Source organism: Mobula hypostoma, chromosome 2 (assembly GCF_963921235.1).
Source record: "Mobula hypostoma chromosome 2, sMobHyp1.1, whole genome shotgun sequence".
Classification (NCBI taxonomy): domain Eukaryota; kingdom Metazoa; phylum Chordata; class Chondrichthyes; order Myliobatiformes; family Myliobatidae; genus Mobula; species Mobula hypostoma.
The window spans coordinates 130,636,447-131,789,879 of NC_086098.1; the positions used below are offsets into that span (position 1 = coordinate 130,636,447).

At 42.4% G+C, this 1,153,433-nt stretch overlaps 7 protein-coding genes, 3 long non-coding RNA genes and 1 other non-coding gene across 29 annotated transcripts; 7 read left to right on the top strand and 4 right to left on the bottom strand.

Moving 5' to 3' along the window:
• Positions 1–65,808: 65,808 nt before the first annotated feature.
• si:dkey-16j16.4 (uncharacterized) lies at positions 65,809–163,097 on the bottom strand. 3 transcript variants are annotated; one of them, XM_063072649.1, is made up of 6 exons: positions 162,720–163,093; positions 136,096–136,174; positions 124,802–125,253; positions 78,506–78,559; positions 67,919–67,997; positions 65,809–66,190 (listed from the first exon to the last, which is right to left on the bottom strand). In XM_063072649.1, the coding sequence occupies exons 1-5, from the start codon at positions 162,786–162,788 to the stop codon at positions 67,950–67,952; spliced, it is 702 nt and encodes a 233-aa protein (XP_062928719.1). In that variant the 5' UTR covers positions 162,789–163,093; the 3' UTR covers positions 65,809–66,190; positions 67,919–67,949. The 3 variants fall into 3 exon arrangements, with proteins under 3 accessions (XP_062928719.1, XP_062928735.1, XP_062928727.1); XM_063072657.1 differs by lacking the exon at positions 65,809–66,190 and adding an exon at positions 119,285–119,355 and having other exon boundaries at positions 162,720–163,097; XM_063072665.1 differs by lacking the exon at positions 78,506–78,559 and having other exon boundaries at positions 162,720–163,094.
• On the top strand, positions 155,531–157,723 carry LOC134337735 (ubiquitin-ribosomal protein eS31 fusion protein-like). Its single transcript, XM_063032956.1, has 2 exons — positions 155,531–155,566; positions 157,223–157,723. Exons 1-2 carry the CDS (start codon positions 155,531–155,533, stop codon positions 157,721–157,723), a joined length of 537 nt encoding a protein of 178 aa, XP_062889026.1.
• A 50,087-nt stretch (positions 163,098–213,184) lies between the features above and the next one.
• Positions 213,185–382,783, top strand: mrpl33 (mitochondrial ribosomal protein L33). The gene is made up of 6 exons (XM_063040673.1): positions 213,185–213,212; positions 277,617–277,691; positions 279,021–279,126; positions 357,345–357,363; positions 377,980–378,086; positions 382,523–382,783. Exons 1-6 carry the CDS (start codon positions 213,195–213,197, stop codon positions 382,570–382,572), a joined length of 375 nt encoding a protein of 124 aa, XP_062896743.1. The 5' UTR covers positions 213,185–213,194; the 3' UTR covers positions 382,573–382,783.
• Positions 229,895–232,239, bottom strand: LOC134359439 (uncharacterized). The gene is made up of 3 exons (XR_010021116.1): positions 232,169–232,239; positions 231,853–231,956; positions 229,895–230,149 (listed from the first exon to the last, which is right to left on the bottom strand). It is a non-coding gene; the product is annotated as an uncharacterized LOC134359439 (long non-coding RNA).
• trnastop-uca (transfer RNA opal suppressor (anticodon UCA)) lies at positions 232,508–232,594 on the top strand. Its single transcript has one exon. It is a non-coding gene; the product is annotated as a tRNA-Sec (tRNA).
• rbks (ribokinase) lies at positions 382,710–579,053 on the bottom strand. Of its 8 annotated transcripts, XM_063040667.1 has the most exons (10): positions 578,918–579,053; positions 544,447–544,522; positions 490,787–490,906; positions 477,641–477,773; positions 475,147–475,210; positions 474,832–474,894; positions 469,880–470,044; positions 463,491–463,582; positions 425,116–425,304; positions 382,710–383,003 (listed from the first exon to the last, which is right to left on the bottom strand). In XM_063040667.1, exons 2-10 carry the CDS (start codon positions 544,458–544,460, stop codon positions 382,830–382,832), a joined length of 1,014 nt encoding a protein of 337 aa, XP_062896737.1. In that variant the 5' UTR covers positions 544,461–544,522; positions 578,918–579,053; the 3' UTR covers positions 382,710–382,829. The 8 variants fall into 8 exon arrangements, with proteins under 8 accessions (XP_062896737.1, XP_062896740.1, XP_062896736.1 ...); XM_063040670.1 differs by lacking the exon at positions 490,787–490,906 and having other exon boundaries at positions 578,918–579,050; XM_063040666.1 differs by lacking the exons at positions 544,447–544,522; positions 578,918–579,053 and adding an exon at positions 542,336–542,384.
• LOC134342480 (uncharacterized) lies at positions 385,045–437,817 on the top strand. 2 transcript variants are annotated; one of them, XR_010017027.1, is made up of 5 exons: positions 385,045–385,329; positions 416,472–416,682; positions 417,537–417,682; positions 434,123–434,283; positions 436,499–437,817. It is a non-coding gene; the product is annotated as an uncharacterized LOC134342480 (long non-coding RNA). The 2 variants fall into 2 exon arrangements; XR_010017028.1 differs by lacking the exon at positions 417,537–417,682.
• babam2 (BRISC and BRCA1 A complex member 2) lies at positions 541,888–756,164 on the top strand. Of its 5 annotated transcripts, none has more exons than XM_063040660.1 (12): positions 541,889–542,040; positions 550,236–550,425; positions 553,684–553,760; positions 575,054–575,148; positions 624,365–624,559; positions 630,618–630,692; positions 680,053–680,162; positions 716,635–716,734; positions 725,192–725,262; positions 730,263–730,345; positions 750,300–750,453; positions 755,774–756,164. In XM_063040660.1, the coding sequence occupies exons 2-12, from the start codon at positions 550,298–550,300 to the stop codon at positions 755,835–755,837; spliced, it is 1,152 nt and encodes a 383-aa protein (XP_062896730.1). In that variant the 5' UTR covers positions 541,889–542,040; positions 550,236–550,297; the 3' UTR covers positions 755,838–756,164. The 5 variants fall into 5 exon arrangements, with proteins under 5 accessions (XP_062896732.1, XP_062896733.1, XP_062896734.1 ...); XM_063040661.1 differs by having other exon boundaries at positions 541,938–542,058; XM_063040662.1 differs by lacking the exon at positions 750,300–750,453 and having other exon boundaries at positions 541,888–542,040.
• Positions 756,165–767,908: 11,744 nt separating this feature from the next.
• Positions 767,909–772,710, bottom strand: LOC134359443 (uncharacterized). Its single transcript, XR_010021117.1, has 4 exons — positions 772,586–772,710; positions 768,388–768,424; positions 768,178–768,253; positions 767,909–767,982 (listed from the first exon to the last, which is right to left on the bottom strand). It is a non-coding gene; the product is annotated as an uncharacterized LOC134359443 (long non-coding RNA).
• A 55,169-nt stretch (positions 772,711–827,879) lies between these two features.
• Positions 827,880–865,506, top strand: fosl2 (FOS like 2, AP-1 transcription factor subunit). Of its 4 annotated transcripts, none has more exons than XM_063040674.1 (4): positions 827,880–828,249; positions 833,150–833,401; positions 848,355–848,462; positions 860,745–865,506. In XM_063040674.1, the coding sequence occupies exons 1-4, from the start codon at positions 828,142–828,144 to the stop codon at positions 861,264–861,266; spliced, it is 990 nt and encodes a 329-aa protein (XP_062896744.1). In that variant the 5' UTR covers positions 827,880–828,141; the 3' UTR covers positions 861,267–865,506. The 4 variants fall into 4 exon arrangements, with proteins under 4 accessions (XP_062896744.1, XP_062896746.1, XP_062896747.1 ...); XM_063040676.1 differs by lacking the exon at positions 827,880–828,249 and adding an exon at positions 828,514–828,703; XM_063040677.1 differs by lacking the exon at positions 827,880–828,249 and adding an exon at positions 830,075–830,583.
• Positions 865,507–936,406: 70,900 nt separating this feature from the next.
• plb1 (phospholipase B1) lies at positions 936,407–1,132,350 on the top strand. Of its 2 annotated transcripts, XM_063040678.1 has the most exons (59): positions 936,407–936,544; positions 943,394–943,470; positions 951,071–951,134; positions 960,373–960,431; positions 960,521–960,555; positions 967,290–967,333; positions 968,288–968,387; positions 971,047–971,098; positions 980,485–980,565; positions 982,801–982,866; positions 983,604–983,695; positions 983,841–983,916; positions 984,643–984,747; positions 986,384–986,479; positions 998,301–998,375; positions 998,528–998,608; positions 999,988–1,000,048; positions 1,013,757–1,013,815; positions 1,013,899–1,013,972; positions 1,016,797–1,016,840; positions 1,021,783–1,021,891; positions 1,022,650–1,022,701; positions 1,023,592–1,023,672; positions 1,034,077–1,034,142; positions 1,036,299–1,036,399; positions 1,038,794–1,038,875; positions 1,042,273–1,042,377; positions 1,043,442–1,043,537; positions 1,046,748–1,046,819; positions 1,051,440–1,051,556; positions 1,053,504–1,053,572; positions 1,057,750–1,057,810; positions 1,059,675–1,059,733; positions 1,061,320–1,061,393; positions 1,065,559–1,065,602; positions 1,067,735–1,067,843; positions 1,068,507–1,068,558; positions 1,074,923–1,075,003; positions 1,075,752–1,075,817; positions 1,078,788–1,078,888; positions 1,080,440–1,080,521; positions 1,085,013–1,085,117; positions 1,086,197–1,086,292; positions 1,092,986–1,093,057; positions 1,094,528–1,094,605; positions 1,098,260–1,098,320; positions 1,100,140–1,100,198; positions 1,103,209–1,103,276; positions 1,103,441–1,103,484; positions 1,105,091–1,105,190; positions 1,106,381–1,106,432; positions 1,111,588–1,111,668; positions 1,115,118–1,115,183; positions 1,118,419–1,118,513; positions 1,121,111–1,121,192; positions 1,123,407–1,123,511; positions 1,126,791–1,126,886; positions 1,128,507–1,128,581; positions 1,130,833–1,132,349. In XM_063040678.1, exons 1-59 carry the CDS (start codon positions 936,469–936,471, stop codon positions 1,131,046–1,131,048), a joined length of 4,647 nt encoding a protein of 1,548 aa, XP_062896748.1. In that variant the 5' UTR covers positions 936,407–936,468; the 3' UTR covers positions 1,131,049–1,132,349. The 2 variants fall into 2 exon arrangements, with proteins under 2 accessions (XP_062896748.1, XP_062896749.1); XM_063040679.1 differs by lacking the exon at positions 1,034,077–1,034,142 and having other exon boundaries at positions 1,130,833–1,132,350.
• The last annotated feature ends 21,083 nt before the right edge of the window (positions 1,132,351–1,153,433 follow it).

A 1,153,433-nucleotide genomic window follows, 5' to 3' on the forward strand; every position in this document is an offset into this window, starting at 1 on the left:
TTTCTACAGTTGTAATCTTTGGCCTTAAAGTATCTGCAGTGTTTTCTTCTGAACTGAATCACCACAACTGATCAAAAGGAGGAAAAGCTCTTCATGAGATAAGAGCTGGGCATGGGAAGTAGGCCTTGTACAGAGCTGACTATGTTGGACTAACAATAGCAGTCCATTAACTTAAGCATTCACAGGCAAAAACATGACAACTGCTTCAACAAGACTGCTTGTATCATCACACATATTCTGCCTTCGGTTGCTTTTCCTTTGCATTAGCTCAATGTACGGATATTGTGAAATGACCTATTTGGATGGCATGCAAAACAAAGTATTTTTACCATACCTCGGTCATGTGACAATAATAAGCCAATTACACCTCACCTTCTCATTTCCATGCCCTGGCCACTACTGAAAGGTAGAAATGCAGCAAGGAGAAAGCATTCCAAAAATCTGATGAAAGTTGCAAGGTAAATGCTTCTGCTCAATCCATCAAAATCCATCACTTAGCAACTCGGCTGGAATAATAAAGAAATTTGTCATGATAAGTTGTTATATTCATGTATATTAATTATTTTTCCGCTTATAGTCCAGTGGATAGACATCAATTTAAATGCCGGCCTAGATAGACTGAAAAGGCAAGTAGTTGGGATCCAGGGCAAGACAATTTTGTTCCTTCTCCACGATGGTCACTTCTGTCTCTGTGTGTCTGTCTCTGTCTGTCTGTCTGTCTCTCTCTCACTCTCACTCTCTCACACACTCTCTCACTCTCTCACTCTTTCACTCTCCCTCTCACTCTGTCTCTCACTTTCTCACTCTCTCACACACTCTCTCACTCTCTCTCTCTCATTCTCTCTCTCTCTCTCACTCTCTCTCCCTCTCACTCTCCCTCTCACTCTCCCTCTCACTCTCCCTCTCACTCTCCCTCTCACTCTCACTCACACTCTCTCTCTCTCACTCTCTCACTTTCTCACTCTCTCACACACTCTCTCACTCTCACTCTCTCTCACTCACTCTCCCACTCTCACTCTCCCTCACTCTTTCTCTCTCATTCTCACTCTCTCACTTTCTCACACACTCTCTCACTCTCTCACACTCTCTCGCACTCTCACTCTCACTCTCACTCTCACTTACTCTCACTCTCACTCTCCCTCTCACTCTCTCCCTCTCACTCTCCCTCTCACTCTCCCTCTCACTCTCTCTCACACACTCTCTCACTCTCTCTCACTCTCACTCTCACTCTCTCACACTCTCTCTCACACTCTCTCTCATTCTCTCTCACTCTCACTCTCACTCTCACTCACACACTCTCTCACTCTGTCTCTCACTCTGTCTCACACTCTCTCACTCTCTCTCACTCTCACTCACTCTCACTCACTCTCTCTCTCACACTCTCTCACTCTCTCACTCTCTCACTTTCTCACTCTCACTCTCTCACTCTCACACTCTCACTCTCACTCTCTCACACACTCTCTCACTCTCTCTCACTCTGTCTCACTCTCTCTCACTCTCTCCCTCTCTCTCTCACTCTGTCTCTCACTCTCTCTCACTCTCTCCCTCACTCTCTGTCTCTCTCTCCCTCACTCTCTCACTCACTCACTCTCACTCTCACTCTCTCTCTCTCTCACTCTGAGTCTATGAAGACTTGCTCTAGCTGCTGTGCTCTGTGCCTGCTAATTTGATGAACTGACAAGCGAGGCCTTGGGCCTACTGCAAGCTGCTCTGGGGTTCAGATCGGAGGACTCAATTTTTGGTGTGAAATGCTGTTGTTCGCTTCAATTGTTTGCATTATTTGTGTTTTTTTCTCTTCTGCATATCAAGTGTTGGTCTACTTTTATTCTTTTTTCTTTTTAATTGGGTTCTTTGGTGTCTTGCTTTGCGGCTACCTGTAAGCAAACAAATCTCAAGGTTGTATAATTTATACATTCTTTGATAATGTATTTTGAACTTTGAAATTTGTGCTAAAGTTCCCACTTTTAATGATACAACCAGTGTGCTAGACACAAGCCATTATTGCTTGTGAAATGGCTGAAGCAACTATGCAGTTCCTGTTGGACAAAAAAGCTCCACTTTTGTCCTCAGTGACACTATTTCAATTTTTCAACTCAGTGTCCTGACCTCTTCCAACACAATTAGTCGGTGGTTTAATTTTCTGACAATTAAAACCTGTTATTAAAGAGTTGATTAGATTTGTTCCAGTTATAATACTAAACATATTTCACCAATGGAAACAAACTGACACTGACCTTCAATTCTTTAACTTGAAGTGTAACCTAATAATGGATCAGAATAGGAGATCCTGTCACCGATTTTAATTTTGATTCTCGAAGCAGTGAATAGGTTATGAAACTACAAATGTTCAGAATCAAAATCAGGTTTTATTATCACTGGCATGTTGAGAAAAGTATGGTTTTCCAGCAACTGTTAAGTGCAATATGTAAAATGTACCATAGATAACAATAAGAAATATATATAAACAACTAAATGAGTGCAAAAAGAGAGCAAAAGTAGTGAGGTAGTGTTCATAGGTTCATTATCCATTCAGAACTCTGATGCCGGAGAGGAAGGAGCTGTTTCTAAATCATTGAGTGTGTGTTGTCAGGCTCCTGTGCTTTCTCTCTGGTGGTAGCAATGAGAAGACAGAATGTGCTGGGTGGTGGGGATCGTTAATGATGGATGCTGCCTTTTTGTGGCATTATCTTTTGAAGCTGTCCTTGAATAATATTCAAGGTACTGTATGAATTCAATATTACAGGGTGTGGAGTCTTCAGGCATTTCAGTGTAGGAGTGTACAAGAGAAGTCCACATTGCAATATTAATCAAGGACTCTATTAAAGATTGAGGTTATCCTTGAAGGCTTTTTTTTCAAACAAGACAATATGGATGAAGCTTAGAAATGAAGAGGCGTCATTCATTTTGGGATGTGATACAAACCGGCAAACAACATGCAGCAAATATGTAGGCAAATCACAGAACTATATATAAAAAAAAGTTAAGATCCTGTACACATTATAAAGAGAGTTAGGACTATACTGTAAAGAGAGGTTAACCAAACCTGGCTTGTTTTCTCTAGAGATGCAGAGGCTGAGGGGAGACCTGACAGAAGTTTATAAAATTATGAGGAGGTCAGCAACTTTAAATTCCTCTGTGTTATCACTTCAGAGGACCTGTCCTGGGCCAGCACGTAAGTGTAATTACGAAGAAAGCACAACAGTGCCTCTACTTTCTCAGGAATTTGCAAAGATTCCACACAACATCTAAAACTTTAACAAACTTCTATTGATGTGTAGTGGATGGTGCATTGACTGACTGCATCACAGCCTGGTATGGAAACTCCAGCGCCCTTGAATGGAAAATCCTACAGCCCAGCCCATCAATGGTAAAGCCTTTCCTACCACTGAGCACATCTACACAAAGCGTTAGCGCAGGGATGCAACATCCATCAACAGGAACCCCCACCACACCCAGGACATGCTCTCTTCTCACTGCTGCCATCAGGAAGAAGGTACAGGAGCCTCAAGACTCTCACCTCCATTTTCAGGAACAGTTACTACTCCTCAACCATCAGGCTCTTGAACGAAAGGTGATGACTTCACTCAACTTCACTTCATCGTTGAAATGTTCCCACAGTCTATAGACTAACTTTCAAGGACCCTTCATGTCATATTCTCAATACCTGCTTATTTATCTATTATTATTGTTTTGTTTTTATATTTACACAGTTTGGGTCTTTTGCACACCAGTTGAATGCCAAAATTGGTGTGATCTTTCATTGATTCCATTATGGTTAGTACTGTATTATGGATTTATTGAGTATGCCCACAAAGAAATGAATCTTGGGGTTGTATATGGCTGAAATATATGTATTTTGATAATAAATTTACTTTGAACTTTGAGAGATATAGATAGACAGAAACATTTTCCCAAGGTTGAAGTTTCAGCCTCAAATTTCCAGTAACTTTCTCTTTTTTTCCCAATTAATGTTTGAGAGTTTCACTTGTCAGAGTCAGGTTTTGGAGTAAGAGTGAGAAAATTGAGAATAGCTGATTCTCATTGCTTGCTTGAGAGTTTGCAAGGATTTAAAGAGGTGACTTTCTCCTGTTTTTAAGTCAACTAATTGTTAGTTAATAGGTGATTGGCTAATTATCTAAATATCAGCAGCGAATAAATAGAGGTTAGGGTCAAGTGGAGTGGTCATTTGAGAGGGGCTGCTGATTGTCTAAGTGTGGGCTTTAAAGTTCAAAGTAAATTTTATTATCAGAGTACATATGTGGCACCACATATGCCCTGAGATTCGTTTTCTGTGGGCGTACTCAGCAAATCTATAAAATAGTAACTTTTTTATAAGCATGTCGTACCAGACTTTCAGCCATTCTTCTCTGGCACGTGGTGTCAGGATTAACCGGGTCACGTTATGAACGTTCCTGACTCGACCCTTGTATTTTTTACGAGGCCGAGTGGTTAGCTTGACACTCAACCCGGCACAGGTGGAAAACATGCTCGGGGGTGGCCCGCTGGAGTCCGGCGCTGATCTCACTGCGCCACCAGCCGGCCAGCAAATAGTAACTATAACAGGATCAATGAAAGATCAAGTAGAGTGCAGAAGAAAACAAACTGTGCAAATGCAAATATAAGTAAGTAGCAATAAATAACAAGAGCATGAAATAGCAAGATAAAGAATCCGTAAAGTGAGATCATTTGTTATGAGAACATCTTAATAGATGAGTGCAGTTATTTTTTGTTCAAGAGCCTGATGGTTGAGGAGTAGTAACTGTTCTTGAACCTGGTGATGCAAGTCTGAGGCTCTTGTACCTTCTACCTGATGGCAGCAGTGAGAAAAGAGCATGACCTGGGTGGTGAGGATCTCTGATGATGGATGCTGCTTTTCTACGACAGTGTTTCAAATGGATGTACTGTGTGGTTGGGAGAGTTTTACTGGGCACATCGCTACCTTTTGTAGGAATTTCCATTCAAAGGCATTGGTGTTCCCCATACCAGACCATGATGCAACTACTCAATACATTTTCCATGACACATAGAAATATAGAAAACTTACAGCACAATACAGGCCCTTCGGTTCACAAAGGTGTGCCGAACATGTCCTTACCTTAGAAATTACTTAGGGTTATCCAGAGCCCTCTATTTTTCCGAGTTCCATGTACCTGTCTTGGAGTCTCTTAAAAGATCCCATCGTATCCACCTCCACCACTGTCTCCTACAGCCCATTCCACACACTCACCACTCTGCATAAAAAAATTTGCCCCTGACATCTCCTCTGTACCTACTTCCAAGCACCTTAAAACTGTGTCCCCTCGTGCTAGCAATTTCAGCCCTGGCAAATAGCCTCTTGACCATCCACGCGATCAATGCCTCTCGTCATCTTATACACCTCTATCAGGTTACCTCTCATCCTCCATCACTCCAAGGAAAAAGGCTGAGTTCACTCAACTGATTCTCATAAGGCATGGTCCCTAATCCAGGCAACATCCTTGTAAATCTCCTCTGCACCCTTTCTATGGTTTCCACATCCTTCCTGTAGCGAGGCGACCAGAACTGAGCACAGTACTCCAAGTAGGGTCTGACCAGAGTCCTAAATAGCTGCAACATTACCTCTCGGCTGCTAAACTCAATCCCACGGTTGATGAAGGCCAATGCAGCGTATACTTAACCACAGAGTCAACCTGCACAGCAACTGAGTGTCCAATGGACTTGGACCCCAAGATCCCTCTGATCCTCCACACTGCCAAGAGTCTTACCATTAATACTATATTTTGTCATCATATTTGACCTACCAGAATGAACCACCTCATACTTACCTGGGTTTAACTCCATCTGCCACTTCTCAGCCCATTTTTGCATCCTATCAATGTCCTGCTGTAACCGCTGGCAGCCCTCCACACTGTCCACAACACCTCCAACCTTTGTGTCATTAGCAAATTTACTACCCATCCCTCCACTTCCTCATCCAGGTCATTTATAAAAATCACAAAGAGTGGGGGTCCCAGAACAGATCCCTGAGGCACACCACTGGGGACCGACCTCCATGCAGGATATTACCTGTCTACAACCACTCTTTGCCTTCTGTGGGCAAGCCAGTTCTGGATCCACAAAGCAATGAACCCTTACTTTCTCAATAAGCCTTGCATGGTTTACCTCATCAAATGCCTTGTTGAAATCCATATACACTACATCTACTGCTCTACCTTCATCAATGTGTTTCATCACATCCTCTTTCTTAATATCTACATGCTCAAGCTTTTCAGTCTGCTGTAAGTCATCCCTACAATCGCCAAAATCCTTTTCCGTAGTGAATACTGAAGCAAAGTATTCATTAAGTACCTCTGCTATCTCCTCTGGTTTCATACATACTTTTCCACTGTCGCACTTGATTGGTCCTATTCTCTCACATCTTATCCTCTTGCTCTTCAAATACTTGTAGCATGCCTTGGAGTTTTTCTTAATCCTGTTTGCCAAGGCCCTCTCATGGCCCCTTCTGGCTCTCCTAATTTCTTTCTTAAGCTTCTTCCTGCTAGCCTTATAATCTTCTAGATCTCGATCATTATCTAGTTTTTTGAACCTTTCGTAAGCTCTTCCTTTCCTCTTGACTAGATTTACAACAGCCTTTGTACACCACGGTTCTTGTACCCTACCTTCCTTTCCCTGTCTCATTGGAACGTACCTATACAGAATTCCATGTAAATATCCCCTGAACATTTGCCACATTTCTTCCGTACATTTCCCTGAGAATATCTATTTGCAATTTAAGCTTCCACGTTCCTGCCTGATAGCCTCATATTTCCCCTTATTCCAATTAAATGCTTTCTTATTCCTATCCCTCTCCAATGCTATGGTAAAGGAGATAGAATTGTGATTTCTATCTCCAAAATGCTCTCCCACTGAGAGATCTGGCACCTGACAGGTTCCTTTCCCAATACCAGATTAAGTACAGCCTCTCCTCTTGTAGGCTTATCTACATATTGTGTCAAGAAACCTTTTTGAACACACCTAACAAACTCCATCCCATCTAAACCCCTCGCTCTAGGGACATGCCGATCAATATTTGGGAAATTAAAATCTCCCATTATGACAACCCTGTTATTATTACATCTTTCCAGAATCTGTCTCCCTATCTGTTCCTCGATGTCCCTGTTACTGTTGGGTGGTCTATAAAAAACACCCAGTAAAGTTATTGACCCCTTCCTGTTTCTAACTTCCACCCACAGAAACGCCATAGACAATCCCTCCATGACTTCCTCCTTTTCTGCAGCCGTGACACTATCTCTGATGAACAGTGCCATGCCCCAACCTCTTTTGTCTCCCTCCCTGTCCTTTCTGAAACATCTAAAGCCTGGCACTTGAAGTAACCATTCCTGCCCCCGAACCATCCAAGTCTCTGTAATAGCCACAACATCTTCTAGAGTACTGATCTCTACAACATCTTCCAAGTACTGATCCACGCTCTAAGCTCATCCACTTTGTTCATAATACTCCTTGCATTAAAATAGACACATCTCAAATTATCAGTCTGAGCGCGTCCCTTCTCTATCACCTGCCTATCCTCCCTCTCGCATTGTCTCCAAGCTTTCTCTATTTGTGAGCCAACTGCCTCTTCCTCTTTCTCCAGTTTGGTTCCACCTCCCAGCAATCCTAGTTTAAACTCTCCCTCATAGCCTTAGCAAACCTCCCCGCCAGGGTATTGGTCCCACTGGGATTCAAATACAACCTGTCCTTTTCGTACAGATCACTCCCGCCCCAAAAGAGGTCCCAATGATCCAGAAATCTGAATCCCTGCACCCTGCTCCAATCCCTCAGCTACACATTTATCCTCCACCTCACTCTATTCCTGTACTCATTGTCACGTGGCACAGGCAGTAATCCCAAGATGACTACCTTTGTGGTCCTGCTTCTCAGCTTCCTATAGATTGCTTTAGACCTCCCTTTTCTTGCCTATGTTGTTGGTACCAATACGTACCACAACCTCTGGCTGTTTTCCTTCCCACTTCAGGATATAGTGGACACGATCAGAAACATCCTGGCACCTGGGAGGCACACTACAATCCGTGCTTCTTTCCTGCATCCTCAGAATTGCCTGTCTGACCCCCTAACTATAGAGTCCCCTATCACTGCTGCCTTCACCCCTATCACATCTATAAAAGTTTGTCAAAAGGTTTTGATGACATGCCGAATCTCCGCAGACTCCTAAGGAAGTAAGACGCTGTGTGCTTTCTTTGCCATTACATTTATATGATGTGTCCAGGACAGGTCCTCTGAGATAGTAAGGTGCAGGAATTAAAAATTACTGACCCTCTCCACTCCTGATCCTCCAATGAGGACTGGCTCAGGACTTCTGGCTTCCCTCTCCTGAAGTCTTCCCTCATTAGTCTTGCAGACATTAAGAGGTTGTTGTTGTGGCACCACTTAGCCAAATTTGCAGTCTCCTTCCTCTGTATGCTGATTCATCACCACCTTTCATACAGCCCATCACAGTGTTGAAGCTTGTATATGGTGTTGGAGCGGTACTTACACAGTCATAGGTGTAAAATGTAGTTCGGGATCCTCTAGGAAAGACTGATCACAGTATGATTGAACTTCTCATACAAATGGATATTGCAATAATTCAATGTAAAACCAGTGTATTATGCCTAAACAAGGAGACTACAATAGGATGAGGTAGGAGTTGGCTGGCATAGAGTAGGAACACAGGCTATATGGCTAAACAGTTGAGGAGCAGATTTTTGTTGGTGATAAACAAAAGTACGGTCCTATTAAAAGCAAGGACAGTCAGGGTGAGGAAAGCCAGGAACTAAGAATGCATCAGACTAAATACTCATGCTACAAAGTCACCAAGAGTGATAGGAAACTGGAAGATTGGAAAACTTTAAACAGCAACAAAGAACCACTAAATGAGCAATAAGGGAAGAGAAGATAGATTTTAAAATTAAATTAGTACAGAATATAAAAACGGGCAGTAAAAGTTCTTATAATTATATTAAGTGGCTAAGGTGAATGTAGGTCTTTAGAAGGTGAAAAGAGTAATTGATATTGGATAATGCAGAAATGGCTACTCAAACAACTATTCTATGTCACTCTAACATGCCAAAGAGAAGTGTTATGGATACGATAGGAAAGGAGGGCCTCAATGCAATCACTGTCACAGGTAGTGATGAACAAAATAGTGGACCTGAAGGTAGACAATTACCCTTGTTCTAATGGGATGCATCCCAGAATACTGAAAGAAATGGCAGAAGTTCTAGTAGATATGTTTGCGATAATTTACAAAAACTCTCGGGACTCTGAATATGAGTAGCAGATTGGAAGACAGTGAATGTTATGCCACTATTTAGAAAAGAATATAGGCAAAAGAGGATAACTATATAGGCCAGTTAGCTTAATGTCTGTAGTCAGGAAAATGCTTGAAGCTGTTATTATGGAGGAATTAACAAGATACCTCTTCAGAAGTAGTTACATTGTGCAGGCACAGGATGGTTCATGAAGGACAGGTTACATGAGTATATAATGAGTGTGGTGGATAGAGGGGAGCAGTTGGATGTTGTATACTTGGATTTATATTCGATAAGATGCCGCATAAATGACATATCCATAAGATTAGGATACATGGAGGTGTGGGTAGTGTATTAGCATGAATGGAAGATTGGTCAGCCAATAGAAGGCTGAGAGTTGCGATCGATGGGCGTTTCTCTGGTAGGCTGTCAGTGGCGAGCGGAGTGTCACAATGATCGGTCCTGGGCCTGCAAGTGATCATAATATATATTAACGATTTGGAAGAGGGGATGGAATGTAGCATATCTAAGTTTGCTGATGACGTTAAATTGAGTGGAAATTTAAATTATACAAAGGACGTGGAATGAACCACAGAGAGGTTTGGATAGATTAACTGAATAAGTAAGGTTTTGGCAGATGGAGTACAAGTTTGGTAAATGTGAGGTCATCCACTTTGGAAGGAAAAACAGAAGAGTAGGTTATTATTTAAATGGTGAAAGACTGCAGCATGTTGTTGTGCAGAAGGACTTGGGAATGCTTGTGTATGAAATGAACAAGGTTGGTTTGCAGGTGCAATAGGTTATCAAGAAGGCAAAGGGAATGTTGGCCTTCATTGCTAGAGGCATGGAATTTAAGAGCAGAGAGGTTATGCTGCAACTGTACAGGGTACTGCTGAAGCCATACCTGGAGTACTCTGTGCAGTTCTGGTCGTCTTAGTTGAGGAAATATATACTGGCTTTTAAGGTGGTACAGAGAAGGTTCAACAGGTTGATTTTTGAAATGGGGTGTCAGCCTTTGGGGAGAGCTTGAGTTGCTTGAGACACTGAATTCAGAAAAATGAAAGGCGATCTTACAGAAATGTATACAATTATGAAAGAGATAAGATCAAGCAGGAAAATTGTTTCCACTGATAGTTGGAGTCAAAGTATCAATGTATTGAGTACAGGAGTTGAGATGTTATGTTGAAGTTGTATAAGACATTGGTGAAACCTAATTTTGAATATTGAGTGCAGTTCTGGTCACCAACCCAGTGCTGTAGTTTTCTATGACTAGGTGAGACGAGAACCAAGCTAAATAGCCACAAGACTCAGGGGAATAGATTAAGAATGGAGAAGGGAGAAACAGCTTTTCACAGAGAGTAGTTAATCTTTGGAATCCTCTGCCCAGAGTGGTAGTAGAGGCTACTTGATTAAATATACAGTATTTAAGTTAGACAGAATTTTGCACAGTAGGGGAATTAAGGGTTATGGGGAAACGGCAGAAAGGTGCAACTGTTCTACGGGTAGAATGGCAATGATCTTATTGAAAAGCAGAGTAGGCTTGATGGGCCGGGTGGCCTATTCTTGTTTCTATTTCTTACGTTCTTATGAAGTGTCAAGCACTAGGTGACGTGCATTTGAGATAAGAGGGGAAATATTCAAAAGAGGTGTACAGGACGGACAAGTCTTTCCCACAGGAAGCCCTAGGTACCTGGAAGGGGCTCTCGGGGGTGGTGGTGGAAAGAGATATGACAGTAGCGTTTAGCAGGCTGTTAGATAAATCAAAGTGCAGACAATATATGGATATGGATCACATAAAGGCAGAAAAGAATCAGTTTAATTTGGCATCGTGTTCGTCATAGACACCGGGGCTCTTTTGTAATGTTCAATGTTCTACTAATGTAGGGCATTTGAAATGGGCTTTTTGAGCCTTGCCTAGATAGCCCCGCTAGAGAAAGATTAATACTGGACTTAATCATAGGGAACATAGCTGGGCAATTGGTGGGACTGTCAGTGGGAGAGCACATTTGAGACAATGATGACAACTCTATATCCAGCAGTGCACAGGGCATTTATGTGCCAAAACCCAGCCAGATTAATCATTTCTTGTTACCTTACTTGCTGTGCCCAAGGATGGTTAAAGTGCTCTGGAGCCTTTGTGTGCCTTATACTGGTAGATCCCAATGTGGTCAGCGAGGAAGTGCACCTCGTGAAGAATAACTGAGGAGGTGTCACTGGAAAGCTGACAGGAAGCTGTGGGTAAAAAGCCAGGGAAGTGAAATGAAGAGCAACAACAAACCAAATGGATGGAGTGAACCTCTTCTGTACCATACAATTTCAGAACCTACCGACTGCTGTGCTCAAATTCCCGGGATGATGCCATTAAGCAGCTGACAGTGGTCATCAGCCCTGACAACTGAATAGCTGTGAAGAGAATATCTCCACAAGTGTAGACCCAACTTGGCAAAATGCCAGCCAGCATCTCTTCCTTCCTCTGATTTCCAAAACACACCAGCAATGTGGATCTCACGTGGACACACCAGGGATACTGGAGGACATAGGGCCATAGAGCTATACATCGGGGAAATAGATCCATCTGTGCCAGCCAAGGTGCCTTTCTGAGCATTTCCCATTTGCTTGAATGAGGTTCACATCCTTTAAACCTTTCCTATCCAAGTACCTGTTCAAATGTCTGTTCAGTGCTGCAATTGTTCTCACCGCTCCACCTATGTATGTTGCTAGCTCACTCCATGTACCACTGCCCTTGGTAAAAATGTTACTCTTACAGTAGGTCCTTTTTAAATATGTCCCATCTCACTTTAAACCTATGCTCTAGACTCAGCGATTCTTGGAAAGAAAGTGTGACTATCCACCTTATCTATGCCTTGACGGATTTCACAGAGCAGAAAACTTCTCTTTTGTTTCATCCCTCCCCACTGCCCTTCCACCACACACACATACTCCTTGCCACTCTCTTCCCTGCCCAGTGTCATGGGTGCTTCCAAGCTGTGGGTCTTTGACAAGGTCCATTGACCCCAATAAATGTTAAAGCAATTTAAAATGGAGATGTAGATGAGGTGGAGTAGATACAACAGTATGACAAGGGATGTAGATGCAGTACAAGGAGTAGTTTGTTGATTCTTGTAATTATTGTTCAAGTTCACTTATAGCTGAGTCATTTTTATTCCTTATCTCTATTCTACATCTGACTTCTCACATCCATTCAAAGGAAGGGTGAAGGAACTTGCCAAGAAATAATGGGACTGCAAGTTCAACAGTGGGAAAGTAGCTGGGTTCATGGACAAAGCTGGTCCCCAAAAGGCAACGGATAAGCTAATTAAAGAGAGTTAGTATGGTTTTGTGAAAGTCCAGTTATGCTGACAGTGGCCAATGCATGATCACTGAGGTGAAGGGTGAATTGGCATTCAACACAAGAAAGGCTGAAGATCTACAAGACAGATTACTCAGTCAAAATCAGTGAAACTGCAGCCAGGGAGGTCTGCCTTCTTCCTCCATGGGATTTCTCTCATCACTTGTCAATTTGGCAGGCAGTGGGTAAGAAGCAAGGAGCGAGGCTTGGGAAAGGCCTTTTGTGCCTGATGTCCCTGATGTGTGTGACAGGGTCATGGTGCACCTTCTAGGTGTCACTTCCTTTGTGTCCACTAATATGTGAGCAGCAATCTCTCTTCAGCGGATCCTGGTTCCCCAGTAGCTTTGGACCCCTTGCCATTGGATCAATATTTCGCTGTCTGATGACATGTTGTGGCTGGTGTGCATAGGTTCACCCACATTAAACAAAACCAGACACAGGGTATTTTTATTCAGTGCTGATATTGATTTACATTAAACATAGAACAGTACCACACAGAAATAGACCCTGAGACCCACCATGCTGTGCCAGACTAATTGAACTAATAATTAAATGATGAACGAAACTAATATCTTCTGCCTATGTAATGTTTATATTCCTCATTCTCTGAACTTCGCATAACCAGAACTATCTTAAACACCTCTGTTATATTTACCATCATTACCACCCCTAACACTACATTCCAGACACCCACCATTAAATTGCCCTGTATACACTTTATTTGAACTTACCCCTTCTCATCTTAAACTCATTACAACATTGGGAAAAGGTATCAAACAACAGCAAGAATTTGCAATTTTCCAGTCTTCTAGAACCATTCCAGAATCTAATGATTCTTGAACGATCACAATTAATATCTCCACCACCTTTCAGCACACTGGGGTGTAGTCCATCTGGCCCAGGTGACTTGCATACCTTCAGAACGTTCAGCTTCCCAAGCAGTTTCTCCTTAGTAATAGCAGCTACACTCATATCTACCCTGATACTGTCAAATTCCTGATATACTGCCAGTGTCTTCCGCAGTGAAGACTGAGGCAAAATACATATTGAGTTTGTCTGCCATATCTTTGTACCCCATTACTACCTCTCTAGCAGTCTGATATCTACTCGTGCCCCACTTTTATTCTTCATGTATCTAAAAAATCTTTTGATGTACTCCTTTATATTTTTGGCTAGCTTACCTTCATACTTAATCCTTTTCTCCCCTTATTGCTTTTTTTGGTTGACTTCTGTTGGTTTTTTAAAAGATTCCTACTACTAATTTTTGCTATACTGAATGCTTCTTTGTCTTTGGGATGAACTGATCCAGCACCTTCCAAATTACTTTCAGAAGCTACAGCCATTGCTGCCCAGCTATCATCCCTGCTAGAGTCCCCTTCAAATCATCGTTGGCCAGCTCCTCTCTCATGCCTCTGCAGTTCCTTTTGCACCACTGTTAAACCAATACATCTGATTTTAGATTCTCCCTCTCAGATTGCAGGGTGAAATCTATCATATTATGATCACTACCTCCTTGGGGTTCATTTACCTGAAGCTCACTAATGAAATTTGGATCTTAAAACAACACCCAATCTAGAATTACCTTTTCCCTAGGAGCTCAACCACAAGCTGCTCTAAAATGTCAACTTATAGATATTCTAAAAATTTCCTCCTCTTGCGATCCAGTATTAACTTGATTTTCCAAATCTACCTGCATATTGAAAACTCCCATGACGATTATAATTTGCCTCTTTTTACATCCCCTTTCTCCCTCCTGTTGTAATTTGTACACAAATCCTGGCGACTGTTCAGAGGCCTGTACACATCATCCATCAGGGTCTCTTTATCCTTCCAGTTTCTTAACTCTGCCCACAAAGATTCTGCCGATCCCATGTCGCTTCTTTCTCAGGATTTGTTTTGTTTTAACCAACAGAGCGACCCCCACCCCCTCTGTCCACCTGCCTGTCCTTTCAATACGAAGTATGTACTTGGATGATAATCTCCCAAATGTGACCTTCCTTCAGCCGTAACTCAACGCTTCCCACAGTGTCTTAACTGCACTGCAAGACATTTACCTTATTCTATATACTGCTTGCATTCAAATATAACACCTTCAATCCTGTATTCATCACCATTTTCAATTTTGTCTTCATGTGACCAGAAGTTAAATTCTTAGCATTTTTTAAACTTTTTGTCTTTTTGTTTTATTTTGGAGACTTGTATACTCATGTACACTCACAAACACATACACATGTGTATGCACATATACACATACATAGGTATAAAAAATAATACACAGTGCAAATGTACGCACTCACACATACACAGCAGTCAGGATCATTATATGCTCAGTGCTTTACTGGATCTGCTGTGGCAAGGGAAATATCCAGTAACAGATATAATGGAGGTTAAGTCAGCTCATTGGCATCGGTAACCTACGGCATAAAACCAAGTACTAGAAACCTGACCAAATAAAAAAGAAGGGAGTTGCAAATGGTGAAAAGTTTGATATTTTGGATTAAGGATATTGAAATGCTAACCTGTTTATTTGACCCTTGGATGCAAAAGTATATTTAATCATTTTCTCATGGGGTAAATTAGAAAAGCTGTACATGCTCCCCATTCTGAACTTGCTGAGAATATTATATGTCAGGGGTCATGCAGTGGTTTCTCTGGGAATTAGTAGTTTAGTGTGAGGCTGGAGTTGTATTTTGGAATCACAATGACAGGGAGCATACTTCTCAACTTATGTTGCCTGTCAGCTCCAGCTCTTACAAATCTGCATTTTTCTTACTAAATGCAGACTTGATTAATCCAAAGCAGACCCATTGGACAGGGAATATACAAACACGGTGAACAAGAAATGAAAAAGGCACCAGTGACCAGAGAACTGGGGCAAGCTTCAGTTGATGGGAAACTGCAGGAGGGTGCTGATAACTCAAAAATGAGGAGGAGGCCCAGTATACAGAGCAGCCAAGTAATATAGAGCAGTGTGTGTGTGTCTGTCACCAGTTGAGAAGGCACCACTGCACAGGGGCTTTCGAGGAGGGCAACTGGACACACAAGAACATCAAAGCAATTTGGCCCTTCTGGACTGCTCGGCCATTCAGTATGATTGTGACTGATATATGCTCCCCTCAGCTCCTCATCTGCCAGTTAGAAAAGTGTACCTGGAACTAAGAAGTCAATGAGACATTGGACTCCTTAGGGCTGTGAATTAAATGGATGTAAACAAAGGGCATCAATAAATTAGGATAAATAATGCAAGGTGCAGGGAAATGGATAATTACAGTTGGTTTATTGTTATCACATGTGCAGAGATACAGAGGATACATTTCAAGGTTGTATATAGAATACATACTTTGATAATTAAAGTACAGTACTTTGAAAGACATAGTTTGGCACACTATCCATACAGATCATTTCAAAGCATCAGTACATTGAGGTAGTACAAGGCAGAATAGCATGTTACCATTGCAGTGAAAGTGCAGTGCAGGCAGACAAATAAGGTGCAAGGCCATGACTGGATAGATTGTGAGGATAAGAGTTTATCTTCAATGTACAAGCGGTCTATTCACAAGCCTGATAACAGCAAGACAGAATCTGTTCTTGAGCTCGGTGGTGCATGTTTTCAAGCATTTGTTTAGGGGGAGAGATAGCATTAAATCCCAACTCACTGTCAATAGTCAAAATCAGGCTGAGTATTAGTAAATCCAAATTCAATACAAATAAAACGTCACATTAATTGTTAGTGCCAATGTCATAATCTTACACATTCAATACAGTTACTGTCCTCCTCCAATACCAGTATATAGCCTTGGTTAATGTTAGTGGAAAATACACACTGGGTGCCTGAGTGATACACACTCAATGTCAGCCAAGTGCTTTTCTCAATGACAATCCTCCACCTCTGATTGTGTTCAATATCAGTGACAATCCAAGATTACTATCAATCAAAGTCAATACAGAGAATATCAATTTTAAAAACCACTATTTGATTTTAGTACAATTTTGCAGGAAATATCCTGCAAAATTCACACACAGATTGTTTCAAAGTCCACACTGAACATGAGAAAGAATTCTCCCCAAATATGCATACCTCAACATCAATATCAATGCCGTTCAAAATCAGTAGTTAAAAATAAGTAGTAAAATCAGTAAAGTAAGTAAAAAGAAAGCACCTTCAACATCAATAGACTGGGGTTTTTTTTGTTTCAAATTAGCTGCTGTGCTCTGAGTGTCACTGGCAAGTCCAGCATTTATTGGCCGTCTCTAACTGCCTTTGAGAAGGTGGTCGCGATCAGCTGCAGTCGTTCTGATAAAGATGATCCCACAGTGTTGTTGGGGAGTGAGTCCTGGGACTTAGACACAGCAGCAATGATGGGCTGGTGATATATCTCCAAGTCAGGATACTATGTGACTTGGAAAGGAACTTGCGGGTGGTGGTGCTCATATGCACTTACTGCCCTTGTGTTAGGTGGGAGGGATCACTGATAGGCGAGATGCTATCAGAGTAACCTGGGTGAGTTACTGCAGTGGATTTTGTGGATGGTGTACACTGTAGCCACTGCAAGTCCTTGCCTGAGGACATGGATGATTAGGATGGTTGGTGGGGTGCTAGTCAAGCCAACTGCTTTGTCCTGACTGACACTGAGCTTCTTCAGAGCTGCTAGAGCTGCATGCGTCAGAGCAAGTGGGGAGTGTTCCATTATCCATTATACTCCTGACTTCTGCCCTGCTCTGGGTAGGAAGGCTTTGGTATATTAGGAGATGTCACTTGCAACAACATGCCTAGTCTCTAACCTGCTCTAGTAGCCACAATATTTATGCAGCTGACTGGAACTACATTATTGCAAGGAGCATAAATAGGGAAGAATTTGTTAAGTGCATCAAAAAAGAAATTTACTGAGATAATGTTAGAAAGTCCTGCCAGAAACAGGGCCGTGCTCAGCCTTATCTTAGGAAACGAGGCTAGGCAGGTGTTGCAAGTGTCAGTGAGGGAACACTTTGGAAACAGTAACCATAATTCTATCCACTTGCCTTACTAGCTTGATTGAGCTTCTAAAGAAGTTAACTAAGACTAATGAGGGCAGGGCAGGGCAGTGGATGTTGTCTGTGTTGATTTTAGTCATGGTCTGGTATGGAAGGCTGGTCCAGAAGGTTGGGGCACATGGAATCCAACGCAAGATGACAAGTAAATCCAAGATTGGCTTGATGATCAGAGGCAGAGGGTGCTGCTGAAAAGATGTTTATGCTTTTGAGATTGGAATAACCAACAGTGTACAACAGGGATCAACGCCAGGACTCTTGTTCTTTTAGTGATATATATTATTAACATGGATGTGAATGAAGAAGTAATGATTAGTAACTTTGCAGATGTCATGACAATTGCTGGTGTTGTGATTATGGACCTAAAGCAGACAGATGGGGTTAGTGTAGAAGGGCAAAAGGGTCAGCATTAGCATGGTGGGCAGAAGGGCTGTTTCTATGCTATACAGCTCTGTGACTTTATGACTCGAATATCAGTCAGAAATCTAAGCCTAATATACACTCGTAACATAAGTGAAAATCAAGGTTCAGTATCAAAAGAAACTTTTGAATAGACATTTCATATGCTAAAAATGAATTCTTGATCTCCCAATCTCTCATTATGGCCCTTGCACTTTATTTGTCTGCCTGCACTGCTTCAACATTATTGTTTGCATTCTGTTTTCTTTTTACTCTCTCGATGTACTTATATGTGGTATGATCTGGAGGCATTAGCGATGATCTTTCAAAAGTCAATAGATTCTGGCATGGTTCCGGAGGACAGGAAGATTGCAAATGTCACTCTGCTATTTAAGAAGGGGGCAAGGAAGCAAAAAGGAAATTATAGACCTGTTAGCTTGACATCGGTGGTTGGGAAGTTGTTGGAGTCGATTGTCAAGGATGAGGTTACAGAGTACCTGGAGGCATATGACAAGATAGGCAGAACTCAGCATGGATTCCTTAAAGGAAAATCCTGCCTGACAAATCTATTACAATTTTTTGAGGAAATTGCAAGTAGGCTAGACAAGGCAGATGCAGTGGCTGTTGTATATTTGGATTTTCAGAAGGCCTTTGACAAGGTGCCACACATGAGGCTACCTAACAAGATAAGAGCCCATGGAATTACGGGAAAGTTACATACGTGGATAGATCGTTGGCTGATTGGCAGGAAACAGAGAGTGGGAATAAAGGGATCCTATTCTGGTTGGCTGCCGTTTACCAATGGTGTTCCACAGGGGTCCGTGTTGGGGCTGCTTCTTGTTATGTTGTACGTCAGCGATTTGGATTATGGAATAGACGGCTTTGTGGCTAAGTTTGCTGACAATACGAAGCTAGGTAGAGGGGCCAGTAGTCCTGAGGAAACAGAGAGTCTGCAGAGGGATAGATTGGAAGAATGGGCAGAGAAGTGGCAAATGAAATACAATGTTGGAAAGTGTATGGTTATGCACTTTGGCAGAAGAAATAAACGGGCAGACTATTATTTAAATGGGGAAAGAATTCAAAGTTCTGAGATGCAACGGAACTTGGGAGTCCTTGTACAGGATACCCTTATCCTCCAGGTTGAGTCGGTAGTGAAGAAGGCAAATGCAATGTTGGCATTCATTTCTAGAGGAATAGAGTATAGGAGCAGGGATGTGATGTTGAGGCTCTATAAGGTGCTGGTGAGACCTCACTTGGAGTACTGTGGGCAGTTTCGGTCTCTTTATTTAAGAAAGGATGTGCTGACGTTGGAGAGGGTACAGAGAAGATTCACTAGAATGATACCGGGAATGAGAGGCTTAACATATGAGAAACGTTTGTCCATTCTTGGACTGCATTCCTTGGAGTTTAGAAGAATGAGGGGAGACCTCATAGAAACATTTTGAATATTCAAGGGCATGGACAGAGTGGATGTGGCAAAGTTGTTTCCTATGATGGGGGAGTCTCGTGCGAGAGGGTATGACTTAAGGATTGAAGGATGCCCATTCAGAACAGAAATGCGAAGAAATTTTTTTAGCTAGAGGGTGATGAATCTATGGAATCTGTTGCCACAGGCAGCAGTGGAGACCAAGTCATCGGGTGTATTTAAGGCAGAGATTGATAGGTATCTGAGTAGCCAGGGCATCAAAGGTTATGGTGAGAAGGCGGGAGAGTGGGACTAAGTGGGAGAATGGATCAGCTCATGATAAAATGGCGGAGCAGACTCGATGGGCCGAATGGCCGGCTTCTGCTCCTTTGTCTTATGGTCTTATGGTCTTTTGGTCTTATGATCTGCCTGGATGACCAACATTTTATTGCTGTATCTTTGTACACCTAACAATAAACCTCTACCATACCATATCAAAGCAGAGTAAATATCCACCCTCACTATCAGTAAAGTGAAAATTCAGTGTCTGACATCGTTGAAAATCTGTTTTCACTATCTGTGCAACTCCACAATCTCAATTATGAAGAAATACAAACATGAATAAATATTCACAGATGTAATGAGTGAAATTCCTCATTCAAATTTAGTACAAGTCAAAAAAAGAAAGCATGTGAAATGGATAAGCCAAATTCACAGTCAGTAACAATCTATAACGTTACTATAATATATCAGTTTTCCATGCCAGTAATGTCCACCCAAAACAATCAAAATGCCATCAGTATAAAAGAAACACCCTCAAAATCAATCAGCCGCAAACTCAGCGTCAGTAAAATCCACCAGCAATTACTCAACTTCCACACTAAATAGCAGGCAACATTTGTATTCAGTTTAATTAAAAATCCACCTTTAATGTTATTGAAAATCTGCAGACAGTATTAATCAAAATCCATGCTCAATATCAACAAAAAATGTATGCTTGAATCAGGGAAATTCCAACCTGAATAGTGATTTATAATTCATCTTTGGTATTATTCAAGTACCTAAGAATTTTTTAAAAAATGGCAATATAGCTCTCTTTGTTCCCCAGTCTTTCTATCCATTGTTCCTTCACTTCACAGCATCGCTTGTCCATGAATTAATTGGCTATCAACCGAATGGCTGAATCTAGAGTTACATTGAAGTTAGTGGTAAATATTTATTTTTTACAATAATCCTGCAGCTCATTATTATCAGTAATTCCAGACTATAAACGAAATGTAAGTCTCACCATTGACATTTGTGGGATTTGAACTCAGGTTTACTAGATTGTTGCTCCAGGCATTTTGGAATTATAAGTCCAGGATGTCAACCACCGGGCCACTGTCATATCCTTCCAGCAAAGTTAGCAAAATCCATGCTGGAAGTAAGGATAGAAGTCTATCTCCGAAACCGTACTTACTTCATAATAGAACTTGCATGCCGGACCCAGGACAGATCCATGACACAGCCTTGTGGTGCACCCGTGCTGATGGAGATTGTGGAAGAGTTATTGTTGCCCATCCCAACTGACTGGGGTCTACAAGTGAGTAAATCGAGGATCCAGTTCCACAAGGAGGTATTGAGGCCAAGGTCTTTAAGCCTATTGATTAGTTTAATGATTATTGTGGCAGCAATATAGTGCAAAGATATAATGATATGATGAATTGTAAAGAAATAATGCAAAGAAAGAGGAATAATGAGACAGAGTTCATGGAATATTCAGAATTCTAATGGTAGAGGCAATGAAGTTGCTCCTAAAGTCTTGAATGTGGGTGTTCAACTCCTGTACCTCCTCTCTAATGGCAGTAATGTGAAGAAGACATGTCACAGGATAAAGGACCATCTTGTTTATCTTTCATGTTGCTTCCATGTCAATAATGCTGGGTGACCAAGCAAAAGATCTACAAGTGGTACAGCCAGTATTAAATTGAATTGACTTTACTTCTTACATCCTTCACATACATGAGGAGTAAAAATCTTTACGTTACATCTCCGACTAAATGTGCAATCATAGTAATTTATAATAAATAGAACAGTCAATGTAACATAGAAGTACATTCAAATCAGTGTGAGTTGATCAGTCTGATGGCCTGGTGGAAGAAGCTGTCCTGGAACCTGTTGGTCCTGGCTTTTATGCTGCGGTACCATTTCCTGGATGGTAGCAGCTGGAATAGATTGTGGTTGGGGTGACTTGGGTCCCCAATGATCCTTTCGGGCTCTTTTTTCACACCTGTCTTTGTAAATGTCCTGAATCATGGGAAGTTCACAACTATAGATGCACTTGGCTGTCCGCAACCATTCTCTGCAGAGCCCTGCGATTAAGGGAGGTACAGTTCCCATACCAGGCAGTGATGCAGCCAGTCAGGATGCTCTCAATTGTGCCCCTGTAGAAAGTTCTTAGGATCTGGGGGCTCATACCAAACTTCCTCAACCGTCTGAGGTGAAAGAGATGCTGTTGTGCCTTTTACAACACGCAGCTGGTGGGTACAGACCACGTGAGGTCTTTGGTGATGTGGATGCTGAGGAACTTAAAGGTGTTTACCCTCTCAACCCCAGATCCATTGATGTCAATAGGGGTTAGCCTGTCTGCATTCCTCCTGTAGTCCACAACCAGCTCCTTTGTATATACAACATTGAGGGAGAAGTTGTTTTCTTGGCACCACTGTGTCAGAGAGAGGACTTCTTTCCTGTAGGCCACCTTGTTATTGTTTGAGATAAGGCCTATCAATGTGGCGTCATCAGCAAATTTAATTAGCAGATTGGAGCTGTGGGTGGCGACACTGTCATGGGTATACAGGGAGTAAAGGATGGGACTTAGCACACAGCCCTGAGCAGTTCCTGTGTTGAGAGTCAGAGGGATGGAGGTGAAGGAGCCCACTCTTACCACCTGCCGATGATCTGACAGGAAGTCTAGAATCCAGCTGCACAAGGCAGGGTGAAGGCTGTGAGCCACTACCTCACTGAATCACAGACACGGGTTCACTCCTAACCTCCTGTGCTCTCTGTGTGGAGTTTGCATGTTCCTCCCTATGACGGCATGGGTTCTAAACATGCACAGGTTGGTAAGTTAATTGGCCAACACTGCTTTCTCCAAGTGTGTCTGTGCTGGAGAATGGTAGAACTTGGGGAGATGATAGGAGTGTGGGGAGAATACAAAAATGGGATTGATGTGGGGTCCCTGCTAATGAGAGGATGATGTTCAGCGTGGACTTGAGGGGTGGGCGTAAAAAGGCCTGTCTTCTTGGTGATGTCTCCCTGATTCTTTGACTATGACAAAAACACTGTAATGATATGTAAATGGTACTCCAAATTTCTTTGTACGCTATAAGAATTTAAATTCAACTAAGTAAATCAATCTGGCATTAAAATATATTTTTGTCCACAATATGGTACCCATAGATTTGCTTCACTAATGTCCTCAGCAAGTGCGGTTATGAAGATTGCAAATTATATGATTGATGCTGAGGACTGTAGGAAGGTGAAACTGGCTCAGTCAGGTGAGTAGGAAGGTAGCAATTGGAATTCAATCTCCATTGAGTGCTGGAGACTGAAGTGCCTATGCCCACATTTTCTGCTATAAAATTGAATGCAGTTTTAGCAGCTCTATTGTGAACCCGAGATAAATGGATGAGAAGCAAAACACGGTTGATGCTGAAAACCTGAAATTAAAAGCAGAAAGAAGGCTTGAAACACTCAGCAGGTCAGACAGCATCTAGGAAAGAGAAACAGCTTCATATTGAAACAACGTTTGATTCGCCAAGATCTCGAATGCTACACACTAAGTTTTAAGATCCATCTATGCCAGTGCTTAATGGTCAACATGGACCCAGTGGGCCAAAGGCCCTGTTATCCATGCTGTATGGCTTTAGGAAAGTCGTCAACATGAAACATGAACTCTGTTTCTCTCCCCACACTTGGTTCCTGATCTATTAAGTATTTCCAGCACACTTCTTTTGTTACTGTGATAACTGTACCAAGTTTTAAGCAAATTGTTGATCCAACAGCAGAAGCAATGGTACCTGTTTGGAATGGAAATAGAGGAATGCACACTGTCCATCCACCACCTACTCCCATGGTGTCACATGACCCTGGTCAGGTGGAGGGGCTAAGCAGGTGCTACACATTGCTCAAGGCTGACCTGCAGGCTAGCAGAGGGAAGGAGCACCTTACACCTACTTGGGAGAGACATATCTCCACACCACCACCCACAAGTCTTTGTAGAGGAGCCAAATGAAGACCGGGGCAGCACGGTAGCATAGTGGTTAGCACAATGTTTTACAGTACCAGTGACCCGAGTTCAATTCCTGCCCAATACCTGTAAGGAGCTTATACGTTCTCCCCGCGCGGTCTCCTCAGGTTGCTCCGGTTTCCTCCCACAGTCCAAAGATGTACCAGTTGGTACGTTAATTGGTTACTGTGAATTGCCCAGTGATTAAGCTAGGATTAAATCAGGGGATTGCTGGGCATTGTGGTTTGAAGGGCTGGAAAGGCCTTCTCCATGTTATGTCTCAATAAATAAATAATTTTATGAAGATGTTCAGAGGATATAGAGAGCTGAAGTGAGCTAAAGAGGAAAATGGAAGGCTGGGGACAGGTAGAGACATAAATGGGGAACATGAAGTTTGGAAGGCAGGTAGCAGAGTAATAGAGGAATTAGAAGCTGATGATTCTCATGTCAGACTGTGGGAGACAGGAAAAGTCTATGATAACTAGAGTTATGTCCATGATATAGAGAGTATATAGCAAGGTGGATGATAGAGACAGTTCTGCTGAAGTTACAGAACCTGAGCCTCTGTACCTCCCTCTGCAATTGGATCCTCGACTTCCTAACCGGAAGACCACAATCTGTGCAGATTGTTGATAAAATCTCCTCCTCACTGACGATCAACACTGGTGCACCTCAGGGGTGTGTGCTTAGCCCACTGCTCTACTCTCTATATACCAATGACTGCGTAGCTAGGCATAGCTCAGATACCATCTATAAATTTGCTGATGATACACCATTGTTGGTAGAATCTCAGATGGTGACGAGAGGGTGTACAGGAGCGAGATATGCCAACTAGTGGAGTGATATCACAGCAACAACCTGGCACTCAACTTCAGTAAGATGAAAGAGCTGATTGTGGACTTCAGGAAGGGTACGATGAAGGAGCACATACCAATCCTCATAGAGGGATCAGAAGTGGAGAGAGTGAGCAGTTTCAAGTTCCTGGGTGTCAAGATCTCTGAGGACCTAACCTGGTCCCAACATATCGATGCAGTATAAAGAAGGCAAGATAGTGACCATAGTTAAAACTGTCCACTGTTGGACCGACCAATTGGCCTCCATGCTGCAGGACTGCTTCGATGACGTCGACTGGAATGTCTTCCATGATGGGGATGTCTCTAAGTTCACTGATGGAGTCATGTGCTTCATCCGGAAGTGCATCAACGATGTTGACCCCAGATGTCAGGCAGGGTCTTCCCGAAGCAGAAACCCTGGATCAATAGTTCCGTGCAAGCAGCACTTACAGCGCAACATCAAGCTTGTATTGCTGGCGATCAACTAGAGCTCAAGAAAACCAGCTATGATCTGCGCAAAGCTATCAAGGCTGTGAAAGAACAATATAGGGAGAAGACTGAGTCGAGAGTTACAACGAATAGCACACATGACTTGTGGCGAGGGCTGCATACCATCACAGACTTCAAAGCCAAACGTTGTGGTTCCGCCAACATCGCAGCCTCTCTCCCAGATGAGCTCAATCGCTTTTATGCTTGGTTTGATGTCGCTAACTCTGAGCCTCCGAGGAAAGCCACCGCTACAACCTGCAACCTGGTCATCTCTGAGGCTGAGTTATGCAGATGTTTCCAACGAGTGGACAGTCGCAAGGCTGCAGGACCGGACGGCATCCCAGGGCGAGTGCTCAGGATGTGTGCAGCACAGCTGGCAGGTGTGTTTACTGATATTTTTTATCTCTCCCTCCCCCAATGTAGAGTGCCCTCCTGCTTCAAATTATTCACTATTGTCCCTGTACCAAAAAAGACCAAGTTAACATGCCTGAACAGCTAGTGCCCTGTCTTACTCACCTCAATAATAAGCAAATGCTTTGAGAGGCTGGTCAAGGATTACATCTGCAGCTTGCTACCACCCAAACTGGACCCCCTGCAATTCACCTACCGACACAACCGATTGACAGATGACACAATAGCCACAGCTCTACATACCGTCCTTACACACCTGGAGAAGAAGGATGCTTATGTGAGAATGCTGTCCTTGGACTACAGTTCAGCATTCAACACCATAGTTCCTTCCAGGCTCGACAAGAAGCTCAGAGACTTTGGCCATGACCCTGCCTTGTGTAGCTGGATCCTGGACTTCCTGTCAGATCGCCAGACAGTTGTGAGAGTGGACTCCCTCACCTCCAACCCTCTGACTCTCAATACAGGAGCCCCTCAGGACTGTGTACTGAGTCCCCTCCTTTACTCCCTGTATACCCATGACTGTGTCGCTACCCACAGCTCCAATCTGCTAATTAAATTTGCCAACAACACTACATTGATTGGCCTTATCTCAAACAATAACGAGGTGGCCTACAGGGGAGAAGTCATCTCTCTGACACCGTGGTGTCAGCAAAACAACCTCTCCCTCAATGTAGGAAAAACAAAGGATCTGGTTGTGGATTACAGGAGGAATGGAGACGGGCTAACCCCTATTGACATCAATGGATCTGGGGTTGAGAGGGTAAACAGCTTCAAGTTCCTCGGCATCCACATCACTGAGGACCAGACGTGGTCTGTACACACCAGCTGTGTGGTGAAAAAGGCACAACAGCGCCTCTTTCACCTCAGGCGGTTGAGGAAGTTTGGTATGGGCCCCCAAATCCTAAGAACTTTCTACAGTGGCACAATTGAGAGCATCCTGACTGGCTGCATCACTGCCTGGTATGGGAACTGTACCTCCCTTACTCGCAGGACTCTACAGAGAGTGGTGTGGTCAGCCCAGCGCATCTGTAGTTGTTAACTTCCCAGTATTCAGGACATTTACAAGAACAGGTGCGTAAAAAGGGCCTGTACGGTCATTGGGGACCCAAATCATCCCAGCCACAATCTATTCCAGCTGCTACCATCCGGGAAGTGGTACCGCAGCATAAAAGCCAGGACCAACAGACTCAGGGACAGCTTCTTCCCCCAGGCCATTAGACTGATGAACTCATGCTGACTTGAGTGTACTCTATATTACATTGACTGTTCTATTTATTATAAATTATTATAAATTACTATGATTGCACATGGCACATTTAGATGGAGACGTAACATAAAGATCTTTACTCCTCAAGTATGTGAAGAATGTAAGAAATAAAGTCAGTTCAATTCAATTCAATTCAATATACATCATTAGAAGTTTGAAGAGATTTGACATGTCAACAAAATACACTCAAAAACTTCTGTAGATGTACCGTGGAGAGGATTCTGACAGGCTGCATCACCGTCTGGTATGGAGTGGCTACTGCACAGGACCGGAAGAAGCTGCAGAGAGTTGTAAATCTAGTCAGCTCCATCTTGGGTACTAGCCTACAAAGTACCCAGGACATCTTTAGGGAGCGGTATCTCAGGAAGGCAGCATCCATTATTAAGGACCTCCAGCACCCAGGGCATGCCCTTTTCTCACTGTTACCATCAGGTGGGAGGTACAGAAGTCTGAAGGCACACACTCAGTGATTCAGGAACAGCTTCTTCCCCTCTACCACCCGATTCCTAAATGGACAATGAACCCTTGAACACTACCTCATTTTTTTAAATATGTATTATTTGCTTTTGTATGATTTTTAATCTATTTAATATACGTATACTGTAATTTACTTATTTATTATTACTTTTTTCTTCTATATTATGTATTGCATTGAACTGCTGCTGCTGTGAACAAATTTCATGACACATGCCGATGATAATAAACCTGATTCTGATTCTGAAGAGCTATTGGCTTTGAAAGGTCAACTCTCATTCTCTCCCTGTAGATGCAGCCTGACCTGTTGTGTATTTCCAGTACTTTCTGGTTTTGGTTCAAAATCTAAAGTATCTTGGACAATGAAAAAGTTGGTCTGAGGTACCAAAGGCAAAATGTTGATTTCAATGGAAAATGTAGAGGTCTGGAATGGCAACAGGTCTTTGGGTACACCTGTATTAAAGAGAAATCATGGTTAAAGACAGGCATCGATGGAAAGGAATGGTGTGTTGTAGTTCTGCTTTTCCACTGTGAGAGGAATACTGAAGAGGAACAGTGGTTGAGGATTGGTGAAATGTGAAGAGTTGATTGTGGGAATCTCAGCTGAACCAATGAGACAGAATGTAGCAGAGGAAAGAGAAACTGAATGGGGTCAAATTATTAGTGGCATATGATTAGAGATGTTAGTCAGTGATGGAGATGTAGATGACCAAAATCAAGCTGATGATATTCGTAGTGAGTTCCAAGATAATTGAGAACCAGACCTATGGGCAAGGGATACTTCCTGGAGCAGAATACGTGGTGGGTGCCGAACAAGAGTACAACAAGGTGGTTGGTGGAGATAGCTCTGATGTAAGGACATTGCCCTGAAATGTTTACAGATCTAATGCAGGCAAATGGGATTAGTGTCGATAGGCAAGAAGGTCAGCAAGGCTATGGTGTGATGATACCCATTTCTGTACTGTATGACAAACCACACTCTGAAATTATTAAAGGGTTGGGCAGAGTCAACATGGTTAAGATGGAAATTACGTTTGATAAGTTATTAGATACTTTCAGATTTTGACTGGTAGAATCGATAAGATCATACCAGTTGATGGTGTATTGGGCTTTCAGATTGCCCCAAACAAGATGCTCCATGAGTTTATTACACAAAATTAAAATGCATAGATCTGAAAATAATAAATTGTCATCGATTGTAAATAAGTTATTCAGCAGAGAGAGTGGGAATAAACAAGTATTTTTGGGGTTGGAAAGATGTGACTAGTGGTTTGCCTCAGGCATGGGTTCAAGGGACCCACCTGTCCACTATCAATGATATATTGTATTCAAATTTAATACTAATACAAACTTGGTTTGCACTGTAAGGAGTCATATGCATTCAGGCATGACAAATTCAATATATTTTTTATTGTTTAATTTAGCATAGTAACAGGTCCTTCTGACCCAACAAGCCCTTGGCATCAAATTACACCCAAGTGATCAGCTAATCTACTAACCAACACGTTTTTGGAATATGGGAGGAAACTGGAACACCCAGAAGAAACCCATGAGGTCAGTGGAAGAAGATACAAACTCATTACAGAGAGCAATAGAATTAAACCTGGGTTCAATTGAAACTTGGAATTAATCTGGTGAACCTCCATTGCATTCCCTCTATTGCAAAGATCTTCTTCCTTAAGTAGAAAGACCAGTGCTGTTTACTGAACCTACGCTCCACAGAATTGGAGTAAGACGCCTTTAATTTTCTACTCAACTCCTCTTGTAATGAAGATTAGTGTATCTCAAATTTCTAGTCTAACCCCCGGGTTCTGTCGGCTGGGTAAGTCTAGGGAAGACGATCTCTGACCGACCCCACTCTTAATTTGACTAAGGGGTTGGTAAAGTGAAGCAAAAAGAAAAGGGCCAATTTCAATGTAACAGTCTAATATGCACAAATTGGAGCCCACAGTTTCCCTTCCGCTGATCTTCCATGGATTCCCCCAGGCTTCATCAACTCCCGGCCCCACTCCAAGTCCACTCCTTTCTGGTGTCTACGGCTTCTCCTTTCTGGCATCTTCTCTCTCCATCTTCCGCCGAACAAAAGACCCAGATCACCCCAGTGTCAGGCACACGGCACGAAAACACCCTCCCCTCATTGGACGGCTCACATTCCAAAGCACCCGTTATCTCTAACCATAGCCCAAACACTGCTTCGACAGAAAGACCATTACATTAGCAGTGAAAGCTCTCCCAGGGTGTTACACTAGCTATATCTGCTGGCTGTCTTCAGTAATTCGCATACAAGGAAATTTAATAAACACAAGAAATCCTGCAGATTCTGGAAATATAAAGCAACACACACAAAATTCTGGAGGAAGATGGCAGGTCAAGCAGCATCTATGGAAATAAACAAACATTTGATGTTTTGGGCCAAGGCCCTTCTTCGGGATTCGGCCCAAAAAGTCGACTGTTTGCTCATTTTCACGGCTGCTGCCTCACCTGCTGAGTTCCTACAGCATTTTGTTTGCTTTGCCAGGGATATCAAAGTTCCTTCAAACAGCAATACCATTTAAGTTAGTAAATTTCTAGTTTGGTTTATTATTGTCACATGTGCCCAGGTACCTTGCAAAACTTTGATTTGTGCTCCAGCTATACAGATGGTTATAGTATTGTAATAGTGTTACACTAACTGCTATGCTACAGTGCCACCCCAAGTATAATGGTGGGGGGGGAATGTAAAGTCATCCATGGCTGTAGAAAAAAGGGAATCTTCTAAATTCCACTCCAGTTGGGCTGAAGATACAAAAGCTTGAAAGCACATACCAATCCTCAAGGGCAGCTTCTAGTCCCTGTTATAAGACTATCAAAGAGTCCCCTAGTACAATAAGATGGATTAGTGCCCTCACAATCTACCTTGTCTTGTCCTTGAGCCTTATTCTCTATCTGCTCTGTAGCTGTAACAATTTATTCTGCATTCTGTTATTGTTTTTCTTTTGTTCTACCTCACCGTATTGATGTGATGAAGCAATCTGTACAGCTTAGCGCGCAAATCAAAGTTTTGCAAGGTACCTTGGTGCATGCAACAATAATAAACCAATCTCGAAATTTACTAATTTAAATGGTATTTCTGTTTGAAAAAACTTAAAATATCCTTGGCAACACAAACCAAATGCTGGAGGAACTGAGCAGGTGAAACAGTATCTGTGAAAATGAACAGTCGACTTTTCAGGCCGAATCCTGAAGAAAGATCTCGGCCCAAAACATCAATTGTTTGTTCATTTCCATAGATGCTGTTGAACTGCAGAGTGCCTCTGGAATGTTGTGTGTTTTGCTTTGTATTTTCAGCATCTGGAGAATGCTTGTGTTTATTAAATTTCCTTGTATGTGAATCACTATGTGAATCACTGAAGACAGCCAGCAAGTATAGCTAGCAATTTGAAATACACAAATCTTCATTACAAGAGGAGTTAAGTAGAAGATTAAGGGTGTCTTTCTCCAATTCCATGGAGCATAGATCCTGTTAACAGCTCTGGTCTTTCTACTTAAGGAAGAAGATCTTTGCAATAGAGGGAATGCAATGAAAGTTCACCAGATGAATTTCCAAGATTTGTCATATGATGCAAAATTAAGCAGACTGAGCCTACATTCTTGTGTTTAGATAAAAGAGAGGAGATCTTCTTGAAATATTAAACAATTCTTACAGTGCTTAACAGGTTAGTTGTGAATATTATGTCAGGGTGTCAAGGATTCAGACATTCAGGACAAATGCGGAAAAGTTTCTTCAATCAGCGGTCAATGAATCTTCAGAATCCTTTACTCGAGCAAAATTGCTGAGTCGATGGACTTTTGGGTATTAAGGAATACTTAGATATTAGTGTGGGTAAGTGCTGGTGAAAATTCAGACATCTTGTTGAATGGTACAGTAGTCACAAAGGGATGAACTACCTCCCTCTGTTTCTATCTTAAGCTTGAGGTGGTGCTGGAAATCCAAAGCAACACACACACACACACACACACACACACACACACACACACACACACAAAGTGCTGAAGGAACTCATCAGGTCAGGTAACATCTATGGAAATGCCTGACTTGATGGAGTTTCTCCATCGTTTTGTGAGTGTTGCCTGTTTCTGTTCTTCGATAGATTCATGGAACAGTCTATACAGGTGGGTTAAATGGTCTGGGTTCAAGTCACAGACAGGCTCCTGAGTGCCTTTTGGTAAAGGGTTTACGTCACCAGCCAATTCCTTCCACAACCCACCATGGAAATGCTGGCAGAACTGTCCAATCACTATGCTGTACCACCTCATAACCTCAGCCTGGAACTACCACGTGGCCTGAACTCTGAGTAAAGAAGTTCACCCCTCATGTTACCTCTAAACTTTCGCCCTTTAACTCTCAACTCAAACTGAAACTAAGTTTTGGACAAATAGGCACAAGAGCATGTAGTGGCAGTACTGACCCTCTGAGTCTAGATCCACCATTGTTTATTGACCTTAACATTTGGTAGTTCATATCTGAGTGCAACAGATGAGATATTGGGACCTAAGAATAACTTGATGATATTGTTCATGACAGCCCCTCATCTCAATGTGAATATTATAGCATGGTAAGCAACTACAATGTGATGAAAGAAACATTCCTTCCATCATGGCCTTCCAGGAACTGTGAGTCAGCAATGATGCTGACTGCTGGTAAATATGAATGTTTTGCCAAGAAATGGCAAGATTTGCCTTAGTTGTAGAGTAAATGTTATGGGGCAGCCCCAACTTCAACAATAAATGAGAATGTAGAGAAAGTAAAATTTGCTTCCAGCTGACAGAAAAAGCCAGAAATACTCATCAAGTTAGACAGCGTCTATGGTGGGGGAACTAGAGCTAATGCTTGAGGTCAGAACTGAAAGTTTCAGCAGAATTGGGACACCCCCCCCCCCCCAGGTGGGAACACCAAGATGCTAGGGGCAATATGTCGAGCCTCTTGGACATTTCTATTGTACTCGCCTCCAGCACCACCCTGGCAGCCCATTCTAGGCAGCTCTGTGTACAGAATCTGCCCTGCTTTTCTCCCTTAAACTTCCCCTTTTCATCTTAAATCTGTCTAGTATTTGATATAATTCCGCCCTGGGAAAGACACTTATATAAGAGGAATATAGACAGAAACATGAACAAGCAGGGAATGGAGGGATATTGACCATGTGCAGGCAAATGGGATTAGTTTGGATTGACAGCAGGGTTGACAGAGGCATAGTGGCTTGAAGAGTTGTTGATGTGCTCCACTATTTTATGTGCCAATATTTGTTTACTTCATTTTCTGTTTAATATTACACAGCTGTGTAATAAGTTTTCCAGTCAAGAGAGCGAGATAGAAAAAAGTTGAAATATGCAAGGATTCTGGGCCCCAGCTCTGGTCATTGACCCAGACCATGCTCCGAAACCCTGGTGTTCCCAACCCTGATGTTAACCCTAAACACAAAATACTCTGCAGATGCTGGGGTCAAAGTAACACTCACAAAAAGCTGGAGGAACTCAGCAGGTCGGGCAGCATCCGTGGAAACGGTCAGTCAATGTTTCGGGCCGGAACCCTTCGTCAGGACTGAAGAGGGAACCCTTCATCAGGACTGCTTCACATTCCAATTCAGATATGTCCATACATGGCCTACTCTACTGCCATGATGAGGCTAAACTCAGGTTGGAGGAGCAACACCTCATATGCTGTCTAGGTAGTCTCCAGCACCTTGGTATGAACATTGAATTCTCCAACTTCCGGTAATTCCCTCCCCCCCCCCCTTCCCCTATCCCAGTTTCACTCTGCCCCCTCCCCCAGCTGCCTATCACCTCCCTCATGGTTCCGCCTCCTTCTACCACCCATTGTGTTTTCCCCTATTCCTTCTTCACCTTTCCTGCCTATCACCTCCCTGCTTCCCCTCCCCCACCCCTTTATCTTTCCCTTTACTGGTTTTTCACCTGGAACCTACCAGCCTTCTCCTTCCCACCCTCCCCCCACCTTTTTTATAGGGCCTCTGCCCCTTCCCTCTTCAGTCCTGACAAAGGGTTACGGCCCGAAACATTGACTGATCATTTCCACAGATGCTGCCCGACCTGCTGAGTTCCTCCAGTGTGTTGTGAGTGTTGGTGATGTTAACCCTAACTCCAGCTGCACTCCAAGTAAACAGCAATCAATCCTAGTCCCTCCACATCGATGCTGTGATCAAGAACTCAGAATTAGATCCAGAATCAGAATGAGATGTATTATCACTGACATATAGTGTATGATGTGAAATTTGGGGTTTAGTGAAAACTGTTATAAATTGCAAACTAAACAAACTGTATAAAAAAAGGAATAAAGAGATAGTGTTCATGGATTCATGGGACTGTTCAGTAACCTGATGGCAAAAGGGGAAGAAGCTGTTCCTAAATTAATGAGTGCTGGTCATCAGGGTACTGAGCTCCTCCCTGTTGTAAGTAATGAGAAACAGGCATAACCTGAATGATGAGGGTCATTAGTGATGGATGCCATCTATTGAAGCACTGCCTCTTGAAGATGTTTGCTATGGTGGGAAGAGTTATGCCCACGATGGAGCTAGTTGAGTCTACAACCATGTGCAGACTCCTGCGATCTTGAACATTTGGAGTCTCCATAGCAGGTTATGATGCAACCAGTGGGAATGCTCTTAGCTGTACATCTGTGGAAATTTGCAGCATCTCTGGTGACATACTAAATCTCCTCAAGCTCCTCGCAAAGTGTAGCAGCTGGCCTGCCTTCTCTGATTACACCAATGTGTTGGGTCCTGCATAGAGCCTCTGAGATGTTGGCGTCCAATAATTTGACGCTGCTTACCCTTGTCACTGCTGAGCCCTCAATGAGGATTGTGTATGTTCTCCAGATCGCCCCCTCCTGAAGCCCACAATCAATTCCTTATTCCTGCTGAGGTTGTTGTGACACCACTCAACCAGCTGATTTATCTCACCTGTGTACGGCTCCTTGTCACCTTCTGAGATTCCACTAAGAACAGTGTGTCATCAGCAAATTTATAGATGGCATTTGAGCTGTGCTTAGCCACCCAGTCATGAGCTTAGAGAGAACAGAGCAATGTGATATAGTTGGGAACCTTAGATTGTAACAGCAAAGGGTTGAAGATGTCCTCAGGCACTCCAGCCATTCAGTTGGCAGATTTTCAAAACATCAGCACAGGTGCTTTCTGAAAAGATTCAGCTTGTCAAAGAGGATTATCTCAAATTTCTACAGAAGTGCTATACAACATATCCTAATGGGTTGCATCTCAGCTGGCACAGCAACTGCTCTGCTCTGGATGACAAGATATACGGAGAGGGGTAAGCACTGCACAGTCCATCACAGGCTTGTCATTTCCTTCATTCTGTGTTGCATCAGCAAGGCCAGCAGTATCATCAAGGATGCCTGCCACCTTGGCCTTTCCCTTTTCTCTCTTCTACCTTCTGGGAGGAGATGCATGTCGCAGGGATCAGTGTTGGGCTCGCAATATTCATGACACACATTGACACTCCGGAAGGGGGACCGAGTGTAGTGTATCTAAGTTTGTTGATGAAACTAAATTGAGTGGAAAAGCAAATTGTGCAGAAGATAGAGAGTCTGCAAAGAGATATAGGTTAAGTGAGTAGGCAAGGGTCTGGCAGATGGAATAACTGTTGGCAATTGCGAGTTCATCCACTTTGGAAGGAGAAATGGAAAAGCTGATTATTATTTAAATGGTAAAAAATTTGCAGCATGCTGCTGTGCAGAGGGACTTGGGAGTGCTTGTGCATGAATTGCAAAAGGTTGCTTTCCAAGTGCAGCAGGCTATCAAGAAGGCAAATGGGATGTTGGCCTTCATTGCTAGGGGGATTGAACTTAAGAGGGAAGTTATGCTGCAACTGAACAAGGTACTGGTGAGGCTGCACCTGGAGTACCGCGTGCAGTTCTGGTCTTACTTGAGGAAGGATATACTAGCTTTGGAGCCGGTGCAGAGGAGGTTCCCCAGGTTGATTCCAGAGATAAGGGGGTTAGACTATGAGGAGAGATTGAGTCGCCTGGGACTGTACCCACTGGAATTCAGAAGAATGAGAGGAGATCTTATAGAAACATATAAAATTAAGAAAGGTATAGTTAAGATAGAGGCTAGAAAGTTGTTTCCACTTATAGCTGAGACTAGAACTAGGGGACATAGCCTCAAGATTTGGGGGAGTAGATTTAGGATGGAGATGAAGAGGAACTGCTTTTCCCAGAGAGTGGTGAATCTGTGGAATCAGCTCAATGAAACTGTGGAGGCTACCTCAGTAAATATATTTAAGACAAGGTTGGATAGATTTTTGCACAGGAGGGGAATTAAGGGTTATGGGGAAAAAGCAGGTAGGTGGAGATGAGTCCATGGTCAGATCAGCCATGATCTTATCGAATGGCAGAGCAGGCTCGATGGGCCAGGTGGCCTACTGCTGCTCCTGTTTCTTACATTCTTATATTGGTCAATGGTGTCCTCTTGTGCCAAGGTGAGGTCACCTTCAGAGTAGAGGAGCAAAACCTTATATTCCATCTGGGTAGCCTCTAACCTGATGGCATGAATAGCAACTTACCTCCTTCCAGGGCAAATAAACTTCCCTCCCCCTCCCCTCTTCTGTTCCCCACTCTGGCCTCCTCTCCTTCCCCACCTCTTCTCACTCGCCTATTACCTCTCACTGAGTTCCCTCTTTCTTCCTTTCTCCACTCTCCTCTCCTATCAGATTTTTTCCTCTTCACCCTTTACCTTTCCCGCCCACCTGGCTTCACCTATCACCTTCTCACTATCCTCCTTCCCCTCCCACCACCTTTTTATTCTGGTGTTTTCCCCTTTCCTTTCCAGTCCAGAAGAAGGAAGGTCGACTGTTTATTCACGTCCATAAATGCTGCCTGACTTGTTGGGTTCCTTCAGCATTTTGTGTGTGTTGCAGAAGATATAGGAATCTGAAACACCAATAACCAGCCACAACGTTAGCTTCTCCCCCATTTCCATCAGATATCTGAACAATTCACTTTTACGCATACCCTTCCCAGTTATGCTGTCACATACTGGAACCCTTAATTCTACTGCTCTCAGTTATTGGCACTTCAGCAGTTCATTTTGCATTACCTCCTTAAGATACTTTGCACCACTCCATTGCTTTGCACTCGTCGCTGCACTTGTTGCTGTATTTATTATCACCATGCATACTGTTTATTCGGTGAGCTTCACAGAAACAAGAATTTCAATGCACCTTGGCGTATAGAACCATAAACTAATCCAAATCCAAATCTGCTGTAATATGTCACCAGCCTCATGACTGCACAGATCCACAAATAGTCAATCCACCGATAACAAGGACTTAATGTGTGAACAAGTGAACCAGGGGAGGTACCATTGGGATTTCCAAGCAATGGGATACCAGATTATCGGCATCTTATTCCCACAACCCACAGGCTTTAACAACTTGAGGTAAATCTTGTTTCCTCAGACCTACTTCTGGTCTTTTTTCAATTTGTTATTTTAAACTTGACTCTGTATCTTTTTGTTCCAAACAACGTATTTGCTAATGTTGACAACTTTGGAATGCAAAGACATTTCCACAGTTCTCTCCATCTCTCAAACCACCCCTTCCCCACTCCCATTCACTGAAACTTGCGGATGTTTGAAATAAAAAAGGACCTAGGTGTTCCTGAGCGTGAACTGCAGAAGGGAAGTAGGTGCAGCAAGTGGTTAGGAAGGCAAAATGCACGTTAGTCTTTATTGCAAGAGGGTTGAAGTTCAGAGATCAGGTAGTAGTGTTACGCATCCAAAGTATTATGACCAAAGTATTAGTCCCCTTATTTAACAGAGGTTATAATGGTCTTGGAGGCAGTCCAGAAGAGATTCACTTGTCTAATTACTATAGAATGAGAGGGTTGTCTATCACAAGCAGATGACAAAAGATCTCTTCTTTTGGTGTTTAAAAGAATGAGTTGTGATTTAATGTCAAGATATGATAATTTAAGAGGTGCAGGGTGAGATATTTTCAATAGTAGAATGGACATAGTTGCAATATTAGAGAATGGGGTCATATGTGGGCAGGGACTTCTCCTTCTCGGAGGGATAGAGACAAAACAGTTCCAAGTTTTTCTATCCCAGTGCATTGCGGAGGTGAGATCATTGTGTGTATTTAAAATTATAGAATTGTACAGTGGGCAAACAGACCATTTGGCCAACTCATCCATGCCAACATGTCTGTATCAATCCCATCTCCCAACACTTGGCAAGTAGCTCCCTTTGCCAAAGTGATGTAGCTGCTATCTGGACAGTTTTTTTCTGCTTTCAGTGACTCTGCTTATACCACTCTTTCCAGCAGTGTATTCCAGATACTGATCACTCTCTGGGTCAGGAAGGACCCCACAGATTCACTGGACATCTATGGAAACAGCATATTTGGAAAGGGAAACCATTTAGGCCTGTGATCCTTTGTCAGAACTGAGGAAGATTAAAAAACAAAGTAGTTTTTAGTAACAGTGAAGGAGCGGGGCTGCTGAGTAGAACATGGGAAATATCTATGATAGGATGAGACCAAATGAGTTAATTAAATTATTAGAATAGGAGTTAGAAGCACATTATGATTCTCTTTCTTTATATAGTTACCTTCCTTTCTTATACTTATCAAACTTTGTATATGCATCGCCTTGTTTCCTAAAAGTATGCAATGATTGTTGGTATTGTGGATAGTATAGAACAGGTGTTCCCAACCTTTTTTGTGCCATGGACCCCTACCATTAACTGGGGGGTCTGTGGACTGAAGGCTGGGAATCTCTGGTGTAGAAGGTTACCAAAGGATATAGTGGGATATCAGTCAGTTGCAGATATAGGGAGAGAGACATCAAATGAAGGTTAATCCAGCCATCTGTGAGGTGTTGCACTTTGGGAGATCAATGTGAAAGCACAGTACACTATTAATGTTAAGAACAGTGTTGATATACAAAGGGATTTTGGGGTCCAAGTCTGTAGCTCCTTGAAAATGGCTGCACGGGTGTGACAGGGTGGTTAAAAAAGAGCCCTATGGCATGCTGGCATTTATGAGTGAAGGAGTTGAGTTCAAGTGTCAGGAAGTGATGTTGCACTTTATAAAATTCTAGTTAGGTCACTTCTGGAGTACAGCATTCACTTCTGGCCTCCACATTAGTCAAAGGATACTGAGGCTTTAGAAAGAGTGCAAAAGAGGATGCTGTCTGGATTAGAGCCAACGTGATATAAGGAGAGGTTGAACAAACTTGGACTCTTTTCTCTGGAGCAGCAGCGGCTGAGTGGAAACCTGATGGAAGTTTTCTTCAATTTTTATTCAATAAAGAGAGTAGACAGTCAGCATTTTTTTCTTAGGGTCAAAATTTCAAACACTAGAGGGCATGCAATTAAGATGAGAGGGGATAAAACTGAAGGATGTGTCTTTTTTATACAGAGAGTGGTGTGCTCCAGGAATGTGTTGTCAGAGAGGCAGATACGGCAGAGGCATTGAAGAGACTCTTAGACAGATACAAGTACGCAGAGAGTAGAAGAATATAGACGTTGTGAAGGCAGAAGGGAATAGTTTAATTAGGCACTTAATTACTAGTTTAATTAGTTAGGCACAACATTGTATGCTGAAGGGCCTGTTTCTGTTCTGCACTGTTCCATGTTTTAATCATTGACAATAAAAGTAAGCCTAATAAAATTATAAAACAATTAGCATTGTCTGTGCATTGCCATTAGCACTTTAATGCCCAAGGATCTTTGGATGCTATAAAATTGTATAGATAATTCACATGGTATATGGAGTAATGATTTTATGACATATTTTATTCAAATAACAACATATAAAGAGAATGTCACTCAACATAAAGTAAAAGATCCAATTTACTATAACCAGAAGACATTGTATTTCCTTTCTTGGATGTTATTTAAATGCACAAAGATACACAACAATTGTTTTTTTCATATTATTTATCAGTAACAGCACCCAGTCAGTCCCTTCCTACAAATATAGTTCTGAAATTAAAGTTTGTCTCATTTTGTATTAACTTACAGCTCTCAGATTTATAAATTGATTCCCATGATGCAGTTGTCACCAGTAAGCTCGGGGTTTATTGGCCATCCTGCTCTCTTGAAGAAGGTCTCATTGATTTTCCCATTTCAATGAAGGAGCAATTCAGGTAGGCAGTTCCAGAATGTCAGCATATAGTGACGATGGGTCAATTTATGTAGTCTTAGAGTCATAGAAAAGAACAGCATGAAACGGACTCTTTGGCCCATCTAGTCCAAGCCAAGCCATTTAAGCTGTCTAGTCCCATCAACCTGCATGGAAACCATAGCTCTCCATATCCCTCCATGTACCTATCCAAACCTCTCTTAAATGTTGACATGCATTACTTGTGCCGGCAGCTCATTCTACACTCTTACCACCCTCTGAGTGAAGTTTCCTCTCAAGCCAGAAACCTTGGTGTTCTGACTTAAATTTTAACTGCCACATTAAGACAATTACAAAGTCAGCCTACTACCATCTTAAAATATAGCGAGAGTTAAAAGGCCTATGTCTCAGCAAGATCTAGAAAAACTCATCCATGCATATATTTTTAGTAGGCTTGACTATTGTAATAGCGTTTTCACAAGTCTCTGGAAAAACCCTTCAAACATCTACAGCTCATTCAGAATGCCTAAAACCAAGAAAGTAGGACATATCACTCCAGTTCTCAGATCACTACACTGGCTTCCTGTCCATCAGAGGATTAACTACTACTGGTTTATTAATTACTGTACTGAATGGTCTAGGGCCAAAATACATCTCCGATCTCTTGCTGCATTATGAACCTCCCGAGCTCTCAGGTTGCACACATCAAAGTTTCTGGTGAACGCAGCAGGCCAGGCAGCATCTCTAGGAAGAGGTACAGTTGACGTTTCGGGCCGAGACTCTTTGTCAGGACTAACTTAAGGAAGAGCTTTGAAAGTGAGAGGGGGAGGGGAGATCCAAAATGATAGGAGTTGTCTGGGGTCAAAACTAAACATGGTGAAGCAGCTTTTAGTTACTATGCTCCATATGTCTGGAATAACATTCCAGAGGATCTGAGGTCTGCCCCAACTTTAAGCTCTTTTAAATCAAAGCTTAAAACTTTTCGCTGTAGCTTTTAATTATAATCTCCTGCACAGTAACTTCTATTTATCATATCTATTTTTGTGTGATTTTATTCTCTTATATGTTCTCTGAAATTTGGTGTTTGTTTTTTATATCTTGTTCTATGTAAAGCACTTTGAACTGCCTTGTGTTTCAAAAGTGCTGTACAAATAAACTTGCTTGCTTACTCATTTGCTAATGTTCCCCTTAAATTTTCAGCTTTCACCCTTAACCCATGACCTGTACTTGCAGTCCCATCCAATCTCAGTGGAAAAAGCTGCTTACATTTATCCTATCTATACCCCTCATAATGTTCTATACTTCTATCAAATCATTGACATTTCAAGAAATAACCCCCTATTCAATCTTTCCATACTGTATAATTCCTCCAGACCCGGCAGCATCTTGTAAATTTTCTCTGTACTCTTTCAACTTTATTTACATCTTTCCTGTAGGCAGGTGACCGAAACTGCACACAATACTCCAAATTAGGCCTCACCAATGTCTTGTACAACTTCAACATAATACTTTGATTTTTATGAAGGCTAATGTGCCAAGAGCTCTCTTTACAACCATATCTGTCTGTGACGCCACTTTCAATGAATTATGGACCTGTATTCCCAGATTCCTTTGTTCTAATGCACTCCTCAGTGCCCTACCGTTCACTGTGTAAGACCTGCCCTGGTTTGTCCTACCAAAGTGCAACACCTCGCACTAGTCTGCATTAACTTCCATCACTTTTATTCTGAATGCTGTTTGCTTGCTTTTGTTGGTTGCACAATTCAGTTTTTTAATCTCTCCGCACATTGGGTGTTTGACGGTCTTTTTTTATAGGTTGGTTTGCGTTGTATAATGTATAATTATACTTCAATAATAAATGTACTTTGAACTTTTATTTGTGGTTAGAAACTCATCTCAGAACTAAAGGCTTTCATTGACCTGGCTCAGATAAATTGCCAAGCTATGATGTTCCACTCCATTGAAGCAAAGTGGTGCAGGAGTTTAGCTCACACTACTGTTAAGCCTCAAATACAGCATTTTATCATGTCTGTGAAATCTGGCTGATCACAAAATCATCATAGAATAGTGGAGCGTCATCAGGAACTGTTTAATTTCTCTCTGCTTTATTCATTTATCTTATGTATAACTTTGACATTTCTACCATTGTGGAACTGAAGGAGAGAGGAGTTCAGCAGGAAGTTGGATTGTTCAAATTAAAAAAGAGGTACCTTCAGACGAGCTCACTGAATTTGTTGGAACAATTCGGGTGTTGGTCACATTGTCCCATACAAATTAGTTGCAATGATACAAGATTCCAACAGGAGGTGGTGATGGCTGAGTGTAGAGTGGAGCTTTCAAAAGAGAAAGTTAAATAGGAAACAAGACAAAATCTGCAGATGCTGGAAATCCGAGCAAAACAGACAAAATGCTGGGGGAGCTCAGCAGGCCAGGCAGCATCAATGGAAAAGAGTACAATTGCCATTTCGAGCCAAGAACCTTTGGCAGGACTGGATTATTTGCAGGCATTAAGGGTGTGTGGATCAATTTTTCTGGAAGTTGCACTGAAGCACAGATTACAGTGATTAAAGTGACTCATGGTTAGGAATGTGATAAAAGTGAATGATGAAAATGCAGATGATCTAATTAAACTCTTGGCTTCTAATGATTCTTTATTTAAGCTGTCAATGTTCTGCCTTGGTATTTCTCTATTCCTTGCAGTTTATGTTCCTTCACATATCCAATTAAATAGCCAGAGATTTACTTTCCTCTGGCTGTTTATTTTGTAATGTCATTAACCATCTAATTCTCCTTGGAATTTATCTCAGGAGCCAGGTTTTGTTCCTTTAGAGCTATTTTTGGCCATGTTCTTTGTTTGATCTGAAATCTAGTTGGCTAGCACTCACCGAACCCAAGAGTAAATGATATTTTTTCCTCCCTCTCCCTCCTGTGTAACTGTAACTATTATTCATATCTTCCTTGCAAATCAGATAATGACTGTGCTGATTATGTTCACCAGTGCAGTCTTCCAACGCCCATGTTAAAATGTCTTTCTGCTTTCAGGGCAGCAAGACCAACAAAAAAATTAAGCTTAATGTTTGAAAACATCCCAGGCACTTCATAAATGTGAAACAAACAGCAGAGTGACAGCTGCAGAGGTCGGTAGGGCGGGGTTGGAGCAGCTGGCAAAAGTTTTCAGCTGAGATATTGGTTCATAGGAAGTTTAAAGGTAAGAGGGGTGAGAGACTACCACTGACATCTCCAAACTGCCCACTATCCTAACTTAGAAATTTTCAAAAATTCAAAGATTCAAAATGCATTTATTGTCAAACTATGTATAAATTATACGACCTTGAGATTTGTCTGCTTACAGGCAGCCACAAATCAAGAAACTCGAAGAAACCCAATTTTAAAAAAGAGCAGAAACACCAAATGCACAGAGAAAGAGAAACAAAAAACATAAACGTGCAAACAATAGAAGCAAGCAACAGAATTCTGAACCAAATTGAGTCCATGGACCTAAATCCCTGCAGCAGCCAGAGTAGGCCCAAAGCCAGACATCCCACCCGGCAAAAACTCATTTCAGGGAAGTAGCACCATCAATTTGCAGGAGACTCCCGGAACTTCCAGGAGAGGTGGGATGTTTGCAATAGAGTAGCTCCTTAGCAGCTAGCCAGCTAGTTTAAATAATGTTAGCTATGCTAATGAACGAATGACACCTGTTAAACTCACCTCAACATGTCTTTTACAGTCCTAACCCACCATGGGCAATAGAAAAGTCACTGTTGCAAACAGTGCAGCGAGCAACACTGTCATTATTTTGACCCCTATTAGGCAGGGGTATACTTTAGTGTAGTCTGGGATGAAGTACGTTTTATATTTTCTTTTTTTGGAACACTCTGCCATGGCTCTCTTTCTCTCTTGCGCACGTGCGCACACTCGCTCGCGCTCTCGCTCTCTCTCGTGGTCGCTCTCCCGTGCTCTCTCGCTCTGTCTCACGCTGTCTCTCTCACTCTCTTGGTCTCTCGTGCTTGCTCTCTCTCGTGGTCGCTCTCTCTCTCGCGAGCGCTCTCTCGCTCACTCGCTCGCTCTTAAAAAAAATGATTTCTGGGACATTGTATATAAGTTGCGGGCATCAGGGAGCCACGATTAATATGCGGGAGACTCCCGGATCTTCCGGGAGAGGTGGGATGTCTGTCAAAGCCTCGGTCTCAAGTTTATCATATAGCACGGCAAGCCATCACAAAGCTTGCAGACAAGAAGCGCATAGCTGCTGGAGCAGACTCGCAGCCCCATCACCACGGAGAGAGGAGCGGACATAGCGGGAGAGTGAGCAAAATTGACCAGTCTCAGCACCTTGCCTTTCCAATCTATCTGAGCCGGCTTTTAAATCATTCAAACACCAGGTTGTGCCCCAGTACAGGGCCCAGACTTCGCCGTTCTCAGCCTCTCCACATCGCTTGGCACGTAGAGCAATCCGGCCTCACACCCGGTTTAGGTGGACAGGTACCATAACTTCTCTGCCTCGATTTCTCTTCGAATCGTCTGCTCCAACTCCATCTCCATCTCCAAAACCGCATTGAACGTGTTGCGCCCTGACTTTGCAACACCCCAGCATGGCTCATCCCTCACATCAGCTTCACCTCCGCTTGCCTCTTCACTGTTTGCAGTGATAGTAGGGCACAATTTACCTCATAATGATGGTTCTAGTTGTAGTTCTTGCCTTCTGAACTACCAGTAAGCTATCACACAACTTCAGTCCTGCCATCTTGAACTGGAAGATGATGTAGAACATAGAACATAGAACTATACAGCACAGGAAAAGTCCCATGCCACACAATAGAAAATGATGAAAGTATCCACGAAAAAGCACAATGCCAGATTAAACTAAATCACGTCAACCTGCATGTAATTCATATTCCTCCATTCCCTGCATATATTTATGTATCTAAACAACTGTAGTTACAAAGACAGATTGGAGAGACAGGCGCTATTTTCTTTGGAGAAGGAAAGGCTGAGGGGAGATTGGTATTGGTTTATAATGGTCTCAAATTCCATGATACAGTGAAAAATCTTTTGTTTGCTTGGCATTGGTGGATATCTAAAAGCGATGAGGGATTGGACAGTGGAGAGTGGGAGGCTGTTGCCTTTGATTGAGGGCACCAGGAATCAGGAGTCACTACTATAAGTGACTCTCAAAGGGAAAGAAAATTAATAGTGACATGAGGAAAACCTATTCATGCAGTGTGTGTGGTTGGAATATGGAAAGCAGGTATGATGGAAATAGGTTCCATGTGGCTTTTAATAGGGAGTGGATAGAAATATGATGAGGAAATATCTACAAAGGAATGAAAGGGCTGTGGGGTGGAAGAGGTGGGAGTAAGGAATGCAATAAAACTGTGGAGGGCTGTGATGGTGGTGTTACAGGCTCAACAATATGCAAGTGGAATTCCAATGGATTGACCTGATGGCATGTTGACAAGAGCAGAGAGTACCTCAGACAGTGTAATAGCCTCTCTATTCTGTATTAAAGCATCAGTGTAAGTTTTGAATCTCGTGTCTGTAGAGTGGTTTTGAACTCTCATAGTGAGAATGACGCTCGTTAAGAGTCGGCTAAAGAGGAATGAAAGCTGCCTACATGGACTCAAGTTCAGGTGTGGATTTTGTTGCAATAATCCACACCCCATCCTTTTTATCAGAGTCACGATAAGGCGCTTAAATTGTCATTGAAGAACCTTACTTTACCTTCCTCCCAGTGATGTGACTGATAGGAGCTGGAGTCTAGAAGCTAAAAAACCCTCAGAAATGGATTCACAGCAGTCCTCGGAACATCACAATAGCAACAACAGTCTGTATTTGCATAGCAACAGAATCAGCTTATTGTCTCTGAGCTGTGACATGAGATTCGTTGTTTTGTGCAGTGCGGGACATGAAAATTACAGTATGTTACAAAAATAAAAATATATTAAAGAACAGGTAGCGTTCTCCGGTTCATGGGCCACTCAGAAATCTGATGGTAGAGGGGAGGAAACTGTTCCTGAATCATTTAGTGTGGTTCTTCAGACTCCTGTACCTCCTCCCCAGTGGTAGTAATGAGAAGGGTGCATGCCCCAATACTGAAGGTCCTTAATAACAGGTGCTGCCTTCTTAAGGTGCTGCCTCTTGAAAATGTCCTCGATGGTTATGAAGGTTGAGCCTATGATGGAGTTGGCTGAGTCTACAGCCTTTGCTCATCCTTTGCATTGGAATTGCCATTTCAAGCAGTTTTGCAATCATTCAGAATGCCCATGACCATACGTCAACAGAAACCCATAAGAGAATTTGGTGACATGCTGTATCTCCTCAGACTCCTAATGAAGTAGAACCACAAAAACCTAGAGGAAAACGATGCTCCAGCATTTTGTGTATCGCTCCAGGTTCCAGCGTCTATGGTGTTTTGTGTCTGCATTTGCATGGCAACTGGTGAAACATCTCACCATGCTTAACAGAGAGGTGGCAGCAAATTACGTGAGAGCATAAGAAATGGGAACAGAAGTGGACTGTCAGGTTCCACCATTCAATAAGATGACAGTTGGTTTGATCCTTCTGTTTCCACATCCATTTCTCACAATCCAATACATAAAACAAGCAGTGTGCTCCTTGTTGAAGAGCTATCAGTCCAACCCACTCTGCTGCCAGAGTTGGAAGCAACATGATTGACTTATAGCTGTCCCCAGAATAAGGCCAGCATGCTACCCAATGTACAGAATAATGGTGATGCACTGCCCTTCACTGGAGAGCCCAGCCCTCCAGACGCAATGGGATAAGTGGTGTGGAGGGGTACCTTCCAAAAACAGATCTCCTTTCTCCTCAAGATTGTTGCTGGAGCTGGGAGAGAAGTGTAAGGCTAGATAACTATGCCCCATGAACGGCTTGGACAAATGGGCAACAGACATGGACCCAAATCCAGGAGGTTAGGAGACTTTCTCATATGGCACACAGAATTATGCTGAATTAGCTCTTTAACAGTGAATTCCAAGAAAACTATGGGGGAGACAGACCAGGACAATTCCAGACACATTGAAGAAGAACAATACACAATTGATGCTGGTGGAGCTCAGCAGTGAACAATGAAGAAGAAAATCTATGCTATGACTAATTGGTAATTAGTGACTGGTTTATTATTGTCACATATACCAAGATAAGTGAAAAGTTTTTGTTTTGCATGCTGCTTGGACAGATAATCCCATATGAGGTAGCACAGAAGAAAAAAAAAACAATGCGGAATATACAGAGTGTTACAGTTACAAAGAAAATGCAGTGCACATGGATGAATGAGTTGCAAGGGTATGATGAGGTAGATTGAATCAAAAGTTCATCTTTATTGACACAGATAGATGCATCTCAGCTGTATCAGACTTTGCCATTACTTCCTATAAGGCAAAATCTAACAGCGTAAGTGGCTGTCATGCTTCACTCCCCATTGAGTGCAATGCCTTTTATCCATGCTTTGAAAGGGAGAATAACACTATGCCAGTGCAAATCTCCACGGCATCTGGTCACTCTATGTTACCTGTCTTGGAGGCTGACATCAGAACACCTTTCAAGAGGGTGAAGCCTCACCAAAGCATCAGTCCCCAGTGGTTTACGTGCAAGGCACTGAAAACCTATGGCATCCAGCTGGCTGGAGTGGTCAAGGACAGCTTCAATCTCTCAGTGCTAATGTTGGAGGATCCCACCTACTTCAAAAAGGCATCAATCATACCGGTGACCAAGTAGAGCAAGATGAGCTGCCTCAAGGACTATTAGCTGGTAACACTCACATCTACAGTGATGAAGTGCTTTGTGATTGGTCATGGATAGAATTAACTTCTGCCTGACCTTGGACCTGGATCAACTGCAATTTGCCCACCATCTCAGAAGGTCTACAATGAATACAATCACACCAGCTCCATTCAGTCTTGAACCACCTGGAGAACAGCAATACCTACATCAGCCTGCTGTTTGTTGATTATAGCTCAGCATTCAACACTACCATCCCCTCAATACTAATTAACAAACTTCATACCTGGGCCTCTGTACCTTGACATCCTCATCAGGACACACAGTGTGGATCAGTCACAACACCTCCTCCTCACTGACAATCAACACTGGTGTACCTCAAAGATGCATGCTTAGCCCACTGCTGTATTCTCTCCACATTCATGATTGTGTGGCTAGACACAACTCAACTCCCACCTATAAATTCACTGACGACATGACTGTCATTGGCGGAATCTCAGATGGTTGACCGAAGTGAGATGCAGTAGATCAGCTAGTTGAGTGGTGTCGCAACATCAACCTTGCACTCAATGTCAGTAAGATCAAGGAATTAATTGTAGACTTCAGGAAGATGAAGTAGGGAGAACACACAGCAATTCTCATCAAGGAGTAAGTAATGCAAAAGGGTGAGCAGCTTCAAGTTCTTGGGTATTAACATCTCAGAAGATCTATCCTGGGCCCAACATATTGATGCAAACATGAAGAACCCTTAATTAGGAATTTGAGATTTGATATGTCAGTAGAGACTCAGCAAATTTCTACCAATGTAATGCGATCTGTATTAATTTCTGCAACTGACTGCTTGCTTCACCATCTGGCATGGAGATCAAGAAAAACTGCAGCAGGTTATCGACTTAAACAGCTCCATTATGGGCACTAGCCTCCCCACCATCAAGGACATCTTAAAAAGGTGTTGTCTCAAGAAGGCATCATTCATCATAAAAGACCCTCACCAGCCAGGATGCCCCCTTCTCATTACTACGATCAAGGAGAATGTACAGGACCCTGAATATGCACACTCAATGCTTTAGGAGCAGCTTCTTATCCTCCAACATCAGATTTCTAAACAGACAATGACCCCATCAACACTACCTTGTTATTAATTTTTTAAAGTGCAGACAGAGTCCTTGGTTGAGTGAAAAGGCAGGATAAAACCATTCAAGATACTTTAATGAAATTATCAAACCAAATTTGATTGAATTTTACAGGAAAATATAAACTGGCAAACTGCTGGAGGAACTTAGTGGGTCAGGAAGTGTCTGTGGAGGGAAATATACAGTTGATGTTTCCTTCATCTGGGCATCTCCTGTGTCTCCAAGATGATATAAAGTCTTTGTCAAAGCATTTTGTTTTAAGAAGTGTTTCAGCAAAGAAGCTTGAAAGACAGACTGCATATCTAGAGCCAATGGTATGGAGCCACTCAACAGAAGGAAGTGGATAAATACTCAAGAAGTATTAGGATACATTGGAGAGCTCTTTCAAAAGAGCCAGCATGAAGAGAATGGGTTAAATGGCTCATTTCCCTGCTATGCCATTGGGCTGTTAATGTTTATTTATTCCACTGCAGCAGATGTTGGTGCATGGCAACACAAGAGACTGTAGATACTGGAATGTGGGGCAACAAACAATCTCCTGGAGGACCTCAATGGGCCAAGCAGCATCTGTGGTGGGGGAAACGAACTGTCAATGTTTCAGGTCGAAACCTGAAATTACTCCAGCAGACTGTTTACTGCACCAGATACCGAATATACTGTTACAAACCTAGGAGAGAAGGAGTAATTGTCCCATGTCGGAGTGCTGCTGTTGTTAAGACTCTGGAAGCCAGCAGGCCCTGTACAGTCTGTCCATGCCAGAGGTTTTCTAGGGACAAGCGCTTGTTCCTGGCAACGCCTGAACAAAGCCAGCATTAAGGAACATCAGGAAAGCATCTTCCTGACATGCTTTGTGCCTTTGCTGTGCAACTATTGGAAGCAAGATAATTGTTTATTTGTGTACATGAATATATTTAAAGTTGCTCATCAATCTGCTGCCAGAATTAATCATTCCCACATTTCAGTGGAGGAACATAAATGTTTGAATGTTAGGAAGTTAGGGACTAGGTGAAGGCGGCATCTTGGTTGGCATCAATGAGTTGGGCCAAAGTTCCTGTTTCTTTGCTGTATTACTCCATGAATCTTTGGACAGAGCATCCAGAGGTAATTGGTAACTGGTTAATTATTGTCTCATGGACCAAGATGCAGTGAAAATCTTTTGGTTTGAGTGCCATCCAGACAGATCATTGCACACAATAGCACATCAAGGCAGTACAGGAGGGAAAAAAGCACAATGCAGACATAGTGTTGTTGTTACATACAAAGTGCAGAGCAGATAGACAAATGAAGTACAAGGGCCATGATGAGATAACCTAAGAGGTCAAGATTTCAACCTTATCATATAAGATACTTACTTCACTGCCCATTATGCCTGCTGGTGTTTGGGGCAGCAATGAAGATCCTTCATCTCTCTCTCTTCACCATAACACATACAAATGTAGAACGATTCTTCATTACTGTTTCCGTAAGTTTTGTTTGACCAGTCAGGGTTGTTAGCCCGAGCTGAACCCCGGAACCTGGAGGACAGGTGACCACCCTTAATCTGTTTTCTGCCCTTTGACTTGTTTGGTGTAGGTGGCCCTCCCAAGAGCCAAAGCATAAAGCCGTGACTCCAGCCAGCACTGCTGTCCTGGTCATTGAGGCATGCAAGCCTCCAAACCATGACAAGGTTGTGGTCCTCTTGGGGGATCATATAAGATGTCCATTCAAAAGTCTGATAGCAATGGGTTAGAACCTGGTGGTACATGTTCTCAAACTTCTGTATTTTCTACCCAATCAAAGGAGAAAGAAGAGGACTGTGTGCAAGAGGACCTTGATTATATTGGCTGGTTCTTTAGAAGTGTAGATAGTGTCAATGGAGGGGTGGGGGGTGGTTTTTGTGATGTACTGGATTGCGTTCATAACTCGGCGGTTTCTTGTGACAGAGAGGAGTTGGCATACCAAGCTGTGATGCATCCAGATAGTTTAATTTCTTCGGAGAATCTGTAAAACTTGGGGAGGCTCATTTGAAACATGCTGAATCTCCTTAACCTCCTGAGCAAGTAGCAGTGCCTGTGTGCTTTCTTGGCCAAAGCATCTACATGGCTCAACCAGGACAATTTGCTGGTGATAGTTGCACCGTAGAACTTGAAGCTTTCGACCATCTTCACCTCAGAACCATTGGTACCAACATAGGTGTGTGCTTCACCTTGTTCCTGGAAGCCTTGTTTTGCTGACATTGAGGGAAAGATTACTGACATGACATCATGCTACTAGGCTCTCTATCTCCATCCTGCACCCTGTCTCATCATTATTTGAAATCCAACCTACAATGGTGGTGTCATCTGTGAACTTGTAGATGGAGTTAGAGCAGAATCTGACAACATAGTCATGAATGTAAGGTACAGGGAAAAGAATAGCAGACTGAAGACACAGCCTTGTGGGGAACCATGGTTGAGGAGAATTATGGCAATGTTTTTGTTGCCTATCCTTACTGATGGAAGTCAAGGAACCAGACGCAAAGGGAGATGTTCAGTCCCTGATGTAGGATTTTGGAAATGAGTTTGCTTGACATTAGAGAATTGAAGGTAGAGCTGAACTCACTAAATAGTTTAAAGTAGCTGTCTTCACTGTCCAGATACTCCAGAGATGAGTGTAGGGCTAGGGAGATGCCATCCAACGTAGATGTGGTTCAATGGCAGGCAGATAGCAGTGGAATTTGCAGTTGCTGCTATAGGTTTCAGCAGGGTCATACAGGGAGCTGCTGAGATGGGGAGGGGAGTGGTCCTGCATTCAAAGGGTTATGTTCATTGGAATCTGATAGGGGAGGAAGGTGCAGTACAGAATAAAGTGAGTGAGGTGGGCAGGGCATAGTGAGAGGAATACGTTGTTCACAGGCAGATGGAGATGATGAAGAAGAAAGATAAATAGTGACGGGGGTTGGGGTGAGTGTAGGGTAGGAAGAACAGCGTGGATCAGGAGGAGAGAGAAAAAAAGACAAAGGTTGAGCAGTTTACCAGAATCTGGAGACATCAATGTTCCTGCTGCTGGGTTTGAAGATATCAAGGTAGAATACGAGGTGCTGTTCCTTACACAGATGGATGTTTGACAGTCAATATGGACTTGGCGGGACAAATAGACTCTTTGATTATGCAGCTGCAGAAAGCTCTCTAGCAAGTTGCAGAGAAAGAATTAGCCCAGTCTTTAATCATTTCTATGTGGCCTCCTTCCAGTCATCAGTGCATGCTTTATTAAATTAAAGTCAGACTGTGATCTGAGCTCAGACCATTAAAGCTGCTTCGAAGGATATGTCATGAAAGTTTACTGAACTGGCAGGGAGTGTGGGAAGTTGGCAGTGTCTCCAGTGAGCTTAATGCAAATTGACAGCAACCCTGATTTTCTTAAAGCTACAGACACCAGCACCTCACTTTGGCCACTCATTCCGCACAGTCTCTCCACGCGCAGAAGGAAGTGACGGCCAGTCCTGTCAACAAGTCCTAAACCATGACAGGGGGCTGGGGTGAGTGCAGGAAGAACCTCCCCTCCACCTCTTCCACCTTCCTTTCCAGTCCTGAAGAAGGGTCTCAGCCTGAAACGTTGTCTGTTCATTCCTTTCCATAGATGCTGCCTGAGCTGCTGAGTTCCTCCAGCATTTTGTGTGTGTCGCTCTGGTTTTCCAATATCTGACACTGTGCTTTCCTTTGCAGAACATAATTGCAGGATTAGCATAAAGCTGTCTTTCCACCACCAGCCACCTCCCCACCACCCCCACCCCCACCCCCACCCCGCCGACAACCTCTCCCTTTTCTCTCTATCTCCCTGCAACATTTCACAACTGGCAGGCTGTAATATAAAAGCTGGTCATATACAAGTTTCTGTCTGTGAGCAGGCCTATGCTATGTGATGAATACCAGTGGCTTAACCTCTGGAAGGAACCCAATGCATGAATGAAGGACTCCAGCCTGTACTTTCCTCATAGTCAGGAGCGCAAACAACCTTTCACCAGGTTCCGAGATAAAGGTGGAACTCGCCAAACAGTTCACGTGAAGGACTTCAGGCAAACTTACAGTCCACCTAACATCTCCCACTATTAAGCCACAGGGAAGGCCCACAAACTTAATTAACATTGGGCTGCCTATTAAAACTTACCTCAACTGAGGATATGTATGCAGGACCCTTGTCCAGTTTTGATAATGTTGTTTTCCACAAGGGGTGTCACAGGGTTATAGCATCATACAGCACAGAATTATGCCCTTCAGCCCATCATATCCATGCTGGCCATCACGAATCCACCATACTAATTCCATTTATCAGCATTTAGTTTGTAGCCTTCTACATCCTCTGGATAAAAGAAAAATTACACTCAGGTTCCTATTAAGTCTGTCCCCTCTCATTTTAACTTCTGAAGTCTAGTTCTCGATTTCCCAACCCTGGGAAAAACTGTGCATTCACCCCATTTATGCCACTCACTATTTTGTACACCTCTTGAATATCACCCCTCATTGTCCAATGCAGTAATGGATAAAATCCTGTCCTGCTGAATTTCTTCCTATCACAGAGGGGCTACTTTGTGAGGAAACTTAGACCTCTCCTGTAGCGATAGCTATGTCCCAGGGGGCCATGGCAGCATTGTAGTTAGCACAACACTATTACAGCACGGGGCTTCGGAGTTTGGAGTTCAATTCTGAAATCATCTGTAAGGAATTTGTATGTTTATCCCCATGTATGTTCCCCCAGAAGGGCCTGTTCCACACTGTATCTCTAACTAAAACAGTAAGTAAATGATTAAACCATAAGACATAGAAGCAGAATTAGGCCATTCATTCCATCGAGTCTGCTCCACCATTCCATCATGGCTGATTTATTATCCCTCTCAAACCCTATTCCCCTGTCTTCTCCCTGTAACCATTGATGCCCTGAATAATCAAGAATGTATCAACCTCTGCTTTAAATATACTCAATGACTTGGCCTCCACAGCTGTCTGTGGCAATGAATTCCACAGATTTGCCACCACCTGGCTAAAGAAATTCCTTCTCATTTCTGTTCTAAATGGGCATACCTCTATTCTGAGGCTGTGTCCTCTGGTCCTAGTCTCCCCCACTAATGGACACATCCTCTCCATATCCACTTTATCTAATCCTTTCAATATTGACAGATTTCACCGTGATTCCCCCCCCCCCCATTATTCTAAACTCCAGTAAATATAGTCCCAGGGCCATCAAATATGTCTCATACCTTAACCCTTTAGTTCCTCGAATCATTCTTATGAACCTTTTCTGGGCCCTCTCCAGTGTCAGTACACCTTTTCTTAGATGAGGGGCCCAAAACTGCTCACAATACTCCAAATGTGATTTGCACAATGCTTTATGAAATCTCAGCATTACATCCTCTCAACATGAATGCTAAAATTGCATTTGCCTTTCTCACCACTGACTTAACCTACGTTAATCTTTAGGGAATCCTGCAAGAGGACTCCCAAAGTCCTTTTGCACCTCTGATTCCTGAATTTTCTCCCTGTTTCTAAACTATTGATCATCATCCAAACTATTGATAGAAAATGTGAAAAGAAGCAGTCCCAACACTGACCGCTGTGGAACACCACTGGTCACCAGCAGCCATCCAGGAAAGACCCCCTTTATTCCCACCCTTTGCCTCCTGCCAGTCAGCCAATCTTCTATCCACACTACTATCAACTGATTGCCTTAACAATGATTATAAAGTTGTAACATGGCTCACATGCTTCTATTTTCTGTGCTCCCACTAATGAAAGCAAACATCCTAGAATCAGGTTTAATACAACTGGCATATGTTTATGTCATGAAATTTGTTGTTTTGCGGCAGCAGTACATTGCAATACATAATAATAAAAAAACTACAAAGTACAATCAGTATATATGTAAAAAATTAGATTAGTGCAAAAAGAGAGGAAAAAAGAGTGAGGTACTGTTCATGGGTTCACTGCCATTCAGAAACCTGATGGCAGAGGAGAAGAAGCTGTTCCTGAAATGTTGAGTGTGTGTCTTCAGACTCCTGTACCTCCTTCTTAATGGTAACAATGAAAACAGGGCATATCCTGAGTGATGAATGCTACCTTTTTGAGGCATCCCTTTTGAAGATGCCCTGGATGCTGGAGAGGCTAGTGCCCATTAATGAGCTGGCTGAATTTACAACTATATGCAGTTTCTTCTTCCAGTCATGTGCAGTGGCCCCTCCATACCAGACAGCGATGCAGCCAGTTAGAATATCTCCACGGTACATTTGTAGAAATTTGTGAGTGTCTTTGGTGATATATCAAGCCTCCTCAAGCTCCAAAGGAAATATAGTCGCTGTAGTGACTTCCTTTGTTTTTGCATCAGGAAAGATCTTCAGAGATGTTGATAGCCAGGAACTTGAAACACACCCATTCCACTACTGATACCTCAATGAGGACCGGCGTGTGTTCCCTCAACTTCCCTTTTCTGAAGTCCACAACCAATTCCTTGGTCTTACTGACATTGAGTGCAAGGTTGTTGTTGTGACACCACTCAACCAGCTGATCTATCGATCTCATTTCTGTACGTCTCCTCGCCATCATCTAAAATTCTGCCACCAATAGTTGTGTCATTGGCAAACTTGTAGATGTCCTTTGAGCTATGCCTAGCCACGAACGTGGTTGTAGAGTGAGTAGAGCAGTGAGCGAAACACACATCCTTCAGGCGCACTTGTGCTGATTGTCAACAAGCAGGCAATGTTATTTCCACAGACTGTGGTCTCCCACTGAGGTAGGTAGTCAAGGATCCAGTTGCAGAGGGAAGTACAGACCTCAGATTCTGGAGCTTGTTGAGGGTACGATTGTGTTGACCGCTGAGCTGTAATCGATGAACAGCAGCCTGATGTAGGTATTACTACTGTCCAGGTGATCTAAGGCCAAGTGGAGAGCCAGAGAGACTGCTTCCTTCGTGACTTTTTTTTTTACCTATACTGCCATTTTTATGGATGTATGGATAAATACTCAGACCCCTCTGTTCCTCAGTAAACCCTGGGGCCTCTCCGGTCATTCTGTTTCTCAATTTCCTCGACTCTCGCCCATTGTTACAGATGCACCTTTGAGAGCATACCACCTGGATGCAGCTCAGTTTTATATGACGATGGCTTGGACCAAGACCACAAGAAATTGCAGAGTTGTGAAGACATAGAAACATAGAAACATAGGTGCAGGAGTAGGCCATTCGGCCCTTCGAGCCTGCACCGCCATTTATTATGATCATGGCTGATCATCCAACTCAGAACCCCGCCCCAGCCTTCCCTCCATACCCCCTGATCCCTTTAGCCACAAGGGCCATATCTAACTCCCTCTTAAATATAGCCAATGAACTGGCCTCAACAGTTTCCTGTGGCAGAGAATTCCACAGATTCACCACTCTCTGTGTGAAGAAGTTTTTCCTAATCTCGGTTCTAAAAGGCTTCCCCTCTATCCTCAAACTGTGACCCCTCGTTCTGGACTTCCCCAACATTGGAAACAATCTTCCTGCATCTAGCCTGTCCAATCCCTTTAGGATCTTATACGTTTCAATCAGATCCCCCCTCAATCTTCTAAATTCCAACGAGTACAAGCCCAATTCATCCGGTCTTTCTTCATATGAAAGTCCTGCCATCCCAGGAATCAATCTGGTGAACCTTCTTTGTACTCCCTCTATGGCAAAGATGTCTTTCCTCAGATTAGGGGACCAAAACTGCACACAATACTCCAGGTGTGGTCTCACCAAGGCCTTGTACAACTGCAGTAGTACCTCCCTGCTCCTGTACTCGAATCCTCTCGCTATAAATGCCAGCATACCATTCGCCTTTTTCACCGCCTGCTGTACCTGCATGCCCACTTTCAATGACTGGTGTATAATGACACCCAGGTCTCGTTGCACCTCCCCTTTTCCTAATCGGCCACCATTCAGATAATAATCTGTTTTCCTATTTTTGCCACCAAAGTGGATAACTTCACATTTATCCACATTAAATTGCATCTGCCATGAGTTTGCCCACTCACCCAACCTATCCAAGTCACCCTGCATCCTCTTAGCATCCTCCTCACTGCTAACACTGCCACCCAGCTTTGTGTCATCCGCAAACTTGGAGATGCTGCATTTAATTCCCTCATCCAAGTCATTAAAATATATTGTAAACAACTGGGATCCCAGCACTGAGCCTTGCAGTACCCCACTAGTCACCGCCTGCCATTCTGAAAAGGTCCCGTTTATTCCCACGCTTTGCTTCCTGTCTGCTAACCAATTCTCCACCCACACCAATACCTTACCCCCAATACCGTGTGCTTTAAGTTTGCACACTAATCTTCTGTGTGGGACCTTGTCAAAAGCCTTTTGAAAATCCAAATATACCACATCCACTGGTTCTCCCCTATCCACTCTACTAGTTACATCCTCAAAAAATTCTATGAGATCCGTCAGACATGATTTTCCTTTCACAAATCCATGCTGACTTTGTCCGATCATTTCACCGCTTTCCAAATGTGCTGTTATCACATCCTTGATAACTGACTCCAGCAGTTTCCCCACCACTGATGTTAGGCTAACCGGTCTATAATTCCCCGGTTTCTCTCTCCCTCCTTTTTTAAAAAGTGGGGTTACATTAGCCACCCTCCAATCCTCAGGAACTAGTCCAGAATCTAACGAGTTTTGAAAAATTATCACTAATGCATCCACTATTTCTTGGGCTACTTCTTTAAGCACTCTAGGATGCAGACCATCTGGCCCTGGGGATTTATCTGCCTTCAATCCCTTCAATTTACCTAACACCATTTCCCTACTAACATGTATTTCGCTCAGTTCCTCCATCTCACTGGACCCTCTGTCCCTTACTATTTCTGGAAGATTATTTATGTCCTCCTTAGTGAAGACAGAACCAAAGTAATTATTCAATTGGTCTGCCATGTCCTTGCTCCCCATAATCAATTCACCTGTTTCTGTCTGCAGGGGACCTACATTTGTCTTTACCAGTCTTTTCCTTTTTACATATCTATAAAAGCTTTTACAGTCCGTTTTTATGTTCCCTGCCAGTTTTCTCTCATAATCTTTTTTCCCCTTCCTAATTAAGCCCTTTGTCCTCCTCTGCTGAACTCTGAATTTCTCCCAGTCCTCAGGTGAGCCACTTTCTCTGGCTAATTTGTATGCTTCTTCTTTGGAATTGATACTATCCCTAATTTCTCTTGTCAGCCACGGGTGCACTACCTTCCTTGATTCATTCTTTTGCCAAACTGGGATGAACAATTGTTGTAGTTCATCCATGCAACCTTTAAATGCTTGCCATTGCATATCCACCGTCAATCCTTTAGGTGTCATTTGCCAGTCTATCTTAGCTAATTCACGTCTCATACCTTCAAAGTTACCCCTCTTTAAGTTCAGAACCTTTGTTTCTGAATTAACTATGTCACTCTCCATCTTAATGAAGAATTCCACCATATTATGGTCACTCTTACCCAAGGGGCCTCTCACGACAAGATCGCTAATTAACCCTTCCTCATTGCTCAAAACCCAGTCCAGAATAGCCTGCTCTCTAGTTGGTTCCTCGACATGTTGGTTCAAAAAACCATCCCGCATACATCCCAAGAAATCCTCTTCCTCAGCACCTTTACCAATTTGGTTCACCCAGTCTACATGTAGATTGAAGTCACCCATTATAACTGCTGTTCCTTTATTGCACACATTTCTAATTTCCTGTTTAATACCATCTCCGACCTCACTACTACTGTTAGGTGGCCTGTACACAACTCCCACCAGCGTCTTCTGCCCCTTGGTGTTACGCAGCTCTACCCATATCGATTCCACATCTTCCCGGCTTATGTCCTTCCTTTCTATTGCATTAATCTCTTCTTTAACCAGCAACGCCACCCCACCTCCCCTTCCTTCATGTCTATCCCTCCTGAATATTGAATATCCCTGAACGTTGAACTCCCATCCCTGGTCACCCTGGAGCCATGTCTCTGTGATCCCAACTATATCATAATCATTAATAACAATCTGCACTTTCAATTCATCCACCTTATTACGAATGCTCCTTGCATTGATACATAAAGCCTTCAGGCGCTCTTTTAGAACTCTCTTAGCCCTTATACAATTATGTTGAAAAGTGGCCCTTTTTAATGCTTGCCCTGGATTTGTCGGCCTGCCACTTTTACTTTTCTCCTTTGTACTTTTTGCTTCTACCCTCACTTTACACCCCTCTGTCTCTCTGCACTGGTTCCCATCCCTCTGTCATGAACTAACCTCCTCACGCCTAGCCTCTTTAATTTGATTCCCACCCCCCAACCATTCTAGTTTAAAGTCACCTCAGTAGCCCCCGCTAATCTCCCTGCCAGGATATTGGTCCCCCTAGGATTCAAGTGTAACCCGTCCTTTTTGTACAGGTCACGCCTGCGCCAAAAGAGGTCCCAATGATCCAAAAACTTGAATCCCTGCCCCCTGCTCCAATCCCTCAGCCACGCATTTATCCTCCACCTCATCGCATTCCTACTCTCACTGTCGCGTGGCACAGGCAGTAATCCCGAGATTACTACCTTTGCGGTCCTTTTTCTCAACTCCCTTCCTAGCTCCCTATATTCTCCTTTCAGGACCTCATCCCTTTTCCTACCTATGTCATTGGTACCTATATGTACCACGACCTCTGGCTCCTCACCCTCCCACTTCAGGATATGACACCCCAGTTCATCACGCAAACCAGCCTCCCCTTCGTTGACTTTGTCTACACTTGCTGCAGCCTCGGGAATGCTGCTAACATAATCAAAGACCCTCATATCCTGATTGAACTCTCTTCTTGCCTCTCCAATCAGGCAGAAGATATAAAAATCTGAGAACACGAACCACCAGGTTCACAGCTTCTGTCTCATGTTGTCAGTCTCTTGAACAGACCTCTCAATCTACTTAGTCATGACCCCTGAACTGAACTCATCTGCCTGCACTGCATTTTCTCTGTAACTACAACACTATATTGGGTCAAGGATTTTTCTGGGTGTTTTTTTATAAATCACCCAATAGTAACAGGGACATCGAGCAGCAGATAGGAAGACAGATTCTGGAAAGGTGTAATACTAATAGGGTTGCCGTGGGAGATTTTAATTTACCAAATATTGATTGGCATCTCCTTAGAGCATGGGGTTTAGATGGGGTGAAGTTTATTAGGTGTGTTCAGGAAGGTTTCCTGACACAATATGTAGATAAGCCTACAAGAGGAGAGGCTATTCTCGATCTGGTATTGAGAAGTGAACCTGGTCAGGTGTCAGGTCTCTCAGTGGGAGAGCACTTTGGAGATAGTGATCACAATTCTATCTCTTTTACCATAGCATTGGAAAGGGATAGGAACAGACAAGTTAGGAAAGCATTTAATTGGAGAAAGGGGAACTATAAAGCTATCAGGCAGGAACTTGGAAGCATAAATTGGGAACAGATGTTCTCAGGGAAACATATGGAAGAAATATGGCAGATGTTCAGGGGATATTTGCATGATGTTCTGCGTAGGTACGTTCCAATGAGACAGGGAAAGGATGGTAGGGTACAGGAACTGTGGTGTACAAAGGCTGGTGTAAATCTAGTCAAGAAGAAAACTTTGCATTTTTAATGGCGAAAAGATGTATTTTACAACATTGGAAAGAGCTTAATGCTCCAACTACTTTTTTTTGGTTTTCTCAGACGATTTTATGTTTGAATCTGGAGAAAATTAGAAGTAACCTTTATGATTCTTCACTTAAATTTGAACAGATTTGGGGACCTTTTATTCGATATTTTCATTTAATGTAATATTTACCCTTCTTGTTTTTTTTTACTGTTTTAATGGAGGTCGGGATTGAGGACGTGATTTTAAGTTTAACTCTGTTTGGTTTCAAGTTAGCCCATTGCTTTGCTTTGCTTTTAGTTAGTTGCACGGTGGGTTTTTTTTTTTGGGGGGTTTTTTCTTTTTTTCCATTGATATATATAAAATCTAGTATACTATTATGTTATCTTGGTTTCTTATGCTTAAATTACATTGTTTGTAGTATTTTCTTTTTGGTATTGTTATCTTTTGGAATTTTATTATACTTTAACATTGTATTAATGTTTATATGGCTTACCTTTTTTTGTATACTTACTCAATAAAAAGATTTAAAAAGAAAGAAAGAAGAAAACCTTACAAAAGGTTCAAAAACTAGGTAATGATAGAGATCTAGAAGATTATAAGGCTAGCAGGAAAGAGCTTAAGAATGAAATTAGGAGAGCCAGAAGGGACCATGAGAAGGCCTTGGCGAGCAGGATTAAAGAAAACCCCAAGGCATTCTACAAGTTTGTGAAGAGCAAGAGGATATGATGTGAAAGAATAGGATTAATCAAGTGTGACAGTGGAAAAGTATGTACGGAACCGGACGAGATAGCAGAAGTACTTAATGAATACTTTGCTTCAGTATTCACAATGGAAAAGGATCTTGGCGATTGTAGGGATGACTTAAGCAGATTGAAAAGCTTGGACATATAGACATTAAGAAAGAGGATGTGCTGGAGCTTTAAAAAAGTATCAAGTTGGATAAGTCACCGGGACCAGACGAAATGTACACCAGGCTACTGCGGGAGGCGAGGGAGGAGATTGCTGAGCCATTGGCAATTATCCTTGCATCATCAATGGGGATGGGAGAGGTTCCAGAGGATTGGAGGGTTGCAGATGTTGTTCCCTCTTTCAAGAAAGGCAGTAGAAATAGCCCAGGAAATTATAGACCAGTGAGTCTTACTTCACTGGTTGGTATGTTGATGGAAAAGATCCTGAGAGGCAGGATTTATCAACATTTGGAGAAACATAATATGATTAGGAATAGTCAGCATAGCTTTGTCAAAGGCAGGTCATGCCTTACGAGCCTGATCGAAATTTTTTGAGGATGTGACTAAACACATTGATGAAGGTAGAGCAGTAGATGTAGTGTATATGGATTTCAGCAAGGCATTTGACAAGGTACCCCACGCAAGGCTTATTCAGAAAGTAAGGAGGCATGAGATCCAAAGGGACCTTGCTTTGTGAATCCAGAATTGGCTTGCCCACAGAAGGTAATAAGTGGTTGTAGACAGGTCATATTCTGCATGGAGTTCGGTGACCAGTGGTGTGCGTCAGGGATCTGTTCTGGGACCCTACTCTTCGTGATTTTTATAAATGACCTGGATGAGGAAGTGGAGGGATAGGTTAGTAAATTTGCTGATGACATAAAGGTTGGGTGTGTTGTGGATGGTGTGGAGGGCTGTCAAAAGTTACAATGGGACATCAATAGGATGCAAAACTGGGCTGAGAAGTGGCAGATGGAGTTCAAACCAGATAAGTGTGAGGTGACCTGAAAAAACTTACCACGAATACCTCAGACTATATTTATTTTCCTCTCTCTCAATCTGACACTCATTTTGATTTATTTTTGTTTATTTTGCACGCGTAATTTATGTGTAATTTCTGTTAACATACAGTATATTTGTTCTCATCTTGCAACGTACCATACTGTTGTTGCGAAAAACTAATTTTCATGACATGTATACCCTGTGTGCATGGCAACAACAGAAGTGAACTTGATTTGACCCTAACAGGAGCTTGATGTGACGCTGCTGAAAGGCCAAGATGGCTGAGGCTGGATATTATCTTTATGATTCCCTTCCCCTGTCATATCAAATGTCGTATGCATTCTTGGTGTGGACACCAGAAGCCAAGCTCAGAGAAAAGCTTACAATCATAGCATGAAGCCGCTATGTAAGAACGTAAGTAACAGGAGCAGCAGTGGACCAGGGTTGGAGAGACAAGACACTGGAGATGCTAGAATCCGCAGCACCACACAATCTGATGGAGGAACTCAGCAGGTCGAGCAGCATCCGGGGCAGGAAACAAACTGTCAAGCTTTGGAAAGAAACCCTGCATGAGGACCACGTTCAGCATATAGGCCAAGATTGAAATCCGACTGAATGGTGCCACAACAACAACCTCTCACTCAATGTCAGTGATGATCGACTACAGCAGGAAGAAGCCAAAGGTCCATGAGACAGTCCTCATTAAGAGATCAGAGGTGGAGAAAGTAAATAATTTAAAATTCCTTGGCATTATCGTATCAGAGGATTTGTTGTGGGATCAGCACAGGAGTGCCCCCACAAAGAAGGACCACCAGCCCCTCTACTTTCTTAGAGGTTTGTGTGTAGATCCGGAATGTCATCTAAAGTTTTGACAAACTTTTATAGATGCACAATGGAAACTATCCTAATTGGTTGTATCATGCCCTGGTGTGGAAACACTAATGCCCAGGAATGGAAGTCTACGAAAAGAAGTAGATACAGCCCAATACATCACAGGCAAAGCCCTCCCCACCATTGAACACATTTGAAAGGAGTGCTGCCACAAGAGAGCAGCATCCAACATCAAGGACCCCCATCATCCAGGCTTTGCTCTCTTCTTGCTATTCTCATTGGGCAGGAGGAACAGTTATGACCCTAAAACCATCAGGCTCCTGAACCAGCATTGATAACTTCACTCACCTCAACAGTGAACTTACTCCTCAACCTACAGATTCACTTTCAAGGACTCTACAACTCATGTCTTCAGTATTATTTATTTACTTTTTTATTTGCACAATGTCTACTTTTTCATATTAGTTGTTTGTTAGTATGTATGTATATTTTTTCATAAATTATATTCTGTTTCTTTATTTTCCTGTAAATGCCTGCAAGGAAAAAGGATCTCAAGGTAGTATATGGGGATTTGTTAATAAATTGACTTTGACCTTAACTTGACTTTCTTCCTCAAAGAACAGTGAAGGAGAGTATGTTGATATTTTAAGGCAGAAGCAGATCGATTCTAAATAAGCGAGGGGATGAAAAGCTACCAGGAGAGACTGGGGATGTATAAGTAAGTTTACAATTGGCTCAACCATGATATTATTGAATGAAGAGCAGGTTTCTGACCTACTCCTACTCCTAATTCATCTGTTCTTTTGTTATTTTGTTTGACTATACTCCCTTAAACCTGTTCCATCTTACGCATCATTGGCAAGATCACTTGTGTTGAAGAATCTAAATGCTCTAACATTTGGACGACCTGTCCCTCAGGATACCAGAACGGTGTCTGTACAAAATCCTCAACATCCACTGGCTGGATAAATGAACCAACATCGATGACCTTTCCCAGATCAATGTCCCCAGCAGTGAGTGCTAGTTACACTGAGTTAGGATTGTCGCTCAACTAACTCCTGATAAAGGCACACTGTTCTGAGCTCCATTGTGGGAAGAGTTTACCAGGTGGGCAGAAAAATTGATTCAAGTATATCCTCCAAGGACGAAAAACCTAACATGCTTCGCTCCCTGATTTTTGAAAAGGAGAATAACACTGTCTGTGTGAATCCATACAGCATCTGGTAACCCTGTGATCTCTGTCTCAGAGATCCACATCGGAACATCCTTCAAGGCCCTCACAAGGCATCAGGTCACGATGGTGTACTTAAAACCTGTGCCAACCTACTGGCTGGAGTGTTCAAGGATATCTTCAAACTCTCTTTGCTGCTGTCAGAGGTTCCTCCTGCTTCAAAAGGGCATCAATCACACCAGTGCCCAAGAAGAATAGGGTGATCTGCCCCAATGATTATAAGACCATATGACGTAGGAGCAGAATTAGGCCATTCAACCCATTGTGTGTACTTCACCATTCAATCATGGCTGATTTATTATCCCTCTCGAAAGCATTCTCCTGCCTATTAATGCCTCCACAATCCCTTCAGCTACCTCTTTCAGAATCCTGGGGTGTTGTCCATTTGGTCAAGGTGACTTGTATACAGATCTTTCAGCCTCCCAAGCGCCTTCTCCTTGATTATAGCAACTACTCTCACTTCTGCCCTCTGACAATCTCAGATTTCTGGCATACTGCTGGTGTCTTCTCTGACCCCATTACTGCCTCTCCAGCATCATTTGCCAATATCCATTCTCACCTCTCTTTTACTCTATATATCTGACAAAGTTTTGGTTTCCTCTTTTACATTACTCTTTAGTTCACCTTCATATTTCAAGTTTTTGCTCCTTACGACTGTTTTAGTTGCAGAGGGTATGCCATCACTCAGTAGCACTCTAATCTACTGTAATGAAGTGTTTTGAGAGGTTGGTCATGGTTAGGATTTACTCCTGCCTGGGTGAACAAAGCCCCAAACTCATTGCACTTTGCCTACCACTACAGCAAGTCTGCAGCACCCACAATCTCACTGGCTCTGCACTTGGCTTTGGAGCAACTGGATAACAGTAATACCTACGTCAGGCTGTTGTTTATCAATTATCAGTTTTAAATGCCAGTACCAATCAACGAGCTTCAAAACCTGGGCCTCTGTACCTCCCTCTGCAACAGGATCCTTGACTTCTTTATCGGGAGACCACAGTCTGTCCGTACCAGAATTAACATCTCCTCTTCACTGACAATCAACACAGGCACACCTCAAGGATGCATTTTTTTGTCCACTGCTCTACTCTCTCTACACTCATCACCGCTGTGCGGCTAGGCACAGCTCAAATGCCATCTATTATTTTGCCGATGTTGATGGCAAAATCTCAGATGACGAGGAGCTGTACGGGAGTGAGATAGATTGGCCAGATGATTGGAGTCACAACAACAACCTTGCACTCAGTGTCAGCACAACAATGTAATTGATTGTGGACTTCAGGAAGAGGAAGTCGGGCAAACACAGTTGTCTGAGGATTCAGTGGTGGAAAAGGTGAGCAGCTTCAAGTTCCTGAACATCAATGTCTCAAACAACCTATCCTGGGCCGAACACTTTGAAGCAGTCATGAAGAAAGCACACCAGTGGCTTTACTTCATTAGGAGTTTGAGGAGATTTTTTGGTATGTCACCGAAGACTGCTGCTGATTTCTACAGAAGTTTGGTGGAGAGCATTCTGACTGGTTGCATCACAGCCTGGAGTGTGGGCTCCAATGCAGAGGATTGCAAGAGGCCGTACAGCGTTGTAGACGCAGCCAGCTCCATCACAAGCACAGCCCTCCTCACCATCGAGCCCATCTTCAAGGAATGGTTCCTTAAGAGGACAACATCCATCACTAAAGATTCACCATCTCAGCATGCCCTTTCTGCGTTACTACCCTCAGGAAGGAGGTACAGGTGCCTGAAGACCCACATTCAACAATTCAAAAACAGCTTCTTTCCCTCCACCATCAGATTTCTGAGTTGTCCATGAACCCATGAACACACTATTTTTTTTGTAACTTACAGTAACTTTACATCTTGCCCTGTACTGCTGCCATAAAACAACAAATTTCACGACTTATAGTGACATAAGCCATGACAGTTTAAAGTGGAGAAGGAGCATTCAGGGCAGCGGAACTGACTTCCAGTTAGAGACAGAAACCCAACCTAAATGATGGAAGGAGCAGGCCACCACACAGACCCTTCCCCACACCCATTTCTGACTTCTTATCCTATCAGGTGCTACCTACCCCACTGCTCTCTGAGCCCATACTGGCCACTTCAGAACCTGCAGAACAACACTGGAAACAGGTCCACGAGGGACTTACTGAGAAGATATGTGACTCTTGACCAAAGCAACGTGGCTGACACTTGACTCTACACCTTCTCAAGGAGGCTTTGTCTGCGTCACTCTGTTACTGACTCACTGAATTGCCAATAGCTTCACATAGAAAAATGTCCTTTATTTAACTAAATCCTTATACAAGTGGGTGATTTCTAGCCCCAGTGTTTATCACATTCTCCAGCAATGGACAAGCAACGTGGTAGAGTCACAGCTTGCATCAAGGCCTCAGGCTCCTCGTCATACATCAGTCCACTGAAGTACAAAAGATTGCCCCATGGGGCTGTCTCCTCATCCTGACCCCATCTTCACCATGACTGTGCCTTCCCTGAGGTTCCTGTAGTGCCTTCTCCAGTGGGAAAAGAGTGGCTCATCCATGGGGTGGCAGCTCACGGGAGTCAGGATGCTGAAGGAGTGGAAAGGTTGCCAGGCTGTACAGGAGCAGTGATGCCAGGTGCAGGCTGTGGGCGGCCTAGAGGTGTGGGGAAAACAAAACAAATATACAGTCAGTACTTCAGTCGCGGTTATGGGAAGTGAGATTCTACATTTACACACACAGATATCACTTCATTGTTGGCACATGATGACCGACAGGACTGACTCCCCAAGTAATCCAGAAGACCAGATCTCATCATCAACTGGAATCATGGCATCTTTCACAACCTTTGAGCTTTCATTGTATATGCCTCCAGCAGTTGTGTACAGAATCACTATTGTGTTTTTGACTCAGATACTTACATACTACAGCTAATCATGACAGCGACTCTAAAGAGAATGGGAGAAGAGGAGGCACTGAATGAAAAAGAGGGGTGTCAACCAAGTCTAGGAAGAGTTGAGCTTGTGCGTGTGTGTGCGCGTGCGCATATGCGCACATACACATGTATATACCTGAGCATGTATCTACTAATGTAACAGTATTGTAAAAGAATTGTATAGAACATGTCACACCAATGTCTGCGAATATTTCTCAGCAATTAGTCATTACATTATTCTTCAGTTTAAAGCCCATGGTATGACAGGAAGGTAACGAGCATGGATAGAAGATTGGCTGACTGTCAGGAGGCAAAGAGTGGGAATTAAAGGGCCTTTCTGGTTGGCTGCTGGTGACAACTTGTCTTCCGCACGTGTCGGTTGTTGGGACCTCTTCTTTTCACGTAATGTGTCAGTGATTTGGATGATGGAATTAATGGCTTTGTGGCCAAATTTGCACTCAACATGAAGTCAGATATTGTAGCGAGGAAGCAGGAAGCCTGCAGAAGGATTTAGACAGATTAGGAGAATGGGTAAAAGAGTGGCAGATGGAATACAGTGTGGGGAAGTGTATAGTCATGCACTTTGGTAGAAGAAATAAAGGCATAGACCATTTTCTAAACAGGGAGAAGTTTCAGAAATTAGCGGTGCAAAAGGACTTGGGGGTCCTTGTGCAGGATTCCCTGAAGGTTAACTTGCAAGGAAGGCGGATCAATATAAGAATTCATTTGGAGAGGACTAGAACATAAATAGAAAAATGTAGAGCTGAGGCTTTATAAAACATTGGTCAGATCACACTTATTGTGAGCAGTTTGGGCTTGTTATCAAAGAAATGATGTGCTGGCATGGGGAAGGGGCCAGAAGGGGTTCACGAGAATGATCCCAGGAATGAAAGGGTTAATGGATGAGGAACGTGTAATGGCTCCAGGCCTCTACTGATTGGAGTTAAGAAGAATAAGGGGAGATCTTACTAAAACTTATAAAATATCGAAAGACCTAGATAAAGTGGATATGGAGAGGATGTTTCCTACAGTGGAGGAGTCTAGGACTAGAGGCCACAACCTCAGAATACAATGACATCTCTTTAGAACAGAGATGAGGAATTTCTTTAGCCAGAGGATGGAGAATCCATGGAATTCATTGCATAAATAGGGTTTGGAAGCCAAGTGATTGGGTAAATTTATAGCGAAGGTTGATGGGGTTGAAAAGGATAATAAATCAGCCATGATGGAATGGTACAGTAGACTCAATGGGCTGAATGCCCTAACTCTGTTTCTATGTCTTATCATTTTATGGTCTAACTCCTCCTTCTCTATCTCCATAACTCCTCCAACCGTCACTGTCCCTCTTCCAAACATTTCTGCTTTCCTCACAGTCTCCATACATCAATTGACCTTCACACATAATCTCCCACTGTAAAATCCAGCCCCATAACCAAGCTTTTACTCACCCATCCTCTAGGCTCCCTCCACGGATCAGATTCAATGCTTGTTTGTTGCCACTTCAGTAAAGCACCTTGGGAAGTTTCTCTAAATGAAAGATGAAAGGTAAATGGAAATTGTTAGATGAGATGTTTGGGAGTTCCTTCAGTGGAGGCCTTCAGTTTATCACCCACATCTCCTCTATTTCTCGCACTTCGGCTCTTACCCTATCATAACCCCACCCCTCATTCAGGCAGAATGAGTGTGACGGTATTCCTGAGTCTCCACCTGGGACTTGCATGACTGACAGTAGTGGAAACCGAGAGGAAGCTACTGACAGGATGAAGGAAGCCCTGAACACCACCAGAGATGGAGGACCTTCATTGCCCTAAAAGCCAGTGCGTAACAGGAAGTAAGTAAGATCTCTTCATTCTGCTGTTGTGTGTATCTCAGGGGATTTATCCCCTCTAATATGCCTCCAGACTGCAAACATCTACTCCTCTGTGATCTGTATAGAGTCCATGACCTCCCTGCCATTTTGCCTCACTTCTATAGACTCTGTGTTCATCTCCGAGTAAATACAGATGCAAAACATCCATTTAAGATCTCCCATCTGATCTTCAAGAGGACCAATTTTGTCCCTTGCAGTCCTTTTGCTTTTAATATATCCGTTGAAGCCCTCAGGATTCTCCCTCACTTTGTCTGCTAGAGCAACCTCATTCTTTCTTTTAGCCCTCCTAATTTCCTTCTCTAGTGTTCTCTTGCATTCCTTATACCCCTCAAGTACCTAATTTGTTCCTTCCTCCCAAACCAGGGCCTCAATGTCTCTTGAAAACCAAGGTTAATCTGTTGTGCTTACCCTTTATTCGGACAGAGACACACAAACGTTACTCTCAAAATTTCACTTTAGAAAGCTTCCCGCTCACCAAACATGTTTGCCAACAAACAACCTGTCCCAATCAGCACTTGCCAGATCATTTCTGAAACTATTAAAGTTGGCCTTTCTTCATTTTACAATCTCAACCCATGGACCAGGCCTATGCTTCTCCAGAATTATACTGAAATTAATGGCATTATGATCACTAAATGTAAAGTGTTTCCCTACACAAATTTCTGTCACCTGCCCTGTCTCATTGCCCAATAGGCGATCTAGTATCGCACTCCATCTATGTTGCGACTTTTATGCATCGATGAAGGAAACTTTCCTGAACACGTTTGACAAACTCTGTCCCATACAGCCCTTTTATAGAATGGGAGTCCCAATCAATAGGTGGAAAGTTAAAATCACCGACTATAACAACTTCATGTTTCTTGCAACAGTCTGTGGTCCCTCTACAAATTTGCTCTTCTAAATCCTGCGGACTGTTAGGTGGTCTATAAAATAATGCCATTAACATGGTCATACCTTTCTTATTCCTGCTTTCCACCCACATAGCCTCAGTAGACTAGCTCTCCAGTCTGAGCACTGCAGTGACATTTTCCCTGACTAGTAATGCCACCCCTCCCCTTTAATTCCTCCTGCTCTACCACATCCAAAACAATGGAACCACAGAACAATCAGCAGCCAGTCCTGCCCCTCCTCCAACCAAGTCTCACCAATGGCTACAATGTCATAGTTCCACGTGCTGATCCATATCTTAAATTTATTCTCCTCTCCTACAATACTCCTTGCATTGAAACATACACAATTCAACACATTAAATACACCATGCTCAAACTGTTGACCATTCTGATCCTTTATTTGGGATATCAAACCCTGGATCTCCACTGGGAGATACAACACTACCTGATGTATTGCATCACACATAATTAAGTTCAACGTAATCCACTGCTTTGCAGCATATGAATGACTAATTACTACAGTAAAATAAGAAGGTAGCAGCGGGCATAGGCCACTCCTGCCCCCTCAGACTTGTCTCCACATTCTGTATGAACGTGACTAAGCTGCTGACAGCCAAGCAGCTGAGGATGAGCCTAAGGAATCGCCGATCCAATCTTAGTGCCAGGGTTTCAGGCCTTGCTGTTAGTGAGGGGAGTCTCCACCTCCTGCACTTACACAACTCATCCACCTTAGGAAAGCCCTGATGTCAACGAATCCAGTCCAGGAGGGGGAGGTGTCCTCTGCACGAGTGCGACCCTCCAGATGCGAGTGTCTAACCGGAACATGCCAGCCCTTTCAATCTGTCAGCCTGGTTGGTTGCTATCGTGGGTGCACTTTGTACATATTGAGTCTATCAATGGACATGGAATTGTACCCTCTCTGGACTACTGACAAACAGACTTACTCCTAGCTTGCTCCCTGGAAGCCTTTACTTATTTCCTGGCAACTCCCCAACAATTCCTGTGATAAGCCTGTTCTGCCAGCATTTAGTTCATGGACAGTCTGTATTTAGCTCCATCCAGGTTCATTAATCCCTCAAAATCTATTAACCCCTGTTTTGAAATCATTAAGGAGCCATGAGGCCTTTAAACGTTCTCTATCATTTAATAAGATCGTGACCGATCTGGTCTTGGTCTGGGCCCCACATTCCTGCTTCTTCTCTACAATGACTGACTGCTGTTACGATAAAAGTATAGCTTATGCTGGTCTTGACTGAATTACATGCCTTAGTCCTCCCAGTGCCAGAGGAGAACTCCCTCCTCTCCTTCATCTCAAAAGAGCCACACATTCTATTAGTTTTTAGATCCACCCAGAAGGAGAGCTATCCTCTCAACTTTCACCCTGTGGAGCCCCTTCCGTTAAACTTCAATGAGATCTCCGCTGATTCCTCAAATTCCCAAAGAACCTCACCCAACCTGTTCTACTTTTTCCTCATAAAACTTACACCAGACAGAGGCATGGGCAACATAATCACACCACCGTTAAAGTATACAACAACAGGAATCTCAGCACTGAAACCTGAGGTGTTACCACTGCTCACCGGCTTGCTACACTAAAACAACCTTCAGCCACCATTATTTGCAACCACCCCTTCCCCTCCAACCACCACCACCACCATTTACAGAGCCAGTTTTAGATCCAATTTGCAAAACTGCCCTTGGATCCCATGGGCTCTAACCTTTTGGCCTGAGCTAATGAACACCACCTAACAGTGGCCTGGGCTACTGAACACCAGCCAATAGTGGCCACCATCCAACACCGTTACAGCTCCAAGTATGTCCTCCTCACTAAAACAACCTTGCCCTTGGCCCTGAGCCATAACAAAAACAAATTTCGCGATTAGTGGAGTGAAAGCCAGCCCTTCCATTTAATGGGGCTTTTATGTTAACGCATTGCACAGGTTAATTAGTTTGGTTGGTAGCCATCTCAGGCGCGTTCACATGGTGATTAGATTACTGGCCTATTGTGCCAGAGGGAGAGCACAGGGTGAAATTCCACCTCAGCAGGCAGAGTGTCTCGCCTCCCTTATCAAGTCAATGCTGCTTTTAAATCTTTGTGTTGCAGGAGCTTCAGCTCTGAGTCATGTGTCTGACCTCTCTTCTATGGACTAAAAACCTCCCCCGCTGGGACCTCGGCATAATAGCCAGGCTGTTGGCCCAAACATGTCCCAGGGAGGGCAGCGCTGCCATAGGTGCTGCTGTCCTTTGAAAAGACATGAGATCAAAGCCCCCAAAGAGCCAGGCACGGTATGGACAAGAGATCGCAAGCTATTGATTCCACCAAAGAGCCGTTGTGCTTTTGCTGGTGCCCTGGTCAATATTTACACAGCCACTCCCTATTTCTCCGCACTGGGTGACACAAGAGAGACTGCAGATGTTGGAAATCTGGAGAAACACACAAAGGAGCTGGAGGAGCTTGGCAGCAATATGAAACAGGAACAGAGAATGCTGTACACACAGCTAGTCAGACAGCATCTGTGGAAGGAGAAATGGTCAATGTTTACGGTCTTCAACACTGCCAGATATGGGCTAGAGAGAGAGAGAAGAGAAAGCAAGAAGAGAGAGAGAGAGAGAAGCTGGTTTTCAGTAGGAGGGAAACTGAGGCACAGACATGCAGATCAAAGGGAATGTCTGTGATAGGATGAATCAAAACGGTTTAATGGAGGGCATTTGTTGTTCTTTTCCATGTCTTCAGGCGCATTGGATGGCAACCTTGCCGTCTCTTTAGCATTCTTTGCCTGTTTTTTTACAAGGCCGAGTTACTAGCTCGACACTCAACCCAGCACGGATGGAAAGCGTGCAAGGAGCCGGCCGGATTCAAACCTGGCACCACTCGCTTCGAAGTCCGCTGCGGATGCCACTATGCCACCGGCCGGCTTATGGAGGGCATTTAACAGCATGTAAGTTCCTTTTCGTGCAAGATCTCCTCAGTGCTGAAACATTCCCTCTGCACCTTCTCCAATGCAATTGTGCCCTTCCTACAACATGCTGAGCAGAACTGCACACACTGTGGCCTCACCATGACCTTCCTGCTGAAATATTCTGTGCCAAAGCTGATGAGTGTAAGCATCCAGTATGACTTCTTAAACACCTTATCTATCTGTGCTGTTGTCTTTATGGATTCTTGGATGTATACACAAACACCCCTCCATTTCTCAGGACTCCCGAGGGCCTTACGAGTCATAATATATATTTATTTATGGGCATCCGTTAGTCTCATGAGACCATGGATTTGTGCCTTGGAAGGTTTCCAGGGCGCAGGCCTGGGCAAGGTTGTATGGAAGCCCGGCAGTTGCCCATGCTGCAAGTCTCCCCTCTCCACGCCACCGATGTTGTCCAAGGGAAGGGCACTAGGGCTGATACAGCTTGGCACCGGTGTTGTCGCAAAGCAATGTGTGGTTAAGTGCCTTGCTCAAGGACACAACACGCTGCCTCAGCTGAGGCTCAAACTAGCGACCTTCAGATCACTAGACTGACGCCCTAAGCACTTGGTCACGCGCCAGCACCATAATATATATACACTCATTCTTTGTTAGTCCATTTAAAATGCATGATCTTTAGTTTTTTTCAGGCATAAATTCCATTTGCCATTTCTCAGCCCTTCTTACCAACAGAAAAAATATGGTCCTGTCCTTAATATCAACAATACCACCCAGTTTTTTTCTATCACCTGCAAGCTTTCTAAGCACACCTCTTACATTCGTGTCCATTAACGTATATAATGAACAGTAGGAATCCCAGCACTGTAACCTGTGTGGTCAAAAACTTCCTACACAAAAACTACCTTCAACCATCATCAATCCCCACCCGATCACCGAGCCAGTTACAGATCCAATTTGCCTTGGATCCCATGGGCTTTATCCTTTTAGACCAGCCCTCCCCTCCCCATGGCCCCACTGAAATCCAGATAGACTACATCAACTACACCACCCCCATCAATACATTCAGTCACCCCCTCAAAAATTTCAATCAAATTAATCATACAAAATCTTCCCACGGTAAAATTAGGCCATCCCTGAACGGTTGAGATTAGACCCAAAATATTGACTATCCATTTCCTTTCTTATATGCTGCCTGGCCCAATGAGTTTTTTTTAAAAGAGATACAGCATAGTAACAGGCTCCTGCAGCCCAGCAAAGCCAATCACACCCATGTGACCAATTAATTTACCTAGCCCATACATTTTTGGAGTGAGGGAGGAAACCCACATGGTCACAGGAAGAACGTACAAACTCCTTACAGGCAGTGGTGAAATTGAGCCCAGGTCATTAGTGCTGTAATAGTTAATGCTATACATCCTAGTTCTTTCAGCTTTTTGTGTGTTGCTCTAGATTCCAGCATCTGCAGTCTCTTGTGCCTCCCTGCTTAAGGCTGATTTATACTTGTGCGTCAACTCGATGCCGTAACCTACGCAAGTGGGCAACGCTGTTGTGAGCATTTATACATGTGCATTGGTGTGTCTGCGTCGCTCTGCAATTCGCGCACGTCACGCATGCGCACACACCTGCCTGCGCAAGGCTTCATGGTCATGGTAGTCTTTCTCAGGGTAAACAAGTTTAAAGCGAGCGTCTTTTTTCTTAAAAGTGAAATGTGTCCTCCATAATTTCGGAGGCCTGTAAAGCTTTATGGAAAGCATTGCAGCCAGAGTTCCTTCTCTGCCCTTCAGTCGGCTAATGGGAAGCTATTGCAGCGTAGAAGGAAATGCAATGCTACCAAGTGGACCAATCACAGTTGTTGCGGTCTGCGTTGCTGCGACGCGCAGTTACATTTTGAGAGAAGTGCGCGTCAGGCTACAGCGTAGGGGTCTGCGTAGGCTCTGCGTAGGGTTCGCGGCAACGCAGTACCTACGGCGTCACTACAGTGTCGTGTTAATGCACAGGTATAAATTAGGCTTTACTCTCAGTCTCTCTAAATGCAGACTAGCAAAACACGTTCTAGATCAGTTGCTCATCCATCCCAAACCACCCTCTGTCTCACTCTTGGACCTCCTCCAGCCCCACATTCACTCACTGACCCATCTACACACCAACTTCACTCACTGACCCCTCCTGTACTACACCCCGACCTCATTCCCTCCCACCTCGCCAACCCTTTTTCTCTCCCTTCCATTACTGTCCACTGACCTGACTGTGGGCTCCGCTTCAAGCCACAAAGTGCTCAACAGCTTCTGCCCCCTCTGTCGTTAGCCCTCCAGACCTTGCCTTGTACAGTGTAGAATGTGGGACATTAAATGGTCCAGCACAGGAACAGGCCCTTCAGCCCACAATATCTGTGCTGACTGTGATGCCTAATTAAACTAACCCCATGTGCCTGTACATGGTTGATATCCCTCCATTCTGTGTATATTCGTCAGTCTGTCTAAACACCTCCTAAAGACCTCTATCATCTTCAGTCCTGGCCGTTACGTTTACAACCATTATTAGGTGCCACTGAAACTTGCAGCTGTGAGTGCCCCATTTGAATATCCATTACTACACAATGCAACAACAGTCCCATGCATCCGTCAGGCCCCAAGAGAATTTCTAGACCAACCAGAATGTGACTTAAGACAAAGATCATTTAGCTACAAGCTGCAGAGAATAAGGTGCAAATGAGACTCTAGACCACAACAGGACGGCATCCTATGATAACCATTCAACAGAACCTAGCCTGGAACAGCAGATGGCACATATTGCTGGTAGTTAATACTATTCATATTTCACAGACAGCTGCTGCATCTTGTGCACCATAGGTCCTTTTCGCAGCCTCGTCGCAGGTTATTATTGCAACTAATGTTGCAGGTTGCTATCTGAACAAATGCAGATAGTTGTTGTTGCAGCTAATATACTGTAGATTGTTTTTGCAACTTCCATATATCGCAGGCTGTTAAATGCCCAAATTAAACACTGGTTGATAAGAACCACAGCTTTAACAGATAAGTAGGAATTCCATTAGTTTTTATATCTTGTGACATCAAAACCTATGCTGAAGACAGATATTAATCTAATACAATCTAACATGCAAATCTCACATGTATATGCTTTGTGGGCTGAAGGGCCTGTATTGTGCTGTAGGTTTTCTACCTATGTTTTCTATATGTGAGTTTGTGTCTATGCGAGTATGTTCAAGTGTAAGTACTCTGTATATGTATGAATGTGTATATGTTTCCTTGCAAAATGTCCTTCTGCCACTTCACTATTGATAGCTGATCTTCAAACAAATCAGCGTTTGGGGAGAGGTCTGTGTTTTTGCATGTGCACATGTGTTTCTGAGTGGCCGTGCGTTTGTATGCCTGTTTGTGTATGTGGGATTTACTCGTGAAATGTCCTCCTACCTCTGGATGTTGACAGTTACTATTTCAAACAAATCAATGCTCAGAGATGAGAATGTGTGTGTGTGTGTGTGTGTGTGTATATATATATATATATATATATATATATACATCTCCTTGTACAAGTATGTGTATGTGTACATGAATTGGCACATGTGCATATGTTTGCATGTATAGAGTTAAAAATACACATGGACTAAGATGTTAACTGTCCTGTGCTATCACCAGTGGGATCATCAGTTGATCTGCCAACTGTCTTCAGGAGTTTCGGCCCGCTTATGATCAAGACTCCCTCGTGGTGGTGGGCCAGCAGTGCTAAAGCACCACCTCCCACTGGTGAGCTTAAAAACTTGGAATCTGCCTCTATCAGAGTTGTTGCTCACTTCCATCCAACAGATAGTCTGCTCTTCAGGTCTATGCAACTACTGAAGGGTTTGCAAGATATGTATACACTGTCTGACTATCTGCCCCTCTGGACATACTTGGTCCACACCCATGCTGATCCTTTCTCTGCTGCCTCAGCTACAGCCCTGCTGGTTGACTTGATCCTTCTTCTAGTGAAGCCAAGGTCAAATGTATAATTGCATGTATACAATTATGCGCACGTGTGTGTCTGTGTGGGTTTATGTCAGATACACCAGATGCAGTGACGGGAGAGGGGAGAGAGCATGAGGACTGCAATGAAATAGCCTCACTGAAAACAGTCAAGAGAGCAGGCAAGAGGCAAAGAAAGCTGAACATACAATACCGAGGGTGTGAGGGAGCAAAAGAAAAGGGTAGAAAGGAGGGACAAGACAGAAAAAGACTGAAAACATGGGAACTGGACAAGGAGACATAGAGAAAAACAAAATATACAGGATGGCAAAGATAAAACGTCAGGAACTGAGGGAGTTTAACATTCAAAAGACTTATCAAGAGGCCCAATCTGCTTGAGCATTCACAAGTCACAAAGAAAGTTGAGCAGCTTCAAGAAAATACTGATTAAAACGAAAGATGATATCAAACACTATTCACTCATGCAAAGCTGAAAAATCATGCTCCATCTGGCCAGTTATTGATGTTCAAAGCTGCGAGCATGCCTGGTGAATTTGAGGTCATTAACCCAGAAGTTGCCTTTGTAAGTCTCCGACAGGTTCCACACAGCTCTCCCCCCTCAGGTAGGGTAAATGACGGATCAGTGCACTGGACATCCAGCTCATGAGGTGAGTAACATCAGTAATGAGAAGTGGCAACACACAAAACTGGAGTGTGTACTTGCAAGCTTGAGGCCACAGAGACTGAAAAGCTGACCCTCCGTATCCTTCTATGACTGCGTGACCCACTCGGTTCCTTCAGCACTTTGTTTGTCCTTAATTATCTCACAGTGGAATAGCTGAGACTATGGAACAAAGATGTGAAGTGAAGATGGAAGAAAAGCGATAAAGATACACCATGCTAATGAGAATCAACTGTTTATTCCCAGCCCCGAGAGTTGAGGAAGCTGATTCATTAAGTGAATTTAAAGAGGAAGTAGAATAAATTTTGGAAAGGTCAAGCAGCTGAAGGTGATGGTGAACTGGCATAAAAGAAGTTGAGGCCAGACTAGATGAGCCAAGACCATATTGAATGGTAGGACAGTTGATGCTTTAGGTAAAGAATCTTTGTCCAAATGAAAGGTCTTGATCTGAAACAGGGACTGTCCGATTCCTCCACAGAAGCTGCCTGACCCCTGACCCTCTGAGTTCCTCCAATATCTTGTTTTTCAGTTCCTGGTGGAACTTATTAGCAGGAACTATTGTGAGCCGGCTCCTTTAAACTCTGATAATCTGCTATCCATTGCTCAGAAATCCCTATGATTCATCATCTGGCTCACTGGCACAATTCCTGCTAAAGGTCATTCTCTTGAAGCAATCACCAATTGTCATTCCCTCTATTTTGAATGGGAATCAATGCAAATTAACTTCAGAATTAAGATGATTGACGGCATTGTGAAGGACTCCTGGTCATCTCAAAAATGCCTAGAGATATGCTCTGAGTCCAACACCACTCATCAGCATACAGGAGTATGATAGTTCACTGGTTCAGTGGTGTCGCAACAATAGCCTTGTACTCAACGTCAGTAAGACCAATGTATTGATTTGTGGACTTCAGGGAGGGGAAGTTCAGGAAACACACACCAGTACTCATTGAGCAGTTAGCAATGGAAAGGGTGAGCAGTTTCAAGTCCCTGGGTGTCAACATCTCTGAAGATCTCTCCCGGACTCAACATATTGATGCAATCACAAAGGAGGAGCAACAGTGGCTATATTTCATTAAGAGTTTGAGGAGACTGGGTATGTCACCAAAGACCCGCAAACTTCTACAGATGTACCATGGAGAGCATTCTAACTGGTTGCATCACCATCTGATACGTAGGGGGATGCTGCACGGTATTGGAAAAAGCTGCAGAAAGTTGTAAACTCAGCCAGCTCCATCATGGGCACCACGCTCCCCAGCAGTGAGGGCATCTTCAGAAGGAGATGCTTCAAAAAGGTGGCATCCATCATTACATTCTCCCATCACCCAGGATGTGCCCTCTTCTCATTGCTACCTCAAGGAGGACACACAGGACCATTTCACCCTCAACCTTTCAGCAACAGCTTCTTCCCCTCTGCCATCAGATTTCTGAATGGACAATGAACCCATGTACATATATCACTATTAAATATTTTTTGTTTTCTTTTTAATTACTTATTACCTGCTTATTTAATTTAATTTGTAATATATTTCTTACTATAATTTATAGTTTTATTATTATGTATTGCAATGAATTGCTGCTCAAAACAACTAATTTCACGACATATGCCAGAGACACTGAACCTGAATCTGATTCTGGGAAAACCAGGCCTACAGCAAATCACAGAGATATGAAGAAGGGGCGGTAAGTTCTGACCAGACACATACTCACTCTGATTTTGATAACTCTTGTTTTGGACCCACAGTTTTTCTTCATTAACATCTTCTATAAAATATAAAATTGCAGGAATTAAGAACAGATTTAAAGAGGATTCCTGCTGGATTGTTTAAAGACAAACAGCCATACTAAATCAGTGAATGGCAGACACGGTAGGTAACTCATAATAATGAATAAAGCAGCCTTAAGTACAGTAAGAAAGTCGCTACATCTCTGGCTGTTGCTCTTTAAACTTCCCTTGATATACTGTACAGTACATTCAGGTGTGCTGAGCCTGCCTTCCAAATATATATTCATGAGTTTTATTTCTACATTCATTTCACCCACTTTCATATAAAAAGAAAAATGAGGGTGAACGAGGGTGAAGTGGCAGTATCTGTGGAGGACATGTTTCAATTTTTCTCTTTACTCCATGTAGACCTCTCTACCTCCATCAACACCAACTTCACCCCAGATTACTCCAACCCTTTCAAGGACATATCATTCCCACTCAGCTGCCATTGACCAGTCTTAGTTCCTGTTAGATATTTCCCTCTGAAACCCCCGGCATCATCCAAAATTTTATCCAGATGTTCAGTGCTGACTACCTACCAGCAAGAATTCCAAATGGCATAAAGTTGTTGAGGACCATTGGGGTATACTATCACAATAGGGCAGTAGACATGCGTACGTGTGTGTGCACGTGCGCATTTATGTCTGCACGTGCATGTGTATTCATGTTTGCACAAATAAATGCTTGCAAGTGTCTGCTGCATGTGTGAAACATGCATGCAGTGGTGCCCTTGTGAATGTTGACCATTCTTCAAAGGAACTAGCTTAGGAAACTCAATACATAACTCTTAATAAATCAAAGCTTGCACTTTGTTGTTTCTGCACAAACAACGACATAACTATGTTGACTGCAGGCCAACAGCGATTGTAAGGGTTGTATATACAGGATGTGCATATCTATGCATTGAGTGTGTATGTGGGCCAGTGTATAAATGTGTGTTTCATGTACATGCACCTGCTTGCAATTGTATGTGCATGCACGTGTATCTGGGTGTGTGTGTGTGTGTGTGTGTGTGTGTGTGTGTCTGTCTGTCTGTCTGTCTGTCTGTCTGAGGATTGCGGCATTGACAACGACATCTAGAGCCACATTAAACAGGTATCAGCTGCCTTTGGGAGACTTCAGCATACAGTCTTTCAGAACAAGAGCCTTTGTCCCTCCACAAAGGTCGCCATATACCAAGCGATCTGCGTGACCACCCTCCTTTATAGCTGTGAAGCTTGGGTAACCTACAGCCGTCACATCAAGTCCTTGGCGCGCTTCCACATAAGCTGCCTCCAGCGCATCCTGGGAATTACCTGACGTGAGCGGGTGCCTCACACTGAAATACTTGTAAAGACCAACTGCAGGAGTATTGAGGCCATGATCACCCAGCGTCAGCTGCGGTGGCTGGGGCACGTGATAAGGATGCCCCCATGTCAGCTACCCTGCAGAGTGTTATACAGCCAGCTACATCATGGTCGACACTCAGCTGGAGGGCCGAAGAAGCGCTATAAGGATCAGATGAAGAATGCTTTAAGGAAGTGCAAGATCAGACCCGAGGACTTGGAGGGCGTTGCTGCTGACCATACCACTTGGCGACAGCTGTGTAGGGACAGAGTTCGTATTCTGGAGATGGAAAAAACAACCAGAAGAGAGCCAAGAGAAATGCAGCCATGGTTGTGGGTCCAGGATAGGACTATATACTCATCAAAGATCTTACCGTTAAAGGACCGGACGTTGTCATTGGATTTTGATGGACAACTGAAGAAAAGTGTGTGTGTATTTATATGTATGTCCACATGCATCAGGGTGCGATTGCTAGCATCTCTGTGAGTGTGTGTGTGTGTGTGTGTGTGTGTTGGATCCTACTATCTCTGGGGTCACTACATAACTCCACTGTTTCCTTGCTGTCCTTGTTCCTTCTCTCATTTCCCTCCGCCACGCAATCCTTAGCTCAAAATCGTATTCCCTCCTCCTTCACTCGCCTCGCCTGGAACCCCATTCCCTTGTGTTGCCAGGCACTGCTCCAAAAAAAACAATCTCTATATTACCATTTAATTATTTAATTTATTAATTAAAAACTATGCTGCAACTGAAAGACAAGAACGTTTCTAAATGAGAGGCTCCAACACCCATCCACTAGCCATCAACAATGGTTCCACAGCACTAGACAGAAAGGGGAAGAGTTCTGCATGAATTTATCAATTAACTATCACTGGTCAGGAGATTATCTGGTTGTTATCACTTTGCCCTTTGTGGTAGGTTATTGTGTGCAAGTTCTGACATTTCAAAAGCACTTTATTTTCTGTGGTACCGGGGAACGTTGTGGGTTATAGAAATTTATTCCAGTCTCATGCCTCTTAACAACATCTTGCATTTATGTTCGTTCATATGTTCTGTGCCATTTCATATGACGTGGGTGATCGTGGTCTTTCGATGACCATCATTGTTCTTAGCAAATTTGTGTACAGAAGTGCGGAAGTGGTTTGCCATTGCCTTCTTCTCGGGCAGTGTCTTCACAAGACAGGTGACCACAGCCATTATCAGTACTCTTCAGAGATCGTCTGCCTCATGTCAGTGGTCACATAACCAGGACTTGTGAAATGCGCCAGCCACTCTTATGACCACACACGGCTTCACACGACCCTGATCGTAGGGCGGGGGGGGATGTTTAGCAGGTTCTACACCTTACCCAAGGGTGTCCTACAGGCTAGCAGAGGGAAGGATGGCCTTACACCTCCTTTGGTGGAGAAGTATCTCCACTCTGCCACCCACATTTATGTAGCACCTTTAAAAGACTCAAACACTTTAAAGAGGGCATGTGCCAAGCAAAACTTGATTCTGAGCAACATGTGGTGATATGAGGGTGAATGATTAATGTGTAGCAGAGACTAAGTTTTAACAAGGGTTTTAAAGGGAAAAAAAAAGAGGGGTGAAGGAGTTGGGGGAGAATTCCAAAACTTCCGCATTTGCTGATGAGGACTGATGCAATAGTGGGGTAAGATCAGGGATGAGGGTTAGATGTTGAAGTTTAGTAATGGTGTAAAGACACAAGAGATGTCAAATGCTGGAACTGAGAGCAAAAAAAAACAAACTGCTGGTGGAATTCAATGGGTCAGGTAGTATCTGTGGAGGAATATGGGAAGTGATAGGTGGATCCAAGTTATGAGAGGTTGATTGGAATATGGAATCAGGTGGAGGAAGGAAAGGTGGAAATAGGAACAGAAACTGGGAGATGACTGCTGAACACAACTAATGACTGCTGATGGTGGAACTGGATGAGAAAGGAAGGTATAGAATATGTCGATAATAGGAAGGTATGAGCATAGAACAAAGAGTGATGGTGGAGGCTTGTGTTCTTATTTGTAGGGATTAGTGCTGGGTGATGTGATGGACAATGAAAAAGTTGTCTAAGGTTACAAAGGAATGACAGAAGGAAACTAACTTGGACAAGTGGAGCGTGATGCATCGTGGGAAGTTAAATTAGGGCAGTGACGAACAGGATCCTGGGGAATGTTGTGGAATAGAGAGACCAAGGGGGCACAAGCACGTAGTTCCCTGAAAGTGGTGACCTAGGCAGATAAGGTAACAAATGTGGCATGTGGCACACCTGTGAACAAGAATGGTACTGAGAACAAGAATTAGGACCTCATGTCACAGGAGTGACTTTGGTAGGACAGCACCTAGAATAGTGTCTGCAGTTCCTGTCACTCTACTATAGGAAGAGTGTGAATAAGCAAGAGGGTGAAGAAATGAATCACAACAATGTTTACTTGGAGTGGAAGGCTTGAGCTATGAAGGGAGATTGAACAGGATGGGACTGTCTTCTCTGGATTAGAGGGAATTGAGGAGTAACTTAGAGAGTTTAATAAAATCATCAGAGGCATGATTGATCGCAATATTTTTCCCAAGATCAAGGAGTATAAAATGGCAGGGGGGGGGGGGAGGGTATAGGCTTAAGATAAGAGGGGAAAGACAGGGGATCTGAAGACAAACAAGAGAAAATCAGCAAATGCTGGAAATCTGAGCCATCCTGCTAAAGGGTTTCAGCCTGAAATGCCGACTGTACTTTTTTCCTTAGATTCTACCTGTCCTGCTGAATTCCTCCAGCATTTTGTATGTGTTGAAGGGGAGCTCAAGGGCAAATTTTGAATAGAGAAGTTGGTGGGTATGCAAAATGATCTGCAGAGGAGGTGATAGAGTGGGTACAATTGCACTGTATAAAAAACATTCAGACATATACATGGATAAGAGATGTTTAGGGGATATTAGACAAGTGCTTGTTCCTTCCATGTACACATTTCCCAGCTAGGGTAAATACTTCAAACACCTGTCCAAATAACTTCTTTGTAGTTTTATATTCTAATAAGATCTCTCCGCAACTTTCTAGGGCAGGGCCCCCAACTGTTCTCATGCCATGGACCCCTACCATTAAACAAGAGGTCTGGGGGGTCTGTTCTAGGAAATATAAGGATCAGAATCTGAGCCAACTCAATCTCACAGGAATCTGACTAATGGAGCTTTGCCTTGCTCTGCCCAAGTATCTTTCTCCTTCCTACATTGGGAGACAGCAGTGGAAAGGTTAGTGCTGCTAAAGGCATGACTGTAGCGAGTCAGGTTTAAGCCAGACCCCCACTACTGTCGATATGAAGCCTTGACACCCTTCCTGTCACCACCTTTTGGTGTGCTTGCCCCAGTGACAGTGGCTGACAGAAATGGAACTCATTTAGGATTATGGTAAAAGTGTGCTTAATGGTCAGTGCAGACTCGATGGGCCAAAGGGCCTGTTTTCATGCTGTATCTACAATGCATATTGCCCTGGAAAAGAACATTGAGCTAAGGCCTGGGAGGAGGCCACGGGGGTCTTCAATTAGGTAGAGTTTGGTCTTTTTTTTATGCTATACAGGCAAGACCCAAAGAGAAGACTGCTTGCCCTATTTGTCTTCAGGCAGGCTGTCAAACACAGACAGTCCATGGATATCAATCCCCTACTTAATTACAATCCAGTCTAAAAAAGGAGTGGTGGGTGGGAAAACTTACAATGGCAGAGACCAATTACACGAATTATAAGACAATCATTAATTTAATGACTTGTCAACTGGAGTCTCAGTCAATTGGATCTGACAGGGTTACAGATCCCTCTCGCCTTGAACTAGTTAACAGCTGCTTCCAACAACTGGGAGAACAATGGGGGAGATTCAACAGATCACAGCCATAGTGGAGGGGAGGGGAAGAGAGGGGAACAGAAGACAGTTGTGGCTAAGGTGATGGGGTGCTCGTCTATGTGTGATGTACAGTCACTTAGACGCCTCAATAATCTGCATGGTTGGGTGATCAGGGGATGGGGGGGTTGGATTTGGTACAGTTTATCTGAGGCCATCTGAACTTCAATTGAGACATCTGCTCTCAAGTTGCTTGCTTCTTCCTTCTTAATGTTTTCCCTCTGTCTAATCACCAGTGGAGAACCAAACACTTCAATTATAATCTCTCTAATCTGTGGCTAAACACAAAACCCACTGCAAGCAAGCAGTCTCCATACAGGACACAGGCAGAGGTAGCCATACAATCTGGTTCTGCCTCGCAGCATCCTCCCTGAAACAAACCCAGACAAAGGGGACACAGACTCCTAAGACTTATAATTACCTTACAAATCCCTGGTACAGCAGCTTAGGTTTGGCAGGCTGATTAAGTACTCATTTGTGGCACAGTGTGTTGCAGCCATGTTCAGGAGATTCAAGGTCATGGGTCAGGGCCTAGCTTGGAGACAACTTAAAAACTGATGCTGGTATTTCAATGCAGTGTTAAGAGAGTTTTGCATTGAGGGAAGTCGAATATTGAAGAAAAATAGAAGTCTTGGATGAAAATTTTAGTTTTGGACATAAAAGACACAATGACATAATTTTAGTCCTGGTCACTGCTTAACCCTTGATCAACATCTATTAAATGTTAGCAGCAAACAATCTGCTGGAGGAACTCAGTGGGTCGAGCAGCATCTGTGGTGGGGGGGATGGGGGTGGAAGGAAATGTCAATGTGCTGGATCAAAACTCTGCATCGGTTTTGAGAGTGGACAAGGGGAATGGTCAGTATAAAGAGGAGAGGGGAAGTGATGAGGCATTGGGTAAATTAGAGGACTGAGGAGGGGTGAAGGAAGACAGGCAGTTCGAGCCAAGTAGGGAGAGGAAGAGGTAGAACTAGGAGAGAGAAAGAGACAGGTGAGTGATAGACGGATGCAGGAAAAAAAGGACTGAAGGAGGCGGTGGGGGGGAAGGTGGAGAGAGGAGGAAGGTATATCATTAAGAACAGCAAAGCCACCAGGGCTAGAATCTGATAAGTAAAGGAGGTGATAATGTCTATTAAGCATTTCCCTGATCATTACCACGTTGTTGTATTCGGGAGCTTGCTGTGCACAACTCAGCCACCACATTTCCCAAGTCACTGCGGTGGCCCGCAAATCAGAACTGGACCTTATGATCTGGAATTATCTAGTTCTAAGCTGGAACCCACTGCCCAGCTGGGGTGGTGAAATCAGAATCAATTAGTGCCTTCGCAGAATTGTACAATGCAAAGGCAGGCCCTTCAGCCTCCAATTCCATGTCAACCTTTCTGCTCATCTACAGTAGTCCCATTTGCCTGTATTTCGACCATATCCTCTATGCCTTGCCTATTTAAGTATCTGTACATTTTCTTGTCTTCTGCACATTGGTTGTTCGTCCTCCCTGTTGGGTGCAGTCTTTCGTCGATTCTATTATGGATCTAGGATTTACTGAGCATGCCCGCAAGGAAACATATCTCAGGGTTGTATATGGTGACATTTGAATCTGAATTGAAAATATATGTATACATTTACTTTGAACTTTGATGTTTAACACATTAGGGACACAGACTGAATGTAATAGGTGGAAGGAGTAGTAGGATGTTGAGGAAATCTCTTTCCCCCAAACGGTGATGAAGGCTGTCGAGCTTGCAGAGAATGAGGGCTTGGAAGTCATGGTGGAGAGACAAGTATTCAGAACATTTAAAAAGTATCCAATAATCACTGATGTACAGTAACCAAGCAGGTAACTGGACTAGCTTGGATGGGAAATCTTTACCGGATGGACTGAAGGGTCTGTTTCCATTCTGTATAACCATGACTTTATGGCTCTATAAAGTAGGTTAAGCCCCTATCAAACAGGATGGACAAGTTGGGCTGAGTGGTCTCCTTCAGCCTGTCAGTTTCTATGAAGAGAGAAGGACACAAAGAAAAGGAAGGAGAAGTGGTTGAGAGGAACTAGGTTGCTGAAGCATCTAGTCCTTAGAGGTGGGTCCTAATGAAAGAGCAATTGGCAGTAGCACTTTGATGGACAGATACAACTCCAAAGCCCATCCCCAACAAGTTGTCAAAACAAGGACTCATCCAAACAAACCCGGACCTAGACTCTTGAGAACTGAGCCCTTAATCTGCAGACTGTAGGAGGATGAAAACAACATCTGTTTATGCCAATCATTAAATAGTCAGAGGACTCTTGAGCTGGACCAGGCCATAACAATGGGACCATATGTCAGCACACAACTACATGCCTGTAATAAAGCTTAAGCCAATGAAAAAGAACAACAGGTTCTTCAGAGGAATGTGGCCTTGATATTACTTTGTCAAGACCCAAATCAGCTCTAATTTTGTGGGATGTTTGATAAACAGACACATACACAGTTATATATACGATATGTACACACAAAAATAAAAATATACATAAACACACAGAGACACATACTTTTATATATACACACCCAGAAATACAGAGATACACATATGCATACATAAACATACACACACACACACACACTTACTCATTCTCTTTCACCCACACAGAGAAATATATGTACACAAATGCATACCCACACAAATTACACAGAAACACGTTCTCTCTCTCTCTCACACACACACACACACACACACACAGAGTAGATATTGCTCAGAATGGTGGTGAAAGAAAGAGAAGAGAGAGAAAGAACGCAAATAAAGAATTGTGGCTTGGGAGGTGTTACCCCTGCTTTTGCCGTTCTTGTCATTCTAGCAGGTAGAGATCACGGATATGGAAGGTGCTGTCGAAGGTGTCATAGTCAAAGAGCACTACAGCACAGAAGCAGACTCTTTGTCCTATCTGGTCCATTATTCTGTGTAGTCCCATCGACTCGCACACGGGCCATAACCATCGACGCCCCTCCATCCATAAACTTATCCAACCTTCTGTTAGTTGTTGCAGTTGAGCTCAGATCCAACACTTCTGCTGTCAGCTCACTGCACATTCGCATCGCCCTCTATGTGAAGAAGTTACCCTTAAATATTTTACCTTTCACACTTACCACATGACCTCTAATTCTAATCTCACCCAATCGCAGTAGAGGAAGCCTGTTTGCATTTACCCTATCTACACCCCTCAAAATTTTGTATACCTCTATAAAATCTCCATTTATTCTCCTACGCTCCAGAGAATAAAGTCCTAACCTATTCGAACTTTCCCTATAATTCAGGTCCTCAAGTCCCAGCATCCTTGTAAATTTTTCTCTGTACTCTTTCAATTTTATTGATATCTTTCCTGTAGGTAGGTGAAAGAATAGCACACAATACTCCAAATTTTGCTTCATGAATGTCTTCTACAACATTACTTCCCGACTCTGTACTCAATACTTCCATTTACAAAGGCCAATATGCCAAATTATGCTCCCTTTATGACCCTATCTTCCTGTGACACCCCTTTCAAGGAATTAAGGATCTGTATCCCCTGATCTCTCTGTTCTTCTGCACCCCTCAGTGCCTTACCACTCACCATGCAAGTCCTCCCAAAGTGGAACATTTCACACTTGTCTGCATTAAATTCTATCTGCCATTTTTCAGCCTATTTTCCCAGCTGATATAGATCCTGCTACAAACTTTGATAACATTTCTTGCTGTTCACTGCAGCCCCAATCTTGGTGTCCTCCACAAATTTGCTGATCTAGTTTACTACATTGTCATCCAAATTATTAATATAGATGACGAACAGCAATGAACCCAGCACCAATCCCTGTGGCACTCTAGTAGTTACAGGCCTCCAGTCAGAGAAGTAACAATTGATTACCACTCTCCGGTTTCTCTCACTAAGTCAATGTTGAATCCAATTTACTACTTCATCCTGAATGCCAAGTGACTGAATCTTCTAGACCAGCCTCACATGCGGGACTTTGTCAAAGGTCTTGCTAAAGTCCTTGAGGGTGGTGGGGTGGAGTTATGTCTCTACCAAAGAAGGTATACGGTGCTCCTTCCTTCCACTAGCCTGCAGGTCACCCTTGGCTAAGGTGTAGCATTCACTTAGCCCCTCAATCAGGGTCACATGAAGCTATGGGAGCAGGTGGTGAGTGGTCACATGAGTAGCTGGTGCATATCAAAAGTCCTGCCAGGCAGCCAATCACTGAAGAGTATTGATAATGGATGGGGGGGTCACCTCTCTTGTAAATACACTGCCCAGAGGGCAACAATGGCAAACCACTTCCGTAAAAAATTTGCCAAGAACAATCACGGTCATGGAAAGACCATGATCACCTACGTCATACTACATGGCACATAATGAACGAACAAAAGTCCATGTAGACAACATCCACTGCCCCTTTCTCTGTCAGCTTTACTGGTAAACTCCTTGAAAACTCAGTAGGATTGGTTAGGCATGACCTACCATGCATAAAGCCATGTGGAATATCCCAAATCAGGCCTTGTCTATCCAAATACAATCACAATTTCTGCACTTCAAGGTCTGAGGGAATACCTTGTCAGGCCGTGGGAACTCATTCACCCTATGTTTACTTCAGTTCAGTTTCTGGTCAATGGTAACCTCTCTAACAGTGGTAGTGGGAGAATCAGCAATTGTAATACCATTGAATATCAGGGAGTGATAGCTGGGTTTTCTCTTATCACCACTGCCTGGCACTAGTGTGGCCCAAATATTGCTTATCACATACTAGCCCAGGCCTGGGTTTTGTCCAGGACCTGCTGCACTTGGGTGTAGACTGCTCATTACCAGAGGCCATGAATGATGCTGACCACGGTGCAATTATCAGTGTACTTCCTTCTGACTGAAGGAAGGTCATTCGTGAAGCAGCTTCAGGTACTGAAGCCCAGGACAATGTCCGGAGGAGCTCTGTGAAGTGATGTTTTGAATGAAATCAGCAAGTAATCCTCCACATTCTTCAATGATTCACCACCCTCAGAGTAAAGACATCCCTCTCCTCTTGATCCTAAACAGCCCACCCCCTACTTTGAAACTGTACATCTAATCCTGCATTCCTCAGCCATCCAGCCTGACGAGCACTTAAAATATTTTATAAACTTTAATGTGGTCAGCTCTCATTCTTCCGAAGTTATAGTTGCTGTCTATTCTCATAGTGCAAACCCACTCTTCCCAGAAACAATCCCTTGCTAGTGAGTGCACCCTTTCTGAGGTACAAGCTGTCAAATGATGTACAGAATACTCTGGGTATGGTCTCACCAGGGCCCTGCATCTTTATAGCTCCTCCTCATGATACCACAGGGTTCCATTCCTAGGAGCTTTGAAATATTGCAGAATATTGGTAGCTCAGGTTGGCTGTTTGGAAGTTTGGTTAATTGCTGAGCTTGGCAAAATACGTGTAGACATTTTGACTCCTTTCGAGAAGCCGTCATCAGTGCGCAGTTGAGGGTGTTGTCTCCTCAGAATACTGGCTTCTATACTCCTCCAGGGTCCGAATGGATATCGGTGGATGTCATGATCTGGTTGGCTGATTCAAAACACTTGCAAAGAGTTTAGCAGTAGAAGATTCTGATTGGTGAGCTTCACTGCCACAGCGATTCATTGATTGTTGACATTACTATACCCCTTTTCTCCAGGAAGGGTTCAGATTCCGGATCGACGTTGATGTATTTCCCGATGGATCCAAGAACAAGACAAGGTCAAGAATTTCTTCAAGTGTGATTCTCTACAGAAGAATCCATCACCAAAACATCAACATAGATCCGGTAAATGAACCCTTACAGAGAAAAGAGAAACAACGTCAACAATCCAGAAGGCATAGAAATAGAATGAAGCTATTTGGCCCATTGAATCTGCTCTGCCATTTAATCATGGCTGATCCATTCTTGCCCCTCCTCAGTCCCACTTCCCGGCCTTCTCCTCGATAAGACAAAGTTTTTCCATAGAAAGCTTTGAACATTTTTATAATGAATTGTTAGTAATCTTGGGATCTGGACAAACACTTCCAAAGGGCCTCCTCGAACTTAGCCAATCAGAATCTTCCACTGCTAAACCATTTACAGTGTTTTGAATCAGCCAACCAGATCACGACATCTATCAATATCCACTTGGACCCCGGAGGAGTATACAAACCGGCATTCTGAGGAGACAACACCTCAACTGCGCAGTGATGACAGCTTCTCGATTGTAGCCAAAATGTCTGCCAACATTGGCCAAGCTCAGTGATTAACCAAACCTCCAAAATTCTTAGAGCTGTTCCTTACGCAAGTGGTTCACAAGTTGGAAATGCAGACATCCAGCAATGTATTATTTAAAAAAAAACATAGGTCAACCAAGGGCAATGTGTAGTTAAGTCAGGGTTGTTAACTCAGCCATTCAGATATTGGTTCAATCTGAGTTCTCGCATGACAGAACATACCCCATGGCTCTCAGCAGCCAGGAAATCCTGTCTCCCAAATGCTCATTAGTATGTATGCATCTAATTAAGCCAACCGCTCATAAACTGGGGGGGGGGGGGGAACCTTTACTCCTGTTCTCAGATCCACTCCTCTCAAAGGCTAACATACCATTTGCTAAAGGTCAACTGATGTCTCTACAGTCAAGTTGGCATGGGGAAAGGGTAACTTTGCCATAAACCAGTGAACATCAGACTCATGCTGTACATGCCTTCAGGCATTGCACTATGCTGGACTTTCCCTTTGTATAGTCTCTATGTTGCCCAGGCTTCAGGCAGTTGGACCTGTTCTCCTGCGAATTAATTCAGGGTTATGCGAGGACAGGTTAGCACCACATCAGCTCAGATTGGCCCAGTGGGGTTACCAGGCTCACCGGCGCAATCCCCTTTGCCCAAAGATTAAGCTCCTCACAAGTGAAGGGGCTCATTCTGAATTCACTCATTCCCCTTCACTTGCGACCCCTTTAGCAGTCCGAGGTGACAGATCCTTCATTAGGATCAGGGAAAGTCAACATGACAATCACTGTTGGCTGTGGGTCTTGGAGTAAGGTGAGGTGAAGATGTTCTTCATTGTTTCCACTGTCTGGACAGAAGCTCAGTGGGCCTATCAGTTCAGAGCAGCTCAGCCTCGGAACTTGTTATCTGGGCCCTGAACCGAAATTTGCTTTGATTTTGGCTTTATTTTTTATTTTATTTTATTTAGAGTTTCAGCGCAGTGTGGGCCCTTCAAACCACACTGGCCCAGCAAACCCCCAACAACCCCAAATTAACCCTATTCTAGTCACAGGACGATTTATAATGATCAGTTAGCACATTTGGTACTTCTTTGGACTGTGGGAGGACTCCAAAGTACCCAGGGAAAACCCCCACATTCCATGGGGAGGACGTACACAGACTCCTTACAGAAGGTGTCGGAATTGAACTCCGAACTCCGACGCCCCAGGCTGTAATAGCGTCGCGCTAACCGCTAAACTGCCGTGGCAGTTTTATGCCCATCCGGATTGTGTCAGGGGAGGCACTCGGAGCTGTATGGATGAGCTACTGCAGTGCATTTGATAAACGGCGCACACTGCTTCATTGTTTACTTGTGGAGGACGGGATGAAAGATTAGGATGGTGGAAGACTGCCAACCAAGTGGGCTTCTTTGTCTTGGATGGCATTGAGCTTCTGGAAATGAATTCATCCCAATGAGTGGAGGAATTCCAACCTATTCCTGGCTTATGCCTTGCAGAAAATTAAAAGAATTAGGAAATCATAATGTAGGATTCTTGCTGGGGATCCCTAGTCTCCAATGAGATCTTTTAGCTACTGTATTGATATAGCTAGACAGTTAAGGCATCCCAATGCATGTCAATGGAAATGGTTGGACCTCTTCTGGATGCGAAGCATCACTTGTGTGCTATTCAGCAATACACTGAACTTTGCTGCCCAAGTATTGCTGCAGAAATAGGCCTTTGTCCCCTCATCCCTGCTCTCCCATTCAATGAGGGTCTTTAACTTCAATATCATGTCACTGCATTACACCCATATCCCCTTAATATCAGAAAATCTACCTACATCTACAAGGTTTAAAAGACATTTAGACAAGTGTACATGGATAGAAAATGTGTGGAGGCATATGGACCAAATGTAGGCTTTGGCCCTACTCTGGGGTTTGGATCGAAGGAGTCATTTTGGTTTGGAATGTGTTGCCTACTTCTATTGCTTGCATGATTTGTGTTTTATTTCCCTTTCTCTGTGCATGGGGGTGCACTGGACTTCGTTTTTTTTTAATTGGGTTCTTTTAGGTTCCTTGCTTTGGGACTGCCTGTAAGCAAACAAATCTCAAGGTTGTATAGTTCATACACTATTTGATTATAAACTCTGAGACTTGAATTTGAAACTTTGAAATGTGGGTAAATGGTTGCCATGGGTAAATTGGGTCAAAAAGTCTGTTTCAGTGCTGTAGAACTCTATGACTCTGTCTTGACTATGGACAATGGCAGCAATCCACAGCTTTCTTGGGTGAAGAATGCCAAAGACTCACTGCTGCCTGGGTGAAGGAATTCCATGCCATGAATGGCCAATCCTTCTTTGAGACTGTGATCTGTTCGAGTCACTGCTGACAGGGGTAACATCCCTGCAAAGTCAAGGGTGACGATGCACAAGCTATCGATAGATCTCTTTGCCTTCAGCTTCCCAATGTCACCTTACTCCTGCTCCCACCATAGAGGGGTAGTACACGCAGCTGCTGCCTCACAAGATCAGCACACATTTGGAACCTCCTTCCATCTCTGTGACTCTACAACATTACTGCAACTTGTCTTGGTAAACGTCCAGAGTTTCTACTTCCTGTTGACACAGAACCAAGTATCACAGGCAGTCCTGTGATACTTTAGTTTATTTGTTAGTTCTTATTTTTTTCAAATGCAAACAATCGCAATGGACTTTGTCAATATTCACCTGGTGCTATTTACCACAGGGGTTTTAACGGAAGCCTAGATATACTTAAATTGTATATGAAAGCAGGCACACACAAACAAGCATTGGTGTCCAGCATATCAAAGGCATCTGTCTCAAACACTCCAGTGAATTCTAACATTCAGTCATCCATTGAAAATAAATTGCAAACATTTACTCTGGTCATTTGAGCATTCCAGAATACAGCGTTTCTAATGGAATGATCTGATCCACTACCCAGATTGGACAGTGAGGTAAAAGGCAACATTGGAAGGCAGAACTGAGGACCTGCCATTCAACTCCTCTCCCTCCCCCCGACCCTCTGTCTCTCTGGTCTAGTATGAAGAATGCAGAGTTAGGAAAGAAACTGCCAGCCAGTTAAGCAAATACACCCAACCTTCAAAATGTTTAACAAACCTTGCATGGCAACAAAATGGTTGGAATGAAATGCCAGCTCTCCCCGGTCAGAAGGTGCTCCACTGCATCCATTCTCAAATAATGGCTGATAAATAATAATCTCATAAACCTCTCTGCCTTGCACTTCCCCCTTGGTTTGTGGCTAAGCTTCTGGTTACCTGCCCCAATAATGGTTGACCGTGAAGGTTATTTTGATGGAATTCCAGTGAAAAACCTTGGGGCATCCAAAGACACGAGAAAAGGAAGCAAAATGAGGTCACTGACCCCTGACTCTGCTTTCTACCATTCAATAAGTTCACACTGCAATCATGCCCCACACACATTCCCACCCAGTCACCAAATCCCTCACAAATTTATCAAGCCTTTAGCACTCATCATCTCGGCAGTGGGCAGAATAAAGTGGGGGAGATTGATGTAATCGTAAAGTCAGCAGGCTAAAGGGCCCATCCTGTGCGTTAGATTCATGGATTCATAGACCTATGGAGCTCTTCTGTCCATCCATGCCAACCAAAATGGCGATATGTGCTAATCCGATTTCCCTATGTTTGACCCATATCCCTCCAAACTTTTCTTATCCATGTACCAATCCAAATGTTTTTTAAACACTGTAATTGTACCCACCTTTACCACCTCCTCTAGCAGCACATTCCGTATACCCTCCGGTTTCTACGTCAAAAATTAGCTCCTCAGATCCCCAACAGCTCTTCTCATCTCACCTTAAACCTATGCCCTCTAATTTTAGGCTCCTCTTATTCCAAATGCCCCTTTTGAATAAAGGAACAACATTAGCTATCTAGAGAGACATGTTAATACTCAAGCATTGGAACTAATTCCTTGCATTTCACTAACCTCTTCCATTTTTAAATCAATCCTTCACAAGTCTCTCCCATTGACCCTATGTCCGGTTTTACTTCTGTAAAGCACCCTGGAATATTTCCCACGTTAAAACTTATTATGTAAAAAGTTTGTTCCCAAGGTGCACTTGTCTTCATAATGTCCACTAAACTATTCAGCTGTGACATATCTTGCTCTCGTTGTTATATCTGGCGAGTGCATTCAAGAGCTATACAACACTGCAGTGAAGCAGAAATCTGTCACTGATTGTGGGAGCAATTTAACGTGGTGACTTACTTTATTGGACCCGGAAGGGAAATCTATTCTGCTGAGTAGTAAAGTATTAAACCCGCTTATAAAAATTGGATTTCTAACTTCATTACCCCCAGACAATTCTTCACCTAAGATCACCTTCCAAAGATGACTGTCAGCAAAATACTGAAGATTGGATCGGGTATTAGTTTTCCTCTTGTGCAGTCACAGATTAAACCGGTGGCAATATTAGGAGTTTTCAGCAGATCTATCTTATCTTTCAGCTGTAGGAAACTGGAGTGCATTATCACACCCTATGTAGGATTTGAGTGAAACTGCGTAACAGCTGAGACTTTCAGTGTGCAAAGGTTCAGTCTTTTACCAGTGGTTCTCCATGAGGGAGCCCATGTTTGATGGGATACAAGCCATAGAGTCATATAGCACAGAAAAAGGCCCTTCGGCACAACCGGTCCATGCAGACAAACATGTCCTACAAATCCTACAAAAGGTAGTGAATTCAGCTCTGTACATCATGGGTAAAACCCTCCCAACCATTGAGCACATCTACATGAAACGTTGCTGTAAAAAAAATGCAGCATCTATCGTGAAAGATTTCACCACCCAGGCCATGCACTTTTCTCACTGCTGCCATCAGGTAGAAGGTAGAAGTGCCTCAGGACTCACATCACCAGGTTCAAGCACAGTTACTACCCGTCAACCATCAGGCTCTTGAACAAACGAGGATAACTACACTCATTCTATTTTGGTGTTTCCACAACCAGTTATTTCACTTAAAGGACTCTTCATCTCAGTGACCATAAGTTCATTAGTTTCAAGTTAGTTATGGATAAGGATAGGTCTGGTCTTCGAGTTGAGGTTCTAAATTGGAGAAGGGCCTATTTTGTGGAAATGAGAAAGGATCTAGGAAGAGTGGATTGGGATAAGTTGTTTTCTGGCAAGGATCTGTTCAGTAAGTGGAAGGCCTTCAAAGGCAAAATTTTAAGAGTGCAGAGTTTACATGTTCCTGCCAAGATTAAAGGCAAAGTTAACAGGCATAGGGAACCTTGGTTTTCAAGGGATATTGGCGATCTGGTTAAGAAAAAGAGAGAGGTGTATAGCAGGTATAGACAACAAAGAACAAATGAGGTACTTGAAGAGTGTAGAAAATGGAAGAAAATACTAAAGAAGGAAATCAAGAAGGCAAAAAGAAGACATGAGGTTGCTTTGGCAGATTATGTGAAGGTAAACCCAAAGGGTTTCTACAAATATATTAAGAGTAAAAGGATAGTAAGGGACAAAATTGGTCCCCTAGAAGATCAGAGTGGTGGTTTGTGTGTGGAGCCTCACGAGATGGGGGAGATCTTAAACAGCTTTTTTGCATCAGTATTTACTCAGGAAACTGGCATAGCATATATGGAAGGAAGGAAACACAGCAGTAGTGTCATGGAACATATAGACATTAAAGAAGAGGAGATGCTTGCTGCCTTACAGCGAATAAAGGTAGATAAATCTCCTGGGCCTGACATGATATTTCCTCAGACCCTGAGAGAGACTAGTGTAGAAATTGCAGGGGCCCTGGCAGAAATATTTAAAATGTCCTTAGCCACGGGTGCGGTGCCGGAGGATTGGAGGATAGCTCATGTTGTTCCGTTGTTTAAAGAAAGCTCCAAAAGTAAACCAGGTAATTACAGGCCGGTGAGCCTGACATCAGTAGTAGGTAAATTATTGGAAGGTGTTCTGAAAGATCAGATATACAAGTATTTGGACAGCCAAGGGCAGATCAAGGATAGTCAGCATGGTTTTGTGCGTGGCAGATCGTGTTTAACGAATCTTGTAGAGCTTTTCAAGGAGGTTACCAAGAAAGTAGATGAAGGAAAGGCTGTGGATGTTGTCTACATGTACTTTAGTAAGGCCCTTGACAAGGTCCCACATGGGAGGTTAGTTCAGAAGGTTCAGATACTAGGTATCCATGGAGAGGTTGTAAACTAGATTCAAAATTGGCTGTGTGGGTGTGGTAAACCATGTATATATGTTGTAACTCGGTTACCCGTCTGGACACACCCCTCTGCTGACTGCCCCTGTGGCTCCTCCCACAGAGTCCTGTATAAAGGTGTTCGCCTTGCCCCTGCCCCTCAGTCCGGGGGCAGACACTCACTGTGGAGATCGTATTGTACAGCGAATAAAAGCCTTTCAGTATTTTACCATACCTCAGTCTTTTGGAGTAATTGAAGGTGCTTCAATTTTATTCGCTGTATGTTTTAAAACATGGAACAGTCCCTGAGACCAGAAAAATTAGACCTCAATCCGCAAACACCTGAAGCTGGAAACGCTTTCGAACTCTGGCTGGCCTGCTTCGAAGCGTATCTAGAGGAGATTAAAGCGACCGACCCCGTAGCGAAGTGCAGAGTTCTACTCTCCAGGGTCAGTCCACGGGTCTATTCGCTGATCAGAGACCAGCCGAACTACGACAGCGCAATGAATGCACTCAAAAGACAATACCTGCAGCTGATAAACAGCGTCTATGCTCGGCACCGTTTAGCGACACGGCAACAACGCCCCGGGGAATCGAGTGCTGAGTTCGTCCAGGCCCTACGGACGCTCGTGCAAGCCTGCAATTGCCAGGAGCTGACGGCGGTGCAGCATGCAGAACTCCTAGTGAGAGACGCCTTCGTCACGGGGACCAGGTCAGTATACGTGCGCCAGCGGCTGCTGGAAAAAGCCGATCTTACCCTAAATTTGGCGATGGAGCTGGCTGATACGTTGGAGGCCGCTCTGCATAACTCCGAGGCTCTCCAGGCACGCGATCCCCCGATGGCCTCCTGGGTGGCGCAGACCCCGCAACCTGCTGGCGAATCGATCTCGGCTGCCGCCAGTCGTGAGTCCGCGAAGTGCTACTTCTGCGGACTGGAGAAGCATCCCCAGAAACGCTGCGTGGCCCGACAAGCTACCTGCTCCAGCTGCGGAAAGAAGGGCCACTTCGCCAAGGTCTGTAAGTCAAAACCGCGAGCGGGATCGAGCAGCGCCACGTGCGAGACGTGGGGGTCGCCATCTTGCCAGCCGCCATCTTCCCTGCACGCCACCACCACGTGCGAGACATGGGGGTCGCCATCATGGTCGGCGCCACCTCCCACCGCCTACGACCAATGGGTGCTCACGGGGCACCCCACCACGCCGGACCAAGACAGCGACCCCACCCTGGCTTCCGTGACCCTCGACCAAAGCGCTCCCCACCAGCTCGCAAGGTCAATGATGGACATCCTGGTGGAGGGGCACAGAACAAGCTGCCTGTTTGACACAGGCAGCACGGAGAGTTTTATCCACCCGGACATGGTGCAGCATTGTGGACTCATGATACGGCCGGTAAGTTGGAGGGTCACCATGGCCTCCAGGTCGCATACAACAGACATCCGGGGGGGTTGTGTAGCGACACTAGTGGTGCAGGGCACAGAATATCGGGACTTTACGTTACTGGTCATGCCTCAACTGTGTGCCCCTGTGCTATTGGGGCTCGACTTCCAGAGCCACCTGAAAAACGTGATGATGGAGTATGATGGGCCCCTCCCGCCAATTACTGTCATAAATCCCCTGTTTTGTAGAGATATGTCACGTACCCCGCTACTGACCACACACACACACCAACCCGCACATTCCACCCAACATCATGCCAACTGCCATACTACCGACACCACTTGCGGCCTCTCCATCCTCAGGATCCCTCCCCCACCGCTGTTCGCCAACCTGATCCCCGACTGTAAACCTGTGGCAACTAAAAGCAGGAGGTACAGCGCGGGGGACAGAGCTTTCATTAAGTCGGAGGTGCAGCGGCTGCTCAGGGAGGGGGTCATTGAGGCAAGCACAAGTCCTTGGAGGGCCTAGGTGGTCGTTGTTCAGAACGGGGATAAGAATAGGATGGTCGTGGACTATAGCCAGACCATCAATAGGCTCACAGCTCGACGCGTACCCTCTACCCCGCATTGCGGATATGGTCAATCAGATAGCACAGTACAAGGTGTACTCGACCATAGACCTAAAATCCGCTTACCATCAGCTCCCCATCCACCGGGAGGACCGCCCTTACACTGCCTTCGAGGCGGACGGCAGGCTTTATCAATTCCTGCGCGTCCCCTTTGGTGTCACGAATGGTGTATCTGTCTTCCAGAGGGCAATGGACCGGATGGTGGACCAGTGCCAACTGAAGGCCACGTTCCCATATCTGGATAACATCACCATCTGCGGTCACGACCAGCAGGATCATGACAACAACCTCCAAAAATTTCTCCAAGCGGTCAAATCTTTCAACCTCACCTATAACAAGGACAAGTGTGTATTTGGGACCACCCGACTTGCTATCCTTGGGTGTGTCGTGGAGAATGGAGTCATTGGCCCTGACCCCGACTGTATGCGCCCCTTGTTGGAACTCCCTCTTCCCAATAGCCTCAGAGTCCTCAAAAGGTGCCTGGGCTTCTTTTCATATTACGCCCAATGGGTCTCTAACTATGCAGACAAGGCCCACCCCCTGGTCAAGTCCACCACATTCCCCATCTCTGCCGAGGCCCACGTGGCCTTCAACCGCATAAAAGGGGACATTGCCAAAGCAGCAATGCATGCGGTGGATGAGGCCATTCCCTTCCAAGTAGAGAGTGACGCCTCCGACTTTGCGCTGGCTGCTACCCTCAACCAGGCAGGAAGACCAGTGGCGTTCTTCTCCCGTACCCTTCAAGGCCCTGAAATTCGGCACTCTGCGGTAGAGAAAGAGGCCCAGGCCATAGTGGAAGCTATAAGGCACTGGAGGCACTATCTTGCCGGCAAAAGGTTCACCCTGCTAACTGACCAGCGCTCAGTCACATTCATGTTTAATAACCAACAGCGGGGCAAAATCAAAAATGATAAAATTCTGAGGTGGAGAATCGAACTCTCCACCTACAATTATGACATCATGTACAGGCCTGGGAAGCTCAACGAGCCCTCCGATGCCCTATCCCAGGGAACATGCGCCAGCGCGCAGATCGACCGGCTATACGCCCTACATGTAGACCTTTGCCACCCGGGAGTCACCCGGCTTTTCCACTTCATGAAAGCCCGGAACCTGCCTTACTCCCTTGAGGAGATCAGGATGATGACCAGGGACGGCCAAGTCTGCGCAGAGTGCAAACCGCACTTCTACTGACCCGAAAAGGCACCACTCATCAAGGCCACCCGCCCCTTTGAGCGACTGAGTGTTGACTTTAAGGGCCCCCTTCCCTCCACCGACCGAAATGTGTACTTTCTTAACGTAATTGACGGGTACTCGCGGTTCCCCTTCGCCATCCCCTGCCCCGACACCACTACCACGTCAGTTATAAAAGCCCTGCGCAAGCTCTTCACTCTGTTCGGATACCCATGCTATATCCACAGTGACAGAGGGTCCTCGTTTATGAGTGACGAGCTGCGCCAATATCTACTGGCCAGGGGAATTGCAACCAGTAGGACCACGAGCTATAATCCCCGGGGGAATGGACAGGTAGAGAAGGAGAATGGCACAGTGTGGAAAGCCACACTCTTAGCCCTCAGGTCAAAGGGACTGCCAGTCTCCCGCTGGCAGGAGGTCCTTCCCGAGGCACTCCACTCCATCTGCTCCCTGTTATGCACAGCCACCAATGCCACCCCTCATGAGCGGCTCTTTTCTTTTCCCAGAAAATCGACCACTGGAACCACCCTACCATCTTGGCTGACGTCCCCGGGGCCAGTGCTGCTCCGGAAACATGCGAGGAGCAATAAATACTCCCTGATAGTCGAGAGGGTTCACTTACTTCATGCGAACCCCCAGTATGCCTACGTGGTTTTACCTGATGGGCGGGAGGACACGGTCTCCATCCGCGACCTGGCGCCCGCAGGAGCTCCGGGCCCCTACCCTGAACACTCCGTGGTGACTATTGACCCCGTACCCACCAATGTATGTACCTACGAGACACCGTGCACCCCAAACCCTATACAGACACCACACGACACTCCCATACCGGGCGCGACGCACACGCACGAGGCATTACCGACGCCTAACGTGCTGGCACCTGAAGTCAGGCCGGAGCCAGCACAACCGCCATCGCCGGTGCTACGTAGATCACAGCGACGGACTCGACCGCCTGATAGACTTAACCTGTAAATATACTTCTTGTAAATATTGTCAGTCACTTCACCCCCCGGGACTCTTTTTTAAAAAAAAAGGAGGGGTGAATGTGGTAAACCATGTATATATGTTGTAACTCGGTTACCTGTCTGGACACACCCCTCTGCTGACTGCCCCTGTGGCTCCTCCCACAGAGTCCTGTATAAAGGTGTTCGCCTTGCCCCTCCCCCTCAGTCCGGGGGCAGACACTCACTGTGGAGATCGTATTGTACAGCAAATAAAAGCCTTTCAGTATTTTACCAAACCTCAGTCTTTTGGAGTAATTGAAGGTGCTTCAATGGGAGAAGGCAGAGAGTGGTATTGGATGATTGCTTCTCAGACTGGAGGTCTGTGACTAGTGGTGTGCTTCGGGGATCTGTGCTGGGACCATTGTTGTTTGTTGTCTATATCAATGATCTAGATAATAATGTGGTAAATCAGATCAGCAAGTTTGCTGATGACACCAAGACTGCTGGTGTTATGGACAGCGAGGAAGGCTTTCATAGCTTGCAGAGGGATCTGGTCCAACTGGAAAAATGGGCCAAAAAATGGCAGATGGAACTTAATGCTGACAAGTGTGAGTTGTTGCATTTTGGAAGGACAAATCAAGGTAGGACATACACGGTAAATGGTAGGGCACTGAGGAGTGCGGAGGAACAAAGGGATCTGGGAGTTCAGATATATAATTCCCTGAAAGTGATGTCACAGGTAGACAGGGTTGTAAAGAAGGCTTTTGGTATCCTTGCATTCATAAATCAAAGTACTGAGTATAGGAGTTGGGATGTTATGGTGAAGTTGTATAAGACATTGGCGTGGCCAAATTTGGAGTATTGTGTGCAGTTCTGGTCACCTAACTATAGGAAGGATATCAGTAAGATTGAAAGAGTGCAGAGAAGATTTACTAGGATGTTGCTGGGTCTTCTGAGTTGAGTTACAAGAAAGACAGAACAGGTTAGGACTTTATTCCTTGAAGCGTAGAAGAATGAGGGGGAATTTGTTAGAGGTTTACAAAATTATGAGGGGTATAGACAGAGTAAATGCGAGTAGGCTCTTTCCACTTAGATTAGGGGAGAAAAATACGAGAGGACATGGCTTTAGGGTGAAAGGGGAAAGGTTTAGGGGGATGATTAAGGGGAACTTCTTCACTCAGAGTGGTGGGAGTGTGGAACGAGTTGCCAGGTGATGTGGTAAATGCAGGCTTAAGTTTTAAGAATAAATTGGATAGATACATGGATGGAAGCGGTCTGGAGGGTTAGGGACTGGGTGCAGGTCAATGGGACTAGCAGAATAAAGTTTCGGCACAGACCAGAAGGGCCGAATGGCCTGTTTTCTGTGCTGTAGTGTTCTACGGTTCTATTTGAGATTCATGCCCTCGTTATTTATTGCTACTTATTTATACTTGCTTTTGCACAGTTTGTTGTTAATAACATAAGAGATGGGAACAGGAGTAGCCCATCTGGCCTGTCGAGCCTACATTGATCCTGTTTACAGTTACTGTTCTATAGATTTGCTAAGTATGCCTGCAGGAAAAAGACTCTCGCGGTTGTATGCAGTGACATGTATGTACCCTGATAATAAATTTTACTTTGAACTTTGAACTCTGATATTGATCCGTTAATTCTACTTGTCAGCATTTGACCCATAACCTTCTAAACCTTTCCTATCCATGTATCTGTCCAACTGTTAAAATGTACCTACCGCTGAGAGTTGTTATTGTATCTGCCTCAGCCATTTCCTCTGGCAGCTCTTTCCACATACGCATCACTCTCTGTGTAAATACAATCCTCCTCAAGTTCCCTCTGAAAGTCCCCCTCTCACCTTAAATCTATGTCCTTTAGTTCTTGATTCCCCAATCCTTAAAAAAAATGGTTGCGTGCATTCACTCCATTTGTGCCGCTCATGATTTTACACGCTTCTGTAAGCCAGCTCTCCCTCTCTTACACTCCAAGGATAGGAGCACTATGCGGTCCAAATTCAACTGAGACCCCAGAGTTCTGTCAAAATCCTCATAAATAATCTTGGTACTCTTTCCAGTTTAATGAAATATTTTCTCTAGTAGGTTGGCCAAAACTGAACAGAATACAGCCTCACTAATGTCTTCTACGACTGCATTATGACCTCCCAATGTCTATATGCAATGGCCTGATTAATGAAGGTTAGCATGCCAAAAGACTTCACCACCTACCTTACCTGTGACTCCACTGTCAGGGAAATCTGTACCTAATCTCTAAGAACCAGGGTTCTTCCAGTTTTCAGCACTCCCCAGGGCACAACTGTTGTATATGGAAGTCCTACCTTGACTTGACTTTCCTAAATGCAACACCTTGCACCTATCCGAATTGATCTCCTTTTCCCATTCCTCCGCCCACTCACCCAGCCAATCAAGATCTCCCTGTAAATTTTCATAACTTTCTTCATTGTCCATTCTACCATCTATTTTACTGTCACCTACAATTTACAAATCATGCTTTATGCATTCTCGTCCAAATTACTGATACAGATGGCAAATAGCAAAGGTCCCAGGCACACCACTAGTCACAGGCATCCAAGAAACAAGTTTGAGAAACAACCTTCCATCATCATCCTTGGCTGTTTACCATCAAACCAGTTGTGTATTCAATTAGCCATCTCTCCCTATAATCTATGCCATCTAACCTTCCACAGCAACCTACTACATGGAAGCTTATCCAAGTCCTTTCATATAGACTACATTTACCACCCTTCTTGATTACATCAGAAAACTCAATCAAGTTCAGAAAACATGATCTGGCACACACAAAACTGTGCTGGTTATCTCCAATCAGCCATACTTTTCCAGATGCATCAGTATCTTATGCAGAGCAGATACGGGCCAAATAGCCTAATTCTGCTCTTATGTCTCAAGGTTTTATCTCTCAAGATCCTGAGCATAAAATGTTGTTAGTCCCAAACAAGCACCAAGTTTATTCACAGCTTCAGATGCCAACTGGGCACACGGAGTGGCACTGAGTTTCACCTTAAAGCAGCTGCACTTGGGCTTTCCCCAGTGATTTCAGGCTTTCCACAAACTTTCTCTACTTATTAAGGGATCAGGAATACATGTTGTGCCCATCCCTGAATTCCCCTCTGAATGCTCTCAATACTGCCGTTTTGAGAATTCCAGGATTTAAACCCAGCAATAATAAAGGATCACTGATATATAGTCATAGAAATTGCAGGCAGTTCTGGTTGCCCCATTACAGGAAGGATGTGGAGGCATTTGGTGGGAGGGAAGAGGGTAAGAGGAGGTTTAGCAGGATGTTTCCTGGATTATGTCAGAGACATGATTAATGTTAATAAAATAGTGAGGGGATAGACAGGGGAGACAGTTGGAATTTTTATCACAGGGTAGAAAGGTAAAAGTACTAGAGTACATGTATTTAGTATAAGAGAGGGATATGTTGGGCAAGACTTTTTTTTTAGAAACATAGAAAATCTACAGCACAATACAGGCCCTTTGGCCCACAAAGCTGTGCTGAACATGTCCTTACCTGAGAAATTACCTAGGGTCACCCATAGCCCTCTATTTTTCTGAGCTCCATATACCTGTCCATATACATAATAAAAGACACTATTGTATTCCACACACTCACCGCTCTCTGTGTAAAAAACTTACCCCTGATATCTCCTCTGTACCTACTTCCAAGCACTTTAAAACGGTGCCCTCTCGTGCTAGCTATTTCAGCCCTGAGAAAAAGCCTCTGACTATCGACACAATCAATGCCTCTCATCATCTTATACACCTCTATCAGGTCACCTCTCATCCTCTGTCAAAGAGAAAAGACCAAGTTCACTCAACCTATTCTCGTAAGGCATGCTCCCCAATCCAGGCAACATCCTTGTAAATCTCCTCTGCACCCTTTCTATGGTTTCCACATCCTTCCTACAGTGAGGCAACCAGAACTGAGCACAGTACTCCAAGTGGGGTCTGACCAGGATCCTATATAGTTGCAGCATTATCTCTCGGCTCATAAACTGGGATTTTTTGGGATTTTTTTTGAGGGATTTTTTTTATACACACAAGATTTTTGTGGGTTTTTTTTATACACACAAGAGTGTGAAAAGACAGGCTGCCAGGAGAAGTGGTGGAAGCAGACACAATAATGATGCTAAGAGGCTTTTGGACAGACAAGTGAATACGTGGGGATAGAGGGATACGCATCATGCACAGCCCAAAGTGATTTAGTTTAATTTGGCACTGTGTTCAGCAAAGGCTGACAGGCCTGTTTCTGCTCTGTACTGTTCCATGTTCTATGTAATCACACAAGCCCCTTCCACCCAATCAATTAATTTTGACCATCAAGCACTCAAATGCATTCATCCTAAACCAGCCAAACATTCCCAAAAACACCTCCAGGTTCCACCACTCACCAACACACTTGTGGCAATTTGCAGTGAACAATACACCAACATTAAAAAAAAGGAGCGGGGTAGGCCACTCAGCCCTTCGGAGCTGCCCTGTCATTCAATGTGATCCTGGTTAATCTACACTGGACTCAACTCCTCTTCTGTGACAGTCTCTATAAGCCTCAAAACCTCGAACTATGAAACATTTATCGGTCTAAACCAAGGATTCCCAACCTGGGGGCGTGGAGCCCTTGGTTAATGGTAGGGGTCCAAGGTATAAAAAAGATTGGAAACCCCTGGTCTAAACCTAAATGTCAACATATTTTTGGAATGTGGGAGGTACCTAGAGCATCTGGAGGCCATTCAATGGGGAGAATACATACATAGACCTCAAGTTTCAGATCACATAACGAGTCTCTGCTGTTGCCACAAATATGATGGAAGACTTGAAGGTGAGAAAAAATTGCTCAGAACAGAGTTGTACCACTCTCCACTCCTCTCTGCAACCACCCACAATTCATTTACAACAACAACAGCCAGGTCAGTGGCACCCTGGCCAGCTCCGAGGCTCAGCAGGGAAGGGTAAACGTCAGGCAGATCATCAGTGACAGGAGACTGACAGGAGGTTCTGTGGCCACGAAAGAAACACCAAGATTGCATGTGGCCTTCCAGGTCCCGAGGTTGAGGATGTCTCAGTGTGGCTGCAGAACATACTCAGAGTGGAGGATAAGCAGCCAGAGGTCATGGTGCACATTGCCATTAGTGACAGAGTTAGAAAGGGAGAAAGAGGTCCTGCAAAGTGAGAATAGGGAGTTAGACAAGAGGCTGAAAAACAGAATCTCAAAGGTAGCCATCTTTAGATTACTCCCAGTGCCAAGTGCTAGTGTTTTTGTTTTTTTTAAACATACTGTATATCAAAATAAACTTTATTCATAAAAAATATTTACAAGAATAAACCACACAATGCCTTTTCATTCTTACATTCATTAGTCAATGCATTAGAGTTTTTTTTTATTACTTACATTAAAACCAACAGGATTGCTGCCACTCACGTGGCCTCCTGAGGTGGTACTCTACTACAACAATTGAGGGCGTCCTCTCCTAACCTGGCCCCTTCCTGTCCATTAGCAGAAGAACCCTGTACTGTGGTCCTTCCCCAAAGCACCTTTGCGGTAGCTGCACTAAGTTTTAGTGCCATTTTCAGCACTGTGCCAACTTGCAGCATTCCTCCACAGACAACTCAATGGGCTGGCAGACCAAAAGGTGTCTATCACTCGCCATGTCCTAGTTATATACAAGGATGGATATCAGTATACAAAGATGCATGGAACTGTGATGTTGTGGCCATAACAGAGGCTGGTTGAGAGAGGAACAGGAATGGATTCTTAATGTTCCAAGTTTCTGATGTTTTAGAACAGAGGTTCCCAACTCGAGATCTACAGACCCTTCAGTTAATGGTAGGGGCGCATTCCATAAAAAAGGGTAGGAATCTCTGTTATAGAAGGAGGTAAATCCAGGGGGCCTGTTTGCACTTTTGATCAGGGACAATATCACAGCTGGACTCAGAGGGGGCAGAATGGAGTGTCCATCCACGAGATGATATGAGTAAAACTCAAAAATAAGGAAAGTGCAATCACGCTGATGGGATTTTCCTACAGACCATCCCCTTCCCTTATAATGACACTGAGGAACACATATGCAGGAAGACTAGTAAAAGGTGTAAAAACAACAGGGTTATTGTAGTAGGTGACTTTATCTTCCCTAATATAGACTTTGACCTCTTTAGTAGGTTTAGATGGGGCAGAATTTGTTAGGTGCATCCAGCCGGGTTTCATAAATCAATATGTAGATAGTCCTTCATGATCAAGAGCCATACTAAACCTGGTTTTGAGTAATGAGCCAGGAAGAGTTACTGACCTTCCAATGTGAGAACAGATTTTTACATAGTAGGGAAATTAAGGGTTATGGGGAAAAGGCAGGTAGATGGAGCTGAGTTTACGGACAAATCAGCCATGATCTTATTGAATTGCAGGGCAGGCTCGATGGGCTGGATGGCCTACTCCTGCTCCTATTTCTTATGTTCGTATGTCAGGGAACAGTGATCACAACTCCTGAGGTTTTAAGATAGCTATAGATCAGAATCAGAATCAGGTTTATTATCACTGACATGCGTCAGCAGTTCGATGCAATACATGATAATATTGAAAGAAAAAAATAGGTAAGTATATATACTTGTATTAAATAGATTTAAAATTATGTAAAAACAGAAATAATATATTTAAAAAAGTAATGTAGTCTTCACAGGTTCAATGTCCATTTAGGAATTGTATTGCAGAGGGGAAGAAGTTGTTCCTGAATCACTGAGTGTGTGTCTTCAGGCTTCTGTACCTCCTTCCTGATGGTAACAGTGAGAAGAGGGCATGTCCTAGGTGATTGCCGGGGGGGATCCTTAATAATGGACATCACTTTTCTGAGGCACCGGTCCTTGAAGATGTCTTGGATACTATGGAGGCTAGTACCCAAGATGGAGCTGACTAATTTTAACAACTAAAATTTTGCAATTTTACAAGATTCGCATAAATATGGACCTTGCAAGTGAGTATTAAATTGGAGCAGGAAAAATTATGAGTGTATTAAGCAAAAACCACAGAAAATTAATTAGAAAGAGATGTTTTTGGGCAAGTCCACTTCTGAAATGTGGAACGTGATTAAAGACCAACTGCAGAGAGTACAGGACAGGTTTGCTCCAGTAAGGAGGAAGGACAAGCATGGCAATGTAAGGGAACACACACATACCCTCCTACATAACCATTCACTCCAACACATAGCTCCTTTCATACTTATACCCAGTTGACACTGTACACCATTGCATCTAGACAGTCATAAATCCAGCTTTAGAAGCAATGCATGGAGATGAAAGAGGAATGTTATTTATTTGTGTTTCCTCATGATGTGGGTGTGTTGCTGACAAGAAACATTTATTGCCTATTCCTGTTTGCTGAAGTGACTGGTTTGCCTGGCCAAATCAGGGGGCTGTTAAGAGTCAACAAATAATCAGGGTCTGACATTACATACAAACAAAACTAGATTGATGAGAGGCAGATTTCTTTCCCAATAAGACAACACTGAACAGAACAATCTAGTAATTTTGAGATTATTATGCTTGAAACACCAAAGAATAATAAAAAGTGAACAGATCCATGGAATGCAAAACAGAGTTGATGTTTCAGGTCCAAGAACTTTCGTCGGAATACCTTAAACACAAAGAGTTAACTCAGTTTCTCTCTCCACAGCTGCTTCCTGACCTACTGAGTGCTTCTGACATTTTCTGCTTTTAGACTTTCAGCTCTTTGGATTTCATTTACTCTGCTTAATTTCCAGATTTATCTGACTCCTGAATTTTAAGTTTCTCATCTATTGACGTGAGATCTAGATTCTAACTCATTAGTTCTGACCTCTGTCTGATTATGCATGTCCATGTTTCATTCCTCAAGTTATACCCTAGCATGACTCCCTTTCCACACTATGGTTCCAACATGTCACAGATTCACTATTATGAGGCACAGGAACAGATCCTTTAGCCTAACTCTTCTGTGCCAGTCAAGGTGCCTATCTACACTATCCACTTGCCTACATTTGGTTCACACACCCCTAACCCTCTCCTATTGGCATTCCTGTCCAAATATCTTCTCAATGTACCTGCCTTTCCACTTCATCTGGCAGCTCATTCCATATACTCTCTGGCCTTTATGAAAAACTTGCCCCTCGGGTCCCCTTGAAATCTTTCCCCCCTCAACTTAAACCTACATCCTCCAGTTTTAGACTCCCCTACCCTGGGAACAACTACGATCATCTACCTTACATATGATTCTCACCATTCTCTCAGTTTCTACAAGTTCACACCTCGGCCTCCCTTGCTCCAGAAAGAACAGTCCCAGCCTATCCAGTCTCTCCTTTTAACTCAAGCATGGCCCATAGATACTAGTCCAACTTAACTCCACCTCTCCAAATCACAGCTACAAAGGTGCATTTACAACAAGTGGATAAAAGCCAATTTCACCCCTTTCATTGAAACCAATCCTGGAAGAGGAGAAGGACGAAGAGAGACCCTTTTCACTCAGAGTCATAGAGCACGAAAAAGGACCCTTTGGCTCAATTCGTCCCATTTGCCTGTGTTCGACCCATATCCCTTTAAATCTTTTCCAACCAAGTACCTGGCTAAATGTCTTTTAAATATTATAACCTCTACAACTTCCCCTGGTGGGCCATTCCACTTACGCACTACCCTGTTTGTGAAAAAGCCATTCCCCCCACCCTCCCAGGTATCCCTTAAATCTATGCCATCTAGTTTTAAATGCTAGAAAAAATCTGACCTTATACACACACTTCACGATTTAATTTATCTATTTAAGATCACTCCTCTGTCTCGTGAATTCTAGGAAAAACCCCAGTCTATCCACCTATCCTTATAACTTGAGCCTTCCAGCCTTGGTAACATTCATATAAATCTTTGCGTGTGTGTATACATTTGTTCATTGCCTAAATGTTTAGAATACGATGGTGATGTTGAAGTAGTTTTGCTGTTGTTTGCAGTTTGGAAGGAAGTTGTCTTATGGAAGTAGACCTTCCCTGACTGTTCTGGGAAATCTGTTGGTCATGGGCACAGGATTGGGAGTAGGCCCTTTAGTCCTTCAAACCATCTCTCCCATTATGATCATGGCTGAATTTTCTGGTTGAAGATCTGTGACTAGTGGTGTTTCTCAGGATTCGTACTGCAACCTCTGTTGTTTGTGATATAAATGACCTGCATGAAAATGTGTATGGGTGGGTTAGTTGGCTTGCAGATTTACATAGATAGATGGTTTGTGGATGGTGTAGACGTTGCCAAAGCATACAGCAGGAGATGGATCAGTTGCAAATATGGCAGAGAAACGGCAGGAGGTTAATCAGGACAGTATGAGGTGATGTATCTTGAGAGGACAAATGTAAAGGGACAGTAATAACAAAATGCTTAAAGGTATTGGTGTACAAAGTTCCGAAGAAGGGTCTGGGCCAGAAATGACGACTGTTTATTCGTTTCCATAGATGCTGCCTGACCTGCCGAGTTCCTCCAGCATTTTATGTGCGTTGCTGTACAGAGGGTTTCTGGGTCCAAGTCTAGAGCTCCCTGAATGTGACTATATAGGTTGAGTGTTAAAGGAAGCACTAGTCAAGGTATTAAGCAAGAGCCAGGGTGTTATGCTGAGCCTCATGAAACACTGGTTAGGCCACATTGGCAATATTGTATTCAGTTCTGGTCATCCATTTTAGGAAGGGTGTGGAGGCTTTGGAGAGGGTGCATAAGAGGGTTACCTGGATTAGAGGGCATGTGCTAGAGGAACAGTGGAAGCTATAGCGAGAGCTAACAGACGTTGATGAGAGGCACAGATATCTCATGAGGTATCGTCTTCCCAGGGTCAAACTGTCTTGCACAAGATGGTGTGCATTTAGGATGAAAGGGAGTAAATTCAAAGATGATTTGTGGTGTAATTTTATTTTAGACAGCACTGCCGGGGTTGGGAGCGAAGTCAATCATGACAGAGGCATTTAAGAGGTGTTTAGATAGGCACATGAATGTGCAGAAAATATCAATATATGGACACTGTGTGGCTGAAGGGATTCATTTACTTAAGAATTTAATTACCAGTTTAATCAGTTCAGCACAACATAATGGACTGAAGGGCCTGTTCCTCTGCAATACTGTTCTATGTTCCATGAACTGTTCAGCTTCGATTCATACCCCTTCTTGCTTTCCTCAAACAAAAATCCTAAATTAATCTCAAATTTAATTCCAAATTAAGTATACTTTGGGGAAGCCATTCTACCAAAATTAAGTTGCTTACATTCTCCCGAGAGAGGTCTGACTCCAGTCTCGAGATCCCTCTATCCTGGAATCTCTAAATAACTGAAAAAAATGACCTCCTTCTTCATAGTGCCAGTACTAAAAGAAAACACAATAAAATTATCTCTTAATCGACTACGTTCCAGTATTCGCATTGAATTTATCTAATCACACACTGTAATCTAACTCTTGGAGCCATGGTTACATTTTACAGCAGTGCCATACACTCAGTCACAGGTCAATATATTATTTCCAAGGTTTACACTCTTATCCTGTTGTTGTTTGATCCTCGGGTACACAACCCCACACGACAAAAATGCTTGGGCTGTGGCTCATGGTAAATTGCATTACAGAACATTACAGAATGAGAGATAAGAGTAGAATTGGGCCATTCAGCACATTAACTCTACCCCACCACTCAATCATTGTTTCTTTTCAAACCCATCCTCTGATCTTAACTCCATATCCTTTAACCCCTCTTACCAATCGAGAACCCATTAACTTCAGCTTTAAATGCGTACTATGCCTAGGCCACCACAGCAGTCCATGGCAATAACTTTCACAAATTCACCGCCCTCTGGCTGAAGAAATTCCTCCTCATCTCAGCTCTAAAAGAGTGTCCCTTTATTTTGACGTGGTGCCGTTAGATCTTAAGCTCTCCGGTTAATGAAAACATCCTCTCTACACTCACTCTAGCCAGGCTTTTCAGTATGCGGGAGGTTTCAATGAGATCCCCACTTTCCGTCATCTGCACCTGACTATCAAGTACAGGTCCAAAGCCAACAAACACAGCTCATTCATCAAGCCCTTCATTCCTGGAATCCCTGCACTCTCCTGCTATGAACCACATACTTTTAAGTCATTGACGTGGAGTTATACAGCACAGAAATAGGCCTCTTTGCTCATTGATTCTGTACTGACTACCAAGCAACAGTCTACAAAGATGGCATTTTATTTCCCCACTTCCTCCCCATTCCCACCTGTCCCCTCGGAAGATTCTTCAATCACTCACCTACACTAAGGGGATTTTCAATGGCTGCCAACCCGCCAACCCACACATCTCTAGAGTGTGGAGAGAGAAAAAAAGTTGAGGAATCTGGAGAAATGCTAGCAGTCACAGGGGTAAATGCTGGCAAGATATACTTAATCGCCAGTTCAGATGCCTGAAGGGGCTCCAGCATCTCGTGTGTTTTCACTGCCAGTTCCTGTTTGCTGATGTGATTGGAAGCTAAGAGTCAACATTTATCACAGCTCTGGAGTTACACCCAAGCCAGACAAGGTTAATGGGAGGCAGAATTTTTCTGTCATTTGTAGAGTCCAGGACAAAGATATCTTGAGAATGGTGTCAGACCATGAGAAAGGGAATGTAGGAATGTTCAGTTGGTACAATGACTCCTACAGAGTACATTTTGCTCAATTGACCATGTTAAATCTGAGGGTTAGTTTAAGAATTTTGCTTGAAGGAGGAGGAATGTGGAGCCAAACTGAACAATGATGTGGTTCAACCATGATCCCAATGATGGAACAGGTCCGATGGGCTGAAGGGCCAGGAGCCATGGCTTACAGGTTTCCCAAAGCACTTCACAGTCAGTGAAGGATGATTTGCTCACCATTGTGCTGTAGGACAATTTCCTTCCAAAGTGCAAGCATCAAACAAAATCAATTCAGTATCACAAAACATATTCTAAATATTCAATTAACGTGTCTGCATATGGGGACACACACACACACACAAAATGGAACCCCAGGTCTCTGGAGGTGCGAGTCTACAACTCTACCAATCGCACCCCTCTGCCATCTTCAACTTTTTACTGAGTTTCCTTTTGAAAGTTATTGAATTTGCTTCCACCAGCCACCTAGTGCACATTAAATATTTATTTGGACATGGATGGCAAGGCTAGTTGTTCATTTCTGAGGTGGTTTGCTTGTTCTGGAGTCGTACCTAACCCAGGCAATAAAGCTGGCACATTTCCATCTCTGTGGGGCATTTGGAATCACATAAATATCCCATGAAAATCCAGTAGCTCTATAGTCATCATTATTGTCAATGAATACTTGCAAATGTCTAAACATCAAAGGTAGAGACCTCCTAGTGACAGATCATATTTCCATAAAAGGTGAATTTCATCCACACACTCTCTAAAATTCAAAACAGCAACTAACACAAGATTAAAGATTACATCCTTGCCTTAAAGGTCCTTTGCTTTGTTAGGTTTCCATACCAGAGCTCTGTCCATGACATGGCTCAGATGGTGTTAGGCTGGTGTCCAGTCCGAGCCTGTCTACTGCTGGCTAACCTGGAACTCGCTAACCTGTCAGCTGTTTCCCTGTGGCACGTGCTTTCTTCTGAACAAGGCATTGAAGAGAAACCCTGACTTTTCTCTTAAGACACATGGGGGGGAAAATCCCATGGGATTATTTCAAATAAGAGGAAGGCTATTCTTCCAGAATTATCCAACATTTGTCGCTCACTCAGGATATCACTGTCATGTCTTGTGAGAACTCAGTCTGCCATTTTTTTTCCCATCACTGCAGAGCACAAGGGACCACAGGTACTGGAATCTGGAACGACAAGCTATCTGCAGGAGGAACTCAGCAGATCTGTGCATTGGGGGTGGGGGCAAGTTATGGAGAAATAAATTTTACCAGCATTTCGGGTAGAGATTCTAAATCAGGTCGAAAATTCCTTTCGCTCCTCCACAGATGCGGCTGGACCTACTGACTGCCTCAGCAGATTTGTTTCTGTTCCTTAGCTACCCTTTGTTGGCAGTAAAATGCAGCAGAACATAATGTTATCTGCTCATGGAAGTCTAAGTCCCCACAAAGCTGTTAAAATGTGAGCAGAAGATGCAAAGTTCTAAAAAGCACAAAACATGCCCCGCCAGGCTCAAGGACAGCTTCTGTTCCGCTGTTAAAAAAATCACTAAATTGTTCCCTTGGATGAGGAGTTGACCACTTGACCTCACAATCTCCCTCATCATGGTTTTACCCCTAATTGACTGCCTGTGCTGCACTTCCTCTGTAACAAAGCACTTCATTTCACATTCTTATATCGTTTTCCTTTCTACTACCTCAATGCACTGATGCAGTAAAATGATCTGTATGGATAACAAGCAAAACAAAGCTTTTCAACAGCACACGTGACAATAATAGTTACCAATTCCAACAAGACCTAGGTTGTCAGATGGGTGCCAAAGTCCCATTGGACCCATTGTCATATCTAATATTTCCCACCATCAACCTGCATCAATAAAACACATTATCCTGTCATAGAGGCAAAGGAATTCAGCCCAACTCTCATCCATGCCAACCAAGATTCCCATCTAACCTATTCATGTTTGGCCCATGACCCTCTAAACCTTTCCTATCCATGCACTTGTTCAAGTACCTTTTAAGTGCTAGTGTACCTGCCTCAACTTGTTCCATATACCGATCACCCTCTGTGGGAAAAGGTTGCTCCCCATGTTCCTACTAACTTATTGCGGTCATTAACTTTGGCAGCAACCTTTCACTTGCATTTCACTCACACTTCAATGGTCATTCCATTTTAAGTGTGGCAATTAAGTGGTTTTATGTGAAGGATGCTATATAAATACTATATTTTTCTTTTAAATTAGATGTCCCCAAATCTCAGTTGCTGCATGAATTGACAATCTTATGGTTGCAGAGCACATAACCTAGAACAGTACAATGCAAGAACAGGCCCTTCAGCCCACAATATCTGTGCCTACCACAATGCCAATTTAAATCACACATGGTCTATATGCTCAATTACCTGCCTGTTAATGCATTTTTCTAAATGCCTATTAAACATTGCTATCATATCTACTTCCATTCCCTTGGCAATGCATTTCATGCAGCGACAACATACTGTGTTTAAAAAAAACACTTGCAATGTAAATCTCTCATAACCTTTCCTCTTCCAAACCCTAAAGCTATGTCATGTAGTATTTGATATTTTCACACAGGCACAAGTCTACCTATCCAAAGCAGGAATGCATTTAACCTTTGACCCTGTTACATCACTAATGTCTATCCTGTGACTGATACATGTTATTCTACTACCAGATCTCCACTATCTAAAAGATGGCTCTTCACAACACTCTTAAGGTACAATTAAGGATGAATGATAAATGTTGAACTAGCCAGTGCTGAGTATATTCCTTAAAAGACTTTAAAAAAAATCAAAGTAAAGTAAGTTAAAATCAAAAATGATGTTATAGAATGAGGGGTGATCTAAAGGAGGTGCATAAAATTAGGAGAGGTACATTAGGGTGAATGTACAGAATCTTTTTTTCAGGGATGGGAATCAAGAAATTGAGGGCATAAGTTTAAGGGGAGAGGGGAGAGACTTACTACGAACCTGAAGAGTAACTTTTCCCACCTAAAAGGTGGCCAGTATATGAAATGGAGCTGCCAAAGGAAGTGGTTGAAGCAGTTCTATTAATGGTAGTTGGCCAGGTATGTGGATAGGAATGGCGGGATAAGGGCTAAGTGTGGGCAAGTCAGGTTAGTTTAGATGGGAATGTTGGTCAGCATGGACCTGTTGGGCAGAAGGTACGTTTCCATGCATTATCACTATATGACTCCAGTCATCATCACAACAGATTAATCAGAACAGCTCTTCAACATTGGACACAACTCACAACTGCAGAAGTTCTTTGAGGAAGTAACTAAGATGATTAATGAAGGCTATGGAGTAGACTATTCAGACTTTAGTAAGGCATTTGACAAGATCCTGCGTGGTAGGCTGGTCCAGAAGGTTAAAGCACTTAGGATCAAAGGAAAGCTAGATAAATGAATCCAAAATTTGCTTGGTGATAGGAACCAAGAGGACATTGATGGGAGGATGGTTTTTTGATTGTAAAGGTGGTATACCACAGGGACTGGTACCAGGATCCTTGTTAGTGATGCACAGTATATCAATGACTTGAATGGGGTATGATTAGTAAATTTGCGGATGACACAAAAGTTTTGTCATGTGTGGATAGTGAAGAAGGTTGTTTCCTACGACAACTGCAGAAGGATGTAGGTCAGATAGAAAGTTGGGCAGAACTTTGGCTGATGGAAGCTAATCCCAATAATTTAGGGCGACACGATGGTGTGATGATTAGCACAATGCTTTGCAGTACCAGTGATCAGGGTTCATTTCCCACCGCTGTCTCTGAGGAGTTTGTACATTCTCCCCATCACTGCGTGGGTTTCCTCCAGGTGCTCCAGTTTCCTCCCACAGTCTAAAGATGTACCAGTTGGGGGGTTAATTGGTCACTGTAATTTGTCCCGTGATTAGACTAGGATCAAGGGATTGCTGGACTATGTGGCTCAAAGTGCCTATTCTACGCTGTACCTCAATAAAAAAAATTTTAAAATACAAGTGTGAGTTGATGCAATTTGGGAAGTCAAAGAGGTTTATGACATAAACAGTCAATGGTATGGCACCATGGAATGCTGCTAACCAGAGAGACCTTGGGGTTCAAGACTGTAATCCCCTGAAAGTTGCAACACAGGCAGACAGAGTGGTGAAGAAGGCACATGGCACGTTTGCATGACTGTTGCTTCTGGCCACCACACTATACGAACAGTGGCGTATCTAAAGTATGGCAGGTATGGCACGTGCCCTGGGCGCCACTTGAAGTGGGGCACCACTGAGCAGTTTCTATTAAAGTCAGACCAGCCATCCTCTGATAGTGAAAAATGAATTTTCTTCAGGTGTATGATCTGTCTTTGATTATCATGGGTGAGAAGCACCAGGATGGCCTTATTTCAGAGCATTGTGTAAGAAGACCATGAAACGTTTCTTCACGAAGAAGAAGGGAAGTGGAGCTGCTGAAGGACAGAAGAGATGAAAGTTGGAGGCGGAGGAAGCCAAGAAGTAGAGCCAGCTCTTCATGCCCTTCTTTGAAAAGCCTGGAACAAGTAGTTCGGCACATTCCATGGAGGTGCCTGCACCGAAGGTGGATCAAGTACAAATGCGTCACAAGCCGAGGAGAAAGCCAAGTCAGATAAATCTGAGTATGACGAGATTAAGAGTGAGGCTGTCACAGAGAACGTGGACATGACAGGAGGGGAAGACGATGGTGGTGTTGGTGATGTTGAGTTTATCGACGAGATTTTTACCTGACGAGATTCAACCTGACGACACTGAACCTCGTGAACTGGATGATGTCAAAGAGCTTCAAACTGTCATAGCAGAAGTGATTGAACAGCATGACATTGGGCTTCTGAAGTTCGACAAGGATACTGGGAAAGCAATTCTGACTGACGCGTTGAGAACAGAAATGTTAAAGCTGGGTTCGAAGTATTTCCAGAACAGTGAGGGGCCTTTCCTACCAACAAATAACCGCTCAATGAACAAAACTTGGTTCAAGAGGAAATTGGGAAATGTCCATGGTGAGGAAGTGACTCACTCATGGCTGGTCTATTCCCTTTCTGAAGGCTGATTTATACTTGTGCGTCAAATGGACGCCGTAACCTATGCAAGTGGCCTATGCGCATTGTGAGCGTTTATACTTGTGCGTTGGTGTGTCTGCGTCGCTCTGCAATTCGCGCACGTCGCGCATGCGCACACACCTGCCCACGCAAGGCTTCATGGTCATAGTAGTCTTTCTCGGGGTAAACAAGTTTAAAGTGAGCGTCTTTTCTCGTAAAAGCAAAATGTGTCCTCCATAATTTCAGAGGTCTGTAAAGCTTTATGGAAAGCATTGCAGCCAGAGTTCCTTCCCTGCCCTTCAGTCGCCCAATGGGGAGCTATTGCAGCGTAGTAGGAAATACGATGCTACCAAGTGGACCAATCACAGTTGTTGCCGTCTGCGTTGCCGCGACGCGTAGTTACATATTGGGTGAGGTGCGCGTCAGGCTACGGTGTTGGGATCCGCGTAGGCTCTGCGTAGGGTTCGCGACTACGCCATACCTACAGCGTCGATTTGACACAGAAGTATAAATCAGCCTTAAAAAGTCTGCAATTTGTATCTGTTGTCTTCTCTATTCCCGGTCAGACCATCAATCCTCTTTGGAGCAGGAAAGTGGGTTCAACCAGTGGAAAGCACCTGAAAGGATTAGTGTTCATGAAAATGCCAATAATCATCGGGAATACTTCACACAGTGGAAAGAAATGGAAAGAAATTTAGCTGGAAACAGAGGAGTTATTGATGCAACACTCACAACACGCTGGAGGAACTCAGCAGGTCGGGCAGCATCCATGGAAACGATCAGTCGATGTTTCAGGCCGGAACCCTTCGTCAGGACTGAAGAGGGAGGGGGCAGAGGCCCTATAAAGAAGGTGGGGGGAGGGTGGGAAGGAGAAGGCTGGTAGGTTCCAGGTGAAAAACCAGTAAGGGGAAAGATCAAGGGGTGAGGGAGGGAAAGGCAGGAAAGGTGAAGAAGGAATAGCCATTGATGCGGTATTTCAGTCACAGGTTGAGAAGAAAAAGGATTAGTGGTGTGATATCTTGACGAGTATCCTTCACTGCATAGAATTCCTTGTGACTCAGAACCTGGCTTTGCGAGGACACAGGGAGTCACTTCAGCTAGACAATGACTCCAATGTGGGAAATTTCCTTGGCTTACTGAAACTACTGGCCATCTTTGACCCCGTCATAAAAGAACACCTCACTCATTTGTAAAGTCATCCTGGATCCACGTCTTATCTTTTACTGGGAGTCCAGAACGAATTCATTCACATGATGGCATCTACTGTTCGCCAGAGTTTACTGAGAAGCATTCGAAAAGCCAAGTACTATGGTCTCATGTTCGACTCGACTCCTGATCAGGCACACCGTGAGCAGATGTCAGAAGTAGTGAGGTATGTGGAAGTTGATTTTGAGAGGAAAACAGTCCGTGTTAGAGAATCCTTCCTTGGTTTTATCCAGATAAGCCAGAAGGATGCTGAGAGCTTGGTTGAAGACATCTTGAAGCAGCTAGAGAAGGACGAAATGGAGCTACTAGATTGTCAGTCACAGTGCTATGACAACGCTGCTGGACACAGAAGTGGTGTTCATCAAAGAATAAGTGAGAAAAACAACCTGGCATTATTTGTGAATAACGACAATCACTCAACTTGGTGGGTGTACATGTAGCCAAGCAGGATACAATGATGGTCACATTTTTTGGAACCATCGAAGCTCTCTACGTGTTTTTCTCTCGTTCAACACAGCACTGGGAAAAACTCAAAAACGCCGTGCCTGTGGTTGTTAAGTCGGAGTTCGAAACCAGGTGGAGTGCAAGGACAGAAGCAGTGAAGCCCGTCAGCAAGTACCTTGAGGAGATACTTCAAGTTCTCCAGGACATGATAGACAATGAAAACGAATTTCCAGTGAAACAAGAAGTGACGCAAGGCAGCTGTACAACCGCAACGTTGAGTTACGATTTTCTGATTTTGCTAGGATTTTGGAACAAAGTATTCATTCGCATTGACCATATTCAAAAGAGGCTGCAGGATCCTAGCATGAACTTCCACGAAGCTGCCCTGGATTTGAAAGCCCTCCGAGATCATTTTTATGATGAAAGAGAAGTGTTGGTCAGTGAGTCACTTGAAGGCGGAGTCGGTCTCTGTCAAAAATGGAATATTGAAGTCGAAAGACGTCAGAGACGAAAGAAACGAATAGCTGATGAGAACTCAAGAGACGCTGGGTTAACAGCTAAGGAGGAAATGGAAAGAGTCATGAAGGGAACACTCGACCGTCTTCACAGAGAAATGGACGAAAGGTTCGCTCACTTACATGACACTGACGCCAAGTTTGAGTTCCTTCTCGATGTCGAGGGATTGTGTTACGGCGCCGACAGTAACGACCTAAAGAAGTGTGAAAATTTGGGTGAATTGTACAGCTCGGATGCTGATGGACAGCAGCTATATGAAGAAATTCTGGATTGCAGAATGTTGCTATCAAGGCGGGTCAACATGAAAGTATCAAGACCTGAAGAGCTTCTTGAATTTATTGTTCAGTATGGTGCTGAGAGCGTCTTCCCCAATCTTCGCATTGCTATTCAGATAATGCTAACCATCGCAGTTTCCATCACCAGCTGTGAGAGATCATTCAGCAAGTTAAAACTAATACTTTCATATTTGAGAGCCTCCATGGGTCAAGGCAGACTCTGTGATCTTGCTCTGCTGAGTGTAGAAAGAGAAGAAACTGAAAAAACTGACTTTGATCACATCATAGACCAACTTGCATCAGTGAAAGCAAGGAAGGTGTAGTTATAATTTTCACATAGTGCTATCACTTGTTAAGTAAAAGATTAACGAGCTTGACTTGTATTTTTGAACTGATATTATGGTAAAGTTATCTAAAAGATGGGTGTCAGATGTTTAGATAGGGGCACAATTTCAGTGCTTGCCACAGGGGCTATTTTCCATAGATACGCCCCTGTATACGAATAATAATGTGATTGTGTGAGAGGGTGCAGAGGAGGTCTCCAGGATTTTACTTGGATTGGAGGACTTTAGATGTGGGGGAAAAGTTGGGCTTGATTTCCATGGAGTAAAGGAGGTTGAGGGATAACCTCATCAATGTATATAAAATTATAAATAGCATAAATAGGATGGATAGCCAGAATCTTTTTCCCATGCGGTATTAAATACAAGAGGAACAGGTTTAAGGTGAGAGGAGAGAGTTTTAAAGGGGATTCTTTGAGGAATGCTTTTAATACAGAGAGTATCTGTAACTCATTACCAGAGAATTCTGATACCTCTCCAAATGTTTCTTAATAGTGATTGTAAGGCAATGAATAGGTAAGGCATAAATGGATATGTACCCTAGTGCAGAAAATGTGATTAGTGTAGATTGGTGAAAAGGTTGGGATGGACATTGGAGACTTATGGACCCACTTATGTACAGGACAATTCTATAGCTCAATGGCTATGGGATCGTACCCCATTTATTGTCCTTGAGAAGCTCACCCCTGCCTTGCAATTAGGCAGGAGCAATAAACACCAGACTTTCTAGAGACACCCACATCCTACAAACAACAAAAGAAAAGAAAATATTATGTCCATGAAGATGAAGTTGAAAGAAGTAAATATTATCAAATTCAAGCATCTTTGAAAACAAGCAAGACTAAAAGATGCTGTTGAAAAGTCAAGAATCAAAATCAGAAAATCAGACACAGACTGTATAGGCTGGGCTTGCTTGGCTTGAATCGCAAAAGGATAGAGATACACAACGTTGAGAGAGACCTTGACAGAGTAGTAAGAAAGAAGCTTTTCTATGTTCACATATCTAAAACTAGAGGGTACAGATTTAAGATAAGGAGTAGCAGGTTTAGCATGGGGATGCAAGAAGAAATATTTTCACGCAGATGGTTTCTTGGAATCTGGAAATTCTGCCTGAGCGGCTGGAGGCAGAGACTTTCACAAGAAGTATCTGGACGAGTATTTGGATTGCCAGTACACCGAATGCTAGGGAAATGATGGTAAATGGGATTAGTACAGATGGGACTTCATGGTCACAGTGGACTTTGCTAGGCTGGAAGGCCCATTTCTGTGTGCAGATGTCAATTAGAACAAGGGAGTGTAATCAGTGGGAAAAGTTAGCTCTGGGGAAAATGTAAAGCCTTTTAGCTGATGTAATTAAGCTACTTTTTATTTTTAAAAACTGGGATTAAGTGTATGCTGTGGTGTGTACGCTTTTCATTTAATTTTTATTTTTGCATTTAACCTTTTTTCTAAGGAAGAGGATCTTGAATGACTTTGAATACTGGTGAATCCTTTGAGGGCTGGCATTAATTCAATGGGCTGAGCGGCATTGTCCTAGCTAGCGAGGGCAGTGACAAAGGTGCTGACAAGCAGTCACTGCATCAGCAGCTCTGGCAGATGACAAGCCTGGTGAGGGGCAGGCTTCGCAGGCTGTCAGTGCAGCCGGTCACCTGTGCTGGGAGAGATCCAGGCCGCCCTGGGCTATGTCAGAAGAGTGAGGACCTGCCCCTCAGGGTAGCAGGCAGCCTGCACCACATTGTGAGAACAGTTTGGACCATTATACCGATGCCTGAGAGTTCATTAGTTACCAGAACGTCTGCCCCAGCACAACTTCACCTCCGTAGGCTTTGATAAGCAAGGCACTTACAGAGGTCCAATTGTTGGAAATACAAGAGACGCAGATGATGAAATCTGGAGCACAGAGCAACCTGTTGGGGGAACCAACACAACAGCAGTTGTGGAGGGACTTCTCAACCACATGAAGGGTCCAATTACTACTTCTTCTGTCAAAGTCATTAAATAAACCGATTCTCTGAGAGGTAGTGTACCCAAGCATTATTCTGAGTTAGGTCCAGAGACAAATTTAAGTTTTTGACTGAAGCATGCAAGATCTTGAGAGGTCTCAGCTGGATAGATGTAGTGAGGATGTTTTTCCTCGTGAAAGGGGGTCACTGCTTAAAAATAAGGGGTTGTGCATTGATGACTCAGATAAGGATAAACTTCTATTCTTTCAGAGGATTATAAATCCTTGGAACTCTCTTCCTCAAAGTGCAATGAAAGTGGATTCTTTGAATATCTGAGAGACATGGGCAGATAGGCATGGGCACATTGACAATAAAGTTGAATCTAATCTAATCTAATAAGAAAGAGGGTGAAAAGTTACTAGGCATAGATGGGAATGTGGAGTTACACTTAGTTAAGAGCTGATCTTATTAAATGCTGGAGCAGGCCTAAGGTTCTGAGAGGCCGATTTCCACTCCTAATTCAAATGTCCAAACGTACTCTCAACAATGCCAAACAGGAGAGGTGTACTGAACATGCTTCGACTCTGTGAAAGGCTACAGGCAGCTTGAAACAGTGGGCTAAGAGCTGGCAAACAGATTTTAATGCAATGAAGCGTGAAGTCATACACTTCAGTCAGAGGAATCAAAGGGCTGACTATCATCTAACTGAAGAGAGTATGGAGAGATATAGATGCTTGCTTTCTGTGGATCAAACAAAGGTAAGCAGGCAGATGCAGCAGTAATTAACAATACAAATACCTTTTGGGGGTTGGCATTTAAAACAGACAGATATTGCCCAATTATACGAAGGATGTGGAGGTTTTAGAAAGGATGCAGCAAAAGTTTATGAGGAAGCTGTTTGGATTAGAGGCCATGTGCTCTCAGGTGAGACTGGGCAAGCTCACGCTGGAGCAGCAAAGGCTAAGGGAAGGCCAGAGAAACTCAATAAAATTATCAGAGGTGTAGTTACAGTAGACAACTGGCATCTTTATCACAAGATTGAAATGTCTATTACTAAAGCACATGCATTTAGGGCAGGGGTTCCCAACCTTTTTTGTGTCATGGACCAATGCCATTAAGCAAGGAGTCCATGAACTCCAGGGTGGAAACACCTGATTTAAGGTGAGAAAGGGAAAACTCAAGAGAGAGGCGGGTGATGTGTTTTATTAATGATCTGATGTAATTAAATGATTTATATGGATGGCATGCGAAACATGTGATAATAAACCATTTTACCGATTTTACTCGAGTGGTGGGCGCCTGGAATGAGCTACTGGTGGTAGTGGTGAAGACCGATACAACAGAGGCATTTAACGGGGTCCTAGATCATTCATTTGTTATGTGTTGTGTCATATGACGCAGGCGATCATGGTCTTTCCGTGACCATCATTATTCTTGGCAATTTTTTCTGAAGAAGTAGTTTGCCATCGCCTTCTTCTGGGCAGTGTCTTCACATGACGGGTGACCCCCCCCACCCCCAGCCATAATCAATACTCTTCAGAGATTGTCTGCCTGGCATCAGAGGTCACATAACCAGGACCTGTGATATGCACCGGCTGCTCGGACGACCAGACGACCATCCACCACCTGCTCCCACGGCTTCAAGTGACGCTGATCAAAGTGGGGGGGGCGGGGGGAGCTAAGCAAGTGCTACACCTTGCCCAAGGCTGACCTGTGGGCTAGCCGGCGGGTGGGGGAGGAGGGCCTTACACCTCTTTAGTAGAGATGTATCTCCACACCACCGCACAAGGGTCTTCAATAGGATATGGAGAGATACAAAATATGTGCAGGCAGAAGGGATTAGTGTAATTCATCAGCATTAGCTTAATTAATTTAGCACAACATTGTGCGCCGAAGGGCCTGTTTCTGTCCTGTACAGTTCTGTGCTCTACGTACAGTTGTCCACTGTGCTGATGAGGCCATAGCTGGAATTTCATGCACATCTTTGGTCTCTGTATTAAAAGAAGGACATTCTAGCTTTGGAAATGGTCTAGAAGAGATTCACGAGGATAATTCCTGAGATGAGAGGTTTGCCTTGTCATAACCTTTGCCGATATATTTTCTGGAGTTTCAGAGAATGAAGGGTGATCCTATTGAGACACATAAGATTCAAAGGGGGTTTGTCAGGGTAGATGTTGAACTGTTTTGACCAGTGGGAAGAGTCACAAGCAAGGACACATATTGACAGGATAAGAAGGCAGTCAGTTAAAACTGAGGTGTGCAGGAATTTCTTCGCTCAGAGGGTAGGGAAACTCTGGTATTCTCTACTCTAGAATGTTGTGGAGCCTGGATCACTTAGAGCATTCAACAGTCTGACAATGATCTAAATCAGGGTTCCCAATCTGGGGTCCATGGACCCCTCGGTTAATGGTAGTGGTCCATGGCATAAAAAAAAAGTTTGGGAACCCCTGATCTAAATGGAGAGAGATCTCAACATAGAACAGTACAGAAAAGGAACAGGTCCTTCAGCCTACAATGTTGTGCCAAACAAATTAAGCCAGTAATCATGTATCTAATGAAACTAATCCCCTCTGCCTACACAAGGTCCATATCCCTCATGTGCCTTTCTAAATGACTCCATCCAAAGTGCCTTTGCTACCTCCCCTGGCAGTGTATTGTAGGTGCCCTCCACTCCGCATAAAAATCTTACCCCAAACATCTCCTTTGAACTTGCCCCCCCCACCTTAAATGGTAGTATATCCTTTGTTTAATAAAGGGAAAATTTAAGGAGAGGTGAGAATTTTTTTGAAAGATTGTGGGCTATTGCAAGGAAAAGAAGAAGCTGAGCCCTGAGGCAGATCAGCCATGATCATAATTGAACTGCAGGGCAGGCTTAAGGGGCCAAGTAGCCTATTCCCGCTCCTACTTTCCTGTGTACAATACTGCCCAAGAGACTGGATCGCATTCACCTTGGGCTGAGCAGTAGCAGAAAATGTATTGTGTGGCTCTACTTGTACCCAGAGAACAGGAATACCACTTCACTCTAAAGCAATGCAGGCACACTCCGTTCAGTATGGACCACCTCCCAACTCAACACCAACCTGCTGCATTTTCTCCAAATCCAAGCTGGGCCGGCTGTAGCTATCGGCTTGCCCCTGTCGATGCCTCTTGCAGGGCATTGCCTGATCCACCGAGGCCAATATTACCTGCCCAACTGGTCTTCGAACCAAGGGGTGGAGTCTCTTCGGAGGGGTGGCGCTGAAAGCCACCGGGCTGCACTTCTGCTCCACCTGGCTCACTGGCTTGAAGGCCATGTTGCACAAGTCCTTGACCTCCTCATCGCTGGAGGATGCGGTATCGCTATAGCGACCGAGTCTGGTCATCTGGGACCAGGCGCGCTTCTCCTCCCTGAACTCCCTGTTGATCCATTCCAGCTCCTCTTCGGAGCTGTCGCAATCCAGTGGGTCAAATATCGTCCGCACTCTGTACAGGTTTTCCAGGCCTTGCACACGACTCGGAGAGAATGGCGATAAACAGCAATTCCTTCGGCTCTCTGCAAAGAGTTTAAAGGCCGAGATTACACTTAGAGGCAGAGCTATTCAGCACACGGATTGGATTTAGTCCAATCCCTCCATGCTGACCAAGATATCTATCTGAGCCAGCCTCCATCTTCCCCATTGCCATCAGGTTCTCAAATTGACCTGGAAAACCCCACATCTACCTGAGGCTATATTTCTCTCAATGTACACAAATGCCTTAATGTTTAGTTTTGTCATATGTATAATTTACGTTAATTTAATTGTATGTAATTAATATTTGTCAAGAACTGTGCTGCTTCTGCAAAAAGCCAATTTTCTTAGCATTTATATATGCACATGATAATAAATTTTAACTTCACTTGACCTTAAATCCATACCTGCCTAAATGTCCTTTAAATATTGTTATTGTACCCGTCTCTATCACTTTTCCTGGCAGTTCATTGCACATACTCACTCCCCCTCTGTATGCAAGACCTGTCCCTCAGATCCCTTTTAAATCTTTCCCCCTCACCTTAGTTCCCCTAGTTATGAACTCTTCTACCCTGGGAAAAAGCTTGATAAGCCAATTTCCAGCTGTTATGCAGCTATTGCTCCACGCCAACTGGCAGAGACCAAAGCCAAAGCCAATCTATTTTCTGTAGAGTGGAATCACAGATATTTGCAGAATGGGAGACTATTCTACCCACTATGGCCACACCAGATTAATCGCATTTCTCCACTCACGGTCCATAGCTTTCCAAATGCTCCAGTGTTTCATCAGGGCTCAGAAAAAATTTACAAGGCGTTTGCTGGGACTGGAAGACCTGAGTTATAAGGGAAGATTGAAAAGGTTAGGACTGTATTCCTCGGAACTTAGAAGATTGACAGGAGATTTGATAGAGGTATACAAAATCATGAGGGGTATAGATAGGGTAAATGTAAGCAGGATTTTTCCGCTGAGGTTGGGCAGGACTACAACTATAAATCATGGGTTAAGGGTGAAAGCTGAAAAGTTTAAGTGGAGCATGAGGGGAAACTTCTTCACTCAGAAGGTCGTGAGGATGTGGAACGAGCAGCCAGCACAAGTGGTGTGTGCGAGCTTGATTTCAATGTTTAAGAGAGGTTTGGATGGCAGGGGTATGGAGGGCTATGGTCCTGGTGCAGGTCGATGGGAGAAGGCAGTTTAAATAATTCGGCACAGACTAGATGGGCTGAAGGGCCTATTTCTGTACTGTACTTTCCTATAACTCTGAGTCCAAGAGCTCTCTGACAGTTTCTACTTCTACTGCCCTTTCAGGGCAACACATTGGAAAGAAATTATTTTATTGCTTCCATCAGCAAAATCAGCTAACAACCTTATATTCATTAAAGATGATCAGAGAACAGGACCACACACAAGACCAGTAAAGGAAATACGGTAACTCCGACTCACATTTTCGACTGTGCTCCTAACAGACCTCTATGTTCACATATGCTTTGGAAGGGCTATTACCACACTGTAAAGTGCACAGTGTTTAATTATCAGTGTACAGTGCACTAATTATCTTGTAATATTAGCTAAAATCCACAATGAAAGCAGAGAAATTTAAATTTAATTTAATTTAAAGTGAGCCAGGAAACAAAGACTCATATTAATATTGGCAACCGTGACGGAATTGGCTGTTTAACCTATATAGTTGGCCAATTCTATGTTTCCATTTGGCAAAGGAAGAGGGCATTTCGTCTGTCAAATCTATTACCAGAGGAAATCCAATTGTCCCATTAACTTTCCCTGCAATCAATGACCCCCCCCCAAGATTCTACTAATCACCTACATTCTAGAAGTAACTTACAGCAGCCAATTAACCTACCATCCTAGGTGGTGTAATGAAAAGTTACAGGGGGATCTTGGTCGGCTAGGTGTGTGAGCTGAGAATTTGCAAATGACTTTCAATCCAGATAAATGTAAGATATTGCATTTGTAAGATCAAATCAGGGTAGGCCCTATGCAGTGAATGGTAGGACCCTAGGGAGCGTTATGGAAGAGACAGAGTGAGGAATGAAAGTGCATTGTTCGCTGAAAGCAGCATCACAGGGTAGATGGACTGGCAAAGAGAGTAGCACAGTGACCTTCATCAGTCAGGGCACTGAGTAGAAGAGTAGGGAAGTTATACACTGTGGTTCCGTAAGGTATTGGTAATGCCACAGCAGTTGTTCTGTGTAAAGTTTTGGTTGCCCTATTACAGGAAAGATGTTATTAAACAAGAAAAAGCGCACAAAAGATTAAACAAGCTGTTTCCTGGACTTAGAGGACAGAGTTACAAGGAGAGGTGGTGCAGACTAGGACGTGGACCATAGGACACGAGGGATTCTGCAGATCCTGGAAATCATGAGCAACACACTAAGAATGCTGGAGGAACTCAGCAGAGGAGGCAGCGTCTAAAGAGGGAAATACACAATCGACAAATCCTGATGAAGGGTCTGGGCCCGAAATGTCAACTCTTCATTTCCTGGAACATAGGAGATTGAGTGATGACCTGATAGAAGTAGATAAGGTCATGACAGGGTGAAAAAGCACATTATCCTATTTCCAAGGGTAGGGATGCTAAGGACAAGATCAGAGGTGAGAGATTTTAAAAGCACAATGGGCACAACCTATTCACACAAAGGGTGGTGTATATTTGGAATGAGCTGCTAGAAATATTTAAGGTCGGCACGTTATCAATATTTAAAAGCCGCCTAGATAAGTACATGGGTAGGAGAGGTTCAGAGGGCTATGGTCCAAGCATGGGCAGATGGGATTAGCACACTGAGCAACAAAATTGGTATGGACATGTTGGACCAAAGGACATGCATCCACGTTGCAGGTCACTACGACTCAAACCCATACAGTCCTGTGCACAAACCTTCGGCACATATATACAGCTAGGGTGTCTAAGACTTCTCACAGTACTGTAGTAATTTTATGTATTTCACTGTACTGCTGCCACAAACAAAAAACAAATGTCATGACATACGTGAGTGATGGCAAACATGATTCTGATGTGGGTCTCTCATGCAGACTGAGTGGGAAGAGGGCAGGGAGAGGGGAATCATGACTGGGAAAAAGGGAAAGGAGAGGGGAGGGAGCAGGAAGCACAAAAGAGACATTCTGTAATGATCAATAAACCAATTGTTTGGCATCAAATGACCTTCCCTGGTATCTCGGAGCTGGGTGTGTCCACACCCGTGCCACCCCCCCCCCCCACCCCTGACACTCCTTCTCTGCACCTGGCCCACACCCCTCTCTCGGCACTCCACCCTCACCATTCGCAACACCCTTTGCTCCTGCCAGATTTACAAACTCGCTCTCTGCTCCACATTGACAAATAGTGTACTGTGCAAAAAGTCTGAGGCACCCTAACTATATATCATATATATGTTTCAGCCTTTTGCACAGTGTTGTACACCTTTAAAATATGGGAAGAAACCAGATCACCAGGAAAAAAAACCCATACTGTTGAAGGAAGAACATGCACTGGAGGTCAGGATTGTTCTGGGGTTACTAGTGCTGTGAGCCAGCAGATCAACCTCCTAAAGCTGCTCAAGGAAGGTGCCTTCCTCACCTGACCTGGCCTACATGTGTTACTCCAGACCACACCAATGTGGCTGACACTCTACTGCATTCTGAAATGCCCTTTAATTTCAAAATCAACTAAAGAATTGAACTCCTGGTGGCTAGCCATTTCAATTCAACTTCCTATTCCCATTCTGACATGTCTGTGCATGGTTTCCTCTACTGCCATGATGAGGCCAAACTCAGGTTGGAGGAGCAATACTTCAAATCCTGTCTGGGTAGCTGCCAACTTGATTCATCAACTTCTCTCACTTCCAGTAATTTGTCCCCCTTCCTCCTTTAATTTTTTTATTCCTCGATCTGGTTACTCTCTCACACCTTCTTGACTCACCTGTCCATCTACTCCCTTTGGTTCCCCTCTGCCTTCTCTTTTTTCCATAGTCCATCGTCCTCTCCTATTAGATTCCTCCTTCGTCGTCCTTTTACCTCTTCTACCCATCACCTCCCAGCTTCTTACCTCAGATCACCCCCCGCACCCACCTATCATCTGCCAGCTTATACATCTTCCCCTCCCGCACCCACCTATCACCCCCAGCTTATACATCTTCCTCTCCCGCACCCACCTATCCCCTGCCAGCTTATACATCTTCCCCTCCCACCACCAACCTCTTTTCTGGCTTCAGTCCCCGTCCTTCCCAGTCCTGGTTAAGGGTCTCAACCCAAAATATCAACTATTTAATCCCTTCCATAAGTGCTAACTGACTTGTTGAGTCCCATCTGCATTTTGTGCGTGTTGCTTAAGACTTATAGCATCTGCAGGATTTCTTTTGCACACGAGGAGTCCTAAGTTCAATTGAGCAAAAGATATGAAAGCCGGAAAACACACACCACCAGAATCAAGGACTGCTTTTATCTCTCTGCTATAAGATTCTTGAATGGACCTTTGGTTAAATGAAGATTAAACCTTGATTTCACAATCTATCCCACCATGGCCTTGCACCTAATTATCTACCTGAACTGCACTTTTCCTGTAACTGGAACACTATACTCTGCATTCTATTATTCCTCTTCCCTTTACTACTGTGTACAAAGAGCATTTTAGGTGAAATCTACTGTCTGTTAACAATTTTTCAGTTTTGAGATACATATGTTTAATATTTGTGGTCCTGTCCTCTGTGTTATCATTTATCGACCTTCTAAATCCAATGCCTGCTTTCTCTCAGAATTCTCATCCTCTATTATATTGAAATACAGCAGGATTGTGATCTCTGGTGATTGTAATATTCATATTAATAATCTCTGAAATAAAACTGTATGGCAGCTGAATTCATGAACATACTAGACAGCCTAGATCTTACTTAACATGCTACTGAGCCCACCCATCGATTTGGAAATACACTTGATTTAGTAGTGACAAAGGAGTTAAATATCATTAATGTCTCGCTCTCTTTTCCCACCATCTCAGATCATTTTTCGTACTTTTTGATGCCCTCCCGGCCGTAACCAAGACCACAAAAGAAATTGGACTAGAAGTCTACTGTGATATTTTCAAGAAATAACTAGTCTTCTTGAACATTTAACTTTGCTATACACTCTACACAAAGAGCCTATTTTCCAAGATTATTACGGAGAATAGCAGCAATTCAAGATTATTATTCTCAACTTTAAACCAACTGTTGAACCATGACCTCAGTCAAGCATCTGCCACAAAATGCGAGCAATATTTTTATCAACAAGGTTACTTCGATTAGAGAGAGTAAAGCTACAGATACTGGCAACCTCAATTGCCAAATTCTTAAAAAGACTGCAACCATATCAAAATTCAGAACTCAGATTGTAACAAATAGTGACCCGTCTACTTGCTGTCCCTACACACATTTTCAGGACACATCGCATGAAACAGGAGTTTTTCTAAGATGCCTTTAAAATTGTGGCAGTCAAACCCCCAGTTAAAAAGCCAAACTCTGATAGTGAGGTACTAGCTAACTAAGGGCTACATCAAATTTTCCCTTCCTGAGCTAGATTCTTGGCAAAGTCACTTTCAACTAACTCAACCACTTTCTGAATGAGAACAATATTCTAGAAAAGTTTCAGTCAGGTTTAAGAGCAAACTACAGTATGGAGACTGCGCTTATCAAAATTGTCAGTGACTTTGTGCTCAGCACTGATGCAAAAAGGGCCTCAGTTCTAATTCTCCTGGGTCTAAGTGCTGCTTTTGACATAAATGACCACATTGTCCTAGATCGCCTTTAGAACTAGGTAGGCCTCTCTGGATACAGCCTTTTTAAGATTTACAATGTACTGGCTGGTGTTGCTCAGGGAAGCTGCTTTGGTTCCCTACTCTTCTCCTTATATATGACCCCCTAAGGGACATCGTTAGAGAGTATAAGCTTGATTTCCACAGTTATGCAGACAACACCATTGTATATTTCAGTTGAACTTGATGACGATACCACCCTAACTTCACTGACTTCCGGTATGGCTGCAATAAACAAATAGATGAGCAATAATTTTCTAAAACTAAATGAAGATAAAACTGAAAAACGTTTATTTTGTCCCCAAGCCTAAAGAGATAAACTTCTTGACAAACTTAGGAACTTGACTCCCCTTGTAAAATCAGTAGGAGCAAGCCTGGGTGTTATCCTTATTCATGTTTGAATTTTAAACCCCACCTAAAGAAAGTGACCACAGCAGCATCTCTACTCTTCAGAAATATTGCACAGCTACATCCATTTCTGTCACATAATGAAGCTGAAGAACTAATTCAGGTCTTTATATTGAATAGTCTTGATAACTGCGATGCACTTTTTACTGGCCTTCCAAAGCAATCTATTGACAAACTTCAACTCATTCAGAGTGGCACGGCTAAACTTTTAACTAGAATCAGGATGAGGGAGCATATCACTCCCATCCACACTATCCTGCAGTGGCTTCCTGTATCTTTTAGAATTGATTTTAAAGTTCTCATACTTGTCTCCTAAGCTCTCAATGGTCTGGGACTGGAATACCTGACAGAATCCCTTTTGTTTTATAATCCTGCTTGAGGTCTCAGATCTTCTGCTGCTGGTCTCTGAAATTTAAACAATCTTCCTCAAAAGATAATTGTCAGGTCAGCTTTTTTGAATTGTGGAACTCAATACCTAAAACTATAAGGGATGCAGACTCAGCTGACACTTTTAAACACCAGCTCTAAACCTATTTATTTAACCTTGGTCTTAACTAACATCTTTTGGACTTTTATTTTCATGTTTGCACTTTATCCCATTGTAAAGCACTTTGAACTACATCATCTGTATAAAAAGTGCTCCATAAATTAGGTATTATTATTATTTGTACTACATCAATGTACTTGTGTGTGGAATGATAGAAACATAGAAAACCTACAGCACAATACAGGCCCTTCGGCCCACAAAACTGTGCCGAACATGTCCTTACCTTAGAACAACCTAGGCTTACCCATAGCCCTCTATTTTTCTAAGTTCCATGTATCCATCCGGGAGTCTCTTAAAAGACCCTATCATTTCCACCTCCACCACTGCCACTGGCAGCCCATTCCACGCACTCACCACTCTGCATAAGAAAACTTACCCCTGATATCTCCTCTGTACCTACTTCCAAGCACCTTCAAACTGTGCCCTCTCGTGCTAGCCATTTCAGCCCTGGGAAAAAGCCTCTGACTATCCACATGATCAATGCCTCTCATTATCTTATACACCTCTATCAGGTCACCTCTCATCCTCCGTCGCTCCAAGGAGAAAAGGCCCAGTTCACGCAACATATTCTCATAAGACATGCTCCCCAATCCAGGCAACATCCTTGTAAGCAACACACATCAAAGTTGCTGGTGAACGCAGCAGGCCAGGCAGCATCTCTAGGAAGAGGTACAGTCGACGTTTCAGCCGAGACCCTTCGTCAGGACTAACTGAAGGAAGAGTGAGTAAGGGATTTGAAAGTTGGAGGGGGAGGGGGAGATCCAAAATGATAGGAGAAGACAGGAGGGGGAGGGATAGAGCCAAGAGCTGGACAGGTGATAGGCAAAAGGGGATACGAGAGGATCATGGGACAGGAGGTCCGGGAAGAAAGACAGGGGTGGGGGGACCCAGAGGATGGGCAAGAGGTATATCCAGAGGGACAGAGAGAGAAAAAGGAGAGTGAGAGAAAGAATGTGTGCACAAAAATAATAAGTAACAGATGGGGTACGAGGGGGAGGTGGGGCCTTAGCGGAAGTTAGAGAAGTCGATGTTCATGCCATCAGGTTGGAGGCTACCCAGACGGAATATAAGGTGTTGTTCCTCCAACCTGAGTGTGGCCTCATCTTTACAGTAGAGGAGGCCGTGGATAGACATGTCAGAATGGGAATGGGATGTGGAATTAAAATGTGTGGCCACTGGGAGATCCTGCTTTCTCTGGCGGACAGAGCGTAGATGTCCAGCAAAGCGGTCTCCCAGTCTGCGTCGGGTCTCGCCAATATATAAAAGGCCACATCGGGAGCACCGGACGCAGTATATCACCCCAGCCAACTCACAGGTGAAGTGTTGCTCACCTGGAAGGACTGTCTGGGGCCCTGAATGGTGGTAAGGGAGGAAGTGTAAGGGCATGTGTAGCACTTGTTCCGCTTACACGGATAAGTGCCAGGAGGGAGATCAGTGGGGAGGTATGGGGGGACGAATGGACAAGGGAGTTGCGTAGGGAGCGATTCCTGCGGAATGCAGAGGGGGGGAGGGAAAGATGTGGGTAGGGAGCGATCCCTGCGGAATTCAACTCCCTTGTCCATTCGTCCCCCCCATCCCTCCCCACTGATCTCCCGCCTGGCACATATCCGTGTAAGCGGAACAAGTGCTACACATGCCCTTACACTTCCTCCCTTACCACCATTCAGGGCCCCAAACAGTCCTTCCAGGTGAGGCAACACTTCACCTGTGAGTCGGCTGGGGTGATATACTGCATCCGGTGCTCCCGATGTGGCCTTTTATATATTGGCGAGACCCGACGCAGACTGGGAGACCGCTTTGCTGAACATCTACGCTCTGTCTGCCAGAGAAAGCAGGATCTCCCAGTGGCCACACATTTTAATTCCACATCCCATTCCCATTCTGACATGTCTATCCACAGCCTCCTCTACTGTAAAGATGAAGCCACACTCAAGTTGGAGGAACAACACCTTATATTCCTTCTCTAACTTCCGCTAAGGCCCCACCTCCCCGTCGTACCCCATCTGTTACTTATTATTTTTGTGCACACATTCTTTCTCTCACTCTCCTTTTTCTCCCTCTGTCCCTCTGGATATACCTCTTGCCCATCCTCTGGGTCCCCCCCCCTTGTCTTTCTTCCCGGACCTCCTGTCCCATGATCCTCTCATATCCCCTTTTGCCTATCACCTGTCCAGCTCTTGGCTCTATCCCTCCCCCTTCTGTCTTCTCCTATCATTTTGGATCTCGCCCTCCCCCTCCAACTTTCTAATCTCTTACTCACTCTTCCTTCAGTTAGTCCTGACGAAGGGTCTTGGCCTGAAATGTCGACTGCACCTCTTCCTACAGGTGCTGCCTGGCCTGCTGCGTTCACCAGCAACTTCGATGTGTGTTGCTTGAATTTCCAGCATCTGCAGAATTCCTGTTGTTTGCGTTTAAACATCCTTGTAAGTCTACTCTGCACCCTTTCTATGGTTTCTATGTCCGTCCTGTAGTGAGGTGACCAGAGCTGAGCATGGTACTCCAAGTGGGGTCTGACCAGTGTCCTAAATAGCTGCAACATTACCTCTCGGCTCTTAAACTCAACCCCACGATTGATGAAGGCCAATGCACCGTATGCCTTCTTAAGCACAGAGTCAACCTGCGTAGCAGCTTTGAGTGTCCTATGGACTTGGACCCCAAGATCTCTCTGATCCTCCACACTGCCAAGAGTCTTGCCATTAATACTATATTCTGCCATCATATTTGACCTACCAAATGAACCACCTCACACTTATCTGGGTCGAACTCCATCTGCCGCTTCTCAGCCCAGTTTTGCATCCTATCAATGTCCCGCTGTAATCTCTGACAGCCCTCCACACTGTCCACAACACCTCCAACCTTTGAGTCATCAGCAAATTTACTAACCCATCCCTCCACTTCCTCATCCACAAAGAGTAGGGGTCCCAGAACAGATCCCTGAGGCACACCACTGGTCACCAGATTTCGGTATTTATGACAATAATAACCCAATTACCGATTTCGGTATTTATGACAATAATAACCCAATTACCAATTGCCATCTACAAAATGCATTGCAGTTATTCATCCAGACTACTCCAACAGCACCTTTCACCCACAACCTCTACCCCAACTATCCTGATATATCCCTGGCCTTGGGAGTTGCTCCTCGACCATGTGACGATAGAATCCACATGCCGCAATTTGACTCTAGCTTCAAAGAGCATTCAGAGATCAATGATTAAGCAAAACTCGCCAGGTGAACATCCATCCATCTCTGCAGATGCAAGATTATGTGCTGCATGGTTTCTCTTTTTGCTACAAGTTCAAGTTTACTTGTCATTCAACCACGCACATGAATATAGCCAAACAGAATAGAGTTCTGGACTAAACACACAGCATATATAATTATGATAGCGGAAAAACATGCAGTAGAAGTCCCCGAGTGTCATGGCCTGTGATTGATGGTGCATAGACGTTGTTGTGGAGCACGCAGCACTTCGTCATATTGCACAGTGCAGCCACACACCAAGGCAATCCAGCTGGTCTCCCACTGAGCGAACAGTAGAGGGCAGCACTGAGCGTGAGGGGCCAGCCTCCAACCCGGCGGCACACAGCCAATTCTGGCAGCTCCTTACTCAGCGGCTGCAGAAAAGGGTCCGATCTGCATCACAACCAAGGTCACACAGCTCCCCCATCGTCCTTCTCACCAATCAGCCAGTGAATCTGACTCGCAGTCTTCTACAATACCAACAAAAATGTCCTGCGTCACCCATCGGCGTGTGAACCGCCAAAGATGCCTTCTTCTCTGGGCCACTGAACACAGTGCGCAAAAATCCAGCTCCACCGTTACCTAGCAACTCACTGGCAGAGTGGACCTACAGTTCTTGGCGCTTGTAATATCCAGCAGAGTCGTACGATCGTGAAAAAGACATAAAGGATGAACAATTGCACTTTTGGTTGGATCCAGAGAGGTCGCTGTGTCCCAGCGCACCACCATTTTACCAGAAGCTTTGACGTGCTATGGAATGATCAGTTTGGATGGAACATAGAACTTTTGCTGCATTTCAGTACGGGCGACAAGAATAAACCAATACCAATACCTACCCCCACCTCACCTCCAGCACAGGATGGACACACACCCTGCTTCTTACCTTGGTTGATTAACACCAGTTCCCGATTCTCGCCTTCCGACCCATCGCTGGTCTCCTCATCACTTGCCGAGTACGATATCTACGGAGACAAATTTGAATCTGAGACAGATTGCCAGCGAGGACAGGAGGAATGGGCTCATGAACTATGCTTATGAACGGGATATCATTGGTCTTGCTACAGATATGGCACGTAGGCCCCACTGCAAGCAGGGTGGGCAACTCCACTTCGGTCCCATAACTTCCTGCCTCAATGCACGTTACAAAGAATATCTCCCCACTCTGGACCCTGGGAGGGGGGTCCCATCTCACCACTCTGGACACCGGGAAGGTGGGGGGGTCCAATCTTCCCACTCTGGACACCAGGGGGGTCCCATTTCCCCACACTTTCTTTTCTTTTCTTTTTAAATCTTTTTATTAATTTTCCAAAGTTATAAACAAAATAACAATGTTGATACAGAGAGATTGGAATAATCTTATTGTTAGTTAACATATACGGAAAAGATTTCAGATAACACAGGTATAATAGACTTCCAAACTCATGATGTAATTAATCATAGAGAAAAAAAGAAATAAAAAGAAAAAAAAATACAAAGAAAAACCCCAAACAGAAACAAGAACTAAATACTAAACCCAAAAAAGCAAACGAAACAAAACAAGGCTAGACCATTATCTTAAATCCAACACATTCAATAATGTCGTCAACTCCGCTCCTCTATTCATATATTTTAAGTTAATAAGAAAGATTCAATAAGGTCAAATTACATCATATGAAAATGTTGAATAAATGGTTTGCAAGTCTCTTCAAATTTAACCAAAGGGTCAAAAATATCACTTCTAATTTTTTCTAAATTTAAACATAATATAGTTTGGGAAAACCATTGGAATGCAGTAGAGGATTGGTCTCCTTCCAGTTCAATAAAATGGATCTTCTGGCTATTAAAGTAACAAAGGCAATCATCCGACAGGCTGAAGAAGATAAAAATCTATGTTCTACCATTGGCAATCCAAAAATTGTCGTAATAGGATGGGGTTGTAAATCAAAACAGAACCGTTGAGATAATATCAAAAATAACTTTCCAATATTTTTCCAAAAGAGGACAGGACCAAAACATCTGAGTTAAAAGAAGCCACCTCAGAGTGACATCTGTCACAAATAGGGTTTATATGGGAATAAAAATGGGCTAATTTATCTTTAGATCTATGGGCTCTATGCACTACTTTAAATTGTTTAGCACATATAGAGGAAGTACTGACTAACTGAAAAATTTTAACCCATTTCTCTATAGGTAGGCAAAGTTGAAGTTCCTTTTCCCATTCATTTTTAATTTTATCAGATATACCTGGCTGTAATTTCATAATTATATCATAGATAGATGCTATTAATCCCTTCTGAAGAGGATTTAAACCTAAAATTTTATCGATGATATCAATAGGGTATGAGGTCGGGAAGGTAGGCAACATGGTATTTAAAAAATTTCTTATTTGTAAATATCTAAAAAAAATGGGATCTAGGCAAATCAAATTTCTTAGATAACTGTTCAAAAGACATGAAACAGTTATCCAAAAATAAGTCACAAAAACATGTTATACCTTCGTTTTCCATATCAAAAAGGCTTGGTCCATAACCGAGGGCTGAATAAAAAAATTAGACATAATAGGGCTTGATAATATAAATTTGTTCAAACCAAAAAATTTACGAAATTGAAACCATATTCGTAATGTATGTTTAACTATTGGATTAACCATTTGTTTATTCAATTTAGATAGTACAAAAGGAAGTGAAGTTCCTAAAATGGAAGCCAAAGAGAACCCTTGTACAGAGTAGCCTTCAAGGTTTACCCAATGTGGATTTGGAATTATAAGACCATAAGACAAAGGAGCAGAAGTCGGCCATTTGGCCCATCGAGTCTGCTCCGCCATTTTATCATGAGCTGATCCATTCTCCCATTTAGTCCCACTCCCCGCCTTCTCACCATAACCTTTGATGCCCTGGCTACTCAGATACTTATCAATCTCTGCCTTAAATACACCCAATGACTTGGCCTCCACTGCTGCCCGTGGCAACAAATTCCATAGATTCACCACCCTCTGACTAAGAAAATTTCTTCGCTTTTCTGTTCTGAATGGGCACCCTTCATTCCTTAAGTCATGCCCCCCATACTCGATTCCCCCATCATGGGAAACAACTTTGCCACATCCACTCTGTCCATGCCTTTCAACATTCGAAATGTTTCTATGAGGTCTCCCCTCATTCTTCTAAACTCCAAGGAATACAGTCCAAGAGCGGACAAACGTTCCTCATATGTTAACCCTCTCATTCCCTGAATCATTCTAGTAAATCTTCTCTGTACCCTTTCCAACGTCAGCACATCCTTTCTTAAATAAGGAGACCAAAACTGCCCACAGTACTCCAAGTGAGGTCTCACCAGCGCCTTATAGAGCCTCAACATCACATCCCTGCTCCTGTACTCTATTCCTCTAGAAATGAATGCCAACATTGTATTGAATTATATTCCAATCTTGTGTCCAAAATATTAAATATCCAATATTAATTGCCCAATAATAGAATCTTAGATTAGGCAGTGCTAAACAACCATCTTTCTTGGACTTCCGTAAATATTTTTTACTTAATCTCGGATTTTTGTTCTGCCATATATAAGAGGAAATTTTAGAATTGATAGTATCAAAAAAGGATTTAGGAATAAAAATTGGTATTGTTTGAAATAAATATAAGAATTTAGGTAAAATAATCATTTTAATAGCATTAATTCGGCCAATCAGTGATAGAGACAATGGGGACCACTTAGTAATCAGTTGTTTAACCTGACTAATTAACGGTAAAAGGTTGAACTTGAATAAATCCTTATGTCTCTTCGTAATTTTAACTCCCAAAAAAGTAAAATAGTCAGTAATCACTCTGAATGGAAAACATCTATAAATGGGAACCTGCATATTTAATGGAAAAAGTTCACTCTTACCCAGATTCAATTTGTAACCAGAAAAACTACTGAACTGAGCAAGCAGAGTTAATAATGCCGGAATAGATTTCCCTGGGTTAGAAATATATAATAGTAGATCATCTGCATATGGTGATAATTTACGTGTCTCATTTCCACGGGTAATACCAAATATATTAGGGGAGTCACGAATGGCAATAGCTAGCGGTTCCAAAGCAATATCAAATAGTAGTGGACTAAGAGGACAGCCCTGCCTGGTACCATGGAATAGATGAAAAAGGGGAGATCTTTGATTATGAGTAAATACCAAAGCCAAAGGAGTAAGATGTATCAATTTAATCCAAGATATAAATATCAGACTAAAATTAAATTTCTCAAGGGTATTAAATAAATATGTCCATTCAACTCTGTCAAAGGCTTTCTCAGCGTCCAATGAAATGACACATTCTGGAATTCTGGGTGAAGGAATATAAACAATATTCATTAATCTCCTAATATTAAAAAAGTAATGATTTTTAATAAATCCACTCTGATCAGCAGAGATAATTTGAGGTAATACATCCTCCAATCTCATTGCCAATATTTTAGAAAAAATCTTAGAATCCACATTCAACAAAGACATAAGATGCACATTCAGTAGGATCCTTATCTTTTTTAAGAATTAGGGAAATAGAAGTTTGATAAAAAAGAGATTGTGGTAATTTACCTATAGATACTGCATCCCTAAAAATTCTATATAGCCAAGGAGTCAGTGTAGTAGAGAAAATTTTTTTTAAATTCTACTGTATATCCGTCTGGGCCAGGTGCTTTACCCGAGTTCATCGAAAGAATAGCATTTTTCATTTCCTCTACCGTAATAGGTCCATCTAGTTTTAAACGTTCATTAGATGATAGTTTTGGAATATTCAATTTCTTTAAGAATTCATGCATTATAGTGGAGTCATCAGGAAATTGTGATTGATATAAGGAAGTATAAAATTCTTGAAAGGATTTATTTATCTCGTCATGGTCAACCGTCAAAACGCCATCTTGTTTACAAATCTTAACAATCTGTTGCTTAACCGAGGTCGATTTCAATTGATTAGCCAATAGTTTCACAGTTTTATCACAATGTATATAGAATTGACTCTTAGTTTTGTTTAATTGACTTTCAATCGAAGATGATAGTAATAAATTATGTTCCATTTGAAATTCAACTCTCTGATTGTAAAGCTCCTGATTAGGGGATACAGTCCCATCTCCCCACTCTGGACATGGTGGGGGGTCCCATTTCCCTACTCTGGACCCCGGGGGGGGGGGGCCATCTCCCCACACATTTTAAATCTGCCAGGGTCCCATTTCTCCACTCTGGACGCTGGGAATGGGTCCCATTTCCCCACTTTGGATGCCGGGGGGAGGGTGTGGTTCCATTTCCCATGCTCCCTTTATACTCCACTTTGTGTACCAGAGAGAAAAGTGAAATAAAATTATAATGTGTAATATCCAGTAGTCTGGAAAATCTGCTGGTCTAGCACACTAAATTTGGAGGGTGCCAGATTATTGTGTCTGAGCCAAGGCCTTGGCATTGAACGTTTTCAGTGGTGTTCATCACTTCTGCAGTACAAACAGTATAGCTAGCATGTCTTTTAAATCATTTTAATCTTTTTGCAAACCTTCTAACCAAACTGCCACAGAACTATTAAAGACCCATGGACCCTCTATAATCTTTAATACCCTTCCTCACCAGAGAGTTTGGCTCAACGAGCAATGAGATCCCTCCTAAAGGAACCCCAGTGAGGCACCCACTGGCTGATAATGTCCCGACCATCTCTGCCATTCAGTGACTTCCTCCACCATCTGATAAGCGACTCACTGACAACCCAATGTTCTTCACCAAACTAGTGGCCGCCAGCCAACCAACCAGTCACTTCCTTCAAGCATTATTCAAATCTAATTAATCCAGCAGGATTGAGTTACTGCATCAAGGTTGGACCATATTGAACTGACGTGGAAGGAGGATTTCCGGCAGCCAATCTTCACCACTGGGGCCTGTGTGCTCCTGCATTGAACCAAGATGCAGACAATGGTGCCCGTTGTCCTGCTTTGAGCCCAGACGCAGATGGCAACATTTGTTGTCAAGCATTGTCCTTTCCACAAAATCAGGGGTGGTCTGGCAGCAATGAACTCACTTGCCTCCAGGTAACTGCGTTTACCCTGAAACCAATGACGCCCAAAGCCATGTGGGTTGGTAAATTGTCCCTAGTGAGGTACAGTCTGCGGGGAACGAGTGGGAATTGAGGGGACATGGAGAAGTACAGCATCCTAGAGCACCAGACCCCGGTTCAGCCCTGACCTCAGGCGCTGTCTGTGTGGAGTTTGCACGTTCTCCCTGTGGCCACATAAATTTCCTTTGGGTACTCCAGGTCTCCTGACCCCACTCACGTCCCAAAGATCTGCAGGCTGGTAGCCACTGTGTAGGTGAGTGGGAGAATCTTGGCGAGTATTGATGATAATGTGGGGAGAATGGACCAAAACAAGGATGAACATAGTATGGTGTGAATGGGCGATGCAGGCTGAGTGGGCCAAAGGGAGCATTTCCATGCCAAATGTCTATGACTCCATGACTAAATTACCTCAAAATTATTCCTTCAGACATAAGTAATTGTTGGGACATATACATTGCGAGTCCGGCGGCTGGACCTAACCACCTGGATGGCATTTCCAAGGTAAACCTTCAGTTTCTTGAACAGGTGCAATCCTTCAGGTGAAGATATTCTTGCAATATCATTAACTCAGGAGTTTCTGAATCTTGGTCCAATGGCAAACGAAGTGTAGGCAATGTCTTTCAAGCTGGAGTGCATCGTCCTGCTGGTACTCGTCCCACAGCTTTCTGGATGGAGTTGTCAGAGTTTGCAGCTGTTTCAGTTTGGTTTATCACAGGCACAGAACGTGGCCTTTAAAGCTGCAGAGCTTGTATTTCTGAATTTCCTTACACAAAGCAATACAGCACAGGTGCTTTGGCACCTTTCGGCCCACAATATTGTGCCAAACTGGTTAAAAAGTAAGCCAAAAGCCCCCAAAATTGAATGCCTCCTACCTACATAATGTCCATATCCCTCCATCTCCCTCATATTCATTTGCTTATCTAAGAGTCTCCAATGTATGCAAATACATTACCATAGCAGGCAGAGCATTGCAGCCATCTGAGTAAAAAACTTACTCCTCACGTTCTTTTTGAACCTATCCCCGCTCATCTTCAATGCACGCCCTCTGGAATTAGACATTTCTACCCTGGGAAATAGATACTCTCCGTCCACTCTACCTGTGCCTCTTGCAATCTTATAAACCTCTATCAGATCTCCCGTTTGCCTCAAGAGCTCCAGAGAGAATGACCCATGTTTACCTCGCCTCTCGTGATAACACATGCTATCTAAACCAGGCAGTACCCTGGTAAACGCCTTCTACACCCTTCCCAAATCCTCAACATCCTTCCTAGACTCACTACTCCAGATGTGGCCTAACCAGAGTTTTATAAAGTTCCAACATAACTTCTTCAGTTTTGAACTCAATGCCTCAACAAAAAAAAACAAGCATTCCATAGGCTGCTTAACCACCTTATTGACCTGTGCAGCAACTTTCAAATAACTATGAACTTGGACCCCAAGATCTCTCTGCTCAGCAACACTGTTAAATGTTAGCGGACTAATATTTGACTTCATTCACTCATTTTTTAAGATATACAACTGGATGAATCCTTTATCCTAAAGAGAATGAACTGCTCCTCTTTATATAAAATGTTCAGTTTTGGGTAGGATCTATATTAGAACATAGGACATAACAGACAGCACATTTCTGGCATCTACCACTCTCTGTGTAAAAAAAAAACTTACCCTCACATCCTCTTTGAACCTATCACCTTTCACCTTCAATGCACGCCCTCTGATATTAAATATTTCAACCCTGGGAAAAAGATACTCCCTGACTGCTCTAGCTAAGCCTCTCAAAGTTTTTTTAAACCTCTACCAGATCTCCCCTCAGCCTCCGCCACTCCTAAGAAAACGACCTAAGTTTGTCCAGTCTCTCATGATATCACATGCCCCCCGAAGCCAGACAGCCTCTGATAAACCTCTTCTGCACCCTCTCCAAAGCCTCAACATCCTTCCTATGGTGGGGCAACCAGAACTACACGCAATACCTCAGAAGGCCATTCAGCTCATTGTGTCCGTGCTGGTTCACAGAGCAATCCCATCATTTGTCTCTGTAACCTATTCTCCCCATTTCAAATTCCACCCCCACCCCAACGTTCTACCACTCGCCGACATTCTATCACTCACTAGTTTACAGTGGCCAATTAATCCATAGGCCCATACATCTTTGGGATGTGGAAAGGGACATGGAGCAAGACCATATTGCTACAAGGAGAAGGTGCAAAGCAGCGGTAGAGGTCAGGACTGAACCCAGGTCACTGACCTGTGAGGCAGCCCCAAGCCCTATTGTGATTATCTAGGAGATTATTTGAAACGTACAATCACTTAGAGAGTTCAAATCTCTGAATGAGTGAAGGAAGTCATCCTAATGTCCAGTCCAAATTTAACTTTCTGCTAATGTTAATTTGGCTGACAGGATTTAGTTTTGTCTATAAATAAATGTACTTAGCACTTTATACTTTAAGGAGATCCTGCTTTTAACAAGTAATACTGTGACCTTAAACTGATCATTATCAGCACAGGATGTGACCACTTGTTGAAACCCAGGAGCATACACGTACAACTGCACAAATACCTTAAAGCTTTTAGCACACAATGACCAGCTATATCTAGGAAAAGAACAACGCTTCTTTTCCATATAGGCTATGTCCACACCAGACCGGATAAATCCGTAACCAAAGCTTTTTCTCTGCATTTTGACCCTCCGTCCACACTGAAATGGCATTTTCCTCCCCCGAAAATGGAGATTTTCTAAAACGCCCTCCAGAGTGTGTAAATTTGAAAACGCCGATTGTGCAGAGCAGTGTGGATGGGGTAAACAGATTTTTTTTTTAAAACGCTGTCATGACGTGCCAGAACAATGGACACAGCGCAGCCTTTCACTGTTTTCTTGAATGCAACCCCCCCCCCCCATACAACCTAACAATTTCAGAACAGACGGCAATGAGACTGAAGCCGGAAGATTTAGAAATGTACTCACCAAATACTTTGACCCATAGCTTACTGAATAAATAAGTATACTCACTTTGCCCTGTTTTCTGTCCTTGCTTGCATGAAGGTGGTTTACCCATTTATGCAAGTACTTCTCTGACAATAGATGTGTAACAGCCTAATGTAACATTGTATGGAAATACAAGATAACACTGACACAGTCATGTTTTATACATTTAACAAGGTGCTTTATTAACGCAACAGCGTTAGTCAGTTTTTCAATGTTCGTCGTCAGCCGGGTCATACTGTCTGTGAACTCCCTGTCAGTTGCCTCCATATGCTCCAGTATTTGTTTAGTTTTAAGTCCTCCTGCGTGAGAGCCAACAGCAATTCCTTTTAAGTTTTTCTAGTCTGTAACTGGACAAACACGTACCAAGTATACTGATTCCTCTTCGCTTGTTCTCTGTGTGTCCTGCGCATGCCCAGTAGGAGCAGATTCGCTCAAATATCCGTCTAATGTGGATGGAGACTTTTTAAAAACGCCTGGTGTGGACGCCCATCATTTTTACACGAAACCAGCGTTTTCAAAATTATCCGGTCTAGTGTAGACATAGCCATAGACTGAGAACACAGAGGTGAACACTTCTTCTGGTTTGCATGATAAAACCTAATTATCATATCAAAAGACTGGGATTACAAAAAAAAGGTAATGCAATAGATTCTGGTTAATCGGGCCATCAGTTAATAGGGGTTGTCACTTAATTGGGACAACGCTTAAAGAACAGAAACTAATTGAGAAAATAGTTGGGATTCCCTTTGTTTAATTGGAATCGGAGATTGTTGCCAAACTGTTTCTAACTAGTGTCAATCGTGTGCACTTGTGTGGCCACACTATGCTTAGAGCAAACAGTTTTTAAATAGTGTCGGTTGCATGGGTTTCTGTTCAAAAAGCAGTGATTTTGTCACTAATAATTGGCAAGAAATAAGCAGTAAGACAACTGAGAACCGTTTTGCTCACTGTGCTTTCAAGCATTCAGGCTTGGAGCTACTAAAAACAGCCGCCAGACATCAAGGAGCGAAGAGTTTTTACATGGGATCTGCTGCGTGTGCTCGTGTTATCCATTTGAGATGACAGACACCGGTTCAAAAAACTGATTTTTGATCATTTTATTTTTAATTTTGACTTTATACAGGAAGTCAATGAAACCAGTCTATTATCTGCACTGATTTCATTCATTTACAGTCAATCAAAAGAACACAGCAAATACAAAGGATGAAGTCCTCTGTCGAAAACTCTTAGGAACTAATACAGTTCTATAATACTGTTGTGGTATTAGTAGTGTTCTATTTGTTCCGTATTTCATTTAAATGCATAATTTATTACTCAGTTAAACAGTAGTTTAACTTTGTTCTGCCTTTTAGCTATTTCCATGAAACTTTGGCTAATTGGGACAGCCGCTTAACTGGGTCAAATTGTACTGGTCCCGATGTATCCCATTTAACTGGAATCCACTGTACTTGCATATATTTAGCTTCTTTCACATCCCTTTCCAACAGCTAACAAAACACATTGAAAAAGCAGTCACCGCTGTTACATGGGAAACATAACAGCCAAATTGAGCACTGCAAGCTCCTGCTCGAGAATGCCACAATTTGAGGGCAGTGCAGTTTAACAGTTCCAGCAGCCTGGGTTCAATCCTGACCTCTGGTGCTATCTGTGTGGAGTTTTCCCTCTGAACATGTGCCCTTGCCATTTTCCTCTCGTATCCTAAGGAAGTGTGGGTTGTTGGATTAATTGGCTGACATAGGAGAGAGATGGAATCTGGGAAGAGTAGGCGAAAACGTGGGGAGAATATATATCATAGTGTCTGCCATGAGCAAGTCAATTTTTTTGGATTAGTCTTGCAATACCACATTACACAACTAACTGATTTTAGAATTCTTTTTTTAAAAAAAACATATTTTACCCTACACGATCAATTCAATGTAAGCCAGTACAGGACTGAAAAGCGAAGTAATGTTGTGGATGCTGTAACTATGAAATAAAAACAGGGAATGCCAGAGAGAGAAGCTAAGTTGCTGTTTCAGATAGCAGAGTGTCTTCAGTCCTCTGTGTTATTTTTAGTTTATAACAGTTTATGTCAGGGGTCCCCAACCTTTTGCACACCACGGACCGGCTTAATATTGACAATATTCTCCCGGACCTCGCACGCGTTCAAGTTCAACAGTGGGCTTGACAGGGAATGAGGAAAGGTGCAGCTGACTCATATCGGTTCATATCGCTAAATCATATCGTTTCCTCGGGGCCCGGTAGCACATGCTCACGGCCCGGTGCTTGGGGACCACTGGTTTACTGTATGTGATTGGCATGGTTTGTGTGAAATTAGCTGCACAGAATTTGGTTCAGCACATCAGGGCAGCCTCCCCTAATTGCCATTATCCACTCCACCTCCAAGTCCTAATTCTCTCTCCTTCATGTAGACACCAAGCCTCTCCATGAACATGTCAATTTTTTCCAGCTCAACTAATCCATATTGTAGCAAGTTAAGAGTATCGGAACATTAGAACACTAAAGCCAGATCAGTAGGCCATTATGGCTCCTTCAACCTACAATTCTGCTCAATTTTTATGACATATCTTCTCCCTCAGTTCCTTTCTTCTTGGAGTTCACTCTATCTATCTTGAACCACTCAACATCTCAAGCAGGGGCTCCCAAACTTTTTATGCCATGGACCTACCGAGCGGTCTGTGGACTCCAGGTTGGGAATCCCTGATCTACAGTAATGAATTCCAAAAAAACATAGTCACATTGCAATGAGAAAAAATTATCTCTGAATTTTAGACAATAGCCCTGAATTTCCCAGGTCTTGAAGAAAATGGGCCAAATGCAGGCAAATGGGACAAGCTCGAGAAGGTACATAGGTCAGCATGTATAACTAAGGCCGAAAGACCTGTTTCTGTGTTTTTATGATTTTATTCTCTACTCCTCAGCCATTCAGCATCTACCCTGTGAAATTCTAAATTGTTTCTGCTTCAGTGAGATCACCTCCCATTCTTCCGAAACTTGGGAACATGTCCCTCCAATTCTCCTCACAGAGGAGAAGTCTCATTTCAGGAATCAGTTTAGTCTATCCTCAATGCACATCATAGTCCAATACAATGTATGAGACCATTTGATCCATCAAGTCCGTGCCAGCTCACAGAGAAATCCCATTCCCCTACTAATTTCCTCCAAAGCATTTTCAGGTAACAGATCAAAACTCTAAATGGCTTTGCAAATGTTAGGTCAAAAACTTATGGCTATTATATCCACAATAACAGTCAACATGTAATTTTCCTCTCTATTTTACCTTTGTATGTTATAGATCAGAGCATTGAGTATAGGAGTTGGGATGTAATGTTGAAATTGTACAAGGCATTGGTAAGGCCAAATTTGGAGTATTGTGTACAGTTCTGGTCACTGAATTATAGGAAAGATGTCAACAAAATAGAGAGAGTACAGAGAAGATTTACTAGAATGTTACCTGGGTTTCATCTCCTAAGTTACAGAGAAAAGTTGAACAAGTTGGGTCTTTATTCTTTGGAGCATAGAAGGTTGAGGGGGGACTTGATAGAGGTATTTAAAATTATGAGGGGGATAGATAGAGTTGACGGGGATAGATAGAGTTGACATGGATAGGCTTTTTCCATTGAGAGTGGGGGAGATTCAAACAAGAGGACATGAGTTGAGAGTTAAAGGGCAAAAGTTTAGGGGTAACATGAGGGGGAACTTCTTTACTCAGAGAGTGGTAGCTGTGTGGAACGAGCTTCCAGCAGAAGTGGTTGAGGCAGGTTCGATGTTGTCAGTTAAAGTTAAATTGGACAGCTATATGGACTGGAAAGGAATGGAGGGTTATGGGCTGAGTGCAGGTCAGTGGGACTAGGTGAGTGTAAGAGTTCAGCACAGACTAGAAGGGCTGGGATGGCCTGTTTCCGTGCAGTAATTGTTATATGGTTATATGATTATATCAGTTTTCTGGTAATGTGTACAAGCATATGCTGTAATCTCTGAGAGTTAAAAACAAACTCTCATTCTTCTAAGAAAGTGGACAATTCACATTTCCACACATCCTCTGACAGCCCATTCACTTGGGACTCTTTGCATCCTCCTCATGGATTACTTCACCACGAACACAAACTCCCATTTGAATTTGCATATCTCAGTACACCTCCACAGCAGTCTTCCCTGACTAAAAAACTCAACTTAAATTCCTTGCTTAAAGTGACTGTGGCAATCATTTCTATCTTGTGAACTGTCGTACATAGCTGAGAAGTGTTATGTTTTGGTATTTTTAGTTTGTTTACAGAATGCGAGTCTGATCTGCGAGGGAAGTGTTTACTGCCCTTGTTATATCAGAGTGCTTCACACAGAGAGGTAGTGGTAATCACTCTAGTCTGGATATTAGCCGGGACCAATATGTCTGAAGGTTCCTTTCCCTCAAAGTCGTCAACAAAACAACTGCATTTGGGTGGCACTGTAACGTAGTGGTCAGCACACTTTACAGTACCACCGACCAGGGTTCAATTCCCGCCGCTGCCTGTAAGGAGTTTGTACGTTCTCCCCGTGACCGTGTGGGTTTCCTCGAGTGCTCCGGTTTCCTCCCACAGTCCAAAGACATACCAGTTAGTAGGCTAGTTAGTCACTGTAAATTTTCCAATGATTCGGTTTGGGTTAAATTGGGGGTTGCGAGGTGCCATGGCTCAAAGGGCCAGAAGGACTGTATCTCAATAAATAAATAAACTGTCTTCCTAGCAAATTGTTTTATTCCTTGAACTTACAAAAGCAATTAAAATTCTTATCATGTTGGCACCCATTGTAGCATTTAGCCAGAACTCTGGACTGCTGGACCAGTTTGTCCAGTGTTTTCTTGTCTAATAATCAGGGTTATGAGTAATTTCACACAATATTGCATGCATTAATGAAGACACAAGAGACTACAGATGCGGGAATCCGGAGCCACAGGCAATCCGCTAGAAGATCTCAGTGGGTTGAGCAGCAGCTTGACTTGCTGAAGTTCTTCCAGCAGATTGTTTGCTGCATGCATTACGAATCTGGCTGTGCAACAAGAACGGCAGCTTCTTTATAACCGCTAATATCACAGCTGCAAATTCTCCATCGGGTTTAATCTTAGGCTCAGATCATCACCTCTCAGAATCAACGAGCAGTACATACTTCTATGCTATATTTTTGTACAGAATGAAACAAATGTTATTAGGGAGGTCAAGGTATCCCGAAATAGTTCTGCAAGAACTCCATCAAACCCTATGCACTTAATAGGTGAAAATCCCTGCCACTGGGAATGTTGGGATAATTTGCTTCCATTAGCTCTGTTTTCTCTTAATTTACAGATAGGAGTTCATAGAGTTATACAACACAGAAATAGAAAATGCATACAAATTCCATACCACTTCTTCTTGTAAGCAGACTAAATTCAAAAAATTTAAATCGAGGAAGATGGCATGAAGGATAAAAGAAACATTTTACAAATGAGATTAAAAACTGAAAAATGCTGTAAAAATCAGTTGGTCAGGCAACTGTTGCGGCAAATTGAAGCCCTTTGACCCGAAACATCAACCCTTTTTCTCTCTCCACAGATGGTGCCCAACTTGCTGAGTGTTTTCAACATTCTCTGATTTTATTTCAGATTTCCATCATCTGTAAATTTATTGCCCCCAATAATGGTACCAGCCGATATTACAAATACCAAGATAAAAATAAGTACTAGAAGCACTGTGGAATAACATAGAACAGTACATAACAAGCCCTTCAGCCCACTAATTAAACTTATGACTTCTAATTATTCCATTCTCTCTTCCCTGTACATTGACCATATCCCTCCCTTCTCTGCATATTCATTTGCCCAAGAGTCTCTCATATATTCCTATGCTATCTGCCTCCTCCACCATCCCTGGCAGTGCATTCCAGTCTCCCACATCCTCCATGTAAAAATCTTGCCCAACATATCTCCTTTGTACTTTCCCCTCCCACCTTAAATACATTAGACTTTGGTTACCTAGGACACATTGGGACCAGTACATTTTAGTCCAATTAAGCGGCTGTCCCAATTGACCAAGGTTTCATGGAATTAGTTAAAAAGGTATAAAAAAGACAAATGTTACCATTTAACTGAATAACAAATTATGTATTTAAATGAAATATGGAACAAATTAGAACATTACCAATTCTCCTATAGTACTACAACACTATGTATTAATCCCTAAAAGATATTGACAGAGGAATTCATCCAATGTATGCTGCTGTTTATGAAGTGTCGAGGGAAGGGTAGCACCTCTGGTGAAGGGACTTGTCATGTCCATTCTGGGGCCACTCACTCACCTTTGGTCCCCACCGCGCATTCAACTCTCACCTGTGCCTCCCACACAGGTATCACTGTCATTATCGGATACAATGGACAACCAGCATTGCCGTATTCTTTTGATTGACTGTAAATTAGCACAAACATCCGGTGCAGATATTGGTCTGCCTTCATACAATGCCTTTGATGACTGCAACCTCCAAATCTTCACTTTCATTGTAACATCCAAGTTGACTGTCGATAGCTTCAAATTCTTCATAGTAGTTAACTTGTTGAAGTCGAGAAGTTGTTTCTGTTGTGTCTGTGCACAACTACATATCTATTAAATAAAAGCACGCAAGTAGGCGATGGCTTTAGCTGGTGTATTAGAGAGGGGGAGGGGGGAGAGCGGGGAAAGACAACAATGCACATGTATAGACAACAGCGCATGCACAGACAACAGATCAATACCTAGTGCTAAGTGGCAGGTCATTGCTCTAAAAGAAATAGATTCATATATTAGAGTTTCGTTTCAACTCCTGCAATTTCTGGCATCTCCAAGTCTGAATGCTTGAAACAGCGGTGGACAGAACAATTCTAAATTGTCTTACTGTTTATTTCTTGCCAAGTACCAGTGATAAAAATAACTGCGTTTTGAACACAAACACACGTGACTGACCCTACTTAAAAACTGTTTGACTGAAGCATGGTGCGGCGTGTCACAATTTCACACAACTGATCCAGTCAGAAACTCTTCAGCAGCAGTCTCCTGTCCCAATTAAGCAGCATATTGTCCAAAATAAACGAAGGGAATCCCAGCCGCTATTTTATTGATTAGTGTTTGTACTTTAAGGGTTGTCCTGAACAAGTGGCTGCCCTGAATAACTGATGGACCAATTAACCAGAATCTACTGTACATGCACTCTAGTACTAAACATTTCATTCCTGGGAAAAAGATACTGGCCATCTAATCTCTATCTATGCCCTGCATAATTTTATAAACCCCTATCAAATCTCCCCTCAGCCTCTGCTCCTTTAGAGATAACAGCCCCAGTGTGTCCAACCTCTCCTTGCTGGAAACTAGATTGGTAAAGCAATAGGCCTGGGCGTGGTAAGCTGAAGAGCCCCTTTAGGCTCTGACAATTCAGCTGGTAAGGGTGAAGACATTTCCAGTGTTTAGTTACCATCCATTTATCTACTCTCATGATGCATGAAACAGGAACACTGTGTTCCTTCAACCCATTTCCCATCCCCTCCCAATAAAGTTACTGTGTGTTGTTGCGAAACAGCATCCCAGGAAGCCATTGTGATCTTCAACATGAATATTTGTAGCTTCCAATATCATGAGGAAGAAGAGATGACACGATCTGGGCAACAGAGACAAATCTTGCTCCAATCCAGCTCTCTGTCTATGTGCAAAAGGACAATTGACACTACTTCAACCACATAGTACTGACTTTGTCACCATAGGTGACACTGAAGCCATTCATAGACTCACAGAGCTATGCAGCACAGAAGTAGGACGGTCAGCCCAACCTGACCACGTAGACCAAGCTTCCTTTCTGAACTAGTCCTTTTTGGCCCAACTCCCTTGAAACTTTTCTTACCCATACTCGTGTCCAAATGCCCTAATGATACCTACCTGTAGCAGCTCGTTCCATATACACATTGTGTGAAAAACTTGCTCCCGAGTTCACTTTAAATCCTTCCCCTCTCACCTTAAAGGTGGATGAATTGAAAGTGCAGATTGTTATTAATGATTATGATATAGTTGGGATCACAGAGACATGGCTCCAGGGTGACCAAGGATGGGAGCTCAACGTTCAGGGATATTCAATATTCAGGAGGGATAGACATGAAGGAAGGGGAGGTGGGGTGGCGTTGCTGGTTAAAGAAGAGATTAACGCAATAGAAAGGAAGGACATAAGCCGGGAAGATGTGGAATCGATATGGGTAGAGCTGCGTAACACTAAGGGGCAGAAGACGCTGGTGGGAGTTGTGCACCTTGAATAATTACTTTGGTTCTGTCTTCACTAAGGAGGACATAAATAATCTTCCAGAAATAGTAGGGGACAGAGGGTCCAGTGAGATGGATGAACTGTGCGAAATACATGTTAGTAGGGAAGTGGTGTTAGGTAAATTGAAGGGATTGAAGGCAGATAAATCCCCAGGGCCAGATGGTCTGCATCCTAGAGTGCTTAAGGAAGTAGCCCAAGAAATAGTGGATGCATTAGTGATAATTTTTCAAAACTCGTTAGATTCTGGGCTAGTTCCTGAGGATTAGAGGGTGGCTAATGTAACCCCACTTTTTAAAAAAGGAGGGAGAGAGAAACCGGGGAATTATAGACCGGTTAGCCTAACGTCGGTGGTGGGGAAACTGCTGGAGTCAGTTATCAAAGATGTGATAACAGCACATTTGGAAAGCAGTGAAATCATCGGACAAAGTCAGCATGGATTTGTGAAAGGAAAATCATGTCTGACGAATCTCATAGAATTTTTTGAGGATGTAACTAGTAGAGTGGATAGGGGAGAACCAGTGGATGTGGTATATTTGGATTTTCAAAAGGCTTTTGACAAGGTCCCACACAAGAGATTAGTGTGCAAACTTAAAGCACATGGTATTGGGGGTAAGGTATTGATGTGGATGGAGAATTGGTTAGCAGACAGGAAGCAAAGAGTGGGAATAAACGGGACCTTTTCAGAATGGCAGGCGGTGACTAGTGGGGTACCGCAAGGCTCAGTGCTGGGACCCCAGTTGTTTACAATATATATTAATGACTTGGATGAGGGAATTAAATGCAGCATCTCCAAGTTTGCGGATGACACGAAGCTGGGTGGCAGTGTTAGCTGTGAGGAGGATGCTAAGAGGATGCTGGGTGACTTGGATAGGTTGGGTGAGTGGGCAAATTCATGGCAGATGCAATTTAATGTGGATAAATGTGAAGTTATCCACTTTGGTGGCAAAAATAGGAAAACAGATTATTATCTGAATGGTGGCCAATTAGGAAAAGGGGAGGTGCAACGAGACCTGGGTGTCATTATACACCAGTCATTGAAAGTGGGCATGCAGGTACAGCAGGCGGTGAAAAAGGCGAATGGTATGCTGGCATTTATAGCGAGAGGATTCGTGTACAGGAGCAGGGAGGTACTACTGCAGTTGTACAAGGCCTTGGTGAAACCACACCTGGAGTATTGTGTGCAGTTTTGGTCCCCTAATCTAAGGAAAGACATCCTTGCCATAGAGGGAGTACAAAGAAGGTTCACCAGATTGATTCCTGGGATGGCAGGACTTTCATATGAAGAAAGACTGGATGAACTGGGCTTGTACTTGTTGGAATTTAGAAGATTGAGGGGGAATCTGATTGAAACGTATAAAATCCTAAAGGGATTGGACAGGCTAGATGCAGGAAGGTTGTTCCCGATGTTGGGGAAGTCCAGAACAAGGGGCCACAGTTTGAGGATAAAGGGGAAGCCTTTTAGGACCGAGATTAGGAAAAACTTCTTCACACAGAGAGTGGTGAATCTGTGGAATTCTCTGTCACAGGAAACAGTTGAGGCCAGTTCATTGACTATATTTAAGAGGGAGTTAGATATGGCCCTTGTGGCTACGGGGATCAGGGGGTATGGAGGGAAGGCTGGGGCGGGGTTCTGAATTGGATGATCAGCCATGATCATAATAAATGGCGGTGCAGGCTCGAAGGGCCAAATGGCCTACTCCTGCACCTATTTTCTATGTTTCTATGTAAAGTTACACTTCCTAGTTACAGACACCTAGGCCCATCCGGACAAGTTCTTTTAAAAAATGCTTAAGAGTTGTCGGCGCCTGGAACACAATGTCAATGGTAGCAGTGGAAGTAGATACAATAGTGGTATTCAAAAGGTTTTTAGAAAGACAGAGGAATATGCAAGGAATGGTGGGCTGTGGATTACGAGCAGGTGAAAGAGATTACTTTGTAGTGGTGTGAAGGTCATATGGTCCCGTGCTGCACTGTTCTAAATTCTATATTCCATGTTCTGGCAGCCACAGTAGTTAAGAGGAAGATTGTGCTGGTTTATACAACGCATTGCTGCTTCACACACTATTATCAAGTACCATTCTCAGAATGACAAACGCTAATCCACTGTCCATTGATCCAGCATTGTAACATTAGCATCATCCAGGATAAATCCAACAGAAATATAATCCTTCACACTCACTTAAGCTCTTCCAAGCTGTTCTATGACTATAATAAAATAATATGTCATGTTACTACAGGCAGCCACTGTGTACAAGAGCTGATCCCTGTGTAAAATTATAGTTTGGAATTACAGGGCGGGGGGAAAAAAAAAGAGGTGAGGATGGGAGAGTGGAAAATAACATCTGGCCAATGTTCCTCCTAACATGTAACGAGATCCAAGTTTTCAGTTGCTTTTTTTTGTGAGGAGAGAGAAGCAAAAACATTTTATATTTACATGCTGCCCTCAAGATGGAAAAATACAGCAGTGTTCTGCAGAGTTGTTTCAGCAAGTTAGGACAGATCATTAAAGTACCAACACAGGCAAATATAGCCTTGAAAAAAAATAGGAGGAAAGGGAGATAGAGGGATTTAAGGAGGGAATTCCAGAGATTATAGTCGTGGCAGTTTAAAACATATTTGTTAATGCTGGGGAGATTAACTCTGAAGATAATCAAGCAAGAAGAAAGAGGAGCCCAGATTTCTTAAAGCGTTACAGGGCTGGGAGAGATTACAGAAATAGGGAGGATTTCAAAACTAAAGCAAACATTTTTAAATAAAGACAGTGCTTAATTAGGAGTCAATGTAGGTCAGCAAACACAAAAGTGATGGGTGAATGAGGTTTGAGGGGGCTTGCTGGATGTTCTTCAATTAACAGCCCTGTCAATTTAGCTGGAGCCTAATCTGTGGAGACTCAGGGGGGATTACCTTTATTATGACACAGGAGGAGGCAACTGTGAAGAGATGCATTTTGCAAGGTCAAATCAAGGTTCAACACATACAGTAAATGTTAGGGCCCCTCAAAAGTACTGATGAACAGAGGATTCATCCACAGGTCCCTGAAAAAGGTAGCTGAGGTGGATAAGAAATATGGGATGCTTGCCTTCGTCAGCCACGGCAAAGATGATAAGAGAGGGAACATCACATAGCAATTTTATAAAATATTGGTTAAGCCACAGCTGTGTACAATTCTGGTCACCACCATTATAGGTGCTGGAGAGGATGCAGAGGAGATTCATCAGGATGTGGCCTAGGATGGATAGTTTCATAATGAGGAGAGACCCTGTAGGCTAGGGACGTTTTCCTTGGAGCAGAGGAGGGTGGAGGGTGACCTAACAGAGGCATATAAAATAGTGGAGTCACAACACGACAGATGTTGAAATCTGAAACATAAAACAAACTGTTGGAGGAATGCAAGTGGTTCAAGCAGCATTAGTGGAAAGAACTTAACAGTTGACATTTTGGGTTGGCATCCTGCATTAGGACAACAAAATTGTGACAGGTGTAGATAGGATAAATGGTAAGGATCTTTTGAAACAAGAGGCCATTGGCATAAGGTGAAAGGTAGGAAGTTTGGAGTGGGACTTCTTTTCACTCAGAGGGTGATTGGCAACTAGAACTCATTGCCTGACGAGGTGTTTCAGATGGGTATCCTCACAGCACTTCAAAAAATATCTAGATGAGCATTTCATCATGTCACCAAGGTCTAGAGGTCTAAGGAGCAAATGCAAGGAAATGGAACTAGTACAGATAGTTCAAATGATTGACATTTACCCAGTGGTGTAAGGCTGTACAGTTATGCATGAGCCTATTAGGCCAATCAAGCCTATGCTAGCCCTCAACTTGCATTCATTTCTAATCGCCCCATTACAAGACTATAAGACATAGGAGCAGAATTAGGCCATTTGGCCCATTGAGTCTGCTCCACCATTTCATCATGGCTGATCCATTTCCCAGTCAGCCCAAATCTCCTGCCTTCCCCATCCGCGCCCCCCCCCCCATATCCCTTCATCCCCTGACCAATCAGGAACCTTTCAACCTCTGCCTTACATATACCCAATAACTTGGCCTCTACAGCTGCCTATAGTAATGAATTCCATAGACTCACCTCTGGCTAATAAAATTCCTCCTCATCGCCATTCTAAATGGATATCCCTCTATTCAGAGGCTGCGTCCTCTGGTCTTAGACTCCCCCATCATAGGAAACATCCTCTCCATATCCACTCTATCAAGGCCTTTTAACATTCAATAAGTTTCAATGAGATCCCCCCTCATTCTTCTGAATTCCAGTGAGTAGAGGCCCAGAGCCTTCCAATACCATTGACGACAAGGTTGGTTAAATTTTTGCATTGTACAGTAATTAAAGGTTATGGGGAAAAGGCAGGTAGGTGGAGATGAGTCCATGGCCAGGTCAGCCATGATCTTATTGACTGGAGGAGCTGACTCGATGGGCCAGATGGCCTACTCCTGCTCCTATTTCTTATATTTTTCTGTTCTTATTAACACTCCTTATATGATAAGCCTTTCAATCTCAGAATCACTTTCGTGAACCTCCATTAAACCCTCTCCAATGTCAGCACATCCTTTCTAAGATAAGGCACCCAAAACTGCTCACAATACTCTGAGTGATGCCTCACCATTATAAGAGGGATGTAGAGATTATGGAGAGGGCATCGAAGAGGTTTACCGGGATGCTGCCTGGATTAGAGATAAATGTGCTTTAGGGAGAGATTGATGGTGGTGGATTGACTTTCAAAATACAGATCTTTGTAAAAACGCTAACGGGGAAAACGAAATCCCTCAAGGTTGAACCCTCAGATACAACTGAAAATGTTAATGCTACGATTCAGGACAAGGAAGGTATTCCTCCTGATCAACAGCGACTGATCTTCGCAGGGAAACAATTGGAGGATGGCTGTACTCTTTCTGATAATATCCAGAAGGAATCAACTCTACTCCTTGTGTTGAGACAGTATGGTGGCATGAAGAAGAGAAAGAAGAGGTCATACACCACCCCAAAGAAGAACCAGCATAAGAGGAAGGTGGTTAAACTTACTGTCCTTAAATGCTACAAGGTTGATGAATATAGGAAAATCTACCCTCTATGCCGTGAATGTCCCTCAGAGGAATGTGGTGCCGGTGTGTTCATGGTCAGCCACTTCAACAGGCAATATTGTGGAAAGTGCTATTTAACACTTTGCTGCAACAAGGCTGAAGATGCATAATTGTATTCATTTTGGTAATGATAGAAAATGTTTTTTTAAAAAAGGGAGAGGTGAACATACTTGTGTTGTTTCCTCTGGAGGACAGAGACTCAGGCGAGACCTGATAGAAGTTGATTAAGATTACAAAAGGCATACATAGAGCAGACAACTTGTAACTTTTTCCCAGCACCAAAATGCAGAATACTAGAGGGCATGCATTTAAGGAGAGAGGGTTAAGTGCAAAGGAGATATGCGGGGAAATTTTTTTTTAAACAAAGAGTGGTGGGTACGTGCATTATGCTGCCAAGGGTGGTAGTGAAGGCAAATATGATTGAGGCTTTTAAGAGGCTCTTGAATAGGAATATGACGATGCAGAGAATGGAGGGCTATGGACCTTGTGTAGGCAGAAAGGACTAGTTTAACTAGATACTTAATTACTCATTTAATTAGTTCAGCACAATATCATGGGTCAAAGGACCTGGTCCTGTGCTGTATAATTCAAAGAAATGACTAATTGAAACCTCCTAATTTTCTTGCAGAACTATTCTGACAGAAGACCTTCAACCTGAGACGTTGCCTCTGTTTCTCTTGCTACACGTGTGACCTGATCTACTGAGTGTTTTCGACATTCTTGTCTTTTACTGTCACACAAGATGTATGCAACTGAGAGTCTGATGGGCAGCAGAAACTTGATGGGCCAAAGGGTCTGTTTCTGTGCTGTACGTATCTATACTCTGTGATCCAGCCTGGTCACTACACTGTCCTGGAGATTGCATGTTAATTCCAGGCAACACCAGGACAATGCTGGAGGACTACGAACTCAATGCTATTCAACGGGCCAAAACCCAAATCATGATATAGCTGTTCATTAAGTCTCTGCACAAGCACTGCATCTTAAAATCTGCTGCCTTGCCAGCTCATTCATTCTGTCTGAGACACTGGGCGATGCAAATCATGGTGACTGACCATATTCAGCAGAGCACTTGCAACATTGTAGAATTAACAGCAAACATTATGTCCCTTTATAAAAATAATTAAGCAATGTAATACAGTATGAATAGCAATAGGCCACTGATAAACTGCTTAAAAAGGTTAGACTTATATTAGACCTCAAACAGTACAGCCAACCAAGCTAATCTCTTCTGCCTATACTCTGTAGTGTTTAGAAGAACAAAGGATGAGAATTCTGAAAATTGAAACAATCCTCAGAAGGCTTGACAATTCCACTAGTGGGAGAACTGCATCTAAGGGACTTGGTTACAAGATGGAGACACAAGAGTCTGCAGATGCTGGAATCTGGTGCAATGAACAAGCCGTTGGAAGATCTCAATTGATCAGGGTAGCATCTGGGAGGCAAAGGGTAGTCAACAATTCAGGCTGAGTCCCTGCATCGCAGCTGAGTGCAGAGGGGAGAAAGTCAGTGCAAGGAGGTGAAGGACAGGGGCTGATAGGTGGGTCCAAAAAAAAGTGAGGTAAGATGGGCAGATGAGGAAGGGGATTGGTGGAACTGGGAGATTGCAGGTCAATGTAAGGAACGGTCATTTAAAACTGAGCTACATAGGAACTGTTCACAGAAGATAGTGAATCTCTGGTATTCTCTACCACAAAAGATTGTGCAGGTTGGAACATGACTGGGGAGCTCATTTAAACAGAAGATTTTTTTTTGTAAGATCAGGGTATTGAGAATGATGGACAATTGACACAGAAGACAGCCAAGGCCATGATCATACTGAATGGTGCAGCAGGCCTGAGGGGTCATGGCCTACTCCTGCTTCCACTGGAAAAGTCATAAGTCAAATTCAAATTTATTGTCATTTGCACAAATACATGTATGCACAGGTGCAATGAAATACTCACTTGGAGTAGCATCACAGGCACAAAGCATCAGATAATCAGCATTCACAAGATAAACATAAATTACACACAATTTTATAAGAAAGTTCAGTTAGAACCCAAAGGTTTACACTTTAGGGCAAAATGGTGCTAAATTGTAGTGATTAAAGTTGTGATGGCTGTTTCAAAACCAAACTGCCCAATTACAAACTTCCCCTCTTCAGTAAATTTCCTCCTTTGTCATGGATAATCCAAGTTTCCTTTTCAAGGTCAGATGTTATTCCCTTCATCTGTTCCTGATAACGAAATGGGAAACACAGGTAAAGCAGCAAATCCTTTCTAAACTCTCACAGGTGGCCCTTGGATGCATACATTGGTTGATAGAGACAGATAAATTTAGGCCAGGTTCTTTTGCAGTGGGTTTGTGATTAACCCAACCAGGGAAGAAGACAAAGGCACCAAAGAATAGAATCTCCTGAAGGTTTTGACACAAAATGGTGACATTTCCTGTCACCCAACAAAGGCTGCTTGACCTGCTGAATTCCTTGAGCAGATTGTTTGTTACAGAGAAGATGATAATCCAGTTCTTCTCCTGATCTTTCTATTAACCTTCACTTAACACCTCTTACCAGAGCTAATTCTGCTTAGGAGATTCAACAGGAATGGCAGAAGAAGGGGAAATATAATAGAAAAATAGAAAATTAACTAAAGTCGAGCATGAGGTTCATTTTGGCAAGAGAAAATCAAAAGGCAGATTATAAAAATGGAGAGAGATGCAAGTGAGAAAGCTAGGTGTACTATTGCTGGACCTGCCTGCTAGAATCACAATAAGATTCTAGATGCTGGAATCACATGCAGGCAGAACCAACAAGTTGTTTAAGCAAATGGCCTTTTGATCTTCACTGCAAAGGGTTTGGAGTTTGGAAGTTTTACTGTAATTGTAAAGGATGCCTATGACATCTCACATGTAACAACACATACGGTTTTGCTCCACTTGTCTGAAAAAAGGTTAGAGTAACATTAGAAGCAATAAAAAGGAGGTTCTCCAGAATAATTCCTGGGATGAGAGGGTTGTCCTGCCAAGAGAGACTAAACTGTTTGGACCTAATTTCCTTGGGAGTTTAGAAGAATCAGGGGTGCCATTATTGAAATATGTAAAATCATAAGGTGGCTTGACATGGTAAATGTTGGGACATTTTCACTAGTGGAACTGTTTTGAACGAGGGGACATGGTGACAAGAGAAAGGGCTGGTCAATTAAGACTGTGGCATGTAAAAATGTATTCTCACTGATGGTGGTGAATCTCTGGAATTCCCTGCCCTTTCCTGTGGCAGTTAACTATCTTTCTGTTCTTGGCTCTTGGGTGTTTAGGTCTTGATGTTGGACCATCGCCAAGAATGAGCCCATGTCAGGGTTACTGGAACGTTGCTGAATCTCCAGTATTCTTTTAGACACCATCTATACTTTAGATCACCTATATTTCTAGTTGGACTTTGGTCTTCAGACATCTTAGACTTTTTTTTTCCTCCTTCTTGAGACATAACCCAATATGTCTGTGCTGCTGGATCTGTTATTTATTCTCACCAAAGCGGACCTGGTGTTTTTCGGTAGAGCCAGGGGTTTCCTCACACTCTGCAGCATTACATTCCAGGGTGTTAACAAATTGGATGATCTCTCCTGGGCCCACAAGGAAGGTGTGCCAGCATCTTCACCTTCTTGGAGATCCAGGGTGTTCAGCTTCTCACCAAACACTCCACTAAATTGTTCAAGATGTATCGTTGAAAGTACCCCGACTGGCTGCATCACGGTCTGCTGTGGTACTTCCAACGCGCAGGAACATAAGAAGCGACAGGGATTAGTGGACTGAGCCCAATACGTCAGAGGCACATCCACTCCTAACAGCCTCAAGAAGGCAACATCCACCAAAGATGCCCACCATCTAAGCAATGCCAGCTTCTTGCAGCTACCAACAGGCAGGAGGTACAGAAGCCTTAAGTCCCACACCACCAGCTTGAACAACTGCCACTTTCCTTCAACCGTTCAGTTCTTGAATCAATTGACCTAACCATGATCCAGATTTGCAACTCTACACAAAAACTGACTAATTTTTGTTCTAATTATGTTCTTGTGACCGAGTTCCTTCTTGTAAAAATTGTGCATAAATTATGTTTAGTTTACGTTTTTTCTTCTGAATACTGCTTATCTGATGCTATGTGCCTGTGATGTTGCTACAAGTAAGTTTTTCATTGCACCTGCACATACATGTTCTCGTGCATATGTCGATAAAGATGATTTTGATTTATTCCCCATGCTCACTATGGTTAAAATCTCTCAACCTCCGGCCTGAAGTTATTCAATGACTCTGCTCCACAGCTCTCCGGGGTAGAGACCTCCAAAGATTTTTGACCACAGAATGGGTAACATTATGAATCCCTTCTTTATGGGGTGGTCAAGATATCCAACAAAGGCATTCCTGCCATAGTTCCTATGGTACTATGTAGAGCTCAGTTCAACAGAGACAAATGACTGGATCAGGCAGTGGTGGGCCCAACAGTTATCAGTTACCATAGCAGAGATGGTGTTCTCATCCCCAGGTCCCTCACTGGGGTAGAAATGTAGCCTGTTGGTGCAATGCCTTGGGATCAAAGGCACTGCCACAAGACCCTTTCAAGCTGACTTTGGCAAAATGGTGCTGGCTCTAAAGGGCTATGCTTTTATTCTGAGTTGGGCCCTCAGATCCTAGACTCTCCTCCTAAAGGAAACATCCACTCCAGATCATTCAGTATCCAGTAAGTTTCAATGAGAATCCCATTCCACCCACCCTGTTCCTTCTTAACTCCATCCAGTACAAACCCTGAGTCATCAATAACATATCACCGAACTTACCGCACTTCAAAATATCCCAGAGAGATACTACACAAATACGAGTCATTGGGACCACATACATGACTTGCTTTTTGTTATTTTAAATTGATACACCTTAAGTTGCTTCAGAGTTAACTAGTGATCCTACTGAAGAGTAACAGGTAAGTAAAAAGCAGAAACGAATAGTTAACAGAATGGAAAGTAAAAGCATTGAGACAGGGCGGTGTGCAGTGAAATTTGCCCCGTCACACAGCTCATTCACAAAATTGACAGAAATATCTACGTACTGTGCAGCAAAGGAACAAGGAAACTTCCGTACCTTAACGTGAAAAGGTTGGATCTCGTTCAGCGTTTGGGCTCTCATCTTTTTAGTTAAGATCTTCAACATTGCGTGTATCTAAAAAAAATTCGGTATAGTTTTCGGAAGAAATTAATGGATGTATTAAAATAAAAGAGTTGCAGCGAGACTATGCGCTAAGACAGGAGATGCAAAAACTTGTTGACTTCATTCACTTTCAGCTTCCTCTGCTGCCACGATTCTTGGTTAACCAAGCAGTGCCTTTGGGGAAGAGAGAGGAGCGAATCGGGTTCACGACTGGTTCTGGCGTAGGGAGGGGGTGGAATTGAACCCGGGGTCAGCAAACTCTCCTCCCCTCCCCAGGCGAGCGGCTGCAGATTTTGTGGGGGAGTGTCTAGAGAAGGCGGGGGGGGGGGTGGTATGCAGTGGACCTTGTCTCTCTGTCCGTCTCCTCCACCGATGACCTCGCTCACGGGCGCTGCCCTGTAACTTAACGGGATCGGGAATGGAAAGCAGGCTCCTGCCCTGCCCCGTCCGCCTGCAATTGGTCGAGAAAAAAAAGAGGTAAGGCTGACTTCCCACTCGGGGCGGAGTTAAAGCTTCGATCAGCTCTCTATTTCCCCGAGATCTTGTTCTTTTCACACCCCCTGTTGGTTAGAGCGAGATCTAGGGCTATTGACAAGTTACAAGTGTCGTCCTGGGGCGGGAATGTGCCCTAGAGTCAAACAGCGCAGAAGTAAGTCCTCCTCCCCAACCTTACAAAGGCTTTTAACATCATGAGGTGCATAGATAGGGTGAATGGTATAGCAAAGATGCAACCCAGCTGGAAAGAATGGAGAGTAGCTACTGGGACTCCAGGGACTGGAATATGGAGAGAGGTTGAAAAAAATTGGGACTTTTTCATTGGAGCATGGAAGAATGAGGGGTGATCAGAAAGAAATGCATAAAATCAGCAGACAGGCTCAATCTAAACAATCTTTTTTTGCTCTCTCTCAGGATTGGGGAATCTAGTACTAGATGACACAAGTTTATGCTGAGGGGAGAGATTTAATAGGGATCCAGACTTTTATCCAGAGGATGGTGAGTATATGGAGTGAGCTACCAGAGGAAGTGGTTGAGGCAGATAACATATCAACATTTCAAAGACATTTGCCCAAGTAGATGGATAAGAAAAACTGAGGGATACACAGGCAAATGGGACAATTTTAGGTGGTTATTTTGGTCGACAGACCAATTGGACTGAAAGGCGTTTCCATGACTGTCAAGTACTAATCCCATTTACAAGCATATGGTCCTTAGCCTTTCATTGAACTGCTCACCTAGATCCTCCTTGAGTGTACTTGCCTCACTGCCCACTCAGAACGAGGTTCCAGTGCACGGAGCAATGGGTAACAGATACGGTCACCCTTGGGGACTAATCTCTGCTGAATTTTAAAGGTTCTTTCAAAAGTGACATTCAGGAGAGGAATTGGTAACATTTGCAGGGCTATGGTAAAAGGGTGAGCAGTGGAATGCTGGAGATTCTCGGCATCTGAAGAGAGAGGAACAGAGGCAATGTTTTAGATCAATAAACTTTTATCACAAGTAGAAAAAATAAGACTCTTTCAATGAGGACAAATAGACAATGGCACTAGTAATCCCTAGCATGTATTTGCATGCATTTGTATGTCATATGTGCATAAGATATGATATATATAAAAAACATGAGTAGAAATATGTGTTATAGAGCCATGTAGAAGGGTAGATACGCTTGTTTAGGTCAAATCTGTCATAGAGACATAATGTTATACAGCATAGAAACTGGCATTTCAGCTCACCATATCCATGCCAAACTCTTTGCATTTCAAGTCATAGTCATAGAACGCTACAACACAGAAACAGGCCCTTCAGCCCATCTAGTCTGGGTCAAACCAATATTCTGCCTGGCACCGTCGACCTGCACTCAGACCATAGCCCTCCATACCCCTCCCATCCATCTACCTATCCAAATTTCTGTTAACCATTGAAATTGACCCCACATCCAACACTTGCACTGGCAGCTCATTCCACGCTCTCACCACCCTCTGAGTGAAGAAGCTCCTCCTCGTGTTCCCCTTAAACATTTCACCTTTCACCTTTAACCTGTAACCTGTAGTTGTACTTTCACCTAACCTCAGTGGAAAGAAAGCCAGCTTGCATTTATCCTATCTATACCCCTCATAATTTTGTATACCTCTATCTAAGCTCCCTTCAATCATTTATGTTCCAAGGAATATAGTACTAACCTATTCGATCTTTCCTTATAACTCAGGTCCGCCTGTCCTGGCAACAGACTTGTAAATTTTCTCTGTATTCTTTCAACCTTATTTACATCTTTCTTGTAGGTAGCTGACCAGAACTGTACACAATACTCCAAATTAGGCCTCACCAATATCTTATACAACTTCAACATAACATTCCATCTACTGTACTTAATACTTTGATTTATGAAGGCCTATGTGTTAAAAGTTTTCTTTACAACCTTGTCTACTTGTGACGCCACTTTCAATTAATTATGGACCTGTATTGCCAGATCTCTTTGTTCCATCACACTCTTCAGAGCTCTACCATTCACTGTGTAAGACCAACGTTGTTTGGTCCTACCAAAGTGCAACACCTAGCATTTGTCTGCATTCAATTCAATTTACCATTTTTCCAGCTGGTCCAGATCCCGGTGCAAGCTTTGATAGTCTTCCTCGCTCTCCACTACTCACCCAATCCTGGTGTTATTTGCAAATTTGTTAATCCAGTTAACCAGATTATCATCCAGATCATTGATATAGACCCAGCACCAATCCCCGCGACACTCCACTAGTCACAGGCCTCCAGTCAGAGAGGCAATCATTGTCTACCACTCTCTGGCTTCTCCCACAAACCTAATGTCTAATAGAGCTTACTAATCTTGAATGCCAAGCGACTAAACCTTCTTGACCAACCTCTCATGCAGGATCTTGCCAAATGCCTTGCTGAAGTCCATGCAGACAACATCCACCTCCTTACCTTAATCAACTTTCCTAGTAACTTCCTCAAAAAACTCTACAAGGTTAGTTAGACATGACCTACCCCACACGAAGCCATGCAGACTAACCCCAATCAGTCCATGTCTATTCAAATACTCATATATCCAGTCCCCTAGAACACCTTCCAATTCTTCTCCATGGATTATCACCTTGTCGTGGTGGAGAAGCTTGTGTGGTCCTGTGATCCCGAGAGCTATGCTCCTGGTAGGGTCACCCATGGCGGTAAGGTCGAGGGTGAGGTCCCTGACAAAGAACAACCCAACCAAGACCTCAACGGTGGAACAGGCGGATGAAGTTACTTCGAACTCAACGGGTGTGAAGGCGGATGAAGGCTGCAACAAATCCATCAGCTTCAATCGTCATGGTTTCCATGCCATTGGAATCAGTTGATTTGTGAAGTATCGTGTGCTTCTTGGAGTGTAACATCAAGTACACGTTAAAGAAATACATGCACAGGCATCTTCGCTCTGTGGACCACTTCTTCAGAATGAAGACCATCATCCTCAACCTCGAGGGATAGCCATGATGACGACGACAATACCTTCCAATAACTTTCCCACCACTGATGTCAGGCTCACTGGCAGAAGAACATTAGCTATCCTCCCATCCTCTGGTACCTCACCAGTCGCTAAGCATGATTTAAATATCTCTGCTAGGGCACCTGCAATTTCTGCACTTGCCTCCCCCAGGGTACAAGGCATCTTCTCATCAGACCTTTGGGATTTATCCACCCCAATTTGCCTCAAGACAACAAACACCTCCTCCCCTGTGATCTGTATAGGATCCATAAAGATGATGCTGCTTTGTCTCACTTCTATAGACACTGTGTCCATCTCTTGAGTAAATACAGATGCAAAATAAATGTTTAAGATCTCCTCCATCTTTTTTGGCTCCACACATGGATCACCATTCTGATCTTCCAGAGGACCAATTTTGTCCCTTGCAATCCTTTTGCTCTTAACACATCTGTAGACTCTCTTAAGATTCACCTTCACCTTCTCCACTAAGGCAACCACATGCCTTCTTTTAGCCCTCCTGATTTCTTTCTTAAGTGTTTTATTGCATTTTTATACTCCTCAAGTATTCCATTTGTTCCAACCTGCCTACATCTGCAATGCATGTCATTTTTCTCTGAAAGAACACGTCAATGTCTCTTGAAAACCAAACCTGTAATCTGACAAGAACATAGAAAATCTGTACTCTCAAAATTTCACTTTTGAAGGCCTCTCACTTACCAAGTACCCTGTTGCCAGTAAACCATCAAAATTGGCCTTCCTCCAATTTAGAATCTCAACCATGGACCAGACCTATTGTTTTACCTATTTACTTTGAAACTAATGGCATTATGATCACTAAATGCAATTTATTCCCTACACAAACTTCTGTCACCTGCCCTGTCTCATTCCCTAATAGCAGTTAGTTGTGGGGGATTTCATTATGCAGGTAGTCTGGGAAAAATCAGGTTGGTGCTGATTTTGAATTCCAAGAGAGAAAATTTGAAGAATGCCTACGAAATGGCTTTGTGGATTAGCCTACTAGGAGATCAGCTACTTTCTGAATTGGGTGTTGTGTAATGATTTGGATTGAATTAGGGAGCTTAACATAAAGGAAACCTTAGGAGGCAGTGATCATAATGTGACAGAATTCAACCTGTAATTTGAGATAGAGAAGCTAAAGACTGATTTATCAAAGTTCAAAGTACAGTTATTATCAAAGTATGGATACTATATGCAACCTTGAGATTTTTCTCCTTACAGGCAGCCACAAAACAAAGAAACCCAACAGAACCCATTAAAAAAAGACCGTCAAACACTCAATGTGCAGAAAAAAAAACAAATCATGCAAACAATAGAAGTAGGAAAGTAACATTCAGAACTGAAGTTCATTAAAGTGAGTTTACAGCCGCAAAGCTAGTCGTCGCTGCAGCCAGTTCAGGAGTCCATTAGTTGTAGGCCACAGCCTCAGTTCAGCGCAGAGACAGGTAAACCTCACAGAGTGGCAAGCTGAACCGGCCCTTCCCTTTCCTCCATCCCCAACACCTTGACCTTTTCAATCAGATCTGGTGCTAAAATTGTCCAAACGTTGGGCCATACCTTGTTCTTGGACCTGGGCTCTGCCGCTTCAATGCACACATTGATTTGGCCTGTACCCAACCTTTCCATTTCAGCCTGGCGTTTAAATCGATTAAACCTTGGGCCTGGGCCCATGCCCTGCTCTCAACCCTGCCTCACCTCGGTTCTGCTGCATTGAATCACCTCCAAGTCTGCTCCAGCAATGGCCAAACATTGGCTCATTGCCCGCTCTCGGGCCCAGGTCCTGCCGCCTTGAATCGGCCCCTACACGCAATGCCACAACTATCCTGCACCTTTAAAACTTCACAACACAAGAGTGCACAGTGGTGCAGGCTGTTCAAAAGCTCAACTCTGAAAGAGAAGTTACAGACTATAGATGGCAGTGATCGTATCCTGAGGAAAAAGAAGTGTTGATTAGTGTTTTGTTTGTTTGGTTTGCTACCAGCAAGTTGTCACTGTGCTTCACCAACAGCATCGTAAACTGGAAGAGAAACTCAGTATTACAGTGGAGGATAGGAATTACAGAGGCATGAGAGAGGAGCTGGCCGAAGTTGATTGGAAGGGGACACTAGCAGGGATGAAAGCAGAACAACAATGGCTGGAGTTTCTGGGAGCAATTCTTAAGGCTCAGGAATGACACATCCCAAAGAAGAAGTATTCCAAAGGCAGGATGACACAGCTGTGGCTGACAAGGGAAGTCAAAGCCAAAACAAAAGCAAAAGAGAGGGCACAGAATATAGCAAAAATTAGTGGGAAGTTAAAGGATTAGAAACCTTTTAAAAACCAACAAGAGGAAACTAAAAAAGCCATGGAGTGTGGGGGGGGGGGGGGTGGAGATGAAATACAAAGGAAAGCCAGCTAACAATATCAAAGAGGATACCAAAACTTTTTACAGATATATTAAGAGTTACAGAGAGGTGAGAGTAGATATTGGACTGCTGGGAAATGATACTGGAAAGGTAGTAATGGGGGATAAAGAAAAGATGGATGAGCTGAATAAATATTTTGCATCAGCCTTCACTGTGGAAGACAATAAGCAGTATGCTGGAAGTTGGTGGTGCATTTGCTATTACTAAGGAGAAGGTGCTTGGGAAACTGAAAAGTCTGAATGTAGCTAAGTCACCTGGACCAGATGGTCTACACCTTAGGGTTCTGAAAGAAGTAGCTGAAGAGATTGTGGAGGCATTAGTAATAATCTTTCAAACAATGGGAAATTGCAAATGTCACTCCACTCTTCAAGAAGAGAGGGGAGCAGGAGAAAAGAAATTATAGGCCAGTTTTCCTGACCTCAGTGGTTGGGAAGATGTTATAGTCATTTGTTAAGGTTGACGTTTCCCGGTACTTGGAGGCACATGATAAAATAGGCCAAATCAGCATGGTTTCCTTAAGGGAAAATCTTGCCTGATAAATATGTTGGAATTCTCCAAAAAAATAGCAAGCAGGATTGACAAAGGAGAATCAGTAGATGTTGCGTACTTGGATTTTCAGAAGGCATTTTGACGAGGTGCCACGCATGAGGCTGCTGAACAAGGTAAGAGCCCATGGTGTTACAAGAAAGATACTAGCATCCATAGAGCATTAGCTGACTGGCAGGAGGCAAGGAGTGGGAATGAAAGGGGACTTTTCTGACTGGCTGCCGGTGACTAGTGGTGTTCTGCGGAGGTTGGTGTTGGTACTGTACCGCTTCTTTTTACATTATACAGTACATCAGTGATTTGGATGACAGAAGTGATGGCTGCAGAAGGACTTACACAGATTAGGAGAAAGAGCAGAGAAGTGGCAAATGGAATACAGTGTCAGGAAGTGTATGGTCATGCACTTTGGTAGAAGGAATATAAGCGTAGACTATTTTTTAAAAGGGGAGAAAATTCAAAAACCCAAGGTGAAAAGGGACTTAGGAGTCCTCATGCAGGGTTCCCTAAAGGTTAATTTGAAGGTTGAATCTCTGGTGAGGAAGATCAAATACAATGTTAGCATTAATTTCAAAAGGACTAGAAAATAAAAGCGAGGATATAGTGCTAAAGCTTTGTAAGGTACTGGTGAGACCTCACTTAGAGTATTCTGAGCAGTTTTGGCCCCCTTATTGAAGAAAGGATATACTGACATCGGAGAGGATTCAGAGGAGGTTCATGAGAATGAAGCTGGGAATGAAAGGATTATCATGTAAGGAGTGATTGATGACTCTGGTCCTCTACATGATGGAATTTAAAAGAATGGGGTGGGGGGAATCTCACTGAAATCTATTGAATATTGAAAGGCCTGGATAAAGTGGATGTGAGAAGGATGTTTCCTATAGTAGGGGAGTGTAGGACCAGAGGGCACAGCCTCAGAATAGAGGGACATCCATTTGGAACGGAGATGAGGAGGAATTTCTTTAGCCAGAGGGTGGTCAATCTGTGGAATTTGTCGTCACAGGCAGCTGTGGAAGCCAGGTTATTGGGTGTATTTAAGGCAGAGATTGACAGGTTCTTGATTAGTCAAGGCATGAGAGATTACAGGGAGAAGGCAGGAGGATTGGGTTGAGAGGAAAATGGATAAGTCATGATGAAATAGCAGAGCAGACTCGATGAGCTGAATGGTCTAATACTGCTCCTATGTCTTAAGCTCTTATGGTCTTATGGGGAAGGAGTAGGGAACAGGTATTCAGGCCAAGATCTTATTGAGTGGTACTTATGGTTCCTGTCTTTATGATTTGGGAGTCACAAAGGAATAGAATGCTCAGCCCAGATGAGGGGAAATGAGTAGGGACTGTAGGTTGCACCTCTGAGAAAAACTTTGTTCTTAAAGGTGGAATTCCAATGCTGGAGATATTCCTCCCCTCCCATCATGCTTTACCCCTCCTCGGTCCACAAATCACCTCAAATTACAATCTCACCACTCCTCTATCCTCTTCATACTGGTCATTTCCTTTCTCCACTCTACAATCTGATGCAGGGTTGCCACTCCAAACAGCAAAAATATTTTTCCTCCCACAGATTTTGTTTCACAAGCTGAATTTGTCCAGAAGGCTGTTTGCTATTCTGGTTTTAAAGGCAACATTTTAAAGGGAAACAGGTGGAAAGCATCCTAAAGAGAATGCATACAGTTCTTTACAGATAGTGGGAAGGAGGTGAAAAGACATTGAAATAAAATTCAAATGAGATCTTGAACTTCATAAGCAAAAGAGATAGAAAAGGCTACGAGTGTTGGAATCTGGAGCAACACACAAAAAAGCTGGAGAAAGTCAGTTGGTCAGGCAGCAGCAATGGAGAGAAATACTCAGTTGATATTTTAGATCAAGACCTTTCATCTGGTCCCAAAATGTTTGCAGCCATGGTATGGCAATTGCTCTGCCCGAGACTGCAAAAATCTGCAGGGAGCTGTGTACGCAGCTCACCATATTACGGTGACAGCCTCCCATCACTGCATGTTGTCGACACTTCTCACTCCCTCAGAAAAGCAGCCAACATCATCAAAGCCCCATCCACCCATCTCCCACTAAATCCAGCAGAATTTTCAAAAGTCTGAAAGTGCACGGCAGCAGGCTGAAGGATAGCTTCCATCCTGCTGTTATGAGAGTGTTGAACAGTCCCCTTGTAAAATAAGATGGACCCTCGACCTCCCAGACCATCTCATCATGGTCCTTGCACATTATTGTCTGCTTACACTTCATTTTCTCTGTAACTGTAACACTTTATTCTGCATCTTATTATTGTTTCTCCCCTGTGCTACCTCAATATAATGATATAATGAAATGATCTGTTAGAGTTGTTGGAGAGGGCTTAAACTAATTCGCAGAGAGATGGGAACCAGAGTGAAGGAGTCAGGGTAGGACGGATGGTAAAAAAGCAAAGATAGCATGCAGGCAGACTGTCAGGAAGGGCAGGCAGATGACGGGACAAAATTGCAGCCAGCAGGGTGAGCATCAGTGCAGTAGGGATGGAAAATCAAAAAGAGCAGCAAATACAGCACTCTAAGTGTTACAACTCAGTGCATTGAGTATAAGAAATAACGTGGATGATCTCGTTGCTCTTTTACAGATTGTCGGGTTCGATGTTATGGCCATCACTGAATCGTAGCTGAAGGATAAATGTCCAAGGTTACACATTGTATTGAAGGGATAGGAAGGTAGGTGGAGTGGGTGGTGTGGCTCTGCTGGTAAAGAATGGCATCAAATCATTAGAAAGGTGTGACATGGGATCAGAGGATGTTGGATCCTTGTGGGCTGAATTAAGAAAATGCAAGAGTAAAAGGAGCCTGATAACAGTTATATACAGGCCTCCAAACAGCAGCCGGGATGTGGTCTACAGATTACAATGGGAAACAGAAAAGGCGTGTCAAAAGGGCAATGTTATGATATTCATGGGAGATTTTAACATGCAGGTAAATTGGGAAAATCAGGTTGGTAATGGATCTCAAGAGAGTGAATTTGGTGAATGCGTATGAGATGGCTTTTTAGAGCAGATTGTCGTTAAGCCTACTAAGGGATCAGCTGTAGTGTATTGAGTGTTATGTAATGAACCGGATACAATTAGGGAGTTTAAGATAAAGGAACCCTTAGGAGGCAGTGATCACAATATGATTGTGTTCAACTTGAAATTTGATAGGGAGTAGCAGTATTTCAGTGGAGTAAAGGAAATTACAGTGGTATGAGAGAGGAGTTGGCCAAAGTAAATTGGAAGGAGATGCTGGCAGGGATGACAACAAAGCAGCAATGGCTTGTGTTTCTGGAAAAAAATGAGTAAGATACAGAATAGGTGTATTCCAAAAATAAAGAAATACTCAAATGACAAAATAGTACAAATGTGGCTAACAAGGGAGGTCAAAGCTAATGTAAAAGCACAAGAGAGGGGATACAACAAAGTAAAAATTAGCAAAGATAGAGGATTGGGAAGCTTTTAAAAACCTACAGAAAGCAACTAAAAGAATTATTAAGAGGGAAAAATGGAATATGAAAGAAAGCTGACAAACAATATAAAGGTGAATAGAAAAAGCTTTTTCAAGTACATAAAAATAAAAGGGAGATGAGAGTGGATATAGCACTGCTAGAAAATGAGGCTGGAGAAATAATAATGGGGCACAAAGAGATGGCAGATGAACTAAATGAGTATTTTGCATCAGTCTTCACTGTGGAAGACACTAGTAGTGTGCCAGATGTTGAAGGGTGTGAGGGAAGAGAAGTGAGTACAGTTACTATTACAAGAGAGAAGGTGCTCAAAAAGCTGAAAGACCTAAGGGAACATAAGCCACCCAGACCAGATGAACTGCACCCTACGGTTCTGAAAGAGGTAGTGGTAGAGATTTTGGTGGCATTAGTAATGATCATTCAAGAATCATTGGACTCTAGCATGGTTCCCAAGGACTGGAAAATTGCAAATGTCACTCCGCTCTTTAAGAAAGGAGGGAGGCAGAAGAAAGAAAATTATAGACCAGTTAGCCTGACTTCAGTGGTTGGGAAGATGTTTGAGTCAATTGTTAAGGATAAGGTTATGGAACACTTGTTGACACAGGACAAGATAGGACAAAGTCAGCATGGTTGCCTTAAGAGAAAATCTTGCCTGATGAAACTGTTGCAATTCTTTGAGGAGATTACAAGTAGGAGAGATAAAGGGGATGCAGTGGATGTTGATATTTGGATTTTCAGAAGGCCTTTAACAAGGTGCCACACATGAGGCTGCTGACCGTGTTAAGAGCCCATGGTACCACAGTAAAGTTTACTGGCGTGGTTACAGCATTGACTGATTGGTAGGGGGCAGCGAGTGGGAATTAAAGGACCCTTTTCTGGAGATGCACATCCACTCAAATCAGTGGTTACTCATTGGTATTAACTCCATTGTCCAGAACTTGACAAAGCCTCACTGCCTAGGAGATTTAGTGTTTGCCTAAACATCTCCTAAAAGCTGTCAGCAACTCTACTTCCACCACCCTCTTCAGCATTATATTTTAGGCACTCACCTCTCTCTTGGTTAAAAAAATGCTCCCCCTCAAATCCACACTAAATCCCTTATCCCCTTACCCAAATCCCTTATCCCCTTACCCAAAATCCACATCATCTGATTTTAGACTGATGGAAGACCTGATATCATGGACCATTCAGAAACCTGATGGTGGAGGGGAAGCTGTTCATAAAACTCTGAGTGTGGGTCTTCAAACTCTTGTACTTCCTCCCTGATGATAGTAAAGAGAAGAGGGCATGTCCCGGATGGTTAGGGTCCTTAATGATCAATACCATCTTCTTGAGACAGCACCTATTGAAGACGTCTTCGATGGTGGCGAGGATCTGATATGGGGAATAGTCTCTTGCAGACTACCATACCAATACCCCTCATAATTTTATATATCTCAATTATGTTTTTTCTTAACCTTCTCCACTACAGACCTAGCTTCTCCAGTCTCTCCTCATAACTGAAATACATCACTCCAGGTAACATCCTGGTGAACCTTGTCTATACCCTCTCCAATGTAATGAACTTTGAATAATGGTCAGACATTGGTACAATTTAAAACCAAATCGCCAAGCGTTCAACGATAACTGAAGAACTTCCATTTTGTCCCATTCCTTCCATTCCCTCTTTCTACAGGGCTGAAAATACAAAAGCCTGAAAGCATGTATCGCCAGTCTCAAGGACAGCTTCTGTGTCACTGTTATAGGACTATCGAATGGTCCCCAGTAGGATAAGGTAAATTCTTGACCACATTGTGGCTCTTACACCCTATTGTCCACTTACACCGTATTTTCTCTGTAACTCTAACACAGTATTCTGCAATCTACTATTGTTCTTCCCTTGTGCTACTTCAAAGTACTTTTGTTTTGAAATGATCTATATGGATGGAATCCAAATCCAAGTATATGCAACAATAGTAGACCTTCCACCATTTCTAATTGTCATTACGGGGGAGTTGTGTGACAGCATAGTCTCACAGATGGCAAGTAACCCAAATGACTGAGCAGTTTCTTGTTGAAGAGTGGGATATTTTGATCAACATTACATTTTCTTCTTCAAATAGGGCTCCAGATTTCTTCACATATGAAAGAGGCTGAGTATCATGAGTTTAAAGTCTTGCAGAAAGAGAATTAAATAATACATTGCCTCCCAAATTTTAATATTCCTACTTGAATCAACCTCAATTATATTCTCAGAATAGAGATTCAACCCACAGTTTTTGGCTTGAACACAAGGGATTTCTTTCAGGTCAATCCATTGCGTAACTTTCATATTAATTCTCCAACTTACTCTCTTGCTAACCACTCTTCCATTAAACCCTGTACATTGTTACAGCAAAGTCCAGTGTAATCCCAAGGAACAGCACCTCATCTTCTGACTGGTTACACTGTAGCCTGATTCAACACAGTTTTGTGGTGTTGTAGCTTCAGGCAATCATCGATTTCTTGTAGCCAGTGTTCATACGTTTTCCTTCTGGCTATTTGTTTTCTGTGTTGGATCTCCTCCAGGCTCACTTGTAATCCACTTCTCTCTTCATTGCTCTCTTGGCTCATCACCTCTCTGGTACTTTAATTCTTCCTCCCCTTCAGCCCATCACAGTACCTCTGTGTACTGTGCAGTAAAGGTAGATCAGGATAAATGTTTTCATTCAAAGTCCAGTGAATCTTTGGCGTTCTCTTCCCTTGAGTGCTGTGGATGTTCAGTCGGTGAATTCATTCAATACAGCGACTGGTAGATGTTTAGTTAAAAGGAAATCATGGTGTGTCCTGATAATGCAGGTGCTGAGATCGAAGATCAGCCCTGATATTTGGAGGAAAGGTTCCAGAGGTAAAAAAGGGTCTCCTTGCTCCTATTTCTTATGATCTTATGTTATTTTTGAATGATGGTCATGCTCTTCTAAGGTCATGTTTAAACGTTAAACTTAGGAGAAGAATTAGGCATTCAGCTCATCGACTCTACTCTGCCATTCAATTGTGACTGGTGTTTTTTTTCTCAGCACCAATTATCCCTCCCAACTTCCAAACTGTTTTGAACTCTTTGGAAGAACGGAAGGAAAATGCTCTCTAATTTCAAACCCAAAGACTGAAATGGCAAATGTATAGCCCACTGTGCGAATGAGATGGGTTGGATTTCTGGTGATGCTTACGAAGAAGTTCTTGATTGGGCTGTCAGAATTCCCATGAAGTTTCTCCAGAGTTTGTTGATGTAGAACAGAGGCGCCTAGGAGCACAAGTGCATAGTTCATTGAAAGCATCACAGGTGGTGAACGAGGTATTTGTCATGCTGGTCTTGATGAGTGTAGGAGTTGGGACATTATGTTGCAGTTTACAAAATGTTCATGAGTCAGTAGCTGGAGTATTGTGCACAGTTCAGTTCCCCTGTTATAGGAAAGACATCATTGAGCTGTAAGGAGTGAAAAGACATTAAGGATGACTCGGAGGGGTGGAGCTAAGTCATGATGGCGCCAAACAGCAACATCTTCGTAAACAGATCTATTTCTATATTTGATATCTCTTTTTTTTTCCTTTTCAAGGTTCTTTTGAAGACCATGACCTGGAGTTTCACTCTGACTTCAGTTCTTTGCAGGAATGGGACCCGCTCTCAGGGCTTCACGACCGGCCGCTTTTTGATATTCCAAGCACGTGGCCTGGAAGACTAGCGTGGCTTCGGGGTTCCGGATTTTCATGGCTCTGGAGACAGGCTGATTCTAGGCTGGTGCCCCTGACTGAAGCGTCGCAGGAGAACAGGGAACATCGGGAGCAGCGGGTTGTGTGCTCGGAGAGCTATGCCTTTCTGGGGCTGACTGTCTGGGCACAGAGCTCGGAAAGAGCGATGCAACAGACATTTAACAGTGTAAATCAGTGAGTTGTTTGTTCCCGGACCTCCTGTCCCATGATCCTCTCGTATCCCTTTTGCCAATCACCTGTCCAGCTCTCGGCTCTATCCCTCCCCCTCCTGTCTTCTCCTATCATTTTGCATCTCCCCCTCCCCCTCCAACTTTCAAATCTCTTACTCACTCTTCCTTCAGTTAGTCCTGACGAAGGGTCTCGGCCTGAAACGTCGACTGCACCTCTTCCTAGAGATGCTGCCTGGCCTGCTGCGTTCACCAGCAACTTTGATGTTTGTTGTTTGTTATGTCTTCCTCTCGCTGTGAAACAGGGACACCTTTTTTCCCTTATTAGGGAGACAGAAAGCCTGTGGTATGTCTTTTCCAATATTTTTATTAATTAATTTACATATAAGAATACAGAGTACAGGAAAAAAAAAATTTATCAATACATTATACTAAATCGCATATAAAGACTCCTTACCCTATATTCATACAGGTTAACTAATTCGTAACATTAAAATACAGTAATTTTATTATATAGAAAAAAAATCTATCCCACTACCAAGATCAAAGCTGATTAGTAAAGAAAAAAAGGAAAAAAAAATTATTAGTCATCATCTATACTTTTAACACCAAATCAAAGGTTTTGAAAATAATTCAGAAAAGGTCCCCACAATGTTTGAAAGTCTTGACTAGATTCAGAGATTGAACATCGAATCTTCTCTAAATTTAAACATGACATCACATCACGTAACCATTGGGCGTGAATAGGAGGGGCCGCATCTTTCCATTTAAGCAAGAGCGTCCTTCTGGCCATAAGAGACATAAAAGCCAAAATGTGCAAGTCAGATGACTCCAAAATAATATCCTTTCCTCCAACAATACCAAATAAACCGGTCAAAGGATTAGGCTTAAAGTTTAGTTTGAAAAGTATCGAGAAAGTTTGAAATACTTCTTTCCAGTATTTTCCAAGACTCGGGCATGTCCAGAACATATGAATGAATGAAGCTTCTCCATTATTACATTTATCGCAATAGGGAGATATATCTGAATAAAGACGAGTCAACTTGTCCTTGGTTATATGGGCCCTTTGGACCACTTTAAATTGTAGGAGAGAGTGGCAGGCATGTAACAATGAAGTGTTAACCAATTTAAAAATTTGATTCCAAGTTTCCTCAGAAATTGAAGTCTGTAAACTTGTTCCCAAAGATTTTTAATTTTATCTAAAGGAACACTTCTCATTCCCAGCAGCATATTATAAATATTAGATATAGATCCGTTATAAGAAGGTTTCAAATTAAAAATTACATCTAGTAGATTCTTACCAGGACTTTTAGAAATTGTACTTATTTGAGACCGTAAAAAATCTAGGTATCAAAAAAAAAGTCTTGGGTAAACTATATTGACAGTTGTTCAAATGAAAAGAGACGTCCCTCTACAAACAAGTCCTGAAAGCATTTAATACCTAATCTATTTCATTCTTTAAAAGCCACATCAATCATAGGGGATTTTAAAAAATAATTAGAAAAAATGGGACTCGAAAGAGAAAATCTCAATAAGCCAAAGTATTTTTGGAATTGTATCCAAATTCCTATAGTGTGTTTAACTACCAGATTATCAGTTAACTTACTCAGAGACAAAGGGAGTGAAGATCGAAGAAGAGAAATAATAGAGAATTTATTAACAGAGTTAGCTTCTAAAAATTACCCACAACGGGCAAGCCTCACCATTTATGTAATATAACCAGAATGTAAAATTCCTTATATTAACTGCCCAATAATAAAATCTAAAGTTTGGCAAGGCTAATCCTCCATTCTTTTTATCTTTCTGAAGATGAATTTTGTTTAATCTAGAACACTTATTCTTCCATATATAAGAAGATATAACAGAGTCAAGAGAATCAAAAAAGGATTTAGGAAGCCTGTGGTATGTCAAGTTACCGGGTGAAGGAGTAGTCTTTAGGTACTGCAAGTCTGTGTCTTTATTGATGCTTGCTGCATGCTTGAGTGCTCAGTGGGGGTGCTCATGTTTTTTTGCTGGTGAGGGAGGGATTGTTGCCTTGTTGCTGCTTGTGCCTGGGAGGGGGTAGCTGGGTAGCTGAGGGAGTGGCTTTGGGTTTCTAAAGTTTAACTGTCATTCATTCTTTGGGGCACTCCCCAGTTTTTGTGGATGTTTGCGAAGAAAATTAATTTCAGGATGTATATTGTATACATTTCTTTGACATTAAATGTACCTATTGAAACCTATTGATAACCTTGCTAGGACTCAAGGGCCTAAGTTATCAGGAGATGTACAGCCAGCTAGGACTTTATTCATTGGAATGTAGGCGATGACATTATGGAGGTGTATGAAATTGTGAGGTTTGATGAATGCACACAGTTGTTTTTCCCCAGGAAAGGAAACAAAAAACTAGAAGGCATAGGTTTAAGGTGAGAGGGCAAAGTCTTAAAAGGGCCTGGGGGATGCAATGCAGAGTGTGGCAAGTACATGGCCAGAGAATATAGTTGAGACAGGATCATTAACATTTAAAAGACATGAATCAGAAAGGTTTAGAGCGGGGGTTCTCTACCAAGGGTTCACGGACCCCTTGGTTAATAGTAGATTTTGATGGCATAAGAAAGGTTGGGAACCACTGACTTAGAGGGATATGGGTCCAACACATTCAATGCAACTAGCTTAGATGGGTATCTTGGTCAACACAGACAAAGTTACTCTAGGAATCTAAAAAGTTTAAGAAAACAATTAGTTATTTGTTTATAATACTTAGATAAAAATAGTTATCATTCAATATATTCCTATCAACAAATAGAGTCACCAAGTCATGGAGAGATACAGCACAGAACCAGGCCCGTGATGGTATTGCGTGTACCCAATGTAGAGCCCAAAACATAAGGCAGGACTTTAAGTCCTATAGTTGTAGATGTCAATAAGTACCCTCACTTCAGGAAGATAGGCCTATATCAATTTATAATTCAGGGACTTAGTTACTTAACTACTTTAGTATTTTTTCTGAAGGGATTTAGGTATCAACAATTACAATTTCAAGTGGCGAGTCACCCCTCCCAACCAAACAGGAGATACTCCCAGCTACAAAGCAGATTAATCACAGTTGTTTTATTTTAAGTGGAACAAATTTATTTTGGGGAATAATACTAAAAGAGATTAAAATTCTACAAAGGACTTCCAACCACACATACAATTTTAACAAACTAGAAACCCATACCAATGAGTTGTGGATGAACATGTCATCTGTTGCAAAAAGAAAGCTCAGGGAAGACATCCTTCTTGGGTCAAGGCTGAGGAGTGAACTCTGTGTCTTCATCTCTGTCACTCCTACCCACCCTTATTGCCTTCTAATATTTATATATCTTTTTCCCAGTCATCTAATGATAACTTTATCTGCTTGTGATATTTTCACAACTGCATTGATCAGGTCAGATGGCAGAAGCCTTGGGTTATTGGGCAATGTTGCTTCTTCTGTTTCGGTTGCAGTCTCAAGTAGGTCAACAATAGGCATCCTGAGCCTGGGCAGTATTGTTTTGCAGGAGGATGGTTAAACGATTCTGGTTAAAAATGAACAATAAATATCTTGAACCCTGAGCATTTTTTCTATTATGCTAAAAAGCTGACTTTAACAAAAACCCTCCTGACACTGACTAGTGAATATTCATCACAAGCCTTTCAGCCCATTGAGTTACACGGACCAGCAGTCAACCATTCACACCAATCTCAATTCCTCTTCTAATTCCTCCACCCCCACAAACCTCATGTCAATCCTCTGCCATGCACCTACACAATCAGGCCAATTTACAGGGACTAATTATCCAAACAATTTGCATATTTTTCGGATATAAAAAGAAACCGAAGCACCCTGAGGAAGCCCAAATCATCACAGGGAAAGAGTGAACCTGGGTCTCTTAACAACGCGGTATAATCATTCTATCAGCTATGCCACTATTGCACCCTAAGATGTTTCAGGGAAAAAAATTAAATACTGCAGGAACTCAGTAGATCAGGCAGCATCTGTGGAGCTAAGTCAACAGTCCATATTCATTCATTCTCTTTCATTCTCTCTCTCTCTCGCTCCCTCCCTCTCCCCCCCCCCAACACAGTATTTAAAATAACAATTAGACAATTCCAGCTTGCAATTAAAGAACTGCCTTTTGGTGAGATGTCAACGCATGTGGAACCTGCCAACAATGCAGAATCCAGCCAGTAGGAAAATGGGAAACAAAATGGTCTGGCAGAAAGGTCTGTTAAGGATTCAAAATTGCACTGTCACAATCATTCAATACTACCAACCACTCAAGACAAATCAACAAGCATGAAAACCTTGGCCTTAATACTTCCCTATGCAATTGGATCATCAATTTCGTCACTTGCTGACCCCAACCAGTTGGGACTGGCATCTCCTTCACAATCTTCATCAGCAAAGGTGTTTGCTTAGTTCCCTGCTCGACCCATTTTACACTTACGACTGTGTGGCTAAGCACAGTTCCAATGCCATATTTAAGTTCGTTGATGAACCCACTGTTGTTGGCTGAATCAAAGGTAGTGATGAATCTGCTTACTCAATGTCAGCAAGACCAAGGAGCTGATTATTGACTTCAGGAGGAGGAAACCAGAGGTCCATGAGCCAGTCCTCTTCAAGGAATCAGGTCAAGAGTGGAAAATCCTGCAAAAGGTAGTGAATAAAGCCCAGATCATCATGAATAAAGCCCTCCCCACCCATGAGCACATCTACATAGAGCATTGTCACAGGAAAGCAGCATCCATTATCAGGAAGCCCCACCACCCAGGTCATGCTTCTTCTGACTGCTGCCATCAGGAAGAAGGTACAGGAACCTCAGGACCTCAGGGCTCGCAGCACCAGGTTCAGGAACAGTTATTACCCCTCAACCATCAGGCTCCTGAACCAGAGAGGATAACATCACTCACGTGCACTTGCCCCATCACTGGAATGTTTCCACAACCAAAGGACTCACTTTCAAGGACTCTTCTCATGTTCTCAGTATTTATTGCTTATTTATTATTATTATTATATAAACTTAAAAACATTTTTTGAAGCTCAAACTGGCAAAGACTGAGATGTGGGCATAGCCAAGCACACTCATTTGTCAATTGCTAGGAATTTAATGGGCTATTCTAGTGGTGTTCAGTTTCGCGGCTTTCTGAAGATTTACATAGATATTACTGTGTGGCCCTAATTGTTTAATGCTATTGTATAGTGCCTGTAGGATGATACCAGTTGTAGATATTAACATCGGAACAACATATACCCTGTTCTTGTTCCAAAGTCTTTCAATTTCCCAAACAAAAGAAAATCTGCAGATGCTGAAAATCCAAACAACACACACAAAATGCTGGAGGAACTCAGCAGGCCAGGCAGCATCGATGGAGAAAGTACAGTTGACGTTCTGAGCTGAAACCCTTCAGCAGGACCCCTTTTAATTCAGCATATTTCTGGTGTTTTTAACTTATTGATTTCTGTATTTCTAGCTGCTCCTGTATTGCCACAAGGAAGCCTTCTGCTTCCGGGAAGAGGTCTCCAATTCTGAATCAGGCGTTCGATGTTTCCTTGTCGACATTTTGTCTGCTCAGATCGTGGAGATGTCTTCCATGGAGGGTCATGCTCTTCCATTGGTTAACTTTTTCTTCAACAGTCACAAATTTCTTCATTTTTCTGGATTGTACTCTTATTTAAGTTTACTTCTTACCAGAATTGCATATACTCGTGTGGAGTGCTGAATCCTGTTTTTGTTGTTGAAAATATATGCTTAGAAGTTTTACCTGACTGTTATGTAGAATTTTAATACCTGGTTATTCCATTTCCTATTCCTCATTGTTGTTATTGTTATTTCTCTTTTGTATTTGCACAGTCTGTTGTCTTTTGCACACCAGTTGTGCACTCTGGTGCAGTCTTTCATTGATTCTACTATGGTGACTGGATTTATAGTGTATTCCTGCAAGAAAATGAATCTCAGGGTTATATATGGTGACATATATGCACTTTGATAATAAATTGACTCTGAACAAGCCGATGCATGAATGAAATCACTGGAGAGACAGAGTTACTGCTAGATACAAAACAGCTTCTTTATTCAACAAACCAAGGTACAGCAGGCATCATACGGAGACGCTTTCAGTGGAAAGGTCTGCTGGCCCAACGTGGGGCTTGATATTTATTTGCTAAACACGAAGGACACTTCCATATTTACAAAGTATAGACAATGCTTTCTTTTAAAGCTACATACAAACTTCATACCTTCTGATTCGCATTCATCCCATAGACGCCAGCAGTGTCTGAACTGGGATCCACAACTTTTAGGAATCCATTGTTCCAAACTGAATCCACAATGCATTTACTTGGTATTTTATGTGCTAAACATAAAGGACAATTTCATATTTACAAAGTATAGAAAATGCTTTCTTTGAAACTACATGCAAACTTCACACCTTCTGATTTGCACCCATCCCACAGACGCCAGCATCGTCTGTGGGCTGGGATTCACAGCTTTTAGGAAACATATTGTTCCAAATTAAATCTACAATACATTATCAAGGAACAGAAGACTGGTAGCCAAAGCCATCTCCTAAATGAAAATGACCAAAACCCAAAAATCAATCGAACATACAGTATGAGATTAAACCCATGACTCCACTACATGCACTGACAGAGCCCTCTCCTGGCCTAAAGGAGCACTGCATGTAGTTCACTGGATGAATGTAGACATAAGATGCTACAGATGCTGGAACCTGGAGCAACACATAATTACTCAGACACTCCTCCCATAGTTCCCTTCCCCACCTTCCTCCATTTACCCCATGCCCCACTATCCTCTTCTATCAGAGTTCATCATCTTCAGCCTTTTGTCACTACCTTATTATTCCTTGTACTGGGAATGAATACCAATGAATTGATCCACTTGACCCAAAACAGGAGTGTGTAGGCCATGGCAGTCAAAGCTCAAACTGGGCATGGCACCTGATGATCATTTCCATGCCTAGTTTAGTGTTGGTCAGTATATTCTTCATTCTCATAAATGTGTCTTTTGCCATCCCTATTCTTCTTTTGATGTCCAAGTCGCACCTGCCATCTGATGTCACCCAGCTTCCTAAGTAGCAAAAGTTCTGTACTTGTTTTATGTCTTCCCCATTTATTCTCAGCTTGCAGATAGGATTCTCCTTCTTTTTGGATATCACCATACATTGTCTGTTTGCAATTGATAGATAGACCCATTTTTGCACTTCAACAACTATATCAATTAAGCTTTGTAGTTCTACTTCTGTATTTGCAATTAACAGTGTCATCCACATATCTGAAATTATTGATGTTTTCACTGCCAACTTTGATTCCCAAGATGCCTCTTACTTTTTGTAATATTGTTTCACTGTGCACATTAAACAAATCAGGGGAGAAAACACACCCTTGTCTAACGCCTCTCTTGATTTTGTAAACTGACTCACTTCTCCATCTATTCTTACAGCAGCAGTTTGTTCCCAGTACAGATTTCTGATTAGGCGGAGGTCTTTCGAATCTAGAGCTAGAGTTTCCTGTAATATTTCAAATAACTTATTGTGCTTCACTTTATCAAATGCTTTTGTGTAGTCGATAAAACAAAACAAACAAATCTTTTTGCACTTGAATAGCTCGTTCTGATAGTATCCTTAACATCAACATTGCATTTCTTGTACCTTTGTCTTTCACAAAACCACATTGTTCTTTATTTATTTCAGCTTGTATCTTACTTTTAGCTCTTGTCATCCAAATTCTAAGAAGTACCTTGGTGATATGACTCATTAAACTTATGGTCCTATGTAATTTACATTCTATTGCTCCAGGTTTCTTAGGAAGAGTGATAAATACTGATTTTTTCATCTCTTCCGGTATTATTCCAGTCTCATAAATGTCATTGATTAAATCAGTAAGTTTTTCAATTTCATAATCTTCAAGGGCGATAATTTATTCTATTACTAATTCATCAGGACCTGCTGCCTCTCCTTTCTTCATCTTATTTAGTGCATTATGAACTTAAGATTTAAAAATACTTGGACCGTAAATATTCTTCTTAATTTCTGGTTTTTCGCCTCGATTGTCTTCAAACAATTCCTGATTGTACTCAGTCCATTTGTTCATAATCTCATCTTTTTCCATGATGATGGTACCGTCCTTTGCTTTCAAACATCCACCTGAAGAACAGAGGGGCTTTTTACCAGTGATATTCTTGATTTGTTGATGTAACCTTTTTGGATCAGTAATAGGGATTCTTTCTATTTGCTCACATTCTTGGTTTAACCATTCTTCTTTGGCTTTTTGACATAAGCTTTTAACTTTTTAATCTAAGGATTTATATTCTATAGGAATTGCTTTCTTCCGTCTCCTTTCTTCCATTAGATTTTTGATTTCATCTGTCATCCATTTATCACAATGTTTAAAAGACTCCCGGACAGGTACATGGATAGGAAAAGTTTAGAGGAATAAGGCAGAAATGCAGAAAAATGGAACAAGCTGAAATGAAAATAAAGCTAAAGATTAGCTTTATGTGTCACGTGAGCATTGAAACATACAGTGAAATGTATTGTTTTCATCAGTGGACAACAGAGTCCAAGGAAGTACTACGGGCAACCCGCAAGTATCGACAGGCTTCTGGCGCCAACATAACATGCCCACAACTTTCTAATCCTAACCCATACATCTTCGGAATGCGGGAGGAAACTGGAGCAACTGGAAGAAACCCTCATGGTAATGGGGAGAATGTAAAAACTCCTTATAGACAGCTGTAATGTATGGATCTATCTCTCTTAGTGCAATGACTCCTCTTAGCAATAATTATTGACTGATAAGTTACCCATGTGAATTGATTTGTTGCCCTCTCTTGCTGCTAAGTGAATAAACCAGTTAACCTCACCGCCATGTGAGTGCTTTTATTTAATTGATATATAGTTGTACAGAGACAACAAATTGGCAATGAGTATGAACCTGAATGTCAGTGAATATCACCAACTCACCGACACTTGCAGGATGATAGAATTTGGAAGGGGGAGGGACAGAGAGAGGAAAGAGTGAATCAGTACCAAGAAGGCCATCATGGGTGCTAACAAAGGGATGTGTGAGAGACACACAACTAGCAAAGTTAAAGTGAAAATAACATAACGATGGCTTTAGTCAGGAAAAATGAAAAATTTGATAGTGCTAATGAGGACTGGGAATCGTATACCGAGTGGGTTGAACTGTATTGTACTGAGAACAACATGGATGTGGAAAAGAAAGTCTCCATGCTTTTCAGCTTAATGGGTGATAAAAGGTACAGGCTTTTATGCAACTTAATAACTCCTGAAAAGCCAGCAAGCAAGACGTTTGATGAAATTGCTGCAAATTTACAAAATCACTTGAGCCCTAAACCATTAGTAATAGCTGTAAGATTTAGATTTCACAAAAGGATCAAATCGAAGGATGAATGCATTTCTGAATATATTGCAGGAATGCGCAAACTTACCCATGAATTTAAAGATGGACATTCTGATGCATAAAGGGACAGGTTTGTATATGCAATGCGTAGTTAAAGTACTCAAAAGAGGCTACTTTCAGAGAGAGACCTAACCTTAGAGTGGGCGTTGACAATTGCAATATCATTGGAGGATGCGGCAAAGCTACAGAAAAAGAGGTTAGAATGTGAAACATACAAAGTGGCCCTGAATGGTGCAAAAAGCCAAAACTGTTACGAAAGTGACAAATCCTCCCATGATGCAAATGACTGTTGCTTCAAAGCAAACAAAAGAATTCTGCAGATGCTGGAAATTCAAGCAACACACATCAAAGTTGCTGGTGAACGCAGCAGGCCAGGCAGCATCTGTAGGAAGAGGTGCAGTCGACGTTTCAGGCCGAGACCCCTCATCAGGACTAACTGAAGGAAGAGTGAGTAAGGGATTTGAAAGTTGGAGGGGGAGGGGGAGATCCAAAATGACAGGAGAAGACAGGAGGGGGAGGGATAGAGCCAAGAGCTGGACAGGTGATAGGCAAAAGGGGATACGAGAGGATCATGGGACAGGAGGTCCAGGAAGAAAGACGTGGGGGGGGGGACCCAGAGGATGGGCAAGAGGTATATTCAGAGGGACAGAGGGAGAAAAAGGAGAGTGAGAGAAAGAATGTGTGCATAAAAATAAGTAACAGATGGGGTACGAGGGGGAGGTGGGGCCTTAGCGGAAGTTAGAGAGGTCGATGTTCATGCCATCAGGTTGGAGGCTACCCAGACAGAATATAAGGTGTTGTTCCTCCAACCTGAGTGTGGCTTCATCTTTACAGTAGAGGAGGCCGTGGATAGACATGTCAGAATGGGAATGGGATGTGGAATTAAAATGTGTGGCCACTGGGAGATCCTGCTTTCTCTGGCGGACAAAGCGTAGATGTTCAGCAAAGCGGTCTCCCAGTCTGCGTCGGGTCTCGCCAATATATAAAAGGCCACATCGGGAGCACCAGACGCAGTATATCACCCCAGCCGACTCACAGGTGAAGTGTTGCCTCACCTGGAAGGACTGTTTGGGGCCCTGAATGATAGTAAGGGAGGAAGTGTAAGGGCATGTGTAGCACTTGTTCCGCTTACACGGATAAGTGCCAGGAGAGAGATCAGTGGGGAGGGATGGGGCGGACGAATGGACAAGGGAGTTGCGTAGGGAGCGATCCCTGCGGAATGTAGAGAGAGGGGGGGAGGGAAAGATGTGCTTAGTGATGGGATCCCGTTGGAGGTGGCGGAAGTTATGGAGAATAATATGTTGGACCCGGAGGCTGGTGGGGTGGTAGGTGAAGACCAGGGGAACCCTATTCCTAGTGGGGTGGCGGGAGGATGGAGTGAGAGCAGATGTACGTGAAATGGGGGAGATGTCTCACCCTGTCTCTTGCAATCTGGACTATTCCTCTTCTCACCCTGTCTCTTGCAATCTGGACTATTCCTCTTCTCACCCTGTCTCTTGCAAAAATGCCATCCCCTTCTTGCAATTCCTCCATCTCCGCCACATCTGCTCTCAGGATGAGGCTTTTCATTCTAGGACGAGGAAGATGTCTTCTTTTTTTAAAGAAAGGGGCTTCCCTTCCTCCACTATCAACTCTGCTCTTAAACGCATCTCCCCCATTTCACGTACATCTGCTCTCACTCCATCCTCCCGCCACCCCACTAGGAATAGGGTTCCCCTGGTCCTCACCTACCACCCCACCAGCCACCGGGTCCAACATATTATTCTCCGTAACTTCCGCCACCTCCAACGGGATCCCACCACTAAGCACATCTTTCCCTCCCCACCTCTCTCTGCATTCCGCAGGGATCGCTCCCTATGCAACTCCCTTGTCCATTCGTCCTCCCCATCCCTCCCCACTGATCTCCCTCCTGGCACTTATCCATGTAAGCGGAACAAGTGCTACACATGCCCTTACACTTCCTCCCTTACCACCATTCAGGGCCCCAAACAGTCCTTCCAGGTGAGGCAACACTTCACCTGTGAGTCGACTGGGGTGATATACTGCATCTGGTGCTCCCGATGTGGCCTTTTATATATTGGTGAGACCCGACACAGACTGGGAGACCGCTTTGCTGAACATCTACGCTCTGTCCGCCAGAGAAAGCAGGATCTCCCAGTGGCCACATGTTTTAATTCTACATCCCATTCCCATTCTGACATGTCTATCCCCGGCCTCCTCTACTGTAAAGATGAAGCCACACTCAGGTTGGAGGAACAACACCTTATATTCCATTTGTGTAGCCTCCAACCTGATGGCATGAGCATCGACTTCTCTAACTTCCGCTAAGGCCCCACCTCCCCCTCGTACCCCATCTGTTACTTATTTTTATGCACACATTCTTTCTTTCACTCTCCTTTTTCTCCCTCTGTCCCTCTGACTATACCCCCTTGCCCATCCTCTGGGTTCCCCCCCCCCCTTGTCCTTCTCCCCAGACCTCCTGTCCCATGATCCTCTCATATCCCTTTTGCCTATCACCTGTCCAGCTCTTGGCTCTGTCCCTCCCCCTCCTGTCTTCTCCTATCATTTTGGATCTCCCCCTCCCCCTCTAACTTTCAAATCCCTTACTAACTCTTCCTTCAGTTAGTCCTTACAAAGGGTCTCGGCCTGAAACGTCGACTGCACCTCTTCCTACAGATGCTGCTTGGCCTCCTGCGTTCACCAGCAACTTTGATGTGTGTTGTTGCTTCAAAGAATAGGTTTTCAAAAAGTGTCACGAACAAGGTCACACAGAGAGAGTGTGCAAGTCAGACAAAAAGCACAACCAAAAATTAAAACCACACAGCGTGAAAAGTTTCAAGCACAAAACTAAACAAATGCATAGAGTGACTCAATGTGCAAGCTGTCATGCCTAGAACTGCATTGCATTACTGAAGCAGATTGCAAAATCATCTGGATCACAATAGACGTGTCTTGTGTAAAACTGAAAATGGAGCTGGATACAGGGTTAGCTTTGTCTGTAGATTCCGAGGCTGACTACAATGGACTGTTTCCTAAGTTACCATAAGAAAAGACCTCAGTGATGCTAAAGACCCACACAGGCAAAGAAGTGTCTCCCAAAGACAAACTGAAAGTAAACATGACATATGGAGGCAAAACATAGCAGTTAGAGTTTTATGTGTTGAAAAGTGGAGGGCCAGCACTTCTCAGATATGAATGGTTGAGAAAAATCCAACTACTGGCACATAAGCAAAGCTCTCAATGTGTCATCAACAGGCAACTGCAGCCCAAACGTTAGCATTTACCAGAGACTGGCACAGCTGCTTAATGTTAATGAGAAATTGTTGAGAAGGGTCTTGGAAAACTCCATTCTCATTCATTCTCATTCTCTCTCTCAATCTCACTCTCAGTTTCTCACTCTCTCTAAGCCACCTCCATGTGCAAGCTTTTATTTAATTGGTAGTTGTTCAGACACAACAGGTGTAGGAGCAAATGGATAGATAAGAAGAGACAAGGGATAGAAGGGGTGCAGTTTACTTGAAGTTAGTGAAATAACCACAACAGTGATTTTAGTAGCAAGGCCAGGAACCCTCATTAAAACATTCACCTCTTTTCCTGAGTACAGGAAGGATAATCTTGAGAAAGTGCAGCATTGAATTGCGAACAGAAAAGCTGAAAACTGCAGAACGACTAAAGGTGGACAAACTTGGGGCAGCTGCAGTTTAATATGGATGAATTTGAATGTTAACTCAATGTTACCACATTCAAGGTGTTTTAATACCAGAGGGAACTTGGGAAGTCCACGTGCATAAGTTCTATATAGAGTTCAGTCTTGTTCACCAAGTTAAGCAACATTTGTGTATTAGATTTATAAATCAATACAAAGGAATGAAAATATCAAGTTCCCTCTACAGATCAATACTTTTGAAGATCACTAGGCAATCCATATCTAGCGTATTCCAGCTCCCATACAGTAGCAAGGGTACCAATGGAATTTTCAGTTTAGCATGGTGACACACAAATCCCTGTGACTACGTGGGATTTTCCCCCAGGTGCTCCACTTTCCCCTTACATCCCAAAAACGTGCAGGTTGTTAGATTAATCGGAGGCTGTAAATTGTCCCAAGCAGTAGATTCTGAGGAGGGGAGTGTATGGGAATTTGGGGGAGAACAAAAATGGGCTCAGGTTGGATTAGTGTACAAATGGGTGCTTGATGGACATCACAGAATTAGAATCCGATTTAACGTCACTGACTTACATGGCATAAAACGTAATGTCTTGGAACACCAGTACAGTACAAAGACATAAAATTACTATATAGTAAATTTAAAAAACAAATAAAATCCCAAAAAATTAACAAGGTAGGGTTCATGAGTTCACAGACTGCCCAGAAATCTCAGAATCATAATCAGGTTTAATACCACTGTCATATGTCGTGAAATTTGTTGTTTTGTGGCAGCAGTTCATTGCAATACATATTAATAATAAAAAATAATTTACAGTAAGAAATACTGTATACATATATAAAAAAAGAAAAAAAATTGAATAGTTAGTGCAAAAAGAGAGGGGAAAGTACTGAGGTAGTGTTCATGGTTTCATTGTCCATTCAGATATTTGAATGGTGGAGGGGAAGAAGCTGTCTCTAAAACATTCAGCATGTATCTTCAGGCTCCTGTACTTCCTCCTGGTTAGTAAGAATGAGAAGAGGGCATATCCTGGGTGATGGGGGTCCTTAATGACGGATGCCACCTTTTTGAGGCTTTGGCTTTTTGAGGGTGTCCTGGATGTCGGGGAGGCCAGTGCCCATGATGGAGATGGTGGAGCTTACCACTTCTTTCAGCTTCTTGCCATCCTGTGCATTGGAGCCTCCATACCAGGCTGTGATATGAGTAGTCAGAATGCTGTCCACCCCACATACATAGAAATACTTCAAGAGTCTATGGTGACATACTAAATATCCTTACATTCCTAATGAAGTAGAACTGCTGGCATACCTTCTTCATAATTGCATTGATGTGTTAGGCTTAGGATGAATCCTCTGACACCCAGGAACTTGGAGCTGCTCACCCTTTCCACTGCTGATCCCTCTGTGTGGTCTGGTGTGTGTAATCCTGACTTCCTCTTCCTGAAGTCCACAATCAATTCTTTGGTTTTGCTGATGCTGAGTGTGTTGAGACGCCATTCAACCAGCACACAGACTGGATGGGCTGAAGGGCATGTGAAGACAATAAAATAGGATTAATGCAATGGTTGGTTGACTTCTAGAAACCAGATATTAGGGTCCTCAGTAAGGTGAAGAGATTGGAGAAAGTGGGATTGTTTACTTTTGGCTGGAGAATATAAAATTTAGTTGCAACAAAGCAAGGTTTAAATAGAGTAAGTAGGGAGAGAGTTTTCCTTTCTGGCAACCAAGTTGAGAACCATAGGTCAGACAACCAAAATAATCAGCAAAGGTCCAGAACATCAGCCTTCACCCTGCCTTGTGTAGCTGGATCTTGGGCTTCCTGTCAGATCGCCAGCAGGTGGTTAGAGTGGGCTCCCTCACCTCTGCCCCTCTGACCCTCAGCACAGGTCACCCTCAGGGTTGTGTCCTAAGCACCCTTCTTTATTCTCTGTATACCCATGACTGTGTCACCACCCACAGCTCCAATCTGCTAATTAAATTTGGTGATGACACTGCACTGATTGGCCTAATCTCAAATAATAATGAGGCAATCTACAAAGAGGAAGTCATCACCCTGACACAGTGGTGTCAAGAAAACAACCTCTCCCTCAATGTCGCAAAAACAAAGGAGCTGGTTGTGGACTACAGGAGGAATGGAGACAGGCTAACCCGTACAGACATCAATGGATCTGGAGTTGAAAGGGTGAACAGCTTTAAGTTCCTCGGCATAAACATGACCGAAGATTTCACGTGGTCTGTACGTACCGTCTCTGTGGTGAAAAAGGCACAACAGTGCCACTTTCACCTCAGATAGTTGAGGAAGTTTGGTATGGCCTCCAAATTCTAAGAACTTTCTATAGAGGCATGATTGTGAGCATCCTGGCTGGCTGCATCACTGCCTGGTATGGGAACTGTACTTCCCTCAGTCGCAGGACTCTGGAGAGAGTGGTGCGGACAGCCCAGCGCATCTGTAGATGTGAACTTCCCACTTTTCAGGACATTTACAAAGACAGGTGTGTAAAAATGGCCCAAAAGATCATTGGGGACCCGAGCCACCCCAACCACAAACTGTTCCAGCTGCTACCATCTGGGAAACGGTACCATAGCGTAAAAGCCAGGACCAACAGGCTCCGGGACAGTTTCTTCCACCAGGCCATCGGACTGATTAATTCATGCTGACACAACTATATTTCTATGTTATATTGACTATCCTGTTGTACATTATATTTATTATAAATTACTATAATTTCACATTGCACATTTGAACGGAGACGTAACGTAAAGATTGCTGCTACTCATGTATTTGAAGGATATAAGTAATAAAGTCAATTCAATTCAATTGAGGAGAAACAGATACTGTAGTTGTTTTGGAGCTGGTTACCACCGAAACCATAGAGGAATTGAATTCCCAAATAACTTTCCAAAGACAAATAAGCCACTCAAGAAGGCAAAGCAGAGTGATGGGCGGAATAGCCTCGGGTGGGTGTCTGTTCACAAGAGTACCGATCACTGACCAGGACATCTCTTGCATAATGCCAAGTTGCACAAGGTGCACCTACACAATGAAACCCACAGGTGGCAGTAGAGCATAGCTTAATCAAATAAGAATTTGCAGGGTGTTCAGACAGTAGTTAGACGAACATCTTTGCAGTTTTATGTCCGCAGCCAATTAAACACAGAGAGAAAGAAAAACAAAATTTGCTGTGACATTGAAATGCAGCCAGGCAGTGGAATTAATCTACCAAAATGGACTCACCAACTGATCTAGACTGGTTTAGAGTGACCTAGACTGATCTAGACAACCCTTGACTAACCCAGATAATCATGACTAATCTGGGCTGACCTGGGCTAATCTGAACTCAGACTGATCTAGACTGATTCGGGCTAATCCAAAATGACTAACAACCAGAACCAATTACAGACTTAGATTTAGGTGATCTAAGCTAGACTCAGATCTCAGCTAAACTAACTAAACAGATTCAGGCTAATCAACACTAAAGCCAAGACTCAGGAACAGACTGCTTCTTTAAACTTGGTGTGTCCGGTCCGGTCAGCAGTTATCGCCGATGCCAACTTGCCCTGTAGAAGATGGCGACAAGGCTTTTCAGTACCTCTGGTGAAGATACACCCAAGTTGAGGAAGGAGTATCTAGACCAGTAATAATAAAAGGTCAGTAATATATGTCAAGTCGGTAAATGTGATCAATATTGCAGTCAAATCAGGCCAGTGTGCAAGTTGGACGGGAATCTGAAAATCGTGGGTGGCAAAACTGTGATGCTAGATAGGGTGGTGAGTAACTCCAGAGTATTTTGTCGGTCGTATACGCCGCTGTCATGCTGTACTGGTAGTGAGGGAATCAATGCTTAGGGTGTTGGAAAGGGTTCCAACCAAGCAAGCTGCTTTGTCCTGGATGGTGTCAAGCTCTTTCGGTGATGCTGGAGCTGCACTCATCTAAACCCGAGACAGGGACTGACTGAACAGTAGATTGAGACAATGGCCGATTAGTTGTCATTTTTCTTATTGTTACATGTACTGAATGTTGTGACAAGGAACTAAGTCAGTGGAGAGATACTGATATTGAAGTCTTTATTCAACACAACAAGCAGACATTCTTCTACAGATTCTCTCAGTAGAGGCTCACAAACCCAAAAACGCATTACATTTTTATACCCTAAAGGTCAAAGGTAACAGGAAGTACTTCAATACAATTTCAATAGTTACAATGACATTGTCTACTTCAATATTTTGGGTTTGCAATGATCCTTTGAATTACATATCTACAGAAGGAGACTCCTCTGAACGTTCAAATACTTGGGCTGGAACTCTTCCCTGAACGTATTTATATTTACAATGGTGCAAATTCCTTAAACCCATAGTTGATACAAGGCACAACGCAACCTCAGTGCCTTAACGTTCGGCTGATGCATATGCAGTCTCTTGTCTGTGGGCCTTTAATTTCAATTTACTGCTTACAGTTTACAATTCAAAATGAAGACTAATTCATTAGAACTGAATTCTGGTTCTGTTTGAATTAATATCTGCTGTCTTCACATAACTCCAGAATACTCCCTAAAACTGAGGCACAATGAAAAACTTGGTTCTGCATGACATCCAGGCAGATCATATCATCACATCAGTGCATTGAGGAAGTACAATGGAAATCACTAACAATAACTGTAACTAAACTGTTACAGTTACAGACAAAGTGCAATGCAGGCCGACAGTAAGGTGTAAAGTTATGACAAGGTAGATTGTGAGGTCAAGACTCCATCTCAAGACTATTCAATAGTCCCATAACATTGGGATAGAAGCTGTCCTTGAGCTTGATGGTATATGCTTTTAGGGTTTTGTATCTTCTGCTCCATGGGAGGGGGCAGAAGAGAGAATGTCCACGGTGGGTGGGATCTTGATCATGTTGGCTAATTTACTGAGACTGTGAACAGTGTAGGCAGAGTCCATGGAGGGGAGACTGGTTTCCATGATGTGCTGAACTGTCCACAGTTTCCTGCAGCCTAACACAAAGCAGTCGCAATACCAAGTCGTGATGCATCCAGATCATGACAAACAGCAGGATGAGACAGATACTGATTATAAAAGGATTGAGACTGGCTAAACAAGTGACTGAGACAAAGAATGATAAACAGGAGATTGAGACAGATTAGTTAAAGAAGAAACTGAGACAGAGACTGAATAAACAAGAGATCGGGACAGAGACTGATTAAACAAGTGATTGAGACAAAGATTGATTAAACAGGAGATCGAGACAGATTAGTTAAAGAAGAAACTGGGACAGAGACTGGTTAAACAAGAAACTGAGAAAGAGACTGATTTAACAGCAGAGACTCAAAGACAGACGAAGCACGAGACCCAGACTGATTCATGCCAGAGCCAGACTTACTGAATAACAATATTTTATAATAAATAAATATCAAAACAACATGTTCTGAAAAGATGTCTTCAGTTTAATGCTCATGTGACTATTCCCCTGGCTTTTGCTTGCTGCTCTGTAGACTTGGAATTAGCCTTTAATTCCTCAAGACTCCAGGGCAATCTAGCAGGGTTGGCAGCCTCAACATGTGCTGGTATTGCTTCTTACTTCACAAGATCCTTTTCAAAAGTTTTGCTTGTAACTAGCCTCTTAAAGTCAATGAGGCAGCAATCCATCCCCGCATTTGGGTGTAGGGTAATTACTATGTGTTTGAACTCTTGTTTCCAAATTTTAGCCCACTGGCCCCACTCAAAGCTATGTTGTTAAATACAGTGCTCTCATGACACTGCATCACATAATTAGTCTGTGTGGAGAAGTGTGAGACTCGATGTGCAACGATAGCAAGAATTGTTACCTCCCAATAACATTTCTTGCGGTGCTTTTCCCTGCCACAGCCCGGGCTCTGTAACGAGTGTGGTGAGTTACATCTGACTCTGCCCTCCTGAAACTTCCCTTTGATCTGGTTGTCCATGGGACAGAATTTCAGAAACCAGCATTGATAATCACTCAGACTAAATATGGTCTCTGTCTAGATCTGGGTGTGTGTCAAAGGTAATAGTCTTACCTCAGGGCATTAAGTAGAGACATTAGTAGGTCATGGTGTTGTTGTGTGAGATGCTGGTGAAACTGCTCTTGGAATATTGTCTTCAATTTTTGTCACTCTGTTACAAGAATGACCTTGTTAAGCTGGAAAGAGGTCAAAAGAGATTTGCAAGGATGTTGCCAGGACTTAAAGGATTAAGTTATAGGGAAAAATTGGAAAGCTGGGACTTTATCCATTGGAGCATAGGAGACTTATAGAGGTGTATAAAATCATAAGGGGCATGGATAGAGTGAATGCAGTCGATCTTCTTCCTGTGATTAGGTTTAGGAAGAGAGGTGAAAGATTTATTAGGAACTTGAGGGGCAATTTTTGCATGTGGAATGAGCAGCCAGAAGGCAGTGCCAATTACAACATTTTAAAGACAGTTGATCAGGTGCATGGATAGGAAGGGCTTAAAAGGTTATGAACCAAATGCTGGCAAATGGGATTAGCTTGGATGTCATCTTTGTTTGCAGGGACCAGTTGGGCCGAAGGGCTTATTTCTGTGCTGGATGACTCTATAACTCTTCAGTTCTTCAGCACCTTCCTCTTGATCTGCATCATATTCAGGCTGTCCTCCCAGGATTTAAATGGGGATTAGATGATTATTATTAGCCAAGGGATGGAAGGCTATAGGAAGATGAGGCCATGGAGGAACATAAAACGTGAAGAGTGTTTTTAAAATTAATCCTTTAGCAAAATGGGATACATTGTCGGTTATCAAGTATCAAACTGTTGAAGGAAGGTGAATTGGCTACAAGTTAAGAAAGAGAAAGAGAGGCAGAGAGCTGAGCAGTTAATGGCCTAGATGACTATCATTGAGGGGGTAGGTACAAGCATAAGAGCTAGGGTAATCCATTCAACCCTTCTCTGCCATCCAATATAATTGTGGTTCATTCTCAATCTCAATACCATATGCCTTCTCCCTTCCCCTACATTTTCTACCTTTTGTAGCTGGAATTGTAGAGGTGGTTTGAACCAAACACAGAACAGTGGAGATGATTCAGCAGTGAGCGAGCACTTTAATAATAACCTGCAAAATAATAAGCCATGATGGGCCACAAGAGAACAGATACTTAACACGACAAGGCCACCAGGTAACTGAAGGATAGAAGTAACTGATTAAGGCTGGCTGGTTCAATGGATAAACAAGGACTGTGAGAGGAAGCTGGGTTTAAATAGGCTGCAGGTGATGAGTTGAAAATGAGAGGTGGGTTACCCTACTCACCGCTGAGAAGTAAGAGCAATTTACAGTGGGCAGTTAAGTCACCGCGGACAAGGGTGGAAAATGGAGAACCCAAGGGAGTCCCACGGAGTCACATGGAGGACATGCAAACTGCACAGACAGCACCCACTGCCAGGAGTTTCAAGAAGCACGGAGGCAGCACTTCCACTAGCTGCACCACTGTATCACCCAACATGTCTCAATAATAACAATAACACAGTCAAATAAAGCATTTGGCTTTCAATTAATTCAAGCACAATGGTTGAATCATCAATCCTGATGCAGGGCTTCATCCCAATACATTGATAATTCGTTAGAGAGTTAACATGGAACATTGAACATAGAGCAGTACAGCACAGGAAGAGGTTGTTTACCCCATGGGATTGTGCCAAATTAATTAAGCAAATGATGCCTATTTAAATTAATCCCTTCTACCTACATATAGTCTATATTCCTCCATTCTCTGCATATTCATGTGCCTTTCTATAGGTTCTTAAATGTCTCTATCATATCTGCCTCCACTACAGTCCCTGGCAGCACATTCAAGGTCCCCACCACTCTCTGTGCAAAGAAAACTTCCCTGCACATTTCCTTGAACTTTCCCCCTCTCCCCTTAAATACACACTCTCTAGTAGTGGGCATTTTGACCCGGAAAACCTTGAATGCACATACTCTAGTAATGGCCATTTTGACACCGAGAAACAGATATCAGCTTATCTCTTTGCCTCTCACAATTTTATGAAGTTCCACCAGGTCTGCCCTCAGCCTCTACCACTCTAGACAAATCTATCTATTTGTCCAATCTTTCCTTATGCCATATGTTAAACCCTTTCTGCTCCACTTCCTTTCTATAGCTAGCTGACCAGAATTGAAGTCAACATTCCAGATGTGGCCTAATTAGAGTTTTATAAAGCTGCAACAAAACTTCCTAGCCTCATAAACTCAGTGCCTCATCTAATAAAAACAAGCATACTATACCCCTTGTTTCCCATGCTATCCCCCTTGCTTAACATGCTATGAACTTGTCCGGCCTCTTCCTTGGATCTCAGGATCCCTTGATGTAGTAAAAGGTCCTTCCATTAACTGTGTGCTTGAATAAGGTTTAGGCAAGGTGCAGGTAAATGGGATTTGTAGACGTATCTCCAAAGGCAACAATGAGATGAACAAGCTGTGCCTGGATGAGGAAAGGATGATGTTTCCTGTGCCTTAATGGTGTAATTGGACAGATACTATCCTTGGCAGCAGTCTGGATCAGGCAATGGATGAGGGCTGCAGACTGCTGTTTGCTGGACACTGCAGGCCCTCAAGCAAAGTGTGGGTGAAGCTTCTGGCCTGCCATTTGTCAGTTGAGGGTGCTGTCAATAGGGTGCCCGTCCTGCAGGCTGCTGTGTCCTGTGTGACGTCGCTCTTCTGTGATGGGCATCACATTAGGGTAGGATAGATTAGGATGATTTCTACCTCATTTGACAGGCTTGTTTGATTATATTAGGGGTGATGTGTTTATATTCATTCAAGGAATGTAGGTCTCACTGGCTCAGCCGACACATACTTGCCCATCCCTACTGGCCTTTGAGTTCGAGTTCAAAAGTTCAAAGCTCAAAGTAAGTTTATTATCAAAGTACATATATGTCACTCTATGCAATCCTGAGATTCATTTTCTTGTGGGCATCCACTGTAAATACAAGAAACACAATAGAGTCAATGAAAGGTCACACCCAACAGGACGGGCAAAAATCCCATATGAAAAAGACAATGATCTATGAAAGTATAAAAGATGATGATGAATGATAATAATAATCCATAATAACCATCCAGATATAATAATACAGGATAAACATGCAAAAACAACTTACTTGATAGATATACCCATTCCAAAGACACATAACTTACAGAAATCAATAGTGAAAAACACCAGAAGTATGCTGAATTAAAACAGGAAATTAAAAGACTTTGGAACATGAACAAGGGATATATTGTCCCAACAGTAATATCTACAACTGGTGTCGTCCCAAAGTCACTATACAATAGCATTAAACAATTTGGGCTACACGGTAATATCTATGTAAATCTCCAGAAAGCTAAACACCACTAGAATAGCAATTGAGAAATGAGTGTGCTTGGCTATGTCCGTACCTCAGGTTTTACCAGTCTGGGCTGAGGAAAAGTAAATAAAAACAAAGAAATAAGCAATAAATATCCAGAACATGAGATAGAAACATAGAAACATAGAAACATAGAAAATAGGTGCAGGAGTAGGCCATTCGGCCCTTCGAGCCTGCACCGCCATTTATTATGATCATGGCTGATCATCCAACTCAGAACCCAGCCTTCCCTCCATACCCCCTGACCCCTGTAGCCACAAGGGCCATATCTAACTTCCTTTTAAACATAGCTAATGAACTGGCCTCAACAGTTTGCTGTGGCAGAGAATTCCACAGATTCACCACTCTCTGTGTGAAGAAGTTTTTCCTAACCTCGGTCCTAAAAGGCTTCCCCTCTATCCTCAAACTGTGACCCCTCGTTCTAGACCTCCCCAACATCGGGAACAATCTTCCCGCATCTAGCCTGTCCAATCCCTTTAGGATCTTATACGTTTCAATCAGATCCCCCCTCAATCTTCTAAATTCCAACGAGTACAAGCCCAGTTCATCCAGTCTTTCTTCATATGAAAGACCTGCCATCCCAGGAATCAATCTGGTGAACCTTCTTTGTACTCCCTCTATGGCAAAGATGTCTTTCCTCAGATTAGGGGACCAAAACTGCACACAATACTCCAGGTGTGGTCTCACCAAGGCCTTGTACAACTGCAGTAGTACCTCCCTGCTCCTGTACTCGAATCCTCTCGCTATAAATGCCAGCATACCGTTCGCCTTTTTCACCGCCTGCTGTACCTGCATGAAGAGTCCTTGAAAGTGAGTCCATAGGTTATGGGAACAGTTGAGTGATGGGGTGAGTGAAGTTAACCGCTCTGGTTCAAGAGCCTGATGGTTGAGGGGTAGTAACTGGTCCTGAACCTGGTGTTATGCATCCTGAGGCTCTGGTACCTTTTCCTGATGTCAATAGCAAGAAGGGAGCGTGACCTTGGTGGTTGGGGTCCTTGATGACGGATGCTGCTTGCCTGCAACAGTGCTCCGTACAGGCGTGCTCAATGGTGGGGAAGACTGTGTATGGACGGCCGTACCACTACTTCTTGTAAGATTTTCCGTTCAATGCCATTTGTGTTTCCATTCCAGGCCATGATGCAACTAGTGATGACAAGCTGCACTCTTGAACTGAGGCAGTACTTGTGGTGTAGGTATATCATCGAAGCTGTTTGGGAGACGAGTTCCAGAACTTTGATCTGGCGATGGCGAAGGAACAGCGATATGTTTCCAATTAGGATGGTGTGTGGCTTATAAGGCGACTTCCATGTGGTGATGTCCTCCTGCTTTTGCTGCCTTTAACCTTCCAACTGGTAGGGGTCATGGGTTTGGAAGATTGGTCATCCTATAGATGCATCGTACTGGAGTGAATGAATGGTTGTGGTTGGGGTGCCTATCAAGTGGCCTTCCATGTCCCATATAGTACTGAGCTTCTGTAGTCCGTACCTCAGTTGTGTCATAGAGTCATAGAGCACCACAGCACAGAAACAGGCCCATTCGCCCATCTACTCCATGCTGAACTCCAGTTCCAATTTATTGGGCCTCTGATTAGATCAGGGATGATCTGTAGCCCAATTCTCTGCCTTGGCTTCCTTATCAATTTCTTCATGAAATTCTAGAAGTGTCCGAGCTGGCAGACTTCAATCATCACCCCTGGGTGAGGGAGTGCTGGATTTCCACCAATGTTTGTGCAAAGGTAAGTCTGCCTGATTTCTCCCAGTGTCTCATTAAGCCTTGCTGGCATCAGAGATTGAAGGATTTGAGTGATCCCATCTCTCAGGTTTTCACAGTAGCAAAGGAGATCATCAGAACTCTGTCTCTCTTCACCACACTTTCCTCGTGTTCCCTCCGTGCGTGGGTGAGCAGTAGAATTGGGAGGGAGTAGATGAGAATGTGTGGAGAGTGAAAAATGTGATTAATGTATTATCAGTGTAAGCAGGTGATCAATGTGGAATCAATGGGTTGAAGGGCATATTTCTATGACTCTGTATACCAGCCATTTTTAACTTTCTCTAGTGCCTATGCAATCATGCCTTGAAAGTACCTTCAGAAGCTGCTATATGTGATCCATTACTAAATCACAAGTGCATTCTCCTCCTACCCCCTCTGACTCTTGCACAGTTAAGTTAAGGTGTTGTTTTTAACCAATGTCATCTATTTTAACCTCGATGCAAGCTTGTTTGCTCCAGCTCAGTGGATCACTTTCCACGAACAGACACATGGCTTCAATTTACGCTGCAGCAGAGAGCTGGAAAAGTGCATCTTTTACATAACAATCCAGAGTACTGCCAGGCGTTCAGGCCACATAAATGATCTCAGTGCATTACGAAGGAAAGAGGCGGAGTTCCGCACTGTGCCAATTAGGGTTGTTTTGTAGTGTGTTTGCAGGGGTCAAGAATGGCATGCTACTTATTACAGAAGAAAATGCAGTACTGAGCAAAAGTCTTAGGCACGTATGTATAGCTAGGGTGCTACATACTTTGCTCCCGGCAGATGTACAAACTGTATAAGTTTGTACATCTGCCGGGAGCAAAGAATGTTGGAAATGGTGAGAGTGGAGAGGTGTGGAACAGGTGGCAGAAAAGGTGGGTAGAGGGATGTTGTGGGTGCAGACACACCCAGCCCTGAGACACCAGGCAAGCTCATTTGATTCTAAACAATTGCTTTGATCACTACGGAATGTCTCTCTGATGCTTCCTGCTTCCTCCCCTCTCCTTTCCCTTTTTCCCCCAACCATGATTGCCCTCTCCCTGCCCCCTTCCCACTCTCAGTCCACAATACAGCCCCATATCAGAATCAGCTTTACCATCACTCAAAAATGTAATGAAATTTGCTTTTTTGTGTGTGGTAGCGGAACAGTGCAATACATACCCTATTAGCTATATACACGTGCCGAAGACATTTGCAGTACTGTAAATTTATAATTTCTAATAAAATTCCATAAAATGAAATGTGATAAATAAATTCATAAATTGAAGACACATAACATAAAGTGCTAATGACATTATAATGGAAATTAATAAACTAAATGTTGATAAATTGAGGATCTAATCAAGGTCAGAGGAGACTGCAGATGCCGGAATCTGGAATGAAAACAATCTTCTGGATAGAATCCTTGAGTCTGGCAACACCTGCAGGGGGAAGTGGACCGTCAAATTTCAAGTCAAGAACCATAATTTAGATTGATGTTGTTTTGCCCTAATCAATACTATGGTCCTGCCAGTGAAAACTTGCTGTGTTTCCTGTTTGAAAATAGAGGTCACACTTCCAAACACTTCGCACTAGGGAAAAACAAGAGGGATGTGAAGGGTACCCAAGACTTTTTTTCTCATCTATACCAATGTTTCCAAGGTAACCATGAGACTATCTGCCCTTCTGTAGGCTGGGTTGCCCATAAGTTTAGATTCACAGCCTACTGGTTCTGAAGCCAAGTTCACAGAGTTGATCAGTGCCAACTTTTCAGTTTCTACCCCCTAGCGAGTTCATTCAGGACGGAGATCTCTAACAGCTGGTCTCTCTTAACTCCCCTTGTGCCCCAGCTGCTTCAAGCTTCATTCAAGAAGAGCACTGTGTATGTTCTCTGCACGGTGGTGACAGGGAGTGGATCAGGTAATGAACTGGGGTCGAGACTAAAAGGTGGTGCCAGACATAACCGAAATAGCTGTGGTTTAGTAGTCAGCACTTGTGCCTCTGATCCAGAAAGCTGTGGGCTCAAAGCATGTTCCAGAGCTTTGAGTCGATAATCTACGCTAACACTATAGTGCATGTGTATGCATTTCTTCTTTGAATCTGAGAACACTGAATAAACAGAAACACAAGAAGACATGAAGTGCTGCTCAAGTTAACCCTCTCACTACACTATGTATAAATTGACTGAAAAAAAGAAATTTATACACTTTAATTACAAACTTAGCTCCTTCACAGATTGTTCCAGCTCTCCTTGAGCTTAGAGACTCAGAAATAAGTTCATAGCTTGTAGAAAGTGGCTACACGGATGGATAAAGTGGTTCAGAAGGCTTGTGGAATGCTTGCTTTTATTAGTCGAGGCACTGAGTTCAAAAGTCAGAAGGTTACGTTGCGACTTTATAAAACTCTGGTAGGCCACATCTGGAATGTCATACACAGTTGTGGTCACCCCACTATACTAAGGATGGTTAGAGAATAAGGCCATAAGACATAGGAGCAGAATTAGGCTATTTGGCCCATCAAGTCTGCTCCACCATTTCATCAAGGCTGATCCAATTTTACCTCTCAACCCCAATCTCTTGCTTTCTCTCCATGTCCCTTCATGCCCTGACCAATCAAGAATCTATCAACCTCTGCCTTAAATATATATAAGGACTTGACCTCCACAGTTGCCTGTGGCAACGCATTCCACAGATTCACCACTCTCTGGCTAAAGAAATTCCTCCTCATCTCCATTCTAAAAGGACAGCCTTTATTCTGAGGCTGTGTCCTCTGGTCTTAAGACTCTCCCACCATAAGAAATATCCTCTCCACATCCACTCTATCAAGGCCTTCCACCATTCGTTATGCACAGAATCATCAAACGCTCTTCATATGACAAGCCAATCAATCCTGGAATACTTTCATGAACCTCCTTTGAACTCTCTCCAGTTTCTGCACATCCTGTCTAAGTATGCTCACAATACTTGAAGGGAGGACTCACCAGTGCTCTATAAAGTCTCAACATTATATCCTTGCTTTTATATTCTAGTCCTCTTGAAATGAATGCTAACATTGCATTTGCCTTCCTCACCACAGACTCAACCTGCAAATTAACCTTTAGGGATTCCTGCATAAGGACGCCCAAGTCCCTTTGCGCCTCTGTCTTTTGTATTTTCTATCCACTTAGAAAATAGTCAACCATTTCATTTCTTCTACCAAAGTACATGTCTAAACACTTCCCATCTGCCACTTCTTTGCCCATTCTTTGAATCTATCTAAGTCCTTCTGCAGTCTCTCCACTTCCTCAAAACTACATGCCCCTCCACTTATCTGCATATCATCTGCAAACTTTGCAACAAAGCCATAAAGTCCATCATCCAAATCATTAACATGTAACATAAAAAGTTTCGGCCCCAACACAAACCCCTTTGGAACACCACTAGTCACTGGCAGCCAACCAGAAAAGGTTCCCTTTATTCCTACTCTTTTCCTCCTGCCAGTCAGCCACTGCTTTATCCTTGCCAGAACCTTCTCTATAATACCATGGGCTCGTACCTTGTTAAGCAGCCTCACGTGTGGCACTTTGTCAAAGGCTTTCTGAAAATCCAAGTACACAACATCAACCGATTTTCCTTTGTCTATCCTGCTTTTTATTTCATCAAAGAATTCCAACAGATTTTCCCTTGAGGAAACCATGTTGACTATGGCCTATTTTACCATGTGCTTCCAAGTAACCTGAAACTACATCCTTAACAATCGACTCCAATATCTTCCCAACCACAGAAGTCAAACTCATTGACCTATAATTACCTTTCTTCTGTCTCTTTCCCTTCTTGAAAAGATGAGTGATATTTGCAATTTTCCAGTCTTTGGGAACCAATATAGAAGCTAGTGATTCTTGAAAGATGATTACTAATGCCTCCATAATCTCTTCAGCCACATCTTTCAGAACCCTGGGGTATACACCATCTGGTCCAAGTGACTTACTTACCTTCAAACCTTTCAGTTTCCCAGGAACCTTCTCTCTAGTAATGGTAACTACACACACTTCATGCCCCCTAACACCTGGAACTTCCATCATGCTGCTAGTGTCTTCCACAGTGAAGACTGATGCAAACTACTTATTCAGTTCATCCACCATTTCCTTGTCCCCATTACTACCTCTCCAGCATTGTTTTCCAACAGTCCGATATCCATTCTCACCTCTCTTTTACACTTTATGTATCTGAAGAAACTTTTGGTATCCTTTTTAATATTATTGGCTAGCATACTTTTATATTCCTTCTTTACCTTCTTAATGACTTTTTAGGTACCTTCTGTTGGTATTTGAAAGCTTCCTAATCCTTTAACTTCTCACTAATTTTTGCCTTCTCTTTGGCTTTTATGTTGGCTTCTCGTGTTCACCACAGTTCTGTCATCTTTCCTTTAAAATACTTCTTCCTCTTTGGGATGTATATATCCTGTGCCTTCTGAATTGCTTCCCAAACTTTTAGCCATTGCTGCTCTGCCATCATCCCTGCCAGTGTTCTTTTCCAATCAATTTTGTCCAACTTCTCTCTCCTGCCTCTGTAATTACATTTCGAGGCTCTGGAGAGGGTGCAGAAGAGGTTTACCAGCTGTTGCCTGGTTTAGAGGGCATGTGCTATCATGAGAGGCTAGATGAACTTGGGTTGTTTCTCTGGAGCGCCGGGTGGCCTGTTCTATGTTCTATGTTTTAAGTGGCATAGAAACATACCCCTCAGTCCACTGAGTCTACACTTACCATGAAACACCCAGTTTCATCAATCTCATTTTTAATTCTGCCGACATTCCAACCGGCTCTTCCCAGAGTCTGCCACTCACCACATGAGTGTTTCTTCCCAGATGCATCATAGAAAGCATTGCAGCTTGGTCTCTGCCCAAGATCCCAAGAAATTGCAGAGTTGTGAACACCGCCTAGTCCATCAAGCAAATCAGCCTTCCCTCTATTAGCTCTAAATATACTTCTCCCTGCCTTGGGGAACCAGCCTACATAATCAGAGACCCTTCCCATCCCAGTCACTTTCTCTCTTTTTCTTTGTCTCCTTTCAGGCAGAAAATATAAGAGCCTGAGAACCTGTGCTACAGCTCCTACACTGCTGTTATCAGACTCTTTAAGAGATGTCTCATACATCAAAAATTAACTTTTGATTTCTCAATCTTTCATTCCATGGCCCTTGCACTTTATTTGTCTGCCTGAACTGCACTTTCTCTGTATTCTGTATTGCGTTTTCATGTTACTTATGTTTGGAACGATCTGTCAGGATGGCATGCAAGGTAAGCTCTTCACTGTATTTTGATACAAGTGATCACAACAATCCCCGTCTTTGGAAAGTAGAGGAAACCAGAGCACCCAGAGGAAATCCATACAATCACAGATGGAGAACCTGCAAACTCCACATGGGCAGCACAATTGAACCTGGGTCACAGCACGCAGCTCTCCTAGCTGCACCACGGTGCCTCCTTTCTCTAAGAAGCCTATGTTGCTGACATTGTACCTTCTTCTTTGTCAAGGAAGGAATTACATTATAATTGATCTCTGAACTCACTTTTTCCACGGTCATCACCGAATCAACCCGGAGTACACAGTACTGTGCAAAAGTCTGAGCCACATATATAAATAGGGTGCCTAAGGTTTTTGCCCAGCACTGTAGTAATTTAAGAGAAGCATTCTGTTATGATCAATGGATCAGTTGTTTGGAATCACATTACCTTGCCTGGTGTCTCAGGGCAGGGCATGTCTGAATCCATACCATCCCCCAGCCCTGGCACTCCTTCTCTGCCACCTGTCCCATGCCCCTCCCCTGGTGCTCCACCCTTGCCATTCCCAACATCATTTGTTCCTGCCAGATTTACTAACCGGCTCTCCACTCCACATTGACAAATACAGTACTGTGCAAAAGTCTCAGGCACCCTAGCTATAAATGTGCGCTGAAGACTTTTGCACAGTACAGTACATATTATGACATAACTCTTCCATATCCTCTTATATATCACTTGCTAGAACTAAGTGGCCTACATGAGCACTTCTGAATTAATTCCTACAGTATTTCCATAAGACCATCATCACCATCATTATGTGCTTTGTTGTATGACGTAGGCAATCATGGTCTCATGACCAGGACTGATCTTGGAAAATTTTCCTCCGAAAGTGGTTTGCTATTCCCTTCTTCTGAGCAGTGTCTTTACAAGAAGGGTGACCCCAGCCATTATCAATACTCTTCAGAGATTATCCACCTGGTGTCTGTGGTCACATAACCAGGACCTGTGATATGCGCCAGCTGCTCATACGACTTTCCACCACTGGCTCCCATGGCTTCACATGACCCTGATCGATGGCTTATCCCTTGCCCAAGGGCGACCTGCAGGCTGGCAGAGGAAAGGGGCACATTACACCTCCTTTGTAAAGGCATATCTCCAGCCCGCCACCCAACTCCAAAAGATACTCCTTTGGAATGCATACTACAACAAGCTATTTTGAAAGTCAGATTTGTAAGGTGCCACTAATGCACAGATTGGGAATTGGGTGATAGTTTATTATTGTCACATGTGCCAGGGCGCAGTGAAAAACTTTGTTCTGTATGCCATCCATAGAGATCATTTTGAAAAGTATGTGCATTGAACAGCACAAAAGGAAAAGCAGTAACAGAATGCAGAATAGAGTTACAGAGAAAGGGCACTGTGGGTAGAAAATTGAGGTGCAAAGGCCATAACTAGGTAGACTAAGAGACCAAGAGTTCACCCTTATCATACAAGAAGTCCATTCAAGAGTCAAATAACTGTGAGACAGAAACTGCCCCTGAGCCTGGCAGTGAATACTTTCAAGCTTTGGTATCTTCTGTCCGATGGAAAAAGGAAGAAGAAACAATGACTGAGGCAGGAGTCATTGTTGATTATGTTGACTGCTTTCCCAAGGCAGCAGAAAGTACATAGGGGGAGGTTGGTTTTCATAATGGAGTGAGCTGTGTCCACAATTCCTGCAGTTTCTTGCACAGAGCTTTTGCCATACCAAGCCGTGGTGCACTGAAGTAGCATGCTTTCTGTGCTGCATCTACAAAACTTGGTGAGGGTCAGTGGGGTCATGCCAAATTTCCATAGAATTGCCTTAGCCTTCTGATGAAGTAAAGGCACTGGCATGTTTTCTTGGGCGTAGCATCAAAATCATTGCACCTGTACAAGCTATTGGTACTAGTTACACCTAGCAACCTGAAGCTTTCAGCCATTTCCACCTCAATATCATAGGTATGCACAGGGGTGTGTAACTCTACCCCATTCCCAGAAGTTAAAGATAATAGCAAATTCTACTGTTGACAAAACCCAACATAGTTCACTTCTACACATTTTGAGTGAATAGTAGAGCAGTTAGCACTGCTGCCTCACAGTTTCAGAGACTAACTTCAACCCTTACCCCAGGTGATGCATCTCTGGAGTCCATTTCTCTTCATGATCGTGTGTGGTGGGCTTTCCTCACATATCCCGAAGAATTGTGGGTGGGTAAGTTAACTCTTCTTCTTCTTCTTCTTCTTCTTTTTCTTGAGTTCATCACCCCCTCTGGGGCATAGACTGCCTACAGTAGCTTGCCAGATTCCTCTTGTCAAGTTGTTCCCAGTTGTAGCTTATCTGCGAGTATCCTTCCTCTCCCGGGGGCGAGGTCTTTGGAGCTTCTGTAGTTCTGGGTTTTCACGGGATGAAGTTGCTAGCCCCATGCCCAACCCTCCTCCTCTCGTAACCGGCCTTGAAACCATCCACGGTGGAGTTGATAGGTAATTGGCTGCCGTAAATTACCCCTTAGAGCAGATAAGTGGCAAATGAACTAAACGGAGTTGAAGGCATGTGGGAAAGAAAACAGTGTCTAGGGGAAAAGGACTTGTGGAATTGCTCCCTTTGGAGTTGGCATGGATGTGATGGACCAAGTGGCTCCCTTCTATATCAACTTATGTATAAGATATAGAGTTATAGAGTCACAGAGAGGTACAGCACAGAAAAAGGCTATTTGGCCCATCTAGTCCATACCGTAAACCATTTAAACTGCCTACTCCCAGTGACCTGCACTGGAGCCATAGCCTTTCTTATCCCTACTATCCATGTACCTAACTAAACTTCACTTAAATGTTGAAATCAAGCTCACGTGCTGGCAGCTCATTCCACACTCTCATGATCCTCTGAGTGAAGAAATTTTCCCTCATATTCCCCTTAAACTACTCACCTTTCACCCTTAAGCCGTGACCTCTGGTTGTAGCCTCACCCAACCTCAGTGGAAAAAGCCTGCTTGCATTTACCCTATCTATACCCCTCATGATTTTGCATGCATCTATCAAATCTCCTCTCAGTCTTCTATGTTTCAAAGAATACAGTCTTAACCTAGTCAATCTTCCCCTATAACTCAGGTCCTCCAGACCCAGCGACATCCTTGTAAATTTTCTCTGCATTCTTTCAAGAACATATGTGCAAAAAGAAATAGGAGGAGGATTAGGCCTTCAGGCCCCTCAGTCCCACCCCATTAGTGTGATCATGTCTGAATTAAGCTAGCCTTAACTCTACTTCTGTACTAATTCTCCATAACCTCAATCCCCAATGTTACGCATAAGTGAATCTTCAATACATCTGATGGCCTAGAATCTACAACACTCTGAGGTATCAGATTCAAATTGTTGCTCTCCTTTCTACTTCACTCATTGTGTATCTTATGCAAAGGTCTCAATAGTCATCTTCATCTCCGTAAAGATATTCCTGCTGGCTTAGAACGATATCTCCTTCTGTCTTTTCCACTAGCTCCATTGATGTAAAAATACATTAATCTATGTATACTCGTATACCCTGTGTTTGAATTTTCACAATGGTAACTTTGAGCAATATATCTGTAATTGTATTTAAAATGTTTATAGTCGTTGATATAATCATATCAAGCAAAGTACCCACCTTTACATTCTTAATACAGATCCTACTGATGTTGATTTCCTATGACCAAGAATCACCTTCATATGCTTATAGGCTGTGACCAAGGTTTGCCAAATAGTTGTTGAAAATACTTTGCTCCAAGCTCATACCATAATGCATATGTAGTTTCCAATTTGATCATAATTTCACTCATGCTTCTGCAATTTATCAATAGACTGATTGGTCACAGTTTTTCCCCCATAGTACAGGATTCCAGATCTAAAGGGCAAAGCTTTAAGCTGAGAGAGAAAAGATTTAGTAGAGACCCGAGGGACAACCTTTTCATACAAAGGGTTGTGTGTGTAAGGAATAAGCCCCAAGAGGGAAGCATGCATGCAGGTATAATGACAACATTTAATATACGCTTGGTCAGGTACATGGATGGGAAAGGTTCATAAGATACAGGTCAAACTTGGGCAAATGGGACTGGTTTAAATGGACATTCTGATCAGCATAGATGAGTTGGGCTGAAGGGTCTGCCTCTACATTGCTTTACCTAAGACTCTGTATGCGAGGTAAACACATCTGAATGTTTTCTCAATCATTATGCATTACATCATTTATTACAGCCCTACCCCCAACTTAAAACATTCTGCATTTGGACATGTAGCATAGAAGGTTACTAAGACCTATTTTCAAGACTCTCCTTAAATTAATCAGAGGGATTTCTGTTTCTGCTTTTCTGCTGAAGCTGATGTAGTTCTTGCTCAATCTGGCAGAAAGCAGACACAGTGGTTACCACACCTCAGAATGACTACCTTCTTCAATCATGCCAACTTTTACTGCCTTCGCCTTTTTCTTTCTTTGGTCTTGATGGAGGGTGTTAACCCGAAACATTGACCATCCATTTCCCTCCACAGATGCTGCTTGAGCCGTTGAGTTCCTCCATTGCTTTATTATTGTTTTGCTCCAGATTTCAGCATCTGCAGTCTCTAATGTCTCCACGTTTTCTTTGACTTCTGCATCCATTCATGTTGCATTCACTCCACTTCTGAACCCCTCTATCCTCATGAAGGATTCAGAAGCGGAAGGGGTGAGTAACAAGTTCCTGGGTGCCAATATCTCTGAGGATCTATCCTGGACCCAACATATTGATGCAGAAGAGAAGGCACGAGAGCCGCTATATTTCATTAGGAGATTTAATATGTCACCAAAAACATTTGCAAATTTCTACAGATTTACTGAGGAGAGCATTCCAACTGGCTGTATCACCCTCTGGGATGGGAAGGGGCTGATGCACAGGATCAAAATCAGATGCAGAGAGTTGTAAGCTTAATCAGCTTCATCATGGTCACTCACCTCCGTAGTATCCAGGCACCTTCGAGGAGCGATGCCTCAAAAAGGCAGCATCCATCATTAAAGACCACCATCACCCAGGTTATGCCTTGTTCTCATTGCTACCGTCAGGAAGGAGGTACAGAAGCCTAAAGGTACACACTGAACGATTCAGGAACAGCTTCTTTGCCTTTGCCATCTGTTTTCTGAATGGACATTGCACCCGTGAACACTACCTCTCCACTTTTTTATTTCTATTTTTGCACTACTTATTTAATTTAACTGTTTAATATATATACAGTTTCTGTGATTCGTGTTTTTTTCTATTATTGTGTATTGCATTGTACTGTTGCTAAAAGGACAACAAATTTCACGATATAAACCTGCTTCTGATTTACATTTACTTGCTGAACACTTACTTCCTTTCAGCTTTACTTTGTGCTCAATCAGTCACCCTTAGTCTTGTAATATTGCCCCGTGTCCTTTGGTACATCATTTTAATTACATGGAGAACTATGCATTTCTTGTAGTATCTTGTCCATGATACTTTGAAAGATCTTTGATAATAATTTCACCGAATAATGTAATTTATGTATGAATAATGATTCGAGTAGATGGAGCTCGTCAGCCTGGGAAGGCAGTCCATCTAAGAGAGGGAAAACTCTGATTTCAAATCTCCACTGCCTTGCAGCCATACCCACTCATGGGAAAGGCTTCAGGAGTAAACCCTGAGGACAAATACGAAGCTGGAGTCCCTAAGGCAGTCCGACATTTCCTTCAACCTCGTTCTGGCAACTCCTGCGACAACACTGGTGCCAAGCTGTATCAGCCCTTGCCCTTCCCTTGGACAACATCGGTGTCATGGAGAGGGGAGACTTGCTGCATCGGCAACTGCCAATCTTCCATACAACCTTGCCCAGGCCTGAGCCCTGGAGAGGACACTCCAGCATCGCCTCACCGCGACAGCACAACACGGAAAGCAGCAGTCTACCGGCTGTCGCTGCGGCCGAGACTGTCACTCCCATGTGGGCCCCTACAGCCACAACAGGCGCTGCTTTACCAACACAGACTGAAGTAAGACTTTCCAGGCACAGATCCATGGTCTCATGAGACTAACGGATACAACGAATGACTCTAATGTCAATTAATCATCAAATATTTCTGGTTCTCCATATCCCCATTCAGCTGAGATCTGATTTGATGAACATTTTGGTTCTTGGCAGTTCTCTATATGAATCCTCTTCAGTAGCCAGCTGAATTGAGTGACCCATTATAATCACTAGATATTCAAATAGTCTTGTCCATTTGGGATGCTACTACATTTCATGTTCTCCAGTCATAGAGACATACAGCACAGCAACATGCCTTCTGCCCAATGCATCCATGCTAACCATCAAACAGCCATCTATTCTAAACTTACACTAATGCCATTTTGTTCTCCCTGCATTCCTATCAACTGCCTAGCACAGATCCTGCCACTCACCTACACACAAGGGGCCATTAACCTGCCAATCTGCATGCCTTTGGAATGCGGGAGGGAACTAGGGCACGTGAGCAAATTCCACGCTATCAAAGGCAGAGCTTGCACACTCCTCGTGGTCAGATATGAACCTAGGTCACTGAGGTGGCAGCTCTCCTAGCAAAGCCACCGTGCTGTGTGTCTTCACTCGGACTCCCTACCCCATGTTTTTCTCCATGTGGTGCCCCTGCAAGGCATTTTCTTTAGCAGCCATCTCTTTCACTGATGCGACCCCTTTACATAAAATAACTTTGGTCCAAACTCTGAAGGACAGCCATCTAAAGGGACAATTTTGGGTGACATGCTGCAGTCAATTGCATATTTGTTGATAAATTCAACAAAGTACCTGCATCATCCAGAACAGCAGACTATTGTGAATGAGAATATTTTGGAAATGGGCTGAGAATGGCTGAAGAGGGCTTTTTCCATTTTTAATATCTCTATTTTTCCCTTTCAGGATTCTTTTGAAGACCCTGACCTGGAGGTACACGCCCACTACGATTCTTTGCGAGAATGGGACCTGCTCTCGGGATTTCACAACTGGCCATTATTCGGCATGCCAAGAGCATGGTCTAAGAGCTTTGCTCACCTTCAGAGGTCCGAGATTTCGTGGCTCTGGAGACGGGGGGAACGGAGGTTGATGTCCAGGCAGGAGATCAGTGTGTCATGGCAGCTCTAGTTAAGGTAAGTGCTATTGTTGAGTTATTGGTAAGTTACAGACATTTATCATTCATCAGGACACAGGATTGATAGTTAAGAAATACTTGAACTGCTTGTTTCTATTTATCCTTCTGATCAGACCATGACATGTAGTAACCTTGACGACCACATCAGACTCATCAAGCATCACACATGTGGAGGCTTGACTGGTCCCGATATCACCAGTAACGTTAGATTGAAACTTCAACTTTGCCTACCTATAGAGAAATGGGATAAAATTTTTCAATTAGTTAGTTCTTCCTCTATATGTGCTAAACATACACTAATACAATTTAAAGTAGTGCATAGGGCCCATATGTCTAAAGATAAATTAGCCCATTTTTATTCCCATATAAACCCTATTTGTGACAGATGTCACTCTGAGGTGCCTTCTTTAACTCATATGTTTTGGTCCTGTCCTCTTTTGGAAGAATTCTGGAAAGATATTTTTGATATTATCTCAAGAGTTTTGCTTTTTGATTTACAACCCCATCCTATTACGGCAATTTTTGGTTTGCCAATAGTAGAACATAGATTTTTATCCTCTTCAGCCTGTTGGATGATTGCATTTGTTACTTTAATGGCCAGAAGATCCATTTTATTGAACTGGAAGGAGACTAATCCTCCTACTACATTTCAATGGTTTTCCCAAACTATATTATGTTTAAATTTAGAAAAAATCAGAAGTGACATTTTTGATCCTTCAGTTAAATTTGAAGAGACTTGGAAACCATCTACTCAACAGTTTCATATGATGTAATTTGACCTTTCCGAATTCTTCTTATTAACTTAAAATATATGAATAGAGGAGCGGAGTTGACGACATTACTGAACGTGTTTGATTTAAAGATAATGGTCTAGCTTTGTTTTGTTCCATTTGCTTTCTTTTTTTTTGGGTTTAGTATTTAGTTTTTTTTTTGTTTTTTTGTGCGGGGTTTCTTTGTATTTTTTTCTTTTTATTTCTTTTTTCTCTGTGATTAATTATATTAAGAGTTTGGAAGTCTATTATACATGTATTATTTGAAATCTTTTTGTACATGCTTATCAACAATAAGATTATTCCAATCTCGCTGTATCAATATTGTTATTCTGTTTATAATTTTGGAAAATTAATAAAAAGATTTAAAAAGAATGTTAGATTGAAATCTCTGAAGGGCACCAGAAAGTCAGATTAATTGTGCCCTTCCAAAGATCAACTGAAGTCAAATAATGACAACATATCTATTTAATATGTGAGTACATTAATCTATTATCTGCCGTGTTAAGGAACATTCCAGGATTGTACATGCTGTTTTTTTGATTTGCCACTCCTGTCTGAATTAAATCATTGATTGTATCAGCTCTTACTACATCTCAGTACATCCTCCTGTGTTTCTATACTGTTGGCTAATGTTCTGGCTACCTTCCCAGTACATTACTCATCTGCTTCCACAAACAGGTATCTTACAACACCAAGTCCTGACCTCAGTTTGTCTCTGACCTGTAAACTCCAGTGCACAATAGCTTTGTGTGCATTTGGAAGTGATAGTTATACAGTTGTACAGTTGGCTCAGTGTCTATCCTGATCATTATGCCTATTAAAGCTAATCCCACAATCCTGCATTAATTCCAAATCCCTTTGTGACATGCTCATTCAAGCACTTGTCCAAATCCTTCTTAAATGCTCCTACTATTCCTGCCTCAGCACCAGCTCCTCTGTCAGCTCATTCCAGAGGCCGATTATTTCTTGTGTGATGAGGTAATGCCTCATAACCCCATTTAAATTTCCTCCCCCTCACCTGAAACTGATGCCGACTAGTTTTAGACCTGCACCATAGAAAACAGGCTCTGGTTATCTACCTTGTATATGCCTTTCATCATTTTTATAACATTTGTAACGTCACCTCTCTGCCTCCTGTGCTCCAGCCTATCCAATCTCCCCGATAATCCAAACCCTACAATCCAATATCCAATTTCTCTTGATAACGCAAACCCTACAATCCAGCATCCCTCCGATAATCCAAAAACTACAATCCAGTATCCAATCTCTCCAGATAACTCAAACCCTACAATCCAATGTCCAATCTCTTTTGTTAACTCAAACCCTATGATCAAGTATATAATCTGCCTGATAACTCAAACCCTGCCATCGAGTATCTAAACTCTCCTGATAACTCAAACCCTACAATCCAGTATACAATCTCTCCTATTAACTCAAGCTCTACAATCCAGTCTCCGACCTCCCCTGATAATCCAAACCCTACAACACAATATCTAATCTCTCCTGATAACTCAAATCCTACTATCCAGTATCCAATCTCTCCTGTTAACTCCAGCTCTACAAACCAGGTTATAAGGAATGGTTTCTAATGTCCTTAACCACGTTCTCTGATTCTCAAGCCAACGTTCAAATAAATGAGGGTGTGCTAGATCATTATGGAATAATATAGCCAGTCCTTCAGCTGAGAAGGCATGAGATTGAAGGAAGTTAGAATGGTGAAGAGGCAGGAAAATTATTACTTTAAAGTCAATTGAGTATGTTCACGTAGACAGCAAAGGGTTAAAGGTATAATGGAGAACACCAGAAATAACATATGCAGGAAAGCAAGAGCACTTAAGCGCCAATTAAAGGGTGGAAGTGGTTTCCAGAGCACAGGCACTAATTGTGTAATGGCTTGGGCCTGAAACATCATGTACACAGCTTGGCATATAACTGTCACATCAGCCAACAGCTCTGTTTCCCAGGCAACATTGTGCCTCAGCAGGGGGAGAGAACGAGGTGGAAAACTACATACAAAGCGGTTGTATTGGAGCCAGAAATAGAATACGGATAAACCTGATACTGAAAGCCTCTGAGTACACGTGTGTGTGTGCACATGGGTGTGTACGTACGTGTGTGTGTGTGTGTGTGTTTGTGTGTCTATATCCATATGTATGTGTATGTGTCTCTGTGTCTTTGTGTATTTTTGCCTTTATGTGTCAATGCATGTGTGTGTGTTTGTCTAAGTTTGTGCATATGCATCTCATCTAAGTATGTCTGTATATCTGTGCACGTGTGTGTGTGTGTGTGTGTGTGTATACATCAGTGTCTGTTTATGTAAAAGAGAAATATTTAACTAAGACCATATAAAGTAGGAAATGGATAGGCTATTCGGCCCGTTCCTTCAGAGGATCGTTGCTGATCCAACATTCCTCAGTCCATTTTCCCGTCCTTTCACCATAACCCTTGGTTCCTTCACTGATTAGAGATATATCCAAGAACTCTGTACATAGAAACAGATTCACTCAGAGGTTCTGTAAAGAAATGTGGTCAACATCAAAGAGAAAACATCTTGCTAGGCTCTGTTGAAGATTAGGAGAATAGGACAGAAGAGATTGCTTTGCTAGAAGTCAAGGCTAACTTGATGGGCCAAATACTCTCATTCTGTGTCATAACAATTCTCTGATTTCATTCTAAAACAGAAAGGACCCTTTCCTTTAGTAGGAAGTCCAATAGGTAGACATAAGTTGATCGGTGGAAGACTTAAAAAGGGGTTGATGTTTTCAATTGAGAAGAAATAATTACCACCTAAAATTATGTTGACATTACCTGCATGAACACCAGGAGAACCTAACAGGATTTGGCATCAGAAACACTAGTCTTGGACCAGACTGTGGTTAGTGATTCTGGGCCCCACAAACTTGGACCAGTACTGATAAAAAATATAAATTGAAATTCCCAGAAACAGACACCCTTGGATCTTTAGAGACATAATAAATAGCAGATTCTGAAACCTGGAGCAACAAACAAACTGCTAGAGCACTGCCTGACCTCTTGAATTCTTTCAACAGTTTGTTACCCTTGGTCATTTGTTAGGAATCCACCAATGGGAGTAAACTGTTGGCCTTCTTATGGAAAATTTGCACATAGTTTAGCAAGTAGCTCTTCTGACCCAGCTACAACCTATAGACCTTCCTTATAAAAACCTCAGCCCTTCTCCTGAGGCCATGGTTCCTCAGACTTGAGCTCATTTTCTTGTCTAAATGCAGTATTATAAAGCACCAGCAGAGCCAAAGTAGTAAGGGAGGTTACTGAGGTCCACAGCATGGGATGAGACTGATATAATACAGCAGAGGCTGTGTGGTTTCTGAAGCACGCAAAGTTTTGGCTGCTCTGATGTAGCCGTCTTCCTTTATTTTGTTGGATTTGATAAAAGTATCCAGATAAATTCCCAAATGAGATTGCTGTATATATATAGATTACAAACTAAGCCATTATGAAATGAAGACAGAGAAAACCAATGGTAAGAGTAACAGTGGTGGAGAGAATGAGTATTTGTACCAGTGAGGCAGACTGGCTTTTTCTAGATGGTGTTGGCCTCCTTAGTTGGTGCTGGAACCAGACGGCTGGGGACTGTTCCATCCCATTCCTGGCCTGTGTCTTGTCGGTGGTGGAAAGATAGATAGATGGATTAGCTTTATTTGTTACGTGCACATCGAATCATTGAAACATAGAGTGAAGCACGGCGTTTGCATCAAATAAAGACAGTGAGGATTGCAAGCGTCGTCACTTTCCCAGCGCCAGCATCACATGCCACAACTCACTAACCCTAACCGCATGTCTTGGGAGTGTGGGAGGAAACCGGAGCACCCGGAGGAAGCCCACGCAGTCACAGAGAGGACGTACAAACTCCTTACATGCAGCGGCAGGAACGGAACCCCCATCGGAGATCACTGGCGCTGTAAAGCAACACGCTACCTGTTTGGAAAGGCTTTGGTGGTGTCAGAAGGTGAGTCATTCACCGGAGAATACACAGGGCACAGGGGCAGGCCTTTTGGCCCATCATGTCTCTGCCAAACATGATACCAAATTAAATGAAATCTCTTCTGGCTGTAGATGATCCACACCTCTCCATTTCACTCTAGTTCAAGGCTCTCCACCCATGGGGACTGGCCACTTGCAGTCTATCCTGCTGACCCTTCTTGGGGTTTTATACTTCAGTGAAATCACTTGTCATTGAGACCTTTTACTACCCCAATCCTTGGGCCCCTCTTTGAAGCGGTAACAATAACTTGCTTGCCTTTCAATTATTTCGATTCCGTTTACTAGTACTGGTGATGTCTTCTGTGCATTGTGGATGGAATGACCAGAACCCTGGTGATGGAGTCTTACAGCTTTTGAAGCACCTCATGAACAATGGATGTCAGACCCATCTGGCAGTAGTCATTAAGCTGTGTTACCTTTAAGTATTGGGATGATATTGGTCTTCTTAGAGGAGGTGGGAACCTCAGATTGAAGTAGCGGTTAAAAATGTCTTCCAGTACTCCTGCCAGCTGGTCTGCACAGGCTCTACGGGGCGGGTGGTGACAGTTCAATCCACTTCCATTGAAAACATGTATAGAACGCTCAAAGCTAATCAGGAAGGGGCATGCTACTGTCCATTAATGTTGCATGATTTTGTCTTGTAGCCTGTTATAACATGTAAGCCCTGCTACAACTTACGGCTGTTCTGGAACTTGATTGTGGACTGCTAATGTCTCTTGGCATCTATGATAGTATTTTGCATGTTGAATCCGGATTTCTTGTGAAGGTCAGGGTCACCTGATTGGACCACTGAAGTCCTGATCTTCATTAGGGAGTGGTTCTCCCAGCTCATCCTGATTTCCTGTCTGGGAACACCTGAATTGTCATCTTTGGTGCAGAGTCCTCTGCAGAACTGCTGCAGACTGCAGGCAAGTTCAGAACACCAGGGATCAGGGACAGGGTATGTTTGTAGCAGGAGCTGGTACATTGAGTAATCGTACATTCCCTGCTCCTTTCAAACTCAACGAATTCCATGGAAATTTTACTTTACTACTGAGTAAATGGAGCAAGAAGTGAAATGGGGGGGGCAGCGGGGTGGCTATTGGTAGAGAGCACACTTTAAATCGAGGGGGTGAAGTTTAAAGGAAATGTGTGAGGAAAGTTTTTTTAAAACAGAGTGTTGAGTGCCTGGAATAGATTGCCAGAGACGGTGGTGGAAGCAGGGAGCATATTAGCATTGAAGTGGCTTTTAGGCAGGTGCATGACTATACAGAGAATGGAGAAATGTAGATCACACACAGGCAGAGGAAACTAGTTGAACTCATCATTAGGTTCAGCGCAGACACTGTGGACTGAAGGGCCTGTTACTGATTTATTCTCTAAAGTCCAATAGTCTGGAAAATTTGCTAGTCCAACACTACCAAAGACCCAAGGGTAACAGGCGTATGATAGAGGAGTGGAATGGTCAAGCAACCTTCCAACGGATTGGTTGTTGTTCCAGGTTCTAGCACCTCTAGTCTCTTGTGTCTCCAATGATTCAAGCGAGCCTGATTCTTAGAATTTTACTGTATCTTTTTTTTCCCCCCAGTACCAATCAAAGTGGATGATTATAGTCAGTGAGGCCTAGAGTTTGTAACCACATTCAAGTCCAAGACTGGTGCCTCTGAGATGATCCAGGTATTGTCTGGCGTAAAAGAAAATGCCCTCATCTCCTGCCAAGTCCTATAAAATCTGTTGCTAAAACAAACACATCTTCCAACTCACTAATCGGCTGACCACTCTTGTCCTTGGGCTGAGAGATGCACAAGTTAAGGATACTTTGCTTTACCCCACACAGCTTTTCACACAAAACAGACTGATTCAGTGAATGAGATCGATGTGTTATGACAGGAAGGCCCAGGGCTAATTTATGGTAGCTTGTTGGTTGACATTATAGATGCTAGACTGGGAGGTGTATTTAGATCTCCTTGAAGCAGTTGGGGAATTTAATTTAAGTAATTAAATAAATCTGTTGTTTCTTCAAAGGAAGATTAGCTAATATGGTAACTGGGACACCGGTGGAATGGTGTGAGAGCACATCTGATTCACTGATGTTCTTCATGGAGGGAGATCTTCCTCAGTCTGTTCCTTTTGTGACTGCTGTCCATCAATGTGACTGAGTCTTAGCTTTTCGGTTCAGTACAATGAGAGGTGGGCAATTAATACAGCTCTTGGTAGGGACATCTGTATCTAGTGCATGTGAAGAGAAACTGAAACACACACACACACACACACACACACACACACACACACACACACACACACACATCAACTGGTCGACAGGTGACTCAATAGCCACAGCTCTACACACCATCCTTACACATCTGGAGAAGAGGGATACTTATATCAGAATGCTGTTCTTCGACAACAGTTCAGCATTTAATACCATAATTCCCTCCAGGCTCGACAAGAAGCTCAGAGACCTCGGCCTTCACCCTGCCTTGTGTAGCTGGATCCTGGATTTCCTGTCAGATCGCCGGCAGGTGGTAAGAGTGGGCTCCCTCACCACTGCCTCTCTGACCCTCAACACAGGTGCCCCTCAGGGCTGTGTACTAAGCCACTCCTTTACTCTCTCATGACTATGTCGCAACCCACAGGACCAATCTGCCAATTAAATTTGGTGATGACACTGCACTGATTGGCCTAATCTCAAATAATAATGAGGCAGCCTACAGAGAAGAAATTATCACCCTGACACAGTGGTGTCAAGAAAACAACCTCTCCCTCAATGTTGCAAAAACAAAGGAGCTGGTTGTGGACTACAGGAGGAATGGAGACAGGCTAACCACTATTGACATCAATGGATCTGGGGTTGAGAGGGTGAACAGCTTTAAGTTCCTCTGCATAAACATCACCGAGGATCTCACGTGATCTGTACACACCAGCTGTGTGGTGAAAAAGGCACAACAGCACCTCTTTCAGACAGTTGAAGAAGTTTGGTATGGGCCCCCAAATCCTAAGAACTTTCTACAGGGCACAATTGAGAGCATCCTGACTGGCTGCATCACTGCCTGGTATGGGAACTGTACTTCCCTCAATCGCAGGACTCTGCAGAGAGTGGTGCAGACAGCCCAGCACATCTGTAGATGTGAACTTCCCACTATTCAGGACATTTACAAAGACAGGTGTGTAAAAAGGGCCTGAAGGTTCATTGGGGATCCGAGTCACCCTAGCCACAAACTTTTCCAGCTGCTACCATCTGGAAAACAGTACGGCAGTATAAAAGCCAGGACCAGCAGGCTCCGGGACAGCTTCTTCCACCAGACCATCAGACTGATTAATTCACGCTGACAAAACTGTACTTCTATGTTACATTGAATGTCCTGTTGAACATAATATGACTTCTCCAGTGCATTCAACACCATCCGCCCTGCTCTGCTGGGGGAGAAGCTGACAACGATGCAGGTGGATGCTTTCCTGGTGTCATGGATTCTTGATTCCCTGACTAGCAGACCACAGTACGTGTGCTTGCAACACTGTGTGTCCAACAGAGTGATCAGCAGCACTGGGGCTCCACAGGGGACTGTCTTGTCTCCCTTTCTCTTCACCATTTACACATTGGACTTCAACTACTGCACAGAGTCTTGTCATCTTCAGAAGTTTTCAGATGACTCTGCCATAGTTGATCTTTGTCACATGGTGTGAGCAGAATTATCTGCAGCTTAATGTGGAAAAGACTAAGGAGCTGGTGGTAGACCTGAGGAGAGCTAAGGTACCGGTGACCCCTGTTTCCATCCAGGGGGTCAGTGTGGACATGGTGGAGGATTACAAATACCTGGGGTTACGAATTGACAATAAACTGGACTGGTCAAAGAACACTGAGGCTGTCTACAAGAAGGGTCAGAGCCGTCTCTATTTCCTGAGGAGACTGAGGTCCTTTAACATCTGCCGGACGATGCTGAGGATGTTCTACGAGTCTGTGGTGGCCAGTGCGATCATGTTTGCTGTTGTGTGCTGGAGCAGCAGGCTGAGGGTAGCAGACACCAACAGAATCAACAAACTCATTCGTAAGGCCAGTGATGTTGTGGGGATGGAACTGGACTCTCTCACGGTGGTGTCTGAAAAGAGGATGCTGTCCAAGTTGCATACCATCTTGGTCAATGTCTCCCATCCACTACATAATGGACTGGTTGGGCACAGGAGTACATTCAGCCAGAGACTCATTCCTCCGAGATGCAACACAGAGCATCATAGGAAGTCATTCCTGTCTGTGGCCATCAAACTTTACAACTCCTCCCTTGGAGGGTCAAACACCCTGAGCCAATAGGCTGGTCCTGGACTTATTTCCTGGCATAATTTACATAATACTATTTAATTATTTATGGTTTTATTACTATTTAATTATTTATGGTGCAACTGTAACGAAAACCAATTTCCCCCGGGATCAATAATGACTATGACTATAATATTTATTACGTTACTATAAATTGCACATTGCACATTTAGACGGAGGCGTAACGTAAAGATTTTTACTCCTCACATATTTGAAGGATGTAAGTAATAAAATCAATTCAGTTCAACACACAGACACACACACACACACACACAATTGGGAAAAAAGGAGTAAACAACAGTCCTGGTGAATGGTCTCAGCTCAAAACATTGAATGTTTACTCTTTTCCATAGATGCTGCCTGGCCTGCTGACTTCCTCTGGCAATTTGTGTGCATTACCTTGATTTCCAGCAAATGCAGATTTTCTTTTGTTTGTGAAATGACTAAACAAGTTTGTTTTAAATTGTAGAGAGGGTGGGAGAGGGATAGACAGTACAAAGGGAATATATATCTCTGACAGGGTGAAGCCATGGTTGCTGTGGTGATATGCTGTTTACAAAGCCTTATGGTTAAATGAGTAATTAGCATATTTAGAGAAAGAAAAAACATGCAGAGCCGTATGTAAAAGTTGTAAAGTGCAGAACAGAGACAATGCAGAGAAGTGAAACCAAAAAGAGAATGTTGGAAATGCCCGACAGATGTGATCGGGTCTGAGGGGATTCACCATCTAAGGGAGCAGCCTGATGAATCTTCACTGCTCTAGCTCTTTTACATTTATTTTAGGTAAGGAGACTAAAACTCTACACAATTCTCCAGGCACGGTCTTCCCTAGGTTCCATATTGTCACAGTAAGACACCTTTACTGTTGCTGTCAAGGCCTCAAACAATAAAGGCCAAAATACCATTTATCTGGAGACATGAGAGACTATGGATGCTGGAATCTGATGCAAAAAGCAACCCACTAGAGAAGCTCAGTGGGTCGAGGTGGGGTGAAATAATTGCCCACATTTCAGATCGAACCCCTTCATCAGGATTGATAATGCAGGTAGCATGGGGGGAGGGGTGGGAATAGGGTTGAGACAGGGCAAGAAGTTGACTGGCGGATTGGGAAAGGGTGAAGGATGGCAGGGGGGGAAAGAATGGATGAGCTTGTGAGACAGAGGAGCAGGTAAGGGAAAGAAGGATAGATGGAGGCAGATGGGGAGAGGGGAGGGTAAAGCTACAAAGCTGATAAACAGGAACACAAAGGCTCCCAGTATTGGACTATGATAAGCAGGGAAGGTGATAATGGGAACTATTCATGGAGAGATGGAGGGCAGATGGAACCAGAGGAGCATGGGATCCAGTGAGTGAAGTGTGTGTGTAGTAGGTGGAGGGAGAGAGGTACAAAAATGTGTGGAAAGAGAATCTGGGGGTGGGGATGTTTGGGAACGGAAGCAAAAATGATGGATGGGACAGAGAGGGAAATGGGAATATGGGAGGTTAGGGATATCTGCAAACCTATTTGCCTTTCTAATTGCCTGTGGCACTTGTACACTGGCTTTCATTGAACTGTGTACAAGGACAGTTGGGTGCCATTGAACTTCAATATTTCCCAATCTCGCACTATTTTAAATGTACTCTACATGTGCTTTAGCTGTCAAGTTAAATAACCTCACTGTTTTCCACATTTAAGCCAATTCCCTTTGCTTCTTCGTCCCAATTCATTCTTGTTTACCATTGTGCAGTCAGCAAAATGGAAGTCAACAAACTTGAAAATATTGTTCATATAGTTTATAAATAGATGGAACCCAACATTCACTCCCCACCCCCCCACACACACACACCCCCAGCAACGTTCTCTCTAATTTTTTTAGTTACAGCTGCGTGGACCAACCATTGCTCTGAGCAGGAAATTTTTACACAGCCTGAAAACTGCGCGGCAACAAAGGCTATGTGCGAACATTGCCCATCCTGAACCCTGTTGGTTACAATCTTCCAACCTGAGAAGAGAAGGTGTAAGCAGGTTCTCCCCCATTGACAGACCTCTTGTTTGATAAAGATGAACTCTTGATCTCTGATCCTCCTCGTGCTGGTCGCCCTTTGTATGTCCACCTGCTCTACACTTTCTCTATAAGGGAAACACTATATTCTGCATTCAGTTTCCTCCCCCTGCCTTTTGCTACCATAATATACTCTAAGCGGGACCACAACCTTGTCATAGGATTTGGAGGCTTGCGTGCCTCAGTGAGCGGTATTGCCTGGAGTCGGGGCTTTATGACTCCAGTTTCGGGAGTGGGGGGGGTCAGCTCAGAGCTAACAACCATGAACGGTCAATAAAATTGCAACAGGAAACGGCAATGAAGAATCCTACATCTGTGCGTGCCGAAGGGTCTCGGCCCGAAACGTCCACTGTACTGTTTGCCATGGATGCTGCCTGGCTTGCTGAGTTCCTCCAGCATTTTGTGTGTGTTGCTTGGATTTCCAGCATCTGCAGATTTTCTCTTGTTTGACATCTGTGTGTGACGGACAGAAATGGACGACCTTCATTGCCACTCTAAATGCCAGCAACGGAACGGGCAGTAAGTACTTCTACATGCAACGACCCATCTGATCAGCATGAAGACTAAAGGCTTTTCACTGGATGTTGGAACATGTGACAATAATATAACAATTACTTGCGCTAAACCCAAGCAAGTACATCACCCCCTTATCCCTCGTGCTTTAATCTTGTTAACTCTGTGCGACTTCATCAAAAGCTCTCCCAGAATCCCATGAATCTTTTGAGTGAGATTAATAGAGATAGGTTCGCAGTGGTCAGCATGGACTTGACGGGCGGAAGGTCATGGCTCCGTGCACTACATCATGAAGGCTATGGTTATGAAATTACCTCCTACCCGCAATTTCTTTTGCTTTGACCTCTATTCGACTGTCAGGGGTTTGAAACGAGAGGAGACAGGTTTGAGATAACTGGGTAACTGATGGAGTACTGGGTTTGACACGTGCCGTGCAGAAAGCTGACCTCCCTGGCAGATGTAATTGCTCTTTAACCAGAGACAGAGAGAGAGAGAGAGAGAGAGAGAGAGAAGGGGGAGACAGAGGCTGACGTTAAATTCTTGTCAGGAGGCTCCGAACGGTTCAGGATTTACGTCAAGGAACCATCTCTAAATCATAAAATCCTAAAATATACCTGGTCTATTTCTGTACCAGGCTGGGGGCTGAGCAGTGTAAAGAGAGTACGTGATTCGATCTTTCCATTATGGTGGCCGTTTATTACAAGAAATTGTGTAATAGCGAGAAATTCCGCCGTGCATCGGTACAATTAGCCACCAATAACACGTACGTCCGCTTTATTCCGGTTTATGCGCGTATGACTGTGCAACAGATCATTTGGCAGCATCCAAAGCATTGTTTCTGCGTTAGTGGATGCCAAGTTTACCAGCGACATTCAGTTCATGACAGCTTTGAGCTGCGTTGATCGCAATTCTTTGCACTATTTTCTTTCCCCCGACTGCTTCAGTGGCGCCCCCTCCACTGTTCGTCCCGTGTCCACCTGCAGCCCCGAGTCCCAATGCTGGTTGGAGTGGTCCGGCCTGCCGTCCTTTAATCTGCCTCCCTCCACCTCCTCGCCCGCTGCCGCGATTGACATCATTGTCACGGCTTCGCAGCTCACTTACGGTCAGCGCAGCGGCCGCGACTGCCTGGAATCGGCAGCCAAGGGGTGTGAGTCACAGGCCAAACTTCTGCAGTTCCCAGCAATTCCCAATGCTCCCGGCTGAGTCACCTGGAGAACCGGATGCAGGGAACGCGCACATACTCTCCCGGGAGCAGCCGCACCAAACAGACTCGCCAGAAGGGACGCACAACCTGCTCTTAATCTGAATCATAGTCAGAAAATGCTGAAGTATTCAGCCCCTATGGAAAGGGAAACAGTTAAGTGCTGAAAGAAGTTCAAGTTTGTCATTAAACCACATGGATGAATATAGTTCAAAGTACATATATTATCAAAGTACATATATGTCTCTATTTTTGTCATTTTCTTGCAGGCATACTTAATAAATCCAATAACCATAATAGAATCAATGAAAGATTGTATCACGGGGCAGACAAACAGTATGCGAAAGACAACAAACGGTGCAAATGCAAAAAATAATAATAATATATAAATAAGCAATATATATCGAGAACATGAGATGAAGAGTCCTTGGGAGTGAGGCGATAGGTTGAGAGTGTTTCAGTGATGGGGCAAGCGGAGTTGAGTGCAGTTCTCCCCTTTGGTTCGACAGGTTGAGGGGCAGTAACTGTTTCTGAAGCTGGTGGTGTGAGTCCTGAGGCTCCTGTACTTTTCTTCTGATGGCAGCAGTGAGAAGAGAGCATGGCCTGGGTGGTGGGGGTCCCTGATGATGGATGTTGCTTCCCTGGGACAGAACTTCATGTAGATGTGCTCAATGGTGGGGAGGCCTTTACCCATGATGCACTTGGCCGTATCCACTACTTTCTGTAGAGTCTTCCGTTCAAGGGCATTGGTCTGTCCATACCAGGCTGTGATGCAGCCAGTCAATATACACTCCACCACACTTCTATATAAGTTTGTCAGAGTTTTAGATGTCATGCCAAATCTCCGCAAACGCCTAACCACTCACCAGTGGAGTCCAAAGGAAAGCTTATGAAGCAATATGTTTGGCACCAGCTTGGCTGCAGGAGCTGCCAGGAGGATATTCAATGATGTCCAGCCACCTTAGGGGCTCCACACCGGATTTGCTGTCTAGGTTTACTCCCGTAGCCTTCCCCTCTCCCGATGCTGCCCACAAGGCAGTGCAGCTATTTACCCATCGCTGGAGATCTGGTTCACGAGCACCATGACCTGTCCACACACAGGTGGGCCTGCGTGCGAAGTGTGCCGGGGCCAGACCTCCTCCCGGTCCTCTGAAGTTTATATTATATATAATATAGCCCAAGTCCCTGTGTGTCATGGCCTGTAGATGCAATGTTGCATTTCTATAAGACCACATATGTTTCTTTCAGGTTCTCTGGTTTCTACTTATGAACTTGCATGTCTTACTAATCCATTCATATTACATTAACTCACAACTTAAGGTGGGGTTCTGGTTCTATTTCACATTTTATCTACCAGATCCCTTTTCCCCATCTGGTCCTGACACATCCCTCCCCACTATTGGTACTATCTACAGGAGGTGTTGCCTCAAGTTGGCAACATTCAGTACCAAAGATCCCCCACCATGCATACCATGCCACCTTCTTGCAGCCACCAATGGGCAGGAGGTACAAAAGCATGAAGTCCCACACCACCAGGTTTGAGATCAGCTAACCCCCTTTCAACCTGCACAACACTAATCCCTAAAGTTCAGCAATACTATGTCCACTTTGATTACTTTGCACTAAAATGGACATCGTTGTTCTCATTGTGTTCCTGTAGTAACTTCTCAAAGTTCAAAGTAAATTTATTATCAAAATACATACATGTCACCATATACAACCCAGAGATTCATTCTCATGCAGGCATTCACAGCAACTACAAAGAAACACAATAAAATCAATGAATGACCTCACCCAAAAAGATGGAGAAACACCAAATTGCGAAATACAACAAGCTGTGCAAATACAAAAAGAGAAAATAATAATAATAATAAGTAAGCCATAAATATTGAGAATATAAGATAATGAGTCCTTGAAAGTGAGTCTGTAGGTTGTAGGAACAGTTCAGTGTTGGGTTGAGTGAAGTTATCCCCTCTGATGGCTAATAACTGTTCCTGAACCTGGATTAAAAAATGTCTTTATTCTGAATGCTGCTTATATAATGTTATGTGCCAGTGATGCTGTTGCAAGTAAGTTCTTCATTACACCTGCTCATGTGTGTTCTTGTACGTATGGAAATAACCATGACTTGACTCAACATGACTCAACTCAATCTGCCTTTCACCTTTCCCCTGATGTTTGCTATTATCACCTTTCATACTTCCAGTATTGTGTTCCTGCTTACCTCCCTCCTAGTTGTCTCCACCTTCACCCTCTTCTTCTCCCACCTGGCTCCAACTGCTCATCATTATCCTTCACCCCTCTTCTGTCCACCAGTCTCTACTTGCTTCTGTCTCACCCTCTCCTTTATATCTTTCCTCTACATTCATGGTCCTGATGAATGGCGTTGACAATGCTGCCCCCTCCCACAGGCGCTGTTCCACTACTGAGTTACTCCAGCAGACCGTTTGCCTTTTCTCTGCCCTTTTATCTAATTATCTTAAACATATATCCTCTGGTTTCAAACCCTGGTTTGCTTAGCTATGGTAACCTAGTGGTTAATTTACTGTGTTTGCTATATACAGGTCTGGGGCAATGATCTAGTGATGTCAATCCAATTAACTGCAGGAATTTTTAAAAATAAACAGTGGAATATATATTTCAGGGAAGTATTGTAATGAAGTATAGGTCCGTTTCCTCAGTTCATGGAAAAATTAGATAATTGCAATAAATATTTGTATTGCCCATGATGTCCACATCCAAAACATGTACATTTTATAAGAGATAGAAAGAATTCCTCCTTTCTTTTCCAAAACCTCTCAAAACCTTGAACATCTCTATTAAAAAATTTTAGTTCTGTTCAAGTGTCAGGGACCTGAATTATTAAGTCTATTTATCTCTCCACTGCTGTTGCCCAACTTGTGGTGTATTTCCAGCTTTATCTATTACTATTTCAGATTTCCAATAACTGCATTTTTTTTTGCTTTTCAGTTATGATTACACAATATTTGGTTCATATTAATCCCAGTTAAGTGGAACTCTCTATTCCTGATTTCAGCGTGACAAATCTTTCCGAGGTTTTTATATCCGTCATGAAGTTAGGTGCCCGGAGGAGGATTCAGAAATTTAGTTGGGATCTTCTTGGTAGCTTATACTGGGATACAATCCATGCATATTTTTACTACAAAGTTTTTGGCTGCCAATCTGAATGCATTACACAACAATTGAGCAATGTAAATGTCAACGCTATGTTTGGGCACTCAGTCGTCAATAGCACCCTGGGGAATTATCCACTTCCAACTGAAAGCTGCATTTAATTTTGAAGAGGTCCCTTTGACTTTTAAAACCGTAAAAAATAAAAGGGTGTCAGTAATTGAAATAGAGAAGTGAAAGAATTCAATGGAAGGTAGAGAGTAGTTGGTAGAATATTTGCCCCTGTTTGAAATCCTGAACAAGAGTTTGGCTGGCCTGAAACGTCGACTGCGCCTCTTCCTATAGATGCTGCTTGGCCTGCTGCGTTCACCAGCAACTTTGATGTATGTTGCTTGAATTTCCAGCATCTGCAGAATTCCTGTTGTTTGGGAGTAGGAATTACTTCTCCATGGTTGTGAGTCTCTGGAATTGTCTAATCCAGAGAGCTGTTGATTCAAATCCATTGTATATATTCAGAACTGAGATTCTTGGACTACAGGATGTTAAAAAGGTTATGAGATTGTAGCTGAGGTCAAAGATCACAGCAGCCACAGTCTTACCGAAAGGATGAGCTGGCATGAGGTTTTTAAGTTTTTTTAATATAAGATACAAATAATGGTTACACTGAGTCAAGCACCATGATGGGCATGTGGACAAGAAGAAATAGAGTTACAAGACACTGCAGATGCTGGAACCTGGAGCAACAAACAAACTGATGGAAGAACTCAGCAGGTCAGACTGCAACTGTAGAGGGGGATGGACAGTCTTTTCAGGTCCCAAGACTCTTCGGCTGGACTGGATGAGGAAAAGCGATCGCTGCGAGAAAGATCTCATCAAATGTTGTGAAAGGAGTGGTTTAATTACGGGGCCAGTAATCCAGAGGTCACAATGAGACATTTAAGCTTGGTTCTTCAAATAAATCTGGAAATAGAAAGCTCATAACAGAAAATCCAAGAAACTACTGGCCAGTTTATTTTTCAAAATCATTCAGTTCAATATTTTCAAGCTCATCAGTTCAGTTCACAAGGAAACAGTTTCCCAGGATAGGAATGCAGAGTACTACAGGACATGCACTGAAGATAAGAGGGGGAAAAGATTAAAGGAGATTTACAAAGCAAATTATTTGAAGAGAGATTTGTTGGAAACTGGAATGAGCTGCTGGGGTTGGTGGTGGAAACAGATACAATCCGTGCCATTTGAAAGGCTGTTAGACACATGAGAATGCAGGGAATTGAACGATATGGACCAGGTACAGGCAGAGAGATTTAGTTCTATTTAGCATCATGTTCGGCACAGACACAATGGGCCGAAAGACCTGTATCTGTTCTACCTTCTAATGTCATTTATGAAGTCGTCACCCTTACCAACTGGCCTCCTGGAATTAAAGAAAAACATCAAATGCCATGAAACTCAACAGGCCAGGCAGCATTTTCAGTTTGTGTTGTGGACAGAGTGCAGGTGAACTCTGTGAAATGGTCATTCAGTCCATGTTTGGTCCAAGAAGGCCATATGTGAGCACCAAATACAATCAGCAACTGGATCTGAATCACTGCCTTGCCCGGAGACCAAAAGCCACCTTGAACTCCAAGCTCCCCCTTCCACGTTCACACCAATCTGACTATCCTCAGCCTTCTCCACTGTCTCACTGAGGAAACATACTAAGCAGAAGTAAAGCACATCATGTTCCACTTGTGTTGCCTGCAGCCCAATGGTATGAACACTAATTTTTCCAATTTCAGCAACTCACATCCCTGATGGCATGAACATTGACTTCTCAAGCTTCCACTAATGCCCCACCTCCCCCTCCTACCCCATCCATTATTTATTTATATACACACATTCTTTCTCTTTCTCTTTTTCTCTCACTATACCCCTTGCCCATCCTCTGGGTTCCCCCCCCTTTTCTTTCTCCCTAGGCCTCCTGTCCCATGATCCTCTCATATCCCTTTTGCCAATCACCTGTCCAGCTCTTGGCTCCATCCCTCCCCCTCCTGTCTTCTCCTATCATTTCCAATCTCCCCCTCCCCCTCCCACTTTCAAATCTCTTACTAGCTCTTCCTTCAGCTAGTCCTGATGAAGGGTCTCGGCCCGAAACGTCGACTGTACCTCTTCCTAGAGATGCTGCCTGGCCTGCTGCGTTCTCCAGCAACTTTGATGTGTGTTGCTTGAATTTCCAGCATCTGCAGAATTCCTCGTGTTTGCCCCTGTGTTCTTTGTCCACTTCTACCAGTTCACCAGGGTCTCTTTCTATTTGTTGCCCTTTTCTCTCTCTCTCTCATTACTGTCATTGCTCAACCCCACCACGCTATATCACTGGCTCCATCTTCCCTTTGCCCACATACCTGGGTTTCTTCTCCCTTGTTTCACTTTTTCTATCCCCTCCCCCAGCTGTTTTTATTTGCCAAAACAAAAGTTTTTCTAGCATTTGCAATTATTACCCACCAGCCTCTGTCTCAACACTCCCTCTTCCCTCCCTTTTCGCCACCTTGTTTCCATCTGCCCATCATCCCTCGCCTGACTTGGTTCCACCTATCACCTGCCATCCCCGTCTCACTCCTCCTCCCCACCTCTCTATATTGCCTATCCTTCCCTCTGCATGCTCAGCCCTTATATAGGGTCGCCACCTGAAACATTGACGGTCCCTCAGCCATAGTCCACAGATGCTGTTGGGCCTGCTGAGTTCTTCCAGCACTTTGTTTGCTCAAACCTTATCAGCGATGCCCAGGTCCTGGGAATGAAGAATGAAAGAAGGAAGATGGAAGAAAATGTGAAAACAAATTATGATGGCTAAAATACTCTAAGTGGTATTTATGCAAATAACCTGCAGAATCAAACAATGCAGAAGGAGTTATTTAGACCCAATTTTCTGATAGTTTTTAAGAGCTACTCAAAGGAAACTGCAGTTTTCATTATGGAATATACATATCCGTGCCAAGTTACCATGCTAAAAAGGAGTAAAGTTCTGTGCCGTTATTCGGCAGCCATGCTGCAGGATATTCCGTCGGGACAACGTGATAGCGCTGCATACAAACGAAGTATAAGGTCTGTATACGTATCAGCCAATCACGTGGAACCTTATTTACATATAAACGCAAATATTTCCAACAGAGAGCAGTGATGATCCGGACACTATTAAGGGCTGTGAACTCTGTTTCATATTTATTATCGTCAGTAGAGAGGGATTATAGTATTAGAATGGAACACCAACTTAATTATTATAAGTTAAAAGAGTAGGAGATTTTCATGTTTTATATAGTTGTGATGTAGTATCCAGATAATGCCCGGATGATCCTCAGTGGTCTGGGGTGCAGGCTTCAAACCTGTAGCTGTCTAGCGACAGAGTGGTTCAATTCCACCTTTCGGGCGTCCCGTGTTGAACATTCCATCATTTTTTTTTGCTATTAGCATATCGCTGCAAACAAGGAACATAGAACTGTACCACACACACTATGTCATAGGAACTCGGGCAGCATCGCCCCAAAACGTCGACTCTTTATTCATTTTCGTAGATGCTACCTGACCTGCATTTTGGGTGTGTTTTCCTACATTTCCAGCATCTATACAATCTCTTGTGTTTATAACAAAGTAACCAACCCATCAACTTTCCTTGTCTGCACTGAGCAGGATGCTGAACTAGACTAAACCTCTTCTGATCCATATCCCACCATCCCAGCATTTTGATGTGTCAATCTAAAAGCCTCTTAAATACTACTTCCACCACTGCACCTGGCAACCCATTCCAGGGAGCTACCGGTCTCTGTGTGTAAAATACAAATGTGCACATCTCCCTTTAACTTTCCCCCTCACCTTAAATGCATGTCCTCTGAGGTTTAACGTTCATATCCTGCAAGATAAGATTCTGACTTTCTACCCTAACTATGCCTCTCATAATTTCAGCCTCCATCCTGCTGAGTAAACAACCCAACTTCCCTAACTTCTGACAATTTCTTCCCATTTCCCCCTTCCCTCTTTTTCCATTCCCCATTCTGGTTACCTCTCACCCCATCACTTCTCCTTATCTGCAAATCATCTCCCTCTTTTGGTTGCCCTCCGCTTTTACCAGTCTGCACTTTTCCTATGATTCTTCCTTCTTCAGCCCTTTACCTCTTCCACCTCCCCTCCCAGTTTCTTACTTCATCCCCCTCCTCACCCACCCACCTTCCCTATCACCCCTCCCCTATCAGCTTGTACTTCTTCCCTTCTTCCCATCATCTTATCCTGGCTTCTGCCCCCATTCCTTTCTAGTCCTGGTGAAAGGGCTTGGCCCTCAATGCCGACTGTGTATTCCCTTCCTTAGAAGCTGGGCTGACTTGCTGAGTTCCTCCAGCAGTTTTGTTGGTTTTGCTCAAGTTTTTCCAATCACCCCTTATAGCTCATACCCTCTAATCCTGGCAGCATCCTGGTAAACCTCTTCTGCATTCTTTCCAGTGGTTCCATGTCCTCCCTGGAACGGGGTGACCAGAAATGTGCAATATACTCCAAGTTTGGAGTGCAATATTTTGGCTTTCAAGTTTATCCTAGAATCAAATAATCATTTATCACCACTGTTTAGGGTCATCTTGACCAAAGCTGGGCTTTAGTAACTTTGGATTTTAAATGAAAATGAAAATGAATTGCAAATACTGGAAAACTGAAATAAAATCAGGAAATGCTGGAAAAACTCAGGAAGTCAGGGTAGCATCCGAGAATCCAAGTGGACGTTTCAGGTTCTGGTGCAGTATCTGTGACCTGAAACATTGTTTCTCTATCCACAGGTGTTGTAGAACCGATGAGTGGTTCTAGTGTTTTCTCATTTAATTGGGGTTCACCAACTCCCCAAACTCTAAACTAGGGGTTCCCAACAGCTTTTATGCCATGGACCCCCTATCATCAACTGAGGAACCCCAGCTCTAGAATGAGAGCCTGTAAAGATGATTTCATGCCTGGATACATACACAAGTCCACTAGCCCTGACCTTGAAACCTTCACGTGCATTCCTGATTCGCAAATATCGGACCTTAGATTTTAGAGCACAGGATTCAACAGGGGCACACTGGACCAAGTGAAAGCAATTGTGGCCTTGGACTGAAATGCCTCAGGAGCCTCTCAGTGGAAATTCCCGAGGTCATCAGACATTTGTTACAGAACGGGTGTCCAGAACCTTGGTCAGGGAGGGGGGGATCTTATTAGGAGGAAGCAAATCTTTGGATTGAAAGGTGAGTATATTCCTTAGGCAGCTAAAGACACAACTGACAGTGGAGAGCACAAAGAGAATCAAGATGTGTCCAAAACTAGAGGAATACAAGATACTTGCCATGCAGATGGACATCCTGGTCTTCTTGTTATCCTTAGGCAATATTACCTGAGATTACTCAATAAGCTACTTGAGAGCCCATAAATAGATCAACAGAATGAAGACCATCATCCTCGACTTCGAGGGATAGCCACGATGATGACGATTACTTGAGAAGGAAAAATAATCTGCTTATCACTGGGCTACAGTTGATGGAATCTTGTTGTATACCAATTTAACACTGCTGCTTTGTACAAATGTACTTTACTGGTAGGTAAACCTCAAGGGCCTTCAGGGGTTTCCAGGTGTCTGGGAACAGGAGGTAGCAATCCTGTCTTTGTCTTCCCCAAGACCATGAGACATGGAAGCAGAATTGGGCTGTTTGGCCCATCAAGTCTGTTCCGCTGATTGATCATGGCTGATTTGTTGTCCCTTTTGACCCTATTCTCCAGAAACTCAAGCATAGATTAGGGATGGGGAACTTTTTTGAGTGCATGTCTCCAAATTGGCAATTCATTCATTCATTATGTGGCGTGTTATGTGACGTGGGCGATCATAGTCCCATAGCCATGATTGTTCTTGGCAAGTTTCTCTATAGAAGTGGTTCGTCATTGCCTTCTTCTGGGCAGTGTCATTACAAGACGGGTGACCCCCAGCCATTATCAATACCCTTCAGAGGTTGTCTGCCTGGCCTCAGTGGTTGCATAACCAGGCCTTGTGCCATGCATCAGCTGCTCAGACGATCAGATGACCATCCACCACCTGCTCCCCTGGCTTCACATGACCCTGATCGAGTGGGGTGGGGGGGGTGGGAGGTGACAATGCAGGTGTTACATCTTACCCAAGGGTGACCTGCAAGCTAGCAGAGGGAAGGAGTGCCTTACACCTCTTTGATAGAGATGTGTCTCCACCGCTAAATTGGCAATAATCTTCCCAAAATGTCCTCTCATGTGCCATGGTCTCTACCAAAGGAGTTGTATATTTAACACCTGCTTAGCCCCATGATCAGTGTCACGGGAAGCCATGGGAGCAGTCGATTGATCAATTACCAACAAAAATGCCTGGGGCATTCTGGAGTACCGAGTTCAATTCTGGCACCATTTATAAGGAGTTTGTACGTTCTACTCGTGACCACATGGGTTTCCTCGGGCTGCTTCAGGTTCCTTTCTGAAAAGAGAGATGTGATTGGTGATTCAAATATACTTATTTATCACATGCACTGAAATCTACTACAGTGAAATGCATTGCCGTGTTCACTGCCAGCACAACCTAACGGTGTGCTAGGGGCAGGCTGCAGGTGTCACCACACATTCCGGTGCCAAATAGCATGTCCACAATGTTCAGCAGAGTGGCACAAGCAACAACAATAACAACAGGAGCCACAAAATAACGACAGAACAAGCCCCTTTTCTCCCACTCACACACACAGACAGGCCTCCAGCCTACAATCCTTGGCCCAGACTCACAGGCATCGGGCCTCGACTTCTGGATACGTCATCCGGCCTCCAACTTGCAGGCTCACAGACAATGGATACACCAATGAGCCTCCACCTCACAGACTCACAGAAATCGGGCCTCCACCTCACAGACTCACAGAAATCGGGCTCCACCTCACAGACTCACAGAAATCGGGCCTCCACCTCACAGACTCACAGAAATTGGGCCTCCACCTCACAGTCATTAAGCCTCTGATTCACAGATACACAGACGTCAGGCCTCCGACATCTGGACACTCCAAATCAGGGGGCTTCAACCATCGAGCCTTGACTTCCGACTCATCATGGTGAGTTTTGAGGTGGGATTTTAGGGAGAAAGAAAGGCAGTGTTGAATGGCATTAAGAATGATGTTTTTTTACTAAAGCAGTCAAACTACACAAGGGAATATTTCCACATGGGATTCTGGTGATCCTGGATAATCTGCATTTATTTCCCCTCGTGCAATATTGTGTGGGCATTCAAACTCAACCACAATTTTACATGTTGTTTACTTTTTTATACATTACAATATTTAATGTATCAAATTACAGCAGAACTAGTTGGAATGGAAAGTCACTCTCAGTTTTAGTCGTAAACATATCGACATTCAGAAAGAGGAAGTTTTAGTGGTTTTGAAGCACATCAGATTGAGTAAACCCATGGGATGGGATCAGATATATCCCAGCAGACTATGGGAAGCAGGGGCACAGAACTGACAGGACTCCAGAAGAGATTTTTGTATTTACGATAGCCATGTGCAAGGATGGCTAACTTTGTGCCATTATTTAAGAAAGGCTGCAAGAACACAGCAGGGAACTACAAGCCAGTGAGCCTGACATCAGGCTGGGGAAAGTTGTTGGAGGGCTTGCTAAGAAACAGGATTTTGAAGGGCCAGGAAAAGATCTGAAGAGGCCAAACAAAGGCTAATGGGACCAGCTTAGATCGGCATCTTGGTCAGTATGGCTGAGCTGGGTTGAAGGGCCTATTTTCCTGCTGAATTATGCTACGATACTGAAGGCTTTGCTAATAATTCCACAAATAAAAAATCACTGCAGGAATTATAGGATTTGTTAAAAATCCTCTATATTTACCCTTCATAAAGGCATGTTTTTACATCTAACTGGAAATGACAAGAGATGCAGGAACATCTGAGCATTGCTCAATTATGCCGGTGAGGGAGGTAAGCATGCTCCACCACAATATTCATTATGATTTTCATTCAGATCAAGAATATAATTCAGAAAGTGACCACTATCTCTACTTGCAGATGTCACAAACCTTGTTCACAGCTAAGTGCACTAGTTACAGGAAGAATAGGCCACTAACATGAAGAGAAACCTCCAAAAGGACCACAACCTTGCCGTAGGGTGTGGAGGCTTGCGTGCCTCAATGATCCAGAGAGCTCTGTTGGCTGGAGTCAAGTCCTTGTGCTTTGGCTCTCGGTAGGGTCACCCATGCCAAACAGGTCAAATAGTAGAGGGCCAGACCAGGAGCGGTCCACCGGACCTCCAGGTTTGGGGGTTCAGCTCAGGGCTGATAACCCTGAATGGTCAAAAAAGAAATTGTTGTGGAAACAGCAGTGAAGAATCCTTCTATACAGACAGAGATGGAGGAGCTTCATTGCTGCCCTGAACGCCAGTGGTGTAACGGTCAGTAAGTAAGTATGAAGAGAATGGTTGCTGGACTAATAATCTGTGTTCAAATCCGAGCAGGGATTTAAATTCAGTCAATAATCTGGGACAACAGCTGGTCTTAGTAACCACAATTTTTACTGGCTCCTTGTTGTAAAACAGCTGCGTAATTTAGTAGTGTCTTTGGGGAAAGGAATCTGCCATCCTAACCTGTTCCGGCTGAAGGTGACACCAGACTACTCCATGTGGTTGATTCTCAGAACTTGTCATCATGACTACCTCCTTAAGAGTGGTAGTAATATTCATATCCCAATAAATGAAGAAGAGGGCAGTTCACAGCTGGATTTCTGTAGCTTGCTTTTAAATTGGCAAGAGTCATACAGTTTAAACAGGCCCTCTGAGCCACTGACTGCACCCTATCCGCTAACTGACCTGCCCAACAAGGTTCAATCCTAACCTCCAATGAATGGAGTTTGCATGTTCTCCCTGTAGCTACGTTGGCATCATCTGAATGCTCCAGTTTCTTGAAGATGTGCAGTTTGCTCGATTAGTTTGCTGTTTCTTTAGCATTTTGCCATTTCTTTAGCAACTTTGCCGTTTCTTTAGCATTTGTCTGTCTTTTACGAGGCCGATGAAAGACGGACAAATGTCTTCTGCTAGCTCGATACTGAACCCAGTGTGCACGCAAGGTGCAAGGAACCGGCCAGGTTCCAACTTAGGACTACCCGTCTTGAAGTCCAGTGCTGATCCCAGTACACCATCAGGCAGCTTGCTAGGTTATGTGCAGGTGAGTGGCAGAAATGTTGACGGAGCTGACAGCACTGTGGAGAGAATGAAGAAGGACTGGTGTAACTAGGTGTTTGATATTGGATGTGAACACGGTCTGTTTCTATGACTCTATCCCACTCGCATTTGATCATCTGTCTTTGGCCTCCACAATGCGAGCTAGAGGAACAGCCTCACATTTTCAATCTGGATGTAATGCGTCAGCCTGACTCAGTACCAAGCTCAGCAGTGGAGACATGAGGGACTGCAGATGCTGGAACACGGAATAACAAATCATCTGCTGGAGGAACTGACTGGGTCAAGCAGCATCTGTAGGAGGAAAGGAATTGTCAGTGTCTTAGCTGACAACCCCACATCTCGCCACTCTCAATCCTGATACAGAATCTTGCCCTAAAAAGTCAATGATTAATTTGTTCCTCCAGCAGATTGTGTGATGCATCGAATTTAACCATTTCAGATAACTGGCTTTTCCTGTACCAGTCAGACTGGTCAATCTTGATAGAAGTTCATGCAGCAAAGAAATTAACTCAGATTTTTGTTCTCCAATGTTGCTGCCTGACCTGCTGGGGTATTTCCAACACTTTCTATTTTTATTTTATTCTTACCTGTGGTATTGGTTTGCATTTCCTGTTAATAGTCTGCCCGCAGTTCACTGGACTGGTTCAACAGTTGGTGCAAAGACATGAAAATCTGCCGACACTGTAAATCCATTCAACACACACAAAATGCTGGAGCAACTCAGCAGGCCAGGCAGCGTCCATGAGAAAGTAAACAGTCAATATTTCGGGCCGAGACCCTTCATCAGGACTGTGTCAACAGTTAGTTCAGTGAATTCACATAATTGCATGGCTGGTTACGTCAGCCATTAATATATCCATAAGGTTAGTCAATGATTTGTGTGTGCATATCTGTATCACTCCTCCAATTTCCCCTACAGCTCACATCTGGCTTTAAAACTTTTTTTATAAGTCCTGTTGGCCCCTCAAGATATGCTGAGAAATAAAGTCTGATTCAATTTTATGTATTAATGTCACAAACTGTCTTTACAGCACAGCTGCCCAGTCCCTTTAATGTCAGTAAACTTTGAGTTAAATGTTTATCATTTGTCCGGCTACAATTATTGCTCTGGAAAATGAATGACTTATCATGTATAATAATTAATAGGAAATCAAACTTGAGATCAGTCTGCCAACAAAATTAATTACTTCCTGTGAGAAACACTGAGTTTCACACGTGCTATTTTCAAACAAGAAATGAAATTAATTTTTATCTTGGTACTCTGCACGCATTGGGCAGAAATGGTTCAAGTTGCTAGTTCCCAAACATATTCTCAAGGACAAGCAGGGATAAGCAATAAACGCTGATTTACACTAATCTCATGTTATTCTCCCCACATTCCCATTTATGACTACGAATGCCCCAGTACCTTTTCCCAGTGTTGTGGAGTCATAGGGATATACAACATGGAAGTAGGTCCTTCAGTAACCAAGTCCATGCTGACCGTCAACCACCCCATTGGCAATAATCTTATATTTATCCTCTCCAGAGTCTCATCATCTCTTCCCAGATTCTAGCACTCACCTACACAATAAGGGCAATTTACAATGACCAATTAACCTACCAACCTTTACATCTTTGAGATGTTGGAGGAAAATAGAGCATCCCGAAGAAAGAAACGTACAGTCATAGGAAGCATTCCATACCGACAAAGTCCAAGATTGGGATCAAAACTCCGTCAATGGCACCTCCTAATACTCCAGTACAGAAAAGAATAGATGATCATCTGTCAAATGTGAAATGTCAATACCACTGAAGAGTTACCTGGATTTGAACCAGGGACCTTTATGTTGTGTAGACACATGTTCTACCATTGAGCCATTCCTTCCCCATCCTTTCTGATTTATCTCACACTTACGGTATCCTTAAGGTAGCTTGGCAGCAGATAGAAGTTAGATTTATATAAGGAGAAAGAGGCTGAATTGGGAATAGAAAATAGAGTCATAGAAGAGTACAGCACAGAAACAGGCCCTTTCGCCCAAGCTGAGTCATTTAAACTGCCTAGACCAATTGACCTGCACCAGAACCATAGCCCTCCATACCCCAATCATCCACATACCTGTCCAAACTTCTTTTAAATGTTGAAATCGAGGCTCACAAGCACCAATTCTGGTGGCAGCTCGTTCCACACTCTCACCACCCTGAGTGAAGTATTTTCCCTTTAAGTTCCCCTTAAACATTTTGCCTTTCACCCTTAACCCATGACCTCTGATTGTAGTCCCACCCAACCTCAGTGGAAAAATCCTGCTTGAATTTACCCTGTTTATACCGCTCATAATTGTGTACACCTCCATCAAATCTCCCCTCATTCCAAGGAATAAAGTCCTAACCTATTCAATCTATCCCTAGAACTCAGGTCTTCCAGTTCCAGCAAAATCCTTGTAATTTTTCTCTGTACTCTTTCAATCTTATTTACATCTTTCCTGTAGGTAGGTGACCAAAACTGCGCATAATACTCCAAGTTAGTTATGTGTGAAAGGGTATTTAAGAAGCCAAAGACAAAGGAGAAGGTAACAGTGCGAGGCAAAGTGAAAGAGAATTAGCGCAATAAAACGAAAGGTTTTTTTTTCTGAATGCACATAGCATCCATAACAAAATGAATTGATTGTACAAATAGAAATAAATAATGATGATCTGCTATCTATCACCCAGGCAGAATATGAGGTATGATTCTTCTCATTTACAGTTGGGCTCATCCTGGCAGCAGAGAAGGGTGAGGACAAACAGGTCAGGGTGAGAATGGGAAAGGAATCAAATCAAATCAAGTTTAATTATCATTCAGACCATGGACACAGTCGAATGAGACAGTGTGCCTCTGGGGCCCAGTTTTGCATAACATACATTCAGAATAGTGAGAAAGGAAAAAACACACACACACACACACACACACACACACACACACACACACACATTGTTATGCAAGAACACACATGTATAGTCCAAGTCCCTGAGCGACATGCAAATCAATGGTACAGCTCCCGGCAATCCAGCCTGTCGGACACTAGACGGCAGCACTGATGGGAGAGACCAACTCCCAACCAAGCACAGACTCCATGCTATGTTGTCTCCAGCATCATTTCTCCTGGGCTGCAGATGCAGGTAAGCCCGCTTGAGGCTTTGTCCTCATATTGAAGTTGAACCAGCATGAAACCAAGAGCTAAGGATAGCCATTATGACAGCATGCAGGCTCTCAACAAAGCGGTCTCCTAGTTTGCGTATAGTCTCGCCAAAATTGAGGAGACCCACATTGCAAGTACAGTACAAACACTATAGGCTTACAGTTTTGTTCTCTATTATTAGAGAATGACATGCTTGCTTTGAAGGGACTGTAGGGAAGGTTCATAAGGTTGATTCTTGTGATGAAGAGGTTAATGTGTGAGGATTTGGGCCTAACTCATTGGAATTTAAAAGAAAGTTTGCATCTCCAGACCAAATACCAACCTGACTTGGTGTCGTATCATTGAATCTTTATGGTTGCTAGATCAGAGTTTTAGAGGTCCATTCAGTATTGTGGAAGCCTCTTCCCTCCACAGAGTTGTGACGTTCACTGAGGTTTCCCACTGCCTCGCAGATACCTGAGGACCAGTAACCCATTTTGGTCTTGTTAGTGACATCTACAGGTGAAGCATGGGTAAAAATTTTCCCCAATATCGTTCAATTCCCTGGCCCTGAATGCCTCATTTTCACCATGGATGTTCAGATCCTATACACTTCTGTTCCCATCGAGAAGGCCTCAAAGTTCTCCGCTTCTTTTTTGACAAATGTAACCAACCAATTCCCCTCTGCCACCACCCTCCTCCATCTGGCAGAGCTGGTCCTCAGCCTCAACAACTTTTCCTTCAGCTCCTACCCATTTTCTCCAAACGCAAAGCGTAGCCATGGGCACTTGCTTGGTCCCCAGCTGTGCCTGTCTCTTCGTTGGCTACATAGAACAGTCCATGTTCGAAGCCTTCCCCCGTAATGCTCCCCAACTCTTCCTCCGCTTTATTGATGATTGCATTGGTACTTCTTCATGCACCGATGCTGAGCTCGCAAATTTCATCAACTTTGCCTCTAACTTCCACCCTGGCCTTAAATTCACCTTATTCATCTCTGATGCCTCCCCTTTTATAAACCTACAGATTCTCGCAGTTATCTTGACTATATCTCCACTCACCCTCTCTCCTGTAAAAATGCTAGTCTCTTTTCTCAGTTCCTTCGCCTCCGCCAAATCTGTTCCCAGGACATGGCTTTCCATTCCAGGAAATCAGAGATGCCCTCCTTCTTTAAAGAATAGGGTTTTCCTTCCTCCACAATAGATACTGCCCTGACATATATCCCCTCCATTTCCCAAACGTTTGTGCTCACCCTATCTCCCAACTGCCTTAACAGTGATAAGAGTTCCTCTTGTCCTTGCCTATCATACCATCAGCCTCCATATCCAACACATTATCCTCCACAGCTTCCACCATCTCCAAAGGGATCCTACCACTAAACATACCTTTACCTCCATTTCCCTCTCCTCTTTCCACAAGGATCTCTCCCTCCATAATTTCCTTGTCCAGTCATCACTTCCCACTAATCCCCTTCCTGGCACTTATCCCTGCTAGCCTCATCCCCCTACCCACAACTTTATATTCTAGCGTCTTCCCCCTTTCCTCTCAGTCCTGAAGAAGGGTCCATAGATGCTGCCAGACCTGCTGAGTTCCTCCAGCAATTTTTGTGTAAGAATGTTTGTTAATCTTGACCTCATAGCCATAAAGTGTAAAAGGAGTGTGTGAGGACAGAATAGGGTGTGGCTGGAGCATACAATAGACAAGGGTCCTTTGTTGTTTGTCATCTGTATCAATGATCTGGATGATAATGTGGTTAACTGGATCGGTAAATCTGCGGAAAGCACCAGACTGGGAGTGTAGTGGATAGTGAGGAAGACTACCATGGCTTGCAGAGAGATCTGGATCAACTGGAAAAACAGGCTGAAAAATGGCAGATGGAACTTAATACAGACAAATAGTAGCTGTTATAATTCTGCAGGACCAACCAGGGTAGGTCTTACTTAGTGAATGGTAGGGCACTGAGGAGTGTGGTAGAACCAAGGGATCTGGCAATACAGGTCCATAATTTGTTGAAAGTTGCGTCACAGGTACATAGGGTCGTAAAGAAAGCTTTTGGCACCTTGGCCTTCATAAATCAATGTATTGAATACAGGAGATGGGATGTTATGTTGAAGTTGTTTAAGACATTGGTGAAGCCTGATTTGGGTTATTCTCTGCAGTTTTGGTCACCTTCCTACAGGAAAGATGTAAAGGAAAGTTGACAGAGTGTGGAGAAAACTTACAAGGATATTGCCGGATCTGGAGGACATGAGTTATAAGGAAAGATTGAATGAATAGGTCAGGACCGTATTCCTTAGAAAATAGAAGACTAAGAGGAGATTTGAGTGAGGGATACAAAATTATAAGGGGTGTAGATAGGGTAAATGCAAGCAAGCTTTTTCCACTGAGGTCGGATGAGACTACAACCAGAGGTCATGGGTGAAGGGTGAAAGTTGAGATGTTTAAGGGGAATATGAAGGAAAACTTCTTCACTCAGAAGGTCATAAGAGTGTGGAATGAGCTCCCAGCACAAGTGGTGCATACGAGCTTGATTTCAACATTTAGAAGAAGTATGGATAGTAGGGATATGGAGAGCTATCCTCCTGGTGTGCGTCAATGGGACTAGGCAATCTAAATGGGTTTGGCATGGACTAGATGGGCTGAAGGGCCTGTTTCTGTGCTGTACTTCTCTATGGCTCTATGACTCTAAGACTGCATGACACAGAATGCAGTCAGCTTCTGAAGAGGGGAACTTTTACTCTGAACAACACCCCCATGCATTAACAGTAATTTTAATTAAGATAAAAAGAACATCGATTGAGAAAGAAAACCTTGCTGGAATACAGGCTGAGATAACATTTTAAGGTTATGTTCTGGACGTCAGAACTCAAGAGGAAGCAGGTGCTTTCCTATTGATAAATGGAACAAAACGCCAAGTCACTAAGGCAGAGAGATAATTCGATTAAATGCAAGGTGGTTTGAAACTTGAGTCAGAATCTAAGCAGAAATCCAAAGAAAGGAATGTATTTAAGAGAAAGCTATCTTGCTTAATTTCCAAATCTAGTGCCAAATATCACATGACATACTTTAAATAATTAAAACATGCTGTTCTTGCAGAGGAGGCTATACAGTTATTCCACATCCTGGTCATATTTACAGATGTTGATTAGCCCCCAAAATCTTTTGAAGCATTTTTAATACCAATGGAATAAATGACTGTGAGAAAGGAAGTTTGGAAGTAAACGTGAAGATTGTCACGGAACTGCCTCCTGTGCCCACGAGAGGTGTTGTGTAGCTGTGAGAGAACTAGGCAACGGACAGCAGCAAGCCCGGGAAGCTGTTGCTACCATCTGTCTCCTGGAGGGGCTAGCTAGGCACCACAGCTTTGGACGTCATGGAAAACGTCTGCATCACAAGCGGAAAGAAAGCATGCACCTACACATGCCCACTGCCCCCACCAACACCCCCCAAGAAGCACACGAGCTGCCGTCTTTAATCAGCCTTTCAAACTTCCACAGATTATGGGCTGCCAGCTCTGTGAATCAGCACACAGATACAACTGGTGATTATGTCAGCAGTTTATTCATAGTCTGCCTTTTCATTAACTTTCAGCTCCTGCCTCCACCAACCTATGGAGGGGAAAGTGGTCCAGTAAAATTAAAATACATGCAAAGTAGGCAGTGATCCCATGGTCTCACCTTTCTCAGGCAATAGTATGTTTTAGTCCACATTTTGGAATTAATATCTAGGATGGGATTGGAAGAGAGTTTCTGTAATAGTAAATAAATTGTTCAGAAACAGTTATCAATTGATTTATGTAACAAACTACACAGGAGTGATTACAGACTGGAAACTAATCAGAATCAAATTTATTATCACTAACTTGTACGTTTGTAGATTGTGAAAGTACCTAATTGAAATTGTAGTTTTGTGGCAGCAGTACAGGTCTATAGATTGCAAAAATAAATGCATTCATTCATTCATTATGTGCTGCGGCATGTGACATGGGCGATCATGGTCTCTTGACCATGATTGTTCTTAGCAAATTTTTCTACAAAATTGATTTGCCATTGCCTTCTTCTGGGCAGTGCCTTTACAATACAGGTGACTCCAGCCATTATCAATATTCCAGAAGGTGTCTGCCTGGCATCAGTGGTCACATAACCAGGACCTGTGATGTGCACCGGCTGCTCGTATGACCATCCAGCACCTGCTGCCGTGGTTTCACGTGACACTAATCAAGAGGGCTAAGCTGGTGCTACACCTTGCCTAAGGGTGACCTGCAGCCTAGCGGGGGGAAGGAGTGCCTTGGTAGAGACACATCTCCAACCCATCACCCAATCAAAAATAAACAATTGTCCAAAATAGAAGGAACAATGGCAGAGTGGTCATAGGTTTATGGACCATTCAGAAATCTGATGGCAGAGGGAAAGAAGCTGTTCTGAATTACTGACTGTGGGTCTTTAGGCTTTTTTTACATCCTTGCAATGGTAGCAACAAGAATTGGGGCTGTCCCTGATAGTGAGGGTCCTTAGTGATGGATACCATCTTCTTGACGTACCACCTCTTGAAGATGTCCTCAGTGGTGGCAAGGACTGGGGTTGTGGAGCCTGCTGAGCCTACAGACATGTTGACTCTGTCGTGGAATCAAAAGGTTCGTGAGGCCTATATATACTGTAGAATGCTGGTTACCTGGGAGTAATTAAAGGCTGTTATCTAACGGAGGAGTTCAGCTGGTTCTGACGTACAGACTGGAATCTGTAAACCATTTTGTCTTTTTGTGTTTCTGTAGTTGCAGAAGAGATTCTGCAAATGTTGGAAATCCTGGCTTCTATCCCTTTCCTTTCCAGTCTTGATGAAGGGCCTCTGCCTGAAATGTCAACTGTTTAATCATTTCCATCAATGCTGTTTGACCTTCTAAGTTCCTCCAGCATCTTGTGTATATTTCTCGGACATTTCTCCACCCATCTCTCCATCTACTTGCCTTTGTCATTGATGATCTCGCTTGTTATGGTTTTCAATGGTGCTGTCTTGCTCTGGGTTGGCCCGATGGCTTTCTTGATCCCTTCGTACACTCCAAGGATGTTGCCTGTGTCAAATGGCTGAATGCTTTCGCATAGTTGTAGCCAGTAGTCATTTGCACAGCGTCTAGCTGGCTGTTTCCTGGACCTTGGTTCTTGCTGTCCTTAGCACTTGCAGTGTTGCCTGGGTGGGGTGGCGTTTGTGCTCTAGTAGTGCAACACGCTTCACCTCGATGACAGCGGTGAGCTTACTTAAGCTCGCTTCAAGCCAGTCCTGTGTCTTGCCCCCGTTTCTTCCCGAAGGCCTTGAGGGCAGTGCTGTGGATAGTGTCCCTGAGAGAGTCCCATCTCTGCTGAGCATCTCCTCCTGGTGGGTCTGCAAGGAGAGCATCCTCCAGTGACTTGATGAACTCTGCAGCTTTGTCTGGGTGTTGTGTCTTACTGGCATCGATGCGCTGCTTGCCTGGAGGCTTGGCGCACTGCATCTTCTTCGGCCGAAGTCTGATCTTGCAGCAAACCAGAGAGTGATCCGTGTTGCAGTCGGCACTCTGAAAGGAGAGAGTCATGAGCACGTTTCTCAGGTGACGGCGTCTTGTGATTATCAGATCTAGCTGGTGTCAGTGTTTGGAGCGGGGATGCCACCAAGACACTACGTGCTGAGCATTGGTCTGGAAGTGGGTGTTGGTGACACACAATTCGTGGACCATGCAAAGCTCGAGCAGTCGTTGCCCGTTGTCATTCTTGCTGCCAAAAGTGCAACTCTCTTACTGTGCTTTAGGCTGTCTCACTTGTCTTTCTTCCTACATAAAGTTAAGGCATTGCAGTGACAATGGTAAGCCCATCCTCAGATGAGTGTTGGATTTTCCCTTCAGCATTTGAACATGCTTAAGTTGTTCAGCTGCTATAATAATGTTGCTTTACGTGCAAACATTGTGCATCAAAGTGCACTTGTTAAGTTAGGGAAACGTCAGTGGAGTTAAAGAGGGAAATGAAACAGACGAGAATAGGAAATAAAAAGCCAAAAATACATACCAGCTGAAGCACAAAGAGACAATGCAATGACATGAAGGCAGAGAATCTTTAGATCAGTTCCCCTTCTCCAAACCGGCTAGTTCACGTCTGAATTTTCATCTCTCCCTGGGACTGTGAATCATAAGCTACCATAGTTACAGGGGACAAGTTAGGTCCACTAAGGGGTCATTGTTCCACACCTCATGAAGGTGAATGCCTAAGAGAGAGTCATATTTGACCTATGGACATGAAGCAAAAATAGAAAGTGCTTGAAACATGGAATTAACGTTTCAGGTCCTTCTACAGCGCCCAGATGAATGTCCTGACCTGAAATGCCAACTGTCCATTTCTCTCTAAAGTCGCTGCCTGACCCTTCAGCTTCTTGTGCATTGCTCCAGATTCCAGCATTTTCAGTCTCTCGCGACTCCGTCTCTTTAATGTTTGCAATTGTTCTGTTGCAGTGCCTTTGGCCTAAATCATTCATTCTGTTTCTCTGTCCACAGACGTTGCTGACCTATTGAGTGCTTTGCTTTAGATTTTCAGCATCCGTTGTGTTTTTATTTGCTCTTACATTTGTCTTACGTAGACTCAAGGAATTCACTTTTTGTTGGTTGTCTATCCTCATTGTAATTTCTGATGTACGTGGCACTGGTGTATGCATTCCACGCTTAGAATCAGCAAAATCACCCGATGGAGAGATGGGTGGAGCATTACTCTGAGCTCATCTTGGACAGCGCGCTAGATGCTGTGGAATGCCTGCCTGTCATGGAGGAACTTGATGCATTGCCGACTGCTGAAGAGCTGAGTAAAGCCATCGACAGCCTGCCCACTGGGAAGGCACCAGGATTGGATGGCACTCCACCAGAGGCCATCAAATGCGCAAAGGACGTCCTGCTAAACCACCTGCACGAACTACTGTGCCAGTGCTGGACAGAGGGAGCAGTGCCGTAAGGCATGAGAGACTGCAACATTGTCACCCTATATAAGAACAAAGGGGACAGAAGCGACTGTAACATCTACAGGGGAATCTCCTTGCTGAGCATCGTTGGGAAGGTCTTCGCCCGCGTGGTCCTGAACAGACTGCAGCAAATAGCCGAAAGGGTATATCCCAAGTCTCAGTGCAGTTTCAGGTCAGAACACTCCACAATCGACATGATCTTCTCCCTTCAACAGCTACAAGAGAAATGCAGAGAGCAAAGACAACCACTCTACGTCGCTTTCATTGACCTTACGAAGGCCTTCAACCTTGTGAGCAGAGATGGCCTGTTCAAAATCCTCGCCAGGATTGGTTTCCCCCCGAGGCTCCTCAGGATAGTTTAGTCATTCCACACAGACATGAAGGGCGTCGTTCAGTTCGACGGCTCTTCTTTGGAGGCCTTCAACATCCGCAGCGGTGTGAAGCAGGGCTGTGTGCTTGCCCCCACCCTGTTTGGCATCTTCTTTGCAGTCATGCTGAAGCACACCTTTGGAACATCAACTGATGGTGTCTACCTCCACACCAGATTGGATGGGAGGCTGTTCAGTCTGTCCTGGCTGAGGGCAAAAACCAAGGTTCGTGAAGTACTCATCAGGGACATGTTGTTTGCAGACGACGCGGCACTGGCAACACACTCTGAACAGCAACTGCCACGCCTCATGAACAGCTCCTCAAGAGCCTGCCAGGACTTCAGCTTCATCACCAGCCTGAAGAAAACCAACGTGTTGGGCCAAGGCGTTGAGCACCCCCCTGCCATTACCATCAACAACTACAAGCTAGAGATAGTTCACGAGTTTACATACCTTGGCTCCACCATCACGGACAGCCTCTCCCTAGACCCCGAGATCAACAGACGGATCGGATGAGTAGCCTCAACATTCGCCAGACTGACAAAGAGAGTCTGGGAGAACAGAAAACTGATGACACACACCAAAGTTGAAGTCTACAGGGCCTGCGTTCTCAGCACACTGCTTTACGGCAGCAAGACCTGGAGCCTCTACTACAGACAAGAGCGGCGTCTCAACGCCTTCCACCTTCGCAGCCTGAGACGCATCCTGGACATCACGTGGACTGACCGAGTCACCAACGAGGTCCTGGCCCGCACCCAGATACCCAGCCTCTTCACCCTGCTCCAACAACGCCGTCTCCACTGGCTGGGCCACATACACCGCATGTCAGACAGGAGGATCCCGAAAGACCTGCTGTACGGGGAACTGGCCTCCGGCAAGAGAGCACAAGGGCGGCCCCATCTTCGTTTCAAAGACATTTGCAAGAGAGACATGAAGTCACTGAAAATGAACGTCAAGAGGTGGGAGGACATCGCAAGCAATCGCTCTCACTGGAGGCTGGAAGTACGCAGAGGTCTAAAAAGAGGAGAAGAGAAGCTGAGACTTGCTGCTGAAGAAAAGCACACTCGTCGGAAAAACAGCACCAAGATAACACTGGAGGACAGCGCCTTCAAGTGCAGTCGCTGCAGCCGAGACTGACACTCCCGTGTGGGACTCCATAGCCACAACAGACGCTGCTCTAATACAGACTGAAGCAAGACCTTCCAGGCGCAGATCCATGGTCTCGCGAGACTAACGGATGCCACCACCACCACTGTATATAATATCAATAAAACCTTACATACATTGTAGGAGGCTATTCAGCCCATCAATCCATGCCTACAGAGCTATCTGATTCCCCCACTAATTTTCCCCGTAACCTCTCCCCTGGCACAACCAATGTTCATGTCACTCTGAAATTCGCTAATTATTCACATCCAAGATGTTAATATATAATCACAAACATCAAAGGTCCTATTACCAATCCTTGTGGTAGACTATAGGCTACAGATTTCTATTCACAAAAGCATCCCTCCTCCACCATTCTCTTCCTGCTATCACCAAGCCAATTTTGGATCCAGTTTGCCAGCTTTCCTTGGATCCCATAAACCTTAGCCTTCTTCATGCCATGCAAGACCTTGTCAAAAGCTTTACTAATGTCCGCTGCTCTCCCTTCGTCAGTCTTCTTGATTACATCCTCAAAAAAACTCAATCGATTACAGTACAAGTAATCGATGTAAAGCTGCATGTTTAACATGAACAATACCTCTGTGACTCAGAGGAGAAACCAAATACATCCTGAGGAGACAGGAGGAATGAGTCATCCTGGATATATTCAAACACCTCGAAAAGGCTGATTAAAAATGATCCTTTGCAGAATCCCCAGGATATGACCTTTTAAAGTAAAGTGAGGGAAGACCCCAGTAAAAGTTAAACCAGTGATTATTGACCATTAATAAAAGACTGACTATAATTTAATCTAAAAATAGATGCTGATTGTGAAATCTGAAAACTAGAATTTCTTCTGAATTATTGTGTAATCTATTTACATCATGTGGATCAGAGCTGGAAAATTTCACTAACCAGTTGGCCTATTAGTTGTTAGTTTTCCATTCTCCATAAACTGAAAAACAAAATCATTTTCTGGCTTGCAAGACAGAGAGAGGGGATATTTCTTTTTCCATTTCTAACCCTTCAGTTGTGTGTGTCTTCAGCAAGTTTCATATTTTTCTCGTCTTGTAGAGCAGGGGTTCCCAACCTGGGCTCCATGCATCCCTTGCTAAATGGTATTGGTCTATGGAATAAAAAAAATGTTTGGGAACTCCTGGTGTAAAGAGACACCTTTGACCTGCTTGCATTTTGGGAAGACGCAAATGAGGGTAGGACTCTCATCGTGAACATTAGGGCCCTGGGGAGTGTTGTAGAACAGACAAAGGAGTATAAGTTCTCTGAATGTGGCACTGCAGGAAGATGGTGGTGAGGAAGGTTTTTGGCACACTGCCCATCATTAGTCAGGGAACTGTGTACAGAAGTTGGGATGTTATGGTATAGTTGTACAAGAAATTGGTGAGGCCAAATTTGGAACACTGTGTTCAGATTTGGTCACCCAGTTATAGGATTTCATTAAGCTGAAAAGAGTGCAGAGTAGATATAAGAGAATATTTCCAGGGCTTGAGGGACTGAGTTATGAAGAGAGGTTGAACAAGTTTGGACTTTTTTTTTATTAGCGTGTAGGACAATGAGGGGTGAACTTCTAAAGGTGTATGAAATCATGAGAGCATACGGTCAATGCTCACAATCTTAGGTAATCAAGAATTAAAAGGTATGGGTTTAAGGTGAAAGATTTAGTAGGAAAATGAGGAGGAACATTTTCACCCAAAGGATGATCAGTATACAGAATGAGATGTCAGAAGATGCATTATTAACATTTATAATGCATTTGGATAGGAAAGGCTTAGAGCAGAGGTTCCCCACCCCTTGCTTAATGGTATTGGTCCATGACATAAAAAAGTTCGGGGACCCCTGGTTTAGAGGGATATGGACCGAATGCTTAAGGCATCCGTTAGTCTTGCGAGACCATGGATCTGCGCCTGGAAAGTCTTCACTCTGAGCAGGGTTGTATGGAAGACCGGTAGTTGCCCATGCTGCAAGTCTCCCCTCTCCACACCACCGATGTTGTCCAAGGGAAGGGCACTAGGGCCGATACAGCTTGGCACCGGTATCGTCACAGATGTGTGGTTATGTGCCTTGCCCAAGGACACAACACACTGCCTCAGCTGGGGCTCGAACTCACGATCTTCAGGTCACTAGTCAAATACCTTTACCACTCGGCCGCGTGCCCCCACATGGACCAAATGCAGGCAAATGGAATTAGCTTAGCTGGGAATCTTGGTTGGCATAGACAAGGTGGGCCAAGGGGCTTGTTTCCATGCAGCAGCACTCTATGACTATGACCCATAAGACATAAGGCATAGAAGCATACCTAGGCCATTCAGCCCATTGAGTCTGCTTAGAGAAATCCCATCAATTCAATTTCCCCGTTCATTTCCCTATAGGATATTCACTCTCTCTCCATCATCTCCATTGTTGAGTCTCCTATCAGTCCTCTAAATCCAAGGTAATCTACAATGACCAACCAACACGGAGAGTCATACAGCACAGAAAGTGGCCCTTCAGCCTACAACAGAAATGCTGATCATCAGACACCTGTCTATTTAGCAGCATTCAGACTGGATGAGAGTAGCTTTTTATCATATACACCAGAACATTGAAATTCCTTGTTCACATTGGTTCACAGAGTAAATGGTATACATGGTAATTATAAATACAATTGCAATAAAGAATGCACAAGAGACTGTAGATGCTGGAACCTGGAGCACTCAACCCCGAACATCGACTGTCCATTCCCCTCCATTAATTCTGCCTGACCTGCTGGGTTCCTCCAGCAACTTGCATGTTGCAGTTGTCATGTGTGATGCCAAGCAGAGCTACCGAACGGATGATGCTAATGAGAGAGATAACGGAAGACAATGGAGAAACATTCAAAATGCTAATAAGAGAGAAGAGAGAGATTAACGAGAAAGAAACACAATTCAGATATTGACAGACCGTTTGCTTTGAACCTGAACTGTTTGAAGTTTGATGGACAGGTGATACCCCAGCAGGGGGATAAAAAGAACAGGTTTGCTAAGGCACGACACACCACGAGACCCTGGAAAGAGCAGTGTGCCCCCACAAGTTGGTAAGAGTTTGGAGGACCGGTTCGTGGGAATCGGTCAGAGGCTCACAGGGTGTAAAGGTACGATCAGTGGGAACCTGGGGTGTGTGTCCGCCCTTGCCTGGGTGCCGGGTTCACCGCGGAAGAACAATCGTATCCGGAACGGAGGGGTCACAGTCAGTGACCACAGCGGGATCAGAAGACATCAAAAGGTCTGCCGGAAACCAACTGCATCTCTCACTCTCTCTCTCTCTCTCTCTCTCCAACGGTACAACAACAGCGATTACTTCGAACTGCACTAAACTGAACTGAACTCTGCTTCACTTAAGACTGATCATTTTACCCCTAGACTGCGATAGCGCTTGGTTGATTCCTATTACCCTATTTCTGTGTATATGTGTGTATTATCATTGCTAATCTGTTTCATTTATATTTGCAATTAGTGTACTGTATTACTTATTTCTTTAATAAAACTTTATTAGTTCCTAGTAATCACAGACTTCAACGAGCGTTCCATTTCTGCTGGTTTGGCAACCCAGTTACGGGGTACATAACACAATAAACACGACAGATGGCATAAAACAGCAGAACGTATCCCCTCTAACCCTCTCTCTTCTCATTGTGAACCTATGCTCTCCGGTGGTAGAAATCACTGTTCATGGAAAGAAGTTTCTCGATATTCATCTTTTCTATACCCTCATTTTATATACCTGTATTCGGTTCCCCCTCAGCCTCCTCTGCTCCAAGGAAAGCAAACCAAGCTTATCCATAGTCTCTCAAAATTCAATTCTTCCAATTCAAGCAGCGGCCTGCTGAATTTCCTCCAGGCCCTTGCTGGTGAAATTACATCCTTCCTCTACTGTGGTGATCAGAATTACACACAAAACTCCACCTAAGGCTTAAGCAAAGTTATTTAAGATTTGTACCACAGCCTCTATGCTTTTACAACTTTGGGGATATGGGATGAAATCAGAGCACCTGAAGGAAACCGTGTGGTAAAACTTGCAAAGTTCACTCAAACAGCGCCAGAGGTCAGGATCGAACCAGGGTCATCGAAAGTGTGAGGGAGGCAGCAGCTCTATTAGCAGTGCCACTGTGCTACCAAAAGGCCTTTGATAGCTCTAATCCATTCATCTACAGCCCCTTCAGTATGCATTTACCTCTCCACATCTTGTCTTCAAACACTATAACTAAAGAAAAAAACAGTCTGACTAAATATGAGGTGGACAGTGAGGAAGGTTCAGACTATGTTTAACATCAGAAGGCATTGCTAAAATCTTTGGGATTTTGACCTCTTCTGCGATGCCAGAAATGCCAGGCAGAGTATTTAATTTTTCCCATTGCAAATGTTTTATAACTGCATTGCATGATAATCTTAAAAAGGCAACCTCATAAAAGTGACAATAAAATTCTGAGTAATTCACAATCTCATCTCTACTTGGCAACGCACACAAAATGCTGGAGGAACTCAGCAGGCCAGGCAAAATCTGTGGAAAAGAGTAAACAGTCAACGTTTCGGGCCAAGACCCTTCACCAGGACTGGAAAGGAAGGGAAGAAGTCGGAGTAAGAAATGGGGGGCGGGGGAAGGAGAGGAAGAAATACAAGGTGGTAGATGATAGGTGAAACCGGGAGGTGGGGGAGGGGTGCAGTAAAGAGCTGGGGAAGTTGATTGGTGAAAGGATAAAGGGTTGGAGGAGGGGGAACCTGATAGAAGATAGATAACTATGGAAGAAAGGGGAGGGGGAGGAGTACCAAACGGAGGTGATGGGTAGGTGACAAGATAAGGTAAGGGAGGGAAGCAGGATTGGGGAATGGTGAAAGGGCATTGGTTTTCTCTTCTTTACTTGTGTCAGAATCTTATCAAATACATATGTAACTCTACCAGTTCATTTTGTGCATTAAACACGCATCTTGGGTAACAAGGCAGCATCTATGGAGGGAACTGGTCATTTGACATTTCAGATTTGGACTAAAAGATAAAGGGGCGGTAGCCAGTGAAAAGAAGGCAAGGAAAAGGAATGCAGCAAGAGCTGACAGGTGATAGCTAGATTCAAGTGAGGGAGGTGATAGGCAGAAGGGGGAGTAGAGAGTGGGTGTGTTGTCAGGAGTTGGCTGGTGATAGGTAGAGGCAGGAAAGGGATTAAATGAAGGAATGTGATAGGAGAGGAAGGTGGAACATGGAATCAGGTGAGGGGGTAGAGAGGGCAGAGAGAAGTAATGGGTGGAAAGACGATGTGCTGATGGGTTCACGCTGGGTAGTTACAATTTCACTGAGGTCCAACAGAAGATTAGATGAGTCGATTGCCACATAAACTAGGTGCAATGAAATGCTTTGCTCACCTGTTAATAATTGCCGGTTCCGTTAGTTGAGAGATGCATACCCCTCCCGGTAGGTTAGTTAATAAGGTTAGACTAGTTGGAGGGAGAGTAACGTACTGGCATGGATAGAAAAGTGGTTGTCATACAGAAAGCAAAGAGAAAATAAATAGAAACTCTACAGGTTGTCAGGTTGTCTCTTGTAGAATCGGTACTTGGGGCCCCAGCTATTCAAAATCTGTATCAGCAGTTTGGCTGAGATGAATTTCACAGGCCCACCGCCCTCGGGCAAGAATTTTCCCCTCAATTCTGTTATAAATGACTAATCTCTTATTCTTAGATGATGACCTCTGCCCCTGAATTCCTGTCCAACCCAACAAGAACATCCTGTCCGCATCTCATCAAACCATTCCTGTTAGAATGTTGTGACCCCACTCATAGTCATCCTGCCCTTGAACTTAGATTTTATGCTCAAATTTATTTTCAGATGAAATTTTAACCAGAGCTCAACCTCTCTTGTAAATGGACATAAAACAGCCCTATGACGTTATCACATGAAAGGATCCTAATGTACTGGCCTTTGTTTATTCCTCACTAACAGAGAAGGTAAATGCATCATCTCTAACACAATTTACTTGATCATTATCATGTTGTGTACGCCAATTGCCTATCATCAAATTTACTTTACAAAAGTACTTTGCTGTGGATGAGGTTAGAGTCACAAAGTTAGTCAAGCACAGAAACAGGGCCGCACTCATCCCTGTGGATCAATTTGTCTGCCTGAGCCAGTCCTACTTGCCCACTTTTGGTCCATATCCCTCTGAACCTTTTCTATCCACCTACCTATCCAGAATTGTTTTAGATGTTGTCATTGCACCCACCTGTACTACCTCATCCAGCAACTCATTCCACATACCCATTATGTTCTGTATGAGAAAATCATCTGTCAGGTCACCTTTAAACTTTTCCCTTCTCAGCATAACCTTTCCCTTCTAGTTTTAGACTTCCCTACTTTTGTGAAAAACACCATGGCCATTCACCTTATTAATTCCCTTTGTGATTTTATATCAGTGCTCAGCCTCCTACACTCTGGAGAAATACATCCCAGCATATCAAGCCTCTCTCTATTATAACTCAAGCCCACCAGTCCCAGTGACATGCCTGTGACTTTTTTTCTGCATCGTTTCCAGCTTAATGTCTTCCTTCCTATAGCTGGACATCCAGAACCCTACACAATACTCCAAGTGTAGGTCTGCCTGTGGTTTGTACAGCTTGTGAAAGGCACAATAAAATGCCATATTTTCTTTTTCTATCTTTGACACAAACTGGTATTTAAATTATAAGGCCACCTTTTGAAAGTTTATACCTTTAGCTTGGGGTCAATATGGCATGCAAACCACAGCTTGCAAGACAATGACTTTTAAAGCAACGTTCAGCTTTTAAACCAGAAACTGCAGTGACGACAATATGTGACTTTAACAAACACTTGATTCTTTTGATCTATGCTTCACATGTCCATTAAGTCATTTGATAAGGAAGTCGAAAATGGTATTCCTTCCCCTTTCAACATAGATTGCGAAGTATAAATGGCAACAGGGTCAAACCACTTCTTTATGTTAAGGCATTGCAGAACTGGGGTGGTCATGTGTCGGCAATCAATGTCTTATGATCAGCCATATCTTGAATCATCGAAAAGATAACTGAATCATAATTCCCCAAAAAAAACACATAGGTTGAGGTTGGACAATATATTGAGATGTCAAGGAACCGATGTTCATAGATGTCATTATGAGTCAGCCTACTTTGCGGGTTTATCCCTGACAAGCTGAGCTTGTAGATCTTGGAAGCCAGAAGGAAAATGAAGACAGCAGCACAGAGAGATACGTGCTTCCCCCAATACCCCAAGATTCCATCACCCTCATCCCACCACCTTCTATCATCACAATCTCACAGCCAGAATCTGACCGCTTCCATGCCACTGTCAGTGAACATAGAACAGTACCAGCCCAGAAACAGGCCCGCAAGCCCACCATATCGTGCTGAACTAATTAAACTGGTAATTAAATGCCTAGCTAAACTAATCCCTTCTGTCAACAGTATCCTGACATACTCCGCACATTCATGTGACTGTCCAAGAGCCTTTTAAACACGTCTATCAAATCTGCCTCATTACCACCTCTGGCAACGTATTGCAGTCACCAGCCATTCCTTGTGTAAAGGTGCAAATGCTAATTTTATTGTCAAAGTATGCATGTATAATACAACTCTGGTATTTGTCTTCCCCAGATAGCCATGAAATACAGAAAAAAACGTGGGAGTTATTGAAAGCAAATACATCAACCTTGTACTTACCCCCCCCCCCAGCTTTAATGCATGCCTGTAGCATTAGACATTGTGAACCTGGGGAAAAGATACAGATTGGCTACAGTTTCTATGCTTCTCATAATGCTACACAGCTCTAGCAGGTTTCTCCTCAACCTCCGCAGCTTCAGAGAAAACAACCCAATTTGGCCATCTCTCCTTATACCCTTACTCCAGACAACATCCTGGTGAACCTTTTCTGCAATTTCTACAAAGCCTCCACATTGTTCCTATCATGGGGTGACCAGAAGCAAATGTAATACTATAGATACAGCCTAACCAGAGTTTTATAAAGCCCCAACAGAACTTGAACTCGGTGCCTTGATTAATAAAGCAAGCATGCCAGAGGTGTTTGTTACCACCCTATCAACTTGGCAGCCATTTTCAGGGAGCTGTGGTCTTGGACCCCAAGATCTTTCTGTACATAAACACGGTTAAGGATCTTGCAATGTACTGTTGCTTTACATTTGATCTCCCAAAGTGCAACATTTCACATTTGGCTGGATTAAGCTCCATGTTCTTCATGGTTCAGGCCTGCTCCCACATCCCAGACCACTCCATAGTCATAGTCATACTTTATCAATCCCGGGGGAAATCGGTTTTCGTTACAGTTGCACCATAAATAATAAATAGTAATAAAACCATAAATAGTTAAATAGTAATATGTAAATTATGCCAGGAAATAAGTCCAGGACCAGCCTATTGGCTCAGGGTATCTGACCCTCCAAGGGAGGAGTTGTAAAGTTTGATGGCCACAGGCAGGAATGACTTCCTATGACGCTCAGTGCTGCATCTCGGTGGAATGAGTCTCTGGCTGAATGTACTCCTGTGCCCAAGCGGTACATTATGTAGTGAATGGGAGACATTGTCCAAGATGGCATGCAACTTGGACAGCATCCTCTTTTCAGACACCACCGTCAGAGAGTCCAGTTCCATCCCCACAACATCACTGGCCTTACGAATGAGTTTGTTGATTCTGTTGGTGTCTGCTACCCTCAGCCTGCTGCCCCAGCACACAACAGCAAACATGATAGCACTGGCCACCACAGACTCGTAGAACATCCTCAGCATCGTCCGGCAGATGTTAAAGGACCTCAGTTTCCTCAGGAAATAGAGACGGCTCTGACCCTTCTTGTAGACAGCCTCAGTGTTCTTTGACCAGTCCAGTTTATTGTCAATTTGTATCCCCAGGTATTTGTAATCCTCCACCATGTCCACCCTGACCCCCTGGATGGAAACAGGGGTCACTGGTACCTTAGCTCTCCTCAGGTCTACCACCAGCTCCTTAGTCTTTTTCACATTAAGCTGCAGATAATTCTGCTCACACCATGTGACAAAAAGAGTAACCCTTCTCCATTCATGGACGACACCCAAACCAAACTCTCAGCAATAGCATCGGATGGCTGTGACCTTTGGACAAGTTTCCCCAACCCAGCTGAAAACTAGTAATGATCTTCAGCAAGCAACCTGTCAAATCAAAACTACAGATGAGGTAAGATTAACTTTCTGCCCCATCAAGCCTGCACCAGCTGTTTGATACAGCTGTCTACTATATCCCACTCGACTGCACCTTCTTTATGCCCTAGTGCTCCTTTACCACAGATGATCAAAGAATGACTTCATTGAGTTGTTCAAAGCACTTTAACCTTTAAAAGAGTTGAGCTGAGGGAAACAAATGTGGAAATTCAAACTGAAGAGCATAATCATAAAATTAGTACCAATCACTCAGGGCGAAGCCAGGAAATGGTTTGGCGCACACTGCTGAGAATTTCAAAAAGGTCATTAGTAGATTTTTACTGTGTTTTTTTAAGCTGCAACTAGACGGCATAAGGTTCAAGTAAAGGTTTAGAGGGGATCTGAGGAAGAGCTTTTACATCTAGAGGGTGGCTGCCGTTTGGAACTTACTGCCCAAGGGGGTGGTTGATTCAGAGAATTTGGGGACACTTAAGAAGCACTTGCATGTCCAAGGCACAGAAGGATCAGTACTGGTATTAATTGTCATGTGCACTAAGATATAGTGAAAAGCATGGTCTCCAGGCAGATCATGACATACACAAGTACATCAAGATAGTAAAAAACAAACAGAATGCAGAACAAATGAATAAATTGGTAAATGGAAATTTATATTGGCACATGTACCGAGGTGCTGTGAAAAACTTGTCTTACATAACGTTCATACAGATCAATTCATTATAACTGTGCTCTGAGGTAGAACACGGCAATACAATGACAGAATGCAGAATGAACGGTCACAGTGGCAGAGTACAGTGCAGGTAGACAGTAAGGTTCGAGGCCACAATGACGTAGACTGTGAGGTCAAGAGTCCATCTCGTCATAGTGGAGAAGTACGATAGCACTAAAACTGTGGGAGTGGGAGAAGGCAGATTCCAGTTAGAAATTGGCAGGTATGACATCTTGAGCATCACTAATTCATGGACGAAAGAAGATTACAGCTTAATGACCAAGGATACACGTTGTACCAAAAGGACACGCAGATAGGCAGAGGGGTTGGGGAGGCTCTGTTGGTAAAAGGTGAAATTAAACCCTCAGAAAGAGGTGACATGGATGTAGAATCCTTGTGGATAGAGTTAAGAAACCGCAGAGGTGGAAGGGTGCTGATGGAAGTTATATCTAAGCCTCTGAACAGTAGCCAGGATGTGGGGTACATACTGCAATGGGAGATAGAAAAGGATGTAAAAGGAGCAATGTTATGCTGGTCATAGAGGATTGGGAAAATCCGGTTGGTGCTGGATCCCAAGTGAAGGAGATGAGATAGCTTCTCAGAGTAGGTTGTGCTTGAGCCCACGAGGGAAAAGGCAATTATCAGGGAGCTAAATGTAAAGGAAGTTGCAGGAAGCAATGATCACAATATGATAGAATTCACTCTGCAATTTGAGAAAGAGAAGCTAAAATCAGATGTATTGGTATTACAGTGGATTAAGGGGAGCTACAGAAGCATCAGAGAGGAGCTGGACAAAAGCTGCTTGGCTGGGATGATGGTCGTGCAGCAATGGCTGGAGTTTCTGGGAGCAATTCAGAAATTCAGAAGACATAAGTTTGGTTCATCACAAAGAAGAAAAAGCATTCTGAAGGGAGAATGAGGAAACTATGGCTGACAAGGGAAATCCAAGACAGAATATAAGCAGAAGAGAGGGCAGACAATATACTAAAAAATAGTGGGAAGTTAGAGGATTGGGAAGCTTTTAATATCCAACAGAAGACAACTAAAAAACAGATTGTGGAGGCATTAGTAATGACCTTCCATGAGTCACTAGACTCCAGAATGGTTACAGTGGACTAGAAAATTGCAGCTGTCACTCTGCTCTTTAACAAGGGAGGGAGACAAAAGACAGAATATTATAGGACAGTTAGTCTGACTTCAGTAATTGGCAAGATGTTAAATTCCGTTATTAAGGATGAGGTTTTGGGGTACTTGGAGGCACATGATAAAATGGGCCAGTTAGCACGCTTTTCTTAAGGGGATCTTTGAGGAAATAACAGGCACAATTGACAAAGGAGAGTCAGTGGATATTGTTTACTTGGATTTTCTGAAGGCACTTGACAAGGAATCACACATGAGTTTGCTTCACAAGATAGGAGCTCATTGTATGACAGGAAAGATACCAACATGGACAGGAGATTGTCTGACGAACAGGAGGCAAAGAGAGGGAATAAAGGGGGTCTTTTCTGGTTGGCTGCCAGTAACTATGGTGTTCTGCAAGGGTGGGTGTTGGGTCCGCTACTTTGCACGTTATATGTTAATGACTTGTGTGATGGAATGATGCCTGCGCGGTCAGGTTTGCAGACAATACAAAGGTAGGTGGAGGAGCAGGCAGTGTTGAGGAAGCATAGAGTCTGCAGAAGTACTTGGACAGTTTAGGAGAATGGGCAAAGAAATGGCAGATGGAATACGATGCTGGGAAATGTATGGTCATGTACTGTGGCAGAAGGAATAAACTCAGACGATTTTTGAAAAATGGGGAGCAAATTCAGAAATTGGAGGTGCAAAAGAACCTGGGAGACCCAGTGAAGGATTCCCTAAAGCTCAACTTAGAGGCTGAGTCAGTGATAAGGAAGACAAATACAATATTAGCATTCATTTCGAGTGGACCAGAATATAAAAGCTAGAAGAAATTGCCGAGGCTTTGTAAGGCATTGGTTAGACTGCGTTTGGAGTATTATAAGCACCTTTGGCCCTTGTCTATGAAAGGGCTGGCATTGGAGAAGGTCTGGGGAGGTTCACAAGAATGATCCTGGGAATGAAAGGGTTAAAGTATGAGGGGCGTTTGACGCCTCTGAGCTTGTACTCGTTGGAGTTTAGAAGAATGAGGGGGAATCACATTGAAACCTGTCAAATATTGAAAAGCCTATATAGAGTGGACGTGGAGAGGTTATTTCAAGTAGTGGAAGAGTCTCAGACCAGAGGGCACGGCCTCAGAATAAAAGAATGTCCCTTTAGAACAGAGATGAGGAGGAATTTCTTCAGGCAGAGGGTGATGAATCTGTGGAATTCATTGCCATAGATGGCTGTGGGGGTATATTTAAAGCAGAGATTGATATGTTCTTGATTAGTAAGGATATTAAATGTCACAGGGAGAAAGCAAGAGAGTGGGGTCGATGGGGAAAATAAGTCAGATATGATAAAATGGCAGAGCAGACCCGATGGGTCAAATGGCTTAATTTTGCTCCTATATCTTGTGGTCTTATGGGATGGAAGCTGTCCTCGACCCTGGTGGTATGTGCTTTCAGGTTTTTGTATCTACTGCTTAATGAGAGGGGGGAGAAGACAGCATATCTGGGGAGGGTGAGGTCTTAAATTATGTTGGCTACTTTACTAAAACAGCAAAATCTGTTGACAAGAATCCCTGGAAGGGAGGTTGATTTCAGTGATGTGTTAAACCATGTCCACAACTATCTGGTTTCTTGCAGTAATGATTAGAGCAGCTTGTCATGATAATCCTAATAGGATCATTTTAATGGCGCATCAATAAAAATTGGCCAGAGTCAAAGGGAACGTGCAAAATTTATTTAGCCTCCTGAGGAATCAGAGGCTCTGTTGATCTTTGTTGGCCCTGAATGGGCTATTGGTGATGTTCACTCTGAGGTATTTGATGGTCTCATCTCTCTTAACCTCAGCATGTAAAAAGGAGCACACCTCCTCATCTGTTTCTGAAGTCAACCACCAGCTCTTTTGTTCTGCTGACATTGAGAGAAAGGTTATTCTCATGAAGTTATGTCACTACGCTCTCTAACTCTTTCCTGAACTCTGACTCATCATTATTTGATACGCAGCCCACTCTACAGCGGTATCATCTGTGAATTTATAGATGGGTCGCTGCAGAATCTGCCCATGCCGTCATGAGGGCTTGGCGGGTAAAGTAGGAGACAGCAGCGTTGAGGATAATCATGGTGGAATTGCTGACGCCTATCTGGTCTGTGGGCCAGGAAGTCAAGGGTCCAAGCTGTCCTCCAGGTTGGTGGTACATGTTCTCAAACTGTTGCTTATTCTGTCCGATAGGAGGGAATGGAAGAAGACAGAATGAGTGGGTGCAAGAGGTCTTTGATTATATTGACAGGCTTGTGTGATGGGCTGGACTGTGGACACAGATCTCTGCAGTTTCTTGTGTTTGGCAGAGTCCAGCTGCCATACCGAACTGCGAAGTATCCCAATAGTATGGTTTCTATGGTGCATCTGTACAAATAGGTAAGATTCATTGTGTATCTCTGACAGTTGGCATAGACTCGGTGGTCTGGCTTCCTGGCCTTTTTATGCCATGGACCCCTACCATTAACAGAATGGTCTGTGGACCCCAGGTTGGGAACCCCTGGTCTAAAGGATGGAATGAACACAAAGGACTCTTCTCATTCATATGCTCCATATTCCATCTTACTTATGACTTCTCAGTGTGTCTCTTTCACCGTCCAAAGGTATTGAGACCGAAAGCTGGTCTAGTTTCTTTGCAATTGACAGGTGTTGCAACAGCGTGTTTACTTTGGGACAGATTAGCATTTTCCTTTATTATTCAGAGAAGACCAATAAAAATAGAATGAAAATTTAGAACTCAGTTCAAGATTGGTGCTAGAAAATCAAAAGAGTTGGTTAGAAAAAAAATCACACAAGAACTAATTAAATGATTATGAACTACATGTTGAGTCATTTACAAACCTCAAGAACAATTGGATGATGCATGGAAATACTGAGAAGTGACAAAATAGAAATGTGCACTTTGGCTCACATGATCCATGTCAGCACATACCCTGCAAGAGAACAAACACTTACTGCCCACTGCTTCTCACCCCTGAGCTGACTATCTCACTGAGGCACTTGGGTGGCATTTAAAACACCTCATTACAGAGAGTCGTTGGTTACACTTGGGCCAGATAAGGTAGGGTTTGTAGATTTACTTCCTTTGTGCACTGTATAAGATAGACAACTTCTGAAAGGAAGGGTGTCATTAAGCTGGAAAAGGTGCAGAAAAGATTTGCAAGGATGCTATCAGGACTGGAGGGCTTGAGTTATGAGAGGCTGGGTAGGCTGGGACTTTTTTCCCTCTAGAGTATAGGAGACTGAGGAGTGAACTTAGAGGTATGTAAATGCATGAGGGGAATAGATAAGGTCACAGGTTTTCCCCCGTTGAAGGGAAATCTCAAACTATAAGGTGAGATGGGGAGATTTTAAAAGGACCTAAGAAGCAACTTTTTCAGGCAGAGGATGGTGAAGTAACTGGAACAAGCTGCCTGGTAAAGTTGTGGGAGTAATACAATGTTTAAAAGATATTTGAACAGGTACATGGATAGAAGAGGCCGACGGCAATATGAAACAAAGCAGGCAACAGATATCTTGGTCAGCATAGATGAGTTGGGTCATGGGCCTGTTTCAGTGTTGAAACTCTGTGACCCTATAATTTATTACAGATTCATCATCATTATGTGCCATGTGGTATGCCGTGGGCAATCATGGTCTTTGACCATGATGGTTCTTGGCAAATTTTTCTACAGAAGTGGTTTGCCATTGCCATCTTCTGGGTACTGTCTATACAAGACGGGTGACCTTAGCCATTATCAATACTCTTCAGCGATTGCGTGCCTGGTGCCAGTGGTCACATAAACAGGTCTTGTGATATGCACCAGCTGCTTGTACGACCATCCACCACCTGCTCCCGTGGCTTCATGTGACCCTGATCGTGTTACACCTTGCACAAGGGTGACCTGCAGGCTAGTGGAGGGAAGGAGTGCCTTACACCTCCTTTGGTAGAGCCATATCGCCACCTCATCACCCATATTCCAGGTTATACAGATAAATTATTTCCATTTCTCCAGTAGCTGCCATGTTAAAATTAATAATCATGTTGTAATGTCTTCGTTAATGCATTTTAGTGTAAAGAATACACTGTACATCCAAAAAAGCAGAGAGTTCTTTATGAGCAATGCACAAACTATTTACATGTTGATCTTAACAGTTGGGTGCATACTGAATGTTCTGAATATCTGTGACAACATAACATTGTTGAGAAATATGGACATTGCATGATTCTGTTGCCCAATAATATCATAATATGAGTATACCCATAAATACAGAGAGATCAGGGTCTCTGGGTCAAAAATACCTGGAATGTTATTCCAGTAATATAATTCAATAATTATATTACTTCTCCTCCTTTGTCTCGTCAACCATTTAATCTAAACATTGACATTATTTCTGTTTTAGCCATAAACAATAGACGTCATTTCCACACCTCACAACCCTTTGCTTAATTGAGTTTGCTCTGCTCTCTCTTTCAGGTCTTTTGCATGTAATCTTTCACCTCTGTATCCTTGCCCTTGACTAATCAACCAACTTACCTAAGTCCTTGTTTGCATTTTGTATAACTTTAAACACTTCCTCCTGCAATGCCACAATGCTGTTGCTACTTGAATAGAACAGTTCTTCTAGTCTTTGCTTTGATATTTTCTCATATAAACAGCACTATACTGAGCATATTCGGTGCTCGCAGGGCACTAGAATGGCAATAATAGTCCACGATCCCATTCCGAGGCAATTATTTATCTGCTGATAAAGTATAACATTTCTCTTCTTCACTTTGTGGACATATTATCTTGTACCTAGCAAAGCCATAGTGCTAAAGTTCTTCTTCTCTGCAAAACCTTTATTTAAATTGCATTGTTATGTTTCCCAAATTGTACCCTTCCATATTAATGACACTGCAATCTATTCATTATGTTTTAGCTAATATCTCATAAAATTAGTTTCCTTTATAACTTCCTTTTGGTTTTGAGGGTAAAAAATATATAAATTTGCTCCTTCAGATCACTAGTATGCCCAGAGAGCAGAACCACACAGGAGGCTTAATCCTTCAGGGTGCCATTACTTATGCCCAACTACCACAAGCAACCCCTCTCCCTTGGGGTGGCACAGTGACGCAGATACGAGAGCTGTTGCCTCATAACTCCAGTGATCCAGGTTCGACTCCTGTTGCATGTTGTCTATGTGGAGTTTTCAAGTTTTCCCTGTGGCTGTGTAGTTTTCTTGTTGGCGCTCATTTACTGGCCCCTGTCTTACCTCTCCTTCTCACCCTCCTTTATATCCATTATCGTCCCTCTCTACTCTCAGACATGATGCAGGATCTTGACCTGAAGTCGACAATTCCCTTCCCACCACAGATGCTGTTTGACTGCTGAGTTCTTCCAATAGCCCTTTTCGCTCCAGTTTCCAGCATCTGCAGTCTCTTGTGTCTCCACTAATGTATGTGGGTATTGTCAATGCAGATCAATGGTGTTTTACTAGTCTATGACTTCACCAATTTCAATGCAGTTTGTTAATTATTCATTTATAGATCCTTCCGGCCCTTCGAGCTGCGCTGCCCAGCAATTCCCAACTTAATCCTAGCCTAATCATGGGACAACTTACAATGACCAATTAACCTACCAACCAATATGGTCTTTGGGTCTGGGAGGAAACCGGAGCATCCAAAGAATACCCATGTGATCATGGGGAGAATGATCAAACTCCTTAAAGACAGCGGCAGAATTGAATCCGGGCCGTTGGTACTGCAACGTGTTGTGCTAACCACCATGCTATTGTGCAACCCATTCTGTCCCTTGACAAAGGCTTCCCTGAAGCCCAAATGAATCACATCAAGTCATGGAGTCATACAGGCCCTTCGGTACATTTAGTCCATGCTGACCAAGTAGCCCAAGCAAGCTAGTCCCATTTGTCAGAAACCTTTTCTGTCATGAGCATGCACCGTACTTTCCCATCTTGACTAATATCTCCTCAATAAATTCAGAGGTACTGTATGACAGCTGATATATCCCTTTCGCAAATACCACTTCTAATTCATGTCTCCCTCAGTACTTTAGTTATTTTACACATAATTAAAGATGTAGATACTTTTCCAAGCACTGATGTTAAACTGGCAGGCCTATAATTACCAGATTAGTACAAACACTCTTTTTTAAAGAATGAATTCTACTTTGGCCACTTTCCAGTTTTCTGGCATGTCTCCACATTTGAAAAGAGCCTAAAATGTTGTTCATGAGACCCCAATAACTTTTTCCCTCAGATCCATACATTGCCCTTCTTCACATTCTCTATCAGATGTACAATGTTTCTCTTATTTATCCTGGTATTCTAGAGACATAGAGCATGGGAGCATAGAGTATAGAGCACCTAGTCCATACTACCAACTACCCATTTACAATAATGCCACATTCATCCAAGTTTTCAGCCACCAGATTCTACCGCTCACCAACAATTAGTAGGGGCCAGTTAAATCTACCAACCTAGATATCTCAGGGATATAGGACGAAGCCAGAACACCCAGAGGAAACCCACACGTGGAGAGCATGCAAACTCCACATAGACAACACTTGACAGATCAGATTGAACCTGTGCCTCTGGGCTGTGAAGCAGCAACTCTACCAGCTCCATGAAATCATGATATTGTTGATTTTGTTCTTGTCTCTTTGGTTTAGTGAAGACTAATGAAAACTCCTCACAAAATGCCTCTGTTATTCACTAAAACTGTACAATCCTCACAGTTAAATAATGACTGTGACTCTTATCAACGCGCACTGAAATACTGGAGGAACTCAGCATCTATGGAAATGAATAAACAGTTGATGTCTCGGGCTGAGACGCTTCCTCAGGACGGAAAAGGAAGGGGGGCAATATAAAGGTTGGGGGGTGGGGAAGGAGGATAGCTGGAAGGTGATAGGTGAAGCCAGGTGGGTAGGAAAGGTAAAGGGCTGGAGAGGAAGGAATCTAATAGGAGAGGAGAGTGGACCATAGGAGAAAAGAGAGGAGGAGTGAATCCTGGGGGAGGTGATAGGCTGGTGAGAAAAAGGTAACAGGCCAAAGTGGGGATTAGAAGAATAGGGGAGGGAGAGGAATTTTTTTTTACTGGGAGGAGAAATTGATATTCATGCCATCAGTTTGGAGGCTACACAGACACAATATAAAGTGTTGCTCCTCCACCCTGAGGGTGGCCTCATCTTGCCACAAGAAGAGGCCGTGGAACAATGTGTTGGAATGGGAATAGGAATCGGGATTAAAAAGTTTGGGCAGTGCGAAGTACCGCTTATCGTTGCTTTATTTGTACTGGCATAATACTTGCGAAACACTCTTAATATTTCTAATTGATTTTGCTCCAGCCACCATTGTACTGTCATAATTTCTTTCTTTAATTTCTCAGATTCTTCTTTAGTTGTTCTGGTGGAGTAATATTACTTCATTCCTTAATGGTTCTGTAGCCTGCAGACATGAACATATAAAGATGTGCATATTTGAATCATATCACCAAGCACCTTTGAAGTGACAATTATAGAGGCAAATGGAACATCTGTATTACATTTGGTGTTCATGTGTTTTTTTTTATTAGTGCTTAAGAAAGGAATGACAGTGAGTGGCAATGAGTGTAACACAATTACATCGCCGGTGAACTGGGTTCACTGCTGCCCTTGTCTGTAAGAGTATGTGTGTTTCCCCATTTCTGCTTGGGTTTCCTCTGGGCGCTGCTATTTCCTCCCACATTCCAAAGATGTACAGGTTCTAAAGATTTCCTAAAGATGAACTCTACTTGCCGCAGGTACATTGAAACATTCAGTGAAATGTGTCATTTTCACCAAATCAGATCAGTGAGGATCGCGCAGGGGGCAGCCTGCAAGTGTTGCCATGCTTCCGTCACCAACATGGCATGTTCTCAGTTCGCTAACTCTAACCGTACATCTTTGGAATATGGGAGGAAAGCGGAGGACACAGAGGAAACCCAGCCAGTCACGAGGAGAACTCACAAACACTTCACAGGCAACAGCAGGAATCGAATCCTGATTTTACAGTAGATTAGTACGGTAATTGGTTACATGGACGTAATTGGGCAGTGCTGGCTTATTGGGTCGGGAGGGCCTGTTACAGTGCCGTATCTCTAAATTAAAAAAAAATTGAACGTAATGGTATCAGTGAGGAGTTGCATCCTCTATGTCAAGTGGTGTGAAAGGATCATTGATGTTCACTGGAAACATGACACATGATAATAAGGAGGTAACAGAAGGATATCTTCCTGTGTGACCCCCACAAAATCTTTGAGTTTGTTAATCCCAGTATGTAAATCATTGAGGTCTAAGCACCAAACCCTGTGGTAGCGCACTAGTTGCTGCTTGCCAGTCTGGAAAGGATCCCTTTCTCCAAAGCTGTCTGCTTACTATTAGCACCTGTCCAAGGTGAATATTATCCCTAACCCCATGTGCCCTAATCCTTTGTAGCGTCCTTTCATATGACACCTTATTAAATGCCTTCTGGCAATCCAAGTGTGCTACAACCACTGATCCCCTTTTATCTACACTGTTTGTTATATCATTAAAATATTCTAGCCAATTTATCAAATGTAATTACCGTTGCATAAAGCCATGTTGATTCTGTCTGTTTGTATTATGTTTTTCTTACTGTCCTGATGTACTGTAATAACAATAAAAACAATAATAATTATTATTATTACGTTTTTCTCAGTAAAACCTGAGGTACAGGCATAGCCAAACATTCTCATTTCTCCATTGCTAGGAACTTTCAGCCTTTTCTGTTAATGTTTAGTACTGAGGCTTCCTGGAAATTTATATAAGTATTGCTGTGTAGGCCTAATTGTTTAATGCTATTGTGTAGTGACTTTGGGATCAGACCAGACTGGGACAATGTACAGTATACCCTGTTCATGTTCCATAGTCTTTCAATTTCCTCTTTTAATTCAGCATATTCCTGGAGTTTTTATCTTACTGATTTCTGTGCATTATGTGTGTTTGGAATGGCTCTATCTATTAATTAAGTTGTTCTTGACTGTTTATCCTGTAATATTATATCTGGGCAGTTATTATGGATTGTCCTATCTGTAATAATGGATGATTCATAATATAATTTGTGGTATTCTGACTTTAAAACTGAATCAGGCTTGTACTTATGGTAAAGTAGATTGTCTTTTATGTTTGTATTTTAAAGTAATATTTTGGTGAATGGTTCAATAGGTAAATTTAATGTTAGAGAAATGTATACACTATACATCCTGAAATTCTTTTTTTCAACAAACATCCACAAAACAGAGGAGTGCCCCAATGGTGTTTGCCACTTGATTGTACCTGTGTAAGTAATCAGATTGAGTTAAGTTGCTCCAGGATCCTGGTTTCTCTTGGCATTTTCTGCAATTATCGTCTTGAATGTTTTGCTCTTTGATTATGAACTTTCATTATTATTGCTGGTTTTTTAAGGTTGTTATAGCCGGGTGTGGTAATGGGGATAAGCTCTCACTACCTATTAAATGCCCCCAATGGCATCCACCTTAAATAGCCTCTGACAACTAAGTCCATCTCCTGGCCTTCACATGTGGCTCAGCTACTAAGCCCAGCAGAACTGTTTCCACTGACAGGAGGAGGGGCAAAGGCGGGTTACTGGTGCATTAAAACCAGCCACTTTGGGCAACTGGATCTCGTCAGCCGTGGTTGTCAGCTCATCTAGAAGGAAAACTCTGATCTCAAATCTCTGCAACACACATCAAAGTTGCTGGTGAATGCAGCAGGCCAAGCAGCATCTGAAGGAAGAGGTGCAGTCGACGTTTCAGGCCAAGACCCTTCGTCAGGTCCTGACGAAGGGTCTTGGCCTGAAACGTCGACTGCACCTCTTCCTACAGATGCTGCTTGGCCTGCTGCGTTCACCAGCAACTTTGATGTGTGTTGCTTGAATTTCCCGCATCTGCAGAATTCCTGTTGTTTGATCTCAAATCTCTGCTGCCTTGTGGCTATATCCACTCAAAGGGAAGGTTTTGGGAGTGAAACCCGAGGGAAAAATCCAGAGCCGGAGTCCCTAAGGCAGTCCTACATTGAGTTCAATGCTGACTGGCAGCTCCTGCGACACCGCTGGTGCCAAACTGCATCAGTCTCTGCCGTTCCTTTGGGTTCATCAGATGCGTGGAGATGGGGAGCTTGCTACATGGGCAACAGCTTGCTCTCCATATCGTACTGCCCAGGCTTGCGTATCTAGACAGATAGAACGCAGCATCCACGGTCAACTCTGACCGACAGAGGCCTCAGACAAACTCATTATTATTGCTTTTATTGTTGTTGTTGTATTTTTACTATTATTATGTTATCATTGCTATTATAGAGGTTGCCCATCTTAAAATCACCTTATATGACTCAATTTCAAATTATATTTAATAATACTTCTGTAAAGTGCCCTGGGACAAATTGTATATGAAGTGTGCCGGGTAGCTGCAGGTTTTTCAAACTGTTATTAACTAAATATCCTTCCAGATGTTTGTATCTCTGACGATGCAGTGACTCTTTGGCATTACACTTGAGTGAATGTCTGCATTATTGCTCATGTCTTGTTAATTTAATTCCCCAGTCCTCTGCTTCAATTGATAGTTCACAATTGAGTCAAGTTTATAAATATAGAAAATGCCTGTGTCACTCTGCAGGTAAGGCAGTGCCTGTGGAGACAGAAACAGTATTAATATTTAAGGACAGTGCCAATACTTTCAGCATTTTCTGTCTTTATTTCAGAATTTAAGCATCTTTAAAGTCATAGACTCATGGAGTCATTGAAAAGTACAGCACAGAAACAGGCCCTTCAGCCCTTCTAGTCCATGCTGAACCATTTAAACTGCCTATCCCATCAACCTGCACTCAGACTATATCCCGCCATACCCCTCACATTCATGTACCTATCCAATCTCAAGTTAAATGTTGAAAACAAGCTCACATGCACCACTTGTGCTGGCAGCTCGTTCCATACTCTCACCATTCTCTGAGTGAAGAAGTTTCCCCTCATGTTTCCCTTAAATATTTCACCTTTCACCCTTAACCCATGACCTCTAGCTGTAGTCTCACTCAACCTCCATGGAAAACACCTGTTTGCATATATCTCTCATAATTTTGTATACCTCTATCAAATCTCCCCTCAATCTTCTACTTTCCAGGAAATGAAGTTCTCACCTATTTAAACTTTCCATATAACTCAGGTCCTCCAATCCCAGCAACATCCTTGTAAATTTTCTCTGTACTCTTTCAATCTTATTTACATCTGTTGCTGTAGGTAGGTGACCAAAACTGCACACAATTCTCCAAATTATCCATATGAGTCAAGCCAATAGCTAGTGGGATCACTCAGATCCAACGAAAGAAAATACGAAGTATAACATGAAATAAATATTCAGAATTGAGGTGGTACTTTGGCACACTTGGTAGAGCCACTGCCTCAGAGTTCCAGGATCCTGAGTTCAATCCCGACCTCCAGTGTTTTCTGTGTCAGGATTGTAGATTGTGTAAATGCCTCAGAGTGTCTGTCCTAATCCCAGTGACATGAGGGAAGGCACACAGTTTCATTCTTGATCCTAATGACAGGAATGATGGTAGTTAAACAGCGCAGATTCCTTCCTGATTCCAAAGACATGATGGTTAGTAGTCAATTGCCCCAGGCATGTAGGTGAGAGGTAGAAATTGGAAGGTATTGGTGAGAGTGTGGAGAGAATAAAGTTGGATTAATGTAGAATCAGTTTACACGGAAGCTTCAAACAAGAGAAAATCTGCAGATGCTGGAAATCCAAGCAACACACACAAAATGCTGGAGGAACTCAGCAGGCCAGGCAGCATCTATGGAAAAGAAGTACAGTCAACATTTCAGGCCAAAACGTCGACTGTACGTTTTTCCATAGGTGCTGCCTGTCCTGCTGAGTTCCTCCTCCAGCATTTTGTGTGTGTGTTTATGGAAGCTTGATGGTCAGTGCAGACGCAAAGGGCTGAAGGACCTAATTCCATGCTGTATGATTCTACAGTACTCTGGAGATACTGATCCTCTCTCATTTCTTATCTATCGGTAAGCTTTTGGCTTCAGTAGATAGAATCATTTGGAAAACATTTAGTTCTTACTAGGTCTGGCCAGATGGCTTTCACCTCAGACTTTCAAAGAGAAGATCATTGAATTGTGTTTCTCTTTGCAACCTCCAAAGAGTGTTCTGACCCTTGGGTATGCTTTCATGTAGAGAGAAAAAGAGGTAATAATTGAAGTCATTGAGGGCTTTTCATTCAAATGTGACATTCAAAGGATGTGCATAGCTGATAGGTGAGAATAATACTTTGAAGATTATGTCAAAGACAAAGGTAATAAAGGGCTCTTATGGTTAGTAATCGTGCCACTGTCTGACAGGTTCTGCGTTTGTGCTTCTAAGGAATAAAAAGGACTTAAAAGGCACTTAAGACGAGCTCGGTGCACCATAAGCAAACAGGCTTGAAATGGAATCACAATGCAGGAAGCCGAGCAGTCAAAGTTCACACAGGAAACTCCCACAAAGGGCCTGTTCCTGTGCTGTACTGGTCTATGTTTTATATTCTGGAGGGAGGATGGGGTTCACTAACTGGTGAAGTTCTGCAATAATGTCATGTCAAGTTGCTTTCTCTCCATCTGCACCACCAGGCTCAAGGACAGCTTTATCCCAGTGTTATAAGAGCATTGAGTGGACCTCTCACCTCACAATCTACCTCGTCATGGCCTTCTACCTGACTGTCCTTCAACATTTTTTATGTGTTGCTAAAGATTTCAAGCATCTGCATAACTTGCCTTACTGTCTGCCTGCTCTGCACCTTCTCTATGACTGTAACACTACCCTCTGAATTCAGTTAATGCACATCAAAGTTGCTGGTGAACGCAGCAGGCCAGGCAGCATCTCTAGGAAGAGGTACAGTCGGCGTTTCGGGCCAAGACCCTTCGTCAGGACTAACTGAAAGGAGTGCTAGTAAGAGATTTGAAAGCAGGAGGGGGAGGAGGAGATCCAAAATGATAGGAGAAGACGGCGGGGGGGGGGGGATGGAGCCAAGAGCTGGACAGTTGATTGGCAAAAGGGATATGAGAGGGTCATGGGACAGGAGGCCCGGGGAGAAAGAAAAGGGGGAGGGGGGGAAGCCCAGAGAATGGGCAAGGGCTATAGTGAGAGGGACAAAGGGAAGAAAAGGAGAGTGAGAAAAAAAGAATGTGTGTATATAAATAAATAAATAACAGATGGGGTACGAGGGGGAGGTGGGGCCTTAGCGGAAGTTTGAGAAGTCAATGTTCATGCCATCAGGTTGGAGGCTACCCAGACGGAATATAAGGTGTTGTTCCTCCAACCTGAGTGTGGCTTCATCTTTACAGTAGAGGAGGCCGTGGATAGACATGTCAGAATGGGAATGGGATGTAGAATTAAAATGTGTGGCCACTGGGAGATCCTGCTTTCTCTGGCGGACAGAGCGTAGATGTTCAGCAAAGCCGTCTCCCAGTCTGCGTCGGGTCTCGCCAATATATAGAAGGCCATATCAGGAGCACCGGACGCAGTATATCACCCCAGTCGACTCACAGGTGAAGTGTCGCCTCACCTGGAAGGACTGTCTGGGGCCCTGGATGGTAGTGAAGCAGAAAGTGTAAGGGCATGTGTAGCACTTGTTCCATTTACAAGGATAAGTGCCAGGAGGGAGATCGGTGGGGATGGATTGGGGGGGGGGGGGAACGAATGGACCAGGGAGTCGTATAGGGAGCGATTCCTGCAGAAAGCGGGGGGGGGGGGGAGGAAAGATATGGTTAGTGGTGGGATCCCGTTGGAGGTGGCGGAAGTTACGGAGAATAATAGTTACGGAGGCTGGTGGGGTGGTAGGTGAGGACCAGGGGAACCCTATTCCTAGTGGGGTGGTGGGAGGATGGAGTGAGAGCAGATGTACGTGAAATGGGGGAGATGCGTTTGAGAGCAGAGTTGATGGTGGAGGAAGGGAAGCCCCTTTCTTTAAAAAAGGAGGACATCTCCTTCATCCTGGAATGAAAAGCCTCATCCTGAGAGCAGATGCGGCGGAGACGGAGGAATAGCGAGAAGGGGATGGAATTTTTTCAGAAGACAGGGTGAGAAGAGGAATAGTCCAGATAGCTGTGAGAGTCAGTAGGCTTATAGTAGACATCAGTAGATAAGCTGTCTCCAGAGACAGAGACAGAAAGATCTAGAAAGGGGAGGGAGGTGTCAGAAATGGACCAGGTAAACTTGAGGGCAGGGTGAAAGTTGGAGGCAAGTCCTGTCCCATGATCCTCTCATATCCCTTTTGCCAATCAACTGTCCGGCTCTTGGCTCCATCCCTCCCCCTCCTGTCTTCTCCTATCATTTCAAATCTCCCCCTCCCCCTCCCAAATCTCTTACTAGCTCTTCCTTCAGTTAGTCCTGACAAAGGGTCTCGGCCTGAAACGTCGACTGTACCTCTTCCTAGAGATGCTGCCTGGCCTGCTGCGTTCACCAGCAACTTTTATGTGTGTTGCTTGAAATTCCAGCATCTGCAGATTTCCTCGTGTTTGCGTCTCTGAATTCAGTTTTTGCTTCTTCCTTGAACCACGTTCATATTCTGATGTAATGGAATTATCTGTCTGGATGGCAATGTAAATCAAAGTTTTCACTGTACCTCAGCACACGTGACAGTCATAAACCAATTTATCAATTTGCCATAATTAAAAGGCAATACTTTAAACTGCATGAGGCTGAGTCTAAATTGGAGGACAATCCACAGGCTGTCCCAAAGGCAAGATTCCAAAGAGACCTCAATAACAAATGGATCGCTGCCTGTGGCAATAAAATCCCAAGTCTGGGTGAATTTTACTTCAAAGGTACATTATGTCTGGAGGAAGTCTTCATTCGTGCCCAAATCAAAAGAGAGAATGTTGTTTCATACGCATTTTCCATATTAAAGCTGATGGAAACAGGAAAACCAATATTTCCTGTCCAATATACAAAAGTCAGACTGGAATTTAAGGAGTGGCACATCAACAATATTTTAATCGTGGTGTTTTTGAGGATAATTAGTTGTAGATTTGTTCTCCAGTCATACTGAAATACATGTGCCATTTAAAGAGAAGCCTTAATGGGCTGTAGAACAATGGGGGGATGCTCATGTTGCACATAAACACCAGCGGGCCTCTAGTGCCAAATGGCACATTTCCATGTTGTACAATTCTACAGAACGCTGTGTACTTCACTGCAAACAGAGGGGCCAAGCAGCTGAGAGGATGGTCTCCTCCCAGTGTGACAGAGTGGTTCTAGGTCACACATGTACCCAGACAGGAAGTGTTGACACGATAAAGCATTGTGGACATTCAAACGTGACAGTCTTGTGGCAGGATAATAATAGAAACAGTTGTGTGACCCTGGTTGCCTATCGCCCCACCCTCAAGCCGTACCTTATTCAAAGGGCATTCTGTCTGGGTCTCATCATTTCCCCATGATTAGGTAGTGGCAGGCTATTTCTGACATAGCCAAGGGCCAAGGTCAGTGTTTTGGGAAGACGTGCACACACACACACCCACACCCACACACGCACACACACACGAACACTCACACACAGACATGTGCGTACACACACACACACACACACACACACACACAAACACTCACACACACACACACACACACGCACGTAACACACCATGCAACTGCAGCACATAGACACACAGAGAGAGGGTAGGTTTAAGGGGGACGTGAGGGGTAGGTTTTTTACTCACAGAGTTGTGGATATCTGGAGTGCGCTGCCCAGTATGGTGGTAGAGGCAAATACACTACAGACTTTTAAGAAATGTTTGGATAGGCACATGGATGTGAGGAAGGTGGAGGGATACAGACATGGTGTAGTTAGGAGGGATTAGTGTTTGGGTGTTTTTGATTTGTTTTTTTAGCTGGTTCGGCACAATACTGTGGGCCAAATGGCCTGTTCCTGAGCTGTACAATTCTATGTTTCATGTTCTATATACAAAGAGAAGCACGCACGGACTCATCTCTCTCTCTCTCTCTCTCACACACACACACACACACACACACACTCACACTCACACTCACACTCACACACTCTCTCCCCTGCCCAATGTACACAGTTCATGCATGTACAGTCTAACCTTTCTAGTGGGGTCATACTATACTATAGATAGGGGATAGTATTCGGAAGCCTCCATCATTGAACTGACACAAGGTGACTGCTCACTGCACAGATCTCAGTGCAGGTAAAGCCGAGTATTGTCACAACATGCAAGGATCCCATTCAGCCCATCAAGCAGATGTGCTCCCTGGCAATTGAACCATGTGTCTGGTTAAACATAGAACATAGAATAGTACAGCACAGTACAGGCCCTTCAGCCCACAATGTTGTGCCGACCCGCAAACCCTGCCTCCCATATAAGCCCCCACCTTAAATTCCTCCATATACCTGTCTAGTAGTCTCTTAAATGTGAAACATAAACAAGTGCCAAGACTCTGGTGAAAGTAAAGGGATCTAGTGTAGAAGGGATGAATGTATAGTGTTTATGTAGTAAAATATTAATATTTCTTTGCAGAAATACGGTATATCCTTCCTAACCACATCAAACAAGTCACTTAGAAACAAGCAGTATCCAGAGGCTGTGGATAAAGTACGTAACCATGGTAATATTTTCCAAATAAAGGTTTGTTTTTGGATGAGGCACATAGGGTAAGCTGTAAAATCAGATTATTAGTTCTGTTCTGGCAGTAAAACTGTCAGCTTGAACAAGAGTGCTCTCTACCTGAGGGAGCAGAATGTGCAGAGAAAAACAAAGAAGAGCAATGGGTTAGTGCTCACCTGTAGAGATACCTAGTCATGGGATAACACAGCATGTATTACAGCATGGGAATAAGCTTTTCAGCCCATGCAAACTATGTTACCCACCAAATCCCGTTTACCTGCATTTGACCTAAATCCCTCTCAAGCCCTCCTATCATAAGACAATGAGGCCATAAGATATAGGAGTAGAATTAGACCATTTGGCCCATTGATTCTGGTCTGCCATTCCATCATGGCTGATTTATTATCCCTCTCACTCCACTCACCTGCCTTCTGCCTGTAATCTTTAACACCCTTACTAATAATCAAGAACCTATCAACCTCCTCTTTAAGTATACTCAATAACTTGGCTTCCATAACCATATGTGGCAATGAATGCTACAGATCCCCACCCTCTGGCTAAAGAAATTATTCCTCATCTCTGTGCTAAATGGTCACCCCTCTATTCTGAGGCTGCACCCTCTAGGTCCTAGACTCCCCCACTATAGGAATCATCCTATCCACATTTACTCTAACTAGACCTTGCAATATTTGATAAGTTTCAAATAGGTCCCCCCTCATTCTTCTCAAATCCAGTGAGTAAAGGGCCAGAGCCATCAAATGCTCCTCATACATTAACCCTTTCATTCCCAGGGTCATTCTTGTGAACCTCCTCTGAAACTCTTTCCAATGCCAGCAGATCTCTTCTCAGCTAAGGGGCCCAAAAATGCACATTACGTTCCAAGTGAGGTCTGACCAATGTCTCATAAAGCCTCGGATATCCTTCTATTGATCCAAGTATCTTTTAAATTATGTTGTTGTACCTGCCTCAGCCACTTCCATCTTATTCAATACATACACATGAAGAAGTTGTCTCTCAGCTCCCTTTTATACTTTCCATCTCTCACCTTAAAATCAAGCCCTTTAGTTTTTATGTCGATTCTCCCTATATTTACGTCTCATGATTTTATACACTTCCAAAGAGTCATCCATGATCTTCTACATTCCAAAGAATAAAGGATATAAGGAATTACAATAAGGATGTAATATTCTCTGGAATAAAGAACAAAGTCTTAATCTGTCCAAATTTTCCTTATAACTCAGGCCCTTGAGTCCTGGCAGCACTCTTGTAAATTGACTCTGCACTCTGTTCCAGTTCAACAGAACCTTTCTGTTACAGGTCGACGAGTTGTACATAATATTCCACGCGTCGCCTCACCAAGAAGATACAAAATGGAGATATGGAAGAGACAGAGCAAGGAAGGGGCAGAGGGCAAAGAGAAATGGTAAGTCTGAACAAAAAGTGAACTGAACTTGGTGTCCAAAACTGAGGCAAGGCTAATTTTGATTGCATTAGACATGAACTTGCAAAACGTTGATTGGTAGAGCCTGTTAGCTGTAAAGGGACATCAGCAAGTGGTAAACTTTTAAAAATGAGATCAGGGAGAGCTCAGGACTAAAATCTTCCTTGTTAGAATGAAGGACAAGGCTAGCAGGATTAGGGAAGCCTGGATGACATTACATCAAGGCCCTGATCAGGAAAAAGAAGGAATGATACGTCAGCTGGGATCAAGGAAATCTCTTTCAGGGATATAAGGAAAGTTGGAGTACACTTAAGAGGGAAATAAGGAGGGCAAAAAGAAATCATGAAATATTCTTGGCAGACAAGGTAAAGGGAACTGCCTAAATAAGTCTTCAAGTACGTAAAGAGCAAAAAGAAAACTAGGGAGAGAATAGGATCAGTATTGTTGTCTGTATGGAGATGGATGAATTCTTCTCCTCTGTACTTACTGGGATGTTGGTCATGCTGGCAAGTCTGCATTTATTTCCCTCCCACTACGCTGTGTGGGCGTTCAAACTCAACCACAATTGCACGTTTTCTTTAATTTTTAATATAGGTACATTACAATTCTGAATCAAATGTCAGCTGAAAACCAATTCCGAAATGAGAGAAATCACTCCCAGCAACGTGCACAAACTGCACAAAAATATGTCAGCATTATGAAAGAGGAGGTTTTGGTTGTCTTGAATGACATAAAGGTGGAGAAATCCCTGGGGCCTGACCAAGTGTGTCCAGGACAATATAGGAAGCACAGGGTGAATTTTCCAGGGCACTGGCAGAAGTGTGTATCTTTATTAGCCACAGATGAGGTACCAGAAGACTGGAGAGTGACTAATGTTCTTTTATTTAAGAGCTGCAAGGACAGAGAACTACAGAACGATAAGCCTAAATTTGGTGGTGGGAAAATATGGGGGAGGGGGAGGTTGTCCTGAAATACAGGATTTATTTGCATTTGGAAAGGCAAGGACAAGTTAAGAATAATGAGCATGGATTTTCCTGTTGGGCGTTGAGTCTCATGAATTTGACTGAGATTTTTGAAGAGGTAGCCAAGAGGATTGACAAGAAAAAGGTGGTAAACATTTAGCAAAGGGTCCCATGTGATAAGGTAGTCCACAAGGTTAGATCACATGGGATTGAGGGTGAGCTAGCAAAATGGATAGAGTATTTGCATGGTGGCAGGAGTCAGAGGGTGATAGTGGAAGATTTGTAAGTTACTAACTTGATCTACTTATGTATGGCATGATCCATTTGGATGATAGGCAAACAAAAGCTTTGTACCGTATTTCAGTACATACGAAAACAATAAACCAGTACCAATACCAAAATCACAGTTAAGTTCAGGTCTTTCATTTTTCTTATTCTTCATCAAGGAATATCAAGGATTATTCCAAGTTCTCATTAGTTGTATTGATTAAGTGAGGCAGTTCAATTAAATCAACTTCAAAAAGGATCCTTCTGTCCTTAAAGACTGTTGCTTGATCTCAAATCTCCCTTTCCTGTGGTCATTGAAAATGCCATTGCCATCTATATCTGCTTCCTGTTTAGAAACGGTTGAGGACCTTCACTCCATTCATTGTAACAGCCAGGATCCAGAATGGCCAGCCATTTTAATTCCACTTCTCATTCACACTCTGGCATGTCTGTCCATGGCTTGCTCCGCTCTCAAGGTGATGCTACACACAGACTGGAAGAACAGCAACTTATATTCTGCCATTGTGGTCTCCAACCCGACAACATCAACATTGATTTCTCTAACTTCCAATAACCTCTCCTTTCTGTCGTCCTTCGTTTTATCCCACTGGTCTCCATCACCCCATCTCTTCCCCCTCCTGTTTTCTCATTCTGCCCATCCCCTACACTTTCCTCCCAATGGTTCTCTTCCACCCCTCCTTCCCTTTATTCCATTGGAATCTCTTCTCTCAGATTCCATCTTCTTCAGCATTTATTACATCCATTTATCACCTCCCAGCTTCTCAGTTCACTTCCATTCTCTCCCCTCCCCTTCGCATGAATCCACCTATCGCCTGCCAGCTCTTTCTCCACCCCTTCCCCAACCTTTTATACTGAGTATCTTACCTCTTTTGTTTCCAGTCCTTGTGAAGGGCCTTAAACTAAAATGTCAACTGTCCATTTCCCTCCAGTAGAAGACCTGCTGAGTTATTCTACCCCACCTTCTTTTGTGTGTTGTCCAGATTTGTTGCTAGCATAAAATATTTGTTATAGAGAGAAATAACGAAAAAATTGGTTGCTGTTCTCTAAAATCTACAAAAAGGGTACTTTAACCAAATCTTTCAAGATATTATTGAGAACTGATGATACATTTAGTTACTACGAATTATCCATCTCAGATTTAAGTTCGTATTGAGGCAAGAGTTACTACCCTATTCAAGGTAAATATTAACTTAATCAGCGCTAGATGGAGTTTTATTAACTAAGTGTACTAAGGGATAAGATGTTCGATTATAACCTCTCTGAAGGACAAACAGGCTCGAGGAACTAAATATTCCCTGCCCATATCTGTACTCTTCTCATCGGTACCATCAGGGAGGCGGTACACGAGCCTGAAGTCACACACTCTATGTTTTAGGAGCAGCTTCTTCCTGTCCACCATCAGACTTCTGAATGGCCCATCAACCCATTCCACTATTATTGATCCCTTTTTGTGCTACTTATTTTATATGTATTTTTTCCTACTGAAATTTATAGTATATTTTATGTATTGCACTGTACTGTGCTGCAATTCAACAAATTTCACAACATACAGTATGAAAGTAAGAACAAACTGGATTCTAAATCTACCTCAACAAGGTATTTTGGAACAATCAATTGCTGTCAGTGCTCCTAATCCTGATGAAAGGCTTCAGCCTTAAGTGTTAACTGGTTCTCCTCTGCACACCTTCCTGCCTGGCCTGCTGATAGCTTACGGCATTTACTGTTTTTCATAAATTCTTAATGGTGATACAGCTCCCGTGGACCAGTGGGTGATATCTTGGGCAAATTAGCAGGTGCAAAAAAAAAAGTTATTGGGTCCATATTTAAATTTTCCCTTCTAACCACAGAAACACCTGTGTTAATTGTAGCCTACTATGCACGTTCTACACATAGCATCAGAAACATTTAAAAACTAATATCAGAAAAGTGATTATGAACATTGTAAAATCCCAACAACTTTGATAAAGTCACTCAGAAAGTCCCAAACTAATAATACATCTTAGTGATTTTTATGTTTCTCTCTACAAAGTTCGTTGCGCCATCTTTATACAATTGGCAAAACTGGATATGGGGTTTTCTGGCCTGTTTAGCAAATACAGCAGTGAATAGTCGCAGCCCTAACATAAATCTTGACAGACACCAAGATGCACATTACACCAAGTCATGCTTATCTATTGCCCACATTCACTGTCTCTTGCAGTTAAATCAATCTCTCCCCCTCCACCCCCGCACCCTGCTCTCAGTTTCATGGCTTTTAACTTTATTTTGCCTCTTGTGAAGTGCTTTGCAGGTGGAAGCTTGTAGGCTTCCATGTGTTCCGGCTTACATGGGTAGATCACGTGATTGTGTGCCGTCCTTCAGGAACAACAGATGTCAGTGTCAAAGTTCACCACCAGTTCCTGTGCACCAGCATAGCTCTTGACATCTGAGGAAAAGACTATTCAGAGATCAAGACCTTATCTCAACCCAATGAGCAGAAGTGATCTTTACCTTTGGTCATAAATAGTCCACCCACAACTGGAACCTCAAAACGCTGCAGAGATATAACCTATGCTGCCCTCCAAATCAGTCGCAAGATAGGAAAAACGCACATGAGAGTGTCCCCCAATGTCCAAGGGTCTGATCGCAATGAACCAGATCTACTCGGCAGGCCACATCTTCCAAATGGAGACAAAGAGAGAGCAGATGCTGGGATCTGGAGCAACAGCTGTAGGAGCTGAATGGATCAGGCAATATCTATGGAGGAAAGTGGATAGTCGATATTTTAGGTCAAACCCTTAATCTGGACTGAAAGGTAAAGGAGAGATAGGCTGGCAGGTCAGAAACACGAGATTTTGCAGATGCTGAAGGAACTAAGGATCTAAGGAAGAGAATAAACAGTCAACGTCTTGGGATGAGACCCTTTGTCAGGACTGAAATGGAAGCCAGAATAAGAAGGGGAGGGAAGGGGAAGAAGGGGACTGAAAGGCCTCTTTGTATTCTATACTGTTCTGTTCTGTTAGAAAACCACCCAGAGAAGTCGTTACATCCTCACCAACTCATTGGTCCTTGACTGATCAATATGGAGGAATATTTAGGATGTCACTCAACCGTGGAGACTCTTTGTCATAGCAAATAGTGAAAGGACTGTACAGCCCCTCATACTACCCAGAATCTAGCCCATCAGGTACATCTCCCCTCATGTTTTGGAGAGTCTGCAGGTCCTCATTTGACATCATCAGTCGTGACAGACTTGCTAGTCACCAAGGTAACTTCTGCTCTCTAAATGGTCTACACAATTGCGTCAAAATGGGGCAAGTAAGGAAGCTCTGGCCAGTAAGGTTCATTAGGACAAATAGAAAAGCAACAATATAATATATATATATGTTTTTGTGTTTTAATTGAATTGGTTTATTGTTGTCACATGTACTGCAGTGGAAAGCTTTACCTTGCATGCCATCCATACAGATCACTTCACCACATCAGTACCTCAAGGGAAAAAGAAAGCAGAATAAAGCGTTACAGTTACAGACAGAGTGCAGTGCAGCTGGCATTAAGATGCAAGTTTACAATCAACTAGATTGAGCAGTCAAGAGTCAGAATGATCATACAAGAGACCCATTCAATTGTCTTACATCAGTGGAATCGAAGCTGTCCTTGATCCTGATGGTACATGCTTTTAGGCTTTTTTACCTTCTGCTTCATGGGAGGAGAGGAGAAGAGGGAATGTTAGAGGTGGTGGGGCCTTTGATTATGTTGGCTGCTTCAATGAGGCAGCAAAAAGTGTAGGCAGAGGTCCATGGAGCAGAGGCAGATTTCTATGATCTGTTGAGCTGTGTACAGAACTCTCCGCAGTTTCTTATAGTGTCTACTGGAGCAGTTGCCACAACAAGTCATGATGGGTCTAAATGGAAGTTTTCTATGGTTACATCTATAAAAATTGGTGATGTTTAACGGAGACATGCCAATTTTTCATAGCCTCCTGAGGAAGAAGAGGCACTGCTGTATTTTTTGGCCATGGCATCTTGGTGGTTAAAATTCTGACAAGCTATTGGTGATGCTTACTCCGGGGAAGTTGAAACTGTCAACCCTCTCGACCGCAGCACCGTAATGTAAACAGGAGGTTGTGCACTGCTCCCCTCCCTGAATTCAATGACCAGCTCCTTGGCTTTGCTGACACTGAGGGAAGAGTTATTCCCCCATCATTATTTAAGATTGGTAGTGTCATCTGAAAACTTATTAATGGAGTTAGAACTGAATCTGGCCACAGAATGTACAGAGCTGAGGACACAGCTTGGTGGGGCTCCTGTGTTGAGAATAATCAGGGTGGAGGTGTCGCTAGCTATCCTTACCTCATACAGTCCATTAGTCATGAAATCAAGGATCCAGCTGCAAGGGTGGGTGTTGAGTCCCAGGTCTAGAAGCTCTTTGCTCTTTTTGTTTGCTGGCCTCTAGAGATCACCAGCCTGGAAGTAATTCCCACAATCATTCCAAATTCCAAGTTGGCTTGGTTGCGTCTTTAGAGCTGATTACTTATTTATGGTCCACACAGAGGTTAAGTGTATGCCCCAATGAACAGATGAAGGAAAAACAGTCAGGATTTTACTTGAAAGAAGTTCTTGCAAGCAAATTTTGGATATAAAGTGAGTGTGGGACCGGTGTACTAAAATGGTGCTGATGCGTAAAATCGTGATGGGCAGAAATAGGGTGAACATACATGGACTTTTTCCCAGGGAAGAGGTACTAGGAGGGTATAGGTTTAAGGTGAAAGATGAAATTTTTAAAAAGGACCTAAGGGCACCTTCTTCATGCAGAGGATGGTGTGGTATGCATATGGATGGAGCTGCCAAACAAAGTGGTGAAGCAGGTATAATGGCAATGTTCAAAAGATATTTGGATAAGGACATGGATAAGGAGGGGTTTGCAGGATCATGGGGCAAATGTGGACGCACAGGACTAGCTTGGTGGGCACCATGGCCAGCAAGGACAATTTTGGCTGAAGGGTCTGTTTCCATTCTGGAAGATGTTATGACCTTGTGACTGTCCAGATAATCAGCTGCGATCTTATTGAGTGGTGGTGGATGGGAGAGGAGGTGGCAGGAAGAGCAATTCCTGCTTTCGTCTTATGTTTGATGCAGTTGATCATTGAAATAAATAGTCCATTACCTGAAGCCAAACTCTGGAGCTACACCTGGTTTGTACTGGATTAATTCAGCTGGGATAGAAATCAGTCTCCCCGTTCCAAGGCCACAAGAGACAATAATCATAATCACCTCAGGCTTAGTTACCAAGGACTTAACCAAATGATTTGCACAATGCTGACAGTACAAGCTGTTGACTTACATAACACTGTGAGCAAAAAAATATGGGACTGTCATCTAATATATGTTTCATCAGCCAAACTGGATGTCAGCCAAGAAAAACGTGCTGCCTCAACTGAACAGCTGTACAAACATATTCTTTCATCTTGGGATGTGGGCACTAGTTACCCTGAGAGAATGAAGCATCGCCTGAACAGGATGGGTGTGAGCAGTAACATACAGACAGGTAGGCTGACAAACATTGATAGAGAGGTTGAGTTTTTACTGACCAAATTAGGCCTAGATTTTAGAAAGGAAGCAGGTTGAGCAGTACACCGGTGGTGTTTATCCTCTGTATCACCCATAGTCCTCGCCCTCCTGTTCCCATCACCTGCACATACAACCAACTCAAAATCGGTGAGATGAGGGTCATCTGTTGCGTGCTCCAAACAAACTGACCCACATTTAATTCTGCCGAAATTGAGTTCCTCGAGTAGTTGAGGCACAACGTATGGCGGGGATGGGGGCAGCAGAACATGTCGAGACTACTTCGTGCATTTAGTGGATATGGCCATACTGCAGTGGATGTGTTTTAACACCTATGTCAATCTCGATTTCAGTCACTGTGTCTGTGGAAAGAGCAGTGCAGTGGGTCAAAGTGGACCGGTCTTCAGCAACAATCAGTCTGCCGCAGGAAATCTGCGGGCCAAGCGGCATCTGGCAGAGGAGAGGAATTAACGGTGTTCTAGCCCAAAATGTCAGCCTCGCTTCTCCTGCCTCAGATGCTGTTCAATCTGTTGGGTTCCTCCAACAGACTGTTTATTGCTCCAGATTCCAGCATCTGCAGTCTCTTGTGTCTGCTGGATAGGTCTTGATCTGTATAACGTGATGGGCCAAAGATCTCCACAACCTGCGAAGCACAATTTTATAAGGTGAAGGGCAAAAGCACACCTATTACCTTGTAATAACATGTTGAGCATCTCTTTTTTCCAATTATTGAAAAACAGCACAGAATAGTCCCTTCCAGCCCTTTAAGCCACGCTGCCCAGCAAACCCTGACTTAACCCTAGTCTAATCACGGGACAATTTCCAATGATCAACTGACCTACCAACCGGTACGTCTTTGGACTGTGGGAAGAAACTGGAGCACGTAATGGAAGCCCACAAGTTCAAAGGGAGAATGTGGAAACTCCTTAAAGACAGCGGCGGGAATTGAACCTGGGCCGCTGGTACTGTAAGGCACTGTGCTAATCACTTGTGTTAGCGTGCCATTCCAAATGAGCATAAGTGTCTTCAGAAGCTCCCTGCTGTTAATAATCCAAAAACTAATCCTGTTACATTAAAGTACATCAATGCACAGTGTGGGATGATGAAATGGTAAATTAGATAGAGGCTGAGAGCTGTGTGGGACTAATTTAAACTTCTAAATAACACATATTAGCAGAAAGAACCAGAGAGACGTACTTTCTTCAGAGATCTTTCCTCCTTAACGTGTAATGATTATTCGAGGAAGCCAATCCCCCACTGCAATAAATGGGACCAATTACACAACACGTTATTATGTCATTCCACCCACAGAAGCAAAGAGGAAGTTTTTATCTCTGAAACATTCAAGTCAGTTTTAGAGTCCAAACACAATGCAAATATTTTTGGACAGATAAACTAAGCAATGGCACACTGCAGGAAACCCAAGAACACACCGACTTACATCTGGGACCCCCTACCCATGCACTGAACACAGCAGAGACCCCCACTCACAGACTGACACTTTGCAAAAACCGCCAGTTATACACTGACACTGTTGAGAACCACTAAGAACCACTACCCCACACCCCCCCACACACACACACACATACAACCTCTGAGTCAAACCCCACCCTCTCACTGACACACTGAGACCTCCACTCACCCGACGGGACCCTCCACCCGATAGACTGACGCACTGGGAACCCTACCCACATGCTGGGATAATGTTGGGACCCCCACCGACACACTAACACAACCAGGAGCCCCGTTTACACACACTGCTGGGATCGCTGCCCACGCGCTGTTCGAACATCCAGACCCACTGCCGACACCCTCACCAACAAACGGGCACATTGCCGGGACCCCCATCCTATTGTGACACCTGAGCTGGGATCACCAACACCCAACTCACAGACACACACGTAGCATAGTGGGGCTATAACAAGCAGAAGACCAATCATAAAAAGGGATGACAGAAAGACAGAAATGGGGGGGAAGTATATGGACAGTGAAGGGGAATGTACTTAGATGGTGAGTTTATTGATAACTGTACTGAATATTCAAAAATAAGCATGAGACAGGTGGAGGAAAAAAGGAGAAGGAATCAGAGTCGATACTTCTCTAGAGAGCAGAAAAATCACCACACTTACACAGCCTCGTTACCCAGCTTCCTGTCAGGAAACATGTAACACTGCCTGACGTCGCCGTTGCACCAGGATTGCACTCACAAGCATCATTGAGCACAGCCTCCTACACAAAGTGTTCCAACAGCAGAAAATATTGTCCTACAAACCATTTAAAATATAATTATATCTACTGTGAAAATATCGAAGTTTTTTTTCTGATTGTGTAGTAGCCACGAGTGGTTTTGATTTTTTTTAAAACACTTTGTACTATGCTTTCAAAACTGAACCCAATAACAGTATTTTTTCAGCCACTTCAACACCCTTTCCCATTCCCACACAGACCTGTTGTCCTCAGCCTTCTTCAATGCCAGGGTGAGACCCAGTGAGGCTAGAAGAACAAAATCTCGTATTCTGCCTGGACAGTCTACAGACCAAATTCAGCTAAACCTGACGCTTTGTGTTCCTCTCTTCCTCTCTTTCTCATCCACTTCCTGTGTTTTCCATTTTCATTCCCTCTTGCCATACCTGTCCTTGTTGCCCTATTCATTCCCATGCCCTTCCTTGTTCTATCTGCCGACTATCAACACATTTCCATAAGACATAGGAGCAGAATAAGGCCATTTGGCCCATTGAGTCTGCTCTGCCATTCAATCATGGCTGATCCTTTCTTTTCTCCTCCTCAACCCCAGTTCCCAGCCTTCTGCCTGTAACCTTTGATACTATGTCCAGTCAAGAACTTAACAATCTTTGCCTTAAATACACCCAACGACCTGGCCTCCACAGCTGCATGTGGCAACAAATTCCACAAATTCACCACCATTAGGCTAAAGAAATCTCTCCACATCTCTGTTTTGAAAGGGCATCCCTCTATCCTGAGGCTGTGCCCTCTTGTCCTAGATTCTCCTAACATGGGATACATCCTTTCCACACCTACTCTGTCTAGGCCTTTCAACACTCAAAAGGTTTCATTGAGATCCCCCCTCATCCTTCTGAGTTCCAGCGAGTACAGACCCAGAGCCATCGAATGTTCCTTATTTGATAACCCTTTGATTCCTGAAATCATCCTTGGGAATCTCCTCTGGACCCTTTCCAATGCCAGCACATCTTTTCTAAGATGAAGGGCCCAAAACTGTTCACAATATTCAAGGTGAGGCCTCACCAGTGCCTTATAAAGCCTCAGCATTACATCCTTGCTTTTGTATTCCAGACCTCTTGAAATGAATGCTAGCATGGCATTTGCCTTCCTCACCGCCGACTCAACCTGTAAGTTAGCATTTCAATCACCAGATTCCCACCCCATCTGGTTCTAACTGTCCTTTAATTGTCCCCTAATAGTTCCCATCACCACCTTCCTTACTTATCAGACTACAACACGGGTGACCTTTGTGATTCCATTTATTGCCCTCCTAGATGTCTCCAACTTCGCTCTTTGCTCCCACATCTCGGTCCATCTGCTACTTTTTTCCTGGTCTAGTCCTGCCTATCACCTATTTGCCTCCATCTCCCAATTTCTCTCCTCACCCTCCCCTACCAAGCTCCATCTGCCCTTATCCTTCACCCCTCTTCCATCCACCTGTCATCTTTCCCCTCACCCTCTCCTCTGTATATTGGCCATCCACCCTCTCCACTCACACTCCTGATGAAGAGTCTCATCCCAAAACAACAACGGTTCCTCATCCCCACAGATGCTGCTCGATCTGCTGAGTTCCTCCAGCAATGTGCTTTTTGATTTAATTTCAGTTTTGTTTTAGTTCTTCAATCTTGGCAGAAAGTTTTGGAATAAGTGATTAGATCTTGGGTAGATAGCCTAGGCAAGTGCTTCAGAGGAATAGAGAGGGGTATCAGAGGACTTCACATAGTCGCGCAGCATTACAGTTCCAGTGACCTGGGTTCAATACTGACCTCCGACACTCCAACACTGATAATGTGGAGTTTGCACATTCTCCCTGAGGCCACGTGAGTTTCCTTCAGATGCTGCAGTTTTCTCCTAAATCCCAAAGTCATATTGGTCAGAAGTTTAATTGGCCACTCTATCTTGTCCTGAGTATATAGGGGAGAAGTCAAATCCTGGGGAAGTTGATGAGAATATGGGGAGAATGAAACAGAAATAGTGTAAATGAGGTAGCACAAACTAGATGGGCCAAAAAGCTGTCCCTGTGTGCTAAGAGTCTGCTGTATATTATTGAACATCTGGAAAGATGTAATAGCCAGCAGTACTGCATGGACCAATGATTGATTACCATAAGACCATAAAACCTTAGGACATACTGTAGAAGCAGAACTAGGCCACTCAGCCCATCGAGTCTGCTTCATCATTCCATCATGGGCTGATTTATATATCTCAATACCACTCTCCTGCCTCTCCACATAACCTTTCATGCTCTGACTAACCTAGAACCTATCTACCTCTACTTATACTCAATAATGTGCCCCCCTCAGCCATCCATGGCACTGAATTCCACAGAATCACCACACTCTAGCTAAAGAAATTTCTCCCCTTCACTGCTCTAAATGGTCATCCCTCAATTCTGAGGTTGTGCCCACTGGTCCTAGACTCACCCACTATAGGAAACAGCCTCTCCACATCCATTCTATCAAGGCCTTTTAAAATTTGATAGGTTTCAATGAGGTCTTCCCTCATCTTTCAAAACTCCAGCAAGTACAGGCCTAGAGACCTGTAGGCCTGTGTACAGTGCTCCTCATGTGTTAATCCTTTCATTCCCAGAAACATTCTCGTTAACCTCCTTTGCACCCTCTCCAATGCCAGCACATTTTTTCTTAGATAAGGGACACAAAACTCTCAGAGTACTCCAAGAGTGGTCTGACCAATGTTTTACAGAGCTTCAGGTTCACATCCCTGCTCTTGGATTCCAGTCCTCTTGAAGTGAATGCTAACATTGCATTTGCCTCCTTTATCACCAACTACTCTGCAAGTTCACCTTTGGGAATCCTGCATGAGGACTCCAAAATCCCTTCGGACCTCGGATTTTTAATTTTCTTCCTGTTTAGAAAATAGTTTACACCTTTATTCCTTCTATCAAGGTTCATAACCATACACTTCCCTACACTATATTCCATCAGCCACTTCTTTGCCCATTCTCCCAATCTGTTTAAGTCCTTCTGCAGACGAACTGCTTCCCCAATATTACCTGACTCTTCGCATATCTTCTTATCACCTACCAATGAGGCTACAAAGCCATCAATTCCATAATCAATAATGTTGACATTTAATGTGAAAATAAGTACTCCCGATTCTAAGCCCTACGGAACACTACATGTCACTGGCAGCCATCCAGAATAGGTCCCCTTTACTTCAACTCCTTGCCTCCTGCCAGTCATCCAATCTTCTATAGATGCTAGTAGCTTTCCTGTAATACCATGGGGTCTTAGCTTGTTAAGCGGCACCTTGTCAAGGGCCTTTGGAAAATCCAAGTAAGCAACACCCACTGACTCTCCTTTATCTATCCTGCCTGTTATTTCCTCAAAAAATTCCAACAGATTGGTCAGACAAGATTTCCCCATAAGGAAACGATGCTGACTTTGGCCTAATTTATCATGTGCCTCTGGGTATCCCAAATCCTTAATAATGGATTCCCCAACATCTTCCCAACCACTGAAGTTAGGCTAACTGACCTATAATTTCCTTTCTTCTGCCTCCTTCCCTTCTTGAAGAGTGGAGTGCCATTTTCAATTTTACAGTCCTACGGTACCATTCCAGAATCTAGTGATTCTTAAAAGGTCATTACTAATGCCTCCACAACCTCTTCTGCTATCTGTTTCAAAACCCTGGGGTGTAGTCCATCAGGTCCAAGTGACTTATCTGCCTTCAGACTTTTCAGCTTCCCAAGCACCTTCTCCTTAGTAACAACAACTATACTCATTTCTGTCCCCTGACCATCTTGAACTTCTGGCATACTGCTGGTGTCTTTCACAGTGAAGACAGACACAAAATATATATTAAGTTTGTTGACCATTTCATTGTTCCCCCATTACAAACTCTCCAGCATCATTTTCTAGCAGTCCAATATCCAATTTCACCTGTCTTTTACTTTTTAAATATTTGAAAACATTTGGCATCCTATTTGATATTTTTGGCTAGCTTACCTTCATATTTCATCTTTTCTCTCCTTATATATTTTTAGTTGCCTTCTGCTGGCTTTTAAAAGCTTCCTAATCCTCTAACTTCCCCCTAATTTTTGCTATATTATATGCCCTCATTTTTGCTTTTATGCTGTCTTCGACTTACCTTGTCAGCCACATTGCCTCATCCTTCCCTTAGAATACTTCCTCATCTTTGGGATGTATCTATCCTGTGCCCTCCAGATTGCCTCCAGAAACTCCAGCCATTGTTGTTCTGCCATCATCCCTGCTAGTGTCCCCTTCCAATCCTCGATCATTCCTCTGCAATTCCCTTTACTCCACTGTAACAGAAATGGAATAGAACTTTACTGTTGTTGTTCAAGATGAGATTGTGGTACTGATAATTGTGTCATACGGCAGGGTGAATTCTATTATATTATGATTAGTGTCTCCCAACCTTAATTTCCCTATTCAAATCTGGTTCATTGCACAACACCCAATCCAGAATTGCCTTTCCCCTTGTAAGCTCTTAACATTGCCCCTATTATATGGCTTTTCTATTTCCCATTGAAATTTATATCCCATATTCTGGCTACTGTTCAGGGGCCTGTATATAACTCCCATTCGGGTCTTTTTACCCCTGCAGTTTCTTAACTCTACCCACTAGGATTCTACATCTTCCAATCCTGTGTTACCTCTTTATAAGGATGTGATTTCATCTTTTATCAACAGAGCCAAGCCCATTGTCTACCTGCCTGTCCATCTGATACATTGTGAATCCTTGGATGTTAAGCTCCCAACTATGATCTTCTTTCAGTCATGTCTCAGTTGTGCCTATAACGTCATCCCTGCCAACCATTAACTGCACTACAAGATCATCTACCTTATACTGTGTGCATTCAAATAAATCACCTGAAGTCCTGCATTCATCACCCTTTCCGATTTTGCTCCATGTTACACCACCTCATCCCATTGACTTCAATTTTGCCCTGTCATCTGCTTGTCTGTCCCCACTGTCTCACTGCACAATGTGTCAACTTATATACCAACAGCCTCGCCCTCAGCCCCATCACTCTGGTTCCCAAACCCCCGCCAACCAGGTTGAAATCCTCTCCAACAGCTGCCCTCAAGATGTTGGATCCCCTCGGCTTCAGCTGTAGCCCATCCTTTTTGTACAGGTCATACCTTGCCCAGAAGGGAACCCATTGATCCAGAAATCGGAAACCCTGCCCCCTGCACCATTTCCTCACCACTCATTCATGTGCACTATCATCCTGTTCCTGCCCTGACTAGCACACTGGGTGTAATCCAGAACTTACACTCAGTCCTGTTCTTCAGCCTCTTCCCGAACTCCCTATACTCACTACATAGGACCTCTTCCCCTTTTCTACCTATATCATTGGTGCCAATGTGCACCACAACCTCTGGCTTCTCACCCTCCCTCTGGAGAGTCTTTCACAGCTGCTCTGAGATATTCTAGACCCTAGCACCCGGGAGGCAACTCACCACCTTGGCTTCTCCTTTGCAGGCACAGAACCTCCTGTCCATCTCCCTAATTATCTAGTCTCCTATCACTGCTGCTCTGCCTAACTTTACTCTTCTCCATTGAGCCTCAGAGTCGGCCACGGTGCCACTGGCTTGGTGAGGTTGCTGTGCCCTGATAGGTCATTTCCTCCATTCCCCACCACCCCCCACCCACTAGCAGTATACAAAGGGGTATATTTGTTGCTGAGGGCTATGGCCACTGGGAAACCCTGCACTGACTGCTTATTCCCCTTATTTCTCCTGGTGGTCTGTGTGTACACGCATGGTAGACCCTAGGAGAGTTCTTGGAAATGTGGAGAGAATATTGAATAATGAATAAAGAAGTGTTTTAAGTGGCTAGTTATAGACCACATTAAATCCCACCTTCCAGCTACCTTTCCACTTTGCTTACTACTCAAATCCATCTACTGGCCTCTGCTCTCCACTACATGCTGTCCCACCTGGAAAATGGTGCTTCATACACCAGGGTGCTATTTGTCGACTTCAGCTCAATGCTTAATACAATCATCCCTCAGAAGCTGGCGGATAAACTGTTCTCGGTGAGTTTCATCACCCTCTCTGTGACTGGATCTGGGTCTTCCTGTCAGAGAGACCACAGTCAGTCTGTGTTGGCAGCAATATCTCAAGCTCTATCACGCAGAACACTGGTGCCCCACCAACCCCCAATGCTCAGAGCTGTGCACTCAGCCTGCTGCTGATGCATAACCGTACTGCTAGATCCAGCTCAAACCGAATCATTAGGTTCGCTTATGACACGACAGTGGCTGGCCTCATCAACGGGGACAATGAGACAGCGTACAACGAGGAGGCAGAGTGGCTTGTAGAAAGGAGCAAGCACAACAACTTAAGTCTCAACATGGAAACGATTAAAAAGATGGTTGTGGACTTTAAAAAGGTGCAGTCTGACTGCTCCTCACTGCACATAAATGGGTCCTCCATGGAGTGAGCTAGCAGCACCAAGTTTACGGGAGTGCACATAATGGACAATCTCACCTAGTCCCTCAGATCCTCAACACCATCTCTTTAGTTAAGAAAGCACAACAGCATTTACACTGAAGAAATTGAGTCAAGTAAACCTCCACCCCTATCCCCATCCTAATCAATTTTTACAGAAGCAACACTGAGACTGTCCTGACAATCAGCATCGCCATCTGATCTGGGAACTGCGAGGCGTCTAACTGAAAGATCCTACATAGGATTGCAAGGACCACTGAGTAGATCATCCGGGTCTCTCTCCCACCCATTGGAGATATTTATCAGGAGCACTGCATATGTAGGGCCCTTTGTGTCATCAGTCCCTCCCTTCCATCACAATCTCCATCAGGCAGGAGGTACTGTAGATAGATAGATAGATAGATATACTTTATTGATCCTGAGGGAAATTGGGTTTCGTTACAGCCGCACCAACCAAGAATAGAGCATAAATATAGCAATACAAAAACCACAAACAATCAAACAACAAAATGCAAACTATGCCAGATGGAAAATAAGTCCAGGACCAGTCTATTGGCTCAGGGTGTCTGACCCTCCACAGGAGGAGCTGCAAGTTCGATGGCCACAGGCAGGAACGACCTCCCGTGCCGCCCAGTGTTGAATCTATACAGTAAAAAGATCAATATCCGGTCTACAAACACGTTCCTCGATCGTAATATGACCCGGATTGCACCATCTGTTGTTAACCAGAACAGTAAGCATTAGGACATGGACTATTAGGATGGGAAACAACTTCTAACTTGAGACTACTGAATTCCCTGTCACCACTCTGGTCTTATAACATATGAAACGCCAATAATACTATACTTTTTACTTTTTAACTTGTGTCATAAATGCACCTTATGCTAAATTGCAATCTTCTGAAATATATTCTGCTCATTTATTTGTTGAAATATTACTTTCTGGTGTTGTGTTTGAGTTATATGTATTGTGTTGTGCACATTGACCTGGAGGTACACTGTTTCATTTGGCGGTACACGTGTATATGGTGGATTGACAATAAACTTGAAGTTGAACTTGCTACTGGGAAAATCAGTGGATAATGGGATTGCTTTGTGAACTGAAATGAGGCCCATCTACGCCGTAAGAAAACATGTAATACTCCTGTCAGTGGCCAGCCCAACCCCACTCCCAGCCCTGTAGATACAATGCAACTTTTCTTTGTGTTCAATCACTGCCAGCAACTGAGGAAGGCAGTCAATGCTACTATTGGAAGGCTTGCATTTACACAGCAGACACCCCAAAAATAATCTACTACCACAAGTACTAAATATTCACAAATTATAGAATGTTGCAATATTGATGGCAAGGTCCATCAAAATGTTAACGACTATATCATCTCTTGATGGTGTTTGAGCAATATATAAACATACCGATAAGGAGAAGGAGAAGGTCATTTGTCCCCTCAAGTCGGCTCTGCTTTCTAATAAGATCATGGCTAATCTGGCTGTAACCTCAAATCCTGCCTGCCTTCTGTAAACTTCCACACATTTTCTTATCAATGAGCTAACTCTGCCTTAAAACAGTCATAGACACCTCTTGCACTGCGCTTTGAGGAAGAGAGTTCCAAAGATTGATAACCCTCTAAGAAGAAAAAAAAAATCACTTCTTCTTAGACTTCAAGGGATTGTTCCTTGTTTATAAACAGACTTCCCTTATTTTGGATTCTTCTACAATTTCTTTGCTTCAGTATTCACTATGGAAAAGGATCTTTCGGATTGTAGGGACGACTGAAAAGCTTGAGCATATAGATATTAAGAGAAAGGATGTACTGGAGTTTTGGAAAGCATCAAGTTGGATCAGTCACCGGGATCAGAAGAGATGTACCATAGGCTACTGTGGGAGGCGAGGGAGGAGATTGCTGAGCCTCTGACAATGATCTTTGCATCATCAATAGGGACGGGAGAGGTTCTGGAGGATTGGAGGGTTGCGGATATGGTTCCTTTATTCAAGAAAGGGAGTAGAGATAGCCCAGGAAATTATAGACCAGTGAGTCTTACTTCAGTGGTTGGTAAGTTGATGGAGAAGATCCTGAGAGGCAGAACTTATGAACATTTGGAGAGGCATAATATAATTAGGAATAGGCATAATAGCTTTGTCAAAGGCCATTATGAACCTGATTGAATTTTTTGAAGATGTGACTAAACACATTGATGAAGGTAGAGCAGTGGATGTAGTGTATATGGATTTCAGCAAGGTATTTGATAAGGTACCCCATGCAAGGCTTATTGAGAAAGTAAGGAGGCATGGGATCCAAGGGGACAATGCTTTGTGGATCCAGAACTGGCGTGCCTACAGAAGGCAAAGAGTGGTTGTAGATGGATCATATTCTGCATGGAATATCTTGCCATAGGTGGCGGTAGAGGCCAAGTCATAGGGTATATTTCAGGTAGATGTTGATAGATTCTTGATTAGTCAGGCCATGAAGAGTTATGGGGAGAATGCAGGAGACTGGGCTGAGAGGGAAATGGATCAGCCATGATGAAACAGCCATGCAGAGTCGATGGGCCAAATGCCCGAAATCTACTCCTATATCTTATGGTCTAAGACGAATCATCCTAATCTACTCTGTTAACACCCCTCAAGATCCTTTGACCCTCCCATTCTACTAAATCCAAAACAAAAACAAGGCCATTCTGTCCAACCTTTCCTAATAATACAAGTTTTTCAATGTCAGGTGCACAAGTAATGTGAGGTACAGGTCCAATGAAAAACTTGCTCGCAGCAGCATCATAAACACAAAGGTACAGACAACACACAAAATTTAAATTATATACATAAATTCTACATATAAATGCCATGCGCAGTGAAGAGAGGGAAAAGAATGTGCCTTTTTCTTTACATTGTACAATCAGAGGAGTCAAGTCCATGCTCGTGGAAGAGGTGTTCATAGTGTCCCATTGCTTAGGTATGGTTAGGGTTCTGCAGGTTTGTTCAAGGAAAGTAGCAGTTGCTAAACCTGATGGAGTGGGGACCTCAGACTTCAGGCAGTGGCAACAAGAAGAGGGCAAGACGCAGATGATGGGGATCCTTGATGGTTGCTCTCAATTTCTTGAGGCAGTGCCTCCTATTGTCATAAGGGCATGGCTGGGAACGGACCCAAGTGCAAGACACAGACATTGAAGTACTAGGGACAGGACTAGGATACAGGGCGATGGCAAGGACATGGACAGGAAAACCAGGAACCTGGAACAGGACTGGACAAAAGAGCTAGGAGCCCAGGCTTGGACTCTGAGCCAGAGACTGGACATGGACCCAGTACCTGGGTCTTGCCTCTGGCTCGGACCCCAGAACTAGGCAAGGACGAGGCTTGGCAGGCAGGCAGTTCGAGGCAGAAATTTACAGGCTTGAAGCTTGAGGCTAGAGGCTAGAGACTTGGCTTGGCAAGAGGCTAGAGACTAGAGACTTGGCTTGGCTTGACAAGAGGCTAGAGGCTAGAGGCTTGGCTTGGCAAGAGGCTAGAGGCTAGAGACTTGGCAAGAGGCTAGAGGCTAGAGTCTTCAGGCTCAGAGCTAGGCAGGAGGCTGGAGTCTTCAGTCTAGAGGCTAGGCAAGAGACGAAGTGAGGCTTGAGACTTGAGGCTAGGCAAGAGACGAGGTGAGACTGGAAACTGGAGGCGAGGCTGAGGCTGAGGCTGAGGCTGGATGGAGGCTGGAGGCTGCAGACGAGGCTGAGGCTGGAGGCTGGAGACTTGAGGCGAGGCTGGAGACTTGAGGCGAGGCTGGAGGCTGGAGACTTGAGGCGAGGCTGGAGGCTGGAGACTTGAGGCGAGGCGAGGCTGAGGCTGGAGGCAGGAGACTTGAGGCGAGGCTGAGGCTGGAGGCAGGAGACTTGAGGCGAGGCTGAGGCTGGAGGCAGGAGACTTGAGGTGCGGCGAGGCTGAGGCTGGAGGCAGGAGACTTGAGGCGAGGCGAGGCTGAGGCTGGAGGCAGAAGACTTGTGACTTGAGGCGAGGCGAGGCTCCTCATGGGCAGGGCGCGGATCACCACCTGACAGAGGCAAGGGACAGGAAGAGACAGAGCCAACCCCAGGTAACAGCAAGACGGCCTGGCCTACCTGGGCGGAGGCAAGGGACAGGAAAGGAGCTAGGTATGGGGTGGCTCCAGGACCAGACAGCAAGACAAGGCAAGGCTACTGGCAAAGCAAGCCAAGACGAGAACTTCAGGTGAGGCGAGAGTTACTGGCAAGACAAGGCAGGGGTTCTGGCAAAGCAAGGCGAGTCAGAACTTCAGGCGAGGTGAGTTACCGTCGAGACAAGGAAGGGTTTCAGGCGAGGAAACAGAAGGCAGAGGAAGGGATACAAGGAGTAAGGACAAGAACAATCCAGCAACCACACCCTGGTCTCTGGAGGTATTTATGCAGCCAGCTCCAACTAGCATCAGCTGCCTCAATGAACTCAACAAGGACAGAAACAGGATAGATAGGAAAACCTGGAGCAAAGGTCGATGGACCGGACCATGAACCGGAATACGGAGTTCACGGACCGGACCATGACACCTATAGATTCTGTCAATAGTGAAGAGGTCCATCCTCATAATGGTCTCTCTGCAGCCTCTTGCATTCCTGTGCATTGGAATTGCTGTACCAGGTCATGGTGCAACCAGTCGGGATACTTTCAACCCATCCTTTCCAGTTATTGGCCAAAACACAAAATAGAATCCCTGTTCTGCACAGCTCTTTACCCTCTCTGTACCAATCTCAAAATGACCATTAAACCAGCAGATAAGGGTGATGCCATTGTAGTCTGGTGGAATGACATCTATTTTGCAGAGGCATAACGGCATCTCTCAGACACTTCCTCATCACTAGTTCTGGGCCAGGACCCCACTGAAGGTCTTGACTCTGATCGCCCATACCGTCACTGACCTCATCACCTTTGGAAATCTCGCCTCCATGGCCTCCAAACACTTTGTTCTCAACCCCACAGCACCCATTCCTACCTCCTACCCAGATTCACAAAACTGAAGGACCCATTGTTTCTGCCTGCTCCCACTATTGAATTTGATCCCACTGGGAATTCCTCTGATATCTTATAGCAATATGCTATGGAATCTCATTCATGATCCTGAGAATGAGACTGGATGAGCATTGGTTTATCATATCATCCTAAAGGAGGCAGATCCAACAGTGCAACACTGCCTCAGCGCTACACCAGCATGTTTGCCAGAACCCTGTGTGAAGGCCTCTAGCGGAGACATTTATGAAGGTCGAGAGGAGCACAAATTCGACTGGACATCAGTGGAAGTCCTGGCGCAGCATGCAAGAGAACTCCTAGAAATGTGGTCTTCCACAAACAAATCTATAAATAAACAAGTTGACCTCGATCCTATCTATGACCCAACAACCAGATTCTAAGAATTGACATAAAACCAGAAGATTTTTACCTTTAAACTAGGCGTTGCCCCATCAAAAAGGAAATGTGAAACTAATCTTGCAACACATGCTAAGTATTATGAGACTGCCACAAACGACTGAATCATCCCACTCATGACCGGCATCCACATCTAATTTATTCCCTTCGCAGTCCTTCCTCCTATGGTGATGCCAGCTGTTAGTTTTACTTCCCTGCTGTGCCAAATGGATGTAGAAACCAGGATGTGCCATCACAGTGGCAAGTTGGTCCAGAAATTTCCAGACTCTTCAAATCAAACCAGTACCAGGGAAGTTGCCAACCAAGTTTGTAGGAAAGGCTGTTTAGCCCTCAGTATTAATCTTCTGTACTCAGGAAGGTCTCATCTACCCTCATATCAGTTCCATGGAGGTAAATTCAGTAGAGAAGGATTTCTCTTCTGTGATATGTGGCCTACTAAGTTCATCCATGGTTTACAAGTTGTTAGTGAATGAAGGACTCATGGAGTCACAAAGCAAGACAACACGGATACAGGCACTTTGGCCTTTTGAGTCCATGCCGACCAAGAAGCCTATACAGTGGGTTCCACTTCCTGTGCTTGACCCATGTCCCCTTTAAGCTCCGCCACTCCATATATTTATTCAAATGCTTCTTAAGTAATACTAAGTCTCACCCACTTTGCCAGAGAGCTCGTTCCATTGACCCAGCACTGTCTACATGAAAAAGTTGACCCTTGGGTCCTTTCAAAATCTTTCCACTCTCTCTCCAAATCCATGCCACCTATTTCAGGATCCCTACCGTGGGAAAAGACTGTTACAGCCCACCTTATCTATGCCTCTCAGAATTTGAAATGCTCCTCAACCTTTTAAGGCAGATGGACCAGTACACGGATAGGGAAGGTTTAGAGGGATGGGGGCTAAACAAAGGCAAATGAGACCATCTTCGATAAGCATCTTGGTCAGCATGCACCAGATGGGCCAAAGAGGCTGCTTTTGTGCTATATGTCTCAATGGTGCGGAGTCATAGATTCATACAGTACAGAAACAGGCCTTGTAGTCCAACATGTCCAATCTGACCATCAAGTATCTATCTGGACTAGCTCTATTCAGCAGCATTTGTAGCCTCTTATGACATGGTTTATCAGCAGCTGTGGTAAACCAGACCTTTAAGCCAGACATTGCTAAGGTTCCTCCCTCATCCCATCCCTCTCCATACTCACTGAAACACTGTTCTATTGACCCTGAGATCATATATTACCAGTAGAACGGCCGAGGTCTTTGTCTCCTATTGGAGTGCCTGCAGCCAGTTAATCATCAAGGCCCACGTGGAACACCACAGGATGGGGCCTTTTCTAACCCCTTGGGGTCTGTACTCTCCAGAATGGTCCTGCCATTGACCCCTAGCCTGACACTGACATTGGCACAGGCACTCAAAAGCCGTTATGACACCGAAATAATATTAGATACATTTTGATGAGCATTTGCCATGCTTGCATCCATCAGTCAATGCTCAAGTTTGGGATGTAAGACACTGGTGAGACCAGACTTGCATCTCTGTGTCCATTTGTGGTGTCTTGCTATAGAAAGACTGTTTTTGAGTTGTACCAAATGTAAAAAATAATTGTGAGGATTTTACAGGGACTGGAGGGCCTCAGTTATAAGAAAGACCAGATAGGCTGGGACATTTTTTTCCATGGGGTGTAGAAATTTGAGGGATGACATTAAACATATTTATAAGATCATGAGGGGTGCAGTTAAGGTGGAAGGTCAGTCTAAGATGCCTAAAACAAGAGAGCATCAGTTTATGGTGAGGTGGAAAGATTTAAAAGATACCCGATGGGCAACTTTTTCTCACAGAAGGTGATGGGTGTATGAAACTAGCTGCCCGAGGAAGTGGTAGAGGTAGGTACAACCACAATGTTTAAAAGACTCCCGGACAGGTACATGGATAGGAAACGTTTAGACAAATGAGGCAGAAATGCAGAAAAATGGAACAAGCTCAAATGAAACTAAAGCTAAAGATTAGCTTTATGTGTCACGTGAGCATTGAAACATACAGTGAAATGTATTGTTTTCATCAGTGGACAACAGAGTCCAAGGAAGTACTACGGGCAACCCGCAAGTATCGACAGGCTTCTGGCGCCAACATAACATGCCCACAACTTTCTAATCCTAACCCATACATCTTCGGAATGCGGGAGGAAACTGGAGCAACTGGAAGAAACCCTCATGGTAATGGGGAGAATGTAAAAACTCCTTATAGACAGCTGTAATGTATGGATCTATCTCTCTTAGTGCAATGACTCCTCTTAGCAATAATTATTGACTGATAAGTTACCCATGTGAATTGATTTGTTGCCCTCTCTTGCTGCTAAGTGAATAAACCAGTTAACCTCACCGCCATGTGAGTGCTTTTATTTAATTGATATATAGTTGTACAGAGACAACAAATTGGCAATGAGTATGAACCTGAATGTCAGTGAATATCACCAACTCACCGACACTTGCAGGATGATAGAATTTGGAAGAAGGAAGAGAGACAGAGAGAGAAAAGAGAGAATCAGGATGGAGAAAGCCATCATGGGTGCTAACAAAGGGACGTGTGGGTATTAGTGCACTGCACACAGTGAGAGTCACACAACTAGCAAAGTTAAAGTGAAAATAACGTAGCGATGGCCTTAGTCAGAAAAGTTGACCAATTTGATAGTGCTAATGAGGACTGGGAATCATATCGAGAGGGTTGAACTGTATTGTAATGCAAACCATGTGGCTGAGCAAAAGGAAGTCTCCATGCTTCTTAGCTTGATGGGTACTAAAATGTACAGGTTTTTATGCAACTGAGTAACTACTGAGAAGCCAGCAAGCAAAACGTATGACAAAACTGTTGCAATTTTACAAAATCACTTGAGCCCTAAACCATTAGCAATAGCTGTGAGATTTAGATTTCACAAAACGAACCAGTCAAAGAATGAAAGCATTTCTGAATGCATTGCAGAACTGCACAGACTTTTCCAATACTGTGACTTTTGAGATTGACTTTCTGATGCATTAAGGAACAGGATGCATGCAGCATGCATAACCAAAGCACTCAAAAGAGGCTACCGTCAGAACGAGACCTAACCTTAGAATGGGCGTTGACCATTACAATATCGTTGGAGACACCAGAAAACAATGCATCAGAACTACGGAAAAAGAGAAAACTACAGAATGTGAAACTCAAAAAATGTCCCTGAATGGTGCAAGAAGCCAAAAATATTATCAATATGGCAAATCTTTCCATGATGCAAATGACTGTTGGTCCAAAGAAAAAGTTTGCAAAAGTGTCACAGACAAGGTCACATAAAGAGTGTGCAAGTCTGACGAAAAGCACGACCAAAGAGAAAAACCACACAGAGTAAAAAGTTTCAAACACAAAAATAAACAAATGCACAAAGTGACTGAATATGAAACTGAATCAGATAACACAGAATCTGACGAAAGTGAGCTGTCATGCCCAGAACTGCATTGCATTACTGAAGCAGATTGCAAAATCATCTGGATCACAATAGACGTGTTTGGTGTAAAACTGAAAATGGAGCTGGATACAGGGTCAGCTTTGTCTGTAAACTCCGAGGCTGACTACAAGAGTCTGTTTCCTAATCTACCATTAGAAAAGACCTCGGTGAGGCCAAAAAGCTTCACAGGCAAAAACGTGTCTCCCAAAGACAAACTGAAAGTAAACGTGAGATATGGAGGCAAAACACAGCAGTTAGAGTCTATATTTGTTGAAAAGTGGAGGGCCAGCACCTCTCAGACATGAACGGTTGAGAAAAATCCAATTAGACTGGCACATAATCAAAGCTCTCAATGTCTTATCAACAGGCAATGGCAGCCCAAATGGCAGCACTAACCAGAGACTGTCATAGCTGCTTAATGCTAATGAGAAGGTGTTTGAGGAGGGGATTGGCAAACTCAAAGGCATAAAGGCCAGAATTGAACTGGATGAAGTAGCAACACCGAGATTGCATAAAGCGCGTCTGGTGCCTTACGCACTACGCCCTAGAGAGGAGGCTGATCTGCAGAGCTTGGAGGGATCTGGAATTCTGTCCAAGGTTGAGTGGAGCAATTGGCCCATGCCCATGGTCCCAGTGATCAAAACAGGAAAGGCAGGAGCTGTTTGCATATGCAGGGACTTCAAAGTGAGCATCAGCCCGTGCTGTGTATTGTGCAGTATCCCCTGCCACAAATAGATGACATTTCTGCATCATTGGTAGGTGGAGAGAGGCTTTCTAAGATTGACTTGTCACAAGCCTAACTGCAAATGGAGATTGAGGAGTCAAGCAAGAAGTTCCCCACAAGCGACTGTTCCAGTATAATCATCTCCTCTTTGGCGTCACATCAGCTCCAGCAATTTGACAAAGGCCAATGGAGCAAGATATCCCAGGAACACAATGGCATCATCGTGACTGGCAAGAATGATGAAGAGCACCTCCAGAACCTCGGTAAAGTGCTTATCAGGCTGAGTGAGTATGGTCCGCATGCAAAGAGAGAGAAATGTGAGTTTTTCAAGAATGAAATCTCATATTGTGGACGTGTCATTGACAAGAATGGCTCACATAAGTGACAAGAGAAGATTGAAGCAATGCTGCAGGCACCAAGACTAGAAAATGTGTCACAACTCAGGTCATACTTGGGCTTGTAGACTACTACCAGCGGTTTCTCCCAAACATTGCTACAGTGCTGCATCTATTGAACACACTGTTACAGACAGGAACAAAGTGGGAATGGTCAGAAAAATGTGAAAGAGCATTCAAGGAAACAAAGAGACTAATAACATCAGATGAACTGCTCACCCATTATGACCCATCTCTGCCCATCTGACTGGCATGTGATGCATCCCCTTGTGGCACTGGAACCATTTTGTTTTATATTATGAAAGATGAATATGAATGCCCGATTGCATTTGCTTCAAGATTAATGACGAGTGCAGAACGCAACCACACACAGATCGACTGAGAGGCCCGTAGTCTAGTTTGGGGAATAAAGAAATTCCACCACTCCCTCTACAGACAAAAGTTTACTCCAGTGACAGACCACCTTGTGTCTATTTTCAATCCCAGGAAGGGAATCCCTGTGATGTCTGCTATCCGGTTGCAATGTTGGTCATTTTTCCTAGCAGCCCACTCTTACAACATAGAATTCAAGGGTACCAAACAACACAGCAATGCCGACAGCTTGTCATATCTATACTGTTGGGAATTGAAGAAGTAAAGTCTTCATTCTGTGACCCAGCAGAGGTGTTCCACACAGCATTTCTGGACCAAATGCCAGTAACAAATTCTGAAATACAAAGGGAAACAAGGAATGACTCAACATTGTCAAAAGTCTATGATATCACCATGCAAGGGTGGCAGTTCATGGTAATCCATGCTTCCACGGTTCTCAGTGAGTCGAGACTAACTGTCTGTATGTCAAAGAACACTGATGTGTGGATCTTGTGTTGTGGTTCCCTCCAAACTACACCCCAGAGTGTTGGAAAATCCACACGAGGGACACCTGGGTACATTTGTCTAAACATTTCCTATCCATGTACATGTCTGGGTATCTTTTAAACATTGTGAGTGGCAACAGACCTCAATACAGATCAGAAGCGCTCAGACTATTCATGAAGAAAAATGGCATCAAACATTTCAAGTCAGCTCCTCACCACCCAGTAACAAATGGGTTAGATGAAAGGTTCGCCCAAACTTTCAAGAAGTCCATTAATGCTATGGACATGGAGGAATCTACCGCACAAGGTGGACAACTTCTTTTCTGGGTATCAGAACTCTGTTCATGCAATGACAAACCAAACATCTGCAATGCTGTTCTCGTGCTCATGCAGGAATCTGAGATCTCGCATAGACCTTCTAAAACCAGATCTACAGGGGGAAGTGCAGAATAAACTGTTCAGCCAGCTGCCACGCGACGCTGCAAGGAATTTCAAAGTTGGACAGGAAATCCTAGCTTGTGATTACCAAGGAGACAAGTGGACACCCAGCAGGATGGCTACAAGAAACGGACCACTGATGTACATAGTGGGTGTTGGAGATCAGACATGGAGACGTCATGCGGGCCAGATACTGGACGCTCAGCCAAAGAACACACCCGAGCTGAATGCATCCAAGCAGACAGACACTTCACAGCCACCAGACTTACGTCTCAGTGATGATCATGTCACTAACAGCAACTTGACACCTGCCAAATCTGATGCCAACTCCACAGGCCCAGAGGCACTATCCTGAAAGAAACAGAGCACCACCCAAAAGACTGAATCTTTATTATAATGAAGTTAGTTATGGACTGTTATTGTGAAAGCATGTTTACTTCAATATGGTTTATTAAAGGGAAATTGAATGTTTTGTTACATACAGTTTTATGTTACATTAATCTAAAGGGGCAGTGACTCCCCTTGGTACTACATGTTGACTGATAACTTACCCATGCACAATTATCTGTTGCTCTGTCTCCCTGCAATGTGAATATACCAGTTAAACTCACCTCCACCTGCGGACTTTTATTTAATTAATATGCAGTCGTACAGATACAACAACAACAGCAGGGATTGAATCCAGATGTCCTTTTAAGAAATAGGCCCAAGCCTCCTCGCTCCTGATCATTGCTTACTCCAAGGTATTTCCATTACGTTCCCTGTAGATATTTCCTGCTCCTTTTTTCATTGTCTATTGGGCCAATCCCATCTCCTACTGCAAGCATTCTGAGATCTCCAAGCAGTTGCCAGACAAATTGTGAGGATGAGCTTTCTCTCCCCGGATGCCAATAGGATTTACAAGTGGCTGAGGGAGCAAGTATAGCAAAGAGCTTGCTTTTTCTGGACTGTGTGGGATTTGGCTAATTCTCGGAGCCCCGGGTGGGATCTAAGGACTCTTTGGTGAGTCACTAGGATCATCAAGATGGATATAATTGACTTACAAAGCACACAGAACATAGATTAGTATAGGAACAGGCCCTTTGGCTCTCAATGTTGTGCAGAACACAATGCCAAATTAAAGTAACTCTCTTCTGCCTGCACATGAGCGCATTCCCGTACTGCCTGCATATTTTGATAGCCAGCACTAATGAGTTGGGCTGAAGACCCTGTTTCAGGGCTGAATAACTCTTTCATAAACAAGGGTAGATCATCAGGCAAAGAGCTGGATAATAACATCCACTGGATTGATATTGCCGAGGGCCTGCCTTGGTTCAACGGGCAAAAATGCTTTTCTTCTGCACTATAAGGAAGGTTTTCGACTAAAACATTAACTTAGTTTTGTCAGACCTGACCGATTTCCTCCTGCCTTTCCTCGTAATATTTTATATTGTCACTATTTTGCTTTTCTTTCTTTTTATTTGCTGGCCTTATCTATTGGCACTGCCTCAGATGAATCTGGACAGCAAAAACCTACTGCTTCTCCAAGTGTTCAAGTCTTCGCCTTTTAGGGTATATTTTCTATCTCTGCCCTCAATTCCAAGTTGCAGTACTTCATGTTTTCCTACATTGAACTGCATCGGCCATCTATGTTTTTCTAGCAGCCCTTCTAGAATCTGGCCCGCAATTCAATCAAAATATGTGGGTGGTGGTCATATTTTCTTGATACTTACAGCAGGGCAGTGGAGTTGTGTTGCATGCCTAGGACAAGGCATGCATTACAATTAGAGAAGGCTGGAACAGGCAGAACATCAGAGGAATAGGCTCTTTTCCCCACGACACTGTGCTGAACTAATTAAACTAATAATTAAACATCTAACTAAACTAGTCCCTACTGCCTACACAATCATGTATCCATGCTCAGCACATTCATGTATCTCTTCAACTACTCTGTTGTACTTGCCTTCCTGCACCACCCCAGGCAGCACATTGCTGACTCTTGAACTCAGTGCCTGGACTAATAAAGGCAAGTATGCAATATACAAACATGAGAAAGTTTATAGATGTTGGCAATCCAAACCAACACACACAAAATGCTGGAGGAACACAGCAGGTCAGGCAGCATCAATGGAAATGAATAAACAGTTGACGTTTTGGGCTGAGATCTTTCTTCAAGACTTATGCAATACTATATGTTTTCTTTACAACTCTAGCAATTTGTGCATTCTTCCAGGGAACTATGGACTTGGATCCCAATATTCCTTTGTACATCGATCATCTTATTTAAGGCAGAGGAGAGAAAAGGGAGTTACTGAGAAATGTAAAGATGGAAAAATAGATTGAAAGACAAAATAAAATAAAACTACAGCTGCTGGAAGTGTTGAAATAGAAACAGAAAATTCTGAAACACTCAGCAGTGACTGCTGTGAATTGTAGGTGACCATATTCAAAAGAAACAAGGTTGTTTTTTTTTTAGTTTTTTGGGTTCCTTGGGAAATGGGGATCGTGTTTGTGGATGACTGAGGAAGATTAGCCATGATTTTTTTAAACGGGAGAATAGTTTCGAAGGGTTGAATAGCTTGAACCGGCTCCTGTTTGTGAAGTGGCCTGAAAGGACTGTTCTGTTCTCCTCTTCCTTATAAATGAGGAAAGAAAGGATAAAGGGGTCTCTCTGAAAGTAAATTGCCACTGAAATTATCACAGTCTTCCCTCTTCCTTCTATCCAGTCTATCTTCGTGGTGTGTTGTTTCAGAAAGGCTAATACACATTGTCAAGGTTTCCAGCCACCCTGGCCATTCCTTTTTCTCTCTACTACCTTCTGCTTGAAAGTCTGGATAATCGGATTCAAGAACAGTGTCTATTTCAATGTTGTGAATCCAGTGAATCAACTACCTCTTTCATAGCCCACAAATAATCTGCTGGAGGCTCTCAGTGGGTCAAGTAGCATCTGTGGGGGGGGGGTGAGGAATTGTCCCGATACAGGGTTTCGACCTGAAAAGTCAACGTTTCCTTTATCCTGAACGGATGCTGCTCGACCTCTGAACTCCTCCAGCAGATTGGTTGTTGCTCCAGATTCCAGCATCTGCATTCTCTTGTGTTGCCTCCTTCAAACCCCCTTCCCAGGGGTGCTGCCATACTCTCAGACTCTGTACCTCCTTTTGGTTATTCCGTGATTGTTATTTTACAAATCTGTTTTTGCACTACAACTTTTGCACCATCCTGCTGTCTTGCACTCTTGCTGTGCTTATTGTTGTACTTATACTACTTACTTTGTGAGCTTCATGTCAGCAAAAATTTTTATTTCACCCTGGTGTATATGGCAATAAACTTATCAAATCTAATCTAATTCAGCCATTCGTCAAAAATATAAAACCTCGCCTCTGATCGGAGGGTTAGAGTTTGTGGAGAAGAATGCTGTGACAGAGCATTTTGCCATCTTGCTGTGTTGCCCAACCAATGGTGTCTACACTGAAACAGAACCATGATGTAACGGGCTACCATTTGTTGTTTTTCAATTTGCAGCCTTTCATATTTCTCGATATTACTTCACCTTTTTTTTTGCAATTCATCTATCTACTTGCTATATCTAGACTAAAGAAGAATGTCATTCTGTTACCGCAGAACATGCCATGATTTGCATTTTATTAATTTTGGTTTAGAATATTACCAGAAAAATAGAGCAAAAATACCGCCTCATAAATCATGATTAATAATAATTCCAAGCAATAAATTAAACCTTTAACCCTGCAGCCACTGTAGCTTAGTGGTTAGCATGACGCCTTTACAGCTCAGGGTGTCAGAGTTCAGAGTTCAATTCCAGTGCCCTCTGTATGTCCTCCCCATGGGATACATGGGTATTCCCTGGGTAGTCCGGTGTCCTCCCAAGATCCCAAGATGTACCGGGTAGGTTAACTGGGCATTGTAAATTGTCCCGTGATTGGGTTAGGGTTAAATCAGGGTTGTTGGGTGTTGCTAGAGTGATGTGGCTTGAAGGGTCGGAAGATCCTACTCTGCGCTTTTTCTCTAAATAAATAAATACTATGTAGAATTAATTTTATAGAATGTTGTCATAAGTTAAAAATAGAGAATATTGTTCACAGCTAGACTTTGGCAATCAGTTTGCAAAATATTGTGAATGTTTACACTATTAGTTAACTGTAGAGTTTTGTAGCACATTGAAAGCCATCGATTTGGCACAGTTTTGTAACCAACTCTGATGTCAAATCCTGCCTTTTAAGTCCTGAAAACTTTAAATGTATTGCCAAGGCTGGCTAGATTAATGTCAAAACTGGCTGTGTTTTCCAGTCGGGGTAAGAACATGCCTCCCTGTGAGCAAAACCCCAAGCTGATTCAGCTTTGGTAGCAAACCAGCAACATTTCCATAATAGGAATTTCTGACCATTACTGGATGTCAAAGTGGCTATTAACAACAGCATTGAAATCTAAACTCGAATGGTGGATAAATCAGGGTATCAATTTTGTAATTCACCAGTATTGCACTGAAGTTGTTGGTGGTGGTGGGGGGTGGTGTTCTAGGCTTTATGAATTGTTATGTGTTGCTTAGAAATATTTTTAATATACATTATTGAAGTACTGGTTGCGTCCTTTTCCCCGGTATCTTTTGTATGTTCTGTTTCCTCTCCGGGTTTGTGGGTCGCGCCTATTGTCAATCCTCCTTGTTGTGGGTTGACTTTAGGATTTATGGAGTCTATTATTAATTTTGTCTCCTGGAATACTAATGGTCTTAATCATCCTATTAAAAGAAAAAAAGTTTTTAAAGTGTTCCGGAGACTTAAAGCACAAATTTTATTTTTACAAGAGACCCATGTACGGAGGGGGGACAGACTACGTTTTTTCAAATTCTAGAAGGGACAACAATTTCATTCGAACTCCAATGCTAAGATTCGAGGCGTCTCTATTTTTATAGATTCCTCAGTTACTTTTATACAACAGGATATTATCTCTGATCCGAATGGTAGATTTTTATTGGTTAGTGGTTTACTATTTAATAAAAAAGTAGTTTTGGTTAATGTTTATGCTCCTAATATGGATTGTCCGGAATTTTATAAATCATTGTTTGATCAGTTTCCGAATTTGAACGAGTTTTCATTGATTTGGGGCGGAGATCTTAATACCTGTTTATCTCCAGCTTTGGACCGTTCGGCTCCTTTACGGACTTTACCTAATAAATCTGCAAATTTGATTAATTTTTTCCTTTCTGATTCTGGGTCGACGGACATTTGGCGTTTTCTGCATCCTCAGGAAAAAGATGTTTCCTTTTTTTCACATGTTCATCATTCCTATTCAAGAATTGATTATTTTTTTTATTGATTCTCGTCTCATTCCTTCAGTGATTAAATGTGATTATGATTCTATAACCATTTCGGATCATGCTCCACTTAAGCTTTCTATTAAAATTATGGCCAATATACCAAACAATAGACAATGGCGTTTTAATTCGCTGTTGCTTCAGGACTCGGACTTTGTTAATTTTATGAATGAACAGATTGAGCTTTTTTTTACAATTAACCATACAGAAGATATTTCGGTTAACACTCTTTGGGACACTTTTAAAGCCTATATTCGGGGTCAGATTATTTCGTATTCCGTTGCTTTGAGGAAGAAACAGAAGCAGGAGGAGATGGCAATTGTGGACAAGATTAAAGAAATTGATAAGAAATATGTTATGGCTCCTTCTGAGGAGCTATACAAACAAAGAACTGAACTTCAAATGGAACACAGTTTACTACTCTCGTCCTCGATTGTAAACCAATTAAAGAAAACAAGAAGTGATTTTTATGTTCACAGTGATAAAATTGGCAAGCTGCTGGCTAATCAATTGAAATCTAATTATGTTAAATCTCAAATCAATCAGATTTATAACCAAAATGATCGATTGATATTGGATCATGTGGGGATTAATCAAACCTTTTGTGATTTTTATTCTTCTTTATATCAATCAGAGTCTCCTCGAGATTCTAAATATATGAATGATTTTTTAGATAAGTTAGACTTCCCTCAGATTTCACAGGATATGTCTTCTTTATTAGATACTTCCATTACAATGGATGAGATTAAGAATGTTATTTTTTCTATGAATCTGGGGAAAGCTCCTGGCCCTGATGGGTTTACCGTTGAATTTTATAAATGTTTTGCTTCTTTATTGATTCCTTGGCTCTATAAGGTTTTTGAGGCTTCTTTGAAACTTGGTAAACTTCTGGAATCTTTTAATAGAGCATCAATTTCTTTAATACTAAAGAAGGATAAAGACCCTGCTCAATGTGCATCTTATAGACCAATATCTTTATTAAATGTTGATTCTAAAGTTTTTTCTAAGTTATTAGCAAATAGACTAGAAAAAGTACTTCCTTCTATTATTTCGGAAGACCAAACGGGTTTTATTAAAGGTCGTTACTCTTTTTATAATATTCGTACATTGTTAAATATCGTTTATACTCCCTCACAAAATGTTCCTGAGTGTGTTATTTCTTTAGATGCCGAGAAAGCTTTTGATAGAGTAGAATGGCCTTATTTATTTAAGGTGCTTGAAATGTTTAATTTTAGCTTGAAATTTATATCCTGGATTAAACTGTTATATCACTCCCCTGTAGCCTCGGTTCGTACTAACTCTTTAAACTCACCTTTTTTTCCTCTCTTTCGTGGTACTCGACAAGGCTGTCCTCTTAGTCCCCTATTATTTGATATTGCATTAGAACCTCTTGCAATTGCTATTCGAGAATCTTCAAATATTACTGGGATAACTCGGGGATTAAAGTCCCATAAATTATCACTCTATGCTGATGATTTACTTTTATATATTTCTAATCCTGAGAGATCTATTCCTGCTGTTTTAGAGTTATTAGCACAATTTGGTCTTTTCTCAGGTTATAAATTAAATCTTAGTAAGAGTGAACTTTTTCCGATTAATAAACATCTTCCCTTATATTATAAATTTCCATTTAAATTGATTAATAATTACCTTTCATATCTTGGGATTAAAATTACTTGTAAACATAAAGATTTATTTAAGACTAACTTTTTACCATTAATAGACCATATTACTCAACTTTCATCTAAATGGTTTCCCTTATATTTAACTTTGATTGGTCGTATTAATGCAGTTAAGATGTTTTTTTTGCCAAAATTTTTATATGTGTTTCAGGCATTACCAATTTTCGTTCCTAAATCTTTTTTTGATAAAGTCGACTCTAAAATTTCTTCATTTATTTGGCAGAATAAGAATCCGAGACTGGGTAAAATACATTTACAGAAAGCTAAGAGAGATGGAGGTTTAGCATTACCTAACTTTAGATTTTATTATTGGGCTATTAATATTCGACATATGAAATTTTGGTTACTTGACCGGGATATACTATCTATTCCTAAATGGGTAGCATTGGAATTACAATCTGTTCAGGGTTATACACTTGGTTCTATTTTAGGTTCATCTTTTCCTTTTGATTCGAAACGCCTTAAGCAGGTCTCTAACCCGATCGTTAAATATGCTTTGCGTATTTGGTTTCAATTCAGAAAATGTTTTGATCTTAATCAATTCGGGTTAGCGATTCCTATTTTAGGTAACATATTTTTTCCTCCCTCTTTTACGGATCGCGCTTTTCAAACTTGGAAGACTAAGGGTATTTTACGGTTTTTGGATTTATTTTTAGATGGTTCCCTTATGTCTTTTGAACAATTATCTAATAAATATAACTTATCAAGAATACATTTTTTTAGATATTTACAAGTTAGAAATTTCCTAAGTACTATACTTTCTTCCTTTCCAATGCTTCCTCCTATATATATTTTAGATTCGATAATTAACCTTAATCCATGTCAGAAAGGTGCATCGGCTATGATTTATAATATTATTATGAAACTTAGGAAAGCTCCATTTGATAAGATTAGGGTAGATTGGGAACAGGAATTGGGGCTTACCATTTCTGTGGATGATTGGGGGCAGATTTTACAATTAGTTAATACTTCCTCTATTTGTGCTAAACATTCCCTAATTCAATTTAAAGTGGTGCATAGAGCACATATGTCCAAAGATAAGTTAGCGCGTTTTTACTCGCATATTAATCCTTTCTGTGATAGATGTTCGGGGCAGATAGCCTCTTTAACTCATATGTTTTGGTCTTGCCCTACTTTGGAAACTTTTTGGAGTGATATTTTCAATATTATTTCTAAGGTATTAAATATAGATATCTCTCCTCACCCTATTACTGCTATCTTTGGACTACCTAAAATTTCTAGTAATCTTTCCCCTTCAGCCCGTAGAATGATTGCATTTCTTACTTTAATGGCGAAAAGATGTATTTTACAACATTGGAAAGAGCTTAATGCTCCAACTACCTTTTTTTGGTTTTCTCAGACGATTTTATGTTTGAATCTGGAGAAAATTAGAAGTAACCTTTATGATTCTTCATTTAAATTTGAACAGATTTGGGGACCTTTTATTCGATATTTTCATTTAATGTAATATTTACCCTTCTTGTTTTTTTTTTCACTGTTTTAATGGAGGTCGGGATTGAGGACGTGATTTTAAGTTTAACTCTGTTTGGTTTCAAGTTAGCCCATTGCTTTGCTTTGCTTTTAGTTAGTTGCACGGTGGGTTTTTTTTTGGGGTTTTTTTTTTCTTTTTTTCCATTGATATATATAAAATCTAGTATACTATTATGTTATCTTGGTTTCTTATGCTTAAATTACATTGTTTGTAGTATTATCTTTTTGGTATTGTTATCTTTTGGAATTTTATTATACTTTAACATTGTATTAATGTTTATATGGCTTACCTTTTTTGTATACTTACTCAATAAAAAGATTTAAAAAGAAAGAAAGAAAGAAAGAAATATTTTTAGATGGTCCTTTGGGACTGTGGGTTAACTTATTCCCACTCCTTTTACACTGAAGTGGCTAACGAAGCTAATGTGAAAACTACAGAAGGGGCAAGTTGGTAAGACGGTGTTCTCTCTCAGCGGCCTATGCTATTGTGTGCTCCTGGTGCATGGTGTCAGGGTTTCCAATGCTATCATTCATGTTTATTCTCTACTTTGAGTAGTCACTCCCAAAAGTCAGAGTGGGAGGAGGATTTTCATGCATTTTTGTCAAGGAGGCTTGAGTATATCCTTAATGTTTTTATCTTTCCAAGTGGTAATCTCTTCCCATATCAGATCTAGGAATATGGCTTCTGGAGGGGTAGGAGGCCTGAGCAAACAAGAGGCTGGACAGGCTAGGACTTTCTTTTCTGTTGAGCATAGGAGGTATGAGGGGTGACCTTACGGAGGTTTATAAAATCACGAGTGGCATACTTAAGGTGAATAGTGACAGTCTTTTTCTCAGATTAAGGGAGTCTAAAACTTGAGGGTAAAGGGCATAAGATTCAATGGGGATCTAAGGGCAACTTCTTCACACAGAGTGTTGTGTATGTAGGGAATGAGCTGCCAGAAGAAATGGTAGAGACGGGTACATTTACAATGTTGAAAAGACAATTGGACAGGTAGATTTCGGAGTTACAAACCAAACACAGGCAAATGTGATTAGTTAAGGTATGGATATGTTAGGTCAATGGACCTCTCTTCTATGACCTGGTACAGTTCAAGGTTCTTGATCAAAAACATCAACTGTCCATTTCTCTCCAGAGATGATGCTGAGTTCCTCCAGCAAATTGTGTCTCACTCTATCTCTTTTGCAAGTCTGTTGTTGGGTATGAGAACGGCATGGTTTATCCAACATTGATGTGTGAGTACACTATGGCTTCACTGTTGCAGATGTTGGCCTCGGAGAGGACTGCCAGTGGGTCATTTATTGTTCCAGTAAATTTGGAAGACACTGTGGAGACATTGTTAGCCATTGGCTTCCAATGCCTCGGTCGTCCAGGTCTCTGAAACATAAAGAAGAGCAGGAATCACTGCTGTCCCATAGACCATTGGTTTTGTTATGAGATCTTTGTTTTCAACTACTTTTTCCTTTGATCAACCAAATGCTATGCTGATGCATTGATGTGAATGATGAATTTTACCATTAATGTCTATAATTTCTAACAAAGGAGAGTAAATCCTTGTCAATCAAATATAATTTAAATCTGCGTCTTCATTAGTTTGAGTACAACCATTGATTTTAATATATCTCATACTATTATGTTCATGGGAAGTATATGTTACAGTTTTTATCTCTTTAACCAGCAAAATATGAAAAGAAGGAACTTGCATTTGGGTAACATCTGCAATGTAAAGTTTGAGAAAAGAGGGAGAGTGGCCAAAAAGCTTCTTGAGAAATTAGGTTCTGCGGAGATTTTTAAAGGGAAGGAAGAAGGTGCAGAAGTGAAATTTTCTTTTGTTTGACTTTAATTTAACCTTCACTGGGTGTGGTAGTGCACTGTTAAACTGTTGGTTTAGTATCCTGAGTTGGAATGGGTGAGCTCAAATCCTCTAAGCTGTTTGGGAACTTAAGAGTATCACTGAAAAAAAAAACTGACATTCTGTGAAGCAATTAAAATTTAGTTTATGCTGGCACACCAACAGCTCTAGTTTGTTAGAAGTTTGAGGAGATTTGATATGTCACTGAAGACTCTTTCTGTAGATGTACGATGGAGACCATTCTGACTGGTTGCATTACAGTCTGGTATGGAGTCTCCAAAGCAGAGGATTGCAAGATGCTTCAAAGAATTGAAGAAATATCCGGCCTCATCATGGGCACAACCCTCCCTACCATGGAGGCAACATCCATTGTTAAGGATCCCCTCCATTTGGGACATGCTTTCTTTTCATAACTATCATCAAGAAGGAGGTTCAGAGGTCGAAGAGTCACTAAAGACTCAGTGAATTGGGAACAGTTTCTTCCCCTCTGCCTTCAGGATTCTGAACAGCCCATGAACTCGTAAACATGATCTCATTTTTTTGCATTTTTTAATTTAAACTTTGGATTTTACAGTGTCTATAAAAAATATACATCCCCCTTGGAAGAGTTAGTGATTTATTGTTGGACAATATTGATTCACAATGGATTTAATTTGGCTTTTTTGACACTGATGAACAGAAAAGATTCTTTCATGTCAAAGTGAAAACAAATTTCTACAAAATAGTCTAAATTTGCTACAATTATTGCACAAAATAATTGATTGCATAATTACTCACCCCCTTCAAGTTGGTATTAAGTAGATGCACCTTTGGCAGCAATTACAGCCTTGAGTCTGTGTGGATAGGTCTCTATCAGCTTTGCATATCTGGACACTGCAATTTTTTCCCCATTCTTCTTTACAAAACCGCTCAAGCTCTGTCAGATTGCATGGGGATCATGAATGAACAGCCCTTTTCAAGTCCAACCTCAAATTCTCAATTGGATTGAGATCTGGACTCTGACTTGGCCACTCCAGGACATTACTTTGTTGTTTTTAAGCCATTCCTGTGTAGCTTTGGCTTTATGCTCGGGCTCACTGTCTTGCTGGAAAATAAATTTTCTCCAAAGTCACAGTTCTCTTGCAGACTACATCAGATTTTCCTCCAGGATTTTCCTGTATTTTGCTGCATCATTTTACCCTCTACCTTTACAAGCCTTCCAGGGCCTGAACCAGTGAAGCATCCCCACAGCATGATGCAGCCACCACCATGCTTCACGGTAGGGATGATGTGTTTTTGATGATGTGCAGTGCTTGGCTTATGCCCAACATAGCATTTAGTCCAATGGCCAAAAAGCTCAATTTTGGTTTCATCAGACTATAGAACCTTTCTCCAGCTGACTTCTGAGTCTCCCACATGCCTCTGGCAAACTCCAGCCGAGATTTCATGTGAGCTTTTTTTCAACAGTGGCTTTCCCTTTGCCACGCTCGCGTAAAGCTGCAACTGGTGAAGCACTCAGCAACAGCTGTTTTATGCACAGTCTCTCCCATCTCAGCCCCTGAAGCTTGTAACTCCTCCAGTGCTTTCATAGGTCTCTTCGTGGCCTCTCACTAGTCCCCTTTTTGCAGGGCCATTCAATTTTTAAGGATGGCCTGCTGTAGGCAGATTTACAGCTGTGCTATATTCTTTCCATTTCATGATGATTGACTTAACTGTACTCCAAGGGATATTCAGTGATGTGGAGATTTTCTTCTATCCATCTCCTAACTTGTGGTTTTCAATACTCTTTTCGCAGAGTTGCTTGGAATGCTCTTTTGCCTTCATGGTATAGTTTTTGTCAGTATACTGGCTCACAGCAGTTGGACCTTCCAGATACAGGGGCATTTTTACTACAATCATTTGAAACACCTTGACTGCACAAAGTGATCTCCATTTGACTAAGTATATGACTTCTAAAACCAATTGGCTGCACCAGTGATAATTCAGTGTGTCATATTAAAGGGGGTGAGTACTTATGCAATCAATTATTTTGTGCTTTATATTTGTAATTTATTTGGATCACCTTGTAGAGATCTGTCTTTACTTTGACATGAAAGAGTCTTTTTCTGTTGATGTGTCAAAAAGCCACAAAGTTAACTCATTTTACAATATATGCTGGTGATATTAAACTTGATTCAGATTCAGATTCAGATTCTGATTCTAAGAGCAAAACAATAACCCTCGTCAGAACTGGAAAATGTTCTGATGTAAAATATTAACTTGAAATATTGATTCTATTTTTCTCTCCACAGGTAACTTGCTGAATATGTTCAGCACTTAGTTTTTTGCCTCAGATTTCCAGCAGCTGCAATATTTTGCTTCTCAAATGCAGTAACTTTAAGCTTGTCCTGAAGTCAATTGGCCCACAGTAAGCTAGACAAATTATCGGACCCGCAGAGATAAATCCAGTGAATGTCGAGGTACACCATTACCATGTATTAGGTCTGTGTTTTGAAGGTTCCTTATAAAGGAAAAAAAATTATATTTAAATGTCCTTTTTCTTGTTCTAAAGTCATCTCACCTCACTTTCCACTTCAAACACCATTCTAGAAATCACAAAAAATCTAGGCAAATGCAGAAGATGTGCTGTGTTATTGAGTTCATTTGTAACGTGCCATGCCAAATGATGTGGCCGATCATGGTCTATCCATGACCATGCTTGTTCTTGGCAAAATATTTTTCAGAAGTGGCTTGTCCTTGTCTTCTTCTGGGCAGTGTCTTTACGAGACTTGTGATCCAGCCATTATCAATACTCTTCAGAGATTGTCTGCCTGGCATCAGTGGTCGCATAACCAGGGCTTGTGATATGCACCAGCTGCTTGTACAGTCATGCACCACCTGCTTCCATTGCTTCATGTGACCCTGAGCAGGTGCTACAGCTTGCCCAAGGGTGACCTGCAGGCTGGCTGAGGGAAGGTGCATCTTACACCTCCTTTGCTAGAGACGTATCTCCACCCTGCCACCCAAGTTGTTGGGTATGCTTTTTTTAAACAAACTTATGGCAAACTTTTAATGAAAAGGAGGGGATTCAATCCATGTGGGTCCAGCCACAATTATCCCTCAGTCAACCTTACTGTGATAGATCCTCTTATGCATAATCTCACTACTTTTTCTGGGATTTCATAATGTGAATGAGAGGCCTACTTTTCTACCTTGTAACAACGATCATACTTCAAATGGCCTTTGAAATGCTGTCATGACCAGGGACTTATAGATCAGTGGGTTGTCTTAGGAGCAAAGGAGGATAGGTTCAGCATGTATCTGTTAGCTTTTAAAAGAGTGTGGAGACTTGAGTCAAGGTTCTTCTCACTGGTGAATAGTGAAGCAAGGTATTTATTAAGAACCTCCCCTGCCTCCTCCAACTCCAGGGGCATGTTTCTTCAAATCACCCTCCTGTTCTTCATGTATGTGTAGAATGCCATGGAGGTCTCCTTAGTCTTACTCCCCAAGGCCTTCTCATGCCCCCTTCTCGCTCTCCTAGGTCCATTCTTCAGCTTCTTCCTGGCTACCTCTGAATCGTGCTTCCTAAACTATAAGAAAATGTAAGCTCCTTTCTTCCTATTGACTAGATATTCCACATCTCTTATCAACCATGGTTCCTTGACCCTATCATCCTTTTCTAGCTTCAATTGGACAAACCTATCCAGAACCCTATACAAGCACTCCCTGAACACCTCAACATTTCTTATTTGTGAGTTCACCCCTTCCTAGTTTATGTTCCCAAGTTTATGCCTGAAGGTATGATAATTTTTCCTCCCCCAATTTAGTACTTTTCCATATCATCTGCTCCTATCCTTGTCCAAGGCTATGGTAAAGGTCAGGGAGTTGCAGCACTGTCTCTGAAATGCTCACTCACCAAGAGATCTGTCACTTGACCTGGTTCATTGCCTTGTACCAGATCCATTGAGGCCTCTTTCTTCAGGCTGTCTACATAATGTGTCAGGAATTCTTCACGGACATACCTAACAAATTTCGCACCATCTACCCCTTTTACACAAAGGAGATGTCAATCAGTATTAGGTAAGTTGAAGTTACCCACGACCTGTTATTTTTGCACCTTTACAATTCTGACTCAGATCTTCTCCTCAGTGTTTGCTGCTATTGGGGGAGGGGGTCTATAGTATGCTGATTGGCACAGGGGTAGTACCCCTACATCTTTTAGCTTTTTCCCTGTCCCTTTTGAAAATCTAAACCCCAGAACATCCTGCAGCCATTCTTGCCCTTGTGACAGTAAAGTCTCTGTAATAGCTACAACATTGTAGTTCCCTGTACTGATCCATGCTCTAAGCTCATCACCCTTCCTCTTGATGTATCTTGCATTAAAATAGAAACATTTCACCCCATCCAAATGACTGCAATTATACCCTACCCACCGCTTATCCTTACTCATGGTCTCTCCACACACTGGATCTATCTTAACACCAACAGCTCCATCCTCTGACCTATCACTCCGGTTACATCCCCCTGCCAAGTGAGTTTAAACCCTCCCCAACAGCTCTAGCAAACCTGCCTTTCAAGGACATTGGTCCCCCTTACGTTTGCATTTGTCCACCCATCTCCATAATTATCTTGAAACTAAAGGAATTATGGTCAGTTAATCGAAAGTGTTCCCTATGCACATGTCTGTCACTTGCCCTCTCTTTTTCCCTAAGAGGAGATCCATTTCTACATGTTCATTAAGGAAACTTTCCTCAGTACATTTAACAAGTCTTTTTACAGTATAGGAACCCCAGTCAAAATGTAGAAAGTTAAAACCACCCACTTCCACAACCTACTTTACTGCTAACTCTGTACAAATATTCTTATGCTTTACAAGAATCTATTGGCCTCTGCCTTAATAATATTCAAAATCTTTACTTCGTCTACAGTTTGAGGAAGAGAGTTCCAAAGATTCACAAACTTTTGGAAGAAAAAAACATCATCTAAATTTAACTGGGCAAAATCTTATCTTTAAGCAATTTCTAAATTCTCACAGAAAGGAAACATCTCCACATTTCATAGTTTTTTTATTTTCTTGCAACATAGAGGGAGGCCTTTTATGCCCATCAAGTCAATGCCAGGTGCTGCTTAAAATCTAATCACTCTCATTCTCCCACTTATTTCCCTGTAACCTACTCTCTCACACACAGCATTCAACTCCAGTCAGATTCCCCCGTCAGCCACCTACACTCAGGGCAATTTGCGGTGGCCAGTTCACCAATCAATCGGCACATCTTTGTATGACCATCCAGAGGAAGCTCTCACAACCAATGGAAGATCATGCAATCATGTTGTGCAGTAGCACCTCTGCTTGTTGTACCACTATAGAGTACCACAGAGTCCACTGCCAAGAAGGCCCACCAGTTCCTTTACTTCCTGAGAAAACGAAAGAAATTAGGCCTGTCCCCTAAAACCCACACTAATTTTTATAGATGCACTGTAGAAAGCATTCTTCTAGCGTGCCTCACAACCTGGTATGGAAGTTGTCCTGTCCAAGACCGGAAGAAGCTGCAGAAGATTGTGAACATGGTGCAGCGCATCACACAAACCAATCTTCCGTCCTTGGACTCACTTTACACCGCACGCTGTCGGAGCAGTGTGGCCAGGATAACCAAGGACATATCCCACCCAGCCAACACACTTTTTATCCCTCTTCCCTCCGGGAGAAGGCTCAGGAGCTTGAAGACTCATATGGCAAGATTTGGGAACAGCTTCTTTCTAACTGTGATAAGACTGCTGAACGGATCCTGACCCGGATCTGGGCCGTACCCTCCAAATATCCGGTTTTTTTGCACTACCTTACTTTCCATTTTTCTATTTTCTATTTATGATTTATAATTTAAATTTTTAATATTTACTATTGATTTGTAATCCAGGGAGCGGGAAGCGCAGAATCAAATATCGCTGTGATGATTGTATGCTCTATTTTCAATTATTTGGCGACATTAAAGTATAAAGTATACTGTCCTGCCAAAATCCCTCAAGCTTTTACATGAGGTCAGCAGAAAACCAGGCTGATGTGCTAGACCATGTCGATATTAAGAATGAGGATATGCCAGAACTTTTGAAAAATATTAGGATAGACAAGTCCCCCAGGACCGGATAGTACATAACCAGATTACTAAAGAAAGCCAAGGAAGAGATTGTGGTGACTTTGTCAAACATCTTTGCATCTTCACTGGTTGCAAGAGTACAACCAGAAGACTGGAGGTTGGCAAATGTTTTTTTAATGTTCAAGAAAGGAAATAGGAATAATCCAGGAATTAGAATTCAGTTTTATATCAGTGGTGAGCAAAATTTTGGAGAGGTTTCTTAGAGACAGGATTTACGAGCATCTTCAGAAGCATAGTTTGATTAGGGATAGTCAGCATGGCCTTGTGAGGGCAGATTGTGCCTCATGAGCCTAAATGAAGACTTTGAGGAAGTGACAAACAAACTGATGAAGGTAGAGCAGTGGATATTGTGTACATGGAATTTAGTAAGGCATGGTAAGCTTACTCAGAAAGTCAGGAGGCATGCGATCCATGGAAATTTGGCTGCATGGATTCAGAACTGGCTTCCAACAGAAGGCAGAGGATGGTTGTAGATGGAATGTAATCTGCCTGGAAGCTGGTGATCAGTGATGTTCTGCAGGGATCTGTTCTGGGACCCTGCTCTTAGTGATTTTAATAAATGACTTGGATGAGAAAGTAGAATAGTGGGTTAGTAAGTTTGCAGGTGACACAGTCATTGGTCATGTTGTGGATCGTGTAGACGGCTGTCATAGGGTACAATGGGACATTGATAGGATGGAGATCTGGGGTGTGAAGTGGCAGATGGAGTTCAATCCAGAAAAGTGTGAAGTGATACATTTGGACGGTCAAACCTGAAGGTAGAATACAGAGTTAATAGCAGGATTCTCAGCAGTGTGAAAGAACAGAGGGATCTTGGGATCCATGTTCAGAGATCCCCATAGATCCTCAAAGCTGCTGAGCAAGTTGATAAGCTATTAAGATAAGATAAGGTGAGATGAGATATGATAAGATAAGATAAAGTAAGATAAGATAAGTTTATTTATCCTGAAGGAAATTATTGTTGCTCAGTCAGAAATATATACTTTGAAGTACAAAATGTAAGCTTTGAGGTATGAAAAGAATACAAAATGTATATTAAAAAGTAATAGTGCAAAATACAGATGTGCAAAGAAACCATATATTTATGTACTTAAGGAGAAGGAGTTGCAGAGTCTTATAGCCACAGGGAGAAAGGATCCCCTGTGGCGTTCAGTGGTGCTCGTCGTTGGAATCAGTCTGTTACTAAAAGTACTCCTCTGTCCAGTATGTCATGGAGGTGCATATTTAAGAAGCTCTATAGTGTGTTGACCTTCATTACCTGGGGAAGTGAGTTTAAGGGCCATGCGGTAATGTTGCATCTCTGTAAAACTCTGGTTAGATCATATGGAGTATTACTGATGTGGAAGGGTCAGGTACATGGCAGCGAGGTCCAGGCATAGAGCATACCGAAGCATCAGGGCTTGGCTCCCAGAGTGAGGAACAACCTGATGTTTGTGCAATTTAAACGTCGGGCCAGATTGAGAAGGCAGGGTGTCAGGACCAGAGGTGAGGGTCAGGTGGCTTCTGCTTGCTGCTCCTTGACGCTTACGTATCTCTGAGCTTAACTGAGTCTGTGGCCTGCTCCAGCAGTAGTGATGCCTGGCTTTGTGTCTATAGACTCACCTTCTTTCTGAATGTTATTTGCTTCCTTTTATTGTTTGTACGATTTGTTTTTTTCTCTCTGCATATTGGGTGTTTGACAATCTTTTTTTTTAATAAGTACTTTCAGCTGTTCTTGTTTTGTGGCTGCCTGTAAAGAGACAAATCTCAAGGTTGTATAATGTATACATACATTGATAATAAATGTACTGTACTCTGAACTTTGTATTTGGTACTGGTCTAGTTATTATAGGAATTACGTGGAAGTTTTAGAGAGGGTGCAGAGGAGATTTACCATGATGTTGCCTAGATTAGAGAACATGTTTTATGCAGACATCCCACCTCTCCTGGAAGTTCCGGGAGTCTCCCGCATATTGATAGCTGCTCCCTGATGCCCGGAAATTATATACAATATCCCGCAGATCATTTTTTTGAGAGGGAGAGGGAGAGTGAACATCCTGATTGGTCTCCCTTCATGTTAAGTAGACCTACCAGTCTTCTCTGTGGGCGGGCTTTATGGTCGACCTCAAAAATAATGACAGTGTTTGCAACAGTGACTTTTCTATTGCCCATAGTGGGTTAAAATGTAAAAGACATGTTGAGGTGAGTTTAACAGATGTCATTCATTCATTAGCGTAGCTAACATTATTTAAACTAGCTGGCTAGCTGCTAAGGAGCTACTCTATTGATGTCCTATGGGATGACATCAAACTCCCTGTAGACTTGCTTAAAGTTGTACTAGAATAAACATGATAATATAATATAATATATGTACATATTTTAATGTCACATTTTCTGCATATACCCAACTTGGTTTACAGATTAGACAAAATCACCAAACGAAGTATCACATACACCCTTGGAGGTCAACCGGGGGGTGGGGGGAGGGAGGGACATGGGGTTGCGGGGGGCGGGGGTGCTACCTCCCTGAAATGAGTTTTTGCAGGGTGGGATGTCTGTTTATGAGGATAGTTGAGCAAGTTAAGTCTTTTCTCTTTCTAGTGAAAGACAATGAGAAGTGACTTGATGGAGGTGATAGGATGTCTATATAGAGTGGACAATCAAAAATGTTTTCCCAGGGCATAAATTTAAAGTGATTGGAGGAAAGCAGAGGGGGATGTCAGAGGTAGGTTTTTTTTACACAGAAAGTTGTGGGTAGGTGAAACATGCTGCCAGGAGTGGGTGGTGGTAGAGATAGATACACTAGAGCCATTTAAGAGATTATTAGATTGGCCCATGGATGATAGAAGAACGTAAGATGATGTGGGAGGAAGGGTTAGATTGATCTTACAGTAGGTTAAAATGTTGGCACAACATCGTGGACCGAAAGGCCTGTACTGTTCTATGTTCTATGTCCTAAGGATAGGACTGGTCTTCTGTTTGAGATTCAAATTGGAGAAAGGCCAATTTTGAAGGCTTTGGAAAAGATTGGTATTGGTTGTTTTCCAGCAATTGGATGCTTGGTAAGTAGGAGGCTTTCAAAAGTGAAATATTAAGAGTACTGAATTTGTATGTCTATTAGAACAAGCAAAAGGGCTAGCAGGTTTAGGGAATGTTGGTTTTTGATGGATATTAAGGCCCTAGTTAAGAAGAAGAAGGGGGTACCTATCAGATTGGTCCTGTTGAAGATCAATGGGGCCATCTATGCATGGAGCCGAAAGAGATGGGGGAGATCTTAATTGACTTTGTATTTACTTGGGAAATAGAATCAAGGTCTGAACTGAGGTAAAAGAGTATTGAGGTCAGGGATTACAGAAGAGGAAGTGTTGACTGTCTTGAGGAAAATTAGGGTGGATAAATCCCCAGGGCCTGACAGATGTCCCCTCAGACTTTATGGAAGACTAGTGCAGAAACTGTAGGAGTCCTAGTGGAGATATTTAAAATGTCCTGAGCCATAGGTGAGGTGCTGGAGGACTGTTCAAGAATGGCTCTAAGAATATACAGAGAAATTACTAGCTGATGAGCCGGACATCTGTTGTGGATAAATTATTAGAAGGATTCTAAGGGACAGAATCTATAAGTACTTGGACAGATAGGACCTGATTAGAGATAGTCAACATGGGTGTGTGCATGGGAGTTTCTGTCTAACCAATCTTATAGAGATTTTTGAGGAAGTTACGAGGAAGGTCGATGAAAGAAATGCAATAGATGTCCACATGGGCGAAGTTCTGCATATAACAATTACAGCACAGAAACAGGCCATCTCGGCCCTTCTAGTCAGCCTTGTCCAGAAAGTTAAGTCGCTTGGCATTCAGGATGTAAATTGAAATTTACTGCCGAAGGGTCTCTGCCCGAAATGTCGACTGTACTCTTTTCCATAGATGCTGTTTGGCCTGTTGAGTTCCTCCAGCATTTTGTGTGTGTTGCTTGGATTTCCAGCATCTGCAGATTTTCTCTTGTGTGTAAATTGAATTCAGTATTGGCTTAGCAGGAGAAGACAGCGAGATGGCTGTCTCTCTGACAGGAGGCCTGTAACTTGTGGTTTGCTATGAGGGATCAGTGCTGGGTTTATTGTTGTCTGTCAGCTGTATCTACAATCTAGATGACAGAATATTAAACTGGATCAATATATTTGCGGATGACAGTAAAGGCTGATATATACTTGTGCGTCAAATGTATGCCGTAGGTACGGCATAGCTGCGAACCCTACGCTGCATCTATGCTGAACCTTACGCCGTAGCCTAACGCGCACCTCTCCCAAAATGTAACTAAGCGTCGCGGTGTCGCGCACCGCAACAACTGTGATTGGTCCGCTTGGTAGCATTGCATTTCCTCCTACACTGCAGTAGCTTGCCATTGGGTGACTGAAGGTCAGGGAAGGAACTCTGGCTGCAATGCTTTCCATAAAGCTTAACAGACCTCCGAAATTATGGAGGACCCTGTGCTTGACGCCAGTTTGCAGCTAGCTGCTACAGCCTGTTGACTTCCACCTGAAGCTGAAACTCGAATGGTGATTGCCAGTTGCTGAGTATACTGTGCTTACACTGATGCAAAATAAATGGTTGGAGACGATGAACCAAATCGTCAAGTCTGACATCCGAAAATATTTAAAAATGCATTTCCTCATCCATATCTCTCAGTGGCCGGACAAGCACAGAAAATTCACCCTCCTTCAGTTTCAGTCGCCATTGTTTGAAGTTTGAGTTTCTTTGTGTTGAGTTTCAACACGAAGAAACTCAACAGAGTGGCATAGAAACCCCACCGCCAACTAGTATTTTGGCGGTGAATTGGAGAGCGATGCAGAGTCACAGACACACCAACGCACAAGTATAAATGCTCACAACGGCGTAGCCCACTTGCGTAGGCTATGGCGTAAGCTAGTACACACAAGTATAAATCAGCCTTTAGATTGGTGGTAACACACATCAAATTTGCTGGTAAACGCAGCAGGCCAGGCAGCATCTCTAGGAAGAGGTACAGTTGATGTTTTGGGCCGAGACCCTTCATCAGGACTAACTGAAGGAAGAGCTAGTAAGAGACTTGAAAGTGGGAGGGGGAGGGGGAGATCCAAAATGATAGGAGAAGACAGGAGGGGGAGGGATAGAGCCAAGAGCTGGACAGGTGATTGGCAAAAGGGATATGAGAGGATCATGGGACAGGAGACCCAGGGAGAAGGAAAAGGGGAAGGGGGGAAAAAGCCCAGAGGATGGGCAAGGGGTATAGTCAAAGGGACGGAGAAAAAGGAGAGAGAGAGAAAGAATGTGTGTATATTGATAAATAACGGATGGGGTACGAGGGGGAGGTGGGGCATTAGCAGAAGTTTGAGAAGTCAATGTTCATGCCATCAGGTTGGAGGCTACCCAGACAGAATATAAGGTGTTGTTCCTCCAACTTGAGCGTGGCTTCATCTTTACAGTAGAGGAGGCCGTGGATAGATATGTCAGAATGGGAATGGGATGTGGAATTAAAATGTGTGGCCACTGGGAGATCCTGCTTTCTCTGGTGAACAGAGCGTAGGTGTTCAGCAAAACGGTCTCCCAGTCTGCGTCGGGTCTCGCCAATATATAGACGGCCACAACGGGAGCACCAGATGCAGTATATCACCCCAGCCGACTCACAGGTGAAGTGTCGCCTCACCTGGAAGGACTGTCTGGGGCCCTGAATGGTGGCAAGGGAGGAAGTGTAAGAGCATGTGTAGCACTTGTTCCGCTTACAAGGATAAGTGCCAGGAGGGAGATCAGTGGGGAGGGATGGGGGGGGACGAATGGACAAGGGAGTTGTGTAGGGAGCGATCCCTGTGGAAAACAGAGGGGGGGGGAGGGAAAGATGTGCTTAGTGGTGGATTCCCATTGGAGGTGGTGGAAGTTACGGAGAATAATATGTTGGATCCGGAGGCTGGTGGAGTTGTAGGTGAGGACCAGGGGAACCCTATTCCTAGAGGGGTGGTGGGAGGATGGAGTGAGAGCAAATGTGCGTGAAATGGGGGAGATGCGTTTAAGAGCAGAGTTGATAGTGGAGGAAGGGAAGCCCCTTTCTTTAAAAAAGGAGGACATCTCCCTCGTCCTGGAATGAAAAGCCTCATCCTGAGAGCAGATGCGGCAGAGACGGAGGAATTGCGAGAAGGGGATGGCATTTTTGCAAGAGACAGGGTGAGAAGGGGAATAATCCAGATAGCTGTGAAAGTCAGTAGGCTTATAGTAGACATCAGTAGATACGCTGTCTCCAGGGATAGAGACAGAAAGATCTAGAAAGGGGAGGGAGGTGTCGGAAATGGACCAGGTAAACTTGAGGGCAGGGTGAAAGTTGGAGGCAAAGTTAATGAAGTCAACGAGCTCAGCATGCATGCAGGAAGCAGCGCCAATGCAGTCGTCGATGTAGCGAAGGAAAAGTGGGGGACAGATACCAGAATAGGTGTGGAACATAGATTGTTCCACAAAGCCAACAAAAAGACAGGCATAGCTCGGACCCATACGGGTGCCCATAGCTACACCTTTAGTTTGGAGGAAGTGGGAGGAGCCAAAGGAGAAATTATTAAGAGTAAGGACTAATTCCGCTAGACGGAGCAGAGTGGTGGTAGAGGGGAACTGATTAGGTCTGGAATCCAAAAAGAAGCGGAGAGCTTTGAGACCTTCCTGATGGGGGATGGAAGTATATAGGGACTGGACATCCATGGTGAAAATAAAGCGGTGGGGGCCAGGGAACTTAAAATCATCAAAAAGTTTAAGAGCGTGAGAAGTGTCACGAAAATAGGTAGGCAGGGATTGAACAAGCGGGGATAAAACCGTGTCGAAGTATGTAGAAACGAGTTCGATGGGGCAGGAGCAAGCTGAGGCAATAAATCTGCCAGGACAGGCAGGTTTGTGGATCTTGGGTAGGAGGTAGAAACGGGAAGTGCGAGGTGTGGGAAGTATAAGGTTGGTAGCAGTGGATGGGAGATCCCCTGAGCGGATAAAGTCGGTGATGGTGTGGGAGACAATGGCCTGGTGCTCCTTCGTGGGGTCACGATCGAGGGGTAAATAAGAGGAGGTATCCACGAGTTGTCGCTGGTTGTGGTGGTGTAGTGAACAGCGAGGAAGGCTGTCAAAGCTTGCAGCAGGATCTAGACCAGTTTAAAAAATGGGCTGAAAAATAGAAAATGGAATTCAATGCAGAGAAGTGTGATGTATTACACTTTGGCAGGAATGGTAGGGCACTGTGGCGTGCAGTAGAACAAAGGTGTCTGGGAATACCGATCTATAATTCCTTGGAAATGTCATCACAGGTAGACTGAGTTGTAAAGAGAGCTTTTGGCATAATGGCCTTCATAAATCAGAGCACTGAGTACAGGATACGATGTTATGTTGAAATTATATAAAGCATCGGTAAGGCCAAATTTGGAGTACTGAGTGCAATATTGGTCACATACCTACAGGAAAGAAATAAATGAGCTTGAAAGGATACAATTTACTAGGATGTTGCCAGAACTTGTGTACCTGAGTTATAAGGAAAGGTTGGATAGGCTCGGGCATTTTTCCCTGGAGCATAGGAGAATAAGGGGAGATCTTACTGAAGTGTACAAAATTAAGAGGGGTATAGATAGGGTAAATACATGCAGATTGGGTGAGATAGGGTCATAGGTTTTTGAATGAAAGGTGAAATATCTAAGGGGAGCCTGAGGAGGAACTCTTTCATTTAGAAGGCGGTGCGAGTGTGGAATGAGCTGCCAGCAGATGTGGTAGATGTTGTTTGAATTGCAGCATTAAGGGGAAGTTTGGATGGATGAGGGGGTTATTGAGTGCTATGGTCTCGGTGTGGGTGGATAGGACAAGACATAAAAGCAGGTCATTGGGCACTAAATGGGCTGAGGACCTGTTTCTGGACTGCAACGCTCTATGAAAGGTTACTGCATATAGATGGGAATATAGAGTCGGAATTAGAATCAGCTCATCCAAAATTTTATGAAATGGCCAGGTAGGCTTAAGGGCTGAGTGGCTTGCTCCTGTTCCTGAAATTGTATGTTTTCTTCTCACATCAATCTACCAAAGATGTATCTCTTTACAGGCCAGCCCTACATAACTAATTGGGTCCTTTTTCACAGACATCCTCAGTTGATTTTGTCTATGTTGGAAATACTTCCTTTTTTCACTCAATATGGTAATCATACTTCTACGAGGACTGAGGAGAAAGGCTAATTACTCAAAATGAGGGGGACCTGGTCCTGCCATTCACCGCAATTGACATATATGTGTACCTTGGATTTTTAAAATGTAGTAATATTATGAGAGCTTGTTTTTATGTAGGGGTTTCCTTAGGTCAGGCATTCGTAACCCAGGAGTACTTTGATGGTACTTGTGAGCTTATCTTTACAAATTTCAAAGTATGCATGAGATCTCCTCCAGCTTTGGCCTGGTGAAAAGGGGCACCTTGCTCCTCTTTCTCTCCCTCCATTTGCTAGTCTCAGGTATCCCACTAAGAATATGGAAGAGGTTGCAAAGATGAAGCCATTCTGGGGGAGCTGGTATCACAGTTGTAAACAGCCGGTGGACCCAGGGTTAACAGTTTGGAGGTAGTGTCACATGAGAAACGAACAACCACAGAATAACTGGGAAATAAACCCTGAAAAAGAAGCGATATATTTCAAGCAACACACATCAAAGTTGCTGGTGCACGCAGCAGGCCAGGCAGCATCTCTAGGAAGAGGTGCCGTCGACGTTTCAGGCCGAGAGAAGGGTCTCGGCCTGAAACGTCGACTGCACCTCTTCCTAGAGATGCTGCCTGGCCTGCTGCGTGCACCAGCAACTTTGATGTGTGTTGCTTGAATTTCCAGCATCTGCAGAATTCCTGTTGTTTGCGATATACTTCAAAGTGACAGGGAATGAACTCCGGTGATTGGCAGCTTGCTGCCCCGGAAGCAGTCCTAGCCGGGCGACCTGGAAGTACTGAAATTGGACTGCGAGGCGCTGAGAAGATGCTCCTGACAGCGGTAAATTGTGAGTGTCGCGGGGTAAGAGCGGGACAGGGAGCAAAACATAGGCAGGGAAACGTTGTGGACGGCAGGGGCGGTGATCTTGCCGGAAGGAGGAGGGGTATCGTCACGAAACCATCCCATATCTGGAGCAGGATAGCAGGGCTGCACCGATCCCCGCGTACCTGAGACAGCTGGCCCAGCCTTAGCAGTGCACTTCATTCTGAGAGTGATAACGGGCTGGAGTCGAATGGACGGGGTCAGGGAGTTTATATACAGAGTAATGGATACCTGGGAGTATTTACAGACTGGATTCTAATCCAGGGGTTCAGGGGGTTATATATAGAACAGTGGATACCTGGGAGTGATTGCACACTGAATTCTAATTGAGGGATTCAGGGCTTTATATACAGAATAATGGATTTGGAGCAATTCTAGACTGATTCTAATCCAGGATTTGAGAGGATACCTAGTGAGCTATTGAGAGATTTAGGTACTTCATATGTTTGATTAATCTTTTGAGTGATTGGTAGATTGAATACAGTCAAGTAGTTCAAATGGTTCATACTCTCCTGGAAGTTACTGGAGAGATTCAGTGGGTTTATGTATAGAATAAGTTCCTGCTCGTGATTACAAGGTAAAATTGAATTGTGGGGTTTGGCAGGTGTCTATTAATGTGGATAACTGTGATGGTATCCAAATTGGAATCTGTATGTACGCAAATACGAGGAAATCTGCAGATGCTGGAAATTCAAGCAAGTGTGTGTTGTCTGTATGTACAGGTTGTTTGGTTAAAACGTAGAATAATGGATGACTTGCAGCCTGAAGCATGAGTTAGTTATTTATTTAGAGATACAGTGTGGAGTAGGCTCTTCTGGCTGATCGAGCAGTGCTGGCCTTGTAGCCCCCGACAACCCTGATTTAGGCCTAACCTAATCCTGAGACAATTCACAATGAGCAGTTAACATACCTGGTACGTCTTTGGACAGAGGAAGGACGTAGAGACTGCTTACAGAGGATGCCGGTTTGAGCTCCAAACTCCGGCACCCCGAGCTGTAATGGTGTTGTGTGGATTAACATGTGGCAAGCAGCACTAGTGCTACAAAAAATGGTGTCCTCAAGAACAGAGGGGATAACCAGCCACCTTTAATTTTCAGTGCCTTTACCACGCTACATCTGTCACTATTAAAAACTCTGAGGGGGTTGGGGGAGAGCACCATTGACCAGAGACTCAACGTAAATCTTGATGTCACAAGAGAAGATGAGAGGCTGAGTGACTAGCAGTGAACTACTCACCTGATATCAGAAAGCCTTTCCGCAATCTACAAAATGCAACACAGGAGTGTGACGGAGTACTCTTGACTTCCTTGACTAAGTGCAGCTGCAACAAACTGACAGCTCCAAGACTCAAAAGGTTATTGAACAGTGCTCATTGCACTATGGCCCCAGAGTGTACCATTGACAAAATTTACTATAAGTACTTGCAAAACCTTCAGCCAAACCATTCCTCTCAACCACCGAGAAGGTCCGAGGAGGCAGGTGTACGGGATCTTCTGCAGGTTCTCTTTCAAGTCATACTGTCAAAGACTTTGACCTAGGATTTTGATGAGTTTATTGTCATATGCACGTATAGATTCATATAGTAACAAAGCATGGAAACAAGCCCTTCGGCCTAACTAATCCACGCCACCCACGGCATCCTGCCTGTGAGTCCTGGTTGCTTGTGTTCAGCCCATAATCTTCTAAACCCTTCACTCCCTTTACCTCTTCAAATGCCTCTCAAGAGTTGCAATTGTATCTGCAGCTCATTCCAAGTAATTGTTACGCTCAGTGTAAAGAAGTTACCTCCCGTCCTTTTATAGCACTCCTCACTTGTATCTGTGCCCTCTAATTTTGGACCTGCCAACCCCAGTGAAAAGACTCTGACTGTCCACCTTGTCCATACCTCTCATGATTTTATTAACTTCTTTGAGGTCACCTCTCATTCCCTTATGCTTCAGGGAATAAAGGTCCATTGAGCAATCCTGCCCAGTTTGACTTCCCAAAATATATCACCTCACACTTACCTAAAGTCCATTTGCCATTCCTTAGCCCATCTCCATATCTGATCAAAATGTCTTTGCAATTCATTGTAACCTGTTTCACAGTCAACAAGACCCCCTAATTTAGTATCATCAGCAGATTTGCTAATCATGCCATGTACATTCATATCCAATCATTTATATAAACAATCAACAACTAAGATTCCAGTACTGAGCCCAGGCACCCCACTAGTTCCAGTCGGAGAATTGACCTGCATCAATCGCTCTCTGCTTCCCATTATCGAGCCAATTCTGAATTCACCTGGCTGGCTCCTACTGCATCCCATGTGACCTAACCATTCAGGCCTCGTCCAAGGCCTTACTGAACATCCCCTGCCGTACCTTAGTTACCTCTTCAAAAATATCCAAAAGATTCATCAGACATGATCTTCCACACATAAAGTCATGCTGACTATTCCTGATCAGGCCTTGACAATCCAAATGATGGTTAATCTTGTCTCTGAAAAATCCCTGTCCATGTGTGCACATGTTCAAACAGATGTTTATTTGCAGCAGTATCAGAGGCACGTAGCCCCCTGCCAATACCAGAGGGTGATGCAGCCATTTAGAATGCTCTCCATGGTACATCTGTAGAAATTTGCGAGTGTATTTGGTGATAAACCAAACTCTTATGAAACGTAGCCGCTGTCATGCCTTCTTTGTAGCTGCATTGATATCTTGGGTTCAGGATAGATCCTCAGAGATATTGACCCCTAGGAACTTGAAATTGCTCACTCTTTCCACTTTCAATCCCTCTATGAGGACTGGTGTGTATTCCTTCATCTTGCCCTTTCTGAAGTCCACAGTCAGTTCTTTGGCCTTATTGACGTTGAGTGCAAGGTTGTTGCTGCGACATCACTCAATTAGCTGATCAATCTCACTCTTCTACGTCCTCTTGTCACCGCCTGAAATTCTGCCAACAGTGGTATCGTCAGCAAATTTATAGATGGCATTTGAGCTGTGCCTAGACACATAGTCGTGAGTGTAGAGAGAGTAGAGCAGTGGGCTGAGCACACATCCCTCAGGAACGCCAGTGTTGATGGTCAGTGAGGTGGAAATGTTATTTCCAATCCACACAGATTGTAGTCTTCTGATTAGGAAGTTGAGGATCCAGTTGCAGAGGGAGGTACAGAGGTCCAGTTTATGGAGGTTTTTGATCAGAACTGTAGGAATGATTGTGTTATATGCTGAGCTGTAATCAATAAACAGCATTCAGACATAGGTATTTCTATTGTCCACGTGATTGAAAGCCAATGAGATTGCATCCACTGTAGACCTATTGTTGTGATAGGCAAATTGCATTGGGTCCAGGTCCTTGCTGAGGACTTAATTCTGGCCAGAACCGAATCCTAATGCACTTCATCATCGTAGATGTATGTGCTACTGGACGATTGTCATTAAGGCAGCTCATCCTGCTCTTCTTGGGCACTGGTGTAACTGTTGCCTTTTTGGAGCAGGTGGGAACTTCTGACCATAGCAATGAAAGATTGAAAATGTCTTTGAATCCCCCCATCATGGCACAGGTTTTCAGAGCCCACTAAGTACTCCATTGCCTTTGTGTAATGCATAATATTGTATAATATTAAACATTTTATACAATATACGATATCACAACATTTTATACCATATTCTTACAGTATTATGTAAGAAAGAATTCAATTGGAACAAAATAAGTCCACTGAATTGCAAAGTGTTGCCATACTGAAGTAGTGATTTGGGTTGTGTGGGCTTGTTCAAGGACGAATCGTTGAAGGGAAGCAGTTGCTTTTGAACCTGTTGGTATCTAAATTCAGACCTCTGTATCTCCTGCCCGACAGTGGCTTGTGAGAAGATTTATGGCTGGGGTGGTGGGGATCTTCCATGATAGATGTTGTCTTCTTGTGACAGCACCACATGCAAACACTGTCGATAACAGGGAGGGATACATCTGCGATTTATTCAAATGAATCTATTGCTGTCTGTGACTTCATATGTTTTGTGCGCATTCAAATTGCAGTACCAGGCCGCCATGCAGCCAGTCAGGATACTTTCAACAGTCATCCATAGGACTTTGTTCGAACTTGATGTTGCAGTGCTTGCCAAGTTTGGCAGTTAGCTTGCAGATGTTTTATCACTCGTCAAGGTGACATCCTCAGTGCACAGTCATTGGTGCTTCTCTTTGGGAGTGCTTGCATTTATATACCCCCCGGCCCCCGTTCGCTTGCTTCGGTGCTGATTGGCTACCCCTTCAGTTGACCTTTGAATTTTATTGGTTCATGTTTCTTAGGTGGTGTCTATTTTGATATGTTTGTTTATGGAGTTATCAGAAGGGAACCATACTTCCAAAAATTCTTGTGCTTGCTTTGCGTTTGCCTGTGCCAGAACCTCCGTGGTGTCCCAGTTAAAGTGGTGTCCTTCTTGGTCTTCATGTATCAAGATCAGCAACAATGGATCATATCTCCTTACCACCAGTTTATGTTCCTGTAAACGTGTTGAGAGTTTACATCCTGTCTGTCCAACATAGTTCTTGCTGCAGTCTCTATGAGTGATCCTGTACGCCATATTGCTTTTGTTAGAGTGTTTGGTAACATGCCGAACTCTCCTTAACCTTCAAAGAAAATAAAGAATCTGGTGCTTACAGCATTCTGACTGGGAGATATATCGTCATTCCTTGCTGTGTCCAATTGTTGGAATTCCCTTGTCAATAGTGGTGTGGGAGCGATTTTACCAGTCCCACTGCTACTATTCACAGTATGCATCAGTGAGGGAACTAAGTCCAATATTTTAAGTTTGCTGATAATACGAGACAGAGTAGTTGGCAAGAATGATGCAAAAAAGGCTTCAAGGTGTTTAAATAAGTTGATTGAGTAGGCAAATGCATGCCAGATGGTGAAGTTATCCTTTTTGATAGGAAAAACAGGAGAGTGGTATATCATTTACTTGGTGGTAAAGCTGTAAGGGAACATTGGAGTGTTCTTGTGTATCAGTTATTGAAAGTCGGTACAATAAACAGTTAAGAAGGCAAATGATATGTAAGCAGTTTTGAATCTAAGAGCAAAGATGCTTCATCACGATTATGCTATACTGGTGAGATTATACATGCAATGTTGTGTGTCATCATGGTCTCGCTGCCATGGAAGGATAGATTTGCTACTTGGGGAATTCAGCAAAGGGTCATCAGAGTGATTCTTGATGGCAGGATTGTAGCATGAGGAAAATTGGGTCAGCTAGGCCTGTATTAACTGAAGTTCAGAAGTATAAGAGGAGATCACACCGAAGTGTGCAAAATTCCGCCAGGAATTCCCTTAGCCTAGGGTCTAGAACAAGGGGCCTCAGTTCAGCATAAGGACTTATAAAGACTTATAGAACTGAGATGAGAGATTTTTCCATCAGAGGGTCACGAACCTGTAGAATTTTTGACCATAGAAGGCAGTGGAGATCCAGTGCTGAAATATTTTGGATAAAGGAGGCGGGTACATCTTGGGAGAAAAGGGGTTTGGGCAAGGATAGAACCATGGTATTGGTAAGTTGGTTTATTATGGCCCCAGGTACTGAGGTATAGTGACAAAAACTTTGTTTTGCATGCCATCTGCGAACATAATTTCATTACAACAATGTAATGAGGTAGTACTGGGGACGGGAGGGGGTTTGGGGACGGATATAACTGAATGCAGAATACAGTGTTGTAACAGAGAAAGTACAGTGCAGACAGACAGCAAGGTGCAAGATAATGGCGATATAGCTCAGATAGATAGATAGATATACTTTACTAATCCCGAGGGAAATTTGGTTTCGTTACAGCCGCACCAACCAAGAATAGAGCGTAAATATAGCAATACAAAAACTACCAACAATCAAACAGCAAAATGCAAACTATGCCAGATGGAAAATAAGTCCAGGACCAGTCTATTGGCTCAGGGTGTCTGACCCTCCACGGGAGGAGCTGCACGTTCGATGGCCATAGGCAGGAACGACCTCCCGTGCCAAGTGTTGTATCACGGAGGAATGTGGCCGAAGTCCAGCAGTAAAAAGCTCAGTATCCAGTCTGCAAACACGTTCCTCGATCGTGATATGCCCCGGATTGCACCATCCGTTGTTAACCAGATCAGTAAGCACCCAACTCCTTTACGCTTACCGCTCTCAGTGCACCTCCGGTCAGGCGGAACGGTATTACCCACCGAACTCCTCTTCTCCATAAGTCTCTGTTGTCTCGACCCGGTCCTCTTTCCTCGACTTTGTGATCCCCCTCTGCATCCTCTGTGTGTTTTCCTCCGGATTTCAGCAGGGGTGTCTGCCGCTCTGCTCGCTAAAACGGCCGGCATTAGCTGGAATACACAATGCGACCTTGCTTCTGTCCCGTGTGTCGGGATGTAACCATTTCCAGTGCTAAAAAAAAAACCCAAATAAAACACTCTCTACCAGCATGTTAGAGAGGGTGCAGCTTCGAGGTGTTACCATGAGAAAAAAAATACAAAAAATAACGTAAATTAAAAAGTAAGAAGAAGGACGTAAGAATAGATTGGAACTGCTGTACCAGGCTGCATGCACGACCGGCGCATGTGAGGACCAGAGTCCTATCACCATTCTAGGGGTGGATCAACAGTCTTATGATAGGTGGACAGAAATTGTCTTTGAACCTGGTGGTATGAGGTTTCAGGCTTTGGTATCTTCTGCTGATGGGAGTGGGGAGAAGAAAAAATGTCCATCATAAATGGGGTCTTTAATAATATTAATATATATAAGATCATCTGTGATCAAGTTGAATGGTGAGGAAGGCTGTAAAGTCTGAGTGGTTTGCACTGCTCCAATTTTCCATGCTTCCTTGAGTCAAGAAGATGGCTTATCACCACCTTCTCAAGGAAGTGAGGTGTGAATGCAAACACAGCAATGAAGCCCACGTCCTGTAGCTTATCCATATAGAGATCATCCTCTGGGTGAAGAGGTTTGCCCCTCAGATTGCTATTGAGTCCCACCTTAAACCTATGCCCTCTCGTTCTTGATACCCCTACTCTGCGATAAAGACTGTGTGCATTTACGCTATCTAGACCCCTCAGGATTTTATACGCTAATCACATCAGATCACATCTAATTCTCCTAAGCTTCAAAGAAAAAGTCACAACCTGCTCAACCTCTCTCCATAATTCAGCCCCCTCAAGTCCCAGCAATATCCTTGTTTGGTGAGGCCACATTTGGAAAACTGTGCTTAGTTTTGTTGGATCAGTATCTTCCCAATGCTGCATCATTGGCACACTTGTCTTCGGATTTTCTTAAAGAGATAAGTAAACAATCAAACTCTGGCAATGGTGCAGAATTGCGCTTTGAATCTGATCTTAGGACAGATGAGAAGACATGAAATAGAAAAATTAATTTTGAGCACGATTAAACTGAAATACAGAGGATGAATTATAGACTTGTTAAGGTACATTTAGGCCTGATGGTAGGAAAAATGTCTTCTGAGTGATTATTGTAAAAACAAAACTACTTGGCAAAATCACTTGCATGATTATTAATAAGAACTTAGAGCAGTACAGCACAGTACAGGCCCTTCAGCTCATGATGTTGTGCTAACTATTTAATCCATTTTAAGATCAATCTAACCTTTTTCTCTTATATATTTTTTCTGTTTTCTATCATTCATTGACTATCTAAGAGTTCCGTAAATGCCTGTAATGTATCTGCCTCTAACACCATCCCTGGCAAGGCGTTTCCTGCATCCACTACTCTCTATGTAAACAACTTACCTCTGACATTCCCCCTACACTTTCTCCAATCCCCTTAAAATTATGCCCCCTTGTATTGCCTATTTCTGCCCTGGAAAATGTCTCTGGCTGTCTGCACGATCTATGCCTCTCATCATCTTTTACACTTCTATCAGATCTCCTCTCATCCTCCTTCTCTCCAAAGAGGAAAGCCATAGTTTGCTCAACTATCTTCTTAAAACACACCTCTAGTCCTGGCTTGGTAAATCTCCTCTGCACCCTCTCTGAGACTTCTGGATCTTTCCTATAATGAGGTGACCAGAACTGAACACAATACTAAAACAGTGTGATCTAACCGGGTTTTATAGGAAGTGCAGTACTTGTCCTTACACCTTCTCCTTCACCACTATCCAGGAACCTAAACAGCCATTCATTGTTGTCCAGGGATAGGTAGAGGGGCAACTTGGCCTGTCACCTTTGGTACAGATGAGGTGGTCTCCTCTACATTGGTGAATCCAGGCATAGACTAGGCAACTGATTAGCTGTGCACCTACCTGGGCTCTGTCTACAAGCTTCTGTTTGAATGCCACATCAGTTCCCAGAATCAGGTTTATTATCACCGGCATGTGAGGTGAAATTTGTTAACTTAGCAACAACAGTTCAATGCAGTACATAATCTAGCAGAGAGAAAAAAAAATAATAAATAAACAAATAAATCAATTAACATACATAAAAGTTGCTGGTGAGCACAGCAGGCCGGGCAGCATCTCTAGGCAGAGGTACAGTCGACATTTTGGGCCGAGACTCTTCGTCAGGACTAACCGAAAGAAGAGCTAGTAAGAGATTTGAAAGTGGGAGGGGGAGATCCAAAATGATAGGAGAAGTCAGGAGGGGGAAGGTTGGCATATCTCACTCCTGTACGCCTTCTCATCACCACCTGAGATTCTACCAACAATGGTTGTATCGTCGGCAAATTTATAGATGGTATTTGAGCTATGCCTAGCCAAACAGTCATGTGTATATAGAGAGTAGAGCAGTGGGCTAAGCACACATCTCTGAGGCGCGCCAGTGTTGATTGTCAGCGAGGAGGATATGTTATCACCAATCTGCATCAATTGTGGTTTCCCGGATAGGAAGTCGAGGATCCAATTGCAGAGGGAGGTACAAAGGCCCAGGTTTTGCAACTTCTCAATCAGAATTGTGGGAATGATGGTATTAAATGCTGAGCATAGTTGATGAACAGCATCTTGATGTAGCTGTTTGTGTTGTCCAGGTGGTCTAAAGCCATGTGGAGAGCCGTTGAGATTGCGTCTGCCGTGGACCTATTGTGGTGATAGGCAAATTGCAATGGGTCCAGGTCCTTGCTGAGGCAGGAGTTCAGTCTAGTCATGACCAACCTCTCAAAGCATTTCATCACTGTTGATGTGAGTGCTACCGGGCGATAGTCATTAAGGCAGCCCACATTATTCTTCTCAGGCACTGGTATAATTGTTGCCTTTTTGAAGAAAGTGGGAACTTCCACCCGTAGCAGTGAGAGGTTGAAAATGTCCTTGAATACTCCCGCTATTCGGTTGGCACAGGTTTTCAGAGCCTTACCAGGTACTCCATTGGGACCTTCTGCCCTGTGAAGGTTCACTCTCTTTAAAGACAGCCTAACATCGGCCTCTGAGACAGAGATCACAGGGCCATCAGGTGCAGCAGGGATCTTCACAGCTGTAGTTGTGTTCTCCCTTTCAAAGCGTGCATAGAAGGCGTTGAGTTCATCTGATAGTGAAGCATCGCTGCCATTTATGCTATTGGGTTTCGCTTTGTAGGAAGTGATGTCTTGTAGACCGTGCCAGAGTTGCCGTGCATCCAATGTCGCCCCCAACCTCGTTTGAAATTGTCTCTTCATCCTTGAAATAGCCCTCCACAAATCATACCTGGTTTTCTGGAACCGGCCTGGGTCGCCAGACTTGAATGCCACAGATCTAGTCTTCAGCAGACAACGTATCTCCTGGTTCATCCACGGCTTTTGGTTTGGGAATGTACAGTAAGTCTTTGTAGGCACACACTCATCTACACAGGTTTTAATGAAGTTTGTAACAACTGCAGCATACCCATCCAGGTTCGAAGATGAATACCGTCCAGTCCACCGATTCAAAGCAGTCCTGTAGGTGCTCCTGTGCTTCCCTTGTCCATACCTTCTTGGTCTTCACTACTGGTGGTGCAGTCTTCAGTCTCTGCCTATATTCAGGGAGTAGAAATACAGCGAGATGATCAGACTTCCCGAAGTGAGGGCGTGGACTAGCATGGTAGGCATGCTTGATGGTGGTGTAGCAATGGTCCAGTGTGTTGTTTCCACTGCTATTGCAGTGAGTTGCTTAGTGATTTTTTCAGACTGGCCCAAAACGATGGTGAAGGCGTTAGGGTGCACTGTTTCGTGCATGTTGATCCCATTGCTCAGATCATCTAAAGGCTGCTTGATATTGGCCTGAGGTGGAATGTAAACTGCAACCAAAATGACCCCAGAGAACTCCCATGGTAGGTAAAAAGGACAGCACTTTACTGCTAGATGTTCCACGTCTGGTGAGTAGAATTGAGACATCACTAATATATTTGTGCACTAAGAAGAGTTGATCATGAGGCATACTCCTCTGCCTCTGCTTTTGAGAGACTCTATAGATTTATCCTGACAGTGTATAGTAAACCTGTCAATCTGAATTGCTGCATCTGCTATGGAAGGGGTTAACCAAGATTCCGTGAAACAAAGGACACACGCGGTCCAAGTGTTCCTCTGATTCAGCACCCTGGCTCTGAGATCATCAATTTTATTCACCAGAGACTGCACATTCGCCAGCAAAATATTTGGTATAGGGAGTTTAAAACCCCGTTTCCTTAAACACACTTGTAACTCCGCTCTACACCCACGCTTCCTCCGAGATGTCCTATGTGGGCACTTCCGATCACAATTGGTGTTGTTTTTGTCGGTTTTAAGTAGCGATAGTTCGTTTAAACGCATTAAGACATCTTTGTTGACTGTACTGACCTTGGAAGCAGTTGTGCTTTTTAGCTGTATCAGGCTGAAACGGGAATATTTAATCGTAGCCATTGAGAGTACTGCTGCTACTCGAGTCGCACCTAGGTGCCCCTTTCCTCTCTCCGCACAGACCTGAACGTCCTTGGTCTTCACTACTGCAACATTGAGTTCAAAAACAAACTAGAAGAACCATACCTCATATTCCTCTTGGCTAGCCTACAAACCAATGGTATAAACATGAATTTTCCAATTTCGGGTGACCCATACCCCATGTATTCCCTTACTGTTCCTATTGGTTCATTCTCCCATTGTTTGCCTTTCCCATTGTTTTTCTCCTCTTCCTTCCATTATCTAGATTCATCACCCTCCTTCAGCTTGTTCCATTCCCCCATCACCAGCACAACTATCTAGCCAATTTCTTTCTCCCTTGGCCTAACTTTCCTCTTCCTTTCCACCAGCTGGCTTCATCTACTCATCATCCTCCACTTCACCTAGTTCCATCTATCACCTACTAGCCTCTGCTTATCCCTCCCTCACATCTGATGCTTGGATGATCCTGGCCTGAAATATTGACCATCCTTTTCTCTCCACCAATGCTACCTGACCCACAGTTTCAGCAGATTCCTTTTGCTTTAAACAGTAATATGTGATGAGGCCCCCAAAGCAATTCAGAGAAACACAATCTATATGTGTTGACATCAAGCCAAAGAACAAGTTATTCCAGCTGTTAGCTTAACTGTAGGGAGGTTTCAGGAAGGATCTTAGATGGGTGGAGAGGCTTGCAGATTCTGTTTCAGAACTTGGGGTTGGGATGGTTTAAGGTGTGGCTAGTACCAAGAAGACAAATGATAGGAGATGTATAAAAGATCAGGCTAAGGATCTAATGGTCCAAGGTTATAGAGATGGGAAAGAGATGAGACTGCAAAAATTTTAACATGGAGATGTAATTTTTTTTAATGTAGATTGATTTCTTCAGCCAACAGGTTTAACATTTTTAAACTTCTACTAGTAATAATTCTTATTCATTAGTAAATACACATGCATCATTGTTTTGTGAGTTCCAACCCATGTCCAACTGAAGATGTCACAGAGAAAGTGAATGTCTGGAATGCACTGTCTGGGTTAGTGGTAGAGTTCGATACATTTGGGATATTTAAGAGACTCTTAGATAGGCACATGAAAGAAAAATGGAATGTTATGGGCTGTGTAAGAAGGAAGGATTAGGTAGATCATGGAGTAGGTTAAAAGGTCAGCACAGCACTGACAGCCTAAGGTAACTTAGTGCTGAAGGTGTCCTGCATTACTGATATGGTCTTTCAGATGAGGTTATCTACCTGATCTCCAGGAAGGGATAGCACCTCTGGTGAAGGGGCTTGTGTTGTCCCATCTGGGGCAGCTCACACACTTTTTGTCCCCATTGGACATTCAGCTCTCACCTGTGGCTCCGAGTAGCTGTTTACATGCGATAGTGGCCACACCCTGGTACACCGTCTCAACAGGCGGGCCAAACCAGGTGAGGGTGGCCAGCAGCATCATATCCCGGTGAGATGAGGTAAGATAAAACATTATTTATCCCGAAGGAAATTATTGATGCAATAACAAGAATAGGGACATGCCTGTCCTAGCATGCCAACCCAGCTCCTGTAGACTAGACAGATGAGATTGACGGTGAGACCCAATGGCTAGGAGGCCAGTATTACAATGCTCTGTGGACAGCGGAGGGCGTGACAAGGCACCGAAGATGCAATGGTCATCCACTGCAACCAATGAAGACCCCAGTTTGTGATGCTTGTTTGTACTACTGGACCCAGACTTATGAGGTTGAGAGCGTGGAACTGCACCAGTGCAACGGTTTTTCCAATTTAAAAACTCCCATACATGTTTGCTGTCATCAGCACACACGCTGGACAACCTGATCAGGAGATGTAAAAGATTCCATGTCTACAGGACAGTAGGGATTTCAGTATTTATATTCACCCATTATTGCTTAACCTGAACAATTATTTCATTTGCTGTTTGTCAAACCCTGTTATGGTAACTGCACTTAAATTCATCGGCTCTTGGTTGATTTGGAATTCTGTGTGAGTCCAGAAGCAAGTTGGGGATTTTTTTTATATAGGAAGTATTGCAGAGAAATCTGGAATCAGCTGCTATTTATTTTCAAATCTTGACTAGCAACTGAAGGGTTCTGTTGTCTCCTCAATTCCAGGCTCAGCTTAAGGAAAAAGAGAAATCTGCTTAGAAGTTACACTGAAATTCCCTGCTGTTTGGGAACTTTGAAAATGAAAATTCCCTGAAATTATCTGCAAGCATTAAATGTGCTTTATATTATTTTTAAACTTGTGGATTTTATTTATAAGCAGTTTCTGAAACAAAATATGAACTCAGTTTTCAGGATTGAGGCAGGCTAGAGCCTTAAAGTGGTCTCGCTGTAAATCTTGTGGGAACTACATTTCATGTTGGCTGTTTCCTATTGAGAAAATAATTTCCAAGTTGCAGCAGTTTTGTAAATGAAGCCACTCCATCTCAAATCAGGCTTTCCAGTTTGTGCAGTGATATCTTGCTGTTTTTGAGGCAGGATTATGGTTATGCAGAAATCAGTTACTTAATCATACTGTTAGCCAAATGCCATTTTCTGCTCTATTCTTGTGCCCTGTCAATGCCGTGCTGAAAGCCACAAATGCTTGCTGGTGGTGACTGGGTCTGTTGAAAGCCAAGTGAATTTGAGTCTTAAACACAAGATATTCTGCAGATGCTGGAAATCAGAGCAATACACACAAAATTCTGAAGGAACTCAACAGGTCAGGCAGCATCCGTGGAAATGAATAAACAGTTGACGTTTCAGGCCTATAACCCTTCTTTAGCATTGGAAGGGAAGGGGGAAGATGCCAGAATAAAAAGTTGTGGGGGGGGGGAGCTAGATGCTGATAGGTGAAAGGTGAAGTCAGGTGAGTTGGAAAAATAAAAGCCAAAGAAGAAAGAATCTGATAGGAGAGGAGAGTGGACCAGAGGAGAAAGGGAAGAAGGAGGGGCACTAGGGAGAGGTGATAGGCAGGTAAGGAGAAGAAGTAGGAGGCTAGAGTGTGGAATAGAAGAAAAGGGAAGGGGGAGAGGAAGAGAAAAAAAGATCAGTAAGAGAAATCGATATTCATGTCATCAGTTTGGAGGCTACCTAGACAGAGTATGAAATGTTGCCCCTCCACCCAGGGAATGGCCTCATTGTGGCAGAAGAGGAAGCCATGAACCAACATGTCGGAAAGGGAATAGGGATAGCAATTAAAGTGGTTGGCCACTGGGAGATTCCGCTTTTGGCAGATGGAGTGGATGTGCTCAACAAAGAGGTCCCCAACTTATGTCGGGTCTTACCAATGCACCGGAGGCCATATTGGGAGCACCAGAAACAATAAGTGAACCCCCAACAGATTTGTGAGTAGAGTGTTGTCTCATTTGGAAGGATTGTCCTGAACGGAGGTGAGGGAGGAGGTGAATGGGCAGGGGTAACATTGCTGTCACTTGCAGGGATATGTGCCAAGAGGGAGGGGAAAATGGACAAGGGAATTACTGAGGCAGCGATCCCTGCAGAAAGTGGAGGGGAAGGGAAAAATATGCTTGGTGGTAAGATCCTATTGAAGATGGTGGAAGTTGTGGAGAATGATATGCTGGATGTGTTGGTTCATGGGGTGGTGGATGAAGACAAAAGGAACTCTATCCCTATTAAGGTGGCAGGAAAATAGGTAAGCACGGATGTCTGGGAAATGAGGAGATGTGAGTGAGGGCAGCATCAATGGTGGAGGAAGATAAACCCCATTCTTTGAAGAAGGAGGACATCACTGATGTTCTGGAAAGGAAAGCCTCATCCTGGGATCAGATGTGGCCCAGACGAAGCAACTGAGAAAAGGGAATGGTATTGCTACAGGAGACATTGTGGGAAGAATTATAGTCAAGATAGCCATGGGAATAGCAAGGTTTATAAAAGATGTCTGTAGACAGTTTGTCTCTAGAGATGGAGACCGAGAGATTGAGGAAGGGAGAGAAGTTTAAGAGATGGATCAGGTGAATTTAAGGCCAGGGTGGAAGCTGGGGGCAAAGTTGATGAAATTGACGAGCTCAACATGAATGCATGAAGCAGTTTGTCAATGCTGCGCAGAAAGAGTTGGAGAGCATTACCATGGAAGGATAAAATTTAGGTCTAGTGGGTTAAAATGTAAAGACAGCAGTTGGGGAAAGCTTCAGTAAAGCAAAATCAAGAAGGAAAAATCTGGGCACTAAGAAACTGAGAGAAAAACATTAAAATGCATGAAATAACATGCCAGGTAGCACCTGTGGAGGGAGAAGTGCCAAGAAGGTATTTCACCTTGGTGATCTTTCATATGAATGAGGATCTTTGAACAAGAGAAAAGCTCAAGGACATTTGTTCTGAACACTCCAGAGTAAGTTGAAATGAAATGTTGTAAAGGTTGGAAATACCAGCAGTGAAAGCTGGAAATATATTCAGAAATCTGACTTGGGAACGAGTTGTTCAGTCCAACATGTCCCTGTTCTTTCACGTAAAAATGGCCCAGCAAGCAATTGAGTTCAATGAAAGTAACGATGGACATTAAAAACTGTGCTTTCCAATGGGGCCCACGTTCTCAGAACAAACTGAAAGACTTTGTTCCTAAAACTCTGGGCTCTTGACATTCAGATATGAATACAGTGGACCATTCCTTTCACCCATCATTCACTAGCTGAATTTGTATCAGGCCAATCATGTTCTGATGAAGTGTCTTGGCCCGAAGTGTCAATTTTATTCCCCTTCATAGATGCTGCTTGACCTGCTGAGTTCCTCCAGCATTTTGCGTGTTGCTCTGGATTTCCAGCATATCTTCTGTTCTACAGTTATATGTCATATCCTTCACAACTTGCTTCCTTGCTAATCTCCTGGGTGAATCACATAGACATCAATGTTCTGCTCCAAAGACAACTTGACTGGTCGCTAGCTGCACTGAATACACTTTCACTTCACACATAAGCTTTGGTGATGCTTTTTAGAGTTGTAGAGTCTCACAACCTTACCCCATGTCCCAGACTGAGTCAAACACAATTTTTCCATACAACATTGAAGGTGGCCATTTGATCCATCAAACTTATGTTGGCCTACAGAGCAATCCATTCCCAATAATTCCCCTATAATCTGTTCACTCTCATGTTTCTTAAATCCCCTCTCTCTCATTATCATACCACTCACCTATGCACTGAGGGCAATTTTAAGTGGCCAACTAACCTATCAAACTGCACATCCTTGGGATGTGTGAGGAAGTTCACACACTGGAGGAGCATCCGTCAAAGAGAGAACACTTAAACTCTATTTCAGCAGTATTGGAGTTCAGAATCAAACCTGGGTCCTTCCCAAGGTGGCACTCAGTGAAAGATGTCCTGCAATTCAGTCAACCAGAGGTATTGTAAAAACTCAGATTGTTGGTAGGAGAAGTCATCTGTCACTGCCAAGACTGGGAGAATCTGAGCTCATTGGGAGCTTGGTGCCACTGTGAGAGGTTGGTTAAAATGACACACAAGATTTTAGGAAGGTTGGAGTATTGCCGTTTAGCAGGTCTCTCCACAAGGCTGAAGTGCGACAAGTCTGTTCTGCACCAGAACGGCACCAACACAACCTTCTGACATCTCCTAAGCAAAGAAGAACTGAGTGTTGAGTATGGTACTGGAGGCCACCAGGTAGGAGATGTAGTTTGCTCGAATAGGCACTACTGAAGCAGAGCAGAGAGGAATATGCCACACCAACTTTACTCTGGTTCATCTTTGCTCATAGTGGCTTTTTTTATAAAGGGCAACCTACAATGCAAGGATCAGCTAATATTGACCATGTTTCGGAGGCAAAGAATCTGATCCTTCTGCTAAAGCAGTTATGTTTCAATGTAGAGATTGCCTGGACACAAGCGAATTCACCAGTCATGGGTCATTCCGCCTACTGAGCAACACATGCTTTACTGAGCACTTGCTACCAACTGTTAGGTGTTATTGCTGTTCAGGGTTAGTCTAGGGTAGATATTCTTAGTGAATACTCCTTACTTCCACACACCACTGCAGTAATGTGATATTGCATTTTGGTGAAATTGGGAGCTGAGATTCTCGTATCCGTTCTCACTTGTAGTGTCTCACAAGGTGGGCAGTTTCCTGAAAGTTTCAGAGCTGAGAATGCCAGGGCAATCAGGATGCACTGACCTTACCCATCACAGTAAAGAGATTACGTCCATTCAGTATAATGCACTTCTGCATTAAATCAGGGTTTTACCTCATGGAATCAGTCAACTTCAAATGACTTTGGTGCTCGCTTTCTGAATTTAATTATGCACATGTGCTATGTTTTAGTTCGTAATTTACAAGTGGTGTCTGGTACCTAACACCTAACTAATTGTGCTAAGGGGATGAGTTGTGGATGACATTTAGTGACGTGCATGTACCATCCAAGAACAGATGGGCCCCCTTGTTCTGTGACCAGCAACTGAGACAGAAACCATACCAAGAGATACTTCCATTTCAGCAGCTAACAAAGTTTAAAAAAGAAATGATGATGCTGAGCTGAATAGGACAATTAATTCAGCGGAACTTTAAGCCTAATTAGGCAGCAATTAGCTACTGACGTGCTCAGAGCTGGTACCTATTACGTCAGCATTCGCACGTCAAGGCTGGACCCAGCTAGGAAGGGTCTGCTGTTAATTTGAGAATGCTGTGCATGCTGCTGGGTGAACCTGTAGATGGAGTTGTTGTCTTGTTCCTGAGCTAGTGAGTACACCTGTGCCCAAAAGAACTGAAGCTCTATGTTCCACTTGCCTCCATAACTTCCATTTACATGTGTATTTATGATTGTGCAGCAGCTTAGTTTTACAAAGACAATAAAATAAAATCTTACTTGGAAATCTCTACCATTCTGTTGTTAAAAGAACCCAGTGAAAGTCAACTGGAGACACAAGAGACTGCAGGTACTGGAATCTGGAGCAGCACACAAAGTGCTGGTGGAACTCAATGGGCCAGGCAGCATCTATAAAGGAAAATGAACAGTCGATGTTTTAGATTGAAATGCTGCATCTAGACTCAAGTAACTACCTAGTTATTGAGTTCTGATGCAAGGTCTCAGCCTAAAATACTGACTGTCCATTTCCCTGCATAGATGCTGCTAGACTCACTGAGTTCCATTAGCACTTTGGGTGTTGCCCAGTGACAGTCAATTGCCTCATGTTGGGGGAACTCAGTAGGTCAATCAGCAACCATGGGGAGGAGGAACTGTTGATGATTTGGGAGGAGACCCTTCATCAGGAGTGTGGAGAGGGTGGACAGCCAGTATGCAAGAGGAGAGGGTGAGGGTGAGGGGTGAGATAGGGGCCAGCAGATGACAGGTGGACTAAAGAGGGGTGAAGGATAAGGACAGATGGAGCTTGGTGGGGGAGGGCGAGGAGTAAATTTGGGAGATAGAGGCAAGTAGGTGATAGGTAGGCCTAGACTTGGGGAAAAAAAAGTAGCAGATGGACGGAGGTGGGGGAAGCAAAGTGAGAAGTTGAAGACATTTAGGACATTTCCATATGCGCTGCACGAGGGAAGAAATATATCATTTCCCTCCTGAGTGAACAAAATCTAACACTAAGATGCTGTGGCTTTATTCCAGAATCACCACTAGAAGAAATCTGTTTGAAAGACATTTGATATATAGATTAGCAAGATGGAAATGGTTAGAATACAATCTAGGTTTGACACGGTATGTTTTCAATTTATACTGTTGGGTTGTACACTGCATCCTAGTGGGAATAAATTGTTCCATGTTGCATAAATGTTAGAAAAGATATGTCTGGAGGCCCCTCCCATATTGTGCACAATGCCATTATTCATGAAGAAATGTGTTACTAAGTTTGAAAAAAAGGCTGCAGGACTCTTTGTGTACTGTGCATATTTTGTCATTGACCCAATCTCAGAAAGGGCTGGTCTTTTTCGATTTCAACAGCTCCTCAGTCACTATAAACATAAATTGTAGAAGAGCAACAAACAGTAAGCTATATTGAGTGCCAAGATTCAAAAGTTGTAGATAACTATTTTTACTGCGAACTGAATAATCCCATATGGCTCTTGAAGATTTGATGAAGATGGGGCTGACACCTGTGCACTTTTGTATATATAGTTGTTGTGCAAGTACACTTCTGCTGAATACAAGACCCTTTTCATATTCTCCTGTCGTAGTCCCTTCCCAGGATTTTCAGGAATTTTCTCTTTTTTTGGTCTTCCATTCCCTGGAATGTTACAAACCTTAAGATGTTCTTACCTTACTGGTTGCTTTTATTTTCCTTTATTTGCTTTTTATCTCCTTTGATAAACAAATTAATTTGGTACTGTTTTACTTAATAACTTTGTTTTTGCAAAGTGACCTCACTCAGAAATGTACTCTGTTTTTGGTGTTTGTGAATTTTCTCTTAGTCATCATATACAGACCATAATTAAAGCTCTAGATTTTCAATATGGCTATTTAAGTAACCTTCTCTTGCGGTAACACAACCTTGTGTTACACACATGGCAGCTAGTAACAGTGTCTTGGTTTTGGAAGTCCAGTACAAGGAGCATGAGATGACTCTGGCGTCACAGACATCACTCACTCTGTTGGATCAGCTATACTGTCATTGTCATTCACCTTTTCATTGACATGAAAATAAAGAGCTTGCTCTTAAAGCACATTATTCCACATCAAGGTGCTTTATTGGATTACCTTTTGGTAAAGAAAAACTGAACTAACTGACTTTTGCTGTGTTAGAGACTGGGCAAACAGCTCAAACCTGTTAGTGCATACCTTTTCCGAAGGAGAAACCTGAGATATTCTGTGTTCAAAAAAAGCAGCATTCTCTCAGCAGTACATTGGAGGAACAGTTAGATTCAATACTGTGACTCAGATCCTCAAACTGGGTTTTGTTAACGATGGTTTTGAAGGCCAAGTGCTATAAATTGAGTCACTTTAGTGAAAGTTGAAGCATTGCACATTGACTAGTAAATCTTTAATCTTCTGTGTTACCCAGCATGGGGCAGTGAATTCTGCTTCAATGCCAGATGGTATGCATATGATACCCTCAGTCTGATTTCCTGCATTCTGCCATTCACATCAATGTTGATCAACTGCTGATTTTCTGGACCTGATACTTTATGCATTTAAGTTACTGGACTAGCTTCAGAGACATGGATTGTTTGTGTTCAAACTATACCATGATAACTGTGGTATTTTAATTTCAGTTAATTAGAATAAAATGCATGTTTTAGGACTGGTGATGTAGAAACTAATTCATTGCTGTAAATATTCAACCCGTTCACTGATGTCCTTTAGGACAGAAAATTTGCCATCTCTACCTGTCTGGCCAAGTGCCACTCTGAACCCCTAATGTGTTAACCAAGTTCCTCCATTACAGGGGTAGTCAGGATTGGATAATAAATGCCAGGAATGTTACTAAATAGAAAGAAGTTTTAAAGTCTGCCACATTACAAGATTCTGTTCTAATCTCCAGCTGATTCTATCTAAAATGCCATTGCATTTGAGAGGTATCTCAGGACAGTACTCAAGCTAAGTCTTCTTGTGAACTTTTAGTTTAATTGATCATTTACTGTCTTGAAAGGATCAAGCAGAGCAAATGGTATCTTACTTTAGACCTTATTCATTCAGGGTGGGTCTCTCCAATGGCAACAGATTGTGTAGGAAACAACAGGAATAGACCATTAGGCTTTTTGAGCCTGTTCTCTCCCCCCCCCCCACCCCATTGAGTGTGATCATAGCTGTCCTGTGTTGTAGTTCCATACCCCTTGATGCCTTTTATATCAGGAAATCTATTTTTCTATGTTGTTGAGACCCATTGTAGTTTAGGGGATCACTTCATCAAGCACGTTTGTTCCATCTACCAGGAAAGGCAGGTTTCCCAGTGATCACCCATTTTAATTCTACTTCCCATTCACAATCCAACATGTTGGTCCATGGCCTCCTCTACTGCTTGGATGAGGCCACTTTCAGGTTGGGGGATGGATAGCCTCCAACCTGATGGCATGACCATCAATTTCTCTAATCTTCAGTAATTTCTACCCCTTCCCCTTCTCTGTTTTTCTATTGCCCATTCTGGCTCCCCTCTTACTTCTTCTCTTCTCCTTCCCTGTCCATCAATTCCCTCTGGTGCTTCCCTTTTTCATATTGTCTACTCTTCTCTCCTCTCAGATTCCTTCTTCAGTCGTTAATCTCTGTCACTTATCACGTTCCAGCTTCTCCTTTCATTCCCCCGCCCCCCACTCCCACCTGCCTAGCTTCTCCCTCGCCTTGCTTCATCTATCGTTTGCCAGCTGGTAGTCCTCCCTCTTCCTCCATCTTCTTATTCTGGCTCCGCACCCCCTTCTTTTCCAGTCCTGATGAAGGATCGAAACTTTGACTGTTCATTCCTCTCCATAGATGCTGCCTGACCTGCTGATTTTCTCCAGCATTTTTGTGTTTGTTGCTCTGGATTTCCAGTATTTGCATGATCAATTGTGTTTATTTTTATCCTACACTGTATTCAATGACTTGGACTGTAGCAGGGAATTCCACAGGTTTATCAGTGTCTGAGTGAAGAAATTGTTCATTAACACATCCTGCATCCAGACTGGTTGAACTAGACCACCTGACCATAAGAATTAGGAGCAGAATTAAGCCATTCAGCCCATTCAGGTCAGTCCATCATAGCTGATTTATTATCCCTCTCAACTCCATTCTTTTGTCTTTTCCCCATAACTTTTGATGCCCTGACTAATCAAGAACCTATCAACCTTCGCTTTAAGTATATCCAATGACTTGGCCTCCACAACCATCTGTGGCAGTGGAGTCCAAAATAGCACATAGTACTCCAAATATATTGTATACCATTTTGGATGCCGTATCTAAGAAAGGCCCTGTAATAAAACATCCTTATTCCAAAATGGAGACTTAAAGCCTGTTGCAGGCCATTTGCCTTCTTGGTTTCCACTATTCAGGACATTTACAAAGACAGGTGTGTAAAAAGGGCCCGAAGGATTATTGAGGACCCGAGTCACCCCAAACACAAACTGTTCCAGCTGCTACCATCTGGGAAATGGTACTGCAGGATAAAAGCCAGGACCAACGGGTTCTGGGACAGCTTCCACCAGGCCATCAGACTGATTAATTCACATTGATACAATTGTATTTCTGTGTTTTATTGACTGTCCCGTCGTATATACTATTTATTGCACATTACATATTTAGATGGAGAGGTATTGTAAAGATTTTTACTCCTCATGTATGTGAAGGATGTAAGTAATAATGTCAATTCAATTTTATATGCATGTTTGCTTTCAATGTTTGCTGTTTATGACTGATATACAAGGACATTCAGATCCCATTGTACCTCAAAATCACCATTTGTAGTCTGTCTGTATGTTTGGCCTGCTAAAGAGGAACTGCTTTGTATTCTCCTTAAACCATCCATTAATACCAAGAACTTATGTTAAATAATCATGAGTATTTTAAAAAACTGCAGATGCTGGATATCTGGATAAATACAGAAAAAGGTGGAAACACTCAGGAGCTCAGGCAGCATATGTGGAAAGAGGAACAGAGTTAATATTTTAAGTTCAAGAAGCTTCCTCGGAACTATTCATAGTAAATAATCATAGATAGTTTTAAGATATATTAAATTCTCCCAAGGAATCTTGGTAGAAGGCTTGTTGACTATGTTAGGGATTATTTTAGAGTTAGAAAATTATGGATCATCATCATCAGGTGCTGTGCCTAGTTTGAGCTTTGACTGCCATGGCCCACACACTCCTGTTTCGGGTCAAGTGGATCAATTCATTGGTATTGTTACGAGAATACACATAAAATTAAGATGTTTGCTGGCCTGGGCTAGCATCAGTGGCATCAGCAGTTGGTCTGCCACCTGCCCTCAGGGGAAGGAGAGATAAGGAACAATGGAGCAGCGTCTGGAGATGTGTAATGAAGGGATGTGGGAGGAAGAGCTGTCTGGAGCGGCTCCCCCCTTTGAACCCTGAACTGTTTGAAGTGATGGACAGGCGATACCCCAGCAGGGGGATAAAAAGGGACAGGTTCGCTAAGACAGACACACGCCACCCGAGGTAACGAGACCCTGGAAGCGGTGCGCATCTCACGAGTGGTGAGAAGTACCGGACAACGCACAGGGTGAAAAGGTACGATCAGCGGGAACCCGGTGTGTGTCCGCCCTTGCCTGGGTGCCGGGTTCACTGCAGAGGATCGACCGCATCTGGAGGAGGGGTCACAGTCGGTGACCTCAGGTGACATCACCAAGGACCTGCCCAAAAGCTGTTTGTGAGCCATCTCGCTGGTCTGTGAGTGAAGCTGTGCTGAATGATGAGTTGTTCCTATTCTATGTCTCTCTTCCCCACCTTGTCCATCGCCATGACAACGATTACTGCGAACTGAACTACAAACTGGACTGAACTTTGAGTCATTTTGAAATTGGTCATTTACCCCTAGACAACGATAGAGCTTGATTGATGCTGTTATCTTAATTCTGTGCACATGTGTGGTTATCATTGTTGAATTGTTGCATTTATTATCCTTTCGATTACTGTGTTGCTTGTTTCTTTAATAAAACTTTCTTAGTTCTAGTACTCCAGACTCCAACTGAGTGATCCATTTCTGCTGGTTTGGCAACCCAGTTACGGGGTACGTAACAGTATTCATTTTCAGTTCTCTGGCTGCTGTCTCCATCATCATTTGTCTTTGCCTTCCTCTTGCTTTCTTCCCTTCAATCTTTCCCATAATTACCATGCATTCTAACTGCTCTTTCTTAATCACATGTCCAATTAAGTTACGTTGCCTTTTCATGACCTAATACATTATTTCTCTTTTTGTGCTTGCTCTGTTCATGACATCCTCAATAGATATTCATTTCGTCCATGATATTCTTTGCATCCTCCTCAAAAACCACTTCTCTGCTGCTTCAGTTTGTTTCCTCATGTTACTAGATATTGTCCAACATTCTGAGCCATATAACAACTAGATAAATGTAACATTTCAGTACTCTGAGGCAGGTTGTCATGCCTAGTTTAGTATTGGTCAGTGTACTCTTCATTCTTGCAAAGATGTCTTTTGCCATCCCTATTCTTCTTTTGATGTCCATGTCGCACCTGCCATCTGATGTCACCCAGCTTCCTAAGTAGCAAAAGTTCTGTACTTGTTTTACATCTTCCCCGTTTATTCTCAGCCTGCAGATAGGATTCTCCTTTTTGGATATTACCATACATTCTGTCTTTTTGCAATTGATAGACCCATTTTTGCACTTTCTTCAAAATGGATAGCAGATGTTAATTAAAAGGAGAACCAGTCTTCCAGAAGTAAAACCTGTTCACAGTTTAACCTTAACGGATACTATTGAAACTAATATTGGGTGTGGGTCATTTTGATTCTGGACCATTGAAACTGCACAGGGGAAGTCAATCAATTAATGTTAAGTTCAAATCTTTGTTCATGTTAATTGTGATCATTGAAACCTTCAGAATGAGATAAGGGAAAGCATTAAGTGTCCACCTTCTGCATTACCACATTGTGAAAGGCATATCCCTGTTACTTAACGTGCAGTTCAGAATAACTCTGCTTTGTCACTTATTATTCTGACTAGGAAGCCATCCCTCAACACTGTAACAAAGAAAGGATCTATTTTGGGTGTTTGCAGTTTGTGCTCAAAAGCTTTTGGACCAGCCACCCATATTTGAATATTCAGAGTGGTTCTGTGGTTGGGATTGTACATCGTAATTCTGCAGTTACTCTCTATATTCAAAATGTTAAGATTAAGTGATTTGAGCCATCAAAAGTGTAGATAATTGTTTATTGTTGTCTTTGTGTGTAAAAAATTTAAAATATTGTGTAAGCAGAGGAGAACTTGAATCTCCCCAGAAGGTCTGTGTTGAATAGATTTTTTTATATCTCCCAGTTATAGCTACTGTGTGGCTCAGTTTTTCAGTCACACACAACAGCATAGGTTAGTTTCAGCTGATCTGTACCTGGCACTGTTTTATTATATCAGAATCAGAGTTAATATCACTGGCATATGTCATGAAATGTGTTAACTTTACGGCAGCAGTACAATGAAATACATGATATATAAATATAGAGAAAAAAGCTGAGTTACAATAAGTATATATATGTATATTAAATTGCTAAGTTAAAATAGGTGATGCAAAAAAACAGAAATAAAAGAAGTAGTGAGGTTTGTTTCAATGTCCATTTAGAAATCAATTGGCAGAGGGGAAGAAGCTGTTCCTGAATTGCTGAGTGTGTGCCTTCAGGCTTCTGTACCTCCTTCCCGACAATGACAGCGTGAAAAGAGTATGTGCTGGATGGTGGGGGTCCTTAATGATGGACGCTGCCTTCCTAAGGCACCCCTCCTTGAAGATATCTTGGACACGATGCAAGCTGACTAATTTTACAAGTTTCTGCAACTTAATTTGATCTTGTTCAGTAGCCCCCCTCCCCCCATACCAGACGGTGATGCAGCCAGTTAGAATGCTCTCCACGGTATATTTGTAGGAGTTTTTGAATGATTTAGTTGACAAAGCATATTTCCTCAAACTCCTAATGAAATGTAGCCGCTGTCTTGCCGCCTTATTAGCTGCATCAATATGTTTCGTCCAGCTTCAGTTCTCAGAGATACTGACACCCAGGAGCTTGAAACTGCGCACTCTCTCCACTTCTGATCCTTCTATGAGGATTGGTTTGTATTCCCTCATCTTACTCTTCCTGAAGTCCACAGTCAGCTATTCGGTATTGCTGATGTTGAGTGGAAAGTTATTGTTGCGACACCACTCAACTAACTGGTGTATCTTGCTCCTACGCCCTTTTGGCATCTGAAATTCTGCCAACAATTGTTGTATCATTAGCAAATTTATAGATGCTGTTTGAGCTATGCCTAACCACACAGTTATGGGTGTACAGAGAGTAGAGCAGTGGGCTAAGCACACATCCCTGTGGAGCACCAGTGTTAATTGTTATCGAAGTAGATATGTTAATTCCAATCCACATAGATTGTGGTCTTCTGGTTAGGAAGTCAAGGATCCAGTTGCAGGGGGAGGTACAGAGGCCTAGGTTCTGTAGATTTTCAGTCAGCTGATTGATTTAAAAATTGCAATGTTGGGCTCTGAAAATGAATGACTAAATGAACTGACTTTTTCCCCCCTTTTTTTTTAATCGAAAATGTTGGACATTTGCAGTTGCCAAGAGCAAGTCAAAGTAAGTTGTTAATTTTATTGTTCATTACTATTATCATTATATATTCAAAATGCTAAATGCTTTTCTGATTCACATCTTGGTGAGAGTTGGTAGTTAATGACCTGGATGGTGTTTTAGAAGTAAGTAATGATGCTTTTTATATTGCCTCCAATTACCTGTTCCCTCTTCTTTCAAAAACAAGGTTACATAAGAGACTTGGGAAACTCGCTATATAACATTTAAAAAAAATTAATGTTATAGAAGTTAAGTCAGTGTTCTTCTCCATTCAGGGCTCCAAACAGTCCTTCCAGGGGAGGCAACACTTTACTTACATATCCATTGGAGCCATATATTGTATCCAGTGCTCCTGATAGTGGCCTTCTCTATATTGGTGAGACCCAACATAAATTGGGGGACTGCTTTGTTGAGCATCTTCGCTCCATTCACCAGAAGAAAAATTTCCTGGTGGTCAACCACTTTAATTCCTATTCCCATTTTGATATATCTGTCCATGGCTGCCTCTGTTACCATGATGGGGCCACTCTTAAGATGGAGAAGCAACACCTCATGATCTATCTCAGTAGGCTTCAACCTGATGGCATGAACATCAGTTTCTCCTTCGAATAATTTTTTCCCTCCTCCTTCACTTTTCTTTTCCCCTCCTCCTTCACTTTTCTTTTCCCCACTCTGGCCTTTTACCTCTTCTACTCACCTGCCAATCACCTCCTCTAGTGCCCATCCTCCTTCCCTTTCTCCTATGATCTGGTCAAGATGGCGCCAGCGAACAATGACTCCTCGGGTGACACCTTCCAGATAGTCAATTATTTCACCTTTTCTACGCCTTTTACTTGCTCTTTTTATCTTAATTGTGTTTTGGAAACTGTTGGAGCTTGTGACTTACAGTTTTGGAGTTCAGTCGAGTGATCTAGCACTCTGCTGTCCCCAAGAAAATTCCAGATGAAGGCCCACGCAAGGACTGAGTTCGAGCTGTTGCTCTCTTCGACGCTGACAAAGGATGTTTTTAAAATTCCAAGGCATATTTGATTACCTGTGTGGACTGTAGCTTATATTGGTCTCCTTCAGTTTTTCTGTGATTTCTTCTTGTTGCCGATTTTTTTCTGTGAGGAAGGGGGTTGGGTGTTTGATGTTATTGTTGCTTTTTTTGTGTGGGAGGAGGTTGGGTTAGGTGTTTGATGTTTTAGCTGCGTGTCCAGGTGGGTGATCTGTTAGTTTTTGTATGAGGGAGACGTTGGGGGTTTTGGAATTTGTGAGGTTTGTTTCTTTTTCTTGCAGGTGGGTGGCCTTAACAACTTCCATGGTTGTTCTGTATTTTATGGTTATTGGAGAAGACAAATCTCTGAGTTGTATTTTGCATACACACTTTGATAATAAAATGAACCTTTGATCCACTCTCTTCTGCTATCAGATTTCTTTTTCTTAGGCCCTTTACCTTTTCCATGTGGCTTCACTTATCACTTTCTAGCCAGTCCTCCCCTCCCCTCCCCACCTTTTTGTTCTGGCGTCTTCCTCCTTCACTTCCAGTCCTAAAGAAGGACCTTGGTCCAAAACATTGACGATTTATTCCTATCCGTAGATGCTGCCTGACCTCCTGTTTCCTCCAGCATTTTTGTGTATTGCTTTGGATTTCCAGCATCTGCAGAATCTCTTGTGTTTATTAAAAGTCAGTATTTGTTTTAACTTTTTTTGTGAATTTCTTAACAAAATTACCACAGCATTATTAAAACTTCATGGACCCACTGTAATCTTTCATTGGGAACCATCCTTGTAAAAGTTACATAATTGGTTGATTCCAAACATGACTGTTAGGAGCCCAGAGAATGGGGAGGTTTCTTTAACTTTCTTCATAACTTGGAGGTATTGGAAGTGTAATAACTAACTTTATTTAAAAAAAAGATGGTGGACTCAAAACCAGAGCATGAAAAGACAAGAAGATTTGGATCAGACTCATATATGTGATTCAATGTTGTGCTTTACTAGTACCCCAAAAAGGACCGTAACCCCTAAAGAAAAACATACTGGACGGGGAAAATGATAGATCTCAGTGTAGCAATTGGCAATAAATGGAAGCTGTTGCAGCAAAGTGCAGTGCCAGTGAGTAAAGCCGATCAAATATTGGAATGATTTAATTTATCAATACTGAGACTAGCTGGTGGTCTCATACCCCGGTGTGATGGGGTCATGTTGTCCTAGCACGCAAAGTCAGCTCTGGCAGACTGGGTGGGTGAAATCTACAGTGAGATCCAAAAGCTAGGAAGGTGGTACCGCATTGCTCTGTGGAGAGCCAAGGCTCAGAAAACATCATGGTCATCCACTGCAATTAAGGAAGACCCTTGGTTGTGATGCTTGTTCGAACCACCAGACTTCTGAGGCTGAGAGAGTAGAACTGTCCCAGTGTAAGGGATTTTCCATTTTAAAAACTTTCCTGCATGGGTTTCCTGTCATCATCAGACACAATGGACGACTGCCACCGAGCTCAAAATAGTGTGCATGTAATCCCATTACTTTATGAATCACTGGTGCGATTCCACTTGGGAAATTGTGTACTGTCCTTGTCACAATACAGAAATAATATAACAGCAATTAAAAAGATACACAACCGGAATAGGTGAGACATGGAGGAGAAAGAAAATGTAATTTGGAAATTTTCCCCATTAAATTAATAAATAATGGTGTTTTAGATCCTGGAGGTTCGTTTTAGAATGTGAGTTGACAGCCTGTGCATGATGAAGGGATAAATTAGGAATTAATTTTTGGACACCATTATTTCACTGATCATGTTTGGAAAAGCTCACCAGAAATTAATCTGTTAAATTGAAACCTTCCTTGAGCAGCTTTTTTGACCAATATTTCTGTCAGCAAAATGTATTTTCAGTTAGAGCATATGAACAATTAGAGTTGTGATATGTAATAGTGAAGCAGGGGTTTCCTTTTGTATCATGTTGCTTCTGTTGCAGACTTGATTGATTTGTCAGGTTCATTATTGTTATACCAACCGAGTAAAGGGAAATTAGGCGGATCACAGTCTTTTTGTCCAGCAGTACCTACATTCCACTAAAAGCAAAGAGGTAATATTGGAATTTGAAGAATCAGCTGGCTTTCCTTTTCTTCCACACCAACAGAAAAAATGGCTTAGATGCCTCATAAGGCATGAGTGGGTATCTGATGGCTGAAGCTGAGGCTGAGGCAAGAATTTAGTTGTTCACTCAATACTCTTGACTCCTTGCTGATGTTCAGAGGTATTCTACAGCAAGAAATGTTGACAGTCTGGTTTGTTGTGTGTGGCAGTTTGGCATATGACAATGAAGATAAGTAGTAGGCTCTTCACCCCAAATCTGGGTAAAATTTATGGCACTAGGAAGACATTGGTGGATTGAGGACACTTAGTGATTCCTTTAGTGGCCAATTGTGGCTTTTTTTTTGTGTTGGTGGTGTTCAGAATTCAGAAACGAGCTGTAGTCTGCTAAGTTTGTTTTTCATATCTTAGGAATGAAGTCACAGATCTACAAGCAACTTGGCCAAGGTAACAAAACTGAATATAGCCATTGCAAGTGTAGGAAGTAGCATTCTCCATGGACTCTGTGATCCCAACAAAAGCAAAACAAATTAAACAAGATTAAAAGCATTCTGATGCAAATTTGAATTTTCATAGACCATCTTCTTGGCCTTTTTAATCAATATATTGATCTAGTTTCAAGAATTGAATGCAAGAAACCTTTTCAGGAGCTACATTAATTGAAGGCTCTGACCATGTGTCAGATCACTCTTGGAGAGGTGGCAGCAGCATTGACATATAAATACTTTGGAACTTCATCAAATCTCATGAGCAGAAATATTATACTTCCTTATAGAGTGGAAGGGTGTTGGGTGGGGTGGGGAGAGAGGTCTGGAAAGGAACACAAAAAGAATCATTGCACTTTATTGAAGCCATCAGGGTGGTCTCCTGTGGTCTTTTTATGTTTGCAGTAAGTGCATCAGTACCAGATTACTATAACCATCTTGTGTGATACCTGTTCCTATTTTAACAGTAACTGCTTGCATTACTCACTAAGTACTGTTTACCCCGCTTCTCCCCGCTTCTGCAAGTCCAATGCTTCCAGTTTATTGATGTCCTCTTTGTCAGTGCCACTTTTTAATATCATTACTGAACTGAGTCTCTTCCTGTGGTGGAGAAAACGTGATCATGTATCACTCCTCCTTCATTGGGGACACGGGGGACAGCCTAGTGCTTGTCTCTTTAACTGTTGCTGGTAAGTGTATCTGCAACCTTCTTTCTCGTTGATGTTTATCTCATTTATAGAACAGCTGCTTTATATTTGGAGTTGGAATCTTGAATCTGACAAGGTGGTCCTGCAGACAGCTCATGAAATTACTTTTCATCTTCTGAATATATTTCTTCTCCTGAACTGCGATCGATGGCAGCCTGTAATTTCTATTTTAAGGATGTATTTTTGAGTGGACTATATGATCTGGCATTTTTGCAATCTCTTGGAGGATTCGATGAGGATGACAGGGGTGGGCATTGATTCCTAATGGCGGAACACGAAGCCACGAACTCCAGTTGAGTAAAGCATCAAGCAAGACTAAAATTGACGAGGACAGGAGTGGAAAACGAATGGGTCTGCAGCACCATCTGTCTGTGTTTGACCAGTCTCCCTCTCGCTGCTGCCAGCGGAACGTATAGGGGTCTTGGGTCCCATGCTGCAAAATTTTATTCCTAATCAAGGCTCATCTCCTGTAGATTCACTTTTGGGGACTCTGCAGTTTTATGTTTAGTGTCCTCAGCGCCAAATGCGCTCTGTGGCTGTTGCTCACTTTGGTGACTCGGCAGTTCTTGTCCCATGTACTTTTGTTTACTCTGCTTTTATTATTTGTGTGATTTGATCGAGACGCTTCAGCGCAGAACTGGCTCTGCAGCTGTGGCCTGCAGTCATTGGTACAGCACTGAACTGACTGACTCGGTGGTTGTGGCCTGCAGTCATCGGCTTCTGGACCGGTTTCACTCTCCTTAGCAGTTCATGGATGTGGCCTCTCTGCTGGGGACCCGAGGTTCAATGTTTAACGTTCTATGTGTTACTTATTCACTTTCTGACGTTTGTACAGTTTGTTGTTTTGTTTTGCGCTTTGGGTGTTTGATGGTCTTTGTTGTGTGGGGTTTTTCTTTGAATGGGTTCTACTGTGTTTCTTTGCTTGTGTCTGCCGGTGGGAAGAGGAATCTCAGGGTTGTATACTGTATACATGCTTTGATAATAAATGTACATTGAACTTTGAATCCTTTTTCAGTGCATCTCAAAATGGACTTTGCTGTGGTCTTACCAGAAGCAGTATTTCTGGTTCCTTGGTTGTTGCACTAAACCTCCTCATCCTTTGGGTGTCTAATGCTATATTCTGCCTAATTAATTACCAGACAGTTTCAAGGTGTTAAAGATGAATTGAACAATTGAAGTTAAACAATGAAGTGGATTTTGTTGCAGTTTCTATTTTGATTTGGTGCACTAACTAGTTCCAATTTGTTTAATAACTGAATAAAGTTTGGCAGAGATTGTATCCTGTGTGTAGGAAACTGTGTCCTCACTTGCTCATTGCTGTTTGGTGGGTGAGGTTTTTCCCACCTCAAACTCTTTGATTGACAAAGCAACACGAGGATATCTAGAGCAACACACACAAAACGCTGGAGCAACTCAGCAGGTCAGGCAGCATCTATAGAAATGAATAAATAGTTGATGTTTTGGGCTGAGACCCTTCTTCAGGATTGGAAAGGAAGAGGGAAGATGCCAGAATGAAAATATAGGGGTGTGGGGGGGAAGGAGGATAGCTAGAAGATGATAGGTGAAGCCAGGTGGGTAAAGTGCTGGCAATGAAGGAATCTGATAGGAGAGGAGAATGGTCTGTAGGAGAAACGGAAAGAGAAAGTGACCCAGAGGGAAGTGATAGGCCAGTGAGAAGAGATAAAACACCAGCGGGGGAGTAAAGGGAGTGGGAAGGAATTCTTTTGACCGGAAGGAGAAATCAATGTTCATGCTATCAAGTTGGAGGCTACCCAGGTGGAATAGGATACTCCTCCACCCTGAGGGTGGCCTCATCTTGGTCCAAGAGGAAGCCATGGACCGACATGTTGGAATGGGAATGGAAATCGGAGTTATCTCCACACACCTATTTCTTTAAAATCCAGTAAGGAGAAAAATAAACTGAATTGTTAGTAAGTGAAAAATGTCCCTTTACATTAAATCCAATTGGATTTTTTCCCCTGAAAAATCAAATTAATAACCTTAATAGAAGAAATGTAAATTTCATAGGATGAAGATTTGAGGATCCTGAAGGCTTTTTTGGTCTCCTGTCACAAAGCACAGTCATAGAATCATAGAAGGAACCTGTTTGCCGGTCGGTATGCGCTTGCTGTCTAAAAGAGCGGTTTGTAAAATTTACAGGTCTTGCACTTTCTCCGTTCTCCAGCATTTTGCTCAGTACAGTTCCTCTCCACGTAATGACAGTGTTGTTCCTTACCCAGATAGGTTGCTAGTCAAAACTGGGGCTCTGAACTGAGTAATGAAGGGAGCAGCAGAGTGAATGCTTCTAGTTGAAGGCAGTTCATTAGGAAAGTGAGGAAATAGATTATTCAAAGTTGCAGGGAGAGTGGAAAGGAATAGGGCAATAACTCTTTCTGCGGAGTGCTTGCAGTGTTTTTTGTTTGCATTTGAGATTTTCAGCATCTTGAGTTGTATAAATTTCAATTTCTGCTTATGCCACCTCTGCTTCCTCCCCACCCAACTTACATTGGTGCCTTCTAATTACCAACCTGTCAGCCAGTGCAAACATTGTTTAGTTCTTTCACCTAATCTCTTCAAGATTTTGACCACCTTTGTTGAATCATATAGCCTTCTGTGCTCCCAGGAGAATAACCTCAGCTTTTCCAATTATCCATGTAACTGCACCCCTCCATATCTAGAAGCAATCTTTTAAAACTCTTCTCTAAAGCTTTTGCATCCTTCTTGAATTGTGGTGAAGGACTGGCTGAACTGCTCCAGCTGGGACTGAATAATGAAATGTGTATTTTCAGTTGCCTAGTGGGAACAAAACCAAGAGTGTCTCCTATTAAGAGTCAAAATATATGGAACTATTTTACTGGCAGGCTCTTATTATCTTAAGCTGTCAAGCTCTGTATGTTTTGTCCAAAAACCACAATGATATATTGGTTTAAATGGGGTTGTTGCATTTATTTGGTAAGCAGTCATCTGCGTAAACTAACTGACTAAAGAAGCAGAAATAAGGACAAATGTAATTGTGGTCAATTTCTTCTTCCAGTCACAGCAGGAACATATCAAGGAAAGGACAAGAGAAACTACTTAGTTCCATCTGGACAGGACTAATGATAATCACTGGCTCTCAGTTTAAGGATCCGATCCTGAATTTTAGGACACACCCTGTAGACTTGGTGACTCTTTGCCAAAGTTAATTCTGAAGAGGGCCCAATCTAATTTAGAATTAATTTAGAATTGTTCTTGTAGTGCTATATTTGTGTTTTATTCCAGTTGATTCTCAGGCTGAGAGTGATGATGGCAACTGTGCTACTTCTCCTTGCCAGGTGAAGAGGTGAGCTTTCCTGTAGGTACATGAGCTGCTAATGTTGGATAGGGAATTGCAGGACATTAAATCCTATGCAAAAGCAAGGGTGGTTTTTCTTTTCTTTCTTTTTAAATCTTTTTATTGAATAAGTGTACAAAGGATAAACCATAAAGGCACTAATACACTGTTAGAAATTACAGGAGATATTAATACAGAAGAAAAAATTGATACAAACAGTGCAATTTAAACATAAAATAATATGGTAAAATAATAGTATACTGATTTTTATATATATATATATATATATATATATATATATATCAATAGAGAAAAGGAAAAAAAAACCCCAAAAAAGACCCCCCAAAAAAAACCCGCCGTGCAACTAAACTAAAAGCAAAGCAAAGCAATGGGCTAACTTGGAAACAAGTAGAGTTAAAGAACTTAAAATCACGTCCTCAAACCCGACCTCCATTAAAAACAGTTAAAAAAAAGGCAAGAAGGGAATATAAATATGGAACAAAAGAGAAAAAAAATTACATTAAATGAAAATATTGAATAAAAGATCTCCAGGTCTGTTCAAATTTCAGTGAGGAATCATAAAGATTACTTCTAATTTTCTCCAAATTTAAGCATAATATCATCTGGGAAAACCAAAAAAAGGTTTCTTTAGGCTCTTTCCAATGTTGTAAGATACATCTTTTCGCCATTAAAGTAAGAAATGCAATCATTCTACAGGCTGAAGGGGAAAGATTACTGGAAATTTTAGGTAATCCAAAGATAGCAGTAATAGGGTGAGGAGAAATATCTATATTCAATACCTTTGAGATAATATTAAAGATGTCTCTCCAAAAAGTTTCCAGAGTAGGACAAGACCAAAACATATGAGTTAAAGAGGCTATCTGCCCCGGACATCTATCACAAAAAGGATTAATATGGGAATAGAAACGAGCTAATTTATCTTTGGACATATGTGCTCTATGAACAACTTTAAATTGAATTAGGGAATGTTTAGCACAGATAGAGGAAGTATTGACTAATTGTAAAATCTGCCCCCAGTCATCCACGGAAATAATAGAACCCAATTCTTGTTCCCAATCTGACCTAATCTTATCAAATGGAGCTTTCCTAAGTTTCATAATAATATTATAAATAATAGCCATTACACCTTTCTGACATGGATTAAGGTTAATTATAGTATCTAAAATATATGTAGGAGGTAGCGTCAGAAAGGAAGAGAGTATAGTACTTAGGAAATTTCTAGCTTGGAGATATCTAAAAAAATCTATTCTTGGTAAATTATATTTATTAGATAATTGTTCAAAAGACATAAGGGAACCATCTAAAAATAAATCCAAAAACCATGAAATACCCTTAGTCTTCCAAATTTGAAACACACAATCCGTGAAAGAGGGAGGAAAAAATATGTTACCTAAAATAGGGATCGCTAGCCCAAATTGGTTAAGATCAAAAAATTTTCTGAATTGAAACCAAATACGCAAGGTATACTTAACTATTGGGTTAGAGACCACTTTAAGGCGTTTCAAATCAAAAGGAAGAGAGGAACCTAAAATAGAGCCAAGTGCATAGCCCTGAGCAGATTGTAATTCCAATACTACCCATTTAGGAATGGATAGTATATCTTGGTCAAGTAACCAAAATTTCATATGTCGAATATTAATTGCCCAATAATAGAATCTAAAGTTAGGTAATGCTAGACCTCCATCTCTCTTGGCTTTCTGTAAATGTATTTTACCCAATCTCGGGTTTTTATTTTGCCAAATAAATGGAGAAATTTTAGAGTCAACTTTATCAAAAAAAGATTTTGGAACAAAAATCGGTAATGCCTGAAATATATATAAAAATTTTGGCAGAATAAACATCTTAACTGCATTAATACGACGAATCAAAGTTAAATATAATGGAAACCATTTAGATGAAAGTTGAGTAATATGATCAATTAAGGGTAAAAAAATTAGTCTTAAATAAATCTTTGTATTTACAAGTAATTTTAATCCTAAGATATGAGAAATAATTATTAATCAATTTAAACGGAAAATTATGATACAAGGGAAGTTGTTTATTAATCAGAAAAAGTTCACTCTTACTAAGGTTTAATTTATAACCGGAAAAGAGACTAAATTGTGCTAATAAATCTAAAGCAGCAGGGATAGATTTTTGAGGATTAGAAATATATAAAAGTCATCAGCATAGAGTGATATTTTATGGGACTTTAGGCCCCGAGTTATCCCAATAATATTTGGAGATTCTCGAATGGCAATTGCAAGAGATTCTAATGCAATATCAAATAATAAAGGACTAAGAGGACAACCTTGTCGAGTACCTCGAAAAAGAGGGAAAAGAGGTGAGCTTAAAGAGTTAGTACGCACCGAGGCCATAGGAGAATGATATAACAGTTTAATCCAGGATATAAATTTTGAGCTAAAATTAAACATTTCAAGCACCTTAAATAAGTAAGGCCATTCTACTCTATCAAAAGCTTTTTCAGCATCTAAGGAGATAACACACTCAGGAACATTTTGTGAGGGGGTATAAACAATATTTAACAGTGTGCGAATGTTATAGAAAGAGTAACAACCTTTAATAAAACCCGTTTGGTCTTCCGAAATAATAAAAGGGAGTACCTTTTCTAATCTGCTAATAATTTAGAAAAAATTTTAGAATGAACATTTAATAAAGATATTGGTCTATAAGATGCGCATTGAGCAGGATCTTTATCCTTCTTTAATATTAGAGAGATTGACGCTCTATAAAAGGATTCGGGAAGTTTACCAAGTTTTAATGAAGCCTCCAAACCCCTACAGAACCAAGGGATTAATGAAGGTGCAAAAAACCTATAAAATTCCACGGTAAACCCATCAGGGCCAGGAGCTTTCCCCAGGTTCATAGAGGAAATAACATTCTTAATCTCATCAGTAGTAATGGGAGTATCAAGCATAGAAGACATATCCTGTGAAATCTCAGGAAAATCTAGGTTATCTAAAAAGTCATTCATATATTTAGAGTCTTGTAAAGACTCAGATTGATATAAGGAAGAATAAAAATCAAAGAAGGTTTGATTGATCTCCGCATGATCAAATATCAGTCAATCATTTTGATTATAAATCTGATTAATTTGAGATTTAGTATAATTAGACTTCAGTTGGTTGGCCAACAGTTTACCAACTTTGTCACTGTGTACATAAAATTCACTTCAAAGTTGCTGGTGAACGCAGCAGGCTAGGCAGCATCTATAGGAGGAGGCGCAGTCGACGTTTCAGGCCGAGACCCTTCGTCAGGACTAACTGAAGGAAGAGTGAGTAAGCATCTGCAGAATTCCTGTTGTTTACATAAAATTCACTTCTTGTTTTCTTTAATTGGTTTACAAACGAGGATGAAAGTAATAAGCTGTGCTCCATTTGAAGTTCAGTTCTTTGTTTATACAGCTCCTCAGAGGGAGCTGTAACATATTTCTTATCAATTTCCTTAATCTTGTCCACAATTACCAACTCCTCCTGCTTCAACTTCTTCCTCAAAGCAGCAGAATACGAGATAATCTGACCACGAATATAAGCTTTAAAAGTATCCCAAAGAATGTTCACAGAAATATCCTCTGTGTAGTTGATTGTAAAAAAGAAATCAATCTGTTAATTCATAAGGTTAATAAAATCCGAGTCCTGAAGCAGCAACGAATTAAAACGCCATCGTCTATTATTTTGTGTATTGACCTGAATTTTAATAGAAAGCTTAAGTGGAGCATGATCCGAAATAGTTATAGAATCATAATCACATTTAATCACTGAAGAGATAAGCCGAGAGTCAATAAAAAAATAATCAATTCTTGAATAGGAATGGTGAACATGTGAAAAACAAGAAAAATCTTTTTCCTGAGGATGCAAAAAACGCCAAATATCCGTCGACCCAGAATCAGAGAGGAATGAGTTAATCAAAGTTGCTGATTTATTAGGTAAGGTCCGTAGAGGAGCCGAACGGTCCAAAACTGGAGATAAGCAAGTATTAAGATCTCCGCCCCAGATCAATGAAAACTCATTCAAATTTGGGAACCGATTAAATAATGATATATAAAATTCCGGACAGTCCATATTGGGGGCATAAACGTTAACCAAAACTACCTTTTTATTGAATAGTAGACCACTAACCGGTAGAAATCTACCATTCGGATCAGAGACAATATCATGTACAAAAGTAACTGAGGAGTCTATAAAAATAGAGACGCCTCGAATCTTAGCGTTAGAATTCGAATGAAACTGTTGGCCCTTCCAGAATTTGAAAAAACATAGTCTGTCCCCCCTCCGCACATGGGTCTCTTGTAAAAATAGAACATGTGCTTTAAGTCTCCGGAATACTTTAAAAAACTTTTTTCCTTTTAATAGGATGATTAAGACCATTAGTATTCCAGGAGACAAAATTAATAATAGACTCCATAAACCCTAAAGTCAACCCGCAAAAAAGAGGATTGACGATAGGTTCGACCCACGAACCAGGAAAGGGAACAGAACAAACCAGAGATAACGGGTAGGAGAACACAACCAATGCTTCAGTAATGTAAATAGCCCAAGAAGAAAAAAACTAAAATGTGAAGCCCCTCCCACCACCCCCACCCCATGACCCCAAGGCTAAATCTAAAGCAGACCCGCCAGAAAGAAGCAAGCACTAGAACTATCCCCATGACTTCCGATAGACACTCACTAAAAAAAGTGTAAATATAAAAAAGATCAGCTAGTTATAAAACAGCAAAAGAATTAAAAAAGTAGAACAGTTAAGACAAACACGATATAAAACAGAAAAAAAGCCAGAAAGTATAAAGAAAACCGTAACAGACCACAGACCCTATGATAACCAAAAAAAAACTAAATTATTAATATAAAACTAGTTAGGAAAACTACAGAAAAAAGTACATTTAAAGACTACGAAATTTAAGGCCTCAAAGGAAATACACGAAATGATGCTGAGGGAATAACCACCCATAATCCCCAGGGAAAAAGAAAGGAATGACGCAGTTAGAAAGAAAGTTTGGCAACCATATTAATTAATCAAAAAAAGCCTTTTCTGCTCATATAAAGCAACCAAAAATTAAACCCGACAGATTCACAACCTCCGATCAAACGGAGATAATTAAAAATTACGATTAAGATGTTGAAGGTGAAAATTGATCCAGATAACTCTGGGCATCCGATGGAGATTCAAAAAAACGAAGGGCTCCGTCAGGCGTGCGGATCCTTAAACGCGCAGGATAAAGCAGCGCTGGTTTTAAATCCATCTTGTAGAGTTCCGACATCACAGATCTGTAACGAACCCGTTGATCCCGAATCTGTTTGCTGAAGTCCTCCACGAATCGGAACTGAAGATCCAAAAAATCAATATAGCCTTTAGATCGAACAAATCGAAGCAGTTTCTCCTTGTCTTGAAAGTAATAAAAACGTAAAATGACATATCGAGGTTTATCTGACTTAGACGAATATGATGGAACTCTGTAAGCCCGATCCAATAACGGTGGTTGGTCAGGAAATATGGTAGGAAATGCATCTTTTAAAAGTTGAGAAAAAAACTTTATAGGGTTGTCAGATTCAACAGCTTCACGAACACCAATAATTCGAATATTCTGCCGTTGCATTCTGGATTCTAAGTCAGTTTTTAAAAGTCAGAAAGTCCAGTTTTTTCTTCATTGTAGTAATTGTTTCTTCAATTTTCTCCATCTTGAGTTCATTTTGTTGCGTGGATTTTTGAAGATTAGATATAGCCGACTGATGTTGCATGATAGATGTTTGCATTTTATCGATTGAATCCGCAATTTTCTGGAAATTAATTGAAATTTCCACGCGAATCAGCTCCGTTATAGAGGTTGAAATTTCCCTTTGAATTAGATCCGATATAGCTTTCAGAGTCAACGGTGGTTCAGTCGGAGGGAGATCGGTACCTTTCGGTCTAACCGGAGGTTTGCCGCCTTTCCCATTTTTTCCGTTTGTTGGACATAGCAGACCTTAAAAGCATCCGAATATCAAAAAGCCCAATTTGTTTCAGATTATTGTAAAAGTCAATGCCTTAATGGTTAGTTAAATATAGCTGATCATAAGAAGAAAAACTCAGAGGTAATGGAGTGAGTCAAGAGCACGACTTCACTCCATGAGCTCTACCGGAAGTCCGTCGAAGCAGGGGTGGTTTTTGAGATGGAAGTAATGGCATGTCCATGGGCTTGTTGCCCTTTTCTTTCTCCAGGGTAGATGTAAGCCTGTCAAAGGTTGAGAGGGTTACACAGATATGCGACAGATGTTTAATGTATGCCAGGTGTAGTTGAAACTAGGAAATTAGAATTTGAAAAATTAATCAATGAAATATGGGATTTGATTATATGGGAACTGTACTGGTCAGACAGCATCTGTGGAAGAAAATAAACAGTTGATGTTTTAGGCTATCCGGACTGAAAGATAGGGGGGAGATAGCTAGAACACTAAGGGGAAGCCTAGACTCTTCACTCCAGATGAAGGGTTTCGACCCGAAACATTGCCCATTTCCTTTTAATAGATACTGCCTGACCTGCTGAGTCACTGCAGGTTCCAGCATCTGCAGTCTCTTGTACCTCCACCTAGTTAATGTAGTCTGTTTGAACTTTCAGGAGGTCTTTGATAAAGTGCCACTCCAATGATAATTGGAAAAAATTTGAATACATGATATTAGAGGTAATATGTCATCCTGGACTGTACATAGTCATAGTCATACTTTATTAATCCCGGGGGAAATTGGTTTTCGTTACAGTTGCTCCATAAATAATAAATAGTAATAGAACCATAAATAGTTAAATAGTAATATGTAAATTATGCCAGTAAATTATGAAAAAAGTCCAGGACCAGCCTATTGGCTCAGGGTGTCTGACCCTCCAAGGGAGGAGTTGTAAAGTTTGATGGCCACAGGCAGGAATGACTTCCTATGACGCTCTGTGCTGCATCTCGGAGGAATGAGTCTCTGGCTGAATGTACTCCTGTGCCCACCCAGTACATTATGTAGTGGATGGGAGACATTGACCAAGATGGCATGCAACTTAGACAGCATCCTCTTTTCAGACACCACCGTGAGAGAGTCCAGTTCCATCTCCACAACATCACTGGCCTTACGAATGAGTTTGTTGATTCTGTTGGTGTCTGACACTGCTCAGTATGCTGGTTAGCAGACAGAAAAGAGGATAAAAATAAATGGGTCCCCTATGAATTGGAAGGTTGCAACCCGGCAAAGATTTTGACCGAAGGATTAAGGCTGGAGCCACAGTCCCAGATGATTTGGAAGGAAGTGTCTAGTGTAATGTATCGAAGGACATGGCAGACCAATTGAATAATTACTTTGGTTCTGTCTTCACTAAGGAGGACATAAATAATCTTCCAGAAATAGTAAGGGACAGAGGGTCCAGTGAGATGGAGGAACTGAGCGAAATACATGTTAGTAGGGAAGTGGTGTTAGGTAAATTGAAGGGATTGAAGGCAGATAAATCCCCAGGGCCAGATGGTCTGCATCCTAGAGTGCTTAAGGAAGTAGCCCAAGAAATAGTGGATGCATTAGTGATAATTTTTCAAAACTCGTTAAATTCTGGGCTAGTTCCTGAGGATTGGAGGGTGGCTAATGTAACCCCACTTTTTAAAAAAGGAGGGAGAGAGAAACCGGGGAATTATAGACCGGTTAGCCTAACGTCGGTGGTGGGGAAACTGCTGGAGTCAGTTATCAAGGATGTGATAACAGCACATTTGGAAAGCGGTGAAATGATCGGACAAAGTCAGCATGGATTTGTGAAAGGAAAATCATGTCTGACGAATCTCATAGAATTTTTTGAGGATGTAACTAGTAGAGTGGATAGGGGAGAACCAGTGGATGTGGTATATTTGGATTTTCAGAAGGCTTTTGACAAGGTCCCACACAGGAGATTAGTGTGCAAACTTAAAGCACACGGTATTGGGGGTAAGGTATTGGTGTAGGTGGAGAATTGGTTAGCAGACAGGAAGCAAAGAGTGGGAATAAACGGGACCTTTTCAGAATGGCAGGCGGTGACTAGTGGGGTACCGCAAGGCTCAGTGCTGGGACCCCAGTTGTTTACAATATATATTAATGACTTGGATGAGGGAATTAGATGCAGCATCTCCAAGTTTGCGGATGACACGAAGCTGGGTGGCAGTGTTAGCAGTGAGGAGGATGCTAAGAGGATGCAGAGTGACTTGGATAGGTTGGGTGAGTGGGCAAATTCATGGCAGATGCAATTTAATGCGGATAAATGTGAAGTTATCCACTTTGGTGGCAAAAATAGGAAAACAGATTATTATCTGAATGGTGGCCGATTAGGAAAAGGGGAGGTGCAACGAGACCTGGGTGTCATTATACACCAGTCATTGAAAGTGGGCATGCAGGTACAGCAGGCGGTGAAAAAGGCGAATGGTATGCTGGCATTTATAGCGAGAGGATTCGAGTACAGGAGCACGGAGGTACTACTGCAGTTGTACAAGGCCTTGGTGAGACCACACCTGGAGTATTGTGTGCAGTTTTGGTCTCCTAATCTGAGGAAAGACATCTTTGCCATAGAGGGAGTACAAAGAAGGTTCACCAGATTGATTCCTGGGATGGCAGGACTTTCATATGATGAAAGACTGGATGAACTAGGCTTGTACTCGTTGGAATTTAGAAGATTGAGGGGGGATCTGATTGAAACGTATAAGATCCTAAAGGGATTGGACAGGCTAGATGCAGGAAGATTGTTCCCGATGTTGGGGAAGTCCAGAACGAGGGGCCACCGTTTGAGGATAGAGGGGAAGCCTTTTAGGACCGAGATTAGGAAAAACTTCTTCACACAGAGAGTGGTGAACGGTGGAATTCTCTGCCACGGGAAACTGTTGAGGCCAGTTCATTGGCTATATTTAAGAGGGAGTTAGATATGGCCCTTGTGGCTACGGGGGTCAGGGGGTATGGAGGGAAGGCTGGGGCGGGGTTCTGAGTTGGATGATCAGCCATGATCATAATAAATGGCGGTGCAGGCTCGAAGGGCCGAATGGCCTACTCCTGCACCTATTTTCTATGTTTCTATTTTCTATATTACTGCTAGGTGGTGTTGTGGACTGCTCATGCGGATGCAAAGAAGCTTCAGGGGTACATTGACAGAGTAAGTAGATGGACAAAGAAGTGGCAGATGGAAGGTGACAGAAAAATACAAGATCATCCACTTGCTCAGAAAATTAAAAAAGCAAAATAAAGAGTCCTAGACTTCATTGTAGGAGAATATGAATATATATGTAGGAGAACAGTATTAGGCCATTTGTTCCATCGAGCTTCTCTTCCATTTCATCATGGCTGATTTATTATTCCTTTCAACCCAGTCTTCTGCCTTCTCCCTGGAACCTTTAATGTCGTTACTCATCAAGAACCCATCAACCTCCACTTTAAATATCCCCAGTGACTTGTCATCCCAGCCATCTGCGGCAATGAATTCCACAGGTTCACCATGCTTTGGCTGAAGAAATTCCTCTTTATCTCTGTTCTAAAGAGACACCTCTGTTTTCTGAAGCCGTGTCCCCTGGTCCTACACTCCCCCACTATAGGAAACACCCTGTCCATATCCACTCCATCTAGGCCTTTCAATATTTGATAGGTTTCAGTGAGATCCCCCTCATTCTTCTAAACTCCAGCGGGTACAGGCCCAGAACCATCGAACACTCCTCATGTTAATCCTTTCATTCCTGGAATCATTTCACAGAACTCCTCTGGACCCTCTCCAATGCTAGCATATCTTCTCTTAGATAAGCGGCCTAAAACTGCTCACTATACTCCAACTGTGTTCAGCACTACATTTTTTTGTATATTCTAGTCCTCTTGAAATTAATGAATTTGCCTTCCGTACCACCAACTCAACCTGCAGGTTAACCTTCAAGGAATTTTGCACGAAGTCTTCCAAGTCCCTTTGCACCTCTAATTTCTGATTTTCTTCACTGTTTAGAAAATAATCTATGCCTTTATTCATTCTAACAAAGTTCATGACCATACACTTTCCTACACTATATACCATCTGCCTCTTCTTTGACCATTGTTCTAATCTGTCTAAGTCTCTACAGACTCCCTGCTCCTGCCCCTCCACTTATTTTTATGTCATTTGCAAACTTTGCCCACAGAGCCATTCATTCTGTCATTGACATATAATGTGAAAAGAAGCGGTCGCAATACCAACCCCTGTGGAACACCACTAGTCCACCGCAAAAAAACCCCACTTATTCATACCATTGGTCTTCTGCCAGTCAGCCAATCTTCCATCCATCATAGTATCTTTCCTGTAATACCAAGGGCTCATATCTTCTTAGCAGCCTCATATGCGGCACCTTGTCAAATGGTTTTCTGAAAGTCCAAGTCAAGAACATGCACTGACTCTCCTTTATCTTTCCTACCTGATATTTCCTCAAAGAATTCCAACAGATTTGAAAAGTGCATGTACCCTGCCTCTTTTTTTTGCACTATTTGTTTATTTTTATCTTTATGTAGTTACTGGTGCCTCAACACAACAAATGTTACATCATTTAAATCGGTGATAATAACTCTGATTCCTGTCTGGTAGTTGCTGATATGTGAAGTTGCTGCACTAAGCTTATTGGAATTAAACACTATGCAGTGTTTCTCACACAAAGTGCTGGAGGAATTTAGCAAGTCAAACACCATCTGTAGAGGAGAATAAACAGTCGGACGTTTGGAATGAGACCCTTCATCGACTCCAGATTTTCAGCATCTGCAGAATCTCTTATTTACACAATGTTCCTCCTCTGAAGGAGGACATCTCATTTTGTACATGTCCATTGAGATTGTGTTTATTTGACAGTGATGCACTTTACAATTAAGTAACTGATTGAGGTGTGAATCCTTGAAAAAGATATGGATTTTATTTCAAACTCTCTCGTACCTCCTCATAGTCTCATTCTCTCTCTCTCTCTCCCCCCTTCCCCTCCCCCTCTCCCCCTCCCTCCCCTCTCTCTCCCCCTCTCTCCCCTCTCTCTCCCCCTCTCTCTCCCCCCTCTCCTCTCTCTCTCCCCTCCCCCTCCCTCTCTCCCCCCTCCCTCTCTCCCCCCTCCCTCTCTCCCCCCTCCCTCTCTCCCCCCTCCCTCTCTCCCCCTCCCCCCTCTCTCCCCCTCCCCCCTCTCTCCCTCTCTCCCCCTCTCCCCCTCTCTCCCTCTCCTCCTCTCCCCCTCTCTCCCTCTCCCCCTCTCCCCCCCCTCTCTTTTTGACCCAGGCTGTAGAGATCATTATATGTGTCATAATGATTACAACTAATTCAAGGAGATGGAGTGTTTCGTTTTCACATCTTGAGGGACGAAGTTATTAACCCGATTGTCTTTAGAAGATCTGTGTAATTGAAAGTTTAGAAATCCCCAACCAATCAGTTAAGCCTGGAGCAAGTGAACTGCTTACACTGGCAAAGAGCCATCCGCTTCTTGGAATGGTGTAATCATTGCTGAAGCGTGGCTAATGCCCTTCACCAAATTAAAATGCCTGAATTCTCACACCACGCTAGTAATTCATATTTTGATGACACAAACCACAGATTGTATTGGACTGCAGCACTTGGATTTCTACTCTACCCTGCAGTTGAACTTTATACCCCAGGCCCTGAGTTACAATAGATCCTAGGCCTCAAGAGAACTGATTTTCAAGTATGGTATTGTAGAATGGTTACAGCATGGAAGGACGCCCTTGAGCCTGTTGAATCTGTACTAGCCCTACTGCCTCACCTTCCTGAAAGCCTGTATATTCTTACCATGATATTTGAACATGATAATTGAACCTGCCTCCAGTATCATCCCCATTGGCATCTTCCAGAGCCTAAGCTGAAGACATTTTCCTCTTGGCCTTTCTTATGTGTGATTTCACTTCACTTCATTTCCATGAGCAGTCCAGATATCAGCCCCTATTACTGCAGTCCTCACCTCGGTTCCTCCACCAGTCTCAATGTGCCTCAGTGTTCCTTGCTGTGTATTAGCTCTTGAGACAACAGTGCAGTATGGCAACGGGCCTTTCAGCCAGCCAGGTCTGTGCTGACCATGATTCCAATCTAGTTAATTCCATGTGCCTGCACAATGGTCTATGTATCCGGGCAGCATACCCTGCCTGCTTTAAAGTCTCTTCGATATTGCTTTTGTACCTGTTTCCACCATATTGCCCTAACAGCACGTTCCAGGAACCCACTACTCTCTCTAAAAATAAACTTGCGCATCTCCTTTAAACTATCCCTCTTTCACCTTAAAGTTATGCTGTCCAGCTTTTGACATTTCTATCCTGTAGAAAGATTCCATCTTAATATTCAATTTATGCCATTCTTAATTTTATGACTTTTAGGTTTCCCCCGGCTTCTGATGCTCCAGTGAAAACAATCCAAATTTGTCCAGCCCCTCTTGATATATAATACTCTCTAATCCTTGCAACGTTTTGGTGAACCCCTTCTACACCCTTTCCAAAGCATTAGGTTGCATTTTCGCGTACCATCTAATTCTGTCACTGTGTCAAACACTATACTAGCAATACATTCATAAAGAAAATTCTGGATCTTTCCAAGTTTGCTTCAGAAATTCCCATCTGCTAGAACTCCATCGGGTAAGACCTTTGATCCCCCTTATCATCTCCCTTGCATTTTGAAATGCTGTTTCATTTGGCTATACTCATGGGTATGGTTAAATGACAATTAAATGTGAACTTGAACTTGAAAACCTGCTATTGCCCATTTTTGCTCCATTTTTTATCTCACTGATTTAGCTCCTTTAATGGAATTGGTTTATTATTGTCTTTATACGCATGATACAATGAAAAATTTTTTGTTATATGCAGGTAGTAAAAATAAAACAATGCTGAATATAGTGTTACATTTACAGACAAAAGTGCAGTGCAAGGACTATAATGAGGTTGATTGGGATATCAACAATATAGTATGGCATTTGAGAGGTGTTTTCAAAATTCTGATGTAATACTGGAGAGATTTACGTAAATTGTCTTGGTCTCTGTTTCCCAACAACACAAGGACTGACTGTTGATTTTTCACAGGTCCATCCTTGTGCAGATGGTGAGTGCAGCCGGAACTGGGTACTGCTTCAATGCAAAGCGGAGCCGACTCCGGGACAAGCTGGTATTAAGGAAACATGATCCTAGAGGTAAATGTAATGTGAGCATCTGTCCCATCAGTTGCTGGCTTCACTCAACACTCTTTATCTTACAAGCCACCTGTTCTCTTATCTACAACATTCCCACTAAGTTTTTTTTACACCTGTGCGTGGACCAACCATTGTTCTGAGCAGGAAATTTTCATACAGCCTCTAAACTGTGCAGCACTTTAAATGTTTTGTTTTGTAATACAACCATCAAACAAACACAAACCATAACTCACAACACAAGTAAACAATAAACACGAAAAAGTCTGCAGATGCTATGGACGAGTATTCACTACGGGAAAGGATCTTGACAACTGTAGGGATGACTTACAGTGGACTGAAAAGCTTAAGCATGTAGATATTAAGGAAGAGGATGTGCTGGAGCTTTTGGAAAGCATCAAGTTAAATAAGTCATTGGAACCAGACGGGATGTACCCCAGACTACTGTGGGAGGCGAGGGAGGAGATTGCTGAGCCTCTGGCGATGATCTTTCATTCATCAATGAGGACAGGAGAGGTTCTGGAAGATTGGAGGGTTGCGGATGTTGTTCCCTTATTCAAGAAAGGGAGTAGAGATAGCCCAGGAAATTATAGACCAGTGAGTCTTACTTCAGTGGTTGGTAAGTTGATGGAGAAGATCCTGAGAGGCAGGATTTATAAACATTTAGAGAGGCATGATATGATTAGGAATAGTCAGCATGGCTTTGTCAAAGGCAGGTCATGCATTAGGAGCCTGATTGAATTTTTTGAGGATGTGACTAAACCCATGATGAAGGTAGAGCAGTAGATGTAGTGTATATGGATTTCAGCAAGACTTTTGATAAGGTACCCCATGCAAGACTTATTGAGAAAGTAAGGAGGCATGGTATCCAAGGGGATATTGCTTTGTGGATCCAGAACTGGCTTGCCCACAGAAGGCAAAGAGTGGTTGTAGACTGGTCATATTCTGCATGGAGGTCAGTGACCAGTGGTGTGCCTCAGGGATCTGTTCTGGGACCCTACTCTTCGTGATTTTTCTAAATGACCTGGATGAGAAAGTGGAGGGATGGGTTAGTAAATTTGCTGATGACAGAAAGGTTGGGGGTGTTGTGGATAGTGTGGAGGGCTATCAGAGGTTACAGTGGGACATTGATGGGTTGCAAAACTGGGCTGAGAAGTGGCAAATAGAGTTCAACCCAGGTAAGTGTGAGGTGATTCATTTTGGTAGGTTAAATATGATGGCAGAATATAGTAAGACTCTTGGCAGTGTGGAGGATCAGAGGGATCTTGGGGTCTGAGTCCATAGGACACTCAAGCTACTGTGCAGGTTGACTCTGTGATTAAGAAGGCATATAGTGTATTGGCTTCATCAGTCTTGGGATTGAGTTTAGGAGCCGAGAGTTAATGTTGCAGCTATATAGGATCCTGGTCAGAGCCCACTTGGAGTACTGTGCTCAGTTCTGGTCACCTCACTATAGGAAGGATGTGGAAACCATAGAAAGGGTGCTGAGGAGATTTACAAGGATGTTGCCTGGATTGGGGAGCATGCCTTATGAGAATAGGTTGAGTGAACTTGGGCCTTTTCTCCTTGGAGCAACGGAGGATGAGAGGTGACCTGATTGAGGTGTATAAGATAATGAGAGATATTGATTTTGTGGATAGTCGGAGGCTTTTTCCCAGGGCTGAAATGGCTAGCATGAGAGGGCACAGTTTTAAGGTGCTCAGAGGTAGGTACAGGGGAGATGTCAGGGATAAGGTGTTTACACAGAGAGTGGTGAGTGCGTGGAATGGGCTGCCGGCAACAGTGGTGGAAGTGGATATGTTAGGATCTTTTTAGAGACTCCTGGATAGGTACATGGAGCTTAGAAAAGTAGAGGGCTATGGGTAACCCTGGGTCACCTAAGTAATTTCTAAGGTAAGCAAGGACAGCTTTAGGGGCGGAAGGGCCTGTATTGTGCTGTAGGTTTTCTTTGTTTTTGTGCTAAAAATCCAAAGGAACACACTCAAAATATTGGAGGAACCCAGACGGTCAGACAGCATCTATGGAAAAGAATAATCTAGGGCGAAGATCCTTCTTTAGGACTGAGAAAGAAGAGGGATGATGCCAGAATAATAAGGTAGGGGGAGGGGGAAAGAGTCTACAGCAGGAAGATGTTAGGTGAAGCCAGGTGGGTGGGAAAGATCAAGGGCCAGAGAAGAAAAAATCTGATAGGAGATGGGGAAGGAGGAGGGGACCCAGAGGAAGTAATAGGCAGTTGAGAGGAAGTAAAGGGTCAGAGTAAACTATATCAGGCAGTTAAAATAACTGATAGGCAGAATGGCAAAAGTAAAATGTTTTGACTGGATGGTGTCAGTGGTTTATTAACAATAAGCCATCGGCTTCCATTCTGTGTTTATTGTTACAATTTGTTACAGTGGTATAACTTGAAACACTGACAAATTAAAATGTTTCAAAGTAAAGGTTGTAGTATGTTCTGAAGTCCACGTGGTAAGACTCAGTCCAGCAGTACACTTCCTCTTGCTGTTCAGGTATCGTCCATTGTGAGACTTCCATTTTAGTGCTGTGTAACCTCACCCATTTGGAATAGGGACAAGTATTCAAGATCAACATGAAATTCTATTATAATCAAAGATTTATGTTGCCAGGGGATGAGAACCTGAGTTATAGGGAAAGATTGAACAGGTTAGGACTTCTCTCTTGGAGTGCGGGGGAATTAGGGGTGATTTTCTGGAGGTATATGAAATTATGAGGGTTATAGATAGGGTGAATGCTTGCAGGCTTTTATCCCTCTGGTTGGGTAAGACTAGAAGTAGAGGTCATATGTTTAGAGTGAAATGTGAAATATTTAAGGGGAATCTGAGGGGGAACAACATTTAGAGGGTAGTGTGAGTGATGAGAATAACTGGACTTTGGTTCCAGGAGGGTAATACCTTCCAGGATGTTGGCTTGGTGTTTTAAAAGAAAAAAATCTTGTGCCACTGGCAACATTGGTAGAAATTAAGTAATTTCCAATAAAATGGGTATCAGAAGGCTGAAAAACTTCAGTTCCACGGTGTGATTTATATCCCAGCTGTGAAACAAAGGTGTCTTTTCACTTGTTTAAATGCCAATTATTGTTGTTGTCGATGTTATTGAAAAGTTGAGGTTAGTGCACTTCCACATGGAGAAGTTTTGCAAAGCTTTGTTTTTACTGCTTGTGAACATTTAACTTCTCATTGAAGATGCCAGTCTGTTATTTGGTTGAGCAAAGTTAATCTATTGCTTTTCAATAATGTTCCACTTGGCTTATAGATTTGCATCTCCACTTTTGTAAATACTTTTAAAAAAGACTCTTTTGGACATTAATATTTTCTTAATGAGTTTCTCTTAAATTCTTGGGTTTGCTTTATTTTGATGGATATTAATTGTTTTTCAAATACCTCTGCTACAATTGATTACAAAAGAAATTTGTATAGAGCTTCATTTCTGGTCAGGAGCTTTGCTGACTGGCAGTTACTGGGTACTAATCAGAGTCACGGTCATACAGCTTAAAACCAGACCCTTCAGCCCAACAAACTGAGTATTTTGCCCAATGAGCTAGTCCCATCTGTTTCAGCCTAACCCTGTTCGTAGTACTCATGTACCTGCCTGAACCACTATTTCTGGCAGTTCATTTCAAATATGCACCACCCTTTACATGAAAAAGTTGGCCCCTACACCCCTCCTTTTGCTTCAGCACCTCCTCCCTGGGGTGGGGGGGGGGGAACTATGTACTTTTATCCCTCATGATCATATATGTTTCTATCAGAAGAATAAATGCGCCTTAACTATTTTTTTAAAGTTCTTGTCTAGCTATAGAATGAGCCTCGCAACATACGGGGGGAATGTGTCTTTCTGCAAAGGAATTTCCTCATGAGATTGTCTCAATGTGAGCATTCCTCACATAAGCTTGTTTGAGGCCAAGGGCATGCAGCCCTGTGTTTCCCTCTTCGTTAACTTCATTATTGGAAACTGCTGCCCATCTGCTAAATTGCACAATTCCCATCTGCTCTTTACACCCATGCTCACTGACTTTTTCTGATTCCTTTTTGAGCAATAGCCTGTTCTTTTTTAATGCTCATTTTTGTTTTCAAGTGCCTCCATTGTCTTGCTCCTCTTTGCCCCCTTTTACTCCATCCCCAGAACTCACTGACTTCTGCACACAGTAATCCTGGATTCAACCTGAATATAATCATTAAGGGTCCCTCCAGCTGTTATTCTCCAAACTTAAAATTTCTAGTCAAAAATATGTTTTTCATTTTGGTCTGCTCTTGTATCTTTTTTTCTGACAGTGCTAATTTTACTTTGATTTGTATAGTTATTGATACTAATTCTTCCTTTAGAATGTTGCTCTGTTACAGAGGTTATATAAATGAAAGTTATAATTCTTTTCCCCATGGCCACCTACTTCATTGTAAATCACACTTCAACTTTTCTTGCAGTCAACAAGCATGTCCTTTTCTTTGAAAAGAAGAAAATCAGGTCAATTTAACATTTGAACCTTAAATGGACTGGCTTTGAATCAGGACTTTTTGGGATCCAAGCAAGATTTCCCGAAACTGGAATGAATGCAAGTTGTACTTTTGGCCTGATGTGACATTTCAAAGGAAGACAATAAAACAAGAGGGGTCTGGCTCTGTTGCACTTTTATTTACAATTTGTTATCTGTAAATTTTACAATAAAGATTTTGAATATAACCATATGGATTGTCTCAGATTTTCATTTTGTCTTGAAACAGGCAATCTTGCCTAGAAGAATTCCTGTGGGAGCTGTGCTCGGCTGGGATAGCTAGCTTGAGTTCCTTGTGATTGGGTGCTCACCGCAGCAATGTCACAGGCTCTCCTGCTCATTTCTTCCACTTCCATGCAAGGATAATGAGCCATGTAGAATGCGAGGGCACCCACAAAGCTGTCACCCGCACCCTTTAAAAGGAAAAAAAGTCTTATTTCATTATTCCTATGTGTTAGAGATTAACAAATATTTGTTTAGTTAGTTGTGTGTTTATTTTGGCCTATATTGTGAACTCACTCACTCCATTAATTATCTAATGTCTTAACCTATTCAAGATGTTCCCTTTAATTCTCTGTTCAGGAATTTAATTTACATCAATTTTTTTCCTATTGTCATCAACCAGAAACATTCATTGCATTCCTGCTGAATAGCAAAGTTTATTTAAATTCCAGATTTTCAGCATAACAGCATTTTGTTTTTCATGTAGTTCATGTTGTTTGACCAACAACTTCATTCCTCTGCCAGGCAACTGGATAAGACTGAACACGTCTGTTTGGAAATTCTGTTAAATTTAAGGAAAGAATAAGCTTTAGGTTATGTGGCTGCATCACTGAGGTTGCCTACTTCTCCTGCACAGTCGTGGCCAACTCTGGCTCTTTGTTACCACATGACTTTACGGAGTGTAGGAATGCATTGCCAACTTCTGTTTACTGATTTATTTTGATTCTTCAAAGTCTTTTATTGTCATATGCGCAAATACATGCACACACAGCTGCAATGAAAAACTTATTTGTAGCAACATCATAGGTACATGGCATTATATTAGCAACATTCACAAGAAAAACATAAATTATACACAAGAAAGCATAATTGGAACAATTAGTGCAAAGTAAACTGGTAAATTTTAGTGCAAAGTAAATTAAATAAAATAACACCTGATTAAATAACATCTTAATTTTAAATTAATCCTGGGTTTCCAATTTCCCCTAACTTCTGACCTTCTGCCATATTTGAGTGCAAGTTCAGTTACCAACAGAAGTAGGAATTTATCAAACAGATCCTCATGCTTGATGTACATTTGGGAGGCTGTGGTTAATCCTTAATCTCAGTGCCACTTTCTTGTACTAACCTCACATCCTCTGGAGAGATATCCTTTGATACTGATTCTATCAACATCCAAATACCTCTCACCAGCACCTTCTAATCTCTGAAAATGAATTTTAAAAAATACTGCAGCTGTTAGATACGTGAAATAAAAACTGTTGGGCAGCACCCATGGAAAGGCAAATAGAATTAAAGCACTTTTGACAAGCTACATTGATGGACACATCGGAATGGGAATGGGAAGTGGAATTAAAATGTGTGGCCACCGGGAGATCCCGCTTCACCTGGCGGACGGAACATAGATGCTCACTGAGGAGGTCTCCCAGTCTACGTTGGGTTTCACTAATATACAGGAAGTCACACCAGGAGCACTGGGCACAAGTTACTACAACGGTCTCACAGGTGAAGTGTCGCCTCACCCAGAAGCTCTATTTGGAGCTCTGAATGGTAGTGAGGGAGGAAGTGTAGGGGCAAGTGTAACATTTGTTCCACTTGCAAGGATAAGTACCAGGAGGGAGATCAGTGGGGAGGGATGAATTGTCAAGGGAGTTGTGTAGGGAGCAATCCCTGCAGAAAGCAGAAAGTGGGGAGGAGGGAAAGATGTGCTTGGTGGTGATATCCCATTGGAGATGGCGCAAATTATGGAGAATTGTGTGTTGGATGCGGAGGCTAATGGGGTGGTAGGTGAGGACAAGAGGAACCCTATCCCTGGTGGGGTGGTGGGAGGATGGAGTGAGGACAGACTTGTGCAAAATAGAAGCACACACCCAAGGATGTGCTGGGGCAGCTCACAAGTGTTACCACACATTCTGGCACCAACATAGCATGCCCACAATGCTTGGCAGAACAGCACAGAACACAAAACAACATACCAGGCAACAAAGTAACTGCAGCAAAACCAGTCATGTTCTTCCCTCCCTTCCACCCAATCTGCCACTTGCCTACATTCCGGGGCCAATATCTATATAATAGCCAATTAACCTTTGGGATAATGCTGAACTCTCTATTTAACAAGGAATCAAAAATGAATAAGAGTGGAATGCCTAGTAGCAGGTCTTGACCTAAGCTGCAAAACCTCCCCAGTTAGCAAAGCTCACCTTTTGTAACCCTGATAGATGAGAGCCCTATCTCATGCTAGAAGCGTACTGACGACAAAGTATATGAGTGTCACTTCAAGCTTTAACAGTGGAATGATGCAAGGGGAAACTTGCTAGATGAGCTTTTAATTTCCATGCACTGTTAGAACTGTACTATTTCCTGAAGTGTTAAAAAGCTGGTCAGTGAGTCAGGAAAGAACAGTTACTTTGGCAGCAACTGAAGAAGAAATCTAAGCACTACTGTCGTGCTCTTGTGGTATTAAAGGAGCATTTGTGCATTATACATAGCCGGACAAACAAATTGAAGGCTTGGAAGGTAAGTACACTATGTTCAGACATCCTATGAAACAATGTAGTTGCAATTTCAATGGTCTGCAGGAATGTTATCTATGGAATGCATTTGCATTCCAGGCATTAGTTAGACAAAATGAATATTGTGTTAGTTGATATTTTTTAGTTACTTCCTTCTGAAGGTCAGGGATGCTCTTGGGTACATCAGGTTAACAGCTTGTGACAGTCAATCGAACAGGATTTATTGGAAGGAGCAGAACACAATTGAACCTCAACCACCTGTATTTATGAAACGCTTTAACAACTTGAATATAGACATAGAAGGAATGTTAAGTATATCTGCAGAGTGGAGGAAAATAGGTGACGTAGAAAATAAGGGAGGTTGCCAAAGATATAGATCAGATTGAAAAGTTGGGCTGACCAATGGCAAATGGAATTTAATCTTGACAAAAACAAGGGTGTGTATTTCGGGACTGCAAACAATGTATAGTAAATGGTAGGGCACTAGAGTGTTACAGTGTCATAGAGTAATACAGCACAGATCCAGGCTCTTTGGTGCAATAAGTCCATACCCACCACTGTGCAAACCCTGCTCGTCCTGATTTCCTGCATTTGGCCCATATCCATCTAAGCTATGCCCCCTCATGTACCTACAGGATATAAATGCTTCTTAAATGATACTATTTATTCTGCTTCAATCACTTCCTCTGGCAGCTCATTCCGTATACTCACCACCCTTTGCATGAAAAGGTTGCTCCTTGGATACCTTTTAAATTGCTTCCCTCTCATCTTAAATCTTAGGCTGCCTAGTTTTGGACTTCCCTTCTCCAGGGAGACTTAAAATCTGCATTATCTGTGCCTTTCATAACTTTAAACATTTCTATAAAGTCACCCCTCATTCTCCTACAGTCCAAGAAATCAGGAAGGCCGAAAGTGGACATGAGTTTGCTCTGACAGACAAGGTGAAGGAGAATTAAAAGTGATGACACAAAGGTTGGGGGTGTTGTGGACAGTGTGGAGGGCTGTCAGAGGTTACAACGGGACATTGACAGGATGCAAAACTGGGCTGAGAAGTGGCAGATGGAGTTCAACCCAGATAAGTGTGAGGTAGTTCATTTTGGTAGGTCTAATATAATGGCAGAATATAGTATCAATGGTAAGACTCTTGGAAGTGTGGAGGATCAGATGAATCTTGGGGTTCGAGTCCATAGGACACTCAAAGCTGCTGTGCAGGTTGACTCTGTGGTTAAGAAGGCATACGGTGCATTGGCCTTCATCAATCGTGGGACTGAGTTTAAGAGCCGAGAGGTAATGTTGCAGCTATATAGGACCCTGGTCAGACCCCATTTGGAGTACTGTGCTCAATTCTGGTCGCCACACTACAGGAAGGACGTGGAAACCATAGAAAGGGTGCAGGGGAGATTTACAAGGATGTTGCCTGGATTGGGGAGCATGCCTTAAGAGAATAGGTTGAGTGAACTCGGCCTTTTTTCCTTGGAGCAACGGAGGAAGAGAGGTGACCTGACAGGTGTACAAGATAATGAGAGGCATTGATCGTGTGGATAGTCAGAGGCTTTTTCCCTGGGTTGAAATGGCTAGCACGAGACGGCATAGTTTTAAGGTTCTTGGAAGCAGGTACAGAAGAGATGTTAGGGGCAAGTTTTTTTACGCAGAGTGGTGACTGTGTGGAATGGACTGCCAGCGGCAGTGGTGGAGGCGGAAACGATAGGGTCTTTTAAGAGACTCCTGGATGGGTACATGGAGCTTAGAAAAATAGAGGGCTATGGGTAAGCCTAGGTAGTTCTAAGGTAAGGACATATTTGGCACAGCTTTGTGGGCTGACAGGCCTGTATTGTGCTGTAGGTTTTCTATGTTTCTATCTATAGCTATGTTTTGAGCAAAAGGATAGCAAGAAACAAAATTCGTCCTTGATGATCAGTGTGGTCATCTATGCATGAAGCTGAAAGAGATTTGGGAGATCCTTAAGTAAATTTTTGCATCCATATTTATTTTGGAAACAGACACAGAGTCTACAGAACTGAGGCAAAAGAGTAGTGAGATCAGGGATCATATCTAGATTGCAGAAGAGGAGGTGTTTACTGTTTTGAGGCAAATTAGGGTGGATAAGTCCCCAGGGCCTGAGAGGCTGTTTCCTTAGACCTTGTGGGAGGCTAGCGCAGAAATTGCAGGGGCCCTGGCAGAGATACTTAAAATGATCTTAGCCACGGGAGAGGTGCTGAAGGATTGCAGATAGCTAATATTCCATTTATCAAGAAAGGTTCCAGGAATATGCTGGAAAATTGTAGGATGGTGAGCCTGAAGTCCATTGTAGGTAAATTATTGAGAAAATATTTTATGGGACAGGATTTGGATAAGTATTTGGATAGACAGGGCTTCATTAGGAATAGTCAACATGGTTTTGTACGTGGTAGGTCATCTCTAACCAATCCTATAGAGTTTTTTGAGGTTACCAAGAAGGTGGATGATGTCTATATGTACATATAGACATATGTATATTATTGAGAGTTACGAAAAGTTCCGTAAGACGGAGGAGAGTGGTGGTGAAGGGGAACTGGTTAGGTCTGGTGTCCAGAAAAAATCGAGGCGCTTTGAGGCCTTCCTGTTGGGGATGAGGGTATATAGGGACTGGACATCTATAGTAAAAATATACAATCCTACAATTTTCCAGCATATTCCTGGAACTTTTCTTGACAAATGGAATATTAGCTATCTGCAATCCTTTAGCACCTCTCCCGTGGCTAAGGTCATTTTAGGTATCTCTGCCAGGGCCCCTGCAATTTCTGCACTAGCCTAGTGAATGGGAAAGGTACATCAGGCAGCATGGATATAGTAGTCAGAAGCCGATGAGTAATATTTTGATCTCACAAGGAAATGGTTTGGAGATGAGCAAAAGCCTTCACTCCTGCTTTGGATCATGAAATTCCAATTTGTATTTCAGAAAAGTACAGCAAGGAAAAGTGGAAGCATTGAACATTCAAGTCAAAACCTTGGTGTGAATAACAAATTTACAGATCAAAAGAAAGCAGCTGGGCAGGGTAGGAGAGGTGCTGAGTGGGATCGGTGTTGTAACCCTACTGTGTTTAATTTGCATTAACAACTTGGAATCAAGAATGCAATGCAAATTCAAGTATGCAAACCAGAATGTAGATGGCGACTAACAAAATGGATAAAAATATCGTAATGCCATTGAAATTTAAAATAAACCTGAAATGAAAGAAACGCAAGGATTGGAGGCAGGTTTGACACAAGAAATACTGCCCAAGAAGGGAGGACAGTGTGAACGACTGAACCCATGAATATACCTGGTTTTTCCTCATTTGCACTATTTATTTATTGCTTGCTCCTGCCCCACTGAACTCGTGTCCTCCTACATGAACTCCACTCTATCCCCCTTGGCTCAGTGCCTTCCCACCCAAATCCATGACACTTCTCATGTTCGCAATCCCCTAACTTTCAATTTCCTGGATCTGACTGCCTAATTTTCATCATGGATGTCCAGTCCTTATACACTCTATTCCCCCATCAAGATGGCCTCTAAGCTCTCTGCTTCTTTCTCAATAAAAGAACCAACCAGTTCCCCTCCACCACCACCCTCCTCCATCTGGCAGAACTGGTTCTCATCCTGATCAATTTCTCCTTTAGCTCCTTCCACTTTCTCCAGACTCGAGGGGTAGCCATAGATACCTGCATGGATCCCAGCTAAGCCTGCCTTTTCGCTGGCTATGTAAAACAGTCCATGTTTGAAGCCTTTCCCAGTAATGCTCCCCAACTCTTCCTCTGCTACAGTGACCACTGCATTGGTGCTGCTTCATGCATCCATGCTGAGCTCATCAATTTAATCAACTGTGCCTCCAACTTCTACCCTGGCCTTAAATTCACTTGGTCCATTTCGGACACCTTCCTCCCCTTTCTCAATCTATCTGTCTCCATCTATGGAGACGAACTGTCTACCAAAATCTTTTATAAACCTACTAATACCCATGGTTACCTGAGCAGTACCACATTCCACTCTGTCTTCATTAAAAATGCTACTTCCTTTTCTCAGTTCCTTCATCTGCACCTCATCTGTTCCCAGGATGAAGCTTTCCTTTCCAGGACATTGGAAATGTCCTCCTTCTTCAAAGATCAGGGTTTCTCTTCCTTGACCATTGATGCTACCCTCATCTGCATCTGCTCTGTTTCCCAGACATCTGTGCTCACCGCATCTTCTCACTACCTTAACAATGATAAGAGTTCCTCTTGTTCTTACCTACCACCCCATGATCCTCCACCTCCACACACAGTTCTCTGCAACTTCCACCATCTCCAAAGGGATCCCACCACTAAACATATCTTTACCTCCCCCCCCCCACCCTCCATTGGCTTTCTACAGGGATCACTCCCTCTGTGATTCCCTTGTCCATCTGTCTCCCCGCCCTCCCGGCATTTATTCCTGCAAGTGGGCAAAGTTCTACACCTACCCATTCACCTCCTCTCTCACCTCCATTCAGGAACCCAAACAGTCCTCCCAGGTGAGGCAAAACCTCAGTTGCGAATCTGCTGGGGTTATCTACAGTATCTATAAGAGCGATTTTTAGGGTTAGCACATGTAGCAATATAACTGACTTTACCTACTAGCCTTCAGATTTGAATACGCATTGAAGATTAAATTTAAAATGCAGCTAAGAACAGTAAAATGCAGACCAGGAAACAGGCACTTAACTAATTGTCTACATATGCATGAACCCAATCAACATCCTATTGCATAGATACGACAGTAATTATTTTGGGTGTGATGGTGGGAAGATCCAGGCGTTTGAAACTGTTACATCAAAGGAATCATTGTAAATATGGATTTGTTTGAATAGTCCTGAATTCTTCTTTGATCTTTGGTATATAAAATGTTGTGTAGTGTTGGGTGAAGCAGACCTCTTGCGTTGAAAGAGTCTCCATCTGGTGCCTACTGTCTCTCATTTTGTTGAATAGAGGGTATTTCATATCTACCAGTACTTCTCTCTGGTGACTTTGTTCATGCAACAACTGTATGATCCAGTGCTCCCAATGTGGCCTCCTCCACACTGGTGAGACCTGTCGTAAACTGGGGCACAACTTTGTTGAGCACCTCTGCTCTATCCGCCAAAAGTGGAACTTCCCAGTCGCCAAACATTTAAATTCTGATTCCTATACCAGCTCTGATATGCTGGTCATGGTCTCGTTTTGTGCTATAATGAGGCCATTCTCATGGGGGAGCAATATCATATATTCTGTCTGGATAGCCTGCAACCTGATGGCCAGAATATTGATTTATGCTTCCAGTAAAACAAGCTTCCCTCCTCTCTTCTGTTACCCCCTCTGGCCTCTTAGCCCTTTGCACCTGCCTAACAACTTTCCCTGGTGCTCCTTCCCTTTCTCTTTCTCCTCTGGTCCACTGTCCTCTCCTATCAAATGCCTTCCTCTCCAGCTCTTTATCTTTCCCACCCACCTGGCTTTAACAATCACCTTTTGGCTATTATCCTTCCCCTCCCCCTCCTCCTTATTCTGGCATCATCCCCCTCCCTTTCCTGTCCTGAACAAGAGACTTGGCCCTTCTGCGTTGACAGAACCGTGGCTGACGGGAGAAGTTAAAGCCAACATGAAAATGCATTTAATACAGCAAAAATTAGTGGGAATTTAGAGGATTGGGAAGCTTTTAAAAACCAACACAAGGCAACTAAAAAAGCCATAAGAAGAGAAAAGATAAAATATGAAGGTAAGCCAGTCAATAATATCAGAGGCTACCAAAAGTTTTTCAGATATATAAAGAGTAAGAATGTTAATGGTGCTCCATCCACAATTTACCGAACCTGAAGTGGATTATATATTGGACCATGAAACCCTCTGCTACCTTTACAGTGTTCTTGGTGAAATCTGGAAGACTACTCTTGCCTATTAACATTATATGCAAATAAAACAGTTGACAGTCTTCAACATTGCATTTGCATTAAACACTGGAATGTACAGTTCTCTGCAAATTAATTCCTGCTGAACATCTCTGAGACAAATCAATTTATCATCAAAGGTAAACTAAGTGGAACACTTAATTACAATGTCTTGTCCTGTCCAAAAGTCAGCCGCAGTCCCAATTATCCAAGTATTAAATGCTGTTTTCAGTTAATATGTATGGCTCATCTGGAGTCAGCAATAGATTTCTAGTGTGTAATCAAATTTATGGTGTTTCTCCTTGGGACGAGCTGCTGAGTAAATAGCTAAACAGACAAAATATGTCCAAGTCAACTTATTTGTGATCTAGCCTCTAGAAAATATAACCCAAACAACGCATATTGGCAACTTTTCACCAGGATCTGGTGATAGAATATTTTGAGACATGAGACTTTTATTTTGCTGTTATACTGGTTTGGTGAACTTAATGCAGAACGTTACTGATCTGTTATCAAAGACTTATGCAATGTTTACTTTGTATAATCAAATACGATATCCCTCAATGATTCATAAAGTGTGCAAAATTACACTTGTATAATTCATTCAGTGCAGATTCATCTCCATATACTGTACAGGAAAATCTACCAGTTGGTAGTGGATCAACTCTATTAAAATTATTTTTCATTAACTCTCATATTTCAGATCATACAATCCTGCTTACTTCTACAATAATGCCACCAAAAGATAAAAAACATCCCTGCTCCCCTGTTTTGAAGCCCTATATCCCAATTTATGATAAGTCCCTTGACAGCATTGAGGGACAGCGGGATCATGGGGTCCTGGTCCACTGTTCATTGAAAATGGCTATGCAAGTGGTAAGGTGATAAAGAAGGTGTACAGTATGCTTGCCTTCGTTGGTAAAGGTAAAGGTGAATAAGGAAGTCATGCTTCAGCTGTATACAACTTAAGTTAGACCGCACTTGGAGTATGGAGTGAAGTTCTGGTCGCCCCACTATAGAAAAGGTATGGAGAGTGTGCAGAGGAGGTTTTACCTGAATACTGCCTGCACTAGAGGGTACGTGCTATAAGGAAAGGTTGGACAAACTTGGGTTGTTCTCCCTGGAGTTCAAAGTTCATGGTAAATTTATTATCAAAGTACATATATGTCACCATATACTACTTTGAGATTCATTTTCTGCAGGCATTCACAGTAGAATGGAGAAATACAATAGAATCAGTGAAAAACTACACAAAGATGGACAAATAACCAATGTGCAAAAGAAGAGAAACTGCGCAAATACAAACAAATAATTAATACTAAGAACATGAATTATAGAGCCCCTGAAAGTGAGTCCATAGACTGTGGAATCTGTTTAGAGTTGAGATGAGTAAAGTTATCCTTGCTGGTTCGGCAGTTTGATGGTTGAAGGGTATTAACTGTTTTTGAACTTGGTGATGTGGAATGTCGTGTTCCAGTACCTCCTTCCCGATAGTAGCAGCGAGAAGAGAGCGTGGCTGCATGGTACAGGCCCTTGATGCTAGATTTGGCTTTCTTGTGGAGGTGCTCCTTGTAGATATCAAGTCATCAGGTCGTCAAGTTTATTGTCATTTAACTATAAATGTGTAATGTTAAATGAGATGTTTTGCTGAAAACAGGGTGTAAAGCACCATAGTACATATAACACACAATAACTAAGTAAGGATAAAATCTATAGATGGTTTACACATAAATACACAAACTAAACTACATAAACTAAATATTGTAAAGTACAGTTCAGACTAACCAGTGACACTTAGAATGCGATGTGGCAGAGAATTCAGAAGCCTGTTCTCATCCTGCTCGTTCTGGTTTCTATGCATCAGAGTCTCCTGCCTGATAGTAGAAAGTCAAAGAGGATGCTGGATGGATGTGTGGGTCCCTGATGGATGGTAGGGAGAAATGATCCTCTCAGTCCTTCTAACAGACCATTGTAGGGACTTTTGGTCCAATGCTCAGCTGCTCCCATATCCAATGGAGAAGTGACTTGTTAGAACTCTCTCAATGGTGCTACTATAAAATGCAATTAAGATGGTGGTGGTTTGGGGTGTGGGGAGGCCTTGCTTGCCTAATCTCCTTAGGAAGTGGAGATGCTGCTGTGCCTTCTTGTTCAGGGAGGTGATATTAAGGGACCAGCTGAGGTCATCTGTGAAGTGAACTCCCAGGAACTTGGTGCACTTAACACCTTCCAAGGAAGAGCAAAGGGGGATGATTCATCTGCACCTTCTTGAAGTCCACAATGAAATATGCTTAATGGTGGTGGGGGCTTAGCCTGTGAAAGACTAGGCTGTGTTGACTATTTTTTGTAGGCTTTTCCATTCTTAAGGCATTGGTGTTTCCATACCAGGCTGTGATGAAACCAGTCAAGATACCATAAGTGTTGAGTGGAAAGCGGCCAGTGAAGGAGTGGAGCTTTGAGGCTTTGACTCGAGAGGCTTCGACGAGAAGAGGCGGAGGACGAGCTTGCTCCCAGTTAGGCTTTACAATGCCTCCTGAGACGGTGATGTGCCTCTCATGTGAGATGTGGCAGTCTTGGGGGAACTCCCCTCTCCAGCAGAGTCACATCTGCCAGAAGTGCATGTGGCTGGGTGATATGGAAGACCATGTAAGGAATCTGGAGCAGCAGCTGGATGACCTTCGACTCGTAAGGGAGAATGAGGCAGTCATAGATGAGAGCTACAGGGAGGTAGTCACACCTAGGCTGCTGGAAGCAGGTCGTTGGGTGACAGTCAGAGCGGGGAAAGCGAAGGTGAGTAGACAGGTAGTGCAGAGCACCCCTGTAGCCATTCCCCTGAATAATAAGTTTACCGTCCTGGATACTGTTGGCAGGGACGACCAACCAGGGGTGAGCTATGGTGGCAGGACGGAGAAGAGGAGAGCTGTCGTCATTGGAGACTCTATAGTCAGGGGAGCAGACAGGAGATTTTGTGGACGTGAGAAGGACACCCACATGGTTTGTTGCCTCCTGGGTGCCAGGGTCCGGGATGTCTCTGACTGGGTACACGACATCCTGGTACGAGAGGGAAAGCAACCAGAAGTCGTGATACATGTTGGTACAAATGACATAGGCAGGAAGAGGGATGAGGTCCTGAAGTGTGAGTTTCGGAACTAGGCAGAAGGCTGAAGAACAGGACCTCAAGGGTGGCGTTCTCAGGATTGCCGCCAGTGCTACGTGATAGTGATGGTAAGAATTGGAGGAGATGGCAGTTGAATGCTTGGCTGAGGAGTTGGTGCAGGGGGCAGGGTTTTAGATTTTTGGATCATTGGGATCTCTTCTGGGAAAGGTGGGACCTGTACAGATTGGATGGGTTGCACCTGAACTCGAGGGGGAGCAATATCCTTGCAGGTAGGTTTGCTAGCATGGTTCGGGAGGGTTTAAACTAATTTGCAAGGGGAATGGGACCTGGAGTGATAGAGCAGTGGAAGAAGTGCATGGAGTAAAGCCAGATCTAACATATAGAGAGGCTTTGAGGAAAGAGAAGCAGAATAAAGAGTGTAAAGGTAGTAAGGTAGAAGGACTAAAGTGCGTGTACTTCAATGCAAGAAGCATCAGGAACAAAGGTGATGAACTGAGAGCTTGGATACATAACATGGAATTATGATGTAGCGGCCATTACAGAGACTTGGCTGGCACCAGGGCAGGAATGGATTCTCAATATTCCTGGATTTCAGTGCTTTAAAAAGGATAGAGAGTGGGGGAAAGGGGAGGAGAGGTGGCATTACTGGTCAGGGATACTATTACAGCTACAGAAAGGGTGGGTAATGTAGCAGGATCCACTTTTGAGTCAGTATGGGTGGAAGTCAGGAACAGGAAGGGAGTAGTTACTCTATTGGGAGTATTCTATAGGCCCCCTGGTAACAGCAGAGATAAGGAGAGGCAGATTTTGGAAAGGTGCAAAAATAACAGGGTTGTTATCATGGGTGCCTTTAACTTCTCTAATATTGAATGGCACCTGATTAGTTCCAATGGTTTAGACGGGGCAAAGTTTGTTAAGTGTGTCCAGGACGGATTCCTGTCACAGTATGTTGACAGGCCGATTAGGGGGAATGCCATACTAGATCTAGTATTAGGTAACGAACCGGGTCAGGTCACAGATCTCTCAGTGGGTGAGCATCTGGGGGACAGTGACCACCCCTCCCTGGCCTTTAGCATTATCACAGAAAAGGACAGAATCAGAGAGGACAGGAAAATTTTTAATTAAGGAAGGGCAAATTATGAGGCTATAAGGCTAGAACTTGCGGGTGTGAACTGGGATGATGTTTTTGCAGGAAAATGTACTATGGACATGTGGTCGATGTTTAGAGATCTTTTGCAGGATGTTAGGGATGAATTTGTCCCAGTCAGAAAGATAAAGAATGGTAGGGTGAAGGAACCATGGGTGACAAGTGAGGTGGAAAATCTAGTCAGGTGGAAGAAGGCAGCATACATGAGGTTTAGGAAGCAAGGATCAGATGGGTCTATTGAGGAGTATAGGGTAGCAAGAAAGGAGCTTAACAAGGGGCTAAGGAGAGCAAGAAGGGGGCTTGAGAAGGCCTTGGCGAGTTGGGTAAGGGAAAACCCCAAGGCATTCTTCAATTATGTGAAGAACAAAAGGATGACAGGAGTGAAGGTAGGACCGATTAGAGATAAAGGTGGGAAGATGTGCCTGGAGGCTGTGGAAGTGAGCGAGATCCTCAATGAATACTTCTCTTCGGTATTCACCAATGAGAGGGAACTTGATGATGGTGAGGACAGTATGAATGAGGTTGATGTTCTGGAGCATGTTGATATTAAGGGAGAGGAGGTGTTGGAGTTGTTAAAATACATTAGGATGGATAAGTCCTTGGGGTTTGATGGAATATTCCCCAGGCTGCTCCACGAGGTGAGGGAAGAGATTGCTGAGCCTCTGGCTAGGGTCTTTATGTCCTCGTTGTCCACGGGAATGGTAACGGAGTATTGGAGGGAGGCGAAAGTTGTCCCCTCGTTCAAAAAAGGTAGTAGGGATAGTCCAGGTTATTATAGAGCAGTGCGCCTTATGTCTGTGGTGGGAAAGCTGTTGGAAAAGATTCTTAGAGATAGGATCTATGGGTATTTAGAGAATCATGGACTGATTAGGGACAGTCAGCATGACTTTGTGAAGGGCAGATCATGTCTAACAAGCCTGATAGAGTTCTTTGAGGAGGTGACCAGGCATATAGATGAGGGTAGTGCAGTGGATGTTATCTATATGGATTTTAGTAAGGCATTTGACAAGGTTCCACACGGTAGGCTTATTCAGAAAGTCAGAAGGCATGGGATCCAGGGAAGTTTGGCCAGGTGGATTCAGAATTGGCTTGCCTGCAGAAGGCAGAGGGTCATGGTGGAGGGAGTACATTCGGATTGGAAGGTTGTGACAAGTGGTGTCCCACAAGGATCGGATCTGGTACCTCTACTTTTTGTGATTTTTATGAATGACCTGGATGTGAGGGTAGATGGGTGGGTTGGCAAGTTTGCAAACGACACAAAAGTTGGTGGTGTTGTGGATAGTGTAGAGGATTGTCAAAGATTGCAGAGAGATATTGATAGGATTGAGAAGCGGCAGATGGAGTTCAACCCGGAGAAGTGTGAGGTGGTACACTTTGGAAGGACAAACTCCAAGGCAGAGTACAAAGTAAATGGCAGGATACTTGGTAGAGTGGAGGAGCAGAGGGATCTGGGGGTACACGTCCATAGATCCCTGAAAGTTGCCTTACAGGTAGATAGGGTAGTTAAGAAAGCTTATGGGGTGTTAGCTTTCATAAGTCGAGGGATAGAGTTTAAGAGTCGCAAGGTAATGATGCAGCTCTATAAAACTCTGGTTAGGCCACACTTGGAGTACTGTGTCCATTTCTGGTCGCCTCACTATAGGAAGGATGTGGAAGCATTGGAAAGGGTACAGAGGAGATTTACCAGGATGCTGCCTGGTTTAGAGAGTATGCATTATGATCAGAGATTAAAGGAGCTAGGGCTTTACTCTTTGGATAGAAGGAGGATGAGAGGAGACATGATAGAGGTATACAAGATATTGAGAGGAATAGATAGAGTGGACAGCCAGCACCTCTTTCCCAGGACACCACTGCTCAATACAAGAGAACATGGCTTTAAGGTAAGGGGTGGGAAGTTCAAGGGGGATATTAGAGGAAGGTTTTTTACTCAGAGAGTGGTTGGTGCGTGGAATACACTGCCTGAGTTAGTGGTGGAGGCAGATACACTAGTGAAATTTAAGAGACTACTAGACAGGTATATGGAGGAATTTAAGGTGAGACATTATATGGGAGGCAGGGTTTAAGGGTCAGCACAACATTGTGGGCTGAAGGGCCTGTACTGTGCTGTACTATTCTATGTTCTATTAACTGGGGCTCCATGGGAGCCAGGGTGCCAATTCTGTTATAAGGATCACCTCTTGTAATAATGATCAGAGGCATAGGGAGCATCTGTACTTACTGACAAATAACCTTTGTCTCAACTAAAAAGTATGTGGGTTCACAAACTAACTACCTATGGTCATACACACTAGAATTCCCTGACCCTCCATGAACAGTCAATAAGGAGACAAGGAATTACCCAGGAAAGAAGTCTATGCTGGCCAGGCATTCCTCATTGTCCTAATCTCCATGTGTCCATAGTAGGGTCATGCGCAATGGTTGGTCTCTAGTTGCTAGACAGTTATCATATACATATTTAGAGCTGCTGATTCTTAGAGAGTTCCTTATCAGTTGAACTGATAGATCTCACTTATAGATCTCCATCTCATTGGCTTAAGGTCACCTAACCTACCTGAGTCACCTTCTTATTGGCTGTAGTCCAGGGCTACAATCAATGTTGTTCTGTATTTCTGCCCCCTTCCTTTCAACTCTGACTGGTCCAAACCAGCAAACTAGGTGACCTAGACACTGAGTCTAATGAGATTACAGATGGCTTCTTTGGTAGGTCTGGCACTTTATGTAATAAAGAGCTACTTGTCTGAGAATGGTCTCAGGTTTAGCAGGTCATTACCTGAAGGTCCTTGTGTCCACTTTCAATTGCTCTGATAAGATTATTCCAAAGCAAGAATTAGTTCAGAGTTCACAAAATGTGGGGTGGGGGGGGGGGGGCAAAGACAAAGTTTGTCTGCTTCCCCTGTCCTTGATTCATCCAAATCCACTAATTTGTAGATTAGTAGATTAGTTCATTCTGTCTACTTTCACTGTCCTTGATTTATTCGAATCCGCTGGTTTGTAGACTGTAGTTCCTTCTGGCCAACGATACTATCCACTATGTAACTATAGAACTTTGTCAAAGTTTTAGATGACATACTGAATCTGTACAAATATTGAAGAAAGTAGAGATACTGTTATGCCTCCATTGTGATGCCACTTACATACTGGTCCCAGGACAGATCCTCTTATATGAGAATGCCAAGGAATTTAAAATTACTGACTCTTTCCACCTCTGATCCCCCGATGAGGACTGGCTCATGGACCCCTGGTTTCTTCCTCCTGTATCGATAATCATCTCTTTGGTTTTACTGACATTGAGTGAGAGGTTGTTGTGGCACTATTCAGCCAGATTTTCAATCTCTCTCCTATTTGCTAATTTGCCACCACCTTTGATTCAGCCAGTTATGGTGATGTCATCGGCAAACTTAACTACAGCACAGAATCTGTACTTACTCACACAGTTATAAGTATAAAGTGGGTAGAGCAGGGGGCTAAGCACATAGCCTTTTGGAGCACCTATGCTGATAGTGATTGTACAGATGTTGTTGCCAATCTGAACAGACTGGTAGCTGCAATTGCGGAAAGTGAGGATCCAGTTGCAAAATGATGTATCAAGGCCTAGGTTTTGAAGCTTACTGATTAGTTTTGAGGGAATTATAGTGTTGAATGTTGAGCTGTAGTCAATGAAGAGCACCCTGATAGATGCATCTTCATTGTCCAGATGTTTCAGAACTGAGTGAAAAGCCAATGAAATGGCATCTACTGTTGACCTTTTTTGTCGGTAGGTAAATTGAAGTGGTTCCAAGTCACTCCTCAGGCAGAGTTGATATACTTCATGACCAGCCTCTCAAAGCACTTCATCAAAGTGCTACTCGATGATAGTCAGTGAGGCAGGTTACCAGTTTCTTCTTAAGCACGCGTATAACTGAAGCCCGCTTGAAGCAGATGGGCACCTCAGACTGGTGAAGCGAGAGGTTGTCGATGTCAGTAAACAGCTTAGCCGTTGATTTGCTCAGGTCTTCAGTACTCAGCAGGTATGCTGTCTGGGCCAGATGCTTTCCATGCATTCACTCTCCCAAAGGATGTTCTTACATTGGCCTCAGAGACTGAGACACAGAGCTGTTGGGGCTCATAAAGATACCTCCATGTTCTGTTGAAAAAAGCAAACATAAAAAGCGTTGAGCCCATCTGGGAGCTAAACTGTATTGTCACTTGCGTTGCTTTGATTTGCTCTGTAAATGATGATGGCATTCAAACCCTGCCAAAGCTGTTGAGCATCATACTGTGATTTCAGTTTTGTCCAGAGTTGCTACTTTGTATGTGAGATTGCTTTCTGAAAGTCATTCCTGGACCTCTTGTACTCTCCTGGGCTACCAGTCCTGAACACCACAAATCTAGACCTCAGCAGATTATGGATCTCTTGGTTCATCCAGGGCTTCTGGGTTGGGGAAGTCTCCAAATGATTTTGTGAGATATTCATCAACAAGTGTCTGTAACAACAGTGGCATATTCTTTTAGGTTCTCTGATGAGTTCTTGAACATGCCCGATCCACCAGCTCCAAGCAATCCTGTATCTGCTCCCCTATCTCCCGTGACCAAATTATTGTTGTCTTTACCACTGGTGCCTTGCTTTTTACCTCTGCCTGCATGCAGAGAGGAGGGGGCAGCCAGATGATCGGGTGTCCCAAAATACAGTGTAGGGATGGAACTACAGGCATTCTTGATGGTAGTGTAGCAGTTGTCAAGTGCGTTGGGTCCCCTGGTGCTGCAGGTGAAATGTTGATGGAACTGGGCAGAGATTTCTTCAAGCTAGCCTGATTGAAGGCCCCAGCAAGGATGTGAATGGTGTCAGTGTAGGCTGTTTCTTGTTTTGTTAACGATGACCGTCAATATATCGAGTGTTTGTTTTACATCTATCTGCCTTCGGCAGTATGAAAACTACAGTCAGGCTCACAGCAGAAATCTCTTATTTCACAGTTAAAGTCACTTCGATCACATTTATTCCCCATTCTTAGATTTGGTCTGCACAACAAATGAACCCCTTGACCATGTCTGCATGCTTTTATGGTTTGATATGTTGCCACATGATTGGTTGATTAGATATTTGCATTAACAAGCAGGTGTACAACTGTACCTCTTCCTTACCTGTACCTTTTACTCAAGTGCTCACACTACTGCCACAGGTGTACCTAATAAAGTGGCCATTGAGTATAATCTGAAGAAAATAAGTAAATCAACCAGGCTGCACTGACAATGAATGAAGCCTAAAAAGCAAGGGAAGCAATGCAAAAGATTGCTGTGCCTTTGATGATCTTTGCGTAGTATCAGAAGGTTAAAGGGTAGCAAATGTTATTTTCTTGTTTAAGAAAGGTCATAGGGAAAGTCCTAGGAATTACAAACCAGCAAGTAAAACATAAGGGATGGGCTAATTATTGGAGAAAGTTCTTAGAGCCAGGATTTTCAAGTATTTGAAGAAACATAGTCTGAATTGGGATAAGCAGCATGGCTTTGTGAGGGTAGGTCATGCCTTACAAGCCTGATTGAATTCTTTGAGGATGTGATAAAGTGCATTAATGAAGGTAGAACAGTGAAAATGGTGTATATGGATTTTAGTAAAATGTTTAATGACGTTCCCCTATGGTAGGCTCATTCCGAAAGTTAGGAGGCATGGGATCCAGGGAAATATGCCTGTGTGGATTCAGAATTGGCTTGCCCATAGGGAGGCAGAGGGTGGTTGTAGATAGAACATATTCCGCCTGGAGGTTCTTGACTTAAGTGGTATCCTAGGGATCCGTTCTGGGATCCCTAATCGTCATAATTTTTAGGACTTGGATGAGGAAGTGGAACAGTGGGACATTAAGGTTGGTGGTGCTGTGGATAGTGTAGAAGGTTGTCATAGATTTCAACAGGACACTGATGAGATGCAGGGCTGGGTCAGAAGTGGCAGATGGAGTTCAATCTAGAAAAATGTAAAGTGATACACTTTGGAAGATTGAACATGAAGGCCCAGTACAGGGATAATGACAGGACTCAAGCAGTGTGGAGGAACAGAGGGGTTTTGGGGTCCATGTGCATAGATCCCTCAAGGTTGCTGTGGAAGTTGACAGGATGGTCAAGAAGGAGCATTGTTTGTTGGCCTTCATTAATTGGGGGATTGAGTTCAAGAGCCGCAAGGTAATGATGCAGCTTTATAGAACTCTGGTTAGACCACACTTAGTTCTGTTCGGTTCTGCTCACCTCATTTTAGGAAGGATGTGCAAGCCTTAGAGCAGGCACAAAAGATATTTACCAGGATGCTACCTGGATTATGGATCATGTCTTCAGAGGAAAGTTTGAGCAAGCTCAGGCTTTTCATTTTTGAGCAAAGGAGAATGAGAAGGGACTTGAGAAAGGTGTGTAAGGTGATAAACAGACAGGGACAGAGTGGACAGCCTTCACCATTTTCACAGAGGGGCAATCGCCAATACAAGAGGTCATATTTTTAAGGTATTGGTTGAAGTATGGAGAGATGTCAGGGGTAGTTTTTTTACACATAGGAAGTGGTAAATAGAAGGGACACACTGCGAGGTGTAGTGGTAGAGGCAGATACATTAAGGCTATTTAAAAGATTCTTAGGTACATGGATGAAAGAACACTGGAGAGCTACATGAGAGGGAAAGGTTAGATTGATTTTGGAATAGGTTAAAAAGGTCGACCCAACATTGTGGCTGAAGGGCCTGCACTGTGCTGTTCTGTTTTACATTCTATGTAAGATGATACTGTTAAACACCAGCTAGTTTAGAGATCCTCTTATTTTGAGATTTTCCTTATAGCTATGAAAATGGGTAACTTTGGTCATTTTGGCATGTCACCAAAGACTCCAGCAAATTTCTAGAGATGGACTATGAAGAGCATCCTGACTGTTTGCATCACTGTCTGGTATGGAGGATCCAATGCACTGGATCATAAGAGACTGTAGAGGGTTGTAGACTCAGCCAGCTCCATCACAGGCAGAAGCCTCCTCACCAGTGAGGACATCTTCAAGAGGCAGTGATTCAAGAAGGTGCCACCCATCATTAAGGACACTTATCTTCCAGGACATGCCCTCTTTTCATAATGACCATCAAGGAGGAGATACAGATTTCTGAAGGACAGTAGCTGGTTTGGGGTCTTTTGTTAGGAGAAAGACCACCAGCGAAGATACTCAGAGGATCCCACCTGAAGGGGAGACCCTATTGTAAGAAGTGTTTTATGCAGACAAAAGGTACAAAGGAGGAAGTGTCAATACTCTTGAGTTAGCCAGCTCATTCAAAATGGTCTTTAAGGGAAGTTTGAACTGTGGCTGGTGCCTTTCACTCAGGATGTGGGTCCAGCACGTCAGTAATCAAGGTGAAGCATCCTAGACAAGCCCCCAAAAATGTAACATTCTCATCATTACACATGAAATGCTGAGCCACATGACCATTGGCCGGAGTTAGCTAACAAGCCACCGTGAGAGGGTTACACTTATGATTTGAGCGTTGTTGCCATTACTAGTGACTTTGCAAAAAAAAATAGCAATCGTAGTAAGATGACTCTCACAAATGCAGAAATTGAATTTAAAAGTTTCTGTATTAGAGTCAAATAAAATCAAGACAAAAATATTTTGAGCCAAGTCAACATTAAGTGACTGAGCAACACTCACAAAATGCTGGAGGAACTCAGCACAACAGTCAGCTTCTATAGAGAGGAATAAGCAATCTGCATTTTGGGCTGAGATTCTTTATCAGGACAGTGGGTTTTGCCCTCCCACACTGTGAAAGATGAAATTTGGAGTGTCTATATTTGTAAAAATGTTGTATGGTGATAGAAATTTTTATTTGGTCATATGTCGAACACAGAAGAGCTGGTTCTTTTCAATTGCATTAAATAAGAACTGAGGGGTCTGAATCTTATCAGCTTTTAAAATGTTTAGTCCTGATAACACTTCCCATCTGATATTTACTGCTAGCCTTTTCATCCACCAGTTACTTCCAATGTGGTATAAAAATGTGGGCAGTGCTGTATTAAAATTCTTCCACAGAAAAATGGTAGGACAACTTATTCCACATTCCATGCTATTGGGCATATGACTCATTTACCTACAGAGCCAGGGTTGATGGTTAATCATTCTGCGAGATAGCAGTTGATAACCAAAGCATTCCTATCTGCTGAGTTGCCTTTCTTTTAAACAGAACATTGCTCTTTTGCCTTTTCTTTTAAACAACATGCCTCACCACAAAGCAGATCATTCATAAAGGCAATTGAGATCAAAGATAGATAACATTAAGTGTCCAGAGGGTAAAATGCCTGTGGTCTCAGCCATCTTTTCCACTGTACTAACAATGGTAATCCGAAACAATTCCAGATATCAAAAAATAAAATTAATAAGTCAGTCAACCATTTATACTATTTTATAAACAAATCAAGGAAATACATTTCAGAAGAAAGCTATTTGCATTTATAAATTGCCTTGTCATGTTGAAATAACTCGGCATGCCTGCAAAATATAACTCTTGTATGATACAGGCTTGCTGTGTAGGCAAATTCTGCAGCCATTCTGTGTTGCTGAATGCACACAAAAAGGATCCAGATGAATGATAATAATGTAGTGTAGGTGGGGAGAAGAATGTTGGCTGGGAAAACTTGCGGCTCATCTTCAAATAGTGGAAGGGCACTATGGACGTTTCTCATCTCATTACACCTTGTTCACATCTAGAAACAGGGGAGAGGTGGGAATGGAATTGACTGAACTATTGGCTTACATAACATCTTCCCCCATTCTGATTTGCGTAAGAGAATAAGAAACGCACAGGATTGGAATTAGGCTGTACAGCCAGCCCCCTTGAGTCTGCTCTGTTTTTCACTAAGATTATACTTGATATGATCTTTAGCCTTGTTAACGGAGCTGAGAAAGAATTTCTTCTCTCAAGGGGCTGTGAACCTTTGGAATTCTCTGCCCTGAAGAAGCATGATGCCGGAACATTAAATACATTCAAGGAAGTGATGGACAGATGTTTGAACTTCTGAGGAACTAAGAGTTATGTAGGTCAAACAGGAAAGTCCAAGAGAGGCCAAAGATTAGATCAGCCATGACCTTACTGAATGGGGTACAAGCTTGTGGGGCCAAATGGTGTACTTCTGCTCCTATTTCTTACCTTCTTCATTTTCCTTCCTTCATTAACCTTGATTCTATATTATCCATAACTGAGTCTACTTGATCCAGTCATAGCTCTCTGGCGTACAGAATTCCAAAGGTTCATAGCCCTCAGAAGTTACTTCTCATCTTAGTCTTACGCAATCACACTTACCCTGAAAGTAGGTAGAACTCAAATTAAGACTGAATAGTAGTACTAATAGAAAATTGTTTTAAGTTTGATTTTAGACTCAGGCAGCACACACATGCCAGAAGATGCAAGACAAACCAATAATATACTGGAGCTCTTTTCAATAATTCAGTCAAAACTCCATGTCATGAATCAAAACATTGCGCTTGTTCTATGGACTGCAGGTATAATACATACTGACCATTCCAGGCAAAAATGAGAAGAAGTTTAGGACTTCCAAGGCAACCTTTGGTATTTCAGCAGGAGAGTCTGATCTTGACCATCATTTGACAAGATACCCCATGCAAACTTTATTGAGAAAGTAAGGAGGCATGGGATCCAAGGGGACATTGCTTTGTGGATCCAGAACTGGCTTGCCCACAGAAGGCAGAGTGGTTGTAGACAGGTCATATTCTGCATGGAGGTCAGTGACCAGTGGTGTGCCTCAGGGATCTGTTCTGGGATCCTTACTCTTCGTGATTTTTATAAATGACCAGGATGAGGAAGTGGAGGGATGGGTTAGTTAATTTGCTGATAACACAAAGGTTGGGGGTGTTGTGGATAGTGTGGAGGGTTGTCAGAGGTTACAGTGGGACATTGATAGGTTGCAAAACTGGGCTGAGAAGTGGCAGATGGAGTTCAACCCAGAAAAGTGTGGATTGGTTCATTTTGGTAGGTCAAATATGATGGCAGAATATAGACTCTATGGCAGAATGGTAAGACTCTTGGCACTGTGGAGGATCAGAGGGACCTTGGGGTCTGACTCCATAGGACACTCAAAGCTGCTGCGCTGGTTGACTCTGTAGTTAAGAAAGCATATGGTCCAGTGGCTTTCATCAATTGTGGAATTGAGTTTAGGAGCTGAGAGGTAATGTTGCAGCTATGTAGGACCCTGGTCAGATCGCACTTGGAGTACTGTACTCAGTTCTGGTCACCTCACTATAGGAAGGATGTGGAAACCATAGAAAGGGCGCAGAGATTTACAAGGATGTTGCCTGGATTGGGGAGCATGCCTTATGAGAATAGTTTGAGTGAACTCGGCCTTTTTTCCTTGGAGCAACGGAGGATGAGAGGTGACCTGACAGAGGTGTATAAAATGATGAGAGGCATTGACCGTGTGGATAGTCAGAGGCATCTCCCAGGTCTGAAATAGCTATCACGACTGGGCACAGTTTTAAGGTGCTTGGAAGTAGGTACAGAGGAGATGTCAGGGGTATTTTTTTTTACGCAGAGAGGCGAGTGCGTGGAATGGGCTGGCAGCAGTGGTGGTGGAGCTGGCGGATATAGTAGGGTCTTTTAAGAGACTCCTGGACAGGTACATGGAGCTCAGAAAAACAAGAGGCCTATGGGTAACCCTATGTAATTTCTATGGTAAGGACATGTTTGACACAGCTTTGTGGGCCGAAGGGCCTGTATTGTGCTGTAGGTTTTCTATGTTTCTAAATATGTATGTTAATGTACAGAAGGATCTTGGAATGAAGGTTGATAGTTTTCTAGAAGTGGCATCGGAAATGGTTAGGATAGTGAAAAAGGTTTTTTGTATGCTTGCCTTCATAGGTTAAAGCACTGCTTACAGTGTAGCACGCTGGTTAAGATCTTACGGCTATTGTTGTAGAGTATTTCATTTAATGGTTTTCTGTAGAAGCAGTGGGTTCTGCTGGTAGTGTTTGGGTTATCGCTAAAGATAAAGGGTTGTGATGTTCATGCTTAGGACTGAAGTGTCATTCAATCAGGATGGTGGAATTGGGAGAAGGCGCCAGAGAACACTCGTTTTTTTTGTCAGACACTGGGGTGGGTTGAGGTCTTTTTGGTGGGAGATGGAGAGAAAAGTAGCTTGAAAGAACCAGCTATAGGATCCGATCCAACGGGAATGCGTGACTCAAGAGGGGAAATCCTACCGTGATCAGTGAATAGGAGTTGGCGCCATGAGTACATCAGACACATCAGCTTTTGGAACATTTGAGCTCCAACTTTATGCCCAATTGACTGTTTTAGTTTTTTCTCTTTCTTCTTTATTAATGGTTTAACATTTATAAATATATTTTCTTTATAATTGTATGCAGTGTACAGTCTGTTATTTCTTGCTGGTGGCCAATTGCATGGGCACAGTATTCACTCAGATCGGGGTTTGGGTGGGCAAATATACCCCAATTTCCTGGGTTTGGTGGGACCCAAGTCATACCAACCCTAGATGTACGGAGTCTGAGAAAGGTGGTTTTCTTATTGCTGAATTTGGTAGCTGTTAGCAAAGGGCTAACAAACGGCATCTCTAGACTTGGCATGGTAAAAAGGGGTTTCAATAGGAATTGGGATGTCAAAACATTGTTTGTACTGCACCTATTCAGTATAGTGTCCAGCTCTGGTTTCCACACTACAGAAAAGATGTTGTAGAAGTAAATAAGGTGAGGAAGAGCTTCATCACGATGTTGGGTGCAATTACAAGGAAACATTGGACAGGATTAGTTTATTCTCACTGAAATGTAGGAAGCTGAGAGGTGATCTTATAAAATGTTTACAAAATTATGAGGGGAAGATATAGGATAAATGACCAGAATCTTTTTTTACAGGGTAGGAGAGTCTAAAACCAGAGGGCTTGGGTTTGTGAGAGGGGAGAAATCTAAAGGATTTGAGTGGTAAGTTTCTGGCACAGAGGCTGTGAACTGCCAGAGGAGGTAGTGAAGGCAGGTGATTACAATGTTTAAAAGGCATTTGTTTAAAATGAAAGGTACTTGGAATAGGAGACGGATAAAGGTCTAATGTGAGCAACTGGGATTAGCATAAAAAGGCATCATGGTCCTTTCACACCTTGAAAGGAATTGGATAATTCCTTCCCCTACAGATGTTGCTTGGTTTGCTGAGTTCCTCCAGAAGATTGCTTGTTGTGTCTCTGGATACTGTACGTTTCTCATGACAAATTTGAGAGCTTGGAGCCAATCTATTCATCTTTCCCAACATTCTGGACAGGTATACCTTTCCTTAAAACGGGGTAAAAATGTATGATCTACGGTAGGAGAAATCTAATAAATTATTATACCAAGACCATTTTATTCTGGTACTGCATCCCCCTTTGTAATAAAGTGTAAAGTGAGCAAATCTCAATACTCTGATTTAATTGCCTAGAGTTCCTCCCAGAACGAGACTGGAATTTCGCTATCAAATTCAAATTGGGTACAGTGATGTACTTAAGAAGCTAATGGAATTTCTTTTGTTTTTGTTTGTACTGTTATCATTAATTCCCCCATCTGTCTGCAAAGCACAATCAGTGCATATCAGGAGGTGGCCTTGCCTGGGGATATTTAATGTGTCTTCACTTACCATCAACTGAAGCACTGGGAGGTTTGGGAGATTTTTTGGTTCAGTTTATTGTGGAACATTCTGAATTCTTAGAGGGTCACTGGCCATCCAATTCTTTCCTTGGAGGATTCCTAAGCCAATTCCATGCTGACCACAGAATGATGGAGAAACAACAGGCAGTTGAGGAAAACAATTCTAATGATCTAGGACAGAATAGGCATCCTTGAGGTATTGTGTGCAACAGCAGCTTCGGAACTGTATCCCAGCTGATTGCAATGGTAAAGGAAATCGTGGGGTTACACCTAGCAAGTTCCTCACTCTACCATTACAATCAAACCAGAAGATCAAACTGACAAAGCAGAACTACACAGCAAAAATATTATCTCTTAGAGAAAGCTCAGTGATCTTGCAACCAATTGATAAGATCAAAATATGCCATGCTGCCACTTGAATAATAGATAATTAAACACTTTCTAGATAGAAGAGGCTTTTCTGGAGTACTGAAGCCAGTTTCGAATTCCACATGGAGGAGGATGTAGTCAAATAAAAACAAGTTCTGGGAACACTCAGCAGCACAGGCAGCATTGGTGGAGAGAGAAATAAAGTTGATGTCCCAGTACATCACGGGTAAAGCCCTTCCCACCACTGAGCACATCTACAAGGAGCGCTGTCGCAGGAATGCAGCATCCATTATCAAGAACCCCCACCATCCAAGGCCATGCTCTCTTCTAACTGCTGCCATTAGGAAGAAGATACAGGAGCCTCAGGACCAACACCACCAGGATCAGAAACAGTTGTTACCCCTCAGCATGAGGTTCTTCAACCAGTGAGGATAACTTCACTCACCCCATCACTGAACTGCTCCCACAACCTATGGACTTACTTTCAAGGACTCTTCATCTAATGTTCTTGATATCTATTGCTTATTTTTCATTATTTTGATTTTTTTCTTTTTTTATTTGCAGTTTGTTGTTTTTTTCACATTGGTTATTTGCCCATCTTGTGCAGATTCTCATTGATTCTACTGTGTTTCTTTGTATTTACTGTGAATGTCCACAAGAAAATGAATAACAGGGTTGTTTATGGTGACATGTTTGCACAGTGATAATAAATTTACTTTGAACTTTGATGACATTTTATCACAACTGCTGTGTATTTCCAACATTTTCTTTTATTTCAGAATTTTAGTCTCCATTTTTAAATTATCTGGTGATGTTACAGTTCAGTAGACAAGAAAAATGGTCAATGTTTAAACAATGAATCCTAGCTTAAACAACTGCTTAACTCAGATAGGATCCTAAACTTTTCACAAAGATCATTCAATAAATGATAGAGCTGAACATGGTTCCCACTGATAGATCAAACCATCTTAATTGACTAGGGAGGGCCAGAAGACAAGTTTTACACTGTGTATTAGAATAAATATTAGATAGTTCTCAATTTACTTGTTCACGGGACATGGGCTTTGCTGGAAATGCTGGCATTGATTATCCATCACCGCTAAGGAGACAGTTAATATTCAACCACAATGGTGGATCTGTAGTTGAAAATGGGGCTTTATTTTCTCGGAAGGAACTGCAACTCTCTGGAAGTTGACTCTTGGTACAACTTTAAGAGGAAGCTGAATTGCTTACTGGCTATGGCTGAGATTTCATTAAACTCCATAGGTAGCAATTGATGATCACAATCCTGGGATAGTTTCAACTTCATTACTAGGGGAATTTTCTGGCTTCTTTGGAATCCTATCCTCTTCCACCTCTCTCAGGAAACTGGCTGAAGAGATGGGTGGAGAAAAAAGGAGTCCGCTATGATAGTTCAGATAATATGATACATATTGGCTCTTTTTCTATTAATATCAAACCTTTCAGTAGTAAGTAGCTGAAATAAAGATGCTTTGCTAGAATCCCAAGAACCTTGCTCCTGCTCATCAGAAATGAAGCAGATGTGGAAAGCTTGGTATCAGACAGTTGCAAGGTCAATTGAACCAACGGGCAGTTAGATTATATCTAGGAAGTATCAAAAGCTTGACAGTGTACTGCTTGTTATTCTTAAATAGTTAATGAAATGCAGAGATGCATCATTCTTAAAAGAGATCATTCAGTCTGTAGTAGAAAATGGCAGGAGGTAAGGGTAATCCCAGACAAGTAAACGATAGCAAACCTGGCTACAATGTAAATGAAAGAGTGCAAGTGAGTGACTATGACAGTGTTGGAATTTTATACCAGACACCAAAATCAGCGACTGAGTTTAAAACATAATTGCCTTGTGCATGCAGGTTCATGTCTGTATTTAATAAAGGACCTGTTTCAGGACTGATCCCAGATTCTTAATACCTTTCATAAATCTTATTCTATTTACAACCATCAGAGAGGAGGTAGGGGAGACTGAAGACCTATATTCTAACAATTCAGGAACTGTTCATTTACCTCCATGAATGCAATCTCATTAATCCTATTTTACACTTTGGAATTATTTTTGTAATTTACAGAATTGTGTCTTTGTACTGTACTACTGTTGTAAAACAAATTTTGTGTCACATATATCAGTAATAAATCAAATTCCAAAATCAAGAGCAACACTGCTCATGTTTGGAATCGCAACTAGGGCAAGGGAAAATTTCAGTATCAGTAATCATCCAACACAGGTGCCTCTACCACCTGTACCTTTTCAAGGCTGCCATACGACTGTCCATGTCAGATTACATCAGTCATTTGCATACATTTGGTGCATGGGATTTCCAGCTCCATTATCACTCTGCCAACAGACCATTGTTGGCGATGAAACTCCAATTATGAAGCAGCACTTAGTAATGGATGAGAAAGAATATTCTTGCTCACTTAAAGCAACCTAGAACATAGAACAGCACAGTGCAGGAGCAGGCCCTTTGGCCAACAATATTGTGCTGAACTAGCTAAAAAATAAATCAAAAACTGTCAAAAACAAATCTCTTCTACCTACACAATGTCCATCTTCCTCATATTCATGTTCCTATCTAAATGTCTCTAAAAAGCCTCTAATGTATTTGCCTCTACAACCATATCAGGCAACATATTCCAGTCATCCACCACTCTGAGTAAAAACGCACCATCTCACATCCCCTTTGAATTTGCCACCTCTCACATTCATGTCCTCTGGTATTAGACATTTATACCCTGGGAAAAAGATACTCCCTCTCTACTCTATCTATGCCTTTCATAATCTTATAAACTTCCATCAGCTCTCCTCTCAGCCTCTGCCACTCCAAAGAAAACAACCCAAGTTTGTCCAGCCTCTCAAACCCTTAAGCCAGGCAGCACCCTGGTAATCCTCTTCTACACCCCCTCCAAACCCTCAACATCCTTCCTATAGTGAAGTGACCCTAAATGTAGGCAATATTCCAGATGTGGCCTAAACAAAGTTTTATAAAGTTGCAACATAACATCTTGACTTTTGAACTCAATGCCTCGACTAGTTTTTGCAATTTTTGAAATAGTTTGGTGTAAAGTTTCAACTATAAAACAACGAGCATGGCTTAGTATTAACATCGTTCATCCAAATCAGAAGGTACACACCAGAGACTGAAGCACATCCAGTAATCCATGGCAAGAATTCAATACAGGAGCCAATGAGTGCAGTAGTGAGGGAATACATTCAATAACGCTGTTTTTTAAATAGTATTAAAGTCAGACCCCATCTACTCTCTCAAGGAACAGCAGGCCACTTTCCCAAAGTCTTAGGCAATAATAGGTGACCAATTCAAGTTAAAGTAATTGTCATTCAACTATACGCATGTATACATCCTGGGCCAAGATGCAAAACAGTACATACAGTCACACATAGCACACAGCACGTATAGAATTGATAGCACTTACAGTCGCAAAGTAATATTAGCACATGTCCAAGTGGCATGATGGTGCATGGGACGTTGTCCTGAAACCACACTCCTGCAAGAACAAGCATGTAGCAGTTCCTCATCTCCGGCAGCTTCAGCCAACGGCAAATCAGCTTGTCTTCCAGGGAGCAAACACTACAGAGCAATCCTGATGCGAGAGCTGGCAAGGAGAGGCCAGCATGGGTTCCACGTTTCAGCACACCTGCTGCGCCTGTTCTCTCCCACACTGCCTCCCACATCCTTCCCTGGGTTGCTGTAGCACTCACCTCTGTTCACTTCCACAACACCTGCGGTGCCTCCTTCCCTGGGAGGCTGTAACAGGCCATGCTGTGGCATGAGAGTTGGTCTGTGCAACAACCGAGGCTACGGAGCTCCCAATGAACTGGACTTGCAGCACTTTGGGGTATTATCAATATCCACCAGGATTTTGTGATCACAAGAAAAATGTTTAAGGTGAATATTTAAAGATGTTAATGCTAAGCCACGCTTTTGTTGGACCCAGAGAGGCAAGTATGCCATGATCTTACTGGAAATTTTGCATCATCAACATGGTTTAGTGGGTTGAAGGTACTGTACCAATGTTGTTCTGTTCCACAATTTATGTTCTCTGAATATTTATCTGGGTTTTGGGTGTGGTCTTCTTATGCACTAATTTGCAGCTTTCACAGGGTAGAACAACAGACCCACTTCAGAACAACGTTGAAGCAGTGGATCAGCTGTTATTGAAGGACAATACTACCCACTCCTACATCTGTTTCACTGGCACCATATCAAATTCCCTGAGATATTCTGTTATCTTTATTTTCAGCCAGCTGAGCACTGTTCCTGAAGAACATGTATTGCTCGTAATTTTCCCCCTTTAGGTGGTGACAGCATTTGTTTATATTAAGTACTGACGTACAACAACCTTGCATTTTATCCAATTTGTATTGTAATTTTCAGCCACTTCCTTTAATTCTATAAATTTGATATCAGGAAATTTCAGACCAAATTAGACAGTAGTGGGCTTCTGTATAAGGCTGCTCCATGCCAGCCAGTTGCCTGGCAAAATGTCAGATGGAATCTGCAGCTGTGGGAGGTTATCCCTCATTTACAGATTTCCCTGCTTGCTGGACTGATCTGCAACATTGTTCTGAAGGGTGCATGGTAGGATAAGGGATGAGGTTCTGTTTTGGGAGTTCAGGGAGTTGGGTGCTAAGTTAACGGGTGGGACCGCCAGGGTTGTGATCTCAGGATTGCTACCTGTGCCACGTGCATGGTAGGCTAGAACTAGGAAGATTATATGGTTTAAAAATGGCTAAGGCGTTGGTGTAGAAGGGAGTGCATAAGACTGTTGGATCATTGTGCTCTCTTCCAGGGAAGGTGGAACCAGCACAGATGGGATGGTTTGCACCTGAACTGGAGGGGGCTAATACCCTAGTAAGAAGGATTGTTAATGCTGCTAGGTGGGGGTTTAAAATGGAGCTGCAGGGGGATGGGAACCAGAATGGCAGTACAGTTAGTGGAGAGATTGTAGAGGCAGGTGTTGATAAGACCTCAGACAAAGTTAGTAAACAAAAGGCTGAGTATGCTGTGACTAGTGTATATTTCAATACAAAAAGTATTGTAGGAAAGGCAGATGACAATGCTGAAAATGAGATAGCTGGTTTGCAAACAGAGACAATGTGTAGAAAAGGAGAGGTTGTTGATAGGGCAAGATAGCAGTCAACAGGATGAGTTGAACGCCAAAGGTGGACAAAATCGAAAAAAGTGAATACGGGACTGAAGGTGTTGTATCTGAATGCAAACAGTATACAGAATAAAGTACATGAACTTGTAGCACAGTTGCAGATTGGCTTATATGATGTTGCAGAAATCACTGAGTCACGGCTGAAAGAAGCTTAATGTCCAAGGATACACATTGTATCAAAAGGACAGGCAGGTGTTGCTCTGTTGGTAAAACATAAAGTCAAATCATTAGAAAGAAGTAACAGTGTCGGAAGGTGTTTAATCATTGTGGATAGAGCTAAGGAAATGCAAGGGTAAATAAACCTTGTTGGGAGTTGTGTACAGACCCCAAACAGTAGTTAAGGATGTGGTCTACAAATTACAACAGGAGATAGTAAATGCATGCCAAAAGGGCAATATTATAATATTACATCGGAGATTTCAATAAGCAGGTAGATTGGGAAATATTAGGTTGTGCCGGATTTCAAGAGGGGGAATTTCTAGAGTGCCTATGAGTTGGCTTTTGAGAGCAGCTCATGTTGAGTCCACTGGGGGATCAGCTATTCTAGATTGGGGGTTATGCAATGAACTGGAATTGATTAGAGAGCCTAAGGTAAAAGAACCCTTAGGGGTAAGTGATCATAATATGATCGATTCACCCTGGAATTTGAGAAGGAGAAGCTAAAGTCAGGTATATCAGTATTACAATGGAGTAAAGGGAATTACAGAGGCATGAGAGAGAAGTTGGGCAGAATTGATTGGAAAAGAACACTGACAGGGATGATGGCAGATCAGCAACGGCTGGAATTTCTGGAAGCAACTAGGAAGGCATAGGATATATAGATCTCAAAGAGGAGGAAGTAATTTAAAGGCAAGATGACACAACCATGGTTAACAAGAGAAGTCAAAGCCAACATAAAAGCCGAGAGGGCACATAATAGGGCAAAAATTAGTGGGAAGTTAGAGGATTGGGAAGCTTTTAAAAACCAGCAGAAGGCAACTATTGAAGTCATTAAGAAGGTGAAGATGAAATATGAAAGTAAGCTAGCTAGTAATATTAAAGAGGATAACAAAAGTTTCTTTAGATATATAAAGTGTAAAAGAGAGGTGTGAGTGGATATCGGACCACTAGAAAACAATGCTGGAGAGGTAGTAATGTGGGACAAGGCAAATTAACTGGCTAAGTATTTTGTATCAGTGTTCACTGTGGAAGACACTAGCAATATGCCAGAAGTTCCACATGTCAAGAGTCACGAAATATGTGAAGTTACTTTTACCCGACAGAAGGTTCTTGCGAGACTTAAAGGTCTGAAGGTCGATAAGTCACCTGAACCAGATGGTGTACACCCCAGGGTTCTGAAAGAGGTGGCTGAAGAGATTGTAGAGGCATCAGTGATGATCTTTCAAGAATCATTGGACTTTGGCATGGTTCTGGAGGACTGGAAAATTGCAAATGTCATTACACTCTTTAAAAAAGGAGGGAGGCAGCAGAAAGGAAATTATAAACCAGTTAGCCTGACCTCCGTGGTTGGGAAGATGTTGGAATTAATTGTTAAAGATGAGGTTATGGAGTACTTGGTGACACAGGACAGGATAGGACACAGTCAGCATGGTTTTCTCAAAGGAAAATCTTGCCTGATGAACCCTTTGGAATTCTTTGAGGACATTACAAGTAGGATAGGTAAAGGGGATGCAATGGATGTTGTATATTTGGATTTTCAGAAAGCCTTTGACAAGGTGCCACACATGAGGCTGCTTACCAAGTTAAGAGACCATGGCATTATAGGAAAGTTACTAGCACAATTAAAGCATTGGCTGATTGGTAGAAGGCAGCTAGTGGGAATAAAAGGATATTTTCTGGTTGGCTGCCGGTGACTAGTGGTGTTCTGCAGGGATTGGTGTTGGGGCTGTTTCTTTTTATGCTGTATATCAGTGATTTAGATGATGGAATAGGTGGCTTTGTTGCCAAGATTAATAGATGATAAGAAGATTGGTGGAAGGGAAGGTAGTTTTGAGGAAACAGGAAGGCTGCAGAAAGACTTAGACAGACTAGGAGAATGGGCAAGAAAGTGGCAAATGAAATACAATGTTGGAAAAAGCATGGTCATGAACCTTGGTAGAAGAAATAAATGTGTAGACTATTTTCTAAATGGGAGAAAATCCAAAAATCTGAGAAGCAAAGGGATTTAGGAGTCATTCTGCAGAACACCCTAAAGGTTAACTTACAGATTGAGTCAGTGGTCAGGACGGCAAATGCATTCATTTCAAGAGGTCCAGAATATTAGAGCAGGGATGTGATGCTGAGGCTTTATATGGCACTGGTGAGGCCTCACCTTTTGTATTGTGAACAGTTGTGGACTCCTTGTCTAAGAAAAGATGTGCTGCCATTGGCCTTGTACTCGCTGGAATTTAGAAGGATGGTGGGGGGTCAAACCTTTTGAATGTTGGAATGCTGAAAGGCATAGACAGAGTAGATGTGGAAAGGATATTTCCCATGGTGGGGGAGTCTAGGACAAGAGGGCACAGCCTCAGGATAAAGGGGCATTCATTTAGAACAGAGATGCAGAGAAATTTCTTTAGCCAGAGGGTGCTGAACTTGTGGAATTTGGTACCGCAAGCGGCTGTAGAGGCCAGGTCATTGGATGTATTTAAGGTGGAGATTGGTAGGTTCTTGATTGGCCTCAACATCAAAGGTTACAGGGAGAAGGCCGGGGAGTTGGGCTGAGAAGGGGATGAGAGGATCAGCCATGATTGAATGATGGAGAAGACTCAATGGGCCAAATGGCCTAATTCTAATTGGTCTTATGATCTATGTCCAGGGTCAATTCGGGAGGATAAAGATTGAAGTTGGTGAGTCCAGATGTCATGGCCCAGACTGAAGACGAAAATTGATGGAGTCAGGAAGTCAAGACCTGATAGTCAAAGCCTCTGGATCAGTGTGTCCAGAAGTTGGAGATCTGATATCTGCGACTGCGAGACATCAGAGCCAATGTCTATGAGTCTGAGAGGTCAAGACCAAGGACTCCAGAGGTAGTCTGTCCTGGGGTTGGAGGGTTGTGTGGGTGTGTGTAAGTAGATGGGTGGGAAGGAAAAAAGAAAAGGGTTTGTTTTGCAGTTGTTGTGGTGGCCAGTCCAGGGTCTGGAGGTAACACTTGTGGGCTGCCTCGCACATCCTTAAATTGCATTGGTTGTTAATGCAAATGACACATTTCACTGTATGTTTCAATGTGCATGTGATAAATAAATGAATCTGATCTGACTTCATTCATTGCTGACTTCTGAACTTAGCTTTTACAGAACTGCCATTGTGAATTTCATCCTAATTGCTGAGGCTCTGTCTTGGGAGTGGAGCCTTCTGACATAATGCCATTTGTGTATTTTTGTGGAGGTGGTTGGGTAGCAATGCAAACGTGGATGCGAGGCAAAGTTAGTCCTGGTCTAGATGAAAAATCTAATGTAAATGATTGTTGTTCAGCTAAGCTGATGTCGAACCTGATGAAATTTTGGATGTTAACATGCATCAGTGATATTCAGAAACATTCATAAGTCACTGCAAACCATTAAGACAATAAAAAGTTCACATTTCTTAAAGGCCAAAAACTATTGAATGTACAACCTTGTGAACAGATGCACCACTAGGCTTTCTGGCACCAGCACAGGCTTGTGCTCTGCTGCTGAGTTAAATGAGGAGTTCAGGAGTCCAGATTGCTTCAGAGAAATCAGGAAAGAATGCTGGCACATCTGGAATTTCCACACTTGTGCAATAATACCAAACTATGTGATACATGTATGGAAAAATGTCAGTGATTTCACATTGGACCGCATGCTTTTCTCAGCAAGTTCTAGCCAACATTATGAAAAAAGGGAATTATTCTCTAATTCAGACTTAGAGTTCAGATCTGCTGATGAGTCCACTTGCATGATGTTAACAAAATCCAGTCTTCTGCTTCATGATGTACCTTGGCAGAAGTCTCAGAGAGGTATGGGATTGAAAGGAAGAGGAGGCACCAAGCTGGTGTGAATTACTACGGTAAGTGGCGTACTGCTCATTATATGACTTAATTCTATTACATCTGCTCTTTTCCATTTCATTCACTGGAACAAAGTCTGGTGTGACTACATGCTGCTTTAGATTACAACATCTACCCTAATTTACACCTTCAACAACTTTTTTCTATTCCCCTCCTGGATTCACTGCCCTCATGAGCTAGCATGGCCAGCAATTCAACCATGCCCAATCCTTTTGTCTCCATTGACCACACACATAAACACTCCAGCAGCAGTGAAAAGACTGAAATCAGTAACGAAAGCCTCAGCTCATTGTATCCCCACCTCATTTGGCAGAAGTGAGGTCAAATGTCATGTAGCTGCTCTGCTTCAACTAAGGTTAGCTAATTAAGCACATAGACAAGTATGTAACAGGTATCTTCTGACCATGTGCAGTACAGACATTGTGACATTATTAAGTGCTTAAACTGAAGGGTTTTTTTTAAACACACAGACATATACAGTAGGGCCCATTTGGGAGCCTAGGTCAACTATCACAGAAGAACAAAGCCGATTCTACATCACTAAAAGCATAGCTAGTGCTGGGCTATCATATATACCCTACAATGGGTACTTAGGTTTATCAAATACCATTATCAGAAAGTTAAGATTATTATGATATACCAAAACATTTGCAGGCTATAGAGCAGATGTTCAAAGGACCTGACTCATTTTCTTTAGATCTTGTGCTGGTTTTCCCTCTGATGGATGTCAAATGGATTAGATGCAACATTTATTTTATTGTGAAACTTGAAACAACTTGCAAAAACACCTCGGTAAGAATTTAGCAAGATTTAATTTGGCATATTTTCCTAATATATGAGACGTAATTAACTGTTAATGTAATCCTCATGTTATATCATGTAGCATACAGTAATCTAACTGAAGGTACAATATCCTTAGCTATGAAGTTATTATTTCCAAGAGATAAAGTGCACTATGAAACAAAATACCAAGAAACCTCACCCACAACGTTTGCAAACTAAAGCATATCACTGAAAAAAAAAACAGCAGCATGGCTGCCAAAAATGAAGATTAAATATCTTCGACATGAAAAAACTAGAATATAATTTTTTATCAGTTGTTGGTTCTATGCACCTACAACTTGCAATGTATATCTCCTTTAACCTTTCGCCCTCTCACCTTCAAGTTATGCCCTCTAGTATCTGACATTTTCCACTTAGGGGAAACTGGCATAATATAAAATTACAAAAAAAAACAAAAAACATAATCTTTTGAAAACTTTTTTCAGCTTGCCCCTCAGCCTCCGATGCTCCAGGGAAAACCATCTAAATTTGGCCAACCTCCTTATAACTAATACTCTCTATTGTGGGGAAAATTCTGGTGAATCTCTTTTGCACCATCACTAAAGCCTCCAATTCTTTCCTGTAATTTGATAAGCAAAACTGCACACAATCTACAAAACGTAGTGTAACCAATGATATACAGCTATAACATGACTTCCCAACTTTTATACTTAACACTCCGCCCTCGCTGTATCCGCACCTTTTCTGGAAGAAAGGAGGTCAAACATCATGTAATAGCTCTGCCTCAACAAAGCAGATAGACAACAGGTATTCTCTGACCATGTTGACAGAATCTCAAATGGTGACGAGCTGGTGTACAGGAGTGAGATAGGTCAGCTGACTGAGTGGTGTCGTAACAAAAACCTTGCACTCAATGCCAGTAAGACAAAGGAATTGATTGTGGACATCAGGAAGGGAAAGTTGGGAGAACACACACCAGTCCTCATCAAAGAGACAGCAGTGGAAAGAGTGAGCAGCTTCAAGTTCCTGGATGACAAAATCCCTCTCTGCATTCAATGCTGTTAAGGGTTCTGCCATTTATTGTGTACTTTCTTCTTAAAATTGACATCCCAAAGTGAATCAGCTCATGCCAGTCTGGATTAATTGGAGGCAAATAACCTCTTGCTCAATGTCGACAAGACAAAGGAGATGGTTATTGACTTCAGGAGAACTCGCATCACTTGTGCCCCTCTTTATATCAGTAGCACAGCAGTAGAAACTGCAAACAGATTCAAACTCCTGGGAGTGCACATCTTGCACATCTCATGATCCCAGAACACATTCTACACAACCAGGGAAGCTCAGCAGCACCTTTACTTTCTGAGGACGCCAGAGAGAGCCGGTCTATGCACATCCCTACTCACAACCTTCTACAGAAGTGCAGTAGAGAGTATTCTATCATGAAAATGAACTACAGTGGACCAGAAGACTCTATAACAGGTAGTCAAAATTGCCCAATGCATTACCAGCACCAGCCTACCTGCCAACAAGGACGTATTGTATAAAAATGTGCTGGGAAAAGGCCAGTAGTATCATGAAGGATCTCACTGTGCTCATGGACTGTTTGTCCCACTGCCATGAGGGAGGAGACGACAGAGCATCCAGGCCAAGACCACCTGACACAAAAACAGTTACTTTCCCCAAGTAGTAAGTTTGATCAACACCTGCACCCACGAACTCCCCCCGCCCCGACCACTATTTCATTATTTCCTCTCAGCGTTGCCTTATATACAGTCATTCCTGTTTCTGGTGACACTTTATAGACATACAATCAATCTATGTGTATAAGCTATCTTACGTATTTATATTTATTGCATTTTTTTCTTATTGTTTTTTATCCAGAGTAACAATTATTTCATTCTCTGTTACACTTGTGTACTGGAAATGACTTAAACAATCTTAAGTATTGATCTTCAAACACCATCTACCATTTATCTGTCCATGTTTATGATTGGCCCGTTGAATCCTTTGACAACTTCCCTTATTGGTTCAAGTTTCAAATTTAAGTTCATTGTGATAGGCATACATATCCATGGTATAAATGCCATGAAAGTTAGCTTTTTGCGGCAGCAGCACAAAACATTACAAACGTGATAAAGTTAAATTCACATAAGTTGGACAAAACTTGTGTAACAAAATCAATAAAACAAACTCCACCAATTTTGTATTGCCTGCAAACTTATTCATTAGTGCACTGTAATTTTTCAGAACCAGGTTTATCAAAAGCAGAATTATTATTACTGACAATAAACAATTAGAGACGATTTAAATAGAGTAAGATCCAACATGCATTTACATTAATGCAATTTACATAAACAAGGGTTTAATCGGATCTGACATTGCTGAATTTCTCACCAGTTCTAGGAGTGGGGAAAATCGATTTCATATTATTTCTGTTTTAAAAAGAAAAATGCAGTATTGCCTTATTCTTGTACAGGGTCTAGGAAAATTTACTTCCACTCCAGTTCTGTTCAATATAAAATGGCTGATGAAGCCAAGACAACTAACTAACCTTCTGCTAAGGCCCTCTGACAGTTGTTTTGATCGAGGCATAGTGCACATAAACAGATCCTTCTTGAGAAGAGCAGACTCCAACAGTAATCAGACTGCCTTTTTTTTAATATATATGGCAGGGCACCTCTATAACCCACACATCTAATCTCATCTCATTGATAGGAACACCTGATTCCAAATAGCTTTTGTAGAAGGCATCACGCCAGAGATTCACATACTTCTTCCAACAAATGCATGTAATATTGAATAATTTTTCTCAATAAGAAATGAACAAGTATAACATTTGTGTGTTATTTATTTAATTTGGTTCTCTTTATCTTGTTTTAGTACTTGTGTGCAGATCTGATCACATTTAAGTCATATTTATGTAGAAATTAAAAAATTCTATGGGGTTCACAAACTTTCTAACACCACTGGGCAACTGTTGCTGACAAGGGAAGCCAAAGATGGCATAAAAGCAAAAGAGAAGGCATATAATATAGCAAAAATTAGTGGAAAGTTATAGAATGGAAAAGCTTTTAAAAACCAACAAAAAAATCCTAGGGAGAGTAAAGATGAAATTTGAAGGTACGTTAGCTAATAATAATAAGGAAGGTAACCAAAAGATTTTTTCAGGCATACAAAGAGTAAAAGCGAGGCAAAAATGGATATTGGGCTGCGAGGAAATGTCACCAGAGAGGTAGTAATGGGGGACAAAGATATTGTAGGCAAACTTAAGTGTTTTGTGTCAGTCTTTGCTGTGGAAGGCACAAACAGCATGCCAGAATTTTGAGTGTCAGGGGGCTGATGTGAGTTAGTTGCTATTACTAAGGAGAAGGTGCTTGGGAAGCTGAAAGGTCTGAAGGTAGATTCAGATGGACTACATTCTAGGGTTATGAAAGAGGTAGTTGAAGAGATTGTAGAGGCATTAGTAATGATCTTTTGAGAATCACCATATTCTGGAATGGTACTGGAGGACTGGAAAATTACAAATGTCACTCCACTCTTTAAGAAGGGAAGGAGGCAGAAGAAAGGAAATTATAGGCCAATTAGTCTGACTTTAGTGGTTGGGAAGATGTTGGTATCCATTATTAAGGATAAGATCTTGGGGTGCTTAGAGGCACAAGATGTTGTTGTCCATTATTAAGGATGAGTTCTCGGGGTACTTACATTGCACAAGATGAAGTAGGCCAAAGCCAGCATGGTTTCATTCAGGATAAACCTTGCCTGACTAATCTGTTGGAATTCTTTGAGGAAATAACAGACAGGATAGACAAAGGAAAGTCAATGGATGTTGTTTACTTGGATTTTCAGAAGGCCTTTGACAAGGTGCTGCTCAGGAGGCTGCTTAACTTTATTACGGAAAAGACACTAGCAAGAACCGAAGACTAGCTGACTGGCAGGAGGAAAAGTGTGGGAATGAAGGGGGTCTGTTCTGCTTGGCTGCCAGTGACTAGTGGTGTTCCGCAGGGGTCTGTATTGGGACTGCTAATTTTCACATTACACTTTAATGATTTGGATGATGAAATTGATAATTTAGTGGCTAAGTTGGCAGATAATAGGTGGACGGGCAGGAAGCGTTGAGGAAGCAGGAAATATGCAGAAGGACTTAGACAGATTGGGAGAATGGATAAAAGAGTGGCAGATGGAATATAGTCATGCACTTTGGTAGAAGGAATAAACGTGTAGACTATTTTCTAAACAGGAAGAAAATTCAAAAAGTCAGAGGTGCAACGGGACTTGGGATTCATTGTGCAGAATTTCCTAAAGGTTAACTTGCATATTGAGTCCATGGTAAAGAAGGTAGCATTCATCTCCAGTGGACCGAATATAACAATAAGGATGTGAAACTGAGGCTTTAAAAGGCATTGGCCAGACCACACTTGGAGTATTGTGAACAGTTTTGGGGCCCTTGTCTAAGAAAAGATATGCTGACATTGGAGAAGGTCCAGAGGAGGTTCACAAGAATGATTCTGGGAATGAAAGGGTTAATATACAAGGAGCATTTAATGTCTCTGGGCCTGTACTTGTTGGAGTTTAGGGCCTTATTGAAACCTATCAAATACTGAAAGGCTTAGGTAAAGTGGATGTGGAGAGGATGTTTTCTATGGGAGTCTAGGACCAGAGAGCACAGCCTCAGAATAGAGTGATGTCCATTTTGAACAGAGGTGAGAAAAAATTTCTTCAGCTAGAGTTCAAATTTCAAAGTGAAAAGTAAATATATTATTGAAGTAGATATTTGTCACCATATACAACCCCGATATTCATTTTCTTGTGGGCATACTTAAAAAATCCATAATATCATTACCGAAATACCCACCAACTTGAGCATTCAACCAGTGTGCAAAAGCTAACAAACTGTGTAAATACATACATACATAAATAAATAAGCATTAACTACTAAGAAAATGAGCTGAAGAGACCTTGAAAGTAAGTCCATAGGTTGTGGGAATATTTTAATAACGGGGCTAGTGAAGTTAATCCTTCTGTTCAAGAGCTTGATAGATGAGAGCTAATAACTGTTCCTGAACCTGGTGATAAGAGTCCTGGGGCTTCTATAGCTTCTCCCTGATGGCAGCAGCGACAAGAAAGCATGTCTTGCGTGGTGGGGATCCTGATGATGGATGCTGCTTTCCTATGACAAAGCTTTGTGTAGATGTGCTTAATGGTGGTGAGGGCTTTACCCGTGATAGACCATCTGTATCCACTACTTTTTGTAGGGTTTTCTGTTCAAGGGCCTTCGTGTTTCCATACTATGCTGTGGTGCAATCAACGTACTCACCACTACAGGTCTATAGAGGTTTATCAAAGTTTCTATAGATGGGTGGTGAATCTGTGGAATTCATTGCCCTGGGTGGCTGTGGAGGCCAAGTCAATAAGTATATTTAAAGCAGAGTTTGAAAGGTTCTTGATTAGTCAGGGTCAAAGGTTATTGGAGAAGTCAGGAAGATAGGGTTGAGAGGGAAAATAAATCAACCATGAAGAAATGGTGGAACAAGTTTAATGGGCTGAGTGGCCTAATTCTTCTCCTATGTCTTAATTCCCAGTCCTGAATCACAGATTCCCAGAAGAAAGTGGGGAATTAAACACTCCCTCAAGCAGGCTTTGGTAACGTTCTTGCATCCTTTCCACTAACTAGCAGGTTATCACCTGAAGTGATGGAGAGGGCATTTGTTTTGAGAGTCTTGTGTCTGACGTGGTCCACCTGTTAGAGTTGACCAAATGCAACTGGAGCTGTAAAGCCCACAGTGAAGGAAAAAAGAACTATCAATATTCAGAGAATGAGTCAAATAAATAATTAGGTGACAGCCACACAATCTTAAACAACTGAAGATTTTAAGATGAGATATGAAGTTCTTCAGTTTTTAGACATGGGTAAAGATCAGAATAGTTGGGTGATGAGTTTTGATTTCAAAGGAAGGTAAGCCATGGAAGAGAATAAAAGATTTAGTAAGAAAACCAAGAAAGATTGGGGAAAGTACAAAGGGGTTTGTTTGAACAAAGCAGCATTTGTTATGTAAAACAAAAATTATTATTTGCCACGTAGAGAGAGATTGGGGGCTTCTGGATACGTACATGTTGTTACACAGCTTGTAATGCATTCTTTATTTTCATGCAGAAAATTATGAGCATAAACACAGCCTGCAAAATGTCTGGATACCGACACAGAAGGGAAGGCCTACTTTGTAATTGCTTAAAAGTGGCAAGTAGTCATATGGCAATGTCACCCTGCTCCTCTACCTCACATGCTGCCCTATGCCCAGATCTTGGCTTGACACTCAGCGATTTCTGGTAGAATTACAGACGATTCAACCTTCAATTCCCAACTCACCTTCCTCTCTGCTTCCCTGGAAAGTACACATGAAAAATGCCTTGGCTATTTGGTTTATGGATGGAATGAGGTTTGAAGAATTGGAAAAAATGACGACAGATGTCACTGGGGATTGACACATTTAATTCAAATGAAAATATATCAAGTAATGTAATGATATCATGTTTAACCACAAATTATTCTCCAACCACTGGGCAGAGGTTTGTCAGATTAGTCACAGGCTAATTCTTCATTCTTTCAATCAAGCCTTAGAGCAGAGCTATTAATAAACAAAGTGTACTGTACCGTAGTATCCACTGCCTTCACTTTCCTTGTGGGAATATGGCAAGGAGCTGGTTTCTCCTGTGACATCAGCAAACTGCCCTCTGCTCCCATTGTAATGATCACAACAATGCAACCCTTCTCCAACAGTATGGAGCCTGCCTTTCCAGCATCTTCCATGTTAGATACTTCAATGCCAGTTAAGATCTCTGCCTGCAACAAACCAACAGGATTACCATGATTTGATAAACCTGTCTTTCTTTAAAAAAAATTAGACAACCTATTTGCCTTGTTAATTACACATGCAAAAGCGTTCTTTCTTTCCCCCCAAACTTCAAGCACTTACTGTATTTAGATTTAAAAATGGCAATAAGCACCTGAGGTTTAAGAAAATAAAAGTTTTAGACATCTGAAACTTAAAAAAATGGTAAGCTACAGTATGTTTGAACATCTTTCACAAACTGATAGAAATGAACTTATCTTTATTCATTCAGTTGCAAAATTATCCACTGGTGGCTATTTGGGAAAACAAATCTATGTTGATTTATTCTCAACACTGCAGTGTCTGGAATAAAAGGTAACACACCATGATTGTGACTTTTGATTTCAGAAGGTACAAAGGAGCTGGTAAGTCTTTTTAAAGAACACACCAAGATATTCTTTACTTCAACATCGGACAGATGATTCCATCTACGTGAACTGTATGCTTCATGCTGGAGTGCTAAGATTTAGAGTGAAAGAACAGATCAGTACAAGTACAGGTCCTTTAGCATAATGAATTCATGCCAATCAATTTGATATGCTGTACAAGATCTCCAGTCCCTTCCACTCAACAGCACCACTCCAACACTCATTCCTGCAACTTAGCTATTGAATCCTCAATCTAAAACCTTCTTTATCAGTATTTTTTATTTTCACTCTTGAAGATGCATTCACACAAGTATTCATTATTTCATTGTATTGTGGATCTGCAATATTATAAAAACATTCAGGGTTTTGCTTTCATTGCACATCTCCAGAGTTAACTCAGGTCAGTTTTCTTATCCTGAAATAGAAAATAGCTTGTGATATCTTTAGAATGAATTGAGGAAACACCTCAAAAGGCAAAGCCTTGTAAATCTTCAGAGGAATTGTCAGATCTTTGGAATTATCAAATCTTTGGAAAGTTAGAGATGGAATCAGATGCACGTCAACTCTGGCAGGGTTTGCAGGCTATTAATTCCTACAAAGTGAAGCCTAACATCATGAATGGCTGTGATGCTTCACTCCCAGTTGAACTCGACTCCTCTTATGCACACTTTGAAAGGGAAAATAAAACTACACCTGCGCAAATCCCTACAGCATCTGGTGACCCTGTGGTCTATGTCTTGGAGGTCAATGTTAGTACATCTTTCAAGATCACTCTTGCAATGTGTCATGCACTGATGATGTACCTGGTAGGGCACTGAAAACCACTGCCAACCAACGGGTGGGAGTGTACAAGGAACACCTTCAATCTCTCAATCTACCCACCTGCTTCAAAAGGCAATAATCATACCAATTCCCCAAAACAGCAGGGTGAGATACCCCAACAGCTATCACCCAGTTGCACACACATCTACTGTGATGAAGTGCTTGAGAGTCTGGTCATGGCCAGAATCAACTCCAACCTAAGCAAGGACCTGGACCCACTGCAATTTGCCTATCGCCACAACAGGTCTACAGCACATGTAATGTCACTGGCTCTCCACTCAGTCTTGGAGCACTTACTCAATAGCAATACCTATGCCAGGCTGCTGTTTATTGATTACAACTCAGTGTTCAACATCATTAACCTCAGTACTAAACAATAAGTTCCAAAATCTGGGCCTCTGTACCTTCCTCTAAAACTGTATCCTTGACTTCTTAATTGCGAGGCCACAGTCAGTGTGGAGCAAAAATAACATTTCTTCTTTGCTGACAGTCAACACTGGCACACTTCAAAGATGCATGCTGAGCCCACTGCTGTACTCTCTCTACAGCCACAACTGTGTGGCTAGGCACAGCTCAAACACCATCTATAAATCTGTCGATTTATAAGTCAACTATTGTTAGGAGAATTTCAGATGGTGACGAGGAGACATACAGGTGTGAGACAGATCAGCTGGTTGAGTGGTGTCACACTAATAATCTACCACTCAACGTCAGTAAGACCTAGAATTGACTGTGATCTTCAGGGAGGAGAAGTTGAGGAAACATATACCAGTCCTCATCAAGGGATCAACAGTGGAAAGGGTGAGAAATTTCAAGTTGCTAGATGTTATCATCTCTGAAGATCTATCTTGGGCCCAACATATTGCTGCAATTACAAAGGTGGCATGACAGTGGGTATATTTTATTAGGAGTATGAGGAGATTTGGTATGTCACAAAAGACTCTAGCACATTTCTACAGATGTACTGTGGTGTTGCGTCACTGTCTGGTATGGAGGGCCCACTGCACAGAATTGGGAAAAAACTGTAGAAAGTTACAAACTCAGCCATCTCCATCTTGGGCACTAGCCTCCCCAGCATCGAGGACGTGTTCAAAAGACGATACCTCAACAAGGTGGCATCTATCATTAAAGAGCCCCATCGCACCTGGCATGCCCTCTGACTCATTGCTACCATCAAGGCGTTATAGGAGCCTGAAGGTAAACATTCAACCTTTTTTAGAAACTATTTCTTCCCCCCGCCATCAGATTTATGAACTAACAAAAAATCCATGTACATTACCTCAGTTTTCACTCTTTTTTAACTATTTAATTTAAATATAGATATTTATTTATATTATACATGTGATACCCTGGTAAAGGTTTTACAGCTAACATAATGGTCTTTCTGTAGAAGCAGTGTTTGTGTTATGGTTAGGGATAATGGATGCTTTGGGCTGTGAGCCATCCAATTAGGGGAGCGGGTTTTTTTTTTGTGTGCCTGACACTGGTGTGAGTTGGGTTCTTTGTTTGGCGGGAGATGAAGAGAGAAAACGCTGGAGAGATCCGGTTGTAGGATTCAACCCAGTGGGGGGGGGTTCGTGATTCGATGGAGCAAGATGCGGAGGTCTACTGAGGATCAGGGAATGTGACTTTTGGAAGAGTTGAGCTCCAACTTGTGCATATTTGGCTGTTTAATTATATTGGGAACCTGTTTTTTTTTCTTTACTAACTCTTTTCATAAATATAATTCCTTTAATCATATGCAGTGTGTTGTTTGTTATTTCTTGGCACCGAGTTGTAACAGGGTAGCAAATTACACAAATGTCACAGAACAATGAATTTCATGTAATATTCCAGTGATTCGGAACCTGATTCTGATTCAACCTGATTCTGGTTTGAAATTGTCTACTTCTGAGGGTTTTGAAAAAGCCATTCAGTATGTTTCAAAGCAGTAGTTGACACTAAGGGAATGAAAGGCTCTAGGCTGGTTCTTCTTTCACCTGATCTCTTGCATAGACTCAGTCCCATTGTCCCCACATAATGGTGCAATTTTTTTTCTGCATATGGATGGCTAACGAGCTGACCCGCTATACTAGGGAGGCCTCTGTACAGTTGGCTCCAAGCATCAAAATAAAGGTTGTTCTCTGGCAAAGATGTGATTGGTAGGTGGGAAGCCTTCAAAGGGGAAATTTTGGGAGTGCAGAGTTTGTATGTTCCTGTCAGGATTAAAGGCAAATTGAATAGGAATAAGGAACCTTGGTTCTCAAGGGATATTGCAACTCTGATAAAGAAGAAGAGGGAGTTGTATGAAATGTATAGGAAACAGGGGGTATATCAGGTGCTTGAGGAGTATAAGAAGTGCAAGAAAATACTTAAGAAAGAAATCAGGAGGGCTAAAAGAAGACATGAGGTTGCCTCGGCAGTCAAAGTGAAGGATAATCCAAAGAGCTTTTACAAGTATATTAAGAGCAAAAGGATTGTAAGGGATAAAATTGGTCCTCTTGAAGATCAGAGTGGTCGGCTTTGTGCGGAACCAAAGGAAATGGGGGAGATCTTAAATAGATTTTTTGCGTCTGTATTTACTAAGGAAGCTGGCATGAAATCTATGGAATTGAGGGAATCAAGTAGTGAGACCGTGGAAACTGTACAGATTGAAAAGGAGGAGGTGCTTGCTGTCTTGAGGAAAATTAAAGTGGATAAATCCCCGGGACCTGACAGAGTGTTCCCTCGGACTTTGAAGGAGACTGGTGTTGAAATTGCGGGGGCCCTGGCAGAAATATTTAAAATATCGCTGTCTACGGGTGAAGTGCCGGAGGATTGGAGAGTGGCTCATGTTGTTCCGTTGTTTAAAAAAGGATCGAAAAGTAATCCGGAAATTATAGGCCGGTGAGTTTAACGTCAGTAGTAGGTAAGTTATTGGAGGGAGTACTAAGAGACAGAATCTACAAGCATTTGGATAGACAGGGGCTTATTAGGGATAGTCTACATGGCTTTGTGCGTGGTAGGTCATGTTTGACCAATCTGTTGGAGTTTTTCGAGGAGGTTACCAGGAAAGTGGATGAAGGGAAGGCAGTGGATATTGTCTACATGGACTTCAGTAAGGCCTTTGACAAGGTCCCGCATGGGAGGTTAGTTAGGAAAATTCAGTCGCTAGGTATACATGGAGAGGTGGTAAATTGGATTAGACATTGGCTCGATGGAAGAAGCCAGAGAGTGGTGGTAGAGAATTGCTTCTCTGAGTGGAGGCCTGTGACTAGTGGTGTGCCACAGGGATCAGTGCTGGGTCCATTGTTATTTGTCATCTATATCAATAATCTGGATGATAATGTGGTAAATTGGATCAGCAAGTTTGCTGATGATACAAAGATTGGAGGTGTAGTAGACAGTGAGGAAGGTTTTCAGAGCCTGCAGAGGGACTTGGACCATCTGGAAAAATGGGCTGAAAAATGGCAGATGGAGTTTAATACTGACAAGTGTGAGGTATTGCACGTTGGAAGGACAAACCAAGGTAGAACATACAGGGTTAATGGTAAGGCACTGAGGAGTGCAGTAGAACAAAGGGATCTGGGAATACAGATACAAAATTCCCTAAAAGTGTTGTCACAGGTAGATAGGGTCGTAAAGAGAGCTTTTGGTACATTGGCCTTTATTAATCAAAGTATTGAGTATAAGAGCTGGAATGTTATGATGAGGTTGTATAAGGCATTGGTGAGGCCGAATCTGGAGTATTGTGTTCAGTTTTGGTCACCAAATTACAGGAAGGATATAAATAAGGTTGAAAGAGTGCAGAGAAGGTTTACAAGGATGTTGCCGGGATTTGAGAAACTCAGTTACAGAGAAAGGTTGAATAGGTTAGGACTTTATTCCCTGGAGCGTAGAAGAATGAGGGGAGATTTGATAGAGGTATATAAAATTATGACAGGTTTAGATAGTGTGAATGCAAGCAGGCTTTTTCCACTGAGGCAAGGGGAGAAAAAAACCAGAGGACATGGGTTAAGGGTGAGGGGGGAAAAGCTTAAAGGGAACATTAGGGGGGGCTTCTTCACACAGAGAGTGGTGGGAGTATGGAATGAGCTGCCAGACGAGGTGGTAAATGCGGGTTCTTTTTTAATATTTAAGAATAAATTGGACAGATACATGGATGGGAGGTGTATGGAGGGATATGGTCCGTGTGCAGGTCAGTGGGACTAGGCAGAAAATGGTTCGGCACAGCCAAGAAGGGCCAAAAGGCCTGTTTCTGTGCTGTAGTTTCTATGGTTCTATGGTTCTATGGAAGTAAAATAGGTAAAGCACATTCTAGTTTCCTTGGGAACAGCTACCTCATTTCAAGGAATAGGTATGTGTTTCTGTGCTAGCACTGAAGGATGGAGACAAAAGGCATCTGAATCCATTCTTCAATAGTGTGTCCAGCCATGGAACAGACAGCCGAATGTGTCAGTACATCTTTCAGAAAGCCTTAAGAATATGGAACAGTATAGCTCAGGATGCCAGCCCCCTAGGACTGAGTCGACGTAGTAGTAGTAGTATAGCTCAGGAAAAGGCCCTTTGGCCCACAATGTCTATGCAGATCATGATGCCAACTCAAATTGCAGATAGTCTATATCCCTCCATTCCCTGCCTGTTCATGCATCTTTCTAAATACTTCTTAAATGTCACAATCATATCTATTTCCAATATTTGCTCAGGCAGCCCATTCCAGGCACATCCCATTATCTGTATAAATAATTTGCCACATGAATCTCCTTTAAAATTTCCTCCTCTTAAACATACACCTTCTTGTATTTGATACTTCCATTCCAGAAAAAAAGATTCTGACTCTCTACCCTGTCTACGCTTCTCAACGTTATGCACAGTGGATTCGGGTTAATTAGGACACATTGAGACCAGTACATATTGTCTCAGTTAAGTGGCTGTCCCACTTAACCAAAGTTTCATGTGAATGGTTATAAAGATATACAAAAGACTAACTACCTTTTAACTGAGCAACAAATTATGTATTTAAATGAAATACAGAACAAATTAGAACACTACCAATACTACTACAGTACTAAAAACACACATCAAAGTTGCTGGTGAATGCAGCAGGCCAGGCAGCATCTGTAGGAAGAGGTGCAGTTGACGTTTCAGGCCGAGACCCTTCGTCAGTCCTGACGAAGGGTCTCGGCCTGAAACGTCGACTGCACCTCTTCCTACAGATGCTGCCTGGCCTGCTGCGTTCACCAGCAACTTTGAGGTGTGTTGCTTGAATTTCCAGCATCTGCAGAATTCCTGTTGTTTACAGTACTAAAAAACTGTATTAGCTCCTAATACACAGAGGAACTAATTGACAGAGAAATTCAACCAGTGTATGTTGCCGTGTTCTTTTGATTCACTGCAAATGAACAATATCAACAAAGACACCTGTAGATAATGGACTGCCTTCAAAGAATGCTTTCAATGATTGCATCGTCCAAATCTTCATTTTTATTGTAACATTCAAGATGACTGTCGATACCTTCACATTCTTCGTTGTTTCTAACTTGTTGAAGGAGTGAAATTGCTTCATTTTCACTCCTGACTGGTTCTGGCATCTCTAAGCCCCAATGTTTGAAACCACAGTGAGCAAAACAGTTCTGAATTGCCCTATTACTTATTTTTCGCAAACCATCAGTGACACAAGTGACTGCTTTTTGAACACAAACACACACAATTGGCTATTTAAAAACTGTTTGCTCTAAGCATGGTGTCATGTCTAACGGTCACACAAATGCATGTGGCTGTAACTATTTAGAAACCGTTTGGCAACAGTCTCCTGTCTTAATTATGCAGCATAGTGCCCTACATAAATGAAGGAAAATCCTCGCTATTATTTTGATTAATTTTTCTTCTTTAAGAGTAATACCAAATAAGTGGTGGACCTGATTAACTGACTGCCCGATTAACCAGCATCCACTGTATTTCCCATCTTTCACACAACTCAGGGGGAAGTATGAGACTTTCTAAGACATGAGTGACTGATGAATGATATTTCTGGAAGGAGCCACTGTCTATTACCACTTGGCATCAGATAAGAAAGTAATTGAAACATAGAATCATCCACAATTTTACTAAATGGTGCAGCAAGCTGGTAAGACCTTCACCTACTTCTATTTGTCAATGATGACAACAGTTAATTCTGCCATGCCTCAACTGGAAATGGATGAGAGAGGCTGGAAATAAAAGTATAAATGCAGAGATCTTATAAAGTAAGGCGGGTGGCACGATAGCATTGCAATTGGAGAAACACTTTTCAGTGCACCATCTGCAAAATTGGGGTTCAATTCGCTCTGTTGTCTGTAAGGAGTTAGTACATACTCATCATTACTGCATGGGTTTCCTCTCACATCTGAAAGACGTACAGTTAGGGTTAGTGAGCTGTGGGTAAGCCATGTTGGCACTGCAAGTGTAGTGACACTTGCATAAACCTCGATGATTTGATTTGACACAAAGATGGATTTCATTGTACGTTCTGATATACTGTACATGTAACAAATATAGCTGATCCTTCAGTACATTTTTGATTTGCAAGATAATACATTGATTTCCAGTGCCAAGTGCAGCTGAGTACAATTCATGTCCCAAAACTGGAGGGAATAAATTCGCCAGACTTTAAAAATATTTAGTGGTGCTAGTGGAGTTATAAATTTTGGACACTGGAGATAACACTTCTTTAAGCAATATAATACAGGCATTACAACTGGCAGATGAGGCCTCAGTTACATATATCCTCTGGACAATGAAAACTTCAAAGTGCTCAATAGTTAGGCTTTTGGAGAGGCACATGAACCTACTAGTCAAAACAATCTAAAGTGGAGGCAGCTGCTGGCCTTCACCTCCATTTTCCCCTTCCCTACACTATGCTCCATCTGCTTTTTCTTTTTTCTCTCTGTCTCCATCCATCATTCACCTGCTTCCCAGCTCTACTCTTATCTGGTTTGACACCAATTACCATTCATCTCTCCTTAGTCTACCAATTACCTCTAGCCCCTGTATCACTACTTCCTCTGTATAATGACCATCTCCTCTCTCCACTCTTAGTCTCAATGCAGAATTTTGATCCAAAATGTCAACAAATTCTTCCCTGGCCCCCACAGGTGGTGCCTAACCTGCTGAGTTCTTTCAGCAGATTGTCTGCTGCTTCAGATCCCAACATCTGTAGCCTCTTGTGTCTCCACGAACCTCCTATATTTTGTGGCGGAGGAGAACTCTAACACTGGCCAAACATTAATGCAACTTTCTAATTTACACGTGGTTGTAGCTCAAGAAAGAAACTTACAAGCTACGGTTACTGATATTATTGCAAGCTAGCCACCCCATGTTGCAGTCTTCATTGATTAGACTTTATCATGATCCTGGCAATGTTACACAGATATGTGGTTTTGGTATGTTTATGTTGTTTATCAAATGGCATACCCCAAAAGTCAAATCAACTCTAATACAAGTAAAAAGTAGCTAATCTGGGAGAGGCGGAGAGGAAAGCAAAGAGTCATGATTTAAATTTTCCACAACACTGTCTGAACATGTTGGTCTGCATACATTAGGAAAAATGCCTTCACATCTCTGTTCATTTGCATTGTTTCAGTGAAATGCCAGATGCAATAAACACAGCGGGTGGTGTAATCACCACAGGAATGAAAGAGAAGAAGAAAAAGCCGAGATAATTTTTCCTGTGATTGCATCAGCAATGAAGACTGAAATGAATCCTCAACACGTGGCTGTCATCATCATTTGTCCTACCAAAAGGTACTTACAAAGCTCTTGATGTGGCCTCCCTTACATCAATGAGCCCAAGTGCACACTGGGCAATTGCTTCTCTGAGCACCTGCGCTCTGTCCTCAATAGCCATTTGAAACTCTGGCTGCAAGTCATTTTAATTTCCCTTCCCAATCTCACATTGACCTATCTGCCCTCCAACTCTTCTGCTGCCAGGGTGAAGCCAAGTGCAAACTAGAAGAGTATCTCACATTCTGCTTAGATAGTCGATAACCCAATGACACAGACACCGAATTCTTCAATTTCAGGGAGCCTTCTATCCATTTCCCTCTGTTGTAATCTAACCAGATTCTCCCACACAAACCCTTCTTTTCAACACCTCAAACATAGCTTCACTTCTCTTCCTCACTCTTGCTCCATCTGCCCATACACTCCTCTTTGTAATCTATTGTCTCCACATCACCTCCCAGCCTGTGACTATCTCCACACTCCACCATTGATGAACAGCTGCAGCAATGTGAACTATCTACAAGATGCACTACAACAACACACCAAAGTTCCTAAGGCAGCACCTTCCAGACCCACAACCACTACCATCTAGAAGGATGAGAACAGCAGATACCTGTGAACACCATCATTTGGAAACCCCCTCCAAGTCACTCACCATCCTGACTTGGAAACATATCACCGTTCCCTCATTGTTTCTGGGCCAAAATCATGGAATTCTCTCCCTAACAGCACTGTGGGTGTACCTACACCTCAGGGACTGCAGCGGTTCAAGAAGGCAGCTCATCACCACCTTCTCAAGTGCAACTAGGGATGGGCAATAAATGCTAGCTTAGTTGGCGGTGCCCACATCCTGCAAATTAATAAAAAAAACACACTTCCATCCTCATCTGACAACCACCTGCCTATCACCTCTGCTGATCTGTATCCACCTATCGTTTGCCAACTCTTGCTCACTCCTTTCCCTCACCTCCTTATATTGGCAATCTCCTTTCTGCCCAGATGAAGGGTTTCGAGCAGAGTCAACTGTCTACTTACTTCCGCAGATACTGTCTGACTCATTGAATACCTCCAGCAGTTCAGTTTCTTTTGTTGCAGATTCCAGTGTGCAACTGCAGTCTCTTGTGTTTCTGTCTTTTCATAAGATGTCATCATGTGAATCTAATTTAATAGTTATCACTATGTGATTCAAAGTAGTACTTGATCAGAAAAGACAATTTCCCTTATTTAAAACATAATAGATATGAGGTTGAAATAAAAAGTCTTTATATTATGACTGTATTGAAATTAGAAGCTAATGGAGTATCATAGATATTGCCATGAAGGTCATTTTTTGCAACAGTTGTCAGGTATCTGACCACATCAAAACATTTTTCTTTACTTCAGACCTTATTGCCTCTTGCAAAGTATTTAGCTAAGCAATATCTGTTGAGAGAAACATCTAGGGTGCAAATGGTTGAAATATAATTAGAAGTTCATCTGTGGTTTTCTTAGGATGTTTACTGACATTTATTGAATCATCCGAGAAAAAATATTTAGTCAGAGTTGTTAACATGAAATTTCTAACTTTCCATAACTCATTATGTTATCTTCAGCTGTCTGTAAAATATCAAAGAGACTATTCATCACTATGGTGATATACAAGTCTGACAGCACTAAGATTACAACACAATTGTGGTCCCAGAAGTGGAGAAACTCATCGGCATTGTTCAACATGGATGAATTGCATTTAATTTTGTAAACCACTGAACTACAAGTACATGACTCCCGGAAAGTGGGGTCACAGGTAGATAGGCTGGTGAAGAAAGTTTTTTGGCATACTGACCTTCGTTAGTCAGGGCACTGAGTACAGAAAATGAGATGTTATGTTGCAGTTGTACAAAATGGCGAGACTGCAATGGATATCATGTTCAGATTTGTTCACCCTGCTGTAGGGAAGATGCCATTAAGCTAGAAAGAGTGCAGAGATTTATGAGGATGTTGCTAAGACTCAAGGGACCTGAATTAAAGAGAGATATGGAGCAGGCTGGAATTATTTATTGGAGCATAGGTGATTTTAAAATTGTGTATTAACACATTAGGGGCACAGATAGGGTGAATGCACACAATTTTTTACTCATGTTGGGGAAACAATAAGACATAGGTTTAAGGGTGGGAGTGTTAGATGGTAAATGGTTGGCATGGAGCAATTGGGCTGAAGGGTCTGTACAATTCAGTGACTCTCTCCATTTATCTTCAGCAGGTGGAAAGCCCGAGTAATGTGCACCTAGTCTGAAGGGGGAACTTTCTTGAGGATGACACCCATGAACAAGATAACCTCAAGGAAATTCCCTGCATCCTCCCAAAAAAACAAACCATGATGTAGAGAATCTACAAGAAAGACATATTTCTGCAGAATCTTTGACTGCTTATAGTTTTTTTTTCAACTAATGAAGTATTTTGGAAGGGTAGTTATCACTACTATAATTAGGAGAAAATAGGAATCAAGAAGTGTCCACAGCTGACAACTAATAATGATTCAAAAGCCCCCATTCTATTAGTGGTACAAACTAAATTCTAATTTGTACCTTTCAGAACCACTGAATCTGAAATTAAAAGAGTCCTGCAGTGGCTGGAAATTTGAAATAAAAGTAAGTGCTCGAAACACTCAACAGATCAGGAAACATCTATGGAGAGAGAAACAGAGTTAACATTTCATTAGCTGTAACAAGTACATGAACTGAAAACCATTATATGTCTGCGATACAGCATCATTAATGCACCAAAACACCAGAACATCTATTGCCCATTCGCAAAAGACAACCAAACAAAGAACGAAATATATGGTGGAGAAAGCATTTGCCGGAGAAAGTATGTGAGTGGGGAGGGCTTATGAAGTGTAAGGTTGGAATTGATAGGTGGAAAAGGTAAAGGGCTGAAGAAGACAGAATCTGGTCGGAGAGGAAAGTGGACCATGCGAGAAAAAGAAAGGAGAAGGGGTACCAGAAGTAGGTGATAGGCAGGTGAGGAGAGGAGCCAGAATTGGGAACAGAAAAATAGAGGAGAGGGGAGAAATTACTGGAAGTTAGAGAAGCTGACATTTATGCCATCAGATTGGTGGCTACCCAGGTGTTGCTCCCCCAACCTGAGAGTGGCCTCATCATGGTAGTACAGAGGTCATAGACTGACATGTTGGAATGGGAATAGGGATTGGAATAAAAATGGTTGACCACCGAGAAATCCAGCTTTTTACGAATGAAGCGAAAATGCTTGACAAAATGGTCTCGCAATCTACTTTGGGTCTCACCAATGTAGAGGTGGCTACACTGGGAATACCAGATATAGTAGATGACCCTGACAGACTCACAGGTGAAGTGCTACCTCATCTGGGAGAGCCATTTAGGACCTGTATGGTGGTGAGGGAGGAGGTGAATGGGCAAGTGTAGCACTTGTTCCTCTTGCAGGGAAAAGTGCGAGGAGGGAGATCAGTGGGGATGGACATGTTGACAAGGGAATCAGAGAGAACGGAGAGTGGGGTGGGGAGAGGGAGGTAAAGATGTGTTTGGTGGTGGAATCCTGTTGAAGATGGTGGAGAATGATGTGCCAGAAGCAGAGGCTCATGGGATGGTGGTAAGGACAAGAGGTGCTCTATCCCTGTTAAGGCGGTGGGAAGATGGGGTGACAGCAGCATTAATGGTAGAACAGAAACCCCATTCTTTGAAGGAGGAGGATACCTTTGATGTAGATTATACTAACTGGTTGTATGGTATGGAAACACCAATGCCCAGGAACAGCAAAGTCTCCAGAAATTGGTGGATACAGCCCAGCCAATTACAGGCAAAGTCCCCCTCACCAATGAGCACAATGTCATGGAATGTTGATACAAGAAAGCAGCATTCATTACCAAGGACCCTCACCATCCAGGCCATCTCGCTATTTCCAGTGGTAGGAGGTACCAAAGTCTTAGGACCTACAACACCAGGTTCAAGATTTCAGGATTCAATGTAATTTCCTGTACACAAGTGTAAGGAAAATGAAATAATTGTTTGGATCTGATGCACCACAAAATAACACAAATAATAATAAAAAATACACCATAAATATAAATACATAAGATAATGTAGCTTATATACATAGATGCATTGTATGTCCATAAAGTGAACACAAAATAATCTGCGGATCTTTTCCGTGGAAAAGATCGGTCGACGTTTCGGGCTGGAACCCTTCGTCAGGACTGTAGGGGGAAGGGGCAGAGGCCTTATAAAGAAGGTGGGGGACGGTGGGAAGGAGAAGGCTGGTGGGTTCCAGGTGAAAAACCAGTAAGGGGAAAGATAAAGGGGTGGGGGAAGGGAGGCAGGGAGGTGATAGGCAGGAAAGGTGAGGAAAGAATAGGGGAAAACACAATGGGTGGTAGAAGGGGGCGGAACCAAGAGGGAGGTGGTAGGCAGCTGGGGGAGGGGGGCAGAGTGACATAGGGATAGGGGAAGGGAGGGGGAGGGAATTACCGGAAGTTGGAGAATTCTATGTTCATACCAAGGGGCTGGAGACTACCTAGACGGTATATGAGGTGTTGCTCCTCCAACTTGAGTTTAGCCTCATCATGGCAGTAGAGGAGGCCATGTATGGACATATCTGAATGGGAGTGGGAAGCAGAGTTGAAGTGGGTGGCTACTGGGAGATCTTGTCTGTTTTGGCGGACGGAGTGGAGGTGCTCGACGAAGCAGTCGAAGTTTCCTCTACATCGGTGAAACCTGACGGAGATTGGGGGACCGCTTCGTCGAGCACCTCCGCTCCGTCCGCCAAAACAGACAGGATCTCCCAGTAGCCACCCACTTCAACTCTGCTTCCCACTCCCATTCAGATATGTCCATACATGGCCTCCTCGACTGCCATGATGAGGCTAAACTCAGGTTGGAGGAGCAATACCTCATATACCGTCTAGGTAGTCTCCAGCCCCTTGGTATGAACATAGAATTCTCCAACTTCCGGTAATTCCCTCCCCCTCCCTCCCCCTATCCCTATGTCACTCTGCCCCCTCCCCCAGCTGCCTACCACCTCCCTCTTGGTTCCGCCTTCTTCTACTTCCCATTGTGTTTTCCTCTATTCTTTCCTCACCTTTCCTGCCTATCACCTCCCTGCCTCCCTTCCCCCACCCCTTTATCTTTCCCCTTACTGGTTTTTCACCTGGAACCTACCAGCCTTCTCCTTCCCACCCTCCCCCCACCTTCTTTATAGGGCCTCTGCCCCTTCCCCCTACAGTCCTGACGAAGGATTCCGGCCCGAAACGTCACTGATCTTTTCCACGGATGCTGCCCGACTTGCTGAGTTCCTCCAGCGTGTTGTGAATGTCCATAAAGTGACTCTAGGCTGTACATAAGGTGATTGACAAGAAATAATTTAGTGGTGGAGTTAGTGGGTGGAGGTGTTGATCATTCTTACTGCTTGGGGAAAGTAATTGCTTTTGAGTCTGGTGGTCCTGGCATGGATGCTACGTGGCCTCCTCCCTGATGAGAACAAGACAAACAGTCTATGAGTAGGGAGTGTGGGATCGTTCATGTTACTGGTCCTTTTCTGGCACCTTTCATTATATACAGAATATGCTTGATGGCAGGTAGGGTGGTGCTAGTGATGTACTGGGCAGTTTTGACTACCTGGTGAAGAGCCTTCTTGTCCACCACAGTGCAGTTTCTGTACCAAGTAGTGATGCAGCTTGTTAGGATGCTCTCTACCGTACAACTGTAGAATGACGCAAGTACGGATGTGCAAAGTCCAGCTCTCTTCAGCCTCCTCAGAAAGGTCAGGCATTGGTGGGCCTTCTTTTTTATGTAGGGTATGTTCTGGGATGATGAGAGGTTGTGTGTGATGTGCACTCTCAGGCGTTTGAAGCTGTTTGCAGTTTCTACTCCTGTGAGCCAATGTAAAGGAGGATGTGAGTGCTGCGAATTCTCCTGAAGTTAATAACCTTTGTCTTGTTGACGTTAAGGAAGAGGTTATTTGTCTGGCATAAGCCTTGAGCTCTTCCACCTCCTCTCTGTGGGCTGTCTCATCACTGTTAGTGATGAGCCCCACTACTGTCGAGTCATTAGCGAACTTGATGATGTGAATACTTGAGTGTTTGGCTATGCAGTCATGAGTGAGCAAAGGGTACAGCATAGGGCTCAGCACACAGCTCTGGGGGGCACCCATATTGAGGATGATGAGGAGGGAGCAGCGGTTGTGCATCAGGTTTATTCAGAAAGTTATTATCCTACAACTAGCAGGCTCTTGAAATAACAGATAATTTCACTTACCACAACTCTGAACTGATACTACAACCTCACTTTCAAGGATTCTTTACAACTCATGTTCTCAGTACTTTTTTTTATTCATTTGCACAATTTACCTTCTTTTGTACATTGGTTATTTGCCTTTGTTTATGGACAGTTTTTTAATATTTATTTATTTTCCTGTAAATACCTGCAAGAAAATGAATCTCAAAGTAGTATATGGTAATATACACATACTTTGATAATAAATTTTACTTTGACATTTTCAAATTGGAATGTGATGTAAGCACACTGCATACAGTGACATTAAATCTTTGCTGTCTTTACAGAAATATTACTTTCTCCCCTGTTAAGAGCAGTAATTGCTATTTTACTTTTCTTTATAATTCTAGTTAATTCGGACACATTGGTCCAGTATGTATCCCAATTGGCACAATTAAAGTAGCTGCCCCAATTATGTTATTAGTTAAAAAGGTATAATAAACACAAGTGACCCTTTAATTGAATAACAAATTATGTATTTAAATGAAATACAAATTAGAACACTACTAAATATTACCACAGTACTATAAAACTGTGTATTAGTTCGTAATGGTTTGCAACAGAGGAATTCGTTGAACGTATGCTGGCATAGTACTTGATTAGTAAATTATCTATTCTTGGGCCCTTAAAGCATCAATATTTAACAATTTTTCCGATAACCAGCAATTTCTTTTTATATTACTGATGTATTTGAACATCACAACAGTTATGTGATCCATTGCTTTCTTTGAACCTGATAGCATTGCGTGTTTGTAGCAAATGGAACTGTCCAGCATGGCACAATTTTAAAAAAGCCTGTTTCATTGGTATCATTTGCACAAAATTTTTGAAGCGAGTCAGGGAGTTCTGTAGATTTCCATGTTTCTGCACCTGTGGCATCAGCACTATCTTTCTCACCATGTGCTTCCTTGAATTTAATGTGATGCTTGCATTTCCATCGAAACAACCTACCACCTGCTGCTTTAAAATCTTTGTGACCCAGCTTCTTAGATAGCTCCCTTGACTTGCTTTTTAACATTGGTCCAATGACAGGCATACCTTGTCCAGTTACAATGGAAAACCATTGATTGTGGGCCTCTTCAAAATCTGGAAACTTTCATTTTTAGGATGTTCCCTGTTGTCCCTCGTATAATATCCATTCTTCTTAATCTTGCTGATGTATCAAGCTTGCAATTGTAGATTTCGGCACTCCAGTTATCTCTGCCAGCTGACGATGAGTGGTGTTAGGTGGATGGCTTTTAGTTTGGTCCAGTAGAGTTGTATTTTTGGCTGTGGAAGATCAGAGCAACCTATGACACCTTGCCCTGTCCCCAAAATCTTCACCAGTGAGGATAGTTGCTCCCTGTGTAATATCACCAATGCCAACCTCCCACACATCCTGGCAGGATGAAAGACTGCACTGTACCAAGGGCGCTACAGATGGCAGCATGACTAGGTCCTAAAGAAGCTGGCGGAGTTCCTAGAGTTCAGCAGGTGGGATGTGAGAAGCAGCCGTTCCCCAGCGGAATGACAACTCATCCCATTTGCTAAGGCTAGTAAGAGTGCTGAATGCACCTGTCCAAGAGCTCCTTCAGGATTCCTCTCCAAAGGCAAGGGGTGGAATAAAATGGCAGATTGCTGCAGACTGCTATAGTTCCCCACGGAATTCACCACTCCATCTCTCCACCCAGACATAGAACTGTGGTCCAGTACCACCAAGACAGTCCACCTCATTGAGTTACCCCTCCCTGGGAGGAAGGAGTGGAGGCTGCCCATGAGCAGAAGAGGCTGAAGTACTCAGACCTAGCAGCTGAATGTGAGGAAGTTAGCTGGAGGACCATCATCTACCCTGTGGAAGTCGGATGACGGGGTTTCATCAGCACATCAACGACAAGCTACTCCAGGATATGGCAGTGACTGGAGCGAGACTCAGGAAGGCCACCAGAGATATGGCTGAAGAGGCAGAAAAGGGCAGCTTTTGGCTGTGGCTGAGGAGGAAGGACTGCAGCTTCCAATAGGGTTAGTTGGGGGACTGACTAACCCACTGGAAGCTGCAGGGGATTTCAGAGAGATATCCCTGCAGTTGACCTCTGGGCACTGTTGGAGGTATGGCAGGCAGCAATGCCAACAAGGAAACAACATCTTTCTGTAAATCTCATTTTCATGGCAAGGGTCTCAAAAAAAATTTTAAGTCAAAATTAAAAAAACAAAAATTATCAAAAATCACTGCTTTTTGAATTAGTGTCCATCAGACCAAATGGCTAACATAACACAAGCACACGCAACTGACACAACTGTTCGCTCTAAGCACAGTGTAATGCCACAAGAGCGCAATTGACTGACCGTCTCCTGCTCCAGTTATGCAGCAGTGTCCCAACAAAAGTCCTGGCTATTTTCTCAATTTATTTTTTGTTCTTTAAGAGTTGTTCCAAATAACCGGCTGCCCCAATTAACTGAAACCCATTGAATTAACTTTCAATGGCTGTCTTTATTTAAAGAGCCATCATTTTTATTGACCTACTTTTAGATAATTCCACCTAATTCTAGATAGGGGCAATGCCAGTTTAGATGGTAGAGCTGCACCTTCAAAAGTTGATTGGGGGAGACTGTTTGCAGGTACAGGGACATCTGGCAATTGGAAAGTTTTCAAAAGTGAGATATCAAGAATTCAGGGACAGCATGTTCCTGTTAGATTGTGAAGGGTAAGAAATCAGAACTCTGGATGACAAATGATATTGAGACTCTGGCAGAGATTTTTAAAAAGAGGCATGCGTTAGATCTAGGCAGTCAGGATTAAGTGAACCTATTGAGTGTGGGGACCATAGGAGGACATGGGATAGGTTTGCAGATAAGGTCTACAGTGATTCTACAAGCATAGTAATGGCAAAAGAGTAACTCAATTGAGAGAAGAGGCCTTTAACAATTAATTAGGTCAATTATGTGTGCAGCCACTGAAGATGCATGCGGTCCTAAATAAATACTTCACATTTGCATTACCCTGGAGAAAGGTATAGATACTAGGGAATTTAGACAGTTAATAGTGATGTCTTGAAGGCCGTTCACATTACTGGAGAGGAGATGCCGGAGGTTTTAAAACGCATCAAGGTAGAAAAATTTCCATGGCCAGAGCAAGTGTATATCAGGACATTGTGTGTAGTTAGAGAAGAAATGCAGGGCCTCTTGCAGAAATATTTGTGTCATTGATTTTTTTTAGAGAAAGACTGTAAGAAAAAAACCTGAGAACTGCAGACTGCTGAGAAGTGGTGGTTAAAGTACTGAAGGGAATTCAGAGTCAGGATCTACATTCATTTAGAAAAGCAAGACTCATCAGGGTTAGTCAACATGGCTTTAGAACATAGAATAGTACAGCACAATACAGGCTCTTCAGCTGAAAGCAGTGTGCTGACCTATTAACTGAATCCAAGATCAGTCTATTGCTTCCTTCCTGCTTAGGCATCCATTGTTTTGTCCCTAATATATCTGTCTCTACTACCAACCCTGGTAGCACATTCTATGCACCTATCACTCTGTGTCAAAAACATACCAGTGTTATTCCCTCCACCCACCCTACCCCTATACTTTCCTCCAATCACCTTAAAATTATGCCCTCTCATATTAGCCATTTCTGCCCTGGGGAAAAAGTCTCTGGCTGTCCACTCTATCAATGCCTGTTATCATCTTGTACACCTCCACAAATGTGCTCTCATCGTCCTTCACTCCAAAGGCAAAAGCCCTAGCTTGCTTAACCATTTCTCATAAACCATGCTCTCTAATCCAGGCAGCATCCTGGTAAATTTCCTTTGTACCCTCCCTAAAGCTTCCACATCCTTTCTAGAATGAGATGACAAGATCTGAATACAATATTTCAAGTGTGGTTCAACCAGAATTTCATAGGGTTGCACCATTACCTCGAGGTTCTTGAACTAAATCACCTGATTAATTAAGGTCAACAGACCATGTGCCACCTTAACCACCCTATCAGCTTGTCTAGCAACTTTAAGGGATCTAGGAATGAGGACCCCAAGATCTCTCTGTTCCTCCACACTGCTAAAATCCTTCCACTGTACTCTGCCTTCAAAACTGACCTTCCAAAGTGTATCACATCACACGTCCAGTTTTGGGCATGGGAAATTGTATCTCATGAATTTGATTGAGTTATTTGAAGAAGTGACCATAAAGCCACAAGGGTAGTGTGGTAGACGTTGGTTACATGAACTTAGCAAGGCCAATGATGAGGTACCACATGGTCGGCTAGTCTGAAAATTAGATAGCATAGGATATAGCAGTAGCTAACCAACTGAAAATAAACAAAATGTTTTGATAGTAGAAGACAAAGGGTTGTGTGGGAGGATTATTTTTCAGATTGAAGGACTGTGACATGCAATGTGCTACAGAAATCAGTGCTGGGTCCACTGTTCCTTATAATTTATGTTAATGATTTAGATGCAAATTTGTTAGGTGACACTAAAACTGGTAGTATAATGGTAGTGAAGAAAGTTTTCTAAGATTGCAAGGGATATTGATCCAGTGGGCTGAAGGATAGTAAATGGAGTTTAATTCAGATAAATGAAAGGTGTTTCATTTTAGTAAGGCAAATCAGGGCAGGACTGTTGTAGGACAGCGAGAAATAGGGATGCAGGTACATATTCCTTGAAAGTGATGGGACAGATTGACAGGGCAGTGAAGAAGGCATTTAGCTTGCATGCTTTTGTCAATCGGAATATTGAGTACTGCTGTTAGGGTGTCATATTACAACTGTACAAGATGTTGGTAAGCCACATTTGGAGTACTGCTTACAGTTCTGGTTGCCCTGCCATAGGAAAGACGTCACTAAACTGGACATAGGTACAAAAAAGGTTTATGAAGATATTACTGGGATTGAAGGACTTGGGTTATAAGGGAGGGTAGAAAGTCTGAAACTTCTTCCCTGGAGCATAGATCAGATGAGATGTATTTATTAGTCACACGTACCTTGAAAAATACAGTGAAATATATAGTTTTCATTAACAACCAACACATTCTGAGGATGGGTTGGGGGTAGCCTGCAAATCTTGGCACACATTTTGGCACCAACATCACATGCCCGCAATGTTCAGCAGAACAACACGCAGGCAACATAGAAAAAGCAACAACAGCAAAACAAACCCCTTCCTATCCCCCCCCCCCAACACCCACATAGAGACAAGCCTTCATCTGCCAGACCATGGCCCAGAATCGTATACAATGGGCCTCCAGCTTCTGCTGAGGGATAACCTTATGGAGGTTAACAAAATCATGACAGACATATATAAAGTGAATAATCAAAGTGTTTCCCCCATAGTAGGGAGTCTAAAACCAGAGGACATAGGCTTAAAGTGGAAAGGGAACGATTTGAAAAAGAATTGAGGCACTACATTTTGAAACTGACAGCAGTGACTATATGGAACTCACTAGAGTTCCTAGGAAGCGGTAGAGGTAGGTACCATTATGACATTTAAACAGTATTTGAACAGGTGAATGGATAGGAAAATTTTAGACAGATATTGGCCAAACACTGGCAAATGGGTTTAGTTCGGTCAAGCAACTTGTTCAGCATGGGCAAGTTGGGTTAAGGGCCTGTTCTATGCTGTATCATTCTATATACTGTAGGGCCTAAACAACCACATAACATCCATCCCTTTGAGTTATAAATTTCAATATGATCCCTTCTGATTGTCCTCGATACCCAGGCTTGGGTAATTCCTTCAGTCTCTTCTTATGTAATTCTTCATATCAGGAAGCAATTTAGTGCACATTGATAGCACAGAGACAAATATACAGTGCAAAATGACACAAAGTATTCCATCCAAGGCTACCAAAGAGTTTCACAGTTACAGCAGGACCTCACTCCTATATAAATTGGTCTCTATGACAAGCCATATCGCGTTTTGCTTGCCTCCTGCACCAATAAGTCAGCATTCTGCATTTGTGCTTTGGGTTATCCAAAGCAATCCTACAATATTCATTATTTTCTTTGTATTTTATGTTATTTATTTGTTCTTATTACCAAAGTGAGTAACCTTGCAATTCCCCATGTTATCTACTTCTGCCCCTTCTTGACCACTCACTTGTCTAAGTTGCTTTTACGGATCTTTTGCATCTTCTTCACAAATAAGTTGCCTTATTTCTTTAACCTCTTGTTAGGCAAACTCAGGTCCCAAGAGGGTAGTAATAATCTCATGACTGGTGATACAGTACGAGGCAGAAATACCACTTTATATTCAGAACACAACCTTTTTCAGCTACAATACAATGTCCATCAAGTGACCATCAAGTTAATTATTCCTAATTTCAGTAGTTTATTGTACTTAGAGTCTGTTTTTTCTTAATGTCATGTATGGTTTGCTTTGTTCCTTTCCAGAACTTGTGGTTGATTGAAATTGTCAGCACTTATAGCCACCACATTCAAGTTACTGTGCAGCTTTTGTAGAACTCTTATGCTCTGTTTCATTGCCATTTAATTTCTATTTTAATTTTCAGACGGGGTTTTTGACATTGAGGTTTTTTTCCAATAGTGTTATGCCCTCAAGGGAATAAGAATATAAGGCTACATCCACACTAGACCGGATAATTTTAAAAACACCAGTTTTGAGTAAAAACGACAGGCGTCCACACCAAGTGTTTTTCAAAATATCTCCGTCCACATAAGAACGGATATCTGGGCGAATCTCCTCCTACTAGGCATGCGCAGGGCACAGAAAACAAGCGAAGGAGAAACAGTATACTTGGTACACGTTTGTCCAGTTACAGACTAGAAAAACTTAAAAGGAATTGCTGTTGGCTCTCGCTCAGGAGGACTTAAAACTAAAAAACAATAATTACTGGAGCATTTGGAGGCAACTGACAGGGAGTTCACAGACAGTATAACCCGGCTGACGACGAACATTGAAAAACTGACTAACTCTGTTGCATTAATAAAGCACCTTGTTAAATGTATAAAACATGTCTGCATCAGTGTTATCTTGTATTTCCATACATGGTTACATTAGGCTGTTACACATCTATTGTCAGAGAAGTACTTGCATAAATAGGTAAACCACCTTCATACAAGCAAGGACAGAAAACAGGGCAAAGTAGGTATACTTATTTATTCAGTAAGCTATGGGTCAAAGTATTTGGTGAGTACATTTCTAACTCTTCCGGCTTCAGTCTCGTTGCCGTCTGTTCTGAAATTGTCAGGTTGTGTGGGGGGTTGTGTTCAAGAAAGCAATGAAATGCTGCGCTGTCGCCATCTGTTTCAGCACATCATGACAGCGTTTTTAACTAGTCAAAAAAGCTCACTTTACTATTTAACTCTCACGCCGTTCACACCGACTACGCGTTATAACAGCCATCTGGCAGTGCTTGCGCAGTACCAAGCAGAAGCAGAAAAAGCATTGTTGTGGTGTTGTCATGACAGCGTTTTTAAATATCTCCGTTTACTCTGTCCATGGTACGATGCACAACAATTGTTTTCAAATTTACACACTCTGGAGAGTGTTTTAGAAACGCTCCATTTTCGGGGGAGGAAAACGCCATTTCAATGTGGACAGAGGGTCAAAACGAAGAGAAAAAGCTTTGTTTTCAAAATTAACCGGCGTAGTGTGGACGTAGCCTAAGAACTTATGAAATAGGAGCACGAGTACGTCAGCTGACCTGTCGAGCCTGATCTGCCATTCAATAAGATCATGGCTGAGCTGACCATAGACTCATCTCCACCTACCTGCCTTTTCCCCATAATCCTTAATTCCCCTCCTATGCAAAAATCTATCTAACCTTGTCTTAAATTTACTTACTGAGGTAGCATCCACTGCTTCATTGGGCAGAGAATTCCACAGATTCACCACTCTTTGGGAAAAGCACTTCCTCCTCATCTCTGTCTTAAATTTACTCCCCTGAATTTTGAGGCTACATCCCCTAGTTCCAGTCTCACCCACCAGTGGAAACCACTTTCCTGCCTCTATCTTATCTATCCCTTTCATAATTTCATATGTTTCTATAAGATCTCTTCTCATTCTTCTGAGTTCCAGCAAGTACAGTCCCAGGCAACTCAGTCTCTCCTCATAGTCTAACCCCCTTATCTCTGGAATCAACCTGGTGAACCTTCTCTGCACCACCTCCAAAGCCAATATATCCTTCCTCAAGTAAGGAGGCCAGAAAAGCACACAGTACTCCAGATGGGGTCTCACCAGTACCCTATACAGTTGCAGCATAACTTCTTTGCTCTTAAATTCAATCCCTCTAGCAATGAAGGCCAACATTCCATTTGCCTTCTTGATAGCCTGCTGCACCTGTAAGCCAACCTTTAGCGATTCATGCACAAGCACTCCCAAGTCCTTCTGCACAGCAGCATGCTTCAATCTTTTACCATTTAAATAATAATTTGATCTTCCATTTTCCCTTCCAAATTGGTTGACCTCACACTTACCAACATTGTACTCCATCTGCCAGACCCCTTGCCCATTCACTTAACCTATCTATATTTCTTTACAGACTCTCCGTATCTTCTGCACAATTTGCTTTCCCACTCCACTTAGCGTCATCAGACTTAGATACACTACACCCGGTCCACTCTTCCAGATCGTTAATGTATATTGTGAACAGTTGCGGGCCCAGTACTGACCTCTTTGGCACATCACTCACCACTGAAACCAGAGAAACAGCCATGTATCCCAACTCTCTGCTTTCCATTGGTTAACCAATTCTATATCCATGCTAATACATCACCCCCAACTCTATGCATCCTTATCTTATGGATGTCTTTTATGTGGCACCTTATTGGACGCCTTCTGGAAATCCAAGAAAATAACGTCCATCTGTTCCCCTCTATCCACTGCGCTTGTTATATCCTCAAAAAATTCCAGCAAGTTTGTCAAACAGGATTGTGTCTGCCTGATGAACACATTTCTTTCCAGATGCCTCGCTATTTCTTCTTTAATGATAGCTTCAAGCAATTTTCCCAGCTACAGATGTTAAACAACTGGCCCATAGTTACCCGCCTTTTCTACATCCTTTTTTGAACAGTGGCGCGACAGCCGCCTTCTTCCAGTCCGCCGGGACCTGTCCAGAGTCCAGAGAATTTTGGTAAATTATCACCAAAGCCTCTACTATAACCTCTGCCATTTCCTTCAGTACCCTGGGATGCTCATCGGACAAGAAGGGAGAATTGCTATTGGGTATTGAGGAAATGGCCAAGGCTTTGAATGACTATCTTGTGTCAGTTTTCATGATGGAGGACATGTCTAACATGCTGAAGAAAGACCATATGGATGCAATGGGAGGTGAGGACCTCGATACAATAACTATCACTAAAGAGGGAGTGCTGAGCAAACTCGTGAGCCTAAAGATAGACAAGTCCCCTGGTCCTGTTGGAATGCATCCCAGAGATTGACAGAAATTCTCCCATACGTTTTTTTTAAAGAAATTCTTTACAAGTAATAAAATAATAAGAATAATAAAAAAAAGTTTCATGGCATTCATTAACGACTAAAAATTGTGTAACTTCATTAATTTCCTCATGGTTAGTGTTAGAGTGATTAAGAACAAATTGTAGCAAGCATATGTACAATGATATAATATGAATTACTATAGAAAACAGATGTTTCTGACATGGTGAAATCAGTTTCGAGACTGTTTCTAGGAACAGAACTCTTGCATAACCTGAGGATTGCCAATACTTTAACCTTCACTGAAGTTAAAAAGAACTGTAGGAAGTCTGTTTTAACCTGAATTAAATTCATCATAATCCTTTCCCATTCCCACTGATCCATCCAGTGTCTCTTGCCCTTTGTTCACCTGATTCCATTTCCCATTACTCACATACCCATCTAGAACATAGAATAGTACAGCACAGTACAGGCCCTTCGGCCCACAATGTTGTGCCTCCCATATAAGCCCCCACCTTAAATTCCTCCATATACCTGTCTAGTAGTCTCTTAAACTTCACTAGTGTATCTGCCTCCACCACTGACTCAGGCAGTGCATTCCACGCACCAACCACTCTCTGAGTAAAAAACCTTCCTCTAATATCCCCCTTGAACTTCCCAGCCCTTACCTTAAAGCCGTGTCCTCTTGTATTGAGCAGTGGTGCCCTGGGGAAGAGGTGCTGGCTATCCACTCTATCTATTCCTCTTATTATCTTGTACACCTCTATCATGTCTCCTCTCATCCCCTTTCTCTACCAGGGTTTCCTTTCCCTTGGTTCACCTTTCCTGTTGCCTCCTCCATCTGAGGAGCCCATCATCCTTCTACTTGTCACTACCAGCCTGTTTCTGGCTTTCTTTGATCCCCACATCTCTCCATCTGCTTTTCGTTGTTGACCCTAATTGGTTCCAGCTATCACCTCTTTATCCTACCCTCCCCGCATACCCTCAGATTCGATGCAGGGTCTCAACCTGAGACATTATCCATCTCTTTGCCTCCACAGATGCTGTTCAACGCATTGAGTTCTTCTAGCAGCTTATTTTTTGTTTCATTTACCACCTACCAGCCTCCGTCTGACCTCCCTTCACACCCCGCCTTTTTGTACTGCGATACACTAATAATCATTTCTGCTCCTATGCCATCCTGATTCAGGGTCCTGATCTTAAATCTCTTTGTCTTCACAGATCTTTGGCCCAGTGTATTTTTCCAGTGTTCTGTTTTGTTTTGTTCTATTTTCCAGCATCTACGGACCTTTTGTCTTCAGAATGGAGCCGCATACTAATTCTACTGATGGGCATCAATTAATTTGCTGATGGTGCTGCCAAATTCTCTAACTCTAAATTCAAACTTTCTGTTATTGTCACTTCAACATTTCTTTTTGACTACTTCAGTTTGTACCATTCCACTGTTTTTACATTGTTACTATATTTATTGTATTTTTATTGATACAGTATATAGCATTTACACTGGGAACCGCATGAGCAAGAAATTTCATTGAACCCTTCTGTATATAACAATGAGCTACTCTGAAACAGAATTTATGTTGTGTATGGAGTTCCAAACCACCTCCAGTAAAGTTCTGTCAAAGGTCTTCCCAACTGAAATTAATGCCAAATAAATAAATGAAACAACAAAAATGCAGGAAAAATCTCAGAAAGGCAGGCAACTTTTGTGGAAAGAGAAATACACAACATCTTGCGTCTGCTACCTCTCGTCAGAACTCACATGACTGTTTCTCCTTGACATGCTAAAATTTTGCAGCATTTTCTGTTTTTATTTCAGACTTCCAGCATTTCCAGATTTGTTTTCGATTTTCAATGCCAAATGTATTTTACTGGGGTTATACAGAAATTTTCATTACTTTGTAATAAAATAATATCTTATTTGTAACCTCTAAAAAACTTGCGAACAATCACCAAAAATCTCACATAAAATATCACCTTCAGATCCAGAGTAAATAATCCTGGCACCATTTTCAAAGTGTCAAAAGGTAATAATGGAAATAAATCTGCAGAACCATGATGTGGAGGGAGGATTTAATTTTTCCTCACACAAAGTGTCTAATAATTAGCTTGAGTGAGATGATCATTGGTTTGACCTACTCAGTCAGATACAGTATGTACTAGACTGTCAAAGTCAGCTTTGTGGAACAATTCCAGGCAGCTACCAATGTTATCTGGAGCACAGATGTCGAAGAGTACTCTGTTTGCCTTAAGAAATAAGTCAAATTCTGAACCAAATTCCTCGAAGCAAGCAATTAATAAGATGAGGATTATCCTGTTATAAGTTTACATGACCTTTCTTTTGGAAGTTTCCAGATAATGTTTTCCATATCAAAGTTTTAAAGAAGGATAAAGCTTTACACATTTATGGTTAAACACAAGAGATTCTACAGATACTGGAAATATTGAGCAACACATACAAAGTTCTGGAGGAACTCATCATATCAGGCAGCATCTATATTAGGAAATGAATAGTACTCTCCTACCCCTCCCTCCAAGTCTGGCTTTTCCCCCTTCCATTCCACCTTGATGGTGGGTCTTGGTCCGAAACATCAAATGTCCATTTCCTTCCACAGATGCTGTTTGACCTACCAAATTATTAGTTAAGAGTGAAACAAGAGTGAAAACGGGCTCATTAATAGCATGCACCAAAAGATGATAAGTGACAGAAAATAGAACCCAGTCTAGCTCTTCAAGTACTTGTTTTGAATCCGAATTGTAATGTTATTGGAATCAAGATAGAAATAGTTATACAGATAAAAGACAAGTAACATTCCTTGCAAGAGTACCCATTCCCCTTCTCTTCTGAGCCACAGAGCCAGGCTCAGTGCCAAAGATCCAGTCGCATGGCTTCACTCAGGCAGTTTTCCTCACCCCAACAGTATCCAAAGTGGTATAGTTATTATAGAGAGAAGTGGCACAGGGTACGCTGCAACACACACAAATGGTGGGGGAACTCAATGGGCCAAGCAGCACCTATGGAAAAGAATAAACAGTTGATGTTTTGGCTGAGACCCTTTACGCCGTCAGATTGCAGGAAAAAAAGATGAGAAGTCAGAGCAAGAAGGTGGGAGGGTAGGAAGAAGTACAAGGTGGTAGGTGATAGGTGAAACTGGGAAGGGGGAGGGATGAAGTAAAGAGTTGGGAAGTTGATTGGTGAAAGAAATAAAGGGCTGGAGAAGAGGGAATCTGACAGGAGAGGATAGAAGACCATGAAAGAACCAAAGGAGGTGATGGGCAGGTAAGCAAATAAGTTGAGAGAGGGAGACGGAAATGGGGTGGCACTTCTGCTTGCAAGGATAAGTACCAGGAGGGAAATCAGTGTGGAGAGACAAATGGAAAAGGGAGTCGCGTAGGGAGCTATTCTTGTGGAAAGCTGAATGTGGGGGGGGGGGGGAAGAGAAAGATGTGCTTGGTGGGATCCCATTGGAGATGGATGAAGTTATGGAGAATTATGTGCTGGAAGCAGAGGTTGGTGGGGTGGTAGGTGAGAACAAAAACCCTATCCCTAGTGAGGTAGCAGGAGGATGGGGTGAGGGCAGATGTGTGCAAAATGGAAGAGATGCGGGTGAGAGCAACGTTGATGGTGGAGGGAGGAAAGCCCTAACCTTCACACACATGTGTCCCTACACCTCCTCGCTCATTACCATTCAGGACTCAAACAGTCCTTCCAGGTGAGGTGACACTTCACCTGTGAATCTGTTGTGATCACCTACTGTATCCTGTGTTCCCAGTGTGGCCACCTGTTTATCGGTGAGAACTGATGTAGATTGAGAGACCGCTTCACCGAGCACCTATGTTCCATCCGCCAGAAAAAGCGGGATGTCCCAATGGCCACCTATTTCAATTCTTCTGCCTATTCCTATTCCGGCATGCCAGTCCATGGCCTCCTCTACTGCCGTGATGAGGCTACATTCAGGTTGGAGGAGCAACAACTTGTATTCCATCTGGGTAACCTCCAACCTGATGGCATGAACATTGATTTCTCAAACTTGTGGTAATTGCCCACCTCACCTTCAACATTACCCCATTCCCATTTCCCTCTCTCACCTTATCTCTTAACCTGCCCATCACCTCCCACTGGTGCTCCTTCCCCTTCTTCCATGGTCACCTCTCCTATCAGATTCTCCCTTTTCCAGCCCTTTATCTTTTTCACCAATCTATTTCTCAGCTCTTTACTTCAGCCCTTCCCTCTCCCCATTTCACCCCATCACCTACCACCCTGCACTTTTTCCTCCCCTCCCCCACCTTCTTGCTCTGACCTCTCATAATTTTTCGCCAGTCCTGACGAAGGGTCTTTTCCATAGGTGCTACCTGGTTTGCTAAGTTCCACTAGCACTCTGTGTGTTGCTTGGATTTCCAGCATCTGCAGATTTTCTCATGTTCAGCATACTCTCCATTGGCTGGCCATTTCCTTCCCCCTCCTGACAATCGTACAGCTACCAGCCTCCTGCAACTTAGGGGTGACTACCTCCCTGTAGCTCCCAGCTATTACCTCTTCAGTCTCCCGTGTGAGTCAAAGGTCATCAAGCTGCAGCTCCAAATCCCTTAACATGGTCTCTAAGGAGCTGCACTTTGGATGTAGTTATCAAGGAGACTTGAGGACTCTTCTAGTTTCCACATCTCACACAAAGAACATAGGAACATATGCATGGATGTTGTAGGCACAGATTCATGGATGTTCTCACATGTTCTTGAAGACAACACTCTAGTCCATGAGAAGGAACATTCGGGATGATATTGAGAACTACAAGGTCAAGCAACAGAAGCTCTGTTGACCATCTTACATATTATCCACACACCTTTTCCTTCAGCTAATACCTGCACCATCTATGGAACAATCTGCATTGTTGCACATTGGCCTTATTAGACACTCCAGAACCCACAAGACTGGAAAACATTATCCCTCATCCTCAGGGACAACTTAAAAATAACATATACTATTGACTGTTTAACTCCATAAATAGTGACAAACATGAACCTGCACTTATATTGTCCAAAATAACCAATTAAATTTAAGAAAATCGCAGGGTGTGCTGAACAACATAGGGATTGTTTACCGGCCTTAATCCAAATGAAAACTCCATCTAAAACTCTGAAATGTTACCCAAGCAGTAGAGCTTAAAAATACAAACTCTGTTCTATTTTTAAGGAGAAGTGTAAGTACCAGAGCAAACATGACATCATTACTGCCCATCTGCTCCTATGTCTTATGGTCTTATAAGTATTACAGGTCATTCCAAACACGAATACAAAGTTCGCAAGAAAGCACTGCTGTGAGGGGGGAAAAGGTGTGATTGCACATCACATGTTGCAAGAATTGCACTGCAAGTCAATATAACAATCATGACCTTATCCTCGTAGCCCCAACACTTTGCAATCATACATCAAAATAACCCAAAGCATTGCAGGTCCATAAGGATGACACATCTCAATAGTTTGGTGAACATTAATTGTTCAACACAAAACAAGAAGAAAGGTCAATAAACATGTATAGATTCATTCTGATAAATCAGCTTTTAATTATATATTCCCATTCCTCAGCATGCAACCTTATCCCACATTTCATCATTACCATTTTGGAGTTCCCCATTAGAACTGGGGAACATCTAATCCTCAAGTTGTAACATTCTCCTGTATTTTGATGGTCTGATTAAGTGGTTACATTGGATGGACAAACAAATATACCATACTCAATGCTTTTTCTTTCTCTCTGTCTCCTCTCCCCAGAAAGAGTTTGTTTTAGTAAATGGAGATATTGCTTACAATGCCTTTAAGGAACAAAACTGATCAAGGCTTAAAGATGACCTACTTTAAAGAAATACTTGGTGTAATTTCAAATACCATTTGAATCATTGATGTTTGGAAGTTACAAACTGAGCCTTCAAGAGTTTATTCATGGTAAACAGAGCGATACAGCCAAGAAAAAAAATCGCACCACTATTAATTAAATTGGAGTGTTAAAAAAAGCAATATGGTACAAGCTAGACATTAGCCATGGCTCAGTTGGTAGTGCTCTTACCTCTGAGTCAGAAGTTGTAAGTTCAGAAGCTGCAAATTATTTATTTAAAATAACTTCAACAGTAAATTAGTTATTTTTTTCTGAACGTTAGAATGTCTACACCAAAATCAGATTTACAAAACCTAAGCTGAAACTCCAGTGAAGGTGGAGAACTACTGGAAATCTTGAAGCCCTACAGGTGTCATTTTCTCTGTATCTTGACTTCTGCACTATCCTAGTTTTCTTCTTGCTTGATTGGCAGGCATACGTTCAGTTGCATAGGTTTCAAGTTCTGAAACTCACTCCATTTATCCCTTTGTCTCTCTTTTTGTTTAAGCGAACATCATATTAGATTCTGATTGAGAGTGAAGGGCGCATAGAGGTAGAGAGGATGGAAGCAGCAAGCAAAAGGGGAATGATTTTTATCAATGCCTACGATAAGATGAAATGCCAATGACTTGCATCACAAACTTGGTTTCTCTCTACACTGATAACTCCTGACCTGTTGTGCAGTTAGAGTATTTTCTGTTATCATTTCAGAGTGCACGCACAGTGTTTTCTTTTAATACTGAAAGCTGTTTTTAAGGTATTTTAAAGGTTGAGATAAATTAGAATTAGATTTAAGAAAAATGCTTTAGCATTTCCTTTGTCGAAAGTAACTATGTTTGATGACTAGGCTTAAAACCAGATGGCTTTTCTGAACCCACAACATATTCAATACATGAAATCATATCTTCATCATCTGACCATAAAAAGATCTCAACAGATATAACAAAACCCAAATTAGTGAGTCAGTACTTAAACCATAAGTCATTTTCTACAGTTTGCTCTATGCATACTATAACCTTTGTAAATCTGGGTTACCTTCTGCAAAAGGCTTCCTCCTGAGCTCATCTTCCCAATATTCTCAACCTTCTGCAAAAGGTTTCTTCCTGTAGCTCATCTTCCCAATATTCTCAACCTTCTCTCAAAAGGTTTCTTCCTGTAGATCATCTTCCCAACCTTCCGCAAAAGGTTTCTTCCTGTAGCTCATCTTCCCAATATTCTCAACCTTCTCTCAAAAGGTTTCTTCCTGTAGCTCATCTTCCCAATATTCTCAACCTTCTGCAAAAGGTTTCTTCCTGTAGATCATCTTCCCAATATTCTCAACCTTCTGCAAAAGGTTTCTTCCTGTAGCTCATCTTCCCAATATTCTCAACCTTCTCTCAAAAGGTTTCTTCCTGTAGCTCATCTTCCCCATGTTCTCAACCTTCCGCAAAAGGTTTCTTCCTGTAGCTCATCTCTCCAATATTCTCAACCTTCCGCAAAAGGTTTCTGTCGCTCATCTTCCCAATATTTCCTATTAGTTGAAATAAGACCACCTGAGCAATGCTACACACTGCCAAAGAGTTCCTAAAAAATATAGCTGTTTATGCTCAATCAACCTATTCTGATGAGTACTGATAAAGGGTTTTAGCCTGAAACGTTGACTGTACTCTTTTCCATAGATGCTGCCTATCTTGCTGAGTTCCTCCAGCATTTTGTCTGTGTTGCTTGGAGTTCCAGCATCTGCAGATTTTCTCGTGTTTGTTGTTGACCTATTCTGTAGTGAATTGCTCTATTTTATATTTCCCGAAACCTTTTTTTTATCTAGGAGACATGTTGGACCGTAAGTTCTTAGTTTGTATGGGAGGGTATAGCTCCAATATCAAGAAACAACAAAGCAGGCTGTTTAACTGATTATCCTCCCCAAACTGTGAACTAGTCCCACCACTAGTAAAGACCACATCATCAACAAAGTACATTACAACAATATGCCATGTTTGACAACTAAATTTCTGAACTCTTGCATAGCAGGGTGTCAAAATTCTGGATTCTCTTCGGAAAAGAATTGTAAAAGTACAATACAGACATGCTAGAATCAGGAGTAACACACAAAGTGCTGGAGGAAATCAGCAGGTTGAACAGTATTGGCAGGAGGAAATGTCGATCTCAGGTTGAAATCTGGCATCAGTGGAGAGGTGAGATGGGCAGAATAGAGAGGCGAAGGGGAGTGGCAAGAAATGATTCCGAGGCGATTGATGGATTGTGGAGAGGTGTAAAATGAAGGTGTCAGGTAGGGGTGGTGTTCAAAGATTGCGGCAGGCGAATGACTGACGAAGGTAAAGAGAGAGAGGAAAAAGAAAAAAAGCAGATAGAGCAAGATGGGGGAGGGGTGTGTGAAGATGGGAGGCAGCTGCTGGAGGGAGATGAGCAGAAACACAAAGCACTACCAGAGATGTATTCAGTTACAAAAAGAGAGGTGAGAATCAGAACCATTAGAGGAGAAGGAAGAGGTGAATTCCTGTTGGAACCAGGTGAGGGGGAGGGCAGGGGTGTGGTGTAATCTGTGTGTGGTGAGCGGATGCAAACAAGAGAGGGAAGGGGATAAAGATTGTGAAGGGGGGTTGGGGAGTGGTGGTTACAAAATAGGGTGGATAAAAGATCAGAAGGACAAGGTAGAAAGGTGGGGTAGCTTCCTAACATTGGAAAACAATATTTAAGGCATTGGGCAGTAGGCTACCCAGGTGGAATACAAGGTGTTGCTCTTCCATTTTGCACTGGGCTTCATCCTTGGTAGAGATGGTGAAGGATGGACAGATCAGTGTGGGAAAGGGAAGGAGTGTTGAAATGGTCTGTAACTGAGAATTCAGGAGGGTAAATGCAGATTGAGCAAACGTGCTGTATGACTGAGTCTGCACTTGATCTTTCTGAAGTAGAGGAGGTCACATAGAGAGTACTGAATATATCAGAAAAAGTTGGAGGAGATGCAGGTGAACCTTTGCTTCACCTAGAAGTGACTTCATCATAAGTAATGAAGCTGATTAAGATGGTAGCTCACCAATTAGCTATGACTATATGTTTGATTAGCAATGACAATTAAACCATTAAAAAATAAAAAATGCACCCAACATGCACAATAATCGAAAATTATAAGAAGACAGAAGAGATTGTAGAGGCTGGAATTTGCACCAAACAAAACAAGCTGTTGCCGTAACTCAGTGGGTTAGGCAGCATCTGAGTAGAGAAATGGACAGTCAACGTATAAGGTAAAAAAAAATCAATATCTGAAAAAATCCAAATGTATGAAACATAACTTACACAAAGGCCAGTAAGTTTTTCTGTTTCTCAAGTGGCATCATAGAGGAGCTGTACATGATTCATGTACAATACCTCACCTTCCTGAAGCAACCTTCTAATCTAGCCTAATATACCATTAAATATCATCTCGTATGTGAATACCTGCTCCAAGGGCTTACTTCTTAGAGCTGATAGTTGATGGGAGAGGTGAAGGTGGCAAAGATCTAAAATCAGTAGGAGGTGGGAAGGGAGATATTAGATCTTAGAGCTGGGTTGAGGGCCCAATTATTTTTATATCTTTGTTGGGGCAGCAAAACCTCAGATGTGATTGGCTGGGGTTGCAGTTTCATGCTGGGAATCCAATGGCTGCGATGGCTGGTGGTACACAATGGACGAGGAGGAAGGAGATGGGAGTAGGCATCACTAGAAATGGATCTACATGATGAGCTTAAAATGCATAAATCAGATAAAGCTGGTCCTAAGTCGAACAGATTCTGGTCTTAATCATCTCATTAAGGCCCAGTTTTGAAATAAGTAGCTGTGTCATTTGGCCCTGGGTATGCTTGAATAGCAGCCGCGGAGTATTACAGAGCATTAGACCATTAGAACATTGAATCAGAATTAGGCCATTCAGCCCATCTTGTGTGCTCTGCCATTCCATCATGGCTGATCCCAGCTCCCACTCAACCCCATACACCTTCCTTCTTGCCATATCCTTTGATGCCCTGACCAATAGGGGAACAATCAACTTCAGCCTTAAATATACCCACGGACTTGGCCTCCACTTCAGTCTGTGACAGAGCATTCCACAGATTCACTACTCTCTGGCTAAAAAAATTCCTCCTTACCTCTGTTCTAAAAGGTTGCCCTCAATTTTGAGGCCGTGCCCTCTAGTTCTGAATACCCCCACCACAGAAAACATCCACTCCACATCCACCCTATCTAGATCTTTAAACATTCAGTAGGTTTCAATGAGACCTTCCCCTGCTCCCCATATTCTTCTAAATTCCTGTGAGTACAGGCCCAAAACTGCCAAATGCTCCTCATATGTTCACCCTTTCATTCCTGGAAGCATCCTCGTGAACCTCCTCTGGACTCTCTCCAATGACAACATATCCTTTCTGAGATACGTGGCCCAAAACTGTTGACAATACTCCAAGTGGACCTTTTTGGAACTACTTTCACAATCTTCCACTTGTTCAGCAATGATGATGGCTATTATATGTTTGAACTTACGATTATACGTCCAAGATATTTTAAAAATTTTCTTTTAACCAAACAGCTGGTTTTTTTCCCCTTTTTTTGTTATGGGGTTTTGATTTTGGTTTAGATTAGAATAAAATATACCTTTTCAATATTATGGTTAATTTACTATACATAGATATGGGGCATTTCAACCTTGTTTTTGTTTCCATAATATCATGATGTGTTTTGTATTCGCCTATGCAAGTAATTAATAAAAATATTGAAAAAGACAATACTCCAGGTGCGGCCTGACTAGTGTCTTATAAAGCCTCAGCATTATCTCCTCGCTTTTATATTTTATTCCACCTGAAACATTGCATTTGCCTTCTTTACCACAGACTCAATCTGTAAATTAATCTTCTGGGAGTCTTGCACAAGGACTCCTAAGTCCCTCTGCACCTCTGATATATGAGCCTTCTCCCCATTTAGCAAATAGTCTGTACTATTGATCCTTCACCAAAATGCATTATGATACATTTCCCAACACTGTATTCCATCTGCCACTTCTTTTTGCCCATTCTTTCAATTTGTCCAAATCCTACTGCAATTGCATTGCTTCCTCAGCACTATCTACATATAATCTGCAAACTTTGCCACAAAGCCATCAATTACATTATCCAAATCATTGACAAACAATGTCAAAAGTAGTGGTCCCAATACTGACCTCTGAGGAACACCACTTGTCACTGGCAGCCAACCAGAAAAGGCCCTTTTATTCCCACCTGCTGCCTCCTGTCTGTCAACTATTCCTCTATCCATTCCAGTATCTTTCCTGTAATGCCATAGGGTTTATCTTGTTAAACAGCTTCGTGTGTGTCACCTTATCAAATGCCTTCTGAAAATCCAAGTAAATGACACCCACTGCCTCTCCTTTGTCTACCCTGCTTGTTATTTCCTCGACAAACTTCGACAGATTTGTCAGGCAAGATCTCCCTTTACAAAAACCCTGTTGACTTTGACTTATTTTATCATTAGTCATCAAGTACCCCGAAACCTCATCCTTAATAATAGACTCACAACACTTTCCCAACCACTGAGGTTAGGCTAACTGGCCTATACTTTCCTTTCTTTTGTCTTCCTCCCTTCTTAAAGAGTGGAGTGACATCTGCATACTTCCAGAACTCTGGGACAATGCCAGAATCAAGTGATTCTTGGAATATCATGAACAATGCATCTGCTATCTCTTCAGCAACATCTCTCAGGACTCTGGGATGTAGTCCATCTGGTCCAGGTGACTCATCAACCTTAAGACCTTTAAGTTTTCCTAGCACTTTTTCCTTTATGATAGCAATGGCGCTCGTTTCTGCTCCCTGACACTCACGGGCCTCAGGCACACTGCTAGCATCCTCCACAGTGAAGACGGATGCAAAGTACCTATTAATCCATCTACCATTTCTTTGTTCCCCATTACATCTCACCAGCATCATTTTCCAGTGATCCAATTCAACTCTCACCTCCCTTTTACTCTTATATAACTGATAAATCTTTTAGTGTCCTGCTTTATATTAATAGCTAACAAGAGATCAAAGTAAAAATATCAAGTTATCTACTGAGAATCCTGTTGTAATTTTAATTTCCTTCGTGCTGTGCAAGAAAACATTGCATTTTGTAAACATACTTCTCGCATATGTATAACCAACATACACACATATATACGAAGCAACCTTGAGAAATATGAAACTAATCAAATAACTTTGATTTTATTTACAGAGAAATTCACTTTTGGATAGATCACGATTGACCTTCATGGTAACAGCAGACAAATTTTAACTGGACCAGTGATAAACTGACCATTCATATCATTAAATTTATTTAGACTCAGAAAATATATACAACACAATTGTGCAGTGTTTAGAAACTAGGGATCAGAGACCTTGTCAACTACAGCAGCGTATTGAACATTAAAAACAATATAATTAGAAAGATATTTTATACAAGGGTGGAGATTTTATTACAACTATTATTCTTGGAAAACAGATCTATATCAGAAGAGCAAAGAGAAAATAGGCAGTGATACTGTAAGCTGAGGCCTCGCTCAACTGCAAGCATGTATCTAGAAATGGTGAATGTGATGGCATTTGCATTTGGTGTCCAATAAATCAGTTAACCCAGGAATAAAATACTTCCTTTATTGTTGAGCACCACGTATAAGTAATGACACAGTAGGCCATTCATTTCTACAAGCATCCTTCCAGTTCTCGGCATGCAGAAATACATTTTCTATTTTATTCATAGTTGTTGGCATTATGCTGTCGGCAAGGATTATAAATTTGTTGTACGATACCAGCTGCCAAAGAATGAAAGATTTATTTAATAAACATTAATTTACATCAGATAGAACAGTGGGGTTAGTTAAGTAACAAAAGCAATTGTGTGGAAAGAAAACATGACTAAAACTGATCTGCAATTAAAAGGTACTGAATCAAATGCATTTTCTATCCACTTATCTTTCATCCAAATAACTTACAGCAGAAATGCTGAAATACAAAACAAAAACAAGCTTTCAACCAGCTTTTCCAGCCATGAAAAGGTTCTCAGGGTCCATCAATATGTGAAAAAAGAACTACCAGGGTGAGAACCATCCCTTAGGTAGTGCACCAACAAAGGCCATTTTATTTATATAAATAAAAATTGTAATTTATAGGTTGTTCATTAAGTATTGCACTGATCTGCTGCTGCAAACAATAAATTTCACACCATATGCCAGTGATACTATGGCAATAATTAATTTGCTCTTTATTATCTGTTTACTAATTTGTAAGTAGTATCTTTCAGTAGACATCAGAGGTATCATAGCAGATCAATGTAACACTGGAACACCCAAGATAAAAATGCCTCATATTTTGTCGCAGCACCAATTCCATGTGTAGACAGAATGCAAAATAGTATATTGCTACATTGGAATGTTTGTACTGAAACAGCTAGTGCAATAGATAACAATGTCTACATAAGATCATAACATTGGCAATACTGAGGGACTACTGCACTTTCAGAAGGAACATATTTCAGAAACAAACGTTGGGTGGATGGAAAAACAGGATGCAGCAGTAACTTAAAACATCAGCCTTGCAGACAAGAACAAATGCAAATTTGTACATGCTCATACACCAGGTTTGCATTTGAATCCAGATTTAGGACAATAAAGGCAGTTAACTAACTGTATCGTCATGAATAAAATAAGACATAGCATTACAGTACCTCGCTCTCATTGCAACAGAAGACATCTGTATTTTTGTAGAAATCAGGATCAAGACCAGCAGTAGCCGGAGCAGGATTGAAGATGGTTTTCACTGAAAGATTTGTTTAGTAAAAAGAAATAGGGATTAAAAGTGAAAAAAAAATATATTGATTATAAGAAAATTGCTCCAAGTACAACCAAAGTAATAAATTGCAAGTTTAATGTTCATTTGAATGTCAAAATAGCATTTCAGAAAATTTAAATGATTGTATTAGGAAAGGGAAGAGTAAGGAAGAGTAACATAAAAATAAAAATGGAGATTTGTGTAATTTATCACCACAGGCAGCTGTAGAGGCCAGGCAGATCTTGATTGGTTCTTGACTGGACACGGCATCAAAGGTTATGGGGAGAAGGCTGGGGAGTGGGGCTGAAGAGGGGATAGAGGGGGTTTGCCATGATTGAATGGCCTAATTCTGCTCCAATGTCTGATGGACATATGGTCTTACACAGAAACTTCGTAGGAAGTAGAGGCGTTGCTGTGCTTTCTTTGTAATGGCACTTACATGCTGAAGCCAGGACTGACCCTCTGAGATGATAACACTGAGGAATTTGAAGTTCCTGACTTTGGTTATAGTAAGTTATAGGGAACTAAGTGTAGGTATAAGATTGATGGGATTGTTCAGAGAACTGACATAGATATAATGGGCCTAATGGTCTATTTGTATTTTGTAAAGAAATATAAAATATGAAAATAATATAGATGTTCTGTTTGTGATTTCCAAGTTAGCTTTTTTAAAAAAAGGATGATATCTCAAGTGTGGGAATAAATTTGTGTTTTAAATGCAAGATTAAAGAAATTGAATCTACTGGATTGTATAAGAAGGCCATACAAATGTTTTTTTTGGAAAAGCAAGAAACTGAATATACTGCTAATAAATAAATTCCCAGCAGCTCAGAGAGCATCTGTGGAGAGAGAAAATCATTTAAGTTCATGACAATTTATCAAATGCTGTTTGACCTGCTGAGCATCTCCAACATTTTCTGTTCCTATACATATTTTTCATTGCTTGCAAAATGTGGTGCTTGTGTATTGCATAATACAATTGCATAAAAATGATTCTCAAAGGTAATTACTCCACTTCACTCAGCTAATTATCCTGAAATTCTGCAAGTCGCAATGCAAATCTTTCTCTAATCCAGTTTTTGAGTCCAGTATATTCAATTTTATTGTGTCTTTATTTTAAAATTATTTCATAGCGCTATAATCCCCTGATATAATAAACCTGTTAAGCTCTCATTCTACCCAAAAGAATTAAATAAGGAATAGAAAATCTGGCGCTATTTGAATAAAATGTAACTGTTCTTTCACTAGTGTAATTTAAATGTGCAGTAAGACTGTCCAAATTCTTTCATCACTACTGACAGCACTTAGAACATACCTAAATTCGAACTAGTCACACATAATCTGCAAAGAACTTAACTGTTTTGGTAAAGAGGAGCTCAGTATGAATTCACAATCTGAAAATAAATCATTTTCTTTGACAATAAGGCTCTCAGTATTTCTGCCAGAAATAATTGCAAACAGCAATGCTGTTTACAGTCCTTGAATACTCTCCAACTCTCAAGTTAGTGGTGACTTGTTAAAAGCTGCTATTTTGAGGTCATCACAACAAAATATGAATGCAACAAATAATCAAACCACTAAAATATAAAACAAAATTGCACTGCAAGTGAGAAGATGGAGGAGGTATAGGCTTCAGCAAAATTATCACAATGTTAATCTTGCAATTACAGATCTACATTTGTGGTTCATGAGATGAAACGAATACCTGGATCTATAACAAGCTTCAGCTAAAATAAACTTTAAATGGTATATCGAGTTGTCGAGATAGAGCATAGTCACAGGCCCATACAGCCCGCTGTGTCAGTATTAACCATCAACTTCTCACTTATATAAATCCTCCCCATTTTTTTCTCATTACCCCCACATTCCCCACAACTCATCCCCAGTTTCTAACACTCACCAGCATGATAAGAGTAATTTACCACTGTCAATTAACCTACTAGATTGCATATTGGTGGGTTTTTGGATAAAACTGGAATTTCCAGAGGAAAGCGAGGTGATCACAAGGAGCACACACAACTTCCACAAAGATAGCAACTAGGGTCAGGATTAAACCAGGTCAGCAGGACTGTGATACAGCGGCTTTATAAACTGCTCTGCTATGTTATCTTAACAACATAATTCAGTCAACATAGGCCATGTAAGTTTTTCATTTAAAAAATGAAAATCAGAAAAAAAAATCAAGGGAAAACTACAAAAATATTTCTGATTCAAATAGCCTTTTATGGAAATAATAAATTATGTCTTATTACTTCAATTTTGCTTTTAATTGTTAAGTGTTGCTGCTGGCCTATTCACCAATGAACAGGATCCTTTCCCTCTTTAAGACAACTATAAAAGAAGAGGATTCATTGCCTTGGCCTGAATGATTCTTTCATCACAAACACTGGTATCTGTACGCAATCCTGATAGAATACCAGACCCAGAGAATCTTCCTCCACAGTTGTTCGCTCTTCAACAATCCATTCTTCAGGAATCAGGAAACTCTGGGCCTTGACTGGTCACAAATCACTTCATCTACCTTGTAATTGCTTTCTGTAATTTGCTCTGCTGGAGCATATTAGCAGAGTAAAAGTATCACCTGAGGATCTAGTAAATTCAATTAAAAATATTAAGAGTATTATTTGGAATATGATTGTTCTGATGGAAGAATATTGGATTGGGACAATTTGTTTTATGGGGAGAACGTAACAGAGAAATGGTGGCCATTTAAAGGTGAAATTTTGAGAGTACAGCATCTTTATGTTCCTGTTAAGTTGAAAGGAAAGGTTAAAAGTTTGAGAGAGTCATGGTTTTCAAGCGATATTGGAAACTAGATTCGGAAAAAGAGAGATATCTACAATAAATATAGGCAGCATGGCGAATATGAGGTGCTCGAGGAATATAAAGAATGTGAAAAGAATCTTAAGAAAGAAATTAGAAAAGCTAAAAGGAGATATGAGGTTGCTTTGGAAAGTAAGGTGAAAATAAATCCCAAGGGTCTCTACCATTATATTAATAGCAAAAGGATAGTGAGGGATAAAACTGGTCCCTTAGAGAATCAGAGTGGACAGCTATGTGTGGAGCCAAAAGAGATGGGGGAGATTCTGAACAATTTCTTTTCTTCGGTATTCACTAAGGAGAAGGATATTGAATTGGGTAAGATAAGGGAAACAGGTAGGGAAGTTATGGAAACTATGATGATTAAAGTAGAGGAAGTACTGGCGCTTTTAAGGAATATAAAAGTGGATAAGTCTCCGGGTCCTGACAGGATATTCCCTCGGACCTTGAGGGAAGTTAGTGTGGAAGTAGCAGGGGCTCTGACAGAAATATTTCAAATGTCATTAGAAACAGGATGGTGCTGGAGGATTGGCGTATTGCTCATGTTGTTCCATTGTTTAAAAAGGGTTCTAAGAGTAAACCTAGCAATTGTTGGCCTGAGTTTGACGTCAGTGGTGGGTAAATTGATGGGAAGTATTCTTAGGGATGGTATACATAACTATCTGGATAGACATGGTCTGATTAGGAACAGTCAACATGGATTTGTGCATGGAAGGTAGAGTTTGACAAATCTTATTGAATTTTTTGAAGAGGTTACTAGGGAAGTTGACGAGGGTAAAGCGGTGGATGTTGTCTATATGGACTTCAGTAAGGCCTTTGATAAGGTCCCACATGGAAGATTGGTTAGGAAGCTTCAATCGTTAGGTATTAATATTGAAGTAGTAAAATGGATTCAGCACTGGCTGGATGGGAGATGCCAGAGAGTGGTGGTGGATAACTGTTTGTCAGATTGGAGGTCGGGGACTAGTGGTGTGCCTCAGGGATTTGTACTGGGTCCAATGTTATTTGTCATATACATTAATGATCTGGATGATGGGGTGGTAAATGGATTGAGTAAATATGCAGATGATACTAAGATAGGTGGAGTTGTGGATAATGAAGTAGGTTTTCAAAGCTTGCAAAGAGATTTAGGCCGGTTAGAAGAGTGGGCTGAAAGATGGCAGATGGAGTTTAATGCTTATAAATGTGAGGTGCTACATTTTGGTAGGACTAATCAAAATAGGACATACATGGTAAATGGTAGGGCATTGAAGAATGCAGTAGAACAGAGGGATCTAGGAATAATGGTGCATAGTTCCCTGAAGGTGAAATCTCATGTGGATAGAGTGGTGAAAAAAGCTTTTGGTATGCTGGCCTTTATAAATCAGAGCATTGAGCATAGGAGTTTGGATGTAATGTTGAAATTGTACAAGGCATTGGTGAGGCCAAATTTGGAGTATTGTGTACAGTTTTGGTCACCGAATCATAGGAAAGATGTTAACAAAATAGAGAGAGTACAGAGAAGATTTACTAGAATGTTACCTGGGTTTCATCACCTAAGTTACAGAGAAAGGTTGAACAAGTTGGGTCTTTATTCTTTGAAATGTAGAAGGTTGAGGGGTGACTTTAGACAGAGGTATTTAAAATTATGAGGGGGATAGATAGAGTTGACGTGGATAGGCTTTTTCCATTGAGAGTGGGGGAGATTCAAACAAGAGGACATAAATTGAGAGTTAAAGGGCAAATGTTTAAGGGTAACATGAGGGGGAACTTCTTTACTCAGAGAGTCGTAGCTGTGTGGAATGAGCTTCCAGCAAAAGTGGTTGAGGCAGGTTCGATGTTGTCGTTTAAAGTTAAATTGGACAGCCATATGGACAGGAAAGGAATGGAGGGTTATGGGGTGAGTGCAGGTCGGTGAGACTAGGTGAGAGTAAGAGTTCGGCACGGACTAGAAGGGCCGAGATTGCCTCTTTCCGTGCTGTAATTGTTAAATGGTTATAATATATACTGTTCCTGCAATCTCCTAAATTTATGACTGAGACATGGGCTTCCTATGCTTGCTTGGGAAATGTTAATGGAGCAACAACTCTTCAGTTATTCAGCCTATCATTGAATGGGCAAGAGAACACGTGTTAATCCCTCGCAACTTTCAGCCTTTAACGCATCATGCAATTCACCAAAAAATTAAATGAAACTATACACTTCAGTTCCTTATATACAATATCTGGTTTGAATTTATTTTAAGCATTGTTCTCATTGTTTATCTCATTGAGAAACCATGATTGAAGATAAAATCAATAAGACTGAGGCAGACTGAACTACAATTCAATATCATAAGGTTGTAAATTTTCTCAAATGAAAAGCAAAATTCGGTCTGTGACTTTAGTCAGATTTGCACAATCAGTGCAGCATTTGCTTTTGAATTCTTTTGCTGGGGTTTAAGGCATCCATCAACTCACTGCTGAAACTGGCTACCTAATCATCAATATCCAAGAGTTCGTCCAAGCCATTTTCATGCATAGTGCTTTGGAAATAACCAGGCAAACAACATGCAGTGTAATCTTTTAAAGTATATGCTTAAACTGCCACATAGTAAAACTGATCACATTTCTTAGCTTTAAGAATAACTATGCAGTTTCACAAATAATCTACTGGAGGAGTTCAGTGAGCTGAGGTGTGTGTGCGTGTAGGGAGGGGGAGGGGGAGGGGCAGGGGAGGAGGGTTGGGAATAGGGAGGTGCTGCTTGACCCAATTCAACTTCTTGCCACAGGGTTAAGAACGCAAATGGCATTTGGGCCTTTATTACAGGAGGGCTGCAGTAAATATTCTACCGGGTTAACATATCAGAACTGTGTATAGCAGTACGGTTCCTTATCCCTGCCATTTCACAAACATTGGTAAAGGTAGAATAAATGAGGTATTAATATAGTATTTGAGGAAAAAACATTTATGCATATGGTAAAATACATAAACATTCATATTATTATCACTTTTATATGATACACACGTTCACACTGTAATTTCAAAATATATGGCAAAGGTGGAAGGGCAGAAGCTGAAAAATAATTAAGAGGAGGAAAAATGCTGCTGAAGCAGTTTTAACCACATGTTACCACAGGATAGTAGGATATAAAAACAACAAAAAATATAGTGCAAATAAACACATGAACTGTAGTGTTATTTTCAAGTGATTAGCGGAAAGGTGTGTCAACATTCGAGAGCTGTTGATGGAGACATGGCAACTGAATTTATGGGTTGAATATTACAGAGTGAAGGAAGTTAACCTAATATATGACAAAGGTGATCAAACTTCAAAACAAAAATACAATTAAATAACTGGACATAGATCAGATCTTCAGTTTGTTGCTTAGGAATGGGAATAGCAAAGTACTGTAATGAAATGCATGTTGTAGAACCTTGATGTTACCCCATAATATTTTGAAAGAAGATTCTTCAAATACAGTATTAAAATAGAACTTTACAAACCTCCAGCCTCATGTGCTATTTTCAAGGCTTCTAGTGAGATGGCAGGTTGAATTTCCAGCTGACAGACAACCACCTTTGCACAACAGATTGCATTGGAAGCTTGTTTCAAATCTTCTGAATTTAAGAGCAGATTTGCACCAGCCACTATTACAATTGCATTCTGCCCTGTAACATCACAAACCATAGAGTCAACTTAAAGGAAACTCAATGATGCAAGAAAATATCAACATTTCTTAAGTACCTACTGTTCCTCCGAAATCAGATCAAAAACAGAAAGGATTCACATCTAGATTATTCTCCGCACATATACAATCTAATCCAATAACTATTTCCAGCACTCACTGTTCAGGGACAAAGATATATTTACACATAATCACATACTTATTCTTTATGAAGAATTTTAAGATTTCATTGCACATGGAGACATTTTGGGGGGGAAATTACCAAGATGCAACACAGTTTATTAATTTGGAAGAGATATGGAGCTTTGTGTACAGCTGAAAATTCACTAAGATATTGTTTTTAACCTTCAACAGTGAAGTTGCATCATTGGACTCTTCCAGGGAAGATTGCACCTGAACTGGAGGGAACTAAAATAGTAGTGGAAAGGTTTGCTGGTGCTGCACAGGGTAGGATGGTGGGGTTTAAACCAGAGTTGCAGGGGGGTGGGAACCAGAGTGCCTGACCAGATAGTGGAGAAGTTCTAGAGGCAGATGTTGTTAAGACCTCAGACAAAGTCAAGAATCAAAAGGTTGAACATGGTGCAACTAGTGTTCTGAGCTATGTATATTTCAATGCAAGAAGAACTGGATGAAAAGGCAGATGAGCAAAGGGCTTGGATCAACACATGAAATTATGATATTGTAGCCATTACTGAGATTTAGTTGAAAGAGGGACAGGATTGACAGCTCAATATTCCAGGGCTCTATTGTTTTAGGCACAACCGGGTGAGAGAGATGGCATTTCTAGTCGGGGAAAATGTCAAGGTAGTGCTTAGTCATGACAGACTGGAGAACTTATCCAGTGCAGCTTTATGGGTGGAAATGAGCAATAAGAAAGGTATGAAAATGTTAGGTCTGGTCCAAGGGTTGAGTTTCTATATTGGAGAAAGGCCAACATTAATGATATCAAAAATGACCTGGCAAGTGTGGATTGGGACAGGCTATTTTCTGGCAAAGGTGTACTTGGTAAGTGGAAGGCCTTCAAGAGTGAAATTTTGAGAGTCAAGGCTCACATGGGCCTATCAAAATAACAGGTAAAGATAACAGATTTAGAGAATCTTGGTTTTTAAGAGATATTGAGACCCTGATTAAGAAAAAAAATGGAAGTGTACAGCAAATATAGGCAGTTCCAAACATCAGCAGTACTTATGGAGTATAAAAAATGTAAAAGAACACTTAAGAAAAAAAATCAGGAGGTCTAAAAGGTATAAAGTTGCCCCAGCAGTCAAGGTGAAGGAGAATCCTAAAGGATTCTGCAGATATGTTAAGTGTAAAAAGATTGCAGGGGACAAAACTGGTCTACTGGAAGATCAGAATGATAATCTATGCATAGAGCCAAAAGAGATAGGAGAGACCTTCAACTGATTTTTTGCATCTGTATTTACTGCGGAGACAGATACAGAGCCTATAGAAGTGAGGCTAAGTGGCAGCGAAGTCATGGATCTTATACAGATTACAAAGGAGGTACTTGCTGTCCTGAGGCAAATCTGCGTGGATAAATCCTCAGGACCCGATGAGGTGTTCCCTCAGACCCAGTGGGAGGTGAGTGCAGAAATTGTACAGGCCCTACTAGAAATACTTAAATCATCTTTAGTGATAGGTGAGGTACTGGAGGATCGGAGGATAGTTAATGCTATTCTGCTATTTTTAGAAAGGCTCTAAAAATAAATTATATAAATTATGGAAATTATAGGCTGCTGATCCTGACATCAGTAGCGGGAAAGTTAGCGGAAGGTATTCTAAGGGACCGGATCTATGAATACTTAAACAGACATGGACTGGTTAGGATTAGTCAGCATGGTTTTCTGCGAGGTAGGTCATGTCTAACCAATCTTATAGTGTTTTTCGAGGAAGTTACTAGGAAAGTGGATGAAGACAAGCAGTGGATGCTGTCTACATGAACTTTAGCAAGGTCCCACATAGGAGGTTGGTCAAGAAGGTTCAATCACTTGGCCTTCAAGGTGAGGTAGTAGATTGGATTAGACATTGGCTTTGTGGGAGAAGCCAGACAGTAGTAGTAGATGGTTGCATCTCACACTGGAGGCCTGTGACTAGTGGAGAGTCACAGGGATCAGTGCTGGATACACTGTTGTTTGTCATCTATCAATGATCTGAATAATAATGTGGTTAATTGGATCAGCAAATTTGCAGATGACGCCAAGATTGGGGGAGTAGTGGACAGTGAGGAAGACTATTAAAGCTTGCAGTGGAATCTGGACCAGCTGAAAAAAAATGGGCTGAAAAATGGCAGATGGAATTTAATGTAATCAAGTCTGAGGTGTTGCATTTCAGTAGGACCAACCAGGGTAGGTCTTACACAGTGAATGGATGGGCACTGAGGTGTGTGGTGGAAGAAAGGGATCTAGGAATACTGGTCCAAAATTCCTTGAAAGTGGTATCACAGGTAGATAGGGTCATAAAGAAAGCTTATGGCACATTGGCCTTCATAAATCAAAGTGTTCAGTACAGGAGGTGGAATGCTATGTTGAAGTCATGTAAAATATTGGTGAGACCTAATTTGGAGTATCGTATGCAGTTTTGTCAGTTATCTACAGGAAAGATGTAAATAAGTTTGAAAGAGTACAGAGAAAATTTATCAGGATGTTGCTGGGTCTGGAGGACCTGAGTTACAAGGAAAGATTGAATAGGTTAGAACTTTATTCCTTGAAATATAAAAGACTGAGAGGAGATTTGATAGAGGTATACAAAATTATGAGGGGTATAGATAGGGTAAATGCAAGCAGATTCTTCCACTGAAGTTGGGTAGGACTACAACTAGAGGTCATGGGTTAAGGGTGAAAGGTGAGAAGTTTAAGAGAACATGAAGGGAATTTCTTCACTCAGAGGGTCATGAGAATATGGAATGAGCCTCCAGTACAAGTGGTGTATGAAAGCTCAATGTCAATGTTCACAAGAAGTTTGGATAGTTACATAGATGGTAGGGTTATAGAGGGCTAGGGTCCTGGTGCAGGTCAATGGGAGCAGGCAGTTTAAATGGTTTCAACATGGAATAGATGGGCCAAAGGGTCTGCTTCTGCACTGTACTTTTCTATGACTCCAAGTTCTTTCTACTTACTTTGGTTTTTATCATTCTGGATGCTTTCATCTGTTCATTTCACAAAATGAATCATCCTTCCTGCAATATACTTCACCCACAGCGTTTTCAGTGCTGTTATCTAGAGATCGGCATTATTAATTTTATTGCATCATTCCTGTTTCTGTTCCTTATTTAGTTATTATGCATTAGGATTCCATATTTTAAAGGGATTACAGAAAATCACAAAGGAAATGGGAAGTAAATATTTTTTCTACTTCCTCTACTGTGAGGCATTGTGGAAAATTACTCTGATATCTCATTTAAACTTACCCTTTCTTGTGTCACTGCTATTCCAAATCATGCCACTGCTACTCATGCTATAACTATTACTTCTGCAGGAAAATAAAAGACACCATGTCCACCCAACCATTTGACTTCCTCTCCAGTCAAGCCATAGTCTACTAAACCCCCAACACTGTGTCACTCTCATCCACAGAAGCAGATGCCATTGGTTCAAACTTCCAAGTCCCATAAATCTCTCAATGCTACATTTCTTGGCTGAGTGCAACCATTGCCAACCACAAGATTATAACAGATCAAACTGATTGAGTCTCAAGCTTTAGTCACTAAAGGAATTCCCTCAATTGCTTGATAACAGGCTGGAGAAGTTGGGGTACATGAAAAACACCTCAAGTTGTGCCCATGACCATCCTGTCTAACCACGCCCACTTAGTGAATGAACTCCTGCCCTGACAGATCCACTTCTGGTGGTATCACACCATTCACAATGCCTCACTTGAAGCCGGCTGGTGGTGCAATGGCATCAGCGCCAGACTCCGGAGCAAAGGCTCCCGAGTTCTAATCCAAGTCAGGGCACCCCCCGAGCACGCTCTCCATCCGTGCCGGGTTGAGTGTCGAGCTAGTCACTCGGCCTCGTTAAAAAAAGGGGTCAAGTCAGGAACATTCATACCGTGGCCCGGTTAATCCGAAAGGAGACCAATCCTGACACCATGCGCCAGGCAAGAATGGCTGTCTGGTGCAACACGCAAAAAAAAACTTGAAGCCACTGAAGAGATCGCTAACCTTCAGTTTGAACTATAGCAGTTTCCACAGGCACACAAAACATGTATTTCCTAATTGTCACCAGAACTGAGAGACAATCTCAAGCCAGCTCTATTTGTCCTCAATTCCTAGGCTTCCAGTTTCCCACAGTTATCATGTCAATCTCCATACCTTAAAACCTTTACCTTAAAGGCTTGCAATTTCCCAATTTCCTATGCTCAACCATGATAAGAAGGATCCAATTATGTTGAATACTCATTCTGCAACACTTTGATTTTCTTCCCCCTGATTTTATGATTTGAGATATTCCAAAGTATTACTTTTACAATGCTGTTTCTATTTAGGCACAAGCACAATACAATGGAGAAAAACAAACTAATTCCCTTAACTTTACTTCTAAGAAATTCTTATATTGGAGAAAGTCATGTAATAATACTCCTCTTTTTAATAGTGACAATGTATTCATACAAAATCTATACAAGCAATACAATACCAGGCCAACATATAAAATGTAATATTTTCAAGGCATTGCTTTTAAGTAAGTAGTAACTATGCTTAGTTAAATGGTTTTCTGATTAAAACAAAAGTTAAGGTGCAAAGGAAGCCTAAAAATGTCAACATTTGTACAGTACCATCATCATTTACTGTAATAGATGCCACTCCTGTTGATGCTTCACTTGTTTGGCCCACATACTCTGTAAAGAAACAACTGATATAAATACATAATAATTCACAGCATGCAAATAGAATGTATGGGGACTTGATTTGTATCAATGCTGTCTCCAGTCAAAAGCACTTCATCATTACTGCTAGAATTAGTTTAAACATCAGGATGGGAAAAATTAGCTTAACTGTCATGTTTTCTGATAAATCAGCAATATTGAACAGGAAGCCTACAATAATTCATCATCTTTCCTAATCAGGAAAACAATATTTTTAAGTAATACCTGTAGATATGCCATTACATTTGAAGTTTTGGATGTAATTTTCTCCAAATGAATCATTCCCAACCTGTTTTGTGAGGGAAGAAAAGATTAGACAATAGCTTTTTCAAGTTTATCCCATATTGACAAAAAAAACTTTCTAACATAGTAACTGAAATATCAAAACTAGTTCATAGAATGTATGTGAAATTAAATTAGTTTCCAAAATAAAGTTGCATGATTTTTGCCATGATAATCTGTTCATCAGTGATATTCAATATTGCTACAGATAGTATGAAAGTCATGAGCAGTTGCTAATGTAGGCTATAAGCTTATAGAACATATCCTTCAAATGAAGTGCACCAGTATAAAAGGACTGGCCCGTGCATTTCATCGGTTTCAAATTTAAGGCATTAGGCAAATCTCCATTACTTAGGCTTTTACAGGAAATCTAACTCAGTCAACCAGATGGACTGAAAATGAGTAAATAATGGTGAATCAATGAAGAAGAAATAAATTATTAGGAACTCATGGATCAATGTAGATGACATCTTGTAACCTACATGGTGAAACGCGCTTCGGAATGATATTCATTTATTTGATAACACAAGTTACAGTGTTTGACAAGTAATGTCAATTAAATAGCTTTGATACAATGGAATTTCAGACAAGTTCAGTTGATGGAATGATAATTGCTGTTACTGTGGACAAGTTCAAAGAAATCAATTGAATCACGGAAAGCAATAACTTAGGCAATACTTTGCACAGTACGGAAAGGGGATGAATTGAGTGAAATGTCACCAAGAACTATTGTGAATTGTGAAGAACCATTTCAAGAGAATTTTGCTTTAGCCCTGTTGATCTCACTGGCAATTCCTGTATATGAAAATATGAATTAGGAGCAGTAAAAACCACTCTAACCTCAAGTTGGTCCTGCCATTATATAAAATTCTGGCAGATTTAATTGTAACTTCAACTTCAAATTCCTGTCTACTCACAGTAACTTTTCTACCCTTTGCTTATAAAGCATTCATCTCTCCCTGCTTAAAAATCACTTCCACCACCTTTTGAAGAAATAGTTTGCATAATCCCAGGCTCCTCTGAGAAACAATTTCAACTGATCTCCCTTAAATGATTTATTGTTGAACATTATTCCCCAGTTCTTGACACATCCACAAATAAAGAGCCTCAGGATCTTAGGTTTGAATTAAAAGTCTTCTCTCTCTTCCAAACTACAGCAAATATGAACCCAGTCTATCCTCATAATACAATCCATCAGTTCTAGTTATTAGCCTAGTAAGTGTCCTCTAAATAGCTTCCATGCATTAACATCTTTCATTAAAGAAGTGATGACAAGACAATGCACAGCAGTCATAATGTGGTCTCAGCAGTGCCCTGTATGTACCTCTGCGTCATAACCTCCGTACTGCTGTATTTATTTCCCCTTGCAATAATCTGTAATGCTATTAGCTTTCCTAATTACCTCTGGTATCTACATACAAGCATTTTGTAAATCAGACATGAGATCACCAAGATCCTTCTGCACCTTAAAGCTTTGCAATCTCACACTGTTTAGATCATAAGACATAGGAGCAGAATTAGGCCATTCAGCCCATCGAATCTACTCAGCCATTCCGTCATGCTGATCCCAGATCCCACTCAACCTTATATACCTGCCTTCTCGCCATATCCTTTGATGCCCTGACCGATCAGGAAATTAACATTTACCTTAAATCATATACTTCTCTATCTTTCATGGTCTAGCTTCAATTTTCCCCAAAATGATCTCTGCCCATCAATGCTGATGAAATAGCAATCACATACAACTAGTTATAGTTGGAAAACATGAGTCAAAGTAACTAGTTACAAGTTTGAACTAAGGTAAGTTTTCAAGTGCACTGTTCTCCTCAATAGTGGGACTCAGCCGAATTTACTCAGATGTGTATTTGCCATTTATGAGTGATGTGTTACCATGCTGATAAACTGGCCAATTAACTGTACTTTATTGCATTCTGTTCTACCACTGTCACCAATGTAAATACAGTAAATACATCAAAGGGAGATTTAACAATATTTAACAATAAAAGGGTTTTATGCATTTTGCAATGGATGCAGACATCTAGCTACTATGAGGCGTACATGCCAGGTACTCACAATGTCTGACTTAGAATGACATCAAGGAAGCTTTCATTAATTTATGTATTTTTAATTTTACTAACTAGCAACTAATTTATTGAAAATATTTGCAAAATAATCAGATTAGTCAGGGGTTCCCAACCTGGGGTCCATTGACCATTCTGTTAACAGTAAGACTCCGTGGCATAAAAAAAGATCGGGAACCCCTGGATTAGAGAATACATCTAACTAATTCCTTCATTTTTGACATTGTGCAAAACCAGCAACATTCTTTGCATTAGTTATGCAATAACTAGTTTAGATTACTGAACTATTATTGTCTCCTGGTCCTAGCTTCCAAAACAAACATATGAAGTTACTTTATAAGTGTATTTGGTGTTACCTTGCACACCATTGCCGCTTTGGCTCCAAGTCGTGCTGCCTGGGTACACTGGTTAGCTCCTTTCCCTCCAAATCCAATAAAAAATTTGCAGCCATGTATGGTTTCCCCAGCTTTAGGCAAACGTGGTGCAAAACTATTAAAAAAGAACAAAAAAATTTGAAGTTCAAAAAATATAAACTAATTTTGATCCAAACTTTGCTTCTTAAGTTCCTGCATCCACACCAGGGTCACTTTATAACTAACATGTCAATATTCTGGTTTGTCAGAGGCTCATCATAATGAAGTCTGTAAGAGTAATTCAAAAATACGATGTTTCAGGTGTCCTGACAGCAGAAAGTCATTATTTCTCTATCTTTTTCCTACTCCCCAGCCTTTACAAGTGATTTAAATAACACATATAACATCATAGCTATAAACATAAAAACAGACAAATGTATTTTCATTTAAACTATCTTTTCAAATCTCAACCTATTTGTTTAGATTTTCCTGATAGAATTTAAAGAAAACTTACTCATGAACCTTAAAAGTTCACATAAGAATTAGGTGTGTATGTGTGAGTGTGAGAGAGAGAGAGAGAGAGAGAGAGAGAGAGAGAGAGAGTGAGAGAGTGAGAGAGAGAGTGTGAGTGTGAGTGAGAGAGAGAAAGTGTGAGTGAGTGTGTGTGTGTGTGTGTGTGTGTGTCTGTCTGTCTGTCTGTCTATCTGTCTTTGTCTTTCTGATGATTTGGGTTGAAAACTGGCATTGGCACTGTAAGGAGAGAACAGTTTTGAACATATTGCAGAAGTATCCTTGAAATGAAGAAATCAGTGTAGTAAATTTTACAAAATAAAAGTTTATTCAAATACAGCCTTGCCCATTTCAGCATGCCACAGTTACTGTAAATTGTCACAAAGGTTAAGTCAAAATAAAGTTCACACGCAATCTAGAGTGTTATTGAATCCTCTGGTTTCAAATTGGACAGTGACTGGACAGTGAGCAAGACTTTCGCCTGGTTCAGGGAAGCGGCCTGCGTGTAAACATATTGAGGATCAGGTTTATTATCACTGACATATGTCATGAAATCTGTTGTTCTGCAGCAACAGTACAGGATAATACATAAAAGTTATTGTAAGAATATATAAGAACAATAACTTGAACAAAAAGAAATCAAAGTAGTGAGGTCGTGTTCATGGACCATTCAGAAATCTGATGGCGGAGGGGAAGACGTGTTTCTAAAGTGTGCACCTTCAGGCTTTTGAACCGCCTCATTGTTGAAAACAACGTACTGTATAGTGAGGGTGCTTCATGACGGATGCTGCCTTCTATGGTGGGGAGACTAGTGCCCACGATGGAGCTGGCTGAGCTTACAACCTTCTGCAGGTTTTGCTTCCATACCGTGACACTGTTCATTCAAATAATAGAAAAACACAGTGGAATAAAAAGATAGTTTTTGTTCTAAACTTGGTTTGAATCTCAAGGATAATAATGTGAAGGTGGAGTACAACAGCTCAATGTGAAATACATATTACATAACTTCTAAGTGCAGGGGATGAATTGAATCTCTTTTTATGCAGTAACATTATTATGCAAAATAAACCCATCTGATAATAAGGAAATTTCTAGCAACATTCTGATCCATGAAAATTGTTGTGGAGTCCTTAACCCTTTACATAAAGAACAGTGAACCCTGGTAGGTTTTATTTTTGATAAAGGTACGTGCCTGTCCAGTATTATAATATCCAGTATTAATTCAGTGGTATTTAATTGTAATATAATCATTCTGCAAGTGTTGATTGCCAATCTCTTTCTGTGCTGCAGAAAGGCAGGACACTTACTATCAAACACATCTATATAGGGAGAAATATAATGAATATTTTTAAATTTAGAAATTACTACACAAATATTTGGTCTAAACAGTTCATGTAGTTTTGATACCATATTATCTTCTGAGGCAGTCTCAAGACTGAGCGTGGTTTGCTTCCACCTTGGCTCTGTGCGCTCCAAAGTGGCTATTGAGATTAATGCAGGAACCGCAGATCTTTCAACTTTTGGGGCAGGTGGATGGGTAGTTTGAGGTAGTCCACCCCTTTTACCACTTTGGCAAGGCTTCTGTGTGATCCCAATATACAAGATGACCTACAGGTTCACAATATTTTTCTTCTCCACTCCATGGGCCTGAGGTTCCCAGGCTTCAGTGAAGATGCTGCATTTATTTGAACGTATGGTTCAACTATTCTGACATCATGGTCAAGAAAAACTCACCTGCTCCTCTACTTCCTCAGGAGCTAATGAAATTTGGCATGTCCCCTTTGACCCTCACCAACCTTTATAGATGCAGTATACAAAACATCCCATCTGCATGCATCTTGGCTTGTTGTGGCAATTGCTCTGCCCATGACTGCAAGAAACCAGAGTTGTGGATACAACTCAGCACATCATGGAAACCAGCCTCCATTCCATGGATTCTTGTCTACACTTATCACTACCTTGGTAAAGCAACAGTGTAATTAAAAATCCCACTCATGTGAGACATTCACTCCTCCCCAATCTCCCACTGGGCGTAGCATATAAAAGCCGAAAAGCATGTACGACCGGGCTCACAGGCAATTTCTATCTGACTGTTATGAGACTACTGAATGGTTTCTTAGTATTATGAGATGGACTCTTGATCTCACAATCTACATCACTGTGACAGCACTGCACTTTGTACTGCAACACTTTCATCTGTTTTACCTCAATGCAGTTATAATGAATTGATCTGTATGGACAGAATGCAAGACAAGTTTTCCACAGTACAAGTGACAATATAAACCATTTTACTAACTTTAGTTTACATCAATAAATCATACTGTACCTCAACCAAATGAATTAGGATAAACTATTCCTTTCTCTATCATGTTCAACTTTTCATTAAATGCAGCCAAACTATTCATTTTAGGTAAGGGTTTTTATGTGCCAAATAGTTCATCAAGTATAGAACATTTTCCTGGATTCCATAATAGATTTATCAGAAAATATCCAAATATTATGGTCCCTGACTTAGATTTGGATTTGGATTAAAAGGAAAGACAACAACTGGGCTGCAAGATGAAGACAGGAAGTTATGGAACTGAGGGGGGTGTATCTGGATCACCATGTAGCACCGTTGAGCCCTTTGGAGATGTCGTAGGCTTATCAACGAAACGTCAAAGGAGGATGGTGCCCATCTGATGACCCTGATGAGGTACCTACCCTACTTGTCACCACTCCAAGCCCACTGCCAACATCGAGAGTGCCAACTTATCATAGGGATTGAAACATCAAGTCCTATTAGCTCTACTCTACAAATCTACTCTCCATCTGGAGCCATCCACTCTACATCGATTGTATCACTATCAGTCACTTTCGAAGGTCATCCCTGAGCTTCATCCCTTTGACTGAAAGGAGTATGAATCTGAACATATACAATGATCTTGTATTTTCTGTGCATGTAAGAAGTTGAAAATTACAGGGAACTTCTTTTCGACAGAGAATTTAAATAAAGCAAAAAAAATTGTTCCCTATGTTCTACTAGTACTAAGGATTGGTCAACACAAAAGGACATGGTATTTAATTGCAGCTATTATGTTTTCAGGTCTGAGACCCTTTGTCTAAACTAAGAAAGTGAGAAAACCACATTGTTTTCAGTAACAGAGAAGGTGGTAGATAGATGGGTGAAACAAAGGGAGTATCTTTAATTAGGTGAAACCAAATAACCTAGTAGAGTGTTGCAGCTGGAAACACATTGCACTTCGGTTGTAGTGAGGACCAGACTTCAAGCCCTGAGCTTGCTTGTGCAGTAGACAAGGAGGGGAGTCGCTGGAGGCAGTATGGTATGGCATACATGCTGCATTGGGGCTGGCCTCTCTCATTGTTGCTGCTCTCCGGTGTTCGCTTGGTGGAAGACAAGCTGGATTGTATGAATGCTTGCAGACTGTTCTCTTCTTGCCGACAAACCTGAGCACCATCAATTTATAGGTCATTTCACTCAGAAACTTGGTCTATATAGATATTTTTGTGTGACTGTTTGCTGCCATCAGATTTATTTATTTTGTAGATTGAGATGCAATGTGGAATAGGACCTTTGGCTCTTCAATCTGTACTGCCCAGCAACACCACTGCCCCCCCCCCACCGATTTACCCCTAGGCTAATCTAGGATCAAGGGACAGTTTATAATGACCAATTAACCTATAGACTGGTATGTTCAAAGTTCAAAGTAAATTTAATATCTAAGTACAGGTACATATACGTCACCATATACAACTTCGAGAGTCATTTTCTTGTAGGCATACTCAATAAATCTAAGAACCATAATAGAATCAATAAAAGACCACGCCCAACAGGGCAGACAAATAACCAATGTGCAAAAGACAGCAAACTGTGCAATTATAAAAGGGAGAGACAAAAAGCAATAAATCTTGAGACCATGAGACGAAGAGTCCTTGAACGCGAGTCCATATGTTGTGGGAACAGTTCAACGATGGGACAAGTGGAACTGAATGAAGTAATCCCCACTGGTTCAAGAGCCTGACGGTTGAGGCATAATAACTGTCCCTGAACCTAGTAGTGAGAGTCCTGAGGCCACTATACCCTCTTCCTGATGGCAGCAGTGAGAAGAGAGCAAGACCTGGGTGGCAGGGACCCCTGATGATGGATGCTTCTTTCTTGCCATAGCACCCCATGTGGATGTGCTAAATGGTGGGGAGGGCTTTACCCATGATGGACTGGGATGTATCCAGTATCTTTTGTAGGATTTTCTGTTCAAGGGCATTGGTGTTTCCATACCAGACTGTGATGCAACCAGTCAATACACTCTCCATCACACACATGTAGAAGTTTGTCCAGGTATTAGATGTCATGTCAAACCTATACAAGCTTCTAAGGAATGTGGGAGGAAACCGGAGCACCTGGAGAAAGTCCTTGCAATTCCACTGGGAGGACATATAGACTCCTTATAGGTGATGCCAGAATTGAACTCTGAGCTCTAACTCCCTGAGCTTTAATAGCATCTTGCTTACTGCTACATTACCGTGGCGCCCTTGTGTGCGCTTTTAGTGCCTTGTGTGTGTATGACTGTTGGTATTGTGTCTTGCACCTTGGTCCTGGAGGAACACTGTTTCATTTGGCTGTATTCATGAGTATCTACCTGGAATCACAGAGTGGCTTCTGTGCTGGAAGGTCAACTGTGCTGGAAGCTGGTTGTGAATTACAGGAGGAATGGAGACAGGCTAACCCCTATTGACATCAATGGATCTGGAGTTGGGAGGGTGAACAGCTTCAAGTTCCTCGACATACACATCACCGAGAATCTCACGTGGTCTGTACATATCGGATGTGTGGTGAAAAAAGCCCAACAGAGCCTCTTTCACCTCAGACAGTTGAAGAAGTATGGTATGGATCCCTAAATCCTAAGGACTTTCTGCAGGGGCACAATTCAGAGCATCCTGTCTGGCTGCGTTATTACCTGGTATGTAAACTGTAAACTTCTCTCAAAAGTCGGTCTCTGCAGAGAGTGGTGCAGACAGCCCAACGCATCTGTAGATGTGAACTTCCCACTATTCAGAACATTTACAGAGACAGGTGTGTAAAAAGGGTCCAAAGGATCATTGGGGACTTGAGTCACCCCAAACTGTTCCAGCTGCTACTATTTGGGAAACGGTACTACAGCATAAAAGCCAGGACCAATAGGCTCCGGGACAACTTCTTCCACCAGGCCATCAGATTGCTTAATTCATGCTGATCCAACTGTATTCCTATGCTATACTGACAGTCCTGTTGTACATACTATTTATTACAAATTGCACACTTAGATGGAGACGGGACGTAAAGATTTTTACGCCTCATATATGTGAAGGATGTAAGTAATAAAGTGAATTCATTTTAACTGTGATTTTTCTCCTTCCGTCAATTCCAGAAGAAGTGGAGAGAATAAAAGTCTCTCTCCGGTGCACTTATTGATCTCACCAAAGCATTTGACCTGGTTAGCAGAGAGGGGCTCTTTCAGAGCCTCTCTAAGGTAGGCTGCTCGCCAAGATGACCAAGCACGATCAATTCCTTCCACAACAACATGAATGACAGCTCTTTGGAACCCTTTGACACAAGCAGCAGTATTAAAAAGTACTTTTGAGAGAAGTTTACAGTTTACATGTTCTCTCCCCAGTGCTCTTCGAGATCTTCTTTGTCCTTCTCCTGAGGCATGCATTTCACACTGCAACAAAGGGAATCTACTTCTACGCTAGATCAGAGGGCAGCCTTTTTAACTTCGTCTGCCTACGAGACAAAACCAAAGTTGTGCAATCATCAAACTGTTAGCTGACAATGCAGCAATTCTGCCCACACTCCACAGCACTTCCACAGCTTGATGGGTCGGTTCTCCAAGGTCTACAAGGAATTTGGTCTGACTATGAGTCTGAAAAAGATAAACCTATTGGTACAAGACATGGAGGCAACCTCCAGTCATTACCATTGGTATCTACAAACTGGATGTTGTCTATCAGTTCACAGTCCTGGGGTCTATCATCAGTGACAACCTCTCCTTGGACGCAAAAATCAACAAGCACATTGGTAGGCTGCAACAACTTTTGCCTGCCTCATCATACGAGTCTTGGAGAACTCCAAACTCTCAGTCAAAACAAATATGGCAGTGTACAATGCTTGTGTTACCTGCACATTACTGTATTGCAGTGCAACCTCGACAACATACACTAACCAGTACAGAAAGGTCAACGTCTTTGATTTAAGGTGCCATCATCATATCTTGGAGAAAACAGAGTACCTATTGCAGAAGTTCTCCCTTGTGCCGGCCTCCCTTGTTTGTATACCCTGCTCAGGTAACATAGGCTTTGCTTGCTCGTCCACGTCTGCCCCATGCATGATGGCTGCATCCCGAAAGACATCCTCTATGGCAGCGATTCCCATCCTGGGGTCTATAGACCCCTTGCTTAATGATATTGTTTCATGGCATACAAAAGGCTGGGAACTCCTGCTCTGCGGTGAGCTGGCTTCAAGCAAGAGAACTGCTGGCCATCCGCAATTGTTTACAAGAATGCTTGCAAGTGGGACATGAAGGCACTGGACATCACACTGTGTCCTGGGAGGAACTTGTAGCTGATCATACCAGGTGGAGAAGCACCCTGGAACAACAACTTCGGTCAAGTAAGGAAAAAAATTCCTGAAAGCAGCAGAAAACAGACAGGCCCATAGAAAGGAACACTACAGCTCCAGCAGAGCTGAGACCACGTATAGATGTGATCTTTGCAACAGAGACTGTCACTCTTGCATTGGTCTCATCAGCCACAGACACTGTTACAGCAACAATGTAGGTAGCTAGGGCGCAACATCCATGGTTGACCTCTACTAACGGAGAGCTGCCATTCATGCGTATTCATGTATGGTTGAATGATAATCAACCTTGAACTTAAACTTTATCTGTATAATGCATTGTTAATCACAAGGTTACAACCCATGCCAAACTTTATTCATTAAAAAAGAAAAATTAAGCCAAAATCATGACAGAGATGTCCTGTTCTAATACAGGCAGAAAGAAAGAGCAACTTACTAAGGAAGTAGAATTTGATCGCCAGTCTAGAAGGCTGCAGAAGGCCCAGATGGAAAATAAGGTCATAGACCACAGAAGCAAACTTTTCAGCCCAATTGGTACAAGTTGACCAAGATTCACACATAAACTAATGATGTTCTTTAAGCTTATGTTGGGTTTCACAATTATTCAAAAGGATACAGAGAGATATGTCAGAGTGGGAGTGAAAATGGGATGAAGAATTAAAGTGAATATCTTTTTCCTCTAATTGGAAATGAACTTGCTTTCTCTCTATAAGACAGAGGAGCAGAATTAAGCCATTTGGCTCATCGAGTCTGCTTCACCATTTGATTATGGCTTATCTACCCCTTCTCCCGCCTTCTCCCTGTAACCCTTAATGCTTTTACTGATCAAGAACCTATAAACCTCTGCTTTAAATCCACCCAGTGGCTTGGCTTCCACAGTCATCCGTGGCACAGATTCACCACCCTCTGCCTGAAGAAATTTTTCTTCAGTCTGTTCTAAAAGATGTCCTTCTATTTTGAGGCTGTGCTCTCATATCATAGACTCTCCTACTATTCAAAACATCCACTCGGAAGGAAGCAATGAGATGAATCTCACACTCTTCTAAAGATCCAGACCCAGAGCCATCAAACACTCCACATATGTTAACCCTTTGATTTCCAAGATCATTTTAATAAACCTCCTGTAGACTCTCTCCAATGCCAGGATATCTTCCCTTAGATTCTTCTTCTTCTTCATCATGTGCCTTACGCATTACACACTTGGGCGATCACGGCTTTCCACATCGAACGATCCCAGGCAGCGTCAATAATATCTCGCACACTTAGATCTGTTAATTCTTTCACGGTGTCCATATATTTTCTTCTTTGCCTTCCTCTTCCGCACTTCCCAGGCATATGGCCTTGTAATGTAAGGCATTCTATTTCTCCCTTTCTGATGACATGGCCCAGGAATTTAAGTTAGTAGACCCAACACCAACCCATGTAGAACACTACTAGTTACCGGTAGACAACCAAAAACTTATTCCCGCTCCTTGCCTTCTGCCAGGCAGCCAAAATTCTATCCATACTACTATATTTCCTGTAATACAATGGGCTCCTGTTTTGTTCAGAGCTTCACTTTATGGCACCTTGTCAAAGGCCTTCAGAAAATCAAGTAAACAACATCCACTGACTCTCCTTTGTCTATCCTGTCTGATGTTTCCTCAAAAAATTTCAACAGGTTTGGCAGGCAAGATTTTCCCTTATGGAAACCATGCTGACTTTGCCCTATTTTATTATGTACCCCAAAACCTCATTCTTAATAATGGATTCTAACATCTTACCAACCACTAAGTCTGGCTAACTTGCCTATAATTTCCTGTCTTCTGTCTCTTCCCTTCTTAAAGGATGGAGTGACACCTGCAAATTTTCACTCCTCTGGAACCATTCCAGAATCTAGTGATTTTTGAAAGATCTCTACCTCTACAATCTCCTTAGCTACCTCTTTCAGAAACTTGTGTGTAGTCCATCTTGTCCAAGTGACTTATCTACTTTCAGACCTTTCAGTCTTCCAAGTACATTCTCCTTAGTAATAGGAATTATACTCACTTCTGCCCATTGACACTTTCAAGTTTCTGGCATACTGCTGGTGTCTTCCACAGTGAGGACTGACACAAAATACTTACTCAGTTCATTTGCCATTTCTCTTTTCCCTATCACTACCCCTCCAGCATCATTTTCCAGCAGTGCAAGATCCACTCTCACCTCTCTTTTACTCTTTAGATATCTGAAAAAGCTTTAGACATCCTCTTTTATATCATTGGCTAGCTTACCTTAATATTTCATCTTTTCTCTCCTTATTACTTTTAGTGTCTTCTGTTGGTTTTTAAAATATTCCCAATTCTCCAGCATCTCACTCTTTTCTGCTATATTGTGTGCCCCCTCTTTTTCTTTTTTGCTGTGTTTGACTTCTCTTGTCATCCACAGTTACCTCATTCTCTCTTCAGATTGCTTCACTTTCTTCGGGTTGAACTGATTCCGCATCTTCAGAATTACTCTCAGAAACTCCAGACATTGTTCCTCTGCCATTATCCCTCCTAGTGGCTCCTTCTGATCAACTTTGACTAGTTCAATTCTCACGCCTCTCTGTAGTTACCTTTACTCAATTGTGATACTGCTACATCCGATCCCAGTATAGCTTCTCCCTTTCAAATTGCAGGGTGAATTTTATCACTGTTTCCTAAGGGTTCCTTTACCTTAAACTCCCTAATCACATCTGTTTCATTACACAATTCCAAATCCAGAATTACTCCTTCCCTAGTGGACTCAGCCACAAGCTGATCTAAAAAGCCGCTTTTCAGGCATTCTGTAAATTCTTTCTCTTGGGATCCAGTACCAACCTGATTTTCCAAACCTACTTGCATATTGAAATCTTTTATGACCATCATAACATTGCTCTATTTACATGCCTTTTCTATCTCCAAAATTGTTACCTTTCAGAGGTGTGTAAAAAAACTCCCATCAGGGTCTTTTTAATCCTTACAGTTTCTTAACTCTACCAATAACGATTCTACATCTTCTGATCCTGTCTCTTCTTGCTAAGGAATGTGATACAAGTTTATAAAATAGGGTAGATGATCAGAATCTTTTTTTTTTGTCAAATCTTAGAGGACATGCATTTAAGAGGAAGAAAATGGGGTAAGCTTTTTTTTAAACAGATCAAATGTAGGGTATAGTCTACCAGGCGGAGTGGTGGAAACATATACAATAATAATGTTTAAGAGGCTTTTACATAGAGACATGAATACACAGGGAATGAAGGAATGTAATCACGTACAGGCAGGAGAGAAATAGTTCAATTTGGCAGCATGTTTAGGGTAAACATTGTGGTCCAAGAGGACTGTTCCTGTGTTGTGTAGCTCTATGTTTGATAAGATTTCTTTTTTCTTGGCAACAGAGCCATCTTACCACCTCTGCCCATCTGCCTTTTTAGATAGTATGTTTATCCATGGATGTTTAGCTGTGATCTTCTTTCAACTTCATCTTTGCAATTTTCCACATCATTCCTGCCAATTTCTAGCTGTGTTATAAGCTCACCTACCTTATTTTGCATACTGTGTGAATTTAAATATAACACTTTCAGTCCAGTATTCAGCATCCTTCTTCTGAATTTTGTGTCCATGTTCTCTGAAGTTAAATTCTTATCCCTTTCTAAATTCTGTTTTTTTTTATTCTGGAGACTTAAATAACCTCTCCTACTTTCCCCTTCCCTTTTATTTTATCCATACTTTTCCAAGCTGTTGATCCACTTCCTTATTATCTAGTTTAAAGCTCTATTCACATCTCTTGTCCCAGCATGGTTCAGGTGGCGCCTGTCGCATCAGAACAGTTCCTTCCTTTCCTCAAACTGGTACCAGTGTCCCACTTCAAACTCACTTCTCCCACACAATATTAGAGCCATGCATTTTAACTCTCTGATCTCATTAACCCCTGTGCCAATGTACAAGGATGATTACTTTTTTTGTTCTGCATTTTACTTTAGTCCATGGTTGCTCAAATTCCCTCAGCAGAGCTTTATTCCTTCTTCTTCTTATGCTGTTGATACCCACGTGAGCCTTGACATCTAAATCTTTCCCCTCCCATTCCAAATTCCACTGCAGGTCAGATTTCTCTCCTCCACCTCACTTTTGAATGGCTACTCAAATGATGGTGCCACATTTCAGTTGCTTATCCTTTCTACAGCTTCCATTCCCATCCTTACAGTCAGTAAGACTATCAAACCTGGTTCCCATTCCTGACAGATTCTCATATCTAAAAAAGAAAATTGTTTTTCTTTCCTCAGGCAGCAAATGATCTGCTGAGTATTTCTCACATCTGCAGCTGTCAGACTTTTGCATCACTGGAGTCATTAATTGCATATGGTACAAAATGACTGGGAGAAGCTGATCTGGCTCAAACAAAAAGAGAGGTTCGACACAATCTTTCTATGGTTAGCAATTTGATTTTTTTTAAACACAGCAGTCAAAAAACAATGGTTTCAAGTGCGTTCAAAAGGAAGTATTGTATAGTTGCAAATAACAGTCCATTAAGTTCTATCCAAAACCACTCTCAGCCAAAGTTCTTTTATAATGCAGAATTTTGGTTGCAACCGCAGCTCAGGATCTTTTCATTACAAAATGAAATCCACTATTTTATTGCTTCTTTTCCATATCTCCATTAGTCTTCCTATTTTTCAGACCCCCCCCCCATGACTCCATGTGATTTCCTCATTGCACCCTCTGTTGTCCTTCCATCTTTTAAGAATGACACAATTGTTGTCAACCATATATCTACTGCAGAGTTGATAACATCAAAATCTCAGTTACTCAGCTTTAAAAACAAATTCCAGTTAAAGAATAGTGCTAAGTATTTCACAAACTGAGTCCCATCATCAACTGCAGTCTATATTATGTTGCTTAGCCACAGTTCAAAGCATCTACGTTGACTTTTTTACATGGGCATATATATCACAATATTAAATTACAAATATATTTTCTGAATTGCATCAGACCACAAATTGCATACTTGTCAGATTTTTCCTTAAAACTGCAGATTAAGGATTCAAATCTAATTTAATGTAAATCAAGATTTCCAATGTCTACATGAGTACTGCTTTCATTGTTCAAGCAAATATTTTGGGTTTTATTTTTGGCAATAAGAAAATTAGTTTGGGTGAATAATGTGCTGACATTACCAATGCAGATGTTGAGGAAAATAAAGTAATATTATTCAACATTGGCTTGGTAGATTTCAGAAAGCGTTATGTGGTTTTTCTCTGGTTGGCTTCTCTCTAAGCAGGTTCTGGCTAATGAGAGGGGGAGCTGGAGAGTGCAGCCTAGAATTCCACCGCTCCCAGAAAGTATCAAAAGGGTATTTGCACAAGTGCAAGAAGACTGGAATATGAAGGCAGGGAGGTACTGCTGAGATATTGTAAGGCATTGGCCAGACCACATTTGGGATATTGTGAGCCATTTTGGGCCCCATACACATGAAAAGACGTGCTGGCCCTAGAAAGGGTCCAGAGGTGGTTCACAAGAACAATCCTAGGAATAAAAAGCTTAATGTTACAGGAGCATTTGATGTCTCTGATTTGTCCTTGATGGAGTTCATAAAGATGAAGGGAAGGAGAATCTCACTGAAACCTACTGAAAGGCTTGAATAGAATGAGCATGGAGAATATGTTTCTGTCAGTAGGAAAGTCTGGGATCTGACAGCATAGCCTAAATATAAAGGGGCATCCTTCAGAACTGAGATGAGGAGGAATTTCTTCAGCCAGAGGCTATTGAATCTGAGGAATTCATTGCCACAGAGGGCTGTGGAGGCAAAAACACTGGGTGTACTTTAGGCAAAGATTGATTACTTCTTTTTTATTTGTAATGGGGTTAAGGGTTATGGGGAGATGGTGGGAGAATGGGCTTGGAAAAAATATCAGCTATGAATGAAACCATGATGGAAAAAACTCAACAAGACAAATAGCCTAATTCTGCTCCTGTGTCGCATGAACTAAAACAACCTAGCTACAAAACTGCAAGGGCACACAGCAGTACAGCTAGTCAGGAATGGCTTACAGCTCCAGTAACCCAAGTTCAATCTTGACCTCCATGAACGTCTGCATGAAATTTGCACATTCCTCCAGTATCCTAGTGGGATTCCTGTAACTTGCTCCAAGTTTAAGTGGATGGTATAATCTGAAGAGGAGAGTTAATGAAAATAGTTATAAAACAGTCAAACAGGGGAACAAGCCCATAATGTTTTTGCCAACCATAATGCTAAATTAAACTAATCCCATTGCCTGCACATAGTCTATCTGCCTCTTAAACATCACTATCATATGTGCTTCCATTACCTCCACTGGTGGTGCTTTCTACCACAGTGGTACCTACCACTGTGTAAAAAAATGTGTCCCATACTTATCTCTTATAATTTTCCTTCTCCTCTTAAGTCTATGCCTTCCTAGGAACAAAGACTTTGACCATCTATACCTCTCATATTCTTATGAACTTTTAACAGGCCCCTCCTCAGTCTCTGATGGTCTGAAGAAAACAATGCAAGTTTGTCCAACCTTCCCTTATACCTAATTTCTTATCCAGGAAATGTGCTGATGGAACACTTATGTACCTCCTCCAAAGCTTTCCTGTCCTTTCTGTAATGTGATTGCCAGAATGTACACGTACTCCAATATTAGCCAAACCAAAGCTTAATACAGTTCTAACATGACTTCTCGACGTTTATACTCAACGCCCCAACTCATTACAGGGGCAGGGGAGTCCCAGGAGACAAGAGAGGAATGAGTCAGAAACAGACTCATGCAGAAAGCAGAAAGCGGGTGGGGCTAAAGTGGAAGCAGGAAAGATGAGACTGGTGGTGAGATCATGGTGAAGAAGGCAGAAATGATGGAGGTGTCATACTGGATGTGGAGACTAGTAGGGTGAAAGATGAGGAACTTAGGGAACTCCTTTGCTGTTCTATCTGAGGAGAAAATGTGATTGGTTGGTCCCTCCGTGGAAATGAAGGTAATATGTGCCATGGCTTCATCAACTATGGCAGAGAGACAGCCATATTTCCAGAAAGAGGAGGACATTTCAGAAGTATTGAAGAAGGCAGCTGTATCTCGAGAACAGATGTGGCTGGGACAATCAAGTTGAGGAAAAGGGGTAGCATCCTTACAGGAGGCAGGGTGAGAGAGGTATAGATGAGTCACTGGGTTTATAGAAGATGACAGTAATAAAGCACGTCTCCTGAGATGGAGACATTAATACCCAGGTATCTCCTTAAAGCAAGATCAAGGTGTATATGAGCGCAGGGTGGAAGTTGGTTGAATGCTGATGAAATGGATGAGTTCTGCAGAAGTGTAGAAAGCAGCACTGATGCACATGTTGGTGTAGTGTAAAAAAAAGTTAATATGGGTGGTTAAAATTTTAAACATTGGATTCACTGGGAAACTGATAATAATCTAAAAGTGAAAATGGTGTTGGGTGTCATCTGGAAAATCTAGCCTGGCACCAAAATCCTAAACATGCCGGATTACTGAAATTTTACTATATAAATATAATGCATATTAGTCAAAAAAAATCAGATTACCAGCAAGGTTGAAAGTTGTGGATCTCCAGAATCTGCTGATTGACTCTTCCTTAATTAATGGAGTAGGAATTACTATTAAAGACAGCACTTAACACCCACTCCAGACTCTCTTAGGAAGGTGGTGGAGACACCATTTGGAACCACAGTCATTCTTACTGAAGTTAACATTATACAGGCTTCTATGATTTGGGCCCAATTACAAGGGAACAGCTGCAATACATATCCATGTCAAGACACTAGAGGTGAACTTACAGTAGACCAAGTTTCAAATTTTCCTGCGGCACCCAGCAAATTTGCTATCATTCCTGAAAAGATAGCCAATCTTGCACGATTTAGACAATGCAGTTCCAAACAGTTTTTGGAAATGGGATTGCCTCAAGAGATGGCAACTTCTCAGGCAAGATCTGTATATGTTTATATACAGTATATGCGAACCAACATGTATGCCCACCGACATGTAGTGAGCATTAATACCCAGACAGCATAACTGGTCTCCAAAAATCTTGCAAATAGATCAAGACCTGCTCCGAAACCTGTGTGGTAGTTGGTGTGCAAAAGATAGTCCATATTAAAAGAAACACACAAAGAGCTTTCACTCCTCAGTGTAAAGTTTGGGATCTGGAATGCTAAAATGCTGATATCCCCAGCAACCACAGACCTAAAATGCTGCTTGGCTAAAGTTGCTTAGGAGCATAAATGATTTGACATCACTGTGGCAAGTGAGGCACCACAAGCAAGAGATGACCATTTTTGAGAAAAACACAGGACACATCTTCTTCTGGAGAGTTAAGCCAGAATAAGGATACCTTTCTTCAGAGTTAGCCTCATTATCAAGAATGAGCTAGTCCAGCACCTCGGCAGAAGAATTTATGACACTGGGGCTAGCATCAGGATGGTATTGAGAACTTCAAGGTTATGTTTTGGGTATACACAACAACCAGCTTGAGTGGCAAAGGAATGCATTCTCTTACAAATTATCCATACTGATTTTCAGGCACCTCCTGCTCCATGTAGCAGTTTGAAGTTCTCAAATGAAAGCAAGTTAACCTCCACATCAAAGAATCACTTAAGAACAAATATAGGTTTGTCTGAGTATGATAGTTGCAATAGGATGAATTACAATTCTGCAACATCATATGAATGCTCAAATTTTGCACTGTTAATTCTTCATCTGCCTATTTAATCTGAACTAGTATTTTATAAGATGAAGAAAAAGTTCACAGTCATAAGGACTTCATCTCCAGGAAGACTAAACAGCAATTATACCTCAAAAAATTGTCAAGCAGCAACACACAAAAAGCTGGAGGAACTCAGCAGGTCAAACAGCATCTATGGAGAGAGCTGGGTGATCGACTTTTCAGGTCAAGACTCTTAATCTGGACAATCTAGCTGAAGGGTCTTGACCTGAAACATGGACTGTGCTACTTCTGGTGATGTACATAAAATGTATTCTGTGTAGAAGACTTCAAGGATTTCAAAAGGTTTAGCACTTCTTCAAAACGTTATTCAAGTACTGAATCATCATTTGATGGACAGTTATCGATGGTATGGTGCCCTGAGATGCAGAATCAATGGAGGCTTCCAAGGCCAGTGCTTACTGATAATATGCCACTATGGCACTATCATCCTTGCAAAGTCTCAGCAGTGTGAAGGAACAGAAGGATCTTTGGGTGTAAGTCCACAGATCTCTCAGAGTTGATAGAGTTAAGTAGGCATACGGTGTGTTGGCCTTCATTAATCAGGGGACAGAGGTAGTGGTGCAGTTCTATAGAAATCTGGTTAGAACGCACTTGAAGTATTGCATTCAGTTCTGGGCATTTCATTATAAGAAAGATTTACAACTTTAGAGAGCATGCAGAGAAGATTTACCAGAATGCTGTCTGAAGTAGAGAGCATGTCTCATGAGTAAAGGTTAAGTGAGCTAGGACTTTTCTCTTTGGAGAGAAAGAGAATGAGAGGAGACTTGATAGAAGTGTATAAGATGATAACAGGCATAGACAGAGTGGACCAGCCTGTACTTTTTTCCCCAAGGCAGAAATGACTAATATGAGAGGGCATAACTTTAAGGAGATTGGAGGAAAGTATGGAAGGATTGTCAGAGGAAGGATTTTTTTTAAATTGCAGAGCATTGGGTGTGTGGAATGCACTGCAAGGGGTGGTGATAAAGGCAGATACATTAGGAACATTTAAGAGATAGGACATGGATGAAAGAAAAATGGAGGGCTATGTGTAAGGAAAGAGTTTGATAGATCTTGGAATAGGTTAAAAGGTTGGCACAATATCATGGGCTGAAGGGTCTGTACTATTCTATGTTCTGTTACAGTGAGGAAGTAACAAGCAGGGTGGACAAAGGAGAGGCAGAGAATGTCATTTACTTGGATTTTCAGAAGGTGTTTGATAAGGTGCCACACGTGATGCTGCTTAACAAGATAAAATCCTATGGCATTACAGGAAAGATATCAGCATACATAGTGGAATGGCTGACAGGCAAGAAGCAGTGAGTGGTAATAAAAGGGGCCTTTTATTGTTGGCTGCTGGTGACTAGTGGTGTTCCTCAGCAGGGTTCGTAATAGGACCGCTGCTTCCCACATTGTTTTTCAATGATTTAGATAATAGGATTGATGGCTTTGTGGCAAAGTTTGCGGATGATACAAAGATAGATGGAGGGGTAGATAGTGCTGAGGAAGCAATGCGATTGCAGCAGAACTTTAACAAATTGGAAGAATGGTCAAAAAAGTGGTAGATGGAATATAGTGTTGGGAAATGTATGATAATGCATTTTGGTAAAAGGAACAATAGTGTGGACTATTATCTAAATGAGGAGAAGGCTCAAACATCAGAGGCGCAGAGGCACTTAGGAATCTTTGTACAAGACTCCCAGAAGGTTAATTTACAGGTTGAGTCTCTGGTAAAGAAGGCAAATGCAATGTTGGCATTTATTTCAAGGGGAATAGACTATAAAAACAAGGAGATAATGCTGAGGTTTTATAAGACACTAGTCAGGCTGCACTTGGAGTATCATCAACAGTTTAGGGCCCATATCTCAGAAAGGATGTGTAGTCATTGGAGAGAGTCCGGAGGAGGTTCATGAGGATGATTCCTGGAATGAAGGGGCTAACATATGAGTAGCGTTTGGCAGCTTTGGGCCTGTACTCATTGGAATTTAGAACAATGCGGTGGGATCTCATTGAAACCTACCAAATGTTGAAAGGACTAGATAATGTGGATGTGGAGAGGATGTTTCCTATGGTGGGGGTATCCAGAACTAGCGAGCACAGCCTCAAAATTGAGGGGCGACCCTTTAGTACAGAGGTAAGGAGGGATTTTTTTAAGCCAGAAAGTAGCAAATCTGTGGAATGGTCTGCCACAGACTGCAGTGGAGGCCAAGTCTGTGCATATATTTAAGGCGAAAATTGATCAGGCAAGGCATCAAAGGATATGGTGAGAAGGCAAGTGTATGGGGTTGAGTGGCATCTGGGATCAGCCATGATGGAATGGCAGCGCAGACTCGATGGGCTGGTTCTGCTTCTATGTCTTATGGTCTTCTATATTTTATGCCTATCCTGCCAGTGGCACAGGATATACTCAGGTGTTGTGATTAAGAAGTCTGGGATGCTGGCCAAAAACCACATCAGATTATTGTTTGATTAGCCAGTAGAGTGGGATGTGCAGCTTTGGGGATGTCACCAGCTGCTGGTGAAAAATATTTTGCTGTGTTGACGGGGCTAAAATATGCCTTTCTTACATTATAATCAAAAACACAGTTGAGTAGTTCCAATTTATGCACATTTTCAACCCATCGAACTCCCTGCTTCAGAGTCTCATTTTTTCAGGGGGTAAATCATTGACATAACTTTTTAAATACTATTCTATCATATTTGCCCCTTCCCTTCCTCTCATTTTTCTCGGATACTTAATTTTTTCCAATTCTTTCTCAATGCTTAATGGCTTAGGAAATGCTTGGCTGGTTGTTCTGATATCTCAGATGCCTCTTGCTTCATTTTTGCCATGATCTTATCACCTCACTCTTCCAGTAAAAGTTGGTACAAAAATATTTGAGGTGAAGTTTGCAAAAATTAAAGTTAAGCTGCAAAACTTGCCACAAGAGCAAAAAAAACTTTTCATTAAAACTTTTACTGAGATGTCTAATGCTAACTTCAGAAAAAGCTATCAGGAACTGAGAGTTGATCATTTTGCAAGTAAACAAACTTCAATGGAAATCATACAAGTATGCAGTGTCCATTTACAAAGTGTCATTTTTAATCACCTTTTCACTTTCATAGTCAAAGTGTCATACAGTATGGAAATAGGTCATTCAGCCCAAATGATCAAAGCTGATCAGGGTTTTCATCTAAGCTAGTCCCATTTGCCCTTGTCTGGTCCATATCCATATAATTGCCCAAGTACATTTTAAATGTTTAAATAATTATAAATTGGAAAGCTGTACCATGTTCCACGGTATAAGGGAGTCCTGCAAATTTGTTTACAGTTTAATTTGGCCATCCTCATCTCACTAAAACTTGGACTGCTTAACTGTTTATTCATTCTTAAATGGTAGAAAATTGATTCGCACTAAATATGAACAGGCTATTGTTAAAATTCAGAGGAAATAGCTCACAGGTTTACAGGAAACATCCAGGGCAACATCGTCAATTTCAATAAATTCCTGGGTTTTACTGAAACTGAAGAGGAAACAGTAAAAATAATAAAGAAAATAAATTAGCCAATCTTTATGCTTTCTTCCCCTTTGTAGATTAACAGGACATATTCCATTAATCATTAATGAATCATCTTCCTGATCCCATGCAATCAGTTGAAAACATGGTACATGTAACAAAATTGTAATAAGATGTTAACAAACAAAATATTTCACAAGAACAAGTCTACCTGCTGAGCCTGCTTCCCTACACAGTGGACAAACTCTCATAAAGCCAAATTCTTATTCCTAACAGGTTATTAGTCCTGACAAAGGGTCTCGGCCTGAAACGTCGACTGCGCCTCTTCCTAGAGATGCTGCCTGGCCTGCTGCGTTCACCAGCAACTTTTATGCGTGTTGCTAAGATTAACTGAATTATTTTCAGTGCCACTTACATGCTGGGGAGTCTCTCATCTAAATGTTATTGCTGATATTCAAGAGCCAATTCTAGAAAGAAAATATATTTTGTCAATCAGCCAAAAGAGAGGTAAACATCATAAATTGTCTAATGCCCATCATGGTTTACTTTCCCCATCAATACATTGGATACACATGTGCCCAATAGAGACTACTAAAATTCTATGAATACAACATTTTACAAATAATTTCAAGAATTTTTGAAATTCTTCACAAAAGATGTGCTGCACCAGACAAAACTCCATGAGAATCAACTTGTCTGCACTGGACTGCATTCTCTGAATTTTTTAAATTAAAAAAACTGGATAAGACCAAGAATGCTGTCTTATTCTTCTGATGAGAGATTCCAAGAACCACCAAACTCTGTTGCAAAACTTCATACCTCCATGTATCTTTTCATCGACAATATTATTAATGGAGCAGATGATTACAGGTGTTTTTATTGGGATTGCAAGACTCTGTTAGACATAGGTAATATAGAATACTGCAAGGCTCATCATTGGACCAATGGCAGGGCAGCTGTGTTGCCTCAGTTGTAGTGAGGACTAGGCCTTGATCACAGAGTCACTTTGGATATCACAGCCTGTTACAGCCGCCCGGGTGAGAGCAAGGTCCTCTGCTGAGTATGCTGGAATTATGCTGGGTTGCAAGGTGGCATCGCCTGTTGATGCTGCCCTTCAGTGTTCACTCAGTGGAAGAAGAACTGAACCAGGACAGTCTACAGTCAAGCCACTCAGGGACTTGGGCTACATATTTTTTTCTTTGTGATTGTATGTTTTTTCTGAAATTGTAACCATATATGCTATTTGTGCCATCTGGTATTTGCAGTGCACTCTGTGCTGTTGGTAATGCCTTTTACACCTTGGCCCCTGAAAAACGTGTTTGGTTTGGCTATGTTCATGCACGGTTGGATGATAATTAAACTTGAACTTAAGCTTGATTTTCAAAGTTTGAAAATGTCTGTTAAGGAAACCTTGTGCTTCTGCGAAGGTTTCATGATTAAGTAGATCCTGACAATCTTGGCCATGGGAAGCAAAAATATGCAAATTTTTATGATTTTACCAAAATATATGAGTTCAGTCTTCAGACAAATAATACTGTAATAGTTTACTGGGTACCACAGTAGCACAGTGGTTAGTGTGATGCTATTACAGCTTGGGAAGTTGGAGCTCACAGGTCAATTCCAACGTCATCTGTAAGGAGTCTGTACATCCTCCCCATGAAATGTATGGGTGTTCTCCAGGTGCTCAGGTTTCCTCCTGAAGTCCAAATATGTACTGGTTGTAGGTTAATTGGTCATTGTAAATTGTCCTGATTATAGGGGGTTGCTGGACAGCGCAGCTCGAAAAGGGCCAAGAGGGCTTATTTCATGCTGTATCTCAAAATAAATAAATTAAATACTATTTAAGAGCCAAATTTTGCAATGACTCTCACAACTGAAAAGAACTACAGAAAATAAAACTTTTTAACAAGAAAAAAGTAATTGGAATCAAACATTTTGCATCTATTGCAAATTTAAGGAAAATAAATGAAAGTCTGAGATGCAGATGAGAATGATATTCGGAGAACCAATCAGCAGGTGAGGCAACATACCAAAGGTGAAAGCAGAGTTAATGTTTCAAATCAATATCTTCTATTCTCCACATGTACTATTTCACTTGCTAATGGTTGGCAGCATTTTCAGATTTTTATCTTAACTCCCAACTTGTGAAGTGTTTTTTTCCCTTTTATTTTTCAAGTTATGTTTGTTTTAATACTTCTGATTTAGTTTCAATTAAGCATCTTAAAAACAGCTCTCACTAGAAAGCATGGATAGATAAAAACTATGAAAGAAAAAATCAATATTGAGGTAAAATTGGTGTCACATTCTAGATACTGATCAGTTCCAAATAACAACAACTATTTTGTTTCTGTTGCTTCTAAATATGGTCATCAATTTGCAAAGACTGAGACTACACAAAGAATTACTCATAAAAAAGAACAATGATTAAAATCTGAAACTAATTACTCAGACTACATATTGTTAGTTGTGTAGTTGAGACTAGGCTTCCTGACCACACAGAGGATTATTCAACACATCTTAATAATGGACAATTTATTGACAAAGATGACAACAGAAAATATATTTCAACCATACTTAAATGTTCTGGGTTCTCAAAGTTGTTTATGTGGGGAGGGCTTATTGTCGGAATACAAGGGTTACATCAGATGACAGCAAGTAACACGAAAAATTTAAAATGATTAAAATAATTTCACAACAATTACACCAGTTATACAATTACATATTAAGGCTGCAGCTTCAAACAGACCAGATTGAATCCAAGTAGGAGAGTGAGCAGCCAAATGTCGTGATCAATGTCAGTACCGATGACATGGGTACGAGGGGTGACGAGGTCCTGTAAAGTGAGTTCAGGGAGTTAGGTGCTAACTTAAAAGACAAAACCTCCAGAGTTGTGATCTCAGGATTGCTACCCATGCCATGTGCTAGTGAAACTAGAAACAGAAGGATCAAACAATTTAACACATGGCTTAGGAGATAGTGCAGGACGGAGGGCTTCAGATTTTTGGATCGTTGAACTCTTCCAGGGAAGGTGGGATCTATACAAAAAGGACAGTTTGCACCTGAACTGGAAGGGGACTAATATCCTAGTGGGAAGGCTTGCTAGTGCTGCACAGGGCAAGGGTTTAAACTAGAGTTGCAAAGGATGGGAATCAGAGCACCAGAACAGATAGTGGATGTTAAGCCTGCATACAAAGTCAGGAATCAAAAGGTTGAGCATGGTGCTACTAATGTTCTGAGCTGCGTATGTTTCAATGCAAGGAGTATTGTAGGAAAGGTGAATGAGCTTAGACCATGAATCAACACATGGAATTATGACATTGTAGCCATTTGTGAGACTTGACTGCAGGAGGGACAAGACTGGCAGCTCGATACTCCGGGGTTTCGTTGTTTTAGATGTGATTGAGTGGGAAGGAGCAGTGGTGTTACGACTCAGGGAAAATGTCATAGCAGTGCTCTGTCAGGACAGACTGGAGAGCTCGTCTCATGAGGCTTTAATGGGTAGTACTGAAGAATAAGAAAGGCATGACCACATTAATGGGATTTTATTGTAGACCACACATTATAGACGAACAAATTTGTAGAGAGATTGCAGATTGTTGCAAGAAACATCAGGTTGTGATAGTAGGTGATTTTAGCTTTCCACATATTAACTGAGACTCCTATACTGTAAAAGAGCAGGATGGGAAAAAGTTTGTCATGTGTGTTCCGGAAAATTTCCTTAATCAGTACATGAAGTCCAAGTAGAGAGAATGCAATACTAGATCTCCTATTAGGGAATGAAACAGGGCGGGTGACAGAAGCATGTGTAGGGGAACACTTGCACCTAGTGATCATAATACTATTAGTTTCAAAGTAATTATGGAAAAAGATACGTCAGGTCCTTGAATTGAGATTCTAAATTGAAGAAATGCCAATTTTGATGGCATTAGAAAGGATCTGGCAAGAGTGGATTGGATCTGCTTGTTTTCTAGCAAAGGTATATTGATAAGTGGGATAGAGAGTACAGAGTTCGTATGTTCCTGTCAGAATAAAAAGCAAGGATAACAGGTTTAGGGAACTCTCGGTCTTCGAGAGATATTGAGGTCCTGGCTAACGAAAAGAAGGATGTGCATAGTAGGTATAGGCATGTAGGAACAAATGAGGTACTTAGGAGTATAAGAAATACAAGAGAACACTAGAGAAGGAAATTAGGAGGGCTAAAAGAAGACATGAGATTGCTCTAGCAGACAAGGTGGAGAAGAATCCTAAGGGCTTCTATAGATATTGTGCTGCAGGTTTTTGATGTTTCTAACTTGAACACTCTCTCCACTTCTATGAGGGTTGGTTTGTGTTCCCTTGTCTTACCCTTACTGAAGTCCAGAATTGTCTCTTTGACCTTGCTGACATTGAGTGCAAGGCTCTTGCTGTGACACCACTCAACTAACTGGTTGATGAAGGAAAGGCAGTGGATAAACTTTAACAAGGCCTTCAATAAGGTCGCACATGGACGGTTGGTCAAGAAGGTTTAGTCGCTTGGCATTCAAGATGTAGTAATAAATTGGATTAGATGTTGGTTTTGTGGGAGAAGCCAAAGAGTGATAGTAGATGGTTGCCTCCCTGACTGAAGGCCTGTGACTAGTGGAGCGCCACAGGTATCAGTTCTGGATGTGTTGGTGTTAGTCATCTATGATCTGGATGATAATGTGGTAAAACTGGTTCAGCAAATTTGTGGATGACACCAAAATTGAGGGGGTAGTGGACAACAAGGAAGACTATCAGAGCTTGCAGCGGGATCTGGACCTGCTGGAAAAATGGGCTGAAAATGGCAGATGGAATTTAATGCAGACAAGTGTTGCACTTTGAGAGGACCTACCAGGGGAGGTCTTGCACAGTGAACTGTACAGCACTGAGGAATGTGGTTGAACAGAGAGATCTGGGAATACACATTCATAATTAGAAGAAAGTGGCTTCACAGGTAGATTGGGTCATAAAGAATGCTTTTGGCACACAGGCCTTCATAAATCAATGTATTGAGTACAGAGTCCTGGGTATGACTTTAAACTGCAGCTGATGATGAGGCTCTGATTGGGGACTTTCAGAGCTTTGGGGAAAGTGGAGTTACCCTTTAGTCATTCATTGCTCCCAGGGTCGCTCTGACCCGGAACGGTAGCACCTGCAAGGGTTCCTGTTCAGGATACGAGCGAAGGCCAACGGCAGATCCGGCAGATTCAGTAACTGAACTTATAACGGAGAAGGCGGATGAGCCACGACCTCAAATGTCAACAGCTATAGTATAGGCGGGCGTACATTTGGGAAGAGAAATGGCGATTTCTTTAGTTTGCCCAACGGTAGGCAATAGCAAACCACCATTGCAATTTGCTAAAAAAACCATAACAAAACTCACAACATGTATCACACAACAACAGCATCAAGAGGATCTTCAAGACAACTCTGAAGATGTTTCGCTCGGTAGGGTTGATTCTGGCCAGCAGGGGATCCCCGACCGTCATCAAGCTACTGCTCATAAAATTCAAGTAACACAAAAGAAAATTATTGCCACTTGGAATGTAAGAACCCTATATCAAACAGGAAGATTGAACAATGTGATAAATGAAATGGAAAGACTAAAGATCAACATCATGGGAATTAACGAAGTTCATTGGATAGGTGCTGCTGGAACATGTCAGATTAGAAATAAAACAATAGTTTATTCTTGTGGAACATCCCATACTGATGAAGTAGGAATTCTCATGGATGAAAACATGGCAAAAAGTGTTTTAGGACATTGGGCAATATCAGAAAGAATGCTCCTTGTTAGTTTCAGAGGACAACCATCTGATTTAGCAGTTATACAGGTATATGCACCAACAACAGATGAAACAAATGAAAATATAGTTAAATTCTATGAAGAGCTTAAACAAGCAAAGAATGGATGCAAATCTCAAGATATTGTTATTGTCATGGGGGATCTAAATGCTGAAGTAGGACAAGGTGCTTATGGAAATACCAGAGGAAAATTTGGCCTAGGGGAAAGAAATGAAAGAGGTGAGAAATGGATAGAATGGTGCAAAATGAATCATCAGGTCATTATGAATACCTATTTTAAAAACCATCCAAGATACTTGTGGACCTGGAAAAGTCCAGGTGATAACACTAGAAATCAAATTGACTTATTACTATAAACCAAAGATTTAGAAACTCAAGTGACTCAATGCAAAACATAGCCCGGTGCAGACTATAATAGTGACCATAACCCAGTAGTGTGTCATGTAAAAGTTAAACTTAAAAAACTAAAGAAGCAAATACCTGAACAATCTCTTGACTGCTTGCAATTAATTAAAGAAGAAAACTTAAGACAAAAATTTACAATTGAAGTTATGAATAGACTTCAAAGTCTGGAAATTGAATCTGTTGAAGATGATAGCAATCATGTAGAAATGAAATTTAACTCTCTAAAGGATGCCTTGGTAGAATCAGCAAAGTCAGTGATTCCTAAAAAAGAAAAAAGCACAAAGAATAAATGGATGACAGGATGAAATCAAAAATCTAATGGAAGAAGAGATGGAAGAAAGCAAATCCTATAGAATATAAATCCTTAGATAAAAAAGTTAAAAGCTTATGTCAAAAAGCCAAAGAAGGATGGTTAAACCAGGAATGTGAGCAAATAGGAAGACTCCCTATTACTGATCCAAAAAGGTTACATCAACAAATCAAGAATATCACTGGTAAAAAGCTGCTCTGTTCTTCAGGCAGATGTTTGAAAGCAAAGGACAGTACCATTATCATAAAAAAAGATGAGATTATGAACAGATGGACTGAATATATTCAGGAATCAAGGCGAAAAACCAGAAATTAAGAAAAACATTGAAGGTCCAAGTATTTTAAAATCCGAAGTTCGTAATGCAATAAATAAATGAAGAAAGGAAAGGCAGCAGGTCCTGATGAATTAGTGATAGAACAAATTATTGCCCTTGAAGATTATGGAATTGAAAAACTTACTGATTTAATCAATGACATTTATGAGACTGGAATAATACCAGAAGAAATGAAAAAAATCAGTTTTTATCACTCTTCCTAAGAAAGCTGGAGCAATAGAATGTGAATTACATAGGACCATAAGTTTAATGAGTCATATCACCAAAATACTTCTAAGAATTTTGATGACAAGATCTAAAAGTAAGATACAAGCTGAAATAGGCAAAGAACAATGTGGTTTTGTGAAAGACAAAGGTACAAGAAACGCCATATTGATGTTAAGGATACTACCAGAACGAGCTATTCAAGTGCAAAAAGATTTGTTTGTTTGTTTTATCGACTACACAAAAGCATTTGATAAAGTGAAGCACGATAAGTTATTTGAAATATTACAGAAAACTCTAGATCTAGATTCAAAAGACCTCCGCCTAATCAGAAATCTGTACTGGGAACAAACTGCCGCTGTAAGAATAGATGGAGAAGTGAGTCAGTTTATCAAGAGAGGCGTTAGACAAGGGTATGTTTTTGCCCCTGATTTATTTAATGTGTACAGTGAACCAATATTACAAAAAATAAGAAACATCTTGGGAATCAAAGTTGGTGGTGAAAACATCAATAATTTCAGATATGCAGATGACACTGTGTTAATTGCAAGTACGGAGGAAGAACTACAAAACTTAATTGATATAATTGTTGAAGAAAGTGCAAAAATGGGTCTATCTATGAATTGCAAAAAGACAGAATGTATGGTGATACAGTATCCAAAAAGAAGAAGAATCCTATCAGCAGGCTGAGAATAAATGGGGAAGACATAAAACAAGTACAGAACTTTTACTGCTTAGGAAGCTGGGTGACATCAGATGGCAGGTGCGACTTGGACATCAAAAGAAGAATAGTGATGGCAAAAGACACCTTTACGAGAATGAAGAGTATACTGACCAATACTAAACCAGGCATGACAACCCGCCTCAGAGTACTAAAATGTTATGTTTATCCAGTTATGTTATATGGCTCAGAATGTTGGACCATATCTAGTCACATGAGGAAACGAATTGTAGTAGCAGAAATGTGGTTTTTGAGGAGGATGCAAAGTTTGAAGGGAAATTTGACAGAGGTTTACAAGAAAAAGAGGGCTATAGATAGGGTAAATGCAAGCAGGCATTTTCCACTAAGGTTGGGTGAGACTACAACTTGAGGTCATGGGAAAGGATGAAAGGTGAACTGTTTAATGGGAAAATGAGGGGGAACTTCTTCACTCTAATGGTGGTGAGAGTGTAGAATGAGCTGGTAGTGAAAGTGGTGGAAGCGGGGTCGATTTCAACTGTTAAGAGAAATTTGGATAGGTGCATGGATGGAATGGGGTATGCAGGGCTATGGTGAGGGTGCAAGTCAATGGGATGAGACAGATTAATGGTTTGGTTCAAAGTAGATGGGCCAAAGAGCCTACTTCTGTGTTGCCGTATTCTATGGGTCTATTTCAGACATATAAAGTTCTGGAAGTTTTCTTTTGGAGGTTGGCCAGCACTGAAATGCGTTCTATTACATTTTCAAACTTCACTGAATTGAAGCAAAGCAAATTACAGAGTTGCTACATGCCAAATATTCTTATACCCAGCAGCAAAGAGGGCCAAATATTGTAATGCTATATTTCAGCTTATCATTTGATTGGCAATTATGGATTTAAACAAGGTTCCTGTCTTTGGTGAAGTTAGTGCCAAAACTTGCAGTGTACATGGAAACTGCATTGAGATTTGGGGCATGTTGGTTGGCAAGTGCTAGTTGTCAAGAAGTTGTATGGACTCTGGTAAGCAAAGAGGTGGCAGCATATGCTTTTTAGTCAATTCTCGTTGGCGCACAGACACTGGGGTCATATCAACTTCTTGTTCCCCTGACTTAGAACAACTGACAATTAAATGTAGATCATTCTATTTGCCTCAGAAGTTCTCATACCACCAATGGCCAATTATAAGCAAGCACTTGCAAAACTGCACAATGTTGTCTGTAAACAAGAAACAGTTCATCCTGATGCATTCCAAATTATAGTTGACGACTCTAACCAGGCCTGTCTGAAGAAAATCCTGTCTAGTTATCAGCAGCATATAATCTGTTTCACCAGAGGTCCCAATGCACAAGACCACTGCTACATTGCAATAAGGAATGCCTATCGTTCCTTCCCGTGACCAAATTTTGGCAGGTTGGATCATTTGGCTGTACTCCTACTACCTGCATACAGACAGAGCCTAAAGAGCAAGGCTCCAGAGATCAAGACAACTAAGAGGAGGAGCCGGGAGGCAGGGGAACGGTTCCAGGATTGCCTGGAATCAGTAGCCTGGGCTGTGTTCAAGATCACATCTGAGGACCTGAATGACCATGCCAAGGTCATTGCAGACTTTATTAAAACAGCTGTGGATGAGTGTGTTCCCATGAAATTGTTCAGGGTTCACGCCAATCAGAAGCCTTAGATGAACAATGAAATCACGAATGTGCTGAGAGCCAGATCACAGGCATTGAAGACTGGAGATTAAGAATGCTACAAGAGGTGCAGGTATGATCACTGGAAAGCCATCTCTTGGATGAAGTGGAGATTCCAGACTCGACTGAAGTTATTGCGGGGATGCTCAACAGCTGTGGCAGGGTTTGCACGTTACAACTTCCAACCAAGTTAAATCTTGCAACATTGGGGATAGCAGAGTTTCACTTCCAGATGACGTCAATGCCTTCCATGCTCCTTTTGAGTACCAGAACAAGGAGAAACCATTGTGCGCTCCCATATCTCCTGATGATCGTTCGGTCACATTAAAGAGAGTGAATCCAAGGGAAGCATCTGATCCGGAACGAGTACTTGGCCAGGTACCGAAGACCTGTGCTGACCAACTGGCTGGTGTATTCACAGGTATCTTCAGATTCTCGCTCCAGCAGTATGTGGTACCCACCTGCTTCAAGCAGGCTTTGATTGTATCAGTGGCCCAAGAAGAGAACGATAACCTGTCTAAATGACTATTTCCCAGTGGCACATACATCCACAGTGATGAAGTGTTTTGAGAGATTGGTATTGAAACATAACAGCTGTCTAGGTGGTGAATTGGATCCAATCCATTTCGCCTACTAAAGCAACAGGTCTACTGCAGAGGCTATCTTGTTGGCTCTTCACACAACCCTGCAACATCTGGACAGCAAAGATCCATACATCAGGATGCTTTTTATTGATTGCTTGGCATTTAACACCATCATCCCCTCTAAACTAGTCAGTAAACTCCGAGACCCGGGCCTCAATACCCCTTTGTGCAATTGGGTCCTGTATTTCCTCACTTTTAGACCTCAGTCAGTTCAGATTAGCAAAAACATCTCTCCCACAAACTCCATCAGCATAGAAACATTGAAAGACTGTGTACTTAGACCCCTGCTCTACTCGTTTACACCCATGACTATGTGGCTAAGTACAGCTCCAACACCATATACAAATTTGCTGACAACATCACTCTTGTGGACTGTATCAAAGGGGGTGATGAATCAGCATACAGAAGGGAGAATGAAAATTTGGCTGAGTGGTGTAATAACGACAACATCTCACTCAATGTCAGTAAGACCAAGAAACTGATAGGTTATTTATTTATACTTCCAAATAGGGAAACCAGAGGTCCATGGCCCATTATCAGAGGATCAGAGTTGTAGAGGGTAAATAACTTCTAATTCCTGGGTGTCACTATCTCAGAGGACCTACCCTGGACTCATCAAATAAATATAATTGTGAAGAAAGCACAACAGCGCCTCTTCTTCCTCAAGGGCCTGCGGAGATTCAGCATGTTATCAAAAACCCTAGCAAACTTCTATAGATGTGTGGTGGAAAATGTGCTGACTGGCTTCATTGTGGCCTGGTGTGGGAACACCAATGCCTTTGAGCAGAAAAGGTAGTGGATTTAGCCCAGTGCATCACAGGTAAAACCCTCTCAACCATTGAGCACAACTACTTGAAATGTTGCCGTAGAAAAACAGCATCCATTATCAAAGATTCTCATCACCAAGGCCATGCTCTTTTCCCACTGCTGCCATCAAGTAGAAGGTACAGGTGCCTCAGGACTTGCACCACCAGGTTCAAGAACAGTTAGTACCCCTCAACCATCAGGCTCTTGAACAAAAGGGGATAACTACATTCATTTGAGGACTCTTATCTTGTTATTTCATGTTTGTTACTTATTGCTATTTATTAGGCAACATTTTAAATAACTTGAATTATGAATTGAAATAATAAACATAAGTTTATTAAAAACGGTGCATGATAGGAAAATTTCATGGTGATTTTCATGATCAGTAGCCCAAAGTTCGTAAGATACACCTAAAGGTATTCAGGAAGCAAAATCTTTGTTGTCCAGTGTTACCTGACATTCAGGCAATGAACATTATTAAGAAATACCGAATAAATACATAACAAAAAATATCAGGGATCGTGAAACAACATAAATGGAGTGTGAAAATATGAGCGATCCAAGTAAACTTGTCATTCAAAACAGCTTCTACTGATAGCATGGTCAGCCAATGAATAGGAGGCGTATACGTTGGTTCACAGCAAACAATTAGCAAAGTCAATTTAGCCAGAAGACAAATTACTTAAAGGATAGAAAAAACAGATTCTGTTAGAAACAACAGCAATTGAAAACAGGCCACTTTGTCAGAAAAGTCCATCTAATGAAGGAATCAGAATCAGGTTTATTATCACCAGAATGTGTTGTGAAATTTGTTAACTTAGCAGCAGCAGTAGATGGTTTCATACTGATGTTTTTTCAGCAGTCTCAGTCATTTATAACGGACAACGGGGGCAAGAACGTCCCCAATGTCGCCCTCACCCTGATGGCCAGCTTCGTATGTGGCTGCATCAGGTTGTGTGTACAGCCCAGGTATGTGGGCACCAAGTACCACTATGTGCCCAGGTTCTACTTGTCGCCCTGGCTACGAAGGATGGATCTGGCCCCACTCCCGCGCAACGCTCCTGTCAGCTGGTCGTTGCCGGCATACCTGTCCTACGTAGCAAAGTTCTTCCAGGAGAACGCCTTTGACCACAGGGCCATCAGGCAGTGGTTGGCACGTAGTGTCCTGCAGGCACTGCAGGAGAAGGACGTGATGGACACAGTGGGGTGGTTCCCTGAGCAGACTGTCCAGTTCATCTGGCAAAATGCCTCATCACCAGATCTAAACAACAGGCACCAAGACCTCGCCTGGCTGGCGGTGAGAGGGGCCCTCCCAGTCAGAGCCCTCCTGTACGCCCAGAATGTCGTCTCTGCACCCCACTGCCCACGGGAGGACTGCAGTGAGGAGGAGTCTGTGACCCACCTCTTTGCACACTGCCAGTTCGCAAAGAGGGTGTGGAGGAGGATGGAAAGGCTGGTGTCACGGTTTATCCCCAGCAGCTGCGTAACAGAGGACTCTCTGATCTGCGGGCTGTTCCCGGGGACGCACACGGAGACCAACGTCCGGTGCTGCTGGCAGATCATCAACTCGGTGAAAAATGCTCTTTGGTCGGCCCGAAACTTGATGATCTACCAGCACATGGAGATGTCCGTGGGAGAATGCTGCCAACTGGCACATTCTCGGCTGCAGGAGTACGTGCTGAGGGATGCACTGAAACTTGGTGCAGCCACCGCAAGGGCCCGGTGGGGAAGGACCACAGTATAGGTTTCTCCACCCGTGGGAGTGGGAGGGGTCGGAGGGCGGGGAGTATACCCCTCAACAATGATATGGTAAGCTGAACTACTGGAGTGCCACGTGGGTGGCTATAAATACGGATATGTACTGTGTATAATGGAAACGTATGTAAAGGATGAAAAGTTATTGAATGGTTTATTGTATATATTTATTTTTGAATAAAGTATATTTTGAAATAAAAAAAACACTCTCTTGCAATAGCACTATCACAACACTTAGCCTTTAAAGTAAAAGTGACTCTTAACGAGGAAAAATTAGTAGTACCTTACTCATGGTTCTCTTTCACTAGTGCAAACTTCACAAGAAATAAATCATTAGTTATGGATCATTGTAAGGTGTCTAGTTTGATAAGCAATATGGCATAGCAAGACTTATTGGCTAAATTATAAATACTATGATTTTATAATTTAAGACTTATTTGTGAGAATAATAATGAGAGATGATCTCATATTCTACAGAATGGCATCTGTGCCACTCTGGGCTTCAATCCAGAATGCTTGGGATTCTCCCACTTCCTACAGCCCACAACGTTTTCCATACAAATTTGAGAGAGATATTTTGATAAGGTCATTTTCAATGTTCTATTAATCTATTATGGCCTCAAGCAACAGAAGATGTTTTTTCTGATGTTGTAGTGTAATTAATGTGACCTCCTCCCTCACTCAAACACATTGTGCTGAGAAACAGTGGAAGACTCATACACAATGGTAAGCCAACCAAATACCAGTGTTCCCCATATAACAACTTCTGCTGTCTTTGGAAGGTGCCAATCAGACAAAAAGAGCCTTACTATTCAGGATCAGTAGAAAGATTGAAAACAAAGGAACTGTTCTTGCCAACCATTGAGCACTGTTGCTAAGTGCTTAAGAGAACAGATATGTCCTGTTGACTGATGACATCTGGAACACACTTCAGAAAGAGGAAGGGGAAAAAGAAAACTTAAAAAAGGAAATCTCAAGCTAAAAGAGTGCAAGAGTAGTTATTTTCATAAATATAATAGTAATATTTTATGGTTTTGCAACTTTTAAGAGCGCATTGCCAAAGAGATGATCATAGAGTAGGGCGGCTTTGGCTCAACAGGCTTCGGCGAGAACAGGCAGAGGCCAGGGTAGGTTCCGGTAAGTTTTTTGTTCAGATTGTTTAGAGCAGAAAGAATGCCAGGCAGGATGTTGGAATGCTCCTCTTGCAGGATGTGGGAAGTCAGGGAGCCCTCCGGTGTCCCTGACAACGACACCTGCAAGAAGTGCATCCAGCTGCAGCTCCTAGCAAACCATGTTAGGGAACTGGAGCAGGAGCTGAATGACCTGAGGATCATTCGGGAGAATGAGGAGATTATAGATAGCAGCTACAGGGAGGTAGTTACGCCAAAGGAGCAGAGGACAGGAAATTGGGTCATTGTCAGGCGAGGGAAGAGGAAAGGGCAGGCAGAGCAGGGTTCCCCTGTGGCCATTCCCCTCAACAACAAGTATACCGCATTGGATACTGTTGGGGGGGATGACTTACCTGGGACAAGCTGCAGTAGCCAGATCACTGGCACTGAGTCTGGCTCTGCAGTGCAGAAGGGAGGGGGGAAAAGAGGAGAGCGGTAGTAATAGGGGACTCGATAGTTAGAGGTGCAGGTAGGAGGTTCTGTGGTCGTGACAGAGAATCCAGGATGATTTGTTGCCTCCTGGGTGCCAGGGTCAAGGATGTCTCTGATCGCTTGCATGACATTCTGAAGTGGGAGGGTGATCAGTCAGATGTCGTGGTGCACATTGGTACCAATGACATAGCAAGGAAGAGTGAGGAGGTCCTGGAGAGTGAGTATAGAGAGCTTGGTAGGAAGTTGAAAAGCAGGACCTCTAGGGTGGTAATCTCAGGATTGCTACCTGTGCTACGTGCCAGTGAGGGTAGGAATAGGATGCTCTGGAGGAGGAACAAGTGGCTGAGGAACTGGTGTAGGGGGCAGGGTTTCAGATTTCAGGATCATTGGGACCTCTTCTGGGGCAGGTGGGACCTGTACAAGAGAGACGGGTTACACTTGAACTACAGGGGGACCAATATCCTTTCAGGGAGGTTTGTTAATGCTATTGGGGAGGCTTTAAACTAGATTTGCAGGGGGATGGGAACCAGAGTGCCAGAGCTGACAGTGTGGCTGGGGTGAAAATAAATGATGTTAAAAGTTCAAGCAAATCCACTAATAGAAAGGCTGTGAGTGGTGGTAAAAATCTTCTGAGGTGTATATTTCAATGCTAGGAGTATTGCCGGGAGGGCGGATGAGTTGAGGGCGTGGATTACCACGTGGAATTATGACGTTATAGCAATTAGTGAAACTTGGCTACAGGAGGGGCAGGATTGGCAGCTTAATATTCCAGGGTTCCGATGTTTCAGATGTGATCGAGGCAGAGGAATGAAAGGTGGGGGAGTAGCATTGCTTGTTAGGGAAAATATTACAGCAGTGCTCAGGCAGGACAGATAAGAGGGCTTGTCTACTGAGTCCTTACGGGTGGAGCTGAGAAACAGGAAAGGTATGGCCACATTACTGGGATTGTATTACAGACCACCCAATAGTCAACGAGAATTGGAAGAGCAAATCTGCAGAGAGATAGCAGGCAACTGCAGGAAACATAAAGTTGTGGTGGTAGGGGATTTTAATTTTCCATATATTGATTGGGACTCCCATACTGTTAGGGGTCTAAATGGTTTAGAGTTTGTAAAATGTGTTCAGGAAAGTTTTCTAAATCAATATATAGAGGGACAAACTAGAGGGGATGCAATATTGGATCTCCTGTTAGGAAACAAGTTAGGACAAGTGACGGAAGTCTGTGTAGGGGAGCACTTTGGTTCCAGTGATCACAACACCATTAGTTTCAACTTGATCATGGACAAGGATAGATCTGGTCCTAGGGTTGAGGTTCTGAACTGGAAGAAGGCCAAATTTGAAGAAATGAGAAAGGATCTAAAAAGCGTGGATTGGGACAGGTTGTTCTCTGGCAAGGAGGTGATCGGTAGGTGGGAAGCCTTCAAAGGAGAAATTTTGAGAGCGCAGAGTTTGTATGTTCCTGTCAGGATTAAAGACAAAATGAATAGGAATAAGGAACCTTGGTTCTCAAGGGATATTGCAACTCTGATAAAGAAGAAGAGGGAGTTGTATGACATGTATAGGAAACAGGGAGTAAATAAGGTGCTTGAGGAGTATAAGAAGTGCAAGAAAATACCTAAGAAAGAAATAAGGAGGGCTAAAAGAAGACATGAGATTGCCTTGGCGGTCAAAGTGAAGGATAACCCAAAGAGCTTTTACAGGTATATTAAGAGCATTGTAAGGGATAAAATTGGTCCTCTTGAAGATCAGAGTGGTCGGCTATATGCGGAACCAAAGGAAATGGTGGAGATCTTAAATAGGTTTTTTGCGTCTGTATTTACTAAGGAAACTGGCATGGTCTATGGAATTAAGGGAAACAAGTAGTGAGATTATGGAAACTGTACAGATCGAAAAGGAGGAGGTGCTTGCTGTCTTGAGGAAAATTAAAGTGGACAAATTCCCCGGACCTGACAGGGTGTTCCCTCCAACCTTGAAGGAGACTAGTGTTGAAATTGCAGGGGCCCTGGCAGAAATATTTAAAATGTCGCTGTCTACAGGTGAGGTGCCGGAGGATTGGAGAGTGGCTCATGTTGTTCCGTTGTTTAAAAAAGGATCGAAAAGTAATCTGGGAAATTACAGGCCGGTAAGTTTAACGTCTGTAGTAGGTAAGTTATTGGAGGGAGTACTAAGAGACAGAATCTACAAGCATTTGGATAGACAGGGACTTATTAGGGAGAGTCAACATGGCTTTGTGCGTGGTAGGTCATGTTTGACCAATCTGTTGGAGTTTTTCGAGGAGTTACCAGGAAAGTGGATGAAGGGAAGGCAGTGGATATTGTCTACATGGACTTCAGTAAGGCTTTTGACAAGGTCCCGCATGGGAGGTTAGTTAGGAAAATTCAGTCGCTAGGTATACATGGAGAGATAGTAAATTGGATTAGACATTGGCTCAATGGAAGAAGCCAAAGAGTGGTAGTAGAGAATTGCTTCTCCGAGTGGAGGCCTGTGACTAGTGGTGTGCCACAGGGATCAGTGCTGGGTCCATTGTTATTTGTCATCTATATCAATGATCTGGATGATAATGTGGTAAATTGGATCAGCAAATTTGCTGATGATACAAAGATTGGAGGTGTAGTAGACAGTGAGGAAGGTTTTCAGAGCCTGCAGAGGGACTTGGACCAGCCGGAAAAATGGGCTGAAAAATGGCAGATGGAGTTTAATACAGACAAGTATGAGGTATTGCACGTTGGAAGGACAAACCAAGGTAGAACATACAGGGTTAATGGTAAGGCACTGAGGAGTGCAGTAGAACAAAGGGATCTGGGAATACAGATACAAAATTCCCTAAAAGTGGCGTCACAGGTAGATAGGGTCGTAAAGAGAGCTTTTGGTACATTGGCCTTTATTAATCAAAGTATTGAGTATAAGAGCTGGAATGTTATGATGAGGTTGTATAAGGCATTGGTGAGGCCGAATCTGGAGTATTGTGTTCAGTTTTGGTCACCAAATTACAGGAAGGATATAAATAAAGTTGAAAGAGTGCAGAGAAGGTTTACAAGGATATTGCCGGGACTTGAGAAACTCAGTTACAGAGAAAGGTTGAATAGGTTAGGACTTTATTCCCTGAAGCGTAGAAGAATGAGGGGAGATTTGATAGGGGTATATAAAATTATGACGAGTATAGATAGAGTGAATGCAAGCAGGCTTTTTCCACTGAGGCAAGGGGAGAAAAAAACCCGAGGACATGGGTTAAGGGTGAGGGGGGAAATGTTTAAAGGGAACATTAGGGGGGGCTTCTTCACACAGAGAGTGGTGGGAGTATAGAATGAGCTGCCAGACGAGGTGGTAAATGCGAGTTCTGTTTTAACATTTAAGAATAAATTGGATAGATACATGGATGGGAGGTGTATGGAGGGATATGGTCCGTGTGCAGGTCAGTGGGACTAGGCAGAAAATGGTTCGGCACAGCCAAGAAGGGCCAAAAGGCCTGCTTCTGTGCTGTAGTTTTTCTATGGTTTCTATAAAGGGGAATATTTCAGAAATGTAAGAATCTCTCTTTACATCTACTTACATATCCAGATGTCTCGGCCAGCAGGAAATGACAATGATGTAATGTACAGAAAGAAGGTAAAGGTCCTGCTCATTAATTTATGTAATGCTATGTAATCAGGGCTCAATTTTTTTCTCAATAAATTTTAATAAACATCTAAAAGAAATGGTTTAGCTGAAATACAGGCTTTCATTTCTCTTCACCTTTGCTGTGAAGATATACCAACCTATAATAGCAATATACATCAACCACGTAAATATACATTTTCACTTACTTTCCTTTAAGAATTCTTGATGTGGGTTATTGAATGCTTTCATAGATTACTGTTTGATCCCATATGATTTTAAGAAGTGCCCATTGGTGCTATGATAGTAACAATAAAGGTCAGAGGAATAAATGGGTGTGTGGAATTATGGTAAATATCTAAAGGTGACTGAGATCACAGAATCCAAAAAAGTTGAGGCAATACCTGAACTCGTCTATTTATTTATACTTCACATGAAAAAAAGTTTACGCACATTGAATATTTTGTCTTAAATGGGCAATATAATGATGTAGCCACTGCCTTGTAGCAAGGAAGACCGAGGTTCAATCCTGACCTTGGGCCCTGTCTGTGGAGTTTGCAACTTCTCCATGTGACCATATGGGTTTCCTCCAGCTGTCATGCTCTTCTTAAAAGATGCTGGGTAGGGCATTGTAAATTATTTTTAGTGTGTAAATGAGAGGTTGAACTGAAGGAAATTGATAAGAATGTGGGGAGAATCTAAACAGGATTAACATATATTTACTACTTATTACACTGGTGGCATCCAGGGCAGCAGTGAAGGTTCTCCATCTTTGTCTGTCCATACCATCACACACAGATGTAAAATTCTTCATTGCTGTTTCCATAACAATATTTTTGACCAGTCAGGTTTGTTAACCCTGAACTGAATCCCAGAACCTGCAGGACCAGTGGACTACTCTTGGTTTGGCCACTACTCTTTGATCCGTGGGTGGCATTATCAAGAGCTAAAGCACAAGGACCTGATTCCACCAATATAGATTTCTGGGTCATTAAGGGACCCAAGCCTCCAAACTCTATGACAAGGTTGTGGTCCTCTTGGAGGAGAATTATCTTAAGATTGGCTTAAATGGGTATTTGGCACACACACAAATGGCCTGTTGCCATGCTTTTTGTCTCCATGACTGGCAATCATCAATATTGCCAAATGTTAAAAAAACACTCTGTGGAAGAACCTGTAGTTGTCCAGGTTCTCCCCAGGTTACAGAATATTTGAATTCCTACAAACTACTCAGATTCAGATTTATTGATCACATGTACATCAAAACACACAGTGAAATGTGTCAATTACGTTAACAACCAACATACCCAAAAGATACGCTAGTGGTAGCCCACAACTGTCGCCACACATTTTGTTACCAACACAGCATCCCCACAATTTTCAGCAGAACACCACCACCACCAAAACAATAAGCCCCTTTCCCACCCACAATTCACACACACAGACAGGCTCCAACCCCAGGGCAGGCCACCTCAAGGCCTCCAATTCCTTGGCCCAGGCTGTCAAACTTGTAGATATTGGACTACAACTTCCAGTCCTTGGCTTGGATTCACAGACATTGGGTCTTTGACCTCTGAACAAGCTGACCCTGGGGCTTCAACTTTAGGGGCACTACCTCTGAACTCGTTGATTTCCATCCTCTACCTCCAGATTCATCAAGTCCTGGACTTTAACCTTCGGCTTTGCCCTCCAGTCTTGCCAACCTCTGGGTATCAACCCCAAGATTTGTCAATCACAGGTTTGACCTTCAGATCTCGACCCCAGTACTTGCCAATCATGAGTTTGACCTTCAGGCGTCGACTTCTAGGCTCGCATGGACCTCTGACCCAGTGACCTGGGGTCACTAGCCCTCATGACTCCAGCCCATACAGATCTCCGTCCCAGGATCTTGCCAAAATGGTGATTACTGGTCTCCTCAGTGCCTGTCAACCTAATCTTGAGATATCTTGCCTTCAACTTGGAGTGCTCTGACCTGCACACAAGAGTGCATGCCTCTGACACTTTACTTACTTCCCTGACCTTTAAGGCTTCCTCATCCCTGTCTCTAAACACTAGCCTGACCCCTGACTCCCCACATGCTCCCCAAAACCATCCCTGTGTGTGTTACGTGTACTGTGTTGTGCACCTTAGTCCAAAGAAATGTTGTTTCGATTAGCGGTATATACACGTACAGTTGAATATCAATAAACTGAACTTGAACTTGATTTGTCTTATTATACTTCAATAACTAAAAATCTGTCATTTTCAGACTTGAACTGACTCAGCAAATGAGCTGCCACTGCCCTCTTGGGTAAAGAATTATAAAGGTTTACAATTGTGTCATATAAGCAGTAGAATACAAGTTGATCCTTTGCCTACTTGGCTAGTTATGAAGCTGGTGGTCAATGAGTCAGTGTCACAAAGGGGAATCTTAGTGAAGATCTAAGACACAAATATCAATGATAGTTTGAGAGAGAGAGCACAAAGGAGAAATACATGAGAACAAGGATAAAAGTTTCACATTCAGAGTTTATTCACTTTTGGTTTATTAACAAACCGATAAGAAATTCAGTTGCTAAATAATATTCTGTCTGCTTAAATTTACAAAGAGTTCATGATGTGGAGAATATACAGAAGCTGTGCTTGACAATTTAAAATTATGGAAACTGATTATTCACTTTATAAATCAATTTGCACATCTACTGGAGGCACTGTCAGAAACATTGGCTCTCATCATCTTCCTATTCAACAAAAGTCACCTCCCCCCTATCCTCAAGGTAGCACAATACAAATGTTACATATAAAAATTTATCATTGCTAACCCTACATAACCATGGAAAGGAATTGTATTTGCTGCAGTCAGGAAGAGTCAACAAAGAATGTTAAAGTCAGATGTACCAGTATTGAGAAGCTAAAGTCAGATGTATCAGTATTACAGTGGACTAAAGGGAATTATAGAGGCATGAGAGAGGAGCTGGCCAAAGGTGATTGGAAGAGGACACTAGTAGGGATGACGGCAGAGCAGCAATGGCTGGAGTTCCTGGGAGCAAATCTGAAGGCGCAGGATAAATACATCCCAAAGAAGTAGTATTCCAAAGGCAGGATGATTCAGCCTTGGCTGACAAAGGAAGTCGAAGCCAACATAAAAGCTAAAGAGAGGGCATATAATACATTAAAAATTAATGGAAAGTTAGAGGATTGGGAAGTTTTTAGAAATCAACCAAAGGCAACTTAAAGAGAGAAAAGATGGAATACGAAGGTAAGCTAGCCAATTATATTAAAGAGGATACCAAAATAGTTTCTGCAGATATATAAAGAGTAAAAGAGTAGATATCAGACACTGGAAAACTATGCTGGAGAGGTAGTAATGGAGGAAGGAAATTGGATGAATAAGTATTTCACATCAGTCTTCACTGTGGAATACACTAGCAATATGCTGGAAGTTTGCATGTTTCAAGGACCAGAAGTAAGTGAAGTTGCCATTGCTAGGGAGAAGGTGCCTGAAAGTCAGAAGTTTACATACACCTTAGCCAAATACATTTAAACTCTGTTTTTCACAATTCCTGACGTTTAATCCGAGAAAACATTCCCTGTCTTAGGTCAGTTAGGATCACTATTTTAAGAATGTGAATTGTCAGAATAATAGTAGAGAGAATGATTTATTTCAGCTTTTATTTCTTTCATCACTTTCCCAGTGGGTCAGAAGTTTACATACACGTTGTTAGTATTTGGTAGCATTGCCTTTAAATTGTTAACTTGGGTCAAACGTTTTGGGTAGCCTTCCACAAGCTTTTCACAGTAAGTTGCTGGAAATTTGTTCCATTCTTCCAGACAGAACTGGTGTAACTGGGTCAGGTTTGTAGATCTCCTTGCTCGCACACGCTTTTTCAGTTCTGCCCACAAATTTTCTATCAGATTAAGGTCAGGAAATTATGTCAAGTCTGGTTCATCCTTGGGAGCATTTTCCGAACGCCTGTACAGGTTAATCTGTACAGACAATAGTATGCAAGTATATACACCATGGGACCACGCAGCCGTCATACCACTCAAGAAGGAGACGCATTCTGTCTCCCAGATATGAACGTACTTTGGCGTGAAAAGTGCAAGTCAATCCCAGAACAACAGCAAAGGACCTTGTGAAGATGCTGGAGGAAACAGGTAGACAAGTATCTATATCCACAGTAAAATGAGTTCTGTATCGACATAACCTGAAAGGCTGCTCAGCAAGGAAGAAACGACTGCTCCAAAACCGCCATCAAAAAGCCAGACTACAGTTTGCAAGTGCACATGGGGACAAAGATCTTACTTTTTGGAGAAATGTCCTCTGGTCTGATGAAACAAAAATTCAACTGTTTGGCCATAATGACCATTGTTACGTTTGGAGGAAAAAGGGTGAGGCTTGCAAGCCAAAGAACACAATCCCAACTGTGAAGCATGGGTCTGGCAGTATCATGTTGTGGGGGTGCTTTGCTGCAGGAGGGACTAGTGCACTTCGCAAAATAGATGGCATCATGAGGAAGGAAAATTATGTGGATATATTGAAGCAACATCACAACAAGGCATCAGCCAGGAAGTTATAGCTCGGTCGCAAATGGGTCTTCCAAATGGACAATGACCCCAAGCATACCTCCAAAGTTGTGGCAAAATTGCTTAAGGACAACAAGGTCAAGGTTTTGGAGTGGCTATCACAAAGCCTGACCTCAATCCGATAGAAAATTTGTGGGCAGAACTGAAAGAGCGTGTGCAAGCAGGGAGGCCTACAAACCTGACCCAGTTACACCAGTTCTGTCTGGAGGAATGGAACAAAGTTCCAGCAACTTACTGTGAGAAGCTTGTGGAAGGCTACCCAAAACGTTTGACCCAAGTTAACAATTTAAAGGCAATGCTACCAAATACTAATATAGTGTATGTAAATTTCTGACACACTGGGAAAGTGATGAAAGAAATAAAAGCTGAAATAAATCATTCTCTCTACTATTATTCTGACATTTCATATTCTAAAAATAAAGTAGTGATCCTAACTGACCTAAGACAGGGAATATTTTCTGGGATTAAATGTCAGGAATTGTGAAAAACTGAGTTTAAATGTATTTGGCTAAGGTGTATGCAAACTTCTGACTTCAACTGTAAAACTGCACCCCAGGGTTCTGAAAAAGGTGGCTGAAGAGATTGTGGAGGCATTGGTAATGATCTTTCAAGAACCAATAGATTTTAGCATAGTTCTGGAGGACTGGAAAGTTGCAATGTCACTCTACTCTTCAAGGGAGAGAGGCATGAGAAAGGAAATTATAGGCCAGTTAGTCTGACCTCAGTGGCTTGGAAGATATTGGAGTCAACTGTTAAGGATGTGGTTTCAGGGAACTTGAAGAAACATGATAAAATCAGAATCAGATAAAATAGGTGCAAGTCAACATGACTTCCTTAAGGGAAAATCCTGCCTGAGAAATCTGTTGGAATTCTTTGAAGAAATAACAAGCAGGTTAGCCAAAGGAGAACCGGTGGATGTTATGTACTTGGATGATGGAAGTGATGGCATTGTGGTGAAGTTTGTGGACAATATGAAGATAGGTAGTGTTGAGGAAGCAGAGAGACTACAAGACTTAGATTCGGAGAATGGGCAAAGAAGTGACAAATGGAATACAGTGTTGAGAAGTGTATGGTCATGCACTTGGGTAGAAAAAATAAAAGCGTAGACTGTGTTCTAAATGGAAAAAAAAATCAAAAATCTGAGATGCAAAGGGACTTGACAGTCCTCATGCAGGATTCCCTAAAAGTTCATTTGCAGATTGAGTCAATGATGAGGAATGAAAATGCAAGGTTAACATCCATTTTGGGAGGACTAGAATTTAAAAGCAAGGATGTAATGGTGAGGCTTTGTAAAGCACTGGTGAGGCCTCACTTGGAGTATTGTGAGCAGTTTTGGGTACCTTATCTAAGAAAGAATGTGCCAATAGAGGGAGAACATTTAGAACTGAGATGAGGGGGAATTTCTTTAGCCAGAGAGTTGTGAATCTGTGCAATTCGTTGCCACAGGCAGCAGTGGAGGTCCAGTCTTTGGATGTATTTAAGGTAGAGATTGATAGATTCTTGATTAGTTGGGGCATGAAGGGTTTCGGAGATAAACCAAGAGACTGGGGTTGAGAGAGAAATGGATCATCCATGATGAAATGGCAAAGCAAACGCGATGGTCCAAATGGCCTAATTCTGCTCCTATATCTGATGGTCTTAAGGTCTAATATAATTCATATAACTATGAAGTCTCCTTGAGTACAATTTTTACACATCTAAATCAAGTCATTATTTCTCTTCATTTTTAAGAAATTCACAATTTATTTGGATAATCTCAATTTCAGGATTTTCAGTTGAAATGATAATAGTTTGTAATACAATGCCTGTTGAAACACATGGCAATATTGTATTGTCGATACCTTCTTTGTCTTCTTACAACAAGTGAACTTTAGACTTTCATTTAGGCAATAATTTACAAGTCATAGTACTGTGATGCAATTAGCATTGTGCCCTTTGTATAAAGCAGCACATTATCATGTCACTGTGACTTGAATGGGGTTTTGCTAATGTAGCAAATTAGTGTAATGCTAAATTTATCTAGAGCTATTTTCTCAACTGCATTGTCTCAAACACATGATTATGTCTCCTAATGATCTACTGCCAACATAATGCTTATGCTATAAAAAAGTACCTAAAACATGACGTCAGTAATTCCATCAGTGCAAAATGAGTGGTAAGAATCCATTAACTTTTCAAAAAACCACAAACATCAAAATAGAAAAATGGGAATAAATATCAGGGCAATGAGATAATTGCTAGACTTGGCATTTGTATCATTTTGAAAATACAGAGAAGAAAAAGGAACTAGCTGAATAAAAACACTTCTTATTCAGATCACTTTATAACTTCTCCAGTAAATACTTTGTTTGATCCTGCTGCTTTGACAGTATTAGTTAAGTGAATCAAAAATTCTCAGCTTCTTCTGGCTGTGGGAAAACAATATTCTTAAAAAAAAGATGCTGTTGAATGATTAAGCAACAGCCAAAATAGTACATAGAATTACTGACCTTTGGACATAAGAATGTGGCCCTGCATTTTGGTGCTTAGTGGGCTTATCAGTTTGCCTGTCTTCTTGGGTGTCTTTGGAATGATCTAACAGGGCTTCTGATGCAGTTCCAAGCTCTTCATGCTGTTCAGTGTCTGAGAAATATCTTTGGACCATTGCATTGACAGATGACCTTTGTTACTGATAATCTAACAAGTTTCCTGACTCATCTGTAGCACAAACCTTCTGAAAGAAGCAGTGCACTGCTGGAATGCCAGAAGGCAATTTCAATGAAACAAAGGGAATGGCGGAGACATTTTCCCCCCTCAGTAAGGACCCACGAGAAGAGAGTTTGGCTCACCGACACACTGGAAGCAAGAAGTGGAACGTGTTCTTCCTCTGTATACAGAGGGCAAAAAAAGAGACAACTATCATCCTGGTACAAGAACAATAAGGTCACGTGCCTTCATGGCCACAGTACAGAAGCTCCGACATCCACTATCATGAAGTTCTTTAATAGGCTGATAATGGCACAAACTAACTCCAGCCACATGACCACGCGCACCTCCCCCCAACCCCCCAGGCAATCTTGTAGCACTAAGATTCACCTATCACTAAAACAGGTTCACAGCAGATGCCATCTCCCTAGCTGTAGTCTAACTGGTCTCTGGAGCACCTGAATAACAAGGACACTTACTATTTACTGCAAACAACAGGAATTCTGCAGATGCTGGAAATTCAAGCAACACACATCAAAGTTGCTGGTGAACGCAGCAGGCCAGGAAGCATCTCTAGGAAGAGGTGCAGTCGACATTTCAGGCCGAGACCCTTCGTCAGGACGCAGGGTTGTCCTGACGAAGGGTTCCGGCCCGAAACATCAACCGATCTTTTCCACGGATGCTGCCAGACCTGCTGAGTTCCTCCAGCATGTTGTGAGTGTTGTTCAAATAATGACAAAGCCTGTGTAGAGGAAGGAGATATAAATCGTAGTAACATGGTTTCACGACAGCAACCTTTGCCTCAATGTCACAAAACAAAAGAACTGGTCATTGACTTTAGGAAGTGGGGTAGACCAGATGTCCAAACTGTACATACTAATGGTGTGAGGTGGATATGGTAAACATCACCAATAAGTTGTCCTGGTCTAATATATATAGGCAATGGCCAAGAAAGCACACCAGCATCTCTATTTCCTTAGAAACCTAAGGAAATTCAAAAGCAAAGGAAATTTTATCCTTTCCAAATGTTATTAATGCTCCAAAGATCAAATCTTATTCAGTTGAATTACAGCTAGGTATGGCACCTGCTCTGCCTGTGAACACAGAGACTGCAGAGAACCGTGGACACTGATCATTCCATTGTGAGAGCCAGTCTCCCCTCCAGGGACTCGGTCTACATTTTTTTTCTACCTCAGAAAAGCAACTCACATTATCAAAGATCCTCTCTTACCCCAAACATTTGCTCTACTTCCACCCCTACCATTAAGCAGAAGATATAAAAAAAAGAGAACATGCATGCCCAGGTGACAGATAGTTTCTATCCCACTGTTGCAAGACTACTGAACAGACCTTCAGACGTCGGAGATGAACTCTTAACCTCACAATCAATCTCAATGGTCCTTGCACCTTATTGTCTTCCTGTACTGCATTTTCTCTGCAAGTGTAGAACTATATTCTGCATTCTGCTATTGCTTTTCATTTAAACTATCTCAAAGTATTTAGGTTTTAGAAATTACCTACATGGATCACTTGCAAAATAAGTCTTTCATTGTATCTTGCTACATGGAAAAATAACAAACCAATGCCAATATCAAGAACGCCAAGGTATTAAATAAGTACTCTCAGTGGGTATTTGCCAAGGAGAAGGACATGGAGAATAGTGAGATCAGTTTGAGGCACGATAATGTGATAGGGCATTTTGAAATAAATTCTTGCTATACTGGTAAATTGATTTGTTATTGTTACATGCCTCGAGATACAGCGGAAAACTTTATTTTGCATGTCATTCATACAGTGACCATTTCATCAGATCAGTTCATTAAGATGGTACAGGGGGAAAATGACAACAGATTGCAGAATAAAGCAGTCACAGGAAACAATTAGAGAGAAAGGGTTCTGCAGAATTAAGTGTAAGATCATGAAGAGGTAGACTGAGACTAATCGCCCAATTTACCATCCTGGGAACCATTCAATAAGCTTTTCTTGAGCCTGCTGGTATGTGTTTTTAGGCTTTTGTAAACTTCAACCCAATGAGAAGGGAGAAAGCAGTCACTTAACCATGTCACAAAGTCTCTCTATTGCTTTCTTGTACTCCAACTCATTATTATTTGAGTTTCAGACCATTATAGTGATCGTAAGACATAAGAGCAAAATAAGACCATTGAGTCTGCTACGCCATTCCATCATGGCTTATTTATTATCCCTCTCAATCACATTCTCCTGCCTTCTCCCCGTAACCTTTGACGCCCTGACTAATCAAGAACCTATCAACCTCTGCTTTAAATATACCCAATGACTTGGCCTCCACAGTCATCTCTGGCATTGAATTCAACAGATTACCCTATAGCTAATAAAAGAAAATCTCATCTCTGTTCTAAAGGGATGTCCTTCTATTCTGAGGCTGTGCCCTCTGGTCCTAGACTCACTCATTATAGGAAATATCTGCACATCCACTCAATATAGGTCTTTCAATTTTCTGTAGGTTTCTACAAGATGCCATTCCCACCCCACCCCACCCCCCCCCCCACATTCTTCTCAACTTCAGTGGATCAGGCTCAGAGCCATCAAACACTCCTGATATTAACAATCTCATTCCTGGAATCATTCTTGTGAACCTCTGGATCCTCTCCAATGCCAGCATATCTTTTCTTAGAGAAGGGGCCCAAGACCACTCACAATATTCCAAGTGCGGTCTGACCAATGCCTTATAAAGCCTCTGCATAACATCCTTGCTCTGATATTCTAGTCTACTTGAAATGAATGCTAACATTGCATTTACCTTCCTTACCACTGACTCAACCTGCAAGTTAACCTTTAGGGAATCCTGCACAGGGTTTTTAAAATTTTTGCTGATTGTTAAATTTTCTCCACATTTAGAAAATAGTCTACCCCTTGAATCTTTCAATCAAAGAACATGACCATACATTTCTCTATATTTTAATCCATCTGCCTCTTCTTTGCCCTAATCCGCATAAGTCCCTCCGCAAACTCACTGCTTCCTGAACACTATCTGCCTCACCACCTATCTTTGTATTATCCACAAACTTGGCCACAGAGCCATCAATTCTGTCATCCAAGTCATTGACATATAACATGAAAAGAAGCGGTCCCAACATCGACCCCTGCAGAAGACCACTAGTCACTAGCAGCCAACCAGAAAAGGCCTCCTTTATTCCTAGTCTTTGCCTCTGCCAGTCAACCAATCTTCTATCCATGCTAGTATCTTTTCTGTAGTACCACAGGCAGTCTCATGTACAGCATCTTGTCAAAGGCCTTCTGAAAATCCATGTAAACAACATCCTCTGACTCTCTTTGTTTATCCTGCTTGCTATTCCTCAAAGAATTCCAACAGATTTGTCAGGTAAGATTTCCTCTTAAGGAAACCCTGCCAATTTTGGCAAATTTTATCATGTGCCTCCAAGTACCCTGAAACCTCATCCTTAATAATGGATTCCAATATCTTCCCAACCACTGATGTCAGGCTAACTGGCCTATAACTTTCTTCTGCATCCCTCCCTTCTCAAAGAGTGGTGTGACATTTGAAATTTCCCAGTCCTCTGGAACTATTCTGGAATCTAATGATTCTTGAAAGATCATTAGCAATGCCTCCACAATCTCTCCAGCTACTTCTTTCAGAACCCTGGGGTTTAGTCCATCTGGTCCAGGTGACATATCTACCTTCAGACCTTTCAGCTTCCCAAGCACCTTCTCCTTAGCAGTAGCAACGACACTTGCTTCTGCCCTCTGACACTCTCAAATACATGGCCGTCAGTAATGAATTTGACAAGGTCCTTCATAGGAGACTCTTCCAGAAAATTAAGATGCATGGGGTCCACGGTGACTCAATATTTTGGATTCAGAATTGACTTGTCCACAGATGGCAGAGGGTAGTGGTAGAAGGGTGTCATTTTCACTGGAGGTCCATGACCAGTGGAGTTCCACAGTGATCAGTGCTACAACCTCTGTTTCTGATATTTATAAATGACTGATGAAAACATAGATAGGTTAGTAGGTTTAAAGATAACAGTAAGTTTAGGACAGCTTACATCAATAGAGGATACAGAGTGTTACGTATAGAGTGTTGAGAAACAAAAGATGGAATTTAATTGGAGAGTGTCAGGTGTGCTACTTGGGAGTTAATAACACTGATGTATCTTTGGATCAATCCATACTTCCCTGACTATGGATACAGAGGTTGATAGGATAGTAGGAAGGTATATAGCATGCTTGCCTTCTTTGGTTGAGTCACTAGATATAAAGATCAGCAGGTCATGTGCAGATATGTAAAACTTTGGATGGCCAGCACTTGGAGTATTGAATGCAATTCTGATTGCGCCATAACAGGAAGGACGTGGAGGTGTTGGAAAGGGTACAGAAGAGATTTAGCAGGATGCTACATGGATTAGAGAATAAGAGCTACAAGGAGAAGTTGAACAAACTTGGTCTGTTTTCTTTGGAACATCATAGACTGATGGAAGGCCTGCCAGAAGTTTATAAAATTATGAAAGGAATGGGCAGGATGGACAGTTAGAATCCTTTTCCCAGGGTAGAAATATCAAACACTAGAGAACACGCATTAAGGCAAAAGAGGAGGAGGGGGGAGTTTAAAGGAGACGAGCAGGGTAAGTTCTTTTTTTAAAACACACAGATACACACACACACGGTGGTAGGTGCTTAGAGCTGGCTGTCAGGCATAGTGGTAGAAGCAGATATGATAGTGGCAGTTAAGAGGCTTTTAGATCGGCACATGAATATGCAGGGATGGAAGGATATGGATCATGTACATGCAGAAGAAGTTTAGTTGAATTTGGCATCGTGCTCAGCACATACAGATATTGTAGGTCGAAGGACCTGTTCCTGTGCTGTACTGCCCTAGAAGTGTTTGTGGCTTTAAAAGAATCAATAAATGGATATTCCTAATTGTAATAGTAAAGACCTGTGCTCTAGTAATAGCTTCAAATTTAGCCAAGTTGTTCCAATACTGTTACAAAACAAGCAATTACTTAACAATGTGGAAAACTGCCCAGGTGTTTCCTGTACACATTACACAGGACGAATTCAATCCAACCTGCTCACTGATGCCAGTTTTGTTTTTTGGCAGATCAACACAGAAACCTCAGGGAAAGCTTGGTCGAAACATGGAACAAAAAATACTGAACGCAAGGACTGTACATCACATAAAGAAATCCTGGTAAACCTGAAGTTAATGGGTATTAAATGGTAAACAATGGTTGGAGCCATACTTCACACGCAGGAAGATGGCTAGGGTTGCAGGAAGTAAACATCTCCCAGCCCCAGGAAATCACAGCAAGAATTCCTCAGAACAGTGTCCCATCATCAACCACCTTCAGTTGCTCCTTTAATAAGCTTCCTCCCATCACAACAGAAGTGGTGAATTTCACCGGATGTTCAAACTCCCAAGTAAATAAATAGTCCACATGTACATGCAACAGAGCCAAACAACATTCTTGCAAGGAGTAAAGATGGCAATACACAGCTCCATTACAAAGTTACAATGCAATGAACACCTCCAAGAAGGGAAAGTCACACCTATGCTTCACACTCAATTGACCCACTACTGCCAAGTCCCCTACCATCAGCACCCAACTACGTAAATATACAAATGTCAGAGGCTGGGTACCCAGGGCATGTCATTCACCTATATAAGTAGGAGCATGATGGAACATTCTCCACAGCCTGGATAAACTACTTTCAGTACAAAACAAAGCCATTCACTTGATTAACACCCCATCTACTATTCTATACATCATATCTTTGACCACTAGAGCACAGTAGTTTCAGTACACCCCATCTAACAATGTGCAGTTGCTTACGTAGGTTATTTCGACAGCCCCTCAAACCCCAAACTTTACCACAAAGGAAAATAAGGGAATGGACACATGGAAATAGCATCTTCTCCAAGTCACACATCATCCTGTCTCAGAAATTTATTGCTAATTTTTCATTGCCACTGGATCCAAAACACAGAATTCCCAACCCAAAAGCACCTTCACCACAACAATGCAGCACCTTACCACCACATTCTATGGAGTAATTAGGAATAGGCAGCAAGTGCTGTTCTTGCCAACAATGATCAGTTCCCAAAAATCTATAAAATTATCAAGTTAACCTTTCCCTGATGAAGGGACTTGACTCCAAATGTGAACCTAACCTAGACAGTGTCCTAGTTAACCCTTTCTGCATCCCTTCTAAACATTAATATCCACCCACTGACCCCCACCGCTGCCTGATCTGCTGAGTTCCTATAGCATTTTTTTTACTGAAAAAGCTCTGAGTATCTTCAGTTTCTAAAGTACCGTACTTGTCTTTCTTGGAGATTTTTTGGTGTATTTTTGTTATTATTTTAGGTTGTGGACATTTGTTTCCCCTGATAAAATGGCAAAGAGCCATCTTCTGCAGTCCTTCTGTTGCAGGTACCACTACAGTGCTATTGGGAAGGGGATGCCAGGATTTAGACCCCGCATTGATGAAGGAATGGTGATGATATGAGGGTGGTCAGTGATTTGGAGGCAAACCTGTAGGTGATGGCATGCACCTGCTACCACTATCCTCCTCATGGCAGAGGTAAGGTTTGGAAGGTGCTACAGTAACTGGATAATGTGGTTTATAGGGAGTGCACCCTACAGCTAAGATGCACTAATGCTGAGGGGAGGACATGCTCCATATGATGTTTGGGATACCAATCAAGCCCCGTTGCTTAATCCTGGTTGACGTTGAGCTGTATTTAGAATAGTTCAGCGTTCAATACAGCCTTTTATCTAAACTGCTTATGAAGCACGATCACAGTGTAGGAACATACAGTACAGAGCGTAGATGGAGCAAGTGAACAAGATCTATCAACACTACAGGAAACTGCATCACATGTCAATTAATCACAGATGCTGACTGTTATTTCAAATATGTATTTTGTCAAACAAGGCATATTGAATTTGCAATCTACCAAATAGGCAAAAGATCTAAGAAAAATAGAGCAGAAACAGAACACAGAAGAGGTAGCACACCAAAGATTCCAATCATTCATAATCTAGGTAGGATTCCTTTGCACTAACTGAAACTTAAAGAACCAAAGATACTGGAAATCAGAATTAAAAGCAGAAGTTGCTGGAAATAGTCAGCAGGTTAGGCTGGAATGCAACTACTTTTCAAGTTCTGACAGAAGCAATTTTAGTTAAAGCATCATGGGAAGTTATTTATTATCATCCCCCTTCCATAAATGCTGCCTGACTTGCTAAGTGCTTCCAGCATTTTCTGCTCTAAATGCCCTCACTTCCCTCCATTAAAGACTTTGACCTCTATTCCATTTTAGGCAGTCCCAAGGAACATGGATGACCTGATTCACTCCAGTTTTGCGGGTTCTGGGGTGAATAATGAGGACGAAGTGGAAACTGTGGACTCTTCCAAAGATGGGGTATTAGGTGGCTCTCAGCTCAACAGGTAACCTGTGGAGTGGTGTGTTCCATCTGGCACTTACACCGGGCTTTGCCGTGCTCTCAACAAGTATCAGGGTTCTCCACACCATTCTCAATGTTCCTTCTCCACACTGAGTAGCTGTGGGCCAGAGGTTCCCAAGAGTCAGTGGAGATGCAATCTTTCTCACAGTCTTGAAGAATGGTCTCAGCCAAAAATATCGACTGTTTACTCTTTTCCAGAGATGCTGCCTGACCTGTTGATTTGCTCCAGCATTTTGTGTGTGTTACTTTGGATTTTCAGCATCTGCAGATTTTCTCATGTTTGAGATTTCAAACCAGAAGCTTTGTTTCAGGAGTTAGGTGTGAGACATATAAGTGTCATTGAGTTGATCAACAATAACTAGGCAGGTGTTGTCCTGGGATTGAATATTAATGTTGATTTGCTGATCCTTCCAGCAAATTTAGTGAATTTTGCACAGATAGTATTCTTTCCTGTCCCTTGGGATAGCTGGTAGAAGTAGCCATGTTTAAGAAGCATTTGGGAGAACAGGGATCATTGATATCCAGTAGACCTGACTCTTGTGCTAAGTTTTAGGATTTCAGTGGGGATGCTGTCTGCTCCTGAGACAATGTTATTTTTGTTGGGAGATATGGCCATCTCAGTAACTCCTTTGCTAGACATATTGATGTTGTCCCCACTCATGGATATTACAGAGCTACATTTAATAAATAGAAAGTGGTAGTGACTCAGCCAACGGGTTATGAGGAAGTAAGGAGGCATGGGATCCAAGGGGACATTGCTTTGTGGATCCAGAAATGGCTCGCCCACAGAAGGCAAAGAGTGGTTGTAGATGGGTCATATTCTGCATGGAGGTCTGTGACCAGTGGTGTGCCTCAGGGATTTGTTCTGGGACCCCTTCTCTTCGTGATTTTTATAAATGACCTGGATGAGGAAGCGGAGGAATGGGTTAGTAAATTTGATGATGACACAAAGGTTGGGGGTGTTGTGGATAGTGTGGAGGGCTGTCAGAGGTTACGACGGGACATTGATAGGATGCAAAACTGGACTGAGAAGTGGCAGATGGAGTTCAACCCAGATAAGTGTGAGGTGGTTCATTTTGGTAGGTCAAATATGATGGCAGAATATAGCATTAATGGTAAGACTCTTGGCAGTATGGAGGATCAGAGGGATCTTGGGGTCTGAGTCCATAGGACACTGAAAACTGCAATGCAGGTTGACTCCGTGGTTAAGAAGGTGCATTGGCCATCAACTGTGGGACAGAACTTAAGAGCCGAGAGGTAATGTTGCAGCTATATAGGACCCTGGTCAAACCCCACTTGGAGTACTGTGCTCAGTTCTGGTCACCTCACTACAGGAAGGACGTGGAAACCATAGAAACGGTGCAGAGCAGATTTACAAGGATGCTGCCTGGATTGGGGAGCATGCCTTAAGAGAACAGGTTGAGTGAACTCAGCCTTTTCTCCTTGGAACAATGGAGGATGAGAGGTGACCTGATAGAGGTGTATAAGATGATGAGAGGCATTGATCGTGTGGATAGAAACATAGAAAATAGGTGCAGGAGTAGGCCATTCGGCCCTTCGAGCCTGCATCGCCATTTATTATGATCATGGCTGATCCTCCAACTCAGAACCCCGCCCCAGCCTTCCCTCCATACCCCCTGACCCCCATAGCCACAAGGGTCATATCTAACTCCCTCTTAAATATAGCCAATGAACTGGCCTCAACTGTTTCCTGTGGCAGAGAATTCCACAGATTCACCACTCTCTGTGTGAAGAAGTATTTCCTAATCTCGGTCCTAAAAGGCTTCCCCTCTATCCTCAAACTGTGGCCCCTCGTTCTGGACTTCCCCAACATCGGGAACAATCTTCCTGCATCTAGCCTGTCCAATCCCTTTAGGATCTTATACATTTCAATCAGATCCCCCCTCAATCTTCTAAATTCCAACGAGTACAAGCCCAGTTCATCCAGTCTTTCTTCATATGAAAGTCCTGCCATCCCAGGAATCAATCTGGTGAACCTTCTTTGTACTCCCTCTATGGCAAGGATGTCTTTCCTCAGATTAGTGGACCAAAACTGCATACAATACTCCAGGTGTGGTCTCACCAAGGCCTTGTACAACTGCAGTAGTACCTCCCTGCTCCTGTACTCGAATCCTCTCGCTATAAATGCCAGCATACCATTCGCCTTTTTCACCACCTGCTGTACCTGCATGCCCACTTTCAAAGACTGGTGTATAGTCAGAGGCTTTTTCCCAGGGCTGAAATGGCTAGCCCAAGAGGGCATAGTTTGAAGGTGTTTGGAAGTAGGTACAGAGGAGATGTCAGGGGTAAGTTTTTTTTATGCAGAGAGTGGTGAGTGCGTGGAATAGGCTGCCAGAGTGATGGAGGTGGAAACGACAGGGTCTCTTAAGTGACTCCTGGATAGGTACATGGAGCTTAGAAAAATAGAGGGCTATGAGTAAACCTAGGTAGTTTTAAGGTAAGGACATGTTCGGCACAGCTTTGTGGGCCGAAGGTCCGGTGTTGTGCTGTAGGTTTTCTACGTTCTATGTTTCTACGTTAACATCCTGTTATTGCTGGTCACACTAACTAGTGGCTCACCTTACGATATTTGGAATTTAACCCAGTTTGGTATGATTTAAAAATTAAGGAAAATAACGTACTTAGTGTAAGCAATTTTAGTTAAATTATTATGTGGAGTTATTTATCGCCATCAGTTCTCTAACAGTGGTTATTTGAAGGTGCATATTTTAAAGACAGATTAGCTTTATTTGTTGCATGTACATCGAAACATCAAAACATACAGTGAAATGCATCGTTTGTGTCAAATTAATTCAGCAAAGATCGTGCTGGGCAGCCAACATAGCATGCTCATAATTCACCAACCCTAACTGTGCATCTTTGGAATGTAGGAGAAAAGCAGAGCACCTGGAAGAAACCCATGACAATATACAAACTCCTTCCAGCAAGCAGTGGGAATTGAACCCTGATCAGTGATTGCTGGTGCTGTAAAGCAACGCGCAAACCACTACACTACAGTGCCGCCCTACATAACATGTGCTCTGTGGGGCACCAATCCACAGGAACTGCAAGAGCAAGCAGGTGAAATTCTCATCACACATTGTCCCAGCATCATCACAAATGTAATGAATGAAAAACTTCCTATGTTAGATGACACAGTTTGTAGAATTTGTAATGTCATAAGGCTAAAGAATAGAGGTGATTGATTGCTTAAGAATAGCAAATGGTAAAGTGCAGAACCCACGGCAGTCTCTATCAAAGCACTGAGGTAAACTATGCTAATTTAGTTTCAGAGGCACCTGAAGTTGAATTGAAAGAACAAACATAATTTCAAAGTCAAATATTCCTTGAGCATAAAATAAAGAATTTAAAGATCACATGCAATACATAAAAGATTAAATACACACATTGGCCATTTTATTAGGTACGCCTGTACACCTGCTCATTAATACAAATATCTGATTAGCCAGTCATGTGAGAAACAAAAAAAAAACTGATGTGCAGCATTTCTGTGGCCATGAATGCCTTGTTAATGAGCGAAATCATAGAAGAAGGGTCAGACTGGTTCAAACTGACAGGAAGGTAACTGCAACTCAAATAAGCATGTCACAACAGGTGTGCAAAAGAGCACCTCTGAATGCACAACACATTGAACCTTGAAGTAGATGGGCTACACCAGTAAAAGATCATGAACATACGATAATATTTAGTGGCCACTCTATTAGGTACCTCACGCACTAATAAAGTGGCCGCTACATGTAGATCAGAATAATGATAACCTAATTTACTAATTATATCACAAGAAGCCATGAAGTACATGCTGGCTCCAAGCAGACTAATCCCATAGATTTCGAGCACCTGCAAAAAACATGAGATTCTGCAGGTGCTGATAACGTACAGCAATGCACACAAAATGTTGGAAGAACTCCAGCAAGTCACATAGCATCTATGGAAGGGAATAATCAGTTGATACTTCAGTCTTAATGAGCAGTCTCAGGCCAACATGTCGAATGCTTATTCCCCTTCATAGGTGTGCCTGACTGTAGTCCTACTGCCTGTGTTGGCGCGTGGCCAAGTGGTTAAGGTGTCAGTCTAGTGATCTGAAGGTTGCTAGTTCAAGCCTCAGCTGAGGCAGCGTGCTGTGTCCTTGAGCAAGGCACTTAACCACACATTGCTCTGCGACAACACCGGTGCCAAGCTGTATCAGCCCTAGTGCCCTTCCCTTGGACAACATCAGTGGCGTGGAGAGGGGAGACTTGCAGCATGGGCAACTGCCGGTCTTTCATACAACTTTTCCCAGGCCTGCGCCCTGGAAACCTTCCAAGGCACAAATCCATGGTCTCATGAGACTAACGGATGCCTATAATATAAGTCCTATTGCCTATTACCTCCTTCCCTCATTCCCTTGTACCTCAGCTTATTTTCTCACATACCCCAAAATTTTCCTTTGATTCTTTTTGCTATCTCTATACAAAGAGGTACTTACAGTCAATGAAAATTAGATTACAGAAAACAGATTAAAAATCAGAAAATGCTGTAAACATAAAGGTTAGGTAGCATCTGTGGAAACAGAAAAAGTTAACACTTAGATCCAGTACTCTTCATTACGTTTCATAGCATTTCAAGGTTCAAGGTACATTTATTATCAAAGTGTGTATGCAGTATACAACTCTGAGATTCGTCTTCTACAGAGAGCAACAAATCAAAGAAAACCATGGAAGCTGTCAAAGACCATCAACCCACTCCATACGCAAGAAAACAAACCATGCAAACAACAACAAGAACATCAAATACCAAACACGAATCAAATGATGTACCAGCATGGTTTTGGGATGTTGGAGAAAGCAAACCACCTGGAATAAATCCAAGCAGTCATAGAAAGAACATGAAAACTCCACGTACAACACCAGAGATTAGGATTGCATTTGGGTATTTAGGACTCTTACTTAGCTGTAATAATTGTTTCATTACAATGCCATCCTACATTATCTCCAAAAGGCTATTTCCTTCTTAACTTTGTTATGCTTGCAGAAATATTACAAAAAGCACAAAGATAAATTTAGACATCCTGTAAATTTAGGCAGGAGGATCGGACACTAAAGAAGATTTATGAGGATGTTTACAGGACTGGGGGTTTAGGTTATAAGGATTGGCTAGATAGTCTGGGACTTATTTTCCTGCTGTGTTGGAAGCTGAGAGGTGACTTTATAGATGCTTCTAAAATCATGAGGGGCATAGATAAGATAAATAGTCAAAGTCTTTCTCAAGGGTAGTGAAACCCAAAACTAGAGAGGATAGGCTTACAGTGAGAGGGAGAAAGTTTTAAAAGGACCTAAGGGGCAACCTTTTCCATGATAGGGTGGTGGGCTGGTTCTGGCATGAGTCAGCCTGTCTCAAAGATGATTCTGGATCCACCTCAATTTGCCTACATGCACACCAGGTCAACAGCAGATGAGATTTATCTGGCTCTTCACTCTGCTCTGGACAACAGATACACCAGGAGCTCCCAACCTTTTTTATGCCATGGACCTTTACCATGAAACGAGGGGTACATGGATCCCAGGTTAGGAACCTCTCAGATACACAAACGTAGATCCATTGACTACAACTCAGCATTCAATACAATCATCCTATCCAAACATCATCAAGCTTCTAGGCCTTGACCTTTGAACCTCCCTCAGCAATTGGATCATTGACATTCTTATCCGTAGACCTTATTTAGTGAGAACTGGTAACAACATCTCCTCCCAGCTGGAAGTTAACATAGGTGCACCTTAAGGCTGAATCCTTAGCCTGCTTCTCTACTCCCTACACACACGTGGCTCAGCACAGCTCCAATGCCATATACAAATCATAGTTGATAAAGACACGTGGTTAAGCAACAACCTCTCACCCAATGTCAGTAAAATTAAAGAGCTGACTGTTGACTGCAAGAAGGGGAAAGAGGGTGTGAATATCACAGTCTACATTGGTGGAATGGCAGGAGGGTCGGCAGCTTTAAATTCCTGGACATTAACATATCAGATGACCTGTCCTGAACCAGCGCAAGGAAGGCGTGCCAGCTTCTTTACTTTCTAAGAAGATTAACAACATTCCACATCACCAAACATCTGACAAACTTCTTCTTGCATGCTATTGAAAATATCCTGACTAATTGCATCATGGCCTAGTACAGCAATCTGGAATGTAAGAAGCCTGAGAGCGTAGTGAATTCAGCCTAATACATCATGGGCACATCCTTTGCCACTAATGGAATTATCTACATGAGGCAACCTCAAGGCAGCAACATATAGCATCAAAAGTCCCCACCATCTGGGCCATGTCATCTTCTCCCAGTTACCCATCAAGCAGAAAGTATTGAAGCCTGATGTGCCATACTACCAGGTTCAAGAACTGCTACTTTCCTTCAACCATATGGATCTTGGATGAACCTGCACAACCTCAATCATTACCACAGTGCAGCAACTCTGTGACCACATTGCACTGAAATGCACTTTGTTCTAATTGTGTTTTTGTGTATATAGTATATTTAATATATATATTTCTTGTGAATGTTGTATATCTGATGCTATGTGCCTGTGAAGCATCTGTGCATGTATGTACTTATGCATATGATAATAAACTCAACTTTGATTTTGTATACAAAAGGAGTTGCCAGAGGAAGTGGTAGAGGCAAGTACAGTTAACGATATTTAAAAGGCATTTGAACAGTTACATGGATAGAAAATGTTTAGAGAGAAATATAGGCAACTTGATTGGCACTGAATAGTTGGGCCAAGGAATCAGTTTCTATGTTTTATAGCTGTTTTCCTCTCTTAGGAAGCCCAATAGAATGGGAATAGGTTACTTTGCAGTTCTGTGGACTGAGCTGATTAATGAGATAAATGAGCATACAGAATTTTCCACAAATATGGAAGGAGGAGGCCAATAGGACAGGTAGGCAAGAAGGTTATACCGTGCCTATAAAGAATATTCACCCCCTTGGAAGTTTTCATGTTTCATTGTTTTACAACATTAAATCACAGTGGATTTAATTTGCCTTTTTTGACACTGATACCAAAGAATCTTTTTCTGTTGATTAATGTGCAAACAGATCTCTACAAAATGATTGAAATGAATTACAATTATTAAATATATAACCATATAACAATTACAGCACGGAAACAAGCCATCTCGGCCCTTCTAGTCCATGCCAAACTCTTACTCTCATCTAGTCCCACCGACCTGCACTCAGCTCATAACCCTCCATTCCTTTCTTGTCCATATATCTATCCAATTTAACTTTAAATGACAACATCGAACCTGCCTCAACAACTTCTGCTGGAAGCTCGTTCCACACAGCTACCACTCTCTGAGTAAAGAAGTTCCCCCTCATGTTACCCCTAAACTTTTGCCTTTTAACTCTCAACCCATGTCCTCTTGTTTGAATCTCCCCCACTCTCAATGGAAAAAGCCTATCCATGTCAACTTTATCTATCCCCCTCATAATTTTAAATACCTTTATTGTCCCCCCCTCAACCTCCTATGCTCCAAAGAATAAAGACCAACTTGTTCAACCTTTCTCTGTAACTTAGGAGATGAAACCCAGGTAACATTCTAGTAAATACAAAATAATTGATTGCATAAGTATTCACCCCTTTAAGTCAGTATTTAGTAGATGTACCTTTGGCAGCAATTACAGCCTTGAGTCTGTGTGGATAGGTCTCTATCAGCTTTATAATTCTGGACTGCAATTTTTCCCCATTCTTCCTTACAAAACTAATCAAGCTCTGTCAATTTGCATGGGGATCATGACTGAGCAGCCCTTTTCAAGCCTAGCTACAAATTCTCAGTTGAAATGAGATCTGGACTCTGACTTGGCCACTCCAAGACATTAACTTTGTTGTTTTTAACCCATTCCTGTGTAGCTTTGGCTATATGCTCGGGGTCATTGCCTGGCTAGAAAACAAATCTTCTCCAAAGTCACAGAATTCTTGTAGACTGCATCAGGCTTTCCTCTAGGATTTTCCTGTATTTTGCTGCATTTATTTTACCCTCTACCTTCACAAGTCTTCCAGGGCCTGCACCAGTGAAGTATCCCCACAGCATGATGCAGCCACCACCATAATTCACAGCAGGGATTGTGTTTTTGATGATGTGTAGTGTTTGGCTTACACCATATATAGTGTTTAGTCTGATGGCCAAATAACTCAATTTTGGTTTCATCAGACCATAGAACCTTCCTCCAGCTGCCTCCAGAGTCTCCCACATGCCTTCTGGCAAATGCTAGCCAAGATTTCATGTGCATTTTCCAACAGTGGCTTTCTCTTTGCCACTCTCCTAAAACACCGTGACTGGTGAAGCAGCCAAGCAACAATTGTATGTGCAGTCTCTCCCATCTCAGCCACTGATGCGTGCAACTCCTCCAGAGTTGTCATAGGCCTCTTGGTGGCCTCCCTCACTTGTCCCCTTCTTGCAAGGTCACTCAGTTTTTGAAATGGCCTGCTCTCAGCAGATTTACAGCTGTGCCATATTCTTTCCATTTCTTGATGACTGACTTAACTGTACTCCAAGGGATATTCAGTGACTTGGAAATTTTCTTCTATCCATCTCCTGACATGTGCTTTTCAATAACCTTTCTGCTGAGTTGCTTGAAGTGTTCTTTTGTCTTCATGGTGTGTTTTTGCGAGGATACTGACTCACTAGCAGTTGGACGTTCCAGATACAGGTATATTTATATTACGTTCAATTGAAACACCTTGCCTGCACACAGGTCTCCAAAAGCAGGTCTGTGTTTAACTAATTAAGTGATTTCTAAAACCAATTGGCTGTAACAGTAATGTTTTGATGTGTCATATTAAAGGGGATGAATACTTAAGCAATCAGTTATTTTGTGTTTTATATTTTTAATTAATTTAGATCACTTTGCAGTGATTGGTTTTCACTTTGACAGAAAGAGTCTTTTTCTGTTACAAATTAAATTCACTGTGATTCAATGTTGTAAAACAATAAAATATGAAAATTTCCAGGGGGTGGGGGTGTGAATGATTTTTATAGGCACTATAAGTTGGACTCCTCCATCTGCCACTTATGCAAGGCACAAGGTATGTTCTTTACGCATAGCGTTTAGATTTTAAGTACCATCCTCAATGCTCCTTTGCCTCTTTGGGGAATCAAGGGCAAGAGATTCCCAGGAGTCAATGGAGATGTTGCATTTACCCGAAGCCATCCGAGAATGGCTTCCCACAAAAAGCTGGAATAGTGACTATTTTCAGAGTCTGGTGCTGGGAATACTTTAGTCAGAGGGTGGTATATCTGTGGAATTTCTTGCAACAAATGCCTGTGGAGGCCAAGTCATTGGGTGTATTTAAGGCAGAGATAGATAGGTTCCTGACTAGCCAGGGCATCAAAGGGTATGGGGACAAGGCAGGGGAGTGGGGATGACTGGAAGAATTGGTCAGCCCATGATTGAATAGCGGAGCAGACTTGATGGTTCGAATGACCTACTTCTGTTACTATACCTTATGGTCTTAATACAAATATAATGCCTCCTTCAATGAAGCCAAATAGGACCTCATCACTGGTGATAATGGCCTTCGGGGAGACATGAGTGTTTGCCCCTTCAGTGAATTTGGAGCATATTGCAGAGAAGGAATTAGTGATACATTTTCAGTGCCTTGAGATGCCTGCAGTAGCTAGTCCCAATTTCAGAATCATGGATCTCTACCGCCCAGATGTATCACCAGGTTTGTGCTGGGTCTTGATCTTCATATATCCATTTCTTTATACAACTGAAGACTGTACTGGTGTATTCAAAACAGTGATAAATTTCATCAATGAGAACATTCAATCATTCAAAGTGCCTAAATATAATAGAAAGTGGTCCACATTTCCCAAAGTCCTGTGATGAATCCTTTCTGTTTGGAGTCAGCTTGGTGCTACGGTGCTTTAGGGGTGGCTTTATAGAGGATCTTTTTCTTCCAGATATTAAGTGCATACCTACACTCCACTCTGTATCCATAATCTTCTAAATTAAGGATGGTGACCAACTTTCAATTTAACTACGAAAGTTAGTTCCTTCACAAAGAGTATTCCTATCTAAACAATCAGTTTGTGATATCTAGCTTTAGACTGAAAACACCTCCCTTGCTCTTCCAATATATCCCCTAGTGTGTTCACTAACTTATTCCTGTACCAAGAAACAATGTAAATCAAGTAGCTGAATTAAGATCAGTTTAACCGCACAAAGATATTGTACACCCAAAAATTCAAAGTAATCTTGGGCCTTCAAAACTACTACTGCCACCATCGGGCAGGCAGGTCAATGAACTTATGATTTAAAAGCAACCTCCTTAGGACACCCACAAATGCCATGGACGTTTATACCTCCCAGCTTGCTCACAAGCAAAACTTGAAAAAAAAATTAAACCACACTCAACAGGATTCATTAAGGGACTTCCAATTTATTTTCACCAGGCAGCAGCGAAGCCATAGAATCCACAGTCAGTTTGTCCTTCCAAAACAACTCAATCTTCATAAACACACGGACTTCTATTTATTTTTGCATTTAACGGGCATCAAGGGAATATGGAGTTATGTAAGAAGATGGCACTAAAGTAAATTATCAGTTATGATCTCAGAGAATTGGAGAAAAATAGGAGGAATCAAATGCTCTTCCTTATGTTCTTATTTGTTTTTCTTCTGGCCCTTCAAGCCAAGCTGCTCAGCAATCCCCCCCCCCCCAAATTAATCCTAGCCTAATCATAGGACAACTTATAATGACTTGTTTAATTTACCAACTGTTAGGTCTTGGACTGTGGGAATAAACTTGAGCACCCAGAGGAAACCAACACATTCTAGGGAGAATGTACAACTTCTTATAGGCAGCAGTGGGAGGGAATTGAACCCCGATTGCCTGTACTGTAAAGCCTGCCACCCCTGCACTTACCTCTAAAGTTACACAACACATGCAGAAGGAAAATGCCAAATAGCAAATGAATAAATGGGCAAGATCCAAGAACACATTCTCATAACTACAATTTGAAGTAAAATACTTAAGGACTATTTGAAGCACATGTAATGAATGGAACATACTAAATTGATATTTCACTATTGGAAATATATTGGAGAAAATAAAATACATTAAGATGCATATTTTGGTATGGGAAATGTTCAAGATGATAGCCCCTCAGATTCTATTCCTTTGTACACCAGGGCTGTTGGGCTGAACAATTCATTACTGGTGAATATGGTCACAACAGTGACAATAGGTAACACCCTCCTACCATAAACTAGTGTATAGCATATCAAAGGAATATAGCCTAAGGAGCGAGTACAAAACTTAAAAGACTCCAATTATACAGATAAAAGGGTGAGGTAGCCTAGACATGCACACAATGTTTACTTTCCCACAAATTCTTCTCGAACTGGGATAGCCTTACTTTAAAGGGACACACACAAAATGCTGGAGGTGGCATCTATGGAAAAGAACAGTTGACACTTCGACCTTTCTCCAGGAATGAGGAGTGGGGGCGATGCCAGAATAGAAAGGTGAAGGAGCGGAAAGACGCTATTTGAAAGGTGATAGGTCACAGATGCTGCCTGACCTGCTGAGTTCCTCCAGCGTTTTGCGTGTGCTGCTCTGGATTTCTAGTATCTGCAGACTTTCTCGTTTGTGGTTGGACTTACTTTACAAGTACTTACGCAGATTAAAAATAAATACCCTCTCTTCAGCAAGTAACCTCTGGGAACATAATCTATTGGCACAACAAGTACAGTGTTATTGCTGCCAAAAGCTAATTTTCATAGCATTTACACTCTGGGCATACATGTCATTCTAATAAACTTACGCATCAATTATCTTTTGCCAAAAGGATATATATGACTAAATAGTTAAACCAGTTTCAACTTATTACACTGAGAAATCTTTCAGCAAAATCAAATATTTAATTCCAGCACCTATAACAATGTGTTTCAATAAACGTACTCACAGAGATATCTCTGAAATATCAATGCGTACACTAACCTGACCAAATCAGTCATACAGGATCCTACAACCACTACATCATACACCGCAGTGGTAGAGAGAGGGTTTGCTGGGACTGACATGTTTTGGAAATTCTACTTTTAAAAGAAGTGGCAAAAAACCGTTTTGTTTAGCAACAACAGCAGCAAAGTCCAGGTCCGTGCGAACAGGACCGCTGTAAGACCCCAAACCCAGTTGACTGCATTACTTTGAGAAATATGATGCTTTAAGACATATCTCCTAGGAGGAGGGAGGAAGAACGAAACAGGAATGGACCGCTTTTCGAAGGGAAAAAATAGGATTACTAGTCCGCTAGAATCTACAGAAGTTGTCAGGCAAATGGTCGGGCCAGCAAGGAGGGTGGAGGACGTGCGCATGCGCCGCCGGCTCGGCGTGGTGGAGCCGTCGGGAAGAGCACGAGCCGAGTGGGCGGGTGAGTGCGAATTGGCGGCCGAAGCTGGCGTCAATTGACGCCGCAAATTGATGGGATTCGCCGGGAGGCCTCAAGCAGGTATTCGCCTCGTCGGGGGTATGGTGTGCTGTGCTGTGTATCTAGATATATATATATATAAATGTGTGTGCGCGCAAAACATAAATCATTGCAAACCCTTCCTGCTGTAGGGCCCACTTACAACCCCGTTAAATTGTCTTGGCTAATAATCATTGCTCCATCGTATTCAACCACAGCATTTTTTGTCTTAGATGGCTGCATTTAATTAAAAAGAAGCGGTGTATTCAACAATGGCATTGCATTTAGTCGTAGTTTTGGTCCTGCACGAGTTTAAACAATTCACTTGTTTACAAACCGTGCTATTTCCTGCATGTTAGTCCGGAGGAGGAGGGCGCAGCTATCCTGGGGTGACTTCTCAGTTGTATCAGAAGTGACGCAGGTGCAGAGCTCTGCCGAACATTCAGAGCTGTATTTAGGTTTCAGACTGACGAACACTGAGAAAAGGTCAGAGAGTTCTTCCTCTGTGGCTCTCAGGGTGATTTTTATCATACATATTTTAAAATCCAAACTTGCATACACGTGTGATTTTCCCTTAGTATTAAGTTGCATGCAGACCCAATACCTATTAGTATGAATGAATATAACTGTTTTGACATGAAAAGCTCAAAAAATCAACTATCCTAATGAAATTAGTAGTCTCGTATAGTTACAGTAATTTCAACAATGTAACCATGGGGCCAAACGACACAGATTTTAATTATTTGGGTTAACTTGGTAGCAGAGATGCAGGCTTGGAACAGATTTAGTCTCCTCAGCACTTAACAAATCTCCCTTTCATTCTCATTTTGACTCTCTCTGTAGTTGTACTTTTTATTAGTGCTAACTCTTCTTGAAAAAGAGCTTTTGAGAATCCAGGTACACAATGTCATATAAACTTACTCAACATCTGCCCCATCAAGTGAAATATCCCCCCTTCAAAATCTAGTTTTCAGGCAAAGTTGATGACTAACTTTGTCAGGAAGCATTAAATTTGCATATTTTTAAACATGAGAGATGAGAAGAATTCCACCTTGTGATTTGTAAAAAATTGGCTTTCTACTGTCATGGACTTCTATTCGTATTGTGGTATACAACAGATGACCTGCAAGATCTGTTTCTTTCTCATTTGTCTGCTTCCCACACCACATACCGCAACAACAAGGTTATGACAATTTCTGAAAATCCCCCGGACACACCATCTCCTTAAAATGAACTGCTTTTAGTGTTAATGGGCTGAAGTGTATGAGGATCAGGAGAAGTGCTTTGGGGCTATAGATGGTAGGATAGGGTTTGATTTCTATTTCACTGTTTAGAACATGGTTGATATCGTGGACAGAGCTTACTGAACTGGGCATTTGAAGAGCAGATCTGAACCTGCGTCTACTTATGCATACAGCTATGAAAGAACTTGTACTGATGAACACTGTACTTGCGTGCAGTGCTCTTGGTATCACACAGATGTCCAGGACTGATATGCACAGATCTGTCATTATATAATCATTGGGGTCCAGTACTGGCATGTACAGATCTGTCAGTGTGTAACACGTGACAGTTACCAGTGGGTATGGATGTATCACTGTCTTAACACCATAGTACTTTACTGGTGAGCCTGGGTTGGTCACCCTATAACACTAGAGTGTTGTACGAGTGAGTACATCAGGTGCTATATAACACTGGGGCACTCTACAACTTTTATCTGTAATTTCATACGGTATATTATCATTTGCAGTCTTAGCAATTCACTCTTCACCCTGTTAGTGACTGACTTGAGATAATCAACTATCTAAGACAAATGTGATATTCCATTTGTAAATCGCTGTTGACCCTTTTCCTTCGGCTCATAGCTTTGCTTTGTTTTCGCAAATAAGTTATACAAATTTCTCAGAACTGGCCTTAAATTTGACAGTGCTGGAGATTATGACAGGGTTCCATTCCTGAGAACTTTTCGTAGCCTGAACTGTTTGTAAGTGAACAGAAATGAACAGAAACAACTGTAATGGAAGAACGAGCAGACATGGGGAGAGTGGGCTGGCAGCTGGCCTGACTGACTCAGTCAATGAGCGAGTAAGTCTCTTCAATGTTGAGTGCTCCAAGATCGTAGGATCTTGGTTGCACTGATTGTTGGTGCTCAAGTGTTGGGGAAAGGGATTGGAGAAAGAAGGCCCAAGGAAATGTCCCTGTCCCACCCAGTAGACGATGCCTGCAGCCCTGCAGCAGCTGCAAATCCATCCCCATTCATCCTACTGGTCTCCTAAACACTTGTTCATATGTATGGGCTGTCCACAAGTCAGGTGTTCATAACCTGGGAACGACCATTATGTATTTTCTTGTTTCTCCACCCTTTTTTAAATAATTAAATGATATTTGCAACTTTCAATCTAAAAGTAAAATATGGATGGAGAGATAAACATAAATGGACTTTCACACCTGTTTCTTTTCATGGATGTTTAGAAGCTTCAGAAGCAAAAGCAGCAAATGCTGGAAACAGTAGGTCATACAGCATCTGTAGAAAAAGGAACCACATTTCAGGTTGATGACACTTTGTCAGGAGATTTCAGTTTTTGAATTGGCTGCCTTACATATCGCATCTTTCTCATTTGTTCTTTAATTTTTCTCCTTTCAATTTAATTTTATGATTTCTACCTGTGCCATTCCCCTGCCATGAAAACAATGAAGTACAGTTAGGCATTTTCTTACAAATGAGAAAATCTGCAGATGCTGGAAATCTGAGCAACCCACACAAAATATTGGCGGAACTCAGCAGGCCAGGCAGCATCTAGGAAAACATAGTTGATGTTTCAGGCTGAAACCTTTTCTTAAAAATGATATTTGCAACTTTAAATCCAAAAGTAAAATTTAGATGGAGAGATAAACATAACCATCATAAATGGACTTTAACACCTGCTTCTTCTAATGGATAAGTTTAGAAGCTTCAGAAGCTTCCTGCCGAAGGGTTTCTGCCTGAAATGCCAACTGTACTCTTTCCTGGATGCTGCCTGGCCTGCTGAGTTCCTCCAGCATTTTGTGTGTTAGGCATTTTCTTTCTATATTTACATCTTCACCTGTCTTTCAGAGTTGGGTATACTCTTTTATCCTTTATCTTCTCAATATACATACTGCAGATTTTATTATGAACATATTATAATGCAAGTTTTAGATATCTTTTTTGTAGATTTTATTTCTTTTATTGTGTTCCCTAATTATTTTTCTCCCCAGAATCAGATTTATTATCACTGACTTGAGCAGTATGTTATGAAATTAGTTTTTTTTGTGGCAGCAGTACAGTACTAAAATTATTAATAGTTGCAAACTTAAATAATGTACATAAAATGGAATAGTGAGATGGTGATCATGGTATTATTGATCAGAAATATAATAGCAAAGGGACTGTTCCAATAATCATTGGTATTGGTTTATTTTTGTCTCATATACCAAGGTAGTGTGAGAAGTTTGCATATTGTTCATAATCATACAGATCATACAGTGCATTGAGATACAATATGACAATAACAATGCACAGTAAAGTGTAAAAGCTACCAAAAAGGTGCATTGCATGTAAACAAAGTGTAAGATCATAGCGAGGTAGATTATGAGGTCAAGTACTGTTTCCAGCCCGGACTGTGAATGATTAAACAAAGTGCTCAATAAGGACATGAAAAGTACAATTGTTTGTACGTTGTTAGTTCAGACAGATGGTGTTTGTCTATTATTGTAACTTAGATGAAGATTAGGTCACATTTTATGAGTAATTAATGCAGTAAACCAGGAAATTGCAAAGGGTTCTCAAACTTTTTCTTGCAACTATACATCACCACTTACAAGCCTGAGATTCATTTTCTTGTGGGCATACTCAATAATTCCAATAATGATAATAGAATCAATGAACGAGCGCACCAACAGTGCTGGTAACCAGTGTGCAAAAGACAACAAGCTGTGCAAATACAAAAAAAAAGAAAAAAAACAAAATAATAATAAATAAGCAATAAGTTTGAGAACATCAGATGAAGAGTCCTTGGAAGTGAGTGAGGCTATAGGTTGTAGGAACAGTCCAATGATGGAGCAAGTGAAGTTATCCCAGTCAATATACTCTCACCACACATCAGTAGAAGCTTATCAAAGTTTTAGATGTCATGCCGAATCTTTGCAACCTTCTAAGAAAGTAGATGCACTGCCATACTTTCTTTGTACAGGTTCCCCCCGCCATCTGAAGGTAGAGCGTTCCTATGAAACAGTTCTTAAGCCAGAATGTCGTAAAGCGAAGAAGCAATTACCATTAATTTATATGGGAAAAATTTGTGAGCGTTCGCAGACCCAAAAATAACCTACCAAATCATGCCAAATAACACCTAAAATCTAAAATAACAGTAACATATAGTAAAAGCAGGAATGATATGATGAATACACAGCCTATATAAAGTAGAAATACTTCTCTACAATCATTGCCTGCACTGTTCTTCGTAGCGAAAATCTCAAGCAGGCGCTCTCAGCAGAAACACGGCGCAAGTGCCGTCGGCAAAAACACGGCGCAAGCACTCTCCAGTAAACTTTAAGCTATGAAGCTGCCAAATCATACCAAATAACACATAAAAATACACAGCCTGTATAAAGTAGAAGTAATGTATGTACAGTGTCATATCACTTACCGGAATCGGGAAGACAGTGCCAAGCACACTGATGATGGTGTGTTAGGCTGAGTCGTCGGAGGCTGGGGTGGTGCAGCGGTCCCCAACCTCCGGGCAGCGAACTGATACTGATCCGCGAAGCATGCAGGGGTACAGTGGTAGCCGGGACGCACCCAGCACATCTTTAAGAAAAAAGCTGAAATAAACAAGCTAATTAATTATGTGCCGGGTGGCACCTAATTAATTAGCTTGTTTATTTCAGCTTTCTTTCTTACAGATGTGCTGGGTGTGTCCTGGCTACCGCTGCATTTTTCGCAGATCGGTATCTGTCCGCGGCCCGGGGGAGGTTGGGGTGGTGGGACACTGGGGTGTCATCTCGTCCTCTGTTTCCATCAGGGCAGACAGGTCATCTTCTATGTCTGCCTGCCTCGATGTCGAAGGTCGAGGTTCGTCGTCTGCTGTGGCTGATGTGGAAGGCTTGCTTGACTGCTTGGCCTTGCGCATTTTTAGATCATACAGTTCTTTGTAAAGGCTCAAACCATCTTGCAAATATGCCCTAAACTGACGTACCCTTTCAAAATTAAAGTCGTACTTTATCATTGCAGTGCAAATCTCACGCAGTTGCTTCACGTTCAGTTCCTGAACGACTTCACTTTCGGTCTGTTTGCTACTGTATTCGGTTTCGATTGTTATCCTTTCCTCTTCCAATTGTATCAGCTCTTCATCTATCAGCTCTTGGTCATAGGATGCCAAAACCTCTTCAACATCATCTTCGTCAGCTTCCACAAGCCAAACTCACTTTGTCCTCGCTTCGTTCACCACGATCGAAACGCTTAATTATGTCTAGTTTTACGCTAAGTGTAACACCCTTATGAGCTCTTTCAGGCTTTTCTGATACCTTAGAACTCATTTTGCTAACAGCTGCTCACAGGCACATGTTTAAGCAATGCTGGTGAGAATGCAGTTCCGAATCCGGGGGAGGAGCGGCTGCTCAGGGCGCGCGCTGCTTTTATCGCACTGCCTTTTTTCGTAACAGTGAAAACACCTTCTGTTAGAGAAAACAGGTAACTAAATACAGCGAGGTTTCGTAAAGCGAACATTGGAAAAGTGGGGGACACCTGTAATTGCACTTACGTGCTGGTCCTCTGAAATGATTATAATGAGGAATTTAAAGTTGCTGACCCTCTCCACTTCTGATCCCCTGATGAGGACTGGCTCATGGATCTCTAGTTTCCTCCTCCTGAAGTGAATAATCAGCTCTTTGACCTTGCTGACATCGAGTAAGTGGTTGTTCTTGTGGCACCACTCCATCAGATTTTCAATCTCTATGGTATATTTTGATTCGCCATCACCTTTGATTCGGCCTATGACAGTGCTGTCATCAGCAAACTTAAATATGGCATTGAGGCTGTGCTTAGCCACACAGTCATAAGTGTAAAGTGAGTAGAGCAGAGGGCTAAACACATAGCTTTTTGGTGCACCTGGGCTGATGGAGATGTTATTTGCAATCCAAACTGACTAGGGTCTGCAAGTAAGGAAATCAATGATCCAATTGCACAAAGGAGTATTGAGGCCAAGGTCTTGAAGCTCATTGATTAGTTTTGAGGGTATGATGATATTGAATGCTAGGAGGGTGATAAAGAGCATCCTGACGTATGCATCTTTGCTGTCCAGATGTTCCAACGTTGAGTAAAGAGCCAATGAAATGGCATGTTGTGCTGGTAGGCAAATTGGAGTGGGTCCACGTCACTTCTCAGGCAGGAGTTGGTACGTTTCATCACCAATCTCTCAAAGCACTTCATCACTTTGGCTCTAAGTGTTACTGAATGATAGTCATTGAGTCAGGTTACAATGTTCTTCTTAGGCACCGGTATTATTGAAGCCTGCCTGAAGCAGGTGGGTTTCTCAGACTGCCAAAGTGAGAGGTTAAAGATCTCAGTGAACACTCTGGCCAGCTGGTCAGCACAGGTTTTTAATTCTTAGCCAGGAATCCCATCTGGACCAGATTTTTTCTGTGGGTTCCCCCTCTGAAGGATGCTTTCACAGCGACCTGAAAGACTTGAATCATAGGATCATCGGGGGCTGTGGGTGTTTGTGAAGTTGCCTCCATGTTTTGACAATCAAAAGGAGCATGGAAGGCATTGAGCTCATCTGGAAGTGAAGCCCTGTTGTCACCTTTGTTGCTTAAAAATTGGTAAGGGTCGACAGGGATATGCCACATTTCTTTCACCTCCTGAGGAGGTAGAGGTGTTTGTAAGCTTTCTGGATCATGATATCAACGTGGTTGACCAGGACAGGGTACTGGTGATGTTCACATCTACTTATTTGAAGCTCTCAAAGCTTTCAACCTTAACACCACTGATATAGGCAGAACCATCTGCACTGCCACACTTTCTGAAGTCCAACACTAGCTCTTTGTTGACATTGAGAGAAAGGTTGTTGTCACGACACAGTGCTGTCATTGGTGAATTGATAGACAGTATCTGAGCTATGTTTAACCACTCAGTCTTGAATGTAGAGAGTAGTTCAATGAGTCCAACACACATCCTTGAGGTGCAGTTGTAGCTTCAGTATGTTCTTTCAATTTTTGTTACTACCTTTTCGAAAAAATGGCATATACAGTTGTCCATGAGATCTGGATTGCATAAAACTGCATATTATTTGAATCTGTTTAATTATTTAATATGCATAAATACATCCTGTAATTGACTTATTTATTTTTTGTTATATTATCAAGTATTGCATTGTACTGCTGCCGCTAAGTTAACAGGTGATATTAAACCTGATTCTGATCCGTTTTCTCATTTCCCAGCCTCTATCACTATTACCTTTATACATTTATCTCTTAACATCCTAGCCCAATAATCCTATCAAGGGTGCTTAAAAAATATTGTACTACTACTTGCAATATCATCCTCACAAAAAGATGTGTGAAATGTCATATTGGAGCTAATTTACCTTAGCAATTATGGTGGCTAAGGAAAACTTCCTATAATTATGGATTCTGAAAGCTGAACTTTTCTGTATATTTCTGAGCATTGCTATCTCTAACAAGAGTAATGAGAAACTATAGTTATCTATGACTCCTGTGATGTTTGCTGGTCAACTAATATCTCAAGGTAAATAGACATTTAGAACAGAAGTAGAGAGATTTATTTACACTATTTTACAAATTTTTGTCCTTCTGCATCCTGGGGCTATTTCTATTTAGTCACTTTGTATATTCAAGATTAAAATCAATTTATTTCAGTACCAAGGATAGGTAGAGAAATAATGATCAGTAAGAAGAATGGATTATCTATAAATGTAACTACAAAGAATATGGTTTGCCATTTTACTCAAAACAATTAGTTCACTGATATTTCCTTAACTGTCATTCACATTAATGTCGGTTGGTATTTCTGTAACCCCAGATTGACATCCATTTACTCTCATAAGGCAGTCAAACAACTGAATAAATGCTGTTCTTTTCACTTGCCATATCAACTTTTTAAAAAATTATCCTAGTTACAATCTGAATATCTATTACCATAATTGTTTTGTTTTCCAGGTACATTTTTCTCTTTTATTAACTATTTTATTTTAATTATTCAGCATTGCAGGATATCCTGTTCATTGGTCTTTGACAGTGTCACTGTGGAAGCACTTGAGTAGAAATGTCACCAGAAGTTGCCTTGAATAGAATTTCTCCTGCACTTCGTCCCTTTATCTCCAATGTGGTTAGAAATGGGAAAATTGGTTTGGATGCTACAAACAATCTTAAAATAACTGACCTTAAATCAGGGTAAGTAATTGATGATTGAATGTTAAAAGTTTATTTTCTAGTCCAGTCTAGTTTATTGTCATTTAACTATATACATGTGTATAACATATATAACAATGTACATAGAAATGAGAAAATGTTTCTTCAAACCAGGGTGTAAAGCACAGTTATACACATAATACACGATTACTTTATGAAGGTAAGGATAAAATCTACTGATGAATCACACAAATAACCAACGGAAGTGCATTAATATTCAATATTGTAAGGTACAGGACAGATTAACCAGTGACACTTCGAATACAATGTGACTGGGATTTCAGAAGCCGAATGGCCTAAAGGAAGAAACTGTTTCGCATCCTCACCATCCTTGTTTTTATACATCATAGTCTTCTGCCTGATGGTAGAAAGTCAAAGAGGATACTGAATGAAAGTGTGGGATCCTTAATAATACTAAGGGCCCTGAGTGTGCTGATGGAGGTGCTGATGGATGTATTCAACATCTCTCTGGAAAAATCTATTGTTCCTTCAATTTTCAAGGTGGTAACCATCATTCCAGTGCCAAAAATGGAGACAGTAACTTGCCTAAATGACAATTGTCTGGTGGCATAAACATCAATCATTATGAAATTCTATGAACAGCTGATCATGCAGCACATTAATTGCTTTCTCCCGGCTACACTGGACCCAGTTTGCTTATCGCTCAAATCGATCCGCTGATGATGCAATAGATTCTGCCCTCCACTCTGTTGTGTCCCAACTGGAAAATTACGTCTCATATGCCAGATTGCTGTGCACAGGCTTCAGTTCAGCATTCAACACCATCATACCCCCAGAACTGGTAGGGAAACTGTCCTCACTGGGTCTCAACATCTCCGTCTGCATTTGGATACTGGACTTCTTAACAGAAGTCCCTCACCTTGTCCCATTATGCTTCTCAAGGCTGTGTGCTCATCTTGCTGCTGTTCACACTGCTGTCACGACTGTGTCGCAGGATTCAACTCAAACCATGTCATCTAGTTAGCGGATGACACAACAGTTGTTGGCCTTATCAAGAATGATGAGGAGACGGAGTATGGAGAAGAAGTGGAGTGGCTGGTGGATTGGGGCGAGAAGACCAACCGAAGCCTGAACGTGATGAAGAAAATGGAAATCATTGTGGTCTTCTGTAGGTGCAGACAAACCATTCCCCTCTGCGAATACATGGCTCCTCCGTAGAGCGAGCTAAGTGCAACAACTTCCTGGGAGTTCACATCATGGATGACCTCACCTGGTCCCTTGATATCACCCCTCTGAACAAGAAGGTACAGCAGTGCCTCCACTTCCTAAGAATTGAATTTTACAGGAGCACCATTGAGAGCGCCCTGACAAATTGCATCTCCATCTGATATGGGAATAGTCGAGCATTGGACCAGAAGTCCCTATAAAGGACTGTGAGAACGGCCAAAAGGATCATAGGGGTCTCCCTACCATCCATTGGAAGGGTGCTTTCCTCGCCAGCATTTTGTTCTGCTTGTCAAGCCAGGCGTAGAAGACATTCAGCCTCCCAGGGTGTGAAGCATCCTGGTCACTGATGCGCTGGGTAGACTTGTAATCTGTAACCCTCTGAATTCCCTGCCACGTGCACCTCGTGTCTCTGGTATCGCAGAAGTGACTGCAAATTCTCTGAGAATGTTCCCATTTTGCCTTCCTGAAGGAGCAGAAAATCACAGTTCTTGCTTCCCTGAGAACTCTTGCATCTCCCGATCTAAAAGCAGCATCGCAATCCCTCAGCCTGGTATAGACCTCTGCAATAAGTTATGGCTTCTGATTTGCCCTCACCCAGATGTGTTTCGTGATGGTAACATCCTCAGTACACTTCTCTATGTAGCTGGTCACAGAATCCACGTATTCCTCGATGTTAACATGGTTGCCATAGGTAGCAGCCTCCCTGAACATTCTCCAGTTCATATTATCAAAGCACACCCTCAGACCAGGTTTTCTCCACCTTGGGAACTGGTTTGACCAGTTCTAAAAACACTAATAATTTAGTTTATTATTTTGTGAAGTTTGTTTACAATTTCTATAATCCCAGTGTAATACTTCAACATAAGCCTACATATGAAGTGCTTCTTTCAAATGTGTGTCAAATTTAGGCAGACACGAAGTAAAGAAGTAGACTTATGGTTTCGGCTTATTTTTTGTGCAAGTTTTCGCATGTTATGTGGTGTTTAGTGGAAAATTGGATTGTCTCTTTTTTTGTATAACTATTATTTCTAGTTTCATGGTTGTGAACTTTTCCACAATTTTATAATGTTTTTCCCTTCGTACAAAGGAGAAGTATTTTGGCATACTTACATTGGAAAGGAATGATAATATTGTTAAATATGCAACATGTATGTTCAATATAAGTTATTTGCTTCAGTACCACTTGATAAAATCTTTGTATTTGCAAAGTCAAGCTGATCTGATGGTTGAAAATAATGATAAAAGAGCTCAGTACAGAAACTTGTTGATAGTAAACAGCGTGGCTTTACATGTGTAAATTCTTAAAGTCCTCTTTCCTTTACAATCTCATCATCTTTTCCTTTGTCAACTCCAGCATGCAGTGGTTTCTGTCTTTCCTGTTTATGTTGCATGAAAGTTTGTGACACCACTGCTGATTGCAATCAGATGCCAGTTGCCTTTCTTTTAAAATTAAACAAATGAATTTTTTTTTGTATGTCTTTGCTTGTCTTGTTTAGGAGCGCTGATGTTTCTGAGTCAGAGGTTTGCTTGTTTTAATATTAGAGAATTTAACTTGGAGTTCCAGAGTTGGTTAATTTAACTGTTTGAAGGAGCATCCCATTTTCAAAAGTACCATATTTAAGGTGCTGTGTTTGATCAATAATTCTACAAAGAGCATGAGTTTCTTGAGTACACTGGCTGAAGAAGCAAGGATTCACTTCTATTTTCATTATGGCACTCTGCTGAGTGCAGAATAGTTGCAGTGTTGTCTGTAATTTTAAGAAAAAAACAGGAAACTTAAAAATAATTCATTGTCAATGTTGTGCTGCAATATATTTTTGGAATATTTTGTGAAATTGAATACAATTTTAGCCTATTTTTAAATATAAGTTCAAATAAATAATTGATAAATTTTCCAGTTTTCAACTTTGGTTTTGTACTAAATGACTTGGATTTTGTCTGAAGCAAGCTCTGTTGTTGCAATTCAAGTAGTTTTCCTGATTGTTGTTACATGTGTAACAGGAATTGTTTTCTATTTTTATTTTGAAATCAGTCTTTGGTCCTTCCTTTCAGATGCACATCATTAACACCTGGACCCTGTTGTGACCGGTTTAAGCTGCACATTCCATATGCTGGAGAGACGCTAAAATGTGAGAATTATTTTATATTAAGAAATTCCAATAGGCTAAAAAGAAAATCTACGTATAAAACTTTAGGAACATGCTGTAGAACTTTTATGTAACTGGTACTATTCACGATTTGTCCCAAAATTACTATTGTGACTTTTTAAACCAACATTTTGCATTTCCATAGAAAGAAACAGCTTAAGATAATTTAGGAAATTAATGCGGAAGCTACAAAATGTTACTGAAAGCTTGATTGGAATTGTGGGCTTTTAAAAAATGAACTATGAATGCCAAAGCAAATGATCAAGCTAGGAATCTAGCTTGTGATAGCTGATCACGCCGCAGTGAATGAGGGTGAAGCAAGGGATAAGTGAAGTCTAAAGGACAAAGGATGGAATCTAAAGCCAAAAGTGGTTTTTGAGGTATTCTTTAGGAAGTCCGTGGAATCTAGAGAAATTGCCAAGGATAAGATGAATAATGCAAAATGTGGAAAATGGAGTTTGAATAAATTCAACATGTGAAAACAGGACTCTGGGCAAGAGTTCTGTAGTGAGGAAGTTGAGTTAAATGGTCATGAAAGCTCTGGTTATTAATACCTGTGATAGTGAGGTCAATAAATCTTCATCATGATGTCAATAAATCTTCATCATGATGTCATTGCACTTGTACTTTATACCTCTATAAATTAAGTTCAAGAGCTAGTATGCGATTTGAATCATGTTTTGAAAGCCCTGCACTTTCACTGACCGCTTGTATATACTTTATTCTTGTTTGCCCTTTTGTTGATTAAAAAGCTTCTTCTCACTCATGCTACCAAATGTAACATTTCAAGTTTCTTAGCTTAATTTTATCTGCCACCAGTTTGCTATGCTTCCAGTCTATCTTGATAGTTCACGATTCACTGTGCATCCACATCGTATCATCTACAAATGTAGAAATTGTTTTATACACCGAAATTCTTGCTATTAGTATTTAAATAGTGTTACTGGGATTGGCCTTGGGAAATCGTGCTGCAAGCTTCCTTCTAGAGCAACTTTTCCCTACTATTTTGATATCCAGGCTGTTACAGCCCATTTTATTACACGTCCTTCAATTCTGCTGAGTTCTGCTCGGTCAAAACAGGACAAATTCGGCCCATCTAATTAACGTGGAGCAGTACAGGACAGGACCAGGCCCTTCAGCCCACTATGTCTGCACTGACTTTGAGTTCAAGCTAAGTAATCCTATTAGCCTAAACATGGTCCACTTCCTTGTACTCCCAGCCAGTTGATGTTTATGAGAAAATAGCACTTAAACCTTGATATCATACCTGCTCCTACCACCTCCCATGGCAACATGTTCTAAGTACCTGATATATAAAAACATAACTTCCCTCACACCTCTCCTTTAAACATTCCCCTCTCATTTTAAACCCATGCCTTCTAGTATTTGACATTTTCACCCTGGGGGAAAAGGACTTTGATGATCTACCATATCTGTACCTCTCTTCAATTTAAATGCTCCTGTTAAGTTGTCCCTTAAAGCCTGTGGCACCTGGTGTTCCCAGACGGTTTTGTATCTAAGTACAAACCAGGCCTGGGCCTGTTTAGTTTCCAAGATCAGATAAGATCCAGCAAATATAGACAGAGGTCATTTGGCCAATTGGTCTTCTCTCAATCATCAGGAAACTGAAGGAAGGTGTTGTTGATGGTTCCCGGTTGGGATTCACAAGCACTCTTCTGCTTCAGACAAACAAAGACCAAAGAGCTGAATTCAAGACACAAGATGGGCAGCACTGCAGCATAGCAATTTCTGTAACTGTTGCAGTGGCAGCAACCTGGGTTCATTTTTACCACTGTTGGGAGGGATTTATGCACTTGCTTGTGAGTGTGTCAGTTTCCTCCTGGGTGCTCCAGTTTCCTCCCACATTCGAAAGGCATGCAGGGATTGGTAGGTTAATTGGTCAGAGTGTCTGCCCTTGTCATGAAGACAATATTTGACAGCTGTGTCATAAAGGAACTATAGTAAGCAGCAAAGACTACAATGTTTGGAGTTATTTTTGGCACAGAGGAAGCTCCTTGTGGTTGTTGGTGATCAATCACCTAGCCCCAAAACATCACTGTAGGAGCCCTCAGATCCTTGGTTTAGCCCATCTTCAGCTTTTTCATGAATCACCCATCTGCTACCATATTGTCAGAAGTGAGGATGATTACACAATCTTGAATTTCATTTCTAACTCGGAATGAAATAGTCCATGTCTACATGCAGCGTCCACACAACATTCAGGATGTCCTGGTAGCAGCAGAGATACACAGGAGCAGATTGGGAGGCAGATTTTGGAAAGGTGCAAAAATAACAGGGTTGTTATCATGGGTGACTTTAACTTCCCTAATATTGATTGGCACCTGATTAGTTCCAAGGGTTTAGATGGGGCAGAATTTGTTAAGTGTGTCCAGGATGGATTCCTGTCACAGTATATGGACAGGCCAACCAGGGGGAATACCATACTAGATCTAGTACTAGGTAATGAACCGGGTCAGGTCACAGATCTCTCAGTGGGTGAGCATCTGGGGGATAGTGACCACCGCTCCCTGGCCTTTATAATTATCATGGAAAAGGATAGAATCAAAGAGGACAGGAAAATTTTTAATTGGGGAAAGGCAAATTATGAGGCTATAAGGCTAGAACTTGCGGGTGTGAATTGGGATGATGTTTTTGCAGGGAAATGTACTATGGACATGTGGTCGATGTTTAGAGATCACTTGTGGGATGTAAGGGATAAATTTGTCCAGGTGAGGAAGATAAAGAATGGTAGGGTGAAGGAACCATGGGTGACAAGTGAGGTGGAAAATCTAGTCAGGTGGAAGAAGGCAGCATACATGAGGTTTAGGAAGCAAGGATCAGATGGGTCTATTGAGGAATATAGGGAAGCAAGAAAGGAGCTTAAGAAGGGGCTGAGAAGAGCAAGAAGGGGGCATGAGAAGGCCTTGGCGAGTAGGGTAAAGGAAAACCCCAAGGCGTTCTTCAATTATGTGAAGAAAAAAAGGATGACAGGAGTGAAGGTAGGACCGATTAGAGATAAAGGTAGGAAGACGTGCCTGGAGGCTGTGGAAGTGAGCGAGGTCCTCAATGAATACTTCTCTTCGGTATTCACCAATGAGAGGGAACTTGATGATGGTGAGGACAATGTGAGTGAGGTTGATGTTCTGGAGCATGTTGATATTAAGGGAGAGGAGGTGTTGGAGTAGTTAAAATACATTAGGACAGATAAGTCCCCGGAGCCTGACGGAATATTCCCCAGGCTGCTCCACGAGGTGAGAGAAGAGATTGCTGAGCCTCTGGCTAGGATCTTTATGTCCTCGTTGTCTACGGGAATGGTACCGGAGGACTGGAGGGAGGCGAATGTTGTTCCCTTGTTCAAAAAAGATAGTAGGGATAGTCTGGGTATTTATAGACCAGTGAGCCTTACGTCTGTGGTGGGAAAGCTGTTGGAAAAGATTCTTAGAGATAGGATCTATAGGCATTTCGAGAATCATGGTCTGATCAGGGACAGTCAGCATGGCTTTGTGAAGGGCAGATCGTGTCTAACAAGCCTGATAGAGTTCTTTGAGGAGGTGACCAGGCATATAGATGAGGCTAGTGCAGTGGATGTGATCTATATGGATTTTAGTAAGGCATTTGACAAGGTTCCACACGGTAGGCTTATTCAGAAAGTTAGAAGGCATGGGATCCAGGGAAGTTTGGCCAGGTGGATTCAGAATTGGCTTGCCTGCAGAAGGCAGAGGATGGTGGTGGAGGGAGTACATTCAGATTGGAGGATTGTGACTAGCGGTGTCCCACAAGGATTTGTTCTGGGACCTCTACTTTTCGTGATTTTTATTAACGACCTGGATGTGGGGGTAGAAGGGTGGGTTGGCAAGTTTGCAGATGACACAAAGGTTGGTGGTGTTGTAGATAGTGTAGAGGATTGTCAAAGATTGCAGAAAGACATTGATAGGATGCAGAAGTGGGCTGAAAAGTGGCAGATGGAGTTCAACCCGGAGAAGTGTGAGGTGGTACACTTTGGAAGGACAAACTCCAAGGCAGAGTACAAAGTAAATGGCAGGATACTTGGTAGTGTGGAGGAGCAGTGGGATCTCGGGGTACATGTCCACAGATCCCTGAAAGTTGCCTCACAGGTGGATAGGGTAGCTAAGAAAGCTTATGGGGTGTTAGCTTAAGAGTCGCGATGTAATGGTGCAGCTCTATAAAACTCTGGTTAGGCCACACTTGGAGTATTGTGTCCAGTTCTGGTCACCTCACTATAGGAAGGATGTGGAAGCATTGGAAAGGGTACAGAGGAGATTTACCAGGATGCTACCTGGTTTAGAGAGTATGGATTATGATCAGAGATTAAGGGAGCTAGGGCTTTACTCTTTGGAGAGAAGGAGGATGAGAGGAGACACGATAGAGGTGTACAAGATAATAAGAGGAATAGATAGAGTGGATAGCCAGCGTCTCTTCCCCAGGGCACCACTGCTCAGTACAAGAGGACATGGCTTTAAAGTAAGGGGTGGGAAGTTCAAGGGGGATATTAGAGGAAGGTTTTTTACTCAGAGAGTGGTTGGTGCGTGGAGTGCACTGCCTGAGTCAGTGATGGAGGTAGATACACTAGTGAAGTATAAGAGACTACTAGACAGGTATATGGAGGAATCTAAGGTGGGGGCTTATATGGGAGGCAGGGTTTGAGGGTCAGCACAACATTGTGGGCCGAAGGGCCTGTACTGTGCTGTACTATTCTATGTTCTATTAAGATTCTGTAACCGATAAATAGCATGTAACATACTTGTGTCATGAATGTAATCAGTAATGATCTCTATACAATACGACAGTAACCTTGACTCCTGCCGATGTCGAGTCCAATCAGATCCTAAAGATGTGGGAGAGACCACCATTGGTCAAAGCTAAACTAGTCAGATGTACAGAAGCAGGTCAGAGGCCAAGTATCCTGCAGAGAGTTACTAACTCTTAATAGCTGAAAACCATAATCTGTAGATAACCAATTATCCACAGGGTACAGATCAGGACTATGATGAAATGTTGTTTACTTCCCTGAATAAGTGTAGCTCCAACTTGCAAAACCCAATATCAAGCTACCCACTTAATTTATGCCCCATCCACTACTGAAAATATTTATTCCCTCCAACAACCACGTGCAATAGTTACAGTTGTGCTATTGACTGAGTACACTGCAAAATTTGCCAGGACTGCTGTAACAGCACCTTGAAAACCTTTGCCCTTTCCAACCAAGAAGAACATGAGCAAAAGGTCCCTTCTGAATCACACTCCATCCTTTTTAGGGAACATATTACCATCCTTTTATTATAACAGGTCCAAAATCCTTGAATTGTCTTTACCGAACAGTGTTCTGTGTGTCATCTTCTCAAAGTCATTTATAGATGGGCAGTGAATACTGGCCTGTCAAATGACATGTGTTTCCTGAAGATCAAATAAAATATGCTGTCCGCAGCTTCATAACTAGTTATGCAAATAACATATTTTTTCTGCCTTCCTATCTGGACATTGCATTTTCTATAAATATTATACATTTTCTTCTTTGGAAGTCATAAATAGTTAAAATCTTTCATTGGAACCCACAAAAGCTGTAAATTTTCTATTTTTGATCCTGAGAGTTTCCACTCCATGATCTATGATTTTTGAAGAGGTTCTCAGCATGTTTTACATTGACTGGCTTAAATATGTTTTGGTGTTCTACTATAAAGATTAAAGGTTCGTCCATTGTCATCAATGAAGACCTCAACACCATTAGTACTTTTTACGAGGTTGAGTTGCTAGCTCAACACTCAACCCGGCATGGATGGAAAGCGTGCCTGGGAGCATCCCAATTGGATTCGAACTCGGGAACCTTCGCTCCTGGAGTCCACGCTGATGTCACTGCGCCGCCAGCCAGCTTGATGGTGCCAAGACTAACGCTTGATTTGGATTTAAGTGAGGGAGAGTTGTGCAGCACCAGCCTCACTCCCTCTTCCCAATTCCTGTCTGGATCCAGTGGCAAAACAAGAGTTGAGATGGCTGGAGATGGGACTAGCACAGTGGATGACCAGGGCATCTTCTGTGTCTTGTCATGCTCTACATGTTCCACGACGCTTGCAGAGACTGCCTTCTTGACCGTTGGACCTTCTGTTGGTCTCGTGCGCTCAATCCGCCAGAGTCTGTCTTCAGATGCTGGGACAGACAACTCCCTATCTCACCGAGGGTTTGAGACCTGTCGGCTACCCTCACCTGGTTTAGCCGACTTGTCGAAGCTGTTGCCCGGGGTGTGGCCACTGTCGCATGCAAACGGCTACGGGGAGCCACAGGTGAGAGCTGAGTTCCAGGTGGGGACCAAAGGTGGACAAACCGCCCTGAAAAGGATGCGACATGTTCCCCCACCAGAGGTGCTATCCCTCCCTGACACCCCATACACCCCATATAAAGATAAAGCATAGCTGAAGCCAGGTTGGCTACTGGACAAATATCTTGAAGATGGAAAAGCTAGTTAGATAGATGAAATAGGTTTTCACAAATGTAGACCGCTGCTTGTAATTATTACTGCTTATGGCCTTTTTAACAAGAGTGATATTTTTCCTAATTTTCTTTTGCTATTTTACAATATACTAAATGCAACATTCCTTGAACCATTAAATGAGTAGAACGCCTTGTTTTTGTTTAAAGAAAGACTTTTCTTTTGACTTTTCTTTCAACCTTCTCTAGTGGATGGCTTAATGACACGAGGTAGTCTACTGTCTCACACTGAACAGAATGGATGTGGAGAGGATGCTTTCATTAGTTGGAGATTAATGGAGCATCCATTAGTTTCAGATCCAAGGGCACAGCCTCAAAATAAAGGGATATCCCTTTATAATGGAAATGAGAAGGAATTTCTTCAGGTAGAGAGTGATAAATCAGTGGAATTCATTACAGAGAGCAGTAGGCTAAGTTATTTGGTTTATTTAAGGCAGAGATTGATAGGTTCACGATTGGTAAAAGAGTTGAGAGTTGTAAGGAGAAAACAAAAGAATGGGTTATACTTTATACTGTACTTTATTGTCGCCAAACAATTTGTACTAGAACGTACAATCATCACAGCGAAATTTGATTCTGTGCTTCACACTCCCTGGATTACAAATATTAAATATTATAAATATTAAAATAGTTAAAATTAGTAAATATTAAAAATTTAAATTATAAATCATAAATAGAAAATAGAAATGGGAAGTAAGGTAGTGCAAAAAATCCGAGAGGCAGGTCCGAATATTTGGAGGGTACGGCCCAGATCCAGGTCAGGATCCGTTCAGCAGTCTTATCACAGTTGGAAAGAAGCTGTTCCCAAATCTGGCCGTACGAGTCTTCAAGCTCCTGAACCTTCTCCCGGAGGGAAGAGGGATGAAAAGTGTGTTGGCTGGGTGGGTCGTGTCCTTGATTATCCTGGCAGCACTGCTCCGACAGCGTGCGGTCTAAAGTGAGTCCACGGACGGAAGATTGGTTTGTGTGATGTGCTGCGCCGTGTTCACGATCTTCTGCAGCTTCTTTCGGTCTTGGACAGGACAACTTCCATACCAGGTTGTGATGCACCCTAGAAGAATGCTTTCTACGGTGCATCTATAAAAGTTAGTGAGGGTTTTAGGGGACAGGCCAAATTTCTTTAGTTTTCTCAGGAAGTAAAGGCGCTGGTGGGCCTTCTTGGCAGTGAACTCTGCTTGGTTGGACCAAGTCAGGTCATTTGTGATATTGCCCCCGAGAAACTTAAAGCTTTTGACCTGTTCCACTTGCGCACCACCGATATAAATTGGGTCGTGCGGTCCGCTGCTTCTTCTGAAGTCAACAACCAATTCCTTCGTCTGGCTGATGTTGAGGGATAGGTTATTGTCTTTGCACCATGCCACCAGGTTCTTAATTTCCTCTCTGTACTCAAACTCATCATTACCTGAGATACGGCCTACAATTGTTGTGTCGTCAGCAAACTTATATATTGAGTTTGATGGAAACTTGGCTACACAATCGTGGGTGTACAGTGAGTACAGCAGGGAGCTGAGTACACAGCCTTGTGGGGCACCGGTGCTCAGAGTGATTGTAGAGGAGAGCTTGTCCCCTATTTTTACAGTCCTGTCTGAGGAAGTTGAAGATCCAGCTGCAGATCTGAGTGCTAAGGCCCAGGTTCCGGAGCTTAGGAATCAGTTTATTTGGAAGGATGGTATTAAAGGCAGAGCTGTAGTCAATGAAAAGGAACCTTACGTATGCGTCTTTATTCTCCAGATGTTCTAAGGAGGAATGTAGGGCCAGAGAGATGGCATCTGCCATTAACCTGTTGCTCTGGTAGGCGAATTGCAAAGCGTCGAGGTTGACTGGTAGGCTGTGGTTGATGTGTGCCATAACCAATCGCTCAAAGCACTTCATAGCAATTGATGTCAGAGCCACAGGTCGATGGTCATTCAGGCATGGCATTTTGCTCTTCTTTGGCACTGGGATTATCGTTGCCTTCTTAAAACACGAGGGGGTCTTAGACTGAAGCAAGGAGCAGCTGAAGATGTCAGCAAACACTCCAGCTAGCTCGCTTGCACAGGCTCGGAAAACCCGTCCCGGGACGCCATCTGGGCTTGGCATCTTCCTTGGATTTATCTTCAGCAATGCCCTTCTAACGTCCTCCTCGGTGACGATGAATCTCGATGCCACCAGGTCCGGTTCATCTGGAGGGAGCGGGACGCTCCTCTTCTGTTCGAATCTTGCGTAGAATATGTTAAGTTCGTCAGGAAGAGAAAGGCCACAGTTACTGATATTCCCAGCCTTTTCTTTGCGCCCAGTGATCTCATTTAGACCCTGCCATAGTCTACTGGCATCCTTTTGGTTAGCCTGGGCTTCCAACTTGGCTCAATATTGCTTCTTGGTGCCCTTAATGACTTTCCGGAGTTCACGCCTGGATTCCGTGTAGCGACTGGTATCCCTGGACCTAAGCCGCAGCTCTAGCCTTTAAAAGGGACTTGACCTCATAATTCACCCAAGGTTTCCGGTTAGGGAATACCCGGATCGTCTTGCAAGACACAGTCCTCCGTGCATTTCCAAATAAAGTCCATGACAGCTGAGGCATACTCATGGAGGTTAGCTGCCGAGTCCTTGAATACTAACCAGTCCACCGATTCAAAGCAGTCACAGAGGACCTCATCCATTTCCTCCGTCCAATGCAACACTACTTTTGACACGTGACCTTCCGCTTCAGTTTCTGTTTGTAAGCCGAGAGTAGGAGTACGGCCTGATGGTCCGATTTTCCGAAGTGAGGTCGTGGGACGGAACGGTAGGCATCCTTGACTGCTGTGTAGCAGTGGTCAAGTATATTCAGGCCTCTAGTGGGGCAGGAGATATGTTGGTATAACTTTGGCAGCGCCTTTCTGAGGTTGGCCTGGTTAAAGTCCCGGGCTGTAATGAGCAAAGCCTCCAGATACCTGGTCTGAAGTTCACTGATGTTGGCATACAGTATGTTCAGAGCACACTCCACGTCCGCCTCGGGGGGGGGGAATGTAGACCGCTGTCAGTATGACTGAGGTGAATTCCCGTGGCAGATAGTAGGGACGACACTTCACCGACAGGTGTTCCATGTCCGGGCTGCAGGAACTTGTCAGTGCCACTGTGTCCGAGCACCACCCAGTGCTGATCAGTAGGCAGACACCACCTCCCCTCGTCTTGCCCGAAGACGCCGTGCGGTCCATCCGATAGACCGAAAATCCCTCCGGTCGGATGGCACAGTCGGGGGTGGCAGAGAAGAGCCAGGTCTTGGTGAAACAGAATACCCGAATACACCTCCCTGCAGTAGGCGAGTCTCCCTTTAAGATCATCCACCTTGATGTCTATGGCTTGCACATTAGCTAATAGGATGGTGGGCATAAGGACCCTGAAGCCCCTCAGCTTCAATCTGACCAACAGCCCAGCTCTTTTCCCATGCTTCCTTGGTAAATAGTGCATCTTTCCAGGTTTCCATCGATGCAGTGTGCTGTTGTCAGCTCTTTGATGTTGGTGGATGCTGCCCGTGGGAATCGATTGCCCGGTCGCGTCGTCCGACACTCCAGGTCGGGCCGAGTAATGGGGGAGGCTCCGCTGCCGCTTTCAGCTGCCGGAGGCTCGGGCTGTCGATTGGGTCAGTACCCGAAGCCGACACTTAATCCCGGATAGCCAGGCTCCTTCCTTAAGCCGAGTCACGGTTGCGGAGGCCTCCGCTCCAACCGAGCCTTGGGCTCGATTTCCGAGGTCAGCGGCAGAGGCCTCACTTCCCGCAGCTGTGGATGGCCACCAACGGGGCTTTACAGTGGTCGCTCCGGGGAAGCGTCTGGGGCACCTTGAGGTCTCCGCCGTCACTTCTGTGTGGTGGTCTGCTCTGGAGAGGTGCTGGTTGGAAGGGGCCGTGTCTCCAGGCGCTCCGGCATGGTAGTAGACTGCGGGTCTCCAGGAACGTGGTGCTGGTTGAACGTTGGTCAGGTCTGGGTGCGGTCCGGAGTTTAAGAAGCAGTTCCGGCGTGGTGGTCTCCAGCTGGGTCAGTAGCTTCACCAGGGTGTTATTGATCTTTATCTTGCTAAATTTGAGGTTTAGAAGGGTTTCTCGGGTATAGGATAGTGGAGAAGGCAGTTTGCTCGGGAGAGCACGCGCAAAGTCGCCAGTTACCAGCACCATCTTTTAAGAAAAAGGGTTAAAAAGAAGTCAGCCATAATCAAATGGCAGAGAGTCTCAGTGGGCTGAATGGCCTCATTCTGCTCTTATATCCAATGGTCTTAGACCAGTTACCCAGATTTGATTCTGATTTCTGCTGTTTCTGTGGAGGTTGCATGTTCTCCCTGTCCCCCAGTTCACCTGCTGTCCCCAACGTGCTAAAGATGTGTTGATTGATAGTTGAATTGTCCTTGGCATAGATAGAAAGCAGACGAATCAGGGTAAAGAGAGTTATTCTGAGAAATAAAATAGGATTAGTGTCATTGCATGCCTGACAATTGGCAGGGATGTGGAGGATTGTAGGGTTTGTTTCATACTACATGTCTTCACAGGCCAGAAAATTGATTGCTCTTTGATGATAATGCTCAGAGGCATACACAACTTGCATAAGTCAGTGGTTTTCAAACAATTATGTGAACCCAAAGACTTTTCAAGTGCAGAAGAAAAGCCTATTTGAAATCAATACTTAGTGTACCAGAAACTAGCAGTTGAGGTTTTTTCATTCTGCGCATGTCCAGTCTAATTGCACCAGTCACAGACATCCCATCCTGCAAAAACTCATTTCAGAGAGGTAGCACCATCAATTTGCGGGAGACTTCCGGGAGAGGTGGGATGTCTGCAATAGAGTAGCTCCTGAGCAGCTAGCCAGCTAAGTTAAATAATGTTAGCTATACTAATGAATGAATGACACCTGTTAAACTCACCTCAACATGTCTTTTACAGTCTCAACTCACCACGGGCAAAAGAAAAGTCACTGTTGCAAACAGCGCAGCGAGCAACACTGTCATTATTTTTGACCCCTATTAGGCAGGGGTACACTTTAGGGTAGTCTGGGGTGACGTATGTTTTATATTTTCTTTTTTTGGAACACTCTGCCATGGTGCGCTCTCGCTGTCTCTCGTGGTCACTCGCGTGCTCTCGCTTTCTGGCTTGCTTGCTCTCGCTCTCGCGCACGCTCTCGTGGTCGCTTTCGCACTCTCTCTTGCTTGCTTTCTCTCTCTCGCTCTCGCTCTCGCTCTCAAAAGAATTTATTTCCGTGATATTGTATATAATTTGCGGGCATCAGGGAGCCACTATTAATATGCGGGAGACTCCCGGAACTTCCGGGAGAGGTGGGATGTCTGCAGTCATTGTACATAGAACAGAACAGTAGAGCACAGGAGTAGGCCCAATGGCCCATGATATTGTGTTAAACGAGTAATTAAATACCAAACTGTACTTATCCCTTCTGCCTACACAATGACCCTATTCTATCACTTTCTTCCTATTCATATGCATAAGAACCTATTATACACCTCTGTCATATTTGCCTAAACTACCATCCCTGGCAGCACATTGCAGGCATCCTTCAATCAGTGGAAGTGTTCGAATAGTACAAACGTAGTTTTTCATGCCAAGGCCATCTTCCCAAGTACATCCCTCTCGCCTCTTTTCAACACCCTCACTTTGGCTTTCTGGTTCTTTGCCCTTTCAGATGATCACACACCCACCCCTTCCACACCTTATTGAAGAACTTAATGCACTACTGTGTTTTGCATGAATATAATAAAGACAGTTAGAATACATTGTTCCTTCACTTCAGTGATGATCAAAGAGCAAGTACCTGCTGGTAGCAGTTACTTGCCATGGCAATTTATTCTCAATGGGGTTGTGAAGAGTTAACCTGAATAGAGAAACTTATTTCATTTTTAGTAGTTTGCTAGTTTTATATTGAAACAGCTTTAGAACATAAGAGCATAAGAAATAGGAGCAGGAGTAGGCCATCCGACCCATCGAGCCTGCCCCACCATTCAATAAGATCATGGCTGATCTGTCCGTAAACTCAGCTCCATGTACCTGCCTTTTCCTCAGAACCCTTAATTCCCCTACTATGTAAAAATCTATCTAACTGTATCTTAAATATATTTAGTGAAGAAACCTCAACTGGGCAGAGAATTCCACAGATTCACCACTCTGGGAAAAACAGTTTCTCCTCATCTTCTGTCCTAAATCTTCTCCCCTGAATCTTGAGGCAATGTCCTTTAGTTCTAGTCTCACCTACCAATGGAAACAACTTCCCTACTTCTATCTTATCTATCCCTTTCAAAATTTTGTATGTTTCTATAAGATCCTCTCTCATTCTTCTGAACTCCAAAGAGTATAGTCCCAGGCAACTCAATCTCTCCTCATAGGTTAATCCCTTCATCTCTGGAATCAACCTGGTGAACCTTTGTCTGATACAGGTTTCCCCCACCATCCGAAGGTGGAGCATTCCTGTGAAATGGTTCGTAAGTCGGAAGGTCGTAAAGCGAAGAAGCAATTACTATTTATTTACATGGGAAAAATTTGTGTGCGTTCGCAGACCCAAAAATAACCTACCAAATTATGCCAAATAACACATAAAACCTAAAATAACAGTAACATATAGTAAAAGCGGGAATGATATGATAAATACACAGCCTATATAAAGTATAAATACTTATCTACAATCATTACCCGCACTGTTCTCCGTAGCAAAAATCTCACGCAAGCACTCTCCAGTAACCTTTAAGCTATGAAGCTGCCAAATCATACCAAATAACACCTAAAAATACACAGCCTATATAAAGTAGAAATAATGTATGTACAGTGTAGTATCACTTACGGGAATCGGGAAGACATCGAGCACACTGATTATTGTGTGTTTGGTTGAATCGTTGGTGGTTAGGGTGGTGCAGTGGCCCCCACCCTCCGGGCCACCGACTGATACCAATTCACTGAGAATGCAGCGGTAGCTGGGATGCACCCAGCACATCTTTAAGAAAAAAGCCAAAATAAGCAAGCTAATTAATTAGGTGCTGTCTGGCACGTAAATCTCGGCCCAGGTCAGAGGTGACCTGTATAACAAAAATAGAAGCCGAAGCAAGCCATTTGCCCTCCATCATTCAATAAGATCATGATTGATCTTTTCTTTCAGTGCCACAGAATCTCCACAACCTTTGAGAGAATGCCAAAGATTTGGTTCTGTTTCCTCAACCTGGTCCTGAAAGTTTGATCCTTATTTTGAGACTGATCTCTGGCTTTAAACACTAATCAGGGGAAATACCATCTCTGTACTTGTCTTTCGAGCCCTGTCAGAATTGTGTGTGTGTTAAAACAAAATTGCTTTTTATTCTTCCGAAATCTAGAAAGTATAGGCCCAGTCCATAAAACCTCGTCAGAAAATACACCCACATATCAGAAAGTAATTTGATGCAATTTTGCTGCATTCCCTCTATCACAAGTATACTCTTAATTAGACAGGGAGATGTGAGCTGTACACAGTATTCCTGGTGTGGTCTCTCTTCATCATTTGCATACTTTCAATAGGATGGCTTTAATAGTACTTCCGCCATGATTAAGATGGGGAACAGAGCACATGGCTGAAGTAATATAAGAGCTGTTGTATGTGAGTTATTGCTTGGATTCCTTTAACTGGCTGACTGCATAGTATATTAATCTATCAAGTGCGAAAAATCTACATTCATACATCAGAAAACAGTGGATTAAAAGGTTAATGATCCATATAAAGTAGTATGTAGATCAGTAGTGACTTATCATTCATTCAGCTGTGCATCTTTGATTAAGTACATATATAAACTAAAGATAGATTTCTAAAGATTAGCTTTATTTGTTCCATGTACAAGCAAACATGAAGTGAAATTTGTTGTTTACGTCAACAACGAACACAGTGTGAGGATTTGGGGACAGTCTGCAAGTGTCATCATGCTTCCAGTGCCAACATAGCGTGCTCAAACTTAGTAACACTAACCTGTATGTCTTTGGAATGTGGGAGGAAACCAGAACACCCGGAGGAAACCCATACAGTCATGGGGAGAATGTACAAACTCCTTTTAGACAGCAGCAGGAATTAAAACCCGATGGCTGGCACTGTAATAGTGTTATAGATTGCAGCTGCACAATCATGCCATCCACTAAAAATTATTACTCCTCCTGACCTGGGACTACTTAAAAAGCAGTTCTACTTTAGGGTACCATCAACAAAATAGCAGTTCAGATTGATGTTGTAGTTGAAGCAAAGGAGAAAAAGATTATTTGAAATGGAAGCAACAGTATGATCATGTTCTGTCATTTGTTAAGCTCGTGTCTGATCTTCTACCTGAATCCCATTCACTGCACTATCTCCTTATACATGCAAAATTGTTACATTTTCCCCATCTTTTCCACAATTCTAATCCTCAGTGTTGCCATTCGTACCACTTCAAAACAAGTCAAACCTAGTTTTATCCCTCTTTGCCACCATCCTTCTCAACACCTACTATTGTCCAGCTCAAGAAGACTGTCCTCCATTTTTATCAGTCTAATTATAGCTCTGGCTTACACTTCAGTTCTAGATCTTCCCTCATGCCCCTACCTCCACGTAGACCTTTCCTCATTTTGCTTGTCACAACTTTTGCATAATCATGAGTAGATATTGGCTAAGCTATTGCATGCTGTTAGTACAAAACTTTTCTCCTCTCTTATATCCTTGTAGCATTGATGTTATTTTGACATTCTTTCTTATGAAGCTACAATCTCCTCCAGTTAGACCAACTGCAGACATCTAACAGTTGCTGTCTCACTTGCATCAGATTGTTCACACTTTGTCCAATTTGACTTACAAATTAAAAATACTATCTTAAATTCTCTGTCACAAACACAAGCTGTTTCCTTAGGAGATATTATGTATTTCATTCCTGATCTTTAGCTCTATGCTCCTCAAATCTTCAGCTATGCTTCCCCTTGTATAGATATACAGCAAAATTTCACAAATCCAACACCCATAGGATTTTTGTGATGCTGAAACACCAGGTTTACTCGGTCATTTGATGTCACTCCTATTAAAGCCCTAACCACTTTATCCCATTTTGTTTTGAGGTAAGACAGTAATACAATGTTTTCAGTGAATCTGGTGAATTTAAAGGAAAGCAGGAAAAGGGGCCTCAGTGATTTTAAAGGGAGCAAAGGAGAGTTCACCTTGTGAGCCAGATACTGAATCATTAGCAGTTAACAGTTGAATGGTGGATTATCAGGGTCACTACGTAGGTTCATGACGACCATCCTTTGCTCCACAGATGCGACTTAACCTATTGGGTTCATCCTGTGGCTTATTTTTATGCCCCAGATTCCAGCATCTGCAGACTATTAACTCTCCAATGGATTAAGAGTTTATTGTATTGCTTTCAATGATATTTCCAGTTAGTGTGCTTATCCACATTTTGAAATATCTTTTGCTGCCTTGCTCTTTACTATTGTCAATCCTACTATTCACCGCCCTGATTTCTCCTTTCTATTGACTTTCTATGCATATATATTCCACATCTGTTATTTGAATAGTTTTTCATATTTCTGTTATGAATGTTAATGCCCAAACAACAAGGACATGTTTTTCTTTTGTTTAACCAACTTTACTTTCAACATCTCCTTTCAATACCTGACGGCTGCCACCTTTACATCCCATTATTCTTCCCTCTCTCCTTCTGCATGCATATGCATAACAAGGATTGTGCACATGCATACTAAATACTTACATAGTCCAAAAGAACAAAACTGAATAATGAAGTCCAGGATTCCTTTTCTCAACTCTTCCAATTCCTTCATTATCTAAAAGTGCTCCATTGCTGAAGCTTTTGCTCAATCTTGCTATTAGCTGTTTTGATGTAATTTAAAGGATCATCAATTCATGGAGGTTTGTATTTGTGAAGTGCCTGTGAATATGTGAATATTTATTATACATTAGAGTAATAGAGTTATACAACACAGACAAGCAGTTCAGTTGAACTTGTCAACACCGACCTAGGTGCCTACGTGAGTTAACCCCATTTACTTGTGTTTGGTGCTAAACCTGTCGTAATCATGTATCAGTCAAAATAGCTTTTGAAAATTGCAATTGCACCCACTTCTGTCACTCCTCTGGCAGCTTCTTCCATACATCCTTCGCAGTCTTTGTGGAAAAAATGTTTCCCCTCTCACCTTAAAACTTTGGCCACTAGTCTTAGGCTCCCCTATCTTGGGGAAAAATAGACTGTGACCATTCACCCTATCTCTGACCCTCACAGTTTTATAAGTCTAAAAGGTCACCACTCAGCCTCCTTCACTCCAGGGTTAACAGTCTCAGCCTTAACAATCTCTTTTCTTAAATTAAGCCATCCAGTACCACCGACAGTCTTGAGAATCTTCTCTGCACCCTCTCCAGCTTTAGCACATCCTTCCTGTAGTTAGGTGGCCAGAACTGCAGACAGCATTTCGAAAGTGCAGTCTTACCATTGTCTTATACGGCCATGACATGATGTTCCAATCAGCATGATTTCATTGATGAAGCAGAGTGTGTCACATGCTTTCTGACTGTGTAACCACTTTCAGGGAACTGTGTACTTGTATCCCTAGTTCTCTCTGTCATAGAGCACTCCACAAGATCCTGTTATTCATTATGTATGACCTGCTTTGTTGAACTTAGCAAAATGAGAGAGAAATTCCATCTGCCTTTCTTTTAACCGCATTCCCATTTGATCTTGATCCTGTTATAACGTTGGACAACTTTCTTCACTGTCTACTATACAGCTGATTTTGGTGTCATCTACAGACTTACTAATCATGCCATCTACATTCTCGATCAAATTGTTAATATATGTAATCAACAGCAGGGTTCCCAGCAGTGATCCCGGCGGCACACTACAGGTCACAGGCTTCAATCTGAAAAGCAGTCCTCCACTATCACCCTCTGCTTCCTCACACCAAACCACAGCTATATCTACTTGGCTCGTTTACCCTGGGTGCCATGTACTGTAATCTTATGGACCAGGCTACCCATGCGGACCTTATCAAAGGCCTTTCTAAAGTCTATGTTTACAACATGTACCACCCTGTCCTTTTGGTTCATCACTTCAAAAAAAAATCAAATTCAAGAGACATGATTTTCCATGCACAAAGCCATGCCGATTATTCCTAATCCCACATACAGTGAGATTCTGTTTTTCACAATCCTCTCCAGTAGCTTTCCTGCTGCTGACTTTAGACTCACTGACCTGCAGATTACTGATTTATCCTTGCAGCCCTTAAAAACACATCATTAACTACTCCTAATACTACACCCATTAAAGACACCATTTGAATTTGACCTATTGAATATTATTCCTAAAATTCATGTATTTACCACTCTGAAAGAAAGTAGTACCTCTTCCAAGTCATGGTCTATTTTTTTCTGTAATTGTGACATTCAACAGACCACCAGTTTTCTTTGTGATATTGTCGCTTTAGTTTCCAATTGAAAGTATTGCAATAATTTCACTAAATTCGACAGGTATTCATTTCCTCTAAATTTGTGGCTATTTGAAATTATAAGATTAATTTGGTTTATAATAAAGAAAGGATATAATAATGTTAGAGGCAGTCTAGAAGAGACTCACTTGGCTAATTCATGGCACGGGAGTGTTACCTTACCACAAATGGCTCAAAATAAAGTTAGACCTGTTTTATTTGGAATTTTTTAAAAATGGAGTGTAATTGTGGAGAAAGGAGTTCATTTGCAGAGGACAGGTGGGAGTGATGGTGCGAAAGAGTTTGACAGTGAAAGTATTCATTAAACTACTTTAAACTTTTGTGGCTTTGGCCTGTTTTAGCAAAAAAAACCTCACATCATTCATTTTGGTGTATCAAAATGCTATAGAAAACCTTGAAATACAGTGCAGAAAAGGTTTGTATAGGTCATCAAGTGCTTGTATCTCAAGGCGATTCCAGGAAGATTTGCTAATAGGTGATTACATGAATACATATTCCAGTTGCTGAGGTGGTAGTTAAACTGGAATCTGTAACAGTGATTTATGTTGACAAAGCAATTTAAAATGCAAAATGTTTTCAATCAGCATGATAAATTAAAATATGATGTAATGTTTGTGAATGCAGAAGATGATATAGTGGCTAATCTATTTGTCTGCATTCCTGCATATTCCTGGTAATTTCACTTAGCAGTCTATCTCTACCTCATCTCTTCCTTATTTTTAAACAATGACCCCAGATTTCTCCATAAGCAGAAACATTTACTACATATCTACCCCATCAGAATTTTGTTTTTAGTCAAGCTTTCTCCAGCAGACAAAAGCCTATTCTATCCAATGAGTTCTGTCAAAGCAACCCATCCATTCAGCCATTGAGCCTTAATACTGCTTGCAAAATGTTTTCATCTTGCAGCAGATAAGAAGACCAATATTGTACTTTTATTGACCAATTCTGTACTTTCCCTCCTTTTGTTCAATTTCCCAATAATGAACAATGGAATTTGTTAGCCTTCCTACTTGCACACTAGCCTTTTGTGAATTATGCACTGGGGCACCCAGATCCCTCGGCATTTCTGACCTCTGGAATCTCTCACCATTTAAATAATATATTTCTCTATTTTTTTCCATCAAAGTAGACAATTTCACTTTTTCCCGTGTTATTACCTCATTTACCTGATCTTTGTCCACTCACTTAACCTATCTATGTTTTCTTACAGTCTCCCTTTGTAAACATATCTTGCTAACTTTATTCCTAATCATTCATAAAATGTTGAAACACTTGCACCAGTTCCTGTAATGCACCACTCACTACATTTTGCCAATCTGAAAAAAGATTTATGTCCATTGTTTCCTAGTAGATTATGAGAACACTCAGTCCTCTTTTATTGTCATTTAGAAATGCATACACGCATTAAGAAATGATACGTTTCTCCGGAGTGATATCACAGAAAACAGGACAAACCAAAAACTAACACTGACAGAACACATAATTGTAACATATAGTTACAGCAGTGCAAAACAATACCATAACTTGATGAAGAACAAACCATGGGCATGGTAAAAATAGTCTCCAAGTCCCTGAATCGATCGACTCCCGAGTTCCCGATAGCGGCGGCAAAGGGAGAAACTCCCTGCCATAAACCTCCAGGCACTGTCAACTTGCTGATGCCTTGGAAGCAGCTGACCACAGCCGACACTGAGCCCATCCGTCCGAAAACTTCGAGCCTCCGACCAGCCCCTCCGATACAGCCTCCCGAGCGCCATCCTCTGCCGAGCGCCTTCGACCTCGCCCCGGCCGCTGAAACAAGCAAAGCTGAGGATTTCGGGGCCTTCTGCTCCGGAGATTCTGGTTACCACACAGTAGCATTTCAGAAGTTTTCCAGATGTTCCTCCGTACTCTCATGTCCATTTCCATCAAACCAGAATTGTGCACAGTCCCCTACTTGACAGATAACAGACATCACCACCGAAGTGGCCACGCGCGCTGCTGTCATGCCGCCATCTTCTCCTCCTCCAGTGAATCCTATATCCACACCAATATGTTGCCTCCTTAAATCATGGTCTTTTATTTTTCATAATAGCCTTTGATACAACACCTGGTCAAATGCCTTCTAAAATTTAAATTTATCACAAACATTGGTGCCCCTTTATAAACTTTGTGTTGAAGAGTTAATGTCCTGTCTACATTTAAGATATATGAATAAATACATAATTATTACGTCATATCAAAGAAGAAGAATCTGAATTTTTGAGTTGCAAATAAAGGGCATTAATTTGCAATGTTGAGGAAAACTTTGTAAAGTAGCAGCAAATAGTCAATTAGGACAGATATCAGAATATGTGCAGCACTCTTCTGTCCATGCCAAATGGGCATATTTTAAAAATATTCTGTGATCTCAACAGACAAAGTAAGAATTTCATTGCATTTAGAATCAATGAGGCAAACTAAAGAAGAATCAGAGTTATAGGAAATCTGCTACAGGTCTTTACCGTATAAAAGTGAGTAAGATCAGTCTATTCCAGTTGCAAGTAATGCGAGGTGATCTCATTGAAATGTAGAAGGTTCTGAAACGGATTGACAGCATTGCTGCTTCTTGCTAACAAAGTTGAGTTTGGGGCAGTCCCAGATTAGGTTATGGACTATTTCAGACTGATGTGTAAATGTGTTACTGAAAGCTGTGAACTTTTGTATTTCACTAATAGGAATTTCAGATACCCAATTATTAAGTTTATTCAGGGCTGGAATGAATAGTATTTTCGGACAGCATGGAATTGGGGAACGTGGACGATAGGTAGAAATTTAACCATATTCTCATTGAATGGCATAACAGTCTCTTTTGAGTTGAGAACAGAGAATTGCTAATCATACTCCTGACCACTGCCCTGTAAGCGTTGATTTGATTATTATCTCCAGGTTGAATAATCTGCAGAATTATTAAGACTCAATGGTGATTAAAGTTGACATGGATAAACATAATGTTGTAGATGTGTGTCCCTGTAGGATGTCAATGCCTTGACGGGAAGAGGTAGAGGAAAAGAATTGACAGAAAAGAAGTAGATTTTATTAATTTAGCCAGTTTAGATTAGAATCCTCAACAGATTGAAAATTCTGGAAATCCGAGCAACACATACAAAATGCTGGAGGAACTCAGCAGGCCAGGCAGCATCAATGGTAAAAGGTACAGTCGACATTTCAAACCGAGACCCTTCGGCAGAACTGCCAGATTAGAATCCTGACCAGAGTGTCAAATTGCCTCTGTTTTGAGTCTTTGTAAAGTCTAGCTTCATGATTAATTCATGATTAATAAAATGAATTTTGGCTTTTTGTTTTCAAGGGGACATTATTTTCAACTGTCATTATCCAGACCTTCCTCCAGATTTCATCTTTGGAGAAGATATTGATTTTCTGCCTGAACCCACGATGCTCCATGTGAGTTTTATTTTAGGATTTATAATTTTATTCTTACTTGTGCTCTACAGATTGTCTCTGAATAATCTAGCATTGCTCAGATCCTGGGGCTCTGATGTGACCCTTAACTGAAGTTTTACCAGTGTTTATTAAGCCACTAGTTAAATAGGTGTTAATTTAAAGATGTGTGAAACCTGAATTTATGCAAAAGTCAACTGTTAGTGATCGAAAAGGCAATTAACTATAATCCTCAATGTTTCTTTACTATGATGCAGCAATGGGATTTGGGGAAGGGATGCAATTTGCCTCTTTCATTTGAGACAAAGCATTGACTTAAAATTTTTATCGAGAGTTTCTTAAATAATTGTTAACATTTTCAAAGTAATTTTTATGTTGTCATTGAGATGTATTCTGGAGTTTAAAATAATTCAAATAGTGTAGAGCTTATTACTACTTTCAACATGTGTAGGTATTGTAGAGTCACATATTTATGCCTGTTTCTTGTGTGCCTTGAAATGAGTAGCTTGCTGGACCATTTTGGAGGGAAGAATCAACTATTATAACTGGATTCATTGTCAAACTTAAATGATTTGGCTCATATTAGTATGTAGAGACTAGTTTGTTTCTCAGCAGATGGCAAAAATAGGACCTGATGATAGGGAGAGGTGTGTGCTCTTAGTTTATCAAAAAAGTTAAAATTGTGAAATCCATAACACAGCTAATGAGGAAACATTTCAAATGCTGAACCCATAATCCAATAGCCAGTAGAATTTCTGGCTCACGCTTGCCTCTGTGTCATATTCTCGTTTCCTGTCAAATAAAAGAAAGTAGAGTATTTATCTGGGTGAATGGTGTATCCTGTGTCTACACCCTGTTTTCAATGGGGAGATTGGGTGTGTGAGTAATTCCATATTTCTCTGTATTCATAATTTATCACTAAAGATGGGTGGTACACTGTCCAGTGCATTAACAATAGCTCACTCAGGAACTCTTAAATTTCTAATTGAATTTTACTATGTATCGTAATAACTTTAAACCTTCCCCTCAGTAGGTCATATCTGATAGTCAAAGCATTTCATTTGCAAATATTGATTACTAAAGGGTTTATTTAACTAATCAGTGTATAAACCAAGTTCTATGACAGCAAAGTACATGTTGAATTTGACAATACAGGTCGACCTTCACTAATCTGACTACCTGTAATCCGGTTCCTTCGATAATGTGGCACTGATTATGCTTAATGTGATCCTTCTGTAATTCGGCATTTTCACTGATCCGGCATTCCTCAGGTCCCAATGGTGCCAGATTAGTGAAGGTCGACCTGTACATCTTTAATTCCATAAATCCCTCCTGTTATTGTGTTATATTGTCAGGCACAGAGAAGGTGGTGATCCAGTTTACAGCAGAGAATTTCTGCCAACAGTTGATAATGTTTTTTTACTCTCTAAGGAATTTTCTACTAGTTTTGCTTAAATGCAGAAATTGTCTCATGCTAATAGGTTTTACTGAGAAATCATGATGCAGGTCATGAATATGTTGTATTTGTTCAAAGCAGCCAATGGCTCAGACTTTAATTTCCCATTTGAAACTCGAACTTGCCTATTGGGTGCAGTGAGTCATTGTCTAAGACAACCACTTTGCCCAACTGACATAGATGAATAACCAAATTAGGAAAGGAGTGGCTGCATCTGTATAGCTCTATCCATCTAAAGATGTCATTCAAAGGACTGGTGCTAAAAATGACTCCAATTATTTTATCAGTATTACTGTATGGAAATTCTAGGTGTTAACAAAAAGTGATTTAAATAATTTTGGATCATTGGGCAAAAAAGCTTTTCTTTTGGCAAGATAATTGATATTGAATTTAAACTGCTAATACTGCAGATAATTTGCTAGATCCTAAGCAGATATTGTTAACAGGCCGGGTCTTCAAGTGCTGCTGTTGTGACTCCCGTCTCCCCTTCCCCCACCACCACTCCGCAGCCCAGTCTTCCTCAGATCCCACCATCAACTCCTGGGCCCTCAGAGGCTCCATCTTCCTCTCACCCCAACCCTCCCCTCTCCATTGACACCCCCAGCCTCCCCCTCCCCCTTCTGATCCCAGCTCTCATCCGTGCCGGGTCTTTACCATCCCCTCCGACCTTCAACTGTCGGAGGCAGAGCGCTCTGTCCTCAGTAAGGACCTCACCTTTGTCCCCCTTCGCCCACACCTCAGCGAGTTCTGCATTCTCCATGATGCAGAACTCTTCTTCCTCCGTCTCCGAGCCTACTTCTTCGGCAAGGACTCTTCCACCCCCACCGATGACCCCTTCTCCCGTCTTCAACCCTCCTCTTCTTCATGGACACCCCACTCTGGTCTTCTGCCTACTCTGGATCTCTTTATCGCTAACTGCCGACGGGACATCAACCGTCTCGACTTTACCACACCTTGTCCCCATTCCAACCTCACTCCTTCGGAACGCTCTGCTCTCCACTCCCTCCGCACTAACCCTAACCTTATTATTAAACCCGCCGATAAGGGGGGTGCTGTTGTAGTCTGGCGTACTGACCTCTACCTTGCCGAGGCACAGCGACAACTCACGGATACCTCCTCTTATTTACTCCTCGATCGTGACCCCACTAAGGAGCACCAGGCCATTGTCTCCCACACCATCACCGACTTTATCCGCTCAGGGGATCTCCCATCCACTGCTACCAACCTTATAGTTCCCACACCCCGCACTTCCCGTTTCTACCTCCTACCCAAGATCCACAAACCTGCCTGTCCTGGCCGACCTATTGTCTCAGCTTGCTCCTGCCCCACCGAACTCATTTCTGCATACCTTGACACTGTTTTATCACCCCTTGTTCAATCCCTTCCGACCTATGTTCGTGACACTTCTCACGCTCTTAAACTTTTCGATGATTTTCAGTTCCCTGGCCCCCACCGCTTTATTTTCACCATGGATGTCCAGTCCTTATATACTTCCATCCCCCATCTGGAAGGTCTCAAAGCTCTACGCTTCTTTTTGGATTCCAGACCTAATCAGTTCCCCTCTACCACCACTCTGCTCCGTCTAGCGGAATTAGTCCTTACTCTTAATAATTTCTCCTTTGGCTCCTCCCACTTCCTCCAAACTAAAGGTGTAGCTATGGGCACCCGTATGGGTCCTAGCTATGCCTGCCTTTTTGTTGGGTTTGTGGAACAATCTATGTTCCGTGCCTATTCTGGTATCTGTCCCCCACTTTTCCTTCGCTACATCGACGACTGCATTGGCGCTGCTTCCTGCACGCATGCAGAACTTGTTGACTTTATTAACTTCGCCTCCAACTTTCACCCTGCCCTCAAGTTTACCTGGTCCATTTCTGACACCTCCCCACCCTTCCTAGATCTTTCTGTCTCTGTCTCTGGAGACAGCTTATCCATTGATGTCTACTATAAGCCTACTGACTCTCACAGCTATCTGGACTATTCCTCTTCTCACCCTGTCTCTTGCAAAAATGCCATCCCCTTCTCGCAATTCCTCTGTCTCCGCCGCATCTGCTCTCAGGATGAGGCTTTTCATTCTAGGACGAGGGAGATGTCTTCCTTTTTTTAAAGAAAGGGGCTTCCCTTCCTCCACTATCAACTCTGCTCATCCTCTGGGTCCCCCCCCCCCATCTTTCTTCCCGGACCTCCTGTCCCATGATCCTCTCGTATCCCCTTTTGCCTATCACCTGTCCAGCTCTTGGCTCCATCCCTCCCCCTCCTGTCTTCTCCTATCATTTTGGATCTCCCCCTCCCGCTCCAACTTTCAAATTCCTTACTCACTCTTCCTTCAGTTAGTCCTGACGAAGGGTCTCGGCCTGAAACGTCGACTGCACCTCTTCCTACAGATGCTGCTTGGCCTGCTGCGTTCACCAGCAACTTTGATGTGTGTTGCTTGAATTTCCAGCATCTGCAGAATTCCTGTTGTTATTGTTAACTGTAGTTAATTTTTAATGTAGTTTTTGGTCTTTGAATCTTTTTGTAGCTCATGGTGTAATGGAAAATTGTGTGATCGTATATTCTATGTCCAAAGAGCATAGTCTGGAACAGAAAACACATGCCTAAATTTGCTTATCATAAACATTCCACACCAGGACAGATTCTGAGATGAACTGAAAAAACAATTAGTAGGTGATAATTGACTAGAGATTGATAGTACTTTCTGTGTATTTCTATGTTACATTGACTATTCTATTTATTATAAATTACTATGATTACACATTTAGACGGAAATGTAACGTAAAGATTTTTACTCTTCATGTATGTGAATGATGTAAGAAATAAAGTCAATTTAATGAGAAACATTGGATGATATAGTTGTTCATCTATACTATGTTTGCACTGTAGATTTTTGGAACAACAAAAGGTAATAGTACAACAATGTCAACATCCCATCTAGGATCATATGAGCATTGTGCCCAATGTGCCCTTTCATTAATCAACTAAGGAAATAAACACTGAGAATAACAGAAGGAAATGCACAAAAAGAGAGTGTGTTGCCCTTAAGGCATTTATTTGACCTTGTTGGGTCTACGCTTTAAATGATTTGCTTGTAACTATTTTCTAGTTAAAGTTAAGGGTTGGTAATTAAGTACAGTATAACAAAGGTAAATTCATTGTCTATGGTATATCGTGGCATGTGATGACATCACCAGTTTCGCTGTGTCATATGTGTAACCTGCGGTTGGGGAAGGTGTAAAGGTGGGTGCCATGCGTGCAGCATGATCGTGAAGAGCTCCGTTTCTACCCACAAAGAAACATTATAGAAGCAACACCGTAAGTTCATAAGAAAGTATTTGAAGTAAAAATATTAACGCAGTTTCTGTTAAAGGAAGCGGTGTGCGTGTTGGCTTTTCAATTTCAAACACGGAGTGGGCTAGGGCCCGGCGGCGGTTTGATGCAACCCCCTCGCCCGCTACTCGGGGCGGCTGGAGACACTCACTAAAAGAAAAGAGCGCACGTGATCACCAGAATGAAACAGACACTGTATATGTTTGTATTTTTTTATCAACAGTTTTTACCATACGATGTTAATGTGGAAGAGTGAACAGTAAATGGTTAACCTTACTACGACTCTGTCTTCATTGGCTCCGGTTTAACTTGTTTCAACACACTGCACAAGAACACTACAGAGAGATTTTTTTTAAAGGGAAAATTAAGAAGTCTGCTGGAAGAACTCAGCATATCAAGCAGCATCTGTAGGAGGAAAGTAGTTGTCAGTGTTTTGGGTCAATTCGGCATCAGGACTGAGAGTTGAGAACCGAGAAGGCCAGTGAATGGCTCCCAATTCCAGTACCAACACTTCCTCGAGGAAAATTAATGAGTTCTAAAAGGCCAAACAGAATACAGTCACAAACAACAGGAATTCTGCAGATGCTGGAAATTCAAGCAACACACATCAAAGTTGCTGGTGAACGCAGCAGGCCAGGCAGCATCTCCAGGAAGAGGTGCAGTCAACGTTTCAGGCCGAGACCCTTCATCAGGACTAACTGAAGGAAGAGTGAGTAAGGGATTTGAAAGTTGGAGGGGGAGGGGGAGATCCAAAATGATAGGAGAAGACAGGAGGGGGAGGGATGGAGCCAAGAGCTGGACAGGTGATAGGCAAAAGGGATACGAGAGGATCATGGGACAGGAGGTCCGGGAAGAAAGACAAGGCGGGGGGACCCAGAGGATGGGCAAGGGGTATATTCAGAGGGACAGAGGGAGAAAAAGGAGAGTGAGAGAAAGAATGTGTGTATAAAAATAAGTAACAGATGGGGTACGGGGGGAGGTGGGGCATTAGCGGAAGTTAGAGAAGTCAATGTTCACGCCATCAGGTTGGAGGCTACCCAGACGGAATATAAGGTGTTGTTCCTCCAACCTGAGTGTGGCTTCATCTTTACAGTAGAGGAGGCCGTGGATAGACATGTCAGAATGGGAATGGGATGTGGAATTAAAATGTGTGACCACTGGGAGATCCTGCTTTCTCTGGCGGACAGAGCGTAGATGTTCAGCAAAGCGGTCTCCCAGTCTGCGTCGGGTCTCGCCAATGGCTTTCTCTGGCCATGAAACTAGCAGGCATGAACTTCAGATTGCCTCTGCCATTGATCTCGCCGGCTCCAACACCTCAGGGCATATTCAAAACCCGGACTCTAGCAACGACCATGGACACATTCAATGTGATTGCGCAACCACCAATTGCGACTCCAGCCTTGAACTCCAAGCCAGGTCTTTATGTGCAGCTATTGTGACTCCCGTCTCCCCTTCCCCCACCACCACTCTGCAACCCCGTCTCCCTCAGATCCCACCATCAACTCCTGGGCCCTCAGAGGCTCCATCTTCCTCTCACCTCAACCATCCCCTCTCCACTGACACCCCCAGCCTCCCCCCCCCCCCCCCGATCCCAGCTCTCATCCGTGCCGGGTCTTTACCATCCCCCCCGACCTTCAACTGTCGGAGGCAGAGCGCTCTGTCCTCAGTAAGGACCTCACCTTTGTCCCCCTTTGCCCACACCTCAGCGAGTTCTGCATTCGCCATGATGCAGAACTCTTCTTCCGCCGTCTCCGTTTCCGAGCCTACTTCTTCGGCAAGGACTCTTCCACCCCCACCGATGACCCCTTCTCCCGTCTTCAACCCTCCTCTTCTTCATGGACACCCCGCTCTGGTCTTCTGCCTACTCTGGATCTCTTTATCGCTAACTGCCGACGGGACATCAACCGTCTCGACTTCACCGCACCTTGTCCCCATTCCAACCTCACTCCTTCGGAACGCTCTGCTCTCCACTCCCTCCGCACTAATCCTAACCTTATTATTAAACCCGCCGATAAGTGGGGTGCTGTTGTAGTCTGGCGTACTGACCTCTACCTGGCCGAGGCACAGCAACAACTCGCGGATACCTCCTCTTATTTACCCCTCGATCGTGACCCCACTAAGGAGCACCAGGCCATTGTCTCCCACACCATCACCGACTTTATCCCCTCAGGGGATCTCCCATCCACTGCTACCAACCTTATAGTTCCCACACCTCGCACTTCCCGTTTCTACCTCCTGCCCAAGATCCACAAACCTGCCTGTCCTGGCCGACCTATTGTCTCATCTTGCTCCTGCCCCACCGAACTCGTTTCCGCATACTTCGACACGGTTTTATCCCCCCTTGTTAAACCCCTCCCACCTATGTTCGTGACACTTCTCACGATCTTAAACTTTTCGATGATTTTAAGTTCCCTGGCCCTCACCGCTTTATTTTCACCATGGATGTCCAGTCCCTATATACTTCCATCCCCCATCTGGAAGGTCTCAAAGCTCTACGCTTCTTTTTGGATTCCAGACCTAATCAGTTCCCCTCTACCACCACTTTGCTCCGTCTAGCGGAGTTAGTCCTTACTCTTAATAATTTCTCCTTTGGCTCCTCCCACTTCCTCCAAACTAAAGGTGTAGCTATGGGCATCCGTATGGGTCCTAGCTATGCCTGCCTTTTTGTTGGCTTTGTGAACAATCTATGTTCCGTGCCTATTCTGGTATCTGTCCCCCACTTCTCCTTTGCTACATCGACGACTGCATTGGCGCTGCTTCCTGCATGCATGCAGAGCTCGTTGACTTTATTAACTTTTCCTCCAACTTTCACCCTGCCCTCAAGCTTACCTGGTCCATTTCCGACACCTCCCTCCCATTTCTAGATCTTTCTGTCTCTGTCTCTGGAGACAGCTTATCCACTGATGTCTACTATAAGCCTATTGACTCTCACAGCTGTCTGGACTATTCCTCTTCTCACCCTGTCTCTTGCAAAAATGCCATCCCCTCCTCGCTATTCCTCCGTCTCCGCCGCATCTGCTCTCAGGATGAGGCTTTTCATTCTAGGACGAGGGAGATGTCTTCCTTTTTTTAAAGAAAGGGGCTTCCCTTCCTCCACTATCAACTCTGCTCTTAAGCGCATCTCCCCCATTTCACGTACATCTGCTCTCACTCCATCCTCCCACCACCCCATTAGGAATAGGGTTCCCCTGGTCCTCACCTACCACCCCACCAGCCTCCGGGTCTAACATATTATTCTCCGTAACTTCCGCCACCTCCAACGGGATCCCACCACTAAGCACATCTTTCCATCACCCCGTCTCTCTGCATTCCGCAGGGATCGTTCCCTAAGCGACTCCCTTGTCCATTCGTCCCCCCCATCCCTCCCCACTGATCTCCCTCCTGGCACTTATCCGTGTAAGTGGAACAAGTGCTACACATGCCCTTACACTTCCTCCTGTACCACCATTCAGGGCCCCAAACAGTCCTTCCAGGTGAGGCAACACTTTACCTGTGAGTCGGCTAGGGTGATACACTGCGTCCGGTGCTCCCGATGTGGCCTTTTATATATTGGCGAGACCCGACGCAGACTGGGAGACCGCTTTGCTGAACACCTACGCTCTGTCCGCCAGAGAAAGCAGGATCTCCCAGTGGCCACACATTTTAATTCCACATCGCATTCCCATTCTGACATGTCTATCCATGGCCTCCTCTACTGTAAAGATGAAGCCACATTCAGGTTGGAGGAACAACACCTTATATTCCGTCTGGGTAGCCTCCAACCTGATGGCTTGAACATCGACTTCTCTAACTTCCGCTGATGCCCCACCTGCCCCTCGTACCCCATCTATTACTTATTTTTATACACACATTCTTTCTCTCACTCTTCCTTTTTCTCCCTCTGTCCCGCTGAATATACCCCTTGCCCATCCTCTGGGTCCCCCCTCCCACCTTGTCTTTCTTCCCGGACCTCCTGTCCCATGATCCTCTCCTATCCCTTTTGCCTATCACCTGTCGAGCTCTTGGCTCCATCCCTCCCCCTCCTGTCTTCTCCCATCATTTTGGATCTCCCCCTCTCCCTCCAACTTTCAAATCCCTTACTCACTCTTCCTTCAGTTAGTCCTGACGAAGGGTCTCGGCCTGAAATGTCGACTGCACCTCTTCCTAGAGATGCTGCCTGGCCTGCTGTGTTCACCAGAATACAGTCAAGCTGTTTCGGATTTTTTCTGAGATTGCATTTTGTAAGTTATTGACAAGATGCGTTTTATGGACGCATCTTGGACAAATGAAATGCAAAACCACCAGTGGTATAACAAATTGTGGAAACTATTTCATAAAAACATTGGAAACACTATATAACAAGATAATGACCCATTGTGTTTCCATTCCAGCACATTAGTAGTTGAACAGTTACTGTGGAGCAAATTCAGAAAATGCTAGAAACACTCAGCTAGTCAGGCAGCATGTGGAAAAATAAACAGAGTTTGTGTTTCAGTTCCTGGACCCTTCATGAGAACTGTTGAAGAAAAGTCCAGTCTGCCAAATAAGTCTTACTAGCTTGGGAAGATTTGGTTAGGTTTCTATTTTGAGGATGAAACAGAGCGCTGTTACACTCCAGCTGTGGGCTCAAGGTGTAATGGGATTGTACAATGGAGTGAAGATGAACTGGTTAGACTGAGGCAATTGAAAATTCAAAAATGATAGAGGGCATTATGACCGTCACGAGACAGATTCTGAGATGAGCTGATAAAAGAGTTGGTAGGTGATAATTGACTGGAGATTGATAGTACATTTACTGTAAAAAGTCTGCTGGAAGAACAGTTGTATATTCTTGCTGTACGTTCCCAATCCAAAAGCCGTGGATGAACCAGGAGGTACGTCATCTGCTGAAGGCTAGATCTGTGGCATTCAAGTCTGGTGACCCAGGCCTGTACCAGAAAACCAGGTATGATTTGTGGAGGGCTACTTCAAGGGCAAAGAGACAACTTCGAACAAAGTTGGAGGCGACATTGGATGTGTGACAACTCTGGCAGGGTTTGCAAGACATTACTTCCGACAAAGCAAAGCCCAATAACATGAATGGCAGCAATGCTTCACTCCCGGATGAACGCAATGCCTTTTATGCCCACTTTGAAAGGGAGAATATAACTACAGTTGTGAAAATCCCTGCTGCACTTGATGACCCTGATCTCTGTCTCAGAGGCTGATGTTAGGCTGTCTTTAAAGAGAGTGAACCTTCGCAAAGCATAAGGTCCAGGTGAAGTACCGGGTAAGGCTCTGAAAACCTGTGCCAACCAACTGGCGGTAGTATTCAAGGACGTTTTCATCCTCTCACTGCTAGGGGCAGAAGTTCCTACTTGCTTCAAAAAGGCAACAATTATACCGGTGCCTAAGAAGAATAATGTGGACTGCCTTAATGACTATCGCCCAGTAGTACTCACATCTACAGTGATGAAATGCTTTGAGAGGTTGGTTATGACTAGATTGGATTCCTGCCTCAGCAAGGACCTGGGCCCATTGCAATTTACCTATCGCCACAATAGGTCAACGGCAGATGCAATCTCAATGGCTCTTCACATGGCTTTAGACCACTTAGACAATATAAACACCTATGTTTGGATGCTGTTGCATCGACTATAGCTCAGCATTTAATACCATCATTCCTACAATCCTGATTGAGAAGTTACAGAGACCCAGGTTCTGTACCTTCCTCTGCAGTTGGATCCTAGGCTTCCTAATCAGAAGACCACAAACTGTGGATTGGTGATAACATATCCTCCTCGCTGACGATCAACACTGGTGTACCTCAGGGGTGTGTGCTTAGCCCACTGCTCTACTCTATATACACATGACTGTATGGCTAGGCATAGCTCAAATATCATCTATAAATTTGCTGATGATACAACCATTGTTGGTAGAATTTCAGATGGTGACGAGAGGGCGTACAGGAGCAAGATATGCCAACTGGTGGATTGGTGTCACAGCAACAACCTTGCACTCAACATCAGTAAGACAAAAGAGCTGATTGTGGGCTTCAGGAAGGGCAAGACAAAGAAACACCTACCAATCCTCATAGAGGGATCAGAAGTGGAGCGAGTGAGCAGCTTCAAGTTCCTGGGTGTCAGGATCTCTGAGGATCTAACCTAGTCCCAACATATCGATGCAGCTAAAAAGAAAGAAAGACAGCAACTATACTTTATTAAGAGTTTGAAGAGTTAACAAATACACTCAAAAACTTCTGTGGATGTACCGTGGAGAGCATTTTGACAGGCTGCATCACTGTCTGATATTTGGGGTGGGGCATGAGGGGGTGCTACTGCACAAGACCGAAAGAAGCTGCAGAGGATTGTAAATTTAGTCGGCTTCATCTTGAGTACCAGCCTGCAAAGTACCCAGGACATCATCAGGGAGCGGTGTCTCAGAAAGGCAACTTCCATTATTAAGGACCACCAGCACCCAGGGCATGCCCTTTTTTCACTGTTACCATCAGGTAGGAGGTACAGGAGCCTGAAGGCACACACTCAGCAATTCAGGAATAACTTCTTCCCCTCTGCTCTTCGATTCTTTAATGGACATTGAACCCTTGAACACTACCTCACTTTCTTAATATATATTTTTTCTGTTTTTTGCATGATTTAAAATCTATTCAATATATGTCTACAGGTTTCCCCCGCCATCCGAAGGTAGAGCGTTCCTATGAAACGGTTCGTAAGCCGAAATGTCGTAAAGCGAAGAAACAATTACCATTTATTTATATGGGAAAATTTTGTGAGCGTTCATAGACCCAAAAATAACCTACCAAATCATGCCAAATAACACATAAAACCTAAAATAACAGGAATATATAGTAAAAGCAGGAATGATATGATAAATACACAGCCTATATAAAGTAGAAATACTTCTCCGTAGTGAAAATCTCACGCAAGCTCCGTCTGCAGAAAATCTCACGCAAGCGCTGTTGACAAGAACACTCTCTCCAGTAACCTTTAAGCTATGAAGCTGCCAAATCGTACCAAATAACACGTAAAAATACACAGCCTATATAAAGTAGAAATAATGTATGTACAGTGTAGTATCATTTACGGGAATCGGGAAGATAGCTTGCCAAGCACACTGATGATGGTGTAGGCTGAGTCGGAGGTTGGGTGGTGCAGTGGCCTCCACCTCCTGGCCGCCGACCTGATACATTGCCGCGAAGCACGCAGGCGTCCAGCGGTAGCCGGGAGGTACACAGCTCATCTTTAAGAAAGAAGCCGAAATAAACAAGCTAATTAATTAGGTGCTGCCCGACACGTAATTGTGCGCCCAGATCAGTGCCGATTTCCGATTGCGTCATCTCTGATCTGGGCCGACAATTACGTGTCGGCGGCACCTAATTAATTAGCATGTTTGTTTTGGCTTTTTTCTTAAAGATGTGCTGTGTGCGTCCCGGCTACAGTTGCATTTTCCGCGAATCGGTATCAGTCCGTGTCCTGGGGGTAGGGGTGTCATCTTGTCACCTGTTTCCATTAGAGCAGGGAGTCATCTTCTCTCTCTGCCCGCCTCGATGTCGAAGGTCGAGGTTCGTTGTCTGCTGTGTCTGATGCGGAAGGCTTGCTTGACTGCTGAGCCTTGCGCATTTTTCTATCACGCAGTTCTTTATTAAGGACTCAAACCATCCTGCAAACATCTCCTAAACCGACGTACCCTTTCAAAATTAAAGTCGTACTTTATCATTACTCATTCAGTTTCGATTGTTATCCTTTTTTCTTCCAATTGCATCAGCTCTTCATCTGTCAGCTCTTGGTGATGGGATGCCAAAACCTCTTCAACATCATGTTCGTCAGCTTCCACAAGCCAAACTCACGTTGTCCTTACTTCGTTCACTACAATCAAAATGCTTAATTATGTCTATTTTTACCGTAAGTGTAACACCCTTACGAGCTCTTTCAGGCTTCTCCGATACCATAGAACTCACAGGCACCTGTTAAAGCAATGCAGTTCCGAATCCGGGGGAGAGCGGCTGCTCGGGGCACGCGCTGATTTATTATGGCGCGCTGAATTTTTTTTCGTAACAATGAAAACACCTTCTGAAAGTGAAAACAGGGTACTATTGTAGGTCTTCCGTAACAGTGAGGTTTCGTAAAGCGAACGTTCGAAAAGCGGGGGACACCTGTACTGTAATTGATTTATTTATTATTATAAGTTTTTTCTATATTGTGTATTGCATTGAATTGCTGCTAAATTAACAAATTTCATGACACAAGCCGGTGATAATAAATCTGATTCTGAAGGGGAAGGAACTGGGTGAAGTGAGAAGGGATGGAGTCAAGGTAGGAAGAAATAAGTTTGCTGGGTTATGAGCACACTAAATCAAGGTACCTGTTCAAGTAGTCCTGTCTGTGGATCTTGATCAGCTGCAGGTAGATGCATTTTGTGTGAAAGTGGGCCACTGAGGTTGAAAGCTAAGGAGGGAAGGTCTTCTGAGGAAATAAGATCCTTGATTCTGTGGGACACAATGCCCTGATGTTTGCTGGTGATGTCAAGCACCAGAGAGAGGTAGGAGGATGTGTCTGATATGTATGTTTTAAGTGAATAATGGTTGGCTTTCAGAGAGAAGCTATTTGGATACCAGCTGGTTATGTTCTTTTAGAAGGGAAAAGGAGAACTAGAAACCAGAGCTCACTAAGTAATTAAAGAAATACGAGATAAAATGAAACAAAACAGAAGCCTATGATACACATCTTGTTCATAATTAATTGGAGAATCCAGTGGATAGGTTAATACAAGGAAGAAAAGTACAGCAAAACTGGAGATGCAAAGAGCATATTAGCAGGAAATAAATGTAACTACGTGTTAAAGTGCACAAATTATAAAAAAACAATTCACACAATGTTGAGAAAATTGCAGGCTAAAAAAGATGTTACTGGTACGAGTAGTCTTCCTTGGTTGTAGTGGATAACCATCACTTCTTCCTTGCCCTATCATGTTCTTTGCTTTCCATGAAGTATTGCCAAACTGCCTTCTTGGCTGTAGGATCTCACTGTTGGTCCACCAGAGTTGACTTCACATGCTAGGACAGGCATCTCTCTTTTTCACTGAGGTATGAGGCAACTGGCTCCCCTCATCTGGTTTAGCCTGCCTGTCAAAGGGCTGTGGCTGCTATCGTACGCAAGCAGCTACTTGGAGCCACAAGTGACAGCTGAGTTTCTGGTGGGTGTTTACATAAACATTGATAAGAAACAGTAGCTGTAACAAATTAGGATAAGTTAAAAGCATTAGAGCTATTTGACTAAAATCCAAATGACTCATTTTCTCATCAGTTGTACCTATATTTAGACATTTCATTGTGTTTGAAGTTGATCTAGTTTGAATAACTTGAGACAAGGAAACTTAAAAAAGAAGACCTGGTTGTAGACTTCAGTAAATAGGATAGTGCACATGTCTTGTATACATCAGTGCTGCTGAGGTCAAAGGAGTTGAGAGCTTCAAGTTCCTAGTAGTGAACATCACTCATAGTGTATCATGGTCCAGCAATGTTGACACCATGGGTAAGAAAGCTCACCAATGCCTTTACTTCCTCAAGAGACTAAAAAGAAATTGGCATTTCCTCTTTGGCCCTCAACATTTTTTCTATTGTCACACCGCAGAATCCTATCCAGGTGTATCATTATTTGGTATTGCAACTGCTCTGTCCATGACTTCAAGAGACAGTGGAGACTGGTGGACACAGCTCAGTACATCATGGAAAACAGCCTCCCCTATATGGACTCTGTTTGTACTTCTTCCAGCATAATCAAAGACTCTGCCTAGATTGGACTTCCTTTCTTCTCCTACCTTCCGTTAGAAAAGTCTGAAAGTACATATAACCAGGCTCAAAAACAGCTCTTATCCTGTTGTTATAAGACTATCGAATGGTTTCTTAGTATGATAAGATGTACCTTTGACCTCACAATCTACCTCGTTATGACCTTGCATCTTATTAGCTACCTGCACTATATTCTTCACTTTTTATATTCTTAACTAAGCAGTATGAATGGTATGCCAGTCAAGTTTTTGTTACATGTGATAAAAATAAACCAATTTGCATTGAAGTATTCATACTGATCTTGTATTGATAATTATTTTTTTGCTGCAGTTTTATCAGTTATTCCATTTTGGTTTTGGTACATCAAATTTTCATGCCTCAAGTAAATATTCTGCATCCATTTTTATCATTTCTTTAGTAGAAGCACCATGCTTTCTGTCTCCATAGTCGGACTCTTTCCCTTATCCTGCTCTTGTTATTGTTGGAGATAGAAAGCTTCTTCAGATATCAAACATTAGACTTCAATGCTTCAAACTACTTGTAAATTTAAATATAACTTCTGCTGTTCTGCTCAGAAAAGAGACTCAATACCATCCATTAAAGTATCCTTAGAGTATCACAGTGCACTTTTAAATTAGGCTGTTTTTTGTTGTGCATATGTTTGCCCTGAACCGTTCTGTATTCAATATTTCAGTGATATTGTAAATATATTTGAATAAGCGCTCTTTGTTGTGTAAGTAATTCGTTATGGGTTATATGTAAAAGTACATGAATCGTATATGTCATCACGCCACCACATGATAAGGGTGCACCTCGCTTAAAAGTAGAAATGAAGGTACACGATTTACATCCCAGCTCTGTGTTTTTATTTTGATTAGTTTTATGTTTTAGAGATGCAAAACATAACAGTGGTGACGAGGAAGTTTTAAATGAACCCAAGATGACCACCTACTTGTTGAAGCACAGTGAGACATTCTGGTTTAAGGAAAAAGTGCAGCGAGATGTTTGAGAATAAAAATTGCAGCACAAATCATAGGAAAGGCAGGTGAGCTCAGGGCATGGATCAGCATCAGCAATTATAATGTTGTAGTCATTAGAGAGATTTGGTTACAGGAGAGGCAGGATTGGCAGCTCAATTTTAGATGTGACATGGCGAGAGAGATTAGAGGAAGGTGGCATTACTAGTTAGGGAAAGTGCCATGGTAGTGCCTTGTCAGGACAGACTGGAGAACTCGTCTATTGAGGCTTTATGGGTGTTTGTTATCGCAGTCTACTGCAAGAAACATAAGGTCATTATAGTAAGTGATTATTTATTTTCCACATATTGACTGGTAATCCCATACTGTAAAAGAACTAGATGTCAAATATGTTTAGGAAAGTTTCCTTCACCAGTGTGAAGAAGTCCCAATGAGAGAGCATGTAATATTGGATCTTCTTTTGGGGATTGAGACAAGGCAGCTGTGACCACAGTGCCATTAGTTTCAAAGTAAATATGCAAAAAAAATAGGTCTGGTCTGTGGGTTGATTCTAAATTGGAGAAAAGCTAGTTTTGATGGTATCAGAAATTATCTACCCAGTGTGTTTTCTAGCAAAGGTGAACTTGGTAAGGGGAGGCCTTGAAAAGCAAAATTTTGAGAGTACAAAGCTTGTATGTGCCTGTCAGAATTAAAAGTAATAAGTGTAGGGAACCTTGGTTTTCAAGAGATAGTGAGGCCCTCGTTAAGAGAAAAAAGGAGGTGCATAGCTAGTATAGGCATATACAAACAAATGAGATGTTTATGGAGTACAAGAAATGCAAGAGAACACTTGTGAAAGAAATCAGGAGGGCGAGAAGAAAGTATGAGGTTGCCGGAGCAGACAAGGTGAAGGGGAATCCTAAGGAATTCTGCAGATATGTTAAGAGCAAAAGGATTGCAGGAGACAAAATTGACCCTTTGAAAGATTAGAATGGTGATTCATGTTTTGAGTCAAAACAGATGGGGGAGATCTTAAATAAATTTTTTGGCATCTGTATTTACTCAGGAGACAGATGCAGAGTCTATAGAAGTGAGGCAAAGTAGCATCAACTTCATGGACCTGCACAGATTACAGAAGAGGAGGTGTTTGCTATCCTGAGGCAAATCAGGGTGGATAAATCTCCAGGCCCTGGTCTCCCCCATCTGTTTTGATTTGAAACATGAATTACCATTCTGGTCTTTCAAAGAATCAATTTCTCTCGGACCATACAAGTGCAGAAATTGTCCTAGCAGAGATATTCAAATCATCCTTAGTGACAGAAGAGGTACCAGAGGATTGGAGGATAGCCAATGTTGTTCTGCTGTTTAAAAAAGGAAACCAAGAAAGTATAGGCCGGTGAGTCTGACATCGGTTTGTAGGAAAGTTATTGGAAGGTATTTTAAAGGACCAGATATACAGTGGCATGCAAAAGTTTGACACCCCGGTCAAAATTTCTGTTACTGTGAATAGCTAGGCGAGTAAAAGATGTCCAGATTTTCAAAAGGCATAAAGTTAAAAATGACACGTTACTTTAATATTTTAAGCAGGATTACTTTTTCATTTCCATCTTTTACAGTTTCAAAATAACAAAAAAGGAAAAGGGCCCAAAGCAAAAGTTTGAGCGCCCTGCATGGTCAGTACTTAGTAACACCCCATTTGGCAAGTATCACAGCTTGTAAATGCTTTCGGTAGCCAGCTAAGAGTCTTTCAATTCTTGTTTGGGGGATTTTCGCCCATTCTTCCTTGCAAAAGGTTTCTAGTTCTGTGAGATTCTTGAGCCATCTTGCATGCACTGCTCTTCTGAGGTCTATCCACAGATTTTCAATAATGTTTAGGTCGGGGGACTGTGAGGGCCAATGCAAAACCTTCAGCTTGCGCCTCTTGAGGTAGTCCATCGTGGATTTTGAGATGTTTAGGATCATTATCCTGTTGTAGAAGCTATCCTCTTTTCACCTTCAGCTTTTTTACAGATGGCGTGATGTGTGATGTACCAGAATTTGTGTGATGTACCAGAATTTGCTGGTATTTAATTGAAATCATTCTTCCGTTTACCAGTGAATTGTTCCCCGTGCCACTGGCTACAAACACAAGCCCAAAGCGTGATCGATCCACCCCCATGCTGAACAGTTGGAGAGGTGTTCTTTTCATGAAATTTTGCACCCTTTTTTCTCCAAATATACCTTTGCTCATTGCAGCCAAAAAATTCTATTTTAACTGTATCAGTCCACAGGACTTGTTTCTAAAATGCATCAAACTTGTTTAGATGTTCCTTTACAAACTTCTGACGCTGAATTTTGTGGTGAGGATGCAGGAAAGATTTTCTTCTGATGACTCTTCCACGAAGGTCATAGTTGTGCAGGTGTCGCTGCACAGTAGAACAATGCACCACCACTCCAGAGTCTGCTAAATCTTCCTGAAGGTCTTTTGCAGTCAAACGGGACTTTTGATTTGCCTTTCTAGCAATCCTACGAGCAGTTCTCTCAGAAAGTTTTCTTGGTCTTCCAGACCTCAACTTGACCTCCACCATTCCTGTTAACTGCCATTTCTTAATTACGTTATGAACTGAGGAAACGGCTACCTGAAAACACTTTGCTATCTTCTTATAGCTTTCTCTTGCTTTGTGGGCATCATTTATTTTAATTTTCAGAGTGCTAGGCAGCTGCTTAGAGGAGCCCACAGCTGCTGATTGTTGGGACAAGGTTTGAGGAGTCAAGGTATTTATAAAGCTTTGAAATTTGCAACACCTGGCCTTTCCTAAAGATGATTATGAACAAACCATAGCCCTAACAAGCTATTTAAGATCTGAAACCTTGGTAAAAGTTATCTGAGAGCACAAATCTCATGGGGTGCCCAAACTTTTGCATGGTGCTCCTTTCCTTTTTGCACTCTAAAATTGTACAAAGCAAAAATAATACACTAATCTTGCTTAAAATGTTGAAAAGTATGTTGCATCTTTAACTTTATGACTTTTGGAGATCAGATCATCTTCTACTCACTTAACTATTTACAGTAATAGAAATTTTGACCAGGTGTGCTCAAACTTTTGCATGCCACTGTATAAGTATTTAGATAGATATAGACTGATTAAGGATAGTCAGCATGGCTTCATACATGGTAGATCATGTCCAACTAATCTTATAGAAAAGTGGATGAAGGCAAGGCATGGATGTTGTTCACATGGACTTTAGCAAGGCACTTGACAAGGTACTGCATGGGAAGTTGGACAAGAAAGTTCAGTTGCTCGGCATTCAAAATGAGGTAGTAAACTAGATTTACTACAAAGCCACATTGAGAAGCCAGAGAAAGGTAGGAGTGGGTTGTCTGTCTGACTGGAGGCCTGTGACTAGTGATGTGCTGCAGGGATCAGTGTTGGATCCTTTGTTGTTTGTTATCTGTATCAATGATCTGGATGATGATGTGATTAACTGGATCATAAAATTTGCGGATGATACCAATGTTGGGGAGTAGTGGCAGCGAAGAACACTATCATATTATCACCATGTAACAATTACAGCACGGAAACAGGACATCTCGGCCCTTCTAGTCCGTGCCGAACTCTTACTCTCACCTAGTCCCACCGACCTGCACTCAGCCCATAACCCTCCATTCCTTTCCTGTCCATTTAGCTATCCAATTTAACTTTAAATGACAACATCGAACCTGCCTCAACCACTTCTGCTGGAAGCTCGTTCCACACACCTACTCTTTGAGTAAAGAAGTTCCCCTCATGTTACCCCTAAACTTTTTCCCTTTAACTCTCAACTCATGTCCTCTTGTTTGAATCTCCCCCTCTCTCAATGGAAAAAGCCTATCCACGTCAACTCTATCTATCCCCCTCATAATTTTAAATACCTCTATCAAGTCCCCCCCAACCTTCTACGCTTGCATTATGGCTTGCAGAGTTATCGGCATCAGCTGGAAAGATGAGTTGAAAAATGCCAAATGGAATTTAATACAGTCAAGTGCGAGATCTTGCACTTCAGTAGGACCAACCAGGTTAGGTCTTACACAGTGAATGGTGGCACTGAGGAATGTGGTAGGACAAGGGGAATTCAGGTCCATAATTCATTGAAAGTGGTGTCATGTGTAGATAGGGTTATAATGTAAGCGTTTGGCCTTGATAAATCCATGTATTGAGTACAGGAGATGGAATGTTATGTTGAAATTATATAAGATGTTGGTGTGGTCTAATTTGGAGTATTGTGTGTAGTTTTGGTTACCCGCCTACAGGAAAGATGTAGACAAGGTTGAAAGAGTACAGAGAAAATTTGTAAGTGTATTGCCGGAGGACCTGCGTTGTAAGGAAAAATTGAATAATTTAGGATTGTATTTCATAAAATATAGAAGATTAGAGGAGATTTGATAGAGGTATACAACGTTATGAGGGATATAGATAAGGTAAATGCAAGCAGGCTTTTTCCGTTGAGGTTGGGTGCGACTACAACCAGAGGTCATGGGTTAAGGGTGTAATGTGAAAAGTTTAAGGGAAACATGAGGGCAAACTTCTTCTCTCAGAGGGTCGTAAGAATGTGGGATGAACTGCCGTCATGAGTGTTGGTGCATGCTGGCTCATTTTCAATGCTTAAGAGTAGCTTGGATAGGTACCTGGATGGTAGGGTATGGGGTGCTATGGTCCTGGTACAGGTTGATGGAAGTAAGCAATATAAATGGTTTCAGCGTGGCTAGATGGGCTGAAGGGCCTGTTTCGGTGCTGTTTTTCTCAATGACACGTATTCTTCAGAAGGGAAGAGACATTGGATTTTTTTAAAAAGCCTGAAAACACAAATGCGAGGTGCAATGCACTATTTAGACAATTTAAGTGCCAGCCCAGATCGGAGGCAAAAGCAGATTTCACTCACTCTCCACAATGTTCATTCCTCTCCAGGACGCCATAGCCTTTCGCTGTTCCGTTGTTGGGTCAATTTAGATGTAGGCCAGATAGATTGAAAAGATTGTGTTGGTTGAGATGAGAGCCAATTTCTTTCATTCTCTGCAATTGTCATCTCAATGGCCCTGTAGCTATGAAGGCTGCCCCAGCTGCTGCACACCATGCCTGCTAATATGATGAACTGATATACAAGGCTTTGGGCCTGCTCCAGGGTTTGGATCTGGGGACTCATTTTTGGTTCAGAATGCTGTTGTTTGCTTCAATTGTTTGCATAACTTGTATTTTTTTTCTCTTGCACATTGAGTGTTGGTCCTTATTTTTAATCCTTTTTTCTGTAAATTGGGTTCTTTTGGATTTCTTGCTTTGTGGCTACCTGTGATTAAGCAAATCCCAAGGTTATATAATTATTGCATTCTTTGACAATAAATGTAGTTGAATCTTGAAATTCATGGGTATATGAACAGTGAATAACGGGTGATAATAAACATAATTTTTAAAAAAAAAAGCAGAAATGGCTGGCTGTATCTGAAAGCTAGACGTGCTTGATTCCACAAGAGTTAACAGGTTATAGTATACTGAGCGAATTAAGCAGTATTTAAAAGCAAATGGAATAACTGCGGAGGCGCTAGCGCCTAATTTGCTAGTGCATTCGATTTAAAGGCATACAGTTTACTTAGAAGTTTGACTGCTCCAGTTAAACCAGCTGAAATGAGTTTTGCTGATATCATGAAAGTAATGCAGGAGCATTTAATACCAAAACCTTTGTTGATTGCAAAATGCTTCAGGTTTCATAAGTGGAGTCAAAAGGAAGGGGGGTCCATTTCCACGTATGTGGCTGAATTGAAGAGATTGTTTGAGCATTGTCAGTTCAGTGATCAGTTTAATGATGCACCAAGATTTTGTTTAGCTTGTAGAATGTTACAGTAAAGTATTTAAAAACAACTCCTAGCTGAAGCACAACTTACATTTAAAAGACCAGTTGAAATAGCTGTATTTATGGAAACTGCAGACGAAGATGCAATTGAGTTGCAGTCAGGAATGAAAATGAACATGAACAAGACTGCAATGTCTAAGCAGAATGCAGCCTGCTGAAAAAACTTGTGTAGCGTTGTGGCAGGGGCTCACGTGCCCCAGACCAATCCAGGTGTAAAGGCAAAATTGCAGAAAATTCAACAAAGTAGGACACACACAAAGAGTATGTCAGGTGGACAAAAGTAAATGGACTGCACAGGGAAGAAAAAAAGATAACAAGTCAAGTTGCAGTTTCAAAAAGAGCACTAATCTGTATGCTGTTGATGAAAAATCTGATAATGATGTGAGTGACACAGGCTAGGGTAGCCTTGAAACTTACAATGTGAAAACTAACCAGGGACAAGCAATATGGCTCAGACCGGAAGTGAACGATATATTAATTAAAATGAAATTGGACACTATCTTGGCTGTTTTAGTTATTCCACAAATTGAGTTAGAGCGGCATTTCAAACATTCTGAGCTGAAGTTTGCAGATATCCAACTAAGAAATTATACTGGGGAAAAGATAATTCCTGTGGGAATGACATTTGTAACAATGAAATAAAAAAGCCAACAAGCCGCATTGGGCTTGAACAATATGTGATAAAAACAGGAGGCCAGCATTGTGGGGTTGTGAGTGGCAATGACAACCACAACTTGATTGGAAATCCGTCCACCATTTGGATGACCCAGCTGCAAAAGAGTCAACTGAAAGCAAATTAAGAAAGGTACTGGATGATGCCACAGAGTTGTTCAGGGATGATGTTAGAGAACTCAAACATATCAAGGGTAAAAATGTGCTAAATGTAAATGCTATACCTAAGGTTTGCAAAGCCTGTTGGTTCCTTATACCATTTGTGATAAAGTAGCCGGTGAGCTGGAATGCATCGAGGCTGAGGGAATTGTTTTCAAGGTTGAGTGGAGCCCATGGTCCCAGTAGCCAAGAAGAATAGTTCCGTCAAGATCTGTGGTAACTTTAAGGTCACCATCAACCCAATACTGAAAGTGGATCAATGACCTCTGCCCAGGATGGAGGATATCTTTGCAAACCTCTCTGTGGGGAAAACACCAGCAAAGTGGACTCAGCTGAAGCCTACCTTCAGATGGAAATGGAAATTTCTCACCATAAACACTCAAAAAGGTTTTATTGCTATAATAAACTTATTTTTGGAGTCACATTTACACTTGCAGTCTGGCAGAAAGCTATGGACCAGGTGTTGCAAAGCTGCCCAGGCACTCAATGTTAACTGAATGACATCATTCAGGATGACAGGGAGCAATGTCAAGACAATGTTAAAATGATTAGAAGATTATGGGCTCTGAGTATGACGCAACAAGTCTGAATTCTTTAAACCAAGCATCACTTACTGTGGTCACACCATCAACACACAAGAATTACACAAGTGTGCTGAGAAAATTCAAGGAGTGGTAGATACCTCATGGCCAAATAACATGTTATAGTTGAGGTACTTTTTAGGATTTGTCAATTACAATATGCACCCCTTGAACTCATTACTACAGATCAAGAAGAAATAACAATGGACAAAGTGGTATGAGATGGCTTTCACAAAGGCCAGGGAAATGGTGATGTCTGACAACATACATTATGATCCACATCGTCTAGTGAAGCTTGCCTGTGACACCTCGGCCCATGGTGTAGGTGCAGTCATGTCCCACGTTATGAGTGGTGGAAGTGAATACCGCCTAGATTTTGCATCACGTTCCCCGACTGCGGCAGAGAAAAATTATGCACATATTGGCAGAGAGGCCTTGAGTGTAGTTTTGGATGTAGAATGTTTCAACCAGTACTTGTATGGGAGAGAGTTTACCCTCATTACTGATTATCAACCACTAGGGTGCATTTTCAATCCACAGAAGCGTGCTCCACTTTAAAAAAAATTTTTTTTATTGAATAAGTACACAGAAGGTAAGCCATATAGGCACTAATACACTGTTAGAATATAATATATTACAGGAAATATTAATACAGAAAAAAATTAATACAAACAGTGTAATTTAAACATAAAATAACAAGGTAATATAATAGTATACTAATTTTTATATATATCAATAGAAAAAGAAACAAAAAAACCTCAAAAAAAACCCCACCATGCAACTAAACTAAAAAGCAAAGCAAAGCGTTGGGCTAACTAGGAAACAAGTAGAGTTGGCTAACTAGGAAACAAGTAGAGTTAAAATACTTAAAATTACGTCCTCAAACCCGACCTCCAATAAAAACAGTTAAAAAAAACAAGAAGGGAATATAAATATGGACCAAGAGAAAAAAAATTACATTAAATGAAAATGTTGAATAAAAGATCTCCAGGTCTGATCGAATTTAACTGAAGAATCATAAAGATTACTTCTAATTTTCTCCAAATTTAAACATAATATCGTCTGGGAAAACCAAAAAAAACGTAGTTGGAGCATTAGTCTCTTTCCAATGTTGTAAAATACATCTTTTCGCCATTAAAGTAAGAAATGCAATCATTCTATGGGCTGAAGGAGAAAGATTACTGGAAATTTTAGGTAATCCAAAGATAGCAGTAATAGGATGAGGAGAGATATCTATATTCAATACCTTTGAGATAATATTAAAAATGTCTCTCCAAAAAGTTTCCAGAGTAGGACAGGACCAAAACCTATGAGTTAAAGAGGCTATCTGCCCCTGACATCTATCACAAAAAGGATTAATATGAGAATAGAAACGAGATAATTTATCTTTGGACATATGTGCTCTATGGACAACTTTAAATTGAATTGGGGAATGTTTAGCACAGATAGAGGAAGTATTGACTAGTTGTAAAATCTGCACCCAGTCATCCGCCGAAATAATAAAACCCAATTCCTGTTCCCAATTTGACCTAATCTTATCAAATGGAGCTTTCCTAAGTTTCATAATAATATTATAAATAATAGCCGTTGCACCTTTCTGACATGGATTAATGTTAATTATAGTATCTAAAATATATGTAGGAGGGAGCATTGGAAAGGCAGAAAGTATAGTACTTAGGAAATTTCTAACTTGGAGATATCTAAAAAAATGTATTCTTGGTAAACTATATTTATTAGATAATTGTTCAAAAGACATAAGTGAACCATCTAAAAATAAATCCAAAAACCGTGAAATACCCTTAGTCTTCCAAATTTGAAAAGCACGATCCGTGAAAGAGGGAGGAAAAAATATGTTACCTAAAATAGGGATCGCTAGCCCAAATTGGTTAAGATCAAAAAATTTTCTGAATTGAAACCAAATACGTAAGGTATATTTAACTATCGGGTTACAGACCTGTTTGTAGCGTTTCAAATCAAAAGGAAGAGAAGAACCTAAAATAGAGCCAAGTGCATAACCTTGAGCAGATTGTAATTCCAATGCTACCCATTTAGGGATGGATAGTGTATCCTGGTCAAGTAACCAAAATTTCATATGTCGAATATTAATTGCCCAGTAATAGAATCTAAAGTTAGGTAATGCTAAACCTCCATCTCTCTTAGCTTTCTGTAAATGTATTTTACCCAGTCTTGGGTTTTTATTTTGCCAAATAAATGAAGAGATTTTAGAGTCAACTTTATCAAAAAAAGATTTTGGAACAAAAATCGGTAATGCCTGAAATATATATAAAAATTTTGGCAGAATAAACATCTTAACTGCATTAATACGACCGATCAAAGTTAAATATAATGGAGACCATTTAGATGAAAGTTGAGTAATATGATCAATTAAGGGTAAAAAATTAGTCTTAAATAGATCTTTGTGTTTACAAGTAATTTTAATCCCAAGATATGAAAAATAATTATTAATCAGTTTAAACGGAAGGTTATGATACAAGGGAAGTTGCTTATTAATCGGGAAAAGTTCACTCTTACTGAGATTTAACTTGTAACCGGAAAAGAGACTAAATTGTGCTAATAAATCTAAAGCAGCAGGGATAGATTTTTGAGGATTAGAAATATATAAAAGTAAGTCATCAGCATAAAGTGATACTTTATGAGACTTTAAGCCCTGAGTTATCCCAATAATATTTGGAGATTCTCAAATAGCAATTGCAAGAGGTTCTAATGCAATGTCAAATAATAAAGGACTAAGAGGACAACCTTGTCTAGTACCTCGAGAAAAAGGGAAAAAGGGTGAACTTAAAGAGTTAGTACGAACTGAGGCCATAGGAGAATGATATAACAATTTAATCCAGGATATAAATTTCGAGCTAAAATTAAACATTTCGAGCACCTTAAATAAGTAAGGCCATTGTACTCTGTCAAAGGCTTTTTCAGCATCTAAAGAAATAACGCACTCAGGAACATTTTGTGAAGGAGTATAAACAATATTTAAGAGTGTGCGAATGTTATAGAAAGAGTAACAACCTTTAATAAAACCCGTTTGGTCTTCCGAAATAATATAAGAAGGCGCTTTTTCTAATCTGTTTGCTAATAATTTAGAAAAAATTTTAGAATCAACATTTAATAAAGATATTGGTCTATAAGATGCACATTGAGCAGGATCTTTATCCTTCTTTAATATTAGAGAAATTGATGCTCTATAGAAGGATTCGGGAAGTTTACCAAGTTTTAGTGAAGCCTCCAGAACCCTAAAAAACCAAGGGATTACTGAAGGTGCAAAAAATTTATAAAATTCTGCAGTAAACCCATCAGGGCCAGGAGTTTTCCTCAGGTTCATAGAAAAGATAACGTACTTAATCTCATCAGTGGTAATGGGAGTATCTAGCATAGAGGATATATCCTGTGAAATCTTAGGGAAATCCAGGTTATCTAAAAAGTCATTCATATATTCAGAGTCTCGTAAGGACTCTGATTGATATAAGGAGGAATAAAAATCAAAAAAGGCTTGATTAATCACAGCATGATCAAGTATCAGTTGATCATTTTGATTATAAATGTGATTAATTTGAAATTTAGTATAATTAGTCTTCAACTGATTAGCCAACAGTTTACCAACTTTGTCACTATGTACATAAAATTCACTTCTTGTTTTCTTTAATTGATTTACAATCGAGGACGAAAGTAATAAACTGTGTTCCATTTGAAGTTCAGTTCTTTGTTTATACAACTCCTCAGAGGGAGCTGTAACATATATCTTACCAATTTCCTTAATCTTGTCCACAATAACCAGCTCCTCCTGCTTCAGCTTCTTCCTCAAAGCAGCAGAATATGAGATAATCTGACCATGAATATAAGCTTTAAAAGTATCCCAAAGGATGTTCATAGAAATATCTTCTGTATAGTTGATTGTAAAAAAAAAAGTTCGATCTGTTCATTCATAAAGTTAACAAAATCTGAGTCCTGAAGCAACAGCGAATTGAAACGCCATTGTCTATTATTTTGTGTATTGGCCTGAATTTTAATAGAAGCTTAAGTGGAGCATGATCCGAAATGGTTATAGAGTCATAATCACATTTAACCACTGAAGAAATAAGATATATAAATAAGTTAATTTTAAAAAATCAATTCTTGAATAGGAATGGTGAACATGTGAAAAAAAAGAAAAATCTTTTTCCTGAGGATGCAAAAAACGCCAAATGTCTGTCGACCCAGAATCAGAGAGGAATGAGTTAATCAAAGTTGCAGATTTATTGGGTAAGGTCCGTAAAGGAGCCGAACGGTCCAAAACTGGAGATAAACAAGTATTAAGATCTCCGCTCCAGATCAGTGAAAACTCATTCAAATTCGGGAACAGATTAAATAGTGATTTATAAAATTCCGGACAGTCCATATTGGGAGCATAAATGTTAACCAAAACTACCTTTTTATTAAAGAGTAGACCACTAACCAATAAAAATCCACCATTCGGATCAGAAATTATATCATGTTGTACAAAAGTAATTGAGGGGTCTATAAAAATACAGACACCCTCGAATCTTAGCGTTCGAGTTGGAATGAAACTGTTGATCCTTCCAAAATTTAAAAAAACGTAGTCTGTCGCCCCTCCACACATGGGTCTCTTGTAAAAATAGAACATGTGCTTTAAGTCTCCGGAATACTTTAAAAACTTTTTTCCTTTTAATTGGATGATTAAGACCGTTAGTATTCCAAGAGACAAAATTAATAATAGACTCCATAAACCCTAAAGTCAACCCGTAAAAAAGAAGATTGACAATAGGTTTAACCCACGAACGCGGAAAGGGAACAGAACAAACAAGAGATAACGGGAAGGAGAACGTAACCAATGCTTCGTAATGTAAATAGCCCAAGAAGAAAAAAAACTAAAAAGTGAAGCCCCTCCCACCACCCCCCACCCCATGACCCTAAAGCTAAATCTAAAGCAGACCAGCCAGAAAGAAGCAAGCACTAAGACTACCCACATGACTTCCGATAGATGCTCACTAAAAAAAAGTATAAAAAAATCAGCTAAAGTTATAAAACAGTAAAGGAATAAAAAAAGGTAGACCAATTAAGACAAACACAATATAATACAAAGAAAAAGCCAGTAAATATAAAGAAAACCGTAACGAACAGACCCTATGATTAAACAAAAAAGAAAGAAACAAGATAATTAACATAGACTAGTTAGGAAAAACTACAAAAAGTACATTTGAAAACTACAAAGTTTAAGGCCTCAAAGGAAATACGTGAAATGATGCTGAGGGAATAACCACCCAGAATCCCCAGGGAAAAAGAAAGGAATGACGCAGTTGAGAAAAATTTTGGCAACCATATTAATTAACCAAAAATAAACTTTTCTGCCCATATAAAGCAAAAAAAATTAAACCCAACAGATTAACAGCCTCCGATCAAACGGAGATAATTAAAAATTACGATTAAGATGTTGAAGGAGAAAATTGATCCAGGTAACTCTGGGCATCCGATAGAGAATCAAAAAAAAAACGGGGAGCCCCATCAGGCATGCGAATCTTTAAACGCGCAGGGTAAAGCAGCACTGGTTTTAAATACATCTTGTAGAGTTCCAACATCACAGATCTGTAACGAACACGTTGATCCCGAATCTGTTTACTGAAGTCTTCCATGAACCGAAAATGAAGATCCGAAAAATCAATGTAACCTTTAGGTCGAGCGAATCGAAGCAATTTCTCCTTGTCTTGAAAGTAATGAAATCGTAGAATAACATGTCGAGGTTTATCTGACTTAGACGAATATGATGGAACTCTGTGAGCCTGATCCAATAAAGGTGGTTGGTCAGGAAATACGGTAGGAAATGCATCTTTTGAAAGTTGAGAAAAAAACTGTATAGGGTTGTCAGATTCAGCAGCTTCACGAATGCCAATAATTCGAATATTCTGCCGTTGCATTCTGGATTCTAAGTCAGAGTTTTTAAAAGTCAGAAAGTCAAGTTTTTTCTTCATTACAGTAATTGTTTCTTCAGTTTTCCCCATCTTGAGTTCATTTTGTTGCGTAGATTTTTGAAGATTAGATATAGCAGACTGATGTTCCGTGATAGATGTTTGCATTTTATCGATTGCATCGGCAATTTTCTGGAGATAAATTGAAATTTCCGCAGGAATCAGCTGCGTTAGAGAGGTTGAAATTTCCGTTTGAATTAGATCCGATATAGCTTTCAAAGTTAACGGTGGTTCAGTCGGAGGAAGATCGGTACCTTTCGGTCTAACCAGAGGTTTGCCGTCTTTCCCATTTTTCCCGTTCTTAGACATAGCAGACCGTAAAAGCATCCGAATATCAAAAAACACAATTTGTTTCAAAGTATTATAAAAGTCGATGCCTTAATGGTTAGCTTAAATATAGCTGATCATAGGAAAAAAACTCAGAGGTAATGGAGCGAGTCAAGAGCACGACTTCACTCCATGAGCTCTACCGGAAGTCCTCCTGAAGCGTGCTCCACTAACAGCAGCAGTGTGAATGCAGAGATGGGCCCTGTTTCTTGGAGGGTACAATTACAACATTGAATTTAAGATCACGGAATTGTTGACGGAACATCTTGGAGAAAGGAGAAGAAAGGTGTGTGGAGCTGTCAGAACTACTTCTTACAGTTCCAGAGCCAATTCCTGCAACCACCATGGTGGAGGCCCCAAAACCTGAGATTATTTCACAGCCACAAGCTAGAAAGACATTATCCTACAACAGTAAGAAAGCCTTCACAGAAATTAAATCTTTAGGCTTGAATGGGACAATTTAGAATTTACAATGTTGTGGATGTCTGTAAAGTAGTTGTATTACAGAGTGTACTGTGTATATAGTTGAGATGCATTCTATATTGAGTTGGAGCTCATAGCTAAGCAGGGAGGAGTATTGTATATTTAATATTTCAGTTATACTTGAGTAATAGTGTAAATGTATTGTTTGATTATGCATTCTTTGTTGTTTAAATAATTCATTATGGATTATACTGTATATAGAAAAACGTGAGTGGCATACTTCATCATGGCACCAAGTGATAAGTGTACTCCTCACTTAAAAGCAAAAACAAACATATATGAGTTATTTCCCGGCTCCGTGATTTTATTTTGATTAGTTTTATATTTTGGAGTTAGAAAACATAATATGAACTATCCACTCTTATTTCACAGAATGTTTCCTAGCCATAAAAGTATTCATATCTATGTTACAATCATAGGCTGAGCTTAATTTAGGAGGGAGGAAAATGGAATTGATTTAAGGATTGAATCATACATTTTCCAGCATTTTAAAATCTTATGTGAAAATAGAAACCACAAGATTCTCAACAGGACAGGCAGTCACAGACACAAATTTAACATTTCAGGGTGAAGACGTTTCTTTAAAAACTACAAAATTGAAAACCAGCAGGTTTCAAGTTATAGGGAAGCGGGAAAGGTGAAATGAACAAAAGGAAGTTGGTAAGGTAGACTCCAAAATAATTCAAATAACATAGGTACTCTTGATGCCGTCTATGCTAGTGTGTTTCTGGTCTTCCTGGAATAGATATAAATAGAGACAAATGAAAATGGGTGAGAAGGACAAAACACTGCTAAAACTGAGAAGCTGAAAACTATGTGCTGGAAGTAGACGAGAATGGTAAAAATACCCAAGTTGAATTGAATCTGAGAAGACCTGAGCTGAGACGATTATAAGACTGACTTTGCATCAAATTTGGCCAGTTCTGTCACAAATTGAACTGACTTCTTGTACGATAAAGACAATCCCTTGACCTCACAATCTACCTCATCATAGCACCTTATTGTCTACCTGCAATGCACTTTCTTTGTAACTACAACACTGTAATTTTAACAAAGGTGAAGGTTTCACTCCAAGTAAGAACTGGGATTCAATTGTAAACAAGGTGAGAGAAAGGAAACCTGATTGGATGAGGACTGGCCAATCAAGGGGGCAGACTACGGGGTATAAATACCACCATACTGGACATACCGAGGCATCAGCCCTGAGGAAGATGGTGGAGTTTTTCATTGGAATGTCAGTCATAATCAATACCTGTACTGAGCTAAAAACCCAAGAAGAGTTTATATGTCATACACGCCAGGAAACACTAGATCCTTTTTTATATAACACGATACTCTGTTTTATTATTATTCTTCCCTTTGTACTACCTCAATGTACATATGTTTTGAATTGACTGGGTTGGCATACAAAACTTATTTTTTTCACTGTATCTCAGTACATGTGACAATAACAACCAGTTTCTCTGATGAAGAATTACAGATCTAAAACATCAGCTGCTTCTCTTCCCACAGATTCTGTCTGACCTGTTGAATGTTTCCAGCATGTTTTGTTGTAATTTCAGATTTCTAGTATCTGGAATTTTTTTCTTTTCATTGTAAACTCAAAGTCGCTCTTGACTGAACAGAGGTGTTCTACAATGTTTTCACCCAGTCTGTATTTGGTTTCTCCACTTTTGAAGAGGCAACTTCATCTGGACAAAACACTGGTTCCTCAGTTGCGAAAAGCAAAACGATCAAAAGGATGGATGTTGCATAAGAAAGTGTAGTGAACAGAGGAGCAGTTATTGGTGAAAATGAAACAAAGAACCAAGGAGTCTTGAAAGGAAAGAGTAGGGGAAATGTGTGAGATTGTGGCATCCTTTTGAGGATAGCAGACATTACAGAGGGTGATCAGTTAAATATGGAGGGTAGTAAGGACGGATGGAGAAGGTCGATGAGCCCTATCCTTGTTCTGGTGCAACAAGAAAATTTGGGAAGGGAGTGTGGGAAATGGAGTATTTTGAGAGTTCTTTCAGCTACAGTAAAGGGAAAGACATCTGAGAGGCACTCATAAGGAAAGTCTAATCATCAAAAGGTAGGGTGGAGCTGGAGAAATGGGGAATGGAACCAATTATAGAAAGCAAGTACAAGATGCAGCCGTGGACATCTGTGGTCTTGTAGTGGATCTTAGCCACTAACTTGTCCTTTAAGTTTGAGAAATCATGGTCAAAAAAGAGAAAGGAAGAACCACATGTGAGTAAAGCAAGGGCAAGATGGAAGATCGGAGCAAGTGTAACGATAATTTTCAGTCCTACACAAGTGCAGGAAACAGTTGAAAAACATAATTAATGGATCAGAAAAAATTGTTGTGGCCCTAAACAACTACTCTTTCAGTATTCCAGAGGAACCATTCAATTACTACTCCCTGTTTCTTCTGTTCCTGGCAACAACAACTCACCTGCTCATGATACATTTATTCTCAGATTGGCAAAGCTGTGACAAGCACGGTACCATATGGATCAGTGCTTGTGCCCCAGCTCTCTATATCATCGATTTGAATGAGGAGACTCAATATCATGTTTCCTACCCACAAAGCCTGAAGCGTTTTTGAATAGTGATAAGAATGTAAAAGCCTCAAGGTAAGTGAGTGGCCAAGAATGTGATAGGTGGAATATAACGTGGGAGAAAGCAGAGTTTTTTTTTAATGGTGTAAGTTTGGGAAATACTGATTCAAAGGGATCTGGCAGTCCTTGTACATAAGTCACTGAATACAGCAGGCTTATGTGAAACAAAAAGTTTGGAGACTAGTGGCATTTTAGCTATTATTGCGTGATTACTTCAGTACAGGATTGGATAGATCTTGTAATTATATAGAGCCTTGGTGAGATTGCATCTGAGGCATTGTGTGTAGGTTTGGTATCTTTATCTTGAGAAAGAGGATATATTTGCCATAGGAGTGCAACAGAAGACTTCTGGATTGGTGGGCTTGTCACATGATGAGAGATTGATGAGACTAGACCTATATTTCATGGAATTTAGAAGAATCTCGTTGAAAGTTGCAATATTCTTCCAGTGCTAAGAGGTAAAGCATTTTGGAAAGACTGAGGCTATGGTTATGGACTCAGAATATGAGGAAAACCATTTGGGACTAAGATCAGGTGTAATTCTTTCACTTGGAGGGTGATGAACCTTTGGAAATTTACACACAACCCAGCTGTTGGTTTCATTCATAGCAGAAGTCCAAAAGTTTCTGGATCTCAGAGGAATCATTGGGGATACTGCTGAGGTTGATAATCAGCCATGATCGTGATAAATGGCAGTACAGCTCAAAGGAGTAGATGGCCTTTTGCTCCTAATTCTAAACTGGCCAATTCTGATGTCTAAGCTATTAACCTGTAGCATAAACTGTATTCTTTCTCTACAGATGCATTTTTGCCTTTTAAGTAACTTCAGCATTGTCTTTTGTTTCAGATTTCTGGCTTCTCCCGATTCTGCATCTCATAGTTCACATCCTCTCTCAGTTGGTATTAACTTGGGATGGTGGTGCAGTGCTTAAAACTGCATCCACACAGCATCGGGGCTTCGAGGTTGATACTGACCTTGAGTGTTTTGCATGTTCTCCTTGTGATTACATAGGTTTTTTAGGTGCTTTGACTTTCTTGTCCATCCCAAATAGGGCGGCTTGGTTACTTCTGTAAATTACCCATAGTGTAGATGGGTAGCAGGAGAATTTAGGAGGGAGAGATAAGCATATGAAAGAACAGACTACTGGGAGGTTATGGGGAATGACATTTTGACAGCTTGCTTTTGAGAGCCAGCAAAAATCAGATGGATTAAGTGATCTTCTATATTGTGGGAAGTACAATACCTGGATTCACTTGATCACCACCCAGACACATTCCCAACTTCATCATCAAACCGACGGATAAGAGAAGTGCTGTTGTAGTCTGTTTACTGACCTCTACTTTGCTGAGGCCAGGTGGCAATTCTCAAAAACCTCCTCTTACGTATGCTTTGATATCGTCCCTCCCCACTGATCTCCCTCCAGGCACTTATCCTTGTAAATGGGACAAGTGTTATGCCTGCCCCTACGCCTCCTCACTCATCACAGCCCTTCCAGGTGGGGAGACACTCAACCTGCGAGTCTGTCAGGGTAATCCACTGTATCTATTGCTTTGGGTGAAGCCTGCTCTACATCAGTGAGACCCGACATAGTTTGAGGGACTGCTTTGTTAAGCTCCTTCACTCCACCTGCATCAAAAGGTGGGATTTCCTGGTGGTCACCCATTTCAATTCAATTTCTCATTCTCGTTCCAACATGTTGGTCCATGGCTCCTTTATGGTCACAATGAGTCTTTTTTCAGGTTGGAGGAGCAACACCTCATATTCCAGTTGAGTAGACTTCAACCTGATGGCACGATCATTGATTTCTGTAACTTCCTGTAATTTCTTCTGCCCACCACCACCTTTTCTCTTGTTCCCCTCTTATCCCTTCTCATCTGCCCATCAACTCTGGTGTCCCTCCTCCTTCCCTTTCTCCCATGGTTCACTGTCGTCCTATCAGATTCTTTCCTCTTCAGCTCCTTACCTCTTACAGCTATCACCTCCCAGCACCTCAGTTCATTCCCCTCCCCCCACCCACATTCTGCCTCACCTGATTTCACCTATCACCTGCCTGATATTACTCCTTACCTTCCCTCCACTTTTTTATTCTGGCCTGAAGTGTGGACTGTTTATTTCCCTCCATAGATGCTGCCTGACCTGCTGACTTCTTCCAGCATTGTGTGCATGTTGCTCCAGATTTCTAGAATCTGTGTTTGCATTCCCTCTGTTCTCTCCACAAGCCTTTCCCTGCAATTTTAAAATCTGCTTGTTTCAACATTAACTCTGTAACTTTCCCCACAGCTGTTGCCTGATTTGCTGAATATTCCCGATATTGTCTATTTTTTCAGATCTCCCGCGTGCGCAGCTTTTTTAGAAACTACAATCTGATTAAACTGAAATGAGACTAGGACAAATAAGCTTTGGCAAATTTGGGGACTAAATAGCTGTGTCTAATTATAATACTGACTGGTGTAATTATATGGTAAGCTGAAAACATTCTTTTAAGTTTATAAACATAAATATCTTACTGTATTTTTCCAAATAAAATTCTGTTGTTTTTTCTATAGAATCCTCATGAAGTGGTCTTGTTTCTGTATGGCATAACTTTGAATTACATTTCGAGGGAGTTGTTCATTTAAAAGTGGCAACAATAGGATGTTTATATCCCATTATTTCCATTACTGTTCGAAAATTTGTGTATGTAGTATTTTTATGGTGAAAACACAATTCTCCTCTTCTTTTATTCCTCTTCTTTCCTTCTCCTGTTTCTTTTCTCAAATAAGGCTGTAATAAGACCTGGAACCAAGCAGCCCCAGTAGTAACCAAAATCTGTATGTGGACAGATTTAGTGATTTTTGCCTGTAGATTGTTGCAACACTAAGTGACTAGATTACACTTTTTTTTAAACTGTGGAAAACATGGTAAGGAAATTTTCCATGTGGTCAGGTAGATTCCAGCATTGCAGCTTATTAGGAAATTAAGTATATTGTGTGTTTTATCTGCTGGAAAGTTTAAGCAGTGATTTGTTTGTTATGAGATACAGGGCGGAATAGGCCCTTCTGGCCCTTCGAGCCATGCCACCCACCAATCCCCTGATTTAATCATGGGAGAATTTACAATAGCCAATTAACCTACCAACCAGTACATATTTGGATTGTGGGAGGAAATTGGAGCACCAGCGGTCACAGGAGAACATACAAACTCCTTACAGGCAGCAGCAGGAATTGAACCCATGCCGCTGGTACTGTAAAGTGTTGTGCTAACCACTGCACTACTGTGCCGCACTTCTATTTAGCAATGTCTTCATGTTTTGGAGCTAATTGAGTTAAATCAGTCTGGTCTTTGAAGGTGGAAAGCTCAAGTGAAGGGTAGATGGTGGATGGTAGATGGGTTATTGAATCTGGCTAAAATTCATCATGAAAGTCCTGACGAAGGGTCTCGGCCTGAAACGTCGACTGCATCTCTTCCTACAGATGTTGCCTGGCCTGCTGCGTTCACCAGCAACTTTTATGTGTGTTGCTTGAATTTCCAGCATCTGCAGAATTCCTGTTGTTTTCATGAAAGCTTCTGCTTTGTTTCTTTACACTGGGCTTGCACCATCATTGAGGATGGTACATTTATAGAATAGCCTCCCATGATTTGCAAGGACAAGAAAGCAGTTAATGACTACATATGGTGCAAATTGTGAAACTTTGGTCTGTTGTACGTTCACTTAGTGAAACCTAAAGGATGTTGCTTCCTGTATTTGTTACGTTTGTTGTCTCATTTTGTAGCTTTATATTTTTTAGGTTTATCAAGTTCTGTCCTTGTATACTCTTCTGTTCTCATTGTAGGTTAGTTATTAGCAGGATTACTATCAGAAACTTGAGGTACATTGAAACTGATGTGAAGATTTACACTTTAATAGATGACTTTTGTGGCAATAAGTTGCTGTAGATTTGTCTGTGCTTCTATATTTGTGATAAAGGTTAAAACTTCAACAGAAAATTGTCTCAGAAACAAAAGAATCTTGCTGAAAGATGCAATAACCATAGTTGTTGATAGCAGTAGTACTTCAAGTTATCAAGATTAGTCAGTGAGTGCTGCCTCAAATGGTTGTTTCAGTCAGAAGACAATGAGGTTCTTTCTGTTCTGTTGACTGGTATGATAATGGTGGTGTTTTGTTAGTTTTAGGAGGTAAGTAAAAAATTTAGAGTGATGTAATATTCCAGTAATAGAGTTGCTTTTTCTTGAAAGAGACAATATCTCTTTTGTTTCCATAGATTTACAGATTAAATGAACTTAGCCTTTGGAGGTTAATATATCCTCATGAAAACAGTAGTAGGTTACCACAAGTGGGCTGAGTATTGCACTATAAAAGAGCAGCAACCTTTCACCTAATGGGATCTGCTTTTAAAGTCATCAAAAAAGAATGGATTCAGTGTCTTTTGCCAGCCATTAAGCACCAGTTTCCAGTATGTAAAAATAACTAAATATATCCTTGAATTGGAATAAAATGACACAGTTCATTACATATATGTATTCTAGGTTTGAAGGATACAAATTTTAGACAATCTAAAAGAAGAAACGATGAGGAACAGCTGTTAAATTGCTGCACTAGCAAACTAGTGGAATTTACATTTAGTTAATCATCTAGAATGAAGTACAAACAGTTATTACTAATGATTGATTGTCATAAAATTAAGTAATCTGGTTCATATAGCTGTCTGGTCCTTAAGGAGAGGAAACCCAGCACTCTTATTCAGACCGATGAGCATATGGCACTAATTCCTTATTTTTCTGGCCACACCCTCTGAAATGGCCTAGCAATCTACTCAGTTGTACCATAATTGCTGCATTGAAACAAAGACTAAAACTGGCCTGCTCAGTCAACCTAGGCCCCAAATCTGGACACTGCAAAATTGTTATTGCCCAGTCCTGCTCACAAACATTTGAAGTCTAATATCTAAACTGGAAGAGCTATCACACAAACTAATTAAGCAAGGTGCTGTACATGATTGATGTCAGAAATGTGTCTCCATGATAACTCTTGATCTCTGTGCTTCATGAAGTATGAGGTCCTCTTTATGTCTCTCCTCAATGACAAGATAGATCAGTCAGACTGTGTGGTACAGAACTATACAGCCATGCAAAAAAAAGAGACCCAAGATTCCATGAAGTCTCAGATCAAAAATGAGCAAGGATATTTCATGCTAGCTATATGGTTAAGAAGGCATATGGTGCATTGGCCTTCATCAATCATGGGATTGAGTTTAAGAGCCGAGAGGTAATGTTGCAGCTATATAGGACCCTGGTCAGACCCCACTTGGAATACTGTGCTCAATTCTGGTCGCCTCATTACAGGAAGGACGTAGAAACCATAGAAAGGGTGCAGAGGAGATTTACAAGGATGTTGCCTGGATTGGGGAGCATGCCTTATGAGAATCCTTGGAGCGACGTAGGATGAGAGGTGACCTGATAGAGGTGTATAAGATGATGAGAGGCATTGATCATGTGGATAGTCAGAGGCTTTTTCCCAGGGCTGGAATGGCTAGCCCAAGAGGGCACAGTTTAAAGGTGCTTTGAAGTAGGTATAGTGGAGATGTCGGCGTAAGTTTTTTACGCAGAGAGTGGTGAGTGCATGGAATGGGCTGCCAGCGACGGTGGAGGCGGATACAATAGGGTCTTTTAAGAGACTCCTGGACAGGAACGTGAAGCTCAGGAAAATAGAGGGCTCTGCGTAACCCTAGATAATTTCAAGGTAAGGACATGTTCGGCACAGCTTTGCAGGCCAAAGGGCCTGTATTGTGCTGTGGGTTTTCTGTGTTTCTATGCTTTTGGGCTGGGGGCATCTGTGATCCTCTCTGATAGTAGATTGGTAGCACTTGCACTTAGTTGAGCTGGCTTAGTCCTCAAAGGCATAACTGCTGGACTCGGTAAATGAGAGGCAGTGAGTGAGGCAACAGAAAACTAATATATAACAACTGTCATCAAACTTTAGTGCTGATGCTGCTCTACTTTCCACAGATGCTCCCTGACTTGCCCAGTTATTCATAAATTGGTTGGCCTGCACTTGGTGTTAATTCCCTGTGCAGTACCATAAGTGTATATACCTTCAGGAGAGAGAAGTCCCATAGTTTCCTGAAACATAATTCACTCCAGACTTTGTTTATGCATTTAGTCTGTCTCAATTGAATCCATACAAGAACAATAGACAATAAATGAGAACTGGGATTGTGCCAGTCAAATCTACTTTCCTGTTTGACTATTGCAACACTTAAACATATGTACCAAATGCACTAATCCAGGGATCCCCAACCTTTTTTGCACCACGGACCAGTTTAATATTGACAATATTCTCGCGGACTGGCCGATGGGGGGGGGGGGGTTGGGCACGGTGGTGTGAATCATGACCGGAATATAGGTGATAAGTCACTTATAAGTGGCTAATACACTCAAATGCAAATAGAAACAACATTTTCAGTGCTTTCGTGGCTATCTCAGGATTATTCAGCCTTGACTTTGATTCAGAATGTCGGCAGAGATGTTATGTCAAACTTACTTTTCAGCCCACCGTCATTTGCAAGTTCGGGGAGTTGATCTTCTTCCTGCGCTGACATGGATGATTCACTGGGGACATTCACAAATGGGTCATGGACCCATTCCTTTGCAATTCCTAGGTCATTTGCAGTTGGGAAGTAATGCTCGAATTCTGTCGACAGCGAAGATAGGTGACCGCGCACCAGCTGTGAGAAGAACGGTGCAGCCTCAAGTCTCTCCCAAAATCCCAGCTAATGTTGGCAACATGTCAAGTATGCCCCTGTTCACTTGTCATCCCCACAGTTCCAGTTTGGCTTTGAAAGCAGACACTTTATCTGCCAACTTGAAGACAGTTGTCATTCTCCCCCGAAGTGACAAATTGAGTTCATTGAGCAGGTTGAAGATGTCACACAGATAAGCGAGTTTTGCTATCCACTCAAAAAACTCAACAGGTTTGTCTTTAAGTGCAAGGTGCTTGGACACAAGGTGCTGAAGCAGTTTTGAGGGCTTCATTGCCTCATTAGACAGCTTGTCTCCACATATCAGACACAGGGGGCTTGGAGCGTGTGAGTCACTGGTGGCAATAAAGCCATATTTTATGTACGACTTGTCATATTTTCTTTTGAAGGAAGCTTTCTTTTTTTTTTGCATTCTTGGTCTCAGCTGTCTCTGCGTTATCATCATCGTTAGGCCTTTTATGTCCCCTACCACCTCTTCCAAAGAAACTTTCAAGCGATGTTTTTTTTTTACTCATCGAGTAGTTGTAGGTTAATGACCGACTGATGACCTCACATGGGTAATGACCTCGCGTGCTTCAAATTCAACAGTGGACGTGACAGGGAATGAGGAAAGGTGCAGCTGACTCATATCGTTTCATATCGCCAAATCATATCGTTTCCTTGCAGCCCGGTACTAGTCTGCAGCCCAGTAGGTGGGGACCACTGCATTAATCCAATGTTTTATATGTTTAATTCCAAACTTAACCAAAAATATTTTGAGACATGTTCATTACGAAATCTCATTTTCAAATAGAGGATGATATTACGTAGATCATTATATAATCAAAGTCAAGAACAGGAGTTAAGTTAGATCTGGAAATTATGCTGCAAAAATTTTAGTCATCAGAAAGTATTTATCAACTATCATAAAAATGTATCTGTTTGCCCTAATGAAGTACCAACGAGAGACCATAGTGTCACCTTTCCAAGTTGTAAGGTTTAATTTTTGTCCATTTTGTGGAACATTTGTTTGGACACCTGTATCCCTTTGTCAAATGCAATGTACTTCAAGAGGGTTGTTAATGGGGGCGTCACATGATAGCATGGGATTGAGACGTGTAAATCCAGCTCTCCCGTAAAAAATTAGCAAACTACCGTTTAAGCAAAACAAAGTTAATAAATACTTTCCGAAAACTATTTATAACTTTGCAAGACTACTTTACGATATGCCTCCTAAACCGCAACAGAAGAAGTCTGTTGTTGTGAAGCCGCCGCAAGATGGGAAGAAAAAAAGGCCTACTGCAGCGATGGATCCTCGGACTCAGGTTAGATCTCTTTTGGAGGAGATGTGTTCTATCTCTGCCGGAGGACAGGGAGCAATGGCGGCGGTAGCGGTCTCTCGGAAGAAGGTGCCGGAAATGCGCATGCGCAAAGAAGAACGCATGCGCAAATCGATACAACTCAAACTACAAGAACCGACAGCCACTGCAACTGAAAGTGACTCAGAGTCAGAATCGGATACCGCAGAGAATACAGATGAAGAAGAGGAGGAAGAACTGGAAGGGATTGGAACTAAAGGAGATGATGGAGACATAAGAGAGGCTTTATTGCAATTAACGGCTGAAGTAAGAAAAGTAAGAGCAGAGCTTAGAGACATGAAGATGTGCTATAATAAAGCTATGAAAATACAGGATAAAATGGATAAGAAGCTTCAGGAGATGGAAAGAAAAATGGAGCATATTAATGATAGAGTGGAAAAAACAGAAAATGATTTGCTTGTCTGGAACACGGAAAGAAATCGACTCTTGGAGAAAGTGGACATGTTGGAAAATTTTAGTAGACTTAATAATATTAAAATTGTTGGTCTTAAAGAAGGTATGGAGGGAGGAAATCCAATAAAATTTTTTCAAAGATGGATCCCGGAAGTTTTGCAAATGAAAGAGGAGGGCCGATTAATTGAAATTGAGTGGGCACATAGAGCTGTAAGACCAAAACCACAAGATGACCAATATCCACGAGCAATTTTAATAAAATTCTTAAGATTTCAAGACAAGGAAAGGATTCTACAGGCAGCTACCCAAGCTGTCAAGAATAGAAAAGGGCCATTGATGATTCAAGGGAACAAAATTTTTTTCTATCCTGACATAAGTTATGAACTTTTGAAGAGAAGGAAGAAATTTAATCCAGTGAAAAAAATCCTATGGGATCACGGTTATCATTTTATATTGCGTTACCCTGCAACCTTGAAGATTTTTTTGACTGGTGGAGAAAAAAGATTTTTTGATGATTACCGGAAAGCGGAGCAGTTTGTGCAAGACTCTCTGAATATTCACCAGGTACAAGAACAAAACCAGGGGAGCGAGATGGATTGAAGAAGAAGACTGGGTCAAAGAATGGACTTGTTGGATTTTTGAAGGCGGATGAATATATAAATATATTACTAATTATATGAGGAAGTAAGGTTAAAATTTGAGGAATACTGTTTGGGAATAGTAACATTAATTTTTTTATATATATATAATTTTTTTTGTTGCGGGGGAGCTGGAAGAAGCATTGATCAATTGCTACGCTAATCATGTGTGCAAGCGTGGCTCTAGCCACGACCCGCAAAATGGAGGGGGGTAGTGTTGTGTATCCTTTCATTCACAACATTAGTGGGGGGGTATTTTGTTTTTTCTTTTTTTTATATATCTCATCTATCTCTTTTTTTCTTTTTGCCTGGTTGATTGAGGGGGGGGGGAACGCATAGCAACATGGTTGAGTTCAAAGAGATTCCCCAAGGAACTATGAGAGTTGAGAAGTTAAGTAATGTTTTAGATTGGAGTAACTTTGTTAAAAATAATGACTAATTTATTGAATTTTTTGAGTTTTAATGTTAATGGGCTTAATGGACTAGTGAAAAGAAAAAGAATCTTAACACATATTAAGAAAATGAAGATAGATTCAGCCTTTTTACAGGAAACGCATTTAACAGAAACAGAATATCAGAAATTAAAGAGAGATTGGGTGGGTAGTGTTGTTGTAGTGGGGAGTAGCAATTTTTAAGTCAAAACAAGAATGAGAAACAGATCTGAATATTAATATTGATGAAACAAATTGGTCAAGACTGTGCCTTGACAGTATGACAAACACAATAAATGTTCGACTTAGATTAGTATAACTTTTTACACCAATTATATATTACACCACAAAAAATAAATTAGTTATAATTTAAGAGATAAATATGTAACATTTTTGAATATTTGGTGCCCTTATTTACAAAAGATAGGATGGCGTATTTAAGTGCTCCGATAAAGATCTAGGTCCCTTGGGGAAAGTAACGAATAAGTATACCAATTTTATTTTGAATTCCATGGAGCATGTGCAAACCTTCCAATCTCCAGGCGGCTCTCTTTTTTTTCTTTTTTTCTTTTTAGGTAGGACTTTATATGAGGGGGAGGGGGGAAGGGTAGGTACTATCTTTTCATGTATTTTTGAAAACTCAATAAAAATTATATTTAAAAAAAGAGGGTTGTTAATGCGACTGTACCAGCAGCTCAGTAAATGGACAGTTTTTGCTTGGTGTTATCATAGAAATCTCATAGTAAAAGTATTTAAGAAACAAAGTTAATATTATAATATTGGGGAATGCAGTTATCACTGTGAAAAGCAAAAACTAAAAAGCAGCTATGTGTTAAGTGCCCAAGTGGTGTTAATTGAACGAGAAATACTGGCCAGAGATTATGATTAGCTCCCTATGATCTTCTTTATGGAGTGTAATGTGATTCCTGCTGTTCACCTAGGAGGACTAACAGTGCTCTGTTTAACATCTAATCTGTAAAGTGTTTTCCCCATCGCTACATTCATCCTTCAATCCATCAAGTGCAATCCAATTGTGAGAAGCTTACTGTCACCTGGTAGGCAACAAAGAGCTTTGGAGGTTTGAAGCAGGGCATAAGTTTATTCCATCAGTCTGGACAGTTCTTGGGTACTGGTCAAAGGGAAGAGTAATCACTGACTGAACATCTGTTCCCAAGATCTTTTAGTGATTGACGGTATTTGGCAAGTCCTTATTTATATTTTACAATGAAGCCTTCAATTGGGACATGATCCCAGAAATTATGAACCTCAACATATCAGTGCCCAGATGGTTAATGTACCACACAGAATGAAGTCTGAACACTCGCAGCTAAGCAAATAAGGGGACTACAGCTCCAGCCAAGATCATTTAAATTTTTTTTAAGATTGGGAAAGGAAGACTGAATGAAAACATAGAATGATAATTTATTGAAAATAAAAATGCTAAAAGTAGAGAACTTAAGTTTAGATGCTGGTAGCTTAAAACACTAATATGTGATCTCGTTGTAGTCAGTAAAACCAAATGATTTGTAGGACCATGTAGTGTGTGGCCTCAACCAGTTGTGGCAATCCATACTGGTTGGAGCTTCTATGCATTTTGTGGAATTAACTATTGATATAGTGGTCAATTGGCAAGCTTGAGAGAAGAATCTCGAAACTCTCATTCACTGTGAAGGTCTTTTCCCTTCCAAGATGATGAACAACTTGAATATGTGTGAATGAAGGATACAAATAAGCTTTTTTATGGTCTCTAGTATTGATCCAAGTTGAAGTTGCAGCAACAAACTGAACAGAGCCAGGAAATACTTAATTTTTATTTGCAATGCTCATGTTACTTAGAAAGAAATTGAAGTATTGCACTTGAAGAAGATTGTGCATATAATGAGGAATGGTATTCTGGACTTCAAAGGTTCATTTATGATCAAAGTATACAATTCTGAAATTCTTCTCCAGATAGCTACGAAACCAAGAATGAAAAGAACAGCAGCACAATCAGAAATCCCCAAATCCCTCCTCTCCACACAAAAAAAAAGACAAAAACAGAACAGGCACATTGACCCCCAAATCCCCCTCCCCTGCACACAAAAGAACGAGAAAGATCAGGCAAAAAACACAGATACAAAAAACCATAAGACTGAAACAAAAGTCTGCAGTACAGGTCCACATCCAAAACACAAAACTTGGGCAATGTTCTCCCTCTCTGTAGCAGAGCGATCTCACCAGAAGTAAAAAGGCAGTCTCCCCCTCTCAGTCACGGAGCGATCTCACCAGCGGAAAAAAGGATGCCTCCCCTCTTCATAACGGGGTGATCTCACCAGCGATAAAAAGGCGTGCGGCCAGCGAATCAATCTCCCTTGTCGTTTGAATCAACAAACAATTGAAGCTTTAATCAGTGAAATGAAGTTGAATGCAAGGTTCCGACACGCTGCCTCTGCCTCCCAGAATTCCCTCAGAGACTGCAGAGAAACACCCAAACAATCTGCAAACTGTAAATCACAGGCTCCAATAGTTCCAGAATCACGTTCAAGATGAAAAACAAATGTAAAAGACACAAAATAAGTGAAATATATAGTTTCATGGTGTATCCAGAAGATATGAATGAAGGACTATTGTACGCAGGCGCCATCTTGACCAGAAAACCGGAATTTTAGAGCAATGTTATTCCTAAAATTTGCCCACAAATGGTATGAAAACCCCTGGCTTTTCATGTGTTTGATATGTGAAAGATAAGTGTGAATCAGTACTAAGTAAAATCACAGAAACCTCACCAAGCATTTTTAAACATTAACACTCGTACCCCTCTTTACCTTGGCGGCACTGCAGTTTCAAACTCTTGGGAGTTCACATCTTGTACAACCTCTCATGGTCCCAGAACATATCCTACGTAGTCAAGATAGCTCACCAACACCTCTACTTTCTGAGGAGACTGAAGGCAGCTGGATTATGCACATCTATACTCACATCCTTCTTTGGATGCACAGTAGAGTATTTTAACACGCTGCATCACTGCATGGTATGGAAACTGCACTGTTGTGGACAGGAATGCTCTACAATGGGTAGTCAAAACTGCCCAATGCATCCCTGCACCAGCCTACCTGCCATTAAGGATATATGTACAGAAAGGTGCGGGAAAAGGACCATCATGAAGGATCTCATCCACCCTGCTCGTAAACTGTTTCTCCCACTCCCATCAGGGAGGAGGCTACGTAGCGTCCACGCCTGTACCACCAAAGTTACAAGTAAATCAAAGTTCAAAGTAAATTCATTATCAAAATACATATATGTCACCATATACAACCATGAGATTAATTTTCTTGTGGGCATATTTAATAAATACAATAGCCATAGTAGAATCAATGAAGGACCATACCAACTGGATGTATAACTAGTGTGCAAAAGACGACAAACTGTGTAAATACAAAAAGAAAGAAGAAGTAATAATGAATAAGCAATAAATATCAGGAACATGAGATGAAGAGCGCCAAGGTTGTGGGAACATTTCAGTGATGGGCAAATGAATGTAGCTGCAAATGTGTATAGATGTGCTCACAGGTGGGGAGGGCGTTACCTGTGATGGACTGGGTCATATCTGCTTCTTGTAGGATTTTCCGTTCAAGGGCATTGGTGTTTCCATACCAGGCTGCGATGCAACCATATACTCTCCATCATACATCTTTCGACATTTGTCAAAGTTTTAGATGTCATGCTGAATCTTCGCCGTCTTCTAAGGAAGTAGGGGCACTGTTGTGCTTTCCTTTAATTGCACTTCTGTCTTGAGCCCAGGGCAGGTCCTTCCTAAATGATAACACCAAGGAACTTGAAGTTACTAATCCTCTCCACTTCTGATTCCCTGATATAAACTGGCTCACGGATCTCTGGTTTTCCCTCCTCCTGAAGTCAAAACTCAGCTCATTGGTCTTGCTGATACTGAGTAAGAGGTCGTTGTTGTTCAATCTCCCTCCTGTATGCTGATTTGTTACCACCTTTGATTCAGCCAACAACTTCAAAACAGTTACTTTCTCCCAAGCAGTAAGGCTGATCAACACTCCAGCCACAAGCCCTCATTTCCACAACCCCCACCACCACTAATTTATCATTTCCTGTCAGTCACCTTAAGTACAGCTATTTTCTGTGCCTAACGTCACTTTATTGACACACAATCAATCTACAAAGTGTATTACGTAAGCTATCTTATTTATTGTGTTTTTAATTATCGTATTATTTATTTTATTGTGCTTTTTTTTGTCCTACACCAGATACAGAGTATAATTAGTCAGTACTTGTGCACTTAAATAATCTTGAACTTAAAAAGATATTTGGATGAGTGCTTGAACATCTGCAACCTGCAGACTTAAAGCTTGAAGGTCATATTAGGCTGAGTAGCTTTTCATTTGATTACTGTGGTTATAATGCATAAATGATGTGAATTTACATGATTTTATTCTATTACTGAATTGTATTATATAATTTGTTAAACTTCTCTGAGGACATAATAAGTAGGACAGATAAAGAGGAACCAGTAGGTGTGATATTTTTGAATTTCCCGTATGCATTTGATAAGGTGTTACATAAAAGGTAATAGCATTGGAGGTAATTTATTATCCTCAATGACATGTAGTGCTGTAGTCAAACTGCTTCAGGGACCAGAGTTTGATTCTAGGTGAACTGGCACATTCTCCCTGTGACCGTATGAGTTTCCCCCCGACATCCAAAGATATCTTACAGCTTATTGACTAGTATAGCTTGTGGGTGAGTTTTGGAAGAATTGAGAAATAGTTAATGTTTGTGTTGCAGCTGTATAAAACATGGTAAGGCCATGTTTGACGTATTGGCTAAAGTTCTGGTCCCCAGACTTGAGAAAGAATGTAGAGGCTCTCAATGAAAGTACAGAAGTGGTTCACTGGGATGTTGCTGAGATTAGACTGTATTAGCCACAAGGAGAGGTTGGACAAACCTACTTTCTATGGAAGCTGTGGGCAACCAAATAGAAGTTTTTAAAATTGTGAGAGATTTTGTGTAGATATTGGAGGGCATGGGAGAATGTTTAAAGGAGATGTGCAGAGCAAAATGTTTACACTGAGTTATAGGTGCCTGGAATTGACTGCCACAAGGTGGTAGGGGCAGATATGTTAGCAACGTTGAGGTATTTGGATAGACATCTGAACTGGCAAGGAATATAGGGATGTGGACTATGTGCAGGCAGATGAAATTAGTTTAGATTAGCATCATGGTTGGCACAGACACGGTGGGCAGAAGGGCCTATCCCCATGCTAGACTGTTTGATGTTCATGTGAGAGAAGCAGGTTACAAGGAAGTAAGTGCAGAAATGGGATTGACGGGATTATGCTGAGAGCCAACTTGGATTCTAGGGCAAATGGCCACCTCTTGTGTTGAAAGGAAATCTGAAAATTAACATGAATAGAGGATTGGCTAGCTGCCAGAAACAGAGTTCAGATAAATACACCATTTTCAGTTTGGCATTTTGCAGCTAGTGGAATGCTATCAGGATTAATACAGATGCCACAACTATTTACATTTTTTATTAACCACAGATGAAGGAACCAAGTGTAGGTACAAGGATGGCCAAGAAAATTGTGGATGCAAAGAGACGTACATTAAAATTATTATGCAAAAAATTGATGAGTGATGTGTGAAAATGTGTGCAAATCTAAAACTAAGCGGCATCATTTCAAATATGGGGTCACCCATTAAGATGCTAATAAGAGATTTAATTTCCTCAGAGGATTGTACAGGCAGAATTGTTGAATGCAATCAAGCCTGCGCTTTTAGCTTTCTTTAGAACTCGAGGGTTATATTAAAAAGGCAGAATGTGGAGTTGAAGGCAGCAGGCTTAAGGAACCATATAACCTGTTTCTACTCCTATTATATAACCATATAACAATTACCTGCACTCAGCCCATAACCCTTCATTCCTTTCCTGTCCATATAGCTATCCAATTTTACTTTAAATGACAACATCGAACTTACCTCTACCACTTCTACTGGAAGCTCATTCCACACAGCTACCGCTCTCTGAGTAAAGAAGTTCCCCCTCATGTTACCCCTAAACTTTTGTCCCCTAACTCTGAACTCATGTCCTCTTGTTTGAATCTCCCCTACTCTCAATGGAAAAAGCCTATTCTTTGCTTCAATTTTTAGGATTGTCACATCATTCTTTGATGGAAATTTTCATTTGTAAGAAGGTGAATTTGCAAGTAGTCAGAGAAGGGAGCTCAGTGGACATTCTGTAGGCTGGAGTCATAGAGTAGCACAGTATGGAAGGCAGACCTTTGGCTCATCTTGTCCTTGCTGACCATAGTGCCCACATTTTCCCCACGTCCTTCTCAACCCCTTCTATCTACGTTCTTAGTCCAAATGTCTTTTAAATATTGTACTTCCCTCAACTAATTTGTCTGGCAGCACTTTCCATGAATGCATGCGAATAAGTTGCCCCGAGATCCCTTTTAAATCTTACCCCTCTGATCTTAAACCAAACCCTCTAGATTTTGGTTTCCTCCTTCCCTAGAAAAAAGAATGTGTGTTCACCTGATCTATGTCCTCAATGATTTTATACATCTTTACAATTGGTCTCTTACATTCAAGGAATAAATTCCCAACCTGCCTTATAGCTCAGATTAGTAACTCTTAAAGTAAGTGTTTGTTGCAATAACTGGTACTAAAATCGCAAGATAAATCACAAAAAACAGTGTGGCTTGAAGGGCTGTAAGGGCCTGCTACACACTTTATCACTAAATAAAATAAATAAATCATATAGTGATTTGTTTCTGTGCATATATCCACAGTTCCTTTAGAACCAATTAAGCAACTAATGTTCTGTTTTCTGTTTATTCAAATGATTGCTTAGTTGGTTTTATTGATTTGATCATGAGAGGTTTTAATTATGAGCAGAATCCCTATTAATTTACTAATTATGAATGTGCATTGAATTTGTTGTAAACATGCTTGAAAACTTTGACCAGCAGAAAAGCTGTATATTCCACATTTTGTCTATTTAGAAGAATGTGGTGAAGCACATTTCGTGGTAACTTTCACAAGGGAATTCGATATTAAGTTGGTAAGAAATCTAAGGGAGGGATTTCTGGGGGAATGAGAGACTGGGTGGCTGTTTCAAAGGATAGTGGCTGAATAGTTTCCTAAAGACATGCAGCTGATCTTGGATACAGGGTTCTTTGACTAGATGGTGATACCCAAAATGTGGGTTGGTATATCACAGAAAAAGTCACTGATCTGTATAATTCTTCTGTATTACACATTATAATCTGGAAACTGGGTGAATATTTGACATTTGATGCTAGGTATATGAAAGGGATAGAACAACATAACTGCAGTGCCAGCAATTGAAATACTAAGTAAAATTAAAGAATCTGTGGATGAAAAGATTGTGTGGCTTAAGTGAAGTGAATTTTTGTTAAGTTCTAGAGCACTAGGACCCTAACCCAAATTTTTTTTTTTGTCTGTCTTTTCTACAATGTGCAGCATCTGAATGGCTGGAACTCCCAGAATCCAGACTGTCTTCTGCTTGTTATTAAAGAACTGGTACAGCAGTACCACAAATACCAGTGTGATCGACTCCATGAGAGCTCACGTCTTATGTTTGAATACACAGCACTGCAAGAGGGACCTGAATTCGGAGACAATATGGAAATCTATGCAGGGAGAAAGAATAATTGGGTAAATTTGTTTTGATAATAGTAATTGTAATAGAAATAATTCATTACATCTTTAATGATAGCTTCAGAAGAAGAGAAGACTTGCATGAATATTCCTGAGCATCTCCTTGCCAAAGCCTTTCCAATAATTTGTATAGTCCACACTGAAGATTGTACATTCGGCCCTCCTTATCCGCGAGGGATTGGTTCCGAGATCCCTCGCAGATACCAAAAAACGCGGATGCTCAAGTCCCTTATTCAACCTGTCTTAATGCAGTGGACCTTAGGACCCAACGGAACCCCTGACCTTATTTAACCTGTCTCAGAGCGGTGGACATTCGGACCTGACGGTGGAGTTCTGAATCCGCAGTGTTTCTGTTCATGAAAATAATCATGATCGCAATTTAAAATAAAGTGGAAATAATAAAGCGATCGGAAAGAGGTGAAACGCCATCGGTCATTGGAAAAGCGTTAGGCTACAGTCGGTCAATGATCGGAACAATTTTAAAGGATAAAGTGAGAAAAGCCCTGCCCCGATTAAAGCTACAATTATTACTAAGCAACGCAGTGGTTTACTTATTGGGTTTGGGTTTTTGATCCTCCACCTCAACCCAGCAGGGATGGAGAGCGCTGGGGAGCGGTCTGTCACCGGATCGAACTGGGGAATTTCTGTTCCCGAGCCCGGTGCTGAAACATACGTTTCTTAAGTGTTTTATATGCATAGAAAGGTAAAATATATACTATATACTGAGACAAGCATTTGACTAACTGACTCTAAATAATACCGGATGTACCTGTTCCGACTTGCTTAGTAAGAGAACTTCTGGTTTTTTTTGCTTCCGATCCACGATAACCTACGCACATCCTCCCGTATACTTTAAATCATCTCTAGATTACTTATAATACCTAGTACAATGTAAATGCTATGTAAAATAGTTGTTACACTGTATTGTTTAGGGAATAATGACAAGAAAAAAAAGTCTATACGTGTTCGAACAACAAGTGCTGGAAGAGCACTTCCGGGTTTTCTCGTTTCGCGGTTGGTTGATTTCGCGCATGTGGAACTCGCGGATAAGGAGGGCCGACTGTACTTAATATTGCTGGAGTATGACATCATGCAACATACTCCATTTTTTTAACTTCTTTGGGTACCTGCTTGCTCAATATAAAGTAGAATGCATGTTGCTTATAATGTGATTGGGACTAGAATCATCTGGGACCTTAATAAATAACAGAGTCAAAGATAATTTTTCCCTCACCCATGAGATTTAAAGATTCATATAGAAGTAAAAGTCTCAGAAGAAGTGTATAAGTGAGAGCTGCTGTAAATTGCAGTAAAAAAAATGGGGAGAGAGAGAGAAAGAGAAGTTGCCTGACCTGCTAAGTTCCTCCAGCATTTTTTGTGTTGATCAACATTACCAACATCTGTTTCTGAGCATTTCTTGATTTAAGGACGAGAATACTTAAAATTGACAGATTTATATTCTGTTATAGAAATAGTATATTCTGTTTAATAACACCATTAAAAAGATGCTTGGATAGGCATATGGATAGGAAGTGTTTAGAGGAATATGGGCCAAATGCAAGCAAATGGTTAGCATAGATGAGTGAAGCCAAAGGGACAGTTTCCATGCTGTATTAGTCTATTACTACTCAATGATTCTAATTGATTTTTCAGGAGAAAGACTGCATACTAATTGTTTTCATTCTGAACTGGAGAAGCTGGCATAGTCTTACAACTATCACAATTTTTGAACAAGTTCTTTCTCTCCAATTACCAAACTTGATTTTTGTACTACATTCAATTGGCAGTTAATGTGTAAATCCAGCAAGTTATTTTAAAAAAAGGCAAGCTTAGAAAGGGCAAGCAAAGAGTGGAATGACATAAATCAATTGGCAAGTTCTGGTACTTCAATACGTATGGTTTTCTTAATCATGTCAATTTGCTGAACAAGTTGCACGTTGACAATGGAATTAGTTTGTACCAATAAGTAAAAGTAGTCTCTATTTGAACATAGTTTGACATGACCTTTCTTCCACCATAATAAGGCAGCTTAAAAGTCCCAATCTTGCTGCACCTTTGTGCATTTACTATACCAGCTATGCCATGTTTATGTTAGATTTTACATTTTTAAGGATGTAGGCAAAAAACACTAGAAATCTTCAATAGGCTGGGTTAAGGTCTGGCAAGGAAAAGTGTTTACATTTCTAATTATCTTTTCATTGTAACTGTAAAATGTTACAGATGTAACAGATTTTAAAGAAGTATAGAACCACAAAATAAATGAAACAAGATGTTTGCTCTGAAATGGATGAAAGATAGAGATAAAATGATATATCAGATAATAGTGAGTGGCTAAAGAAAGATGATGATTGGACAGTTTTTTCTTAAAAGGTAGTTTAATCCTCTGAGCACATTCCAAACTGAGTGAGACTGCCTCAACCTTTAATTTTTAAAGCAGAGTTAATATACATTAATATTGCATATTAAGGATGTACGTATGTTCTAAAAGTTGAAGATTTCAATAACACTTTCCACATCTTTAAGGGTGACCGAAAGTGCTTCACAACAAATGCTTTTGATGCACTGGAATTGCTATGATCATGGCAACATCTAAAAAGAGTTATAAAATAAATGATCTTATAGTCTGTTCTATTTGTTGTCAAGTGCCAAATGTTAGCCTGAACTTTTGTAGATCTGACCTGTGGATCCAAAGAATGATTACGAAAAATACATGATAATAGAAAATGGATATACAAACTGTAGAAACCAAACAATAAAAGCACAAAAATTGAAATTAACTATTAAAAAAATCCCTTAATAACTTGCTGGATTTACACATTAACTGCAATTGAATCTAGCACAAAAAATCAAGTTTGGTTATTAGAAAGTGACGAATTGTTCTAAAGTGTTATAGTTGTTTAGTTACTGTCAGTGAAGGTGTGAATTTTCTAACATCATGAGCTTACTCTACAAGGCCCTATACCTATGCTGAAACTTGTAGTGAAATATTCCCTAATATTTAAAGAGATCATGGATTAGTTTTATGTACACAAATAAACTATAATAGTTTAATCTTTTATTGTGATTCTGAAATACATCCTGCAGATGTGCTGGGACACATCATCAGTGATGTAACCTGGGGTCATCAGGTGTTTCGGGTCTTCCAACATCATACACCCTCGCCCTGGCAACCCAGCCAGGGTTGATCAGACCCCATATAACCATATAATAATTACAGCACGGAAACAGGCCATCTCGGCCCTTGTAGTCTGTGCCGAACTCTTACTCTCACCTAGTCCCACCAACCTGCACTCAGCCCATAACCCTCCATTCCTTTCCTGTCCATATAGCTATCCAATGTAACTTTAAATGACAACATCGAACCTGCCTCAACCACTTCTGCTGGAAGCTCGTTCCACGCAGCTACCCCTATCTGAGTAAAGAAGTTGCCCCTCATGTTACGCCTAAACTTTTACCCTTTAACTTTCAACTTATGTCCTCTTGTTTGAATCTCCCCCACTCTAAATGGAAAAAACCTATCCATGTCAACTTTATCTATCCCCCTCATAATTTTAAATACCTCTATCAAGTCTCCCCTCAACCTTCTACGCGCCAAACAGTAAAGACCCAACTTGTTCAACCTTTCTCAATGCTCTGATTAATAAAGGCCAGCTCACCAAAAGCTTTCTTCACCACCCTATCCACATGAGATTCCACCTTCAGGGAACTATGCACCATTATTCCTAGATCCCTCTGTTCTTCTGCATTCTTCAATGCCCTACCATTTACCATGTATGTCCTATTTTGATTAGTCCTTCCAAAATGTAGCACCTCACATTTATCAGCATTAAACTCCATCTGCCATCTTTCAGCCCACTCTTCCAATTGGCCTAAGTCTCTCTGCAAGCTTTGAAAACCTACTTCATTATCCACAACTGCACCTATCTTAGTATCATCTGCATACTTACTAAGCCAATTTACCACCACACCATCCAGATCATTAATGTATATGTCAAATAACATTGGACTCAGTACAGATCCCTGAGGCACACCACTAGTCACCGGCCTCCAATCTGACAAACGGTTATCCACCACTACTCTCTGGCGTCTCCCATCCAGCCACTACTGATTCCATTTTACTACTGGTTTCTGTGAAGTCTGTGGTCTATGAGACTACAGCAAACAAAGTGAATATATACAGTTTTGTGTGTTATCTAATCTTAAAAAATATGTTAGAACATACGTCTGTTGAAAGTAAGTATGAACTTGTAACAATGAAGGGTAACCAATCTGAAATGTTAACTTGATTTCTGCCTCTACAGATACTCTATGGACTGAAAGCTATTGAATCACTTTCTGTTTTTGTTAAACTTGTAATTATTTTATAATGAGAAATAGTTGCTGCATCATATCCCAAGACAGACCATAATTTTTAAAATCATGCCCAATAGAAATTACAAACAAGAAAAAATCTGCAGAAGCTGAAAATCCAAGCAACACACACAAAATGCTGGAGGAACTCAGCAGGCGAGGCAGCATCTATGGAAAAAAGTACAATCGATATTTCAGACCGGGAACCTTTGGCAGAACTGGAGGAAAAAAAAGATGAGCAGTAGATTAGCCCACTGCCTTGCTATGGGTGGATATAATCTTTCTGATATTAAAACTACACTGATATTTCAATATTTCAAAACAATGATCAGATTCTGCCTGGAGCTACGGCTGCTCAAAGTTGAGTGTCATCAGCATTTACATTGTAATATAGACATCTTTGCTGAGAGTGATTCCGCAGAATATTGTACTAAATTAATTGATAATGTGAACTCTCTTGAAGAGAACCTTAATCTCAACAAGGGAGAGGGCAGCAATGGTCAATTTTAGGGAATAAATATGAGTAGGTGAAAGAAGGTATCTAAAGATCAGGGTTTTGGAGGTAGTAACCATATTTGAATTAAAATTGGCTGCAATTAGGAAAAAGATAAAAATAGACAAGGAGTGAAACTTCTAAATTAAAGTGTTAATTTTTCTGGCTTGACAGATGATTTAGAAAAAATCTATTGGAAACAGCTGCCTCTGAGGAAATCTGACACCACAGCAAGAGGCATTCATAGAAATAGAGTAAACCAAATTAGCAGGTGTTGGTTACAATGGAGGAAGGTTAAATTGCACTTCTAGATCCCTGCATATCAAGGAGAAAAAAGAATGGGTTAAGCAAAAACAGAAAGTTAGTGATGGTTACTAAGACCTCCAGAAAGCCTGATTAATATTGGAATACAGTATCAGAAAGTTTACCTGCTTATATAGAAATTCATCCCTCAAATACAGACCTTTTAAGTTTTTAACCTGAAGCACTAACTCTGTGTCCCTTTCTATAGATGCTGCCTGGCTTGACAAGTTTTTCTAGCTTTTCCTGTTTTTATTGTAAATTTCCAATATCTCTAGGATTTTATTTTCAATTCTGTATTAGAATATTCACTCCATTCTAGTACAATTTGAATCACTAAGTGCAGCTGAGATGTGCAAGTTCTCCTAGTTAATTCACATGACTGTGTTGAAATGACTAGTGGTTTTATTTTATGCCTTCTAACCACAGCTTGAATGCTATATATGCACCCCATTCTGTTATATTGTGAAACACAAGAAGTGTAGTTGGTTAACTGGTGGAAACTGGAGAATAAGAAAAAAAATGTCTGTGTGGGTGTTGAATACTTCCCATTCAGTTCTACTGTAACACCTTTAGTGTATAACTATCCTTGCTAGTATTGAATATGCAAAAACAGTTGAAAATTTGAAGAATAATGATTTTCCCAAAATGATTTTGTTCTGGAAATACAATAGATTTCCTAACATACTAATAAGATCAGTGAAAAGATGTGAAATACTTTTCATCCATTCAAATTTTCCCAATGTCAGGAATAGAAGTCGTCTCCAGATTTACATGAAATGCTATCCATTGAATGTGTAGAACACAAACATGATCTATTCCATAAAGATTTCACAGTTCTTCTTTCATAGTGTATGAATAGAGATTCAGTTCTATGTATAATAATAATAATTGTTTGTGTCAATTTTACAGACAGGTGAATTCTCTGCCCGCTTCCTTTTGAAACTGCCAGTGGATTTCAGCAATATCCCAACGTACCTTCTCAAGGTGAAAGTCTCCTCCATTCTCAGAGCAATAAATGGCTTTGTTTATAATTGCTACAAGGGCCATCTTCAGATAAGTTTCCATAGCTCTGGTTTTAATTTTTGATCAATCTCAGACATTATTTGGTTGTTAGATTAAGTTTATTTCTTGCAAGAGAATTAACTTTGGATGGATATCTTGTTGCGGGTCTGGTACCAATTTACTCATTAAGTGGGTAGTTTAAACGAATAAATACTAGGGTAACAGAGAACTAACATATCAATGGAGATTACAATGAAAATGAGAAAGCAATAATGAACTAATTACATTTCAAGAATAAGATTGTGAGAAGAAATTGGATCCAGTCATTAATAAATGACATGAACCATTTTATTATTATAATTATTATTGTCTTGAAAAATGCTTTAAAAATGCATGGGAGAATTTGCATATGTTAGATTTCCATAAGTAAGGTCATCAGTAACTTGAGAAGCTCCTGTATGTAAATAAAGTTAATGTAGATAAAGATAAAATAATACTTCATACTTCATTGTCGCCAAACAATTGATACTAGAACGTGCAATCATCACAGCGATATTTGATTCTGCACTTCCCGCTCCCTGGATTACAAATCGATAGTAAATATTAAAAATTTAAATTATAAATCATAAATAGCAAATAGAAAAATGGAAAGTAAGGTAGTGCAAAAAAACCAAAAAGCAGGTCCGGATATTTGGAAGGTACGGCCCAGATCCGGGTCAGGATCCGTTCAGCAGTCTTATCACTGTTGGAAAGAAGCTGTTCCCAAATCTGGCTGTATGAGTCTTCAAGCTCCTGAGCTTTTTCGCAGAGGGAAGAGGGATGAAAAGTGTGTTGGCTGGGTGGGTCGTGTCCTTGAATATCCTGGCAGCACTGCTCCGACAGAGTGCAGTGTAAAGTGAGTCCAAGGACGGAAGATTGGTTTGTGTGATGTGCTGCGCCGTGTTCAATAATGTAGAAATATCTACAATAAATATAGGCAGCATGGAGTAAATAAGGTGCTCAAGGAATATAAAGAATGTAAAAAGAGTCTAAAGAAAGAAATTAGAAAAGCTAAAAGAAGATATGAGGTTGCTTTGGCATGTAAGGTGAAAATAAATCCAAAGGGTTTCTACAGTTATATTAATAGCAAAAGGATAGTGAGGGATAAAATTGGTCCCTTAGAGCAGGGGTCCCCAACCTTTTTTGCACCGCGGACCAGTTTAATATTGACAATATTCTTGAGGACTGGCCGACCCGGGGTGGGGGGGGGTGTGTCAAATATGACTGGAATATTGGAATATAGGTGATAAGTCAACTATAAGTCGCTTATAAGTAGCTAATACACTCAATTTCGTTTCTAAAGGGATTTATCTAACGAATTTAATATTAGACACACAGCGCATTTTTTCCTGGCATGAATGTAGTGATAAATCAATTATAACAGTGGTCCCAAACCTCCAGGCCGCGAAGAATGCAGCGGGACAGCAGTGGCCAAAATGCACCCAGCATATTTTTAAGAAAAAAGCTGAAATAAACAAGCTAATTAATTAGGTGCCGCCCGGCACGTAAATGTCGGCCCAGATCAGAGGCGACACCGTCGCCAATCGCCTCTGATCTGGGCCGACATTTACGTGCCGGGCGGCACCTAATTAATTAGCTTGTTTATTTGGGCTTTTTTTTCTTAAAGATGTGCAGGGTGTATTCTGGCTACCGCTGTATTCTTCGCGGCCCGGAGGTTGGGGACCACTGAATTATAAGTCACTTATAAGCCAATAGCATCATAACATTTTAAGTAATGTTTGGATATTAAACACACAGCGCATATTTTCCTCGTATGAACATATAAAATCTTTGCAACACATCAGTATCGATGAATCAGTGGAAGCCCTGGGCTTGTTTTCCTGCAACAACACGGTCCCATTGAGGGGTGATGGGAGACAGCGCTACTTGAAGCGGGTTCCTTATGTCCAGTCTACTCCGCTATTTAGTTTTCATTGCATTCATTGTAGAAAACTCTGCTTTGCAGCGATATGGTGTTGGAAATGGAAGCAATGTTTTCAGTGCTTTCGTGGCTATCTCAGGATATTCAGCCTTGACTTTGATCCACAATGCCAGCAAAGATGTTATGTCAAACATACTTTTCAGCTCACCGTCATTTGCAAGCTTGAGGAGTTGATCTTCCCACGCTGATGTGGATGATTCACCAGAAACATTCTTTTCAAATCTTTTTATTGTATATATATATTATTATAGATAGGAAAAATAACATGAGTACATCGAAGTAACAACACTTACAATGCCTCAAAAAAAACCATCATCTTAAAGATTGAAAACAAAATTTTGTGATAACAAAAAAAACCTACTAAGCAGGAAAGTGAGAAAAAAAAGAGAACCCATTAGGTGTACAACCCCAGAGCCATGCGTCATACAAAAAGCTTCTAAAAATAAACATCAAACCACCAGCAAGAAAAGAAAATATAATAAAAGAATTACAATTAGATCGTGGAAAAATTATATCAATTAACTCAAATGATAATAACGAGCAAATGAGCCCCGTCTTTTCTCAAAATCAAATAAAGGTTCAAAGGTTCGACTTCTAATTTTCTCCAAACTAAGACATAGCATCACTTGAGAGAACCATTGTGACAAAATGGGAGCTGATGTATCCTTCCACTTCAATAAAATGGCCCTCCTAGCCATCAATGTAACAAATACAATAACATGTTGGTCAGACACAGAAATACCAGGAATATTTTGAGGAACTATTCCAAAAAGCACAGTTAATTTATTAGGTTGTAAATTAATTTTAAGTGCTTTAGAAATTGTTGAGAAAACCGACTTCCAGAACTGTTCCAATATAGAACAACACCAAAACATATGTGTCAGTGTAGCTATCTCAGTTTTACATCTATCACAATGACTATCAACATTAGGAAAGATTTTAGAAAGTCTCTCCTTTGTCAAGTGATAACCATGTACAGTTTTAAATTGAATCAATGAATGGCTAGCACAAATTGAAGAAGAGTTAACCAACTTCAATATCCGCATCCAATCCTCTGTCATAAAAGTCAAATTAAGTTCCTTTTCCCAATCCTGTTTAATCTTAGACAAAGGACGCTTATTCCATTGTAATAATATATTATAAATTCTTCCAATAGAACCCGTAATCAAAGGATTCATACTCATAATAGGATCTAACAGGTCAGCCTCCAATATGTAAGGGAAATTACTTAAATATTTTTGTAAAAAATGTCTAATGAAGGTATTGCAACAAGTGTGAATATGAAAGAGAATATTTATCAGTTAATTGTTCAAAGGACATCAATCTATCTTCTTTAAATAAATCCAAAAAAGAATTAATACCTTTATTTTTCCAAAGTAGAAAAATTGGATCACTCAAAGAAGGCTTAAGTAAGTAATTTCGGTAAATTAAACTACAAAGTTTAAATTTTGTAAGATTAAAAGAATTGCGGAACTGGAGCCAAATTTGTAAAGAATACTTAATCACAGGATATAAGTTTAAATTAACATCTTTACCTAATTGCATAGATAAAGGAGCCCCCAATAACAAAGTTAAATAAAACTGTTTTACAACTTTTAGTTCCAGATCTACCCAAATTGGCCAATCAGTCTTATCAACCCAGTATAACGAAAAAGACATATATCGCAGATTAACAGCCCAATAATACATTCTAAAATTAGGCAAAGCAAGGCCTCCATCCTTTTTCAATTTTTGTAAATGACATTTACTAATTCTTGGTCTTTTATTATTCCAAATAAAAGATAAAATAATAGAATCAATCCGATCAAAAAACTTCCTTGTCAAAAAAACAGGAATATTCTGAAATAAATATAAAAATTTTGGTAGAATCATCATTTTAACTATATGAATACGAGCAACAAGTGAAAATGTAAGTGGACTCCATCTACTAAATAAATACTTCATAGAGTCTACTAAGGGAGCAAAATTGGCTTTATAAAGATCCTTATATTTTTTAGTAATTACAATACCTAAATATCTAAAAGAGGCTGAAACTTTAAAAGGAATATTATCATATATAGAAACAGAATCATTTAAAGGAAATAATTCACTTCTACTAAAATTAATTTTATATCCTGAAAAACCTCCGAATTCATTAAATAATTTTAACAAGGCAGGAATGGATTCGTCAGGGTTAGATATATAAACCAATAAATCATCAGCATAAAGAAAGACCTTATGCATGGTCTCATTCACAAATATCTCATGGATATTTTTAGCCTCACGAAGAGCAATAGCAAGGGGTCCTAATATTAAATTAAACAACAAAGGCTTAATGAACAGCCTTGCCTTGTTCCCCGTGAAAGCTGAAAAAAAGGAGACCTACAATTGTAAGTAACAACAGTAGCAATAGGGGCTTTATATATCATTTTAATCCAATTATTAAAATTAACACCAAAGCCAAATTTCTCTAAAACATTGAATAAATATTTCCATTCGACTCGGTGGAACGCTCTTTCAGCATCCAAAGATACAGCACATTGTGGAACTTTAGAAGAGGATGAATATATAATATTAAGTAGTCTCCGAACATTTGAAAAGGAATAACGACCCTTTATAAAGCCTGTCTGATCTTTACAAATAATTTTACCCAAAATATTCTCCAACCGATTCGCCATTATCTTTGACAAAATCTTAGCATCAACATTCAGTAATGAAATAGGTCTATATGAAGCACAGTCAGTAGGAACTTTTTTAAGAATTGAAGAAATAGAGGCCTCATAAAAAGTAGAGGGTAAGTCACCTTTCACAAAAGAATCCTTAAACATTTCCAACATATACGGAGAGAGCAACTTTCCAAATTTTTTATAAAATTCTACGGGATAGCCATCAAGTCCTGGGGACTTACCAGATTGCATTGAAAAAATAGCTTTATGAATTTCGGCTTCAGTAATTTGAGCTTCGAGAATCTTTTGATCCTCAGCTGAGATTTTAGGAAAAACAATCTTTCGTAAAAAAGCATTCATTTCAGAGGAATCTAACGGACATTGAGATTTATATAGCTCAGCATAAAAGTCTTGAAAAATCTTACTAATTTCCTCATATTCCTGAGCTAAAGTACCATCTTTCCTACGAATTTTCATGATTTGCCTTTTGGCTGTGGCCAGTTTTAATTGCGATACGAGCAGTTTATTATTTTTATCTCCAGACATATAAAATTGGCTCTTTAACTTAAGCAAATAACCTTCAATGGGATGAGTTAATAACAGGTTATATTGTGATTGAAGTTCCACCCTTTGTTTAAATAAATCAGTATTGGGGGAAATTGCATAAATATTATCTAAATCTTTAATTTGTTTTGAAATTCTATCTAATTCTGCTTTAGTTTGTTTTTTAAGTTTAGCTGAATAAGAAATAATCTGACCGCGTAAAAATGCTTTAAATGTATCCCATATAACTAATTTAGACATACCCCCTATATCATTAAAAAGAAAAAATTCCTTTATCTGGGTTTCAATGAAAGTGACAAAGTCAGAGTTTTGCAGTAATGTCTGCAACATGCGCCAAGGTGGGCAGGCAAGAGTGACATCATCAAATTCAGAAGACAAATTCAGAGGCACATGATCAGATATAGCAATAGCGTCATATTCTCAGGTTTTCACACTAGGCAAGAAGTGGGGATCAATTATAATATAATCGATCCTCGAATATTTTTTATAAACATGTGAGAAGAAAGAATATTCTCTATCATTGGGATGATGATACCTCCACAAATCAATCAACCCAAAATCAATCAAGAAGGAATTAATAAATGACGCAGATCGATTTGGAAGTCGCTGATTGGTTGAGCTCTTATCAGTCCTAGGATTTAAACAACAATTATAATCCCCACCCATTATGAGCATATATTCATTTAAGTCAGGCAGTAAAGCGAATACCTTTTTAAAAAAAGAAGGATCATCTAAGTTAGGACCATACAAATTAACCAAAACAACTTTTCTATTACAGATTGTTCCTTTAACAATTAAAAATCTACCATTAGAATCTGATTCAATATCCTCTTGAATAAATATATTCGGTTTAATGAAAATAGACACGCCTTTTGTTTTACTCTGAGAAGTGCATTGGAATTGCAAACCATTCCACCATCTAAAAAATCTGTTTTGATCTCCCGCCCTGATATGTGTCTCTTGAGCAAAAATTATATCAGGTTGGAATCAGTTAATAATTTTAAAAGTCTTCTTTCGTTTAATAGGATGATTCCCACCACGTACATTCCAACTTATTATATTAATCTGTTTGAACAGCATACTATAATTTCATTCTACTTTATACATGCACAAAGCACATACCAATGCAGGATGATCAAAGATGGCTGCGATGAAGAATACAACCAAATAGAAAACACGCATGCTCTGGAACCACCCAATGGGAAAAAACTAACTCTAAACCCACCCACCCACACCCGGAAACCCGAAAAAGGCAAGCGATCTACGATAGAGTTCAAAGCTGCTGACTGTTCTGTCTATGTTTTCTTTCCCTCCCCCCAGTTAGTAAAAAAGTAGAGTGACCTTGTGAGAAAGACAATAAAGTCTCAGAAAAAAAAAGGTATTTACATTCCATCGACTGATAAACAAGAAAGAACCAAAATAATATTATCTCTTAGAGAGAAAAACCAGCGCCATGTTTAAGTTTAATATTAATTCCCTAAAAAAGCTTTAAATTCAGTTATAAAATGCTATAATAGAACAGAAAAATATATAAAAAGCCCTATTAGTAGGAAAACCTACCAATTAGCTACGAAGTATTCAATTAAAGGAACAAATCGCCTTATCTTCTTCCCTCAGTCATAAAATGTCAGAGATCATTTGAACAGACACTAGAAGCGTAAATCTTTCCAAAGGAAAACCAATAATATGCAATAAAAAACAAGTCTCCGTGTTCTTTAATTAGACTGTCGATGAAATATACAAGTGACATTCATAAATCTTCTTTCCAAAATGCGAATAATGTAGAAATAGCCAAACATCCTTTCAGATGGATCATTCAACATTGGTGTCGGTGACAGCGGCAGGCAAAGCCTGAACAAAATCCAGTGCAGCTTTTGGATCAAAAAACGTACGAGGAGGAGAATTAGGAGGAAATATTTTAAGTTTTGTCGGGATACCTCAGAGACAGGAAAAGATTCTTATCATATGCTTGTTTCATTACCATGGCAAATTTTGATCTTTGTTCCATTATCTCTCTTGGATAATCTTCATAGAAGCGGAGCTCAGATTCCATAAATCTAAAAACTCTCTGTTTTCTTGCCTGTTGTTTTATTTGATCTTTAATTTAAAGTGATGAAAGCAAACCAGAACAGATCTTGGTTTACTAGAGTCCTTCGATTTCGAGATAAACGCCCTGTGTGCCCTTTCTGTAGCAGGGGGCTTTGATAGAATGGTAGGAAATAAAGTGTGGAAAAGCTTACCAAAGTAAGCCGTTAGATCTGCATCTTCAGCTCCTTCCTGCAGCCCAACAATTCTTATATTCCTTCGTCGAGACCTAGTTTCCAGGTCTATAATCTTATTTTTTATTTTCCAAACGAGTTGTAGCTTCAGACAGCTTTTGCTTAGTTATCTTCAATTCCTCTTCATGTGAAATAACTTGAGTTTCCAGGTCTTTAAGTTTTCCCAGAAATGACTTCATTTCATTACTATTCTTTTCCAGTTGGTCTTTAATTGATCCATTCTGATCCTTAATTGAATTCAGTGTCCGCATGATATCTTCAGCCCATGATGGCATTTCATCAGATCTTTCCTTTTGCAGCTTTCCTTTCCCATTACCTTTATCACTAGGTTCAGGTAAGTTCTTCCCACTTCTTGTAGACATAGACATATTGATCACCCTCAAGAATCAACAAGTAAAAATTTTAAATTCAAAGCTTAAACTAGGGGGAAAGAAAGAAAAATAAAAGCAGCAGAAAAAAAAAACTGCTACTCCATTAGCAGACAGGGGCGGTCCTCCTCCGACCAGAAACATTCACAAATGGGTCACGGAGTGTTAAAGTTCAACAGTGGGTGTAACGGAATAAGGAAAGGTGCAACTGACTTACATCGTTTCATAACGCCAAATCATATTGTTTCCTCGCAGCCCAGTAGCACATGCTTTGCAGCCCGGTACCGGTCCGCAGCCTAGTGGTTGGGGACCACTGCCTTAGAGAATCAGAGTGGACAGCTATGTTGGAACCTAAAGAGATGGGGGAGATTTTGAACAATTCCTTTTCTTCAGTATTCACTAAGGAGAAGGATATTGAATTGTGTAAGGTAAGGGAAACAGTTAGGGAAGTTACGGGAACTATGATTAAAGAAGAAGAAATATTGGCGCTTTTAAGGAATATAAAAGTGGATAAGTCTCCGGGTCCTGACAGGATATTCCCTTGGACCTTGAGGGAAGTTAGGGTAGAAATAGTGGAGGATCTGACAGAAATACTTCAAATGTCATCAGAAACGGGGATGGTGCCGGAGGATTGGCGTACTGCTCATGTTGTTCCATTGTTTAAAAAGGGTTCTAAGAGTAAACCTCGCAATTATCGGCCTGTGAGTTTGACGTCAGTGGTGGGTAAATTAATAGAATGTATCCTTAGAGATGGTATATATAATTATCTGGATAGACAGGGTCTCATTAGGAACAGTCAACATGGATATGTGCGTGGAAGGTCATGTTTGACAAATCTTACTGAATCTTTTGAAGAGATTACTAGGAAAGTTGACGAGGGTAAATCGGTAGATGTTGTCTATATGGACTTCAGTCAAGCCTTTGATAAGGTTCCACACAGAAGGTTAGTTAGGAAGGTTCAATGGTTAGGTATTAATATTGAAGTAGTAAAATGGATTCAACAGTGGCTGGATGGGAGATGCCAGAGAGTAGTGGTGGATAACTGTTTGTCAGATTGGAGGCCGGTGACTAGTGGTGTGCCTCAGAGATCTGTACTGGGTCCAATGTTGTTTGCAGTATATATTAATGATCTGGATGACTGGGTGGTAAATTGGATTAGTAAGTATGCTGATGATACTAAGATAGGTGCAGTTGTGGATAATGAAGTAGGTTTTCAAAGTTTGCAGAGAGATTTAGGCCGGTTAGAAGAGTGGGCTGAAAGATGGCAGATGGAGTTTAATGCTTATAAATGTGAGGTGCTACATTTTGGTAGGACTAATCAAAATAGGACATACTTGGTAAATGGTAGGGCATTGAAGAATGCAGTAGAACAGAGGGATCTAGGAATAATGGTGCATAGTTCCCTGAAGGTGGAATCTCATGTGGATAGGGTGATGACGAAAGCTTTTGGTATGCTGGCCTTTATAAATCAGAGCATTGAGTATCGGAGTTTGGATGTAATGTTGAAATTATACAAGGCATTGGTAAGGCTAAATTTGGAGTATAGTGTACAATTCTGGTCACCGAATCATAGGAAAAATGTCAACAAAATTGAGAGAGTACAGAGAAGATTTACTAGAATGTTACCTGGGTTTCATCTCCTAAGTTACAGAGAAAGGCTGAAAAGGTTGAGTCTTTATTCTTTGGAGTGTAGAAGGTAGAGTGAGGACTTGATAGAGGTATTTAAAATTATGAGGGGGATAGATAGATTTGACATGGATAGGCTTTTTCCATTGAGAGTGGGGGAGATTCAAACAAGAGGGCATGTTGAGAGTTAGGGGGCAAAAGTTTAGAGGTAACATGAGGGGAAACTTCTTTACTCAGAGAGTGATAGCTGTGTGGAACAAGCAGGTTCGATATTGTCATTTAAAGTAAAATTGGATAGTTATATGGACAGGAAAGGAATGGAGGGTTATGGGCTGAGTGCAGGTCAGTGGGACTAGATGAGAGTAGGCGTTCGGCACAGACTAGAAGGACCGAGATGGCCTGTTTCCGTGATGTAATTGTTATATGGTTCTATAAAGTTAAAGAACAGGAAATGGAAAAACAGCCAAGTGAAGAGATAGTAGGAAGGCTCCACATACAATTTAGAAAGTTATATTTATTTATTGAGATAAAGCGCAGAATAGCCTCCTCTGGCTCTTCGAGCCACGCCACCAAGAAATTGTCCGATTTAATCCTAGCCTAATCACGGGGCAATGTACAATGACCAATTAACCTACCCACCGATACATCTTTGAACTATGGGAGGAAACTGGAGCACCCAGAGGAAACCCACGCAGTCATGGAAAACAGGCAAACTCCTTACAAGCAGTGGCAGAAATTAAACTCTAATTGCTGGTACTGTAAAGTGTTCTCATAACCACTGTGCTACTGTGGCACCCAATCTGAATTCACATTGATTTATATCTGAATTACATGGTGATTGTACCTACCATGAAATTAACATAAAACTAAGTTGGTCAGTATTTCTTAAGAATACAATAAAGCTGCCTGCTAGACTATAAAAGAAGCACTGCTGGATTTAGTGACAGGACATGCTCTGAGGCCAGTAGAGTGATGTGAATGAAGGGAAGTAATTGGAAAATATCAGCCACGACATTATGTGATTTTAGGAGATGATTAAGTGTAAACCTATATAGGTGGTAATCTTCGAATAAGGAAGAGGTCTGAAAACTAAGATGTAACTCAAATTTACTGGGGAGAAAGGTTGGCAACGAATTAACAGTGGGTGGTCTTCGCATAAGAAGCGGTAGGCAGTCCATATTAAATGAAAAGGGACTGATCAAATCAGAATATTGGAATAAGTATAGATTAGGGATTTAAATTTGAAGGGAGGCATCTATATACTACTATCGTGCTCTGTTTGTGATCTCCAATTAATGCAAATGGTGCATTACAGCAGCACTATTTTTGGCTAAATCGACTTAAAATGCGCTAACTTACAGAATGCAGGCAAGGTTCTGGGTTATATATTCATTAAAAATTGCTCACTCGCCAAAATCAACAGCCCCGCTTTCACCTGGGAGCTGATGTCAGCCCTTTGCTGCAGTCGAAGGACAACGGTGACTATATCACATCCATTTAGGAGAGCGCCAACCACATCATCAAGAATAATCAGCATCCTGGAGGCTTTGGTGTTACTGCTTCGTATCTTCTATCCAGCATTAGGGTAAAAAAAATATATTCAGCCTAATTATGCCACGTGGAAAGAGAAGGGGGACATTATGGTCAAGAGATGACGCCAAACGTCATCGAGAAGCGGCAAGGAGAGGGAGAGAACAAGAATCGAATGAGGCCAGGGCTGCATGACTCCAGGATCAAAGAGTTAAGACAAAAAAGATGAGAGAACAAGAGACAGAGGTGCTGAGAAATGCATGTCTCCAAAATGACAACAACTGGCATAGAAGGAGGAAAGACGAAGAGACAAAGGAGCTGAGAAATGCACGTCTCCAGGATGAGAGACAAACAACAAACAGCGGAAGAGATGAAGAGACAGGGGATGAAAGGGCTGCACGTCTCCAGAATGACAAAAACAGGTACAGAAGGAAGAGAGAGGAAGAGACAATGGAGCTGAGAAATGCACATCTCCGGGATCAGAGCCAAAGAACAAATAGCAGAAGAGAAGAAGAAACGGGGGATGAAAGGACTGCATGCCTCCAGAATGACGAGAGGCACAAGGGTGGCAGATCAACCAGAAATGATGCCATCAAAAGTGTCCTTCGTTAAACAAGGAGGAGCTATATTTGCTTTGCTACGCGTCATTCTTCCTTAATAAATTGAGGTTTTCTTCTTCAATTTTCAAAACAAAGTGATACCAATAGCATTCAGAAAAATTTTATGTTCATTCTGGTTACCTCAGACTGCAATACCCTTCTCTCAAAGGGTGCCGCAACGGGTCACCCCGTTGTCTAGTTTGATTATACAAATGGAAGGAAGTTTTATGGGGTGAATTAAAATAATAGACATTTGAAAGACCTTAAAGTCAAAATGGAGTTAAATAGTTTTTATAAAGATTGGGCAAGAATAAGGAAAGAGTACGATTATGCGCAGAATGCAGTGCATAATTTAGCACTCTAAATGTGTGACCACTAGCTTTTGGGTGGAATTAGACAGGAGAAGGCAAAGTCTCTGTCCAGAATTTTTGTCAGTCTTCCTTTGATGTGACTCTTCGTATTGGAACTAGGGTATAGCTTTAACTCAGGTGGAATGCAAGGATAAACCACTATAGTTTAGCTGTGACTAATTGGAACATTATAATTATTGAAGAAATTTGAAAATTGTGGACAATTGCAGTTCAAGAAGGCAGTTCATTGCTTACTTCTACTGGGCTGACAATGTTGGGTAGCAAGCGCTCCTAAATACTATGCAATATTAGTATAATTTAACAAACATTTTAAGTGTGTGGTTTTGATACTTTGAAGGGAAGTATTATTTTCCACTTGTTGAGGAAATGATAAGGAATTATTCTTATTAGTGAAGGAGAAAAATGAGCTGCAGATATTTATTGTAAGATTGATCAGCGTAGAATCAATTCAGAATGGCTATACATTTGAGCAGTTGAGTACAGAATTATAGACAGAGCAGGGAATAATTTTGTAATACTTAGGCAACGGTCAGGAATTGCCATGGGGACCCAGATCTCTTGCTCAGCTATAAACATACCTAGTCTAAAATCTAAGGATAAGTACCAGTTCTGAAGTTTATCTATGTAAAGTGATGTGGAATATACTTTACATTATATATTTGGTTTCAAAACTTATGCTCTACAGCAAGAGTTGCAGAGGGGAGGTACCCTCTAAAGCTAAGGTTGAGACTAATCGTATATATCCATGGCTGCTGCCCCAGCTTTTTGTTATTCTGTGGTGGGGGCAGTAGAGTGTACAAGTTACTACTACTTTAACACAGTAATAGTAGACTTGGTGTTCCAGGTGTTAAACTGAAGACATTAATGTGTTGCCCCGATATCAACAGTAATTTTAGACATATGGCTCAGTTTGCACTTGATGTTTTATCATATTTGTTCTGTTTCCTGCCAACTATGCTGGCTTTCATAGTAATTGCACTTATCCTGTTACCTTATCTATCTCCTTGCAACTAATCTCTCTCACTTGTCATCAGGTCTCCCCTGATTCTTCTGCCACCATGTCCACTAGATGTACAGGTGTCCCCCACTTTTCAAACGTTCGCTTTACGAAACCTCACTGTTACGAAAGACCTACATTAGTACCCTGTTTTCGCTTTCAGAAGGTGTTTTCACTGTTACGAAGAAAGGCAGCATGCGATAAAAAATCAGCGCGCGATAAAAGGCAGTGCGCGCCCCGAGCAGCCGCTCTGCCCCGGATTCGGAACGGCATTGCTTAAACACGTTGCACTGAGCAGTCGCTAGCGAGATGAGTTCTAAGGTGTCAGAAAAACCTGAAAGAGTAAGGGTGTTACACTTAGCGTAAAACTAGACATAATTAAGTGTTTCGATCATGGTGAACGAAGCAAGGACAAAGTGAGTTTGGCTTGTGGAAGTTGACGAAGATGATGTTGAAGAGGTTTTGGCGTCCCATGACCAAGAACTGATAGATGAAGAGCTGATGCAATTGGAAGAGGAAAGGACAACAATCGAAACCGAATGCAGAATGTGAAGCAACTGCATGAGATTTTCACTGCAATGATAAAGTACGACTTTAATTTTGAAAGGGTACGTAGGTTTAGGGGATATTTGCAGGATGGTTTGAGTGCTTACAAACAACTGTATGATAGAAAAATGCGCGAGGCTCAGCAGTCAAGCAAGCCTTCCACATCAGCCACAGCAGACAACGAACCTCGACCTTCGACATTGAGGCGGGCAGTCATAGCAGAAGATGAGCTGCCTGCCCTGATCGACGATGAGATGACATCTCCGTGTCCCACCACCCCAACACCCGGGCCCCGGACAGATACTGTACTGATTCGCGAAGAACGTAGCGGTAGCTGGGAAGCACACAGCACATCTTTAAGAAAAAAGCCGAAATAAACATGCTAATTAATTAGGTGCCGCCTAGCATGTAATTGTCGGCCCAGATCTGAGGCAATGCAATCGGCAATCGGCACTGATCTGTGCCAACAATTATGTGCCAGGCAGCACCTAATTAATTAGCATGTTTATTTCAGCTTTTTTCTTAACGATGTGCTGTGTGCCTCCCGGCTACCGCTGCATTTTTCGCGGCAATGTATCGGGTCGGCGGCCCGGAGGGTGGGGGCCACTGCACCACCCAGCCTGCGATGATTCGGTCTAACACACCATCATCAGTGTGCTCGGCGCTGTTTTCCCAATTCCAGTAAGTGATACTACACTGTACATACATTATTTCTACTTTATATAGGCTGTGTATTTTTACGTGTTATTTGGTAGATTTGGCAGCTTCATAGTTTAAAGGTTACTGGAGAGCGCGCTTATGCCAACAGCGCTTGCGTGAGATTTTCGCTACGGAGATCTGTGCAGGCAGTTGTTGTAAAGTATTTCTACTTTATATAGGCTGTGTATTTATCATATCATTCCTGCTTTTACTATATGTTACTATTATTTTAGGTTTTATGTATTATTTGGCATGATTTGGTAGATTATTTTTGGGTCTGCGAACGCTCACAAAATTTTCCCATATAAATAAATGGTAATTTCTTCTTCGCTTTACGACATCTCGGCTTACAAACTGTTTCATAGGAACGCTCTACCTTTGGATGGCAGGGGAAACCTGTAATTTGTAGTAGACACCTAATACACCAATTGGGAGAAAACTGAAAGCACTTGGAGGAAACCAATGCTCATGCAAACTCCATAACGGTAGAATCTACTGCACTGGAAGTCATGACCAAGCCCAATTTGCTGGAGCTACTGAGCCCCACTTTAAAGTCCATCTATTCTAATTATTCTGTTGCTACGTGTTTATGTTCAGTACTAGATTCTTTGCACTATATTTTTTAAATTTCCTCTTTGTCATTTTTATGCCGACCTAAAGTTGTGTGCATGTGAAACGAGGTATCAAAACCACATGAAAAAGATTAGAGTGCATGACATTTCTTTAAGTGGAGGTTTTCAGCAGTCATATATCCTCATTGGGAAAGAATAAATAGTGTTAGGACTTTGTACTTAGTCATAGTCATACTTTATTGGTCCTGGGGGAAATTGGTTTTCGTTACAGTTGTACCATAAATAATTAAATAGTAATAAACCATAAATAATTAAATAGTAATATGTAAATTATGCCAGGAAATAAGTCCAGGACCAGCCTATCGGCTCAAGGTATCTGACCCTCCAAGGGAGGAGTTGTAAAGTTTGATGGCCACAGGCAGGAATGACTTCCTATGACGCTCTGTGTTGCATCTCGGTGGAATGAGTCTCTGGCTGAATGTACTCCTGTGCCCAAGCAGTACATTATGTAGTGGATGGGAGACATTGTCCAAGATGGCATGCAACTTGGACAGCATCCTCTTTTCAGACACCACCGTCAGAGAGTCTAGTTCCATCCCCACAATATCACTGGCCTTACGAATGAGTTTGTTGATTCTGTTGGTGTCTGCTACCCTCAGCCTGCTGCCCCAGCACACAACAGCAAACGTGATCGCACTGGCCACCACTATCTACACTTATCTATTAGAATTAAGATCTTAAGATGTTGTTTTCTCATTTAGTGACCACAAAAGTCTCTAACTCAGGGAAACTATTGGACAGAAATTATGCTGGACTCTTTACCTAGGTAGGTGTCTGTAATTTTAAAAAAATATGGAATTATGACTGAAGACATGGCAAAAAATTATTTGCTTGTAAGCAAAAAAGAACTAAAAATTGAAATATGAAATAAGGATTGTTTTGTGTTTAGAGAAAAAGTTAACATTTCACATTGATAACTTTTTTTTGATTAATTTTGAATTGTTCTCCTACTTCAACTAATTTTCTCTCATTTCTCATAATAACCTTGATATACTCTTAATTAAATAGCCCTTCCATTCTTAATTGTTTCTCATTTTGTTGTCTCATCTGCGTTGTTGGCACGTGGCCAAGTGGTTAAGGCATTGGACTAGCTACCTGAAGGTCGTGAGTTCAAGCCCCACCCGAGGGAATGTGTTGTGTCCTTGAACAAGGCACTTAATCACACATTGCTCTGCGACGACACTGGTGCCAAGCTGTATGGGTCCTAATGCCCTTCCCTTGGACAACATTGGTGTCGTGGAGAGGGGAGACTTGCAGCATGGGCAACTGCTGGTCTTCCATACAACCTTGCCTAGGCCTGCGCCCTGGAGAGTGAAGACTTTCCAGGTGCAGATCCATGATCTCGCAAGACTAACGGATGCCTTTAATTTAATGTGTTGTGGAAACCAAATGCAGATTGGGTAATGGCTTTTTTCACTCTCTGTTCAGGCTAGAAGAGCAACCTTGTGCTCCCAGTCTCCTGTACTATAATTTTCCATCCCACTCCCACTCTGTGCTCCTTGTTTTCAGCCTATTACATTGCTGCATGAACCCATCTTTTTACCAGGTACATTACAACCCTCAGTTTAATTAATGAATTTATGAATTTCAGGTAACTACCATTAAAGCCACCACCCCACCCCAAAGATACAGCTGTAAATTTTAATTAAAATTTTTTTTATTTTTGTTCATTTTCTGTATCGGCTGTTGATTTGTAAAGTTATTGTTACCTTGACAACTTTGTTCTGCGCTATAGCACGAGTATTTCCCCTTCTCTCCATCTTTCCTTCTCTGCAGTATAAATCATGCAACATGTCAATTCTGGTTCTCAACTTCCTAGTGATCTGCCTTATCTTTTAGGTGTTCATACATTTTCTATTTTGTATTGAATTTCTAGCATCTGTAGCTTATCTTATGTTCTAATCCTTAATTATGACTTAATGGTTTACTTTTGACTCTGTGGTTCATCATTTTATTTTGTGGATTGTGCTGTCATGCATAGAATAATTTCCAGGCATGCTGGAAAAGAAACAAGTATTTATGTTGTAGCTTTATTCAGCTGTTCATTGTATCTTTAAGATATCCCATAGCACTTTGTGTAGAATGAATCTGGCTACAGTCACGTCAATGCACTGATGTCTGTTTTCCCCATCTTAGTATTTTTGTACTATTCCAAATAGCACAATTATTTCAATAGCTTTCATGAAATTCTTTAGTTTATCCATTTTTCATGCGAGTATTTGCAAAATTTTTCTTGTTTACACTGAGATTCATCTTTTATTTGCACTGATTGTTCATAACAGTCAAAAGACCACTGTTAACCATAAGAAAGTCAAATTTCTTCAATAATTGTTGGTAGAATCTCAGGTGGTGACAATGTGCCAGCTAGTGAAATGGTGCTGCAGCGACAACCTGGCACTCAGCGTCTGTAATACGAAAGAGCTGATTGTGGATTTCGGAAGCGTAAGATGAAGAATCGCTTACCAATCCTCATAGAGGAATCAGAAGTGAAGAGAGTGAGCAGTTTCAAGTTCCTGGGTGTCAACATCTCTGAGGATCTAACCTGGTCCCAACATATCGATGTAGTCGTAAAGAAGGCAAGACAGTGGCTATACTTCATTAGGAGTTTGAAGAGATTTGGCACGTCAACAAATACACTCAAAAACTTCTATAGATTTACAGTGGAGAGCATTCTGACAGGCTGCATCACTGTCTGGTATGGGGGTGGGGGGCGCTACTGCACAGGACTGAAGGAAGCTAAATGTTGTAAATTTAGTCAGCTCCTTCTTGGGTACTAGCATACAAAGTACCAAGGACGTCTTCAAGGAGCAGTGTCTCAGAAAGGCGGGTCCATTATTAAGGATCTCCAGCACCCAGGGCATGCCCTTTTCTCACTGTTACAATCAGGTAGGAGGTACAGAAGCCTGAAGGCACACACACACTCAGCGATTCAGGAACAGCTCTTTCCCCTCTGCCATCTGATCCGTAAATGGATAATGAACCCTTCGACACTACCTCACTTTTTAAATATATAGTATTTCTGATTTTTGCATGATTTTTAATCTATTCAATACATGTATATAGTAATTATTTATTTATTTATTATTATTATTATTTTGGTTTTTTCCTATATTATGTATTGCATTGAACTGCTGCTGCTAAGTTAACAAATTTCACGTCACATGCTGGTGATAATAAACCTGATTCTGATTCTGAGCTTTATGGTCCTCTCACACCTTCAGGATTTCATTCCGTTTTTATCTAGGCCCAGCAGTCTTCAATTATTCCTTTTATGTCCCTTCCTCCATGGCCAGAGAGTGGATTTTAAGTTTATTATCCATGTCTTTAGATCGTGAAGTATGTTAGAAGATCTGGGGATTATTCAGACTTGGGTAGATGACTTGCAAGTGACATTAGACATTCTCAGGGTTAAATCCTGCGGTGGAGATAACTTGTGAGTGTGGTGTAGGATGGGGAAGTTGCATTTGTTATTAGTAGAAACTTAATCAGATTGGTCGGGAGTGATCTGGAAATTATAATTCACCTGAACCATTAAATGGTAGTGAATAGTTGACCCACATCTTAGTTTTGAGCAGGTCTAATTGCCAGCGATTTTTTGTGAAATGCAAGAAATATTTGCAGGCAGCATCAAAACTAGTAGTATAGTAGACAGTGAAGAGGGTTATCAGGATTATAGCAGGATTTTGTTCTTCTGGGAAAAAGGTAGATTGATGCAAAGTGTTACTTTTTGGGAAATCAAACTAGAGCAGGACTTGCACAGAAAATAACAACGTCTGTAGATCAGAGAGATCTAAGGGTACGAATACTTAGTTCCCTGAAAGTGACTACACTGATGGACATAGAAAAGGTGTCTGGCACTCTTACCTTCATGGTCAGGACATGAAGTACAAAGAGTGGGGACGTCATATTAGAGCTGATGTTGAAACCAGATTTGATGTAATGTCTGCAGTTCTGATCACCTAACTATAGGAAGGAAGGATTCAGTTGTAAGGAGAGAACGGATAGGCTGGAGTTTTGTATTCTGGAGCATATGAGGTTGAGAGGTACCCTTGCAGAGATATATCAAATCATGAGAGACAGACATAAGCTGCCTGGGAAGAGATAGCTAAATCTGAAGGCCTAGGTTTAATGTGAGAGGAGAAATATTTAAAGGGGACATGAGGGCAATTTTTCCACTGAGGATGGTGGATATGTGGAATGAGCTACCAAAGGACGTGGTAGAGATGGGTACAATTACAATATAAAAGGCATTTGAATAGGTACATGGATAGAAAAGATTTAGATGGAAATGGACTAAACCCAGTCACGTGGAACTAGCTTAAGGAGGCAACTTCATCAACATGAATAAGTTGGGTTAAATGCCTGTTTCTGTGTTGTATAGCCTTGTATAACTCTATAAGACCCAGAGCACACCTACCGTGTGATGGGGTTTAAAAAATCACATAAAATGCTGTAAGTGCTCAGCAGATTGGATAGCATCTTTACAGAGGAAGAAAGAGTTCATATTTGATGTCACTAATCTTTCAACAAAGTATTCTCTCCAAAAATGTTGCCAGATCCACTGAATGTTTTTAGTATCTGTAATATTTTGTTTTGTTATTTTTGATAACATTCTGTGAAGAGCACACAGTCATGCCATACTATAGGATAGACAGCATCTACAAGTGCAAGTCAGAGGATGGGTATTATGCAGCAAGCAATAAACCTCTTGATTCCCTGTCAACTATTGGGAAAAATATAAGCTTTAAATCTTTTGGAAAGCTATCATCGTAAAGGAAGATCCCCTTGAAGTTGCATGTCCACTTTATGTGGCCAATAAATACCTATTCGTTCTTGATTGTCAGGCCAAAATCCTAGAACTCACTGTCTAACAGTACTGTGACTAGCAAATTTCTACAGCTGTAACATGGAGGGCATTCTAACTAGATGCGTCACCATCTGATATGGAGGGGCCACTGCACAGGATCAGAAAAAAGACGGAGTTCCAGGATTTTGGCCTGACAATCAAGAATGAATAGATTTACACCAGCCTTTTTAAAAAAAATCCATTTACTATCAAAAGTTCTTTGATCCATTCCATATGTTGTTTATCATACGATCTTCTTTAAAAGAATGGTTAATTGTTTTTTGATATTTGATATGTACCTGCATTAACACAGATTTAGAGAAGTTTTTTTGTTAAGCTCAAAACCTTTATCGCTTATAACTAATTCTAGTATGTCTTCTTTCTTGGTACCAGTAAATGCCTATCGATCAGATAACAAATTGTCTATTTCTTCTGAAGAGCACCTAATTCATGACTGGGATAAATTAAGCAAGGATCTTAGAGGAGCTCCTTTTCTGAATGAATGAACTCAGTTCTCAGTAGCTTCCATCATTTCCATATTGGTGGATAAAGATAGTGAAGAACAAACCAAAGCCTGCTAAATATTCATTGTTTTTTTCCTAGAAATTTCACCAGATTGAAGTAATAACACAATTAAATGATGGGAGCCATATTTAATTCAAATAAATTCAATCCTTTGGGTTCTTTCTGTAACCAGCAGAGTACCTTTTCCTCACTATATTATTGAGTCCATCACACACTTGTATGTGTGCAAATGACCAAAACCACTCCTTTTTAATATTTTTTCCCAGCATGTTATACTGTCATTTGGCAAAACTAGATGAACATGATGACAAAATTGACAATGTATAGCCATGGAGGTAATGCAGTAAAAATGATAGACTCAGTTAATATCTTGAATGAAATGGTTATCCTATGAGGAAAGACTGAGCAGAGTCTTGCTGTATGATATTTAGCAACCTTATTGAAACAAGCATGATTCAGACAGGGCTTGACATGGTCAATGCTGTAAAACATTTCCCTTACTGCAGGATTCTAGAACTAGGAGCAATACAGTCTTAGAGGGTTGATCTCCTCCCCACATCTCACATGACAATAAAATGAGAAGTAGTTTCCCAAAGAGGTGGGAACTTTTGGGATTTTCTATCCCAGTGGGATGCACTATAAATGCTTAGTCATTAAGTTGCTCCTATTCTGGGGCAGGTATTTGGAAAAAAAAGGGGAATTACGAGTTTTGGGAAATTAGACAAAAAAATCTGACTGGGGTGATCTTGTTGAATGGTGGACATGGCTTTATCTTGCCTCTATGTCCAGTGTTTTAATAAACCTGATAAGCATTAAAAAAGCTTAGATGGTTAAAAAAATCTCATGTATATTGCACAGTAAATAGTGGCACGTTATTGGCAGTGCAATGTGACTATACGCATTGTAGGCTTCTGTACTATCTGTACGTTACTAAAATTCTCATTCTGTTTGTCGGTTTGTCTGTTTGTGCCCTCAAATTAGCCCAAACAGTGCATTAAAGCGGCACTTTTTTTGACTAAATGGGCTTAAAATGCGCTAACTTACAGAATGCATGCAAAGGTCAGGGTTATATCCATATAAAATTGCTCACTCATCAACAGGCCCCGCTTTCCACATCCGATTCCAGCTTTCATGGAAACCGCGACACGACACCATGACGCATGTGCACGGCCAGCCTCAGCAGCGCCTCACGATGCTCACAGCAGTGACACCAACCACAGCAGAAGGGCAGAGCAGCTCTATTTCCAGCAGTCACATTCTGCTAATCACCATCAGCATATGCAGGACTGGGACAGATCAAACTGCGACCCATCACTAAGAAATAATTAAATCTTATTGTAATGAAGTACTTCGAAACACCCATCAAACCCTTTGCTGCAGTCAAAGGACAGCGGTGACTACAGGTCCACAATCCCTTATCCGAAATCTTTGGGGCCGGTTGCATTTCAGAATGCAGAATTTTTCGGATTTCAGACCTCCCCACCCCCCCCACCCCGATACCAAAGAACACATATGCTCAAGTCCCTTATTTAACCTGTCTCAGTGCGGTGGACTTTAGGACCCGGCGGCGCAGCAGACCTACGCATATCCTCCAGTATACTTTAAATCATCTCTAGATTACTTATAATACCTACTACAATGTAAATGCTATGTAAATAGTTGTTATACTGTATTGTTTAGGGAATAAATGTTATTTCCAACAAAAACCTTCAATAAAACATAAAAATATACAGCTTCAAACGAACCGAATCAAACACATGGTAAATGACTTATTGGAATAAATGTAGAACGTCACTGTCACTGTCACGATAAAACTTCAGTAACTTGTCTTTCTGTTTATTTAAATCATATACAGAGGTAGTTCCGACACTATTTTCTTCAGTAAGACGTTGCACAGACACACCACAATCAAGCTGCTGCAATAACTCCACTTTCTGCGTTATTGATAATGATAGATGCTTCCTTCTCTTTTTCTCATTGTTACCCATAGGGGTACCTGCAGCTCTTTTTGACATTTTCACAGTGAAATTAAACTCAAAGTCAACAGTGATTACAAAATATCAGCGAACAGCAAATGCATGTGTAACCAGTACGAGTGCTGAGCCATAACTGACGTCTGGTGCCCTCTGCTAGTGCTGCCACTTCACACCTGAGTGATGTCAGCTGTTGAAAAACTTCGGTTTTCGGAGCTTTTTGGATTTCAGAATTTCGGATAAAGGAATGTGCACCTGTATATCACGTCCATTTAGGAGAGCGCCAACCAGATCATCAAGAGAAATCAGCATCCTGGAGGTTTTGGTGTTATTGCTTCGTATCTTCCATCTAGCATTAAGGTAAAAAATTATGGTCAGCCTAATTATGCCACATGGAAAGAGAAGGGGGACATTATGGTCAAGAGATTACTCCAAACATCGTCAAGAAGCGGCAAGGAGAGTGAGAGAACAAGAATCGGATGGGGCCAGGGCCGCATGACTCCAGGATCAAAGAGTCTAGGACAAAAAAGATGAGAGAAGAAGAGACAGAGGAGGAGAGGCATGCACGTCTCCAAAATGACAACTATAGGCACAGAAGGAGGAGAGAACAAGAATTGGATCAGGGCAGGGCCGCACGACTCCAGGATCAGAGACAAAGAACAAATGGTACAAGAGATGAAAGATGAAAGGGCTGTGCATCTCCAGAATGACAAAAACAGGCAGAGAAGGAGGAGATAGGAAGAGACAGAGGAGAAAAGGAAAGAGCAACTTGAGAATATGTGGCAAAGAGTAATTATTGCGAGAGTTGCTGAAGACGACAACACCCGCTTTTAATGACAATACCTTGACAGAGAAAGAGCAAAATGCACGACTCACACGCCGTAACATTTCTGCTGATGTTGGTGCGATGACCAGAGTATACCTTCACTGTCGTGCCTTCCTATTCACTGGAGAAGCTATAAATTTCTGCTGTATGAAGGGAAAGGTCAGGATAGGCAATTTGCAACCTCTGCCCAATGAACTCCTCAATTTATACAGCAATGATGAACCTATTGCAAACGAGTTCAGGAAGAACATCAGACAATACAATTGCCTCTTCCAAATGACATCCTTTGGTGCCAAAGAAGTCCTTCCAACAAGGAATGGATGAAATCCTTCTGCGATTATTCAAGGCCAGATCCATCATTACATCGGACATTTAATGCCAGACCCCAACCAGCAAGCCCGATTCCTTCACATTTACTTCATGGATCCTCAAGACAGCGTAGAATTGAGAATGGGGATACTACATAATGATGGAATTCAACGTGAGATTGTTGAATTATTGGAAAACCTACGACAACAAAACCCGTACATTGTGTTCCTTCTATTTGCAAAAGAACAAATTCGAGGCATGCCAGAGGTGTCCATTGTCATTGATCCTGACTGGAGACCGGCATTTGAACATGAGAGAAGATTTAATGCACAAATTGCCAATGAAGTCGCTGTCATTATACCGAACAGCACCGAACCTGAAGCAAGATCACGGCACGTTGTGTTGAAAGAATGAATAGGTGATTTGCAAATAATTTCAGAGTCCTCTCGCTCATATGACAGTTTTCAATACGTACTCTTCTTTCTACTTGGAGACAATGGCTGGCATCATCAACTCTGAATGACGAACAACAAGAAACTGGCGGCAATGCGTTATTATGCATATCAAATAATAAACTGTGAGAATGAGTTTAACAACTTTCTCAGAGGAGGACATCTATTCCAACAGTACTTGGTCGATATAGCTGCTAAGATTGAAGGCAAGAGGCTGAACTACTTCCGAATGAATCAAGCAACCTTGAGATCAACAACATACAGAGGCCTGACTGATGCATTGAATGATGACGATTTCAGAAACATCTGAAGGCGCATTATCCTTTCCTCAACATTTGTCTGTGGACCAAGATACATGATGGAACGATGTCAGGATGCCATGATGTATATACGGAAGTATGGTAATGCTTCATTTTTCATTACAATGACATAAAATCCAAACTGGCCCAAAATCCAACAGCATCTTTTTTTGCATCAGCAACCAAACAATGGACCGGATTTAATGGCGAGAGTGTTTGACTTGAAGAGAAAGTTGTTTATGAAATACCTCACCTGAACAGATGGTCTCTCTGGTAGGTGTATTGCTTACATCGTAAGTGCAGAATACGAAAAGCGGGTTCTGGCTCATTTGCACTGTCTGCTGTGGCTCAATGAAGCATCCAAGCCGAGACCACAAGATTATGATAGATTCATGCAAGCAGAAATACCAGACCCAAATAAAGATCCAGAGCTGCATGAATTGGTCTTGAAGCACATGATACATGGTCTGTATTGCACCACTAAATCACCGTGCTGGCAAAATGGTACATGCCAGCCATAAGAGGTACCTGAAGCCATTCATTGAGCATACAAGGTGTGGGGATGATTCATATCCTGCGTATAGGAGACGATCTGTGGAAATAGGAGGATTCGAAGGTCATCAAGTAGAACGACAAAGTCGAACTATAACTTCTGAATGGGTAGTCCCCTACAATGCCCAATTATTGAGGCTGTTCAGTAGTCATCTAAATGTAGAAATATGCTCATCTGTCAGGTCCATCAAATAGGTGATCAAGTACACCATGAGGAGGAGTGATCAGGCAATTCTTGGAGTGAATGGAGAAGACGAAATCACACAGTATTTGACAGGCAGATATATCGGGCCCTCTGAAGCTGTTGGATCGATACTTGGATTTCCAATTCACGAGAGGGTACCAGCCTTTGTTCACCTTCAAGTGCACCTTCCCCAACAGCATCAAGTATTCTTTCGAGATGATGCTGCTGTGCAACTGAATAATGATATGGCAAGAACCACTTTAACGGAATTCATGGATCTTTGCACTCGCGATCCATTTGCAAGAACCCTGTACTATGCGGATATTCCCAAATTCTACACTTGGACTAATAAGAGATGGGAAAGCAGGAGAACAGGGAAGAGAGTGGAGGAGTACTCCAGGATTTTTGAAGCAAATGTTCTGGGTTGAGTGTATACTGTTTCTCCACGAAGTGGTGACCTCTACTATTTGAGACGACTTCTTCATCACATAAAGGGGCCAGTATCTTTCGAATCATTGAAAACATATGATGGAGATATCCTTCCATCATTCAAAGACATCTGCAGAGAGAGAGGATTGTTGCAAGCTGACGATCATTAGCAGCAAACTATGGAAGAAGCAGAGAGAACAAGAATGCCCAGAGCAATGATCTGTTTGTTTGTTGTCTTGCTAACAAACACTGAAATCAACAGTCCACAGCAATTATGGAACTGGTTCAAGAATGCAATGTCTGAAGATTTCTTACAAATAGAGAGGAGAACTATCAATGATCCTAATATCATGATCGATGAGAGGCATCACGGACAAGCTCTTCTGTATTTCCAAGAGAAACTTGAGAACTTGGGCAAAACACTTGGAGAGTATAACTTGTCAACACCAAAAAAACGGTACAATTACTCAAAGTGCTGGCAATCTGGAATTCTTGCGTGAACTGCAATACAACAGAGACGAACGGCAGGAATTTGTTTCACAGAAGGACCCCCTATGGAATAATGAGCAAAGAGAAGTATATGAATATGTGTGCGACTGCTTGGAAAGGAATCTCTCTTCAATGGTTTTCATTGATGTACCAGGAGGAACGGGCAAGACATTTATCATCAACTCGATCTTCGCTAAAGTTAGGGGAGATGGAGGTGTTGCTATTGCTGTAGCATCATCCGTTATTGCAGCAACATTGATGCGTGGTGGTAGGACAGCGCATTCAAGATTCAAGATACCCCTCAAAGTCAACGAAGCTGCCCTTTGTAACATCGATAAAAAACACCAATACTACAAACTTGCTCCGAAATGCGAGGCTTATTGTCTGGGATGAGTGCCCCATGATTAAGAGGGAAAGCCTCAAAGCCATGGACCGGACTCTTCGTGATGTATGCAGCATGAATGAGGCCTTCGGGGGTATTTTAACCATTTGCTGTGGCGATTTCAGTCAGCTTCCAGCAGTTGTGAAACGAGGAAATGATGCTGATGTGGACAATTCTCGCATAAAAAATTCCTACTTATGGAGAAGCTTCATCAAGGTTCAATTGAAGAGAAACATGATTGAGTGAGGGAGAAGGACGATATTCTGAGTTCTTATTGGATGTTGGAGAAGACAAGATTGAGAAAAATGAAAACTATGAAATCAAATTACTTGAAGATATGATTCTGCCAGCAAAAACTATGGAAGAATGTATTGATTTCATCTACCCAACATTCGACAATCCTGCAGAAGTGTTCTTGAGGAATTCTAACTTGGTTCCTCTCAATGAAATGATGCGAAAAATAAACTTCATATGCATTAGACGCTTCCCTGGAATCATGAAAGAATACTGTTCCTTCCATGCCGTAAGTAAAGGAGCTAACGCCACTCATTTTCAATAGAATTCCTTGATTCAGTCAAACTCTCTGGATTGCCACCACATAAACTCAAATTGAAGAGGGGATCTCCCATCATTTCAATGAGGAACTTGGATCCACCAAGGCTTTGTAATGGAACGCAAATGATGGTGGAAGAACTGCACAACAATCCCATCGTAGCCAAGATAAACATCGGTGCATTCAAAAATGACATTGTCATGATCCCAAGAATTACTCTCAATTTATCAGAAGGGGAAGATGTCCCTCTTCAGCGGAGCCAGTTCCCGATACAGTCATGCTTTGCTATGACTATACATAAGGCGCAAGGCCAAACCATGGAGAATGTGTTGATTTATCTGGAGAAACCAGTATTCCAACATGGTCAGCTGTATGTGGCATTAAGCTGGGGAAAAAGAAATGAAAACGTTAAGAGTATTCTTGAAGGGTGGCAGATCAACCAGAAATATTGTCATCACAAGTGTCCTTCGTTAAATGAGGAGGAGCTATGTTTGTCTTGCTACTCATCTTTCTTCTTTAATAAACTGAGTTTTTCTTCTTTAATTTCCAAAGCAAAGCAATAGCAATAGCATTCAGGGAAATTTATTGTTCATTCTGGTCACATCAGACTGCACTACCTTTCTCTCAAAGGGTGCCCCAACGGGTCACCCGGTTGTCTAGTGACTAACTGAAAACATTTTTGCATACTGATCACTTGATTAAATTAAAAATAATGGCAGCTTCTTTAATGAAATACTACTGACTGTCATAAGCATTGGCAAAATGAGTTCAAATGATTCTGTTTGTATTTGCAATTGCAGACATAATACTGAATCAGACAGAGTGCCTCAAGAACTAATCATAGAGAAACATCAGATGTATTCCTATTTATAGAGTACTTGTAGAAAATAGAATTCTCCAAGTAATTGCTTATGAACATAGTACCAAAATAGTACTTGCAGTGATTCAAGGTTGCTGTTTAGGCTTTTGCACTCTTCTGACTTTATGTGCCAACATATTATAATCTAGTAGTACTTGCGCTGTTAGGGTTTAACAAGGGTCTAAGGAATCCTGTCCTTTCATAAAGACTAAAAGTTACATAATTCAAGTGATTCACTTAATTTTTATTTTAAATGACCAGGAAGAATAGTTTGTCCAGACATGGTTTGCTGCTGAGATTGTTGTTGTAGACCTTAAGCACACAGACATTGTTAGTATTTTTGTCTAGACATGAGATCAGGTATCAGTGTGGTCATGACCTCATTCATCCTTCAGAAAAAGTTCTAGGGTTTCAAAGGTGTACATACTTAGGAAACGAAAACATTGAAAAGCTTGCATTAAATCTAAAAGACAATACATTGAAGTCTTTTCCGAAGTGATGTGCGTTATGATGTCAGCCATTGTTGAGGCAGTTGACTTGTAACAGCTAATTTGGCTCAGTTCAATTTAGGAATTGGCATTTATGGTTCATATTAGATCTTTCACACAGGAGGACCTGAGGCATTTATGGAAACAACACACATACAAGTAAAGCATGTAGGAAAAGGCTAACTAACCATCTATTCCATTCAGCTTCAGTGTAACAGTCTGACTGATCTTGCATAGACCTTATATCCTCCTGCTAATCTCAGTCAACCTTTCAAAAGTTTGAATAAATCCAAGCTTGTACTGTCATTTTCCATAACTAACAAAACACAACTTCAATAATGTTCCATAACAACTAACATTGGCATCTGTTAGATTATACAACCATTGAAGCGAGAAACTGCAAGAACACTTGCAAAACCTCTGCTGTGCTATGTACTGATAACCAGTGGCGTTACTGCTCCCAAATCTACTCTACTCTTGTTCACGAACGTGGGCTCAAAGCATCAGATTGTACAGGAAGCATTATTGCATAACTATCATTGTTAAAGCTCTCAAGAACTCCACAAAGTTGCATTTTCTCAAACAAACAGTTGACTCCCAGTCTACAAGATCCACAGAGTGTCCACGTCTTATGGGTTGTCCTGAAGTATATCATAATTGGTGCCTATAAGGAAACTTGATTCTGTATCAACAATAAACAGGATTAGTTTGATGAGAGTGACCAGCAGATTGAGGAGTTAATTAAACAAGAAAGTAAAGTCTTCCTGGATTGGAAGCTCTACCATTACTCAGAGGGAATCATTCTAACGACAACTGAAGGCGGAGGTCCAACGGAAAACTCCTGACCTAAGGAACAGATAGATGGTGGATGGAGAGAGCACTGAATGCCCAGCAACTGCCTGACTGCCATGACGTACAGATTTTTATCAGTGGTATCAATGACATCTACAGTCCTAGCTCAAAAGGTTTCATACAACTGAGAACCAAGAATGGGATGAGTGCTTCAGGGGCAGAGGAGCAATTAGCCTCTGCTGGAAGGAATACTTCAAAGTCTTCTTCAACTGTAGCTACATCTTTGACAATGAGCATCCTTTGCTTCTTTCTACCGCAGCCTATTATTCGAGCCTTGTTGTCTTAGAATTGGGCAATATGCCTGCTGAAGTTCTTAAACACTGTATAGAGCTTTGGTCACAAAACCACAAAATTCTTGTCCATTTCTAGACAGACTAGGCTAACCCAAGCTACAGTTGTGACCATTTTGAAGAAAGATGTTTAACAATGGTAACTAAGGAAAGTTTTTCCCTGACTTTTTTCATGGGAAAAGTTGCAGTTTGTTTCCTTCTCTACTGCCCAGTGGCTGAAGAGTAGGTCCCTAAATTGTAGAACAGATTGCAACAATCTAAAGGCACATTGGACATGATCATTTGATACTACTAAGAAAAATGCAGATTTCAGTGAAGGCCAGCCTTATTGCCCTAACACTTTACTCAATCAAACTTGCAGAAGCATTCTGCAGGAAAGGAGCAAGTCTTCAGTACTAATGAAAAACTTTTCAACCTGCAGTGACTACATTCTAGAACGATGATTGAGGGGACATTGCCTCAAGATTCAGGGGAGTAGATTTAGGACAAAGATGAGGAGAAACTGTTTCTCCCAGAGAGTGGTGAATCTGGAATTCTCTGCCCAGCGAAGTAGTTGAGGCTTCTTCACTAAATATATTTAAGATATAGTTAGATAGGTTTTTACGTAGTAAGCGAATAAAGGGTTATGGGGAAAAGGCAGGTATATGGAGCTGAGTTTATGGACAGATGAGCCATAATCTTATTGAATGACGGAGCAGGCTCGATGGGCCGGATAGCCTACTCCTGCTCCTATTTCTTATGTTCTTATGATCATCCGTAATCAACCTGAAGTATGTAGACAAAACTTGAATTTGCATGTGCTCTGACACCAGAATCCAAACCATTGTTTGTTTATGATGTTCATGTGTATTTAGTGAGAGAGAGAAGGAGAAAAAAGAGAAATCATGTTCATTTTCACCTTCAAAATGCTAGCACAACATATAGATGATCGAGGGAAAGGGTATTTGAAGATTCAGATCTGGCCTAAAATTTATGGTTTTCTGGGAAGCAATGTGCAACTTGTTCTCAACTATAATCCCAGGTAGATTAATTTATTGTGTTAGTCCTTGTCAAATTATTTTAGTAAATTTGAATGTGCAAGCCTGTCTTTCCATATGACATAGGAGAAGAATTAGTCCATTTCGCCCATTGAATCTGCTCTTCCGTTCAATCATGGCTGGTCCTTTTTTCCCCTCCTCAATCCCATTCCCTGGCTTTCTCCCTGTAACCTTCGATGCAGTGTCCAATCAAGAGCCTATCAATCTTTGCCTTAAATACACCCAACAACCTGGTCTCTGTAGCTGCCTCTGCTAACAAATTCCACCAATTCGCCACCCTCTGGCTGAAGAAATTTCTCTGTTTCTCTGTTTGAAGTGAATGCCCCTCTATTCTGAGGCTGTGCCCTCTTGTCTTAGACTCCCCCGCCCCTCACCATGCGAAGTATCCTTTCCACATCTACTCTGACTAGACCTTTCAACATTCCAACATTCAATAGCTTTCAATGAGATCTCCCCCTCCCCCCACCATTCTTCTAAATTCCAGTGAGTACAGAGCCAGAGCCATCAAATGTTCCTCATATGGTAACACTTTCATTCCTGGAATCTCCTTGTGAACCACCTCATAATCCTATCCAATACCAGCACATCTTTTCTTAGAGAAGGAGCCCAAAACTGTTCACAATACTCAATGTGAGGCCTCATTAGTACTTTATAAAGCCTCAACATCACATCCCTACTCTTGTATTCAAGATCTCTTGAAATGAATGCTAACATTCCATTTGCCTTCCTCACCACCAACTCTACCTGCAAGTTAACCTTGAGGGTGTTCTGCACACAGACTCCCAAGTCCATTTGCATCTCAGATTTTTGGATTTTCTCCCCATTTAGAAAATAGTATGCACATTTATTTCTATTACAAAGTGCATGACCATGCATTTTCCAACTGCATTTCATTCCAACAGATTCGTCAGCAAGATTCTCCCTTAAGGAAACCATGCTGACTTTGTTCTTCGTTTATTGTCCTGTGTCACCAAGTGCTCTATAACCTCATCCTTAACAATTGATTCCAACATCTTCCCAACCACTGAGCTCAAGCTAATTAGTCTTTCCTTTCTGCTGCCTTCCTTTTTTCTTAAAGAGTGGAGCGACATTTGCAGTTTTCCAGTCCTCTGGCACCATGCCAGAGTCCAATGGTTTTTGAAAGCTCATTGTTAATGCCTCCACAATCTCTAACACTACCTCTTTCAGAACCCTAGGGTGCAGTTCATCTGGTCTGGATGACTTATGTACCCCTGGTCTTTTAGCTTTTGGCGCTCCTTCTCCCTTGTAATAGTAACTGCACTCACATCTCTTCCCTCACACACTGCAACATCTGGCACAGTGTTAGTGTCTTCCACAGTGAAGGCTGATGCAAAATATTCATTTCGTTCATCTGTCATCACTGTCTTTTGTTTTGTAGAATTTAATCTGGTTGGTATTAAGGCCATTTTTATTAAAAATCAGTTCTCTATGAGTGTGCCATTATGGTGGCTTCTGATAATCAGTCTTAGATTTTGTGATGCTAAGGAACCCATCCTTTACTTTTTTGAGTATCAGTATGCATGACTTTCCTCCAGTACATAAAAAATGATCCAAACACAAAGAAGCAAGTTATTCACTTCGTACAGCTCCAATATGTTTGAATTAGAAATAGGACAGATAACCTTTCATGGAAGTAAAAGTCCTAAATTTTGTCCATTACCAAAAATATAAATCTAGTTTTGTCACTCATTTGCTGGCATTTGCAGCTGAAGGAATATTCAAGTATAATGAGCTTCAGGGATGAGACAGATACAATATATCCTACTAATATACTCTGCAATATTAAGTATTGACACATTTAATACCAGTTTATAACAACATAACAAAGCACATTGTTTAAAAGATCAGCAGTATGTGATATTTCCCAAAACCCATGTCCATTTTTCAATTTAAGCGATTTGCATTCATTAGTGAGCTATTAGCCCAGTTTCCTTTACATGTTGCTTGTTAAACTACAGATATTTGAACATGCAGAAAATGGGACCATAAATTGTAAAATATGAAATGTATTATGAAGACCACCACCTGCTGTCATTTCTAAAATAGGGAAACATCATGCATGTCTTTCTTTTGACTGGAACATATCTGAGAGACTTAGAAGTGCCAGTAAGAGTTTTGCAGAGCTCTTAATGAATAAAATGTTTTCAAGTCTCAACACGAGTTTTCTTAAGTCCTACAATTTCTTTGTATTTCAACAGCATTACATTTGCTGTCATTTTGCTCCATATATACTAAAGTAACATTACTTGAAGACCTTGACCTCTGCTTATTCTAGGACTTTGAGCACAGACCTATGTATATATGTTCATGATTATAGAAATATATTTTGTTGCGTGACTCATTTGTTGCACAGCTCGCTGTTCTAGTTAGTAGGAATGAGATTGCACTGTTGTAAACATTGAGTAAGGGCATTGGAATGTCAATATTGTATAATAATTGGAGGTTATTGCATCATAATTGTTTTTCAGACTCTAGTCTTAGTTCCAAAAAACAAGGATTCACTGTGAACTTTGAAACTCCCTTATATGGCTGCTGCTTTTCACCAAGTGTTTCATTTACCAAGGCTTTAAACTGTAGAGTAAGAGGAGAATGAATTGATTGAATCAGATAAGAAAAAAAAATACCATTCAACAGTCATTGGAAAATCATACAAAGCAATTCCATGCCTAAAGCTGGCAGTGTACTTTTGAAAATCATACAATAATTAAGAGGTGAATAATAAGGTGAGTTTTGCAAAAGAAATGTGGAAGTTGTGGTAAGACAAGATGGCCTGTGGCAGTTGTAGTCAAGCAAGACCTTTGAAGTCAGACCGTTGGAGACACCTCTGACTACTACAGACCAGATTGTATAATCAAGCCAAACAGTGAGGCCTCTGTAGTTGGACTTTTCCAGAAAGATCTTCCTAAGACATAACGTCCCTATACAGAATAACACAATATCAGGTGCCAGGGACAGAGGAACGTGAAACATAACCAACTAAGGCTCTATTGTCTTTACTAGCTCCAGAATGTCATTAGCTGTCTGCTTGAAGTTTCAATTGACTTTTCACACCTCTAGCGTCTTTACTAACTTCAAAGTATCAACAACTTTAATACCTCTATTGTGAATGGCGATGAAGGAACTGAAATATACACAGTTTACAATAATTAATATCCATAACTGATAAGCCAATTCTGTATAAAAATATCAGTTTTCTGTTCAGTCGTCAGAACAGTATGGGTGACAGGGCCCATGCTCTTCTTTTGCACAAGTAAAATAAAAGGAAAGTTTGAGGCGTAAGAGTGCGTGTGTACTGGGCCCAGTTATTTTATTATTGGCAGCAATGGTTACTTTGACAGAAAGACCTAAAGAAAATTTAATAACATCTCTATTCACCTTCTTGACTCAGAGAGAGCATCAGAATATGTTTATAACTGTGAAAAAATTCATGCACTACTCTAAACCAGGAAGATTATTGAGGTTTCCTGCTCCTCTTCAAGTCGTACCTTGGTTTTATTGCAATCATCTAAATAGGCAGGCAGAGTCTGTTGTATGCATCTTGCCATTAGAATTCAACTGAAATGTCAATACAGATTATGTGCATAAATCTAAAGCTCTGATATTGAAGTGAGAGTGGAGCAAACTGAGCTGAGTTGACACCTCAGAGTGTTTTGCGTCAAAATCAGTATTCAAGCAACAGTGGTATTTATGCCTTGTAAACTCTATGAACCAGCATAGCTGTTTTTGCCTATATTTGTAAGCAAGTTTGATTTGCTTTGAGTCAGTGTTATGAAAACCACACCATCCACAAGGAAGCATTTCTATTGTTTGTTTTTAATGTGAGATCATGATATGGCATCTTGGGAGCATATTATTTGTAAGAGATGTTAAATCAATGTTACATCAATCTACATTTTGTTAAGCATAAAAATAATCTATATTTACAATGTTGAGCAGCACACACAAAATGCTGGAAGAGATAAAGGGCTTGAGAAGAAGGAATCCAGTAAGAGAGGTCACTGAACAATGGAAGGAAGGGAGCCAGAGGTGATGGGCATGTGAGGAGAAGAGAAGAGGTGAGAGGGTAACCAGAATGAGGAGTGGAAAAGAGGGAAGAAGGGAGGGAGGCAGAAATTTCTGGACGTTAGTGAAATTGACATTCATACCATCAAGTTGGAGGCTACCCAGATGGAATATGAAGTATCGCTCCTTCAACTTTCTTCCATGGTCTATTGCCCCCTCCCATTAGGTTCCTCCTTCTTCGGACCTTTACCTCTTCCACCTATCCCCTCTTATCTTCTTAATTCATCCCACTTCCCCCACTCATTTATCTTCCCCCTCAGCTGGTCGAAACTATTACCTGCCAACTTGTACTCATTTCCCTCCTCCCTATCTTATTCTGGCCTCTGCCCTCTTCCTAACCAGTCCTAATGAAGGCTGTCAACCTGAAATGTTGAGTGCTTATTTTCCTCCATAGATGCTGCCTGACTTATTGAGTTCTAAAAGTATTTTGTGTGTGTTGCTTAAGATTTCCAGCATCTACAGAATCTCTTGTGTTTAAAATATTGTGTCATCCTGTTGCTTGCAGATTATCTGTCATTTACCTGTGGTGCAACAATTGCTGCGCTTGAGTAGGATGAATTGCTTCAGATTAATTTTCTGGATCTGGAGGCCTATCCCCTGTCCTTGAGAAGATGGTGATAAGTGGGCACTTTAAATTGGTGCAAAAGTGTGAAAGTCACTGACTGAGATCTTGGAGAACTTTTAAAGATTAGTTGTGAGGTTGGGGGAGTATATGGCCAAATGGTGAATGAGTAAGAACATGGCAGATAGAATATAAAGTGGGAAATTTTGAAGTTAATCATTTTAATGCATATAACAGAAAAATAATGACCTATTAAATGAGAGACTGGATAATGTTGTTCAAAATTATATGGATATGCTGAAGACAAACATGCAGGTGCTGCTTGTGATTAAGAGGGCAGATAGTATAATATGCTTTATTGTGGGAGAATTTGAATAAATGTGTAAGACAGTCTTACTGCACTTGTGTTCTGGGTTAGTGAGAGAGATTAATGCAATACCTAAGAAAGCATGTACCTGCCATAAAGTGAAGGTAGCAAAGAATCACTGGACTGGTTTTAGGATTTTTAGATTTGCTGTGTGATATTTGATTGACTAGACTGGAACTGTATTACCTAGCATACATATTTTAGAGAATAAGGGGAGATTGCATCATAACGTACAAAATTATTACAGCAAAGCACAGGAAAGATGTTTACCCTGGGTACAGAGATGATGACCAGGCTAAGGGTTGGGCCTGTTTGGTCTGAAATAAGATTTCTTTCAGTAGGTTGTGGATCTTGGAATTCTCCACTCCAGAATTTTGGACGCTCATGGGTTTATTCAAAAAGCAAGTTGAAAGATTTTTGGTCATTAAGAACTTCAAATGTCATGGGATTGTTCTGGAAAATGGTACTGAAATGGAAGATTAGCAGTGACTTACTTAACAGTGTCAAGGAGCCAGGTAGCTTGCCGTTGCTCCTGGTTCTTATGAAGATTCTCGCAATGCTGTTTGGTATAGAGTTCCAGAATTTAAACCCAGTAAAGATGAACAACTAGCAATAAAGCTGATTGTGGATTTGAAAGGTGTCATTGGAGTAGCCTAGATGAGTAGCTGTGGTGCCTCTTATAAGGAGGTACACAATGCAGCCACTGTGCGCTGATGGTGAAGAGAATGAATGTTTAGTGCTTGATAGAGTGCAGGTAAGTGGAGAGTATTCCATCATGCTGCTGACTTGTGCCTTGAAGATATTGGAATGGTTTTGAGGGGCCTAGAGCAAATTGCTAACTGTTGGATACTAAGCCTCCGACCTGGACCTTGTAGCCATGAAAATTGTGTGACAGGACTAATTCAGTTTCCAATCAGTAATGACCTCTATAGTGTCGATGGTGAGGGTACTTGGTGGTGGTAAAACCTTTGAAAGTGAAGAGTATCTGGTTAAATTCTCTTTTGTTGGAGGTAATCATTGTCTGGCACTTTGGTGGCTTGAATGTTAATTTCTACTTATCACCCATGGCTGAATGTTGTCTTGAAGCATGCAGACAGAGGCTGCTTCATTTTTTCAGGTTGCAAATGGAATTAAACGTTGAGCAATCATGAGCAAACATCCTCACTTGTGACCATATTCTGTACAGAAGATTATTGATAAAACACTGATTAGGCTTTGGAGACTGCCCTGAAGAATGCCTTCTGAAATGTCCTGTGGCTCCATTGAGCACAGGCTTCTTCCTTAGTTTGAGATATGACTTCTGACCGCTGGTCTGTTACATGAAATGCATTGTTTTTTTTGGATCTGTATTATAAATTTAGTAACCTTCAATTTGTGCAAAATTTTTTATTGATTTATTAATGTTCTGATGAAACAAATTCAAAGCAACAGGACAACTGAACTACATGAAACTGCATAACTTGGATTAAGATCTTATGATACATTTAAGTGGTATTGAATATTGATATTGCACTTACAGAAGAATCCAATTTCTTATGCTTGTTACTCAAATTAAAAAATGCTTGGCTATTAAACAAGGTAAAAATGAGTTTGACATTAGTGTAGTGCTAGTTTAATTTGCATCTTGCATTTAGTGTACTTGACATATTTCCAAATACTGACATTGGCTGTTCATAACACAGATTTTGAGGTGAATGAGTTCATGAGAGATTTTGAATATCCAATCATTGAGTACTGGAACTTTTATTCCACACCCATGTTAAATGCAAGTAATAAAGGGAGATAAATATGTTGGCTCTGATTTCTGGAATGAGAAAAACAAACCTGCCGGAGATATATTACTGTTTTGAAAGAATTTGTAATTAATAACTTGCTTGCACATGAAGAAAAACATTCAAATTGGCAAGAATGATAACAAGCACTTTGTACAAAGTTTTACAGTAGGTAAGCAAAAAAATTAAGCAGAAGTGATGAACTAAGTAAGGGATTGATTCACTAATTAAAGCATGTGACCTTTATCCCATTTTGGTTTAAGGTATAGCTAATATTTTCACAACACGCTGGAGGAGCTCAGCAGGTCGGGCAGCATCCGTGGAAAAGATCTGTCGATGTTTCGGGCCGGAACCCTTCGTCAGGAATAGCTATTATTTTGCTCTCTATACATACATCTGTATGTGAAATCACAATAGGAGCTTTTTTGGCAATGTAATGTTTTTCATTGCATTAATTGCTATATATTTAGCCCACAGAATATTGTAAATATTAAAGCCACTGAGATATGAGCACTCACATCTCTATATTTGAGAGTATCTCGCAAAGTTGTTACTTCAATAAATGAAATTGCTTTATGACAACATTTTAGAGAGATTGTCACGACATGTTTTTCTAGTCCATAAGAGCAGATAAATGGGGAACATTTATAACCCTGTAAAGAGAATGCTTTGTTCACTTTTGATCTGTGCTGAGTTAGTATAGGAAGAAAAAGCCTTGTCATAGTCCTGCTCTTGAGTATTATTTGGCAGTGCCCTGTAAAAGCACAAGAGTTCAGCAAATCAGGCGAGGCTTAGCTTGTTATTTTAACCCCACCCACAAATAACTAATTAGATCTAGGCTTGTACTTAGAACCTTGAGGTAGCAATCCTTATACTGTTGAATATTAAGGAGAGTTTGTTAGGGTTGGTTATTTTCTGTCTCTTACATGGTACAGATTCTAATTGTCATCCATTGACATGAATGTTCTAAAAAAATTACACTTACTGAAACTCCCCTAAAGGATAATCATATGTTGGCCTCAGAAACTGAAGCCACGGTTGTCAGGAGCTTTGGAAGTTCATAAAGATGCCTCCATGTCTTGTCAGTCAAAGTGAGCACAAAAGGCATTAAAGTTGCCTGAGAGTGAAATTTTAGTTATTTAGTATTTAGTACAGTCTGCATTGTTGGAACTTCTCTGTACCTGTTGAAGGTAGTTCATGTCTAAAGGCATGTGGAAGATTAAGGATCATGCTGTACAGTAGACCAAAAGCTTTGTGTCATTTCTGAGATCTTAATCTTCATAAGTTCTTTTCCTTAGACTACCAAAGCTGGTACATTGAACCCAGTGGTAAGTTCCATCACTGATTTTTATCTCCTAAATGGCAGGTCCTGATTTATGTGGTGGTCCATGTTCCTTTGTTGACACTTGTTATTGTTGAAGAATGATCCTGTACAGGAGCAGGTTGATAGAGATGTTTAGTTTGAAGATGTTAACTGTATTTTCTGGTACACTCCAATGAATGATTTGCTGGTTTTCCAAACATTCACATATGGAAACATCATCTGCATTCTGCAACTCAGTATTTAAATTTAGAATGGGGTTGGAGTGATGCACTTTTGTCTTGTAAATTGGCTCCATAAGGGGGTTTGTTGGAGGAGTGTTGCAGTATTTTGACAAGAATATTTGATAAAATTGTTGAGGCATTGACATAGCATTGTGTGATACCAGTCTGCACTAAAACTGAGTCTGTTCTGGACCCACTGCTGGCATGCAGTCATGTGCAAGACATAGGACAAAATAGCAGCTGAAGATTGCACTCAACTTTGTTTCCATGTACAGCTATGAAAGCAAATTTCTGCCCTAAATTTTATCTGTGCACTCTTTGGTTGCAAGCTATCAGCTAAAATTAAGGTTGGTATTGCTTCGTAATTTAAATGTTGTAGATTCACATTCCATGGCTATCTCAGCTGTGACTGAGTTCTGGATAAAGTTTCTTTGCAGTGGGCAGCCTTTCCAGTGACAAACATGGTAGTGAAAAAAAAGAAGTAAGGCTTATTTCACCTTTCTATTGTACCAGCTCTAGAAATTACTGGCGATATTTTTACTCTTGATTAACTTATGGGATATTGTTCAATGAACAGCTTATCGTTCTATGAGTTGCTCTGAGTTAAGTTGTTCTATGTTCTATGAATGTACAGAGAATGCAATACAGAGAACTCGATACAGAGATCGTATACAAGCAAAAGAAATTTAATTTAATTTAGGATTGTGATTGGCACAGACATTATGGACCAAAGGCCCTGTTTCTGCTGTACTGTTCCTTCCATGTTCTGTGAAAAATGTTGGGAAGATAGCTTTGGAGATGGAAAACTGAGATCCACATCATTAGAATTCACACAAAAATATTTTCAAAAGAGACTGCAATTATTTTTTCCAGTGCAGTAATGTGCCCAGAAACTCAAAATATTTTACAAATAAATTTTAGAAACAAATTGTGAGATTTTCTTGATTTTTGATGCCCCAAGACACCAGCTGTCAGCTCCACAGTTACTAAATAAATATTTCTAATTGTCAGTTCACCCAGTTATTTTTCAGCATGTCTTAACAGCACTGAATAGAATTTCTCCAGCGCCTATTTTTAATTCAAAATTGCTTAAATCAAATGATCCAATTATATTTTTACTGGAGAAAAAATAACTTATGAAGTGTAATAAAAAAGACTGACAGGTATATTTTCATCGACTGGTTTTACAAATATAACTTCAGGTCCCCCATACAATTTACTCCCAATCTTGCATGCTATGAATTGGGTCAAATACAGTCAAAATAATTGATCCTAATTTTTCAGAAGAAAGCTTGTTTATTTGGTCCATGCAGAGGTTCCAGTCAAGATCTCATCATAGATAATAAAACCTGGAATTTATAAAACAGGAATGCCTAACTGTTGATCTCTCCTGAGATCTCCCCAACCCCAGACCTTTCCTATTGTTTTATCCTTCTTACCATTTCTTGTATCTGAAAACTTATCAAGCTCAGTTCTGGTAATAAGTCAGTAATCGGAAACATCAGTGCTGTTTCCCTCTCCATTGGTATTGTCTGATCAGCAGGTTTTTTTTTCAATATCGAATTCTAGCATCCATACCATTTTGTTTTGTTTTGATTGACAGTTATTGTGGTGCAGAGCATTGTTGACAACTAAACAGCAATCCCCTATTCCAAACCCAGTACTTACCTGGGGACTCCTATGCTCTAAACAAACAAAGGTAGAAACATAGTAAGTCAGGCACCATTTATAAGAAAACATAGTGTTACTATTTGAGGTCCAAGATCCTTGTCAGAACTGGGAAAGTTAAAAATTAGTTTTGGTAGCAGAGAAGGTAGGAAACAGTTGGGTAGAACAAATAACTCCAATAGGATGAGATCAGCTGCATCCTGCTGAGCTCCTCCAGCATTTTGTGTGTGTTGCATTAATGTGCCACTTAGAAACAGGTTATGCTTCTTTATATATGTTATCTATTGCCAGTAGCAGACCTGTGCTACAAACCTAGGTCTATCTGTCTTTCTCAGAGGGTTTTTTTGTTCTGAATATCCCTCCCTCACTTACTGTGCTACTGAGGGCAGACCTGTTTTCTCTCTTTAACAGATCTGATGAAGGGTTTCAGATCTGGAGAAGTTTTCTTTTGCAGATACTAACTAACCCACTAAAATAAAATCCCAGACTGTCATGTGCGCACGAACAAACTGGGTCTAAAGTTAAAAAAACAGTCATTTAACTAGTTGTTTCTCTTTCCAATGATTTTGCCAATAATATAAATATGTAACAATCAGCAATGCTCAAAAGATTAGGCAGAGCCTATGGCTGCTGGTTAATATGCTGCTTTTGTAATGATAAATTAGTAATACATTGCATTGTGATCTTAAAGTTTTTACCAGCTCACTACTTACATTGAAGAGCGGCAGACCCATTTTAAAGATCCATTGTAGGCCATTGCACCATTCATTGAATGCACAGGTATTAGAGTGCCTCTTGCATTATTTGTTCTATGGAAGTTTTCAATGATCAAGGTAATATTTTCTTCGGCAGCATGCATCTTTGCATCTGGTACAATGATGTGCTGTTATAACGTACCTATTGGACTCACTCAGTTACAACTTTGCATTTTATTATGATTCTTTCAATTATTAGTCAGTGCTTTCCATAATTTAAAGTGCTGCAGTTGTGTCTTAGAAAGAAAGTAAGTCTTTTTTATTAATGAAATAAATGATTAATTTAATAATACATTTCCTTTGATTGTGTAAATGCATAGGTAGCATAAAGCTGGCATATTAAATATTTTCATGCTTAGTGTGCAAACGAGAACTGTTAAATTTGATTTGATCTAGAAAGCAGATATTGGATCCACCTTAGCAAAGGTAACTGCCTGGTAGAATAAACAACAATATGAATCATAAAATAATAAATAATAAGACAACTATTACAAACATAGAATAATTTACATTATTGGCAAAATTATTGGAAAATCAAACAAAGTTTTTTAGAATTGTTTTTTAATTCTAGTCTCAAGTTGTTTCTGTGTGCATGTGACAATCTATTTAAACTTACAGTTCAGTTCCTTGGTGCATATATAGATTATTTAAGTATTGTCTAAATCACTGGTGATTACCAGTTAACTTTTCTTTGCCCTGCTCAATAATTGATCCAAATCCAAGCAGCTGCTCTGAAACTAGTACAAACCTGTCTTAATCTCAACCTAAAATTTAATTAATGGGTGTAGATTTATAATCAGGGTGTTCCAGCTTCTCTGAGCTGTTGTTATCCTGATTTTGATAGGCTGACAGCTTCTGAAATTAAACCAGAAATAATTTAGTTACCACAACTTTGTGGAAACAGTGACGTGTTAGCAAATTGCCAGAATACAGTACTGTGTAAAAGTTTTAGGCACATATATATAGCTAGGGCGCCTAAGATCTTTGCATAGTGCTGTAGTAATTTTATATATTGTATTGTACTGCAGCCACACAAAAAAAAACAAATTTCATTACATATGTAAGTGATAATAAACTTGATTCTGATAGAGGTTTCTATTGTGGACTGAGAGTGGGAAGGGGACAGGGAGAAGGAGATCATGCTTGAGAAAAGGGGAAGGTAGAGGGGAGAGAAAGACACCAGAAAGACAATCTGTAATCATCAATAAACCAACTGTTTGGAATCAAATGACCTTGCCTGGTGTCTCAGGCTGGGTGGGTAAACAACTGCACCATCCTCCACCCTTGGCACTTCTTCTCTGCCACCTGTCCTATACTCCTCCCTCAGCACTCCACCCTCACCATTCGCTTTCCACTCCACATTGACAAATACAGTACTGTGCAAATGTTTTCGGCACCCTCGCTATATATATATATGAGCTTGAGACATTTGCACAATATTGTAGAACTGTTTGGTATGCCTAGAGTAGTCAGCTAATTCTGAAATAGTATTCAGGACTGGAAAATGTGAAGGTGTCTAAATCTAATTTCTTTCCACTGCTAGTGGAGCAATCCCAGTGATTTTATAAAAAAATAGAAGACAGTATTGCAAAAAAGAAGGAAGCTTAATTTAAAAGATCTCATTATTGGATCCAGATGATTTTGGGGCATTTGACCCACTGGGTGTTTCTTCTGCAGAAACCTATAACTTTCACATCCCAATATATTCTACCTCCAGAATGTCTGATTGTTTGATTTTATTAAATCACAAGAAATACATTTTCTTGAGACTCTTGCAAATATGCTCACCACCTCTCAATAATTAGTGTATTTTTAACATCCATGTAAAATAAGTATTTATGCAATTAATTCAGAAAATGCTGCAAATGTAACTGCAATCTATTTTCAGAGGGGAAGGTGATATTTAATATGTCAAGTTGACCATCGTTTGAGGGAATTACTAATTTGCCTTTACAGATGCTTGTTCATCAGAAAATGTTTTCAGTATTTCCTATTTAATTTCCAATGCAGTGGATTCTGGTTAATTGGAACACATCAGGACCAGTACATTTTGGCCCAATTAAGCAGCTGTCGCAATTAGCCGAAGTTTCATGGAAATAGCTAAAAGGTATTAAAAAAAAGATAAACTACTGTTTAACTGAGTAACAAATTATGTATTTACATGAAATGCAGAACAAACGAGAACAGTGCCAATACTACTGCAGTACTATAAAGCCTTATATTAGTTCCTAATACTTACAAGCAGGGGGATTCATCTGCGTCACTTTCTTCTGACTTTAAATTAACAAAAGCAGCACAGATAGCCTTTGTACAATGCTGTCAATGCTTTCAGTGTAACATTTGGTTTGAAGATTGATATCTTCAAATTCTCCTTAGACCCTAACTTGTTGAAGTTGTGAAATCCATTTATTTCACTCCCAGCCATTTTTTAACATCTTCAAACCTGAATACCTACAGCTGCAAAACAGTTCTGAATTGTTTTACTGGTTATATCTCACCAACTATTAGTGACAAAAATTGCTGCTTTTTGAACACAAATTCATGAGACTGACACTACTTAAAAACTGTGTACTTGAAGTGTGGTGTGTCTCAACACCCGCACAAGTGCACACGACTAATGCTAGTTAGAAACTGTTTGGCAACAGTCTTCTGCCCCAATTAAGTGGCATAGTGTCCCAAATAAATGAAGGGAATCGTGGGTATTTTCTTGATTAGTATTGTTCTTTAAGAGTTAGCCCGAATAAGTGGCTGCACCAATTAACTGATGGCCCAATTAACTGGAATCCACTGCAATACACAATAATAATAGGCATCCGTTAGTCTAATGAGACCATGGATTTGCGCCTTGGAAGGTTTCCAGGGTGTAGGCCTGGGCAAGGTTGTATGGAAGACCAGCAGTTGCCCATGCTGCAAGTCTCCCCTCTCCATGCCACTGATGTTGTCCAAGGGAAGGGCATTAGGACCCATACAGCTTGGCACCAGTGTCGTCACAAAGCAATGTATGATTAAGTGCCTTGCTCAAGGACACACACGCTGCCTCAGCCAAGGCTCTAACTAGTGACTTTCAAATCACTAGACGAATGCCTTAACCACTTGGCCACGTGGCAACACGCCAAGAACAAAGCAAAACTGCAAGATAATGGGGTAGACTAAATAGTTCTGGAAAGCCAATATAATTATGTTAGGCTGAATAGCTGAACTTTGTGGGTGTTTCTTTTGCTACAGTTGGCAGTATTTTGCTTTTCATCTTATAACATGATTCAAAACTAAATAGATCAAAGTTGCTGGTGAACGCAGCAGGCCAAGCAGCATCTATAGGAAGAAGCGCAGTCGACGTTTCAGGCCAAGACCCACGAAGGGTCTCGGCCTGAAACGTCGACTGCGCCTCTTCCTATAGATGCTGCTTGGCCTGCTGCGTTCACCAGCAACTTTGATGTATGTTGCTTGAATTTCCAGCATCTGCAGAATTCCTGTTGTTTGCGACAAAACTAAATAGTTTTGTTTTTATTGCTGAAATCTAATTTATTAAATATAGATTTAGCACCCTGCTACCACCCAGTGCACATTATTTCTGACAGCACCAGTAGCAATAATACTGTTGTATATTTAACTAAATATCATATATGCACTTTATATCAACTTCTACATCTAAAGAATGCTTTTTATCTGTAAATATTATTGTATTAATATTATTGTCTGTGATATATGTACCGTGTTTTGCACTGTGGTCCCTGATGAGCATTGTTTCATTTAGCTGTAAACATGTGTATGGTTGACTGACAATAAACTTGAACTTGAATTTGAAATGTAGTTCATATGTTTAAATTTCTTGCTGAAGGAAAAGGTGTTAAAATCTCACATAGGCCTCATTCCAGATGTACTGTTTTTGTGTTACTCTTTTTGTATGTAACTAATGATTTAATTAACTAAATGAGTATTTTGCATCAGTCTTCACTTTGGAAGACATTAGCAGTGTGCCAGATATTGAAGGGTGTAAGACAAGAGAAGTGAGTGCAGTTACTATTACAAGGGAGAAGGTCCTCAAAAAGCTAAGACCTAAGAGTTCATAAGTCACCCGGGCCAGATGAACTGCACCCTAGGGTTCTGAAAGAGGTAGCGGTAGAGATTGTGGAGGCATTAGCAATGATCTTTCAAAAATCATTGGACTCTGGCATGGTGCCAGAGGACTGGAAAACTGCAAATGTCATTCCACTCTTCAAAAAAGGAGGAAGACAGCAGAAAGGAAATTATAGACCAGTTAGCCTGAGCTCAGTGGTTGGGAAGATGTTGGAGTCAATTGTTAAGGATGAGGTTATGGAGTACTTGGTAACTAAGGACAATATAGGACAAAGTCAGCATGGTTTCCTTAAGGGAAAATCTTGCTTGACGAACCTGCTGAAATTCTTTGAGGAGATTACACATAGGATAGATAAAGGGAATGTGGTGGATGTTGTATATTTGGCCTTTCAGAAGGCCTTTGACAAGGTGCCACACATGAGGTTGCTTACCAAGTTAAGAGCCCATGGTATCACAGGAAAGTTACTAACATGGTTAGAACATTGGATGATTGCTGAGAGGCAGGAGTGGGAATAAAAGGATCCTTGCCTGGTTGACTGCCAGTGACTAGTGGTGTTCCACAGGGATGGGTATTGGGACTGCTTTTTTGTTGACAAGATATGAAGATTGGTGGAGGGGCAGGTAGTGTTGAGGAAACAGTTAGTCTGCTGAAAGGCTAGGAGAATGGGCAAGACAGTGGCGAATGAAATACAATGTTGGAAAATGCATGGTCATGTACTTCAGTGGTAGAAATAAATGTGCAGACAATTTTCTAAATGTGGAGAAAATCCAAAAATCTGAGATGCAAAGGGACTTGGGAGTCCTTGTGCAGAACACCCTCAAGGTTAACTTGCAGGTTGAGTCAGTGGTGAGGAAGGCAAATGTAATGTTGAATACAAGAGCAGGGATATGATGCTAGGGCTTTATAAGGCATTGGTGAGGCCTCACCTTGGGTATTGTGAACAGTCTCGGGCTCCTCCTCTAAGAAAAGATGTGCTTGCATCTTACAAGGAACTTTTGATGGCTCTGGGTCTGTACTCACTGGCATTTGAAAGAATGAGGGGGATCTCATTGAAACCTTTCAAATGTTGAAAGGACTAGACAGAGTAGATGTGGAAAGGATGTTTCCCATATGGGGGAGTCTAGGGCAAGAGGGCAGAGCCTCGGGATAGAGGTGGGTCTATTTAAAATAGAGATGCAGAGAACTTTCTTTATCCAGAGGGTGGTGATTTTGTGGAATTTATTACCACAGGCAGCTGTGGAAGCCAGGTCATAGGGTGTATTTAAGGCCGAGCTTGATAGGTTCTTAATTGTACACGGCATCAAAGGTTAACGGGAGTGGGGCTGAAGAGGGGGGAAAAGGATCAGCCATGATTGAATCGTGGAGTAGACTTGATGGGCCAAATAGTCTAATTCTGCTCCTATGTCTATGTCTTATGGTCTAATTAAGATGTGTATGTAATCAAAAGCAACCATAAAATGTATATGCACCATGCAAGTTTTATGGTGTAGACACAAAATCAGATCATGCCTGAAACACTTAGTAAGTCAGGCAGTATATGAGGAGCGAAAGTGTTTTGGATCAAGAACTGGAAAGGTGAGAATATAAATGAGCTTAGAATTGCATGGGGGAGAGAGCAGCAGGAACAGTGGAAATGTCTGTGATAAAATGCAAATAAAAATTACAAAGAGTACAATTAATTTAAACACCAACAGGACAGAGAAATAAATTGAAACTCTGGGGGGAAAAAAGCTGATACCTAAAATTGTTAAATTGAATATTAATTCCAAAGGCTGCATCAGGCCCAGATGGAAAATGAGGTGCTATTGCTCAAGATTATGCAGTCATCATTGGAGGCCAAAAAACAGATTAGATTGAGAGTGAAACAGAGAATTCAAGTGACAGGGACTAGAAGCTGAGGGTCCCCTTGCACAGTGGTCCCCAACCACCGGGCCGCAAAACACGTGCTACTGGGCCGCGAGGAAACGATATGATTTGGCGATATGAAATGGTATGCACCTTTCCTTATTGCCTGTCATGTACTGTTGAACTTGAAACCGCCTCCCCGCCCCCACCCCCCGTCAGCCGGTCTGCAAGAATATCGTCAATATTAAATCAGTCTGCGGTGCAAAAAAGGTTGGGGACCCCTGCCCTTGCAGGCCAAATAAGTATTGGCAAAGTAGTTGCTTAATCAGTGTTTGATTTCTTCACTATATCCATGTCATGCACAATGAATACAGTAGAGTAAATTGGAAAAGTGCAGGTGAATTGCTGCTACACACTCTCCAGTTACATGAAGCTTTAGAGCTTCAACTTTATTTCTCTCCCCACTGCTCTTGCTTAATCTGGTGCACCTTAGCACTTCGTAATTTTGTTAATGGTTTTCCAACATTTGCAGTGTTGTATTAAACTTTGTGTTACGGATTATGGACCAGTAAAGTTTTATGTTACAAATAATGCAGCATTCTTTACTAATATGTGAGTAAGCACGTTTCATCTTAACTGATGTAGTTTACTGTAAACTGGGTGATCGAGAAAGGGAACTCCCCTTGGCCTTCCCACCTTAACTTACCCATTTCTGTGCACTTCCCTCTTTTAGTCATGGAAACTGGCCCTTAGGCCTAATTCATCCATGCTGACATGGCCCCCAAGGTAATTCCTTTAGCCCATGTTTGGCCTCTATTCCTTTTATGAATATTCCTTCAATATTATACAAAGAAATAATTATTTAGAATGTTTCTGATAGTGACACAATTACAACATGACTCTGGTTGTTTTTTGTTTCACTTTAACCTGCACTTTCAGAGATTAGGTGGTACAGCGTGAGCATACGTTAGGTTGCTAAGACTTTTATAATTTTTGCAGGGAGAAGTGCTGCATAGAATGGGAGGCAAGGTATAAAGTATTTTTGAAAGCAATGGTTACCTGTTTCCACTGTAAGTTATAGAATGAGGAAGTGCCTGCCTCAGAATAATTTAAATATTGATTAGCTCCAGGTATCCAGTTTCATAAATTGAACTCTAGTAAACTTCGTTCTACTGAAACATCATTCATCTGAAGCATTAATTCATACACCCTGCGCAGTTTTTTATGTTTGCTTTTCAGAATATAATGGTGCCCTTGATTGCAAGTAAGATAATTAATATAGATAATCCGATAAAAACACAAACTATGGTACTTCCTGGAAACCTGAAATGAAGCAGAAAATGTTGGAAGTGCACCTGCAGCATCTGTGCCAGGGGAAACAATAATGTCCCATCTTGGTGAAACTGGAAAATGTTAGAGGTACTACACTACTGTGCAGAAGTCTTAGACACATATATATAGATAGAGTGCCTAAGAATTTTGAACAGTACTATAATAATTTTATGTACTGCACTGTACTGCTGCCACAAAAAAAAAATCAAATTCATGACATATGTGAGTGATGATAAACCTGATTCTGATATGGGTCTCTGTTGTGGACTGAGAGTGGGAAGAGAGCAAGGAGAGGGGACTTAAAGCTGGGAAAAGGGCAAGGGAGAGAGAAGGGAGCAGGAAGCACCAAAGAGACTTTCTGTAATGATGTTTGGAATCAGGTGACCTTGCCTGGTGTCTCAGGGCTGGGTGTGTTTGCAGCTGCATTAACCCCCGCCTCTGGGGTTCTTTCTCTGCTACCTGACCCACACCACAACTGCAGTGCCCACCCTCACCATTCCCAACATCCTTTGCACTCTCTCCGCTCCAGGTTGACAAAGACAGTACTATGCAAAAGTATTAGGCACATTGGGTATATATATGTACCCAAGGCTTTTGCACAGTACTGTATAATCCAAAGCATGGAAAGTTGTGAGAGACAGGATAATAGAATGGGAGCCGAACATAAGCTGGAAAGCAGAAAAAAATAAAAGATGAAAGGAACATTGGCAGAAAGCAAAACTGGACAGTAACTGAACAAATTTTAAAAATCGCATCTGGACAATGCATGGGTAGAAATAACAGAATCATTCTATGAAACTGTTGACTATTTGGTGAGATATTTCAGCACTTGACAGCTTTCCTGACTTTATGCTGAACTCAGCACTTGAAAGGTAATGATTCTGCTATTGAATAGGCAAAAGTTCTGATTCCGAGTTTGTGGTAATGCAAAGCAAATGGAGGTCCTTGCAGAATGTAAAGACCTGCAGCAGCTTACAAGAGTGGAATTGATTCAGGAGAGGAAAATCTATGTTCTCTTGACTAATTTGATATATTGAACCACAAAAGGCGCATGGACTCATGAGAAATATATACTACAGAATAATTACAAGACATTTCGACAAGTAATGAATCAACACATCTGCATTGACAATATTTCTTTTCTTCCTTGCAGGATACAATTATAGACCCAGGAGAAGATGTTGCTCTTCTGTCAGTCAGTTTTGAGGATGCTGAAGCCACTCAAGTGTTTCCTAAACTATACCTCTCTCCAAGGATTGAACAGTAAGTTTAATATTGTTCTGTATCCCAGCCTAAAGACCAAAAAAAATCTCAAACTCCATAGAATTTTACCATTCAACTTTTACTCAGATCTTAATTCTGCTTTTTGTTGGAGAAATCTGCATTAAGACTACTTGTCATCAGATACAAACGTGTGTGTGTGTGTGTGTGTGTATATAATAAGCCCAAGTAATTCCACGTTTTGCTGTCTTCTAAAAGAGGCCTTCAGAATCAAATATGGGCTTTATTCTCGAGGTATTGTAACTTAAGGAACTAACCTCAAACTGCACTCCTCCAACCAAACCTGTCATTTGCTTTTATTTGCGATTGACAAGATGCAAGCAGAGTGTTTTTGAGACACGGCAAGGTCAAAAGGATGACAGTGAGGATGATTGTCATTGACATTCTGTCGGAATAGCAAGTAGCAACCAGCCAGCTCCCCAGGGATGTATGGAAATTAAATACTTGTTTGTTTGTATTGTATTTAATTGATCTGGAGAAGATTTTAAAGATAAGCCAAAATTTGGATATGATATTAAGTTAGGGGAAGCGATTAGACCATCAAGAGCAAAGACTAGCAGGTGCAGAATGAAAACAACAGGAATTCTGCAGATGCTGGAAATTCAAGCAACACACATCAAAGTTGCTGGTGAACACAGCAGGCCAGGCAGCATCTCTAGGAAGAGGTGCAGTCGACGTTTCAGGCCGAGACCCTTCGTCAGGACTAACTGAAGGAAGAGTGAGTAAGGGATTTGAAAGTTGGAGGGGGGAGGGGGAGATCCAAAATGATAGGAGAAGACAGGAGGGGGAGGGATGGAGCCAAGAGCTGGACAGGTGATTGGCAAAAGGGATACGAGAGGATCATGGGACAGGTGGTCTGGGAAGAAAGACAAGGGGGGGGCGGGACCCAGAGGATGGGCAAGGGGTATATTCAGAGGGACAGAGGGAGAAAAAGGAGAGTGAGAGAAAGAATGTGTGTATAAAAATAAGTAACACATGGGGTACGAGGGGGAGGTGGGGCATTAGCGGAAGTTAGAGAAGTCGATGTTCATGCCATCAGGTTGGAGGCTACCCAGACGGAATATAAGGTGTTGTTCCTCCAACCTGAGTGTGGCTTCATCTTTACAGTAGAGGAGGCCGTGGATAGACATGTCAGAATGGGAATGGGATGTGGAATTAAAATGTGTGGCCACTGGGAGATCCTGCTTTCTCTGGCGGACAGAGCGTAGGTGTCCAGTCCCTATATACTTCCATCCCCCATCAGGAAGTTCTCAAAGCTCTACGCTTCTTTTTAGATTCCAGACCTAATCAGTTCCCCTCTACCACCACTCTGCTCAGTCTAGCGGAATTAGTCCTTACTCTTAATAATTTACCTTTGGCTCCTCCCACTTCCTCCAAACTAAAGGTGTAGCTATGGGCACCCGTATGGGTCCTAGCTATGCCTGCCTTTCTTTTGGCTTTGTGGAACAATCTATGTTCCATGCCTATTCTGGTATCTGCCCCCCACTTTTCCTTCGCTACATCGATGACTGCATTGGCGCTGCTTCCTGCACGCATGCAGAGCTCGTTGACTTTATTAACTTTGCCTCCAACTTTCACCCTGCCCTCAAGTTTACCTGGTCCATTTCTGACACCTCCCTCCCCGTTCTAGATCTTTCTGTCTCTGTCTCTGGAGACAGCTTATCCACTGATGTCTACTATAAGCCTACTGACTCTCACAGCTATCTGGACTATTCCTCTCCTCTTCTCACCCTGTCTCTTGCAAAAATGCCATCCCCTTCTCATAATTCCTCTGTCTCCGCCGCATCTGCTCTCAGGATGAGGCTTTTCATTCTAGGACGAGGGAGATGTCCTTTTTTAAAGAAAGGGGCTTCCCTTCCTCCACTATCAACTCTGCTCTTAAACGCATCTCCTCCATTTCACGTACATCTGCTCTCACTCCATCCTCCCGCCACCCCACTAGGAATAGGGTTCCCCTGGTCCTCACCTACCACCCCACCAGCCTCCGGGTCCAACATATTATTCTCCGTAACTTCCGCCACCTCCAACGGGATCCCAACACTAAGCACATCTTTCCCTCCCCCCCCTCTGCTTTCCGCAGGGATCGCTCCCTATGCGACTCCCTTGTCCATTCGTCCCCCCCATCCCTCCCCACTGATCTCCCTCCTGGCACTTATCCTTGTAAGCGGAACAAGTGCTACACATGATCTTACACTTCCTCCCTTGCCACCATTCAGGGCCCCAGACAGTCCTTCCAGGTGAGGCGACACTTCACCTGTGAGTCGGCTGGGGTGATATACTGCGTCCGGTGCTTCCGATGTGGCCTTCTATATATTGGCGAGACCCGACACAGACTGGGAGATAGTTTTGCTGAACACCTACGCTCTGTCCGCCAGAGGAAGCAGGATCTCCCAGTGGCCACACATTTTAATTCCATGTTCCATTCCCATTCTAATATGTCTATCCACGGCCTCCTCTACTGTAAAGATGAAGCCACACTCAGGTTGGAGGAACAACACCTTATATCCCGTCTGGGTAGCCTCCAAGCTGATGGCATGAACATTGACTTCTCTAACTTCTGCTAATGCCCTTCCTCCCCCTTGTACTCCATCCGTTATTTATACACACACATTCTTCTCTCTCTCTCCCTTTTCTCCATCTGTCTCTCTCACTATACCCCCTGCCCATCCTCTGGGTTTTTTTCCTCCCCTCCCCCTTTTCCTTCTCCCTGGGCCTCCTGTCCCATGATCCTCACGTATCCCCTTTTGCCAATCACCTGTCCAGCTCTTGGCTCCATCCCTCCCCCTCCTGTCTTCTCCTATCATTTTGGATCTCCCCCTCCCCCTCCAACTTTCAAATCCCTTACTCACTCTTCCTTCAGTTAGTCCTGACGAAGGGTCTCAGCCTGAAACGTTGACTGCACTTCTTCCTACAGATGCTGCCTGGCCTGCTGCGTTCACCAGCAACTTTGATGTGAGGTGCAGAATGATCTAGGTGGGGCATTAGGCGGAAATGGAATTTTAAATTTTGGGTCGTCAAGTCAGAGGAAAATAATCTGGAGAAGCACAGCAAACTTTAGAATGTAAATGTTTGCAATATTGTTGAACAAATGTTTGAAGCTGCAAAGGGCATGGGAATATTGTTGTAATATAGAGAACAAACAACAGGTGCAAAGTTTGCACCGAGTATTGTAGTTTTATCTTCATTTGGAACTCTGCTTACTTTTGTTCATTATCTGACAAGAAAAGTGTGATGTCAGAAAATATACTGTAAAAAGTGCTTCTTCTGATACCAGAAGACCTTTAGACATTGGAGTAGAATTAAGCCATTTGACTAATCAATTCTGCTCTGCCATTCCATCATGGCTGATTTATTATCCCTCTCATCCCCATTCACCTGATATGTGGCATCAGGGAAACAAACAGCAAGAAAATCTAAACAATTATTTATCATATATAGTCAGATAGGTACCTTGCATATTCATAATACTTAAGGCATCTTCAATTTGTTCATACTTTGAGAATATTCACTATGGTTTTAATCATGACAATGTAAAACATATTAAAGCAAAAGTTATGACATTCTGGTGATTGGGAACAAGAGGGAAAATATGACCAAAGCAGGAAATAGAAAGGTGAAAGTTGGGGGCGGGGGGAAACTACAGGAAATATAAAATGCAACATTTTATCATTAAGATGTGAAAATGATAAAACTTGGCGTCGTCAAAGTATATCCTTTGATAATTGGTAAAGTGATCCTGTAAGTGAAAATAAGGAAACCATGTGTATATTCTACTTTCTGGTATTATTTGTAGCGGAGGAAGACACTGTCTGTTAGATATCCACAAAAAAATTATCAAATCATGATGGTAATATAAGCAAGATATGATCAGGAAAACAAATTTTGACTTGAAGAATGTAGAATCCCTAGGACCATATTATTTACGTACATGTAAGGTTTTAAAAGAAGTAGGTTATAGCACTGGAAACACTCCAACAATAATTCTCAATCTTCCCTTGGGTTAAGAGATGATTTCTGTTTTCACCTATTGTGGGCAAGAAAAATAAATAGCGATTATTTCTCTTGGTCAAATGTTTCTACATAGAGATGTTGATAGAAGTGTGGAACAGTTTTTGTTTATAAAAACAACTCTTTAATGAGGTGCAAAGTTATCTTATGTTAAGTTGCATATCCTCCATGATTTTACCAAATATGGTATTGAGGACAACTGTTTAAAATCTTGATAAACACGTATAGAATACAAATGACCGTGCTGTATTAAGCACTCCTCAGTTGCAAAATGTAATGAGATCAGGGTAATTCTGATCAGATGGTTTGAACATTTACCTTAGTTAATGATTATTAGCATTTATCAAATCATTTCAAATAGAGAACATATTAAGGGCAGTTCCTTCTTTCCTGTTCAGAATTTTGTCCTTTGAATAGTTGCCATTTTATGCCATTAGAAAAATCACAATCAGTTTTTTTGAGTAATGCCACTCTGCCAGGTACTCAGTAGGTTATTAGTATTTTACATTATGTTATAAATAAGTAAAATACTGTTATACAGAATGGTGTTGAATATTGGTAACTCAGGTTGAGCTGTTTGATGTTGCAGTGTTTGCCGAGCTTGGCAATTAGCTTGCAGACATTTCATCACCAGTTGAGGTGACATCCTCAGTGAGCATTGAGAATGTCACCTCGACTGGTGATGAAATGTCTACAAGCTAATTGCCAAACTTGGTGAATACCGCAACATCAAACTATTATTATTTGTGTTCAACCTAGAGGATAGATTACAACTTACTAAAGTCAATGGAGAAAATGTCTTAGTGTGAGGAAAAGGAAGAGTCATTTGGAATAAGGAGTGGGTTTGCAGTTTCTAAACAAAACATGCTCTAACACCTTGGTTCTATTAAGTTTATAGGTAAACCATACTGTAGTGTCTGTTGTGTATGTGAAACAGTTATTGGTTTGTTTTTTGAAGTCTTACTTGACAGTGGTGGAATTGTATCAATCATGGATGATGGGGAACCAAGCCGTGAAAAACAATGTGAAAATACATTTGTAGGTCTTGCCTGATTATTTCATTGGTTTCTGCATCCATCTGATTCACTGAATTGTGCCTGAGTTTTAACTCTTTCCTCCCAATGATTTTTACAAACTGCTTCAAAAATGTCTAGAAATGATTATTGAAGTGACTTGTTACTTTCTTTGCTGCAGTGAATTTTGAGAACGAAAATGGTGGTTAAATGAACTAAAAAAATACACGTGGCCATCATCATCTTCTGTATTCCTTAACATTCCCAAAAATATGGAATATGAATTAGTATGGTAGATCACTGTATTCTGGGAAGGTCAGGAGGGCAGCTCACTTCCCTTATCAGAAATAAATGTGCATCGTGCTTTTATTCCTTCAGTAGAGATTGAAATTGATCAAAACATTGTGTTCTGTACAGAGCTTAAAATAGACTTAAATCAATAAAATAACTTGCACTGATGCAATAAAAGCATCAGAAATGTTTTTTTAAAAGTGATTTGACCAAATATAGCAAGGTCATTTGTTCAGTTTTGTAAGCAATGTTGCATTTTATCCATTTATTCATTTACATTATGTTTATATAAAAAAAGGTCATCACTGTCATCCAGTAGGTCAGAATGTAGGAGTAAGAGTCACCACAAACACTGATATTTTGAGAAATTCTTTCGAATTCTGTTTCTGTCATTGGATCACGATTTTTCATGTGCCATTTTGTTAAAAAGAAATTTTTCAAAAAATATTTTGTTAGTCAAAGTCTTCAAATCACTGCAATTATTTGGCTTCTTAATCAGTATTTTTCTAATTTTATTGGTTTTTAATTGTAGTTAAGATAATAAATTACTTTTGTGTCTGTGAGAGGAAAATGCGGGAAACTAGTTCAAGTAGCAACAGTGAAAAGGCACAAATTTAACAAAAAAAGATTTTGTTTGTTATTTTCACACTTATGAAAGATTTTGTATTTTTAAAAAATGTACACTTTACAGGGATTACATAAGTACTGCAGTTGGTGGAAAATGTGTGATTTTAACGTCTTCTTTTCCATACAGTCAGAATAAAGTTCTGTAGTTTTATGGAAAACTAATGATATCCTGAATTTTTTTCCCTCAGAGGGCTCAAAATGTAATTGGTTTACCTTTACTCACTTGTGAAATCAAAACCAAAACTGTATACTTTAGAAAACAGAAATTGCAGGAAATAATCAGCAAGTCAGGCTGCACCTATGTTAAGAGAAACGATAATCAACATTTCAGGTTGGAACTGAAAAGGAGACAAAAGAAGTTTGTAAAGCCATCCATGAATAAAGGAGGAGGATGTCTCAGATAAGTTCACCATGAAGATAAAGCTGTAAATAAGGTCATTTTGAGGTCGTTAGTCCTGACGAAGGGTCTCGGCCTGAAACGTCGACTGTACCTCTTCCTAGAGATGCTACCTGGTCTGCTGCGTTCACCAGCAACTTCGATGTGTGTTGCTTGAATTTCCAGTATCTGCAGAATTCCTCGTGTTTATGTTTTTAAATAAGGTCAAAGTTTGTTTTTACGTTTGAATGGCTTCTATTCATTCATTGAAGAGATAAACTTCGTCTGCTAATTCACCAAGAAAGGAATCCTCGAGAAAGACAATAGCCTTAGGAAAGATGTGAAGTGTAAGTAAATATAAAACTGGTTTAGAAATGGCTAAATCAAAATCTATATACTACTAGAACTCTCATGCTCTGTCTGTCTGTTTGTGACCTCCAATTAGCGCAAACGGTGCATTAGAGCGGCACTTTTTTTGGTTAAATCGGATTAAAATGCGCTAACTTACAGAATGCAGGCAAAGTTCAGGGTTATATATTCATATAAAATTGCTTATTCGCCAAAAATCAACAGGCTGCCTTTCACCCAAGACCCGATCAGCCATCATGGAAATCGGGGTGCCACAGCCCGACACATGCGCACGACCAGCCTCAGCAGCGCCTCACAATGCTCACAGAGCTGCTTTACCCTTACATGGAGACCGCGATGCCGCACCACGACGCATGCGCATGGCCAGCCTCAGCAGCTTAGAGGCTTTGGTGTTACTGCTTCCTATCTTCTATCAAGCATTAGGGTAAAAATATATGCATAGCCTAATTATGCCGCGTGGAAAGAGAAGGGGGCATTATGATCAAGAGATGGCGCCAAACATCGTCGGGAAGCGGCAAGAAGAGGGAGAGAACAACAATCAGATGAGGCTAGGGCCGCACGACTCCAGGATCAAAGAGTCAGGACAAAAAAGATGAGAGAAGACGAGACAGAGGAGGATAGGCATGCACGTCTCCAAAATGACAATAATATGCACAGACTGAGGAGAGAACAAGAATCCAATCAGGCCAGGGCCGCATGACTCCAGGATCAGAGAGAAAGAACAAATGGTAGAAGAGAGGAAGAGACAGAGAAGAAATGGAAAGATCAGCTCGAGAATATGTGGCACAGAGTAATTATTGCGAGAGTTGCTGAAGACGACAATGGCCGTTTTCGACAACAATACCTCGACAGAGAAAGAGCAAGGCAAAATGCACGACTCGCATGCCATCACATTTCTGCTGATGTTGGTTCGATGACCAGAGTATGCCCTCACTGTCGTGCCTTCCTATTCACTGGAGAAACCGCACATTTCTGCTGTATGAAGGGACAGGTCAGGATAGGCAATGATGAACCCGTTGCAAACAAGTTCAGGAAGAACATCATACAATACAATTGCCTCTTCCAAATGACAACCTTTGGTGCCAAAGCAGTCATTCCAACTAGGAATGGATGAAATCCTTCTGTGATTATTCAAGGCCAAATCCATCATTACATCGGATATTTAATTCCAGACCCAACCCAGCAAGCCGGATTCCTTCAAATTTACTTCATGGATACTTAATGTTTATTCTGGTCGCATACTTGTTTTGCTATGCATCTTTCTTCTTTAATAAGCTGAGTTTTTTTTTCTTTAATTTCCAAATCAAAGAGATAGCAATAGCATTCAGGAAAATTTAATGTTCGTTCTGGTCACATCAGACTGCACTACCCTTCTCTCAAAGGGTACCCCAACGGGTCACCCTGTTGTCTAGTATAAAACTAAAATGCTTGAAAGATTTTAAGATTGTAAAATCGTAACATTGTGATAGAGACTCTCTAAGCCCCAGGTGAAATTTATGACAAACACAAAACCCATGCAATTATTTGTGTAAAGAAAGCTACATATTGGATACCTGCACAATATTGTATTGGTGTTGGATCTTTTAAAGCACCATTTCTTAACAGGAATCAGTTGTAGTGAAAGGTCTTGAGGAGCCTAATGTTAAAGTTAACAGAATGGAGAACAAGATATCCACCCTTCCACTCCAGCTCTCAATAAGATACCAAGGTGGCAAAACTGGAAACTCAGGGACAGGATCTGAGTTGTCAGGCCCCTTTCTGAAATAAAATAGAAAGCCTCACCTGTAAAAGCCTGGGAGATTTAGTCCACTGAAAACTCATCCCTTATCCTTGTCTGAATTCTCCAACAACAGTATATTGGTTTGCCAAGATGAGTGTTCAAGATGACTTGCTTCCTTCCATTAGGGCTTGCTTCCTCAGTGCTTTGTAGCTATCCAGATATTGGTATGGTATATATTTTCCAGTTGGATGTGTGATTTTCATCAATTATAAGCTCAGTTTTTTACCCCCATCTATTATGCAGCAATATCAGGTGCACGGAGACATGCGATTCATACTCACATTGCATACCATGCCTACTGAAAAGGTCACATGTTTCACAGCTGAATTCGCATGTTTATTCAATCATGCAGTGTGTTCAAAAAATTACATTGAATGTTTATAATTATTTCTCCCCCATCTGTTAGTCCTATCACTTTCTTAGAAATTAAATAATATGATTGAACACAAATTCCATTCCTATAACCACTTTGATTAGCTCAGACACTCTTTTATATTATATTCTAATCATACATTTCAATGATTTGATGGTACCTTTTTTGAAGATTGAAGTTATTGAACTTGGATTTGCAGCTTTTCAAGCTTAGGTTTTAGCCAGAATATTTGCAAATCATTGGAGGTGATTCAAAACACTGGAATGAAATTTCCAGTGTCAATTGTGTTACTTCAGCAACTTTCCCATCCTCCTTTATGTCTTTGCATTTCTGAAAGTTTACAATTTGCTTTCATCTTAATGGGATATAGGAGCAGAACCAAGCAATCTTTGAAGTGTTGTAGGATCTAAATTGGGATCTTAAGGTCCTCTGTAAATTGACCAAGGCAGCAAAGCTTTTGCAGGATATGATTCAACCTCACTGCCTACTTTGCAAGGATGACCGATATTCATAGTTCACAAAATTTTTGTAAAGGAAGTTGTGTGGCCTGATCTTCATTTGACATCAACTGCACATTTCCCTCTCTGCAATCATGAAGCTGAGAAGCTGCCCATATTCATGTGATATGTGGACTCATTTTTGTTGATGAAGTCATTATGGGCAAGTAATTGTTAAACTGGGAGTCCTGTCTTCAAAAAATATTGATTGTGTCTTTTTTTCATTTAAAAGTGTCAGAATCAGATTTGCACATCCACAGATGGCAACTGCTTGCTGAGTTCACAGCTGCTGCCACTTTCACGGACTCCCTGCTGGGAAATGGGTCAGTGCTGTCAAAGTGAGTTTTCCATGGCAACCTCTTGTGATTGCCATGGAAATAAGTGAAAATTGGGTATGGCAGGTAATAGAGAGGAAACACAGACCTGGTAGGAAGTTGAGAGCAGATGAGAAGAGGAGGGTCGAAAGGCACTGTCAAATAAGATGAGGTTCCCTCAGCTTTGGAGCTGCCCAGTCGGAACCTCAACCACAGTGGTGACCTCAACTGCAGTCACCTCCCGCACAGATCCCAGCATCAAATGCAAAGGCACTGTGCTTTTACCATCTTTGCTTGTCCATTCAAGGGAGACATGGAAATCGCTTTGGGAATGTTAATTAAAATATGTTGCAGCAGGCACTACTTGAAACCAATTATAGTTCCCAATGTTCTACCTGCAAGTAAATAACAAAGGTGGTTGGTTGCAGTCTTTTGCTGAGAAACTTATCAAGTGCATCGACAACAGGGAAATGACTCCTCTGTTTGGGTGAATAATAAAGGCTCTGTGTTTCAATTTCTCGTTAGATGGGAATACAACTGAAAATAAGTACACTTACAAGACAATGCACTTTTATGTGTACTTTTAACATAAGAGAAGTGCAAATGTTTTCTAATGTAGTCTCTGGGTAAACCTGTTTCAGTGATGATCATTTGAGAATACCATTTGTTAGGCATTAGTGCAAGCTTTTCTTCTCTCAAGAATTCATGTCGTGAGTTGTTTTACCCCTATCTCAGAGAGTTTAGTATAAGACGCAAGACCTCTGACAGCGCAGTCCTGACAATTCACTGGAAAACCAATCAATATTTTAAGTTTGACTTTGACTTTGCATTGGAGCTTAAACAAGCAACCTTCTGTCTTGAGCAACCTTCTGTCTTGCTGGACCTGATGTTTTTTTCAATAAAGATCCAATAATAATGGGTTTTTGCTTTCTTAAATATTGTACCTTGTACCAATTAGACAAAACATTTATTAGTAGCTAGGGTTGAATTGTGTCTGAATTTTTATATGAAGCAAGTGGTATTTGAAAAACTTTGTATTTTAACATTGTTCTTGTACTTCCATGTTTTCAAATTTTGGCCAGACATTTTTTTAAAGTCTTGAGTATATTTTTTAAATTTTTTTTAATGGAGTATGTTAATGAGGATATTTAGATAAAGTTATGGAAATACACACCAAGACAGGCAGCATCTGTGAAGAGAGTAAAGTTCAGATCAGTTACCTAACTCTGATGAAAGGGCTCTTTGGTCTATGATATCTATTCCAACCTTGATACCAAATTATACTAATCCTATCTGACAGCATATGATCCATTCTCTACATTTTCATGTGCCTATCAAAGTGCCTGTAAACACCACTGTTTCCACCCATGACCCTAGTAGCACGTTCCAGGCACCTATCTTTCTGTGTAAAATAATACGACAACTTGCCTCTCACATTTCCTTTAATTTTAAGTGTACCCTTTTCCACCTTAGACTTATGACTTCATACAATTTCCAGCACTTTCTGTCACTGTTTCTGTATTTATCAGCACTTGCGTTTGTTAAATTTAAGGTTAATAACATATTGAGCTTCCATGTCTGCAGGTTCTTCTTTGCCTCAATATCCTGTGAAATAAAGTTTGTTCACCATGAAAACCCATGTTAAGATTGTGCTGCACCAGCTTCTCCAGGTTTATTGTTGGCAAATGCTTTTTAATGTAAAGCATATGCAATACTTTGTGCATCTAAGCAGTTTGATTTAAAAAGATGCTCACATTAACTTTGCATAACCTAACAAGTTCCACACACAGTGGTAAACGATAATTTTAGCATTTTTCAATATGTACCTCTCAAATCCAGCAGTAATTCACTATTCAAACTATTCATTGAGGTAAACTGGATGGAAAGATACATATTTGAACAGGCAATATAACTTTCCAACAATGACTTAAAGGTGGTGCAAGTTACCTCGCAGAAGAAGTCTTAATGTTTGGATAGTTACAGGGATGAGATCCCTCCAAAAATATGGAATAATTTACAGTTATCATTGCGTGGATGTCTCACCAATGGATTTCCCAGCAAATTGCAGATGTGATTTATGCATTTTAAGTATCTCAAAGGTATAGCTCCTTTTGTCTGTTGACTTGTTTTTTGTGGGTCGTTCATAAGTTTTCTTATGGATGCATAGACAAATTTGAACACGGTGATACTAAGATGGTGGAAATTGCTTCTGTTTACCTATTGTGGTTCTACCATGAGAGCTTTATTAGAAGTTTCATTAAACATGCTTGCAATCAAATTTGCATCATTATTTGTTAAAATTCACAGGCTTGCATTCTTCAAGGCAGAGATGGACAAATGTTACAGTAACCTCTCAAGGGAAACCCAAAACTAAATGTTCAGATTTAATTCAGCAGGATTAATGGGAAAAGCTGAAAAGTTCCCCAAGTGTGTCACATCTTTGTTGCCTACTAAACAATTGCTTTCTAGTGCACAGTCTTTTAATTGCCTCTGCTTAACCAACTCTCAAAATATTCCACTTAAAACAAGAAGAGTCATATGCAACCTCTTGTTTATAGTATATATATTTATTTAATACCTCTAGTAAAGTAAAGATAAACAATGTGATGAAGTTTCTGTTGTATTCGACATGAATTTTATCTGACCAGACTAGTATATCACAAGCTAATTCTAGATTGCTGTCAGATGCTAATAAAGGAACACTTAATACTGAATGGATTGAATTGCTGGTATCCTGAATTTGTTTAAATGCCAGCAGAAAATATTTAAAGCTGGAAAAATGAATCGTGTAAAAGCGGATAACTAACTACCTCTGTTACATAAACTTTGACAGTAATGTGCTAATGTATAATCTATGTAGGACAATTAGTGGAGTTTGCCAAATATTCTGGAGTATTGTTGGGGAAAGGGTCGTGTACTGTTCTGTTTGGCAATAGTTGCATAACCATGGAAATGTCATCTAAGCAGGACTGATGTATTAGGCACCGAGCAGTTGTGATTCTGTGTTACAAAGAGGGGTGTGTTCACTGCAATGAAATAATTGAGTTTTAAATTTGATTAATGTTTTTCTTGCCTGAAGTTTAACTCTTCCATGTTCTGATTCCATAACACAAATTATATTAAAAACCTTAATTTGCAAAATTTCTCTACAAATCTGATTGCTCACCAAACATTACAATACAAAGATATCCAGCACATTATCTCTGATAGTATCACTTGTGACCCCATGAATCAGAGTTATTTACAACGGTTGCTGAGTTTCTTTCTTAATTCATCAGTTTGTCTTTCTTGGCTTGCCAATAGTGAAAGTGTGATTGGATCAGAAGAGGTTCACTACTGTAATTTTTCATTTATATTCTTGTTATAAAGCATGCACAATCCGATGCCCTAAATAGAAATGCCTTTGCAAAACAGAGAACTTTTAAAAAAGCAATTGTGACATGAAATGTAACCATTTGACTGAGGTCAGTTTGTCTTATAGTGCTGCACTAGGCAATTTGTGCAATGGCTTGCTGTCATTCCCCCACCCATAGAACAAAGAATAACAGTTGAACCAGTTCTGCAGTTATTATGTAAAAGAAATGAAGACAGCAGCTGCTGAAAGTATTCAGCAAGTTAGGCAGCGAATATAGAGAGAGCCACTAGTTAACATTTACCAGAATGGTATGGTTCTCATGAAGGATTATTGATCAGGAATTTTAACTGTTCTCTGTCTACAGGAGTTGCTTAAGCTGCTAAGTATTCCCAGAAGGTTCTGTTTTTAATCCGCACTTAATGCAGTTCATGGGTTGACGTTTTTTACTTGGCATAGTTGTGGTTTTCACTTGTGTATAGTGTTATGGTTGTCATTAGTTTTTGCAACCCATGGCCAGTGCTTTACAAAATGGAATGAGGGCAGGACTCCTCCCTAGTGCTGAGTTTAAATTTCAGATAGAAATAATTTTTCTTTCTTCATAATTATTGTCCTAATGTTAGAATAATTAAATATAGTGGTTTTGGAGATGTAAGCAAATGTCTTCAAAACTTCAATCCAGATCCTAAATTTATTCCATCTCAGAGTATGTTTCTTTTGTGGTGTTCATGTTTATTGAAGTGATTTATTCATAATTTTTTGTTCTGCTTACATTTTCCCCTCCAGCTATTCTTTGCTTTACTTTCATGCTTTTCTCTTTTGTTCACCACAGCCTGTTTTAAACTTTTACCAAAATAAACTAAGAAATTTAGGTAAAAACCTGCTCCTTTAAAATTTGAATGTTGAATTGTAATTGTAGTTTGAACTCAGCTTTATATTATTGTTTCCCTATCCATTTATTAAAAAAATGTTTTGCATTAACTTACGGATTTTCTATTCTGGTGGCCCACTTTTAGCTACAAACCAGATGAATCTCACAGAGAGAGATACAGCGTGAAAGGAGCTTCTTTAGCCCACCAAAAACATGCCCTTTTATTCTCCCACATTCCCATCGATTCCCCTCATACTTTACCTCTCATCTTCACACTAAGGGCAATTTACTGTGGTCAGGAAAGCAACCAGCCTCTACATTTTTGGGATATGGAAACCAGCCCAATTGGAGGAAATTCATGTGGTCATGACAGACTTCATACAGACAACACCACAGTTGAGGATTGAACTCAGGTTGTTGGCATGGTGAGGTAGCAGCTCATCTGGTTGTATCCACCATACCAATTCAGTTGGACTTCCTCTTCTCACAAGGGAAGAATACAGAAAACATTAAGAATTTGCTAAAGTACATGAATGCAAAGGTTTTTACTTCATACAAGTCCCACTGTCTCCATTTTAAATTTGAGGATCTGTGGTCGTAAATCTTAAAGGAAATCATGAAGATATGAGGGAAGAGTGGTTGTAGCTGTGTGGGAAAATATGTTGGAAGCTATGCTAGTGGATGGAAGCAAATAATGCAAGATTTACAACACTATGTATTTTCCATTAAAGCACAAAAAAATTAGGAAAAGTGGTTCACCCAAGGCTAAGAGCAAAATTACACACAGAACTAAGTCCAAGAAAGAGGCTTATAAAGTTGTCAAAAGTAGCAGTAGGCCAAAGCATTTGGAATACTTTAGAATTCAGCAAGACTGGACCACAAAATTAATGGAGATAGAAAATGAGAGTAAAATTGGTAATAAAGAGGTCTCTAAGAGATATGGTGAGCAAAAAGAGTACAGAAATATCAATTGTATGACTCTTGCAAACAGAGAACGTACAATGTAATGGAGGATAAGAAAATGGCAGAGGAATTAAACAACTACCCTGTGTCTGTTTTACAGTACAAGGCACACTAAAACCTCCAGGAACTAACCAGAAATGAGGAGAATGAGGAATTGAATGAAATAAATATGAGTTTATTACGAGGGGTGATTGATAAGTTTGTGGCCTACGGTAGAAGGAGTCAATTTTAGAAAAGCTACCACATTTATTTTTCAACATAGTCCCCTCCTACATTTACACACTTAGTCCAGCAGTCGTGGAGCATACGGATCTTGGACCTCCAGAAAGTGTCCACGGCAGGGGTGATTGATAAGTTTGTGGCCTAAGGTAGAAGGAGATGAGTTATACATCTCTCATTCACATGCACATGCAGTTCAGCTCTTTCAGTGATTATGCAGAAAGTGTGAAGTTAATAACATCTCCTACCTTAGGCCATGAACTTATCAATCACTCCTGATGAGTTATTAACTTCAAACTTTCTGCATAATCACTGAAAGAGCTGAACTGCATGTGCATGTGAATGAGAGCTGTATAACTCATCTCCTTCTACCTTGGGCCATGAACTTATCAATCACCCATCTGTGGACACTTTCTGGAGGTCCAAGATCCGTATGCTCCACGGCCGCTGGACTAAGTGTGTAAATGTAGGAGGGGAGTATGTTGAAAAATAAATGTGGTAGGTTTTCTAAAATTGACTCCTTCTACCTTAGGCCACGAACTTATCAATCACTCCTTGTATAGTATATCGAGAAGTTGGTGATTTGATAAGTCCCACACAGAAGATTGTGCTCTTAACATTGCTGATCACAGAGTTGTGAATGAGAACATGCACTTCTTTCTCAGGCTGTCTAGTGACATACTACATACTCAATGTGTAGGAGCAGCTGTTATCAGGCAAGTCCGCATCTGATATGTGGGATCAGAGTTCAGGACTGGCATGATCCAGTGAGAAGGAAGGACAAAGATGGCAAGGTAAGGGAAGCTTGTTTGACAAGAGTTTGTAAAGGAAGCATATGTAAGGTATGGGGAGCTAAAATCTTACATATTGTAGATGTGGCTCTTGAGGAATGAAAACAAACCAGGAAAACATTCAGGAGAGAAATAGGAGTGCCAGAAAGGGGTCACGAATTATCCTTGGCAAATAGTATTAAAGAGAATCCCAAAGCATCTCATATTTGAATTAAAAACAAGAGGATATCCAGGGACAGGGTACGACCACTCAAAGGTGAAAGAAGGAATTTAATCCTGGAGTCAAGGGATGTGGGCAAGAAACCAAACAAGTGCTTTATGTCAATATTCACAAAGGAGAAGATTGTGGAGGATCAGTATTGATATGCTAATGTGTTATTGCATTTTTGAAATGGGAAAAAGAGGAGTGTTGTGTCTACCAATCTTGAAAAGCATTAAATTCGATAAGGCCTGGGGCCTGATGGAATATATCCTAGGTTATTGAAAGAGGCAGTAGAGGATTGCTGGGGCCTTTACAAAGATCTTTACATCCTCACGAGCAACAAGCAATATCCTGGGGGACTGAAGAGTAGGCATTTTTCCTTTCTTTTAAAGACAAATTAGGGATAATCTAGGAAATTATAGACCTCTGGTAGGAAATCTATTCGAGAGGATTCTTGGAATAGAATTTGCACACATTTGGAAAAACATGGCATGATTAGGGATAGCTAGAGTGACTTTGTGCAAAGCAGGTCACGTGTACCAAAGTAAGTAAAAGTGCATGGCATCCATATAGACTATTTAATCAGTGCATTGAGGTAGTACAGGGATAGAACAATTATAGAATGAAAAATGAAATGCATTGTATAAGGTGCGAGGCCACGACGAGTTGAATTGTATTCTCTAGAGTTTACAACAGTTGTTCCCAACCTGGGTCCATGGACCTCTTGCTTGATGGTATTGGTCCATAGCATAAAAAAGGTTGGGAAGCCCTGGTTTAGAAGAATGAAAGGAAATTCCATAAAAACTTACAAAATTAGAACAGGGCTTGATGTACTAGATGCAAAGAGGATGTTTTCTATAGTTGAAGGGTCTACAACCAGTAGGCACAGTCTCAAAATAAAGGGTAGATTATTAAGGATTGAGCAGAAGGTGGTAAATGTTCAGAATTCTCTTACATTGCAGGGTTCAGTCTTGAGTTCATTCACAACATAGGTATATTTCTAGATATTGAGAAAATTGATAGATAGAATGATAGTGCAAAAAATGGCATTGAGATTGAAAATCGACACTCAAGTTTACTTATCACTTGTGAATCGAAACATACTTTGAAATGTGTCGTTTACATTAGCAACCAACACACCTGAGGGTGTGCTGGGGGATAGTCTGCTAATGTTGCCACACACTCCAACACCAACCTAGCACGCCCACAATGCTCGGCAACACAACACAGAACACAGCAGAATAAAACAAAAACAGTTTTTACCTCCCTCCCAGCTATACAGTTCTCTAACCCGAAGACAGGTTACTTTCTTCGGCCTCCAGCATACTTGGATTCAGACTTAGACACGCAAACACTGTGATAGCAGACTTGCAGCAATTCGCAGACCCATGGCTCCAGCCAACAAACTCAACTTCTGGACTTCTGATTCAACCCTCAGATCTTGATCCCTGGCGTTAACCCCAAGAACCACCAATCACTGAACACCAGGCCTTGAACTCTGGACTTAGCGGTAAGAGAACCCTGAACACCAGGCCTCGAACTCCAGCTTCATTGATTCGTGGGCCCAGAGAGTCATCGGACCTCATTCTTCTTGCTCTCATACAGAACTCTTAAGTCCAGAACCTGCCAATAACTCGCTGACCGTGAGCAATAGCCTTCACCCTGGTGGTTTGACATTTGGGTGGATATTTCTGTGGGCCCATGGATGTCCCACGTCTGTGTTGCTGGCATTTGAATACAGAAGGGAGACTTAAAGACTCCGACCTGTCCTCTAATTTCTCCCATCCCTGTACTAAACTCTAACCTAACCACTAACTACCCTCACTGCCTCCAAAACCATCTTCTCAAACCTAATAAAACAGTACATAATAACTAAAACCAACCCACAACCTCAAAGGAGGTTGCGGCTCGGCGCCATCTTGAAATCAGCCATGATCTAGAAGAATGGCAGAGCAAAGCTTGAAGGCTCAAATGTTCATTTCAAGCTCCTGTTTAGTTTACTTTTAATTATCATTACTTTTTTTTTTAGAAAACCTTCAGTGTCATTTTATAACTGAACAGAATACTGGAAGCACTCAGCAAGTCAGGCAACGTTTATAGAGCAAGATACATTGTGCAATAAACATTTCAGGTCAATGATATAGTGTTGGTTTGCAATATTGTTTTATCTTTTTTGTAATTAAATATTAGTAAGAAAATAATGTCTGGTATATTTGGAAAATGCTTGCAAAGAAGAAACAACTTCTCAAAATGTCTTGGTTATAAAATTGAGCATTGTAACCTGTACCCAGAACACATAATCTACCTTATCATTTTTCCACAACTGGTAGATCTGAACATTTATAGCAGATGTAGTGTTTTTTAATAATATATCATAGGTGGAATCATAGAAATGAAAATACAAGCAAAATTGATTGTTGATTAAAATTAGCACCTGAGAATCCTTGGGAACATTAATAGTTTTGTGTCATTCTTATCAGAGCTCTTTAGGTACTGTATTAATGTCTGTGAAGCTACACTTTGCATTCACTTTGGTATTTCTAGATTCCGTTTTACCCTGCAAATGGGCTGTTAAAGGCTTATTTCTTTTTATCAAGGGATGTACTGTGCAACAGTTTGTCATTAATCCCAAGCAGACTGACATCTGTAGTGCTATTTCCAAAGTCACGTTTAACAGCTTTTAATTGTATAGATGTACTTCAGGCTTCTATGTATATACTTGACGAAAACAAAAATGCTGGATATTAATGTTTCAAGTCAATTGTCTTGCTGTGTGAATACATTCGTTTATGAATAAAAGCTTTGAAATGCATCCTATGCTCTTGTTACATCACGAGCTTCATTATATGAAGAATGTCATTAGAAGTCTGAAGTTTGCTATAGGTAGATAATGGGTCTTAATTGGTAGTTGGTATTGCCTAGTTCTTATATTTCTACTGAGTAGCCAGATATAATTTGTCTACAATTTGCTCTGATTTATTACTTTTAGATATTTAATCTGATCTCTGGCAAAGCATTACAGATTGGTTAAATCAGCAACTATTGGTCATGTACATCCTCAAATATCGAGGAAAAATCAGGGAATCCACTTGGGAAGTTTCAACAGAAAATAATAACTGCATTGAGCGTAATAACAAGTGATGTATACAATGCAAATGGACATTGAATAAATTTGAAACGATTGAAATTACTTACCCAGCAACAGTGCTTATTGCTCTTTTTTGTAAAATTGCTCATAAGAAATGCAATTGCCATATCTAAAGTTCCAGTTAATAACAAATGACTAGTGGGTAATTGCTGGATAACATTAGAAAAGTTTATTTTTAATGCTGTGAACCTTGCAGAATCTGTCATCGCTATCAGTACAGATAACTCATTTGGGAATTAGCAGCATCTCTGTCTTAAAAGGGCAATCACTTAATTCTAAGCAGTGGCTGTAAACTAAATTCTTACACAAGAAGCAATAACTTCTCCTCATCTACTCTGTTAAGACTCCTCTGGATCTTATATCATTAAAAACACCTCCCACTCTTAAACTCCCATAAATACTTCTAGCCTGATGTTCCCTTCCAAATTATGCAATCCATTCATTCCAAAAATTAATATAGTGAACTTTTTTCAACTGCTTACAGTATTTTAACTTCCTTCCTCTAATAAGGAGGCAATATTCCAGATGTGGTCTCATTGGTGCTCTATATAAGTGAAAGGTAACCTTATGAATTCAGTACCACCTCAACAAATAATATTCTGTTAGCCTTTCTAATTGTTCACTAATGTGAACACTGGTCATTTGCAAATCTTCAACCATTCAACATTTAGATGAGTTTTTTTTAAGATTTCTTTCCAAATAGAAATTCCCTTCATATTGCACTTCATTTGCCAGATCTTTTCCGATTCACATAACCTAACCATATCCCTTTGTAGCTGCCTTATGTTGATTTCATAGCTGCCTTTCCTACCTGTTTCTGTGTCAGCAGCAAATTTTGCATTCGTGTTTTTGCCATGCAAATCATTTATGTAAATTGTAAGATGTTGAGGTATCGGCACCTGTCTCTGTGGTACACCAAAAACCTATTTATTTCTGCTCTGTTTTATGCTAACCAGCCAATCTTGATACATTAACTCCTACACCCTGAGCCTTTGTTTTCTACACTAACCTTTGATCCAGTGTTGACAGATGCCTTCTAAGCTTCTAAGTATAATACATCCACTGGTTTCCCTTCATTCACAACACTTAGACTTTTTCAAAGAACTGAATTCTGTTTCATTGCTTTTGTTACATGTAGAAAGTATTTTCCACAGTGATATGTTCACGTGGAGGTTTAATGCAATCATATTGAAATATCCAGATATTATAACACTGCAAAATAATTAAAACCATGATGAAATTTTTTTGATGAAAGGACGACAAGTTCTCTTTGTGTCTAGTTAAATAGCATGATTTTAACTTTTAAACTTTCGAGCAAAATGCATATTTCCATATTTCAAACTTCCCTGGAGTTTTGAAATAGGTACAGTATATGCAGGTTCAGAACTCAAGGTTTGATTGGAATCAAGTTCCATGCAACTGTAAATGAAAATCAAAGAAAAAACAGCAATTGCTGGAAATCGAATAAAAACAGAAAACTGGAAACATTCAGCAAGTCAGGTAGTTCCAGTGGAAAGAGGAAGAGCCAGTATTTCAAACAAAACATATCTGTTGTAAAGCACAGTAGTTTCTCTTTCCACAGAAGCTAACTGACTTGATGAATGTCTTCCACATTACGGTTTTATTCCATGCAGCAGTATATGGAGGCATTATGGAGCCAACTTCCACTGAAGATATCGAGTGTACTAATGAACCAGGCAGTTTTGAGAGAGCTGAAATTTTGAGAGGGGTATTACCCTTGAATTCTTGGGTTTAGCAATACAGATTTTGATGCATTAGATCCAGAGGATGAGAAAGGTTGTGCACATTAACTGGGGATGGATGGTGGTGGGGACAGGTGGTAGTGAAGAAGCCTGCCTCACCTTGATATGCTCTTTAATAATTAATCTCATTGCTTGGAAGAGCTTTCTGCTATTCCTCTATTTTAGGAGTCAGTTACCAAATTGTTCATGACCTATCACTACCTTTGCTCTGTTGAGTCACTTAATTCGAATAATACAACGCAACGGGTGAAGTCATCAGAAAATTTCCAGTATGAACATAGAACATTACAGCACAGTAAGGCTCACAATGTTGTGCCTACTTTTTGACCTTTTCCAACATCTATTTAACCATAAGACATAGAAACAGAATTAAGCCATTTGGTTCATTGAGTCTGCTCTGCCATTCGATCATGGCTGATTTATTAACCCTCTCAATCACATTCTCCTGCCCTCTCCCCATAATCCTTGACACACTTCCTAATCAAGAACCTATCAATCTCTGCATTAAATATACCCATAGACTTGAACTCCACAACCATCCGTGGCAATGAATTTCACAGATTCACCACCTCCTCATCTCTGTTGTAAAGGGTTGAACTTGTATTCTAAGGCTGTACCTTCTGGTCCTAGACTCCCCCACTATAGGAAACATCCTCTTCCACTCTATCTAGGCTTTTCAATACTCAATAGATTTCAAAGGGATGAGATTCTGCCTCCCCCTCCACCCCAAACTGGTGAATACAGTCCCAGAGCCACTGAATGTTCTTCATACATTTTAACCTTTTCCTTCCTGGGATCATTCTCGTGAACCTGTTCTGGACCCTGTCCAATACCAGCACACCTTTCCTGAGATAGGGAGCCCAAAATTGCTCACAATATTCCAAGTGCATTCTGACCAATGCCTCATAAAACCTCGGCATTACATGCTTGCTGATATATTCTAGTCCTCTCCAAATGAAAGTTAACATTGCATTTGCCGTACTTACCACTGACTGAACCTGGAAGTTATCCTTCAGGGAATCCTGTATGAGGACTCCCAAGTTCCTCTGCACCTCTGATTTTTGAATTTTCTCTCCGTTTAGAGAATACATTCAGTGCCACTAATGCAAATATCTGTTCAGCCACTCGTGTGGTAGCAACTCAATGCATAAGAGAATGCAGACATGGTCAAGAGGTTCATTTCTTGTTCAGACCAAACATCAGAACGGGAAAGAAATGTTACCTAAGAGATTTTGATCATGGAATGATTGTTGGCACCAGATAGGGTGGTTTGAATACTTCAGAAACTTCTGATCTCCTGAGATTTTCACACACAGCAGTCTCTGGAGTTTATAGAGAATGTGCAAAAACTATTCAGTGAATGGTAATTCTGTGGGCAAAAAATGCCTTGTTAATGAGAGACATCAGAGGAGAATGGCTAGACTGGTTCAAGCTGACTGCAAGGTGAGAGTACCTCTGATAAACACACGTTACAACAGTGGTGTGCAGAAGTGGTGTGTTCTCTGAACACACAATACATCAAGCTTTAAAGTGCATGGGCTACAGCAGCAGAAAACCACAGGTATACGCTCAGTGGCTGCCTTATTAGGTACAGGAGGTGCCTAATAAAGTGGCCACTGAGTGTAGTTCGTGCCTTTATTCCTTCTGCCTAAGTGCACAACCATACACTTCTCTACACTATGTTCCATCTGCCATTTCTTTCCCCATTCTTCTGTCTTAAGTCCTTCTGCAGACTCCCTGCTGACTCAACATTACTTACCCCTCCACCTATCTTCATATAACCTGCTAACTTGGCTACAAAGCCATCAATTCCCTCATCCAGGTCATTGATATATAACCTGAAAAGAAGTGGTCCTAACACCAACCCCTGTGCAACACCAATAGCCAACCAGAAAAGGCCCCCTGTGTTCCCACTCTTGCCTCCTGCCAGTCAGCCAATCTTCTATCCATGCTAGTATCTTTCCTGTAATACCACAGGCACTTATCTTGTTTAACAGCCGTGTGGCACCTTGTCAAAGGCCTTCTGAAAATCCAAGTAAACAATATCCACTGACTGTCCTTTGTTTATCCTGCCCGTTATTTCATCGAAGAATTACAACAGATTTTTCGGGCAAGGTTTCCCCCTTAAGCATGCTGAGTTTAGCCCTTTTTATCATGTGCCTCTAAGTACCCTGAAATTTTGTCCTTAATAATGGACTCCAATATCTTCCCAACCACTGAAATCAGGCTAACTGGCTTATAATTCCTGTCATTTGCCTCCCCAACTTCTTAAGGAGTGGAGTGACATTTGCGATTTTCTAGTCTTCAGGAACGATTCCAGAATCTAGTGTTTCTTTAAAGATAATTGCTAATGCCTCCACCAGAAACCCTGGATCAGCAGTTCCATGCGAGCAGCACTTATTGCGTGAGATAATGCTTACATTGCCGGTAACCTACAGGAACTCAAGAAATGCAGCTACGATCTATGCAAAGTCATCAAGGCAGCGGAGCATCAACACAGGGACAAGATCCAGAAACAACTCTCCACCAACAACACATGCAGCTTATGGCAAGGTCTGCACACCATTGCAGACTTCAAAGCTAAGTGCAATAGTACTGCCAACATCGTTGCCTCTGCCAGATAAGCTAAATCTTTTTTACGCCAGGTTCGATGTCACCAACACTGAGCCCCTGAGGAGAGCTGCCAAAGCGACCTGCACCTTAGTCGTCTCTGAGGCTGAAGTAAGTAGGTGTTTCCAACGAGTGGATAGTCACAAGGCTGCAGGACTGGACGGCATCCCAAGGCAGGTACTGAGGATGTGTGTGGCACAACTGGAAGGTGTGTTTACAGACATTTTTAATCTCTCCTTCTCCCAGTGTAGAGTGCCCTCCTGCTTCAAAACATCCACCATTGTTCCTCTACGTAAAAAGACCAAGGTAACATGTCTGAACAATAGGCATCCTTTTGCACTCACCTCAATAAAAAGCAAATGCTTTGAGAGGCTGGTCAAGGACTATATCTGCAGCATGCTACCACCCCCTACAATTTGCCTGCCGACACAATCGATGAACAGATAATGCAACAGCCACAGCTCTACACACTGACCTTATACATCTGCAGAAGAAGGATGCTTATGTGAGAATGCTGTTCTCTGACTACAGCTCAGCATTCAACACCATAATTCCCTCCAGGCTTGACAAGAAGCTCAGAGAACTCGGCCTTCACCCTGCCTTGTGCAGCTGGATCTTGGATTTTCCTTCAGATTGCCGGCAGATAGTAAGAGTGGGCTCTTTTACCTCTACCCCTCTGACCCTCAGCACATGTGCCCCTCAGGGCTGTGTCCTAAGCCCCCACCTTTATTTTCTGTATACCCATGACTATGTCGCCACCCGCAGCTCCAATCATTGATTGGCCTTATCTCAAATAATAACAAAGCAGCCGACAGAGAAGTCATCACCCTGATATGGTCTTCACCTTGACTTTCCCTCAAAGTCGCAAAAACAAAGGAGCTAGTTGTGGACTACAGGAGGAATGGGGATAGGCTATCCCCTGTTGACATCAGTGGATCTGGGGTTGAGAAGGTGAACTGCTTTAAGTTCCTTGGCATAGTACATATCACCGAGGATCTCACATGGTCTGTATGTACCGGCTGTGTGGTGAAAAAAGCACAACTGCGCCTCTTTCATCTCAGGTGGTTGAAGTTTTGGCATGAATCCCCAAGTCTTAAGGACTTTCTACAGGTGCGCAATTGAGAGCATCCTGACTGGCTGCATCACTGCCTGGTATGAGAACTGTACTTCCCTCAACTGTAGGATTCTGCAGAGAATGGTACAGACCACCCAGCACATCTGTAGATGTGAACCTCCCACTATTCAGGACATTTACAAAGTGTAAATAGGGCCCAAAGGATCACTGGGGACCTGAGGCACCCTAACTACAATCTTCTGGCTGCTACCTTCCAGGAAATGGTACTGCAGCATAAAAGCCAGGACAAACAGGCTCCGGGACAGCTTCTTTCAGTTTCTTTCCCTCTGTTCTTCCACACTGCTAAGAATCCTGCCATTAACCATCTATTTTGTCTTCAATTTCAGCCTTCCAAAGTGAATCACTTCACACTTTACCAGGCTGTCAAACTGATTAATTCACGCTGATACAATTGTATTCCAATGTGCATTGACTGTCCTGTTGTAAATCTGTTTATTACAAATGACTATAAATTGCACATTGCACATTTAGACGGAGATGTAATGTAGATTTTTACTCCTCATTTACGTGAAGGATGTAAAGTCAATTCAATTTATTTGCTACTTCTTTAAGATTCCTGGAGTATAGTCCATCTGGTCTAGGTGACTTACCTACTTCAGACCTTTCAGCTTCCCTAACACCTTCTCCTAAGTAATAACAACTACACTCACTTCTGCCCATGATACAGTATTCTCGAATTTCTGAGGTACTACTGATGTCTTCCACAGTGAAGACTGATTGAATGCTCATTGAATTCACCTGCCATTTCTTTACCCCCAATTACTGCTTCTCAAGAGTGATTCTTCAGCGATCTGTAATCCATTCTTGCATCTTTTACTCATTATAAATCTGAAAAAAAAAATATTGGTATCACCCGCCTCAGAGTACTGAAATGTTACGTTTATCCAGTTATGTTGTATGGCTCAGAATGTTGGACAATATCTAGTAATATGAGGAAACGAATTGAAGCAGCAGAGATGTGGTTTTTGAGGAGGATGCAAAGAATATCATGGACGAAACGAATATCTAACAAGGATGTCATGAACAGAGCAAGCACAAAAAGAGAAATAATGTATGAGATCATGAAAAGGCAACATAACTTCATCGGACATGTGATTAGGAAAGAAGAGTTAGAATGCCCGGTAATTATGGGAAAGATTGATGGGAAGAAAGCAAGAGGAAGACAAAGACAAATGATGATGGAGACAGCAGCCAGAGAATTGGAAATGAATACCAATGAATTGATCCGCTTGACCCGAAACAGGAGTGTGTGGGCCATGACAAAGCTCAAATTGGGCACGGTACCTGATGATGATCATCATCATCATTTTTTATATCATTGGCTAACTTACCTTCATATTTCAATTCTTCTTGCCTTACTGCTTTTTAAAAGCTTCCCAATCTTCTCGTTTCCCACTAATTTTTACCATATAGTATGCCCTCTCTTTTGCTTTTATGCTGTTTTTGACATACCTTATCAGCCACAGTTGCCTCATCCTCATACTTTTAGAATACTTCTTTGAGATGTATCTATCTTGCACCTTAAATTGCGCCTGAAGTTCCAGCTATTGCTGTTCTGCTGTCAACCCTACTCGTGTCCCTACCAATTAACTTTGGCCAGTTCCTCTGTCATGCCTCTGTAGTTCGCATTTTCCACTATAATAGTGATACATCTGATTTTATTCTTTCTCAAGCTGCAAGGTGAATTCTATCTTATTACAATCACTGCTTCCTATGGGCACCAGTGCAGGAATGGATTCTCAATATTCCTGGATTTCAGTGCTTTAAAAGGGATAGAGAGGAAGGAAAAAGGGGAGGAGGGGTGGCATTACTGGTCAGGGATACTATTACAGCTACAGAAAGGGTGGGTAATGTAGCAGGATCCTCTTTTGAGTCAATATGGGTGGAAGTCAGCAACAGGAAGGGAGCAGTTACTCTACTGGGGGTATTCTATAGGCCCCCTGGTAGCAGCAGAGATACAGAGGAGCAGATTGGGAGGCAGATTTTGGAAAGGTGCAAAAATAACAGGGTTGTTATCATGGGTGACTTTAACTTCCCTAATATTGATTGGCACCTGATTAGTTCCAAGGGTTTAGATGGGGCAGAATTTGTTAAATCTGTCCAGGATGGATTCCTGTCACAGTATGTGGACAGGCCGACCAGGGGGGAATGCCATACTAGATCTAGTACTAGGTAATGAACTGGGTCAGGTCACAGATCTCTCAGTGGGTGAGCATCTGGGGGACGGTGACCACCGCTCCCTGGCCTTTATAATTATCATGGAAAAGGATAGAATCAAAGAGGACAGGAAAATTTTTAATTGGGGAAAGGCAAATTATGAGGCTATAAGGCTAGAACTTGTGGGTGTGAATTGAGATGATGTTTTTGCAGGGAAATGTAGTATGGACATGTGGTCGATGTTTAGAGATCTCTTGCGGGATGTAAGGGATAAATTTGTCCTGGTGAGGAAGATAAAGAATGGTAGGGTGAAGGAACCATGGGTGACAAGTGAGGTGGAAAATCTAGTCAGGAGGAAGAAGGCAGCATACATGAGGTTTAGGAAGCAAGGATCAGATGGGTCTATTGAGGAATATAAGGAAGCAAGAAAGGAGCTTAAGAAGGGGCTGAGAAGAGCAAGAGGGGGGCATGAGAAGGCCTTGGCGAATAGGGTAAAGGAAAACCCCAAGGCATTCTTCAATTATGTGAAGAAAAAAAGGATGACAGGAGTGAAGGTAGGACCGATCAAAGATAAAGGTGGGAAGATGTGCCTGGAGGCTGTGGAAGTGAGCGAGGTCCTCAGTGAATACTTCTCTTCGGTATTCACCAATGAGAGGGAACTTGATGATGGTGAGGACAATATGAGTGAGGTTGATGTTCTGGAGCATGCTGATATTAAGGGAGAGGAGGTGTTGGAGTTGTTAAAATACATTAGGACAGATAAGTCCCTGGGGCCTGACGGAATATTCCCCCGGCTGCTCCACGAGGCGAGAGAAGAGATTGCTGAGCCTCTGGCTAGGATCTTTATGTCCTTGTTGTCCACGGGAATGGTACCGGAGGATTGGAGGGAGGCGAATATTGTTCCCTTGTTCAAAAAAGGTAGTAGGGATAGTCCGGGTAATTATAGACCAGTGAGCCTTACGTCTGTGGTGGGAAAGCTGTTGGAAAAGATTCTTAGAGATAGGATCTATAGGCATTTAGAGAATCATGGTCTGATCAGGGACAGTCAGCATGGCTTTGTGAAGGGCAGATCGTGTCTAACAAGCCTGATAGAGTTCTTTGAGGAGGTGACCAGGCATATAGGTGAGGGTAGTGCAGTGGATGTGATCTATATGGATTTTAGTAAGGCATTTGACAGGGTTCCACACGGTAGGCTTATTCAGAAAGTTAGAAGGCATGAGATCCAGGGAAGTTTGGCCGGGTGGATTCAGAATTGGCTTGCCTGCAGAAGGCAGAGGGTGGTGGTGGAGGGAGTACATTCAGATTGGAGGATTGTGACTAGTGGTGTCCCACAAGGATCTGTTCTGGGTTCTCTACTTTTCGTGAATTTTATTAACGACCTGGATGTGGGGGTAGAAGGGTGGGTTGGCAAGTTTGCAGATGACACAAAGGTTGGTGGTGTTGTAGATAGTGTAGAGGATTGTCAAAGATTGCAGAGAGGCATTGATAGGATGCAGAAGTGGGCTGAGAAGTGGCAGATGGAGTTCAACCCAGAGAAGTGTGATGTGGTACACTTTGGAAGGACAAACTCCAAGGCAGAGTACAAAGTAAATGGCAGGATACTTGATAGTGTGGAGGAGCAGAGGGATCTGGGGGTACATGTCCACAGATCCCTGAAAGTTGCCTCACAGGTGGATAGGGTAGTTAAGAAAGCTTATGGGGTGTTAGCTTTCATAAGTCGAGGGATAGAGTTTAAGAGTCGCAATGTAATGATGCAGCTCTATAAAACTCTGGTTAGGCCACACTTGGAGTATTGTGTCCGGTTCTGGTCACCTCACTATAGGAAGGATGTGGAAGCATTGGAAAGGGTAAAGAGGAGATTTACCAGGCTGCTGCCTGGTTTAGAAAGTATGCATTATGATCAGAGATAAGGGAGCTAGGGCTTTACTCTTTGAAGAGAAGGAGGATGAGAGGAGACATGATAGAGGTGTACAAGATAATAAGAGGAATAGATAGAGTGGATAGCCAGCGCCTCTTCCCCAGGGCGCCACTGCTCAATACAAGAGGACGTGGCTTAAGGTAAGGGGTGGGAAGTTCAAGGGGGATATTAGAGGAAAGTTTTTTACTCAGAGAGTGGTTGGTGCGTGGAATGCACTGCCTGAGTCAGTGGTGGAGGCAGATACACTAGTGAAGTTTAAGAGACTACTATACAGGTATATGGAGGAATCTAATGTGGGGGCTTATATGGGAGGCAGGGTTTGAGGGTCGGCACAACATTGTGGGCCGAAGGGCCTGTACTGTGCTGTACTATTCTATGTTCTATGTTTATCTTAAGCTCCATAAACAAATCTGGTTCATTACACAATACCCAATCCAGAATTGCCTTTTCCCTAGGACTCAACCCCAAGAGCTCTAAAAAGCCGTCTTGTAAGCATTCTGCAAATTCCTTCTCTTGGGATTCAGTACCACCCTGATTTTCCCAATCTGCCTGCATATTGAAATCTCCTATGACCATTGTAACATTACCCTTTGCATTCCTCTTCTGTGTCCTGTGGTAATTTGTGTCCCATATTCTGGTTACTGTTTGGAGGCCTTTATAAAACTCCCACATAGCCCTCCACTTTTCTTTCATCCATGTGCCTATCTAAAACTCTCTTAAATGTCCTTAATGTATATGCCTCTACCAACACTCCCGGTAGTGTATTCCATGCATTCACCACCGTGTGTGTAAAAAATATCCTGTCTCTGACAACCCCCCCTATAGTTGCCTCCAGTCATCTTAAAAGTATGTCCTCTCATATTTGCCATTGCTGCCCTGGGAAAAAGGTACTCACCGTCCACTTGATCTTAGCCTCTTATCACCTTATACACTTCTATCAAGTCACCTCTCATCCTTCTTTGTCAAAAGAGAAAAGCCCTAGATTGGTCAACCTTTCCTCAGAGGACATAGATGAGGACATGTTCTTTAGTCCAGGCAGCGTCATGGTATATCTCCTATGCACTCTTTCTAAAGCTTCTTTTGAGGTGACCAGATCTGAACATAATACTGCAAGTTTAGTTTGTCTACAGTTTTATAGACTTGCAACTTTGCCTTATGGCTCTTGAGCTTAATCCCTCAACTAATGAAGACCAACACACCCTATATCTTTCTAACCACTCTATCAACTTGCACGACAACTTAAAGGGACCGATGGAGTTAGACACCAAGATCCCTCTGTTCTTCCACACTTCTAAGAATCCTGCCATTGACCATGTATTTCTTCTTCAATTTCAGCCTTCCAAAGTGAATCACTTCACACTTTACCAGATTGAACTTCATCTGGCACCTCTCAGCCCAGCTCTGCATTCTGTCAGTGCCCCATTGTAACCTACAATAATCTTCTATACTATCCACAACACCACCAAGCTTTATACCATCTACAAATTTACTATCCCACCCTTCCACTTCCTCATCTAAATCATTTATAAAGGTCTCTGTGTAAAACCACTAGTTATGGATGTCCAGGCGCAAGATCTACTGCCACCTTTTGCGTTCCATGGAAAAGCCAGTTCCTAATCCATGCTGCCAAGTTTCTCTGAATACTATGCTCCCTGACTTTCTGAATGAGTCTGCTATGGGGAACCTTGTCAAATTCAAATGTACCACATACATCACTTTACTTTTGTCACTTCCTCAAAAAAGTCATTCAAGCTCCTGATTCAATGCTTGCCCCTCACAAAGCTATGTTGAATATTCCTGATAAGACTATGCTTGTTCGTATGCTTGGAAATCCTGTCTCTAAAAACCTCTCCAATATTTGGCCCACCATTGATGTAATACTCACTAGTCTAAAATTCCCAGAATTATTCCTATTACCTTTCTTGAACAAAGGAATAACATTTGCTATCTTCCAATATTTTAGTACTACTACTACACAATAAGACATAGGAGCAGAATTAAACCGTTCAGCCCATCAAGTCGGCTCCACCATACTCATATGGCCAGTGAACTTGCAAAGATCATCACAAACAGTGTAGCATCTCTTCCCTTGTTCCTGCAGTAACCTGGAGTATATCCCATCCTATTTTTACAGAATATTTGCAAAGCTTTAGCAAAGGTCTCCTGATGTAATGTATAATTCCTTTTCAGGCATTCAGCAATGAGCACTGAAAGCTAAATATTCCTTTAAATGGCTTCATTTATAATTGTTCAAAACAGTTTGAATAATAGTTAGATTCTTTACAATCTTCCTGATAGCTATTTCCACTGTTCACATTTACACCATTGCACATGAATTTGCTAAACATGATGTTATAGCTCAATACTTCATCTTAGCAATCTTGGTACTTTTTTAACACTTAAAGCATCCAGGAAACATCATCTCTATTCTATTCTTCTAGACTCATACCAAGTGTTCTGCGTGGTCCATGTTGCCTACACATAAACTTGATTATTTAATGTGAGATATTTAGAGTCATAGAGTCGTAGAGTAATACATCATGGAAACAGGCCCTTTGGCTCAACTGGTCCATACCAACCACATTATCCTTCCTGCTAGTCCCAGCTGTGAAGATTTGGCCCTTAACCCTCCAACCTCTTCCCCTCCATATATCTATCCAAATGCTTCTTAAATGCTGCAATTGTACCTGCCTCAAACACTTCCTCTAGCAAGCCATTGTAATTTATTTATTAAACTACAGCACAGAATAGCCCTCTCCGGCCCTTTGAGCCACACTGCCCAGCATCTACTGAATAAACCCAGCCTAATCTTGGAATAGTTTACAATGATCAATTGACCTATGCCTTTCTACTGTGAGAGAAAACCAGAGCACCTGGAGAAAACTCACACATTCCATTGGAGACTCCTTATAGATGGTATTAGAATTGAACTCTGCATGCTGCCGCTCCGAGCTGTAATTGCATTGCACTAACCACCATGCTACTGTGACGCCCATGGTAGTATCTAATGGACTTAAGATTTCATTGTAACCTGCTTCAGATAATTACGACACTCTGTGTGAAGAAGTTTTAGATCTCTTAAATCTTGCTCCTCTTTTATCCAAACCCTTCATGATCTTATAAACTTCCGTAAGGTCACCTCTCATTCTGCTACACTCCAAGGAATAAAGATACGCTATGGCCTACCTGTCCCTCTAACTCAGACCCTCTAGTCCAGACAGGACCCTCATAAATCCTTTCTGTATCCTCCAACTTGTAAATGCCTTTTCTAAAACAGGGTGCCCATAACTATACACAATATTCCAAGTGCAGACTCACCAGTGACGTATAAAGCTGCAATATAATGTTCCTTTTCCTAAACTTGGTGCCCTGATTGATGGCGTTCAGCATGCAGAATGATCTCACTGTCCTGCCTACTTAAGTGGTTGTTTTCAGCAAACAGTGCACATGTAATCCCAAGTCATTTTGTTCCACTTGTCAGTAATGTGCCATTCACTACCCTGGTCTGAATGTCCATGATGCATCACCATACACTTATCTACATTCAAACCCATTTGTCATTCTTCAGCCCATCACCCTAACTGACCTAAAATCTCTTTGTAATTCATTATAATGTACTTCACTATCAACTAGGCCCTATAATTTAGTGTCATTAGCAAGCTTGCTAATTTTTCCATGTACATTCACACCCAAATTATTTAAATAAATAATTAATGATGCAAGTCCCAACACTGATGCCCCAGGGCTCGCCACTAGTCACTGGTATCCGGTCAGAGAATCGATCTTCAACTATTACCCTCTTCTTTCTGTCATCAAGCCATTTCTGAACCCACTTCACTAGCTCCCCCTAAATTCCATGTGACCAAATTTCCAGATCAGCCTGTCAGGCAGGACCATATCGAAGGTTTTACCAAGGTCCATATAGATAACACCTACTATAAAACCTTCATCTATCTTCTTAGTTACCTCTTCCAAAAACTCCGACAGATTTGTCAGACATGACTTTCATGTACAAAACTATTGCTGGCTACTCCTGATTAGGCAAAACTATTCAAGTGATGGTAAATCTTGTTCCTCAGAATTTCTTCCAGTAACTTTCGGACAACTGAATTCAGGCTTACCAACCTGTAGTTCTTTGACCTGTCCTTGCTACCCTTCTTGATCCATGGAACAACATTAGGCATCCTCCAATCTTCTGGAATCGCACCAGTGGCAAATGATGGAACGAGTATCTCTCCAAGGACTTATGTAATTTCTTTCCTGGGCCTCCCATAAGATCTAGGGATGTATTTTGTCAGGCCCTGGGAATTTCTCCACCTTAATGCGATTCAAGGCTACAAATAACTCCTTTTGTATATGCGTCTGTTCTATGACCTCACTGCTTATTATCTTCATTTATTTGGCATCTATTATATTCTTCTTAGTAAACACAAGATAAATAGACATTGAAAATTTCAGCCATCTCAGAGGTGGCTCTGATGGTCTTTAAGAAGACCTAGACTCTCTTCTCGTCACCCTTTTACTATCAAAATAACTGATGAACCTCTTGGAATTATCTTTAACCCTGCCTGCCAAATCCATCTAAACCTTCATTTTGTCCTCCTGATTTCCCTCTTAAGTCTGTTCTTAAACTTTTTGTTATTCATTCAGAGATTAATTTGTACCCAGGTGCCTAAAATCAATGTACACTTCCTTCTTCTTCCTAACCAGATCTCTACCTCAATATCTCTTGTCAGGCAATTTACACCGAATTCCATTTATCTACCCTTCACCCTACAGGAACATGCTGCCTGTGGACTCTTGATATGACCTTTTTAATAGCCTTCTACTTGTCATCTGTTCCCTTTCATTTAAATAGAGTTGCCCAGTCGATCCCTGCTAGGTCCTTGCCTACTGTACTCAAAATTGGCCCCGATCCAGTTTAGGGCCAGTTTGAACTGGGCTTTGTAAACCAACCTTCCCTATTTTGTTGATATTAATTTAATGGTTTTTTAAAATTATCTAAGACCTCTGTTATTCATTATTTGCAAAATAGTTTCAAATAAGACTTTGACTCTTAGCATATCTGTACAATCAGATTAAAAGCATTGCACCCAAATTGACAAACCAGTTATGTTTACCATTTGGGTGGATGTGTTTGTTAAGCAGTGGAGTATATTAGCTTTGGCTTAATTGCAATGCTTTTGTCCCAGGAACTTGCTAATCCAAAGTCCATTCCAAAGAGTTGAGTGCATACTTGAGGCTGACATGCCATTAAAAATTGGAGGGAGTGCTACAATACCATAATATCCCATTGTATTATTAAAAAAAATTGTTGGACATCAGAGCCAACATTTATTCCAGTGGCCAGGTTCATTAAAGCTCTTTGTGAGACATGATAGTGTGTGTTTGTGTTACATCTTCAGCATGAAATGCTTGTCAGGATAAGAAGGGCAATCTGGTGAAGAGGATGTGTGTCTACTTTGTCAGTTAGTAAGTGTATCTTTTGAACAGAAAGTGCAGGCTAATGCATAGGAAGAGGGGTTTATGGGGAGCTAGTGAGCTGCATTCAGAATTGACTCAATAATAGGAAGCAAGGTGTGTGTGTGATGGTTGAAGGTTGATTCTCTGACAAGAGACTTGTGACTCATAAGGTTCCCCTGGGGTCAGTGCTGAGACCTCTGTTATTCATTACTTATGTAACTGATTTGGATGTGAATGTACATTGTATGAGAAGGGTTGTTGATGATCCTAAATTAAGATGTCTGGTTGATTGTGAAGCATGTAACAATTACAAAGATATCTTGATGAGTTATAGAAATAGACTGAGGAATGGCAAATGGTTTTCAAATTAGATAAGTTTGAGGATATTTTGGACATTCATTCAGGGTGGACCTATACAGTGAATGGCAAAGAGGTGACAAGTGTTATGGAACAGAGGGAGCTGAGAAAACAGATGTACAGTTCATTGAAAGAGAATCAAAATCAGATTTGATATCACTGGCATAGTCATGAAATATGTTCTTTTGCAGCTACAATACAGTTGATTTTAGTTTGCTCATGTGTGAACCATATTTTTCTGTGGTGTTATAGAAATATCTACCAACATGCAATTTTAAGGAACTTCTTAACAAGGCATAGTGAAGGGTTTATTGGTTTTGATACTGATTTCAAGGAACTTGAATGCTAAAGATTATAAACTTATTTGTTAATAAAATATAAAATGCTGGAAATAGGTCTGGCAGTATTTGAGAAAAGAGAAACAAGAGCTGACATTTTAGCTTGATGACCTTGGACAAGTTAGAAATCTAACATGTTTTAAGTTTCAGAGAAGTAGGAGGGATAAAGAGAACAAAGAAACCCTTAACCTTACTGTTAATTTTGCCAACAAAGGAATAAATTGAAAAGAAGCAATGGCATTGATTAACATGACACGGGAGTTCAAAAGGGTTCCTTTCAAAGCTGGCATTAAATTTTTATACCTGATTGAATTTTAGGTTTTATTATGACTTAATTTTAGTTATGAATAGATGGTAAGACAGGTGAGAAACATTTGTTGAATTCACCTGCTCAGCTTCATTTGGAGCTCACTGGTGTCACTTTAATTCCTAGGGAGGAGACTGAATTTTCCACATTTAGTTCAGTTCTCATTTTGGTCTTATTGTGTGGTATATTTTGGGCTTACTATTTGTTCCTTGATATTCTCTGAGTGTTTTCTTCAAAATTTTTGGAATTTCCCTCTCAGTTTGCTTCTAATTTATTGGATTGCAATTATATTGTTCAACTCTCCAATGTGCACAAAATTAAAATGTGTAAATTTGTGTGCCCAGTGACTAATCAAATAAATGCTTTTATAAGCATGTCTCAATCTTGACCCGGAATTCTTTGATCATATAACAACCACCATGATGCTTAGAGACCCTGTTAAGCCTAGTTAAAACAGCTGTCAAAGCTTTCATGCAGCATGACTACCAATGTCTTTGATGGAAACATGGAAAAATGAAATAAATTAAGCAAACTATATTTTAGAATGACTTAAAATATTAAAAGATTAAGCAGGAGAAGCAACATTAAAGTAAAATTTTGTAAATCAACTCTTAACATCTCCCATCTATAGCTATTAACCTTTGAAATGTTGCTAAACCTTAGATTTAGTAGATATAGAAAAAAAAAATTGAGAATGTACAGAACTCTCCACTCCTCCAATGAATTGCAACCTTGGAACACAATAGTAGTAACAGTTTGGAAGTTGCTCATTTGCATACACTTGAGCACAGATATCCAGGGAAGTGCTGGCTGTATTGCACAAAACTGCCAGTCTTGTGGAAGATTTGGGTCATTATTTCTTTTGAAGAAATATATGGCAAAGGTTGCAATTCTGTTTTTAAATATCAAGAACTTGTGCAAATTTGAATTGTATTTAGATACTTTGTGGCTTAAGTATCTTGTGCTCTATACAGACAAACAATAAGAATACATTGTGGAAAAGTTTTCAACTACATTTGGCCAATCAATGGAATCTTTAATTGTTATGAATCATATGTGCTCCAGAGTTACTTAAAGGGCAATCTTTTTTTTTGCTTTGTAGTGAAAACTCAATAATTCAGAGTTGGTTTGTGATATTTTATTAAGTTAATTCATGTTGTGTCCTTCTTGATTATTCTATTCAGAATATTTTTTCTTTTCGTCCATTTACAGTGCACTTGGTGGGACATCTGCTCTTCACATCCCACCGTTCCCCAGTGGAGGCTGTCTCATTGATTATGTACCCCAAGTTTGTCAATTACTCACCAATAAGGTAACAGAAATGCAGTGTACCATTCAATTGGATTGTAGTTTATAACGTGGGTGGAAAGTGAGCTATTTAATTCCAGACAAAATTTTACAATATACTAAACAAATTGTTCAGTCTTCAGTGGAATAGCAGCAGATTTTACAATTCTAATTAAAGCAGTAATGTTTATATTCATATGGTGGTTATCGAGATGTCACTAAATATACATTTCAATTTATATTCATTTGTGATAAAAACAAAACACAAATTCAGGGTTATTAATGTGGCATGGTGGAAACTTTTGTACTGGGTGTATAGAGTAAAGAAATTTCATAGAGTAATACAGCACAGAAGCCAGCCCTTTGGCCCGACTTGTCCATACCAATCAAGGTTCTTACGTAAGCAAATGCTATTTGCCTACATTTGGTTCGTATCCCTGTAAAACTTACCCATCCAAATGTCTTGTAAATGCTGCTATTTAGTGATTGAGGCATATATGATACAATAACATACATCAAAGTTGCTGGTGAACGCAGCAGGCCAAGCAGCATCTATAGGAAGAGGTGCAGTCGACGTTTCAGGCCGAGACCCTTATGATACAATATGATACAATAAGTTTATTTTCAACCACAAGTCTCTCTTTGTCTTGGATAATTTGTTTTTGATAGTTCTGCCTTTTTAAATCTCCCAAGCCAGTTTTTTTGTGCACACTGGAGCTAAAAGCAAGCTGCTGGAGGAAAACCACAGATCAGGCAGCATCTGTAGAGGGAAATGCAAGTAAACATTTCAGGTCAAAACTCTTCAGCTGGACTGAATTGTCACTTCCCTTAACAGATGCTACCTGGCCTGTTGTGTTCCTCCAGCAGTTTGTTTCTTTATCTTCAGATTCCAGCGCCTGCATTCTCTTTGCCTTTGCTATTACAAAGTCAGCCATGAGTAATCTTCTCTTAACAATAATTAGCTAAGCTTTGTTCATGACCTCCCAGTGACAATGAATTTAAAATTAAGACTTCTGTTTTATGCATAATCATTATAACAGTTATTTGTACAATCACTATTCAGTAATTGGTTTGTTATTGCCACATGTACCGAGACACAGTGAAAAGCTTTGTTTTGCATGCCAGCGAAACAGATTGCTCTAAACAGAAGTACATCCAGGTAGTACAAATGGAAAGTCATTAACAGAATGCTAAAGTTACAGCAAAAATGCATAGACAAATATGTGCAAGGGCCGTGATGAGGTAGACTGAGAGATCATCTTTATCATACAAGAGGTCGTTAAGAATCTGATGACAGCAGCATAGAAGTTAACCTTGAGCCTGGTGATCTGGTATCATCAAGCTTTTGTATCTTCTGCCCAAGTGAAAATGATTAACTGAGGTGGAGGGGTCTATAATTATGTTGGCAGCTTTCCCAAGACTGGGTGTGTAGACAGAATCAGTAGAAAGGAGACTTTTTTTTTGTGATAGACTGGGCTATGTTCACAACCCTGAAATTTCTTGCAGTCTTGAGCAAAGCAGTTACCTTATCAAGCCCCTAATGAATCCAGATAGGATGCTGTCTATAGTGCATATATAAAAATTGGTGAGGACCATTAGGACATGCCAAATTTCCTTATCCTTCTGAGGAAGGAGAAGCACTAGTGTGCTTTCTTGGCCATAGGGCCTATGTAGTTGGACTAAGATAATCTATTTATGATATTTACACCTAGAAATTTGAATTATCCTTTAAAGTCACTGATATAGATTAAAACCTGTCAAGATGATTTCATCTCCAATAAATATTCCAGTCAAGATGAAAAATTACAATAAATACTAGTCCAGAATATGCCACCTATCAAACAGTAAAATTTGAAACAATGATCTTCCCGAGGATGATTAGATTTTGGAATGAACATATCCTGTTTAAATTTGATAGCAGTTTGTTGCAGAATTGTTGTAAAAATCATAGAATCATATAGCATTTCAGCACAGCAACCAGCCTTTCAGCCCATCTCGTCTGTACTGAACTGTTATTCTGCCTAATCCTATTCACATACATACACCACTTCTACTGACAGCTCATTCCACACTTGTACCATCCTCTAGAGAAGCAGTTTCCCCTCAGGTTCCCCTCAAATATTCCACCTTTCATGTTTACCCTATAAGCTCTAATTCTCATTTCACTCAACCTCAGTGGAAAAAGCTTACTTGAATTTACCCTATATACCCCCTCATAATTTCGTATACCTCTGACAAAATTTCCCTCATTCTCCCCTGCTTCAGGCAATAAAGTCCTAACCTATTCAAACTTTCCCTGTAACTCAGGTCCTCAAGTCCTGGCAACATCCTTGTAAATTTTCTTCATATTCTTTGAATCTTATTGATATCTTTCCTGTAGTTAGGCGATGAGAACTGCACACGATTCTTCAAATTTGGCTTTAGCAATGTCTTGTCCAACTTCAACATAACATCACAACTCCTGTACTCAGTACTCTGATTTATGAAGGCCAATGTGCCAAAAGCTGTCTTTACGACATCATCTACCTGTGCTACCACTTTCAAGAAATTATAGATCTGGGTATTCCCAGATCCCTTTGTTCTACTGCACTCCTCAGTACCCTACCATTCGCTGTGTATTTCCTACCTTGGTTTGTTCTCCCAAAGTGCAACACCTCACATTTGTCTGCATTAAATTCCTTTTATCATTTGTCAGCCCATTTTTCAAGCTGGTCCAGATTCTACTGCAAACTTTGGTAGCCTTCCTCATGTCTACTAAGGCCCCAATCTTAGTGTTATCTGCAAATTTGCTTAGCCAGTTTACCACATTATTATCTAAGTCATTAATATAAATTACAAACAGCGATAGAATCAGCAGTGTTCTCTGCAGAGCATCACTAGTCATAGTCCTCCAGCTAGAGAGGGCTTCTCCTGCTAAGCCAATGCTGAATCCTGTTTACTACTTCATCCTTCTGAACCAACCAACTGAACCTTCTGGATCGGACTTTCATGTGGGACTTTATCAAAGGTCTTGATAAAGTCCACGTAGCCACCGTCCACTGCCTTTCCTTCATCAAATTTCCTGGTAACCTTGAAAAACTCTTATCGGATTTATTTGACATGACTTACCACGCATAAAGCCATGTTGACTATCCCTAATCAGGCCATGCCTATCCAAATATATAGATATCCTGTTTCTTGGGATAATTTGCCTGCTGCTTGACATCAGGCTCTACGGCCTATAATTTCCTGGCTTACTCTTAAATCCTTTCTTGAACAATGGAACAGCTTCAGCTATTCTTCTGGCCTCCAGCATCTCACCCATGGTTAAGGGCATTTTAAAAACCTCTGCCAGAACCACTTCAATTTCTTCCCTAGCCTCTCACAAGCTCTGTGGGGACACCTTATTAGGCCCTGGGGACTTAACTACTTTAATTTGCCTCAAGACTGCAAGCATCTTATTTTCTGTAACCTGGATATGGTCCATGATCTCACTACTGTTTTATTGACTCTGTGTCCATCTCCAGAGAAAATACAGATGCAAAAAATCCATTTAAGATCTTCCCATCTCTTTCGGCCTCATTCATTGATGACTACGCTGATCTTCAAGTGGATCAGTTTTATCCCTTGCTATTCTTTTACTCTTAAAGAAGCCTTTGGGATTCTCCTTCACTTTGTCTACCAGAGCAACCTTATGTTTTCTTTTAGCCCTTCGAATTTCCTTCCTAAGTGTTTTCTTGCATTTCTTATATTCCTTAAGCACCTCATTTGTTCCTTGCTGCCTATACCTGCTATACGCCTCCTCCTTCTTAACTAGAGCCTCAGTACCCCTCATAAACCAATTTCCCCTAAACCTGTTAATCTTGCCTTTTGTTCTAACGGGAACTTACAAACTCTATTCTTAATATTTCACTTTTGAAGGTCTCCCACTTAACAAGTATCCCTATGCATGGAACAACCTGTCCCAATTCATATGTGTCAGATCCTGGCTGCCAGGCCTTAAACTGACCTTTTTCCAATTTAGAGTCTGAATCCGAGGACCAGTCCTAACCTGGTCCATAATTATCTTGAAACTGATAGAATTATGATCACTATATACAAAATGTTACCCTATACATACTTCTGTTACCTGTCCTGTTTTGTTCTCTAAAAAAAAATCCAGCATTGTACTCTTTCTTGTTGGGACCTGTTTATATTAATTAAAGAAGCTTTTCTGAATACATCTGACAAACTCCCACCCAATCCTTTTTAAGTATGGGAGCCCCAGTCAATATGTGGAAAGTTAAAATCACCTACTATCACAACCCTATTTTTCTTGCAACTATTTGCTATCTCTGTCAGTTTTGCTCCCCTTAATCTGCCTTACTATTGGGACAGTCCATAATATGACTCCATTAATGTTGTCGTCCATTTCTTGTTTCTCAGTTCCACCTATATAGCCTCAGTAAATAAGTTCTCCAGTCTGAAACCTGCTGTGACTAGTAATGCCACTCTTCCCTCTTTAGTACTTCCCCTCCATCATGTATAAGACAATGGAACCCTGGAGCATTGTACTACCAGGTAACCAGGTCTCAGTAATGGCTATGACATCATATTTCCATGTGCTGATCCACACTCTAAGCTTATCCACCTTACTTACAATACTCCTTGCATGAAATAGACACAATTCAACATTAGTCTCACTGTGCTCAACCTTTTGGATACTATCTTTATATATAGGATTAACATAATCTTTTCCCACAACCATTCCCGTACCACTACTCATGCAGAACAGCACCAGGAAACCGTCCCGTCAGGATATTGGCCCCCTTCTAGTTCAGGTGCAAACTGCCCTGTTTGTACAAGTCTCACTGTCCCTGGAAGAGAGCCCAACAATTCAAAAATCTGAAGCCCTCCTTCCTGCACCATCTCTTTAGTCACATGTTAAACTGTAATATCTTCCTATTTCTAGCCTCACTAACACATTGCACAGGTGGCAATCCTGTGATCAGCGCCCTGATGCCCTGTCCTATAACTCATTTGCAAGATCGTGTCATTCTTCAATCCTGTGTCATTGATACCAACATGACCCACAACCTCTGGCTGCTTATCATCCCCCTTAAGAATGCTATGAACTCGATCTGAAAATTTCCTGAATCTGAAACATGGGATCAGCATATCTGAGAATCTCGTTCTCATCCATAGAACTTCCTGTCTGTTCCCCTAGCAATGTATCCTTGTAACTACTGTTCACCTTTTCTCCGCCCCCCCCACCACTCCCACTTTCTTTCTGAGTCTCCGTGTCTTCTCACATCCAGCAAAAGGAGCACTCCACTTCTTGCAAACACGAGGAAATGTGCAGATGCTCGAATTTCAAGCAACACACATAGAAATTGCTGGTGAATGCAGCAGGCCAGGCAGCATCTCTGGGAAGAGGTACAGTCGACGTTTCGGGCTGAGACCCTTCGTCAGGACTAACTGAAAGAAGAGATAGTAAGAGATTTGAAAGTGGGAGGGGGAGGGGGAGATCCGAAATGATAGGAGAAGACAGGAGGGGGGAGGGATGGAGCCAAGAGCTGGACAGTTGATTGGCAAAAGGGATATGAGAGGATCATGGGACAGGAGGCCTAGGGAGAAAGAAAAGGGGAGGGGGGGGAACCCAGAGGATGGGCAAAGGGTATAGTGAGAGGGACAGAAGGAGAAAAAGGAGAGAGAGAAAAAGAATGTGTGTATATAAATAAATAAATAACGGATGGGGTACGAGGGGGAGGTAGGGCATTAGCGGAAGTTTGAGAAGTCAGTGTTCATGCCATCAGGTTGGAGGCTACCCAGACAGAATATGTTGTTCCTCCAACGTGAGTGTGGCTTCATCTTTACTGCAGAGGAGGCCGTGGATAGACATATCAGAATGGGAATGGGACGTGGAATTAAAATGTGTGGCCACTGGGAGATCCTGCTTTCTCTGGCGGACAGAGTGTAGGTGTTCAACAAAATGGTCCCCCAGCCTGGGTTGGGTCTTGCCAGTATATAGAAGGCCACATCGGAAGCACCGGACGCAGTTGGAGGCAAAGTTAATGAAGTCAACGAGCTCAGCATGCGTGCAGGAAGCAGCGCCAGTGCATTCACCAATGTAGCGAAGGAAAAGTGGGGGACAGATACCAGAATAGGTTTGGAACATGGATTGTTCCACAAAGCCAACAAAAAGGCAGGCATAGCTGGGACCCATACGGGTGCCCATAGCTACACCTTTAGTTTGGAGGAAGTGGGAGGAGCCAAAGGAGAAATTATTAGAGTAAGGACTAATTCCGCTAGACGGAGCAGAGTGGTGGTAGAGGGGAACTGGTTAGGTCTGGAATCCAAAAAGAAGCAGAGAGCTTTGAGACCTTCTTGATGGGGGATGGAAGTATATAGGGACTGGACATTCATGGTGAAAATAAAGCGGTGGGGACCAGGGAACTTAAAATCATCAAAAAGTTTCAGAGCATGAGAAGTGTCACGAACATAGGTAGGAAGGGATTGAACAAGGGGGGATAAAACAGTCTCGAGGTATTCAGAAATGAGTTTGGTGGGGCAGGAGCAAGCTGAGACAATGGGTCTACCTGGACAGGCAGGTTTGTGGATCTTGGGTAGGAGGTAGAAACGGGAAGTGCGAGGTGTGGGAACTATAAGGTTGGTAGCAGTGGATGGGAGATCCCCTGAGCGGATAAAGTCGGTGATGGTGTGGGAGGCAATGGTCTGGTGCTCCTTAGTGGGGTCATAATCAAGGGGTAAATAAGAGGGTTATCGCTGTGCCTCGTTAAGGTAGAGGTCAGTGCGCCAGACTGCAGCAGTACCCCCTTTATCGGCGGGTTTTATAGTAAGGTTAGGATTAGTGCGGAGGGAGTGGAGAGCAGAGCATTCAGAAGGGTTGGAATGGGAACAAGGTGCAGTGATATCAAGATGGTTGATGTCCCGTCGGCATTTAGCAATAAAGAGATCCAGAGCGGGGTGTCCATGAAGAGGAGGAGGGTTGAAGACGGGAGAAGAGGTCATCAGTGGGGGTGGGAGAGTCCTTGCCGAAGAAGTAGGCTCGAAGACAGAGCCGGCGGAAGAAGAGTTCCGCGTCATGGCGAATGCGGAACTCGCTGAGGTGTGGGCGAAGGGGGACAAAGGGAGGCCCTTACTGAGGACAGAGCGTTCTGCCTCAAACAGTTGAAGGTCAGAGGGGATGGTAAGGACCCGGCACAGATGAGAAGTGGGATCAGAGGGGGGAGGGGGAGGGAGGCTGGTGGTGTCAGTGGTTTGGGGAGGGTTAGGGTGAGAGGAAGAAGGAGCCTCCGAGGGCCCAGGAGTAGCTAATGGAATGTGGGGGAGACGGGGTTGCAGAGTGTTGGTGGGGAAAGGGGAGTCCACTTCTTGACTGTCTTTTCCACTGCTTTAACTGTGTAATAAGAAAGAGAGAGAGAAACTTACTTTTGCCTTCACCTCTCCTTGCTGAAGCCTATTGAGCCAAAGCCTCAGCTTCCCACTCTGACCCGGCCCACTCACACAATAGCTGCTCCCACGATAACCACTCCGCTTAGACCTCACTCTTTACTTACGCATACCATGTGTCTAATAACCCAAACAATCTCAAGCTTTGCAAAAGTCCTGACAGGCCCTGCTCGCTTTTTTACATCTGCCACTAAACTCCTCCACAGACAACTATTACCACAATCTCAAGATCTATAGAAATTTAATTTACTGAAAAATATTTTGTTTCCTTAACTTTTGTGACTCTCACTCCACATGATCTAACTTCAATACCTAGCAAACCATTCATGTGTATCAAACAGCCTGCACATAGATGTGGTTCAAGAAACAGTCAGCAACCTGAAATGCTAACTTTTCTCTCTCCAGGGATGTGATCTGTCCTGCTGAATATTTCCTCTGTTTTCTTTATGTTTTTTTTATATATATATATACACATACACATATACATCAATTAGCTATGTAATATAGACAATTAACGCATTTCCTAACTCTTGGTCCTATTGACTGTGGTACCTGGCAATAATATTCAAATCCTGATCATCTAATGTTTTTGTTTCAGTATCATTTTTATCTTCCATTTTAAATATAATGGTAGCCTCATTAAGAAAAACTGGAGATAGAAATTCAGCCTCTGCTGTTTGCACTGAATGTGTGATATGGAAGCATTTGCACATAGAAATTGCTTTTGAAGTTCATGGAGCCATATTTTAGAACTGTATTCAAATAGCACATAACATTATATCATGCAACTGTAGCATATTCCTGGAGTCTACTGCTTGGTGTAAATCAAAAAGCACCATTTCCTGTGCCACTGTCCCTCTCAGTGATGAGCAAATATGTAACTAACATACTGGAACTCACACACACAGAAGAAAAGCCCCAAATATAATAGATATGAGACTTTAAAATAGCTACTATTTGCAACAGTGTGACCAGATTTCCTGCCTGTGTTTGACATAAAATATTTGTAATATTTAATGTACACTCTTATTTTTGTTTTATCTAACCCAAGGTGCAGTACATCATTCAAGGCTACCATAGAAGACGGGAGTACATCGCAGCCTTTCTGAGTCACTTTGGAACGTAAGTTAATATTCATTTAAGATTGGATATTTTCTAACGAATAATCTGATTTGAAAAAGGACTTTTTACAAATAGCAGCCCAAAGTAGGAGATGCTTACAGCTTGATTTCAATTGCAAAAATTAGACTTTCAGGTCAATTTTTTGTTTTATAGGTCATGATAATGGAATATTCTCATCCTTCCTCCTATGTCTCTATTCTTGCCTTGTCCTTGCTCCACACCTTTCTTCTTGCTGTTCACTTTGTAAACCACAAAATATAGAGAGACACCCATAGACACTTAAGGAAGTGGTGGCAGACAGGCTAATGCAATAAGTACACTTTTCTTGATAACCTTCCTCCGCAGGGTTCTATCTGGGCATGTCTTGTGTGCTTTAAATGAGCCATTTTCATTTGAGGTTTTAGTGCCCTAAAGCAGCTTGGAAATTCTGAGCAGAAGTCCACATTCTCAATCAATATTTATTGTGGTTCCTTCAAAGGAGTCTGTCTCGTTTTGAATTGTACTTTTTTTTGCAAATATGTTTCCATTGATTTTCCATTGTCTTACCATAGTATTACTCCTATGTATTATCCATCTGTGTGAGGATGCCCCAAATTTAAAGCTAAATTCATCTTATATTTTTCACATGTTCAGCTCCATGGAGCACCAGCATACATGCTGCATGAGGGGTATCTGCTTCGAAAGTGCTACGTCAGGGTATTATTAGTTCCACAGCTGTTTTCATTGAAGCACAGTAGAAGGTTGGTATGGGAATGTGGAGGTAGCTTCAATTTGCTAATAAATTGCAGAAAAATAATAGAAACATAAAAAACCTACGGCACAATACAGGCCCTTCGGCCCATAAAGCTCTACTGAACATGTCCTTACCTTAGAAATTACCTAGGGTTACCCATAGCTCACTATTTTTCTAAGCTCCATGTACCTATCCAGGAGTCTCTTAAAAGACCCTATGGTGTCTGCCTCCACCACCGTAGCTGGCAGCCCATTACAAGCACTCACCACTCTGCGTAAAAAACTTACCCCTGACATCTCCTCTGTACCTACTTCCAAGCACCTTAAAGCTGTGGTCTCTCGTGCTAGCTATTTGAGCCCTAGGAAAAAGCTTCTGACTATCCACATGATCAATGCTCTCATCATCTTATACACCTCTATCAGGTCACCTCTCATCCTCTGTCACTCCAAGGAGAAAAGGCCAAGTTCACTCAACCTATTCTCCCATGATTGATGAAAGCCAATGCACCGTATGCCTTCTTAACCACAGTCAACCTGTGCAGCAGCTTTGAGTGCCCTGTGGACTCAGACCCCAAGATCCCTCTGATCTTCTACATTGCCAAGAGTCTTACCAGAATACTGTATTCTGACATCATATTTGACCTACCAAAATGAACCACCTCACACTTATTTGGGTTGAGCTCCATCTTCCACTTCTCAGCCCAGTTTTGCATCCTATTAATGTCCCGCTATAACCTCTTGACAGCCCTCCACACTGTCCACAACACCCCCCAACCTTTGTGTCATCAGAAAATTTACTAACCCATCCCTGCACTTCCTCATCCAGATCATTTATAAAAATCACGAAGAGTAGGGGGTCCCAGAACAGATCCCTGAGGCATACCGCTGGTCACTGACCTCCATGCAGAATATGACCTGTCTACAACTACTCTTTGCCTTCTGTGGGCAAGCCAGTTCTGGATCTTCAAGATGGTCAAATTAAAATATCCTTCACCAATCTGGAATACAGTTCATTCGAGATCTTGTTTAACCAGTGAAAACAAATGAGCATAGGGGAAATATTTACTTTTTGCTGTCTGATCTTGTGTTCTAACCTTTCTGTTGCTGAGAAATTGATGAATTTCTATGTATTATAAAATCAATTTATTATAAATGCTGATTGTTTAATTAGAGAAAAACTAAGTCACTAAAGATGTGTCGACATTTACCTGCACTTCTATTGATGAGCATGACTCAATATGGAGTGGGGAAGGGAGGCATTTTGGAGAACTCACCAAGATCCTTATTTAACTGAATAATGGGTTTCAGGGCAGTATTCAAGGAAAAGCAAAGTTCTATTAGTCGTTTCTCAGCTACCACACCACCAAAAGATAATAGAAATTCAGAAAAACACAGATTACAGATGTTGGCAATCTGAAATTGAAAGGTGCTAGAGACACCTGACAAGGCAGGCTACATCCATGGGGAGAGAAATAGGGAAAGAGCTATATTATTTCTGGGATCTTGTTGAGCACAAAATGACTTTTGTTTGATATCATCTTGTTAAGAGTTTTATGGAATAGCATATCTGGTGTACGGTTAATTATTTTGTTGTATTTTGGTATTGGACAGACATGGAACAGGACACAATTGGTTTCAAAAATGTGAGATAATAAGTATGACTGATGCAATCTGAGAACTAAATCTTATGCATCTGCCTTAAACATCCTCCCCCCCCCGCCCACTTTACCTTAAAGCTACGTCCTCTAGTTTTTTGTCATTTTACACCAGGGAATTGTTGAAATTTGCTGATGGTACAAAGATTGGAGGTGTAGTAGACAGTGAGGAAGGTTTTCAGAGCCTGCAGAGGGACTTGGACCAGCTGGAAAAATGGGCTGAAAAATGGCAGATGGAGTTTAATACAGACAAGTGTGAGGTATTGCACGTTGGAAGGACAAGCCAAGGTAGAACATACAGGGTTAATGGTAAGGCACTGAGGAGTGCAGTAGAACAGAGGGATCTGGGAATACAGATACAAAATTCCCTAGAAGTGGCGTCACAAGTAGATAGGGTCGTAAAAAGAGCTTTTGGTACATTGGCTTTTATTAATCAAAGTATTGAGTATAAGAGCTGGAATGTTATGATGAGGTTGTATAAGGCATTGGTAAGGCCGAATCTGGAGTATTGTGTTCAGTTTTGGTCACCAAATTACAGGAAGGATATAAATAAGGTTGAAAAGAGTGCAGAGAAGGTTTACAAGGATGTTGCCAGGACTTGAGAAACTCAGTTACAGAGAAAGGTTGAATAGGTTAGGACTTTATTCCCTAGAGCGTAGAAGAATGAGGGGAGATTTGATAGAGGTATATAAAATTATGATGGGTATAGATAGAGTGAATGCAAGCAGGCTTTTTCCACTGAGGCAAGGGGAGAAAAAAAACCAGAGGACATGGGTTAATGGTGAGGGGGGGAAAAGTTTAAAGGGAACATTAGGGGGGGGCTTCTTCACACAGAGAGTGGTGGAAGTATGGAATGAGCTGCCAGATGAGGTGGTAAATGCGGGTTCTTTTTTAACATTTAAGAATGAATTGGACAGATACATGGATGGGAGGTGTATGGAGGGATATGGTCCGTGTGCAGGTCAGTGGGACTAGGCAGAAAATGGTTCGGCACAGCCAAGAAGGGCCAAAAGGCCTGTTTCTGTGCTGTAGTTTCTATGGTTTAAGTAAACACTCTGTTTCTTTTCTCCACAGATGTGGCTATATCTCTAATTTCAATTTTTTTTAATGTTATGTCTCCAGGTGTTTTTTAAAGTAATTGTTGACAATTTTGGTGTGCACCCTATCACAGACAATCCTTCTGACCTCCCCACCCCTCTCCCTCTCTCCAACTCAGCACGCCTGTATTCTCCTTTTTCCAGTTCTAAGAAAACATTGGCTCTGCGTTTCTCCCCACTGATGTATCTTGACCTGCTGGGTGCTTACAGCGTTTCCTGTTTTCTATTTCAGCCTTCCACCTTCAAAGAAAACATTAATGCTTATTCCCAGTTGCCAGCTCCTTTAATCCACAGTTTTATAGGTTATGGCTTCAACTACATTCAAAATATTTTGAAAAATGTAATGGGGAGAGGTTTGCCTCAAACACGCTTTTATGCAGTGAGTTCCAAATTCCCACCGCTTTTAAAACTGAAAATATTTCTCCTCGACTTCTCTTACCAATAACTTTGCATCTATGCCCTCTGGTTATGTCCATTGAGCGTAGCTCCTTCATAACTTTTATACAGATTAGCTAGATGACTCCTCAGTCTCCTGTATTCCAGATCCTAAGTTAAGAAAAATTTACCTGCCTACTTGATGGTCTTAGGTGCAATTTCTCAAACAGCAAAAAAATGCTACTACCTGTTATGACCATCTGGATTGCAAAAAAAAAAGCTTAAAATTCATTAGACAACATATCCTGTGTACATTTGGTTGTTTTGAAATTGTAAGCCCACACATTGGTCTAGAAATTTGATTCTGTGGTAGTGCTTTTTTCCAACACTGTGCATATGATTTTTTCCCCAGAGTGGAACATGACTGCAGCGGTTTTGTGGGTTGATTTGAGTCACTCAGGAAACTTGACCTGCTGGAATCCATCACTGTGCAGATCAGTAATGTTACCCATTGGTCACATATGTAACGATGTCATTCTTTGTTCAGTGCTCTTTTGAAGCATTATTAGGATAAATTAGTTCACCCAGTTTCAAGATTAGCTGTCACAGGGCAGTCACAACTCCACTGAGGTTTTAAATAGTTGCTTGCTTGGTTGTAGCATGCTTTAAAGTTTCCAATTAGGTTATGTATTGCCTACTGTCCTTTGGGGTTCCCTCTCCATCGCTAAACTCGAAGCCCGTGCCCTCTTGCCTTTAGTAACTTACGCACCCAGTCTCCCAGTCCTCATATGAATATGACTTTTCAGCTGGCAGGTTGCAGCCTGTCTTCTACTTCATAGCATGCAAATGTCCTTAATCTCATGCAAGTCTGTTCAGCAGCAGACATTTCCTTCAGCCTTTGACATGGCTGAGTAAACCATTTATTGCCACCTGTGCCACATCTCTGTGAATACTGATGAACTTCCAGGTCTCTGAATACAGTCAAGTCTTTCTCCTACAGCCATTTGCTATTAAAAATGAGCAAGCTTTGAATATTGAAATAGAAAGATTTTTGTTGCTTTTGGATGTCATTTACTAATTCTCTTTATGAACTCTGCTAGTGTTGTTTTGATTCATTGCTGCCAATTTTTTTATTTTCCAGTGGTGTTGTGGAGTATGATGCTGAAGGATTTACCAAGCTCACGTTATTATTAATATGGAAGGACTTCTGCTTTTTAGTTCATAGTAAGTAAGATTTCTTTTAAACAGCAATCTCACGTGATTGGGAGGTTTTGGATTAATATGGTGAGCGTTAGCAGTTAATCACCAACACAAGAGATTGTGCAGATGCATGAAGTCCAGAGTAACACATGCAAAATGCTGGAGGAACTCAGCAGGTCAGAAAGCATCCATGGAAATGAATAAACAGTCAACAGTTCAGGCTGAGGCCCTTCATCAGGACTGGAAGGAAGGGGGAGGAAGCCAGAATAAGGTGGTGGGAGGGAGGAGAAGGAATACAAGCCAGAACGTGATAGGTGATGCCAGGTGGATGGGGAAGGGGATGATGTAAGAAACTGGGGGTGGGGGTGATAGGTAGAGCTGGGATCAATCAGAGGGAGAGAGTTGGAGGTATCAGAGGAGAGGAGAGAGTTGGAGTGTGCAGGGAAGGTAGCATAGGAGGAAGGTGAAGATTCCAAGGACTGAAGAGGTGACGGGGATAGTCTCATCCATTTCCCGGACGTCCGCCCTCATCCCATCTTCCTGCCATCTTAACAAGGATAGAGTTCCTCTTGTTCTTCCTACCACCCCATGACCCTCTGCATGTAGCACATCATTCTCCACAACTCCCACCATGTTTAATGGGATCCCACCACCAGACGCATATTTACCTCATCACTCTCCACTTTCCGCAGGGAATGCTTTCTCCATGATTCCCTTGTCCATTCACCGGTACCGACTAATCTCCCTCTTGGTACTTAACCCTGCAGGAGGAAGAAGTGTTATCCATTCACTTCCTCCCTCATCTCCTTTCAGGGCTTCAAACAGGCCTTCCAGGTGAGGTAACACTTCACCTGCGAATCTGGTGGGGTCGTCTACCATATCCAGTGCTCCCGATACAGCCTTGGTTAGACCCGATTGCTGACCACTTTGTCGCGCACCTTTGTGCCATCTGCAAAAAAAGACATTTTAATTCTAATCTCTATTACTATTCCGACATGTTAATCCATGGCCTTGTCTTCTGCCACGATGGGGACACTCTCAGGTTGGAGGAGGAACATCTCATGTTCCACTTGAGTAGCCTATAACCTGATGGCATGAACATTAATTTCTCTAACTTACAGTAATTCACCTTCCCCCTCCCCCCACCCCCACTTCCCTCTTCTTCCATTCCCCATTCTGGCTTTCCTCTTACCTCGTCTGTTCTGCTCACGTACCTGTCACCTCCCCCGGTGCCCCTCCTCCTTCCCTTTCTCCCATGATCCACTCTCCTTTCATATCAGATTCCTTCTCCAGCCTTTTACTTTTTCTACCTATCACCTCCCAACTTCTTTTTCACTCCCCCTCCCCCACCTGCCTGGCTTCAGCTATCACCTTCTAGTTTGTACTCCTTCCCCTCCCCCCACATTATTCTGGCTTCTTCCCCCTTCTTTTCCAGTCCTGATGAAGGATTTCATCCTAAAGAAGTCGACTGTTCATTCATTTCCATAGATGCTGCTGACCGCCTGACCTCCTGAGCTCCTCCAGCATTTTGTGTGTGTTACTCAGGCCTTGGCAGTTTATGCCAAATAATTCAAAATTCTATTCACCTTTGTTAAATTATATTTTCTTTCATAGGAGTACTTACATTGGTCATTATTTACTTACTGCAAAATACCTGGAAATTTTTGTCAATTATAACTTGGATAGATATTTATTAGCCCACAATGGAAAAGGTTACATGGTTACATTTGACTAACAGCATGGAAAACAAATGCTGCAGATGCTATGATGTAAAACAAAAATACAAATGCTACAAGAATTCAGTCAGTCAAGCAGCATCTGTGGAAGCAGAGACCTGTCAACATCTCAGCTCAGTAACTCTTCCTCAGAACACAGCAGCATGTTAAATTCTAACAGAAGCTGAAGGAGCAATTCAGGGATGGTCATCTGAAATATTCCTTCATTATTTTGGTTTGTTAATTATCTGAATGCTCTAAACATACTAATGATGTGTCGCTGCATAGTCTTTTAATAGATTTCTCATTTTACTGAATTTGGAAGGTCAAGAAATTAATAGAACAGTTTGTTATTTAGCATTTCTGTTCTAATGTGCTCTTGAGATCATAGAACAATTAAAGCACAATACAGGCCCTTCGACTCACAATTTTGTGCCGACCCTTTAACCTACAGTAAGGTCAACCTTACCTTTCCCTCCCATGTAGCCTTCCATTTTTCTTTTGTCTATATGCCCATCAGGGGGTCTCTTAATGACCCTCATGTATCTGCCTCTACCATCACTCCTGGCAGTGTGTTTCATGCATCTGCCATTTTCTATGTGAAAGAAGCATACCTCTGACACAAGAGTCTTGGCACCTGTGATTGCAATAGGAATTTGCATTGTTCTGCTTTTAGGAATTGGTACTTACCAATGTTAGCAGGAGAGCAAATATTTTCATTGCTGTACAAGCCAAAATACAAGTCATTCAGTGACACAATTTAATTATGTAGTAGCTGCCAATGATATGGCATTACATTTTGACTGTTTTGTGCCTACTAGTTCTGTTCATCTACTTTTCTGTGCTGCTGGTACTTCAAATAAAACAGATATGCTTCTTTAGCCCACTTTATCTGGGTAGTTAAGATGATCTGGGTTATAGATTTTTCATATATTGTGTTCAGTGATGCTTCAGAGTAGTTAGAATCTACTTGAGAGAAAGATCGAGAGAGATTCATTTGTGTGAAGCTAAGAATTCCAACGCCTCACACCCCCCACCTAACACACAATCTCAGTTGAACAAGATTGGGATGGTATTTACTATTACTGTGTTATTCAAGTCACTATGTGCTAAATGTTTGTGTTTCTCAACCTATCTGTATAGGGCAAATTAGTGGTGGACTTTTTTCTAATCTGAAAATTTCCAAATACTATTATGCAAGTAAAACCTACAAATCTTCTCAAATTTTGGTCCTGTTGTTCCCAAAACTAGGTGCAACTAAAAATAACTGATTTGATTCAGAAAGTAATAAACAGTATGATGCCTTCCTATATTATCCCTCAATCCAGATATGCAATCATTTTGTCACTTTGACTGGTTTTCCTTGGTCTCTTCTGCAAAACGTTTACCATGCTCAAAGTCCCTTCCTAACTCTTAAACATATCTTCCTGTGTTTAAATTTTCTTTCCTATATTTATGAACTTCACAATCCATTTAATTCAGAACTCGTTGCTAAATTGATATTGCTCCATCACCCTCTTCCGGAACCTGTGTGCTGTGACCACATAAAATATGTTGCAAGCAGTGTTGGTAGAGATCGATAATATTGAGAGCCAATGACCATGGGACAGTATAAGATCATTTAATTACAGCAAAGTATTACCCTGCAGCTGGATTGAGCTCATTTACCCAATGTAAATGTGGCATCTCATGCAAGCTATCTCTAGTTGCACAAAACTTAATAACGTTCGTACAGATTTAAACTGAAGAGAAATAACAATTAAGGGAAATTTTTAGGGTGGGATAAAGTATGCCCGTTTTTTCTTAATTTAAATCTACCTCGTGTGGGGGGTGGGGTGTGGAGGAGGAGTGTTGCAATAAACAGATATTTTGAGAATCCTGAATGATGCAAACTTTTCTTATAAAACCTAAACTGAGTTATTGTAGACCATCAAAAATCTCTTTACTTTTCAGTGTTTGTGTGGGACCTTTCTCCAAGTCATTTCCCAAACCCTTTCCAACTGTATCAGGGCACTACAGATTGTATGTAGGAAAGCTGGCAGTCCATTCAACATGGTGTCATATGGCCAGTTAGAGCAAAATGATGTTAACCCAGCAGTCTCGGGATTTGAGTGGTGCTGGGTGGTAGATACATAAGATTATTGGACGTTATTCCCAAATTGATAACCTCAAATGTATTTTTAATTCACTTCTTTTTACATGTTATAGAATAGTAAAATAAAGTTTCCAGCAGATCTGCTAAATTTAAATGGAGCATAGGAACCAGGGCCTTGTGGGTTTCAGGAGAGTACACGAAACAGAATCAGGTGAATTTCAAGCGGACACAAGAAACTGGGGCTTGGCTGAGTTTAAAAGTAGGATGGAAACCTGGGCTTACATAAAACATTAGAATTAACTCACCATACCACTCCAGAATAGTTTCATGTGATCTTTTATGACCAATTTGGAGAGCAGATGGTGCATTGATTTACTATGAAAGACAGCACAATGTAGTACTTGCCCGGTACTGTACTGAAGTGTCAAAAGTATCTGCCTCAATTTTTCGGCTCATATTTCTGTAGTGAATCTCCTACCTACTATTTCTGGCATAAGAACACTAACAACTGAGCCACAGCTAACAACAGCTGTATGAGTGTCACAAGTAAGAGAAAATCTGCAGATGCTGGAAATCCAAACAACACACACAAAATGCTGGAGAAACTCTGCTGGCCAGGCAGCATCTGTGGAAAAAAGTACAGTCAACATTTAGGGCCGAAACCCTTCAGCAGGACTGGAGAAAAAAGCTGAGGAGGAGATTTGAAAGGTGGGGGATGGGAGATAAGCGATAGGTAAAATTTGGAGAGGGAGGGATGAAGCAGAGAGCTAGGAAGTTGATTGGTGAAAGGGATAGAACGCCATAGAGGAAAGAAAAAGTAGGGGGAAGAGCACCAGAGGGAGGCGATGGGTGGGCAAGGAGATAACATGAGAGAGGGACAAGGGGATGGGAAATGGTGAGGGGGAGGGCAGGAGAGAGATATTACTGGAAGCTTGGGAAATTGATGTTCTTGCCATCAGGTTGGAAGCTACCCAAACAGAATATAAGGTGTTATTCCTCTAACCTAAGGATGGCCTTATTGCAACAGTGGGGGAGGCCATGAATGAACATATGGGAGTGGAAATAAAATGGATGTCCACTGGGAGATCCCACTTGTTCTGGTGGACAGAGCACAGATGCTCTGTGAAGCGGGCTCCCAATCTACGTGAGGTCTCACCAATATACAAGAGGCCACACCGGAAGCACCGAACACGGTATATGACCCCAAAAGACTCACAGGTGAAGTGTCGCCTCACCTAGAAGGACTGTTTGGGGCCATGAATGATAGTGAGTGAGGAAGTGTAGGGGCAAGGATAAGTGCCAGGAGTGAGATCAGTGGGATGGGACGAAGGGACAAGGTAGTCACGTAGGGAGCAATCCTTAAGGAAAGCAGAAAGGGGGGAGGGAAAGATGTGTTTGGTGATGGGATCCAGTTGGGGGTGGCAGAAGTTTCAGAGAATTATGTGCTGGACACGGAAATTTGGACGCAGTCACTTGAGTATGTTTTTGATCATTTTGATACAGGCATAAATTTAGTATTTGTGTTTTTATATGTGATTGCTGAAAATGCCCACTAAGTCTGCACTTACTTTGAGTGGCTCTCCAAGCAGCCAGTTCAACAGTGCTGGTTCCGTTCTGGTCAGTGGTTTCAGCTCATATGGTATCGTGTGGTCACGTTAAATAGCTTGAATGTTTCCAAAATCACAAAAAAATTTCAAAGCTTGTTAAAAATTCTTTTAGTAGTGTGATTAATGTGTATGTAAGTTGCTTTTAAATGTTTTAAGTTTTATATTTCAGTAAACTCAGTTAATTCAAAAAAATGTGAACTATGTAAAGCATTCACTTATAGACGTTTCTGCCCATGGAAAAGAGTGAAGCCACTGAACCCGTACCATATTTAATCTGGCGCAGGTTCAGTGGGTAGCTTCTTGTCTGACTGCTGGGAAATTCCAGAGATTGGCACTCTGCTGTTGGATTCCATGAGGAGTCCAATGTCCGGGTGGAGTTGGGAAGTAGCCAGTGAGCAACCCTCAGGAAGTTTGTGATTTCTCCATTACGCACACTTATGCAAAAGTCCTAAACTTTCTGAAATCCATGAAGGGAAATGCCAGTATTCTTATGAAAAATTTCTGTCGTTTTCTTGGGAAATTCTGGCCTGTTATAAAATAGTAGATCTTATGTAAAGACTTAAGGTTTGCTTTCAGTGATACATTTTTTTAACCTGGGAGGCTGGTACAATCATGAAAAGAGACAGATTGGAATGATATTTTTAATTTGTAGACTAAGATTAAATTTTTCAAGAATTATTGTGATTTTTTTGGACAAAAGTTTTGTCTCCTTGAAAAGATGGTGTGTAATGTGGGATACTCAGAAAGGGAGAGCGAATGTCTTAGGAATCAAAAGATGTGACTAGGACTATTGTGGCTAAAAAGAAAATTATTTTGCTTTAGAAAGACCCTTCCTGACCAGAATATCCAAAGTGCATTACTGCCAATGAAATACTTCCAGCTTCTGCTTTTGAGTCTGTGGGAGGAGATTCAAGTCCCATCCCAGAAATGTAAGCACAAGGTCTAGGCTGATTCCCTCGTGTACTGCTGGAAAAAAAGTGCTACTGTCAGAGCTGCTTTTGTGTGGAGTATTAAAGCAATACTGCCTCTGTACACTACTGAAAGCACAGTCAATATTCTCGACATGAAAAAAGCTACTCAGCCCCTCCTGTCTTGCCAGTCAAAAAAGTGCTCACCAAACTATTTCTACTTTCTAGCACTCAGTCTGCAGCTATACAGATCACAGTTCTTTTAAGTGTTTAAATGCGACAAATACTCTGCCTCCACCTTCATTTTAATGCATTGAGTCTCAAATCTTGCCACTCTCTGGGTGAAAAAAAATGCTTCATTATCTCCTTGTTATCCTTCTGCCAATTACTTTCTCTTTTATCTCTTTGCTAATGAATATAGTACTTCCTACATACTGTATCTAGGCACTCCTCACACATCATATTTCAATCTCCTCTCTCATTTCTTCTAAAGAAATAGACCATAGCTTATCCAGTCTCTCCTCTTAGTGAATGCTTAGTGTCCCAGCAACCCTTGTAAATTGGCCGTTGTGGTAGCATAACAGTTTGCGCAACATTATTGCAGCTGGGGTATCAGAGTTCAGAGTTCAATTCCAGCATCCTCTATACCTCTCCCCGTGGAATGCGTGGGTTTTCTCCAGGTGCTCCGGTTTCCTCCCACAGTCCAGAGACATACCAGTTAATAGGTTCATTGATCATTGTAAATTGTCCCATGATTAAGTTAGGGTTAAATCAGAGGCTGTCAGGGGTTGCTGGGTGGCACAACTCGTAGGGCTGGAAGGGCCTATTCCACGCTGTTTAACTAAATAAAAATAAGTAAATAAAATCTATCCCATGCCCTCTCAGGTATAATTGCATCTTTGCTATTGTAGAAAAAGCAATGTTTCAATGACCAAATAATAAATTTTAGTAATGTAACTGAGGATAACTACTGACAAGGTTAGCCTCATCTTAACTCAATTAGTTTTAAACAGCATTTTAGATTAACCTTTAAGTACAAATACGGTCACAGTTCATTTGTCCTCTGTAAAGTAGCATATCCAACACTGCCACACTGTCTCAGTATTGTCCTGGATAATCAGCCTATATTTTTGGTCTCAAGTTTCTGGACCTTGAAAACTATATATTAAACCACAAAAGGTACTAATTGAGTGAAAGAAAGCGAAGAGCAGAATTAACTCAGGAGAGAGGAAAAACAAGTTCTTGTTTCACTGTGGTAGATTTCAAGGTGTTTTTGTATTTATTTGATCATGCTCCATAGTACAAATATTACCAAGCAAAAAGGAAAGACTGCCGTCTCCTCACAGCACACATCCATATTTGTCATTGAGACCTTGACCCAGGCATGTGTAATTACAGAAAAAGGGTTACAGTATCAAACACAGGCTGAAACCAAACCCACCTTAAATCTACCCACTTATCTTTCACGATAGACTGGATGAGAAAAAAATCATTTGCAGGAGGTGTCTGTCAAATGTGTAACCCCAACCATTGAGATTACTGGGACATGAAAATTCTGGTACATGAAGGGAGGAGAGGAATGCTGCAGGGCAGAGACTGCTTCTGAATCAGGAGGAATTATGCTTTCCTCAAACCCCCAACCCAGCCTGCTTTTTTATACTTCGTTGGAAGTTGCTCCTTCCACATCACATCTCTTGACTCTTTCCTTAATCACCAAATCTCTCTCTGTAATCTCTAAACCTGTCTCACAATCAGCATCATCTAATCTTGTCCCCAATCTATTCCCATCCCACTCCCTGTTGTTGATGACCCAAATGTCATGTGAGACTACACCTTTACTGCCCTAACCATAAAATGCTAATCTCATTTTTGACATCTTATATTCCATACCCATCAATCAAGCTGCCTTGAAGGCAAGCGTCCTCTTTAATGGTGATGGGGAAGGGGAGAGGAAGACAATGTACAACATATCAGCCAGAAATCCTTAATCCTAGCATACACACCCTACTACATCTCCATCAGTTGCAAAGTATTGCGCCATTAATGGTCAGGGCCTCTGCTTAAATTGGATATAGTTGCATTAAACTCAGCTGCACAGGTTTGGAAACTTTTTTAATTCCATTAACCTATATTAGACAGGTGATGTTTGGAAATGGTCCAATATTAATGATTGGAATTGATGCTGCAGTTCATAGCAAAAATGAAAAATTATGCAAGCAGATTTCCTGCTTTTCTGTTGATACCACTTTTGGGAATTTCCTTTATCATTTTTTTTTGTCTTTGTAATTAATAGCTCTGCAATCCATAGTCATTTGCATAGGTATAACAATGTGAGATTTGAATTTTCAACTTAAGTTGCCATCTTCAGTTGACATATATGGAATCTAAGCTAGAATTTGGACAAAACAAACATCATTACGAACTTTTTATGTGTGAAGCATAGAACCAGCAGTACTAACAAAAAATAATTGGCATTGGTATAGATAAATAACATTTTAATTAACTGACCAAATTTCAATTCACTGCTATTAGATAATTTAAATACAGGGACAGTGCAATTGGTTGACCTATTGGGACATCACTATCTTGTTCTGAAGAATTAATTTGCATCCCAAATATTGTAACATTCCTAATCTGTGACGTTGGGCAGTATTTTTGTCTATAGTGACACTCAGCTTTGCGCACTTCAAATTATTTGCCAAAACAGCTGGTGAAAGTACATGCAGATGGTGCCATAGCAAAAAAACAGGGCAATGGCAGAAGAACTAAGGATGGAGCTTAATTAAAGGGAGTACATTTGTTGTGAATAATGTATACAAAGAAATTGTGAACAATGCATAGAAAGTTAAGGAAGAAACTGGAAAGAAAAGTAAAATTTTAATATTCTTTAGAGAGTGCCCATAAACAATTCAAAATGAAATTCATCATAAGTCAATTTTCAGTATAAATATCTAAGGCAGGGTTAGTTCATATCCATTGTACACCAACTTTATGACATTTAATGCATGTTCTTGGCTGACATCAAAATTACATTTTCATAAATACTGGATATAATATTTAATAATAAGATGCACTGTTGTTTTTTCTAATCATTTCAGTATATGAATATTGCTGAATTGCCCTTGAAAAAGGTGGCAGTGAACTGTCACCTTGAACCATTGTAATCCTTTGGTTGCTGAAAATTTTAAAAACGGTATAGATGCTTGGAATTTGAAAATAATAGCTGAAAATACTAGAAGTACTCAACAGGTCCCATTGCATCCTAGGTGTAAACAGCATGAACCCTCAGTGTAAATATCACCACTAATTTGACCCGGTGCAAGCACAATGATGCTATGGCCAAGAAAGCACACCAGCACCTCTTACTTCCTCAGAAGGCTAAGAAAATTTGACATGTCCCCATTGACCCTCATCAATTTTCATCAATGTTCATCAATGCACCACAGAAAGCAACCCATCAGAAGTATTACAGCTTGGTATGGCAACAGCTCTGCCCTGACCACAAGTAATCGCAGAGTATCTTTCCCCCCTTCCATTGGGCAGAAGATGCAAAAGCTTGAAAACATGCACCAACAGGCTCCAGGACAATTCAAAGTTCAAAGTAAAATTTATTGCCAAAGTACGTTCATGGCACCACATACAATCCTGAGATTCTTTTTCTGCAGGCATACTTAGCAAATCTATAGAATAGTAGCTAGTCTGTAAACATCTGGAACTGTTAATTGTAAACAAACTGCAAATGCAGATATAAATAGCAATAAATAATGAGCATGAAATAACAATATAACGGGGTACTAAAATCAATGTAGCTATCACCTTTTGTTCAAGAGCCTGATGGTTGAGGGGTAGTAACTGTTCTTGAACCTGATGGTGTGAGTCCTGAGGCATCTGTACCTTCTACCCACAGGCAAAAGCAATAAAAGAGCATGGCCTGAGTGATGAGGATCTTTGATGATGGATGCTGCTTTGTTACAACAACATTTCATGTAGATGTGCTCAATGGTTAGGAGGGTTGTACCCGTAATGTACTGGGCATTGGGTGTTGCCATACCATGCCATAATGCAGCCAATCAGCACACTTTCCACCACACATCTCTAGAAGTTTGTGAACAATTTTAATGACATGCTGAACCTCTGCAGACTTCTTCGCAATAATATTGATATGATAGGTCCAAGACAGGTCCTCTGAGATAGTGATACCCAGGGATTTAAAGCTCATGTCCCCGTGTTAGATTCCTGAACAGACCCTTTTGTGCAATAAAAATGAACTCTATCTTCCAATCTAGCTTCTCATTTTCATCTTGTCTTCTTGCACTGCACTTTCTCTAAAACTGTAACAGCGTATTCTGCATTCTGTTAGTGCTTTTCCCTTTATAATTCTTCATCTTTAATAATGGATTCATTTCTGCTCTGACTGTCTCGAATTTCTGGCATGTTGTTGGTGTCTTCCATAGTGAAGACCGCCACAAGATAGTTATTCAGTTTGTCCACAATTTTTCCCAAACACCCTCCCCCCCCCCAGCCATTACTACCTCTACTGTGTCATTTCCCAGCAGTCCAGTGTCCACTCTTGCCTCTCTTTTAATATATTTGTAAAAAAACACATTTGGTGTCCTCTTTTATCCTACAGGCCAGCTTACCTACATGTTTCATCTTTTCTCTCTTTAGTTATTTTTTAGTTGCCTTCTGTTGGTTTTTAAAAGCTTCCACTGTTCCCACTACTGGTTTAAGATGGCACTACTGAACATGGGCGACATTCAACTAAATACTCTTATGAAGAACACTTATTATATGGAAATTCCGGAAAATGATCACTGCAAACAATGAAGAGGCAAGTGAAAGCGAGACTAATCCAAGGGTCGAGGCATGTGGGTGCAATACAGAGCAAGAGGGAGGTCCATATGTGTTCCAGGAGGTGGAGTTGCAATCGGAGACGTAGTTGGAGCGGGTGGAGTGGAGAAAAGCTGCAGTGGAGCTGTTTAGGAGTCTGTCCAGCTAAACCAGGATCAAGGTTTTAATCCATCTAAGTGCTGCGCTGATTTGGAAAGGTCATGCACGGAACGGAAGCAGCCCAGAGCATATGGATGCAGCAGCGCTGGAGCTCAGGCGTGAGTTTGGGGTTGACCCGATGCTTGAACAATTTATACACTGGGCCAGATGGACTGAAAAGGCAAGGTTGTGGGACTGGAGGCGAGAGTAGAGCCAGCTCTGCTCCACAACATTTTGCTCCGCTCTCCTTGGCACTGAAGCTGATGCTGTGTTCCAGGCTTAGTGTCTGCGAGCTTTGTGACGATTTGCCCGTGTGATGGATTGAGATTGAGATTATGGGCCCACTCCAGCTTGTCCCAGCTTCAGGTTTATGGATTCAATTTCATTCTGAATGCTGATGCTTGCTTTATTGTTTGCATGATCTGATTTGATTTGTTTTTCTCTCTGTCTCTCTGAGCAGTGGCTGTTGGTCTTTTATTTAACTGGGTTCTTTTCAGGTTTCTTGTTTTGTGACTGCTTGTTAAGCTGAAGAATCTCAAGGTTGTGTAATATGTACAGTGCATACTTAGACAATAAAACACACTTTGAACATTAATTTTTTGCCTTCTTGTATGCCCTCTCTTTTTCTTTTATGGTGTCTTTGTTTTCTTGTTGCCACATCCTCCCTTTAGAATACTACTTCTTTAGAATGAATCTATCCTGCACCTTCTGAATTACTCTCAGAAACTCCAGCCATTTGTCTCTACCAGCATCCCTGCTGGTGTCCCCTTCAATTCAACCTTGGCCAGTTCGTCTCTCATTCCTCTGAATTTATTTTTACTCAGTTGTGATACTGATATATCCGATGTTAGTTTCTCCTTCGCAAACTGCAGACTGAATTCTATATTATGATCACTGCCTCCTAAGGAATTCTTTATGTTAAGCTGCATGATTAAATATGGTTCATTACACAACACACAATTCAGAATTGCCTGTTCCTTAGTGGACTTGACCAAAAGCTGCTCTAAAAAGCCATCTCAGAGGCATCATACAAATTCCTTCTCTTGGGGTCCAGCTCCATTTCTGATTTTCCCAATCTTTACATATTGAAATATCCATTAGCATCGTAACATTGCCCTTTTAGCATGCCTTTAAAATCTCACATTGTAATTTGTACCCCACATTCGAACCACTGTTTGGAGATCTGTATATAACTCCGATCGGTGTTTTAACTATACTCACAAGGATTTTACATCCTCTGATCCTATGTCACTTCTTTTTAAGGATTGTCATCTTTTATTGACAAAGCCACCCCACTCCCTCTCCCCATCTGTCTGTCCTTTCAATACAATGTGTATCTTTGTATGTTAAACTCCCAGCTGTGATCTTCTTTCAACCACAATTCAGTGATGCCCAAAATGTCATACCTGCCAATTTCGAACTGCACTACACTACTGTATTCTGTATACTGCATTCATTCAGATTTAACACTTTCAGTCCTGTATTCACCACCTTTTTCAATTTTGTCTCGAGGTTACATGAAGTTAAATTCTTAGTCCTTTTTAAACTTTTTCTCTTACTCTTTATTCTGGAGACTTTTGTAACCTCTCCTGCATACTCCTTTACTTTTACTTTTACAGGCTGTTAAATCTACTCTTCCCAACACTCTTTAGTTTAAAGCCATATTCATAACCCTAGTTATGTAATTCTCAAGGACCATGGTCTGGTCCCAGCATGCTTCAGGTGGAGCCTATACTCCTTCTCCAATATGACAGCCAGTGTCCCATGAATTCCATGGATGAACCAAGAGGTGTGTAGACTGCTGAGGGCTATATCTGTGGAATTCTGGACCAGTGATCCAGGGCTATACAGAAACTCCAGGTACAAAATCTTGTTTTAAAAGCATAAAAACAACTGGAATTGAAGTTAGAGATGGAGTCGGATGCACATCAGCTCTGGCAGGGTTTGCAGGCCATTATTTCCTACAAGGCAAAATCTAACATGTGTGATGCTTCACTTCCAGGCCTCTTATGCACACTTTGAAGATGAAAATAAAACTACACCTGTGCAAATCCCTGCAGTATCTGGTGACCCTTTAATCTCTTATCTCAGAGGCTGACGTCAGAATATCTTTTATGAGAGAGAACCCTTGCAAGGTGACAGGCCTTGATGGTGTTCCTGGTAGGGCACTGAAAACCTGTGCCAACCAATTGGTGGGTATGTTCAAGGACATTTTCCATCTCTCACTGCAGCAGTTGGAGGTTCCCACCTGCTTCAAAAGGGTATCAATAGTACCAGTGCCCTAGAAGATCAGGCTGAGCTGCCTCAACGACTATCACCCAGTTGCACTCACATCTACTGTGTTAAAGTGCTTTGTCAGGTTGATCATGGCCAGGATCACCTCCTGCCTTAGCAAGGACCTCGACTTGCTGCAATTTGTCTATCGCCACAATAGGTCTACAACAGATGCAATCTCACTGGCTTGCCACTGGGCCTTGGATCACTTGGACAATAGCAATACCTACGTTAGGCTGCTGCTTATTGATTACAGCTCAGATTTAACACTATCATATGCTCAGTACTAGTCAACCAGCTCCAAGACCTGGGCCTTTGTACCTCCCTCTGCAACTGGATTTTTGATTTACTCATCGGAATCAATGCCAATTGGAAATAACATCTCTTCGCTGACAATCAACACTGGCGCATTTAAAGGTGTGTGCTTAGCCCACTGCTCTACTTTCTCTACACCCACGACTGTGTGGCTAGGCACAGTTCAAATACCATCTATAAATTTGCTGATACATAATTACTGTTGGCAGAATTCTGGTTGCTGACAAGGAGGCGTACAGGATTGAGATAGAACAGCTAGTTGAGTGCTGTCGCAACAACAACTTTGCATTCAAAATCAGTAAGATTTGATTCTGGACCAGGAAGGAGAGTTCGAGTGAATTCACACCAGTCCTCATTGAGAGATCACCAGTGGAAAGGGTGAGCTGTTTCAAGTTCCTGAGTATAAATATCTCTGAAGATCTATCCTGTGCTCAACATATTGATGCAATTACAAAGAAGGCACGGCAGTGACTATTATTAATTAAGAATTTGAGGAGACTTGGTATGTCACTGAAGACTCCCGCAAATTTCTACAGATATACCATGCAGAGCATTCTAACTGGCTGCACCACTGTCTGGTATTGAGGGGAGTCTCTGCACAGCATCAGAAAAAGCTGCAGAAAGTTACAAACTCAGCCAGCTGCATCGTGGGCTGTAGCCTCCATAGCATCAAGGAAGTCTTCAAATGGCGATGCTTCAGAAAGGCGGCATCTATCGTTAAGGATCCCCATCAACCAGCACATGCCTCCTTCTCATTGCTGCCATCAAGATACAGTAGCCTGAAGGCACATACTTACTGTTTTAGGAACAGCTTCTTCCCCACCACCATTGGATTTATGAATAGACAATGAGCCCATGCACACTAGCTCACTAGTTTGACTTCTTTTTATTTGTTCTCTTTTTGCACTGCTTAATGAACACACACCACCAATCTTCAAGCCATGCACTTAGCTCTCTGATCTGATTTAAGCCCAATTTATACTTCTGCATCAAATGTACGCCGTAGGTACCACGTACCCTACGCTGTAGGGTGATGTGCACCTCCCCAAAAAAGTAACTCACGCGTCGTGGCGATGCAGATCACAACAACTGTGATTGGTCCGCTTGGTAGCATCGCATTTCCGGTTGCTTTTCTCCGCCGTGTCTGAACACTGATGTGAAATAAATGGTTGGAGACGATGAACCAAATCGTCAAACCTACCTGCCAACATCCGAAAATATCTGAAATGTATTTCCTTGTCCACGTCTCTCACGAAGAAACTCAACACAGTGGCATAGAAACCCCACCGCCAACTAGCATTTTGGTGGTGAATTACAGAGCAACGCAGACACAACTACGCATGCTCGCTACGGCCTAGGGCTGCGCAAAAGTATAAATCAGGCCTATGGCGTAACAAATATAAATCAGGCTTAACTCTGTGCCAGTTTGCATGTGGCTCAGGTAACAATCCAGAAATTATTACCTTTTTAGTTTTGCCTTTTAATTTAGTTCGTAGCTGCTTAAATTCCCTCAGCAGAATCTTTTTCCTTGTTCTTCCTACATCGTTCTATTCACATGGATTTTGACAGCCAGATGAGATGTCCTAAACCCAGGCACCAGCGAGACGACACAACCTTATGCAGCTGTGTACATACATCTATTGATGCTTCTGGACACATCTTCAGTCATCTTCCTGGAATCACCGGGTGTTTCAGGTCTTTCAACATCATACAACCTCCTCCAGGTGACCCAGCCGGGGCTGATCAGACCCCAGCTTGTGTCCAGATGGCTAGCTACTTATGACTCCATGGCTCCCCCCTTTTGAGCCACAGCCATCTTGAGGCCCTCTCTGCCGCATCAGTGGTACTGCGGATGGCTCTCCTCTTCCTCTCTCCCTCGATGCCCAAAATGCTGAAGGCTCTAACTAAAGAACGGGCTATGAATCCCCTACAACCAACCTCCACTGGGAGACACCTCGCTCTCCATCCAGCCTGCTGACAGTTGCTGACCAGTCCTGCGTACTTGGAGAGCTTCCTTTCAAAGGCCTCCTCCAAGCTATCTTCCCATGGGACTGTCAGCTCCAGCAGCACCACTTGCTTAGTAGACTCAGACACTAGGACAATGTCTGGCCGCAGGGTGGTGGCTGCGATATGGTTGGGGAACTTCAGCTGCCCTTCGAGGTCCACCAACAGCTGCCAGTCCCTTGCAGAGGTCAGAATGCCTGCAGATGTTCTTTTGGCAGGTATTGGCTGCTCCCCAGCTCTGACAAAGGCAATGGTCTGCTTGGAGGGTTGGGACCGCTTTGCCCACTCAACTCCTGCGCTGACGACTTCAGCGATGGTCTTCAGGACCTGATCATGCCTCCACCTGTACCGTCCCTCACCAAGTGCCCTTGCACAGCTGCCGAGGATGTGCTCCAAGGTTCCTCGCTTGGAGCACAGTGGGCACGCCGATGACTCTGCCTTGCCCCATGTGTGCAGGTTTGATGGGCTTGGAAGCACATCGTACACTGCCTGGATGAGAAATTGGATGTGGTGTGGTTCGGCTTTCCAAAGATCAGCCCAGGTCACTTTCCTCTCAACCGCATTCTCCCATCTTGTCCAAGCTCCCTGTTGCTTCATTCTCACCGCCTTGCAGGCTGTCATCTCCTCCACTACTGCTCTCACCTCCTGAACTAGACGATGCCTTTCCTTCCCTCTGGTGTCCATTTGGGGAGTTGGAAAGGATCTTAGCCCAGCTCGGCCTTGTGTGACCACTCCCACCAGCCTCCTATGATGCAGCCTCGCCTCTGCATCCTGAACAGCTTCCTCTGCCCTCCACTTCTTGCCAGTACTTACTTGGATCCCTGCTCTAGCCACCTTCGAGTCACTTCTCTGGCTCTTGTTACCTTGAATTCTTCCTCCAAGGATTTGAAGAGCAGTTGCAGTTTGTTGTGGTGTCCATAGAGTGCGATGCTGCTCAGGCTCTTTGGCAGCCCCAGCCATCTCCTGAGGTGGTTGCTAACCCTCCTCTCTAAGGTTCGACTGTCGAGGTCGGAACTGCGTAGACGAGGAGGGGCCACAGGATTCTGGGAAGAATGCCATGCTGATACACCCAGGCTTTAAACTTCCCAGGTAGGCCAGACTTGTCCACAGATTTCATCCAGCCATCCAACTCGGTGCAGGTTGCCTGAATGGATGTTGTGTCGCTTAAAGAGCTGTCAAAAACTTTGTCTAAGCTCTTGACTGGCTTTTCTGTGATGGTTGAGATGGCTGTGCCTGCGATGCTGAACTGGAACTTGTTCTCCACCTTCCCTTTCCTCAGCACCATCGATCTTGATTTGGCAGGTTTGAAACACATCCGGGCCCACTCCACCAGCTTTTCGAGCCCTTGCAGAATCCTCCGGCAGCCTGGGACTGATTCTGTGGTGACTGTGAGGTCATCCATGAATGCCCGGATAGGTAGTTGCCGTTGAGCGGAATTCATTCTGGGCCCTCTGGACTCTGGTTCAGCAGACTTAGTGAGCATGTTCATGGCTAGGGAGAACAGTGTCACTGAGATAGTGCACCCTGTGATGATGCCAACCTCCACCTTGTGCCAGGTTGATGTAATTGCTCTTGAAGAGACCCTCATCCTGAAGTTGCTGTAATAATCAGCGATAAGGTCTCTGATTCTGCTGGGGACGTGATATTTGGTCAGTGTGAGCTGCACCAGCTTGTGCGGAATGGAGCCATATGCATTTGCCAGGTCGAGCCACAACACTGACAGGTTGCCCTTGTTCTCTCTGGCCTCCCTGATGAGCTGTGTCACCACACCGATGTGCGCTAGACAGCCCGGCATCCCTGAAATGCCACCCTTCTGGACTGATGTATCAATATAGGTGTTCTTTGCTAGGTAGGTGCACAACCGGTTGGAAACTGCACTGAAGAAGATCTTCGCCTTGACACACAGCAGGGAGATGATGTGAAACTGATCTAGCTGGGTGGCATTTTCCTCCTTCGGGATCCACACCCCTTCAGCCACTCTCCACTGTTCTGGGATCTTCCCCCTTCTCCAGAAGATTCTCAGGATCTTCCACAGACGCAGCAGGAGTTCGTACACCTTGTAGGAGGTGTTGCTTGGTCCTGGAGCCGAGCTTGCCCTTGCTTTGCGGACGACCTCTCTGACTTCCTTTAGTTGCAGCTCTGACATGTTGAACTGCACATCCAGTTCAGGTGGGTCTATTAGGATGTCGCACTCTCCCAACTCCTGCTCTCTTTCAGGATCATTATATATCTTCTTCAGATGTTGGTCTATGTCTTCCTGTGAACAGGCCAGTTTCCCACTGCGCTTCTCCCCCAGCAACTCCTTGGTGAACTTGAAGGGGTTGGTGATAAAGGCAGCACGTTTTCGAGCCCTTTCACGACGCCGCCTCCGATGCCACTCTGCCCGGCGGAGGACCCTGATCTTCTTTCGTAGTATGCACATCAGCTGGGCCAAGCCAATGCGCTCCTCTTCTCCTGCCTCCTTGTATTGGGACTTCAGCGCTTTCATCTCCTGCCTGATGTTGTGGATCCTCAATGCTCTTTGGTTCTTCGAGTAAGATGTTTTGGAGCCTTCCTTCTCCTCTTCTCTGAACTGTTCAGCTGTGATACTAACAATAATTGTTGTCATAGCTTGCAGCTTCCTATCAACCCCTCCCTTCGCCGTTGCCTCCAGAATTTGGTTAACATCGTCATCAAACTGCTTCCACAGTGAAGTCATGTTAGCTGCAGGCCATTTGATCTGCCTCCTGTTAGACTTCATGTTCGAGGGATTAGTTTGCAGCACTTGGAGGTTCCGGGCACTATGGGGTGACTCCGGGCCTGGCCCCTTCTTCGTCTCACCAGGTTGGACACCTTCGCGTTGTGCTGCTCCTGCTCCCTCCAAACATTCATCCTCGCTTGGTGGATCTTCAAGCCGCGATCGTTCTTGCAGTTTTTGCCACATGCACACTGCTTCCTCATCGTCGTTTGTTCATTGCCTGGGTCTGATGTCATTGTGTCCATCCGACTGGGGTGCTCATCCTCTCCCCGCCTCCCCTCGGGCACCCCTGATTCTTTTCCTTAGATTCTTTGTGGCTTTTGTGGGGGTCCTCCTCTCAGAGGACGCAGATTGAAATGCTACATACAAAAAACGGAAAATGCTTGGCTATCATCAGGTTCACATACCTGTGGTCTAACAGCATTAATTTGACATTGACGTTCCACCTCAATAATGCATAAATGTTTGGAAGAAAATCAGCATGTTCTCTTAATTCCTTGCTTCAGAAATCAAATCAAATCAAGTTTAGTTATCATTCAAACCATATATGCAGCTGAACGAGACTGTTCCTCTGGAGCCAAGGAGCCCCCAAAATGCAGCTTAGTGACAAGTTTAAACAATAAATATCTTTCCTATTTTCCATCAGATTTTCTTCATCTCCTAGATTGTTTAACGTAAAAGTTAGCACCTTGTCTAAACTCTGGCAAGCTTCTTCCCAGCCAAACCTAATCTATCCTTACCCTGCTTCCATGGGAAATATTAGTTTGGAGCAGGATGTCTCCCCATTAAACCTTTCTCATTCCCAAGTGCCATGATTATATTACCTCTAGCACTGTCCCCATCGAGAACACCTTGTACTTCTGAGGTTTGACTTGCTTCTTAGTGATGAACACCCCGGTGGCCCAGTGACTACAAGCTTCTCAAGTAACTGCTGATGGGACCATGCATGCCCTCTTTTAAAGCACAATACCATGTTCAAACCACCATAGTACTCTTTCAAATGCATGTCAGCTCAATTTCGTGGATTACTGTAGGGTATTGATACCGTTGAGTATTTTCTGAAAATAAAGAACAAGTCTAGTGGTTGATAAGAAGATAAAATTCATTTTCTAGGTATTCCTACTGAGCAAAGCATGATTGAGAACAGATTACTACATTCATTCTTGTAGTCGTGACTCATCCACCATTTTTTCACTGATCCACAACAGGAATGATTCAATCTTTATTTCTAACTGAATGTTTCATCGTGATTAATGGCAGCCAGCTTTTTTATCCTCCACCTCCCTCCCCCCATTCCAAACTTCATGAGAATTTTTTTTCTTTTTTAACTGCAGTTGATTTGCCCCTGTATTTTCCACGGGATCAACCCACTTTGACGTTCCAGTCAGTGTACCATTTTACCAGCAGTGGACAACTCTACCAACAGATACAAAAATCTTACCCTTACAGTCCACGCTGGGATGGCAATGAGATGGCCAAGAGAGCAAAGTAAGTATCTTTATAGATTTAATAGCTTAAAATTCGTGCTGCTACAGGAGTTGTGTGTGTTACTATTTGCAGCTTGTGTAACTTTTCCGTATTTCTCTGCTGCTGTTATAATTTATCACTTTCCCATCTCAAATTCTGAACATTAGTTATCCAATCTCCAAAATGAAACGATTGAGGAAAACAAACAGGAGTGCACTTCCTTCGTGTGCAGCTCACTGTTTATACGTGAAAGTTAACTATTTCTCATCTACATTCAGGAAGCAGATGGAGTTCCTGGGTACTGAGGGGCAGGTTTAAAAACCTCTCTTGTAAGACTTAATCAATAGCTTATGGTCGACCAGTGAACCATTCCATTGTACTTGAGCAATGTTTTTAGTATTTCCTTGTATTTCTGTTATTATCTCTTGGAGAACATAGCAATATTGTTACAGTGGGGTCATGCATTTAAGTACAGCTTTTTAATCTTTTTATTCTGTGTATGCTTTGAATATTATTTTTTCTTGTAATTTTTCTCACTGAATCACTTTTGTATTGTACATTCTTCTTTCAGCATTTATAAGGAAATGAAAATCCTTTTTAAAACAATATTTTGTACTTTGCGTTAGTTACTGTTAACCATACAGAATTTTTAATTGTCATCTACATCAACCAGTCTTACATATGTAAGTAAATACAAAGACGTAAAACATTCTATGTAGTACCTAGGAAACATGCACATAAGTTTATCATTAAACACAACCTCCATTAGTAACTAGTTTTACTTAATCTTCACTCTAAGAAACTTATTTCCCAGATCCACAAATGCTTAGGTTTTGGCTCTCTAAACTTGCCACAGGTCAGTGAGTAGCTCCAGACAATGATGAACATTCTTTGCAGTACAATATTTTGTTCGTATAAGTATAATTTGAAGCATTTGAGCTTGGCTTTGTTGTGTACTCATCTAATTGTGACTCACTGGTAGCTGGAAAACTCAAAATGGCAGCTGACCTTAGCATTAAGTAAGTTGCATTAGTTTCCAATTTTTTTTATGTATTATGATCATTATGTTACAATTACATGCTAACCTTGATAGGAAAAGAGGATTTTTTATTTTAAATATTGATAATGAATAGGGTGGAATAGATAATGAATAATGTAGAAATTGCCCAAACATTGTCCCTGTAAACCAGATTTTTTTTATATCATTTATAAAATACCTTCTGATTTGGTGATTTTCTGAAATGATAGTTAGTATTAATTGATATTAGAATATCCTGAGTGATCCATAGTCATCTGAGGTACAATAATTAAATCAACAAGCAGTGTATGTGTTAAGTCTTCAGCTCTGACAACACTGTAATGCCAAAAACATTTAGAATTAACTTGATCTGTTTCAGTAACTGTTGTTGTTTACCTCTAGTTTTACTTTCTGACTCTTCCTGGTCCTATATGCTGGTGGTAAATCAATAAAAGAGCTCCCTTCTACTCATTTTTTTTCCCTTCTTTGATTGACTTTTGGTTTCCAATGCAGATAAAGTTGTGGCTTCAGCTGAACTTCTCTGGAAGTTTTCAAAGTATGGTAATTTGAAAGGCATTCTTTGTTTTTAATTAGTTTTATTTTTGTATTCAGATTATGATGATATTTAATAGTGGTACTAATTCATTCTATTAAATGAAAAGTTTAACAATAAGTAGCATGTTAAGTAAAATACACCAATCAAATTATTGTGGCTTTGAATAGAAAGCAGAAAATGAACTTAAAGTGTGAAATGCATTTGGATTCCAAACTTTGTGTGTGCCCAAAGTGATTGCCTATTTGAGGAAGGAACTGTATCCCTGCACTCAGTTTGCCCTACATTTATGTAAGATGTATTTTTAATGTGACAAAGACCATAATAATCATTTCATACATTTGAGTGGTGGAGCAACCTGATTATTTATCTGGACATCAATAAATGAGGCTTTATCAATATAACAGTTCTTTATAGTTGCAACTAAATAGTTGTTGTATTATCTAACATTAACACATTCTGAGTGATCCGTAATTCTTTGAGGCACAATAATGAAATCAGCAAACGGTGTAGGTATTGCAACTAAAATGCTTCTTCCAAAAACTATGCTAAAGATATTCAGCAGGTCGGTAGTATCTGAAAGAGAGAACATCTCTGGATCCACAAATGCTGCTCAGCTTGCTGAGTATTTGTAGAATTTCCTGATTTAATAGACTTCAACGTTATTCAGGGTTTCAACTCAACCTACATTTTTATTTTATTCTTTGTCAATGGAAGATGACTTCCCTTTGTTTTCTAAGCCCTTGTCCATCCATTTTAAACCATGTATTAGCTTCTTACTTTGTATTTCTCAATGTGGAAGTAGACTAAAACCCAGTTCCAAATGAATCATTTTACTGTTTCAGTTTAATCAACATTATTAATTAACATAAATTGGTCTTGTATTTTCTGTACAATAATATCTTTTTCATAACAGTTTTCTGCCATTGTCTGTGGCATTGAATTTGAGTAGAAGTAAAATTTAAATGTTTCAGTTCCATTTGATTTGATACATACAGTTTTTCTCTGTTATCCCAAACAATGTGACAAGATGAGCAGGATATTTCTTTAGAAATTGCCCCTCCATAAATAGCTAAGCTTACAACAAGATGGCAGGAGGCGAGATTCAGTGATTGATATATGTACTTGTATTCATTGGCATCTGTTTATCTCTGTTCACAATCTGGAATGTGGGAAAGGAGTGTACTGATTATATGGGTATTTTTGTTTTTGTTTTCTATCTCCACTTGCATTTTACCTTAGCTAAAATGAACTTTTGTATAGCTTGTGTCAGAGTCACTTTTGAATTGCATGCTGTAAAATGTGAGGTCCAGGACATTTTACTCCTACTCTGTGCTTGCTATGTAATTTGGTGGCTAGGAATCTGTAGTTTAAAATGGTTCTGTCATTATTTTTAGGTGAAATTTGGTGTGGATACATGGAATTTTTTTGTAACATTTATTGCTAAGAAGTTTGTCTTCTCCAGGCAGTTATATTAACCTGACTTGACATCTTGTATCCTGGAGGATTAACATACTAGGGTTATATAATGGCATGCTAAACTATCAGAATGTTAGATTTGATCTTTCACTGTAGTCTTGGCAGTCAGGCAAGATAAAAGACAAATAGTAAATCCACCCCTGCATGTTTTCCTACAGATGGTTACAGAATAGCATTCTCTAGCGCGGTGGCACTGATGCCAATCATCAGTGAAGTGGTTTCAACAGCTGGTAATGGCACCTATCAAAAACTCCATTCCTGCCGCACTGAACACTCACCAATCAGCTTACTGACAGAACAGCTCTACAGCTGATGCCATAGCATCTGTCATAAACCTAGCCCTGGCACACCTGGAAAGCAAAGACACATATCAGAATGCTGTTTCTGGATTTCATTTCACCATTCAACCCTATAATTCCATAGACCTAGGTGGACAAACTCCTACTCCTCGACCTAAATACATAACTGTGCAACTGGGTGTTGGACTTCCTACCCAACAGGCCTCAGATGGTCATTAAATATATTTGCTCCTCCCTCTCCATCATCCTCAACACGTGTAGCCCCGAGGGCTGAGTGCTGAGTCCACTATTGTACACTCTGCTCACATAGGTCCACATAGCCAAGCCCCCAAGTAATCATACTGTCAGGTGTGCCGATGACATGATAGTGGTGGGTCTCATTACCAACAACAATAAGGTGACCTACAGAGAAAGGTGGAAGAGCTTGAGGCTTGGTGCCAAGCAAATAACGTCTTCCTGAATGTTAACATTGTTAACGACTTCATTACTCACACCCCTCTTTGCATTGACGGCACAGCAACGGAAACTGCAAGCAGTTTCAAACTCCTGGGAATGCACATCTTGCACAATCTCTCATGGTCCCAGAACATGTCCTACACAATCATGAAAACTCACCAACTCCTCTACTTTTTGAGTAGGCTTTAAAGAGCTGGGCTATGCATATCAATACTCATGACCTTCTACAGATGTGCAGTAGAGAACATCCTAACAAGATTCATCAATGCATGGTATAAAAACTGCACTATGAAAGGCAGAAAGGCTCTACAGTGGGTAGTCAAAACTGCCCAGTGCATCCCTAGCACCGGCCTACCCTCCATCAAGGACATATATACAGAAAGGTGCCAGAAAAAGGCCAGCAATATTATGAAGAATCCTATCCAGCCCTGCTCTTGGACTATTTGTCCCATTCCCGTCAAGGAGGAGGCTATGCTGCATCCACACCATGACCACCAAACTCAAAATGAGTTACTTTCCCCAAGCAGTAAGGCTGAGTAACATCTCCACTCACTAGCCCACCCCACAACCACTACTTTATCATTTCCTCTCAAAGGCATCTTAAGTACAAATACTTCTATCCCCAGCGACACTTTATGTAGAATACTTTGTAAAAGACTTAGGCACATATTTATAGCTTGGGTTCCTAATACTCTTGCACAGTTATATATTTGTCAATGTGGAGCAGAGAACGAGTTTATAAATCTAGCAGGAGCAAAGGATGTTGAGAATGGCGATGGTGGAGTGTCTTAGGAGGGGTGAGGGACAGGTGGCAGAGAAGGAGAGCCAGAGGCGGGTGACACAGATGCAGACACACCCAGCCCTGAGACACCAGGCAAGGTCCATTTGATTCTATACATTTGCTTTATTGATCAGTACAGAATATTTTTCTGATGCGTCCCACTCCCTTCTCACTCACAGTCCATAATAAAGACCCCTATCAGAATCAGATTTATTATCACTTGTATATGTCATGAAATCTGATTTTTTTTTGCAGCTGAAATACAGTGCAATATATAAAATCACTACAGTACTGTGCAAAAATTTCTCTCTCTCTCTGTCTCTCTCTCTCTCTCTCTCTATATATATATAAAATATATACACACACACACACACACACACACATTTATATATGTGTATGTGTGTGTGTGTGTGTTTGCACCTGTGATTATTGTGTGTGTGTTTTTTTGTGCTGTATCAGATCTGGAGTAACAATTATTCCTCCTTTACACTTGTGTACTGAAATGACATTAACCATTTTGAATTTAAAGGTGGAATATTATTTGGTGTAAAAGGACAATGGTGAAAAATATACATTTCTATTTTTAAAGTTTAAATATTTTTAGACTTTAAAAAATTTTGAACTTTTAAAGAAAATTTGAAAGTTTTGGGAAAATCCATTTTTGCATATTTAAGTCATCAAAAAAATTATTGTTCTTCCTACTTCCTTTTGTTGTTAATTTTTAACCACTGCTCCCATTGTTTTTTGTTCTTTAGGGCTTACTTCAAAACCTATGTTCCTCAGTTCCAGGAGGCAGCTTTCGCTAATGGGAAGTTATAGTTGACATCTGGTTGCAGAAGAAAGCCAGTCGGACAGTTGCATTTGTTTATTTTAGGACGTCCTTTGGATTTTATTCAATCTTCCTCGAATGCTCAAGTGCAACTGTAAGAACATTGATTTCCCCTTGGCTGCAGATTATTGGTGTGCCTATACTATATCCTATACACAAAAAGGTCTCTTATGTTGTTCAGCCAGTTAAAGTCTGTATTACTTACAACATAAAATGTTTCAAATTGGTGAGAAAAAATGTTCCAAGATACAATAAATGATCATTGAAAAGTTTGAATGATGTATGATGCTGTGAAAATTAAACTGTAGAAAATGCAACTGCCTTCTCATTTTATCACCTCCCCACACTCTGATTCCTGATTCCTGATTCCTGCACTCTCTTAGAATAGTACAGCACAGAAACAGGCCCATCAGCCCATAAATTGATAATGAAACACCCTACTAAACTAATTGCATCTACTTGCACAATGTCCATTTCCCTACATTCTCTGCATATTCATATACCTAACTAAGAGCCTCTCACATTGCCTGCTCCACCAATTCAGGCAGCACATTCCAAGCACCCACTGTTCTCTGTGGGGGGGGGGGGAATATTTGCCCTACTCATCCCCTTTGAACCTGTCCCCTCTCACCTTAAATGCATGCCCTCTAGTAGTCTGACGAAGGGCCTCGGCCCGAAACGTTGATTGTACCTCTTCCTAGAGATGCTGCCTGGCCTGCTGCGTTCACCAGCAGTTTTTGTGTGTGTGGCTTGAAATTCCAGCATCTGCAGATTTCCTCGTGTTTGCCCTCTAGTATTAGATAGTTTGACCCTGTACAAAGATACTGGCTGTCTATCTGTGCCTCTCTTAATCTTACAAACTTCTGTCAGGTCTCTCCTTGGCCTCCATTGCTCCAGAGAAACAACCCAAGCCCCTCCTTCTAGCTCATGCCCTCTAATCTTTGCAGCATCCTCCCACATCCTTTGACATGCATTTTGAAATGTGGTTCTACATCAAAGTGTGGCTTGAATTTTGATCTCAATACAGTGAAGATTGTTATATTAAGAAATTAACATTAAGCAATCCCAGCTCAGCTACTTTATGAAATATACTTTGCACTGTACTTTGTTCTGTACATTGGTGGGTCAGATCAGGTAAGAATGTGTTTTTAAAGAAAGCTTTAAATTTTCTCTCCCTACACCAGATGCTTTTAAGCAATCTGACCAAGTTCCCTGTCCGGCTCCAGTTTGCTACTTGTCAGCACATTTATCTCTACCTAAATGTCTACATTTAGAAGTAGACCTCAGACATTTGATCTTTTCCAAGTTCATCTGGGAATGAGGAAGAAACATGCAGTGTAAAATCAATATTTTTAAAATGTCTCTAACCTGGTAGAAGTATATTTTTAGGTCTAGCACTTAAAACACGGACATTTAAATCTTTTTAAGGAAGAATAATGGGTAATTGTTTTAGGGGTTTGAAATCTGAAATTTTCAATTAATATTAAAATAAGTATTAAAAATGAATATTAATAGCAATATTTAGTACAATTATTGAAATTGCAGTTATACAGCACAGAAACAGGACCGGCCCAGCTGATGCCCCATAGCAGTTAATGAATGAGAAGTTTATCATACAAACAAGGATAACATACTAAAGTGGACCTTTGTATAGTATGAACAATGCTCTTGGCAATGTATGATGTTACCGTAAGTGCATTTCTCAATGCTGCAAACTCTAGGTACATATGTCACAGCAAATGAGAATGCTACACTAAGCATTCAGCTAAGTGATTATTGTACTCTTGGTTTATCCGCGCATTGGATTATATAAAGTTTACAGCACAATATTGATTTATGTGACCAAACTCAATCGTGCAACACATTTCCAACTCCTCAGAGCATTATCCATTTACTCCTTTGTGTTTACCCCAAAAATGTTCTAGTGTAATTTCTCCCAGATTCTTGATGAGTTTCACTGTGTGAAGAATTTTCTCCTGAATCACTGATGTACAGGGCGTTCTCCTTACAGACTCCCAACTTAAGGACACCCATACACATGAACGTGCATTTAATATGAAAATTAAATTTAAAAGTCTGATGCACATGCTTGTTCAGACAAGCAGCAGATCTAACTTCCTCACACTCTCATTTTCAGTAATTACCCTTTCTTACTAGACTTAAGTACTTTTGGTGACATTCATTACAATTCTTTGGAGATATGGCTACTGTATCGAATGATTTTTGTGTATTTTTTTGACTTTTGAACAAAATCACCTCATGAATCTTAAAATGGAATCCGTCTGTTACCCAGAGCAGCCTATATTTATGACTCCTCATTTTGGAATCCCCACATGAAAACGTTGGGCTCCTTGTGTAGCCTTTCAGAGCTACCATCCAGTCCAGAACCTTTTCTCTATTGGAGAATGAATGCAGAATTAATTTCATCTTTGACCCTTCATAATTATCAGATAAAGCATATCACCACCAGGCCCCTAATGCTGGCACCTCTGTGTCTGCATCTGTAAGCTTCAGAGACTTTTCAGAGTAGTGCACCCTCTCAGTGTTTATATCAGTTTACAGTTATATATGGACATGTGGCCTGTATGCCAGCGTTACAAACTAACTATGTGTTCATTATGCCAGAAATGTCCATTTCCCATTATTATAAGACTGCTATTGTTGTCCTTATTTTAGTTTTGAATTCCATTATTTTTTTAATATATTCAATGAACGTGGGCACTGCCAGCACTGATTGACCAATCCTACTCTATATGCACTAACCAGGAAGTGAAGAGGCAACCATGTTAATGGACTGGTTAATGATGTCGGGTTTCCTTCCCTGAACCATTCAGGGGTTTATAATAACTGGGTGGTGTTATCATTACTGTTGCTGCTAATTTCAATTCCATGTTTGTTTAATTAATTGAACTGAAATTCTCCTCTTCCAGGAGAATTCCAAGGTGGGATTTGAAAATGTCTGTGGGTCAATAGTCCAAAACTTTTAACTGCTGCTTTTTCTTATATCCAGATTTCAACAGCATACAATTATGTTAATGAATTTAGTTGGAATTTTGCAGCCTTAAATTTGACCCTGAAATTAAACTGATATTAAGTTGAACCATTTGAGCTATTGTTGAGGGTAGGGGTTTGTGATGACTATTCTTACTTGTTCAACAATTGACATTTGGTGATGACATTAGTGCTGTTCAGCTAGAACTCTGAGAAGGTTTACACAGCTCTGTGATCATTATTCTAGCTAAGAATAAAGAGTGCACATGAAGCAAAGTTTTCTATATCTATTTCTGTCAGGATCTGTCCCTCAAATGTTCTGGCATAGAGCACTCTTAAATCATTTTACTTCATAGCTCACAGACATTCCCAAACATCAGTGTTTTTCTGTCCTGCCACTGGTTATGGTAAATTGGTTTATTATTGTCACATGTGCTAAGGTACAGTGAAAAACTTGGGTTTTGCATGCCATCCATACAAATCATTATATCACATCAGAACATTTGAGGTAGTACAAGGAAAAATAAATAACAGAATACAAGTTATGTTAGTTACTGAGAAACTTCAGTGCAGACAGACAATAAGGTGCAAGGCTGTAACAAGATAGACCTTATACTAAGAGACAATTTATAATCTTATAACAGCAAGATGGAAGCTGTCCTCTGCAGAACTAAGAAAATCAAAGTTATGGAATCTACATTCAAAAAATATGGACATAATGTTAAAAATTAATTTTGCAGTAGATTGCTGCATATGCCCATCATCTACATAAAATCTTTCCATAATGCTGTCTTTTGATTTTCCATTCAGCCAAAATTATCTTAGCCATAAAGTCAATGACCCTGTTGAAAAAATATAGCAAATAGTTAAGAACCAAGCAAGATGTTTGAATCCAAATTCTTTTCGTTATTAAATTATTAATTTAGGTATCCAAAAGATGGCAAAGAATCAAGGCTCTTTTTGAAATAAGTCTTACAGTAAACAATGGAAGTATGAGGAGAGATCTGGCAGTGGAGACACAAGAGACTGCAAATGCTGGAATCTGGAGCACAAAGCAAACTGCTTGAAGAAATTCAGCTGGTCAGTTAGCACCTCTGGAGGAAAATGAGCAATCAATATTTGGCAGTAGTTGCTTTAAGAGAAAACATTCAAAGGTATAATAGTGGATGGGCACTGGCTTGAACTTCAAGATTTACCACACAATCTGCAAAAAGAAGTATTCTCAAGACACATAACCCAATGGGAAAAGTGATCCATGGTAAACTCACAGGAGAAATTATAAATACGATTAATCCAAAGGATTAGGCTTGCAAAATTGCTATAAGCAGCAGAAGACAGGATTTATGGCAGAATTGTGGAACCAAGAAATTATCCTGATAAAGAATGGAGAGGTAAAATATGAGAGCAGACAAATAAGAAATATAATAAGAATAAAATAATTGATAGTGTATAAAATTGGGAAACTAATAAGGGCACCTAAACCTAATAAAAACAAGAGAACTAAGAGTCTAATGAGAATGAGGATCTGAAGGAAATAAGAATTTGGTTAACAAAAATACTCGAGCTGAAAGTTGATAAATCCCAAAATGTGATGAACTATATCCCATGAGTTTCGAAAGAGGTAGTGGTTACGTTGGTCATCCATAGGTCAAAATTATTAATCCTGAAATAATTTCTGCAAATTGGAAGTAGCAAGAAAAGACAGAGTAAACAGGGAACTGTTGTTCCTCTCCATGCTTTGTAGTGCAACAGGCCATTTCTTTAGCATTTTTATCTTTTTTTATGCGGCCAAGTTGCTAGCTCAACAATCAACCAGCACAAATGGAAAGCACACAAGGAGCCGACCAGATACAAATCCGGGACCACTCACCTTGAAGTCCGGTGCGGACGCTATGAAACTACTGGCTGAAACAGGGATCTACTGACTCATTAACCAAATATGAGTAGAAAAGAAAACATTGAAATTTATAATGAAGAACTAAAGAAAAAACACATCTGGCCAGTAATAATAGTTCCATGAGCTTGTGAATGGAAAGTTGTTTTTGTCTAATCTTTTGGAGTTCCTTAAGGATTTGACTAGTGATATAGATCAGGGAATCACTAGATTTTTGGAAAACTTTGGATAATGCCCAACACTGGTGGTTCATCAACAAGTTTAAAGCACATGGAGTTGTCAGTAATATAATTGTGTGGATTGAGAGTTGGTTAACATACAGAAAGCAAGAAGTGGGACTAAAATGGGTCTTTTTCAGCATGGCAGTATCTGACTGATGGGGTAAGGATCAGTGCTAAGGCCCTAGACATTCACAGTCTAGAAACTATATCAATGATTTGGCTGAGGAAACCAAGTGTCATATTTCCATGTTTGTTGGCAATGTAAAATTAAGTGGGATTGTGAGTAGGGAGGAGGATGTAAAGAACAGATATAGACTGACTAAGTGGGTGGGAAGATGACAGATGGAATATACTGGAAAAATGTGAGGTCATCCACTTGAAACAAACTATATTTGCATGTTAAAAAATAAGATGATACGTAAAGATCAACCTCCTCCATTCTGTAAATGTTAAACTCAAACCTTAGTGTTTGTCAAGTCAAGTTTATTGTCATGTTCACATTCGGTGAGGTAGAGGTACAATGGAAAAACCTGTTCGCAGCAGCACTGCGGGCATGTAAGTTCAGCGAGCACACATACACAATTGTACATAAATTATACAAGACCGGAGAGGGAAAAAAGACATTAGAGCAATACAAACCACAATCAAAGATTTGTCCATAGCAGTGGAAGAGGTGTTCCATTGCTAAGGTTTGGTTATGGTTGTGCAGTTCAGTTCAAGAACCTAACAGTTATGTAAGTGTAGCTGTCCCAGAACCTGGATCAGCTGTTACTGTGTAACAACAACCAAAGAACAGAGATCCATCATTGGAATATTGCATTGTGCATTAACTAGTATATATAAGCATGCAAATTTGAAATTTATGTGTTGGGATGCAGGATGGCATTGATGATATTCATGGGGATAGAGATGTCAAGCATCAGGTTTGACATTATGAAGGACAGAAGTAGAAAATTTTGGGACATTGGGAGCTTATGGAGGGCAAGTTAAAGTCTGGAGATAACAAGTGAGGTTAAGGATTTGGCAGCCCTCCAAAATTGAGAAGAAAATTACTTATTAAAGTAGAAATAGAGAAAAAAAATTCATCAGTTCATTGTTGAACATGATGCCAAGGTTTGTTCCCAGTCTGCCTCAGCCAAATTACAGCTGAGGAAAACAGGAGATGGTTACAGAGGTCTGGGAGAGCATCCAGTCTGTGGCTCAAGTGTTCAACTGGAAAAAAAAATTTGGCATCTTGATTGAAGCAGCTACTTCAAAGAAAGGTTTAGATTTATATATAATGTGTTTCACAACCTTGTGATGCCAAAGTGTTTCTCAGCCAATAAAGTGATGTCAGATTGTATTTGCTGTGGTACTGTGGGAAATACAGCAACCAATCTGGGCACAGCAGGTGTTGATTAAAAATATGTTGAGTGCTTGGGCTATGGAAGAGCAAGATGGATGATGCATAATTAAACTTGGAGCTGTAGGGGATCCTGTATGAAATATTGAGAGTCAATGTATAAAGGGGAAATGCAAGCTCTGAATCTTGAACTCAATGATCTTAAAAGAACAGAAGGGAAAAAAAGGAAGGTTTTGCTTTATTTTGTTGATAGAACATGTGATGCTAGCAAAGCTATAATTGTTCCCTTTTTTTTCTGACATATGGGCATTTACTCTTTTCTTGATGTGGTTTAACAGATCCTAGGATCACATGTAGGAGCAGACCATGGGGAATAAAGATAAGTTCTTGTCTCTAAAGAACATTAATTGATGTGTTGTGTTTTATGGCAGTTCCACTGTTTTTGTGGTAGTTTTCTGATCCCAGCCATATTCTTAAATACAGCTTTCACATCATGACAATGTTGGACTCTAACTCCTAACCTGTCTGCTATCATATTGCAATCAGTAGGTTGTTGCACCCACTTTTAATTTCATACCAGATTGGAAATGGCAGAAATATGATAGAACTGGTGCAGAGTGTATAGTAGAGGAGGGTAGTGAAAGAGGATGGATGAGTAATGTTCAAAGCAGAGCTTTACTATTACCAAGAGTCACAGACAGTGAAGGTAAACATGAGCTCTTCCACACTGCACAGAGAGAGATATTTGTGCAGCTGTGGTATTTATCTGCTGACCATAAGTAAGGAAATTACTATTTTCAGGAACCAATCACAAACTACTTCACCATCTCCGGCAAGTCTCCTTCCACATTCTTTCACAGTAAAGATGAAATTCACCTCCACACCCCAGAAACCACATCTTCCACTGCTCACGCCACCATTTGTAGAAGCATTAATTCCCTCTCACTGCTCAACAGTATATTTAAAGAAATGGACCATAGCACAAGATATATTTAATTGTCGGCAGTTATTATTGTGGACATTGCATTAGCTCATCTTATTCCAGAAATGATGTCCAAACCGTAATCACAAACTCACAATGAGCAGGATCATATGATGCAGAAAACTGTTTGGAAATGAACAGCAAAATCCAACAGAGACAACATCCCAAGTAAACATGGGGACAATACATAAGCAATTATTTCACTGAAACAGGAAATCTACATGAGCTGTACACAGGAAATGGTGGGAGACAATTCTCTGATGTAGTGCTCTGAATTTAAGTGGGAGGTACTGCGCAATTCTGCAGAAATTCTGAATAATATTACTGCTGAGAAAATATGAATCCATTTTCCAGGTTCAGTGAAGCTTACTTTTGTATATTATTTCCATTTTGGTTTGGACCAAAAGCCAGTTTTTAACCCATATTGAATCTGGGTAATTAATGTTTACTGAGTTACATTGCTAGCTAACTTAGTATAGAATCCACAACCACAGGAAGGGGCTATATTAATAACAGAACAAGACTTGTGGTAACGTGCATGATTGATCAGTGTTGTACTGGAAGTAATGCATTGTGATCACTGAGACTCTGGAAAATCTGTCTGACTATAAGTCTCTTGAACATTCCCAAATGCAATGACTATTTTCTGCAATTTCAGATTGTGATTGGCTTCTCTATCTTAATTTTTGGATAAATATATTCTATGAACATCAGCTATCAACCTCTTAATTTATTGTATATACAGGTTTTCTTTAAAAGCTTATTCCTGGAATCTGGTGGTGGTAGAGAGGTCAGCATTAGTTTCCCCTCCCTGATGGTGGGTCTCGGTAAGCCCACTAGACTAATCCTTTGGTGTGATCATGATGAGGAGAGACATGCAGAACATTTTAATTCATAGTCAAAGAGTCATACAGCACTGACGCAATTCCTTTGGACTCACTCACCCCTGCTGACTAAGTTATCTACCGGAGTTAGTCCCATTTGTCTGCATCTGGCCATCTTCCCCTTTCTTATCCATATACCTATCCAAATATTGTTTTTAATGTTGTAATTCTACTTGCTTCTGTTTCCTCTGACAGTTCTTTCTGTATACCCACCCCACCACCCTCAGTGAAAAACTTGCCCTTCAGTCCCTTTTAAATCTCTTCCCTCTCTCCTTCAACTTATGCCCTCTGGTTTTAGACTACCCTACTCTAGAAAGACCATTCATCTTACCTATTCCTTTCATGATTTTATATCCCTCTATAATGTCTCCCTTCAGCCTCCTCTGCTCAGAGGGGAGAAAATGATCCAGTCTCTCCTTAATAACTCAAGATCTCCAGTCCCAACAACATCCTCATGAATCCTTACTGCACCCTTTCCAGTTTATCAACGTCTTTCCACATAGCTGACTCGATCTGCACACAATAAATATGCCAAGTGTGGTTTCAGCAATGACTTGCACTGTTATAATATCCTGTACTCCTGTGCTCAATGCCCTGACCAGTAAAGGTTTGACTGTCTAGAAATGAAATATTCATACTAGAAACCCCCAACTCTTCTAGTAAGTCATTTCTGTTTCCTGTCGTTGAACATGTTCTCCTCATTTCTGGTCACTATCATCAGAAGGATGTGACAGAGATACTGCATGGAAACAGATCTTAACAACTATCTTATCTATTCTAATCTACATTCATCTTATTATCTTCATACTCTCTACATTGTCATCAACTCCCTCACCTTAAGGGTAACTTACAATGCCCAATTAACCTCCCAACCTGCACATCTTTGTGATGTGGAAGAAAACCTGAGCACCCAGAAAAAACTCACACAAGTCTGGGGGGGAAATGTGAAATCTCATAGACAACACCCAATTTCAGGATTGAAACCTGTGACTCTACCTGACAGTGGCTGTACCAGTAAAGCCACTGTATATTAAGCTAAGTCTGAAGCTGATTTATTAGGAGATTCACATGCTGGAAGCATAGTTAAGAAGATAAGTTAGTAAGGTTACACACAAAATGCTGGAGGAACTCAGTAGGTTAGGCAGCAACTAGGGAAAGGAATAAAGATTTGACATTTCAGGCTGAGACCCTTCATCAAGACTGGAAAGGGGAAGAAAAAGGAGTACAAGCTAGAAGGTAATAGGTAAAGCCACGTGAGGGGGAAGGTAGGTGAGTGGGGGAGGGGGAATGAAGTGAGAAACTGGGAGGTGATGGATGGAAAAGGTAAAGGGCTGAAGAAGAAATCTGGTAGGAGGATGGACCATGCGAGAAAGGGAAGGAGGAGAGGCACAAGAGGGAGGAGATAGGCAGCTGAGGCAAAGAGGAGCCAGGATGGGGAATGGAAGAAGAAAGAAGTGGGAGGGAGGAGAAATTGGTGTTCATGCCACCAGGTTGGAGGGTACTCAGATGGAATATTAGGTGTTTCTCTTCCAGCCTGAGAGAGGCCTCATTGCTGCAATAGAAGAGGCCATGGACCAACATGTCAGAATGGGGTTTGGAAATAAAATGTTTGACCATCAGGAAGTCCTATTTGTAGTGGATGGAGTGAAGGTGTCAACAAAGCTAGTAAGGCTGTTCACTTTGAACTCTGAATGTCTTCCCTGTTTTCAATCCAGCTGTGTAAAATTTTGAGAGGTGAGATTGGTAACAAAAGAATGTGGGTTAAAGGCAAAATGATAATGATAACCTGAGGAGATTGTTTTTCAACAATAATAGTTGGGGTTTGGAACTCGCTATAGGAAGATCAGAAGAATGAGAAAGGTGCATGTATGAAGCTGAAGGTTACAGACTGAGAGCTGGGGATGTGGTGTTACTCTGAACAGCTATTTCCAACTGTTTGGTATCCTCCTCTGCTGTAATTGTAAGTGAATCGGATTCCCAAACCCAAAAAAAAGAGCACAAAATTCAAATGAAGGAGCCAAGAATGAGATTTAACAGGGAAAGATTAGTGACTGGCAGGGTCAGCAAGATCTTTTTTGCAGTTCCATGAAAACACAATTCAGACTCTGCAGATGGTTTTTGCCAGGTGTTCTGCAAACCATGAAGATGAGTTGGAATGTATCTGATGGAGAATAGATGTCTTGGTGGAGCAGTAGTTAATACTACTGCTTCAAGCCCCCAGGAAGCAGGTTCAGTTCTGAACGCCAAGGATGTACTGGCTGATTACTTAGCTACTGTCAAGCATCTGTTAGTGCAGCTAAGTGGCAAAAGAATCATAGAAAAGTGGTTGGAGACATGAGCAGGAAAAAGTTGAAGAGCTGCATGGAAATAAGGTGATGAGAATGGGATCGATGGGATTGTTCTGTTGGGAACTTCCGTAGATCTAATGGACCAAGCACCATCTTCTGTTTCATAATAAATCATTAATAACAATGTTTAGTAAATGTGAAGCAAAGGACATTTCTAGAAGTAAATATGTAAGTGAATGAAGGAATATGCAAAGCATATTCAGTCAGTGGCCACTTTATTAGGTACCTCCTGTACTAGATTTTTTATTTGTTTTTTGCACATTCTCTGTAAACTCGAGACTTTTGCATGAAAATTCCAAGAGATTAGCAGTTTCTGAGATACTCAAGTCACCCCCTCTGGCACCAACAATCATTCCATAATCAAAGTCACTTAGATCACATTTCTTCCCCATTCTGATGCTTGGTCTGAACAACAACTGAACTTCTTGACCATGTCTGAAATTTTTTTTTTTTATCGAGTTGCTGCCTCATGATTGGCTGATCAGATATTTGCATTAATGAACAGGTGTGTGAGTGTACATAATAAAGTGGCCACTGACTGTGTAATACAAATATTACTCAATTGAGCATGCAAAACATTTGACTTTCATTTTCACATATTACTGAAGTATGATTGATAAGGACAGGTCAAATCCAGGTGTGAAAGCTTATCGATGGCACTTGATCTTTGGTGAACATATGTAGGTTTTTAGAATTTCCAGACTTGAAACACTTATCAGACAGTCCATAAGCTCAAATCCCCCAGGGGTGAACTTTGCCTTCTGGCAACTTTGTGTGGGAGACAGGAGAGTTATGATATTTGAGAGAGTGAAGTGGCATCATAATCAACCATATGCCTCATGATGGTTTTTGAGGGTATCCGTGGTGGTGATTCACCTTTGAAGCACAGGAACACAATGAGATGATAAAGGTGAGAGAAATGATAATTCATGAATTCATGAAACAAAGTGTACAGCCCAGTCAAAGTCAAATGAGTAAAGCCACAAGATCAGTGGTACACAACTAGTAATAACGTCATCAGCTTTGCAACCGGCCCGTTTGTTCTTGATCTTAATGTATAAGTAACATGATTTTTTTTTATTGGTTTTCCCTCGAGATTGATATTACCACGGTTAGTAATAATGAATACCAATGTATACGCACATTGTGGTTTGAGCTGTTACAGCTTTAAGTTTAGATGATTCTTCCACTTCATGCCCAAAGACACAGAGAATGCAGAATCCTTGCTTTGTATATTATTGTTCTTTATTGCACAAATAACCACACACAGCAATAAATAACACTACAAATTGTAGTGGAACTCAATGAGTCAGGCAGCAACTGTGGAGGGACATGGACAGTCAGTGTTTTGGGAACAGACCCTCCTTCTGACCCAGCATCTTGTATATTGCTCCAGCATCTGTGGTCTTTTGTGCGTCAGCAAACACAAAACTTAGTTTGGAAATTGATCTTTCTTTGGGCCAAATTGAATTCCTGAAATAAGGAAAATTTCAGCCATGTCATCGAGTCATAGAACAGGGAAGGAGGCCCTTCGGCCCAACTCATCCATGCAGCCAATTGTACCTACAAAGTCAAACCTATCTGTCTGCGTTTTGCCCATGTCCCGCTAAAATCCCTCCTATCCATACACTTACTCAAATGTCTTTTACATGTCATTATTGTACCTACCTCAGTCATCTTCTGTGGCGCTCATTTCCATTTACGCACCACGCATGCACCGCCCATGGTTTTCTTTGTTTTGTCGCTGTCCGTGAAGAAGACAGATCTCAGGGTTGTATACTGCATATATACTTTGATAATAAATGTACTTTGAATCCTTTGAACCCTCTGCATGAAGAAGTTGCCCTTTGGGTCCCTTTTAAATCATTCATCTCTCACCTTAAACATGTGCCTTCTTGTTTTTCGTTCTCCTTCCCTGGGAAAAGAAGACTGTGTACAGTTACCTTACTTATAACCCTCATGGTTTTATAAACCTCTATAAGATCACCCTTCAGTCTCCCAGGCTCTAAGCAATAAAATCCTAGGCTGGATAGGGGATAGCCCCTGAGTTAGCTAGAATGTTATTTTTTTGAATGAGGCTTTGAAAACATCTTTGACTCATTTCCTCTGTCCACCTAGTGATTGCCATTACAGAGACTGGAACAGCACGTAGAATAGTTAAGAATAGTACAGTACAGAAACAGGCACTTCAGCCCACCATGTCTGTACCTGCCTAACTAATTCTTCCTTTTCAAATCTTTTTATCATTATATTATTCAAAAAAAAACATGTACATCGAAGTAACAACACTTACATTGTCCCAAGGAAAAGAAAACATTATCTTAAAGACTGAAAAATTTTGTGATAATAAAAAAAACCCCTACTGAGCAGAAAAAGTGGGAAAAAAAACCTCATTAGGTGTACAACCCCGGAGCCATGTGTCATACAAAAAGCTTCTAAAAATAAACATCAAACTGCCAGCAAAAAAGAAAAAATATATCAAAAAAATTTACAATTAGATCGTGGAGAAAATCTATCAATTAACTCAAATGATAATAACGAGCAAATGAGCCCCATCTTTTCTCAAAATCAAATAAAGGTTCAAAGGTTCAACTTCTAATTTTCTCCAAACTAAGACATAGCATCACTTGAGAGAACCATTGTGACAAAGTAGGAGCTTATATATCCTTCCACTTCAACAAAATGGCCCTCCTAGCTATCAATGTAACAAATGCAATAACATGTTGGTCAGACAGAGAAATACCATGGATATTTTGAGGAATTATTCTGAAAAGCACAGTTAATTTATTAGGTTGTAGATTAATTTTAAGTGCTTTAGAAATGGTCGAAAAAACTGACTTCCAGAACTGTTCCAGTATAGAACAAAACCAAAACATATGTGTCAGTGTAGCTATCTCAGTTTTACATCTATCACAATAACTATCAACATTAGGAAATATTTTAGAGAGTCTCTCCTTCGTCAGATGGTAAGGATATACAATTTTAAATTGTATCAGTGAACGACTAGCACAGATTGAAGAAGAGTTAACCAACTTCAGAATCCACATCAAATCCTCCGTCATGAAAGTCAAATTGAGTTCCTTTTCCCAATCCTGTTTAATCTTAAATAAGGGACGCTTATCCCATTGTAATAATAAATTATAAATTCTTCCAATAGAACCCTTTGTCGAAGGGTTCATACTCATAATAGTATCTAACAGGTCAGCCTCCAATATGTAAGGAAAATTACTTAAATATTTTTGTAAGAAATGTCTAACTTGAAGGTATTGTAAAAAGTGTGAGTATGAAAGAGAATATTTATCAACTAATTGTTCAAAAGACATCATTCTACCTTCTTTAAATAAATCCAAGAAAGAATTAATACCTTTATTTTTCCAAAGTAAAAAAATTGGATCACTCAAAGAAGGCTTAGGAAAATAATTTTGATAAATTAAACTACAAAGTTTCAATTTTTTAAGATTAAAGAAATTGAGGAACTGGAGCCAAATTTGTAAAGAATGCTTAATCACAGGGTATCGGTTTAAATTAGCTAACTAATTCCATTTGTCTGCACATGGTCTGTATCTCTCTGTTTTCTGTTCATGTGCCTGCCTAAATGCTTCTTAAACATCAAATCTCTTTCCACTACCGCCCCCAGTGTTCCAGCTACCTAATACCGTGCAAAAAAAAACTTGCTTTGTGCATTTCTTTTAAACTTACTCCCTTTCACCTCAAGCCTATGCCATCTAGTATTTTTGACATTTCTGCTTCAGGGAAAATCTGAGTCTCTATCCTATCTATGCAGCTCACAATCTTATAAACTTCGATCAGGTGTCCCACTCAGCCTCTGATGCTCTTGTCCAAGCTCTCCTTATCATTGATACTGTCCAGTCCAGGCAATATCCTGGCAAACTCCATCTGCACCTTCTCTAAAGCCTCCACATCCTTCCTGTAATGTGGCGACCAGAACTGCAAACAATACTCCAAATATGGCCTAACCAAACCTCATAGAGCTGCAACATGACTTCCTGACTTTTGTAATCAATGTCCTGATTGATGAAGGTAAGCATGCAATATAACTTCCACCTGAACCACTTATGTTGCCACATTCAGTGAGCTCTGGACTTGCAACACTGAGCGTCATACGAAGTCATTCCTGCCTGCGGCCATCAAACTTTACAACTCGTCCCTTGGAGGGTCAGACACCCTGAGCCAATAGGCTGGTCCTGGACTTATTTCCTGGCATAATTTACATATTACTATTTAATTATTTATGGTTTTATTACTATTTAATTATTTATGGTGCAACTGTAACAAAAACCAATTTCCCTGGGGATCAATAAAGTATGACTATGACCATGACTATATTAATTGTTGGAAGGCTGAAAACTGGAAATGACAGAAGAGAATGGAAAAACACAGCATGTCAGACAGCAACAAGGGAGAAAGAAATAGAGTGAGTTAATGTTTCAAATCTTTAGAATCCATGTTGAGAATGTGAATATCAACCTTCCCAAAGGAGCCAATGGAGCGATACTGGGACACAAGTGTTGGCCTGGAAGTCGTCTATGGTCTATGCTTTTACTGTGTGCTTTATGTGGAAGATTGTGAGGAGATAGCACTGTTGAAACCTCTCCTGTACCTTGAGATGCCAGGGTAGTTAGACTCTAACTCTAAAGCTAGCATCCTTTTGGTCTTTCATTCAGAATTATGCTAGTCCTTGGACTGGGAGCATTATCATGAGGTCTCAGACTTAACTCACTGCTGAAAGAAGGTGCAGGTTCTGACAAGACTGATCCCCAAGTATTCAGCCAGAAAGACGCTACTGGAGTTAGCTTTCCTACTCTCCCTGGCTGTCATACTCGGTGGAGTAATACAATTTTCCCAGCGTTTCCACTGAATCCAACAAAAATGATCTGTCTTTCTCCCTCTGATTTTTCTCAATTTTTTTTTCAAGGTGTGAGTAGATCTTCATTGACCATCGTCATGCTTCCCAAGGTTGGGGTGAATGCACTGACAACTGTTGAAACTATTCTTGCTTTGTTGCGTCATGGTTTGGTATGGCAATCTGAACGCACCGGAACATTAGAAGCTGCAGAAAGAAGTGGACTCAGTCCTATACATCATAGGCACATCCCTCCTAACCATCTGAAGACCAACCATGTTCATGAGGCACTGCCTTAAGAAGCAATATCCATCACCAAAGATCCCCACTGTCTAGGTCATGCCATCTTCTATCCACCATCAGGAGGAAGGACAGAAGCCTGAAATCCCACACCACTAGGTTCAAGAACAACTATGTCCCTTCGTCCATTCAATCCTTGAAACAACTGGCAAATCCCACTGTTCAGCAACACTCTGGCCACTTTGATCACATTGCTCTGAAATGAATTTTGTGTTTGTTTTTGTTCCAAAAGTTCTCTTTCTTTTAAAAATTGTATATAAACAATTTATTTTTAATTTATGCTAATCCTGTGAATGCTGCTTATATGATACTGTTATGCTGCACCTGTGTGTGTATGTGTGTGTGTGTGTGTGTGTGTGTGTGTGTGTGTGTGTGTGATCATCATTAACTTTGAATGGGTCATGCTAGTTCCACATTACAGTAGGATGAGGTATTCACTTATCCCATGGGATTGACTGAGACTTTATCAAGCTCTGTCTTGACAGCAAAACCCTCTCCTGAGGATGCAGTACCTCTTACAGTTGAAACTCCATCAGTACCACTTCAGTCTCTTGACCAGCCCAAACTCCCAACATCCTCCTTTCCCCACGGCCGCTCCTCACCCTCTGACATTCTCCACCCCAGCCCCAGCATGACATCTACCCTTACTCTACCTGTATTTCCCCTGAACTCCCCTCACCCCAACACTCTCCCAAAGCTCCTCCTCTTCTTACCACATGCCTTGCTCCAGCCTGCCTCTTAAGTGTTTCCAGCGATTTATAGTCATAGAGGAATACAGCATAGAGGGAGGCTCTTCAGCCCTACTGGTCCAAGCTGACCAAGATTCCCACCTAAACTAATCCCATTTGACCTATTTAGCCCATGTCCTTCCCCTTCCTATTCATGTACAGTACTTTTAAAATGTTAACTTACCTGCCTCAACACTTCCTCTGGCAACTTCTTCCATATACTGGCCACCCTCTGATGGCAGAAGGGAAGAATCTGTTTCTGAATTGTTGAGTGTGGGCTCCTGTTCCTCCTCTCCAATTGTGGTAATGAGAAGAGGGCACGTGCATGTACTGGGTGGTGAAAGTCCTTAATGATGGATGCCGCCTTTGTGAGGCACCACTCATGAATCCTCAGTAGTGGAGATGGTTGATGGAGCTGGCGGAGGCTACGACCTGCTGCAGCCTCTGGTGATTCTGTGCATTGGAGCCCCTGTACCAGGCTGCAATGCAGCCAGTTAGAATTCACTCCATCGTCCATCTGTAGAAATTTGCAAGATTCTTTGGTGACATAGCAAATCTCCTCAAACACCTAACAAAGAAGATTCACTGGCATGCTGTCATTGTGACCACGTCAATGTGTTGTGTGTAATGTACGGTATACCTCAATAATGTATATTTAGTAATTCATTAACTCTGATCCTTTCTCAGACACACACAACTACTGAAGTCTACCTCCTGTATCCATTGTGCACCTTTGTCAAATGTACTGTCTATACTTAAGTGGTGTAAATGAATTCTGGTTTTCTGTTCTTCCCCACCACCATCCTGCACCCCCCCCCTTTCCCCACTCTCCAAAAAAGACCCACAGGAAGTCCTGCCCACATGCCTGGGTGGTGATAATGAACCACTTACCATCAAAGTCACATTACCAGTGTCCAGACAAAAGGTAGCGCAGTCCACGCCTGCTTCTCCACACCCCTTTTCAGAGGTACCCTTCTGGGCCTTTTTTTAGGTAGCTTTTCTTTTAAGAGAGCTCTTGTTTTTGAGTGGATTGTTCCTGCACTTTCAAACTCAGGCCACGAATAAAATGAAAAAGCTTTCTCAACAGTTAGTCTTGGTAACTACTTATAGAGAAAATTTCTCTGCAAGAGTCCAGCAGGAATGTGTTTCTCTCAATATCACCATAAGCTGCACCATATAACGTGCAGCTGAAGGCTGTTCGATTGTTGGTAAGTCACTGTCCCATGAATGCAAAAGCTTGCTTCAAAGTTGTTCCATCTGCAATGTTTTATCCTTCCCCGTCTTCTGCTTTATAGATTGTTCCTATCAGTCAATGCAATTGGAATGAAATGGTAATCACATTAAGAATAACAAGGGAGGATTCATAGACAGTGTTTGAGATGTGAAGCTCTCCACCATAGACAGGCAAGGTCTGTAATCAGCTATTTTTGTAAAGGACAGCTTGCAGAAGAGGAATGTTAAGGAGTGTGGAATGCATTAAATGGAGTAAATGGACTGCACCAGCTCTGACTTTGGGCAGCACAGTGGCAACCCAGATTCAATCCTGACCTCTGGCACCCCACGAGGAATCTGCATGTGACGGCTTGGGTTTCCCTCGAGTGCTTAGCGTTCCTCCCACACCCCAAAGGCATAGAGGCTCGGAGGATAACTGGCTGCTGGAACCAGCCCCTAGTGTGTAGATAAGTGGTAGAAACTGGAGGGGGGGTTGAAGTTGTTGACAAAAATCTGGGGAGAGTAAAAATGGAGTTCGCGTGAATGACGTGCACCGACGTTTTGGACTGAGAGACCAGTTTACACACTGTGAACAATGAGCTATGACTTGATGAGTTAAATGTGCTGTTTTCCTCATGATGTTCTGTTATCCCCATTCCTATCATAAACTTTCCATATTTACTTCTAAATTGGTTTCTGGGCCATCTACATACATCATCTCCTCCCCCCACACCCCCCCCCCACACCCACACCCACACTCACTGCAGCTCAGTTTATCCATTACGCACTTTTGCAGTGTTAACACAAGATGGTGACTTCAGGAAGCAGTAAAGACCTGAATCCCAAATGGGGAAAAGAAACCACAAGTCACTTTACTGTAAATTTAACACCTATGGTTTTCAAAATGAGTCACCTGTCCACAAATCTGTGATCTTTCCCCTTTCAGTCCCCAGCACGAACAGCCATCGCTGCATTTCCTCTTTGAACCAGAAAGGGAGGAAGAGTCATCATTGTTAAACCACAATCAGTGTCCTTTTGTGATCAATACTGGAATTCAGTACAAACGGTAAGAAGCTATAAAAAATACTGCAGATAGAAAAGATCAGAAATAAAAACAGAAAAGGCTCAGCAGGTCTGGCAGCAGCTGTGGTTGAAAGAACAGATTTAATGTTTCAAGTCAGAGGGACCTTTGGTTAGAAGAGGCAGGGAGAAAAAACATTAAATTACAAAGGGCAAGATTGGATGGGAATGTCCGTGTTAGCGTGAGATCAACAGTTGATTAAGTTATCTGGTTGATAGGTTAATGACAGCAATTAGAGAAACAGAAGTAATTACTGCCTCACCCTCTCTGTAAATTAAAGCTGACATGTTTTCTCAATTTATGAGTTCTGACAAAGCATCTTCAGCCTGAAACATTAATTCAGTTTCTCTCTCCACAGATGCTGCCTTTACCTCTGGTGTTTCCAGCATTTGCAAGTTTACCCAAATGGCTTGCACCAGTCACCTTCCAGTTGGGATAGTTCCCCTCACAGAGCTCCATCATGCCGGAAGTTGTCAGCCCCTGTCCAGCCACTGCAGAGACTGCATGGGGAAATTTCAATGGTGCAGTTTGACATAAATGGCACAGCCTCATTCCACTCTAGAGAATTCCATCTCTGGATGCACCAGTGAAAAGGACAGCACTGATTTTTCTAAGTAAGATAAGTGGAACTGCAAACTGCCATTAGTATAAGTGGGTGGTGGAATCAGAATGGAGTTAATAGGAATGTGGGGAGAACAGGTGACAGGGAAAGTTAGTGGGAAACGAGAGCCAATATTTAGAAATTTTCAAGCTGTTGCAATTAATTCTAAATATCCCTGAGGTGCTGGTGGAATTCAAATAATTTAAATTTAAATAATTTCTCACTTGGGATCAATAAAGTACTTATTGTGATTATTATTGGTGGAATTCAAATATCAGTCACCTTACAAGGAAGTTGCTGAGACTGGAGGGTTTGAACTTTAAGGAGAGGTTAGATGTTGCCTGGTCTGGTCTGTTGAGACCCTCCAACATTTTCTGTGTATTGCTTTGGATAAATTGGGACTCTTTTCCCCAGGATGATGGAAGCTGAGGGGTGAACCAATGGAGGTTTATAAAATGGGGGAGTCTGAAATTAGAGGGCATAGGTTTAAGATGTGAGGGAAGAGATTTAAAGGAGCAGTCTTTTCACACAAAGTGGGTGGTGAGTACATGGGATAAGTAGCCCGAACAAGTGGTTCAGGTGTGTACAATTACACAAAAAGAAATTTGGACGGTAATTTGGAAGATGTGAAGCTTGGGTGGTTGAGTTGTTCTCTGATCTTGGCAATTCATTTACAAGCGCTTCGTCACCAGGTTGTCTCCTCACATGGTGATGAAACATTTGCAAATAAATTGCCAAGGTCAGAGGACAGCTCGACCCAACTGCATTTGGACAGGTACAAGGATAGGAAAAGTTTAGAAGGATGTGGCCCAAACACAGGAAAATAGACTAGTTGAGATATGCAGTCTGTCAGCAAGTGAGTGTTAATTTCTATTACTCCAAACATAGAACATAGAACATAGAATAGTACAGCACAGTACAGGCCCTTTGGCCCACAATGTTGTGCCGACCCTTAAACACTGCCTCCCATATAACCCCCCACCTTAAATTCCTACATTTACCTGTCTGGTAGTCTCTTAAATTTCACTAGTGTATCTGCCTCCACCACTGACTCAGGCAGTGCATTCCACACACCAACCACTCTCTGAGTAAAAAATCTTCCTCTAATATCTCCCTTGAACTTCCCACCCCTTAGCTTAAAGCCATGTCCTCTTGTATTGAGCAGTGGTGCCCTGGGGAAGAGGTGCTAGCTGTCCACTCTATCTATTCCTCTTAATATCTTGTATACCTCTATCATGTCTCCTCTCATTCTCCTTCTCTCCAGAGAGTAAACCCTAGCTCCCTTAACCTCTGATCATAATCCACACTCTCTAAACCAGGCAGCATCTTGGTAAATCTCCTCTGTACCCTTTCCAATGCTTCCACATCCTTCCTATAGTGAGGCGACCAGAACTGGACACAGTACTTCAAGTGTGGCCTCACCAGAGTTTTATAGAGCTGCATCATTACATCGCAACTCTTAAATTCTATCCCTCGACTTATGAAAGCTAACACTCCATAAGCTTTCATAACTATCCTATCTACCTGTGAGGCTACTTTCAAGGATCTGTGGACATCTACCCCCAGATTCCTCTGCTCCTCTACACTACCAAGTATCCTGCCATTTACTTTGTACTCTGCCTTGGAATTTGTCTTTCCAAAGTGTACCACCTCACACTTATCTGGGTTGAACTCCATCTGCCACTTCTCAGCCCACTTCAGCATCCTATCAATGTCTCTCTGCAATCTTTGACAATCCTCTCCACTATCTACAACACCACCAACCTTTGTGTCATCTGCAAACTTGCCAACCCACCCTCCTACCCCCAACATCCAGGTTGTTACTAAAAATCATGAAAAGTAGAGGTCCCAGAACCGATCCTTGTGGGACACCACTAGTCATAACCCTCCAATTCAAATGTACTCCCTCCACCACGACCCTCTGCTTTCTGCAGGCAAGCCAATTCTGAATCCACCCGGCCAAACTTCCCTGGATCCCATACCTTCTGACTTTCTGAATAAGCCTACCGTGTGGAACCTTGTCAAATGCCTTACTAAAATCCATATAGATCACATCCACTGCACTACCCTCATCTATATGACTGGTCACCTCCTCAAAGAACTCTATCAGGCTTGTTAGACACGATCTGCCCTTCACAAAGCCATGCTGACTGTCCCTGATCAGACCATGATTCTCTAAATGCCCATAGATCCTATCTCTAAGTATCTTTTCCAACAGCTTTCCCACCACAGACGTAAGGCTCACTGGTCTACAATTACCCGGACTATCCCGACTACCTTTTTTGAACAAGGGGACAACATTCGCCTCTCTCCTATCCTCTGGTACAATTCCCATGGACAACGAGGACATAAAGATCCCAGCCAGAGGCTCAGCAATCTCTTCCCTCCCGTCATGGAGCAGCCTGGGGAATATTCCTTCAGGCCCCGGAGACTTATCTGTCCTATTGTAACAAATCCAACACCTCCTCTCCCTTAATATCAACATGCTCCAGAATATCAACCTCACTCATATTGTCCTCACCATCATCAAGTTCCCTCTCATTGGTGAATACTGAAGAGAAGTACTCATTGAGGACCTCGCTCACCTCCACAGCCTCCAGTCACATCTTCCCACCTTTATCTCTAATCGGTCCTATCTTCACTCCTGTCATCCTTTTGTTCTTTACATAATTGAAGAATGCCTTGGGGTTTTCATTTACCCTACTCGCCAAGGCCTTCTCATTGCCCCTTTCTTGCTCTTCTCAGCCCCTACTTAAGCTCCTTTTTTGCTACCTTATATTCCTCAATAGACCCATCTGATCCTTGTTTCCTAAACCTCATGTATGCTGCCTTCTTCCACCTGACTAGATTTTCCACCTCACTTGTCACCCATGGTTCCTTCACCCTACCATTCTTTATCTTCCTCACAGGGACAAATTTATCCCTAACATCCTGCAAGAGATCTCTGAACATCGACCACATGTCCATAGTACATTTCCCTGCAAAAACATCATCCCAATTCACACCCGCAAGTTCGAGCCTTATAGCCTCATAATTTGCCCTTCCCCAATTAAAAATTTTCCTGTCCTTTCTGATTCTATCCTTTTCCATGATAATGCTAAAGGCCAGGGAGCAGTGGTCACTGTCCCCCAGATGCTCACCCACTGTGAGATCTGTGACCTGACCCGGTTCGTCACCTAATACGAGATCGAGTATGGCATTCCCCCTAGTCGGCCTGTCAACATACTGTGACAGGAATCCGTCCTGGACACACTTAACAAACTCTGCCATGTCTAAACCATTGGAACTAATCAGGTGCCAATCAATATTCGGGAAGTTAATGTCACCCATGATAATAACCCTGTTATTTTTGCACCTTTCCAAAATCTGCCTCCCAATCTGCTTCTCGGTATCTCTGCTGCTACCAGGGAGCCTATAGAATATTCCCAATAGAGTAATTGCTCCCTTCCTGTTCCTGACTTCTACCCATACTGACTCAAAAGAGGATCCTGCTACATTACCCACCCTTTCTGTAGCTGTACTAGTATCCCTGACCAGTAATGCCACCCCTCCTCCCCCTTTCCCCCCTCTCTATCCCTTTTAAAGCAGTGAAATCCAGGGATATTGAGAATCCATTCCTGCCCCGGTACCAGTTAAGTCTCTGTAATGGCCACTACATCATAATTCCATGTATGTATCCAAGCTCTCAGTTCATCACCTTTGTTCCTGATGCTTCTTGCATTGAAGTACACACACTTTAGTCCTTCTACCTTACTACCTTTACACCCTTTATTCTACTTCTCTTTCCTCAAAGCCTCTTTATATGTTAGACCTGGCTTTACTCCATGCACTATTCTTGCAGTTCTCGCATGACCTTTATCCTCCTCCACCTCACTATCTGCTCTAACACTCAGGTTCCCCTCTCCCTGCAAATCTAGTTTAAACCCCCCAGAGCAGCACTAGCAACCTTCCCGCAAGGATATTAGTCCCCCTCCAGTTCAGGTGCAATCCGTCCCATCAGAACAGGTCCCATCTTCCCTGGAACAAGGCCCAATTGTCCAGAAGCATCAAGCCCTCCCTCCTGCACCAACTCCTTAGCCACGTATTTAGCTGCATTATCTTCCTATTTCTAGCCTCACTAGCACATGGCATGGGTAGCTATCCTGAGATTGCAACCCTGGAGGTCCTGTCCTTCAACTTTGCACCTAACTCCCTAAATTATAAATTTATAGTATAATCAATCTGCTGACTGTACAAGTGTGTTGGAACAATTGAGTAAACTGGGTGTCCACTCTCTGATATATGGAAGAAAGAGGGATTCCCTCATTGAAATACATGACAGGGTAGATGTGGTGAAGTTGGTTATCGTGATGTGATAACCTAGAGTGTATCTGGGTTATGTGATCACTTAAGAAAGAGATGAGAAGGAATTTATTCTTTTAGAGGAATAAGGTTTACTCCAGAGAGCTGCAGATGAATATACTCAGAGCTATGATAGACCTTTGTACATTGGGGAATCAATGGTCGTGGGTGGCAGGTAGGGATGTGAAGGTTGGACCAAAGTCAGACATGCCACATTCTAGTTCAATGGCTTTTGGGGACAGTCAACTCCGCTTTCCATTTCCTACATTCTGATATAACTGGGCACCGAGTGGTGCAACATGTAGTGCTGTTGTCTCACAGCTCCACCCAACAACACAAGGTTGTTTGCAACATCTGGTGCAATCTGTATGAAATTTATGCATGCTGTTTGTGTACATTTCCTCTGGGTGATCTGAATTCTCCCACCACCCAAAGGCATGTAAGTTGGTTAATTGGTGACTGTAGATTCCCCCAAGTGCAGATAGGTGGCAAAAAATCTCAGCACGGAGCTGATGGGAATGAGACTGAGACTGTGGGTTACTGGAGTAGTTTTACTGGGAGTTTGCATGGCCCCAATGGGTTGAATGACCTCCTTCTATTGGGTAACAGTAAGCAAATTCTGCCCAAAGATGTTATTCCAACACTGTTGAGCAGGTGCAATCTAAATTCTTGAAATGCAAATGGTATATAACAAAATTTGATGTCAGCGGTATTGTTTTGTGTATAAATTTAGTAGTCGTCAAGGTAACTGCGACAGAGCACAGCTGAAAATAATTTCCCAATAAACCACTGAGTTAAGTTTAAATTGGTAAATTGGCTTATTATCGTCACATGTAATGAAGTATATTGTCACATGACATTTAATTGGGTTATTATTATCACATGACATGGCCGCATGCCATCCATACAGAACATTTCATCATATCAGTGCATTGAGGTAGTATAAGGTAAGACAATAACAGAGTGCATAATAAAGTGTTACAGTTACAGAGACAGTGCTGCACAGGCAGACAATAAGGTGCAAGACTGTGATGAGGTAAACTATGAAGTCAAGAGTACATCTTATCATCCAGGAGGACCATTGAAGACTTTTATAACAGTAGGATAGAAGCTATTCTTAAGCCTGGTGGTACAGGTTTTCAGGTTTGTGTATCTCTCTGTGCAATAGGAGGGGGGAGAATAGAAAATGCAGAGGTGATGGAGTCTTTGACTATCTTGCCTGTTTTACCAAGGCAGTGAGAAGTGTAGATAAATTTCATGGAGGGGAGGCTTGTTTCCATGATGTGCTGAGCTGTGTCCACAACTCTGTAGTTTCTTGTGGTTTCTGGCAGAGCTGTGATGCATCTGGATAGGATGCTTTCTGTGGTACATCTCTAAAACTTGGTGAGGGTCAAAAGGGGAATGCTGAATTTCTTTAGACTCCTTTAGAAGTAGCTGGCTGGTGATGTAGTGGCATCAGCGCCAGACTTCGGAGCGAAGGCTCCTGAGTTCGAATCCAGCCGGCTCCCTTGCCATTCGATGACTCCACTTGGAGTTAAGGGTTTTCTTCTTCTTCCTTGAGATGTGCTGGTGTGCTTTCTTCACCAAGGCATCTACGTGGTCCTACTGGTAATATTCACTCCTAGGGACTTGAAGATCTCAACCATCTCGACCTCAGAATCTCTGCTGTAAACAGGAACATGTTTGACACCACCACTTCCTGTAGGCAAGGACCAGCTCTTTTATTTTTTTGTAAATTTCTCATGTCGCACATGAGCCCAAGGTCATAAAAAGAGCCAGACATCTCTAGGGTTCTCTTCCATAAACCTGGGATTATTCAAAATTATACAAGAGAAAACACAACTAAACTCATTCAACTAAACAGAATCAACAAACTCATTCGTAAGGCCAGTGATGTTGTGGGGATGGAACTGGACTCTCTCACGGTGGTGTCTGAAAAGCGGATGCTGTCCAAGTTGCATGCCATCTTGGACAATGTCTCCCATCCACTACATAATGTACTGGTTGGGCACAGGAGTACATTCAGCCTGAGACTCATTCCACCGAGATGCAACACTGACCATCATAGGAAGTCATTCCTGCCTGTGGCCATCAAACTTTACAACTCCTCCCTTGGAGGGTCAGACACCCTGAGCCATTAGGCTGGTCCTGGACTTATTTCCATCTGGCATAACTTACATATTATTATTTAATTATTTATGGTTTTATATTGCTATATTTATACTCTATTCTTGGTTGGTGCAACTGTAACGAAACCCAATTTCTCTCGGGATCAATAAAGTATTGATGTGGAAAGCGGCCAGTGAGTGAGTGGAGTTTTGAGGCTTTGACTCGAGAGGCTTCGACGAGAAGAGGCGGAGGACAAGCTTGCTTGCAGTTAGTTTTTACAATGCCTCCTGAGATGGTGATGTGCCTCTTATGTGAGATGTGGCAGTCTTGGGGGAACTCCCCTCTCCCGCAGAGTCACATCTGCCAGAAGTGCATACAGCTGGGCGATCTGGAAGACCGTGTAAGGAATCTGGAGCAGCAGCTGGATGACCTTCGACTCATAAGGGCGAATGAGGCAGTCATAGATGAGAACTACAGGGAGGTAGTCACACCTAGGCTGTCGGAAGCAGGTCGTTGGGTGGCAGTCAGAGGGGGGAAAGCGAAGGTGAACAGACAGGTAATGCAGAGCACCCCTGTAGCCATTCCCCTGAATAATAAGTTTACCATCCTGGATACTGTCGGCGGGGACGACCGACCAGGTGTGAGCCACGGTGGCAGGGCCTCCGGCACTGAGTCTGACCCGGTGGTGCAGAAGGGTGGGACGGAGAAGAGGAGAGCTGTCATCATTGGACACTCTATAGTTAAGGGAGCAGACAGGAGAATTTGTGGACATGAGAAGGACACCCGCATGGTTTGTTGCCTCCCGGGTGCCAGGGTCCGGGATGTCTCTCACCGGGTGCACGACATCCTGGTACGAGAGGGAAAGCAACCAGAAGTCGTGATACATGTTGGGACCAACAACATAGGCAGGAAGAGGGATGAGGTCCTGAAGTGTGAGTTTCGGGAACTAGGCAGAAGTCTGAAGAACAGGACCTCAAGGGTGGCGTTCTCAGGATTGCTGCCAGTGCTACGTGACAGCGATGGTAAGAATTGGAGGAGATGGCAGTTGAATGCGTGGCTGAGGAGTTGGTGCAGGGGGCAGGGTTTTGGATTTTTGGATCACTGGAATCTCTTCTGGGGAAGGTGGGACCTGTAGAGATTGGATGGGTTGCACCTGAACTCGAGGGGGAGCAATATCCTTGCAGGTAGGTTTGCTAGCATGGTTCAGGAGGGTTTAAACTAATTTGCAAGGGGGATAGGACCCAGAGCGATAGAGCAGTGAAAGAGTGCATGGAGTAAAGCCAGATCTAACATATACAGAGGCTTTGAGGAAAGAGAAGCAGAACAAACGGTGTAAAGACAGTAAGGTAGAAGGGCTGAAATGTGTGTACCTCAATGCAAGAAGCATCAGGAAAAAAGGTGATGAACTGAGAGCTTGGATACATACATGGAATTATGATGTAGTGGCCATTACAGAGACTTGGCTGGCACCAGGGCAGGAATGGATTCTCAATATTCCTGGATTTCAGTGCTTTAAAAGGGATAGAGAGGACAGTAAAAGGGGAGGAGAGGTGGCATTGCTGGTCAGAGATACTATTACAGCTACGGAAAGGGTGGGTAATGTAGCAGGATCCTCTTTTGAGTCAGTATGGGTGGAAGTCAGGAACAGGAAGGGAGCAGTTACTCTATTGGGGGTATTCTATAGGCCCCCTGGTAGCAGCAGAGATAGAGAGGAGCAGATTGGGAGGCAGATTTTGGAAAAGTGCAAAAATAACAGGGTTGTTATCATGGGTGACATTAACTTCCCTAATATTGATTGGCACCTGAGTAGTTCCAATAGTTTAAACAGGGCAGAGTTTGTTAAGTGTGTCCAGGATGGATTCCTCTCACAATATGTGGACAGGCCGACCAGGGGGAATGCCATACTAGATCTAGGACTAGGTAACAAACTGGGTCAGGTCACAGATCTCTCAGTGGGTGAGCATCTGGGGGACAGTGACCACCGCTCCCTGGCCTTTAGCATTATCATGGAAAAGGATAGAATTAGAGAGGACAGGAAAATTTTTAATTGGGGAAGGGCAAATTATGAGGCTATAAGACTAGAACTTGCAGGTGTGAATTGGGATGATGTTTTTGCAGGGAAATGTACTATGGACATGTGGTCAATGTTTAGAGATCTCTTGCAGGATGTTAGGGATAAATTTGTCCCAGTGAGGAAGATAAAGAATGGTAGGGTGAAGGAACCATGGGTGACGTGAGGTGGACAATCTAGTCAGGTGGAAGAAGGCAGCGTACATGAGGTTTAGGAAGCAGGGATCAGATCGGTCTATTGAGGAATATAGGGAAGCAAGAAAGGAGCTTAAGAAGGGGCTGAGAAGAACAAGAAGGGGGCATGAGAAGGCCTTGGCGAATAGGGTAAAGGAAAACCCCAAGGCATTCTTCAATTATGTGAAGTAAAAAAGGATGACAGGAGTGAAGGTAGGACCGATTAGAGATAAAGGTGGGAAGATGTGCCTGGAGGCTGTGGAAGTGAGCGAGGTCCTCAATGAATACTTCTCTTCGGTATTCACCAGTGAGAGGGAACTTGATGATGGTGAGGACAATATGAGTAAGGTTGATGTTCTGGAGCATGTTGATATTAAGGGAGAGAAGCTGCTGGAGTTGTTAAAATACATTAGGACGGTTAAGTCCCTGGGGCGAGATGGAATATTCTCCAGGTTGCTCCACGAGGTGAGGGAAGAGATTGCTGAGCCTCTGGCTAGGATCTTTATGTCCTCGTTGTCCACGGGAATGGTACCGGAGGATTGGAGGGAGGCAAATGTTGTCCCCTTGTTCAAAAAAGGTAGTAGGGGTAGTCTGGGTAATTACAGACCAGTGAGCCTTACGTCTATGGTGGGAAAGCTGTTGGAAAAGATTTTTAGAGGTAGGATCTCTGGGCATTTAGAGAATCGTGGTCTGATCAGGGACAGTAGGCATGGCTTTGTGAAGGGCAGATTGTGTCTAACAAGCCTGATAGAGTTCTTTGAGGAGGTGACCAGTCATATAGATGAGGGTAGTGCAGTGTATGTGATCTATATCGATTTTAGTAAGGCATTTGACAGGGTTCCACACGGTAGGCTTATTCAGAAAGTCAGAAGGCATGGGATCCTGGGAAGTTTGGCCAGGTGGATTCAGAATTGGCTTGCCTGCAGAAAGCAGAGGGTGGTGGTGGAGAGAGTACATTCAGATTGGAGGGTTGTGACTAGTGGTGTCCCACTAGGATCTGTTCTGGGACCTCTACTTTTCGTCATTTTTATTAACGACCTGGATGTGGGGGTAGAAGGGTGGGTTGGCAAGTTTGCAGACGACACAAAGGTTGGTGTTGTTGTACATAGTGGAGAGGATTGTCAAAGATTGCAGAGAGACATTGATAGGATGCAGAAGTGGGCTGAGAAGTGGCAGATGGAGTTCAACCCGGAGAAGTGTGAGGTGGTACACTTTGGAAGGACAAACTCCAAGGCAGAGTACAAAGTAAATGGCAGGATACTTGATAGTGTGGAGGAGCAGAGGGATCTGGGGGTACATGTCCACAGATCCCTGAAAGTTGCCTCACAGGTGGATAGGGTAGTTAAGAAAGCTTATGGGGTGTTAGCTTTCATAAGTCGAGGGATAGAGTTTAAGAGTTGCGATGTAATGATGCAGCTCTATAAAACTCTGGTGAGGCCACACTTGGAATACTGTGTCCAGTTCTGGTCGCCTCACTGTCGGAAGGATGTGGAAGCATTGGAAAGGGTACAGAGGAGATTTACCAGGATGCTGCCTGGTTTAGAGAGTATGCATTATGATCAGAGATTAAGGGAGCTAGGGCTTTACTCTTTGGAGAGAAGGAGGATGATAGGAGACATGATCGAGGTGTACAAGATATTAAGAGGAATAGATAGAGTGCATAGCCAGCGCCTCTTCCCCAGGGCACCACTGCTCAATACAAGGGGACATGGCTTTAAGCTAAGGGGTGGGAAGTTCAAGGGAGATATTAGAGGAAGGTTTTTTACTCAGAGAGTGGTTGGTGTGTGGAATGCACTGCCTGAGTCAGTGGTGGAGGCAGATACAGTAGTGAAGTTTAAGAGAATACAAGACAGGTATATGGGGGAATTTAAGGTGGGGGCTTATATTGGAGGCAGGGTTTGAGGGTCAGCACAATGTTATGGGCTGAAGGGCCTGTACTGTGCTGTATAATTCTATGTTCTATGTATCTCTATTTATCTAAAAAAAAATTTCCATTGTGGTGCAAAGTGGCCATGGTGTTGCTCTACTGAAGTAATGACTAGGATTGTGCAGGTTGGTAGAAGGAAAGCAGTTTTTCTAAAACTTGGTAGTGTGAGATCTCAGGCTTGTGTACCTCCTACCTGATACCAGTTGAAAGAAGATGGCATGGCCCTGATAGTGGGGACATTTGATAGAAGAAGTTGCCTCCTTGAGGCAGTGCCTAATGTAGATAATTCTGACAATAAAGACGATTGTGCCCCTAATGTATTGGGTAGAGTCTTTGCAGCTTCTTACATGCCTGCAGATTGAAATACCAGACCATGATGCAGTCAGGATACTTTCAGCAGTATATCTGTAGCTTCTAGCTCAAAACATTCTCCCAGTTCTGTGTTCTTCTCCAGCTGCCTCCGGCGAGACATACTGTGAAAATGTGTGCACTCTTTATTTCCTGCGCTCCTATTATCAGTCTGATCAGGAGCTGTGCCAGGCCCTACTCTGCTGGGATTCTCGCTGTAGACCATGCCCCTATCAATGAAAGATGACAATATTTCTTTCTCCAAATTAGGTATTAGGTAACGAACCGGGTCAGGTCACAGATCTCACAGTGGGTGAGCAACTGGGGGACAGTGACCACCGCTCCCTGGCCTTTAGCATTATCATGGAAAAGGATAAATCAGAGAGGACAGGAAAATTTTTAATTGGGGAAGGGCAAATTATGAGGCTATAAGGCTAGAACTTGTGGGTGTGAATTGGGATGATGTTTTTGCAGGGAAATGTACTATGGACATTCGGTCGATGTTTAGGGATCTCTTGCAGGATGTTAGGTATAAATTTGTCCCTGTGAGGAAGATAAAGAATGGTAGGGTGAAGGAACCATGGGTGACAAGTGAGGTGGAAAATCTAGTCAGGTGGAAGAAGGCAGCATGCATGAGGTTTAGGAAGCAAGGATCAGATGGGTCTATTGAGGAATATAGGGTAGCAAGAAAGGAGCTTAAGAAGGGGCTGAGAAGAGGAAGAAGGGGCCATGAGAAGGCCTTGGTGAGTAGGGTAAAGGAAAACCCCAAGGCATTCTTCAATTATGTAAAGAATAAAAGAATGACAGGAGTGAAGATAGGACCGATTGGAGATAAAGGTGGGAAGATGTGCCTGGAGGCTGTGGAAGTGAGCGAGGTCCTCAATGAATACTTCTCTTTGGTATTCACCAATGAGAGGGAACTTGATGATGGTGAGGACAACATGAGTGAGGTAGCTGTTCTGGAGCATGGTGATATTAAGGGAGAGGTGGTGTTGGAGTTGTTAAAATACATTGGGATGGGTAAGTCCCTGGGGCCTGATGGAATATTCCCCAGGCTGCTCCACAAGGTGAGGGAAGAGATTGCTGAGCCTCTGGCTAGGATCTTTATGTCCTCGTTGTCTACGGGAATGGTACCGGAGGATTGGAGGGAGGTGAATGTTGTCCCCTTGTTCAAAAAAGGTAGTAGGGATAGTCTGGGTAATTATAGACCAGTGAGCCTTGCGACTGTGGTGGGAAAGCTGTTGGAAAAGATTCTTAGAGATAGGATCTATGGGTATTTAGAGAATCATGGTCTGATCAGGGACAGTCAGCATGGCTTTGTGAAGGGCAGATCATGTCTAACAAGCCTGATAGAGTTCTTTGAGGAGGTGACCAGGCATATAGATGAGGGTAGTGCAGTGGATGTGATCTGCATGGATTTTAGTAAGGTATTTTGACAAGGTTCTACATGGTAGACTTGTTCAGAAAGTCAGAAGGCCTGGGATCCAGGGACGTTTGGCCAGGTGGATTCAGAATTGGCTTGCCTGCAGAAAGCAGAGGGTCGTGGTGGAGGGAGTACATTCAGATTGGAGGGTTGTGACTAGTGGTGTCCCACAAGGATCGGTTCTGGGATCTCTACTTTTCATGATTTTTATTAACGACCTGGATGTGGAGGTAGAAGGATGGGTTGACAAGTTTGCAGACGACACAAAGGTTTGTGGTGTTGTAGATAGTATAGAGGATTGTCGAAAATTGCAGCGAGACATTGATAGGATGCAGAAGTGGGCTAAGAAGTGGCAGATGGAGTTCAACCCAGTGAAGTGTGAGGTGGTACTTTTTGGAAGGACAAACTCCAAGGCAGAGTAGAAAGTAAATGACAGGATACTTGGTAGTGTGGAGGAGCAGTGGGATCTGGGGGTACATGTCCGCAGATCCCTGAAAGTTGCCTCACAGGTGGATAGGGTAGTTAAGAAAGCTTATGGGGTGTTAGCTTTCATAAGTCGAGGGATAGAGTTTAAGAGTCGCAGGGTAATGATGCAGCTCTATAAAACTCTGGTTAGGCCACACTTGGAGTATTGTGTCCAGTTCTGGTCACCTTACAATAGGAAGGATGTGGAATCATTGGAAAGGGTACAGAGGAGATTTACTAGGATGCTGCCTGGTTTAGAGAGTATGGGTTATGATCAGAGATTAAGGGAGCTAGGGCTTTACTCTTTGGAGAGAAGGAGGAAGAGAGGAGACACGATAGAGGTGTACAAGATAATAAGAGGAATAGATAGAGTGGATAGCCAGCGCCTCTTCCCCAGGGCACCACTGCTCAATACAAGGGGACATGGCTTTAAGGTAAGGGGTGGGAAGTTCAAGGGGGATCAGAGGAAGGTTTTTTTACTCAGAGAGTGGTTGGTGCGTGGAATGCACTGCCTGAGTCAGTGGTGGAGGCAGATACACTCGTGAAGTTTAAGAGACCTCTAGACTGGTATATGGAGGGATTTAAGGTGGGGGAGGCAGTGTTTGAGGGTTGGCACAACATTGTGGGCCAAAGGGCCTGTACTGGGCTGTACTATTCTATGTTCTACTTTCATAAATCTACTTCCTCTGAAAACAACTGAGGAAACTGAGAGGAATAATCAGACACTTGCCAGGAGGAGCTGCTAAAGCAATGTGAGGGAATTGAACTCACATCAGCAGTCTATCTTTGAGGATATTCATTCCACTGGGACAAGTTTCCTCTTTTAATTTCCTCACTGTCAAGACACAGCTAGATAGGGTGGTAAAGAAAGCCTTTGGCATGCTGGCCTTCATCAATCAGGCTGCTGAGTATAGATAGGGGAAGGTTATGCTGCAGTTGTATAAGACATTGGTGAGCCCATAGCTGGAGTACTGTGTTCAGTTTCTGTCACCCTGCTGCAGGAATGAGAAGGGTGAGTGTGGGTGGTCTGTATTCTGAGTAAGCTGCCAAAGGAAGTGGTTGAGGGAACATTTAAAACACATGCGGACGAGTACAAACGCACATAGAATGGAAAGATTTAGTGGGATAGCAGACAACTGTGGGGTAACTGTTCTGAATTAGGGTGGCATGGACCAGATGGGCAGAAGGACCTGTTGCTGTGCTGTTTGGCTCCATGGCAGGAAGTCTCACCTGTCACAGTTCCTTGCTTTGGGGACCAGGTCTCACCTGGCACAGATCCCCATGGAAGCACACAATGGAGGTGTGCTATGACCTTTGGCTCATCTGACTGCAGCTCCTTCAAATAGGCAGTTGTTCATAGCTCATTGCTTTTAACAAAGGACAACTGAAACTTTCCTTTCTGAAGGAAAAGAAACTGCATCTGGCTGTGTTTGTAGCAAATCCCATTTGTGAGACTCATTTGTCAACTTACTGTTGAGTTTCGTTTATATAGTCCAGTGCCCAAGCTATCTGTGTCATGCATCAGTAAACTAACCATATAAATAAGCTTCAGCCTTTGAACTGGTTCCTGGATCTAACATGTTATCAGGTCTATACAGCTAACCCTGCTTATCCAGTTGGGTTTAGTTTGGTTCCCGTTTTGATGAAGAGCAAAAGATTCCTGCAGCTCATAAATATTAAGTATGTTTCTACTCAACCCTGACAGTCCTGCCACCAGTGCCTCATGGATTTTCTTCATTATGATGTGAAATGACTTGTTCTCACTGAATCATTCTCTAAGGAAGATTCCCCAAAAAGGGTAACACAAGTAGACAGTAGTAAGGAAAGCAAATAACACATTTGCCTTCATCAGTTGAGACATTGAGTATAAAAGTCAAGAAGTCATGTTGCAGCTATATAAAACTTCGGTCAGGCCACGTTTGGAGTGTCGTGTGCAACTCTGGTTGCTGCATTTCAGAATGTGGAAACTTTGGAGGGGGTGCAGAAGAAGTTTACCAGGATGTTGTCTGGATTAGAGAGAATTACTTCAGAGAGACTGGACAAAGGTGGATTCTTTTATCTAGAACACCAGAGGCTGAGGGGAGAACAGATAGAGGTTCATAAGATTATGAGAGGCAGAGATTGGGGAGATAGAGTCTCTTTCTTAATATCCAAAATTCAAGATTCAAGTACACTTATTATCAAAGTATATGTAAATTATAAAACTTTGAGATTTGTTTGCTCACAGGTAGCCACAAAGCAAGAGCCCTGAAAGAACCCAATTAAAGAGAGACTAAAGAATAAAAAGAAGAGAAAAAGACCAACACTCAGTGCGCAAAAGAAAGAAGAAAATAGGAAAGGATTGGAACATGTAGCTATGATGTTGTGACCATTACAGAGACTTGGATGGCTCAGGGGCAGGAATGGTTACTTCTCGTGCCGGGTTTTAGATGTTTCAGAAAGGATAGGGAGGGAGGCAAAAGAGGTGGGGGCATGGCACTGTTAATCAGAGATAGAGTCATGGCTGCAGAAAAGGAGGAAGTCATGGAGGAATTGTTTACCGAGTCTCTGTGGGTGGAACTTAGAAACAGGAAGGGGGGGGTCAATAACTCTACTGGGTGTTTTTTATAGACCACCCAATAATAACAGGGACATCAAGGAGCAGATAGGGAGACAGATTCTGGAAAGGTGTAATAATAACAGGATTGTCGTGGTGGGAGATTTTAATTTCCCAAATGTTGATTGGCATATCCCTAGAGCAAGGGGTTTAGATGGGGTGGAGTTGGTTAGGTGTGTTCAGGAAGGTTTCCTGACGCAGTACGTAGATTAGCCTCCAAGAGGAGAGGCTGTACTTGAGCTGGTATTGGGAAATGAACCCGGTAAGCTGTCAGCTGTCAGGTCTCTCAGTGGAGAGCATTTTGCAGATAGTGATCACAATTCGTTCTCCTTTACCATAGCATTGGAGAAGGATAGGAACAGACAATTAGGAAAGCATTTAATTGGTGTAAGGGGAAATATGAAGCTATCAGGCAGGAACTTGGAAGCATAAATTAGGAACAGATGTTCTCAGGGAAATGTATGGTAGAAATGTAGAAAATGTTCAGGGGATATTTGCGTGGCGTTCTGCATAGTTTTGTTCCAATGAGACAGGGTAAGGATGGTAAGGTACAGAAACCGTGGTGTATAAAGTCTGTTGAAAATCTAATCAAGAAGAAAGAAAAGCTTAGAAAATGTTCAGAGAGCTAGGTAATGTTAGAGATCTAGAAGATTATAAGGCTAGCAGGAAGGAGAATGAAATTAGGAGAGCCAGAAGGAGTCATGAGAAGGCCTTGGCGGGCAGGATGAAAGAAAACCCCAAGGTATTGTACAAGTATGTGAAGAGCAAGAGGATAAGATTTGAGAGAATAGGACCTACCAAGTGTGGCAGTGGAACAGTGTGTATGGAACTGGAGGAGACAGCTGAGGTACTTAATGAATACTTTGCTTCGGTATTCATAACGGAAAAGGGTCTTGGCGATTGTAGGGATGACTTACAGCAGACTGAAAAGCTTGAGCATGTAGATATTAAGAAAGAGGATGTGCTGGAGCTTTTGGAGAGCATCAAGTTGGATAAGTCACCGGGACCGGAAGAGATGTACCCCAGGCTACTTTGGGAGGTGAGGGAGGAGATTGCTGAGCCTCTGGTGATGATCTTTGCATCATCAATGGGGACGGGGGAGGTTCCGGAGGATTGGAGGGTTGCAGATGTTGTTCCCTTGTTCAAGAAAGGAAGTAGAGATAGCCCAGGAAATTATAGATCAGTGAGTCTTACTTCAGTGGTTGGTAAGTTGACGGAAAAGATCCTGAGAGGCAGGATTTATGAACATTTGGAGAGACATAATATGATTAGGAATAGTCAGCATGGCTTTGTCAAAGCCAGGTCGTGCCTTACGAGCCTGAATGAATTTTCTGAGGATGTGACTGAACACATTGATGAAGGTAGGGTAGTAGATGTAGTGTATACGGATTTCAGCAAGGCATTTGATAAGGTACTCCATGCAAGGCTTATTGAGAAAGTAAGGAGGCAAGAGATCCAAGGGGACCTTGCTTTGTGGATACAGAATTGGCTTGCCTACAGAAGGCAAAGTGTGGTTGTAGACAGGTCATATTCTGCATGGGTGTCGGTGACCAGTGGTGTGCCTCAGGGATCTGTTCTGGGACCCCTTCTCTTTGTGATTTTTATAAATGACCTGGATGAGGAAGTGGAGGGATAGGTTAGTAAGTTTGCTGATGACACAAAGGTTGTGGATAGTGTGGAGGATGCAAAACTGGGCTGAGAAGTGGCAGATGGAGTTCAACCCAGATAAGTGTGAGGTGGTTCATTTTGGTTAGTCAAATATGATGGCAGAATATAGTATTAATGTTAAGACTCTTGGCAGTGTGGAAGATCAGAGGGATCTTGGGGTCTGAGTTCATAGGACACTCAAAGCTGCTGCTCAGGTTGACTGTGTGGTTAAGAAGGCATACGGTGAATTGGCCTTCATCAATCATGGGATTGAGTTTAGGAGCCGAGAGGTAATGTTGCAGCTACATAGGACCAAGTTCGGGCCCCACTTGGGGTATTGTGCTCAGTTCTGGTCACCTCACTACAGGAAGGACGTGGAAACCATAGAAACGGTGCAGAGGAGATTTACAAGGATGTTGCCTGGATTGGGGAGCATGCCTTATGAGAATAGGTTGAGTGAACTTAGCCTTTTCTCCTTGGAGTGGCGGATGATGAGAGGTAATCTGATAGAGGCGTATAAGATGATGAGAGGCATTGATCGTGTGGATAGTCAGAGGCTTTTCCCAGGGCTGTAATGGCTAGCACAAGAGGGCACAGTTTTAAGGTGCTTGGAAGTAGGTTCAGAGGAGATATCAGGGGTAAGTTTTTGACGCAGAGAGTGGTGAGTGCATGGAATGGGCTGCCGATGATGGTGGTGGAGGCGGATACAATAGGGTCTTTTAAGAGACTCCTAGATAAGTACATGGAGCTTAGAAAAATAGAGGGCTATGGGTAACCCTAGGTAATTTCTAATGTAAGTACATGTTCGGCACAGAATTGTGGGCTGAAGGGCCTGTATTGTGCTGTAGGTTTTCTATGTTCCTGAATTATGCAAAATAATTGAAGTGAACAGCAACATTCCAAACTAAAATTGAGTCCTCAATTCCGAACCCTGGAGCAGCCCGGAATCAGCCCAAAGCCTCGCTTATCGGGTCATCGTATTCGTGGGCATGGAGCACAGCAGCCGGGTAGCCTTCATAGCCTCAGCACAATGGAGATAAAAGACAAACTTTATAGTGAAAGAGTTTAAAGGAAATATGCAGAGAATGATGGGTGGCTGGAAGCAGGTACAATAGCCATGTTTAAGAAGACTTTAGACAAACACATGAAAGAGTGAACAGTGGGATATGGGCCATATGCAGGCAGATGGGATTGATTATATGGTAATTATGGTCAGTACAGATATGGTGGGGTGAAAGACCTGTGCTTATGCTGTACTATTCTGTCAATAAATACACTGCAACAGTGAATAGTTGGAGTTCATCTCCACACCCATCAATTGAGAAGACTTTTTTATTTGCATTTCTTTAGCAGCTTTTTTTGGTGTTAGAATGTACTCACTGCCTTTACTTTTAATTAGGTACAGCTTGTTTTTTAAAAAATTTTTGGCAAGGGCAGTGACGACAATGAAAATCAGGGAAACTGCAGATGCTGGACTTCTGAAGCAAAAATAGAAGAAGCTAGAAAAACTGAATGGGCCAGGCAGTGTGCAGAAAGAGAATCGATCAACATTTTAAGCTTGTGACCATTGATCAGAGGAGTAACACACTCAGTAGCAATGCCTTCCACAATCTAAAAGCTGGCTGACACACTACTCTGAGAAAGGAGTATATTGGTGCCAAAGGAATTCCACCCAAGAAGAGTCATCGTTTTAGAGTGAAAAAAGATAGGAAGAGAAATGAGAACTAAATAAGTCATTGCCAAATTTTTCCTATTAAAATTCATTGTCATTGAGAGATAGCAACAGGATTTATTTGAGCAATTCTGTAGTTGCTGGAAATCCAAAGCAACACAAGTGAAATGCCAGCAGAACTCAGCAGGTTAAACTGCATCCATGGGAATGAAAAAATAGTCAACGTTTTGGGTTGAGATCCTTCTTCAGGACTAGAAAGAGAGTGGGAAGACGACAGAATTAAAAGGGTGTGAGGAGGTGAAGGAGGATCGCTGGAAGGTGATGGGTGATACATTTTGCAAGAGTTTTCATTAGTTTAGCAGAGAAGAAAACTTTCTACACACTTATTCTCTAGATCTGGAGTTTAGGTAGCAGATGAACGGGAAACTGTGCAATGAATAAGCAACAATTCACAGTCTAAATCAAAGAGTTGGGGGAGGGTGGGAGCTGAGCAGGAGAAGATAAGATACTCCGGAGTGCAAGGAATATTTGCAAAGAAGGGGATTTAGGATGTTTCTGAGGGGGAGCAATGCGAAGATATGATGTTTGGATTAGGAAGGAAAGAACTTGTTTTATCTTAGCCTGTCTTATTGTCCCAACAACCCAAAGTATATCTAGCCAATGACGTACATGTGGTGTTGGAAATTTATTAAAACGTAGTGACATGATATTCATCTTGCACAAAGCAAGAAGCAAAAAAAAACAAACATTCTGTCCCTCCATTCTGTTCACTTTGACTACTGAGCATAATTTATCACTGGTGGTAGCTGGAAATTATGTAACCTTTGTTTACAGAGTCATAGAGTGCTTAAAAAAGCTCTTTGGGCCATCGAGTCCATGGCAACCACCAAGCATCCACTTGCACTCTTAATGCAATATTCCCACTTTATATTCCCCAGATTCTCTGTCCCCTGTTTTTAACATACAGTTTGGTTTTCTACTTCCCTTCTCCAACCTCCTGTCTTGCAATCCAATCACCCTCCATGTCTTCCTTTTCTGTAACAACCCTAGGCTTAAACTGAGGAGTAAGTTCACATTGCTGGAAGAAAAGGCATGGAAAGAATATCCGCTAAGAGGATAGAGGTCTGGAGACTCGCTAGGGATGAGCTAGGATCATCAAGTAATGACACTGGGAACTAGGGCCAATGTGTCCTTAGCAACAATCTAGTCCTTACCGCCTGTAAGATGAAAGAACTGGTTGTTGAACTAAAGAAGCTGTGGGGCATTGGGTGAGAGGGAGTGACTGGGGTAATCACAACCCTGTCCTGCCAACAGAGTTGCTATAGAAATGGTTGACGCCTTGACATCCATATCACTAGCAATCTTATTTGGTCCCCCTCCACGGATGTGGTGGTCACGAAAGCACACCAGGGCAAATAGGTGTCTGATTGGATTTGGCTTTCCCACAAGGATTCTCTCCGACTTCCACAAATGCACTAGAGACAGCATCTCAGCCCAGTATGGCAACAGTTCTTCTCTGGGCTGACGGAACCTATAGAGAGTGGTAAACCCTTAGTCCTTCTTAGGCTTTGTCACTTCCTGCCAGCCTGTCCACCTTCCTGGTCCATTGCATCGGGAAGCCTAACAGTATCATCAAGGAGGCCAGTCACCCTGGGTGTTCCCATTTCTCTCTTCTCCCTCCTGGGAGAAGATATAGGAGTTTGAAAGTCCAGACAACTAATCTCACATAAAACGGCTTCTTCCCCACTGTTATCAGCCTCCTGTACCGATTACTCCCTTCATATCCCCTTGCTGGTGGTGCTGCTGTGCTCCCGGACTCTTACTTCCACCTTTCCCAGTTATTCCAATGACATCATTTTAGCATTTCTGTTTGCACAACCTCAGATTGCATTGCAATCCCTGTACCATTCTGTTTGCACTGCTTGTTATATTTATTATGGTATTTATTATTACCTCTCCTACTGTTTATTCTGTCATCTCCATGGCAGCGAGGAATTACATTGCACTCTGGTGTATATGACTATCAACTAATGCACCCTGCTAGGGCCTTTGAATCAGTTTTGCTGTGGATTTTGGAAAGGACAGGGGCAATCAGAATATTGAATGTCGGAAAGAGGTGACCCTTGGTGTTCAGCATTAGTAGCTACCTAGATTGCAATTTTATAGAATTGGTAGATTTCTCAACACTAAAACACTCGAAAACTTCTACAGATGTACTGTGGAGAGCATTCTGACAGGCTGCATCACCGTCTAATATGGTCTTGGTTGCGGGGGCGGGGGCTACTGCACAGGATCGAAAGAAGCTACATAATGTTGTAAAATTAGTCGGCTCCATCTTGGGTACTAGCCTCCATAGTACCCAGGACATCTTTAAGGAAGCAGTGTCTCAGAAAGGCAGCGTCCATTATTAAGGACCTCCAGCACCCAGGGCATGCCCTTTTCTCACTGTTACAATCAGGTAGGAGGTACAGAAGCCTGAAGGCACACACTCAGCGATTCAGGAACAGCTTCTTCCCCTCTGCCATCCGATTCCTAAATGAACATTGATCCCATGAGCACTCCCTCACTTTTTTTTAATATTATTTTTGTTTTTGCACTATTTTTAATTTAACTATTATATATATATATATATGTATATATACATACATACTTTCTGTAATTGATTTACTTACTTTGTCTTTATTATCATGTATTGCATTTTACTGCTGTCACTAAGTTAACAGATTTCACAACATAGGCGGGTGATGTTGAACCTTATTCTGATTCATTAGGTTTCTATGGTGATGCTTTGCTCTGATCAAGTAGTGCTGAATGCTTCCTTGCTCATTCCCTCGCACGCTGGCTGCCTCTCTGGTTCGGAAAGGAGAGTGACAGAGAGGCAACAGCAAACCTTGTTTGGGAAGGAGCGAGCACAGACACTGCTACACCAGAGCCAGATCAGAAGTGTAGTTCTCGGTCAACCGGAGCATTGCCCCTGCAAACAGCCTGTACCATGGTTGAGAGGACACACATTGTCGGCAGTGAGCCTGAGCAGGGCACGTAAAGGACAAAGGTGATGATGTAGGACTTCCCAAAGTAACTGCATGGAACTCTACTGCTTGGTAAATCGGTTTATTATTGTCACGTGTCCCAAGGTACAGTGAAAACTTCCCTCCACTTTCCCTTTCTCCCATAATCCACTCTCCTCTCCTCTTCAGCCCTTTGCCTTCGTCACCTATCACATCCCAGCTTTTCACTCCATCCCCCCTCCCCCACCCACCCACCTCCCCCCTCACCTGGCTTATCTGGCTTTACAATTCACCTTCTGGCTCGTATTCATTCCCCTCTCCCACCTTCTCCCCCGACTTCTTTCCTGTTACTTTCCAGGGTCGCTGACCAAAATGTCCACCCTTCACTCCTTTCCCTCACCTGGTAATGTATCTGGATGTGATGCTTTCAATGGTGCATCAGGAAAACTTGGTGAGGGTCAAAGGGGATATGTCTTTAGCCTCCTGAGGAAGCAGAGGCACTGGTGAGCTTTCTTGGCCATTCAATCTGCATGGTCAGGTCAGGACAAGCTATTGGTGATCGTCACTCCTGGGAACTTGTCCGTCTCAATCCTCTTGACCTCAGCGCTGTCGATGTAAACAGGAGTGTGTGCACTGCCCCTGCCCCCCACTTCCTGAAGTCAATAAGCAACTCATTTGTTTTGCTCCTTCAGGCTCTTGAGGTGGCTTCAATTGGCCGACATTTGAAACCTAAACTGAGATTTGTGGCAGAGGAGAAGAGCAAGAATCCTGGATGCTTGGATGACTCCAGGGTTTTGGGGGCAGGAGGACAGTCCAACTAATGATTCCAATTTTGATGGGTCCCACATACATGGCATGCTATCTAGGGCAACATGTGAGTAATGGAGGTACTTTGCAGTGAGGGTTATGTGCAACATTATGGAGTACATGTAAGCGGTGTTTGCAGCAATGTGTTTGGGAGAGTGAAGGCACTTTCTTTGCCCTAAGAAATGAAACAGCGAGGTAAGGCTTAAGTAAAGAGTTACAGAGAGGCTAAGGGTGAAGAGGTGAGGTACAATATTATCACAGTCACAAAAAGATTTAATTTTTCTTCTTGATGAGATACTTGCATCTGGTTATAGCAATGCACAAAACATCAAGAATGGGGAGCAAGACCCCCACAGTACAAACAGGACCATATTGTTGAAGAATCTTACTAAAGTCCACTAAAAGAATCCTTACATCGTGTCAAGCCAGACCTATCTCATTATTCGCTCATCCTTAGTCAAAAACCTTTATGTTGGGCGTTTGTTCAATACTACAAGCTCCATGAGCATGTGAATGTCTTATCACCTATTGATATCCTATCATTTAATCTACTTGAAAATTGTGCCCAGTTATGAACTTCTTGTAGTTTTTTAAAATTAAGCAATGCATCCAAAATTTGAACTCCTGTGAGCACAAAATCTAAATTACACAGACAGAAAACGGTTTTAAACCTTTATTTTGACTCACTTGCTTCCTGGGTTCTTATTACAATGCATTGTGTACGATTTTAGATTCAGATGAAGCTATTCTTGAGATTCTCCTTGTATTTCTGCCTAATTTGATAGTTTCATTTGAATGAAGAAATTGCCTTATTGACACCATTTCTTTCTGATGCTTGCCCTGACATCCACCTGTTATACCACGGTTGTACAGATCCTCAGAGGCAACCTGCCAGGGCTTCTTCAGTGACAGATCCAAAACCACTGGCTCAGAGGACAAGGACAGCAGGCACGTGGCTACAAACACTGCCTCAACATTGCACACCGCCCTCACTGGAAAACACTGCCTTTACTCAATTGTTGCTCTAGATAACGTGCCATGGTATAAAAAAAGACACATCAAAGTCAGAACAGCATTTAGACCATAAGACACAGGAGCAGAATTAGGCCATTCAGCCTGTCGAGTCTGTTCCGCCATTGCATCATGGCTGATCCTGGATCCCACTCAACCCCATACACCTGCCTTCTTGCCATATCCTTTGATGTCCTCACCAATCAGGAAACATTCAACTTCCACCCATGGACTTGGCCTCCACTGCTGTCCGTGGCAGAGAATTCCACTGATTTACTACTCTCCGGCTAAAAAAAAAATTCCTCCTTATCTTTGTTCTAAAGGGTCACCTCTCAGTTTTGAGGCTGTTCCCTTTAGTTCTGGATACCCCACCATCGGGAACATCCTCTCCACATCCACCCTATCTAGTCCTTTCAACATTTGGTAGGTTTCAATGAGATCCCTCCGCGTTCTTCTAAATTCCAGTGAGTTCAGGCCCAAAGCTGCCAGACGCTCCTCACATGTTACCCTTTTCATTCCTGGAATCATCTTCATGAATCTCCTCTGGACTGTCTCCAATGACAACACATCCTTCTTGAGATATGTGGTGCAAAACTATTGACAATACTCCAAGTGCAGCCTGACTAGTGTCTTATAAAGGCTCAGCATTATCTCTTTGCTTTTATATTTTATTCCCCTTGAAATAAATGCCAACGTTGCATTTGCTTTCTTTACCACAGCCTCAACCCGTTAATTAACTTTCTGGGAGTCTTGTACGAGGACTCCTAAGACCCTCTGTACCCCTGATGTTTGAATTTTCTCCCCATTTAGATAATAGTCTGCACTATTGTTCCTTTTACCAAATGCATTATCATACATTTCCCAACACCGTATTCCATCTGCCACTTTTTTGCCCATTCCTCCAATTTGTTTAAGTCCTGCTGCAATTGCATTGCTTCCTCAGCACTACCTACGCCTCCACCTATCTTTGTATCATCCACAGACTTTGCCACAAAGCCATCAATTCCATTGTCTAAATCACTGACAAACTGTGTGAAAAGTAGCAGTCCCAATACTGACCTCTGAGGAACACCACTAGTCACTGGCAGCCAACCAGAAAAGGTCCCTTTATTTCCATTCGCTGCTTCTTGCCTGTCAGCCATTCCACTATGCATGCTGGTATCTTTTCTGTAACACCATAGGATTTTATCTTGTTAAGCAGCCTCATGTGTGGCACCTTATTAAATGCCTTCTGAAAATCCAAGTAAATGACATCCATTGCCTCTCCTTTGTCCACCCTGCTTGTTACTTCCTCAAAGAACTCTGACAGATTTGTCAGGCAAGATTTCCCTTTACAGAAACCCTGCTGACTTTGACTTATTTTATCATTAGTCTTCAAGTACCCCAAAACCTCATCCTTAATAATAGACCCCAACACTTTCCCAACCACTGAGGTTAGGCCAACTGGCCTATAATTTCCTTTCTTTTGCTTTCCCCCCTTCTTAAAGAGTAAAGAACATTTACAATCTCCCAGTCCTCCGAAACCATGCAGAATCAAGAGATTCTTGGAAGATCATGACCAATGCATCTGTTATCTCTTCAGCAACCTCTCTCAGAACTCTGGGATGTAGTCCATCTGGCTCAGATGACTTATCCACCTTAAGACCTTTGAGTTTGCCTAGCACTTTTTCCTCTGTAATAGCAATGGCACTCACTCCTGCTCCATGACACTCACGGACCTCTAGCATACAGTTAGTGTCTTCCACAGTGAAGAATGATGCAAAGTACCCATTAAGTTCATTTGCCATTCCTTTGTCCCCCATTACAAACTCACCAGCATCATTTTCCAGCAGTCAACTCTCACCTCCCTTTTACTCTTTATTGTTTACATAATTCACTGATCTTGTGATAGATTAACAGTCGAGATAACTATTAATTTCCTGTTTCACATTCACCCAAAGCAAAGTACTGAGTAAAGTATAGATGTTGCTGAGTTTGGAGGATCTAAGTTATCAGGAAAGATTGAAAGGATTAGGACCTTATTCCTTGGAATGTATAAGATTGAGGGGAAATTTGATAGAGGTATACAAAATTATGAGGAGTATGGATAGTGTAGATGCAAGTGGGCTTTTTCTACTGAATGGGTTAGGGGTGAAAGGTGAAAATTTTAAGGAGAATATGTGGGGAAAATTCTTCACTCAGAGCGTACGAGAGTATGGAATGAGCTACCAGTAGAAGTGGTACATGCGAGTTTGATTTCAATGTTTAAGAGAAGTTTGGATAGGTACATGGATAGTAGGGGTATGGAGAGCTATGGTCTCGGTGCAAGTTGATGGAAGTAGGTCGTTTAAATGGCTCAGCACTGACTAGATGGGCCAAAAGGGCGTGTTTCAGTGCTGTACTTTTTCTATGACCCGAAAGCCTAGACAATAAAGTAAGTGGACTTTTTACTGTTCGGTTCTTTTGCAAAATTAAACCCATGAGTTAGAGTGAAGGTAATTTCATCCAGCTAATGGCCACTACTGGGACGGGGCTTGATCAAGCAAGAAATTGAAGAGTTGTGAACACAGCCCGGCCTATAACACAATCCAGCCTCCCCTCCTTTGATTTGGTCTATGCTTTTCGCTGCCTCAGGAAAGCAGGCAACATAATCAAGGACCACTTCCACTAGGTCATTCTCTCTTCTCTCCTCTCCCAATGGGCAGAAGCTACAAATGCATGAGGGCACACGCCACAGGGCTCAAGGTCTTTTTCTACCCCAATATTATATGACTTTTGGATGGACCCTGAACTCTGGTTCTCTTGTCAGGGCCCTGGTGCCTTACTTGTCTGCCAGTACTGCATTTCTTTTGTTACTGTAGCAATCTATTCTGCATTTTGTGTTCTGATTTACTACCTCGATGTACATAAGTATGCAATGATCTTTCTGGATGGCATGCAAACAGAACCTTTTCTCCGCATCCCAATGAATCTGGCAATAATAAACCAGTTCCAGTTTTGATTTATATCCCAGGTATGGTTAATGGAGAATTCACCACACAACCATGCTGATTCATGTCTGTCTATAACTTACAGCACTGTATAACCATAGCTTTTGGTGGATGAATCCTGTTGAACGTACCTTTTCAAATGTTCTGAAGTATGTATAGCCCACCATCTACTCTTTCCCTGCTCATGACTGTGTAGCAAAGTACAGCTAAAATGCCCTCCATAAATTCACCCATGACGCCACTGTTGTTGGCAGGATCGTAGACAGCAATGAGGAGATGTATGGGACTGAGATCGATTGGCTGGTTGACCAGCATCACAATAACAACCTCACACTCGACATCAGCAAGATCAAGGACTGGGTTATGGACTTCAAGAAAGGAGAATACGCACCAGTCCTCATTGAGGGGTCGGTGATGGAAAGAGTGAGCTGTAGAATTTCCTGGGCATCAACATCTCCAAGGATCTACCCCGGGCCCAACACATCAATGCAATCATGAGGAAGGCAAGCCAGCGTCTCTACTTTGTTAGGAGTTTGAGATTTGCTATGCCTCTTGCAAATTTCTACGGATGTACGGTACAGTGGAGAGCATTCTGACTGGCTGCATCAGCACCTGGTATGGAACAGAGTGCAGAATCAGAGAAGCTGCAGATTGTCATTGATTCATTCAGCACCATTATGAACACAACCCTCCCCACCATTGAGCCAATTCCATCATTAGGGACCTCCACCGTCCAGGACACGTCTTCTTCTCATTACAACTATCAGAGAGGAAGTACAGGAGCCTGAAGACCAACACTCAATGATTTAGTAAGAATTTCTTCCCCCTCCACCATCAGATCTCTTAATGGTCTATGAACCCATGAACACAACCCCATTATTCTTCCCTTGCACTATTTAATATTTTTTTGTAATTAATAATTGTTATGTCTTGCACTGTACTGCTGTCACAAAACAACAAATTTCATGACATATGTCAGTAATAATAAAGATGGTTCTGATGCTGATTCTGATCCCAGCTGGTTGCACAGTATCATGCTCTGCTGCAGAAATTTGAATGCACAGAATCATAAGAAGCCATAGAGAGTAGTGGACTCAACCCAATATATCATGGACACATTTCCTCCTCATCATCAATATTATCCACAGGACGTGCTCCCTCAAGAAGGCAAAATCCATCACTGAAGATCCCCACCCAACTGGCCCATTTCACCTTTTCTCAGCAATCTGTTTGGCAGGAGGTCGCACACCATCGTGTTCAAGAACATCTACTTCCCTACATTCAGTTCTTGAACTAACTGGCACAACCCTAAACACTACATTTAGTAGCACTATTATCACTTTGACCACCTTGCACTAAAATGCATTGTGTTTTTTTTGTTCTAATTGCGTTGCTTCTTGTACAAAATGTATATGTTTAGTTTACATTTTCTTCTGGATGCTGCTTATCTGAAGATTTGTGCTGCAAGTCGGTTTTTCATTGCACACGTGCATACATGTGTTTGTGCACACAATAATAAGCTCAATTTGACGTTGAAGTCTCGAAGGGTATTGCCCTCGGAATTCTGCCTTGAAGTGCAGAAAGGCAGTTGGAGCATTTCCCCTGTCAAGTGTAAAATCCAACAATCACGCACCCTACTCCATGTCTGGCTATTGAGAACCCCGTTTGTTGTTGGACCTGCCAAATATAAACCTGTTACTGCCCACCTACTGTGGTAAACACTCACTTAAAAACCCGCTCATTTCCCTGTAGACCTATCCACAGTAAAACCTCACAGAAACATGGGCCCATATGTCATGGGAACAGACCCTTCAGTCCTCAGATTTCAGACATAACATTTACTTTATTCTCTCCACATTCTCATGAGCCTTCCCCAAAAGTCTACCACATCCACACAGAGGCGAAATCAACAACTTGAAGCATTATATTTTGGTCACTCTGCTGTAGGAAAGATGTCATTAAGCTGGACAGAGTGCGAGGGAGATTTACAAGGATGTTGCCAGGGCTCGAGTGACTGAGTTGTGGAGGGAGGTCGAGCAGGTCCAGACATGTTACATTGGAGCACAGGAGAATGAGGAGTGATCTGAGAGGTGTATAAAATCACGAGAGTTGGAGAAGATGGGTGAAAGGGCCACCAGCACCTGGGAGAGACAGGGGTAGAGAATTTGTCAAAGATGGGAAAGGAAAACAAAAGTAATATTTTTTCTGCTAACCATGAAGATGTTGCATGTACTCATCTGGTCCCATCTTAGTCTGGAAGGGATGGTATGTAACACTGAGATTTGTGTGCAACAAATGGGTTATTTACAGGTAAAATACAGGGCAGAGAGAGGGAGCAAGAAAAATATTATTTACTATTTTTAAATATTTAATATTATTTATTATTTATTTTAAAGATATAGCACAGTGACATGGCCCTACTGGCCCAACAGGTCTGTACTGCCCAATTATACCCATATGACCAACTAATCTACTAACCTATACATCTTTGGACTGTGGGAGGAAACCAAAGCACCTGGAGGAAACCCACGCGGTAACGGGGAGAACGTACAAGCCACTTACAGTCAGTGGTGGGAATCAAACCCGGGTTGCTGGTGCTGTAATAGCATTACAGTAACTGTTACATTACCATGCCTCCTCTCCCGTATGAGAGAGAGAGAGAGGGTTGATGTACTGTGAAAAACTACAACTCACCCAGGAGGACAGCTGAGCTCATAGTGCTGATGTGACCCCAAATATCCCAGCAGGTGGTGGGGAACCTCTTCAAATAGCAATACTCCCTTCCTCCTCAGCACGGAAGCAAAGCAGATTAACCCTTCAGTGGAGGAATGTCAAGAGAGCAGGTTAAAAGGAGAAATCAGATGTTCAAAGTGAACTGTTTATAAAAGTTACCTCTAAAGCTGGATGCACTGCTAGCAGTGGATGGCTGTGTGGGCAATTGGCTTCCACTCACTGTCTCTTGTTTGAGACTTACTTTGGTTATTCACAAACAAGAGAAAATCTGCAAGCGCTGGAAATCTAAGCAGCGCACTCAAAATGCAGAAGGAACTCAGCAGGCCAGGCAGCATCTATGGAAAAGACCCTTCATCGGGACTACTCATCCCAAAATGTTGACTGTTTACTCCTTTCCATAGGCACTGCCTGGCTTGCTGATTTCCTCCAGCACTTTGTATGACTTACTTAGGTTATTGTCACTTTCCTGTATTTACAAAGTACTCATCTCCTTTCCATTTTTTCAATGTGGTGAGGGGCTCTGCCTCCACTACTCCTTCTGACAATGTAACCAGACTCCCTGGCACTCATACAAAATAATTATTTTCTTAACTCTTACTTGTCCTTCACTCACGATCCATGCCACCCAGTCACCAATTTCTTTTACCATGGTAGATCTTTCATATTTTGGACAGAGTTAAATCTCCCCTCCGTCCATTTTATTTGAAGCAACCCCTGCCCAGAGAGTTTTTTTTATCTCTGTGCTTCTCCAGCTCAGGCACCATCCTCAGAAGTTTCTTCCCACCCCCTCTCGAGCTGCCACTTCCTTCCTGTAGTGTGGTGACCAGAAATGCACACAATTTATACAATTCTGGAAGGATCCGCTGCAATTATATTCTATGTCACATTTAATAAAGGCAAAAATCCCATGTAATTTTATCTACTTTATTTGTCCAACCCATTTACTGCCCCAAAGAATCTGCTGTTTTTCTTTGATTCATTCAAGCAAGTTTTCAGCATAAAAGCTGAAATTGCAAAATTGGCTGTCAGATCCTATATTCCTAGGAGACTGACTTCGATCTGTCATCAGACGATAAAGTCACCGTCAACTCTACAGGCTTCAGATGGGTAGTTTCAATGAGAGGAGGTGGTGTGAAGTGGTTTGTTAGTTTCAGTTTAGCTGGAAGTCAAAACTGACTGATGCAACAAAACGGATAATGCATTCAATATTAATTGTGATGAGTCTTTCTCTTTAAACTATCTCAACGACATTTTCACTTGCGTTCAGTAATTGGGCCCGCTGAATGACATCAGGTCATTTCTGCTGCTCAAGTACCTACTGGGTGGATGGAAATGAATTTATAAGGTAAGAAACATATTTTTACTAAATTAAACATAAATCCATCAAAGAGAATGGTGGTCATTTACAAATTTCTGTGGAGTCATTATACTCTGTTCTAATTTTATTGAGAAGCTTATATTAGGTTTAATTGTTATCGAGTCACAAGGTGATATTCACCGAAGTGGGCTCTTTGGTCCATTAAATCCATGCCCCAACTTTTTGCCCATCTATGGTAACTCCATTTTCCCACTTTACATCTATACCTTTCGATGCCTGACAACAAGTACAGTGTCTATAAAGAGTACTCACCCCCCCCCACCAGGAAGTTATCATGTTTTATTGTTTTACAACATTGAATCACAGTAGATTTAATTTGGCTTTTTTGACACCGATTAACAGTAAAAGACTCTTTCGTATCAAAGTGAAAACAGATCTTTACAACTCGATCTAAATTAATTTGTAATATAAAACACAAAATAATTGATTGCATAAGTACCTATATTCACCCCCTTCAAGTCAGTATATAGTAGACGCACCTTTGGTAACAATTACAGCTTCAAGTCTGTGTGGATAGGTCTCTATCAGCTTTGCACATCTGGACACTGCAATTTTTCCCTGTTCTTCTTTACAAAACTGCTCAAGCTCTGCCGGATTGCATGGGGTGCAAGTCCAGCCACAAATTCTCAATTGGATTGAGGTCTGGATTCTGACTTGGTCACTCCAGGACATTAACTTTGTTGTTTTTAAGCCATTCCTGTGCAGCTTTGGCTTTATGCTTGGGGTAATTCTGTTGCTGGAAAACAAATCTTCTCCCAAGTTGCAGTTCTCTTGCAGACTGCATCAGGTTTTCTTCCAGGATTTCCCTGTATTTTGCTGCATTCATTTCACCCTCTACCTTCACAAGCCTTCCAGGGTCTGCTGCAGTGAAGCATCTCCACAGCATGATGCAGCCAACATCATGCTTCATGGTTGGGATGGTATGGCTTCGATGATGTGCATAAGCCAAGCATAGCAATTATTCTGATAGCCAAAAAAGCTCAATTTTAGTTTCATCAGACCACAGAACCTTCTTCTATCTGATTCCAGAGTCTTCCACATGCCTTCTGGAAAATTCTAGCTGAGATTTCATGTGAGATCTTCCAACAGTGGATTTCTCTTTGTCACTCTCCTATAAAACTGTGACTGGTGAAGCACCCGGAAAACAGTGTCGTATGCGCCGTCTCTCCCATCTCAGCCACTGAAGCTTGTAACTCCTCCAGAGTTGTTATAGGTCTCTAGGTGGCCTCCCTCACTAGTTCCCCTCTTGCACAGTCCGTCAGTTTTTGAGAATGGCCTGTGCTAGGCAGATTTACAGCTGTGCCACATTCTTGATGATTGACTTAGCTGTATCCAGGGGATATTCAGTGACTTGGAAATGTTCTTGTAACCATCTCCTGACTTGTGCTTTTCAATAACCTTTCCACGGATTTGCTTAGAGTTTCTTTTGTCCTCATGGTGCAGATTTTGCCAGGGTACTGACTCATCAACAGTTGGACCTTCCAGATACAGGTGTAGTTTTACTACCATCAATTGAAACACCTTGACTACACACAGGTCTCCAAAGTCAGATCTCCATTTAACCATGAGCAATTTGGCCTAGTAAAAGCAGACCAAAATGGTAGCGAAATGGCAAGGGTTGTCACTCGATGTTACACAAGGAGTGGAAGGAACAACAACAATCCATGTATGTACTTGTTTCATCACATCAGTACACTGAAGTCGTAAAAAATAAAACAATAACTGAATGCAGAATGAAGTGTTACGGAGAAAGTGCAGTGCAGGCTGACAATAGGTCTAATGCCATGACAAGTTCAATTGTGAGGTCAGGAATCTTTCTTATTATACAACGGGCCATTGTATAGTCTTATAACAGTGGGAAAGAAGCTGTTCTTGAGTCTGGAGCTAAATGCTTTCAGGCTTTTGTATCTTCTGCCAATGAGAGTAGGGAGAAGGTAGAATGTGCGGGGTGGATAGGTCCTTGTATTGACTGCTTTACCAAGGCAGTGAGAAGTGTGTATAAAGTCCATGGAAGGGAAGCTAGTTTCTATGATCAATACACTGCAGTGTTAAACTTTAGCCAGTCATTCACATAATCCCGGGTATCTGTGTTCAGTATCAGATAAACATCTCAGTTGGTTACACAAGCCCTGGAATGATTGAGTTGTGTGCTGTAAACTCAATGCCCTTCAATGAGATTAATTGTTAAACCTAACTGAAATCTTTTCAGAGAAAGAGTCGGTGCAACAATTTTCTATTTAGGGTTAAATCAATTTTAAGGACTGTAACACACTTTTAACTTTCTTTTTGATTGTGGATTTTCGTGAGGAATATACTCAGCTCACAATCAGGAAGAAGCAGAGGGGCCGCTGAGAACTTACTCAAGTCACTGGACAGAGGAGCTTATGTAAGAACATAACAATCACATGTAGGCCACTGGATCCCTTGTTCCTGTTTCACATTCACCAAGATTATTTTCTACCTAATTGTCATTTTACTGCTCTAATCCAATATTCCCTTAATCCCTTTATTATCCCAAAATTATTTAACCTCTGTCTTGAATATACGCAGTGACAGATCCTATAGGGTAGAGGATTCCAGTGACCTCTGAGTAAAGTAATTTCTCCTCATCTCTGTCTTGAATGAAAGAACTTACTCAAATACTTAAGATTAATAATTACCTTGTGTCAATCCAGTTCTTTTACTCCACTTGGCTCTATAAACTCTTCCAAACTCGACCTCTAATAGTCATCTGCATTTCCTTATATTCCCAAAAGAAGAGAAAGTCAGCTGGAAAAAAAAATTGAAAATCTCACAGCTTTTCTCATATTTAACTGTTCATTGAATAACATAATATCATACAGATTTTAATGTGCTGTCTGTACTCTTCTGTTCTAAATCATTATTGTTGTATCTGGGTTAATAAATGTGTCCTGAGGAAGTGTCTCAGGCTGAAACATTGACTGTTTTTCTTCCTAAGTAGATGCTGTCTGACTTGCTGAGTTCTTCCAGCTTTTTGTGTGTGTTGCTCAAGATATCCAGCATCTGCAGCATCTTTTTTTTTATCCCGTGTTTGTACCTGCTTCATTGTTTTGCAATATGATAAAAGAATATGTCATGTTGTTATGTTAGTTTATATCAAATCTGACTGGCTCAGCTTGTTTGTGCTTTCCCCTTTTCTTTCTCTCTGGGAGTGCAGGACATGTTCTGCTGAACCAGATGGGCATGTCCTCCTTCATTATGTTCTGCAACTTCCACATTCTTTTGTCTATGTTCTCGCTGCTTCCAGTCACTCATTGTCCAGATGACCTTGTTTACTGCTTATCCCCATGGTCACACTGGTTTTAACCTATCAGAGACATACCCTCTCCCCACCCTCCCTGCAGCTTAACAAGTTTCTCTTGTCTCCCTCCCGGTTCTGATGAAAGTCCATCGACTTGAAACATTAGCACTCTCTCTTTCCACAGATGCAGACTGACACGTTGAGTATTTGGTCATTTTCTGATTTTATTTTGGATATTCGGCATCTGCAGTTGCTTTAATTTTTGTTTGGGTAAAATCCCCACTTAACCTGATCACATGATCCTAAACCAGGATGGTGGGAAGAAATAACCAGATTGCTACAGAAAGGCTTTGACAGGATTTGAGAATGGGTATCAGAATGACAATGGACTCAGTGTAAAGCAATGATGTGCCACAAGCATGTAGTGTAGCTGATACAGATCTGTATAAAGCTGAAGTTGAATAAGAATTGAACAGATGATTCTCCAAATCTCTGAGGAACTAAAGCAATCAGAGACCAGTATTTTAAGCTAGCAGGGTAAGATGCCACGATTTGGTCAGTTCCCAGCTTCTGCAATGGATTCCTACCAGGATGTAAATGAAATACCTTGAACAAATTCCTGAAAGAACAATTGTGGAGCTAATACCTAGTATCAAGCACTTGAATTCAGAAGAACGTGGAACAAATGGAAAAGCTGTGGCATCTGTAACCCTAAATGCTGCTTCCAGAATTGTAGAAAAGAGTTTTGATGCAATTAATGTGGAGCATTGTGTCACTCTATACAGGAATGCAGAACAAGAGGTTATAAACTAGTATTGATGAAATTCAAGAACTTCTTCATTGAATTCTTGGAATACCTTCACTTGAATAACATTAATACCTAATGAAGGCTGACCGTTAAAACTTCATCATTCTGCAACAAAGGTAGAATGATAGCAAAAGGCCCTTCAGACTTTTATGTGCCAACCATAATGCCAAAGATAACTACCTGTCTGTAGTGTATATTCTTCCATTCCCTTCTTCATGTATGTCTGAGTTCCTCTTAAATGTTGTCATTGCATCTGCTTCCACCATTCCCCCCGGCAGTGCATTCCTAGCTCCTCCTCGATCCTTACCTTGTAAACTTTCTTTAAACTGGAGAAGCTATGCTGTCTTTTATTTGATGTTTCCAACCTGAAAAAATGACTCTATCTATCCAACCTCTTACAATTTTATATACACCTCCTAATGTGTAACCTCTTTCAATCAAGAGTTCTGCTTTCTATGCTCTCTGCCTTTTCCCCCAGTTCCTTCCCTCACCTTTGTCATTTACATCCTAAGTTCTGGACTTCTCCTCCCAAATTTCTTGGTTCCTCCATTTCTCCCCTTCAAGTGACTGCTTTCATCTTTTATCAGACTTCCCTGCATCCAATATGATGCTGTGCTTTTGACTTATTGTCACTTTGTGTCCCTTAATTTTACTTCTGTGAAGGATCTTGGGGTAGTAGGGGTGGATCTTGTTATTGTCTTGTGTGTAAGAGGAAAGGATCGGAGATCCACCTCATCCTGTGCACTCCATTGGAAGCAAAGGTGACTTATGGCTTCTTTGCTGTTTGTGGGTTCTGAGGTGACTGGTGAGGCCAAATGAAGGAACGACAGACTCCTCCGCGAATAGGGCAAGCTGTGTTGAACGTGACCGATGGATAGTTTATGAGGTTCTACCCTCCATTGATTCCATATACACTTCCTGCTGACTCAGGAAAGGGCCCAACGTAATTCAGGACCCCTCCCAACTCAGTCATTTTCTCTTCTCCCTTTTCCTTTCAGGCAAAAGATAGAAAAGCTTCAGGGCACGTACCACTAGATCCAAGGTGAGATTGTATACTGCTGTTAACAGAGTCTTGAGCAAACCACTCCTATGCTAAAGATGAATTCTTGATCACCCGACCTTATCACGGCCCTTGTAGTTTATTTGTGTGCCTGCACTGCGTTTTTCTGTTGTTGCAACATGATATTCTGCATTCTCTTTTCTTTTTACTCCTCTTCCACATTTCTGTATGAAAGGATCTGATTGGATGACACGCAAACAAAGTTTCTCACTGTTTCTATGAAAAGGGAAAATAAATCAATGCCCTACCAATGCCTTGTTGTGGTCACTCCACGTCTCAAAAGCCCATGAAATCACAAGGTTTAGTGTTGTCGAGTGCCAAGACACATGCAAGTTGGCTGGGGACAAGAAAACATTTTGATGCGCTGAAGAGCAGGAAGTGAAATTGGTGATTAAAGAGCAGATTCATGTAACTTGTCAAAGAAACCTGAGTACAATAGACACACGTCAACAGTACAAACACAAGCACCTTGCTTGGCAAACATTAATCATCTTTCAACTACACCTCTCATAGATAAATGCTTACAATGAAGTAGACAGCAAAACAACTGGGTTCAGACTGCTGATGCACGAAGAATTCAGTAAGCAATGCATAATACCACAAGCTGAAAGCAAGCCTGCTCTGTGCTCCAAAGGGTGGGGAGCAATATCAGTGTTTGCGCAGGGCTTTCTACCTCATTGAAGTTCCAACAAGTTGGTTCTTGCTTGAAGGCTTAGTGTTTCAAATGGTTCAGACAGAACAGATTTGCATCATCTCAGGGACAGATTGTGTAAGAGCTTTCCCTTTGAAGTCTGACATTTCCAGCATCATTAAAAGATTAGAGCGCAGAAGGAGATCATGCAGCAAGATTCAGCGTCAGTGCAACCCAGCCTCCCTGCTGCCCTGCACACTGGCTCCTTTCACATGCTCATCCAGCCGCTTGAAATGTTACTGCATCTGTCCCCACCCCGGGGTTCTGTGCTCCCGACCCTGATGTTACCTCTAGGTTTCTTTGCAATCAATTTCGTTCTGTGTCCTGTAGCTCTAGAACAGAATCGTATGTGTTATTGCTGACTTAAACGAGAAGAAATTGGTTGTTTTGCAGCAGCAGTGTCGTGCATTGGATTGGCTGGGTGGAGATATGTCTCTACCGAAGCAGCTGTAAGGTGCTCCTTCCCTCCGCTAGCCCGCAGATCACCCTTGGTACCTGCTGTACCTGCTTAGCCCCCCTGATCAGGGTCCTGTGAAGCCATGGGAGCAGGTGGTGGATGGTCATATCGAGTAACTGGTGCATATCACAAGTCCTGGTTGTGCGACCACTGATGCCAGGCAGACAATCTCTGAAGAGTATTGGTAATGGCTGGGGTCACCTGTCTTGTAAAGACACTGGCCAGAAGAAGGCAATGCAAACCAGTTCTGCAGAAAAATTTGCCAAGAGCAATCATGGACAACATATAGAAGACTATTATTGCCCCTGTCATATGACTCGGCGTATGGTGCTGATGATGAGTACAGTGCAGGGACATAAAATGACTATAAAGTACATAAATAAATAAGTAGTTCAAAGATAAAGGAATAATGAAGTATTGTTCATGGACTGTTTAGAAATCTGATGGTGGAGGGGAGAAATTGTTGAGTGTGGGTCTTCGACTCCTGTACCTCCTCTTCAATGGTAATAATGATAAGAGGGCAGGTCCTGGGCGTTGGTGGTTCTTAGTGAGACACCAGCTCTTGAAGATGTCCTCAGTGGTGGGGAGGCTGTGCCTGTGATGGAGCTGGCTGTGTCCACAAACCTTTGCCGCCTCTTGTGATCCTCCAAAGAAAACAGATGTTCTCTGTCTATTCCCTCAAGGCTGATTTATACTTCTGCGTAGGCTCTACGCTGTAGCCCACGCCATAGCCTACGCAAGTGGCCTACGCTGTTGTGAGCATTTATATTTGTGCGTTGGTGTGTCTGCGTCACTCTGCAATTCACCACCAAAACACTAGTTGGTGGTGGGGTTTCTATGCCACTGTGTAGAGTTTCTTTGTGTACTTCAAACAATGGCAACTGAAGCTGAGCGTAGTCGTACAAATGTACATATTTTCGGACTTCCTCAATTAACCTCTCCTCGATTTGGTCCATTTTACCAACTCACGTTCTTCTTCTCTCTTCTCTCTCAATTCGAAAATGGCAGAGAAGAAGAAGCAACTAGAAATGCGTAGGGGGAAGTGCAATGCTACCAAGCGGACCAATGACAGTTGTTGCGATCTGCGTCGCTGCGACGTGTAATTACATTTTTAGGGAGGTGCATGTCAGGCTACGGCATAGGGTACGCCACTATGCCATACCTACGGTGTAGATTCAACGCAGAAGTATAAATTGGCCTTTACACTCCTATGGACTCACATACAAGGACTCTTTATCTCATGTTCTCAATATTTATTTCTTATTTCTTCTTCTTCTTCTTCTTATTATTATTATTTCTTCATTTTGTATTTGCACAGTTTGTTGCATTCTGCACTCTGGTTGAACACCCGAGTTGGACAGTCTTTCATTGATTTTGTTGTGGTTATTATTGCACCGATGTATTTAGTATGTCCACAAGAAAATTAATGTCAGGGTTGTGTAAGGTGACGTATATGTACGTTGATAGTAAAATTTACTTTGAACTTTACTCTTCATTATCTTAAATACCCCTATCAGATCTCCTGGCAGCTTCCTCTGTTCAAAGGAGAACAACTTCAGAATCTCCCTTCTATTTCAGGTAATTCTCACTTTGGTACAATACATCTCTTCTGCCCCCTCTCCAAAGACTTCACATCTTCCCTGTAGTGTGATGCCTATAACTCGTACCATATTACATTATTGAATAATACAGAATGGAAACAGGCCCTTTAACACAACACATCCATGCTGAACAAGGTGCTCTTCTGCGTGAGTTTCATTTGCTCACAATTGGCCTACATCCCTCTAAACCTGGGGTCCAAGCACCCCTTGGTTAATGGTAGGGGTCCATGGCATAAAAAAGGTCGGGAACCCCTGCCCTAAACCATTCCTATCCATATACCTGTCCAAATGTCTTTTACATGTTATTTTTATATCTACCTCAACCTCTTTATCTGGCAGCTCGTAACATATACATACCACCCTCTGGGTGAAGGAGTTACTCCCTGGTTCCTTTTAAATCTTTCTCCTCTCATGTTAAAGCTTCCTAGATGTTGAATCATAGAGTCTAAGAAAAGTACAGCACAGAAACAGACCTTTGGCCCATCTAGCCCATGCTAAGCCATTTAAGCTGGCTACTTTTGTCAACTCACACCAGGAACTTAGCCCTCCATACCCTTAACATCCACCTACCTACCCAAATTTCTCTTAAACGTTTAAATCAAACTTGCATGCACCATTTATGCTGGCAGCTTGTTCCACACTCTCACGACCCTCAGAGAGAAGATGTTTCCCCTTATGTTCCCCTCAAAGATTTTATCTTTCACCCTTCACATATGGCCTCATAATTTTGTATGCCACTCTCCTCTCAAACCTCCTCTCAATCTTCTGCGTTCCAAGGGATAAAGTTCTAACCTATTCAATCTTTCCTTATAACTCAGGTCCTCCAGACCCAACAACATCCTTGTAAATTTTCTCTGCACTCTTTCAGCATTATTTACATCTTTCCTGTAGGAAGGTGACCAAAACTGCACACAGTACTCCAAATTAGGCCTCACCAATGTCGTGTACAATTTTAACATAACATCCCGTTCCCTGTACTCAATACTTTGATTTATGAAGGCCAATGTGCTAAAAGCTTTCTTTATGGCCCTATCTACCTGTGATGTCAGTTTCAATGAAGTTTGAACCAGATCCTCTTGTTCTACCAGACTCCTCAGTGCTCTACCTTTCACTAAGTAAGACCTACCCTGGCTGTTACTACCGAAATGCAGCACCTCACATTTGTCTGCATTAAGTTCCAATTGCCATTTCTCAGCCCATTTTTCCAGCTGATGCAGATCCCTCTGCAAGCCACGATAGCCCTCCTCATTGCCCACTACACCCCACCAATCTTGTTGTCATTTGCAAACTTGCAGATGCAGTCAGCCGCATTATCATCCAGATCATTGATGCAGATGACAAACAATACCAGATCCAGCACCGGTCCCTGCAGCCCTCCACTAATCCCAGACCTCCAGTCAGAGGGGCAACCATCTACTACCACTCTGGCTTCTCCCACAAAGCCAATATCTAATGCAATTTACTACCTTATTTTGTATGCCGAGCGACTGAACCTTCTCAACCAATCTCCCATGCAGGACCTTGTCAAATGCCTTACAAAAGTCCACGTAGACAATACCCACTCCCTTGCCTTCATTGACTTTCCTGGTAAATTCCTTGAAGACTCTATAAGATTGGTTAGACATGGTTTACCATGCACAAAGCCAAGCTGGCGATCCGTATTCAGACCATGTCTATCTAAATACTTATATATCTGGTCCCTCCATATACCTTCCAATAACTTTTCCCAATGCTGATGTCAAGCTCACCAGCCTATAATTTCCTGGTTTATTTTTAGAGTCTTTGTTTAACAGGGGAACAATATTAGTTATCCTCCAATCCTCTGGTCCCTCACCTGTCGCTCAGGATGACTTAAATATCTCTGCTAGGACGCCGGCAACTTCTCCACTTGCCTCCTCTAGGGTCTGAGGAAACACCTTGACAGGCCCTGGGGATTTATCCACCCTTATTTGCCTCAGGACAGCAAACACCTCCTCCTCTGTAATTTGTACAGGAATCTATGAAGTTGGGTCAGTCTCTCGAGTAAATACAGATGTAAAAAAATTATAAAAAATCTCCCCATCTCCTTTGGCTCCACACATGGATTACCGTTCTGATCTTCCAGATGACCAATTTTATCCCTTGCAATCCTTTTCCTCTTAACGTATCTGTAGAATCCCTTTGTATTCTCCCTCACCTTGTCTGCTAGGGCAACTTTATGCCTTCTTTCAACCCTCCAGATACCTTTCTTAAGGGTTCTCTTGCATTTCTTATACTCCATAAGCACCTTATTTGTACCTACCTGCCTGTACCTGCAATGCACCTTTTTTTTCTTAACCAGGGCCTCAATATCTCTTGAAAATCAAAGTTCTGTATGCTTGTTATCTTTGCCTTTCATTCTGAGGCACATATAAGCTTTGTACTCTCAAAATTTCATTTTTGAAGGCCTCCCACATTCCAAGTACATGTTTGGCAGAAAACAGCCCATCCCAATTCACACTTGCCAAATCCTTTCTGATATCGTCAAAATTGGTCTTTCTCCTATTTAGAATCTCAACCTGTGGGCCAGATCTATATTTTTGCATTAATGGGATTGTGATCATTAAGTGCAAAGTGCTGTCCTACACAGGGTTCCCTACCCTGTCTCATACCCTAATAGCAGATCAAGTATTGTATAATCTCTCATTGGGATCTCTATGGACTGAATAAGGAAACTTTCCTGAATAGATTTGACAAACTCTATCCCATCTGGTCCTTTTACAGTGAGGGAGTCCCAGTCAATATGTGGAAAGATAGAATCACCCACTATAACAACCTTATGTTTCTTGCAAATGTGTTCCTCTAAATCCCTTTTACTGTTGGGTTGTCCTTAATATAGCCCACTAATGTGGTCTTATCTTTCTCATTTCTCAGTTCCACCCATAACACCTCACTAAATGAGTTCTTCAGTCTGTCCTGACTGAGCACTGTTGTGACATTTTCCCTGACTCGTAACAGCATCCCTTCTCCTTTAATCTCTCCTGCTCTGTCGCATCTAAATAACTGAACCCTGGAATACTGAGCTGCCAGTCCTGTCCCTCCTGCAACCAAGTCTCACTGATGGCTGTCATAATTGCAGGTGTTGATTCATGCCCTCAGCTCATCTGCCTTTCCTGTGATACATCATGCATTGAAATACACATAGCTCAGGACATTAATTCCACCATACTCCGCCTTTTGGTTCCTGACTCGGTCTGAGGTCTCAGCAACATCTCTCCCACCACCTTTCCACTAATTGGTCTGGCATTATGGTTCCCATCCCGCTGCAACTCTAGTTTAAACTCCACTGTGCAGCACTAGCAAACCTTCCCACCAGGACATTAGTCTCCTTCCAGTTCAGGTGCAAACTGTCTCTTTTTTTTAATACCCTTTTCCCTGGGAAAACGACTGTATGTCCTGACGAAGGGTCTCGGCCCGAAACGTCGACTGTACCTCTTCCTAGCCTGCTGCGTTCATCAGCAACTTTGATGTGTGTTGCTTGAATTTCCAGCATCTGCAGAATTCCTCGTGTATGTATTCACCTAATGCAGATCCTTTATGATTTTATAAAACACTATACTCTAGTCACGGTTGAAGCACCGTTTTTATAAAGGCTTGTTCTTCTGGTATTTCTCTGTACTTTATGGCTCTTAGTTATAAACCCAAATATCCCATGTGTTACCCACTTTTTCAACCTGCCCTGGGACTTCATAGTACTACAGTCCACTTTCTACTGGCCTTCCAAAGCAATCTATTGACAAACGTCAACTCAGTCAGAATGCAGCTGCTAGACTTTTAACCAAAACTAGTATGAAGGCACATATAATTCCTGTCTAATTACTCTGCGTTGGCTTCTGTATCTTGTAGAATTGATTTTAAAGTTCTCTTCCCCGTGTTTAAGGTCTGAATGGTCTGGGACCAGAGTGGATCACCGATTTGCTTCTGTTCGGTAATTCTGCTCGAGCTCTCAGGTCTACTTCCACTGCTCCCTTAAATTTAAACCATCTCCCTCAAAAGATCATTGGCAGATCAGCTTTTTTGAACTATGCTCCTAAAATGTGAAACTCAATACCTAAAACTATATGGGATGCAGACTCAGTTGACACGTTTAAATGCCAGCTCTAAACCTATTTATTTATTCTTGCTTTTCACTAACATCTTTTGGCCTTTTATTTTCATGTCTGCACTTTATCCCATTGTAAAGCACTTTGAACTACATTGTCTGTATGAAAGGTGCTCTGTTAAATAAGTTATTATTATTACTATATGCTCCCAGGTCTATCTTCATTATATCCCTGTCAGTATTATCCTCTCTAGTTTATATTGCCTCCCCTCATCCTTCTTTCCAAAATGTAACACTTCACAGTTCTGGGTATTAAATTTCATCCGTCACTAATTTGCCTGTTTCAGCAGGTTATATGTAACGCCTTGAAGTCTCTTACTTGCTTCCTCACAGTGTACTATGGCTTCAATTGTTGAGTTATCTTTAATTTAGAAATTATGTCCTGTACACCTAAGTTCAAGTTATTGATATTAATTAAGAAGAATAGTTGTTCAATACTTAAAAAGCACTTGGATATGGATCGGAATGGTTTAGAGGGATATGGGTGAATGGGAAGAGATAAGACTGGCACCTTGGTTGGCATGGACAGATTAGACCAAAGGGCCTGTTTCCATGCAATATGACGATGACTCTACCACCTCCCTCAGTTAAGACACATCCAGATTTAATTGTGTATAAAATTATCAAAACTTGTAAGAGGAAGTAAACTATAGTGCATTTCCCTTGGCAGAGAGTGTCTTACCTTTGTTATTTGGCAGGAGAATCAGAGATGACCAGATGAAACACCTTCAGCTCAGAGGAGTCTGGATGTCAGCAATTAAGAAGGTGATGGAGATACTGCAGAAATCTTTGCTGCTTTTAAAAGATTCCCATTCAAGCACTTAAAGAACTGCAATGAATGGACCTGTGTACCAAGAATTGTGAGATAAGAATTGTCTTTTTGAGATGAATCGTAGTCGATGGGTGGCCAGATCACAAAGCCCCTAACCTTCCAACCACCCACTCAACACACTACTGGGATCTTCAGGTCTCCTATCAACAGAGAGATCTTTACAGGCTGTGATCCATGTCCTGCTCAAAATGCTGAATAGGGCCTTAGGAAAGAACGGGATCTTTGCCTCAGTCTGAGGCTCATTGATAGAGTCTGGGTTGGCAGGGTGTTTGGGCGGATCAGGAATGTGAAATCTCCAAAGAGGAAGATTTATTACTGGATATTGTCCTGAATATCAGAATATCCCTTATAAGGCAGCAAAAAGAAATCTTTGCAAGTGACCAGAATGGAAGATGTATACGCAGCTGCAGGCAATTGTACAGAGGGTGAAACATAAACCAAGTTAAAAGCTGGAGAGCGTAAAGAAGGTCAGTATTACAAAAATGGCAAGGCACAGCTGGAAATAAAGAGCTGGCATTTCGCACAGTGTTTGTTACAAGTAAAACAATAAACGTTCCAAGAAAGAAAAAGAACAGTACAAGCAGCTTGCCAAAATGTTCAGCACAGGACACTACTTCTGAATAGAGCTCAATAAAACCGAAGGAGTTACACTTTCCTGTTTTTGTAAAAAACTTAGCATAAGCCCTTGGTTATTTGGGTTTAAACCATGTGATCATTTCTGGTCGGTAGACTGCACAGTGAAACTGTTGTCAGCTATTAAAAGCCCAAAGCACTGATAAGATTCCTTTAAAACTTATTGATAATTAATATTACCAGTGAGGGTGGCAGAGTTTGCATCTAGTAGAACCACTACCTCTCAGCAGCAGAGAACTGGTTCATTCCTGACTTCCGCTTCTGCCTGTTTGGAGTTTGTATGTCCTTCTTGTGACTGTATGGGTTTCCTCCAGTTTTGTCCCACATAACAAAGACAGATAGGTTAATTGGCCACTGTAAACCTTCCCTAGGGTGTAAGTGACTGGTAGAACATGGGGGAGATGTGATGTGAATGTGGGGAGCTCATTAATGGAACTAGTGTAGGATTCTTGCGAGTGGGTGATTGAGTGTAGGACTCAGTGGATTCAAGGGCCTGTTCCCATGCTCTATCTCCCTTTGACTCTATGATTATCAACATACAAGACACACTTCCTTATACATGCATTAAGTATGTTCATGCATTTCTGCAAAGCAGTTGACTGATTTTAATTTTTCATTGAAAACTGATCAACCATTTCCCTGTAAAGCCTTCACATTTAATCAGTCAATTCAGAACAAAGCATAAAGTTACAGATATTTTTAATTTTCTAAGAATAACCTGTCCAGATAGCTACAGTGCATAAATTAGAAAGGGAATCTGGCTTGGACAATAAACCTCCACTAAAATTATAGCCTGATTTAAAAGTGGAAAAAAAGGCTACCCCACTCAACTCTATTAATGAAACGCTCACCCAGGAAAATGGACTCTTGCTTCATAGATTCCCATGGATTCACACAGCACACACAACTAAAAGACAGATGCAGAATGCTGCACACTTGGCAGAGGCGCGTGCCACCAAGTATAGAGTATACGAATAGAGTCACTGCTGCATTGCTCCACCAACCCAAGTTCAATCCTGACTTCCGATTCTGCCTGCGCGGAGCTTGCACGTTCTCCCTGGGACTCCATAGGCTTCTGCTCACCCTGAGGAGACGTGGATTGAGAGGTTGCACGGCGCTGTAAATTGTCCCTCATGTGTGGATGAGCAATAGAATCCGGGGGAGTTGATGGGAACGTGAGGAAAATAAAACGAGAGCTGAGTAAGTGGGTGCGTGATGGTCGCTGCAGACTCAGATTCAGAGGGCTGAAAGACCTGCTTCTGTGTGGTAAGACTCCATGACATTCTGCATGAAAAGATCTCATTGAAACCAACTCTATACTGGAAGTCCTGGAGAGACTGGATGTTGAGAGGAGAGCGGCATGGTAGTGTAGTTCTAGAGTGACCCGGGTTCAATACCAGCCACTGCCTGTAAGGAGTTTGTACGTTCTCCCCGTGAACACTTGAGTTTCCTCCGGGTGCTCTGGTTTCTTCCCACAATCCAAAGACATGCCAGTTGGTAGGTTAATTAGTCGTCGTAAATTGTCCCATGAATAAACTTGGGTTATATCAAGGTACTGCTCGGCGGAGTGGCTTGAAAGGCTGGAAGGACTTATTCTGCACTGTATGTCAATAAATAAATAGATCAATACATAAATAAATAAGGATGTTTCCATTACTAGGATCTGAGAGCACAGGTTCTGAATAAAGAGACTTCCCTTTAGAACGGAGATAAGGAGGAATCTCTTCAGTTGAAGGGTGGTAAATCTGTGAAATTCATAGAGGGTGGTGGAGGCTAAGTAATTGGATGTATTTAAGACAGCGATTGATAGGTGATAGGTTCTTGATTGGCTAAGAGGGTTAAGAGTAGCAGGAAGAAGGCAGAAGAATGGAGCTGAAAGCAAAAATAAGTTGTGGTTGAGTGGCAGGGCAGACCCAACGGGCTAAATACTATTCTTTTGCACTTCTGGTCAGATGCTAACTGCACTTCATTGGCTTTGTATCTGTACTTGGCACAATGACAATAAAGTTGAATCTAATCTAATCTAAATGGCCTAACTCTACACCTATATCTTATAGTCTTACAAAATATTATCCAATAGTAATTTTTGTCTTTAATGGCACCAAAGCAAGTTGGTTCCACTCTCAAATGCCCCACTCAAGTACAAGACCAGGAAGGCAAACTGCATGTTTGTGATAGGGCCAGTCATGCGGCTTTGTGCACACACAGTGGTGTGGTGCTGGAATCATCAGTAAGAAATCGGCATGGTTGTTGAGTAGCTACTGATGACTGCCCATAATCCTGAGCAAAAAGTCAGCAAGTGATGTTGGATGTTCTGGCTGATTAGTTTTCTCATCTGGTATAGGCAGCACAATGGTGCCATTGATCGAGCAACTGCCCTACTCAGTTGAATTGAATTAAATTGGTTTATTATTGTCACATGCTCTGAGAAACAGTGAAGAACTTTATTTATCATGCCATCCATAGAGATCGTTTCATTACATCATCACATTGAGAAGGTACAAGGGAAAAACAATAACAGAATACAGAATAAAGTATTACAGTTACGGAGAAAATGCAGTGCTAGTAGACGAGAAGGTGCAAGGTAGAATGTGAGGTCAAGAATCCATCTTATCTATCTAGGGGATCATTCAATAGATTCAATACAGTTGGACAGAAGTTGTCTACAACCCTGGGTTCAATTCTGATCTCTAACACTGTCTGTGTGGAGTTTGCATGCTCTTCCTTTGTTCACCGGGTTTTCTTTGGGTGCTCCAGTTTCCTCCCACACTCCAAAACATTGGGTTAACTAGCCACTGTAAATTTCCCCCAGCTTGTAGTTAACTACGACATTGGGGTAACTAGCCACGGTAAATTTCCCCCAGCTTGTAGTTAACTACGACATTGGGGTAACTAGCCACGGTAAATTTCCCCCAGCTTGTAGGTGAGTAGAATCATGGAGCATCTAGTGGGGTCAGTGATTAATAGCTGACTTGGATATGGTGGGATGAAGGAATTATTTCCATACTGTCTGGAACAATGGGCTGTATGTGCAATGAGCTCTGCTGGTCTGTGCGGAGAACCAAAGAGCATTAGGCTCCAAGGTTTCTAAAGCAGCTGTGTTTGTCAATTGTTGTCTTAACTAGAGTCTTTAAGCCCTTGTTCTTTCTGTTTAATCTTGTCAAGTTTATTTTGATTGGCATGGGTTTTCTGCATACGGGGATTAGTTAAAGCAGACTCCCAATTAGCCATTATCGCAGGGTCCTTGTTCTGAGAATGATTTGCCTCGTGGTACTGTCCAGTCAAACCACCAATGTTCTGCTGGAATTCCAAGATATAAACTCGTGTTTCCATCTCTATATGGAAGTCTGCTATTAGTCTGCACCTGGGGTCAGTTGTTGCCAGCAGACGCTATGACAGTGTGGCCTTCTGTGTCATAACTTTTTACAATCTCAGTTGTATTGCTCCCCATTTCCTAGTAAATCTCATATCACTCTCAGCTAATTACTTCTTCCTTCTCCTTCCCAATCCTTTAAAGAAAACTAAGTAAAAATCACTAACTGCTGCGCAGGTTGACTCTGTGGTTAAGAAGGCATATGGTACATTGGCCTTCATCAATCATGGGACTGAGTTCAGAAGCCGAGAGGTAATGTTGCAGCTCTGTATGACCCTGATCAAACCCCACTTGGAGTACTGTGCTCAGTTCTGGTCACCTCACTACAGGAAGGATATAGAAACCATAGAAAGGGTGCAGAGGAGATTTACAAGGATGTTGCCTGGATTGAGGAGCATTACAGGCATCCACTGGTCTCATGAGACCATGGATTTGTGCCTTGGAAGGTTTCCAGGGCGCAGGCCTGGGCAAGATTGTATGGAAGACCAGCAGTTGCCCATGCTGCAAGTCTCCCCTTTCCACACCACCAATGTTGTCCAAGGGAAGGGCATTAGGACCCATACAGCTTGGCACCAGTGTCGTCACAGAGCAATGTGTGGTTAAGTGCCTTGTTCAAGGACACACATGCTGCCTCAGCCAAGGCTCGAATTAGCAACCTTCAAATCACTAGGTGAATGCCTTAGCCACTTGGCCATGTGCCAACACCTTTTGGGGTGCATGCCTTATGAGAATAGGCTGAGTGAACTCAGCCTTTTCTCCTTGGAGTGACAGAGGATGAGAGGTGACCTGATAGAGGTGTATAAAATAATGAGAGGCATTGATCAGGTGGATAGTCAGAGGCTTTTTTCCCAGGGCTGAAATGGCTAGCACGAGAAGGCACAGTTTTAAGGTGCTTGGAAGTAGGTACAGAAGAGATGTCAATGGTAAATTTTTTACGCAGAGAGTGGTGAGTGCATGGAATGGGCTGCCAGTGATGGTGGTAGAGTCAGATATGATAGGGTCTTTTATGAGACTCCTGGATAGGTACATGGGGCTTAAAAAATAGAGGGCTATGGGTAACCCTAGGTAATTTCTAAGGTAAGGACATGTTCAGCACAGCTTTGTGGGCCAAAGGGCCTGTAATGTGCTGTAGGTTTTCTATGGTTCTATGTTTCTATGCTCAGACCAGAAGCCTGAAATAGAAAATCTGGTGGAGAATTTACTTTTCGATCTGAAACTGTTTCTTTCTCTAAAGATGCTGCTTGATCTGCTGAGTGCTTCCAGACCTTTCTGATTTATTTCCACAACATAAACCCTCCTAATCCAACTGTACTTCCAAAATTCCAGTTGTCCAGCCTTCCTCACAACATTCCAGTCTTGAATTTTGACATATTTGACTTGGAATCTCCAGTGATTTATAAAATCACTGTTATTCTGGGACAATGAATTTGCCCTGACAATGGGCCATTCCTCAATACCTTTGACCAAAGTTTTAGTGACACATCCTCAAATACTCTTGTAAAATGCTTTGGTGTTCCACTTTCTACATTAAAGATGTAACAAAAATAGTGCAAGCTATTGTTGCCAATATTGTAGCATTCATTTCCATTTAATCCATTGCATGAGGACTTTGGATGTTTTGAAAAAGATGACAGCAATCTTCAAAAACTGCTGTGGAACTGATGCAGAGAGTTTTATGGAGAGACTGGACAGGATAGTTTTGTTTTCCCTGGAGTGGTGTAGGCTGAGGAATTATGACTTATTGTCTGCACTATTATCTGTATTATTTGCCACACACTTATGACTGCATAGCAAAGCACAGCTCCAATGCCATATTCAAGTTTGCTGAGGACGCCACCGTTGTTGGCCAAATCAAAGGTGGTGACGAATCAGCATATAGGAGGGAGATTGAAAATCTGGCTGAGTGATGCCATAACAACAACCTCTCACTCAATGTCAGCAAGACCAACAAGCCAATATTGGTTTCAGGAGGAGGAAAGCAGAGGTCCATGAGCCAGTCTTTACTGGAGGAGCAGATGTAGAGAGGGTCCATGACTTTAAATTCATCTGTGTAATAAATTCAGAGGACCTGTCCTGGGCCCAGCACGTAGGTGCAATTATGAAGAAAGCATGGCAATGCCTCTACTTCCTTAGGAATTTGCAACTATTCAGCATAATATCTAAAACTCTGACAAACTTATTTACATGTGTGGTGATGAGTATGCTGACCAGCTGCAACACAGCCTGGTATGGAAATACCAATGCCCTTGAATGGAAAATTCCACAAAAAGTAACGGATACTGCCCAGTCCAGGAATGGAAAAGCCTTCCCCACCATTGACCACACGTACATGGAGTGCTGTCGCAGGAAAGCAGCATCCACCATCAGGGATGCCCACTATCCGGTCATGCTCTCCTCTCGCTGCTGCCATCAGGAAGAAGGCACAGGAGCCTCAAGACTCACACCACCAGGTTCAGGAGCAGTTATCACCCCCTCAACCATCAGGCTCTTGAACGAAAGGGGATAACTTCACTCAGCTTCATTTTCCCCTCTCTGAAATGTTCCCACAACCCATGGGCGCACTTTCAAGGACTCCTCATCTTGTGTTCCCGATATTTATTGCTTATTTATTTTTATTATTTTTCTTTATTTTTGTATTTGCACAGTTTGACGTCTTTTTGCATATTGGTTGAACGCCCAAGTTGGCGTGGTCTTTCATTGATTCTATTATGGATTTATTGAGCATGCGCACAAGAAAATGAACGGGGGGGGGTTTACGGTGACATATATGTACTTTGACAATAAACTCACTTTGTACTTTGAATGACCTGATGAAGGTTTTTTAAAAATAATTAGGGAGGTAGGGTTGATAATATTTTCCCGTAGCGGGGCTGTCCAAGGTTTAAGGTAAGAAGTAGGAATTTTAAAATGGGATACGAGGGGGATTTTTTTTTCGCGCAGAGGGAATTGGAGCCTCCACCACTGCCCGAGAGGGTGGTGCAGGTTCTCACAGCATTTAAGTATTTGAATTGGACCGAATGCAGGTAAATAATGGGACTAGCATAGATCAGTAATGGCATGGGCATGATGGCTGTATGACAATGATACTAAGTTGAATGCCTATGATTCTGTGAAGTGTACTTTCTGGGAATGGAAAATCCTGCTAATTGTTTCATAACCTTTAGCACAAAGCAAAGAGTAAAAATAAACCCTTGATTTTCAAGTATCGCGTAAGTGGTGGGTTTTGAACGTGGAGAGCCTTTGCCAAACATGCTTTTTTCCACATGGAAACATCTAGGGGCTTTGATCCGCCCCCTTTCGCTGGACGGAGCGCGTGTCACTTAAATGGCCTAGTGAAGCAATCACTGTACACCCGTGGGCTGATCAGAGCCGAAAGCGAGCCTATTTACTGAAGAGTTCCACAGTGTAGGGGAAACAGTGTGACGGGGGTTATCACAGGAGCCCCCGGGCGCGGAAATGACATGGCTATATTCACCGTCAAAGTAAATGTGAAGAAAAGTTCGGAGAGAAGAGTGGACACGCTTGTTCACCTTCCTACTGTCGATAAAATCACTTAAAAAATCTCGCTCTTAAACTTAAAGTAAGTAAAGACCTAAACTCAACATGTTTTAAAAAAAGATTTTAAATGGGCTCTTTCATGTTTGAACTATTCACTTTACACACAGTGAACCGCATAAACGCAGGAAATGTCCTTATCCCCGAAAGGTAATCGTTGACGAAAGCGTTTCAACCCGCTGTTTAAACCATCAAACATTTAAAAAAGCTTTAAGTGGCTTCTTTTTTGGTATCTCGGTACCTTTTACCTTCCCGAGACGATTTCACATTTTAATCCTGGATAGATATAACATTCGCCCTTTCGCATAGCGCAGGCTCTATATTGTAACCCGGGGAAAATCTATTGGACGCTTTGTATTTCAACCCAGGAAAAGGTCTCTTGCTTGTTAACCCAAGCACGATTTAACCTCTTATCCCGCACACTTTTTGATCCAGGGAAGATTCCTCTCCCGATCCTCTCTCAACGTGGGAGCCGGAGTTCTGGTTAAAAAGCAGCAAGTTGCCCAACATCTGGAACATGCGGTTGCTAAAAGGCCGACTTCTCCTCGTTAAGAGACTCGGAATCGTGCATGCACCAGAAAGGGCAGGAAAGAGATTACTTCTTCTCCAAACCCTTTACCTTTCCCGGTGACCTGGCTTCACCTATCACATTCCAGCTTGCCCTCCCTCCCCTCCACACCCCCTCCCACACCTTTTTATTCTGGCGTCTGTCCCCTTCCTTTCTAGTCCTAATAACGGGTCTCGGCTCGCAGCAGAGATGCCATCTAACTTGCTGAATTCTTCCAACATATTGCTCTGAATTTTCAACATCTGCAGAATGTTTAGGAGAGGGATCTGTGGTCTATTTGTCTATGGTAGGGGCCGATGAATGGGGGGTGGGAGGGGGCGTCCTGCCCTGTCTGCTTAATGGCTCGAACACGCGAAAGGGAATCCCTCCATACAGACGTCATGTTAACCAAGGAAACCCACAGCCCGCATCATTTGACGCAATATCCATTTTTAGGCATCACCCTGCGTCAATGGACGAAACCATTGATCAGACCTTCGAATGTAAACCTTGATTGTTATAATGACTTAAGGGCACTGCCGAAAGCTGGTAAGCTCCTTTCGCAAACACTTGTGCATACATATATAAATGCAGCAAAAAAAAGGTCAGGGTTGGGGAGGTGGCAGCCAAGGATATGAGCCGGCGGAAACGTTGGGCGGATCCACCAGCTTTGACGTGAACCCCTCGGCTGCGGGAGGGTCAGAAATAAAAAGAGCAGGCTTAATACCAGAGAACTGAGTCATCCACCTCGAGAGACGAAACGGCAAGCATCTCGCTGACTGCCGGCGGAGAGAGAGAGAGAAAGAGAGGGGGGGGCGGTGCAACGCAAATCATTAGTCATTGCCAACCTGATCGAACACGCGAAAGGGAAGAAGTGTAGAGCAAAAAAAAAGACCACGATTTTTAAAAAAGTTATTAAAGTTTCAATCTAGAAAGTTCGGGTGGGTGGGCGGGTGGGGGCGAATACGGAAAATTTATGGATTGTTGGCGTCCCTTCAATCTGTAAGAAAAGGAACAAACGGGGAACTTAGAGAGGGGGATGTGTCTGAGAAGCACACACCTTGGGAAGTGCTTGTCAGAAGTGAGTTTTATTTCAGAAGCTTGAGTTTCTTTAAGCAGGAGATTCATTTGCCAACAAATCTACAGACACGGATTAAATCTACCCAGGAGGAATACGGCCGGTTTATTAAAAAGCTAAACACACCACTGATTGATTTGTACGGGGGATCATGTACCAGGAATATCCCGGGAAATACGACACGTCCTCCCGCAGCAGCACGTCCCCGGGAAGCGCGGACATCGTGTTCGGTACCAGCGGCTCGATCGGCGGCTCTCAGGTAAGGACCGCGACCCAGTGGAAAGTGGTGGGGGTTGGGAGAAGAGCTGGTGTGGGATTGTCGATAGGATAAAATCCTGTAACCTCTCTCAAATGCATTCTCAAACAAATGCACTTCAGTTAAGAGCACTGAATTCCGTATTACCTTCCAAATTGCTTATGGAGCCGGTTAGAAGCTCAGAGTATTTCTCGACCTGCAGATTCGGAGGATGGAGAGAGTTGGTCTGTGTGCTATGAGAGAGAGAGAGAGAGAGAGAGAGAGAGAGAGAGAGAGTGAGAGAGAGAGAACACCCTTCTGCCGCCTCCCCACTTTGGGCTGTGAACGACTCCTTCGCGCTTGTTAACTGTTGTTCTACGCCGGCACTGGGATCGTGTGCCTGTTCACCGTCAGAGAGGCTCTTCCTGGAATAAAGCGTTGAATCACCAGGTCTTAACGATCGTCTCGGTGTGTTCAGGTGGGCTTTGAAAGAGACAGGTTTAATACTGGCACAAGTCTGCGTTATTTCCGTGTCGCCGGAGACGCTTGGCGTAATCGAGTTTTGTTGTTGGGGCTTGTATCTATGGGACGAGATCTTTCCCAAATAATCTTTCCCAAAAGAAGTGGATTCGGATCGATCGCAGGGATTTGGCTCCGTCCTCAGCCGAAGGGCGATCCCGGGCTTCCGTTCTCAACCTCCCCACAGATTTCCACCCCCCCCCCCCACCTTCAGCCGTAGTTATCTGTCTTTATAGATCTTTCTGTTTTTGTACTTTGTCTCTTTTTCTGAGTTCTTTACGACTTTGTCCCCTTCCTCTCCCTCCTCTCGTGCTTTCTCTCCCTTCCACCGCCTATCTTCTCCTCTCACACTCTCTATCTCGTATTTTGCCTCGCCAGATTTTTTTCTCCACTCTCGTTCCCCCCTTCAGATTTCATCTGCATCTCTTTAACACCCCCACCCACCTCCTGACCGACCAGAAATAGTGAATAAAATTCAGATGCAGTCATATTTCGACCGAGGGCAGAGGCTACAAATCCCCACCCTCTCGTTAAATACTCCAGCCCAAAGTTGGCGATAAAATAGCAAAACTTTTTCCGTCAAAATGAAATAATTTAAAAAATTCGTTAGAATATTTCTGTCCTAATTCCTCATTTCGAAGATTCGGCTCTCTTCCCCCCCCCCCCCCCCCAACAACCTCGGCTCGTTAAAACTGGGCCGCCTGTCACTTTATTTGCAGCCCCGGTCTGATGTAACTTTATTTAATGCAATTCATCGCGCCTTATTATTTATTGCCTTAATGGTCGGTGAAGAAATGGAGCGAGTTGGAGGGGATATTGCGCAACTAGCTGAGATTACAAAATAGGCTTCAGAGCTCCTTTTATCTTTTTTTAAAGAACGGAGGTCCGTCTCCAGGAAAGCAGGCTAGTCCGGAGAACGCGAGGGTGGGATTGTAAATGAAATTTTCCTTATTGGTTCCTCGTAATGAACCAACCCTTCTCGAAACTGTCATTTAAAAACAAACCCTTTCCGGGCAGTGGCTGGCAGAATTCCCTTCCTTCTCGGCTCTTTCAGAACTTTTTTTTCTTCTTCTTGGATTTATCTGGAGTTTAAGCATTTCGTGGAACATTCAACCGCCCATGGGCGGAGAGTTTCACCCTGGCTCCCACATTTTAACTCTGTCGGTGTGCGTGTGTGTTGAGTTACTGTAAATCCATTGCTTCACGGTCCATTGCTGGCGACACCCCAACTCTCCCTGTCACACAGTGGGTGTTTTGTTGGCTTCTTGTTCTGAGGTTTGAAGCCAAACCGGATTAGAATATATCTTGCTTTTATTGCAGTTTTTAAAAATTATTTGAATAAAATCCGACTCCAACCCCCGCCAACTGGGCGTGTCGCTCCTTCTCCCTGCCCTCGCAGATGTGGCACCGTATTGGGCCCGTTTACAATGTGTCTGTCGGTTCCTCGTTCCCAGTTGGAGCTGGACGTTCCTTGTTCCCGGGACGACGCCGCAGCTGATTATTAGGATAACTAGCCACTATAACTTGCGTGCCGTGGATAGAAACCAAGAAGAGGAAGATTTGCTGGGAACGTAGGGGAGAATACTGTAACTGGTGCTTGATGGACGGCAGGCACTCGATGGGCAGAAGGGTCTGTTTTTGAGCCGATTGTGGTTACGTTGTGTGGGGCTGCAGAGAAATCGAATTAATCTAACACCACCCACTGGAGTGTATCTCCATCTCTATATGCACAAATAAGAGAGAAATGGTGACATTTTTATAGCGCCTGTCACAATCTGAGAGTATGGTAGAGAGCTCTGAAACTGAAGAAAAACTCATGTTGCGTGGCCAGTCTTCTGGGTAAGAAAGTCGGCATCTAGTTAGCGCAGAGCAAGCCCCCACACTGGCAGCAGCCCCCAGAGTGTGGCCCAGTGATGTGGTTTAAAGATGTTGGAGGTACTGGGAGCTCTTCTCTACTTTAGGCTGGTTTCCACCTTGGGCCCTGTGGGGCAGGCAGAGTCCTGATGTTTGTTGCTGAGCGATCATTGAAAATGCTGATTACAGCAACCTCTGCAGTGGAAGAGTGTGTGTGTGTGTTTGGGAGCAGAGCCACAGGATTTTAACTTTACAGCTAGTCTTGTATCCAGATCCGGGAAATGGACGATATTCAGCCCATTGAATTGAAGTCTATTCTGTCTCTCTCTAAGGGCAATTCATCTCCCCAAAGCCCTGCATTTCTGTTATCCTTTTGGATCTAGATAATGAGGCTACTTTCAATCCCTGCTACAAGTAACCACTTTTAATGGTAACTATAAGTATGTTTGATAATGATTTAAGACCATATTACATTTGCATCCTCTTCTTGAGTTGTCTGGTTAGAATTATCACCCATAATTGTCTGCCAACTTTAGGGACTTAATTGTTGAATTGCACTGATCAGCAAGTATTGAGACAGGGAACTGAGCAGTATTTAGCAGTATATATAGAGCAACAACAATTATAGGTGCACACTTAAATATGTGGGGTGTTAGCAGTGCCATCACCAGTGGACAGAGCATAACTTAGCATCAAATAAGTGCAGGCAATGTAAACTGTAATATGCTCACAGATAAAATTGTGCATATCAGAGACATGTTTATGTATGGGTAAAAGTTTAGGAACAGAATTTGCCAAAGCAAATTTGATCCTCCCACAGATCTGTCTTTTGTATTGGTGAACAACTCTAATGTTATTTTTGACAAAAGCATACATATTGCGAGTCCTTAGCATTTTGCATTCACATTCAATCATAAACTAAGTATTTTTTTCATATACTTTTATTTGTAGTTAAGTGAAAATTGCTAGAATGTACCACAGAGACAGGAAACAGACTTTAACCTGTTACAACATCAAGGCTTCATTTAGTTCAAGGGCATAGAAAAATGGATTATACTCACAAAACTTTTGAAGTCACAGAATCCCAGGGTGGTTACAGCATAGATGGAGGCTACTCAACCCATTGACTTTATACTGGCTTTATGTACCACTCTTCCGGTATTGCTCCATAGTTGTACAAATTATTTTCTTTCAGATACTTTTCAGCACCCTTTAAAACAAAACAATTGTATCTGTTTCCCATACTACCCCTGACAGGGCATTCCAGCCCCTGGTCACTCAGTATGTAAGGTTTCATTCTGTCACTCTTGGTTCTTTTGCCAGTCACTTTCATTCTAGTTCTAGTCCTCCATAGTTCTTGACCCTTTCTCCAATGGGAACAGTCTCTCTCTATCTACTCCACACAATCTTAAACATCCCTCTAAAATCCCCTCACTGTAATTCCTGTTCTAAGGAAAATGTATCATGCTTCTCCAGTCAATCTGCAGAACTGAATTCTTTCATCCTTGGGACAGTTTTTAAATCTCAGCATTCAGTTTTGTTGCAGTATTCAATGAAATATTCAGACTCTCTGTGCGTGTGTGCGCGCATTTTTCATTACTGATGGATGCACAGCTATTAGCTCCATCAAAAGTTTGAAAGGCTATATCCAGGCTCATTGTGTCTGTAATGTTGCTGTGTCGATAGTTGAGATGCATTCAGATTTTAACCGAGTTTGACGCTTTGGGTTATTTCATCACTTGAAGAACTTCAAAAGCACTTTCATGTTTTGCAGTCTTGAAGATGCATCAAAAGCTCTATTCCATTCTGTGGGAACTTTGCCAACTTACAAATCACTCTGACTGGGGCATGTAATCATTATCCATGGGGAAAATTGCTTACCAACTTACTAAAATTGCATGTGAGCACAATCATCACTAGGTCTACAGTGGTTAAAGAAGTGGTCCACTACTGAGACCATTCCTGTGAATAGACAATGCAACATTGCTGGCATGTCTGTCTCACTCTCCCGCTTCCTTCCTCCACAGAAGCTGTAAGATTTGCTGAGTGTTTCCAGAATTTTATATTTCAGATTTCCAGCACCTACAGTACTTTTATTTCCTTTTCCTGAAATTGGTTATTCAGTTGGTTACTGGATATTTTGGATGTCAGGTGTAATCAAGGGTTATTGGGATCAGGCAGGAAAGTGTGCTGAAGTTAACAATATGCTGGAGGGGTTGATAGCTATTCCTGCTTCCATCCTTAAACGACTTTGTCAGATTGCTTTTGATGATATTTGTAAGGAATCTGTGTGAACAAGGGTTTGACTGGGCTGTGAGAAATATATATTTTTTAAAAATTGGAGTTGTTGAAAATCTTAAAGAAAACCATGACAATGCTGGGAAGCTTCATCAGGTTAGGCAGCATCTGTGGTGGGAGGAATAGTTTTCAGTTCAGTCTAAGGGTCACGGCATGATCTGCTTTTGATTGTACTGTAATGGGGCTGCAGCCATGGGATTCACTGCATTGTTTTGCTCTTTCATTTCCTCTCCACCCCCTTCACCCCTATCAGAAGTATCGTGCAGACATGCCAGGATCCAGCAGTGCCTTCGTCCCAACTATCACCGCCATCACCACCAGCCAGGACCTGCAGTGGATGGTTCAGCCCACTGTCATAACCTCCATGTCTAGCCCCTACCCGAGGTCGTATCCTTACAATCTACCAGGGACCAGCATTTCCTCGCCATCCTCCACCACATTACACCGACCTGGCGTTATCAAAACCATCGGAGAGACAGGAGGACGGAGGAAAAGGGATGAACAGGTGAGAATGCAACTTTTGTCTTCGTTGAATGTTTGATATTAGCCCATGGGCTTCTATTATCAGATTTTTATAACTTGCAGTTTACCTGCCTCTGTGCTGCCTTATAGCGATCTATCCCAGTGTATTGGGTGCGTTGCAGGCATGGAACATCGAATTAGCCCATTGAAGCAGTGCCGACTGTCAGGTGGCTATTGACACTAATCCAAGACAAATCTCAGTTTATTCTCCCCACATTCCCATTAGCTCCTCCCAGATAAGACTTATTGCTGCCTTCTCCTGGGTGGTCAGGGATTGCATGTGGAGTTTATTCTTGCCAGTGAAGACTGCACGCTGTAAATAACAGTTGTCTTACATAACATAGCCAATGCAACCCAGAGAATTTTAAGGAGCAATTTGATGCTGCGCCATGTGACATGCTAGCAAAGGGAAGGATGCTTGGTCAGAGAGGTAGGGTCTCGGACAAGAAGTAGTGGTGGGAGTTTTGAGGAGAGAGTTCCAGACCTTGGAACACTGCCAGTTGAAGGCAGGGCTGCCAAAGGCGGAGCAGTCATTCCTGGAACGATGGAGAGGTGGATCCTCAAGCCCATGCAGAGCCCAAGACATGGGTATCTTCTAGGGCTGGTGTCGGTTAGAATCTGATGTTTGATGAGGAGTTTTTGGATGACAAAGTGTGGCCTGTTAAAACTGTGTGGTGAGGTGATCAGCCTTAATAGTTGATCTCCAGTCGCCATCAACAAGAAAGCAGGGTGATGGAATGGGACTGGTGGAATTGTTTGCAACCAGCACAGAGCCAGTGGACTAAGGGTACCGTGTGTGTGTGGTAAATAAGTAAGTGATCTAAATGAGGAAGACCCTGGCAGTGGAGAGCAGTGGAAACCCTGAGTATTGGGTGAACTGTTACTGTCAGCTCCCTTTGTCCATGACGGAATTGAAGGATTAAAGTGGTTGGGTGTAATGCAGGGGGCAGTGGGAGGGATCAGTGTAATACAGAGGAGAGTGGGAGGGGTAGGTTTAACGCAGGGGGAAATTGGTGGGGTTGGTGGGTCAGTATAATTACAAGGAAGGTGGCATTGGTGTAATGTAGGTAGGAGTGAGGGCCCCAAAGCTGCAGGAAGAGTTGCATTAACAGACCAGATACCAGCAGAACTTTGGGCGTGCAGGGGGCTCTTCTGGGCAGTATATCTATGCTCTTGAAATTCAGTAATCTTTGAAAGTGCCAGGAAGTATTGGAGAGTAATTTTATTAGGACGTATTTTTAAAGCAAGTGGAATCGCAAGATTGCCAATAAAAGTTTAGAGGACAAAAGCAAGGCACTTATGTTGAACTTGTTGAAACACTGGGTGAACTTCACCTGGAGGGCTGAATTTCTTTCTGGCCATCGATCTTTCAGGAGGACAAGAGGTCCCAGAATGGGCACAGAAGATTTACTGCAATGGTTTCAGTTACAAGGTCAGACTGGAGAAGATGGGGTTGTCTGGCAGGAAGGTGGAGTGTGCGTTTGAAGGCGAACACAATCAGTTGAGGAAAGGTGAACAGTGAGGAAGTATTCCCATCAGTAATAGTTGAGGGAACAAACCTGGAGGGTCATGGTGAGGGACATAAGGAGGCAAACAAGAGGAGATGTGAAAAATACCTTGCCTTTTATGTGTTGTGGCTGCTGATTTGAAACAACAGTCAAAAAGGAATTGGAAATGAGCAAGCTAATCTGCAGTGTGGGGAGAAGGAGCAGTGAAATGGGGATTTATTGCTCAACAAGGATACGAGGGGTTAAGTGGCCTTTTCTTTTCCTATAACTATTCTACAATTTTATCCCTGCTGCCAATATTTTTGCTTTAATCCCGCTTCTTTCTCTTTCCATCACATGGTTTTATATTTTGCTTTAGTTAATCCTGTTTGAAACTTATTATAACTTCAGCTTCAACAGCCAGTTGAGCAAATGTATTCCTGGTACTACTAATCCTTTGTTTGGGAGAAAACATACTTTGCTCGTAATATCCTTCTCCACTTCCTCTGGTTGTACTCTGTCTCAAATTCTAGGAGCAGATCCTTCACCAACAGGGCTCCCAAAGATTTGTTATTTTTTTGGAATTGTTTGATTGGAAGTCCTTTTAAACATCTTCCCCTCAGAGGAGGTCCCACTCAGCTCCAAGATCCATGAGGGTTACCCATGGAATGTGCTCCCCAGGGCAAACTGTTGCCAGTCATAACAAAGAAAGTAAGCGAGGGATTTATGGGATTGTTCTCTGAGTCAGTATAGACCTGATGGGCCAAATAGCCTCCTTCTCGAGTCTGTGGAAAAAAAAACTATGGTGAATTTTTCTGCAGAAGTGGTTTGCCATTTCCTTCTTCTGGACAATGTCTTTACAAGATGGGTTATTCTGATGGGCCATTATTAATACTCTTCAGAGACTGTCTGGCGTCAGTGGCCGCATAACCAGGATGTGATATGCACCAGCTGCTCATACGACCATCCACCACCTACTCCCATGGCTTCACGGGACCCTGCCAGGGTTTAAGCAGGTGTCATACCTTGCCCAAGGGTGACCTGCAGGCTAGCTGAGGGAAGGAGCAACTTACACCTCCTTTAGTAGAGACTTATCTCCACCTTGCCACCCAAATCTTGTATATAGTAGGGTAAGATGATACAACTTGTGCATACTGTAAAGAATAGTTACTACCTCTGACAATATATGTACTTCACAGAGATTGTGTGTGTGTGCACGCGCACTGTCTCGCTAACATATTAGTGAATACCAAATCTTGAATGTGTTAAAGCTTGACACTATGTACGTTGTAGTGTGGGCTTGTCTGTCAGTAGCAATGGGGTAACACAATATGGTCATGTTGTTCTGACCAATCAAGTGACTTGCAGATACTGTATTCAGGCTAAAAGTCTAAGGAAAACACCAATAACTCTTCAGAAAGATTTTAATTTTGTAGAAGAAAGTAAGGAATTACAGGAGCAAAGGTCTGTGCCTGGGTAAGAATATAATAAGTGCAGGTACACACCCTGAACCAGCTGCTCAAAGCGCAGCCTACTGGAAAGTGTGATAGTCTGCTGGAATACACTTCAATATTGAACTTCCTAATACTTAATGGGGATGTATTTAATTAATAAGGGGCTTTCATGATGTTGATCTGTTACTCCATAGATGGAGAAAAAAACTTGTATGACTGCTGTATCGTTTCGCCCAACCCTCTTAGCCCCAATCACCACCAGTGCTTCTTTACAGCATTTCCTGACGTTGGCTGCCGTCAGCAAGGTCAACACTTGCTGCCCATTCCTGAGGAGTCAGCAGTGAGCTTCCTTCCCGGGCTGCTGTGATCCAAAGGCAGAAGGCGCTCCCATTTTTTGAGTGGCTAGCTGGGCCATGATTCCCCATGCCATTGACAGTGTTAAATCCCCATCCCACTCAGTCTCTGAGCTATCTGTCTATGATCTCTTGCACTCTGCAGTAAAGCTGAGGGATGGCATCTCGCCATCTGTCTGAAGCACTTCCAGCTCTTGCAACTCAATATGGAAATTAGAAAGTGTCAGATATCTCTATTTGCCTCAGAGTGGGCCAAATCTGCTAAAAGATGATCTCTCTGCAGTATTAACTCTCTCCACTACATGATTTGCTGCATATTTCCAGCCTTTTCTTTAAAATTTCAGCAAACATGGCTGTAACAGGTACTTTTCACTGGTTTTATCCTCTCTGCTCCATCTGTCAATCAAATGGCAGCATAAACCCTGTAGCAACCCTCAGCCTGTTACAGATTTTCTCTTAGTCCTCTCCATTCTTGCCCCACTCTCTCTAAAAACCAACATTTTTTTTTCAATTTTCTGGTTCTGTCAAAGGATCTTCCACTTGAAATGTTAGTTTTGATTTTTTTTTTCTCCACAGATGCTGCCTGATCTACTGAGTGTTTCCAGCAATTTTCTGTTTTATTTTCAGAGTTCCAGTTTGTATAGTTTTTTGATTGTGCACATGTAGGCTACTTTGGATTTGTAAGATATCCTTTGCTGTAGTGAACCAGATGGATTTTTAAGGACAATCTTTTAGGTTTGTGGTAACTATTACTAATAACTCAAATTCTTGGTTAAGTAATTAGCCTATTTTGACCAGCTTCCATGGTGGGATTAGAGTATATAATCTAAAACTCTGCAGATGCTTGAAATCTGAAATAAAATCAGAGTATGCTGGGCAAGCCAGGCAGCATCAATAGAGGGACAGCTGAAGACCGATTGGAAAAAGTTAGTTAAAACAAGTTTACATTGGCAGACTAGAGGATGAGGGCAGTGGGAAGGGAGCAAACATAAGGCTCTGTCATAGGGTGCAGGGCAATGAAGATCAATTGTTAAAGGGGTAATGAGAAGATGGTTTCGACATTTAGTGAATAATGAGTTGTCAGTTTAGGAATGGGAGAATATAAGTAAACTATGAAGCTAACAGAAGAAGAAAAAAAATGTTAAATGCTGGAACTATGAGATTCATGTAAGGCTGGAATTATCATTTCAGTGACTCAGCTGGCAGAGTTTCTGCCTCACCGCACCAACATTCTGTGTTCAGCCTGACCTCAGGCACTGTCTGGGTGGAGTTTGCCTGAGTCCACATTGGTTTCCTCCTGGAGCTTTACCTTTATCCCACAGCCCAATGTATGGGTCAGTGGGTTGAAAAGTTGCTAGAAGTTGTCCTGGGCATAGAGATGGTTGGGGAGACTAGAAAGGTTACAGGAAGAAGTACTGGGGGAATGGAATGGCTACTTTCAAGGGTTGAATGGCTTCCTATGGAGTAGTGAGCAATGAAAGTGGAAAACTCTGTGTTGATTCTAGATTACTTGCCTAGTAACTTAACCAGTGCCTTACCATTCCTGGTTAGTTGTTATTGAAGCAAACTTGTTGGCAAAAAGGCAATATTTCTAATCAATGAGGATGGACTTTTATTGGGAGGGGGTATGATGCCTACTGGTACATGATATAAATCAGGGGCTCCTAAACTTTTTAATGTCATGACCACTGCCATTAACCAAGGGGTCTGTAGTCCCAGGCTGTGAACCCTTGATATAAAGCAGTAATTTATAAAGCAATCTTCTTGTATTTGCCCGAGGCACAAGTCATTTAATGAGCAGATCTTTCTAAAAGTTTTGGCGTATTCTAAGGGGAGTTTTACTAGCAGGTATTGCAAAACCATGAGCTACTTTGTTATTGCAAAACTCTGGTGGACGTGGGGCACAGGCACGTCAAGGTCAAACGGTATGTGGAAGATAGCTGAATCAGGAAATAGGTTATAAGAAATGAGAGGTTATGGAATGGAGGAAATGACTGAGGAAGGATACAGCTTTTGTGGTCTCAAAAATGGATTGAACAGGAGAAGGTGGGCTCAAATAAAAACTAAAATTGTTAGTTGTGCAGCAAAGAAGCAGTTCACTTTTAAAGTTTGTCTGTTGTCCCTTTTGCTAGATTGAAAGATGTGCTCTCCTATTTCTTTGCACCCATGATGCAGCTTAAATGGTGTCATTTTTTGTCTCAGCCCATTGTGTATATCATTCGCCTGAGAAGAATTGGTGCCTGACATCCTTCCTATTTTCTTCAGGTTGGACCTGCTTCTCTCATCCTCTAGTAGAATATAACTTAAAAATAAGCTATTTTAATTTGAATATAAAATATAAGTTTATCCTCACTGAAGCAGGAGTATCAAGGATGCAAGGGCAAATAGAGAAATGACACATGGATGCGCATTCATTGACCATAAGATCTAGGAGCAATATTAAGCCATTCAGCCCATCAGGTCTGGTCTGCCATTCAATTATGGTTGATTTTCTTTTCCCTGTCAACACCACTCTCCCACTGTCTCCCTGTAACTCTAACTCCTTAACCAAACAAGAGCCCATCAATCTCTGCATTAAATACACCCAATGACTTGGCCTCCAGAACCCTCTGCGGCAGCAAATCCCACAGATTCACCACTGTCCACTGAAGACATTCCTCCTCTTCTCAGTTCTAAAGGCATGTCACTTGTTTTGAGGCTGCTCTTTGGATTCTAGACTCCCTTACTAATGGAAACATCCTCTTCGCATCATCTTCTCTATCCAGGACTTCCAGGACTCAGTAGTATCTGACATCAGTAGTGCAGGTATAAAGACATAGGCCAGCATGAATAGATTTATTCCTTACCAGGTTAGGGGCACATCTCAACAGGAGAAATATCCCTAACATCTTTAATGTGTGTGAAGGCACTGAATCAAGATTTGAGGCAAATGGACCTGATTCAATGGGGATGGGCTAAATGTCACCTGCAGGCAGTCATACCAGTTGCCCCTTTGCATTAAGCTGTGAGACTTGGACAATGGTTCACCTGTTCTTGTTCTTTGTGCTCTTGACAGCCTTGTGGACCACCTGGTTTCCCTCTTGCTTCTTAGTTCAAGATGCTTAAGGGCACAAAGCCCAGCTGATTCTCCAGGGGGTGCTGCACTATCAGAGGTGGTGTTTTTGGAATATGATATTAAATCAAGCCCCTGGCTGCCCTCTATAAATTTCCTTTCATATTAATTTGAAAAACAGCGGGAAAGCTATCTCTGGTGTCCCAGGATGTAAATGGGCGCTTGGTGTGCTCAACTTGGCTGTGTAATTACAGTCCAATAATATCTTGTTCACTGGGAGATGTTGAAGGACTCTAATTTTCAGGACGGCTGGGTTAATCTAAGTTCCCAGTTCTTAGTATCTCCTTTACTTCCCTCTCAATTTTTAAAATTGTTTCTCCACTCTGTTTATTTAGATTTACCAGTGATATCCGCCACTTACTTTCTGTATCTCGATTCAGGATCATTTATTTATCACATGTACAGTACATCAAAACATACAGTGCAATGCGTCATTTGCATGAACAACCACCACAACCTAAGGATATGCTGGGGCAGCCTGCAAGTGTTGGCACACATTCTGTGCCAACGTAACATGCCAACATTGCTTAGCAGGGCAATCTAGTCCTCCCAAAGGCCACAATCAGTGCTGGCTTGGGAGCAGCCAAGGGCAGATGTGCTTCTGCCAGTTTCTTCAGCCAGGTGATGGGACTGCCTTCTCTTCTGGTCTGTTGGAGAAAGCATTTCTCTTTTCTTTTTTTAAATTTTATTTTTATTTGGATAAGGAATACACAAGTGTCATGTGCTTTTTTCACATGTATAATCTTTTCCATTTTTTTATATGTATAAAACTATAATTATTTATACATTCTTAAGTACACATTGAGATGATATAAAAAGAAATTAGACACTTAAATAGATAATTATGTAAGTGGAAATTCTAATCTATTAGGCTAAGTAATGGTATTAATTGTTAAGAAAAATAGTAATAATGGTGGATTAGTAATAGTTTCTATACATCTCTTCTGGAACATTTCTTCTGGTCCAAATTGTTGTATGTAAGCCTATGTAACAACCATTGTAGGTGTTTATATCCTAACTTGTTCATACTTGCTCCTGCCCCCAAACATAATTATCCAATCCCTATGTACTTAGTTTCTTAATTTTATCATTGTTTATCCCTTACCCAAATCTTTTCCTTTACTTGTATTAATTTTCTATTTTCCAAAAAAAAACAAAAACAGTAAACATTTAGACTAGGGGTGCTTACGTTAGCAATATTACTGTGTTGATGAGAAGAGCAGTATAAATCATTAGGAGAGTCATCTGAAGTCTGCTCGCATTGGGGTTATATATTCAATCCATTTATTCCAGATTTGATAAAATTTTTCTTTTTGAATTCTCAGGGAGTAAGTCAACTTTTCCATTTAAAATATTTCCAAGATAATTTCGTGCCAATCTTCTAATGTAGGTGGTTTAGCATTTCTCTTTTCACATCCATCAGTGGTCCGCACCCCTCCCACTGTCCCATCCGGTCCTCAATTTGTGAAATGAGTGCTGAATGATATTTCAGTGAAATGAGTAGCTCTAGCTTTGGAGCAGGAATTCAATTTCTGTAGATGCTGAAAATCTGAAATAAAATGAGGAAACACCGTAAGTACTCAGCAGGTCAGGCAGCATCTGTGGAAAGAGAAAAAGAGTTAATATGTCAGATCAAACTCCCTTCAATATAACTGGCCTATCAAAAAAAAACTATTGAAGGAGATTCATAGGTACAAATAATGTGAACTAGGTGGTGTAATTCTGAAAGTGGTGCAAGGATAACAAGGTCTGGGGACATAGTTTGTGAAGGTTGAGAAAGTTCAGGATTCCAGGTCCATAAGTGGAGGAACAGAATACAAGAAACTGGAAATGGAGACTATTCAGCCTACTTTTTTTAGTCTCTGCTGATCAACAACTAATCCAACCTATCTCACCTGACCCCATTATTCCCCATCTGTTCCATTGCCCCTTAAAGTTGTGTCTTTTGGTGGTCAGTGTGATTGGGGTTGGTGGAAGGACCTTTACCTGAGCTGGGTCACTTGCTTATTTACTTACTGACCGTTACGCCACTGGCACTTAGAGAAGCAATGAAGGTCCTCCATCTCTGTCTGGCCATACAATCAGATGTAGAAGGATTCTTCATCGCTCTTTCCGTAACAGTGTTTTTTGTCTAGTCAGAGTTGTTAGCCCTGAGCTGAACCCTGAACCTAGAGGAATGGCGGACCACTCTTAGTCTGGCCTCTAGCCTTTGACCTGTTTGGCATGGATGACCCTACCAAGAACAAAAGCATGAAGCTCTGACTCACACCAACCTAGCTCTCCAGGCAAGCCTCCAAACCATACGACAAGGTTGTGGTCCTCTTGGAGGTGAGCTAGGTGAATGTGACTAGTCTAAAGGTGCGGAAGTTGAGGTGAAACTTTGCAAAACCCTGTCTTGGGCAAAATGGAAGTACTAGCCAGTTCCAGAGACCACACTTACTAAAGGGGTGAAGGCTCTGCAGAGGGTACAGAAGAGCTTTACCAAACTGAGAGAATCTGGGGGAGATTGCGAGGGAATCTGATGAAAGGATTTAAAATCATGACAGAGCAGGAGAGAAACAGTTCCTCTCGGTAGACGAGTCAAGAGCGAGGGGGTGTAGAATGACAGCATTCGTCAAAAGAACTATAAGTGTAAATCGGGTACAGTCACCGCGGGCTGAATGCTCTTCTTTTCTGGAAACATTGTGTGGTTCTGTGGGTTAACCTGCACACAGTCGTACTCTGAAATAACACTGTTAGCTTTCTGTCTCCTTGTCCCCACATATTCCTCTGCCATCAGAAATCTGGTCACCCTGTAGCCTATAGGGATGGCTCATTGGCCTTTCCAATCTCCCCACCCCCTTCCATGAGCAACGTGATTGGTTCTGAGTTGAGTGTAGTTTCGTGTTTTACGTAGTTCAGTGTAGTTTTTTATATTGTTCATGTAGCAGCATGGTCCTGAAAAACGTCTCGCTTTTACTGTGTACTGTACCAGCAGTTATGGTCAAAGTGACAATAAAAAGTAACTTGACTTCACGTCACAAAACAAGAGTTATTAGGGATGAGCAATAAATGCTGGCATTGTTGGTGACAACTGCATCTCATCAACCAATAAATAAAAATGAAGAAATCTATCTGGTCTCTACTTGTTCCATTGAGATTACTTTCTTCTTTTCATCTGTATTCTCTTCCCTCCCTCCCTGGCAGGTAATAGTAATATTGTGGTGCACCAGTAATCAAAGATCTGTACTGTTTAGCCATAGGTACTAAATCAAATCACATCTTCAGTGTGCAAGTTCAAATAACAAAATGAATCTGCAGCACAGGGAGAGGAAATACCAGTAAGCACAAAGCAACAGGGTTTTTTATACCCTAGGGAAGGAAGGAAGGCTGATACTTTTACCCTTTCCAGTTTATATGTGACTCAGCAGCTGCCAGTGAAGTTGAATCATAACTGCCTGCTTAGTGTGGAAGCAATGAGGGAAGAACAATAAATGCTGGCATCTTTGGCCGTACCCTGTCCTTCCTCCTCCAATGCTTTCATCCCCACCCCACCTTATTTTAGTTACCAACCTTGGTCCCCTCCCGCTCTCTGTTCTCCCTTTATTCTGCCGACTATTTGTGGCAAACTCTGTCTACGTTCTATTAACTCCACTTCCCCTGTCCAGGCTACATGGAAACATAGAACAGTTCTGCACGGAAAGATGCCATTCTGCCTAACCTTCATTTCTCAGCTCATTGAGAGCCACCCAGTAAAACTCGCTACCGTGTTATCCCCTGAAGCCTGGCAAAGGTTTCCACCGCTGATTTCCACCAGACACCCCTTCAGAAATTATTACTGGATCTGAGTCCACCACTCTTCAATGCATGAATCTGCGATAGCAAAAATGTTGTTTGTTCATCCCATGGGGTCCATGCTGACCAAATATAATTCGGCAAGGTAGTGTAGTGATTACAGCGCCGGCAACACTGGTTCAGGTCTAAACCCACTTTCCACCGCTTGGTGTGTATGCTCAAGTATATGCAGAGTACAATGGGAGATCCTATGTATGCTGAATACAATGAGAGTTTCTACCTCTTCCAGTGAGCCACACCATCCTCAAGGGGAATATATTTTTCTTCAACTCCCCTCTTTTACTCATTACTTTATGACCCCTCCCCATCTAAGGGAAATGTGTCTCTATTACCTTAAGCCCACACCCCTGGTCAATGACCCTTCACTCACAGAAACGATTTCCCTTTCTGCTCTCCGAACAAAGCCTAATCATACTGAGGCTGACTGGTTAACCTGAGCTGCTACAGAGAGATCAGCCCCACAGACATTACCCTTCTGGCCCTTCATTCTGCATCAGAGGGCAGAATGGAAATGCTATTCAGTCTGGGGATGGACAGTGACCGTCACTGCTGGGGCACATCCAGTGAAGGCACTGAGGATGGGGTTTGGGTATATATATATATATATATATATATATATATATATCGTAAGACTTTAGCATAGTACATTAGTACTTCTATGTATTGCACATAAAAACGCCACAAAAAAACAAATTTCCTGATGTGTGAGTGATGATAAACCCGATTCTTATGCACCCTGGCTCTATATATGTGCCTGACCTAAGATTTTTGAAGTGTTGGTGTGTGGCCAAGTGGTTAAGACATTCGTCTAGTGATCTGAAGGTCGCTAGTTTGAGCCTTGGCTGAGGCAGCGTGTTGTGTCCTTGAGCAAGGCACTTAACCACACATTGCTCTGCGACGACACCGGTGCCAAGCTGTATCGGCCCTAGTGCCCGTCCCTTGGACAACATCGGTGGCTTGGAGAGGGGAGACTTGCAGCATGGGCAACTGCCAGTCTTCCATACAACCTTGCCCAGGCCTGCACCCTGGAAACCTTCCAAGGCGCAAATCCATGGTCTCATGAGACTAATGGATGCCTATATAAGACTTTTGCACGGTTCTGTATATTGAAACATACAGTGAAATATGTTGTTTTGCATTAACAACCAGCACACCGGAAACAATGCTGGGGGCAGCCCACAACTGTCGCCTTGCATACATGCCTGCAATGTTCAGCAGAACAGCCCAGCAGCAATAACAACAGCAGCCAAAGAGAAGTACAAATTCCATTCAGACAGCACCCAAGATTGGGATTGAACTTGGGTTCTTGGCATGGTGAGACAGTGGCTCTATCAGCTGCAGCATGTGGCTTTGCCCTTAAACCATGTTACTGCCCTTTCTCCATTGGTTCCTTTTGGAAAGACAAGGTGGGTACTGACCCAGGAACTACTGCCCCTAGTACTGCTGAACAGGCCATTGAAATTCCCTGCACAGAAACAAGACGATGTGTGGACAAAGTGCGAGTTTGGAGATGGAACCTTCTGCAGAGATGGCCTAGAAAGTGGGAGAAAGTAATAATTCTCTGGGATACAGCATCAGTTCCACTGGAAAACTCAGCCAACACCATCGTATTGAGCTCTTGCAGCATGGAGACATTTGAATATCAGAAAGATTCTTTCATATCGGCTTCATTCTGCAGGACTGTAAATGTCATTTAAAAATTGTAATTGTCCTCACCACTACCACTTCCTCTGGCAGCTCCCTCCATATACGCACTATTTGCAGTGCGGGAAAGTCTTGCCTCTCAGGTCCTCTTTATAACATACCCTTCTTGCCATAAAGCTATGCACTCTAGTTTTAGAGCCCCATATTACGGGAAAGAGACTGTGCCAGCCCCTTGTATCTTTGCTCCTCATGATTTTTTAAAACACTGAGGTCATCTTTCTTCCTTCTTCCAAGATGGCGCTGGTGAGACACGGTGATGTTTTGCAGGCAGTAAACAAAACTAATTTCTACTAAAGATACTTTATCCGGGCTATGATTATTGCAATCTTCAGCCTGTAATTTCCCTTTGAGAGGAACCATCTGTATGACCTTGCATCCTTGTGGTATCGTGAAGGATTCATTGAACTGGATTCTCAACTTTGCAAGCATGGCTACTGTGGCCATTGCTGGAGCAGACTTGGGGCTGGATTGAAACTTCGGGCCAGATTGAAGTGGCAGGGCCCATTGCCGGGAGCAAAATAAAAAGAACCAATGTTTAGCCAGATTAAAAAGATGAAGGTGTTGAGGCCAGGATCGAAGGATGAACGAGTGTTTAGCTCACGACTCTGTGAGGCTTTTTCTCACCTCAGTGCTGACTCTGCAGCTGTAGCCTGCAGCCGTGGACCAGCCGAGGTGCTGAACTTCCTCTGTGGCCATGAACTTACTGTCGGGGGCTCTGCTGTTCATGTTCTGTGTATTGTGTGCTTGCTTTTGTTTTTTTTTTCACCATTTGTTCTTTTTTTTCTGCACAATGGATTTTTTTGTGGTGTGGAGTTTTTCATGGATTCTGTTGTGTTTCCTTCTTTGTTTTGTGGCTGCCTGCAAGAAGATGAATCTCAAGGTAGAATATGGTATACACTTTAATAAATGCACTCTGTACTTTCCTGCGCTCCAGAAATCATAGTTACAATTTCCCAAGGGTAAGTTGTGAAATCCCCAAGACGTACTCATGAAATCCACTGTACATTCTGTGTTCACAGGGCATAATGCGTAACCCTCGGCCTAATTAGGAGCGAACTGCTCGATTATTTATAACTACAGTCTATTATCACTGTTAACTTTAGGTCTGTTCTTGAATGGGCTTCAGACAGGGTTGACTGAGTATTTCTTTTGCAGACCTGTTTCCTCCACCCCCCCCCCCCCCCCATGGATTCACTTAACACTTAATTTGCGTTGGTATTCTCACTCTTAAGGGTTTCGGTCTTGCATTTGATTGATATCGGAGATCCTAACCACCACGAGTAATTGCAAACCATGTCCTACCAAGATACACTTATATATTGTGGGCTAGTTTTAGGAATTAAATCGGTGAGTCCAAAGAGTTACCTGGTGTTCTTGGCAACGTTTCTCTTTCAAACCAGGCAGCGTAGTGGTTCAGCTGCTAGAGCCACTATGTCATAGTGCCAGGAACCCATGTTCAATCCCATCCTGCAGTGGTGTGGGTATGGAGTTTGCACTTTCTCCCTATGATTCTAACATCCCAAAGAAATACAGATTGTTAGGTTAATAGCTACTGAAAGTCGCCCCTTATGATTAGGCTTGTGATAGAATCTGAGGGAATTGATGAGATGAGAAGGAGGGGAGAATAAAAAACAGGATTTGTATAGGTGGTTTGATGGTCAGCATGGACTCAGTGAGTTGGCATAAGGGAGGGTCTTCCTTGGCTTGAGGACCAAAGTCAAAGCTGGTAGTTCAAGCCCAAGGGGTGAGCCACTTAGGATAGAGGAGAGGAAAACTGATTTTGAGCAGAAGGTTAGAAACCTTTGTGCTCTTCTAGGTCAGAGTGTTGTGGATATTCAGCCAATAACACAAGTCAAAGGATTGAAAGCACAGTGGCTTCTGGTTAATTGGGAAACATTGTGACTGGTACATTTGGGCCCAATTAAGCAGCTGCTCTAATTAGCCAAACTTTCATGGAAATAGTTAAAAAGGTATATAAAAGACAAACTACTGTTTAACTGAGTAATAACTTGTGTATTTAAATGAAATACAGGACAAATTGGAACACTAGCAGTACTATAGTACTACAGTACCATAAGCTGTGTTAGTTCCTAATAGTTATTGACACAGGATTTCATCGGGTGCGTACACTGCTGTGTTCTTTCAATTGACAGTAAATGAACAAAGTCAGTGCAGATAATGGACTGCCTTTGTTGCTTTTCTGGAATGAAGTAGTGTTAAAAATTTGCTTAGGAAATGTTCAGCAACAGTCACCTGTCCCAACTAAGTGGCACAGGATCCCAAATAACAAAGGAAATCCTGGCTACACACATCAAAGTTGCTGGTGAACGCAGCAGGCCAGGCAGCATCTCCAGGAGGAGGTACAGTCGACGTTTCAGGCCGAAGGGTCTCTTTGATATGTGTTGCTTGAATTTCCAGCATCTGCAGAATTCCTCGTGTTTGCGTTTTGAAGTCCTGGCTGTTTTCTCAATTAGTTTTAGTTCTTTAAGAGTTGTTCCAAATAAGTGGCTATCCTGATTAACTGGTGGGCCAATTCATTGTATATATAGTAAAAACAAAATGATGTAAATGCTCAGGAGGTCGGGCAGCATCTGTGTAAGGACAATCAGAGTTCAGCCCTGAAATGTTCACTCATTTTCTCTTGCCGCAGGTACTGCCTGATTTGCTGGGTGTTTCCAGAGTTTCTGTTGGCATTTTGGATTTCCAGCATCTGCAGTTTTGTTTTTGAGAGAAAGTAGAAAACCTCTAGCAGCACCCTGGATCTTATGGAACGGTGTAGCTGGCTGATGGAGCCATTAGTCCACCGTCTATTTCTGTCCTTGATCTTCTGTCACTGTGAGGACCTACATTGCCATTGCCACAAACACATGGCTCGCTCTGCCCATTATTCTTTGCAATAATCCATAGTAATCCCAGATTAAAACAGAGATAAGATGTTCCACGTTTTCTGAAGACTTCTTCACTAATGTGTGTCCGTACAATTGTTTGGCAGCTAACTCCAGAGGAAGAAGAGAAGAGGAGAATACGGCGAGAGAGAAACAAGCTGGCTGCGGCGAAATGCCGGAACAGGCGCCGAGAGCTAACGGAGAGGCTTCAAGGTGTAAGTGCAAGGAAATTCATATAAATCAGAATATGTCAGAACTTCATTAAACGTTGTTGAGGGCTGTTCTTAGTGTCATAGGGGTGGGACTGTGTTCATGCTCTCAACAAGTCATTTACACTAATCCAATGTTAGTGCCACATTTTTTCATTCTCTCCACTTTCTCCTCACCAATCCACTCAGATTCCACCACTTGTCTACACACTACTGGCTCAATAACCTCTCATCAGAAATAGACAGCTATAAATAAAGTGATAACTATACAGAGACGTAGCACAGAAATGGGTCTTTCTGCTCACATGACCATCAAGCATATAGTTTTGTCCTCTACATCTTTTCCCACCCCCAAATTCTTCCACTTCCCCACAAGTTAGGTCCTATTTGCCATGGCTAATTAATCTACCTACCTGCACTACTTTGGGATCTGGGTGGAAGTAGGGACATTGAAATGATGGGAGAACGTGCAAACCCCATAGAAAGCAGGATTGAACCTGGGTCTCTGACTCTTTGAGGCATCAGTTCTACTAGCTGAGCCACTGTGTCACCCTGGTCTTTTTAGACTGACTTAAATAAAGGTTGTTGGACTGCCGGTAAAGGTTCAGCCTGGTGGGGAGCAAACATACTTATCTGGTGCATGTAGCTGAGATCTTGAGGAAACCGCGGGGTGTGTTTTATGTAGAAGGCTTGGCACTTCAAATGGAGGGTCAGAAGTGAGCCACACCCACAACTGGGAAAGGAAACAACTTGATCTGGTTAAGCCACATCCCTAGGCTCAAACACAGCTCTCAAACTTTTCAATCCATCGAAAATAACACTGAATATTTCCGAGACAAAAAAAAATTAAATTTGAAAGTAAACTCAAAAACCTCGAAGGTTCTACAGCGCTTGAAACAAACACATTTAAATTTATCTAAATTGACAAGCCATTGGAGATTTCTTCGAAGTACTTAATCAAATAATCAGCCCTGAAATTCACCTCCAAACCATTTGTTGTCATTTAATAAAGATTGCAGCTGTGTGATTCAATCATTCGGGAAGGTGCTAATCTGAATTGACAGGTTCTGGATCGGAGGTGGTTGGGAATCTTGTGTCTGGTTAGTGGTCGTTCAAAAGTGTGAAGCAGTATTAACCTGGATGTGTCGATCCATAATAGGTCTGGTTGTTTAGGGATGTGCTGATATGAAATAGTTGGGAATATACAAATCAAGATGTACAGGTTTTGTTGGAAATGTAATGATCTGGACATATAAACAGAGTTGGAAATATATTGCTCTGTGCTTATTAATTCAAATCTGGGAATACTGACCAGAAGCCTTCTAATCCGTTGGGAAATTACTTATCCAAGTACATAGATGCACTTGGAAATGTATAAAATCAAGAATCCTTATCTGACTAGGACTGTACTAATCTGAGTGTGCTGATCTATTGGGATTGCAACAATTGGGGTGTTCTAACCCATTTGAGAAAATCTAGGTATATCAATCTTGTACTGATCTGTTGGTAATAAGCTAATTTAATCATACTGATTAGGGAAGATGGTAATACAGGCACGTTGTTCCAATTGGGAATGTGGTTATCTCTGTGTGCTCCTAAGGGTATCCTTATCAATTTGGGAATGTGCAAATCTTGGTGTACAGATCTAGTTAGGAATTACGCAAACATAAGAAAATCTATAGATGCTGGAAATCCAAAGCAACGTACACAAAATGCTGGAGGAACTCAGCAGGTCAGGCAACATCTATGGAAATGACTAAAGGCTGATTTACACTTGTGCGTACCAGCTTACGCTGTAGCCTACGCTGTTGGGTATTTATCCTTGTGCGTTGGTGTGTCTGCATCATGCTGCAATTCACCACCAAAACGCTAGTTGGCGGTGGGGTTTCTATGCCACCGTGTTGAGTTTCTCCGTGTTGAAACTCAACATGAAGAAACTCAAACTTCAAACAATGGCGACTGAAACTGAAGGAGGGTGAATTTTCTGTGCTTGTCCGGCCACTGAGAGACATGGAATATACATTTCAATACTTTTGGATGTCAGCAGGTAGATTTGACGATTTGGTTCATCGTCTCCAACCATTAATATCGCATCAGTGTACGCACAGTATACTCAGAGACTGGCAATCACCATTTGAGTTTTACCTTCAGGTGGAAGTCAACAGGCTGTAGCAGCTAGCTACAAACTGGCGTCAAGCACAGGGTCCTCCATAATTTCGGAGGTCTGTAAAGCTTTATGGAAAGCATTGCAGCCGGAGTTCCTTCAGTCGCCCAAAGGGAAGCTATTGCAGCATATGAGGAAATGCGATGCTACCAAGTGGACCAATCACAGTTGTTCGGTCTGTGTCGCCGTGACGCTTAGTTACATTTTGGGAGAGGTGCACGTTAGGCTACGGCGTAGGGTTTGCATAGAGTACAGCATAGGGTGTGCCACTGTGCCGTACCTACGGCGTCTATTTGATGCACAAGTATAAATCAGCCTTAAGCAGTCAACGGTTTGGGTTGAGACCCTTGATCAGGATTGGAAAGGAAAAGGAGAAGTCAGAGTAAGAAGGTGAGGGAAAGGGAAGAAGCACAAGTCTTTGTGTCAACTGTTCACTCTTCTCCATAGATGCTGCCTGACCTACTGAGTTCCTCCAGCATTTTGTGTGTGTAGCTTTAGTTAAGAATTTGTTTATCCAGGCATTCTGAATGTATTAATATAAGTGTACTGATCTGATTGGAAATGTATTACTTGGAGTGTACTGATCCAGTTTGAAATTTATTATTCTAAACGTACAGATCCAGTCATTTGGAAAAATATTGAGTTGACTGTCTTGATCCAGTTGTGAATGTACTAATTATCCAGATGTAGTGATCCAGTTGGGAATGCTGTGTCCTGATCCAGCTGTATTGATATGTCTGAGAATTTATAAATGGGCAAATTAGTTTCCCACTGGTAACTAATCTGGTTGTCCTATCCGGTTTGGAAGGTATGACTGCATGTTTGACGGTTCCTCTCGAGCCTTGATCTGGACATCCCCTGCCTACACCAGACAGTGGTACTTGAACATATTGGTGAAAGCCTACTGCTTAATATCAGTAGAGCAGACTGAGATAAGTCTAGGAATCAGGCTACCTGAAATGATAAACCAGAATGACTTTTCATGCCTTGAAAAGCAACGTGCAGGGTCTTGCATTAAAAATGCTCTGTGTTTGGAGCAGGTCAACTTCCAGGGAAGAGTGTTGAGAAACAGATGCCTTCTTTGTTTCGAATTAACAAGAGAAAGCTTGTCAGTAGTTGAGCAATCATTTGCTCAACCTAGCCAGAACCACCTCCTGTCTCAGTCTCTCACCTCAGAGATCATTGGGCCAATTTAAAACGAACACCACCACACCTAATGCCCCAGCTGTCAGTAGACAGGCAATATTTCACTGCTTAAACTCTGGCGCCTTGCAACAATAACATTAGCTTGCATATAAATTTTTCAAGTTCTATGATTAGCAGCTTGAGTCTTGTCACAGTCTGCAAGAGCTCTAAATCTCAAATTTTGGAGTTGGGGGAGTGGAAGAAGGAGTAGTGGGTGTGCAGATTGTGTAGGAACAGGTTGGGGGGGTCGGTGATGTTGTTATAGTAGTGAAAATCTGGGTGACATTGTGTCACTGTAGTGCATTTGGAAATGGCCTAGTAGGGGGCCTCAGGTTTCCACACTTAGGATCAATGACCTAGACTTTACAAACGTGCATAGAGCCCTTCAAACAGGGCTAATGGTCCTTTATTTACAAATGTCTGCGAGCCAGTTTTGAGACATGGGCATTTCCTTTCATGGGATAGAGACCAACTCACTGCCAGAATGACCATAGCTTCCTGCTCAAAATATTAGAAACCTTGGTGTCCATTTAAAATCTGAAGCATAAGATCTGCTAAAAGACACTCTCCTCGAGGTGCCGCGTCTCCCTCTTCCTTATTCTCTGGGATCCAAAGTCTCCAACATCCTGTTGGGGTTCAGTAGTCAGTAGTAACTTGACTTTGTTGCTTGAATAGATATTCAGAATCAGAATGATTATCATTTATTTGATGTGAAATTTGTGGTTTTGCGACAGCAGTGTAGTGCAAACTCATAACATGACAGTAAACTACAAAAATCAGTAACTAGTGTGAAGAAAGAAATAGTGAGGGAGTGTTCGTGGGTTCATGGATCATTCAGAAATCTGATGGCAAAGGGGAGAAAGCGGATTCTGAATCATTGGATATAGGTGTTAATGCTCCCTTACCTTCTCCCCAGGGGTAGTGATGAGAAGAGGACACGTATTGAATTATGTGGGTCCTTAGTGAGAGAGGCCACTGCCTTGAGGCAGCACCTCTTGAAAATGACCTCAACGGAGGGGAGAGATTTGCTCATGATAGAATGGCCAAGGCTTAGAATTCTCTGCAGCCTCTGGAAATGCTGCACATTGGGGCTTCCATAATTATATTGCTTCCTATTGGATCAATCTGAAAAGATTTACAAGGATGTTGCCAAGACTTGGGGCGCTGAGTTATAGGGGGAGATTGAACAAGGTGGGACTTTTTCCTTGGAGAGTGGGATTCTGGGAGGTGACCTTATAGAGTTCTTTAAAATTTTGAGAGGCATAGATAGAGTGAATGCACTCACTCCTTTTCCCCTGGGTTGGAGAATCAAGAGCCAGAAGGCATAGCTTTAAGAAGAGAGGGAGAGATTTAGTAGGAACTTGAGAGGAAACACTTCATACCGAAAGGGCGTTATATATGTTGAATGACCAGTGAGAGGAAGTGGTTGAGGCCAATGCAGAAACAACATTGAAAAGACAGTTGGACAGGTACTTGGATCCGAAAGGATTGGAGGGTTACTGATATATTTATTGAGATACTAACTGGTACGACTTTGGACTGTGGGAGGACACCAGAGCATCTGGAGAAAACACACACATTGCACAATGAGGATTCCTTACAGATGATGTCGGAATTGAACTCTGTACTCTGACGCCCCAAGCTGTAAGAGTGTTGCGCTAACGGCTACGCGACCGTGGTGCCCAAGGGCTAGCAAGTTGAACGAGCTGGAATGAGCACCTTAGTCAGCACAGACTAGTTGGGCAGAAGGGCCTGCTTTCATGCTGTTTGACTCGGTTCTCTGTCAATGATTGTGCAAAAGTGTTCCAGTGGTATGTGTTGAAACTGAATAGTGCCAAGTTACAATTCTACAGAGTTTAAACTGGGCTAGAGCAGAGGTTGGAAGTCTCACCATGATAAAGCAAGGTTTGGTGGGTGCCAGTAGGCATTAACCTGGGTTGAAGGGTTTACCCGGGATTAACCGCAGAATTGATGCTTCTCACCGGAGATGAGATCTTAGGTGTCAGTGAGGTTTACACAGAGGTTGTTCACACATGTAATGATGCATGGGCTGAGCATGTTGCACAGAGGGGAATCACTTGCTGTTATACAGAGACTGCCTCATAGACTGGACTGTGTCATGGATTGGGGTGTGCCATGTGGAGACGATCGCAGGGTTGGGTCTATCATGTGGCTGGGGAGTTGTGGACCAGAATGACGTGCATGAATAGAGCTGTGGATTGAAACATGTCGTACGAGGGGGGCATCACGGACTGGAGTGTGTTATACAGGCAGGGATCATGGAATGCAACATATTGCATGGGTGGGTAGTCACAGCTGGAAAGGAGGAAGCAGCAAGCTGGAGTTTGTTGGAAAGGGGTGTGTCACAGCAGGAACATGTTACTTGGAACAGAGCCCATGGCGGGAGCGTGTTCCACTCAGGAGGAGAAACAGGCTGTGTGGAGCATGGTGAACATTGTGTTGGACTGCGTTACACGAAAGGTGTACAGTGTGCTGGGACCTTTCGCAAAGATGCTCCCCTGGAGGTGTGTGGTGGAAACACAGGAGATTCTGCTGGAAAAATGCTGGAGGAACTTAGCAAGTCAGGCAGCCACAATGGAGGGAAATAGACTGCAAACTGTTATACAGAGGGAGTGTGGTGTGGAGTGTGTTACGTGGAGGAAGTGTAGAGGTATACTGTAGAATATTGGTCTATAATACACCCCCATAAGTTTTACTACACCTTTCCCATTCCTCAATTCCACCCAAATAGCCTCCCTGTTCGAGCCCGTTTTATCAATGATATGTAGAGAACTGGAGAATATTGCATGGATAGAATGTGGAGGTTACATGCAGGGAATATGATGTACTGTGTTTCTCAAATTGTGAACCACATCTAGGTATAGTTGCGTGTGTGTTAGGACCAAGGTAAATACAGGAATTGTAGCTTTTTTAATGTACTTTCACAAGATGGCAAAGCCAACACTTATCGCTCAACTCCCAACCGTACTGGAGAAGATGGTGGCAGCTCCTCCCCTAAACAACCTGTGGTACAGCTGATAGGAAAGGTCCAAAGCTATCAGTCTCATCACTGACTCTCTAGAGCTGGGAACCAGGTTACGCCAAGTCATCACTAACAGATAGGGAAATGATCCAAATAAGCCAAGGTCATGGTTAACGATAGCAGTTAGTAAATAGAACATAGAACAGTTTGTTGTTGCTGTTCAGTTGTTAAGCTGAGTCCAACTTTTCGTGACCTCATGGACCATAGGATCTGTAGGGTTTTCATGTAGATTGCCAGGCCTTTCTTGCACACAGATACTGCTGTTACCCCGGCTGGGTTTGAACTCATGATCATCTGCCTTGAAGCCCAGTGTAGATGCCACTACACCACCAGCTGGTCACATAGAACAGTACAGCACAGGAAAAGGCCTTTTAGTCCACAGTATTGTGCCAACCAAATAAATTACTAATTAAATGGCCAACTGAATTAATCCCTTATGCCTACACAATGTTCATATCCTTCCATTTTTCTCATATTCATGTGCCTTTCTAGATGCCTCTTAAAAGTTCCTAATGCATCTGCCTCTACCACCACCCCAGGAAGTGCATTCCAGGCACCCCACTAATCTCTGTGTTTAAAAAAAAACAGGCTTCCACATCTCCTTTAAAATTACCTCCACCCACTTTAAATGCATGCCCTCTGATATTAAACATTTCAACCCTGGGGAAAAGATACTGTCTCTCTACTATATCTATGCCTCTCATAATTTTATAAACCTCTATCAAATCTCCCCTCAGCCACTCCAGAGAAAATAATCCAAGTTTTTCCAACCTCTTGTTATAGCACACGCCCTCTAATCCAGGCAGTATCTTGGTAAACCTCTTCTGCACCCTCTCTAAAGTCTTGACATCCTTCCTATAATGGGGCAATCAGAACTGTATGCAATACTCCAAATGTTACCCAACTAGAGTTTTACAAAGCTGTAACGTAACTTCCTGGCTTTTGAACTCATTGCCTCGACTAGTAAAAACAAGCATTTCCTGAGCCACCTTAACCACCCTGTAGACCTGTGTAGACACTAGCATGGAGCTATGAACTAGGACCCCAAGATTTCTCTACCCAGCAACACCTTTAAGGTCTTGCATACTGCTATGCACCACACTGATCTCCCTACCTTCCACATCCTTCTCCTTTGTAAATACTGATGTAAACTATACATTAAAGACTACTTCCACATCCTTTGCATCCAGGCAAATGTTCCTCCCCTTATCCTTGAGTGGACCCACCCTCTTGCTCCTGATGTACATACAGAATGCCTTGGGATTCTCTTTAATCTTACCTGTCTAGAACTTTTCATGGCCCCTCTTGGCTTTCGGATTTCCCTGCTTGAGTTCTTTTCCAGCTTCTTTATAATCCTCAAAGGCTCTGTTTGATTCGAGCTTCCTGAGCTTTACATATTTTTCCTTTTTCTTCTTGACTAACTTCATCTCCTCCCTCGACGTCTAAGGTTCATTTACCTTGCCATCCTTCTGCTTGGAACATCGCTATCCTGTACTCTGTGCAGCTGATCTTTAAACACCCTCTGCATGTTGGATGTGGATTTGCCTAAAAACCACTGTTCCCAATTAACTCTCCCTCATTCCTGCCTAATGCTCTCTTACTTTGCCCGGCTCCAATTTCATACTCTCCTGTAAGGTCCGTACTTAGCTTTATCTATAGCTGTTGTAAGACTTAAGGAGTTGTGGTCACTGTCCCCTAATGGTTCACCCTCTGAAAGTTGGTGAACTGGCCAGTCTCATTAACCAACACCAGGTCCAGTATAGCCCCTCCTCTTGTTGGGCTATCTACAGGTTGATTTAAGAAACCCTCCTGGACATTAAGCACCCATTCTTGTCCCTGTCTCAGTGAAGTCTATGTAATGGCCACAACATCATGGTTCCATCTACTAATCCATGATCTGAGTTCATCACCTTTACCCGTAATACTTCTGGCATTAAAATACACACACTTCAAACTACTGTATCTAATACTTTAACCCTGCCTGTTTACTGGCCCTGACATCTACCTTCCTTTCTGACCTGTGCTCTGGTTCCTATTCCCCTGCCAAGCTAGTTTAAACCCTCCGGAGTAGCACTGGCGAACCTCCAGCCAAGATATTGGTTCCCCTCCAATTTAGGTGCAAACCATCCCTTTGGTGAAGGTCACCCCTGCCTCAGAAAAGGTTCTGATGATCCAAGAACCTGAAACTGTGCCCCCCGCGCCAGTTCCTCAGTCGTTCATTCACCTCTGCTCTCATTCCTATTTCTGCCCTGACCTGCACTGGCAACAGGAGTAATCCAGAGGTTACTACCTTGGAGGTCTTACTTTTCAGCCCCTTTCCTGAACTCCTGTATTCTCTGTGCAGGACCCGCCCCCCTTCCCATTTCTACCCCATGACCTCCGGCTTCTCACCCTTCAGAATAATCTGCAGTCGCTCCAAGACAAGTTGGACCCTAGCAGCTGGGAAACAACACGCTATCCTGCCATCTTTTTTACAGACATCGAATCTCCTGCCCATCCCCCTAACTATTGGGTCTCCTGTCACTACCGCCCTGATTGACTTGACCTATCCCTTGTGAGCCACAGTAGGCCTGGCTGCAGCCGCTGTACCCTGTTGGGTCATTTCCTTCCCCTCCCCTCCACCCCCTTTCCCACCTCCAACCACCAGTATCCAAAGGGACATATTTGCTGTTGAGGGGAATGGCCACAGGGAACAGCTTACTCCCCTTCCTTCATCCATCTCCTGCACTCCTGAGTTGACTACCTCAACAACATTTCATCCATGAGGCTTTCTGCCTGAGTTCATCAGCTCCAGTTCCTTGACCTTGTCAGTCAGGAGCTGAAGTTGGGTGCCCTTGCTTCAGATGTAGTCATCGAGGAGGCTCATAGGTAACCTGCAATCGCACATCTCACAGGAGGAGCATTTCATCACATTAACCATCCCGTCTACACTGAACTAAGGATTTACAGACAATAAAAAAAGCTTACCTGTCCTTACCTGTGCCTCCTCTCTGAAATCTGAGAGTTTCACCCTCACCTAGGTCACATCTCAGCCTCTTCTCGCTGGGCTTGTTATACCGTTGGCTCTGACTCCTCAAGCCCAAGTTTTACAATTAAAACAAATGATAATTAATGACTCAGCACCTTGAGACTCCACCAGCTTGTGTTCTGAGTTTATCAGTAATGATGGCATGGTGGGATCTGGCTAGTTGCTGGTTCTTTGATGGGACTGTAATGCGAATGTGTCGCTGTGTCTTGGAACAGGTGTAAACTATGAGGTCCCACAAACCCATGACTTGCTATCCAATTACTGCATTCTTGCTCCCCTTTCTCAGCTTGAACCATTAAACATTTGCCTCTCTGACATCTCCATCTGGTTCAGGCGCAAGATTCCTATTGCATTATTGGCTTTCCTCGCCGCCTGTCTTCCTATCCCGTTCTTGCGATTGGTCATTGCTTCTAAGGGCAAGTTTTTCTCTGTGCATCAAGTCTGGCTCTTCAAAACAGGTGAAGGAAGAGGGGACTTGGTAAGAGAAAGTGGTATTGTTTAAATAAAAGCTAAATTTTCATGTCCTGCTGACAGCTGAGATTTGAACTGTATTCCCTGCATTTATGGATTGAAACTAAATTGGCATTTGTGATAGTATATTCTTGTCACATGTACTGAGATACAGTGAGAAGCTTGTCTTGTACACTGTTCATGCAGATCAAATGGTTACAGAGTGCACTGAGGTTAACAGAAACGTAATGGTGCAGAATAAAAGTGTAACAGCTACAGAATAAGTGCTTAAACCGCAGGGTGGGGAAGATTTTGTTCCTGATAGGGTGCAATGAGTGTGACCTTAGGGGATAAGTTGGTTAATGAGTAAAGGGGAACAGAGACACAGGAGACTGCAGATGCTGTAATCTGAGGCAAAACAAAACAAAACAAACTGATAGAGGAAATCAGCAGATCTGTGGAGATAGAGGGATTGTTGATGTTTTGGCTCAAGACCCTGTATCAGGACTGGGGTGGGTGGTGTAGATGGTCAGTATAAAGAAGTGAGGGGGAGAGGGACTGGCAGGGGATAGGTGGGATTGGCTGAGGAGGCAGATGATGGCAGGGTGGAGGGTTGGAGTTGGGAGACAGTACTTGGTAGAAGAGAAGAGGGGGATAGAAAGAAGCAGATAAAGCAAGGATGGCCAGGGAAGGTGAAGACAGAGACTGGACAGTGAAAAGTACATGAAGCTGCAGTAACTGGAATCTGATAAACACACACAAGACGCTGGAAGGACTCAGCAGGTCAGGCAGCTTCTCTGGAGGGAAATAGGCAATCAACATTTCAGACCAAGGTCCACAGATGCTGCCTGACCGGCTGAGCTCCTCCAGCATGTGGGTGCCATGGTAACATAGTGGCTAATAGCTCGACGCTATTACAGCTCAGGGCGTCAGAGATCCGAGTTCAATTCTGACGTCATCCGTAAAGAGTCTGTATGTTCTCCTTGTGGAATGTGTGGGCTATTTCTGGGTACTTCGGTGTCCTCCCACAGTCCAAAGACGTACCGGTTAGTAGTTTAATTCGTCATTGTAAGTTGTCCTGTGATTAGATTAGGGTTAAATCAGGGGTTATCGGGGCTTGCTGGCCAGCTCGGCTTGAAGAGCCAGAAGGCCTGATTCCACACTGCATCTGTAAATAAAATAAAAAGCACTTTTGTGTGCATTGCTCAAAATTTGTAGCGTCGGCAGAATCTGTTGTCTCTGGAATCTGATCAGTGAAGAAGATGATAGTGGGACCAGGTAGTTCCATGGACATTTGGAACTAGTTGGGGGAGGGGGTAGAGGAGGCAGTAGATTAAGTGTGCTGCTGATAGGCAGATCAAACTGGGTGGGGGAGGTGGTAACTACTAGAGATTGAGGACATTGACACAAGAATGGGGGAGTTGTGAAATTTTTACGTAAAGATGCAGAGTTCTGTATGGAGTCCTGATGACTACAATGTGCCCAGACAGAAGATGGGATGCTGTTCCTTAAGCTTGCATTGGGCAGTATAGGAGTCCACAAACTCCTAGGAGTAGCAGTGCGATGAGGCGTTAAAGTGGCAGGAAATGGGGAACCAAGGGATGTCCCTTTGGAATGAAGATGTTTTATTCTGTATTGTTACATAGAACGTAGTACAGTACAGGAACAGGCCCTTCGGACCATAATGCTGTACCAACCAGATAAATTAATAATCAAATGGCCGACTAAACCAATCCCTTACGCCTACACAAAGTCCATATCCTTCCATCTTCCTCACCTTCGAGTGCCTATCTAAATGTCTTCTTAAAAGCTTTTAATATATTTGCTACTACCACCACACCAGGTAGCACATTCCAGCATCCACCACTCTCTGAGTGAAAAAACTTACCCCTCACAGCACCTTCAATGCATGCCTTCTGGTATTAGATATTTCAACCCTATGAAAAAGATGCTCTCTGTCTACGCCTCGCATAATCTTGTATACCTCCATCAGATCTCCCCTTAGTCTTCACCACTCCAGAGAAAGCAACCCAGGTTTGTCCAGCCTCTCATGATAGCACATGCCCTCTAAACCGGGCAGCATCCTGGTCAACCTCTTCTGCATCCTCTCCAAAGCCTCAACATCCCTCCTATAGTGTGGCAGCCAGAGCTGTATGCAATACTCCAGATGTGGCCTAACCAGAATTTTATGATTGTTGTTGTTTAACCTTGTCCTATCTTAATGCACTGTGTAACAATTTGATCTGTATGAACAGTATGCAAGACAAGCTTTTCACTGTATCTCAGTACATGAAACAATAATAAACCGATATTAATACCTCTCTGTTCTTACTTTAACAGTTCCTCCTTTAGAGAATAATTTCTCCTGCTTGCACCTTGACAAAAGATTGATTTCCATCCTTTTTTTTTGCCCCTCAGGAGACAGAGAAACTTGAGGAGGAGAAGTCGGGGCTGCAGAAGGAGATCGCCGTGTTGCAGAAGGAGAAGGAGAAGCTGGAATTCATGCTGGTCGCCCACAAACCCATCTGCAAAATGGCTCTGGGGGGTGAGGGGCGGAGGCAGTCGGCATCACCTGAGCCACGGGCAGGCCGGACGGCAAACGCAGTGGTGGTCAAGCAGGAGCCTGAGGAGGAGGCCAATCTAGGCGGGTCAGGCCCAAACAAGACACAGAGGTCCGTCATCAAGCCGGTGACCGAGATCAGCATTGCCAACAGCTTCTTCACGGAGGCCGAACCTCTCAACACTCCTGTGGTGGCCACCTCGACCCCTGCCCCCAGTGTCACCCCCTGTGCCCCCAGCTTGGTCTTCACCTATCCCAATGTACCCAGTCTGGAACAGGAGTCACCCTCAGAGTCCTGCTCGAAGGCCCACCGCAGGAGCAGCAGTAGTGGAGACCAGTCCTCGGACTCCTTGAACTCCCCCACCTTGCTGGCCCTCTGAACACCCTACCAACCACATCAGCCAAGCCCCCAAGTGCAGGGGAGGAGGTGGCCTCTCCTGTGGAACTGGACCTCTTCCCACCGAGTGGAGCCCGCAGGATTGCAATATCTCTAAACACTTCAGACTCATGGGGTAGGGAAGGGTTAGGGGTGGGGAAGGAGTAGAAGAAATTCAAGTAACTGATGAATCCTTACAATGGGCAGCATTTTTGTAATTGCCGATCACAGAAAGAGAGACTAAGGGATCTGTGACTATCAGTGGTTGTCACTCTCAGTGGAAAAGCGCCATGCGCTCAACAGTGGACAGTTTCAAAGGCTGCCAACCCCTTGCGTTTTGAACTCGATTTTAAATCATTTTGCTTTCCTGTTTTTTTTTCTACTGTCTTCAAATATTTACTCTACAGGGATGTCCTGGTGACCCGCGTGATGTATAATTGTCTTTTTTGGACCATCAAGTGATCTTAGTTTTAAGGTTGTGCTAACTCCATCTCTGCAATCCTTTCATTTCCAAAGAGGTGTAGACTGGGAAACTCTCTAACCTGATATTGGTGTAAAATAGAGAACAGAATTATTTTGTGATGCTTGTGATAATACGTTGGTAGTACAATGAGCATTTCTGCAATACTAGAATGGTTGTCAGATTTCAGCATTTAATAGGGCAAAGGGATTTGTGTCACAATGTAGGCCGCTTTTGTCGGACCAGTCCGTCATATAACGAATACCCTCTGCAGTTAGCCTTCTGACCTTAATTTTAGTATTTATAACTTTAGTTTTACAAGAATTTTGAATAATAATTAAAATATATTGCAAATTGGGGGAAAAATCAGTTGGACTGGAAGTGGGATCATGCTGAATTCCTTACCTGCTGATTTGAGCAAGTCTGGTAAATTTAATGCCTTTTGAATATTGAAGAGGTGTCTCTGCGGATGTGCATGTGTATAATTGTATGTACCACTGGATGGATGTTTGTGTGTGTGTTCCTGCACAAGTGAGTGTGTGTGTGTGTCTGAACTTTATTCAAAACCAGCTTGGGCTAAACTGGTGAAAGGACAAATACTGGGCAAGGGCATCTTCAAACAGTGGCATGGAATAGCTTTTCAGCAGAGTCAAAGAGGCAATAAAAAAAACCCTTCCACACATTAATGGGTCAGATTGATGAGATCACAGGACATGTGAAATTTGTTTCTGAAATGGATGCATTGTGAGGCTTTTCTTGCCTGTTTGAACTTTCAAAGCAGAATGGATAAAACGAACAAGCCACTGCACTGTAGGAAGTAAGAAGGGTAAACTTTGGCTTATTTCTTGGGCACCTACTTCATTTAGCTCAGAATTCATTCTTATTGCCTGGATTTGTTAGGCAGGTGACAGATCCCATTTCCTAGTATGGCATTCGATTATTTTTCTTCCAATAGTTAGGTTGAACTAGAAAGGTGGTAGCCCATTGTATTTCTCTCCTGCTCCCTAACATAAGGGCAAAGTGGATACGAGAGAAGGTCAGCTCATTTTTACAAAGGTACAAAGTTTCTCCTTGTGAGAGAGTGTGGTGGAAAACAAGGTTAAATTTCTATTTTGCTTTTCCCCTTGCGGTTGGGAGCAATGGATGGGTGACTGAGGGCAGGGTTGAGGAACCTTGGGTTCTCTTTCCCAGTAAATAAGTAGCCGTTTAGAGCCTTCACCAGCCTACAGCTATCTGAGCAGTCTCCCACAAGAGTCAGAGCAGGTACTTTCAATCTCTTTTGTAATTATATTTATAGCTTCCTTAATTAAAATAACATGGATAAATGTTTTATTGTTAGAGCAGGTCTCCAATGAAGTGATAATTTTGATTTTTTTTAAAAAAAGGCACAACACTGATTTTAGATTTGTGCTCTTAAGGCTCCAGATGTGGCTTCTTCAGTGTCTTGTTCAACCACAATTTATCATCCTAATTTCAATGATCAGCAACCCAGGACCTTTCTTCACCACCCTATTTACTCGTGTCTCTGCTTCCGGGGAACCAGGTGCCTAAATTTCAAGTTCGCTCTCTTCTACAACATTTTCCCAGAGCCTGTGTTGTGTTTCTCTTCACAACCTTGTGCACAAGGAGCCATTTTCTGACACAATTCCACAATGAGAATACAAGAACAGGAAATAGATCTGTTCACCTTTACTGTATTTAGGTGTCACTTCACTGGGAAGTTTTCTACATTAAGCTAGCCTTCATGCTGTGCTGTGTCGTTGGGAAGCCAGGATAATGAGTCAAAGCCTGATTTACAGTTCACTGCCAGCGTTGGCATAAGCAGAGGGGAGGGGGTCTCAGGGGATTAGTCACTGGGCAATTTAAAGCTTGCAGAAAGAATAAAAAGGTGAAGCCCTGTATGTCCTGTGAGAGAGGATTAACTTATAGGTAGTGCAATCGGACTTTTCAGCATAAATGATTCTGCAAAAAGAAGGAGGAAGTGCTCTGTTAGGGCGGTGGTGGGTGGAAAGTTGGGGGTAGGATTTGCAATTTAGAAGAAATGGCAGGAGTGTACAGGAGCAAGGGCTACAGTGACATTGCTTGGAAGAAAATGGAGAAGGAAATGAGAAAGGGAGAATGAACTCTCAGATCCTGTTGTACATCTGGAGCACAGACTTTGGCAGGGCTAACATCTGTTTGAAACTGAGTCATTTGAAAATCTCTTGGAGGAAGTTTCTCGAGGTGGCCTGTTGAATTTGCCCTGTGAGCACCTGAAGCCCTGTTGGAGGCTGCCTGTCCAAACTAATCTGACTGGGGCAGTGGGTGGGGCAACGCAGTGCCTTTGTGTTGTATGAGAACAGACTTTGCAATTTTATCTCCTGCTTGTTGACTTTTGAGGGTATATGCAAGGCTCCTCCTTGATTGTATATGCAGAGTAGGGTTTTCTCAGGTGAGTGAAGAAAGAGGTGCATATTAGTGGCTTCTGAGATAGGTAGTACTCTATCTTCAGCACCAATTTGCTGAAGGAACTCACTGAGGTTACAGCATCTGGGTGCGATCTCCACAGATGCTGCTGAGTTCCTCCATCAGTTTGTTTGTTGCTTCATATTTCGGCATCTGCATTCTCTCCTATATATATTATTTCAGGATGGATTTGTAAAGGGAGAGACATTATTTTTAAACAGAGTCTGCTGAGCTGACTCGATCCTGCAGGGTATGAACCTTGTAGAAATTGTAGCCACAGTTGTTTCCAAAAGATTACAGAGAGATTTTTGCACCAAATTCTTGTAGACATGGGTATTTTAGAACTGGCGATGTAGTCACTGCAGGTTCTCAGGAAGGGATTCTGAACTGTTCTGCTACAAACCCAGAAGTAACAGATGAAAGGAAAGGAACTGCAAGAGGTGCCAGTGGCTTGTATGAGTCTGTCAGCATCCAGTGAGAAGGATAGTCCAGTCATTACTAAATTATGTCATCACTCTGTGGACTGAAGTGAAGCCAGCAGTATAACTCGGTTCTGTCAGCTCTCGAGACTCTCAGTTGGTTAGGAGGGTTAAATTAGCACTTGGGCTTTAAAGGGCTACAAGGGTCCGTGGCTATTGCTGGAGCACTTTGGGATCAGTGATGAACTGTGTCTGTGCCAAAGCAGGTGCCAAAATCTGAATACCTTAGAACTCAAGTATCATTAATTATATTTCAGGGAGGTTTGTGAAGGGGAAACATTTGACTTGAATGTTGATCTTGTGGGAATGCCCTTTTCCTTATTCCTAGTACTCCTCACGTCAGCCAGAATACATAGATCATGTCTACAGTGCAGGGCACCAAGCCCGGATGGAGGACAAATCTGATGGTAGTTTGTGTTGGTGAAAGTCCATGGGCAAGCGTGAAGAGAGAGTCAGGGCTTCCACAAATTTAATGTCTTGAGATGGCAGGGGAAGTTTTAATCTCTATGTTAGTTATTCCAGCAGGACTCAATCTCATTAGAGTAATCTGTGTGTTTATGTGTGCCAAGGGGAGGGGGCAGAGGTGAGTGAAAGGAAGGTGGGCCACAAATGCAGAGAAATACAAAGGGACCATAATTAAATCATTGTTCTGTTAGAAGGACGCTATATTAAGAAGCACTGCAAATCAACTGATGAATGGATCAAAAGCATTATGAGATGTACAACATGTCTCACAGGGACCTTGATAAGGCATTGTAAATCTGTAAAATTAACTATTCTGTGTTTTTTTTAAAAGAACAGTCAGATCTTTTCCTATTCGAAATTGTATGTGTTAGTATTTATTAAATAAATTGATATTTTAGAAGATTGGTGCCTTTGAATTCACACTGATCTTGTCCTGTGAAGGCATTTCATTTGAAACTCATCGTGAGGTAGCACATCCCCTCCTGATGAGTGCAGGAAGTGGTTTTACACTGCAGTTTCATTTTGATACACACCCACATAAATAACCTCTATCAGAGCCAGGATTGGAGGAACTATTAACACCAGTTAATGATTGTATCATCGTAGTGGACAGAGACAACCACAAACAAAAACTTCACTGGTTTAGGACAATGTAATCACATGAATTAGCTAGTAGACATTGATTACTTTGGTGCAGAAGAGTGCCGTTTGCAGTGTCTTCCAGTCACAAAGCCCACCGTCTACTCATCTGTTCACTTAGACCTTGGTTCAATTTGCATAAAAATTCTACAAGAAAGCACCAATTGGAGCAATGTCTTCTGAAAGCCATTTAGGTCTGGAAATGCAGCTAAAAGCGGCTTCAGACACAAAGTGCCATTTTTTTTTAGCATTGTGAAGTACTGGATCTGGAACATGAAAATCTGTCGTTTCCAGCACGGGACACAATAGAGTTGTAGAGATACAAAACAGGAACAAGACCTTCAGCATTTCACTGTATGTTTCAATGCACACACAACAAACAAACTTGAATCTTCAGTGATTCAGACCACCAAGTACCCATTTACCCTCACCTGATGTTAATTCCATTGTTTTATTCTTCCCACATCCTCATCAGCTCCCTGAGATTCTCCAACTCACTTACACACAAGGAGCAGTTTACAGTGGCCCATTAACCAACCCATCAGCATATCTTTGGGATTTGGGAGGAAGCCAGAACACCTGGAGGAAACCCTCACAGCTACAGGAAGAGTGTGCAAACTCCATATAGACAGCACCCAAAGACGGGATTGAACCATTAGTCTGACTGTATTCACGCCCGCGAAAGATGAACTGTAAGTTGAAAGATCCAGTCCAGTACAGATGAAGGATCTCGATCTGAAATGTTGACCGTCCATTTCCCTCCATTTGATGCCACCTGACCTGCCGACTTCCTCTAGCATTTTGTATGTGGCTCCAGACTCCAGCATCTGCAATCTCTTGTGTCTCCTCACTGTTCTTTAACTTCCCCTCCCCACTCTCTGGTCGCAGCTGCCAGTTCCAGCTCTTGTGCTCATTCAACTACCTTTTAAATGCGATGAAGGTTTCTGTATTCACCTTTACAGATCATGAGTTCCAGACGTCTTGAGTGAAATAATATTTTCCTCAACGCTTCCCTGATCCTTCCGACAAATTAACAAATCCATAGCTTCTCATTTCCAATTTCCTTGCAAAGATTTGTGCTGCTAACACTGTCCAAGTCTCCAATTATTTTATAAACCCAATTACATCAACATTCAGTCTTTTTTTTAATTTCCAGAATCTTCAAAACTACAAATCTCCAACCCTGGAAACATCCTGCCATATCTGTGGAGCAAACTCTAATGGCCAAAACTAATGCTTTATAAGGTACTAAAGTTAATATTAGTACTAAAGAGTACTAGATTTTTAAAATCATGAGATTGAATGAACATAGTCTTTTACCCAGGAAAGGGGTACTAAAAACTAGAAGTAATGAGTGAAAGATTCAAAAGAGACCTGAGGGGCAACTTCTTCATACATAGACTGGTGTGCGTATGGAATGAGTAGCCAAAGGAAATGATTGACTCAGGTACAATAACAGATATTTGGTCAAGTATGTGTAGAAGGGGTTCAGAAGGATATAGGCCAAAAGCAGGCAGTTAGGATGAGCTTGATGGGTCCATGGTCAGCATGGATGAATTGGACTGATGGCCTGTTTCCGTGTTGTGGTGCCCTACAACTGTGTGAGAATGTCCTCCCAGCTCACAGAAGGTAAGTACCCCAAAGTTCAGAAGCAAAACTTCAGAGGCAGGGAACCTGAAAATAAACAGAAAGCACGAAAATATCAAATAATCCAGCCTCCACCACCCTAGGGGCAAAGAATTCAAGAGGTTCACTACCATCTCCAAGGAGAAAGTTCTGTCCAATGTTGGACAGTCAGAGAGTCGCAGAGCACAAACATAGGCTCTTTGGCCAGTGAATCCATGCCAACATCAAGCATCAATTAAGACTAATCCTCTAGTCCAGGTGAAGAGTCTCGACCTAAAATTTCCATTTCACTCCATAGATGCTGCTCCACTGGTTTGTTTCTTGCTCCGCATTCCAGCATGTGCAGTATATTGCATCTCCTCAAGTACACTTTATCCCCTCCACTCTCCACACTCAACCACCGCCCCTTCTCAAACTCCACCCTCCTCTACACACCGGGAGCAGCTTATTGACGAGTGTACCAACTGGGTGCCCCAGTTTCCTCTCCAGTCCTGAAGACTGAAATGGTCATGGCGCGAATGCACAGTTAGCAGCGGTGTTCAGGATCGAAGCTAGGCTGTTGGAGCTGAGAGAAAGCGCCACTACTTGCAGGTCTGTTAACGCCTACTGATACAGAAACAAGCTGGATGTTTCAGGTGGATGAAACTTGTAGTGGAATTGTCATTCCGTCAAAACTGCGGGGCCTGATTAGAGCAGCACACTCAAAATGATGGATGAAGTCAGCAGGTCAAGCAGCATCCATGGGGGGAAATGAAGGTTCTGTTCACTTGAAGCACGTTGTTGGATTGGCTGACTGCTGGTCACCGAGTCCGTTGGGAACTGGGAGTGGGCAGAGAAGTGGAGAACGTGCTGGAGTCAGATGTGAGCTCGTCTGAACTGTCACTTTGCTCTTGCTGGTCATTGCTGAGCCCTGGGACCACACACACACACACACACACACACACACACACACACACACACTTCAACCTGGCCTCTCACCTTTACACCAGGCTTAATGGGATTAAAGACATTCATTTAAGGCGGGGGTTCCACAGACCCCTTGGTTCATGGTGGGGGACCATGGCATAAATAAAGTTGGGAACCCCAGATTTAAATAGTCAGCTTTATTTTTGCTTTGGTTATTTTACTTTGAAAGGAAGTCACAAGAAACGGGAGCAGGAGTTAGGCCTCTTTGTACCCTGAACCTTGCTCAGTCATTCAACATTGTTGCTAATCCAGTCTAGGGCTCAGAAACACTTCCCTGTTCACACTCGTAAATTAATGTAGACAGTCCTAGAGTAATACAGCATGGAAGAAACCCTTCAGCCTAAATCATCCATGCTCACCAAGGTGCCCACTTAAGTTAGTCCCATTTGCCTGCTTTTGGCCCATATCCTTCCAAACCTTTCCTATCTATGTACCTGTCTGTGTCTTTTAAATATTGTTATTATACTGTACCAGCCTCTACTACTTTCTCTGACAACTCATCCCATTTACACATCACCCTGAATACATACTCACTGTGGAATAAAGACCCAGCCTGGGCAACCTCTCCATATGACTCAGGCCTTCTAGTGCTAGCAGCATCCTTGTAGATTTTCTCTGCACTCTGTCGAGTTTCACCACACCTTTTCTCTAGTAGGCTGACCAATGCGGTACACAGTTCTCCAAACGTAAGCTTACAAGTCCTGTCGCCCAAGATGTCCAGCATCTACAGCTTTCCTTGTAGCCTCACCAAAGCCTTGTACAAAATGCAGCATAGTGTTCCAACTCCTATAATCGATGCCCTAACCAGTGACACAAAACTCCTTGTCCACTATTATCTGTCATACCACTTTCAATGAACTCTGCATTTTGATTTGTACTCCTGGGTCCCCCTGTTGCGTTGCACTCCCCAGTGCTCTTCCATTCATTCTATAAGTTCTATGCTGCTTTACCTTTCAAAAAAATGTCACTTCACGCTTATCTGTACTGAAATCTATTTGCCACTCCTCACCCCACTTCCCCAACATATCAAGGTGCCCCAAATAATCTACAGTAAACTTCTGAACCAACAGTAGCTATCAAAAACACTTCTTAACTTTTGTGTAGCAACATACCAAAGTGCTGGAGAAACTCAGAAGGTCAAGCAGCATCTATGGAGGGAAATGAATGCTGCTACGCTGTGAGGCCCTTCATCAGGGCTGGAAAGGAATAGCGCTGAAGCCAGAATAAAAGGGGGGTGGGGGGGTGTACAAGCTGGCAGGTTTAAGGTCATGTTTATTCTCATTCAACCATATACAAGTGTGGGGATAAATGAAACATCATTCCTCTGGGACACACAGTCACACGTGATAAATAACGCTCAGGCCACACAAGTGTCAGGCAATGGTGATATCAAACAAGAGTATATCGGCTATCACACCACACTCCCCCGCGCCCCCCCCCCCCGAATTCAAAGTCAAATTGAAAAATAAATGTTTTGTCCTATACACTGCAATGAAATTCAGTTCCTTGCAGGCATTTACAGGAAAATAAAGAAATACAACAGAATTTATGAAAAAAGCATTCATGAACAAAGACTGAACAACACCCAATGTGCTAAAGAAGACAAAGTGTGCAAGTAAAAATGAATAATACCGAGAACATGAGTTGTAGAGTCCTTGAAAGTGAGACTGTAAGTTGTGGAATGAGTAGTGGCGATTGAAGTCGTCTATGTCAGTCAGGAGCCCTGCTGGTTGTAGGGTAATAACTGTTCCTGAACCTGGTGGGGTAGGACCTGAAACTCCTGTCCCTCCTGTGAGAAGAGAGCATGGCCTGGTTGGTGAGTATCCTTGATGGTGGGTGCTGCTTTCTTCTTGTAAAAGTGCTGAATGGTGACGAGAGCTTTGTCTGTCATAGACAGGGCTGTATCCACCTCTTCAATAGCATTCCCATCACTGAATCCACCACTATTTTGGGAATTACCATTGATCAGAAAATGAACTTGGGCAGCCATGTACATAGGTCAATGTCTAGGAAAGCTGTACACAACTTCTAATTTGCCAAGGCCTGTCCGCCATCTGCAAGGCTCAGGTCAGGAGTGTGACAGGACACTTTTCACCCACCTGAATGAGTGGAGCTTCAAGAAGACCTAAGAAACTTGATACCATAGAGCACACGGCAGCCTGCTTTGTAGGTACCCCATCTAACACCATTCACTCACTCCAGCACAGAAGCACAGTGCTTTCCAGTGGGCAGGATACGCTGCAGCAGCTCCCTAGAAGCACCATCCAAACCCACGGCCTCTACCAGCGAAAGGGCCAAGTGGAACACCAGCACAGGGACGATTTGGAAATGTATTATTGTTCCTTTACCGTCACTGGGTCAAAATCCCGAAACTCCCTCCCTAACAGCAGTGCTCACAGCCCAAAGACTGCAGTGGTTCAGACAGGCAGCTCACCAGCACCTTCTCAAGGGCAGTTAGTGACTGGGTACTAAATGCTCGCTCTTGCCTATGAAGCCCACATCTTATGAATGAATAAATGGAAGCAAAGTGACTACAGTACACGCAGTCATTCCATCCAAGTCAACAATATGGTATTTATATAGCTGAAGTCCCAACACTAATCACTTTGGCATGCAACTATTGATTGCAGTAAATGACACATTATCCTGCCTCTCATTTTTTGTTAGTTAGTCAACCCCTTATCTATCTCAATATCTTAGCCCTCAACTCCTGCAAGAACTGATGCAAGAATTGTTGTGCAAGAACTGTTAGTGCAATGCTTTAGCCAAGTACACTAGATCTACTGTAGGAATATGTAGGGGAGGGGAGCTAGCGGTCCATGAGCCAGTCCTCATCGGAGGATCGAAGCTGGAGAGGATTAACAACTTTAAATTCCTGGGTGTTACTATTTCAGGGGGCCTGTCCTGGACCCAGCACTAAGGGCAATTGCGAAGAATGTACGGCAGTGCCTCTACTTCCTTAGGAGTCTGCTGAGATGTGGCATGACATCTAAAACTTTGACAATGTGCTTTCAATGTGCAGAGGAGAGTATATTGACTGGCTGCATCCTCTTGACTAAAAGGGGATAACTACACTTCGCTTCACTTGCCTCATCATTGAAATGTTCCCACAAACAATGATCTCACTTTCAAGGACTCCTTATCTCATTATCTCATGTTTTTGTTATTTTATTGCATGTGTCCTCAGATTTGTGGATGACATTACAGTGATTCACCTTATCAGGAACAATGATGAGACAGAGTATACAGAGGAAGTGGAGTGGCTGGTGGATTGGTGTGAGAAGAACAACCAAAGATTGAATGTGGAGAAGACAGAGGAAATTGTTGCTGCCTTCAGGAAGGTGCAGATGAACCATTCTCTTCTGCGAATATATGGCTCTTCCGTATAGAGTTAAGTGCACCAGGTTCCTCGGAGTTCACATCACAAGTGGCCTCACCTAGTCCATTAATATCACCTCGCTGAACAAGAAAAAGGTACAACAGCACCTCCACCTCCTAAGAAGACTGAGGTAAGCAAGGCTCCCTCCCGCACCCCCACCATCTTAACTGTGTTTTGCAGGAGCACCATTGAGAGCATCCTGACAAGTTTCATCTCCATCTGGTTTGGAATCAGTCAAGCAATGGAACAAAAGTCCCTCAAAGGACTGCGTGAACAGCTGAGAGGATCATAGGGTTCTCCCTCCCATCTCTCGGGGACACTTATCAGGAGTACTCCATACGCAGGGCCCTTAGTATTATTAAGGATCCCACCCATTCATCCAGCATCCTCTTTGACTTTCTACCATCAGGCAGAAGGCTATGATGCATAAAAACAAGAATGGTTAGAAGGAGAAACAGTTTCTTCTCCCAGGAAATTAGACTTCTGAACTCCCTGCTGCATCATATTTGAAGTGTCTTGTTAATCTGTTCTGTTCTTACAATATTGAATATTAATGCACTTTAGCTTGTTATTTATGTGCGATTCATCTGTAGATTTTATCTTTACCTCCCTGTTATCATGAGCTATGTGTACTACTTTGCTTTACACCCTGGTTTGAAGAAACATTGTCTCGTTTCTATATACATTATATGGTTATATATGTTATATTCATGTATATAGTTAAATGACAATAAACTTGACTTGGCTTGATAACTTGGCAATTTGTTGTCTTCTACACTCCAGTTGATCTTTCATTCATCCTGTTATAGTTTCTATTCTATATATTTGCTGAATATGCCCTCAGGAAAATAAATCTTAGGGTTGTATACGGTGACATATATGTACCCTGATAATAAAATTTACTTTGAACTCTGAAAACTGTGGGCAGAGCAGCATTTCGAGCAGAAGTAATTGTCAATGTTTTTGGTTAAAACTCTGCAAAAGAAATGGGATTGGCAGAGGAAGAGGACTAGAATAAAAAGGGGATGGAGAGGAGAGACTCAGGGGCTTGTAGGTGATAGATGGACTGAGGATGGGTGTAGGGTAATGGGCAGGTAGAGAAGGTGTGGGGGAGGGCAGAACTGGCAGGTGGGATATAGCTGGAATCAGACAAGGAGGAAAAAGGGACAAGTGCAACCAGATAGTGGGAGGGGAGGTTGAATGTAGAGGTAACTACAGGAGGGTGGAAAACAAGAACACAAAGGGTTAGCAGTGCTGTAATCTGATAGGATGGAAGGTGATAATGGGATCCCTTGAGAGAGAGAGAGAGAGAGAGATGAAGGGCAAGTGAACCAGATGAGACTGTGATCTATGTGCGAAGATGTATCAGTGGATGGAACCAAGAGGAGTGGGTGATGTGGAGATTGAAGGAGGGTTATGGAAAAGAGAATGAAAATAGCAGGACCAGAGGTAGATCAGAAAGAGAGAGAGAGAGAGAGAGAAAGAGAGAGAGAGAGAGAGAGAAGGGAACACAGGAGCTAAGGGTTAACTGAAATTGGGATACAATACATCTACTATATCCCCTTTATATCTATCAGCTGCATCCCCGAAGAACCTGGGCAAACCTGCTGAACATAATTTCTGTTGTCATAATTTCCCAGGTCAAGTCTGTTTGATCGTTAACTTTTCTTCGCACCTCAGCTTCTTCCAGTGATCAGTCTTCCCTGTACTGTCACCTAAATGGGATTAGTTTAATTTGGCATCATGGTCAGTACAGGCATCATGGGGCAAAGGGACCATTCTTAGGGTGTACTGTTCCTTGTTCAATGTTCTAAATGTTCAGTTCTTCTCCCTTTATTCATAAATTCCAGTGTATTTCTAATGATTCATGTTGGGAGGACAGGTGAATCATTTCCTGCTTTCTCTCTCCCCATTCTCTTGAGCATTGATGCAGGTTCAGTACCTTATCCAAATTGCATGGGGCCGGAAGTTATTCAGATTTTGGATATTTTTTCAGATTTTAGGTTTTCACCAGTGACAATCTTGTAAACTCATTAATGAATTTCTCTACCGCTTCATGATCAGCAGAGGCTTTATCACCACAGAAACAATAATGCCATGCCTTTCTTAAATTTCTACAACCAACCTGCTGACTATTCACAATTACCTTCAATTTTCAGTTCGTTCTGATGGATCTTTGCTTGTTTCATGATAAGCGTACCGTTAAGTTGCATACGTTCACTCTGATGCCGGCAAATCCACTCTTCATTTTTCACTTTATGCAATTGTAACCCTCAGGTTCGGCCAATGACTTACTCTAGGGGAAGATAGCCTCCGGCCCGGCCAAATTTGAGAAATCTTGTTTGGGTGGATGCTGCATGATGTGTTCCCCTGTTACAGATCAGTACCACAAAATAACAAACAGTATACAATATGCAATTAAACGATTGGGCTTTATAATTCTTAATTTGACTATAGGTTAGTAAGGAAACAGAAAAGAAAAAGGACCCATTCTCATGAAACAGTCTAATGTGAAACGTTGGAGTTCACTATTTTCCCATCTGTTCATTCTCCATCCATTTTCCCCTCAGGTGTCGACTCCTGATCCCATTCCAGGTCCACTCCATCCTGCAGGCTATGACTTCCCTGTTCTGGCTTCTTCTCTCTACGTTTTCCACCAAACAAAAGACTGGGAAACCTTCGCTTGGACACACAAGAATGAAAAACATCTCCCCTTATTGGATGGCACACATTACAAAGTCCCCGTTATCTCTAGTCATAATCCAAACACTGCTGCTACAGAGAAACCATTACATTAGCAGTGAAACATTACAGCGCGTTACACAATGTTTTTCTATTTTTCATTAACTTCAGTTCATACCTATGTGAGGTCTCTTCTCAGAATTGCGCAGAGACCTGCACATCTCCTGGGGACTTTCACAGTGCTGAAGAAAATTTTGGATTTTAGAGGCTTTTGGATTTTGGAATTTCAAATAAGGGGTACTCAACCTGTGGTCTTCTGTAGTCTTTCGATCCTTTGAGAATGCTCCAGAACCCAAAGATTTTTGATAGATTAAACCAGTATACCCACCCTCTTTGCAGCTACTTCCCTTGAAGGCCCTGGGAATCAAGCCATCAGATTTAAGGAACGTTGGCCCCATAAGTTAACCTAATATTTCCTCTCCATTGAAAGAGAATGTTTTAAATTCCCCTCTTCATTCAGTTCTTATTGGGATATTTCTTGTGAATTCTACCTGAAAACCATCCAAGATAATTAAAGTTCGAAGTTCAAAGTTCATTTATTATCAATGTATGTACACCATATACAACCTTATAGGCAGCCACAAAACAAAGAAGCCCAATAGAACCCATTAAAAAATCAAAAGAGCAGAAAAAAGCAAATTGTGCAAAGAATAAAAGTAAGCATATAACATTCAGAACTGAAGTTCACGAAAGTGAGTCCCCAGCCAATCCAGGAGCCTATTAGTTGTAGACCACAGCCTCAGTTCAGTGCAGAGACAAGTAAACCTTGCTGAACACTGGCCTGCCCCTCTCCACCAGCCCTGGCATCTGACCCTTTTAATCTGATTTGGTGCTGAAATCGTTTCTTGCTCTTGGACCCCGGGGCTCTGCCACTTTGATACACTTTCAGACCTGGGGCCCACTTCCGTGATTTGGCCCACACCCAATGTTTCCAATTGGCGCAACGCTTAAATTGATCAAACATCAGTTTGTTCCTTGCTCTCGGGCCTGGTCCCCGTCACCTCGTAGATAGCGTAATGGTGAAACTTCCAGACTAGCTGGGGAAATAATCCAGATTCAACTGTATGAACTCTAATTGCAGGTTCAGTCCGTTGGACCATAAGGGAGCATAATCAGGCAATTTGGCCTGTCAAGTCTGCTCTGCCATTTCATCATGGCTGATCCATTTCCCTCTCGGCCCAGTCTCCTGCCTTCTCCCCATATTCCTTCATGTCCTCACCAATCAAGAACCCATCAACTTCTGCCTTAAATATACCCAATGACTTGACATCTACAGCTGCCTGCGGCAATGAATTCTGCAGATTCACCACTTTCTGGCTAAAGAAATACCTCCTCATCTTCATTCTAAATGGACGTCCCTCTATTCTGAGGCTGTTCCCTCTGGTCCTTGACTCCCCCACCATAGGAAACATCTTGTCCACATTCACTCTATCAAGGCCTTTCAGCATACAATAGGTTTCAATGCGATCCCCTCTCATTCTTCTGAATTCCAGTGAGTTGGTCCGGAGCCAGCCATCAGTCCTCGTATGGTAACCCTTCCAACAGATCTGTCAGGCAAGATTCTCCCTTAAGGAAACCATGTTAACTATGCTCGATTTTATCATGTGCCTCCAAGTACCTTGAAACCACATCCTTAATAATCGACTTCAACATCTTCCCTACCACTGAAGTCAGACTAAATGACCTATAATTTCCTTTCTTCTGCTTCTCTCCCTTCTTGAAGCGTGGAGTGACATTTGCAATTTTCCAGTCCTCTGGAACCATTCCAGAATCTATTGATTCTTCAAAGTTCATGACTAACTCCTCCACAATCTCTTCAGCCATCTCTTTCAGAACCTTGGGGTGTAGACTATCTGGTCCAGGTGATTTATCTACCTTCAGACATTTCAGCTTCCCATGCACCTTCTCCTTAGTAATAGAAACTACACTCACTTCTGCCCCCTTACACTCTTGAACTTTCAGCATACTGCTAGTGTCTTCCACAGTGAAGACAAATGTAAAATACTTATTCAATTCATCCTCCATTTCCTTGTCCTGCATTACTACCTCTCCAGCATCATTTTCCACAGAAACCTTTGGTATCCTCTTCAATCTTCTTGGCTAGCTTATCTTTGTATTCCATCTATCCCCTCTTTATGACATGTTTAGTTGCCTTCTCTTGGTTTTTAAAAACTTCCCAGTCCTCCAGCCTCCCAATAATTTTTGCTTTATTTTTGCCCTCTCTTTGGTTTTTATGTTGGGTTTGACTTGCCTTGTCAGCCATGGTTGCATCATCCTGCCTTTAGAATACATATTCTTCTTTAGAATGTATCTATCCTGCACTTCCAAATTGCTCCCAGAAATTCCAACCATGCTGCTTTGTTGTCATCCCTGGCAGTGTCCCCTTCCAATCAACTTTGGCCAACTCCTTTCTCATGTCTCTATAATTCCCTTTACTCCACAGTAATACTGATACATCTGACTTTAGTTCCTCCCTCTCAAAATGCATGGTGAATGCTATCATATTATAATCACTGATCCCTAAGGGTTCCTTTGCTTTAAGTTCTCTAATCAATTTCAGATCATTGCACAACATTCAATCCAGAATAGATGATCCTCTAATGGGCTTAACCATGAGATGCTCTAAAAATCCAACTCATAGACATTCTACAAACCCCATCTCTTGGGACCCAGCACCCACATGATTTTCCCAATTTACCTGCATATCGAAATCCCGCATGACTATCGTAACATTTTTCTCTTGACATGCCTTTTCTATCTCCCATGATAAATTGTACCCCCACATCCTGGCTGTGGAGGTTAATTAGCTCTTGATTAGTAAGGGTGTCAAAGGCTAGGGGAAGAAGGCAAGGGAATGGGGTTGAGATGGATATTACGTCAGCCATGATGGAATGGCAGACCAGACTTGATGGGCCAAATGGCCTAATTCTGCTCCTATGTCTTATGGTCTAAATTAAACACTGGAGAATTTAAATTATGGATAAATATGGAGGTCCTGATGAAGGGTCCAAAACATCACCTGTTTATTTCCCTCCATAGAAGTTGCCTGAACTGTTGAGTTCCTCCAGCTTTTTGTGTGTGTTGTTCATGATTTCCAGTATCTGCAGAATCTCTTGTGAGTTCCCCTCCACTATCAGGCTTCCATAGCAGTCATCTCTTTCACATCCCCTTCCTGGAGGTGCCGTATGCTCTCGAACCCTTAATGCTACCTCTTCCACACTGCCTCACTTTGTACCATGCCACTGTTTTGCGCTCGTCACTATGTTTATTGTATTTATTGTTAGCATGTATACTGTTTACATTGCGAACTTCATAGGGGCAAAGAATTTCATTGCATCCAGATGTACACAATTAACTAATCTGAATCTGAAGCTGTATCCGGCTGAGTGAAAGGCTCAACTTTGCACGGCTTCCCACAGCGTACCAGCCCCCAGCGCTTCAGGCCATCACGCAACGCATTCACGCTGCACCACTAGTGCTGCATATCAGCTGAGATCTCTACGTCGCAGGGAATAATCCACCCTGGTTGGTCTAGTTCTGTGGTTTGAAGTAGTGGGAGGGTAGGAGGGATGGACTTTGACAGTGTAGCTTCGACTCTTATTAGGTCAGTCTAGAGGTGGAACATATGCAAATATGCATGTGTTACTGAGAACTGGCTGGTTGACTTTCCAGAATGGTGTGAAGCAATCTAGAAATATTCATTGCCACATTTCACTCCCTTTCCTGCTGTGCAAAGCCAGAACATTGAGGCAATGCGATCAAATCTCCGATCAAACCTCCAAATCAAATCTCTAATCACACCATCTAATCGTGTCACCTCCTGCCTTCTGCTTACAAACTCTCCTCAGTGACCCTTCCGTACCTCCTCGGTCGCCCTCTCAAGGTCTCTCCTGATTTTGCGTGGTCCTGAGAAAAACTACTCTCAGCCTTCACTGCCGTGGGCCAGGGAATCCTGGCTTTTCCACTGAAGATGATGCTCTTCTGCAAACTATCCTATAGCCTTCCAGACCTGCTCCACAGGTTTCAAAATTATGACCATGTTGTGCATTCACAGTTCTCCCAGTCCCTTCTCTACAATGTACAGAATGTAACCCACCCCACTCTTAGTCACAAAATGCTTCACCTCTCACTTTCCTCTTATCTCCTCTGTGTCTGCATATTTCATCATTTTGCCGACCTTCTTTTGGACTCTATTGCTTTCTTCCTCAACCTCATACTTCCCGAATTCTAGTTAGGCCATACCAGGAGTATTGCATTCAGTTCTGGTTGCCCCAGTGTAGGAAGGAAGGCTTTGACGAGGTTGCAGTAGATGTTTACCAGGATGCTGCCTGAATTAGAGAACATGTACCATAAGGAGAGATTGGACAATCGTGGATTTGCTTTTATTTTGGAGCGGCAGAGGCTGAGGGGAGTTTAGAAAATTATAAGAGGCATAGATAGTTAGACAGCCAGTACCTTTATCCCAGGGTTGAAACAGAAGGCACACATTAAAGTTAATAGTGCAGTAGTTCCATTTAGTATCAGAGAATGTACACAATATACAACCTGAAATTCTTATTCTTATTCTTCACAGACATCCACAAAAACAGAAGCGTGCCCCAAAGAATGAGTGACAGTACAAATGTTAGAACGCCAAAGCTCCACCTACACTTCCCACACACAAACAGCAACAAAACATCAACCCTCCCCCATCCCCTCCCCCACTTACTTCAGCAGATAGCATCAGCACCCTTCACCCACCAAGCAAGCAATAGAAAACCTCCCAATAAAGACCATTTCGGTTCGTAAATTTGCTGATGACACAAAGGTTGGGGGTGTTGTGGATAGTTGTGGAGGGCTGTCAGATGTTACAGTGGGACATCGATAGGATGCAAAACTGGGCTGAGAAGTGGCAGGTGGAGTTCAACCCAGATAAGTGTGAGGTGGTTCATTTTGGTAGGTCAAATACGATGGCAGAATATAGTATTAATGGTAAGACTCTTGGCAGCGTAGATGATCAGAGGGATCTTGGGGTCTGAGTCCATAGGGCACTAAAAGCTGCTGCGCAGGTTGACTCTGTGGTTAAGAAGGCATACGGTGCATTGGCCTTCATCAATCGTGGGATTGAGTTTAGGAGCCGAGAGGTAATGTTGCAGCTATATAGGACCCTGGTCAGACCCCACTTGGAGTACTGTGCTCAGTTCTGGTTGCCTCACTAAAGGAAGGATGTACCATAGAAAGGGTGCAGAGAAGATTTACAAGAATGTTGCCTGGATTGGGGAGCATGTCTTATGAGAACAGGTTGAGTGAACTCGGCCTTTTCTCCTTGGAGCGACGAAGGATGAGAGGTGACCTGATAGAGGTGTATAAGGTGATGAGAGGCATTGATCGTGTGGATAGTCAGAGGCTTTTCCCCAGGGCTGTAATGGCTAGCACAAAAGGGCACAGTTTTAAGGTGCTTGGAAGTAGATACAGAGGAGATGTCAGGGGTAAGTTTTTTTACACAGAGAGTGGTGAGTGTGTGGAATGAGCTGCCGACGACGGTGGTGGAGGCGGATACGATAAGATCTTTCAAGAGGCTCTTGGACAGGTACATGGAGCTTAGAAAAATAGAGGGCTAAGGGTAACCCTAGGTAATTTCTAAAGTAAGTGCATGTTCAGCACAGCATTGTGAGCCGAAGGGCCTGTATTGTGCTGTAGGTTTTCTATGTTTCTATGACATGCAGTACAATGAAAACTAATTGTTCACCTGACAATTTGACATGCTCTCTCTCTCCCTAATGAAGGGGCAGAGAGGTGTCACCCTTTCAAAACGAGAGGGGAGATGTAAACAAAACAGCTTGCTGACTTACGGTGTTAAAGTCCGTCGTGCCACTTTTTTTCCCATGTTCTCTGACTTGAGAATTGGCAACAAACTCTCCCCCACCAATGAGAGAGAGACAGAGAAAGAAAGAGAGAGAGAGAGAGAGAGAGAGACAGAGCACAATTCACTGAGCACAGAGCCGTCTGACAGCTGATCCGTTGTTGCTGATATTCCGTTTTCCCCTGTGATGCTTCACTTGGTGGCACCAGCATAGAATTGGCTTGCCTCCAGGGCCGCAAATCTTCGGAACCCTGAAGGCACGCTTGTCTTCTAGGCTGCATCCTTGTGGCATCGAGAAACGAGAGAGTGAGAGAGAGAGAGAGAGATCGATGAGCCCCGAGAGCGGGAACCAACATCTTAAAGAGCCAGTTTCACTGCAGCTCTCGGTGATCAGGGTCTTCGACTGAACCTCATCCATCTTGAAAAGGAAAAAAAAAAGACATTAAAGGCAGAAATTAAGCTACTTCCGCAGATGAGCTTGAAGGAGTTGATGTCTAGTGACATCGTAGCTCCGCTCCTAAGAGGTGAAGTGTTCAAAACTGATGTGTGGGGTAAGAATTATTTACACAGAGAGTGGTGGGAACCTGGACTGTGCTGCCAGGGATGGTGGTAGAGGTACTGCAGCTATGACAGAGGCATTTAAAGGGTTCTTACAAAAGCATATGAATATACAGAGAATGGAGGGGTAGGGGCGGTGTTCAGGCAGAAGGGATTGGTTTAGTTAGCTGTCATTTGCTTAACTTGTTTAGCACAACATTGTGGGCTGAAGAGCTGGTTTCTGTGCTGAACACAGAACACATCCTACCCCATATCTGACTCGCATAAACTTCAATATGTTTAGGCAAGTGAAGGGTTTTAATACTGATCAATAAAATAAGCAGAACTAATATTAACCCCTTGGCAGGATAATGTATTCAGTGACTACCACCATCAATTGTTTTCCATGTTGTGCTCTGTACAGAATGACTCAAAGCAAAATGCTTGCTTTTATCGTGAGGGATTCATACAAACACACAAGCTAGAAGTAGGATGAAGCCACTTGGCTCCTCAAGCCTACTCCCCCATTTCAATAAAGTCCAAGATTATCTGATTGCAACGCAACTTTGCATTCCTGTCTACCCACAGTAACCTTTCACCCCCTTGCTCATCAAGTGTTTATCCAACTCTGGCTTAAAAATAGTTCAAAACTCTGCTGCCTCTGCTCTTTGAGGAAAGAAATGCAGACGCTCTGAGAGAAAAAGTTCCAAGTTATCTCCATCTAAATGAGTGATCCCTTGCTTTTAGACAGTGACCAGTTGTTGTAGATTCTCCCACATGAGGAAGTACCTTCTCCACACTCACTCTATCAGGATCTTACGTGTAAGCTGCAGCACTTAAGCAGATACAACCCTAACCTGCCCAACCTTCTCTCGTATGGCCACGCATCCATTCCAGATATGTCAAGTAAAGTGAAAAACTGCTGGAAATACAACAGGTCAGCCTGCATCTGTGTGAAGAGAAACAGAATCAATGTATTAGGCTGAAGTCCTTTTGTTTGTTCTAAGTAATAAATACTATTTTTGCCAACATTCCTCAAAACGAATAAAAGATCAGAAATAATTTCAGCAAACTAGTAGGACTGCTGCCTCACGGTAAATCTTCTCTCTATTCTTTCCAGCTTAATGAAACCTTTCCTATAGCATTGTGACCAAAACTGAGCTCAACGATCCAAATGTGACCTCATCAATATCTTGTACAACTGCGACGTAACATCCTAGCTTCTATTCTCTGTGTGTCCTGACTGATGAAAGTCATCGTGCCAAAATCATTCCTCACCCACCCTACCTTCCTGCGAGGCCACTTTCAGGAAACCATGTACTTGTCCCTGATCCCTCTGTTCTACAACACTAATCAGGAGTCTACCATTCACTGTGAAATCCTCATTTGCCCAATGGCGATAACTTGCATTTATGCAGCATCCTCAATTATAGAATCATAGATCTGATTCAACACAGGAGCTTGTTCTGGCTCCTGATAAAGTAATCCCTCAGCCTCACTTTCCTAGCTCTTACTCTATTAGCTCTGACACACTTTTGCTTCTTTGAATCTCACTGTCTCCATCTCTGGAGACAGATTTACCATTGTCATCTTCTATAAACCCCTTGCCTCCTTCAGCTATATCATCTATACCTCCTCCTACCCTACCTCCTGTAAGCGTCCCATCCCCTTTTCTCAATTATTTTGTCTCCGCCCCAAGTGTTCTCAGTTTGAAACTTTCCATTCTGGAGTTTCTGAAATGTCCTCCTTCTCCCTCAAGCGTCACTTCCCTGTGCAATACACAGAGGCTTGGCATGCATTTCCTGCCCTTCTGTTAACTTCAAAACATTAAATTAATTCCAAAGAAAACAAAAGAGTCAAGAGATACGAGTCTTAGTTCATGTTTAGACGCGCATGTATCACATGGCAGCATCATGACATATGTAATTCACTTATTTTTACATATACCCCGTAATGAGTTATTTAAGCAAACAAGAATATTTAATCAAATAATATATTTACAATATCACTCAAGTACTATGACATATTTAATACACAACATCCTCCCTTTCCCCAGAGAGGACAACACTAGAGTTCCCTTGGCGCTCATCTTTCACTCCATCAGCTTCTGCATCCAATGCTCCATCCTCTGCCATTTTCCCAGCTCCAACTTAATCCCACCACCAGTCACATCTTCCCCTCTCCCTCCACCCTCCCCCAACCTCCTTTTCTGCATTTCATAGGAGGCACTCTCTTGGTACCTCACTGGACTGCTCATCTCTCCCGGTCCCTTTGACACTTTTCCCCTCCCTCACCACCATCCAGGGACCTAAACAGCCCTTCCAGCTGAAGCAAGGTTCGGCTGCCCCTCATTCAACCTGGCCTACTACGCTCAGTGCTTCCTCTGTACTGGCGAAACCAAGCAAATGCCAGGCGACTGTCTTACAGAGAACTTGTACTCTGTCCACAACCACTGTATGGTTGCTTGTGACTTTAACTTTCCTTCCCCTCCCCAGACGTCTCCATGGCAACACGAGGCTGAACACAATTTGGAAGAACAACATCTTGTATTTCACATGAGTCGCTTGGAACCCAATGGTATGAGCATTGAATTTACCAGTTTTATAGCCCACACTCAGTTTCCCATCATTCCCTCTGCCTGGCTCCATCTATCCATCCATCATCCTCTCCCCATTTGATTCTGCCAATCACCTACCAGCCTCTTTCCCACTTCTCCCTTTGTACTGCAGTACACCAGCAGTCCTTCCTCTTCTCCCTCAGTCCTGAAGTGGTGACTTGACTTAAAACAACATCTCACACCTTATGCCTCCATCCATGCCGAATGACCAGCTAAGTCCTTCCAGCATTCAAGTTATGTATTTCCCTTTCAAAAGCCCTAAATGTCTGTTTCCATGCAACCAGAGAGCTCCTATGCCGATCCTAACCAGTTATTGGTTTCAAACATGTTTCTTCACATTCCCTTTATACCTTTAGCCTGAGTAACATAGAAACATAGAAAATAGGTGCAGGAGTAGGCTATTCGGCCCTTCGAGCCTGCACCGCCATTCAGTATGATCATGGCTGATCATCCAACTCAGAACCCTGTACCAGCCTTCTCTCCATACCCCCTGATCCCTTTAGCCACAAGGGCCATATCTAACTCCCTCTTAAATATAGCCAATGAACTGGCCTCAACTGTTTCCTGTGGCAGAGAATTCCGCAGATTCACCACTCTCTGTGTGAAGAAGTTTTCCTAATCTCGGTCCTAAAAGGCTTCCTCTTTATCCTCAAACTGTGACCCCTCGTTCTGGACTTTCCCAACATCGGGAATAATCTTCCTGCATCTAGCTTGTCCAACCCCTTTAGGATTTTATACGTTTCAATCAGATCCCCCCTCAATCTTCTAAATTCCAAAGAGTATAAGCCTAGTCGATCCAGTCTTTCGTCATATGAAAGTCCTGCCATCCCAGGAATCAATCTGGTGAAACTTCTTTGTACTCCCTCTATGGCAAGAATGTCTTTCCTCAGATTAGGGGACCAAAACTGCACACAATACTCCAGGTGTGGTCTCACCAAGGCTTTGTACAACTGCAGTAGTACCTCCCTGCTCCTGTACTCGAATCCTCTTGCTATGAATGCCAGCATACCATTCGCCTTTTTCACCGCCTGCTGTACCTGCATGCCCACTTTCAATTACTGGTGTATAATGACACCCAGGTCTCGTTGCACCTCCCCTTTTCCTAATTGGCCACCATTCAGATAATAATCTGTTTTCCTGTTTTTGCCACCAAAGTGGATAACCTCACACTTATCCACATTAAATTGCATCTGCCATGAATTTGCCCACTCACCTAACCTATCCAAGTCACCCAGCATCCTCTTAGCATCCTCCTCACAGCTAACACTGCCGCCCAGCTTCGTGTCATCCGTAAACTTGGTGATGCTGCATTTAATTTCCTCATCTAAGTCATTAATATATATTGTAAATAACTGGGGTCCTAGCACTGAGCCTTGCAGTACCCCACTAGTCACTGCTGCCAATCTGAAAAGGTCCCGTTTATTCCCACTCTTTGCTTCCTGTCTGCTAACCAATTTTCTATCCACATCAGTACCTTACCCCCAGTACCGTGTGCTTTAAGTTTGCACACTAATCTCCTGTGTGGGACCTTGTCAAAAGCCTTTTGAAAATCCAAATATACCACATCCACTGGTTCTCCCCTATCCACTCTACTAGTTACATCCTCAAAAAATTCTATGAGATTTGTCAGACATGATTTTCCTTTCACAAATCCATGCTGACTTTGTCCGATGATTTCACCGCTTTCCAAATGTGCTGTTATCACATCTTTGATAACTGACTCCAGCAGTTTCCCCACCACCGACGTTAGGCTAACCGGTCCATAATTCCCCGGTTTCTCTCTCACTCCTTTTTTAAAAAGTGGGGTTACATTAGTCACCCTCCAATCCTCAGGAACTAGTCCAGAATCTAAAGAGTTTTGAAAAATTATCACTAATGCATCCACTATTTCTTGGGCTACTTCCTTAAGCACTCTAGGATGCAGACCATCTGGCCCTGGGGATTTATCTGCCTTTAATCCCTTCAATTTACCTAACACCACTTCCCTACTAACATGCATTTCCCTCAGTTCCTCCATCTCACTAGACTCTCTATCCCCTACTATTTCCGGAAGATTATTTATGTCCTCCTTAGTGAAGACAGAACCAAAGTAGTTATTCAATTGGTCTGCCATGTCCTTGTTCCCCATAATCAATTCACCTGTTTCTGTCTGTAGGGGACCTACATTTGTCTTAACCAATCTCTTTCTTTTCACATATCTATAAAAGCTTTTACAGTCAGTTTTTATTTTCCCTGCCAGTTCTCTCTCAAAATCTTTTTTCCCTTTCCTAATTAAGCCCTTTGTCCTCCTCTGCTGGACTCTGAATTTCTCCCAGTCCTCAGGTGAGCCGCTTTTTCTGGCTAATTTGTATGCTTCTTCTTTGGAATTGATGCTATCCCTAATTTCCCTTGTCAGCCACGGGTGCACTACCTTCCCTGATTTATTCTTTTGCCAAACTGGGATAAACAATTGTTGTAGTTCATCCATGCGATCTTTAAATGCTTGCCATTGCATATCCACCGTCAACCCTTTAAGTATCATTTGCTAGTCTGTCTTAGCTAATTCACATCTCATACCTTCAAAGTTACCCTTCTTTAAGTTCAGAAACTTTGTTTCTGAATTAACTATGTCACTCTCCATCTTAATGAAGAATTCCACCATATTATGGTCACTCTTACCCAAGGGGCCTCTCACGACAAGATTGCTAAGTAACCCTTCCTCATTGCTCAATACCCAGTCTAGAATAGCCTGCTCTATAGTTGGTTCCTCGACATGTTGGTTCAAAAATCCATCCCACATACATTCCAAGAAATCCTCTTCCTCAGCACCCTTGCCAATTTGGTTCACCCAATCTATATGTAGATTGAAGTCACCCATTATAACTGCTGTTCCTTTATTGCACACATTTCTAATTTCCTGTTTAATGCCGTCTCCGACCTCACTACTACTGTTAGGTGGCCTGTACACAGCTCCCACCAGCGTCTTCTGCCCCTTAGTGTTACGCAGCTCTACCCATATCAATTCCACATCCTCCCAGCTAATGTTCTTCCTTTCTATTACGTTAATCTCCTCTCTAACCAGCAATGCTACCCCACCTCCTTTTCTTTCATGTCTATCCCTCCTGAATATTGAATATCCCTGAATGTTGAGCTCCCATCCTTGGTCACCCTGGAGCCATGTCTCTGTGATCCCAACTATATCATATTCATTAATAACAATCTGCACTTTTAATTCATCCACCTTGTTACGAATGCTCCTTGCATTAACATACAAAGCCTTCAGGCTCACTTTTACAACACTCCTAGCCCTTATACAATTATGTTGAAAAGTGGCCCTTTTTGATTTTTACCCTGGATTTGCCGGCCTGCCACTTTTACTTTTCACCTTTACTACTTTTTGCTTCTACCCTCAGTTTACACCCCTCTGTCTCTCTGCACTTGTTCCCATCCCCCTGTTGTGAACTAACCTCCTCTCTCCTAGTCTCTTTAATTTGGTTCCCACCCCCCAACCATTCTAGTTTAAAGTCACCTCAGTAGCCCTCGCAAATCTCCCCGCCAGGATATTGGTCCCCCTAGGATTCAAGTGTAACCCGTCCTTTTTGTACAGGTCACACTTGCACCAAAAGGGGTCCCAATGATCCAAAAACTTGAATCCCTGCCCCCTGCTCCAATCCCTCAGCCACACATTTATCCTCCACCTCATTGTATTCCTACTCTCACTGTCACATAGCACAGGCAGTAATCCCGAGATTATTACCTTTGTAGTCCTTTTTCTCAACTCCCTTCCTAACTCCCTATATTCTCCTTTCAGGACCTCTTCCCTTTTCCTACCTATGTCATTGGTATCTATATGTACCACGACCTCTGGCTCCTCACCCTCCCACTTCAGGATATCTTGGACGCGATCAGAAATATCCCGGACCCTGGCACCAAGGAGGAAAACTACCATCCGGGTCTCTGGACTGCGTCCACAGAATCGCCTATCTGACCCCCTTACTATCGAGTCCCCTATTACTACTGCCCTCCTCTTCCTTTCCCTACCCTTCTGATCTACAGGGCCGGACTCTTAATCTGTGGTCCCTACTAGTTGACCCATTCACTAATGGAAACAGCTTCCCATTCTTTATCCAGTCTAACCTTACTGCCATCTTGTACATCAAGCTTCCTTGCTCCAAGGTGACCAATGCTAGATAATTCGCAGTTAAAGATTTTAAGACTGTAAGATATTGGAACAGAAGTAGATAATTTGGTCACTAAAGTCTGCTCTGGCTTCTATAAGATTGTAGCTGATCCAGTTTGCTATTATTACCATAAACCTTGATTCACTTCCAGATTAAGAGTCTACCTCAGCTTTAGATATATTCCACGATGCATTTCTCACTACAACATCCTGCCCATCTAGTCTATGCCAGATCTCAGGACATTCCCATCAGTCCCATATCTTCATTTATTTTCCTTGAACATCTCTCTTGTTACTCAAGTCCCACTGACACCAGGAGTGAGATACAACACTTGAGATCAGGATTGAAACTGAGTTAATGGAACTGTGTGACCTTCCCTGTACAGCGTGACCCTCCCTGAGGCCATGTGACTTTCCCTGCTCTGTGAAATGCTCCCTGGATGGTGAGAATCTCCCTGAACTCTTCCATCTTCAAATTTGCAGGGTCGAGGAATTCCAAAGATTCACAATCCTTTGCCTGGTGAACTTCATCAGAAATTGTTCCCTCCTTATACACAGACTCTACTTGCTAGACCTAGACCCACCATGATGAAAAGTTCACTAAAATCCTGCATGTCCAGTGCACTAGGAATCCTACATGTTTCACTAAGATCACCACTCATTCCTGTAAACTCCAATGTGTAAAAACCCATTTCATACAACCTTTTCTCATAGAACAATCTCTCCATACCATGAATCATCCCAATGAACCTGCTCTGAATTGCTTCCAAAAAAATAATGTATGTTTTCCCAAGTATGGAGATCAAATCTGTGCACAGTTCCCAAGGCTTAACGGGTGCCTGGTATAGTTTCAGTTAGGATTACCTACTTTTATACTCTGACCCCATTGAAATAAAAGCCAAAGTTCAATTTACCTTCCCAATTATATGCTGCTCCTGTGTGCTAGCTCTCTGTCTTTCATGTATGACCCTCTTTTGCTGCAGATTGCTCCCATTTAAGTAATAATCTGTTTTATCTTCCTTCCTTCCAAAGTGAAAACATAACATTTTCTGATATTATTATAAACACAAGAGGTTCGGCAAATGCTGGAAATCCAGAGCAACATACACACACACACACACACACACGAAATGCTGGAGGAATTCAGCAGATCAGGCAGCATCTATGAAGAGGAATAAATGATTGATGTTTCAGACTGAGACCCTTCATCAGCACTGTGGATCTTGGCTCAAAATATCGACTCTTTATTTGTCTCCATAGATGCTGCCTGTCCTGCTGAACTCCTCCACCATTTTGTGTGTGTTCCTACATTATTCTTTATTTTCCTAATCTTTGTCCACTCCCTTGACCTATCAATATCTTTCCATATTCTGCATCTTCTTCACCTCTTGCCTTTTACCTTGTTCATGCATCATTTGCAAGTTTGGCATCCACTTCCTTCCTCAAAATCAGTAAATCATATCTGCACTGATCCTTGTAATACCCCAGTGATTGCAATTGGCCAGTCAGAAAAGAACTCCCACACCACAAAGAACTGACTGTTATCCGTTTTCTATCCATGCTAATTTATCGCCTCCCACACCATGAGTTCTTATCTTCCAAACTAACCATGTCTGTGGCAACATGTGAACCCCTTTTCAAAATATTCCATCTTCTGTTTCCCCTCTAAACTTCTTCAAAGAACACTAATACACTTGTCAAACATAATTTGCCTTTCATACAATCTCAGTTTATGACTTTCCAAATGTTCTGCTGCTCCTTCTCAATCATTGGATCAAACATTTTACCAATAATTAATGTTAAGCTAACTGACTTACAGTTCCTCATTATTTTCTCCCACTCTTTTCTGAAGAGGAGTTATGGCAATGGCAGTTTTCTAATCTTCAGTACCTCTCCAGAATCTAAGGAGTTTTGGAAGATTACGGCAGATGCATCCTCTATCTTAGCAGCCAGTTCTTTTAGATCCTAAGGTACAAATCATCAAGTTTAAATGACTTTGTTCAGTTTGCTTAACATTATTTCTGTAGAGGTGGAGATGGAATTTAATTCTTCCCCTATTTTTTCAGTATTAATGTGATAATCATATTATCTTTTAGTAAACTCTTGTCATATCCATTTTCCCCATAACTATTCACCCTGCCTCATTCCCTAAGGGGCCTATTTCTAATTTGACCTCTCACTTCCTTTTTCTGCACTCCAAGCAGCTCTTATTGCTGCTTTTTATACTTCTTGTTGGTTTTCCCTCCTGATTTGTCTTCTTAACTTTTTTGACCTCCTCTGTTGAATTCTGACTTTATCCAATTTACATACCTACCCCCAATTCCAGCTTAATTATACATTTTCTTTCAACTAAGCACACTGTTTGACTTCATCAGTTGTCTAAAGTCAGTTCATGTTTCTCCGCCTTAAAATACAAGAGCCACCACAACACAGCATTTACTGTAAACAATATATTTTGCAGATGCTGGAAATCCAGAGGGATACACACACACACAATAGTGGAGGAACTCAACAGGTCAGGCAGCATCTATGGAGAGGAATAAAGAGTCAACAACAAAGGCTGAGGACCTTCATCAGGACTGCAAATGAAGAGGGAATATTCCAGAAAAAAAATTGTGGGGAAGGGGAAAAGGAAAGCTAGAAGGTGAAGCCATGTGGGTGGGGGAGGAGGGATGAAGTAAGAAGCTGGGAGGTGATAGGTGGAAAAGGCAGAGGGCTGGAGAAGAAGAAATCTGATAGGAGAGGAGAGTGGATCATGGGAGAAAGGGGAGGCACCAGGGGGTGGTGATAGGCAGATGAGGAGAAGAGATGGGAGGCCAGAGTGGGGAAATGAAGAAAAGGAAAGGAGGAGGAGAAAAAAATCAGAAGGAGAAGTTAAAATCCATCAGGTTGGAGGCTTCTAGGGAATATGAGGTGTTGCTCTTCCACCCGAGAGTGGTGTCATCCTGACAGAAGGAGAGGCCATGGACCGACATGTAGGAACGGGAATGGGAATAGAAATTAAAATGGTTGGCCACTGGGAAATGCCCCTTTTGGCACATAGAGCGGAGGTGCTTGACAAAGAGGTCCCCAATAATACATTGGGCCTCATCAATGTAGAGGAGGCTATATCATGAATGCCAAATACAAGAGACAACCCCAACACATTCGTAGGTGCAGTGCTGCCTCACCTGGAAGGACTATTTGGGGCCCTGAATGGATGTGAGGGAGGAGGTGAATAGGCAGGTGTAGCATCTCTGTCTGTTGCAGGGATATGTGCCAGGAGGGAGGTTAGTGGGGAGGGAAGGATGGACAAGGGAATCATGGAGGGAGTGATCCCTGCAGAAAGAGGAGAGTGAACGGGGGGAGGTAAAGACTTATTTGGTGGTAGGACCCCATTGAAGATGGCAGATGTTGCAGAAGGTGATGTGTTGGATGAAGAGGCTCGGCTTGGAGGTGGGGTTGTTGTAGATGAGGACGAGAGGCACTCTATCCCAGCTAAGGCTGTGGGAAGACGTGGTGAGCACAGAGATCCAGGAGATGAGGAGATGCTGGTGAGGGCAGCATCAGTGGTGGAGGAAAGGAAAGCCTCATCCTGGGATCAGATGTGCTGGAGATAAAGGAACTTGAGAAAAGGGGATAGCATTTTTCCAGATGACAAGGTGGAAGTATAGTCAAGAGAGCCATGGGAATAGGTCATTTTGTACAAGATATCAGTAGACAGTTTGTCTCCAGAAATGGAGACAGAGAGATCGAGGAAGGGGAGAGAGGTGTTAGAAATGGACCAAGTGAACTTAAGGGCAGGGTGGAAGCTGGATGCAAAGTTGACGACATTGACAAGCTCAAATTGGGTGCATGAAGCAACACCAATGCAGTTATCAATGGAGCACAGAAAGAGCTGGGGAGTATTACCAGGGAAGACTTGGATCATGGTCTATTCCACGTAGCTAATGTAAAAGTAGGCCTAGCTGGGCCCGTGTAGATGCCCAAGGCTACCACTTGCTTTGGATACCCTGGTTCATGTTGCAGTCCTGGATGACACTCCCTCTAATAGATGAACAGCTTCACAAATTTGCAGATCAGTGGATGATGAGGACTTCGTATAATAAAGAGTGATCCATCACGATTTATGAGCAACTGGACACCAAAGTTTTCAATGTTTGATTAGTTGACCAGAAACTTCATCAAAGAAGTCAGCACTGCAGGAATGCTGAAGGAATGAGAGGGAGGTGGATGACTGCATATAGGTAAGAAGTTTTGAGTTTATTGTCCAGGTGACTGAAAACACCGTTCAACTTGATGAACCCCAGGAAATTGAGGGATGGACAAGAGGACCAAATTGGAGCGAGCAGCAAGGTAATGTAGTTAGTAAAGCTGCGGCCTCACAGTTTGAGTGTACCAGTCTCAACCCCATCCACCAATGCTGTCTGTGTGGATGCTGCACCTGCTCCTCCGACCACATGGGTTTCCCTCGGGTGCTCCCGTTCCCTGCCACGTGCAGGTTGCTAGGTTAATTAGCCACTTTAATGTTTACTTGAGTGGTAGAATCTAGGGCAGGTTGATGGGAATGTGGGGAGAACAAAATGGGTTCGTTTGGGATTAGTATGAAAATGGGTGGTTGGTGGTTGGTGTGGACTTGATGGACCGAAGGGCCCATTTCTGAGCAACAAGCTGGAGAGACTTAGCGGGTCTAGCAGCATCTGTGGAAGAGAAGGAATTGCCGATGTTTGGGGACAAAACACTCATCAGGACACCTGCTCTACCTCAACTTGTCTCGATAAGTCAGGGCGGGGTTAACAGGTAAGCAGTAGAGAATACATGGAAGGATTTGAACTGTGTCCTATATCTCAGCCTCTGCCTTTTGCCTGGGTTTATGCTCTACTTTACCATGCCTCTGAAGAGATAAATGTGTTTTAATGTCTTTGTTGAAATGCCTGGAGATATGGGAGTGGTGAATCAACAGTGTACTTTTTGGCATGCACCCAGACCAACACAGGATGTGATTGCGGTAGAGAGCATGAGGAACTATCCTGCAGATGTTTGTTCCGAGACTGATTAACACCCTGTTACAGGCAATAGAAGTCTGAAGGCCCAGATCCACTTTGCGTGATTAGTGGTCAGCATATTTGTTCCCAAGTCCTGCAGGTGTTGTTTTCCAGCTCCCTAGGAATTGCACATTCTGAGAAATGTTCATGAATCCAAACTGACTTGAGACTATTGTTGCGAATGTTGTGAAAGGGAAGGCGCCAGACCGAGGCAGTTCCTGACACCACTGTGGAATAATTTTACTGCAAATTTATGTCTCAACAATTCCATTCCTGCCATTTTGCCACACTAAGGTCTTGGCACATTTAAAGGCAGGATCCAACAAGCAGAAAAACACTTGACTTCGAAATGCTACTGACCTTCTATGCGACAGTGTTACTGGCTGGAGCTGGCACCAGCAAGCATATAGATCAAGGACTTGCCAATAAAGTGCAGTGTGATGCTTCACTGTCACGGTTTCAAGCTACGGCTCCTAAGATGAGTGTGAAACCATCGCAGAGTCTGCCCTTTTAGACAGACAGACAGAAATTCCACTGTGCTCTTGGTGGGAGCTTAGCACGTGCCAAGTAGTGGCTACATTTTTATACAATAATGACACGGAAAGAGGCCATTCCACACATTGGATCCATGCCAGCTCTCAGGAGAGGAACTACATGAATTCCATTCCCCCTCTCCCTATTTCCTATTTCCCCTGCAGCATCTTCCCTCTCACACATGCCCCTCAGCCTTCCATTCTTTTTGCCATTAAGCTAAGTGGTCATTTACAATTACTAATTAACCAGCCATTGCATACTGTATTACATTACAATGAAAACTGGCTGCAAATCACCTTGGAGTACCTGAGCTAGTAAGACATTCCATATAACTGAAATTGTTTATGTAAGCTTTAAATGTTCCAATGAATCCACTAGTTTCAAACCCTGCTTATTTTTTTAATTTATTGAAGTATGGCACAGAGTAGACCCTTCTGGCCCTTCGAGCTGTGCTGCCCAGCAAACCCCAATTTAATCCTAGCCTAATCACGGGACAGTTTACAAAGGTCAATTAACCTATCAGACGGTAGGTCTTTGGACTGTGGGAGGAAACCAGAGCACCTGGAGAAAACCCACATGGTCATGGGGAAAACATAGAGAAACTCCCTGTAGACAGCAGTGGGATTTGAACCCGGCCCACTGGTACTGTAAAGAGTTGTGCTAACCACTATGCTATTGTGCTTCCTTTATAAAAGCATTGATTATTGACGAGTTCCCTTTTAAACATCCACCATATGGGTTTCCATCTTCCTAACACCCATACATCCTCATCCTTCCTACTGTTAGCTGGTAGATTTCCCATCTGGTCAGGTTTAGATCCAGCTCCTTGAGGTGACAGGTTACCGAATTCAACTATTTGTCCTGCCTTCCAGGACGAAAAGTTGAACTTGAGATGTCAGCCACACGTTACATCCCTTAATATTTCCGAAGTCTTGCAAATCTTGACAGAAAGCAGTGTTGTCAATGGCTGGGAACCGCTAAGTGGCCGATTCCAAGATCCAGAGGTGATAGGTGAGCTGAAGCAAGAACTCAATGGAAAGGCTGCAGATTAGACACTAATTGGGTGAAGAATGAAGACACAAGAGACGTCTGACACTGGAATAAAACATAAATCTTTCAGCACAGGAACAGCTCCTTTGGCCAGCGATGCTGAGTCAAACTAATTAAACTAATGATACCCAATCCCTTCTTCATTCTCCATTCTCTGTGAGTTCATGTGCCTATCTACAAGTCTTAAATGCCTCAGTCGCCACCACTCCAGGCAGCACGTTCCAGACACCCTCCACTCTCTGCATAAAAACAAGAAATACAGGAGATGCTGGAAACCTTAGGCAAAGTACACAAAATTCTGGAGGAACTCAGCAAGTCAGGCAGCATAGATAGAGGGGAATGAACAGTCATCCTTTATTGCCTTCCACTGATGCTACTGAGTTCCTCCAGCGTTTAGTGTGTGTTGTTCTGTGTAAACAAAAAATGGAGCTAAAAACACAATGCTGGAGGACCTCAGTGGATTCGGCAGTATCTGTGGAGGCAAAAGACTGGTCCGTGTTTCTGGTGGGTGGGTGGATAAAGGGGTGACATGGTAGCCTAGTGGTTAGTGCACCGCTTTACAGTACTAGCGACCCGGGTTCAATTCCCGCCACTGTCTATAAAGAGTTTGTATGATCACCCTGTGAACTGTGTGGGTTTTCTCCATGTGCTCTGATTTCTGACCAGTCCAAAGACGTACTGCTGGGTAGATTAATTGGTCATTGTAAATTGTCCTATGATTAGGCTAGTGTTAAATCAGAGGGTTTCTGGGCATCACCTCTCTATACAGGCTCTACACTGAATCCCCTCTGCAATCTCAACCCAAAATATTGGCCATCCCTCTCCCTCCAAGGAGGCCACCTTACCTGCTTTGGCTCTTGGCCGGGTCACCCATGCCAAACAGGTCAAAGGGTAGAGGCCAGACTAAGAGTGGCCCACTGATCCTCCAGGTTCAAGGGTTCAGCTCAAGTCTAACAAACCTGACTGGTCAAAAAAGTTGTTACGGAAACAGCAATGAAGAATCCTATGTCTGTGTGGAGGACCCTCACTGCTGACCAAGATGCCAGCGGCAAAACAGGCAGTAACTTCGAAATATGAGTCTCTGCAGATGAATCCTCAGCTTCCTCATTGGGAGACTACAGTCAGTGAAAATCAGTGACAACTCTCCCTGACCATCAACACCAGCACACTCAGTGATGCGTGCTTAGTCCACTGCTATGCTCTCTTCACACTCCTGACTGTGTGACTAGGCACACGGTCAAATGCCATTTATACGTTTGCAGAGTACACCACTGTTGTTGGTAAAATCTCACGTGGAGGCGTATAGGAATAAGATAAATCAGTGGGTTGAGTGGTGTCACAACAAAAACCTTGCACTTGGCATGACAAGGCTAAGGCACTGTTAGTGTTCTTCAGGAAGGATAAGTCAGGAGAACCTGCTCTAGTTCTCACTGAGGGGCCAGTGGTGGAAAGGGTTAGCAGCTTTCAAGTTACTGGGCATCAACACCTCAGGAACTACCCAGTACCCAGGACATTGATCAAATCATGACGAAGGCATGCCAGCAGCTCTACTTCGTTAGAAATTTGAGGAGCTTTGGTATGTCACCAAAGACTCTTGCAAATTTCTACTGATGTACCATGGAGGGTATTCTGACTGGTTGCATCATATCTCAGTATAGAGGTTCTGAAGGGCAGGATTGCAAGAGACTGCAGAAGTCTGACGACTCAGCCAGCTCCATCATGGGCACAAGCCTTCCCACCACTGAGGACGTCTTCGAAGAGCAGTGCCTAAAGAAGGTGATATCCATCATTATGGACCCTAATCAGCTGGAACACATCCTCCTGTTGTTGCTGTCATCAGGGAGGGGGCCTGAAGACTCCCGTCACTGATTCAGGACCACCTTCTTCTTCTCCATGATCAGATTTCTGAATGGTTCATGAACCCATTCATTCTTTTTTGCACTATTTATTAACTTTGTAATTTATTGTTTATATTTTTGTCTTTGCGCTGTACTGCTGCCACAAAATAAACAAATTTCACGTCATATAAGACAGTGATAGTAAACCTGGTTGTGATGCTGATTCCTGCGTCGACCAGGGAGAGGAAACGTTTTTCTGTTGTGGTGACTGCCACGTGTTCCCATGCCAAGTGGGGTTCGTTTGGTTGCCTCCCTTCTGCACGAATGAGCAGGTTGTGGGTTTAACTTCCACCCTTGCATTTGAACTTCCAATTGCACTTGAGCTCAAGGGAAAGGGTTAATATGGATGTGGGCCAATCTTTGTAAGCTTGTGAATAAAACTGCTGTCGCTTCTAGCTCAAGACGAGGCAAAAGGGATTTGTTTCCACCAGAATCAGCTGAAAAGTCTTCAGTTTGATTTATTAACATCCAATCTCTTATTAGAGTGCAAAAGCCAAATTCCCAGCTCACCACATTACTGTGGTAATAACTTGCTGCTTGCAAACAGAAGAGGCAGAAAACTCTCTGCAGGTCAGGCAGCAGAGTTAATGAGTGGATAATGAGTCTCTGGCCAGGACTGCTAACACTGTTCCTCTTTTCTCAGGTACTGCCTGACCCACTGTTTTATTTTGTCCTTTTACATCCTGGGAGAGAATTGGTAGAATGCCTATGAAATAGCTTTTGACAGCACCTTGTGGCTGAGCCCACTAGAGAATCAGTTATTTTGGATTGGGTGTTGTGTAATGAACCAGGTTTCATAGAGCAGTTAAGGTAAAGGAACGCTTAGGAGCCAGTGATTATAATACGATAGAATTCACTCTGCAATTTGAGAGGGAGAAGCTAGAGTGAAATGTATCAGTATTACAGTGAAGTAAAGGGAATACAGAGGTATGAAAGAGGAGCTAGCCAAATTTGATTGGAAAAGGACACGAGCAGGGTTGATGGCATAGCAGCAATGGCAGAAGTTTCTGGGAGTAATTTGGAAGACGCAGGATTGAAACACCCCAAAGGTGAAAAAGTATTCTAAAGGTAGGATGATGCAACTGTGGCTGACAAAGTTAAAGGCAACATAAAAGCAAAAGAGTGGGCATATAATAAAGCAAAAATTAGTGGGAATTTAGAGGATTTAGAATCTTTTAAAAACCAACAGAAGACAACTAAAAGCCATTAGAAAGGAAAAGATGAAAAATGAAGGTAAGGTAGCCAAAATAACAAAAAGGATACCAAAAGATTTTCAGATATATAAGGAGTGTAAGAGAGGCAAGAATAGATATTGGACTGCTGGTAAATTACACTGCAGAGGTAGTAATGGGAGACAAGGAAATGGAGGAAGAACTGAATAAATATTTTGTATCAGTCTTCACCGTGCAAGCTACTAGCTGCATGCCAGAAGTTCAACAGTGTCAAGGGGCAGAAGTGAGTGCAGTTGTTGTTACTTGGGAACTGAATGGTCTGAAGGTAACATAAGTTACCTGGACCAAATGGACTGCACCCCAGGGTTCTGAAAGAGATGGTTGAAGAGATTGTGAAGGCATTAGTAATGATCTTTCAGAAGTCACTAGATTCTGGCATGGTTCCAGAGGAAAGGAAAATTACAAATGTCACTCCACTCTTCAAGAAGGCAAGAGAAGCAGAAGAAAGGAAGTCATAGGCCGGTTAGTTTGACCTCAATGGTTGCGAAGGTGATGGAACTGATTGTAAAGCTTGAGGTTTTTGGATATTTAGAGACATATGATAAATAGACCAAAGTCAGCATGGTAAATCTTGCCTGACAAATCTGCTGGAATTCTTTGAAGAAGTTACAAATAGGATAGACAAAGCAGAAACAGTTGATGTTGCGTACTTGGATTTTCAGAAGACATTTGACGAGGTGCTGTACTTGAGGCTGCTTAATGAGATAAGAGCCCATGATATTACAGGAAAGATACTAGCATGGATAGAGCATTGGTTGATTGGCAGGAGACAAAGAGTGTGAATAATGGGGGCCTTTTCTGATTATCTGCCAGTGACTAGTGGTACTCCATAGGATTTGGTGTTGGGACTGCTTCTTTTTACATTGTATGTCAGTGATTTGGATGATGGAACTGATGGCTTTGTGGCTAGGATTGTGGATGATATGAAGATAGATGGAGGGGCAGGCAGTATTGAGGAAGAAGGGAGGCTGCAGAAGGACTTGGACAGATTAGGAGAATGGACAAAGAAGTAGCAGATGGGATAAAGTGTTGGGAAGTGTATGCTCATGCACTTTGGCAGAAGGAATAAAAGCATGGGCTATTTTCTAAATGGGGAGAAAATTCAAAAATCCAAGGTGCAGAGGGACCTGGGAGTCCTCGTGCAGGATTCCCTAAAGGCTAACTTGCAGGTTGAGTTGGTGGTGAGGAAGAGAAGTGCAATGTTATCATTCCTTTCAAGAGATTAGAATATAAAAGCAAGGATGTAATGCTCAGGCTTTACAGGGTACATGTGGGTCCTCACTTGGAGTATTGTGGGCAGTTTTGGGAACAAAAAAAGAAAGGATGCTCTGACATTGGAGGGAGTTCAAAGGAGGTTCACAAAAATTATTCCGTGAGTGAAAGGCTTATTATATGAGGAGCATTTGTTGGCTTTGGACCTGTACCTGCTGGAATTTGGAAGAAAGAGGAGGATTTCATTGAAATCTATTGAACACAGAAAGATCTAGATAGAGTGGATGGGAGAGGATGTTTCCTGTAGTGGAGAGTCTAAGACCAGTGGGCACAGCCTCAAGATAGAGGGACATCCATTTTGAATGGAGATAAGGAGGATTTCTTTTTAAGCCAGAGGGTGGTGAATCTGAGGAATTTGTTGCCATCGGCTGTTGAGGAGGTCAGGTCATTGGGTGTATTTAAGGCAGAGATTCTAGATAAGTCAGGGTGTGAGAGGTTTGGGATGAATGCAGGAGAATGGGGTTGAGAGGGAAATGGACCAGCCATGATCAAGTGGGGGAGCAGACTTGATGGACTAAATGGCCTAATTGTCATGGTCTGGTCCGTGAAGTCCACATTCTGGTTCACAGTCCAGTCCATTGATCCGTATTCTAGGTTTTCTGGTTTTCCCTTGTATTGTTGTGTGCCTTAATTGAGGCACATGATTCTGATTTTGGGCTAGACTGTTCCTTTCCCTTCCCTTCACCTTCTTCCTGAGGCATCTGCCTGAAGCCTGGCCTGCAACCTCTGCCTGAAGACTTGCCTGCAACCTTGCTTACATCTTCATCTGTATCGCTGTCAATTTCTACTGCCGGAGCAAGACCGGAGCCTTGCTGTATCTAGATAAGGAATTGTCTTTCATTGTTTGGAACTGTCTCTTTGTGTCCCCACCTTCATTAGGTAGGTCCGGTCATTTGCCGCTACCTTGAGTTGGGAACTGTCTCTGTGTCCATGTCTTCGCTAGGTATGTCCGGCCGTTTGCCACTACCTTGTGTTGACAACCGCCTCTTTGTGCCCTCACCTCTGCTGGGTAGGTCCGGCCTTTTGCCGCTACCTTCAGTGGAGATCTGTCTCTCGGTGTTCTGTGTATGAGTCCCGGCCCTACGTCCTGCTCCCTAAGAGGGGTTCTGACTCTGTGTAGTGCCACGGCTCCAAGTCCTGTTCCCAAGGAAGGGTCTCGGCTCTGTGTTCCATGTTCCTGTTCTCTCTCGACCAAGGCTCTGCGTTCCTGTCTCCCTCAAGCAAGGCTCCGCATAACTGTTCTCCTTCGACCAAGTCAAAGCTTCATGTTCTCGTCCTGTCCATGTGTCTCGCGCAGCTCAGGAGTACCTCGCCTAGCCTGGTGCTGGGGTTCCCTGGTCCTGTGCTGGGGTTCCCTCATCCTGTCCAGGAGTCTCACATCCAGTCCTGTTGCCACTTCTCGTCCTGTAGCCACGTCTTGTCCTAACCTAGATCCGGGGTCTGAGCCCAAGTCAAGACCCAGTTCCGTGTCCCTGTCCAGTCTCTGGCTCGGAGTCCTTGTCCAGGTTCCAAGTTCCTTTGTTCCTCATCCAGGTCTCTCTTTCCTGGTCTAGTCCTAGCCCAGGGCCTGTGTCTTGTCCAGTGTCATTTCTTCCCCACTTCCCTTGCTTGCTTGTCACACCTAGCCCTGTTCCTATTACTTCAGTGTCTGTGTCTTGCATTTGGGTCCGCTCCCAGCGCCCCCCTGCCCCCCTTGACACTAATTCTGCTCCAATGTCTTCGGTCTTATGGTCTTCTCATTTTTATTTCAGATTTCCAATATCTGCAGCTTTCTTTTATTCTTTAGCCCACTACATAATCCAGATGTGGACCCCTGCACCAGGAGTGCTATGTTGCCCTTTTGAGATGTGGACAATGCTCATGGGGACAGAAACAACAGCTGTTCTGCAAAGTTTCTGCCCATGACTTCAACAAACTGGGCCCTTAGCTCAGGAATCCTCTCCTTAAAACTTCTTGCTCAATTCTTAAAGCTGCTAAAACTTGCCTCTTGAAACAAGCTCAGTACTATAATCCCTCCAAATCTAATCAATAAGCTTGAAGACCTTGGCCTCAGTACCACCTTGTTCATTTGGATCATTGATCTCCTCACTTGCAGATCCCAGTCAGTTCAAATTGGCTGCAATATCTCTGCCACACTCTCCTCAGCAGAGGACACCACAAGGCAATGTGTTTTGCCCCCTGCTCTACTCACTTTAGACTAATAACTGCAAGGCTAAGCACAGCTCTAATGCCATATTTAACTTTGCTGACAATGCCACCGTTGTTGGCTGAATCAAAGGTGGTGATGAATCAGCATATAGGAAGGGGACTGAAAATCTGGCTGAGGGGTGCCACAACAACAACCTCTCTCTCAATGTCAGCAAGACTAAGGAGCTGATTATTGCCTTCAGAAGGAGGAAACAGGACATCCATGATTGGGGAATCAGAGATGGAGAGTTCCAGCAACTTTAAATTCCTCAATTTTATCATTTCAGAGGATGTGTCATGGTTGCAGCATATAAGTGTAATTACAGATTCGACATGCCATCTAAAACTTTGACAAACTTCTACAGATGTGTACTGGTGAGTACGTCGAGTGACTGCATCACAACCTGGTATGGAAATGTCAATGCCATTGGATGGAAAATCCTACGAAAAAGTAGTAGGTATGGCCCAGTCCATCACGGGTAAAGCCCTCACTCCCCACCATTGAGCACATCTACACGGGGCGCTGTTGTAGAAAAGCAGCATCCATCATCAGGGACTCTCACACCCAGGCCATGCTCTCTTCTCACTGCCGCCATTCGGAAGAAGCTACAGGAGCCTCAGGATTCACACACCAGGTTCAGGAACAGTAATTATTTCTCAACCATCAGGCTCTTGAACAACGGTGAACTCAACTTCACTCAGCCCATTACCGAACTGTTCCCACAACCTATGGATTCACTTTCATGGACTCTTCATCGCAGGTTCTCGATATTCATTGCTTAGTTATTCATTATTATTATTGATTTTCTTTTGATCTGCACAGACTGTTGTCTTTTGCACACCAGTTGTTTGTCACGCTGTTGGGCATGGTCTTTCATTGATTCTGTTATGGCTCTTGGATTTATTGAGTATGCCTGCAGGAAAATGATTCTCAGGCTTTTATATGGTGACATATGTGTACTTTGATAATAAAATTACTTTGAACTTTGAACTTTGAAATGTTTTGGTCACCACTTTTATTTACCTGAGTTCTGGTTCTGTGAAGTGCCCTGGGCTGTTTCACAATATGAGAAACGATTTAAGAGCAATTTTTATTGTCGGCACACCCAGTGGATTTAGCCTGTTGTAAACACCTTTTATAATTGCAGTAGAAATGGAACATGCTTCTTCAGTTCATAGAGTCATAGTTTTGTACTGTACAGAGAAAGGCCCACAGCACACCATATCCACATTGACCTTTTTGCTCATCTATACTAATTCCACATGTCTGCTTGATGTCTTGTCTCCTTCTATGCCTTACCTATTAGCATCTGTTTAAATACCTCTTGCAGGGCTTAGAGAGATATGGAGACTGGAATTTGATGGGTGGGCACCATGGTCAGCATGGACTGGTTGGGCCGTAGATCCTGCAGCACTGGGTTCAGTAACAATTAACTATTAAAACCAATGAACTCCTGCACCGGCATGGATCGATTCATTCATCATTACTCTGAAGTAATTCTACGATCTATAGGCTCACTTTCAAGGACTCCTTACGACTCTTTTGCTCAATATTATTTTTACTTGTACAATTTTCTTTCACAAATTGGTGTTTGGCAGTCTCTGCTTAAGTATTGTTTTTCATAAAATTCCACTATTTTTTTGGAAAATGCTTGCTGGAAAATGAATCTCAAATGTGGTATATGACAACAATATATAGTACGTACTTTGATAATAAATTTACTTCAAACTTTGAACTTGGAAGTCATTGATATGCACCACATTCAAGGCGCCCAGCACCGATCCCTGCAGTACACACTGTTAAGATGGTCCTGAAATGAAACCCAGATTTCAACATGGCTGTCTTTATTAGCAGAGTTGTGTAATCTGGTCTCTAATCCTTAATTTTTTTCCAAATTTAATCATGATTTCAAATTTAATCAGAATATTGCAGGCACATCCACCTGCCTTGATAATTCAAGCTCACTTTGCAATACATTTCAGCTCAACAAGTCCCATAGACAGAACAGATTAATCTGGCACCATTCACATTTCTTGGGCAGGATCTACCTTGACTTTATGGTGGATTAAAATGAAAGCTCATTTTTAATTTCAGATTTTAAAAATGCAGCCATAAATATTTTCAAGAAATGAAATTAGATTAATTGAGCATGACAAAACCCTCTTGCCAAAGGCATACTCAAAGATAGACAAGTCCAAACTAGATGCTCAAATTTGTTGCTGACCTTGCTACACTTAAGTTATATTGTTTGTGATTAAAATAAAATGTGTTGATTTTCTGAGCTGGAGGCAGAGGCCATGGGGAGTGTTGTGGAACTGAATCTCACATCTCAATGGTCATAAAAAGGGGAAATGCTAAAGCAATGTTTGAGGTAAATTCGAAGTAATTTATAGGATAGAAAAAGTGAAAGCCAAAGCAATAACATCAGGAGAAGGAGAAGCAGAAGTAAGGGAAGTGGTTGTGTAGTGATTACAAACAACCAAAGTTCAGGGCTGTTCATGCTGCAAGATCAGTTTAAACCCCGTCACAGCTACAGGGTTAAATCTGAATTCAGATAATCAAAATTTTGAGTTTTAAATTCTAGCATTTTGGAACAGGATTTAAAAACTCCTCTGACTCACCCATGCCATATAAGGAAGGTCATTTGACATCATTATATGCTGGGGCGTCTCTATATACAGCTACTAGACACCAAAACTTGCAGGGCCACTGTTTCTCAATTCCAGAGATTCTGGCTCGATCTTGACCTCCAGCACTCTGTGTGGAATTTGCACATTCTCCTTATGACCATGTGAGCACCCTCCCACATTGCAAAGCCGTGTGGGTCAGTAGGCTAATGGGCTGCCGTAAATTGCCCCCAATACACAGGTGGGTGGCAGAATCAGGACACAGTAATAGGAATGTGGGGAGAATAAATTAGGAGCAACACATACAAAATGCTGGAGGACCTGAGCAGGTCAGGCAGCATTTATGGAAATGATCTCAGGATCTCAGCATCTCAGGACTTGAAGAAGTGTCTCGGGCTGAAACATTGACTCCTTATTCATTTCCATAGATGCTACCTGACCTGCTGATTTCCTCCAAAAATTTTGCATGCTGTACTTTGGATTTCCAGCACCTTCAGAAGTTCTCATGATTAGAATAAATTAGGATTCACGAAAGACTGGTGTAAATAAGATCACGACGATCTGCAGGTGAAGGATATTTCTGTGCTATATCTCTCCATGACCTTCTCACTGCTGACCCACGCCCAACCATCTAATTGATTCCTCAGTTTGAAAGGTAGATGCAAGCACTTTTTGTGACATCCATATCCTGTGTACACATTCCAAAAAGTGCTTCAGTAAGGCCATGTTCCACCTGGAGGGTTGAGACTTGGGTGCAGAATGCCCACAGGAACAAGACTGCCAGTGAAGGACAGCTGAATCGCAAGCAGGCTACCCTGTAGAGTTTGCAAAGCTACGGGGAGGCAGCAATTGACTAAACAGTAGCAGGACAGACCAAGGGTCATATCCTGGACTGTTGGATGTTACTCCTGGCACTCCAAACACTTTTGTTTTACATGTTATATAGCAGTACAGTAAAGTGGTTGCATTATAATAGCAGTGGTCTACTGCTGGCATCGGTGCTGGGACCCTTGATTGTGGCATATATTAATGACTTGGATGTAAATGATTGGGAAGATGATACAAAAATTGGCAGAGCTGGGAGAGGATGTTATACTGGAAGTACAATAGCTGGAGGCTACACCAGAATGTCTTAGAGTCATAAAGTCATAGAAAATTACAGCACAGAGAAGGGCCCTTCAGCCCATCTAGTCCATGCCGAAACATTTAAACTGCCTAGCTCCATCAACCTGCACCCGGACCATAGCCCTCCAATCCCAAGCACCTAAACAAACTTCTCTTGAACATTGAAATCGAAATAACACCCACCACTTGCACTGGCAGCTTGTTCCACAGTCTCACAGTCCTCTGAATGAAGAATTTTCCCCTCATGTTCACCCTCAACATTTCACCTTTCACCATTAAGCCATGACCTCTAGCCGTAGTCTCACCCAACATCAGTGGAAAAGCCTGCTTGCATTTACCCTACTATACACCCCCCCCCAAAAAATTTTGTATCTTCTCTCAATCTTCCATGTTCTGGTGAATAAGTTTCTACCTATTCAATCTTCCCTTATAATTCAGCTCCTCCAGTCCAACAATTTTCTCTGTACTCTCTCAATCTTATTTATATCTTTCCAGTAGGTGGGTGACCAAAACTACACACAATATTCCAAATTAGGCTTCACCAGTGTCTTATGCAACTTCAACATAATACCCCAACTCCTGTGCTTTCATCTATGAAAGTCAATGTGCCAAAAGTTTCCTTTAAGGCCCTATCTCCCTGTGACACTACTTCCAATGATTTATGGATCTGTATTCCCTTATCCCTTTGTCCTGCTGCGCTCCACAGTGCCCTATCACTCACTGTATAAGATCTACCCTGGTTGGTCCTCCCAAAGTGCAACAGCTCACACTTGTCTGCATTAACTTCCATCTGCCATTTTCAGCCCATTTTCCCATTTGGTCCAGATCCCGCTGCAAGCTTTGATAGTCTTTCTTGCTTTCCACTACACCCCCAATCTTAGCGCCATCTTCAAATTTGCTGATCCAGTTTACCACAATATCATTCAGATTGTTGATATAGATGACAAACAACAACAGACCTGGCACTGATCCCTGCAGCAGGCCTCCAGTCAGAGAGGCAACCATTTTCTACCACTCTCTGGCTTCTCCCACAAAGCCAATGTCTAATCCAGTTTATGACCTCATCTTGAATGGCAAGGAACTGAACCATCTTGACCAGCCTCCAATGCGGAACTTGTAAAATGTGTTACTAAAATCTATGTAGACAACATCCACTGCCTTGCCTTCATCAATTTTTCTGGTAACTTCCTTGAAAAACTCTATAAGTTTGGTTAGACATGACCCACCATGCATAAAGCCATTCTAACTATCCCTTCTATGCAAATACTCATACATCCAGTCACTTAGAACAGCTTCCAATGACTTTCCCACTACTGATATCAGGCTCACCAGCCTATAATTTCCTGGTGTATTCTTAGAGCCATTCTTAAACAACAGAACAACATTGGCTATCTTCCAATACTCTAGTACCTCACCTGTTGCTAAGGATGATTGAAATATCTCTGCTTGGGCCCCTGCAATTTCTGCACTTGCCTCCCACAGGGTCTGAGGGAACACATTGTCAGGCCCTGGGGATTTGTCCACCCTAATTTGCCTCAAGACACAAACACCTCTTCCTCTGTAATCCACATAGGGTCCATAAACTTGCTGCTGCTTTGCCTTACTTCAATAGACAATGTGTCTGTCTCCTGAGTAAGTACAGATGTAAAAAATTGATTTAAGATCTCCCCAATCTTTTTTGGCTCCATGCATAAATGACTATACTGATTTTCCTGAGGACCAATTTTGTCCCTTGCAATCCTTTTGCTCTTAACATATCTGTAGAGGCCATTATGGTTCTCCTTTACCTTGTCTGCTAGAGCAACCTTATGCCTTCTTGTAGCCCTCCTGATTTCTTTCTTAAGTGTACTCTTGCATTTCTTATACTCCTCAAGTCTCTCATTTGTTCCTACCTGCCTATACCTACTATGCACCTCCTTTTATTCTTAACCATGGTCTCAATGTCTCCTAAAAACCTAGGTTCCCTAAACCTGTTATAATTGCCTTGTTTTCTGACAGGCACGTACAAGCTTTGTACTCTCAAAATTTCACTTCTGAAGGCCTCCCGATTAACAAGTGCACCTTTGCCAGAAAACAGCCTATCCAACTCTACACTTGCCAGGTCCTTTCTGATGCCATCAAAATTGGCCTCTCTCCCATTTAGCAACTCAACCTGAGGACCAGACCTATCCTTGTCCATAATTACCTTGAAACTAATGGCATTCTGATCACTAGGTGCACAGTGTTCCCCTAAACAAATTTCTGTCACCTGCACCGTCTCATTCCCTAATTGCACACTCACTCGATGGAACTTTTATGTACTGATTAAGGAAACTTTCCTGAACACATTTGACAAGTACTATCTCATCTTGTCCTTTCACAGTAAGGGAATCCATAGCTGCCTTGTGAATTGTGGACTCCTTTGTGTAAACCTTCTTCTTGGACCACTGCAGATCTATTGCCTAGAGTTTACCCACATTCTGTTGTGTGGCATTGGGTTCACTCTCTGCAGCGCCTTAAACTCAGAAGATCTTAAGCCCTATCCAATATAGATATCTACAGGTACCCTCACTATATGGAGATCATACTGTATCCACCTACTCTTCAAGATCTAGCTTACTTCTCCATGTAGTCCCTACGGTGAAGTCGAGCTACCAATTTCCGCTGTTTGAATGGTGGGTCCCCTCTTCTCCACCAAGGAACAGATACCTCCTGTTAACGAAGTATTTTAAGCACAGTTTATTTTAGCTCTTAACACACATTTAACATTCACAGAGGATTTCTGATTTATAAAAGATTACTGAACTAGAAATGATTTATAAACTACAAAGGATTTTCAAAGACAGGTACAATTCTTATGAACTAAACAAACATACCAATGAGTTGCAGACAAATGAGTCATCTGTTGCATAAAATGAAGTTTGAGGAATGGATTTTAGTTCCTCTTTCTGTTACCCCCATCTTCTGTCAATCTCCTTGTTATTCATAACAATTCCCAATGTTTTCTAACATTTATACTGTTTTGCATCTAGTTGACATTATTTGCATGTGATGTTTCTCAGATACGTTTGTGGAGACAAAGTAATTCACACAGATGGTATAAAAAATTCTGGGGACAGAGATCCCAGACATCCAAAATTAATGGTGAGGGCTGACTCTCTGAGTACACAAACATCCTGACTATTGATAGGTCATACCTGTAACCACATTTAATGTGCTGAGTGACAAATTAAGTCAGGTCTGAAACCTTTCTTGATCTTTATCACAATTACATAAATAACTTAGCTGTAATTGCCTGGCTTGATGTAGGTCAATTTACATAACCCTATCATCTTCTTACATGTGAATATTGGTTAGAATTCTAACTTGGTCAAAAACAACTCTGACCTTTTGGAAAGGTCGTGCAGCTGTGCTAGAAAGCTCAGGTCAGCAATGAGCCTCTCAGACCCTGGAAAATGCATATCCATCACACCATAGCGGATGGAGTTGCACAATTTAGACCCAGTCATAATGAAGGGCCAGTGATAGATGGTAGAGTCACCGAACACTACAGCACAGAAACTGCCTTGGCCTATGTACTCCATGTCGATCTGGTCTTCTACCTATTCCCATCTACCGTCACCTGGACTAGAGCCCTCCATCCTTCTACCAATCCAAATTTTTTCTTAAATGTTACAATTGAACCTGCAGTTACCACCTCTGCAGGAAGCTCATTCCACACTCACATAACCCTCTGAGTGAAGAAGTTCCCTCTCAGACTCCCCTTTCACTTTTCACCCTAAACCTAGGATTTCCAGTTCTGGTCACACCCAATGCGAGGGGGAAAAGCCTGCACATATTCACTCCATCTATACCCCTCATAATTTTGTGTACCTACACATTCCCAAGACACATTGGAGGGAAGCTGTGGTTGGAGTGAAACTCTTATTTTTGTTTGTTTGCTACGAGGCTTTGGGTTGGGAAGGTGCTATTGGGGCAGGCTGGGTGTGTTGGGATGGCAGTCTCTAAGCAGCAGGCAGTTACCCTTCTGTATTTGTTATTGTCATCTTCTCACCATCAGACCTTGGCATTCATAGATTTTGGATCACCTTTTCTCTCTCTATTAGTTTAGCCTGGGTATGCCATACAGTCATCGGGTCAGCAGTGAAACAGGCTCTTCAACTCAGCTTGTCCAAAATGTCTTCCTGAAGTAATCTTTGCAGCCTTGCCATCAGTAACACATCACACAGACAAAGAGGCAGAACCTGATCCAAACTGAAGTTCCTTCTTCTATATGGACTTATTTGGTCTCACCCATCAGAGATGTTTGCCTTGTTCTACCACCCCGCTCATACCTTCTCTGCTATTAAAAACTACCATCCTTTCCAGTTCAGATGAAGGTTCTTGACCTGAAACGTCACAGACATTCACAAATGTTCCTGACCTGCCGAATTCCTCCTTGTTAGTTGCTTTATCATGTTCCCAAGTCTAATGAAAGGTCCAGACCCAAAACATTCACTGTTTCTCTCCCCACAGATGCTGCCTGGCCTGCTGAGTGTTTCCAGCATTTTCTATTTATACAGTTTGTCTCCTGGTAACAAATGTGTTCTGTTTTTACAAATGTTTCTAAGACAATTTTGTCCATAAATCATAAAAACATAGAAAAAACTCATTTGATATGGTAGACATAACTCCACAATATTGTAATAAATTGCATCAAAAGCACATAAAACTTATAAGAGAGAGCAGTTGCTAAAAGTGGACAAATAGAGGAAAACCAGTTCTGCAGTCTGTAGGAAAAAATGAGTGTACTTTGGGGTTTTGAATTCAATAATATGGAAGTTCATTCATACCTATTGGTGTCTATGAATCATGACTTTGTAACCCAGGGATGGCCCGTACTGGAGACTTTTTCCACTTCTGGACCATGGTGGTCACTCCTACCAATGGACTAATGCACCTAGAAGCTGTTATATAAATGCAAGTTATTGTTGCTGCCTCAGACATGGCTTGACGAGGTTTTGAGCACGTTGGGCAAAGGCAGGAAAGGCAAAAGGAAAGGGACCTTGGCATCAATAATAGAGTAAGGATGGAAATTAAAGGAAAGAGAAGCTGTTCTTATCAAATCTTGATCTTTTTAAACTAACGAGATTCTGCAGATGCTAGAAATCCAGAGCAACCCTCTAAATGTTGGAGGATCAACACCCTTGACCTACTGAGTTCTTCTGGTAGTTTCTCTGCTTTGATATTTTCTAATCCCTGTTTGTCTCCAGTTTTGTCCCCTCTTCCTCTTCTTTCCTTGAAGAACGATTCTAGGTCAGATGATCGGCTGTTCGGTATTTTCCCTGAGCAGCTATTACATCGATTAGAGGCAGGGTTTATGATAACAGGCTGGCCCACTGTGGAAAGCCCCAGGACCTTGCCCAGTCCTGGTTCCTGGGGACTGATTGTGAGAGATTGTGATGTGAGGATGTTGCACCATTGATTGCTGGGGACTGGTGGGGAATTCAATGCAATGTGTCCTTTTCTACCCAAGTGATTCAGTAGATGCTGGAGATCCAGAGTAACACATACAAAATGCTGGAGGAGCTATCCTTCTCTAGCCAAGTGTGCAGACAAATACCACAGTAGCCCAACCCTGATAAGATCAACTGAGTGCTAGATACACCAGAATCTGGGACATTCCTCCTACAGTGCTTTTTGAGGCTCATAGTTAATCTGAAGGGATATATTATAAAGCCATGACTATCTTTGTTGGGAAAACAACTGAAGCTCCAAGCAGTCTGACCGGGAAGCTGTCTGGCAGTCTGGGCAGCTCTTGCCTCATCATGATCAGTGCCTTTTCCATTGCTCTGACAACACTGTGTGAGGTCATTGTGGATTCCAGTGTCTGGAGACTGCTTGGACCGTCTGGATCGACCGATGAGAAATTCCAGATGATTCAGTTTGCAAACATCTAGCATGGATTATCTTCCCCTTTTCACTGCAGCACTGAGCTGAAATGTTTCTTCACTCACTTGGAATGTGCTCCATCTGTGTCATTTTATCTATCTTTCCTCCTTTTGTCTCACTGCTTTTGCAGCAGAAGCCTGTCTCTCATAGCTGGAACACTGAGGTCCTACATGCCCCAGTGTGGCCAAAATCTCTCCTGAAGCTTACACTGCCAATTCTCATGGGTAACCATGCTTCATTGGTTGTGCTCCAATATAAAATAGAAATGAGGAAGATCTGACAGAAGATCATCAGTATGAAACATTTATCGTGTATTTTACGGTACTTCCAGCAATCCCTGATTTTATTTCAATGTTTCAGCACCAACAGGTTTTCAGTATTTGAGTCATCCTGAAGTTCTCCACTGATCACACAATATTGGTTGCATGCTACCACTTTAATCATAACTACTCGTCTTACACTTATGACTGTAAAGCTAAGCACAGCTCCAATTCCATATTCAAGCTTGCTGATGACACCACTGTTGCTGGCTGAATCAAAGGAGGGGATGAATCAACATATAGGAGAGGAGAATATCTTTATTGTCATTGTTGTGGAGCAATGAAATACTGTTTAGCAGCTCAACATTTTGCAGCATGACAAAGAATATATACATACAATAAACTCTAAAACCTCAGGAGTGCAGTCCAAAATTAATAATATATGGATGGGGGTTAGGACTATTGCACACCTGCCATTCCTGGAAGTGTGATGCATTTAGCTGCCGCCGTCTTAGGCGGGGGGCAGGACAAGGGAAGGGGCTGTTATACATTTCACTGCTTGTGGGTAGAAGCTGTTAAGGAGTCTCTTGGTTTTCATCCTTAATGCTCTGTATCTCTTCCCAGAAGGTAGAGGGGAAAACAGGTGATGTCCAGGATGAGTGGGATCCTTTGAAATACAAGTAGCCTTCTTTTGAAGTCTGCCAGTATAAATGTCTCTGAGGGAGGGTAATGTTGTGCCAATAACCCGCTCTGCTACCCTCACCACCCGCTGCAATTCCTTCCTGTTCTGTTCTGTGCAGCTGGCAAACCACACTGCACAGCAATACGTCAGGAGGCTCTCTATAGTTGTCCGATAGAAGTTGATCAGCAAGTGATGAGGGAGGAGAGAGTGCTTTAGCTTCCTTAGGAAGTAGAGCCTCTGTTGGGCCTTCCCCACCTGACAAGAGATATGGGCAGTCCAGGTGAGGTCAGCTGAGATGTGGACGCTGAGGAACTTGAAGCTCTCTACTCTCTCCACCTCTTTCCCGTATATGTGCAGAGCAGAGTGCTCGACGCGCTTTGATTTCCTAAAGTCTACTATCAGCTCCTGATATAGGAGGGAGATTGAAAATCTGGTTGAGGGGTGCCACAACAACAACCTCTCACTCAATATCAGCAAGACCAAGGAGCTGATTATTGAGTTCAGGAGGAGGAAACCAGGGATCCTTGAATCAGTCCTCATCAGAGAATCGTAAGTGGAGGGCAACTTTAAATTCCTCAGTATTATTATTTTGGAGGATCTGTGCAATGATGAAGAAAGTGAGGTGAAGAGTATATTGACTGGCTGCATTACAGCAATGCCCTTGAATGGGAAATCCCACAAAAAGAAGTGGATCCGGCCCAGTCCATCACAGGTAAAGCCCTCCTCACCAGTGAGCACACCCACACAAAACACGGTCACGGGAAATCAGCGTCCATCATCAGGGTCCACCGCCAGCCAAAACACACTGTCTTCTCTGTCACCAGGAAGACGGTATAGGAGTTTCAGGATTCACACCGCTAAGTTCAGAAACAGTTATTATCCCTTAGCCATCAGGCTGTTGAACCAAACGTTACTCAACTTCACTTGCCCCATCATTGAAATGCTTCCACAACCAATGGACTCACTTTCAAGGAATCTTCATTTCTTATTTATTTACTGTTATTATTTCTTATTTCTTGTATTTGCACAGTCTGTTGTCTTTTGCACACTGTTTAATTGCCCAAGTTTGTGTGGTCTTTCATTAATTCTGTTATGGTTATTATTCTATTGTGGATTTATTGAGTTTGCCCACAAGAAAATGAATCTCAGGGTTGTATATGGTGACATATATGTACTTTGATAATAAATTTACTTTGAACTTCTCTCCAGTCCTTCATTAGAACCTTACAAGTCACCTTGTGGTCCTTCATTGGTTATAGAAACATAGAAACATAGAAAATAGGTGCAGGAGTAGGCCATTCGGCCCTTCGAGCCTGCACCACCATTTATTATGATCATGGCTGATCATCCAACTCAGAACCCCGCCCCAGCCTTCCCTCCATACCCCCTGACCCCTGTAGCCACAAGGGCCATATCCAACTCCCTCTTAAACATAGCCAATGAACTGGCCTCAACAGTTTCCTGTGGCAGAGAATTCCACAGATTCACCACTCTCTGTGTGAAGAAGTTTTTCCTAATCTCGGTCCTAAAAGGCTTCCCCTCTATCCTCAAACTGTGACCCCTCGTTCTGGACTTCCCCAACATCGGGAACAATCTTCCTGCATCTAGCCTGTCCAATCCCTTCAGGATCTTATACGTTTCAATCAGGTCCCCCCTCAATCTTCTAAATTCCAACGAGTACAAGCCTAGTTCATCCAGTCTTTCTTCATATGAAAGTCCTGCCATCCCAGGAATCAATCTGGTGAACCTTCTTTGTACTCCCTCTATGGCAAAGATGTCTTTCCTCAGATTAGGGGACGAAAACTGCACACAATACTCCAGGTGTGGTCTCACCAAGGCCTTGTACAACTGCAGTAGTACCTCCCTGCTCCTGTACTCGAATCCTCTCGCTATAAATGCCAGCATACCATTCGCCTTTTTCACCGCCTGCTGTACCTGCATGCCCACTTTCAATGACTGGTGTATAATGACACCCAGGTCTCGTTGCACCTCCCCTTTTCCTAATCGGCCACCATTCAGATAATAATCTGTTTTCCTATTTTTGCCACCAAAGTGGATAACTTCACATTTATCCACATTAAATTGCATCTGCCATGAGTTTGCCCACTCACCCAACCTATCCAAGTCACCCTGCATCCTCTTAGCATCCTCCTCACTGCTAACACTGCCACCCAGCTTCGTGTCATCCGCAAACTTGGAGATGCTGCATTTAATTCCCTCATCCAAGTCATTAATATATATTGTAAACAACTGGGGTCCCAGCACTGAGCCTTGCGGTACCCCACTAGTCACCGCCTGCCATTCTGAAAAGGTCCCGTTTATTCCCACTCTTTGCTTCCTGTCTGCTAACCAATTCTCCACCCACACCAATACCTTACCCCCAATACCGTGTGCTTTAAGTTTGCACACTAATCTCCTGTGTGGGACCTTGTCAAAAGCCTTTTGAAAATCCAAATATACCACATCCACTGGTTCTCCCCTATCCACTCTACTAGTTACATCCTCAAAAAATTCTATGAGATTCGTCAGACGTGATTTTCTTTTCACAAATCCATGCTGACTTTTTCCGATGATTTCACCACTTTCCAAATGTGCTGTTATCACATCCTTGATAACTGACTCCAGCAGTTTCCCCACCACTGACGTTAGGCTAACAGGTCTATAATTCCCCGGTTTCTCTCTCCCTCCTTTTTTAAAAAGTGGGGTTACATTAGCCACCCTCCAATCCTCAGGAACTAGTCCAGAATCTAATGAGTTTTGAAAAATTAACACTAATGCATCCACTATTTCTTGGGCTACTTCCTTAAGCACTCTAGGATGCAGATCATCTGGCCCTGGGGATTTATCTGCCTTCAATCCCTTCAATTTACCTAACACCACTTCCCTCCTAACATGTATTTCACTCAGTTCCTCCATCTCACTGGACCCTCTGTCCCTTACTATTTCTGGAAGATTATTTATGTCCTCCTTCGTGAAGACAGAACCAAAATAATTATTCAATTGGTCTGCCATGTCCTTGCTCCCCATAATCAATTCACCTGTTTCTGTCTTCAGGGGACCTACATTAGTCTTTACCAGTCTTTTCCTTTTTACATATCTATAAAAGCTTTTACAGTCCGTTTTTATGTTCCCCGCCAGTTTTCTCTCATAATCTTTTTTCCCCTTCCTAATTAAGCCCTTTGTCCTCCTCTGCTGAACTCTAAATTTCTCCCAGTCCTCAGGTGAGCCACTTTCTCTGGCTAATTTGTATGCTACTTCTTTGGAATTGATACTATCCCTAATTTCTCTTGTCAGCCACGGGTGCACTACCTTCCTTGATTTATTCTTTTGCCAAACTGGGATGAACAATTGTTGTAGTTCATCCATGCAACCTTTAAATGCTTGCCATTGCATATCCATCGTCAATCCTTTAAGTGTCATTTGCCAGTCTATCTTAGTAATTCACGTCTCATACCTTCAAAGTTACCCCTCTTTAAGTTCAGAACCTTTGTTTCTGAATTAACTATGTCACTCTCCATATTAATGAAGAACTCCACCATATTATGGTCACTCTTACCCAAGGGGCCTCTCATGACAAGATCACTAATTAACCCTTCCTCATTGCTCAAAACCCAATCCAGAATAGCCTGCTCTCTAGTTGGTTCCTCGACATGTTGGTTCAAAAAACCATCCCACATACATTCCAAGAAATCCTCTTCCTCAGCACCGTTACCAATTTGGTTCACCCAGTCTACATGTAGATTGAAGTCACCCATTATAACTGCCGTTCCTTTATTGCACACATTTCTAATTTCCTGTTTAATACCATCTCCGACCTCAATACTACTGTTAGGTGGCCTGTACACAACTCCCACCAGCGTCTTCTGCCCCATAGTGTTACGCAGCTCTACCCATATCGATTCCACATCTTCCCAGCTTATGTCCTTCCTTTCTATTGCGTTAATCTCTTCTTTAACCAGCAATGCCACCCCACCTCCCCTTCCTTCATGTCTATCCCTCCTGAATATTGAATATAACTGTACCCCAATGGTTGGTCTGTGTCAGTTTATTTGTCACCAGTCTTACCTAATTGGTTGTGATCGCTAATTGGTCATTATCAGTTACTCTGTGACAACCCATTGGTCATTGTTAGTTACTCTCTGGCAGCTCATTGGTCATTGTCACTTCTTCTGTGACAATTGGTTACCCTGCACCTCACTGGTTACTCTGCATTAGCTCATTGGTTAATCTCAAAAGCTGCCGAATGTTTAAACTGTAACTCAAATCTTTCCCATATCACTTGTAATTTTTTGCTGTTGATCTCTTCCGAAGCAATGGCTTCATTCAGATTGCGGCCCACTTGGAGTAGTGTGGCAGTGCTCACTCTTGGCTTGTTGGCTTGAAGATGGGCTGCGGCCAATGACAGCTCAGCTAGGTTAATGTTAGTGGTGCATGGGTGCCCCCTGGTGACATTGCAGTGAATTTCACCCCGAGTAACACACTCATTTCCATTGGTCATTCACGGAAACTGACATTTCTGTTCAGCTCATGTTGTCACATGGCCAAAGTGCTGGAGGAACTGAAGTCAAGTGGTCATGAAGGTGGGAGGTGGCACGACAGTGGAAACTACGTGCAGTTTCAAACCCCAGTGCACGTCTCACAAACCTCTCATGGTCCCTGAACACATCCCACACAATCAGCAAAGCTCACCAATGCCTCTGCACTCTGAGAAGGCGGAAGAGAGCTGGACGATGCATATCTATACTCATGTCATTCTACAGGTGCACAGTAAAGAGTATCCTAAACAGCTGCATCACTGCATAGTATGGCTCTACAACAGGGAGTCAAAACAGCCCAGTGTACCACCAGCACCAGCCTATCTGCCATCAAGGACATACACACAGAAAGATGCCAGTTAGGGGCCAGTAGCATCATGGAGGATCCCACCAACCCTTCTCATGGATTGTTAGTTAGGAAGGAGACTATGTAGCCTCCACACTAGGGCCACCAGACTTAAAAATTGTTACTTCTCCCCAAGCCGTAAAGCTGATTAACACCTCCACCCACAAACCCACTCTTCCACACCTCCCAAGCACCATGACTATATAATTTTCTGCCAGTCACCTAATGTACAGAAACTTCTGTGTCCAGCGTTAGTTTATGGACATACAATCACTGGTTGTATACAAGCTATTCTATGTATTTATATTTATTGTGTTTTTTCATTATTATTCGACCATAAAACGTAACGGTAGAATTAGGCCATTCAGCCCATCGAGTCTGCTCTGCCATTCCATCATGGCTGATCCTAGATCCCACTCAACCCCAAGCACCTGCCTTCTCACCATATTTGATGCCCTTACCAAAAAGGAAACGATTAACTTCCGCTTTAAATATACACACAGATTTGGCCTCCAGCACAATCTATGGCGGAGCATTCCATAGACTTTCTATTCTCTGGCTGAAAAAAAATTCCTCCTTACCTTTGTTCTAAAGGGTCATGCCTCAATTTTGAGACTGAAGTTTTTGGCGTGTTTTTTTTGTTCTGCTGCATCGGGGCCGGAGTAACAATTATTTCATTCTCCTCTAACTGGAAATGACATTAAACAATCTTGAATCTTGAACCTCCGTGGATTTGAGGCAATTGAAATTGTGAAGAAAAGGATCAATAGATTTGGATATTTTGAAAATGCTGCAGATGCAAGAAAACTAAAACAAAAGCTATTATATTAATGTAGCTACTGAAAAGGACTAGAGGGAGTTTGACCAAACACAGAAAAATGGGACCACCTCAAATTGATGTCTTGGTCAGCATGGACAAGTTGGCTGAAGGACCTTATTTGTGTTATATAGGTCTATCTATGAGAGAATGCTGGAAAGACTCAGCAGGTCAGGCAGCATCCATGGAGAGAGAAACAGAGTTAGTATTATTGGCTCAATAGATTGCAGTTGGTTTGAAGTGCTGGGTAGCTTGGTGAATTGCTTATTGACTTACTGCCCGTTATGCCATTGGTAGCAATAACTGTTCTCCATCTCTGCCTGTCCATATCGTTGCTCACAGATATACTGTAGAAGAATTCTCCATCGCTGTTTCTGAAACAACTTTTTTTTTGACTAGTCAGGGTTGTCAGCCCTGAGCTGAACCTCCGAACCTGAAGGACTGGTGGACTCCTTGTCTGGCCCCTACTCTTTGACCCGTTAGGCAATGGGAGACCATACCAAGAGCCAAAGCACAAGGCTCTGACTCCAGCCAACATAGCTTTCCGAGTCATTAAGACTTGCAGGCCTTCAAACCCTATGACAAGGTTGTGGTCCTCTTGGAGGAAATTAGTGAATAGTACATACAAAATAGAACAGTACATTGGGTCAGACATGTATAGGAAATGGTACGGTACTAATTAATATTGAGGAACAGTACAGCATAGGAACAGGCTCTTCGGCTTTGATGTCTGTGCTGATCATGATGCCAAATTAGACTAAATCTCTTCTGCCTGTATAGGATTCAGGTTCCTCCGTGCAGCTTTCTGAAGCCTTTTAAATGACACAATTTTATCCACGTCCAAAACTACCCCAGCAATCCATTCTAACTCTTTGTGAAAAAAACTTGCCTTGCACATCCCCTTTAAATTTTCCCTCTCTCCCCCTTAATGAATGTCTTCTTGGACTTGACATTTCTACCCTGGGAAAATTATTCTGACTGTCTACTCAATCTATGCCTCTCATAATCTCATAAACTCATCCTCTGATGGCCCAAAGAAAATATCTCAAGTTTGCCCAACCTCCTGTTCTCATGCCCTCTAACTCAGGCAGCATTCTGGTAAACCTCGCCTGTACTTGTGCCTCTGAATTAAAAGGCGAAGTGCAGCTGTCATTTCAGTGCATTACAGTGGGGCTGTTGTGCATTTGAAGCATTGCACTGAAACTGCCTCTCAGATGACCATGAAGCAAGTCATTACCTATCAGAAAAGGTCCTTCCACCTCCCAAGGTAATTTTGGATCCATTTGGCTATCTCACATTGGATCCAACATGGCTTAACCTCTCAACCAGCTTTCTACTGGTATCTTGTCGAATGCCTTACTCCAGGTAAGCTTGGGAGGTGGAAGGACCTTTTCTGACAGGTAGTCCATGACCAGTAATATACTTCAGTGATTGGTTCTGGGACTGTTGTTACCAACAGCTTGCCAGTTTCACCTATCACCTGCCATGTTGGACTTCTTCCTCCCCACCACCCACCTTTTTGCTCTAACTTCTCATCTTTTTTCTAGTCTTGATGAAGGGTCTCAGCCCGAAATGCCAACTGTTTACTCTTTTCCACAGATGCTGCCTGGCCTGCTGAGTCCTTCCAGCATTTTGTGCGCGCTCCAAGGGTTTGTAGTTTGGTAATGAGCTTAATTGGAATGACTGTAATGAAGGCAGAGCTGTATTTAATTTAAAAAAACTAGTCTAGTATAAGTGTTTTCACTGTCCAGATGCTCCAGAGATGAGTGTAGGGCCAGGGAAATGGGATCCGTCATAGGTCTGTTTCAGTGCGTCAAGGTCATTTGGAAAGCCGAAGTTGATGTGTACTGTGACCAGCTGCTCAAAGCACTTCATGATGGTACATGTCAGAGTGACTGGGTGGTAGTGGTTAAGGGACATTATCTTGTTTTTCTTGGGTTCTGGGATGATAATGGTCTTCTTGAAGAACGATGATGCCACAGCTGAAGAAGGGGGAGGTTAAAAATGGGTATAGATTGAAGAGGTTAAAGAGGGTATCAAAAGCAAGAGGGTATATGTTTAAAATCAGATGAAGAAGATTTAAAGGAGATTTCAGAGATAATTCCTTTACACAATGAGTGGTTGATATCTGGAAAATGCTGCCAGAGGAGATGAAATCTGATCCAATCACTATGTTTAGGAGACATTTAGACAGACACTTGAACGTGTGTAGTTGGGCAGAAAGGTGAGTATGAATGTGAAAGGCGAAAGAACCCATTTCTGTTCTGTACAACAATGACCATGTAACAATGTCCTCAGGGATTTACTGAAGAAATCCTCATGTAATTGCATTTCCAGGCAATAATATGGACTGTATTTTATCCTAAAGTTCTTCAACAGTTCATTAACTGCTGAAGTTCTCACCCATGCCTTTGTAACCTCTAGGCTGGACTCTCTCATGCTTCCTGCCAGTCCCCCACCCCCACCCCGCCGCTCTGTAAACCTAATGGTGACCCTATGCTTTATGATCACACCTTCATGTTCACCCTGTGCTGACTGATTTATGTTGCTTATAGGTTAAGCAGTTCTATAATTTGAAGGCCCCTTTTGAAATGTCTCCACAGTCTTACCCCCTTTCTGCCTTTGTCATTATGTGAGTTCATTCCTGAAAGTAATGGCTCTGCCAATGCGTGCCTTCAACTGCCTGTGTGCTAGGGTCTGGAATTCTTCTCTAAATCTCTCCATATCTTTTCCTCTCTTCCCTCACTTAGAACACTCCTTAGAACACTGATGTCTATTATAAACCACTGACTCTCACAGCTACCTGGACTATACCTCTCCCCACCCTGTTACTTGCACAAATGTCACCCCTTCCTCTCAATTCTTCCATCTCTGCTGCATCTGCTCTCAGAGTGATGCCTTTCATTCCAGGATGATGGAGATGTCCTCCTTTTTCAAAGAAAGGGGCTTCCCGTCCTCCACCAGCAATGCTGCCCACAACTGCATCTCTTCCCTTTTGAGGACATCTGCCCTCATCCCAGCCTCCTGCCACCCTACCAGGGAGAGGGTTCCTCTCTCATCCTCACCTATCACCCCACTAGCCTCTGCATCCAGCACATAATTCCCCGTAACTTCTGTCATCTCCAAAGCGATCTCACCACTAAGCACATCTTTCCCTTTCTGCCCCCACTTTCAATTTTCTGCAGGAATTGTTCCCTAAGCGACTCCCTTGTCTATTCATCCCTCCCCACTGATCTCCCTCCTGACACTTATCCTTGCAAGTGGAACAAGTGCTACACCTGCCTCTACACCTCTTCCCTCGCTACCATTCAGGGTCCCAAACAGTCCTTTCAGGTGAGGCGACACTTCACCTGTCAGTCTGTTGGGCTCATCCCCTGTATATCAGTGAGACCTAACGTAGATTGGGAGACCATTTCGCCGAGCATCTACATTCTGTCAATCAGAAAAGCAGGATCTCCCAATGGCCACCCATTTTAATTTCACTTCCCATTCCCATTCTGACTTGTCAGTCCATGGCCTGCTCTTTGATAGCAATGGGGCCACACTCAGGTTGGAGGAGCAACACCTTACATTCCATCTCGTTGCCTCCAACCCTTTGGCATGAACATCAATATCTTAAACCTCCGGTAATGCCCCCCCCCCCCACTTCACCATTCCCCATCCCCTTTTCCCTCTCTCACCTTATCTCCTTACCCGCCCACCGCTTCCCTCTGGTGCTCCTCCACATTTTCTTTCTACCATGGGACCTTCTGTTCTCTCCCATTAGATTCCCACTTCTCCAACCCTGTATCTCTTTCACCAGTGAACTCCCCAGCTCTTCACTTCACCCCCCCCCCACGCCCCCATCTCGGTTTCACCTATCCCTTTGTGTTTCTTTCTCCTCTCTTCCCCACCATCTAACTCTGACTCCTCGTCTTTTTTCTCTCCAGTTCTGATGAAGGGTCTCGGTCTGAAACATCGACAGTTTACTCTTTTCCATAGCCGTTGCCTGGCCTGCTGAGTTCCTTCAGCATTTTGTGTGTGTTGCTTGGATTTCTGGCATCTGCAGGTGTTCTCTTGTTTGTGATTGGACTCCTTAGAACGTGTTCCTTTGTCTGTGCTTTTGATCTTTCCAACATTTCCTCTGGGTTAACAGCACACACGAGAAGCCTTTCGATATTTTACTATATTATAGGCATCCGTTAGTCTCATGAGACCATGGATTTGCACCTTGGAAGGTTTCCAGGGCGCAGGCCTGGGCAAGGTTGTATGGAAGACCAGCAGTTGCCCATGCTGCAAGTCTCCCCTCCAGGCCACCGATGTTGTCCAAGGGAAGAGCATTAGGACCCTTACAGCTTGGCACCAGTGTCATCACAGAGCAATGTGTGATTAAGTGCCTTGCTCAAGGACACACACTCACAACACGCTGGAGGAACTCAGCAGGTCGGGCAGCATCCGTGGAAACGATCAGTCGACTGATTGTTTCCACAGATGCTGCCCGACCTGCTGAGTTCCTCCAGCGAGTTGTGAGTGTTGCTTTGACCCCAGCATCTGCAGATTATTTTGTGTCAAGGACACACACGCTGCCTCAGCCGAGGCTCGAACTAGCGACCTTCAAATCACTAGGCGAACGCCTTAACCACTTGGCCACATGCCAACACTTTACTATGTTAAGGATACTGCATAAAGGGAAATTTTTGAAAGCTGTATGCAATGTTGCCTTGTTTTGTCCTTCTGGGCAGCCACCACCACCACTCCCACCCCCATGCAGAGTAGAGAGAGGCATTTCTAACCATGTTTCTGATGACACCAGCACATGTGATCAGCAGTTGTACAGTACTGTACAAAAGGGTTAGGCACATAATGTGAGACTTTTTAGAGCACTGGGGAGGCGTCACTTGGAGTATTGTGAGCAGTTTTGGGTCCCTTATCTCAGAAAGGATGTGCTGAAACTGGAGAGGGTTCAAAGGAGGTTCATGAAAATGATTCCAGGAATGAATGACTTTTCATATGCAGAGTGTTTGATGGCTCTGGGCTTGTAGTCACTGGAATTCACAAGAATGAGGGGTGACCTCATTGAAACCTATCGAATGGTGAAAGGCCTTGATAGAGTAGATGTGAAGAGGACGTTTTCTATAGAACATAGAACAGCGAACATAGAATAGTACAGCAACTTACAGGCCCTGCCTCCCATATGACCCCCCACCTTAAATTCCTCCATATACCTGTCTAATAGTCTCTTAAATTTCACTAGTGTATCTGCCTCCACCACTGACTCGGGCAGTGCATTCCACGCATCAACCACTCTCTGAGTAAAAAACCTTCTTCTAATATCCCCCTTGAACTTTCCACCCCTTACCTTAAAGACATGTCCTCTTGTATTGAGCAGTGGAGCCCTGGGGAAGAGCCGCTGGCTATCCACTCTATCTATTCCTCTTAGTATCTTGTACACCTCTATCATGTCTCTTCTCATCCTCCTTATCTCCGAAGAGTAAACCCCTAGCTCCCTTAATCTCTGATCATAATCCATACTCTCTAAACCAGGCAGCATCTGGTAAATCTCCTCTGTACCCTTTCTAATGCTTCCACATCCTTCCTATAGTGAGGCAACCAGAACTGGACACAGTACTCCAAGTGTGGCCTAACCAGAGTTTTATAGAGCTGCATCATTACATCACAACTCTTAAACTCTATCCCTCAATTTATGAAAGCTAACACCCCATAAGCCTTCTTAATTACCTTATCTACCTGTGAGGCAACTTTCAGGGATCTGTGGACATGTACCCCCAGATCCCTCTGCTCCTCCACACTGCCAAGTATCCTGCCATTTACTTTGTACTCTGCCTTGGAGTTTGTCCTTCCAAAGTGTACCACCTCACACTTCTCCATCTGCCACTTCTCAGCCCACTTCTGCATCCTATCAATGTCTCTCTGCAATCTTTTAAAATCCTCTACACTATCTACAACACCACCAACCTTTGTGTCATCTGCAAACTTGCCAACCCACCCTTCTACCCCCACATCCAGGTCGTTAATAAAAATGACGAAAAGTAGAGGTCCCAGAACAGATCCTTGTGGGACACCACTAGTCACAATCCTCCAATCTGAATGTACTCCCTCCACCACCACCCTCTGCCTTCTGCAGGCAAGCCAATTCTGAATCCACCTGGCCACACTTCCCTGGATCCCATGCCTTCTGACTTTCTGAATAAGCCTACCGTGTGGAACCTTGTCAAATGCCTTACTAAAATCCATGCAGATCACATCCACTGCACTACCCTCATCTATATGCCTGGTCACCTCCTCAGAAAACTCTATCAGGCTTGTTAGACATGATCTGCCCTTCACAAAGCCATGTTGACTGTCCCTGATCAGACCATGATCCTCTAAATGCCCATAGATCCTATCTCTAAGAATCTTTTCCAACAGCTTTCCCACCACAGACGTAAGGCTCACTGGTCTATAATTACCCTACTACCTTTTTTGAACAAGGGGACAACATTTGCCTCCCTCCAATCCTCCGGTACCATTCCTGTGGACAACGAGGACATAAAGATCTTAGCCAGAGGCTCAGCAATCTCTTCCCTCGTCTCATGGAACAGCCTGGGGAATATTCCGTCAGGCCCCGGGAACTATCCGTCCTAATGTATTTTAACAACTCCAACAACTCCTCTCCCTTAATATCAACCTGCTCCAGAACATCAACCTCACTCATATTGTCCTCACCGTCATCAAGTTCCCTCTCATTTGGTGAATACCGAAGAGAAGTATTCATTGAGGACCTCGCTCACTTCCACAGCCTCCAGGCACATCTTCCCACCTTTATCTCTAATCGATCCCACCTTCACTCTTGTCATCCTTTTGTTCTATGATGGGAGAGTCTAAGACCAGAGGACATAGCCTCAGAATAGAGGGGCGTCCTTTTAGAATGGAGATGGGGAGGAATTTATTTAGCCAGAGTATGGTGAATCCGTGGAATTCTTTGCCACAGGCAGCTGAGAAGGCCAAGTCTTTTTGTATACTTAAGTCAGAGGTTAATAAGTTCCTGATTGGTCAGGGCATGAAGGGATACAAGGAGAAGGCAGGAAATTGGGGCTGAGAGGAAAGTTGGATCAGACAAGATGAAATGGTGGAGTCGACTAAATAATGGGCTAAATAGCCTAACTCTGCTCCTATATCTTAAAGTCTTCTCTAGTATATATAGCTAAGGTGCCTAAGCACAGTACTGTACTTGTCACAGTGGAGAGTGAGGTTGTAAATCTGGTGGGAGCAAAGGATGCTGGGAATAGTGAGGGTGGAGCTCCGCAGGAGGGATGTAGGACAAATGGCAGAGAAGAAGTGCCAGGTGTGGGGGTAGGGGGGTTGGGTGGTGGGGATGGCCTAGGTGCAGAAACACCCAGCTATGAGACACCAGGTAAGGTCACCTGATTCCAAACAATTGGATTATTGATCATTACTGAATATCTCTCTGGTGCTTCCCGCTCCCTCCCCTCACCCTTCCCCTTTTCCCAACCATGATTACCATGATTCCCTTCTCCCTGCCTCCTTCCCACTCTCAGTCTACAATGGAGACCCATATCAACATCAACATCAGGTGCCATGCCCCAGTTTGAGCTTTGACTGTCATGGCCGACACACTCCTGTTTCGGATCGAGTGGATCAATTCATTGGTATTCATTTCCAGTTCTCTGGCTGTTGTCTCCATCATTTGTCTTTGTCTTTCTCTTGCTTCCTTCCCTTCAATCTTTCCCATAATTACTGTGCATTCTAACTCCTCTTTCTGAATCACATGTCCAATGCAGTTACGTTGCCTTTTCATGATCTCATACATTATTTCTCTTTTTGTGTTTGCTCTGTTCATGACAACCTCGTTAGGTATTCATTTCGTCCATGATATTCTTTGCATCCTCCTCAAAAACCACATCTCTGCTGCTTCAATTCGTTTCCTCATCTTACTAGATTATTGTCCAACATTCTGAGCCATATACCATAACTGGATAAATGTAACATTTCAGTACTCTGAGGTGGTTTGTCATGCCTAGCTTAGTATTGGTCAGTATACTCTTCATTCTCATAAAGGTGTCTTTTGCCATTCCTATTCTTCTTTTGATGTCCATGTCACACCTGCCATCTGATGTCACCCAGCTTCCTAAGTAGCAAAAGTTCTGTACTTGTTTTATGTCTTCCCCGTTTATTCTCAGCCTGCAGATAGGATTCTCCTTCTTTTTGGATATCACCATACATTCTGTCTTTTTGCAATTGATAGATAGACCCATTTTTGCACTTTCTTCAACAAGTATATCAATTAAGACCCATATCAGAATCAGATTTATCATCAATCACATATGTCATGATATAATTTTTGTGGCAGCAGTACAATACAATACATAAAACTACTACAGTACTGTGCAAAAGTCTTAGGCACCCCAGTTCAAAAAACTAGGTAATGATAGAGATCTAGAAGATTATAAGGCAAGCAGGAAGAAGCTTAATAATGAAATTAGGAGAGTCAGAAGGGGCCATGAGAAGGCCTTGGTAGACAGGATTAAGGAGCTTTTGGAAATTATCAAGTTGGATAAGTAACCAGGACCAGACGAGATGTACCCCAGGCTACTCTGGCAATAATCTTTGCATCATCATTGGGGACGGGAGAGGTTCCGGAGGATTGGAGGTTTGTGGATGTTGTTCCCGTATTCAAGAAAGGGTGTAGAGATATCTCAGGAAATTATAGACCAGTGAGTCTTACTTCAGTGGTTGATAAGTTGATGGAGCAGATCCTGAGAGGCAGGATTTATGAACATTTGGGGGGGGGGGGCATAATATGATTAGGAATAGTCATCATGGCTTTGTCAAAGGCAGGTCTTGCCTTATGAGCCTGATTGAATTTTTTGAGGATGTGATTTAACACATTGATGAAGGTAGAGCAGTAGATGTAGTGCGTATGGATTTCAGCAAGGCATTTGATAAGGTACCTCATGCAAGGCTTATTGAGAAAGTAAGGAGGCATGGGATCCAAGGGGACATTGCTTTGTGGATTCAGAACTGGCTTGCCCACAAAAGCCAAAGAGTGGTTATAGACGGGTCATATTCTGCATGGAGGTCGGTCACCAGTGGTGTGCCTCAGGGATCTGTTCTGGGACCCCTACTCTTCGTGATTTTTATAAATGACCTGGATAAGGAAGTGGAGGGATGGGTTAACAAATTTGCTGATGACACAAGGGTTGGGGGTGTTGTGGATAGTGTGGAGGGCTGTCAGAGGTTACAAAGGGTCATTTTGGTAGGTCAAGTATGATGGCAGAATATAGCCTTAATGGTAAGAATTTTGGCAGTGTGGAGGATCAGAGGGATCCTGGGGTCTGAGTCCATAGGACACTCAAAGCTGCTGTGCAGGTTGACTCTGTGGTTAAGAAGGCATACGGTGCATTGGCCTTCCATCAATTGTGGGACTGAGTTTAGGAGCTGAGAGATAATGTTGCAGCTATACAGGACCCTGGTCAGACCCCACTTGGAGTACTGTGCTCAGTTCTGGTCGCCTCACTACAGGAAGAACATGGAAACCGTAGAAAGGGTGCCAAGGAGTTTCACAAGGATGTTGCCTGGATTGGGGAGTATGCCTTATGAGAACAGGTTGAGTGAATTCGGCCTTTTCTCCTTGGAGTGATGGAGGATGAGAGGTGACCTGATAGAGGTGTATAAGATGATGAGAGGCACTGATCGTGTGGATAGTCAGAAGCTTTTTCCCAGGGCTGAAATGGCTAACACGAGAGGGCACAGTTTTCAGGTGCTTGGAAGTAAGTATAGAGGAGGTGTCAGGGATATGTTTTTTACGCAGAGAGTGGAGAGTACGTGGAATGGGCTGCCAGTGATGGTGGTGGAGACGGATACAATAGGGTCTTTTAAGAGACTCCTGGATAGGTACATGGAGCTTAGAAAAATAGAGGGCTATGGGTAACCCTAGGTAATTTCTAAGGTAGGGACATGTTCAGCACTGCTTTGTGGGCATTTTTATATATATATAAAAATCCTGAAGACTTTTGCATAGAACTGTACTTCAGTCAGTAGAGCTATGTTGTGATGTAGATTTCACCTTCACAATATCAGAGCTTTGGGAATATGAGCTGGCATTCTGGCTCGATTCACCAAAAAGGGGACACACGTTCACAGAAAAGGGAAAGCCAATGAGCAAGAAACAGAGTTAATGTCTAGAGAGCATGTCTTATGAGGATAGGTTGAGCGAGCTAGGTCTTTTCTGTTTGGAACCAAGGAGGATGAGAGGCAACTTGATAGAGGTGTACAAGGTGATAAGAGAAGATCAAGTAGACAGCAAGAGACATTATCCCAGGGCAATGATGGCAAAGGGGAGGAAAGTATAGTGCGTATGTCGGGGATAAGTATTTTACACAGGGAGGTGGGTGTGTGGTGGCAGAGGAAGATACATTAGGTACATTTAAGAAACTTCGATAGGCAGATGAATGTTAGAAAAATGGAGGGCATTTTAGAGTAGTTTAAGAGTCTGCACAAAATGACGGGCAAAGGGTCCATAGTGCTCCAAGTTTTATGTGGAAAGTGTTTTTATCACTTCTGAGATATTAACACTATTTTCTGTGCTGCCTATTCTGCTGACTGATGCTGGCATTGTTAACTTTTGTTTCAGATTTCTGCAATTTATCTAATATTCACAAATCACTTGGCCTGACCTGCTGACCTCTGCTTTTGCCCCATCCTCTCTGCAATAACCTTCTCCAGTTTTACAGTGAGCTGAAATAGCTAGTCTCCTCTGCTTCTGGTTTTCCTCAGCACATCGGTGGTGGCCGTGCCTGAGCTGTGAGCTGCCAAGACCCCAGTCTCTGGAATAGCTTGGAATATCTTCACTCAGTCTCTCCGGTATGGCATTCTTGGACAAACACTTGTCCCAGCATCTCCGGGTGCCTGGTCTAACATAACGTTTATCCCATTGCCAATGGATTTCATAAACAGTGAGTTAAATATTTCTAACAATCTTAATATATATTTTTCCTATTACTTTCCACTCAATTTGGCTAAACCAGTGTTCAGGAAAATAATGTCCATGGAAATTCTGGAAGGCTAACGAAAATGATCCTATTGTCAATAACCTTATAGAATTATTCACTGAGATAAAGCGCGGAATAGGCCCCTCGAACCACGCCACCCAATAATCCTTGGGTTTAATCCTAGACTAATCACAGGACAATTTACAATAATCAAATTATTTTATCAACTGGCACATCTTTGAACTGTGGGAGGAAACCAGAGCACCTGGAGGAAACACATGCAGTCACGGAGAGAATTTACAAACTCCTTACAGTGGCAGGAATTGAACCTGGGTCGCTGATACTCTGAAGTGTTGTGCTACCGTGCCTTATAGATTTTTGTGACAAAATTTAGCAGAGTATATTTTTCCTGTATTTACTCATTAAAGCCAGCAGAGGGAACCCATGAGCAGGGATTCTCTTCCCTTTCTTTGAAAGTCCCTCGGGACTGAAAATGACTTGCCCCAAGGTGATTGAGGTCAAAGTGGGAGGCACAGGCACTTTCCCAAGTGGGACAGAGATGACTGAAAGCTGTGTAGGGTTGCAGTTTCTGACGTGGTATGCTCCTTCTGCTCTTAAGCAGAGCTTCTGTGTGCTTCCAGCCTGTATGCCGTTCTGAAGCGACGGGCGATGGCCTCCATTGTCCTGGAAAGGTTATAGGGAGAAGGCAAGAGAATGGGGTTAAAAGGGAAATGGATCAGACATGATGAAATGGCAATGTAGACTCTTTGGGTCGCATGGCCTAATTCTGCTCCAATATCTTATGGTCTTATGACTGACCCTTCTCCATTGTGAGCAATCATAACCCAGAGAGTTCCAAGAGTCTGTGCCAATGTTGCAATTCTTCACAGAGGTGTTGAACATATCCTTGAATCTTTCCTCTCGTCTGCCTGGTAATCTCATCCAACAGCAGGTCTTGAAGTAGACTGGTGTCGGGGATCCTGAGAAATGTCAGAAAATAATCCATGTTTGTCCAACTCTCCTTATAGCTAATGCTCTTGAATCCAAGTGAATCTCTTCGGCACCCAGTCCAAAAACCTCCACATCCTTTCTGTAAAGCAGGGACCAGAACTATACATAGTGCTTCAGATGTGACCTAATCAAACTTTTATACAGCTGCAACATGATTTCCTGACTTTTATATTCAACATCCTGAGTGGTGTGCTCTTTCTTTATCACCATATCTAACTGTGTTGCCACTTTCAATGATCTATGGACTTCCACCCGAAGAATTCTCTGTAGATCAATGCTCCAGCAGCCGTTCTTGTAGCTTTGCAGTATCATAGAACATGGAGCATAGAAAGAGCACTGCAAGAGACACCTCAGCCTACATAATATCTGTGCTGATCATGATATCAAAATAAACTAATTTCTTCTGCACATGCGCTATATCCTTCCAGTCCTTACATATTCACATGCTCATCTTAAAGTAGCTCAAGCACCATATCCTACCTTCTTCCACTTCCACCAGGCCAGACAGTTGCACTGAAGTACATGAAACCCCAGCCCTCTGCCTCAGGGCCAATGGAGATGGTGGCTGAACTGTATCTGCAAAATGCACTCGTGAACTTTTAGCAAATTAGCACATGCGATGCAATTGGAGTGATCCGTGCATAGAGTCATAGAAGCCATTTGGCCCATCGTGACCATACTGGATGATTAAGAACCTGCCAGTTTAACACCATTTCCAGATTTGGGCTGTGGCCCTGCAGGTTAGAGCGCGGTATGAATGCTTGCTGAGACACTTCCCGAAAGTGACCTCTGATCACCACCCTTTCTGACTCCAACAGTGCACAGGGAATATCTCAGCTCTCCTATAGATCTCCTCGAATCCACCTTTCCTGGTAACTGCTTCTCTGTGAAAGAAAATAGGTTCTTTCACCTCACTCTATCTCAGCCCATCACTGTCTTATAGACCTGACTCAAATCTCCTCACTGCCATCAAACCCATCTGATTCCGACCTTCCTCAATGTTAAGCTACTCCTGGCCAGGCAACAGCATCGTAAATTTTCTCTGAATTCTCTCTGAGGCTCAAGGGACTCTGCAGATGCTGGAATCTGTCGCAAAAAACAAACTGACGGAGGGACTCAGCAGCTGTGAAGGCAAAGAGATGGTCAGTGTTTTCCTGTAGCATGGAGACCGGAACATTACATAGAAATCCAGCTGTGGCCTAACTAAAGTTTTGTTTTGTTTTAGAGTCATGCAGTGTAGAAACAGGCCTGTTTCTACACTGCATGACTCTAAAACAAAGCAAAACAGCCCACCGAGTCTGTGCTGACTATCAAACATTCATTTTCATTCAATCTAGTGTATTCTTTCCAAATCCCCATCAGCTCCCCCCCAGATTCTGCACATGAGGGCAATTCACAGTGATCAATTAACCTATCAAGCCAGTGGCACAAGACGCTGCCTGCACTGGAATCTGGAGCAATAAAAAAGATGCTGGAGGAACTCAGCGGGCCAGGGAGCATCTGTGGAGGGAAATGGACAGTTGGTCTTTCAAGTAAGATCTTAAGACACAGGAGCAGAATTAGGCTATTCAGCCCATTGAGTCTGCTCTGCTATTTGATCATGGCTAGTCCATTTCCCTCTCAACCCCATTCTCCTGTCTTCTCCCCCTGAGCCAATAGGCTGGTCCTGGACTTATTTCCTGGTGTAATTTACATATTACTATTTAACTATTTATGGTTGTATTACTATTTAATTATTTATGGTGCAACTGTAATGAAAACCAATTTCCCCCGGGATCAATAAAGTATGACTATGACTAAGTAAATAGTCTACGCTTTTATTCCTTCTATCAAAGTGCATGACCATATACTTCCCAAAATCCTGCCTGAGAAACCTATTACAATTTTTTGAGGAAATTACCAGTAGGCTAGACAAGGGAGATGCAGTGGATGTTGTATATTTGGATTTTCAGAGGGCCTTTGACAAGGTGCCAACATGAGGCTACTTAACAAGATAAGAGCCCATGGAATTACAGGAAAGTTACATACGTGGATAGAGCGTTGGCTGATTGGCAGGAAACAGAGAGTGGGAATAAAGGGATCCTATTCTGGTTGGCTGCCGGTTACCAGTGGTATTCCACAGGGATCAGTGTTGGGGCCGCTTCTTTTTACATTGTACATCAACGATTTGGATTATGGAATAGATGGCTTTGTGGCTAAGTTTGCTGACGATACGAAGGTGGGTGGAGGGGCCGGTAGTGCTGAGGAAACGGAGAGTCTGCAGAGAGACTTGGATAGATTGGAAGAATGGGCAGAGAAATGGCAAATGAAGTACAATGTTGGAAAGTGTATGGTTATGCACTTTGGCAGAAAAAATAAATGGGCAGACTATTATTTAAATGGGGAAAAAATTCAAAGTTCTGAGATGCAATGGGACTTGGGAGTCCTCGTACAGGATTCCCTTAAAGTTAACCTCCAGGTTGAGTCGGTAGTGAAGAAGGCGAATGCAATGTTGGCATTCATTTCTAGAGGAATAGAGTATAGGAGCAGGGATGTGATGTTGAGGCTCTATAAGGCGCTGGTGAGACCTCACTTGGAGTACTGTGGGCAGTTTTGGTCTCCTTATTTAAGAAAGGATGTGCTGACATTGGAGAGGGTACAGAGAAGATTCACTAGAATGATTCCGGGAATGAGAGGGTTAACATATGAGGAACGTTTGTCCGCTCTTGGACCGTATTCCTTGGAGTTTAGAAGAATGAGGGGAGACCTCATAGAAACATTTCGAATGTTAAAAGGCATGGACAGAATGGATGTGGAAAAGTTGTTTCCCATGATGGGGGAGTCTAGTACGAGAGGGCGTGACTTCAGGATTGAAGGGCGCCCTTTCAGAACAGAAATGCAAAAAAATTTTTTTAGTCAGAGGTTGGTGAATCTATGGAATTTGTTGCCACGGGCAGCAGTGGAGGCCAAGTCACTGGGTGTATTTAAGGCAGAGATTGATAGGTATCTGAGTAGCCAGGGCATCAAAGGTTATGGTGAGAAGGCGGGGCAGTGGGACTAAATAGGATAAAATGGATCAGCTCATGATAAAATGGCGGAGCAGACTCGATGGGCCGAATGGCCTACTTCTGCTCCTTTGTCTTATGGTCTTATGGTCTTATGTATTCCATCTGACACCTCTTTGCCCATTCTCCTGATCTAAGTCCTTCTGCAGCCTCTCTGCTTTTTCAACACGACCTGACCCTTCATCTGAGCAGAGCTAATCCTTCAGCTGTACCACAATTTTAATAGCATGCTTCCAGTATAAATCCCTTGCCTTTGAATCAGAATCAGATTTATTATAACTTCAATGACATGAAATTTGTTATCTTGTGGTTCTGATTCTATGTATCTTGCTCTCCCTATGAAAATACAAGCTGTAAACTCTTGCAACACACATAAAAGTTGCTGTTGAACGCAGCAGGCCAGGCAGCATCACTAGGAAGAGGTACAGTCGACGTTTTGGGCCGAGACCCTTCATCAGGACTAACTGAAAGACGAGCTAGTAAGAGATTTGAAAGTGGGAGGGGGAGGGGGAGATCTGAAATGATAGGAGAAGACAGGAGGGGGAGGAATGGAGCTAAGAGCTGGACAGGTGATTGGCAAAAGGGATATGAGAGGATCATGGGATAGGAGGTCCACCATCAACTCTGCTCTCAAACGTATCTCCCCCATTTCACGCACATCTGCTCTCACTCCATCCTTCCGCCATCCCACTAGGAATAAGGTTCCCCTTGTCCTCACCTACCACCCCACCAGCCTCCGGGTCCAATATATAATTCTCCGTAACTTCTGCCACCTCCAACGGGATCCCACCACTGAGCACATCTTTCCCTCTCCCCCCCCCCCACCGCTTTCCACAGGGATCGCTCCCTACGCGACTCCCTTGTCCATTCGTCCCCCCCATCATTCCCCACTGATCTCCCTCCTGGCACTTATCCGTGTAAGTGGAACAACTGCTACACATGCCCTTACACTTCCTCCCCCACCACCATTCAGGGCCCCAGACAGTCCTTCCAGGTGAGGCGACACTTCACCTGTGAGTCATCTGGGGTGATATACTGTGTCCCGTGGTCCCGATGTGGCCTTCTATACATTGGCGAGACCCGACGCAGACTGGGAGATCGTTTCACTGAACACCTACACTCTGTCTGCCAGAGAAAGCAGGATCTCCCAGTGGCCACACGTTTTAATTCCACGTACCATTCCCATTCTATTATGTCTATCCACAGCCTCCTCTACTGTAAAGATGAAGCCACACTCAGGTTGGAGGAACAACACCTTATATTCCATTTGTGTAGCCTCCAACCTGATGGCATGAACATTGACTTCTCTAACTTCCGCTAATGCCCCACCTCCCCCTCGTACCCCATCCGTTATTTATTTTTATACACACATTCTTTCTCTCACTCTCCTTTTTCTCCCTCTGTCCCTCTCACTATACCCCTTGCCCATCCTCTGGGTTCGCCCCCTGCTTTTCTTTCTCCATAGGCCTCCTGTCCCATGATCCTCTCATATCCCTTTTGCCAATCAACTGTCCAGCTCTTGGCTCCATCCCTCCCCCTCCTGTCTTCTCCTATCATTTCGGATCTCCCCTCCCCCTCCCACTTTCAAATCTCTTACTAGCTCTTCTTTCAGTTAGTCCTGACGAAGGGTCTCAGCCCAAAACATCGACTGTGCTTCTTCCTATAGATGTTGCCTGGCCTGCTGCTTTCACCAGCAACTTTTATGTGTGTTGCTTGAAATTCCAGCATCTGCAGATTTCCTCGTGTTTGAGCTGTAAACTCTTGATCAATTAGTGAAAATCAGTCAGTTCATTGAACTCATGCTAACCTGCCCACCAGAATAAATCTAATTTATAACAATGACCTCGGTAATGACAAGATTTCCTGCTGTTATCTCAGGTGACATTATTTAAAGAGTGATTTCCTTCTTTATTGACCGGTTGGAAAGTCCAACAAATCAATCAGATTGGCTTTGCTTTCCTTCCTTTGAAGATTCAGAAAATGAAGACTTGCATTTCTGCAACACCTTCTGTATCACTTTCAAGAGTGTTACATGTGGTATTATTTCCTGAAGTGTGGTTCTTGTTGCAGTGTAAAAGACGTGGCAACCATTTTCAATAGTTCAATTGTTCCGTTTAATAGCAGAGAATGTATACAAAATACAACCTGAAATTCTTGGTCTTCACAGACATCCACAAAAACAGAAGAGTACCCCAAAGAATGAATGACAGTAAAAACGTTAGAAACCCCCTTGTTCCACCCCCACACAAGCAGTGGCAAAGCAACAACCTACCCCCTCCCACACCCCCGCTTATTTCAGCAAAAAATCATCAGCACCCTCCAGCCAGCAAGCAAGCAATAGCAAACCCCCAAGGGAAACCATGATTGCAGTACAGAAAAACTAGTTGCTCATCTGACCAATTTGACATGCCTCAGGCTCTCACTCTCTCTCTCTCTCTCTCTCTCTCCCCCCCCCCCAATAAAGGAGCAGAGAGGTGGTCATACAGCGAGAGAGGAGACCAACAAAAACAAAACAGCTCTCTGATTTACAGGGTTAAAGTCTGCAAGGTAGCTTCTTTCTGAGTTCACTGACTCCAGAACTGGTAGCGGACTATCCCCACCAATGAGAGTGAGAGGGAGAGAGCTGGGGTGGGGAGGGGAGGGGGACAGGGAGAACTGTCCAGTACCGAGACTTCCCGTAGCTGATCCGCTGTTCCTGATTTCACTCAGGAAATTGAGTGTTGCTGACTAAAAGATGACTTTGACCAGCACACCAGATCTTCACTGAGTTAAGGCTTAAGAATGTAGCTGCACCAAGGGAAAGAGATGTGAACTTGCTCCTAACTTCTTCTTGATTTCCCCCCCATTAGAATAAAAAGTAGCTACCCTATCCAATCCCTTTCAGGTTTCTGCAACTCCGTAATTTTATCTCTTGAACATGGTGAGAGTGTGGAATGAGCTGCCAGCACAAGCAAGCTTGATTTCAACAGTTAAAAGAAGTTTGGATAGGTACAAGGATGGAAGGAGTATGGGGGGGGGGTGGTTGTTGGTGTCTGTGGTCTAGGTGCAGGTTGATGGGAGTAGACAGTTTAAGTGGTTTCAGCATGGACTTGATGAGCCAAAGGGCCTATTTGTGTTGCACTTCCCTATGATTCTATCTACACTTGAAGAAATGGAAGCTAAATAAATGCAATTACTTCAACCCACTTAAACACTACAATCATATTTGGGAACAGCCTTACATCTGCTGTAAGGACATTGATGAGATTCTGTCCCAACTCGACCAGCAATCAGCAACAGAAATGTCTCGGGCCTAAGGGGACTGGGTAAACTTAGGGTGAGATGTAAGAGTTTTATAAGGTAGCTAAGGAAGTTCTTTTTCATCCAGAGAGCGGTTATAAAATGGAATACAATGCCTGTGAAGGTGGTGTTAGCAAGTACTCTCGTACATTTAAGAAGCACTTGGATGAGAAATTAAATCAGCAAGGCTTAACAGACTATGGATGAAGTATTGGTGCATGTTATTAATTAGGTAGGTACTTCAAGAACAAGTCAAATTTATTGTCACGTGCACAAATATGGTGAGGTACAATGAAAAAAACTTGCTTGCAGCAACATCACAGTCACACAGGTACAGACAGCAAACAGAATATTAATTATACATAAATTAAATTTGAATGATTCTACAGGACAGTGAAGAGAGAAAGAGAAATAAAGACAACAAAATTAAGACTTAAGTGCAAAAAAATGCAAAAAAAAAAATCAGAGCTACGTTCCTGGTATTACAAAAGGTGGACCATACAGTTCCATACCTGAGCTAGAGTTATGGTTTTGCTGGTCAGTTCAAGAACCTCATGGTTCTTAATGGTTGGCATAGAGGTGGTAGGTCAAAGTCAGTCTTGCCAGACTCTAGCTCTACATTTCCACCTCAGGATGCTGTTTGACATGGAGGAGAACCTGTGGATGGGGGTGTGCCTTTGTGACTGTTGCCATTGGCAACAGAGATTGGCAGGTTTAACTGGTGCTGTTGAGGAACCCTGATGAACTGTTGCAATGTCTTCTTTGATATAGAGTGACATAATTGCACTAATGCTTTATAATGGTGTTTGTGCAATTGTTATGGAAAGTGAACCTTTATTGTTTTATAACACAAGAATACTTTATTTAGCAGCTTATCATGCAATAAATCCAAAACGTTTCTCTATCTTGCAGTCAGCTCTAGCAGTAAAAGGTGGGAGGGGATGTGGCTTGATATAAGCCAATAGTGTTTGGAAGATAGTTCACTCTATTAACTTTCTGAGGTGACAAGCTCCCAGGATTCTTGAATGCTGCCAAACCAAACGATGGGACTGCGAAATGCAAACATATTGATGCTCTCTCTTTGCCTGTGGTTAATTCAAGGTAGGGTTTTCCTGGTCTTCCAATAACGTTTAACCTGATAAAATTATATCGTAGGAAAATCTGAAAAGGGTTTCGGAGATCAATCAGAACTTGCAACTCACTTGTACAAAGTGTATTCGAGTTAAAGTGTTAGGATTCATTCAAGGGGAAGCTTTTGGAGAGAGGAATGGATGATTATGACACAAGTTTTTAGAAGAAGCTGGATAATCACAGATAAGAACAGATTTATTGAGTATGCCCACAAGAAATTGAATCTCAGGGTTGTATATGATGACATATATGTACGTTGATATTAAATTTACTTTGTACTTTGAACTCCTGAGAATGAGGACAATCATATTATTTCCTAAAATCTGGTAGCTTTGTGGTTTATGTTACAAATAAAGATCATCTTAGAATTTGATTGTTGTTGTAGTGAGCTGAACCTGCAGCTCTAGAATGTTAGATTAAGGAATGAGAATTAGAACCACTGCCTCACAGCACCAGAGTCCTAGGTTTGATCCTGAACTCTGGTGCTGTCTGTGTGGAGTTTGCATGATCTCAGATGGATATCCCCCTGCCTATCTCCTCCCCTCTCCATGCTCATTTCTGATACAGGGTTTTGACCCAAAGGTTCTTTCCCCTCCAGCAGACCCTGCTCGACCAACTGAGTTCTTTCAGCAGATCATTTGTTGCTCCAAATTGCCCTTATGATTTGGTTTTCGCCTATGTCCCAAAAACATGTGAGCTGCCAGGATAATTGGCCATTGTAACTGGTCAGTGCTATCATGTTTGCTGTTGTGTGCTGGGGCAGCAGGCTGAGGGTAGCAGACACCAACAGAACCAACAAACTCATTCGTAAGGCCAGTGATGTTGTGGGGATGGAACTGGACTCTCTGACGGTGGTGTCTGAAAAGAGGATGCTGTCTAAGTTGCATGCCATCTTGGACAATGTCTCCCATCCACTACATAATATACTGGTTGGGCACAGGAGTACATTCAGCCAGAGACTCATTCCACCGAGATGCAACACAGCGCGTCACAGGAAGTCATTCCTGCCTGTGGCCATCACACTTTACAACTCTTCCCTTGGAGGGTCAGACACCCTGAGCCAATAGACTGGTCCTGGACTTATTTCCTGGCATAATTTACATATTACTATTTAACTATTTATGGTTTGATTACTATTTATTATTTATGGTGCAACTGTAACGAAAACCAATTTCCCCCGGGGTCAATAGAGTATGACTAATAATAATAATGACTAAATTACCTCTCAGTGTAAGGCCCAAAAAATAAATGAAAAGAGTTAATGGTCTTGAGACAGAAGATGTTATAGTGCCTCTTAAATGTAATGATTGCAACTGATTCTACCACTCTACCGTGCATCACAGATATCAACCACACTCATTATAAACACGTACCCCCAAGATCCTCTTTAAATCGCCTACCTCTCACATCAAACTCTTGTGTTTGACACCCCTACCATGTTCATTATAAATTAATAAGGTTTCACAATTACTAGTTCAATAATTGTTCAAGGTCAGGTTTTTTCCTCCGAATCTGAGCATTTACCTTATAACCAACTTGTTACTAAGTGTTTGTCTTCTACTCCTATTCGCCCCTCCCAATGACATCTACTTGCAACTGATTAACATGACGTACCTCCACACTGAAGACTTTGAGGGAACCTTAAGGGTTTTGACCTGGAACCTTGCCAATTCTGTTCTGGCCTTAAAAGATGTTTTCTCACTACTCTTGGTGACTTTGTACATGGCCTTTAAGTTTGATGATTTCCTTTATTTCATTAGTTAACCAAGGCTGGCTTTCCCTCACCTTACAGAGCTTGCTTTTAATTGGAATACGCTTCTGTTGATTGCTGTGAAAAATCTCTTTGAAAGTCTTTCTCTGTTTCTTCAACTGTGTTCCCATTCTACGCTAGCCAACTCCTTCTTCACCTTGTTGTAGACCTTTCTTTAGACAGGATATACTGATTTTAGATTGATCTATTGTATTCTCTCTTTGTATGAGAAATTCAATCATACTCTGATCACCTTTCCAAGAGGACCGCTAACCATAAGAACGTTAATTTTTCATCTCTCGTTGCACAGGTCTAAGATAACACGTTGACTTGTAGGTCCAATAATGTGCTCCTTCACACTGGCATGGTCAGCAAAGCTCCTTTTGCAGTTTATCTGCAATGGGACGTTAACCTTGAAAGAGCTCCATGGTTTATTTTGAGAAAGAAATACTTGTGACTTACTTGATCCCCCAGCACTCTACCATCTCCCCTTCACCGAATCCAACTCTGCACTGAATTGTCTGTCCCTGGCTCGCCCTTCCTGCTACCTTGCTGATGGCCATCCTGTGTAAAGGAGCAACTTCCTTCCATCTGTCATAAAGCTCCCTCTTAAAACGGACTGACCAATGCAAAGTGAGGAAATACAATGCATTAAAAACACTGATAATATTCCCAGGGAACATCTTGCATGAAGAGGCTTGGCTGTTAAGATCCAAATGAGCATGAATGCTGTTCATAGGCTTTGCTAAAAATTTATACAAGTCAGTGTATAAGGTAGTGTATTGGTTAGGCTACTCATCTGGCCTCATAATGTGATGATGTAGGTTTAAGTCATAGAATAGAGCTATAGAGAAGTACAGCATCTCCCCACTTTCCTACTCTGTCTGCTCACCTTTTTTCTCCAGTCTTGCTGAAGGGTCTCGGCCCAAAACATCGACTGTACTCTTTTCCACAGCTGCTGCCTGGCCTGCTGAGTTCCTCCAGCTTTTTGTGTGTGTTGCTTGGATTGCCATCATCTGCAGATTTTCTCTTGTTTGTTATGGAATGCTTCCTTTTTTAAAGTCAAGGCATTAAGCTCTAAAGACAAAAGGTTATGTTGCAACTTTATAAGACTCTGCTTAGGCTGCATCTGGAGTATTGCATACATTTCTGGTCACCTCACTATAGGAAGTATGGTGAGGCTTTGGAGAGGGTGCAGAATAGGTTTACCAGGATGTTGCCTGGTTTAGAGGGTATGCTTTGTCGTGAGAAGCTGGACAAACTGGGACTGTCTTCTTTGGAACAGCAGGGTCTGAGGGGGGATCTGACAGAAGTTTAGAAGATTGTGAGAGGCAGAGATAGAGCAGACAGGGAATATCTTTCTCACAGGGTAGAAATGTCTAATACTAGAGGGCATGCTCGAGGGTAATACTAGAAGGTAGAAGATGAGAGGGGATAGGTTCAAAGGGGATGTGAGGGGTAAGTATATTTTTTACCCAGAGAGTGGTGGTTGCCTGGGATTTGCTACCTGGTGTAATGGTGAGGCCAACATTTTAGAGGCTTTCAAGAGACACTTAGATAGGCTCCTGAATATGAGGAAGATGGAGAGATGTGGACATTATGTGGGTAGGGGGGGATTAGATTTTGGGGATGTGGTTTGATTTACTAGTTAGCTGGTTCGCTACAACATTGTGGGCCGAAGTGCCTGTTCCTGTGCTGTATTAATCTATTTCTATGTCCTGAAGAAAAGTCTCGGCCCGAAACGTCTCCTGTTTATTCATTTCCATAGATGCTGCCTGACCTGCTGAGTTCCACCGGCATTTTGCATGTTGCTTTGGATTGCCAGCATCTGCAGAATTCCTTGTGTTCTTGAATATTGAAATGCCTAGACAGAGCGGACATGGAGGGAATAATTCCTGGAATGGGGAAGTCGAGGACCAGAGGGCAAAGCTTCTGAATAGAAGAGTTGTGCCTTTAAAACAGAGATGAAGTCGAATTGCTTTGGCCAGAGGGTGGTGAATCTGTGGAATTAATTGCACCAGGTGGCTGTGGAAGCCAAGTATATTCAATGCAGAGGTTGATAAGTTATGGATTAATAAGGATGTCGAAGGTTATGGGGAGAAGGTAGGAGAATGGGGCTGAGAGGGATAATAAATCAGCCATAATGAAATGGCAGAGCCAACATTCCCTCTAATTATTTTTTTACAGCTGCACAGACCAACCATTGCTCTGAGCAGGAAATTTTTACATGGCCTGAACACTGCATGACACTTTAATAAAGTGTTATATAAAAGAAAATTCCAGCTGTGCAGTAAGGAAGGCTGTGTGTGCAGGAGCATTTCAGCCACACACTCGCACAGCCGAGAGGAAACAGTGAGCAGAGCAGAGCTGATGAGCCAAATGGCCTAATTCTGCTTCTAAGCCTCAAGTCTAAAGGTCTTTGCATCACACCTTGCAGCATTTTCCAGCACCAGAAACCGACTGTTCCAAAAATGTCTGGAATGTAAATCCAGACAGGTTTGGTAAGCAATAAGGCCAATGCACTGAAGAAAGAATGTGGCTAAAAAGACACAAAACATGTAAAGAGCTGACAACAGAAATCAAAGGTCCTATTAAATCAAAAGAACAGTCTAATAAGGTCACCAGAACTAGCAGTAGGCTGAAGGGTTGGAAAGATCTATAAACACAGCAAAGGAAAACTTTGAGAAATTATTAGGGAAGAGTAATTGATGTGGTCTTTATTATTATCCTATATATCAAGTGAAAAGTTTGATTTGCATGCCATCCATACAGATAATTTAAAAACACAAGTATATTGAGGACGTACAAGTGAAAAGAGATGACAGAATGCAAAATATAGTTCCATTTATAGAGAAAGCCAAATTAGGTATAAGGGCCACAATGAGGTAGATTGAGAGACCTAGAGTTCATCTTCTTCGTACAGGGGTCTACTCAATAGTATTATAATACCAGGATAGAGGCTGCCCTTGTGTCTGGTGGTATGAATTTTCAAACTTTTCTATCTTGTGTTTGGCAGAAAGAGGGAGAAAAGAAAATGACCAGGACAGGAGTGCTCTTTGACTAGGCTGAGGAGTTTTCCACGGCAGTGGAAGTGTAGACAGAGTCAATAGAATGAAGATCAGTTTTCATGATAGATTGAGCTGTACGCACAGCTCTGCGATTTCCTGCAGTCTTGGGCAGAGCAGTTTCCATACCAGGCTTTGACGCATCTGGATAGGAGCTTTTCAATGTTGTAATTGTAAAAGTTGTGGGGGGGGGGCGGGGTCAACAAGGACCTGGCGAATTTCATTAGTAGTAAAATATGAGAGTAGAACAGCAATGAACATAAAAATGTGTACAAAAGAAAACACTAAAGTAGGTAAGTGGGGGCTTCTTAACAGAGACAAGATGAGAATAAAACAGAATGAAGGGGTTCCCAATGTGGGGTCCACAGACCCCTTGGTTAATGGTAAAGCTCCATGACAAAAAAATGGTTGGGACGCCCTAGAGTAGAGTGAAGATCCATTAGGCTAGATCCACCAGAAAAGGGTGGGTTTGCTGTAGAAATTGAGAGATTAAGAGACTGGTAGACTCTCTAGAGTTTAGTTGAATGAGAGAAAATAATTTAAAAAGCTTGACACACTAGACGTAAGAAGGATGATTCCTCTGATGAGGAAAATTTCCAAGAGTACAATCCTTTGCGATTGTCTGTCTAGAAGTTTATTGAGATTTAGACATTGGGTCCAGAGATCGATATAATTCTGGATATTACTGGAATCAAGGGGAATCGAGATAGTGCTGGAAGGTAGTTCTAAGGTAGCAGATCAGCCATGATGCTGAAGATTGGTGGAACCAGACAGATGGTTTGGATTTACACCTACAACTTAGTTACGTTGTAATTTTCTGATGGGTGGTCTCATTGTGTACTGAAGGGAACTGATTGGTGCTGCCATCTTCAAGTAATGGTGGTTTGGAGTTGAGAAACAATGCCACTAATTTCTACATTTCTACATTTCAAATTGGTAAATTGGTTTATCATTGTCCCATGTACCAAGGTCAACACAAATCATTCAACATATCAGCGAAACACTCTAATGGAAAACGATAGTGTGACAGGTTTGGGCACCTGAGGGAAACAGTAAAGATAAAGTTAAAGGAATCTCAGTGAGGGAACACGGAATGAGTTGATTGATGGGGTGGGAAGGAGGAAGCAACAATCTGCTGGAAGAACTTCAGCATCTGTGGAGGAAAGGATTTGTTGACATTTTAGAATGAAGCCCTGAGTTAGGACCCAAAACAACAACAATTCCTTCTGCTCGCAGAAGCTGCTTAACCTGTTAAGATCCTCCAGCAGATTGCTTGTTGCTCCAGATTCCAGCATTTGCAATGTCTTGTGTCTCCTAGGAAGCAAAGGAAGTGGGAAGGGGTGTATGGACGATGAGCACTAGTATAAGCCAGTTATGCCGAATGGTCTATTTCTGCACCTTTATCTCAATGTAACTTGAAGAAGTTATATATAGGGAAAATGGGCAGGCAGCAAGATAGTGTTAGTGAAGGTGAATGCAGCTACCTGGAGGAGCTAGCATTATCAGGATGGGCCAAAGAGCCTCCTCCCACGCAGATACTGTCCTTGGAGCTTTCACCAATAAGTTTGGAACTCCTAGCGACATGAATGATTACTAGTTAAGCATTACTAGCTAACACAAGGTCCTATCAATTCTGAAAGAGGCACTGAGACGTTCTGATTGGTGACTTACTCTGCCAATACATTCTGGATTATCTATCATGGAGGGAATTTCACTGTAACTGAAGGTAAAGGGGATGATGGAAATATTAATGTTGGTCCATTGAAATTCACCTTTCATTGAACATTCTTTAACCGGAAGGTACTTGCTTCAATATTTTCCTCCACTTACGTTGCCTGGTAACTTAATTGAAAGGTAAAACCAGCCCAAATATACTATAAGCCATTATAAGCCAACTTTCAAAATTACTTCTGATCTTTGTTTTAAAATGGCCTTTCGCATAATTATCTCATGGCTCATGCTCCAATATTTCTGATTGCTTCACCCTGAAATCTTTCTCCACAGGGTTTTCAGGGAATCTAGCTGAAAGGAAGTATATTGAGGAAAAGGAGAATGACATCATTCTACTGGGAAATGGAGGGGTAAGAACAGAATATTCCACCCCTCTTTTTGCTGGATCTTTCTATGCATATAGTTGGAATCCTATTATTCAAATTCCTATTCCCCATCATCAACATCACATAAAAAATGATTAAATAGTTCATAAACTGTTTTTGATACTATTTGTCTGTATGCATATATATTTGAATATGTATGTGTGTTGTGTATCTACACCATTTGTACATGTATTGAGTTGCACAGTGCATTCCGGTCAATTGGGCCATTGGTTAATCGGGGAAGCCGCTTATTTTGGACAACTCTTAAAGAACAAAAAATAATTGAGAAAATAACCAGGATTCCCTTCATTTATTTGGGACCTAGGCTGCTTAATTTACAAGAGACTGGTGTCAGTTGCTTGCACTTGTGTGGCTGTTAAACATTACACTGTGCTTGGAGCATACAGTTTTTAAAAAGCATCATTTGCGTGCGTTTGTGTTCAAAAAGCAATGACATTTGTCTCTAATAGTTGGCAAGAAATAAGCAGTAAGACAATTCAGGACTGTTTTGCTCACCGCAGTTTCAAGCGTTTACTGGTTTGATGATGACTTTAAAATTACCAGAGATTCTGACAAAGACATCATCCTTGGCTACTGGGATCAGTGTCATTGCCCATGGGCCCTCTGATACATGTCCAATGTGGCTTGTTAGTTGTTGTATTTCACTATTACGAGTGTCATTCCCATTAGTGTCATCTTTTCTCCTGGTTCTCAGTTCTTAGCTCCCATCTGCAGGTTTCAGTTCAGTATCTTTGAAATGCTGTTCAACCTCATTTTGAGGAATGACTGAAACAGCCAAGCCAGTGTCCAATTTCATTTTAATTAATGTGCCATTCACTTCTGCTGTAAGCCATATTGCTTGTCTATTGTTAGTTTTTACAACGTATATCTCAATGCCACTCAGTCCTGTGTCACTCCCATCATTATCAGAATTTTCATCAACAGCATATAGATTAGTACTCTTTTTTGAAATTGCAACTTGAATTTTCATCTTTGTCTTTTCCCTGTGCAGTTCATTTATTTCTGTCTGCCCAACATACTCTTTTTATGTGTCATGCTTTGTTGCATTATCTCCAAGTTTCAGCATTATAAGTTGTGCTTCAGATAGGAGCTGTTTTTGAATGCTTTCTTGTAAGATTCCACAAACTAAACAATCTCTCAGTGTATCCTTAAGCCTATCATTAAACTGACAATACTTGGACAATTTCTTCAATTCAGCCACGTAACCTGAACTGGGCATTCCTTCCTTTTGATTCCTTTTGATTCCTCTTGTGAAACCTAAAGCATTCTGCAGTCAACAATGTTTCGGTTCTAAATTTTCCTGCATTATGTTCACAATATTAGCAAAGCTCTTGTTGGCTGGTTCAGTTGAAGCAGTTAAACTTCTAAGCAAACTGTACGTTCTTCCACCTATTATACTCAGTAACACTGGCACTCGTTTTCATTGGCTATTTCGTACTTCAACATATTGCTCAATTCATTCAGAATGCATCATCCAGTTATCTGTTGTGCAGTTGAATGTGTCTATCTTTCTGATACAGCCAGCCAGCCATTTCTGCTTTTCTAAAATTTATTATTATCACCTAGCGTGCATTGTTTATGAACCCATTAATTTCATCCATTTTCTGCCTTTTTTTGAAAATACATTCTTCTCTTTCCCCTTTTGAAGAAAAATCCCTGCTGTGCTTCAGGAGGTTGGAAGTTGCCTTGGGTTTCAGGTTTATTTTAAAACTTCCTTGTTGCCTCTGTTAGTTTTGTAACTCCAGAAACTAATCAAACGAAGAATGTGGGAGTGGGGGATAATTATATACTTCAGTGAGGTGCTCATATATAACGTGGTGGTGTTATGATGCATATTATAACCCATAATGAATTATTTAAACAAAGAATGCAATATATTCACAATGTTATTCAAATATTACTGGAATATTAAATACACACCAATCCCCTCTGGTTCACGAACTTGATAGTCGAGGAGTAGTAGCTGATGGTGTGGGACCAAAGGTGTTTGTACCTGCTTCCTGATGGCAGCAGTGAGAAGAGAGTGTGGCATGGATGGTGGAGGTCCTTGATGATGGATGCTGCATTTCTGCAGCAGCACTCCTTGTAAATGTGCTCAATGTTAGGGAAGTCTTTACCTGTGATGGACTGGGTTGTATCCACTGAATCTTCGTAATTTTTTCCATTTAAGGGCATTAGTGTTCCCATACCAGCCCATGATGCAACCAGTCAGTATACTCTCCACCAGACATCCATACAAGTTTGTCAAAGTTTTTAGAAGACATGCCAAATCTGCACAAACCTCTGAGAAAGTAAGAGTGCTGTCGTGCCTTCATTGTAACATGTTGGACCCAGGATAGATGCTCTGAAATGATATCGCTGAGGCAGCGGAGGGACCGAATGCTTTAATAAACTGACTTATTTCCCTGATACCCTAGCTTTAAATGAATTAGATGATACCCACAGTACAACACAAAATCCTGATGACTAAAACACACACACGCTATGTAGGAGTGAGACTGGTGACTCTGTGGCGCAAGGGAAGCTTGGTGAAACAATGTAACTGCAGTAAGAAGCAACATGTGTGAAGGAAGTTCATAGTCGGGAGCTCCAATGTCCCTGAAACTCTATCTATATGGTTAGGTATAAGAGCATCTACATCAGTCTGTCCCCAACACTCTATCCAGGAACACTGGACTATGCATTATTTCAGCAGCTGTCCCTATTTCCTTGACAATGACTCCTCAGTGTTATCTTATGCTGACAGATTCGTGGTATTGAGATGTTACAAAGGTGGCAGGTCAAATTAAAATGATGTGCAATGTCTTCGCACTGGAGGGCAGCTAACTACACCCAACAGCTGAGTAAAGATTCAGTGCAGGCTCTCCCCATTCAACTGGATACAGATTCGTCATTCAGGTTCAACATAGTCAGCGGCTAGACTATTTCCCTATACAGTGTTTGGACCTGCTTAATAACTGATATGGTGACGCTGAGCTCCAAGCCTCCACTAGATACAATTCTACTGACAACACAAGTGTTGTGAAGAGTGGTAAAGAGGCTTATGGCATGCTTGCCGTCTTTGGTTGGGCCATTGAGTATAAAGTCAGGAAGTCATGTTCAAACTGTGTAAAACTTCGATTAGGCCACATTCAGAGTATTATGCCAGCACGATACAGATAGAATGGGGCAGGTACAGAAGATGTTCACCAGGATATTGCCTAGATTAGAAAGTATTAACTAAATGGACAGGTTGGATAAACTTGGATTATTTTCTCTGGAGCGTCAGAGATGGATGGGAGAGTCACAAATCTCCTTTGCAATTTCCTCTTCATACCTTAAGCTATGCCCTCTAGAATTTGACATTTCTTCCCTGGGTGAAAGATTCTGACCATCTACCCCATCTATAACTATCATCATTTTATCTAACTTTCATCAGAGCTTCCATCCACCTCCAACACTCTGGAGAAAATAATCCAACATTTTCCACTCTTTTATAGCTAATACCCTTAATCAAGGCAGCATCCTGGTGAATCTCTTCTGAACACTCTCCAAAGCCTCCACATCTTCCTGTCATCAGGTAACCAGAACTACACACAATATTCCAAGTGCAGCCTGACTATAGTTTTATACAACTCCTTCCTCAGCTTCTTACTTATAGTCAGTGTGTACCCATAAAGACCTCCCAAGTAGTTAAAACACTTGCTAGTATTGAACTCTGTCATTTCTCTGTCCAAATCTGTAACTGATTTATATCCTGCTGTATCCTTCGAGAATCTTCTTCACCGTCTGCAAATCCACCAATTCTTGAGTCGTCCCAGGTTTACTAACCGACCAATTTACACTTCGATTCAAGTCATTTAGAGTCTTACAGTTGATAACAACTGTGTTTCCTAGCAAGCTAATCCCATTTGCTCACATTTGGCCCATAAGTCTCTAAACCTTTCCTATTCATGTATTTACCTAAATGACTTTTAAATGTTGCTAATGTGATCCCCAGGCTCTATTTCTGTCAGCTCATTCCAAATATGAACCTTACTTTGTGTGAAGAAGCTCACCCTGATGTTTCTTTTAACTCTTACCTCTGATCCCAAGCTAATGCATTCCTGTTTTTAGTACCTTCTCCCTGTGTACTTTCACCCCATCTATACCTGTCATGACCTGAAATAGCTCTATCAGGTCACCCCTCAATCTCCTACATTCCAGGCTATATAATCTAGTCTATGCAACCTTTCCTTGTAACTCAGGCACCATCCTGGCAAACCTTTTACGTACTCTTTCAAGTTTAATGACATTGTTCCTATAACAGGGTAACCAGAATAATTTATATACAACACAAACAACAGAAGTCCTGTACTGATCCCTACAGATCTCCAGCCAGACTAACACCCTTCCACCACTACCTTCTGTCATCAATGGGCAAGCCAATTCTGAATCCAACATCAAGTCAGCATAGATATCACACATCTTCTAGAGCAGCCTACCAGGTTGGACCTTATTGAATTCTTTGGCATGTTTCAATACTTTGCTCAATTTTTACTGGCACATTGCTACACTTTATTCCCTTTGCATGAATTACTAGGAAAATATGACCCTTGGAAATGGGATGATGAGCAATGACCAAATGACCAAACAAGAGATGCAAGACGAGTCGTGACAGTGAATCCACCTTCATTAGGACACTGAGGTTCAGAATTCAGTTGATTATCACTGACATAGGTCAAGACATTTGTTATTTTGTGGCAGCAGTACAGTGCAAAATGTAAGAGGTTCTATAAGCTACAAAAATAAATAAATGCAAAAGACAAATAGTGAAGAAGTGTTTATGGGTTCTTGGACTGTTCAGAAACCTAATGGTGGAAGGGAAGAAGCTAATCATCCATTGCAAGGATTGATCAGTGAAGCTCATGGCAATGTACTGGTTTTGGGGGATATTGAGGTTACATGTGTTTCTGGTGTCATGGTCCGGTCCGTGAAGTCCACATTCCGGTTCAAGGTCTGGTCCATCATTCCTTATTCCAGGTTTTCCAGTTTTCCCCGGTTTCCGTTGAGTCACCTCGTTCTCATTTGGGCTGGCTTCATAAATAGCTTCAGGATTCAGCCTCTGGCTGCTGGACTGTTCCCTTCCCCTTCCCCTTCCTTCACCTGAAGCCTTGCCTGCTACCTTCGCCTGTGTCCTCGCCTCTAATGCTGTCAGGTTCAACCGCCAGGGCAAGATTGGGGCCTTGCTGTATCTAGATGAGGAACTGTCTTTCGTTGTTTTGAACTGTCTGTGTCCACGCCTCCGCTAGGTAGGTCTGGACGTTTGCCATTACCTAGTGTTGAGAACCGTCTCTGTGTCCACGCCTTCGCTAGGTAGGTCCGGCTGTCTGCTGCTACCTTGTGTTGGAAACCGTCTCATCATGTTCAGCATTCTGTGTATGAGTCCTGGCCCTACGTCCTGCTCCCAAAGAGGGGTCCCGGTTCTGTGTTCTGCGTTCCTGTTCTCCCTCGAGCAAGGCTCTGCATTCCTGTTCTCCCTCGAGCAAGTCAAGGGTTCGTGTTTTCATCCTGTCCATATGCCTCGACCAGCCCAGTGCTGGGGTTCTCTCGTCCTGTCCAGGAGTCTCACGTCCAGTCTTGTTGCCACTCCTCATCCTGTAGCCATGACTTGTCCTCGCCTAGATCCGGGGGTCTGAGCCTGAGTCAAGACCCAGGTTTCGGGTCCCTGTCCAGTCTCTGGCTCGGAGTCCTTGTCCAGGTTGCAAGTTCTAGCCCTAGCCCAGGCTCTGTATCCTAGTCTCGTCCAGGGCCTGCGACAATGTCCAGTGTCTTTTCTTCCCCACTTCCTTTGCTTTCTTGACACACCAAGTCCTGTTCCTTGTACTTCAGTGTCTGTGTCCTGCATTTGGGTCCGCTGCCAGTGCCGCCCCCCCCCCACCATCGCTTTATGACATCTGGATTCTAATTACCCCTTTTTTGCTGTTTTTGAGCCATTTGATCAGGGCGCCTTGGTGCAACCTGGGCCGCTTCGGAGCAGACTGACTTGGCGGCCTGCAGTTGGCTAATGGTACAGGCTGAGCTGAACACTCCTGGACTCCTGGCTTGACGTTTGATATTCGATGTGCTGTTCACTCACTCTTTGCTGTTTGTGCAATTTGTTCTTTTCTTGTGCATTGGGTAGTTGGTGTTTTCTTTGAACAGGTTCCATGGTGTTTGTTTGTTTCGTGGCTGTCTGTGGGAGGACAAATCTCAGAGCTGTATTCTGTATACATACTTTGATAATAAATGTACTTTGATCCTAAAACATTGAGTGGCTCCTGTATCTCCTCACCGATGGTAGTAATGAGAAGAGCGCATGTCCTGGATGGTGAGGGTCCTTAGTGATGGATGCCACCTTCTTGAGGTAGCAGCTCTTGCCAATGTCCTCAGTGGTGGGGAGGGCTGTACCTGTGATGGAGCCCTTACCTGGTCCACCTAGATGGAAGGGGAGTAAGCTGAATGATGAGTTCAAGCCAATGGCATTTACTCACTTCCCAGTGACTATGTTGGATTCACTTGGTTTGACTCCCTCTCGGTGCCCGGATTGATAACAGCAGCGACTGCAGCAGATGAGGAGGGTAAAGAAACATAGAAACATAGAAAATAGGTGCAGGAGTAGGCCATTTGGCCCTTCGAGGCTGTACCGCCATTCAGTATGATCATGGCTGATCATCCAACTCAGAACCCTGTACCAGCCTTCCCTCCATACCCCCTGATCCCTTTAGCCATAAGGGCCATATCTAACTCCCTCTTAAATATAGCCAATGAACTGGCCTCAACTGTTTCCTGTGGCAGAGAATTCCACAGATTCACCACTCTCTGTGTGAAGAAGTTTTTCCTAATCTCAGTCCTAAAAGGCTTCCCCTTTATCCTCAAACTGTGACCCCTTGTTCTGGACTTCCCCAACATCGGAAACAATCTTCCTGCATCTAGCCTGTCCAATCCCTTTAGGATCTTATATGTTTCAATCAGATCCCCCCTCAATCTTCTAAATTCCAATGAGTATAAGCCTAGTTCATCCAGTCTTTCATCATATGAAAGTCCTGCCATCCCAGGAATCAATCTGGTGAACCTTCTTTGTACTCCCTCTATGGCAAGGATGTCTTTCCTCAGATTAGGGGACCAAAACTGCACACAATACTCCAGGTGTGGGTCTCACCAAGGCCTTGTACAACTGCAGTAGTACCTCCCTGCTCCTGTACTCGAATCCTCTGGCTATAAATGCCAGTATACCATTCGCCTTTTTCACCGCCTGCTGTACCTGCATGCCCACTTTCAATGACTGGTGTATAATGACACCCAGGTCTCGTTGCACCTCCCCTTTTCCTAATCAGCCACCATTCAGATAATAATCTGTTTTCCTGGGTCTCTCAGTGGTCTAGCTGACCAGGTCCAGCTCTTGAGGTTGAGAATGATACCTTGCGAGCAATGTTGTTAGAAGATGGCATGTATTGTTTGGCCTAATCACCATCATACAGGGTAAACGTTTTCCCCCATTGTGTACTCCAACTACGTTGATGTGATTTGGTATGCATGCAACTGACCTCTGACATTTCCTTTCCAGACCCTCACGGATCCTGATATTGGCTGTGTTGAGGGAACTTTTTCCAGCCCACCTTCTGATTCAGGTAAGTACGAATCTGCTAGGGGAACAAGACTATACAAAGGGACTGGAGAAGTCAAGGATGTTCTCCCTTGAGTGAAGATTACAAGGAAAATGAAGGGTTCTGATTGAGCAAATTGGAGAAACTATTTTCAAACCTAGCTTCATCACAAGTGGGTGAAGAGGGAACAGATTTGAAGTAATTGTTGAAAAGTTACAGGGAAGCTGAAAGGAATTATATCACTTATTGAACTACAATCTGTAACTTCCAATGACCAGAAAAGGACTATCAGTCATTAGGCTAAGGAGAAAGAATAAAGGTGGGATATTTGGTCTCTCTGTCAAAGAGCTGGCATGGTGGGCCAAATGTCAAACCTTCATGCTTTGTACATAATCCAATGATCGTGTCAAATCTGAACTAAAAGGCAACGTGCACTAGTAATGCATGGCAGTCCTTCCTCACTCTAATAGAGAGTTTGAGTCATGGAGTCATAGATCATGAAATATAGGAGCAGAATCAGGCCATTTAATCCATTGATCATGTCTGATTCTTTCAAGCTTATCCTCCCACCTTATCCCTGTAATCCTTAACCAATCAAAAACCTATCAATCTCTGCCTATCAATAAGCCCAATGGCTCTACACCTCTGTGGCAACAAATTCCACAGATTCACCACACTCTAGCTGAAGAATCTCGGTTTCTCTTTATTCTGAGCCTGCTTTGATAATCTGATTCTAGACTCCCAGACTAATGGAAGTATTCCCATCACATCCAGTCTATGCAGACCTTTCAGCATCTGGTAGATAACAATGAGATTCCCCATGCCACATGGAAACAAGCCCTTTGAACCAACTTGTCCGTGACAACCAAGTTAGCAACCTATCTGTCTGTATTTCTCCAATATCTCTCTGAAACTTCCTCAGCATGTAACTGCCCAAATTATATTTAGGTGCTGTAATTGTACCTGTATCTACCACTTCCTCTGGTAGCTTGTTCCATATCCTCGCCACCTTGTGTGTAGAAAAAATTCCTTTTGGGACCTTTTTAAATCTTTCCCCTCTCACTTTAAACCTATGCCCTGTAGCTTTAGACACTCTCACACCAAGGAAAAGAATGTGGCTATTCACCTTATCCATGCCCCTCATGACATCATAAGTTTCTATAGGGTCACCCCTCAGTTCACGCACTCCAAGGTCACGGTTAGCTTGATGCTATTACAGCTCAGAGATCGGAGTTTAATCCTGATGACAACCGTAAGAAACTTATATGCCCTTCCCAAGAGCGCATGGGTTTCCTCCAGGTGCTCTGGTTTCCTCCCACATGCCAAAGATGTACTGGTTCGTAGATAAATTGATGATTGTAAATGGTCCTGTGACTAGGTAAGGGTTAAATTGTGGGTTGCTGGGTGATACAGCTCGTTGGGTCAGAAGAGTCTGCAACGTATCTCCAAATAAATAAATAAATAAAAATCGTGGCCTATCCAACCTCTCCTTATAGCCTGAGGCCTACAGTCCTAGTGACATCCTCGTCTGGTCCGTAAGGCACTGGAATCAAAATCAGGTTTATTATCACTGTTAAATTTGTTGTATTGCTGTAATACTTCAGTGCAAAGGCACAAAATTACTACAAAGTAAATAAATAATGCAAAAAATGAGGAATAATGAGGTTGTGTTCATGGATCACTCAGCAATCTGATGGCAGAGGGGAAGAAGCTGTTTCAGAATTGCTTGAGTGTGGCTCTTTAGGCTTCTGAATATTAGATGTTGCTATGAGGGCATTTCAGCTCATGAGTGGGGAAAGGGTGAGGGTACTGGTAAAATAGAGTGCATGAAGCACATAAAGGTGTGGCTCATAGCTGGTTAAGAGAAACTAGATGTTTGGATTGAGATTGAGAAGCCCTTGAACGGAGAACCCTACAAAAAGTAATGGATGCAGCCCAGTCCATCACGGGTAAAGCCCTCCTAATCATTGAGCACGTCTACATAGAGCATCCATCATCAAGGACCCCAACCACCTAGGCCATGCTCCCTTCTTATTGCTGCCATCAGGAAGAAGGTACAGGAGCCTCAGGACCTTCAACATCAGGTTCAGGAACAGTTATCACCCCTTAACCATCAGGCTTTTGAACCAAAGGGGATAACTTCACACAACTTTGCTTGCCCCGTCATTGAACTGTTCCCATAACCTATGGGCTCACTGTCAAGGACTCTTCATCTCATTTTCTCGATATTTATTCCTTATCTATTTTATTATTTTTTCTTCTTTTTGTATCTGCACAGTTTATCATCTTTTGCATATTGATTGTTTGTCCGCCCTGTTGGGTATGGTCTTTCTTTGATTCTATTAAGTTTCTTGGATTTACTATGAATCCCCACAAGAAAATGAATCTCGGGGTTATATGATGACATATACAGACAGTACTTTGATAATAAAGCAACACCCATCTAAGTTGCTGGTGAACGCAACAGGCCAGGCAGCATCTCTAGGAAGAGGTACAGTCGACGTTTCAGGCCGAGACCCTTCGTCAGGACTAACTGAAGGAAGAGTTAGTAAGAGATTTTCATAATACTTTGAGACTTTGATAATAAATTGACTTTGAACTTTGGAATACTGCATATAAAGGGTTTTCATTTTAATACTACTGTACTTGTAAAAGTACAATTTAGTAGCAATCGCATTTTGTCTGCTTGGTACTGATTAAATAAACCATGATCCTCTCATATCCCCTTTTGCCTATCACCTGTCCAGCTCTCGGCTCTATCCCTCCCCCTCCTGTCTTCTCCTATCATTTTGCATCTCCCCCTCCCCCTCCAGCTTTCAAATCCCTTACTCACTCTTCCTTCAGTTAGTCCTGACGAAGGGTCTCGGCCTGAAACGTCGACTGCGCCTCTTCCTATAGATGCTGCTTGGCCTGCTGCGTTCACCAGCAACTTTGATGTATGTTGCTTGAATTTCCAGCATCTGCAGAATTCCTGTTGTTTGCGATTAGACTTGATTGATAGCTTTAATTATTGCTACACCGATGATACTATTGATTATGACCATTAACTTAACGTATCTGTGGTCAGTATATGAAAATGTCAATATTACTAACGATTGCAAGCAACGCTAAGATATAAGCAGAAACTCAGTGGACCCAGGACACATCTTTGTCCTGTAACTCAATGGCTCTAAAATCATCTCTCAGTTCTATACAAATGAAGGATTGCCTTTCACATATGGGTAATTCTGCTTATCTTGCACATTCTTTCTCCGTGCCTTTTTGAACTGGGAAGATGTTTGTTTTAACTCTTTATCTTATCTCTGACCTTCTGCATACAAGTTCCTGAGGCCTTATCTTGCAGAACAGGGTTTGAAACAGAGCAAACCTTAAATTGCTGCATTTGCTGATATCCAGTTGCCAAGCTGCTAATTTTTAAATGATCAAAACAACTCCACTTCACCCACCCCTCATCTCATCAAACACGGACTGCTGCCCCAAATCACAATGGGTCAGGGTAGTGGTGACTTCCTAACGAGTTTGATTGAGAAAGTAGAAGTGGTAGGGGATGTGGAAAGGAGAACGACCCGACACTGGCTGATCAGGAGCATCATGAAGGATCCCACCCATTCTGTTCGCCCCTCTCCCATCAGGGAGGAGGCTACGTAGCACACCAGGACCATCACACTCAAAAACAGTTACTTTCCCCAAGCAAGGCTGATCAACATCTCTACCTGTTAACCTACCCCTCCACACGCCCAACCACCACTACTTTATGATTTCCCATCAATCACCTTACGTACAGACATTCCTGTGTTTAGCATCTTTTTATGGACGTACAATCTATGTAAATTATGTATTTATATTTATTGTTTTATATATATAAATAATTACTATTGTACTCTGTCTTATTATTGTGACTTTTTTTGTGCTGCATCGGATCTGGAGTAACAATTATTTAATTCTCCCTAATACTTGTGCTCTGGAAATGACATTAAACAATCTTGAAACACACATAAAAGTTGCTGGTGAACGCAGCAGGCCAGGCAGCATCTCGAGTAAGAGGTACAGTTGACGTTTCGGGCCGAAACCCTTCGTCAGGACTAACTGAATCAGTAGATGTAGAGTCAGTATGGATAGAACTGAGAAACTCTTAAGGGCAAAAAGACCCTGATGGGAGTTATCTACAGGCACCCAAACAATAGCCTGGATATAGGGTGCAAGTTAAATCAAGAGTTAAAATTGGCATGTCTCAAAGGTAATTCTACGGTTGTTGTGGGGGATTTTAACATGCAGGTAGACTGGGAAAATCAGGTTGGTACTCGACCCCAAGAAAGGGAGTTTGTGGAATGCCTCAGAGATGGATTCTTAGAGCAGCTTGTATTAAAGCCTACCAGGGAGAAGGCAATTCTGGATTTAGTGTTGTGTAATGAGCCAAATTTGATAAGGGAACTCGAGGTAAAGGAGCCATTAGGAGGTAGTGACCATAATATGATAAGTTTTAATCTACAATTTGAGAGGGAGAAGGGAAGATCGGAAGTGTCAGTATTAGAGTTGAACAAAGGGGACTATGGACACATGAAGGAGGAGCTGGCAAAAGTTGACCGGAAAGATACCCTAAACAACAGGAATTCTGCAGATGCTGGAAATTCAAGCAACACACATCAAAGTTGCTGGTGAACGCAGCAGGCCAGGCAGCATCTTTAGGAAGAGGTACAGTCGATGTTTCAGGCCGAGACCCTTCATCAGGACTAACTGAAGGAAGAGCTAGTAAGAGATTTGAAAGTGGGAGGGGGAGGGGGAGATCCAAAATGATAGGAGAAGACAGGAGGGGGAGCGATGGAGCCAAGAGCTGGACAGGTGATTGGCAAAGGGGATATCAGAGGATCATGGGACAGGAGGCCCGGGGAGAAGGACAGGGGGGTGGGAAAACCCAGAGGATGGGCAAGGGGTATAGTCAGAGGGACAGAGGGAGAAAAAGGTGAGAGAAAGAATGTGTATATAAAAATAAATAACGGATGGGGTACGAGGGGCAGGTGGGTCATTAGTGGAAGTTAGAGAAGTCAATGTTCATGCCATCAGGTTGGAGGCTACCCAGACGGAATATAAGGTGTTGTTCCTCCAACCTGAGTGTGGCTTCATCTTTACGCGTAATCATTTTCCAATGTTCTATAGATTCAGGATCAGTTCCTGCGGATTGGAGGGTAGCTAATGTTATCCCACTTTTTAAGAAAGGAAGGAGAGAGAAAACAAGCAATTATAGACCAGTTAGTCTGACATCAGTGGTGGGGAAGATGCTGGAATCAATTATAAAAGATGTAATAGCAGCATATTTGGATAGCATTGGCAGGATAGGTCCGAGTCAGAATGGATTTACGAAGGGGAAATCATGCTTGACTAATCTTCTGGAATTTTTTGAGAATGTGACTATGAAAATGGACATGGGAAAGCCAGTGGATGTAGTGTACCTGGACTTTCAGAAAGCCTTTGATAAGGTCCCGCGTAGGAGGTTAGTGTGCAAAATTAGAGCAAATGGTATTGGGGGTAGAGTACTGACATGGATAGAAAATTGGTTGGCAGACAGGAAACAAAGAGTAGGGATTAATGGGTCCTTTTCAGAATGGCAGACAATGACTAGTGGAGTACCACAAGGTTCGGTGCTGGGTCTGCAGCTATTTACAATATACATTAATGATTTAGATGAAGGGATTAAAAGTAACATTAGCAAATTTGCAGATGACACAAAGCTTGGTGGCAGTGTGAAATGTGAGGAGGATGTTATGAGAATGCGGGGTGACTTGGACAGGTTGGGTGAGTGGGCAGACGCAGTTTAATGTGGATAAATGTGAGGTTATCCACTTTGGTGGCAAGAACAGGAAGGCAGATTACTATTTAAATGGTGTCAAGTTAGGAAAATGGAAAATACAACGAGATCTAGGTGTTCTTGTACATCAGTCACTGAAAGTAAGCATGTAGGTACAGTAGGCAGTGAAGAAAGCTAATGGCATACTGGCCTTCATAACAAGGGGAATTGAGTATAGGAGCAAAGAGGTCCTTCTGCAGTTGTAGAGGTCCCTGGTGAGACCACACCTGGAATATTGTGTGCAGTTTTGGTCTCCAAATTTGAGGAAGGACATTCTTGCTATTGAGGGAGTGCAGCGTAGGTTCATGAGGTTAATTCCCGGGATGGCGGGACTGTCATATGTTGAAAGATTGGAGCGACTGGGGTTGTATACATTGAAATTTAGAAGGATGAGAGGGGATCTTATTGAAACATATAAGATTATTAAGGGATTGGACGCGCTAGAGGCAGAAAACATGTTCCCGATGTTGCGGGAGTCCAGAACCAGAGGCCACAGTTTAAGAATAAGGGGTAGACAATTTAGAACGGAGTTGAGGAAAATCTTTTTCACAGAGGGTTATGGATCTGTGGAATGCTCTGCCTCAGAAGGCAGTGGAGGCCAATTCTCTGGATTCTTTCAAAAAAGAGTTAGATAGAGCTCTTAAAGATCGTTGAGTGAAAGGATATGGGAGGAAGGCAGGAAAAGGATTGTGGATGATCAGCCATGATCACAGTGAATGGTGGTGCTGGCTCGAAGGATTGAATGGCCTACTCCTGCACCTATTGTCTATTGAAAGAAGAGATAGTAAGAGGTTTGAAAGTGGGAGGAGGAGGGAGAGGGAGAGATCCAAAATGATGGGAGAAGACAGGAAGGGGACAGTAGAGGAGGCCGTGGATAGACATAACAGAATGGGAATGGGACGAGAAATTAAAATTAAAATTAAACCGGGCGCATCCTTTGTCTACTTAGACAGACGGAGCCATTATTATTATTACTATACGTTGACTGCTTTGACTATGCCACATTGACTATTACACTTGCCTACAAGTCAGACACAATGGCATAGTTAGTAGAGTTGCCTCCCCAGAGCTCCAATGATCCAGGTTCAGCCCTGGCCCCTGGTCTGTCTGTGTGAAGTTTGAAGGCCAGTTTCCTCCCAAATCACAAAGACGTGTAGGAAGCTCGGTCAATTGGCCGCTCTCAATTGCCCAGGTCGCAAGTGAGCGGTGGAATCTGAAGGGGGGAGGGAGGGGGTTTGTGTTGATGGGGAATATGGGGAAAATGAAAAGGCATTAGTGGAGACACCACAGATTGTGTATCCTGGAGTTCTGAGCGAAGAGAGGAAAAAACAAGATGCTGCAGGAACTCAGCCGGTCGAGCAGCCTCTGTGGAGAGAACAGATAACTGGCATTTGGATTGGGATTAGTGTGGAATTAGTGCAAATAGGTGCTTAACGACAGGGCGTTTGACTCTGATTTTAATTTCTGTGCCGCCTGACTCTGACGCTTTGAAGATTTGCCTGTTTAGGGTTGGCATTCCAGAGCAGTACTGAGGGAAGGCACCCAGTTGGAGTTGCAGTCCCTTATATGAGTTGTTTAAATGAAGTCCCATAGGTGAATGTAAAGGAGAGTTAATTGGAGCTATTTACGTGAGGAGCAGGGGTAACATCCTAGTATCATAGAACATGGAACAGTACAGCACAGGAACAGGCCCTTCAGCCCACAATGTTGTACTGATCAAATAATCCCCAAGAACTAATCTCTTCTACCCATACAATGTCCATATCCCTTCATCTTCCTCATAGTCATGTGCCTATCTAAACGTCTCCCAAAAGTCTCTAATGTACTTGGCTCTACCACCATATCAGGCAGCGCATTCTGCACCTACCCTCAGCTTATAATTCTAAAATGGATTGTCACTCCGTTATCATATCTGCTAGAGTTTGCTGTGCTACTGCCTTTCCAGTATTACACCAATGATGACGTTTCGAAAGCTGGTTTATTGGTTATAAAATGCTTGGAGATATGCTGAACTCACGAACACCAAAGTTCAGGTGTTGGCCCTTCAACTGAGGTACTTGCACCTGAGTCAGGATTAGTCGCTTTAGGATTCAGAAGGTCATAATGTCATACAGCCCAGAAACAGGCCCTTTGGCCCAGCACATTTATGCCATCCATTGTTCTCATCTGTACCAACCCCATCGATAGCTGTTTGTTATGTAGTCTTCCATGCCTTGCTGACTCATGTATTTGTATAGATGTTTTGTAAATGTTGTGAGTGTATTGTCCACCACCATTTCATCAGGCAGTGCATTCCACAATCTCCCAATCTCAGTGTGGAAACACTTCCCTTTTGATCCCCTCAAAATCTCCTACCTCTCACATACTTATGCCCTCAGGTTTTGGATACCACCAACAAAGAGAAAAGATTCTTACTGTCTACTCTTCATAAATTTGCATGTCTAATGAATTTAAGCTTAACCCATCCTGAAACCTAAACTGACACTATAGTCTAGTGCATAGTTAGAGGTTTATTTATGGTAAAGCTTTAAATCCAGGTCATCTTGAGCTTCAGATGTTGCTGAATCCGTCACATCACTGGAAGACATTCTTTGTCATTTGGGAGGAAAGTTGATCACCTGAATTGAAACTTCTGTGACTTGGTCAAAGTTCTTCCTTCAACAGACACCAACAAAATAATAGCGGAAACAGAAGAATATGACTATAGGCAGAGTGTACCCAGTGAATCCAGCTTTTCCATACATATTCCTTATCGGATTTCCTTGCCTACCACTGAACTAAAAGTGATATAATCCTGGTTTCACAATAATTCTCTCAACACCTAATATACAGTACATGACAAGTGAGCAACAAATCTGATGCCATGAACATCGATTTCTCCAACTTCCAGTACTTCTCTAGCTCCCTCCTTACTCCTTTCTCTCCCCCTACCTCCTCATTCCCAGCCGCAGGATAGAGGGGTGCCCTTTCAAAACAGAGATGCGGAGAAATTTCTTTAGCCAAAGGGTGGTGAATTTGTGGAATTTGTTGTCACGTGCAGCTGTGGAGGCCGGGTCTTTGGGCATATTTAAGGCGGAGATTGATAGGTCTTGACTGGACATGGCATCAGAGGTTACGGGCAGAAGGCCAGGAACTGGGATTGAGGAGGAGATAGAGAAAAGGATCAGCCATGACTCAATGTCAGAGCAGACTCAAAGGGCCAGATGGCCTAATTCTGCTCCTATGTCTTACAGTTTTGTGGTCTTATTCTGGCCTTAAGTCCCCTTCCTTTTCAGGGCCCCGGCCCAAAACAGCAACTGTCTATTCCCCTCTATACTATAGATACTGACTGGCTTGCTGAGTTCCTGCAGCAATTTGTGTGTTTTGGACGATAAAATTGTTGGGTTTATTTTTAACCTGTGTTTGTCTAACTCTCCACAGTCCACACTTTGAGACCGTCAGAGATCAAGGTTGTTGCAATGATGGGGGATTCACTCGTTGTAAGTAGAACTGTTTGCTTATTATTGCCTGAGAACCAGTCAGTGTGGAATGTGTTGACAATGCACTAATATACTCTGTTTACTTCCAGGTTGGTTCACCACAGGACACTGAACAGTCGACAAGGTAATGATTTAACCTGAAAGTCACAGCATTATTTTGTTCCATTCTCCCCTCTGTTGACATTGAAATCCCAGTAAATTGGGAGACTTAGCATTAGAGAGGGAGGGCAAGAATTTCATGACCATATTATGCTGGGGTGAGTGAGATTGACAGCGGTGCTGGGGACTGAATGAACTAGCCAACATAGCTCATTATCTCTTTGCATTTGTATTTGCCCAACACAAGGCTTTTACCATTCAGACAGACAGACATACTGAAGGGGAAAAAAACACTACCTAAGGGCTCTCCTCCTGATCACCTGGTCCTTCATTGTTGCGGGGATCAAAATCCTGTAAAATCCCAGCCAGCAGCATCATTAGAGTACATTCTCCGTATCAAATATCGCTATGATGATTCAAACACGAGGAATTCTGCAGATGCTGGAATTTCAAGCAACACACATCAAAGTTGCTGGTGAACGCAGCAGGCCAGGCAGCATCTCTAGGAAGAGGTACAGTCGACGTTTCAGGCCGAGACCCTTCGTCAGGACTAACTGAAGGAAGAGTTAGTAAGAGATTTGAAAGTGGGAGGGGGAGGGGGAGATCCGAAATGATAGGAGAAGACAGGACGGGGAGGGATGGAGCCAAGAGCTGAACAGTTGATTGGCAAAAGGGACATGAGAGGATCATAGGACAGGAGGCATAGGGAGAAATAAAAAGGGGAGGGGGAAGCCCAGAGGATGGGCAAGGGGTATAGTGAGAGGGACAGAGGGAGAAAAAGGAGAGAGAGAGAAAGAATGTGTGTATAAAAATAAATAACAGATGGGGTACGAGGGGCAGGTGGGGCATTAGCAGAAGTTAGAGAAGTCAATGTTCATGCCATCAGGTTGGAGGCTACCCAGATGGAATATAAGGTGTTGTTCCTCCAACCTGAGTGTGGCTTCATCTTTACAGTAGAGGAGGCCGTGGATAGACATGTCGGAATGGGTACAGTAGAGGAGGCCGTGGATAGACATGTCGGAATGGGTACAGTAGAGGAGGCCGTGGATAGACATGTCAGAATGGGTACTACTGATGTCTACTATAAGCCTACTGACTCTCACAGCTATCTGGACTATTCCTCTTCTCACCCTGTCTCTTGCAAAAATGCCATCCCCTTCTCGCAATTCCTCCGTCTCCGCTGCATCTGCTCTCAGGATGAGGCTTTTCATTCCAGGACGAGGGAGATGTCCTCCTTTCTTAAAGAAAGGTGCTTCCCTTCCACCACCATCAACTCTGCTCTCAAACGCATCTCCCCCATTTCACGCACATCTGCTCTCACTCCATCCTCCCGCCACAACGCTAGGAATAGGGTTCCCCTAGTCCTCACCTACCACCCCACCAGCCTCCAGGTCCAACATATTATTCTCCGTAACTTCCACCACCTCCAACGGGATCCCACCGCTAAGCACATCTTTCCCTCCCCCCCCCCGCTTTCCGCAGGGATCGCTCCCTACGCGATTCCCTTGTCCATTCGTCACCCCATCCCTCCCCACTGATCTCCCTCCTGGCACTTATCCTTGTAAGCGGAACAAGTGCTACACATGACCTTACACTTCCTCCCTTACCACCATTCAGGGCCCCAGACAGTCCTTCCAGGTGAGGCGACACTTCACCTGTGAGTCGGCTGGGGTGATACACTGCGTCCGGTGCTCCCGATGTGGCCTTTTATGTATTGGCGAGACCCGACGCAGACTGGGAGAACGTTTTGCTGAACACCTACGCTCTGTCCGCCAGAGAAAGCAGCATCTCCCAGTGGCCACACATTTTAATTCCATGTCCCATTCCCATTCTGATATGTCTATCCACGGCCTCCTCTACTGTTGTGATGAAGCCACACTCAGGTTGGAGGAACAACACCTTATATTCCGTCTGGGTAGCCTCCAACCTGATGGCATGAACATCGACTTCTCTAACTTCCGCTAGTGCCCCACCTGCCCCTCGTACCCCATCGTTATTTATTTTTATACACACATTCTTTCTCTCACTCTCCTTTTTCTCCCTCTGTCCCTCTCACTATACCCCTTGCCCATCCTCTGGGCTTCCCCTCTCCCCCTTTTCCTTCTCCCTGGGCCTCCTGTCCCGTGATCCTCTCATATCCCTTTTACCAATCAACTGTCCAGCTCTTGGCTCCATCCCTCCCCTTCCTGTCTTCTCCTATCATTTTGGATCTCCCCCTCTCCCTCCAACTTTCAAATCTCTTACTAACTCTTCCTTCAGTTAGTCCTGACGAAGGGTCTCGGCCTGAAACGTCGACTGTACCTCTTCCTAGAGATGCTGTCTGGCCTGCTGCGTTCACCAGCAACTTTGATGTGTGTTCCCATAATGCTTGTACGTTCTAGTATCAATTGTTTGGCGACAATAAAGTATAAGGTAGAAGTATGAAGTATTCTGTGGAGGATCAAGATGAATCTTACCATCTTGCAGATAACTAGCAACAGGCAAAGGTCCTGGGTACCAGTTGAATGTAAGTCAGTGCTATGCTTCTTGTCGTCAGAAACACAGCTGTCTGAATGGTTCAGTCACTATCTGCTTTTCCCTGTGGGTAGGGTAGGAATCACATTTGTAAGTATAGTTTTCAAGGAGGGAGGAGGGGATTCTTCGGATGGATGTGGGATTCCTCCCAAGAAGAACATTCACCAGAGTGTACAACAAAACAGACCCTTCCGAAACCCAAATAACGAAGGTCCTGTTATAAACATCAATTTGCAATTTAATAGAGGAACTATGAAGGAACAATGTTAACACTGCAGTTATCCAAGATTCTGAGTGGAGAGGGTTACTTATTCCAGACTCAGCAGTCTGTGTGTAATCATTCTCGGTGGCAATGATAGCATCCTGTTTTGTTGGGCTGTGGAGGATACCAGTATTCTAGCCTGAGTCTGAAATAGGCCAAGCTCTCTTCTCTTCACTACCAGTGGGGCAGGAGGTACAGAATCCACAGGTCCCACAGGAACAGTTATTACCCTACAACGATTCAGGCTCTTGAAACAGCATGGATGACTTCACTTAGCACAACTCTGAACTGGTTCTACAACCCACAGACATACTTTCAAACAAGGGAAAGCATGCAGATGCTGGAAATCTGAAGCAACACAAACAAGATGCTGGAGAAACTCAGCAAGCCAGGCAGCATCTATGGAAAAGAGTGAACAGTTGATGTTTCAGTCTCATTGGGACTGGCCCTGATGAGAGGTCTCAGCCTGAAACGTCGACTGGAGACTCACTTTCATGATCTCTTTACCTCATGCTCCTGGTATTACACTTTTTATTTGCACTGTTTGTCTTCTTTTGCATTTGTTTGTTTGTCGATCTTTATATATGTATGTGTTTTTTTGTAGATTCTATTGTAGCTTTCTATTTTTCCTGTAAATACTTGCAAGGAAATGAAACCCAAGTTTGTAATATATATGTACTTTGATAATAAAATTAGTTTGAACTTTAGAAATTTTAACATAGGAGCAGAATTAAGCCATTCAGCCCATCGAGTCTGCTCTATTTCATCATGGTTTATCCATTTCTCTCTCAACCCCAATCTCTTGCTTTCTCTCCATAAACCTTTCACCAATCAAGAACTATCAAACTCCGCTTTAAATACACTCAGTGACCTGGTCTCCATAGCTGCCTGAGGCAACAAGTTCCATTGATTCACCCCCTCTAACTAATAAAATTCCTCCTCATCTCTTCTCTAAATGGACATCCTTCTATTCTGAGGCTATGCTCTCCGGTCCTAGACTCCCCATCAAAGGAAACATCTTCTTCATATCCACTCTATTTAGGCCTTACAACATTCGATAGGCTTTAATGAGATCCTCCCTCATGCTTCTAAGTTCCAGCAAGTACAGGTCAGAGCCATCAAACGCTCCTCATTCCAATTCCAGAATCATTCTCATGAACCTCCTCTGAACCCTCTCCAATGTCAGCACATCCTTTCTTTAATAAGGGGCCCAAAACTGCTCTCAATACTCCAGGTGAGGTCTCACAAGTGCCTTATTCCGCCTCAGTATCACACTCTTGCTTTTATATTCTAGACCTCTGGGAGTGAATGCTAACATTGCATTCCCTTCCTCTCCACTGATACAACCTGCAAATTAACCTTTAGGGAATGATGCGAGAGGATTTCCAAGTCCCATTGCACTTCAGATTTTTTTTTAACTTTCTCCCTGTTTAGGAAACAGTCTATGCTTTTATTCCTTCTATCACACTTGGGGTGCAAACTGGGTTCCAGTGGCATTGTAGTTAAGCTAGCACCAGGAGTGTGAATCCCATGATGGATGGCTATTTGTAATTCAAGTCATGTGATAAATCTGAAATAAAAATCTATTATTAGTGACTGTGAAGCATCTGGCTGTACAATTGTAAAAAATATGTATCTGTTTATTAATGTTTTCCAGGGGAGGAAATCTGCCAGCTTAACTTGGGCAGGTCTTTATATGTCTCCAAACCTTTGCCAATGTGAATGACTTACTAACTATACTTTCAGCCACTCAGCTCAAAGGGAATTAGAGAAATGCACAATAAGTGTTGGTCACGCAAACACTATCCTCATCCTAGCATGAATAAGTTAAAAATCCCGGCTTAAAGCACAAGGTGCAAAAGTCATAGATTCATACAGCACAGGAACAGGCCCTGTGAACCCATGTGCTCCATACTGAATAAGATTCTCATTGAAACCAGTCCCATTTGCCAGCATTTAGCCCATATCCTTCTAAACCAGGGGTCCCTAACCTTTTATTGCCACGGAGCAAGGAATCCATGGAGACCAGGTTGAGAAGCCCTGTTCTCCACCTTTCCTGTCTGTTTGCCTATACAAGCACCTTTTAAATGATAGTGTAGATTCCCTCCTTCAACCCCTTCCCCAGCAGCTCAGTGCATACACTGAACATTTGTCTGGGTGAATACGTTTCCCTTCATGTCCCTATTAAATCTTTCCCCTCTCACCTCAATGGCAAAAATCTGCATATTCACCCTATCTAAGACCCTCTTGATTTTATACACCTCTATAAGATTGCTCCTCATTCTCCTAGTTCCAAAAACAAAAGGGGTCCCAACCTGCTCTCCATAACTTAGTCTTTTGAGACCTGGCAACACTTGTAAATCTCCTCTTATAACTGGCTCAGGCAGCACCAATGGAGGGAAGTGCACAGTTGATGCTTCGGGTCAAGACCCTTCATCTAGATTGGAATATAGAGGGGAGATGGCCAGAACAAAAAGGTGGAGGGAAAGGCTGGCTAATTTTAGGCGGTCCAAGGATGATGGGCAAGTAAAGGAGGGAAGAGTGGGAATAGCACCAGAAACGGGGAGGTGACAGATGGATGTGACAAAGGGCTGAAGATGATGGTATCTGATAGGAGAGGAAGCTGGAGCACGTAATGAAGGGAGAGGAGGTGGATAAAGCAGATGGGAGTGGTGGGGCAAGGTACCAAGTGAGAAGAGTGTGCTGGTGAAAGGTAAATCATCAGGGTGAATGAGGAGAAGGAGAGGGTGATGAGGGTTGGGTAGATCAAGATGAAAGCAAAAAGAGACAGAGGGGGAGAAATTTACTGGAAGATGCAGAATTCTTTAACATTTTATGCGTTGCTCCAGACCCCAGTGTCTGGAATTTTTCGTGTATCCACAGAGATCCAGACTGTTTTTCCACGAGGCAGGGGTTTCCAACCTTCTTTATGCCATGGACCAAGACCATTAAGCCAAGGGTCTATGGACCCCAGGTTGGGAAGCCCTGCACTAGAGTGATGGGCAAACAGCCTTGAGGAACTAACATTAAACAAAGATTCTGGTTGCTATCCTCGTTAGAAATAGCAGATCCCATGGCATTCCCTAGAAGAGCAATAAGGATTTTTTTGCTGTCATTTGTTCACCTTCAGGATTTGGGCCTCACGGGTATGGCCTGCATTTAATGCCTGTCCCGAACTACTGTTGAACAAGCAACTTCCTCAGTTTTTCTCAGGTCTTTTAAGAAGTGACTGCTGAAATACATACAACAAAATCTTTTTAAAAAAACAGTCCTGATGAAGGGTCTCGGCCCAAAATGTCAACTATTTACTCTTTTCCATCCATGCTGCCTAGCCTGCTAAGTTCCTCCAACATTTTGTGTGCGTTGTCTGATTTTTGTCACATTCTGTTTTCGGAATCCATCGTCAAAGTTGTTCAGTGGGATTACTGAAGTGGATGAGAAAGCTGCTTCAGAAAACCCCCATGTGCCCCTTTCAAAGTAATTGACAATATCTTAGAACAGTTACAACATTGGAATAGGTCCTTCAGCCCACAGTTTGTGCTAGACTAATCAAGCAAATTACTGGAAGAATCTAGAAAAGCTGTTTTTCATGATCAATAACTATGGAAAGCGAGTATGCTTTCTGCAGTGGGAATCAATCAAGAAGGTTGAGTTCTTCTCCATACAAAGATAGGCTGGGTCCTTGGTACCAACCTAAATTCATTAATAAATGGAAACAAAAGCCTTCAGAAGCCCTGGGTTTAATCACATGCTGGATGCCTCTTTCCAGGAATATCAAGGAGTATCAGCTTATTGATCTTTGCCTTCAATCTGCTGGCCAATCATTCAGAATAGGCGGACACCTGGCCTACCACCACACAAATCTGGATGTTGGGGTAATTCATTCCAAGATCCAGCATGGGAAAAGTGGGCAGAGTAGCCTGTAAGTTGATTTCATGATGGTAAATGTAACCTTTTTTCTCTTTGTGTTCTCTTACCTAAAGAGTTGATGAGGATCCATCTCTCAGGATGCAAAGCCCCTTTCCAGGTATGCGCCAGTGAGCTGTCCCTTCAGTAAGGCAAGGAGGGTCAAGCATTGGTCCCACTCTTCTTTCCGGGCCTGGGCTAGGAGTTGCTCTTCTTGCCCCAGAGTAGGGAAATGCAGCACCAAGTCAGGCCCTTTGGTTCAACTTGGTATGCCGAACATGAAGCCAAGCTAGTCCCATCTGCCCACGTTTGGCCCATATCTCTCTTAAGCTTTCCTATCCACGTACCGAACCAAGTGTCTTTTATGTATTATTAGATTAAAGTCTGTCATGAGCCTTGTGGCCCATCAGGTTTTCTGTGTTTCTGTGGCGTGAAGCGACTGAGAGTACAAGACCTCCCCCACCCCACCGGATAGGATACCTGTCTATTGCATTTTTGCTGGTACCCATTCTCAGCTGGATAGACTGGAGCATTGTGTGGTTAAATGCCTTGCTCAAGGACACACACACTGCCTCGGCTGAGGCTCGAACCCACGACCTTCAGATCGCTAGTCCAACACCCTGACCACATGGCCACAGACCCCACTTTATGTATTATGTTGCACCTGTTTCAAAAGCAGCTCGTTTCATATAAACATGAAGAAGCCCCTTTTAAATGCTCCCCCTCTTATTTTAAACCTATACCATTTAGTTTTTGATTCTCTTTTCTTGGGAAAAGGGCCATGTGAATTTACCCTATGTCCACCATGAGTTTATAAGCTTTTTTGTGTTCTAGGGTGAGTGGCACTGTGGCACTGTGGCACAGCAGGTATCACTGCTACTTTACAACTCCAGCAGCCCCCAGGTTTGATCCTGACTTCCGGTGTTCTCTGTGTAGTGTTTGCATGTTCTCCTAGTGACAACATGGACTTCGCCCCCAACCCCCCCCCCCACCGATGTTTAAGATCTGGCCTGTTAGGCTGTATCTGAGTACTATCATAACACTTAAAATTCCCAATCATCTTTCTAATCCACAGATATTTTGAAATTATTTAATCCTGACCTCATTGGATACTCTCAAGACAACAGAAGCCATGAGAACTCACTGGACCAATCTACTCTGAAAGTGAAAGCTGAGTATGTTAACTCTGAGAATGCAGTATTTTTATTGACTATCTCACTGCTGTGGCGTATGAATGTGGGCTTACATAATTCTTCTTGCTTTCAAAGCTGGGCTGAGAGCCTCAAAGGATTCAGAATCATAGAGTCTTGGCACTACTGCACTGTGCAAAAGTCTTAGGTGCACATATATAGCTGGGGTCCCAAAGGATTTGTCAATGTGGAGTGGAGAGTGAGTTTGTAAATCTAGTGGGGGCAAAAGATGCTGGCAGTGGTGAAGGTGAAGTGCTGTGGGAGGGGTGTAGGACAGGTGGCAGAGAAGGATTGTTGGGGCAGAGGGTGGCACGTGCAGACACACCCAGCCCCAAGACACCAGGTAAGAACATTTGATTCCAAACAATCGGTTTATTGATCATTACAGAATGTCCCTCTGATGCTTCCTGCTTTCTCCCCTCTTCCCTCCCCTTTTCTCAACCATTATTCCCCTCTCCCTGCCCCCTTCCCACTCAGTCTGCACTACAGACCCATATCAGAATCAGGTTTATCATCACTCACCTGTCATAAAATGTTTTTTTCCTTGCAGCAGCAGTACAGTGCAATACATAAAATTACTACAGTGCAAAGGTCTGATGTTCCCTAGGTATCTATATTATATATAACTCTAATATATCTCTATACCTCTAATCTCTCCTTCAATCCCTCCCTCTCGCCCCCTCTCTCCCTCTATATATCTAGAGCTAGGGTATATAGGGTATATGGCTCAGACTTTTGCACAGTACTGTATATAATGTGGAATACTCATCCATGCCATCCTATTTGCCTGTGTTTAGCCCATAGCCCCTGAACCTTTCCCATCCATGGACCTGTCCAAATGTCTTAAATATTGTAATTATACCTACCTTTACTAGTTCTTTCGGTGTCTCATTCCATATATGCACCCATTCTCTGCATGGGAAAACTTGCCCCTCTGATCCCTTTAAAATCCTTCCCATCAATATATGTCTTTAGTTTTGGACTCCCCTCCCTTGGGGAAAATGCTGTGACCATTTCCTTTATCCATGCCCACATGATTTTATATATCTCCTTGAGGTGACCTCCTCAGACTCCTGAAGACCTCTGTTGGTCAGAGTTGATCATAAATGTTGGGTTCTAGCCGTCTAAACACACAAGCCAGGGCAGTACGATATGGGGAGCAAGCTGTTACCCATGTAGCAAGCTCCCCTCTCCATGCACCTGACCGATACAGTTTGGCACCACAGCATTGAACTGAATGTAGGGCCTTAGGAACTCTAGCTTCGGAATTTTCCCTCAGGCTTTACTCCTGAAACCTTCCCCATGAGTGGGTTTAGCCACAAGATGGTGGCAGTTTGAAATTAGAGTTTTCCTTTTCCTAGATGAGCTGCCAACCACAGCTGATGAGCCCTATCTACCTGAAGTGACTGATTTTTAAAGCGTCAGTAAACTACCTTTGCCCCTTCTCCTGCCAGTAGAAACGGTGCTATCAGGCTTAGTAGCTAAGCTACACACGAGGGCCAGGGGCTGGACTTGGTTGTCAGAGGCTATTTGAGGATCATGCCATTATAGGTAGTTGGAGCCTATCCCCATTACCATCCCCGGCTGTCATAACCTTAAGGAACCCTATACTCCAGGGAAACTAGTCCCCAAATGCTTGCACCTGGCAATAAGCATTACCACCAGAGTTCCCCTTTTTCCTGGGTGAAATAGAGATTTAAAATTGAAGTTAAACTAGGAAGGGCATTTGACAATAAGCCAATTCTTCATTGATGAGGAATAGATTTCAAATTGGTGCCCAGTGAGCATGTGAATGCTTGCAACCATGTTGATCTGTAGGTTTTAATTGGCAATGGACTGTCCTTTGCATCAATGAAGATTTCAGCTGCATTCAATATGAGGAGAGACTGCTATACGCCATACCTCTGAGTGCACTGTGCTGTATATATTAGTGAGGGCATTGGGCTGTACTCATATATATAAATGACTCCTCATGAAGGGGAGAGGCAAAACCACTAAACTGGAGAAGGTGGGCATGTGAAAGATCATGGTCATGGAATATTTGCAGCATAGAAGGAGACTATCATCCCCCCCCCACCATCATGTCCATCCCAAAGACATATTGGAACATGGAACATTAGTTGCTGTCCTACTCATTTAATTAGGTATGGCAAAAAGTACTACTCAAGTCAAATCGAGTCTGTTGTCACGTGCACAAGTATGGTGAGGCACAAGTGCAATGAAAAACTTGCTGGCGGCAGCTTCATAGACGATAGGTTTGGACTGCATTCAGAACATAAATGAGACATCAATTATACAAGGCAGCAAAGAGACAAAAAAGACAAAACATCAGTGCAAAACAAAAAACACCAAGAGATAAGTCCACAGTCGTGCAAGAGGTAGTCGTAGAGTTCCGATGCCATAGTCAGTGTAGATAAAGGGCAACAAAAAGCAACCTGGGGTTGATGGGAAGGCGAGAGTAAATAAATTACAAGGGAACAGGGGAATAAGTAGAGACGGAAACAAACGTTATGGACTTGGTCTGCTGGGCGCTGGTATGAACCCTGAAAAGTCTCTATATGTAAGCACATGCAATGTTCCTATATGGTCTGATGTGTTCTATAACATAAATTTATCAAATAATTAAGTGATCTGTTTATTTTAGGGAATTGCCAGGACAGGCTTTAAAACTGGTGAGCAGTTTAAAAAATCAACCGGTGAGTGTTCAGATCCTGTTTATGTCATGAAGTGATAATTGTAATGGGCACATGTGCAAAATCCATTGGAGTGCTCATGGTAATGGGCCTTATGGGAAATCCACTGACCAACTGAAGGACACCCCTGTAACTAATGACTGGCTGGATCATTTTGATGATAAACCTCTTACAAATTTTTGCACATTTTAATGTCATAAAACCATGGGAGAGGAATTTGACTTCAATCACAACCCGTGCTCTGGATACAGTTGTGTGGATATGTTTACACAGTGATGAATATTCAAGGAAGCTGAGGCTTTGTAAGACCCTGGTCAGACTGCACTTGGAGGATTGTGAACAGTTTTGGATTCCTTATCTATAAAGAGGGTGGAGAGTGTGCAAAGGAGGTTTCCAAGAATGATTTTGGGAACGAAAGGGTTAATGAATGTGGCGTGTTTGATGGCGCTGGGTCTGTACTCACTGCAGTTTAGAAGAATGTGGGAGGGAGGAATCTCATTAAAACTTATTGAATACCGGGGGCAAAGCCTCTGAACAGAGGGACATCCCTTTAAATCAGAGATGTGGAGAATTTCTTTAGCCAGAGGCTGATGAATCTGTGGAATTCATTGCCACAGGTGACTGTGAAGGCCAAGTCACTGGGAATATTTAAGTCGGAGGTTGATTGCTCTTGATTAGTAAGGGCATCAAAGGTTATGGAGAGGAGGCAGGAGAATGTGATTGAGATGGATAAGAAACCAGCCATGATGAAATGGTGAAGCAGCCTAATGGCCTAATTCTGCTCCTATTTATTATGGTCTTATGGACGCAATGTGCATTCCAGCAGAACATCAAACATTAATTACTCTCGCATAAGTTAGACCGAACCAACAGACCTCAGATAGTCAGGATGCACAACTGCTCCTCCCTCCCCATCATCCTCAACACAGGGTGCCCCCCCTGGGCTGCATGCTGAGCCCATTTCTGTACACTCTGCTCACACACGACCACACAACCAAACACCCGAGTAATCATATTGTCCAGTTCACCAGTGACAGCGCAGAGGTGAGGTTGTTTATTAACAGCAATGAAACAGCTTGCAGAGAGGAAGAGGAAGTGCTCGACGCCTGGTGCCAGGCAAACGACGTTTTCATCAATGTCAACAAGATAGAGGAGATGGTTATCAACCTCAGGGGAACTCACACCACTCACACCCACCTCTACATCGGCGGCACAGCAGTGGAAACTGCGAGCTGTTTCAAACTCTTAAAGAGTGCACATCTCACACAACCTCTCATGGCCCCAGAGCACATCCGACACAATCAGATAAGCACACCAATGTCTACTTTCTGAGGAGCCTGAAGGGATTGGGATTATGCACATCAATAGTCATGTCATTCCACAGGTGAGCAGTAGAGATCGTCCTCACAAGCTGCATCACTGCACGGTGTGGAAACTGCACTGCACTGTGCAGGAAGGCTCTACAGCGGGTAGTTAAAACTGCCCAATGCATCACCAGCACCAACCTGCCCACCATTAAGGACATTTATACAGAAAGATGCCAGAAAAAGACCAGCAACATCATAAAGGATCCCCCCCACCCTGCTCATGGACTGTTTGTCCCACTCCTGTCAGGAAGGAAGCTATGTGGCATCCATGCCAAAACCACCAGTCTCCAAAACAGTTTCCCCAAGCGGTAAGACTGATCAACACCTCCACCCACTAACCCACCACTCCACACTCCCAACCACCACTGCTTTATCATTTCCTGTCAGTCACCTTATATACAGACACCCTGGTGCCCAGTGTCACTTTATGGTCATACAATCAATTGTCATGTGTAGGCTGTCTGGTGTAATTATTTATTGTGCATTTTATTATTAATGTGTCTTTATCTTATTGTGATTTTTCTGTGCTGCATCAGATCTGGAGCTGCAATTTATTTCTTTTTCCTTTACACTTGTATTCTGGAAACGACATTAAACAATCTTGAGATCCTGAACTATTATTCAGCTGCTGCCAATCTGTGTCAACATCCTTTGAGCTTTAATAAGATTATGTGTGTACATTTCCCCATTAAAACAGAACAGAACAGTACAGCAAAAGAAAAGGCCCTTTAGCTGTCAATGTTATGCTGAACTAATTAAACTAGTAATTAAGTGCTTAATTGGACCTTAATACAAGATCCATATCCCTCCATTCTCTGCTGATTCGTGCGTCTATTTAAGAGCCTCTTAAATAAACACCTCTATCGTATTTGTCTCCACTACCACCCTTGGCAGCTTGTTCAAGACATCTACCGCTCTCTATGTAAAACAACTTGCCCTGCACATCTTCTTTAAACTTACCCCTTCCATCTTAAATGCAAGCCCTCTAGAATCAGACAAAAAGTATTGGCTGTCTACTCTACCCATAACTCTCACTATCTCACATCCCCCTATCAGGTCTCTCCTCAGCCTCCACCACTCCAGAGAGAACACCCCAGTTTGTCCAGCCGCTCCCCGCACACCCCTTCCAATCACGGCAGCATCCTGGCGTACCTTTTCTGCAGCCTCTCCAAAGCCTCCTTTAATGGGGCAACCAGAATTGAATGCAATGTACCAGATGCAGCCTAACCAAAGTTTTATCCAGCTGCAAGATACCTTTCTGACTTTTGAACACTGTGGCTTGAATAATGAAGGCAAGCATGACATACGGTCCATCTCTGACATCCTATCAACCTGTTAGAAACCATAGAAACCATAGAAAAACTACAGCACAGAAACAGGCCTTTTGGCCCTTCTTGGCTGTGCCGAACCATTTTCTGCCTAGTCTGCACACGGACCATATCCCTCTATACGCCTCCCATCCATGTATCTGTCCAATTTATTCTTAAATGTTAAAAAAGAACCCGCATTTACCTCCTCGTCTGGCAGCTCATTCCATACTCCCACCACTCTCTGTGTGAAGAAGCTCCCCCTAATGTTCCCTTTAAACTTTTCCCCCCTCACCCTTAACCCATGTCCTCTGGTTTTTTTTCTCCCCTTAAGCCATTTTTAGTGAGCTAGGGACAGGGACTCCAAGAGCCCTCTGTTCACCAACATTGTTAAATGTCTTGCCATTGACCATGTACTTTCCTTTGAGATTTGATCTCCCAGTTGGGTGACAAACTGGCATGAGAATCATAAACATTTAGATTTTTTTCTTTGATAGGGATTTCCTATGCCCTGTGTCCATATCACCTACTGTACCTTCCTGTACTAATCCTATGTACCCAAATTAGGTCTGTACTTACTATGCAATAGTTATGAGGGAATCTGATTTTTTTTAAAAGCACAAAGGCACAGGAAAAAGAAGATAGAGAAACTTTGCCATTGATGGAAAGGGATGTAGAGTGAAGGTTCAAAGTAAATTTATTATCATATAGAACATAGAACAGAGAATAGTACAGCAAGTACAGGCCCTTTGGCCCACAATGTTGTGCTGACCCTCAAACCCTGCCTCCCATATAAGCCCCCACCTTAGATTCCTCCATATACCTGTCTAGTAGTCTCTTAAACTTCACTAGTGTATCTGCCTCCACCACTGACTCAGGTAGTGCATTCCACGCACCAACCACTCTCTGAGTGAAAAACCTTCCTCTAATATCCCCCTTGAACTTCCCATCCCTTACCTTAAAGCCATGTCCTCTTGTATTGAGCAGTGGTGCCCTGGGGAAGAGGCGCTGGCTATCCACTCTATCTATTCCTCTTATGATCTTGTACACCTCTATCATGTCTCCTCTCATCCTCCTTCTCTTCAAAGAGTAAAGCCCTAGCTCCCTTAATCTCTGATCATAATGCATACTTTCTAAACCAGGCAGCATCCTGGTAAATCTCCTCTGTACCCTTTCCAATGCTTCCACATCCTTCCTATAGTGAGGTGACCAGAACTGGACACAATACTCCAAGTGTGGCCTAACCAGAGTTTTATAGAGCTGCATCATTACATCACGACTCTTAAACTCTATCCCTCGACTTATGAAAGCTAACACCCCATAAGCTTTCTTAACTACCCTATCCACCTGTGAGGCAACTTTCAGGGATCTGTGGACATGTACCCCCAGATCCCTCTGCTCCTCCACACTACCAAGTATCCTGCCATTTACTTTGTACTCTGCCTTGGAGTTTGTCCTTCCAAAGTGTACCACTTCACACTTCTCCGGGTTGAACTCCACCTGCCACTTCTCAGCCCACTTCTGCATCCTATCAATGTCTCTCTGCAATCTTTTAAAATCCTCTACACTATCTACAACACCACCAACCTTTGTGTCATCTGCAAACTTGCCAACCCACCCTTCTACCCCCATATCCAGGTCGTTAATAAAAATCACGAAAAGTAGAGGTCCCAGAACAGATTCTTGTGGGACACCACTAGTCACAATCCTCCAATCTGAATGTACTCCCTCCACCACCACCCTCTGCCTTCTGCAGGCAAGCCAATTCTGAATCCACCTGGCCAAACTTCCCTGGATCCCATGCCTTCTAACTTTCTGAATAAGCCTACCGTGTGGAACCTTGTCAAATGCCTTACTAAAATCCATATAGATCACATCCACTGCAATACCCTCATCTGTATGCCTGGTCACCTCCTCAAAGAACTCTATCAGGCTTGTTAGACACGATCTGCCCTTCACAAAGCCATGCTGACTATCCCTGATCAGACCATGATTCTCTAAATGCCTATAGATCCTATCTCTAAGAATCTTTTTCAACAGCTTTCCCACCACAGACGTAAGGCTCACTGGTCTATAATTACCCAGACTATCCCTACTACCTTTTTTGAACAAGGGAACAACATTCGCCTCCCTCCAATCCTCCAGTACCATTCCCGTGGACAACGAGGACATAAAGATCCTAGCCAGAGTCTCAGCAGTCTCTTCTCTCGCCTCGTGGAGCAGCCTGGGGAATATTCCGTCAGGCCCCAGGGACTTATCTGTCCTAATGTATTTTAACAACTCCAACACCTCCTCTCCCTTAATATCAGCATGCTCCAGAACATCAACCTCACTCATATCGTAAACAACCCTGAGATTCATTTTCTTGTGGGCAAGGCAGCACCAACTTGGGTGTTCAACCACTGAGCAAAAGACAACACACAGTGCAAATACAAAAAGAAATTAATAATAAATAAATAAGCAATAAATATCAAGAACATGAGATGAAGAGCGCTTGAAAGTGAGTCCATAGGTTGCCAGAATATTTCAGCAATGGGGCAAGTGAAGTTGAGTGAAGGTATACCCTTTGGTTCAAGAGCCTGATGGTTGGGGAGTAATAACAGTTGCTGAACCTGGTGGTGAGTCCTGAGGCTCCTGCATCTTCTTCCTGATGGCAGCAGTGAGAAGAGAGCATGTGCTGGGTGGTGGAGGGGTCCCTGATAATGGATGCTGCTTTCCTGCGACAGCATTTCATGTAGATGTGCCCACTGGTGGGGAAAGCTTTGCTCATGATGGACTGGGCCATATCCACTGCTGTTTGTAGGGGTCTTGGTAAATGAACCAGGACCTGCATCAGGAAAAGTGTTTGGAGTCTGGAATTCATCACCAGACATTCTAGTACAGGCAGGTTCCATTACAGTGTTCAAAAGGGATCATAATGGAAAGATTATGGCGAAAGATAGGAGAGTGGTAGCTGGCTAGATTGTTCTTACATAGAGCTGGTACAGATATTAGATTAGATTAGATCATGAGGACATGCAGTCCTCTTTTATTTTTTCATTTAGTAATGCATGCATTAAGAAATGATACGTTTTTCCAGAATGATATCACAGAAACACATGACAAACTGACTTAAAAACTAACAAAAACCACATAATTATAACATATAGTTACAACAGTGCAAAGCAATACCATAATTTGATAAGAACAGACCATGGCACGGTAAAAGTCTCAAAGTCTCTCATAAGTCCCATCATCTCACGCAGACGGTGAACTGCTAGCGCCGCAAACTTGCCAATGCAGCATCCTGGAAGCATCCGACCACAGTCCGACTCCGAGTCCGTCCGAAAATTCCGAGCCTCCGACCAGCTCTCCAACGCTGAGCACCGAGCACCATCTCTGCCAAGTGCTTTGATCCCGGCCCCGGCAATAGGCAAAGCCGAGGATTTGGGGCCTTCCCCTCCGGAGATTCTCGATCACCCAGTAGCAGCGGCAGCGAAGCGGGCATTTCAGAAGTTACTCCAGGTGTTCCTCCGTGCTTCTCACGGCTATCTCCATCAAATCTGGATTGTGCATGGCTCCCTAGTTAACACATATCGATATCAATTAGGAACGGCCGCGTGCACTGCGTCGAGCCGCCATCTTCTCCTCCCTCCTGACAGCCTGAGCAGCCTCTTGTCATGCTGTAACCACTCTTTGAATCCAAGGTCATTCACAGGAATACAAAACCGCCACAATGTCACATAATGTATCTAAAGGTCCATCAAAAAAGTAGGTTTGTAGTGTTAAAGATGGAGACAGAAAGGAAGAGAAGTTTGGGAGGGGATTCCAGTGTTTTGTTGTCTAGTTGTGACCAATCTTGAGAGTATATTTTTATGGCTATTGATACACTGTTGCAGATGTTGAAACATGATGCAACGGAGAAAATATCCTGGCCCTATTATGCAGAGAAAATCTGGTTTCTATAAGTGAGTGAACAGATTTGGGAGATCACATTAAAAATTGGACAGATGTGCATAAAATAGACTTAATTTGTATGCTGGCTTGAAACGAGTAACCCACTGCAATGTTCTTTTGAAGGCATAAGCGTGATTAATTTCTGTGAGAAAAGACAGAGTCGTAGAGCAATAGAGCATGGTCACAGGCCCTTCGGCCCAAGCAATCTATGCCATCCTCTTTGTCCAGCCAGCTCGTCCCAATTTCCAGCATTCAGTCCATATTCCTCCAAGTCTGGTCCCACCATGTATCTATCCAAGTACGCCTTAAACTATTCTGTTTTATCTGCCACAACCACTTCCTCTTCCATGTACACACCACTCCCTGTGTGTAAATCTTATCCCCACTCACCCCAGGCCTGTGGTCCTTTAGCTTTGGATTCCCTACCTTTTGCCAAGAGCAAACATGATCATGCATAAAGAAAAGAGTAAGACCAACAGTGGGAAGGGGTCTTCCTCACAGGCAGATTAAAAACAGATGGAAGATCATGATTGCCCATGTCATATGACGTTGCACATGATGACGATGATGGTGACGACCCTGGGGAAAGGCTGTTACCATCCACCTGATCTATGCCTCTCATAGTTCTAACTTTGGGAACACGTGGTCACCAGAGGAATATGGCTACTAATAAAACAGAACTACTGAGCTCAAATAACTCATGGAGGGATGCAAAACTGATTAACTGGTTGAATCAAAAGGATGTTTTGTTAGATTGGATACTGGCCTGGGCCAGGAGCTCGCCTCTAGTGGGTTAAAATAGATAAATGTTTGAAGATTGATCAATGAAATGATTATCCAGAACAGATAATCTTTTAATTGACTGATAAAGGTCATATGTAACTATGCTTAGTGTATAATAATTGCTGTACGATTCTGGGACTTTGTATCTGGGTGAAAATCAAAGTATCAGTTTTATCCGACTTGCAGGATGTGACATTGATTGACATCCCAGAACACTGTATATGCTGGGGAATAAAAGATTTGGAAAAACCTCATCAAACTTCCTCTCCCCCCAACACACCCCACACACCCCACACAGACGCATACAACCCCCCACCACGTAATTCTATTAACAAGGATAGACTAGCCAATTAGAATATGCTTGACTGATTCCATGCTATCCAATAGAAATGAGCTTTGAAAATTTGCCCAGGCAGCTGGGCAACTCACTGGTAAAGCAGCCAACAGAATCAAAGACTCCACCCATGGGCATAAAGGGAGACCCATGGGCATAAAGGGTCTCCTTTAAAGCAGGGGACACCAACCTTTTTTGCACCGCAGACCAGTTTATTATTGACAATATTCTTGCGGACCGGCCGACCCGAGGGTTGGGTGTAGGGTTGCCGACAGACAGGAGTAGCAGTCAAATACGTGTTTACCCAGAGAAAAACTACAATTACCTTGAAGCCTTGCGCGGGCACCAGTGCGCATGCGTGTACTTGCCGATTTTTTTTCTACAAATCGTTTTTGGCAATTCTGTTCGGGGGGGTGGGGTAATCACGACCCGAATATATGTGATAAGTGGCTAATACACTCAATTTTGTTTCTAAAAGGGTTTATCTAACGAATTTAATATTAAAGACACAGCACATATTTTCCTTGCATGAATATAGTGATAAGTCAATTATCAGGGGAGGACAGGGGAGCTTGAAGCAAGTGTTGAACGAACTTCCAGTAGCAGTGGTAGAGGCAGGTTCAATATTATCATTTATAGAAAAATTGGATAGGTATATGGACAGGAAAGGAATGGAGGGTTATGGGCTGAGTGCAGGTCGGTGGGACTAGGTGAGAGTAGCGTTTGGCACAGACTAGAAGGGCAGAGATGGCCTGTTTCGGTGCTGTAATTGTTATATGGTTAAATAAGTCACTTATAAGTCAATAGCATCATAACATTTTAAGTAATGTTTGGATATTAAACACACAGCACATATTTTCCCCGTATGAACATATAAAATCACTGCAACACACCAATATCGCTGAATCAGTGGGAGCCCTGGGCTTGTTTCCCTGCAACAGCATGGTCCTATCGAGGGGTGATGGGAGACAGCGATACTCGAAGGGAGTTCCTTATGTCTATTCCGCAATTTAGTTTTCGTTGCATTCATTGCAGAGATATGTTGGAAATGGAAGCAACATTTTCAGTGCTTTCGTGGCAATCTCAGGATATTCAGCCTTGACTTTGATCCAGAATGCCAGCAGAGATGTTATGTCAAACATACTTTTCAGCCCGCGGTCATTTGCAAGCTCGAGGAGTTGATCTTCTTCCGGCGCGGACATGGATGACGCGTGCATAATGACCATGCGTGCGTTCAAGCTCAACAGTGCGTGACAGGGAATGAGGAAAGGTGCAGCTGACTCATATCGCCAAATCATATCGTTTCCTCGCGTCCCGGTAGCAGGCCCGGTGGTTGGGGACTGCTGCTTTCAAGAATACATTTAACTGTTAGGTTTATTGGAGAAGGAGGGGGGAATCTGCCTGCACTGCACTTTCTCTATAACTGCAACACTATATTCTGCACTCTGATATTTTTTTCCCCTGTACTACCTTAATTCACTGATGTGTTGAAATGATTTGTATGGATGACTTGCAAAACAAAGTTTTTCACTGTACTCATGACAATAATAAGCCAAATTACAATTTATAATTTAACAATTCACGTGTTGATGAGACTCCAGACAAGTGGACACTTCTGACTGTGTCAGGAGCAGCAATAATCAGTGCCTATTTCGTTTTCAGCACATCAACTTTCAGAGGGATTGGAAGCTGATTACAGTTTACATCGGCCTTGCTGATCTCTGTGCATATTGCACAAATAAGGTGATGTCCAAAATACTCTTGTTAAGTTGTGATGTGTTTGTGCATTCAGTATAAGCTGAAGCAATGTGTTCTACAATCAACAGGAGGCAAGCCAGACTTGTTAAGGGTACTGAGCCAATAAGAAGACAATATCTAACAATGACCATACTTTGAACAAGTTCAGAGTTAGTTTTGGAGAGGAGCAATGTAATATATTTTCTTGGTTTCTAAATTTCAGTGAGCCAACTTAACCAAATGACAACAGACAAGTGGTCAAAGTGGATCTTGATTAAAACCATGTAAGAACAGAAGATTTTCAGAGAAGAAATAAAATCAACATAGCATCAGATAGTACCTGTGTGGTATAGAAGATCTCTACCTTCTAAATAAGTATAGGTCACTGAAGGACCAAAATTACTAGTACACTTATTTGTATTAACACATTACAATGCAGGAATATGGAATTTCAGTTAATGGACAAATTGTGTCTAATGAACCTCATTATCTCTTTCCAGAAAACAATTAAATTAATGGGTGGGACTATGAATGTATTTATATTAACTTATATCAGGGATTCCCAACCTGGGGTCCAGAGAACATTCAGTTAATGCTAGAGGTCCATGGCATTAAAAAAAAAGTTGGGAACCCCTGAATTATATGAATTTACATAAGAATTCAGAAGGGTTTCACTTAAAACTCGTGGAACAAAAGTAATTACTAGTCTGTTAACCACAGAGAGAAAACAGCGAACATCCCCTCAGTCCTCAGGTTTCCAAATGGACAATGGACCAGCCTTTGAACACTGTCTCACTATTTTTGCTCTTTCTTTGCACTAGTCATTAATTTTAAAAAATAACATGTTATTCTGATTGTAATTTTTAGTATTTGTATCGCGCAGTAATGCTGCAACAAAACAACAAATTTCATGGCATATGTCAGTGATATTAAACCTGATTTTGATAATCATGAGTGACCAGCAATGAATGAAATAACAGCCATCACAAACCTGTCAATGGTCTATACTGGGGTCTTAATGATTTATTTTATTTATTATCATCTTCCCAACAAAAAGAGAAGATAGCTGCAGGATTGTTGATGATACTCAGGTGGTGACTTTTTAGAACCTAGAACTATGGAAAGGCACTAATAGATTAAAGAGGTGATACTGTTGGCAAATGGATTTCAGTATAGCTAAGTGCAGAATCATCTACACTGGAACATAAACAGGTAGATCCATGTATTATTTAAGGAACAGTAAAGGTTGTAAGAGATTTAAAGGTCTGTATACTAAACAGTAATACATGGGAGATTAAAAATAAACATGAAGGCTAATGAACTGTATATGGATACAACAATGTGACGGGAAGGAAGTTTTGTCACAACTGTATAAAATTGGGAGCAACACACACAAAATGCTGGAGGAACTCAGCAGGTCAGGCAGCATCTATGAAGAGGAATAAACAGTCAATGTTTTGGGCCGAGGTCCTTCTTCAGGACCTTTCATCTTGTGTTTACGTAAACTGGGTACAATTCCAGGGTCCACTTTGTTGAAAGGATGCATTGTTGTTGGGAAGCATTCTAGGGTTACATTGTGACAGGCAATTTAGACTAGATTTGTAGTCACCGTAAAAACTCAAGACTGATTTGATTTTAGGATTTTGGAAGGACTCATTCGGATCGAGAGGAAGTATTTCCACAGACGACACAAAGTGAAAAATGGCTGATGCTGAAAATTTGAAGCAAAACTAGAAAATCTGGAGATACTCAGAGGGCCAAGCAGAATCTGGAATGAGAGGGAGAGGCACAGTTAACATTTTAGGCCCATTGTCTCTAATCAGAATTGGCAAATCTAGAGATCAAGCCTGTTTTAAAAAGGAAAATGGGTGAAGAGAACAAAGGGAATGTCAGTGATAAAGTTGGGATTGGATGGGACTAAGTGATACAGATGTTGGAGATACCAGGTGAGAGAAGGTGTTGAGGGGTTGTTAATCACAGTCTGCCTAAAAGAGGAGTAAGTAGAGAGAAAGCAAAGAAAAAGGCAAGACCAACCCTTGCACTGTGAAATGCAAAGTACATCAGCCACCGAAAATTTGAAGCAAAAGTAAATACTATTACATGAAATTATTCAAAGCCTTCATCAAAATAAATAAAGTAACTGATGGAATGCCTATAGATTTGGACAAGAAATTCTTAGACTGGGAAAAGACAATGTTCAATGTGTTTAAAGTGTTCTGTTCCTTTCATTTCCTGATTCAGGAATATTACTCACCAGAAAATGTTGCATTCAGACTTAAAGAGGCTCTGGATATTCTGTATCAAGAGGTAAGCACAATATTTTGAGCAACTTTCTTGCAGACATTATGACGGGTTGATACAAACACTCTCCTGGAATGACCATGCTTCAGATTCTTCTCTGAGAATGGATTTATTTGTACTGAGGGGCATTACTGAGTCGTGTACAGCACAACATGAGGCCATTCATCCCATTATAATCCCAAAAGAAAATGGGATAATTCAGTTAAACTCATTTCCCAATATTTGTAACCCTACAATCCACAGATTTTTAAGTGGTTAATCAGATACTGCTTAACTACGGTGAGGATGTCTGCCTCCCTTTCACTTCAAACTGTAAATTCCTAACTCCCAACACTGGACTATTTGACAAAGATTCACTCATCTTGTCTCTAATCCTTTTACATTTTTTACAATCCAAAGATAAGGGTTAAGCCTCTTTTTTGAGAAAGGTTTGAGAGTGAGAGGCCTGCAGAATTCTCTGCCACAGGTTTACCTTCATCAATAAAGTTCTGTTACTCCTGTTTCACAACTTCTTTCTGACTCTTCAGCTATCTGACTCTGCAGTAGGAAATTCACCAGGAATCACAGGTCAAGAGAAGGTTCACCTTCCCAAAGCTGCCCAGCCTGTGTTCTGTACCACTGAACCATTCAGCCCATCAAGTCTGGCATGCATTCTCTTACACAAAGTTCCTCATTACTTATCAATGGTCTCTAACACCCTGTGAACCAGCAGCCGATTTCACCACACACACATATCTCTGCAGGTACCACGAGCCTTTGTGAATGTTGTGGAGATGCAGAGCATCGACAGCCTCCTCCAGCACAGTGACCCAAAATTCTCTGTACGTGAACCAAGGTAAAATCTTCAGTCAGAGCAGAACATTCTGTTCTTCTCATCAGTTTTAAATCACACATGTTTATAATTAGTTTTTTTCCCATAGGGACCTTTATGATATTTATAATCTACAAAGGCATGTTTATGAATTTTTTTTGATCACCAGGGGTTTTTGTGACTGCTTGGTTAAACTCCACAACTCAGGAAAGTTATCAGCATACAACGTTAGTAGGGACTTCAGGGTAAGTAGCACTTTAACTTCATTTAATACTACTGGGGAATTATGCAAGAATTTGTATTTACAGCATAATGTACTGACAGCACAGTTATAAAAACTTGCTTAGCATGGCATGAGGTTTGATCTGCACACACGAGGGCACACTATGAAGATGCAGGGCAGATAAACATTTATTGCGTCAATACCCAGTCAGATTATTAATCTGCCTGAGTGAAGAAGTAACCAGGGACCCCTCAGAAACCATGTGCATGTTTTTGCAAAGGGTGTAGGTGAAGGAATTCTCTATCACGTTCCTATATTCTGCCTTGTAGATAGTGGAAAGGCTTTGAGTCTTTGTTGTGTACAGCTACATGTATTTGTAAATGCAGTATGTACATGCATGTGTGAGACTTCATTGAGGCTGTCTCAGATATATATGTGTATCATTATGTCTATGTGTATATCTTTCATATATCTGCATGTCTGTGTGTGTGCATAAATATTTCTTACATTTTTGTATACTTTGTTTGGTATGCATACGCCTTTTCTGTCTAGTTGTGTGCGTCTTTCTGTTTCCGTGTGTGTGTTTGTGTGTTTAAAACCGGTGCTCGGTCTTGACTTAGACTGATCTGGTGGAATAGATGTCAGCGGAACAGCACACCAAGGTGACAGAGTGACCATAAAAAAAAAGACAAGTGGGTTTTCTTTCAACGAAGCAGGCATTAAGACATTGGTATGGTTCTTGTTATAGAATGCCGTTCAGGAACTGGTGTACTCCGGGATCTATGACAAGCGCGGGGATTACACGGTGGTTCTGCAACCCTTCATTAGGAACTTGGAGCTTCCGCTCACTGCGGTAAGTTTATTAATTCAGGTGGCTCCAGTATCCATGGAGAGGCAGGCAGGGTAGGTGGAGTGCATAGACCACGTGGGAGAACCTCAAAGTGTGGAATTCTTACCAATCTTGCTGAGAGGGACTGAGTGAGGGGAAGAGAGAGTCAAAGAGACAGACAGACAGAAACAGAGACAAGAATATGTTAACACGCACAAAATGCTGGAGGAACTGAACAGGCCAGGACTGCTGAGGGGTCTCGGCCCAAAAAGACGACTGCACACTTTCCCATAGATGCTGCCTGGTCTGCTGAGTTCCTCCAGCATTTTGCCTGTGTTGCTTGGATTTCTAGCATCTGTAGGTTTTCTCTTGTTTGTGACAAGAATATGTTGCAATGTGTTGTTTGGAAATAAAGTAGTGACACCTGGCCTGACTGTGGTGAAACAAACGCCTTCATCTGATCCCAGTGGCTGGTGCTTGCCCATGGCAAGGTTGTTCTTCTGCCAATTGGCTTCTGGCCCCATGAGGAAAGAGTTATTGTTCTCCATGGCATCTCAGGCACAAAAGAACATTGGTTGATAGAGACACAAGAAACTGCAGACGCTGGATTCTGGAGCAACAAACGGCCTGCTGGAGGAGCTCAGCAGTCAAAAACCCTGCATGCAGGGTCCTGATGCCTTTCCCTCGCAAATGTTGACTGGCCCATTGAGTGCTTGCGGCAGATTGTCAATCCCAGGTGACGATGCTCCAGCAGGATGCTGGGGATTCCCATGACATTGACAGTGATGGGAAAGGACATGTACCACAAGTCAGTAGGATGGCTACAACTTGGGACAAAGATAATAGTCATTGTTTGAACTTGTTGGTCCTCAGTGCTGTAAGTTCTACGGCAAGGAAGCTGCTATTGTCATAAACTTCATGACCTTACAAAAAGTATTAAATAACGCAGCTACAGACCATGGGACTTGGAGAGGCTGGATACTGAGTGTGTGGAAAGTCAAGTAATGTGTTCTGAACTAGGAGTCACGACAGGCTGGAATCCAGTCGAGGGGTTCTGGTGGTTTGTACCAGAATGAGAAAAATGTAGGACTGATTACAGACTGGAATCTAATCAAGGGGTTCAGAGAATTTATATTTCAAAGTTCAAAGTAAATTTATTCTCATAGTACATATATTACCATATACAACCCTGAGGTTCATTTTTGTGGGTATATTCAATAAATCCATCATAGATTAATAATCATAATATAATCAATGAAAGACCGCACCAACTTGGCCATTCAACCAATGTGCAAAAGACAACACATTGTGCAAATACAAAAAGAAAGAAATAATAATAAATAATCAAGCAATAAATATTGAGAATGTGAGATGAAGAGTCTTTGAAAGTGAGTCCAGAGGTAGTGGGAACTGTTCAGTGATGGGGCGAGCGAAGTTGAGTGAAGTTATCCCCTCTGGTTCAACAGCCTGATGGTTCAAGTCTGATAACTGTTGTGCAGAATAATAAAATATTATCTATCCAGCAGTGACTGCATACTGGAATCTAAACAAGTTTATGGATAGCATATGTCTAAATGTGTATAATTGTTTGTTTCATGTTGTCTTGACCACATGTATCTTACATACAGTATATCTACTCTGTGTTTAATTTTCCTTGCAGAGTGGCAAAGCTGATCCCAGTTACTTATCGCAGGATGGCCTCCATTTCAGTTTCAAGAGCCGCACCCTTTTAGCCAGTGGACTTTGGAATAATATGGTGCGTAGAACATTTTCTGTGCAGAATCAGTTCCACCTAACTAAATTCTCTGATCTTTCAAAAAATGTAACTTCCTCTCTAAGTACTCCTAATGATCCAACCTCCAGAACTCTCTGGAGTAAAGAATTCTTAATGTTCACAAGCCTCTGAGAATATGAGTTCCTCTTCACCTCAATTTCACATGATTGCTAATAATCTTCAAGTTCAAATTCAAGTTTATTTTCATTCAACTGTATACATATATGCCACCAAACATCATTCCTCGGGACCAAGGTGCACAATGCAGTACATAAAACTCTCACACAACACATAAAGTAATATTACCACAAATACATTAATATATTCCAGAAGATTGACTTTAGCATAAGGGGCATTTATAACATAAGTCAAAAGTTAACAGTACAACACTTTTGGCACTTCATAAGTGATGAGATCTGGGTGGTGGCAGAGAGTTTAGTAGTCTCACGGCCTGTGGGGAGAAGTTGTTTCCATCCTAAAAGTTCTTGTCCTAATACTACTGTACCCATTGCCTGATGGTAGGGGGTCAAAGCGATTATGGGACAGATGGGAGGCATCCTTGATGATGCCAAGGGCCTAGCATATGCAGCAATTCTAATAAATATCTCTGAAGGGTGGAAGAGAACCCTCAATGATCCTCTCAACAGTCCTGACAATCATTTGTTGACAGATGCTTTGCAATTCCTGTACCAGACAGAGTTGCAGCTGCTCAATTCACTCTCAACGATGTAAGTGAGTCCCTATATTTGAGAAATATACTCCTACCAGCCACTCGTGATCTTTCATGCATCATTAAGATCACTCTCTCATTCTTCATAATGCTGAAGAACATGTCTAATTTCTTTAGCTGATCATGATAGTACAGCCCTATCAGCCCATGAACTGGCCAGGTGAATCTCTTCTGGATTACAACCATTGCCAATATATCCTCCTTTAAATTAGGGGACCAAAGTTATGCCTGGTCACACCAACACACTGTACAATTGTAACAATTCTTCGCTATTTCAAAACACCAACCAACTTGTAATAAAGGCTGAATACTAATTGCCTTCTTTTCCAGTTGAGGAATCTGCAAGCTCACTTTTTGTTATCTGTGCATAAGAAAAACATAGATCTCTTTGTACTTCCCTCAGCTGCAATCTTCCTTCAAGTAGATATGTCCTGCCTTTATAATTCTCCTTGCCAAGGTGCATAGCTCACTTTTAAACTCCGTTTGCAAAGGCAGACTACCCACTGGCTCAATGTATCTCAATATAGTTGTCAAGCGGGGCACCAGCATTCTGGCAGGCAGGTTTGCCTCTGCAACACGGGTGTGTTTAAACTAAGTAGTGGGGGGGAGGGGATGAACTGGAAACATAAGGATGGAGATAAAGGGAAAGTGAGAATAAGAAAAGTTAAGAAAGACAGCAGAATCAGCAGAGTAGAAAGCTCAAGAAGGGACCATACAGTACGGCCAAGTGAAATAGGAATTGATATGGGAGGTGAGGGGAGTAATGAATTAAAAGTATTGTATATGAATGCACCGAGTATAAGAAATAAAGTAGAGGAGCTTGAGGCACAGTTGGAAATTGGTAAGTATGATGTGGTGGGAATAAGAGAGACATGGCTTCAAGTGGACAGGGCCTGGGAAATGAATATTCAAGGATATATGTCCTATCGAAAGGACAAACTGATGGACAGAGGGGGTGGGGTGGCTCTGTTGGTGAGGAATGATGTTCAATCCCTTGCGAGGGGGGACATAGAATCAGGAGACGTAGAGTCAGTATGGATAGAACTGAGAAATTCTAAGGGTAGAAAGACCCTAATGGGAGTTATCTACAGGCCCCCAAACAGTAGTCTGAATGTAGGGTGTAAGTTGAATCAAGAGTTAAAATTGGCATGTCGCAAAGGTAATGCTACAGTTGTTATGGGGGATTTCAACATGCAGGTAGACTGGAGGAATCAGGCTGGTACTGGACCCCAAAAAAGGGAGTTTGTGGAGTCCCTCTGAGATGGATTCTTAGAACAGCTTGTACTGGAGCCTACCAGAGAGAACGCAATTCTAGATTTAGTGTTGTGCAATGAACCAGATTTGATCAGGAACCTCGAGGTAAAGGACCCATTAGGAGGTAGTGACCATAATATGATAAGTTTTAATCTACAATTTGAGAGGGAGAAGGGAAACTCGGAAGTGTCAGTATTACAGATGAACAAAGGGAACTATGGTGCTGTGAGGGAGGAGCTGGCCAGAGTTCAATGGAACAATACCCTAGCAGGGATGACAGTGGAACAGCAATGGCAAGTGTTTCTGGGAATAATGCGGAAGGTGCAGAATTGGTTCATTCCAAAGAGGAAGAAAGATCCTAGGGGGAGTAAGGGGAGGCTGTAGCTGACAAGGAAAGTAATGGACAGTATAAAAATAAAAGAGAAGTATAACATAGCAAAGACGAGTGGGAAGCCGGAGGATTGGGAAACTTTTAAAGAGCAACAGAAGGTAACTAAAAAGGCAATACGGGGAGAAAAAATAAGGTACGAAGGTAAACTAGCCAAGAATATAAAGGAGGATAGTAAAAGCTTCTTTAGGTATGTGAAAAGGAAAAAAATAGTTAAGACCAAAATTGGGCCCTTGAAGACAGAAATGGGTGAATTTATTATGGGAAACAAGGAAACGGCAGATGAGTTGAACAGGTACTTTGGATCTGTCTCACTAGGGAAGACACAAACAATCTCCCAGCTGTAATAGTGGCCAAAGGACCTAGGGTAATGGATGAATTGAAGGAAATTTATATTAGGCAGGAAATGGTGTTGGATAGGCTGTCGGGTCTGAAGGCTGATACGTCCCCGGGACCTGATGGTCTGCAACCCAGGGTACTTAAGGAGGTGGCTTTAGAAATCGTGAATGCATTGGTAATCATTTTCCAATGTTCTATAGATTCAGGATCAGTTCTTGTGGATTGGAAGGTGGCTAATGTTGTCCCTCTCTTCAAGAAGGGAGGAAGAGAGAAAACAGGGAATTATAGACTGGTTAGCCTGACGTCGGTGGTGGGAAAGATGCTGGAGTCAATTATAAAAGATGAAATTACGACACATCTGGATAGCAGTAACAGGATTCGTCCGAGTCAGCATGGATTTACGAAGGGGAAATCATGCTTGACTAATCTTCTGGAATTTTTTGAGGATGTAAATATGAAAATAGACAAGGGAGAGCCAGTGGATGTAGTGTACCTGGACTTTCAGAAAGCCTTTGATAAAGTCCCACATAGGAGATTAGTGGGCAAAATTAGGGCACATGGTATTGGGGGCAGAGTACTGACATGGATTGAAAATTGGCTGGCTGACAGAAAACAAAGAGTAGCGATTAATGGGTCCCTTTTGGAATGGCAGGCGGTGGCCAGTGGGGTACCGCAGGGTTCAGTGCTGGGACCACAGCTGTTTACAATATATATTAATGATTTAGATGAGGGAATTAAAAGTAACATTAGCAAATTTGCCAATGACACAAAGCTGGGTGACAGTGTGAAATGTGAGGAGGATGTTATGAGAATGCAGGGTGGCTTGGACAGGCTGGGTGAGTAGGCAGATGCGTGGCAGATGCAGTTTAATGTGGATAAATGTGAGGTTATCCACTTTGGTGGTAAGAACAGGAAGGCAGATTATTACCTAAATGGAGTTAAGTTAGGGAAAGGGGAAGCACAACGAGGTCTAGGTGTTCTTGTACATCAGTCACTGAAAGCAAGCATGCAAGTACAGCAGGCAGTGAAGAAAGCTAATGGCATGCTGGCCTTCATAACAAGGGGAATTGAGTATAAGAGCAAAGAGGTCCTTCTGCAGTTGTACAGGGCCCTGGTGAGACCACACCTGGAGTACTGTGTGCAGTTTTGGTCTCCAAATTTGAGGAAGGACATTCTTGTTATTGAGGGAGTGCAGCATAGGTTCACAAAGTTAATTCCCGGGGTGGCGGGACTGTCATATGTTGAAAGATTGGAGTGACTGGGCTTGTATACTCTGGAATTTAGAAGGCTGAGAGGGGATCTTATTGAAACATATAAGATTATTAAGGGATTGGACACGCTGGAGGCAGGAAGCATGTTCCCGCTGATGGGTGAGTCCCGATCCAGAGACCACAGTTTAAGAATATGGGGTAGGCCATTTAGAACAGAGTTGAGGAAAAACTTTTTCACCCAGAGAGTGGTGGATATATGGAATGCAGAAGGCAGTGGAGCCCAAGTCTCTGGATGCTTTCAAGAAAGAGATGGATAGAGCTCTTAAAGATAGGGGAATCAAAGGTTATGGGGATAAGGCAGGAACTGGATACTGATAGTGGATGATCAGCCATGATTACAGTGAATGGCGGTGCTGGCTCGAAGGACTGAATGGCCTACTGGTGCACCTATTGACTATTGTCTATTGCCATAATACCCTCATTGGAACATCTCAGCACATCTAAAAACCCAAAGCAGTTTCTTAACTGGCTGCTGTTCTCAAATCTTTGCAGCCCATCCTGATTAAACCAAATCTCCTTTTCTTGAGAAGCACTTCAGCAGTGATTTGGAAAATCCACACTTCTTATTTACATTCCTGCATATTTTGGGTTCATTGGCCTTCTACACTGCTCTTTCTAATAAAAAATTAAACAAAGTTATCACAATCCAAGCAACACACACACAGACTACTGGAGGAACTCAGCAGGCCAGGCAGCTTCTATTGAAAAAAGTATAGTAGACATTTCAGGCCAAGACCCTGCAGCAGGACTGGAAAAAAATGCCGAGGAGTAGAGTTAAAAGGAGGGGGGAGGGGAGGGGTGATGGGTGAAACCAGGAGAGGGAGGGGTGAAGTAAAGAGCTGGGAGGTTGATTGGTGAAGGAGATACGGGGCTGGAGAAGGGGGAGCCTGATAGACCATGGACAGAAGGCTATGGAAGAAAGAAAAGTGGGGAGGAGCACCAGAGGGAGGCGATAGGCAGCAAAGGAGATAAGGTGAGAGTGGAAAAAGGGGATGGGGAACGGTGAAGGAGAGGGGTGGGGGGCCATTACCGGAAGTTTGAGAAATCGATGTTCATACCATCAGGTTGGAGGCTACCCAGACAGAATATAAGGTGTTGTTCCTCCAACCTGAGTGTGGCTTCATCACAACAGTAGAGGAGGCTATATCGGAATGGGAATGTGAAGTGAAATTAAAATGGGTGACTACTGGGAGATCCTGTTTTTTCTGGTGAACGGAGAGTATGTGCTCGGTGAAGTGGTCTCCCAATCTTCGTCGGGTCTCACCGATATACAGAAGGCCACACCTGGAGCATCGGATACAGTATATGACCCCAACAGACTGACAGGTGAAGTGTCGCCTCACCTGGAAGGAACGTTTGGGGCCCTGAATGGCAGTGAAGGAGGAGGTGTAGGGGCAGGTGAAGCACTTGTTCTGCTTGCAAGGATAAGTTCCAGGAGTGAGATCGGGGGTGGGGGGATGAGTGGACAAGGGAATCACGTGGGGAAAAGCAGAAAGTGGAGGTGGGGGGAAGGAAAAGGTATGCTTGGTGTTGGGATCCCATTGGAGATGGCGGAAGTTCTGGAGAATTATGCACCAGACGCAGAGGCTGGTGGGATGGTAGGTAAGGACAAAAGGAACCCTATCCCTGTCGGTGGTGGGAGGCCTGGTATCTCTTTCACCAATCAACTTCCCGGCTCTATACTTCACCCCTCCCCCTCCTGGGTTCACCTATCACCTTGTGTTACTCCCTCTCCTCTCCCACCTTTTAACTCAACTCCTTATCTTTTTCTCTCCAGTTGTGCTGAAAGGTCTCTGCCCGAGATATCGACTGCACTCTTTTCCATAGATGCTGCCTAGCCTGCTGAGCCCCTCCAGCATTTTGTGTGTGTGTGTGTGTGTTGTTTGGATTTCCAGCATCTGCAGATTTTCTCTTGTTTTTTTTAATCTCAATCTGAGATACTTTGGATAAGATAATTGTTAATAGATGAACTGTTTACTGTTATCTGTCCTTGTGTTTCTTCCTCGTGATGGAAGGCAGTGACTTGTTCAGATCAAAGGGTAAATTCTTTGGGTGTTTGCAGACCTGTTTAATTTGAAAACAAAATGAACGAGATTCCAATTCTGATAAAGGCTATACACGAGACCGGCATAAATCAGGATCCTATGCCATTCTGTAACACGGATCACCCGCTGAAACCCAGAAAATGATTTCTTCAGAGACAGTGATTAATATGGTGATATTGCTGATCTTATCAACCCAAGAAACAGTATTAGATGAAATGGGAGCTAAGAGTCTAATGCGCACATACAGGTCAGTTTATCATCTCTGAATATCCTCAATCCCTTTCGAGCTGCTGAATTGTGCAGTGCAGGGAAAGCAGGGAATGCATCAGGCAAATTAGGCTCAACAAGATCCCAGAAACACCAAATTTGATCATGAAACAATTTTTCTTTATTCTAGTGAAGATGGCCAAAGGGCAAATGCAGCGGATTCTGGTTAATTGGGCTGTTGGTTATTCGGGGAAGCTGCTTATTTGGGACGACTCTTAAAGAACAAAAACTAATCAGTAAAATAGCCAGGATTCTCTTCATTTATTTGGGACACTGTGCTGCCTAAATGGAGCACGAGACTGTTGCTGAACAGTTCCTAACTTGCATCAAACACGTGCACTTGTGCGGCTGTTAGGCACTACACTGAGTTTAGAGCAAACAATTTTTAAATGGTGTCAGTTGCGTGTGCTTATGTTCAAAAAATAGGGATTTCTGTCACTTATATTTGGTGAGAAGCAAGCAGTAAGACAATTCAGACAACGCACATCAAAGTTGCTGGTGAACACAGCAGGCCAGGCAGTATCTCTTGGAAGAGGTACAGTCGACGTCTCAGGCTGAGACCCTTCGTCAGGACTAACTGAAAGAAGAGCTAGTAAGAGATTTGAAAGTGGGAGGGAGAATCCAAAATGATAGGAGAAGACAGGAGGGGGAGGGATGCAACCAAGAGCTGGATAGGTGATAGGCAAAAGTGATATGAGAGGATCACGGGAGAAAGAAGGGGGGAGGGGGAAGCCCAGAAGATGGGCAAGGGGTATAGTGAGAGGGACAGAGGGAGAAAAAGGAGAGAGAGAAAAAGAATGTGTGTATAAAAATAAATGAATAACGGATGGGGTACGAGAGAGAGGTGGGGCATTAGCGGAAGTTTGAGAAGTCAATGTTCATGCCATCAGGTTGGAGGCTACCCAGACGGAATATAAGGTGTTGTTCCTCCAACCTGAGTGTGGCTTCATCTTTACAGTAGAGGAGGCCGTGGATAGACATATCAGAATGGGAATGGGACGTGGAATTAAAATGTGTGGCCGCTGGGAGATCCTGCTTTCTCTGGCAAACAGAGCGTAGGTGTTCAGCGAAACGATCTCCCAGTCTACGTCCTTTCAGTGAAACGGTCCGAAACGTCAACTGTACCTCTTCCTAGAGATGCTGCCTGGCCTGCTGCGTTCACAATTCGGAACTGATTTGCTCAAACATTTCAGGTTTGGAGATGCCAGAAATAGCTGGAAGTGAAAATGAAATGATTTCACTATTTCAACAAGCTAGGAACCATGAAAAATTTGAAGGTATGGACAATCATCTTGAATGTTACAATGAAAATAAAGATTTGGAGGCTGCAACCATTGACAGCATTCTATGAAGGCAGTTCACTCCCTATGCTCAATGTCTGCGCTGATTTTTTTTATTTACAGTCAATCAAAAGAACATAGCAGCGTACACTGGATTAATTCTTCTGTCGATAACTATAATACAGTTGAATTTGGCATGTGCCTTTGTGCGAGTCTGCGTGTCCGTGCGTGCATCCGTCATGATGTCTTTTTCTTGGCTTTTACAAAGCGCGGAGCGAGAGAGAGACTGTGTGACCGCCACTCCTCACACTGACATTTTCACAGTATTTTCCCTTTATTTTATGAGGTCAAGTTGCAATCTCGACACTCAACCCGGCATGGATGGAAAGTGTACTCGGGGGCGGACACGGCTAGTTTCGAACCCGGGACCCTCCCAGGTCCAGCACCGATGTCGTTGCGCCACCAGGCGCCCCGTTAATACACAGTTTTATAGCACCGTGGTAGTATTGGTAGTGTTCCATTTCATTTAAATACATAATTTGTTATTCAGTTAAATGGTAGGTTATCTTTGTTATACCTTTTAAACTATTTCCGTGAAACTTTGGCTAATTGGGGCATCTATTAATTGGGCCAAAATGTATTGATCCCAATGTGCCCCAATTAACTCATGCACTTTTACTTACTTACTGCCCATTATGCTGTTGGCATTTAGGGCAGCAATGAATTTCTTCCTTCTGTCAGCCCTTGGCCACTCAGATGCAGAAGGATTCTTCACTGCTGTTTCTGTAACAGTTTTGTTTTACCAGTCAGGGTTGTTAGCCCTGAGCTGAACCCCTGAACCTGCACTACTCTTAGTCTGGCCTCTGTCCTTTGAACTGTTTGGCGTGGGTGTGTCTACCAAAGGCCAGAGCATAAACCCTGACTCAGGAAACAAAGCTCTCTGGGTCACTGTGGCACGCAAGCCTCCAAATCACTACAAGGTTGTGGTGCTCCTGGCAGAAACACTTGTACTATCTTGGACTTTAATGTTATAATCGTGTTGGATCTGCCTGTCTCTGATAATGTTGTTAATTGCTGCAGTGATATTCTGATAGCCATATATCGTTGGCCTTTGCTGCTATCTTCACTTTCATCACTGTGACTGTTCCATTTATGTCAGTAATCCTCATTTATTTTCCTCTGGATGGTGGCAAACTGACAAAGCCAAAATTTATTGCCCATCCCTGATTGCCTTTAATGAGGTGGTGATAAGCTGCCCTCTTGAACCACCAGAGCACGTGTGGGGAAGGATCCATAGTTTTCCAGGGGAAGCAGTTCCCAAATTTGTAGCCAACTCCCAGAACTGCCTCTGTTGTTGCTACTATTGCAGGAACAATGTCTGCAGCAGAAGGCTATCAAAATACAAATCATCCCATTAGATCATAGCTGGCCTGTCCTTAACTCCATTTCTCTCCCTCTGCTACATATGCTGCCTTTTTGTAGTGCCTTGGGGCACATCAGGCGGCAACCTTGCCATTTCATTGGCATTTTTGTCTGTTTTTTTTGAGGTCAATTTGCTAGCTCGCGCTCAACCTAGCACAGTTGGAAAGCGTGCAAGGAACCAGCTGGATTCGAACCCGGGACCACTAGCCTCAAAGTCTGGTGTGGATGCCATTACACGACAAGCCTGCTCCACATATCCCTGAGTTTCCAAGAGTCCTTTGGAAGAGAGGTTGGAAATTCAGACTGGCATGATGCTTTAGATAATGATGCATTTGCTGAATTTCCTTCAGACTGGATCAGTTCCAAACCCTGATGGAAGATCGCTACCTGAAGATCAGGCTCTCCCTACAGGGAGCTTTTCGATGCGCTTGTCACCATCGTAGATGAACAAACTCTATTGTGATGGACTAGTGATGACGGGCTCTTTGAAATCCATGTCCAGTCCAAAACAACGAGGCCAGCACAATGACTGGCTTGAGACCACAGCTATACTCCACCAACAAATACGCTAACTGCTCACAGACCCATGAATCACGCCCCCCCGCCCAACTTCCCTGTCAAACGGATGAAGCCCCTTGAATCTCTGTAGAGCCTCAAAAGCATTCAGAGATTATTGAAAGTCAATTAAACAATAAGTAAATATCAATTTATTAGATATTTAAAAAGTAAGTTCTAAAAATATACAATCTAAAAATATAAACACAAGAGATTCCGCGGATGCTGGAAATCCAGGGCAACGTACACAAAATCCTTCGTTGGGTCTCGACCCGAAATGTTGACTCTTTATCCCCCTCCATAGGTTCTGCCTGACCTGCTGAGCTCCTCCAGATCAGCAATATATTTTTTAAAATCCCTTTTATGGACAAGGTGTATAGAAACAGAAAATACTGATAAAAGCAACACACACACAAAATGCTGGAGGAGCCCAGCAGGTCAGGAAGCACCTACAGAAATGAACAAACAGTCAATGTTTCAGGCTGAGACCACGAAACAGAAAATACTGGAAAGCCCAGCAGGTCAGGTAGTTCCATGGAGAGGGAGGAAGAGTTAATGTTTTGGGTCCAAGACCCTTCATCAGAACAGGGGAAAGAAAGAAAGCAGGTTAGTTGGAATAGTGCAGGAGCCACACACAGGTCGAAAGAGGGAGCAGGGCAGGGAATTAAAGGAACAGTAACCAGAAAATTAGAGTCAGTCCTGCTGACTAAACACATATGCCCTACACAGCAATGGTCCTAACACGCAGCTTTCTAGGGTAAATGCCAAATCCTCCACCCTTTGATAACTCTCTCTCTTTCTGTGCGTACCGGAACTGGCCATTTCTATCCTGTCATCTTTTTTGACTCAGCTGTTTTCAGTCAAAGTTGAGCTTATGCACAATTACTGTATGTGTTTGCAAGGGTGCAATGAAAAACTGATTTGCAGCAGCATCATATAAACAGAAGAAAGCATAAATTGCACACAATTAGTACACTGTTAGTAAAGTCTGGCCTGTTGGACGTGCCTAACAGCCCCGCTATTAGTAACACATTACACAGACAAAGTACAGTCTAATTCTAACAGCTACATGAATTTATTTCATCTCAGTCAATCTAAGATATTCCCTTCACTTTACCCCTTCCTCCCCCACCTCTGCCACTAAAAGTTAACTAGTAGTCCCTCTTTCCTGGTTTTGATGAAGGATCTCAGCCCTGAAACATTACCTGTTGCTCTTTTCACAGACACTGCCTGACATGGTGAATGCTTCCAGTTTTTTTTATATCAGATTTTTGGCATCTGCACTTTTTTTTCTATTTTTCACCTTTCATTTGTTCTCACGACTAGTGGAGCTGCTGCCTTCTGGCTCCAGTGAGCCAGATTCAAAACTGCCCCCGAATCAGAATCTGGTTTAACATCACCGGCATGTATATAGTGAAATTTGTTGTCTTTGCAGCAGCAGTACAACAATAATACATAATAGCAGAGGGGAAAAAACTGTGTGGAGTTTACACTTTCTCCCTGTGTCTGTGTGGATTTTCCTCACTGATTCAGTTTCCTCCAGCATCTCAAAGACATGCTAGTTGGTCGTTTAACTGGCCACCGTAAATAGACCCTGATGTGTTGCTTAAGGGGCGGGGGGGGCGGTGTTCAGCTGAATATTATCAGTCCTGAAGAAGGGTCTCGGCACAAAACGTCATTTGTTTGTTCACTTCCATTGCTGCTGCCTGACCTGCCGAGTTCCCCCAGCATGTTGTGTGTTTTGCTCTGGATTTCCAGCATTTGCAGAATCTCTTGTGTTTATGTTATATCTGTGCTAGATTATTGCTAAGGTCAGAGGTGGTGCTGGGGGACAATTCTGGGGACAATCGATCATAGACTCATAGAGTAAGGAAACAGGTCCTTCAACCAATCAACTCTATTCCAACTATCAAGTGTCCACCGTTACCAGTCCTACCCAAATCCCATCTTATTCTCCCCCCATTCCTATTAAATCTTCCTGGATGCTATCCCTGTAATCCGGGCAAGTTACAGTAGCCAATTAATCTACCTACCTGTACATTTTTGGGAGGTGGGAGGGGGTACTGATGTACCCAGAGGAAACTCACATTGTCACGGGGAGAACATGCAAACTCCACACGGACAGCACCAGAGGTCAGGAAGGAAGCCAGCTCTCTGGCGCAGAGAGGCAGCAGCTCTACCAGTTGTACCACTGTCCTGTTCAGTGAGGTTGGCACCGAACATCACATCTCTCTCTCTCTTCCTCTTCACAGCTCGAACCCGCTGGGCAGAAAAACACAGTCCTTAAATTATCACCAGCAGCCCCTCGGTTGCTTTGCCCAACCAAGGTAAGATCAGACCAATAGTGCCTTCTGTTTTCAGATAGTAAATGTGTTTCTGTGCGGTCAAATTATTTGTCTCATGGCCAGCAACTTATATTTACAGTATAAACTGTAGTATTGAATTGCCTTAACTCACTACTGTCTGCTGACTCCCAAAGGAAAGGCCCTACCTCTTCACTTATCAGAATAGCAACTATGGACTGAACCTGCAAGGAGAGGCCAGAAGCTCAGGCTGGAAGGTAAGGAATACAAGAAAATAGCAACAGGATAGGTCAGTATTCCCATCAAGCCTGTTCTGCCATTCAATATGAACTTGGGTGATCTCAATTACTCTTCTACACCAGTTCCCCATAGAACTTCCTGATCTTTTAATAATGTATATTATTAATGTATAGAATTTCACTGTGCAGAAGTCTGAGGCACATACAGTATACCGTATATAACTCGGGTGCCCAAGACTCTTGCACAGTTCAGTATTTGTCAACATGGAGCGGAGTGCGGGTTCGTAAGTCTGGAGGGGGCAAACGACGTTGGTAATGGTGAGGGTGGAGTACCGCGGGAGGGGTGTGGGACAGGTGGCAGAGACGGATTGCCAGGGGCGGGAGATGATGCAGGTGCAGATACACTCAGCGCTGAGATATCGGGCAAGGTCATTTGATTCCATACAATTGGTTTATTAATCGTTATAGAATGTGTCTCTGCTGCTTCCTGCTCCCTCCCCCTTTTCCCAACCATGATTCCCCTCTCCCTGCCTCGTTCCCACCCTCAGTCCACAATATCAGAATCAGGTTTATCAGCACTCACTCTCATGAAATGAGTTGTTTTTTTCTTACTGTAGCTCTACCATGAATATTTCTAATGATTTAACTTTCACAATCTTCTGGGATAGAGAATTTCAGAAATTCTCTTTACTCTTCAAAAAAAAAGTTTTGTATACATTTCCATTTTAAATAACAGATGCCTTAACTTGTAACTAGATCTATCCTTTGAGACTCTCCCACTGGTGCAAACATCCAACATTAACCCTGTCAAGCCCTTTCCACAAATACCCATCTGAAAAGGATCACACTTCATTCTTCTGAATTCCAAAAAACAGAGACCCAACCCATTCAGCATCTCAACCCACCTTTTCCTGGTGCATACCCTTTGTACTACTGCATTATTTTTCTGGTAAAGTGACTAAAATATGCATAAGACTTAAGATGTGGTTTTACTCACTTTCTGTACAACTGTAAAAAAGCACAAGAGGAAACTTGCCTTCAAAACTTTGTTGTCTTCGTCCCTCCCTTCTCAATTCCTGGCCAATTCTATTCATCTCCACCCAAACATATTGAGCATCTTTTTTTTACAATACACACCACATTTATCTTGTTTCTCTTTTGCATTGCAAGACTGCTCTCTGCAGCTTTGCTATTGCCGAGTGTTGAACTTTCAGATATGAGTTTCCATCAGGGAGTTTTGGCCCAGTCATATCCAGAATTATTAAAGCAGACAATTTCATAAATCTTCTGGATGTCAAGCACCATCTGTTCTTGCACCTTCACTATAATTTGCACAATTAAATTGATGCATTTCTTTGTATTGTCAACTAATAAGTTGCATCTGATTTTTTAACCAGGATCTTGGCAGTGAAGTGACTTGCACGGAAAGGGCACCGTCTAACACAGTTCCAGTCTCAGGTATAGTGCAAGTATATGGTCAGATAACAAAGAAAGTAAGAAATAGAAGCTGGAGTCTGGCATTTTCATGAATGATCTGTCATTCAATGAGATTGTAGCTGATATTTTATCTCTGTGTCACTTCTCTGACTATCCTCATTCCTCTTGATTCTCTTAGTATGTACTGTAAAAAAATTATCAATAGGACACGGTTATAATTAACATATTGACTACAAGTTGAAACTCACTATCCTAGCACCGTTGGGACCTGACTAGTACCAGACAACAAAAAATGCTAAACTACCAAAATTGCTCTCTGATCATCTTCCTCCAAGCATAGGAACTGTTGTGATGGTTTTTGGGTTAATCTTATGCCACTCAGTCAGCCGCTCCCACATGGGAGGATCTCACATGTCGTGCAAGCAGAGTATCAATAAAGTTCAGTTGAATAGCCTGCAAGCTTCGTGCTAGTGTTTCCTCTGCACTCTCCCTCAGGAACAAACAAAACAGGAGCTAAGTGTAGACACTCCCTGGATTGTGTAAGAGTTCTGAGAATTGTCCATAAAACCAAGTTAACTTCTGCTTTACCTACCAGTACAAACAATACAGAATTAATTAATTTTTGATTTTAGTTAGAATTGATTAATTAGTATGGATCTGTACTACAGATTCCAGGCATACCAGACCTTGGGAGTTACCAGACCATGGGAATTCCTGGACCAGAGAATTTTGACCTGTAATAAATTGTATGTGCACTCTCTATTGATTATGAGATTCCTATTATTGGAACCTAGCATTAGATCAGGTAACCTCAAGCCAGTTAAGCAAAGTTCTCCACACCCCTCATTGGTAACATATGCTCCAGTCATACAACCCTCCAGAGTCATAGAATCAGATAGCATCAAAACAGGCTCTTTGGCCCATCTACTTCATGTGGATCATGAAACACCCAGTTACATTCGTTCTAAACTCATCCCATTTTATTCTCCCCATATTCCCATCATCTCTCCCTCAATTCTATTGCTCGTCTGCTCACCACGGGCAAGTTAGAGTGGTCGATCGACCTACCAAACTGGACTCCTTGAGGATGTGGGAGGGAACTTGGGGGAAGCCCACAGAGAGGACATGCAAACTCTACAAGAGAGCTACAGAAGTCAGGATCAACTATCGATGCCTTGAACTGTGAGCAATTCCACCAGCTTCACCGCTGTCTCTGCTTTTATTTTTTTTTATTTCCAGTTAAAAGTAAATGAAAATAAGCCCTGTCTCTGCAAACCTCGAATTCTGGACTTAATGAGATGGTCTCAATTCAGGGTTTGACCATTTAGAGTTAAGTTGAGGAAAAATATCTTTATGCAGCTGATGGTAAATCTTTGTGATTCTGCATCCCAGAGAACTGTGAGCATTATATCACTGAGTATATTCAGGGCTCATAACAGTAGATTTTTGGATACTAAGGGAATATTAGGACATGAGGATCAGTTGGAAAAATGAACAAAAACTAGAATGCTGTTAAATACCAGAGAAGGCTTGAGGATCTTAACGAGTTGCCATTACTTATGCCTTTACTCAGCCTATTGTAATCCCAGCAAAATTACTGGTAAACAATTTGTTCAAGAGCAATAGTGTGTCCTGCACCACATACTTCATATAGGAATGAAACAGTGGGAATGTTTGCTTTATATTTCTCAATGGCATAGAAGACCATTCAGCCCATGGAGTCTAGGGCAGCTCTTAGAGCAATTACATCAATTAGAAATTGGATTAAAGGACACTGTGGTATATGGAGTTGGTGCAGGAAAATGGTGCTGAGGTAGAAGATCAGTGATCTTGATGGATGGTGGAGCATTCACAAAGGACTGCCTATTCAATGTCTTCCTTTGCTATGCTAGAAGCCTGCTCGTGATCAGCCTTCTCTCTGGCACCCCCTGACCTGGAAGTGTCTGGTGTTCACAATAATGCCACCATGAGATACCACACAGCTCTTAAGTACTGCCTTAAGGGTGTTCTGTTTCCAACATTCAACACAACAGAGGATCCATGTTGTGTGTTCAATAAATCTAAATAAACATGCAAGCATTAGTCCATGTGATTCAGACAACTTCCATAAGTGTTTTGCTCTAACAATATTTATGCTCCAACACAAAGTTCACACAGGTTGGTTCGCCTGATGACCAGTTCTTGATCTGGTCGTAATTGGCTGCTGTTCACGGACGGGTGCTCTGTTCTGCAGCTGTGAGCTCATTATCTTCTTCAGTCTAATGAACCTCCCCTGTGATCTTTCTGAAACCACACTGGTCTCCTTGGCTGTGTAAGTCTAGGGAAGGCAACCTCCGGCCCCGCCAAACTCATGAGATTGAGGTGTGCTTGATCCCACGCCAAACCTCTGTCACGAACCCCGTGACGGGTTGAGAAGGTCCAGCAGAAATGGAACACACCTGGAGTCTGGTTTACTATAAATTAAAACTATATTTATTATTACTATGAATTAATATCATTAAAATGAATAATACAATACAGGTTATAAACTATTATATATCTGTAAGTGTGTGTGTGGATACAAAAAAATAATAGTCTAGGAGGTAGATATCAGTCTTACGGTGTCAAGTAAGTTTAAGCAGTTCAGTTCACTTTGTGTTGCGTCGAGTTGAATTGATGGAGAGAGAGAGAGTTAATTTAGTTGATGTTCAAGTTGGGAGCTTTAGTTGTTCTTGCTTCCGAAGTCTTCAGAGTCACTTCGTGTGACTCCCACACAGACACAGATGGACAGAACCCCTTCTAGGGAACAGTCTACTAACCCACGGCACAGGTTCACCAACAGCAGACTCCCACAGGCAAGCTCTTACCCGCACTGGTAATCACGGGTCGAAATTAATCGGTCCATGGCCTCCACCCTCGTGGTGGTCTTAAACTCCACCGGTGGTTTGTCGAGTAGCTTCCCCAGTTCTTTCGTGTCATGTCTCCTCTGCCGTTATCAGACCGAAGGATCAACTTTTTATAATCAATCCAAAATCCCAGCGTCCGTTAGCTCAACCGCTCTGAGCTGTTAACATGGTGACTTCCCAGCTCGTGTCTCAGCTAGTGCTGTATTGTCTCTCTCTTTTAATTGTCTCCTTGTTCATTAGACTGCTGAACTTTCTAGCAGTTTCTCACCTGCATGACACATCGGTTTGTGCGGATGCTGTGTCACTTGCTGCCCTGTTACAAATTATCGCCACGAAATAACAGACGGCACATTGCAGACGATTAAAGGAATTATATTTAAGTATCTTAACTGAAGGGTTAGTAAAGAATAACAAAAAGAAAATTAAACGTCAAAAGTGCACAAATTGGAGCTCATCTTGAACTTCTCTGTCACTCCTGAGCTGGGCCCTTGGTTAATGTGAAAACTCACACCACCTTCTAAACCTCGCTCACAATCCATCTTGAACAGACAGGTCTCCCACCCGGTCGTATGCTATGACCGGTTCTCCCCAGTGTCTTCTCTCTTCATCTCCTCTCGAATGAAAGCCCCAAGTCCAGCCTTATTGTCCTTCACCAAGAAAACCTCACGCTAATTGGATGATACACATTCCACATCATCCTTATCTTCAACAATAACCCAAGCAGAAACAGAAGAGCAGTTCTTCCAGAGCTGCTAAATGAAATACCTACAGCATAACAGTAAAGATGTGGAGCAGGGCATTACATTTCTCTTACTGAATGTATCACCCTCCTCACCCTTCACTCCAGAGGATCTGGGTCATTACGACTATCTTCCATAGGTTTCCACCATCTCTTTGTGATATCAGGGCTGGATATCGTCCTGGTTTAAGGATCACACCTCTTCAGCTGCCCTGTCTTTTTCTCACCTTCTCCATCTGCTATCGCAGTAGGAATTTTGGGATTCAACAGACTGTTGCTCCAGTTCAGCAGTTCCTGTTGCTGGGCTGCATGAGAAATGAACTTTGACACTGCCAACAGATTGAGCTGTCATCTCTGTGCGCTTTTTCTTCTCTCAGAAGCAATGGCTGTCTTTTTACTGCATTGAATTGTGGGATGTGGTAATGGTGTGTTCTGTGTGAATTCTTCTGTCACTATAAACTTTGAAAATTCATGTAAAGGCAAGTGTGCTGTTGTCTGTCATAACTAAATCTGAAATATCACAGTCTGAACCCTCAGCTTGTGAGTGATGGCTGATGATGTTCTTTGAATTGAGGTGGTCTGCTTCCAGGGTACTTCCAGATGTCTCAGCAGCTTGTCTTTGACCCCAACCATTAAGAGACACATTGTTCCCTTTGTCCGAGGTCCATCCATCACAAACCTCATGAACAATAATCATTCAGTAAATGCCGAAGTCATGTAAAACACGGAAGTGTGGGTCAAGACTGAATTGGACTTCCTGCTGCTTCTTTGGTGCCCTCTCCAAATAACTGAATAATGTTTTTGTTGCATTGGATATGATCTGCTTCCTGTCGCTTCTTCCTCAATGACCTCTATTCATTGACAGTCCTCACCTAGGCTTGATGTAATTGATCTGTCCTACAATTCATGGATCGATGATGTAGCAAGTATCAAAAGAAAACCAAATTTGACATATCTGTGAGGTTATTTCTATATAGTATGTTCATACAACTATAGGTATCCCTTTCTAATAAATGAATACAAAATCTGTCCAACACTATAACAGACCATGCTACTTACACTTTATCCTGCTTTAAATCTGTGTAGCACTTCTCAAAAGTAAGTCAACGTTCTAACAAGCTCACAAATTCAATATAACATGCACTGACTACTTTTAGGTAGCATGTTCCATTATACCGCCTCCAACATTGAGACTTCAGTTAGTTCAATTTTGAGAAGGTAGTGCAGTGCAGGACTTGGTGGTGTACTGAAAAGTGATGTAGGACAGAGAGACCTTGTGTTGCAACTACATGGAGCACGTGATTGAAAGTGTCTACATAGCAGGTGGTGGGGTGGAGAATTGTCTCTACCAGAGGAGATGTAAAGTGTGTCTTCACTCCACTAGGTTGTAGATCACCCTTTGGCAAGGTGTAGCACTTGCTTAGTTCCCTGATCAGGGTCACGTGAAGCCATAGGAGCAGGTGGTGGATGGTTGTATGAGCAGCTGGTGCATATCACAAGTCCTCGGTGTGCAGCCACTGATGCCAGGCAGACAATCTCTGCAGAGTGTTGATAATGGCTGGGGTCACCCATCTTGTAAAGACACTGCCCAGAAGAAGGCTGTGGCAAGCCATTTCTGTAGAAAAATTTGCCAAAGACCATGATCATCATAAACACAGCATATAATGATGATGAAAGTGGGGAAGAAGGGTTTATCACATAAAGTATTTACCTTTCTCAGTCAGGACATTGAAAATAAGAATTAGGATGTCATGTTATGCTGTAGAAGATGTAAGTGAGATTACACTTGGAGTATTGTGTGCGTTTCTAATTACCCAGCTACAGGAAGGCTGTCATTGAACCAGAGAGAGTTCAGAAAAGATTCGTGAGAATGTTACTAGGATTCTGGGGGCTTGTGTTCTAAGGAGAGACTGGATAGGTTAGCAACTCTTTCCCTAGATCAAATATATAAGATCATGAAGGTCATAGGTAAGCTGTTTGGTCACAGTCTTTTTACCCAGTTTAGGTTTAAGGTAAGAGGGAAAAAAATTAAAGATGATCTGAGGGGCAAGGTTTGCATACAGTGTGAAAGATATTTTGAATGAGCTGCCAGAGGAAGTGGTAGAGGCCAATCCAATTATATTGTTTGGAAGACATCTAGATACATGCACAGATTGAAAAAGTTATGATGATACCTTCCAAACACAGTCAATTGAGCAGACAGCTTGGTTAGCGTGGACAAGTTGGGGTACAGGGCCTGCTTCTGTTCTGTCTGACAATGACTCGTGGCTCTGACATCAGTTATTACTTTCAGTGATAAAGATAAAGATTAGCTTTATGTGCCACGTGCAATGTTTGTGTCAAAATCAGATTAGTGAGGATCGTACTGGGCAGCTCACAAGTGTTGCCTCACTTCCGGTGCCAATATAGCATGCCCACAACTCTCTAACCCTAACCCAGCATCCTTGGAACGTGGGAGAAAACCAGAGCACCAAGAGGACACCCACAGGGTCATGAGGAAAACACATAGTGGCGTAAATTGAAGCCCGATCTTACAGATGGCACTGTAAAACATTGCATTAGCCTGTATGATACAATGCTATCCATGTACTCCTTGTCATTTTTCGGATAAAGTTGGTGAGTTATGCTTTAGGTTTATTCTGAGCTACTGACAAACCTGCATATAGCCATCTTCTAATTTAGGAAGTCTGTGACCTGCGAATGTCTTGTCCTTAAAATGATTGGTTTACCAAGAGATGGTATAAGATGATGCATATCTGCAATGGGCAGGAGCTCAGTTTAATGACTGAAGGAAATATACTGTAGTTTACAGGAGATGTAGTCATGATACTGGATTAACCCATGTCAGGAACTTTGTTTTTTTTCCTTTATACTTGTGTTCTTTCTCGTAAAATCGTGTGTATTTTATTTTTAATGTACATTATCTTGTGAATGCTGTTATATATGGTGATCTGCACCTGTGATGCTGCTGCAAGGTTTTCATTGCACTTGTGCATATGTGTACTTGTCCATATAACAATAATCTCGACTTTGACCTTGGATATTTTTAGCCATGAAACATATTTGATGACCTCTAACTTGAGAGTTGTGAAGGCTGCTAGGATTGATCCCTCCTTCCACCTTTCCAATACAATAGGGACAAGTGATCTTCCCCAGAGAGCGTGTGCCTCTTCCACAGGAAGGGCAATGAAGGACCCTTCTTGTGATCCCAGCAAGTTTTCCAGCAGAGATTCCCTTCAGTGACAGGAAAGTGAAAACATTTCCAGACTCTTTAGAAAATTCAATGGTTATTTGCTTATCCATGAAGATCAATGAGCATCCATCACAGAAGGTTGTACACGACCAGGCTTTGTGGTGTGTTGGTCAGAGTGCGACATGCAACAAGACAACAACATTCAATAATGATAAAGAGTAAAGAATTATATAAAGAATAAAATTAGTTAAAGTATAGATATGGAATAATAAATGCATAAGTTTATAAACACCATTCTGCATTTACAATGTACTTCACATTGTAAAAAGTGGTTTCAACTGTTTACAGTGCAGTGACAGGAATAATAGGTCGAGGGGGAGGGGGAGGGAGGGCTTATTAGAATGTTTGATCAGATTTACTGCCGGGGGAAGAAACTTTTAAGATGGCATGAGGCTTTTGTTTTAAAAGTCTTATAGCCCTTTCCAGAATGGAACTACTGTGCTGGTCTGAGGAAATAGATCAACTTTACACGACTACTTTGAGTAGGTAGACTGGTTGTCATCCAAAGACTCAGCAGCCAGCTGAGATGAGTATGTCCCCACCATCACAGACTTTATCAGCAAGAGTGGGGAGGACTATGTAGCAAAGAGGTCTATCTGGATGTTTCCAAACTGGAGGCCAGAGATGAACCATGAGATCTACTTCCTACTGAAGTCCAGGTCTGTGACATTCAAATTAGATAAACTTGATCTATACTTCCACCATAATTGTTCTCAACAATGGAGCTTAATAAAGTGGCATCCACAATCCCCTACTATACCTCTTATAAACGCATGACTGTGTGGCCAGCTTCTGCTCTAATTCCATCTACAAGTTTGCAGATGATACCACAAAGTGTCTCAAATAACGATAAGTCAGAGTACAGGAAGGAGACAGAGCTGAGTGACATGGTGTCATGTCAACAGACTTTCCCTCAATATCAGCAATACAAAACAACTGATAACTAGCTTGAAGGAGGAGGGTGGTGCACACTCCCCCTTTTACATCCATGGTGCTAAAGTCCAGAGTATTGACAGCTTTAATTTCTAGGAGTGAACATCAGAAATCATCCGTCCTGGTCCAACCATGCAGGCACCATGGCCAAGAACGCTCACCAATGCCTCTTCTTTCTCAGCAGACTAAAGAAAGTTGGGATAACCTCTTTGAACCTCACCAGTTGTTGTGGGCCGGCTGGTGGTGCAATGACATCGGCGCCGGACCTGGGAGCGGAGGTTCCCGGGTTCGAAACCAGTCGGATCCGCTCCCGAGTACGCTTTCCATCCATGCCAGGTTGAGTGTTGAGATCGCAACTCAACCTCGTAAAATAAAGGGAAAAATGCTGCAAAAATATCTGTGTGAGGAGTGGCGTGACACACCGTCTCTCTCTAGCTCCGCGCCTTGTAAAAGCCATGAAAAAGACATCATCGCGGACGCACGCACACACAGACACACACGCACAGACTTGCATGCAGGCATGCATGCACACTTTAAAAAAACCTCACCGGTTGTTATTAATGCATCATGGAAAGCATACTACCTGAATGAATCACAGCTTGTATGGTAACTGCCCAAGGCCATATAAAACTGCAGAGGGTTATGAACACAGCTCAACACATCAAGGGAACCAGCCACTCCTCCACGGACACTGTCTACACTTCTCGCTGCCCGGGTAAATCAGCCAACATAACCGAAGATCTCACCCACCCCAGACATTTTCTCTCTTCCCCCTGCCTTTGGGTAGAAGATAAAAAATTCTTAAAGTATGTACCACCAAGCTCAAAGGCAGCTTCTCTTCTTCTGTTATAGGAGTACTGAATGGTTTCTTCGTGTAATAAGATGGTCTCACAACCTATCTCACTGAGGCCTTGCACTGTTGGTTCTCTGTAACGGTAACACTGCATTCTGCATTCTGTTATTGTTTTTCCTTGTGCTACGGCAGTACATGTGCTGAACTGAACCCATATTTTTTGCAATGCAAAACAAAGTGTCATCACATGACAATTTTATCTTGGGAGAATAATTTACAGGGTTATGGGGAAAGAGCAGTTGATGAGGATGTGGTTGTTCTACCTGGAATCAGCTGGGACTCATGGACTGGGTGTCCTCCTGTACTTAATGACTCCGCAAATTTTAAATTATCAGATTTTCAGCAATGTGTAGACCCTTTATTCACATCCAGGATGTTAGTATCTCATCCTTAAACCAGAACGTTCTCAAGGAGTTGACAAGCTATATTCTTGATGGTCCAAACGAAGAAATATCATTGCACCCTGGTAAATATGATTAGTGTGCTTCAAGCATTACAGTATTGGTAGTGATTTATTATTGCCATATGCACAGGGGTACAGTGAAAAGTTTTGTTTTGCATGCCATCCAGACAGATCATTCCAAACACAATAAAAGGAAACTAGTCTTGAATCTAGTCACAGAGAAAGTGCAGTGCAGGTAGGCAGATAAAGTACAAGGTCCATGACAAGGTGGACTGAGTGATGAAGAGTTCATCTTTATTGTACAAGAGGTCCATTCAAGGGTCTTGCGACAGCGGGATGGAAACTGTACTGGTGCTTCTCTACCTTCTGCCCAGTGAAAGGGGGGCTGAGAAGAGAGAATGGCCTGGGTGGGAGGGGTTCTTGAGAATGTTGGCTGCTCTCCTGAGGTGGTGAAAAATGTAGATGGGGTCAGTGGAGGGGAAGCTGGTTTCCATGGCAGAGGCTGGGACTGCCTGTGGTGACTCGTGCTCAGGAACAACAGCAGATTTCCTTCCTTTCAGGACACGTGTGAACCAGACTGGGTTTTCTAGCTATGTTAGAGTTGAGTAAGTATCATTATTGAAACTAGGTTTTCATTCCAGAATGCTTAATTAATTAAGTTCTAAACACTGATGGATTTGAAAATGATTTTAGATCTTTAGTCAAGGGCTCTGAATTACTGGCTATGTTACAGGGTTGTGATGCTGCCATGACCCCAATTGACCCTTTGTTCATTGACAGCAAAGTACACTTCCTGTTGGTTACCATTCCACAGTAATTCAATTAATCATCAATTAATCCAAGACAATCCTTGAAAATATGGCAGCTCTGATAACATTCATAAAATCATATGTGTGATTTTTCAGTGTTGTTATTTCAACTGACTCAGCAAACGTGCTTCTTCCTGGACCTTCGCTCCCAGTGGAGCGTGGGCCATTGATGACCTCTCATCTCCATTGTCCAAAGTCAATGGTATGGTTGGAGTTCATCAATGTTTCTATAATCCATTGTATCCACTGTACAGCGGACTGGCCTTCACAGCTTCACCCTGTTGACTAGCCTTGCCTGTTTCCACCTCTCATGGTGGGGACATGGGGTTGGACTTTGAGAGGCTAGGCCTGCTTCTGGAATGGACTAGCTGAAGCATGTTTTTAAAGGAACTTTCTACCCAGTTAAATTAGAATTTCAGTGCTGAACAGAAAATTTGCTTGGCTTCATGCATGGGCAATGGTCTGCTGAAGCTCTCAGGCCTCAATTATTTCAAAAACATAAACTCTTGATCTCCCAGCAACACACATTAAAGTTGCTGGTGAACGCAGCAGGCTAGGCAGCATCTCTAGGAAGAAGTACAGTTGACATTTCAGGCTGAGACCCTTTGTCAGGACTAACTGAAGGAAGAGTGAGTAAGAGATTTGAAAGTGGGAGGGGGAGGGGGAGATCCAAAATGATAGGAGAAGACAGGAGGGGGAGGGATGGAGCCAAGAGCTGGACAGGTGATTGGCAAAGGGATATGAGAGGATCATGGGACAGGAGGCCTAGGGAGAAAGAAAAGGGGGGGGGGGGAGGAAAAAAACCCAGAGGATGGGCAAGGGGTATAGTGAGAGAGACAGATGGAGAAAAGGGAGAGAGAGAGAAGAATGTGTGTATATAAATAACGGATGGGGTACAAGGGGGAGGAAGGGCATTAGCAGAAGTTAGAGAAGTCAATGTTCATGCCATCAGGTTGGAGGCTACCCAGACGGGATATAAGGTGTTGTTCCTCCAACCTGAGTGTGGCTTCATCTTTACAGTAGAGGAGGCCGTGGATAGACATATTAGAATGGGAATGGAACATGGAATTAAAATGTGTGGCCACTGGGAGATCCTGCTTTCTCTGGCGGACAGAGCGTAGGTGTTCAGCAAAACGATCTCCCAGTCTGTGTCGGGTCTCGCCAATATATAGAAGGCCACATCGGAAGCACCGGACGCAGTATATCACCCCAGCCGACTCACAGGTGAAGTGTCGCCTCACCTGGAAGGACTGTCTGGGGCCCTGAATGGTGGCAAGGGAGGAAGTGTAAGATCATGTGTAGCACTTGTTCCGCTTACAAGGATAAGTGCCAGGAGGGAGATCAGTGGGGAGGGATGGGGGGGGACGAATGGACAAGGGAGTCGCATAGGGAGCGATCCCTGCGGAAAGTGGGGGGGGGAGGGAAAGATGTGCTTAGTGTTGGGATCCCGTTGGAGGTGGCGGAAGTTACGGAGAATAATATGTTGGACCCGGAGGCTGGTGGGGTGGTAGGTGAGGACCAGGGGAACCCTATTCCTAGTGGGGTGGTGGGAGGATGGAGTGAGAGCAGATGTGCGTGAAATGGGGGAGATGCGTTTGAGAGCAGAGTTGATGGTGGAGGAAGGGAAGCCCCTTTCTTTAAAAAAGGAGGACATCTCCCTTGTGCTGGAATGTAAAGTCTCATCTTGAGAGCAGATGCGGTGGAGACGGACGAATTGTGAGAAGGGGATGGTATTTTTGCAAGAGACAGGGTGAGAAGAGGAATAGTCCAGATAGCTGTGAGAGTCAGTAGGCTTATAGTAGACATCAGTAGATAAGCTGTCTCCAGAGATAGAGACAGAAAGATCGAGAAAGAGGAGGGAGGTGTCGGAAATGGACCAGGTAAACTTGAGGGCAGGGTGAAAGTTGGAGGAAAAGTTAATGAAGTCAACGAGCTCAGCATGCGTGCAGGAAGCAGCGCCAATGCAGTCGTCAATGTAGCAAAAGAAAAGTGGGGGACAGATACCAGAATAGGTTTGGAACATAGATTGTTCCACAAAGCCAACAAAAAGACAGGCATAGCTAGGACCCATACAGGTGCCCATAGCTACACCTTTAGTTTAGAGGAAGTGGGAGGAGCCAAAGGAGAAGTTATTAAGAGTAAGGACTAATTCTGCTAGACGGAGCAGAGTGGTGGTAGAGGGGAACTGATTAGGTCTGGAATCCAAAAAGAAGTGGAGAGCTTTGAGACCTTCCTGATGGGGGATGAAAGTACATAGGGACTGGACATCCATGGTGAAAATAAAGTGGTGGGGGCCAGGGAACTTAAAATCATCGAAAAGTTTAAGAGCGTGAGAAGTGTCACGAACATAGGTAGGAAGGGATTGAACAAGGGGGGGATAAAGCCGTGTCGAGGTATGCAGAAACGAGTTCGGTGGGGCAGGAGCAAGCTGAGACAATAGGTCTGCCAGGACAGGCAGGTTTGTGGATCTTGGGTAGGAGGTAGAAACGGGAAGTGCGGGGTATGGGAACTATAAGGTTGGTAGCAGTGGATGAGAGATCCCTGAGCGGATAAAGTTGGTGGTGGTGTGGGAGACAATGGCCTGGTGCTCCTTAGTGGGGTCACGATCGAGGGGTAAATAAGAGGAGGTATCCGCGAGTCTCCCAGTCTATCTTGTCGGTATGCTGGTTGACTGCCCGACTAGGTGCGATCCTTCATTGATCCTATTACAGTTATTAATCTATTATGGACTTATTGAGTATGCCCGCAAGAGAACATATCTCAGGGTTGTATATGGTAACATATATGTACTTTGATAATAAGTTTATTTTTAACTTTGAAAACCAACATTTCAGGTTGACGTCCTTTCTTCAGAAGTATTGAAGCATCATTGACCCGAGACATTAACTGCGTTTCCTCTCCACAGATGCTTCCTAAGGTGCTCTGTGTTATATTTCATGCTTCCATATCTGAGTTTCAATCAGATATGATGCTTGGTGGCCTGTGTGGCTTGATTACTATGTTGTGGTTGCTCTAAGTGTTGTGGTTTAACATTAACTCATGTCCAATTCTTTCCTTTCTTGATCTCCCAGTCTATCTTGTGGGTCCCTTTCACTTCATTTGTCTCCCTGCAATGTACTTTCTCTGTAGCTACATTTTTTCTGCATTGTTTTATTTTACCACCTTAGTATAATTTTGTATGGAATAATCTGTCTGGATGGTAGACAAAGCAAAAGCTTTTCACTGCATATTGATACATATCACAATAATAAACCAAACCAATGCCAGCGGTGACTTCATTTACAGCCTAATTTTCAATGTACTTGCATGGCCATTTTTAAACCATTACCATTGTCATTACTTCTCGAGAAATTTCCATAATAACATTAATAGGAAAAACAAAAATGTTGGAAACATTTGGCAAATTTATTGGAGAGAAATACAAATGCACAGCCTGTTGTCTTCTGCACGCTGGTTGACTGCCCGACTAGGTGCGATCCTTCATTGATCCTATGATGGTTATTAATCTGTTATGGACTTGTTGAGTATGCCCGCAAGAGAACATATCTCAGGGTTGTATATGGTGACATATATGTACTTTGATAATAAGTTTATTTTTAACTTTGAAAACCAACATTTCAGGTTGACGTCCTTTCTTCAGAAGTATTGAAGCATCATTGACCCGAGACATTAACTGCATTTCCTCTCCACAGATGCTTCCTAACGTGCTCTGTTTTATATTTCATGTTTCCATATCTGAGTTTCAATCAGATATGATGCTTGGTGGCCTGTGTGGCTCGATTACCATGTTGTGGTTGCTCTAAGTGTTGTGGTTTAACAATAACTCATGTCCAATTCTTTTCTTCCTCCACCAGTCCACAAGCTCAGACCAGCAGATATAAAGGTGATCGCTGCTCTCGGAGATTCTATCACAGTAAGTTCACACAGTGCTGTCTATCGTACAACACAATCCAGTTCTGTTTATAATTAAATAACACCTTCCACCTTGTACTCCAGGCAGGTAATGGGGCAGGAGCAAAGCCCAATGACCTCCTTGGAGTTCTCACCCAGTTCCGAGGTCTCTCATGGAGGTGAGTAACTGTTTTGCTGACCCTTTGTAAATAGGACTCCACTATTCTTATATTTTCTTACAACACAGGAGAAGGGCATTTGAGTCTTTGCCTACTCTCAGTGCATTCCCGTCATCCCTCACATAATTCTCTCTCACATACTCGTCAGCTCCACTCCGAAATTCTGGAATCTCCTGTCCTTGGGGTGATTTGACAGGGCCAATTAACCTCCCAACCAGTACTTGCTTGGGGTGTGGAGGAAACTGGAGACGAAATCAATGCCCCGCCTGCAAACTCTGCCCTAACAACACTGAAGGCCGGGATTGAATCCGAGTCACTGGAATTGTCAGATGACTGCAACGGCTGGTGTCAGCTCTGTCACAGTGGCGGGGGCATTGGGAGCAAGGGTGGACCCAAATGCAAGACACATCTTGTGAGGTTACTTAAATTGAGTTTATTGTTCGATACCAGGAGAGCAAGGCAGGAGCAGGAGTAGCAAACTGGACAGGGACTCAGGACTACGACTAGGCTGGGACTAGGGGTCTGGGCTTGGACTCAGAATCAGCTCCCAGAACTAGAGGAGACATGAAGAGCTAGGGTATGGACTCCGAGCCAGAGACTGGGCAAGGACCCAGTACCTAGGTCTTGCCTCGGGCTCGGACCCCAGAACCAGGCATGGACATGACATGGGCTAGGGAGAGGAAGAACATGGAAAACAGAGCCTTGGTCTGGGGGAGCAGGTACATGGAACCATGGACACATACACAGAACAAAGAGTCGGGACCCCTCCTTGGGAACAGGACATAGGGCCGGGACTCACACACAGAACAGAGAGCCGGGACCCTTCCTTGGGTACAGGACACAGGGCTGGGACTCATGACCCTCCGCAGGGCAACGGCAAGACGGCCTGACCTACCCCACAGAGGCGAGGACAAGACACGACAAGACATGACCTCCCACAGGGCAACGGCAAGACGGCCTGACTTACCCCATGGAGGCGAGGACCAGACAAGACAAGACATGACCCCCCGCGGAGCAACGGCAAGACGGTCTGACTTACCCCATGGAGGCGAGGACAAGACAAGACAAGACCAACACGAATGAACACCAGACAGTACCTATCAGCTCCAGTGATGGCACTAGACCGAAGTGCAGGCGGGGACAGCAGACGAGGGCTAGAGGCGAGAGGGGCAGAGAAGGGATTCAGACAGGAGGGTAGGACAGGAATTACAGACCGCCAGGACCAGGACTTGACTCGGAACTGGGAAGCCGCCAGGGCCAGGATTTGACTCGGAACTGGGAAGCCGCCAGGGCCAGGACTTGACTTGGTGCTAAAATGCCGCCAGGGCCAGGGCTTGACTTGGAGCCTCCGGGTAGTGGCGAGCTCTCGACTCAGCCTGGGAACAGTAGACAGCGGTTCTTGATTCCCTCCAGCGGGTTAACTGACGGACCCACCTTGGTGAGGAAACTTTGCAAGCTCGCTTTGGCGAGGTAACTGGACAGGGTTGCTCCAGTGAGGAGAGGCTAATTACCGGCACTCGCTTCGGCAGAGACTAGGCTTGCTCCGGCCAGATGACATCGGCACACCGTGCCTTTGATGACTTTGCAGACGCTCCCGCCCCGAACGGCTGAAAGCCGGAGACTATAAACTACCGGTTCAGCCGAGTGTTAATTGCCTCTAATCACCAAAGTCGAGGGACACGGGAAAACAGGGAATCAACGGTCTGGATCGTAACATAAACAAGCTAAATTTAAAGGGACCCCGATCCGGACAATGAAAAGCTCTGATTTTACTGTGGATGCCATGCATTCACTATTAAATCGCATGAATCACGCTGTTGATCTGAAGCCAGATCCCTGAGTGTTATTAGGATTCTTGAAGCTGAATTTTCTGTTTATTGGAGCTTCAGGTGTGTTTGTCCCACCACTGCCAATTACTTTTAAACCCACCCAAAGCACTTCCCAAGAGACACACTAAAGCCAAAGAATTAGCATTAGAGCAAGGGTCCTTATGGTTTCTTTTGTACCTTTCCGCTTCCCAGGGCTCCACAGACCTCTGAGCAGCCAGTGCAATATGTCTAATGTAGTGAAAAACTGCACAGCAAGATCTAATCAACTATGTGATCGTTGCCAGTTACTCACCTTGGTGCAGTTGGATGACCATAGACATGGGCCAGGGAACTTTAGAGAATTCTTCCATTCTTCTTCAGTGTAGTACCACAGGATCCCCCATGTGTATTTAAAGGAGGCATGGATTCACAGATTTATCTGGCAGGGTAGAATACCCTTTAGCAGAATTCATCCATGTCAGCCAAGCTAGTATAATTTACCTGCCTTTAGCCCAACTTTGGTTCAGCACCTCATCTGAAGGGTCGCACCGCGAACAATGCTGACAGTCTGTCCCGATCGTGCCTCCTGATGGGACTTAGTTCTGCCACCTTGTGCCTCAGAGGTGGAACTGTTGTCAACTGAGATGCCATTGTTAGACGGAACACGATTAGGAAGAGAGAAGACAGAATAAGGAAGGAAACTCCCGACTTAGCACAACTGTCAATGGTACTGTCAGTGCCGGAACTAAAGGGATCTCCGATGGTTGTGGAGAAACAGGGGGCTTGGGGCCATGGAGGGATATAAATAATGGCAAGGAAATACTTACGTTCACGTGCAAGGAATAAGGCTCATTACTATACCGGTAGGTCTCAGTGTACAACCAGCAGGAAGGCAGAACACGTGACTTTTTTCACCCCAATGTCCAAGGGATTCAAGCTATTTTCCTCCACTAAGACTTGAATTTTATTGTATCTGGAAATAATGAAAAACATCTTCTTTCTTTTTTGTTACACAGCATCGGAGGAGACAATAATATAACAACCATCACCACTCTGACAAGTAAGTGAAGCACTTTCTACCCAATTTACTCATTCATGGCCTTATTAACCAGGATACTGACCAATAGTTATACCATAGGACCATAAGGCCCTCGATGGGCTGAATGACCTACTTCTGCTCCTATATCTTATGGTCTTAAGACATTGGAGCAGAATTAGGCCATTTGGCTCGTCAAGGCTGCTTTGCCATTCCAGCCTTAATGATTTATTATCCCTCTCAACCCCATTCTGCATTAAATATATCCAATGACTTGGTCTCCACAACTGTCCAATGAATTCCACAGATTCACCACCCTCTGGCCAAAGAAATTCCTCTTCATTGTTGTTGTGAAGAGATACCTTTCTTTTCCGAGGCTGTGCCCTCTGGTTCCAGACTCCCCCACTCTGGGGAAATATCCTCTCCACATCGTACTCTATCGAGGCTTTTCAATATTCCATAAGTTTCAGAGATCTCCCACTCATTCTTTTAAACTTCAACTAATATAGGCCCAGAGCAATCAGACACTCCTCATAGATTAACTCTTTATTCACAGGATCAATCTTGTGAATCTCCTCTGGTCCCTCACCAGTGCCAGCACAACCTTTCTTTGATAAGGGGCTCAAAACTGCTCACAATACTCCAAGTGTGGCCTGACTAACATCTTATAAAGCCTCAGCATTACATCCTGGTTTTTATATTCTAGTCCTTTCAAAATTAATACTAACATTACATTTGCCTTCTTCACCACCATCTCAATCACCAAGTTAACCTTCAGGAAATCCTGCAGGAGGACACCCAGGTCCCTTTGCACCTCTGATTTTTGAGTTTTCTCCCTGTTTACATGGTGTGAGCAGAATTATCTGCAGCTTAATGTGAAAAAGACTAAGGAGCTGGTGGTAGACCTGAGGAGAGCTAAGGTACCGGTGACCCCTGTTTCCATCCGGGGGGTCAGTGTGGACATGGTGGAGGATTACAAATACCTGGGGATACGAATTGACAATAAACTGGACTGGTCTAAGAACACTGAGGCCGTCTACAAGAAGGGTCAGAGCCGTCTCTATTTCCTGAGAGAACTGAGGTCCTTTAACATCTGCCGGACGATGCTGAGGATGTTCTACGAGTCTGTGGTGGCCAGTGCGATCATGTTTGCTGTTGTGTGCTGGGGCAGCAGGCTGAGGGTGGCAGACACCAACAGAATCAACAAACTCATCCGTAAGGCCAGTGATGTTGTGGGGATGGAACTGGACTCTCTCACGGTGGTGTCTGAAAAGAGGATGCTGTCTACGTTGCATGCCATCTTGGACAATGTCTCCCATCCACTACATAATGTACTGGTTGGGCACAGGAGTACATTCAGCCAGAGACTCATTCCTCCGAGATGCAGCACAGAGCGTCATAGGAAGTCATTCCTGCCTGTGGCCATCAAACCTTACAACTCCTCCCTTGGAGGGTCAGACACCCTGAACCGATAGGCTAGTCCTGGACTTATTTCATAATTTACTGGCATAACTTACATATTACTATTTAACTATTTATTACTATTTTCTATTACTATTCTATTACTATTTATTATTTGTATGACTATTACTATTTACTATTTACTAATAGTAATATTACTATTACTATTTAGTATTGATGGTGCAACTGTAACGAAAACCAGTTTCCCCCGGGATCAATAAAGTATGACTATGACTATTTAAAAAATAGTCTATACCTTTATTCCTACAAAATTACATTGCCATACACTCCCCATCACATCTGCTCCTTCTTTGCCTCCTCTCCTAATCTGACCAAGTCCTTCTGCAGACTCCCCGCTTCCTCAACACTATTTGCCAGTGCTACCATTCGCAACTTTGGCCACAAAGCAATCATTTCTGTCATCAAAACATTGACATATATTGTGAAAAGAAGCAGTCCCAACACTGATCACTGTGGAACACCACTAGTCACCGGCAGCCAACCAAACAAGGCCCCTTCAATCCTACTCTTTGCCTCCTGCCAGTCAGCCAGACCTCTACTCATGTCAGCATCTTTCCTGTAATACCATGAGCTCTTACCTTGTTTAGCAGCCTCATGTGTGGCACCTTGGCAAAGGCCTTCTGAAAATCTAAGATTTCCCCTTAAGGAAGCTATGTTGATTGTGGCCTGTTTTATATGTATCTCCAAGTACCCCAAAATATTATCCTTAATAATGAATTCCAACATCTCACCAACCACTAAAGTCAGGTTAACTGAATCAGAATAGAATCAGGATCAGAATCAGCTTTAATATCATTGGCCTAGATCATGAAATTTGTTGCTTTGTGGCAGCACCCCTTTGCAATAAAATATTGTGTATTGTGATGAACATATCCGGTGTAATACTAAAATAGCATTTACAATAAATTACTATTACAATATAAATTACAATAAGAATTATACATTAAAAAATTAAATTAAGTAATGTAAAAAGGGAGGGGAAAAAAGCACCCAAGTAGTGTTCAAGGGTTCATTGTCCATTCAGAAATCTGATGGCAGAGGGGAAGAAACTGTTCTTGAAATATTGAGCATGTGTCTTCAGGTTCCTGTACCTCCTCCCTGATGGTAGCAATGAGAAGAGGGTATGTCCTGGGTGATGGAGGTCCTTAATAATATGTCACCTTTCTGAGACATTGCTTTTTGAAGGTGTCCTGGATGCTGGGGAGGCTAGTGCTCATGATGGAGCTTAGAACTTCCTGCAGCTTTTTCCAATCCTGTGCAGAGGCTGCTCCATACCATGCTGGGATGCAATCAGTTAGAATGCTCTCCACAGTACATCTGGAGAAATTCGTGAATATCTTTGGTGTGATACCGATTCGACCAAAAGTCCAAATGAAATATAGCTGCTGTCTTTGTAATTTCAATAATATGTTGGGCCAGGATAGATCCTCAGAGATGTTGACACCCAGGAACTTGAAACTGCTGTCTTTCCACTTCTGATCCCTCATTGAGAACTGATGTGCATTCCCTCAACTTTCCCTTCCTGAAGTCCACAATCAATTCCTCGCTCTTACTGATGTTGAGTGCAAGGAGGTTGCTATAATATATAGGCTAGCCTCTATCTTTTGTATTCTTCCTTTCTTACAGAGTGGAGTGGCATTTGCAATTTTCCAATCCTTTGGAATCATTTCAGAATCTAGTGATTCTTGAAAAATCACTACTAATGACTCCACAATCCCTTCAGCTACCTCATTCAGAACCTGGGGTGTGGTCCATCTGGTCCAGGTGATTTATCTACTTTCAGACCTTTCAGTTTCCCAAGCACCTTCTCCTTAGTAATAGCAACTGGACTCGCTTCTGCTCACTGACACTCTCGCATTTTTGGAATTCTGCGAGTGTCTTCCATCTTGAAGGCTGAAACAAAATACTTATTTAGTTCCTCTCTTATTTCTTTGTCCCCCATTACTACCTCCACAGCATCATTTCCAGTGGCCTGTTATCCACTCTCACCTCTCTTTAACTCTTTATATAATCTGAAAAAAATTGGCATCCTCTGTTATTATTGACTGGCTAACCATATTTTATCTTCTTTTCCCCTTGTGACTTTTTTGTTGCTTTCTGTTATTTTTTTAAAAAGCTTCCTAATCCTCTAATTTCCCACTTTTTTTGGCTATATTATATACCGTCTGTTTTGCGTTTATGCTGATTTTGACTTCCCTCGTCAGCCACGTATGCCTCACCATCCCTTTAGAATACTACTTCTTTGGGATGAATCTATCCTAGGTCTTCTGAATTACTCCCTGGCCTGAGATTTCCATTGAACGGAAAGGTCTGCAGAAGTCCAGGAATAGGAGAGTAGAACTCCATGATGCAATTACATTATCCACCATCACCCTCCTGGAAGAGTGGAAGGTGTGCTGTGGGAGGTATCAGGTCAAGATTGTCATCATTGGCTCAAGTAGGAGTGAGGTACAGGTACAATGGAAAAACTTACTTGCAGCAGCACGTAGATACAGACAATATGCAGAAAATAAATTAGACATAAATTATACAGTGGAATGAAAATGTGCAAAGCAGGCATTAGTTTAGGAGTCTTCCCATGAGCCCTTATTGTCCGAGAGCAGTGTAGTGCAGCAGAGGCAGGTTGGTAAAGGACCTTTTGTCAGGTGGACGCTGGGTGCAGGCCAATCCTCTCATATATTTCGGTAAGCTCGTCAGTGATAGCTCAGAACCCAGTCTCGGAGCTGCCATGAATGCAAGGCTTGTCTACGCACTGCAATCTGGCAGCTGCGACTGGCGGGGCAACCTTATCGCTGTGAACTGAACAGTTTCCCACTATGTGTTTTTGAGGAATAGTTGCCATCCCACGGGAAGTCCGTATGGTGCTTAGACCTCTTCACTCTTCTCTCCAGGCTGCTATATAAGGAGGATAACTTGTAACCTTTGACGACCTCATCCATTCAACATAAGTGGCATTATTCAATTATCAGGACATTTGGAACTCCTGAATCTGAGCATGATACCTTCCATCTTTTTCCCCATAAACATACTGATAATTGGTTTATCTACAGGTCAATCTGACAGTGCTCCTCCGCCACGTGGCCAAGTGCAGCACTATCCAAGTCACCATGCCTTACAGAGTCATAGATCCATACGGTGCAGAAGCAAGCCCTTTGGCCCATCTGGTCCATGCCAGCCATCTCAGCTACTCCTTTTGCCCGCCTATGGGCCATATCCCTCTAAAGCTTTCTGATCCATGTACCTGCCCAACCGGCTTTTTAAAAGTTGTTATTGCATCTGCCTCAGCCACTTCCTCTGGCATTTCTTTCTACAAGTGTAGTACCCTCCGTATAAACAAAAGGTTGCCCCTCAAGTTTCTACTAACTTTACAACATACTGGTAATATTTGTGTCAGGTGCTGATGTCACTGACAATGTTTTATTGACCTTGGCTGACTGGTATTGAGAGTCCGCTGACTGCCTCCTTAATTGGATTTTCTATTCAGACATTCTCCGAGAGTTTAACCCTTCTTTGGTTGGATATTCCACTGGTACTGGTCGTCAAGACACCCCACAATCTTTCTTGAACCAGGCTGTTGCAGGAGCTGTTTCTGGGTAAATATTTTCCCTCTGGATTCTTATCTGGTTATGTGATCAGGTCATTGTCTTGTTATTAAATGGGGTGTCCTATTTTCAAACACGCAGGTGTTTAAACATGGGGCACCTGGACCTTACACTCCCAGGTTATTACATACTGTGTCTGGTTTGTACACCCCCGATTTATTACATGGGCTGTTTGGTCCTGACACACCTGGTTTACACACAGTGAACCTCCACAATGTGCAGTGCAATAATGACCCAGATAGACCATTCTGGTGATGTTGACTGAGCAATGAATATTGGACGAGAAGATGGGAGAACTACCCTGCCCATTGAAGCACAACCTGGAGAAGTTCCACTCAACACTTTGTCTCGGGATTGGCTAATAATTGTTTGCTGTCCAGAAGGAACTGGGGAGAGGTGGGAAAATTGCCAGTGGTCTTTGGATGGGGATGAGCTTGGTAAGGTGAAGGATCTCCATTGACTCCACACTGATCTCCCGTGATTAAATTCTTATGACCACATATCTCCTGGTGATGGAGGTTGCTGATGCGTCCTCATAAGCTGGATGAGGAATAGTTTACCAATATGCACAATGCTGGTAATTATTTTCCACTGAGAGCACAGATGTTTGTGAAGCTGGTACTAAGAAATAAATTGAATCGGGAAGGAAATCTGCTTTAAAAATCTAATTCCCAATGTATTTAACCTCAGCAGGTCCTATTTAAATTGGAGCTTCCTAACCATGTCTTTTATTCCTACTCATTTCCTAGGGAGTTGATGGAACAGGTCAGGAAACTGTTGCAGCTGATGAAAAATAATTCGGTAATAAATTCCTTCATCTTTAATATTCCTCAGATTGTGCCTATTAATCACCATCCATTAATAGGTGGCAGCAGATTAAAGAGATCAGAGAGCAGAGCAGTAATATTCCTGAGCTAGCAATTCAAAACTCTGAACCAATTATTCAGTGAGCTCTGTTTAAATCCCCTCATTGAAATTTGCGAATATAAATTCAAACAAATTCATGAAAGTAGATCATGTCAGTAATGATAACCAGGAGAACTCAACTGATTCAGGGAAATTTGTTCTTAGCTGATGACTTAAAATTGGAATCACCTCAGCTTTATCAAGATGACACAGGGACCGCTGAAGTTCAAGAGGGCAGTGGGAAGAGTGTGGACAGTGGAAATTCCCAGGCTAGTTTGTAAGATAATGATCTAGCTCTGCAGAGGGTCACAGATGCAGTAACACAATTAGACGGTAAGGAACAGGCATGCCGACGGTTTAATGGATAGATGGGATGCCATCTCTGGTTGGATATCATCACCAGCCCACTGCTGACATAGGCTATCCTGGAAGACTCCCAATTAGCAAATGATCAGCTGTATCTCATCACCTTTCCTAGATCCAGTGTTCTCATTTGCATCTTAAAAATAAACAATTAAGATTAATATTTTTTTTTTCTGGTTGATTTTTCTCATGGGTGCCTAATAACTGTGACATTGAATCCCTGGTCATTCTGGAGTAGATCTGCGGAGCTGGTTATAGGATCCACGAGCAGGCTATAGGAGGAATGGGTGGAAAGCCAGGCACTGGGTGGGACCTAGAATCTTCAGAGACCAGCGTGGTGCTGGGACAGTAGGGGACGCAAACCACAAACTTGTTGGGCTGTGGGGCACTGTTCTAATTTCCCTCTGATTATGTTTCAACAGAGAATCAACTTTCAGGAAGATTGGAAGATGATTACCCTGTTTATTGGAGGGAATGATCTCTGTGACTATTGCCTGGACACTGTAAGTGATGTTATATAAGTGAGGAAAGTGTGGGAGTGTCCTTCCATTTATTTTTACTTTTAGTTGGCGATACAGCACAGGTCATCATGGCGGAAGTGACTGTAACTTTGTTCACAGTGACGCGGTTAGCAGAGCCGCTGTCTCACAGTGCCAGAAATCAGAGTTTAGTCCTGACCTCGGGCAACGTCTGCGTGAAGTTTGCATGTTCTCTTTGTGATTCCTCCAGGCGTTCAGGTTGCCTTCCGCATCCCAAAGGCGTGCAGTTCGGAAGGGTAATTGGCCATTGTTAATGTCACAGGTCTGTAAGTGAGTGTAGAAACTAGAGAGGAATGTGGGGAGAATAAAAAAGCGGGATTACTGCAGGGTCACTGTGAATGAGTGGTTGCTGGATGACATGACCTCAATGGGACAAAGAGACTGTTTTGGTGCAGTATCCCTCTGTCACTCCCACCTAACCCTGGTGACCTCTCAACAGCTTCGTTATCAAGTATCTGCCTTCTTCAGCTTTCAAAATATTTAAAGACTTTTCTTCCATTAATCTTCAAGGAAGTGTCCCAAAGACTTCACAATTTTTTGAGGGGAAAAAAATTCTGCCTTATCTTTGGACTTTTTCTATACTTTTTGCTGCCTTGGTAAAGCAGCCAGCATAACTAAAGACCCCAGTTGCTTCGGATAGTCTCTCTTCTGCCCCACCTCCTGTTGGGCAGAAGCTCTATGTTGCCGTCTGCGACCTCGGAGTCATCCATCCCGAGGGTATCTGGTGTCTGGTGTTGATGTCTTCAATCATACCAAATTTAAACCAATCTTGCCAAGTTTCTACCAACATGTCAACTTTGCAACCAGAGGAGAGAATATATTAGACCTGGTCTACACCAATGTTTATGGAACCTACAAGGCTGCCACCTTGGATACTCAGACCACATATCCATTTTGCTAATCCCTGCATATAGACAACTGGTTAAATGAGTCAAATCAGTTTACAGGGAGACCAGGACCTGGCTAGAAGGTGCCACCTCAGTGCTGCAAGACTGCTTTGAAAGCACAGACTGGAGCATACTCAGGGAGGTAGCTAACTATGATCACCACGTTCATATTGATGGATATGCAGGATCGGTGACAGCTTCATAGCAAAATGCACTCAGGATTCTGTATCAAGCACTACACTGCCAGGGCAAATCAGAAACCATGGCTGACTGCAGAGGTTCGTGCACTGCTGAGGGATCAGGACACTGCCTACAGGTCAGGGTCAGGACGACTCTAACATCAGCAAGAGCCATGCCCTCCCATGCATGGAAAATTCACAGATACCTTTCTGACACTAGGGACACGTAGGGTATACAGCAAGGCAGATTACCATGTTCTCCTTAGGCACTGGTATAATTAAAGCCTGCTTGAAGCAGGTTGTAGCTCCGACAGTCGAAGCAATCAGTAAACACTCCAGCCAGATGATTGGCACAGGTATTTAGTACCTGACAAGGAACCAAATCTGGGCCAGATGCTTTCTGTGCGTTCACCCTTCTGAAGGATGCTCTTACATTGGCCTCAGGAACTGAAATTACGAGGTCAATGGGGGTTGTTGGGATTCGTGAAGATTACAGGTTTCCCCTGCCATCCGAAGGTAGAGTGTTCCTACAAAACCATTCGTAAGCCGCAATGTCATAAAGTGAAGAAGTAATTACCATTTATTTATATGGGAAAAATTTGCAAGCATTCGCAGACCCAAAAAATAACCTACCAAATCATGCCAAATAACACATAAAACCTAAAATAACAGTAACATATAGTAATAGCAGGAATGATATGATAAATACATAGCCTACATAAAGTAGAAATGCTTTTCCACAATCATTGCCGCACTGTTCTCCGTAGCGAAAATCTCACACAAGCGCTCTCAGTAGAAACACTGTCTCCAGTAACCTTTAAGCTATGAAGCCGCCAAATCATACCAAATAATGCATAAAAATGCACAGCCTATATAAAATAGAAATAATGTATGTACAGTGTAGTATCACTTACTGGAATCAGGAAGACAGCGAACACACTGATGATGGTGTGTTAGGCTGAGTTGTCGGAGGTTGGGGTGGTGGGACACTGGGGTGTCATCTCATTGTCGTCTGTTTCCATCAGGGCAGTCAAGTCATCTCAGGTTGGAGGAACAACACCTTATATTCTGTCTGGGTAGCCTCCAACCTGATGGCATGAACATTGACTTCTCAAACTTCCGCTAATGCCCCACCTCCCCCTTGTACCCCATCTGTTATTTATTTATTTATATACACACATTCTTTCTCTCACTCTCCTTTTTCTCCCTCTGTCCCTCTCACTATATCCCTTGCCCATCCTCTGGGCTTCCCCCTTCCCCCTTTCTTTCTCCCTAGGCCTCCTGTCCCATGGTCCCCTCATATCGCTTTTGCCAATCAACTGTCCAGCTCTTGGCACCATCCCTCCCCCTCCTGTCTTCTCCTATCATTTTGGATCTCCCCCTCCCCCTTCCTCTTTCAAATCTCTTACTAGCTCTTCTTTCAGTTAGTCCTGACAAAGGGTCTCGGCCTGAAACGTCGATTGTACCTCTTCCTAAAGATGCTGCCTGGCCTGCTGCGTTCACCAGCAACTTTTATGTGTGTTGCTTGAAATTCCAGCATCTGCAGATTTCCTCATGTTTGCATCATCTTCTTCTATGTCTGCATGTCTTGATGTCGAAGGTCAAGGTTCGCCGTCTGCTGTGGATGATGTGGAAGGCTTGAAAAATGACAGTATGCTTGACTGCTTAGCCTCGCGCATTTTTCTGTCATACAGTTCTTTGTAAGCACTCAAACCATCCTGCAAATATGCCCTAAACCTATGTACCCTTTCAAAATTAAAGTCGTACTTTTCTGCAATCATTGCAGCGAAAATCTCACACAGTTGCTTCACGTTCAGTTCCTGGACGACTTCACTTTCGGTCCGTTCGCTACTGCATTCGGTTTCAATTGTTATACTTTCCTCTTCCAATTGCATCAGCTCTTCATCTATCAGTTCTTGGTCATGGGATGCCAAAACCTCTTCAATATCATCTTCGTCAACTTTCACAAGCCAAACTCACTTTGTCCTTACTTCATTCACCACGATCAAAACGCTTAATTATGTCTAGTTTTATGCTAAGCGTAACACCCTTACGAGCTCTTTTAGGCTTTTCCGATACCTTAGAACTCATCTTGCTAACGGGTGCTCAAAATAAATGGACATAAAGCACAGATGCTTGCAGGTACGTGCTTAAGCAATGCCGGCTAGAATGCCATTCTGGGGGAGAAGCTTGGCTGCTCGGGGCACGCGCTGCCTTTTTTTCATGCGCTGCGTTTTTTTCACACGCTGCGTTTTTTCGTAACAGTGAAAACACCTTCTGTTAGCGAAAATAGGTAACTAATGTAGGTCTTTTGTAGCAGCGAGGTGCCGTAAAGTGAACATTCAAAAAGCAGGGGACACCTGTACTCCATTCTTTGTTGGTCAAGGTGAGCACAGGAGGCATTCAGCTCATCTGGGAACAATCATGTTGTCACCTATGTCGCTTGGTTCCACTTTGTAGAATGTGATAGCATTCAAGCTCTGTCACAGCTGTCGAGCATCCTTCAGGGATTCGTTTGGTCTGGAATTACCACCTCACATGTGAGATGGCTTTCTGGAGATCGTACCTGGAGCTCTTGTATCTTACTTGGTGGCCGGATCTGACTACCGCTGATCTGGCCCTCAGCAGATTGTGGATCTCATGGCTCATCAAAGGCTTCTGGTTGGAGAAGACTCGGAATGATTTTGTAGGGACACACTCATCTACGACTGTTTTTATAATGTCTGTGACAACCGTGGTGTTTTCATTCCGATCCAGAGAGGAGTCATTGACCATGGCCCTGTCCACCGAATCGAAGCCATCCCATACCTGCTCCTCCGCCTCCTGCGACCACAGCTTTGTTCTCCTTATCTCTGAAGCCTCGCTCTTTAGTCTCTGTCTGTTTGCAGGTAGGAGGACAGCCAAGTGATCAGATTTCCCGAAATGTGGACTACACATGGAACAGTAGGCATTCCTAATCGTAGTCTAGCAGTGGGCAAGTGTGTTGTGAACCCTGGTGCTGCAAGTTACATGCTGATGTTAATTAGGCAGAGATTTATTTAAACAAACCTGAATGATATGCCTGACAATGATTTGAAAGGCATCAGGGTAGGCTGTTTCTAGTTTACTGATGGCAGCGTTCAATATCTTGAATGTCTGATTAACATCAGTCTTTGGCGATATGTACACTACAGTCAGGATCATAGAGGAGAATTGTCTTGGTGAGTAGAATGGTCGGCACTTAATCATTAGTTGTTCCAGGTCAGGGGAACAAGTGTCCAGTAAGGCTGCTGTGTCCAAGCACCACAAAGAGTCAGGTCTTACCAACGTATTCACCATTTCCAGAGTGAGCCATGTCTCCGTGAAACACAGAACACAGCAATTCCTCAGTTCTTTCCAATGTATCAATCTTTCCCTTAGGTCCTCAATTTGTTTCCCAACAACTGTACATTTGCTGACAAGATGCTGGGCAGAGAGAGTTCTACTCCCCAGCATCTCTGTATGGCTTGGAATCCTCCTCTCCTCTCTCTCTTTTGGCCTCATTAACTATCGTCCAGTAGCATTTATATCCACTGTGATGAAGTGCTTTGAGAGGTTAGCAATGAAATGTATCAACTCCTGTCTGAGAAGCAACTTGGATCCACCTCAATTTGCCTACCATCACAACAGGTCGACAGCAGATGCTATTTCACTGGCTCTTCACTCAACCCTGGAACGTTTGGACAGCAAAACTGTCTACATCAAGATGTTCCTCATTGATTATAGCTCGGCACTCAATACTATCATCCTCTCAAAACTAATCAATAAGCTTCAAGACCTTGGCCTCAGTACCTCCTTGTTCAACTGGATCCTCAATTTTCTTACTCACAGACCTCAGTCAGTTCGGATTGGCAAAAACATCTCCTCTGCAAGCTCCATCAGCATAGATGCACCACAAGCTCTGTGCTTAGCCCCCTGCTCTACTCACTTTCTACATATGATTATGAGGATAAGCACAGCTCCAATGCTACACTTAAGTTTGCTGGTGATGCCACTATCATTGGCCGAATTAAAGGGATTGATAAGTCAGCATTTAGGAAAGTGATTGAAAATCTGGCTGAGTGGTGGCGAGACAACATCTCACTCAATGTCAGCAAGACAAAGGAGCTGACTAATGACCTCAGGAGCAGGAAACCAGAGGTCCATGAGCCAGTCCTCATCCAGAGATCAGAGGTGGAGAGAGTCAGCAACTTTATATTCCTCGGTGTTATCATTTCAGAGGATCTGTCCTGGGCCCAGCATGTAAGTGCCATTATGAAGAAAGCCACAGCAGTGCCTCTACTTCCTTAGAAGTTTGCGAAGATTCGGCACGACATCGAAAACTTTGACAAACTATTATAGATGTGTAATGGAGAGTATATTGACCAGTTGTATCACGGCCTGGTATGGAAACACCAATGATCTTGAATGGGGAGGCCTACATGAAGCAGTGGCCCAGTCTATCACAAGTAAGGCCATCACCACCACTGAGCACACCTACGCAGAGTGCTGTCACAAACAAAAACAGCATCCCTCATCAAGGACCCTCACCACACAGGCCATGCTCTCTTCTCGCTGCTGCCATCAGGAAGAAGGTAAAGGAGCCACAGGTCCCACACCACCAGTTTCAGGAAGTTATTATCCATCAGCCAGCAGGCTGTTGAACCAAAAGGGGTAACTTCACTCAACTTCACTTGCCCCATCACTGAACTGTTCCCACAACCTATAAAATGACTTTCATGGACTCTTCATCTCATGTTCTCGATATCTATCGCTTATTTATTATTATTATTTTCTTTTATATTTGCACAGTCTTTTGCACATTGGTTGTTTGTCCATCCTGTTAGGTGCAGTCTTTCACGTGTTTCTTGTATTTACTGTGTATGCCCACAAGAAAATGAATCTCAGGGTTGTTTATGGTGACACACAGATTCAAGGGGTGATTCATAAGTTCGTGGCCTAAGGTAGAAGGAGTCAATTATTGAAAACCGGTCCTAGCACATTTATTTTTCAACATAGTCCCCTCCTACATTTACACACTTAGTCCAGCGGTCGTGGAGCATACGGATCCCTTCTTTGTAGAAGTGGTCCACAGCAGGGGTGACTGATAAGTTCATGGCCTAAGGTAGAAGGAGATGAGTTATACAGCTCTTGTTACACGCACGTGCAGTTCAACTCTTTGAGTGAAAATGCAGAAAGTTTGAAGTTTCTCCTCCTCTCCTTCTACTTTAGGCCACAAACTTATCAATCATCCCTCGTACTTTGATAACAAATTTACTTTGGATTTTGAACTTTGAAGACATACAAACCAATTCTGATTATGTCCGCCATGTGCGTCAATGGCAACCGCTCCCTTCCTGACAGGTTGCATGCCTTTTGTGCATGATTTGACACTATAAATGAAATGAGTCTGAAGAAAGTCCCCTCTCTTCCTGAGGAACAGGCACTTTCTCTGGAAGCAGCCGAGGGGAGGAGGATCCTAGCCAGAGTGAGCCCACACAGAGCTGGGGGGTCCAGACAACATATCTGGTCAGGTGCTGTGCGGTCCGGCTAACAGAGGTCTTCACGGACAGCTTAAGTATCTCTTTTGAAACAGACCACTATCCTGCAGGCTTCAAGGCAGCCACCATCATTCCAGTGCCCAAGAAAGCAATGGTAACTGGACTAAATGACTACTGCCCAGTGGCACTGACCTCTACAGTCAGGAAATGCTTTGAGTGGCTGATAATGGGTCGTAAAAAATCCCACCCTCCAGCTACCTTGGACCCTTTCCAGTTTACTAATGATGCCATAACCTCGGCCCTCCATTCTGTTCTGTCAGACTGGATAACAGCTTCTTCCCTCAGGCTGTGAGACTAATGAATACCCTGGCACCACTAAGGTCTTTTCACTCGGTTTACTGAGCTGCTCTGTGCACTACATGCACCTTCAATTATATTTTATTAACTTATTTATGGTGATATTTTTGTTTCTGTGTTGTGTGTGCGTGATATGTTTTGTGAATGCACCGTGGTCTGGAGGAACGTTGTTTTGGTTCGTTGTATATATGTACAGTCAGATGTCAATAAAGTTGAACTTGTAACTTGCAACTGAAACAAATGAAATCCCTCGGGCGGATGTCGAGATGTTTCCACCTGTGAAGAAGATACTCAGTCACAGGTCAAGAGTAAGGAGAGGCTCACTTACAATTGAGGTGCACAAGAACAATTCACACAAGGAGGTGAATCTCTAGAATTCCTAATCGCAGAGGGTGATAGAAGTTAGTTCATTGAAGATACCTAAAGAGGAGATAGATCACTTCTTGAAAGATCAGAGAATGAAAAGAAATGGGGAACTGGTACAGAAGGGGAGAGGAGGTCTGGGACAGATCCTCTGTGAACAAATTGAATGGTGAGGCAGTCCAATTTTTTTTATGTTCTGGCGCAGGAAAGTGCTGCTGTGGTCAATGAATGAGTAGAGGAGCTGGCTCAAGGAGATACAACTATTCTCCTGCTCCTGTTTATCAAGTTTTGTTCTTGTTTACAATGAACTTGTGCATAGAGCATCACCTACACTGGTGCGAGAAAGTTTGTGAACCCTGTCGAATTTTCTCTGTTTCCGGATAAGTATGACCTAAAATGTGATCAGACCTTCCTGCAAGTCCTAAAGCTAAATAAAGAGAACCCAGTTAAATAAATAACACAAAAAACTTCATTTATTTATTGAGAAAAATGATCCAATATTACATGTATTTGTTGGAAGTAGTATGTGAACCTCTGGGGTAAAGCCTTCCTCAAAAGCTATTTGGAGTCGAATGTTCCAATCAATGAGATGAGATTGGAGGTATAGGTTGTAGAGACGCCTTGCCCCATAAAAAAGACCCACAAAGTCAGGTTACTAACAGAGCCTGCTCTTCTCAAGAAAGATTTTTTTATGTGCACCATGCACCAATCAAAACAACTTTCAGAGGACCTTAGCAGAAGAATTGTAGAGATACATGAAGCTGGAAAAGGCTTCAAAAGCATTTCTAAAGGCTTGAGTGTTCATCAGTCCAAAGTAAGAGAAATTGTCTACAAATGTAGGAAAATCAGTATTGTTGCTATTCTCCCTCGGTTTGGGCTTCCTGCAAAGATCACACCAAGAGCACAATGTGCAATGCTGAAGCAGGTGGAAAAGAACCCAAGGGTAACAGCAAAATCCCTGCAGATCTCTCTAGAACTTGCTAAAATCTCTGTCCTTGTGTCCACTATAAGAAAAAACACTGAATAAGTATGGTGTTCATGGAGGGACACCACGGAAGAAAACACTACTCTGTAAAAAAAATTGCTACATGTCTCAAGTTTGCAAAAGACCACCTTGATGTTCTGCAATGCTTCTGGGACAATGTTCTGTGGACAGATGAGACAAAGGTTTTTGGCAGAAATGCACATTGCAGTGTTTGGAGAAAAAAGGGCACGGCACACCAACACCAACACCAAAACCTCATCCCTGTTGTGAGTCATGGTGGAAGGAGCATCACACACGAACTGCTGGCAGAACTCAGCAGACCAGCAGCATCTATGGAAAAGAGTACAGTCAATGTCTCAGGCCAAGACCCCTCAGCAGGACTGGAGAAATAAAGATGAGGAGTCAGAGTTAGAAGGTGAAGGAAGGGAAGGAGAAACACAAGGTGATAGGTGAAACCGAGAAGGTTGGGGATGGGGTGTAGGGGTGAAGTAAAGAGCTGGGAAGTTGATTGGTGAAAGCAATACCGGGCTGGAGAGGGGAAAATCTAACCGGAGGGGACAGTAGGCCATGGATAAAATAAAAGGGGGAGGAGCACCAGAGGAAGATGATGGGCTTGGCAGGGAGATAAGGCGAGAGAGGGAAAAGGGAATGGGGAGTGGTGAAGGAGGGTCCATTTCCGAAAGTTTGAGAAATCAAAATTCATGCCATCAGGTTGGAGATACCCAAATGGAATATGAGGTGTTGCTTCTCCAACCTGAGTGTGGCCTCATCGCGACAGTAGAGGAAGCCATGGATTGACATGTCGGAATGGGAATGGGAAGCAGAATTTAAATGGGTGGCCACTAAGAGATCCTGCTTCTTCCGGCAGACAGAGCATAGTTGCTCAGCGAGGCGGTCTCCCAGTCTATGTCGGGTCTCACTGACAAAGTGGAGGCCACACCAGGAGCACCAGAGACAGTAGATGACCCCAATAGACTCACAAGTGAAGTGTCATCTCACCTAGATTGACTGTTAGGGACCCTGAAAGGTAGTGAGGAAGGAAATGTAGGGGCAGGTGTAGAACTTGTTCTGCTTACGAGGGTAAGTGCCAGGAGGGAGATCAGTGGGGAGGGATGAATGGACAAGGGAGTTATGTAGGGAGCAATCCCTGCGGAAAGCAGAAAGTGTGGGTGAGGGAAAAATGTGCTTGGTGGTGGGATCCCATTGGAGGTGGCAGAAGTTACAGAGAATTATGTGCTGGATGCGGAGGCTGGAGGGGTGGTAGACGAGGACACAAGGAACCGCATCCCTGGTCGGGTGGGGTGGACAGAGCATCATGGTTTGGGGCCACTTTGCTACTTCTGGGCCTGGACAGCTCGCAATCATTGAGGGAACAAGGAATTCAAAATTGCATCAAGACATTTTGCAGGAGAAAGCTAGGGTCGCTGCATGCCTGGAGCTGATAGAAGTTGTATAATGGAACAAGACAATGATCCGAAAGAAAAGAGTAAGTCAACAATAGAATGGTATAAAAAGAAGAAAATTTGTGTTTTGGAATGGCTGAGTTAAAGTCCTGAACTTAATCCTATAGAAATGTTGTGAAAGGACCCGAAGCAAGCATTTCATGCAAGGAAGACTGCCAATGTCCCAGAGTTGAAGCAGTTTTGTAAGGAGGAATGGCCTAAAATTCCCCCAAGCCGATGTGCAGGACTGATCAGCAGTTACCAGAAATGTCTGGTTGAAGTTATTGATGTACAAGAGGGTCATACCAGTTACTGAAAGCAAAGGCTCACATGCTTTTTCCAACAAATACATGTAATATTGGATCACTTTTTCTCAGTAAGTAAATGAACACGTATAATGTTCTTGAGTTAATTGGGTTCTCTTTTTCTAGGTTTAGGATTTTTGTGAAGTTCTGATCACATTTTAGGTCATACTTACGCAGAAATAGAGAAAATTCTACAGGGTTCACAAACTTTCTAGCACCACTGTAAGTCTCCAAACAACACTCACTGTACTTTAGAATTATTGGTTGATGTACTTTGAGACCATATTTTACAATGGTACTAAAAACTGTGATAATTATGATTAATAATTATCCCTTCATTTTCAAAACGTAGACCAAATTTTCTCCAGATAACTTTGTCAAGAACATACGGGAAGTACTGGATACACTTCACAGGGAGGTAAGGGTATCACGTCCTTCTATTTAATATGCAAAGATGTTTTAGAAAATCAACGTTTATCGATTCATCTGCAAAACCTGCTATTGGACTGGAGTCAGCATGTTTATAATCATAAAACCCATCCCAGACTGAAAGATTAGAATGCATGGGGTCCACGGGAAATTGGCTGCTTGGATTCAGAACTGGCTTGCACATAGAAGACAGAGCATTGGTCAAAGGGACTTATTTGAGCCAGAGGTCTGTAAATAGTGGTGTTCTGCAGGGATGTGTAATGGGATCTCTGTTGGTCGTGATGTATATAGATGACCCGTTTGAAAATGTAGATGGGTGTGTCAGTAAGTTTGCAGATGATACCAAAATTGGTGGAGTTGTGGATATTGTAGAAGACTGGCAAATGCAAATATAGATGGAAAATTGGCAGATAGAGTTCAACCCAATAAACGTGAGGTGTGGTGTCTTGGTAGGACAAATGCAAGGAGAGTACACTGTTAGGGGCAAGACTCTTAGCAGTGTTGCCGAGCAGAGAGATCTTGGAGCTCAAGTTCATAGCTCCTTGAAAGTGGCTACACAGGTCGATAGGGTGGTTAAGAAGGCTTATTGAATGCTTGATTTTATTAGTTGAGGCATTGAGTTCAAAAACCAAGTGGTTATGTTGCAACTTTATGGAACTCTGGTTAGGCCACATCTGGAATAACGCATACATTTCTGGTCAATCCACTATAGGAAGGATGTTGAGGCTTTGGGGAAGAGGTTTACCAGGATGCTACCTGGTTTAGAGGGCATGTGCTATCATGAGAGGCTGGACAAACTTGGGTTGTCTTTCCTGGTGCACTGGAGGCTGAGCAGAGATCTGATAGAGATTCATAAGATTATGAGGAGCATAGACAGAGTAGACAGGGAGTATCTTTTTCCCAGGGTAAAAATGCCTGGTACAAGAGGGCTTGCATTAAACATGAGAGGGGGTAGGTTCAATGGGCATGGGAGGGATAAGTTTTTTTATTCAGAGAGTGATGGATGCCTGGAATGTGCTGCCTGGTGTGTTCTATGTTCTGATATAGATCCCACCCAAACGTAAACATCTGAACAGAATTTGCCTCCGCACAACCAGGTATATTTTAGCAGAATGTACAGCTGTCCAGAACCCAGATATTTCAACAGTATGTACACCCGTCTAGAACTAGAATGACTTCACAAAATACACAGTTGATCTGAAGCCAATCAGTTCAACAGTATGTGCCGCCGACACAAAGGTTTTAGTAGCATGTACACCAGACATGAACCAAATGTTAATTTAGGTTAATGTTAATTTTAAATCCTGAAATTGATGCTTTTGTTTCATTAGAGGTATTAAGGAACGTTGAACTATTTCAAAGACATGAATCCCACTGAGTTTCATTAAATTTCAAAAATATACTTCATTTACAATATATATTGCAGATACAATCAGTACATGTCTTTCTCTATATTCGTTACACTCTCAGTCCAATGCATTCTCTTACAATGCATCACACCACATATTGTTGCAGTGAAGCATTTTGGAGGCTATTGTGCAGAATTCTGTGGGGATTTGCATCTGGCTTCAGCGCATCGCTCAGCACTTGCTGTCACACCTTGGAACGTGCCAGTCAGCAGTATTCACATGCCACTTCATAGACTGGAACCAATTACTTCCTCCTGTCTCTGTATGTTGGGCATCAGAATAAACTGCATTCTCACATACAGTACAAACAGAATATTTGCTCACTATGCAGACAGAATGAAACGTACCAGGAAATTCCCAAGACAGTTTGCATCATCCCCTGATCAGCTCCTGAGCCAGGAGCAATTTAGTCATAGTCAAAGTCACAGTCATAGTCATACTTTATTGATCCCAGGAGAAATTGGTTTTCGTTACAGTTGCACCATAAATAATTAAATAGTAATAAAACCATAAATAATTAAATAGTAATAGAACCATAAATAGTTAAATAGTAATATGTAAATTATGCCAGGAAATAAGTCCAGGACCAGCCTATTGGCTCAGGGTGTCTGACCCTCCAAGGGAGGAGTTGTAAAGTTTGATGGCCACAGGCAGGAATGACTTCTCTTGCATGCTTACAATTAACTAGCTAGCAAATACCAGATTAATCCAATATTGTACTTTATTTTGTTTGCAGGTCCCAAGGGCCCTTGTGAACTTGGTGACAATTCTCAACATTGTTCCATTACGGGAGCTTGTCACTGACACACGAATGAAATGTCCACTGTTCCTCTTAAAGTTTGTATTCAATTTAATTGCATTGTACAAAGTTGTATCTTTGCGTGTCTGACGAATGCGCTTTTTTTGGAAATCGTCGTGGTAGGAGCTAAGTGTATACGCTCACTTATTGTTTGATAGAGAATACTTTTTTTAACTCTCCCAGAGAACAATGGCCATATTGTTTATGTAAGGCCACTATGGGTTAACCGAAGACCTTTAGGTGACAAAGCGACACAGCTGGTGGACCTTCTGCATCACAGCTCCAAGGTCAAGGCCTCTAGTGCTGTCTGTGTGGAGCTTGCACGTTCTGCCCGTGACCATGCATATTTCCCCTGAGTGGTCCAGGTTCCGACTTCCCACTTTGATCCTTGCAAGTGGCTGTGCCAGTAGTTAATGCCATTAAGATACCGGCTTCAAAGTTCAAAGGAAAAATTATTATCACCTCATACAGCCCTGAGATTCTCCTTCCTGCGGGTATACTTAGCAACTCTGCAGAGAGGTAACTGCAAGCAGGATCAATAAACAGCCAACTGTGCAAATTAAATATAAATAAATAGTATTAAGTAACTTGAGCATGAAATAACCAGATAAAGAAACCATAAAGTGAGTTGTGAAAACACCAGAAAGAGAAAGTGTGTAGTTATCCTCGTTTGTTCAAGACCCTGACGGCTGAGGGGTAGTAACTGGTCTTGAACCTGGTGGTGCGAGTCCTGAGGCACCTGTACCTTCTAGCTGATGGTAACAGCAAGAAGAGAGCATGGCCTGGGTGGTGAGGATCTTTGATGGTGGATGCTGCTTTCCTACAGCAACATTTCATGTAGATGTGCTCAATGGTTGGGAGGGTTTTACCCGTGATGTACTGGGCCAAATCCGCTACCTTTTGAGGATTTTCCACTCAAAGGCATTGGTGTTCCCAAACCAGCCGTAATGCAGCCAGTCAGCACGCTTTCCACCGCACATCTATAGAAGTTTGCCAAGGTTTTTGATGGCATCTCCGCAGACCCCTGAGGAAGTAGAAGTACTGCCGTGCTTTCTTTGCAATTATATTTATATGATGGGTCCAGGACACATCCTCTGAGATTGTGGCATCCAGGAATTTATCGTTACTGACCCTCTCTACCTCTGATCCTCTGATGAGTACTGGCTCAAAGACCTCTGGTTTCCCTCTCCTGAAGTCTATAATCAATTCCTTGATCTTATTGACAGTGGGTTGGCTTTTGTACTCATTGAACACAAGAACAGGGAGGTTATGCTCCAACTTGATGAAATATTGGCTGGATCTCAACTTGAGTACTGGGTAAAGTTCTGGGCCCCACGCTATGGGAAAAATGAGAGTGCAGAAGAGGTCACCAGCATGTTGTCAAATGTGGGTGTCAGAGTAACGTAATGGTTAGCACAACGCTTTACAGTACAGATGACTCGGGTTCAATTCCCACCACTTCCTGGAAAGAGATTGTATGCTCTCCCCGTGACCGCAGGTATTTCCTCCACGTGCTCTGGTTTCCTCCCACAATCCAAAGACGGACCGGTTGGTAGGTTAATTGGTCATTGTAAATTGTCCTATGGTTAGGCTAAGATTGAATCAGAGGATTGCTGGGCGGTGTGGCTCCAGGGGCCAGAAGGGCCAACTCCACGCTCTATCTCAATAAGTAAACTTCAGTTGTGAGCAGAGACTGTGGTATTTAGGTCTGTTTTCCCTGGAGTAGAGGAGGTTTAGAGGGGATGTGATTGCGACATATAAACACATGAGGGTTATAGATAGGGTAGACCACAGAAAACCTTTCCCATTTCCAGAGGACATAGATTTAGGGAAGCGGTAAGAGATTTTGGAAGGGACCTGATGGGGAACTTTTCCATGCAGAGAGTGGTGAGTATCTGACGTACACTGTCATGAGAGTGCTGGAAGCAGAGTCACTGGCAGCGTTTAAGATGTGTCTAAATGAACACTTGAATCATCTAAGCATTGAAGGCTAAGTGCAGGAAGATGGGATTAATACAGGTGGGTGTCCACTGGTTGGAGTGAACGTGAGGAGACAAATGGCCTGTTTCCTTGTTGTGTTAATCTATGACTCAAAAATCCACTGGGAGATTAGTTGGTCACTGCAAATTACCCCTTTAGGAAGTAAAGAAAGAAACCAAAGAGGGTTCATGGGCGTATGAGAAAGGAAATTGTTGCAGAGCTCCAAACAAGTAAGAATAGTGGGGATGGGATTGCTCTGATGTGAGCTAGCATGGACCTATTGGGCTGAATTGCTTCCTTCTGTATTGAGATAAGCAAGTTTACCAGTCATGGACATAAAAGGATATGGGAGCCAGGCATGTTCATTGAGTGAAGAGGTAGTTTTCCAAAAGTGGAATATTTTCCCAGTATTCTGCATATTTGATCAGAATCTACGTTTTGTTTCTCCACAGGTCACTTTGCAGGTGTGTCATTAACCCTCTGGACAACTCGACAGAGTTGAACGAACTGAAAACCCTAAATCAGGAATATCAGGTATTGGCTTTCATTCAGGCAACGCCATCCAAGCTGTCCGGACATCCCAAAATATTCTACTGCTAACAAAGTGCTTTTACATTATCTGCTGACTGGCTAGAAGCACAGAAAGAAATTGACACATTAGAAGATCCCGTCAAACAGGAATACAGCAATCTCCGACTTATTGCTGTTAAATAGGAGATGAGTATAGACAGGACACCGGGACAATTCCCCTGTGTCATGTGACATGAAAGGGAACCTGCTGGAAGTGGTGCTCCCACTGCCTTTGTTCATCTAAGTGGAAGAGGTCACAGGTTTGAGTGATACTGTTGGAGTAGCCGAGGAGAAGAACTATATTTTGCAGACGGGTGTTTACAATGACCTGAGGAGGCAGTTGAGTTAGGCATCTTACCACCTGTGGAGCAGCTCTCTGCAGGTCTGAAATCAGCATCCACATTCAAACCAATTCAACAGCTGAGAAGCAGGCCCAAAGTGGAGGTCCAAAGTCAAGTCTATTGTCATGTGTGAAAGTTCATATCTGCACAGGTACAGGTGCCAAGGTGACATGGCGGATAGTGCAATGCGTTTACAGTTCGGGGCATCTTCCCTTCAATTTTCAATTCTGCTATCCTCGGTAAGGGGTATCTCTATGTCCTTCCCGTGGAACGCGTGGGTTTTCTCTGAGTCTTCCCGTGTCCTCCCACAGTCCAAAGGCATGCCAGATAGGTTAATTGGTCATTGTAAATTGTCCTGTGATTAGGTTAGGATTAAATCAAGGTTGTCAGGAGTTGCTGGGCAGGGCAGGGCAGCTCGGAGAACTGGGAGGGCCTATTCCGCGCTGTATGTCTAAATAAATAAAATTTACTTGCAGCAGAATCACAAGCTCATAGCAGCTGATACGCAACATTCATAAGGAAGACATAAATCAAACATAGATTATGTGAAATTATACAAGAGAAAAACACAATGAGAGTGAAAAGAAAGTCCATTAGGGTCAGAGTGGTCATAGTGTGGCTTTCTTGAGGTAGTGATTAGAGTGGTGTACGTTGGTTCAAGAACTGAATGGTTGAAGGGAAGTAGATGTTTTTGAAACTGACGGACTTCAGGTTTCTGTATCTATTGCCTAATGGTAGATACAAGAAGATGACATGTCTAAGATGGTGGGAATCATTTGTGATTGATGTTGCCTTTTTGAGGCAGTGCATCGTGTAGGTCCATTCAATGGTTGGGAGGGACATGCTGATGATATATTGGGGCCGAATGTACAGCTTCTTACATTTCTGCATGTTCTATCTGCTGTACCAATCCATGATGCAACCAGCCAGGATACTTTGAACAATAGACCAGCAGAATGTTGTTCGATGACAAGCAGAACCTCCTTAAATTGTGCAATAGACAGCCGAAGCTGGAACCTGGAGCAACAAACAATCTGCTAGAAGAACTCAGTGGGTCATGCAGCATCTCTGGGGTTGGGAGGGGGAAGAAATTGTCAAGGTTTCAGGTTAAAATTGGTGGATTTGGAGATGATAATTGTCCAAAAGATTCTTTGAAGGCCAAGAATGAAGTGTAAGTCTTACATTTACAGCTCTTCTATTAAAGATTCAAACTTTCAGATATTCAAACTACATTTATTATCAAATAACGTATACAGAATACAACTCTGAGATTCGTCTTCCTGCAGACAGCCATGAAACAAAGAAACCATGGAACCTGTTCAAAGAAAATGTCTAACACCCAATGCGCGGAAAAAGAACAAGCTGTACAAACGGCAAAAAGCAAGCGAACAACACACAGAATATCAACCTCAAACCAGGGGTCCAGGAGTATTCAGTTTAGTGCAGTTCATTGCTGCTAGCTGACTGCAAGCTAGAAAGCCAGTCTTCGCTGAGGCGCCGCAGTACGCACCGATCAAACCACTCAAAAACAGCAAAAGAGAGTAACCAGAATCCAGAAATGCATGCAACATGAGCCTCAAAGTTTTCCAAAATGAGTCCTCAGCTACGAGCCTTGCCAATCAATCCTTGCAACGTGAAACACAAGTCTCTGGCACTTTCCTCCAACGGCAGCTAGCGAGAGGGAAAGGAAGACTGGTGAAGTACAGGCTGAAGGCACCGAACACCCACCTGCACTTCACTCAGTCTTCCCTGCTCAGTACCTCAATCACAGAGAAGCATGGGCTCGTGCCCCGCGCCCGCGCTTCCTGGCCACACACTCTGCACCAACCTCACCGCACTCTCTCGGAGACAGCAGAGCGCCAGATCACTCAATTGGCCCAAAAACGCACCAGCAAAATGTAGATCACAAGTTCCAATCACACATCATAGCAGAACCTATCTGAGTGAAGAAGAAGAAGAAGAAGAAGAAAAAGGAAGTAAAAGCATTCGTTTTGTGAACTGTCTGCAGGATGTTGCCATTGGTCATGTTGTTCAGTGGAGACATCTTGAACACTAGACCTTCATCGAAGTTCCAGCAGTGTCCATTTGAAACAGCAAGTCACTCAAATTAAAAACAAGTAAGTCGAATGAGACAAGTTTTTAAAAAAAAAGTAACAGTGATTGGCAACAAGGAACAGCAAGTAAGAAGTCAAGGGAGATAAGGCAAATAAAAAAGGGCTGGAGACCCTATTCCTCCCTTTATACTACAAACGAGTTTAAGCTGGTTAGACAAGGGAGTCTTCTCTGATGGGAACAGTCAGTTCACAACAAGGACAGTCTTGATTTGTGTTGCCATGACATCTCAAACTTACAGAGAAACTTGAAGATCCATCAAAAGTTTATAGACAAACAAGTGATTGTGAAAACAAATAAGCAAATATAAAGAAAGTTAAACTACAAGAAAAATACAAACTTACATAGTAATTTAGGTCCTGTAGCTCGCCTACCTCAACAGGAATGCAGCTTGCCAAATTGTTAATCCCATTCCTCCATTCCTGGGACACTTGTCCTTTCGGCAACCGGGCCCTTGAGTATGAATGAGAATCCAGCGGGGGAAATCATTTAGGGGTTGGTCAGGCTGATCAACACCTCCAGCCATTAACCCACCCCACCACTCGCCCCCATCACCACCATATCCATAGTAGCCACACCTCTCCACAGCTCGTCAGCACCTGCCATTGCCCCATGCACTGCCACTTTACTTGAACATTGTGCTTTTTAGGATTGAATTTATATTTATTTTTAGTGTGTTTTTTTATACTTACATTGTGTTCTTTTATGCTGCATTGGATCCAGAGTAACAATCATTTTGTTTTCCTTTACACTCGTATAATGAAGAATTACAATCTTGTATCTTGAGCCTTGAATTCGGTTCCCAAAGACAGACCAAGGTAAAAGTAATCCTGTGGCTCCAGACCAGGAGTCTGTGGGAGTCACAAAGGATCCAAATTCCTTAAAACAAACTCACGTTTGTCTTTTAGAGGCGAACGCACTTATTGATTGAGTCTGGAAGGTACGACAGCAAGGAGGACTTTACCGTGGTCATCCAGCCATTTCTCGAGGACATCCGAATGCCAAGGGACAAGGTAACCATAACACAATAACGTGCTGTTGCCAGATAGACCAGTGGGAGCTCCCAGCAAAATTCCTCATCACTGTTTCATCTCCCATAACAGAGGAGCATTCTTTACTGAGTGCAGATAGGTAATGTTAGGCTTCATGTTGGCTTTCCACTCAAGCTGCTGGACTGACAGGCTGGAGACTCTTCAGCTGGAAGAGTAAGATGAGGTCCTGTTGGGGAGGAAAGGGAATGGTACCTTTTGTGGAATCCTAATTGCAACATGGTTGCCCATTGTGAGTAACAGATTCAGCGGGGAAACAGTCAATTCAGTCCAACCAGTCAATGCAGACCAAGATTGCCTGTGCAATTCCCCTTGTGTGGCCCATATTCCTTGGAGCTCTCCAACCCCATGCACCTGCCAAACGTGTTCTAAAAATCGTAAATGTACCTGCCTCTACCACCTTCCATGGCAAAAATACTCTCAGACTCTGTGTAGAAAAGTTTTCCCACAGCTCTCTTTTAAACCTTTCCCCTCTCACCTTAAACCTTTGCTCTATAACTTGGACTCCCCACCCTTGAGGAAAGGACAGTGCCAGTCCACCTAATCTATGCCCCTTGTGATCTTATATGAATCTCTATAAAGACACCACTCAGCCTCCTACATTCCAAGGGGGCAAAAAACACCTGTCTAGCTTCTCCTTACAACCCAAGCCCTCCTCCAGTCTCCGTAACTACCTCATGAACCTTTTCTGCACTCTTTCCCTCTTAATCTTTCCTATAGCAGGATAACCAGAGATGTATACAGTCCTCTAAATCTGGCTCTTCCAACATCTTGAACAGCCTGTCACAGGATATCTCAAATACTGTACTCGATATCCAGACTGGCGGAGGCATGCGTCCCAAAAGCATTCTGTGTAGCCACTTCAAGGGAACTATGTATCTGAACCTCAGGTGCTTGTTTTCGCACATTCCCTGGGGATTGGGAGTACTAATCGTCTGATTAAACGACCGCGCCTGTCTCCAGATACGGACAGAGGTCTGTGCAAGCTGCTGACCTCCCCAATGACAAATGTCTTTCCCTCTCACCAGAACGGCATGCCTGATAAGTCCTACTTTGCACCAGACTGCTTTCATTTCGATGTGAAGGCCCACTCACAGGCAGCGCGGGCTCTGTGGAAGAACCTGGTGAGTATTTGATCATTAAATCTTCAATCTTCTTTTCCATGTATACATGGGAGTGTGGACGTGTGTGCAAGTACGTCTGGGGGCCAGATGTGTGATACAGATATGAGAAGGTGCACGTGAGTGTGTGTGCTCCTGGTTGTTCGTAGAATCATACAACATGGGACAGGCCAGTTGGCCCGTCATGTCCATGCTGACCAGTAAGCATCAATGTGTATTAATCCCATCTTCCAGCACTTGACCCATTACCTTCAATTCCTGTATGATTACAGAGCTGATCTGGACTCTGCTTTCACCACTCTCCCTGGCTGTGCACTCCAGGTACTCTGCACCCTTGGGGTGAAAAAAGGTCCCCATCAGTTCCCCTCTAAATCTCTTACCCGTTACCCTAAATCTATATCCTGTAGTTTTATTTACTCTGGATATGGTGAGAAGTTTCCTGCTGCCTTCTTTATTTATATCCCACATAACTTTACATTCTCTACTAAGATTTACCATTCCAGGTGAACCAAAATCTTACCTCTCCAGTCTCTCCTCATATCAGAAACACTCCATCCTGGTGAATCTCCTCTGCACCCTCTCCAGCACTGCCACATCCTTCCTACAGCGAGTCACCAATAATTGGCTGTTAGTGATTCACTCACCAAGAAGGCCATTCAGCCCAGCAGAGCCATGCCAACTCCAACCATAGCAATCACTCACACAGTCCAAAGACGTACAATACCATTTGGTAGGTTAATTACTCACTGCAAATTGTCGCTTGTTTAGGCATGTGGCCAAGTGGTTAAGGCATTCGTCTGCTGATCTGAAGGTCGCCAGTTCGAGCCTCAGCTGTGGCAGCGTGTTTGTGTCCTTGAGCAAGGCACTTAATCACACATTACTCTAGTGTCTGTGCGAGGAGTGGCGCCCCACACAGACTTCCAATCTGCACCTTGTAAGGCATGAAAATGTCCAACGCAGGCTTCTCATGGTCTGAGTTGACGTTCCCTCCCTAGGCTAGGGTTAAATCAGGGGTTGCTGGGCAGCGTGGTTTGAAGGGCCGGAAGGGCCTGTTCTGCACTGTATCTCAATAAATACAAAAATAAACATCATTTTCTTTTCCTTTCTTCTGATTTCCCCATAACCCTGCAGCAATTCTCTTTCACTCTCACATGCCCCTCAATTCGGATTCTTCTACCGCTCAGTACTAAGGAGTAATTTACAACGACCTATTAACCTACTAACCAGTATGTCTTTGGGCTGTTGGAGGAAAACGGAGCATCCGGAGGAAGCCGATGTGGTCACCGGGAGAACGTACAAACTCCTTACAGGCATTGGCAGGAATTGAACCCATGCCGCTGGTACTGTAAAGCGTTGTGCTAACCACTGCACTGCCCGTTGAGGCTCCGCTGACAGTCGCATTCCTTCACTAGCTTTCCTTAGAATCCATCCAACAATTCCAGCATGAAATTCCAGCTTCGGACTTCAGATGCAGCTCGGGGTCTTGCCACCTGCAGAGGTTTTCGGACGATTTGGCAGTTGTGGGCTGTTTCAGCCAGGGTCAAGAGGCTGAGTGGAGAAGAGTGGCGGACAACTTTGTTGAGTGGTGTGGGCTGAATCACCTGCAGCTCAACATCACTAAGACAAAGGAGTTGGTGGTGGACCAGGAAAGTGAAAACACTTCCATCTCCATCAAGGGGACAGATGTGGAAGTCATCCAGGACTATAAATACCTGGGAGCTCACCTGGACAATAAACTGGACTGGACTAAAAATACAGGGGCTCTGTACAAGAAGGGACAGAGCAGACTGTCTGTGCTGAGGAGGCTCCGGTCATTCAACATCTATGGCATTATTCTGCAGATGTCCTATGACTCAGTGGTGGCCAGCATTCTGTTTTACACTGTAGTCCGCTGGGGCAGCAGGGTGAGAGCAGCTAACGCCGAGAAGATCAATAAGCTCATCAGGAAGGCTGGTTCTGTTCTGGGGGTGGAACTGGATTCCCTGGTGGTTGTGTGTGAGAGGAGGATGCTGCAGAGGCTACATAGCATTATGGACAATCCCTCTCACCACTTCCATGACATACTGGACAAACAGAAGAGCACCTTTAGTAACAAATTGATTCCTCCGAGGCGCATCATCGAACACCACACAAAATCCTTTCACCCTGTGGCTGTAGGACTCTATAACCCCTCCTCCTTAACTATATAACTATATGGTTTCATTGCACTTCTGTATTTTGCACTATTACTTTCTAATACACATTTTGTATTCTTTTCGTACCTCAATGTTACATTTTGTATTTTAAAGTATATATTTCTGACTGAGCAACAATAATTTCCTTCGGGATAAATAAAGTTTTATCTCATCTTATCTAAAATGTCAGCAGCAATCCAAGATTTTCTTTCAGGTCTGATGCATTTAAGTGGAGGCAAGATGAACACAAGGGACAAGAGCATGGGATAGATTGGTTGGTTGAATGAAGAATGAGAGGAGACTTTTTGAGCCTTTATCCCCATACAAAACTGTCTCTGTACAGTGAATGATTATGACTTCAGAAACAGGAAGGCATCTGAGTGCTGGAAACACAGGTTCAGCCAAACACGGTCCATAGTTTCCTCTTCTACCTCAATGAGGCCACTTTCAAGGTGGAGGAACAGCACTTCATATTCCATCGAGGTGACCTCCAACCTGATGACATGACATCAGTTTCTTCTTTTGGTCATTTTTTTCTTTTTATTTTCTTTTCCCCTCTCCCTTCCTTCTATTCCTCACTCTGGCCCCTTAGCTCTTTTCCACCCCTCCCCCCCCCACCAGTTCCCCTCTTTCTTCCCTTTCTCCCATGATCCACACTCCTTCTTCTCCAGTCCTTTACCTTTCCCTGGCTTCACCTCTCACCTTCTAGCTTATCTTCATTTCCCTCCTCCCACCTTTTCATTCTGGCATCTTCCCACTTCCTTTCCAGTCCTAATGAAGATCTTCAATCCAAAATGTCGACTGTTTATTCATTTTCATAGGTGCTGCCTGATCGGCTGAGTTGTGTGTGTTGCATTGGATTTCCAGCATCTGCAGAATCTCTTGTGTTTACATTCAAGAAATAGTTCAACCCTCTCCTAATTCAATGGGGAGCAGAGAGATAAGTCTGGAGTAAGAATTCGACAAATAAGTGGTTGGACGTGGCTCAATATGAGATCAGTACAGTTAGCTAAATCAACCACCTTCTCTTTTTTTTCAGCTGGAGCCAGTGGGCCAAAAGACTATGAATCAATCACTTGATGAGCCCATTTACCTCAACTGTCCTTCAAAGGTAATGTTTGTATGAGAATGGCCTTTAAGCAGATATCATTAAATAAAGTAATATTAGAGTTCTTTTTAAAAGTTTACTGGGTTGTATTCAATATATTATTTCAGAAATTAGTGGCAACCAATCTTGCATCAGGTTTCTCAGTTACTACATCAAGTGCAGATCAAGCCTCTGGAGAAGAATGTGCTAGAAGAGCTTGGGTATTGAATGAGCACCACTTACTATAAAAGATTCCCCAAAGTTCTTCACAGAAATGTTTAGAAGAAGTATTGATGTCAATCCTTGGGAAACGTTGGGAGAGCTGGCCTCCATCTTCATTGGAGATTTTGATCTTTCTTATAGGGCTTTAGAACTTTTGTTTCTTATCACAGCTCAAATGCTGTATTCAGCTGCCTTTATCCATTGGCTTCCATAGGCTTTCACTGTAACAATCAATTGGAAGATGTCATATCCTTGTTGGACTGTGTCAATTCCCTTGCCAGAGTCTACCTGGGCCATTGTGCCCTACTTCAACAATTCCTTGCTGTTTACTCAAATTTTCAGTGAAATTATTTTTATACTCCTCTACGTTCTTACAGAATTGTAATCTTATTGTTTATCATATCCCCTTGTCCTTCCCTGTTTGCGCCTGGATATCAGTGGGTTCTAGTTTAGAGAAGTTTCATTCTGGAAGTACACACTCACTGTCACTTCCTTAAACATTTCCCTTTGACTCTTGTCTCCAGTATGCTCTGACAAATTGTATCATGTTTTATTTAAAAGGTTTTATTTCAAATAAAAATATTGTCTCTAGATCTACCTATATCATAACAATGCTAAGTTCGCCTGAATTTTTAGTGTTACTCATCTTATCGTTGGTACTCTTTTCAGATGCTCTATCTAGTCTTTGCCCAATAGTTCTCCTCTCTTTCTGAGCCTATTACATTCTACTGAAGATGTTCCCTGAATGCAGTTTTAGAATTCTGCACCCTCCATGCATCTCATCCTGATCCTGTCCAGGTTAACATTGTTAGCTGAAATCCCTACAGTTTATGCACAGGAGAGATGCCCCAAGTTAATGATATAGAGCCAGAAAGGTAACAGCACTGGAAGAACGTGGCGAAAGTCGGAAGAGCTGAAAGATGGAAGATGACTACTGAGTGACCATAATGTGGTTGACTATGTTGTTGATGGCGGAGAGGTTAAAGAGTAACACAGCATGAAGGGGCAGCCTGTTACAGGAAAGCTGGAGAGTGCAAAGATAATTTATAAAAATATTGCTAAGGCTCGAGGGCTTAAAGTATACACAGAAATTGGGCAGTCTGAGACTTTATTCCCTGCAGTGTAGGAGACTGAGGGGTGACATTATAGGTGTTTATAAAATTATGAGGGTCTCAGAAAGGGTGAATGCACACAGTCTTTTTTCCCAGGGGGAAAAAAACTAGAAGATACAGGTTTAAAGTCAGAGTGGAAGGGCTTAAATGGGATCTGAAGGGCAACTTCATGCAGAAGGTGGTACGGATATGAAACGAGCTGCCAGAAAAAGTAAGTGAAATGGTTACAATAATGACATTTAGAAAAAACATTTGAATAAGCACATGGGTAGGAAAATTTAGAGAGGGAGATGGCTAAAAGCAAACAAATGGGACTAGCTCTTGGTCGGCATGGACACTGGCTTCAGGACCTGTTTCTGTGCTGCATTCCTTTATTTTGTGACTCTTATGAATAACAACCAACAGGAGGAGATAAGGTACTGTATGCGGAACACATCCTCTCATCAGAGGAACAGAGGTGGAGAGGGTTAGAAGCTTTAAATTCCTGGGTGTTACTATTTCAGAGGACCTGTCCTGGACCGAGCACATGTGCAACTGCAAAGAAAGTGTGGCAGCACCTCTACTTCCTCAGGAGTCTGCTGATTTGGCATGGCATCTAAAACTTCTATAGGTGTGAATGGAGACTATATTGACTGACTGCATCACAGCCTGGTATGGAAACACAACTGATTTTGAACAGGGAATCCTACAAAAGGTAGTGGATTCAGCCCAGTACATCACGGGTAAAGCCCTCCCAACCATTGAGCACACCTACAAGAAGTGCTGTTGTAGGAAAGCAGCATCCATCTTCAAAGATCGTCACCACCCAGGCCGTGCTCTTTTCTCACTGCTGCCATCAGGTAGAAGGTACCAGAGCCTCAGTACTTACACCACCAGGTTCAAAATCAGTTACTGCCACTCAACTATCAGGCTCTTGAATAAAAGGAGATGACTACACTCACTTGCCCCATCATTGAAATATTCCTACAACCAATTATCTCACTTTAAGGACTCCTCATCTCATTATCTTATATTATCGTTATTTATTGCTATTTATTTGTATTTTCATTAGCACAATTTGTTGCCTTCTGCACTCTAGTTGATCTTTCATTGATCGTGTTATTGGTATGCAATGCTCTGGTTAAAATTTCTACTGCTATGATGTGAGGTATTTTATTTAAGCAGCTTTCTGCAAAAGCAGTGTGTCCTGTTAGTAAGAGTGTTTTGCTTCAGCTAAAGATAAGGAGCCATGTTGTCCAATTTAAGAATCTGGTGTCAGCCAACCAGGATTGTCTTTGTACATGTTGTAACTTTGTGCCCAGTGGAAGATTCAGGAGAGCTGGGTGGGATCAGATTTATGAAGGACAGTTGTCTTGTTTGGGGTCTTTTGGTGTGGAGCAGGACACAAGGGAAGATGCAGAATGCCATTTGAAGGAGCGTACCCATTGTAAGAAGTGCTTTGTGTAGATGGTTGGCTCCAAGGAGGCACGGCCAATACTCCTGAGAGAGCCAGTTCACTCAAGGTGGTCTTTGATGGAAATTCAGACTGTGGCAAGTACCTTCACGCAGACCGTGAGTCCAGCCCATGAGTAAAGCAATGTACCCAACTACTCCAGAAATGAGCTCCAACGTTTATGTGCACTTTTAGACTGGTTTAACTGTAAGGGGTCGTTCTAATTTTCTGTTCCTTTTCTCTAACTGTTGGTTAAAGTTGAAAATTTGGTAAATAAATTTCTTTTGTAACTTTATGCCGGAGTATCATCTGTTAATTTACTGGTGAACAATAGCTTTACATGAAGCAGCATTTACTGCAATCAATGCTCCTCCCCAGATTATCCCAATTTTCCTGTTTGCTTGAACCCCAACTCATACTGACCCTGGGCGTGTGTTGCCTATGAAAGGTGGCCTTCTCACCACCAAGTCACGGAGCTGTTAGCGCAGTTAGCCAACGAGCCAAGTTTGAGCACAAGTCTGGTGGAGGGTTGCAGGCATAGATTTGCAGAGTATGCCCACAAGAAAATGAATCTCAGGGTTGTATAAGGTGACATATGTATTTTGATAATAATTATTTTTTGAACTTTGAACTTTAAGTACCAGTGGAAAAGGAAATGTTGGATCAATGTGGCAAATAGCATCAATACTGCAGGAAGCATTCCCAATGTAGTTTAGGAGGATATTCAATAATAGTAAAAAATCAGATATACAGTATAGATTATATCTAGAAGTTCAAAGTATATTTATTATCAAAGTGTGTATATGTTACTGTGTACTAGCTTGAGATTCATTTTTAGGCATTTACAGGAAAAATATTAATAGAATTTTATGAAAAACTATACATTGACAAAGACTGACAAACAACCAATGTGCAAAAGAAAACAAACTGTGCAAGTAAAAAGAATATAGAGAATATGAATTGCAAACCATTCTCGAAAGTGAGTCTATAGGTCTTAGAATCAGTTCAGAGTGGTCACGATTAAAGCTATCCACATTGGTTCAGGAGCCTGATGGTTGTAGGGTAATAACTATTCCTGAACCTGGTGGTGTGGGACATAAGGCTCCTGTAACTCCTGCCCAATGGTAATGATGAGAAGAGGGCATGGCCTGGATGGCAGGGTGCATTTGATGATGGATGCTGTTGTCTTGTGCCAGTACTCCAGGTAAGTCTGCTCAATGGTGGGTAGGGCTTTGTCTGCAACGGACTGGGCTATATCCACCACTTTCTGTAGTCTTTTCCATTCCTGGGCATTGGTGTTTCCATACCAGGCCGTGATGCAAGCAGTTAGGATACCTTGCAGTGTACATCTATAGAAATTTGCCCCAGATTTTGCTGACATGCCAAATCCTGGCAAACCTTTATGGAAGTAAATGCACTGTAGTGCATTCCTTGTGATGACACTCATGTGCTGGTCCCAGATTAGATATATTTATAGCTACTGAACTTCTTCACCTCCGTTTCCCTACTGAATGCTGGCTCATGCACCTCTGGTTTCTTCCGACAATAGTCAGTAATCAGCTCTTTGATTTTGCTGAAGTTGAGTGAGAGGTCGTTGCTGTAGCACCATTCAACCAGATTGACTCGGCCAACAATCATTAGCAAACTTAAATGTGGCACTGGAACTATATTTAGCTATGCAGTTATAAAGTGAGTAGAGCAGGGGGCTAAGCACACAGCGCTGTGGTGCACCTACGCTGATCGTGAATGCGGAGGAGGTATCGTTGGAGGAATCTCTCGTTCTAAATAGTTCTCCGGTGTGATCTGAACGTACAAATGAATTGAGTAAATCTGGTTTTGAAGTTCACGGCAAACTAATCAGGTTTTCTCTTCTGACAGGATGAGCCGTACTTGAGAACATACAAAAACAGTAATTATACTTATCCAAATAACTCTGGGCCAACAACCTCAGTGGCCCCCAGCAGCATTCAAACTACAGTCATAACAACGCAGAAGGTAAGACCTCCACTCTCAGCTTGCTTCAATGAAATGCTTCCATGAATGTGAAATATACTGTACTTCACAAGACGGAAGAGAGAGGGAGAGAGATAAAATTGTGCGTGCTGCAACTTTATAGTTGAGCAAATCTATCAGAGATTTTTGAGGATATCCCCAACATTGATAGTAGGGAACCAGTAAATGAATTGCATTTAGACTTCTAGAAGGCATAGAGTTCTAGGGGGAGCTTAGGACCAGAGGACATGGCTTAGAATAGAGGAACATCCATTTGGGAACAGAAATGAGGAGGAATTTCTTTAGCCAGAGGGTGGTGGTTCTGTGGAATTCATTGCCACAGGTGGCTGTGGAAGCCAAGTCATTGGGTGTACTTAAGGTGGAGGAACATAGGTTTGATGGGATCAGCAGCCTAATTCTGCTCCTATGTCTTATGGTCTTTTGGTCTATCAGTTATCTCACAAATGGTTAAGTCACAAGATGAGAACCCGTGGTGTTGCAGGGAACATATTAGCATGGATAGAAGATTAGCTAACAAGCAAGAATCAGTGAGCAAGGGAAGAGAGGTCATTTTCAAGATGGCGACCAGTGTGGTACCGAAGCGAATTAATGCTGGGACCTTAGCCATTTATGATCCATACTGATGGTTCAGAGGAAGGAAGCAAGAGTACAGTAGCCAAATTTGTGGATGAAACAAAAACAGGCGGGAAGCGATTTGAGAGGATGATGCAAACAGTTTACAGAGATGTTAGTCGGTTAAGTGAGTGAGTGAAAAGTTGGCAAGTGGGGTATGATGTGGAAAAATACAAAGGTGCTCATCTTAGCAGGAGAAAGAGAGAAAATAGTATTATTTAAATGAAGCAAAATTGCAGAAGGCTGAAGTACAGAGGGATCTGGATGTTCTTGGGATGAAACATAGGAACAACAAACAAAGCAGAGCAGAAACTCAATGGGTCAGGCAGCATCTGTGGAGTGAAATGAACAATTGACCTTTCAGGTGAAAACCCTTCATTGCAGTTTCTTGGATCATCATAGAAACAAATCTGGTAAGAGGGAGAGCTGATGAAAAGCTGACATTTACTTCAGCGAGTTTGGAGTATAGATGTAGGGAAGTCGTGTAATGTATAAGACTCTAGTAAGATCATATCTAGAGTAGTGTGGACAATCTTGGACCCCAATTTCAGTAAAAGTGCTACTTAAATAGAGGTCATTAGGAAATGATTCATCAAGATGATCCCAAATATAGAAGGGTTGTCGTACTAGGACAGGATACACAGGTTGGGACTCTAGTCACGGGAGTTTAGAAAACTGAGAAGGCAAGAATAGAATGTGTTTAATTAAGGTCACCAGCTGGAAAACACAGAGGAATGGTATATGCAATCCCAGGGTATTCCCCTGCTTCATTTTTAAAGGAGGTAATGTTTATTGTGTATTAATACTTTAATATTGTGTTGCTAAAGGAAGTCTCCCATCACTGTGACAGAATGGTTGAGGATGAGACTGCCCCTTGAAGTAATCCCACAGGAATAACCCAGAATGTCCACATATGTGACATAATATCACAGAAGTGTTGTGCAAATCTAACTTAGTCTTTCACACACCCATCATTCAAATAGTTGTCCTGTTTAAATCACTGGAGGCTTGACTTAACTGGTTAATGTTTTCTGGACTTGAATCAACTTTGAACGGACACTGTAAAGGTGCAGCAAAATTTGGATGTACAGTATATGGTGTATTTAGCAATGGTGTTCAAAGTTTAGTAAATTTGGAAGGTTCAGTTGATAAATTAATCCATGCTACTTTTTGGATTTATCAATCATCTGAGTTAAAAATGCAAAGATAAGATACAGAAAACAGTGATTTTCTTTCATAGACATTTTATGCTTTAGGTATTTCATTGGAAAAAAGATCATTTGTATGAAAGACTTAACTTACCTTTTGTGATTCCAGTCATTTACATCACAAGTGTCCTTACAAACTACACCATCCATCCCTGGAACCACAGGAGAGCCCAATCAGGTCAGTATCAATGCTGGAAGGGGAGATGGTGGGAAGCAACATATTCCATTAAAACTTTACTACGTACTTTAGCAACTTCCTACTGGAAATACATATTTTGACTCAGTTTGATAGCAATGAATCAGAGAGCAAGAGGAGAATTATCATACTTACACTTGGGATTTTTGTGGTAATTATTGAAGAGTCACCTCAAAATCTTCCAAATTTACTGGAAGGATAAGTGAACCGGTGTTGGTGTCCTACCCCAAGGCAACACTGAGGCCCACTTTGACTCACAGGCATATAGCCCTTTGGTCCAACTGATCTATGCCAACCTAGATTCCCAGAAAAACTCATTCTATCTTATTTATTTGTTTGCTTGTTTATTTATTTATTGAGATACAGCATGGAATAGGCCCTTCCAGTCCTGCGCTGCCCGGCAATCACACAATTTAATCCCAGCCTAATCATGGGAGAACTTACAATAACCAATTAACCTACCAACCGGTACATCTTTGGACTGTGGGAGGAAACCAGAGCACCGGAAGGAAACCAACACAGTCATGGGGAGAACGTTCAAACTCCTTACAGGCAGCAGTGGGAATTGAACCTGGGCCACTGGTACTGTAAAGCGTCATGATAATCACTACACTACTGTGTTGTCTATTTGCCTGTATTTGGCCCATATCCCTCTTTTCCTATTTGTGTACCTGTCTAAGTACCTTTTAAATGATGTTAGTGTCCCTTCCTCAACAACTTTCTTTGGTGGCTCATTCCATATGGTGACGACCCTCTGAGTGAAAAGGTTCCTATTAAATCTCACCCCTCACACCTTAAATCCACACTGGGCAGGCCTTGTTATTTACATGTTTGACACCAGTCTCAGTCTTTCATGATCTGACATGAGAGGAAATTACCTCGTGGACAAAGGGAAAAAAAAAAATCAAGGATGTGCTCAAAGCCTCTGTGAAAAATATATAACATTCCCACTGGGCTCCTGGGAATCCAGTTCATAAACATTGAAAGTGGAACAGGAGCATTCGAGGTGGCACTGAGCTCCTCATGTCCACGTCTTAGAGATACTGAGGTCCTAACTAAGGAGGAGGCAGCTTCTCAAGCTATTGCACCACCCCCACCCCACACCCCAACCTTGATTCTGCTGGTATCTCCTGTCATGTATGTGGAAGGATCTGTGGTTCCAGTATTGGCATCTTCCGTCATCTTTAGAACATAAAAAATCTGGAGAGGAAGTAACTCATCTACAGTTCTGAGGGGCTGGGCAAGATTTTGCATGGCTTATCACGCTATCCAGTGGATGTTTGTCACTGAAGGAACCTGATAAAATGATTCAGCATACAGCTGACCCTCCTTGACCTGATCCCACAAGGGAGATCCAGAATTTCCTCAAATTTAGAAGATTGATTTGAGGAAATTCTGGGTGCAAAAGAAACCCAGATTCCCAATTAATGCACATATTTCTACAAATATTTGCATAATTCACAGAAATCTTGCTTTTCTTATGAATATAATCCCAATTCCAATTGAAAGATGCCAGTACTGAAGAGATCATATGATGATATGAGAGAACCTGGTCACAGTTCAGGTTCATACAGCATAGAAACAGATTCTTTGGCCCATGCTGATCAACGTTCCTATCTACACTAAGCCCATTTGCTTGCATTTAGCCCATATCCCTCTGAACCCTTCCTATCCATGAACCTGTCCAACTGTCTTTTAAAAGTTGTTCTTGTGCCACACCAATCATTTCCTCTGGCAGTTCATTCCATATACCCATCACCCTTTATGTGTCAAAATTTGCCTCTCAAGTTCCGTTTAAATTACTCCCCTCTCACCCTAAACCTACAGTGTGTCCCTGGGAAGAAGGTTGTGTGCTTTCACTCTGTCTGTGCACCTTATAATTTTAAGCCTCTCTATTAAATCACCCCTCATTCTCCTACACTCCATTCTGCTCAATCTCTCTCCATGCCTCCCTCCCTCATCCCAGCAGCATCCTCGTAAATCTCCTCTGCCCTCTTTCCACCTGAATGGCGTCTTTCCTTTTGGAGGGTGACCAACTCTGAGCACAGAGCTCCAAGTGCGGCCTCACCTACAACTTGTACAAATGCAGTATAACATCCCAGCTCCTATACGCACTGCTCTGCCAAGAGCATTCTTCAATGCCCAGTCTACCTGTGAAGCTACTTTCAGTGCAACATTATTTTATGTTCAGACCATAAAGCAGAGGAATAGAATTAGGCCACTCAGCCCCTCTAGTCTATTCTGCCATTCCATCATAGCTGATTTATTATCCCTCCCAAGCCCATTCTCCTGCCTCCTCCCTGTAACCTTTGACACCCTTACTAATCAAGAACCAATCAACCTCCACTTTAAATATACCTGATAACCTGGCTTCCACAGTCATCTGCAAATGAACTTTTGTAGATTCACCACTCTCTAGCTAAAGAAATTCCCCCTCATCTCTGTTATAAAGGAACATCCGTCTATTCTGAGTCTGTGCCCTCTGGTTCTAGACTCACCCCCTATAGGAAATATCCTCTCCACTTCCCCTCTGTCTAGACCTTTCAATGTTTAGTAGGTTTCAATTGGATCCTCCCTCATTCTTCTAAGCTCAAAGGAGTACAAGTCCAGAAACACCAAACCTTCCTCATACATTAACTCTTTCATTCCCAGGACCATTCTCATGAACTTCCTCTGAACCCTCTCTGAAGCCAACACATCTTTTTTTAGATGGGGGCCCAAACCTGCTCACAATACTCCAAGTACAGTTTGACCAATACCTTATAAAGTCTCAGAATTACGTCCTCGTGTTTCTATTCTAGTCATCTCGAAATGGATACTAACATTGTATTTCCATTCCATACCACTGATTCAACCTGCAAGTTAACCTTTAGAGAATCTTGCACAAGTCCTCCTAAGTCCCTTTGCTCCTCTGATTTCTGAATAAGCTCCGCATTTAGAAGAGTCTAAGCCTTTATTCTTTCTGCCAAAGTGCATGACCTTACACCTCCCTACACTATACTACACCACCCTCCTCCTCCTTGCCCATTTTCCTAATCTGTCTTAGTCCTCTGCCAACTCCCTTCTTCCTCAAAACTACTTGCCGCTCCACCAATTTTCATGTCATCCGCAAACATGGCCACAAAGCCATCAATTCTCTCATTTAAATCATTGACGTGTAATGTGACAAGGACCGGAACCTACACCAACCCTTGTGGAACTCTATTAGTCATCAGCAGCCAACCAGAAATAGCCCCCATTATTCCCACTCCCTCCAGTCAGCCAATCTTCTATCCATGCTAACATCTTTTCTGCAATACCATGGTCCCTTATCGTACTTAGCAGCCTCATGTGCAGCACCTTGTCAGAGGCCTTCAGAAAATCCAAGTAAACAACGTTCACTGACTCTCCTTTGTCTATCCTGCTGGTTTTTCCCCTCAAAGAATTCCAACAGATTTGTCAAGCAAGATTTCCCCTTGAAGAAACCATGCTGACTTTAACCTATTTTGTCATGTGCCTCCAAGTATCCTGAAACCTCAACCTTAATAACGGACTCCAACAATTTACCTTTACCAACCAGTTAAGTCCGGCTAACTGGCCTATAATTTCCTGTCTTCCTTTTTAAAGAGTGGAGTGGTATTTGCAATTTTACAGTCTTCTGGAACCATTCCAGAATCTAGTGATCCTTGAAAGATCCCTACTAATGTATCTTTTCAGCTACCTCTTTCAGAACTCTGGAGTGTAGTCCTTGTAATAAGGGTACAGTCTTCTTAGCTTATAGACATTGTTCCTTGTGAAACCTAGAATTGTATTCTCCATACAATATATGTGAATGTAATCTAATGGCCTGGGATTATGAAATATAAATTTCCAAGGCTATCTTTTCCTGAGCGTGCCGTGCTTATTGGGTTGCAAGTAATGGTTTCCTGGTTTTGATTTATGATCCAAATCTAATTATGTGTCAAATCACCAACAACAGTGGCGCAAGTTTCACCCTTTCCTTTCACTGCTGTTGATCTGATTTCTGCTTATTTTTAACACTTTGTTGAGACTCGCAGGACACTTTGGCATCGAGTGCCATTTGGAAATCATTTCCAATGCAACCTGTGGGGCTAAGGGAAAATATTCTGCTCATTGCCAATGTGACAATGGAATGAATTTTAAATGTGATCTTTACCAGGTTTATGGCAGTAAACTGCTTTGCAAAGACAAACATCCATCAGATGTCATTCCAAACTCAGGTAGCTATAGATATTTTATTCTTTTTCTTTTTCAAAAAAAATCTTCCTTTATTTGGCTCCTAACATGCAAACTATTTCTTGTATGGGTTTCATTGTAAGTGATCTGTGAAACTAACCTCTACTTCTTGTGTTTAGCCAGTTGACAGCAATCCCAAGGCAACTGTACTGGGATTCCCAGGCACCTTGGTTGGCTGTATCTTATTCTTTCAGGGAATTGCTTTTAATGCTATCATGCTGAACTTTCTTGAGTATTTCAGTAATTGCAGGGCCTATATTATTGCTTCAAGAAAGGGAAATGTATCTTATTTTTGTTAATTTATTGCTGATCCCTTACTGACCTTGTAACACTGAACCGATATTGTCCTTTTAATGAAGTAGGCAGTTACAAATTTTAGATGCAAAGGAACAGCAATGTATTCATAGGTTGGTATGGTTTACAACTTAACAAGGAGTCCATTAATCTTGTCCTACTTGGGGAGATCACAAGCGATTAGAAATGGGGGTTGTTCACGTCCTGTAAGAAAACACGAATAAAGTTCACTTGTGAGGATATGTGAGCTTGGTTTCAAGCTTTATCCAGAAGTCAATATATCTGACAGGGATCACTCCTTCCTGTTATGTTTGTTCTTTAACAAAGACAAACTTGCATGGGTAAAAATGCTAGAACTATTTATTGACTGATTTACAGAATGGCTTCATCTCGAGCACATTTTACTCCGGACCCTCCAGCCCACCAACAGCGTGTGTGACCCATTCACCAACTTCACTTCCTGTTCTAGGTGAACCACCCACATTGCACGCTGAGAACTGAAGTTCTTTATTATGTACTCACACAATAACACACCTCCCCGCCACACTGAAGTGCTAGTTAGAAGCTAACCCAGAGGCTAGGTTAAACCCACATCTTCTTTGGTCAGCCGAGGCTAGCGTTTTACTGCATTGGTGCGTGTGTATCAACTGATTGATCAATAGTCCGATTACCAGCGTCTGCAGCAAGGTTCCAGTTAGTCTGGGCAGCGCGGTGATGCAGTTGGTAGAACCACTGCCTCACAATGCCAGTGACCTGGGTTCAATCCTGATCTCAGGTGCTGTCTATGTGGAGTTTGCACATTCTCCTTGTGCCTGTGTCTTTTTCTTCTGAATGCTCCAATTTTTTCCAATATCCCGAAGACGTGCAGGCTGGTAGGCTAATTCGCTACGTAAACACAAAATAATCTGCAGATGCTGGGGTCAAAGCAACACTCACAACACGCTGGAGGAACTCAGCAGGTCGGGCAGCATCCGTGGAAACGATCAGTCAACGTTTCGGGCCGGAACCCTTCGTCAGGACTGAAGAGGGAAGGGGCAGAGGCCCTGATGGGAATCTAGGGAGAATAGGTTATAGGGAAAATTAGTGGAGGATTGCTCTGTGAGGTAGCATGAGTTTGATGGAACAAAAGGCCTCTTTCCATTCCATAAGGAAATCCCATCTGCCCCCACAACCTCCAATGAGGTTTTTATCTGACTCTGGTCCATGATTTACCATATCCTTTAAAATGAATTTGACACAAGGCAGTAGTGTCCCTTTCGAAGCAAGAGACAGTGGATGCTGGAATCTGGAGCAAAAAAAAAATTGCTGAAAGAACTGAGTGGAACAAGTAGCATCTCTGGAAGCAAAGAAATGGTCGATATTTGAGATTTGGGCTCCACATTACTACAGACCTGGTGCAGGGTCCCAACCTAAAATATCTCCAATTGCATCACCTTCACAGATGCTGCCTGACCCATTGAATTCCTCATTAAAGCTTCTCTAAAAAACATGAACTTGTACTATCAATAGTATGCAGGACTTACAACCATTCTTTGCCTGACTTTGTTTTTCCAGTTCATTCTTTGCGACCAGCAGATGTGAAAGTTGTCGGTGCTGTGGGAGACTCTCTGACGGTTAGTGCGGGGTCTGAGTCATTAACATCAATGTATGTTGTTTCAAAGAGCAAATTGAAATCTTTGTGCATTGTTATTCAATGATCTTAATGGACCATAAAGATAACAAAAAATATGATAACATAGCAACTATACTAACTGTGTTATGTCCAACTTGGTTATTAATTCCCACCACCTGTTATTTATATATTTATTACCATGGTGAACAAGGGCTTCTTAAACTCCATTAACATTGTAAATGTACATCAGATGTTTGCGAAATGGATATACAGGATTATCTCAACATTCAAGCACCAGCTGATAAATGTCATGTTATTTCTATTCCACAACAAACCCCAGCGACAATTAGCTCCAACAAGAGCAAGTCTAACCACCTACATTTGAGGTTTTACATCGGTATCATAACCGAGAAACCCACTGTCAATATCCTGGAAGTCATTACTAGCCAGAAACTGAGTTCGGAGAACCACATAAATCTTGCAGCTCCCAGACGGATGACTTACTTCTTTCCTGACACTCCAAAACTGTTTCAACGAATCGAAGTACATTTATTATCAAAGTATGTATGCAGAATACAACCCCGAGATTTGTCTTCCCCACAGACAGCCAAGAAACAAAGACGAATCTTGGAACTCATTTAAAGAAAAACATCAAACTCCCCCGCCACGTGCAAATAGCAACAACAACAAAAAAAATGAGCGAAAACACAGAATATAAAACATAAAATCAAAAGGCATATTTCAGTTCAGCTTAGTTTTCACTATCTGCAGGCCGCCCTGATTCAACATTGCCCAAACTAGCAACAAAAAACAGGAGGGTGAAGGGGTACTCTTCATTTGCTTGGGTGGGTGCAGTGACAACAACTGTCAGGCAGCTCAGCACCATTCAGGACAAAGTCGCCTGCTCGATTGGCACCCCATCCACAAAACGACCATTTGGCCCCTCACATCCACGATGCCCATCTACACCAGCCCATTTGCCGGCATTGGGCCCACATCCCTTTACTCCTTTTCTATCCAAGTACCCATCCAAATGATTGTTCAGAGCAGCTCGGTTTGCTGTTGCTGTCACTGTGCACTCCTTTGGAAAAACTTGCTTTCAAAGTTCCTTACAACGTGGCAGCACCTGCTACACACGATCAAATGTAATCAAGCTGATTCCTTCACCTACTAGGCCGTGAAGTAGACCATTCCACCCCAAGCTTGTTCCACTATTGAACTAGATCCATGTCTTGCCTGTCTTAGTTTCCTTTTCTCAAGAGGGGTTGAAAATGGTCCAGATATGAAGATTAGCCTAACTAGCGGTGCTGTATCTGGGAATGGAAAGGCTGGCTGCTCGGTGTCTCGAAAGTACCAACCTGTTTCAAATGACAGGTCACTTTTAATATGAAGATACTGAACCAACGACTGGAGCTAAGTAAATTAATTTTGAACAAATTTTCTTTTTTCCAAGAAGGTGAGATTGGTTGCATCCACTCATTCACCACTCCATGTTGTCTCATCATCAGCTTCTTCCTTGACAACCATTGGAGAAGAATTTATCTCACCTTTGGAGGAGAAATCAATGCTGTTCCTTGTGTTTTACAGGCAGGCAACGGGATAGGCTCAAAATCCAATGACATTCTGGATGTGTTAACGCAGTATAGGGGGCTGTCCTTCAGGTATGAGGCATTGCATCTTACAGCATCTGGGGCATTGGTAAACATCAGAGATCCTGCAGATGCTGGAAATCCAGAGTAACACACACATAATGTTGGAGGAACTCAGCAGGTAAGGCAGCATCCATGGAAAGGAATAAAAAGACCCCTCCCCCTTGCTCGTTTTCTGTTCCCCTTTCTGGCTCCCTCCTTACCCCCTCTCATCACCCGCCTATCAGCTCTCTCCGGTGCTCCTCCTCCTTCCCTTTCTCACATAGCCCACTTTCCTCTCCTCTCAGATTCCTTCTTTATCAGCCCTTTACCTCTTCCACCTATCACCTCCCAGCTTCTCACTTCATTCCCCACCCCCATTCACCTAGTTTCATCTTTCACCTTTTAGCTTGTACTGCTTCCCCTCCCCCTTCCTTCTTTCACCAGCTTCTTCCCCCTTTTTTTCCAGTCCTGACGAAAGGTCTCGTCCTGAAACATCAGCTCTATATTCCTCTCTGTAGATGCTGCCTGATCCGCCGAGATCTTCACAAACAAAATGTTGGAGGAACTCAGCAGACCAGGCAGCATCTAGGTAAAGAGTACAGTCAATGTTTCGGCCTGGAAAGTCAACTGTACTCTTCTAGATGCTGCCTGGCCTGCTGGGTTCCTCCAGCATTTTGTGTATGTTTCTCGGAATTCTGGCGTCTGCAGATTTTCTCTTGTTTCTGTTGAGCTCTTCCAGCATTTTGTGTGTGATTTTGTTGGCTGCATTGGTGCTGCTTCCTGAAGCTGGCTATTTGTTGCTGCATCTTACAGAACAGGCAACAATGAGCAGCTAGTTAGAAACACAGGAACACACTAAATGTTCTCTAATCTTGTCTGGGTGCAAAGTGCATATACAAACTAGTAAATCTCCACATTAAATCCACTGGTTTTGGAGTAGTGTTTGCTTTGTAGATTTGCTCACTGCATTATTTCCGAGGAACTTAGACAATGAACCAATGGCATGTTAAAGTCTGTCCCAAGCCTTTGTGGCCCATCAGGCCGGTGCTTATGCCGGATTCTGTGGCGTAAAGCAACTGAGAGTACAAGACTCCCCCCCCACCCCGACACCCCGGATAGGACACCAGTCTATCGCGAGGTTAACCCCCAGCATTTTGCCGGTACCCATTTTCAGCTGGGTGGACTGGAGCAGTGTGTGGTTCAGTGCCTTGACCAAAGACACACACGCTGCCTTGGCTGAGACTCGAACCTTCAGATCGTGAGCCCAACGCCCTAACCACTTAGCCACGCGCCACACACCAATGGCTTGTAGTCTTGATTAAAGTGAGGAGCACAACCAAGTGACAATGGTGGCCATTTTGGCTTCCTCTGATAGGGTGCAAGAATCAACAGCGAATGGTCATCTATCCCGTTTCCCCTCTTTCCCTGCAAACAAGAGAGGTGTATAGTGTGCAAAGGTTTCAGCCAGCCTGATTTATATAAGGAAGCATTTAGTAGGGTGGGGGTATGTTTGAAAGATGTTAAACTAGAGGCATTGAATAACCAGAACAGAAGCAGACCCTTCAGCCCAATTGCTTCATGTCAACTGAGAATCCCATCTAAGCTGGTCCCATTTGCCTGCTTTTGGCCCACATCCCTATTCATGTACTTGTCCAAGGGCTTTGTGTATGTTATTATTGTACCTGCCTCAACTACTTCCATTGTCAACTCATTCCATATATCCACCATCATAAGACCATAAGACCATAAGACAAAGGAGCAGAAGTGAGCCATTCGGCCCATCGAGTCTGCTCCGCCATTTTATCATGAGCTGATCCATTCTCCCATTTAGTCCCACTCCCCCGCCTTCGCACCATAACCTTTGATGCCCTGGCTACTCAGATACCTATCAATCTCTGCCTTAAATACACCCAATGACTTAGCCTCCACTGCTGCCCGTGGCAACAAATTCCATAGATTCACCACCCTCTGACTAAAAAAATTTCTTCGCATTTCTATTCTGAATGGGTGCCCTTCAATCCTTAAGTCATGCCCGCTCGTACTAGACTCCCCCATCATGGGAAACAACTTCGCCACATCCACTCTGTCCATGCCTTTCAACATTCGAAATGTTTCTATGAGGTCTCCCCTCATTCTTCTAATCTCCAAGGAATACAGTCCAAGAGTGGACAAATGTTTCTCATATGTTAACCCTCTTATTCCCGGAATCAGTCCAGTGAATCTTCTCTGTACCCTCTCCAACGTCAGCACATCCTTTCTTAAATAAGGAGACCAAAACTGCCCACAGTGCTCCAAGTGAGGTCCCACCAGCGCCTTATAGAACCTCAACATCACATCCCTGCTCCTATACTCTATTCCTCTAGAAATGAATGCCAACATTGCATTCGCCTTCTTCACCACCAACTCAACCTGGAGGTTAACCTTAAGGGTATCCTGTACGAGGACTCCCAAGTTCTGTTGCATCTCAGAAATTTGAATTCTTTCCCCATTTAAATAATAGTCTGCCCATTTATTTCTTCTGCCAAAGTGCATAACCATACACTTTCCAACATTGTATTTCATTTGCCACTACTTTGCCCATTCTTCCAATCTATCCAAGTCTCTCTGCACACTCTCCGTTTCCTCAGCACTACCGGCCCCTCTCCACCTATCTTCATATCATCAGCAAACTTAGCCACAAAACCATCTATTCCATAATACAAATCGTTGATGTACAATGTAAAAAGAAGCGGCCCCAACACGGACCCCTGTGGAACACCACTGGTAACCGGCAGCCAACCAGAATAGGATCCCTTTATTCCCACTCTCTGTTTCCTGCCAATCAGCCAACGCTCTATCCACATATGTAACTTTCCCCTAATTCCATGGGTTCTTATCTTGTTAAGTAGCCTCATGTGTGGCACCTTGTCAAAGGCCTTCTGAAAATCCAAATATACAACATCCACTGCATCTCCCTTGTCTAGCCTACTTGTAATTTCCTCAAAAAATTGTAATAGGTTTGTCAGGCAGGATTTTCCTTCAAGGAATCCATGCTGAGTTCTGCCTATCTTGTCATATGCCTCCAGGTACTCTGTAACCTCATCCTTGACAATCGACTCCAACAACTTGCCAACCACCGATGTCAAGCTAACAGGTCTATAATTTCCTTTTTGCTTCCTTGCCCCCTTCTTAAATAGCGGAGTGACATTTGCAATCTTCCAGTCCTCCAGAACCATGCCAGGATCTATCGACTTTTGAAAGATCATCGCTAATGCCTCCGCAATCTCCACAGCTACTTCCTTCAGAACACAAGGGTGCATTCCATCTGGTCCGGGAGATTTATCTACCTTTAGGCTATTCAGCTTCCTGAGTACTTTGTCATAATTGTGACTGCACAGACTTCTCTTCCCTGCCACCCTTGAGTGTTCGGTATACTGCTGATGTCTTCCTCAGTGAAGACTGATGCAAAATATTGGTTCAGTTCCTCCGCCATCTCCTTATCTCCCATTACAATTTCTCCAGCATCATTTTTATGTGTCTGAAAAAGTTGCCCCTCAAGTCCCTTTTAATTCTTTCCCTTCTCACCGTTAACCTTCGTTTTCTAGTTTTGGACTTCCCCAACAAATTCCCACTGACAACAAATACTTTATTGTTGTCGCTATTAATTTCCTGAATAGCGTGAGGTATCACCCAGTTCATCAGTAATGGTAGGTCTGGGCTACATACAAGTCAGACTCAGTAAGGATGGCAGATGATGAACCAATGACTGTTTATGGCAATCTAGTAACTTCATGCTCACCTTTATAGAGGCTTTTTATCCCAGATGTTTAATTTACCAGCATAGTCAACTCCCAGAGGTCAAATCATGAATTGTATGCTTATCCTGGGTACGAGTTCAGAAAAATTTGGAGTGAATTTCTCCTCAGCTCTGTACTAAGTCTCTAGTCCCATGACCTGAGGTCATATCTCATAGTTTGAGACAGCTCAAGGCAATGGCTCCTCTGTTGATAAGCACAGAATATGGAACAAAAACAATGAAGTTACTGTAGGATAAGAGTTCGACTCCAGATTTAGCACCTGGAGATTGACCACTCTGGTAAAGAAAAAAATCTGGAATAAAAATACTTGAGAGGTATTATATAAACTATTAGAAACAGTTCTTAAAATCTATGCAGGTATTTTTTTCCAGGTTCTGATTTACTTTCTCTTTTTGCAGTATTGGAGGGGATGGATCATTGCGAACTACTACAACTCTACCAAGTAAGTACATCAACGTGATGTTATTTCTGTAAGTGCACCAATCTTCCAATGCCTGACAGATCTGTTAGAACTCTTTGAGGAAATAACAGGTAGAAGAGACAAAGGAGAGTCAGCGGACATCATTTACTTGTATATTCAAAAGGCCTTTGACAAGGTGCCACACATGAGGCTGCTTAACAAGATAAGAACTCATGGTATTACAGTACAGGAAAGATACTAGCATGGATAGAAGAGTGAATGACCGATGGGAGTAAAGGGGCCTTTTCTGGTTGTCTATCGCCAACTAGTAGAACTCCACAGAGATCGATATTGGGACTACTTCTTTTCACATTATACTGTATGTCAATAAATTGGATGACAGAATTGTTGGCTTCTTGGACAATGCGGAGATAAGTGAAGGGGCAGGTCATCGAGAAAGTAGAGAGCTGCAAAATGACTCAAGATAGAGAGAATGGTGAAAGAAGAGGTAGATGGAATACAGTGCAGGGAAGTGTATGTCATGCACTTTGACAGAAGGAATGAAGGTGTAGACTATTTTCTAAATGGAAAGCAAATTCAGAAATTAGAGGTGCAAAAGGATTTGAGAATTCTTATGCAGAATCCCCTAAAGGTTAAATCGTAGGTTGGGTCAGTGGTAAGGAAGGCAAATGAAATGTTTGCATTCATTTTGAGAAGCCTAGAGTATAAAAGCAAGGACATAATGCTGGGACATTATAAGGCAATGGTGGGACCACAGTTGGAGCATTGTGAGTAGTTTTGGCCTCCTTATCCAAGAAAGATGTGTTGGCATTGGAGAGAGTCCAGAGGAGGTTCACAAAAGTTATCTTGGGATTGAAAGGACTGATGTGTGAGGAGCATTTGATGGCTCTGGGCCTGTACTCACCAGAGTTTAGAAGAATGAGGGGAGGTAGATCTCATTGAAACCTATTGAATATTGAAAGAACTAGTTAGAGTGAACATAGGGAAGATGTTTCCTATAGTGGGTGAGTATTGGACAAGAGGGCAAAGCCTCAGAATCAAAGGACATCTCTCTAGAACAGAGATAAGGAGGAATTTCTTTAACTAGAGGGTGGTGAATCTGTGGAATTAATTGCCACAGACAGCAGTAGAGGTCAAGACATTTGGTATATATAAAGCGGAGGTTGATAGGTTCTTCACTGGTCAGAGATCAAAGGTTATGGGGAGAAGGTAAGAGAATTAGGTTGAGAGGAATAATAAACCAGCTGGTGGAATGGTGGAGCAGACTCTATGGGCCAAATTGCCCAATTCTGCTACAGTGTTTTATTGTACTGTGGTGTAACTTGTCCCATCAGGTTTAAGATTGAAATGAAACAAGTGAAAAATAATCACTAGCAGATCTAAATGTAAAGGCAAGTCAACACTTGGAATTTTCACACTGCATGAAGGATTCAACCTGTTGGAATTAGTGAAAATAGAAAAAGAAACTGCAGTTGCTGCAAACCTGAAGTAAAATCAGAACAATTCTGTTTCTACTCAGCAGCTCCCAATGAAGATTTCAACCAAAGTCCCCCGTCTGTTAGGAGAGTTCAACAACAGCAACTTCTCCTTATATCGCAGCCGTTTTGTTTAGGAATAGTTTGAGGCACTCAGCAGGAGCACTGCCAAACACTGATTCATCATGGTTTAACACTCAGCCACCAAAAGGGAGATCAGGATGGATTGCATCAAGAAGCATCAAGAAACATGTTAGAGGGATGACAGACAGCACGAGTGGCTTACTCTGGGGTCAAAGTTGGCAGTTTTACTTGAAGTGAAAGAAAGTCAGTAAAAGTCATTCTTGAGATCAATCAAGACCTTAATAGCAAAATTGTCTTGGGCTCAAAAAACCAGAGGTTGAACAGTGGATGTCTGGTAAGGTGGTGGGAGTGATGTTCCTAGAATCAATTAAGCGACTGTTGAATGGTACATTGAGGCTGGGGAGGTAGAATCTGCTCTTGAACAAGTATGGTTCAGTGTATTTATTATCTAAGTTGCTCTGCTGATCACATCCCTTGGAAGTCAGTTCATCAAAAATATTGCTGATTGTTAACTTTGCCTTGGATTTGAAGAAATATTAAGCAGCGGCCAGCATTGCCTCTCCTTGTGATATCTTCCTGGTTTCTATCCCTCAGATATCCTCCGTGAATTTAACCCTTCTTTGACTGGATTTTCTACTGGAAAAGGGAACCTTGAGAAGCCAAACGTGTTCCTGAATCAGGCTTTCCCTGGAGCTTTGGCCGGGTATGTTATCTTTCCATGAATACAGGTTAAGTTCCCCTTGCTTGGAGCTTGGAGCTGGAAGTGTTTCAGATTTTGGAGTTTTTCAGATTTTTAAATTCATAATGAGATAGTTTAGGATCGCCATCATTTCCCACTGAAATTTTTTGTGCTGGTGGTAAGCAGTCCTGTCTTACACTTGCTCATCACCCATACGCACTTAACAGTAAAAGGTATTACATACCATTAATGAAAATACAACGTGTGCAGGGTAACAAAATCAGCACAGCAGCATCAGAGGAATACCTGAATCAGCTGTTGAACAACAACAGCAGACCTTCAGTCTCCACTGACAATGCCATGTTTTAATTAAAAGGTTAAGGTACACTGTATTTGTGTTTTACTTATTTAGGTTTTATGTAAGGCATGGAAACAATAAGTATTGTAAACTTGTTCTGGTGTTAGATATTCATCAGCAACGATCTGTGCAAACTCAATGAGGTTCTCTGCTGCTTTGTGGTCAGCAGACACTTCATCTTTAAGCACAATGCAATAACATCTTTAATACAAGGCACTCTTGGAGAAGATCAAAATCCATCAGCATTAAAGCTTGCTACCCTGCCATTCTCATCTCCATGTTCAAAGGAATATTATTATTTATTGTGTGTTTTATCCCCCACCATCTAGAGATCTTCCAGGTCAAGTGAGAAAATTAGTAGACATCATGAAAAATAATTCGGTAAGAAACACTTAATGAGAAAACATTTGTTTTTTTTTAAATCTGTAATCGAATTGGTGTACAGCCCTTCTGTTTATTAATTTCTGCTACGGTTCAGACATTATCACTCTTATTTCTAAGCAAGAATCCCACTCTGTGCATTTGAGTACAAAATCCTAGTCCAATACTTCAGTGCAGAACAGAAGCATGGCTGCCTTTCAAATGATGTGTTGAACCAAAGGCCTATATCATATCTAAGATTTCATCTTGAAAAGACTGGAGTTCTGTATATTTGACAAAGTTCCTTGTGGAAGGCTTAATGAGAAAGTCATGAAGCAGGGGATCGATGGAAACTTGGCTGTGTGGATTCTGAACTGGTTTGGCCACAGTTTGCAAAGATTGATAGTGTTGTGTATTTAATATCTCAGTAACATTTGATAATATTGTGAATTTATTGTTTTATTATGCATGTTCTGTTGTTTACATAATTCATTCTGTGTTACGTGTAGAAGTACATGAATGGCATGTGTCACCATGCCACCATGTCATATGTGTGCCTGGCTAAAGTAAAGACAAAACTAAGACACACATTCCCAGCTTTCAATTCATTTTATGTTTTGGAGTTACAAAACATACCAGTGGTGAATAGGAAGTTTTGAATGAACCCAAGACCTGTTAAGGTGTAGCAAGACATTCGAACTTTAAAAAAGGCACAGTGAGAAGTTCAAGTTAGATAGAGAGCAGCACAGCTTTTGTTTCTTTGGGAGAGGAGAGAAAAGGTCGAGTTTTAAAAAGTGTGAATAAAGGTTCATAAACAGTGAGTACCAGGTGATAATAATCATAAATTAAAAAAAAGCAGAAATGACTGGCTACGTTGGAAAGATAGACAAGTTCAATGGCACAAGAAATAACTGGATATTGTATACTGAGCAAATTAAGCAGTATTTTAAAACAAGTAGAACAGACGATGAGAAGCAAATGCCAGTTTTGCTGAGTGCATTCGGGTTAAAGGCTAACAGTTTGCTTAGAATTTAACTGCTCCATCCAAACCAGCTGAAATGAGCTGTGGAAGTAATACAGGAACATTTAGAACCAAACATGTTGTTGACTGCAGAACAATTTAGGTTTCATAAGCGGAATCAAAAGGAAGGAGAGTCCATTTCAGTGCAAGGTGGATGAGCTCAGGGCATGGATCAATATCTGGAATTGTGCTGTCATAGCCATTAGTGAGACTTGGTCGCAGGAGGTGCAGGACTGGCAGCTCAGTATTCTGGGGTTCTGGTGTTTTAGACATGACAGAGCAGGAAGGATTAAAGGAGGAGGGTAGCATTACTACTCAGGGAAAATGTCACAGCAGTGCTCAGTCAGGGCAGACTGGAGAACTCGACTAGTGAGGCATTATGGGTGGAACTGAGAAATAAATATGGCCCGTCGATGGGGCTATATTACAGACCACCTAACAGTCCTAGGGATTTGGGGGAACAAATTTGTGAAGAGATTGCAGACTATTACAAGAAACTTACGGTTGCTATAGTAGGTGATTTTAACTTTTCACGTATTGACTCAGAATCCCATACTCTCAAAGCACTAGATGGGACAGAGTTTGTCAAGTGTGTTTCCTTCATAGTATGTAGAAGTCCCAGTGAGAGAGCCTGCAACATCGGACCTGCTATTAGGGAATGAGTCAGAGCATATGACAAACGCTTGTGTAGGGGAACACTTTGTATCCAGTGACCACGATGCCATCAGTTTCAAAGTAAGTATGCAAAAAGATAGGTCTGGTCCATGGTTTGAGATTCTAAATTTTGATGATATCAGAAATGATCTAGCAAGTGAGGATTGGGACAGGCTGTTTTCTGCCAAAGGTGTACTTAAAAAGCAGGAGGCCTTCAAAAACGAAATTTTGAGAGTACAAAGCTTGTATGTGCCTGTCAAGATAAAAGGTAAAGCTAACAATTGTAGAGGATCTTGGTTTTCAAGACATATTGAGACCCTGGTTAAGAGAAAAAAGGAGGTGCATTGCAAGTATAGGCAGGTAGGTACAAATGGGGTACAATAAATGCAAGAGAACACTTTAAAAAGAAATCAGAAAAGCTAAAAGAAGGCATGAAGTTGCTCTAGCAAACAGAGCGAAGGCAAATCCTAAGGGATTCTACAGATATGTCAAGAGCAAAAGGATTACAAGGGACAAAATTGGTCTTCTGGAAGACCAGAATGGTAATCCACGTGTGGAGCCAAAACAGACTGGGGAGAGCTTAAATACATTCTTTGCATCTGTCTTTACTTGGGAGATGGACACAGAGTCTATAAGAGGAAAAGTGGCATCAATTTAAAGGACCCTGTACAGATTACAGAGGAGATGTTTGCTACCCTGAGGCAAATCAGGGTGGATAAAACCCCAGGGCCTGACAAAATGTACCCTTGGACCCTACAGGAAGCAAGTGCAGAAAATGATGGGGCTCTAGTAGAGATACTTAAAACATCCTTAGCAACAGGAGAAGTACCAGAGGATTGGAGGATAGCCAACGTTGTTCTGCTGTTTAAAAAAGACTCTAAACAGAATCCAGAAAATTATAGGCTGGTGAGTTTGACATTAATTGTGGGAAAGTTATTGCAAGGTATTCTAAGGGACCAGATATGAGTATTGTATAGACATGGTCTGAATAAGGATAGCCAGTATGGATCCGTGTATAGTAGATCATGTCCAATCCCCCTTATAGAGTTTTCAAGGAGGTTACCAGGAAAGTGGATGAAGGCAAGGCAGTGGATGTGGTCTACATGGACTTTAGTAGGCATTTGACAATGTCCCATATGGGAGGCTGGTCAAGAAGGTTCAGTTGTTCTGCACTGAGGATGAGGTAGTAAATTGGATTAGACATTGGCTTTGTGGGAGAAGCCAGGGAGCGGTAGCAGAGGGTTGCCTCTTTGAATGGAGGCCTGTGACTAGTGGTGTGCCACAGGCATCGGTGATGCATCCTCTTTTATTTGCTATCTATATCAATGATCTGAATGATAATGTGGCTAACTGGATCAGCAAATTTGCAAATGACACCAAGATTGGGGGTGTAGTGGACAGTGAGGAAAGCTATCATGGCTTGAAAATGGACTGAAAAATGGCAGATGAAATTTAACGCAGACAAGTGTGAGGTTTTTCAATTCCATAGGACCAACCAGGGTAGGTCTTACACAGTGAACAGTAGGGCACTGAGGTGTGTGGTAGAACAAAGGGATCTGGGAGTCCATAATACATTGAAAATGGCATCAAAGCTTGATAGGGTAGTAAAGAAAGCTTTTGGCACATTGGTCTTCATAAATTAATGCATTTAGTACAGAAGATAGGATGGTATGTTGAAGTTGCATGAGACATTGATGTGGCCTAATTTGGAGTATTTTGTGCAGTTTTGGTCACCTACATACAGGAAAGATGTAGGCAATGCTGAATGAGTGCTGAGAAAATTTAAAACATGTTGCCAGGTCTGGAGACCCTGAGTTACAAGGAAAGATTGAAAAGGTTAGGACTGTATTCTTTAGAACATAGAAGATTGAGAGGAGATTTGTTAGAGGTATAGAAAATTATGAGAGTTATAGATAGGATAAAAGAAAGCCAGCTTTTTGCACTGATGTTGGGTGGGACTACAACCAGAAGTCATGGGTTAAGGGTGAAAATTGAGAAGTTTAAGGAGATCTGATAATGATGAGAGTGTCACAGGACTGAGTAGCCTTAAGATTTACAATGTGAAAGCTAACGGGATGAGCAATATGTCTTTCACCAGAAGTGAATGGCAAATTAATTACAATAGAATTGGACACTGGCTCAGCTATTTCAGTCATTCTACAAAATGAGCTGGAATGGCATTTCAGAGATACTGAACTGAAGCCTGCAGATATCCTTTCTTTATTAATCTTGTTATTGATTTAAAAGGAGCATAAATACAATCAAGAGGAGAATTATTTCAAATATATATATCAGTAACAATATAAACCACGATTAAGATAGACATTGTCAAAATCATAGATTGTCGTGACGTGCTACACACAGAGCTAGAAATAATGACACACAGACTAGTTTATTCAAACTTCGCGGCACTGGCTTTTACACAGTTCCATTCCCACCCTCTCCAGGCGTAAATGACGTCAGAAGTGCATTACAAAAGTCTCTTCCCGCGCACAGGCTTTCTCCCCTCCTTGGTGAAGAGGAAGGCCCAGTGCCATTTTGGGGCTGGCCTCTCTGCTGACGCGTGCGCCATTTTGTGAGCCGGTTTGCCTGCGTAGAAAGTGGGTTGCCACATAACCCCCCCCCCGCCTCCAGAGCCGGCGATACACCCCCCAGTGTCCACAGTCTGGATCGGCCTCTGTTTGGGAGGTCTGCCTCTGCGCCGCAGTGCCTGAACCTCGACCGGCTGCGCCAAGTCCACATGGGCCAGTTTGAGTTGGTCCACCGTGAAAACCTCCTCTTTCCCCCCAATGTCCAGAACGTACATGGACCCATTGTTCCTCATCACCTTGAATGGCCCTTCGTACGGCTGCTGAAATCAGCAGCAGAAAACTCCAGTTCTCCTATTTTTCCCAGCGCTGAGAAAGAGAGTAATATAACCAGGGAGTAATAGAATATATATTTGAGTTGCGTTGCATTCTATGTTGAGTTGGAATTTATAGCTGGGCAAGGAGGACTGTTGAGTATTTAATATTTCGATAATATTTGAGTAATATTGCAAATACGTTGTTTGATTCAGCATTCTTTGTTGTTTATATAATTCATTACAGGTTACATTATGGACACTGTAATACCATCAAGGACTGTTTGGTTCTTCCTGAACAACAAACCATGGGTCACCAGTGATCTAACGGCTCTTCTAAACCATGAAAAGAGAGCCTTTAGATCAGGAGACGGGGAGGAATTGAAGCGTGTGCAGAGGGAGCTAAAGGTGGCTAAAGAGGAATACAGGAGAGGGCTGGAGAGCCAGCTTGGGCAGAGTAGCACATGGGAGGTGTGGAGAGGCATGAAGGACAACACTGGCTTCAATCGGCCTAACTATAGAGCAGCCTCAGAATGCAGTCATGAATAGGCTAATGAGTTAAATCAATTCTTCAATAGGTTTGACAATTACCCCCCCTGTTCACACCCCCTCAGCACACCAGTCCAAGTGCCAAGGCATCCAATGCACCCTCAGCACCAATGCCTCCACTCCTCCCTCCTCCCCCCTCCGGTTCAACACGTGGATGAACAACACAGGCTACCAGGCTACCACTGTCTATGTCCCCTCCTTGCCCTAAGCCTACCATCCACATCTCCACATACCAACTCCAATTGTCCTGGTCTTCACCTCTTCCAGCCCCCATCTCCCAACTCCCCAGTCATCACGGACTCATCTTCACTACTGAGCATGTGAGAAGGCCTCTGGGGAAGCTCAGACACAGTAAAACACTGGGACCAGATGGTATGAACCCCAAGGTCCTGAAGGAGTGTGAGTAGATGTGTGGAGTTCTCCAGTGCATTTTATATCTGAGTCTCAGCCTGGAAAGGGTCCTGACCATGTGGAAAACATAATGTGTGGTCCCTGTACTCAAGTAGGGCCAATGACTACCGTCCAGTGGCCTTGAACTCACACATCATGAAGACCCTGCATGAATAGATTGCCCCTCAGGTCTCTTTTAAATCTTCTGCCTCTTAACTTAAACTTTTACCCTTTAGTTGTTATTTCCCCTTCCCTGGGGAAAAATAGACTGTGTGTTCTTGAGTTTGTACAGTACGTCTCTATAGGATCGCCCCTCAGTCTCCAAGGAAGTAAGTCCTCGTCTGTCCAACTTCTCCCTTTAACTCAGGCCTTCAAGCCCTGGCAGCTTCCTCATAAAACTTCTCCGCATTCTTTCCAGTTTAATGATGTCTTTCCTATAACAAAATGACCAAAACTGTACACAATAATCCATCTGTGGTCTTTGAGGCGAATGGTCCAGGGTTCAAATCCGGCCAGCTCCTTGCCCGTTTTCCATCCATGCTGGGTTGAGCATTGAGCTAGTAACTTGATCTCATAAAAATCAGTCAAATGCTACAGAAACGGCAAGGAAGCCACAAGGTGCGGAAAAGAACAACATACCATATCAAAGAGCAATTAGGTATCACCAACATTAGATGGGTTTGGTTCAGACAGACTAGAGCAGGAAAAGAGGGGAGACTACCTTCCGTGGTGGGTATCAGCAAACCAGACTGATTTAAAACAACTGTTCTCAAGGCAGCCTTTTAATTCCAGAATATATTTAATTAGTAGACCAGTCTACCAACAGATTGGAGGGTTGGCTTTACCCCAGAGCAAGGGGAAGTTCACTGCAGACACAATAACTCTTCTGATGGAACTGGCTGATAAATCTTCCTTGCTTTCTTTTACAGAAAATTGACTTTCAGAACGACTGGAAGATCATCAACCTCTTTATCGGGGGCAACGACTTGTGCAATTACTGCACAGATTCGGTAATGAGCCTTTTTCTTTCTGTGGGTTCAGGAAGGTCATAGGTCAAGGTCAAACTTGAGCTTATTGTCATTTGCACAAGTTCATGTATGTGCCAGTACAATGAAAAACTTACTTGCAACGGCATCATGGGCAGAAAGCATCAGGTGCACAGCATTCACTCAATATAAACCATGCAGACTTCTGTACTTCTGCTGATGGTAGCTGTGAGAAGATGGCTTGGCCCATATGGTGGGGATCTCAAATCAAATCAAACCAAATCCCTCATGATCAATGCTGCCCTCTTGAGGCAGAACCTCATGTAGATATGTCTGATAGTGGGGTGGGTTGTTGCCATGATGTATTTGGCTGAATCAATGATCTTCTGCAGTTTCCTACATTCTTGCTCATTTAAATTTCTGTACTTGAATATGGTGCAATCAGTCAGAGTAACTGCCCTTTGGAAGGAGTGTTAAACAGAGACACTTGCTTTCTCAAAGACAGAAACAAAAGATCCATGGAACTGTAGGAAAGACCAGGAAGAATCACACCTGGTGTCCTGGCTGATATTTATCTCTCAACCAACATTTCCAAACAGTATTTTTTTAAAAAGCCTGCAGTCTACATAGCTCAGACCAGTGTGAACAGACAGCTATTTTCTTAGCTATGTTAGGTGCATCTGAATGTTAGGACCAATTTTCCCAGTAAGCCCTTGGCTCTTTGTGTTCATAGGCTGCTGATCTTAAGCTATTTTCCATTTTGTCTTCCTAGGCATATTTTTCCGCTATAAACTTTGCTAAACGGATTGAGGAAGCACTGGATATCCTCCACAATGAGGTAAGTTCACAATAATCCTTGCTTCTGAGACCCTAACACACTGTGGGCTGACCAGTCTTCCGGTGTGTATGTACAGTTGTTAATGCTGATATCTTACAGAGTCAAAGAGTATTACAACACAGAAACAGGCCCTGCAGCCCAGCTCATCCACGTTGACCAGGAATCCTATCAAAGCTAGTCCCATTTGCCTACATTTGGCCCAACACCTCTAAAGCTTTGTTATCTATGGACCTGTCCGAGTGCTGAGAACATGCTACTGTCCGTATGAGGAAGTTGTCCCTCAGATCTCTTTTAAAACTTTTCCCCTCTCACCTCAAACCTATGAACTCTAGCTTTTTAGAGAGTATCTGTGCCATGACTAAAACAAAGCTCTCTAGAAAGTAGTCAGATTGGATTGTGAAAATACCCAATTGACGTTGAAGGTAGTCGATGACATCTGTGATGGGATTGTGATAAACGGAGTCGCATGTTGGCCTCCTTATTATAGCCTTCAAAGACCATCTGATTGAAAACTCTGGGTTAAGTTTATGTATTTGGTCTCTGCAGCTGAACATCATGTTAAATCACTTAGACACAAGAGCAACAAACAAACCTTTATTTTGTGGCAGGCCAGTCTTCAAATGAACTGCAAACATGGTACTGACAATGACATAGGTGGTAAACATGTGACATGGTCTCTTACGCAAGTAGCAATTACCACCATCAAATACTCAGTTTACTCAGCAGCTAATGGAATACAGCTTAAGGGTGAATCTGCCACATTGCTGTCTGGTCTAACTTCCAGTCAGAGTGGGGCTGGTTACTTCTGCCCATGTCTACAGCCACCTCTAACGTGTGCCTGAAGGTTTTGTTAGGCATGGGACTCAGATCAGCTCAAGCTTACTAGGCCTAGGTAACCAACCACCACTGAGAGAAGGCTTGGCTTCATCCCAGCCCTCAAATTGAGCCAAGGCCTCAGAACGAGGACTGATAATTGTAATTTATATTCAGTGTATGCACGATTGTCTTTAACAACTGAGCACACTGTGTGATATGAACGTTACACGTTGTTGTATCCTATACTGATGTTTGGTTGAGAGCCACTGCCATCAGAAGAGGCTCTTCTGTGTATAGTCCTACTGCTCTACAATCCTTGCAACGCCACAAAGAAAGCCGTCTACAACAACCTGAGAGCTCTAACTGCCTGACATCGGTCTTGGGGAAAGGAAATTCACTTCTGCTTGGCTCTGTGAGAGACTCCTGAGTGGTGATGTGGGTGCCTGATTTTTGGTGCAGAGTCACTGGGTCAAACCATCTGTTTCCAGACTCTGAAAACACTTGAGTTTTCTGTTTGGTCAGACTACAAGTATAGCCTTAGTGTTTCAATATAGGAGCAGAATCAGGCCAACAGGTCTTAGTCATAGTCATACTTTATTGATCCCGGGGGAAACTGGTTTTCGTTACAATTGCACCATAAATAATTAAATAGTAATAAAACCATAAATAGTTAAATAGTAATATGTAAATTATGCCAGGAAATAAGTCCAGGACCAGCCTATTGGCTCAGGGTGTCTGACCCTCCAAGGGAGGAGTTGTAAAGTTTGATGGCCACAGGCAGGAATGACTTGCTATGACGCTCAGTGTTGCATCTCGGTGGAATGAGTCTCTGGCTGAATGTACTCCTGTGCCCAACCAGTACATTATGTAGTGGATGGGAGACATTGTCCAAGATAGCATGCAACTTGGACAGCATCCTCTTTTCAAACACCACCATCAGAGAGTCCAGTTCCATCCCCACAACATCACTGGCCTTACAAATGAGTTTGTTGATTCTGTTGGTGTCTGCTACCCTCAGCCTGCTGCCCCAGCACACAACAGCAAACATGATCGCACTGGCCACCACAGACTCGTAGAACATCCTCAGCATCGTCCGGCAGATGTTAAAGGACCTCAGTCTCCTTAGGAAATAGAGACGGCTCTGACCCTTCTTGTAGACAGCCTCAGTGTTCTTTGACCAGTCCAGTTTATTGTCAATTCGTATCCCCAGGTATTTGTAATCCTCCACCATGTCCACACTGACCCCCTGGATGGAAACAGGGGTCACCGGTACCTTAGCTCTCCTCAGGTCTACCACCAGTTCCTTAGTCTGCTCCACCATTCAATCATGGTTGATTTTCTAAAACTCCACTCTTCTGCCACTTCCCTGTAACTCCTAAACCACCCCCCCCCCAATACATAAGGTATCAATTTCCACCTTATATCCACCCAATTCCTTGGCCTCCACGGCCTTCTGTAGTAACAAATTCACCATCCTCTAGCTGGAGGAATCCTTCCTCATCTCAGTTTTAAAGGGATGTGACCCTATCCTGAGTCTGTGCCCTCAGATCCTAGACTCTCATATTAACGGAAGCATCCTCTCCACACCGGCTCTATTCAAGCCCTGTCATATCTGTAGGTTTCAGTGAGATCCCACCCCTCCCCCCCCCATCCTTCTGAACTCCATCAACTACTGACACAGGTATGTCAAACCCTCCGCATACATTACCCTTACATTCCTGGGATCATTTTTGTGAACCTCCTCTCAACCTTCTCCAGGGTCAGCATGCCCATCCTCCAATATGGGACCTAAAACCGCTGACAATTTTGTCCTCACAGTTTAGGAAGTGCCCAAGTCCTGAGCTCTGGAATTCTTACTGCGATAACGTGGGAACTCTTGACTTAAGCTCTTCAGATGCACTTACCCCTTGTAGATGTAAAATCAAATCCAAGGAAAAACATCTGTATATTGATCCAAACATTGCAATCAACCTGTCACCAAGCAAGAATTGAGATAGATTTCTCTAAAACTTTATCGCATCCCTCTGAAATGTTTATATCAATCAGTTAGAGCAGCATCTGCTGTTACATCAGTTAAATGCACTTTTGCTGCAGGCTTGGCTACAATCTATTCATACAACTCTTTTAACTTTGGTGCTTACTGGACTTCTTCAGGTTCCCAGAGCATTCGTCAACTTGATCGAGACTTTGGAACTCATTCCGTTACGACGTCTTTATCAGGATAAGGAAGTGAGCTGCCCCAGAACACTTATGAGGTACAGTAATTTCACCTCGTGTATACTTCCCATATCTTGCCACTACATCCCATCTTTGGGAGCTAATACAATGATTTGACAGATGAACACATGGCTGAGGAATTGGTGCAGGGGGCAGGTTTTCAGATTTCTTGGACCATTGGGATCTTTCCTGGGGAAGGTATGACCTGCACGACAAGGCGGGTTCACACCTGAGCTTGAGACGGACCAATATCCTTGTGAGCAGGTTTGTTAGAACTGTTGGGGAAGGTTTAAATTAGTTTAGCTGCAGTATGGGATAGGTCGGGGGGTGGGGCATTTGTTGTACAGGCACGTCCAGTGCACGGGGAGTCTGTGAGGGAGGAAATTTGGATGGGTTGAAATGTGTCTGTTTTAATGCAGGAAGTATCAGGAACAACAGTGATGAACTTAGAGCACAGGTCCATACATGGAAAGACGATGATCTGGACTTGGCTGTCACAAGAGCAGGAATGGCTGCTGGATGCTCTAGGGTTTAGATGTTTCAAAAGGGACAGGGAAGGAAGTAGAAGTGGTGGGGGAATGGCATTGCTAATCAGGGATAGTATCACAGCTACAGTAAGGGAGGACTTCATGGAGGGATTGTCTACTGAGTCAGTGTGAGTGGAAGTCAGATACAGGAAAGGATCAAATATTCCAATAGGAGTATTCCTTCAGTGGCAAAAGCAACACTGAAGAACAAATACTGTAAGAAGCTGTAGCTGAGAGAGAAACAAAAAGGTCATCTAGGAGAGAAGGGTTAGATTCATCATAGAGCAGGTTTAAATGTCGGCATAACATTGTAAGCTGAAGGGCCCGTAGGATGTCCTGTGTTTAACTTTATGCATGAGAATGTCGAAAGAGGGTTTTTTATTTAACCTATTCAATCATGCAATCAATTGGGATGTATTGCCAATTGTTAATTCACACTGCGTTCAATAGTTAAGTATTTCAAAGGTTAGGTGAGAGTTAACTGGTGGTCTGACAATAGTCTGACCAGATAAAGAGAGAACATATCATTCCAGAAGAGCAGTGAGGGGAATTTCAAAGTTCAAATTTCAAAGAATTTCTACAGCAATTTGACTTTCAATGTCAGCCTGATGCTATCTCTACTCTGGATACTCCGGAATTGTATATTTACTGAACTTTAATTTAGATGCTGGAAATACGAAAGAAAAACAGAAAATACTGAGTATCTGATTAACTGTGAAGAAAGATCATGCCCTTTCATCAGAACTGATGAAATCAACTACTGCTGAGAACTGGAATTCACACTTTCAAACTCTGTTCCATCAATAAAACTGTTAAGCTACTGTTGCCGGGTGAGGTCACTCACTTTGTGCTTGGGCTATGTTTTAATGCTCAATGCTAATTGTAAGAATTCTCTCTTATGACTCTTGGTTGATGTTGTTATTCAAGTGGTTATTGAGCAGAAGAAAGGCACACCCAAACCAGAGGGAAACTTGTGCCTGACTGGTGCTGAAACAGGGGGATTATGTGATGTAAAGAAATACAAGTTCGGTGATGAATAAATTGTCCGCTGTATATTTGCAGGATGTTGTGTTTCTGTGTTATGAAACCCAGTGAAAACTCTCCAGAGCTGGAGATGATGTCTGAAGCAAACAAGGCCTATCAGGTATCTCCATGGCTTTAACGGTTGATGACTCAGCACTCCTACCACATTACTTGACATTTTTGAGGCAATCAGCAGTGAAATTCTGAGCTGAGCCTTGAAGTTGCTCAGCTGAGATACTACCAGAGCTGCGACTACTCCTCCTTAAGTCTTCCTAACATGAAAGTCTGTCTCCTAATATATCAAAATGTTAGCTCCTTCTGAAGATAAGGCTGAGATCTCTTGAGCTGTCATACTGATAGCTCCCAGTTATTAGATCTTGTCACTCTTGACTTACATTATTGAATCAGGCAATTCAGTAGGCTGGAAGTAATTCTCAAACCACACAGCATCTGACCAAATCCTTCATCCACGTATCCAGCTTCTGATTACATCTATCGGAGGCATTTGGCTCAATCACCTTCTGTGATGGTGAGTTCCACACTAGGAGCATTCTCAGTGTTCAAAACTCCCTATTGACAAGTACCATGGTCACTGGTTTTGGAAGCATCCTGCCAATTTCGTCCCTCATATTCATTAAGTGGGAGATGAAACATTTGGGGAAGGGAATCGAGGCAAATGGTAATTGGTTCATTATTGCCACGTGTACCGAGATACAGTAATAGAAACATATAGCATAGAAACAGGCCCTTCGGCCCATCTCGTCCATCTTGCCCAGTAAGCAATTCCTATCTGCTGCATTTGCCCCATAGCCAGATGGCTTTTAAACGTTCTTAATGTGACGGCCTCCACCGCTATTTCTGGCAGCTCTTTCTGTGATACAGTGAAAGTGGCAGGATGCAACAGAGGAAGAGAGGTGATCAATTTATTAGAGAGGCAACTGGGATGCTTATTAACTTGTAATACAGTCGGAGATTGAGGGGTGACCAGATAGAGGCATGTCAGATCATGAGGGTAGAGAGAGGGTGAAGCCACGTAGTCTTATACTCAGGGAGGGGTGCCAAAAACAAAAAGGTATAGTTTTAAGATCAGAAGTGAGGGATTTAAGTTTGACATCAGAAGCAGATTCGTCACACAGAGGGTGGTGTGTATTTGGAATGAGTGGCTCAGGTGGACATATTAGCAACATTTAAATACCGTGTAGATAAGTGCATGAAGAGGAGGGGCTTAGAGGCCTTTGGGCCAAACACAAGCTGATGGGACCAGCCTTCTGGACAACAGAAATGGCATATGGTTCAATTAGGCTAAAGAGCCTGTTTCCATGCTGTCTGACGCGCTGACTCCACATGATTAGGGAGGTCTTACCCGAGCTGTACAAAGCACTAGAGCAGGCGTTTCCAACTCAGTTAATGATAGGGCTCCATGGAATGAAGCAGATTGGGAAAACCAAAACAACACACACAAAATGCTGAAGGAACTCATCAGGTCAGGCAGCATCTGTGGAAGTGAATAGAAAGTCGACGTTTCGGGCCGAAACCCTTCTCTAGGACTGAGAAGGAAAGGGGAAGATGCCAGAACAAAAGGGTGAGGGGGAGAGGGGAAAGAAGCTAGCTGGAAGATGATAGGAGGAGTGAAAAGTTGGAGGGCAGCAGAGATCACAGAGGGGGAGCAGTGAGAGAGGGTTTCACTGAACTCCAGTCGAAGTAGAATTTAAACTACTTCAGGGTAGGCATCCCCTGCACTAAAGCAGCAGTTAGAGTACTAGGTTCAGTTTGGATCAACACATCACAAAAAATGAGAGCACTGGAGAATGCTCAGTGTTATTAATCAGTAAATCGGATTTCGCTTTCATTGGATCAAAGTCCTGGAATTCCCTAGTCAACATAGAACGTAGAACATAGAACAATACAGCACAGTACAGGCCCTTCGGCCCACAATGTTGTGTCGACCCTTAAACCCTGCCTCCCATATAACCCCCCCCCACCTTAAATTCCTCCACATACCTGTCTAGTAGTCTCTTAAATTTCACTAGTGTATCTGCCTCCACCACTGACTCAGGCAGTGCATTCCACGCACCAACCACTCTCTGAGTAAAAAACCTTCCTCTAATATCCCCCTTGAACTTCCCACCCCTTACCTTAAAGCATTGTCCTCTTGTATTGAGCAGTGGTGCCCTGGGGAAGAGGCGCTGGCTATCCACTCTATCTATTCCTCTTATTATCTTGTACACCTCTATCACGTCTCCTCTCATCCTCCTTCTCTCCAAAGAGTAAAGCCCTAGCTCCCTTAATCTCTGATCATAATGCATACTCCCTAAACCAGGCAGCATCCTGGTAAATCTCCTCTGTACCCTTTCCAATGCTTCCATGTCCTTCCTATAGTGAGGCGACCAGAACTGGACACAGTACTCCAAGTGTGGCCTAACCAGAGTTTTATAGAGCTGCATCATTACCTCGCGACTCTTACACTTTATCCTTTGACTTATGAAAGCCAACACCTCGTAAGCTTTCTTAACTACTCTATCTACATGTGAGGCCACTTTCAGGGATCTGTGGACATGTACCTCCAGATCCCTCTGCTCCTCCACATGACCAAATATCCTGCCATTTACTTTGTACTCTGCCTTGGAGTTTGTCCTTCCAAAGTGTACCACCTCACACTTCTCCGGGTTGAACTCCATCTGCCACTTCTCAGCCCACTTCTGCATCCTATCAATGTCTCTCTGCAATCTTCGACAATCCTCTACACTATCCACAACATCACCAACCTTTGTGTCATCTGCAAACTTGCTAACCACCCTTCTACTGCCCACATCCAGGTTGTTAATAAAAATCACGAAAAGTAGAGGTCCCAGAACCGATCCTTGGGGACACCACTAGTCACAACCCTCCAATCCAAATGTACTCCCTCCACCACGACCCTCTGCTTTCTGCAGGCAAGCCAATTCTGAATCCACCTGGCCAAACTTCCCTGGATCCCATGTCTTCTAACTTTCTGAATAAGCCTTCCGTGTGGAACTTTGTCATATCCTTGACTCAAGAAGATTGCTCACTACTGCCTTCCCGCCTTCTCGTGGGCAATAAACAATGGCCCGTTTGGTGATACCCAGATCCTGAAACAGAATACAGGAAAAAAATTATCAACTGTTAAACACAAAATTCTGATGGTGCTTTGGGAGCTGCCCTGCTCTTCAGATAGGTACAAAATCCTTCAGTCTTCGCAACGGACAAAGTGATTACAAATTTGGCATTTCCCCTGGCCTTGAAGTCAGGAACCAGGAGTCACTGTTTCAAAATATGGGATCAACCATTCAGGGCAGAGATCATAAGACCATAAGATATAGGAGCAGAAGTAGGCCATTTGGCCCATCAAGTCTGCTCTGCCATTCAATCATGGGCTGATCTAATTCTTTCAATCATCCCCACTCCCCTGCCTTCATCCCATACCCTTTGATGCCCTGGCTAATCAAGAACCTATCTATCTCTGCCTTAAATACGCCCAATGACTTGGCCTCCACAGCCACATGTGGCAAAAAATTCCACAGATTTACCACCCTCTGACTAAAGTAACTTCTCCGCATCTCAGTTCTAAATGGACGTCCTTCAATCCTGAAGTTGTGCCCTCTTGTCCAAGAATCCCCCACCATCGGAAATGACTTTGCCATGTCTAATCGGTTCAGGCCTTTTAACATTCGGAATGTTTCTTTGAGATCCCCCCTCATTCTCCTGAACTCCAGGGAATACAGCCCAGAATACAGCATAGAGCTGCCAGATGTCCCTCATATGGGAACCCTTTCATTCCTTCAGGAGAAATTTCTTCACCCATAAGGCAATAAAACTTTGGAGTTCTCTATATAAGAACGCTATGGAGGCTCAGTAACTGAGTACAATCAAAGCAGAAGTTGGTACATTTTAAATTATGAAGGGATTCCAGATATATGGCTGCACAAGGAACAGAAACAGAAATAAACTGTCAGCCATCGAGAAGCAGATGGGAGATTTTCAAGGGTTTACATCTGCTTCTTTTCATAAGTATTATTAGATACACTTTCTTGATGTGGGCTTTTCTGGAAAGGCCACCACCATATGTTGCCTATCCCCAGTGCCTCTGAGAAAATGACAGGGAGCCGCCATCTTCAGCTGTTGCAGTACTTCTGAATCCCCTATCGTGCTGTTGAGTTGGGAGTTCCAGATTTAGACTCAACAACAAAGAAGGAAACATCCTAAAGAGGGTAGTGTGTGACTTGGAGGGGAATCCGGAAATTGTGGTGTTCCCATGTGCTTGTCCTTGTTGTGTCAGAGGTTCGGAGTTTGGGAGGGGTCGTTACAGTGAGGAAGTGCATATTGAGCACCTTCTATCAGCATAGAGATCCACAGAGCCAGTGCGTGACATGGTGAACTTGCTGTAGAATTCAGAAGGCATACCCCAGCTAAGGTTTCACCTGGTGCCAAGACTAAGCATCTCAAAGGATGCCTAGACCAACATCTTAAAGAAACATGGCACTGATAATATAGTACCCAGAGAATAAGCTGCAAACCAGACAATAGGGCATTGGATCACCTCACTGTGGGACCACACTTACCTATTTCTCTTCTTGTTTCACCAACCCCGCAGCATACCACTCGAATGCTTGTTGAATCAGGCCGATATGACACACGAGAAAATTTCACAGTCGTCTTGCAGCCTTTTTTCCACCATGTGCGGATCCCAGTTTTAGAAGTAAGTGTTGACAACTATTTATTGCAAACAACCCCCTCCCTCCCTATTTCTTTTTATATGTTATTTCAGGAGGTAGACCTCACCAGGAAGGTCAGCATTTTTGCATGTCTTGCTTGCCCACAAGAGGGCAGCACTGAGGCATTTCCCCTGAATGGCGGCAGGAATGTGGCTAAGGTAATGGACTGGTGCCACTGGATGGGTCAGTCAGGTGTTCCTCAAGGATTTCCCAGAGCCAACCACAAGGCTGCAGGTCTTTAGACTGAGTAGGGGCTGTAGACCTCCATAGTTGAAGGACAGTGCAGAACTGATGGGATTTTACCACATCTTGGCTCACACTTACATGCCTGGTGTTTCATTCCAGATGACTTAACTCATTCAATTTAAATTCCTCAGATATAATTTCCAACCACAGTGGAATATTAGCCTTAAAAGGAAATGAATGCAGAGTTAGTATAACCACTCTCCTCCCATTACTTTTGGTGCCTGTTAGAGCCAGTGCCTCACAACCCCAGCGAATCTGATTCAGCATGGCTTGGCTGCTGGGGGGCATGCTGGAAGCAGATACTGTCGCGGTGTTTAAGAGGCTGTTAGACAGACACACGGATCTGCAAGGAATGGATAGATATTGATCACATACAGGCAGCGGCAATATGGCATTGTGGTCAGCGCACACGTTATGAGCCGAAGGGCCTGTTGCTGGGCTGCACTGTTCAATGGTTCCCACAATCACATGGGTTTCCCCCACCTGCTCTGGTTTCCTCCCACATCTCAAAGACTTGTAGCTTGGTAGGTTAATAGGCTTATGTGTACAGGTGAGTGGCAGAATCTGAGGGTATTGATGGGAATATGGGCTGAATAACATGGAATGACCTTGAAATGGATCTTGAAATGGATCTTGATGGCCAGCATGGATTCACTGGATGGGATGTCCAGTTTCTGTGCTGTATGACTCTATAATTCTGTTCGTTTTTTGTTATTCAGTGCAGGTGAGATGTCTTTAGATCTTTATTTAGATGTCTTATAGATTCCTAGGCCTGCAGTGTAATTCCATTGCACGTGTCTTTTCTTTTTCTATTTAGAATGGGCATCCAGACACCTCGTTCTTTGCCCCAGACTGTTTCCATTTAAGTAGGAAGTTCCACACACAGGTGGCAAGAGCTCTCTGGAACAACATGGTAAGACATTATTTGACTACATAGTTGTCCCTGAGATGCGGACATTGTTGGCAATCCTTGCATTTAATTCCCACTCCGTGATGCTGCCTAACCTGCTGAGTTCCTCTGGAATTTTGCATGTTGCTCCAGGTTCAAGCATCTGCAGTCTCCTAGGTCTCTATTTCTTGGATGCCTCTGAGGTGAGGAAGCAGTAACAGTCAACCCACTTCAGTGCATCTGGAGTCACGGTCCAGAGCTAGGTAGTAAATTTCCTTCCCTGGAGGACATCATTGTCAGGTTAATCCAGTAGACACCATGTTTTTGTTTCATTTCATATCCGAATGACACAGCTAGTAGAGCCACTACTTCAGAGGGCCAGGGACACAGGTTCAATCCGGACCGCCATACCTGTCTATGTGGAGTTTGCACGTTCTCCCTGTGACTGCACGGGCTTCCTTTGAGTGACCCAGTTTCCTCTCACGTGCCATAGGTGAGCTCGTTGGAAGATTAACGATGTCCGCTGTAAGTTGCCCCTAGATTGTCGGTGAGCTGGGGGGTGGGGAGGTTGTGCACAGGCTGGTGACAGCAGAGCGAGGAGAATAGTTCAAGGGGAGGTTAGTATTGCCCTTTGATCCGATGTAGATTGAGTGGGCTGAATGGGCATCTTCTGGAGACACCAAAAATTCAAAGTATATTTATTATCAAAGAATGTATAAATTATACAATTTGAGATTTGTCTGCTTACAGGCAGACACAAAGCAGGAAACCTGAAAGGACCCAATTAAAAATTAAAGATCACACTCAGTACGCAAAGAAAGAGAAATGAAAAAACAAATCCTGCCAACAATAGAAGCAAGCAACAGAATTCCGAGCCAAATTGAGTTCTTAGATTCAAATTCTCAGAGCAGCCTGGAGCAGGCCCAAAGCCTTGGTCTCAGTTCCTCGTAAAAGCGGGACAAATCGCCCCGAAGCTCACAGACCTGAGGCACGGCAGTCAGGGCAGTCTCACAGCCTCAGCGTTGCGAAGAGAGGAGTGAATATCACAGGAGAGCGAGTGGAATTAGCCCGACTCCCGCCTCCTGCCCCGCACCCTGCCTTTCCAGTCTCTCAGGGCCAGCATTTAAATTGACCAAAGGATTCCAGATGCAGTGGGCTCCCTGTCCATCAGTTCCAATGAAGGGTCCTAACCCAAAACATCGATTATTTACTGCCCTCCATAAATGCTGTCTGGTTTACTGAGTTCCTCCAGTACTTGATTACTTGATGTGTGTTTCTCAAAATATCCAGCATCTACAGAATCTCCTGTGCTTGAGACTACAAATACTGTGGGCGTTGGACGCTGGGATCAGACTCAGAGGACAGGAGATTCCTCGAGGTTGGCATTAGTAGCTCCACATTCTCCTCCACGCCCTGAATTCCTGTATTGATTTCCTGGCACCCATTGTTCCATCCTGACAACAGAGATCAATAAACTTTCTTCCGCAGGCATTGTATTCTCAGCACGAGCAACCTTGAAAGTGCAGATGTCATTTGCAAGATAAAAAGTCCATTAGTGCTGGTGATACAAGGAACAAATATTATCACACCTCACCTGATGCGATCTTCAAATTGACAAAGCAAACAGAAGAAAGTTCATTCACTTCCCGAGATGTTTGTCTTGTCGATACAACGGAGTGCAGGCACTGGTATCTGGGTGATGAAACAATCTACTGGAGAGACTCAGTGGGTTGGGCAGCATCTGCGGAAAAGGATTTGTCCTGGAAACTCTGGACTGGGTCCTTTCGCCTACTGGGCGGTAGCGTGGTGCAGCTAGGACAGGTGCTGGCTTTCAGTCGTGACCTCCAGCGTGGCATTTGCACAATGACCCTGTGACCATGTGGGTTTCCTCCAGGGGCTCCAGTCTCCTCCCACCTCCCAAAGATCTGCAGGTTGATAGGATGCTTGGGCACTGTAAATTGTCCTTGTGTGTAGGTGAATAGAAAGATTAGAGTCAAACCTCTCCTACACTTTCTCCTCAGATTTATTTTTGATCACCTTTCATCTTAAATGTTCTGTGAACTATTCCTTAACTGATGGAGGAATGTACCATCCAAATCACTTGCCCTTAAGACCTCTCTCTCTCTCTCTCTCTCCCTCTCTCTCTCTCTCTCTACCACGATTGCTTTGTGAGCAGGCATGGGTTTGATGGACCAAATAGCCTTTCTTCTGTGTCATAATGATATATGCAAGTCTTATTTTTCAAATTCTCCACCTCAAGGGGCAGTGGAAGCAGTCGTAACATGCTTTTAACACACAATCCATCAGATACTGTACTTGATAAGCAAGCAGGTTTAAGTTGAATGGAAGCTTTCAGATATATAAAGAGCAGAAGAGAGGCACGAGTAGACATTGGATTGCTGGAAAATGGCACTGAACAGGTAGTAATGGCAGATGAACTGAATAAGTATTTTGTATACTGTAGTTACTGTCTTTATTTTAATTGTGTTCTTTATCTTATCATGTTTTTTTTGCACTGCTTTCGATCCAGAGTAACAATGAGCTCATCCTCCTTTACACTTGTGTACTGGAAATGACATTAAACAATCTTGAATCAATAGTTATAGTCTTGTAGTAGATGGGAATACAAAGTTGTGGAGGGGAACAGTTAGTGTTTTGGGACAAGAAATTTCATCACAACATACAGTTGATCTAATGATTCATGTATAACTTCCCAAGTACTGCTGTCCTCCTGACTGCACCAGAGTGAGACAGTAGTTTGTTTCCTGAAAGAGTCTTGAACCTCTATATTCAAAATATGAACAATATCGAATTCTCCAATTTTAGCTCTTTCTTTGTGTCAGTCTCACAACTGCCCACTTCTGCCCTTAATCCATCTGTGAGCTTAGCTTATTTCTTTTTTTCTCTCTGTATTAGTATTAACTGGGCAATGCAATACACAGTGAAGCAAGGTTTGCTTCAAAGTTTCACATGAAGCTGATTGTTTTCACCCTTTCAGAAATAAACCCTTTGTTCCCCGCACCTTTTCTCCTCACTAACTTGCTTTCCTCCTTTCCCAGATATGATGAAGAACCTCTGACCTGAAATATTCACTGCTTCTCTACCCACAAATGTTATCTGACATGCTCAGTGCTTCCAGGAACGCGTCCTTAAATTTGAATATGCAACCATTTGACTGACAGGCAGGGGCACTACCCCTTCAGTGTGACTAGTATTGACTGCGACTCATCAAACCAGTGTTACATGATTACTATGCTCTGGGCTGTAGCAATTTGCAATAGAGGTTTATGGAATGATTTTGAAGATGTTGGAGTAATTACGTCCTACTGTGTTGAGTTTTAGAATCATGACTTTGCCTAATTGCTTCTCCATAAGAACATAGAATAGCTCAGCACAGGAACATTTTGTGCCAAACTAATTAAGCTAATCATTAAATGCTTAACAGAAGTAAACCTGTCTGCCCTACACAATGTACATATCCATCCGTTCTCTGCAGATTCATATGCCGGTCTAAGAATCACTTGAATGTTTCTCTGTTATTTGCCTCCAACTCCTCCCTGGCGGTGCAATCCGGTTATCTACCCTTACTGTGTCAAAAATCTTGCCACACCTATCTTCCTGTAAACTTGTCCTTTCTCATCTTCAACGTATGCCCTCTAGTATAAGATATTTCGACTCTGAGGAAAAGGTACTAGCTGCCTAATCTATCTGTGCCTCTCTTAATCTTATAAACTTCTATCAGATCTCCATTTAGCCTTGGTCCTTCAGAGAAACAACCCCAATTTGTCTAACCGTTCCTCGTAGCACATGCCTTCTAATCTAGGCAGCATCCTGGTAAACCTCTTCTGCACTCTCTGGGAAATCTCCACATATGTCCTAGAATGGGATCACCTGAACGTAATACAATACTCTCATTGTGGCCTAACCAGAGTTTTATAAATCTGCAACATAACTTCCCGACTCTTGAACTTAGTGCCTCATCAAACAAGAGCAAGCATGCCACATGCCTTCTTTCCCAACCTGTACCAAAAGAATCCTGACACTGTTTTAACAAATAAACCATTTGCCAACCTCATTTCTAATACGACACTCACCGCAGCCTTACCACTCCCACCCATAAGACCAAAAGGCATAGGAGCAGAATTAACTCTTTCAGTCCATCGTGTCTGCTCGCCATTCCATCATGGCTGGTTTATGAACCCTATCAACCTCCGCTTTAAATATACCCAATGACTTGGCCTCCACAGCCATCTGTGGCAGTGAATTCTACAGGTTCACCATCCTCTGGCTAAAGAATTTCCTCCTCATATCTGTTCTAAAGAGACATCCTTCCATTCTGAGGCTGTGCCTTCTGGTCCTAGACTCCCCCACTTCACATCCTCTCCACATCCACTGTCTCTAGGCCTTTCAATATTCGATAGGCTTCAATGAGATCCCGCCCCCCCGCCCCCGGCCCTTATTCTCCTAAACTCCAGTGAGTACAGGCCCAGAGTCATCAAACACTCCTCATATATTAACCCTTCCTTTCCCAGGATCATTCTTATGAACCTCCTCTGGACCCTCTCCAATGCCAGGACATCCTTTCTTAGATAAGGGGTCCAAAATTGTTCACAATACTCCAAGTGAGGCCTTACAAAACCTCACCATTATATCTTAGCTTTTCTATCCTAGTCCTCTCGAAATGAATGCTAACATTGCATTTGCCTTCCTTACCACCGACTCAAACTGAAAGTTAACCTTTCAGGAATCTTGCACAACCGCCTTTGCCACTCTTCAACCACATTGAGTCAAAGGAAGATGTCAAATATATGCAAATATCAGGATCCAAATACACCCTTTGGACCCCACACAGATTTGAACATTGACCACACAGGACGTGGACTGTGATGATTTCATCAGGCAAATGGGTTTGGGTTTGGACCCCAATCTTGCATTGGCACCAGGCTGCCATTTCAATGCAGTACCAAAGAAGTACTACTCCACCTGAGGTGCTGTGCTTTATTGTGGGCTCCAAGGGGATATGGACAAGCAAGTAGGCACGAACATGCCAGATGCAATATCACGTGAGAAAAGCTTGAATTTATCCACTTTGTTGCACAAAACCAAAAAAGCCGGATATTTTTAAATGCTGCTAGATTGAGTAGTATTGACACACAAAGACTTGAGCTTTCTTATACACAAGTCCATGAAGCCAGTAGACAGTAGGCAGGTAGAGCAGGTGGTTAGGAAGGCACATGTTCTGCTGCATTTGAGTAGAGGAATAGAAAACCTGCTGTAAATATATGGGACCTCGGTGACACCACAGCTGTGTAGCTGTATAGCTTTGGTCTTCTCAACTAAAAAGGATATACTGGACTAATTCTAGGGTTGCTGTTTTTAGCAAATGAGGAGAGCTTGAGTAGATTAAGCCTGTATTCTTCCGAGTTTATGAAAATGAGAGAATATTTCATTAAATCTTACAACATTCTTACAAAACTGACAGTTAGGAAGACATTTCCAACAGCTGAGGAGGTAGGAACCAGCAGTCGCATTCTCAGGACTGAGAATAGGCCAGATAGGATTGAAGTGAGGAAGAATTTCAGTGCATAGTCTGGTGACTCTTTCAAAGGTTCGACCTTAAGAGGACAGTGGAGGCCCAGTCATTGAGTTCATTCAAAACAAAGGTTAATAGAGGAATTCAAGGATAAATGATTAGCACAGGAAAATGATGCTGTGGTGGAAGATCAGACAGCCATGATCTTGACCACACTTCAAGGGCTAAAAGGCTTCTTCATCCTATTTGTTATGTTGTTTATAGCTCCAGAACAAATCAGTTCAACTAAAGGGATTTCTCCAACTCGCCTATTGGATCATTTAGTTTCCAATTCCTTCTAAACCGGCCAACTGTCATGTTTGACTTTCTCTTAACTTCCTCATTTAATGCTTTTTCACAAAATCAAGCAGGTCATTTTCAAGTTCTAGGGGACATGCATTTAATGTGAGAAGTGGGAAGTTTAAAGAAGATGTACAAGAAGAGGTTTTCACACAGAGTGGTTGGTGCCTGGCAAAGGTTGCCGGGGCGATGATGCCAGAGGTTGATACAATAGGGGTGTTCAAGAGGCTTTTAGATACACGCATGAATGTGCAGGGAGTAGAGGGGTACGGATCATGTGCAGGCTGAAGAGACTTAGTTTAACTTGGCGTCGTGTTTAGCACAGACATCATGGCCCATTTCTGTGTTACCTTATGTTCTACATTCTATAGAACAACACTTAATTATTAGCACAGCACTTTACAATACAGGTGACCAGGGTTCAATTCCGGACGCTGACTGTAGGGAGTTTGTACGTTCTCCCCATGACCATGTGGGTTTCCTCCGGGTGCTCGGGTTTCCTCCCACAGTCCAAGCTGTACCTTTTGGTAGGTTAGTTGGTCATTGTAAATTGTCCTGTGACTAGGCCAGTGTTAGATTGGTGGGTTGCTGGGTAGTGTTGCAGAAGGGCCTACTCCATGCTGTACCTCAATAAGCAAACGTTGTATCATGTGACCTTAAGAATCACGCAAGGTGCTCCAAGGGGAGATGATAAGTGATTTTACCCTTCACGGTGAAAATCAATAATGTTTATTTTTGCTGCCTGACCTGCTGCGTTCATCAGCAATTCTGATGTGTGTTGCTTGAATTTCCAGCATCTGCAGAATTCCTCGTGTTTACGTGTGTAAATGTTTATTTTTATTTAGTTACAACCTGTGGGTGAAAAGTCCGATTTCCAAGATGTTACGGCGAACATCTCCCTGAGCTGCCCATCACAGGTAAGAGTCTGAATGGGTGTGGAGTTCCTCTGGAGTGAGAACCAAAGGTTATTCTTTTGCACTCGATTACGCCGCTGGTGTTTAGGGCAGCAAAGAAGATCCTCCATCTCTGGTGGTGTTCAGGGCTTCCTTCTTCATGCCAATAGCTTCCTCTTGGTTTTCACTACTGTCAGTCTTCCAAGTCCTGGAGACTCAGGAATACTGTCACACTCAGATGTAGAAGGATTCTTCATTGCTGTTTCTGTAACAGTTTTGTTTTACCAGTCAGGGTTGTTAGCCCTGAGCTGACCCCTCAATGTGGTGGACCGGTGGACCACTCTTAGTCTGACCTCTACCCTTTGACCTGTTTGACAAGAGTGACCCGACCAAGAGCCAAAGCATAAAGCCCTGACTCCAGCCAACAAAGCCCTCCGGGTCACTGAGGTACGTGAGCCTCGAAACCCTACGACAAGGTTGTGGTCTTCTTGGAGGAAAGGGTTTTCGCTCTAGAAGTCAGGGGATGGACAGAGTGTTTGCATGGTTGTTGAGGTAGTGGGGCAAGTCCAGCAGAGGTAAATCTTCCTCCCAGTTTCTCATTGACTGTATTACAGACAGGGACGTAGAGTATAATATGTGTTTTATCTGTCTCTCCAAAGGCAGTAAGGTTTAGTATCCTGAGACTGCTCCTGTACTCACCTGTGATCAATGGTGAATGTACTGAGTAGACTGCTCCTGCTTTAACTTCTTCGGATCATAATATTATGAGTGGGTTCTGGAGAATATGGCATCTCTCCACGGCCTCTGAAGGTTATTATAAGGCAGGAACTTGATTAGCAGAGGGGTGAAATGTTACCAGGCAAAAATGTGAAGCTGGGATTGCAATCTGATCGTGGTAATTGGTGGAACAGACTGCAAGGGCCAACATCACCCCTGGCTTGAATGTTTAAAAAAGAACGTGTGTGAAAACATTGCTGGAATAATTTTCCAGAGGCTGAGGTTACTTTCTGCTACCACTGTGCATTGCGATTCTCCGCTGTGCTGTGTGCCTGTGATGCTGCTGCAAGTGAACATCATTGCAACTGTGCTGTACAATGTATTGTGCACATGACTATAAACTCAACCTTGATCTTGGCTTTGGCATTACATTCAAAGGAATCTTTCCATTCACATCCACGTTAAGCTGTCAGCATCAGAGGTTTCCACTTAAAGTGGAATCATGAGAGAGAGCTGATGCTGGAAACAATCTTTTGGAGGAACTCTGTGGGTCGAGCATCATCTGTGGGAAGGAAGAGATTGTCGACGTTTCAGCTCGAGCCCTCACTTCGGGAATGGTCCGCTTTGCAGGGTTTCAACTTAAAACGTGCGCACTTCCTTTCCTCCCACAAATGCTGCCTGACCCATTGAGCTCTGCCGACAGATAGCTTGTTGTTTTATTTTAAGGTGCTGTGGAAGAGTTTCACGTAGGGTTTTGTGTATGTTTTTCCCCTGTAGGATCAACCTTTTCTTCGAACATTCAAGAACAGCAACTACACATACCAAGGTGCAGATCCAACGGCTGCACCCCCTCAGGTACAGTAAATGTCATCATTCAGTGGTGTGCCAACGTGTAAGAATAGTGAATAAACTAAAGATGCTGGAACAACCTGACAACTACAGAGAAAAAAGATTTATATTTCCAAAGCCTCTTATATTCTCATAGGTCCCAGAGCACTTCACAGCTATTGAGTGCAGCGATTGCTCCTAATAGTGTAGATACGCATCAGCCAATTAAACCAACAATTTAACAATACAACCACTTTTCATCCTCACTATAATAGATCATCTAAATTCTTGGTTATTTCAGACCATTGAAATGCAATGAGCACTTATTCCTTTGTATTTGGCCGTTTGTTTCAAAATTAGTTTTTAATGTAACTGTCGAATTTGTTACAAACTCTGAATCACCTCTCACTATGTTATAGCCATGTAATAGTTATTACTCCCTGGTCACCCATTCATACAATTCTATTTCTATCAGCACTATTGCAGCGGTGAATTCTAATAGATCAATTGTCGCTGCTGGCAACCCAGCATGGATTGTTATACTTATATGATGTGCCCTCCAGTCCTTTATTAGCTACTAACAAACAAACTATCTTGAAGCAATGGAATTTAAGCATAATTAAGCGGTAACAAAGCAGTCAACAAAAGATGTAACAACCACCCATCCCCAGCACCAAACTCCCCAGAAAAAACCATAAATACGTAATTTATTCCCTTCAGAATCAGTTTCTGATTTTGATTTGGATATACCACGCTTCCACTCACAGGACTAGTTACCATAATACATATTATAAATGCATAATGCAGATAGAGTACAGATACATGGCTCCTACATTCTAGCCCCCTAATTATTGTACTAGGATAATTACAACTACATACTGCCAAAACACAGGAGACATGAAATCTTAACGTTTACACAGATGTACTCTTTCTGGTAGGCAGTCTATCCTGGATTGTAATCTCTCAACAAACCAGGTTGTTCGTCCTGACTGCATTCAGAAAAATCAGTCTTGGATTGCTGTGGCCAAAACTCATCCAAGTGCAAGATTGATATCCTGCTAACTGTCAGCCTTGACTAAATGTAGTTTCTTCCAGCACCATGGTCTCCTTTCAATGGCCCAACCCAGCTATGTTCTAATTGCATTATCACTGCGAACCACTTGGAATGGCTCCAGTGCCTCAGGCACATTCACCCCTATCAAAAGCTCAATTTCTGACTCTACTTCCGGCAAAATGAATATGCTTCAGGTGAGACCATTCCTGAAGATCTCACTGACAAGGAATGTTCCCTTTGTAGACAGGCAAACATTCCTGCATATAGATGTTAGGTAGTTCACAATAGTTTAAACTACCCAACCCAGCCTCTTCCAATGATGAAATGACGTAGCTACTCACAACCTTCTCTTGACCCATGGTGTATAAGAGGCTGCGTGTTCCTTTCACTATCACATTGAGCTTGTTCATGATACTCTCTGTGTAGAACACTGTTGTACAGTGGAAAGCATAAGTAACTATTGTCTCGTTATTCTTCTTAGACTGGAATTATAGGAAGTTTACAATCGCAATCACCACCCCTGCCCATTCCCCCCCCCCCCGGTCATTGAGGCCATTAAGTACTAAAGTGTTACTCGCTGCTGTGTTTGAATCTTTCACGGTGTGTTTAATCTGCACCCTTTTCTTCAGTTCCAGGCTCAGTTGTAGCTTCACTTCACAATGGTGGCAAAACTGCTTCCTTAAGCTTTAGAACGAAGTTGAAATTCAGTTTTGTTCACACCTTTGCTTACTGCTGGTGGTGTAACATCATACACGTTCCCAAAGACTGGGTGTGTAACAATCTTCACTTGCCTTTCAATAAAATCAACTGTGATCTTACGGTTGTGCCTTCCTTGCAGTTTATAGACCACCGAACTCCATTTTTCCTTGCTTGTGGGGGGATTTCTCTTACAATCTTCATATTAGCAGACAAGTCTAATGTATGCATGTCCTGCACTTCTTCCATGGCATTGCAGCCCACTCCAAGAAAAAGACTGTAACTTGGAGGAGGTTTCATGTCCTCTGATTTGATATGTGGCCAAGAAAGAGCTTTTTCCATGTAGGCCGCAGCGATTTTCTGCTCATCACCAAAATGTTCCTGTAGTAAAGCCTTGCCTTTAGTTATCCGTGGTCCAGGCTGGCTTGCTGGCAACATTTTAACAAGCTCGCTAGGGTAACCACCAGTGAACTGTTTGAGAAAATAGAGACGGTCGCCATAATCATCAATCTTGCCTTCAGTGCTATTCTTGAAAGCCCTCATAAACGAATGATACTGTGATGGATGGCCATCGAATACTTGAACCTCTCTTTTAGGCAGAGATGCAATGCGTTGTTGATGCATCACGATGCTTGTTATTTCCTGTTGTGGTTTTTAAGGCTTCCAGGTTAGCAGTTAGACTTCCTTCCATCATCTGAAACAGGAGTGTTCACATTCTGTAGGTCAATGCCCTCAGAGGCACCTTGTCTCTTGGAGATGTCATAGGTTCAGAATGCCTCCTTGGTGCAGGCCGAGAGCGAATACCCTGAAATACACTTTGGCATCCAAACTTGTGTTTCATAGACAATTGAGGAACAGATGTATCCACATTGACATTGAGTATGCTGGACCTTCTCTGTGCCATGTCAACATGGGAATTCTCACCATAGAACTATCCTGCTGGAGCATGTTTAGCAGCCACAGCACTCGAAGTCCTTCACACTTTTACTCTGACCATCTTGGCAGCCACTTCTTCCTGCAAGTTAAGCTGCTCTACCTTTCTCCAAAGCTGCTCTTCCATCTGCTCCTGGTTTCTCCAAAGCTGTTCGGCCTGTTCTTCCAAAGCATGCTTATCTTTCAAAAATTGTTGGCGTGCGGATAATACTGCTGAACTGGCCTGTGTTTTAATGCATGCCAAAGAGGTATCAGATGCACAGGATGCTCTGCTAGCAATAGAACCTGCTGCATACACGTTAGACACTCTTCAGGGCTACATCAGCCTGAAAATCGTCAACTTTATACAAAGTCAAAATACAGTATGTCCTGAAGTTGGTTAAATATTTTCATTTCCTCCAGCAATTTGACTTTCAACATCGCGTTTATCTTAATCATTGTTCAGCCTTTGACGTGAGTGTATTAATAAGCATATAAATACCTGCATAGCTCTCAGTTTGTTTATCTTTCTCAGAGATAGACATTAAAGATAGCAAGTTATGTTGCTTAGCAACATCTTCACGAAGATTTTTTTAAATCATCCAAATGAGACTGCACTTGTGAAACATTTTGCTCTTCTTGTAAAAGGCTTCTAATTATCATATTAAATCTTTAATCATTTTAACAATGTCATTGTAGTCCTTCAAATACTATCAATTCTTGTCACCAAAGCTTTCCTGGTAAATTTAATTTACCTTTTAGTCCTGAGTTCAAGGTCACTGCTTCCAGCCTGACTCATGTTTCTTCCAAGTGCACAAACCGGATAAAAACAAAAGCATTCAATTCAGATGTCGGGAATCGAAACATTTGAGCATTTCAATTGAACCAAAAACTGAACTCTTAGGCAAACACCACTATACAGCTCAGCTAGGACCAGGTCAATCAGGTGTGGTACAAAGTCCCCAAATTACCAGAAATTTCACACAGAGTTACTGACTCAGCAAACCATTTGTTTACAGAATTGGGGGAGTGACCTCTCCTGTGTGGAAAACCAGCCGTCAGAAGCTGTGCCAACATCAGGTCAGTGAAAGCCAATTACTTACGATGGTTTTAGACCTCTCTTTTATATTCAATTTGACATTCATGTAAAATTATGTATTCAAAGTATAGCTTCTCTTGGGGCCAGTTAATCACGTGTTATAGTCACAGAGTGATACAGCATGAAGATAGCCCCTTCAGACCAATTCATCCACATCTACCAAGTTGTCTAACTACACTGCTCCCATTTGGCCCATATCCTGCTAAACCAGGGGTTCCCAACCCTTTTCATGCCGTGGACCAATACCATTAAGCAGTGGGTCCCAACCACAGGTTGGAAACCCTTGTTCTAAACCTTCCCTATCTATGTATCCATCTAAATGGGTTTCAAACATTGAGATTGTACCCACCCCCACAGCTTCCTCTGACAGCTCATACTCACCACGTTCTGTGTGGAAAAAGTTGCCTTTAAATCTTTGCCTTCTGGTTTAAGACTCCATGACTCTGCGGGGGGGGGGGATGGGGGTGGGAGGAGACTGGAACTATCTACCTTATCTCTTTCCCTCCTGATTTTATAGATCACAACTTTTCAATAGTTATCAGAAAGGAATATTCAATCTCAGTGGTTTATCGATACCAATAGGAGTGATTTCTGACTGGAATCTACTCCAGGGGTTCAAGGGGTTTATATGTTGGATAATGGACACCTGGGACCGATTACAGACTGAATCAGAATCATGCTTAATATCACCGGCATATGTTGTGTCGTGAAATGTGTTGTTTTGCCGCAGCAGTACATTGTAATACGTAATAATAAAACTGTAAATCACAGTAAGAAGTATATATATATTTAAAAAGTTAAATTAAGTAAGTAGTGCAAAAAATTATAAAAAGTAGCAAGGTAGCGTTCATGGGTTCAATGTCCATTCAGAAATCAGATGGCAGAAGGAAAGAAGCTGTTCCTGAATCATTGAGTGTGTGCCTTCAGTCTCCTGTACCTCCTTCCTAATGGTAGTAATGAGCATGTTCTGGGTGATGGGGGTCCTTAATGATGGATACTGCCTTTTTGAGACATTGCTTCTCAAAGATATCGTGGATGCTAGGGACGCTAGTGCCCATAATGGAGCTGACTGAGTTTACAAGTTTCTGCAGCTTATTTTGATCCTGTGCAATAGCCCCCTCCACCCCCACCACATCTGTAGAAACTTGCGAGTGTCTTTGGTGAAATTAAATTTCTCCACAAACTCTTAATGAAGTATGGCCACTGTTGAGTCTTCTTCGTGACTGCGTCAATATGTTGGGCCCAGGATAGATCCTCAGAGATGGTGACACCCAGGAACTTGAAATTGCTCACCCTTTCCACTCTCACTGAGGACCGGAGTGTGTTCCCTCATCTTGCCCTTTTTGAACTCCACAAACAATTCTTTGCTCTTTCTGACATTGTTTGCAAGGCTGTTGCTGTGACACCACTCAATCAGCCAATCTGTCTCGCGCCTGTCCACCTTCTCATGACCATCTGAAACTAATCCAGGGGTTCAGGAGATTTATATCTAGAACAGTAGAAACCTGGCCGTGATTACAGATTAGAATCTAACTGAGAACCTCAGTTTGGATGCTGGACACTCTTCTAAGTAAAGTTAAGAGTAGTTGATTTCCCAAGAACTTGTTTGTTTGAACACTGACAATCATGAATGTAGAGTCTGAAGTGTCAAAATTATTCTTGCCCCTGCTCCTCTCCAGTGTGTATCAGCATTGTCTAGCTACAGCATCTCCCTGACAGGTTCTCCCTGCTGCTCTTGAATTCTCCCTCTTATTTTCTTCCATCCTTTCACTTATTTCTGCCCCATTCTATTTTCTGCAGTTCACAAGATTCGGCCTGCTGATATTAAAGTCACAGCAGCGCTGGGAGATTCTATAACCGTAAGTATAAATTCTGCAAGATCCAATAAATAGGGTGAGCAGAAACACAGACTGACTTTGAAGAAACAGAGGTGAAATCCATTTTCTCCTAATAAAGATCTTTTTGTTTCATTCCATGGTCAATGTGGGCATTACATTACTGCTGGCCCAGTGGTCAGTACCCAGTCCTCACAGCGTTTGATGAGGTCCTGGTGGTAACTGAGTGTATAACAAACCCATTTCAAAGCGCAGCTAAATTTGAGTCAAAGGACTTTGGCAAAAGAGAGGCATGTTTAGGGCAATGCAATATTTTCATAAGACTAATTTTACTCCTCCAACATTATTCAGTAACGTGATTGTAAGAAGCCCAAGTGATAGGGTGCAGTTTAAACTTGTGTTGAGATCATCAGAGTTATTTCCACATAGAAAGAGACTATTTCAAAGATTCGAAGTACATTTATTATCAAAGAATGTATAAATTATTCACATAGAAACATAGAATACAGGCTCTTCAGCCCACAAAGTTGTGCCGAACATGTCCCTACCTTTGAACTACCTAGGCTTTACCCATAGCCCTCTATTTTTCTAAGCTCCATGTAGCCATCCAGGATTCTCTTAAAAGACCCTATCATTTCCGCCTATGAACTCCTGGGCTATCCCTACTCCCTTTCTTGAATAAGGGAACAACATCCGCAACCCTCCAATCCCCTGGAACCTCTCCTATCCTCATTGATGATGCAAAGATCATTGCCAGAGGCTCAGCAGTCTCCTCCCTCGCCTCCCACAGTAGCCTGGGGTACATCCTGACCGGTCCCGTTGACTTATCAAGCTTGATGCTTTCCAAAAGCTCCAGCACATCCTCTTTCTTAATACCTACATGCTCAAGCTTTTCAGTCCACTGTAATTCATCCCTACAATCGCCAAGATCCTTTTCTGTAGTGAATACTGAAGCAAAGTATTCATTAAGCACCTCTGCTATCTCCTCTGGTTCCATACACACTTTCCCACTGTCACACTTGATAGGTCCTATTCTCTCATGTCTTATCCTCTTGCTCTTCACATACTTGTAGAATGCCTTGGGGTTTTCCTTCATCCTGTCTGCCAAGACCTTCTCATGGCCCCTTTTGACTCTCCTAATTTCATTCTTAAGCTCCTTCCTGTTAGCCTTAAAATCTTCTTGATTCCTATCATTACCTAGTTTTTTGAACCTTTCATAAGCTCTTCTTTTCTTCTTGACTAGATTTACAACAGCCTTTGTACACCACAGATCTTGTACCCTATCATCCTTTCCAGGTCTTATTGGAACATACCTACTCAGAACCCCACGCAAATATCACCTGAACATTTGCCATATTTCTTCAGTTCATTTCCCTAAGAATATCTGTTTCCAGTTCATGCTTCCAAGTTCTTGCCTGATAGCCTCATATTTCCCCTTACTCCAATTAAATGTTTCCCTAACGTGTCTGTTCCTGTCCCTCTTCAATGCTGTAGTAAAGGAGATAGAATTGTGATCACTATCTCCAAAATGCTCTCCCACTGAGAGACCTGACACCTGACCAGGTTCATTTCCCAATACCAGATCAAGTTCAGCCTCTCCTCTTGTAGGCTTATCTACATATTGTGTCAAGAAACCTTCCTGGACACACCTAACAAACTTCACCCCATCTAAAACCCTCACTCTAGGGAGATGCCAATCAATAGTTGGGAAATTAAAATCTCCCACCACAACAACGCTGTTATTATTACACCTTTCCAGAATCTGTCTCCCTATCTGCTCCTCGATGTCCCTGTTACTATTGGATGGTCTATAAAAAACACCCAGTAGAGTTATTGATCCCTTCCTATTCCTAACATCCACTCAGAGACTCCATAGACAACCCCTCCATGACTTCCTCCTTTTCTGCAGCCATGACTCTATCTCTGATTAACAGTGCCACGCCACCACCTCTTTTGCCTCCCTCCCTATCCCTTCTGAAACATCTAAAACCCGGCACTAGAAGTAGCCATTCCTGCCCCTGCACCATCCAAGTCTCTGTAATAGCCACGACATCATAGCTCCAAGTGCTGACCCACGCTCTAAGCTCATCCGCTTTATTCATGATACTCCTCGCACTAAAATGGACACATCTCAAACCATCAGTCTGAACTGAGCGCGTCCCTTCTCTATCACCTGCCTATCCTCCCTTTCGCACTGTCTCCAAGCATTCTCTATTTGTGAGCCAACCTCCCTTTCCTCCGTCACTTCAGATCTGGGCTATCCCTTGAGGTTTGTCTGCTCACAGTCAGCCACAAAACCAAGAACCCTGAAGAACCCAGTTAAGGAAAAAGAAAGAGGAAAAACCACTGCACAGGGAAAGAGAAAGAAAAAAAACACAATCATGCAAACAATAGTTACTTATTCAGGTACAGCACGGAATAGACCCTCCCAGAACTTTGAACCGCGCTGCCCGGCAATCACCCAATTTAATCCTATCCTGATCGTGAGACAATTTATAATGACCAATTAACCTACCAACCGGTAGTTCTTTGGATCGTAGAGCACCTGGAGGAATCCCACGCGGTCACGGGGAGAATGAACAAACTTCTTACAGACAGCAGCGGGAATTGAACCCGGGTGGCTGGTACTGTAAAGCGCCGTGCTCACCACTTTGCTACCATGCCGCCCAGTGAGTCTATGATAACAGTCACATTCCTTCAGTAGTTTTCCTTGGATCCCATCCAACAACTCCAGCATCCACCTGCACTCAGGACAACTGAGAGTGACCATGTGCACCTCCCCACAGGGAGGTAGCTCAAAGTTGTTGTTCGTTTTTCACCGCTGCATTGTGGAATAGTTGTTGCAGAAGAAGTTCAAAGGCTATCACCCACCTTTCTCCAAATAACCTCCAATCCTTGTCGGGATCAGTTTTGAAATCTTTCACCATCCCACCACCCATGCGTTGGCACTGCAGATTGAACAGTATTTTAGCTGGGGCTTGAAGGGCATGTGGCCAAACTTGTCGAAAAGTCTTATTTTACTTTTGGTGCTTAGGCTGGATTCGGAGCACGGGCAAAGAACCTGTTTGAACTGCGAACTGAATATCGAGGCATTTCATGGAGGTGAGCATTTGGAGGGAAATATTAATGCAAGTAAAATACAGCTCTTGTTGGGAAAGCAACAAAGCAAAGCACCCTCTCAAATAAATGGGAGCAGGAGACGAACCCTTTGACTGGCACGCTAGACCGCAAAGCCAACAGTTTATTTCTCTATTTTGTATTTACAGCATTGGTGGAGACAAAACGCTTGAGGTTGTGACTACTCTGCCCAGTAAGTCCTTTGTTCTCACCTATCTCTAGAACTGCTCTTCTCCAGTACTGCTACCTATTGAAGACGCAAGTGACTTACTGAAGACGCTGGAACCTGGAGCAATACTCAAAAAACGGGTGAGGAGCATCAGCAGGAGAAAATGGACAGTCAACGTTTGAGTTGATGCCCTTCATCTGACTTGAAGTGTTGACTGTCCGTTTCTCTCCACTGATGCTGCCCGACCCACCTGAGTTCTTCCATCTATTTTTGTGTGCTGCTGTTTATTGAGCTGGTCAAATCTCCATGGGACATACTATGTCCCAGAAGTTAAAACAGGCCTTGGTCTGACAGTTTGTGGGAGCAAACAGGTAGTCTGAGTAGCGAGAGATTTCGTAGACATTTTAATACAGAGCAGTCAGTTGGAGCTTTGGATCTAAGCCTTGACCTAACCCAGAGTTGAAATGGCAGTCAGCTTACAAAACATAGACATCTGGTGATATTCACTGAGAACAAAAATTTCTGCATTTAACCAGCACCGTAAAGAATAGCAATATGATTTTTTGCATTTGTTTTGTTCATGTGATGTGACACAGCTAACAAACTCAACCTATTCCTAAACTGAAGAGAGATACAGCTCAGAGTTAACCACATCACAGGAATGGTCGCGGGAGTCCTAGAGCTGTACAGTATGGAACCAGATCCTGCAGCCCAACTCATCCGTGCTGACTAAGTCGCCTAACTGAGCTCACCCCCAATTTCCTGCATATCCCTCTAAACCTTTCTTATCCAAATGCAATTTAAATGTCATAACTATAGCGGCCTCTAGCATTCCTCTGGTAGCTCATTCCAAATACACTCTACACTCTGTATGGAAAAAAGCTGCCCCTGAGATACCCCTTATATATTTCCCCTCTCACCTGAAACCTACACCTTCGAACTTTGTTCTCCCTGACCCTGGGGTAACATTACAACAAAGAGGCATTTGAAACCAGCTGATAGAGGAGACTTTTGGATAGGTGTCAAATACCTTAGCTGCTCTATATTTTAGAGAAGGAGTAACATAGATCAGTCAGGCCAAGTGTTTTCATACTATATGACTCTGTGCCAGTGCCTCTACAGAGAAAGGTTTTATTTGTATGCCATCCAGACAGATCATTTCCTACACCAGTACATCGAGGCAGTAAAATGAAAATAAGAACGCAGAATATACTCTTCAAGTTACTGAGAAAGTGCAGTGCCGGTGGACAGGTAAAATGCTTGGGCCATGATGATGTATAACAGGATACTGAGATCAGGAGTTCATTTGTTCGCATATAAGAGAACCACTCAAGAGTCTGTGAACAGCTTTCGTCCCTTGTGCCCCTTGCGAGGTGGGAGAAGGGAGAATGACCACTCTCAGACATTTCAAGCCATGGATCTCAGGTTCCAGCTGGTTCATTTCCAGGCACCCAGATCAAGTGGCCTCATCTCAGAACAGGTTTAAGGCACCTGAAGCCTTCCTAGGTGTGCCAAGAGTCTGTTGTACATGGGATCTAATATAGAGGCTGTTCCTAAAACTGAAACTTTGGTTTTGTATAACTGGAGTTCCCCCATCCACCACCCTAACCATAGTGCTTTCCGTCCTCAGACATATTGAAGAAGTTTAATCCAAAAGTCCACGGCTTTGCCTCAGGAATTGGAAATCTGAAAAGCAAATTCAACGTGGCAGTCTCGGGCTCAAAGGCCAAGTGAGTAGCCGGGAGGGGATTTTCAACCAGCCCATGTTGGCTATTAAGTTGGTGTTGTGCTCACTGGTCTGATCAAAGGCTGCTGGGGCTAAGAGCGAAATGATATTAGCTTTGTGCCTCAGTTATACAAATTACATGTCACATGCCAATGATAATAAACCTGATTCTGACCTGCTCATGGGGAGAACGTACAGACTCCCTGCAGGCAGCAGTGACTGAAGCTGTGAGCTAGCAGCCTCTACTTGCCACACTAATGTGTTACCTTCGATGATATCAGATCATCAAAATCAGAAGTTTCAAGGAGTCAAAGATTACAGTTATGGAGGGGTAAAACATGATGGACTTAAAAATGAAAAGGGTGTACAAACATATGGTGGTTAAGTATGGAAATATGATTGTTAAGTTATTGGAATAGTACCCTGGGGTCAGAGCCACTAATCCAGTCACATGTACAAATCCTTGCAAGTGAGCTGAGAACTTCCATGACTTCAATTGAATCTAGAATAAATTATTATAATGAACAGATGACCATGAACATGATTGGATTTTGTCCAAACCAGTATGTTTCACTAATGTCCTTCAAGAAAGGAAATCTGTCTTCCTTACTTAAAGATTGAAGTTTCAAGATTCAGGTTTATTTATCATGTGTATGTCAAAAGATACAGTGGAATGCATCACTTGTGTTACAATCAACACACCCGAGGGTGGGCTAGAGGCAGCCCACAAGTGTCACCACACATTCCAGTGCCAACACAGATCACAATGCGCAGTAAATTATAACAGTTACAGCCTCCGGCAGTCACGGACTCAAGCCTCCAGACATGGGCTTTGACGTCCGCAGCAGACTCGCAGAAATTCGCAGCTCCAGCCCCGGCTCCGGCCCACAAGCCTCAATTTCTAGCCTTCCGCAGAAGCCGGCCTCAGTCCTCCGCATTGATCCCAGGACATGCCAATCACCGAACACTGGGCTTCCAACTCCGGACATGCTGACTCCAGATTAGTTTCAAACTCCGATTTGATCTTGATGTTGTTTTTGAACTTAATTGGACCTATAAGCGACTCCAAAACTATTAATGCGTGGACTCTTAGCTAGCTCCTAAGTTCAGGAACTTCTGCACCAGTGTTTGGATTTTTAAAAATGTTGGTTATATTTGTAATTTAAAATATTGTATTTCCTTTTTTGAATATAGCGATATGGCAAATCAGACCCACAGACTGATTCAGCTGATGAAGGACAGTCCGGTAAGTACCTCATGACAGGTTTTGCATTGGTGCTGATGCTTTTCAATGCTACCACCTAGTGGGCAATAGTGGAACTGTCTGACCAGAACACCTGTCAGCGCTGGCTCTGGCAATGTTGAAGATGGGATGTGGTATACCAATGGCAATTATAGTGAACTGTGAATTCCTAAACCTTAACTAATGATTTGAATATCTTAGTTCTGAGTTCTAATATACTTCGTCCTCCCGGGTTTTGCCCTTAATACACTGTATGAAACTTAGAAGCCCATATTCTTTATTTTAAGTTTCTTCATCAATCCACCTTCAAGGTTCTGCATACAAGTACGTCAGTCTCAGTAGGGAATAATACCCATCACATTTGTGCTCACCCTAGTGAGGAGCTATTGAATCAGCCTGTCCCAACGGGTGTAGGCCAGCTAGCGCCTTGAGCTTACTTTGTCATTCAATAAGACCGCAGCCGATCTTTTACCCCAGTGCCACTTTCTCACTCCGACTCCATATTCTTTAAGATCCAGGAATGTATTTACCTCTCTCGAATATATTCCATGACAAAACGCCCCTAGTGCTTCTGAAGCTGAAGCTTCCGAGGGTTCACTGGCCTGTGCCCCGAATGGCCGACCCCTTCCTGTGAGACTGCGGCACTCGGTCAGAACGGCCATCCCACGGAATATCATCCCCGCATCTTTCTGTCAATCCTGTTCATGTTTTGTACATTTCAATCAGGTTCCTGCTTTTTCTTCTAATATTAGCCTGATTGACCCAAATTCTTTCAGCACCTAAGTCCTGCCATCCCACAAATCAAACTAGTGGATCTTTAGCGCTCTCCCTCCATAGCAGGAGCATCGTTCTCAGATGAGGACACAAAAGCTGCACACAATCTCCGAGCTGCCGTCCTACCAAGACCCTGCGTGATTACTCCTGCTCCCGTGTTCAATCCCTCTCGCTGTGCAGACCAGTGTACCTATCGCCTTTTTCACCACCCGATGTGCCTGCATTGCTTACTGTAACAATCAACGCACAAGGTCTCAGGTCTTGTTCCACCCTCCCTCCATCCCATTCTATCACCATTCCGATAAATAATCTAGCTTCCTAATATTGCTATAGTGGGTAGCCTCATGTTCTATTGCATTTGCTCTCTCCCTCACCCACTGTGGAGACTCTCTGCGTCCTCCACTGAGCTCACATTTATTTCCCACCTCATCGATAGCATTGATCCCAGTGGAACTCCACTTGTCACTGCCTGCCTGTCAGAAAAATACCCATTTGTTCTTAAAAATTACCCATTCATTATCCTTTGTCAGGCAGCAGTTCTTGATCCATGATAGCCCCTTCAACCCCACCTGCCCCATCCCACGTGCAATGTTCCCTCTAATTTGTAATGACCAGTGTGGGCAAAAATCTTGTGCTGTGCAGTTTTTTGCCCAATGACAACAACATGTGCGCACTGAATTTTTATATGTGGGGTATTCATTTTAACAGCAAGCAAAACATTGTCAATAAGAACTTTGTTCTCCTCTGGGTTTGGTCTTTTTTCACTCGGCATTCCACTTTAAATGGACTAGCAGTCGTTTTGTACTCTCACGCCCTTTGCTTCTTTGGAACTCAACATAGTGAATCAATAATTTCTTCCAAAAAAAACCAGTATAACTGAGCCAGTTCTAAAACCTGCAGCAAATCATTGCAAACTCCACATTGTCACATGGTCTGAATCAGAAACCAGGAAAGGAAAAGTGATTGTGTATGATCATGAAATATACTTAACATGCCAACGAGTTAGAGAGTGACAGCCTTTTGTGTGAAGTTTAGATTCCTTCATGTGCGAGTAACAAAAGATGTGTGCAAGCGCGCACATGCACACACCTTAAAGGGAACATTGCCCATGTGCTTGAAGTTTGCGTGCTTTAATATGGGAACCTAACTCACCTTTTCTGAAAGCCCAAATGCAGCACATCCACCTGCTGTCTGTCATTTATTCTGCAGTTTATCAAAATGGGAGGGGGAGGGGTTGTGTTGTCGAGCACCTTCACTCTGTCTGGTGTAAAAGGCGGGATCTCCTGGTGACTACCCATTTCAATCTGATTTCCCATTCCCATTTTGACATGCAAGTCCATGGCCTCCTCTACTGTCATGATGAGGTCAAACTCAGGTTGTAGGAACAACACTTCATATTCAATCTGTATTCCAACCTGATGATATGAACATGCCCTTACACTTCCTCCCTTACCACCATTCAGGGCCCCAAACAGTCCTTCCACGTGAGGCAACACTTCACCTGTGAGTCGACTGGGGTGATATACTGCTTCCGGTGCTCCCGATGTGGCCTTTTATATATTGGCGAGACCTGACGCAGACTGGGAGACCGCTTTGCTGAACATCTACGATCTGTCCGCCAGAGAAAGCAGGATCTCCCAGTGGTCACACATTTTAATTCCACATCCCATTCCCATTCTGACATGTCTATCCATGGCCTCCTCTACTGTAAAGATGAAGCCACACTCAGGTTGGAGGAACAACACCTTATATTCCGTCTGGGTAGCCTCCAACCTGATGGCATGAACATCGACTTCTCTAACTTCCGCTAAGGCCCCACCTCCCCCTCGTACCCCATCTTTTTATGCACACATTCTTTCTCTCACTCTCCTTTTTCTCCCTCTGTCCCTCTGAATATACCCCTTGCCCATCCGCTGGGTACCCCCCCTCCCGTCTTTCTTCCCGGACCTCCTGTCCCATGATCCTCTCGTATCCCTTTTGCCAATCACCTGTCCAGCTCTTGGCTCCATCCCTCCCCCTCCTGTCTTCTCCTATCATTTTGGATCTCCCCCTCCCCCTCCAACTTTCAAATCCCTTACTCACTCTTCCTTCAGTTAGTCCTGACGAAGGGTCTCGGCCTGAAACATCGACTGCACCTCTTCCTAGAGATGCTGCCTGGCCTGCTGCGTTCACCAGCAACTTTGATGTGTGTTGCTTGAATTTCCAGCATCTGCAGAATTCCTGTTGTTTGATGATATGAATGTCGATTTCTCTAACTTCTGGTAATTTCTTCCCCCTCCTTCCTCTCTTTTTCCATTCCCCATTCTGGTTAGCTTCTCATCCCTTTTCTCCTCCTCACCTGCCCATCACCTCCCTTTGGTTCCCTTCCTCCTTCCCTTTCTTCTATGCTCCACTCCTCTCCTATTAGATTTCCTCTTCAGCCCTTTACTTCTTCTACCTATCCACTCCAGTTTCTTACTTCATCCCCCCTCCCACTCATCTACCTTCATCCCACCCCCACCCATCTACCTTCCCCCTCACCTGGTTTCATCTATCACCTGACAGCTTGTATCTGTCCACTCCCCCCTCCTCCTTATTCTGATTTCTGCCCCCTTCCTTTTCAAACTTGATGAAACGTCTTGGCCCAAAAGGTTGACTGTTTAATTCCATCCATAGATCCTGCCTGACATACTGAGTTCCTCCAACCCTGTGTGCATGTGTTGTCCCAGGTGTATTTGCCAAGCGTTATTTCCCTTTCGCAAAACCCGTGTTGACTTTGTCCAATCCTGTCACTGATTTCTAAAGGCTCTGCTACCACATTTTCAATAATGGAGTTTCCCCACCAGTAACATCAGGCTAAATGGTCCATAATTCCCTGCTTTCTCTCTACCTTGTTTTTTTAAAAATTTTACGGTCTCATTAGCTACCTTCCAATCTGTGGAAACTGCTCTAGAGTCTAAAAAAGTTTGGGAAGTCACAACCAATGCATCAGCTATTCCCAGGGTGATTTTCTTCAGTGTTCTAGGGTGCAGATTATTGGGTCCTGGGCATTTATTAGCCTTTAATCCCTTCAATCTCCTTAACACCATTTCCATATTAATGCTGATTTTGATAGACCCCATGTACCCCAGCAATCCTGGAAAGTTATTTGTACCTTCCTTTGTGAACCAAAGTATGAATTTAAGTAGTCTGTAATTCCTTTGTGTAACAATCTGCTAGAGGATGCAGGGCGTTGACATGAAATGTCGCCAGTTCTTCACTCACCACCAACACCACGTGTGACCTTCAGCCTGCTGAGTTCTTCCAGATGATGCCTGCTGCTCCAGGTTCCGGCATCTGCAGTCTCTGTGTCTGCACTTTCTCTCCTTCCATTATAAATTCTGACTGTAAAGGACCTGCATTCACCTTCACAAATCTTCTTCTCTTCACCTAGCTATAGATGTTTGTATGCTGTCTGGCACATGCTGCTTAATCTCACTTTGCAGGACAACTCCCTCTTTCCAGGAACAATTCTGATCAATCTTTGTTGCCCTTCATTGATCATGGCAGGGATTTCCGATCCATACACAATATTCCAGGTGCAGTCTCGCCAGTGTCCCAGGATAGCCGCGTGGTCATATCCACTTTTGGACATCAGGACAGTAATCGCCCACTCAGTCCCGCAAGCCCATCTCAACATTCAATATGATCTTGACTGTGCCAGTTCCCCACAGCCCTCAAATCCCTGATCATTCAAAACTTTGTCTACCTCTTCTTTAGATACGCCTAATGGGATAGCCAAAGCAATACTCCTAGATAGGGAATTCCAGAGATTCATCATTGTCTGCAATAATTTGTTGCTAAGCACCTCAGTTTTAAACAACTATACCTTATCTTGTAAATACTGTATACCATATCTTGTAACTTCTGCTCTCAAGTCCTCTTGCAATAAAGTTCTACTTGACTGAATTACCAATTCTTGGCACTTGAGCATTCAATATTTTGTGTACTAGATCATGGGTTCCCAACCTGGGGTCCACGGCTCCCTTGCTTAATGGTCTTAGTCTATGGTATAAAGAGGGTTGGGAACCCCTGCTCTGAACACCAATACCATTCAGTTCTGTTGTGGAAGTTATGACTGAACTCATTTCTGATCACCTTTGAACTGAGAACAGGTGACAGCTGAGTAGTTAATGGCACAACCTCACTCTCTCCATAACCCCTTCCCATCGAACTGGTTAGCAGGATTCACCAAGGAAGCTGGCAGGTGGATCTTGCAGCAAGAAGTTTTCTTTCTCGGGGTAAAAACTAATTTGGATGAAATAGCATTGTGTTCTCTCGGTTGAATAAAAATAAACCCAGAAGTATTAATTAAAGAGTTTTTAAAAAACTGGTGCATTAAGTCTATCTATTTTACCCTATGTAGGAAATTGATTTTGAAAAGGACTGGAAAGTCATCACTCTTTTCATTGGAGCCAATGACCTCTGTGAATACTGCATGAATAAGGTGGGGCTTTTCACTGGTTTTCATTCCCTTTGATATACTGTCATTTGATCTTTATCATACTTTAAGGGCACCCATCAGCCTAAAGATTCTCTTTCAATAAATAAGTTGGGTGTTTGTATTTGTGACTTCAATCCAGTATCCTGTCCGGTGTTCGGGTTGGGCGAAGGGGTCAATGAAGTTTGAACAGAGTGGCTGGTAGAGAAGTGGCAATTACTGTACTTGCTTCTCAGTGATGGAGTCAAGGATGTTCACAACACAAGAGCAGCCCCTTTCGTCTACCACAGAGCATGAGTAGGCCATTCAGCCCATCAATAACAGTACAGCATAGGAACAGGCCCTTCAGACCACGATGTCTGTGCTACGTCCGTGTCATCTGCGGTACCTACATACACAAATCCTGTTTACTCACATTAGGTCCAAAGCCTTCTATGCCTTGGTGATTCAAATGCATCTCTGGATGTTTCTGTAACATTATGACAGGAATACCTCCACCATTTCCAGACACTAATCAGGCTATGTGTGGAATTACTCCCACTCCGATTTTTTGAGGATGTAACTAGTAGAATGGATAGGGGAGAACCAGTGGATGTGGTATATTTGGATTTTCAAAAGGCTTTTGACAAGGTCCCACACAGGAGATTAGTGTGCAAACTTAAAGCGCACGGTATTGGGGGTAAGGTATTGATGTGGATAGAGATATTGGTTGGCAGACAGGAAGCAAAGAGTGGGAATAAACGGGACCTTTTCAGAATGGCAGGCAGTGACTAGTGGGGTACCGCAAGACTCAGTGCTGGGACCCCAGTTGTTTACAATATATATTAATGACTTGGATGAGGGAATTAAATGCAGCATCTCCAAGTTTGCGGATGACACGAAGCTGGGCGGCATTTTTAGCTGTGAGGAGGATGCTAAGAGGATGCAGGGTGACTTGGATACGTTAGGTGAGTGGGCAAATTCATGGCAGATGCAATTTAATGTGGATAAATGTGAAGTTACCAATTTGGTGGCAAAAACAGGAAAACAGATTATTATCTGAATGGTGGCCGATTAGGAAAAGGGGAGGTGCAACGAGACCTGGGTGTCATTATACACCAGTCATTGAAAGTGGGCATGCAGGTACAGCAGGCGGTGAAAAAGGCGAATGGTATGCTGGCTTTTATAGCAAGAAGATTCCAGTACAGGAGCAGGGAGGTACTACTGCAGTTGTACAAGGCCTTGGTGAGACCACACCTGGAGTACAGTGTGCAGTTTTGGTCCCCTAATCTGAGGAAAGACATCCTTGCCATAGAGGGAGTACAAAGAAGGTTCACCAGATTGATTCCTGGGATGGCAGGACTTTCATATGATGAAAGACTAGATCGACTAGGCTTATACTCGTTGGAATTTAGAAGATTGAGGGGGGATCTGATTGAAACGTATAAAATCCTAAAGGGATTGGACAGGCTAGATGCAGGAAGATTGTTCCCGATGTTGGGGAAGTCCAGAATGAGAGGTCACAGTTTGAGGATAAAGGGGAAGCCTTTTAGGACCGAGATTAGGAAAAACTTCTTCACACAGAGAGTGGTGAATCTGTGGAATTCTCTGCCACAGGAAACAGTTGAGGCCAGTTCATTGGCTATATTTAAGAGGGAGTTAGATATGGCCCTTGTGGCTAAAGGGATAAGGGGGTATGGAGGGAAGGCTGGTACAGGGTTCTGAGTTGGATGATCAGCCATGATCATACTGAATGGCGGTGCAGGCTCGAAGGGCCGAATGGCCTACTCCTGCACCTATTTTCTATGTGTCTATGTTTCTCTCCTCTAAGCTTTGACCTCTCACCTATACCTCCGTCCTCATGGACACCCCTCCCCCACCCCCATGGGGAAATGATCAGAAATTTGGATTCCAATCCTGCTCCGCTCAGTGAGTGAGGGCCTGAGGTCTAGGTTAAGGTCCAGTACGCAGTGTGTCCCGTGCTAAACCTCCTCCAGTGCCTCGCAAAATGATTGGTCATGATCATAGTCTTAGAATAATAACTTTGCACCACACGGAAACAAGCCCTTCAGCCCAACTTGTCCATGCCAACCAGGTTGTCTACTTGAACTAGTCCATTTTGCCCGTATTGGAACCCTACCCTCCAAACCTTTTCTCTCCTCGAACCAGTCTAAATGTTCCTTATCATTTATAATTGTATCCACCTCAATCACTTCCTCTGGCAATTTGTTCCGTATACCCACCAGCCTCTGGTGTGGAAAAACTTGCCCACCTGGTCCACTGTTAGGTTTACCCATGTCACCTTAAATCTGTGTCCTCTAGTTGTAGACTTCCTACCTCAGAGGAAGATTGACACCATTCACCCTATCTACAACCTTCATTACTTTGTAAACTTCTGTATGGTCGCCTTCAACTGGGACTTTCTTTTCAGGGGTGTAGAAGTTAATAATAATAGACATCCGTTAGTCTCATGAGACCATGGATTTGCGCCTTGGAAGGTTTCCAGGATGCAAGGTTGTATAGAAGACCGGCAGTTCCCCATGCTGCAAGTCTCCCCTCTCCACGCCACTGATGTTATCCAAGGGAAGGGCACTAGGGCCAATACAGCTTGGCACCGGTGTCGTCGCAGAGCAATGTGTGGTTAAGTGCCTTGCTCAAGGACACACACTCTGCCTCAGCCAAGGCTTGAACTAGCCACCTTCAGATCACTAGACCGACGCCTTAACCACTTGGCCATGCGCCAAGTGTAGAAGTTAGAAATACAAATTTAAATAGCACATCATCTGAAATGAAACATTACTTCGAGTGATAACAGCCACAAAATCCACAAAACTTGTGGATTTTGTTAAAAACCCACCTGGGTCCAGAAATTCCAACAAATCTGCCTAGCACCTCATTCAAGGGAAGTATGTTCTTCCTTACGTATGGAACACAGACTCACCCAGATGTGGCCTTATGTAGTTGTACTGCATAATTTGCACTGCAATCCAACGCATTGCTCGAAAATCACAGAAGGGAATATGGATGGAGAGAGTGTAGGAAAGTTACCTAAAGCCAGAGGGCATATATTTAGGATAAAGGATAGGAGGGTTAAAGGGCATTTGTGGAAAACCCAAAGGGTGATCAGCATCTGGAGCCACTGCCTTGGCAAATATCAAGTACACAAGGTGCTAATCACATCTACTAGCGCTTGACCCAAAGCTTTCAATATCTTGACGATTGAAGGGCTCATCAACGTGCTCTAATGTTGGAGAGTACTTACCTCCACCACTCATTCACATCCCACATTTCAAAATCCAGCCACCCTTTTAATGAGAGAGTTCTTTCTGAGATCTCCTCTTCACCTCCTCTCTCTTACTCTAATCCTAGCCCTCTATAACCAGACACCTCTGTAAAGGGGAAAAAGTTTCATACTTTCTACCCTCCCCATACTTTTTATAGCCCGACTCCTAATGCCTATCATTCTTTGTTCCCAGGAGATGTATTCTGCGGATAATTACGTGAAACATATTCAGGAGGCACTGGATACACTGCAGAAAAAGGTAAATTGGTCTGAATGAGTCATGAATCTGAAAAAGTACCTTGAGTAGATGTACCCCCGTTATCTATAAGTACTGGCAGAGAGCACAACACATACAATTGGATGTTCTGACAAATTAACAGCACAGGATGTCATTGCAGTGCATGCAGCAAACATTATGAAGTCTGCAGTTGACAATTCTTAAGGATCTTCTGATCTGATCCAGATGATTGTATGCATCCTTCAAACTACCCCCAATTTGAGCTCAGCACTGCCAGTGGTTAACAAATCTTCTCCCAGTTTACAGAAATACCATCTGAATGATGCGAGATGTTTTTAAACCGCTGCTTCACACCTCCATTCAAGCTGAGTGGGTAGCTTTGTGTGACCCCGGACACTTGAGAATGATTCATGGCCAAATTAGGCAGGGCCGGGCTTTTCCCTGCCTGATTCTCAGCACTTGCAACTGCACAGAGGAGCTGCAAACTGAAGATGAATCCGCAAGTCCTTGCTTTTGCCCCCGAGCAGTCATCATGATTTTGATCATATTGGTGACTTTACCAGCCGCGTGATATTAAAAATAAAACATAGCAAGTTCTGTTTAAAAGAGAAGTATCTTATTTTTTCAGTTGGTCTGAATATGAAGAAGGCAATACATTTGCTGTGCTTACGGACCAGATAATGGCTAACTCCCAGTGCACTGCATCTAACATTTTTTTCATTTCAATAATGTATTTTTTAGACTTTATATTAATTAAAACATGGGTGCTGTTTCCATTCTAAGGCCAAGAGACAGGAAAGCGTGTTGTTTAGCAGCTTAAATGCAGTTTATTTGTATAGGTATCCCCATGTTATGTATTACGACATTAATGTAAGAAGCTGTGGTGTGACATAGTGAATTGATCCAGAGTAATGTTCTAATCTCATCACTGTCAATGAGGAACTTAAATTCAAAAATGTTTTTTTTTCCCCAAAGAGAAGCTAGTCTTAGTGAATGTTAACCACAAAAATACTGGATTGTTCGAAAAATTCAGCTGTTTCAACAATGATCTCCAGGGGTTGTGGGGTGCGGGGGATCAGCTATCCTCATCCATGTGGGAACTGGTGATTTTCCAATCCATAGGTTCTTTTGGGAGTCAAAGAATGAGTAAAAAGTGGTTGCTTCACGGTAGTTTATTTTAAACTTTAAGCAAAGAACAGATACAGATCATATGAAACTAAAGAGAAGAAACCTAAGGCAAAGAAAAATACAAGATAGTGATATTTGCGGAGTCTGGCATTTTCATACTGAGCTAAGACAAATTCCTAAGATAAGCAAAGAGCCAATTAAAAGATGCACAGTCGGGGCACGTGTGTCATGTGCTAACATTTAGCCAATGGAAAATAAAAATGTGATAAACTGTTATGTAACTTTGCCACCAATAGGTGGAGACAAAAACACAAGATATAGTGAAAAACGCAAGTCAAAAATGTTAGTAAACTACAGTTGCTAAATAATAGTCATAGTAGTCATAGTCATACTTTATTGATCCCGGGGAAAATTGGTTTTCATTACAGTTGCACCATAAATAATAAATAGTAATCAAACCATAAATAGTTAAATAGTAATATGTAAATTATGCCAGGAAATAAGTCCAGGACCAGCCTATTGGCTCAGGGTGTCTGACCCTCCAAGAGAGGAGTTGTAAAGTTTGACGGCCACAGGCAGGAATGACTTCCTATGATGCTCTGTGTTGCATCTCGGTGGAATGAGTCTCTGGCTGAATGTACTCCTGTGCCCACCCAGTACATTATGTAGTGGATGGAAGACATTGTCCAAGATGGCATGCAACTTGGACAGCATCCTCTTTTCAGACATCGCCGTGAGAGAGTCCAGTTCCATCCCCACAACATCACTGGCCTTACGAATGAGTCTGTTGATTCTGTTGGTGTCTGCTACCCTCAGCCTGCTGCCCCAGCACACAACTGCAAACATGATAGCACTGGCCACCACAGACTCATAGAACATCCTCAGCATCTTCCGGCAGATGTTAAAGGACCTCAGTCTCCTCAGGAAATAGAGACGGCTCTGACCCTTCTTGTAGACAGCCTCAGTGTTCTTTGACCAGTCCAGTTTATTGTCAATTCGTATCCCTAGATATCCCTAGGTAATAAATAAATCATTAATTCAGGTAATACCTTATTAAAACCTGTTCGAAAGGACTGATAATTGTTAAGATTAATGTAAAACACACTGGATTACTTGATATTGTAGGCTGAGTAAACAGCTTACGTGCACTTCTTCGTGCACTCCAGGCTGACCACTCCACTTGGGTGGCATAGTGGTGTAGCTCTTAGCGCCACTGCCTCAGTGTCAGGGATCTGGGTTTGACCCAGACCTCAGGAGCAGTCTGTGGAGCTTGCATGCTCACCAGCCAGCCTGTGTTTCCTCCAATCGCAAGTGCTGCAGACTGCCCAGCGTAGATTCAGGACACTTACAGAGGCAGGTGCATTAAAAGGGCCCGAAGGATCACTGGGGACCCGAGTCACCCCAACCACAAACTGTTCCAGCTGCTACCATCTGAGAAACGGTACCACAGCATAAAAGCCAGGACCAACAGGCTCCAGGACAGCTTCTTCCACAGGGGCCATCAGTCTGATTAATTCATGCTGACACAACTGTATTTCTATGTTATATTGACTATCCTGTTGTACATAATATTTATTACAAATTACTATAAATTGCACATCACACATTTAGACGGAAATGTAACATAAAGGTTTTTACTCCTTGTGTATGTGAAGGATGTAAGAAATGAAGTCAATTCAATTCAATTCAACATCCCAAAGACATGTGAGTTTGTGGGTTAATTACTCACCGTAATAAGTCCCCAGTGCTTAGTGTAGGGTAGGTGGGTGATGGTCAGTACGGATGGTGGGTTGAAGGGTCTGTTTCTGTACTCTGTCTCTCTATGACTCCATGAACGGCCGTCCCCATTCTAAAGCTGACAACCAGCATGATTCCGCCCGCTCTCCGCTAAGCATGCCTGCACTCCACCGCCGTTGGAGTAAGGAGCACCAGTGACTCTTCTGTTGAACGTACATCTGAAGGTAAATACAAATCAGTCCAACCTGTAAGGCCAGGCCAGCTCCTCCAACACCAGCAACCTGGCCTAACACAGAGTTAACTGTGGCGGCCAGGGCCTGAGATCGTGCAACAACCAATCTAATCCCCAGAGTCTAATTCCCTCCTGAGATCTGACTCCTCTTTGTAATAGGTGCCAAGAGCTTTTGTAAATGTTATGCAATTACTCGAAATGAAGGGGATTCGAAGGATTAAGAAGAACACAATCGGCTGTGCATTACTTCAGAAGTAAGTGGCCGTACCCATTGTAAGGGAAAATAGGATGATCGTCAACTGGCTGAGGGCAAAATTACATGGCCGCCCGCGTAATAGACAGGAAGTGTGCAAGCAGAGGGTGGGCTGTACTTTGGGGAGGCACCCGCCTCACCGCTCCTGGGACGCAGGCTGAATACTGACCTATATGGAGTTTGCATTTTCTCTCAATGACCGCCCGGGTTTCCTCCAGGTAATTCATTTTACCCCCACATTCCAATGATATGCAGATGGATAGATTCATTGGCTGCTTTGAATTGGTCCCAGTGTTTAGGTGAGTGGTAGAACATGGGAGAGTCATGAAGTCATAGAAAAGTACAGCACAGAAACAGGCCCTTTGGCCTACTTAGTCCACACTGAAGCCATTTAAACTGCCTGCTCCCATTGACCTGCACCAGGACCATAGCCCTCAATACCCCTGCCAACCATGTACCTATCCAAACTTCTCCTAAAAGTTGAAATCGAGCTCGCATGCACCACTTGTGCTGGTAGCTCGTTCCACACTCTTGCAACTCCCTGAGAGAAGTTGTTTCCCCTCATGTTCGCCTTGAACTTTTCACCTTTCACCCATAACCCATGACCTCTGGTTGTAGTCCCTCCCAGCCTCAGTTGAAAAAGCCTGCTTGTGTTTGCCCTATCTATACCCCTTATTGGAAGAGCTGATTGGAATGTGGAGAGTTAAAATGGGATTAGTGTAAATGGATGGTCAGTGGTTAGCACAGTGTTGATGGGCTGAAGGGCGTTTTACCATGCTGTATGACTTAATATCACCCATTTTAAAACATGACCTCAATCTAGGGACATTGCCTCAAGATTCAGGGGAGAAGATTTAGGATGGAGATGAGGAGAAACCGTTTTTCCCAGAGAGTGGTGAATCTGTGGAGTTCTCTGCCCAGCGAAGCAGTTGAGGCTTCCTCACTAAATATATTTAAGATACAGTTAGATAAGTTTTTACATAGTAGGGGAATTAAGGGTTACGGGGAAAAGGCAGGTAGATGGAGCTGAGTTTACGGACAGATCAGCCATGATCTTATTGAATGGCAGGGCAGGCTCAATGGGCCAGATGGCCTACTCCTGCTCCTATTTCTTATGTTCTTATGTATAGATATCTGTTCTTTCCAAAGATTATCTGGTTTTTAGCATGCTGTTAAGGCTTTATATGTTTACCCAAACAGATTGAAATAAAGAGGAAAATAAGATTTGCTTTTATTTAGCATCTTTCACATTGCAAACCATTTTGCAGCCAGTGGAGTTCTTACAAGGTAGCTCTTACAGGGTGGGGGCTATCAATTTGCATTCATCCAGTTCCTACAAACATCAACGTGATATTGAGATGAGGGGGGGATATGAGGGGTACGTTCTTTGCTCAGAGAGGCAGATGCCTGGAGTGCGTTGCCTGGTATGGTGGTAGAGGCAAATATATTGGAGGCTTTTAAGAGACGTTTAGATAGGCACGTGAATGTCAGGAAGGTAGAGGGACTTGGACATTGTGTAGGTAGGAGGGACTAGAGTTTAGGTGTTTTTGATTTGCTTTGTAAGCTGGTTAGCCACAACATTGTGGCCCAAAGGGCTTACTTCTTTATTGTACTGTTTTATGGTCTATGATAATTCAGTGAAGGATAATTAAAAGATTTATTAATTTATTAAAGGATAAATATTGTTAAGGTCACCAGGAAGAACTCTCCTGTCCTTCTTAGAAAGAGAGCCATGTGAACATAGGTGGGACCTCAATTTAATATTGCATCTCAGAGGTGACATTGCCAACAGTGCAGCACTCCCTCAGAGCCATGAATGAGTGCCAGCTGAGATATTTGTAGTGCTTAGGTTACTGAAACTGAATGCAAACCTCTAACATTCTGGCAGAGGCAAGAAGATTACCAACTGAGCCATGTAGGGAGTAAATGTTTGTCAGCAGTGCTGTAAGTGGTTCTTCATCTTAAAGCTAAAAATACTGCAGGTTCTGGAGATATGAAGTAAAAACAGAAAATGCTGTACAGATGAGGCGGCATCTGATGTTCCCAAGCTGTTGAGTTGTTCCTGCATTCCTGTCTTCAATTGCTGACTATTTGTGCTGCTCTGCACAGACGTGGAATGGCAGGAAGGGCAGAGAGAGGCAATGAAGACAAGTTGGTGGAGGAGAAGAATGAGTCAGGAAGGAGCGGAAGTTTAGCAAAACAGAAAGCAGCATATACTGTAACTGCGCAAGGAGGGTGAAGGAAAGGGAGTAAATAAGATAAAAGGCAGATAAGGCAAAGACAAACAGGGTGTCAAGGATGCAGAATGGGAATTGAAAAGAAATCAGTTGATTTTGTACAAGGCCTTTTCCTTGCAAAGAAACCTCATTTATTGCTTTCTGTAGCATTGTTGACCAGTTGCCATGGTTACTCATTGTATTCTGAGCATTCACTATTTGGCTCATTAATTAAGTCATCTTCAGAGTTCATACATTGAGCATCATTCCACTGAGTTGGAAATTATGGATCTTTAATGTCTTAATCTATTGAAAATGGGATGTATTATTTTAACACCTTTCTTGTTTGCCACTCATGAAGTGTTTGTGTTATTTTACGCAGGAACATCTGTCCCTGCTTTCTGAAGCTGAGAGACAATTCTCCTGAACTGAGTGAAATGTTGATAGTTAACAGGGAGTATCAGGTACAAACTTGAACTATAAGGTTTAAACTTGTAAAGTAAGTACCTCTCTCTTTAATCAATGTTTCCCGTAACAAATAAATTCACAAGGTAGCTATTGATGCATTTTTCTCACACTTCTTCCCCTTGGAGCCTGGATAATTACTCATTACTTTTTTGATGTTAGTTTTAATCACCAACATCCTTTCCCATTCAAATAGTTCCTGGAGTTTAACATCCCATCGCTATGGGTCTAGGCAGCAATTTCCAAATACCTGTTGTGATGAAACAAAATTGCATGAAGCAAGTTCCTCTATTGTGCTAGCCAAAGTGTGGAGCTTGGTAAAGATAGATCCAAGGAATAAATATTTCCTTGAGTTTAAACAAACTGAAGCAGGCAATTAGTGGCCTAGTGGATTCAAGCACATTTCTATAACTCTCATGGACTGCTGAAATAATGTCTGATGTTGGGAAATGAGGTGGGACCCAGCTGGTTTGGGGTGGGGCGGGGGAGGTAGAGAGATTGCATCTTTATTTATCAGAGCTAAATCTGCATTAGATGCCCACAGCTACCTTGAACATACCTCCTCCCATCTTGTCTCACATAGGATGCCGGTCCCCTTTCTCTCCATTTCCACAGCATTGGAAGCTTTGCGCTCTCAAACTTCTCACGTGTCTTCCTTCCTTCAGGAAAAATGGCTTCCACTTTGCTGTAGTTGATGGACCCCTTTCATGCCTTTCTTCCGTTTCCTAAATGTCAGACCCCAGGAGTTCTTCTAGTCATCACCTCATTAGCCTCCACATACAACACATTATTCTCTGCCACAGGGATCCCGCCACCAGTCATATCTTCCTCTCTCCCTTGCTTTCTTCTTTCTGCAGGAACCACTCCCTCTGAGGCTCCCTGGTATGTTAGCCCTTCCCAACTAACACTCTCCTTCCCCTGGAACTTTCCCCTTAAACCACAGGAGATGAAACAGTCATCCCTACATCTCCCCCACACCCCCCTGCATCACTGTCCAGGAACCACAAAGCTCTTCCAGCTGAAAGCAGAGATTCATGTGCACCTCCTCCAGCCGGGTCTGTTATGTTCACTTCACGTAACGTGACTTCTTCTTTGGCAAGAACACGTGTAGACCAGGTGACCATGTAAAAGAATACCTGCACACTATCTGGAACAGCCTCCTTGAGCTTCTAATTGGCTATGTTCACAACTCCCCTCCCCATTCCCACACCTACCTATCTGTCCTCAGCCATGATGAGGCCAGATACAACCATGTATTCCACTTGGGTAGCTTACGGTCCAAAAGCATGAATATAGAAGTTTCCAATTCCAGTAACCCACTCCTCCAGTGATCCCTTCCCGTTTTTACCCAAAATCTCTCTCCAACATTTTCTGTGTGTTACTCTGGATTTCCAGCATCTGCTAAATCTCCTGTGTTCATGATTTGTCTCTCTCCCTTTGTTTTCATTTTTTAGCTCCCCCCCCACCATTTTCTAGACTTATCACCTTCACTTACCTGATTCCAGCAGCCCATCACCCACATAACTATTGACTAGGTATCTTCTTCCTTGTTCACTTTTTCCATTACCTCCCCCCGCCGACCATCATCCTCCCTTATCTGGTTCCACCTATTGCCTACCCATCTTGTCTCCATCTTTCCTCTTCCCCTCTCCCTCCTGGCTCCATCTGTGTTGGTTTTGTCTCTCTTTTATTATCTTGTCACCTATTATCTCCCGATCTGTCCACACTCTACTCGCTCCTCTCCCAGGTGGCTCAGTTATCATCCCAACCCTGCCCCCTTTAGTTCCTTGCCACCTACCAGCCCTCCCTCTCACTTCCGTACACTTGCTATCTTTCCTCTACACTTTCAGCCCTGATGCAATGTCTCGACCCATCCCTTTCCCTCCACAGATATTGCTCAGCTTGCCGGATTCTTCCAGCAGAGTTTTTTTTCCCGTTTTGCTCTGTATTTGCTCTTGCATTCACCAGTCATCATTAAGCTCCATCAGTCAATGGTGGTGAGTACAACTGGTTCCTAAGAGTCTCACAGGCTTACGTGTGGCAACAGGCACAATTCCCAACAGGTACCAGGAGCACAGTGCTCTGTGCTAAGAACAGTAAATGCTGGAAACATGCAGTTCACCAGACAGCATCTGTGGAGAGAGAAACAGCATTGAAGTGTTTCCAGTGACCCTTCTTTGCTAATTAATATGCTATTATTTTCTTTTATTCAGACCAAACTGACTGCATTGATTGACAGTGGAAAATACGACACAACTGAAGACTTCACGGTTGTGTTGCAACCTTATTTCACAAATACTATCGTTCCATTGAACATCGTAAGTCATTTTGTTATGAAATCTGGGCTGCGAGATGTAGATTCATTGTGGTGGTAATAACTTAGTGGTGAAGAACTAACAATAGACCAACTTCCAATTCAAGTGAAATTGACTTTATTGTCACTTGCACAAGTATGGTGAGCTACAGGTACAATGAAAAACTTGCTTGCAACAACATCACAGGCATGTAGGCTCAGACAACACACAGAATATAATAGACAATAGACAATAGGTGCGGGCGTAGGCCATTCGGCCCTTCGTGCCAGCACCGCCATTCACTGTGATCATGGCTGATCATCCACTATCAGTATCCAGTTCCTGCCTTATCCCCATAACCTTTGATTCCGCTATCTTTAAGAGCTCTATCCATCTCTTTTTTGAAAGCATCCAGAGACTTGGCCTCCACAGCCTTCTGGGGCGGAGCACTGCATATATCCACCACTCTCTGGGTGAAAAAGTTTTTCCTCAACTCCTTTCTAAATGGCCTACCCCTAATTCTTAAACTGTGACCTCTGGTTCTGGACTCACCAATCAGCGGGAACATGCTTCCTGCCTGCAACGTGTCCAATCCCTTAATAATCTTATATGTTTCAATAGGATCCCCTCTCAGCCTTCTAAATTCCAGAGTGTACAAGCCCAGTCACTCCAATCTTTCGACATATGATGGTTCCGCCATCCTGGGAATTAACCTTGTGAACCTACGTTGCACTCCCTCAATAGCAAGAATGTCCTTCCTCAAATTTGGAGACCAAAACTGCACACAGTACTCCAGGTGTAGTCTCACCAGGGCCCTGTACAGCTGCAGAAGGACCTCTTTGCTCTTATACTCAATTCCCCCTGTTATGAAGGCCAGCATGCCATTAGCTTTATTCACTGCCTGCTGTACTTGCATGCTTGCTTTCAGTGACTGATGTACAAGAACACCTAGATCTCATTGTGCTTCCCCTTTTCCTAACTTGACTCCATTTAGATAATAATCTGCCTTCCCGTTCTTACCACCGAAGTGGATAACCTCACATTTATCCACATTAAACTGCATCTGCCCACTCACCCTTAGAGAAGATAATGAAGAAAAGTGGAAAACAAGATACTAGTGCAAAAGGATACATCTAGACAAGTCTGTGGTAGTTCAAAGTAAACTTTATTATCAAAGTACAGATATGTCACCACGTACAACCTTGAGATCCATTTTCTGCTTGGTATACTCATCAATTCTATGGAATAGTAACCATAACAGGATTGATGAAAGATCATGGCACTGATGTTCATTGGCGACTTTCTGTGGACTGCAGTCTGTAGTACTCGAGAGGTAGGATTAGAGTTGTACTGCTCGGTTCAAGAACCTGATTGCCATAGGAAAGTAGCTGGTCCTGAACGTGGTGGGGTGGGACCTCAGGTTTCTGTACCTTCAGCCTGACGGTAGCAGTGAAAAGAGGGCATGACCCATGCTGGGTGGATACCTTTTTGAGGCAGCACCTCATGTATAAACCTTTCTTACCCTGACTGCACTATGTGCTTTATTTGTTTTTAAGAGTTTTTGAGATGACCTGAGCTGTTGAAAGTGCTATGGAAATACAAAACTTCTTTTCTTTTAGTGTACATCCAACTGTGTGCATCAAACCCAATCCAATGGACAAAAAACAGTTTAATTTCTGAGAGGATGAGGTCTCTGGCAATAATTAGAACAGAACTTCCACCCAACATTCACACTAATATTGGGAAATTACTCGGACCTTCCTGCAGAAAATCTAAAGGGTTCGTATACATCCATAATGACACCTCTAATAGCCACTGCGTCCAGCTGAGAAAGTAATTCATTGTCAGATCCATTGTGTGAACATACCCAGCGATTTGTGCTGAGACATTCCCTTCATCCTCTGAGCCAAAGCTCTAGAAGCCAGGCTCCTGGTGGAGGGGACTTCATTGGAAGAAACTGCAACATGTTGGGCAGGAAGACAATGAATTTGGGATCATGGGCATCTGCAAAGAGGGATCTGCTGCTTAATATGATGTTTCTTTGTACCAGACTGGACAGGGAGGAGAACAGCTTGTTTTCCATCCATCTGCAGACTAGGTAGATGTCCAATTATCAGATGTTTTATAGAAACACATCAAACTGAAGTCATACTGAATGCCTATGGCCCTGTCCATAAGACTGCTGTGCAACTTCACCAGGAGCCAATAGCTCTGGAAGTTAGCTGGGATTTGGATACATACAGTCCTGTTCTTGGTACTGTTGTTTTTTTCGGTCCGAGGCATGAGGAAGTGCAGGGCAGAGACTGAGGCTCCATCCATTCTCAAAGCATCCTATCCATCATCGGCCAGTCCTACTTGAGCAGAAAATGGAGAAGCATACTGAAAGGATTCATTTTTTAGAAACTATCTGTGTATCTTTTTTTTAAAAGAACAAAAATTAGGCAGAAAATAGAAAGTACAATGTGCCACTCCAATTACAGGCTCTGTATTACAATTACATATTTCTTACCCCAATATTTTAGAATCATAAATTTGTAGGACACAGAAACAGGCCCTTTGACCCATCATGTCCATGCTAAGTTTCCCCCATCTACACTAATCTCACTTGCCTGCACTAAGTTCATATCATCTAATACCTTGTCCATTAAGTTTCCATCTAAATGTCTCTAAAAGGTCCTCATTGTACCTGTTTCTACCACCTCCTCTGGCACCAGTTCCAGACATCAACCACTCCCAGGATAGAAAAAAAATCTTACCCCTCAGATCTTCTCAAACTCCTTCCTCTCACTTTGACTCTTGTTTTTGATACCATGGATATCATGGGAAAAAAAAGACTTTGGCAATCTGCCCTACTTATGCCTCTCATGATCTTATATACTTCTATCAGGTCACTCCTCGACCTCTATCGCTCTGAGTTGATCCAATCTCTTCTAACTTCCTCCAAAGCAGACAATGTTTCATTTCACTTGTTTATGTACCTGTTGTGGGCCGGTTCCATATCTGCCGATGGGGATTAAGACCACTTTTGGTATATTTAAAGCAGACGTCAATAGATTTGTGAATAGGCAGGCCATGAAGGGATACGGGAAGAAGGCAGGAGATTGGGGCTGAGAGGGAATTCATCAGTCATGATGAAATGGTGGCATAGACTCGATGGGCCCAATAGCCTCATTCTGTTCCTCTGTCTTATGGTCCTATATCTCAAATATCCATCGATTATGTCTCAGCCTATGAGATGACATCTGTATTATAATGTTATTTTATTTAACAATATAACTTATTCATCTGTTCCTTCCTTTGCAGATGGGCCTGCCGGACCTGAGCTTCTTTTCAGTAGATTGCTTCCATTTAAGTGAACGAGGACAAGCCGAGATGGCCATTGGTTTATGGAACAACATGGTACTGCTTCGTCCTCAATTAGAAATTAGAACATAAAACACAAAGCAATAGGCCCTTCTGTCTACTAAGTCTGGGTCAATCATGATTGCTGCACATTATCTTTATCCCAAACATCTCACCATTTGATAAACTTCTACAAGATTGCCCCTCAGTCTTGGGATTAAATTTCTAGGTACACATATTTTCCAAGGCTCCAGAGAAATAATTTAAGTGTGTTCAACCTCTCCTTATCCAAGCAGCTTCCTGAACCTCTCCATGTCCTTCCTGCACCGGAGAGAATGTCTCATTAACTCAACAACTCCAGCAATTGGGAATTTGATTTTTGGACTGGATGATCAGATTTAATATTTCAAACTCACCATCCAAACTTAGAGTAAATTTGTGTCTGTCCCAACCAAGCTCAGTTGCTTATGTGCTAATTTGCACCAGCTCCACCAACCATTGCATATTTTGTCTCCGATCAAAACTGTCTTTCAGTTAACCAATATCTCACTTTCAGAATTATCAACCGTTCCTTGCCCTTGCCCCTCGGTAACCTCTATGCTCCTTTCACTCTGACCCCTTGAACATCCCTGAATTTAACCACTCTCACTTTGGCCCAATGTTCTGAAATATCCTCCCCAAATCTCTCCTTCTCTCCTCATCCCTTTCCTTCTTTTAAGCATTTCCTTGAAGCTCTTTTGTGCATGATTACTGAGACCTGGAGCTTTCAAGATTAAATTCCTGCTACACATATTTTCCAATACTTCCCTAGGCCATAAATAGGAGTGATCATATTCTGTACCAATGAAGCCAATGTCCAAGCAATGAACTTTTGTCCAGCAGATTTTTGTCAAGTAGATACTTGGAGCAAAAGCAGATAACTAGGATGGAGGTGAAAATGGGTCATAACCTTGTCTGAAGGATTAAAATCTTCAATGCAGTGGTACTCTAGCCTGGTCACAATACTCCACCAGTACTCAAGTCAAAAAAGGCACCTGCTCATTGATAAATCTCACCTGTCCTCTCACCACACATTGCTTTCTGTTGAATTTGTAGGAAGCAAAATACTACAGTTGCTGATAATCTAAAATTAAAGTTCCTAGAATCTGAAATGCATGGGTGAATGCCAGTCAGAAAGCACCTCTGGAGAGAGAAACCAAGTTAACCTTCAACATGATGGAAGGACTCTCTTTCTCTCCCTTTCCACAAATGTATCCTGACCTGCTTAGTTTTTCCAGTGTTATGTATTTTTATTTTCTGTTGAACTCTCATCCCAAAATGTGGGTGGGAATAGGGAGGGTGTATGGGGAGGGGGGTGGAGGAGGTGTAATATGGTGTATCCATCCTCCCAACCCACCATCAGAATATTCAAAAGCTCCCCAAATGAGGCCATAAAATCAAGTTGCCTTACTCCACAGATTTGTTGATAGTTCCCACTCTATCTCTGATCCCAGAATGTGACAGCCTTTGGCAAATGAACAAGTCCGGTGGGCTTTGGAGCACATATAGAAATTTAATCATTGTGCCTCTGTGCTTCCCCTTCCCTTTTAAATGATTCTCAGTGAGACCCATAGAGATAGTTATCATACAGGTAATTATATTTAATATTTGGGCTTTATTCCCTTTACCCTCCTGCAGCTGGAACCAGTTGGACACAAGCAAAATTACAACAATTTCACCTATGACAGAAGCAAGCTGAAGTGTCCAAGCTCTGTAAGTAAAAGTGTCTTTATATGGTGGTCTATTATATTTTACTGGCAAAGTTCTCTTTGTTGTGCTGTTTAAGAATCATGTTAATCAGTTATTATCAAATATTTGAACTCTATACAAACAGATATTCAATAGTTCTAATGCTACTGTAATTATTAAGAATATCACATTTGTAAAGGGCAGGCCTGCTTCCTACGCAAGCAGGCCACAGTTGAGGTATATAGATATCTTTGCTTTAATGTCAGAATCAGAATCAGGTATAATATCATCGACATAGAGTAGTGAAACTTGTTGATTTTGCTGCAGCAGCACAATGAAATACAATCGATAATGCTGCCTGTGACCACTTGGTGAATTACAGTAAATACAGTAAATCCTGAAACATTGGGTGTGTGACTTCAGACTCATGTACCCCCTCCTAATGGGAGCAATGGGTAGAGGGCATGACTTGAGTGATGGGCGTCCTTAATGATGGGTGGTGCCCTCTTGATGAACCACTCCTTGATGTCTTGGATACTATGACGGCTGGTGCCCATGATGGAGCTAACGAAGTTCACAATATTCTGCTGCTGCTTTCGATCCTCTGCAGTAATGTAGCCAGTTAGAATGCTCTCCACAGTACCACTGTACAAATTTGTAGAGACATACCAAATCTTCTCAAACTCCTAATGAAATATTGCCACTGTCTTGCCTTCTTTGTAACTGTAAAGATCCTCAGAGATATTGACACTCAGGAACTTGAAATTGCTCACTCTTCCCACTTCTGATTGTTCTGTGAGGACTGGCGTGTGTTCCCTCGACTTACCCATTCTGAAGTCCACAATCGGTACTTGGGTCTTACTGACGTTGAGTGCAAGGTTATTGCTGTGACAGCACTCATCTAGCTGATATATGAGCTCCTGTATGCCCTCTCGTCACCATCTAAAATTCTGCCAGCAATATTTGCGTCATCTGCAAATTCATAGATGGCATTTCAGCTGTGCCTACCCACACAGTCATGGGTATAGAGAGAGAGTAGAGTAGTAGGCTAAGTATACATCCTTGAGGTGCTTAATGAGTTAATATCACAACGAAACCAGTTATTGCCTACAGCAGGAAGTGGATAATTTTCTGACTAACAGACCCCAATCAGTTAAGTTAGACAACCTCTCCTCCTCCACTCTCACCCTGAACACCGGCGTGCCTCAAGGCTGTGTGCTGAGCCCTCTTCTGTACTCCCTTTTCACCTATGATTACGTTCCTGTACATGGTTCTAACTCCATAATCAAGTTCGCAGACGACACCACAGTGGTTGGTCTGATCAGAGGGGATGACAAGACGGCCTACAGGGACGAGGTCCAGCACCTGGCTGCATGGTGTGCCGACAACAATCTGGCCCTTAACACCCAGAAGACCAAGGAGATCATTGTGGACATCAGGCATGCCAGGAGTCACACTCACGTCCCCATCTACATCAACAGAACTGTAGTGGAGCGTGTATCAAGCTTCAAATTCCTTGGTGTCCACATTTCCGAGGATTTCACCTGTTCCCTGGACTCCTCCATCCTGATCAAAAAGGTGCAACAGTGCCTTTATTCCCTGCGGAGCATGAAGAAAGCTCACCTCTGTCCCAGGATACTGACGGACTTTTACCACTGTACCATTGAGAGCATACTCACCAACTGCATCTCAGTGTGGTATGGCAATTGTCCCGTATCAGACCGCAAAGCACTTCAACGTGTGGCGAAAACTGTCCAGCTGATTATCGACACTCAATTGCCCACCATTGAGAACATCTACCATAAACGCTGCCTGGATAGGGCGAAAAGCATTATCAGGGATGCATCTTACCCTAACCATGGACTTTTTACTCTCCTCCCATCCGGTAAGCGCTACAGGAGCCTCCATTCCCACACCAGCAGGCACAGGAAGAGCTTCTTCCCTGAGGCTGTGACACTGCTGAACCTCTCATCACAGCGCTAAGCAGTATTGCAGCTGTATTGTACTGTCTCAGTACTTTTATATTTGTGTGCTGTAGCACTTTTTTAATTCACAGTTATTTTGTAAATAACACTATTCTTTGCATTTCTGGTCAGATGCTAAATGCATTTCATTGACTTTGTATCTGTACTCGGCACAATGACAATAAAGTTGAATCTAATCTAATCTAATCTAATAATACAAATTGCAAATGTCTGAAATCAAATCCATTGCAGAGATAAAAGTAATGTTATGTAACTACCACAAACAGACTTTTTAATATGTTTTCTTCTAGGGCTCACCTTACTTGTTCACACGAAGAAACAGTGCTGTGGAACCAGAGGTCACACCTGGAAGTGGGGCGGAGCAGAAAATTTGGGTGCCTATACTCATAGCCTTGGCAGGAGTGATCATAGGGGCAGCAGTTGTCCTGATCATGGCAAAGCTGAGATCCTTGAAAAGCAAAAGGCACAATGAGAAACCGATGGAGCTGTATGGAATTAAACTATAAGACATGGATTATTGAGAGTTGCTGTGATTCTATTTCATTGGCTCTTTTCAGGTTCAAATTTTCATTTATTATCAAAGTATACAACTCTGAACTTCTTCTTCTCCAGATAGCCACAGAATCAAGAAAGAAAAGAACAGCAGCACAGTCATCCCCCAAAATCCCTCCTTCCCACACAAAAAAATGAACAAAAATGGAACAGGCACATTGATCCCCAAATCCCTCTCCACGCACATGAGAAAATTGAGAGAGATTGGGTGAGAAACACAGAATATTAAAAAACTGAAAAAAGAAGTCTACAGTCCAAGTCCATATCCAAAACACAGAAAACCTGGGTAATATTCTTTGGGCACAGCGGCAGGCCTTTCCCTCTCCAGCAGCAGAGCAATCCCAACTGCGATCAAAAGGCAGTCTCCCCTCTCTGTAGCAGAGTGATCCCAACAACGATCAAAAGGCAGTCACCACTCTCCTGCAGCAGAGCGATCCCTCCAGTGACCAAAAAGCAGGCAGCCAACGCTCAACTTCCACATTTCTCTCAATGTTTTAATCTCTCTTGTCACTCTAATCAGCAAACAACGGAAGCTTTAATTGGCAAAATGGAGTCGTATAGCTGCTCCTGCTCCATCCCACAGACTTCCCGCCATGAGTTTCGCGCACATTGGCTCTGCCTCCCAGAATCCTCTTGGAGATTGCAGAATGCGGGAACACTTAGACAAACTCCAAACTCCCAATCAGGGGCTCCAACAGTTTCAGAATCATATTCAGGACGAAAAACAAATGTAAGAGACATAAAAGAAGTGAAATATATGGTTTTGTGATCTATCCAGAAGATGCTGACTGAAGGAGCGTTGTACGCAGGCGCCATCTTGAAAAGAAGTGCACATTAGTACAACAAAAACTTGAGGTCTCCAATTTCTCTCTGTTGCAGTGTACTCCAGGAATCCGTTTTTGTTTACTGTCACTATTAAAACCCTTGTGTGCATACTCATAGCAAAGCCAATATCAGCACATTAGACCACCTGAGCAATTGTTTTTTCTATCTCAATTGGCCATGTTGGGAAAATGGCCTGGGCACTTCCTTAGCAGGCCAGGCAATATTTCGGGCCAAGACCCTTCATCAGCACTGGGGAAATAAAGATGAGGTTAGAGTGACTTTCTTCATAACTTCCACCATCTCCTCAACTGCCACAATGAGGCCACACTCAGGTAGGAGGAGCAACACCTTATCTTTTGTGTGGGTAGACTCCAACCTGACGGCATGAACATCAATTTCTCAAACTTCCAGTAACTGCCCACCCCCTCCCATTCCCATTCCCCTCTCTCACCTCATCTCCTTACCTGCCCATCGCCTCCCTCTGGTGCTCCTCCCCTTTCCCTTTCTCCCATGGTCTTCTACTTTCTCCTTTCAGATTCCCTTTCTTCAGCCCTTTATCTCTTTCACCTATCAGCTTCTCAGCCCCTTACTTCACCCCTCCCCCTCTCCCAGATTCAGTGATCACCTTGTACTTCTTCCTCACCTCCCCCCAGCTTTTTGCTCTAGCTTCCCATCTGTTTTTCAAGTCCTGATAAAGGGTCTTGGCCGATTCACTCTTTACCTGGCCTGCTGAGTTCCACCAGCATTTTATGTGTGCTGTCTGAATTTCCAGCATCGGCAGATTTTCTTATCTTTGGGCATCTGCTTAGCAGTTTAGTATTTGCCTGGTGTCAGACACACATCTAACAATGTCACCCAATGCACACTGACCATTCTTGCCTTTACCAACAGAGGTGGATTGTTGAAGGTGCAACTTATAAAAGTAAAACAAGGAACAAACTTGCATCAAGAGGCTCTTCATTAGGGGGAAATCAAGACTTTGCCAACAACCTCTTACAATTAATTTCTCTGTTCTCCAGCTTTGTCTGCAGTCAACACAGACAATAATCACAGTATCACCATATCCCTGGTCCCCTCACTAACAAAAGCAGAAATTCTGGAAAAACACAGCCAGCCAAGCATTACCTGCGGAAAGGGAAAGCAGTCAATGTTTCAAGTCAGGGACCCTCCATCAGAACCTAAAATCATTAAAACGGGTTCCTCTATGCACAGATGATTCCTGACTGGCTGAGTTCTTCCAGAAATCATGTTTGTGCTTCCGGTTCCAGCATCTGCAGTTGTGTTTGTCGCTCATACCTTGCAGTACCTTAGGCTGCCGGCACGGCACATGGATTGACTGGGCTCATCCACCAACTTGGGGCACCCACATAGACAGTGGAGTCCACTTCCCATGCATATTCCGTTGCCTCCACGGCGACCTTTCCTTCCGCTGAGCTGTACCTCACCTCTTTGCTCCCTGGTGGTCAATGACAGGTAATTATCACACATGCACGCATCTCATAAGAGATACATTAGTAATAGTAATATTATATATTACTGTTTAACTATTGATGGTTTTGTTACTATTTATTATTTATGGTGCAACTGTAACGAAAACCAATTTCCCCCGGGATCAATAAAGTATGACTATGACTATGACTATGACTAGGAACGGCATAGATAGAAGTCTGTGCATGATTCACACACTGAAAACCATCCAAATTAATTTTTAACTGGATTTTTTTTTGCCAAGTTCCATTTTTTTTTCTATTTTGTGGGTCACCCAATTCAACGTTAGCATTACACCCACAATCCATTTAGTGACGCAAACAAGACTGAACAATTTCTAGGCAATTACTTTTCTGTATTCTATTACTAAGTTTGTCCTCTTTGAATTCCTAATGTACTGTCAGAAGGTTTGGATATGGCCTAAGTGTGCAGAAAGAGACACTGATGCAGGTTGACAGCTCACCAACTTTAGTAAGAACTGTTGCAGAATTTAAAGGAAAAGAAAAACAATAAACACTATATAATGTATGGATTTATTACTTTTAGTGCAAAGACTCCCCTTAGCACTAAATATTGATGGATAATTTACGCTTGACCATTGATTTGTTGTTCTCTCTGCAAAATGACTATACACGCTAACTTCTTGGAGTGCACGCCTATATTTATTTGATATGTAGTGGTACAGGCACAACAAATTGGCGACGAGTACAGACCTGGAAGTCAGCGAATATCACCAATTGCTCTGACAGTTACGAGATGGTGAATGCACAGGAAGGGAGGGAGACGGAGAGAGGAAAGAGTGAACTGAACCAGTACTGAGAAAGCAGTCACCGATGCTAGAAAAGGGCGCGTGAGTTAACGTGCACAGTATGTGGCAAGAGAACTAGCAAAGCTAGAGTAAAAATAACGTGATGATGGCCTTAGTCGGGTAAACTGACGAATTTGACAATGCTAACGAGAAGGGGATTGGTAAACACAAAGGCGTGAAGGCCAGAATGGAACTGGATGGAACAGTGCCTTACACACTACAGCGGATGCTGAACTTCAGAGCTGGGGGGCATCTGGCATTCTCTGCACGGCTGAGTGGAGCAACTGGTTATGCCCATTTTCCCGGTGATCAAGAAAAGGAAGGCAGGAGCAGTTTGCATATGTGAGGATTTCAAAGTGAGCATCAAGCCTGTGCTGTGTACTGTGCGATATCCCCTGCCACAGATACAAGACATTTTTGCTCCTTTAGCAGGTGGGAAGAGGTTTTCAGAGACCGACTTGTCATAAGCCTCTCTGTAAATGGAGATTGAGGAGTCAAGCAGGAAGCTCCTCACAATCAACACTCAAGAACTGTTCCAGAATAATGGTCTCGCTATTGGCGTCACATCAGCTGCAGCCATTTGGCAAAGAGCAACAGAACAAGTGCTCCAGGTACACAATGTTACCGTGATGACATCATCGTGACTGGCAAGAATGATGAAGAGCAACTCCAGAACCTTGGTAAAGTGATTACCAGGCTGAGTAAGTCTGTGATTCGCAGCTTTTAGGAACCTATTGTTCTTTTAAATTAAATCTTCAATTTACAATCTGATTTGAGGATTGGTGGTTGAGAAGTCATTTGCTAAATGTAAATGTGCTAAACCCAAAAATCACTCTAACAGTTCCTCCTCTTGGCTCCCCTGGACAAAAGTCAATTTGTACTAGGAAAGGCCAACCTTAAGGAGAATCTATTCAAACACGACAGCAAAACTGCACTGCCTCGGAATCTACCCCCCCCCCAATTATTGTACGTGCATCTACATCTAACCTATCATCCCTAATCGCTACCTAGAAAATGCTAAGCAGAGAGATTGTTTAAGAAATTTGATCAACACTCTTTAGAAATGCAGCTTTGTTCATATGCCTGTTTGGCTCTTCTGCTGGCCAATTGCAGCTTAATCACCTTTCTCGTCTTCACTCCTTTATCCTCTGGTAGCGAAAACTCGCTCTTTCCAGGGGCACCAGCAAGGTAAGTGCATTAGGCTCACAAGCCCTCTCATCCATGTACAGGAAGGGGTTGGGTGGTCTCTATTTGAATGACTGCAAGGACCTCTCCCCAGTGGCACCCCCTTCCGAACTGTCCAGTCGATCGCTGGTCTGACTGCTGAAGGTGCCCAGCTCATTTACGTGTACTCTCCACTCCAGCTGGGAGAGACTGCCTTCAGATGCCGTGTGCAATCTTTCTCTGGCTGCCATGCCATTGAAGTTGTGGAACCTGCTGTCTCTGCTTTAAATTAAATCCCTCCTCATCTATTTTCTCCAATATCTTTTCTATTCTGTTCAACTAATCATCTACCTTCAGCAACCAGCCTTCATTACAGAGTACCATCACCATCATTCTTTAGCATGCTATTCATGGGTTTCTCTCATGCTCTCGGTGTCCTCTGCCTTCGCATTTCCTGTGGGTGTGTTTCCATCAACTGTGGTCAGCTCTGGTGGCTGGCTGGTGCTCATCTCTTGGGTTCTCTGTAATTACATGGTTATTTGGTGCACTTGATTGCCCGCTCTGTCTATGGGAGCAACAGGGAGAGTTGTACAGTTTCAGTGTTTCTGCTGGCTGCCTCACTGAGACTGCACACAGACTTGAGTGTCACTTGTTAAAAGTACCATCTGTGGTCCTATCTATCTGGGAGCAAACCTTGCCCCTTCAGGTAGCATCCTCACCATGACTTGGTCGCCCGGCTGTGGGAGGACTATCTCCTTTCCCTCCGGCTCTTTCTCTCTCTCTGATTAGCAATGTGTTGCTGTTGTTTTGATCGGTCCTTCAACACTTTAAGTTGGTTGCAATAGTCTTTCACATACTGTGTCATTCTTTCGCTGGAAGCCCCAGGCTCACCACAACCGGTAATTACCTCATCAGGGAGTTGCATTGCTCGACCCACCAATAAATCATAGGGGCTGAGACCCAGTGTGCGGTTTGGGGTCGCTTGCAATCTCATCAGGATTCCTGGTAATACATCAACCCATCTCTTTCCATCTCAGCTAGAGCTTTGGCTAAAGCATTCTTGATTGTTCTGTTTCTTCCTTTCTACCATTCCTGAACTCTGAGGGTGGTTGGGTACATGGAACCATTGTCGAATCCCGAACAGGTGTCACATTTCATTCATCACTTTCCCTGTGAAGTGTGCTCCCTGATCCGAGTCCACCTCGACTGAGGCTCCTCACCTTGGGAGGCTTACCTGAACTAGAATCCATGCAGCGGTGCAATCCCTTGTTGGGAAAGCCTCTACCCACCCGGTGAAGTGATCCATAATTACTTGACGGTAGCTCTCCCCCCTGATTTTGTGTAGCAGCCCCGAGAAGTCCATATGGATGTTTTCCCAGGGTCTCCTCGGCCACGGCTGGTTTGCCTGCTGTAGCTTTATGGCCTTACTGGTGTTATGCTGGGTGCAAATGATACAAAGGCAGGCAGAATTTCTCAACATCCCTACCCATCCCCCTGACCACCACCAATCCTGCTGGAGGGTTGTGATCATGCTGTGCCTTCCCTGATACATCACCCCATGATATAACTTCAGTAGTATCTGCCTAATACATGGTGGTACCAATACAACTCCTCCTTCCCCATGGGTCCAGCTCCCACCTAGCCCCCCTTTACTCCCTTTCTCCACCATTCCTCCTTCTCTGCTGCCTCCACCTCTTCATATAATTTTATCAAACTGGCGTCAGTAGTTTCTTCCTGCACACTTGCAATTTCAATTGCCTCTTGTTCCTCTGCTGCCCCCTTTGCCCTGATGTCTGCCCAGTCATTTCCTTTCTGCTCCCTCCTCTCCCCTTTCTGGTGAGCTTTTACTTTAGTTACTGCCACCTCTGCTGGCGGACTCACTGCTTCCAGCAGTTCTTGTATGAGGTGCCCGTGGTGAATACCTGCACGCCCTGAGGTTACAAATCCTCGCCGTGCCCATGTCATCAGATAATCATGCACCAACCTGAAGGCATACCTGCTGTCTATATATATATATTTACTCGTCTGCCTTTACTGTAATGCAGTGCCCCTATCAGGGCCACCAGTTCCATCACCTGGGTTGAGCAATCCCCAGGCAGTGCTCCTGAACCTAATTCTTCACCTGTTTTTTAGTTTATGAAGACACGTAGTCCTCTTTTATTGTCATTTAGTAATGCATGTGTTAAGAAATGATACAATATTTCCTCCGATGTGATATCACAAAACACAGGACAGACCAAGACTGAAAAAACTGACAAAACCACATAATTATAACATATAGTTACAACAGTGCAACAGTACCATAACTTGATGAAGAAGTCCATAAAGTTCAAAGTCTCTCAAATGTCCCACATCTCACGCAGACGGGAGAAGGAAGAAAAACTCTCCCTGCCATGCCAACTACAATCCGACTCTGAGTCATTTGAAAACTTCGAGCTCTGATCAGCTCTCCGACACCGAGTACTCAGTGTCATCTCTGTCCGAACGATTCAACCTCCTTCTCGGTCGCCAAAAGCAGTCAAAGCCGGGGATTTTGATGCCTACCCTACGAAAGATTCCCGACCACGCAGTAACGACAGCGTAGCGAACGAGCGTTTCAGAAATTTCTCCAGATGTTCCTCTGTGCTTTCACATCCATTCTCCATCAAATCAGAATTGTCCACGGCCCCTATTTAACAGATACGATATCGTTTTTCACCGGAGGGCTGTGCACACGCAAGCGCGTCGCCATCTTCTCCTCCTGCCTCATGTGGTTTCCTTCACCATAACCCACCCAGTCCATGGCTTCTTGTCTATGTACCTCCGAAACTCATTAATAAAAATTTCCCCTGCTTCCCCTTCCAGAGGCATTTCCATCACACTGATATCTTCTTCCTGTTCTATTTCCATTTGGCACTCGCGTGCCTCCTCCTCTGTTGGGATGGATGTTGCGGGGTTCATTCTTATGTCCCTAACTATCATTACTGACATGACTTTGGGGATGAGAACTGCCTCCCAAGCTGTCTGTCTGCGGTCGGTGACTGCTGTCAGCCTCCTCGTATTCAGGAGCTCTACAGTGTATGGTGTGTGTATAGTATGAGTTGTCCCATCATTCCAACTGGCTGGCTTACTCGCGTTGCCCACGCGGCACAGTCTAAAGCTGCTACGTAGCGGGGAAGTCCTTCTGTTTTGTTGAATGATATGCCACTGGCCTTCCTGTGGTCCTGTGCCACCACTGCATCGTAATACTCTCCTTTACTCGAGGCCTGTATCGGGGCCATTAGTGAACTCTGGCAGTAATCGAATGGGCCCGTTACCTTCCTCACTCCTCTTACATTTACTGGGCGGGGCATGAAGCTGATTGCCGTGTGTCTGCCATCTGATATGTCCTTCCTCCCCTGTGTAGCCCAGCCTCTGCATTGTTTTCTTTCCCATCTGAGCCTTGAGTGGACTGATTTTAAACCCCTCGCCTCGCAGTATCTCTAAAACACTGGCTATCACCCCTAAAATGACCTGCTTAATCCTCCAAAGCAATTGGTAGATCATCTCACATGGTAAGATGGTCGAACAGTAGGGTGTTAGATTGAGTTTTTCCAAAGTCTGTGTCGTGACTTTATGAAATATAGCTTGGTTATTGTGGAATCCCTGATGGAGTCTGGCCCACACATACTGCTGCACACCCAGGGTGAAAGCAAATCGGTCTTGGGACTGAGGCAATAACGGTAGCCCCCCAAAATCCATTAACGATATACAGGACAGAAAGAAAACTTTAGGTTCTGCAGACAGGCCATTCAGGGTTATTGCGGGGCTCTCCACAAGGGGATGAAATCAAGTTTCTTTACTGGCCATGTAGGCGTTAGTACTTGACGCAGACTCTCTGAGTATCCTCTGGCGTTTTAGTTCCTTCACTTTACCCTGAATAGCTGTCAATGCAATTATACTGGCTGTGTTGTGTTCTCTGTTGGTTGTACATATTATCTCCCCCTTTCCTGAATGTATAATGGCTTCTGCTTCCCCGAGGATGTCTACTCCAAGGACAGTGCTGTCATTATTTGGACATACCCAGAAATGCACTGGGAACTGCACTCCACCGATTTCGAGTATCTGCCACTCGCTTCTTTCTGCTTTCATCATTTTTCCTCCTACACCTGTAATATAAATAGCATGTCTGGTTGTTGGCAAGGAAATGTCAGTTATCAATATCAATGCCGGTGTATCAACTAATATAACTGCATTACTGGCCCCCAACAATGCTGTTGTGTACATCCGCGGGTCACCAGCGCTGGCAGTGGGGGCCATCGCCACATCTTTTTCTGACCTTGAAGCTGCCTTCGCCAGTTCAATTATCTGATCGGCAGTCAGATTGGTCAGAATGGGCGCTGATGGGGAGAGAGATTGAACGTTCGCTGTGACTTTCACTTGTTTTACTTTCTTCTTTCTTGGACGCTGTCTGCAACCATGACCCAATAGGCCACAGCTGTGGCATATCAACTCCTTTATCCTCTCACATCTATTCCAGCAGTTCCTTGCTACGTGTCCCAAATGCCGGCACACAAAACAAATCCTCTGTGACGTCACATCAGCTGCATCCACTATGTCCACTTCATGATTTATTTTGCACTTTTTTTGGTCTGTCTCACAGGCCCACGAAACTAGCACAGAATAGATCTACCCCACCACTCCTCCTAAATCTAAACTTCCTGGTGGGCTAAGCTCAGGCCTTCCTTTATTATTTTCAGGAAGACTGTGTCGTTCCTCGCTGGATTATCAAACCCTCAATACTCCTCATACACTCTGCATAATCCATGGCAGTCTCATCAGCTCTTTGAATTACTGCCATTATCATTCCCCAATTACTCTCACCTTCCCCCAGTCGCTGCCTCACTTCCCCTTTCAAGAAGCGATATATCTTTTCATTGCTGCCATTCTCGGAAGTCGCCCACGTACCATCCCATATCCCCTGGGCCGTACCGTCCCACATATTGCTCGGGCGCTTCACCTTTACCAAAGCGTGTATATCTTTAGAGAGTGTCTGGTGAGCTTGCGCCAGAATTTCATATTCCCACGTGTGACTTTAAGTGAGGATAACTCTGACAAAGTGCTCTGTTTCTCCCCGGGGGGTGAAGGGCTTATCAATGGTTGTAATCAGAGTCAAGGGCTGGCTGGCATCATTAGTGTTCTCAACCCAACGTTGCCTGACCTCAATCGGTGCCATTCTGACAGATATAGATGGGTAAAACCTCTCCCCGGAATATCTCCACACTAATTCCCATACTACGCAAGATATAAATAACAGGTACCAGTTAAACAGCACATCCTTAAAACCTCAGAGTTTGTACTCTGCAATCTGCCACCTTTGAGCCCCTGACCTCATAATGCCTGGAATATCCCCTTGAGTCTAACTGTTACAACGTGGTATATAAACTCACTCGCAGAAATGATCATGGTAAAATACAGCCCCCAGAATGAGTCGACATGCCCTCACTGGAGTCCTGAACCTTTATTAACAGCCCTTTGCAACTGGTGGCTCCGTCTCATCAAATTAACGCACAGTTTTGTCTTTTACATAAACACACTACTTTTATATCTACCATTTCAGCCGTTCGTGTTCGTGATTACCGTGTACCACCGACCCGAACAGATCCAAGTGTGAGTGCTAATTTTAAAAATGCTCACCCACTTAGGCTGCTACGTTCACTGGCCACACGGTGTAACGTACGAAGATATCCCATGCCTGAAACCAAATGTTGCGTGAGCAACGTCACGGGACTAAAGTACTGGTGGATAAGAAGCAGCTTCTTTGTTCAACAAAACAAGGTACAGCAGGCATCATATGGAGACGCTATCGGTCAGAAGGTCTGCTGGCCCAACGTGGGGCTCCATATTTTATGTGCCAGGCGTCAAAGGACAATTTCATATTTACAATGCTTTCTTTGAAACCACGCACAAGCTTTACACCTCCTGATTTGCACCCACACCACAGACATCTAAATCAATTTTAATTAGCATTGTCTGGTCTATGATTGATGGCTTTTAGGAACTTGCTGTTCTTTTAAATTAAATATATAATTTATATTCAAATTTGAAGATTTTTGGTTGAGAAGTCATTTGCTAAAGGTGAGTGTGCTAAACCCAAAAATCACTCTGACAACAGCATTAGCTGAAATGGTAGTCTTCTTTCCCCAACAAGGATGATGGTAGGCAGGGAATGTAGCGTTGCTATGCTTTAGGTTAAGTCTGGACAAACCTAGAACGAACAGACAGGGATTAAATGCCACCATAATGAGACAGTAGTTATCTGGGACGTGCATTCTCACGAGCACAACTGCAGACCTTGATACGCATATCGCCTGCGGGTGTGCATAGACCTCGCTGCAGAGTCTGTGGTTGTGACATATACAGCACTTCCTTTTCCCTTTAATTCTTACCTTACATCAGTTTCTCCTCTGCCATTGATTCTAAGTAGCTTTGCTACTGAGGCAGTGAAAGGTTCTTTGAAATTTAAACTATTTCTTAGAATGTAAATGTGACTCCTAATTAAAGTCAGTGAGCAACAATAAAATTACTTGGGTCCAACTTAGCCAAATCTTTACCAATTTCAAATACTATCACCTTATCACTTTCACATCACCGAGGACCTCACGTGGTCTGTACACACCAGCTGTGTGGTGAAAAAGGCACAACAGCGCCTCTTTCATCTCAGACCTTGAGGAAGTTTGGTATAGGCCCCCAGATCCTAAGAACTTTCTACAGGGCCACAATTGAGAGCATCCTGACGACTGCAACACTGCCTGATATGGGAACTGTACCTCCCTTAATCGCAGGATTCTGCAGAGAATGGTGCGGACAGCCCAGTGAATCTGTAGTTGTGAACTTCCCATAATTCAAGACATTTACAAGGACAGGTGTGTAAAAAGGGCCCATAGGATCATTGGGGACCCAAGTCACCCCAACCACAAACTGTTCCAGCTGCTACCAACTGGGAAGCGGTACCCCAGCGTAAAAGCCAGGATCAACAGGCTCCGGGACAGCTTCTTCCACCAGGCCACCAGACTGATGAACTCACGTTGACTTGAGTGTACTCTATATTACATTGACTGTTCTATTTATTATAAATTATTATAAATTACTATCACTGCACATTGCACATTTAGATAGAGACGCAACATAAAGGTTTTTACTCCCCAAGTATGTGGAGGATGTAAGAAATAAAGTCAATTCAATTCAATTCAATTCAATGCCTGCAATGGCCAAAAAAGCAGTTAATTGCTGAAACCTTGTCCTATTTTTTCATTAACCAATGGACATTAGCCATACCATTTCCAGGAACTACTAAACATAACTAGGCCCATAGTGCTCCAAGTATTGCCCCAAAAGGGTTTACTCAAGATTGAGGATGATTTACTTCCCCTTTGGTTTCATGGGTCTGAGGTGACTGGTGAACCACAGACTCGCACACTGATGGGGCAGATTTCTGCTGCCTGAAGTGACCCAGCAGAAAGAGAACATGCCTTGATTCCTGGTGAGTTAGTCCTGATCAAGAAACCACATGAAGAGCTATTGGATGCTCGGTGGGAAGGAAGCTACCAGGTGCTGTTGATTATTAAGGCTGAAGGAAAAAGTGAGTGGTTACACATTAGCTACTGTAAACAGGGTGAAGGTGAAGAGAGAGACAGCCAGCATTGAGGTTAAATGTTCTAGTAACATCTGACTTATATGACCATAAGAACCTAAGACATAGGAACAGAATTGGGCTGTTTGGCCCATCGAGTCTGCTCCATCGAGTCTGCTCCATCGAGTCTGCTCCATCATTCTATCACAGCTGATTTACCATCCCTCTCAACACCATTCTCTTGCCTTCTTCCCTACAGTTTTTGACACCATTACTAATCACGAATCTACAAAACCTCCACTTTAAGCATACCCAGTGACTTGGCCTCACACCCATCAGTAGCAGTGAATTCCACAGATTCATCACCTCTGTCTAAAGAAATTCCTCCTCATCTTTGTTTTAAAGGGTCGTACCTCTATTCTGAGGTTGTGCCCTCATCCCAGACTCTCCCACTATAGGAAAAATTCTCTCCACATCCACTCTATCTAGGCCTTTCAATATTCAATACATTTCAACGGGAACACCCTTCATTCTTCTAAAGTCCAGTGTGTACAGACCCAGAGCCATCAAATGCTCCTCATACGTTAACCCTTTCATTCTTGGAATCATTCTTGTGAACCTCCTTTGTATCTTCTCCAATGCTAGAACATCCTTTCTTAGGTAAGGGTCACAGAACTGCTCACAATACTCCAGGTATCATCCGACTGATGCCTTATGAGCCTCAACATTATGTCTTTGCATTTATATTCTATTCCTCTCATAATGAATGCGTACATTGCATTTGCCTTCCTTAACACCAACTCAAATTGCTAGTTAACCTTTCGAGAATCCTGCATGAGGACTCCCAGGTCCCTTTGCCCCACTGATTTCTGAATTTTATCCCCATTTAGAAAATAGTCTATACCTTTATTCCTTCTACCAAAGTGCATGACCATACACCTCCAAACACTATATTCCATCTGCCACTTCTTTACCCATTCCCCTAATCTGTCTAAGTCCTTATGTAGGCACTCTGCTTCCTCAACATTACCTGCCCCTCCACCTACCTTCATGCCATCCACAACCTGGCTAAAAAACATAAATTCCATCTTCCAACTTGCTGACACATAATGTGAAAATAAGTGGTGCCAACATCAACCCCTCTGGTACATCACTAGTCCCAAGCAGCCAATCAGAAAAGGCTCCCTTTATTCCCACTCTTTGTGTCCTGCCAGTCAGTTAATCTTCTATCCATGCTAGTGGCTTTCCTGTAATAGAATATAGTATTAATGGTAAGACTCTTGGCAGTGTGGAGGATTAGAGGGATCTTGAGGTCCAAGTCCATAAGACACTCAAAGCTGCTGCACAGATTGACTCTGTGGTTAAGAAAGCATATGGTGCATTGGCCTTCATCAATCGTGGGATTGAGTTTAGGAGCAGAGAGGTAATATTGCAGCTATATAGGACCCTGGTCAGACCCCACTTGGAGTCCTGTGCTTAGTTCTGGTTGCCTCACTGTAGGAAGAATGTGGAAACCATAGGAAGGGTGCAGAGGAGATTTACAAAGATGCTGCCTGGATTAGAGAGCATACCTTATGAGAATAGGTTGAGTGAACTCGGCTTTTTCTCCTTGGAGCGATAGAGGATGAGAGGTGACCTGACAGAGGTGTATAAGACGATGAGATGCATTGATTGTGTGGATAGTCAGAGGCTTTTTCCCAGGGCTGAAATGGCTAGCATGAGAGGGCACAGTTTTAAGGTGCTTGGAAGTAGGTACAGAGATGTCAGGGGTAAGTTTTTTACATAGAGAGTGGTGAGTGCGTGGAATGGGCTGCCAGCAATGGTGGTGGAGGCAGATATGAATAGTGTCTTTTAAGAGACTCCTAGACAGGTACATGGAGCTCAGAAAAATAGAGGGCTATGGGTAACCCTAGGCAATTTCTAAGGTAAGGACATGTTCGACACAGCTTTGTGGGCCAAAGGGACTGTATTGTGCTGTAGGTTTTCTATGTTTCTATTACCATGGGACCTTATTTTGTTTAGCACCCTCATTTGTGGCACCTTGTCAAAGGCCTTCTGAAAATCCAAGTAAACAACATCCACAGACTTTCCTTAGTCTATCATGGCTGTTATTTCCTCAAAGAGTTCCAACAGATTTGCCGGGTAAGGTTTCCCCTTAAATCATGCTGACTTTGGCCTATTTTTTGCATGCTTCCAAGTACCTCGAAACCTCATCCTTAATAATGAACTCCAACATCTTCCCTATCAGTCCAACTGGACTATAATTTCCTTTCTTTTCCCTCCCTCCCTTCTCAAAGAGTGGAGTGATATTTGTAATTTTCCAGGCCTTTGGAACCATTCCATAATCTAGTGATTCTTGAAAGATCAGTATTAATGCCTCCACAATCTCTTCAGCCACCCCTTTCAGAATGCTAGGGTGTAGACCTTTCAGCTTCCCAAAGGCTTTCTCCTTAATTTTAGCAACTACCCTGACTTCTGCCCCTGACACACTCAAAATTCTGACATACTGCTGATGTCAGTGAACAGTGAACACTGATGTAAAATACTTATTAAGTTCCTTCATCATTTCTTTGTCCCCTATTACTACGTCTCTAGTGTCATTTTCCAGCAGTCCAATACCCACTCTCGCCTCTCTTTCACTCTATATAACTGAAAATCTTTTGGTATACTCCTTTATATTACTGGCTAACTTACCTTCATATTTCATCTTTTCTCTTCTTATGGTTTTTTTAGTTATCTTCTGTTGGTTTTTAACAGCAACCCAATCTTCTAACTTCCCACTAATTTTTGCTATATTTTACGCCCTCTCTTTTGTGCTGTCTTTGAATTCCCTAGTCAGCCACAGTTGTCTCATTGTCCCATTAGAATACGATTTCTTTGGGATGTATGTGTCTGTGCCTTTTGAATTGCTCCCAGAAACCCATGCTAGTGTTCCCTTTCAATCGACTTTGGTCAGCTCCTCCTTCGTGCCTCTAATTTTAGCTTCTCCCTCTCAAACTGCAGGATGAATTCTATCATATTATGATCACTGTATCCTCAAATTCCCTGTTCATTACACAACACCCAATCCAGAATAGCTGATCCCCTGATGGGCTCAACCACAGGCTGCTCTAAAAATCCATCTGGTAGGCATTCTACAAATTTACTCTCTTGGGATCCAGCAGCAACCTGATTTTCCCAATCAAATTGCATATTGAAATCTTGACTATCATAACATTGCTCTTTTGACAAGCCTTTTCTATCTCCCATTGTATTTTGTACCTCACATTCTGGCTACTGTTCAGCAGACTGCTTATAACCCCCATCAAGGTCTTTTAACTCTTGCAATTTCATAAGTCTACCCACAAGAGTTCTACATCTATGTTACCTCTTGCTAAGGATTTGATTTACTTTTCTCCCAACAGAGCCTCCCCACCCCTCTACCTGCCTGTGCTTTCAATAAAATGTACTCAATGTCTACACTACTGGACTACAATAATTAAATCACTAACCTGCCAGAAGATATCTAACAAAGTTGCTGACTAATGGACAGGATATAGCTCATTCTGACTTCGTTGTTGCGGTCTTAGCAGTCTTGTCCACTGACAATGTGCCAAATGAAATGACCCATAATGTGTTCTTACAAGTATCACATGAGTTTGCAGATGCTGCCAATGCCTCTGGCTGCCTCACAATACTCGCTAATGATAGCTTTCCTGTAGACATTGTACAAACGTGTACTGTTTTCTTTGAACAAAGTTCAACATTAAAATCCTGCCACAACAACTTTATGTCCCTGGATCATGATTTTCAAAGTTCTAAGTTCAAAGTACATTTATTATCAAAAATATATTCACAGTATACAGTTTATTTTCTGGTAGAAAACTCCAAAACAAAGAAACACCATAGAACAATCTTAAAGAAAGCTCCCAAGCATGACCATAAGACATGCAAAAAAGAACAAATACCACACTAAGCATTAAATATCAAACAGTAGAGTCCCCAAAGAGCCACACCCATGAGCTGCCGAGGTGAGAAAAGCTAGTCCAGGAGCTGATGGCCACTTCCACAAGAAAAACATAGATAGACAATAACCATATTCCTGACTCAACATCTTGGTCTAGATCAGGGGTTCCCAACCTTGGGTCCACGGATCCGTCTATTAATCTTGGGGGTCCATGACATAAAAGTTTGGGAATCTCTGGTCTAGATCATTTGTGCTGACAAGATTATTCTAATCTATTGAGTTATATTCATTACAGTTTATGTTTTAACCTCAGATAGCTCTATAGCCAATCCTTATGTCGACAACAAAGCTATCGTGAGATATTCATTGTAAAGGCTTCCTTTTGCATGAATTCAGAAGATACCCATGCAGTCAAGTATAATGTGCTCAACTATGTGTTACACCGTCCTAAGTGTAATAATGGTTCTTAATTTTTATTGACAATATCCACCATAAGAATGTCACAATCCAACAAAGTTCCTGTTATCAATAAGAAACCATCAATCAATAATAATTGATAATAATAGTCCATCATGGGTAAAGCCCTCCCCACCAATGAGCACATCTATATGGAGCATAGTCGCAGGAAAGCAGCATTCATCATCAGGGACCCCCACCACCCAGATTATGCTTCTTCTTGCTGCTGTTATTGGGAAGAAGGTACAGGAGCCTCAGGGCTCTCACCACCAGATGCAGCAACTGTTATTACCCCTCAGCCATCAAGCTCTGGAACCAAAGGGTGTAACCTCATTCAACTCCACTTGCACCATCATTGAAATGCTCCCATAGCCAATGGACTCACTTTCAGGGACTCTTCATCTCATGTTCTTGATACGTATTGCTTGCTTGCTTGCTTCTTTCTTTATTTATTTATTTATTTATTATTTCCTCTTTTTGTATTTACACGGTTTGTTATCTTTTGTACATTGGTTGAACACCCTAGTTGGTCAGTCTTCCATAAATTTTTTTATGGTTACTATTCTATGGATTTATGAGTACGCTCACAAGACAATAAATTTCAGGTTGTATAAGGTGGCAGATATATACTTAGGAAATAAAATTTCTTTGAACTGTGAAATTTTACTTTAAGATGGTTCTCTAAAATCATATTGAATTAGATCTTCTCAGATGTTAAAGGGGGAACATAACATACCTGATGAATCTGAAGTCAAATCAGATCTGCCTGATCATATTCCTATTTAAGCAGCCAAAATACATCAATCAGTTGGGCAGAGTTTCTCTGACTGGATCAAATCAGCCTTCAGGATCTGGGGTTTCTTGATGTTATGAGTTACAATGTTTGCACTGGTAGATAAAATTCATTACTTGTACAAGAGACGTCATCAACAAAGCTGTTCAAACTTGCTTGAGTTTCCCTACCCAATAAAGACAATCCAGCTGATTATGGTACAGTTGTATAAATACCTTTTTATATTTTATAATTTGGCATTGATTAAACCTCATATTCATCGCTGATACTGCAAGTTTTTCTATCTCTAAATTTTCAGATGTAATGATTAAAAATATTGTTTTGAGAATCAAAGTGTTTAAGTTGCCATTTAAATTCTTACTTTTTCTTGTAGTTTAAGTTTGTACAATCACCTGTTTGTCTGTAAACCTTTAGTGGATTTTCAAGTTTCTTTGTCTATAATTCTGAGATTTCATGGTAGAATGAATCAAGAATGTCCTTGTTTTGCACTGATTGTTACTACCAGAAAAGACTTCCTTGCCTAACTAGTTTAAACTGGTCTGCATTATAAAGGGAGATCACAGCCTTTGTTATTAGCCTTTCTTGTTTGCTTTTACTTTGTGTTACTTGCTGTTTCAGGTTCACATTGCTTTGATGAACATCTAGCTGTAATTATAAGATCTGAGGCTCAATTTTGACTTCTGAAGAACTTTCTAGACTATTATCTCCAGATCCAATAATCCCTACATTTGATTTATCACTGAAGGAAAGTCATTGGTGAGGCAATTGAAAATTACTAATTTGTTCAGTAAAACTAAATCAACAACATGGATCTTCCCCAAGTGATCACCTACCCTCAATATTCTTGCTGTGCCCCCATCAGCAACATCTAAGGGTCTACTGTTGATGAAAAACATAAATGCTGTGGCCATAAGAGCAGATCGGGGGAAGTTCAGTCAGTCCATTCAGTCTAAAACCAGAGGGCACAGCCTCAGAATACAAGGACAACCCTTTAGAACAGAGATGAAATGAGACTTCTTTAGCCAGACAATGGTAATTTTATAAAATTCATTACCACAGGTAGCCCTGGAAGCCAAATTGTTGAGTATATTTAAAGCACAGGTTGATAGATTCTTGATTTAAGGATATCAAAGGCAATGGGGAGAAGGCAGATGACTGGGTTGAGAGCAAATAACAAACCAAGCATGTTTGAATGGCACAGCAGACTAGATGGGCCGAATGTACTAATGCTGCTCCTGTATTATGGTCTTATGATGTTATGATTTTCCTCACCTCCTCACTCCCTAAAGGCTTTCCATCATTTACAGAACAAATGTAATGGAATGCCCTCCGTTTCAAGAAGGTTAACATCATCCAGGACAAAGCAGCCTGCTTGAATAGCACTCCTACCACTAACATAATCATTCATTCCTTCCACCAGCCACACACCATGACAGCATTCTGTACCATCTACAAAATGCACTGCAGTTACTCACCCAGGCTATTCTGGCAACACCTCCAAAGCCAATGCCTCAACCACCAAGAAAGGCAAGAGCAACATTCGAAGGAATGCTACCATCTGCAAAGTCCCCTCGAAGTTGCACGGAGTCCTAAAACGGAAATGTATCACTGTTCCTTTATTCATGTCCCGTCACCAGCGGGTATACATTTGTTCAAGAGAGCTCAGCACCTCCTCAATAAAATGAAAAGAATAATTGAAACTGAACCTTTATTCTGTAGCAGAAGGAGTTAAATATTTTTGGCCATCATGTTTTTTAAATGTATTTATCTCTTTTTTTTAATTGATTGATCAATTGAGATACAGCACGGATTAGGGTCTTCTGGCTCTTTGAGCCATGCCGTCCAGCAACCCCGGATATAGCCCTAGCCTAATCTAATCACAGGACAATTTACAATGACCAATTAACCTACCAACCAGTATGTCTTCGGACTGTGGGAGGAAAGCAGAGCACCAGAAGAAAACCCACATGGCAACGATGAGAATGTACAAACTCCTTACAGACTGTGGTGGGAAATGAGCTATAAATCTCTATGCTACCGAAGCATAACAGCAGGTTGTGCTGTTTGCCAAGGCAATTACCCTCAGCCTGAAGAAACTGAGACTAGTCCAACTGACTGAAAAGAGCGAATGATCGCACAATACAGAAGAGTGCAGAATGTGCTCAGTTAACAAAGACCAACAGTTTATTGACCAGAAACATCGGGCCCAGTGTTTACCTAAAAAGAAGATTGAACCATTGGAAAGAAGTTGTAGTTGGTTACGTCTAGAATTTTAATCTTAAAATTTCAACTGAGCTTAAATCTCAGAATTCCCTCCTGCTGACCCGATTGATTATTGGACAGGATACAAGGTGCTACCGTGTAATTTGTTGAGCTTGGCAGGAGCATCCATGCTCCTGCTTACCCAGTGGTAGTGATTAAAAGCATTCGGCAGGTCGGGCAGCACCTGTGGAGGAAAATGAACATTGAACGATTCCGGTCAAGACCTTTCAGCTGAACTGATCCAGACTGTATCAATTTGTATACAGCTGAATAGTCTCATACTAAAACATCAATTGTTCTTTCCCTCCATAGCCACTGCCTGGTCCACAGAGTTCTTCCAGTGGTTTGTGTTTGCTCCAGATTCCAGCACCTGCGGTCGCTTTCATCCCCTTTAAATGCATTGATGGATCCTACTTTCCGTGTTTCTTTTACCAACCCACTTCCTCAGTTACAACATAGGTTCCTTATAAAGTTATACCAGCTAACGTTATTATAGCACAGAAATGGTCCAAGCAGAAGGTTATACATCAAATAAGAGCAGAAGATGTAGGAACTACTCAGCAGGTCAAGCAGCAACTGTGGGAACCGAAATGGAGCCAATGTTTCAGATTTAAGCCCTTCTGTTATAACTGGAAAGAAGAGAAACCATGTTGGTATCAGGTTGCTGAGGAGGTGGGGGATAGATGGATAGGACATGAATGCTATCTGTCAATTGCAGGAAGAGAGAGAGAGATTGCAAGAGATTGAGAGAGAAAGAGAGACAGTCAGTTGTGAACTGCAGGGTCATCGGGGGGAGACCGAATGTGATTACATTCTGTCTGTATAATGTGTGAGCAGTAGCAGTGCCAATATCTCCATTGCATGACCTGCAGCAGAACAGGTCAGCTCCGATGCAGGCAGAGTCATAACGTTACTGTAGTTGTAGAATTCTATATTGAGTGTGGAAGGCTACAAATTGCTCAGATATAAGATGAGGTGGTGTAGCTCACTGAAACAAGCCGGTCAGTGATAGGTTCTGGTATGCATGTTCCAGATGTGACCTCACTCTATGCCCATACTTTTCTGGTACTTGTTAAACATAGAAACTACTAGAGCTACACAGAAGGTCAGAGAGGATTTTTAAAAAGGGAGAAACAATTCTAATAGTCATAGTCATAATCATACTTTATTGATCCCGGGGGAAATTGGTTTTTGTTACATTTGCACCATAAATAATAAATAGTAATAGAACCATAAATAGCTAAATAGTAATATGTAAATTATGCCAGTAAATTATGAAATAAGTCCAGGACCAGCCTATTAGCTCAGGGTGTCTGACCCTCCAAGGGAGAAGTTGTAAAGTTTGATGGCCACAGGCAGGAATGATTTCCTGTGACGCTCTGTGCTGCATCTCGGTGGAATGAGTCTCTTGCTGAAAGTACTCCTGTGCCCACCCAGTACATTATGTAGTGGAAGGGAGACATTGACCAAGATGGCATGCAACTTAGACAACATCCTCTTTTCAGACACCACCGTCAGAGAGTCCAGTTCCATCCCCACAACATCACTGGCCTTACGAATGAGTTTGTTGATTCTGTTGGTGTCTGCTACCCTCAGCCTGCTGCCCCAGCACACAACAGCAAACATGATAGCACTGGCCACCACAGACTCGTAGAACATCCTCAGCATCGTCCGGCAGATGTTAAAGGACCACAGTCTCCTCAGGAAATAGAGATGGCTCTGACCCTTCTTGTAGACAGCCTCAGTGTTCTTTGACCAGTCCAGTTTATTGTCAATTCGTATCCCCAGGTATTTGTAATCCTCCACCATGTCCACACTGACCCCCTGGATGGAAACAGGGGTCACCGGTACCTTAGCTCTCCTCAGGTCTACCACCAGCTCCTTAGTCTTTTCCACATTAAGCTGCAGATAATTCTGCTCACACCATATGACAAAGTTTCCTACCGTAGCCCTGTACTCAGCCTCATCTCCCTTGCTGATGCATCCAACTATGGTTGAGTCATCTAAAAACTTCTGAAGATGACAAGACTCTGCGCAGTAGTTGAGATCCGAGGTGTAAATGGTGAAGAGAAAGGGAGACAAGACATTCCCCTGTGGAGCCCCAGTGCTGCTGATCACTCTGTCGGACACACAGTGTTGCAAGCACATGTACTGTGGTCTGCCAGTCAGGTAATCAAGAATCCATGACACCAGGGAAGCATCCACCTGCATCGCTGTCAGCTTCTCCCCCAGCAGAGCAGGACGGATGGTGTTGAACGCACTGGAGAAGTCAAAAAACATGACCCTCACAGCGCTTGCTGGCTTGTCCAGGTGGGCGTAGACACGGTTCAGCAGATAGATGATGGCATCCTCAACTCCTAGTTGGGGCTTGTAGGCGAACTGGAGGGGATCTAAGTGTGACCTGACCATAGGCTGGAGCAGCTCCAGAACAAGTCTCTCCACGGTCTTCATGATGTGGGAGGTCAAGGCCACTGGTCTGTAGTTATTGAGGCCGCTGGGGCGCGGCGTCTTCAGCACAGGAACGAGACAGGACGTCTTCCACAGCACAGGAACCCTCCGGAGCCTCAGGGTCAGGTTGAATACATGGCAAAGTACTCCACATAGCTGAGGGGCACAGGCTTTGAGCACCCTGGTACTGACACCATCTGGTCCTGCAGCCTTGCTTGGGTTGAGACATTTCAGCTGTCTTCTCACCTGTTCAGCTGTGAAGCCCACCGTGGTGGTTTCGTGTGGGGAAGGGGTGTAGTCATGAGAGCAGGGTGGGGGACTGTGAGGAGGGGTAGGAGGAGAGAGTGGAATATGTGTTGGTTGGGGGCCGACAACAGATGACTCATGTGGGGGATGGGCAGGGGTCACAATGTCAAATCTGTTAAAGAACAGGTTAAGTTCATTGGCCCTGCCCACACTGCCTTCCGCTCCTCTGTTGCAAGTTTGCCAGAACCCAGTGATGGTCCTCATCCCCCTCCAGACCTCTCTCATGTTGTTCTGCTGGAGTTTCCACTCAAG

Bases quoted from the DNA above. Each gene is read 5' to 3' on its own strand.
- LOC134337735 (XM_063032956.1), top strand. From the start codon at position 155,531: ATGAACAGAGGATTCATCCACAGGTCCCTGAAAAAG. The intron at 155,567-157,222 runs GTAGCTGAGGTG...AATGTGCTTTAG, and splicing joins TCCACAGGTCCCTGAAAAAG to GGAGAGATTGATGGTGGTGG.
- si:dkey-16j16.4 (XM_063072649.1), bottom strand. From the start codon at position 162,788: ATGTTGAAGATCTTAACTAAAAAGATGAGAGCCCAAACGCTGAACGAG. The intron at 136,175-162,719 runs GTACGGAAGTTT...TTGTCTCCGTAG, and splicing joins TCCAACCTTTTCACGTTAAG to ATATCGTACTCGGCAAGTGA. The intron at 67,998-78,505 runs GTGAGTATGTGT...TCTTTCATTTAG, and splicing joins CAAGAGTTATCAAAATCAGA to AGAAACTTCCCAAGGTGCTT.
- mrpl33 (XM_063040673.1), top strand. The intron at 277,692-279,020 runs GTACGTAACCAT...TTTCTGTTACAG, and splicing joins ATCCAGAGGCTGTGGATAAA to GTCGACGAGTTGTACATAAT. The intron at 378,087-382,522 runs GTAAATGTAATG...CTTTTCTTGCAG, and splicing joins AAGGAAACATGATCCTAGAG to TCAACAAGCATGTCCTTTTC.
- rbks (XM_063040665.1), bottom strand. From the start codon at position 541,612: ATGTCAGTCCCAGCAAACCCTCTCTCTACCACTGCGGTGTATGATGTA. The intron at 463,583-469,879 runs GTTTGTAAAGTT...CAAATCTTTCAG, and splicing joins AATAGCACATGAGGCTGGAG to TGAAAACCATCTTCAATCCT. The intron at 383,004-425,115 runs GTACAGTACACT...TTCCTTTTAAAG, and splicing joins TGAAGGCAGTGGATACTACG to GGTGCGGGTGACAGCTTTGT.
- babam2 (XM_063040660.1), top strand. From the start codon at position 550,298: ATGTCACCAGAAGTTGCCTTGAATAGAATTTCTCCTGCACTTCGTCCC. The intron at 680,163-716,634 runs GTAAGTTTAATA...GTCCATTTACAG, and splicing joins CTCTCTCCAAGGATTGAACA to TGCACTTGGTGGGACATCTG. The intron at 716,735-725,191 runs GTAACAGAAATG...ATCTAACCCAAG, and splicing joins GTCAATTACTCACCAATAAG to GTGCAGTACATCATTCAAGG.
- fosl2 (XM_063040674.1), top strand. From the start codon at position 828,142: ATGTACCAGGAATATCCCGGGAAATACGACACGTCCTCCCGCAGCAGC. The intron at 828,250-833,149 runs GTAAGGACCGCG...CACCCCTATCAG, and splicing joins GCTCGATCGGCGGCTCTCAG to AAGTATCGTGCAGACATGCC. The intron at 848,463-860,744 runs GTAAGTGCAAGG...TTTGCCCCTCAG, and splicing joins TAACGGAGAGGCTTCAAGGT to GAGACAGAGAAACTTGAGGA.
- plb1 (XM_063040678.1), top strand. From the start codon at position 936,469: ATGCTGCCAAACCAAACGATGGGACTGCGAAATGCAAACATATTGATG. The intron at 1,013,973-1,016,796 runs GTGAGTAACTGT...TTTGTTACACAG, and splicing joins TTCCGAGGTCTCTCATGGAG to CATCGGAGGAGACAATAATA. The intron at 1,078,889-1,080,439 runs GTACAGTAATTT...GTATATTTGCAG, and splicing joins TGCCCCAGAACACTTATGAG to GATGTTGTGTTTCTGTGTTA.